This window comes from Pongo pygmaeus, chromosome 8 (assembly GCF_028885625.2).
Source record: "Pongo pygmaeus isolate AG05252 chromosome 8, NHGRI_mPonPyg2-v2.0_pri, whole genome shotgun sequence".
Lineage (NCBI taxonomy): Eukaryota > Metazoa > Chordata > Mammalia > Primates > Hominidae > Pongo > Pongo pygmaeus.
The window spans coordinates 19,897,227-20,909,941 of record NC_072381.2 but is presented as its reverse complement, the minus strand read 5'-3'; the positions used below and the strand labels follow the sequence as shown (position 1 = coordinate 20,909,941).

Here is a 1,012,715-nt window from a genome sequence, read left to right as displayed (position 1 = left end):
TTCTGCTTTGATATGGTTTGGCTGTGTTCCCACCCAAAATCTCGTCTTGAATTGTAATCCCTGTAATCTCCATAATCCACACGTGTCAAAGGAGAGACCAGGTGGAGGTAATTGAATCACGGCGTCTGTTTTCCCCATGCTGTGCTCGTGATAGTGAGTTCTCACGAGATCTCATGGTTTACTAAGTGTTTGGTAGTTCCTCCTCTGTTTATTCTCCTTTCTGCCACCTTGTGAAGAAAGCGCCTTGCTTTCCCTTCACCTTCCACCATGATTGTAAGTTTCCTGAGGCCTCCCCAGCCATTCTGAACCGTGAGTCAATTAAACCTCTTTCCTTTTTAATTACCCAATCTCAGGCAGTTCTTTATAGTAGTGTGAAAATGGGCTAATATATGCTTCTCCTACACAGAGGGATTGAATGTGAGTTTTGTTATGGCAGAAAACTGGATATGGTCCAGTTGTGAACTTTAGCTCCTTTCTGTCATTGTAAGCAAAATTCTCTTATATTTCTATTATATTTATTACATTTCTATTATATTTCTATTATATTTCTATTACATTTCTATGTAATAGATATCTATTACATTTCTATGTAATAGATATCTATTACATTTCTATGTAATAGAAATCTATTACATTTCTATGTAATAGAAATCTATTACATTTCTATGTAATAGAAATCTATTACATTTCTATTATATTTCTATTACATTTCTATTATATTTATATTTGGCAGCTGCAGAGTTCTAATGAAAAAAAAGCAGAATGAGAAAATGGATTCAAAAGGTGAAAAGTAAATATTAGAACCAAGAGTCTGGTTGCTGATTTTGTGTTTACGTTGTGGCATTTTAATCTTTGTAGCTTCCCCTGCCCCTCACCCCCCAGTTCCTTTTCTGTTTTGAGCAGCAAACATGAAAGGGAATAGTAAACTAAAATAGAGAAAGGGACAACATTTAAACTCCTGTTATTCTACCTGAGGAAAGAGGAAACTTTTCTGCATCCCAAATTGAGTCATCAGATCACTCTTGAAGGGAACTAGTTTCTGATTCTTAACACAAGACAGCCACACTTCTTGCCTTTTTTCCAGAGGGTTACTGTCCAAGGCTATGTGGCCCCAACTAACTTTTTCATTAATTTTTGTGGATAACCATGCTCTGTCCTACATGCTCTCACTTCCCTGGTCCCAACTGATTAGAATGAGGTGACTCTGCAGGGCTACACAAGGACTTTGCCTAACAGGGAGGGTGGTGGCTGAACCTTCTCAGATCACCCTGAAGAGGCCTGAGTTCAAGAGGGAAAGCAAGTTGGCTCTCAGGTTGTATGATTAAAAAACATAGAGAAAGAAGTCAGGAGGAAGCCTAAGCTGTGAGTAAGCAGAAAGTATAAGTAAAAGAACTCATGAAATGGGGGAAAAGATACTTAGCATAGACAGAGTAAAGTAGATGGCTGGCAGTGGAGGAGTCACAGGGCCACGGGAGAAACGGATTCTTGTTAATGGTGGCCCCTTACGAGGGAACACCAGCTCCTGTTGCCCAGGGAGTACCCACTCTCCATTCCAGGCATGCAAAGCTTGCCCACCCAGGAGGCCACCTCCTCTGCTGTCCTGTGTGCCCTTAGGGCCCCCAACAAGGCCAAATCCTACGTTCCTTTCCACACTTGTACATAAGGTTTCCTGGAGGTGCCTTTGAAAGGCTTTCTATGGCTTATAAGCAATCAGAGACTTAGACTAACAAAGCGGCCATATATATCTATTGGCACAAATTATAGGGTTATTATTTACTTATACATTTTTGGGACAGTGTCTTGCTCTGTTGCCCAAGCTGGAGTGCAGTGATGCAATTATGGCTGACTACAGCCTTGATCTCCCAGGCTCCCGAGTGGCTGGGACTACAAGCACACACCACTGTGCCTAGCTAATCTTTTTGTATTTTTTGTAGAGATGGGGTCTCACTGTGTTGCCAGAGCTGTTCTTGAACTCCTGGGCTCAAGCGATCTTCCTGCCATAGCCTCTCAAATTGTTGAGGTTACAGGCATGCTTCACCATTCCTGGCTTCATAGTTTTCATATCTGACAAAGTAAAAAAATAACATTTTGACAAGGAACAAATTTTATGGGTGAGCAGGAGAGTTGCACAATGTACCCCCCCCCAAACAAACCACTAAATAGCAAATGTGATTGAAATGCCGATTACATTATTATATTAAAATGTCACAGAGTTGTTTTAAATTTTACTGTTTTGCTTTATGATATGTTATTTATATATCCTATCTAAAATCACTTTAGTAGTTAGAAGTTGTTTCCCCGGGCCCTGGGAAGGGCATCAATAACTAATATCAAATGAATTTCACTTTTACTAGTACATATGTACAAAGGAAGGATTTGGGGGTTTAGACAATGTTCTCACTGATTTTTGAATGTTTGGCAAAGAAGAAGGGGATAGCAGAGACCACCTTAGAGAGTGTCATAGGCTCTGATGATAAAAGCGGAGTTGTTTTAGCAGAGCTTTATTAAGAAGTACTTAATTCTTCCAGGCTTACTCAGTGACGGCTTTTGATGAAAATAAAAGAAACAGTAATTGTAATTTATTCATTTGACATATAATTATTCAGTGTTTGCTTGATTCAAGGCACGGAACACAGGCACTTTCTTCATAAAGCTTTCATACTAGTAGGGAAAGACTGACATCAAACGACTAATTATATACTTATACAATTAATTACTTAATTACAGTTTAAGAGATGTCATGAAAGGGAAGCCTAGTGTGCCCCGAGTCCTTGTAGCTGGGACCCATGAGCTGTGGACTCAGGAGGGAGGGCCTGGAAGAGTTCTTTGAGGAACTGCTGTTTGAGCCCTGAGAGCCATCCAAGTTCAGGTAAGCATGAGACACATGGGAAAATTTAGTCACCGGCAGTTAGTGACAGAAATACTCCAGTCTTCTCCCAAATTTTAATTTCAGTAGCAATGCTAGGTTTTATATTTTTAATACCATTAAATTCCTTGTGGACAAAAGTGAGTGCATGCATATGGACAAATTGATGTGTCAGCACACTCTTTTATTATTCTAATTATGACATTTCACTTTAATAAGATTCAGCAGGTTGCAAAGAGTTAATTATATAAACAAAGCATTACAGATGTGGAATACTTCACTTCCTTTTTTTGGATGATTGGTTATTACATAGGCTTTCCTGTGTATCCTTACTTCCTCCCTGAATATTTTGGGACAGCGTGTGCTTACTGGAGTTTATTATGGTACAGTCTGATTAAAAATACTGTGCTCTCTCATTTTAGATTTAACATATTCAGGGATTGTCATTCCCATCTAATATGTGGTATGAGTTAAATATGCTACAATACCTGGGCAACATAGAGAAAAATAACTTGCAATGCAAGAAAGTTGTTTGTAATTATTGAAAATACATCCTTGCTGTGAGGTAAGTCACAGCTTTGTTTATAGAATTCTAGCAAGAATTTTGAACACCTGCCTCCTTTAAAAGTCTCACTGTATGCTTGCACACTTTACCTTGGGCCATTTAAATTAACAATTGGGAATATTTTGGACATATTTCATTCCCATAGTCAATGCCTAACAAAATGCTTGTTGTGGAAAAACTCATTGATATTTACAAATGTTTCCTGGTTGCATGTACTTCTTTCTTTCGAAAGAAATTTTTTGGCTTCCAACAGTGCTACATAAAATGATTTCTGGACCTCTACATCTTTTTGGTATGTTGATTTTTGTAAAAATTTTTAAAAAGGTAGCTCTTATGATCTAACTATAGTGTCACACCTGTATTGTAACTCAGGGTTTATTCACAAGTCGTATTTCCACTGTTTATGTTCATCTCAGTGGGACTGGGAGGAAAGGAGCCTGAAAATCTTGCAGGATAAACTTGTTTTGTGCATTTCACCTGCCAAGCCTCCTTCTAGGAGTGTCTGGGCCACAGCTCCAGCAGTTCAATGTGGCTCTTGCCTGTAACCATCCTCTAACTGGAAAAACAAGAAGTGGGCCTGGGGGGATTTTTCCATCTTCTGTGATTTATGTCCTAGAAAGACGTGGAGGTTGGGTAGGAATGGTCCCTGGGATGATTTATTTTCAAAACCGGCAAGCAAAGCATACTTATGGTATGAGAACTATAATTATATTGTTCAGCCTCTTAGGATCATTCAAAGGTTTCATGTTTGGAAAACACTAAAACATTTTCAGAGCTTTGAACAGGGCTTCTGGTCTTGATATAAGTTACTTGATTGTCACTGAGACGCTTCAATAGTAGTTTCATAATATACATAACCTTTAAGAATTTGACAGAGTCAATTTAATGATATTCATGCACAGATCAAAGAGCTGGATTATGATCCACTGGGGAGGATGGGGCTTAGCAGTAAGTAAGAAGTCTTAATGCCGAAGGTGACCCTGACAGGTAAGTGATTATCTGTGGGACGGGATCATCTTTGGTAGAGAAGAGAAGGAAGAAAACATCTGAAGCCAAGGTAGACCTGAAACTCCGAATGTCTCACTTCGGTGAAAAAGTCAAAGTTTTAGCTTCAAGCGGAAATGTATCTTTCAAAATTATTTTAGGATCAGGAAGTTATTCATTACTTATTAATAATAATTATCTCAGAATCAGGAGGTGGAATCTCCGCACATAGTCCTTATTTATTTTTTCATGCCTTTGCAGTTTAGTGATGTCTCCAAAATAATGCTGCACTCTGTTTTGTAGCTTAGCCTTTCTTGATTTAGAAAGCATTAGGAAAATGCTGAAAATTGACTTCATGCATTATGGAATGTATCAAGGGATACATTCCTTGAATTTAGGATTCTATGATTCCTCAGCCATTTGTCGATTTTTTTTTTTTAATGTCTCAGAAACTTATGGAAATCAGAGGGAAACTGAGCAGACCCTCTGTTTTCTGCTGAATACTACTGAGGCAGATGAGTTTCGGCCAGCAGTATCTCTCCACTTCCAGGCACATTACTCAGACTCACGGGTTTTCAGGCAGTCGGGGAGCTTTAGTCCACCCCCACCTTCAGAAGGACATCGCATAAGTGTGCCATTTTACAGATTAGAAGACGAGGACCTGAGCCAACTGGGAACTTAGTCAAATGGCACTTGATTTGAAGGGCAGATAAAACCCCAGCTCCCCTCTCTGTCTTTTGCCGTCGTGTCCCTTCCATCCCCAACTTTGCTTCCCATGCTATACTCCAAATCTACCTAATACAGGGAGGACAGGAATGAGCGCCCATCTGAAGCTGCCCTTCTTGTTCCTTTAATGTCCCAGTAGGGTCATCAGCGCAGCTATATGCCCTGAGGAGCGTGATTCCAAGCAGTGGCCTGACTTTGATCACCCAAACCACAGCAAGGATGCTTTGGAGTAGCAGAAGTCTTGTTGGAGTCTAGACTCTCCTATCTCAGGCCAGGAAGTCAGTGTCTCATTTTCTTTAAGACTCTGCAACTGCAAATTAAGATAAAAGAAGAACAAGGTCTTCACGGGATGGATAGGAAGTCAGAATATCTTCTCCTGTCCCATGTCCAGCATTTCCTTCTCCCAAGTAGAGTATAGTATGGCGGTCTAGGCTGCCTTCTGGTCCTCTTGTAGATTAGGCAGTTAGACTGCCTTGGGACTTCTGTTTTTTTTTTTTAGTGGTATTTTAACTTGGATTTCTTAAACATCTAATACATGTTTCTTCCACATGTGATGCTACACATGATGCCAGCAGGGCTCAGACTAGAGCCTGTAAGGCAGATTTGTGGCATGTTGCAATAGATCATCCCTTTCTCAAGTGTGTGTGCTTCATTTTTGTTCTTCCTTTTCTTTCCTTCCCATGCCATTTTTTTTTTTTTTTTTTGAGACAGGGTCTCACTCTATCACCCAGGCTGGAGTTCAGTAGCGTGCCCATGGTTCACTGCAGCCTCAAACTCCTGGGCTCAAGTGATCTTCCCATCTCAGCTCACTGAGTAGTGGGGACTACAGGTGTGTGCCACCATGCCTGCCTGATATTTTTAAAAAATTTTTGTAGAGATAGGATCTCATTATGTTCCCCAGGCTGGTCTAGACCTCCTGGACTCAAGCAATCCACCCACCTCGACCTCCCAAAGTGCTGGGATTACAGATGTGAGCCACGTGCCTGGCTTGTTTTTCCATTTTTAAAATGATGTATTGCTTTTCTACTTAAAGTAACCCCGCCTTACTGGAGAACATTCAGAAGAGTACAGAGAAGAAAAAAAAATTACGTGGGGAGATTCATGATCAGGAATTGTGGGTGTTGATGAATATTTTTCCAGAGTATTTTTAAATACATGCGTACGTTTTTAGCAATACTTATAGAAACTTTTTGTACTTTTTACTCATTTAACATTGTATAGGAAAAATTTATTTGATCATTAAATTATTTTTGGAAATGATTCCATCATATGGACAAATCGTCATTTATTTAACCCTCTCATTGGACATTTAGATGAAGTAGCTCAGGAATGGAAAACCAAACATTGTATTTTCTCACTCGTAAGTGGGAGCTAAGCTATGAGGATGCAAAGACATAAGAATGATACAATGGACTTTGGGGACTGGGGGGAAAGGGTGGGAGGGGTGTGATGGATAAAAGGCTACAAATTGGGCTCAGTGTATACTGTTTGGGCGATGGGTGCATCAAAATCTCACAAATCACCACTAGAGAACTTTTCATGTAATCAAACACCACCTGTTCCCCCAAAACCTATGGAAATAAAAATAATAGAAAAGATAATCTCCCTCTTAAAATATTGCAGTAAATATGTTCTTACTATTACTTTCATTATTATTTCATTGGGCTAAATTCCTTAAAACGAGGTTGCTGAGACAAAAGGAAAATGTAATTTTAAGATTTTAATAATGATCATTAATTTGTCTCTTGGCAAGATTAACCAGTTTAGCTACCCACCATTAATAGAGTGTTCCTCTTTCACACATTTTCATTTCTGTGATTTCTAGTGAAGTTGGCCATTGGAAGTTTAGTTCCTCCCCCCGTCTGACTTCCTCATCTTTCATTTTGTTTCCTGGGATATTCAGCATGTAGGTATGAATGCTTTTAAAACTTTTGATGTATGTGGCCAAATTAACCTCCAGAAAGTTTCCTCAAATATATACTCTCACCAACAGTTTATGTGAGTGTCTGTTTCACCAAACCCTTCCTGGCATTGGATGCCATTGTGTGTGTTCGTTTTCATGTGTACTCTTTTAGTTACAGACACTGCTTTGTGTATGTTGTATGTTAATGGCTTCATTTCCCCATATACAATTGCTGTGCGTTATAGAACAGAAAGAGAGAGAGAATGTTAGTTCATTTTTGGGTTGCTATGAAGGCATACCTGAGTCTGGGTAATCGATGACGTAAAATGGTTTATTTTAGCCCATGGTTCTTCAGGCTGTACAGGAGACATGGTGCAGGCATCTGCTTCTGTTGAGGCCTCAGGAAGCTTCCAACCATGTTGGAAGGTGAAGGAGGAGCCTGAATGTTACATGGCGAGAGAGAGAGCAAGAGAGAGAGAGAGGCAGGAAGTACCATGCTCCTTCAGACAACCAGATCTCGGGTGATCTCATAGAGTGAGAACTCACTTATTATTGTGAGGATGGCACCAAGACACTTGTCAGGGATCTGTCCACATGACCCAAACACCTCCCGCTAGGCCCCACATCCAACATGGGGGTTACATTTCGACATGAGATTTGGAAGGGGCAAATATCCAAACCCTATCAGAGGGAGAAAGATAATTGTGTTGAGGTATGGGGAGAGGGCGCAATGAGGACTTTGCCCATGAGTGTTTAAGGTTGCTAAGTGGGAGAAAATATAAATAGAAAGGAAAACCCAGAGGGGAACTGAGTACAAAAGAGGATGGAAATGTATTTTTTCACAGTGAGATTAGAAGTCCGAGAACCAGGTGGCAGCCGGATTGGTTATTTCAGAGGCCTCTCTCCTGGGCTAGCAGATGGCTGTCTTCTCCCTGTGTCTTCACAAAGCCTTCTCTCTGTACCTGTGTCCTAATTTCCTATAAGGACACCAGTCATATTAGACTAGGGCCCAACATTATGACCTTATGTTACCTTAATCATTTCTTTAAAGACCATATCTCCAAATATAGTCACACTCTGAAAGCTGGGGCCTAGGGCTTCAACATATGAATTTTAAGGGGATGCACAGTTTATCCCATAACAACATCAACCCAAGTAACTAACAGAGAGTCTCTTTAAAAGAAAAAGATGTTTATTTTGGAATAGAGTACTGTAATGAGAATCTGCATGCTATAGTAAACTTGTGCATATTTGGGGAGGGAGAGAAAGACAATGGATTTTAAAGGCAGAAATGAGGAAGATTACATAGTTGTTTTGAAATAATTATCCTTGGCTACTGAGAACAAAAACAAGGATGACGCCAGCCCCAGGTTGACAGGCAGTTGCTGGACACATGTTCTTGCAGAAGTATTTTTTGTGTTAGGCTGCAATGGCCTTTGTGCAAGGTTGTGGTTTTGTAGAGTCTTTTTAATTATCAGGCATACAAACCTGAGATCCCTCCCTTCATATCCTTTCGCAGCTCTATTTGTCAGGATTTCCATAACATCAGTGATTTCAGTTTCATTCTGACAACTTTCACAACAGGAATGAAAAAATCAGGCTGGGCACAGTGGCTCCCAGCACTTGGGGAGGCTGAGGTGGGCAGAGCACTTGAGGTCAGGAGTTTGAGACCAGCCTGGGCAACATGGAGAAACCCCATCTCTACTAAAAATACAAAAAAATTAGCTGAGCATAGTGGCACATGACTGTAATCCCAGCTACTCGGGAGGCTGAGGCACAAGAATGGCTAGGACCCAGGAGACGGAGGTTGCAGTGAGCCAAGATTGCTCTACTGCACTCTAGCCTGGGCAACAGAGCAAGACTGTCTAAAAATAATAATAATAAAAAAATCGGTCCTTGTGTGTGACCACACACAACCAAGCTACCTTGGAAGGAATTGAGTGAAGAGAGCATTAGGAATGGAGGGACTTTCTGAGCACCTAAGGAAGACATTTGAAAGATGAAGAAACAGAACAAGAAAGGTGAGGCAATTGGCTCAAGGTCACAGAACAAGTTAATTACAGAGCTAGAACCAGAGCCCAAGACTTAGACTTTTGACTCTCAAGGCTTTCCTGTTGCCCCACCCTGCCTCAGGAAGCTCAGCTCCAGAGCTAGACTGGGCCCCTGTGTCTCTCCTCTGACTCCAACCCTTGGCAATGATCTTGAGCTGGGCATCCACTATTGCATGCCCCACATCACTGTTGTTATGTTACAGTCTCCAGAAGGACCGTCTTCCACACATCCCATCTGCAGGCATCTCTCCCCTCTCTATGGAGTTAGAGTCAATGTTGCAGGATCCATTTCGCTTTGTGCCCACTCTAGAGGGAGCCTACCACCAGTGTGTGCATTAATACAACAAGAAACACAGACACCTCCTTACTCTACATCTCCCACCCTGCTCCGACCTTCAAGGCACCCTTAGAACCTCCCCTTTCCACTTTCACGATGTCTGGTTTTGGTCACAGGATGTCACATCTCAGCTTACATTTTATGCATTGCATCTTATTCCTCTGTCTTTGCAATAAGTGCTTCCAGGGACTCTACCTCCCAGGAGATGAGGGACTGAGGCTGTACAATTGGTTCATCTTCTTGTGTCACTACTGGATCCTCTCTCTACCCAGTTATTGGCTATAGCCACCAAACCAGTGTTGATTTGTGCAAAAGTACAGTTCCTACTTGCCCCAAACCAATATGACTTGTTTTCAGTTTTTTATATCTACTCTTCCATAATGCAGAGAACTGTGATACAGAGCTGGAACTGTAGAGTACTCAATAATGAAACACAACTTAGTAAAGAAACAGAACATCCATTAAGCTTATCTTCATTGTTTAAACTTACTCTCACTTTAATAAGATAGTTTCTGGTATGCTGAGCAGCTGGCTGGCTGCAAATTCGTGGATGGTGGCTTATTATCGTAGAGGGATGTGGAAGAATGGAACAAACAAGCCTTGGTTTGCCAAGTTACAATGCGAAGAATGAGACCATCATTATCCTTTGGCTTCTGGGAAGGCATTATCTAACTCTGGTAACTAGGTTTCTTCTGTTACATGAAGATAAGCTTTCTGTTTTATGCATGTTGTTGTATATTCTGTTTGTAAAGAACGTAGCACAGTACTTAGCTCATAATAGGTGGTTAATAAATGGCAACAGAGACCACAAGGGGCCCTTTGTGAGGGATGGCCTTGGCAATTATGAAAGAGAACTTGCTTCCATTTCATCTCCTGTGGGGTCGTTGAGTGGCCAGTAATGAAGAATTAGTACAAATCCATACACTCATTAAGAATGGATTAAACATTGATTAGGTATTAATTAAGTATAATGAGATGATACAAAATCATTTTAAGACATCTGGGTATTTGGATGAGGAGAGGACCTGGAGGACAGAGTAAATTATATTACCTCTTCAATATTTAGATGTTTATGCCACTAAGTTTCATTGGTAGAGAGAATTGGTATCTTTCCACATATCATCCTTTGTAAATGACCATTTAGGATATTATTATCAGAAGTGGAAGGGTAGCGGTATACGGTGACCTTTAAAAATACAAAGCTAATTGAATCACTGGTAGTTAAACATTAATAGATTTAATTATATGAAAGTGACACAAGAGGGCAGCTGCGTACTATTTCTGAATACCTTTTGCTACAATATATTAGGCTAAAACCAAATATGTGAACGATCAGAATGACCGGAAATTGTCTTTAATGAATTTCTTATTCTATAGAGGTAATATAATTATTTAATTAGAAACCAGTTAATTCTCCTTTATACCACTCAAATCCTTATTGACAATGGTTGACAAGCAGTGATACAATAAACATCCTGCTGATTAGCTATAGTGCCTGTGTTTACACAGAACTTCCTATTGATGTCTTGACAATCACTTGACTGAACTGCAAGTGTGATGGGGGAATGGATGGAAGTGTTTATCAATTGCTGGGTATTCTGGTCCCCATGGGAGCCGTATATGTTAGAATGAATGGCGTATCCGGTGCATTACAACTTCGCAATCTTGCGGAGTTGGACAAGAATGTCTCAGCTCCTGTTTTCACACATATTCTAGAAGCTGATTTACTTCTTGTCATCCTTTGAGATTCATGGCAGGTAAATAAATATCCTGTATGGTATCGGAGGTCTCCTGCCTGAGGTGCAGTGTGGGTTCTATGAGTGAATTATGTCCTGGGGGGCAGATAGGACCTGGGCACTAGGATAATATTCTCTGAGCCAAGGGATTCAGAAGATGCGAGAATGTTCCGGGTCTCAATTGCATTCAGTTTAAGGGTTTTGTGCAGTTGTGTGGAGGCAGCAGAAGAAAGAGTTCTGTCTCAGCACAGATCAGGAATGGAGCTGTTAAGGATCCCCCAGGCTTCAGCAAGAATGAAATTGGCTTTGGAAGTGTGTAAAACTTTATACAAATAGGCCCTTACAAAACTTACTGAGCCTCCTTCAAAGTGAATGTGGAGAGGCAATTGTTACTTAATTCATTTCAATAAACATTTATTAATTATCTACACATGGCAAGGTCCAGTTCATGATGGGTACAGAGAAGCCATACAGGGTCTTCTGGTAGGAACTAATTGATCAAGGAGGAGGTGGCATGGGGTGGGGTATGGTTTAAGCACCTGGGTCTTGGGACTCAGTATGTCCCCAGAGAGCAGATGCTGTGGCCCCAGAGTCAGTCTGTACTGCAGTGCATGCTGGTTCATAGTGACACCAGTGGAGCCTGGGGTGAACTCCTGAGACACAGTTACAGAGACAAGTACAGTGGAACTTATACTGGGAGTAAGGGCAGACTAGGATGGAAGGTGGAGCTGCAGAGACTCAAGAACTGGTGGTGGGACCATTCATCCAGAAACAACAGGGCAAGGCTGTGTGTCTTAAGGTCTTAACGTTATTCCAGTCCAACCATTAGGGACAAGATAGGTGTTCAGCAGTATGAACTGGAGATTCCAAATGGGCATGCTATTTAAAATAAGCACGGTGCAAGGGGATGTTCAACACGAGAAAACAAGCAGATAACAGTCTAAAATGGAGAAACCAGGAAGAGCATCCGGATTGCACACACATGCACACACCCATGCCACCATGTATCTAGACATCACTGCTGATCATACATCAGGAAGTGATTTGCCTTCTGTGCCACTTTGAAACAATTTCCCCTGTAAGGACAACACCACCCACAATTGTTGGTTCTCTCAAGAGTCTCAGATTCTAGCAAAGTAGAATAATCTATATAGTAAAGAAATTCTAGCCCAGGATGTCTGGAAAAGGAGAGCAAGACTTAATTCATGTCATGAGGTCATGTCTTTTGGTGCAGCCAAATTTCATCCCCGGGTGCTGAAGGAATTTAGATGTGTAATCAGAGTCACCACTGGTAATCTTAAAAAAATCATGTACAACAAGAGAGGAACCAGAAGATTGATGGCAAGTAAATGTCACAAGTTTTGAAAAAGGGTGGACTCCAGAAACTACAGACTAATAAATTGTTCAAAGTTTGGTCAAATTATAGAATGAATTTTTAGCAGATGTCTTATGAGTACTTTGAAAGGAATGTGTTGACTGCTAGAAGACACGGAGTCACTAAGGACAAATCATGACAAACTAACCTGACCTCCTTTTGTGAAAGCATTTTACTGAATTGATAGATCACTGGGAGTGACATAGATCTAGTGTTTCTTGGGTTTACAAAAACACTTGGCAATATCTGACATGCCAAAATATCACTATGAATGATATAGCGAAAATACACATAGTATAAAAGTACTCTTGGGTGGCTGGGACCTGTCTGAAAACTTTGTGCTTAGAATGGAAGGACAAAAAATTCAATTCACAATGACATTTGGTCAGTGCCCATGTTGCCTCTCACAAATTCTTACTAGAGTTCCTATGGAGACATAGGGAAGAAGAAAACCAAAAGTAGGACTGACCACCACATTAGTGCTAGTATCAGGGAGGAGTTTCTACTAAGTTCAAGGCTGACGAAAATGACAATCAGTACTCTAAAAATGATTGCTTACATGTACGTAGAGAGGCCCCTTGCTTCCTCCCCCACTGTTTAGCCCCTGTTTAAGACATACAGAATGTATTAAAACTAGGAAACTGGACATGTATCTCCTTTGCATGGAAAAAAAGACTACAGCTACAAGACCAATAAAACTTAGGAATAATTCTAGCAAGAAATAAATGGACCTATATGAAGAAAATTATAAAACTTTGCTGAGAGATACAAAAGAATAGGAATAAATGGAGAACCCTGTTCTTGAATGGAAAGATGAAATATTGTAAATACGTTAATCCTTCCATAATTAATTATACATTTAATGGATTATAAATAAAACCATAAAATTTTTTTTGAACTTGACAAAGAGATTCTGAATGCATTTAGCAAAATAAACAGTAAGAATGATTAAGAAAATTGTTCTTAGTGTATTTCAGAAGTTAGCATATGATAAAGAAAATATAATAAACCAGTGGAAAATGGATGAATCAACAAAAAATTAGTTTTGGAAACTATTTCCCATTTGAAAAAAATCAAGTTAGAGCCTTTAAAATTATCATGCACCAAAGTAAAAGTAAGAATAAAATGCAAAAATTTAAATAATCAAAAGGAAGAGAATATAGATGAATATTTGAAGACGCTGGAATGAGGAAGGATTGCTAAGCATATTGTAATGGATAAACCTGCAATCCAGAAAAATAGCCATTGATTTGAACATAAACTTTGATTTTAAAAGTTTTTGAATTAAACTTTTCATTTTGAAGTAACTTTATATTTACATTCATTTGTAAGAAATAATACAGAGAGATTGTATGTACCATTCAGTTTCCTCCAATGAGAACATCTTGCAAAACTATAATAAAATACAATACAGAACATTTTCATCACCATAAGAATCCCTCATGTGGACCCTCCATGGCCATCCCAGTTCTCTCCTGGCCTCCCTTCATCCTTAACCATTCATCTCATCTTCATTTCTCTAGTTTTGTAATTTCAAAGCTGATATATAAATGGAATTGTACAGTTAGTAAACATTGAGATTGGCCTTTTTCTCTAAGCATAATTTTCCGAAGGGTCATCCAAATTGTTGCATGTATCAATAGTTCATTTCTTTCTCTTTTTTTTTTAAAGGCTGTCTTGCTCTGTCACCCAGTCTGGAGTGCAGTGGTGTGATGGCTCATTGCAGCCTCAAACTCCCGGGCTCAAGCAATCCTCCTGCCTTGGACTCCCAAAGTGATGGGATTACAGGTGTGAACCGCTGGGCTCAGCCAGTTCATTTGTTTTTATTGCTGAATAGTATTCCATGACGTGGATCTACCACAGTTTATTCACCCATTGGAGGACATCTGGATTTTTTTCAAGTTTTAGCTGTTATATATAAGGCTGCTGTAATACTTAGGTATAGTTTTTTTGTGCAAACAAAGTTTTTCATTTCTCTTGGATACATTCCCAAGAGTATAATTGTTAGTCATATAATAGTTGCATATTTAATTTTTAAGACACTGCCAAATGATTTTCCAGATGTTTTTCATTTTACATTCCCACAAGCATTATGTATGAATGACTTAATTTCTTTGCATCATCATTAGTATTTGGTGGTGTCACTACTTTTTAAAATTTTAGCCATTTTGGTAGACATGTAGTGATATCTATGTTATCGTAGTTTAAATTTGCATTTGCCTGTGGAATAAGTTTCATGAGCTTATTTGCCATTGTTTATCTTCCTTTGTGAAATGTCTATGCATGTCATTTGCTCACTTTCTAATTAGATTTTTAATTATTTTGAGTGTTTAAATATATATTTTATATATATGTATATTAATTACTAGTCCTTTGTTGGAGATGTAGTTTGCAAATATTGTCTTCCAGTTTGTAGCTTACCTTTTAATCTTCTTAACAGATATTTCAGAGAACAAAAAGTTTAAAATTTTGATATCTAATTTGTCCATTTTTAATTTTGTGGATTGTGCTCTTCATATCAAGTCTAAGAATTCTGTCTAGCCTTAGATCTCAAAGATTTTCTCATATATTTTTTCTAAATGTTTTATATTTCCATCTTTTCTTTTTTACATTTAAGTTGGTGATTTGTTTTGAGTTGATTTTTATATAAGGTGTGAGACTTAGGTCAAGGTTCCTTGTCCCTTCGCTCCATTTGTTGAAAAGGCAATATTTCCTCTATTGCATTGCTTTTGCTCTTTTCTCAAATATCAGTTGGGCATATTCATGTGGGTCTATTTCTGGGTTCTTTATTCTGATCCATTTTTGTGTCCATCCTTTCACTAATACCAAATATAATCTTAATTACTGCAGCTATATAATAACCCTTGAAATTGAGTAAACTGATTTCTCTCTCACTTGACTGTTTTTTTTTTTCAAAATTGTTTTACCTCCTCTAGTTCCTCTGCTTTCCCATATATATTTTAGAATAATCTTGTCTATATATACAAAAAATCTTGCTGGGATCTTACTAGGAATTGCATGTAACTTATATATCAATTTTTGGGAGAATTGACATCTTTGCTATGTTGAGTCTTCCAATCCATGAACATAGGATGCTCATTATTAGTATGTAGAAATACAAATGATTTCTGTATGTTTATTTTGTATCCTGAGGACTTGCTGAGCTTATTAGTCATATGTGTTTTTGTAGATTCCTTGGGATTGTCTGTGTATACAATCATGTCATTTGCTAGTACAGATGATCTAAAATAATTCTTTTCAATCTGTTTGCATTTTGTTTCCATTTCTTGCTTTCTTGCTTTGGCTAGAACTTTCATCACTGTGTTGAATAAGAGTGGACACCCTTGCCTTGTTTTTTATTTTACAGTGAAGGCATTCAGTTTTTCTCCATTAAGTATATTAGCTTTAGGTTTTTTGTAGATGCTCCTTATCAAGTTGAACACATTTTCCTTTGCTCTCATTTTTCTAAGTGTTTTAAATTATGAATGGATGTTGAATTGTGTCCATTGTTTCTTCCACACCTATTGATTTGATTATATTTTTCTTCTTTAGCCTGTTAACATCATGGATTACATAGATTCTTACATGTTGAGCCATGCTTGGGTAAATCCCACTTGAACATGGAGTATAATTCTTAAATATTGCTGAATGCTATTTGCTCATATTTTAAAAAGACTTTTTGCCCTTATATTCATGAGAGAATCTATAATTTTCCTTTGAAAACTTTTTTTTCTGGTTTTGGTATCAATGTGATGTTAGCTTCATAAAATGATTTAGGAAGTGTTCTATCCTTTTTTTATTTTCCTGGAATAGATAGTAAAGAAGTTGCTCTTATTTCTTTGCTCACACATTTGGTAGAAAAAGTTACTTATTTGAACACAAACTATTGTTCAAATCAAGAGTGACCTAGGAGGTAGACTAAAATGATGGATCACCATGGTCTATCATTTTACATGGCATGTTTACCATATTTATAGAGAACTTAAAGCTGAAAGTTAGTTTCTACTCTTGAGGAATCAATATGTTACATTTATCTCGTCAGATTGAAGTGCTCTACCTCAGTATTGATTTCACTCTGTTCCAGCCACAGTGCTTTGGCTGTTCCCATCTCAAAGCCTTTTTCCTTGTTCCATTTACCTGAATGCTCTTATTCCATATGTTTACATGGTTTCCCTTTAATATAATTTAGTTACATTCAAATATCACCTCCTTAGCAAAGCCTTCCCTGGCTATCCTGCCTAAGTATGTCTTGTCCCACTCCATCAGTCTTCTGTCTTATTCTGCTTTACTTTTCTTCCTAGCACTTGACAAAGTCTCATGTTTTCTTTTTCTCCTTCTCTTTCTTCTTTTCTTTATCCCCTTTTCCCATCCACCCAGTCATCTATCAGTTTTTTTCCTTAAGAATGTAATCTCAGTGAATGCAGGGACATAGTCTGTCTTGTTCACAGTTTTATTTCTAGCACTTAGAGCACAGTAGATGCCCAATAAATATTTTGAACAGATGAATGGATACATGCAGTATTCCTCATTTCAGTCACAATTAATTAACTGTAAAAATCAGGGCCGAGCACAGTGGCTCACACCTGTAATCTCAGCACTTTGGGAGGCCAAGGCGGGTGGACCACAAGGTCAAGAGATAGAGACCATCCTGGCCAACATGGTGAAACCCTGTCTCTACTAAAAATATAATAATTAGCTGGGCGTGGTGACATGCACCTGTAGTCCCAGCTACTCCGGAGGCTGAGGCAGAAGAACCGCTTGAACCCAGGAGGTAGAGGTTGCAGTGAGCAGAGATTGTGCCACTTCACTCCAGAATGGGTGACAGAGCGAGACTCCATCTCAAACAAACAAAAAATGAACAAACAAACAAACAAAATTAGAAGGGTTATAAATTGAACTGTTTTCTTTTTCCTTCAACAAACATCTATTTGCCAGATGTTAGAGATGCCATTGTGAGGAAAATGGTACTTTCTTCAGGAAGCTTACAGATTAGCAGAAGAAATAGAAATAAATTATATTAAAATATATGTATAGTTATAAATTGTGTTCAGAATCCAGAAAAATAAGGTGCTTTGAAAGCAAATACTAGAAGGACTTGATATAGTCTGAGGTGTCAAAGAGGTCTTTCTTGAGTCAAAATCTGAAATGTGAAGGAGACAAAGATATCAGGAAAAGAGACTCAGGACAGAGGGAACAGCATCAGAGAGGCCCCAAGATAGAAGGAACCACGGAGTGTCTACAGAAATCCAGAGTAGTGTGGAGAAGGAGGAGAAGAATCATACGACAGGAAACCGATGAGGTGGGTAGGGCCTGACTTGCAAGCCCTGAAAGCTGCATTAATGGTGTTGATTGATCTTTATCTAGACAGCCATGTGCAGTTATTATGGGTTTTTAAGCAATGAAGTAAAATTGTTAGACTCGAGTTTTTAAAAGCCCACTCTTTGTGCTGTATGGAAGATGAACTGGAGTGGGACAAGAGGAGAATAGGGAATCTAATTGATAGGCAATGACAATAATTAGATGATGTAGTTTGTACCAGCCTAGTGGTAGTATAAAGAGAATCACGAGAGAAAGGTGACATACTTTAGTTCACCATATGAAAGCCAAGGATATAATACAACGAACAGAATGTATTTATAGAAGGGTACTTCTTACTCTTAGTATGGACAATAGAGGAAATAAAACAGTTATTGGTATAAAAAGATTTCAATTTAGGTAGTGGCTATAGCACATTCTAGCTGTATGACATACAGCAACTTACTGAAACATTTAGAACTAGGTTTCTCCATTTGTTTCATGAGTTTATTAATGCCTGCTTCATGGAGTCATAACTTGTGATTGACCCTGCTGATTGTCTCTAAATACCTTTTCTCCCCCTCCTCCAGAGTAAGATAAATTTTAGTTGAGCTGATGACCATAAAACAAAGGAATACATTTCCCTGGGCTCTTTGCAGTTAGGTGTGATACTGTGACAAATTTCTGAACATGAGAGAAGAGTTGTGTGACAGCGACTGAGAACCTTCCTTAAGAGACAGCTGGCAACTTCTCTTTCTTCCTCTCTTTTTTCTTGTCTTTCTCAAAATTGCCACCTGGAAGGAAAATGCTTCTTCAGATTATGAGGGCAAGGGCCATCTGATAAAGATGGCAGAATAGTGAGCTGAAAGGGGCTTGATCTCTAAGGAATCCAAGAAACAGCCTGGGCCTGAATACTGTTTTTCTGTTTTCTCATTGCTTGCCCTTTTTACAAGACAGATAAATCAACACGGAAAGACTTTCTCTGTTATGGACAGCCTAGCCTTGTCTTCTTACCTGTTATATAACAATTAAAAGATGTTATATGAAATGTCCAGCACATAGCTAAAAGTGTTTTCTTCCATGCCTCTTCCATTAAAAAAAGAAAGAAAAGAAACGCCATTAAAATTCTGCCGTCCAGTAATAGAGAATTAAATCGCATTCTCAAATTTTTGTTTTTCTTAGCAGAGACTCTGACACTCTGGAATATGCCCAGGAGAAAATGCTGAAGTTGGTGAGCAATCTTGGATCCACATTATACAAGGAACAGTTAGTTACAGGAGATGTGTTACATTTGCTATTTTAAAAATGTGTGCCTTTGACTTGGGCTTGGGAGTCTCACGCAAGTGGAATCTATCTTGTAATTCCATCTACTCTGATGGGATTGGAACTGAATTCTCAACAGCACTGCTGGGGCCCAGAGCTGATGCTTTGACCAAAGAAATCTGGGGAGTTGAAGAGGGAGTTGGGGTGTCTGGGCACTTGTCTTGCACATCCACAGATTCAGCTGGGAGTGAGGTGCCAAGAAGATTATTAAGTAGCTGGGCTCTGTCTATTTGTTAAAACTGCAAGGGCTCTCAAACCAGCACAGAGACGAGTGGTTTTTACTGTGTCCACCAGGAAGTGGTGGTGGGTCAGCAAAGCTGTCTCAAGAGTTTCCAAGGAGAGTCTTGAGTAGGTACAGCAGGATAGATATCTGCTGCTTCTGTGAGGTTCTAGACAATATAGCTTTTGAAAAAAGCCTAAGTGACTTAGAAAATCTTGAAAAACTAAATGTAGAAAGCCATTTTGAAGACTTTAAACTTGAAACAGAGACCAAGAGTAAAGCAACACTGATTCCAATTCAACCTGTTCAGTTGCAGGCTCTCAAATGTGCCAAATCTGTTAAAATTTCCTTCAGACTTCAACTGGCCAGCTTCAGAAAGGAGAGCTATGAACATACTTTAAGTAAAGATGCTAAAAGCTCAAATAGAAGAGTCCTTCTGAAGGAAGCACAGAAACTACATTCTTAAGTGCATTTATATGTCCACGTTAAAGGAAATGATATGGTAGGGAACAAGTCGTTTAATGTGTCTGTGCTGATGGTGGGAGTAATGCTTAGCAGAAAAATTGGGACAGTAGAAAGAAGACTCATAAAGAATAATTTTCAAATCAATGGCTTCTAGATTCATTCTTATCCACGTGGCAGGTACCCTTGGGAAACACTGACCTTACAACTTTGTAGGGGCTTTCATGTTTCATGGTTGGCCTAATGTAGGTGCAACATCAGCCTGTGCTGTTTCTAGGGAAGTTGTTTTCCTTCTGTTCCTCACACAACATTGACTTGCTCCTTGTGATCCAGGTATTCTAAGTGACCTGAAGTTATTAGAAGGAGAAGACATACTCTTCCATCTCTTCATGCTTTCCACTTGGAATACCATCCCTTCCTCACTTAGCATCCTGTGAACACACACATCACTCTAAGCCTGCTTGTGTCTTCTTGGTTGTTTTCCCTACTAGGTTATGACAGATTTCAACTGGTATGTTGTCACTCCTTTATCCCAGTAATAGCCTGGCACCCAGAAGGTGCTTAAAAATGTTTGTACATTCATTTGACAGATAACATTATGTTTTTATCTTGTACAACGTGATTTTTGAAATATATATATACACTGTTAACTCTAGTGAATTAACAAATGCATTACTTCTACAGTTATTTTTGTGGTGATAGCACATAACATTGACTATTACATAACATTAACTATAGTCATCTTGCTGTTCAACAGATCTCTTGAAATGTACTCCAGACTGTAATTATGTATCCTTTGACCAACATCTCCCCATCTCCACTTCCCCCTAACCACCCCATACCCACTATCATATCAAGTTGTTTAGATTCTGCATATGAGTGAGAACATGTAGTATTTGTCTTTCTATGTCTGACTTATTTTACTTAGTTATATTCTCCAGATTCATCCCTATTACTGCAAATGGCAGGATTTTATTCTTTTTTATGGGTGAATAGTGTTCCATTATGTATCTATATATTCATATATGTATATCACATTTTCTTTATCCATTCATCCACTGATGGACACTTAGGTTGATTCCATATCTTGACTATTGTGAATAGTGCTACAAAAACATATGGGAGTGCAAATGTCTCTTCAACATATTGGTTTCTTTTCCTTTGGATATATACCCAGTAGTGGGATTGCTTAGATCATATGGTAGTTCTTTTAAAATTTTTTTTTGGGAAACTCCATACTTTTTTCCATAGTGGTTGTACTAATTTACATTCCCAACAACAGTATAAAAGGATCTGCTTTTCCCCACGTTTTTGCCAACACATTGTCTTTTGTCTTTTTGATTATGGCCTTCTAACTGGGGTGAGATGATATTTTATTGTGGGTTTGATTTGCATTTCCCTGATGATTAGTGATGTTGAGTATTATTTTGTATACCTGTTGCCCATTTGTATGTCTTCTTTAGAGAAATGTCCATGCAGATCTTTTGCCCATTTCTTTTTTTTTTTTTTTTGAGTTATTTGAATTATTTACCGATTTTGGGTATTAACCCCTTGTTGGATGTGTAGTTTGCAAATATTTTCTCCCATTCTGTGGGTTGTTTCTTCACTCCGTTAATTGTTTCCTGTGATGTGCAGATGCTTTTTAGTTAGATGTAATTCTATTTCTCCATCACCACTTTTGTTGTCTGTGCTTTACAGGGCTTTCCATAAAATCCTTGCCTACACCAATGTCATGAAGCACTTTCCCTATGTTTTCTTCTAATTGTTTCACAGTTTTGGTCTTACATTTAAGTCTTTGTCAATTTTGAGTTGATTTTTGTATGTGGTTAGAGATAAGCGTCTAATTTCATTTTTATGTGCATGGTTATCCAGTTTTCCTGACACCATTTATTGAAGAAACTGTCCTTTTCTCAAGATGTGTTTTTGATACATATGTTGAAAATCAGTTGACTGTAAATGCATGGATTTATTTCTAGCCTCTGTATTCTGTTTCATTAGTCTATATGGCTGATTTATTCCAATACTATGCTGTTTTGGTTACTCCTTTGTGAAGTCAGTTGTGTAATGCCTCTAGCTTTGTTCAGTTCTTTTTGATCAAGATTGCTTTGACTATTCAGAGACTTTTATTGTTCTATACAAATTTCAGATGGTTTTTTCAACATAGAAAAATGTCTACTAACGTTTTTGAAATAAAAAATGTCTGTGAAGAATGCCATTGCTATTTTGATAAAGATTGGATTAAATCTGTAGATCTCTTTGGGAATTATAAACATTTTAAGAATATTAATTCTTTCAAACTGTGATTATGGGATATTTTTCCATTTATTTTGGTCTTCTTCAATTTTTTGTTAATGTTTTATGGTTTTCATTGTTGAGATATTTCACCTCCTTGGTTAAATTTACTCCTAGGCTGTTTTTTTTGGTGGCTACTGTAAATGGTATTTTTTCCTGATTTCTTTTTCAGATAGTTTGCTATTAATATATAGAAATGCTACTTTTTTTTTTTTTTTGAGACAAGATTTCACTTCTGTCACCCAGACTGGAGTGCAGTGGCACGATCTCAGCTCACTGCAACCTCTGCCTCCCTGGGCCCAGGTGATTCTCTTGCCTCATCCTCCCAAGTAGATGGGACTATGTTGTGTGCCACAACACCTGGCTAATTTTTGTATGTTTTGTAGAGATGGGGTTTCATCATGTTACCCAGGCTGTTCTCATACTCCTAGCCTCAACTGATCTGCCTGCCTCAGCCTCCTAAAGTGCTGGTATTACAGGTGTGATCCACCATGCCTTGCCAGATTTTTGTATGTTCATTTTATATCCTGTAACTTTTCTGAATTTATTAGTTCAAATGGTTTTTTTTGATGGAATCTTTAGAGTTTTCTATTAATGGGATCATATTGTCTGTGAACAGGGACAACTTAACCTCCTTCTTTCCAATTTGAATGCTTTTGATTTCTTTCTCTTGTTCTGGCTAGAACTTCCAGTATTATATTGAGTAGAAATGGTAAAAGTGGGCAGCTTCATCTTGTTCCAGACCTTAGGAGAAAAGCTTTCAACTTTTCCATGTTCAATATCATGTCAGCTGTGGGTTTGTCATACATTGCCTTTATTGTGTTGAAGTATGTTTCTTCTTTGAGAATATTTAGCATGAAGTGAAGTTGAATTTTCTCAAATTCTCTTCTTGCATCTATTGAAATAGTTATGTGATTTTTGTCTTTCATTCTGTTAATGTGGTGTATCATAGTTATTGAATTCCATTTAATCATGGTGAATGATTTTTTAAAAATATGCAATTGAATTTGCTTTGCTAGTATTTTGTTGAGGATTTTTGCATTTATGTTCATCAGAGATATTGGCCTATAGTTTTCTTTTTGGTTGTTGTGTCCTTGTCTGGTTTTGATATCAGGGTAATCCTCTCCTTGTTGAATTCGTTTGGAAGAATTCTTTTGTCTTTAATTTTTTGAGAATAGTCGATAAAAATTGGTATTAGTTTTTCTTTAAGTGTTTCCTAGAATTTTCAGTAGTGAAGTCATTAGGTCCTGGGCTTTTCTTTGATAGGATATCTTTAATTACTCATTCAATCTTTTTCTTTGGTCAGACTTTCTATTTCTTCATAATTCAGTCTTTGTAGTTGCATATGTCCAGGAATTTATCCATTTCTTCCAGGTTTTCCAATTTGTTGACATATAATTGTTCATAATTGTTTCTTATGATAGATCCTTTGTATTCCTATGGTACCAGTTGCAATGGTTCCCTTTTCATCTCTGATTTTGAGTCTTCTATCTCTTTTTTAAAAGTTTCTTGATTGATTGAGTTATTCCTCTAGCCCACCAGCCAGTTTCATAAGGCTTGAGTATTCTTTACCCTCAAAGACTTTTTCTCACTGTGAGTGACACTAGTCTTTATCCAGCAAAAGTCCCTGGAGCTATTCTGAATGCTCCAGATTGTCTCTAGTTAGTTAGGGTATGATTGCTTTGTCAGAACAGGAGGACTTGCAGATAGACAGCCAAGTTTAGAGAAAGTACCCAGGGAAGTGGGGCCAGATACTTGGGTCCTGGTTTTGGTTTTGTTCCCACTTACTGTATGACTTTGAATAAGCTACATAAACTTTCTGTGCTTTACTTTCCAGATTCTGGTCTACCCTATCCTTATAATAAATCTCATAGTAAGTCAATGAAGCCATGTTCAAGTATTTGTGTCAAGTATTATGGTAGGAAATATGATAGATAAGATAAACGTATTTTAAGTGTTAAGGGGGATGTCATTTTTCTCTGGCCCTATGTAGAGGAAGTTTCATTTGGAAGAACTCATTAGAGAACCACTTCTGGCCTCTCCTTGATGCCCCATGTACTCTTCAGGGCAGAGGAGGGATTGCTGTCACTGGGAGAAGGGACAGGACATGCTCAGCCCAGTCCCTTCTTTTCTGAGCAAGTCTTACTGCAGGGGCATGAATTCTGGTGTGCCCTTCTGTATCCTACTCCTGGCTCCACTCCCAAGAGGCTGTCTTGTGGAAGAGGCCTGTGGTAGTTAGTGCTGCCCATGAGTGGGTGGCTACATTGGCCTGATTGAAGGGCAAAGGGAAGCCTTTTTGGTTACTGCTGGATAACAACACTGTTCAATTGCCTGCATCAATAATAAAGCCAGTATTTGATCAGAATCTGCTTGACTTCTCTTATTTCTCAATAGGAAGGGAAGAGAGAAATGTTATGCATAGATACTCTAAAACTTCAACAAAAGGATGTGTCACAGTTATAAAGCAAGCTTAGTAAGGAAGTGTGCTGTGGTCAAAACCATGTCAGGTTGGAATGACTGAGACCTCATTCCCAGTCCAACCTCTGATGCTCACTGGCTTTGCTGTCTTAACCAAGTCCAGTGGTTTTCCTGGCCCTCAGTTTCTTCAACTTTAAAATGCAGATGTTGGACTAGTTGATCTCTCATGTTTTTTAGCTCTAAAAGCTTATGAATCATGCCTATAATCCACCCAAAGAAGGTTCCAAATGGACTTGGAATCTTTCATCTCTTGGCAACTCACTGAGACTCTTAGTCAACTATTTAAAATCCATCTACTCTTTCTTCCTGAGTAAGAAACTCAGCTTTTACTGCCTGGTAACAAAGATTTATTCTTGGTTCCTCCTGAAGCTGGAACTCTTTCTTCTCTGTCCCACATGAAATGTGAAAATACTGGTTGAAGCCCCAGCAGCCATCACGAACCTCAAAATCATAGTAACAATGGAAATCATATACAAAAGTTGGTAGAAAGATAAAAGTTACCTAGGTTGTTGATGTGATGGTAGAGCTGCCACCCAAGCCCTAAATTGCTTGCCTCCAGATTTTTTTTATGTAAAAAAATTTAAAAAGTCATCATTATTTCTTGGTTTTGTTGGCAGTAGTTGAATTACATTTTTAAATGATACAACTAACTTGGGTTTCTTATAAATGATAAATCCTTCAACAGGATGGAGAGTGTAAACCTGAAGAATGGTATAGCACACGTAACTCATCTTTAGAACAGAAAGGTTTAATTCATATCCAGAAATATCTTTTTTGAAAGGTGAAAGAAAATGAACTTCTCCTTCACTTTGCGGCACTAGTGACATTGTAGAAACTGAAGATTCTCAGTTTCTATTGACCCCAGACATCAGTTAAATATTTCAACAACCCCAATCTGAATTTTTTTTAGGCATCTGTAATGGTTAACAACTGTGGATCTGAACAAAACCTGTTGGCCAAAAAATTCTTTCAGGCTGACAAAATATGCTAGTTCCTGCCAAACATAAAATAACACTTAGTCATTTTCCATGAGCACTAGAAAGCTTTGCAGTCAGGACTTCATGTGTTTTACACCAATATGAAGCAATTAGTGATAGGAAAATAGATTCTGTATTCAGCTAGATCAAGCAAGTGACATTCCTTTTGAAGCGTCTCAAGACACTTTTACCAAGCTCCAGGATATAATAATGATAACACTTGCCCTGAAGAGTTCTGCAAATGTGTCTTCCACATTGCTCTCAGTGGGAACTATGGCATGGTGGAAAGGCATTTGGACTTGGAACTGGGAGTCCTGGACTGGAACTTCAGTTTTTCCAAGTAGCTCTATGACTCTGGGCAAGTGATTTAGCCTTCCTGAGCCTCTGTTTCCTTAACTTTACAACTGGGATATTAATATTTATCTCACAAAGCTAAAATAAGGTTTAAATATCTATATATGGGTAAAACACCTGGCATAGGGTCTAATGAAGAGGACATGCTATTTAATGAACATTATATTGAAACTGACATTTAAGACACCAGACTGGTTATCTGGTATTGGGAATTTCATCATAGAGCATTTGAAGTGTTGATTAGATACGTTAAAGTGCAGTCAGACTTCACTAAACATTCAATGTTCAAATAAATTAAACTCCCTTGCTGTTTGTAAGTAAAGGAAGTACCTGAGGGCGTTTGGGTGATGTGACCCAGTAAGGCTCTAGGGATAACTTGCTGACAGCTCCAATTTGGGTGTGTGTGGGCAATAGTGTGAAGGACAGAATTGGAATTAAATATAAAATATGACAAGCTTAATAAGGAGCAAGAAAGTATAATTCGTTTAGGGAAGAAAAGCCAGAGCCCCAGTCACCCAACATGGGAGGGCTGGCTCAGTGCAAACTAGTCGGGGAGAAGTCAGGAAGAAGTAGTTATTGATAGCAGTCACTCAGCGGGATGTGCATTAGTGCAGTCGGCCAGCGCAGCAGCAGGAAGTGCTCCGAAGCAGACCCCCTGCTTTGCAGCACAGGTAACAGCACTGCTTCTTGTTCCTACACATAAATTTTTATGGAGTGCATGAAGAAGAAGTTCCAGATGAAAACAAAAGCTCCACAGGAATATTAAGCCCTTACATCACAGACTGCTCCTACCTGGGCACTCTTGTTTGATCCTCACGACCAGCTGTCCCCAGCCTTTTTGGCACCAGAGACTGGTTTTGTGAAACACAATTTTTCCATGGACTGGGGCGTAGGGAAGGGAAATGGTTTTGGGATGAAAGTATTCCACCTCTGATAATTAGGGATTAGATTCTCATAAGGAGAGTGCAACCTATATCTGTTGCATGCACAGTTCACAATACAGTTTGTGCTCCTATGAGTATCTAATGCTGCTGCTGCTCTGACAGGAGGTGGAGCTCAGGCGGGAATACTCGCTAGCCTGTCACTTACCTCCTACTGTGCAGCCCGGTTCCCTAACAGGCCATGGACTGGTATGGGTCCCTGTCCTGGAGCATGGGGACCCCTGCTCAAGACAACTCTTGTATGCAGCTCGAGAAGGTAGTTACCACCTTTTTAAGGGTGGGTAAATTGAGATATGGAGAGGGTAAATGGTGGACCATTTGAAGCTGAGACTAGAACCCAGTGGGAACTTGAGTGTCTTATGGAATTAAGATGTAATGTATGCAAAGCACTTAGCATGGTGCTTCAGATGGGCGCACACTCTATAAATGGTCATTATTGATTTTACTAAGAAAGAAAGATAGTCCCGGAGTTCTTCAGTTTGGTAACGAGGACATTCATGTGACTTAGCCATGCTCTTTAAGTATATGTGCAAGAAGCCAGCCAGTTGCTTTCCATCTTTTCTTTTTTTTCTTTTATTATTATTATCATTATTATTATTATTATACTTTAGGTTTTATGGTACATGTGCGCAATGTGCAGGTATGTTACGTATGTATACATGTGCCATGCTGGTGCGCTGCACCCACCAACTCGTCATCTAGCATTAGGTATATCTCCCAGTGCTATCCTTCCCCCCTCCCCCCACCCCACAACAGTCCCCGAAGTGTGATGTTCCCCTTCCTGTGTCCATGTGTTCTCATTGTTCAATTCCCACCTATGAGTGAGAACATGCGGTGTTTGGTTTTTTGTTCTTGCGATAGTTTACTGAGAATGATGATTTCCAATTTCATCCATGTCCCTACAAAGGACATGAACTCATCATTTTTTATGGCTGCATAGTATTCCATGGTGTATATGTGCCACATTTTCTTAATCCAGTCTATCATTGTTGGACATTTGGGTTGGTTCCAAGTCTTTGCTATTGCGAATAATGCGGCAATAAACATACGTGTGCATGTGTCTTTATAGCAGCATGATTTATAGTCCTTTGGGTATATACCCAGTAATGGGATGGCTGGGTCGAATGGAATTTCTAGTTCTAGATCCCTGAGGAATCACCACACTGACTTCCACAAGGGTTGAACTAGTTTACAGTCCCACCAACAGTGTAAAAGTGTTCCTATTTCTCCACATCCTCTCCAGCACCTGTTGTTTCCTGACTTTTTAATGATTGCCATTCTAACTGGTGTGAGATGGTATCTCATTGTGGTTTTGATTTGCATTTCTCTGATGGCCAGTGATGGTGAGCATTTTTTCATGTGTTTTCTGGCTGCATAAATGTCTTCTTTTGAGAAGTGTCTGTTCATGTCCTTCGCTTTCCATCTTTTCTAAGCAAATGAGTTTCAGCCACATGTGAAATCTGTACATTCATTCTCAAGTGAGTTCTCTGCTTTAAAAAACATATTTATAGCCTCAGGATGCAAGCTCTGCAAAATCAGTCGATAAAATAATTAAATTAATGGCAGCAACAACACGTTCCAATAAAAGCCAACACAATATGTACTGTGGAAACAGCATGTTTCCATCACGCTCAGCTGAGATCAAGGACATTTTTAAAAGTGGGGCATTCTCATCTAACCCTTCACTTGCTCCTGCCCAGCTCCCCCAGCTCCTAGTGAATGTCATGGGACTTGCTGTCCTCCATATAAAGCGTCTGCCTTTTGGGCGAAGGAACGTGTCTCTTGGGAAACCATTAACAGGGATGCAGGTATTCCTCTTAAAGTGCTGGATTAGCAGTTAGGTCTCTGGGCCCTTTGTGGCCATAATTAACACCCGTGATCCCAAGGTGCAGACACTCAGCTGGAAGCATCAAACAGCAAGCCCAAGTCCCTGGGATTGTAATCCCATAAACTTGTCTGTTTGTATTGGTTCTGCTTATTCTCAGATTTCAAATCTCTGGACTCTGCAGCCCTCTGTGAACCTACAGGATTGATTCTTCTCTCCTACCTTACAGGTTTGCTCAGATTTTACCCCTTGCTTTCCTAGATCCGCAATGTCATGGAGATCAGCGCTTCACAAATGTTCATTCTCTGGGGAGATTGTTCAGAGTCTGATGCAGCGGACTGGTGGGGCCTGACACTCTGCATTTCCAACATGCCCCTAGGTGATGCTGATGCTGCTGGTTCATGGTCCACACTTTCAGTTGCAAGGATCTGAAGTCCCCTGCTTGGAAAGAGAGCCTGTATCTTTGCCCTGAATCCTTGTGACCAGTTCAGAGGGCATGACACCAATGCTCCTATAAGACAGGCATATAGGAACAAAGTGACCAGAGTTAGATCAATACAAACCTTTCTAAGGCTTATTTTGCACTGAAGGAAGGGAAAGAATTGCCTACTTTGGGAAAGTTTTAAAATTCCCTCTGTCTCTGCCAATTAGGGTAAGTGTTGATCTTGGCTGATCTTGAGATGAACGCAGGGAAAGGAATGTCTCCTAGAAGTTTCTTTGAGCCTTCACTCTGTGGAACCCAGGAAACAATGGTTGATAGGACTAAATCCCCAATGGACGAATCATTGTTTGGTCCTCCTCAATCTCTTTTGATTTTAAAGCCAAATGGCAAAAATTTTAAACCACAGTAACATTTTTGAACAGTTTTGCACTCTCAAAGTAAGACTCCAGCAGAGGATACCTTCCATTTATACATGGACATCATTGGTACAATGACTTTCCCGTTTTACGTGCAATCAATGGGGCAAGAGAGTCTTCAAAGACCTTTTTCCAAAACTGCATTTTCCCCCTGAAATATTCATTTAAGCAATTTAGCTACCTACCCCAGGCTCATGATGAATTTTTTAGATAATTGCTTTAATTCTCTGCTTCATTTTGCTAATGTAGAGCTGGCCTCTGCCTGTAGATTTATTGCCAGCTTCATGTTTTTCAGGGAACAAGAATTACTAAACAGTTGATTGTTTCATTGAGGTTACTGTGTGGAGGCACTGGAAACAGCTACATGTCTTCATGTCCTACGATGAGAATCTCTTTATCATGAGTCTGATGATTAGAGACAGTAGATACAACTTGCACGTGGGAATGTGTGGTGAGGGAGGGAAACCTACAAACTCACTGGATAAAAGAGCTTCACTGTGTGAAGCTCTAGATATTATTGTTCTTAAATATTGCATTTCCATCAGGCTGTCATGTTTAATTCTTCCAAAAAGCAATGAAATATATATGTCTGTTTTTCAATAATTTTCTAAACATGATATAAATGAATGTTTCCTTCAGTGTGACTTGATACCTAATAAATGTCCACTAAATACAGCCAAGCATCTTCACCGAAGTTGTTCTGACTCGGGACTGACTCTTCTTCATTCTATTTAGCTAGTATAATTTGATGTGACAGTAGCTGGAGGCACTGTGGATGGCAGCTGTGAAGAGGAGGAAAGCATGCAGAACCAGGACATGATTGATGCCTGAATGTGGCTTCGTGATAAGAGTTAATGATAAAAGGAATCTACATTGTAAAAATCTGGTCGCACCTTAGGTCCGTTAGTGAGATAAAGAAAGAAATATAAGTAAGCCTCAGGAACATCAAAAGCTGAAACACAAAGTAGGATTATGGGCAAAGGACAAGAGAGAAGCCATATATTTCAGAAATTGTTTTGGGGCTCTGCATATTGGCTGAACCACATATATCAAGCTTGATTTGATCTTATGCCAAAACATTCATGCAATGTAAGTGATGGGAAGTGAGCCAGCTTTACATTCATTCTCACTTTTCAAATGTACTTACCTCTTGAAATACATATCTGGAATTTCTGCAAAGGAAGAAGGAAGGGTTTCTAAGCCCCTAACCTTAAAACTGTTTAAATGGCCACATTAAAAAAAAATTAACAAAGTCTTTAAGAGACCCTAAATCTCACTGAAAGCAACACCCTGTAGAAATTGTAGTCACTACTGATACCAACACAATGTTCTATTTTAAAGTTCCCAGCGTCCTTCGTTGAACTATTACTAAACCTAATAATTGGTGCCTACAATTTTTCTTTGACCTTCAGTGACTTCCACCCTTTGGGTATTGCAACACTAGCTGGTGAAGCTGAACTTTTCCAGGCTCTTAGACTCTTTGGTGCTAAGAAGGCAAAGCAGACATTTGGCTTCTAAAATATTCGGCAATGCCTCAAATATTTTCTAGATGTCTGGGCCTGGGCTGGAGTCTCTTAGAAGGATCCAACCTGACCCCATTATCTGAAGTACTTAATTTGAATGCCACTCAATACAGTATTGTGGCAAGCATTTCTTTTCTTATTTAAGGTTATTGATGAGCTGTGGTTTTTTACATGGGGCTGAAAAAGATGATTTGTTTGTCTGAAATTCTTTCTGCTACTACAGCCACCAGCAGCTGTTCCTTTGGAAGCAGATAGTGATATTGGACTTTGTTTGCAACTTTGCCTCTTGGACACCTTGTCTACATTGCAGCTTTTTGCTTTTATTCACTCAGTTGCTTAATCCAGAAAACTGGACACCATTCTTGACTTCTTCTTCTCCTTTGCATTGCATCTAATGGTCCATGTAGACAAGTGAGCCATTTCTTTCTCTTATCCTGTCCTAGTGATGTCATTTCCACTTTAGAAACCTGTCACCATTAGGATTGTTAAATTAAGTTTAGCCTAAAGCTGCCTCCTTACTTATTTTACATTTGGCCTAATGTTTTATCCTATGTAGTGAACTGTAACCTAACTAGATGTGTAAACAGACTGGAACCCACTTTTATGCCAATCATTGAGTTTTGGCTGATCAAGGATAGCCAACTGTTCAAACTGGGTTTGAATAAGGCCAATGACGAGCTGTAACCACCCAGCTGTTTCTGTATCTCACTTCCATTTTTTTTGTATGCTACTTGTCACTTTCTTTTGTCTGCCCATAAATTTTCTCATGAGGCAGGCTGGAGTTTCTCTGGACCTACTCTGGCTCAGGAGGCTGCCTGATTTGTGAATTGATCTTTGCTCAGTTAAACTCTATTAAATTTAATTTGTCTGAAGTTTTTCTTTTGTTTTCCTTTTTTGGGACAGAGTCTCACTCTGTAGCCCATGCTGGAGTGCGGTGGCACGATCTCGGCTCACTGCAACCTCCGCCTCCCGGGTTCAAGCAATTCTCCTGCCTCAGCCTACTGAGTAGCTGGGATTATAGGTGCCTGCCACCACACCTGGCTAATTTTTTGTATTTTAGTAGAGATGGGGTTTCACCATGTTGCCCAGGGTGGTCTTGAACTCCTGAGCTCAAGCAATCTGCCTGCCTCAGCCTCCCAAAGTGTTGGGGTTACAGGCATGAGCCACTGCACCTGGCCTGAAGTTTTTCTTTTAATGGGATGAAGCCCAATCTTCTTAGCTCTGACTCTCCAGCTTCGTTTGTTCTCACTTTCCTCCCTCTGTGCATTCCTGCCCTGCTGAGCTAATCTCAGTGTCTCAAACATGCTATGCTCTTTCTTACTTTCAGGTCTTCATTTGTGTTGTTCCTTTTGCCCGCAACTTCTCCTTTTTCCTCCCTTGGCTAATTTGTCTACATCCTCTAGGTCTTGGTCTAGGTGATTCTTTTGCCTTGAGGCTTGTGTCCACACTTCCCTAACACACAAACATGCCTGTATCACACAGCTACAGTAAGAGACACAGATCAGCTATCCCCTGGGTTCATCTGAATCTAATGCCATTGTCTCATCCACTGTGTCATTCTGCAGATTCAAAGAAGTATAGCTTTGGTTTTTGTCCCCTAGGGAGCTTGCATGAGGAGGATGGAGAAACATTTGCTTGTCTAAATCCTGGCAAGGCCTGTCTTCTGTTTTATTGTCTTGTACGTCAATGGTCATGCTCTCATTCCTTCAAATATGATTTAACAAGTTCCTGCTATCTTTTCTTCTGCTTTGCTCTTTCTTGTGGTAACTGTGTTTGTCCATTCTCATGCTGCTAATGAAATATACCTGAGACTGGGTCATTTACAAAGAAAAAGAGTTTTCATGGACTCATAGCTCCACATGGCTGTGGATGCCTCACAATCATGGCAGAAAGTGAAGGAGGAGCAAAGGCACATCTTACATGGCAGCAGGCAAGAGAGAGAGTATGCAGGAGAACTACCCTTTATAAAACCATCAGATCTCATGAAACTTATATCACAAGATCAGCATGGGAAAACCCACCCCCATGATTCAATTACCTCCTACTTGGGTCCCTCCCATGACATGTGGGGATTATGGGAACTACAATTCAAGATGACATTTGGGTGAGAACACAGCCAAACTACAGGCAAACCATATCAGTAACTTCAGTTTCTAACATATTTGGAAAGGATGGCATTCACAGAACTTCCCTTTGCTCTATAGATCAAATGATAAGTAACCAGGCCCTCGAGGCTGTAATAGCTGAACCCTTCATAATTTAAGTTTGCTTTGTGAATATGGATATTATGACTCATATGTGTAGCTGATAACTCAGGTCTATTGCTGGGCCATGGCAACTGGATAGGTTAGTGTTTCCTAAACCAATATCCCAAGAAATAGATATCTCAAGCAATATTTAATTTTAAAAAACCTCTTTTGATCAAATATATTTGGCTGGAATAGTATAACTACCTTTATACCTTTCTAGGAGATATTTCTAGCATGGCAATTCTTCTAGAATAGAAATTGGCTTAACAAAAATCTTAAGTGTTTTCCCCACGATGAAACAGCTGGTCAGTGACAAAGCTGATAAAAGCACTCAGGTGTTCTGTGACTATCACTGCAGCTGTTTATAAAGATAAGGCCACTATAGCCCTGAATCTTCTTGGCTAAAGATTACAGAAGTTTGGAAGATGCAGTCACCCTTCCAGACCACAGGTGTCAAAGGCAGGAGAGACAGACCCTGTGACATCCTGAGCCAATCCCTTAAAACATAATAGTCCAGTGAACAGAGGAGGATCATCTGGGAGCCAGTCTCTGGGAAAATGACTCTCGATACCAAATCAAGTTTTTTGGCTAAGACTCCATTTCAAAATAGAATTACTTTGCGTTTTCTTCAGCTGTGTTCTCAAAGTAATCACATTTTAAAAGAAGACACAATCATCCCAGCACCCATCTCATAGGATAAAACATTGAGATTTGAAGATCCGTTTCCGTCCCCCATCACCCATTATGACCATTGCACACATGGCCGACAGATGCCATGTATTAATCAATGACATCTTGAAGGATGGTTTCTGTTACCAATCGTCTCCCTTCCTGAGTTCCAGGACAGCACAATACTTTGAAACACCGTGAACTCCAGCCAATTTGATGATCTAGTACATGAAGGTAATAAATCAAAGGGTAGGTGCTTCTAACGGTAATAAAATATGGACCTGGCTATTTATAGATATCACAATAAACATTGGGAGATATTAAAAATTATCAAAAATAGTTCAGCAAATGTTGCCACAATGATTAGCAATTTAGTTAAATATCTCTAGCCAAAAAAAGATTGAGAACCTCAAAGAGAAGGGATTTATAGAGTCTAGTAAGAGCAGTTATATATTTGCTGTCAAGGTTAGGATGCTCTACTCTGAGGCTGTGGGGTTTGTGGTGAAATGAAAGCTGTTGGCTTGATAGAACACAGGGATAGGGAATTATGCCCAAAGGTAGGACAGATATGCACATATACTGTACCTAAGGAGGTGAAAAATTTGCTTTCACTTAACATTTATTATATTTCCACTGTACCCTAGATTCCGGGAGAAACATACAAGATAAATGGGGTAGAGACTTTGCCCTCAAAGAATTTATTTCTGGTAGAGGCGAGACCACATGCACGTAATAAAGGCAGGCAGTAAGAGGTATTAGAGGGAAGTGTGGGCTGTGCAAGTTTAGAGATGGGAGCACTTACTTTCTTTTGGAAGGGAAGGTGTCTCTCATAAAAGAGAAGGCAGTTTGGAGAATGGGTGAGTTTTGATTTGTGGGGGTGGGAAGAAGGGCATTCCAGATGGGGTAAATGAAACCGCCTTTGCAAAATTATAATTAAGGAAATTATGACAGTGAAAGAAATCAGACCTAACTGACTCCATCTTGGTTCTAACCTTTACACTGTCCCTGTTCATTCCTGGGTATAGGCTGAACTAACTTTGGGAAGGAATTCTGTTCATGGTTTGATTCTGAAACAAAATTGATAACAGCCCCTTCCCCAAAAGACCCCTTCTTTCCTGAGAACCAGTCTGCCTTTGCATTAGAAATTACAGTTTAGGGGTCATGCAGCCTATGGCTGCAAGAGTCTGAACCTCCCCAAATTGCTCCTGGGGATACCATCACTATTGTAAAACCTAAGATCAGTGCTTGAGATATTTTGCAGACCTTGCACTGGATGGATCAGCTGACACCACCAAGATGGGTAATCTGGCTCATCCAGCTCTGCCATCCCACCCAGGAACAGAAGATGGCAAGAAAAACTCATTTTGACCCCCTATGAGTCCATCTCCAACCTGACCAATCAGCACTCCCCACTTCCTAAGCTCCTACCCGCCAAATTATCTTTAAAAACTCTGATCCCTGAATGCTCGGGGAGACTGATTTGAGTAATAAAACTCTGGTCTTCCACACAGCTGGCTCTGCGTGAATTACTCTTCCTCTATTGCAATTCTCCTGTCTTGATAAATTGGCTCTGTCTAGGCAGTGGGCAAGGTGAACCCATTGGGCAGTCACAAAAATCTGTGGACATGGAAATGTGCAAACATAAGCTGGCTGCAAATTCAACAAAATCTTAAAAATCATTTGCAGTGGCATAAAACTTAAAATGCTTAGGGATAAATTTAACAAAAGATGGGCAGAATTGCTTTATTGAAAACTATAAAATGTTGCTGTTCATGAATTGGGAATCTCAATATTGTTGACAGCATCAGTTTTCCCTAAATTGATCTATGGATGAAACACAAGTCCAATCAAAATATAGCATTTTGGGGTCAGACATTGACAAGCTGATTCTAAAATTTATATGGAACTGCAAAGGACCTAAAATTGTCCAAAAAATCTTGCAAAATAATAAAGTTGGAGGACTTGCACTATTTGATTTCAAGACTGAAAAACTATGGTAATGAAGACATTACAACGATGGCATAAAATAGATGATGAAATAGAATACGTCTAGAAAGAGCCTCAAATTTATGGTCCATTGATTTTGACAAAGGTGTCAATGCACTTCATGGAGAAAGGTGTAGGAACAAATGGATAAACTGAATAAATTGATGAGAAAATTGAAGAAGGTGGCAACAGAGGCTCAGAGAAGTTAAATGAATTACTCAAAATCACACAGCTGAGCCACAACTCCTAAATCGGAAGTTTGGATTGGTCTGTATGGCTCACAATGCTTCCCTTGACAGTATTTGGTACATTTGTCTTTATTTTGTATATAATGTAGCCTGAAGCTATGTGACTAGGTAAGTTTTACGTTGTGTTTCTGGGACCTATTTGACTACAAAGGAATATTGAGATTTAACAATGGGTATTCCCCTAGAATGGTACACATCTAGCTAGCCACATGAGCTATAGTCTAATTTAATCAAAAGCCCCAAAAATGGGACCTCTCCCAAGTGTTGTCTTTACCTAGCACAATCTTAATGCCATTAGTAAGTATCTTTTTTTTTGAGTCTTTTACTTCTATCATGAAGCTCCTTAAATTAGCAATTAAAAACATCTGTCAACAAACTGTCCACTTTTCCTACTTTGATAATTAATCAATTACAGCAGGGTAAAAGTAGAGTTGAACATTAAGGTAGATGGAAAAGGATTGACTGAGAGTTTCAGGCCAGAAAGCACTAGCGTCTGAGCATTGCAGAGTTTTATGTTTTCTGAGAGGCTGAGTCCATCGGAGATCTTTATTTTCTTAATCTGGCTTGAATACCTTTTGATAATACTTCTTAAAAAGTCTTAGGTAGAAACCCATGTAAATTTGGCAGAGCATGGGAGAAGAAAATATCGATAAAAGATGTTTGTGGAAGCAGAACTGGATGTGTTAGGCAGAGAGGTTTTAAAAAACAGCACGAAGTGTAGAGCCATAGGTTTGATAGGTTTGTGTCTTACATCTGCCTGGACATAGATTCTGACATGGCAGAAGAATACTGTGTGCAGCTCTCTTGTGTGGGTTGGGACATTTCCCAGTACTATGGGATTATAGTCATATATCGCTTAACAAAGAAAATGCTTTCTGAGAAATGCATCATTGGGCAATTGCATCATCATGCAAACATTATAGAGTGTACTTACACAAACCTAGATGGTGTAGCATACTACACACCTGGCCTATATAGTGTAGCCTATTGCTCCTAGGCTACAAACTTATACAGCAGGTTACTGTACCGAATGCTATAAGTAATTGTAACACAATAGTAAGTATTTGTGTATCTAAACACAGAAAAGTACGGTAAAAATATGGTATTATAATCTTATGAGACAATCAGCATATGCAGTCCATTGTTGATGAAAGATTTTTATGTGAGGCATGATTGTATATAATATTTGCAGTGCCAATTTTATAGAAAAATACTATACTAGATACAAGAAAGAATTTTGAGATCTCTATATCCAACCAAACACATCATATAGATGAAGCAACTAAGGCCTATATAAATTAATCAACTTGGTCAGGCTACTGCAGTCAGTAAATATTCCAGGGCTGGAGTCCAGATCTTATATGCTGAGGACAATACTGCAATCATTATATCATGTCACCGACAACTTCAATGTCTTCCCTTCAGCACACAGGCAGTTTTAATGATGTTGTAATGGAATGTTAAATGGGACTTTTCTGGTCTTGGATTTTTAGCTGAGAATAACACATTCTAAAGAGAAGTCCCATTGGTAGAGCTTGCTAATAGGTGGCTAAGAGGATGGTGACAGCCCTGCAGCTACCTCCAGCTATGTGGTGGAAGAGCTGCTGTGCAGCCTTTTCTACACAGAAAACAGCAACACCTGGATACCTCAGCACCACCCCACAAAGACCCTTCATCCTCTGTCCTTTGACTCCTCCGGCTCCAATGCTGGAAGAGCCCCAGTAGCTTCCTAGTGAGGGAAATCACAGAGGGAGGAGAAAAATAATTCCTACTTCATGTTTCTGAAGTTGAATAAACTCTGAGCTGTGGAGGAAATGACAAGCTAGAGATGGGATCACAAATTAAATTTTAATATCTAATGATAGAATATTCATTCATCTTTATTGATGAATGCCTAGAGAAAATTATGCGTTCTTTCCATATGAAGGTGGGGAAGGCTTAAAGAGAATGAAAGAGAAGTGCAAGTGCCTGTTGGTTCTAGTTAACTCAATGAAACAATAAAACTTTTAAATCTGACATCACTTAAAGGTTGACTGAAACTGGGGCAATCTCTGAAGTTTCTGATTCTCTGTTTTAAGTTTTTATTTGATTATTATTTTTAGTTTCTGAGGAAAGTGTATTTTTAGCCTTAAGAAAATGTAATGATTGCACAAATTCTTTTCAGCTCTGGTAATTTGTTTGGCAGCCTTTCTATATATGTGAATATAGATGGTGGGAACATAGCTTTCTGAATTGTTCTCTTTTCCATTCTATAACAGGATTTCAAATACATTATTGTTCTTTCTCCAAATAGAAGTGGGTCATCATTTCCCCCTAAATTGTTTCCTCAAAAAGTTGAAGTCTTTTCCATGAACTATGCAGATCGGGCTATCAGCCTCAGGCATAAAATCAAAGATCTTTGCTCCTTTTTTTTTATTTTTTCTTTTAAAATTCCACAAAGGCTCTACATGTTTAGAAAGCTAGGATTCAGGTCCAAGCTTTGCTACCTAAGGCTCTGGCCTGCTTCCTTGCTGTGCAGGACATTTATAAACTACATTTCTACCTTCCTGTCTGAATAATTTCAATTTGCCCATCCAGATTCATTTTCTACCTTCCTTTCTGTTCTAAGAGGCTGGATTGTTCAAGCCACATCAACTGGTTCCTTTAATCTCTGGCTTCTGGTTGAGTTTGGCCAATAGGGAGTTCCAGCAAGAGATTAAAGGGAGAGAGGGAAGAGTGAGATGGAGGGGTTTATTTTCATGCTTCTTTCCAAATGCAGTCACAAATAGTGGGCTGCCTCCCTTCACTGGGGGCACAGTTATGTCTGTGATGCTCTCTGCGTATTCAAGAACCACTCTTTCCTTTTCCCCATTCAGGCCTAGAGGTGTTGATGTATCATAGGACTATAATTAGTCCTGATGACTATACCGTCCTTAGTGGACTCCTATACCTGCCCATGCTTTCTAAATTGTCCCTACATTATATTTTCAAAATACCCAACTTGAGGTCATGTTTTTCCCCTCTTGAGACTCTCAACCCTGGGGAATACAGGTTTGTTTGTTTTACATTTCTTCATGAGAGACACAACAGCATCTATTTCAATCCTCCAATGACCTCTGTTGTCATTTACTTTGAAACTTTTTTTTTTTTTGAGACAGAGTTTTGTTTTGTCGCCCAGGCTGTGTGAGCACAGTGGCACGATCTCGGCTCACTCCAACTTCCACCTCCTGGGTTCAAGAAATTCTCGTGCCTCAGCCTCCAGAGTAGCTGGGATTACAGGTGCCTGTCACCACTCCATGCTGGCTTTTTTTTTTTTGAGGGGTGTGTGTGAGTGTGTGTGGTACAGACTGGGTTTCACCATGTTGCCCAGGCTTGTCCTGAACTCCTGAGCTCAGGCAATCCGCCCATCTTGGCCTCCCAAAGTGCTAGGATTACAGGCATGAGCCACTGCGTCTGGCCTAGTTTGAAACTTTCTTGGACTCTTCTGTGTCTCTACATGGCTTTCTATATTATTTTATTGTAGACCTTTGAGTGTGAACCATTACAGAGCAATGATTTATATTTCATTCTTTCTTCATTTTTAGAGATGGGGCCTCACTGTGTTGCCCAGGCTAGTCTTGAACTCCTGAGCTCAGTGATCCCCTTGCCTCAGCCTCTCAAGTAACTGGGATTATGGGTGGTAGCCACTGTGCTGGGCTTAATGATTTATATTCTCTTAGTACCTTCTAGACCATGAATCCTTCCAGTCCAGAAACATCTATGTGTCCCCATCACTTTGTAAAGAGCTTTTATCAGACCATTTCCAATATTCCAACATATACATTTATTGAAGTGTTTACTGGAACAGACCTGATAAAATGCACACAAAGATGAAATGAAAATGGGCATCATTAGTTGCTTACTATGTTCTGCTATAGCAGTTTTAGTTTTAATGGGAATCAGTATATCATATCAATCAATAATCTCATCTGATGAACCAATTAGGTCAATATTATGGAATTTAGTGATCCAGAAATAAGCCTTCTAGTGACATAGTGTGAAGAAAGAAAGGAAATTGTATCAAGGTCAATGTTTGTTCCAATATTGTGCCAGTATCATTTTACATTGCAGAGTGGAAATGAACTCTGTGGCCACAGAGGAGGCCCAGGTTCAGGTCTCAGTTTTTTTACTTATGATCTAATTGGCTTTGGGAAAATGATCTGTGTTCCACAGAGTTATTTTGAAAACATGAAAGTAGTGAGGTTTTTTTTATTCTTCTTCTTCTTCTCCAGAAACAGATTCGTTGCTCAACGAATGTTATTCACTTGGTGTATATTAGTTTATTTTCTCTTCTATTCTCTCAAACCAAATCATAAAAGCTAAGAAATGTTACCCAAAGCAACAAAAAGAATCAGTGCAACTAAAAATACCATGCGAGCCAGTAGTCATAGCAGTAAAATCAAAACTAGCTCCATGTTTTTCATTAATTCTGCAATGTAACTTCCTATGATTCGCCAAATACAAGCAGCTTCTTTGGAAGCCAAGTCTAAAAGCACGTTTGTTTAGCCCCAACATTTACTTACTTGGATCAATAATTAAAATCTTACGACTCAGGTTTCACAACAAGAAATTCATCTTGGCCAGGCATGGTGATTCATGCCTGTAATCCCAGCAGTTTGGGAGGCTGAGGTGGGAGGATCACAAGGCCGAGAGATCAAGACCATCCCATCCAACATGGTGAAACCCCGTCTCTACTAAAATTACAAAAATTAGCTGGGTATGGTGGTCTGTGCCTGTATTCCGAGCTACTCTGGAGGCTGAGGCAGGAGAATCACTTGAACCCTGGAGGCGGAGGTTGCAGTGAGCCCAGATAGTGCTACTGCACTCCAGCCTGGCAATAGAGCGAGACTCCGTCTCAAAAAAAAAAAAAAAATTCATCTTTAACTTGATATTTCTAATATTTGTTGGTATGAATCATAAGCAATGGCATATGTATTTAACCAGAGTGAAACTGTTAAGTATTTCAGAATCATAAAATCAGAACAAAAATAAGGAAGAGGAGGCCTTCTCTTAGGTCATAGAGCTAGTTCATGGCAATGACCTGACTTGAACCATGTCTCAGCCCCCTCAATTAGTTCTTTCCAGTACATTGTTATTTTTTTGCCTGGGGAGAAATGATAATTGAAAAAATCTTTTATGCTTCTGGGCTTACAGAGTTTCAAGAACTGTAATGCATTTCTTTTTGTTAGCCTGGCATGGCTGTATAAATTAACATGGAAACATTTTATCTCTGGCATGATAAGGATGAAGAGAATAGATTTATGTGATACCAAAATAACCAGGCAGTTCCGTTAATTCAGGGAAACAATGAGGAGACTGAGGGAAGCCATTAGCCCCAAAGATTTATTTAACTGAGTGAGCTGGTTTCTTCTAAAAAGCTGTACCATTTGTCCTGGGTGGATTACATCCAGTTAGAGACTGTGCCTAAGAATGTGTCCATTGGCTGTACCATTGCGTTTATTTCAGTGAACTTCCCTTTCACCTTCATTCCTATCGGAAGATTGACTGTGAAGATATCTGCAGAGAGGTAAACATAGCCAGAGAAAATGGAGCCATTCTGCTGCCATCTTCTTAGTAGGTGCTCAGTAAATTTATATTGAACTGAGCTGGAGAATTATGACTTCACTTTCTGAATATGTGCTTTTCTTACTAAGCAGGAAAACCAAAGTGACATCTATGTATTTTCAACTAAGCTGCACCTGTAAGGGCGAAGGTATGATTATTTTGAGCTTGGAATGAAATATACAAGAGAAAATATTCTAAAGAAAATAAAGTTAAATTTACTATAAAGTGTTGTACTTCATAGAAACTAAGGATATTGATTTATCTGCTTTTTGTTTTCAATTTTATGGTAATTAATAAAATAGTGGCACTGCTTTAAAAAAGGTTCTGAAGGGTCAATAAATGTTAGCTTCATGAATTAATTCACTTTAGGGGTTCCTGAAAGAATCTGTGATTTTGAATTTTTAATTGAAAGCATCCAGTTTGGTTTCTATGTTGATACATTGCCATATCTCCAATCTATTGAATTCATAACACACTCTGTCAGTGGATTTCCTGGGTACACCCTCTTCAGAAACATGCTATGAAGTTTGCTCTTCTGAGTTTCTTCCCCAGTGAAAATATCTTCACAATAATTTTGAGAATAATAACAGACTCCTGTGAATGGAAATCAATGAAGACAATGATTGCTTGGCTTCCTGTTCTGCTTACTATTGCTGTGTAAAAAATTACCTGAAATGTCAGAGATATGAGGCAAACATTTTATTATGCTTATATATACTGTAGGTTTTGCATTTGGAAAGTGGCTGTGAGAACAGCTTGTCTTTGCTCCACAGTATCTGCAACACCAGTGGGGAAGATTTGATGCCTGGGAAACTAAGCTTATCTAAAGGATCATTGATTCCCGTGACTGGTGGTTGATGTTGCTGTTAGGTGGAATCTCCACTGCAGTGATTGACCAGAGGGCCTAAACACTGATTCTTCATGTGGTGGTTTTGGCTTCCTCACAGCACATGGGTTCCAAGAAAGAAATGCCCCAAGAAAACCGTGAAGAAGCTATATCATCTTGTATAATCTGGCCTCAGAAGTCACATTGTGTCACTTTAGCCCATTGAGAGCTACCCTCCAGGGGATTTTTCTTGTTAGTTATTTTACTTTTCAACTCCAGAATTTCTATTTGGCTGTAGAAAATATTTCTATCCTTTTATTGCTATTCTCTACTTAGTTAAATATTGATCTCATGTTTCTCAGACATGGTTTTCTTTCTTTCTTTGAACATAAAAAAAATAGCTGATTTAGTCTTCGCCTAGTAAGTCCACTGTCTGGGCTTTCTCAGGGACAGCTTCTATTGAGTTTTTTTTTTTCTGCATATTAATCACTCTTTCTTTTTTTCTTTACATGCCATAATTTCTTAGTTGTAAATTGAACATTTAAAATAATATAAATTGGTGGAGTGTGGTGACACATGCTTGCAGTCCCAGCTACTTGGAGGACTGAGGTGGAAGGATTGCTTGAGCCTGGGAGGTCAAGGTTGCCGTGAACTCTGATTGTGTCACTGTACTCTAGCCTGGGTGACAGAGTGAGATTCTGTTTCAAAAAATAAAAATTAAAAAAAAAAAGGTGGTGACTTCCCTTCCCAGAGTTTGTTGTTGCTATTTGTTTGTTTAGTGACATTCCTGTACACATTCTTTAAGTCTGTATTCCTTTTCATGTGTGGCCACTGAAGTCTCTGCTCGGTTAGCTTGGTGATCAATGATTGGACAAAGATGTCCTTATATTCCTGAAACCAATAATTCTCCCATCTTTTGCTGATGTCTCTGTGTGAGTGTTGGGGTACTCCTTCGATGGTCAGGCAGGCAGTTTACAACTCCACCTTAGCCTTTGCTTCCTGCTCATGCAGAACCTCAAGGTCAGTCACAGGTAAGAGCTTAAGGGCTTCTGAGTTCTTTTCTGGGCATGTGCACAGCCCTTCAATGCATGTGGTCTTTAGATTTTCAGCAATATGTCAAAGGTTTTCAAAGCCCAAATATGGACATCTCATTGCTCAACTTTTAAAGTTTTTTGGTCAGTTTCTTGTTTTCCCAAACTGTTATCACTCCCTCAGGAAACTGTTTTGTTAAACAACTGTCTCTGTTTTTTTGTTGTTGTTTGTTTGTTTGTTTTTTATCAAATGCTTATGGTGAAAAGATTATTTTTACTGAGTGAGATGTCAGTCAGGCTAATACAAACGCCTTGTAATAGGATTTTCCAGAGGCTTCCAAACAACTCAAATAATGCCAATTTTTGGGAATGGGGATTTGGAGGACCTGCAAACCTGAACTGTGCTCTCCAGTGGCTTTTAGGCTACTGTTTTGCCATGACTGTAGGGCTGTTGTTTTTCAAGGCTACCTACAGATCTAGTAAGAGGGAGAAGGAGACAGGGCAAGCTAAAAAGCCATAAAACTTACTGTTATTACAGAGACTCTGCCATTTTCTTAAATGTCTACTTGCTAGATTGTTGCAAGCTTTTGCTTAATTTCCATAGTTCTAAAAAAGTTGATTTTGATAAATTTGATCTTACTGCTTTCATGGAGGACAGGATTGTTAGAGGTTCTTAGTCTACCATTCCTGCCAATATCACTCTCCATCTTTAAATGTTTAACCTGTTTCTGTTTTTATATTTAATGTTCTGTTTTCTTTTACAGGTAGCATAGAGTAGGGTCTTGGGTATTTACTCAATCTGACAACCTTTGCCTTTCAACTGGAGTCTTTAGAACATTTATATTTTATGTGATTATTGATATGGTTAGGTTTAAGTCTATCAACTTGCTAGTTGTTTTCTATTGTTTCACCTGTTTTTTTCTATCTCCCTCCTTTTCTACTTTTTCTTGATTATTTGAATGTTTTTCCATGATTCCATTTTATCTCCATTGTTGTCTTATTAGGCATATATGTTTCCTTGTTTTAGTGGTTGCATTTGTGTTTTCAGTGTGCATATTTAACTTTTGATAGACTTCCTTCCTTCTACTATTTCATTTACAGTGAAGAAACTTACAGCTGTATATTTCCATTTTTTACCTTCTGGTCTTTATGCTATTGGTATCATTTATCTTACATATACATATATTATAATTTCCCTGTAAATTCTTATTGTTTTTGGTTAATTGGTTGATTTTTTTTTAATGAGAATTAAATAAAAGAAAAAATTGTTTATTTTCACCTATGTAGTTACCACTTAAGGTGCTCTTCATTCTTCTGTGTAGGTCCAGTATTATTTTCCTTCTGCCTAAATCATTTCTCTTAACATTTATTTTAGTGCTGATTTCCTGTTAGTGAATTCTTGCAACTCTTGCATTTGACAGATATTTTTTGCTGGTTATAGACTTTCAGGTTGACAATGTTTTCTTTCTTTCAGGATGCTAAAAGTGTTACTCCACTGTCTTTTCACTTACATTGCTTCTGATGAAAAATGTGCTCTTATTCTTATCTTTAGTACCTCTGTATGTAGTGTGTGTGATTTAAAGATTATGTTTTTGTCACTAGTTTTGAGCCATTTGATTACAACGTGCTTTGGTATAGTTTTCTTTATTTTTCTTGTACTTGGGTTTTGTTGAGCATCTTGAATCAGTGAGTTTACAGATTCCATCAAATTTGGGAAAATTACAGTAATTATTTCTTCAATTTTTTTTCTGTGCCCTCCTTATGTCTTCTTCTTCAGGTCTTTAATAACACATATATTAGGCTGTTTGAAGTTGCGCCATGACTCACTAATGTTCTGTTGATACTTACATATTATTTTCTTCTCTGTGTTTAATTCTAAGTAATTTTATTTCTATGTCTTAAAACTTACTAATATTTTCTTCTTTAATATCTTATCTGCCATTTTTCCCATTCACTGTTTTCCTCTCAGGCATTATAACTGACATCTCTAGAAGTTTAATTTTTTATTTTCCCTATGTCCCTACTTAATATTTTCATATAAGGAATACTGTTATAGTAGCTATTTTAGTGTCTTTATCTGCAAATTTTAACAAGTGTCAGTTATGGATCAATTTCATTTAAATCATTTCTCCTTGTTATAAATGATATTTTCTTGCCTTTTGAATGTCTGATTGTCCTTTGGCTGCCAGAGATTGTGAATTTTACTTTGCACAATGTTTGATATTTTTAGGTTTCTGTAAATAATCTTGAGCTTTATCCTTGGACACAGTTTGGTCCTTTCAGGTCTTGCTTTTAAATTTTGTTAGACAGGTTTAGAGCAGTGTTTAGTCTAAAGCTAGTTAGTCCCCATGACTGAGACAAAAGGCTTCTAAGTACAATATTGGATTCCCTGTGAATTATGTCTTGTAGTCCGACTGGTAGGAACAAGCACAATTATAGCTTTGTGTGAGTATCAGATATTGTTCCCGCTATCCTTTTCAGAGTTTCTTTCTTGGCATCAGGTAGATTTTCTGCATGCTTTGTGCTGATTAGAACTCTGCCGAGTTCTATAGAGGAACCCTCTGCAGCTCTAAAATGTTCTCTCTCTGTGCAGCTCTCTCCACTGTGCTACTCTCTGTTCACATCCTAGGAACTCTGGCTGCCTTTGTCTCTCCAGACTCTCAGATCCAACTCCTCAATTTGTGGGGTTTACCAGGCTCTGATTGGGTTCCTTCTCCCTGATCCACTGTTTAGAATTACTCTCAAGGCTGTAAATTGGGGCAATCATAGGGCTCACCTTTTTTTGTTTCTCATCTCCATCTTGGGCAGATGTCTTGGTACTTAACTGAGTTGAAGGTTTTCCTGGGCTGATGGCAGCTGTGAAGAGGTAGGAGGAGGCATCTGCAAACACAGGAGGGAGATAAGCTGTAGAAATACGATGGAAGAATATTCAATCAGCCTGCTGCTTTCCTCTTATTCATGTCTGTTTATTTCTTGTAGTGACCTAGCAGATTTACTTACCTAAAGTATGTTTTTAAATTTACATACATTCTTTTAATAAATATTTATTGACACTACTTACTATATGCCAGGGACCATTTGAGGCACCACAAAAATAAGAACATCAATACAGAGAATATTCTTGCCCTCTTTTAAATTGAGGAGAAAATAAGAACAGAAAAAGATAAAACAATGTCACACTGTGATTGTGATTGACATGATAAAGGAAGAATAGACAGGGTGTAGTAGAAGGCAACATAATTGAGAGAGAGATAAAGGTATGGGGTGCTGCAAAGGACCTAAGATGTGAAAGAAATGGGCAGTTTCTGGAACTGATAGAATTTCTCCTAGGTGATGAAAGAGGCTGACAGTTTTCAGTGGTTTTCCAAGGTTAAATACCTTACAGTTAGCATCAGTAGGATTCCAAAACTTTTCTCTCTTCAAGTTAGTGAACTTTACACTTGATTTATTGATCTAATTAGTTATTCTAAAAATTTTTACAGAATTTAGTCTGTACAAAGCTGAAACACTATAGTTACTTATTCTAGAAAACTTTGCCATATGAGAATTTTACCTCTTAACATATAATTGCCTTGTCTGTGTTGGAACTTTAAAATTATGCCTCAATGGGGTCATTACTTAAACAATGATTGTCTTTAATTCTACACAATTGTAGGAATACAATGATGAAACAACGATGAAACTTGCTTTAACCCTCAACGAATTTACAGTGTGCCAGTAAAAACTCATGTATGAGATGACTGTGATCAGAACTATGAGAGGAATATTCAGTTCCATTTAGAAAATATTCGCTAAATGCTCATTATATAAACCAGGCACTGGACTAGGCCGTGGAGGCTCAAAAATGAATAATAAATAATCCTTGCCCTGGAGTAGCTTATTGGTGAGCAGTAACAACAAATTTATAGATATATCCTGTTGACCTAATGCAACTGATAATTGATATATTAAAAACAAAGGAAGACATATTAGGAGCACAGGGGAGGGACATTTATCCCAGATTAGGATTCATAGAGAAAAGGTCTTTATTTGAAAATGTTAATTAGCCCTCTTAATCATTCAGAGAGCTGGGGAAACAGAAAAAGGCTAAGCTTTCAAGAACAAGGTTCAAGAATTGGCCTATTGAGGAAACCACCAACCAGGGTGTAAATGCCATTGACTCCACTGCGACCACTACTGTTGCTAGTAACATGCACTTCTGCACTAGAAACTTCACCTTCCAACCACTCCTACTTGTATGAGATACATATCTCTGCTGCCATGTACAATTTATAGTGAAAACAGAAACTCCACACAGAGTCTGTTTCTGCACCCAGCTCAGGTCTTGTTCAGGTACAAAAAGAAAAGGGTAGTTCCATTTAGCGTGATCCCTTGGGCAATGGTTCTCAACCCTGAACTGGTTCATTCCAGAGCTTCTGATTTAACTGGTCTGGGCTACAAATTTGACATCCAGATTTTTAAAACCCTCAAGTGCTTCTAGTGTACAGCCTAGATTGTAAATCAAAGTGTGATGATTAATTTTATGTGTCAACTTGTCCAGGCCACAGAGTGCTTAGATATTTGATCAAACATTAGTCTGGGTGAGTCTGTGAGGGTGCTGTTGGATAAGATTAACATTTGAATCAGTGGAGTAAAGCAGATTGCTCTCCCTAATGTGGATGGGCCTCAATCAACTAGGTGAAGACCTGAATAGAACAGAAAGGCTGAATGTCTCTTGAGTAAGAGGGAACTCCTTCTGCTTAACTGCTTGAGCTGGGGCATTAGTCTTTTCCTGCCTTTGGACTGGAACTGAAACATTCATTTTTCTTGGGTCTCCAGCATACTGGCTTTTGGACTAGAACTTACACCATCAGCTCTCTTGAGTCTACAGCTTGCTGACTGCTGATCTTGGGACTTCTCGGCCAGCAAGCATGTGAGCAGATCCTTACACACACAAACACACACACACCCTGTTGTTTCTGTTTCTCTGGAAGACCCTAATATACCAGGATTTAGGATCTAGCTTTCTGCCAGCTCCAAAAGTGAAGCACTATTCGGTACAGATTTTAGGCCCTACAAAATAATGAGGTGTTATTCCCCTAGTCCTCTCAGTTCAATGCCTTGGTCCTGAATATAGGGAATGGTATGGAATGATGTGGAATGGTGACAGTGTGGCGAATACATGAGAGAGTCAGCTCAACCTCCACTGCTGTGGTGACAAATGACAGAAATGTTAGGATGGAGTTCTCCTTGGTGAAGGAGGTACTAGAGGACGTGAACCTACCTGATAATGAAGCACACCTCACATTAGCCTGGATGTGGCACATGTTTATAGGGGTTAGGATGCACAATAACTGGCTTGGAAAATGTTGAAAGATTGAGCAAGTTAATTCTTCAAAAGTTTACCCTTCAGCAGAGGTCCTGTGATATTTGAGAGGCTCTAGTGATAGACAGACATACGCTGAAAGATTATAAAGCATCTGCAAGATTAAAATGAAGGAATCTAAGCAAAGAATGAATGGGAAATCAGGCTGTGCATAAATAATGTGAAATCAAATCTGTCTCTGGCAATGCAGTGCTTTGCAATTAGTGAGGAGAACTAGCAACAAAATCCTCACAATCAGCACACGGCTGTTACTCAGTTACCGTTGGGAGAGGAATCAAGCACAGTGTGGAATTAGCTCCACTCCCCCTTCACTTATGCTGGAAGGGTTATTGACCTGTGTGCAGCATGTATTTTTATTCTCAAACAGGGGTTGATTTTGTAGTGTTTGTCAGAGACGCTGCTCATAAACCATTTGTCATCTTCTGATGAGAGGGTTTGCATTATTTAAACAGAAAATGTAAATGACTTCTTTTGATTTTTTTTCCAGATGATTGAACAGTTGCAACATTAGGAAGGTTTGGCTCATCCTGCCTCATGTAATGAAACCACACATCCCACACACACATGCACACACACATCCACATGCTCATACACACACATACACACATGCAGACACACATGTACACACATGTACATGCACACACACTCAAGAGCTCTTTCTATGATAATTAGCTGCTTATTTATGAGTATGGGAGAGGTAAGTGGGGGAGAAGGACATAATAAAAAACTGAGCATTTCATATTTTGGATGCCAAATTCGCTAAAAAACAAAATGTTGTCTCAGTGAGCTATGTGACAAGTTGACACTAGATGAACTCAGTTTTCCAGTCTGGAGGTCAGCATCCAAATAGTGTGAAGGAGTTCTCTGAGGTTCATATGTGGCCCAGATAATCTGGCTTTCTATTCTTAGTTTGTTTGCTTGCTTGCTTTTGAGATGGAGTCTCACTTTGCCATCCAGGCTGCAGGGCAGTGGCGCAATCTCCACTCATTGCAACCTCCACCTCCTGGATTCAAGTAATTCTCCTGCCTCAGCCTTCCAAGTAGTTGTGATTACAGGCACACACCACCATGCTCAGCTACTTTTTTTGAATTTTTGCATTTTTTTTATAGACAGGTTTTCACCATGTTGGCCAGGCTGGTCTCAAACCCCTGACCTCAGGTGATCCGCCCGCCTCAGCTTCCCAAAGTGCCCAGCTGGCTTTCTATTAGACCAGTTTATGGAAAATTCATTCTCCAGCTATCAATGAAAATATTTCACAAAATTAAAAAATTATACATAAATTATGTTTAAGCTGCTGCCTACAATCAACTTACTACCTAAGATTCTTTTATATTTTCTTATTGAATGTTTATTTTCTAGCAGGTACGTTTATATGTTAGATTAGAAATTCAAGGGTAAATGAGTTTATTTTGAAAAGTTCTATTGAATTATTTTTGAATTTATTTGAATCATTTCTATAGTGATTTTCATAATTAGAAACTCCTGAGTTTGGTATTCTTTTTGCTGTTAAAATACTCCTTTGGCATTTAAAATTTTTTAAGCATAGAATATTCACCAATCATGGGTTCTCCATCTGGGATACGCAGAGATTCATGATGAGCTACCTTGTGGACCAGAAAGTTAACTGACTGAGAAGACTTCCTTGCGCCTGAGCAGGACGGTTGTGGAAGGAACATGAGATCAAAATCACTGGTGCTCCATGGACTTGGGGCAGGGATTGTCCAAGGGAAATTACTTATACACATTTCCAAAGGAAATTTACCACTCCTCTTTTTCATATAGGTTTTGAGTTATTGGATAATATCTGCTAAGCTATGCATGCTAAAACATGCAAACGTGTCTAACTCGCCCAGGAGATGTAAATGGAATTTTCCACTGTCCGTGTCTTGGTCAGCTTGGGCTGCTTTAATGAAATACCATAGACTGGGTGGCTTGAACAGTAAACTTTTTTTTTTTTTTTTTTTTTTTTGAGACAGGGTCTCACTCTGTCACCTAGGCTGGAGTGCAATGGCACTATCACAGTTCACTGTACCCTCAAACTCCCAGGCTCGAACTATCCTCCTGCCTCAGTCTCCTGAGTAGCTGGTACTACAGGAACATGGAACCACACTAGGCTAATTTTTAGAACTTTTTATAGAGAGCGGATCTTGCCATGTTGTCCAGGCTAGTCTCAAACTCCTTGGCTCAAGCAGTCCTCCAACCTCAGACTCCCAAAGTGCTGGGATTACAGGCATGAGCCATCAGGCCCAGCCACAGCAAATATTTATTTCTCACAGTTCTGAAGCCTGGAAGTCTGAGACGAAGGTGTCAGTACATCTGGTGTCTGGCGAGGGCCGGGTTCCTGGTGTGCAGATAACTGTTCTGTTCTTGTAACCTTACGTGATGGAGAGAAGTGAGCAACAACCTTTCTCCTGTCTGTTTTCATAAGGGCACGAATCCGATCATGAGGACTCTATTTTCATGACTTAATTATCTCCCACCCAAAGGCTCCACTCCAAATAACACCACATTGGAGATTAGGGTTTCAACATATGAATTCTAGGGGGACACATTCAGTCCATACCAATCTCCTTTTATTGACTTCTCTCCAATTTTTAAATATTACCACCAACGCTGCAATGAATATACTTGTACAGGTCTCCTTGTGCAAATATAAAAGCATTTATTTAGAGTAGTATCTAAAAGTGGAATTGTTGGTTTCAAAGTATGGATATCTTCAATTCTAGTAAACATTATCTCGCTGATCAGACCACTTGTTTTAATTTGCATTTCCCCTATTAGTAGTAAGATGGACCATCCTTTATTTTATTTTTTTGCCATTCATATCCCTTCTGTAAATTGACTGTTTCTTTCCTTATAAGTTTTAAAAATTATTTCAATAAACATTGAGTAAATAAAAATCTTTCAAACCTGCATGTAAGAAACAATGTGTAGGAATTTGAAAAATATATTTTGTCATTAATATGTTATTAGATACATGCATGATGTTTTGACTTTTATGGAATCCTTTTTCTGAACCTATTGAGATACTGCTTAAAAATGTTTAATTTTTAAATGTGGTTTGTTAACATTGAATTATCTTGCATTCCTGGGATAAATCCATATTTGTTTTGCTACCTAATTAAAAGTATTGCTGTATTAATTTGCTAGCATTTTATTTACATTTTTTTGTGCTTATGTTTATAATTGAGTTTGATCTCAATATTTCCTTTTCTTGTATGATATTTGTCTGTACAGTCCTTCAAGTATATATCAGGCTCATCAAATCAGTATTGGCAACTGGGCAGGAAGGAGTTAAAGTAGCTGTACTGTCATTTTCCTCCCAGGGAAAGAAGATAGGTGACCTCATGTTCATAAATCTTCATAAACATACTAATAACTGGATATCCTGATAAACAGATTAATGATAGCTGCTGAGAGTTCTTAGTTTTTATAATGCTCTTAGCAAGATGTTTGTAATTGAAGATCATCTGTAGTCAGTAAACCTAGAATCTATGGATTTGTGAGGCAGAGAGATTGTATGTAAACTATAGGAATTATCTGGTGATGTTTCACAAGCTACATGCTCCCAGCTGTGGGAGGTAAGAATGTGTATACCTCATGAGACGCTTCCTTAGAACTCAGAGCCAGAGAAGTGGGTCTGGGGAGAAGGATCTGGACAGCAATGCGGGAGATCCAAGACCCTCCTCTGCTTGTTGCATGTTTCTTGATTACCTATGTTTTTGAAATTATAGTAAAGATTGATACTAATTAAGATTTTTACCAGGCACAGTGGCTCCAGCCTGCAATCCCAGCACTTTGAGAAGGCCAGGTGAGCAGATCGCTTGAGCTCAGGAGTTTGAGACCAGCCTGGGCAACATGACGAAACCCTGTATCCAAAAAAAAAAAAACCAACCAAACAAACAACAACAACAACAACAACAACAAAAGATTTTTATCTATTTTCTAGCATAGCATGTATAAGAGATTATCTGTTCCATGGGCATATAATGAAGTTTAACTGTAAGATGGCATGTTTTCTATTTTATTGGTGGTTTTTAACATCAAATTTCATTAATGATTTTGGATTTTTAAGATTTTTAAATTTCTTCTTGAGGATGGGAGGATATATGGAATTCCATGAGGTTATTATTTTTACTAAAGCTTTGGAATAAATTTGCATAAAGTTTTAAAATGTGTCCTCTTGACACAAAAAAATGGGAGAACATTCCATGCTCATGATAGGAAGAATCAATATTGTAAAAATGGCCATACTGCCCAAGGTAATTTATAGACTCAATGCCATCCCCATCAAGCTACCAATGACTTTCTTCACAGAATTGGAAAAAACTACTTTAAAGTTCATATGGAACCAAAAAAGAGCCCACATTGCCAAGACAATCCTAAGCCAAAAGAACAAAGCTGGAGGCATCACGCTACCTGACTTCAAACTATACTGCAAGGCTACAGTAACCAAAACTGCATGGTACTGGTACCAAAACAGAGATATAGACCAATGGAACACAACAGAGCCCTCAGAAATAATACCACACATCTACAACCATCTGATCTTTGACAAACCTGACAAAAAACAAGAAACGGGGAAAGGATTCCCTATTTAATAAGTGGTGCTGGGAAAACTGGCTAGCCATATGTAGAAAGCTGAAACTGGATCCCTTCCTTACACCTTATACAAAAATTAATCCAAGATGGATTAAAGACTTAAATGTTAGACCTAAAACCATAAAAACCCTAGAAGAAAACTTAGGCAATACCATTCAGGACATAGGCATGGGCAAGGACTTCATGTCTAAAACACCAAAAGCAATGGCAACAAAAGCCAAAATTGACAAATGGGATCTAATTAAACTAAAGAGCTTCTGCACAGCAAAAGAAACTACCATCAGAGTGAACAGGCAACCTACAGAATGGGAGAAAATTTTTGCAATCTACTCATCTGACAAAGGGCTAATATCCAGAATCTACAAAGAACTCAAACAAATTTACAAGAAAAAAACAACCCCATCAAAAAATGGGTGAAGGATATGAACAGACACTTCTCAAAAGAAGACATTTATGCAGCCAAAAGACACATGAAAAAATGCTCATCATCACTGGCCATCAGAGGAATGCAAATCAAAACCACAATGAGATACCATCTCACACCAGTTAGAATGGCGATCATTAAAAAGTCAGGAACAACAGATGCTGGAGAGGATGTGGAGAAATAGGAACACTTTTACACTGTTGGTGGGACTGTAAACTAGTTCAACCATTGTGGAAGACAGTGTGGCAATTCCTCAAGGATCTAGAACTAGAAATACCATTTGACCCAGCCATCCCATTACTGGGTATACACCCAAAGGACTATAAATCATGCTGCTATAAAGACACATGCACATGTATGTTTATTGCGGCACTATTCACAATAGCAAAGACTTGGAACCAACCCAAATGTCCATCAATGACAGACTGGATTAAGAAAATGTGGCACGTATACACCATGGAATACTATGCAGCCATAAAAAAGGATGAGTTCATGTTCTTTGTAGGGACATGGATGAAGCTGGAAACGATCATTCTCAGCAAACTATTGCAAGGACAAAAAACCAAACACCGCAAGTTCTCACTCATAGGTGGGAACTGAACAATGAGGACACTTGGACACAGGAAGGGGAACATCACACACCGGAGCCTGTCGTGGGATGGGGGGAAGGGGGAGGAATAGCATTAGGAGATATACCTAATGTAAATGACAAGTTAATGCGTACAGCACACCAACATGGCACATGTATACATATGTAACAAACCTGCACGTTGTGCACATGTACCCTAGAACTTAAAGTATAATAAAAAAAAAAGTGTCCTCTTGATTTTTAAGTCTCATTTTATCTTTGTCAATTCTATTTTTTCTCTGTCAGTATTGCAAGAAGTGTTTATTTGTAGATTTAGTATTTTTAAAGAATCGTATTTTGGTTATTCTGATGTGCTGTCTTTTTCATTTTATTAAAATATGTTCCTATTTTTAATATTTGTTTCTTTCTATTTTCTCTAGGTATACTTTTTTCTTATTTTAATTTTTTATATATTTTTATTTTATATATTATTTATATGCTATATATATTTTATATATTTATATTATTTATAATATAAATTATATATTACATATTTTTATTTTATTTTTCTAGCTTCTTGAAGTCAAGGCTTTCTTATTTTGTAATAGCTTTAATTAATGCTATACATTTATTTAGTAGTGTATCATTTTGGCTGAATTCCATAAATTTTTCTGTATAATATTTAATTTTCATTTACTCCTAAATATTTGGCAGGTTTAACTGTGAGTTCCTTTTTAAGAATGAGTCCTTTATAAATACATGTTTAAGTATCACTTTTTGTTTGGATTATAAATCTTTTATTTTGATTTCTAAATTAACTTCATTTTATCTGATAATATAATTTATAAGGTATAAATTATTTGAAATTTTTGAGACTTTATGAACTGGTACATGAAAATCTGGTGATATTCCATATGTTCTGGAAAGGAATGTATATTATCTATTTTGGATAGTGTAGGCTTTTAAATATATTAACTTTTTACTTGTCTGTTGAAATCTTCCATGTCCTATTTTGGTCTTTTTAATTTATCAGTTTCAGATATTGTTATGGACTGAATGCTTATGTCCCCTCAAAATTCAAATGTTGAAATCCTAACCCACAATTTGACAGTATTAAGAGGTGGGACCTTTGGGAGATAATGAGGTAATGAGTGTGAAACTCATGAATGGGATTAGTGCTCTTACAAGAGACACAAGATAAATGATCTCTGCTGTGAGATACATGTGAGGATACAACAAGATGGACACCTGAAAACCAGGAAGTAGGCACTGGATCTTTAGGTACCTTGATCTTGAACTTCCTAGACTCCGGAACTATAAAAATATGAATGTTTATGTTTAAGTCACCCAGTCTATGGTAATCCGTTACAGCAGCCAGAACTAAGACAGGTAGTTAATGTTAAAATATCCCACTGTGGCTATAGACTTGTTACTTTTTCTTTGCTGTCTTATCAAGTTTTGTTTTGTGTGTTTAGGGACTGCATTAGTAGGTGTATAGAAATTTATAATGAATGTATTCTTTTGGTAGGTTTTCTTTATTATGTAGTATCATTTTATTCTTAATATTTTTACCTTAAGTTCTACTTTGTCTAACATTAATATTGCTAGAATAGCTTTCTTTTCATATGTATTTGTGTGCTCTTTTCTATATATTTATTTTCAACCATTCTATGAGTTTTGAGTTTTGTCTTAGTTGTATTTTTTTCTTTTTTTTTTTTTTGAGATGAAGCCTCACTCTGTCACCCAAGCTGGAGTGCAGTGGAGCAATCACTGCTGCAACCTCTGCCTCCTGGGTTCAAGTGATTCTCCTGCGTCAGCCTCCCAACTAGCTGAGATTACAGGCATGTGCCACCACGTCTGGCTGTTTTTTTTTATTTTTAGTAGAGACGAGGTTTCACCATGTTGGTCAGGTTGGTCTCGAACCCCTGACCTCAAATGATCCGCCCACATTGGCCTGCCAAAGTGCTGGGATACAGGTGTGAGTCACTGCGCCTGGCTATATTTTAGTTGTATTTCTTTATAAGTAGCATATACTTAAAAAAAAAAAAAACCTATTTGATAGTTTTTAAATTAATAGTTTTACTCTGCAATATCTGGATTTTTTCTATTACTTATTGTGTATATATAATGTCCTTTTTATCTTCTTTGTTTTCTGCATGTTTTGACTGTTGTTGGATCTTTAATTTTTCTACATTCCTTTTTTGTTTCTATCAAATGATTTTGATAGAATATATTCCTGTTATTTTAGTGGTCATTTTAACATACATATTTAACCATAAATCTTCTTACCAAAGTCTAAATCTGTCTCTTCTTCTTCTTTACATGAAATAAAACTTAAAATGATTCAATTGCACATTGAACAATTTCACATTTATTGTTACTCAGAACAAAACTTACAACTACTGGACTGCAGATTGATTCTTCTCTAGCCTTGGATCATCTTGACACTTTCTGAGCTATTATGTAGAAGTCAGGAAGCTTTTTGGTTATAAGTAACAAAAACCTGGCTCAATCAGTGATAACTTCTATTATCACATAAAAAAAATCCACAGGCAAGGTGTTCCCAAGATTTGTTTAATAGGTCAGTCATCATCAAGGAACTTTATGTATCTCTTTGAGTGCTTTAAACATACTTAAAAGTCTTTTTTAACCTGTTCCATAAGATTGAGTTTCATCTGAACGTGAGGAAGTATAAAGTTAGAAATGTCTTCCTGCCATGCATCTTTTTAAAGGAAGCTAAAGATATGACTCAGTAAAACAAGAAAGTAAACAAAATAGAGAAAGACATTGATTTATGAAAATAGCATATCCAACCCAGGGAACCAGAAAGAAGAAGACCCAAAATAACAGGGTGCAGCAAGCTTAGGAAGGAACCAGTCCAATTTGAAGCAGGAGAATGGACAACTCCAGAAGAGAGGTTCCCTAGAGAAAAAGGAGACACTGGGAAAGAAGTGTGTTGTTTATGAGAGTGTCTGATGTAACAGATTATTTGGGAAAAATATATGAGCACTAATTAGACTTAGATTTTTTACAAAAGAAAAGCAATTGAAAACTCTGGGAGAAATAAAAAGCTATACAAGAAAGAAAATGTAATCACAGGTTTATACTTAACTTGGCAGAAAAATATTACATATACATTTTTATAAATCAGTAGCACAAATACCAGTTACTTAACTGAAAATAACAATATAATAAGTATAATGAAAGAATGGGTGGGGCATGATGGTGTGTCAGTAGTGTAAGAAAGAGAATTTTTTTATCACAATAGTAGTTGATAATGTCCAACATTTAAAATTAAGATGCAAAAATAAAGCATAATATTTAGAAAAACGGGGGTTACAAGAAGAAATAACATAGGGATTTAAAAAAATCAGAAATGAGAACTATGCCTATGGGTGACATAGACTGAAAAGAATTGAAGATTTCTCCTACTCTTTGGTTATTTTCCCTTTGGCTAAGAAGACTAAATCATGCAAATAAAATTTGAACTATCTTTGCTTATGTAAACTGAAAAAGAATGATAGTATATCTTTCAGACAAACTGCTGCTAAGAGACATTACCTGATTGGCTTTTTGAATGGCGTTTAAAATTAGGAACAAATGTAATCCAAAAGAAAGCAGGGAATACTTCAATAATTTAGGAGTAATTACTTTTACTTTCTACCGAAATATCAACCCTTTGGATGTAGTTGTAATCTGTTTGATGAACAAACTAGGCTTGTTTAGATACAAATCAGGAAACAGCCTATTTGTCACTGGTGTTTCACCTGTGCCTGTCCCTCTGCTGTCTGAAGTAAATGTTACATGAAAACAAGTCTCCTCTGAGTAAGTCCCTTCCTTTCCCTTCCCTTCCCTTCCCTTCCCTTCCCTTCCCTTCCCTTCCCTTCCCTTCTCTCTCTGCTTCTCTCCTCCTTCCTTCTTCTCTTTCTTCTCTCCTCCTCAGTCTCTTTCTCTTTCTCCTTCTTCTACTTCTACCTCTTATCTTCTTCCTTTCCTTCTTTTTAAAATGAGTCCTGTGCATATCTCCATTTCTTATTAATTCTTGAGGCCTCCTGAATTAGCTCATGAAAAATAGTTTTGTGACCAAACTGAACTCAGTAGAATTAGAGCTATAAAATATTTTCTTAATGATATTCCCAGGATGATATCTTCAATGATCTCACAGCTTTTTGAGTAACTTTCCATGCATTTATATCGAGTATTATTATTATTATTATTATTATTTGAAATGGAGTCTTGGACTGTCACCTGGGCTGGAGTGCAGTGTATAGAGTTTTATTTCTAAATTTAAAAAAGTTCTGCCAACTGTAATAGAAAAAAAAATCTTTTATTTATCTTAACATTTTTCCCCTTCTTGCTCTTCAAATCCTTGTCAGATGTAGGATTAGAAGCCTGCAGTAGGGAAGGCACTGTGGTTAGCATTTCAGCATTACTCCTGGGTCTTACCCTCCCTGTCCTTCATTCTGCTGGTTCTGGCTCCCCCAGGATTGGGTGAAAGGGAAGAAAGATGGGTGAGAGAAAGAGTGCTATAGTCTCAGATAGCTGGTGTTGTCTGCAGCTCTCCTTTGGTTTTCAAATGCCTTTGTTGATGGTAAACATCCTAGGGCTGGTTGTTCATCTCATCGCAAGCTTTGTTTCCCACCCCCTCCTTGCAAGAGGTTTCTATCTCCCTTGCTGGCTTTGAAACTAGTTTGCTATGTTGTGAGTTGCTTCTGGAGAGGGCCACGTGGCAAACAGAGCAGCCTCCAGCTAACAGCCAGTAAGACACCAAGAATTTCAGTACGATACTCACAAGGAAGTGAATGCTTCACAAAACAACATGAGATTGGAAATGTACCCTTCCTCACTTGAGCTCCAGATGAGACCACAATCCAAGCCTCAATTGCAGCTTTTCAGGGAAGACAGCTAAGCCATGCCTGGACTCTTGACCCATAGAAACTTTGAGCTTAAAAAATATGTGTTGTTTTAAAAGTTGGTGGTACTATTTTTGCATAGCAATGTATGACTAATAACTAATAAAGATTTCTACAGAGATTCTCCCACTGGAAACATCTGACTGAAGATCTCCTGATGTACTCTGATTAATGTCTTGTTACTTACTCTGCCGAGGTGTGCCTCTCAAGCCTCTTTACTTACCGTGCTATCAAGACAATTCTAGCAAGTTTCTTATCTTTATACTTTCTCCAAGAAAGTGTCAGGCCCAGTCTCTGAGTCACCTAAATGCAAGGGGACACATCTCCCAAAATAACTGTTTCCACACTCTTCTGGGCCCCTTAATATGGAGGGTCCCATATATTTGTTCAGGTTGGCAAGCATTGAACCAGGAGATGTTTCCCTCCTGAAAAGCATCCCCACATTCTATGAGTGGTTCTCTGGAATCCTTCCTTACCTGAAACTGAGGTGGGAGATGAGGGCTTAAGGTCTTCTGTCTGTTTGATTTTTATTTTTTATTTTTTATTTTTAAGATAAGGTCTTGCTCTGTTACCCAGGCTGGAATGCAGTGGCATGATCATAGCTCACTGCAGCTTCAACTTCCTGGGCTCAAGCAATCCTCCCATCTCGGCCTTGTGAGTAACTTTGACTACAGGCACACACTGTAACTCCCAGCTAATTAAAAAAGTTTTTTAGGTCAGGTGCGGTGGCTCACGCCTGTAATCCTAGCCCTTTGGGAGGCTGAGGCGAGTGGATTGCCTGAGCTCAGGAGTTTGAGACCAGCCTGGGCAACACAGTGAAACCCAGTCTCTACTAAAATACAAAAAATTAGCCAGGTGTGGCAGCGTGCGCCTGTAGTCCCAGCTACTTGGGAGGCTGAGAGGAGAACTGCTTGAACCCAGGAGGCAGAGGTTGCAGTGAGCTAGGATCACACCACTGCACTCCAGTGACAGAGCAAGACTCTATCTCCAAACAACAACAACAACAACAACAAAACACAATTTTTTTTTTTTTTGGTCGATGTAAGATTTGGCTAACATTGCTTAGGCTGGTCTTGAACTCCTGGCCTCAAGCACTCCTCCTGCCCTGGCCTCCCAAAGTGCTGGGATTACAGGCGTCAGTAACAATGACTGGCCCCTTCTTAGCTGTTTGTATTCTTAGCCCTGGGGCCTTTGCCAATACTCTGTTGATGATCACACAATGTCTTGTCATTTAACACCCTGCTAGTGTCTTTACCTTTTTATTTTATGGTTGCTCCTCTTTCCCTAGCACCATAGTTGTGGGGGTGGGTTGGGAAGGGTGAGGTGAGAAAGTGTTATTTAAGAAAAGGAAAAGAATGCCAATAAGTAACCTATTGTTTCTAAGAAGAGTCTCCCTTTTAACACTTTTCACAGAAATTATTAACTTCACTTTCAAAACAAAGAGAAATGAGAGACAGGCTCTCCAAATTGCTGAGCATAAGGTCTTGAGAGAGAATTAGACTGAAGAATTAGAAACTTCCAAAAGATTCACTGGGATCTAGAGGTCGGAAGAGACCAGAGGGATCCCTGTGAGTTAATATTAAGAATGAGCAAGAGAAGAAAAGGACAAATATTCTGCTCTCTGATGCTTGCATAGGCAGAGGCCGGGCACGTGCACACACAGGTCCTTAAACTGAAGGTTAATTATATGCGTTCTAACAGTATTTCAACAGTTCTTCCCAAATACCTCTTATTCCGTCATTCATTTTTTGAATGGAAAATGTCCCCTAATTGCTTTTGTAAAGTAGTGTTTTATAAGCCAAAAATAAAATTCTAAGCCCCCAGTTGACTGACAGACCCTGCTCTCAGCCAAGGGAATTCCAAAGTTAGCCTGAAAAACTAGTTCAGGCCATGATGGGGGGCGGGGGGAGGATCAGCTATGCTGCATTATTCCCTCCTCTCTTTTGGAATTCAGGCACAGATGACCAGCATTAGCATCTTAGAGACCTCAAGACTGATAGAACACACTCTAAGTCTGATAAGAAACACTTACAATCTGTTCTCTCTGAAGCCTGGTGCCTGGAGGTTTCCTATACATAATGGGAACCTTGGTCTCCACAACACCCTGTCTTAACCAAGACAGTCCCTTCTATTGATTCTACCTGCGTAATAGGAACCCTGGCCTCCACAGACCCTTATCTGTCACCCAGGCTGGAATGCACTGGCACGATCTTAGCTCACTGCATTCTCAGTCACCTGAGTAGCTGAGACTACAGGCACCTGCCACCAGGCCTGGCTAAATTTTTTTTTTTTAATTTTTAGTAGAGACAGGGTTTTGCCATATTGCCAAGACTGGTCTTGAACTCCTGGCCTCAAATGATCTGCTTGCCTTGGCTTCCCAAAGTGCTGGGATTACAGACGTGAGCCACCATGCCGGCCCACAACCCCTTATCTTAACCCAGGCATTCCCTTCTATTGATTCTAGGTCTTTAGACAGTAACTTAACTCTTTCAACCAATAACCAATCAGAAAATATTTGAATCGCCTATGACCTGGGAGCACCTCTCCCTACTTTCTGTTGTCCTACTTTCGGGACTGAACCAATGTACATCTTACATGTATTGACTGATGTCTGCCTCCCTAAAATATATAAAACAAAGCTGTGGCCTGACCCCACCTTGGGCACATGTTCTCAAGATTTCCTGAGGGCCATATCATGGGCCATTGGTCACTCATGTTTGGCTCAGAATAAATCTCTTCATATATTTTACAGAGTTTGACTCTTTTTGGTGACAGTTTCCATAGCCCAGTGACCCAGGTGGACACAAATGATTAGTAATCCAAAGAATTGTTTCCAAACAGGAACATAAAACATGGGCTGGTGACAAGAAAACTTATGCAGTGGTGCTCAAACACGAACCGTCCTTGAGTTCTGGTGGGTGAGACAACTGTTATTGATTTGGAGACTTACAAGCGTTCATTCTCTGTCTGGAACTGCAACATGGGACCAGAGGTGGGGTTATTGCTGATTGGGAGAATTAACAATATAATTCTCCAAATTTTCCACATGTCCGTATCCTGGCATTTGCTAAAGTATTCTCTGGCAGCCAATGTGTCCATAGCAAGGCGTGGTAGAAGTTATTCTAGAAACAGACATTCCAGGGGACATTCCTGGCTGTTTTGCACATGTAGCACAGAGCGGTCTCAGGTCTTTCTTGTCGTTCACTTGCTTTAGCGTTGCTGTTGAATATTGGTTTTACAGCAACACTCAAGCAAATAACTCTCCCAGGGTTGGTCCTTATCCTAAGCCTGCAGGAGTTTGAGGGGTGGGTGTTACATACCATTGTAAATATTGGTCTGCAGGTTTCAACGATACTGACTGTTAAGTTCAGTCTAAGTCTGTTTCTACAAATCTTAAGTTCTGTCTAAAGTTTTCTCTGTACATACTGCACTGTAACTTAACTGGATGTGTAAACAAATTGGAACCACTCTTGTCCCAGTCACTGAATTTCAGCCAATCACAGGGAGCCAACTGTTCAAACTATGCTTGTTTTTATTTATTTTTTTAAGTTTTTATTTAATTTATTTGTTGAGACAGAGTCTCACTCTGTCCCCCAGACTGGAGTGCAGTGGCGTGATCTCGGCTCACTGCAACCTCCACCTCTTGGGTTCAAGCAATTCTCCTGCCTCAGCCTCCTGAGTAGCTGAGATTACAGGCATGCACCACCCTGCTTAGCTAATTTTTTTTGTATTTTTAGTAGAGATGGGGTTTCGCCATGCTGGTCAAGCTGGTCTCAAACTTCTGACCTCAGGTGATCTGCTCCCCTTGGCCCACTCAAAGTGCTGGGATTACAGGCATGAACCACTGTGCCTGGTGCTTAAACTGTGCCTAAATAAAGCAAATGCTGATATGTAACAAATCTAGCTGTTTCTGCACCTCACTTCCATTTTCTGTGTGTCATTTTCCTTTTTCCATCCTTAAATCTTCTCTGATAAAGTTGCTCTGAACCTGTTCTAGTTCAGGGGGGTGACCAATTTGCAAGTTGTTCTTTGCTCCATTAAACTCTGTTAAATTTAATTTGTCCGGAGTTTTTCTTTTAACATGGCGTTCACCTCTTGTAGCATGGGAAATGCATACTGGAATGTTCTAAGAAAGTTTCACCAGTTTGCATCTCATTATAAGGCTTCTTACTAAACGTGCCAGAAAAATCTCTTTGATTTTATTTGTTTTTAAACGTATCATGTGGAAGTCAGGGTAAGGATTTAGTAAGTTTCTAGTGTATTTTCTCTACTTTTCTTCTTCACTGAATTTGCACCTTCCTTTTGATTGTTATTATTATTACAAAGAGATCAGAAATCAAAGAAAAGCAAAGTGATTTTTTCCTTGGCAGAAGCAGTCCTGCCAACGTTGCTTCTGGACTTCTCATTTCTGTGTTTCTCTTTGAGTCTCTCATTGTATGCAGTTGATTAATGTAGTTGACTGCTAATCAATATTAGCAGCCATGGTAGTGGAGATATTATTAAATTATAAATGATCTTTAAAGATACATTCCAAGAAGCAATTACTTTTAGGGCTGTATTTGTTATCACAACGTTGACAATGTTGATATCAGGATTTTAATATCCGGTGGGATAATGAAATTTCTACCCAACACAGATTTTCTCTGCCTTTGTCCTAATAACTGAATATTGCTTCAGGTTTGTAAATGGCAATGTTTTCTTGGCTTCATTTCATATGAAGATTCTTAAGAGGTTTTTTTTTTTCAAGTCATAGGATTTTATAGACATGAGGATAAAGTATCAAAGGCGAGATGCCTATCTGAGAAGAAAAAATTTTGTTCTCTTAGACTTCTAGTGAATCTTCTGCCCCAGGTAGATATTGCTGCAGGTTATATTTGGACAGTTGGTCTCTCGGCAGCAGTTGACAGGAACAATGACAAGAATCTAGGGGAAGAAGTTGCCTTTGTTGAGGTGAACACTGAAGAAAGGCTCAGCAGGAACCTTGCTGATAAGATTGTTCCATGGGCACAGAGAGTATCACAGGATCTCAAATATGTATGAATTACTGCAATTACTAGGGCCAAGAGTGGCACAATAGTCCTCACTCCATTCATCTTGCTCTTACCCTGTACAGGTACAGGTCTCTTATGGCTAGTTTTTTCACTTTCTTTATTTTGTTTTATTTGTGAATTAAAATAAAAATAAAATAAAAATAAGCCACTTTTTTTTTTTTTTTTTTTTTTTTAATGGAGTCTTGCTCTGTTGCCCAGGCTGGAGTGCAGTGGCGTGATCTTGGCCCACTGCACCCTCTGCCTCCCGGGTTCAAGCGATTCTCGTGTCTCAGCCTCCTGAGTAGCTGGAATTATAGGCCTGCACCACCATACCCAGCTACTTTTTATATTTTTAGTAGAGAAAGAGTTTCACCATGTTGGCCAGGCTGGTGCTGAACTCCTGACCTCAAGTGATTTGCCTGCCTTGGCCTCCCAAATTGCTGGGATTACAGGCGTGAGCCACCGTGCCCCGCCAAGAAGCCAATTTTTACGGACTCTATTGGTATTGGTGGCAAGGTAAATACATGTTTACATTCTGAAAATTATCATCTTGGAATGCCCGTCATAGAATTTCTGATGTTATTTGTTGTAAGTTATTAGTGGTATTAGTTAATGAGCACTGGCACAGAATCAGCTGTGTTCTTAGCCCCAAACTAGGCCCTCCTAATTTCTAGCTCACCCTGCTGACGATTATATTTCATCTTACGCTACTGACATACACTTCTGTGCTCCAGTCTAGTTTCCTGAATCCTCATAATCTACAGGAGTCAGAGACCAGGCTATATTTTCTCCGGATTTTTCGTAGCACTGCCCCCAATCACTATTGGTCAGCTTTATGGAAAAGAAAAGCGAAACAAAATCTCCATTCTGGAGAAACTTACTGTGGGTAACAAGGGTTATTTTTCATAGTTTAATCTTGAAATGTTTTTCATTCTTCCAAATGGTCCACTTCACAGTAAGTATCAGAAAAGCAATGGTTCTAGAAAGATGGGGCTGTAGGAGAACTCAAGGAAGTTACTCTAACCTCAAACGAAGGTACTTTAACCCCAAAAGTGTTCTAAAACACCAGGGTCCCTAAATACATGAATGAGAAGCCATTAAGGTGTTAGTAAGATCCTATTGATAAAGATAATAGCTAACATTTCCACGTGACAGGTCTGAGAACTTTATATGCGTAATGTCTTTTTTTTTTTTTTTTTGTCCGCACCACAGCCCTAGGCGGTATTTGAAGATTGAAGAGTTAATAATTTGCCTAAAGTCACACAGGTAGTAAGAGGTGAAGCCAGAATGCAAACCTATGAGAGTCTGCACTTTACTTTCTACATGTACTGCCTGTATAACCCTGAAATGAGTCAATCCTGGGAGACGCAGGGCCTCTGAGTGTGGCTGGTCTTTCCAGCAGCAGGTCCATGGCTGGACTGGGATTTGTCTTTTACTTCTGTTCCCATCCCCCTGGCACAGAATATCCTGGGGTGAAAAGTCACAATTTAGGGCTCATGATGTCATTTATAGAATGGCAATTCGTCATCTCGTGTCAAATTGTAGATTTGAGACACAAAATCAGAAAAGCCTGGTTAGGACTTTGAGAAACAAAAAAGAACAAGAGCCCATAAGGCGCTCCATAAACATGTTTTTATACATGGCAGCAAGTGAGGATGTTATGCTTAGTAGAAGTTCTTTTGGAAGTGGATTTAGAAACAGAGTCAGCTTGGTGCACTAGAAAGAAGAGTTAAAATTCATAAGCGCAGTAGAAACTTAAGAGTATTCTAAGAGGCGGCATAATCAAACATAGCAGACTTTCTCCCTCTACACAGCAAAGTGAAGAAAAGTGGGACGGCCTTTATTGCTTCAGTCTGAACTTCTGAAAATCCCATCAAAGCATCAGAGATTAGGGAGAGGTCAACCTGAAAAGATTCATTTGTTAGAGAGCAACGAGGGTAAAATGTAGACATGAACTGAAGCGCTGACTGTGAGATTTCAAGAAATTAAAAAGAATTTTTCTGAAAAGATACCAGAAAGTTTAGGCAATACAGAAAGGAAGCTGCAAATGACAAGTGCTGTAAAGGAATAATGACCGCAGGGAGATAGACTTCAGACATAATATGTTTCTCTGTTAGTAGAGATTTTAACAGCTCAGAAAGATGTTGAAGATATGAAAAGAAAATTCTGCTAAATGAACACGATGCTTTTCTACCAATTGGCAAGGACCACGGTCATAGATGGGGATATGTTTTATAAAATCATTAATATAATAAGCTGCTGTGACAGGAAGGAACCATTGTCTATGAGGCTGTGAAAGCTCTTGAACCGTTTTTAAAGACAAGTGGTTAACTCCATATCCCCAGGGGATAAATAGGCCACAGTTAATTACTAAGGCTCCTAAATTCCCTCCTAGAACACTGTCTCCTGTACCAACTCTGTGTCCTTCTTCTGTGTGATGGGAGCACTGGCTTCTATGTTACTGAGAAAGCAAAAGGAAACTGAGAATGTTCTAGATCCCATACATATTACTCATTATGCCACCTGATTTCCTTTATGCTATAATGGACATTTCATTGCTGACGGAAAACTGGACAAAGTGAGCAATTTGGGCTTCTATACAGAGCCATGTATAATTATCTATGGTTCTGAAGTAATTTAGTGTTTAATGCCCATGATGAAACATACAGAAGAATGTCTGTTTTTCGTGGTTCCTGTAATTGAATTAATTGGCATATCTTACTTTCTGGCCTTAAATTTTTGAATTGATTTAATGTAAAATGAATTTGGGGTTTTGTATTCGTCCGTTTTCATGCTGCTGATGCAGACATACCCGAGACTGGGTATTTATAAAGAAAAAGAGGTTTAATGGATTCACAGTTCCACGTGGCTCGGGGGGGAGGCCTCACAATCATGGTGGAAGGTGAAAGTCATGCCTTACATGGCAGCAGACAAGAGAGAATTGAGAGCCAAGAGAAAAGGGAAACACCTTGTAAAGGCATCAGATCTCGTGAGACTTATTCACTACCAGGAGAACTGTATGGGGGAAATTGCTCCCGTGATTCAATTATATCCCACTGGATCCCTCCCACAAAACGTGAGAATTATGGGAGCTCCAATTCAAGATGAGATTTGGGTGGGGACACAGCCAAAGCGTATCAGACTTGGAAAGCTTCTGACCATATAAATGTCTTCCATGACTTATCATGTTAGAGTGAGTAACTGGTTTGCCTCAGTAACTCATTTGTTTCCATCTGCTCCATTTTCACCCACGGGGAACCCTGATGGTCAGTGTGGTAGTATATGGTTCTCTGTAGATTATGAATTATTGGATTCCTCTTGGCAATTAGGGACCATGAACTTAAATACAATAGAATTGAGGTGAGGGAATAGAACAGAAGATAGAACAGAAGGTCGGCGTTCCAAGTCTGTATTCTCTTTAGCAAATCACCCTCCTGAAACCTTTCTTCACTGAGGAACATGTGGTAAAGTTTAAATGTACTCTCCCTATAAATTTCTCTTACCAAATGCTCTTTGTAAAACCCAGGTGAAGTGTGTTTTTGTTTTTTTTTTTTTTTGAGATGGAGTCTTGCTCTGTTGCCCAGGCTGGAGTGCAGTGGCACAATCTCGGCTCACTGCAGCCTCTGCCTCCTGGGTTCAAGAGATTCTTCTGCCTCAGCCTCCCGAGTAGCTGGGACTACAGGCGCACGCCACCACACCCTGCTAATTTTTGTATTTTTAGTAGAGACGGGGTTTCACCACAGTGGCCAGGCTGGTCTCGAACTCCTGACCTTGTGATCCGCCCACCTCAGCCTCCCAAGGTGCTGGTATTACAGGCATGAGCCACTGCGCCTGGCCTCAGGGTGAAGTTTTATCCTATTTATAGGAAGTTTTCTCTACCTGAAATGCTTACAGTTTCATAACCAGATACGAGGTCTAGGACTGTATCAGAAATCTCTAAATCCAACATGTTGAAGGTTGAGATTAGGAATCAAAACCCACATACATACCCATATTATTTTATTGGATGGCATCTTTGTCTTATATTTGTCCTGAATTTATAGGCTGGCCTAATTGGAAAATGCAAGCGTCCTGATCCCGAAAACTTTTACAGAGTCTCTCATTCTTAAATAGCCTTCCAAGGAAAGTAAAGCTATTTTTATAACTGCTGATTTCAAAGTGCTCTCCCTGCAATGGGTGTTATTTTATTTGTTCTTGCCCATTGTGTAATACAGAGTTCATTTTTTACTTTTTGGAGCAATAGAAGAAAGGAATATAAAATGGAACAAAATCTACACTGCTCTTCAACCAAAGCAATTGCTTTTTACCATTTTGAAATTTCTGTCTCAAACCCTGAAAGTGCTATTTTAACATAAGGACATTATATAAAAGTACAGAAAAAGTGCAAGTTATAAATTAAAAAAAATGCTTAATAGCTTAAAAACGTAGAGCTCAATAGCACAAACTAGCAGTTTGGGAGTTTGTGATCGTTGTAGAAAAATTATTGCCAAGGAATTGAAGGCATCCGAAGAAGTGCCCGAAAGTCATCCAGAGCCATTTCTTAGTCATGACTGGAATCACTGCTCCCATGGCTTACGTAGGAGGCCATCCAGTTACTTTTTAAATAGAAACTCACTTTCTCAAGAGATCGGATGCTTTATTACTGGAAAGAAATGGTTCTTTCACTGAACCACAATGTGTCTTTTGCAAATTCCATATTCTTCCTTTAGTTGTATTACCCTTAATAGCATAAGTTGTCTTTCTGTTTCCCATCTGGGCCTTCAAGTAAGTCGGACTCAGAGTAAAAAAATATATATTTTACATCACAACCTGTGACACACACACACAAAGTTTAAATAAATGTCTCACTCATGTCAGACACGTTTGAACCAGAGCAACTCCATCTTGAATAGGGGTTGGGTGAAATGAGGCTGAGACTTACTGGGCTGCATTCTCAGACAGTTAAGGCATTGTAAGTCACAGGATGAGATAGGAGCTCGCACAAAATACATGTCATAAAGACCCTGCTGATAAAACAGTTTGCAGTAAAGAAGCCAGCTAAAACCCACCAAAACCAAGATGGCAATAAGAGTGACCTCTGGTCATCCTCACTGCTACACTCCCATCAGCGCCATGACAGTGACAAATGCCATGGCAATGTCAGGAAGTTACCCTATATGGTCTAAAAAGGGGAAGCACGAATAATTCACCCTTTATTTAGCATATTATCAAGAATAACCACAAAAATGGGCAACCAATAGCCCTTGGGCCTGCTGTCTATGGAGTAGCCATTCTTTTATTCATCTACTTTCTTAATAAACTTGCTTTCACTTTACGGACCCGCCTTGAATTCTTTCTTGCATGAGATCCAAGGACCCTCTCTTGGGGTCTGGATCCGGACCTCATTTCTGTAACACTCACATTTAATACAGGCACATTTTTCTGGTATTTTCAATTCTCTTCTGTTTCAGTAAGAAAATTTCCTCATCAAGACCTATTGGATCCATTATAATCCACTAAGTGACTCACAGTACTGGGTTTGGGAGACACTGCTCTAGGTGTTCCTGGTTTTAGTCCAAAGACTGGAACACAACGGTAGCTAAAATCCAGAAATAGAGCTCTAAGACATTCTGACCTTGAAGGTGAAATCTGTAACATATTTTTAGTGTGCATTTGACCTTGCAGAAGGGAGATCAATTGACTTATATTTTACTGATGACTTCTAGGCATTTTGTCGGCATATAGCTGGCTGCAGTGGGGTAAGGCTGAGCAGATGTTGCCCAGAAGCTGAGTGAGAGCTCAAAGCAGCTGCCCATAGTTGTGCTCTGGGGTGGTATTTATAGTCCTAGAAACCCACAATTTAAGAACTGTTAAGTCTCCCTTCTACATAGGCATCATTCCCACATCTCCAATTCCTAGGGCATGAGCACTGCTCTTGGGTTAGGAGCCACACCAGGAGCCAGGGGCTGGGGTCAGGGTTTGGAACTAGCCACAAGGTCCGAGTTCAGCGGCCAGTCCTGAAGTGGATCCAGGGTTGGTAGATGTCATCTTTGAAGTCCAGAGTTCAGGAAATTGCTGATACTCCTGGTGGCTTCATTATAGTAAAAGGAGATATAATTGCTTGATGAGGCTCTCAGTTCTTAACTGCTGCCTTCAATCAGTGAACATTTAATGAAGTCTACACAAATTAATTAGTATAAGTTGTAAATGCTGAATAAGCTTGAAATAAAGTGAAAGAGGTAAAGAAGGAGACAACTGTGCTTTTTAAGAAATAGAAGAGTCACTTTCATTAGAAATGGCTTTGGGAATGACAAGTATTATGTAAAGAAAAGATGAATTTTTTTTCTTTTTTCACACATACAGTAATTATGTTTAGAATTCATAGTTAAAAATAAAACCTAGCTCACTTAGGAAGACTGCTGCATGGCACTTGAATTATGTAATATTTCAATAGATCATGTGTGATGAATTATTAACATGAAAAAGATGATAAGGAAAAATATTGGCTTTCAACCTGTTATAAAGAACAGAAATATTTCTGATTTTTAATGTGTTAGGCCAAAAAAAGGCAGGAAGGAGACCACACATGTGACAGATACAGGAGACATTACATATTATCCACTTCATCCCTTTTGGCAGTTGAGTAAGCACAAATCGTTTTCCAAAAGAGATAGGAAGAAAAATTCAACTTTGTCAAAGAAACACCATTCAGGGCTAATCTGGAACGGAAACAGCCTCTTTTCGTGTCTAGTAATGGTCCCACTTTCCCAAGTCACCTTGAAATCATCACTTCTTCCTCATATAGCCTTTAGGGTTTTTTTGTTTTGTTTTGTTTTTACTTGACCATTTCACTTTTCTTTAAATAGCTCATCTAGCGGTATCAACTGGGTGATCCTAATTTGCCTGGCATAATTCTGGATTACACCAGTTGTTCTGGAGTCCCATCCAGGTTAGCATCTGTCTAAATTATTTTAAACATAGTTATTTTTAAAATTGATGATTTTGTCGATATGATTTTTAAGTTTTATTATGAATCTTACTATTAATAGCTGTGTTTAAAATAAGGCTGCAGGTTTTGTAGACCTTCAGTTTATCCTTCTGGTTTCTGCTGTGGGCTCTTCCACATTATGTTAAAGGCTTAGGTATAGAGTTGTCACTTTAATAACCTTAATACATGGTTACATCTTTTTTGCTTTTTGTTTTTTTTTGAGATGGAGTTTCGCTCTTGTTGCCCAGTCTGGAGCTCAATGGTACAATTTTGGCTCACTGCAACCTCCACCTCCCGGGTTCAAGCAATTCTCCTGCCTCAGCCTCCTGAATAACTGGGATTACAGGCAAGCACCACCATGCCCAGCTAATTTTTATATTTTCAGTAGAGAGGGGGTTTCACCATGTTGGTCAGGCTGGTCTTGAACTCCTGACTTCAGGTGATCCACCCACTTTGGCCTCCCAAAGTGCTAGGATTACAAGTGTGAAGCACTGCTCCTGGCCAATACATAGTTACATTTTAATACATGGTTAAATTAAATATTATAAGTATATTATCTCTCTCTCTTTATGAGCCTTTCCAGACTGAAGATAACTAATATCTGCCTCCAGGGACAGTTTGCAGGGCATCCAATGATAAGACCAAGTGCTCTTGGACACAAAAAGTGAGGAGCGGTTAACTTCTTTCTATTTAAATATTTGACACTGCTTATCCACTCCTTCTTGGTGCATCAGCTAGTTGTGCTATAGCCTTATGACCTTCAAGGTGCATGGAAGCATCAGGCTGCCAGTCAGTTGGTAATGGGAAATGATAGGATATGTATATTAATATGTGCATATATATATATTTGTCTGGAAATTAGTGTTGAGCATTCCTACCACAGAGAATTTAGGGAGTGATGTGAATGTTCTTACTACTGTCATTTATTCTGCAATACCAATATAAACCTTAAAAAATTGTTTGGTAATTTAAAAAAATTGCAACAAACCATCCAGAACAATGAACTATGAAAAAAGGAAATATTTCATGAAAAATTAAATACTAAATTTTTATTTCCTCAGGTATGCTGATGGTGAATGTGTAACTTATATTTACGATGACCTTCTAATTAGATGATGGTGACCACATGAAAACCAAAATACACAAGTCTGCTAAAGAAGCATCATTATCTATTTAAAAATTAGTAGTCATTTTGAGACTGTGCCCATAGATGACAAGATATCACATGCACTGCAGAAGATGTGTTTACTTGTCACTCTGAGAAGCATATCTTTTCATTTAGATCAAATGGCTATTCTAAATTTTTTTTTGTGTGTACCTTTAGAGTAAGGATCACCCTCTAGAGTAGGGTCTATTCCTTAGGACTAAGGATAGGACTGAAGCAGACCTGCTTTAACATAGAATAAAATAAAACTTGACAGAATTGAAAAGGTCAGTGAGTAATTAACTGCCTACCAGAGTACAATTTGATATAATTTAAAGGAAGACAACATAACCCACTCTCTACAATGTATCACCCACAGGGTTCAGCATATGTTCACAAATTACTAGACAGTCAAAGGGCAGAAAAAAACGATTCATAATTAAGAAAAAAATTAATAAAGCAGACCCTGAGATGACTTTGTATTGTAATTAGCATAAAAACATTTTAAAACTGCCATTACAAACATGTTCAAGGACTTAAAGGAAAAGATGAACATAATATATGAACAGATGAGAAAATCTTTTTTGTTAATTTCTTTAAAAACTAAACAAAAATAATATTTTTTGTGGGATTATATATGAGAGTAAAATATATAGTGTTGTGCTGTCAAATGTTTAATAACTGGCTCTTTGAAAAAAAATAGTCAGTTGCCAAGTGACAGTTGTAAATATCACTATTGCCAATTTTGAGTTATGAGTGTTATGTCAATCAGCTTGAAAAATTTCTGAAAATTTAACAAATCACATCTCTGCTAACTCCAGTGCAAAACTGAAAATGTATGACAATGCTAGCAAAGAAAGAGGGGCAAATGGAATTACAATGTATTATTTTAAGATTCTTGTATTTTATATTAAGTAGGAAAATATTAACTTTAAGTAGACTGTGCTGTTATACATTTACATCATAATCCCAAGTGGAAGCACTCAAAATAACATGAAAATGTATAGCTAAATTATCAATAGTCAATTTTCAAATGGAATACTAAAAGATAATAGAATACAAAGGAAAAGAGGATGGGAGGAGAATACGGGACAAGTTGATAACAAGAGCAATCTAGTAGACTTAATCCTAACCATATCAATAATTACATTAAATGCAATTAAACACTACAATTATTAGATAGATATTGTCAGACTAAGTAAGATCTAAGTGAAAAGTGAGATCCAACTATACACTATCTATACAAAATTTACTTTAAATACAAAGACCCAGATCAGTTAAAAGTAGAAGGATGAAAATATGTATACCATAAAAGAGTAAGCTTAAGAACGTTGGTGTGACTAAATTAATGTCAGAAAGAATAGACTTCAAGACAATGTGTATTATCATATTCAGAGAGATGTTTCATAATGATAAAAAGTTCAGTTAATCAGGAAGACATTATAATCCACAATGTGTATGCCCTTATAATTAGTTGGAAGTCTTTAATCAAAGCCCTCCATGAATAAAGCATATAAAATTTTGAGTTTTGAAGATATTAGCTGATTCTGATTATTAAAATAAAGCCTGCAAAGAGAAAGTCATTAAAATTTATCCCTGTAGAAGCAAGGGAGGAACATAACAACTTAAAAGATAAGAGCTCAAGTTGTTACTCATTTTAAAGTTCTATAATTGTTCTGTGGAATATCTTGATTTATGGCAAGACTCTTGGAATGTAGCTTCTACTTTTAATTGGCTAAATTTATATTATTCATAAGAATGAAGTAAAACTGAAAGGCCTAAAATTATGCAGTATCTAAATGTAGCAAAATATTCAAAAGAATTAGTAAATAGAGGCAATTCATTTGACATGTTTTATCTTTAAAAAGTGAAAGAAAGGTGCTTAAAAAGAGGTTAACAGTACTTATGAGAATATTAGGGCTTAAATATTTACATATTTCTATCTGAAAAAATAGTAATGAGAATATTTTGTATTTAGTAGAATTTCCTCTGGGCTCCCAATGTACTTTAGCACTTTAGGGTCATGTAAGTATAGACAATTTCACATTTATTAACCATAAAATGAAACTTTGAACAAGTTTTGGGAAATCTTATAAACAAAAATAAAGAGATGATATAACATTCATTCATCAAAAAATTACTAGTAAAGAGTACTTGACACAGAAATGTTGACAAAACTGTTAAAAGTACACAAAAAAGTTATTTTTAAGTAGTCAGATAATCATATAGAAGACATTTAACATCTTTATAATATGCATGGTTGTTTTTGTTTATTAAAAAGTAATTTTATTTTTTTAAAAGGCACGCTATGTTTTAGGTTCATAAGTATAAATATTCATTGATTGATAAAAATGTATTTAAAAAATTATTGTATTGATTATTTTCACTCTCAAAGTTGTCCTGGTTTAGGTGATAAGTTCAGGGTCATCGGCCCAGGGAACAAATTCACTCTGTCAATCAACCAATTGACAACTACTTCCTGATTACCTATTGCATGCCTGTTAATACCTTTGAAAAAGTAAATACATCTTTTATACTCTCAGAGAGTTTTTATCTACTTAGGGAAGGTTTATTCACTGGTATAGGAGAAGCAACTAGAGAATAATACAATCACATAGCACTGCAGTTGGTCCTGCAGAATCTAAGCTATTTAAACTTGTTGGATTAGCAGCATGAATAAGAATGATGGTCCACAGTAGATGTTGACTATCAATGATGTTTTGGTTAACTCTTCTGATGCCAATAATACATATCATTCTTTTCTGCTGTTATTCAATGTGACAAGAACTGTCTGTGTTTTGAATCCCTTTGGCTTATTCACTAGCCCTGGAATAAGCAATATTTCCAGGCTTCCAGGCATGTGTGTATTCTGATGACCTAGAGTTTTAACAATGTGACTTATATTTTTCCATTTCTCTTAAAGTATTACATATTTTGAATACTTGGTGAGGATGGGATTAATTATACAAACTCATTTGCATGTGAATACCAATTTGATTGTAATAAGAATTAAAAAATAATTTTTATTATCTTTGGGAATTTTTTTTAGACTATTAGTAATAATAATTTAAATAATTTCCCCATATATCTCTTCTTAAGTCATTTAAAAATCAAATACGAAGATTTCTGAGAGGAGGGGAATTAAAGGGAACGACTTTTTTTACAGAGGGATGGAAAATAGACAATACTTTATCTGATTCACACTTTTCCCATGGTTAAACCTGCCTTAGCTTTTGGGGACTTTCACCTTAATTAACCCTACCTTTGAGCAGAAACCTCCCAACATGAGGACATTTTCCCATTTTCTATTTAACTATGCTAAATACTTTAAATATTAGTCCAAGGATCTTAGAAATCTAAAATAGATGGCAAATTTTAGTGAAATGTGTACTGACCCTGAGCTAAGTTGTTTGAGATAAAGACTAAGAGAACTAGGAAAATCTGAATGCTTCCCTAATCAACTCTCATTTGCACAAGATTTGCATAAACACACCTGTGAAATATTCTTATTTTTATTGTTTCGAGTTTACAGATGAAGATACTAAGGAATAGAGACATCAAATCACTTGTCTAATAATAAACTCCTGAGTCATTATTTGAACCAGGTATTCTGACTTGAAAGACTGTTGTTTTCACCACCGCCTAACAATTATATCCTTAAATATCTCTCAGTATCAAGCAAGCAAATTTAAAAATTCCTGAATGTTTCTAATCAGTAACCACTTAGTGGAAGATAAATATTTTGGGGAAATGCTCTATACTATGTCTTCTTCTCAACCAGTGTTTTCCATACAAACAATGACCCATGATTGTTTCATAGAACTCAGTTTGGGAAACAGTGCCCAATGAAGCAGGTCATTGTGGATTTTAAAAATAAAGGCCATAATCTTAATTTCTTATATTTATTATTAGTCTTGCCTTGTCTTTTCAGGGTTGATTTATTTTTCTCTGAAAAACTCATCTAAGAGTAAATTTTAAAAGTCAAGTATATAATCACCATTAATTTCCATGAAAAAGCATTTAAAGCGTTTTTCGGCCCTTAAATTAATACCCATTTATAGTAACATGGCATTGAATTTCATAATTGCCAATGATGGCATAGCAGGCAGGGGACCTTCTGTGATGAGTCTGCACTGTGGTGTCCTCCTGGCTTGCTGATCCAGCTTTGTGTAGATGACACATGCAGTAAGTAAAATGCAGCGTGCAGGATGCTAGGACGATGCACACAAAAACTGCATACATATTGCTATGGTCTGAATGTTTACATCTATCCAAAATTCATATGTTGAAGCCTAACCACCAAGCTGATTGGTATTAGGAGTGGCCTTTGGGAGGTGGAATGGGATTTATGCTCTTATAAAAGAGGTCCCAGGGTGCTACTTTTTCTCTTCCACCCTGTGAAGACACATTGAGAAGATGCCATCTAGGAACAAGGAAATGGGCCCCCCCAGATACTGAATCTGCTGGTACCTTGATCTTCGACTTTCTAGCCTCTATAAGTTTCAGTTGTTGATAAGTTACCCAAGCTATGGCATTTCTAAAATTAACATCCAAATAGATCGAGACAAAAATGATGCACAATGTCTTTATAATGAAACATCTAATTTCAAAAAGAACCAAACAGAACAGTCGAGACCGAAGAAATCAGTGAAAGCAAGACACCCATTCTATAAGATTTTCATGACTATAAAATGGGCAAAACATGAGTATTTTGAAAGAAGGATTATAGGTGACCTGTGGCAACCATATATTTGGGAGCATGATAAGAGGTGGCTCTTGTTTTACTGGGCAAGCTGCTGACGTGTAAAATCTGATTTTTTCCTCATTATTGAAAGGTAATGTGCTGAAATTAGAACTAGGATTCAAATGAACCTTTTCTCATAATTGAATTCTTACAATCCAAATGGATTTATTCTAGAGTGTGATTATGATGTCATTCAATTTATATCAAGATTCTATTCATTTTCTCATTTGATCTTTGCAGTAGCTCTCAGGTGGCTGTGTTAGGGCTCAACACCAAATTTTCTAACTCTAAGTCCAGTCTTATTCCGTTGGCCTTTTGGGCTTATTGTCCTAGTTCCTAGACTCTCTGTCACACCCCATACCCCAGGCTTTAAGATGTTAGCTTGAGATCCTAGACGATTCTCATTTACTTTGAGCATCTTTTAAGAAGGCAAGAACAGATTCATATTAAAGAGAGTAAGGGCTCTGGAGCCAGGTGCCTGGGTTTCTTTACCTGTAAAGTGGGATAAGAACAGGACTCAATTTCAGAGAACTATTGTATTGTGAGGACTAAAGAGTTAACCCATGAAAAGTATTTAGAATAGCACATAGCAAATAAACAGCAGAAATAGTAATAATTGCTATCAGACGTCACAGTACACTTCAACAGATCCTTATGGAGCAGTCCATGAGCCAGGCCATGCCTTTGGAGGTGCACACCAAAACTGACATGGCTCCTTCCATGCTAGAGTTTATGGTCAGTGGTGGAGACAGACACAGAAAAGATAACTGTTGTGTAATGAAGTACATGCAGGGATAGAATTAAGCATAGAAAATGTGTGATTTTTTTTAAAAAGCTTTTTTGAAGTACAGCTAACAGAATAAATTGCACATATTTAAAGTGTACAATTTGATGAGTTTTGGCATATGTCTATACTCAGGAACTTCTCACCATGACATAATGAACATTCCACAGTTCCGCAAAGTTTTCTCAAGCCTCTTTAGAATTCCTCCATTTAACCCTTCCCCCATATTCCCAGGTAACCATAGATATGCCATGCATTGTTTGGATTTTTTCCCAATTTTTAGAATTTTCCTCTGCATAATCATTTTGAGATTCATCTATGGTGTTATGCATATCACTAGTTCATTCCTTTTTATTGTTGCATAGTATTCCATTATACAGATGTGTCGCAATTTGTTTATTCATTCACCAGCTGATGGAAATTTGGGGGGGTTTATAATTTGGGGCTATTACAAGTAAAGTTGCTAAGAGCTCTTTAAAATATAACACTTAAAGTATAAAATTTAGAGTGTGGACAGATGGATAAACCCACAAAACCATTGCTACAATCAAGATACAGAACATTTTTATCATCCTAAAATGCTTCCTTGTGGCCTTTTGCAGTCTACCTCTCCTTCCATCCAGATCCCAGGCAGCCAAGGATCTGTTTTCTGTCACTAAAGATAAGTTAGCATTTTCAAGAATTTGATATAAATGGAGCAATGAAGTGTGAATGCCTTTGTGCTTTTTTTTTACTCAGCATAGTTTTTTTTTTTTTTTTTTTGAGACGGAGTTTTGCTCTTGTCACCCAAGCTGGAGTGCAGAGGTGCAATCTCGGCTCTCTGCAACCTCTGCTTCCCGGGTTTAAGTGATTTTCCTGCCTCAGCCTCCTAAGTAGCTGGGATTACAGGCACATACCACCATGCCCAGCTAATTTTTGTATTTTTAGTAGAGATGGGGTTTCACCATGTTGGCCACGGTGGTGTTGAACTCCTGACCTCAGCACAGATTTTTAAATTCACCGCTACTGTGGTGTTTATCAGCATTTCATTCCATTTTGTCGCTGAGTAGTATTCCACTAAATGTATATGCCTCAGTTTGCTTATTCATTTAATGGACATTTGTTTGTTTTCCAGTTTGGGGCTATGGTGAATAGCTGTGAATAACTCTGTGATAATTTAAAAGTTGTACTTCTACGAATTCTCTACAAACTAACCCTGCACAGATGCCAGTTGGTTACTCCTCAATGTAGTTTCTGAATCAGCAACTGTTCTCAACTTTCTGAACCCTGTGAATCTGTAACTAATTTTACTTTTCCCTTTGATTTGTTTCTCTGCACTGTTCAGAGGTAAATTTGAGGACCAGTTATAGCAGTCATGCAATTGTTATTGCATGTTTATTTTGTGTGCTGATATTATCCCTGACTTATTTTGCCTTCTATCATTTTATATACTCTCACCCCTAATTTTATCATCTATTAATTTTTTGTTACATTGTATATTTTTATAAGACACCTCAAATTCATTTTTTTAAAGGAGAAAGAGTGCAAATGAAAGAAGTGTTAAATGTGGCATAGTATGAATGGTGTCAGGAAGCTTCCCTCTGCCCCCAAATATCTTGCCTCTCTACTTATCAGGAATACTTGAAATTCTTCCATTAGGGAGTCATTCCTTTAGATTAAGAAGTATTTCCACCAAGGAGGAAATCCTCAGAGAGAGACAACACCTTAATCTTAGGTCACAGACGTGTGAATTTATTTTTTCTGAATGTTTCCAAGTGAACAGCTAGAGATTGAGGTCGATAGAAGTGAAGACAGTACAGGAGGAAGGAGAAATCACTACAGGGTAAAAAAATGGAAAGGTATGAGAAAAGAACTGGAAGGAAGAAACAGGAGGAGAAGACATCATTTTCTGATTTTGCTCATCTCATTATTGAGAAGTGAGAATTTTAGTTTTTATTTATGTTTTGCTTTTTTGGGGGGAGGCATCTTCCCAAGGTAGGAATTTAGTCAAATAACAATGACAACTAATACTTCTTTGCTGAACTACCTGGAAATCTGATTACTGAAGCATAGAAATAGAATTTAAAAGTGAATGTTAAGGGTCCCAATTTAAAGTCATCCAGTTACGGAGCAGAAATTGTTTACGTTTATTTTGTTCTCCTCAGTACTGAAGCAGGCATGTTGTGAAGCTGAAGTAAGGAACGGGCAAACTATAGACTGCAATAGAGAGAAAAATCTTATTTATGTATTACAAAGGTAGGTGTCAGACACATTTGGCAATTGTAAATACACACCCCCAAATCAATAAACTCGAAAAAGACTCACTGTAGTACTTGAAAGCAATTCTGAAAAGAAACAGAAGGAAAAGGGAAAGACAAAGTAATCTCCCCTCCCCTTCCTCCCTCCAACAAACCAACTGAACAAAGTCATGGGAATGTGAATGAAAAACTAGACGCCAGAAAAAGTATCGAGTGTGGGGAAGAATGATTCCGGCAGCAGAAAAAAAAAAAAAAAAAACCCGTCAGCAAGCAGCTGAATTGTAGATTTAGAATACTTAGCAGTTTGCACATGCCTTGCTGATGAAAATCTTGTTAATGGGAGCAAAATTCCTTATGATATCAAGTTCTTGCAAATATTTTACCCTTTATAGATGCAAGTCTAAGCCCAGTCCATGGTTTGGCAAATTTATGTTAAATGACTACGTAGACATGTCTTTGATTAAAAGTTCATTTTTGTAGCTACCAGGAGAAAAGTCATTTAGGTTATTCTCCATTATAGACAACAGGAATAGAAAGGGAAAAATGAATGGTTGTAGGTCCTTTGGGGCAGTAGTTGATGGATGAGCTTTCTGCATGAAGCCCAGTTTTCTTTCATTACTCAATCCTGAATCTTGATCGCAAATGGGAGGCAACATTTCCTTTTAGAGCTAAGCTATAAACATCGTAGTTAAGAAATCCAACTACAAAACATACAGGTTATAAACAGATGTACATTACAGCATTTTCTAGGGAAGGGGACTTGGGGGATAGTTTAATTGTACCACCCCCACAGTGTGGGAGCCTGAAAGAATGACAGTAAAGTGCCCCATGAATATTGATTAAAGTGGTAAATAAGAATGGCTGCATGGGTCTATATCTCAATACAACAACATCCTGGGAGAAGAAAAATAACGCTGGAAACTATAAAGTCCTTGTTGCCACCTGTGTCAGGGAATCACATTACTCACAAATGGCACAGCCAGGCTGAATTGTAGCTATTCTTTCCCAGATCACAGTTATATTTTATTACCCACTCCATTCTCATTTAGTTGCTACCACTTACTTTCATTGCCTGTGGGTCTCCCAGTTATTTTTCCAGAGACTTGCAGGTGGAGATACAGGGTTATATACAAGCTGAGCTTGGGAAAGCATGCCTGGGTCTCTGGTGCGTCGTAGCCTCAGTGTACTAACATTTGCCATCAGCAATCATTTCCTATATATTTTTGGATCCTACTTGAAGTTTTGTTTTTAAATTATCAGAGTCACAGTTTTAAACCTCTTTATCTTAGACTTCCCATTTTGCCTACTAGGCTATGAAGACATTGAAAATTAGAAAAATTATCCTGCAGATAAATCTTGAGGTTTAATCTTGAGGACTGATTTATTTTTATTTTCCCAGATCAAGGCTAAGATTAGCAAACTCGTCTACATCGAATTCGTAGGTTGACCCTTTTGGACTGGATTCTATTTTTTTTTTCTTGAGATGGACTCTCACTCTGTCACCCAGGCTAGAGTGTAGTGGTGCAATCTCAGTTCACTGCAACCTCCACCTCGTGGGTTTAAGTGATTCTCCTGCCTCAGCCTCCCAAGTAGCTGGGAATACAGGTGTGTGCCACCACGCCCAGCTAATTTTTGTATCTTTAGTAGCGATGGGGTTTTGCCGTATTGGCCACGGTGGTCTCAATCTCTTGACCTCGTGATCCGCCCAACTCGGCCTCCCAAAGTGTGGGGATTATAGGCGTGAGCCACTGCGCCCGGCCGGGAGTTACAGTTTTAAATCTCTTTATCTTAGATCTCCCATTTTGCCTTCTAAGCTATGAAGACATTGAAAATTAGCAAAATTCTCCTGCAGATAAATCTTCAGGACTGATTTATTCTTATTTTCCCAGATCAAGGCTAAGATTAGCAAACTCTAAATCTAATTCATAGGTGACCCTTTTGGACTGGATTCTTTTTCAATCCATTTTAAATTAATGTGTAAAGTCCCCAAATGGCAACATTTTTATTTTTCAAAGGGAAAGGATTAAAAAATGAAGGTGGGAATTCCTTACGTTTCAGGCTATGGCTCAGTTAGGAGTCTGGTTATTGCTACAATAACTAACTCATCTAGGCTTTGCTAAATGCTTGTTGAACTGAATTGGATATAACTAAGAAGGTATATATTTGGGTAATTAGAATTTCACATTGACACCTACTCTGTTTTCATGGGTTTTGAGATCATAGTGTTTTCCCAGCCACATCCCTGCCAAATGATGTGACAGTCAAAGTTCTGGGATCATGTTCCTGTTCCTGCATCTGTTTAGTACATTACCCCATTAGGTAATATAACCCACTCCATAGGCTCATTTCTGGTCTTCACCTGTTGCCACAAGTGTGACTTTTCTAGCACAGTCCCTCAGTTTACAAAAGCTCTTAGAATCCAGTTTTGTGCATCAAATAACTTTGCTCTGAAATCTTCAGGCTTTCATCTGAGTCCTTCAAAAGCCACAGCTGTAGCTTCTGTCCACAACATCTTGAGGAGATATGGTTGGTAAACACTGTTTACACTGTCTGCTGGATCTTACCATGTGTAACTGACTAGGGTACAAGTCAACCAGCACCACAGACAGTTCACGTTGCTTTGCATTGCAATGCTACGACTTCCTAACTTCAAGAGACAGAATTTGTGGCGATCCAGTTTTCCTGGCATCAAGGCCCTGTGTTTCAATCTTTGTGACCGTCTTCAGGATGTTCAGGGAAGGTTTAAAAACCATGCTTGTTGATTTCCATACATGCTGTCTTGTGAACAGAAATGTTCATGAGCCAACTAGCCCATCGTAAGATAGGAGATATCATGAGCCAACTAGCCCATCGTAAGATAGGAGATATCATGAGCCAACTAGCCCATCGTAAGATAGGAGATATACAGGTTCCAGTAGGTGATGGCATTTTCCCCTCTGCTTTTTTAGAGGCACACAGCTACATGACATACCACTGGAGACCAAAGCCAATACTTCATTTTCACAGACTATTGAAATTTCAATGTACCCATAGGATATTTTTTATTCACTTTTTTTCTTCCACATTCATACTGGCAATTGTTGCACTGCATCCTGGTTGATGCCAAATTATATACAATCTACTTATCTACTTTTACCAGACTTTAAGTGTGGACTGTAGTAAGGGAAAAAAATCCTATTTAAATCTTAGAAATGGAATTCAGCTGTAAGTTTTGGAAAGGCTGGCAAACAGGCATTTTCCTGCTTAGATTCGTGCATTCTTTTAGTTTGAGAAAGAGTCCGTAGTTGTTCTTGGGATAATTGAATGGGAGAAGAAGCTGAGTGCGAGGAAACATTGACAACATTCAGTTCTTGCAGGGGCCTTATGACGGTTTTTAGTGATGTGAATTCCTAGAAAACAGATTTGAATACTCATGTTCAAATATAAATACCCAAATTTGCCTCAAGCTAAATATAAATTTTAGAACATTATGCTTTTGCTGTGGTTAATAATGGCATTACCATTCTGTTTCAACACATTGGAATTTGGAAATTGAATGAATATCTCTGTTCAACTTTTCATCCTAATTCCGGTTGCCAGATTTAGCAAACAAAGATACATGTCACCCAGTCAAATCTCAATTTTAGATATGCAACAAAGAGATTTTAAGTACAAGTATGTTCCATGCAATAATTGGAGAAATATTGCATGTGGCATACTTTATACTAAGACATTCTTTGTGGGTCTGAAGTTCAAATGTAACTATGCTTTTCTGGCAACATTAATCTTAATGTAGCTAAGTAATCCCATCAAAACCATTCTTTATTTCATTTTTATTTTGCCACTCTCTGATTCGGGACATCTGAATGAAAAGAAAGGTCTTCTTTTAGCATCACGCTGAGAATTCCACAAATTCAGTATTATTCACACGTGCAAAGAGAGGTAAAGGCCTTTAATAAGAGAGGCATGAAAAGGAAATCTGACTTCTTAACTACAGAAATTCACATCTATAATCCTCTCCCAGTTCACCCAGCTCAAGTCATTAGCACATGATATTTTGCAGCTGGCTGAGCCAGCTGTTGTTACCGGGATTCAGGTGGGGATAAAAGGACATTTACAATTTTTATTTCAGAGCTCCCTTCCAAACCCAGGTAAATAAATATCTAGCTGTAGGTGATGCAAAGAACCAATGAAAAGAGTTGAAAACAGAGAGAATGTCATCATTTGGACAAATGCAAAATGCAAAATCTAGCCTAGGGTATAAAATCCTGGAATGTAGCGCCTGCCATTTGCTTTCCCCAGGTGGAATATTTTATATCTTCAGTGTGCAGATGTGTGAGGTTTATATTGCCTCACAGCGCCATTGAAAATGGGCCATCAGGGCCCCTCTGAGGTATAAATTTGTCCACCAAAAATCGTCCAATTACTAAATTATTCTCCTGATTCTCATGTTCAGCCCCATTTTCTGAGTCATAGCCATTATGTTTCTGAGGAACATAGCCATTACTTTTGAAGTTTCCACTGTTAAGTGTCCAGACCTGAGGCATTCAGTACTGTTCCTCCAACTAATATGCAGTGTCTAATTACTTCAGAAACACCACTGAGGTCCTGCTCTTCTTGTATCAGAGGCTTGGAATATTACCGTGTTTCACACTTGAAGGCTAATGACTATATCTCTTGGCAGGGCCACTCGGGACCAGTGGTACAATTAAACCACTATTGTTGTAACATTTCTGGAACTGGGTTCAATTTCTAACATCCGCTTAATGATGTATTCTTTTTGAAAAGTTGCTCATTTGAAGTCCTTTCCAAAAGCAATAAAACCGTTTTTCAATTTCAATCTCAACGCAAAGTCAAGCAAACTGTTTTCTTTTTCTTTTGAAATCAAGCTTAATCTTTCTGAAAAGCTTGAGCAGCTTCCTGCTCAAGAAGTATTCCTGCTGGGGCTTCAAATTGTTCACACAGCACACATGGGGCGGGGTGAATATCATGGAGCAAGTTTCCAAAGGCGTTCTTGGCCAGGGTGCTTTGATCCTCAGTGACACTTGAGAAGGATAAGTGAGTAATTACATTTTCATGGCCATTGCTACTTGGATTACCCCTGGGATGACCAGAGCCTCATAGAGAGGTGGAAGAGGTAAGGATTTGGTTCTCCGTATATGTTGCACCTGCTATGAAACCCTCAGTCACTCCCCTTAGCTACCAAACAATATTCCCACTCCTTAGCCTGACTTTGAAAGCCTCTAAGGAGGTTCAACTGGTCTCTAATGACATTTCAACTAGACAGCCCTTCATTGGGAGGGATTGGCCTGCACTTTGCAGAATGTTTAGGGTACATGGTTTTCTTGTCACTCTGCCAACCAGATATTTCCAAAGATCCCTAGGGGTGGGTAATGTTCCTGATCAGAGCCATCCTTTCAGAATACGGCCCCAATTTACTTTTTCCACTTATACTCCCATTATTCCACTGGGGGTGAGTACTATGCCCACACATACTATTTGCTCTTTGCTGCTGTGAGGATTAAATAGGCTATTAGTAAAGCAGCTCATATGGTGAATTTCTCCTTGCACTTGGGAGCAATGCACTGTATGAGCTGTTTTACTAATATCCCATTTAATCTTAGGAAAGGAGCAATTTTTATCCCATTCATATCCCAGGAGCAATCAATATTCCATTTAATCCTAGGAAGGGAGCAAGGCACTGTACCTGCACTTGCTTCCATCCTGTACATCACTTTGCTTTCACCCTTATTCCATCCATCTGGGGGGAATGCACTTTGCTGACCTCTGAATATGCAAATCCTACCTTCTTTTAGATACAATTTGACTGATATATAAAATCTCATAATCTCCTTATTCTCTGTGTTCATTCACTGCTCAGACAGGGATAGACATTCAAGGACTAAGTTGAGGAGACAAATGAAATTGTGTTTATAGTATGACAAGTACAATGACAAAGCCAAGCCCAGGCTGCAGAGGTGGCCCAGAAGAGAGTGATCATGGTAGGTTTTCTACAAGAGTGGTGCTTGGGATGTGTTTTGAAGGCAGATATTTGATTAGATAAGGCCTGACAGCACAGCTCACACCTGTAATCCTAGTGCTTTGGGGGCCAAAGGGGGAGGAGTATTGCTTGAGGCCAGGAGTTTGAGACCAGTCTGGGCAACATAGTGAGACCCTTAACATCTACAAAAAATATAAAAATTAGCTGTATATGGTGGCGTGTACCTATAGTCCTAGCTACTCAGGAGGCTGAGGTGGGAGGATTGCTTGAGCTCAGGAGATCGAGGCTGAAGTAAGCTATGATTGCGCCACTGCACTCCAGCTTGGACGATAGAGGAGATCCTATCTTTTTATAGTATAGTATAGTATTGTATTGTATTATTATTTTTTTTTGAGACAGAGTCTCGCTCTGTCTCCCAGGCTGGAGTGCAGTGGCATGATCTCGGCTCACTGCAACCTCCGCCTCCTGGGTTTAAGTGATTCTCCTGCCTCAGCCTCCTGAGTAGCTGGGATTACAGGCATGTGCCACCACGCCCTGCTAATTTTGGAATTTTTAGCAGAGACAGGGTTTCACCATGTTGGCCAGGCTGGTCTTGAACTCCTGACGTCAAGTGATCTGCCCACCTCGGCCTCCCAAAGTGCTGGGACTACAGGCGTGAGCCTGGCAAGATCCTATCTTTAAAGAAAAAAGAGAGTTGATTAGATGAAAGGGAAAAGTTAGGTTCAAAATCCTGCTGGTAGTAGTTCATTTTGGTTGATGCAAATGGAGCACATAGGGAAGGGTCAGGCAATAAGACCAGCAATGGAGCCAGGAGCCAAATCTTCAAGAGTTTTGTAGGTAGGCTGTGGGATCTGGACTTTATTCTGCAAGCTGTGAAAGTAGCTGAAAGATTTTGTTTCTCTTATCACCTTTTTTTTCTACCTTATGCTATAATTACTTATGGATACATGAATTTTTCCAGATGAGACTATCCTCTTCATGGGCAGCTATATTGTTTCATCTCTGTGTTTTCTACGGAGTTTACCAAAACCTTTTGCCAATCGCAGATTTGCTGGGACTATTTTGGATTAATAAAGGAAGTAATAAGCCTCTTGGAATCTTTTTCTCATCTAAAGAATCCATATTTGTGTGTTTCATCTTAATAAATTGACATGGGATTTGGATTTACCTTTAAATCTATTTAGCAGTTAGCATTTTTTTTTTTTTTTTTTTGTATAAGCAGTTGACTTCCAATTTCTTGGGTCACTGATGGCCAGTTGTGAGTGGAACCACTATTCTTTTAGTTCTACTATTCGTTTTCATATTTATAAAACACTGTGTTGAACAGCTGGTGGTTAGATGGGTAAAAATTAAAAAAAAAAGATAAATTAAAATCAGAGGCTGTAGCTACCCCCTCTTCCTTCTTTGGAAAAAAACCTGAACCCCAGGTCGTCGCATTTCTCTTTCCTGAAAGCGAGCAGGCTCCAGCCAAATGGAGCCTTCAACAGAGGAAGAGAAGCTCAGAAATATGGCTCGTTCATGGAAAAAGGCTTTTTCTTAAGTCTCCAAACTGTCAGCATTCACACCCTGCCTTATCTCAGTTGACAGAAAATTGGAGGAGAAATATTGAAAATCCTCCTGGACCCTAAGGGCTGGAAAGCAGACAGACTGCTCCATTCCGAAGGAACTGAAACTCCGAGTGATGGATTATCTTTGTAGAACATGAAACAGAGTGCATTTCTGTCATCTGTCTGCTTCTACCCATTCATGGTCTGAATGCTCATTCTCTGATTCTTTATTGAGAAGAGGGACATGACTAGAAGGTCACAGGGTTCCAGCTCAGGAGGAAGGTAGTTAACTGATTAAATTAGGCTTACATCAGCCCCAGGGATTATGGGAAATCCTATTGGGAAGAATTTTTATAGCTCTAATGGCCAAGATTAATTAAGCTGATTTCACGTTCATAATAAACCCATATAACGAGGTGACACTTTTACAGATGTGCCAAACTTTGGCCAGCCAGAGACTCATTTTACCAGCTTCTTCTTTTACAGTTTAAATGAATAGAGAATAAAAAATAAAACGCGCATGATTTCTGTTTGCTTTGTGCACGTTGATCGGCCTTGGTTGAGGATCTGCCCGCAGATCTGAGATGAAGGGGATTGTCTCTTGCTTGTCATACTTTCCCCCTTGTTCTGCAGCCTGTGATGTGGTTAGAGATGATGTGAGAGCGGCAGCAAAAAGAAAAAACACCTGATGAGGTAACGCGTGTGTTTTCCGTAGTGCCGTCTGGGCTATTTAAAATGTGTGTCATGGCTTTTTAATGTGCAAGCTTTGAAAAGATGGGTAAGAGTGTGCATATGCCCTGCCCCAATCTGATCTCATTATGACAAATCATTACACCAGACTGACTCACATATGATTCTGAAACATGGATGGTTTCCCGTTACTATTATGGCTACTATATGCCAACATTACTTTAAGGCAGAGTTTCTCAACCTTGGCACTGTGGACATTTTAGTCTGGATAATATGTTGTGAGGGGTCGTTCTGTGCATTTCGGGACCTACCACAGCATCCCTGGTTTCTACCACTAGATGAAATAGTCCATTCCTGATAATTAAACTTGTCTCCAGATATTGCCAAACGTCATGGAGTGAAAGGTGGGCAAAATCCACTGTTCTAAGGTATATTGCATTTAATGGGTATTCACTGATAAAATTACAGCCTTAAAGTCAAGAAGTCCACCTGCATAACTTGTATGTGCATGTATTAATAATTAGCCGGCACCCACTCTCTTTCCTACATAGCCAACGCTTAGCTAGATGCTAATTCTAAACAATGGAGATCACTTGGCAATCACTGTTTTGAAGTGCTAAGAGCTCCTAGTGGGGATACTAACCCATAGTTAAATGAATAAGCTGTTACACTGAAATTAGAATATAAATGAATGAGATTCCAACTTGCCAATCACAGATGGACATTTGTCATAAGCTAAATGGTGCATCCCAGCCAGTACTGGGGCAAGTCTTGCTGGCTAACCAAGGGCTGAATCCTGCCAATTTTGGTTTTGTGGAGTACTGTTTTCACCAAGCCTGTCATAATAAATTATGAAGGGGTTAACAGATACTTGGAAAGAATTCAAGTTCTCCAAAAGATAAGGAAAGCATTGTGTTTATTTATTTGTTTGTTTATATCTTGGCTACTTTCAAAGACGACTTAAGATTTTTATAATAAAGTCATAATTGATTAATTTTTCTTTTCTGACTTTCCCTGGGGAAGCTCACTCAAGTCCATGACTTCAACAATAACTTAGATTGATTTTTCATTTTTGATTGATCATTGATTTTTTTTGGTGTCCAAAATTCTTTTTTTAATTGAGATATAATTCATATATTATAAATTATATAAAACCTCAGAAACATATATTTTACACTTTAAAATAATTTAGTGGTTTTTAGCATGTTTACAAGGTTATGTAACCATCACCTCTGTGTAATTTCCAAGCATTTCTCGCCTGAGAAAGAAACCCTGTGCCCATCAGCAGTCACATGTAGTCTCCCTGCCCTTGTCTCCACCTCCAGTCCCTGGAATTACTAATCTACTTTCTGTCTCTGTAGATTTCCCTGTTCTGGGCAGTTCATTTCAATGCAATCATACAGTATGTGGCCTTTGGGGTCTGGCTTCTTTCACCTAGCATAATGTCTTCAAGGTTCATCCTGAGCTCGAAACCTATTTCTCCAACAGTAAGCTTAATCAGCCTGTGTATGCCTCAGCTGATCTCACCACACTCCTCCAAAACTATCCCCACTCTCAGTGGTGTCCAGTTTCGCAAACTATAAACCTGGAGACCATCATAGGCAACTCCTTCTTCCTCATTTACAACTGCCAGTTGGTTAGCAATTCTCCTCCATTTCTGGTGCCACTGCCTTCAGAACCCCTGTTAGATTGGTTTAATAGCCCTTAACAGGTGTATTAGTCCATTTCCATACTGCTATGAAGAAATATCCGAGACCGGGTAATTTATAAAGAAAAAGAGGCTTATTAGACTCACAGTGCCACACGGCTGGGGCGGCCTCACCATCATGGCGGAAGGTGAAGGAGGAGCATAGGCACATTTACATGGCGGCAGAAAAGAGAGCCCGTGCAGGGGAACTGCCCTTTATAAAACCATTGGATCTCATGAGACTTACTCACTATCACCAGAACAGTACAAGAAATACTGCCCGCATGATTCAATTACCTTCCACCAGTTCCCTCCCATGACACATGGGGATTATGGGAGCTACAATTCAAGATGAGATTTGGGTGGGGTCACAGGCAAACCATATCAGCAGGTCATTTTGTCTTCAGGCTCACCACACTCCATGCATTCTCCACAGTTGTTTTCTGTGGTGATCTTTTGACTATTTCCCTCTCCTGCTTAATTCCTCTGTGGCTGACCTTTGTCCTCTGGAGCAAGGCCAAAAGTCTCAGCAGGGCATATAAGGCCTCTTCTGATCTAGCCCTTTCTACTGACTTTCCTACTTCTCCAATCTGTTCTCTTACTTTTTCTCCCACCCTGTACTCACACTTCAGCTGTAACACACTTCTTGAGCTCTCTGAAAGACGCTGTGTGTTTTAACTCTGTATTTGGATTAAACATGACAAAGGGATGTGCTGTTCTTTTAGTCTGGGATGCCTGGTCTCTCCTTCTTCTCCAGGAAGCCTTCTCTGGTATCTCCCACCGTTAATCTGGGCAGTGGCTTTTTCTCTCATGTTTATATATGTCAGAGCAATTGCCACTCTGTAATTTTCTGTTTCCTACCTATCATTCCCTCTAAATAGTGAGGCCCTCAATATAGATATTGTGCTTTTGCATTAGTCTGCTGGGGCTGCCATCACAAAATACCACAGGTGGTTTAAAGCCAGGCATTTGTTTTCTCTCAGTTCTGGAGGCTGGGAGTCCACGATCAAGGTGTTGCAGGTTTGATTTCTTCTGAGGCCTCTCTTCTTGGCTTGCAGATGTCCTCACTTTTGCTGTGTCATGCCTCTTATCTGTACATGCCTGTGTCCCAATCGCTTCAGTCATACAGGATTAGGGCTCACCCTAATGACCCCATTTTATTTATTTACCTCTTTAAAGAAGATTCTATTTCCAAATACCATCACATTCTGGGGTTCTGGGAGTTAGAACTTCAATATATAAATTTGGAGAAGACACAGTTCAGCCCGTAACAGCCTTCCATTTTCACTTTCCCAACACCTAGTCCTTAAATAGGGTCTCAAAAACATGAGGATAAATAAAAGAATATGAGACTCAAGGTCATGGAGAGGAAGGTGATCAGAAAGGAGGGAGGAGGGAGAAAAGAAGGAAGATGCCAAAAAAACATACCAGAAACCCAAGGCTTAATTGCTAAGTCTTCACATCAAACTTAGTGCTGGGCTCAATTCTGACTTCCTCAGGCCAGGAATGGGGGAAAACTCTAAGAATTACATTATACTTTATAAAATATTATTTTCAGTATAGAGAGTTTATAACATTGAAACAGACATATTTTATAACTTTTTTTTTTTTTTTTTGACGGAGTCTTGCTCTGTCATCCAGGCTGGAGTGCAGTGGCACGATCTCAGCTCTCAGCAACCTCCACCTCCCAAGTTCAAGCGAGTCTCCTGCCTCAGCCTCCTGAGTAGCCGGATTACAGGCGTACACTACTGTGTCTGGCTAAGTTTTCCTTTTTTTTTTTTCAGTAGAGATGGGGTTTCACCCATGTTGGCCAGGCTGGTCTCAGACTCCCTACCTTAAGTGATCCATCCACCTTGGCCTCCCAAAGTGCTGGGATTATAGGTGTGAGCCACTGCACCTGACTGTATTTTATAACTTTAAATTTCCCTCTTTAAGAATATTCATTTCTGCCATTTCTTTTTGGGTTGTGTTTAAATTTAGAAAACTAGAAAAACTTTGTGATCTAGGATTTATAAATTTAATTATAAAATCTAATTTCATTCATTTACTTGGCCAGGTGGGAGAATAAAAATAAGTGGTATTTCAATTTAATTCGCTTCTAATAACGACTTTATTATGCCTAATATGAGCAGGATTGTCACCACATTTTCTGTTTCTGTCTTCAATATGATTAAGTCCTCCTACAGAGAATTTAGCACTGACATTTGAAGGAAATTGATAGAGAACTGGAAGCAGATAAGAAACAATTCTTTAGCCTGTGACTTATTTTCAGGAAAGATGGTCTATGTAAGGTTGTGTCTAATTTAAGAGTTCAGTGAAGGTCCTCAATTTTGGGTGCTATTGACATTACGAGAACCACAGGAGCTTCAATGTGGTCTCATGTGACCTTTGGCAAGACAGCCACTCCATCAGGTGCTCAGTTTTTTTCCTCCAACATAGGAAAAGGTTAGTTCAGGATCTCTAAGTACCAGTCTAGCACTATCGTTGTGAAATTTTATGAATCCTGGAAAACTGCAGAAATTAGTATTTCTGATAGTCTCCCGATAATTTTAATTTAGTAACTGACATCACTATCAACCATCATTTTTGCCAAAGTTTATTAAATAATTAGCAGGTGGCCAGGCTGTGCTGAGTGAATGCTTTGTATACATTATTTATTTAACACTCCTCACAAATGAGGAAAGCACTATTATACCTTTATTTTACAGATAAGATGACTGAAGTTTAGAAAAAATCTGAAACTTCTGCTAATAATTAGAGGTGCGGCCGGGTATAGTGGCTCCTGCCTGTAACCCTGGCACTTTGGGAGGCCAAGGTTGGTGGATGGATTACTTGAGGCCAGGAGTTTGAGACCAGCCTGGCCAACATGGCAAAACCTCATATCTACTAAAAATACAAAAATTAGGCAGGGGTGGTGTCGCACACCTGTAATCCCAACTACTTGGGAGGCTGAGATATGAGAATCGCTTGAGTATGGGAGGCGGAGGCTGCAGTGAGCTGAGATCATGCCAGTGCACTCCAGCCTGGGCAACAGAACCAGACTCTGTCACCAAAAAAAAAAAAAAAAAAAAAAAAAAGAATAGAGTTGCTTCCAACTGAATGCTAGTTATGTAATTTTGTGGTTTGGTTATAAGTTCTAACCATTGTGTTATATCACCCACGGGAAATAAGTATTTGGTTAATACTGAGCTTAGACTGGCCTTGTTAGAGCAGAGTTTAGCAAAACATGGTGCGCCTACTATGACAGTATGTGAGACCCTCTAAAACGACATTAGAACTTTTGGAGCCCAGCTGTCAAAGTCCACTGGGAACACATCTGAAGTCAGAGTTGAGATTCTTCATCTTGCTGTTGCATGGAAGAGTGCACAAAGCAACCGAGGAACACCCAGTAGAAGAAGGTGGGAGCCACCTACTCTAGATGTTGGGTTTATGCTGAATAATTCTGAGAAGGGTTGTCATGGGTTGAATTATAGCACCCCCTGCCACACACACGCACACCCCCCCCCCCGACACACACAAAGATGTGTTGAAACCCTTACCCCCAGCACCTCAGAATGTAACCTTATTTGCAGAATTTCACCTTATCGGGTCTTTACAGAGGTAATCAAATTAAAATTAGGTATTTAGGGTAGACGCTAATCCAATATGACTGGTGTCCGTATAAAAGGGGGAACTTCGGACACAGAGACACACATGCACAGAGGGAAGATGATGTGAGGACACACGAGGAGAAGATAGCCACATGACTGGAGTGAAGCATCTCCAAGGAATGTCAAGGATTGCCCACAAACATTGGGAGCCAGGGTGGTAAGGACATAGTTTTCCCCAGAGCCATCTGAGGGAGTAGGGCCCTGCTGACACCTGGATTTTAGGCTTCCAGCCTCCAGAACTATGAGACAGTACATTTCTGATAGTACATTTCTGTACCCGGTTTTGGTATTTGGTCACAGCAGCCCTTGGAAATGAACTCAGGAGTGCAGGGAGCTGAGCTCAGTTCTGGGTTGGTTGCCATCAGTTCAGCAAATAGGTGTCTCAGTGAGCTTTGTTCAGAGGATGGGAGGAAAAAGGGGGCTCTGGGAATATTAATTGTAAGAATGCATTGATAGTTTAAAAGAAAAAATTGTTGGTCAATTTGCAGCTGCCTCGTGGCTTTGTATGGGTTTTGTTAGAAATATTGTTGTTCTCTTGGGAACATCCCAATCTGACCATCAATAGGGTTGATTTGCACTCTCTCAGATTTTATCTTAAGAGTCACACATTAATTTTTTTTTTTTTTTTTTTGAGACAGGGCCTGGCTATGTCACCCAAGCAGGAGTACAGTGGCACAATTTCAGCTCACTGCAACCTCTGCCTCCCAGTCTTAAGCCATTCTGTCACCTCAGTCTCCTCAGTAGCTAGGACTACAGGTATACACCATCACACCTGGCTAATTTTTGTATTTTTTGTAGAGATGGTGTCTCAGTTTGTTGCCCAGGCTAGTCTCGAACTCCTGAGCTCAAACGATCTGCCTGCCTTGGCCTACCAAAGTACTGGGATTACAGGAGTGAGCCACTGTGCCTGCCCTAATTTTAATTAATTAGTTCTTATTTATTTTTTATTTTAAGTAGCAATATACGGTAATAGACAAGGCAGAAAACTTTACCTTTGGTTCAAGTTTATTTATTTAAAATAACCTATGTTAAACTAGATAAATTACATTTTCATTCTGACCCAGCAATACATTTGTTTTTAATTATGAATACCCCTGGAAGAATCAAAAGACTCTTTTTGTTGTTTATATTCTAATGAGAAGCAATTTCATTTAAGACATTTCTGTCCTACAACTCAGCTGGCAACATTGATGGGGAGGGCTGCAGACCTCCATATTACCATGTGTTAAGGATGGAGGTCTCTTGAAGGCAATGGTCACCTAGGACAATGGCTAGGTGAAGGGGATTGGGAAGAGAATTATGCAAAGGGTACAGGCCAAAGACTCAAGTCATCTGCTTCTAAAGCTTGCCTAGGACTGGCCTTGCCATGAGGAAAGGGTGAGTGAATCCTGATCCACTGGCTTCCTTCTGTGCACACCTCATGGCCGCTTGTTTACATTCTCACGCTAGAACCAAGGGTTCCATTATTGACAGGCACTGTGGATAGGCAGGTTTTGAAGGTCTGCCTATAAATCCATCTGACACTTGTAACCTTTTTTTACATTACCCGCCATGGTCTGAATAATGCGTTCTCCCAAAATTCAAATATTAAAACCTAACCCCAAAGCAAATAGTATTGAGAAATGAGGCTTTTTGGAGGTGATTAGAATGGGATGGGTGACCTTATAACAAAGAGGCCTGAGGGAGCTTGTTCACCTCTCTGCCACGTGAGCATGCAACAAGAAGTTTCCATCTTTGAAGCAGAGATTAAGCCCTCACCAGGCACCAAATCTGTCGGCATTTTGATCACAGCCTCCAGAACTGTGAGCGGTAGATTTCTATTGTTTATACATTACCTGGTCTAAAGTACTTTATTACAGCAGCCCCAATGGACTAAGACAATAACAAACCTTCCCATTTACAACTGTCCTTGGAGCACAGCCCATTCATAAGTGCAGCTCCACATGCAAGCCCTGTCTGAAGAAGACAAGCTGTAAGCAGCCTCTGATGGTGAGCAAACACTGAGAGAGGCAGAAATTTTATTTGCTCTATTTTTCTATATTTTTCCTAATTTTTCTTGTAACCTCTTGATCTCATTAGTGTTAAATAAGGTTTAACCTATAGCTGCCTCCTTACATATTTTAAATTTGCCCTAAAGCTTTCTGTGTTACATTGTAAGCTATAGCCTAAATGGAACTGTCAACTGACAGTAATCTACTCCTGTGCCAATCACTGAGTTTTGGCCAGTCAAATGTGGTCCACCTGTTCAAACCATGTTCAAATAAGCCAAACACCAAGCCAAAACCAATCTGGCTGTTCCTGTCCCTCACTTCCATTTTCTGTATGTCACTTTCCTTTTTTCTGTCTACAAATCCTCTTCTACCACGAGGCTGCCCTGGAGTCTCTGAGCCTACTCTGGCTCAGGAGGCTCCCCGATTCGCGAATCATTCTTTGCTCAGTTAAACGCTCTTACATATAACTTGGCTGGCATTTTTCTTTTAACATTAGTAACATCCTTGAGACCTGGATGCAGTCAACCACAGGTAAGTTAGATGAGGAACGAATCATATTTCTCTTCAGTTCTCATGTGTCCTAACCCTTATATTATATTTCTCATTATTTTTTCATTTCAAAAGGAGTCCAGTTATTTTTTCATTTTAAAGGTATTAGATGTATACTTTATAAAGGTATTATACATAAATAAACATATATTTTAAAGGTATTACACATATATACATGTATGTCACCATTTGACAAAAGCACCCCAGTGTATATTCAACACAATCAATAGAGAGCAGTTCTAGTAACCCCTCACGCTACCTTGTAGTCAACCACTTCCCTAGCTTCTGACAATCACTGAATTACTTCCGTTTCCTATAATTTTGCATTTTCCAGAATGTTGCATAAATTGAATCATGTAGCCTCCTGAGTCTGGCTTCTTTCACTTAGGCTAATGCATTTGAGGCTAATCCATGTTTTTGCGGGCTTCCGTAGTGTTAACAAGGTCATTGCTGAATAGTGTTTCATCGCATGAAGGCAGAGGTTTGTTCACCCACTCCCCAGGTGAAGGACACTTGAGATAGTCCTAGTTTTTGGTAATTATGAATAAAACCACTATAAATATGCCTGTGTAGGTTTTTGTGTGAACATGAGTTTTCATTTTATTTATTTGGGAAATATGCTTAGGTCAATTAAAAGCAGCAGAGAATCTCTAACTTATTGAAGACTCTATAACAACTTATTTAGGAAAATGAGAAATAGGTACCTAGTTGATAAACCCCTTGGGGGAAACAGGGAAACGGGAGAAGCTAATTAATTTAGGCCTGCATTTCTTAGTTGCCAACCGAACCTGCCAGCGTTTATTTTGGCAAAAATATTTTTGGAACTAGATTCTTGAATTAAAGCAATGAGAGGAGTAAGGCCAAGTGAAGGGAGCTCCTAGAACAGATGTCTTGTGTAAAGTAGGCAACCAAATGGTTTGGTAAAATATGTCTTTTTCACCTAATCCTCATCACTGCCTAATGCCGGTATGAGGTCAACTTACATAAATAAGAAGCAATACTTCCTATCTATTAGTATCTCTTGCCATGTAATTCATAAATGCTAGAAGTTGATTGGTTCTGATAAACGATAAGTGTGTATCCCAAGAAGACAAGTGTGAAATGGTCCTAAACAGTTGGTACAGGGGGAGCTGTTTAATGATGTTACATGTCATTGGCAACTAGGTTTCTATCCAGTGGGGCTCGTTGTAAAATCTAAAAGCCTTATACAGTGATTTGATTCCCAGAGTAAGAAAACTCAGTGAACAAGATCCCTTCCAGAGTAACATATAGAAAAGATTTTTTGAGACTGTTTTTTATTTTCTTCTCTCCATTTTCTTGGGTTTCCATGCACCCTTCCTCAGCTTTTCTACATAGATCAATTTCTACAAAGGCATTTGCGAGTCGTTGAAAGCAGAAAAAAGCATTACCCATGTTTCTTTGGAGATCAAAGACGGAGGAAACGTTCCTTCTAATTCATGTAGATTAAATCTTAGTCTTTTGTTTTTATATGAGCTATAATGCATAGATTTGAGAAACTGCCTCAAGTTCCAATGCTTTTTTAATTTGAAGCACCATTGTTGTGATTACAAATTTGCTGGGTTCCAACACCACAATTTTGCTTCCTTTATCAGTGAGTGTTTTGTTCCTAAGAAAATGTGTTTGCAATTAATGGAATCTTGTGCCTTTAAGTTGCTTTGGCCACAGGACTGTAATTTGCTTTCTTTGCTTTACCTCCAGGCTTTTGTTTGTCCTTTCTGTTTGCCTCTAAGGAAGCTGAAATGGATGCAAGTTGTCTTGCCTTCCCAGGATCTTTTTGAACATCTGTGTAGTCATCTGATCATCCATTTCCTCCTCCCACTCACAAAACCCCACAGAGACAGAACTTGCCCAGGTTTGCACATATGGTTGATGTTCACAGCTTGAAAGTGTCCAAGCTGTTTAAGTTTGATTTTCATTTTAATGAAAGCTCATAGTTTTGCCCAGAGATGAAAGCAAGGTGTTAGAAATCCCCAGATTTCCAGGTCATTAGATCACTTAACAGTTCACCCACGGCTGATTCGTTTTCAGTAGAGCAGTGTTTTAATGAGCACAATTCAAAAATATCCACCTTAAAATTTTAGAGGGTCCAAAATGTACTTTAGGTGTCTGGTTTCGAGAGTTCCTTTGAACTTTGAAAATTCCATTTTAGTGGATTATATGGTTACCAAATAGTTTCTAAAAAACAATCAGAAAAGCATTTTATGGAAACATCCAATTAGAGAAACAGTTTTTAATATTCAGTGCCCACAGCTGAAGGAAGAATTCTCAAGCTGGGATGCTGACCACTGAAATTGTGACTAATCTTTTGAGCTCTACCTGGCTTGTTATGGTAATATCTGGAGTGGCATTTGGGAATTGTAAAAAGATAAAAGGATTTTGAGAGTGATTGAACTCATACTTTTCATATCTTCAGGGCCTATCTAGCATACACCCTGGTCCATAAAAGGTTTCCAGTAAATTTATTTGAAACAGAATTAAACTTGGAAATGAGAATAATAGTTCATGATATAGTTAACTAGAACACGATTATGCATGAACCAGACATAATACATAATAATGTTCAAATATGAACTTGTAAACTTTTGATCTGTCCTCAATAAAAATTGATGATGTCCTCAACCCAGTGGGGCTGGGGAATTCTCCTATTTCATCTTATGTGATTCATGTTCTGATTCTCTTTGGAGAGTCCTGCTCCAGACTCCTCTTATGTTACTCTCTGTTGAAACTGACTGATACATATACGTAGAGATTAAAAATAACTATTTTTTTAAATTTTATTATTATTATACTTTAAGTTTTAGGGTACATGCGCACAACGTGCAGGTTTGTTACGTATGTATACATGTGCCATGTTTGGTGTGCTGTACCCATTAACTCGTCATTTAGCATTAGGTATATCTCTTAATGCTATCCCTCCCCCCGCCCCCACCCCACAACAGTCCCCAGTGTGTGATGTTCCCCTTCCTGTGTCCATGTGTTCTCATAAAAATAACTATTCTTTTAAACTGTTAAAAAAATTCGGAAGCCTTAGTTTGTACTTATGCCCCTCCCCCGCCCCCACCCCCCCGAAAAAACCCCTGGAAGTTCACCATAAATACAGAATTTTTATCAGTTGCTTTCCAAGTGGTTTATTCTGCATTCAGCATTCTGCAAAAACACCCACAGCTATGATTTATCACTCTGGCAATAGCATCCTTGATTTGATAGTATTGCAGTTCTTCTCTGTTTTTCTGGCTCTCTTGCTCAAAGGCATCATTGATTCACCCACTTAGCAGTGATGGGAGCAGTGGTTTTAATTTTTCTTTTCTTGGGAAGAGTAACTTGAACTTTGAGACCAAGTGGAAAACATTTTCTGTGGGGCAGGAAGCCATTTTATGACAATGCCCATGCATCACTACAACATCATCTCTGGGTGAGGACACTTAACATTTTTCCTAATTTCACACCTACCATTAAACAAGCAACATCATATCCCCAGACATGGCTACTGTATTCTTCTCTAAATACATGGGAGAGAATCTCAACAGAAGAGACTATGATAGCCTTGGAAAGGGTGGTATTTATAGTTACTTTTTTTTTTCATCTGCCTTTGTTTTAGTAGTATCAACCACAGAAACTGAAAAGTGACACAAAGCTTCTAGGATGATGAAGATAAGATAAAGTAAGAACTTTATTTTATTTCATTTTTTAAGTGTAAAGAACACTGAACAAAATGGTTAATTTGTCAACACATTCTTTCTCTGCATTTCTTCTCATGGACTGATGTTCTGGTAGGTTGGTGTAGAGGTCTTGAATCCCAACATAATCCCCAGAGTTTCGGCTCCTCTGTAGAGCAATGCTTCAAGCATGCCCATGTTTTCCTGTACAGTAACTTCCCCGTTCCACCCACATGACATATGCAGCTGGGAACATCTCGACATGCTTTAAGGGACATCCCCTGCTTCCTCCTTAATCCCGTGGGTCCTTACTGGGTTCCACGCCCTCTTACAGCTGTAAAAGGCGTCAGACACGGAGTTGCGTTTCCTCACAGGGGAGCTGTGTCCAAACTCAGTGAGCCCGAAGTGAGAAACACATACCCACTTTTCAATCAGAAGGTATTAAGCCAACAGTCCCACATTTAGCCCCATAAGTAGAGCTTCTGTGAAAGATGGTGACAGAATTTATAATAGGGAAAATATGGAAAACAGTCGGAGTCACTGGTGCTGGGGAAAGGAAATCCTTTCACTTAGGAGAGAGGGCTATTTCATGCCCTGTCATGCTTTTGGACTTTGAATTCAGGGGGCTTGAATTGGAATCAGAAACTTAGTGTTTTGGTGAGGGCAAGAGGCCAGACGGAATTCAAGAATTTCAGCATTTTTTCATAGTTCTTTTAATAACTTATTTGATCTTGAGCAACTTCCTCTGAGATTCAACTTTCCCAGAATCATAACTGGGGTACTTATTAGAAAAGCAAATTACCTTTTTAGAGAACTTGGAAACATGTCCTATGGCTTTTAGATATTTTCTGACTTGCTGATTTGGTTTGGGCTGGTTTTCCTCTGCATTTGGTCTATTCATCTCCGTGACATTGCACCATCTTTTCTCCCAGAGCCATCTCAATCTTTCCATCCACACCTCCTTTCTCCTATGCTGTCTTTTCTGCAGCAGTGTGAACTACGTTTTAAGGACTTTCAAGGCATACCATATATTCATATCTTTCTTTCCCTTGACAAGGTGAGAGTGTTACCAAATAGGTACTCATTCATGAAATTGATTTTGAAATAATAATGCTGTGAACTTACTCGTTAAAATGTCCCAGATCATCAGAGCTCTCACAAGTGCTCTTAATTTGATTTGAGTTTATTGTGATTGACACTATGCTCATCTATGTCTCATTATTAGTGCCAAATACAGTGAAGAAGAAACTGCATCCCTTTTTTTCTGAGGCCACACTTTTCTGGGGATAAAATGAGGACAACAAGAAGAATCACAACTAAGTGTTTTTCTCCGGCTCCTCCTTCACCTGCCCTGCTATTGCCCCTCTTTAAATTCCTCTAGACAAGTTAAGTTAGTTCCTAGATGATGGATCATACGGTACTCTGAGCACAATTCTTCTTGGTTGCCCTGTGGCATAATGATTATCTGTCGCTGCAGGATTTGCTTGTCATTCCTGGTGCTGTTGTTGACTGCGGATGCTGCAGAAGCAGCTCCCTGATGCCTTCAGTGAGGCTCATCGTGTCCATTGTCAGGAGTGCTGTGTCTGGTGAGGTCTTCCATTCCTCACTGCTTGTACCAATGCTCTTGAGTCTTGAGTTCTCAATGCCCCCCCAATGCTTTAAATAGTGTTCCTGTATTTTATACTTTCCCCCATGCATCTATGGGTGAAGGTCTAGCAGGTAGTTTGCAAAACAGAAGATCCACTGTGCTTGAATGGTCCTTCCTTTCCAATGGTAGGCCACTCTCCTGTCACCAAACATATGCACCCTAACTCTCTGTCAGTAGGACAATAGGATGATTCTTCGATTCTCCCACAAATCACAGGAAGCTCCTTGGTTCATCTTCTGAAGATCCTGCCCTACCATGTCTCTTGTCATTCCAGATGCAAAAGTGAACTTAACTTAGGTTAATCTGCAAATCCTACGGCAGAAACTTCATCCAAGTGATAGCATTCATTTCACCCGTCTTTTTAATATGGAAGTCTGGGGTCTATCTCTGCATCCATGGCCTTGCCAGGGTGATCTTCTGCTTGCATATGGTCTACTTGGTCATGTGGCAGAGTACTCTGGCCAGTGAGAAGCTGCTTAGTGATTCCTACCCACCACCTGCGGGTTTTTAACGTGCACCTAGAATGAAGACACCCTGGGCAAGGCATGGAGGTACTTCTGAGTTGGCTAAGGTTTTAGTGAGTAAGAAGAAAGTATAGTTTTGAAAGAAAGAGGTCTTGTAATGAAGAATATAGCAGTCCACAAAGAAGGTAAGTGTTGTGGGACATTTACAAGTTCCTTGCATTAGTCTTTTAGAGCTGCTGTGGCAAAGTGCCACACCCTCCCTCTGAAGGCCCTAGGGAAGCATCTGTCCCAGGCCTCTCTCCTAGCTCCTGGTAGGTCCTTGGCTGGTGGCTGCATAACTCTGATCTTGGCATGGTGTTCTCCCTGCCATGTGTGTCTGTTCCCATGGTGCTCTGTCGTAAGGACACCAGTCATATTGGACTGGGCCCACCCAATTTCAAGATGACTTCATCTTAACTGAAATAGTGTCATCTGAAATGACCCTATTTTCAAATAAAATCACATTCTGGGATACTGTGGGTTTGGACTTCAATGTGTGAATTTTGGGGTAGCACAATTCAATCTATAACCTGCCTCTTTCTCCTCTATTCCTGGATGTGGAGCCAGTTTAGACTTGAAGTCAAGCCAGGATAAAACTATTGTCTCTGTTTGCTTGACATAGGCATGACGCAGATGTGATGTTCAGACACAGGATTCAGACTCAGAATTTCTGACATTTTTCTCCCAGACAAATACGGTTCCTGAACAAAAGACAGGTCTCTAAAATACATTTGTCATGCAACAAATGCACTGCTTAAAAGCAATGACACCGCAGAGGTAACTAAAAATGAGAAATCAGCAATACAAACCAAAAAAACCCAATTTCTAAAAACAGCAGTTTTACCTGCATTACTAACATTTGTGAATCAAATTACATTGGGTCACATACTTCTAATCAAGAACTGCAAAATATGAGAAGGATTTTTGTGCTTGGATCAGGACCTATTTTGGCCATAATGATAATTTAGAACACAGGATGTTACAGAGCTCTGTGTTCTACTGCTTGAAAAGAACAAATCTCCCATGAGCAATTAGTTCCTTTAAGTCACTTCTAATGTAATGATCAGACTTTAAATGGAACAACCCTTTCTGGTATTGGCCACATTAAGGCAAGGACTCAGGAGATGAAGGAACCTACAGACTTAATTTTTCAACTTGCTACATTTACATTCAAGGGGAAAACCCTGTTTCGAAAAGTGATTTTGAAGGAACATTTAAAAAATATGCTCTATTTCTTTCTTTCTTTCTTTCTTTTTTTTTTTTTTTTTTTGAGTTGGTGTTTCACTTTTGTTCCTCAGGCCTCCCAGGTTCAAGCAATTCTCCTGCCTCAGCCTTCTGAGTAGCTGGGATTACAGGCACCCAACATAATGCCCGGCTAATTTTTTGTATTTTTAGTAGAGACAGGGTTTCACCATGTTGACCGGGCTGGTCTTAAACTCCTGACCTCAGGTGATCCACCTGCCTCGGCCTCCCAAAGTGCTGGGATTACAGGTGTGAGCCACCGCACCTGGCCAAAATATGCTCTTTTTCTACCAACATACCTGGCTATGTATTCAAAAGTGGGACTTTTCTTGTTTTCACTTTGCACCATGCCCTGCAGCTTGGAGACAGAGGAGGACATATTTGGGGACTGAATTTGGTGCGAAGAGACTGGGCCAGGACTTCTGCTCCTGTAATATGGCTTCTGTACTCAGGGCATCTGCTGTCTCATTGTCTCTTCACCTATTTGCGCAGCCACATATAATAAACATTGCCATCAGGGGATATAGTGACCAAACTTCTTTATAGGAGGGGTGTGTGTGGGGACTTCAACATCACACTGGTTCATATGAGTAATTCTTTCACATTAATTAAATCGCCAGTGGATAGAGGTTATAACTTTGACTGTGGTGTCTTTAGCAGTTTCAATGAAAGATAATGGTTTCCTGTTTGATGACAAAGGTTTGGTGTATTAGTCTGTTTTCACACTGCTATAAAGAACTACCTGAGACGACTGGGTAATATATGAAGAAAAGAGGTTTAATTGACTCACAGTTAATTGGTTTAACTGGCTTAACAGGAAGCATGACTGGGAGGCCTCAGGAAACTTACAATCATGGCAGAAAGAGAATGGGAAGCAAGCAAATTTCACCATGGCAGAACAGGAGAGGGAGCGTGAAGCGGGAGGTGCCACACACTTTTAAACGACCAGATCTTGTGACAACTCACTCACTGCCACGAGAACAGCAAGGGGGAAGTTCACTCCCATTATTAAATCACCTCCCACCAGGCCCCCTCCTCCGACATGTGGGGATTACAATTTGAGATGAGATTTGGGTGGGGACACAGAGCTAAACCATATCATTTGGTTATGCTAGTATTTACTGCTTTTCTTTCTCATACAACTAAAAGGGTCATTTGAGAATTGTATTTGAGATATTTCTACTTCTTACGTGTAGCATTGTCTAAAATCAGAATGCTTTTGTTTAGGATTTACTGCTGTTAAACTCCCCTTTAACCTGAGATAGGAAAATGACACCATGAATTAAAAAAAATCATTAATAGATTGTGGAATAGGGAAATAGAAGGGAGAGAGATAAGCAGACATTTTTGTTTTCTCATTTTCCCTCCTCCTGAACTCCAGTCCATCAACAAATCCTGTCTTTCTACATCTAAAATATGTCTGAAATCCACCCACTTCTCCATAACTACTTCTCTCCAGTGTAAGCCACCAACGGCTCTACCAGGGTGACTGCATTTCTACCTACAGCACTAGGGTTGGTATGTTGCATTCTTCAAACCTAGTCTCCATCTGGAAACCAGGGCACTCTTGCATGAATCTAACATCATCCTACTTACTCTTTGAAAATCCAAAGTCTCCTTAGCCTAGGAAGCGCTTTGTGAGCTGTGCCTTGTGAACCACACCAAGTTCATCTACCTCCATGCTCCTCCCATCCCTCAACCCCACAAACGCTGGGCAATTGCTTTCCTTCCAGTGTCTGCGAACATGCTGAGGAGGTCTCTGTCTCGAGGTCTTTCCGCATAACACTCCTTCTGCCTGGAGCACCAGGCTTCTGTCACCCGCTCCTTGCCAGTGCACACTCACACTCGTGCACACTCACAGATGCAACTCACACATACAGATGCGCGCTCACATACACGGGCACACACACATACACATTCATGTACACACACACACACAGCTGGCTCCTTCCTATCATTCAGGTCTTAGCTTCCATGTCTTGCTGCTGTGTCTGGGTATGTTTTCCCTTCTGTGATTCTCTACCACTGCATCTTGTTCCTTTATTTCACATCAGCTCTACAGTTTTGCTGCTGGGTATTTCTTGTTTATTGACCTCTCTCTGTCTATTTTGTCCATGAGATAGGCATCACATCAGTTTTTAAGAAAAATCCAGACATACGTTGTTCTTAGCACGTTTGACAAATCATAGGCATTACATATTCGTGGAATGGATAAATGAATGAGAAACAGAGAAAGAGGAGAAAAGAGAATGGGAAGAAAATGAGAATAAATGGGCCTCCCTCACCTCAAAATGAGAATGTTGGAAAAAGCTTTTGAATTTCAAAAGAAGGAATGAATGGACAATGGTATAGGTAAATGGTTATTATGCAGGACTATCTTTACTTGGTTCATTGTGTGCCATTTTTCTGGGAAATTTCCTGTTCAACATGTGTGTTTTGAGCAGAACTTCTACTACAGGTAGAATTATGCCACTATAAAAGTGCTTAGCCTTTAGTTGAGAAAAAATGAACTCAGAAATTATTCTATGGGAATCTCTGGTATATTTCATATCTCTGATAAGATATCACATCTGTATAGCTCTTCCTTACTTTCAAGATGTCTACTTTTTCCCGTACCACTGAATGAATCTTATTTCTCACCGTGGTCCCACTTCATTCACTTATTCAACATGCATTTTTGAGTACCTACTATGTTTTCAATACACCCCAGACTTGGCAATAATTTCCATCTCACTTGCTTTGTTTATTATTCCTAATTTAAGGATCCGACTTTACATTGAACAAGGCTTTCTGGCTTTTTAAGCCTGGAAAATCACTTCTTATTCTTTCTCCTACCTACCATTCAAAATCTAGCTCAATCCTCCTTTCTTCATAAAGTCACTTTGGCTTTAATTTGATTCCTCCATCTCTAAAAACTCCTGTTGCGTTTGTGGTGTTTTATGTTAACATCTATGGTTTTTCAATTTTTTTTTTTCACATGTAGTAGTTTGCCCTTCACCAACAGACGAAAGTATTTGGGGGCTGGGAGTACATACCTTTCCTGTGTACATCATTTTGCTTGAGTTTCAGGCACACGGTAGGTGCTCACTAATGATCCATTCATAGGTTATTTATTTAATTATTTTGATATGGAGTTTTGCTCTTATCACCCAGGCTGGAGTGCAGTGGTGCGATCTTGGCTCACTGCAACCTCTGCCTCCCATGTTCAAGCAATTCTCCTGCCTCAGCCTCCTGAGTAGCTGGGATTACAAGTGCCCACCACGCCCGGCTAATATATGTATTTTTAGTAGAGATGGGGTTTCACCATGTTGGCCAGGCCGGTCTCGAACACCTGACCTCAGGTGATCCGTCTGCCTCGGCCTCCCAAAGTGCTAGGATTACAGGAATGAGCCACTGTGCCCAGCCCCATTCATAGGTTTATTAGTTGACATAATTGCTGCTGTGAGTACATAGGAACCACAGCAAGTAAGCCCTGCGCACACGTAGGGCATACAATACACAACCATCTCAAGGACTTGGGAGTCAAATGCAGCAGGTGGGGTTGCTTGCTGTGGTTGTTAAGGAGCAGAGCCAAGATACTATCCATAAGTGCATAAGCCAAAGGAATTGGTCTATAATGAAAGTAGAGACAAAAGAAAGTATCCCTCAAGTCAATGCTCAGACATCCAAATACCATCCAGGGAGGAGGAAGCTTCGGTACAATAAATTGACATTATGGTTCCATCAGCAGAGATATTCCTGTGGCTGGTGAGAGGGCCTGAAGCACCTTGCACTGGGAGATTCATTTTCAGATCATCTCTACTCCTGTGTTCTGCTTCCACACACACCATGAGACCCTCTAATAACTTGGCTTCCCATATGCTTGCTTCTTATTATATCATCATAAGCAGGCATTTGGTCTCTGAAACTTGATTAAGGCAAGTGGTGCCTCTGAGGGGTGACAGAGCTACTTCCAGCGTACTCAGTAAAATCAAGTTTCTTAACTTTCCAGCTTGAGACCAGACCTTGGAGTGTAGTGAATTCATCAAGGTAGATGTAACCTTGTGGGAACCTTCTGTGCAGCCAGCCATACTATTTGAAACTTTGAAAAATCTCTCTGTATAGTAATTTTCACCTGCATCTTGTTACATTTTTTTTTCTGAATAGAGGAAGAAACTCTCACACCTTTGAACCATCTGCTTCTCTCTGCCCTGGCAGCAGTGAAGAAATCTTAGTCTAGACACCTTCATTTCTAGAGAAATGGCAGGTGGGGCCAGATTCTCCTCCTTGGGCTACTGTCTCCTGCCTTGTTATTTAAGGTCAGCCTTTCCTTATTTGCAAATTTTTCTCAACTAAGAAAGTGGGAGAAAACAAGCTCTCAATCTGTGATGCCTTTAGAATTCCGTGTAGAATTCCAAGATGTCAGCTTACATTTATATACAATTCTGTTGCCTGTTCTTAAAATTCATAATTCTAGAAATCACTTAGACTAATTTTCCTATGACACAGTTAATAGCACACATATTGGGAAAGTGAAATGGCTTTGACAGATGAATTGCAGTCAGCATTAGCAAAATAGATTGTGCTGCTTGTTGATTCTTGACTGATTATTTGCACTTCCACTAATGCTGCCACCCAAACTAATCTGGTGTAATGAGTAGCCTCAAGCAGCAGGGGCTCCAACAAAAATATATGTGAGAATGATTATGCTCTTTTGGAAGAAAACTAAAGTGACAATGACAGACATGTGCCTCTTTAATTTAATTTTATTTTTTTTGAGAAAAAATCTTGGCCTGGGCTGGAGCACAGTTGTACAATCATGGCTAACTGCAGCCTTGACCTCCTGGACTTGAGATATCTTCCCACCTCAGCCTCCTGAGCAGCTGGGACTATAGGCATTGCACCACTATGTAGCACAGACCTGCAGTCCCAGCTACTCAGGATTTAAAAACTTTCCTGTAGAGGTGAGGTTTCGCCATGTTGCCCAGTCTGGTCTTCAATTCCTGTCCTCAAGAGATTCTTCCACCTCAGCTTCCCATAGTGCTGAGATAACAGGCATGAGCCACCATGCCTGGCCCTCTTTAATTAGGTACAGAGTTTTTGGGAAAAGTATATGTTTTACCATTACAAGTGCTGTTTAACTTTCTTCTCTATTTAGATAACAAATTTTAAAAAGGTCGGTGATGTTCCCTTTCCTTATTGAAATAGAAATTAGTATTTACAGCAATGTAGTCTGTCTTATGTTTCTATAGAGGAATACCTGAGGCTGGGTAATTTATAAAGAAGAGAGGTTTATTTGGTTCATGGTTTTGCAGGCTGCACAAGAAGCATGGTGCCAGTATCTGCTTCTGATGAGGGCTTCAGGGAGCTTCCATTCATGGCAGAAGGTGAAGGGGGAGCAGGTATGTCACATGCCGAGAGAGAGTAAGAGAGAAGGGCAGGAGGTGCGAGTCAGGCTCTTTTTAAACAATCAGACCATGCCTGAACTATAGGCAGAGAACACACTTGTTAACATAGGGATAGCACCAAGCCATTCATGAGGGATCCACCCCCATGACCCAAACACCTCCTACTAGGCACCACTTCCAACATTGGGAATCCAATTTCAACATGAGATTTGGAGGAGACAAACATCTAAACTATAGAAACAGGTCTGCCTTCAAACACCAACAGAATTATTGCCTCCCTAAAAAAATAGTGAGAAGGTTTTGTGAAGAAAAAGGGTGTCCTAGATGCCTCCACGTCTGTGGGGCCTGAAATTTGGACAGACCAGCGATTCTGAAGCAATTCCTCTGTCAACATTTGGCTCTCTCACATCTGAGTCTCTGTGAGTTGGTAACATGGGTGAGAGACATTCATCATATCCTATTGTATAGTACTATTCCAAGGCCTTACCAATAATCTTCAAGACTATTAGAGGTACTAAATGATAGACTAAAATTAATCTAAAAATACTTGCATTTAAAAAAGATATATAGAATATAAGGGTGAAGAAGCATGTGAATAGGCTGGTCGTGGTGGCTCACGCCTGTAATCCCAGCACTTTGGGAGGATGAGGTGGCCAGATCACCTGAGGTCAGGAGTTCGAGACCAGCCTGCCCAACATGGTGAAACCTCATCTCTATTAAAAATACAAAAAAATTAGTTGGGTGTGGTGGCATGCGCCTGTAGTCTCAGCTACTCAGGAGGCTGAGGCATGAGAATTGCTTGAACCCGGGCGGTGGAGCTTGCAGTGAGCCGAGATTGTGTCACTGCACTCCAGGCTGGGTGACAGAGAGAGACTCTGTCTCAATAAAAAATTAAAAAAAAAAAAAAAAAAGAAGCATGTGAATAAGTGATACTTACAACAGAAGAATGTAAATTAGGTGACAGAGAGGATCCCACTTGCTTTGATTTGCAGTGTTGACCAAACATCTTATGCTATGTTCCTTTATATGTTTGTTTCATATTGGCATAAAAATAAACATCTATTCTTTAAAAGCAAACAATATACATTAAAGTGATAAGACTAAAAATATCTTTGAGGCCAGGTGTGATGGCTTGGCTCACACCTGTAATCCCAGCACTTTGGGAGGCTATGGTGGGTGGATCACCTGAGGTCAGGAATTCAAGACCAGCCTGGCCAACATGGTGAAATCCCCATCTCTACTAAAAATACAAAAATTATTCGGGCATCATAGTGGGTGCCAGCTACTTGGGAGGTTGAGGCAGGAGAATTGCTTGAACCTGGGAGGCAGAGGTTGCAGTGAGCCGAGACCACACCACTGCACTCCAGCCTGGGCAACAGAGCGAGATTCTGTCTCAAAAAAAAAAAAAAAAAGAAAAGAAAAAGAAAACTTTGAGTAGCTCCCATGACAAGGTCAAGGGAGCAATTACAAAGCTAAACGTTGGAAGGGCTTTTGATAGGTGTGGGGTTTTGCAGCAGAAGGGCTGCCCCCTATGGTGAGGCATGATGCTGGTTTTTCCAGAGGTCAGAGATTTGTATTTCTCCACCAAATTGTAGAAGCTTTAGGTAAACAGACTTGTTCTGAAAGAACACGATGAGCATGAAAAATGTTTCTATGAAGATATTAACATAGATTGAGAAAGAAATAGAAAAGGTCTAGTATTTCTTATATTCTCAAAAAGCAGGTAAAAGAAGGCCTAATGTTGACGCTTACCCCTGGGCAAACTCAGGCGTGAACAGGTTGCATGAGGCTCCTGCTCTGGAAAAAGAAAAAAAAAAAGAGGAGGTTGAGGTGAAGTGAAGAAAATTGAGCATGGGCCAACTTGTGGTTGAAAGTGGTGGGGTGGGGAAGGGTGTCCTGTAAAATAATCATGCCCAGACTTGATCTGTCCCAATGCTGGCCTCTAAGAAGATCTGATCCTGGCATGGGATATGACAGCTGGTGCTCCAGTCTTGGGAAGGGTATCCACTAGTGTTAGTTGAGGATGTGTGTGTGGCATGGGGAAGGGACAGATCCCATGCAATTTGGGAGGATTCCTGCTTGTAGCTGAGTCAAGAACCCAGTGGCTAAGCAGGGGTTTAGGGATGTAGTCAAGCTGACTGGAGTTTTGGATGGGTACCCCTAAGAATTTAGGCAGAACCCTTGTTAGATAGACTTGGACAGAAGAGCAAAACTCATCTGATGATCAAGGTGCGATGGGCAGATAGACAACCTGGGTTCGCCCTGGCCTTCCTGGATGCTGGATTTCCTAGCAGTGAGTAGTTTCAGTTGGCACCAGCTGGTAAATCAAAGCCTACTGATCTCTGGCTCACTTTGGTCAAGATTGATTTAGGAACTAGATGATTAGATGGGTTAAACCAGCACTGTGGTCAGAGGTAGAAAGAATAAATAATGATTCCAACAGATTTTTTCCTACTCTTAAGTAGAAACCAAATATGAAAGCCAAACATTGGACACCTATATTAGCACAAGTGAAGACAAAGTTGATTTGTTTATTTGAGCTCAAGACTGCTCTGCCGAACTGATCTTTACAAAGGCAGGCTGGCCATCAGGTTCTGAAGTATTCAGGAAGGTCTGTGCAAAGCAGAGACCTGGATTTGAGCTAAGTCCCTGTATTTGATGCTTTCATTGTAACAGAGCTCAACAGATAGTGTGCTTTCTGTGAAACATTTTCCTCCAAATAGAAATATGAAGCTTGATAATTGTCCTCCATCATTTGGCTTGGCTCTGAATAAAATTATGGGTGTGCAACTCACATACTATCAGCAAACACTCTAGCCTCTGAGATCCAAAGAAAATAGACTTGTCTTCACACCACAAGTCCTAAAACATCAGTGTCCTTGAAATATCTCTGAAGATTTTTTGTTCCTTCTTTCTCTCTTTCTCTTTTTCTTCTTCTTTATTTTTTTATTTTTTATTTTTTATTTTTTTTTGCAGAGGAACATTGGAAGAGGGAAGAGATTGTTTTCTGTGATCTTTGCTGCTCTGAGCTTTACTGAACTATTTCAATCTCTGAATGGTCTTGCCAAGTTTGTGTGCTCTTTTTCTTCTGCCTTGTGCGCATACAGCCCCATTCTATGTCTCCAAAATGCAACAAATACAAAATTGTAAATGCAGCACAATTTTAATGACATTTTATAGCAATGGGATAGTCGCTTATAATACTGTTTCTAGGTAGTTGAAAATAGAATATTAACCTTCCACTTAGAAGTCATCATGCATTTTGTCACTGAGAATTTCTCCCTGGCTAGTTTTTCTAGCATCTAACCTCTGATCACGTTCCTCAGTTTCCACTTGTCTTTTTTCTCATTTTCCCCATTCCTCCTTTCACCGCCAAATTCCTGTCATTTCTTTATTCACAGCAGATTAGATTTCTCTTTGTTTTGCTGATTTCTTCTAGACCATTGCTTTTCAAGTTGCAGGTAGTAAGCAATTAGCGGATTGAGAAGTTTGTTCCATGATGCCTTAGTCCCTTTGGGCTGCTATAAAAATTGTGCTAAACTGGGTGGCTTATTAACAACAGAAATTTGTTTCTCATTGTACAGGAGCCTGGAAAGTTCAAGATCCAAGGTGCTGGCAGATTCCATGTCTGGCAAGGGCCTGCTTCCTTCATAGACTGAGGTCTTCTTGCTGTGTGCTCACATGGTGGAAGGGGCTACGGAGCTTCCTTACCCCAGCCCCCTGTCCTCTCTCTCTCTCTCTCTCTCCCTCTCTCTCTCTCTCAGGTCCCTCTTTAAAGGGCAGTAGTCCCATCATAAGCATTCTACCTTCATAACCTAATTATCTCTCAAGGATTCTACCTCCAGACACCATCCCATTGGGGATTTAGGCTTCAACATAAGAATTTCAGGGCAACACAAATATTCAGTGTATTGCATGTGGGTAGAAACAAAGCATTGAAAAAAAAGAATCAAATAGAGAATATTCAAGTGTGTTGCTCATTGTAAGGTGAAATTTTGTTGTAGATTCCATTATGTTGTAAAACATGTTACTTTCTGTAGATAACAGTCAAAAGACTTTGAACTCCACTGTTGCAGGCCGTGGAACACAGACCATCTTTCCATCCATATGTGCCCTATATGGTACTTTCCAAAACAAAAGACAGTTCTCCACTACATAGGTACTCAAATATAAAATCTACTACCCATGGAAAATTGTGCTATCCCATTGCTGCTGTTGAAACAAGTGTGGCCCCAAAGGCTTTAAAAGCTGCCCTCAATGAGAAATGTCAGAAATCTTTACAAAGCAGAAGCAACGCCTCCTGCAGGGATACCTTTCTTGGTAACAACCTTTATTTAGATGTATGCTGAGCTTTGTTTAGGATAAAATTCAGACTGATGTGTTAATATTCAAACTACTCCTCTGTTACTAAATACTTTAAAGAGGGAATGAAGAGTGTGGCCAAGGAAACTGAGGGAAATGATCTCACTTTCCAAACTCAGGGACTCCTTATCTAGGGTATTGGTGTTAATATTGCCCAACCAGTGCCTGCCATACTATAGTGCTGGGAAAGAGTATGTGTGTGTGCTTGTGTTGGGAGGGAAAGTTGCTGATGGGTAATTAGGGTAAAGGACTCCAATTAAATAAGCCACAAAAGTTAATAAATAATAATTTTTTTAACAATTTCTTTTTCTTTTTTTTTGATCATAGACCAAGAATTTCTATTTAAAATGATGACATCTTGGGAACGGTATTTTTTTTTTCTGCCATCAATTCCTAGAAGATCAATATCCCTAGAACGCACCAAATTTATTTTCCAATAAAACTAAAACTTTCTTTGAACAAATTCACAAAAATAACTATGAGACTGATTCAGCTAGTACACACAAGTGTCATGGAAAGAAGTCTTCATCTATGACAACCGTTAAAAAAATTGTATTTTTCCTTGTTGAGGGATACTATATGATTGATTAGTCATGGACATGCCAGGGCAAGAAAGCATTTGCTCAGACTAACGATGCTTTAAAATGTTTTTATGTCCCAATCTAGTGTTCTGATACAGAGAAACCACCTCTTTTAGCTCCATCCAGCTTGGGGGAGGGAGTACTTTGCTGTCATAGTGGCAAATTACTCCAGATGATACTCCCTTGAAGGAGTATTTCTAAACCATAAAGTATTCAGAGCTATTTGTGAAACACACTGATAGACTGATAACCATTCTGCATTTACATTAAAATCCATGATGCCAATGCAAACTAAGGAAGGAGAACTTTGACCAAGATGGATTATAAAATTTTAGAGCCCATCCCATGCATTCTACATCTGTGGTTATTTTCAGTTCATTGACGAAAAATCTTCATGAAAGTTTGATTACAAACAGTTACTGCCTATAACCAACTCCATTTATAGTAAATGCTATTTTAATACATAACAATAGAGGTCTCTACTTTAGGCAGATGATGTAGCGTTTCCAGTGTCAGCAGCAGCAGTGTAGCCATTTTTCAATTACTAGAATGCAAGGCAGCATTTATTTCTCTTTATTTGTCTTGAAAAAGTACCATATGTCATTTTTCTCCCTTTGTGAAAATGGTTCTTGTTACTAAAGCACACTTGGTCATTTAGGAGGCTGCAAGGAGTAAATTATACATCATCTTCCCTACACTAAATTTTAACCCATTATTAAGAACAATTGGTTTCCACTTTGGGTTAAATTTGGTTTCCACTAGGAGTGTGTGCAAGACCTGTGTTCCTGATGAAACAAGAAATGTTTCTGTATACCAAAAAATTATACTTTTCTTTAAACTATGAATTAGCTGTGAATGCAAAGAAATCTAAAAGAACTAAATTCCCAAAAGATGAGTTTGTTATCCAGTGTAAGGACTATATGACCTAGTTGAATTTCTACCCTGCCTTAACTCTGCTTATCTTTAAGTAACACAATGCTTGTAGTCAGATGATCCTCCTCGTGATCAAATTGGCTGAAATCATGGAATCCAAGATGGCAGCTCATTTGACATCTGAAGAACCTCTGACATCATTATAATCTAATTTCTATGCTAAACAACACTTCCGCTATTGCCGTAACAGTTGAAAATCACAGTTACAAAGACTGGAAGAAACTACAAAAGGACAAAAAGGAAGGCAGCACTCCAGTTCCAAGAAGTCCTCTGTCTGTTCCCAGAGAAGTTATAAATGAATATTCCTCCCTTTGCTGTTAATGCCTAAACCCTTCATTGAAGATGCCATTTATTTGTGGGCTCCTGGCTCTCATGACCTGAGAAGTTGATTTATGAGCGTGATGCTTCTTCTGAATTCCATGGCCATCGAATAAAGCCTGCACTGCTTGACATTTTTGGTATTGTGTATTGCTTTCATGACACCAAAAGGGAAAGATCCTATTTTTTAGGGGACCAGCTTTGTCAGTAAGAAGACCTTCCTGGTAACCAAAGGACAGAGGATACTTTCATATATGGAACCAGTTGGGCAGAGAAAGCCAGCTGGAGAAGGATGATTTTTATTCAGCTTAGGAAAAAGCAACTGGTCTTTGACAGACCTGCATGATATTGTGTTAGATTTGGATATAGGGAGTTCCAAACTCTCTAAGGTGACTTTTGCCATTAAGCAATGGCTGAAAAGTGGAAAACATAAGATGGGTGGTTGCCAGGGGTTGGAGCTAGGGAAGGTAAAGAGGGTCACACTGTTCATTAGGCAGAGCACAGAAGATTTTTAGGGTAACGAAAATATTCTATATGATACTATAAAGGTGGAGACATGCCACTATACATTTGTTCAAACTCATGGAATGTACAACATTGAGAGTGAATCCTAATGTAAACTGCAAGCTTAGGGTGATAATAATGTGTCCATGTAGGTTCATCAATTGTAACAAATATACTACTCTGGTTGGGGATGCTGATAGTAGGGTAGGTTGTATGTGTATAGGGCAGGGAGTATATGGGAAATCTGTACCTTCTGGTCAATTTTGCTGTGAATCTAAAACTGCTCTAAGAAAGAAGGTCTATTTTAAAAAATGGAAGGCAATCTTATGATCTTACATTTTCACAGTCTCAAAATCCCCTACTCTTGAACACATAATTCTTCACCTTCGTGATCTGCATTCTCACAGCCTCAAGGCGTTAAGTGGTCTTGGAGTTTCATAGTCTTATATTCCTGCAGTTTCACAGCCTCAAGCTGTAGCAGGCTAAACAGCTCGCGTACTTGAAATCTGAAGTCCTGCAAAGTTTGGCCCCAGGATGCTACTAGAGGGAGAGGCCTAGACTCATCTTCAAAGTGTTTGTAGGTAAATGTGATCTGAGTCTAAAAAAAGCTGTAACCAAATCCCCACTCAATTCAACTCACGCTGAGATCAAAGGCACCTGTCTTGTGACAGTGCAGAAATACAAGGGGTAGTCTGAAAAACAAAGACAGTTCTTAGACTCCTGGACTTCATATTCAGAGGCTGTGCTAGTAGAAATAAAGCCATATCCTAGCCCCACATTTCAGCCTCTACTGGTCTTTCAGACATAAAGTCTGGCTGCAATTTAAAAAAGAGTTATATAAAAACACAGAAGTCATTCATAGTCAAGAGAAAAATTACTAAATAGTATAGTCACAGACTATTCAGACACTAGGTTAGCAGAACTTAATCATGATAAATATTTAAAGAATATATAGAAAAAGATGGATATAATGAATGAAGATACAGTCAACTTTCCTTCAGAAGTAAAGTTTAGAAACTAAAAAAGAAAAAAATGGAAACCCTAGAACTGAAATAAAAGATATTCAGGGAATTCAACTGATAGAGTTAACAGCAGATGGGACACAACAGAAGAAAACATAAATGAATTTGAAAACAGACTAATAGAAGTCAAAGTTCATGGAGAAAAAAAGATGGAAAAATATGAAAAGAATCTTAATGACCTGTAGGGAAATATGAAGCACTCAAGCCTATGTGTAATTAGAGTTCTAGGAAAAGTGGAGAAAGGAAATGGGTAGAAAAACATTTAAAGAAATATTGCCTGAAAATTCCCCAAATTTGATTAAAAATAAGAACTCAATGATAAGTGAAGGCTAAGTAGGATGATCATGATGAGCAATATACCTAGACACATCCAAACACCAAGACACAACTAGGAAGACATCCACACACCAGAGCCTAACTTCTGAAAACCACATTAAGCTCTGGGGCAGACGCACATCAGCTATGGCACTAGAAATCACATCAGTGGTCACCTGAATCTAGGGGATTGACTGGAAAGGGGCATAGAATTTTGGGGAGATGGGAATGTTTTGTATCTTGATGAGGGGCTATACATTTGTCAAAATGTATCAAAGTATACACTAAGTCTGTGCATTTGATTGCATAGAAATAATAATGTTGATAAAAAAGGAAATAATGAATCCAGAATAGTAGAGACATACCCAATCGTTTATTTACCTATTGATTATCTACTATATACCAGGTAATTTTCTTTCTACTGTGTTTCTTTCTTTTCCTTCTTCCCCCACTCCCTTTTTTACTTCCTTCCTTCCTTTCTTCCTTCCTTCATTCCTTTTTTCCTTTCCTCCCTCCCTCCTTCCTTCCTTCCTTCCTCCTACTTTCTTTCTTCCCCATCTCTTTCTGTCTGTCTCTCTTTTCTTTTCTTTTTTTCTTCTTTTTTTTTTTTTATAGACAGAGTCTCTCTCTGTTGCCCAGGCTAGAGTGCAGTGGCATGATCTCAGCTCACTGCAACCTCTGCCTCCTGGGTTCAAGCAATTCTCTGCCTCAGCCTCCCAAGTAGCTGGGATTACAGGCGTGTGCCACCATGCCTGTAAGGGAAAAAGTGGTAAGGGCAGCCAGAGAAAAAAGTTGGGAAACCCACAAAGGGAAGCCCATCAGACTAACAGTGGATCTCTCTGTAGAAACCCTACAAGCCAGAAGAGAGTAGGGGCCAATATTCAACATTTTAAAGAAAAGAATTTTCAACCCAGAATTTCATATCCAGCCAAACTAAACTTCATAAGCGAAGGAGAAATAAAATCCTTTACAGACAAGCAAATGCTGAGAGATTTTGTCACCACCAGGCCTGCCTTACAAGAGCTCCTGAAGGAAGCACTAAACATGGAAAGGAACAACGGTACCAGCCACTGCAAAAACATGCCAAATTGTAAAGACCATCGATAGTATGAAGAAACCGCATCAACTAACGGGCAAAATAAACAGCTCTTGGTCTCATTCTGTATCAAGGTGTGGGTAGAGTACTAGAGTAGAACAGTAACAACATAAAAGAAGTGCCCAATAAGTAAAAGCTATGAGCAGCTACAGAGATTTTCCCTTTTGCAGCAACCCAAGGTGAAAATATCTATTAAAATACATTAAGCTTGGTTTTTGGAAAATTTGATAGCGGATTTTGAAATATGATAGCTGTCCATGAGGAACAGTTTCTTCATATTCAGCATGTCATATTTTAGAGCTATTGACAAGAAAACTTTGCTATGATGAAGTGCAGGGCTTAACATTTTTTAGAAAGATCTAAAATAGACACCCTAACATCACAATTAAAAGTACTAGAGAAGCAAGAGCAGACACATTCAAAAGCTAGCAGAAGACAAGATGTAACTAAACTGAGAGCAGAAGTGAAGGAGATAGAGACATGAAAAACCCTTCAAAAAATCAATGAGTCCAGGAGCTGGGTTTTTGAAAAGATTAACAAAATAGATAGACCTCTAGCCAGACTAATAAAAAAGAAAAGAGAGAAGAATCAAATAGACACAATAAAAAATGGTAAAGGGGAGATCACTGCTGATCCCACAGAAATACGAACTAGCATCAGAGAATACTATAAACACCTTTACACAAATAAGTCAGAAATTCTAGAAATGGATAAATTCCTGGACACATACTGCGCACCCCCCCGCCCCCCGCAAAGATTAACCAGGAAGACGTCGAAGCCCCGAACAGATCAATAACAAGTTCTGAAATTGAGGCAGTAATTAATAGCCTACCAACCAAAAACATCCCAGGACCAGATGCATTTATAGCCGAATTCTACCAGAGGTACAAAGAGGAACTGGTATCATTCCTTCTGAAACTATTCCAAACAATAGAAAAAGAAGGACTCCTCCCTAACTCACTTTATGAGGCCAGCATCATCCTGATACCAAAACCTGGCAGAAACACAACAAAAAGAGAAAATTTCAGGCCAATATCCCTGATAAACACTGATGCAAAAATCATCAATAAAATACTGGCAAACCGAATCCAGCAGCACATCAAAAAGCTTCTCCACCATGATCAAGTCAGCTTCATCCCTGGGATGCAAGGCTGGTTCAACATATGTAAATCAGGAAACATAATCCACTGCATAAACAGAACCAATGACAAAAAACCACATGGTTATCTCAATAGATGCAGAAAAGGCCTTCGATAAAATTCGACACCCCTTCATGCTAAAAACTCTCAATAAACTAGGTATTGATGGAATGTATCTGAAAATAATAAGAGCTATTCATGACAAACTCACAGCCAATATCATACTAAATGGGCAAAAGCTGGAAGCATTCCCTTTGAAAATCGGCATAAGACAAGGACACCCTCTCTCACTACTCCTATTCAACATAGTATTGGAAGTTCTGGTCAGGGAAATCAGGAAAGAGAAAGAAATAAAGGGTACTCAAACAGGAAGAAAGGAAGTCAAATTGTCTCTGTTTGCAGATGACATGATTGTATACTTAGAAAACCCCATCGTCTCAGCTCCAAATCTCATTAAGCTGGTAAGCAACTTCAGCAAAGTCTCAGAATACAAAATCAATGTGCAAAAATCACAACCATTCTTATACACCAATAATAGACAAACAGAAGCCAAATCATGAGTGAACTCTCCCATTCACAATTGCTACAAAAAGAATAAAATACCTAGGAATACAATTTACAAAGGATGTGAAGGACCTCTTCAAGGAGAACTGCAAACCACTGCTCAATGAAATAAGAGAGGACACAAACAAATGGAAAAAACATTCCATGCTCATGGATAGGAAGAATCAATATAGTGAAAATGGCCATACTGCCCAAAGTTATTTACAGGTTCAATGCTATCCCCATCAGGCTACCGTTGACTTTCTTCACAGAATTAGGAATAACTACTTTAAATTTCATACGGAACCAAAAAAGAGCCTGTATAGCCAAGACAATCCTAAGCCAAAAGAACAAAGCTGGAGGCATCACGCTACATGACTTCAAACTATACCAAAAGGGCACAGTAACCAAAACAGCATGGTACTGGTACCAAAACAGATATAAAGACCAATGGAACAGAACAGAGGCCTCAGAAATAACACCACACATCTATAACCATCTAATCTTTGACAAACCTGATAAAAACAAGCAATGGGGAAAGGATTCCCTATTTAATAAATGGTGTTGGGAAAACTAGCTAGCCATATGCAGAAAACTGAAACTGGACCCCTCCCTAACACATTATACAAAAATGAACTCAAGATGGATTAAAGACTTAAACGTAAGACCTAAACCATAAAAACTCTAGAAGAAAACCTAGCCAATACCATTCAGGACACAGGCATGGGCAAAAAGTTCATGACTAAAACACCAAAAGCAATGGCAACAAAAGCCAAAATTGACAAATAGGATCTAATTAAACTAAAGAGCTCCTGCAGAGCAAAATAAACTATCATCAGAGTGAACAGGCAACCTACAGAATGGGAGAAAATTTTTGTGATCTATTCATCTGACAAAGGGGTAATATCCAGAACCTACAAGGAACTTAAACAAGTTTACAAGAGAAAAATAAACAACCCCATCAAAAAGTGGGTGAAGTATATGAACAGACACTTCTCAAAAGAAGACCTTTATGCAGCCAACAAACATATGAAAAAAAAGCTCATCATCACTGGTCATTAGAGAAATGCAAATCAAAACCACAGTGAGGTACCATCTCATGCCAGTTAGAATGGCGATCATTGAAAGTCAGGAAACAACAGATGCTGGAGAGGATGTGAAGAATAAGGAATGCTTTTATGCTGTTGGTGGGAGTGTAAATTAGTTCAACCATTTTGGAAGACGGTGTAGCAATTCCTCAAGTATCTAGAACCAGAAATACCATTTGACCTAGCACTCCCATTACTGGGTATATACTCAAAGGATTATAACCCATTCTACTATAAAGACACATCCACACGTCTGTTTATTGCAGCACTACTCACAATAGCAAAGACTTGTGACCAACCCAAATGTCCATTAATGATAGACTGGATAAAGAAAATGTGGCACATATACAATGTGGAATACTATGCAGCCATATAAAAGGATGAGTTCATGTCCTTTGCAGGGACGTGGATGAAGCTGGAAACCATAATTCTCAGCAAACTAACACAGTAACAGAAAACCAAACACTGCATGTTCTCACTCATAAGTGGGAGCTGAACAATGAGAAAACATGGCCACAGGGAGGGGAACATCATACACCAGGGCCTGTCAGCAGATGGGGGGATAGGGGAGAGATAGCATTAGGAGAAATACCTATTGTAGATGACCGGTTGATGGTGCAGCAAACCACCATGGCACGTGTATACCTATATAACAAACCTGCCTGTTCTGCACATGTATCCCAGAACTTTAATAAAAAAAAGAAAGTGCTCAATTAATGTTAGCTTATTTAAATAATCTTTAATTGTAACAACAGAAATTATTGGTACTAGTATCTCCAATGAGAGGATGATTCACACTTGGTGTCATTTGGCTGAATTCTGGTTTTACGACTTGGACGTAGTTGTAAAAGTCTCAACAGTGATTATCTTTTTGTAATTTGTCGTAAGGAAACAACCAAAAACTATGCTAAAATTTAGCCACAAAGTTGTTCATGGCAATATAGTTTATATGATTAAAAACTGAAAATAGTATAAATCTCCAACAATAGGTGTTAATCTGCTATATATTCAGGCAACACTAAAAATAAAACTATAGATTAACAGAAATGTTTATTACTAATATATAGGTATAAAAAACAGAGTCTAAACAAAAAAGACGTTGGAAGGACAGAAGTCTGGCAGCAGCAATGGTGAACGATGAAAACTATGACCTCACCTGCAGGCTGAGAGATCTATAGGTGTGGAGGAGAAAGCAGTCTACACTTAGGAGGGCTCTATGGAAGCATGGTTCAATGGCTGTCATTGGAAAGGAATGTTCTAAGCATAGCTGAAGAATTGGCTGATTTTGCTATACGTTACAGAGGGTCTGGCAGAATGGTTTCAGGAGTTAGGGAAGAGTGGTAACTCGTATGGGGTGGGGTGGTATGGGAGAAAGTGACCATAAGCATTAGTGATGTAAACCCATTGGGGCTCTTCCTAATGGTCTTCTAGTATGTAGTTGTAGTGAGGATTTAAGGATTTGAGGTAAGGAGGTACAGCAGTGTTGTCAGGATCACACGGCCTTCTGGCAGTCCTTGTGGATGTAAGAAAGGCACATGAAATCATATATCTCCAATGTCTCACCCACGTGACTGGGATCTAATAAATACTCGCTGGCTGAATGAATGAACCAAAACTAGGGCTAAAATTAAATAATTAATTCTGAAAAGGAGAAAAAAACAGAGTGATTCTTTAACCTTTCAGGATTCACTATTGTGAAAGAGCTCTATAAAAATCCATAGAGGAAATGCCAAAGAAATATAGGACATAAACTTTGCTCTGGAACAACTTGGAGTTCAGATTTAAACACAACTCATATTTGTCATAGAACATTGCATTGTTTTGGTGAGGTACAAAAACAAAATATAATATAAATGAATGTCCTTCTAGTTTTAGCATGAAAGACAAATACATTTGACTTCTTGAGTCAGGAACATAGACTTCTTTGCATACGGAGGCACAGGAGACAACTGGATTGTGAAAGACAATGGTCAAAAATGACCTTCATATTATTCTTGTCTAGGCCAGTTAATTGTCTGGGATCCTGAGAGATTCACTTTCTCCCTATGGCTCAGGTTGTTCTTTCTGAAAAACAGGGTTGAGAATTTCTGAGTTTTAAAGTGAGAAATGCTAAAAGATGACCAAATACAATTTTGACTGGCCTTTAGAATAAGTAGGAGTTTGCTATGGAAAGAGAAGGCATGAATGAAAGAGTAGTAGCCTGGTTCCTGCTGTGTCTGGGGAGTCTGTGGGCTCTGTGAAACCTGCCCAGAGAGGCAGGCTAGGTCTAGGTGTCCATTGAATGGTAAAGACCAGTTTCCCAGCCACTGGCAATTTGGGTTTGTTTAATCAATTTGTTTATATCACGAGGTTTGGGACATAAGGAAATCATTTATAATTGTGTTTCCAAGCTGCTAAACTATTAAAAAATAATTTTTAAAGGCTTGGAAGGGGAAGACAGCTAAGTGTCTTGAAGAATTCAAATTTGATTATCTGTCTGCTATTTCAAAACTATCTTTTTAAGCTATGTTTGGTATCATACACAAATTAACTTGGTCACTCACCTGTCTTTGAAGCTCATTACGATTACAAAGATTTTTCTTTGTATATATAAACTATACTTATCAATATGAAGATAACTTTTACAATGGCAGATGTTATTAAGAACTCTCAAAGTCTTAGCCATTGCCTGTATGACAGTGTTTCTCAAAGTATGTTGCAGGAAATACGGGGTTGGGGACCAAGGTCCTTTCAGGGAGTCCACAAGATCAAAACAATATTCATAATTATTCTAAAATATTTACTTTTCTTCTCCACTGTTTCTTTTATGAGTGACTAACAGTGTTGTCTAGAAAGTATAAGTTATATTAAAAATATTTTGTCTTATTTATATAATATTTACATACATTAACATGTAGTGAGTTTATTATTGTCATCTTAAAAATAAATTAGTAAGGCTGAGTGCGGTGGCTCATGCCTGTAATCCCAGCACTTTGGGAGGCTGAGGTGGGCAGATCACCTGAGGTCAGGAGTTCAAGACCAGCCTGACCAATATGGTGAAACCCCATCTCTACTAAAAATACAAAAATTAGCTGGGCAAGGTGGCGGGTGCCTGTAATCCCAGGTACTCAGGAGGCTGAGGCAGGAGAATCGCTTGAACCCAGGTGGCGGAGGTTGCAGTGAGCCGAGATGAGACTGCACCATTGCAATCCAACCTGGACAACAAGAGTGAAACTCCATCTGAAAAAAAAAAGTCTCCATTTTAATTTTGAACATTGTAGTTGTTGATAGGTGATCCTTGTAAACAAAACCACTTGGAGGTTTTCAATAATTTTTAAGCCCATAAAGGGGTCTTGAGGTCAAAATCATGGAGAACTGCTGCTCTGCAGTTACCTCGTGTCATTGACTTCTATGGAGCTCAGCCTTTCTCTACCTGCAAAAACACCCCAAAACTGTTACCTCCCTCAGAAAGCCAAATGACAAGATTTGTGACGGAAAGCTTTAGGATCTGAAGGTACAACCCTGTTTGCCTGCACTACTTTCCCTGGCCAGCATGGGCTTCAGGCTCTTGTTGATGTACCTGAACTCATGGTAGACCCCAGCCCTCCCTATCTGCCAATGAATTTGTCCTCCCTATCTGGAGTTCTGCAAACCTTGGGGTCTTTTCCTGTTGTCTGCTGAAAACTGTGGTCCTTGCCAGGTGATTTCAACTGGTAGAGACTTTTCCAATCATGGGTAAAGAGAGAACAACCTGGTTGTGGTACAGAGGTACCTGGGGAGGGAGTCATGAACTCCTGTGGTCCTAATTTGTTTGGACTTGTCTACTCTCTTTCTTCCTTAGACATCACTGGGTCTTCTGAGTACTTAATCTGTCTCCAGGGTGCAGGCTTTGGAGGTAGGTTAAGATATACATTTTTTTGAATGAATAATATTCATTCTTATCCACATTCCATCTATTTGCTGACCTGGAATATCTGCCAAATAATTCTTCTATTCAGACCCAAACTGATTGATCTAATGTCCCTACATAATGTTGAGGCAGGAGAACAGGAAATTAGGGAAACCCAGGGTTAAGGCATAAGGAAGAGAACAGCAGGTGCAGCCAGTTCACATAAGCAAGAGAACAGCAGGTGCAGCCAGTTCTAGGCAAGAATGGGCAGCATATAGGCCCCATCCTCACTCCTGTGACAAGAAGACAGAGGTTTCCACTTCAGCCTCTGATTGGCCATGGGTCAAGTCTCCACTTCAGCCTCTGATTGGTTCTGGGGCAATCCTTCATAGCAGATAACCAATTGGAGGCCTCTAAAGATAACCTAGGGGTGTTACCAAATTCTTTTAGCCTAATAAAAACACTACAGGAGCTTGTAATTGGGAAGGTCGTGAGCCACTCGCTTGAGTCTGCTCCTACTCTGTGACGTGTACTTTCACTTCAATGAATCTGTACTTTCATTACTTCATTGTTTTGTTTCTTTGTCTTTTATTGCCTTGTTCTTTTGTTGCTTTGTGTGTTTTGTTCAATTCTTTGTTCAACATGCCAAGAACCTGGACAACTCACAGTCAAGAACTTCCATCCGATAACAATGTGAGCTAATCACTTATGAACTCACTAGAAAATTGTTTGCTGTTTGGTTTGATTTGTGGCTAGTGAAATAAGCCTTTTTTGGTTGATAAAATTCAGAATGGTCATTCTTTCCTAACTGTGATTTTTCTCCCCTATCATTTAATTATGAAAATGTCCAAGTATAAAATTGGAAAAAAGTTTATAGTGAGCACATTTTTCCACAGCCTAGTTTCTACCATTATTCTATTTGATTTATTTTTAATTTATTCATCTGTCCCTCTATCCAGCCATTAAACGTAATTTTAATTGAAATTTTACCAACTAACTCAACCAAAAATGAAGACAATTTTTTTTAGCTAACAGTTTTCATGTGGGAAATAAAATCTAACGTAGTGATTTTTTTTTTTCTGAATCTCTTAAATCTTTCAAAGCAAAATATTGATGTGAAAACATGCTGTTTAGAAACTCAGTGTGAAGATGGTACAGTTTGGCGTCAGCAGTGTCTCTTTTTCTTGGTGTACAGTGAGGATCTTCACATTTACTGAATTTTTCTGAAAGCTTCCCAGATGCCTTAAGAAACCAACATTAAAAAGTTATTAGGAACAGCTGAATCAATTTTAGGCAAGAGCCGAGGCCATTGGATTTTCCTAAAGAAAAAAAATTAACTCTTTGAAACATTAAAAAAAATAGAGATCTGAACTTTGGTTTTACAGTAAGAGTTAAGTTTACAGGAAAAAATAGCCTTGCTTGGACCCTTCTTATTTATTTTTCACTGTACAACATTTTGAGAAAATTTTAAAAAATCAGAATAATTGAAGCCTCTTTAGTTCATTAAGGTTTATCTTCTGTTAATACTCCAATTCCCTTCAAGACTTCAGTTATAGTGGTTGCTTCTTGAAAGGTCTCGTAGTGTTTAAGTTTCGCTATCTTTTCCTGGCAAGTTACTGCATACATGAACTCCTGATTTTTCTTTAATTAAAACAAAGTAAGGGGGAGTGGTTTTATGACACCTGTTTCAAATTTATTTTGCTTTATTTTGCAATTAAGCTTAGAGCTTGCTTATCTATCGTTTGAAGAAGTAGTCACTGTGTTTGGCATCCTATAGGCTGGTTAAGGCTTTATATGGCAAAATTAAATTTCCTCTGAACTGTCTTTTATAGGTTGTAAATTTCCATTTTTATGGTTTCTCCTTATAGCTTTTCTTTGCTCTTGTATCAATAACCTTGTGTTTTTAAAAACTTTTAAAAATGAGGTAAAATCCAAAAGAGATAGTGGCCAGGATTGACCATCAACTCTTAACCTTGCCTGTTAGGAATATAATCTAGTGTACACCTTCATTCTCACTTTAGATCTTTTTCTCAGCTGGGTCTCGACATTTGAGGGGCTCAAATTATTTTCCTCATTTCATTGCTATAATTTCAGATGCCAGTCACCACTGGATCCTTAGATGTATTGTATTTTTATATTATTTGTATGAGACAAGCTGAACTTTATTTTTTTACTATTCCATTTCCTAGAAAAGTAGTTTAAATGGAAATAAGAAGTATTCATCCTTCAATAATTGTGGCTTAGAAGACATACCAGCAAGAATTTCCTGTCGAAAGTACTGACTTCAAGATTCTATTTGTGTTAAAGTGAGCTTACTAGATAAGAGTGGATTTCGATTTCTCTTCCCTGTTAGAAAATCTTATATCTCAAATAACTTAGATCTGGCAAATACTTAAACAGGAAAGTCACAAGATATTCATTTAGGTGGCCTTGTTATTAAATCTAACCTACAATGCAAAAGAAAATAAATTACCAAAAGACATGAAAATTACAGTGGCTATTTAACTATGTAATAAATATAAAGAACACATTCAGTTGATATTTCTTAAAAATAAAAAAAAGCACACAACCATTGTCTGTGTTTTTAAAAACCATTATGAATATGGCTTTCTGATTTCTTTCCTCAGAATCGATATTCAATCCCCATTAAGAGGAATGATTACTGTCAGACCACAGGATATGAGAAGTCTCCGACCACTCACATCTCCAAGTAAGCAACTTCTTGTTGATAACTTAATATTCTCTATCTGCTCCATTGTTGCCATTTGCAAAGCAGGATATTGTGTTATTTGATGGAAAATAAGTGCTATTAAAGGAGCAGTACAGAATAAAACTCACTGAACTTTGAACAAGGGGACCTGGGGAAAATCTTCATTCTGATGTGGCTTGACACAGAATGTAGTTGCAGCTTGACTCTTCATTGGGTGACTGTTGTCATAATAGATTCACAAATTTCAGCAGAAGTAGAGAGAGGAAGAGACTTGGCTTTTGGGCCTGTTGAGTTTATCTCTGAAAGTAGGGGTAAATGCTTCCTCTCTCATTTCTTTAGCTCTCCATTGCTTCTTCTGAAAAAAAGTGGATATAACTAGAAAATCCCTTCTAGTTCTAAAAGTCTTTCATTTTTGGCTTATTCAAAATGTTGCTTTATAAATACCACTCAATCTGGGCTTATGTATGATGCATTTTATAAAGAGATCATGTTATTTTTTGACTGTTAGTGTAGATAAAATGATCAACCATTGTCTCTTTGAAAACACAAAGCATCTCTCCATATTTCCTTTAGTTAGACCTGGTGACGTATTTCTAGATGTATTTCTGTAAGTATTTCTAGGTGATCTGTGTTTATGAACTGTGATTTAAATAACCGGTGTTTCCTACATGGTATTTCTAAAGTTAATTTGATTATGTGGTTGATGAAATATGATGAAGACGCCTCTTCCAGTTAAGCTACACAAATTGTACTAGATGTCTATGACTTTCAAGAATATGCCTTTCAAATCTTGGTAGACACAGCCATAGAAAGTATGGGGGCTGAGAAAAGGAAGATAAAACCCTCAGTAAGCTTTAAAGTCTAATTTTACATCTAGGTCAAACTTCCAGTTAAAAAAAAAAAAAGTCCTGAGGTAAATAGATACTCCTTTTCTGCTTTTATCTGAGTCTCCATATGACTAAATTACCTCTATCAATTCTAAGAGCTTAATTTCCAGTCTTTTTGAACCTGAGCTTGAATGTGTCTATTACAAATGATTTATGCATAAAATCAAAAGTGATAGCCCTTGGGGGAAAGGAATCTATGGTGTTGGGAAGATGTTTCATTCTGGGGTGGTATTTGGTCATGGCATTGACTCTTCATTGAATGATTCTTGTCAAACAGCCTCGTAAGTTATCAGTGTAAGTAAGTAGAGGCAAAGGCTGTTGACTGTTGAGTCTGTTGAGTTTATCCTAAAAAGTGGGCTTAGAGATTCCCCCTTGAATGGAGAGTTGGAGAAGCAGTGGAGTCTTGGGCTGCTATAGAGAACTAAAGATCACTGCAGTTTGGAGCCATATTATTTAATGGAGATTAAAAAATTTCCCACTTACACAACTGAATGTTTTGCATGCTATTTTCCAGAATTTCTAATATACAAACCTAAGTAATTTAAGCAATCATTCCCTATCTTTTCCGAAAATAACAGAACCAAGAAGAAAAAGTTATATCTGTCAGGCAAGATGGCACTTTTTCTATAGTCCTTGCTGAGCGTGTCAGCTTCTGGGTTATGTGAGATGCTTTTGTGCCTTCATGGGTCACCTTTTTTTATTGTGGTATTTGATGAAGGAGAGAACCTGGCACAAGATGCCTGGAAACGACATTAACTGTGGCTCTGTAACATGTGTCAACAAATGTGTCTCTCTTTTCGAACACTGTACTAAAACCACTTTCCTGAATTTGATAGTTTAAATCTTCCCAGATGACATGCTTTAGCTGAGCAAGCAGGGTGAATAAGTAGGCGTGCAGCCAAATGTACTGTTGAGCAAAAATAATAGCAAAAATTGTTCCACTGGGACAAGAGAGCGTACATTCCCTCCTGGAATTGCTTTTAGCGGTTTGGGTATGTGTGGTGGTTGAGGGGGCGAGGCAGAAGGGTGAGGACAGGTGAGGAAATGGTCAGGGAAGAAGAAAAGAGGATCACTGTGAATATAAATTTGGCTTTATTTCATGGAAAAAGCTCATACATGATGAATGTGATAGATGAACCATTTGGGTCAGCCAGTAGCATTTAAAAAATATATCATAGGAAGACTCAAGTGTATTCTCTATTTTAACAAAGTTCTCAGAGAAACTCAGTGGTGGGGCCAAGAGAGGCTATTTTTGAGGAAAACAAATGGGTAAGAAGGCAACATAATGAGCTCTTTAACAGGAGGCAGGGAAGGTGATTCATTAACTGAAAGAAAGGCAAGTTTAGTCAGGTGTTATGCCTCCTTGAAAAAGTTTCCAGTTTTGAGAAGGCTTACATTGGAAGGTGAACGAAAGGGCATCTGAATGCTGCTGGATTCAACACAGAGGTTTCTATAAGGACTAAGAACCTGTCATTTCAATCTTCATGGTGCTCTCTGTTCTTTTTCTATAATTACATTGTTCTTCAAAGAGGAAGCCAAGTATGCTGTGGAGATGTCTGAGGAAGAGAACCTGAACAATCTCCACAGGAATGAACCATTTAAAATGATAGGATCTTTGATCCTAATTTTCAGATCATTTCATTCCTATCAAAATATTCTCTGAAGAGGTGACATGAGGTATTTAAGTGCTTCTCATGAGGTGGTGTGGCTCCTTTCCAAGAGGAGAGTTGAGGTGGCAAAAGTAGTGGTGGCTGGGTTTTGCTAGCTGAGGCAGAGAGGGAAAGACAGCAGGGCTAGTCTCTAGTTTGAAGGTGGGGAGTAACCTCCCTGATAATGGTTTGGCTGTGTCCCCACCCAAATCTCATCTTGAATTTCCACATGTTGTGGGAGGGACCCAGTGGGAGGTAATTGAATCATGGGGGCAGTTCTTTCCTATGCTGTTCTTGTGATAGTGAATAAGTCTCACAAGATCTGATGGTTTTATAAGGGGGAGTTGCCCTGCACAAGCTCTCTTCTCTTGTCTGCCGCATGTGAAATATGCCTTTGATCTTCTGCCATGATTGTGAGGCCTCCCCAGCCATGTGGAACTGTAAGTCCATTAAACCTCTTTCTTTTGTAAATTGCCCAGTCTTCGGTATGTCTTTATCAGCAGCATGAAAACAGACTAATACACTCCCCAAAGGGGCTTCTCTAGGGGCTCAGATGAGGGGATTCTTGAGGATTAAGGCAAAGAACTTCCGAGGGCTGTTTCTAGACTCTGAGATGAATATGCATTCTTAGAAGCTGCCCTGGGGCTGGGGTAAGAAAGTGAGGATAGGAAAAGCAAGAGTGGAGTTGGACTCTGTAACCAGAGCATCTCTGCTTGATTGTGCTTTATATTGGACTTCCCTGTGCAGTTTCCTATGCTAAGGGTTGACAAGTATAGTGGATGCTGTGGTGTGCTGCCTAGACTCTTGCTTTTTGGGTTGGGGCACTCATTTCCCCAGCTGCTATGGATGGGCAATGCCTGATGATGGCTGAGATCCCATTTATAGGGGTAGCTCACATCCAGTGACAAAGATCTAGTCCCCAACCTCAATTCAGGAGATCACTGAAGGCTAACCCAGCTTCAGAGCTCCCTCAGGGACTGGCAGAGGCCTGTGTTAAAGCTGTCTCCCAACTTACCTTTGTCCTCTGCCCAGCCCCGCTTCCCTCATCTCCTTCCAGGTGTTACTCCTGAGTATCTCCCTGGTAAGCCACCTGCACACTGATTTCTAGCTGAAAGTGTTTCCCAGGACATCTGGGGGTGGTGGTAGAGGGGATGCAGCAGCTAAAACACATGAAAAAGACTGGACTAATAATGCTGCAATTTTTTTCACACTGAATATATTCTTTTATTCAAGAGAAAGAATTTTACTTGAATAAAATACTTAACAAGAACCGATTATGTGCTAAGAACTATGTGATCTGTTAACACTGACAGAAGACTCAGGGTGCACTGACTAAACTTGAATTTCTCCATGGTCTGTTTGGAATTACCACCCATATACAGCCTTAGAACACTGAGCATTGGTAACTGAAAGTCAAATCTGCCTACAAGTGTGTTTTTATGATCCATGCAGTGGCTTGAATAATTTGATTTGGTTACAAACTTTTAAAATGAGGAAATTTCACATAAAACCAAGATTCTGGATGCTTTCAGAAATAGAAAAGTCTTGTGTGGCCAGAAGACCACACAAGACCTGCACTTGTGGAAGAAACAATCACCTGGAGCTAATTCATGGCTGTCCTGAAAATCAATACCCATTCTAGTTTGCCACAGTCCCCACCATGCCCTATTACATGACAGCTGGCCTACTTTATTTCTAGGCCCCTGTAGGCATTCCAATTTGTGGCCTTTCTCAATCACTAGTTTCATAAGTGTTTCTCCCAAGCTCCAGACTATTCCTAATGACCTTGGTTGAAGATTTGGGGCTTCTTCTGCAGAGCTCACCTGTCCATGTGAGATGGTCTCAAAACTCTCTAACATTCTTTTGAAGTAGAGCACAGCATTAAAAAAATTATCTTCATTCCTTACTCATGCTTTTAAGGAAGTTATCCAGTGTGTATATCACATGAAGCACAGGTACCATTACAGAATTTTTATGTTGATTCTATATTTATGTTGATTCTATTCTCACAGCTCAGCGTTTACTTTCAATAGCAGGAAACAAGCTGAGGGAGAGGTGTGGTGTTCCCCTTGTGACAAAGGCAGGATCGAAGCCCATTTCCTTTGACCTCCATCAGTGCTGTGGCTTCCAGTTTGGCCTGACTCTGGAATTTTATCTTGGCACACATGTAGATGCAGCAGGAGCTGAGCTTGGAAATAATTCTTCTGCTGAGAGATATACACTTGTTCTGCTGAGAGATATACACTTGTTCTGGTAAAGTTAAGGCATTGGCCATTATCTGGAATATTCACAGAAATCTTTGGCACTGGGTCCAAGTCAAGATAGGTTAAGACACCAACAAGAGAAGGAACAATTTCTACGGTAAATCTAGCACCTGCTAGCTTTCCAGATCACTCCCTCTTGTATCCAGATTTCAGGGATTCCTCAACCCTAACAAGACCCACCATCCATTGATCATATCCTTTTTGGTGTCCTTCATCACCCTCCTCCTTCCTGTCTTAACCAGTTTACATTTCATGGCAAGTCATTAGAACCACCCTCTTGTGTGAACTCTCAATCCTTCACCCCTTTCTACTCTCATTGTCCTTGCCTGCCAAACGCCCATGGTCTGGTTAGTTTGAGCTCTTAGCCTTTTCTACCCCTACACAGATGCAGCTGAATGTGGCTGCAGGAAAACAACCACAGAGAACTCCTGAAGTTGAGAGTGAGCTGAGAGAGAGTGAGGAATTCAAGGATGACCCCTCTTCTACCCCATGTCACCAAAGGCAGGAGTGGAGGCGGGCTTCAAACTCTGCCCCTTCTGCCCAGACTCACCTCCTGCCCTCAGTATAAATAATACAAACTAACAGTAGTATACAGAATTTCCTAATAATACATATGAATGATATTAACCATCTACCTTGAGAACATCAAGGCTATTGTCATTATACCCTGTACCCATCCCCACAAGCAGCACAGAATTCCTTATCCCCAGACTCTAATAATAAGTTATTTCCTTGCACATCACGTGCTTCTGTCCCCAGCTCCTACCATCATTCTACTGCCCTCTGGATCTCCCAGCCAATCATCTTCAACCTCCTCTCTGACAGTGACTGTTACCTGCTTGCTCTATCTGAAACCTGGCCCAGCCCTGAGATCATGGCATCCTCCCTGGCAGCCTCCTCAGGTGGTGGCCGTTTTCTTTCCCACAGCCCTCTTCTCAGTGGGCCTGGATTTGGGAGTTTTACTCCTTTTGTCACTTCCAGATCATGCTTTCTTCCTTAAAACCTTTCAATGGAGTGTCAGCTGAAGAATGGCAGGGTTCAGAAATTTGGATAAAAGATCTTTATTTCTTGTAAGGAGTTGTAGCCTGCAGGGTGGCCATTCTGACAGGCTGGGGAGCAAAGCCTGCAGCCAGAAGCCAGAAACAGATACTTTAAGGGAGGTACAAGGGGAACTGGCATGTATGCTGAGCAGGGTGGCCAAATATACATGTTCATGAAGCAATAGGAGTCATGAATGTTTATGAAAGGAGAAATATGCACATGTGTAATGGAGCTTCATGGCCCTTCATGGGTCATTAGCGTGATCGAAGGGTGGAGTTTTCTACCCTCTTGTGTCAAAACACTAGTCAGAGGATGCCAAAACCCTCACTGTGCATCCTCTGTAGACTGCCAGAACCACTCTGGTCTGCTCTTTTATCAGGCCAAAAAGACGGGGCCATGTCAGGCAGCAGAGTCTTTTGAAAGAGCTGCTCTCTTTTTAGTCCTTAGGGAAGAAAGCTCAATTGTGGTAAGCCAGGGAGGGGGTATAATGAGCTGTGTCTGACACCCCCATCTAATTACAGCTAAGCTTTCAAGGTTATTCCGGGGTCCCCTTGGCCAGGAGAAGACCAGTTCACTTGGTTGGGGGCTTAGGATTTAATTTTCATTTTTCAGGATTTTGAGACCCCATGTCTGCTCCAGCCTATGGTGAGGGGCAGGCAGGGACCATTCCATGAAGTGTGTGCACCATGTTTTCAGACTGTCCAACCCACAACCCCCAGTCCACTTCCCTTGACTCTCAGAGATTTCAGCTCCTGACTCACTGTCATTCTTGAACTGTGTTCTTGTCAAAATGATGGTGATTTTGATATCCACGGAATCCAACCATGTCTCATCACCTCTGTTGCTGCTCCCCTATTGTGAGGTTCTGCCATCTCTGGGTGATTTCAATAGCCTCTGATTTTTTTCTTCATTTCCCCTCTTGTGCCTCTATGGTTGTATTTTCAACATCGTGTACAGGGTGAACTCCTAAACCACCTAAGTTAGACTATGACACCACTCTGCTGAGAACCCTCCGATGGCTTCTTGTCTCATTCGGGATGAAAGCCTGCACTCATTGTCACTTTGCAATTTTGTTCTTGTCAAAATTATGGGGATTTCAATATTTTGGCTATTTGAAATTTTTGTCTCCTCTTCCCCAATGATCCTATTCTCAGCCATGCTCACTTTAGAAGGTACCATTGTCAATAAAACATCTCTGTAATCTCAACTTGAGTATTCTCCAGCCATCACCTGCTAGCTTTCTAGTTCACTCCCTCTAGCATCCATATTTCAAAGATTCCTCAGCCCCAACAAGATCAACCATCCACGCTGATCCTCCCAGCTTTTTGCTATCCTTCATCACCCTCTTACTCGTTTTCTTAAACAGTTTAGATTTCATGGTTTATCATTATAATTACTCTCTTGAGTGGACTCCCAACTCCTTCATCCCTTTTAACCCTTATTGTCCTTGGACAGCAAAGCCCCACGGTCCAATTAATTTATGCTCTTAGCCTGTTCTGCTTCTGCAATGGTTCACCTGAACATGGCTGCAAACAAACACAACCATGCAGGCTGATCACACCTTAAACTCATAATAATGAATGTTTACAGGTCCTTCCTAAGTGTTACCTGAAAATTCTGTTCAATTTCTTGTCTATTCAATCCCATATTGTACTTGATAAAAGTTTTGTCTTTTCTTGGATCCCCAAGCCTCTACTACTACTCTGGTGACTTTGCTTCCTATTTTGTAAGAAGATAGAAGCATTCAGAAGATAATGTTGATAAGTTCCTACTAACACATCAATTTAGCCATTTTCCTGGAACATGGAAGACTTTCCCTGGCTCCTATCAAATACCACCCCTTCTGTTCTTCTATTTGTGCATAGATCCTAGTCCTCTCGCTTACTCAAGAGCATTGTTCTTGCAATTCTCCCCTCTCACTTCTGAATCATCAGTTTTACCTTCTCACTTTTATTGCTGTTAGCATAAAAACATACTATTGTTTCTCTTATCTTTTTTTTTTTTTTTTTTTTTAAGATGGAGTCTCAGTCGCCAAGGCTGGAGTGCAGTGGCACAATCTTGGCTCACTGCAACCTCTGTCTCCTGGGTTCAAGCAATTCTCCTGCCTCAGCCTTCTGAGTAGCTGGGTTTACAGGCACATGCCACCACACCCGGCTAATTTTTGTATTTTTAGTAGAGACAGGGTTTCGCCATGTTGGCCAGGCTGGTCTCAAACTCCTGACCTCAGGTGCTCCTCCTGCCTTGTCCTCTCAAAGTGCTGGGATTACAGGCATGAGCCACAGTGCTTGGCCTATTTCTATCATCTTAAAAGTAATTTCCCCTCCACCTGTTGTCCACCTATTGCCCAATTTATCTCTTTTCCACACACACATTCTGTCCTGGACTTCTCTAGGATGGTTAATTTTATGTGTCAACTTAGCCAGGCCATAGCATCCAGATATTTGGTCAAACATTAGATATTTCTGTGAGGGTACCTTAACATGAGATGAACATTTAAATCAGTGACTTTGAAACAGATTATTCTCCACAATGTAGGTGGGCCTTTTCCAATCAGTTGAGGGCCTTCAGAGAAAATGACTGACCTCTTCATAAGAAGAAGAAATTCTACCTGCAGAAGGCCTTGAGACCTAAGCTGCAGCAGCAACTCTTCCCTAATCTTCAGCCTGTTGGCCTCCACAGTTACATGAGCCAGTTCCTTAAAATAAACTTCTCTCTCTCTCTCTGTATACCTCCTATTGGCTCTGTTTATCTGGAGAATCCTGACTTATACATTGTCTGTATTATTTCTAGTTGTCTCCTCTTATTGCCACTTATTCCTACTCAAATTGCCTTTGGCCCTTATGACTGCACCAAAACTGCTCTCACCAAGGTCTCTGATGATCTTCACATGGCTAAACCCAAGGGTCAAGTGTGAGTATTTTCTCACTCTATCAGTAACTATGTTTACACATGCACTAACCACCTCCATCTTGAATACTTTCCTTATCTCACCTGGGACTCCTTACTCTTGCTTTTCCGTCGGCCACACTAGTTGCTTCTCCTTATACTTCTAAGTCCAAGTGACCAAGGACTTGGTCCATGGACCTTGTCTCTTCATGTCACCTCCTAGGTAATCTCACCCTACTTGCATCTGATATTGAAGACTCTCAAATGTATTTTTGCATGCTGGACCTCCCCCTGGCCTGCAGACTTGTCTATTTAACAGCCTAATGATGTCTTTTTGTGGAACTCTAACAAGGACCTTCAAAGGAACATGCTTAAGATCAAGCTCCTGGTAATCCCTTTACACCCACACTGTTCCTACCGATAGTTTGATTTTAGTTAAGGGAAAACCATCTTTTTAGTTACTCTGGACACAAGTTTAGATTTATCCTGATTGATTTTTTTTTCTTATGCCTTACAGCCAACTAATTAACAGATCACACTGTCTCCACTCTTACAATATATACAGAATGCAGCCATGTCTTACCACCTCTGTTGCCACTACCCTAGTGTAAGCTTCTACCACCTCTGGGTGATTCCAGTAACCTCTGAATTGTTCTTTCAGTTTTCCCCCTGGGCCTCTATAGTTATATTCTCAACATAGCGTACAGAGTGAGCTCGTAAACCACATAAGTTAGATTATGACACCACTCTGCTACTCACCACCCTCCAACGGCTTCCTACCTCACTCAGGATAAAAGCCCACACCCTTACCATGTCCTGGAAGGCCCTATATGACTCGACAACCTCTTGCCTGACTTCTTTCCCTACCTCCTTCCCACTCATTCTCTTCCTCACACACACCAGGCTGTCTCCCACCTTAGTCTCTTTGCATGTGCTGATCCTTCTACCTGAATGCCCTTCCCCCAGATATTGGCATGGCTTGCTTCCTTATCTCCTTCACATCTCTGCTAAAATATTCTCTCATTGAGGCCTTCACTTACCACACTTCATAAAAGAGCACGTGTATACCAACCTCCCTCCCTTTATGTCCATCTCTTACCACAACTTGATACATTATATATTTGCTCACTTTGTTGCAGATCCTTTGCAACTAGAATATAAGCTCCATGAGGACTTTTATTCACTGCTTTAACTCTAGAACCTAGAGCAGTGCCTGGCACACAGCAAGTATTCAATTAATATTTGTCAAATAACAAATGAGTGTAATTTCTATGGCATGTTAACCAAAGGTTGCTAATGATCTGAAAATGACCTGACTGTGGTTGTCATTCATCTACATTAGCAGTGCCGTGGAGTTACCTACAGAACACATCCCAGAAAGTATGCATACATCTTTATTTTATCTTCTTCAAATCCAACTCAGCTCTTTTGAGGGATTTAAACCTTCCAGCATATACCAATTACCTTGTCTCTCAGTCAACTACAGTCTGTTCTTTCTGGATCCTTGTAAATTTTTTCTTTTTGTTTTCTTTTGATGACCTTCTAACACTTCCAAGAGAGTACATTCATAATTTTGATCTATAGTCATGTTAGGTCTGAAAAAAGTAGTACTTTGGACAACAAACAGATGTTATGTTTTGAGACCTTTTATCTAGGTCATTTGATAAATCGTCAAGCTCTTTAAACAAATACCAGTGGGAACAAAAGATCTGCCTGTAACCAAGGAGTAGCCTTGAGAATATAATGAAATGAAGAAGCCAGGAGCCCTAAAAGAATGGGGTCCAGTCTTAGACAAATGCCACCAAGGCCAAAAGTAAACAGAAACCTCCCAGAGCAAGGACATCCTCCATGCTTAGGAGAGCCATTGGTTAAGGCATTCCAATAAGACAGGCTCAGTGTAAAAGAGGTGACCTAGTCCTGGCAGCTCTCTTCCAGAGGTCAGCAAATGCAGAATAAATCCCAGACACACTAAATTGGAGCACTGACAAACAGACACATTTCAACTGGAGGTAAGCCTGCAAATTGATGAGATGCAATGAAACTCACAATTAGAAAAAAGGATGAATAGGCAAAAATGCCTACTCCCTAGAGGAGAAAATTACATTGTCCCCCTTAGGAACATTTATTTGGACATGATTATCTCCCAGAAATGGGTTTTCTGGAGCTTGGGTAAAGGCTTTACTTGGCTTGATCTCTTAGAGTTAATCTTGAGCTATTTTCAGCCTCCTTACTGTCTCTGGGTGGAAACGTTTATTTTTAAAACATGGAAGAAGAGTCTCTTTGGTCAGGATACAAATAGCTACCCCAGGTTCCCCTGGTATGAGTGCTGACCTTTTCTAACAAAAGAGAATACAGATATATATTTAATTACAGAAACTCAAAAATTTAATCTGTTCTTAAAGAATTAAGTGATCTCACCTGCTTATTGACTAATTGAATCCTTATTCCTGTTCATTTCCTTTATTCCAGCCTTTTCCTTAAAAGATCTTAAAACAACTACAAACTCCTTAATCTGTAACCCCCTCTAGCAGCCATCGACTACTTATTCCCTCTTTTCATTGAAGCCTTTCAGAACTGCAGGCTACATCTCTTGTCTCTTCATAGCACTTTCCCTTTCCCTTGGTTGGCAATAAACAGCCATTTGGATCATGGTTTGATTAATGACTAGCTTCTTGTACTAGAATGTAAGCATCATAAGAGTCTGGGCCATGCTTGACTTTGTTCACTGTTTTTATCCCCTGTGTCTTTTGCTACATCTGCACAAGGATGGTACTCAGTAAATAGTTGTTGACTTAGTGAATAAATAACTGGGCTCAGCACTGTCTTGAAAAAACATGTTTTTTTTTCCAACAGAATTCTCTCTTTGCCTCATGCTAATTTCATCTATGGACACAAAAGTTGCTTTTGTGCATTAAGTGAACTATTTGTCTCTGACGATAGTGCTGGAGAAGAGTTTGAGAGAGGGTTATATTTTTTCTTAACATTCGCATGAAATAAATAGGCCTTAAAGCATCTTGGTTTTTCTCTAATAGCCTATTATATATTTCTACTGCATAAATTTGTCATCTTGACACATTTCCTTAATATACTTTTAGTCCATACTTCTTTGGAGTGTGTTTTTAAAATTGTATTATATCCATTCTTAGTTGATATTGACCCAGATTTTAAATATTTGGTGTTTGTCTCAATAAAGTGGGACTATTTTTCCTCAGTCCTTCCACCCCCAGGCTGTTTTGTCTCAATTTGCTATTTCATATAGAACTAATGTTTGAAAACTTACTTTGTCTTAGGCATTCTGCTAAGGATTTTGTTTTCCAGGTTCATATAATACATAAAACAATTCTGTGATAGGGCACTATCATTATTTCCATGCTACAAATGGGGAAACTGAGACTTAGAGTGTTATTACCTGGCTCAAGGTCAAATATTTAATAAGCGGTGGAGGAGATTCTGGATCCAGAAGACAACCTTTTTGTCAGCTGTGCAAATCTAAATGACTTTTAGAAAGTTTGTTTTTAACATGTGTGTTGCTAGTATAGCAAACACATTATGTGCTTTTATACTGTGATGATTTAATGTTCAAGACAAATAGTAAAGTATTTGCTTATACATTTTTTATCTCTTAAAATGTAAAAAAGTCATATTTTTTGTCAGGAGCTTTTTAAATGCGAGCATGCAACTCCCTCTCCCATAAGTTTATTCGTTCACAATGCCAGATACCTAAATGGTTATTCCATTGCTCTGTCGTTCAAATTCCCATTAGGGAGGTAATGAAATCAAGTAGAGGGCGGAGCTACGAAGACTTGTTCTCTGGTGCTTGAGTGACTCTGAATCCAGTTCCCTTTCTTTCTTTGTCCTGTTGGCGAATTTATCTTTTATTTCCTAGAAGAATTTGCAGCCAGATGTATTATTACTCTAACATGTATGCTTCTGTGGCAGGCTTCTTACAGTGGAGAAGGTTTGGGGAGGTGAAGGAAAAAAATGAATAACCAAAGAAACACTTCTACAAAGAGAGAATGATATTTTTTGCTTTGCTTGTAAAATCTACCTTTATTCATTAAAATAATGCATTTTGGCAATTTGTGGTTATGTATAACTGTTGGCTGGAGGAATATTCAACTTCTTCATTCACATGTTTATGGCTGGAGCAATTTTTGCTCTCTGGGAAGTAGAAACTCTCTTGGGTGGAAGCAGAGAGTAGCCGAGTGAGGCTGCCTTTCTTCTTGTCTCTGTGAGGGAGATCCAGTGGGCCCTGTCTATGGTGTTTGCCCACAAATCATGATTTCGGCCTGAAGTCACTGTGAGTAAGAAGAGTGAGGAGTTTTACTAGCCACACTGAAATGATGATGGGAAACATCAAGGTGCAAATGCTGATTTGATAGTCACAGGGATTTGTTCAGAAATCCGGCAATTAGGAATGTGAAGGTCGACATAAGCACAACAGAGGTCAAAAGGATGGAAGGGAGCTGTCTCAGATCATTTGGAACTTATTTTTTAAAAGTCTTTTCTGAGGTGACTTAAGTGAACTTCTTGAAGTAGAATGTAAAATTAGATAATGATGCATGAACATAAAGAGGACATTAGAATAGTATCATTATTGAAAAATCCAACATTATAACAGTAGAAAAATTAAGAGGATATTTGGGGGCCATTACTTACCTTTCAGGATTGACAATATCCACCTCCCTAGGCTCCCACCACTTACAGTCAACTCTTGAGTCTCCTTTTGGGTACCTAAAGTGATACTCTTATTTTAGAAAGATGACACCACTTCCTGCTGTCTTCGAGCTGTCCAGTGGGCAGCCATGCATCTGATGTTCTGGCCAGAAGTCAGCAAGGGGTCCTTCTAGCTATCTATTTTGAGGTGAAAAAGAAATAAACATTTCCAAATACTATCCCATGGGACATCTCCCTAACTCACAGGCCCATAAATATACTTAAAAGCATCCTGACAATAGAGACATAAATTTTGTTGAGACACATCTTGAATGGGAAACATTTTATATTTCTAAAGTGCCTCTTTGGACTTATCTATCCAAGAGGGAAAAAATCTCACAAAAACAGATTTTCACAGCTAGGTATATCTTTGAAGCTACATGTGACATTATTACATGGTCATAAGACATCTTCATACCTACCCACTCCACAACAAACTTGAGTATGTGTATGTACATATATGTATGTGTATGTGTGTATGCATTTTCTTTAATAAAGGTCTCAGACATTTTCTGTTCTGAAGAAGGCCAGGTTTTTAACCTCTTACTGGAATCAACTTGTAAATCAAGCTTTGAGATTTTCAGAACCAATTAGTGTGTACCAAGTAGTAGCTGATACACAGCAAAAGCTTAAATGCTCGTTGAAAGAATGAATGCATGAGCTCATGGGAATGTATTCTCCTTTGAGCACTGTAAGAACTGTGAGTCTAGACCTGGATATTTCCACCTATTATTTATAGCTCTAGGGATCAGGAGAAATTTTTTACTCACAGGCATTTTCAGGAGGTTTTCTCAAGTCAAAGTCTTGGAATTAGAGTCGCCATAAGTGAACACACTTCTAAATTCTTATGACTTCAGTGTGGCCTTTAACATATATTGCAGTCACCTGGGGCATCCTTAAGGATGCATTGTCATTGCGTAGTTAGATACTTTGCAGGATGACAGAGAATGTGTTGGATAATTGGTTGAAACTGTTAAATTATGAGGACAAGCATCCTGGGCCATACACACCATGTATAATGTGTTGAGTCATCCACAGATAATTGAAATCTGGACTATGTGTGCAGATTTTTATAGTGGCCATAATCTCTTGTTTTGACATTTGAGACAGGAAAACGCCTCCTGCATAATGACAATTACTAGTTACCGAAGTCTTATATGCAGGAAGGCAACATTTTGACTAAAAATGTACCTAAAAGTGTGAATAATTCAAAATCTGGCTTATTTTATTTTAGATAGCCTGTTATCCCAATTAATAGAATAAATATAAAATAAAGCCAACAAACATCTTTCCTGTGATGCTAAAGAATAAATTAATTGTACCAGGTATTTTAAAATACTTTGAGAGAGTTGTAGGGATAGATTAACACTTGGCTTATTAAGTTTGCATTGATTTATCATCACCTAAATATCCCTTTTCTTCCCCAAGATGCTGACAAAACCACAGCAATACAACTGGGAGTGTGAGAAGAGCGGCTAATAGCACATCAACTACTGTTTCCTGACAGTTGTGTGTATGCCTCAGATAATTGGTTCAAGTTTCTTGCCTCATTGTAAGACAACATCTCCTCAGAGATCTCAGGAAATGTGCTCATTTTCCCCAAATTGCATTAAATCACATAAAAATTTTTCCCTCTAAAGATTAGCTTCTAGGAGGAATGGTTAACTATCAGGAAGCTGTACATTAGCTAGTCCAGTTATTGCTGCTCAGAATAAAAGCAAAGAATGGAAATATGAAGCCAGCAGCCTTCACTGCAGATGAGCAGGGGCAGGGGATATGATTTAAAAGAAACCAGACTGGCTTCACTAACTTGAATAAGCCCAGCCCAAAGAAAGAAAGAAGCTGCTCCTCGACTGAGAGGCTGAGGGACAGGTATCTGGCTAGTTGTACTAAACCTTATTGATCTGACAAAAAGGTTAAATTCCTAGACATCGGAGTGCCCTTAAGTCAAAGGGCACTTTGTTCCTTCTATTTTCTTATGTGTCAATGAGGTCAAATTAGCTCTTATTAGAACTCGATGTGTAACATTCAAATCAAAAGGAAGCTTGTAATTATTTTCAGAATTTATTCGGCAAAAATTCAACTTCTATAGAATCAGTCAAGATATTTCAGGCAGTGGTGCAACTTCTGTAATTATTTGGCTGATTGATTCTCTTCTCCACTTCAATTGGTTTGTCTGATCATACATCCAGTAAATTTCCAATATCTACATTCATGCTACAATCTCCATGCAGCCTGCCTACGGAGTAAATAGAGTGAGAGGTAAGTAAATGACTACTTAATGGGTATCTTTGAGAACAGGAAATTAGGGATAGAGATATTTTAATGTATCTTCTACTTTTAAACAGTATTATTCCCTTCTTTTGCATAATAACAGGTTTGAATTCATATCCTTTTCTGTTCTTACAACAGTAACAACAGCTCATTGTTGTTTCAGTATGTTACTCATACTGAAAAATAACTTCACAGTGAAAAAGTTTTCAGGGTGGTCACAGTGACTCAAACCTGTAATCCTAATTCTTCAGGAGGCCAAGGTGGGAGGGTTGCTTCAGGCCAGGGGTTTGAGACCAGCCTGGGCAACACAGCAAGATCCCCATCTCTGCAAAAAATAAAAATTAGTAGTGATGTTGGCACATGCCTGTAGTTCTAGCTACACAGGAGGCTGAGATAGGAAGATTGCTTGACATCAGGAATTCAACATTACAGTGAGCTATGATCATGCCACTGTACTCCAGCCTGGGTTACAGAGCAAGACCCTGTCTCAAAAAAAAAAAAAAAAAAAAAAAAAAAGAGTTTTCAACACTCCCTTCACAAAAATTTGAAACATCCATCTAATTTTCTATTTTTGAAGTAGGTAATGCTAATATATCTAATAAGATATATTAGCAATATGATACTATAATGACATATTTACAACACAATATAATTACAAACCTAGAGAGAAAGTAGCATGCATACATCTTGCTTGAAAGAGAAGTCTACAACTTTCTGTGAATACTGCATACTAAGAAAAGCAAATTACTATTTCCAAGAAATTTGGTTTCAAATTTGTTTCATCACAGTCATACTAAGAATACAGAAAATATCACAGTGCAGACATTTCAAGAAGTATCCTACCTAGTTGGAATGGAGGCAGCCAGAGATGATTAGAAATACAGGAAGAGAATATTTGGATTAGAAAGGACTCATGCTAAATTGGATATAATTACAGAATATAAATTAATGTATAAAATATTATATGAACAAGAGTAAAATTCAGAGGTTAATGAAACCAATTCTAGATTTCCATGGAATCTTATGCCTTGGGGAGTGAGGGAGAAGATACCAGTGGTGGAAGGGAAACGCCAAGCCAGAGTCTCTTGGCCTCAGCCCCTTCTTTCTTCTTTTGTTAATAGTGGGTGCTACCTAATATTAGGTGAGATAATATCAGACCAAAGAGGAACTATTTCCTCTGAGAATATATGGGAAGTCAATAAAAGAAGTACGTCACATATTTAAGTTTGACAATGTTAGACCTATAAGCTGTAATCTCATTCTATTAGTGGGTTTTAACTTTCTTAAGAAATCTCACTTTTTTCTTACAAACACCTAATTTTGTCCAGGCCTTCTAATGCTCTGGAGAATGCTGACACAATACGGTTTATTCTGCCGGGATGTGTGTTATATCATGTTGCCCCCTACTGATAAAGAGACAGTGGGATACGTGAACCAATCACTAGGATACCCATTAGTGAAATAAGCAAGATGGCTTAGCCAGATATCCATTGCTAGCCTCTATACAAGAGGTCAAAATAGAAGTCTTTATGGCACTAACAATTTATTATTAAAGCAATGAACATCACAAATGTTTGGCAGGTGCTACAATGAGTTATTTCCCTATTCATTTTCTTGAAGGTCGAAATTAATTTAAGAAGACAATCTTGTAAGGTGAGAATAGTTTCAAATTATATTGAATTCCCCTTGGATCAATTGAACAATTTGTCCTTGGAGGTCAAATTCCTCAATTGTGATCAGTCTCTGTGGGTCAAATTCAAACTTAATGTTTTTGAATGTTTTTGATGGTTTTGAGAAAGTTTTCATTGCATTTCACCTCTGCCAATAAATAGGTGTTCATTTCAAGACACTTCAATCTATTGTATATGCTTCGTATCTACTCTGATTCATGGGTCTGCATATAATACTTGGCCTCTCCTTGCTTTTCAACATGCTGAGGTAAACCGTAATTATCGCCACTCCTGTTTCATATTACCTTTTGGCATGTATACCTAAAACATCAACTCCCATCGGAGCAAATGTAAAGCAAAGTGCAAGACCACGAGGGGAGTTTGTCAAAATATGTTGGACTCACATGTGGGTGAATTTATATGACACTATCAATTTGGAAATAATGCTTTCAATTCCCTTTTACTGCATATATCAGAACAATTTTTTATTAACTAATATGATATTTTGACTTTTGATTGCACTATGTTTTAGTAAAAAAAATCTAGGGGCAATGTGTTCACTTGAATATATCTGAGAGGCAAATTGTTCAGTTGATTCCTCCTCTTAATCTCTCTCTCTTCTCATATTAAGGACTGTTTCCAATGCTCAAAGAAGCTCCAGCTCCTAATCTAACCATCTCTTCCAGAACCTTGGACTCTTGCCTCCAATTTTCTGGGTCCTGGTTTTTCTCATCTGTGGAGTAAGGAGACAGGACTACAAAAGTGTAAATTTTTTTTTCTGACTCAGATATACCTAGAACTTTATCTTGTTGCATCTTTCATTTTTAAAGTAAGTTATGACAAAAGGTCAACAAATAGGTCACCTGGGAGAGCTTTGTTCATTCAAATAAAAGTGTATTATACTTGTGATTTGCCAGGAAGGTCTAGTTCTATAGTTGAGAAATCAGTTTCCACAGCATTTTTCCTCTCTGAATGGGAATTTTTAAAATCTTAAACAGATGTTCTATGTGGTCCAAAATTAAGGAAATAACCAACTGGCCAATGACAAAAAACCCCTGCTTATATTGGCCATTTAAAAGATTCTTTCATGTTGCCATGTATTCAGAAAATTGAGCATCTAAAAATGAATATATTTTTCTCTATGTAATGATGCAATCTGTGTGTGTGTACCTTTTGTTCTTGATGATACACTGGAAAATAATGGTTTGTGGAAAAAAACCTATCTTTTTCTGGGGCTTAAGCCTCAGTTCTGACACCTACCAGCTCTGAGACCTGATCATCATCTGTAAAATGGGAATATTAATGCCTATCACATGGGGTTGTAAGTAGGTAGCATTTGTTCTTACAATAACATGTAAACTAGCTCAGGCAAAGCCTCATATAAAATATACACTTCCAAATGTTATAGTCTGCCAATGAATTATCATATAAATGTGAAATACAGTATAGCAGAGTGAAAGGAGGGTTTTGGGGGGTGAATATTTAAAACTATAAGAAAACTTTCCTGAAATTGAAGAGAACTCGAACATATGTATGTAAATAGACATGCCACTTTTCAGGAAAAATGGACCCTGTAGACCCAACATGGGATATAGCCTAATAAAATGATTGAACTTTAAATGCAATGGGCTTAAAAAGAAGCCAGGCAAAAGGATCACATCTCTCAGAAGTAGAAGGAAACCAGATTGGCATCAGACTTCTTTATGGCATCAGTTAATGCTGAAATAGGATGCAACAGTAGTTAAACAATGCTGAAGCAAGGACAGCGAAAGCCAAGGATTTTATACTCAGGCAAGTTCAAAGTACAAAGACACTTGCTATATAATAATCTTGTACAGAGGCACTTGCTGTATAATAGTCTTGAATATATAAGAACCTATGAAATGTTTATTCCCATAAGTCCTTTTGGAATTAAATACTAGAAGACAAATTTGAGCCAATTAAGAGATGATATCTAGGAATAAACTTAATGAGAAGTGGGCATGACCTATATGACAAAAATTTAAAACACTCCTAAAAAATTAAAAAAATAGACTTCAAAATATAAAGACATACTATGTTCTTGGATGGGCTAATGCACATTATTCTTTTTAAATGTAATGTGATTTTAATAAAAAGTATCAGTCTTTTTAACTAAGCAAGCTGATACTAAAGTTCATCTCAAAAATAACCAAGTAAGGATAACCAGGAAAACTATTTAAAATAAAAGCAATAAGGATATGTATCCCTAGAAGATAATTAAATACACTATTGCTTCAATAATATAGTGTCACTGCATGAAAAGGTAACAGACCAAAAGAACAGAGGAAAAGTCCATAAATAGATACCAACACATTTTGGAACTTAGTATCTGATTAACGTGACAGCTCAAATAATTGAAGTAAAGATAGACTCACCATACCCTAAAAATAGGATTGGGAGAACCATGTAGCTATCTGGAAAAAGATAAGATTGTATTCATACCTCAATCTATTACATTAGAATTAAAGCAACACATTGAAACATGAGTTGATTCCTTTTTAACAAATCAATGAAGACTTTCCTACTAGTTATTTGAAATCCACTAGCCATTAAAAACAAATATATAAACAAAACCAAAAATAATCCTACATCAATAAAAACAAACCCAAACTTTGGAAAGAGGGAAAATAAAACAACCAAAAAACTTCTGCATGGCTATATGAATTTGAAAGACAAATGAGAAATTAGAAAAACATTTGCAACTCATTCATCTCTAAGAGAACTAATCTCCCTAATATATAAACATTATTAGAAATAGAGAAGAAAAAGACTAATGAGGCAATAAAGCAGTAAAAAAAACCTGAGCAGATAGTTTACAGAAAAATACAAATGGCTTACAGGTAATATGAGAGTGCAAATTAAAATGACACATAAAGGCTACTTTTTTCACACCTCAGATGATCAAAACCCCAAAGTTTTACAACTCACACTTTTGACAGAGCTGTGAAGAAACAGGCACTCAGATATCCTGCTAGTGTACAGGGCAGTGCAAACATTATGGAAGATACCTATATAAATTACAAATGCATTTACCACTTGACCTAGCAATTCTACTTCTGGGAATTTATCCTACAAATATGTCTATATTTACAGAACGGCAAATATAAAAGATTATTCATTGCAGCAACATTTGTAATAACACAAGACTGGAAATTACCCAATTTGTCCAACAATAGGAGTCTGGTTAACTATAGTGCATCCACATAATGAAATATTGTACATCTATAAGGAAGAATGGAGAAGCTCTTCAGGATGTATTAATAAATGAAAACAGCAAGGTGCAAATGGTGTATACAGTATGTTATTCAATAAAGTAGATAAAGAGTTTATATATTTGCAAAAACAGATTTGGAAAATGATATGGTTTAGCTCTGTGTCCTCACCCAAATCTCATCTTGAATTGTGCTCCCATGGTTCCCACATGTTGTGGGAGGGACCTGGTGGGAGACGATTGAATCATGGGGGTGTTTTCTCCCATGCGGTTCTCTTGGTAATGAGTGGGTCTCACAATATCTGATGGCTTTATAAAGGGATATCCATTTCTCTTAGCTCTCATTCTCTCTTGCCACCACCATGTAAGAAGTGCCTTTCACAGCCAATATCATACTGAATGGGCAAAAACTGGAAGCATTCCCTTTGAAAACGGGCACAAGACAGGGATGCCCTCTCTCACCACTCCTATTCAACATAGTGTTGGAAGTTCTGGCCAGGGCAATTAGGCAGAAGGAAATAAAGGGTATTCAATTAGGAAAAGAAGAAGCCAAATTGTCCCTGTTTGCAGATGACATGATTGTATATCTAGAAAACCCCATTGTCTGAGCCCAAAATCTCATCAAGCTGATAAGCAACTTCAGCAAAGTCTCAGGATACAAAATCAATGTGCAAAAATCACAAGCATTCTTATACACCAATAATAGACAAACAGAGAGCCAAATCATGAGTGAACTCGCATTCACAATTGCTTCAAAGAGAATAAAATACCTAGGAATCCAACTTACAAGGGATGTGAAGGACCTCTTCAAAGAGAACTACAAACCACTGCTCAATGAAATAAAAGAGGATACAAACAAATGGAAGAACATTCCATGCTCATGGATAGGAAGAAACAATATCATGAAAATGGCCATACTGCCCAAGGTAATTTATAGATTCAATGCCATCCCCATCAAGCTACCAATGACTTTCTTCACAGAATTGGAAAAAACTACTTTAAAGTTCATATGGAACCAAAAACAGAGCCCGCATCGCCAAGTCAATCCTAAGCCAAAAGAACAAAGCTGGAGGCATCACGCTTCTGACTTCAAACTATACTACAAGGCTACAGTAACCAAAACAGCATGGTACTGGTACCAAAACAGAGATATAGATCAGTGGAACAGAACAGAGCCCTCAGAAATAATGCCGCTTAACTACAACTATCTGATCTTTGACAAACCTGAGAAAAACAAGCAATGGGGAAAGCATTCCTTATTTAATAAATGGTGCTGGGAAAACTGGCTAGCCACACATAGAAAGCTGAAACTGGATCCCTTCCTTACACCTTATACAAAAATTAATTCAAGATGGATTAAAGACTTAAACGTTAGACCTAAAACCATAAAAACCCTAGAAGAAAACCTAGGCAATACCATTCAGGACATAGGCATGGACAAGGACTTCATGTCTAGAACACCAAAAGCAATGGCAACAAAAGCCAAAATTGACAAATGGGATCTAATTCAACTAAAGAGCTTCTGCACAGCAAAAGAAACTACCATCAGAGTGAACAGGCAACCTACAAAATGGGAGAAAATTTTTGCAACCTACTCATCTGACAAGGGGCTAATATCCAGAATCTACAAGGAACTCAAACAAATTTACAAGAAAAAAACAAACAACCCCATCAAAAAGTGGGCAAAGGACATGAACAGACGCTTCTCAAAAGAAGACATTTATGCAGCCAAAAAACACATGAAAAAATGCTCACCATCACTGGCCATCAGAGAAATGCAAATCAAAACCACAATGAGATACCATCTCACACCAGTTAGAATGGCAATCATTAAAAAGTCAGGAAACAACAGGTGTTGGAGAGGATGTGGAGAAATAGGAACAATTTTACACTGTTGGTGGGACTGTAAACTAGTTCAACCGTTGTGGAAGTCAGTGTGGCGATTCCCCAGGGATCTAGAACTAGAAATACCATTTGACCCAGCCATCCCTTTACTGGGTATATACCCAAAGGACTATAAATCATGCTGCTATAAAGACTCATGCACACGTATGTTTATTGTGGCACTATTAACAATAGCAAAGACTTGGAACCAACCCAAATGTCCAACAATGACAGACTGGATTAAGAAAATGTGGCACATATACACCATGGAATACTATGCAGCCATAAAAAATGATGAGTTCATGTCCTTTGTAAGGACATGGATGAAATTGGAAATCGTCATTCTCAGTAAACTATCACAAGGACAAAAAACCAAACACCGCATGTTCTCACTCATAGGTAGGAATTGAACAATGAGAACACATGGACACAGGAAGGGGAACATCACACTCTGGAGAGTGTTGTGGGGTGAGGGAAGGGGGGAGGGATAGCATTAGGAGATATACCTAATGCTAAATGACGAGTTAATGGGTGCAGCACACCAGCATGGCACATGTATACATATGTGACTAACCTGCACGTTGTGCACATGTACCCTAAAACTTAAAGTATAGTAATAATAAAAAAATAAAAAAAAAACTAGAAGGAAAAAAATGTGGAAAATAGTTGCTTTAAAATAAACATGGTAATACTTTAAAAAAATAAATAAATAAAGTGCCTTTCACCTTCCACCATGATTGTGAGGCCTCCCTAGCCACGTGGAACTGTAAGTCTATTAAACCTCTTTCTTTTGTAAGTTGCCGAATCTCCAGTGTGTCCTTATGAGCAGCTTGAAAATGGACTAACACAGAAAGGATATACAAACAACTTATAAAAGTGATTACCTCTAGTAGGTGGTAGTAGAGGATAGGATGCATGCAGATAGAGATGAATTGAATCTTCTCAATGCATGACATTCTGTGTGTATTTTATTTGTGAACTAGGTGAATCTATTACTTAAAAATAAAATCAAATAATAAAATTTACCAGTGCATGCTTTAGGAGTCTGCTTTCTATATTTCAAATGGTTCTTCGTGTATGTGTGTATGTGTGAACATGGGTGTGTATGTAGATGTGTGTGCACACGCAGAAAACTTTTACAGGGTCATCATTGCTGTTTTTTTCCTCAATTATTCAGTAAAATCTTCCACACCCCAAATGTCTTGGTGAGTGGATATTTTGTGAGAAGGAAGGGATAGGGAGAAAGAAGCTTGAGGAAAATTCCACAGTTATGTCGACATGGCTGGAAGTCTGGCCAGCAAACACAAGACAGTGACGCATCCAGAAACTGAACTGATTCAGAAGTAGTGGGATTGGGAACCATGAAAATGTCTCCTCCCCATGAATTTGCAGAGCTCTCCCGGATAGAATGGCATTGGCTTTCAAACAGATGTTATTTAGACTTTAAGAAGTAAGTGTTCCCAGGTAACATGAGGGTTACAAAGCTCTGTTCTTAATTTCTAATTCTTCCAGAGTTTGTAAACCAAAATGCCTAATTTTTAAAATGGATATGAAGCAGAAGGAAAATAATAAAGTTCTGAATATTAAATCCAGAGAAAAGAAGAAAGTAAAATTTAAATATATTAGTAGCAAATGTATTGTGATTTCTAAAACTCTGGAAGTTTTTTTAGTATATTAGTATTATTGGAAATATACTTAGGTTGTAATCAGATAGGTTAATTTCCCTCCCATATTTCACCCCTAAAACACTAACTCGTTCCCATTCAAATGACAGATCCAAAATTAAAAAGTAATTTGGTATCTAAGATAAAATATTTACTCTTGTAGCTCTAAATCTATAATTATAAAATATTAAATTATTAAAAATGAAATAACTAAAAATAACCTAGTAGTGATAGGAATATCAGTATAAATTTTCCTTCTATCTCTCTGTTTTTTTGAGAAATAAATGGAAAATCTCAGTAGCAAAGTTCCTGATCCATAAACCATTCTGCAACCTCTCTGACGCTTCTGCTCCAAAGATCTTAATTGTTTACACAGTTTCACTAGAAACTGCTTGAGGACACAGCATTGGAAAAGATACGAGTTGTAACTACTTAATAAATGTCCTTGCCCCAAACACTGAAAACGTGAGTCTGTTTTACAAATTTTTCTTTCTGAATATTCTTAATTTTAAATAATATCAAATTAAGATGATATACCAGCATATTACTGTTGAATATGTTGCTCAAGAATTTTTTTCCATGAAAAGTTTTGTGAATTTTTTCCTGATGAATACGACTTGAGAGAGGCCCAAACTGTAAAACAATCAAGTTGGTTGGAAACTTAGGATGGACTATCTTAAATTGCTATCAGCCTCTGCTGTTTCCAGGCTACTGTTCCCTTGAGATCATTAAGGAGTGATCCTGCTTCAAGAAGAGAAATGGATTAGAAAATCTCTTTAGGTTCATTCACCCTTACCTTTCATGATACTGAAAGCTCTGATTGTCTTTGGAATAGGGTTCAAGAGGACCAAGACAGGAACTACAGCAGGAAGTGCTTCTCTCTGACATTTTTAACTGAGAGGCAGGTGTTTACAAATGAAGACAGAGAAAGGAACAATCAGAAGCAAGCCTGGGACCTCTTAGACCCAGTTGTGTGGAGATCATTTTATTCGGGAACACACAATTTTAAAAGTCTTTTGAATCCTCAGGGCCAGCACAGGCCATTGCCTCCAGTAGTTACAAAAAAAAAAAAAGAATCGTTCAGAGCCCACATTTAAGAGTGAGGCCAGGAAAAGCACCATAGAACTAAAGAGGTCACCAGATACAGGCAAGGAATCGGAGAAAAAAAATTGCAAAGAATGATTGTGTAGTTTCTCTAGTTCAGACTTAAGATTTTTCTGGTTGGGGCCTCCCTTAAAATCAAACAGAAAACTTACAACTGCATTCCAAGAACTCACATGGCGAGCTAACAAGAACTAAACAAACAATGCTCTGTTTGCTCAAATATTTAGCAAATAGCTCAGGGCTTACTTGCATACACCACCGTGGAAATTCTAGCCAATTCTCAAAGATGTTTCTATGCTCTGCTAATAAAATAACTCATGTATGTACAATGGTGTACATTGTAATTATTTCTACATGGTTAGCACTTAGACAAAACCTGAGGGAAGAAGGTCAACATTTGATGAAACTTCATCACAAATCAATATTCACGACAGCACAGTCAAAACCCAAAATCCAACACAGGATAAAACCAGCAGATGCAATCAGCTGATATGTCAGTGAATACTTTTTTTTTGTCTCAGGATTTTTTCTCGTTATCACTATTTTTTTTTCTGGTTATGACCTGCTTATAGAAGGATGATAAAATGACAGGAAATAACACGTTGAAGTTTTGTAGATAAAATCTTACTAAGTGTTTAGGGGTGTTTTTTCTTCAACTGTAAACACATAGCAAATCCTCGACTGTGAGGAAACAATTTGTAGAGGGAGAAACCTCAAAGAGAAATCTTTCGGTAATGCATCTGGATGATGGGATCAAATCCAAATGATTATGATTTGTGACTCTAATCTCAAGCGAAGCCTTGTTCTGGGATTATTTGTTCTTGTTTCCGTAATTCACTTACATAGTAGAATTTCTATATAAGGTAATAGCTGAATAGAAGAGAATAAAAACCTTTCTGATTTTACAGAGTGCAGTTATGACATTCAGAAAGAAGTCACAGGTCTTCATAAAAAGACTTAGCAATCTTTATGCCTAAAACTTAAAGTATACGTGTTTACAGTTTATAACCAAGTAATGGTGTGGAATGTTTTGAGCTATCTCACGTTTTATTCTGGGGACTAAAGCTTAATCTATTGAATAGAACTTAGTATTTATTAAAACAAAAATAAGTGGATTGGGATACAATTTCATTTTTTACTTTATACAGCTCAAGGATTAAAGTTAGTATCTTCATATATCCTTCATTTATTCAGTAAGTATTTGTTGAGTGCCTATTAAGTCACAGGACTGTTCTAGACATCAGAAATAGAGCAGTGGGCAGAACACAGTCTCAGCTTCATGGGGATTCTAGTTTGGAGAAAATAATCAATAAACAAATGTGTAATATGATGTTATCATATATTATGCATATTTCAAAGAAAAGGCAGACTAGAAGGGAAATACTGAGAGCAGGTGAAGAAACTCTTTTATGTAGGGTTATCAGGAAAGACTTGGAGGTTCCAATAGTTAAGATGAGACTTCAATGAAGGAAAGTGAGACTTTCCATGAGAAAGTCTGGAATTCGGAGGAAGAGTCAGAAGGAAAAATGATTACAAAGATTCTCATGCAGGACTAAATTTGCCTTATTGAGGAACTTCTAGCAAGTCAGTGTTGCTGGAGTGAAGTGAGAAGTTGAGAGAGGAAAGAAATGTAGAGGGTAGGGCTGGGTACAATGACTCACATCTATAATCCCAGCCCTTTGGGAGGTCAAGGCAGGATGATCGCTTGAGTACAGGTCTTTGAGACCAGCCTGGGCAACATAGCAAGACCCTGTTCCTACAAAAAAAAAAAAAAAAAAAAAGAAATACAATCAAATTTGAAGTTGTTACTGCATAGGTAGAGTCCAAATCAAGAAGAACCCTATAAACTCAGGTAAGAATTTGGACTCATTCTAAGAAAAATGTTGAGAAGAGTGACATTATGTGATTCAGGATTTTACAAGTCTCTCTGGCTGTTTTGTGGAAGACAAATTGTATAGAAGACAAGGATGACATGGGGAGGCCAAGCAGAAGGTTATTGTGCTAGTACTGGCCTTAGATGATGGTGATTTGTATTAGAGCTTAGCAGTGGAGCGAGAAGTGGTTTACTTCTCGATATATTTGGATACACTTCCTAGCCAGGAATACTAAGATTTTTCTGCTGGATTGAATAGGTGTAAAGGAGAGTGAGGAATTGAGAACGATTCCAAAGTACTTAGTCTGAGCCACTGGGAAATGATTGAGCCAATTATTCATTCTTTTCTCAAGTATTTATTAAATACAATTTGTGCTGGAGGCAATAAGAGGTGCTTGGAAAATGTATTGAGCAAAATAGACAAAAATCTCTGGAAGAAAAGGACAATAAAAATGAACATAAATAAATCTTAAAATATATTCCAAGGTTATACATGTGGTGGAAAAGAGACACCAACAGAGAAGGCTAAGAGGAGTGGGCAACAGAACAAGCTCCTTTATTTATTAGGGTGATCAGGGTGGGCCCACAGAATCTGAGCCAGGGTAAGGGGGCCAGTGTGTCTGCAGCTCAGTGAGCTAGAGGTAGGATAGGGTGAGTGATGGAGGACGGGAAACCAGAAGGCGTGATTGTTTAGGGACTTGAAGGCCACTGGGGGGTTGTCATTCCTTCTAAATAAAATGTGGAGTCATTTTAGGGTTTGGAGCAGAGGAATTACATGGTCTGACTTATGCTCAAAAGTCTCACTCTGGCTGCTCCTCTAAGACCATATTGCAGGCAGCAGAGATCAAACAGGGAGATCTGCTCTGAGGCTATTGCAATAATCCAGTTGAGAGCTAATGGTGGCTTGGTGGAGAGTGACAGTGGTGAGATAACAAGTGACCAGATTCTAGATATATGTAAAGGTAGAACCCTCCTGATTTCCTGATAGATTAGGGAACCTTGATTTTTTGACCTGAAAAACTAGAAGGATGATGTTGCCCTTGACCGAGATGGTGAAAAATCCTATTTGAATGTGAGGTGAGGGAGATTCATTAGTTTAGTTTTGGACATTTTAGGTTTGAGATGTCTAGTAGAAGTGAAAGAATCATATTGGTGGTTGGATATTCAAGTCTGGAGCTCAGGAGAAAGTTTTGAGCTGGAGATATGCCTTCTTAGGTGGAGATACACACATAATATTGAGAACCACGGGCAGTGAAAGAGACCACTTAGGGAGCGAATGGAGACAGAAAGTCAAAGACTGCACCCTGGGGGTAATCCAACAGTAAGGAGCAGTGAAAAGAAGAATTAGCAAAGGAAGCCCTGAGGCCAGGGAAGAGCCAAGAGGATGTGTGCTCACCTAAGAGAATATATTAAGGAAGGTGTGGCCCACTGTTGTAAATATTCTTGAGAGGCAAGTGCAATGACTGAGAATTGATCACTGAATGTAGCAACATGAAGGTCATTAATGATTTTTGGGGAGCAGTTTTGGAGTTGCCATGGGGGAGAAAGTTTGGAAGAGAATAGTGATGGGGTGGAAACGAAAAGGCTATTCACTAAAGTGAGGAACAGTGGGGGAAAGCAGAGAGGGGCTGAGCATGAAGGGATCAACTAGAATTATTACATCTGTTGGGATTTATTTTCCTTATTGGCCACATAGAGCCAAGTTCTTAGGCAGATCTGAAGGAATGCTGCATCATTTATTTTCTCAGTGATTAGCATTTAATCACTTCATTTAAATATTTGTTGTTTTATTCAAGATCAATTTTGTACTTCCCTGTTTAAGCCTTCTGAAAATCCATCTTGCCAAAAGAAATATGAATCCTTTGTAGGGTTACTGTGACTCAGAGACAAAAGATTCCTTTCTTTTTATTGAATTATTTGTGTTGCCCAGTCTGGCAATGCTCTCAATCTCATATTGTAATCAGTTAATATTTTATTGTGCTGCAAACACAATAATGCAGTGTTTGGTGTTAACTATAAAAATAATAGGATTTTATATATACCTGCCCGTCCAAAGGCAAATGTGATTGTACAAAGACTTTGTAAATAACAGTACATTGCTCTGTGATGTTCCTTGAACAGTTGTTTTATATTTAGCTCTTATATTGTTGATCTTCTGTATTTCTATCTGGATTATAAATTCTTGGAAGGCAGAGTGTATGTCACGCATCTCTCTCATAGCAAAGAGACACATGTGTATTGAATCTTATGACTCTTCTGTTAAATGAATGTTCTCTTGTTTAAAAACTGGGAGTAGGCTAGGCGCGGTGGCTTACACTGTAATCCCAGCACATTGGGAGGCCAAGGCGGGTGGATCATGAGGTCAGGATATTGAGACCATCCTGGCTAGCATGGTGAAACCCCATCTCTACTAAAAATACAAAAAATTAGCCAGGCTTGGTGGCACGCGCCTGTAGTCCCAGCTACTGGGGAGGCTGCGGCAGCAGAATCACTTTGAACCCGGGAGGCAGAGGTTGCAGTGAGCTGAAATCGCGCCACCGCACTCCAGCCTGGGAGACAGAGTGAGACTCCATCTCAAAATAAATAAATAAATAAATAAACAAACAAAACAAAAACTGGGTGGTAACAAAGGCGGGATGTAACTAGAATGTCTTCTCATTTGTAGCTTAGTTTTTCATAGTGCCAGTCCTTAAACTAGATCAGTATTTTAGGGGTTCTTTCATCCTACCTGTCCTTCCTACTCTGTATTAAGCACCTACTCTGTATTAAGCATTTTGATCCCTGAAGTCAAATAGACCCTTTGGGAAGTGGTACATTGTACATCTCTTTCTTCCTAATTGGAATCTACATTTTAGTGCAAGTGGTTGTATTTAATCATTTCTTTTATAAATAAAGGCATTTAATAGCCTTTGTAAGTCTTGCAATTGGTAAGTGATGACTGGCATATAATTAGATCCTCAATTTGTTGATTTCATTGCAAATTTCTTTGAAATGACCATTTTTCAATAGATTTTCATCTTTCCAAAATATTTATTAACAAATTTCTCCAAATATATGCAATTTTAAACTGTGGTCTTTTAATTTCATATAGGCCTTATAACTTGAAAATTTGCCATTTGTTACTTTAAAGTTTAACTTCTTCTCATGTAAAAAATTTGCTGACTCTCTGATAATCTCCTCATATGAAGTATTTTAAAAAATAAATAGAGGAGACCAAGTAAATATTAAAACTACAGAGAATTAAACAGCTTAGTTACCCAACTAAATAGGTGCCTCTTGAAAGAAACATCTGAATGTGCAATTTCTATTTAGTGCTTCAGTTGCAGAATACTACAGAACATTCTCTCTGGAAAGTCTCCTTGCCCTAGCTAGTTTGCTTTCTCTTCCACCGTAGAAACTGCCACATACTTCTTGAATCTATGCAAAGCAGCTACGTTTCTGTTTGGTTCTTAAGAGCCTGGTAAAGACTTAGAACACATACAGATCGGTACAAGCAAAAACTTAAGTTTGCAAATTTTGATGGTGGAAACTTCACGACAAAAATTCCCGCCACAGAAATAAAGTAATAAAGGGCTCTCTGGCCTGATATTTTAGAGTCTATCATTTATGAAATACTCTTTCTTAAGTCCTGCCATATGTCTTTAGAGTACATGCTCTTTCTTACTTCATCTTGTCAAATAGGAGGACTAGCTTAAAAAGTTTTATGATCTACATTGTTAGGTGTTGTGATGTTAAGACATTGCAGCCAAGTCTCTTTGTCAGTTTATTCCTTTTAAAACTTTATTTATATTTATAGAATCTGAAACAGAATAAGGGTCTTAGGAAACATAATATGGCTGTTATTCTAGTGGAATGTGCACTCCTGCAATCATCAGATATCATCGGGTGTCTGCTACGTGCCAGACGCACTGCAATGTATTAGACATAGAGGCAGAAAAGACACAGTTCTTTCCTTAACAGAATTAGAGGCTAGTGGCATCAGTTTATTTTTAAAATGGGATCAGATGAAAATTGTGATTAGATGATTGCACTTGGTCTTTTCTCTCCCCTTGCACACTGTGGAGAATATATGCAAATATATATATGTCCAAATATATCTATGGGAGGGTTCAATGACGGATGAATCTTCAGCCTCTTGTGTAGAATCACAGACAAAGGGGAATGGAGACGACAAAGGGGAGCAAGGCCTGAGTGCTCTGGATGTTTCACAATGGATTGTGTGATTAGTGAACAATTTGAACATGAGAATTTTGTGTTTGATTGTGCAAAATTTCATCCACAAGAAACACTAGTTGAATGCAAAAAATTGCACCATCTGAACAAAGCCACTTACAAATACACAAAATGCACCTCAAACCTCTACCAGCAATGTGTGTCAGGAGTCACTCTCATGCACACAGGATGTTACAACGTTCTCTCCCATTTCTGAGAACCTTCCTTCCACCTTCACGATAGTTCACAAGTAGCCACACTTGCCACGCCTACTTCCTCAAGCAAACTGCAGGTCTTTTAAAGATAAGGCACCATATTTATCGTAGTACTTGAATATACTTCCTATCCACTTAACGTGTGTAAAACTGTGCTGCTGTTGTTATTAGCTTTTTACTTTCTTTTATGTGTCACTAAGTTTCTGAGTGGTGTTCCCCAACTCCAATTTTTCCTTAAGTTCTGTGGTGTTAATTGCACCATTTTGGATAGCATTGGTAAGTTTTAGAAACACATGTCCCATTCTATCAGAACTAACTGTATCTTTAATATTCCCACATATCCCATATTCCAGATTTTACAGAAGAGAGAATGTCTGGAAGTGTAAACAGTTGGGAATGAAAAGTATTAGCCCTACAATTGTAGTCTGTGTATTGCTTTAATAATAGAACTTTTGGAAGATACAATAAAGAACTAAAATGAATTTGAAAGCACTGCTCTGGGTAAAAAGAGAAAAGAAGTTAGAGAATGGGAGGCTCAAGCCAGAGTCACAATGTGGTTGTTGAACATGCAGTGTTGAATGATCCTGTTAGTACGATGGCCTAGACTTGCTCATGTCTGGCATGATCTAGGTAGGTCATAGACAGGTGTAATTTTACCAAGTTGTTTGTTTGCATTGCAGTAACTAGCAGCTAAATGTCAATTTTTCTCAGGTGCCTTCACAGTTCTCTGGGACCTCCTTTGAAACAATATTTGTGTACTTGACTACGGAATCCGCTCTACTGTCTCAATATGAGCAGAAGAGTAACAGTTTATTCATGCTGAGGCCAATGAGTAACTTCCTAATCTGATCAACAAACTCATTCTCTTGTCTTGCAAACAAGACCATGTACTAAAAAGTCCAATGATGTTGACTATGTGGTAGCTGTGAATAGCTTTTGAAGACAGGAGTCTGAATTAAACTCGATAATGCTCTAACTTTTCCAGTTAAAAAAGAATACATTTTAGTACATATAGGATAAAAATTACTGTCCCTGATGAGTTCTAAAGCAAATATTGAAATATCTCTATTGTTATCTACATATTATTCTCTAGATAATATTGCTATAGTTAAGGATGTTTTCAAATGTCGGAATAAAAGCTTGATCAAACTTACCTTTTTAAAATTTCTAATTGATATGTGTAGAACAGGGTAAATGGATATAACTAGCTTTCCCAGTAAAATTTTCCTTAGCTGTATTTTGTACCTCTCCCACTATTTAGGCTGGGAAGCTGAATTCCATTTTAGCTTAGTCTTTCTTGGCTTTTCAATCATAAACCAAGGTTGAAAAGTGTCACATTTGGAAGTTATTTGGCAATGTTCCTCTCTTGCCTTCAGCACAGCTGACCTCAAAAATATATATTCACTCTTTCCTAGTGTTCAGTCCCAAATCCATGGTTATTTGTTTTGTTGTGGTGGTTGCTCTTGTATGGGAGCCTCTTCACTTGAAATTTTACCCTTGGTAATGAGACATATTTGCTCCACCCTACAGACCTTTGTTAATCCTACATCTGTCCAGCTCATCTAGTTGCTATCAGGGAGAGCTAGAGGCAATCACAATCAAACCCTCATCAGTTAGTTCCAACTCCTTACATAATAATGAAAAGGTCTTGGTGAAAATTTGCAAGATTGTGAAGTGGCTACATTGTCTGTGGTAAATATCTGAGGTTCGTTGTCTCACACTAAGGAAATCAAGGACACAGACACAAAAGAAGTGGCTTTAAGAGCTGAGGTTTAATAGGCGAGAGAAAAGAGATGAGAAAAGCTCTCTTTCCTGCAGAGAGAGGGGGGGCTCCCAAGTGGGTCTTCTGATTTCCTAGTGAAATGCATGGGGTTTCATAGAGGAGCTTGAGGCGGTGTCTGATTTACATGGGGATCGAGAGATTAGTCAGACCAGGTGTGCTGTTTGCATAGGGCGTGAAGAAGCTGGACATCTCACCCTAATCTTTTATTATGCAGATGAGGTCTCTACCTGGCTGGCTGCATGCTTTTTTACCACCTATGTAGCAACAAAAGGGAAGAGGGAACCTCCATGTTGAACATACCTGGCCTTTAGGTAGTGTGTTTCTATTGGCACAGTTGCCACATTTACCTGTGAAAGCTTCTAGCTTGCTTATCTGTGTCTGCAGCTTGATTTTACTGGCTGCTCTTTGTTAGAAAAGAAATGATTTTGGGGCTGCTTTTGTTAAAAGGGAAGCCTTACCAAGAACTCTCTTACCCTCATTAACTGCCTAAATAATTTCCTTTTATCTCCTGTATCCATTGAATATAGGTATTAACCTCTACTTCTCTCTGAAGTTCCAGTAAATGACAGTTACAGGATTTTTTTAAAAAAGGGTTTAAGAAAGAAGAGATGAAAGAGGAGAAAAGAATAATCAAATTTCAGAATCTAGGAAGCAGGATAAATGACATTTTATCCCAGACATTTTATCTCAGACACAGGTCTGAGAAAGCTGATTCCTAAGGCAAACTCTAGTAGGGATCTGAAGGCTGCAGTAGACCACGCACATCTGGAAGTAAGGTTAAGAATGACCAGAAGTGAGGGAGTGGTGAGAATTCAGCTCAAGAAGCAGTTACATCCATCTGAATAACAGGAAAAAGAAGGGAGAAAAGAAATTACTAGAGAAAAAAATATTCAAGAAATTAGCCAGAATTGTAGAAAATGAGTTTGTACATTAAGAGGGCTGTGATACTGTGATATAATAAGAAATATATATTTTGGTCTTTGTATTAGTCTGTTCTCATGCTACTAATAAAGACATACTTGAGATTGGGTAATTTATAAAGGAAACAAGTTTAATGGATTCACAATTCCACATGGCTGGGGAGGCCTCACAATCGTGGTGGAAGATGAAGGAAGAGCAAAGTGACGTCTTACATGGTGGCAGGCAAGAGAGTTTGTGCAGAAGAGTTCCCATTTATAAAACCATCAGATCTCATGAGACTTATTTACTATCATGAGAACAGCATGGAAAAGACCTGCTCCCATGATTAAATTACCTCCCACCGGGTCTCTCCCATGACACGTGGGAATTATGGGAGCTATAATTCAAGATGAAATTTTGGTGGGGACATAGCCAAACCATATTAGTCTTCCACCAAATATTTGATTTTATGGCATGTAGCTCCTAAAACCCTTGGAACCTCTGACATGATAAGCATCTTTTAGTATGCTTATGAGATGACTGGTGGCTGGAGACTCCTGGACAGGCACTGGATGGGGCTGCTTGTCAGAGGAACTAAGCAAATGATTAGAGGGTTGGAACCTCCAGCCACACCCTTCAACCTCCTACCAGTGACGAAAGGGCTGGAGATGAACATCGCAAACAGCCAATGATTTAATCAATCCTGCCTGCTAAATGGAGCCTCCATAAAACCCCAAGAAGATGGTGTTTAGAGGGCTTCCAGATTTCTGAACATGTGTGGGGGTCCTGGAAGGGTGGCTCACCCATGGAGGGCATGGAGCCTGGGTGCCCCTTTCCTCATATCTTAACTTAGGCATCTCTTCATCTGGCTGTTACTGAGGTGGATGATTTTATAGTAAACTGATAACAGCAAAGTGCTTTTCTGCGTTCTATGAGCCGCTCTAGCAAATTATCAAACCCACAGAGTTGGGCGTGGGAAACTCTGGTTTGTAGCCAAGTAGGACAGAAGTTGTGGGTAACCTGGGAACCTACTGTTTGCAACTGGCCTCCAAAGTGTGGGGCAGTCTTGCAGGACTGAACCTTTAATCTTTGGGGCCTACATTGATTCTGTTAGTGTCAGAGTTGAATTGAACTGGGGGGCACCCAGTTGGTGTCTGCCAAGAAGTGGAGAATTGCTTGGTGTGGTAACACTCCTCCCCTGTCTCTTGTCAGATGCATTGAAAGTGACGTATCAGGAAGAAAACAGTGTTTTTTTTTGTTTGTTTTGTTTTCCCTATATAAGGACCTATTGAGTGCACAGCATAATCCATAAAAATAAAACCACATCAAGCACTTCATTGTGAATTTCAGCCATGGGGGCAAAGAGTAGTAACCAAAAGCTATCAGGTAGAGGAACCTCCTTCTCCCCAAAGCAGCAGGAGTTTCTTATGAAGGATCAGGAATCAGAATGGCTTTAGATGCCTCAAAAACAATACTGGAGGGAAGAAGTCAATGCAGTAAACTTTTGATATCCCAAGGAAAAATGATTTACATTAGAAAATAGAGACATGTTCACATCAAGTCTGTGTCAAATTAGTTTTCCACACATGGATGCTCTTGAGAATATGCTCCACCAAAACTATGAACTAAGTTAGCAATAAAGACACAGGATCCAGTAATAGGAAATCCAACCCCAAGTTGGTGGTTAAGAAAGAGCCAGCAGGGGACTGGGAAGAAACCTGTCCAGACTAGAACAGGTCAGATGTCACCAGAGATGAAATAAAGATGCAATCATTAAAATTAGCTCATGTGTGAAGCTTAGACACTGGAGGAAAAGTTTGCAAAGTTAGTGACAGACATTTGCACAACTAAGCAAACACAAGCGTGATGATTAACTTTAAGTAAAACCAAAATATTGCTCAAAAAAAGGAAAAGTTATTATAGATTAATATGTGACCCAGCATTGACCTAACTATAATAAGGTAAATATTGTATAGTAATCTAACTAAACTAATTAAGATGATACTTGGGGGTCAGTCGGGTTGAGGGAGAGTGAATGAGAGTGAATCTTTATTCTCCATAGAGAGAACCCATTAGATAGCCTCAAAATAGAAATATTAAAAGTAACAGCATGAGCTGTTTAGAGTTATGGAAGTAACTATGAGCAACGGCAACAAAAAATCTATCAGAATTTAAAACAGTTGCCTCTAGAAAGGGGAGAAAGCTCAGATATATTGGACAAGGTGTGAGGACCCTGTTTTAAGCACATTAGGAAGCCCATGGTCTTCCTACTATGCTTAAAAGAATTATGTGCGTCTACAATTTTGATGAAATTAAAAGCCAAATTGAAATATGCAGAATAAAAGAACCAAAAAAAATGACAAAAACGATACACGATATTCAGTCATAATTCTGCCCAAGTAATTGTTTTTTCAAAAAGTCTGACATTAATCTTTTAGCTCATCTCCCAAGATGGTGCATTTGATTTTAATTGATTTCTATGGAAAAAGAAGAGCATCTAAATGAACACATAACCTAGAATGTTACCTAGAATTCAAGTGAGTAAATTGTTTTCAAACAAAGATGATTTATGATTAAAGAATGATTTGCTGATTTGCTGTGTGAACGCGGTAAGAGTTCTTCTGAATGTTGAGTGTTTGATGAGCCTCATGATCACAGAGTATCTTCAGACAGTGAATTTTGACATGAAACAAAGTGGTCAGCACCTGCATCTTTTGCTAGTGCTCTGGAGCTTATGACACCTGCATACTTACCAAGTGACATGATTTTCTGTTCCTAAATGCAAATACATTAGCTTATGATTCACAAATAGAAATGTGCTCAGTTAATAGCCACCAAGACAGAAGAAAAGGCAAAAGCCTTAAACGTCATAAAACTCAGATGTCACTTTATATCAAGGTTGTTTATATGGCTAAGAAGAAACCCTCAATATATTTATTAGGTTATTGGCATATATCATGCTTAAGTTTATTAAGGCCTCTGCAAGGAAGTTACTGGCAAACATCTATCCTGGCTTTTCAGCTGTTTGGAGTGACGTGTACAAGCAACAATGAAACTGTCATTTGTCACATTTTGGGTTGAGATAATACTAAAGTTTAAATCTTATTACAGACAATTGGATGGACTCTTTGGGATTTTAAATTTTATAGTTTTACCCTGTAGAATTTCAAAACAATCCTTAACTGTGTAGAGCAAGAGTAGGATAGATGGTAGGTAGACGCAAGGAGAAAGTGGGAGTCACTGGGATTGTTTTTAAGCAGAGAGACAGGGAACAATGGAAAAGATGGAGGGGGAGGTAGAAGTTGTGCTCGTGACTTTCGTTTGTTTGTTTTTTTCGTTTTTATTTATTTATTCATTTAAGATGGAGTTTTGCTTTGTCACCCAGGCTGGAGTGCAGTGATGTGATGTTGGCTCACTGCAACCTCTCCCTCCCAGGTTCAAGCAATTCTCCTGCCTTAGCCTCCTGAGTAGCTGGGATTACAGGCATGCACCACCACACCCGGCTAATTTTTGTATTTTTAGTAGAGATGGGGTTTTGTCATGTTGGCCACGCTGATCTTGAACTCCTGATTTCAGGTAATCCACCCACCATGGCCTCCCAAAGTGCTGGAATTACAGGCATGAGCCATTGTGCCTGGCCATGAGTTCCTGTTTAGTTGCTTGTAAATCTGTGCCTAGTTTGTGTACTAATAGCATTACCTCTACCCCAGTATTTCACTGTTGGGTTCTACAGTGATACGGATTCAGAGAATCAGGGGTTAGGTTTAAGTCAGACATGGTTCACTTGGTTCACATCTTACTAATGGAGTAGTCTTGGGCAAGTCTCAGCTTCCTCCTATGTAAAATTAAGTTAAATTTTAGATATAGTATGCGGAATCATATTCATAATTATAATAGTGCCCTGCTGTGAGGATCAAATGGTATAATACATGAAAAGTACTCAGCACACGGACTGGCATGCAGCAGACACTCAATAAACACTACAAAAATGATGGGGATGGGAACAGAAAGGTAAATGGAAAGAAGAGAGGAAAACGAAGTAAGTCAGGGAAAAATTGACGATGAGAATTCAGGCTGTTTATGTTCTTCATTTCCTTTCTGGCTTGTCTTCTAAATTTTGTTTTCTCACATCTGACTGCAATAAAGAATATGTCCGAATTCAGTTATGTGCTTTGGTCATTAGCTTACAGCTATCTATAGATGTAATTCATGATACTCTCAGCTCTGGTGAAACCGGAGTGGATTATGTAGAGAGAGGTGGGTCGCTGTTAGTGAAATTCATCACTCATGCACTGCGAGCATTGTGTGAGTCGGTGATTGTGCTGGGACCTCTGGGAGGAAGATGGGCGAGGCTCATGTTCTGTCCTTAAGGTGTCAGGTTTACTGGAAATCACATTATTTCACTTCAGTTCAGTTCAGTTCCACTCAGTTCAGTTTATTTTAGTTCATTTCATGCTTCAGCCAGTTGTAGAATGAAACTGGATCTTAAAATAGCAGCACAAATTATCAGAGGGTTCTGATCTTAGGTAGCTGTAGTTTGAGAGGAAAACAAAAAATCTGCTAATCAGCTTGAGTCTTCTCTGTTCTTATCTGATTGTGAAATAAAGAGAAGTCATCTAGCGAGTAAAGGGGCTAAGATGTATCATTCATATCATCACAAAAGATATAATCCTAAAAGAACAATAAATGTTATTTTTATAAAGGTGATCAAGAATTCTCAGCAAGTGATACATTCTGCAAAAAAGATTTTTTCAAGAAAGGTTCATAAGTTCACCACATGAATTCTTTTTTTTTCTTTCTGTTTGTATCCACTCTTACATATATGTGTATTCACTTCTCTAACTTGTTTGTGATGAAGAGTTTATTGTAGCAAAATTGTAGCAAATATATCCATTATGGTAAGTTAGTTAAAGCAATTGACTAACTAGAAAGTTGTGTCTTAATCTGTGCTTTAAATTTACTTTCATCCCAAAAAATTATCTTTGAAATGAAGAAATAATTAAATGTATATTATATATATATGTGTGTGTGTGTGTGTGTGTGTGTGTGTACATTTTTTTTTTCTAGACCACCAGGAACACATAGTCTGACAAAGTCAGATTTATAACCACCAAATCCTGGGAGATAAATAATAAAGCTGACACAGAAGAGACAAAAAGATCATCAGACCCCTGGCCCAGTGAAAAACTCATACAATTGGTGACAGGGAAGTCTTGAGTAGGTTAGATTCATGGGGTCTCACACATACACATTATTATGGAGTTAGGGTCTCAGTTCATGGCAACAAAAGTCTTAGCCAACTCTCTGTAAAACCTCCAACTTGTGACAGGCTAATGAGTTAGTCACAAATCACTATCGACAAACCCAGAGTCTGACAAAATCAGATGTATTGAGTCAGTGCAGCAAGGGGTGGCCTTTGGGAAGAGCCAGGAGTGCTGCGTGATAGGAGGAGGTGTCTTTCACAAGGTCTGGGTTCTAACTGAAGAGCTCAGAGGAGGATCCAGCAGAAGCCAGTGGGGATCAGTTCTGGATTAGGACAAATGAAGATTAGGGATTATACCATGTCATGAGGCAAGGGCATTTAGCAATTCTGGATCCCCAGGAACAGATGAGTTACAGCAAAGCATGTCTGTGAGCATCATTAGTGACAAGGCAGAGGTCATTCAGGAAGAGAGTTGTTATGGCATTGAGCAGCTGCTGCATGACCTTGGGAGAAATAGTGTTTCCTGTTAATTACACAGCTGGCCTTATGTAGCTGTCCTCTCCACCGGATTAGCAGAAGGGCTCCTTGTTTCTTTTTCAATCTGAGTTGATTTTCACTCTTTCCGTTCTGGAAAGGTTTGCTCTCTCTCTTTTTCTCTCTTTCTCTCTCTATATAAAATTTATATTTTGTATCAATTATGCATATGTATACTATTTATATATTTTATATTTAGATTTTAATGTAAAATTATATATATGTAAAAAATATGTATCATTTGGGAGCAGAGACCCTATTTATTCAAATAGTCAAATTTGATGCTAATAGATGCCTATAGGTTTCAGGTAAGAGAAAATTCTATTTTTGAGCTGAAGAGAACCTGTGAGTTGGAGCTGAATCTGGAGCTTCTAATCTATGATTTTTTAAAAAACAAATATTAGCACATTTTTGTGGATGTTTTAGTGGAGAAAGGGTTGTGATAGACTGTCAAAAGTTTCAAGATTAAACTCTTCTAGGGAAGGCTCTCTGCAGCTTTTCCGAAGCCATAGACCTGCCACAAAGATTCCAAGCCTACTCAGGAGAGAAATTAGCTGCTGTTAGTGAAAAAAAAATCTGCCCACCCCACAGGTGTTGTCCACACACTGAGGGCTGAATTTATGTATCGTTTGACTTCCTGACACATCAAAAGATTGCATGACATGGGAGAGGTATGGTAATTATTTCCCTGTCATTACATGGACATCTTGGTGATGAATGGAGAACCTCAACTGGCAATGTATAAGTTGTGTGACCAATATGTTTCTCTGGGAATAGATAAATGTCTTCTTTTGTCAAAATCCTATTATTCTGATTTATTTGATTGACTCATGTTTTCAAAGAGTTTCTATGATAGATTGGGAGGAATTCAGTTTTATTTATTATTTATTTTCATGTTCAAGAATTGCTGGGCATGGTGGCTCACACCTGTAATTGCAGCACTTTGGGAGGCTGAGGTGGGTGGATCACTTGATGTCAGGAGTTTGAGACAGCCTGGCCAACATGATGAAACCCCATCTCTACTAAAAATACAAAATTAGCCAGGCATGTTGGTGCAGGCCTGTGACTCTAGTTACTCAGGAGGTTGAGGCAGGAGAATCGCTTGAACCTGGGAGGTGGAGGTTGCAGTGAGCTGAGATCGAGCCACAGCACTCCAGCCTGGGTGACAGAGCAAGATTCCATCTCAAAAACAACAACAACAACAACAACAACAACAACAAAACCCAGAATGTGTTGCCTAGAAGCCACCTGTAGGGAAACTGTTAGTACCTCTTCCTTTTGTTTGTACTTTCACAATGATTTGGAGTCTTCGAGAAAAATGGGTGCAGTGACTTTGAACTAATAATACCACATTATCTCAGTGAAACTGTTTTAAGATTATAGGATGAATTTTCTTTACCCTTTTCTGCAAAGCAATGGCAAAGTCATCATCATCGTCATCACTATTATCATAATCATCATCATAATGATGTCATCCTTATAATTGCGGTCAAGTTTTCATTACAGTGACATTTTTATCAAGTACTAAAGACTTCAGATTAAACTGACCTTGGTCTTGCCCTCTGGGGAACTAAATTGTGAAAAAGAAGAACATCATAATAAAATGGATAGAAGTCTATAATTAAATAAACATCAAGAGATTAAATGTGCATTCATTTAGTGTCAAAAGCTTATGAAATTAAGCAAGAAAAAAATTGCAGGCTTACAAAATTTGGCTTCTGATAATCTGTTTCACTTTTCAATATTTAAAATAGTCTCCGTATAATTCTTCCCTCTACCATTTCTGTGTTTGGATTGCTTATGTTTCAATTTTTAGATTTTATTTCTCTAAGCATAACCAGATCAGAAATTATTCTCAGTCTTCCTTTTAGAATAAAAGTAAAATCAGAGATAATGCATTCTAAGATTAATTTCTGCCTCAGTTAATAAACATGCAGCAATCATTATACTTAGAAACAAATGTATCACACTAATGCCTGCTACATATTATATTGTATCTTAGGAATTAATGCGAAATATGCATTATTGAGAATTGTAAACATGTGCATTCCTAAGTATCTCAGACTCATGAAGAGCAGGCTTTCCTTCTGGGTTAATTCAAACCAGGCATCGAATCTGCGTATCCTTGATCATTTGGTCCAGATTAATCCATGAGTGGATATAGGATAAAACTTTATGAACAGGGTTCTGGAGTTCACACCATTTAAATTCAATGGACCTTTATGATTTGTGTGAAGATTTATTTGTTTAAACATATATAACAGCATAGCTCACCTTATCTAAGTCAGAGTTCTGTGGAAATAATCACAAGACAATTTACCTGTAAGTAGAGAGCTGTAGGACATTAGGTACAATGGTGAGTATAAAATTACAGCAATATTGAAAAAAACAAATGATATTCTGCCACCTCCATAGTATTATTTACAATATAATCTCAATATTTGAATGATTTTACATTTCCAACCCATCTAAAATTTTTTCTCAATATAAAATAATACATGCTTATTAGAATAAATAATAAAAGTAAAATTTTATAATTCTATCATTTAGAGAATCTGTATTTCCTTTTGGCCTCTTAAAATCATTACTAGCTTGAAATACATATATTTCTTTGTAAAAATGTTGAAATCATGTTGTTTTTATACATTTTTTCATTTAACATTGTATTAGAAACATTTCCCAATATCATTAAATAATTTTCAAGGCCTGATGTTTAATGAGTACCCATTTTTCCATTGTATAGAAACACCATTTTTCCCATTTCCTTCCTATTTTGCCTATTGTATTGTACTTGTTCCTATTGTTCTTGTAGATAACAATTCCTTTTGAGGATTCCCCTTTAGTATAATGTAGTACATAACTGTGGTGATGTATACTTGTGCATGTGAGATGAGAGCACACCAAATAGACTAAGATAGGGCCTAAATGGAAAAAAATCCCTATGATTTTATGTAAGTATTTGAGCTGGCTTAAGAAATGCTTTTAAACAAGTTGTCTTTGATTCGTTTGTTAACTATGTTTTGTAAAATATCGAGGTTTAGAAATAATTAATGCATTGTGGTTAAATATAGGTGTGAAAGATTTTTCCATGTTGTGATTTAATTTACTTGACTAACTTTAAATTCCTCTATCGTCTTCTCCCTATGACCTCAGGAAATCTTGGTATCAATATTTAGGAAAGCAGTAGGGTAGGGAATATGTTGATCTAACGTATCCTGATGGCTCAACATGAATTCCGCATAGCTTAGCAATGCCTTTGGGGACTGTACATAATTCGATGTTTACAGTTTTGATAAAACGAAAGGTGATACAGTACTGTACATTGTACAAGCTAAAACTTATAGCAGAAAATCAGTTGTTAAATTGTGGAGAGAAACAGCACATAACTACTGACAGTGGAATTCCCAGAATGCTGGACTCACAGCTTCAGTTCAATGAACAGAAATCTATTGATGAGTTGAATTATCCCTGATAGCTTTGATGTCCAGAAAATCATAAGATGAAAGTTGGAAAGAAGTTGGAAAGTTGGAAAAATGGAAGAAGAAAACTTTTGTTAGTGTGAACATAAGATAACAAAGGACATATAAATTCTGAAAAGCATTTTGTTAGACCCCCCCTCTCTGTATATATATATATATATATATATATATATATATGTATAGTCACAAGCTCCATAACGTTTTAGTCGACAATGGACCGCATATATAGTGGTGGTGCCATAAGATTATGACGCCATGTTTTCCCCTTCCTCCCTTCCTCCCTTTTTTTCTTTCTTTCTTTCTTTTTTCCAAAGTCTCACTCTTATTGCCCAGGCTGGAGTGCAATGGCATGATCTCGGCTCACTGCAACCTCTGCCTCCTGGGTTCAAGTGATTCTCCTGCCTCAGCCTCCCAAGTAGCTGGGATTACAAGCAACTGCCACCACGCCCGGCTAATTTTTGTATTTTTAGTAGAGATGGGGTTTCACCATGGTGGCCAGGCTGGTCTCAAACTCCTGACCTCAGGTGACCCACCCACCTTGGCCTCCCAAAGTTCTGGGATTACAGGCATGAGCCACTGCTCCCAGCCTACTTTACCTTTTCTATGTTTAGATACACAAATACTTACCATTGTCTGACAATTGCCTACAGTGTTCAGTATAGTAACACACTGTACAGTTTGTGGCCTAGGAACAATAGGCTACACCATATAGCCTAGAAGTGTAGTATGCTATACCATCTAGGTTTGTGTAAATATGCTCTATGACATTTGCATGACAATGAAATTGCCTAATGATGCATTTCTCAGAATGTATCCTTGTTAAGTGAGGCATGAGTGCATACACACACATACACACACACACACACACAATATTTTACTGCCTCTTATAGTAAAATAAAGAGTGAAATACAGTAAAATAGTCTATCTACTATCATACAGTGAAGAGTAAAATAAAAGAGAATCAGCTTTTGAAATAAGAAGGAAACTTAGTATCCTACCACTAGATTTTACAGCTGAGGAACTGGGACTCTGGGAATGGAAGTGGCTGCATTCTGACCATCCAGTCCAGAGTGGTTTCCATGGCACTATAGACTTACAGGATGAGATGGATTTTGGTTGTTAAATTATGACAGCAATTTTTACTCTAAGGAGTCCCTATAACTTACAAAGATGTGCATCTTCCTAGTAACTACTGAATTTCTAGGTTGTAGTCATTTCTTCAAGAATGTTATTTTAAAAGTCTTTACATTCGTGTTGATACAGAAAAAGGCGGCGGGGGGCAGGGGGTGGGGAAAAGAAAAGGAAGTCTTCTGTCAGTAAGGTCAATTATCCAGGCTGATGGCTCTTCCTATCAAAACTCATTTCCTGGGTAACGACATAGTTTAAATACTACCAATATGCTGATGTCTCCAAGATGTAGTTATCTAATTCTGACCACTCCCTTAAACATCTAACTTGTGTATTTAGGTGACTGCTGGACACTCCATTTGGATGTCTAATAAGATAATCCAGTGTAACAAACAAGTTTCAAACTTAAGCCTGGATTCCCCAGTACCCAAACTTGTTCCTTGCCCACAATCCCCTTTTCAGTAAATGGCCACCCCATTTTTGTAATTGTTCTAGTCAATACATTTGTAGTCATCTTTGAGTCTTCTCTTTCCATACCTTGCATCCATTCCTGTTGGCTCTGCCCTCAAAGCATATCCCCAGTATGACCTTTTCTGACCAACTTCATGACTGTCAGTCCCAGCCACCAAGCACCTATTGTCTGTCTATTGCAAAAGCCTCTCACCTTGTTTTCTGATTTCCCTGTTTACTTCCCAATAGTCCACTTTCCACACAGCAGCAAAAACAGCCCGTTATACTCAACATCAGAGCAAGTCACTGCCTTCTGACCTTCCTCCAAGGCTTCCCATATCAATCAGAGTCAAATCACCACTCTACCATAGATCAAAAGACCTACCACAGGTTGAGAATCCCTTCTCTAAAATGCTTGGGACCAGAAATGTTTCAGATTTTGGAGTTTTTTTGGATTTTGGAGTATTTACATTATCCTTACTGGTTGAGTGTCCCAAATCTAAAAATCTGAAATCCAAATGCTGCCAAATCCAAAAATCTTGAGTGCCAACATGATGCTCAAAGGGAATGCTCATTGGAGCATTTCAAAGTTTGGATTTGGGATATTCAACCTCGATCACTTTCCCCCTTGCTCACTTTGGCCAAGCTTCCTCAGCCTTTCAGATGGTCTTAGAATACCCCACGCATACTCCTTCCTCAGCATCTTGGTCCTTGATGTTCCTTCTGCCTGGAATGCTCTTCCCTCCAATATGTATGTGGTTCATTCCCTTACGTCATTCAGGCTTCTTGTAAAGGTCTCCTCTAACAGGCCTTCCCTATCACCTTACCTAAAATAGCGCATTCCAGCACATTTATCTCTTTCTCTTTTTTATCTGCCTTCTTAGAGCTTGCCATTCCCTGAAATGTATATTTATGTGTTAAATTTTTTTTTCTTCCAGTTCCATTGGAATGTAAGGCCCCTGAGAACTGAGGTCTTACCACTTTTTTTTCCCTACTGCCTTCTCAGTACTTTCAATAGTCTTGGTACATCATAGGTGTCAGTATTTATTGATTTATTTTAGAGACAGGGTGTCCCCCTGTTGCTGAGGCTGGAGTGCAATGGTGCAATCATAGCTCACTACAGCCGCAAACTCCTGGACTCAAGTAATCCTCCTGCCTCAGTCTCTCAAGTAGCTGGAACTATAGGTGTGTGCCACCATGCTTGCTAATTTTTGTTCAGGCTGGTCTGGCACTGCTGGCCTCAAGCAATCCTCCCACCCAGGTCTCCTAATGCTCTGGGATATGAATGTAAGCCACCACACCCAGCATAATTTCTTTATTGAGTAAATAATGAAATGTTTGAGGGGCCAACATTGGACCAATGATTGAATTTCTAATGAAGGAAACAGAAAGTGTATCTGCTCTGGCTTTGAATAAGAGCCTGGCTCTTGTCCATTCTCTTTTCCCTCTTACAATGTTCTGTGGCTCTGTGTAATTGATCCAGTTTTTCTCTGCCTCTCAGTCACCACAGTGATCAAACAGTTGATCCAGTGGCTTGGTTGTGATGTCTCTCATTTAGTTGTACTATATCTTCAATTCTCATACTTCTATTAATAGTTTTTGGTCAAGATCTATTAAAGTCAGAAAAACAAGAATAATCATGAGAAAAATTCTAAATAATTGATTAGCTATTTCTCTGTGCCAACCCTGATGATGTGCTAATTTGCCAGTAATATTTGCCCACATACAGAAAAATGTTTAGTTTGGGGTTCATAAACAATAAATTAATGATAAGCAGTAATGTGACAGCTAAATGAAAAACAGATTTTGCAATAAAAAATGCTTTTGATTAAAGCCAAAGAAATTGTTAAAAATGATTTTTTCTGTTTTTGAGTTCTCTGGCTAACACATAATGTTTTCTTCTTAACTGTCTTTGTTTGCTTGTTTTATATAAAACATTTGCTGCTTCATGCGGGAAAACGTTTCATTTTATCTGAAAGTTCTCTTTGATCCTTTAATTTTTTTTCTAAACTTCATTGTAGATGTGGGAAATTAAAGTTCAGCAACAATTCCCATGAGGAGGAAGGGGCTGGAAAACTAATAAGAAAACAATTGGCTTTAAGAAGGTCCTGTTCATGCTTCTCTGTGTCTTGGGCAGACGTCTTTTCCCGTTTACGTTTTGGGAAGGTTAAGGGTGAGCTCCAAGCCTATTTTCCTACAGAAGGAAAAGCTGGCTAAAATGAAACTTTGCTACTCGCTTGCTTTTTCTTTCTCCCAAAAAATAATCATCTATATTTGAAATCCTACTTTTTGTTGGCTTAGAAAGTTACTAAACTTCTGCTACTGTCATCATTTCTTTCAAACACTGTTCTCTAAGTTCAAAAAATAATTCAAGTTTGTGATGCAAAACTCATTTCTGCTAATGAGAAATGAATCATTATTTCACTACAGGCTATTTATTGCAATAGAATAATTCAATCAAATTAAATAGTGAAAACATTTTTCACCAAGCACAACGAACAATCAGCCAAACACAAAGCACATTGTGCTGAGAAACAGATAATTCAGTGATGAAGCTTTTCTATAGAAAGCTAGAAGCTTCTGTCAAAAAATATACACTTAATAGGCTACATGGTAATAAATTATTTTTATTCACAAAAAAGAAATAGTAGTTAATGTTTTTGCTTTAACCTACTGGGAGCCAAGCTCTCAGTATTGTTGATCTAAATTATCAAAATAATTATTTTCTTCATTTTAAAGATGGAAAAACTTTGATGTTCTAAGAGTTCATAAGCTAGGCAAAGTCACACAGCTACTAAGTGGCTGGGGTTGGATTTGAATTCAGCTCTGTAAATATCTTTTTTCAGTGTGACTACACTCTGTCTCTCCTTCATGCTATTTTGCATCAATCTGAAAAGCTTGAGTTATGTTGATACTTCACAACCCAAATGTTTCAGCTCATTTCCTACCCCCATCAAAGTTTTCCTATAAGCATGATGTTCAAAATGCAAGACACAGAGTATCCCAAGCTTGAGTCATTTGGGAAACTCTTTGTGTGCTCTGAATTATGGATCTGCCTTTCTATTATATTTAGGCCTACATATCTTATAAAAACCTAACTCATGTCCTGAATACAACTGTGGCAAGTGATTGGAACTTATGCCTCCCTATAGAGAAGGAAACTTGAACTTGCTTTAGGAAGAGACCCACTCTTCTTCAAGAGAACTTAGTAAAAGGAAACCAGAATTTGACGTATAGCTTAACTTTGCCTTAATGATGGCATTGCCCCTTTTTCTGTCTTCTATTCAGTATTTCTGTGAATTTAGCATGATGAAAATTTTAATAAGTATTGTACCTCATCTTTCTTGCTGTTCTTCAAACTTGAGTATAAACACTAGTCATATTTAGTCCATTTTGTGTTTAAGAAAATTCTTGAGTATTCTGTGTAACAGAATACTTGAGACTGGGTAATTTATAAACAATGTAACTTTATTTGTCTTATGATTCTAGAGAATCCAGAATCTTGGAATCTTGGAATCTTGAATTCCAAGACCATGGTGACAACATCTGGTGAAGGCATTCCTGCTGTGTCATCCAAGGCAGAAGGTGGAAGGGCAAGACAGTATGAGAGTAAGAGAGAGCAAGAAGGGGCAAAACTTAAGCTTTTATAACAACCCACTCTTGTAATAACAAATCCACTCCCTCAATAATGACATTAATCCATTAAAAAGGGCAGAGTCCTCATGATCTAATCAATTACCTCTTATTAGGTCCTGCCTCCCAACACTGTTGCATGGGGAATTAAGCTTCCAACACGTGAACTTTGTGGGACATATTCCCACCATGGCAATCACCTATCACCTTCTCACTTGTTAGACATAATTTTTGAAATTCTATTTCAGTAAGATTGAAAGGGAAGCTGGCAATTTTTCCATCCATAGAGTGAGAATCTGATTACTAGTGGACCTGCTGGACAGTTGTTTTTCCGTAAGGGATACTAAAATACCTCCTGGGTAATGAAACATCACTGAAAATGTGATGAGAGGGATAACATTTGTAAGGAATACTTTGATAAACTACATCAAAAGGAAAATGGAGAAATGAACAGGTAAAGCGTGCTAGGTTTTTAGGACAGTGAAATTATTTTGTATGATACTATAATGATGAATGTATGACATTAAGCATTTTTCAAAACCTATAGAGTTGTGCAACAAAGAGTTGATTCTAATTTAAACTATGGACTTTAGTTAATTATGTATCAATATTGATTCATCATTTGTAACAAATGTACCAGACTAGTGCAAGATACTAATAAGAGAAACTATACTGGAGCAGGGGAGGAGGTGTATTACTCTCTACTTTCTGCTCAATATTTCTAGAAACCTAAACAGCTCTAAAAATGAAGACTATTCTTTATAGTCTACAGTTTAAAGTCTATGTAAAAGAGGAAATAAGAGGGGTATGCCTTGGTCACAGTACAGTCATGTTTTAGTAACAATAAATGGCCCTTATTCCTAAAGTACCTTCTCAGGAGGATGGGATTATAGTTGCAAAGCTTCAGTTTTGCTGGGTGAGGTTTTAAGTGTGTTACCAGAGCTAAATTGCTCTGGGCAATAGAAGAGAATGTTCTGTCTCTTACCATGTATTAAAGAACATTGATTTGAAGGGGCACCAAATGCTACACCCAAGTAGCCACATGTTTTGGTCTCGGTAGCTCCTATGCTCTGAGTCAGATTTGGAAGTGAATTCTGGCTTATTATCCTGGCTCTTGACTCAGCTCTCCAAGGCTCTCCCCGCGGCAAGAGCCTGGTGGGATCTCAGCCCTGTGAGTCATCTTGCTGCCCAGATGACAGCTGCTACCAGGCTAGGACACAGAGGCTGGGGGGCCTCCTGCCTACCCTACCCTTGCAGGATGCACTGGAGAGTCACCTTAGAATGAGTCCACCATGGACCTATATTTTGACATGGTTTTTAAGAATTAATGTCCCATAAAGGGTTTCTGTATATTTTGTCAGTGAAAGAGAGACATATAGTTTTGCATCATGACATGAATCCAAGATTATCTATGTTTAATATTTATTCCCTAATCAGGATGAAAAGTTTCATTCCATCTTGGAGCAAATTGAAGACATAGCTGGTTCTTTGTTTATTCATTTTTCACACATTTCCTGCGTAGCTCAAAGCACTTCACGAATATAAAATTACTCAGTAAATGGCATGAAAGCCACCTTATAAAGTAGGGATATGTTTGAGTAGAAGAATTATTTGCCTACATATCTGTATTTTTAAAAAAGCCTAAAACAAAATAGCAATGTTAAATTCAGGAGGGGCTATTTAGTTTTATAATATCATAGAAAATAGCCTGGACAGAAATTTCATGATTGTTTCCCATTTCAAAAGTTTTGAATTTTTTATTTTCATCTATATTTTAAATAATATTAGCTCATAATTTATAATGGACTTATTAATGGTAGTATGGTAGTTTTCCTCTTCTACTTGACTTAAAGGGAGACTCAGGGACACATACGCGCATGCGCGCGCGCACACACACACACACACGCGCACACACACACACACACACACACACACACACACACACACACACACACGGGGCGGGGAGAGAGAGAGAGAGAATGGAACTCAGAGAATGCAGGCATATTTAAACCTAAAAAATAGTTAAGAAACTAAAGTCAAATTTGGGAAAGCATTATTTAAGGAGGGATTATAGACTAGAAAATGTTCAAATGAATGGTAAAGATCATATAGCTTAACTTTTTAATTGTAAATGTTCATCGAAAATCACAAAGTTAAAGGCAGTGCAAGATTGTGAATTCTCCATATGTTAATTACTTTTCCTGCTACTCACAGGAAGTAACAAAAGGGATCTCCCTGCTTTTCCAGTCACCCTAGAAGTCCCTCCCATCAGACTTTTGTCCCTAGCATTGCTCTGAAGACCTCTTGTTAATGTCCCAAGGACTTTTCTGTTACCAGAATCAATATTGTTGTCATCTTGCCTACCTATTTCAGTACTTGTTCAGTTGATCACTCTTCTTTTTTTACACTTAATTTATTTAACTTTTAGCAAATCCCTATCACTGACCTGTTTTTCAGTCTCCTTAGCTCATTCATGCTCATGTTTAGGTGTCTAAAGGCTGGCATGCCTTGAGGCTCAAGCATTTTACCTCTCCTTCACCCCTGTCACCTTCTCACCTGAAAATTACCTGCTGACTATAATCCTCCTTCGGAGAAAACGCCCATTAAGGTGTTTGGAACTTAACATGTCAGAACTGAACTTTTAATTCCCTCTGCTCCTTAAACTTGTTCTCTTTCCATAAATGACAGCTCTTTTCTTCCAGTGACTTGAACTGAAATCTTGGTCCTCTGACTGAAATAAAAACCTCAAGGAGCTTGTAAAAGGCAAAACTGTGTTGTTGCTTAATGCGTCTCTCACTGTTAATTCTCTAGCATTGTCATGAAGGTTTCAACCCTGTTTCTTGTCTAGTTCTGGATTGAATGGTGTTTCCCATAGAACTGGAGCACAGGCCTGGAATGTGGATGGAATTTGGATGGTTGCTAAGTTACTTGGTACATTCTATCCCCTGCTTGCTCTTGACAGTGAAGACTCACAGAAATGTGAGGTCTTCAATAGGAAAACAAACCCTGTCGAGGCTTCCTTATGAAAAATCAGATCGTGAATCAAAAGTACAAATCAGAAAAAAAAACTTTAACGTCCATCCTTTTTGCTTCTGGAAAATAAATGTCTCAGTATAATGAATAGAATTGAAAGAGAAAAAAATGAAGGTTTTCAGACTCTTAGTATCAACACACACAGTTTTGGCTATAGACTGAGCCTCCACAAAAGTATCACGCTGAATGTAGGCCCTGAAGTATGGCAGATTTCATTTAGATAAAAATGCACGTAAAAGAAAGGAGCTGCTATTTTAATTCTATGATTTTTTGATACTGTCATTTACCATTCAAAAAAAAAAAAGAGAATAATGGTGTTACATTCAGAGTGTTTAGACAAGTGTTTTTTACTTTACAAGGAATAAAAGCAGGGTGCTTGGCTATTAGACTGCATTATTGTGAGATATTTCCCTGGTCAACTATGAATCAGTGAACTCTTCTTACAAATGATTGCTAAGGATGAGAGTTATTAAAAGCTCCTCATCAAATGTATTGTTTTCAAGGGCTTTATGGGACCAGGCTCCTCATTCCTAGATCCTGATATCATTAGAGTGAACTTTTAGGGTATGTATATGTTTTTTTCTTAATGTTGGATAACCTCAGATTTATCAGTCAAATGTATCTTTTCTTTAGACACTACCTCATAATGACATACAGAAATAGAAAAGGGAAGAATAGCTTTAACAGGTTAACCAGAAACATAAAAGTACATAAAAATGTTGTTTATAGAAATATCAACTGCCTTAAATGATGGAGCTAAAAGATACCACATAAGATCCAGTTATTTCAGCTTGCTATACAGTTTATGCCTATTGATAAAGCTAATAGATGTAACCAAAGTGACAGGAAAAAGTAATGTATTTCCATATAAGATGAATAAAACAGAGAGGAAGATAAATGTCATCTAAATAACTCGTCTTAAACTTTTTCTCAAACTTAGAGTCTAAGGATCAATAAATGGTGTATAAACCTAAGTAAATGACCTATAAATTCATATCAAGTAGTATATTCTCATTATCTCAAGGCTTTTTGAAATGGATTTTCACACATTTTCTACATGAGCACACTTAAAATTAAAAAGAAATATGAAAAATACTGTTTTATTGAATGTGTTTCATTCTCTATTACTTTTTTTAAAGACAGGGTCTCATTTTGTCACCCAGGCTAGAGTAAAGTGGCATGAACATGGTTCACTGCAGCCTCAACCTCCCAGGCAGAAGAGATCCTCCTGCTTTAGCCCCCAAAGCAGCTGGGACTATAGGCCTGCACCATCATGCCAAGCTTATTTATTTATTTATTTATTTATTTATTTATTTTTAAATAGTGATGGGGTTTTGCCATGTTGACCAGGCTGGTCTTGAACTCCTGAGCTCAAGGGATCTGCTTGCCTTGACCTCTCAAAGTGCTGGGTTTACAGATGTGAATCACTACTCCTGGGTGTTAGTGTCTTTTTTTTTCTTTATTATTTCTTTCTTTCTTTTTTTTTTTTTTTCGAGATGGAACCTCACTCTCTTGCCCAGGCTGGAGTGCAATGGTGTAGTCTAGGCTTACTGCAACTTTCACCTCCTGGGTTCAAATGATTCTTGCGTCTCAGCCTCCCAAGTAGCTGGGATTACAGGCATGTGCCACCATGCCTGGCTGATTTTTATGTTTTTAGTAGAGATGGGGTTTGCCATGTTGGCCAGGCTGGTCTCAAACCCTGACCTAAGGTGATCCACCCACATTGGCCTCCCAAAGTGCTGGGATTACAGGCATGAGCCACTGTGCCTGGCCTATCAGTGTCTTTTCTAGTAGTATTTAATAGCTGTGGAAAAGATCATAATTTTTATATGATCTCTGTGATTATTTCAAATAAAAAATAAGTATTGGTGTATATGTGAAGGTGGTATTTCAAGATGTTTAAGAGCAAAGAAATATAGGTCTTCAAGAGCTGTACCCAACTCTACTGCCTGCAGCTTAACAGTATTTCAGAAAGCTTTTCTCCTTGCAACAGGAGATCCAAAAGATATTTTAAAAAAAGGTCAGATGCACTGTACTCTATAAATATAAAAGCTTTTATATGGCAAAATTACCAAGCACACAAAATATATAACTATATATAGATACTATAAATATAAAAACATTCATATAGCAAAACTACTAAAAATATTTGCAAGGCAATAGACAAAAATATTATTAGTACTCTACAGATAGTGCTTACAAACTGATAAGGAAAAGACAATCAAAATTGTCAAAAGTTTTGAATAAATCACAGAAGATCAAGTGGTCAGGAAACACATGACTAAAATGATATTGATTTCTATCAGGTTAGTGGGATTTCAGGCAATTTTTACTGTTTAAAATTGCTTGATCTAGGGTGTGAGTTGTGTATAATGAATGTGTAGTCATTGAATCTTCAAAAAAGAGCTATTTTTATTGTGGATGAGAAAAAGATATTTCAAGGACTCTAAACTATGCAAGGGTGCATGAGGAGACACAAAGAACTACAACAAAGAACGTCAGTGAACATCACAGCATGCAAATCAGTTCTCCTGGTGGTCCTCGGACAATTGTCAGCAGTTGGTAAAGTCCAGCTCAATTTTCCTATTGCTCTTGTAATTTTCTATTCCTTTAGTAATTTATCCCTGATCACATATGCTGCTTCTACAAGTTTCTAAATGTTCCCTTGCAAGAAGTTCAAAGATACCTTGGAAAATTTTATTTATCATCTCCAGTTGATCTATTCTTAAAATATGCTCCCATAATTATTCTAGCACTTCTCAGTATATATCCTTCACATCAGACCACAGGCAGGGAGAGGCACCTCTCTAATGCCACAAGGCTGGCTCCATCCCTACATGCACGCCACGGTGTCTCCACAAGCCACACGCATAAGGAGACAGACACACAGACACACAGACACCTGGACAGGAAGCCACACAGATACAGGAGAGTGGATGGACAGAGGTCATGGAGTGGATGAGAATGTGCACATGCATCAGGCAGTAGGCAGGCTGCTCAGGTCTTGGGGGTAGAGGTTGAGAGGAGACCTTAATGCTCCAAGACTCCAGGCAACTCTAGAGAGGCCTGGCTCTCCCTCTCCCAGGACCCAGTGGCAGTATTGAGGCTGGGAAGGGAATGCCACCTTCAAAGGGCCTCCCCACAGGAATCTTGGAATGCTGGCAGAGTCACCCAGGCCCAACGTTGGCAAGGAGCAGTGGGGACGTGCAGGGTGGGTTAGATATCCTTGCAAGGAATTTCTGAATATATGCATAAGAATTTTCTCAATCATTCTGGAAGTAAAATCGCTACAGTGGTGCTGAGTGTGGGGAGTGGGGAGGAGAGAGGAGTGATAGGGGACATCTGGGGGACTTTTTTCCTAAGTTAAAATTATATTTTCCCTTCTATTTCCTGTTACTTATTAAATTTAGCTTGATCAATTCAGTTTAATTCAATAAGTATGTGTTAAGTGGTTATCATGTCATTAAGATTGTGTTGTATATAAATAGGGCTTTGTAAGTGCTATGGGACATTGCCCTAACACTCATGAAACTTGAACTTATTGGGAGAGAAGAACTGTACCCATAAGACATTAGACATCAATGCATAATAGTCCATAACAATTTATGTACCAAGAGCTGCAGATGATATCATTTTATGACTTAATTCTGCAAATCAGGCTCCCCAAAAAGGATTTATTTCCCTCTTGTTTCCTCTATTTGGGATATGCTGTTAGCAGGGGACATAGTATTACATGATATAAAGGAAAGGAATTTTGAAACTAATCTGGGAGTCTGTGCTGAAGCTCTTTGTCCTTTACCACTCTTCTCTAGTCCTTAGTCAGTGTGTGTGCCTTGCAGGGTCGGGGGGAAAAGAAAAATATTTTTCTCCATTAAATATTGTATGTGCAATAAAGACTTGTTTTATGAAATCATACTTGACCTTCAAATATAGAGCAAATTTGGAAAGTCAACAGCCCTAGGATATCATTAGACAACTGCCATGTTTAACTACTGTCAACTTCATTTCTTTTCTGTTTCCTTGATTTTGTCTTTTCTTATTAATCTTGACATAAAAGATACCAGGATTGTTTTGGTTCATTATTTTTGAGATATTAATAGAAACTTTTCTGTCAGTTTCCCTTGAACTCAGGTTCTGTTCTTCTATGATTCTTTCGGCAACTCTCCCTCTCTTTCAGATAGCATGAAGAAAAGCCTCATAGACAGTGGTTCTCACTAATAATATGCAATTAATAATATACATAATAACACAATACATAAGTAATAGTTAATGCTGTATTGATTATTTTTTCTTTTATTTTTAGTTGACAAATAATTGTACATATTGGCTGTGCACAGTGGCTCACGCCTGTAATCCTAGCACTTTGGGAGGCTAAGATGGAAGTATCGCTTGACCTCAGGAGTTCAAGACCAGTCTGGGCAACAGGGCAAAACCCCATCTGTACAAAAAATTACAAAAATTATCCCTGTGTGGTGGTGCATGCCTGTGGTCCCAGCTACTCTGCAGGTTGAGGTAGGAGGATTACCTTAGCCTGGGGAGGTCAAGGCTGCAGTGAGCCGTGATCACGCCACTGCACTCCAGCCTGTGCAACAGAGTGAGACCCTGTCTCAAAAAAATTTTACATATTTATGGGATAAAGAGTGATATTTGATATGTGTATACAATATTTAATGATCCAGTCATGATAATTAGCATATCCATCACCTCAAACATTTAACATTCCTTTGCGTCATGAACACTCAAAATTCTCTCTTTTAGGTTTTTGAAAATATATAATAAATTGTAGTTAACCATATTCATCCTACAGTGCTGCGGAATGCCAGAACTCACTCCTCCCATCTAGCTGTAATTTACTATTACCAGTCTCTCTTCATCCTCCCCTCCCCCTACCCTTCCCATCCTCTACTATCAATAATTCTACTCTCTACTTCTGTGAGATCTTTTTTTTTTTTTAAGCTCCCACATATGAGTGGCTGACTTATTTCACTTAACATAATGTCCTCCAGGCTTATCAATATTGCCCTGAATGACAGGATTTCCATTTTTCCTATGGCTGAATAGTATTCCATTGTATGTATATGTATCTATATATGTGTGTGTGTGTGTCTGTGTTTATGTGAGTGTGCCACATTTTCTTTATCCATTAATCTGTTGACGAACACTTGGTTGGTTCTATATCTTGGCTATTATGAGTAGTGCTGCAGTGAACAGGGGTGGGTACAGGTATTCCTTTGATATGCTGATTTCTTTTTCTTTGGGTAAATACTCAGTAGTGAGACTACTGGATTATATTGTAGTTCTATTCTTAGCTTTTTGAGAAACCTCCATACTGTTTTCCATAATGGCTACACGAATTTACATTTCCACCCACAATATACAGTACAGGAGTTTGCTTTTCTCTGCATCTTCACCAGCATCTGTTATTTTTGTTTTTTTGATAATAGCCATTCTAACAGGGGTGAGATGCTATCTTATTGTGGTTTTGATTTGCATTTCCCTTATGATTAGTGATGTTGACAATTTGTCATATATTTGTTGGCTATTTGTATGTCTTCCTTTTTCTTTTTTCTTTTTTTTTTTTTGAGACAGAGTCTCACTCTGCCTGCTGTCACCCAGGCTGGAATGCTGTGGTGCTCACTGCAACCTCCACCTGGATGATTCACGTGATTCTTCTGCCTCAGCCTCCTGAGTAACTGGCATTACAGGCGCGTGCCACCATGCCAGGCTAATTTTTGTATTTTTAGTAGAGATGGGGTTTCTCCATGTTGGCCAGGCTGGTCTCGAACTCCTGACCTCAAATGATTCACCTGCCTTGGCCTCCCAAAGTGATGGGATTACAGGTGTGAGCCACTGTGCCTAGCCTGAATGTCTTTTCAAATTTTTTATTTTTTATTTTATTTAAAATTATTTTCTTTAAATTTGCTACGGGAGTAGATCCTAAGTGTTCTCACCCTCCTCCACACACGCACAAGAGGTGTTTGTGTGGTGATTGAAGTTAATTTTATGTGGCAATCATTTCACAACATAAATGTGTATCAAATCATGTTGTATGTCTTGAATATGTAATTTTTTTGTCAATTATACTTTAACAAAGCTGAAAAAAATTCCAGCCACATTTTCTCCCAATGCCCTCCCACCCCTGCCCCTTGCAAAGAATGTATCTGTACTAGATAATCCAAAATCTCTAATTATTGTGTGCTCAATCACACAGGGCTTTCCTGCTTGCTTTACATCTGTGTCTGCTTTTTATGAAGGAAGTTTTCTTTAATTTCTAAATGTTTTTAGACCAGGAGTTGTTGGCTTGATTTACGTGCAATTCAAAGGTTAACCAACTTTCCAGCAAATGTCCCTTGGGAACCAACCTAGTAAGGGAATTCTTCATGCTTCAGAAAGAGGTAGTAAGATTTAAAATATAATGCATGTGAAATAAAAATTTAAAGAAAAGATTTGTATGGATCATATGAGATTAGAGATAGCCCATTGATGATTGGTAAGCTTTGAGTAGATGAGGAAGTCGGAGTGGAACATTTTGGAAATGTTTGGAAGCTGAAAGATTTTTCTTAGTCGTCACACATTGATTTCAGTGGATAATTGATCGCTTTTTTTCTTCAGTTTGTTGGTGCTGAGGTAGCTTCAGTGAATCGGCAGTTGTAATTTGTACCACTGAAAATAATTCAATGAGTTTCAAAGTCTTTTTACAAAATGAAGGTAGCATCATCATAGTCTTAGCCTCCTTTGTAAGTGAACCGAACACAGATAGTTATTATACAATAAAAATTTGTTTTTTATGTGTGCAAGACTTTATTTAAATGCACCAGCACCACTAGACTCAAATGCCAACAGGGGAAGAATATTTTAAATAAAAGACAGAATTCAGTTACACTCTAAGAGTGCCCAGTTACTGGCTTTGCTACTGGGGACTCGAGAGAATGGCTAGAATAGTATCTAGAGTCTGACCTTGGTTAGCAATTGGGAAATTTCAGAAAGAGAATTTTCTAAAAATATATTTGGCAGTAGTCAGTAACTTTTTCATAGGTGAGTAAGCACAATTTTTACATTAATGTGCTCAGAATGGCTCAAGCTAAAATTGTAAAGTAGAATAAACTGGTTGTTTCTAAGCCACTAAATGAATACGCAGCTAATAACATCATCAAGTCTTACTATGGCAAGTATATGGTGATTTAATATTCACTGAGTTATATTTGATGTGAAAATCTTTTGGTATTCATGTGGATGTGTATTTTAGATGTTAGGTTTAGCAAACGCAGCATCTCTTACCTTCTGCTAGAAACCCACTGTTGTATATGTTCATTGTCATTTTCTCAAAAGCCCGTGTAGAATGACAAATATATATTTAGATCTAATTCAAAACGGAGTAGTTTCTGGCATAGAAATTCCACCTACCTTAGAATCATTTGAACAATAACTTTTTTCTTAAACACTGATCTTAATCACTTATCCACAGTCTTTATAATTTGCTAATCTGAAGACTTACTCCTTTTGTGAAAATTTTTCCCACCTTCTCAGTGCACAGTATACTCACTTTGTTTCCTTTCATTGTTTTATGGCACTGTGAGATAAAAATTTGAAAGTATACTTTGCCTGAAAAAAATAAGATTTGGATGATTACAAGTCAGTTTGTGCTTGTATCTATTAGGGGAATAACTGCTGAGAAATATAGATAGGGAAAATGTCCCTCAATTTTAAGAAGGAGAAGTTCTGAAAGTTGAGAAGAATGAGACGCTAGTCAGTGGATTAGTGGACTCTTGTTTCCTGATGGAATTGATACTGCATGAGAAAAGCTAAGTTTATGTGTTCAGCTTAATGGGGACCAGTATGACAATCATAGAACTGGCGGGTCAAAGCTCCAAGAAAGGCTAGTAGTCAGGGACTAAAAATGGCTACCCAATGTAAACTGCTACTTACATGCCTTTGGAACCTATCTCTATGGGAGTGTTCTAGAAAAATCAGGGATCTCTTAGTAAAATTCCTTCTGTAGGCTTGAGTCTTCCCAATTCTCTTCTAATAATTTCTTGCCCTTTCTCGCTGGAAACACAAAGAATGAGCAAATTATGACTCTTGCATATCACTTATACCAATTTCTGGGTATAACTTCCATAGAATACAGTCATATGTATTACCACAGGTGAACCATTTAATATTTAGAAATTCTCAGCAGATAGTCCCTTTATCAAGAGTTTTTTATATTGCTCTTAGTGAATAAAGGGGTTCTGCCCTTTAAAATAATGAAATTATAATTAAATGTTACCCATAATTTGCTATCCCTGCAAATACGGGATAGCAAAAAATGATGCTATCCCGTAGCATCAAAAATAATGAACCATATTCATCATCTCTTTTTCAGGGAAGTAATAAAAGGTGCATCTTTTTCAGGGATCTTTCAATTATATCCCACCTTTTGGCTAAGGGACGCAAAAAATCTCAATGTGTTTGCTCCTCAAGATAGACACACTATGCCAGCTCAAAATTCTACTCCTGAGGCTTTTGGAATGAAAACATCTTTGTCAGTGGCCTGTGAAACAGGGTATGTAATACATGTGTGTTGTATAGCATTGCCTTGGTAAAGGCTAGAGGGAAGTGTAGGGGACCACTTTGACTCTGACTTGTACACTGAAATATCCATCCTAAAAACATAGATAAGGGAGCTATGCCTGATAGGCGCAACCTACTTTAAAAACATTTGATCAATAATTTTGTTCTTAAACACTGACCTTAACCACTTATCCACATTCTTGATAATTGGCTAATCCCAAGACTTGCTTCTTTCAGGAAACTTTATCCCACATTCTTAGTCCACAGTGTGATCACTTTGTTCCCGTTCATTGTTTGATGGCACTGTGAGGTAAAATTTGAAAGTGTACTCTGTCTTTTTAACTAAGATTTGGATTATTATAAATCAATTTGTGCTTGCATCTTTTAAGGGAATAACAGTTGAAAACCATAGATGGGGAAAATGGCCCTCTATTTTAAGGAGGGGAAGATCTGAAAGTTGAAAAGAGTGAGATAATAGTCATCCCTGATATGGGCAAGCAGCTAACAAGTTGCTAGGTAATAGTCAGGTAACAAGTCAGTTAATTAACCCCCTCCCCATCCCTGCTTTTTTATATCACAAGTTTAAAAGCGACACACTGATGAAAACAATATGTCTTTGCATTCTCCAGCACACCTTCCTGTTTGATTCTCAATCCAAGGAAGCTTGTCTACTTGGCCTTTGTTACCATTCAGACATGTGTGGAGATGCATGAAGCCCCAAGGGGCAAATCATAAATTCTTTTAGGATTTATCCTGAAGTCTCAACTTCTTTAACAAGTACTGTCATCACCAATTAATTTAATACTTTAAACATTGTTTTGCATTGCTCTTACTGTTTCAAATGTATTAGGGTGGTTTCTCCAGATTGTTTTCAAGATATATAATTATATAGCATTCTAGCAATATTTAAGAATTACAGTATATAATGGATGAGTGTTGTTCATTTAAAGTAGTCACCTTGGGAAGCCACACCTTTATTTTGGTTATATAACTTGTCAAAGTTTAAAACATCATAAAAAATACTCTAGAGGCAGGCAGAGCTGTACACTGGTCACCTATTGTAAAGTTTGTTCTTTGGAAATTTGATTTTATTTCATACAAAAAGTTTATTATGAAAATGTTTGATACTTGTTCAATCACAAAACTGAAAGATGGTTCCTAGAGAAAATTTGGAACATCTGAAGAATTAGAAAGGGAACCACAAGATCAAGTATGGATGCACTGTGCGGTAATCATCTCCCTGGATCTTCCTGACCCCAGTGTGACTCCAGAGAGTGGGTTTAGACACTCTCCACTTTACCCTCCCACCTGCACTGGCCAGCCTCAGCCAGCCCCAGCCAGCCCATGCTCAGCCTGGCTTCTTGCATTTCTATGCTAACTGCAGTTGCATGTGTGGTGAGGATACAGGAGGGAAAAACAGCTGTGTGTCAAATTTAAGCAAATAATTGGAAGGGACACGTTCAAGTGTGTTCACTCAACATTAACTGAGTACTTCTATTTTTGAGACACAGTGCTTGGCTTGGAGGTGCAAGGGAGAACAGGAGCATCAAATCTCTCAACAGTTTAATGGGTATTCACATAAGCAGGTTACTGTGAAGTAGATGTGAATCAATAGGAAAATATGTAAAGTGCTGCAAGAGTTAAAAGACGGATCATTTCATAGATGAAGTGGTATTTAGGATGGATCTTGAGATACCAAAGCAGTATATTTTTCTCAGGTCTTTCAGCCGTTCAGATCTCAACTTTAACAGAGAAAGATAATGAGATCCTCCCAAAAGGCAGAGCCAGAATTATTCACATATCTATAAAGAGCCAAACATAACCTTGGTGCGATGTTATGGCTTATAATGATAGCAATAAAAGTTGATGGCCATTTAATTTTTTAAAAAGTTAAAGAGCAGAAGCTCTAGGTCTTTTCAAAGACTCCAGAGCGGTGATGCTACTTCAATGGTGAAGTAGCCTATAATTTCTATAACAGATTCTGCTAAATGGTTCCCTGAATCAGTTTTCCTAATATACAAATGAAAAATGAGCCTATAAAAATTGTGAACACCTCCAACACAGGCACAACTTTGTAGATAAAACAACAAGACTTCTGAATTCTGGAATGAGTTATGAGGCTAGCAAGTTATTTGGGAACAAAATGCACTGTCCCTGTCACTTGCTGACCGGACCTGAAGGGAATGGACATTTCTATCACACATCTGACTCTCCGAGTATACTAAGAACTGGAGTCAATTATGAAGCTGACATATCCAGTTTGTCTGGAATTCTTTGAGAACATCAAGAATAATAAAGTCAGTGTTACCCTCACTTTACCCACTGGAATTCTCTAGCGTTCTCGATATTCTTCTAGGGGCTTATAGTGAAACTCAGAAGGTTGTTGCAAGATTATCTACTATTACTGATCATCCCCAGATTGAAGCAATTGCTCCTTCTTCTGAACGTTTATTACTATTACTTCTAAGTGATTCATTTAGTTAATGTAATCTTAAGTACATTTAATATCTTTTTCAAATTTCCCCACTTGAACTCTTCATTGGGTTGTATTACTTAAGCTTTCTTATGTCTATGCTTCATGTGGGTGACAAAATTATAGTTACCATGATGCCCAAGATCTCAGTCTTACACTTTCTAAAATGCCCTTTCCTTGTGGCCTTTCAATTTCAAACAACTTGGTGTTATTTTAATTGTCTCTGTTGGGAGACTTTTGTCTCAGAGGCTTTTTAAAACAATGATTGTAGAGATCTAAACCCCAAATTTTATTTGGGCTGCTAGTCTCTGTAGGGTTTAATGTGAGGGCACCCCAAGTAGGATGAGGGCAGTAAGCATCCTGGATGCTGGCACTGAAAATGGAGTTGAAGAGCATCAATGCACACTTGTTCCTCCTCACCTAGGACAGCTCTGCCCATTGTGTGGAGGATAGATAGGCTAATCCAGTGGTAAGGAGTTCTCTCCAGGATAACTGGCTGAGGATGAGGTGGACAGAATGCACAACCTCTCTAAGTGCCTCTTCTGTCACTCTGCTGTAGCATGGTCCCAGAGCTGAGCTGTAGTTGAGAGAGGCTCAGAGGGGAGGCAGAAAGAGCAGGCAGCATGCAGCTGAAAATATTCTGAGATAGGGTTGAAGAGGGAAGGCTTTTTGGTTTTCAGGGCACCAGGGGCTTAAAAAGCATATGTTCAACTTCTGATTTCAGCTCTGACAAGTCAAGAGGTTGGACGTCCTCACTCCCATCCTCAAACAAGATATAAGTGGAATAATCTGAAAATCAAGGACTTGTCTTGGATCTATTACGGATCTGAGATTGTAGGGCAAATCACCACCCAGATCTGCAACAACAGGAGAATGCAGAGAATCACAGTGAAATCAGCTTATCTGGAGTAGAAGCCACTGGAGCCATAAACCAGTAGGAACACTAAAATGATCATTTTGACAACTTGCTAAAGGCTGAGTATGAACTAGCATGAGAATAGAAAACTTCCAGGGACCACATTCTTGGAGGAGAAGCACACTTCTGTGACTTTTATCTCCAGGGACCCCAGTAGGTTCTTATGATGAATAGCCAAGGAAATCTCTCTCATGTTTCTGGGAGAGAGATGGGGAGAAATGACCACTTTGAAGTATACCCAGAGCATTTGCTACAACAAAGGCCCACTGCTTAAGGGAAAAGACTTTCAGAGGCTTATTTACACCTGGGAGGAAGGCAATTACCCAACTTCAGCACCCTCTAGACTTCGCTCTAGACTTCTTGTCTTAACTAATTGTAGATTACAGTTAAGACACACTTGTGAAGGTCACATCCTAGGGACATAGGCCTCCAAAAAGACTGGGATTTAATAATGAGATTAGAGAAGGCTTGCTTTCTTCCACACTTTACCACCAAATCAACAGGGTTCCAAAATCATAACAGTGGATTACAGCTGAAAGAGCTATAAGGCACAGACTTTATTTAAGAAGGAGTCCTTAGGGAAATTTAAAGACTACAGAAGAGACAAAAATAAGGACCCTAGAGAAAACTGGAGCCTCTGACACCTTCAGTTACAGCAAACATTAAACCAGTCCAACTTCTAGCCAGATTAACATAAAACATGACACTAAAGACGTATTCACCTCAGTACCCATTACTCAACACATTGTATCTGGCTTTTAACAACAAAATAATTACAAGGCGTGCTAAAAAGAAACAAAGACAAATTTTGAAGAGACAAAGCAAATGTCAGAATCAGATATGACAGAAATTTGAAATTATCAGACAGGGAATTTAAAATATAGTTCATGTGCTAGGGCTGTACCAGTAAAAGCAGACAACATGCAAGAACTAATGAATGTGACATAAGCAGAAAGATGAAAACTGAAAAGAATAAAAAGGAAATGTTAGAAATTAAAAAAACCGTAGCAGAAATGCAGAATACCTTTGATGGTCTCCTCAGGAGATTGGAAACATCTGAGGAAGTAGTTAATGAGCTTGAAGATAATGTCAATAAAATTTCACAAACTGAAATGGGGAGAAAAAAGAGTGGAACAAACAGAACAGAAAATCCAGGAACGTTGGGACAATTTCAAACGGTGTAACACTTATATAATTGGAGTACCAGAAGGAAAAGAAAGAGAAGAAGAAGTTTTGAAGTAATCATGGCTGAAAAGTTTCCAGAATTAATGGTATACACTAAACAACAGGTCCAGGAAGCCCAGCAAACACCAAGTAGGATAAATATCAAAAAATCTGTTCCTAGGCATTTAATTTTCAAGCTACAGAAAACCAAAGGCAAAAAGAAACTATTGAAAGAAATGAAGAAAAAAAAAACACACTTTACCTGTAGGAGATAAAGGATAATAATCACATTCAACTTCTTGTCAGAAACCATGCAAGAAAGAAGAGAGTGAAATAAAATATTTAAAAGGGTCAAAAGAAAAAGAACACTGATCAAGAATTCTGTATCCAGTGGGATTATCCTCTACAAGTAAAGGAGAATTAAAGATGTTCTTGGATAAACAAAAGCTGAGGAAATTCGTCAGTAGACCTGGACTGTCAAAAGTTTTCAGGAAGAAGGAAAGAATTTTGGTCGTAAATTTGGATGTGCGTAAAGAAAGAAAAAAATAATAGAAAGAATGAATAAGACCTAATATTTGATAGCACAATAGGGTGACTATAGTTAATAATAACTTAATTGTACATTTTAAAATAACTTAAAGGGTATAACAGGATCGTTTGTACCTCAAAGGGTAAATGTTTGGGGGGATGGATACCCCATTCCCATGATGTGATTATTATGCATTGCATGCCTGTACAACCTCATGTACCCCATAAATATATGCACCTATGTACCCACAAAAATGAAAATAAAAATCATTTTAAAAAAGAGCATCAGAGAAGGAATAAATGAAGGTAAAATAATTTTTGTCTTAGTTGATCTAGTATTCAGAGTGGTAATAGTAACAAGGTATTGGGTAATTATAGGATATGGATAAATAAAACAGGTAGCAGCAATGTTATAAGAAACAGGAAAGAGGAAGTAGGAATTCTTGTTATAAGTTGGTTGCATTACCTGTAAGGTGGTGTAGTGTTATTCAAAAGGGGACTTAAATTAATTGTAAGTATATACTGCAAGCTCTAGGGAAACCAGTGAAAAAGTAAAAATATATATATATATATATAACTGTATTTTAAGAGAAGAGAGAAAATGAAATCATGTAAAGTGCTCAGTTAAAAGCAGAGGAAGCAGGAGAGGGGGGGAAAAATGGTGACACAGGATATTTCCTTGACCCCTTTGTGGGACTCGCAACAGGGGTGCCTCATTTACTCAGCCTACCACTCTCAACTCCTTGATGGATGGAGCACAGGAGCAAATGAGTGCAGGAACTGGAGTGGGCAAGCACTGGAACTAGCTGGTTGTTTTGGCACTAGCAAGATCAAACTCCACTCACTTGGACCTGTTACGTTCCACCCGCCGTGGGAGGGAGTGCACAGGTGAGTGGGTGCAGGCATCAGAGTGGCCACTTTTGGGCTCTAGCAGGAGCAAACCCTGTGCAGGCCCCACAGCAGCATTCAGGTGGGGCTGTCTGCGACCCCCAAAGCCCCAGAGAATATGTTACCGTGCTCTTTTAGCTCTGCCGTCCATGGATTGCTTAAAAGTGTTAATGGCTCAGTGGCCCCTTTGCCTTTTTGCATGAGGCGGCTGCCCTCCACCAGCAAGGGCAGAAGGCCAGTGTGACAGCCTTTTGTATCCACACTTGTGGCTCCCAAGCTCTTGTCTGGCATCCAGGAAAAATGAGGTCACAGGAATGAATTGAAGGATAGCAAATGTGGGGAATTTTATTGCCAATGAAAGAGGCTCACAGTGGGAAGGGGAGCTGAAAAGGGGACTGGGCAGGTATGTAATCTTTCTCTGAAGTCTTGCCATCACCGGCCAAATTTTCTCTGGAGTTAGGCCATCAAGCTGTCCTTCTGAAGTCAAACCACTTCTCTTTGACATCCAGCTGTAGTCCCATCTACCGGGTGAGTCTGGGATTTTTATAAGCACAGGCTGGGGCAGAGCAGGGCCATGTGTGGTTTAGGAAAAGGCAACATTAAGCAGGAAAACAGGGATAGAAGTTATCACTCTGGGCCGTGGTTTCAAGCTTTTCAGCTTGAGGGTGGGGTTTCGCCAGGGACCCTCCCTTTTCTGCGTAGAATTTCTCTGTCCCCTGTCCCTGTCAAAAGGAAGCATAAGTTGGGGTTTTCTTTGTTCCTGGCTTGTGTGCCAATTTCTTGAACAATATTCTGACCTCTTTGTGCCCACAATGACCTGGTTGAAGTGCTTTAACTCTTTAAAAGCCATTAAAACATCAATCAAATTGTGTTTGTTGAAAGCAGGCATTTGCATTAGTCCATTCTCGCACTGCTATAAAAGAACTACCTGAGACTAGGTAATTTATAAAAAGAAAAAGAGGTTTAATTGACTCATGGTTCTGCAGGCTGTAAAGGAAGCATGGCTGGGGAGACCTCAGGAAACTTATATAATCATGGCGGAAGTGGAAGGGGAAGCAGGCACGTCTTACATGGCCAGAGCAGGAGAAAGAGAGTGAAGGGGGATGTGCTACACACTTTTAAACAGCCATAAATCATGAGAACTCACTCACTATCAAGAGAACAGCAAGGGGGAGGTCTGCAGTCACAATCCAGTCACCTCCCACCAGGCCACTCCTCTGACACTGAGGATTACAATTCAATATGAGATTTGGGTGGGAACACAAATCCTAACCCTATTAGCATTTAAATACATACCTTAAGATAGACTTTCAGTACAATTGACTTGTGAGCAAGACAGGTTTGAACTGCACGGGTCCACTTATATGTGGCTTTTCTTCTGCCTCTGCCACCCCTGAAACAGCAAGACCAAGACCAATCCCTCCTCTTCCTCCTCCTCCTCGGTCTACTCAACACGAAGACAGTAGAGTGAAGACCTTTGATGATCCACTTCCACTTAATTAATAGTAAACATACTTTTTTAAAATGATTTTCTTAACATTTTCTTTTTCTAGCTTGCTTTATTGTAAGAATGTAGTATATCATATATATATCATACAAGATATATGTTAATGAACTGTTTATGGTATGGTAAAGTTTCTGGTCAACAGTAGCTAAATAGTAGTTAAGTTTTGGGAAGTCAAAACATATACACAAGTTTTCAATTGTGTCGGGGATCTGCACCCCTAAGCCCTGTGTTGTTGAAGGGTTAACTGTACTTTAAAAAGTTACACCAGTGGGGGAGGAGCCAAGATGGCTGAATAGGAACAGCTCCAGTCTACAGCTCCCAGCGCGAGCGATGCAGAAGACGGGTGATTTCTGCATTTCCATCTGAGGTACCGTGTTCATCTCACTAGGGAGTGCCAGACAGTGGGCGCAGGTCAGTGGGTGAGTGCACCGTGCGCCAGCCGAAGCAGGGGCGAGGCATTGCCTCACTCGGGAAGCGCAAGGGGTCAGGGAGTTCCCTTTCCAGGGGTGACAGACAGCACCTGGAAAATTAGGCCACTCCCACCTGAATACTGTGCTTTTCCGACGGGCTTAGGAAACGGTGCCCCAGGAGAGTATAGCCCGCACCTGGCTCAGAGGGTCCTACGCCCATGGAGTCTCGCTGATTGCTAGCACAGCAGTCTGAGATCAAACAGCAAGTCGGCAGCGAGGCTGGGGTAGGGGCGCCCGCCATTGCCCAGGCTCGCTTAGGTAAACAAAGCAGCCAGGAAGCTTGAACTGGGTGGAGCCCACCACAGCTCAAGGAGGCCCGCCTGCCTCTGTAGGCTCCACCTCTGGGGGCAGGGCACAGACAAACAAAAAGACAGCAGTAACCTCTGCAGACTTAAATGTCCCTGTCTGACAGCTTTGAGGAGAGTAGTGGTTCTCCCAGCACGCAACTGGAGATCTGAGAACGGGCTGACTGCCTCCTCAAGTGGGTCCCTGACCCCTGACCCCCGAGCAGCCTAACTGGGAGGCACCCCCAGCAGGGGCAGACTGATACCTCACACGGCCGGCCAGGTACTCCAACAGACCTGCAGCTGAGGGTCCTGTCTGTTAGAAGGAAAACTAACAGAAAGGACATCCACACCAAAAACCCATCTGTACATCACGATCATCGAAGACTAAAAGTAGATAAAACCACAAGGATGGGGAAAAAACAGAGCAGAAAAACTGGAAACTCTAAAAAGCAGAGTACCTCTCCTCCTCCAAAGGAACGCAGTTCCTTACCAGCAACGGAACAAAGCTGGACGGAGAATGACTTTGACGAGCTGAGAGAAGAAGGCTTCAGACGATCAAATTACTCCGAGCTACGGGAGGATATTCAAACCAAAGGCAAGAAGTTGAAAACTTTGAAAAAAATTTAGAAGAATGTATAACTAGAATAACCAATACAGAGAAGTGCTTAAAGGAGCTGATGGAGCTGAAAACCAAGGCTCGAGAACTACGTGAAGAATGCAGAAGCCTCAGGAGCCGATGCAATCAAATGGAAGAAAGGGTATCAGCCCTGGAAGATGAAATGAATGAAATGAAGCGAGAAGGGAAGTTTAGAGAAAAAAGAATAAAAAGAAACGAGCAAAGCCTCCAAGAAATGTGGGACTATGTGAAAAGACCAAATCTACGTCTGATTGGTGTACCTGAAAGTGACGGGGAGAATGGAACCAAGTTGGAAAACACTCTGCAGGATATTATCCAGGAGAACTTCCCCAATCTAGCAAGGCAGGCCAACATTCAGATTCAGGAAATACAGAGAACGCCACAAAGATAGTCCTCGAGAAGAGCAACTCCAAGACACATAATTGTCAGATTCACCAAAGTTGAAATGAAGGAAAAAATGTTAAGGGCAGCCAGAGAGAAAGGTCGGGTTACCATCAAAGGGAAGCCCATCAGACTAACAGCGGATCTCTTGGCAGAAACCCTACAAGCCAGAAGAGAGTGGGGGCCAATATTCAACATTCTTAAAGAAAAGAATTTTCAACCCAGAATTTCATATCCTGCCAAACTAAGCTTCATAAGTGAAGGAGAAATAAAATACTTTACAGACAAGCAAATGCTGAGAGATTTTGTCACCACCAGGCCTGCCCTAAAAGAGCTCCTGAAGGAAGCGCTAAACATGGAAAGGCACAACCGGTACCAGCCACTGCAAAATAATACCGAAATGTAAAGACCATCGAGACTAGGAAGAGACTGCATCAACTAACGAGCAAAATAACCAGCTAACATCATAATGACAGGATCAGATTCACACATAACAATATTAACTTTAAATGTAAATGGACTAAATGCTCCAATTAAAAGACACAGACTGGCAAATTGGATAAAGACTCAAGACCCATCAGTGTGCTGTATTCAGGAAACCCATCTCACGTGCAGAGACACACATAGGCTCAAAATAAAAGGATGGAGGAAGATCTACCAAGCAAATGGAAAACAAAAAAAGGCAGGGGTTGCAATCCTAGTCTCTGATAAAACAGACTTTAAACCAACAAAGATCAAAAGAGACAAAGAAGGCCATTACATAATGGTAAAGGGATTAATTCAACAAGAAGAGCTAACTATCCTAAATATATATGCACCCAATACAGGAGCACCCAGATTCATAAAGCAAGTCCTGAGTGACCTACAAAGAGACTTAGACTCCCACACATTAATAATGGGAGACTTTAACACCCCACTGTCAACATTAGACAGATCAACGAAACAGAAAATCAACAAGGATACCCAGGAATTGAACTCAGCTCTGCACCAAGCAGACCTAATAGACATCTACAGAACTCTCCACCCCAAATCAACAGAATATACATTTTTTTCAGCACCACACCACACCTATTCCAAAATTGACCATATACTTGGAAGTAAAGCTCTCCTTAATAAATGTAAAAGAACAGAAATTATAACAAACTATCTCTCAGATCACAGTGCAATCAAGCTAGAACTCAGGATTAAGAATCTCACTCAAAACTGCTCAACTACATGGAAACTGAACAACCTGCTCCTGAATGACTACTGGGTACATAACGAAATGAAGGCAGAAATAAAGATGTTCTTTGAAACCAACGAGAACCAAGACACAACATACCAGAATCTCTGGGATGCATTCAAAGCAGTGTGTAGAGGGAAATTTATAGCACTAAATGCCCACAAGAGAAAGCAGGAAAGATCCAAAATTGACACCCTAACATCACAATTAAAAGAACTAGAAAAGCAAGAGCAAACACATTCAAAAGCTAGCAGAAGGCAAGAAATAACTAAAATCAGAGCAGAACTGAAGGAAATAGAGACACAAAAAACCCTTCAAAAAATAAATGAATCCAGGAGCTGGTTTTTTGAAAGGATCAACAAAATTGATAGACCACTAGCAAGATTAATAAAGAAAAAAAGAGAGAAGAATCAAATAGATGCAATAAAAAATGATAAAGGGGATATCACCACCGATCCCACAGAAATACAAACTACCATCAGAGAATATCACAAACACCTCTATGCAAATAAACTAGAAAATCTAGAAGAAATGGATAAATTCCTCAACACATACACCCTCCCAAGACTAAACCAGGAAGAAGTTGAAGCTCTGAATAGACCAATAACAGGAGCTGAAATTGTGGCAATAATCAATAGCTTACCAACCAAAAAAAGTCCAGGACCAGATGGGTTCACAGCCGAATTCTACCAGAGGTACAAGGAGGAGCTGGTACCATTTCTTCTGAAACTATTCCAATCAATAGAAAAAGAGGGAATCCTCCCTAACTCATTTTATGAGGCCAGCATCATCCTGATACCAAAGCCTGGCAGAGACACAACAAAAAAAGAGAATTTTAGACTAATATCCTTGATGAACATTGATGCAAAAATCCTCAATAAAATACTGGCAAACAGAATCCAGCAGCACATCAAAAAGCTTATCCACCATGATCAAGTGGGCTTCATCCCTGGGATGCAAGGCTGGTTCAATATACGCAAATCAATAAATGTAATCCAGCATATAAACAGAACAAAGTCAAAAACCACATGATTATCTCAATAGATGCAGAAAAGGCCTTTGACAAAATTCAACAACCCTTCATGCTAAAAACTCTCAATAAATTAGGTATTGATGGGTCGTATCTCAAAATAATAAGAGCTATTTATGACAAACCCACAGCCAATATCATACTGAATGGGCAAAAACTGGAAGCATTCCCTTTGAAAACTGGCACAAGACAGGGATGCCCTCTCTCACCACTTCTATTCAACATAGTGTTGGAAGTTCTGGCCAGGGCAATTAGGCAAGAGAAGGAAATCAAGGGTATTCAATGAGGAAAAGAGGAAGTCAAATTGTCCCTGTTTGCAGATGACATAATTGTATATCTAGAAAACCCCATTGTCTCAGCCCAAAATCTCCTTAAGCTGATAAGCAACTTCAGCAAAGTCTCAGGATACAAAATCAATGTACAAAAATCACAAGCATTCTTATACATCAATAACAGACAAACAGAGAGCCAAATCATGAGTGAACTCCCATTCACAATTGCTTCAAAGAGAATAAAATACCTAGGAATCCAACTTACAAGGGATGTGAAGGACCTCTTCAAGGAGAACTACAAACCACTGCTCAAGGAAATAAAAGAGGATACAAACAAATGGAAGAACATTCCATGCTCACGGGTAGGAAGAATCAATATCATGAAAATGGCCATCCTTCCCAAGGTAATTTACAGATTCAATGCCATCCCCATCAAGTTATCAATGACTTTCTTCACAGAATTGGAAAAAACTACTTTAAAGTTCATATGGAACCAAAAAAGAGCCCACATCGCCAAGTCAATCCTAAGCCAAAAGAACAAAGCTGGAGGCATCACGCTACCTGACTTCAAACTATACTACAAGGCTACAGTAACCAAAACAGCATGGTACTGGTACCAAAACAGAGATATAGATCAATGGAACAGAACAGAGCCATCAGAAATAATGCCACATATCTACAACTATCTGATCTTTGACAAACCTGACAAAAACAAGAAATGGGGAAAGGATTCCCTATTTAATAAATGGTGCTGGGAAAACTGGCTAGCCATATGTAGAAAGCTGAAACTGGATCCCTTCCTTACACCTTATACAAAAATTAATTCAAGATGGATTAAAGACTTACATGTTAGTCCTAAAACCATAAAAACCCTAGAAGAAAACCTAGGCATTACCATTCAGGACATAGGCATGGGCAAGGACTTCATGTCTAAAACACCAAAAGCAATGGCAACAAAAGCCAAAATTGACAAATTGGATGTAATTCAACTAAAGAGCTTCTGCACAGCAAAGGAAACTACCATCGGAGTGAACAGGCAGCCTACAAAATGGGAGAAAATTTTCGCAACCTACTCATCTGACAAAGGGCTAATATCCAGAATCTATAAGGAACTCAAACAAATTTACAAGAAAAAAACAAACAACCCCATCAAAAAGTGGGCGAAGGACATGAACAGACACTTCTCAAAAGAAGACATTTATGCAGCCAAAAAACACATGAAAAAATGCTCACCATCACTGGCCATCAGAGAAATGCAAACCAAAACCACAATGAGATACCATCTCACACCAGTTAGAATGGCAATCATTAAAACGTCAGGAAACAACAGGTGCTGGAGAGGATGTGGAGAAATAGGAACACTTTTACGCTGTTGGTGGGACTGTAAACTAGTTCAACCCTTGTGGAAGTCAGTGTGGCGATTCCTCAGGGATCTAGAACTAGAAATTCCATTTGACCCAGCCATCCCATTACTGGGTATATACCCAAAGGACTATAAATCATGCTGCTATAAAGACACATGCACACGTATGTTTATTGCAGCATTATTCACAATAGCAAAGACTTGGAACCAACCCAAATGTCCTACAATGATAGACTGGATTAAGAAAATGTGGCACATATACACCATGGAATACTATGCAGCCATAAAAAATGATGAGTTCACGTCCTTTGTAGGGACATGGATGAAATTGGAAATCATCATTCTCAGTAAACTATCGCAAGAACAAAAAACCAAACACCGCATATTCTCACTCATAGGTGGGAATTGAACAATGAGAACACATGGACCCAGAAAGGGGAACATCACACTTCGGGGACTGTTGTGGGGTGGGGGGAGGGGGGAGGGATAGCATTGGGAGATATACCTAATGCTAGATGACGAGTTGGTGGGTGCAGCGCACCAGCATGGCACATGTATACATATGTAACTTACCTGCACGTTGCGCACATGTATCATAGAGCCTAAAGTATAATAATAATAATAATAATTATAATAAAAAGAAAAAAAAATAAAAAATAAAGCGGGGATATTTATAATGAAAAAAAATATATTACTTGGATCTGAAAAAAAAAAAAAAAAAAAAAAAGTTACACCAGCCACTAATTTTCGGAGACTCACTTTCTCTTGGAAAGTCATGTTAAAGCTCTGAGTTCACTCCCCAGCAAAATGCATAAATATCCAGCCTTATAAAATGTGTTATGTGATTTAAAGAAGCGCACACATCTCCTGCATCCATCCCTGAATCCTCCAGGGAACCATGAACCCCATGTTATGAAAGCTTGCACTATATTTTGTGCTTTTAAATAAAAATTTACATATGTATTTTCTCATGAGACTGGAAATGGGGAAGAACATATAGAGGGTCTGTCTCTTGAGAGGTTTCTGCTCGGTAAGATTCAAGCCTTCTACCTTTGGTGGCACGAGTCAGTTGTCATCCACTCACAGAGATGCAGGCAGGCTTCTGCCAGATAGTCATCAGTCCAATGGAAAGTTATTTTTTGTTCAACTAGAAACGGTTCTGTTGCCAAAGCGTTCAATTTCAAGACAGGAAGAAATCATCCATTTCACTGGTCTCCAAACTTTTAAAAATCACACCCCATCAGTAAAACATTTTGATCAAATTTTGCCAATAAATATATATTTATCTACAATTTATACCCAGGCTGGGTGTGGTGGCTCATACCTGTAATCTCAGCACTTTGGGAGGCCAAGGCAGGAGGATGGCTTGAGGCCAGGAGTTCAAGACCAGCCTGGCCAACATGGCGAACTCCTGTCTCTACAAGAAATACAAAAACTAGCCGGGTGTGGTGGCATGTGCCTGTAGTCCCAGCTACTCAGGAGGCTGAGGTGGGAGGATCGCTTGAGTCCAGGAGGTCAAGACTGCAGTGAGCCATGATCACACTACTGCACTCCAGCTTGGGTGACAGAGCAAGACCATGTCTCAAAAAATAAATAAAACTGATATCCATGTGCTCCTGTCGTTTTGTGCAAAATTAGAAAAGCATGATTTCAGTCTTATTTTTAGGTTTAAAAATAGGTATCAATAGAAGTTTTAATATTTTCTCCACCCAGCTTAGTGGATTGTCTTGTGCACTCCCTAAGGTGCATGGATTCCTTTCTGGCAACCACTGCACTAGGTGAAAATGGGAGCTGGGTAGATGCAGGTGCATTAATAAGACAGAGCCCTTGTGCTATGAAGGTGCCCTACAAGGTACCTATCGTATCCAAGGGAGAAACTAAGTGAAAGTATCACAGCTCATTTTTCACTTAATTTCCAAAGAAAGCCAACTATTACTACAGATTTATTTCATTAAGTACATTGCTTAGCAAGTCCATTAGCACTTAGTGTGTACCAGGCACTGTTTTAATAGCTTTACAAATACTGGCTCATTGAACGCTTTTAATAACCTTATAAAGTAACTGCTATCATTTTCCTAATAACATAATAGCATACTAACAATTTTCAATGGTGTTCTCAAGTTTGTTGAGTCAATGCCATGCTTCTTGGGGCTTGAATATTTGCCTGGAGAAGTGGAGATGGAAGCAGAATGGCTGCTGGTTGGTGACAGTAGCTGGGTGCAGGGGTACCAGGAGGCTAACCCGCCTGAGGGCTGGTTTCCTACACCTTTGTAGCTCTCTGTCAGTTGCATCATGGGGTACAATCATATGCTAGCACCCAGGGACCAGGGGTAGTCCACGTCAGCAACCTTTGCAGTTGCTTTTTGTTGACTATGAAGGCAGCAACAGCTCCAATTTCCTGGAAGGAATCTGTGCTAAGGTTATTCTTCACCTTGAAGTGTTTAAGCACGACTTTTTTTTTTTTTTTTTGAAACGGAGTCTAGCTCTGTTGCCCAGGCTAGAGTGCAGTGGCACGATCTCGGCTCACAGCAAGCTCTGCCACCTGGGTTCACGCCATTCTCCTACCTCAGCCTTCAGAGTAGCTGGGACTACAGGCTCCTGCCACCATGCCCGGCTAATTTCTTTTTGTATTTTTAGTAGAGACGGGGTTTCACCGTGTTGGCCAGGATGGTCTTGATCTGCTGACCTCGGGATCCACCCGACTCGGTCTCCCAAAGGGCTGATATTACAGGCGTGAGCCACTGCTCCCAGCCTAAGTGTGATTTTAAAACAAAGGCCTGCACCAAAAGGCTTGATTTCATCTAAACTTTAGTGCAAGAGTCACTGGAAAAAGCTGTTTCTTTTATTTATTTTTTTGTTTAGAAGGCTCTTCTTGAATATAAAAACATGCTAAAGGAAGAGAAGAGTAATGAAACACAGCTGAACAATTCTCATTTTCAAAACCTCTCCTACTATCACCTCACACAGGTGCCTGAACAGAGGCCATGCCTTCTTATTCTTCCTTCATTCCCCAAATGCCTAGAAACATTCATTTATAACTCCAGTAGACAGAATCAGCGGCACTAGAAAACTAGATGTCAATGGATGGGGTCTGCATACTTTTGTATCCTGAAATTGCTTTTCTCTTTGCCATTTATTCATGTAGCAAAGTCAGCTCTGTTTGTACATCCTAAGTTTTTAGCATCCTTGTTTCAAATGGCATGCTGAGAGAATTAGTCAATGTGCTGAGATCCTTTGAGTTGTTTGAAGGGAATAAGTGACTGTCTCTCTTATTTTATTTTTCTTCATACCCCATATAACGATAATATCAGGAAACGTGTGTGTGTGTGTGTGTGTGTGTGTGTTTGTGTGTGTGTGTGTGTAGTCCGTCCATAAAAGCAAAGACTTTGTTTTGGTCACTGTTACATCTCCCAGATCCTAAAAAAGTTTCTGGCACAGAAATGTTCTCAATAAATATTTGTCACAAGAATGGGTGGATAAGTTAATTTAATAACCATGAAGCATGTTGATTGTGATCAACACTGTCTTCCCAGATGTGCTTTATGGAAAAGCAAATCCTTCCCCTCAAAGGATTTGACCGAAATTATGTGAATAAAGCACTGCTGCCTTCACTATGATGTATAAGAAAAAAATAGGAAATACAAGGCATGCTTATGGTGATGTGTTTTCCCATCCAAAATATAGAGACTCATTGGAAATCTATCAGAACTTGAATGGCATGCACAGCAGTTCTTTTGGCCTCTATTAAGTAGCAATATTTAGATGCCAAGAACCAAGAATTGAAAACTTTATAAAGTCAAAGGTAAATAAAGATTGAAGCAGACTAATTTATTCTTCAGAAATGAATTTTAAAGAAATATTTGACTGGTTTACATCATATTGCGTATTAATAGTGTATATATTTTTAGTCTCCTGTGAAAGGTTGTTGTTTTGATTTGTGTCAACAGGTTTGACATATAGAGAAATGTTTCCCTCTGGTACTTTTCAGATAGGTTTTCTTTGATTTCTTAAGTGCTTTTTTTGAGCTCTTAATTACATGGATAGGAGATAGGTTGCCTTGATATTTTTACTATATAAATCTCTTGTCCTGAAGGAGGAAAATTGATTTTTAGGAAATTTACAATGAGCTCTTGATGAAGAGTCACTATAAAATGAACTTCTTATTATGTATTTGATAGTTAAAGGGAAAGTAATACCAGCTGTGTAACCTCATGAAAAATTGGTCCTTGCAATTTTCATTATACAAATTAACGATATAATCCCCTCTTCCATCAAATATGATGCCATCTACCTATTTAATTTTCTTAAAGCTTTCTATATTCAAATTACCTTAACAATGTAGCTACTTTATGCAAAATAAATAACTTTTGAATGTTTAAAAGAGAATAGCAAACTTAGATTTTGAGTATTCATAGATTTACTTCCTTTTTTATCAAAGCCTATGATTTGGAGGATTTTTATATTCTAGAAGCCAATGTGAGTAGATTTCAGATCTTGGAATTTAATAGCTGCACAAATAATTTATTTTCTAAGTTTTCATAATCGCAAGCCCTATTGCTACCTGAGGCAGAACAGGCATGACAATAAATTACTGAAATACTTTCCCAACAGATGCTGGTAGCAAAAATAGGATGGAATGAAATCTAGTTTTTATAATATAGATCAGTTAATTTAGCCTAGTGGTGAAAAACAGAAGGTGTAATACGTGATCTAGGAATCATGTATTAAGTGTTACTGCATAACAAACTCCAGTGCTCACTGGCTTGAACAATTATTTATTAGAACTTACACATTTGTGGGTTGATTGGAGATCAGCTGGTCTAGTGGGGCTTGGTTTACCTCCACTGGGCATAGCTGATTGTGGCTGGGCTCCTTCCTGTGTCTGGGGATTGGCTAACAGTTCTGCTCTGGGGCAGGCTTGGTGGGCAGCTCAGCCCCATGTGTCTCTCATTCCTCCTGGGGCTGGTGGGCTCGCTTGTGCTTGTCTTTCTCATGATGCTAGAAGCAGAACTCAAGAACTGGCCCACCGTCACTTCTGCCTCTGTCTATTGCCCAAAGCAAGTCACAAGCCCAACTCACAATCCAGGGGTAAGGAAAATCGATTATGCCTCTTTTTTTTTTTTGTCTCTTGTAAAAGGCTTTTTTTGTCTACATAGCTTAGCAGAGAAGAAAATTGGGTTGCTGTATTCCCACCCACAGAGCTTTTTTGTTTTCCAATTATTTGTCCCTGGTGTTTAATGACATCTACCCTTTCCATTCTATCAGGTATTGAATTTAAGGTGCATAATCTATAATAACTATCACATATTTTCCTCTTTTCATAAAGATTTTACCATGTGACTTTTACCAAAAATAAATGTGTGACTTTTTTGGCAAAAAAAAAAAAAAAAAATGAGCAATATATGTTTAAAGGGTCAATTCCTTCACATCCATATCCCTTATTTATCTAACAAAAACATCTTGGTTCCTTTTACTTCCTTAGCCCTTCTCCTTTTTGTTCTCAGTGTAGAAAGGCTATATAACCACTTTTTTCCTTGGAGTGATTTTTCCTTTCACAAGATTTTCATGACAATGGTTGCTGTTCAGAACTTCTGAAGACTAAGTTAGAACAATTGAAAAATGGTGTGAACTGTGTTTCATTTCATTCCTTTTTCTTTAAAGTAAAAGGAAGAATATCTAGTCATTGTCCATATTCCTATTATTGTCTCCTGGACTTTTAGATTAGAAAGGACGTTTTCATGCTGGTAATTCTATAGTTTAAATAGAAAGCTTTATTCTTTAAGCCTCTCAGTATTTGTTGATATAATATCATGATATAGTTATTGTTTCTATTTATTTTATGAAAACAAATTATATCAAAAAGCAAAAGACTCTCTGGGAGTCAGTGTATGTATCAAAGAATTAGTGATGGACTAATATAAAATTTACAAACACTTGGTGAATTATTTATCAAGTCATTTGTTCAGTTCTATGAGAAGCAAATCATTTGCCTTCCATATAGAAGATTATTTCTAAGGGCGCTGCATAACTGAAGGGAGAAAACCATTTAAAAAAACCATTAGGTACATTATTATAATTATCAAAGACCACATTTTCAGCTATATGAATCATGCAGTTAAGAGTAATTTGTCTGGGTGCTGTGGCTTACACCTGTAATCTCAGCACTTTAAGAGGCCAAGGCGGATGGATCATTTGAGGTCAGGAGTTTGAGACCAGCCTGGCCAGCGTGAAGAAACCCCGTCTTTACTACAAATACAAAAATTAGCCAGGCGTGGTCATGGGCGCCTGTAATCCCACCTACTTGGAGACTAAGGCACGAGAATTGCTTGAACCCAGGAGGCAGAGGTTGCAGTGAACCAAGATCGTGCCACTGCACTCCAGCCTGGGCAACCCAATGGGACTCTGGTAAAATAATAATAATAATAATAATAATTTGACAATTATAATTTCTGAACCAGTTCGCAAAAAAGGAAACAGGGAAAAATTGTGTTAATTGATGTTAAAGACAATTCTTCTAAACTTGACCGTAAGGCTTTGTTGTTTTTCTAAGAAGAGTGTATAGTATTCCAAATTGTTCACATCATAAAGCAGTTAATTCTCCTAAGACACATGATTATTTTCTGAATGTGCATCAGCTTCCAATTTCTTTTTTTCCCCAGTTTTAGAATTAGATTGTTATGATTAGCCTATAATCAGTATTTTTAACTTTTAAAATACGTAATATTTCATTTTATGGAAACATGTTTCAATATTGCTCTTGTTCTACAATCTTTTTCTAGATCTAGCTGGAATGGCTAGCCTCAGGATTACCTGATGAGGTTGCCTATGTGGTTTGATTCAACCACATAAAATTTGTACCTAGGTCTTCCCTTCCCCCTTCGATCACAGTGCTTGTTATTTTACCTGCAGTAATTAATTCCTTTGGCATGAATTCCGTATTGGTCACCTTTAGTATGCTTTGAAGGTGTGACATATCAAATCAGTAACATGAGTGTCAGTTACGTTCAGATAACTTTACCGCAGTGGTAGAACTGCAGTAAAGAGAATTTGTGGGTAAGCAAGAAGGTTAGATTGGCAAAGAAGGTTTTTGAAAGGGGTAAAAATGTGGGGCAAGCTAGCTTTCTTTACAGTTTCACCTACAGCTAAAATAACTTATGAGGAGAATGAAGTGATCCCTGGTAACAAAACAGAAACCTTGCCACAAAGCATCAACTAAGGCCCTGGGGATCCTTGCTTGGCCCAAAGGTCACCTGTGATGAATCTTCTGCTCCACTTTCTGCCTGCAAAGTTGGTCCTAGATCTAAAGGCCTGATTAGCAATAACTGGGCACATCATTCAAGGGCATCGTCTTTATTTCTGAAATTGCACTTGGTGAAATGTATTGTTCTTTATTTATTCAGATAAATTGTGGAGCAAAAGGCTAAATGATTTGTTTTCATTTTAGAAGCCCATGTTGTTACATAGGCACTTACTCTTTGGAGGTGTGTTAAATGTCATTCACAAAATAGTTATTTCAGGCCAGGTGTGGCGGCTCATGCCTGTAATCCCAGCACTTTGGGAGGCCAAGGCAGGAAGATTGCTTGAGATCAGGAATTTGAGACCAACCTGGGCAAAATAGATCTTGTCTCTAATTTAAACATACAAATAAAATAAAGAAAATAGTTATTTCACATGGTTGTATCTATGTGTTTATGAGTTTGTTTTCCATGTGAGGCTGTAAACTTCCTGGGAGACAGGGACAATGTTTTTTGTCCTCTTCGTAACCCTGCCTGGCTCATAGCAGGAACTCAGAATGTGACTGCTGAAGATGGAAGAAAAGGTTTGAATGAGCAATGTTAGCAGGTTTGCTGGGCATCTCAAGATGCTACCATATATTATAAGTATTAATTTCAGATTGCTGTTGTAACAAATTACCACAAACTTACTGGGCTTGATTTTAGCTCTTTGAGACCAATTGAAAAGTGTCTTATTTAAAACTATCCTATAGTTTATATTTAAGCTATCTTATAATTTTCGATTGAGTCCCATTAAGCTAAAGTCCAGTTGTCAGTAGAATTGTGTTCCTTATGGAGGCTCTAGAAGAGAATCTTTCCTTCCCTTTCCCAGCTTTTAGAAGAAATCTGCATCCCTTGGCATATGGCCCTTTCCTGCAACTTCAGAGCCAGCCACGTGGCATCCTCAAATCTCCCTCTGATTCCAACTCATCCACTGTCCTCTTCTATTTACAAGTACCCTTGTGACTACATTGGACCAGAATAATCCCCTCAACTCAGTGTCAGCCAGTGAGCAACCTCAACCCTACTGCAACTTAAATTCTTCTTTGTCATGTCACCTATTTACAGATTTCAAGGATTAGGACACAATTTTGGGGGGCTATTATTCTGCCTACCACATTGTACCAATAGCACTTTTTAATAAAAGGGTTTTCTATATGTACTGGATGACTGCATCTTTTTTCCATTTTACTATAAACCATGTAGAAGTACACAAATAGCACATAATTATTTTGAGAATGAGAGCCTCAATATATAAATGAATCCCACTCAGCTTTCTTTCAGGCAAATTGTTTCCTTCTGCTTTATGTCTGTATAAATCATAAGGACCTGGCTGGGTGTGGTGGCTCATGCCTCTAATCCCAGCACTTTGGGAGATCAAGGCAGGTGGTTCACTTGAGGTCAGGAGTTTGAGACCAGGCTGACCAACATAGTGAAACCCTGTCTTTACTAAAAATACAAAAATTAGCCAAGCATGGTGGCTGGCATTTGTAATCGCAGCTATTTGGGAGGCTGAGGCGGAGAATCACTTGAACCCCGGAGGCAGAGGTTGCAGTGAGTCGAGATCATGGCACTGCACTCCAGACTAAGACGACTCCTCAAAAAAAAAAAAAAAAAAAAAAAAAAAAAAAGAACTGAAGGAAGAACTCAGAAATCTGATGCAAATGAGAAAGCCCCATTTGAAGCAAGTGTGAGCTTTGAAAATAAACCATGATTGTGTTTCAATAATAGCCCATTAACAAAGGTTAATTTTACTTAAATCTCAGAACATTTTGGTTTTCTGGAATGAACTTCAAACAATTAGAATCTGTGGGGTAAACTTTTCAAACAAAATCTGAACATATTGTTCTGAGTAATACTATAAAAATATTTTGTAATTTAACATCAATTTTTTAAAGTAAAAAATCAGTAAGAAACCTATTTAAACAAATAATAAGCAAACTGATAAAGTTTTGAATTTACCAGAGAAAACCAGAACACTCAATTTTAGCTTATAAACTAACGAATACTAAATTGAGACAATTTCTGAGCAAAATGAACTTTGTTTTTCTTCTGTGGGAAATGGAAAGTGTACTAATTAGGAATATGAAACATTATCGTATAATGAAGCTGCTGAATTGCTCCAATTTTGTCCTGAGTTTTCTTAGCTTCAGGGCTGTGTTGGTAATTTTATTCTCTATCTTTTGTCCAAGAATCAGCCACCATCTGCCTCAAAGTAAGTTTACCTAAACTGGCACTTTTGCTATCATTCTAATGGTTTATTTATTTAAGTAATGGATTCTGTCCTCATTAGAGGCTGTTATGTTAAAATTTTGTGATTCTGAGTCCAAAAAGAAATATATTGTATTCCAAAAATGTTAAGACTATCTTTTGGGTCTTTTCAGACTACTGTATTTCTACATTTATATAAACAAAATTAAATACCACAAGTTAAGAGAGAAAACCCTTAATGTAAACCTCTTCTATTTTGAATTTTAAAAAGATGAAAATTAGGGGAAAGAAAAGAAATTTAGCCTATGCTCTCCTGGCCCAGTCTGAGTTCTACAAATATGCTCATAAAATAATTCCTGATTGCAACCCACATTCCCCTACCCAACTATTGAATATCAAAGCTCTATCTCTTGGATTCTTCCCTAAGAGTCAAAGACAAGATATTAGCAGTACCTGCCCAATGGGGGTGTTCTCTACTTCTAAATGACTTGTGTCATGGGAGGCTCCTTCTAGAGTAAACTCTGTGCATGGGTTTGCATCTTCCTGAATTTTATCTTTAGAGTGTGCTTTTGACTTGGTTCTGAAATTATTTCCAATTTCCTCCTAAGACTGGGTCATTTTTGGATCTAGGCCTGGTGATTAGACCCTGACTTCCTATCTAAATCCTGAGAGCTTTCTTCCCCAAGGGACTTCAGCCTCTAACCTCCTCTCCTGTCATTGCATCCCTTCAGGGTAATTTCTCTTTTGGAAAATTAAAGAATGATCTGTCTGATGCTGAGCACCAAGATTTCCCAGGGATTCCTTCTTTTTGTCTTCCTCCCTGGATAAGGTGCAAGAGAATTCCTTCTCCTGGATGGTGGAAGAGGGGGGAGGCCACATGAGTAAAGAGAGGACAACCCTGGGCATAATTAAAGTTTACTTCAAATCACTTTCTTAACCAACAGACGTGCTGCCAACATTTGAAATTCACAGACTAAACATTTCTTCTGGCTTAGGAGTAGGAGGCAGTAGGGAAGGAGCTACACTAAATTCCAGCTCCATTCCCAGTATCTACATTCTCCATTGCCTGCCAGTCCCCAGTGAAAGCAAATGCTTTAAACACTTCCGGTTCATAAGGTGCAGGTTAAATCTTCTAAGCAGCAGAAGGAGTCTCAAATAACAAGCAATTATTCAGCATATCCACACTATTTAGAACAACAGAATGATATGAAAGTTGATTTTTAGCATTTTGCTTATACCGGGACTTGTTCTCCCTTTAAATGAAATGTCACTAATCCAGTTTAATTACTCCCAGGAGTGTGAGTTAGAGGAAAATGCAGCAAAAAGAATGTGACCCTGTGACCCATTTTCCCATTGTTTGTGTTTCATAAAGGCAAGAGATGTGATTTCTCATTTTGGTACCCTTTTAGCATGATTTCATTCATTATTTTATTTTCTTAGCTAAAGTAACTGAAGCACCAAATATAGAAGTGGCAAAAATATATATCTTAAACATCTTTTTTCACAGCATTGTTGAGGTTTAAGTGACATGAAATACAATTTCATAAATGTCGGTATGTGTATAAACCCATAAGACCATATCCACAGTCAAGATAATCAACATTTTTTACTCTAGGCTGTGTTCAGAATGCTCAGAGAACATTACTTAAAAAAAGTGGGGCCCAAAGCCTCCCAGTTCTGAAGTACGGCTTGGACTACAGCAGAAAGCCTTGGCCTGTGGGGACAGTGTGCGCTTTTGGCACTTTTTGGAGGAAGCAGCTGTGAACTGCTATTATTGGCAATTCCTGGTCTCAGGTATCCTGAGAAGTTTTCCACTTTGTAAAGGTAAAGATGAACTGAAATGGGAATACAGAAGTCTTTTCTTCCAATCTTCACTATTTAATGGGAGTCACTTCAACTCAGGCAACTAAAATGAAGAGTAAACTCAAGCCCATTGTGTATCCTGTGCTTTTGTTGATGTGTTCCTGGGATCCACAGATGTGGGGAGAGCACCTGCCTGGGCCCAGAACCAGGGAAGGCCATGGAGACATGGGTATGATGAAGCATAGATGGGGCTAGAAGCCTCAAGCGAGTTCTGGCTCTTCCCATTCTCTCACTAGATTTGGAATAAACATGACGTACAGTGAAATCTGACCCACTCGCCTCCCCAGGCTCGCCTCCCACCACCCTCTCTGGTATCCAGCTCACAGCCTCTTTCAGTTCGTAGAAAGTGCCAAGGGTTCTTGCTCCACAACTCCTTCCTGCCCACTGTCTCCTATAATGCACTCATCTCCCTTAACTTGGCTCACTCGTATTTAGCCTTCAGTTCTCCCTGAAACTTCATGTGTTCAAGAGGCCTTTCCTCATTCCCCATGTGAAATTTAGCTTCACTGCTATCTCTTCTCATAGCATCACTTACCTTTCTACACTGGGACTTGGAGTTTCTGCCTAGGTATGTGTATAATTCTTGATTTTCCACCATAGTGCCACTCTTCCTTTTTTCATCCACCCACCCAGCCACCCTCAACGCAAGCTTCATGAGGACCAGGCGAGTTTTGTTTACTGTACTAGTCTGTTCTCACATTGCTAGTAAAGACATACCAGAGGCTGGGTTAATTTATAAAGGAAAGAGGTTTAATGGACTCACAATTCCACATGGCTGAGGAGGCCTTACAATCATGGCAGAAGGTGAATGAGGAGCAAAGTCATGTCTTACATGGCAGCAGGCAAGAGAGTGTGTGCAGGGAACTCCACTTTATAAAATCATCAGATCTCGTGAGACTTATTCACTATCATGAGAACAGCATGGGAAAAACCTGCCCCCATGATTGATTTACCTCCCACCGTTCCCACACACAACATGGGATTATTACAATTCAAGGTAAGATTTGCGTAGGGACACATAGCCAAACCATATCATTCACCATTATGTCATCAACACTGGCTGATGTGTCTGACTCTTAATAAGTGCTCAACAATGTTCTTTTGCTCCTTCTGCTCTTGTCTGCATTCTCTGTCCCTTACAATCCATTCTCCATTCATTCACCTAATGCAGCAGAGTTAGGACTCTAAGATACACAGTGATCTCTCATTTGCCCACTCAAAAGCTTGGAATGACTTCTAATGGCCTAAAGGGTAAAATCTGAATTATAGTGTAGCAGGGTGTTCAAAACTCTTCACAACCTGAACTGGGGAGTTTTATTATTATTATTAAATATGTTTATTAAGCATACACTCTGCACCAGGCACTGTGTAGTCCCTAGGAATTCATCAGCAGACAAAACAAAGATTCCTGCTTTTGGTAGGTGGAGACAGAAGAAATAAACACTTTTTATGGAGTGGCAGAAGGAGATACATGCTGTGGCAATAAGGAAAAGGTGAGCAGGAAAAGTTGAGTAGGGTGTGGGTGAAGGGGAATGTTCAGGGGTTCATGGAAGATTGTAATTTTAAATAGGATGGTCAATGTAGGTCTAATTGAGGGGGTGTTTGAGCAAAACTTGAAAAAAGTGAGGGAGTTCTCTGATTTCTGTGGAATGGCTTCTAGGAAGGGAAAAGAGCCAGTGCAAATGCTCTAAGGTAGGAGCGTGCCTGGTGTGTTGGAAGAACACCAAGAAGGTCAATATGGCCTGAGCTGAGTGAATGAGTGGGTGAGGATTAGGGAATAAGGGCAGAAGGGCAGTAAGAATCAGGTAAGACTGACAGCCATTCTAACAACTTAGACCATCACTTTGAAGAGCATGGGGAACCATTGCAGAATATTGAGCAGATAAATGATATAGTCTGATCTAAGTTTTAAATGCATTCTTTTAACCACTCTGCTGAGTTCCTCTGCAGATAATTGGGGAACTAAGATGAAACAGGGAGGCAAGTCCATGGCCACTGCAGTAATCTAGGAGGCTTGGACCATGATGGGATGTGTGGAGATATGCCTGGGTGCTGTTCATTCGTCACCATGGTCAGCCTGCCGTTTACATGGGCAGAGCAGCTTTATATTTGGAGAAAAGCCATAGGCCAAAGAGTACAGACACTGGCAGATGGAAGGTGGACTAAAGGGGAAAGGCCCAAGGAACATGAGCAGGGCATTTAAACAACATCTACACTGAGGTGTCCTGAAATAAAGAAAGCATCCAGTAAAGAAAGCACGTTTTAGGAGAGTAGGACAGTGGATGGACTAGTGCAAGATGGAAAGATTGCTGAGCCAGTTAAGGTTCAGAGACATGAGAGTAAAGTCTGTTAGCGTGGCTATGAGCTTTGCTACAGCCAAGTTCAGCTGCATGGGTGTGGCACGGATTGGGCAGGCAACTGACAGAATGTGCCACAGTAGCGATTATAGCAATTGCCCATGAAACTTAACCCAAGTAAGATGAAGAGAGATGACATCAGAAAGATAAGAGAGAATGGGAGATGATAGGATCAACGGAAAGCTCTTAGGGGTCACAAGACTGGAGGAACTGAGGCACCAGGAGGGGTTAGCTGAGAAGGTAGCAAGTTTTGGTCAGAGTAGAGTAAGTGAAATGGAGATTAGGAATGGGTGGAGACTACTGAATAAATTCTAGAATATGACCATGAGAACGAGGAGTGGAGGGAATGTGGAGGACAGATCACTGGCAGAGAAGAGCTCAAGGAACAGAGAAGCCTGGATGTTAGGAGGATCATCTGTGAGAACATTGGAATTTCCAAGAATGAAGCTATTCTTGCGATATTATAGAGAGTGACAATGAGCCAGATGCTAAAATTGTCAAGAAAAGAGGGGAAATGTCCTAGGGTGAGTAGTAGAGTAGTGGGTGATATAATTTAAAGACTCTAGAGCCAGAGCTAGATTATTAGCTTAATTTCTTACCATTCTTCCCCATCCAAACTATAACCATGAATAAAAACAGGTATCTTTTTTTTTTTTTTCCTGAGATGGAGTCTTGCTGTGTCACCCAGGCTGCCATGCAATGGCGTGATCTCGGCGCACTGCAAGCTCCGCCTCCCAGGTTCACACCATTCTCCTGCCTTAGCCTCCCAAGTAGCAGGGACCAAGTAGCTGGGACCACGCCAGGCTAAGTTTTTTTTTTTTTTTGTATTTTTAGTAGAGACGGGGTTTCACCGTGTTAACCAGGATGGTCTCAATCTCTTGACCTCGTGATCCGCCCGCCTTGGCCTCCCAAACTACTGGGATTACAGGTGTGAGCCACCATGCCCAGCCAAAAACAGACATCTTTTGAGAGTTTACTGTGAGGTAGGCTCCCCTGTGCCACCAAGTACTTTACATGAATGGCCTCAATCCTCTTCACCTAAGAAGCAAGTATTATTATTATGATTTTGATCTTACACTTCACTTATACCAAATAAAGGAGTGGCTAGGTAACTTCCCAGTGTCACACAACTACAGTAATGATGAGAGCCAGGATTCAAAGCTAGGCATGGCTCCACTAATCACACTCTTAGGTGCTACACTTTAATGCCTTTCTCAACCAAGACTAAGACCTTGGTGAACAGAACCATTAGAACAAGTCATAGGCTGGATAATACATCAAAATTAAAGTTGATGTTCTCTAGGGCAGTGCTACCCAAGTGTAATCCACGGACCAACTGCATCAGCATCACCTAGGAACTATCCAGAAATGCAAATTCTCACCCCCCACATCAGAACCCAGGAAATAGAATCCCAGGAGCAGGACTCAGGAATCGCTGTTGTACAAATCCCACCAGGTGATTCTAATGCATTCTAAACGAGAAGCCCTGTAGGAACTTTTCACAAGTCTAACACCTTGAGTATGGATATGACATAACATTAAATTCAAAGCAGGCATGACCTCCTTGCTGTTATGTATCTATTTCATTATCTGATCCGACCCTGATTTTAAGAAATCAAACCAGTCATCCTTCTGTGTACAGTTAGACTTCTTTTTTTTATTTTTTTCATTATTATACTGTAAGTTTTAGGGTACATGTGCACAATGTGCAGGTTAGTTACATATGTATACATGTGCCATGTTGGTGTGCTGCACCCATTAACTCATCATTTAGCATTAGGTATATCTCCTAATGCTATCCCTCCCCCCCCCGCCATGTCACAACACTCCACAGAGTGTGATGTTCCCCTTCCTGTGTCCATGTGTTCTCATTGTTCAGTTCCGGCCTATGAGTGAGAATATGCGCTGTTTGGTTTTTTGTCCTTGTGATAGTTTGCTGAGAATGATGATTTCCAGTTTCATCCATGTCCCTACAAAGGACATGAACTCATCACTTTTTGTGGCTGCATAGTGTTCCATGCTGTATATGTGCCACATTTTCTTAATCCAGTCTATCCTTGCTGGACATTTGGGTTGGTTCCAAGTCTTTGCTGTTGTGAATAGTGCCGCAATAAACATACGTGTGCATGTGTCTTTATAGCAGCATGATTTATAATCCTTTGGGTATATACCCAGTAATGGGATGGCTGGGTCAAATGGTATTTCTAGTTCTAGATCCCTGAGGAATCGCCACACCGACTTCCACTATGGTTGAATTAGTTTACGGTCCCACCAACAGCGTAAAAGTGTTCCTATTTCTCCACATCCTCTCCAGCACCTGTTGTTTCCTGACTTTTTAATGATCACCATTCTAACTGGTGTGAGATGGTATCTCACTGTGGTTTTGATTTGCATTTCTCTGATGGCCAGTGATGATGAGCATTTTTTCATGTGTCTTTTGGCTGCATACATGTCTTCTTTTGAGAAGTGTCTGTTCATATTCTTTGCCCACTTTTTGATGGGGTTGTTTTTTTCTTGTAAATTTGTTTGAGTTCATTGTAGATTCTGGATATTAGCCCTTTGTCAGATGAGTAGGTTGTGAAAATTTTCTCCCATTCTGTAGGTTGCCTGTTCACTCTGATGGTAATTTCTTTTGCTGTGCAGAAGCTCTTTAGTTGAATTAGATCCCATTTGTCAATTTTGGCTTTTGTTGCCATTGCTTTTGGTGTTTTAGACATGAAGTCCTTGTCCATGCCTATGTCCTGAATGGTATTGCCTAGGTTTTCTTCTAGGGTTTTTATGGTTTTAGGACTAACATGTAAGTCTTTAATCCATCTTGAATTAATTTTTGTATAAGGTGTAAGGAAGGGATCCAGTTTCAGCTTTCAACATATGGCTAGCCAGTTTTCCCAGCACCATTTATTAAATAGGGAATCCTTTCCTCATTGCTTGTTTCTGTCAGGTTTGTTGAAGATCAGATGGTTGTAGATATGTGGCATTATTTCTGAAGGCTCTGTTCTGTTCCATTGATCCATATCTCTGTTTTGGTACCAGTACCATGCTGTTTTGGTTACTGTAGCCTTGTAGTATAGTTTGAAGTCAGGTAGCGTGATGCCTCCAGCTTTGTTCTTTTGGCTTAGGATTGACTTGGTGATGCTGGCTCTTTTTTGGTTCCATATGAACTTTAAAGTAGTTTTTTCCAATTCTGTGAAGAAAGTCATTTGTAGCTTGATGGGGATGGCATTGAATCTACAAATTACCTTGAGCAGTATGGCCATTTTCACAATATTGATTCTTCCTACCCATGAGCATGGAATGTTCTTCCATTTGTTTGTATCCTCTTTTATTTCATTGAGCAGTGGTTTTTAGTTCTCCTTGAAGAGGTCCTTCACATCCCTTGTAAGTTGGATTCCTAGGTATTTTATTCTCTTTGAAGCTATTGTGAATGGGAATTCACTCATGATTTGGCTGTTTGTCTCTTATTGGTGTATAAGAATGCTTGTGATTTTTGTACATTGATTTTGTATCCTGAGACTTTGCTGAAGTTGCTTATCAGCTTGAGGAGATTTTGGGCTCAGACAATGGGGTTTTCTAGATATTATACAATCATGTCATCTGCAAACAAGGACAATTTGACTTCCTCTTTTCCTCATTGAATACCCTTTATTTCCTTCTCCTGCCTAATTGCCCTGGCCAGAACCTCCAACACTATGTTGAATAGGAGTGGTGAGAGAGGGCATCCCTGTCTTTTGCCAGTTTTCAAAGGGAATGCTTCCAGTTTTTGCCCATTCAGTATGATATTGGCTGTGGGTTTGTCATAGATAGCTCTTATTATTTTGAGATACGTCCCATCAATACCTAATTTATTGAGAGTTTTTAGCATGAAGTGTTGTTGAATGTTTTCAAAGGCTTTTTCTGCATCTATTGAGATAATCATGTGGTTTTTGTCTTTGGTTCTCTTTATATGCTGGATTACACTTATTGATTTGCATATGTTGAACCAGCCTTGCATCCCAGGGATGAAGCCGACTTGATCATGGTGGATACGCTTTTTGATGTGTTGCTGGATTCATTTTGCCAGTATTTTATTAAGGATTTTTGCATCAATGTTCATCAAGGATATTGGTGCAAAATTCTCTTTTTTCGTTGTATCTCTGCCAGGCATTGGAATCAGGATGATGCTGGCCTCATAAAATGAGTTAGGGAAGATTCCCTGTTTTTCTTTTGATTGGAAGAGTTTCAGAAGGAATGGTACCAGTTCCTCCTTGAACCTCTGGTAGAATTCAGCTGTGAATCCATCTGGTCCTGGACTTTTTTTGGTTGGTAAGCTATTGATTATTGCCTCAATTTCAGAGCCTGTTATTTGTCTATTCAGAGATTCAACTTCTTCCTGGTTTAGTCTTGGGAGGGTGTATGTGTCCAGGAATTTATCCATTTCTTCTAGATTTTCTAGCTTATTTGCATAGAGGTTTTTGTAGTATTCTCTGATGGTAGTTTGTATTTCTATGGGATCAGTGGTGATATCCCCTTTATCATTTTTTTATTGTGTCTATTTGATTCTTCTCTCTTTTCTTCTTTATTAGTCTTGCTAGCAGTCTATTGATTTTGTTGATCTTTTCAAAAAACCAGCTCCTGGATTCATTAATTTTTGGAAGGGTTTTTTGTGTCTCTAATTCCTTCAGTTCTGCTCTGATCTTAGTTATTTCTTGCCTTCTGCTAGCTTTTGAACGTGTTTGCTCTTGCTTTTCTAGTTCTTTTAATTGTGATGTTAGGGTGTCAATTTTGGATCTGTCCTGCTTTCTCTTGTGGGCATTTAGTGCTATAAATTTCCCTCCACACACTGCTTTGAATGTGTCCCAGACATTCTGCTGTGTTGTGTCTTTATTCTTGTTGGTTTCAAAGAACATCTTTATTTCTGCCTTCATTTCGTTATGCACCCAGTAGTTATTCAGGAGCAGGTTGTTCAGTTTCCATGTAGTTGAGAGGTTTTGAGTGAGTTTCTTAATCCTGAGTTCTAGTTTGATTGCACTGTGGTCTGAGAGACAGTTTGTTATAATTTCTGTTCTTTTACATTTGCTGAGGAGTGCTTTACTTCCAACTATGTGGTCAATTTTGGAATAGGTGTGGTGTGGTGCTGAAAAAAAATGTATATTCTGTTGATCTGGGGTGGAGAGTTCTGTAGATATATATTAGATCCGCTTGGTGCAGAGCTGAGTTCAATTCCTGGGTATCCTTGGTAACTTTCTGTCTCATGTTGCCAGTGGTGTGTTAAAGTCTCCCATTATTATTGTGTGGGAGTCTAAGTCTCTTTGTAGGTCACTAAGGACTTGCTTTATGAATCTGGGTGCTCCTGTATTGGGTGCATATATATTTAGGATAGTTAGCTCTTCTTGCTGAATTGATCCCTTTACCATTATGTAATGGCCTTCTTTGTCTCTTTTGATCTTTGTTGGTTGAAAGTCTGTTTTATCAGAGACTAGGATTGCAACCCCTGCCTTTTTTTGTTTTCCATTTGCTTGGTAGATCTTCCTCCATCCCTTTATTTTGAGCCTGTGTGTATCTCTGCACATGAGATGGGTTTCCTGAATACAGCACACTGATGGGTCTTGACTCTATCCAATTTGCCAGTCTGTGTCTTTTAATTGGTGCGTTTAGTCCATTCACATCTAAAGTTAATATTGTTATGTGTGAATTTGGTCTTGTCATTATGATGTTAGCTGGTTATTTTGCTGGTTAGTTGATGCAGTTTCTTCCTAGTCTTGATGGTCTTTACATTTTGGCATGTTTTTGCAGTGGCTGGTACTAGTTGTTCCTTTCCATGTTTAGCGCTTCCTTCAGGAGCTCTTTCAGGGCAGGCCTGGTGGTGACAAAATCTCTCAGCATTTGCTTGTCTGTAAAGTATTTTATTTCTCCTTCAATTATGAAGCTTAGTTTGGCTGGATATGAAATTATGGGTTGAAAATTCTTTTCTTTAAGAATGTTGAATATTGGCCCCCACTCTCTTCTGGCTTGTAGAGTTTCTGCCGAGAGATCCGCTGTTAGTCTGATGGGCTTCCCTTTGTGGGTAACCTGACCTTTCTGTCTGGCTGCCCTTAACATTTTTTCCTTCATTTCAACTTTGGTGAATCTGACAATTATGTGTCTTCAAGTTACTCTTCCCCAGGAGTATCTTTGTGGCGTTCTCTGTATTTCCTGAATTTGAATATTGGCCCGCCTTGCAAGATTGGGGAAGTTCTCCTGGATAATATCCTGCAGAGTGTTTTCCAACTTGGTTCCATTCTCCCCGTCACTTTTAGGTACACCAATCAGACATAGATTTGGTCTTTTCACATAGTCCCATATTTCTTGGAGGCTTTGTTCATTTCTTTTTATTCTTTTTTCTCTAAACTTCCCTTCTTGCTTCATTTCATTCATTTTGTCTTCCATTACTGATGCCCTTTCTTCCAGTTGATTGCATCGGCTTCTGAGGCTTCTGCATTCTTCATGTAGTTCTTGAGCCTTGGCCTTCCGCTTCATCAGCTCCTTTACGGACTTCTCTGCATTGGGTATTCTAGTTATTCAGTTGTCTAATTTTTTTTCAGTTTTTGACTTCTTTGCCATTGGTTTGAATTTCCTCCTGTAGCTCGGAGTAATTTGATCGTCTGAAACCTTCTTCTCTCAATTCGTCAAAGTCATTCTCCGTCCAGCTTTGTTCCGTTGTTGGTGAGGAGCTGCGTTGCTTTGGAGGAGGAGAGGCACTCTGCTTTTTAGAGTTTCCAGTTTTTCTGCTCTGTTTTTTCCCCATCTTTGTGGTTTTATCTACTTTTGGTCTTTGATGATAGTGACGTACAGGAGGGTTTTTGGTGTGGATGTCCTTTCTGTTTGTTAGTTTTCCTTCTAACAGACAGGACCCTCAGCTGCAGGTCTGTTGGAGCTTGCTAGATGTCCTCTCCAGACGCTGTTTGCCTGGGTATCAGCAGCGGTGGCTGCAGAAGAGTGGTGTCTTTAGAACAGCGGATCTTGGTGAACTGCAAATGCTTCTGCCTGATCGTTCCTCTGAAAGTTTTGTCTCAGAGGAGTACCCGGCCGTGTGAGGTGTCAGTCTGCCCCTACTGGGGGTTGCCTCCCAGTTAGGCTACTTGGGGGTCAGGGACCCACTTGAGGAGGCAGTCTGCCCGTTCTCAGATCTCCAGCTGTGTGCTGGGGGAACCACTACTCTTTTCAAAGCTGTCAGACAGGGACATTTAAGTCTGCAGAGGTTACTGCTGTCTTTTTGTTTGTCTGTGCCCTGCCCCTAGGGGTGTAGCCTACAGAGGCAGGCAGGCCTCCTTGAGCTGTGGTGGGCTCCACCCAGTTCGAGTCTCCCGGCTGCTCTGTTTACCTAATCAAGTCTGGGCAATGGCAGGCGTCCCTCCCCCGGCCTCATTGCTGCCTTGCAGTTAGATCTCAGACTGCTGTGCTAGCAATCAGCGAGACTCTGTGGGCATAGGACCCTCTGAGCCAGGTGTGGGATATAATCTCCTGGTGTGCCATTTTTTAAGCCCGTTGGAAAAGGGCAGTATTAGGGTGGGAGTGACCCGATTTTCCAGGTGCCATCTGTCACCCCTTTCTTTGACTAGGAAAGGGAACTCCCTGACCCCTTGTGCTTCCCGAGTGAGGCAATGCCTCACCCTGCTTCAGCTTGTGCACGGTGTGCTGCACCCACTGTCCTGCACCCACTGTCTGGCACTCCCTAGTGAGATGAACCCAGTACCTCAGATGGAAATGCAGAAATCACCTGTCTTCTGCGTCGCTCACTCTGGGAGCTGTAGACCAGAGCTGTTCCTATTCAGCCATCTTGGCTTCACCCCGTGTCCCAGTTAGACTTCTTAATCCACATTATGCTATTAATGGAGACTGAATACAGGAAAGAAGAAAATGGTGTATGAGACAGATGAGGAGTTTGACCTCAGATGTGTTAAATGAGAGACATCTTTAAAATCCTGGGTAATTTTGTAGGAATCAGTTGGAAATAGAGGTCCCTGGTTTGGTAGTGAGGTCATGTCTTTGCAAATAGATTTAGGAATCATGAGCCCACCTAATTGAAGCTGTGATTTCAGATAAGATCATCTAGGGAGAAACCAGAGAGAAAGAACAGAAAAAAATGAGGCCAACAGAGCAGAGAACACTAACATTTGAGAGGTGGGCTGAGAGGGAGCAGACTGCAAACATCTGAGAAGAAATGACATCAGATATAGGAGAAGAACAAAGTGCTGTTTTAGAACTCAAAAGAAGAAATTTCAAGGAGGAAGGTATGGATAACAATGGTAAGACTCAGAGAGAGATCAGTGGACTGAAAACTGAAAACAGCGATTTGATGGTCTTTGGTGGTAACTATTATCAGAGAGTAGAAAGCATTGCAATATGTTGAGGAGTTAATAAAATATGAAAGCATGTCTTCAACAGTTTTTCAGGAACTACAGTGGCAAAGGGAAAGAAGGTGAGTAGAGTGCTGGTCTGAGAAGGAGAAGGATGAAGGGAGATATTTTTAAGTAAAGTAAGCTTGAAAATACTTATAGGTTGAAAGAAGGAGACAGAGGAAAGACATGGAGTAAGGATGTAGGAAACAAGATATATAATTTTTTGAGACTTGATCTTTTAAAATTCTAAGCATTTTTTGTTCACTAGACCCATAACAAATATTTAATAGATGAATGAAATAATGGTTGGGATACAGTACATTTCAGAAAGAAAAGGAATAGCTCTTCTGTTTAAGAAAGGTTCTAGTTCCCTTCAAGATGTACCCACTTCTCCAGCCATTGTGCACCTGTTCACCCCAAGAGCTCCATACCCTTCCCAAAATATGTTGTGCCTTCACTATCTCTTCACATTTGACTTTATGGTTTTACTGCTTTCTAAATTGTCCTTTCACCCACTCATCCTGCAAGAGTTATTGCCAGTGTCATTTCCATCATGAAGCCTGCTTTTCTGTAAGGCAGAATCCATCATGGCCTCCCAAAGGCCACTACAGCCTTGTGTTCTTATGCTTTCTGGAGCATTCAGCAAATTCATTACCATCACACTGTATGCTTGTCTGAATTCCCCTCAATGGAATGGAAGCAAACCTTGTATCTGCCTGTATCAAGCTCCTTGAACAGTGCTCAGGACATAGGAGGCAGTGAAAGACCATTTACTAAATGAATGAGTGAAAAAACTATTGAATATTGCTTTTCCAAAGCTAGATAAATTTTTACGAAGTTCAATTTTAAAAAATCAGCCTATAGGTTAGTCTCAGGAAATATATAGGCCCATTTGAAGATATTGAAATGTCAACCCTAGAGCAATGAGAATTATGGTCACTCAATTAAAGTTACAAAAGGATTTTAATTAGCTCTGCTCTAACATAAGCACAGTGACAAAGTGAGACAATAGTCCAACACCTCTCAGAAACAGAAGTGTGGGACTTGGATAATGTACAGATTGAACAATTGGAATTTTTCTAAATACATTCATTAACCAAAAAAAAAAAAAAAAAACCCTTCTGTTATTATTGCCTGATACCAAGGCAACATTGATTGAGGTACAAGATGTACCAGCTGCAATCAGAACCATGTTGACAGGTATTTATAAACACACTGACACTGAAGGCATCTCCTGATAGCTTTTCAAATTAAGACATTTTGTAGTTGCTGATGCATCAGATACAATTTTTTTTTGCCTCTCCAGCAGCCATTTCCAGTCTCCCTCCCTTAGTAGCTGACAAGCAGTTTTGTCCAAACCTTTGCCACCTTGTGCTTCATGGGAACTGACGTCTTCACAGCCCTAGAAAATGAATCTTAATTAACATTAGTTAGTCATGGAAAGTCTATTATTCTATCCAGTGGTTGGCTTAGGGAAAGGCAGACAACAGAATTCTGGCCAATGAGACAGAAGAAATTATCTTCTTCTCATTCTTATAAGGAATCTGAGAAAAGGGCCTACTTTCTTCCATTCTTTGGATACATGTGAAGATGTGATGCTTGGATCTGTGGTAGCCATATTGTGGCAGCCGTATTTTAACCAGGAGGTGGTAGCCATATTGTGACCAGGAAGTGACAAGTCTGAGTGCAAAAGCCAATGCAATGACAAAAGAGAAAGCTGGAAAGAACTGAGTCCCTGGTGGTGTATTTGAGCTTCTGAATCAACCAACGCTGTGAGGGCCTTACTGCTAGACTCTTAAAAAAAAAAAAAAAAAAAAAGATAATAAATAAAGTTCCTGTATGGGTTCAGCCAGTTGAATTTTGTCCTCCATAACCTTCAGCTGAATGCATCCTAAGTGAAGCTATTGATTTCAAGATTTAAGGAGAGTTTTTCCAGCATTACAGGCTACTTTAACGTTATACTTTTCTGTGACTTCTCAAGCTACTGTTAAAAGATGTTGTAAATTCTGTTACTGATTTTTAAAGATGAAAATGCCCAGGCTAATAAGCAATTATATCAAGTGCAGATTTCTTTATTCAGTATAGATTTATTTGTTAAAAATAAGCACTCTTGAGAATCTGACCTGGTTAACATTACCTCTCCAAACCACAGATAAGCTTTTTTTTTTTTTTTTTTTAGTAGCTTTCAGTTCCAGACCCGACCTACTATCATGATTGATGACAGAGGATTTTGCTAGCATACTTGCTTTGTGGGGCACACGAGCTGAAGCCACATCACCTTTCATTTTGAAATATGTTGCAGGAAGAATGTGGCAAGTGCTTTCAGCTATTCTTACTTGCATATATTTAACACCCATTTTAGAAAAGATATATTTAGTAATTCCAACTTATTTATGACTGAAGAATAATGATAGTGAGAATAATTATTCTGATTTTAGTAAATATTTGTGGATACTTGTAATGTACCGGGGATTCCAGGGAGGAAGTGTAACATAATGCCAAAAAATAAGGGCTTCAGTCTCAAACAGATGTGGATTGTGGCCTTGAAAGGTATTGTGCATTTCCCAAAAAGGAACACTGAAATGGGAGAATGTGTTCCCCACTTGATTCCAAGGGTGAATAGCCGGGATTTCCTTTCCTTTGAAGGAATTTCTCCTGGGAGAAGGTAAAGCTCCTTGCCCACCCCCTATTTCTCTCCAGGTAAGTGATTTTCCTGACATGGGAAGAAGAACTATGCCATGGTTGAGTAAGCCACTTCTACTCTCCTTTTGCTTGGAGAGGGCTCTAAAACTCAGTCCATGAGAAGTCCTGCTGGTCAATCACAGCCCCGGAGAGTTTGACCAGGGCTATGGTTGACCAGCAGGATTTCTCATGGAGTGAGTCTGTCCAATTCAGCCTAGATTTTATCAGTTATAAAGTTGACTTTTTAATCTTCATAAATCTAACTCCTGCATGCCTCTTTCAGTTGAATCTGAACTCCTGCGAGGGTGGAGCTGTTGTCCCTAGAAGCCCTATGAAACACTAGATTAGATGCCATGCTGCTTTTTTGCACATAGTACCAGGTGGCAGGCTTGCCATGGGAAGGGGGCAGGTATCTTTCTCATTTTGATTTTTTTCCCTAAAAATGTGTACAAAATCCCTTGTCTCAGTCTCTTGCAACCAATAGTTCTCTTACAAATTGACTCCTGGAAGCCTTACCTTCCTGTTCATTAGATAGGCTCTGAAATCTGCAACAATGGCAACAAAAGCAATTGCTGCTGTTTTCTGCAACCTCACTAAATGCTAGCTAGGGGTGTCTCACAATTGTATGTGAGATGAAGTGACATGTCAAAGCCAAGCAGAATTCTGCAAAGTTCTCACTGCATATGCAGCTCGTTCTGCTAGTGTTCTGAAAGCAGCACAGGCATAGGAACGTTGTTCCACGGAGCCCGGGCAGGAGTGAAAATGTCAAGCACTGCCCTTGGTAGCTGTGACTGCAAGGATGTTAACTAATGGGCAAAGAGGGGAAAAATATAAAAATGGAATATTGGTGAACACATATAAAACACCTCACTTACATCCAGCAATACTTGGAGGAGAAATTTTAGGAGGTGATTTTGGGTTATGCAATTTAAGAGCTAAGATCAGCACGATATTAATGTGACCCCAATATGACTCATGGGCTGGAAAGAATAAGGGAGGGTGGACTGCAGTAAAAATTGTCATGTTGATATGTTGGTGTCATAATGCTGGGTATGAATTCAGTTTTGGAACATTATCATGAGTTTTTGTGCTTAGGTTTGAACATAACTTTTATTTATTTCCTGTTCTTAAAATTTACCTTAAATTGTACCACTAGAGCATCAGGGATCTTGCCTCTTGCCTACAGGCAAGTCTTGTAAAAGAATCATTCGGATCATAGGCCTTGAGAATGGTTCTGATCCATTTCCTAAAGCCCAGCCTGCCATACTTTTTGGAGGGGATGTGGGGTAGGATTCCCAGCTAACCCCAGCACAAGTGCCATCATATCCACCATCACACCCCCATCATACTCGAATCACACCTGTATCATGCCCACATTGTACTCTCATCACACCCGTCATCATACCTTCATCATACTCCCATCACACCTGCCATTGTACTGCCATAATACTCCCATTACATTTACCATATACTCGCATCATAATCCCACCACACCTGCCATCATATACCCACAGTACCACCCATGACATCTGTCATCATACTTTATCACACTTGCATTATACGCCCATCATAATCCCATCATACCTGCCATCATACCTCCATGACACTCCCACCAAACCTGTATTATAACCGCATCATATTCCCATCACACCTGCCATTATACACACATCATAATCCCATCTCATCTGCCGTCACACACCTGTGATACTCCCATCATACTTGCCATCACACCTTCAGTATGATTTTAAGATTATCTCTTTATCAGGGTTTTTATCACCAACTTCTGGGATTTTTGAAGCTTAAAAAAACTTCTTTTCCACTTAAAGGTATTGTCATTTCTTAGGGCTGCCATAACAAAATCCCATAAACTGGATAGCTTAAAACAACAGAAATTTATTCTCTCACAGTTCTGGAGATAAGCAGTCTTACATAAGAGTGTGTTGTCAGGGTTGCTTCCTTCCTAAGGCTCTGAGGGAGAATCTGTTCTACTCCTCTCTCTCAGCTTCCCATGGCTGCTGGCAATTCTTGGCTTTTTTTTGGCTTGTAGATGTATCACTCCAATCTCTACCTTCATCTTCACATAGCCTCCTTCTCTCTTGCCTCTGTCTCCTTTTCTCTTCTTATAAGGATACCTATCATTGGATTCAGTGCTTACCCTCAACCCAGGATGTTCTCATCTCAAGATTCTTAACAATTATATATGCGAAGACCTAATTTCCAGGTAAGGTCAAATTCACAGTTACTAGGAGTAGGACTTGGACATATCTGTTTTGGGGGCACTATTCAACCTGCTAAAAATGAACAAGTATAATTGATATGTCTCATTTTTCTCTTCAGGTGGCTCAGAGTTGAGTCTACTCTTTATGTCTCCCATCCTGGTGATTATTTTCTTTTAAACTCTAGTCCAACAGAGCTGATTCACATAAGGTGCAAATTGGCATCTCTTAATACATTCTTCTTTGTGCCCAGCTTCTGATGTTCACCGACTGCTCATAAATATTAATCATGACACCTACTATCTCATGCTTCTTAATGTAACTTGTGGCTTGATTCTTTTGGGAGTTCCGAAGGATTGCTAATTAGTAGCAGACTTCCTAAGTTTCTAATGGCAGCTGGTGGGTCTGGGGAGCTTAGCTCTTTTGTGAGGCTCTCATTTTAGGAATTTACTCAGAGTTTATGCAAGTAAATTCTGTACAAGTTCACGAGGTATCTACCCTTAGCTCAGGGCCCAAGGTCATTGATAATTGTGTTGCCTCAGAATTCTATCAGTTCTCATATTTTCCTAGGGTTCTTCTTTTAGCCAGTAAGATCTCAACTCAGGAATAGAAGTGTGATAAACAGTAATGTCCTTTTAACAAATATTTCTGGCTCTCTTGATGGTATGTGATCATAGGATTGCATCTCCTAGCCTCCTTGTCCATAGGTGGAGCCATGTAACGTGTTCTGGTCTATAAATGGTCAGCAGCAGTGATGTTTGTCACTGCTACTTGGGAGTATTTGCCAGTTGTAAGACCTTCAGAGTATTCTGACCCTCTGCCACAGTGACCAGCAATGTTCAGACAATGGTTGCGCCATCACTGTAGTTTTGGAGTGAGATCATGGGTGCAAAAACTGGACCCCATCTGAGCTTCTAGCAGAGTCACTCAGATTTTGGGATTGCATGTAGTTTACAGGAGAGTTAATAACAACCCCAAACTCTCTGTCATATTGTCGCCATAGTAAGTGAAAATCTTTAGGCAAGTTGATCGTTGAGAATAGCTTTGGACATCTTAGGCAACTGGTGGTTAAAAGCAAAATAAGTTATGTTATTGGCTATAAGTCAAAATATTAGAGACATTATTATACTGTTATGAGATTGTATATGTAAAATCACTTAGACAGTTTTGGTTGGACAAGATTAATAGTGTTGTGGGTGCATTAAATAAACTGTTTATAGAAAGAATAAATATCTCCTGGGTAGACCATACCTTACTTACTCCAATTCAAAAGCACCTTTCTCTCTGAAAGTCATGCCACTACCAGCCCAATCTCCTCCTTAGGGCGATGCTAATACTTATTTTTTTTTTAAAATAGTATACAGCTACCATAATTCAGGATCTGGTGATGATAAAGGCCAAGATCCAAGAGACTTAGGATCTGGAGGAGGATGAACTTGTATATAAACCAGCATATCTGGTAAAGTGCTATAGGTTCTGTGATCAGTCTTTATGAGGTATAGTGAGAAGCTCAGGTAGGGTGCAGATGTGTCTCAGAAAAGGAAGTGAGCCTGTGGTTCAGGCATAATTAATAATAATGCCCTGTTCACCTTTGAAACTGTATGTATTTGGATGATAAATTGTGTGGCCATTCTGGTCTAAGAAAGGGTGATCTACTCTACCTGAAACTTCAGAAAACATCAGCAGCATCTTATGGGTGAAGTTAACATCATTAATGTAAAAGTGACTACTAATTTGTGAGTTGCCCGAGGTCTGAGTTTGTGACTTATGGTCTTCGGTGCTAAGCCTATGATGTGTGTGTGTGTGAGTGTGTGTGTGTGTGTTTATGCATGCATTTTTCACCCCATTCCTTCTTTAATTTCTTCAATCTGATCATTGGTCAGTCCTTGCATATTAGGAGGCAGAAATATGTCATGTTGTGCTAATTCTTCCATTTCCAAGCAGAGGCGCTGCACCTTGAGCTGCCCATTATAGACCTGGCCCACTTGCACCATAAGCTCCTCCTGCTTGGTGCTCCCCCATGCCTGCAGCAGGAACTGGCTCTTGTCGCCCCACTTCATGTGCAGCAGAACCATGGCAGTCCCGTGTGAGAGTGAAAATTAAATGAATATGCAAATTCAGTGAGTGTTATTCAAATTGGATAAATACTATCAACCAACTAAGTGACTAAAATAATTAAATTACTAAATAACTAAAGTGATTTTTAAAAGATCACCTTTCTGAAATTTCAGTAGGTTTTTCTGGAGGCTTCAAATGAAACCATTTAGGAGAAAATAAAGTGGTTTTACAAATAACCTTAAAAGTCAATTGGCCTTAGAAAAATCCCTTGAGTTCTCATTGTCTTCATCCACTGAGATAATAACATGAGGATTCATTTGATGGAAATCTCCAAGAAATTTGCTATAAATTTAGAGTTATTTTGCTTTGGTCCCAATGCAGTGGGAACTTGGGAAAGTGCAAGGCTTATTTGAGAATTGTAGATGGAACTGGAAGGTAGGGCTAAGAAGGAAAAAGGAGCAACCATGTTTCTAGCTTTCTATGAGTTAACAAGTAATCAATAATCCACACATTTTAGTTTCAGACTTTTTTTTTTCTTTGAACCTTCAGAGAAGTCTTCACAAATGAAGGGGATTGGTCACATTGATGCCATTACCTTTTCTTTCTCTTTCTTTCCTTTTTTTTTTGTTTTTTTTTTTTTGAGATAAGTTCTAGAGTCTCACTCTGTTGCCCAGGCTAGAGTGAAGTGGCATGATGATAGCTCACTGCAGCTTTGAAGTCCTGAGCTCAAGTGTTCCCCCTGCCTCAGCCTCCTGGCTAATATAAATATATATATTTGAGATGGGTTCTTGCTATATTGACCAGACTGGTCTTGAACTCTTGGCCTCAAGCAATCCTCCTGCTTTGGCCTCCCACAGTGCTGGGATTACAGGCCTGAGTCACTGTGCCTGGCACCATCACCCTTTCTGAAGCATGGAATCATCTACTACAAGACTTTCTCCTTCTTCCATAAGCCTAGACTGGGGTGTCCATATACAAGCTGATTGTGTATTTTGTGTGATTTTTAGCAGCCCCAGAGACCACCACTTAAAGAAGTTCTCCAGCCTCTTGCTGGTACTTGGAATTCCTTCATCAGAGACAATTTTCATTCTGTACAGGAACAGGTGATATGCCTAAAGTACAAATAGCTGCTAGAAGAGCTAATATTCTCATCCAAACAATTTCAGATGATTGTAAAATTGGCACATCCAGTCCTTTAAGGTGAATAGGTTAGATTAGTATAAGGCAGTGGAATGCAAAGATACTGAAAGATCTAAGAAAGAGATGGTTGAGGAAAGGACACGTGGGGTTTTTTGCTTTACAAGTTTGTTGTTCTTCCAAAGTATTGCCTCGAGACAGTCGGGAAAAGATAATAAGGGAAATGAAGACAATCACTCATATAATTGCATTTTACTGAACAAAAATATTACTAATTGAGGTTTTCATGGAATACTAGAATATTACATCTTGAACTGCAAAGGGGGAGAAGGGTGTGAGTGCTTTGCATAAGTTGGTACATGCAAGGTTTCTGTACTCGCTCTAAGAGGCCTCAATTCCACTCACTTTACACTGCTGCCAACTCCCAAGAAAGACACTATTCTCTACATTTTTCAAGTAGATGACTGTTTTGACAAAATGACACATGAATATAAATTCTGTATGAACAAGCAGCAAACATTTGGGGGACAATGGGACTATTTTAATGTTAAAATCTAATTTTCTTGTAAAGACTTCTAGCTTATCAAGATGCTTATTTCATTTTTAGAATGAAATATAACTAATAAAATAAAAATGGGTTCTTTCAATAAGGAAGCCATTAAATTTTTAAACAATTTCTTTCTGTAGTTCATTCCTTACTCAAAATTATTGTTACACGTTTTATGGTAGAGGCTTCGCATTTTGATCAAGCAGGATTTAGTTGATTTTTTTTTTCCCAGAGAAGAGCTATCACACTTCACTGCCCCAAAAACCTTCCCATGACATTCTCCCATACAAAATATTGTCAATGCAAAAGCTGCAATGGACTGAAGCCATCTGTAACTCCTTCAGAATTGAAAATGGGAAGACTAACATGTTTCTTATTCATGAAACTGGAGAAAAGGCAAAACCAGAAACTTTTGTGATCAGCATAGGTCCTTCTTATTACATCCCAGTTCCTGTTTCTATAAGTAGAGCATGAATAATTTGTCTCACAAAAGGTTCTTAAAACAATCCACTATAAATATAAGTAGTACATTTTTCTCAGCTTTTACTAGTATGCTTGTAAAAAAAAGAGTGGAGATGACTTCTATATCTTTGGATATTAACAGTCTTTGGAAGATAACATAAGGAATGTACTTGAGATGCACCTGTTTCAGTATTCTCCAGTAGCACTGACAAAAGTGACCCAGCTGGGCAGAGACTGGCTCGCCACTCACTGAAATTATTTCCTATTTTTTTTTTTTGGGAAAATAAGAACCTGCACTATCCAATATGGTAGTTATTAACCATATGTGGCTATTTAAATTAAATGACTAGTAATTTAATAAAATTAAACATTCAATTCCTCAGTTACACTAGACAGATTTCCAGTGCACCATAGCCACATATGATGAATATCTACCATTTTGCACAGAGCAGATATAGAATATTTGCATCACTGCCAAAACTACTGGACAATATTGAGCAAGACTTCATTTATCAGTTTCCTTTCCAGTTACTGAGCTGTAGTCAAAGAAATATAGGAAGTAAGGTGGTGTACCAGGCCATAAAACCTCCCAAATACAATTATTCAATCTCTTTTCCCTTCTGTCAAAAACTTGGAAGTGCTGTGTTGCAAACAGAAGAGCCACAAATTAGTGAGAGCCTTAGTGAGTAAAAGGCCAAGAAGAGAACACAGATGACTTGACTCAGTTTTCAGCAAACATCAGATGAACGAGGTGGCCTTTGCACCTATTTTTTGAGATGGCTTCTAAGTAGCTGTCATTAAGTTGATTGAGAAGCATGGGAGGTTGGGTACTAAGAAAAAAAATCAGGCTTCAGTATTGTGTCTAGGAAGAAATTTTGGAAGTCAAAAAATAGATTAAAAGTCTACTAGCTTTTCAGGAAACCATTGCCGATAAATGAGAATGGACTAAAAATTGAGATTGAAAATATTCCTAAAATCTCAAACTTGCACTAGGGGCTGCAGGTTCTTCATTGGGGCCCCTTTCCAAATCCCAATTTCAGCTGTGACTTCAGTGGACAAAAGATTAGATCCTCCCAGAGGGCAGAGCCAGAGGCACAGAGAATAGGTAAGTGAGTTCCTTTCAGAAAATAAGAAGCAGAGTCTAATCAAGAAGCTTCCCTCACTGCCAATGCAGGGTCATCGCACAATGCCTGGCCATCAGGATTCCATTATTGCTGTGGGCCAGGGACTGCTGTGCACCACCCCCACTCTTTCCTTTTGCAAATGAAAGTGTTTGCCATCGTCATGCTAGCCTTGATTTGCCACTGAATTTAATCCATGTGTAAGGGAGGAGGGACAAGTGGGGACAGATAAGTTGCCATTTTAATCAGAAGTCACCAGATAACATAGAGTCCCTTCCAGAGCTGACAGACAAGACTAAATATCACCTGAAAATCCCAGACTTTAAGCTGGATTCAGTAACTGAGGGGGATTTTGAGTTGTCACCCTTCAAAATCCTGACTCCATTTGGTCTAATGTCATTTTAGCAATGAGAAAACGTGGCACTTAGAAGATGAAAGTGATGGGTTTAGGATCACATGTCAGAGTGAGAAATAGAGCCCAGGTCCCTGGACATCCAGTCCAATATACTCTTCACAGTTCAGGGTGTCCGCTCATTCTAACCTTACTAACAGAGGATTTCAGATTTTTCCAGCTGTATGTAAACATGATATTGGCACTGAGGAAACAAACTTACAAATTGATGCAATATTTTCTAAAAAGCATTCATTTGAACCAGTAAATATTTCCACATTAAGATAAATTAATTACAGGCTGATATTCTAAGCATGTGTAGAATATTTGGTGTCATCACAAATTACAATTATTGCTCATTTCAAAGCTCCATGGAAATGTGGGGAATTTTAATATCTGCATTTATACTCTCATGATACATTTCTCAAATAGCCCCGTTCAAAGAAATATTTTCTATTACTTAACTAAATCATGTTAATATTTGTGTTTTGTGTTTTTTATTCTTCTCTGTCAACTTTCTACGCACACAATTGGCATTTATAACTGGAGGTACTATGGGCAAATTCATCACACTTTACTGCTGTGCTGTTCTGAGATAAAGAAAATAAGGAATTACTATGTCAATTAACATTTTACATGAAGATTCTTAGAGTTGGAAGACCTTCAGAAATCATTTAGCCCATCCCACTCACCATACAGATAAATAAACTGGATAATGGCCAATAATAACTATTACATAAAAGGAATCAATAAATATTTGCTGAAAAGAGTGCATAGAGCTTCTTCTCAATCTAAATCATTTAACCAGTTAATGAAAATGTTCCAGGCATCTGACTCTCAAATTGATACTCTTTCCACTATATCATGAAGATCCATTTGACATATTTGATCTATTAATGATAATAATTTATATTAAACATATTTTCACTTTGGAAAGTCAGGCGATTAACTGCTGCTAGTCATTTCTCATTTTGAACAATCTCACATTTTGTTCTGGCCCCCAAAATATATTAATATACTTGTAGTTTTGAATATTGTCTTTCTTCACTGGAGTCTCTTCTGTCTGTTTTGTTATATTTAGAGGCAAATCAAAGTGGGATGTTGTAAAATAGAAAATGAAAACTGGATGTAACTTTTTAAACCAAATTTTACATATTTCACCTTATTCTTTTATGCTTGGTAGTATTTTCACCTTTATCTTACTCACTATGGATGGCGTCTTTGAACTCAGGACAGAAAAGTCAGGCTTCATCAACCCTGAGAACTTTTCCTGAAAAGTCAGCTCTTGTTTGTTGACTGACGGTTGGATTTTTGGTGTACAGTTCTCATTTTATATTAGTATTTTTTTGTCATAATACTTTATGTCAACTTTAATAAATTATTCATTGAAACCCATTTTCCTACTTTATTATTATTACTTCTCAAGTTTTTTTATTATTATTACTTCTCAAGTTTTTTCTTCTGGAAGAAGATGAATCCTTGTATTTTATAATGTCTCGTGTATTTCTAACTAGTCCTTTATTTCTTATTTTCCTGCCTTATTAGAGTTTGTATTGTTCTCTATCACTTAAATTCATTTTATTTTTTTCTCTCTGTCCTGGGTCATTGGAGCCATATAATCTTATTACTCTGGAGCTAAGGGGAGCTTTAGAGGTCAGAATCTCAACTTCTCTACTATTTAGGATTCCTTTATTAATTCTCCTTCTCTTTTGGGTTCTGTGTTTTGAAAGACTTTTGTCTAAAAACAATGCATTTTCTTTAGTAATCTTTAAGTTGTCTTTCTATCTTTTGCTACCAATGACATATGCAATTGCTATTCAGAATTTCTCACCGGAGCAAGACTGGTTGTCACTGGTTGTGTTACTGCACCAAGGTGATGACATTCTTGCCAATGGAGAAAAACAAACAAACAAACAATAAAACTTAATGTTTCCATAAGCCCCCACAGTGTTATCTTGAGTGAATGCAGTTTTCCATTTGGAGATTTGAAATGCTGAAAATATTTTACAGAATACTTCTTTTTAGAAACCCTTAGAATCAGGAAAGCTTCAGTTGTGATTCACAGATTTAATCCCAGGTAGGCAAAACAAGATCTGCACTTTAAATAGGGGATGGGTCAGACCCCAGTTTTATTTTGAGTCCAAATTCATGTCCCTTCCATTATTCCACACTTCCTAACTTCAATAAGATACTGGAATAAAAAACCACCATATTCACATACGTGCCATAAGTCCCTGAAATGCAGTATCAATGTATGCAGATTCTGCAAACCCTAGGATACCCGATGCTAGAGTCACTGTGTGTTAAGAGGGTACTAAGTCAGGAAACAGAACTTTTGGTTAGGCAATCTCAAAACATAGATGACTTTGAGACTCTCTAGAAATGTTCTTAAAATATCTGATTAAGTCTGAAATGTGTGTAGGCTGGACTGGTTTAAAAATTTCCTGAATCTGACCCAATTCCACACAATACAGGGTAATTCTGAAGCTGAGGATGTCACAGTTTCCCCTAGGAAGTCTTTAATTTAAGCTTCTATCATCTGTTTTAATAACTGCATTAAAGCAGGGGCCCCAACCCCCTGGCCATGGACCAGTAGCAGTCTGTGGCCTATTAGGAACTGGCACAGACTTCTGTGCTTCTGCACAGAAGCAGGTGAGTGGCAGGCAAAGTGAACGAAGCTTCATCTGTATTTACAGCCATTCCGAACGAAGCTTCATCTGTATTTACAGCCATTCCCTATCACTCACATTACTGCATGACCTCTGCCTCCTGTCAGATCAGTGGCAGCATTAGATTCTCACAGAAACATGAATCCTATTGGAAACTGCATATGTGAGGGATCTAGGAGGCACGCTCCTATGAGAATCTAATGCCTGATGATCTGTGTCTCCCATCACCCCCAGGTGGGACCATCAAGCTCATGGCTCCCACTGATTCTCTGTAATGGTGAGTTGTATAAGTATTTTATTTACAATGCAACAATAAAAGAAATAAAGTGCACAATAAATGTAATGCGCTTGAGTCATCCCGAAACCATCCCTGGACCCCAGTCCATGGAAAAACTGTCTTTCACAAAATGGGTCCCTGGTGCCAAAAATGTTGGGGACTGCTGCTTTAAAGGCATCTGGTACTATTCTAAGTATTTCACAAACATTAACTCCTTTAATCTTCCTAACAACCCCAAGGGACAGGTATGATTATTATTGCTACATTACCAACAGAGAACCTGAAACTCAGAGCAGGTGAGTATCACTGGAGATCACACAGCAAGTTAATAATAAGGTGAGTTAGGACTCCAGGCAGTCTGGCCCAGAGTTTATATTTCTGCACCAATACATCATAGCATCTGGCATCTTGCAGACTAACTTAATACTCTGTGGTTAAGGGGTAGTGAAAAGATGGGAGACCCTGGAGCGAGCTTCATCTTTGAGTTTAAGGCTTCATCTTTGAGCTCAAGGTCATGGATTGGGCAGTTGTGTTTGTGTTTCCTGCTACTTATTTCTTGGGGTCAATACAATAAAATTGTTACCAGGAGGGCAATTATTTGGGGACACCTAGGAGGGCACATCAATACGTACATATTTTATGATTACCATGTTAAATATGGTTAAATATGGTTTTATGATTAATGTTAAATAACACTACCATGTTATTTAATTGTTATTTAATTAACTATAAAGGGATTTTGATGGATTTAGGAGGCTGGTCATATATTAGCCATGGACAATGGATGTCCCTCCCCTTCCTTTCTCCTTAGCAAGATGTAATTACTATTCATCCCTTTTAATTCTGGCATGCCAATCTGTATTCATGAGGAAGAAACGTTAGTGTTGAGTCATTATTTTTCTGGTTTAACATCATTACACATTGTAAGGAAAACAAGGCAATATTTTTCCTCCGTCAACAATAAATCACAGAAAAGCAACATTAGCATCCACATCACATCAGCACCATAGTAGGCAATCATCAAACTAGGAAAACACAGAATTCATCTTCTGTAAACTAGCAGGACTGCTGTGCTGTTGGTGAAATTATCCATGATTAAAAAGAGGAGAGTTTAAACTGGACTAAGCTGCTGGGGATGGAAATGTTGACCTCATTTTGGATTTTATTATTTAAAGGGAAACTTTTTTTTTTTGGCTTCCCTCAGGCAACATACATGTTAGAGGAAAGCAAAATAGATTATTGATGCTGGGGTCAAAAAAGAAATGTATTCCTCTAAGAGTGTTCCTTTAAGTTAGATTTTGTAACATTCGTCTGTAGCAATCCCCAGGGGCTGTAGATACGTTTACTTGGAGACTATTCCAGCTGCCCAATCTTTAATAAAACAACTGGTGGACAATTGTTTCATTTACCTCCCACTGTTCAATGACATTGATTCCTGGGGCTTACCGGCTCTAATGTACCAAATTGGAGGAGATCGTGGTAATGCATAATGTGGTCACAAGGAAGTATATTGTTTATTCTGTAAAGTGCATTGGGAACGACAGCTTCCTCTCGTGAGGATGTCTATTCAACTGCACAACTAGTCATGATAAAGGAGAGTATAGTTCCCTGCGGCCTATGTTTCAAGGAGGAAGAAAAAGTGATAATAGAAAAACACTGTGTGGAAATGTTCCTTTTTTCATTCTCTGCAGTGTATCTTTTGGTATTTGTCTGTTTGCAAATATCAATCACCTTCCAAACTAGTATATAAGTGATCTCTCACAAGTTGTAAGAGATCACTTATATACTAGTTTGGAAGGTGATTGATATTTGCAAACAAGACAGTGAACTTATTTAAATACCAAAATGCAATGCATTTTAAATTAAATAACTGTTGAGGAACCTAAAAGGAAAATACATTCTATTTCTATCTGTTTGGGATCATTACAATTCCATTCCAAGCTCAGTCAACTTAGAGAAAAAATTATGTTCCTGTAAATTTCATAAGTGCCCAAATGATCCCATTTGGTCATTATCATCTCACAGCATCTACCGAACAGCATACATATGTCTCTAGTGGGAAAACAGAATGCGCCAAGGGTATGAAATGAGCAACTATTAACTGCCTGAAAAAGACTTTTTACTTTGGCAGTTGGAAGGTTTTTGCAGAATAAATGAGTAACAATTATTATAATCAAGTTTCGTTTTTTCAAATAATAGGCTACCAACTTAATTAGTCAACATTTACTCCCGCCTGCAATCTGTAGAAAATGTGTATGAATTATGCAAGTCTCTGAGCATTTTCATCCATTTTATCATATACACAATTACTTAAAATTGCCTTCATCATCTTGGGAGATACTTAACTCCAGAAGCTGTTTCCCTAGATAGAAAATGCAAGGTCTTCTTATTAAAAGGCAAAATAATTGTATTTTTCCTTGGCAGTATAATTTTGTTTTGATGAACAAACACTTCAACCATCATCTGGGCCAAGTTTGGTGTAAGAAAAGCTACAACAGGAAATTATTCTTTCTGGAACCCTGTTCACCAGTGCTCACTGGCTGATTCTCTGCTCTTCCTCTAATAGCCATCGCTTTAGATTTTAATGGAAAATAGAAGATGAAAAGAAGAGAGGAAAGGTTCCCAGATTCAGTAATAATGATGAAAACAGCAGGATATGAACTTATTTTTAATTCTCAATGCCTAACTAGGGTAATGAATTTATAATCCACTTTGCCAAATTGTGGGCTGAAAATTAAAATTTTTTAAGGTGATTGTGGATGTCACTATGTGATCAAGAAATAGTGAGATGATAATTAGGATAATGGTTTCAAACTCTATGTGGATCAAAATCACCTGGGGAGCTATTGGAGTTGGGATATATTTGGTTATTTTTTTTTATAAAAAGACCCTGTTAATAGATAGCTGGAAAGACCCTCGCTTCCGAATGTCAGTTTTTAAAAAGCCAGAAAGACAATACCTTTGAACCTGTCTTGAATGTTCCTTTTCCTACCCACTGGAATAGTGGAAAGGCAACCAACCGTCCCAGAGTCTAGGGAGTGACGGGTGCCTGCAGGGAGAGACAAGAGCTGAAACACTTAAGCAGAGTTCACTTAAGCTATAAGGAACTCTGGCATTGAATGGACTCAACAACATGATAGGAGTTTAGCATCCAGAATGGTCTGACCTCTGTGCTTTTCTCTGATCTCTGTATAGCCATTCCATCTCTGTCTTCACATGACTTTCTCTACTTCTCAGTCTACTTCTCAGTCCAAATGGCAGAAAACCCAGCAAACATTTAATCATAGAGAAAGAGGAGTGGAGACACAGAGAGAAAAGAGAGAGAGAGATAATTTCTTTCTCCTAATCCCAGTTGTGACATTTCTGGAGAATGACCTATTGGCCATTTTAACTCAACTGCTCAACCCTAGACCAATTCTGGTCATGAGGGAGATGAAAACAGGTTGCAAAATGGTTGTTCCTATGCTAACTATGTGAGGGGAGGGGTGAGATGTGGACACAGTTCACAGAAAAGGGGTCAGGAGCTGGGCAGGCCCAATAGTAAGGACTAGTAGAGGAGCTTTAAGAGACATATCTGGCCAGGCACCGTGGCTCACGCCTGTAATCTCAGCACTTCATGGGGCCAACGTGGGCAGGTTGGTTGACCCCAGGAGTTCAAGACCAGCCTGGGCAACATAGTGTGTCCTCATCTGTACAAAAAATAAAAGTAAAATTAGCTGGGGATGGTGGCACACCTGTAGTCCCAGATACTTTACTTTGGAGGCTCAGGTGGGGGGATGTCTTGAGCCCGGGAGGTTGAGGCTGCAGCGAGATGTTATTGTACCACTGCACTCCATCCAGCCTGGGTGACAGGGTGAGACCCTGTCTCAAAACAAAACAAAACAAAATATGTAAACATTTCTAGTTTCCACTTAGATGTAGATAGCTGGAAAGACCCTCGCTCCCAAATGTCAGTTTTTAAAAAGACAGAAAGACAATACCTTTGAACCTGTCTTGAATGTTTCTTTTCCTACCCATTGGAATAGTGGAGAGGCAAAAAAACCATCCCAGAGTCTAGGGACAGATGGGTGCCTGCAGGGAGAGACAAGAGCTGCAAACACTGGCTTATCTGGGCAGATGCAGCAGACTCCATAAGCAGACTCCTGCTAGGGCTGGTGGGTAAATAGGTGGAGCCTGGTTGAGTGTGTACTTCCATGGGAGGGTGAATCCCCTGGGGGAAGAGGACTATAAATATAGGGGGATCCCCCACGCTTGCAGGCTTTTCCTTCATGAACTCCTCCAGGTGGTCATAGAAGACTGGGAAAATCCTAGGAAAATCTGCAGGATGGGGATGGAGGCATCAGAGGCAAGAAACTCAGAGTGAATTCTCCTCTTTCTCCGCTATGAAACAAAATCATTAATCTGTGGGGACAAAAGCAAGAAATCATCACCTGTAGAGTACTAATCATCACCTGTAGAGTACTAATCATCACCTGTAGAGTAGAGTACTAATCATCACCTGTAGAGTACTAATCATCACCTGTAGAGTACTAATCATCACCTGTAGAGTACTGGTGACATTTCTTTGCAGTTCAGGGGGAGAAATTTTTTAAAAAAATCTTGAGCATCAAGGGAGGGGTAAGAATATATTTTTGGGTTTAGAATGACACCAGGATTGTCCAGCATTGGGAAATAAACCTGCATCCTGAGGGTTTGTCAACCCGACCTGGGCTGCCTCATGGGAATAGCCAGGATGCTATCTAAGGATCTTGATACCCACAGGTCAGAGGCGGTGCCTCAGTCAGCTGAGACTTCTAAACAAAGTACCATAGACTGAGTTATGAACAACTGGCATTGATTTCTCATGGCTTTAAGGTCTGGGAGTCTGAGATCAGGATGCCACCCTGGTCATGTTCTGGTGAGGACCCTCTTTCTGGTGCTGACTGCCCAACTTCTTCTTGAGTCCCTTAATGGAGGAGAGAGAGCTCTCTGGGTTTCCTTTTATAATGGCATTGTATTAGTCTGTTTTCATGTTGCTGATAATGACATACTTGAGACTGGGGAAAGGGTTAATGAACTTAAACAGTTCCACGTGGCTGGGGAAGCCTCACAATTACGGGGGAAGGCAAAGAGGAGCAAGTCACATCTTACATGGATGGCAGCAGACAAAGACAGGCTGTGCAGGGGAATTTCTCTTCTAAAACCATCAGATCTTGTAAGACTTATTCACTATTACAGAAACAGCACAGGAAAGACTTGCCTCCTGGGAGAATTACCTCAATTAACTCCCACTGGGAGAATTCAAGATGAGATTTGGGTGGGGACACAGCCAAACCATATCAGGCACTAATCCTATTCATGGGGGCTCCACCCTCATGACCTAATCACTTTCTAAAGACTCTGCCTCCACTGGGAACAGTGCCTCATGCCAGTAATCTCAGCACGTTGGGAGGCTGAGGTGAGCAGATCACTTGAGGCCAGGAGTTCAAGACCAGCATGGCCAACATGGTGAAACCCCATCTCTATTAAAAATACAAAAATTAGCCAGGTGTCATGGTACATATCTGTAGTCCCAGCTACTTGGGAGGCTGAGACATGAGAATCACTTGAACCTGGAAGGTGTAGGTTGCAGTGAGCCAAGATTGTGCCACTGCACTCCAGCCTGGGTGACAGAGCAAGACTCTGTCTCAAAAATAAATAAATATAAAAATAAAGAGTCTGCCTCCTAACATTGTCCCAGTAGGGATTAGATGTTAACCTATCAATTTTGGGGAGTCACAAACATTCAGTTCATAACAAGGAGTGTGAATGGAAAAGCCCTGGCCACTAGTATTTGTGTGGCATCAGAAAGGAGTGAAGTTCTTCTCAACTATATTAATATTTCTTGACCTCCAACCTGGAATATTTTGTTTTGGTGGATCTGAAGCAGGCCTTAAGAATCTAGATTAAAATAAACCTCATGTTTCCTATAAAAATATCTATAGCTAATGGGTTAAAAATTAATAATAAACCTCATGTTTCCTATAAAAATATCTATAGCTAATGGGTTAAAAATTAATAATTCGATTTTGTAATTAATATTAGCTATTCAGTGTTCTAAGCAAGGATATCTCAGTACCAGCACTGTGTGACTGGCAATCATGAGAGTTTAAATAAAAAGCAAAATAAATGAGCAGCTTGAGAGCAGTGCCTGGGCCCATCTTGTACACCAACAGGGGTTGCCAGATTTAGCAAGAATACAGAACATGCCAGCTGGGCATGGTGGCACATACCTGTTGTCCCAGCTACTCAGGAGGCTGAGGTGGCAGGATCACTTGAGCACAGGTTGCAGTGAGCTATAATCAAGTCATTGCACTCCAGCCTGGGTGACAGAGGGAGACTCTTTCTCTAAAACAGGAAAGAAACAAAGAACACCCAGTTAAATTTGAATTCTAGATAAACAATAAATATGCCCAATGTACTATTTGAAGGTTTATCTGAAATTTAAACTTACTGTCTATTCTATATTTTTATTTGGCAACTCTAACACCAGTGCATCTTTAGCACCATGTCTGGATTATAGTAAGTGCTTAACAACTATGCTGAATGATTGAATTGAAGGATGTCTTTTAACTCTGAATATAAATTAAATTCATTCCTGGTGTGAAATGAAGGAATCAAGTTTTAGACACATTGGCAATTGAATGGTCCTAGAGTGTTTAACCTCCATATATGCTTATATGTACCATCCAGGAGCTCAAATTTGCCTGTACCCTCACTCTGTGGTATCTGTTGCAATCCTTGTGAATCCATGCTTTCAGGAACCATGGCCTCCTGAACCTATCTTCAACAAATCTAATGCTTTTAATAACTGCTGATGTTTAGAGAAGTGGATGACATATAAGAATTATGGAAGTGGGGCCAGGTGCAGTGCTCATGCCTGTAATCCCAGCACTTTGGGAGGCCTAGGTGGGAGGATCACTTGAGCCCAGGAGTTCAAGACCAGCTTAGGCAATATAAGGAGACCCCATCTCTACAAAAAAGTTTTAAAAACTAGCAAGGTTGGGTGGCATGTACCTGTGGCCTCAGCACTCAGGAGACAGAGATGGAAGGATCACTTGAGCTTGGGAAGTCAAGGCTACAGTTGAGCCAAATGATCGTGCCACTGCACTCCAGCCTAACTAACAGACTGAGGCCTGTCTCAAAAAAAAAAAAAAAAAGCAATAAAGAAAGGATTATGGAAGTAAAAAGAAGTCTCAATAATGAAATAATTTTCTTAGAAATAAGCCCTGCTTTTAAGGGGTCTTTAAAACTCATTTTTTAATTTTAATTTTTTGACCATCCTCTTCTTCCCGTTACCTTTCCTGAAATTGATGGGTAATGACTGTTTTATCTGTGACCTACAGACAACGAGAGGGGACAATGCAATGGCTATTGTCTATATTTCCCATTACACGGGATAGGCGCAATTCATTTGGCACATGGCATTCCAAGGTTGCAGGTATCTAATCTTTTTGACCTCCTCACAAAAAGTGACATGGGAATTTCATTCCCTCTTGAAGGAATAAACTGGTGGCAATAGTCTCTAGTCACTTGAATTCTAGCCCCTGGGTCTAATTTTCAAATTGCTTTATGGTAATACAAAAAGCAAGAGTAATGTAGAGACCAATAAGGAACTTAAACTCTTATTGTTACATAAAAATAGTGTCATGTATGGTGGTTGACAAATCAAACCAACTTTGGAAATGTTTTTTTATTCCAGAAAGTACTGCCTGAATGGCCACTTCTTGCTTGCAAATGAAAAATCAAAGATCCGTTAGTGTCTGTCTGGGGGAGAAGATGCAGCTGCACCCCTTGACTGAACCAAGCATGCGCTTTACTCCGAATGCAGAATTCCTACCCACTAGCATTTGGAGTTGTCGTTATGGCACTCAGCATATTTGCATAAGCATCATGGGGTCTCCTGGAGTTTGGAGTCATTATAGTGAATGACATATGACCCCATTTTATTGTCCTAGAATAAGATGGTCATCTGCAATCTAAAGACACAGGAGGTTTTTGGACACATGTTTTTCAGCCTGTGACTCTGCATGGGTAATAGACACATACTTCCCTGTGTTTCTTAACACTTACCTGCCATTGACTCACCAAAGCTAGTTGAATAAAGATTGAACAGACTTTCTTGGGAATGTGGAATAGGGACAGTGAAAGACCGATAATGAAGTGCAGTGTTGACAGAACACAAAGAATTGGGAGATATGGTGTATTAATCCATTTGTGTTGCTGTAAAGGAATGTCTGAGGCTGGGTAATTTAGAAAGAAAAGAGATTCTTTGGCTCATGATTCTGCAGGCTGTACAAGCATGGCACCAGCAACTGCTCCTTCCTGGTGAGGGCCTCAGGAAACTTACAGTCATGGCCAAAGACAAAGAGGAAGCCAGTGTATTGCATGGTGAGAGGGGGAGCAAGAGAGAGAGGAAAAGTTTCCAGCTTTTTTAAACAACCAACTCTTGGGTGAACTACCAGAGTAAGAACTCACTCATTACCATGGGGAGGGTACCAAAACATTCATAAAGGATCTGCCCCCGTGACCCAAACACCTCTCACCAGGATCACCGGAGGTCACATTTCAACATGAGATTTGGAGGTAACACACATGCAAACCCTATTACGTGGAATCTGACATTATTCAGAATGAAAGCAATAAGTTCAAAGAGGAAGTGGGAAGAGAGGAGGTATCTGATGACAGCTGTATTCCTCATTTCTTTGAGGTTACCCCCAACTTTATGATACTTATTCTACTTGAATTTGCCAAATGTGCGTTTCTGTTCTTTGCTATTTATGATACCCAAGGGTATCATTTTTTTCCTCTGTGACTCATTTCTGTTAATCTTTTCCTAATTATTTTCCTCTGTGGAGGGTAGGTCTTCTTAAGTTGCCCTTTACTTTTATGGAAGATTTAACTCATTCAACTCAACTCATAGTCATAAAAATTCATTAACATATCACCTACCTTCTTAGTTTACCAGGAAAACACTTGCTCTTTTAATGTAACAGTCTTTCTGTGAACAATGGCTACTAAGCCAAAAAGAAAGAATCAGCAAGATTTCTGATGTTTCTATCATACCATAATACTGGGAAATGTACAACTATTGTATTCATTGTAAATTGCTATTTTCAAAGACTTCTGCCAGTAATTAGGACTCATCAAAATTAGCTAGTATCCAGCTTGTAACTAAAACAATCTCTTTAGTTCTACGGCAAGTAGCTATGTGTTTGATTCAATTAGAAGCTAGAGTCCACAAAAGTGTGTATTATGTAGCTTTGCTGACTAACTCCTATGAATGAGTGTAGGAAGGTAAGCATTCCTCCACTTCAGTGCTTCCTCTGAAAAAAAAGGTACAGTTATACTATAACTTTATTCTTCTTATGTTAGAACTTTTCTTGTATTTTCTGAAGCCCTATGTTAGTCAATCTGGTCTGCCATGGATAAAAACCATAGACAGTGTCACTTAAGTAAGGGAAATTTATTTTCTCACCCTTCTGGAGGTCTCAAGTCTAAGATCAAGGTGCTAGCATGGTTGGGTTCTGGTGAGGGCTCACTTCCTGGTTTGCAGACAGCTACCTTCTTATTGTGCCCTCACATGGCAGAGAAAGAAAGTATGCATGAGACTTTCTGGAGTCACCGTATAAGGGCACTAATCTTGTCATGAGATCACACTGTCATGACCTCGTCTAAACATAATTATTTCCAAAGGCCCTATCTTTAAATACCATTATTACATTGGGAGACTGGCTTCAACAGAAATTTAGAGATGGGGAAGAGACACAACTTCACTCATAGAAGGCCCTAACAGAAAACTAATTATGTCTGGGAATTCTACATCACATCGAAAGAATTCAAGAAATGATTTATTGGCATAAGTAGCATGATCGAATCGTTTTCCTTTCGATTTGCAAATGTCCCTTCCTTCTCTCTAATCTGTTCCTAGCCCTCCCCTCTGCATAGCTTGCCAACATTTCACCTGGCTTGTGAATATTTCTGGATTTGCTTGGATCACTGGGTGAGTTTGTGATCATGGCTTTTAATACTTTTCACTCTGGTGAAGATAAATGTTTATATTCTTTCTTTCAAGGGGTAGCTGTTTTTTCTTTTTCTTTTTGATATGTTGAATAAGTCCTAACTAGGTTGTGTCCGCTTTGTCTAAGTGAAATTTCCAGGTACAAAAAAATACTCCCTTGAAGCTTCAAAAGTTATTTTCATAAAGGGTTTCTGATGAACATCCTAAATTACTCTAAATGACTGAATCCCTCTCTTCTTAAAGCCAACACTACGGAGAGTCAACCTTAGCTTGATGATTTTGGCTTCTAATTCTAAACCTCGCTTTTTGTGACAGAGGCCAGGTATTAATAATATCATATTTGGGTCAGACAGATTTAGATTTAAATTTTTGTTCGTCCTTTACTCTTCCCAGGCCTTAGTTTCCTCATCTGCAAACCTGTGACAATAATAACTACTTTGGAAGACTGCTGTGCCTTTAACTGTGTTTTTAAAAAAGTTGCATCTATTAGATCTTTAAGGCTTTCATGTAAGTCTTCAATTGCAGTTCAGAAGTCTTCTGCAGTTGAGAAACATATTCCTAGTATTTAATTTATTTTTGTTTGCAGTGGCTTGACCTTGCAGTATCACTGCCATTTTTTTATTGACCACAGTCTCCCACAATAACAACTTCAGAATTGCCTGCTTTTTCTTTTCTTTTTTTCTTTATTTTCCCAGAGAGTTACAACTTCCATTTCACAATCACTGGAATTTCTCTAACAGTCCCTTTCTTTTCTCGGATGTTTTTAGTGTTTAAATTTGAATAATTTGGTAGTTATGAAAATCATTAGGACACTCTGCTTCTCAAATTGTTTCAAAGATTTAAAACTTTGGACAGGAGGAGCCAAGATGGCCGAATAGGAACAGCTCCAGTCTACAACTCCCAGCGTGAGCGACGCAGAAGACGGGTGATTTCTGCATTTCCAGCTGAGGTACCGGGTTCATCTCACTGGGGAGTGCCAGACAGTAGGTGCAGGACATTGGGTGCAGCGCACCATGCGCGAGCTGAAGCAGGGTGAAGCATCGCCTCACCTGGGAAGTGCAAGGGGTCAGGGAATTCCCTTTCCTAGTCAAAGAAAGGGGTGACATACGGCACCTGGAAAATCGGGTCACTCCCACCCTAATACTGCGCTTTTCCAACGGCCTTCACAAACGGCACACCAGGAGATTTATCCTGCACCTGGCTCGGAGGGTCCTACACCCACGGAGTCTCACCCATTGCTAGCACAGCAGTCTGAGATCAAACTGCAAGGCGGCAGCCAGGCTGGGGGAGGGGCGCCCGCCATTGCCCAGGCTTGCTTAGGTAAACAAAGCGGCCAGGAAGCTCGAACTGGGTGAAGCCCACCACAGCTCAAGGAGGCCTGCCTGCCTCTGTAGGCTCCACCTCTGGGGGCAGGGCACAGACAAACAAAAAGACTGTAGTAACCTCGGCAGACTTAAATGTCCCTCTCTGACAGCTTTGAAGAGAGTAGTGGTTCTCCCAGCATGCAGCTTGAGATCTCAGAATGGGCAGACTGCCTCCTCAAGTGGGTCCCTGACCCCCGAGTAGCCTAACTAGGACCCCCTAGTAGGGGGTCCCTAGTAGGGGCGGACTGACATCTCACACGGCCGAGTACTCATCAAAGATCAAAGGTAGATAAAACCACAAAGATGGGAAAAAAAACACCGCAGAAAAACTGGAAACTCTAAAAATCAGAGCGCCTCTCCTCCTCCAAAGGAGCACAGCTCCTCACCAGCAATGCAACAAACCTGAACAGAAAATGACTTTGACGAGTTGAGAGAAGAAGGCTTCAGACGATCAAACTACTCTGAGCTACAGGAGGAAATTCGAACCAATGGCAAAGAAGTTAAAAGCTTTGAAAAAAATTAGACAAATGGATAACTGGAATAACCAATGCAGAGAAGTCCTTAAAGGACCTGATGGAGCTGAAAACCAAGGCTCAAGAGCTACGTGACGAATGCAGAAGCCTCAGTAGCCGATGCAATCAACTGCAAGAAAGGGTATCATCAGTGATGGAAGACGAGATGAATGAAATGAAGCGAGAAGAGAAGTTTAGAGAAAAAAGAATAAAAAGAAATGAACAAAGCCTCCAAGAAATATGGGACTATGTGAAGAGACCAAATATACGTCTGATTGGTGTACCTGAAAGTGACGGGGAGAATGGAACCAATTGGAAAACACTCTGCAGGATATTATCCTGGAGAACTTCCCCAATCTAGCAAGGCAGGCCAACATTCAGATTCAGGAAATACAGAGAACGCCACAAAAATACTCCTTGAGAAGAGCAACTCCAAAACACATAATTGTCAGATTCACCAAAGTTGAAATGAAGGAAAAAATGTTAAGGGCAGCCAGAGAGAAAGGTCAGGTTACCCACAAAGGGAAGCCCATCTGACTAACAGCTGATCTCCCTGCAGAAACTCTACAAGCCAGAAGAGAGTGGGGACCAATATTCAACATTCTTAAAGAAAAGAATTTTCAACCCAGAATCTCATATGGAGCCAAACTAAGTTTCATAAGTGAAGGAGAAATAATAAAATCCTTTACAGACAAGCAAATGCTGAGAGATTTTGTCACCACCAGGCCTGCCCTACAAGAGCTCCTGAAGGAAGCACTAAACATGGAAAGGAACAACCAGTACCAGCCACTGCAAAAACATGCCAAATTACAAAGACCATCAAGGCTAGGAAGAAACTGCATCAACTAACGAGCAAAATAACCAGCTAACATCATAATGGCAGGATCAAATTCACACTTAACAATATTAACCTTAAATGTAAATGGGCTAAATGCGCCAATTAAAAGACACAGACTGGCAAATTGGATAAAGAGTCAAGGCCCATCACTGTGCTGTATTCAGGAAACCCATCTCACGTGCAGAGACACACATAGGCTCAAAATAAAGGGATGGAGGAAGACCTGCAAAGCAAATGGAAAACAAAAAAAGGCAGGGGTTGCAATACTAGTCTCTGATAAAACAGACTTTCAACCAACAAAGATCAAAAGAGACAAAGAAGGCCATTACATAATGGTAAAGGGATCAATTCAACAAGAAGAGCTAACCATCCTAAATATATATGCACCCAATACAGGAACACCCAGATTCATAAAGCAAGTCCTTAGTGACCTACAAAGAGACTTAGACTCCCACACAATAGTAATGGGAGACTTTAACACCCCACTGTCAACATTAGCCAGATCAAGGAGACAGAAAGTTAGCAAGGATACCCAGGAACTGAACTCAGCTCTGCACCAAGTGGACCTAATAGACATCTACAGAACTCTCCACCCCAAATCAACAGAATATACATTCTGTTCAGCACCACACCACACCTATTCCAAAATTGACCATATACTTGAAAGTAAAGCTCTCCTCAATAAATGTAAAAGAACAGAAATTATAACAAACTCTCTCTCAGATCACAGTGCAATCAAGCTAGAACTCAGGATTAAGAATCTCACTCAAAACTGCTCAACTACATGGAAACTGAACAACCTGCTCCTGAATGACTACTGGGTAAATAACGAAATGAAGGCAGAAATAAAGATGTTCTTTGAAACCAACGAGAACAAAGACACAACATACCAGAATCTCTGGGATGCATTCAAAGCAGTGTGTAGAGGGAAATTTATAGCACTAAATGCCCACAAGAGAAAGCAGGAAAGATCCAAAATTGACACCCTAACATCACAATTCAAAGAACTAGAAAAGCAAGAGCAAACACATTCAAAAGCTAGCAGAAGGCAAGAAATAACTAAAATCAGAGCAGAACTGAAGGAAATGGAGACACAAAAAACCCTTCAAAAAAATCAATGAATCCAGGAGCTGGTTTTTTGAAAGGATCAACAAAATTGATAGACCGCTAGCAAGATTAATAAAGAAAAAAAGAGAGAAGAATCAAATAGATGCAATAAAAAATGATAAAGGGGATATCACCACCGTTCCCACAGAAATACAAACTACCATCAGAGAATATTACAAACACCTCTACGCAAATAAACTAGAAAATCTAGAAGAAATGGATAAATTCCTCAACACATACACCCTCCCAAGACTAAACCAGGAAGAAGTTGAATCTCTGAATAGACCAATAACAGGAGCTGAAATTGTGGCAATAATCAATAGCTTACCAACCAAAAAAAGTCCAGGACCAGATGGGTTCACAGCCGAATTCTACCAGAGGTACAAGGAGGAGCTGGTACCATTCCTTCTGAAACTATTCCAATCAATAGAAAAAGAGGGAATCCTCCCTAACTCATTTTATGAGGCCAGCATCATCCTGATACCAAAGCCTGGCAGAGACACAACAAAAAAAGAGAATTTTAGACCAATATCCTTGATGAACATTGATGCAAAAATCCTCAATAAAATACTGGCAAACAGAATCCAGCAGCACATCAAAAAGCTTATCCACCATGATCAAGTGGGCTTCATCCCTGGGATGCAAGGCTGGTTCAATATACGCAAATCAATAAATGTAATCCAGCATATAAACAGAACCAAAGACAAAAACCACATGATTATCTCAATAGATGCAGAAAAGGCCTTTGACAAAATTCAACAACGCTTCATGCTAAAAACTCTCAAGAAATTAGGTATTGATGGGATGTATCTCAAAATAATAAGAGCTATTTATGACAAACCCACAGCCAATATCATACTGAATGGGCAAAAACTGGAAGCATTCCCTTTGAAAACTGGCACAAGACAGGGATGCCCTCTCTCACCACTCCTATTCAACATAGTGTTGGAAGTTCTGGCCAGGGCAATTAGGCAAGAGAAGGAAATCAAGGGTATTCAATGAGGAAAAGAGGAAGTCAAATTGTCCCTGTTTGCAGATGACATGATAGTATATCTAGAAAACCCCATTGTCTCAGCCCAAAATCTCCTTAAGCTGATAAGCAACTTCAGCAAAGTCTCAGGATACAAAATCAATGTACAAAAATCACAAGCATTCTTATACATCAATAACAGACAAACAGAGAGCCAAATCATGAGTGAACTCCCATTCACAATTGCTTCAAAGAGAATAAAATACCTAGGAATCCAACTTACAAGGGATGTGAAGGACCTCTTCAAGGAGAACTACAAACCACTGCTCAAGGAAATAAAAGAGGATACAAACAAATGGAAGAACATTCCATGCTCATGGGTAGGAAGAATCAATATCATGAAAATGGCCATCCTTCCCAAGGTAATTTACAGATTCAATGCCATCCCCATCAAGTTACCAATGACTTTCTTCACAGAATTGGAAAAAACTACTTTAAAGTTCATATGGAACCAAAAAAGAGCCCGCATCGCCAAGTCAATCCTAAGCCAAAAGAACAAAGCTGGAGGCATCACACTACCTGACTTCAAACTATACTACAAGGCTACAGTAACCAAAACAGCATGGTACTGGTACCAAAACAGAGATATAGATCAATGGAACAGAACAGAGCCATCAGAAATAATGCCACATACCTACAACTATCTGATCTTTGACAAACCTCAGAAAAAGAAGAAATGGGGAAAGGATTACCTATTTAATAAATGGTGCTGGGAAAACTGGCTAGCCATATGTAGAAAGCTGAAAGTGGATCCCTTCCTTACACCTTATACAAAAATCAATTCAAGATGGATTAAAGACTTAAATGTTACACCTAAAACCATAAAAACCCTAGAAGAAAACCTAGGCATTACCATTCAGGACATAGGCATGGGCAAGGACTTCATGTCTAAAACACTAAAAGCAATGGCAACAAAAGCCAAAATTGACAAATGGGATCTAATTCAACTAAAGAGCTTCTGCACAGCAAAGGAAACTACCATCAGAGTGAACAGGCAACCTACAAAATGGGAGAAAATTTTTGCAACCTACTCATCTGACAAAGGGCTAATATCCAGAATCTACAATGAACTCCAACAAATTTACAAGAAAAAAACAAACAACCCCATCAAAAAGTGGGCGAAGGACATGAACAGACACTTCTCAAAAGAAGACATTTATGCAGCCAAAAAACACATGAAAAAATGCTCACCATCACTGGCCATCAGAGAAATGCAAATCAAAACCACAATGAGATACCATCTCACACCAGTTAGAGTGGCAATCATTAAAAAGTCAGGAAACAACAGGTGCTGGAGAGGATGTGGAGAAATAGGAACACTTTTACACTGTTGGTGGGACTGTAAACTAGTTCAACCCTTGTGGAAGTCAGTGTGGCGATTCCTCATGGATCTAGAACTAGAAATTCCATTTGACCCAGCCATCCCATTACTGGGTATATACCCAAAGGACTATAAATCATGCTGCTATAAAGACACATGCACATGTATGTTTATTGCGGCATTATTCACAATAGCAAAGACTTGGAACCAACCCAAATGTCCAACAATGATAGACTGGATTAAGAAAATGTGGCACATATACACCATGGAATACTATGCAGCCATAAAAAATGATGAGTTCACGTCCTTTGTAGGGACATGGATGAAATTGGAAATCATCATTCTCAGTAAACTATCGCAAGAACAAAAAAACCAAACACCGCATATTCTCACTCATAGGTGGGAATTGAACAATGAGAACACATGGACATAGGAAGGGGAACATCACACTTCAGGGACTGTTGTGGGGTGGGGGGAGGGGGGAGGGATAGCATTGGGAGATATACCTAATGCTAGATGACGAGTTGGTGGGTGCAGCGCACCAGCATGGCACATATATACATATGTAACTTACCTGCACGTTGCACACATGTACCATAGAGCCTAAAGTATAATAATAATAATAATAATAAAAGAAAAAAAAAAGAATTTTCAACTGAATAGAAGAGTTTCACACACATTATTAAGGATAATCTCCTTTACGTAAAGTCAATTGATTGTCAATATTAGCTACATTTACAAAATAGCTTAAGATTAGTGTTGATCAAATAACTTATATTAGAACCTAGCCAACTGGATACATAAACTAACCATCACAATGGTCATATTTGTATAGCTGATTTAAATTGTTTGTCTAGCAATTATAATGTCTAGGATTTTTTAGAAACAAATTCTAGTAGTATACTTTCCTATACCTTTGCATATAATTTTTATTTAAAAAATTGGACTTTGAAAAAAAAATAAAATTAAATTAAAAAAAACCACAATGAGATACCATCTCACACCAGTTAGAATGGCAGTCATTAAAAAGTCAGGAAACAACAGGTGCTGATGTGGAGAGCTAGGAACACTTTTACACTGTTGGTGGGACTGTAAACTAGTTCAACCATTGTGGAAGTCAGTGTGGCGATTCCTCAGGGATCTAGAACTAGAAATACCATTTGACGCAGCCATCCCATTACTGGGTATATACCCAAAGGATTATAAATCATGCTGCTATAAAGACACATGCACACATATGTTTATAGCAGCACTATTCACAATAGCAAAGACTTGGAACCAACCTAAATGTCCAACAGTGATAGAATGGATTAAGAAAATGTGGTACATATACACCATTGAATACTATGCAGCCATAAAAAGTGATGAGTTCATGTCCTTTGTAGGGACATGGATGAAACTGGAAACCATCATTCTCAGCAAACTATTGCAAGGACAAAAAACCAAACACCTCATGTTCTCACTCATAGGTGGGAATTGAACAATGAGAACACATGGACACAGGAAGGGGAACATTACACTCTGGGGACTGTTTTGGGGTGGGGGGAGGTGGGAGGGATAGCACTGGGAGATATACCTAAGGCTAGATGACGATTTAGTGGGTGCAGCGCACCAGCATGGCACGTGTATACATATGTAACTAACCTGCACATTGTGCACATGTACCCCAAAACCTAATATATAATAATAATAAAGAAAAAAAAGAGCATTCTGAATGGGGCAAACAGCACATGCAAAGTCCCCGAGGTTGGAACATGCTTAATATGTTTGAGGAATTGTATGGGAGCCAGAGCAGCTAAATCAGAGTGAATGAGGGGAACAGTGAGGAATAGGAAGGCCAACAGGATAAGCGGGTAAGGTAGGATTTTGGCTCCAGCCACATCGATCTCATTGCTGCTGCTTGAACCTTGTTCTCACCTCTGGTCCCCTGCCCTTGATCTTCACTGGAAAATGACTCTACCAGATTTTCAGATGATTTGTTCCCTCATTTCTTTCAAATGCCACCCTCAGGTGCCATCTCTTCAGTGATGCCTCTCCTCTGCTCACTTTCTTCCCTGCTTCATTATCGGTAGTATTATTATTGCTATTATTATTTAGCATTCATTTAAGGCCAATGGTCTGTCTTCTCCATAAAATATAAGCTCTATAAGGGCAGGAACTTTCACCATTTTGTTTTGTTCATAGCTTTTGGCTCAGTGCCTTGTACACATAATTATCCCCCCATGTTTGTTAAATAAACATGAATGAAGGCTATCATTGTATGAAAAATAATATAAAATTGATTAAATCTATAAATAGTCATAAGAAAGGGGATTAAGGGAAAATATTCAGAAGAAAATAGTTTGAATCCTGAAGTATGTAATAGATATGTCAACTATAAAGCAAAGAGAGGGTAATACAAATTAGAAAAGAAATAGAAACAAACTGTCAAAACCTTGAAAAATTATGTTTCATCAGAGTGAGTTATTTGGACTGGTTCCTGAGACGGACTGTGAAGGAATAATCAAATACGGGCTAGAAAGTTATTAGAAACTCAGTCATTGGAAGTCTTATATTCTACAATAAAAAATCTAGATTGATTAGGTTCTGCAGTAAACAGTCCTGGTTTCTGAGAGCAGAGTACTTAGAAGTACAAATGGTGTTTATAACAGAATGTTGTAGTGTCACAACCGAAGCAGGAAGTAAAAGGTGGATGCTATTTTTGGACACGCTTGCAATGGTACCAATGAGATCTAATTGCAGAAATTTAAAGCTAGGAAAGCCTCTTAAGCATTGCTTAGCCTGAAATTTTCATTTTACAGATGAAGAAAATGGGTTTCTTAAGCGATGCTTAGATATTTAGCTGGGTATGGTAACTTGAGAAATGGGAGGGACAGGAAAGTGTTAAGGGGGAATAAAAGAACAATGATTAGAGCCAGCTGAGAGCAACTCTGTGCACTAGCTAGCAAGAGCATCTGATATCTACAAAAAATACATCTCTCAGAGGAGTAATATATATTGGAAATACAATAATGCCAATTTGGAAGAAGAATTGTTCTTAAGGATCCTGTGTCAGGGTCACCCAGAAAATTTGCTTTCTGATAAGCAATGGAAGTGTATTATCTAATTTCACGAGGGTCAATTTCCTGATTCAGAGCTCTCTGCCAAATACAAGATACCATGACGTGCAGAGCGAACGCAATGTTTGCTGTTTGTGTTAGGCTAAGAAGCATACTCTTCTGACGGGAGATTAGTTCAGAAATTTCTCATTCATTAACAGTGGCAGTGTAATTACCATGTTTCTTTTTTAACATTGCTTCTTTGAACTATCCTATGAGCAAAAGAAAGAATGTAAGAGAGATACCCTGGGAGTTCAGCATTTTCTTTGGTAACAGGTGTAAGAAGAATGAATTTAAGTAATGTAAGTATTCTTCCTCGTTTTATGGTCACACATTGTCAAAGTAGTGATTCTAGGTGTCTGTAAATCACATACAGGGAAGCTCCTTTTTTAGTGTAACTTAAAGAGGTCCTAACATCATTTTTTATTGTTTTAATAAAAAATTTTTTGAGGTGGAGTTTCTCTCTTGTTGCCTAGGCTGGAGTGCAATGGCATTATCTTGGCTCAGTGCAACCTCCACCTCCCAGGTTCAAGTGATTCTCCCGCCTCAGCCTCCACAGTAGCTGGGATTACAGGTATATGCCACTATGACCGGCTAATTTTTGTATTTTTGGCAGAGACGGAGTTTCATTGTGTTGGTCAGGCTGGTGTCGAACTCCTGACCTCAGGTGATCTGCCCTCCTCGGCCTCCCAAAGTGCTGGGATTAGAGGCATGAGTCACCGCACCTGTTCCCATCATTTTTATTGTGTATGAAATTTGGTTATAGATTGGGTGACCCTATATCCAGGTTTATCTGGGACAGTTCCAGTTTATACCTATTGTCCTGCTATTATGATTAACAGCTCCTCAGCTTTTCACTCTCAAAAGTGTTGTAGTTTGGATAATGAATTATATGGTCGTTGGAGTCTACAGAAGATGTTCCCAACTGTTCTGTAGCTCACCAGCGGTCTTGTCCTAACTTTTAATTACAGGCCATTTATCTCTCCTAGTCCATGTCTCTCACATACAAAAATCTGATCTTTAATTATGCAAGTCTTTTTCCAATAAAAATAGTAGAAATGACTCTAATTAATTGAAGTTGGTAGAGCGCTGTGGTGGGAGGAGATGGGAATAATTAACAGGTACAAAAATAGAAAGAATGAATAAGGTATACTATTTGATAATATAACAGACTGACTATGTCAATAATAACTTAATTTTACATTTAAAAATAACTAAGGGAGTGTAATTGGATTGTTTGGAACACAAAGAATAAATGCTTGAGGGAATGGATACCCTATTCTCCATGACGGGATTATTTCTCATTGCATGCCTGTCTCAAAACATCTCATGTACCTCACAAATATATACACCTACTATGTACCCACAAAAATTAAAACATTTTTAAAAATTGAAGGCATATATTTTTTTCTGGCATACATTGTTTCCAACAGTGAATAGAAGGAAAGCAAATGATCTTTATCCTTAGCATACTGGGTATGAGAACTCACTAGATGAAACCAGGCTTGAGAGAGCAATCTCTAGACATGCACGTGGCCAACAGGCCTATGAAAAAAGCTCAACATCACTGATCATCAGAGAAATGCAAACAAAACTCAGTGAGATACCGTATTACATCAATCATAATGGCTGTTATTAAAAAGTCAAAAAATAACAGATGCTGGCAAGGTTATGGAGAAAAAGGAAGGCTTACACACTGTGGGTGGGAATGAAAATTTAGTCCAGCCACTGTGGAGAGCAGTTTGGAGGTTTTTCAAAGAACCTAAAACAAAGCTACCCTTTAACCCAGCAATCCCATGACTGGGTATATACCCAAAAGAAAATAAAACATTCTACCATAAAGATACCTGCGTTCATATTCTCATTGCTCCACTATTCATAATACCAAAGACATGGAATCAACTCAGGTACCCATCAATGGTGGGTTGGATAAAGAAAATGTGGTACATATGTATCGTGGAATACTATGCAGCCGTAAAAAAGAACAATATCATATCCATTGCAGCAACATGGATGCAGCTGGAGGCCATTATCCTAAATGAATTAATGCAGAAACAGAAAACCAAATACCACAGGTTCTCACTTATAAGAAAGAACTAAACATCGCATACACATGGACATAAAGATGGCAACAAATAGACAGTGGGGACTACTAGAGGGAGAAAGGAAGTGGGGCAAGGGCTGAAAAAGTAACTATTGAGTCCTATGCTCACTACCTGGGGACAGAATCATTCATATCCCAAACCTCAATGTCACACAAATACACCCACATAGTAAACCCGCACATGCATCCCCTGAACCTAAAATAAAAGTCGAAAGAAAAGAAAAGCAGTCTCTAAGTTGGTTTTAACACTTCAGGCTTTTCATAGTATGTGGGTACCCAGAACAACTTAGGTCAGTTGTTTCTTCTGCCTAGTAATTTAGGATGTACATCAAGAAACACCATAGCTGGGAGAAATAAAGATGCTATGATATATTATCAAAAAGCAGTGAGTGAATGATTTCTCTGAAGATTTTAAAGTAAAAGATGAATATAGCTGTTTTTCAGCAATCTTTTGAATGGTATGTGTGGGAGTGATAATAAAGGAAGAATCTTTGACGTTTTCTTACAACATATGTAATTACGTGTCACGCACTTTCAATATCAATGAATGTTGAAACCCTCTCTGATGAATGATTGTTTTGTCTAGAGACCTCCTAGACAAAAAATATAAAACTTTCCTAAGAATTTCTTGTGCTTTAGCACCTCTCTAGTTTTTCCTTTGGCTCATCAAGAATAATTTTCTCTTCTTGTTTTATTTATTAGTTTAATTTTACGTATATGTATTTATGGGGTACAAGTGCAATGTTGTTACATGCATAGATTGTATGGTGGTGAAATCAGTGCTTTTAGAGTATCCACCACCCAAATAATGCATATTGTATCCATTAAGCAATTTCTCATCATCCACCCCATTCCCACTCCCTCAACCTTTTGAGTCTGTGGTGTCTACCATGCTGTACTCTATGTCCATATGTACACACGATTTAGCTCTCACTTATATGTGAGAACATGTAGTATTTGTCTTTCTATGTCTGAGTTGTTTCCATCACAATAATGGCCTCTAGTTCCAGCTGTGTTACTGCAAAAGATATGATTTTATTCTCTCTTTATGGCTGAATAATATTCCATTATGTCTATATACAAATTTTCTTCATCCAATCATCAGAAAAATCTCTCACTGACTTTAGGTCAGTTTTATTGTTTTGACTTTACAATGGTATTTAAAAACCTTTCATTTCTTTTTTCATTGAAATCCTTTATATTTTGAAACCAATTCTGATTTATTCATTAGCCTTCTCTTTTTGAGGCTAACCTATAAAAATCCTTTATTTTCTCCTATCATTGGTAAGACAAGGAATCCCTTAGTAAGTCTACTGGATTCCATCTTCTCTCAAGGAATCACTGCCTAATCTGGATACAATATTATATTTACTAATTAAAGATGCTTCCCACCTGTTTAGTATATGGATGGTGTTCAATGCCTGTAACTAATTCTTGAATGAATGAATGCTGAGGCTCTTGTAAGTATCTGTCATAAGGTAAAACACTATATAATTATGTCTTGCACTTTACATCTTAATAAAATTTTTATATCCATTTCTAATGAGTCTCCAGTGCTGGCCTTGTAGTTAACACATGGCTAAATTAGGTCACACAAAGATTTCCTGTTAATTTTTAACCTTGTAACCAGCACCACTTCTTCCTTCTTGCATTTAAAGTTTGCCCGTTTAGAAAAGAGCATAATTTACTCTGATGGCATCACTCTGATTAATAAATTACGTTTCAGTATATATTGTAAGTTTCATAAACTCAGCTTTCATTTCATTCTATAGATGACTCAAAGGAAAAACAAATATTTGTCGGATTAATGAATGGATGAAATAAATATCTAACAATATTTAAAGTACCTCTGTGGAGAGAAATTAAAAATGGGATTCAGAACCAAATAAAAACATCTTGAGAGTCCACATCCTTTTGGAGGAAAAGCGAGCAGATTCTGTAGATTCTCACATCAGAAGGGTAGAAAGGAGGGGAAGGGAAAGGGAAAATGTATAATAGCTACAATTTTTTTTAGCACTTGTAGTTTACATATACCTTTTAATTCTCTTAATGCTTCCATTAACTACATATTACTATCCTTATTTTACAGGTAAGAAAACAGAAGCTCCAGAAATTAATTAGTCCTCCCCAGCTATAACTGCTGGTAAGCAGTACTTTGTATGAAGCCGATGTTCTCAAACTGTGTCTTGCTGCCATCCATCAATTGCAACAGCCCAGAGTTGTCATAATAGCAGCAGTACTTTACTTTACAATTTACAAAGTAAAGTACTTTACTTTACAATTTACAAAGTAAAGTACTTTACTTTACAATTTACAAAGTAAAGTACTTTACTTTACAATTTACAAAGTAAAGTACTTTACTTTACAAACTACAGACAAAAGTCACTAGGGCCTATAATGGACTGATACAACAAAAACTTCCATAAGGGATGCATTGGACATGGTTAGGGAAGAAAGGACATGAATCAAAACAGAAGTGGAGTTTTTTGTTTCAACACATAGACATTTCTCAATTTCCTCACACAAATGGAAGACACTTACAGGCTATAAAATTCAAAAAACATGTCACACATGCACGTGCATGCTTATGGCAGCACAACTCGCAATTGCGAAGATATGGAACCAACCTAAGTGCCCATCAACCAACGAGCTGATAAAGAAAATGTGGTATATACACACCATGGAATACTCCTCAGCCATAAAAAGGAACAAAATAATGCTTTTTGCAGGAACCTGGATGGAGCTGGAGGCTATGATTCTAAGTGAAGTATAATAACTCAGGAATGGAAAACCAAATATTGTATGTTCTCACTTATAAGTGGGAGCTAAGCTATGAGGATGCAAAGGCATAAGAATGATATAATGGACTTTGGGGAGAAGGTGGGGATGGGGATGAGGGATAAAAGTCTATACATTGGGTACAGTCTACACTGCTTGGGAGATAGGTAGATCAAAATCTCAGAAATTACCACCAAAGAACTTATCCATGTACCCCCAAAACCACCCATACCACAGAAACTACTGAAATAAAAATAAAAAATAATTATTAAAACCAAACCAAGCCAAACCAAAATATGACACTATGGTACATAAATAGTTTGGTTTAAACTGGATTCAGTTTAGGATTTTTGATATTATAATTAAATATAGTTTCCTTTCTGATATAATAAAGTGTCAATACCTCAAACAAGATGATGAAGGCAGCTTATGAATAAGTAACACAAAAATGCTCCCAAACAATTCCACCTATCAGGGTCTTTTTTCTAGATCCAGTGTGCATGGAGAATACCTCAACTTGACTGGTTAGAATAAGCCTTATGTCCAAATACACGTGTTTTCATCTATATTTGTTGATTGTGTCCTTCTTGAATTTGGGTGAAAGAAAAATGGTAGATGACTTCCTGCTCCATAGCCAAACATATGGAGAAGTAAAAATAAAAAAGAATTTATTGGATAAACAGATGAGGATCATTATGTCAACAGAAATTGGAAAAGAAGCTTTGATGTGGGCAATTTATTCATTCACCCAATTCATTGTATTCTGAGTTTAGAAAAATAGTACAAGATAAAAATTATTTGAATATATTGCCTCCAGAAACTTAAAATAACATTAAACAGTAGCTTAAAAGAGCCCATAAATATGTTCTAAAGAGAGAAAAGAATGAAAGTACTAGAGGAAGTTGGGTCCAAAAGAAGACATATGTGTGGGAAGATGGCATCACTCCAGACACTCAGCACTGAGGAAGGAGACTTGAGCTGCACCTTAATGATTTGCAAAGATCAGAGCTGCTTATTGGGGATTTAATCTAGCCTGCAGGTATGTTTTCTTTAGCTAATTCAATTTTTTTAAAACATTTTAAATTAGTTTTACATATTTAAAAATTAGGAAACTGCACACCAAATTCCAGTGTCCCAGCTTCTCTTAAAAAATTATAAGATCCGGTTACTCTGGGTCTGCATTTTGTCATGGCCTGGAGCTGTAGCATTGGAGTTTGTCACCTTGGTGTAGAAATAACATAAAAGCAGGTGCAGTGATAAGCAGGAAGGAAATTCGCCAGGGGCCTTCAGACTAATCTGACTAGGACACAGGGCTTTCAGAGAGAAAACTTTGAAAAGATCAGTTGGAACCAAACTAAAGGCATTTGGAAGTTCAAGGCAGGCAATTTGGATTTATCTGAAAGGTTCTTCCCACTATGTCCCCATAGATTATTCTTATTTTATGACTTGAGCTGAAGTTTCTGAGGTTAAAATCAAATAATGTCAGACTTTTTCAACTTGTTCAAAACATAATTAATAGGGACTTTTCTTCACCCCAATTTTTTTTGCAATTTTTCTATCCAAAATATTTTTCTTGAAATTTGGCACCCACTGCTTCTGCTCATCTGCTAGCAAATGTTAGTCCATGTCAATATATGAAGATAGCCAAGGATGATTTATTCCAAAATATAGACTTAGTTGATTGCATTTGGTCAAACAGCTTTTGCTTTCTTGAGATCTTTCCCTTAGAGTTTATATTTTGTAGTACATATCACACAGTCTGTTAAAAAATATTGCTTCTAATTTGAATAATTAACATTTCATAGTTTTCTGTGAACAGCATGCTATTTATCTAAAGGAGAGGGAAGGATATAAGATTTCTGAGCCCCTATCAAGTGCCAGGTGTTGTGCTAAATGCCCTATATGTAACATCTGATTTTATTCTCTCCACAAATGCTTCAGATTAGGGAACAAAGTCTCCAAGAGGACATGCACTCTACCCAAAGATGCATATATAGCTGCTAAGGGCAGGATCAGGATTTAACCCTAGGCATGTCTGAAGCTAAAGTACTTGCCTTTTTTTTTTTTTTTTTTTTTTTAATTTATGACATTCCTGGAGCAACGTGACTTAGTTATTCTTGAACTTGAATACGTTTGAGAATCATGACTGTAGGCAATTGGGAGCCACTGACTATCTTCATTCCTTATTGTGTGTGCATTTTTTTGTTGTTAAATAATCCAGTGTCCTGTATTTTGAAAGGGTGGATTTGGTATTGCAGTGTAGGAATGGTAACAGAGAACAACTGAGGCAGGTATACTGACACATTGAAGATAAATGGTGCCCCAAAGACAATGCAATGCATTTGAGCTCTCTCTCCCTATCTAGTGTTGATATTTGCCTAGACATGAATAAATACAGAAATAATATTAGGGACGCTTTTATATGTTTCATGGACAACAAACATAAAGTTAGTAACTCAGTACAAAATTGCACTAAAAACATTCTCCGGCATCTTTTGACAGCCTCAAAAATTGGTGCCCATAGTATGTGTACACTTCTCAATATCACTTTTGCTTCACCTCTGAGCCAGCAGACCAATTAGGAGGCAATTAGATTAGGTGTGTAAGGAAACAGAGCTGGCATAGGATGCTAGCACTTATTTTAAAAAAAGAAAAGAAAAAGGATGGGAGTGTAGTCTAAATAATGGCCCCTCCAAATATGTTCATACCCTACTCCCTGGCTCCTGTGAATATAACCTGATATGGCAAAAGGGGCTTTACAAATGTGATTAATTTAAGGATTTTGAGATGGAACAGTTTAGCTTGCATTATCCAACTGGGCTTGAGATAACTACAATGGTCCTTATGAGGGGGACACATGAGAAGCCAGAGGAGATGGTGATGGGATGTCAGAAGCAGAGATTGTAGTGATGTGCTTTGTCAATGGAGGAAGGGGCCAGGATCTAAAGAATGCAGATGGCCACTAGATTATGGAAAAGGCAAGGAATTGGATTCTTCAGAATGAGCCAGTCCTACCAACACCTTAACTTTATCCCAGTGACACTGATAATGGTTTTATTATTCTTTATTTTGTATGTATATATAAAGTATTTTTAAAAACCAATTCTGAGTGATGGAGAGAATGATGTCACCAACAATAGAAAAATGGAGCTTTCTCAGTGGGAAAATTGGTACACATCTACATTGCTTAAGGTACATGTTATTCATCACCTGTGTTGTACTTATTAAACTCATTTATAGTAGAGACTTAATTATCATTCCCAGGAAGTTTGTGTGGATGACAATTATATGTAAGAATTTGAAGTGCTTACTGTATGCCAGACACTGGGTTATGCGCCTGACCAGCATTTTCTCACAGCTTCCTGACCACCTAAGGAAGTGTTGTTGACAGAGAACCTAACACAGTCATCAGAAGTCAAGGCATCAGAGCTGCCTACCTGGGTTCAAATCTTTGCTCTGTCACATAGTACTCGGACCTCAGACAAATGACCTGATTTTTCTGAATCTCCGTTTCCTCATCTGAAAAAGATAGAATGGTGATAATAGTAGTATCTATCTGATATAGTTTGGCTGCATCCCCACCCAAATCTCATATTGAATTGTAGCTCCCACAATTCCCACGTGTTGTGGGAGGGACCCAGTGGGAGGTAATTGAATCGTGGGGGCAGGTCTTTCCTGTGCTGTTCTCGTGAAAGTGAATAAGTCTCATGGATCGGATGGTTTTATAAAGGGGGTTTCCCTGCACAAGTTCTCTTCTCTTGTCTACTACCATGTGAGATGTGCTTTCACCTTCCACCATGATTGTGAGGCTTCCCCAGCCACATGGAACTGCGAGTCCATTAAACCTCTTTCTTGTGTAAATTGCCCAGTCTCGGGTATGTCTTTATCAGCAGTGTGAAAATGGACTAATACACTATCTCATAGAGACGTTATAAATAATGAATGAATTAACTCATGCAAAACGCTTTTAATAGTACCCAACATGTTGTAAAAATAAATTAATGATAAATAAATGATAATGAGTTATTTCACTTAGAATTATGGCTCTCCTAAGTGGTGTTTCTCCCTTATAAAGGAATCTAAACATCTTCGAAGCTGAAAATCAAGAGCTATTATATCGGTCTTTTTCTTCTCCTGGGGCAGCTACTTCCTGAGGTTGTAAACAGCATCAGACCAGCTGAAAATTAGATGTACTAGGATGTGAGTTGAGGTTCCTGAATCAATATCATATTATGGTCCTAGAGGCAAGAAGGTAAGAACTTGTCTCATTCCAGTAGTAAATCCTTGGCTGTTCTTAAAGCTGCCAGTCATAAACTAAACTTCGTAAAAATCGTCTGGAGAGATTATAGCATCAGTTCCTTTTTCATTCTAAATTCTAAATTAGTAATAAATTTAATTCTAATTCTAAATTAGTAATAAATTTTAATATTATAAAATTAGTTGAAGAACCTGAGACTTAGAGAATTAACTTAATCAAAGCCATACAACTAGTAAACGATAGGTAGGACAGGAATGTCAACTCAGGCAGGCTGGGTGAATGCCAGCAGAAACAGCTAATTCAATTAATAATCAATAAATCCATGTGAACAAACTACACAAATCAGGATTTTTAAAAAATCCTTTGGACCAAATTACTTTCCTTGTTTGCTGATGTGAAAAATCTTTTTTTGCCCTACTATGTTGTGTTTGATCAGTTAGACACATTGTATTTTCTTGATTCATTTAGAAGAACAGAAAAACGGTGATCCATAACCTGCTGAAAAATATAAGTAAAAACTCACCATTATTGCTAAAAAACTTTCATTGTATTCCTCTACTATACAGAGAAAAATTGGAAGGATCCTCAAATATCTCTAATGGGCAGCAAATAATGAGTTCATGCTATTTTGACCTTTCCTATAGCAACTAATAATAGTTAAAATTAATGTTGGGAACTGTTTGTTATTTTTATTTAAAATAATATCTGCTCCTGAGTTCCTTCTGCTTTTTCCATGCAGCATGAGGAAGTGGCCAAGGTCAGAATTATCAAGCCACATAGTATGTGCAAAAAGAATCTTGATTATCTGGTAATTAACACTGATATTAAAGACTTAGTTAATTTGTGTGCTCTTTTGAGTTATTATGGGAATATTTCTCAAACTAGATATGTTTGAATAAAACTAGCTTTTCGTTTTGAATTAAAGCAGGATTAGATTCCAATCCACAGAGTTCTTATGATTATTTTTTAGTTTGTAAAAAATTTCACTTTTGTGAAGCAGATACATGTTGAAGAAATTCAGATACCATTTTAAACTCACTTCAAATAGCACAAGTCAAGTCACATTTTTCTTTAACAGATTAAAAGAGCTGTGTGTATTTATTTCCCCATCATCCCCAACATACACACAAATATCCATGTCAAATTAAATGGTTAACTAGCTGTTGGTGTTGCAGAGACTTGAAAAATAATATAAAGCCTGTAGGTGGAAATGAAAAACCATAGCTCTATGGATACTTATTCGAACATTGTCTTCAATCCACCATTATTTGACCTTCTTCTTGTTATAGTAGTTTTCAAGGCAATATAGTATCAGTTTCTTTTCATTCTGAAATCTCTCCAGATGATTTTTACACAGTTTAGTCCATGATTGACAGCTTTAAGAACACCCAAGGATTTACTACTGGAATGAGACAAGTTCTCGCCTTCTTGCCTCTAGGACCATTATGTGATATTGATTCAGGAACCTCAACTTATATCCTAGTACATCTAATTTCCACCTGGTCTGATGCTGTTTACAACCTCAGGAAGTAGCTACCCCAGGAGAAGAAAAAGACCAATACAATAGCTCTTGATTTTCAGCTTGGAAGATTTCGAGATTCCTTTATAAGGGAGAAACACTTAGGGAAGCCATTATTCTAAATGAAATATCTCAGAAATAGAAAATCAAATATTGCATATTCTCACTTACTTACAAGGGGGAGCTAAACAATGGGTACCCATGGACATACAGACTGGAATCATTAACACTGGAGACTCCAAAATGTGGGAGGGTGGGACGGAGGGCCAGGGCTGAACAATTACCTGTTGGTTACAATGTTCACTATTGGGGTGATAGTTGCAGTACAAGACCAGACTTCACCACCATGCAATATATGCATGTAAGAAAGAAACATGCATTGGTACCCCCTAAATTTAAAAAATGAAAAATTAAAAAACAGGGAGTCATCAGATATCCCCACGAACTAAAATTGTCCAGCCAGTGGGTAGAGGGTGGAGAGAGGGCAAATGTGCTTTTCCTTGGAGTTTCGTTTTGGTGCTGGTGTATGGAAGTTACGGAGAATGCTTATCTGTTCCTGCACATCCCATTGTCTCTCTTGGGGGAGAGTATTGTATGCACCCTTCATTAAGAGAAGCCTCGGTAAAGAGGTTTTTATTGCTAAGGGAATGCTTCTTAAACGATAAGCACAGAATTTTCAGCTGCTGATTAGTGAGAGCAACAATAAGTTGAAGACTTTAATGTTTCTTATTTACTACTGCAGTAATGAAACCAGAGCTGTGGAAAATATCTCTAATAACCTCTCTCTTTTCCTTGAACCCTCCCTGAAAAAAGGGGCTCCAAAAGAACTTTGCCAGCAAGTATAGAACACATGAATATTGCAGATGAAGGGAAACAAATTACTAATGTGACTTAGGAATGAAGCAGAATAGTTGCTAATGAAGTCAGTCAGGTGACAATCTAAAGAGATGTTTTATAATCAATCTTATTTCCATATCTCTTCCCTAATGCATTTGCCTATTCCTTTCACCTTTTTATACAGACATGTGTTGCTTAATAACAGGGACATGTAGTGAGAAGTGTGCCATTAGGCAATTTCATCGTTTTGCAAACATCATCGATTGTACTTACGCAAAGCCTTCTACACACCTACACTATAGCCTTCTACACACCTACACTATATGGTATAGCCTGTTGCTTCTAAGGCTACACATTTGCACAGCAGGTTACTGTACTGAATACTGTAGGGAGCTGTAACACAATGGTGAGTGTTCGCATATCTAAACATAGAAAAAGTACAGTACAAATACAGTATAAAATATTTTAAAAAGGTATCCCAATTAAGGCACCCCTATAAGTGTCCTATATGCAGGTACTTATGAATGGAGCTTGCAGGACTGAAAGTTGCTCTGAGTGAGTGAGTGAGTGAGTGAGTGAGTGAGTGGTGAGTGAATGGGAAGGCCTAGGACATTACACTACTGTAGACTTTATACACATATATTAGGCTACAATACAATTTATTTAAAAATATTCTTTCTTAATAAATTAACCTTAGCTTAGTATAACTTTTTAACTTTATAAAGTCTTCAATTTTTAAAACTTTTGATTCTTTTGTGATAGCACTTAGCTTAAAATGCAAACCTATTACACAGCTGTACAAGATATTTTCTTTATATTCTCATTCCATAAGCTTTTTGCCATTTTTAAAAATTTTATTTTTTAAACATTTTGTTAAAAATTAAGACACAAACACACAGTGTGGAGCTGCCATCTGTTGTAACAGTGCTTTCTTCTTCTGAAAGATCTCCTGAGAGACCCGCCTGAAGCTCTTTTTGCGAACAGTCACTCTTTCCAGAAATATGTCCATGGTGGTTTGCTTGATTGGCTTCTCTTTTTTTCTATCATACATTTGCCTGTAAGCAGATAATGCACCATGAATGTTCTCTATTAATGAAAACATTTTGATGTTCGGGTCCACGTTTTCAAACTTTTCAAGGAATTTGTTGAGGTCTGCAAAAGCTTTTGCTAAATTTGCCATTGTGAATTTGCTTGAGGTTCTTCTTTATCTTCTCATGTGCTTTTCTTTTCTTTGGCCTCTTTTCAGCTGGGTATGCCTGTTCCAGTTCCAACAACTCCTCATTAGTCAATTCATCAAGAACCACCTTTATTTGTGAGCTCCTCAATTTCATCCTCATTTACAGCTAGCTTAATAAAATTGTTTGCCATCTCAACCACACAGCCTTATTGATTTTTGCAACCTCCTCTTCCTTGGCAAAATACTTTGAAGTCATGAACAAACCCCTTGAATATCTTCTTCCAAATGCCATTTACACACTCCTTGGTGACATTATGCCAAGCTCATGCAAGTTCTTGAGGCAATTATATATGTCATAATCCCTCCAAAATTGCATCAGTGTCTTCTGATTGTCCAATGGAGAAACACCACTTCCATACTGGGATGAAGATCACCAATAAAGGAGGATGTGCGAGGATTATCAACAATAAGCAAAATCTTGAAAGTTCCCAATTGTGCTTCTCCATTTCCCTGGCATAGCAATTTGAAAGGGCATCTTAGGAGAGGACCTGGGTCATTCTTGACTTCTTATTGTTCCTGTAGTCCACTGCCAGTGGGTGCCTATTTAAATACTTGAAGACTTGGGGTTCTCACTGTGCCATCTCACAAAAGAATTCAATTTGTAGCCTGCTCCACTGCTCCCCATCAAGACTGTTATCCTGTCCTTAAGAGCCTTGAAACCCAATATTGACTTTCCCTCTTTACAGATGAAAATATTTTCAGGCAGCCTTTTCCAGAATAGAGAAATTTTATTCCTACTGAAGATTTGCTCTGGCAAGTAATTTTCCTCCACAATTAACTTATTTAGGGTTTCCAAAAATTCTTCAGCTGCCTTCACATTATCTCTTGCAAACTCACCACTCACTTTTACATTAAATAAAAATAATAATTCTTGAAATATTTAAATCACCCAGAGCTTGCAGCAAATTCAACATCATAATGGGGTTCAGCCTTTTCTTTCAGCATCCAAGGCAAGCTTTTTGCTTTGACCATGATTGTCACAATGCTGTGAGAAATACACCTGTGTGTCTGGTCTTCAGTCCAGTCGTTAGAAGTTTCTCCATGTCTGATATAGGCCCTTCTTGAAATTTTGTCAGTCTCTTTGCCTTCAATGAAGCAGATCCTCTAACAGCTTCCATCATTTTGTTCTTGTTCTTCCAGATTATAGTTACGGTGGAATGGGACATGTCTGACTGGCAAGCAGTAACCATCACTGATTTTCTACCTTTGTAGTCCTTACTTCACTTTTAATTTCACTTCAACATCAATCATTTGATGTTGTCTTTTGCTGGCAACATTAGCAGTGGATTTTGTATGCTTAGGGGCCATCTTGAACAAAGCAACATGAGTTTAAAATATGCAGAAGAGAAAATGATGCAATCAACAAGCATGATAAACACAAAATGTATGAGGCTGCTGCTGGTGTAAAACAGCATACTGTTTCACAGTAAACTTATTTTTTATAATTTGAAGGAGTACATTGTAAAATCACAATAAAAAGTATAGTATAATAAATACATAAACCAGTAACATAGTCACTTATTGTCATTATCAAGTATCATGTAGTTTCCATAATTGTATGTGCTATACTCTTTTATGACTGGCAGCATAGTAGGTTTGTTTGTACTAGCATTACTATAATCACATGAGTAATGTGTTGCTTTATGATGTTATGACAGCTACAGCATCACTAGATGTCTTTGTTTTGTGTTGCTATAACAACCTTTGAGGCTGAGTGATTTATAAAGAAAAGGTTTATTTGGCTCACAGTTCTGTAGGCTGGGAAGTTTAAGGGCATGGCTCTGGGTTCTGGTGAGGGCTTTCATGGTGCATCTAAACATGGCAGAGGTCAAAGGAGAAGTAGATATGAGCAAAGAGAGACAGCAAAGGCTTTATAAAAACTCACTCTTCAGGAACTAATACAGTCCCATGAGAACTAACCTAGTCTTGCCAAACTGATAGCTCAATCACTACCGCAAGAACAGTACTGAGCCATTCATTAGAGATGTGCTCCCCATGACCAAACACCTCCCACTAGGGCCCACCTTCCAACACCACCACACTGGGGATCAAATTTCAACATGAGTTTTGGTGGAGATAAACAAACCATAACCAAACCATAGCACTAAATGTTAGGAATTTTTCAGATCCATTATAATCTTATAGGAACACAGTGATATATGTGGTCCATAATTAACCAAAACATCATTATATGGTACATGACTGTGTCTATTTGTGTTGTAGGCAAATTCTTCATAGTGTTTACAAAACTTTTTTTCTGTTTACATAGCAGATGGCCTCAGAAGAAAGAGATCTGTCCTCTGGGTCAGAAGGCTTATTTGTCTCATGACTGGTATAATAAATACTATGCGTCTCTCTGGGGCAATGCTTGGGGAGGTTTTCTTGCAGACCACTTTATAAGATTCAAGCGTTCCTACACTTAGAATTCCTCAGCTGTGACGCAGACCCTCTTGTGTACAGAGCAGGTATGTGGACCTGCCTCTTTAATGCCCCTGTGGAACATGAGGGACAAGAGGAGCCAAATGTGGACCTCAAGCTCATGCTGTCTGCTGTGCTGAGAATGAAAACACCCTTCCTCTCTGACCTTGGAGTCTCATATCTCCTAACATCTATGAAACAGTGGAAGGCTAACTTTTTAGTTTGAAAAAAGAGTAGAATTTCAAAACCTTTTCCATTTTATTGTCTTTGTTCTTGTTATATATTATTCATCTTTCCCTGATTTTAGGATGGATGTTGGTATGTTAACTACCCTTTGCTAAAGAACTCAAGGCACTCTTAGGTCCCTTAAAATGAAGGGTGACACCTAGAAGGTAGTGATGGTGTAAGTGGAAAACTTCAAATATGATTGTGTTAGGAATAAGTATTAATAGAATAAGTAGAACCAGCTGGAAATTTCTCAACAAGGCAGAGCAGTAGTAAAACCCAACCTTCCTGTGACAAAATATATGATGATTATCTGTTATAAATGGGCCATTGCAATGCTGTAAAACACTAAGAAGAATGTACTTTAAACTTGAAAATCTGTTAATAGGAACAAAAAGAACTGTGAGTTCTTTTCATTTTGTTGTAACAATTTCATTTTATATTGATGTCCAAAAGAGTAAAATTCATCCAATATGAAAGCCTACTGCTTTTGGGGGGAACACATTTAATATTAAATGACCAGAGGATAGTAGAGTTATAGGAAGATATTTTTAATTTTTTAATCTTTTGTAGAGACAGGGTCTTACTCTGCCACCCAGGCTGTAGTGCAGTGGTGCAACCGTAGCTCACTGCAGCCTTAAACTCCTGGACTCAAGCAATCCTCCAACCTCAGCTTCCCAAGTAGTTGAGACTACAGGTGCATGCCACCACACACAATATTTTGATGTCTAATATATTAATGGTAGAGATGGGGTCTTGCTATGTTGCCTAGGCTTATCTGAAACTCCTGGCCTCAAGTAATTCTCCCACCTTGGCCTCCCAAAGTGCTGAGATGATAGGGCATACAATATTTAAAAATGATATTTACTCAACTCCCAAATGAGTTGGTAAGCAAGGGGGCCATTTATGTTACTTTCTTATAAGGGCTTAGTACATTTCCATCTGTTACATGTTTGTTCTTTTTGTAAAATTATCTTTACTAAAGATTGAATACGTAGAAATACGTATTTCTAAAATATGTGAAGTGTCTAAAGATTAAGAGTAATGTACATACCCTGCGAATTTCTCATTTAGCTTAACAGACAGGACAATAGGAATTGTCTAGGAGTCCCACATCTCCTTCTTCAGTTCTATCCTGTTCTCTCCACTACCTCTTGCAGAGATAACATTGACCTGAACTTTGTATCTACCATTTCTTTCTTTTCTTTATAGTTTTCTGATACATGCATCTATCAATCCATAGACAGTTTGAATTTTTAAAAACGGGAATGAACAACTGTTGTAAATTAACCATCATTTTAACTTCACTATCAAAAAGCAAAGCTGATGAATTTTACAAGCATGTTATAGATGCATCATGAAAAATATATTATTAATCTGCATCTAAAATGAAAACTGATTAAAGAAGCTAACATAAAACTATCAAGAATTAAAACTAAAAGAATATTACAATTAAAGGGAAAAGTTAAAGGATTTTGAAGGAAAAAGTCTTACACACATGTGTTTGCCTAACGTGGAATTTATAACAAAAATGTGACAAGCTGAATAATTTTTTTCTTCTTACACAGTACTTGAGTTATATGAAAACTTTTGAAAATAAAAGAGCCCAGCTATGAAACAATTATAAAGTTTTTTTTTGCATAAGTGTTCTTAGTTATTAAGGCAGCTAAATGAAGCACAAATAATGAAATAAAACATTGGCATTTAATTTTCTAAGGAAAGTGTGATCTGTTCTAAATGAAGAACAAGAAAACCATTAAAATTCTTTGAATAAGAAAGCATGTTTCTTAGAAATGAATTTAAAAAAGCAGTTCTCTTTGCAAATATTTTAAATTATTTGCCCAAAATTTAAGCCACTCTGTCTCTGGTCTGCAAAACTCTCTAAGTGAACAGAACTACTCTTTTTAACTTGAAATTTAATTCTCACAAAGAGAACTGGCCATTATTATGGAAATAAAGTGCTGCACATTTTTCTAAAAGTGAGTATATATATATATATCTCATATTCATTCCCCTTTGATGATGTCGCATTTTTTTTGATGACATGAAATTTTAAGCATTCAAATGTATTAATTTGAATGCAACTGGAAGTTTCATAATGCAGCTGATAAATGCTAGATGTCTATACCAAGAATGAGGAAGGGAGTAGTATAATCATTTTATGAAGCTCTGTCAATTATTTGTTCGTATAAACAACTGATCAGAAGGCATAGACATATATGTGAAATAGCTACACAAGGAAGTTCCTCAGGAATCAACTTGTTTTACAGTTTACGTCAACAGATATTAATTGTTTAACCTACTTCATATTGATACCCTCATCCAATGACTGACATAGATTAAAATAGACATGATTTCCATCACTGGTTTAGCATTTGCCCATTAGTTTTTATTTTATTTTTATTTATTTATTTTTGAGATGGAATCTCACTTACTTTGTCACCCAGGTTGGAGTGCAGTGGTGTGATCTCGACTCACTGCAACCCCCGTCTCCTGGGTTCAAGCAATTCTTCTGCCTCAGCCTCCCAAGCAGCTGGGATTATAGTTGAGCACCACCATTCCTGGCTAATTTTTGTATTTTTGGTAGAGAAGGTGTTTCACCATTTTGGCTGGGCTGAAACTCCTGACCTCAAGTGATCTGCCCTCCTCAGCTTCCCAAAGTGATAGGATTATAGGCATGGGCCGCTGTACCCGGCCATTAGTTTAAAACCAAAAAGCATGTTTAAAAGGTATTAGGTTATTTTCTAGACCTAGTTAGAATATGTTTGTGTGTCTAAGACTGAGAGGTACAAACAGTTGTGGAAAGAAATTCTCAGCTCCAATGATAACCTGTCCATGGGGCTTTGCTTACTTCTGTCAAGCAGAACCAGCCTTGAAGCCAGTGACCCTTGTCCAGGTCTCTCCCATGTCCCAGTGTTGTCTCCACTGACTCGCCAGGCCATCAAGTTTTTCTTCATTCTAATCCATCCTCTTAATTTCTATGGTCACAAAACCCCAAGGGAATCAAATAAGGCCACTTGTTTGCTTAAAGTGTTTTCCCAGCCTCATCTCCACCTGGCCACAGCACCACGAAACCTCACAGCTTACATGAACAGCTCACCTCCTCCAACTGTGTTGTGGCTCCACGCCTTGCATGTGACCTCTGTAGCGGGTTGAATTCTGACCCCCAAAATATATTTCCACTAGAAACCTCAGAATGTGGACTTATTTGGCATTAAGGTCTTTTGGATGTAATAAAGCTAAGGATCTTCACTGGCTGAGGCAGCTCATACCTGTAATCCCAGCACCTTGGGAGGCCGAGGTCAGTGGATGTATCACTTGAGGCCAGGAGTTCGAGACCAGCCTGACCAACATGGTGAAACCCCATCTCTACTAAAAATACAAAAATTAGCTGGGCACAGTGGCATATGCCTGTAGTCCCAGCTACTCTGGAAGCTGAGGCAGAAGAATTGCTTAAACCTGGGAGGTGGAGGTTGCATTGAGCTAATTGTACCACTGTACTCCAGCCTGGGCAACATAGTGAGACACCATCTCAAAAATTAAAAAAAAAAAAAAAAAAAAAAATCTAAGGATCTCAAGTTTCACCCTGGATTAGGTAGGTTCTAAATGCAAAGACAGGTATCCAATAAGACAGAAAACACAGATGCACAGAAGGAGAAGGCCACATGAAGACAGAGGCAGAGACTAGAGTAATGCACCTACAACCCAAAGAACACCAAGGATTCCCAAGAGCCGTCAGAAACCAGAAGAAAGGCATTGAACAGGATCTCTCTCAGCCTTCAGAAGGAACCACCCCTGCCAACACCTTGCTCTTGGACTTCTGGTCTCCAGATCCATGAAAGAATAAATTACCAAGGTATTATGGCAGCCCTAACTAATGAATACATCTCTCCTCTGCTTGGGATGCCTGCACCTTTTTTCCATCAGGCAAATGCCTTCCCCAAGACTCAACTCAAATACCTTATTTACCTAGCAGAGGAGGCAGAGGTAGAGGTTAAAAGCCTGGGCTACCTGAACTCAAATCCCATTTCTGCCCCTTAACCATTTTATGCCTAGTGTTCCATTATTGGAAAGCTAAGCTTGTGAGAGTTAATTATATCCTACTGCCCAAGGTCATCACCAAGGTCTGATTTTTCACAACAAAATTTTGCAGCCTCCAGCATAAATGGATTAATGGATTTTTAAAAACTTTGGTCAGGTGATTTGACCTCTCTGGACTTCAGCTTTCTGTGTGCAAAAATGGGGATAATTGTAGAAGTTTTAATAAACATGCTGGAAGATATAAAGCATGTGGAATGATTTCCAACATATAAAAAATCCTCAAAAGATGTTAACTATTATTTTTATGCGCAACTGTCCCTACTTTCTTCAGGAAAATATTTGTCACCCACTCTTTAATGGGCATAACAGTATAACCATAAGATACTTACTAAATGAGCTAATGCACATGAGAGGCTTCAAGGAGGGTCTGGTCGTGGAAAGTGGGAAGCAAATGTTCACTACTGTGATTATGTGCAACATTCTCTAAATTCTTCCAGATGAAATCATTCTTTCCTCCAGACTTCTTGTAACAGATCCGTGTATATATATATATGTCCCCATTGGAATATTGGGGTGAGTATTAGTCTGGTATCATGCTGCTCATAAAGACATACTGGAGGCTGGGTAATTTATAAAGGAAAGAGGTTTAATGGACTCACAGTTCCACATGCCTGGGGAGGCCTCACAATCATGGTGGAAGGTGAATGAGAAGCAAAGTCACGTCTTACATGACAGCAGGCAAGAGAGCGTGTGCAGGGGAACTCTCCTTTATAAAACTATCATATCTCACGAGACTTATTCACTATCACGAGAGCAGCACACGGAGACCTGCACCCATTAATCAATTACCTCCCACCATGTCCCTCCCATGACACATGGGAATTATGGGAGCTACAATTCAAGATGAGATTTGGGTGGGGACACAGCCAAACCATATCAGGGTGTATGAGATTCACACTGACAGGATCTTGCACACAGAATGAAGCTTATTAGGCAGGCAATTAGTGCCGAATTGATGAGTGCACTAATGGGCATGCACATGAATCGGCTGGCACTGCTGTCTCCTGGCAGTTTGAACCTGCTTCTATTAATACTCCAGTCGTTTACTTTGATGTTCAAAGAGTTGATTACTTGTCTGTCTCTCCTACAATCTGGGAAGCTCCTGGAAGATGTAGACTTGAATTTCCCAAAGATCCCAACATCCTGCTCTGCATGTTGCAATCCCTCAGTGAGCACTTCTTGCTGATGATGTCTGTGTGATAAGCAGAGACCTACTTGGCTTTGGTCACTTCTCACACTTGGATTCATTCCTTCTCTCACATCTTTGCTTCCTCCTACAGTGAGTGGCTCAGGTGTACACAGAGGTTTAGGGCTTAATTGGCAGTTTGTTTTACCATCAGTTTTATGGTTTATGATTTGAATAAATGAAGTGAGGAGGTTTTTTTTTTAAAAAAAAATAAAAGCAGTATTGCTGCCTATATCTGCCCAAATGCCAGTTGAGAGATGGCAGTTCCAAGCCACCTGCCATGTCCCAATTCTTGTGCCAGGGGAATAGTTTTTCTAGAGGCCAGGGCAGTGGGCTGTGTTTCTTTTCAGTTCGAATAGAATGTTTAACTAATATTTATTTAGCACCGAGTGCATGTATCTAGTCCTGTCTGACATATTTTCTAGCCTGCTGCAAGCTATCCCTGAGGTTAGCTAGAAGAGAGTACAAAAAGAATGTGATGGGGAACTCATACAAATTATGTGCCCTACTTATGTGTCAGAAATGCTGTGAGATGCTTTTCCAGGAGCCATGTTAAATGTGCTTTCACATTTGGGTCCTGTCAGTGGGGTTCTTTAACTATAAGCATCAGAAACTTAAACTCTTTAACTTAAACGCAAGAAAACCAAGAGTAAGAGAAAGGAAGTGTGCTGGAAAAACAAAAGGGAAAAGCTCAACAACAAATGGGATTTCAGAAAGGACAGGAACCAGGGCAATTCCAGGGATTTAGTAGCATTTATTTAATCATTCATTCAATAAATATGTTTTTATTATCTACTATGTGCTAGGCAAATGTCTTCTTCATTAACAAGTCAGAACAGGTACCTACCCTCTCCCACAGTAGTGAGAGAGGGAGAAAACAAGTAAACCAATAACGGCACACAGAAATTTCATATGGCAAAAACAGCAATAAAAAACAATAAAGAAGACTGGGCATGGTGGCTCATTCCTGTAATCCCAGCACTTTGGGAGGCCAAGGTGGGTGGATCACCTGAGGTCAGGAGTACAAGACCAGCTTGGCCAAAGTGGTGAAACCCCATCTCTACTAAAAATACAAAAATTAGCCAGGCTTGGTGGCAGGCATCTGTAATCCCAGCTACTCAGGAAGCTGGAAGCTGAGGCAGGAAAATGGCTTGAACCTGGAAGGTGGAGGTTGCAGTAAGCCAAGATTGCCCATTGCACTCCAGCCTAAGCGATATGAGTGAAACTCTCTCTTAAAAAAAAAAAAAAAAAAAAAAGGAGAAGTGGAAAGAAAGTGACAAGGCAGGGAGATGGAGCTATTTAACATGGTATTCTCTGGAAAGTTCTCTCTGAGAACATGACTTTTGAGCAAAGATGAAAATACAATGGTAGAGGAAACCAGGTAAGTGTCTGGAGAAGACCATTCTGGTTAGAGGGACTGACAATAGCAAAGGTATTGGAGGCAGAAATGAACTTAAGAAGTCCCAGAGGTCTTGTGTTGCTGGGCTGGGTGGAAATAGACAGTAGACCACTTGTTTTCAATTTTTCTGTAGCTTAGCTCAGATAAACATCCCTGGAAAGTGCAATGTTATTGACCTAGCTTGGGTTGTGTGTCCATACCTTGGCCAGGGGAGACAGAAAAATTAGGAGTGACAGTCCTACCCAGTTTGCAAGCTAGGGAAGCAGGAAAGTTTGTAGAGGAAAGTGTAGTCTCTAATTCTGTTACTAGAAGAAAGATGATTGTATGGAAAGGTCACTATACAAACCTCTTAGGGAGACTCAAATGCTTTTGGTGTCTCCTCTCCAGTTTAATACTATAAATGATTACTGAGTATGTACTATTCCCAAAACACTGGGTCTGTGTTGTGGGGCTGACAAAAGTGGAGATCCAGCTCCTGAATGATCAGGGAATAGTGAGGCATCCGGTAGAGATGGAACAGTTTTAACATTGATGCAGAGAAGATAGAGGGAGAGGAAATCTGTCAAAGAGGCTCTTGGAGAGGTTTACAAGCAGGAAGGTGTCGAATATTCCATGTATTGTGCCTTGCTTGTGAGTCCTTAATACTCACTCTAGTAAAACACTCATTCATTTTATTTTCTAAAAAAAATCATGCAGAGATTCTTGCAGTGCTGGGCTGCTCTGATACTCCCTAAGAACAAATTGGAAAAAGCACATGTAAAAACTCAGTAAAATTTCAGTATTTTGTCTTTTCCAGGGGACAAGGAGAAGTGAAATTACAGGAAGACCCAAACTAAAGAAAATTAACAAACGATCAAGAAGCATTTGTATTGCATTTAAATATCAATAGTAATAACACTATGTGTTGCAAATAATTAAATAATTCAGTCATTCAAGTTTTCTCTATTCCAGACAGCCTGCACACCATGCCTATCAAGAATACTGAACCCCTTTCCATGCATTTTATCTCGAGCTTTCAAGATATTTAAATTGCCTACAAATTTTTTTCTTTGAAATTCCTGGTAGGTGGAGCCAAGATGGCCCAATAGGAACAGCTCCGGTCTACAGCTCCCAGCATAAGCGACGCAGAAGACAGGTGATTTCTGCATTTCCATCTGAGCCACCACTGTTCTGCAGCCACTGCTGCTGATACCCACACAAACAGGGTCTGGAGTGGACGTCTAGCAAACTCCAACAGACCTGCAGCTGAGGGTCCTGTCTGTTAGAAGGAAAACTAACAAACAGAAAGGACATCCACAGCAAAAACCCATCTGTACGTCACCATCATCAAAGACCAAAAGTAGATAAAACCACAAAGATGGGGAAAAAACAAAGCAGAAAAACGGGAAACTCTAAAAAGCAGAGCACCTCTCCTCCTCCAAAGGAACGCAGCTCCTCACCAGCAACGGAACAAAGCTGGATGGAGAATGACTTTGACGAGTTGAGATAAGAAGGCTTCAGATGATCAAACTAGTCAGAGCTACAGGAGGAAATTCAAACCAATGGCAAAGAAGTTAAAAACTGTGAAAAAAACTTAGACAAATGGATACCTGGAATAATCAATGCAGAGAAGTTCTTAAAGGAGCTGATGGAGCTGAAAGCCAAGGCTCAAGAACTACGTGAAGAATGCAGAAGCCTCAGGAGCCAATGCAATCAACTGGAAGAAAGGGTATCAGTGATGGAAGATGAAATGAATGAAATGAAGTGAGAAGGGAAATTTAGAGAAAAAAGACTAAAAAGAAACAAACCAAGCCTCCAAGAAATATGGGATTATGTGAAAAGACTAAATCTACGTCTGATTGGTGTACCTGAAAGTGACGGGGAGAATGGAACCAAGTTGGAAAACACTCTGCAGGATATTATCCAGGAGAACTTCCCCAATCTAGCAAGGCAGGCCAACATTCAGATTCAGGAAATACAGAGAACGCCACAAAGATACTCCTGGGGAAGAGCACCTCGAAGACACATAATTGTCAGATTCACCAAAGTTGAAATGAAGGAGAAAATGTTAAGGGCAGCCGGAGAGAAAGGTCAGGTTACCCACAAAGGGAAGCCCATCAGACTAACAGGCGATCTCTCAGCAGAAACTCTGCAAGCCAGAAGAGGGTGGGGGCCAATATTCAACATTCTTAAAGAAAAGAATTTTCAACCCAGAATTTCATATCCAGCCAAACTAAGCTTCATAAGTGAAGGAGAAATAAAATACTTTACAGACAAGCAAATGCTGAGAGATTTTGTCACCACCAGGCCTGCCCTGAAAGAGCTCCTGAAGGAAGCACTAAACATGGAAAGGAACAACTAGTACCAGCCACTGCAAAAACATGCCAAAATGTAAAGACCATCAAGACGAGGAAGAAACTGCATCAACTAACCAGCAAAATAACCAGCTAACATCATAATGACAGGACCAAATTCACACATAACAATATTAACCTTAAATGTAAATGGGCTAAATGCTCCAATTAAAAGACACAGACTGGCAAAGTGGATAGAGTCAAGACCCATCACTGTGCTGTACTCAGGAAACCCATCTCACGTGCAGAGACACACATAGGCTCAAACTAAAGGGATGGAGGAAGATCTACCAAGCAAATGGAAAACAAAAAAAGGCAGGGGTTGCAATCCTAGTCTCTGATAAAACAGATTTTCAACCAACAAAGATCAAAGGAGACAAAGAAGGCTATTACATAATGATAAAGGGATCAATTCAACAAGAAGAGCTAACCATCCTAAATATATATGCACCCAATACAGGAGCACCCAGATTCATAAAGCAAGTCCTGAGTGACCTACAAAGAGACTTAGACTCTCACACAATAATAATGGGAGACTTTAACACCCCACTGTCAACATTAGACAGATCAAGGAGACAGAAAGTTAACAAGGATACCCAGGAATTGAACTCAGCTCTGTACCAAGCAGACCTAATAGCCATCTACAGAACTCTCCACCCCAAATCAACAGAATATACATTCTTTTCAGCACCACACCACACCTATTCCAAAATTGACCATATATTTGGAAGTAAAGCACTCCTCAGCAAATGTAAAAGAACAGAAATTATAACAAACTGTCTCTCAGACCACAGTGCAATCAAACTCGAACTCAGGATTAAGAAACTCACTCAAAACCGCTCAACTGCATGGAAACTGAACAACCTGCTCCTGAATGACTACTGGGTAAATAATGAAATGAAGGCAGAAATAAAGATGTTCTTTGAAATCAACAAGAACAAAGACACAACATACCAGAATCTCTGGGACACATTCAAAGCAGTGTGTAGAGGGAAATTTATAGCACTAAATGCCCACAAGAGAAAGCAGGAAAGATCCAAAATTGACACCCTAACATCACAATTAAAAGAACTAGAAAAGCAAGAGCAAACACATTCAAAAGCTAGCAGAAGGCAAGAAATAACTAAGATCAGAGCTGAACTGAAGGAAATAGAGACACAAAAAACCCTTCCAAAAATTAATGAATCCAGGAGCTGGTTTTCTGAAAAGATCAACAAAATTGATAGACCGCTAGCAAGACTAATAAAGAAGAAAAGAGAGAAGAATCAAATAGATGCAATAAAAAATGATAAATGGGATATCACCACCGATCCCACAGAAATACAAACTACCATCAGAGAATACTACAAACATGTCTACGCAAATAAATTAGAAAATCCAGAAGAAATGGATAAATTCCTTGACAATACACCCTCCCAAGACTAAACCAGGAAGAAGTTGAATCTCTGAATAGACCAATAACAGGATCTGAAATTGTGGCAATAATCAATAGCTTACCAACCAAAAAAAGTCCAGGACCAGATGGATTCACAGCCAAATTCTATCAGAAGTACAAGGAGGAGCTGGTACCATTCCTTCTGAAGCTATTCCAATCAATAGCACAAGAGGGAATCCTACGTAACTCATTTTATGAGGGCAGCATCATCCTGATACCAAAGCCTGGCAGAGACACAACCAAAAAAGAGAATTTTAGACTAATATCCTTGATAAACATCGATGCAAAAATCCTCAATAAAATATGGGCAAACCAAATCCAGCAGCACATCAAAAAGCTTATCCACCATGATCAAGTGGGCTTCATCCCTGGGATGCAAGGCTGGTTCAACATATGAAAATCAATAAATGTAATCCAGCATATAAACAGAACTAAAGACAAAAACCGCATGATTATCTCAATAGATGCAGAAAAGGCCTTTGACAAAATTCAACAACCTTCATGTTAAAAACTCTCAATAAACTAGGTATTGATGGGACGTATCTCAAAATAATAAGAGCTATCTATGACAAACCCACGGCCAATATCATACTGAATGGACAAAAACTGGAAGCATTCCCTTTGAAAACTGGCACAAGACAGGGATGCCCTCTCTCACCACTCCTATTCAACACAGTGTTGGAAGTTCTGGCCAGAGCAATTAGGCAGGTGAAGGAAATAAAGGGTATTCAATGAGGAAAAGAGGAAGTCAAATTGTCCCTGTTTGCAGATGACATGATTGTATATCTAGAAAACCCTGTCATCTCAGTCGAAAATCTCCTCAAGCTGATAAGCAACTGCAGCAAAATCTCAGGATACAAAATCAATGCACAAAAATCACAAGCATTCTTGTACACCAATAACAGACAAACAGCCAAATCATGAGTGAACTCCCACTCACAATTGCTTCAAAGAGAATAAAATACCTAGGAATCCAACTTACAAGGGATGTGAAGGACCCCTTCAAGGAGAACTACAAACCGCTGCTCAATGAAATATAAGAGGATACAAACAAATGGCACAACATTCCATGCTCATGGGTAGGAACAATCAATATCGTGAAAATGGCCATACTGCCCAAGGTAATTTATAGATTCAAGGCCATCCCCATCAAGCTACCAATGACTTTCTTCACAGAATTGGAAAAAACTACTTTAAAGTTCATATGTAACCAAAACAGAGCCCCGCTTTGCCAAGTCAAACCTAAGCCAAAAGAACAAAGCTGGAAGCATCATGCTATCTGACTTCAAACTACAGTACAAGGCTACAGTCATCAAAACAGCATGATACTGGTACCAAAACAGAGATATAGACCAATGGAACAGAACAGAGCCCTCAGAAATAATGCCGCGTATCTACAACCATCTGATCTTTGACAAACCTGACAAAAACAAGCAATGGGGAAAGGATTCCCTATTTAATAAATGGTGCTGGGAAAACTGGCTAGCCATAAGGAGAAAGCTGAAACTGGATCCCTTCCTTGCACCTTATACAAAAATTAATTCAAGATGGATTAAAGACTTAAATGTTAGACCTAAAACCATAAACACCCTAGAAGAAAACCTAGGCAATACCATTCAGGACATAGGTATGGTCAAGGACTTCATGTCTAAAACACCAAAAGCAGTGGCAACAAAAGCCAAAATTGACAAATGGGATCTAATTCAACTAAAGAGCTTCTGCACAGCAAAAGAAACTACCATCAGAGTGAACAGGCAACCTACAGAATGGGAGAAAATTTTCGCAACCTACTCATCTGACAAAGGGCTAATATCCAGAATCTACAATGAACTCAATCAAATTTACAAGAAAAAAACAAACAGCCCCATCAAAAAGTGGGCGAAGGATATGAACAGACACTTCTCAAAAGAAGACATTTATGCAGCCAAAAAACACATGAAAAAATGCTCATCATCACTGGCCATCAGAGAAATGCAAACCAAAACCACAATGAGATACCATCTCACACCAGTTAGAATGGCAATCATTAAAAAGTCAGGAAACAACAGGTGCTGGAGAGGATGTGGAGAAACAGGAACACTTTTACACTGTTGGTGGGACTGTAAACTAGTTCAACCATTGTGGAAGTCAGTGTGGCGATTCCTCAGAGATCTAGAACTAGAAATACCATTTGACCCAGCCATCCCATTACTGGGTATATACCCAAAGGATTATAAATCATGCTGCTATAAAGACTCATGCACACGTATGTTTATTGTGGCACTATTCACAACAGCAAAGACTTGGAACCAACCCAAATGTCCAACAGCGATAGACTGGATTAAGAAAATGTGGCACATATACACCATGGAATACTATGCAGCCATAAAAAATGATGAGTTCATGTCATTTGTAGGGACATGGATGAAACTGGAAACCATCATTCTCAGCAAACTATCATGAGGGCAAAAAACCAAACACTGCATGTTCTCACTCATAGGTGGGAGTTGAACAATGAGAACGCATGGACACAGGAAGGGGAACATCACACACCAGGGACTGTTGTGGGGTGGGGGGAGGGGGGAGGGATAGCATTTGGAGATATACCTAATGCTAAATGATGAGTTAATGGGTGCAGCACACCAACATGGCATATGTATACATATGTAAGAAACCTGCACATTGTGCACATGTACCCTAAAACTTAAAGTATAATAATAATGAAATAAAAAAAATGAAATTCCTATAAGGGAGTCGTGTAACTTCAACTCTGATTGTAATTATCTGTTTAGTTTTCCAAGTAACCATTGTCTTATCTGTAAGTTTCCCAAGACAATTTCTGTAAGTTTATAATTTCTTCAAATATAAATGCAGTAACATATATACTGGCAACATAAGACTGGTATAGAGAATGAAGAGAAAGATGGTGAAAGTAGTTTAGAAATAAATTCCAAACAGGTAAATGCAGGATTTAACTATGAGTTATTAAAGCCCAGGAATTGGATATCATAAAATTTTACTGGAAGTAGCTTTCTTGAGAGCACTAGTTAATTTAGGGTCAATAAATTAAAGTGGGAATGAGAAAGACAGGTGTTTTATCTTAAATAAATAAAAGGCAGGTGACACATTAATGAAAACCATTCCAACAAATGCATTCTCTAAAAATTGTTTCATCATCTAACATGTATCATTTCATCAGTTAGCAAACATTATGTGTTTGTCATTAAATGTTTGTCATAAATATTCCATTTTGACAGTGCTTACTCCATAAAACTTAAAAATATAGCTTTAATAAGTCTATTAAATTTAATTAGCAATCATGCCAAAATGTATCTCATGTTCAACAAATTGATATAATGTCAAACATCTTTTCTCAGGTATAATCCTCCACAAATCTCAATGTTGGATTTCAGCATTTATTGCTTTTATAGTAAGTGTAGTTTCTTTTAAAAATACTTCTTTTTCTTCAAGACCACTGACTTTCCTTGGCCGTGTTCAATCTATTAATGAGCCTCTCAAAAATATTTTTCATTTCTGTACAATGTTTTTGATTTCTTGCATTTCTTTTCAGTTCTTTCTTAGAGTTGCTATCTCTCTGCTTATGCTACTCATCTGTTCTTGGAATTTCTGTCTCTCTGCTTATATTACTCATCTGTTCTTGCATGTTGTCTACTTTTTCCATTAGAGCTTTTGGCATATTAGTCATAGTTTTTTTAAATTTCCAGTCTGATGATTTCAACCTCTCCTCCATATCTGAGTCTTGTCCTACTGCTTGCTGTCTTTCTTCAAACTGTTTGTCTTTTAGTATGCCTTGTAATTTTTTTTGTTGAAGGCTGAATGTGATGTACTGGGTAAAAGGAACTGAGGCAAATGGACCTTTAACATGAGATTTTATGTTATTAAGCTAAGGGTTAGGCTATCTGTACTGTTTGCTTTAGCTGTAAGGATTAGAGACTAAAATTTCTTCAGATGTCTTTTTTTTTTTTTTTTTTTTTTTTTGTCTCCTCTGTTGTCTTTGGGTTTCCCTAGAGAATTCTTCTTAAATAAGGTCTGCGCCATGCAGCTCTTTCAGTTGTTTTTCCCTTACTGCTGGTTGCAGTGGTGTTTTCTTCTCCTGGGCTTCTGTTTCAGGAAGTTGTGATTCTCTGTATTTGCCTGTCTGTCTCTTTAACTTTTGGTACAGTGGTTTTCCTTGTGACCTCAATTCTCTGTTAGATGTAAAAAGGCTTGTTGATTTTCACTTTGTTTAGCTTGTTTCTTGTTGTGAGGATGAAACATGATTTCCAAGCTCCTTACATGTTGAACTGAAAACCAGAAGTCTAGGAAGTCTCCCTTTTTACTTTGGAAGAGTTGAAAAAATATTTGTAAGTCATTATATAATTTCTACACTCTGTGCTCAATGTCATCCTCACCTCTCTGAGTTAGTCCTAAATCATAGATCTTGAGGTATGGAATCTTGACATACCTTAAAATGAAACAAACTATTAAGTATCTTATGAATTAATCTACTTTCATCTTATTTTTTTAATATAAATGTGTCAGAATTCAGGATGATATGATTTTCTGAAGTCATCTTATGCTAGAGTAACATCAGTTACTACTCGAAAGGGGGTTCCACATTGTGCCTTGCTGGAGAGGTAGAGCAGGTATTCCATTTTTAATAATGTCACCTCTTAATGTCAGAATGGTAAGAATTTTTAGAAAATGGTTATTCACAATTTACCAGCTTCATTTGTGCCTGGCCACTTGCTGGTATTCTTTACATGGAATATGTCATTTTTCTCCATAATTACCCTAGAAGATGGATGTTATAGATCCATCTTTATTTATAGATGAGAAACATGAGGGTCAGAGAGGTGAAGTGACTTTCCCAGGTTTCCATTGCTAGTGAGTGATATCTTACGTTCATTTTTTTTTTTTTTTGGTACTGTTTTTGAAAGCCTGTGTGTAGTTTGCACTTGCAGCTCATCTCAGTCCAGACTAGCCACATTGCAAGTGCCCATGAACTCATGTGGCTAGTGCCTACCACATTGGACAGCACAGGTCTAATAGGTGTGCAACACATGGGGCCAGCAAGTACATGATTCAGCAACAAAATGCCATGTTTGTGTTTCAGATATGGCTACCTTGTAACAAAAGCTAACATATACATAGAGTTGACTACACACCATGCACCGTTCTGAGCACTTTGTTTTAACTCCTGAGAAGTCCATGAGTAATTTACTTTTGCTACCCACATATTCATGATGAATAAACTGAGGAACTGAGAAGTTGTGTAAATTACCCACAGACACGCAGCCAGGGACTCAAAACTAGGATTCAAATACAGTTTGGCTACAGGGTCTATTTTTCCACCACCTTGCTGTTCTCCTCATGTGATAATAGTTGGGCTTCCACATTTTTACTGTGTCATTTTTAAGTTCCGAGCAGAATGTCTGTACACCTGGCTGGAGTGAAAGAGGGTAAATTAATTTTCATTTGAAATTGAAATTGCCAACTGTGTTTCTATCTGGATTTCTTTTAATCTCACATTGATCTATGCCTTTAAACCTGGGAATGGAATTTTGAATAAGCAGGGCACACTGATGAACATGGAGTGAGGTCTGGCAAATACTTTAGCCATGCCAACAAGAAGCCAAAATGCCCTGTGGGGGCAATTAGTGCCCTTACCTCTTTGTGTGTTCTCAATAAGTCTGGTTATCTCAGAGCTCAGACTACTTCTAGGAGATAATTAGGGGCTGCTGAAAGCTGCATTAACTCTGCCAGGCTACAAGGGCATTGTACATCACTGCTTCTCAAAGAGACTCATCCACTTTCAGCAAGTTGCAACATCTCAACCCTAATCCCCAGAAGGGTTGAACATGGATAGCTTGAATTATTACATTCTCATTTGGAGGTTTTGAATCTCTTTTTACAGAGGCTGATATCATTTCTGTGTTTTAAAGGTAACTTTGGCAACGTGAGGAGTTAATACCACACATCCAGAGAAGCCTGGTTAAAAGATGAGGACATTGTTTAAAAGCTGGGAAAGAGAATCATTGACATTTTTGATTCATGACTGTTTGTATTTATTTTACAGCCAGCTTCTCACTCCATCTATCTTTCTCATACAAATTGTCAAGTTTTGCTGGGGCTGAATAGTGGTTGTTTATAAAACTCTTTTTAAGTATCCCACATTTTTCACATATTAGTTCTAATCCTACAATAACTGTGTTACCATGATTATAGTAGCAAACATGTAGTAAAGAGTAAGAATGTACCAGGTATGATTCTGAGTACCTCATGTATGTTTACCCATTGAATACCACAACAATGTACAGGATAGGTACTGCCCATAATCTTTTTCTTATAGACTAGGCATAGCCAAGAATGAAGATAATGAATGATGTCCTAAACTGTCAAGCTGTGCATCCAACGTCAAACCCAGGAGTCTGCTCAGGAATTTGGTCTCTTTCTCCCTGCATGACATGGCTTTTATATGAATTAAAACTCTTCATATACTTTAGAGCAAAAAATTAAGGCACAGAGAGATGAAGTAACTTGCCCAAAGTCATGTAGTTTTTGAGGAAATTGAAGCAAGTCTGTCTAACTCCCAAGCCCACTCTTTCTTCTAAGCCGCAAGGGAAGAAATAATCCTTTCCACTAGGGGAGAAGCTTAGGAGTACACAAATCCCAGTAATATTTGGCTATGAAAGCACTGTTTTTTCCAACTTAAGGAAACTATGTATTGTATATAAGTCGTGCTATTGAAGATGGTGGCTTCCAGACTCTTGTGTTTCTCCTATGTATTGGATGAGTGGGGGAAAAATTAATATGAAGAAAGACCCTAAACACAGTTATCACACTTTCTGTAAATCATCAAACAGTACAAAAATAAATGTTTTATTTCATGACAGCCTTTCCTCATTTTCTACTTAATTAACAAGTATGCTATCATGGCAAAATTTCAGGATTACCATTAGAAATCTGTAAGACTCAAGTGGTTCTCAAGAAAGTTGATTTAGATATATGAATATCAACAATAGAATAAAAACAAAATGAAAAATCTCTGATAACCAGAATGCTCCTAAAGTTTTATTGGCCAGGACATTATTTTATAAATTTCTTTAAATCACTTGTGGTATGATGAAAATTTAAAAAATCTATATGCTTTATGCAGTCTCAATAATTTTTGGATTACTCATATCTTCTACCAATTAATATATTCTTTTTATAAGAATATCTTGATGTTGAAAAATTTTAAAAAGGAGCTCAAAGAAAAATTAATGAATGCTTACATAACTACCACCCAAAATGACAGTATTAACATTTTATATACATTTAAAGTCCTTTTAATATTACTTTTAATATTCCAGCTAAGCTCAAATTCCCATTTCTTTCCCATGCGCAGATACCTCTCTTTCTGCCTCCAGAGGCAATTCCACAAAATAGTGGAAAAACCACATCATATATTTACATGAATTTATATGTATGTTATATTCATATGTATTTTAAGTTCATATAAGTGATTTCATACTTTACAATGTATCATTCTTTAACTTTATTTCACTCAACATGGTTTTTGAGATCTATCCATATGAATGCATAAAGATCAAGCCTTTTCTGTTTAATATCCTTACGGGGTTTTATCATATCAGTATACCACATTTGATTTATTCATTCTCCTATTGATGGCTCTTGAGTTTGTTTCTAAGAGTTCACTCTAACTCATAGTATAATCCTTTGTATCTCTGTAAGTACCTGTATTGGTTTGATAATTACAAAATATTTTGCCATTACAAAATACCATGAACTGCATGGCTTGAATAACTGTTCTAGAGGCTGGAAGTCCAAGATCAAGGTGTCACTGGGTTGTATTTCTCCTGAGACCTCTCTCCTTGACTTGTAGAAGGCTATTTTCTCATTGTATCCTCACAAAACCCTTCCCCTGTGCAGAAGCATCCCTGATGTCTCTTCCTTTTCTTATAAATTACACCAGTCCTATTGCATTGCAGCCTACTGTTATGACCTCATTTAATCTTAATTTCTCTCTTTAAAGGTCCTATTTCCAAATATGAGCATATTGGGGGTTAGGACTTCAACATAGGAATCTTGAAGGACACAATTCAGTATGCAACAGGACCGTAGGAGGCAGTCTAAACTGAAGGTTAAGAATATGGGCTCTGGCATCAGGCTGCGAGTGTTTGGTCTTGACTCACCACATGCCAGCCATGGGGCTTTAGCAAGCAGCTCAACATTGCAGCAGTTCAGCAACAATAATACCTATTTATCTGTTGTAATTATTAAGGGAGCTACATATAAAGCACCCAAACTGTGCCTCACTCAAAATGCACTATTGTTATGTTAACAAGAATCTACGTAAACATGTACCTTGGCTGGTTTAGGTGGCTCACGCCTATAATTCCAGGAGTTTGGGAGGTTGAGTCCAGAAGATCGCTTGAGGCCAGGAGCTCAAAACTAACCTGGTAAACAAAGTGAGACCCTATCTCTACCACAAATTTTTAAAAAATTAGCTGGTCAAGGTGGTATGCATCTGTTCTCTTAGCTATTTGGGAGGCTGAGGAAGGAGGATCACATGAACCCAGGAGTTGGAGGCTGCAGTGTGGTATGATCTTGCCTCTGCACTTCAGCCTGGGTGACAGAGCAACACCCTATCTATAATAAATGAATGAATGAATGAATGAAATGTATCTAGTCATAGAATTTCCAAGGCATAGGGAACACATTAACAATTTTCTATCTACTGCCAAATTTCTGTCCCTGGTGGTTACACCAATGAACACTCTCACTAGTTAAGTATAAGAATTCATTTTTCCTCATTTCCTGGCCAAGAATTCGTTTTTCCATACTTTATCATTTCCATCCATCTGAGGTTTGGGAAAAAAAATGTATGTCATTAATACACTTTTTGGATATATATTTCTTTCAGAGGATCTACAAACTGTAAGGGAAAAAGTACACAGGTGCTCCTGTACATGTCTAATAACCACCTCATAGTATAGTCCAAAACAGAAAAAAACACACAATACAAACTAAAACTCCCTTTGGCTAGAGTTGGATGAAAGCAGAAAGCCAGTCTATAAGGCGAAGTACCCATTTAGCTGTGACGATTTTCTTTTGGCTGAAGCATTGGTTCCCGAATTTCATTTTGCCCAAGAATCATCTGAAGCACTTGTTAATAGTGCTAATTTCTGGACTGCTCAGTCGGAGATTCTAATTTAACCCTAATTTAACCCTGATGTGATGACAAGAATCTGAATTTGTAACTAGCACCCCTTGTGATCCATTTTAGATATGTAACCTACAGTTTGAGGGATACAGCTTTAAAAATAAAAAGTTCTATGGACATATATCTAAGTGGTAGGCTGTGATTTAAACACTTACTTGTATCTTAACCTAAATAGACATCCAGCGTGCAAGTAAACGCTGTCATAGGCTTTGGAAATTCATCTTCCCCAGCATGTTTCCTGTGTTTAATGTGAAAGCCATTGACTAGGGAATAATTTCTAAGGTCCTCTCCAGTTCCTATGTTTTATGTTCCGTTACATTTCTGTCATCACTCCCATTCACTGTGAATCCCGAGCAAGGACATGCTACTCACGTACTGCAGGTCATTGAGCAACAATAGTGAATTGATCTCAGAAACTTGCAACTGAGGGAAATCAGGCTGTTCACTTAAAGTTAAATTTATAATTTGATCTTATAATTTAATATAACAGATAAGATCATTACATTTGTCAGTGTCTCGTTAGAAGGTGGAAAATCTCCCAGATAAAAATCTGCACTCACAGGATCTAAATGTAATTGGTGTTTAACTAGTATGAAATAAAGCTATTGGGGTAAAAACATATCTGGAGGAAATAATGTGAGGATTGAGAAGGCATTAGAGAACTTGGAGTCAGAGTATCAAAGACAGCCTGAAGAACCGGCATGCCTCTAGGCCCTGTCCAAAGAGGTGATTGTCCAAATTTCAGCTCTTATTTATTCCCTTGATAAAGGTAATGCCTTAATCAAAACAACGATAGATGTCATTTTTAATGTTAATTTTATTTTGTTTACAGTACCATTTTTACCCAATTGACTGGACAAGTAAAGAGATTATGTCTGGTGCTTGAGGATTTATTCACCATCATACACTGCTAGCAAGATGGTAAATTGACACAAAATTTCTGAAAGCAATTGGCCCATATTATCAAAATCTTCAAAAATGTGTATTTTCATAGATTAATTTCACATTTAAGAATCTAAGGAAATAACTAACCCATGCAATTTTTTTTCTATGAAGATATTATTGCATTGTTTCTGTTACTATAAATATATAATAAAAGGAAATAAGTTATGTACATTTGTATATATCACAAAAATGAAGTCTTAATTCAGAAATAACTCTAAGAATTATAAATGTTATTTTCACATGGAAAGCTAGAAACAATATATTTTCAAGTAAAACAATCACTTTACAGTGCAATAACTTTTAGTTAGAAAACATATATCTATTCTCATAGAAAAAGAGTGAAGATAATATACCTCTATATCAAAAAATTCTTGACCAGGCACAGTGACTCACACCTGTAATCCCAACACTTTGGGAGGCTAAGGCGGGCGAATCACCTGAGGTGAGGAGTTCGAGACCAGCCTGGCCATCATAGTGAAACCCCATGTCTACTAAAAATACAAAAAATTAGCCGGGTTTGGTGGCGCACGCCTGTAGTCCCAGCTACTTGGAAGGCTGAGGCAGGGGAATCATCTGAACCCAGGAGACAGAGTTTGCAGTGAGCTGAGATCATGCCACTGCACTCCCGCCTGGGTGATAGAGTGAGACTCCATCTCAAATAAAAATAATAATAATTATTATTATTAGTGGTTACATCTGCATAGTGTGACTATTAGTGTGAGGGTCTTTTTCTCTTCATTTATTTCTGTTTCCTCATTTTCTATAATGAAGGTATTCTTTATTTGTAATATGATAGGTAAAAGTTATTACCCATTTTTAACAGAATTTTGGTTTATGTAATTGGTTTCTTTTGAGTGTCATTAAGGTCAGTCATTCATTTAGCAAACATTATTTAAGTATGTACCATGTGCCTTGGACTACTTGAGTGAAAAAATAGAGAATCCTACCCTTTTGAAGTTTACCTTCTAGCTTGCGTTCTAGCTGTTCCTCTGAGCAAGAGCCATGCTGTACATTGACCTTGCCTGGAGTTTGGACAGTGAGGGTGGTCCCATCTCACTCCCTGTGAACCTAAGGTCCCCTCCAAGGACCTGAGCCACCAAGAGGCCCTAAAGCCCAGCCTTGTCTGGGATACCTCAAAGGGTCACCATGGTGCTTCTGTTCTCCAAGATGAATAAACGTCTCCCAGCCCCTCCCTGTGTGGTCAGGTCCCAGCTGCCAGGCTCCCTCCCCAGTTCCTGGCTTGGGTGATGGAATCACAGCTGGAGTCTAAGCTAACCTAGGTTTGAGGACCATGGTTGTACACAGAAACATGTGTGCTTGCAGTTCTATGCTTGTGGGTGGGTACACAGTGTGCCCTCCACCCAAAATCCATTTGAATCCTACAAAATTAACAACTCTACCAAGATAATGTTACTGATGTGCCACTGGCCTCTCAGATGGTCTGACGATTCTCTCTGTCACTCTATTTTTTTGTCTGTTTCTTTCCCACCCGTCTTCTCTCTGGCCAGTAAGTCTAGTGAAATATCCTTGTGAAATGTTGTGATTATTTTTAATCCAGGGGTGTCCAATCTTTTGGCTTCCCTGGGCTACATTGGAAGAAGAATTGTCATGGGCCACACATAAAATACACTTTCACTAACAATAGCTGATGAGCTAAAAAAAAAAAAAAATAGGTCAGAGCATAAATCTCATGTTTTAAGAAAGTTTGCAAATTTGTTTTGGGCCGCATTCAAAGCCATCATGGGCCGCATGCAGCAATGGGCCGCGGGTTGGGCAAGCTTCATCTAATACAATAAAAACTTGTTTCTTTTTCTGGCTGCTTCTGCCTGATACAAAGACAAAGAAGAGACTGAAACATTCTGTTAAAATTTATCTTGATTCACTTCCATGCTTGATGATTGGTTGAGATCCTGTTTTTCATAAACAGTTGATATTTTATCAAATGGCAGTGGATCAGGCTTAAGAGTGATAGGCCTCTAATCTTTTAGTCATTATCCACACTGATCAGATTAAATAATCACTGTAATGGCTCTGCAAACAGATGGTGGTGAGTGATTTTGGTGGTGGTAGAAGGAATGAATAAACTGGAACAAGTCTTATATCTTAACAACAGATTAGATTCACCTAAAACCCCATTGTATATTGAAGTACTAAGTCATTTTTTTAGATTCTCTGTGCACAGTTGCATTGTCCAATATTTCCATGAAAAGATATATATATATATATACACTTTTAGAAGAAAAATAAAACAAATGCTAATAAGTTAAAGAGGATGTGCAATTTTCAACATTCCACATGCTTAAAACCTGGCAAGGTTCATTGAGTTCTAACCTCCACTAATAATTTTATTTATATTAAGGGTGGGAATGCTTTGCTGCTCCAAGTCAGAAAACAAAATAGATCATTGATCCCTGACACAGCATTTCATTTACTGATGAAATCCTCAAGTGTTTCTAATTTAGTCGGTCATTTTGCCCAGTGCTGAGCAGAGATTAGTAGGCTAAGCCAGTCAGTCTGGGTCTCCCATTCGACCACTGGGAAGGAAATATTTTCTCTTATAGCAGAAAAGTACCCTAAGCAAACCTTTAAGAGGTTTGGAAAGTGATATTCCTTTGCAGACTGTCAAGTTTTAAGTACTTCTTCCGCATTTATAAAGCCTCATTGCTTGAGAAGGGGTTCATTTCCCTGGCTTTCTTTAGTCTCCCCGCCACCATCCCACTTTGCTTCACAGTCCTGAAATTCAGCTAGTGGAATCTTTTTATTAGCAATTGAAACAATGTCCAGTTCAGGAGAAAAGGCTTCTATTTGCACTTACAGTCTAAAATGCCCTCATTAGGGATAAAAGTCCAGAGTTCCTCTTCTGTTTCTTAATCCTTATGGGAAAACTCCTCTGCCCTCACTGTCCCATCATTTTGTAGTTAAAAGTTTCAACTCAGTCTTATCTCCAGCTCTGTCACTGGTGTTTGACATATTTCAGCAGGTGGTCAAAAATGCTCAGACCTCAGGAATAATTAATCTACCAAAATTAAATTGGATTTTAAAATTTTTCATAGATACTGATCACTCACCCAAGACCCCCTTTGACTCCCCTCCTATACAGATCCCCACTTTTCCTAGATGGGGAGAGCACAAGGATCTCTTTACAGGAAGGACACTGAGTTTATATAAAAACAAACCCTGAATTTGAGCATCATTAGGAAGAAGGAAGTCTTTCGGCTGACTTCCTTTCAGCTCATGTTAATCCATCAGGCTTCCCTAATGATCTGCATTTTCTTTCCAAATAAAATCTCAGTTGTGAAATAACATAATATGTAGATTTAAAACTTCCACGAGTGGCACAAGTTCAGACATAACTGGGTCCATGCACATTTGTGTCCTTCCACAAGGTCAGACTTTTATTGATGCTATTTTAATTATAAAACCCGTGAGCTACATTGAGCTCCCAAGGAGGCACTTCTCCTTAGTATTAGCCATTGACTCGGTAGCCAGGGCTGTGGGTATACATGCTCAAGCCACTCCACAGATCAGTCAATATTACAAAATGTAGGTAATAGTATACTTAATCAATACATAAGTAAAATAGATCAAACATTCCACATCAAACAAACTAACATTTAACATCAAGAGAAAAGGGAATAGGAAAAAGGGGTTAATGAACCAGTCTAAGGAGTCACATAGACAAGGAGAGTGTCCTGGCTTGGTCCAGATGGATGTTAATATCTTGCAAGGAAAAGTCTTTGATTTGGTCAGAACCTTTGATGGCAGATGCTGGGTACTGATCACCAGTGGCAGCAAGACAGGGTCTGTCAAGATGGCCACGTGTAGCTGGTGAAGTCCTGCTCATTTTATGGCCCTTGAGCCCTCTGGCAAGGACTGGTAGTAAATGGTTACACCTCTATCTGGTTGGGTGTTGTCTCTATTGATTAGGTGAGCACCTGGACCCGTTGGCTTGATGCCTTTTAAAATGTAAGATGGAGTCTTTTTCTAAAATGGAGTCACTTATGTCAAGGGTATACAAAAACAATGGATTCAAGAAAATGGAAGGACTATCTAAGATTTCAAATGGCTTAGTTTTAACCCCAGAATGATGGAGTAATAAGAATGGGAGGTACAGTGAGGTATTAGGATGGTATTTTCCTAGAAAACTGCTGAACACACTATTGAGTCTCAGAGATGTTTGGCTCCCCCTGGGAAGGCGCTCAATTTTCCTCACTTACCCTACAGTGTGTCTCAGGTATGGTTGCAGACAGAATAGATTTCTTGTGCCTCATGCCAACTTGAGGAATCCCAAAGCCAGTCTCATTCCAAAGGGTAAAGAGGGTCACAAACACCTCTAATAAGAGGTAATCCTATTAGAACAATCTGAAATGCTAAGGGTAGGTGCATGCTAAGTGTGCACTCTAAACAATAGAATCATACATTTCAGTGTTGGAAATACATCAAACCTATTGTTTTCATTGTGTTTAATGTTCTAAGCATTTCACGTGTTTAACAACCCTTAAGTTTGATAACAGCTGATTCAGATTCTTGATTTTAAGCATGAGAATACTGAAGTGAAGACATTTTATAACTTGGCTAAAGTCACTCAGGGAGTTAAGGGCAGAGGTTGAACTGGAATCCAGGTTTCCCAGTTTCAGGAAACTGGTAGATACTTTTAATACACCATGCAATGAGCACATTTTGAGTTACCATCTCTAATTCAAAAGTCCACTGTAACAGGGAGATGTTTGCAATCAACCAAAACTAAGTGACATTATTTAGTTACTTGTTATACTTAGGTGCTTATAATGGATTATGGTACTTCCCAGAGGCAAGATGTACCCATCCCTAAGAAAAAGAGTGCAATGAACTAGGTTGACCACTCTGGGTTAATGCTTTTCAGTGTTTTTCTCCTATTATCTCCACATTTCTCAGCTTAGCCAAGCTAACTCCACTTTTATGTTTTCTAGGCTTATTAATCATGCCATTCAAAGCTTTTGGCAAACTATGTATTGCTTTCTTTCTTTCTTTTTAATCTCAGCTATATGGATCCTACAACATAGTTATTTTTATGTCTGTTCGCATTTATCTCATAAAACTTCTTGAAACTCTTCAGACTGTAAACTGTGCCTTGTAATAAATGTCTAAGAAAGTGGCACATACAAGCACATTTATTTTAGGTATGCTGTTGCTGTTCTGCATAAGGTATTGCTGTAAAAGAAGTAGCAAGCCATTTGGTTCTAGTAGCAAGAAAGAACTGTTAAGTATTAACTGCTTTGCATAATCATGATTTGGGGCTTATGTGATGATGTTTAATCTCACAACCTGACATCCAGCAATTATATAACTTTTTTATTTTCATGCAAAATAATAAGATGCCTTTTTACAGGAAAGGTCCAGACTCTACTTGTCAAATATACATTTTATAACAGCTTTGTGTGGTAGAGAGGCCTGACTCAGGCTTGCTTATAATTAAATGAGTAATGTGGGTTAAAATTGGATCTATAATTGCATGACTAGATGACTTCTTGAACTTTCATTTGGTATGTTTTGAAAACAAGGTTTGGGAAATGAGGTAGCCTCAACAATTAAAATTGTAATTTATAAATATGAAAATGATTTGAGATATAAGAAGTTGCTCTGATACTTTTGTCAAAACAACTACCCTCTAAGTTATTATAGAGCTAAAAAAAAGTAAATTAATGGGATACCAATAGAAAAACAAAAGGCAAAACCTAAGATTAGATAATGTAGTCATCACACATCTGTGAAACAGTAATGGATTATGAAACAAATAATACCCAGACACTTAGCTAAATGTTTAGATCTACACTTCAGAGTATGCATTAAAATGAACTTCTACATCATGAAAAAATAAAATAGATTAATAACAATCAGTATTTAAAAATTAAACACAAATGTTCATGAGTATTTTATGTCTAAATGGGGACCGGATGGGGACAAATTAAAGTTAATTGACAGAATACTATAAAACACTGATGAAAGAAATTGAAGATGACACAAATATATCCCATGTTCACAGATTGGAAGAATTAATATTTTTAGAATGTCCAAACTAACCCAAGCAATCTAAGACTCAATGCAGTCATAATTTCAAGTATCAAAATATCAATGCCATTTTTTCACAGAAATAGAAAACAATTCTAACATTCATACGGAACCACAAAAACCTCAAAAGCAATCTTGATTTAAAAAAAGATGGAAACATCACACTTCTGGATTCAAATTATATTACAAAGCTATAGTAACCAAAAAAGCATTGTACTAACATAAAAACTGACACATAGACAAATGGAACAGCAGAGAGAGCCCAGACATAAACCCACACACAGAAGATCAATTGATCTTCACCAAGGGTCCCAAGAATACAAAATGGTGAAAGTATAGTCTTTTCAAAGAATGTTGGGAAAATTTGATATCTGTATGCAAAAAAAAAATATCATATTGCACACACACACACACAAATCAACTGAAAAATGATTAAAGACTTAAACATAGGACCTAAAATCATAAAACTCCTAGAAAAAAATCGTAGGTAAAATGTTCCTTGACATTGGTCTTAGCAATGATTTTCTGAATATGACACCAAAAGCACAGGCAACAAAATTCAAAATAAACAAGTGGGATGACATCAAACTAAAAAGCTTCTGCATAGCAAAGGAAATAGCAAAATGAAAAGGCAGCATACAGCATGGAAGAAAATATTTACAACCATATACTTGATAAGAGGTTAATATTCAAAATATATAAGGAAATCCTACAACTCAATAGCAAGAAAACAAATAACTTAATTAAAAATGGACAGAGAACCTGAATAGACATTTTTTCCAAAAAAGACTAATGACAGTCCACAAGTATAGAAAAGATTCTCAACACTATTAATTATCAGGAAATGTAAATGGAAGTCATGGTGAGATGGTGAGACATCACCTCACACTTGTTAGAATGGCTATAAATAAGTTTTTAAAAGATAACAAGCATTGATAAGGGTGTGGAGAAAAGGGAACCCTGATACACTGCTGGTGGAATGTAAATTGATAATCTTTATGAAAAACAGCATAAAAGTTTCTCAAAAATAGAACTACTGGCCGGGCACGGTGGCTCACACCTGTAATCCCAGCACTTTGGGAGGCTGAGGCAGGTGGATCACTTGAGGTCAGGTGCTCGAGATCAGCCTGACCAACATGGCAAAACCCTATCTCTACCAAAAATACAAAAATTAGCCTGATGTAATGGCAGGTGCCTGTTAACCCATCTACTTGGGAGGCTGAGGCAGGAGAATTGCTTGAACCAGGAGGTGGAAGTTGCAGTGAGCCGATTGTTCCACTGCACTCCAGCCTGGGGTACAGAGTGAGACTCCATCTCAAAAATTAAAATAAAATAATAAAATAAAAATAAAATAAAATAAAATAAAATAAAATAAAAATAAAAACAGAACTACCATATAATTCAGCAATCCTTTTTGGTACTTACCCAAAATAATTAAAATCAAGATCTTGAAAAAATACCTGCACTTTTTTTGTTCATTGCAGCATTATTCACAGTAGCCAAGATATGAAACAGCCTAAATGTGTCCATCAACAGAGAATGGACAAAGAAAATGCGGCATATACATATAACGGACCATTCAGCCTGAAAAACAGAAGGAAACCCTGCCATTTATGATAACATCGATGAACCTGGAAGACATTATCCTAAGTGAAATAAGCCAGTGAAGAAATAACAAATAAAATACTGCATGATCTTACTTCTATGTGAAATCTAAAATAGTGAAACTCATAGGAGCAGAGATTAGAATGGTTGTTGTCTAGAGCTAGGGAAGGAGGAAAGGAAGAGATAATGGTCAAAGAGTACAAAGTTTGGGTGACATAAGTTCCGGAGATCTACTACAGCAGGGGTCCCCAATCCCCAGACCACAAACTGGTACCAGTCCGTGGCCTATTAGGAACCAGACCCACACAGCAGGAGGTGAGCATTACCGCCTGAGCTGCGCCTCCTGTAAGATCAGTGGTGGCATTAGATTCTCAGAGGAGTGGAAACCTTACCGGCAACTGCGCATGCCAGGAATCAGGTTGCAAACTCCTTAAGAGAATCTAATGCCTGATGATCTGAAGTGGAACAGTTTCATCTGGAAACCATTCCTCTCATCCCTGACCCCACTGTACCCTGGTCCGTGGAAAAATCATCTTCTGTAATACTGGTCCCTGGTGTCAAAAAGTTTGGGTACTGCTGTACTGCTGTAGTACGCAGCATAGTTTCCACAGATAACAATACTGTATTGTGTACTTAAAATTTGCTGAGAGGGTAGATCAGATCTCATGTTGAAGGTTTTCAGCACACATACGTGCTTGTGCACACACAGAATAATAATAAAGGGGGCAGGAGGGAGCTTTGGGAGATGGTGGATACGTCAAAGGCCCTGATGGGGTGATGGTTTCATCAATCTCCAATCTGATTGAATTATATATATTAAATATGTATAGCTTTTTACATGTCGATCATATCTCAATAAGTCATTTAAAAATAAAATCAACCAATAAAATCACAAAAAAGTGATAAAGATAATGATTGTACTATACAAAACACATACACTAGCCATTAAATTATTATTAGCTTTAATGAGCTAATAATTATTCAGTGGTAAATGTCAGGTAGTTTTTCTGAATGCACTATATAAATGCATAATTAACCCTTTTAAATCTCACAACAACCCTATGAGATAGTTTTACTATCTTCTTTTACAGATGAGCAGCTGAGACACAGGAAGTTAAATCACTTCCTCAAATAAATATGATTAGATCTCGATGAACAGACGATCTTAATTTTAATACATTCAAATTCATCATTTTTTCTATTATAGCTAATGCTTTTTGAGTCTTGCTTGCAAAACCATTATCCTCCCCAAAGTCAGCAAGATATTGCCAATTAAACTAAATGTTTCCAAAGGTTTTGTACTTATCTGTTAAGTCCTAATCCATCTGGAGTTGATTTTTGTTTTTTGAGAGAAATAGAATCCTATTTTATTAAAAAATATATATAATTATTTATCTAGTTTTATTTTGTGAAAATTCCTTTTCCCATGGATGTGCCCTTCACTGCCATCACTTCAACTCTTATATATTAATGGGCTTATTTCTGGGCAGCCTATTTAATTGATTAATGTGGCTATCTCTGCAATACTCCCACATTATTTCAATCCCTTGAGCTTCAAAATGAGTCCTGTGCTAGGACACCCCTTTCTTATCCTTCTTCTTATAAAATGTTTAGACTCATCTTCGCTCCTTACTCTTCCATCTACATTTTAGAAAAAGTTTCTTTAGTGCCAAGAAAAATCCAATTGAACTTCTATTGAATTGCTCTGAAACTATTGAGAGATCTTCAAAAAACAGATACCATTTTAATAAATATTCTTCTCACCCACCAAATTAGCAAATATTTTTAAAGTGAGAAGACTCAATGGAGATGGTGGAGAGTAAAATTGTCTATCCTTATACATTGCTTGTGAGAGTTTAAGTATAATTTTTCTGAAAAGTTATTTGACAAATGTGTATGAAGAATATTAAAGATAAAACATTTTCAACAATTTTAATTCAGTATTTTGAATTCTGCAAATCTATATACCTTAGGGAAAAAATTTGAGTATGTGTCATGGTTTTATGCCTAAAGATGTTTACTAAAGATTGTTAATAAGTGAGAAAATTATTACTAAACTGACTAACAACAGGATCAATTAATGAATTCTGATGCATCCATTTATGGGATAATAAGTAGTGTTTTTGAAATGTTTTTAATGGTATGAGTAAAAACATGATATACTGTAATGTTACATGCAAGAAAGCATGCATCAAAGTTTCAAAGGCATGCCTCAGAGATATTGCCAGTGCAGTTTCAGACCAGTGCAATGTAGCAAATAATGCAATAAAATGAGTTGCATGAATTTTCTGGTTTCCCAGTGCATATAAAAGTTATGTTACACTATAGTGTAGTCCATTATGTGTGCAATAGCATTATGTCTTAAAAATTTATATATCTTAATTTAAAAATCCTTCACTGCTAAAATATTCTAATGATCATCTGAGTCTTCAGCAAGCTATAATCTTTATGCTGGTGGAGGGTCTTGCCTTGATGTTGATGGCTGCTGACTGATCGGGATGGGTGGTTGTGGCAATTTCTTAAAATAAGATATTAATGAAATTTGGCACACTGGTTGACTCCTCCTTTAATGAAATATTTCTCTGTAACATGTGATGCTGTTTGATAGCATTTTTACTCTCTATAGTTTCAAAGCAATTCAATAGACATTTCAGTAAAACTTCTTTTCAAATTGGAATCGATCGTGTCAAACCCTGCTGCTGTTTAATCAAACTAAATGTATGAAATATCTTAAATTATTTGTTGTCATTTCAATAATATTCACAGCATCTTCACCAGCAGCAGATCCCGTCTCAAGAAACCACTTTCTTTGCTTATCCATAGGAAGCAACTCCTCATTCATTCAATGTATCTCATGAAATGTGGGATTCAGTCACATCTTCAGGCTGGATTTCTAATTCTAGTTCTCTTGCTATTTTCACCACATCTGCAGCTACTTCCTTTAGTGAAGTCTTGAAGCCCTCAAAGTCATCCATGAGCATTGGAATCAGCTTCTTCCAGACTCCTGTTAATGATATTGTTACCTTCTCCCATGAATCATAAAAGTGCTTAATGGCATCTAGAATGGTGAGCTTTATGAAGAAGTTTTCCAATTCACTTTTCTCAGATCCATCAGGGGAATCACCCTTTACAGCAGCTATATCCGTACACAATGTATGTCTTAAATAATATACTTGAAAGTCTAAATTTTCCTTGATTCATGAGCTACAGGATAAACATTGTGTTAGCAGTCATGGAAACAACATTATCTCCTTGTACACCTCCATCAGAGCTCTTGAGTGACCAGGTGCATTGACAATAACGTTAATATTTTGAAAAGAATCTTTTTTTCTGAGCATTATGCCTCAGCACTAGGCTTAAAATATTCAGTAAACTGTGCTGTAAACAGATGTGCTGTGATTCAGGCTTTGCTTTTCCATTTCTGGAATCACAGGCAGAGTAGACTTAGCATAATTCTTAAGGACCCTAGGATTTTTGGATGGGAAATGAGTATTGGCTTCAACTTAAAATTACTAGCTACATTAGCCCCTAACGAGAGTAAGGCTGTCCTTTGAAGCTTTGAAACCTAGGTTTCTCTAGGCATGTAAGTTTTAGATGACATCTTCTTCCAATAAAAGGCTGTTTGGTCTACATCGAAAATCCGTTGTTTAATGTGGTAACATCATCTTCATCAATCATTTTAGATCTTCTAGGTAACTTGCTGCACTTCTCCATCAGCACTTGCTGCTTTATCGTGCACTTTTATTTTATGGAGATGGCTTTTTTTTTGACAGAGTCTCGCTCTGTCATCCAGGTTGGAGTGCAATAGCAGCATCTTGGCTCTCTGCAAACTCGTCTCCTGGGTTCAAGTGATCCTCCCACCTCAGCCTCCAGAGTAGCTGGGATTGCAGGCACCCACCATCATGCCTGGCAAATTTTTGTATTTTTGTAGAGATGGGGTTTCACCATGTTGGCCAGGCTGGTCTTGAACTCCTGACCTCCAGTGATCCGCCTGCCTTGGCCTCCCAAAGTGCTGGGATTACAGGCGTGAGATGCTGCGGCTGGCAAAGATAGTGTTCTTTCCTTCAATCTCATGAACCAGCCTCTACTAGCTTCCAACTTTTCTGCTGCAGCTTCCTCACCCCTCTCAGCCTTCATAGAATTGAAGAGAGCTAGGGCCTTGCTCTGGATTAGACTTCGACTTAAGGGAATGTTGTGCCTGGTTTGATCTTCCATCCAGACCACTTAAACTTTCTCTAAATCCAAAATAAAGCTGTTCTACTTTCTCATCATTTATGTGTTCACTGGAGTTGCGTTTTACATTTCCTTCAATAACTTTTTCTTTGCATTCACAACTCCACTGTTTGATGCAAGATACCTTGCTTTGGGCTTATTGTATTAGTCAGGGTTCTCTAGAGGGACAGAACTAATAGGATGATATATATATCATATGTATGATATATGGTATATCATACATATGATATATGATATATCATACATATGATATATATGGTATATCATACATATGATATATGATATATCATATATATAATATATCATACGTATGATATATATGGTATATCATACGTATGATATATATGGTATATCATACGTATGATATATATGGTATATCATATATATATGGTATACCATATATATATGGGAGATTATTAAGTAGTATTAACATGCATGATCACAAGGTCCCACAATTGGCCATCTGCAAGCTGAGGAGCAAGGAAGCCAGTCCAAGTCCCAAAGCTGAAGAACTTGGAGTCTGATGTTCCAGGGCAGGAAGCATCCAGCACAGGATAAATATGTAGGCTGGGAGGCTAAGCCAGTCTTCATTTTCATATTTTTCTGTCTGCTTTACATTTGTTGGCAGCTGATTAGATGGAGCCCACCCAGGTTAAGGGTTGGTCTGCCTTCTCCAGCCCACTGGCTCAAATGTTAATCTCCTTTGACAACACCCTCACAGACACACCCAGGAGCAATACTTTGCATCTTTCAATTCAATCAAGTTGACACTCAGTATTAACCATCACACCTATCTTGCCTTTCAACAGGCTTTCATCACTAAACGTAATCATTTCTAGCTTTTGATTGAAGGTGAGAGATGTGGGACTCTTCCTTTTACTTGAAAAGTTTAGGGGCTATTACAGGATTATTAACTGGCCTAATTTCAATATTTGTGTCTCAGGGAACAAAGAGCCTGGAGGACAGGGAAAGAGACAGAGGAATTGCCAGTTAGTGGAGCAGTCAGAACACAAACAACATTTGTTGATTATGCTCACTGTATTATGTGGGCAAGCTTCATGGTGCCCAAAACAATTACAATGACATCAAGATCACAGATCACCATACACATAATAATCATTAAAAAGTTTGAAACATTGTGAGAATTACCAAAACGTGACAGAAAGACACAAACTGAGCACCTGATGTTGGAAAAATGGCACTGATAGACTTTGCTTGATGCAGGGTTGCTATAAACCCTCAATTTGTAAAAACATGGTATCTATCAAGTGCAATAAAGCGAAGTACAATAAAATGAGCTGTTTCTGTATCTGCTGTATGATTTTAATCTTTCAAAAAGATCATTGAAAAAGACTAAAAAGAATATACTTAAATGTCAGAGATTTTCCTTAGATAATAAAACTATGGGTAATTATTTTCCTATTTCTTATTCTTTCCTGTACTCGCCCAAGTTACTTTTTAAAAAGTATCACAGATGCTTTTTCACGAAGAAAGTAAATAGAAATCGGTTCATCAGCAGCCTTTCAAAATTGTGATAATATAAAAGTCTAAATGGAATGATGCGAACCTTGTGTTTCTAACAGTAAAGTGAACATCTGGTATCAACCGTTCTAAAAGAGTGACGTTTCAAAGTTGACTATGTCCAGGATAGGTCCCTGGTCTCTCCTTTTGAAGTACCACTGGAATATCTCAGAAGGAAACTCATTTCCCTGAAGGCAGCTTTGTATACTTCATCAATATTCCACTGCCCCATTTCTCCCAAGACAAAATTCCTCAGGGTCAAAATGTCCAAGCCTTTGAATGGCACTAGAGTGTCAGAAACTGTTTCATTTTGAAATCAGATGTGTGCATTCCAAGCTGCAGGAGCTTAGATACACAATGAATTTTTAAGCTATGTGGAGAACCCGCGAGAGTAGGTGGTGGGTGTATCTTTGAAGTTTCTGGGGCCAAATGTCATTCTGCAGATAATCAATAGTGAATGCTTGAGAAGCTCAGCTCCCAGAATCTTGCTGTGGCTATGCAGACATTCCTATTTGTTATCCAGTGAAGTGACTGCTACACACTGCCTTATAATAAAGCCACTAAGCTGAAATGAATTGATCAGATGGTGAAAACTAGTAAGATAAAAATCCTGAAGAAGTTGCATCCAAAACAGCTGAAGCAACACTGTGTACATGTGTCGGGCACATAAAATCATTCCAGATGCCTCAACATACGAGATGCAATGCTGCAATGCCCGTGTGAACAGGGCCTACTCTTGCAGGAGAACATGGTAAGTGTGAAGGAAAACCCCTCAGAGATTCAATGTACACATTGTGGGAAGGATGGTATGAGAGAAATGATTACACTGGTTATACTTCATTTCATAACTATTTAATAGTTTCTTATTTAATGACTGTATTAGTCAGCGTTCTCTTAGAGGGACAGAACTAATAGGATATATATCCTATATATATGATATATATGGGAATGTGTATATATATATATATATAGGAGCTTATTAAATATTAGCGTACATGATTACAAGGTCCCACAATAGGCTCTCTGCAAGCTGAGGAGCAAGGAAAGCCAGTCTGAGTCCCAGTCACAATGACTAAACCATCACAATGACTAAAGAGTAGAGTCACCTTTGTATAATTATTATTATTAATGATGCACTACATTGGCTTTAACACTGCTGATGACAATAATTCTGGAATGCTGTGCTGAACTAGAAGTGTTAGCAAGCAGCTATAAGTTACACATTTGTAACAGAGCTTCATCAGGCTTGGCACATACATAACTCATCACTCCTTATTTACATGCCAACCAGTTTGGGCATTTTAAAGGCATAAAGTAAAGCTAAAGGCTAAGGGACCTTGCAATATATAATAGGCTTCCTTCCTTTAACAGAATGTAATTTCTTTGAAAAAAAAATACTTCCTCAAAAACTATTTCAAGTTAATACTTTTATTGACCAAGGCTATGGAGCCGCCAGGTTGTCTTAATCTCAGGATTAAGACAGGAACCTTCCTTCAGCAGTTCTGGAGCCTCAGACTAGGACAGTTTTGCTCTTCTCCTTTGCACATCTGGGGTTTCTTTCTTTTTTTTTAAGTGTTATTTTCATATTCATTTTCAGTTCAAGGGTACAAGTGCAGGTTTTTTATATAGGCTAACTTCTGTCATGGTGGTTTGTTGTACAGATTATTCCATCACTCAGGTATTAAGCCTAGTACCAATTATTTTTCCTCATCCTCTCCCTCCTCCCACCCTTCACTCTCTGAAAGGTCCTGGTGTGTGTTGTTCCCTTCTACGTGTCCATGTGTTCTCATCCTTTAGCTTTCATTTATAAGTGAGAACATCCTGTACTTGATTTTCTGTTTCCTGTGTTAGTTTGCTAAGGATATTGGCCTCCAGCTCCATTCATGTCCGTGCAAAGGACATGATCTCGTTCTTTTTTGTGATTGCACAGTATTACATGTTGTATATGTACCACATTTTCTTTATCTAATCTATCACTCATTGGCATTTAGGTTGATTCCATGTCTTTGCTACTGTGAGTAGTGCTGTAATGAACATACACACGCATGTGTCTTCATAATGTAACAATTTATATTCCTTTGGGTATATACCCAGTAATGGGATTGGTAGGTTGAATATTTCTGTCTTTAGGTCTTTGAGGAATCGTCACACTGTCTTCCACAGTGGCTGATTTACACCATCACCAATGATTACAATCCAGGGTTTGTTTTCAAGTGTTTTGTTTCTGTGAAGTGACTTCTGAGCTGTCTTATCAAATTTGGCATGAATTTATCTACACAGGATGACCAAGCAGCTGTCCATAAATTTGAGCTTGCACTGGATATGTAACAAGAAGAATATGTACAGTGAGTGTTTCCTGTGATAAGCTATTATTCAACTTTCTTTTTACTCTCAGCAGATTCCCTCACCGAAGATGCTATGCATGTTTGGGAGAACAGTAAATATTAGGGCTAAGCAGCTTCCAAACCAGAACTTCATTTCATCTCAGAACTATGTCACAAATCACTCTTTCCAGGATGTAAATTTAAAAATCTAAGAGGAAAGTCAAAAGAAAAATAAGCACATTGAGAAAATGAGGACTGTACCCTCACAGTACTTTGGACACATAGCAGAGGATACCTTTACCACTTAGTTATGCTCTGCCTTACGACAGAAAGAATGTTTTGTTAAAAAAAAAAAAAAAAAAAAAAAAGACAGCTGACCATGCACATTTGGGCCTATTTCTGGATTCTCTATTCTGTTCCATTGATTTGTTTATCTTGACATCAACACCACACTGTCTTGATTATTGTAATTATATAATCAGTCTTGAAGTCAAATAGTCTCATCCTCAAATTTTGTTCTTTTTCAAAGTTTTTTTTTTTTTTTTTTTTTGGTATTTTAGGTTCTTTGAATTCCACCTGAGTTTTAGAACTATTTTAAATATTTCTACAAAATCATGGCTGGAATTTGGATTGAATCTATAGATCAGTTCAGGGAGGATAATATCTTAACAATATAGAGTTTCCTAATCAATAAACATACCGTATTGCTATTCTTTTAGACATTTAAAATGTTTTCTTAGCAATTTTTATAATTTTAAGTGTGCAAGTTTTGCACACCTTTGTGAGATTTATCACTCAATATTTAATATTCTTTATGTTATTTTAAAATTTCTGATTGTTCATTGTAGTATATAAAAATAAATTGATATTTTATATGGATTATATTCTGAAGCTTCCTAAATTTGTTTATTAGTTCTAGTAGTTTTTCTGAAAATTACACAGTGTTTTCCACATATATCATGAACTCTCAGTTCCTGGGTGTCATGATAGCATTTTCTTTTTTTTTTGGTTATACTTTAAGTTTTACGGTACATGTGCACAATGTATTTTCTAAATAGTCCCAAATTTGATAAGACAGCCCAGAAGTCACTGTGAAGTTAATATGTCCAACAATGTTCATGCAACTGATAGTTGCTTCTTCCTTTCTAATCTGAGTGCATTTGATTTCTTATTCTTGCCTTACTGAAGTGGCTAGAACTGCCAGGAAAATCTTGAATGGAAGTGGTAAGAGCAGAGAGAGACTTTTGTCTTCTTCCTGATCTTACGAAGAAAGCATTTCATATTTCACCATTAAATATAATGTTTGCTGTAGGTTCATACTGCCATTCATCAGGATGAGGAAGGTTCCCTCTGTTCCTAGTCGGCTGAGAGTTCTTATCAGGCAAGCATACTGGATTGTGTCAAATGTTATTTCTACATCTACTGAGATAACCTGGTAATTTTTCCTTTAGAGTTTATTATTATGGTGAGTTACATTGATTGATTTTCAAATGTTTAATCAGCCTTGTGTTCCTTGAGCCTGCGTAGGATGTGTGACCAGCAGATTATATACAGTGAGTGTTTCCTGTGCCGAGCTAGTATTCAACTTTCTTCTTATTCTCATTTAAATTATTTAAATATTAAATATTTAAACACCATTTGGTTCTGAGATAATATCACCTCCCTGCCCCCTCCTTTTGTTTGTTTTTTTTTTTTTTTTTTTTTGAGACACAGTCTTACTCTTTCATCCAGGCTGGACTGCAGTGTCACCATCAGGGCTCACCATAGCTTAAAATTTCTGGGCTCAGGGGCTCTTCCCACCTCAGCCACTGAGTAACTGGGACTACAGGCGTGCACCACCACACTCAGCTGATTTTGTATTTTTTGTAGAGGCAGAGTCTCACTGTGTTGCCCAGGCTGGTCTTGAACTCCTGAGCTAAAGCAATCTGCCCAACTCAGCCTCCCAAAGTGCTGGGATTACTGGTGTGAGCCACTACAACCGGATGAGATATTACCTTTTAATATATTAAATTTAATTTGCTAAAATGTTAAGAATTTTTAAATCAATGTTCAAAGAAAATATTGGTCTATGTTTTTTCTCTTTTTCTGAAGTCTTTATCTGATTTGGATATCAGGGTAATACTGGCTTCATAGAATAAATTGAAAGTTATTTTCTCTTCTTCAATTTTCTAGAAAAGTTTGTATAGAATTGATAACATTTATTTCTTAAACATGTGGTAGAATTCATTAGTGAAGCCAGCCGATTCTGGATAATTCTTTGTGGAAATTTAAAAAAAAATCTTTGCTGCCTGTTTGTTCTACTAGTTATTGAGAAAATAATATTGAAATCTCTGACTATAATTATCATTTGTCAATTTATCCCTGCAAATCTGACTTTTTAAAGATCTGGTAGTATTGTTTGCTCTAATTCTACTTTGTCTAATACCAAAATAGATTTTTCCCCTTCTAAGAACTTTCGGGGTTTACATGTTTAACCACAAAGTAACAACATTTAACACATGTCTGGGAGTCTATTTCATGCCACCATGTTGAAACACAAAAATAGTATTCCAACTATTTTAGAACAGTGTTAGCATGCATCGTTTATCTTTTTCCATCCTTTCACTTGTAACCTATTATTTCTTTATATTTAAAGTCCATTTCTTGAAGGCAGTGTATAGTTGGGTCTTATGTTTTAATCTAATATTTGCATTTTAATGGGGATATTTACATGATTTTAATCTTAAAGGGTTATTAACATAATTCATTTTAAATATACATTTTTGCTCTGCATTTTTTATTTTTCAGTCTATTCTTCATTCTGTTTTTCTTTCCTGTGTGCTTGTGGATTAATAGAGTTTTATATTGTTTTGTTTTTGAGACGGAGTCTCACTCTGTTGCCAGGCTAGTGTGCAGTGGCATGAACTCAGCTCACTGCAACCTCTGCCTCCTGGGTTCAAGCAATTCCCCTGCCTCAGCCTTCCAAGTAGCTGGGACTACAGGTGCACGTCACCACGCCCAGCTAATTTTTGTATTTTTAGTAGAGACAGGGTTTCACCATGTTGGCCAGGATGGTCTCTATCTCCTGACCCCATGTTCCACCCACTTCGGCCTCCCAAAGTGCAGGGATTACAGGCATGAGCCACCGTGCCTGGCCCGATTTAGTATTTTTTATGATTTCATTCTACTTTTTGACTTAGTAGCTAAATTTTTTTTGTTATGTTAGTTCTTGCCTTAGGATTAAAGTATATATTTTTAACTTATCATAGTTCTACCTTCAAGTGGTTTACCTGTATTTTTACAAGACTATATTTCCATTTCAATCTTTTCAGTGTTTGTGCTATTATCATATTTTCTAACTTCTACCTATCTTAAAATCCACACTTAATAAATACTTTCTTTTTAGTTTTGCTCTGATCAGACAATTTAAAAACTATGACTTCAACATTAAGAAAGAAACATCCTATATTCACCCACATCATTACTGTTTCTGGTCCTCTTTATTTAAATATGTAGGCCTATATTTCCATGGCATTATTTTCTTCTATTCTGAACTTCCTTTAACTTTTCTTACAGTATAAGTCTTCTAGTAATAAATTATTTTGGATTTTGTGTGTCTGATAAAGTTGTAATTTCACCTTTGTTTATGAAAGACATTTTACTTGGTATAGAATTCTAGGTTGACAGTTTTTTTTACATTTCAGTTCTTTAAAATGCTGCTTCACTCCCTTTGTACTTGCTTTGTTTCCAGGGACAAACCTGTTGTCAGCCTTTTTTTGGTTCTTCTGTATGTAATCCATTTTCTTTTATCTTCTGGCTGCTTTTAAGATTTTTTTCTTCATCACTAGTTTTGAGCAATTTGATTATGCTATATCTTAGAATTGTTTACTTCATATTTCTCCTCCTTAGGATTCAATGAGTTCCTTGGATCTGTGAGTTTCTAGTTGTTGTAAAACTTCTAATATTCACCCATTGTTTATTTAAATGCTTTTCATGTACATCCACTTTTTTGAGGATTACAAGTATTTTAGGGTGCTTTAAATTGTCACAAAGCTTACTGGTGCTCTGTTCATATTTTCCCCAGTTATTTTTTCTTTTTCTGTTTAGTTTACTATTTCTTTTGTAGTGTCAAATCTGCTATTAATCCTATCCATGTATTTTTTACTTCAGAAATTGTGTTTTTAAATTTAAATTTTTTTATTTGCATTTTTTGTATTGTCAACATCTCTAATTGACATGTTTAGTATTTCCTCTTATTTTTTCAATGTATGGAATACTTTTAAGTTTTAATGTCAAATGTTACTAATGCTATCATTTGTTTTAGTTCTAGGGCTAGAACCAAAAAAAATTTCATACACTAAAAAAAAATATATATATATATATATAAAAAACTCCTTTGTGAGTCATATTTTCCTGATTCTTTGACATCCTGGTAATTTTTTATTGAATGCCATTCATTGCCATTATTAACTTGATGGGTGCTAGATGTTTTTGTCTTCATAGAAGCTTTGTTGTGGAATACAGGTCAGTTCATTGGAAGCAGTTTGATCCTTTTCAGTTTTACTTTTAAGCAATGTCAGGGGGGACCACAGCAACATTTAGTGTGGAGCTAACTCAGGCCCTCTACTAAGCAAAAGCTTTCTGAGTATCCTCCTTATGTCCCATGAATTATCAATAGTATTTCCAGTCCTGTGTAAGTCCTTGAATTCTTGCCTGTGGTCTTTTTGAGTGTTTTTGTTTGTTTGTTTTTCTCTAGAGGCGAGTAGTTTCCTGTCATGTATGTTCTTGCTGAGCACTCCTTATGGGTGCAGCATTTATAATAGCTATGAAGTTTAATTCATTTAGTTTAAAATCCCACCTTCATTATTTTTTAGCTATTTGTTCTAGGGCAAGACCTTTATTTACATTTTTAAGCTTCAATATCTTTTTTCAGTATTATTGTGGTACTATTTTCAATAGCAATTCCATGAAAATTAAGTGAAATATTTAGCTTGATGACTGCTACATAAATTTCAGAAAATGTTGTTATAAAAATTAATGTGCTTTGAGAACTGTTATCTTTAAAAAAATAGATTTTTTCCCTTTTAAGAACTTCCAGGGTTTACATGTTTAACAACAAATTAACAACATTTAACACACGTCTGGGAGTCTATTTCATGTTAGCATGTTGAAACATATGAAAAGGCATGTGATATAGTCATTAAAAAAAAAGAGCCAGTACGGGCTATAACTTTAGAAAAACACCTCAGTCCCATGGCCGGGCATGGTGGCTCACGCCTGTAATCCCAGCACTTTGGGAGGCCGAGGCGGAAGGATCACAAGGTCAGGAGATCGAGACCATCCTGGCTAACAGAGTGAAACCCCATCTCTACTAAAAAAAAAAAAATACAAAAAAAATTAGCTGGGTGTGGTGGTGGGCACCTGTAGTCCTAGCTACTCAGGAGGCTGAGGCAGGAGAATGGCGTGAACCCAGGAGGCCAAGCTTGCAGTGAGCCAAGATCGTGCCACTGCACTCCAGCCTGGGTGACAGAGCGAAACTCCATCTCAAAAAAAAAAAAAAAAAAGAAAAGAAAAAAAAGACCTGAGTCCCAAATTGTTACCTAACTTCAAGAAGAGTGATGGAGGTATACTTTCTGTATTTCTGAAAACAATTAGCTCTTTGTAGTCCATTAGTGCTTTCAAATTCCTGTCTTCTGGGACGTTAGATTTCTAGACTGATAAAGCAGCTAATTGCCCTTTCATGGAGCTCTACAAATATCTTTACATCCAGTGATGTGGTAAGCATAGTAAAGTCTAAAAGGTTTTCAAATGAATGATGTTAAAATAAATAAATAAATAAATAAAACAAAGCAAAACAAACAAAAAAAAAACAGTATCAAGGCCCAGGCGCAGTGGCTCATGCCTGTAATCCCGGCACTTTGGGAGGACAAGGCGGATGGATCACCTGAGGTCAGGAGTTCGAGACCAGCCTGGCCAACATGGCAAAACCACGTCTCTACTAAAAATACAAAAATTAGCTAGGCATGGTGGCACGTGCCTGTAATCCCAGCTACTTGGGAGGGTGAGGCAGGAGAATTGCTTGAACTCAGGAGGCAGAGGTTGCAGTGACCTGACATCGTACCACTGCAATCCAGCCTGGGTGACACAGTGAGATTCTGTCTCAAAAGAGAAAAGAAACAAAATGAAAAGAAAAGAAAAGAGAAAAGAGCCTCAAGTGTTAAAGAAAAAACAGATAGGAAGTCATAGGTATTTTTTTAAAGTCTTTCTCTTTTTCTTAAATCAATGAAATTCTACACAGCAGGTGTGGTGTTTGCATTTACAAGTATCACTATTAAAATTTTATCATTCACTGAGAAATATCTTAGATAGGTAGTCAAACAAAGAGAATTATTTTTCTCCCAACATGGATAAAGGTATTTTCTTCAGACATCTTGTTTGTACTCTGACAGTTATATTCCACAGAATACATTTTCTATTGCAGGCAGTCCAGTGGCATTCTGGTGCAATGTCATTTGGGACACTGCATTCAAATGAGACATTTCTAACTGCAATCCCTTTGGGTCTTTCTTTTAGACTTTTCCTGCTGGCCCTCATGGGGGATCTTAGTGCCAGGGCTTTACATTAGATGCTGCACTGCATGACATGACAGGATAAAGAATTCCAAGTCACTGAATCACAGTGAGTCATTAGTAAAAAGAATCCATTGCCCTAGAATGAAAAAACAACCAACCTACCTTAGAAATTCAGGATCTACAGGGCATTCCAAAACTGAAAAAACTATATTTGTCTACCTAAGAAAAGATGATAGTAAACATCATAATGAAACTTTAGAAGACTAGTCCTGGGAGAATTGTTACATTTCGGTATGATTTATTTTAGTCTATTTTAGCGGACTTCCACAGCAATGGTGACTCCTACAAACTCCAAATTATTTCTTCTCCCCTCTGATCTCACATCTTTGTATCATTCTAGTAATAATTTATTTCAAAGAATTAAAGTATACTCACATGGAAAATTAGTGAAATGAATCCTTTACAGGATCTTGTCATCAAAACCTATGAGTTAATAATACTTAATGTTCAGTCAATCGCCCTGAGCAATTGTGTGCTGACACTGATCACAATTTGTGGACCATTCCTTTACTGGTCTGTATGATGTTTCGAAATTCCTAGGTGTTTAATTCTTCTTGGCTTTACATAAAGACTTAATATCCATTGGGATGACACTGCATCTCACCCAAGTACCTGTGATTGAATAAGGATGTAAATGTCTTAAAACATATTCCTGGCCAGGCGTGGTGGCTCACGCCTGTAATCCCAGCACTTTGGGAGGCCGAGGCGGGCGGGTCACGAGGTCAGGAGATCAAGACCATCCTGGCTAACACAGTGAAACCCGGTCTCTACTAAAAAATACAAAAAATTAGCCGAGCATGGTGGCAAGCGCCTGTAGTCCCAGCTACTAGGGAGGCTGAGGCAGGAGAATGGTGTGAACCCGAGAGGCGGAGCTTGCAGGGAGCCGAGATCACACCACTGCATTCTGGCCTGGGCGAAAGAGTGAGACTCCATCTCAAAAATAAATAAATAAATAAAGTGGGGTGTTTTGCTCAGATTTTCTATGAACTATACGACTATTCTTTTTTTAGGATAAGAGGAAGCAAATCAACAAGAATAAGCCATTTTGATAAAATATCAATTATTTTTCTGTCCCTTTTCTGTGGGCTTCCTAATCACTACTTTCAAAGTTACGGTGCAGGAGCCAAGATGGCCGAATAGGAATAGCTCCGGTCTACAGCTCCCAGCTTGAGCAACGCAGAAGACGGGTGATTTCTGTATTTCCAACTGAGGTACGGGGTTCATCTCACTGGGGAGTGCCACACAGTAGGTGCAGGACAGTGGGTGCAGTGCACCATGTGCAAGCCGAAGCAGGGAAAGGCATCGCCTCACCTGGGAAGTGCAAGGGGTCAGGGAATTACCTTTCCTAGTCAAAGAAAGTGGTGACAGATGGCACCTGGAAAATTTGGTCACTCACACCCTAATACTGTGCTTTTCCAATGGCCTTAAAAAACGGCACACCAGGAGATTATATCCCGCACCCCAGCTCGGAGGGTCCTATGCCCATGGAGTCTCGCTCATTGTTAGCATAGCAGTCCAAGATCAAACGGCAAGGTAGCAGCAAGGCTAGGGGAGGGGTGCCCGCCATTGCCGAGTTAGTTGTTTGATTAGGTAAACAAAGCGACTGGGAAGCTTGAACTGGGTGGAGCCCACCACAGCTCAAGGAGGCCTGCCTGCCTCTGTAGGCTCTGCCCCTGTAGGCTCCACCTCTGGGGGCAGGGCACAGACAAACAAAAACACAGCAGTAACCTCTGCAGACTTCAATGTCCCTGTCTGACAGCTTTGAAGAGAGTAGTGTTTCTCCAAGCACACACCTTGAGATCTGAGAACCAGCAGACCACTTTCTCAAGTGGGTCGCTGGCCTCCAAGTAGCCTAACTGGGAGGCACCCCCCAGTAGAGGTGGACTGACACCTCACACGGCCGGGTACTCCTCTGAGACAAAACATCTAGAGGAACGATCAGGCAGCAGCATTTGCGGTTCACCAATATCCGCTGTTCTGCAGCACCCGCTGCTGATACCCAGGCAAACAGGGTCTGGAGTGGACCTCTAGCAAATTCCAACAGACCTGCAGCTGAGGGTCCCGTCTGTTAGAAGGAAAACTAACAAACAGAAAGGACATCCACACCAAAAACCCATATGTACATTACCATCATCAAAGACCAAAGGGAGATAAAACCACAAGATGGGAAAAAAATAGAGCAGAAAAACTGGAAACTCTAAAAAGAACAGCACCTCTCCTCCTCCAAAGGAACACAGCTCCTCACCAGCAACGGAACAAAGCTGGACGGAGAATGACTTTGACGAGTTGAGAGAAGAAGGCTTCAGACGATCAAACTACTCCGAGCTACAGGAGGAAATTCGAAACAATGGCAAAGAAGTTAAAAGCTTTGAAAAGAAATCAGACAAATGGATAACTAGAATAACCAATGCAGAGAAGTCCTTAAAGGACCTGATGGAGCTGAAAACCAAGGCACGAGAGCTATGTGATGAATGCAGAAGCCTCAGTAGCCAATGCGATCAACTGGAAGAAAGCGTTTCAGTGATGGAAGAGGAAATGAATGAAATGAAGCGTGAAGAGAAGTTTAGAGAAAAAAGAATAAAAAGAAACGAACAAAGCCTCCAAGAAATTTGGGACTATGTGAAAAGACCAAATCTATGTCTGATTGGTGTACCTGAAAGTGATGGGGAGAATGGAACCAAGTTGGAAAACACTCTGCAGGATAATATCCAGGAGAATGCCCCCAATCTAGCAAGGCAGGCCAACATTCAGATTCAGGAAATACAGAAAATGCCACAAAGATACTCCTCAAGAGAGCAACTCCAAGACACATAATCCTCAGATTCACCAAAGTTGAAATGAAAGAAAAAATGTTAAGGGCAGCCAGACAGAAAGGTCGGGTTACCCACAAAGGGAAGCCCATCAGACTAACAGCGGATCTCTCGGCAGAAACTCTACAAGCCGAAAGAGAGTGGGGACCAATATTCAACATTCTTAAAGAAAAGAATTTTCAAACCAGAATTTCATATCCAGCCAAACTAAGCTTCATAAGTGAAGGAGAAATAAAATACTTTACAGACAAGCAAATGCTGAGAGATTTTGTCACCACCAGGCTTGCCCTAAAAGAGCTCCTGAAGGAAGCACTAAACATGGAAAGAACAACCGGTACCAGCCTCTGCAAAAACATGCCAAGTTGTAAAGACCATCAAGGCTAGGAAGAAACTGCATCCTAACGATGCAAAATAAACAGCTAACATCATAATGACGGGATCAAATTCACACATAACAATATTAATTTTAAATGTAAATGGGCTAAATGCTCCAATTAAAAGACACAGACTGGCAAATTGGATAGAGACAAGACCCATCAGTGTGCTGTATTCAGGAAACACATCTCACGTGCAGAGACACACATAGGCTCAAAATAATGGAGGAAGATCTACCAAGGAAATGGAAAACAAAAAAAGGCAAGGGTTGCAATCCTAGTCTCGGATAAAACAGAATTTCAGCCAACAAAGATCAAAAGAGACAAAGAAGGCCATTACATAATGGTAAAGGGATCAATTCAACAAGAAGAGCTAACTATCCTAAATATATGTGCACCCAATACAGGAGCACCCAGATTCATAAAGCAAGTCCTTAGTGACCTACAAAGAGATTTAGACTCCCACACAATAATAATGGGAGACTTTAACACCCCATTGTCAACATTAGACAGATCAAGGAGACAGAAAGTTAACAAGGATACCCAGGAATTGAACTCAGCTCTGCACCAAGCAGAACTAATAGACATCTACAGAACTCTCCACCCCAGATCAACAGAATATACATTCTTTTCAGCACCACACCACACCTACTCCAAAAGTGACCACATAGTTGGAAGTAAAGCACTCCTCAGCAAATGTAAAAGAACAGAAATTATAACAAACTGTCTCTCAGACCACAGTGCAATCAAACTCGAACTCAGGATTAAGAAACTCACTCAAAACCGCTCAACTACATGGAAACTGAACAACCTGCTCCTGAATGACTACTGGGTAAATAATGAAATGAAGGCAGAAATAAAGATGTTCTTTGAAACCATCGAGAACAAAGACACAACATACCAGAATCTCTGGGACACATTCAAAGCAGTGTGTAGAGGGAAATTTATAGCACTAAATGCCCACAAGAGAAAGCAGGAAAGATCTAAAATTGACACCCTAACATCACATTAAAAGAACTAGAAAAGCAAGAGCAAATACATTCAAAAGCTAGCAGAAGGCAAGAAACAACTAAGATCAGAGCAGAACGGAAGGAAATAGAGACACAAAAAACCCTTCAAAAAATTAATGAATTCAGGAGCTGATTTTTTGAAAAGATCAACAAAATCGATAGACTGCTAGCAAGACTAATAAAGAAGAGAGAAGAATCAAACAGACGCAATAAAAAATGATAAAGGGGATATCACCACCGATCCCACAGAAATACAGACTACCATCAGAGAATACTATAAACACCTCTATGCAAATAAACTAGAAAATCTAGAAGAAATGGATAAATTCCTTGACACATACATCCTCCCAAGACTAAACCAGGAAGAAGGTGAATCTCTGAATAGACCAATAATAGGCTCTGAAATTGAGGCAATAATCAATAGCTTACCAACCAAAAAAAGTCCAGGACCAGATGGATTCACAGCCGAATTCTACCAGAGGTACAAGGACGAACTGGTACCATTACTTCTGAAACTATTCCAATCAATAGAAAAAGAGGGAATCCTACCTAACTCATTTTATGAGGCCAGCATCATCCTGATACCAAAGCCTGGCAGAGATACAACCAAAAAAGGGAATTTTAGACCAATATCCTTGATGAACATCGATGCAAAAATCCTCAATAAAATACGGGCAAACCAAATCCAGCAACACATCAAAAAGCTTATCCACCATGATCAAGCGGGCTTCATCCCTGGGATGCAAGGCTGGTTCAACATATGAAAATCAATAAATGTAACCCAACATATAAACGAACCAAAGACAAAAACCACATGATTATCTCAATAGATGCAGAAAAGGCCTTTGACAAAATTCAACACCCTTCATGCTAACAACTCTCAATAAATTAGGTATTGATGGGACGTATCTCAAAATAATAAGAGCTATCTACAACAAACCCACAGCCAACATCATACTGAATGGGCAAAAACTGGAAGCATTCCCTTTGAAAACTGGCACAAGACAGGGATGCCCTCTCTCACCACTCCTATTCAACATAGTGTTGGAAGTTCTGGCCAGGGCAATCGGGCAGGAGAAAGAAATAAAGGGTATTCAATGAGGAAAAGAGGAAGTCAAATTGTCCCTGTTTGCAGATGACATGATTGTATATCTAGAAAACCCCATCGTCTCAGCCCAAAATCTCCTCAAACTGATAAGCAACGTCAGCAAAGTCTCGGGATACAAAATCAATGTACAAAAATAACAAGCATTCTTATACACCAATAATAGACAGAGAGCCAAATCATGAGTGAACTGCCATTCACAATTGCTTCAAAGAGAATAAAATACTTAGGAATCCAACTTACAAGGGATGTGAAGGACCTCTTCAAGGAGAACTAAAAACCACTGCTCAATGAAATAAAAGAGGGCACAAACAAACGGAAGAACATTCCATTCTCATGGGTAGGAAGAATCAATATCATGAAAATGGCCATACTGCCCAAGGTAATTTATAGATTCAATGCCATCCCCATCAAGCTACCAATGACTTTCTTCACAGAATTGGAAAAAACTACTTTAAAATTCATATGGAACCAAAAAAGAACCTGCATTGCCAAGACAATCCTAAGCCAAAAGAACAAAATTGGAGGCATCACGCTACCTGACTTCAAACTATACTACAAGGCTACAGTCACCAAAACAGCATGGTACTGGTACCAAAACAGAGATATAGACCAATGGAACAGAACAGAGCCCTCAGAAATAATGCTGCATATCTGCAACTATCTGATCTTTGACAAACCTGACAAAAAGAAGCAATGGGGAAAGGATTCCCTATTTAAAATGGTGCTGGGAAAACTGGCTAGCCATATGTAGAAAGCTGAAACTGGATCCCTTCCTTACACCTTATACAAAAATCAATTCAAGATGGATTAAAGTCTTAAATGTTAGACCGAAAACCATAAAAACCCTGGAAGAAAACCTAGGCAATACCACTCAGGACATAGGCATGGACAAGGACTTCATGTCTAAAACACAAAAAGCAATGGCAACAAAAGCCAAAATTGACAAATGGGATCTAATTAAACTAAAGAGCTTCTGCACAGCAAAAGAAACTACCATCAGAGTGAACAGGCAACCTATAGAATGGGAGAACATTTTTGCAACCTACTCATCTGACAAAGGGCTAATATCCAGAATCTACAATGAACTCAATCAAATTTACAAGAAAAAAACAAACAACCCCATCAAAAAGTGGGCAAAGGATATGAACAGACACTTCTCAAAAGAAGACATTTATGCAGCCAAAAAACACATGAAAAAATGCTCATCATCACTGGCCATCAGAGAAATGCAAATCAAAACCACAATGAGATACCATCTCACACCAGTTAGAATGGTGATCATTAAAAAGTCAGGAAACAACAGGTGCTGGAGAGGATGTGGAGAAATAGGAACACTTTTACACTGTTGGTGGGACTGTAAACTAGTTCAACTATTGTGGAAGTCAGTGTGGCGATTCCTCAGGGATCCAGAACTAGAAATACCATTTGACTCAGCCATCCCATTACTGGGTATATACCCAAAGGATTATAAATCATGCTGCTCTAAAGACGCATGCACACGTATGTTTTTAGTGGCACTATTCACAATAGCAAAGACTTGGAACCAACCTAAATGTCCAACAGTGATAGACTGGATTAAGAAAATGTGGCACATATACATCATGGAATACTATGCAGCCATAAAAAATGATGAGTTCATGTCCTTTGTAGGGACATGGATGAAACTGGAAACCATCATTCTCAGCAAACTATTGCAAGAACAAAAAACCAAACACTGCATGTTCTCACTCATAGGTGGGAACTGAACAATGAGAACACATGGACACAGGAAGGGGAACATCACACACCAGGGACTATTGTGGGGTGGGGGGAGGGGCGGGATAGCATTAGGGGATATACCTAATGCTAAATGACGAGTTAATGGGTGCAGCATACCAACATGGCACATGTATACATATGTAACAAACCTGCACGTTGTGCACATGTACCCTAAACCTTAAAGTATAATAATAATAAAATAAATAAAATATACTAATAAAAAAATAAAGTTACAGTAATATGTACATTCATCTGAATGGTCTGTCTTTTGCACAGTTATGATCTGAGTTCTAGATGTATTATTAATGGCTTCAAAAGTGTGAGGCTATGAAAGCACTGAGATCATAATTATTGAGGTATAGATGATAAAATACCCACTATAATATGGAATTAAGTAGAAAGCAGGCTACATTGGATCACAATTATATGATTTTCTAAATGAAAATGTCAAATAGTACTCAATATCACAATCTCTTGTAGTGTAGTGCTATGTCAAGGTAACCAAGCATACTGACAGCTGTATTTCAAGGCCCAGTTGTCCCACTTCTATCTGGGGTCTTTCAAAATGGTACCTTCCACTTTATGTCTGTACTTCTTTCATTTGGTGGTGACACATGAAGAATATTAATAACACAAATTTTAGCAGGCTTCCACAGCAGCGGTGACTCCTACAAATTCCAAATTATTTCTCTCCCCTTTGATCTCACATCTTTATATCACTCTAGTAATAATTTTCTATTTTGAAGAATTAAAATAAAGTCACATGAAAAATTACTGAAATGAATCTTTTACCGTATCTTGTCATCAAAATCTATAAGTTAATAATATTTAATGTTCAGTCGATGGCGCTGAGCAATTGTGTCCTGATGTTGATCACAGTTTAGGGACCATTCCTTTACTAGTCTGTATGATGTTTTGAAATTCCTAGATGTTTAATTCCTTCTTGGCTTCAAATAAATACTTAATATCCATTGGAATGACACTGCATCTCACCCAAGTAGATGTGATTGAATAAAGATGTAAATGTCTTAATACATATTCCTGGTGTCACGTAACAGCTATTTTCCAATCCAGGGAAAAGACAGGAAGTTTTAAAGGTTACTAGTCACAAAATAAAGATGCCATGATTTGTAAACCAAGATCACAAACATATCAGTCTTGGATAAGTGTCCATGTCTTTTAAATTTCTTATTCTTAGTTATTCAGGTATACCTTAACAGTCGTTGCTATTAAAGGAACTAGTAGCTTCTGGTCAGAGGAATTTTACTTTAAGCCCCAGCTTGCTCCTGTTTAAATTTGAGTTACTTTGAGCATCCACAGTAGTATACTGCCAGAGATAATGTATTTGGCACATTCTATTATTGTACTTTAATTCAACATGCTTTTAGAGCAATTGATTGTGCTCAACAAATATAGCTGCATTATAAAAAAAAAAAAGATGAAGAAGAAAGAAAAAAGAAAGCCTGTCTGTGTGGGGCCAGCACATTTTAAGCAAAATATCCCTTATATCCTCTTTTCACAATTTCTTTCTCTGCAAGTCTTAGTGTCACTAATGTGACCTTAGCAACAGGCAACATCAATGCTCCTGACAGTAACTTGACAATGAGCTTCCATAGGCATTTTGATCCTTTTGTGCAAGGGGTTTCTTTTTCTATTATTTAGTGAAATCATAGGAATGCAGGGAGAAACGTGGAGGCTTACTTCTCATTGGTGGGTTATAAATGAAGCTGATTGACCTCTAGTACTTGGTTCTGAGGATTTCACAGCAGGCATCTTGGAAGCACATATATTGACGGGGAGAGGGAGGGGCCCAGTGGGTAATATGTGGGAAATTTCAATCCAGAATTGCTGCTATTTTAAGTGGCCTCCAGAAATATGCACTTGCTTTGTAAGATTTTTTTTTCCCCCAGAATTGAGTGGGTATCGGGATGGGAATGTGGGAGGATGGGAGGGTAGACTGGAAAAAGGAAAAATGCCTCCAACCTGATCTTTTGTTTTCAACCTGGAAGTGACATACAGATTGAACCCATTTTACCAGATAACGCTGAAATGTCACAGCAGGGTTTATGCTTTCCATGTGGAGCATATGATTTTAAGAAAGAACACAGGCTGCTAGGAATCAGAGCAGAAGCTTATTTTTTTAAATCAACTTTTACTGATTTTGAGTCATTTTTAGCAGTTTGATGGGCCTTGAGTAGCAAAAGTTGGACTTTTATCTTAGTCTCTTGCAATGATTAATGTAGCATGTTTGATTGAGAATTGCCTTTTGTGTATAGCTCCATGCACCTTTGAATAGAAAAGTGGTGGATTTGTAAACCTTTGGGTACATTTATGTCCTTTGTCAACATGTGTTGTAATAAAACCTAAGAACAATACTATAAGACATGTCCATTATTGTGTTTATTATTAAGAATATAAATTTTGTCAGCAACGACATCCAAATCTACCAAGTGTTTTCAGACATAGTCTGATAAATTACAAAAATATCATAAAACCAATAAAAGCTACTATATCATAATTTTTAAATCACTATAAAGCTCTGAAGAGCATCATCTGGAAAAGAAGACTATTTCGGAAACTCAATGTGAGGCGTCTGTGCAGTCGGTGGAAGTTAGTGGTTTTAATAACAAATTGAGGATGGGTTAACTTGGCCTGCACATTAGCTCACTGCATAACCTTAGTTAGTTAATTTGCTTGCACTGTCTTTCATTTCTCACACTGCAGGTAAATTTCATCATGAGCTGTTTCTTCTCTGGTTTCACTAAGGTTTATGTGAGCAGTACTGGCTCTCTTCCTGTCAATCACTAGTCACTATGTCTCATATTTCAGTGTCACATGAGTTTTACATACTGTCCTTATACTGACTGGGTGAATGCTCAGGTGCCTCTTAAGCAAAAGGAAGGTATCTATAAAGGCACTCAGAACTTTGGGAAACTGAGGTGAGCAGATAACTTGAGGGCAGAAGTTCACAACCAGCCTGGGCAACATAGTGAGACCCCATCTCTAAAAAATTATATATATATTTTTTAAATTAGCCAGGCATGATAGGGTACACCTGTAGTCTCAGCTACTTGGAAGGTGGGAGGATCACCTGAGCCCAGGAGTTCAAGGTTATAGTGAGCTATGAGTGCACCACTGCACTTCAGCCTGAGTGACAAAGCAGAGAAAGACCCTGTCATTATTATTTTTTTAAAGGCACATGCCTTGAGCAAGATACAGTGCTGGGCTCATTTCTTCACCTTATTTCAGTTATTCCTCTTTATGATTCTTGAAGTGGATGTTGTTTTTCTCATTTTACTTATGAAGTTCAGAAAGCTTAGAAGGAACCAAGGGTCTTCTTTTCCCAAACTCCTGCAAGAGATCTCATGTCTGTGAGCAACTAGAAAAGAATATTTATGACTATTCTAAAAGTTAGGGCTGTTTAAGATTTACTGAAGTAATTAAATGTCTTCTGTGGAAAAACAGTAATTGAGAATTGAGGAAATGTGTTTGATTTGGATCAAAAATAATCAATAGACTTATTTGGCTATTCGTTGTATATATGCTGTCATATAAACTCAGTACATTTTCTTTACTTATAGGTAATTGTACATTTACAATTGTTAAATATATGTTATTACAGGGATAAGAAATCCTTTCATGAGCTTCATATGTTATTGGATCAAATAGGAAGACTAGATGTAAACTCTATGAGGTAAAGTTCTTGGCCCATATAGAAACTTAGTAAATATCATTTGACTGACTAATTGAGTGCATGAATAAAACTGTGTCTACTCAGACTTTATGGAATATAACATAGTACCGTTGGCATTATCTAAGTCATTTGTGGTATCTGCTAAGAGACCCCAAATCTGATTTTCTTTTATCTACCCAAAGGCAGATGTTGGATGTTGTATTACAATAATTTAGAGCTAACATCCTTTTCATTTCTTTAATAATTATCTAGTTACCTGGAAAACTGCCATCACTCTGTGATACTCTTAGTCACCATAGACAACCTTGAAATGATCTTGAGAGCTGCCTCGGTGGTCCAAGGACTTTGCCGTCTGACATCATTGTCAGTTACACACACAGTTTGTTGCTACAGGCATTGTGCTTGCAGCCAACCTCAAGGTTGATGGCATAAACCTTGTGTTGCCATAGGTGGTTTGAATGTATTTTTGCTTTGTAAGGCAGCTGGGGGTGAGAGTGGAAAAGTAGACAGGTTTTTTGTTTAATAAAGCAGGTAACCAGGGAATTCAGGAGAAGCACGCATTCCATTCCACACCCAGTTGATACAGGTCAAGAAACACAGAGCCCATTGGTTTCTTTTGTGTGAATTTCCTTTAGTATCTCGTTATGGGAATAATTGCCACTTTGGCCAACAACTTTGCTTGATTATATGTATGAATCTGTTTTTCATTTTCCTTAAAGGAAGACATTATTATTAGAAGCAGCCACATCCTCTAATCCTTGAGAGGCTTCTCTTTTTTTAATTATGTTTAAGGCAGAATCCAAACACCTCAGGTTTTTAAATATTTTAAAAATGTATACACCAAAGATTTTTATTTTTCAGAAATAAACATAAAATAGCTTACATTATGCCTGGTAACATTCCTAAGACAGCAATAACAACATCCTTCAATTTTAAAACAAGTATGAAACCCACACATAAAAGTTGTAACATTTTTTACATGAGTAATTTTTTTAAAGCTTAAGAAGTTCCTGAACTCAGTGTATTCTTACTCTTATCATTGCACCTTCTATAAATTCCTTTTTTGAATTTTGTTCAGTTTTTCACATTCTAAACATGTGCTCTACAGAGAAAATTGGATTGTTGGTGATGGTTGTACAACTCTATAAATTTACTTAAAAATCATTGAATTGTATACTTAAAATTTTATGATACATAAATTACACCTCAAGAAAGACAAAAATGTGGGAAGGTTACTGATGTGCAAATGTTCTTTGTATGCTCTTTGCACATTAGAAATCTTGCCATATTTTTTAACAGCTTCATTGGGGTATAATTTATACATCATAGAACTCATTTGCTTCTCAGATTAATAATTAATGCTATTTTGGATTTGAAATGATTAGTTCGATGTAAAGACTTCTAAGGCAGTCTTCTTGCCATTCTAGCGATTAAAGCAAAAGTTCAATTCCACTCTCCTCCCTTGCCCACGTTCCAGGGTTCTGTAATCATTCATTAGCAGAAGTTTTAATAAAGGGATTATGCCAGTGATAGTGGAGGGCTGTGATACATTTTGTTTCACTACCTTGACATTTGGCTTCTTAATGCTGTCTGTCCATCCGGTGCCTTGTGAGCATTGCATGCCCTAATGAGATAACCGTCAACCTTCTTCACTCAGTCCTAGCTTTGTAGGTTTTTTCCCTGCTAATGAGGACCGTTGCCTTTGGGTAGATAAAAGAAAATCAGATTTGGTGTCTCTTAGCAAGCTTTCAGAGAAAGTTAGAAGGAGTGAATAAGATTGAAAAGGTTTTATTATGTTTCTTATTTGTTTGTGAAGTCTACAAGGAATAAAAATCTCAAACATTTCGTGCAGTGTTTAAAAAAAAAAAACACCAAACTGCGTTGTATGGTATGTCAAAAATTTTCACTTATTTATGGTTGTTTAAGAAAGAAGGAAATGACTTGACTTGCTCTGAAGGAAAAATAAGTCTGGAGAGCAACCTTTCAAGGTGAACATTCCAACCTCATTCTCACTTCAATAAATTATTGCAAAGAAAACTCAGCAGTGAAATATTTTCTAGCTAAAGATTACCAATTCCTCTGTACTCATGTCCTGTTAAAAATTAAACATTTTATATGCAGATGTTGATGCACAAAGCTCTTTGATTAACATATGTAGGTCCAGACCTCTCTAATGATTGTGCTCTTGACATCCTACTGGTGTCCTTTGCACATTGGTAAACACATCTTATTTTTTAACAGCTTGATGGAGATCATATTTGCGTATCATAAAATGCATTCAACTTAAGTATACAATTTAATGATTTTTAGTAAATTGATAGACTTGTGCAACCATCTCCACAATCTAAGTTAAAACAAAAGAAATCTTGTACCAATTAGCAGTCACTGCCTATTCTTCCTCCCTTCCTCCCAGCCCTACTTCCAGGAAACCACTAATCTATTTTCTCTATATATACATTTGCGTAATGTGCCCATTTCATGTGAATGAATTCATTCAATTTGTGATCTTTTGGCCGGGCGTGGTGGCTCACACCTGTAATCCTAGCACTTTGAAAGGCCAAGGCAGGCAGATCATATGAGGTCAGGAGTTCGACACCAGCCTGACCAACATGGTGAAATCCTGTCTCTACTAAAAGTACAAAAATTAGCCGGGTGTGGTAATGGAGGCCTGTAATCCCAACTATCTGGGAGGCTGAGTTAGAAGCATCGCTTGAACCCAGGAGATGGAGGTTGCAGTGAGCCAAGATCATGCCATTGCACTCCAGCCTGGGCAACAAGAGTGAAACTCCATCTCAAAAAAAAAAAAAAAAAAAAAAAGAAAAGAAAAATATGGTCTTTTGTGACTAGCTTATTTCATTTATCATACTCTTTTCAAGGTTCATTGATGTGTCAGTACTTCATTTTTTTGTTGTTGATGAAAACTGTTCCATTGTAAAGATACACAATATTATATTTATTCATTTTCTTGTTGTTGATGAATAGTATTCCGTTGATACACAATATTAAATTTATCCATTCACCAGTTGGTCACAATTTAGATTTCTTTTACCCTTTTGGCTATCATGCGTAACGCTACTGTGAACATTTATGTACAAGTTTTTGTGTGGACATGTTTTTCCTTCTCTTGGGTATATACCCGGGAGTGGAATTACTAGGTCATATGGGAACTCTATGTTTCATATTTTACAACACTGCCAAACTATTTTTCAAAAACAGTTGCATATGAACAGTCCCACCTGCAAGGTTTAAAGGTTTCAATCTCTATACCCTTGCCAAATTACCTGTCTTTCAAATTGTATCCATTCTAGAATATCACTTTATTTTGGCTTTAATTTGTGTTTCCCTATTCATGACTTTAGCATGTTTTAAATGTTCTTGTATATATACGATGCCTCTAAAATAATCCAAAAACACTTTTAAAGTCAGAAGAACAGTGAGGTTCATAACTCTTCATGCCAGTTCCCCCTTCAGTTATATTCAGTTCATCAAAGCTATAATAACAAAAAAAAGGAGGCTTAATTAAGTAACAGTATTTTCCACACTGTCAGGGATGCCAATTCAGGAATAAAAGTTATATAAGCTGTCACCTACGTAAAGTCATTTTTAAAATATATTGAGATACATTTCAACTATTGAAATTTGGTGTAGCAAAAGCCATAAACAATTGCGGGGTAATAAACTTCAGAGTTTAAGAAAAATACTTCTTCTCTCCCACTGAGAAGTCAAATAAAAAGTTAGAAAATATTAATAGACTTTCTTCTTATTTTCTACAGGCAAAGCTGGTCCCTAATAAATAAATGAAGGATAGAAGCAATTGTGCTGTTTTTGCACTGATGCAAGGGTTTTTTTTTTACCACTCATGTATTTCCCTGAAGCTTCTTCCTAAAGGCATTACTTTTTCATTTAGGCAAACTTGGGCTATTGCCAATACTGTGTGGTATGAAGTCGGTGAATCCAGACATCAAGGACTATATAAGAACTGGAATTATGATTATGACTTTATTAATACAAGTATTGCATAATATCTAACCATGTGAATTTCTAGGTATTCCCTCCCTCAGAGAGCCTTGAATCTCTATATCATTTAACTATAGTTGACCCATGCCACTCTGAAGTTAATTAGAATTTCTCGTTCTTTTAAAATACAAGGACTTGGGAGTGAGCAGATCAGGGCAAATCATAACTATATTAAAATAAATAAAATTTATTCCCAGATTCAAGTGATCCTCCTGCCTCAGGCTCCCTAGTAGCTGGGACTACAGGTATGCACAACCACACCCAGCTAATTTTTGTATTTTTAGTAGAGACAGGGTCTTACCATGTTGGCCAGGCTGGTCTCGAACTTCTGACCTCAAGTGATCCTCGCACCTCAGCCTCCCAAAGTGCTGGGATTGCAGGCATGAGCCACAAAGCTGGCCAGATTTCTCAAATTTTAAATCCAAATATTTGAAAGAAACAGCGTGCATGAGTGAGTGTATGTGTCTTTGTATGTGTGTGTGATAAAATATTATAAAATTGTTTATGTACAATGTGATCAAATTATCTAAGTTCTCGCCAACTTAAAGTTGTGTGGGAAAACAAGTCATCAATATTACTAACTAATGAGCAAAACAATGATAAAATTAGCACTCACTCAAACATTCCTCTACGCCTAACCTCTTAAACATCCAATTATTCAGTGCACATAGATTGCAAAATGAAACTGAAAATCTTGTGGAAAAAAAATACAGGACTTAAGAATTTGATGGAAAGGAAGGTTGGTACACTGTTTCAATTACAAGCCAAATCATGGACACATGAGAAGTTGGCACCATTCACCAATTAAACTAAGGGGAAAAAATACACAATGATGACTACACAACAGCTACTTCGAAAGGGAATAATTAGATTATTCAAGGATTAGGCAAAACCCCTGGGAAAACTAATGCAACCTTCAAATATGACCCTCCCTATGCTGCAGAAATCAAACATGAAGTATATAATCAAGTAATTATATAAATTTGAGAAAGAAAAAGACCAAAATTGCCACTACTTTAATGTTCTCAATTCTCTACTCTCTAAAGACAAAGCTCTAACAACACAGTTACATCTGTAACAGAAATTTAGTAATAACAATACATAAAATGAAATAAACTTATTTTATAATTCCAGTTCTTCTTTTTAAGATTAAGACTCAACCCAATCTGGATTTTGTTTATTTATTTATTTTTGTTTGTTTTCTAGGACTTTTATCTTTGTTTTGTTTTTTTCTTTTTTTATTATTATTATACTTTAGGTTTTATGGTACATGTACTCAATGTGCAGGTTAGTTACATATGTATACATGTGCCATGCTGGTGCGCTGCACCCACTAACTCGTCATCTAGCATTAGGTATATCTCCCAATGCTATCCCTCCCCCCTCCCCAAACTGGATTTTGAGAAAACTGTTTATTATGAAATTTTGGTTCCCATCCAGTTACCAACTATTGGCATATAGTAAAAGCCTCCTATTATATATATATTTCTTATAGGAAAGTCATAACAAACAAACAACAGCAACAATAATAACAACAACAATAAATAGAAATAGAATGACCATCCAGAGAACTCACTATCAGCATTTGACCTATCAACCTTCAAACTTTTTCTTCCAGGCAACTATCCACATGTAATTAGAGAAGTGTTCTTCTATATCTGCGATTTGTAGGTTTTATTTCTTATCAACTATATTGTTTCTATTAGAGTTTCCTAAGTCTTTTTCCTGTGGAATACTTTCTTAGTTATTCACTTTTAAGAATAACTCTATTTTTGCTAATTTTCTGATCTGCTCCAGATTAAAGCAACAGCTTTTGGTGCTGTAAAATTTACTCATCCAAACACTAATGCCATAAAATGCCCCCATTTTATGAAATTCTGGAGTCAAATAGCCTGCTTGTCATCTTCTAGCGCAATATTACTCAATATGTTTTCATTATTGCCCCCCAAGGAGCCTTTTTAGACATATTTTTCCTAATTGGCCACCAATGACATTTTAATACTACAGTTATACTACGCTTGTATTCTATGACGTTTGGGAGGGTATATTAATTGTCCCGCTATTTCTGCTATAATAAATTCCTACAAACTTAGCAGCAACAACACACATGTGTCATCTTACAGTTGTACAGGGATATCTGTCTGAGACAGGTCTCATAGTGCTGGAGTGAGGGGATCACCAGGGTTGCATTTCTTTCTGGAAGTCTAGAGGCGAATGTGTGTCCAGCTTCTGGGGCCACCCATATAACTTTGCTTGTGATCGCCCTCCTCCACCCTCAAAGCAAATGTGGGATCTCTCTGCGCTTTTTAGTCCATCTTTGTCTTCCACTTTTAAGGACTTTTGTGGTTACACTGGGCACACCTGGTGAATTAGTCCGTTTTCATGCTGTTGATAAAGACATACCCGAGACTGGATAATTTATAAAGAAAAAGAGGTATAATGGACTCACAGTTCCAAGTGGCTGGAGAGGCCTCACAATCATGGTGAAAGGTGAAAGGCACATCTTACATGGCGGCAGACAAGAGAGAATGAAAGCCAAGCAAAAGAGAAACCCACCCTATAAAATCATCAGATCTCCTGAGACTTATTCACTACCACAGGAAGAGAATGGCAGAAACCGCTGCCATGATTCAATTATCTCCCACTGGGTCCCTCACACAACACATGGGAATTATGGGAGCTACAATTCAAGATGAGATTTGGGTGGAGACGCGGTGAAACTGTATCACCTGGTAATCCAGGCTAATCTCCCCTCTCCTTTCCAGGTCAGTTCATTAGCAACCTTAATTGCACCTACAACCTTAATTCCTTTTTGTCACCTACCATAATGAGGTCACAGGTTCTAGGGAGTAGAGAATGGACTTCTTTGGGAGGGTGAGGCCCTGGAAAAGCATTATTCTGCTTACTGAAAAGGGGAATAAACCATTGTAATACCTGAAGATTTTCTTGACCCCTAAGAATGAATTTTTACCCCCTTGGGAGCAGTGTCACCTCCAGCTGAGAATCCATGCTTACCAGCTGGTTCTACCATTATCTCCTCTTCACTTTTGGACTTTCAGGCCAGTGTACAATATCCCTCCAGACAAAAGTTCTTACTAGATTATAAAAATGTTTCTAAATACATATATGCATCTTAATGCACACTTTTAAAAATAAAATGAACAACATTCCCATTTTTTCAGTATAGAAAATCTTATTGTTGACCGAATACATTGTTGTGCTCTTTAAGAGCCTTTAAGCTACCAAGTTAGCCTAAGAGGCTCATAATAGTGTCGAACGGAAATTCTCCATGTAATCATTACAAATACTAGGTACTGAAATGTAGACTGGAAAAAATACATTGTACTTAAAAGTTTCATCTAGATTGTTCAATATTTCTATCTCTTAAATCCACTTGCTATAAATAATCTATCTCTGGCACTTCTGAAAAATGGAATATAGAAACTACAGCTAAAAATATGCAGTCTCCAGGGAAATGATCAACCCTATAGTTTCCTTTTGTTTTTTTAACTGGAGGTATAGCTGCAGAACCAGCAAGAAATCTGACATTTTGGGCCTGGAGGCTATTCTCACTAAAGTCTTTTTCCTTTTCTTTTTTTACTTTTCTTTCCTTTTCTTTTTTTTTTTTTTTTTTTTTTTTTTTTTTTTTTTTTAAGGCCTTGAGCCAAATCACTAGGTTTCTGTTCTCTCTGTTACATCAATTAATAGTACCTGAAAATCCAATTCAATTTAATTTTCTTGAAATGGAAACCTAGGGAAAACTCCTTCTCTTGTTCAAAGGAAACCTATCTGAAAAACTGTCCCCACTATCAAAGATAATTGTACTCTGGGCTTCAGGACATCAAAAGCATGCTCAGAATAATGGTGTCTGGAAAATGGGACAATTTTGAAACACATTTATATCTATTTAGGTAATTACTTGGGAAGGAAGGCCCTGATTCTATGCATTAAAAATAAAATCACTTCCAATGGTTGGAGGATTCTTTCAGGGATATAACTTTCCCATTTTGCCCTCAATCATTTTAAAGTCAAAGGATTTGGTGATATCTTCTCCCCAGCCTCCAAAAGTGGTATTATTTTTCAGCCATGAGTTTATCAAGTTTATCAACTAAGAAGTCCAATTATTAATTAAAATGTGCAAAGGATTAAGTCTGTTTTCAATAAGCCTGGCTTGACCACCCCCCTTAAGCGTGGCTTCATATCTATTTAACCTGGATCCCTCCCAAGGCTGTGCTGACACAGTGGGCTCTTCCTTCTTTCAGCCTAATTGTGTCCACAGATCACCTAAAACGTCAACCACCCTTTCCTCATCTACTGGAGAAAAATCTCTGTTTTCTGAATTAATAAGTAGCCAAAATGACCCACCAAACCCTCTTATTGGCTCTAATAGGAACAGTCACCACCACCACCACCAGCCCCAGCTCCTAGGCAGAGCTGCTGCTCCTCTGGGTTCTTGCTGAAGACTCTATGCTCCAACCAAAGAGTCTACAACTCCTGCCCTTCAGAGGAGTCCGTGCAGCCAGAGGGATCTGGTTGAAGTGGACTGTCACTCCCTTCAGTGGCTTTTCATCTCACTCAGAATAAACTGTAAAATTCTCACCTTGCCTACTGCTTCCTTCCTGATCTGCCGACCAGCCTTGTATCTGATGTCTTCTCCAACAACTCTTTGCTTTCGTCATGGTGCTCCAACCGTAGCCTCAATTTCCCTCGAATACATCAAACACATTCCCTCCCCTGGGCCTTGGCACTTGCTGTATCTTCTGCCTGGAATGCTCTTCCCCAGAGACCAGAATGGCTCATTTCTTCACTTCACTCAGGCCTCTGCTTAAATGCTACTACTGTAGAGAGCTTTCTCTGAACACCCTATTCACACACACAGTATAGCTCCTCTCTGTCCCTCTCTCACTTTGTCTGGTTTTGTACCTTCTACTGTATAATTATGTGTTCATAAACCTCATGTCTCCTCTTGCTGTCTGTAAATTCCACGAGATTAGGGTTTTTCCTTATTCACTACTGTATTACCTACAGCTGTGCCTGGCACATGTACCTTGGTATATATTGTCTATTTAGCAAACATTTAATAAGCATCTCCTATGTTGACAGCAGAAAGGTGACTCAGACATGAAGGAGCCACTATACAAATTGTGGTACCACAAGAGAATAAACTGATGGGGTATGGGAGAATGAGAGAATGCTGACTGCACCAGAAATCAGATAACCAGAGTCAAGTTCAGTTAAGCAACTAGTAGATTTGGAACTTTATATAATGGTTCTACTCTCTTAGCTCTGATAGGCTCATCTGTAAAAATGGAAATGCCACATGAAGTTATTATAAATATTAAATGAGATAATGTAGACAGAAGTGCTTAGCTTGGTGCCTGGAAAAATACAGGGAGAACAAAATATGCATGCTTATCACAAGAACAAATAAACTAACCAGCATGATGACACCAGTTGGAACAGTGTCTTTGCTACAGGCCACTTTTTAATGTCTCTTTATTGTAAGGTCATACTTAGAGTTTTCTTATGGGATGGGATATAGGATACATTTGAGGCTGAATTACATTTTCTTTCCCTTAATATTTGTTTCCACTCTAGGGAAGGGAAGATATCAATCATTTTATGGACTCTGGCTGAATTCTTCATTTGGAATTCCACTGTAGCATATTTAGAAATGGAAATAAAAGTTCTGTAAATGAGTAACTGAATCAGTCTTTATTGAAAGAAGAGAAATAATTCAAAGACATCAGAAATTCTCACAGCAAGCTCCAGTTATTCTCTGTAAAGCTTGAAAAATGCAAGGAAGATTTGGTTAGATTTCAGGGACTCTGGATTCTTCATACTTGCAAGATTGTACTTCTCCCTTCTGGGTATGAGGCATGCTGTTTGCCCAAAGGCAATGGGAACTAGAAGGCAAAGTCACTCTGTGTTTGGAAGAGTTGATGCTGATGGTACACAATGCTAACCAGGTAGAAATATTAGTTTCCCGCATGCTGGTAAAGATGAAATGACTGTGTGAGGAAAAATGACCACTGAATCTCACAAATAAAGGGGAAAATGTTAGAACTCAATGATTCTAAACTTCCAAAGAGTATTAAGATGTGGGACTTCAGATTGAATTTTCATAAAAGAAGATGAGCATTTACCAAACAACCAAACAAGGATATGAGTGTATAGAGAATTAATGATAGATTTGGGTAGGGATTGAGGCAAGGAAGAAGTAAAAGTGATGAGAGTGGAGGGGGATAGAAACAAAAGGATGTAAGCAGAATGTTTCTCACATTGAAGAAACAAATTTCTTACCTAAATCACAAGGATTTGAGAATTGAGTAATGGTTTAGGCTGCTATCACAGAATATCATAGACTGGGTGGATTAAACAACCAACATATGTTTCTCACAGTTCTGAAAGATGGAAGTCTGAGGTAAGGGGTGTCAGCATGATGGAGTTCTTGTGGAGGGGGCCCTCGTCTTGGTTTAAAGATGTCAACCTTCTCCCTGTGCCTTCACAAGGTATATATATATAGAGAGAGAGAGAGAGAGAGAGAGAGAGAGAGAGAGAGAGAATTTCTTTGTGTTTCTTCTAATAAGGGAACTAATCCTGTTCATAAGGGCTCCATTCTCATGACCTAATTACCTCCCAAAGACTCCACCTCCAAATACTATCATGTTGATGATTAGAACCTCAACATATTAATTCTGAGGGGCACAAACATTCACTCCATAGCAAGTAAGTACCAAGAAAAGGAATCCTTGCTCCCTTCTCAGACTCTGTGGACTTCCTGAGTTGATGTGGAGTGTGTGGAGTGTTGGGAGCATTTGACCATTCAAGACAGACATAGGCAACCACCCTGCCAGAAAAAAAACCTCAAGGTACTGAGAACTGGCATCATCTGGACTTGAACCCATTGTTTATGACTTTGAGTTCGGCACTATTTCAATCCCTAAAGATGCTTGGGAGAATCACAGAGCTGTTTGTTGAGAAATGGTTGAATCCAAAGAACATTTATACTCACAGTGGTGATTTCTGTTGTTGACACTGGGTGGTGGGTACAAATGGCTGGGTTTTAGATGCAGTTTTTGAAGAAAATTTTTTGGTTTTTTTTTTTCACTAATAGAACAGGTGTAGTCACTTACTAATAGGGTTAGGATTAGGGTATTTCATTCCTAGCCTTGCTTTAACTAATGTCCCACCATCACCACTACTTACTGTCACGTTTTATGTCACTCATGACTATTGGGTTAAATACAAGATGCATATATTAATATTTTCAAAATTTCAACTCTTGCATGTCTTCAGTGTTGTGTAGCACGAAGACTACTTTTGGAATCTCTCAATATCAACTTCCTATGATTTTTTTTTTTTTTTTTTTTTTTGAGACAGAGTCTTGCTCTGTCGCCCAGGCTAGAGTGTAGTGGCACGATCTCAGCTCAACGCAGCCTCCGCCACCCTGGTTCAAGCGATTCTTCTGCCTTAGCCTCCTGAGTTGCTGGGACTATATGTGTGTGCCACCATGCCCAGCTAATTTTCATATTTTTAGTAGACATGGGGTTTTACCATGTTGGCCAGGATGGTCTCGACCTTCTGACCTCATGATCTGCCCTCCTTGGCCTCCCAAAGTGCTGAGATTACAGGCGTGAGCCACCGCGCCGGGCCCCTATGAGATCTTTTGCAGTTCAAAACCTAGGGGTTTCAAAGTTCATGCCTTTGCCATGAATTTAACAATGAATACCTTGGAGTACTAACTGTGGCATATTCTCTTTTTAAGTAGTCATTTGTCCTTTTAGAAGATACAAGTTCCTGTAAGTGTCATTTCAAAAGGCCTAATTGTCTGATCAACACAGAACATGGAAAGTCCAGAGTTCAGAAAAACATTTCATTTTTTTAAAAATTGGGAATAATTTGAAAATAGCCTGAGAAAGTCCTTTATGTAAAGTGAAGGAGGTATCTTATTAGAAAAGATAACACGCACACTTATTTTGATCATCGTTCACACAGCAGATATGTAGTATTTTAGCAGTTGTGTGTGTAGTGGGGGTGAGGGGGCTGGGATAAAAATTCATACTAAGAATATATTTATTTATTTATTATTTCCTGATATCGATAATCAGAAAAGATTCAGAATTTTCACATCTATACACACATATATGTAAAAATTACTACAAATATATACATCTTTCGATGAAATTTTAATTTATGATGTTATTACACTCATATGGAAGAGTTTTATTGCACTTTTAAAGTTTTAAAGTTACTTCTTGAAATGTGCTCTGGCTTTTATGCTAGATTACAGTAACAACTGCTACAATGGCATTTAAAATGAACCAATTAAATTATTATGCTACAAATGGATTTTTTTTTAAGTAAAACAATGTAAAAAGCATGGCTTATAATTTTCACATGAGCTCTTAGAACTACCCAAACTTAATTTTAACAAATGGCTGTTTCCTTTTTTAAATAAACAAAACAGGAAAAATGGAGACTATCAATTACATTTAATGGTATCATAAAAGCATAAACTTGATCTTGAGTGTAATATTTACAAAAAAGGAGAACTAGTAACTCTCTTTCCCAAAGAACAAGCAGTTCTTATTTCTTATTTGTTACTTTAATCTTTTTTATTATATATGCATATAATAATGAATTGTTCCTTTCAACACCCATGAAAAGAGTAGTCATGTAAAATCATTCTAGAGAATTTCAAAATGCGGTCCTGTTTCCACAGTTTGGAAGAGCACATGACTCTAAGTTAATAAATTATATTCATTTTACATTTTGTCTTTGCTGTTATAAGAGACCATAAGGACTCCTAAACTTTTTTCAGAAAAGTTTAGTCATTTAAAAAAATTGTCAGACTTTTATCAAGCATGTCTATGAAACTCATACCAGTTGGTAATAAACTTGCACATTGGAGCACTATTCTAATCTCAGATGTCTGTGTCTGGCTTCCCATAGAGTTCTGGCTGAGAGAAATATCAAAAAAACCTAGACTCTATTTAATCAGGTAGTTCTGCCAGTCTCTGCAGTGCCTTTTCAGGTCAATATACATGTAACATGATATCCTCATTTCCTTTGAAATGTGTTCTGAATGGTTCTGTTTGAGGACACTTTCCCTTTGGGAAATATAAGTGCATTCTCAATGATAATGAAAAAAAAAATCTAGTGAAACACTGAAGGTTTTGAATGTGTGCCAAAACTGCATCAACTCATTTTTTATCATCTGATGCCCTTTACTGCCCTCAAGTTCATTTTAAAACTCTCCTCTTACCTTGGTAATGTCCTCTAGGCACTTAGAGAGGAATTCAGCTAATCTGCCATGATACAATTGAGAAAATTCCCATCTGATGCTCACCCCATCTCAGGCTCCCTTGCCATTTCAATATCTTCCATTAGATGCCACAATGGAAAATTCTGGAATTCAGATTAGTCTGGCTGAAGCTACAGTTTTATCAACCAAGAGTTGCCTTGAAACTCTAAAGAATAATATAATGGAAGGATTTTGTGTGTCAATTTGCTGCCACAATTCTAAGCAACCTTTTGGGTTCCAGGGCATCTTGATGTTGATTTTTGGACTCGTTGACCTGAACCTTTTGGTCTTACTGGTCCAACAGTGTTTGTGTTTGTGTTGTAATGGCTTGAGAGATGCTGTTAAGTGGAAGTTAAAACATGTTATTTAACTTTTTCAGTTATATTCCTTGTATATGATGTGAAAGCAACAAATAAGCAAACAGAAAGAAAAGACTAAAATGAAATGTAACAAAACAGTCACAATTTTTCACTAGGTGATGGTAATGTGGTCATGATCTTCTCTCTCTTCTCCTGTTCTTTTTTCCGAATTTTTTGTAAAAAGAAGCAATAGATTTTTATAATAAATATAGTAAAACAAAAACCCACACACAAAATTTTTAAAACACATTGTTTCAGTAAGGGGAGAAGTTTGCTCTTTAGAGATAAATGCTAAGATATTTCTGGTTAATCTCTGCAATTTCCTCTCAGGATTGTTTAGAAAACAAAGAATAAAAATTAAAAGCAGGGAGCCAAGATGGCCAAATAGGAACGGCTCCAGTCTACAGCTCCCAGCGTGAGCAACCCAGAAGACGGGTGATTTCTGCATTGCCAAGGTTCATCTCACTGAGGAGGTACCGGGTTCATCTCACTGGGGAGTGCCGGAAAGTTGGTGCAGGATAGTGGGTGCAGTGCATTGTGCATGAGACGAAGCAGGGCAAGGCGTCACCTCACCTGGGAAGTGCAAGGGGTCAGGGAATTCCCTTTCCTAGTCAAAGAAAGGGGTGACAAACGGCACCTGGAAAATCGGGTCACTCCCACCCTAATACTGCACTTCTCTAACGGCCTTAACAAATGGCACACCAGGAGATTATATCCCGCACCGGGCTCAGAGGGTCCTACGCGCACGGAGTCTCGCTCATTGCTAGCATAGCAGTCTGAGATCAAACTGCAAGGCAGCAGCGAGACTGGGTGAGTGGCGCCCACCACTGCCCAGTCTTGAGCAGGTAAGCAAAGCGGCCAGGAAGCTCAAGCTGGGTGGAGCCCAACACAGCTCAAGGAGGCCTGCCTGCCTTTCTAGGCTCCACCTCTGGGGGTAGGGCACAGACAAACAAAAGACAGCAATAACCTCTGCAGACTTAAATGTTCCTGTCTGATAGCTTTGAAGAGAGTAGTGGTTCTCCCAGAACGCAGCTTGAGATCTGAGAACAGACAGACTGACCCCCGAGTAGCCTAACTGGGAGGCACCCCCCAGTAGGGGCAGACTGACACCTCACACGGCCGGGTACTCCTCTGAGACAAAACTTCCAGGGGAACCATCAGGCAGCAGCATTTGCAGTTCACCAATATCCGCTGTGCTGCCGCCACCGCTGCTGATATCCAGGCAAACAAGGTCTGGAGTGGACCTCCAGTAAACTCCAACAGACCTGCGCTGAGGGTCCTAATGGTTAGAAGGAAAAATAACAAACAGGAAGGACAGCCACACCAAAAACCCATCTGTACGTTACCATCATCAAAGACCAAAGGTAGATAAAACCACAAAGATGGGGAAAAAACAGAGCAGAAAAACTGGAAACTCTAAAAATCAGAGCGCCTCTCCTCCTCCAAAGGAATGCAGCTCCTCACCAGCAACGGAACAAAGCTGGATGGGGAATGACTTTGATGAGTTCAGAGAAGAAGGCTTCAGAAGATCAAACTACTCTGAGCTAAAGGAGGAAGTTCGAACGAATGGCAAAGAAGTTAAAAACTTTGAAAAAAATCAGACAAATGGATAACTAGAATAACCAATGCAGAGAAGTCCTTAAAGGACCTGATGGAGCTGAAAACCACGGCACGAGAACTACGTGATGAATGCACAAGCCTCAGTAACTGATGCGATCAACTGGAAGAAAGGGTATCCGCGATAGAAGAGGAAATGAATGAAATGAAGCGTGAAGAGAAGTTTAGAGAAAAAAGAATAAAAAGAAATGAACAAAGCCTCCAAGAAATATGGGACTATGTGAAAACACCAAATCTACATCTGATTAGTGTACCTGAAAGTGACGGGGAGAATGGAACCAAGTTGGAAAACACTCTGCAGGATATTATCCAGGAGAACTTCCCCAATCTAATAAGGCAGGCCACCATTCAAATTCAGGAAATACAGAGAACGCCACAAAGATACTCCTCGAGAAGAGCAACTCCAAGACACATAATAGTCAGATTCGCCAAAGTCGAAATGAAAGAAAAAATGTTAAGCGCAGCCAGAGAGAAAGGTCGGATTACCCACCAAGGGAAGCCCATCAGACTAACAGCGGATCTCTTGGCAGAAACTCTACAAGCCAGAAGAGAGTGGGGACCAATATTCAACATTCTTAAAGAAAAGAATTTTCAACCCAGAATTTCATATCCAGCCAAACTAAGCTTCATAAGTGAAGGAGAAATAAAATACTTTACAGACAAGCAAATGCTGAGAGATTTTGTCACCACCAGGCCTGCCCTAAAAGAGCTCCTGAAGGAAGCACTAAACATGGAAAGGAGCAACCGGTACCAGCCACTGCAAAAACATGCCAAATTGTAAAGACCATCAAGGCTAGGAAGAAACTGTATCAACTAAAGAGCAAAATAACCAGCTAACATCATAATGACAGGATCAAATTCACACATAACAATATTAACCTTAAATGTAAATGGGCTAAATGCTCCAATTAAAAGACACAGACTGGCAAATTGGATAAAGAGTCAAGACCCATCAGTGTGCTGTATTAAGGAAACACATCTCACGTGCAGAGACACACATAGGCTCAAAATAAAGGGATGGAGGAAGATCTACCAAGCAAATGGAAAACAAAAAAAGGCAGGGGTTGCAATCCTAGTCTCTGATAAAACAGACTCTCAACCAACAAAGATCAAAAGAGACAAAGAAGGCTATTACATAATGGTAAAGGGATCAATTCAACAAGAAGAGCTAACTGCCCTAAATATATATGCACCCAATACAGGAACACCCAGATTCATAAAGCAAGTCCTTAGAGACCTACAAAGAGACTTAGACTCCCACACATTAATAATGGGAGACTTTAACACTGCACTGTCAACATTAGACAGATCAACAAGACAGAAAGTTAACAAGGATATCCAGGAATGGAACTTAGCTCTGCACCAAGTGGACCTAACAGGCATCTACAGAACTCTCCACCCCAAATCAACAGAACATGCATTCTTTTCAGCACCACACCACACCTATTCCAAAACTGACAACATACTTGGAAGTAAAGCACTCCTCAGCAAATATAAAAGAACAGAAATTATAACAAACTGTTTCTGAGACCACGGTGCAATCAAACTAGAACTCAGGATTAAGAAACTCAAAACCACTCAACTACATGGAAACTGAACAACCTGCTCCTGAATGACTACTGGGTACATAACAAAATGAAGGCAAAAATAAAGATGTTCTTTGAAACCAATGAAAACAAAGACACAACATACGAGAATCCCTGGGAAACATTCAAAGCAGTGTGTAGATGGAAATTTATAGCACTAAGTGCCCACAAGAGAAAGCAGGAAAGATTTAAAATTGACACCCTAACATCACAATTAAAAGAACTAGAAAAGCAAGAGCAAACACATTCAAAAGCTAGCAGAAGGCAAGAAATAACTAAGATCAGAGCAGAATTGAAGGAAATAGAGACACAAAAATCCCTTCAAAAAATCCATGAATCCAGGAGCTGTTTTTTTGAAAAGATCAACAATACAGACAGACAGCTAGCAAGACTAATAAAGAAGAAAAGAGAGAAGAATCAAATAGACGCAATAAAAAATGATACAGGGGATATCACCACTGATCCCACAGAAATATAAACTACCATCAGAGAATACTACAAACACCTCTACGCAAATAAATTAGAAAATCTAGAAGAAATGGATAAATTCCTCGACACATACACTCTCCCAAGACTAAACCAGGAAGAAGTTGAATCTCTCAATAGACCAATAACAGGATCTGAAATTGAGGCAATAATTAATAGCTTACCAACCAAAGAAGTCCAGGACCAGATGGATTCACAGCCAAATTCTACCAGAGGTACAAGACGGAGCTGGTACCATTCCTTCTGAAACTATTCCAATCAATCGAACAAGAGGGAATCCTCCCTAACTCATTTTATGAAGCCAGCATCATCCAGATACCAAAGCCTGGCAGAGACACAACCAAAAAAGAGAATTTTAGACTAATATCCTTGATGAACATTGATGCAAAAATCCTCAATAAAATACTGGCAAACCGAATCCAACAGCACATGAAAAAGCTTATCCACCATGATCAAGTGGGCTTCATCCCTGGGATGCAAGGCTGGTTCAACATATGAAAATCAATAAACGTAATCCAGCATATAAACAGAACCAAAGACAAAAACCACATGATTATCTCAATAGATGCAGAAAAGGCCTTTGACAAAATTCAACAACCCTTCATGCTAAAAAATCTCAATAAATTAGGTATTGATGGGACGTATCTCAAAATAATAAGAGCTATCTATGACAAACTCACAGCCAATAACATACTGAATGGGCAAAAACTGGAAGCATTCCCTTTGAAAACAGGCACAAGACAGGGATGCCCTCTCTCACCACTCTTATTCAACATAGTGTTGGAAGTTCTGGCCAGGGCAATCAGGCAGGAGAAGGAAATAAAGGGTATTCAATGAGGAAAAGAGGAAGTCAAATTGTCCCTGTTTGCAGATGACATGATTGTAAATCTAGAAAACCCCATTGTCTCAGCCCAAAATCTCCTCAAGCTGATAAGCAACTTCAGCAAAGTCTCAGGATACAAAATCAATGTACAAAAATCACAAGCATTCTTATACACCAATAACAGACAGAGAGCCAAATCATGAGTGAACTCCCATTCACAGTTGCTTCAAAGAGAATAAAATACCTAGGAATCCAACTTACAAGGGATGTGAAGGACCTCTTCAAGGAGAACTAAAAACCACTGCTCAATGAAATAAAAGAGGATACAAACAAATGGAAGAACATTCCACGCTCATGGGTAGGAAGAATCAATATCGTGAAAATGGCCATACTGCCCAAGGTAATTTATAGATTCAATGCCATCCCCATCAAGCTACCAATGACTTTCTCCCCAGAATTGGAAAAAACTACTTTAAAGTTCATATGGAACCTAAAAAGAGCCCGTATTGCCAAGTCAATCCTAAGCCAAAAGAACAAAGCTGGAGGCATCACGCTACCTGACTTCAAACTATACTACAAGGCTACAGTCACCAAAACAGCATGGTACTGGTACCAAAACAGAGATATAGACCAATGGAACAGAACAGAGCCCTCAGAAATAACGCCACATATCTACAACTATCTGATCTTTGACAAACCTGACAAAAACAAGCAATGGGGAAAGGATTCCCTATTTAAAATGGTGCTGGGAAAACTGGCTAGCCATATGTAGAAAGCTGAAACTGGATCCCTTCCTTACACCTTCTACAAAAATTAATTCAAGATGGATTAAAGACTTAAATGTTAGATCTAAACCATAAAAACCCTAGAAGAAAACCTAGGCAATACCATTCAGGACATAGGCATGGGCAAGGAATTCATGTCTAAAACACCAAAAGCAATGGCAACAAAAGCCAAAATTGACAAATGGGATCTAATTCAACTAAAGAGCTTCTGCACGGCCAAAGAAACTACCATCAGAGTGAACAGCAACCTATAGAATGGGAGAAAATTTTTGCAATCTACTCATCTGACAAACAGCTAATATCCAGAATCTACAATGAACACAAACAAATTTACAGAAAACAAACAAGCAACCCCATCAAAAAGCAGGCAAAGGATATGAACAGACACTTCTCAAAAGAAGACATTTATGCAGTCAAAACACACATGAAAAAATGCTCATCATCACTGGCCATCAGAGAAATGCAAATCAAAGCCACAATGAGATACCATCTCACACCAGTTAGAATGGCAATCATTAAAAAGTCAGGAAACAACAGGTGCTGGAGAGGATGTGGAGAAATAGGAACACTTTTACACTGTTGGTGGGACTGTAAACTAATTCAACCACTGTGGAAGTCGGTGTGGCGATTCCTCAGGGATCTAGAACTAGAAATACCATTTGACTCAGCCATCCCATTACTGGGTATATACCCGAAGGATTATAAATCATGCTGCTATAAAGACACATGCACATGTATGTTTATTGCGGCACTATTCACAATAGCAAAGACTTGGAACCAACCCAAATGTCCAACAATGATAGACTGGATTAAGAAAATGTGGCACATATACATCATGGAATAATATGCAGCTATAAAAAAGGATGAGTTTACGTCCTTTGTAGGGACATGGATGAAGCTGGAAACGATCATTCTCAGCGAACTATTACAAGGACAAAAAACCAAACACTGTATGTTCTCACTCATAGGTGGGAATTGAACAATGAGAACACATGGACACAGAAAGGGGAACATCACACACCAGGGACTGTTGTGGGGTGTGGGGAGAGGGAAGGGATAGCATTAGGAGATATACCTAATGCTAAATGATGAGTTAATGGGTGCAGCACACCAACATGGCACATGTATATGTATGTAACAAAACTGCATGTTGTGCACATGTACCCTAAAACAAAGTAAAATAATAATAATAAATAAATAAATCAAATCAAGTGATCTGAATTAAAAAAAAAATTAAAAGTGAACTTGTCTAGAATAAAGTAGGTGAGGTTATAGCAACTACATTCAATACATGATTCTTTACCCTACTGTTTATTTTTTTTAAAAGTTATAAAGGACATTATTGGAAAATAAGGAAAATTTGAATATAGGGTAAATATTAAATGATGGAATTGTATCAATGTTAATTTTATTGACTTGAATAACTGAATTATGTTTATGTAGGAAAATATTCTTGTTCTTTTGAAATAAAGGCTGAAGTATTCAGAAGTGAAGTTGTCAAGATATAAACTGACTCTTAAGTCACAAAAGAGAAAGGAGAAAAATGTGGTAAAATGTTAATAATTGATGAATATGGATAATTAGTATATAGACATTAATTGTCCTTACTCTTACAACTTTCCTATAAATTTAGAATTTCTCAAAACAGAAAATTGAGGGGGAAGCACCAACATAATAGGATATTATATAGGATATAATTTAAAATATCCTTGCTACCAAGAAGAAAAGTAAGAAGGCATTTTGCTTAAATTTCTAAGATAGCCTTTCTGTATTAATCAAGGTGGATTAATGTATTAATCTATATTAATCCACGTGGGAAGTAGTCTATTACCTTTACTTATTAGCTTTGTTACTTTCAATTGCATCCTAAGACAGAATAGTTAAATAGAGGTAAGTTAATTCAAGTCACTGAATTTGAATATTTATGAAGGGTTGCCTTTGAGCACTTTCAATTAAACAAAATAGTTTTTGGAGTGCAAAAAGTCTGTTTTTTGCTAATGGATAGATAATTTAAGGGGTTTAGATTCAAATTACATGCTCCCTACAACGTAGATTAAATGTGTATCTTCTGAAGTGATGTTTTGTTTTTTAATTGCCTAAAGGAAAATTGAGAAATAGGAAATAAAATTTGAGAAACATTTTTCTGAGACTGAATTTCAAGTAATGCACTTGTTTTTTTTTTTCTTTCAGCTCACATTTTAGATTTGGATGCAATATCCCCAAAATACCTGAGCTATATATTATAGCTCAAAGAACAGGTACAGCAATTCCAAAGCTCAGTAGGACCATCTTCCTGGTCATGAAGTAGACCAGTTGGGATTTTTCACATTATAAATCACATACAACATGAAATAAGTAGACCAAAAAATCGGTAAGCAGGTTTTAAAAAGTGCTGAAGGGAAAGTACGCTTCTCGAAACTATGAAAACTTTTGCAATACTCAGAGCAAGCGAAAGCAGGATGACCTGCTGCTAGTCTCCAGGCTGCTGTAGGGTGGGGATGAGGTCTCCAATGAAAGAAACACAATCGTTGTCTCCCTCTCCTCCCGCAGAGGGCATTCTCTAGGCTCCCAAATCACTCAACAACTTCCCTTCCCTTGGCAGAAAAATCTGGATGGTTCACCCAGAGTACTCCAGCTTCTGGTGCCAAATATCACCTAATCCTTGAGATAGGATGCAGCCTCGGTTGGTTTTCATTTTAGCCTCCACCTTGATGCTTACACCAGGGGCTGGGAGTGACTTGGACCTAGTGGTTACTGCCATATTAACATCACTCACGGGCTTGCTGTGTGGTCCTCATGACTTGGCCCCCATGCCATTTCTCCTTCATTGGTTGTTCATGTTGGTGGAGTTGGACCCTCCCAAGGGTTATAAAGTAATTATTGAATTTCTTAATATATTGAGGGTATTAGTCTATTTGCCTTGCTTTAAAGGAATATTCGAGGCCAAATAATTTATAAAGAAAGCAGGGTTAATTTGCTCAAAGTTCTACAGGTTGTACAAGCATGGCAACAACATCTGCTTGGCTTCTGGTGAGAGCCTCAGGAAGCTTACAATCGTGGAGGAAGGTGAAGGGGGAAGCCAGTGTACCACATGGCAAAAGAGGCAGCAAGAGGCAGGGAGGAGGTCCCAGACTTTTATAAACAACCAGCTGTCATGTGAACTCACAGAGTGAGAACTCACTCATTACCCTGAGAGGATGGCACCAAGCTGCTCATGAGGTATCCGCCCCCATGACGCAAACACCTCTCACCAGGCCCCACCTCCAGCACTGGGGATGACATTTCAACATGAGGCTTGCGGGGCACACACATCCGAACCGTATCAGTGGTCTTACTCCTCTTAGTTCTGTTTTTGTTGCTGTTGTTTTTAACACTGCAGTCGTTTGTGTTGTTTTACCATATCCTCAGGTTATGTTATGACTTTTATTTATTTCACTTTACTCCCTACTTTGAGAAAATCCATGCCAGCTCTTATATCAGGATCATGAGACATGTGAGTGGCAGGACTTCACATGATCTGTCAGAGCCCTTTTTCCCTGCTATTAATGAGCCATCAGCCTTGGAGGGACTCAAGTATTTAACTCTCTCCTTCAGATTGAGTCAGTTTTCCACCTCAGACTATCAAAAATTTATTTCTTGAGGCTCAGTAATTATTTCCTTTATACGCTTATTTCTGTGAGGAAGCTTATCGGGAATTCTTTGAACAAAAAACACCAGGAAGTCTAATAGTATCATTTATAAAATGAATAACCTTTTCAGCATGCTCATGAACAGCACAGAAAAATTACTGCCATAATTGTTCTTTTGAAAGGACAAAACTCTCAGTTATACTTAAAACAATGGACTTAACAAGGTGAATGTTTTTAAGAGATTAATAAGAAATCCTTTATCAAGGATGCTGTCTGCAATGAACTAGAAGCTAAACTTGGTTGCTTAGTTTCTTTCTTATGAGTTTAGAAAATAAGTAAATTTGTATACTTTAGAAAATAACTAAATTTGATTTTTTTCCCTTTTGTTCACCAATTTTTGGGTTGCTGCCATGCTGACAGCGAAGATTCTGTGATATAGAAGCACCATTTTTTCCTAAGAGGAATGAATTGGCTATCAGAGTCAAAAGTACCTTAGGTATTTAAAATTTTACCAACATCGATCACCATTAAAGTATAATAGAATTAAACATGAAACTTCAGTGAATAATGTAGCCAGTCTGTTTAATCTCTGAGTAACAAATAAAATCATGACTATGAATAATTAAGATTTGCATTCATTTTTATTCCTTCTAGAGAGGAAGAAAACTCTCCCTGCCATCTTCACAGTGTCTCAGTCTAACCACAGAAAAAGCACTTTAAATGTACTGTGACTGTAAACACAGAGTAAAAACGAAGACAAAATGTACTCATTTTTGTTTGTGTCTTTTTCTCACCGTTCTTTTGGATGGTTTGTCTTTTTCTCATTGACTCATTAGTGCTCATATACTCACTTGAAATGCAACTAGTCTAAATTGAGATGTTTTGTAAAAGTAGCACAAAAACTCAATTTTGAAGACAGTATGAAAAAGTATAAAGTTCTCATTATTAATTTTTATATTTATTTACTGTTGAAATTCTGACACATTGGCTTAAGTAACAATATATTATTAAAATTATTTTAAATAATTGTGTTAACCTTTTTAAATGTGATTATTAGAAAATTTAAAATTACATATGTGGTTTGCATTTTTCTATTGGACAGCACTGTTCTAAACTTATAACAATTTTTGGTAGGCGGCAAATCTTTTTAGCTTTTATTTTTTGCGTTTTGTCATTTGTCTTTGCTACTCTCTTTATGGTGTGTTTTGATGAGCAGAAGAGATTTATGTGCTTGCAAGGGTTAGGAAACTGTAGAGGGGCCAAAGAGAAAAGTGAATGAATCCTGAAAAATCTCTGGAAAAGCTGCTGATGGATTAGATGTGGCGAGCAATGAAGTGGAAAGAGTTCAGGATGACTTCCTGGGTTTCTAGCTGGACCGAGGTGGCATTTACTGAGCTCGGGAACTGAAAGAGGAATTAAGTTCAGAGGTGGAAACAAAGTGTTTGAAACATTCAGTTTGAAACAAAGTGTTTGAAACATTCAAGGACATATCACTTTTACTTAATGATGGAAGTAATGGCTGCAGGTCTTAATTCTCTGTAATCATGATTTTCTTGTTACTTAGAGATTAAAGAGGCTGACCATATTGTCCATTGAATTTTCATGTTACAAACTGGATAAATCAATCTGGAGTGCTTATATGCTAAATTCCCCAGGAGGAAGAGAATGAGGCTTGTCTTTGTTAGCTATTGTGGTGTAAACAACAACCATAAAAGCGTCTGTGGCATATACCATAAGTATTTATTTTCCGTGCTCTTGCGGGACAGTTGGAGATCAGCTGATCTAAGCTGAGCTAGGCTTCTTGGTGTGCATTTGTCTCTGATGTGTTCCAACCTATGTTTATTGTAGGGCTCAGGCCGAAGATGTGAAGTTACAGAGGAACACTTTTGAATAGCAATCATTAATATGCATGAAAGCACAAAGTGCACATGGAGAGCATGCACAAGGAGAAACAGGCATTGCACCATCAGCCTCAGTCGGAACTGTACACGGTTGCTTTTACCCTTATTCCATTGTTCAAAGCAAGACAATGGTCAAACCCAATGTTGATGGGATTGGACACTAAACTCTGTGCATTTTGGTAACTGGAATTAAAAGGGCAAGTGGTAAGGGGTGCAGACGTGTAAGGTGTAAAGAAGGGGAGGCAAAAATAATTGCAAACAATGATTCAATTTGCCACAAGGCTTAACTTTGTAAGATAAAAATAAGGGCTTTAAAATCCTATGTTTAATAAGGATTCTTGGGAGCAATTGCATATTCCTAATAGCTATTGTAATCTTACAGTGTATTAAGATTGATCTAAATTTGAAGAAAAGTTGTATTGAGAATATATTAATAATCAATAAATAATGCAGACTGATGAGCTCACAGAATGACTGATGCTCCCGGAGCCACACTTTTCTTGCCACTATATCATTAGCTTGACTAACAGGATAAGTGTAGTGAGCGTTTGAGGGTCTACATGACAAACTGCAGTAAACACTGGTTTGCAATCAGGGGACCTTGTTTGACTTTCTATTGTGTTACTTATTAGTTTTTCTAATCCTTTTTAAGTTCTTAAACTTTCCTGGGTCTTAATTTCCTCATTTATGTAGTGGAGTTGGAAATATCTGATTTACAGGGCTATTGTGTGTATTAAAATGAAACAATGTACATTAAGCACCCATATATTCACTAATATTGTTGTCTTTTGTTCATCCCCTGTACCCTATAAATACTCTGCTCCTGTAACACTTTATATTTATTGGTTTACATCTTTCTCCTCATCCTTCTCAAACTACAGTCCCCTTGAGGATAAATAGGTCACATTTTCCATTGTAATACCTGGTAAAATAAGTGGCACATAGTAGGCATTTACTATTTCTTTAAGACAAATTGCATGAATACTTCACTTTTCTGTTACAGAAACTAGAAAACAAAGGAGGGCTATATTTTGTAGCTGCAGAACTTCTTCTGAATGACTGTATTATGAATTATTTTTCCATGTAGTGAAACGCCTTATAAAGTCCCTGGCCCATATTATGAGCTTAGTAAGTCTTAGCTTTCTTTCTTTTTAATCCGAAGATTTTTAGAAGGAAGAACAAACCATAGTAAGCCACTGTACCACTGACATCACAATATTACAATATCTTTAATTAACAGATAAGTAATCTGACAGTTCCCTTTTGTAAAGATAATTCTGAATAGAAAAATCTAGTAAGTGCTTCAAGTTGTAACGGCCAGAGAAGTTTTATTGCTTTGGTGAATTCTCAGAAGAGTAACTAAAAAATGACTATACCAGATAGTTACCCAGGAGCTGTTCCAAAATTTTTTTCTGTAGTGAATTTATCCTGGAAAATGTTTCTTTAGTGTTAATCAAAATTGTCATTCTTAGCTAACTCATCTGTTTCTTTGTCATTGTGTGATACAGGCCTGATGTTCACTATGATGCTATTCATTAATCTTACTGATAAAGATAAATTCTTATAATAAAAATAAGTGTGGACTTCATAAAAATTAAACAATTTTGTGTTGCAAATAATACCATCAAGAATATGAAAAGACAACTCGGACTGGGAGAAAATATTTGCAACTACATATCTGATAAAGGACTTGGGTCTTGAATATATAGAAAGTCAGACAGCTCAATAACAAAAAAAAAGCACAATAAAAATGGGCAAAGAATCTGAATAGATATTTGCCTAAGAAGATATAGAAATAGCTAATAAACACATGGAATGATACTCAACATCATTACTCATTAGAAAAATGTAAATTAAAACCACAATATGATACCACTTTACACTGATTAGTATGGCTATAATAAAAAAGATAGACAATACCAAGTGTTGAAAAGAATATAGAGAAATTGAAAACTCTCATGCATTGCTAGTGGAATGTGAAATGTCGCAGGAACTTTAGAAAACTAGTTTGGCAGTTCTTTGAAATGTTAAACATAGAGTTGCTACATGGCCCAACTTGTAAATGCATATAGCAGTAATATCCATAAGAACTGAAAATTGGAAACAACACAAATGTCTGTAATAAACACAATATGGTATACATATGCAATAGAATATTATTCAGTACTAAAAAAGGAATAAAGCATTGATACATGTACTATGACATGAATGAACTTTGAAGACATTATGCTGATGGAAAGAAGCCAGTCACAAAAGATCACATATATGAATCCATTTGTAAGAAATGCCCAGAATAGGCAAGTCTATAGAGACAGAAAATAGACCAGTGTTTGCCTGGGAGGAGGAAGAAAAACATGAGAAGTGACTGTTAATGGGAATAGGGCATTTTGTGTTGTGTAATGACCTAGAAAACGTCTATGGTTTCAAGGCCACTTAGCTGGAAGGCAGGCTGGAAATATAGTCAGTCATTAGTTCAACATCCACTTCCCACCTAACTGTGTGCTCTGAAAGAGACCAAAGGAGTTTTATCCACAACTGGCCATCCCTGCCGAAGTTTTATACTAACTTTTAATCCCGTCAACAACCTCACCAACTCTTGATGCTGGCAGAATATAATTTATTGCCAATCCTATGGATAAAATGTGGCATCTCATTGGTATTTTCTTGGCACTTCCCTGATTCTTATTCAGACGAGAAAGAAATATACACTATATATTTTCTCAGAAACTGAGAAAAAGGAGGACAAGTAAAGATGATTTTGAATAATTTCAAGATGAGCAGATGAAGATGCTCACATAAGTGCCCATATAAATGACACTGACTACTGAGCAAAACTGTGACAGAGTATCTGTGTCCTGTAGGCTCAGCAACAGGATGACATTTTATCTTGTCTACTGCATGGTGGAATGAAAGCTTCTAAGCACAGAAAGAACAGGAAGTAAAATGGCTAGCATGACATACTTGAATTTGCTGCCTCTGCTGTGTTTTGAAACAGGAAGTATTGCTGGTCTCAAAGATGGCAAATTTCATACAAGTTTTAATTGAGGATCAATTTGTACTATCCACAGCTCGACTAAAAAAAAATCCATCTTAGACAGAAAAGACCCCATCATACTTAATGACCAAGTAGCAATCAGATCTTCAAACAAAGAGTCTTTGTTGCCACAAGGCTAATACTCCCCTAAATCATAGTTACTAATGTCCAAGGAACCCTCCAAAAACAAAACACTAACTATAGTACTCTTTGGCATGTAAGACGAAACCAATTTTCCTCTGCAGTGTTACACTCATTCATTAGGAGTGTATTTGGCTGCTTAAATACTATGCCATTTGTCAATATCCATAAATAACTATTCATCATTGAGTCTTCAGATCATTGTGTGCAACTCTACATCATTCTCTTTTTCATTTCCCAATTGGCCATGTAGCAAAAATGTAATATTTCTTCAAATACCATGAAGATGTCAGTAATCATTACAACATGGAATCATGAATCTGTTATTTTACTTCTGTAGCATACAACAATTAAAAAATAATGATGATGATTCCCTGAGAAACTTTAATTAGATTAAGTTGGCCAATATCCTAGACTTCTAATTACTATAATATCAATTAGAGTTGAATATGAATGTTGCATATTTCAAAAGAGACAAATGAATTTTTAGAATATATAGCACAATCATGTAATTCTGAGGTCCTGATGGGATTGGATAAGAAAGTAGCATGAAATTGAATGTCCCTGAACTTTCTATCTTGGGTTCACTGTGCCAGTTTTTCCATTTAAAAGTCCATGTCTTATTGACAGACATTTAAATTCTGTTGGCAATTTTACATCACTTTTAATTTCTTGTCCTGTAATTTCTTCTAAAGGGTAAGACTTTCCTTCTATATTTTTCTTTTTTATTTTGTGTATATTTTTATGTGATTTTTGTTTCAGGAATAGTTTTATACTGCCTCTTTTTTAAAAAAATGCATTTTATTTTTTAGAGCAGTTTTTAGTTTACAAAAAAATTGAATAAAACTACAGTGAATTCTCATTTATTCTCTCCCTCCCGCCAGGTTATCTTCCAAAGTGGCTGTGCCATTATGCATTCTTACCACCAGCGAATGCGGATTCCTGTTGCTTCGTATTTTCACTAGCATTTGATTACGTCAGTATTTTGAATTTTAGCCAGTCTAATGGGTGCATAGCGGTATCTCAATGTTGTTCTAATTCACAATGCTTCAATGACACATGATGTTGAACATCTTTTCATATGCTTATTTGTCATCTGTATATCTTCTTTGAAAAAATGTCTGTTCAGATATTTAGCTTATTTTAAAATTAGAATAGGGAGAGGAGCCAATATGACTGACAAGATGCATCTGGAAAGAGCTTCTCCCACTGAGAGACCAGATCATCAAGAAGACTAGCACACTCTCAGCAGATCTTTGGAAGGCAGACTTTGAGAATGAACGGTGAGAAGACTCAGACCCTGGGCTGAAACAAGGAAACTGAAGTCCCAGCACAGGGTTGTCAAGCACCAGGATTTGTTCCTGGCTCCAAGTGGCTTTTGGGGAAGGAGTGAGTTACATAGGTGTGAAATGGCCCACTCTCACCACAAACCTCCAGAATCCTAGCTGCAGGAGACCCAGTGGCCCTCATGGACATTTGAGCTGGAAGGGAGATCTGCTCGAAGAGGTGGCAGGGACAAGACTCTGGTATGCACAGAACCCAGAGGGTTTGACGCAGGAATGCTGGCAGTGGAACACTCTTCCAAGGCTTGCAATGCTCAGGTAGGTGGTTTTCGCATTTGTTGAGTGTCAGACCTGAATAGAAAAGGGCTATTTTGCAGTTGGGATGGGACCAGTCTAATCTGAGTGCCCTGCTATCTGCTGGCTTTTCCCAGGGTCCCTGCCTGGCTGCAACTGCTTGCAGCACAGCCTCAGATGCTCAACCAGGGCATGTGCCAGTGGCCACTGCCACAGCTCTTTTGCTGGTAGACTTTGCCTGCCCATCAGAGAGCTTTGGCAAATGAGCTCCTACCAATGCACACCTGCCTGCAGCCTCCTCCCAGTGCTTTGCCAGTGTTCACTTGCCCACAGCCTCCCCCAACTGCTTTGCCAGCATGTGTAAGCACATGGATGCCATTGCCACACCAATGTTGTCACACATGCATCATGCATGCAGACCCTGAGCCCTGCTGCCACTGCCATGCACTTGTGAGCACAGACCCCACTGCCATCACCCCAATAAAGTACTTGTGGTGCACTTCCCATTAGACTGTTGTTGGCACTGGACCAAAAACACCTTGGCACCTCCATCACAGCAGGTGCTTAACCTCAAGAGGCCATATAAGAGAGGCATGGACCTAGTCCCAGGACCAGAAGGTTAGGGCACACAGCCCGGGACTGCTGAGCTGAGCCTTGGTCCTCTGAAGTAATTCAGAAATGAAGCTAGTTGACTAAACCCACGTTATACCATAGTCAATCCCTCAAGGACATCATAGATTATAAAAGCAAAAAACCCCATCCAAAGGACAGCAGCTTCAAAGATTAAAAGAACATCAGTCCACACAGATGAGAAAGGACCAGCACAAGAACCTTGGCAACTCTGAAAGCCAGAGTGTCTTCTTACTTCCAAATGACTGCACTAGCTCCCCAGCAATGGTTCTTATCCAGACTAAAATGGCTGACACAGAATTCACAATCTAGATAATAATGAAGATCACAGAGATTCAGGAGAAAGTTAAAACCCAATCCAAGGAATCTAAGCAATCAAGTAAAATTATACAAGAACTGAAAGATGAAATAGCCATTTTAAGAAATAAGCAAACTGATCTGATAGAGATGAAAAACTCATTACAAGAACTTCATGATACAATCAGAAGTATTAACAGCAGAACAGAATAAGCTGAGGAAAGAATATCAGAGCTCAAAGACCAGTTATTTCAATCAACTTAGACAAAAATAAAGAAAAAAAGGGAAAAAAACCCTTGGAGAAATATGGGACTATATAAAGAGAATAAACCTACAACTCACTGGCATTCCTGAAAGAGATGGAGAGAGAGCAGGCAACTTGGAAAACATATTTGAGGATACTGTACATGAAAACTTCTCCAACCTTGTTAGAGAGGTCAATATTCAAATTCAGGAAATTCAGAGAACACTTGCAAAGTATTACACAAGATGACCATCCCCAAGACACATAGTCATCCGATTCTCCAAGGTCAATATGGAAAAAAAAAAAAAGCACCAAGAGAGAAGACAGAGGTCACCTACAAAAGGAACCTCATTAGGCTTACAGCAGATGTTTCAGCAGAAATCTTATCAGCAAGAAGAGATTGGAGCATACTTAAAGAAAATAAATTCCAATAAAGAATTCAAATTTAGCCAAACTGAGCTTCATAAGAAAAAGAGAAACAAAATCCTTTTCAGGCAAGTAAATGCTAAGGGAATTCATAACTGCCTGATATGCCTTAAGAGACATCCTTGTGGGAGTGCTAAACATGGAAATGAAAGACTGTTATAGGACACTACAAAAACATACTTGAGTACACAGACCATTGACACTATAAAACACTGACACAATTAAGTCTACATAACAACCAGCTAACAACATCACGGCAGGATCAAATTTGCACAAATCAATATTAACCTTGAATGTAAATGCGCTAAACACCCACTTAAAAGGCACAGAGTGGCAAGCTACATAAAGAACCAAGACCCAACTGCATGCTGTCTTCAAGAAACACATCTCATATACTATGACACCCATAGGCTCAAAGTGAAAGAATGGAGAAAGATATCTCAAGCAAATGGAAAACAAAAGAGAGCAGGGGTTGGTACTCTTATTTCAGACCAAACAGACTTTAAACCAACAAAGATCAAAAAGGACAAAGAACGGCATTACATAATGGTAAAGTGTTCAATTCAACTCAAAGGCTTAATTATCCTAAGTATATATGCACCTAACACTGAAGCACCCAGATTTATAAAACAAGTTCTTAGAGACATACAAAGAGACTTAGATAACCACACAATAATAGTGGAAGATTCAACACCCCACTGACTGTACTATACATATCATCAAGGCAGAAAACTAACAAAGATATCTGGGATCTAAAATTGACACTCGACCAAATGGACCTAACAGACATCCACAGAACAATCCACTCAACAACAACAGAATATCCATTCTTATAATATACACAAGGCACATACTCTAAAATCAGCCACACGTTTGGCCATAAAGCAATTCACAGCAAATTAAAAAAAAAATGAAATTATATCAACTACACTCTTGGTCAACAGCACAGTAAAAAGAGAAATTGCTACCAAGGAGAACTCTCAAAAACACCTAATTTCATGGAAATCAACCAGCAATCTGCTCCTGAATGACATTTGGGTATACAAAGAAATTAAGGCAGAAATCAAGACATTCTTAGAAATTAATGAAAACAAAGATACAACATACCAGAATCTCTGGGACACAGCTAAAGTAGTGTTAAGATGAAAGCTTACAGTGCTAAACATCCACATGAAAAAGATAGAAAGCTCTCAAATTAACAATCTAACATCACACCTACAGGACCTAGAAAAACAAGAGCAAACAAACCCCCAAGCTAGTAGAAGAAATAACCAAAATTGATTTGAACTGAATGAAATAGAGATGCAAAACAATACTAAAAAAATCAATTAAACTAAAAGTTGCTTATTTTAAAGAATTCATATGGAGGACGCAAGATGGCTGAATAGGAACAGCTCCGGCCTACAGCTCCCAGAGTGAGAGACACACAAGATGGGTGATTTCTGCATTTCCAACTGAGGTAGAGGGTTCATCTCATGGGGGAGTGCCAGACAGTAGGTGCAGGACAGTGGGTGCAGCGCACTGTGCGTGAGCCGAAGCACGGCGAGGCATCGCCGCACCCGGGAAGCACAAGGGGTCAGAGAATTCCCTTTCCTAGTCAAAGACGGCAACTGGAAAATCGGGTCACTCCTACCTTAATACTGCGCTTTTCCAACGGGCTTAAAAAATGGCACACCAGGAGATTATATCCCCCACCTGTCCCGGAGGGTCCTACGCCCACAGAGTCTCACTCATTGCTAGCACAGCAGTCCGAGATCAAACTTCAAGGCAGCAGTGAGACTGGGGGAGGGGTGCCAAACAACTGAGCCATTGCGCAGTTGTTTGATTAGATAAACAAAGCGGCCGGGAAGCTCGAACTGGGTGGAGCCCAACACAGCTCAAGGAGGCCTGCCTGCCTCTGTAGGCTCTGCCTCTGGGGGCAAGGCAAAGACAAACAGAAAGACAGCAGTAACCTCAGCAGACTTAAATGTCCCTCTCTGACAGCTTTGAAGAGTAGTGGTTCTCCCAGCATGCAGCTTGAGATCTGAGAACGGGCAGACTGCCTCCTCAAGTTGGTCCCTGGCCCCCGAGTAGCCTAACTGGGAGGCACCCCTGAGTAGGGGCGGACTGACACCTCACACGGATGGGTACTCCTCTGAGACAAAACTTCCAGAGGAACCATCAGGCAGCAGCATCTGTGGTTCACCAATATCCACTGTTCTGCAGCCGCCACTGCTAATACCCAGGCAAACAGGGTCTGGAGAGGACCTCTAACAAATTCCAACAGACCTGCAGCTGAGGGTCCTGTCTGTTAGAAGGAAAACTAACAAACAGAAAGGACATCCACACCAAAAACCCATCTGTACGTCACCATCATCAAAGACCAAAGGTAGATAAAACCACAAAGATGGGAGAAAAACAGAGCAGAAAAACTGGAAACTCTAAAACTCAGAGCACCTCTCCTCCTTCAAAGGAATGCAGCTCCTCACCAGCAATGAAACAAAGCTGGATGGGGAATGACTTTGATGAGTTGAGAGAAGAAGGCTTCAGACGATCAAACTATGTCGAGCTATAGGAGGAAATTTGAACCAATAGCAAAGAAGTTAAAAGCTTTGAAAAAAAATTAGATGAATGCATAACTAGAATAACCAATGCAGAGAAGTCCTTAAAGGACCTGATGGAGCTGAAAACCAAGGCACGAGAGCTATGTGATGAATGCAGAAGCCTCAGTAGCCAATGCGATCAACTGGAAGAAAGGGTATCAGTGATGGAAGAGGAAATGAATGAAATGAAGCGTGAAGAGAAGTTTAGAGAAAAAAGAATAAAAAGAAACGAACAAAGCCTCCAAGAAATATGGGACTATGTGAAAAGACCAAATCTACGTCTGATTGGTGTACCTCAAACTGATGGGGAGAATGGAACCAAGTTGGAAAACACTCTGCAGGATATTATCCAGGAGAATACCCCCAATCTAGCAAGGCTGGCCAACATTCAGATTCCAGAAATACAGAAAATGTTACAAGGATACTCCTCGAGAAGAGCAACTCCAAGACACATAATTGTCAGATTCACCGAAGTTGAAATGAAAGAAAAAATGTTAAGGGCAGCCAGAGAGAAAAGTTGGGTTACCCACAAACGGAAGCCCATCAGACTAACAGCTGATCTCTTGGCAGAAACTCTACAAGCCAGAAGAGAGTGGGGACCAATATTCAACATTCTTAAAGAAAAGAATTTTCAACCCAGAATCTCATATCTAGCCAAACTAAGTTTCATAAGTGAAGGAGAAATAAAATCCTTTACAGACAAGCAAATGCTGAGAGATTTTGTCACCACCAGGCCTGCCCTAAAAGAGCTCCTGAAGGAAGCACTAAACATGGAAAGAACAACCGGTACCAGCCACTGCAAAAACATGCCAAATTGTTAAGACCATCAAGGCTAGGAAGAAACTGCATCAACTAACGAGCAAAATAACCAGCTAACACCATAATAAAAGGATCAACTTCACACGTAACAATATTAACTTTAAATGTAAATAGGCTAAATGCTCCAATTAAAAGACACAGACTGGCAAAGTGGATAAAGAGTCACGACCCATCAGTGTGCTGTATTCAGGAAACCCATCTCATGTGCAGAGACACAAATAAGCTCAAAATAAAGGGAGGGAGGAAGACCTGCAAAGCAAATGTAAAACAAAAAAAGGCAGGGGTGGTAAACCTAGTCTCTGATAAAACAGATTTTCAAACAACAAAGATCAAAAGAGACAAAGAAGACCATTACATAATGATAAAGGGATCAATTCAACAAGAAGAGCTAACCATCCTAAATATATATGCACCCAATACAGGAGCACCCAGATTCATAAAGCAAGTCCTTAGTGACCTACAAAGAGACTTAGACTCCCACACAATAATAATGGGAGACTTTAACACCCCATTGTCAACATTAGACAGATCAACGAGACAGAACGTTAAAAAGGATACCCAGGAATTGAACTCAGCTCTGCACCAAGTGGACCTAATAGCCATCTACAGAACTCTCCACCCCAAATCAACAGAATATACATTCTTTTCAGCACCACACCACACCTATTCCAAAATTGACCACATAGTTGGAAGTAAAGCACTCCTCAGCAAATGTAAAAGAACAGAAATTATAACAAACTGTCTCTCAGACCACAGTGCAATCAAACTCGAACTCAGGATTAAGAAACTCACTCAAAACCACTCAACTACATGGAAACTGAACAACCTGCTCCTGAATGACTACTGGGTAAATAATGAAATGAAGGCAGAAATAAAGATGTTCTTTGAAACCAACGAGAACAAAGACACAACATACCAGAATCTCTGGGACACATTCAAAGCAGTGTGTAGAGGGAAATTTATAGCACTAAATGCCCACAAGAGAAAGCAGGAAACATCTAAAATTGACACCCTAACATCACAATTAAAAGAACTAGAAAAGCAAGAGCAAATACATTCAAAAGATAGCAGAAGGCAAGAAACAACTCAGATCAGAGCAGAACTGAAGGAAACAGAGACACAAAAAACCCTTCAAAAAATTAATGAATCCAGGAGCTGGTTTTTTGAAAAGATCAACAAAATTGACAGACTGCTAGCAAGACTAATAAAGAAGAAAAGAGAGAAGAACCAAATAGACACAATAAAAAATGATAAAGGGGATATCACCACCGATCACACAGAAATACAAATTACCATCAGAGAATACTATAAACACCTCTATGCAAATAAACTAGAAAATCTAGAAGAAATGTATAAATTCCTCCACACATACCTCCTCCCAAGACTAACCCAGGAAAAAGTTGAATCTCTGAATAGACCAATAATAGGCTCTGAAATTGAGGCAATAATCAATAGCTTACCAACCAAAAAAAGTCCAGGACCACATGGATTCACAGCCGAATTCTACCAGAGGTACAAAAAGGAGCTGGTACCATTCCTTCTGAAACTATTCCAATCAATAGAAAAAGAGGGAATCCTTGATAACTCATTTTATGAGGCCAGCATCATCCTGATACCAAAGCCGGGCAGAAACACAACCAAAAAAGAGAATTTTAGACCAATATCCTTGATGAACATCGATGCAAAAATCCTCAGTAAAATTCTGGCAAACCGAATCCAGCAGCACATCAAAAAGCTTATCCACCATGATCAAGTGGGCTTCATCCCTGGGATGCAAGGCTGGTTCAACATATGAAAATCAATAAATGTAATCCAGTATATAAACAGAACCAAAGACAAAAATCACATGATTATCTCAATAGATGCAGAAAAGGTCTTTGACAAAATTCAACAACCCTTCATGCTAGAAACTCTCAATAAATTAGGTATGGATGGGACGTATCTTAAAATAATAAGAGCTATCTATGACAAACCAACAGCCAATATCATACTGAATGGGCAAAAACTGGAAGCATTCCCTTTGAAAACAGGCACAAGACAGGGATGCCCTCTCTCACCACTCTTATTCAACATAGTGCTGGAAGCTCTGGCCAGGGCAATCAGGCAGGAGAAGGAAATAAAGGGTATTCAATTAGGAAAAGAGGAAGTCAAATTGTCCCTGTTTGCAGATGACATGATTGTATATCTAGAAAACCCTGTCATCTCATCCCAAAATCTCCTTAAGCTGATAAGCAACTTCAGTAAAGTCTCAGGATACAAAATCAATGCACAAAAATCACAAGCATTCTTATACACCAATAACAGACAAACAGAGAGCCAAATCATGAGTGAACTCCCATTCACAATTGCTTCAAAGAGAATAAAATACCTAGGAATCCAACTTACAAGGGATGTGAAGGAGCTCTTCAAGGAGAACTACAAACCACTGCTCATGAAATAAAAGAGGATACAAACAAATGGAACAACATTCCATGCTCATGGGTAGGAAGAATCAATATCGTGAAAATGGCCATACTGCCCAAGGTAATTTATAGATTCAATGCCATCCCCATCAAGCTACCAATGACTTTCTTCACAGAATTGGAAAAAACTATTTTAAAGTTCATATGGAACCAAAAAAGAGCCTGCATCACCAAGTCAATCCTAAGCCAAAAGAACAAAGCTAGAGGCATCACACTACCTGACTTCAAGCTGTACTACAAGTCTACAGTAACAAAACAGCATGGTACTGGTACCAAAACAGAGATATAGACCAATGGAACAGAACAGAGCCCTCAGAAATAATGCTGCATTTCTACATCTATCTGATCTTTGACAAACCTGACAAAAACAAGCAATGGGGAAAGGATTCCCTATTTAATAAATGGTGCTGGGAAAACTGGCTAGCCATATGTAGAAAGCTGAAACTGGATCTCTTCCTTACACCTTATATTAAAATTAATTCAAGATGGATTAAAGACTTAAATGTTAGACCTAAAACCATAAAAACCCTAGAAGAAAACCTAGGCAATACCATTCAGGATATAGGCATTGGCAAGGACTTCATGTCTAAAACACCAAAAGCAATGGCAACAAAAGCCAAAATTGACAGATGGGATCTAATTCAACTAAAGAGCTTCTGCACAGCAAAGGAAACTACCATCAGAGTGGACAGGCAACCTACAGACTGGGAGAAAATTTTTGCAATCTACTCATCTGACAAAGGGCTAATATCCAGAATCTACAATGAACTCAAACAAATTTACAAGAAAAAAACAAACAACCCCATCAAAAAGTGGGCAAAGCATATGAACAGACACTTTTCAAAAGAAGATATTTATGCAGCCAAAAGACACATGAAAAAATGCTCATCATCACTGGCCATCAGAGAAATGCAAATCAAAACCACAATGAGATACCATCTCACACCAGTTAGAATGGCAATCATTAAAAAGTCAGGAAACAACAGGTGCTGTAGAGGATGTGGAGAGACAGGAACATTTTTACACTGTTGGTGGGACTGTAAACTAGTTCAACCATTGTGGAAGTCAGTGTGGCGATTCCTCAGGAATCTAGAACTAGAAATACTATTTGACCCAGCTGTCCCATTACTGGGTATATACCCAAAGGATTATAAATCATTCTGCTATAAAGACACATGCACACGTATGTTTATAGCAGCACTATTCACAATAGCAAAGATTTGGAACCAACCTAAACGTCCAACAACAATAGACTAGATTAAGAAAATGTGGCACATATACACCATGGAATACTATGCAGCCATAAAAAATGATGAGTTCATGTCCTTTGTAGGGACATGGATGAAACTGGAAACCATCATTCTCAGCAAACTATCGCAAGGATAAAAAACCAAACACCGCATATTTTCACTCATAGGTAGGAATTGAACAATGAGAACACATGGACACAGGAAGGGGAACAACACACACCGGGAACGGTTGTGGGGTGTGGGGAGTGGGGAGGGATAGCATTAGGAGATATAACTAATGCCAAATGACAAGTTAATGTGTGCAGCACACCAGCATGGCACATGTATACATATGTAACAAACCTGCACGTTGTGCACATGTACCCTAAAACTTAAAGTATAATAATAATAAAATTAAAAAAAAAAGAATTCATACTATTGATGGATGACTAGCTAGACTAATAAACAAAAGCAGAGAGAAAATCCGAATAAACACAAGCAGAAACGACAAAGGGATATTAGCACTGGTCACACAGAAATACAAAAAACCCTAGAGACTACTTCAAACACCTATATGCACATAAACTCAAAAACCTAGAAGAAATGGATAAATTCCTGGAAACATACAAGCTCCCAAGATTGAACCAGGAAGAAATTGACACCCTGAACAGAATGGTAATGAGTTCTGAAACTGAAACTGTAATTAAAAACCTACCAACCACAAAAGCCATAGATCAGATGAATTTACAGCCATATTCTACAGACATATGAAGAAGAACTGGTTCCAATCCTACTGCAACTATTCCAAAAAATAGGAACGCCTCCCTAATTCATAAGGCCAGCATCATTCTGATACCAATCTGGCAGAGACACAACAACAACAAAAAAGAAAATTTCAGGGACATATCTCTGGTGAATGTAGATGCAAAAATCCTGAATAAAATGCTAGCAAAACTTAATCCAGCAGCACAGCAAAAATTAATCCACCACAATCAAGTAGGCTTTATCCGTGCAATGCAAGGTTAGTTCAACATACACAAATCAATAAATGTGGTTCATAAAGAACAGAAACAAAAGCAAAAATCATGTGATCATCTCAACTGACATAGAAAAGACATTGAAAAAATTCAACATGCCTTCATGTTAAAAACACTCAACAAACTAAACATCGAAGGAATATACCTCAAAATAATAACAGCCATCTATGACAAACCCACAACCAACATCATATTGACTAGGCAAAAGTTAGAAGCATTCCTCTTGAGAACCAGAAAAAGATAATGATGCCTACTTTCACCAGTCCTATTCAACATAATTCTGGAAGTTCTAGCCAGGATAGTAAGGCAAGAGAAAGAAATAAAAGGCCTCCAAATAGGAAGAGAGGGAGTCAAACAAGCTCACTTGCAGATGATATGATTCTATACATAGAAAACCCTAAAAACTCTATCCAAAGGTTTCTAGAATTGATAAACAACTTTAGCAAAGTTTCAGGTACAAAATCAAGGTATCAAAAAGCATTTCTGTACACCAGTAACATCAAAGCTGACAGCCAAACCAAGAATGCAATACCATTTACAATGGCCACAAAAAAATAAAATACCCAGGAATACAGCTAATCAGGAAGGTGAACAGTGTCTAAAATGAACACTACTGAAAGAAATTAGAGATGACACAAGCAAATGGAAAAACATTCCATGCTCACAGTTTCGAAAAATCAACATTGTTAAAATAGCCCTACTCCACAAAGCAACTTATATATTCTATGCTAGTCCTATCAATCTACCAACAACATTTTTCACAGAACTAAAAAAGAAAAAAAAAACTATTCTAAAATTCACATGGAACCAAAAAAGAGCCCAAATAGCTAAGCAATCTTAAGCAAAAAGAGCAAAGCCAGAAGTATCATACTATTCAATTTCAAATCATTCTATAAGGTTATAGTTACCAGAACACCATTGTATTTGTACAAAAACAGACACATGGTCCAATGAAACAGCATAGAGAACCCAAAAGTAATGCTGTGTACCTACAATCATCTGATATTCAACAAAGTCCACAATAAAAAGCAATTTGGAAATGACTTCCTATTCAATAAATGGTGCTGGGATAACTGGTAGCTATATACAGTAGATTGATATTAGACCTCTTCCTTTCACCATATACAAAAATCAACTCAAGATAATTTAAAACCTTAAGTGAGAACCTAAAACTATAAAAACTGTAGGAATAAAATCGCTAGGAAACACCATTCTGGACATAGGTCCTGGCAAAGATTTCATGACGAAGATTCCAAAAGCAACTGCAACAAAAACAAAAATTGACAAGTGGGACATAATTAAGTTAAAGAGCTTCTGCACAAAAAGAAACTATCAACAGAGTAAACAGACAACCTACAGAATGGGAGAAAATATTTGCAAACTATGCATCTGACAAAAGTCTAATATCCAGAATCTATGAGAAAATTAAACAAATCAACAAGCAAATAACAAAAAATCTCATTAAAAAATGGCCAAAGGATATGAACAGACACCTCTCAAAAGTTCTGGTGGGAGTATAAGTTAGTTTAGCCACTCTGGCTAAAGTAATTTGTTATTAATTTTGAGGTTTCTCTAAGAATTTAAAACAGAACTAACATTTGACTCGGCAATCCCATTACTGGGTATATACCCAAAGGAATATAAATCATTCTACCATAAAGACACATGCATCATGTATTTATTGCAGTACTATTCACAATAGAAGAGACATGGAATCAACCTAAGTGGCCCTCAACAGTGGACTGGATAAAGGAAATGTGGTATGTATGCATCATGGAATACTATGTAGCCATAAAAAGAATGAGATCATGTCCTTTGCAGCAACAAGGATGCAGCTGGAGGCCATTATCCTAAGGTAATTAACACAGGAAGAGAAAACCAAGTACTGCTTATTCTCATAACACAAAGAGGGGAAACAACAGACACCAGGTCCTACTTAAGGGTGGAGGGTGGGAGGAGGGTGAGGATCAAAAAACTACCTCTCAGTTACTATGCTTATTACCAGTGTGATGAAATAATTTGTACACCAAACCATAGCAACATGCAACTTAACCATATAATAAACCTGCATATGTATCCCCTGAACTTAAAATAAAAGTTGGAAGGAAAAATAATTAACTTAATTACTAGTTATCTTATTTTTTTTTTACATTAGGTGTATCTCCTAACGCTATCCCTCCTCACTCCCCTCACCCCACAACAGGCCCCCATATGTGACGTTCCCCTTCCTGTGTCCAAGTGTTCTAATTGTTTAATTCCTAACTATGAGTGAGAATATGCGGTGTTTGTTTTTTTTTCCTTGCAATAGTTGGCTGAGAATGATAGTTTCCAGCTTCATCTATGTCCCTACAAAGGACATGAACTGATCCTTTTTCACGGCTGCATAGTATTCCCTGGTGTATATGTGCCGCATTTTCTTAATCCAGTCTGTCACTGATGGACATTTGGGTTGGTTCCAAGTCTTTGCTATTGTGAATGGTGCCACAATAAATGTACATGTGCATGTGTCTTTATAGCAACATGATTTATAATCCTCTGGGTATATACCCAGTAATGGGATGGCTGGGTCAAATAGTATTTCTAGTTCTAGATCTTTGAGGAATCGCCACACTGTCTTCCACAATGGTTGAACTAGTTTACAGTCTCACTAACAGTGTAAAAGTGCTCCTATTTCTCCACATCCTCTCCAGCACCTGTTGTTTCCTGACTTTTTAATGATTGCCATTCTAACTGGTGTGAGATGGTATCTCATTGTGGTTTTGATTTGCATTTCTCTGATGGCCAGTGAAGATGAGCATTTTTTCATGTGTCTGTTGGCTGCATAAATGTCTTCGTTTGAGAAGTGTCTGTTCATATGCTTTGCCCACTTTTTGATGGGGTTGTTTTTTTCTTGTAAGTTTGTTTGAGTTCACTGTAGATACTGGATATTAGCCCTTTGTCAGATGAGTAGGTTGCAAAAATTTTCTCCCATTCTGTAGGTTGCCTGTTCACTCTGATGGTAGTTTCTTTTGCTGTGCAGAAGCTCTTTAGTTGAATTAGATCCCATCTGTCAATTTTGGCTTTTGTTGCCATTGCTTTTAAAGCCCCATTGTCTCAGCCCAAAATCTCCTTAAGCTGATAGGCAACTTCAGCAAAGTCTCAGGATACAAAATCAATGTACAAAAATCACAAGCATTCTTATACACCAATAACAGACAGACAGAGAGCCAAATCATGAGTGAACTCCCATTCACAATTACTTCAAAGAGAATAAAATACCTAGGAATCCAACTTACAAGGGATGTGAAGGACCTCTTCAAGGAGAACTACAAACCACTGCTCAATGAAATAAAAGAGGATACAAACAAATGGAAGAACATTCCATACTCATGGATAGGAAGAAGCAGTATCGAGAAAATGGCCATACTGCCCAAGGTAATATATAGATTCAATGCCATCCCCATCAAGCTACCAATGACTTTCTTCACAGAACTGGAAAAAACTACTTTAAAGTTCATATGGAACCAAAAAAGAGCCCACGTTGCCAAGACAATCCTAAGCCAAAAGAACAAAGCTAGAGGCATCACACTACCTGACTTCAAACTATACTACAAGGCTACAGTAAACAAAACAGCATAGTGCTGGTACCAAAACAGAGATATAGACCAATGGAACAGAACAGAACCCTCAGAAATAATATCACACATCTACAACCATCTGATCTTTGACAAACCTGAGAAAAACAAGCAATGGGGAAAGGATTTCCAATTTAATAAATGGTGCTGGGAAAACTGGTTAGCCATATTTAGAAAGCTGAAACTGGATCCCTTCCTTACATCTTATACTAAAATTAATTCAAGATGGATTAAAGACTTCAATGTTAAACCTAAAACCACAAAACCCTAGAAAAAAATCTGGGCAATACCATTCAGGACATAGGCATGGGCAAGGAATTCATGTCTATTGTTGAGTTTTAAGAGTTCTTTGTATATTGTGAATACAAGTCCTTTATGTGGTATGTGTTTTGCAAGTATTTTTTCCAAGTCTGCAATATGTCTTCATTCTCTTAACTGTGTCTTTCATAAAGCAGAAATGCTCAATTCTAATGAAGTCTTACATATCACTCTATTCTTTCATGGATATTGCTTATGGTGTTGTAGCTAAAAAATCATAACTAAAGCCAGGTAAGCTAGATTTTATGTTTTCTTTCAGTAGTTTTATAGTTTTAAACTTTACACTTAGACCTGTGATCTGTTTTGGTTGAATATTTTGGGAGGTAAAAGGTCATGACTATATTCATCTTTTTTTGCATGTTGGTGCCAAGTTGTGTCAGCACTACATCCTGTAGAGATGATCCTTTCTTCAATGAATTGCCTTTGCTCCTCTGTCAAAGCTTACTTGACTGTATTTGTCTGGGTCCATTTCTGGGCTTTCTATTCTATTCCACTGATCTATTTCTCTATTCTTTTGCTGATACTGCAGTATCTTGATTACTCTAGTTTTATACCAACTCTTGAAGTTGGGTAGTGTCAGCTCTCTGGCTTTGTTGTTCTTCTTAAATATCGTGTTGAAATATTATGTTGGCTATTTTAAATCTTTTGTCTTCCCTATCAACTTACAATCCATTTATTGATATCTACAAATTAACATGCCATGATTTTAATTGGTTAACTCTCTTTTTAAATATTTTATTCTCTGATCCTTGTGATTCAATTGTCTTTTTATTTATATAGGCATAGTAAGTTACAGACTTTTAGATTTTTTCTTTTGTTGCTCCACTGAAATAAAAAAATAAACATACCCACATACATCCTTTTCTAAAATATTTGCTACTCATTTTGAAGGGGCTTGAGCTTTTCATAGTTCTACTAATGAATTTTGAAAGCTCCTTCTTACCTTGATCAAGCTGATCATGAAAGCTTTGCAGGTGTGATTCATTTGTTTCAAAGAGCCTAGGAATGGGTAAACTTGACAAGAGTCAGAAATAGCTGCTTATCAAAGTGAGATTATACTAATGAATTTCCTCTATGATGTTATCTCGCTAAGCCATTTATGTTGAAAAATTGCTCAGTCCAAGATTTCAGTCTGCCTATATTATCGCTGTAACCCTCTATGGAGCATGACCATAGGTCTCTTATACATAGATAAATGTGGAAGTTTTAAGCCCCCACAGGCATTGTTGACACTGCAGGATGCCTTTTTCAAAGAGTGCCCTGCTTGCTTGCATAAAGAGATTCAGGCAGAGCTGTAGTCAGTAAAATATTCACCAAAAAAGTATTTTAAATTCAAACTACAAGACTTGTATTAAGCCTTATATCAGGGATGTGTTCACAGCATAGCATGAAGTGGCACTCACAAATCTTGCAGACTGTGTGATGGCAAACTAAAACATATCCTTTAAAAATGAAACTCTCATTGAGTCTGTATCTGCATATCCCCTCTCCGTGTGTGTGTGTGTGTGTGAGTGTGTGTGTGTGTGTGTGTATGCATGCTTGCATGAGCAGATGTAGGTACTCCTTTTTTTTTTTTTGAGACAGGGTCTCGCTCTGTTGCCTAGGCTGGAGTATAGTGCTGTGATCATAGCTCACTGCAGCCTGGACCTCCTGAGCTCAAGTGATCCTACTGTCTCAGCCTTCTGAGTAGCTGGGATTACAGGTGTGAGCCACTGTACCTAGCTAATATTTTAAAATTTTTGTTTTGTAGAAATGGGTCTCATCATGTTGCCCAGGCTAGTCTCCTGGGCTCAAGCGATCCTCCCACCTTGACTTCCCAAAGTGCTGGGATTACAGACATGAGCCACCACACCCAGCCACATGTGGACACTCTAAAAACTCCCAACTCCCAAGGGCAGAGAACTTGTAGTTCCTGTTCATCATATACAAATGAATGAATGAGTGGCTCATGTATGAATGAATGATTACCTGAATGAATCTATACACTTTTCTATTTTAATTCTAAAGCCAATATTGGAGAAATACTGGCTTTCTCTATTATTCTGTGAGTCTTTTCAAAGCAAGGACTGTGCTGTCCCACTCTCTATACCTCCAGCTCCCAGCACAGTGCCCAAAGCATAGCACCCAATAAACCTTTTTAACATTAATAAATAAATAATAATAATAAATAAATAAACAAATAAACTGAGGGATCTTGGTCAGTTTGCCATAGACTGTGGCTTATAAGCAACAGAAATTTCTTCTTCACAGTTCTGGAGGCTGGGAAGTCCAAGGTGAAGGGGTTGCTGGAAGATTTAGAGTCTGGTGAGGCCCACTTCCTGGTTCCTAGAGAGCTGTCTTTTCACCGTGTCCTCATGTGGCAGAAGGGGTGAGGGAACTCTGGAGTCTCATTTAAAAGGGCACTAATCCCATTTGTGAGATCTCCACTCTCATGATCTAATTGCCTCCTAAGAGCCCCATTTCCTAATACCATTATATTGGTGATTAAATTTCAACATATGAATGGGGGGGCGGAGCATAAACATTTAGTTTATCGCATGAGGCGGGGGTGGCCTCAAAGGGAAACTGATTTATCTCTCACTGCTGAAAAACTAATAAACAGGCTGGGCATGGTGGCTCATGCCTGTAATCCCACCACTTTGGGAGGCCTGGGTAGGGGATCATTTGAGGTCAGGAATTTAAGACCAACTCTGCCAACATGGTAAAAGCCTGTCTCTACTAAAAATATAAAAAATTAGCCAGGCTTGGTGGGAGGCACCTGTAATCCCAGCAACTCGGGAGGCTGAGACACAAGAATCGCTTGAACCCGAGAGGTGGAAGTTGCAGTTAGCCGAGATCCCGCCACTGCACTCCAGCCTGGACAACAGGGCAATACTCCATCTCAACAACAACAACAACAAAACAAAAAAACCCTATTAAGCAGCTAAAAAAGTGAAAACCTAAAGGAGCACAGGAAGAAAGATACATTCCTAAAACGTCTTATGCATGTATGCGGGTGCATGTATATTGCTTTCATTGGCCCTCAGTGTAAATGAAACATTAGAGAAGACCTCTTTTAAATGGTATAACTTGTGCTACTGAAATAAGAGAAGCAGAAGCAGAAAGATATTTGGGGTTCAGTGGATGTGAGATAGAAAAGAGAAATGAAGTTAATAAGAGGATACCTTTATTAAATTATGGTATGAATATTGAAATTGTACCACAGTCAAGCTAATTTTAGGATGTTTTCTTTTAAGCAGACCTGATCCTGGGGAAAGGGCCAAAGAAAAGGGAGCTGAGAGGAATTATAGGCCAGTGAACCGAAATAAACCAAATAAGGCTTTACAGTCTTACCATGGTCTGTGGACATAGTAATGGGAGTGGCAGGATCTGATAATACAACCTGGTGAAAAGATTTTAAACATTCCATAAGGTGATTATGTAATGGTCAGCTTTCTGCAAATATCCCTAACTTTTTGCTGAATTTCATCTCGGAGCTTTGAAGACCGCTTTTAACTTTAGTAAAACCTTATTAGTCAAATGACAAAGCATCTTCCTTCTAATAGCCATAGCTATGAGTTACTCTACATTTCCACCAACTGGAATCTTGGCATAACATCAGCCAGACTGATGCTGTTATACCAGGGCTAAAACAAACAAAAGTGAGTTCTGAGAACATTTGGAGAGATGTATTTGAAGGTATAAAGCACAATGTTGCCAATAAGCTGTTATCTAAGATGACTAACGGAATTTTTTTTTTTTTTTTTTTTTTTTAGATGGATCCTCACTCAGTCACCCATGCTGGAGTGCAGTGGCACGATCTTGGCTCACTGCAACCTCTCCCGGTTTCCAGTGATTCTCATGCCTCAGCCTCCCAAGTAGCTGGGATTACAGGTGAACACCACCATGCCCAGCTAATTTTTTTATTTTTTAGTAGAGATGGGGTTTCACCATATTGGCCAGGCGGGTCTTGAACCTCCTGACCTCAGGTGATCTGCCCACCTTGGCCTCCCATAGTGCTGGGATTACAGGCATGAGCCACCGCACCTGGCTGACTAAGGGAACTTTTTAAGGAATCATTTTGTTTAGGGCTTTTCCTTTGCACAGTCATTGTCAAATCTTATTAGAAATAAGTATATCCCGGGGATATGACTGAGCCTTGAGGCACCTAGTGTGTCTTTGTAACCAGTTAGTACTCTCTTTGGGATTATCTCCACTGCCTCTATTACCGTATTTAACCCTTCTTTTCTATTACTGTCCAAATGATAATTTTTCTCCTATCATTCCTCTTATACTACTGGCAGTATCATTATGTTGCAATGGTACTTTATCCACAGAGATCATTTAAGTTAACTTTAAAGTCCAGTTGTTAAGTAGAGAATGTTGATATATTTTCTTTTTTTTAGGTTTAGGGCTGGATATTCACATGTTTCTTTTTGTTTTATTTTAACTTTCAGGATACATGTGCAGGACGTGCAGGTTTATTACAAAGGTAAATGTGTACCATGGTGGTTTGCTGCATGTATCCACCCATCACCTAGGTATTAAGCCCAGGATGCATTAGCTATTTATCCTGATGCTGTGCCTCCTCCCGTGCATCCCCTACTCCACCAGTAGACCCCAGTGTGTGTTGTTCCCCTCCCTGTGTCCATATGTTCTCATTGTTCAGCTCCCACTTATAATTGAGAACAATGTGTTGTTTGATTTTCTGTACCTGCATTAATTTGCTGAAGATAATGGCTTCAGCTCCATCATGTCCCTGCAGAGGACATGATCTTTTTCCTTTTAATGGCTGCATAGTATTCCATGGTGTATATGGACCACATTTTCTTTATCCAGTCTTATCACTGATGGGCATCTGGGTTGATTCCATGTCTCTGCTATTGAATATATTACTGAACATACGTTTGCATGTGTCTTAATAATAGAATGATTTATATTCCTTTGGGTATATACCCAGTAATGGGATATCTTGGTCAAATGGTATTTCTGGTTCTAGGTCTTTGAGGAATTGCCACACTGTCTTCCACCATGATTAAACTAACTTACATCTCTCACCAGCAGTGTAAAAGCATTTCTATTTCTCTGCAGCCATTCTAGTATCTGTTGTTTCTTGTCTTTTTAATAATCACCCTTCTTATTGGTGTGAGATGGTATCTCACTCTGGTTTTGATTTGCGTTTCTCTAATGATGAGTGGTACTGAGCTTTTAAAAAATATGTTTATTGGCCACATAAATGTCTTCTTTTGAGAAGTGTCTGTTCATGTCCTTTGCCCACTTTTTAATGGGTTATTTTTTTTCTTGTACATTTGTTTAAGTTCTTTGTAGATTCTGGATATTAGACCTTTGTCAAATGGATAGATTGCAAAAATTCCCATTCTGTAGGTTGTCCATTCTCTCTGATGATAGTCTCTTTTGCTGTGCAGAAGCTCTTTAGTTTAATTAGATCCGATTTATTTTAAAATTTCTGTTTGACTGAAGATTATTTGTCACCATCGTTTGTTGAATCCATTTAACTGTATTGTTCAATATGAACAAATACATGTTATTTGCCTTTAATGCTTCCCAATTATTAAACCATAAAAAAGGAGATTACACTATGAAATCATACGAATTAATGTTTTCCTTAGAGAGATGCTTTATCTTAATTAAAATCAGATATTTTTATATCTGCAGATAATGCATTTACTTCCAATTTTGAGTAGATTCTGTGAAATCAGTATTAATGTGGGCTTAAATGCTTCACCTACTTTAGCTTTGTCTAGCTATCAATTTCCATCTTTCCAGAGTCTGTTTACTAAGCATAGATTTTTGGAATTCTAATACGAAAGAAATTGTATCCATAAAATTTGGGGATTTGGATATGAGAATGTATGAAGTTGCAGTATTTAATACAGTTGTTATCTTCCATGTTATGCGTGATAAGGTTTCTTTAATTCTCCCTTACCTATTTTCTATATATTTTCTATTTCCTATATGTTGCTCACTCAAAATTCTTTCTTTGCTTAGAATTCTAATGAATATCTATCTTTTTTGAGAAATTTATAATTTATTTTAGTATAGAAACTTGTTTATTTCATTAAATTATAGAAATTATTTATATTTAAATTTACCTTGTTAATATATTTTCTTATGTATTATATTCTATGTCATAATTTCTGCTTCTTAAGAGTTTGTTGTTCTTGCGATAGTTTACTGAGAATGATGTAAACTATCGCAAGAACAAAAAACCAAACACCGCATATTCTCACTCATAGGTGGGAACTGAACAATGAGAACACACGGACACAGGAAGGGGAACATCACACTCTGGGGACTGTTGTGGGGTGGGGGGAGGGGGGAGGGATAGCATTGGGAGATATACCTAATGCTAGATGACGAGTTGGTGGGTGCAGCGCACCAGCATGGCACATGTATACATATGTAACTTACCTGCACATTGCGCACATGTACCATATAGCCTAAAGTATAATAATAATAATAATAATAATAATAATAAAAAGAAAAAAAAAAACCCATAGACATGGGAAGGGCTTCTTTTCCTCAGTCATTATACTATTTGCTGTAGTTGCTCTCAGTTTGGCTATAAGCCCTTGCTAACTTTGCAGTCGGTTACAGAATAAATTTGCAAGGCTCCTGCTTTCCTCCATATACCACTGTTAATGGAGCTTTAAACTCAGCTGAGTTGTGATACATGGAAGCCTGTTTTTCCTTTTACTGCCCACCACTAAAGTCCGTTCAATCCCACGACATGAAAACTTTGTGTTGCAAAAATGTTTACGGGAGATTTGAGACTACCTGGAAGAAATAAGAATGATACAACAAATAAAAAATAAACTTAAAAAAAAAAAAAAAAAAAAAAGAGTTTGTTGGGCCGGGCATGGTGGCTTACACCTGTAATCTCAGCACTCTGGGAGGCTGAAGCAGGTGGATCAGCTGAGGTCAGGAGTTTGAGACCAGCCTGATCAACATGGAGAAACCCTGTCTCTACTAAAAATACAAAATTAGCTGGGTGTGGTAGCACATGCCTGTAATCCCAGCTACTTGGGAGGCTGAGGCAAGAGAATTGCTTGAACCCAGGAGGCGGAGGTTGCAGTGAACTGAGATCATGCCGTTGCACTCCAGCCTGGGTAACATGAGTGAAACTCCATCTCAAAAAAAAAAAAAAAAAAAAAGAGTTTGTTGAAACACTTCGGTAGACTGTAGCAACATTCCTAAACAGCCAACATTTCACATCCTTTTCCAGCTAGAAAATTACCTATGAAAGACTGCAACGCTTGAGATAAATCTCTGCACTAGTAGTTATTTCATTTCAAAGTTCAAGCAGCTCAACCTTCCGCAGAAAAGTGATGGAGCTCTTCAGCTATAGAAACCCAAGGTAAATCCCTTGACCTTTTCAAAGTATAGTAATTATCATTCCTTTTGGTAAGAAATTCTTTAAAGTAGAAAACAACTTTCAGTCTTTATGTGCAAAGTTTATTGAAACAAAAAGTAATTTTTCTTTCATTGAAGGTGTGTCTCTGAATTTGGGTGACCTTATCTGGCTGATACATGGTCCTTCAAACGTGTAGATTGATTTTATGAATTCAGTGTAGGGCCTGCATACTGAATGAGCCAGGCAAAGATAAAAGCAGTTTCTGAGTGGAAATGTGGCATTTTTTTTTTTTTTTTTTTTTTTTTTAGTGCATAAAAATGTAGACTTTCAATGTCACTCTCAGAGTATCTCCAGAAGACACTCAAGTGTTATGACTGATGGGTTAAATGATAGTTGCTTAACTGTACTACTCAAAGTGTGGTCTTCAGACCACCAGCCTCAGCATGTCCTGGGAGTTTGTTATAAATGCATAATTTCAAGCCCTCCACCAGACCTACTGAATCAGAATTTACTCATTACCAAGATCACTGGGTTATTTGTATGCACATGAAATTTTGGCTTAATCAACTTCTTGATTCAAAAGACAAAAATTCAGGCAAATCAAAGGGTAATTGTGTAGGGTTAAACAAGCAATTTAAAAAGATAACAAAAGCTACAATTTGTTAGCAAAACCAAATCTGTTTAAATGGTTAAACTCATGTGTAAGAGAAAATAGGAAATTGTGATTATGCATAGCCAGAATTCTCAGAAGCAAGTCTAATTTAAGAAGGCACTTATTGGTCCATCCAATGCCAGGACATTCAGATGAAAAAGGAAAGAACCTAGCAAGCCATGCAGAGGTCCCAATTTATTTGTAGCACTTCAAGAACATCTTGAAGATTTTATTTTAAAATAATACATTTTCATCACAATCTTCGGCCTCCAATGGATATAGTTTAAAGTAAGCCCATCACTCTTTTATAGAACCCTCCAAAGGGCACATAATTTACATATCAACTTCTATACGTACCAGGCACAGGGAAAGAAATGGGACTCTTTTCCCATGTTATTGTAGGTTTTCCATCACTTCAGTATTTGGCCTGTGAATAGGCAGTGTGCCCATCTGATCCAGGTTTTAAACTATCAAATGATAGATCTCATGGTGGTGCTTTCTGATATAACACTTCAACGGAAGCATATTTTTTGCCCATATGTTTTTTTTTTTTTTTTTTTACCAATGCATTCTTTCCAGACATATTTCAAAATTGCACCTAGAGAAGAGAGACGTGGATTTTACTTTATAATTTTCTTACCAGAGGGAAGAATGAATTTTGATCCTAGTTACATAATTGGAGGTACCTAGTGCATCTGTTCCTAAGAAGGTAAAGGGCAATCATTTCTGAAGCAAATTCAATCAATCATTATTTTATCCCTAAGTCACTGGAGTCTTCTGTGTATCCTTCTTGCTCCAGTGCAACACTGTAGAATGAAAGGTGACTTCCTGATAATAAACATTTATCTGCATTTTACTAATCTCATTTATTAACCTAATACAATCCTGGCTTGTAAAACAGGGGAATTGTTTTAGATGTGGTTTTTGAAATTTTCATGAAACCAGGTGAATCCTGATCCAAATTCTGTATAAACTTATCTTTTTCTTAATCTGTTTTTGTCAAAGGCAATGGGCACTACAAATTAGCCCAACTTTTACTGAGAATGCACTTCTTCAACTTGGATTTAATTTTAATTTTGAAAAACAGGAGAAAAAAAGAAATTAGAAATGGTGAGATCTACAGTCCAACTCATGTTGTAGAAAAGCCAAATTATGAAATAATTGTATAAATGTTATGATTATGAGTGATGCTTTAATCATAAATACAAATTAAAAGATTCATCAATGATTTCCTTTCCAGAAAAAAAATACTTCTTTTCTAGCATTTAAGAGTGTGATAATAACATGTACATACTTTGAGGATCTGTATGATTTCAGAATATTCTCCTCATTTTTTTTCTCTAAAATGGGTAGATTTTCTTAAGTGTTCTTTTGGAGTAAAGAAGAATGTTGTTTAGTAGCTTTCTGTAGAGCCATTTGAAATCTATGGCCGGGCGGGCTGCAAGGCTCTAGAGGAGAAAGCTTTCCAAGTATGTATTCTGCTTAATTTCTCTTTAACTTACAAATGACAACCTAGGTTGCAGTCAGGTCTCCCGTCTGGAGTTGGCCTTAAACATAAGAGCATAAGAATCAGAAGAGTAGGTCATACTTATTGTCCTTATTCAGTCTAGCATTCTAAAATTGACTATCAAGAGATGTAATTCTGGAAGATGTTTGACTCCATGAGCATCTCCTTTAAAGGTAAGGAAAATCCTAAATCTACTAATTGTCTTCTTCTCACATCATGAACGTGTCAGGTTGTGAGTTTATTTCAATTGCTTTTATTTTTCTCTTCATGTTTAAACTCTATAACAACTAGTCCGCCTTGCACTATGAAGTTCTATCCCAAATAATTATCTTAAAACTTTCCTCACTAATGACTGAAGAGATTTCCTCTTTGTTCTAGTATTCCAGAATGTGATGAGCTAGCCATACGTCTCCCTAGTTTCTGCTTTTACAATTCTAATAACATCGAAAATACCCTCACTCTGTCTTTACCTTCGCAACTAAATTTCAAAACTTTTACATTTGTCTTCACGGATACCCCCCTCCACACCTGTGATCATTTTACTTGTCCTTCACTGGACTTTTTCCTGGTCAATTATGCTTTATCCATTACAAACTGATCTATTAGATCTTTGTTAATTAACAGAAAAAGGAGGCAAACCTGGCAGGAGGATCATTTGAGCCCAGGAGTTCAAGACCAGCCTGGGCAACATAGTGAGACCTCCATCTCCACAGAATTTTTTTTTTTTGATTAGCCAGGCAAAGTGGCATATGCTTGTATTCGTAGCTACCAAGGAAGCTGAGGCAGGAGGATAGCTTGAGCCCAGAAATTCCAGGGTGCAGTGAGCCGTGGTCACACCACTGCATTCCAGAACCTGACCCTGTCTGAGAAAGAAGGAAGGAAGGAGGAAGGGAGGAAGGAAGGGAGGGAGAGAAGGAGGGAAGGAAGGAAGGAAAAGAGAGAGAGGGAAAGACTGTGACAGAGAAAGAAAGGAAGAAAGAAAGAAAAAGAGAAAGGAAGGAAGGAAAAGGAAAAGGAGGAGAAAAATGAGAGAGAGCTTGGAAGTAAATAGGCCCATGGTTAATTTGGATCAGTCAGTATTATATCTACTAAGCTTTACAAGTTTGGCATTGTTTGAGTATTCTGGTGTTTTAAATTCTCTTTTAGTTGAATGACATTTTCACATTATTTCACACTAGCATTTCCACAATTAGGTACCTCATGCTTTACCACCCGGTAATAACTTGTAAGTTGTTGATGTTGAGAATAACATTCGATAAAAGCTAAACGATTGCTTTTGGTGTTCCTCCAGTTAATTTGAATATGTTTTTCAGATTTGTCTTGTGAAATTTTTTAGACATACTTTAACCAAAAATTTTTCACAGTCATATAGTATTGTTCAGGTCTACATAAAATGTGAATGTAGAATTTTTCTTTAAAAAATTATTTCTCAATAAGTTGATATTTCTCAATATGTCAATGGACTCTGTGACCTTGTGAGACTGCAAGATTATATTCATTCTATAATCCCATAATTTCAAACATCTAACATCTAATTCAGTGTATGTTCTAAGTATGACTGTTCTAAAATGATGATTAGATTAGGAGATATTATTGTGGTTTGTTCCCAAATAGTCATCATATTATTATCTTACACCATCGTTTTTTGTTTGTTTGTTTAAATCATATGAGCCTACCATAATAATTGTGATGTGGGAAAAATGTATTTAGGTATTTATGCTTGGTCGTATTTTATGGAGCATAATAGCTATATTTAAACCCATTCTTTAGGATGGATTGTACTACTCATATTAGTTCACTAGCCTTTTCAATGCTCAATGAAATACTTTCATCATTTTTATTATTGTTGTTCATTCACAAAGCATGGTTTCATCTGTGGTTTCCTTCCTTGAAGGATTTATTGGCCTATATAAGCTTGGAGTTTTCCCCTAGATGCTCTCCACAGCATTACTTGAAATATATTTAGAATAGAAGTGGTCTTAGAGCCCAATCTCTAAGGTAACCCATTGTTTATATTTTTTTCTTGCAAAGATGTGACCCTTCATATCCTACACATTTTATTACTTGTGCTTCCTTTTTCCCTTGGGAGGTGGATTTGGGGGAGTGCAGGGAGTATGTATTATTTTGTATTTTCCATAGTTCCTAACTAAGCACATCATAAATATTCATTGAATGGAATGTCAATTTTCTATAATGGTAAAACAGTTTGCTCCTATTTCCAATCCTATGGTGATTTAATTAAAACATAATAGCCTTGGTGTAAAATTTCCTCCAAGACATTTTGGAAGCTTAAACCAGCCATATTCTCAGTGTCTGCTTTCCCATGTAAATATGTATCATCTCAAAGAAGTCTATTCAATTAGTCAGGCATGATTTATACTTAGGAAAACCACATAACCTTTTCTCAAATAGATTACATTAGTGAAAGCGTTCAGTGATTCTGCCCTTTATTTTATATACAGGCAATTTTTACCAACCAGTCTTTATTGATGCTGGGCACTGAGAGGCCTATCATGGGATGCCTCTCCTTAGAGCATTTACAATTGCAAGGCATTCAGAATGCATGTGCACCTGACTGCAAAGTACAACCAGGCACACGTTCTCTCCTTTGAAAGGCATACGAAAGTCAGTTGAGCACAGTAGCCAAAGGTTTCCACAAAAGATGGAAACAACCCAAATGTCCATCACCAGATGAATGGATAAACAAGTGGGGTATATACATGCAATGGAACATTATTCAGTCATAAAAAGGAATGAAATTCTGGCACATGCTACAACACAGAGGAACCGAGAACACATTATGCCAAGTGAGATAAGTCAGACATGAAATGACAAATATTGTATGAATCCACTTACATGAAGTACCCACAATAGGCAAATTCATGGAGCTAAATAGTACATGAAAGGATACCAGGGGCTTGTGGGAAGAGGGAATAGGGAGTTATTGCTTAATGGTTACAGAGTTTCTGTTTAAGGTGATCAAACTTTGAAAATAGTGGTGATGATTGCACAACACTGTGAATATAATTAAAGCCACTGAATTGTATATTTTCAAATAGTAAAAATGGAAAATAATGTTCCACAAGTCTTACCGCAAATTGAGTAATGATGTAATATACCAAAAACCATCACTGTGCATTTTAAATGTGCAAATTGCACAGTATATGAGTTGTATCTCCATAAAGCTGTTTCCAAACAAAGTCAGTTGGAGGTTGAAGAGTAGGAGCATAAGACACTTTAGTGCTCTTGCTATCCTTTCCTTAAAAGAATAGATGGGAATAATAATAATATTAAATGAAAATAAAAGTTCCTAACCTCACTATGAAAACCTACGGAGTCTGAGCACATTCTGGGAAATGTGTGGGAATCAATACCTGGATGGAATGACATAATGCCCAATCAACATTTATGCATTTAAACACTTGCAAAATAAGTTTTCTATTGGAGAGACTTGTTAAATATATTCTATTTCACCCTCTATCTTGGCAGAGCTGGGTATATTTCCAGAATGCCTGTAGGTGTCTGTGATGGATCATTCCTGCCCTGTCCCCACACCCCTCATCTAGGAACTTTGCAAACTTCAAGGATTGCTTTGTGATCTAAGGGCCCCCTGGTAGTCTGTGAGCTGTGTGGCTTTGCCAAGATTGCTATCCTGCCAACTCTTTGGCTTCCAAAAGACTAGCCAGGGCTTCCTCATCTGATGAAAGTACAGAAAAAGGCCATGTACTTGGCAGACTTGGCCAATTCCCTCTGCTTCATAGAGAAAATAAATCTCTAAAGAAGTTCAAGGGAGAGATACCATCTGGTCAGACTCCTGGCTTTCTCAATATGGTTCCCAACACCTACTGCCAAGTGTCAAGAGGGCTTCCTGTGCTTGACAGAGGCTGGCGTCGGTGTTCAGTGCCAATATGCCAAAGTCAGATGGGAGCCTGACGAGGTGGGGATCGTCAGACTGGTTTCAAACTGCAGTCTTGTCACTGCCACTGACACATTCACAGAATGGTCAACATTTCAGCAGTAAAAGTTGGAGCAATTTCATAGCTGGCCCTGTCATTGCAGACTATCTGTTAATTTCTTGAAGAATCTATGAGACATCCAACTAAAAACCTACCCATTAACTACAGGACTGTGCATCCTAGATGACTCAAAGGCAGTGCCATTGGAAAAAGCTGCAGAACTGTTTTTATAGTGCAGACACTTTATTTGCAGCTAATTTGGCCTGCTTCCTGCACACTCAGATCTTCAATTCTAAAAGCCAAGCCAGTTTTTCTTTTGTTCAGGGCTGTTCATGCTGCAAAAGTTCACATCTAGTAAGATACTTTTGAGAGAAAATGGTGATCTGAAACTTGTGCACTTATTGCATTATTAGATTAGCAGTGAAGATCTGGTTAAACATTAATCATGTTTACTCATTGATGTTTCATCTTTAATATCTGAAATTAGTAGTAATAACAAATGTCAAAATATTGACCTATACTAATATTTCATATTTTTATGAAGATTGGAAGTCACTGATAGGGTATGCAAAGTTTGAACCAAAAGGGTCTCACTTTTTGGGACTCCACGAGAGAATTTAATATTTTTTATTATTGTCCTTTAGGTTTATAAGCAAAGCCAGTACATGAATATTTTTTGTCTCTAACTAAAGACTCTCTTCTATAAGTTCCCCAGGGAAGCAAAATATCTGTATGCAGCTGTCCTTCAAACCAAATTCTTCAGCACCGCATACCACAAACAAAGCCTCAAGATCAAACCTATCCATGGGTGATTTCTTATAGCTAGGCTGTGCCGCTGTCCCTTCAAATTCAACATAGTCACCCTTCCTTGGCTCTCTCTCTCTCTGTCTTTTAACATATGCCTAGCATTCTTCATCCCCCTTCCAAAGCTGGGAGTCCCTAAGACACTCCTACTCCTTCCCCCTCTCCATCTAGTTGGGCATCAGGTCTGGTTGGTCTTGTCCTTGTTCCATCTTTCTCATGGTTACAGTCCTCCTTATACTATCACATGGATGACCACAAAATTCTATTCCTTCCCATCATATTTTTTACCTATACATATTGTCATCCTGAGTGTTCCCAAAAGTTGCTTTTACTATGTCGGCTATAAAATTTTAAAAGGAAAAGAAAGGAAAGGAAAGGAAAGAAGGGGAGGGGAGGGGAGGGGCTCGGGGAGGGGCGGGGAGGGGGGAGGAGAAGAGAGGAGAGGAGAGGAGAGAAAAGGAAAGGAAAGGAAAGGAAAGGAAAGGAGAAAAGGGAAGGAAGAGAGAAAGAGAGAATTCCCTATTGCCCTAGGTATCCTACAGAATAAAATGAAAATATACAGATGTGTTCTTCAAATCCATTATGCATGCACCTCTTTACTTTGCTACCCACAATCTCCCTTGCCAAAAAGACCAAGAGGGCACCCTTTCCACTAAGTTGCTCCATCTCTCTGATTATCACCTTTCTGAAACAAACAAATAAACAAACCTTTCTTGGCCATCCCAAACCACTGTCTTCATGCCTCTAAGACCTTGTAGATTTCACTGACAGTATAGCTTTTTGGAATTTATGATACATTTGATTATTCTTTATTTTATTCTGATACTGTTTGCGTTTGTATTTATATGTCCTGCATCCCCAGCTAGATGTTGAATTGCCTGAGATAGTGTCTAGATCCTGGCATCCTCAATGGCTAATACACTGCTCTGTTTATTCATGCCGATCAACATTTTCATTAGATCTGTGATGTACTTACTGGTTATTGTGCTAGGCCTGAGGATGATGCAAGTGAAGAAAACATTCTCTACTCTCCTTGAAGTTATAGCTTATTGAGGAAGAAAGGTATGGATTGTTAAAGCTGCAGGATATGTAAGTAATGAAGTTTGCAGTGCTACACATGTGTATGTTACCATGTGACTGTCTTAGTCTATCCCTGCTGCTCTAACGTAATAGCTGAGACTGGCTCATTTATAAACAACAGGAATTTATTGCTCACAGTTCTGGAAGCTGAGAAGTCCAAAATCAAGGTGCCTACACGTTCAGTGTCTAGCAACGGCCTGTTCCTCATAAATGGTGCTATCTAGGTATCCTCACCCAACAAGACACAAGAGCAAAAAGCTAACTCCTATACTAGCTCCCCTTGCCCTTGTATGAGGCACTGATCCATTGTGAAGGTGGAGAACTCATGACTTAATCGCTTCCCAAAGGCCCCATCTCTTAACATCAACATAATGGGGATTACGCTTCAACGTGAATTTTGGAGGGGACACACATTCAAACCACAGCAGTGACCAAACCTGGTCAGGGCAGCCTAGGAAAGCTTTATGAAGAAATGATATTTAAACCAAGACCTGAAAGGCAAACAGTAAGAAGTTAATAACTGGTAATATTTCTCTAATTAAAAAAATACAGAATGAATTGACTTTAAAGAGCTTGACAAAAGTTCAGCAGGGGATTTTAGAGGTTCAACCAATTTTTAGTTATGGCAGTTTCAATGCAAGTGAAGGACAATTAGTAAAAGAAATAGTATTTTATTTGATTTACAGCTTCTCTAAAATCTTCCTCAAGAAAAAAGATAACTTTGTGTTGGTCTTTCTATGGTGTAGGGTTTTTTTGTTTCGTTTTTAATTCTCTATACTGAAATAAGCAGCTCCAATTCAGCAGCTAGATTTGGAGACAGAATTGGAACCCTGACTGAAATAGACCAAAAAACAAAAACAAAAACAAGAATTAGTAATGGAAGCTGGAACTTAGAGCAGGAGGCTAAGCCAGGACCAGGGCTTAGAGAAATCAGAGTCAACAGACAAAGAGATAGGAGACTCCCATGGCTGAGCTCACAGTCAGGGCACATGAAACCAGGCTGGTCTGTGAAACAAATAACTGAATGACGGTTAAAAGACAAAATAAATGTTTCTTGGAGGCATCTGCTTTAAACACCAGCTCTTATCCAAGTCTAACCATTTCTGTTGCTGCCATCACCTTTATTTTCACCCAACGTGTTTGTGAAGATGACGTGAATTAATCAACATTAAAGTTCTTTCAGAAAGTAAGGTCTCCAGAGATAAAAGGAACTTTTATCTATCACCTTCCTTTGTTCACCACGATATAGGGTTCTATTTTCTTTTCAAAGTATATGAAAAAGCAATAATTAAGCATGGCCTCAACAGCAATGTGCACAAATAAATGATTTACTAAAATTATATGAAGATTCATAAAGATATAAATAAGGGGAAAGAAGATAGTCACAGAATCTTTCACTATGGCTGTGTGAGAAGCCCATGACCATTGGAAGTAAAGTGCTTCTTGGTGCTTAGCAAAAATGCATAAAGGAATGAGGAGAAAGCCTTGGGGCAGACACTAATACAAGACCAGATGATGCGGTCTCCCCAGTAACCAGTTTGCCTCTTATTAAATGTCTGCAAATGATTACATTGACTTGAGGGAAACTCAAAGTAAGTGACTGCAGACAGGCCACTGAGGACCTCCTCTCCCTGTATAGGTGATTTTAGATAGCGGGATACAGATATATCTGGAAAGGGAGGCTTCTAGGATACCCTGAAAAGCACACCACGGAATGTTATTTCCTCCTGTTTTCTGAGATGGTATATAAGGCAATGATTTATCAAAAGGAATTTAAGAATTGCAGAACACTGTTTTCTTTTCCTTTTTTTTTTTTTTTTTTTTTTGAGATGGAGTCTTGCTGTGTCACCCAGGCTGGAGTGCAGTGGTGTGATCTCGGCTCACTGCAACCTTTGCTTCCTGGGTTCAAGCAATTATCCTGCCTCAGCCTCCTGAGTAGCTGGGATTACAGGCACTCGCCACTACGCCCGGCTAATTTTTGTATTTTTGGTAGAGACAGGGTTTCCCCATGTTGGTCAGGCTGGTCTGGAACTCCTGAACTTGTGATCTGCCTGCCTCGGCCTCCCAAAGTGCTGGGATTACAGGTGTAAGCCACCGTGCCCAGCCAGAACTGTTTTCAAATGAGATATATGTGGAACTCACATAAAAGCAGGTAAGATGAGACATGCCCTGATTAGAGCTGGTGATTACAGACAACAATCTGCTCTTTCTTCAGCTGGACTCCATGATGGTGTCACTGCTCCCGGAGTCCTCTCCTAGCAAACATGGAACTTCCCGGGGGCTTAAACCCAGGTCAGTCTGTATCTTTCTGGAAGCCAGAGCACATTGCAAAGTCTGGAGATGCGTTCCCATGGTCTATAGTAGATAAACTTGGCATGAAAAAAAAAAAAAAAAGCAGTATCTCAGAGGGGCAATATTAGAATGGTAGTCCTGATAGGACTAGAACTGTGGATCAGAAGAGGCCAACAGGATTGAGCTTAGCAGAAAGAGAACACTGGAAGATGGGCCTGCTATAACTTCAATTACCAGAAAGTAGGTTTTTGAACCTGGAAAAAATTGAATTATAATATACTGAGATTTTATATGATAATTGAATTTCCATGCTTTCTTGTTAGGCATCTGAAATAGCTTTATTTTATATTTTGGGTTTTTTTGTACCTGTCATAATATCCCCAGATATAAGGATATGTATTCAGAGCTTAATATAAAGACATAAAATATATCAGAATTCAAAATTAGATATTATAGTAAGATTTAGCCAATAACTAGTAGGAATCTAACATAGAAAAAGAAGAGGTAAAACTTTCATGTGTTAGGAATTTATTCTTAATGAAGACCATTTTCTGTCTACTTGAATAAAGTGGTATAAATCAGTTGATCACAAATTATGAATGCTGATATTTGAAACATTCAAGTATAAACTTAGACCACTAAAGTAGGTGCTATCTTTTCATTATGTAAAATAAAATGTAATCACGGCTGAGTGTTTCAATATGGAAAAAAAAATGACTAAGGTTCATTTTAGTCTCTGTCATTTTAATTAGTTTAGAAATAGGACCCAAAGTGACAATGTTTTATTCACTGATTTTTTTCTATCTACTCTACATGGCAGACGCTCATGACTGTCTCCATGTAAAGTAGAATTTTAGGGCAAAAAAAGGAGTGTGTGCTCCTTTATTCTCATTGCTTTGTTATTTGTCACAAGATCAGGTCCAGCACTGGGTTTGGTGTATGGGATGTTGCATTCTCCTCTCTCCACCCCGTTTCTCTCTCCAACAGAAGGTGGGTGTAGTTTAGGCACTATTATAGGTCTTCTTTTTTTTTTTGACAGAGTCTTGCTCTGTTGCCCAGGCTGGAGTGCAGTGGTGCAATCTCGGGCTCAATGCAGCCTACGCCTCCCAGGCTCAAGTGATCCTCCCGCCTCAGCCTCCCGAGTAGCTGAGATTACAGGTGTGCACCACCACACCCGGCTAATTTCTGTAATTTTAGTAGAGATGGGGTTTCACCACGATGGCCAGGTTGGTCTCGAACTCCTGACCTCAAAGCCTGCCTCGGTTTCCCAAAGTTCTGAGATTACAGGCCTGAGCCACCATGCCCAGCCTGTTATAGGTACTTTTATTTTAATTGGTTTATGACCCCCAAAGCCCTGCTGTAAAAACCCCAAGCCTCTGGGGAATCCTTGGGGACCCAGTCTGACCACATTGGAAACATTGAAACCTGGCTTACCTTCTCTCTCGAGACCTTTTCAGTTTAGCGAATTAGCTTCCCCTTCAGCCTCCACTCCAAAATAAACATACATGGAAACATTGAAACCTGGCTTACCTGCTCTCTCTCGAGAGCTTTTCAGTTTAGCAAATTAGCTTCCCCTTCACCCTCCACTCCAAAATAAACATACATGGATAGACATGAGCCTAACTCATGAAAACTGACCTGGTACCACTTCCAGTTACACCATAGTCTGAAGCAGAGCAGACCCTACCCTAAATCAGCAGAACCATAGTCAACCTGCAGACTTTGCCTGGGAATCAAAGTGCAGGGCTATATACCACTTCCTTTGTGGGTCGTTGACCACCCAGCATTATTGTGGTAATAACTGATCAATGTAGTACTTTAACCCATCCTGCTCCATTTCTTCCTTCAAAGCAGGTCTGAACAAGGTAGTCTTCAATCAAAAAGTACTTTGGTTCAAACAAGCAGAAAGAATTGGTTGCAGTTACATCACCGAGAAGCACTTCCATCATCCTGATCATTGTACTGGTTGTACTTAAAGCTAAAAAGGAATTCATCACAGGCCCTTCAGGCGTTTTTCTCACAAAACATAGGCTCAAGATTTTCACAGAAAATCAATAGATGAAGTAACTGACTAAAGCCATACTTAGGATAAGATGCAAATCTAGCTCTTTACAGTGATCACAGTTTGGCTATTTTGTGTCCCTTCAGAGGGAGTGATCCATCCCATGTTCTGGCAGGATTTTCATCCTGACTATGTTCTGCCTGGGTCATTATTCTTTCTGTTCAATTCACAGAAAACATAGAGATTTCATTGCTACACAGAAGCATTTCACTTTTGCAGTGAGAAATTACAATGTATTATGGATTAAAAGGAAGCAAAAAAGAAAGGAAGAAATCCCAGGTTTGTCACCTATTGCCATCGTTTACTAGGTTTCTTGCTTTGGGCTGGACACTCAGTCTATTCTTCGTGCTCGCATGTATAGTACAAGGGTGGCATCTGCTCCACCTACATCTACAGTGCTGGTGTGAGAATGCCATGCGATAATGCTATCAAGCTGCAAAGAGCTATACATCTGTTAGTCTGGGAAACAGATGGGAGGAAGCAATGCATCATAACATTGAAGAGCCTGGCTTTGAAGTCACACAGACCTGGGTTCCAATTACAATTCTGTCATTTACTAGATTTGTGATCTTGAATAAGTATTTTTTTTTCCCACCCTGAGCTACAGATATTCCTAGAAAAGTTGGGTAATAGTGCCCATCTTAGAGTCGTGTGTACTACATGAGATCAGGAATGTAAGGCATTCAGCATAGTGTCTGGCACAGAGTAAGGGCTCCAGAACATGTTAGGTGGTTTTGTTCTTATGCATTGCTTTTTAACACTCGTCGATCAATGCAGTGGCGAAGGATACCCTCTGCCTTTACACTGTCCTTTGTACCAAGGAGAATGTCTAGAAATTGGCTGATATCTTTGGCCCTTGGTCACAGAGTTGCTGAACACTCATTATCTTCTTTTCCTCCCTTCTGCTGTTGATGTCCAATGCTGCTTTGTAATAGTAAAAACTCCACACAAGAGTTTTTGCCATTACCTTTCTTCTGTGTCTCCTCCACCGGCTACTATCTCCAGTGACTCATTCTGCATGATAATATCTGGATTACACTGAGTCCAAGAAGATCATCCTTGCCTCTTCACTAATAACTGTCCCAAATCTAACCCTACATCATTTATTATCTTTGCAGGTGGCAGCTAGGATGTGCTAGAATGTAGCTATCATTGGTTCATATGAGGGAAAACAAATCACTAGTGACGTGCTCTGTTTTCAAATGTAAGATTAAAAAGCATATTATTATTATTATTTTGTTTCTTTGTTTCTTTGAGACAGAATCTCACTCTGTCCCCCAGGCTGGAGTGCAGTGGCGCGATCTCAGCTCACTGAGATCCACCTCCTGGGTTCAAACGATTCTCCTGCCTCAGCTTCCCAGGTAGCAGGGATTACAGGTGTGTGTCACCATGCCTGGCTAATTTTTGTATTTTTAGTAGAGGCAGGGTTTCACCATGTTGACCAGGCTAGTCTCAAACTCCTGACATCAAGTGATCTGCCCAACTTGGCCTCCCACAGTGCTGGGATTACAGGTGTGAGCCACCACACCAGACCAAAAAACACATTATTGATTGGTATATGAAAATAAAGCTCATACTCCACAAACATGGGAAATCAGGGGCCATAATATTTTCTTTTCTCTAACAGTAGAAAACATGTCATGGATAGCTAGAGAATTAAAAAATTCACTTACAAATTCTAGCCACTTATGAGCTAATGTGCTCATTTTATACAGGAGCTGGCATCCCATTAGATGTTACATTAAGTAAAATTTAATTAAAACATTTAAAAATATTTAGTTTCACTTCAATTAAATATTATTCCATTCCTATGACAGAAAATTTAGAACAATAAAGAGATGCTGGAAGAACAATCTAAAGTCAAACATAGTCCTCCCACCTACAGATGATGATCATGTACATTGATGTATTTTCTTCAGTCATTTTTCTCTGTTATGTTTTAATTTATAAAAATTGTATATATTTATGGTGCATGACATATTGTAATATATATACAAACTGTGGAATGGCTAAATCAAATTAATTAACATAGGCATGACCTCACAGGTTTACAATTTTGGGGGGTGAGAACACTTAAAATCTACCATTTTTAGTACTTTTCAAATATACAGTATGTTCTTTTTAACTGTAGTCACCATGTTGTACAACAGATCTCTTGACATATTTCTCCTAATTGAAATTTTTGTATCCTTGTTTTTATTTATTTATTTATTTATTTTTGTCTCACTCTGTCTCCCAGGCTGGAGAGCAGTGGCGCCATCTCCGCTAACTGCAAGCTCCGCCTCCCGGGTTCACGCCATTCTCCTGCCTCAGCCTCCCGTGTAGCTGGGACTACAGTCGCCCGCCACCACGCCAGGCTAATTTTTTGTACTTTTAGTAGAGATGGGATTTCACCGTGTTAGCCAGGATGGTCTTGATCTCCTGACCTCGTGATCTGCCCGCCTCGGCCTCCCAAAGTGCTGGGATTACAGGCATGTGCCACCATGCCCAGCCGAAATTTTGGATCATTTTACCAACATTTCCCAGATCTCCCCACTCCTCTGACCCCAGTCCCTGGTAAACACCACTTTCTTCTCTGCTTTTATGAATTCAACTACTTTATATTCTACATATAAGTGAGATCACGTGGTATTTGTCATTCTGTGCCTAGCTTATTTCATTTAACATAATGTCCTCCACGTTAATTCATGTCGTTGCAAATGGCAGGACCTCCTCCTTTTTTATGGCTGAATAGTATTGCACTGTGTATCTCATTTTATTTTCTTTATTCATTCATTCATTGATGGACACTTAGGTGGGTTTCATGTCTTGGCTATGTTGAATAGAGTTGCAAAAAACACGAGAGTGCAAGCCAGGCACAGTGGCTCACATCTGTAATCCTAGTGACTTTGGAGGCTGAGGTAGGAGGATTGCTTGAGGTCAGGAATTCAAGATTCATCAGCCTGGGAAACACAGCAAGACTTCATCTCTAAAAACAAAACTAAACAAACAACAAGAACAACAAACTAGGCATGCTGGCTTGCATCAGTAGTCCCAGCTACTACAGAGGCTGAGCTGGGAGGATCGCTTGAGCTCAGGAGTTGGAGGCTTCAGTGAGCTATGATTGCACCACTGCACTTCAGCCTGGATGACAGAGTGAGATCTCAACTCTTAAAAAACATAATGGGAGTTTAGATATCTCTTTGACATACTGATTTCATCTCCTCTGGATGTATACCCAATAGTATGATTGCTAGATCATATGGCAGTTTTATTTTTGTTTTTCTTTTTGAGGAAGCTCCACACTGTTTTTCCATAATGGCTGTACTAATTTCCAGTTGTTTTTCTGTGCACAGTTTTGACTAGATCATTTCCAAGTGTGTTTTTGTCCTTTTCTGCTGAAGGCTGGCTTATAGTAAAGACATGCAAATGTCACAAAGCTAGACCTCTTCCAGAGTCTAACTGAGCACTTAGCATGTTTGGCTTTACGATTGTCCAAGCCTGTGAAAACTGGGCTCATTTTCCAAGGCATCTAGAAGGGTTGCTTAAAGCACAATGCCTACAAACACTCACTGTCTTAAAAACGTGCCTCTAAACCTCAACTATTTAGCTAAAAAGTTAAGAGATGAGTTTCAGCAAATTGACTTGTATAGTGTTATTCTCAGTTATGCTAAAAAGAGAATAATAAATTGCAATTGACAATAGTACAGACACCTTATTTAGATTTGTTTTTCTTAGCGTCTTCCATTGGGATTTACAAGATCCACATGAGCTCTGAAAATGCTACAATTTCCTGTCTATGAAGCCCCACATGGAAAAATAACAAATACAATGAAAAACAGCAACCTAGTTGACAGATTAATATATATTAATCCCATCGCCATGGTTAAGAGATGGAAAATTATTATTGAATAAGACTCTTTCATCAAACCAAATATTTCCTAATGCTCCAAAGTACATAGCTGGCATTGCTTCTGCCTTACACATCTGCTTCTCTCTTTGAACTCTGATATTAATCTGAAGGTTGTATGCAGCTGCACAGTTCTAAGATAATTAGTTCTTTCCATTATATATTATGACTGATAGGGCAGACCTCAGAAAACATTCAGAGCTTGCATTTGCATAAACTCCAGGCAGTTAGACAACTTTTCCAAGATTCAAATCAATCTCCTGGAAAAACTTCTACAATTTCCAGATCCTTCCTGGAATCTTTTATATTTCATGTGTCTTAGGATCTTTTCTCTCTTGCTCATCTGTCTGTATTTTTATATTTAATTGCTGTTAACCTCTTTGGGATATTTCAGAGAAAACCAACCGGAAGTAGGTGACCCGAGCCCTACTTCCGCAAAGCATTGAGCTAGTTTTTATACAGGGCTAAACATGTAGGATTTTGACATTTCCTCCAGAACTTCCAGATTTTGCAAACATCCATAGAAGAGTGGTTTTACAGTTATCTCCCCACAAGAGATGAAACCAATCATCCTCAAAGACATTGACAATGCTTCATGTCATGTATTAGTATTTCCTTCCACAGTAGGGCAGTCATCCATAGAGTGGGTTTCAGGGCCTCTCAAAGAAAAAAGACTCTTGATTTTTGTCCTTGCTTTAGGTCAAATGCTTTGTGTCCCTTGAAGGAGAGAGGAGACCAAGAAGGAAGTGAGATGGAATCCTGACATCAGCATGTCCAGGAGATGGACTTGAGGTGAATAAAACATTCTAGAATGGAAGAGTATTTTAAGCAAATTGCAGTGTTCCCTTCCAATAAATACAAGCCAACTTGAACTGATCCAGCAATACCACCCAGGCAGCCATCATTTCCAAAACTCAGTTTCATGAACATGGTTTCAAAAGCAAATTTCTACTTCTCTACAGCATTCTTATTTGATTTATACCTAGTGAAAAGATATATCATATCTTGGTTGTTAATCTTCCAGAAAGACAGTCTTTCTCCTTTGAAATAAAGAAATGAAATGGCAAAATGGCTCACCGTGGCGCGCAGGGACGATTCTCAGGTATGCTGATGGTTTGGAGTTCCTTTTTCTGTTTTCTGCATATCATCCTTATTAGAAATTCAGTAGATTCTGCTCAGACAATAACTATCATAGCTCTCAAGCTTTCTGGTTCTTTATATATATAATTTTTTATATGGAAAGTCACAGTATCTAAATATTTCTTTGCTTTTACAAAACCAAATTTCATAATCTGGCCAAAACCCTGCCAATAGCCTTAACCCAGCAGGAAAGTATGTTGTTTTTAATTGTCATTCTATGTGCTTCATTTCGTTAAGCTGGCAGGAGGCCTGAGGGGAAGTGCACACATGTTATGAGATGGCTGGGTTTTTCTTTTGTTTGTTTGTTTTGTTTTGTTTTGTTTTCTTGAGACAGAGTCTCCCTCTGTCACCCAGGCTGGAGTGCAGTGGTGCGATCTTGGCTCACTGCAATCTCTGCCTCCCGGGTTCAAACAATTCTCCTTCCTCAGCCTCCTCAGTAGATGGGATTACATCTACTGAGGTGGTTGGGATTACAAGCACCCAACCACCACACTCAGCTAATTTTTGTGTTTTTTTAGTAGAGATGGGGTTTTGCCATGTTGGCCAGGCTGGTCTTGAACTCCTGACCTCAAATGATCCTCCCAAAGTGCTGAGATTACAGGCGTGAGCTACTGCACCCAGCCAGACCACTGTTTCTTAACTCATTCTCTTCTTCGACTTCCATGACACCACGCTGGCCTGGTTTTCTTCCTGCCTTTCTGGACACTCTTTCTTTGCCTACACTGCTGTTTGCTCCCCTATCTGACACTCTGTGTCAAAATTTCTCAGGCATTAGTCTTGAGTCTTCTTTTCTTCTTACTCTAGACTTTTTTGGGGGTTAACAGTATTCATTTTCATAGCTCCCAGATTTATTCCTCAAGCCCAGATCTCTTTTTGGGGGGGATCTGGAATGACATCTAAATGCCTATTAAAAATTTTAACTTGTCTGTCTCTAATTCAATGTGCTGAATTGAGCTCTGATCTTCAAACCTGCTCCCACTTCTTACTTCCCCATCTGTGAGAAGTAATTTTTTTGACACTAGTTTCATTCCCTGCCCTTAAATCTGGACAAGCTTGTTCAGAGTGATGCTGCTCAGTTTCTGGGCCCAGCTTTTAAGAGGCTGGCACCTCCCACATGCTATCTCTTGGAGTGCTTGAAATATATCTAGAACCAGAATTTGTTACCTAGATGTAAGATGATGCCATAACCAAATACCAAAACATAGTGTCAGCTCTGGGACCAGGTGGCAGGTGGAAGCTGAAAGTGATTGTTGGTTAAGATTTGAAGTTGAAAGACAGCAAGGGAAATGCTGCAGAAAAAATGACCTGTATTAGGCAGTGGCGAAAAGTGTAGCAAAACTGTCACCTGTAGAATATAGTAGAGAAAATGTCTAATAAGCTCATGGATCTGGCTAAGGAGATTTCCAGGTAAAATGTCAAAAGGGCCATCTGGTTTCTTTTAGCTGCATGTGATAAAATATAAGAAGAGAGAGATAAATAAAAACCGGTTAAGCTTTCAACCTAAGTTTAGAGGAAATACAAAGAATACAGGACTTGCTGTGTTCAAAAATAAACTTTCTCACTGTCATTTTTACCCAGGAAAAAAATGTTCAAAGTGAAAAATGGCTCTAGGGCAAAGACCAAATCCAGGCCTCTATCAGTAAACCATGGTCTCAGAGCAAAGATTTGAAGAATATAGCTTTAAGATTTTTTGTTAAGGCTTCAGAAAAATTTAAGGTTGTACCTAGTAGGACTTCTGAGAATCAAAAGGCCTGTAATTAAGAATCATAGATACTTTAGTTTAAATAACAGGGCTTTTAGGTGTTAAGAGCAATATTCCACAGCAGTGTCACCAGCCACCCAAGGCACACAAGGTCTGTCTTGGAAAGAAATGTGGATGTGACTTCTATTTAATGAAATTGACTATAAATTGATAAATAAGAAACCCACAAATGTTTTAAAGAAATTGTGTCAGTTAGGAATGAAATGGAAAGATAGTACAAAGTAAAAAGAGATACTTAGAACTCCCAAATGTCCGTAGGAAGGAAGCAGGCTGAAAAAAGTACTTAGCTGTAAGACAGATGATTTCTTATGGCAGATGAAGTATGACTTGGCGGCTAGGACTACAAACGTAGAAGACAGAGCCAATAGCTCTGCAGGATAATTTCCATAGAGTAGGAATTGCCCTCATCAAGAAACTGCAATGTGCGCTGTTGTGAACTGTAAACTTGCAAAGGACCAGTGACTGCTGCATGGCTGTGTTCCGGCCCTTTTGAATGCGACTATTACAGTTAGGCTAAGCCTAGTCCACTATTGTATGTTGAGTTTGTGGGAAACACGCTGGTCTTCAGACTGACAGGAACTACACCTAAAGAGCCTCATCTACACCTGAACCTGATTTCAATGATAATGAGATCTTGGAATCTGAGTTGATGCCATAAAGGCATTAGATTTGGGGGAGCCTTGGGAAAGGATAAGAGTATTCTTCACAAGGAAGCAGAGTAAATCATTTGCAGCCAGACAAACAAATGACACATATGGATGTAGAAATGGATGGTTTTATCTGTTTATGATGATAAATGATATCCACAAACTCTTTTGACAATTCTCCCACTGCGTCTGAGTAGGCTTGATAATTAGAATATGGCAGAAATAATCTTGTAGCAATTTTTAGGTCCAGGTTTTAAGAGATTGGAAACTTCCACTTCCTGTTTCTCAGAATAGTAAGTTTTGCAACCTGTCGTTTTATAAGGAAGGTCAGGCCACATGGGAAGGCCCACAATGTGAAGAAACCGAGGTCACCGGCCAAGAAGCCTGGGTTCCATCTGACAGCCAGAACCACCTTGCCAGCCGTGTAAGGGAATCTTCTTGGAAAAAGATCGAGGTGACCCAATTTATGTCACATGGGGTTGAAATGAACCATCCCCTTTTAGCCTTCAAACCCAAATTGCAAATTTGTAGGCAAAATAAGTGATTGTTGTCTTAAGTCACTAAATGCGAAGATGCTTTGTTACGGAGTAATAGATTACCAAAACAACATCACAGTAATTGATACCATAATAAACCGTTACTCAAGACATTAGATGGAGTTCTTGACATCTTCCTTTTCCTTACTGCCTAAATTTATTTTGTTGCTTCAGTGCTTCATAGTTTTCCCTAGACTGCATCCACCAACTTTTAATGGTCTATTCTCTTAGTAAGAGGGACCCAGCTTATATTCAGCTAGCCAGTAACCCAAATAAATGTACTTATTCATATTCACTTATGTCTTATGAGAATTATTTGCAATATATACCAAGAGTAAAATAACTGGGTTGTCAGGTATATAGATATTTAAGCAAAGTAGTGATTAACAAATTGTCTTCCAGAATTGTTGCATTAGTTAAGGCTCCCAATGGCGATATAAAAGCATTCTTTTTCTCAGTATCTTTACCAATACGTGTTACTATTCATCATTCTAATTTTGCCAGCAATATGGACATAAAATGATATATGAATGTTTTAACTGTTTATTTTTCTTTTTATAAGGCATTCTTGTTAACTATTCAGATTTCCTCTCTGATTTATGCTGATTCATATATTTTCAAGAAGCATTTTCTTCTCTTAAAATTTCCATATTTTTCTTATTAATTGTTAGGAGTTCCATGTAAATTCTAGGTATTCATCTGGCTTTGGTCTTGGGAATGGAAAATAATGGTCAGTTGTTGTCTTCTAATTTTATATATCCATTCTTTTGGTAAATAGAAATCCTTAATACGATACATCAATATTTTGCCACCTGATGCTATGAAAACCTTTTGGCTTTTCACGTTTTTAAGAAGATCTTCTCCACTTTTAGGTTACAAGAACTTCTCTGTTTCCTCCTATTAGATGTATGGCTTCAATTCTCATGTTTAGAGGCTCAAACTCTCTGGAATCCATTAACTTTGTTATGGTGAAAAAAAGGACCCAGCTTTTTATTTTTCTTTCTTTTTTTTCTCTAAAAAGTGCCAGTTCTCCCAGCACTACATATTAAATAGTAGAATCTTTCCTCATTTTATTTTAAAGCAATCTATCCATATTTCAGAAGCATTTTAATTCTCTGTCCTGTTCTTCTGGTATATTAGAAGTTTCTTTTCCAGCTCCATTGAGTATTTGTTATGTCCTTGTATTATCTATTCATATTTGCTGGAGCAAGTACCTTTCCTTTGATATTCTTTTCCAAATTTGACTTAACTACCAGAGGGTCGAGTTTTGGGATTTTTTTTTGTTAATCTATTTTATTTGGTCCTCTATGAGCATTTAAATCTCTAATTCTAGGAATGTCTGAATGTTTTTCCTAAAAAGATTTTCCTTTTCTATTATTTGTCTTTATTATACAGACATTTCTATTTCTCTTTGCCACATCTCTTAACTTTCGTATTTTTCTCCTGTTTATGGCTTCCTGAAGACTTCTAAGAGTTTTTCTACCTAATATTTCTGCTCACTAATTCTCTCTTCTGCTCTAATTCTTTTGCCATTTATTCCCTCTGCTGGGTTTGTTATTTCAGCTATTGTATTTTCACGTCAATAATTTTCTTTGATTTTTAAAAAACAGATGTTTGATCCGGCATTATGTGATTAGAATCTGCCCTTATTTCTTGGAGGATATTTATTTATCATGCTTATTTTAAATGTTTCCATGCTGTATTGATGCTTCTCTATCTGGTATAAATTGTATGACTTTGTTATCTCTCTTTGATGTAAGTTGTAGGTCTCAGATACATTTTAGGGATAGATCTTAGGTGGGTGATCTTAGCTAGGTCATTGTTTTTCTCTCTGAGGTCATATTCCTTAGAGGTGCCCTAGCAGCTTCTCTGGGGAGAGGGACCATAATCCAGGTCTTAACATTTTCCCCTCCTGGAGCAGAAAGGAGGGTATTGTATGCCAGGGTGAAGAGCTCCCTCACCTGTAGGAAAACCCTCTCTATGAACCCTTGCCTTAATGGAAACACCCTCTCCCTCCACACTGTTTGAGTTGAGTAGAAGAAATTTCCATGGCTGTCCAGTTTGCTGCATCTGTTGATAAATGCTGCTCCATGCAGCAGGGTTTAACAGTTGTAGCTGCCACTGCTTTTTTTTATGCTTTGCTAGGATGACAGAGTAGGTAACAATGCATGTGGGCAGTTTTGAGCAAAAGAAGAGAATACAACTTGAAATCTCTTCCACAACCTATCCCTTGACCACGTTACCCTCTTCTCTCCCTGGAATTCCATTTCCTTTCCATGCCAGGTAACTGCATCCTGATGCCCTGATGATTTTGAATAATTTTAAAATTATTTTCCAGGTACACACACATGCCCCTCGCTTTCATGACACCTGTAGGGATGGGAGGAGATTGGGATCTTGTAGCCTTGTTGGTTTGCTCTCCTCTCAAGAATAAGCAGCTTATTTATTTACTATGGATTTCTAGAAATTATTCTTTTATCACAAACACTAATTCTTTTTAACATATGCAAATATCTTTCATTAGCCTGCGTCTTTTATGTTTGTCTTTTATTATACCAGCATTTTAAATTTTGATGTAGTCAAATGTGTCCATCAAATGATATAATCAAATGTGTCATTTACTTTTATGAATCAAATATTTTGAGCCTTGTCTAATAAATCCCTTTTAAGGTCTCTTTATTTTCTTATAATTTTCTGAAAGTTTTGTTTTCCATATTGAGATCTACCATCCACGTAGAATTTACATTTTTTTTTTTTTTTTGCATGGCAGGAGGAACAACTACTATGGTTTTTCATCTGGAAAATCAGTGGTATAAACACCTCTTGTTTGTGAGTCCACCCTTTCCCCACTGATTTCTAATACTACTTGAATCATATTCTCATACCTCTAACTAATTCTCACATACAGCTAGTGCTGTCTGGGAAGCTAATATGTTTTATTGATCTAACATCTATATATTCCTTTGCCAAAACCACATCTTAAAAATTACTACAGCTTTGTAAGTTTTGACTGTGGTAGAAAAAAAAAATCCATCATTATTGCTCTGTTGTTCCTGGCTCTTATTCTGTGACTTGAATTTTAAAATCAAGTTGCTACATTTATCCAAGTAGTATTTGAATTAGACTTGCATCGAATCCAAGATCAATCTATAGGAATCATGAACACTCCTTAGCACCATCACAACTCATCACAAAATATTGTAGGAAGATAACATTTATGAGGGAAACAAGACTAGATACCTAGAAATAACCCAGCAAAATGTGTACAAGACTTTGATGAAAAAATATATAAAATGTTATTAAAAATACAAAAATGGCCTGCACAAATGTTGAGATGTAGTACATTCATAAATGAGAAGACTCAATATACCAAAGAGTCCAGTTCTGCTGAAATTAATCAATGAATCCAGCTCAATCCTATTAAGTTTGAACAAATGAAAATATTCCTTAATTGTCTGGTTGTCCAAAATAGGAGGAAATTATTTTTACCTCCTCTCAGTGCAATGGCAGGAATTTAGCATGTTGTGCTCCTTTATCTTCTCTTCCTTCCTATTTCCTAACCTCATCAACATCTTCACACCTTTAAGAAATGTTTTTTTCTATGATTTATTACAAAACAACTCTCTCATTTTGATTCTCTGTTATTCTAAATATTCCCTCTCTGAACTTCTTGGTTTCTATTCCTTGCATGTTACGTTTTCTGTCTTTGTTTCTCTTCTACCTGTATTATGTATACTTCCATAGTTCCATGATCTTTTCTGTGAGGATGACTCCCAAATCTGCCTTCATGTCAGGTTGTTCCCTTGAATTACAGGCTCACGTGTCTACTTGCTGATAAGGCATGTTCATTTCTATATCCACCAGTGACTTAAAATATAGTACTTCCCAAATGAAATTCATTTCTTTGCTTGAGAATTGGTTTCACTTATGTCTTCAATAAATGCAACTGCTGCCTATAAATATTTTCAGACCAAAGAGGGGTGTCAGACACCAGCAACATAATATAGCTAAATAAAAAAGTTGCTTTGCCCACTAGGATTTTTCCCACTGTAAGTTTTATTTGCACTTTTTCACAACTTCTTGTCAAGTAATGCTCACATTATTCTTATGTCTTTGTGACTTTGAGCCCAGGAAAGGGGTGTTCTTAATAAGTACACGGGGCATACAGGTTCTCAGTAAGTTCATAGGTGTACATGTATGACGTTGTGTTGGAAATGAACTAACAAACATGTCATGATGTTATAGATTAGCTGAAGTCTGTTGGAAACAAAAAAATTTAGACTATGGAGTCAACAAATATTACAGTATAAAGCTATTGTCCAAGTATCAGAAAACTTATAGTTATGCATGTTTGAAAAACAAAATTAAGGAAATGCATCTATGTAAATGCCAAATGCTTCTCATCTGTTTTCAATTTTGGCAATTCACCTGGATTTTTTTTTTTTGTTACAATTGCATATAAGGTGGATAGCTGTCAGCAAATGACATTAGTGTCCTTGCATTCCTTTCTTCTGTTTATGTCCACTCTTCCCATTGCAGTCTCAAAGCTTATGATCACCTAACAGAAAGGTGGACTGTGGACACTTCACCTGGCATGCTTGCAAGTCTTTGCTTGAACCATATGCCTGCCTTGCAGACAGAACAATTAAGAAATAGATGAAACTGATATCCCTGCTTAGAAGCAAAATAAGTAGAGAAAGCTAACTGCAGAAACAACAACGAAGACTGACAATTAAGACAAACTTTCTTTTCTCCTTTTACAGCTTGCCTCAGAAATCTTTCCTTTGCAATTATTTCTATTCTTTCAATTCTCAACATGAAATATCATCCAGGCCCATGCTCAACCACCAGCCTTATTTTCTATTAGTTGCCAACTTGGTTGACTGTGTGATCTGTCCAACTATAGAGAGTAAACCAGAAAACTTTAAAGGTGTGTTTTATAATAGAATCAGATTCAACCATATAACAGGTGCATAACTTTGGGCAAATAACCTCCCTAAACTTCAGCTTCCTCGTTTATGAAATAAACAATATTGCATTTGCAGAGATGTGGTAACCACTAAATAAGCTCATGCACCTCAAATGCTGAACACACTGACTGGAGTATCCTTCCATCACCCAGTGCTCTTCTGTACCATGATGGGCTTAGTTCACGCTGTCCCTTTGTCTCCACCACACTATTGGTTTTCCTGGTTCACCATCAGTCTCTGATCTCCTGACTTCCCACTGCTTGGTTTACTCCTTGGTATTTGTTCTCTTTCCTGAGCTGCACTCACTGAAAATCCAAGCAAATGTATCCCAATCCTTCCAGGACCACCCCAACTCCCTGTACTTGATCCTGAAGTGTCTAGTGTTGGATCAAAATGAAGATGTATTAATTAATTACTTTGAAGGAATGCTTGGAGTAACATTAATAAAGCTGTGTGACTCTAAAACTGGAGGTGCCTGCTGCAGTTCCCAAAAAGATGGAAGACTTCTGTTTATGATAAGTACTTGGATACTTGGAATAAATAGCTCATCGGAATTTGAGGTATTTCAGTGATAACATTCTAACATAACATCTTCCAACAAATTTAATGCCAGATGAGTCCAGGAGATTAAAAAGTAATTTGATAAAGTAAAAGAGCTTGCTTCTTACCAAAATGAAGTCATCTGTATGTTATCCTATTAATACATCCTGCTGATAGACATAAATTCATCAAAATTATTTTTTGGGGAAATAAACAACCTTACTTGAGACTACAGGCTCATCCTCCAACCTCTCATTTCTCTGCTCCCCTTTACAGTGGAACCGCAGAAGAGCTATCTATACACACTCTATCCACTGTCTTATTTCTCACCCTGTCTCAAATGCCCTTCAATCAAGTTCACATTTTAACAATTTGATATAAACTGCTCTTGTCAAGCTCTCCAATGACCTCCCTGTTGCCAAATACAAGGGCTGATTGCTAATCTTCATCACATTTAATCTTTCACTCCCTCCTTTCTTGGAAACACCTGCTTCACTTGGCTTTGTCATGGCCATTCTCTCTTATCTCTCCTCTTACTTTGCTGGCCACAAGCCAGTCATCTCCTTTCCTAATTTTTCCTCCCTTCTATCACCCTAAGCATCAGAGTTTAGGTGTCTTTCCCTGATTTTCTCCTTTTCTCTATGTGTAACCCCTCTCCAGGGATCTCATCCACTCTCATGTCTTTAGTGACTTGCACCTGCTGATAACATTCAAACTTTAATCTCTCAACACAAAACTCTTCTACACTCCAGAGTCATTTATCCTACTGCTTACTTGATACCTCTACTTAGTTGTCTAATAGGCATCAAAAAACTTAAACATGCCCCAAATCAATCTCTCAGTCTTCTCTATATCCACCTTTCAAATATGGTTTCCCTAGTCTTCCCCATCTCTGCAAATGTCAGTTTCATTGTTCCAGTTGCTCAGGTCAACAATCTTGGAGGAATCCTTGATGGCCTTTTTTCTCTTATTCCACCTTCAATCCATCAACTAATCTTATAGGCTCTATCTTCAATATAAATATGGAATTTGAGCACCTCTTACCACCAGTACTGTCACTATGGTCTAAGCAATCAACCTTTCTTGCCTGGTTTAAAGCAGTAGTCTCTCGCCTGGTTTAAAGTAATAGCCTGCCATCTGCTCTATATTCTTCTGCCCTTGTCTTCCCTTTGTTTATTCTTATGATAGACAAAGTGATCCTTTTTAATGTGAAAGTCAAATTATTTCAATTCTCAGATAAGAAACCTCCACTGACTTCCCATATCCCTCTCAGTCAAAGCAAAGTCCTTATCATGGCCCCTTGCTTCCTCTGACTTCATTTATCTCTACTCTCCCCTTAACCCTCACCGTTCTGGTCACACTGACCTCTGCTGTTCCTCAAACAAGTCAAGCATATTTTTGCCTCTGATCTCAAAGAATTGCAAATTTAATAATGAAAACCTGGTTTGATGATAGCAATTGTCTTAGTCTGTTTTGTGCCGCTATAGCAGAATACTACAGGATGGGTAATTTTTAAAGAAGAGAAATTTATTTCTCACATTTCTGGAGGCTGGAGAGTCCCAGATCAAGGCACTGGCATCTGGTGAGGGCTGCTCCCTGCTTCCCAGATGGTGCAGATGACTTGTCTGGAGCAGAGGAATGTTGTGTCCTCACGTGGCAGAAGTCAGAAGGGCAGTAAGGGAAAAACTCACTCCATCAAGCTCTCTTCTAAGGTCGCCTAATCCCTTTCATGGCGGTGGAGCCCTCATGACTCAATCACCTCCCAAAGGCTACCATCTCACAATAATGTTGCCTTGGGGACTACATTTCAACAGGAATTTTGGAGGAAACAAAGATACTCAAACCATAGCATAGCATTCTACCCCTGAACCCCGCAAGGTCATGCCCTTCTTACATGCAAAATATATCTTTACCATCCCAATAGTCCCCAAAGTCCTAACTTCGTCCAACATCAACTCAAAAGCCTAAAACCCTGAAGTTTCATCTAAATCAGATACTGATGAGACTCAAGGCATGATTCAACCTGAAGCAAATTTCCCTTCAGCTGTGAGCCTGTACAATCAAACAAGTTATTTACTTCCAAGACACACTGGTAGGTCAGGCATAGGATAGATTTTTCCATTCCAAAAGGGAGACACAGGAAAAAAGATTAACAAGTCCCAAGTAAGTCTTAAACCCAACAGTAAAAGCAATATCCAATGTTAAGGCTAAATAATAATCTTCTTTGACTCCATGTCTCACCTCCTGGACACACTGGAGTGGAGGTTGCGGCCCCAAGGCCTCCGCCAGCCCCATTCCTATGGCTTTGCTGGGCACAGCCCATGCCTTACCTGTCATGCACTGAAGTCATATGTCTGTAGCTGTCACGGACTGGTGCTGCATGCTGGTGGCTCTACAGTTATCGGGTCTCAGGGGCAGCCCTGTCCCCATGGCTCCACGTGACATTGCCCTAGTAGGAACTCTCTGTGGTGTCCCCCACTCCACAGTTCTTCTGGGCATTGCCCTAGCGGGGGTTCTCTGCAAAAGCTCCACCCCCATGGCTGGTCACTCCTTGGTCCCCGAGGCTTTCTGAATAAAACACTCCTTGAAAACATTCTTTCTGAAAATATTATTTTTGAAATCTAAGAGATTTCACTTAGCATGCTAAGCCAAGCGCGCTTCCACAGCGCTTGCATTCTCCACACCTGCAGAATTAGGACCAACTGGATGCAGCCAAGGATCACTGCTTGTGCGCGCCTGACAGGTAGCATGAACTACACCTGGGCCTGCTTGAGTCACAGCTAGTCAGAGCTTCACCAGAATGCAGGAAGCAGAGACCTGAGGAGGTCCTTGGCAGCAAGCCCCATGACCACACGGGTGCTCTTTGTCCCCCCGGGGTCCTGGAATGGTTTTCTGGACTGTGATGGGATAGGCAGCCTTTGAAGACCTCTGAAATGCCTTTAGGGTAATTTTCCCATTGTCTTGATGACTTGCCCCTGGCTTCCTTGCATCCATGCTAATTTTATCAAATAGTCACTTGGCAACGTTCTTGGTTTTCTCTCCTGAACGTACTCTTTATTTGTTACAAGGCCAGGATAAGAATTTTCCAAACCTTTATGTTCTGCTTCCCTTTTCATTCTGAATTCTATCTTTAAATCATTCTCTTTCCTCATGCATTACTATAAACATTTAAGAGAAGCCTTGCAGCATTCTGAACACTCTCACGAAGTCCTAGGATATGGACATAATTCAGCAAAGTTCTTTGCCACTTTATAACAAGGCCCGCCTTTCCTCCAGTTTCCAATACCTTGTTTCTCATTTCTAAGACCTCATCAGAACGGCCCTTCCAGTCCATATTTCTGTGGACCTTCTGTTCATAACCACTCAAGTAATCTCCAAGAATGAAGCTCTTCCTACAGCTCTCCTCTTCTGAGCCTCACTAGCATTGTCCTTAATGCTCCATTCTTTGCAATATAGGCTTTTTCAAGCACTTAGTTCAAAACTGTTCCAGCTTCTACCCATTAACCAGTTCCAAAGCCACTTTTGCATTCTTAAGTATTTATTATAGCAACCAACCCACTCCCCAGTACCAATTTCTGTTTTAGTTTGGGTACTCCAGAGAGACAGAACCAATATGATATACACAGAGAGATATATATGAAAAGGGATTTATTAGGGGAAATTGGCTCACTTGATTATGGAGGCTGAGAAGTCCTTCAATAGGCCATCTACAAGCTGAAGAAACAGGAAAGCTAGTAGCATGATTCAGTCCAAGTCCAGAGGCCTTGGAGCCAAGACATTCGATGGAGTAACCCCTAGTCCAAGGCTGAAGGCCCAGGAGTCCTGGAAGCCACTGGTGGGACAAGTCTCAGAGACCAAAGACAGGAGAAACTTGAGTTCTAACATCAAGAGAAAAAGGCTGCCTTGGGTCCAGAAGAGAGAGATTTTTATCCTTCCTTTGAATAACTTGCTTAGTTAAGTATGACTGAGGCAAGGGGACAAGTTCAACACACCTTTATATCTGGCAATATCAAGGAATAAATTGGAAAAGAGAGCATTTCTTTAAATTTTATTGATTCTACTTCAGAACTTGAAATGTCAGTAGTAAGCAGGACTGGGAAACAGAATTCATGGTTAATTACCAACAGAAAATATTTTCAAGAATAAAGGATGGGACTGACAGCAGCAATAAGATATTATGTTGGTGCAAAGGTATTTGTGGTTTTAGCCATAAAAGTAATTACCTTTGCACCAACTTAATATAAGGCAGGGTGTGGGCAATTAATATTGCACTTCACAAGCAGTGAAAATTAATTCAGCCTTTATACTCCTGAGGGCTCAGAGAAGCACTCAGGAGCACAACAGCTCAAGCTGTATCCAGTGCTTCCCAGGAAAGCTGTTGTGCAGGCATATGGCTCTACACAGGTTATCTTCTGGGCCACCAACTGCACTCTAGTCAAAAGCCCTGTGATACAGTTTGGCTGTGTCCCCACCCAAATCTCAATTTGAATTATATCTCCCAGAATTCCCACGTGTTGTGGGAGGGACCCAAGGGGAGGTAATTGAATCATGGGGGCTGGTCTTTCCCATGCTAGTCTTGTGATTGTGAATAAGTCTCATGAGAGCTAATGGTTTTATCATGGGTTTCCACCTTTACTTCTTCCTTATTTTCTCTTGCTGCTGCTATGTAACAAGTGCCTTTTACCTCCCACCATGATGCTGAGGCCTCCCCAGCCATGTGGAACTGTAAGTCCAATTAAACCTCTTTTTGTTCCCAGTCTCAGGTATGTCTTTATCAGCAGCATGGAAAAAAGCTAATACAGTCTGTCATCTGCAACAAGACTCAGGAGCAAAATCCAAAGGCATTGTAAATGACAACCATCAGATGTTGCTGCATGAGGCCCCATTTCTCCACAAGCCCTTGGAAGTTTGCACTCCCAAGGGGCTAGTTGAGCAAGACAGTGATGCTGTAGCACTGCTATCACTGGAGCTTTTTAGGATGCACACGGTTTCAGTGGAGATTTGAGCTGTTGCCAAAGCATAAAAAATAAATTAGAAGAGATAATCCTGATAACTAAAATACTCCAGAGCGGCATTAATTCAATCAGCAGATTTTAAAGCAGCAAAGGAAATTGATAGAACATGGCCAGCAAAATAAACAAAGACAGTGTTCTTCAGTTGACAAATTAAGTAATTGTCCCTCTCTATGCTATTATGTTGACAAGAGTAAGTTCTTGATGAATAATTAGGTGAATATACCCAAAGGAAAAGGTGTGAAAACATATTATCTTCAGAAGAAGCAATGGGCTTGAGTGGTTTCTACCAAAATTATCTGCAACTACTTGCCTCAGCTACACACACACACACACACACACACAAACACACACACAGATGCACTCCAGGCCACCTGTATTACATAGCGGCCCTTGGGCTTCAAAGATCAGAGATACTTTAGGTTACTTCAGATGACGGGGATTTAATGAAGGCTACTTAGTTTAAAAATGGAAGACGATATCAAAAATTAAACTTACATTTTCTTTCTACAGAAAATGACTCCCTCAGGGACCAAAGTTAGAAGTCTTTGACCTCTGTTTATCCTCAACCACCATTTCTAAGGCTTGTTCCCATCAAATTTTCTCATATTGTCATGATTTCTTAACTAACCTTCCAAGCTTTAGTCTTGTAAGTTCTGATCCATGATGTGTGACTTCACTAGACGAATATTTCTAATGTATTACCTTGATTATTAATTCAAAAGGTTTCAAAGTGCTTCTTGATCTTGACATTGAAGATACAATAATGAACAAGACAAACTCTCTGAACTTAAGGAGCTCCCTGTGTAGTGGGTAAGAGAAATGTACCAGTAATAATTACAATGACATATACTATAAATAGAGGTAATAATAAATACTCTGAAATGTTTGAGTCTACGCTAAGGGTTAGCACTCTTATTTAAAATTTCCAAGAGATATATGATGTAAATATTATTACTAAATAATAAAGCATTATTTGCTTCATTATTTATTATTTATGATAGAATTCTGATGCTATCATGAACTCCATGATTAATGTATATTTTAAATAAAGCATTATTTGAATAGTAAATATATTATTATTCAGATAAGGAAACTAAATCTCAAAGGGCTTTGGTAACATAACAACTATGTTTCAAAACTGGAATGTGAACTTCAGTCTTTCCAATATTAAGTATAGTACTACAACCACAATGCTTTACTGCTTCTCACTCATAAAGTGCTCATATGTCTGCATGAAAGACTCCTGGTATTGTAACCGTTACTCATCTACACAGGACTCCAAGCACCTCTTGCAGATCCTAGGCACCTGGGATGTGGTATCTGTCTCTGATTTTGGAATTCTGAAGATATACTTAGGTCAGGTGGAGCAGGGACTATTTTCTTTCCTCCAAGTTCCTTCATTACGTCCATGCGTTTGTGAGGAGAGAAGACCTTTCAGGCTCGTGCATCAGACTTGAGTGCCTTTCTTTGTAAACCTAGAATCCAAGTCACTCATCCATTTACATTAATTATGGAGTTCATGATAGAATCAGAAAGAAAGGGGCTTGACTTTTATTTCTCTTTCCATGATGCACACCATAATTGTGAAAATATCAAAACTCTATAATTCATGTACATAAGGAGGAAGCTGTAAGACTGACTCTCAGAAGAAGAGAAGCTTATTATTCTGTCCATGTTGTGTGTGCATGTGTGTGTGTCTGTGTTTATGAAGTTAAAGAGGACAAAGATAATTTCCACTGGTTTCTGACGGTTGCCTGAGTTGATGCAGACCATGACCTCTAATAGGCATACCAAACTGCTAGATAAAATACAGTAACAGCAACATTTAAAACTTAAGCCAAACAGAAAGAAAGGGAAATCTCTAGGTGCTAGAAACAAAGAAGAAACTCAGAGGCAGAAGTGTGAAATGGAACTGATAGAAGACAGAGACCGACTGAGAATGTTGGTGGTGGGCATATCTATGTGAAATTAAATTGTTACAGATAGTGGGTGGTTGTAGGGGTGTATCAGCCTGGATATGGGGCCTAGAGCAAATGCTGGAGTTAATGACTATGAGAAAATGTCCAGGTAGCCATGGATCCGTATAGGGCAGTGAGTGGAAACAGAGACCCCTAAGTTAAGCCTAGACTGCCAAAAGGACCCCGGGTTAGTGAAAACAGACTAGAGAACTCTGCCTACCTGTAACCCTGTTTGTCTTCTGCCTGAGCTCTGGAGGGGCATGTGGGAGGGAGAAGCATAATTTCCCATGAGAAATCAGAACTCCAGGTCTTTGCCACATGCAGGTAAAGGTGAGGATTTACAAACTCACATTGTGCAGAGGCCCTAAGCCAAGAAATTAATATAAAAAAGAAAGAAAGTAACCCATAGTAACACCATGAAAAAAGAAGAGGCTGATTTGGGGAAAAAAAAAAAAGAAAAAACAAATAAAACTCACAGAAGTGAAAAAACAATCGTCACTGAAATTACCGCAACATAGTTTCAACTTCATTGAAGTGACAAAAATGTATATATTTAAGGTGATGATGTATAAATCACGTTATCCACCTCAAATATAACATTTTTTGTCAATTATAACTCAATGAGGTATTATATATATATAGAAAATATGTATAATAAAAATACATATTATATATTATATATGCATATATTATATATTGTATGCATATATATGCATATATTGTATGCATATATTATATATTGTATGCATATATTATATATTGTATGCATATATTATATATGGTATGCATATATTATATATTGTATGCATATATAATATATGCATATATTATATATTGTATGCATATATAATATATGCATACAATATACAATATAAATTTTGTATTAAATGATTACTACAATCAAATTAATTAACATATCCACCACCTCACATATTTATTTATCATGTTTTTGTGGTGAGAACACTTAAGATCTACTCGGTTCACATGGCCAGGTATGGTAGCTCACACTCGTAATCCCAACACTTTGGGAGGCCAAGGCAGGTGGATCACTAGAGGTCAGGAGTTCAAGACCAGCCTGGCCAACATGGCAAAACCCTGTCTCTACTAAAAATACAGAAATTAGCCGGGCATGATGGTGGGCACCTGTAATCCCAGCTACTTGGGAGGCTGAGGCAGGAGAATGGATTCAACCCAGGAGGTGGAGGTTGCAGTGAGCTGATATGGCGCCATTGCACTTCAGCCTGGGAGACAAGGCGAGACTCCGTCTCAAACAAACAAACAAATATATATATATACACACTCTTGTTACAAATTTCAAATACGCAATGCAATGTTACTAACTGGAGTTGTCATGATGTACATTACATCCCCAGAACTTACTAACTGTTTAACTAAAAGTTTGTACCTTTGACCAATCATACTGAATTGATTCTGATTACAGAGACCAACTCAAGCGGGTTTATCTAGGGCTTCCTAGTTGTGCTGAAAGTCCCGTTTTCTGAGAACCTCATCAGCCCTGGGCAAACTACAACACTTGTCCACACTACTGAGATGCACGAGATGCACATATTTCTTGGATGTTAACATCTCAAAGGTTGTAGTACTTCACACAATCTAGAGTGCTTCACAAAAGCTGCTGGCCAGATAGCGTCACCATATGCCATTTCCTGTACTTGGGTAAAGTTGGTCATAGATGCATATATGCTTGCCACTTAAAATGTCTTAAAAGATTACACTATGATTTCATATTGAAACAAAAAATTGTGTATCTATAAAACGTGGAAACAGTGGCAGGGTGAAAATATTTAATAAAGCAAACAGTACTCATTGAAGGAATGACTGTAATTCCTTTCTTTTTCTCTCAAATAAATAAGTGATTTACACATAGTGCCTTTGTGCAAAACAAACAAACAAACAAACAAAAACCACTAAAACTTGAATGGATGAAGAGTTGCTTCTTACAGATGAGCAAAGAAAGTGGTTTCTGGAGATGGAATCTACTCCTGGTGAAGATGTTGTAAACATTATTGAAATGACAACCAAGGATTTGGAATACTACATACATTTAGTTGATAGAGTAGCAGCAGGGTTCGAGAAAAATAACTCCAATTTTTTTTTTTTTTTTTTTTTTTGAGACGTGGTCTCGCTCTGTCACCCAGGCTGGTGTGCAGTGGCGCCATCTCCGCTCACTGCAAGTTCCGCCTCCCGGGTTCACGCCATTCTCCTGCCTCAGCCTCCCGAGTAGCTGGGACTACATGCGCCTGCCACCATACCCGGCTAATTTTCTGTGTTCTTAGTAGAGACAGGGTTTCACCGTGTTAGCCAGGATGGTCTCGATCTCCTGACCTCATGATCCACCCGCCTCGGCCTCCCAAAGTGCTGGGATTACAGGCATGAGCCACTGCGCCCAGCTGAATAACTCCAATTTTGAAAAGAAGTTCTGCTGTGGGTCAAATGCTACCAAACAGCGTCGCATGCTATAAAGAAATCTTTCATGAAAAGAATGAATCAGTGCTGCAAACTCCATTGTTGTCTTATTTTAAGAAATTGCCACAGCCTCCCCAACCTTCCGCAACCACCACCCTCACCAGTGTGCAGTCATTAACATCAAGGCAAGGCCCTCCACCAGAAAAAGATGAGTCTCGCCGAAGGCTCAGATGATAGTTCGCATTTTTTAGCGACGAAGCATTTTTAAATTAAAGTGTTTATTTTTTAAAAGACACAGTGCTATAGCACACTTAATAAAGTACAGTATAGTGTAAATATAACTTCTGTATTTGCTGGGAAACCCAAAAATTTGTGTGACTTGGTTTATGCTGATACTTGCTTTATTGTAGTGGTCTGGAATTAATGCTGCAATATCTCTTAGGTGCTTGTATTGAAAAAAGAAGGAAACACAAGTGTCTAATAAACATATTAGAAGACACATAATTTTATTAATCATCAGGCAAATGAAATTAATATAACAATAAGATATGACTACATACCAGCCAGGTTGCTAAAAATGAAAAGGCCCTAAAATACTAACTGATGGTAGTATGTTTAAGAGTGAAAGTCTCATACATTGCTGGTGGGAGTGTAATTTGTTATAACTACTTTGGAAACTATTTAGCATTATCTAATAAAGTTGAATATATATTGTGGTATATATTATATATGTATATGTATATAAAATGACATAAATATTGAAAAGATATTAGCATATAATGTCCAAGAGGACGTAGCATAAAAATATTTATTTCAACATTGTATAAAATAAAAGCCTTAAAATATCAAAAGTCAGCAATGGTAGGTTGCATAAATACACAGGAAACATATATAATAATAGACATAAAAATTAATATTCTACAACCACCTTGGATGAATTTCCAAAACACAATATTAAAGAAGAAAAGCAAGTCAGGAATGCAGTTTGACTATATTTTTACAAATAAGGAGGGGCAACAATAAAGGCAATATGTTGCTTAGGGACCTAAGCATTAAACAACAAAAGAAAGTGTCATCTAGTGATGTGTGCAGAAGAGCTGAGATTAGAGAGGAATACACATTGTAATGTCCTCCTTTAGACACTGGTTTATGGGCATATAGGTGTTTTTGTTAATTCTTTACACTGTTTAAATATATTACACATTTTCTTTTTATTGTGCCATACATATCATAATGTATGATGCATTATGATCTGTAGTATATCTTTATAATATATGATATGTTTTTGATATATTACTAAATATAAAACCTCAATCTATAAAATTCTGGAAGTGTAGGAGAAAAGCTTTGTGGTTTTGTATTAGGCGAAGACTTCTTAGCTATAACACCAAGAGCATAATCCATAAAATAAAAATATCAGTAAATTAGATATCAAAATTTAAAACATGGTTTTCTAAATACAATGTAAAGAAGACAGGATGAATCATACATTGGGAGAAAAGATTTACAAAGTATATATCTGATAAAAGACTTATATCTACAATACATGAAAACTCCCAAAGCTCAAGAGTAAGGAAAAAAACAACTAAAAAATAGACAAAACATTTGAACACACACACTTCACCAAAGAAGCTAGACAGATGGTTAAAAATATGCTCAACATTATTCATTATTCATTAGTGAAATGCAAACTTTATCCTTATGAGATATTATAAGACATCCATGAAAACAGTTACATTTAAAAAGTTTAAATAAAGTGTTGGCAAGAATGCAGAAGAACTGGAGTTCTCATATGCTGGTGGTCAAAATGTAAATTGGTAATAACCAAGCCACTTTGGAAAGCAATGGTACAATTGTAAATTGTAAATCTGACATGGTTTATCCATTTCACTCCTAGGTATTTACTCAAGAGAAATGACACTGTATGTCCATAGAAAAATTTGTACACAAATATTGACAACAGCACTATTAGTAATAGCCGAAAATTGTAAATAGTCCAAATGTTCATCAACAGGTTTATGATTTTTAAAAATGTTGTATATCTCTCTAATGGAATGTTACTCTGCAACAAAAAGAAATGAAGCACTGATCTACACAACAACATGAATGACTCTAAAAAATTATTCTGAGTGAACAAAGCCAGACAAAAATGGGAGATATACTGTACAGTTCCAGGTAATATAAACTTATGTATAGTATAAGTTTATGTATAAACTTATGTATAGTGACAGAAAGTAGATGATTGATTGCTGGAAACTGGGGACAGAAATGATCATTTCATAATATTTAAGTGTAATATTTACACATTAATATTGTAATTTATTGTATGTTAATTATACCTTAATAAAGCTGTTAAAAATTATGAAATGCAGTTTAAGTTAGCTAGAACTACACTTATATCCTCCAATGCATATGTTAGAGAATAAAATAATTTAAATTAATGAGCTAACTTTTACTCAAAAAAAAAAAAAATTACAGTGTGATATGGTTTGGCTGTTTCCCTAACCCAAATCTCATCTTCAATTCTCATATGTTGTGGCAGTGACCCAGTGGGAGGCAATCGAATCATAGGGGCAGGTCCTTCCTATGCTGTTCTCATGATAGTGAATAAGTCTCACAAGATCTGATGGTTTTATAAGGGGGAGTTTCCCTGCACAAGCTCTCTCTTTTTGCCTGCTGCCATCCATGTAAGATGTGACATGCTCCTCCCTGCCTTCCGACATGATTGTGAGGCCTCCCTAGCCACATGGAACCTTTTTCCTGTATAAATTACCCAGTGTCGCATATGTCTTTATCAGCAGTGTGAAAACAGACTACTACACAGAGTAAATCCAAAGAGAGTAAAAGCAAGAAAGTAATGAATAAGAGCAAATTTTAATGAGATATAAAACAAAGGAATATAGAAATAATCAACACAACCAATATCTTGGTTCTGAAAAATCTGATGTGATGAATAATCTATGGGCAGATTGATAAAAACAATCAAGATAATGAGCAATGGACAAGCAGTATAGCTAATAGAAAATATTTAAACACACGAGAGATTACCATGACTAATTTTATGCCAACAGATGTGAAAACTTGGATAAAATTATTAAGTTTCTAGGAAAATATTGAAATTTATAGAAGTTACCTAAGAAGAAATTGAAAACACAAATAAGTCTATATTCATTTATGAAACTTGAATCAGTAGCCAAAATACACCCACAAAATGTTACCAAACCCAAATAGTATTACAGAAGAGCTTACCAAAATTTGCTTACAAATAATCCATATATTAAAGAAATTATTTCATAAAATAGAAAAAGTAGGAATTTTCCACAACTTTTTATTAATGCTATGGTAACCTTTAATCCCAAAATTTGACAGAAGAGGGTATAAGAAAGAAAATTTACAGTTTAATATTACATAAATAGAGATATAAAAATCTTAAATACTGGCCAATTGCATCCAAATAGTCTAAATAAAATCTATCATAAAATACATAGATTTTATTTTAGAAATATAAGAATTTTTTGTCAATAGAAATATTTTAATTGCAATAAGCATATGAAAATGAATAAGTGAAAATCAGCAGAATATAAATGTATCCAACAAGTAGATACTAGTTCACACTAGTTTAATGGGCAATTATCAAAATGTCTCAGAAGATGAAGTATTAGAGAAGATATGGGAACATGGCAATTCTAATATACTGATTGGGGACTGGAGTGGGCAGGGGTTAGGGCGTTAGTGGGCGATGAAATAATTAATTGAAAGAACAATTTTGCATTAAATAGTAACTTCATAGATACTCCTACCTTTTGTCCAGGAATTTTATTTCTATGTCTACTTCCCAAAGACACCCCTCATGTTAACCAGTCTATATGACCTAGCTGAATTCTACCCCATCCTAACTTCTTTAAGAAACAGGGACCAGCACGGTGGCTTACACCTGTAACCCCAGCACTTTGGGAGGCCGAGGTGGGCAGATCACCTGAGGTTGGGAGTTCGGGACCAGCCTGACCAACATGGAGAAACCCTGTCTCTACTAAAAATACAAAAAATACAAAAAAAAGTTAGCCGGGCATGGTGGCATATGCCTGTAATCCCAACTACTCGGGAGACTGAGGCAGGAGAATCACTTGAACCCTGGAGGTGGAGGTTACGGTGAGCCAAGATTGCACCATTGCACTCCAGCCTGGGCAACAAGAGTGAAAGTTCGTCTCAAAAAGAAAAAAAAAAGAAAAGAAACAGGATGCCTGTGACAAAAAGTTCTACTTATAACCAGACCACCTGAGACTGGTTAGAATCATGGTAGCTAATCAAAGGACTTAACAACTTCAAAAAGAGCTCAGGTTTCATTATAATCTCATTTTCATGCTAAATGACACTCCCACTAGTGCCAAGACAGTTGACAATCACCATGACAGTTCACAATCACCATGACAGTTTACAATCACCATGACAATGACCCAGAAGAAGTCATTAAAGGACAAAAGGAAGGCAGCACTCAAGTTCACCACTCATTTCTGGAAAAGACATGAATATTCCTCGCCTCATTTTTAATGTCCAACCCCTTCATTAGAGAGAGCCTATACTTTTGCCCTCTCACTCCTCACTTGTCCAAAAGTTGATTTGTGAGCCAGGCTCCTGCCTTTCAATTCTGTAGCCATGGAATCAAGTCCTCACTAGTTGATGCTCCCTTTCAGCTTTGTATATAGGCTTCAGTGACACCAAACCCAGAAAAAGCCCATCTTTGAGGGGAACAGATTTGTCGATATGCATGTGTCAGACATATGACCAAGCAGTTCTCTATTTTTTTATACCTCTATATATTTCCTAGTACAAGTGTATTAAAGTAGCATACCACATTAACATTTTAAAGATAAAAATTTATGTGATTATACAGATTCCAAAAAAAAGCATTTGAAAATTAAATATCAATATATAATTAAAACAAAGCAAAATACAAAATCCATCTAGCTAACTGGGAATAAAAGGAAACTTTCTTAGGCTGCTAGAGGGTATTTGCCAAAAATCTGTAGTACACATAATATTTAATAGTAAAATACTGGAAGTTCTTTAAAGCTAAGCCAAAAATAAGACAAGGATACTTGTTGTCACCATTTCTATTCAATTTATTTTTCTAGGTTTTAGCTAGTACAGTAGATCTAAAAACAAAGAATGTAGAACAGAAGACAATTTTTATTTTACGAAAAATAGAATTGAGAACACACAGTTAATATGGAAATATTAAAAGCTCCAATATTGCTCTAATGAATACCATAGAAAAATACAAAAAAGCAACAAAAGTTCTCAGTATATAGGAATAAATGAACAAAAAACTACTCTAAGTAGATAATAGAAAGCAACAAAAGTTTTCAGTATACAGAAATAAATGAACAAAAAATGAAGTAGATAAAAGAGATGAAAATATTTATGATAAAATACTCAATGGTATAAAAATGCCTATTCCTGCTAACTTAAAATAAAAATCATGTCATTTCAATCACTGGCAAATTGATTTTTCTTTTAAATTTCTCCCAAGAATATAAACAACTTACAAAATTAATACAGAAGAATAAAGAATGGAAAATATCCAAGATATTTAATTAAAGAATAGGGTGGAAACATATGCCCTATGATAAGTTAAGACTTACTGTAATCCAAGATAATTAAAAGATATTGACATTAACGATAAATAAAAGATACAGAATTCATTGAAAAATAGACCCTCAAATCTATGGGAGATTGATATATAACAGATTTAGTATTACATATCAGCAAGATATGATGGGCTTTTTACAAAATAGTTCTAGCAGAACTGGTTATTCATATAAGAAAAAAACTAAAGGTGATCATCACGCCCAGATGGCCTGAAGTAACTGAAGAATCACAGAAGAAGTGAAAATGCCCTGCCCCACCTTAACTAATGACATTCCATCACGAAAGAAGTGTAAATGGCCGGTCCTTGCCTTAAGTGATGACACTACCTTGTGAAAGTCCTTTTTCTGGCTCATCCTGGCTCAAAAAGCTCCCCCACTGAGCACCTTGCAACCCCCATTCTGCCCGCCAGAGAGCAATCCCCCTTTGACTGTAATTTTCCTTTACCTACCCAAATCCTATAAAACGGCCCCACCCTTATCTCCCTTCGCTGACTGTTTTCAGACCCAGCCCACCTGCACCCAGGTGAAATAAACAGCCATGTTGCTCACACAAAGCCTGTTTGGTAGTCTCTTCACACGGACGCGCATGAAAGTGGGAAAGGGAGATCATTTGCCCCTGAACAAACACCTCCACTACGGACACAGAAGATCTAGTTTGCAGGAGAAGTTCCTGACCTTACCTGGAGCTGAGTCCATTTAGAGAGCCGAGTGAAATACAGGGGTAGAGGAAGTAGCAGCAAAGGCCCTAGAAGCTTGCTGGGTCTCTAAGCAGGCCATTCCTGCCTGGCCTCACAGGGATCCTTTGGGAAGGTGGCCAGAGGCGTGAGAAAAATGCCACGGAGAGAAGGAAGTCTCCAGCTGAACTTTATAACAATTTGAACAGGTGGAGAAGCCTCCTGGCCAGAACTCAAGGGAGGGCACAAATACAGCGTGTAGACTCCACAGGTGGGGGAAGAACGAAAGCCCTTTTCTTTCACAGCTGGGAGGTGGGTGGCCTGGGGCAAGTTCTCACCCCTGCTTACCCACTGCCTGGAAACAGACTCAGTGCTATTAGAGGGGGCATGGTGAAAGTGAGACTGGCCATTTGGATTGCATGGGAGCTGGGTGAGGCCTGTGACTGCCAGCTTTCCCTCACTTCCCTAACAACCTGCATGACTCAGCAGAGGCAGCCATTATCCTCCTAGGTACACAACTCCATTCACCTGGGAACCACACCCCCATCCCCCACAGCAGCCACAGCAAGACTCACCCAAGGAGAGTCTGAGCTCAGACACACCTAGCCCTGCCCCCACTTGATGGTCCTTCCCTACCCACTCTGGTAGCTGAAGACAGTGGCTTCTAGAGCCTCTGCCTTGGAAGTTCTAGAGCCCCTGTCTTGGAAGTTCTAGAGCCCCACCCACTGTCTGGTTTCTCTTCATATTACCGCAGCCGATGCTCTCCGAAAAGCGCCACCACCTGGCAGGGGGCCAACCAGCACAAGAACAGAGCATTAAACCACCAAAGCTAAGAAGCCTCACAGAGTTCATTTCAGCCCCCTGCCCCCTCCATTGGAAAAGATGCTGGTATCCACAGCTGAGAGATGCATAAATGGTTCACCTCACAGGACTCTGTGCAGACAACCCCCAGTACCAGCCCAGAGCCTGGTAGACTTGCTGGGTGGCTAGACCCAGAAGAAAGATAACAATCTCTACATCTTGGCTCTCAGAAAGTCACATCCATGGGAAAAGGGGAACAGTACTACATCAAGGGAACACCCTGTGGTACAAAAGAATCTGAACAACAGCCTTCAGCTCTAGACCTTCCTTCTGACAGAGCCTACCCAAATGAGAAGAAACCAGAAAACCAACTCTGGTAATATGACAAAACAAGGCTCTTTAACATCCCCCCCTAAAAATCACACTAGCTCACCACCAATGGATCCAAACCAAGAAGAAACCCCCAATTTACCTGAAAAAGAATTCAGGAGGCTAGTTATTAAGCTAATCAGGGAGGCACCAGAGAAAGGTGAAGCCCATTGCAAGGAAATCCAAAATATGATACAAGAAGTGAAGGGAGAAATATTCAAGAAAATAGATGGCATAAAGAAAAACAGTCAAAACTTTAGGAAACATTAGACACACTTGTAGAAATGCAAAATGCTCTGAAAAGTCTCAGCAATAGAATTGAACAAGTAGAAGAAAGAAATTCAGGTCTCTAAGGCAAGGTCTTTGAATTAACCCAATCCAACAAAGATAAGGAAAAAAGAATAAGAAAATATGAACAAAGCCTCCAAGAAGCTGAGATTATGTTAAATGACCAAACCTAAGAATAATTGGTGTTCCTGAAGAAGAAGAGAAATCTAAAAGTTTGGAAAACATATGTGGGGGAATAATCAGGGAAAACTTCCCCAACCTTGCTAGAGACCTAGACATCCAAATACAAGAAACACAAAGAACACCTGGGAAATTCATCAAAAAAAGATTATTGTGTGTCATCAGGTTATCTAAAGTTAATACAAAGGAAAGAATCTTAAGAGCTATGAGACAGAAGCACCAGGTAACTCATAAAGGAAAACCTATCGGATTAACAGCAGATTTCTTACCAGAAACCGTACAAGCTAGAAGGGATGGGGCCCTATCTTCAGCCTCCTCAAACAAAACAATTATCAGCCAAGAATTCTACGTCCAGTGAAACTAAGCATCCATCATATATGAAGGAAAGATACAGTCTCTTTCAGACAAACAAATGCTGAGAGAATTCGCCACTACCAAGCCACTGCTATAAGAACTGCTAAAAGGATCTCTAAATCTTGAAACAAATTCTGGAAACACATCAAAATAGAACCTTTTAAAAACATAAATCTCACAGGACCTATAAAACAAAAACACAACTTAAAAAGCAAAAACAAAAACAAAAAACAAGGTATACAGGCAACAAATAGCATGATGAATGGAATGGTACCTCACATCTCAATACTAACATTGAATGTAAATGACCTAAATGCTCCACCTAAAAGATAAGAACTGCAGAATGGATAAGAATTCGCCAACCAACTACCTGCTGCCTTCAAGAGACTCACCTAATACATAAGGACTCACATAAACTTAAAGGGGTGGAAAAAGGCATTTTATGCAAATGGGCACCAAAAGTGAGCAGAAGTAGCTATTCTTACATCAGACAAAACAAACTTTAAAGCAACAGCAGTTAAAAAGGACAAAGAGACATTACAAAATGGTTAAAGGCCTTGTCCAACAGGAAAATATCACAATCCTAAACATATATGTATCCAACACTGGAGCTCCCAAATTTATAAAACAATTACTAATAGACCTAAGAAATGAGATAGGGAGCAACACAGTAATAGTGGGCGACTTCAATACTCCACTGACAGCACTAAACAGGTCATCAAACAAAGTCAACAAAGAAACAATGGATTAAAACTATACCTTGGAACAAATGGACATAACATATATATATAAAACATTCCATCCAACAACCACAGAATACACGTTCTATTCAACAGCACATGAAACTTTCTCCAAGATAGACCATATGACCATAGGTTACAAAATGAGCTGCAATAAATTTCACAAAATTAAAATTTTATCAAGCACTCTCTCAGACCACAATGAAATAAAACTGTAAATCAACTCCAAAAGGAACCTTCAACACCATGCAAATACATGGAAATTAAATATCCTGCTCCTGAATGATCACTGGGTCAAAAATGAAATCAAGATGGAAATTTAAAAATTCTTTGAACTGAACGATAGTAGTGTCACAACCTATCAAAACCTCTGGGATACATCAAAGTCGGTGCTAAGAGGAAAGTTCATAGCCCTAAACACTTACATCAAAAAAACTGAAAGAGCACAAACTGACATTCTAAGGTCACACCTCAAGGAACTAGAGAAACAAGAACAAACCAAACCTAAACCCAGCAGAAGAAAGGAAATAACCAAGATCAGAGCAGAACTCAGTGAAATTGAAACAACAACAACAAAATACAAAAGGTAAATGAATAAAAAAGCTGGTTCTTTGAAAAGATAAATAAAATTGATAGATCATTAGCAAGATTAACCAAGAAAAGAAGAGAGAAAATCCAAATGACCTCAATAAGAAATGAAACGGGAGATATTACAACTGACACCACAGAAATAAAAAAGATCATTCAAGGCTACTATGAACACCTTTACACACATAAACTAAAAAATCTAGAAGAGATAGATAAATTCCTAGAAAAATATAACCCTCCTAGCTTAAATCAGGAAGAATTAGATACCCTAAACAGACCAATAACAAGCAGTGAGATTGAAATGGTAATTTAAAAATTACCAACCAAAAAAAAAATCCAGGATCAGATGGATTCACAGCAGAATTCTACCAGACATTCAAAGAAGAATTGTTACCAATCCTATGGACACTATTCCACAAGATAGAGAAAGAGGGAGCCCTCCCTAATTCATTCTATGAAGACAGCATCACCCTAATACCCAAACCAGGAAAGGACATAACCAAAAAAGAAAACTACAGATCGATATCCCTGATGAACATAGATACTAAAATCCTTAACAAAATACTAGCTAACTGAATCCAACAACATATCAAAAAGATAATCCACTGTGATCAGGTGGGTTTCATATCAAGGATGGAGGGATGGTTTAACATACGCAAGTCAATAAATGTGATACACCACATAAACAGAATTAAAAACAAAAATCACATAATCATCTTAATAGGTGCAGAAAAATCATTTGACAAAATCCCGCACCCCTTTACGATTAAAACTCTCAGCAAAATTGGCATACAAGGGATAGACCTCAATGTAATAAAAGCCATCTATAACAAACCCACTGCCAATATAATACTGAATGGGGAAAAGTTGAAAGCATTCCCTCTGAGAGCTGGAACAAGACAAGGACGCCCACTTTCACCACTCCTCTTCAACATAGTACTGGAAGTCCTAGCCAGAGCAATCAGACAAGAGAAAGAAATAAATGGCATCCAAATCAGTAAAGAGGAAGTCAAACTGTCACTCTTTGCTGATGATATGATCATTTACCTCGGAAACCCTAAAGACTCCTCCAGAAAGCTCCTAGAACTGATAAAAGAATTCAGCAAAGTTTCCAGATACAAGATTAATGTACACAAATCAGTAGCTCTCCTATACACCAATGGTGACCAAGCAGAGAATCAAATCAATTACTCAATCCCTTTTACAATAGCTGCAAAAAACAAAATCGAAAAAACTTAGTAATATGTCTAACCAATGAGGTGAAAGACCTCTACAAGGAAAACTACAAAACACTTCTGAAAGAAATCAAAGATGACACAAACAAATGGAAATATATTCCATTCTCATGGATAGGTAGAATCAATATTGTGAAAATGACCATACTGCGTAAAGCAATCTACAAATTTAACGCAATCCCTATCAAAATACTACCATCATTCTTCACAGAATTAGAAAAAAGAATTCTAAATTCACGTGGAACCAAAAAAGAGCTTGCATAGCCAAAGCAAGACTGAGCAAAAAGACCAAATTTGGAGGCATCACACTACCTGATTTCAAACTATACCATAAGGCCATAGTCACCAAAACACCATGGTACTGGCATAAATGTAGGCACATAGACCAGAAAAGAATAGAGAACCCAGAAATAAATCCAAATACTTACAACCAAGTGTTCTTCAATAAAGCAAACAAAAACATAAAGTGTGGAAAGGACACCCTTTTTAACAAACGGTTCTGGGATAATTCGTTAGCCACATAAAAGAGAATGCAACTGGATCCTCATCTCTCACACTATACAAACATCAACTCAAGATGGATTAAGGACTAAAATCTAAGAACTGAAACTATAAAAATTCTACAAGACAATATTGGAAAAACCCTTGTAGACGTTGGCTTGTGCAAGGATTTTATGACCAAGAACCCAAAAGCAAATGCAATAAAAACAAAGATAAATAGCCAACATTTAACTAAATGAAAGTGCTTTTGCACTGCAAAAGAAGCAGTCAGCAGAGTAAACAGACAACCCACAGAGTGGGGGAAAGTCTTCACAATCTATACATCTGACAAAGGACTAATATCTGGAATCTACAACACACTCAAAGAAATTAGCAAGAAAAAAACAAACAATCAAAAAGTGGGCTTTTTGGTTGTTTAGTTTGGTTTAGTGGGCTAAATCCTTAGCCCATCAAAAAGTGAACTAAGGACACGAATAGACAATTATCAAAAGAAGATGTACAAATAGCCAACAAAAATGTGAAAGAAATGCTTAACATCACTAATGATCAGGGAAATGCAAATCAAAACCACAGTGTGATACCACCTTACTCCTGCAAGAATGGCCATAATAAAAAAATCAAGAAACAGTAGATGTTGATGTGGATGCAGTGATCAGGGGACACTTCTACACTGCTGGTAGCAATGTAAAATAGTACAGCCACTATGGAAAACAGTGTGGAGATTCCTTAAAGAACTAAAAGTAGAACTACCATTTGATCCAGTAATCCCACTACTGAGTATCTACCCCGAGGAAAATAAGTCATTATATGAAAAAGATACTTGCATATGTTTACGGCAACACAATCCGTAATAGCAAAATCGTGGAACCAACCCAAATCCCCATCAATCAATGAGTGGGTAAAGAAAATGGAATACTACTCAGCCATGAAAATGAATGAAGTAATGGCATTTGCAGTGATCTGGATGAGATTGGAGACTATTATTCTAAGTGAAGTAACTCGGGAATGGAAAATCAAACATCATATGTTCTCACTGATATGTGGGAGCTAAGATATGAGGATGCAAAGGCAAAAGAATGATACAATGGACTTTGGGGACTTGGGGGGAAGGTTGGGAGGCAGGGGAGGGATAAAAGACTATCCAAATCGGGTGCAGTTTATACTGCTCGGGTGATGGGTACACCAAAAACTCACAAATCACCACTGAAGAATTTACTCATGTAACTAAATCCCACCTGTATCCCAATAACCTATGGAAAAATTAAAAAAAAAAAAACCACATTCCTACCTCACAGTAGAAAATTAAAGTACATACTAAATGAAGTACATACCTGCCTCCCAGCCTGACTTCCTTACTGAGATATTTGAGCTTTTTCTTTTTTAAAAAGCTTAACTCAGATTTTTTCTCCCTAAAGAGTTTAGAAATGAGCCCCCAACACAAATCAGAAAAGAGCTGAACTATCAGAACTAGATTGTTCCAGATTTTTATTAAATTTAAATAGATTTAAATGTTACTTTAACAAATACTTGGACAATTTTATTATCCAAAAAATGTGCAGACCTAATATTAATTTTACAAAGAAAAATAACCCAATAGCAAATCTGCATGAACTATGAGCTGACAAGCAGCAGAAGAGAAGATTTTAAAAGCCAATACATATTCCTGCACTCACTATAATTAGAAAATTGAGAATTTACACAAGAAGGTACACTTTTGTAACCATCAGATACAGAAAGATTAAAAATCTGTATTACTAAATGAGGATCAGATTGTAGGCAATTGGGAATTCTTACACAGTGCTGGAGAGACTGTCAACATGATTAAACCATTGTCAAGAGCAAATTATAAAGATTGAGTTAAACTGAAAATGCTCGTGACCCTGGGACCTAGTCATGCCACTTTGGGCACATACCACAGAAAAGCCCTCATACAAGGCACAATGGATGTTTGTGAAAGAGAACAATTAGAAACAAGCTGGACCACAAAGACAAGAGTATGGATGAATACATTGTTTTCTATCGCATAATGGAATACTGTAACATAATTATGCTAATACTGTAATTATTAACATAATTAATGGAATGAATTAAATTTATAAATAGCAATTAAGATATATATTAAAAGTTTAATATTTAGCCACAACAAAGCATGTTGGAAAATATCATTTATATTAAAACTATGTTTTATTAATGGTTACCAATGTATGTTATTAAAATTATAAAAGTATTTACTGAATAATAAATACAAATCTAGGGTAGGCATTACCTCTGGGGAGAGAGACTGAAAAATGAAATTATAGTGAGGAACACAGAGGGCTTCAAAACATCCAGTCACATTTTATGCCTTAAACTAATCAGAGATAAATGTGACAATTATCAAGGATTTATACAATAAGGTGATATGAGTAAGAGCCTTCACTACTTGTCAATCTGAAATATTTAAAAAATTTTTCAAAGTTACAAAAGTATTAACTGCAATCTTATTTTGTATCACAAAGGTCTGAAATACTGAGTTACACCAGTAAAGAAAATTTGGAAACAGTATGAAAATTAGTTAGTTTACTTGATTTCTTTTTTAAACTAAAGACAAACATTAGTGCAAATAATCCAGTTCTGATATTTCAGCTCTTCTCTGATTATAGTGTTGGATGGTCATTTTTCAAACCATTACAGGGGAAAAAATTCTGAATTAGGCACTTTAAAGACTTTAAACTGATTTGGATTATGGGATGATACAGTGGATAATGATGCCTTATTAGTCCTAACAGTGTCCTGCCCCATCAATCCTACTTAAGTTGAAGAAATGATTTTTCTTTGGATAATTTCTTTCTTATTATTTTTCTTTAGATAATTCAACAGCTTCTTGTGGTGACTATTTGTTTCATGTAGAGTAAGAGTACCATGACCCTTGTTAAAAGGTGTTTGAGCAGGAAAATGAAAAATGTTAATAGCCTCCCTATATAACTCCCACCTTCTAATGGAAATCCAGGACTTTAGATTCTTTTCTTCTTATTGAAATGAGACAGGCTGGTCAGCATTTTCTGTAAAACAGTAGCAATTTTTAAAATTCTACATAAATAATAGATAACAATCCTCCCCCAAAGCTTTGCTTCACCCTTCCAGTTACTCTTTTTGACCTTTTAATTATCTTGTGACTTGCACCAGTTGACAACAAATATTTTATGCTATCATGTTAGTCACACACTTCAGCCAGAATTTTTTCAAACATTATTTAACAATAAATTTGATGTGGGTGTGGGTGCGTTTCCTACATAAATATCTCCACTGTAAATATAAAATGCCTCCTGCAGTTTATATAATGCTCTTCCCCTTTTCTTGGTTGCTATCTGTTTTAGTCTGTTTGCACTGTTATAAAGGAATGCCTGAGGGTGGATAACTTATCAGGAAAAGAGGTTTATTTGGCTCACAGTTCTGCAGGCAAGTACAAGAAGCATGGTGCTGGGATTTTCTTCTGATGAGGACCTCAGGAAGCTTTTACACACGGCAGAAGGCAAAGGGAAGTGAGCATGGGCAGATCACATGGAGGGAGAAGCAGCAATAGAGAGTAGAGGAGGTGCCAGGCTCTTTCCAACAGCCAGTACTCTTGGAAACTAATAGTAAGAATTCACTCACTTCTGTGAGAAGGGCACCAAGCCATTCATGAGGAATCCACCCCTGTGACCCAAACAGCTCCCATTGGACCTCACCTCTAACATTAGGGATCACATTTCAACATGAGATTTCAAGGAACAAATAGCCAAGCTGTATCAACACCTAAATAAATTACTCTTAAATCTTTCTAGAATTACATGTTATTATTAGTACTATCAATTGTCTGAAGATTTCATTAGAGAACATCTAATATAGTCCCAATCACATGGAACTCTAACCTTCACTCTTTCTGATTTTCCATAAAAATAGTAAAACCGATAGTTATTGAGTATTCACAATGTTATAGGCACTATATTATCATATTATGTATGTCTTATAACAAATACTCTGTAAGGGAGTTATTCCAATCTGACAGATGAACAAACTGAGATTGGAAATGTTACACTTTAATTTCTGGCACACTACTGTTCAGTGTTAGAAAAAATGTTGTCTGATGCAGAGATTAAACTAGTGATCTTCCATGTTTGATAGACAGCAGTTATCTGGAGAGCTTTTAAATGGCACCAATTCCTGAAATGGAGATTTACCTGAAGGAGAATTTTTTAGGCAGTACACCTGAGAATAACCCTGTAAGGAGGTGGGGGAAGCATGACTGGACAGAGGGTGACTGAGAACTGTGGGGCCTTTGCAAACGGGGCCTCTACTATCCCAGCAGAAAATGAAATCTCGGAAGACTCTTCAAAATTATCTTCAGTGGAGGCAGAGAGCTGGGCCCGTGTATTCTTACATCGGCTGATCTTCAGAAGAAGACTGCTCCAGGGAAGGCTGTTTCTTTCTGATGTGGGCATTTGCTGGAAAGGAACTCAGGTATGAGCTCTCAGTAGCCACCACTCACAGCAGCTGGGGGAATGGGCACCTGGAGCCTGAAGGCTTGACCTGCGCGGCACTCCAAAACATTAGTATCTCTTTTTTTTGAGTTGGGATCTTGCTTTGTTTCCCAGGCTGAAGTACAGTGTCCTGATCATAGTTCACTGTAACCCCAAACTCCTTGTCTCAAGTGATCCTCCCATCTTGGCCTCCCAAAAAGCTGGGTTGGTGATATGGCTTGGCTGTGTCCCCACCTAAATCTCATCTTGAATTGTAGCTCCCATAGTTCCTATGTGTCTTGGAAGGGACCTGGTGGGAGGTAGTTAAATCATGAGGGGCAGGACTTTCCAATGTTGTTCTTATGATAGTGAATAAGTCTCATGACCTCTGATGGTTTTATAAATGGGAGTTCCCCTGCACAAGCCCTCCTGCCTGTGGTCATGTAAGACATGGCTTTGTTTCTCCTTTGCCTTCTACCATGATTGTGAGGCCTCCCCAGCCATGTGGAACTGTGAGTCCATTAAAACTCTTTCCTTTATAAATTACCCAGTCTTGGGTATATCTTTATTAGCAGCATGAGAACAGACTAACAGAGATGGTATTTCTTATTTAAGTCCTTGGATGAAAATAGTTGTATAGTTGGCATTATTATCAACCAAGCATCTGGAGAACCAAGCCTTACACATTAAGAGAACTGAACTACTAACCATAGAGCAGAATGACCTTAGCTTTTCACCTAGTGTGGCACAGTTTACAAAAACACATCCAGTTTCATTATTTCGTTTGAGACTCGAAACAACCACTGAGGTGCTTTAGTTTTACAGGACAGGGCATTGATACTCAAAGACTTACGTGTCCAAGTCACTCACACAGAAGTTCCTAGGACTTATTCCATGGCCAGTCCTCAGTTTAAATTGATCTTTGTGTGTTTTAGCCTTGTGTCCAAAATACCAGTGTGGTAATAAAACCTCAAATTCCCTTCATCTCTAACTTTTGACAACCTTTTAAGCTTCCACACAAAGTATAAGCCAAGCCCATTTAACAATTTTAAATGTTAAATACAGAAACTGCACATCACTGCATAAATGTCTGTTTTATAAGTCACCTTTAATAAGGAAGGCTATTAGATTATATATTTTTGCATAAAATAAAACTATTAGTTTTGACATCCACTACATCTTACTTACCCACATGTTGTATTGGAAATGGATGAAATGTCATAGAACCATATCTAAGGAAAGATTTTATGCTTAACATCTCAATATAAAGTATAATAGGACACTTTTAAACAGTACAGTATGTCAATGGGGAAGAATATAGGAAAAAAAACTTTGAAAACCATGGTCACTTTTGATTTTTTTTCCTACCAATCCACATTTTCCCTAAAATCTGAAGAATCTGCATTGAGTTCACCGTGGGAATGTTCAGGAAATGATGTGGTCATTATTGGGAGAACTGCAAACAAGCACAATGTTTAAGAAAGTTAAGAGATTTGTAAAAAGATTCAGTACACACGGAGTTTCATTCCACAGAGATGGAAAATAATGATATCTAAATTCTTTACAAAACTGTCATTATATATTTAACTTAACAGGAGGAATATTAGTCAAACAATAATTTTATAGGGGGAAAAACTGAAATACAGGTCTGCTCTCTGAGTTTGGCCACAGGGCATTGTTCATATATGGCAATAATTTAACTTGGCAAAAGCCGGGAAAGATAGTTTAAATCTAGCAGTTCTGTGTTTGCTTTGGACATTTTGGAGAATTCAGGAGTTAAATCTGCAGTCTCTTATGGGAAGAGGCCACTTGATTCTGCAGGTAAGACGATGATGGTGAGACAGCTGTTTCTGGGAGGAGGGGTCACAGAAGGATCTTTCTGGAACAGGACACAAATCCTGATGGTCTGGAGGAATTTCAGTTGCCAAAATCTCTAGCTCGGATTGCACCTGGAGGCTAAGGAGAGGGGATGACAGTCTTTAATAAGTCTGGGAGGAAGAGATGATATTGTGAACCAAAGCTCAGTAAAAAAGTGAAGAAGGATGAAGGCTCCTAGAAGCTTCTCATTTACCTTCTTGGAGGTCATCAGAAATTATACACCAGGAATCTCCACAGCAAGAGCTCAGAAGACTTTGAGCCTCTTTGGGCTGTGTCTTCTTTCCTATAAAAATTTGTTAAGAAAATCTTAAAACACAGAGGCAAGAAGAAGGATGTGAGAATGTGTGAATGTGTAGAGACTAGATTCTACTCCTCAGTAGGCTACAGAGTAGGGAAGGCAGGTATATTAATCCATTTTCATGCTGCTGATAAAGACAGGCCCGAGACCTGGAAGAAAAAGAGATTTAATTGGACTTACAGTTCCATACAGGTAGGGAGGCCTCAGAATCATGGTGGGAAATGAAGGCACTTCTTACATGGTGGCAACAAGAGAAAATGAGGAAGAAGTAAAAAAGGAAATCCCTGATAAAATCATCCGACCTTGTGAGACTCATTCACTACCACAAGAACAGTATGGGGAAAACCACCTCCATGATTCAAATTATCTCTCACCGAGTCCCTCCCACAACATGTGGGAATTATGGGAGTATAATTCAATATGGGATTTGGGTGGGGACACAGCCAAATCATATCAGCAGGTAAGAGAGGTGAAAGAAAAGCACTGTATGTGAAAGAACAGGAGAAATTGAGGCTGAGTCCTCGGGAGACTGCTCATAGAGGAAAGCAAAGCTAAGTATCAGTCTCGAGCTGAGAAAAATACCTGGCACTAAGCAGTAAAAACTCCCATGTGCTGATCAATAACTCCCAAATTGCTATCTCTAAACTTGTCTTCCTCCCCCTTCTTTTCGTCTCACCCCTAGGTTTGTGTCTCACATGTCTTCTAGACTTGTTCCCATTTACGACTCACTGGCATCTCCAATTCAGCCCATCTCCTGATTTGTGTAGTCCTGAAAGTGGCAACAGCATTTGCCTTTCTCTTCCAGCATTTACCAATCTCACTGCTGTCTCTTCATTTCTTTCTGCTTGGATTATTGAAATAGCTGGACTAGTACGTTTTCACTGCACCCTTCTGTACGATTTCCCTACTCATAAAGTTTTGAATGACTCTTCTTTGTCAACCTGACAATTTGTGCATGCTTGGATGGTAACCCCCAGTCCTCACCAGTTGGGTCTTTTCCTTCACATAGGACCCCAGTTAAGCTCGACGAGACTCCCTGCTTAAAGAACAGCCTTGTTTCAAATTGCTCATTTTGGCTGGGTGCGGTGGCTAACTCCTGTAATCCCAGCACTTTGGGAGGCCAAGGTGGGTAGATCATCTGAGGTCAGGATTTTGAGACCAGTCTGGCCAACATGGTGAAACCCACATCTCTACTAAAAATACAAAAATTAGCCAGGCGTGGTGGCAGGTGCCTGTCATCTCAGCTACTCGGGAGGCTAAGGCAGGAGAATCACTTGAACCCAGGAGGCGGAGGTTGCAGTGAGCCAAGATGGCACCACTGCACTCCAGCTTGGGTGACAGAGCAAGACTCCACCTCAAAAAAAAAAAAAAGCTTATCTTGCTCAGCACCTTTTCTTGTATGGTATCCTCTTTTCTGGAGAGCCATTCCATCTGTGCCTGTCCACATTCTCCAATGCATCTTCAGTATTTTATGCCATAGAGTACCTCTTTTGAAGCCCCTTCTTTTAACCCCATGGAACTTACAAATATCAAACTAATGGATTATTTATAATCAAAAGGCAACATCTCTTTACAGTTACAGAAATGTGTGGATCCATGGCTGAAGGCAATTGCTTTTCCAAGACCATGATACTGAAGAAGCTGAATTGGAAATCATGTTGTTGGTGCAGGCAGGTGTAAGGCACCAATGGCTATTTCTCCTGGGCTAGAGTGAGGCCTAATTAAATACTGCGCCTCACAACAAAGAAGTTCCCTTAGGACCAGGTGCCTTTTTTCTCCTTCTCAGGGTCTCTCTACTCTAGATAGAAGCACAGTCTAGTATCTTGATACTGGAAGAAGCAAAAAACACACCACAGCAGTTCTTCCATCTTTCTCCACTCATACAAACTTTTTCTTTCTCCTCCAGTTTCTGAACAAAAACACCTAAGCATACAAAGAGGTGGAAGCAGATAAAAGGTCCTAGTGTGGGGAGGTAGGGGGGCAGGGTAATCAGTGTGCACTAAAAATGCGTGGGCCCCAGATCAGCTATTCCAAACAATCAGGTAACACTGTTAAAATCCGTTCGTTTTTTTCATTTTTTACTTGTGTTTTGTTTGTCTTTTGAGACGGAGTCTTGCTCTGTTGCCCAGGCTGGAATGCAGTGGTGCCATCTTGGCTCATTGCAACCTCCATCTCCCAGTTCAAGCAATTCTTATGCCTCATCCTCCTGAGTAGCTAGGATTACAAGCACACGGCTTATTTTATTTTATTTATTTTATTTTATTTTTAGTAGATACTGGTTTTCATCATGTTGGCCAGGCTGGTCTCGAACTCCTGGCCTCAAGTGATCCGCCCACCTTGGCCTCCCAAAGTATGGTATTATAGGCATGAGCCACTGCACCCAGCCCGACACTGTTAAAATCTTACTGGAGTCAGTTACTTCCTTCTTTGCCCTTAAAAGTGGTTACACATATTACTTTAATACAAAGCATATAAAAATCTTAACAAAAGACTGGGCACAGTGGCTCATGGCTGTAATCTCAGCACTTTGGGAGGCCAAGAGGGGAGGACCACTTGAGGCCAGGAGTTTGAGACCAGCCTGGCAACATAGCGAGACCCAATCTCTATAAAAAATAAAATAAATCAGCCAGGCCTGGTGGTGCACACCTATGGTTCCAGCTACTCGGGAAGCTGAGGTGGGAGGATGACTTGATCCCAGGAGACAGAGGCTGCAATGAGCTATGACCATACCACTGCACTATATAGCCTGGGTGACAGAGCAACCCTGTCTGTGAGAAAAAAAAAATCTTAAGGAAGAGTTCCCAGACCTGCCCTTCACCTGCGGGAAGTGAAGCCCAGCAATGTTCAGTGAGTATGGATTCTGCTGGTTGGAATAAACCTTTCTGAAGGTATTTCCCTTCAGTGTTCTGTCATGTGACCTGGACTCTTGATGAGATAATTGGCTACGCCTGCTCTGAAAATGGAAACCACCCCTATGAGGTGTAATCAACCATGAATCTGCACAAAGAAACATGCTGAAAGCAAGACTTTCTAAGTGTAAGCTTTATTCTGGTATATGGAAGGTTTAGGCATTTCTTGGTAATTTATTAAGTATTCATGTGACTGAGTGGTCTCCTATGCCAGGCACATTTTTTTCCCCAGAGAATACCTGGCAATATTTTATAAAAGACTTACCACAGGAACCTTTAATCTTTAATGTCTATAATAGAATTGTAGTAATATTCCCAGAGCAGCACAGGGAGACATCTGTAGTAACCCTGTTGTTGTTGACCATATTCACCTGAACATTGAAGGAGCATTTTTTCAAATGCCACTGCATGCCAGAAAAAACAAAAAAAAAACCAAAAAAAACAAAAAAAAAAAACGGGCATTTGTTTTAAAATACTTACTGCTAGGCCACATTCCCAGAGAGCTTATGGTTAGCCCTTAATTAGCATTTTTAATAACCATCGCAGGTTATTCTGATGAAGGTGCTATTCAGTACTCTTCTCAGAGCAAATAAATTTAAAGAGCTATGTGAAGCACTGGTATCAACTGTAATTTTGTTTAATTTTTATTTCAAGTTCAGGGGTACAAGTGCAGGTTTGTTATATAGGTAAACTTACATCATGGGGGTTTGTTATACAGAGTAGTTCATCACCCAGGTATTAAGCCTAGTAGAGATTAGTTATTTATCCTGATTGTCTCCCTCCTCCTACCCTCCACCCTCCAGTAGGCCCAAGTGTGTGTTGTTCCCCTCTATGTGTCCATGTGTTCTCATTATTTAGCTCCCACTTATAAGTGAGAACATGTGGTATTTGATTTTTTGATCCTGTGTTAGTTTGCTAAGGATAATGGCCTCTAGCTCCATCTATGTCCCTGAAAAGAATATATTCTCATTCTTTTTTTATGGCTGCATAATATTCCATGGTGTATATATATCAAATTTTCTTTATTCAGTCTATCATTGCAATTTTTAAAAGAAAACAATCAGTTGCTCCATAAAGCAATGGAATATACCATAGTAGCATAACTACTACAAATTTTGCAGAAGATAATTTTATTTCTTTTTGTTTTCCAAGAGAAAGGGGAAAAGGACAAACACCTTTTGACTGCCTTTTGCAGGCTAGACAGCTTTCAAACAGTTTGCTAAATCCTCAGATAAACAGTGACATGATTGTTAATCAATACTTAATTTTTTATACCACACTTTATTTCAAATAATACTTAAATCAAGATAAAAGTAGTCATACTCTAACTTCAGAGATGGCAGAAAGTGAAATTCAGAAATATTTAGGTATTTTTTGAGTTTATAGAATATAAAATGGCAAAAATTGAACTCAAACTAAAGTCTGACTCTGCAATCCATTCTCCTTCCCAGATTTTTGCAGAATTAAAACTAATTTTGTAGAGGTAAAATATTTAGTGTCTGTGTGTGTCTCTGAGAGTAAAGGCAGATAAGACGACTAGGAAACAAATAGATGAGATCATGGGTAATTGTTAGCCCTAACCACATTTCTCTGCATTTTACTTTCACAAGTATTGATATTTAGATTTGAGGATGAAATTTTTCATGCTTTTTCTCAGCCTGAAGGTAATTTTTTTCTGGAACATATAATTGAGAGCAATGCATGAATGGAAAATACTTTTTTCCCCCATTTTAACTGCATTCTTTGGCTATTTTTATATTTGAATAACTTGAAAGGCCAAACTTTAGAGCTGAAATGTTCCATATGCCCAGTTTTACTTAGGAAGAGACTGTTGGCATATGTACAATGGAAAAGCTGAGTACCGTGGTTGATAAACAATTGAAAAAATAGCCTTTGAATATGAACAACATGAAATCTTGTGTTGTGATTCAGTGACTTGCATGTAGCTGTGGTTTGTCTCTAACATTTCTTTGTAAAATTAGATGCTTCCTTGGTTGATAAACAATTGAAAAAATAGCCTTTGAATATGAATGACATGAAATCTTGTGTTGTGATTCGGTGACTTGCATGTAGCTGTGGTTTGTCTCTAATATTTCTTTGTAAAATTAGATGCTTCCTTGTAGGATAATTAAATGTTCTTTATTTACCATTTCTTTGGATATGTCTACAAATTATTTCCAGTAGTTGATTTGTGATTTTAAACTTTCAACTAAGAAGAAAAGTTTTTATCTTGTCTTTTCTTCTCAATTGCCATGTTCATCTCTTTTCAAGCGCTCCATTTCATACTCAGTTTTTTAAAAACTGTAAAATGCCCTTTTTGAAAAGATTTGATTGAAGTGTTATCATATAGAAAAATTGAAACCAATTGGAAAGTTGAAAGTTGTCCAACTAAAGGAGAAAGGTTTAGTATTCAGCCAGTGAAACACTAGGGAAAATTGAAGAGCTGTATTAAGATTACTGTGTTATACAAAAAAAATTACAATGTACAATTAAGTGGAAAAGCGGGAAACAAAATTATTTCAATTTTTATTGTGAAGTATATCAAACATCCAGAAAATAACCTATAAAATATATTGAAAAATTCTATCAAATCTAAACTCAATGTTCCATTTTTGTAAGACACTTTAAACACAGAAACAAAGTTTCAAATATGGTTGAGGCCTTCATCACTGTCCTTTTTTTTCGTTTTCTTTTTTTTTTTTTTTTTGAGACCAAGTTTCGCTCTTGTTTCCCAGGCTAGGGTGCAGTGTGCAATCTCAGCTCACTGCAACCTCCGCCTTCCAGGATCAAGCAATTCTACTGCCTCAGCCTCCCAAGTAGCTGGGATCATAGGCATGCACCACCATGCCTGGCTAATTTTTTGTATTTAGTAGAGGTGGGGTTTCACCATGTTGGTCAGGCTGGTCTTGAACTCCTGACCTCAGGTGACCTACCTGCCTTGGTCTCCCAAAGTGCTGTGATTACAGACGTGATCCACCACATCTGGCCACACCATCCTTTTTGAATCCATGTTATTCATTATTCCTCAGTTAACCAGTATGAGGACCTCATGTTTATCATTCTTATCCATGGTTTTATATTGATAAACATATTTTTATATATGTAAGCAGTACATAGAAAGGAAAACTAACAAACAGAAAGGACATCCACACCAAAAACCCATCTGTACATCACCATCATCAAAGACCAAAAGTAGATAAAACCACAAACATGGGGAAAAAACAGAGCAGAAAAACTGGAAACTCTAAAAAGCAGAGCGCCTCTCCTCCTCCAAAGGAACGCAGTTCCTCACCAGCAACAGAACAAAGCTGGACCGAGAATGACTTTGACGAGTTGAGAGAAGAAGGCTTCAGACGATCAAACTACTCCGAGCTACAGGAGGAAATTCAAACCAAAGGCAAAGAAGTTGAAAACTTTGAAAAAAATTTAGACGAATGTATAATTAGAATAACCAATACAGAGAAGTGCTTAAAGGAGCTGATGGAGCTGAAAGCCAAGGCTCGAGAACTACGTGAAGAATGCAGAAGCCTCAGGAGCCAATGCGATCAACTGGAAGAAAGGGTATCAGTGATGGAAGACGAAATGAATGAAATGAAGCAAGAAGGGAAGTTTAGAGAAAAAAGAATAAAAAGAAACAAACAAAGCCTCCAAGAAATATGGGACTATGTGAAAAGACCAAATCTATGTCTGATTGGTGTACCTGAAAGAGACGGGGAGAATGGAACCAAGTTGGAAAACACTCTGCAGGATATTATCCAGGAGAACTTCCCCAATCTAGCAAGGCAGGCCAACATTCAGATTCAGGAAATACAGAGAATGCCACAAAGATACTCCTCAAGAAGAGCAACTCTAAGACACATAATTGTCAGACTCACCAAAGTTGAAATGAAGGAAAAAATGTTAAGGGCAGCCAGAGAGAAAGGTCAGGTTACCCACAAAGGGAAGCCCATCAGACTAACAGCGGATCTCTCGGCAGAAACTCTACAAGCCAGAAGAGAGTGGGGGCCAATATTCAACATTCTTAAAGAAAAGAATTTTCAACCCAGAATTTCATATCCAGCCAAACTACATTTCATAAGTGAAGGAGAAATAAAATACTTTACAGACAAGCAAATGCTGAGAGATTTTGTCACCACCAGGCCTGCCTTACGAGAGCTCCTGAAGGAAGCATTAAACGTGGAAAGGAATAACCAGTACCAGCCACTGCAAAATCATGCCAAAATGTAAAGACCATCGAGACTAGGAAGAAACTGCATCAACTAATGAGCAAAATAACCAGCTAACATCATAATGACAGGATCAAATTCACACATAACAATACTAACTTTAAATGTAAATGGACTAAATGCTCCAATTAAAAGACACAGACTGGCAAACTGGATAAAGAGTCAAGACCCATCAGTGTGCTGTATTTAGGAGACCCATCTTACGTGCACAGACACACATAGGCTCAAAATAAAAGGATGGAGGAAGAGCTACCAAGTAAATGGAAAACAAAAAAAGGCAGGGGTTGCAATACTAGTCTCTGATAAAACAGACTTTCAACCAACAAAGATCAAAAGAGACAAGGCCATTACATAATGGTAAAGGGATCAATTCAACAAGAAGAGCTAACTATCCTAAATATATATGCACCCAATACAGGAGCACCCAGATTCATAAAGCAAGTCCTGAGTGACCTACAAAGAGACTTAGACTCCCACACAATAATAATAGGAGACTTTAACACCCCACTGTCAGTCAACATTAGACAGATCAACGAGACAGAAAGTTAAAAAGGATACCCAGGAATTGAACTCAGCTCTGCACCAAGCAGACCTAATAGCCATCTACAGAACTCTCCACCCCAAATCAACAGAATATACATTCTTTTCAGCACCACACCACACCTACTCCAAAAGTGGCCACATAGTTGGAAGTAAAGCACTCCTCAGCAAATGTAAAAGAACAGAAATTATAACAAACTGTCTCTCAGACCACAGTGCAATCAAACTAGAACTCAGGATTAAGAAACTCACTCAAAACTGCTCAACTACATGGAAACTGAACAACCTGCTCCTGAATGACTACTGGGTACATAAGGAAATGAAGGCAGAAATAAAGATATTCTTTGAAACCAATGAGAACAAAGACACAACATACCAGAATCTCTGGGACACATTGAAAGCAGTGTGTAGAGGGAAATTTATAGCACTAAATGCCCACAAGAAAAAGCAGGGAAGATCTAAAATTGACACCCTAACATCACAATTAAAAGAACTAGAAAAGCAAGAGCAAACACATTCAAAAGCTAGCAGAAGGCAAGAAATAACTAAAATCAGAGCAGAACTGAAGGAAATAGAGACACGAAAAACCCTTCAAAAAATTAATGAATCCAGGAGCTGGTTTTTTGAAAGGATTAACAAAATTGATAAATCGCTAGCAAGACTAATAAAGAAAAAAGGGAAGAATCAAATAGATGCAATAAAAAATGATAAAGGGGATATCACCGCCAATCTCACAGAAATACAAACTACCATAAGAGAATACTACAAACACCTCTATGCAAATAAACTAGAAAATCTAGAAGAAATGGATAAATTCCTCAACACATACACTCTCCCAAGACTAAACCAGGAAGAAGTTGAATCTCTGAATAGACCAATAACAGGATCTGAAATTGTGGCAATAATCAACAGTTTACCAAACAAAAAGAGTCCAGGAAGAGATGGATTCACAGCCAAATTATACCAGAGGTACAAAGAGGAGCTGGTACCATTCCTTCTGAAACTATTCCAATCAATAGAAAAAGAGGGAATCCTCCCTAACTCATTTTATGAGGCCAGCATCATCCTGATACCAAAGCCGGGCGGAGACACAACCAAAAAAGAGAATTTTAGACCAATATCCTTGATGAACATTGATGCAAAAATCCTCAATAAAATACTGGGAAACTGAATCCAGCAGCACATCAAAAAGTTTATCCACCATGATCAAGTGGGCTTCACCCCTGGGATGCAAGGCTGGTTCAATATACGCAAATCAATAAATGTAATCCAGCATATAAACAGAACCAAAGACAAAAACCACATGATTGTCTCAATAGATGCAGGAAAGACCTTTGACAAAATTCAACAACCCTTCATGCTAAAAATTCTCAATAAATTAGGTATTGATGGGACGTATATCAAAATAATAAGAGCTATCTACAACAAACCCACAGCCAATATCATACTGAATGGGCAAAAACTGGAAGCATTCCCTTTGAAAACTGGCACAAGACAGGGATGCCCTCTCTCACCACTCCTATTCAACATAGTGTTGGAAGTTCTGTCCAGGGCAATCAGGCAGGAGAAGGAAATAAAGGGTATTCAATAAGGAAAAGAGGAAGTCAAATTGTCCCTGTTTGCAGATGACGTGATTGTATATCTAGAAAACCCCATTGTCTCAGCCCAAAATCTCCTTAAGCTGATAAGCAACTTCAGCAAAGTCTCAGGATACAAAATCAATGTACAAAAATCACAAGCATTCTTATACCCCAATAACAGACAAACAGAGAGCCAAATTATGAGTGAACTCCCATTCACAATTGCTTCAAAGAGAATAAAATACCTAGGAATCCAACTTACAAGGGACGTGAAGGACCTCTTCAAGGAGAACTAAAAACCACTGCTCAACGAAATAAAAGAGGATGCAAACAAATGGAAGAACATTCCATTATCATGGGTAGGAAGAATCAATATCGTGAAAATGGCCATACTGCCCAAGGTAATTTACAGATTCAATGCCATTCCCATCAAGCTACCAATGACTTTCTTCACAGAATTGGAAAAAACTACTTTGAAGTTCATATGGAACCAAAAAAGAGCCTGCATCGCCAAGTCAATCCTAAGCCAAAAGAACAAAGCTGGAGGCATCACACTACCTGACTTCAAACTACACTACAAGTCTACAGTAACCAAAACAGCATGGTACTGGTACCAAAACAGAGATATAGATCAATGGAACAGAACAGAGTCCTCAGAAATAACACCGCATGTATACAACTATCTGATCTTTGACAAACCTGACAAAAACAAGAAATGGGGAAAGGATTCCCTATTTAATAAATGGTGCTGGGAAAACTGGCTAGCCATATGTAGAAAGCTGAAACTGGATCCCTTCCTTATACCTTATACTAAAATTAATTCAAGATGGATTAAAGACTTAAATGTTAGACCTAAAACCATAAAAACCCTAGAAGAAAACCTAGGCATTACCATTCAGGACATAGGCATGGGCAAGGACTTCATGTCTAAAACACCAAAAGCAATGGCAACAAAAGCCAAAATTGACAAATGGGATCTAATTCAACTAAAGAGCTTCTGCACAGCAAAAGAAACTATCATCAGAGTGAACATGCAACCTACAAAATGGGAGAAAATTTTTGCAACCTACTCATCTGACAAAGGGCTAATATCCAGAATCTACAATGAACTCAAACAAATTTACAAGAAAAAAACAAACAACCCCATCAAAAAGTGGGCAAAGGATATGAACAGACACTTCTCAAAAGAAGACATTTATGCAGCCAAAAGACACATGAAAAAATGCTCATCATCACTGGCCATCAGAGAAATGCAAATCAAAACCACAATTAGATATCATCTCACACCAGTTAGACTGGCGATCATTAAAAAGTCAGGAAACAACAGGTGCTGGAGAGGATGTGGAGAAATAGGAACACTTTTACACTGTTGGTGGGACTGTAAACTAGTTCAACCCTTGTGGAAGACAGTGTGGCGATGCCTCAAGGATCTAGAACTAGAAATACCATTTGACCCAGCCATCCCATTACTGGGTATATACCCAAAGGATTATAAATCATGCTGCTATAAAGACACATGCACACGTATGTTTATTGCGGCACTATTCACAATAGCAAAGACTTGGAACCAACCCAAATGTCCAACAGCGATAGACTGGATTAAGAAAATGTGGCACATATACACCATGGAATACTATGCATCCCTAAAAAAGGATGAGTTCATGTCCTTTGTAGGGACATGGATGAAACTGGAAACCATCATTCTCAGTAAACTATCGCAAGGACAAAAAACCAAACACCGCATGTTCTCCCTCATAGATGGGAATTGAACAATGAGAACACATGGACACAGGAAGGGGAACATCACACTCTGGGGACTGTTGTGGGGTGGGGTGAGGGGGGAGGGATAGCATTAGAAGATATACCTAATGCTAAATGAGGAGTTAATGGGTGCAGCACACCAGCATGGCACATGTATACATATGTAACAAACCTGCACATTGTGCACATGTACCCTAAAACTTAAAGTATAATAATAATAATAATAATAATAATAATAATAACAATAAAATTAGGTGGAACATTTTAAATTTTATGTAAATTTCATAAATTTATATATTCTGCAACTTGCTTTTTGATCCTTTTCCCAACATTATATTTTTTATATTTACCCATGCCATACTTACAGATTCAATTTATTCATTTTTTCTGTTATGTAATGTTGCATTAGATAACTATGCCACAATTTATTTATCTGTTCTCTTGTGGACGGACATTTAGGTTGTTTCTATTTATTCACTAATATAAACAATGCAGATGAATCTCACTGAATGCCATTTTCTTCAGTATTTGCACCTGTAAGTGGGATTCCTGGATCATTGAGCAAGAGCATTTGCAACAATTAGATTGTTCAAGATGATTTCTGATATGATTTGGCTGTGCCCTTACCCAAATCTCATCTTGAATTGTAGTTCCCATGATTCCCACTTGTCATGTTAGGGACCTGGTGGGAGATAATTGAATCATGGGGTAGTTACCCCCATACTGTTCTCATGGTAGTGAATAAATCACACAAGATCTGATGGTTTTATAAGAGGAAACCCCTTTTGCTTGGTTCTCATTCCCTCTTTGCCTGACACCATGTAAGACGTGCCTTTCACCTTCTACCATGATTGTGAGGCCTCCCCAGCCACAGGGAACTGTGAGCCTATTAAACCTCTTTTTCTTTATTAATTACCTGGTCTCGAGTATGTCTTTATCAGCAACATGAAAATGGACTAACACAGTTTCCAAAGCATTTGTATACATTTATACATCTGCCACCAGGAATTGGTACTCCTGTTTTTCCAAATTCTCACTAACATAGTTTTGTCAGATATTTAAATTTTTCCCAAAAGATGAATTGGACATAATACTCTATTTTTTTAACTGGAGTTTTCCTGAGGTAATCTTTCACAACTGCTTTGGCTATGCTAGTTTCCTTTGCATCAATTGCATATTTTTTTCTCCTATTGGGATGTTTTATTCTGATTGGGTCATACAAATTCTTTAGGTAATCGGAAAACTAATTTTTTTTGGCTAAAATTCCCCAGTTTTGTTCATTCTTCAAAATTGTAGTAACTATTCTTGGTAAGTAAGTTTTCTGTATAAATTTTAGAAGCACATTTTAAGTTTGACAGAAACCTTGTTCAGATCTTGATTGGGACTGCATGAAACTTACAGTGTAATTTGAGGAAAATGAACCCTTTTCTCATATTTCCTCCAAACCATGAGCAAGTTATACATTTTCACTTATTTGGATTCTTTATATCTTTCACAAATATTTTATACATTCCTCAACAGAGATCTTGCATATTTCTTGTTAAGTCTATTTCTAGGTACCTTTTTTTATTTTTTATCGTGAATGTGATCTTTTTGTTAGCGCAATTTTTTTTTAAGTGTATTGCTTTATTTGGTGGGTTTGGGGAATACATCATGGTCAAAGAATAAATGAATTAAAGTACTACAGAGGCAGGGACCAATAACGTTAAAAGAGGCATACACAAAATGAGCAGCTGAAATCATTTTCATAAGAGGACTTGACTCATGGAAGAAAAATTTTAATTACAGTGGCAAAAAATTGTGTATAAAGTAGATATTGGTTTCAGTAACAGTAAAGAATGTGTGCTAGAAAGTAGAGGCAACTGGATGTAAAATTCTGGCAGCAATTTAACAGAACAGTCTCAGATGGTTACGCTGAGACCAACACCTAATTGGGACAAAATTGTGTGCGGGAAATTTTGGATGATACTTGGAGAAATATTATACTGCACATAAACTAAATTGAATTGTTTTCACAAGTGTTGCAAAGTTTTATATCATAAAAGGTGGTTTTTTCTACACATACTTCAATTTCACAGCAAGAGTGATAGAGAACATCTAAACACAGAAGAGAGCATTCATGCAAGATATCTAACTCCTTCATATAATAATGCATACAGTTCAGAATGATTGCACTATGATTATATCTAAGGCTTTCTGCAACAACAAGGTGATGGTTATAGAAAGCATGGTCCCTGGCATGAACATCTAGAAAGCAGCCACTCCCTTCTACATGAGTTCTCTTTTTGCATTTCTTCCTTCATTTTTCTTAATCAAGTCTCTGTTGTCATTGCTGCTTTGCAAAACCGGTAAAAACAAAATTGTAATCATTGAACATAGCACTCTGGTAATCAAGACATTTAAAACCTTCAGTCTTCTGGGGTGAAGAAAACATGGTGTGACATTTAGAGCTCTGATTAGCTAACAAGGTGGTCACAAATTTTCCTGGCTTGAAGACTTTCACAACTGTCCCGATCAGGTCATCATAGGAGGTATGACCTAAGTTTCTTTTAAAACTAACATAAGAAAATTCTGGTTCTGGAGTGGTATGAATAGTCCAATAAGTTCTATCTTATTTCATTCCATTCATCAGATCTCCCAAGGATTGAACAGTGTGGCATCAATGACAGGATCTGTTATCAAGTCATGAATTTCATTCTAGAGAGTGACATCATCTACAGTGACACCATCTTTCATACAGAACTGGTCCATAACTGCTGGGTCAAGCACGCTCATCAGAATTTCCAGGGTTTAATCTGTCTGACTGATTACCCCACTCCCTGGGAAACCCAGTACATATAAGTACCAACATCACAATTCATACATCTCATACAATATGCTGCTCCATTTGGGAAAATTGCATTAAGAATCTCTATTTCTTCCTGGAAATTCTGGCGTGAGTATCCTTGGTGAAGAAGCTTCATGAAATTCTTACACAAATAAAAGAAGCTTTAATTGAGTCAAACCCATTGTCATGTCCAGCAAGCTTCAATATGGGAAACAGTGCTTGTGGAAAGAGGGTCGTTCCACGTGTCTGCAAAATGAGACATCTCTTGGAGACAAACATGCTACTCTCACTGAGTACATAAGCTTCCTATGTGTCAGTTTTTGTCAGGCTTAGGATTGAACATTGCACATTTATCAAATGTATTCAGTTGGTGCAAAAGTAATTATAGTTTTCGCCATTACTTTTCATACTTTTAATACAACTTAACGTTACTTTTAATATGACTCACTCAGATCTTGGAGTAGTGCAAAGATCCCCAGATCCTTGGGACCAGCAAACCTCCAGCAGCTTCTCGTCCCATTTGAAAAAAATGTCTACTTTCATCACCCTGAGAAAAGTGAACAACCAACAACTACAGAAAACTGTTTAAATTAGACCTTTTCCCTCGCCACTGCCACCACTACTGCAGATTGTTCCAGCTGTGTTACTAAATTCAGGTTACTTTTCTTTTAATGCTATAATTTTATATTAACTGCTTTAAAAAAAAAACTGGCAGGTTATAGTGACTCATGACTGTAATCCAAACACTTTGGGAGGCAAAGTAGGGAGGATCACTTGAGGCCAGGAGTTTAAAACTAGCTTGGGCAACATAGCAAGACCCTGTCTCTAAAAAACATTTTTTTAAATAAAAATTAGTCGGACATGGTGGCACATGCCTGTAGTCCTAGCCTCTCAGGAGGCTGAGACAGGAGGATTGCTTGAGCCCAATAGCTGGAGGCTGCAATGAGTTCTGATCATGCTACCGTACCTCCAGCCTGGGCAACTGAGCAAGACCTCATCTCTAAATATATATATATGCACACAAATAAAATAAAGACTAACAAAATTTTCCCAGCTGTGTGTGTGTGTGAGCGAAAGTTGAATGTGAGTCTGTTGGAAATAGAAGCAGATATAGTTCAGCCTCTTATAGTCCATTCTATCCTCATTAGTGCTAGCTAATGTCACCAGCCATGCTGTGTAAGCCTGCAGTTTCTAATTGTACATTACAGTTGGATAGTGTGTGATTTACCTTCTATACAGATTTTGTATTCAGCAACCTTGCTAAACATTCTCATTTCTACTGGCTCATAGATTCTCTTGGATGTGTCCATCCAAGAGAATCTGTTTTGTTCCTCAAAATATGGTCCCTTGATTAGTGGCATCAGGATCATCCGAGAAACTGTTAGAAATGCAAATTACAGGCTCAACCTGGCCCATGGAAACAGAAACTACAGATGTGGTTACATTAAGAAACATGAGATGTGCGGATTATCCCGGCCTCTCTAGCTTCTCTCTTTTTTTTTTTTTTTTTTTGAGACGGAGTCTCACTCTGTCGCCCAGGCTGGAGTGCAGTGGAGCAATCTCGGCTCACTGCAACCTCCGCCTCCCAGGTTCAAGCGATTCTCCTGCCTCAGCCTCCCAAGTAGCTGGGACTACAGGTGCCTGCCACCATGCCCGGCTAATTTTTGCATTTTTGGTGGAGACAGGGTTTCACCATATTGGTCAGGCTGGTCTCAAACTCCTGACCTTTTGATCCACCCACCTCGGCCTCCCAAAGTGCTGGGATTACAGGCATGAGCCACCGCGGCCGGCCCTGGCTTATCTTTTTAGGCTCAATCTAATCACATAAGTTTTTTAAATCAGAGAAGCTTTCCAGACTCTGATTAAAGGATATGAATATAGAGAAATATAGGGAAAGATGCATGTGGTCATGGTTAGACAAGGAGCAGATTCTCCCCTAAAGCCTCTAGAAAGAATCACAATCCTACTAATACTCAGATTTTAGTCCAGGGACGTGGATGTCAGACTTCTATAAAACTGTAAAATAATAAATTTGTGTTGTTTTAAGCCACTTATTTGGCAGTAATTTGTCACAGCAGAAACAGAAAACCAATACAATTTATATTTAGTAAAATTCAGCCTTTTCGCCTGTTTTTACAGAGTTTGACAAATGCATGCAGCTACATAATCACTACCACATTCAAGATATAGAAGATTTCCATCACTCTAAACTATCCCTTTATGGCACTTTGCAGTTAAACTTGTCCCCACTAGCTCCTGGCAATCCTTGACTTACTTTCTGTTACTAGTTTTGCATTTTCCAGAATGTCATATAAATGAAATCAAAGAGCATGTAGCCCCTTGTGAATGGCTTTTTAAAAAAAATTAGATAGGGTCTTGCTCTGATGCCCAGGTGATCATAGCTCATTGCAGCCATGAACTCCTGGGGTCAAGCAATCCTCCTGCCTCAGCCTTTTAAGTAACTGGAACCACAGGTGTTACCCACCATGCCTGGCTAATGTGTGTGTGTGTGTGGGTGTGTGTGTTTGTGTGTGTGTGTGGTGGGGGAGGGGGCAGGGGAACAGGGTCTTACTGTGTTGCCTAGCCAGGTCTTGAACTCCTGGACTTAAACAATCCCCTTACCTCAGCCTCCCAGAGTGCCGGGATTATAGATGTGAGCCACCATGCCCAACCTTCAGCGGGTCTTTTTTCACCTGACATCATCGTTTTGTTGCGTGTTGTCAGTAGTTCGTGCCTTTTCATGGCTGGGCAGGATTCCATTGTAGCAATGCACCACAGTATCTTATCTATTCAACAACTGACAGACATTTGAGTGTTTCCAGCATTGAATACTGCCTTAAAAGGTACCAACAATATTGTGTTTTTCAGGTTTGGTGAAGCCAACAGATCAGGAGACAACTGCCATCGGGAAGGTACTTTGTTATTCACAGTTTCCAAGAGAAGGGGTCATGCCATGGTAGACAGGACCACACAGGGAAGCACCTGGGTCAGTCGGGAGGCAGAAGCGGAGAAGAGAAAGCAGAGGCACAGTATTAATTGTGGTTTTCACAGAAAGGAATGGGAAAGACAGGACAAGCAGCTGAGCAGGTTTAGGATTGAGTGAAGAATTTCAGCAGGCTCTAGGCTGCAGGGGTGTTCTCTCCTTGTCTTGGTATCTGGCTTTGGGTTGATTTAGGGCAGTGGAGTAGTATCCCAGGATGAATTGTTTGCCGTCTCTAGGGATTAGCTAACCCAGGAAGGGAAGGTCTCTCCCTGAGTCCATAAATTCCCAAGATAGCAAAGCATCATAGAATATAGAAAATTTTTAAAACATGATTATTGTAAATATTATTAATAAAGTTGCTGGCCAGGAGCGGTGGCTCATGCCTGTAATCCCAGCACTTTGGGAGGCCGAGGCGGGTGGATCACCAGGTCAGGAGATCGAGACCATCCTGGCTAAGATGGTGAAACCCCATCTCTACTAAACACATAAAAAAATTAGCCAGGCGTGATGGCAGCCTCCTGTAGTCCCAGCTACTTCGGAGGCTGAGGCAGGAAAATGGCATCAACCCAGGAGGCGGAGCTTGCAGTGAGCTGAGATCGCGCCACTGCACTCCAGCCTGGGCGACAGAGCCAGACTCCGTCTCAAAAATAAATAAATAAATAAATAAAATAAAAAATAAAGTTGCTATAAACATTGCATATAGCTTTTTTGTGGGTGCATGCTTTTATTTCTCTTGAGTAAATATCATGCAACTGATGAGTCGTATGGTAAGTGTGTGTTTAACTTATAAGGAGCTGCCACACAAAGTGGCTGTACCATACATGTGGACATAGAGAGTGAAAAAGTAGACATCGGAGACTCTGAAAGGTGGGAAGAGGGGGAAGGTTGAAAAATTACCTCTTGAGTACAATGTTCATTATTTGGGTGATGGTTACACTAAAAGCCCAGATTTCACCACTATGCAATATGTCCATGTCACAAAAACATACTTGTACTCCCTAAATCTATAAAAGAAAATAATTTTAAGAAAGGCCAGGCCTGGTGGCTCATGCCTGCATTCCCAGCGCTTTGGGAGGCTGAGGCGGGTGGATCACGAGGTCAGGAGATCGAGACCATCTTGGCCAACATGGTGAAATCTCGACTCTACTAAGAATACAAATAATACAAAAAAATTAGCTGGATGTGGTAGCGTACACCTGTAGTCTCAGCTACTTGGGAGGCTGAGGTGGGAGAATATTTGAACCAAGGAGGCGGAGGTTGCAGTGAGCCGAGATCATGTCACTGTGCTCCAGTCTGGCAACAGAGAGAGATTCTGTCTCAAAAATAAAATAAAATAAATAAAAATTTAAAATAAGACAAGGTAGCTATACCATTTTGTGTTACCACCAACCATAACAGTTTTTCCTCATTCAGGCTAACACTTGGTATTGCCTTTTTTTTCCTTTTGGTCATTCAAGAACTGTATTGACTGTGGTCCCAGCTGCTCAGGAGGGTGATGTGGGAGGATCTCTTGAGCCTGAGAGGAGGAGGTTGATGAGGCAAGATCATGCCACTGCACTCCAATCTAGGCAACAGAGAGAGACCCTGTCTCAAAAAAAAAAAAAAATTGATATATCATCGTAGTTTTAATTTTCAAACCTCTTTTCATGAGCTTATTTGCTATTTGCATATTTTTTCACTTAAACATCTGTTCAAATATTTTATGTATTTTTTATTTAGCTTGTCTGGTTATTTTCAAATTAGAAAGTCCTTGATATAGTCTGGATACAATATCTTTATGATATATACATTGCAAATATTTTTGTTTCTTACAATTATTAATAAATGCCAAGTTTTATTAATTGCCTTTTTAATCCTTTTAAATTATGTGTTTTTTCTTTAATCTGTTATTGTGGCTGATCGTATAAAAATTTTCTAAATTTTGAACTACCTTAAATTCCTGGAATAAATGTCAATTGATAGTGCTAGTTTAATACTTTGTTGCACGTATTCACTAATGTGTTCTCTCAAATTTTACAATATTCATAAATAACCTATAATTATCTTTTTTCTGCCAGTCTTTGTGCATTCTTGATATCAGTGTTATTCTAGTCAGATTATGCAAACTGGTTAATTTCTCCTTATCTTAATTTTCTGAAACAGATTGTATAAGAGTAGCTGCCTCTCGCATAATCAAACACATCAGGTCACAAGTCAGCTCCCTTTATTATTATTATTTTTTAGCCCCGCAGACTGATCTCTGGGAATGCTCATTGTTTTTCTCCAGTCTGGATTGGGATTGGGTGCACTCTTGGCCTTCTGCACAGCTTTTGTTCAACAGCATCTTGGGAATTCTTTTCACTTTTTTCTGCGTTGTGTACTCTGTAAGATCTACTCTCTCTCTCTCTCATTCTCTCTCTCTCTCATTCTTTTTCTCTCTCTTTCTTTTTACGGTCATTTTGGTGGAACATGTCTTCCCAAAACCTGAAAAAATGGTCCATAGGGAATACAGTGCTCCTGAGAACTTACATGTCTGAGAATGTCTATTCTATACTTACACTTTTTGTTATTTGACTGGAAATAGAATTCAAGATGATAAGCCATTTCCTATACATTTTGTAGGTAATTTTCTATTCTCTTCTTCTTTTAGGGTAGTTATGGAGTAAGTTGATGCCATTCTGATCCCTTTGGTATGTGGCCTAAACCTGTCCCTCTACCCCTCTTCTTATCCCTACAAATTCCTGAAATGTCAGAATGATAATTTTAATGTCTGTCAGTTTGTTAGGCAATGTGTGATATCTCATCACTCAATGAGACCTTAAGAATATTTGAACTGAAAAGCTAGGAGTCACCTCGAGGATTCCTTTCTACATATTGAGGCAAGAAAATCCACAAACACTAATGTGTTCACCAAGTGGAGAAATCCACCAGACACAGGACATGAGTTAAATTAGACCCATTTGTCAAATAGATGGAATTCTATTCACATTTACTCCATTTATCAAATGAGACAGCTCTTCCTTCTGTGTGATTTTCCTTCCCACTTTCATTTACTTCATGCTGAAGAGAAAAGTCAATGGTTTGGGATGAATGCCAGGAAAAGAGAGTGCTCACCATAGATTTCTGTTGTAATATACCCACATATAAAATTTCTTTAAGCCAAGTGATTAAATGAAAAGTTAAAATCTATTGCTGACATATTGATATGACCTAAAAGACATACGTATTAGTTTTAAGTTACTTCATAAATTAAAACAGATTCTGAAATCTTAGCATTATGTTAAAGTGAAACTCACGGCAGTGTCCATGATTTGTTTTACCAATTAATCTTAAATAGGATAAGGTTGGCAAAACATGAAAAAAATGATCCAACAAAAGAAATACCTTAATACACAGAGATAACTATAAAGCATAATGCCAAACAAGCTAGAAATACAAACTATAGAATTACCCCTCCAGAAATACCTATGCTCGTTTCCTCACCCACAAGTCATATCCCATCTCTCCTCTTCTCATCCTTTTCTCATCCTTCACTCCGTGTTCAGGGGTGCTGACCTACTTGAACTTCAGGTTACCTGTTTTTTTTTTTGAGATGAAGTTTCACTCTTCTTGCCCAGGCTGGAGTGCAACGGCGCAATCTCGGCTCACTGCAACCTCCGCCTCCTGGGTTCAAGCGATTCTCCTGCGTCAGCCTCCCAAGTAGCTGGGATTACAGGCATCCACCGCCACGCCTGGCTAATTTTTTGTATTTTTAGTAGAGACGGGGTTTCTCCATGTCGGTCAGGCTGGTCTCGAACTCCTGACCTCAGGTGATCCGCCTGCCTTGGCCTCCCAAAGTGCTGGGATTACAGGCCTGAGCCGCAGGCTTCCTTCTTCTCCAGGTTCTGATTGGTAATGAAGTAGTGTCATTTGTCTGGGGTAAATACTTGAGGTTCCTCATCTCACACCAAGGAAACTGAGGACGTGGACACACAAGAAGAGAGTTTAAGAGTGGAGGTTTAATAGGTGAGAGAAAAGAGAAAAAGTCTCTCTCTTGCAGAGAGAGAGGGGGTCCGGACTGGGTCTTCTGGTTCCATGGTGAAATCCACGGGGTTTTACAGATAAGGTTGAGGAGGCAATGTCTGATTTACATACGGCACTTGAGATTGTTAAGACCAGGTGTGCCATTTGCATTGCATACAAAGAAGCTGGCCATTCTACCTTAATCTTTTATTATGCAGATGGTGTCTCTACCTGGCCAGCACCATGTTGCCTGCTTTTTTACTGCACATGTGGCAAGAAAGAAAAGGGAAGAGGGAACCTCCATGTTGAATATACCTGGCTTGAATAGAGAGAGATTGTAAGCATTGAAGAGAATTAGGAGATTACTACAGTTGTTGAACACAGAAAATAAGATCTTGGTGACTATAAGTCAAAAGGGAGAAGAAAAAGACTATAAAAGGTTAATATGAATAATTTTGTAGTTTTGGGTGCCAGTGCCAGTACCAGAAGTTAGACTGTGCAGAGAGGCAAATGGCTTAGCAGGAAAAAGAAGTTAAAGGTATCTTTTGGATGCAGGTGGAGGGGTGGACGGCAGCTTTGGGGAAACCAGTGAGCTTGGATACAAATATGGGCATGCTTTTGCTTTGCAGGATTGAGGCCAATAGACTGGCTAAGATTTCAGAGGGAAATACTCTGGTGTGAGCTGTGTGAGAGCAAAGGATCTGGGCATGGAGCCCGTGAAGCAGAAGCAGTGAAGAAAAGAGAGACTAGAGGAGAGAGCGTCCCATCTCTCTATGCTACTGAGATTTGGAAGGAGGGATTTCCAGAAAGATAGGGTTAGGGACAAAAGTATGAGGTAAGGGGAAAGAAAAGTTCAGCAGGACTAAGAATGATGAACCTATTGGGTATTTTTGAGGCAGAAGTCAGACTGAGAGGGTGAAGAAGGAATAGGGAAGGAAATGGCAGAGAAAGGACATGTAAATTTAGAAATTTTGAGGGGATGATGATGTGAGGAGGAAGCAGCCTTTTGAAATGGGTAGGGAAGTTTACCTAAGATTTCTTTGAAATTTTTTCCCAAAGAATACAGGGAGTGACATTTTCATTTCATTTATTTTCTTTTTCTTTTCTTTTCTTTTTTTTTTTTTTGAGACAGGGTCTTGCTCCGTCTTCCAGGCTGGAGTGCAGTGGTACATCCACAGCTCACTGCAGCCTCAACCTCCTGGGATCAATTGATCCTCCCACCTCAGCCTCCCAAGTAGCTGGGACCACAGGCACGTGCCACCACACCAAGCAACCTATGTTGGCCAGGCTGGTCTCGAACTCCCAGGCTCAAGAAATTCTCCCACCTTGGTTTCCCCTAAGTGATAGGATTATAGGCATAAGCTACTGCACTTGCCTGGGAATGCCATTTTTAATCTCATTTATGCTTTTGCATTTGCAATTTACCTCTGCTGTCCTTTGGTTGAGAGGCGATCATTGGCAGCATTACACATTCCAGCATTCCAGGACACAGATTTGTGTATATCTTTTTATTTTCATAACCATGTACAGCACATTTAAACTTTGCTTTATAACATTACCTCAGCCATTCTGCAGATGATGCTCCCAAGACTTCAGTGTGTTCTCTTTTGATCTCTTTAACGGAGTGAACTGTTTACTCCATTCAGACATTCTTATTCCCCTTTCTTATGCCCCTTATGCCCCATTTCCAGTCTTCTGTACTTCCTTTTTTTTTTTTAATGAAACTCCTAAAGCAAGTCTTGGAATTTGATAGTCCATTCAAGTTTAAGGTTTTGAAATTTGGTTTTTCATATTAGAAAATAGAAAACATCCAAGGAATATCCATGATTAAAGGGAAAAGAAATAGTCCTAGTTCCCTGATTCAAAAAAGAGAAAGGAAAATGCTCATTTCTTCCTAAGAAAGCTTTTGATCAACTTAACAACACTGGATTTTTATTACACAGAAGCTCCCAAGATGACTTCATAGGACTGGATAATCAACTCTTAATTCCTTGTAGGAAAACCTTGAAAAGGTGAATGCAGATCCCACTGTGGTGCCTCATCAGAAAACAGAAAGTGAAGAGCAAGTTGATGAGATACAGATAAAATAAACCCTGTGAGTAGACACATGTGACAGACCCAGCTGCAAAAGTGGAAAGTGTGAAGTGTATTATTTCAGTTAGCCTAAGGAAATAAAATGTGATTCTAAAATGGAAAAAAAAAAAAAAAAAAAGAGGAAGCTTGGAGATAATAGCAGCTGCTGAAATTGAAGAGTTGGCACCTTGCTTGCAAAAGGTATATAGGAAGAATAGACCCAGAGGGAAAATGTGAGAAAAGATCTAGAGGTGTGTGGATTTTTCATCTTTTTCCCGTCATTGCATTTGAAGATCGATTATTCCTTGGAGGGCTCAGAATTCTTTGTATTCCTGCTGTGGTGATAACAATCTATATTGCACCTCGGCTTGTGCACTCCAAAGGACACAAGCACAGGAATTCTATTACGATAGTGCCTGATTTGGTGATAGAGATAAAATGAAGAGGACAACTTGTACTTTTAATAGAGTAGATTCCTAAATGTTAGTAGACATCCGATTACATTTTTGAGCCCAGAGATGCAATTTTTGAAGTTCAGTATTTTGATATTTGGATATAGGTAAATAAATGATGGTCACTGCTTTCTATCCTTCAAAAACATAGAAATGGTGGAAAAGCTTGAAGTCATGGCTTCTCTGTAGAATTTGGATCCTTGCTCTCAAGCAAAGTTGGAACTAATGGAGAATAAGAGAGTACATTGGAGTTCTGTATAAGAGTATTTTCTAACACTCTTTTATTTAACTTCTTCTTTACTTCTTAAAAAGTTTTTCCACCTGGCATTTTGTACTCTAATTTTCTGACTCTGAATATTTCAATTTTCCATGCATTCCCTCCTAAACAGTAACAGGAAATATTTTCCGGGGTATCTTATATTGTATTTGTATTTCTGTTTATTTTATTTATGTATTTATTTACTTATTTACTTTTTTTTTTTTTTTTTTGAGAGAAGTTCTCACTCTGTCACCCAAGCTAGAGTGCAGTGGTGTGATCCTGGCTCACTGCAGCCCCAGCTTCCCAGAATCAAGTGATCCTCCCACTTCTCAGCCTCCTGAGTAGCTGGGACTACAGGTGTGTGCCACCATGCCCAGCTATTTTTTTTTTTTTTTTTTCGTAGAGATGAGATTTCATCATGTTGCCCAGGCTGGCCTTGGATTCCTGAACTCGAGTGATCCACCAGCCTGGGCCTCCCAAAGTCCTGGGATTACAGGCATAAGACACTACCCTGGGCCTTTATATTATATTTCTTCTCAGAGCCTGGAACACTCAGATGTCTTCTGCCTTTGAACAGTAAAAGTCATGCTCATTGCAGCTAGGAATTTTATAACATAACTATTTAACCTTAAGAAAGATTCATTGAAATGATGATATAAGCACTCCAATTAAATATATTTACAAGAACACTCCATTTGATGGAAATCAATATTGCACCAGATCTGTCCTTCATAAAATCCAGGTGTAATGCCACTTTCTTTATAATACTTTACCCAAAAAACTTTGGCAGACACTTCTAAAGCAAACCTTTACAACTAAGGCAGCATTGTAGATAAAGAGTAGATTTCCTGGTGGTGGTGGCAGGAATGTGTAGAGGTGACCTGCAGAGTCAGCGTGTTCAGCTTCCAGTGTGAATTACAGAGTCTGAGAGGTTATGAAGAGGGAATCCGGTTTTGCCATGTACCTATTACGATGACATGTTGTAACCCCTCTGTTTATATCAGGAAAAGCAAATTTGCCCAGGTATTCTTGATACCAACCATGGTAGAGATTATTGTTTTGTTGCTAGTATCCACTTCTACCCTGACTTTTTCTTTGGAGAACCAGTCTATCACCAATCTCAGTCCATTCAATTTGAGAATTATAGGAGGAGCCAAGATGGCCAAATAGGAACAGCTCCGGTCTACAGCTCCCAGCATGAGCGAGGCAGAAGACGGGTGATTTCTGCATTTCCAACTGAGGTACCAGGTTCATCTCAATGGGGAGTGCCAGACAGTAGGTGCAGGACAGTGGGTGCAGTGCACCATGTGTGAGCTGAATCAGGGCGAGGCATCGCCTCACCCAGGAAGTGCTAGGGGTCAGGGAATTACCTTTCCTAGTCAAAGAAAGGGGTGACAGATGGCACCTGGAAAATCGGGTCACTCCCACCCTAATACTGCGCTTTTCCAACGGCCTTAACAAACGGCACACCAGGAGATTATATCCCGCACCTGGCTCAGAGGGTCCTATGCCCACAGAGTCTCACTCATTGCTAGCACAGCAGTCCGAGATCAAACTGCAAGGTGGCAGCTAGGCTGGTGGAGGGGCGCCCGCCATTGCCGAGTTAGTTGTTTGATTAGGTAAACAAAGTGGCAGGGAAGCTCGAACTGGGTGGAGCCCACCACAGCTCAAGGAGACCTGCCTGCCTCTGTAGGCTCCACCTCTGGGGGCAGGCACAGGCAAACAAAAAGACAGCAGTAACCTCTGCAGACTTAAATGTCCATCTCTGACAGCTTTGAAGAGAGTACTGGTTCTCCTAGCATGCAGCTTGAGATCTGAGAATGGGCTCAGATCTCAAATTCTCTTGAGATCCTGACCCCCGAGTAGCCTAACTGGGAGGCACCCCTGAGTAGGGGCGGACTGACATCTCACATGGCTGGGTACTCCTCTGAGACAAAACTTCCAGAGGAATGATCAGACAGTAGCATTTGCAGATCACCAATATCCACTGTTCTGCAGCCACTGCTGCTGATACCCAGGCAAACAGGGCCTGGAGTGGACCTCTAGCAAACTCCAACAGACCTGCACTGAGTGTCCTGTCTGTTAGAAGGAAAACTAACAAACAGAAAGGACATCCACACCAAAAACCCATCTGTACGTCACCATCATCAAAGACCAAAGTTAGATAAAACCACAAAGATGGGAAAGAAACAGAGCAGACAAACTGGAAACTCTAAAAATCAGTGTGCCTCTCCTCCTCCAAAGGAACGCAGCTCCTCACCAGCAATGGAACAAAGCTGGATGGGGAATGACTTAGACGAATTGAGAGAAGAAGGCTTCAGACAATCAAACTACTCCAAGCCACAGGAGGAAATTCGAACCAATGGCAAAGAAGTTAAAAAGCTTTGAAAAAAAATTATATGAATGCATAACTAGAATAACCAATGCAGAGAAGTCCTTAAAGGAGCTGATGGAGCTGAAAACGAAGGCATGAGAGCTACGTGACGAATGCAGAAGCCTCAGTAGCTGATGCGATCAACTGGAAGAAAGGGTATCAGTGATGGAAGACGAAATGAATGAAATGAAGCAAGAAGAGAAGTTTAGAGAAAAAAGAATAAAAAGAAGTGAACAAAGCCTCCAAGAAATATGGGACTATGTGGAAAGACCAAATCTACATCTGATTGGTGTACCTGAAAGTGACAGGGAGAATGGAACCAAGTTGGAAAACACTCTGCAGGATATTATCCAGGAGAACTTCCCCAATCTAGCAAGGCAGGCCAACACTCAAATTCAGGAAATACAGAGAACGCCACAAAGATACTTCTTGAGAAGAGCAACTGCAAGACACATAATTGTCAGATTCACCAAAGTTTAAATGAAGGAAAAAATGTTAAGGGCAGCCAGAGAGAAAGGTCGGGTTACGCACAAAGTGAAGCCCATCAGACTAACAGCAGACTAACAGCAGATCTCTCAGCAGAAACTCTACAAGCCAGAAGGGAGTGGGATCCAATATTCAACATTCTTAAAGAAAGAATTTTCAACCCAGAATCTCATATCCAGCCAAACTAAGCTTCATAAGTGAAGGAGAAATAAAATACTTTACAGACAGGCAAATGCTGAGAGATTTTGTCACCACCAGGCCTGCCCTAAAAGAGCTCCCGAAGGAAGCACTAAACATGGAAAGGAACAACCAGTACCAGCCTCTGCAAAAACATGCCAAATTGTAAAGACCATCAAGGCTAGGAAGAAACTGCATCAACTAACCAGCAAAATAACCAGCTAACATCATAATGACAGGATCAAATTTGCACATAACAATATTAACTTTAAGTGTAAATGGACTAAATGCTCCAATTAAAAGACCCAGACTGGCAAACTGGATAAAGAGTCAAGACCTATCAGTGTGCTGTATTCAGGAAACCCATCTCACGTGCAGAGACATACATAGGCTCAAAATAAAGGGATGGAGGAAGATCTACCAAGCAAATGGAAAACAAAAAAAGGCAAGGGTTGCAATCCTAGTCTCTGATAAAACAGACTTTCAACCAACAAAGATCAAAAGAGACAAAGAAGGCCATCACATAATGGTAAAGGGATCAATTCAACAAAGAAGAGCTAACTGTCCTAAATATATATGCACCCAACACAGGAGCACCCAGATTCATAAAGCAAGTCCTGAGTGACCTACAAAGAGAGTTAGACTCCCATACAATAATATTGAGAGACTTTAACACCTCACTGTCAACATTAGACAGATCAAGGAGACAGAAAGTTAACAAGGATACCCAGGAATTGAACTCAGCTCTGCACCAAGCGGACCTAATAACCATCTACAGAACTCTCCACCCCAAATCAACAGAATATACATTCTTTTCAGTACCACACCACACCTACTACAAAATTGACCACATAGTTGGAAGTAAAGCACTCCTCAGCAAATGTAAAACAACAGAAATTATAACAAACTATCTCTCAGACCACAGTGCAATCAAACTAAAACTCAGGAGTAAGAAACTCACTCAAAACCGCTCAACTACATAGAAACTGAACAACCTGCTCCTGAATGACTACTGGGTAAATAATGAAATGAAGGCAGAAATAAAGGTGTTCTTTGAAACCAACGAGAACAAAGACACAACATACCAGAATCTCTGGGACACATTCAAAGCAGTGTGTAGAGGGAAATTTATAGCACTAAATGCCTACAAGAGAAAGCAGGAAAGATCTAAAATTGACACCCTAACATCACAATTAAAAGAACTAGAAAAGCAAGAGCAAACACATTCAAAAGCTAGCAGAAGGCAAGAAATAACTAAGATCAGAGCAGAACTGAAGGAAATAAAGACACAAAAAACCCTTCAAAAAATTAATGAATCCAGGAGCTGGTTTGAAAGGATCAACAAAATTGATAGACCGCTAGCAAGACTAATAAAGAAGAAAAGAGAGAAGAATGAAATAGACGTGATAAAAAATGATAAAGGGGATATCACCGCCAATCCCACAAAAATACAAACTACCATCAGAGAATACTATAAACACCTCTACACAAATAAACTAGAAAATCTAGATGAAATGGATAAATTCCTGGACACTTACATCCTCCCAAGACTAAACCAGGAAGAAATTGAATCTCTGAATAGGCCAATAACAGGCTCTGAAATTGAGGCAATAATCAATAGCTTACCAACCAAAAAAAGTCCAGGACCAGATGGATTCACAGCCAAATTCTACCAGAGGTACAAAGAGGAGCTGGTACCATTCCTTCTGAAGCTATTCCAATCAATAGAAAAAGAGAGAATCCTCCCTAACTCATTTTATGAGGCCAGCATCATCCTGATACCAAAGCCTGGCAGAGACACCACAAAAAAAGAGAATTTTAGACCAATATCCTTGATGAACATTGATACAAAAATCCTCAATAAAATACTGGCAATCCGAATCCAGCAGCACATCAAAAAGCTTATCCACCATGATCAAGTGGGCTTCATCCCTGGGATGCAAGGCTGGTTCAACATACACAAATCAATAAATGTAATCCAGCATATAAACAGAACCAAATACAAAAACCACATGATTATCTCAACAGATGCAGAAAAGACCTTTGACAAAATTCAACAACCTTCATGCTAAAAATTCTCAATAAATTAGGTATTGATGGGACGTATCTCAAAATAATAAGAGCTATCTATGACAAATCCACAGCCAATATCATACTGAATGGGCAAAAACTGGAAGCATTCCCTTTGAAAACGGGCACAAGACAGGGATGCCCTCTCTCACCACTCCTATTCAACATAGTGTTGGAAGTTCTGTCCAGGGCAATCAGGCAGGAGAAGGAAATAAAGGGTATTCAATTAGGAAAAGAGGAAGTCAAATTGTCCCTGTTTGCAGATGACATGATTGTATATCTAGAAAACCCCATCGTCTCAGCCCAAAATCTCCTCAAGCTGATAAGCAACTTCAGCAAAGTCTCGGGATACAAATTCAATGTACAAAAATCACAAGCATTCTTACACACCAATAACAGACAGAGAGCCAATTCATGAGTGAACTCCCATTCACAATTGCTTCAAAGAGAATAAAATACCTAGGAATCCAACTTACAAGGGATGTGAAGGACCTCTTCAAGGAGAACTAAAAACCACTGCTCAATGAAATAAAAGAGGATACAAACAAATGGAAGGACATTCCATGCTCATGGGTAGGAAGAAACAATATTGTGAAAATGGCCATACTGCCCAAGATAATTTATAGATTCAATGCCATTCCCATCAAGCTACCAATGACTTTCTTCACAGAACTGGAAAAAACTACTTTAAAGTTCATATGGAACCAAAAAAGAGCCCACATCGCCAAGTCAATCCTAAGCCAAAAGAACAAAGCTGGAGGCATCACGCTACCTGACTTCAAACTACACTACAAGGCTACAGTAAGCAGAACAGCATGGTACTGGTACCAAAACAGAGATATTGACCAATGGAACAGAACAGAGCCCTCAGAAATAATGCCGCATATCTGCAACTATCTGATCTTTGACAAACCTGACAAAAAGAAGCAATGGGGAAAGGATTCCCTATTTAATAAATGGTGCTGGGAAAACTGGCTAGCCATATGTAGAAAGCTGAAACTGGATCCCTTCCTTACACCTTCTACAAAAATTAATTCAAGATGGATTAAAGTCTTAAATGTTAGACTGAAAACCATAAAAACCCTAGAAGAAAACCTAGGCAATACCATTCAGGACATAGGCATGGGCAAGGAATTCATGTCTAAAACACCAAAAGCAATGGCAACAAAAGCCAAAATTGACAAATGGGATCTAATTAAACTAAAGAGCTTCTGCACAGCAAAAGAAACTACCATCAGAGTGAACAGGCAACCTATAGAATGGGAGAACATTTTTGCAACCTACTCATCTGACAAAGGGCTAATATCCAGAATCTACAATGAACTCAAATTTACAAGAAAAAAACAAACAACCCCATCAAAAAGTGGGCAAAGGATATGAACAGACACTTCTCAAAAGAAGACATTTATGCAGCCAAAAAACACATGAAAAAATGCTTATCATCACTGGCCATCAGAGAAATGCAAATCAAAACCACAATGAGATACCATCTCACACCAGTTAGAATGGCAATCATTAAAAAGTCAGGAAACAACAGGTGCTGGAGAGGATGTGGAGAAATAGGAACACTTTTACACTGTTGGTGGGACTGTAAACTAGTTCAACCATCATGGAAGTCAGTGTGGTGATTCCTCAGGGATCTAGAACTAGAAATATCATTTGACGCAGCCATCTCATTACTGGGTATATACCCAAAGGATTATAAATCATGCTTGTACAAAGACACAGGCACATGTATGTTTATAGTGGCACTATTCACAATAGCAAAGACTTGGAACCAACCCAAATGTCCAACAACGATAGACTGGATTAAGAAAATATGGCACTTATACACCATGGAATACTATGCAGCCATAAAAAATGATGAGTTCATGTCCTTTGTAGGGACATGGATGAAACTGGAAACCATCATTCTCAGCAAACTATCTCAAGAACAAAAAACCAAACACCGCATGTTCTCATTCATAGGTGGAAATTGAACAATGAGAACACATGGACACAGGAAGGGGAACATCATACACCAGGGATTGTTGTGGGGATTGGGGAGGGATAGCATTAGAAGATATACCTAATGCTAAATGATGAGTTAATGGGTACAGCACACCAACATGGCACATGTGTACATATGTAACAAACCTGCATGTTGTGCACATGTACCCTAAAACTTAAAGTATAATAATAATAAAATTTTAAAAAAAAGGAAATAAGAAATTTAGGAAAATAAAATAAATAAATAAATAAATAAATAAATAAAAATTATGCTGATAAACAACAACAAAAAAGAGAGAATTATAGATATTAGCCTTGGCTGCAGGGACAGCACATGACTCAAGTCTGGCTTGTTGTTCTCCTAGTCAGAGTGATTGGCTCAGGGAGGTGTAAGAGTCCCAGTCAAAGCCAATGAGATGATATCTCTCGACAATTGCAGAAGCCGTTGAAAGAAAGTTGTGCTATCTTTCTCTATTGGACTTAACATTGTGGAGATGCAAGCCTAGAGCTGTTGGCAGCTACTCTGTCATTTCCATATGATGAAGCCATGCTGTCAGTCATGAGGGTGACTGACTGAGCATGCCCTTAACATATGGAAATCTAGTAGCGTAATAACTTCTCATGAAGGAAGGAAAGACTTTACAGAATAAAGTAATCATGCTAATATGCTAACATGGGGCTGCCAGTCTGGTTCTCAGCTTCTCATGGTCTCTGACCCTGCTGACATTTTTGGGAGCTTACTCTCCTTTCCTATGCCTTCTGCTTACTCATGGCTTTTAATTGCTGCTTTTTCTCTATTTGTGTCTTAGCTTCTGTGCTCCTCTGCTGTGTGGGTCCTGTTATATGTTTTTCATCTTTAATATGACCAAGTAAGCAGGTCTGAGTGGATTACTTAATATGACCAAGTAAGCAGGCCTAGTACACAGTGCTCCAGTTAAGAACATATATACTTTTAATGTGATATGATATGACATAATATAATATAAAAATAATATTTTATGTTATATATAAGACACATGCTTTTAAAATTGTTTACTGAGCATCTGCTATGTGCTGGTGCATTGTTTTGTACATGTTAATTGATATTAATACATTTAATTCTCACCAAAATAGTTACCACCAGGTAAGAACTATTATAGTCTTCATTTTATAGATAAGCCAATTATAAAATTTAAGTAATTTATAAAATTTGAGGTCACACAACTAAAAGCAAAAGAGTGGTATTCAAATATGGATCTAAAGTCTACGTTATTAATGCATTAATTATTATTTATGAATAATTATTAATGCATTAGCTTCCTCTCTAACTGCCTGGATAACTTGGCCACATCCTGTCATAGGCCATTAGCTCCATTCATGTTCCACCTGTATGCAAGGCTCCCTTTGTGTCAGGGGTCAACCCCCATGCAGATCACTACTGCACAGTGGCATGGTGACTAATATAAGAGACCTTCTGTCCTCTACATTCAAAGGGGCCTGTGGGTTAGGACTCTTTCCCAGCATTTGTTAGAAAAATATGCAACTTCCTGTCATTCTTTCTTCTTTCAACAGAAATACATGGTTAAACAACTTGTGTCTCATACTAGATTAGAGGGATGTTGCACACTGCTCTTATACCCATTTCTCTGCTCCCCTGCAGCCAGCCCAGTCATTCATATCCCTATTTTCATTTTGACCACATGCATTTTCTGCATAGCACTTATCACAATGCTTACTTTTAAATATTTACCAATGTGTTTATTTTTCCAATGTTTATCTCCTCTGTTTCTGCAAGGGCAGGAAATATAACCTGTTTACCACTGCTGGAACATCAGCAGGTTCTGGCTATGGTTGGTGATCCATAAACATCTGTCACATAAATAAATGAGCAAAGAAATAAATGATGAATGTCTTATCTGGATTCCTCTTTTAGGGAAAAGAAAGTCTAAAATAGAGACGAAAGTGGCAATGCCCCCAAACTAAAGCAAATGTATTAGTCAGGATTCTGCAGCGAAATAAAGCCAATAAGATATAAATAGATTGAAAGAGAATTATTATGAGGGGTTGGCTCACATGATTATAGAGGCTGAGAACTCCCATGATCTGCTGTATGCAAACTGTAGGCTCAGAAAAAATAGTGGTGTCATTTCAGTCTTAGTCTGAACACCTGAGAACAGGGGAGCCAATGGTAACAATCGCAATCCAAGTGCGAAAGCCTGAGAACCAGGAGTGCCAGCATTGGAAGGCAGGAGAATATGGATGTCCCAGCTAATGCTGTGAACACCTTCTCCCTTCCTCCACCTTTTTGCTCTATTCAGGCCTTCAGTGGATTGGATGATGCTCACCCTCATTGGTGAGGGCAATTTTCTTCACTCTGTCTCCTGATTCTAATGGACATCTCTTCTGAAAATACTCTCCCATACACACCCAGAAATAATGTTTTACCAGCTATCTGGGCACCCTTTAGCACGGTCAAGTTGACATATAAAATGAACCATCACAAGTCATTTGGGAAGACAAATAGGTTACTGATATTATGTAACTAATGTGTAGAATATATGTTAATTTATTTATTACCAGGTGTTTCTGTCAGCTGTATGTCCAATAGGAGGCACATTCGGTGACATTTCTTACTGAAGTTCAAGTCAAGATGATTTGAGGTCCTGATATCTTGTCTGTTACTACCCATGCTCATGACCATTGGTGGACAACAGTGCTTTTCCCAGGCTGGTGTGGAACTTGCTAAATTTAACAGTAGAAATATGTTGTGTATGTATAATCTGTGTGTGTGACATCTACATGCAAGCACATGTATAATGGTGGTGGAAGGGAATCAAAAATAGGAATAATACTGATAATATGGACAATATGGATCTGTTTCATATCAATAGAGGAGAAATTTAAAAAACTTGATTGTGTACTTAGACATGTACACATTATAGATTGTCTTTTTAAAAGTACATTTTTCCTTGTGCTTCCGAGAGCACTCTGTTTTTTTGTTTTTTTTTTTTTTTTTAATTGACCCATCTGCTGTATTTGCCACACAGAAGAGAAAATGTTCTCGATTGGGTTGAATTTTACTAGTTAAAATCATTGTGCTGAGTGGTTTTGAACAATAACAGATCTAAAAACAGCTACTGTGTTTCTTACAAAAAGGTCCCTTTGGTCTGATTCTTGAATGTGGTGGTGCATGGATGGTGCAAAAGTGAGGCAAGATGCATATCAAAGGGCTGGATCTTATTCTGTCTCTCCACATGCTGGTACATGTGCTGTCAGCATGGCCGGCCAAATAGAAACAAAGCAGACACTCACCACCAGTGTTTGAGAACTCTACAACATATTTCAGCATTAGGAGACAAACAGAGCAAACCCACCAGTGGTATTTGTTAAATGTCAGTAATAAGAAAGAACAACAAAGACAGATTTCAGTGGGATTTGCAAAGTTCTGGATATAGCAGTAAGATGCAGTAGAAAGAGCTCTTTACTAGCCAGGAGAACATTTAGGTTTGGGTCCTATCTCCTCTATTTATTACTTCTGTAAAAATGTCAAATCTAAGAGGGGAAAAGATGGTGAGTAGGATTATATATTCATGTTAATTACCTAATGTTTCAGAATTTTGTCTATTATTGGGGATGACAATAGCTACTGTATATTGTTATCCCTATGATGCAAGGGTCAACTGAAGAATGATGAGGTTCATCAGTTTGAAAATGAGACCTTTATTTCTCATACAAGGCCGCGGCCCGTAAGCTAGCCATCCTGAAGACTGAAAAGCGTGACCTCCAGCAAAAGTTGAGAGCAAGCACTTCGAGGGAGGAAAGAATAAGACAGGAATTTATGTTGAATTTGTTAGCTAGCTATATACATATTCAATATGCTGTAGGAGGAGTCATAAATATTTATGAAAGAAGAAACATGTACATGTGCAACTGAGTTTCATGCCTTTTTGTGGGTCCCATGTATGAAAAAAAATGGCAGTGCTGACATAATCCAAAGGTGGGCTTTTCAGCCCTCTGACCTCAAAAGGTGAAGCAGAGGATACAAAAACTCTTGCTGTGCATCCTCTATAGACTGGACAGACTCTTATGAGGAAGGGATGCATTGTGAAACTGGCAAGCTGTCATGTCAAAACTGTGAAGAGGGTGGGGGCTTCTGGTGATGGCATCAGTTGATTGGCTAAAGACAACAAAAGAATAAGTCATCTATTTCTTGTTTTCCAGAGCTGGTTTCTGCTTACTCCTTAGGAAAGAATTCTGGTTAAAGGTTAATAAGAAATGGGCATTTTAAGATGTGTCTGACCTCCCATCTCATCATGGCCAGGAACTCCATTTTTAAGGTTTCTTTGGGGTCCCCTTGACCAAGAGGGAGTCCATTCAATCAGTTTAGTGACCTAAGGTTTTATTTTTATTTCTTACAAGTTAAAACCCATGACAAACCATTTACAAAAGCAATTGATCCTAGGACAAAACTTTGGGCTTGGGATCTATGAGTGCCCCAGGTGGAAGAGGGTAGGGGTGGGAGAAGTAATTTGCATGTTGAAGATGACAGTCTCCTTGGTATGGGACTTGGAGCCTGCAAACCTGTGTTTGCATTTCTGGTTCCACTAATGTCTTAGTTCATTTTGGGCTGCTATAACAAAATACTACAGACTGCATAGTTTGTAATGAACAGAAATGTGTTGGCTCACAGTTCTGGAGGCTGAAAAGTCCAGGAATGGGGGACCAGCATCTGGTGAGGGACTTGTGTGCTGAGTCATCCCATAGCAGAAAGAAGGGCCTAACTCGTCTTCCCAGCAATCACCTTTTAAAGTCTCACCTCTCAATGCTGTTGCAACGGCAACTAAATTTAAACATGAATTTTGAAGGAGATAAAAATATTCAAATTATTCCAAAGGGCCTCTAGCTCTCTAAATCTCATGTCCTTCTCACATACAAAATAGATGAATTTCATCCCAACGGCCCCCAAAGCCTTAACTAGTTCCAGCATCAATTGAAAAGTCGAAAGTCTCACCTAAGCATCACGGCACAATCCATTCTGAGGCAAAGTGCTCTCCAGCCGCAAGCCTGTGAAATCAAACAAGCAATGTACTTCCAAAATACAACTGTGGGACAGGCATAGGACAGACATTCCCATTACCAAAAAAGGAGTAAAGAAAATTTAAAAACGAAGTAACTTGGCCCAAATAAGTGCAAAACCTGACAAGGCGAACAACATTAAATCTTAAGTCTCCAGAAAAATCTTCCTGGACTCAATGTCTCACCTTTGGGCATACTGGAGTAGGGCTGGGTCTCCCAAGGCCTCAGGCAGTCCCACCCCTATGGCTTTGTTTGGCTCAGCCCACACATATGATTTTGCAGATTAGAGTCACACGCCTGAAGCTTTCCCAGGCTGGCATTGCACACTGGCAGTGTTACAGTTCTGAGATCTCGGGGGTGGCTCCACTCCTGTGGCTCCACCAGGCACAGCCCTAGTGGGGACTCTCTGTGGCAGCTCTGACCCTGTAGCAGGTTTCTGCCTGGGCCTCTAGGCAAATACATCCTTTGAAATCTAGCTGAAGACCATCATGGCCCTGCAGCTTGTGCACTCTGTACTTCTGCAGAGTTAGCACCACATGGATGCCACCAAGATTCACTACTTGTGCCTTCTGAAGTGGTGACCTGAGCAGCACCTGGGCCCACTTGAGCAATGACTGGAGCAGCCAAGGAGCACTGCACCAGAATGCAAGAAACAGACACTTGAAGTGGTATGAGGCTCCTCTCTGGAAAGCTTGCCCTCAGGCTCTTCTCTGGGTCTATAATGAGAGAGGCAGCCTCAAAGATGTCTGAAATGCTGTTGGGGACATTCTTTCATTGTCTTAATGCACAGCAGCTGGCTTCCTTCTATCCATACTGATCTTATCAAAGGTGTACTTGGTTGTACCCTGGATATTCTCTCCTAAACAGACTTTTTTATTCTTTACATAGCCAGGCTGAGAATTTTGAAAAATATTTTTTATTCCTTACATGGCCAAATCTTTATGTTATGCATCCCTTTTAATTATAAATTTCATCTTTAAATTATTTCTGTCTGCTCACGTTTTAAGATATGTGGTTAAAAGAAGCCACACAGCATCCTGGATGCTTTGCTGCTTTGATATTTCTTCCACTCGATATCTTAGCTCATTGTTCTTACGTTCTGCCTTATATAAAGTCCTAGGACAAAATTCAGCCAATTTATTTGTCACTTTATAACAAGGTTGACCTTTATTACAGTTCCCAATACTTGTCTCTTCCTTCTATCCGAGACCTCATTAGAATTGCCTTTTCTATCCCTATTTCCACCAAATTTTAATCACGGCCACTTAAGTAATCTCTAGGAAGTTTCAGACTTTCCCTGCAGATATTATCTTGTGAACCTGCACCAGAATCATCTTAATGTTCCACTCATGGCAACTGATGCTTTTTCCAGCCTTCAGTTCAAAACTGTTTCAACCTCTACCTATTACCCAGTTCCAAAGCTGCCTCCACAGTTTTAGATATTTTTATAGCGATGCCCCACTTCTCTGGTCCCAATTTTTTGTTTTTGTTTGTTTTTTGCTGTTACAACAAAATGTCACAGACTAGGTAATTTATAATGCACAGAAATTTATTGGCTTATAGTTCTGGAGACTGTGAAGTTCAAGATCAAAAAATCAGCTTATGTCAAGGACCTTCTTGCTGTGTCATCCCATGGCAGAAAGCAGAAGGGCAAGAGAAAAAAGGGACCAAACTTGCTCTTTTTCTATGGTAGTAATCCCACTCATGGGGGCAGAGCCCTTGTGGTCCAGTCATCTCTTAAAGATCCCACCTCTGAACACTATTACAATGGTAACTAAATTTCAGCATGAATTTTGGAGGGGACATTCAAACCATAGCAACTAATTTCTAGCTAGGTGACCTTGGGCAAGAAACACAGACTCTTTAAACCTCAGGCTCTAAAAAATAGGGGTAAACCACAGTATTGACTTCTTGAAATTGTTGTTAGGATTCAGAAATGGCTTTTCAATAGGCTGGGTGAGTGTCTGATGTACAGACACACTCAGCACATGCTGAATGTGATTATTATAATTCCCCTCAGTGACACACTGATAAAAATCAATGGCATTACATGCACTTCATTAACTGGAAACTATTTTCTTTGATAGACTTTTGGAATTTTCTCTTTTAATTTCTGAGCCTTTTAGAATTGTGATTGAAATGTACACTGGAGATTCCTTTTAAACTTTTTTCAAAAAATCCTTTATTAAGAGTGAACTCAAGCTGGGCATTGTGGCTCATGCCTGTTAATCCCAGCCATTCAGGAGGCTACAATGGGAGAATGCTTGAGGCCAAGAATGTGAAACCAGCCTGGCCAACATAGTGAGACCCTGTCTCTAAAATAAAATAAAATAAAATAAAAAAATAAAGAAAAGTAATTTCAAGAAACTTTCTTCAGTGAATTTTCTAATGAGTGTTTTAAAGCATAGATATCCCAGTGAAAGTTATTGTCGGGGGCAAGGGAGGAAGAAAGGAGAGCAGTAGGTTAGGAAAACTCTACGTCAAACTTTTTTCTGAAGAATTTCTCAGAGACCTTATTTGTTTAACAAGTACTTATTTAGTCCTTATTATGTTCCAGGCACTGTATGTTAATATACTATTTCTATGAAATAGAAGATATTATTATCATCATCTTACTGGTAAGAAAATGGAGAGGTTAAATTCATAGCACAAGGACTTACAGCTAAGAAAGAAGAGCCCTGATAATCTGGCCTCTGGTCTCTACTTTTAACTTTCATATGCTAATAGACAGCTTAAAGCCTGACCTTTGACTCAGCAATTCCATCTATTTACCTGACCACAGAATCCATTTATTTTTGCAGAACGTCCATGGGACTTGTAAAATTAAGTTTAACCTAAAATAGTTTGCTTACATATTCTAAGTTTAGCCTAAAGATTTCCCCATACATAGTGAACTGTAACCTAACTGGATGTATAAACAAACTATAACCTACTCTTTTAACAAGTAGCTGAGTCTCAGCCAATCACAGGAGACCAACTATTCAAACTGTGTTCAAAGAAGGCAAACACTGAACTGTAACCAATCCAACTGTTTCTGTACCTCACTTTCATACTTCACTTTCATTTTCTGTACATCACTTTCCATTCTCTGTTCCTAAATATGATCTGACTATGTGGAAATCTCAGAATCACCGTGAACCTATTCTGGTTGAGGGGGCTGCCTGATTCATGAATTATTCTTTGCTCAGTTAAACTCTGTTAAACTTAATTTGTCTTTAATTTTTCTTTTAACAGATGGCTTCAGAAGTGGAATATGAAGTAGAGCTTCCAGTGACCCCTGATGCACCTCGTGGCCAAGTGAGATAACTGCCAGGCTCCTTGTGCCCATTGCTTTCTCATAGCAACTAAGTTCCTTCTTGGATTCCGAAGCTCCATGAATTTGTGTTTTGAGCTATCTGAATTTGTTTGAGAAAACTTTTGATTTGAACTGGGTTCAGAAGTTGTGACACAAACCAGCCTGGGCCCAGTATCAGATTGGATCTGATAATTAGCTAATACTGTATCCAGTTGCACACTGAGATACCTGACTGGGTCAGATGGAAACTGACAATAAATGGCAATATTGCAAAAGGTGCAAACTCTAGATTTCAAAAATTTGCAGAAATGTTTGTGTTATATCCCCTCTGTTTCTTTGTCTTGTGTGCTTAGGAAGGGAAAAATTATTGGCTAACTTCATCAAGGAGATCTGACAGCCAAAGACAAGATTTGATGTAAGAATGGGATCCTTAATTTGTGAATAACTGAGCACTGTACCTTTTGGCTACATCTACCTGTACTGGGCTTCAGAAACACCAAATGCTTACAGAACTGGTAAAATCCTTCTAAAGATAATTTAAAAGTGCAGCAAAACATTCCAAATGAACAACAGTGCACTTTAAAAAGTACTTTTATTGATAAGGGCTCCCAAATTACCTTAACTCAGACATATCTATTGATATGCAGAAGTTTCTAAAAAAAATTACAATATTTTTGTTGCCACTCTTAAAAAGCTTTCTATGAAAGGAAAATAAAAAGCTGAAACAACTAATTGATAAGAAAAATTAATTCTGTTAGTTTTTGTGTTAGTTACTATACCACTCTAGAGGCTAGAAGAATGCAAAATAAATGTTTATAAAATATAAGCCCTCAGGCAAGGTAGGCTTGCTTAATTTTGCAGAGCTATCCATGCTGAGTCCATGCATAGAGGATGCTTTCTTTGCCCTGTTTCTTAATGGGCTTTGCCCTAAACTCAGTAAGTTTTCCTAAGAAACAGGAGTTAAGAAGACTTCCTGTTGAACCCAATCAGTCTCCACAATACCACTTTCTGGCATTTGGTTGGCTATTTTGAAATCCTTTCATAAAATAAATTTACGCATAAAGAAAATCTCCTTTCATAAGGGTATTTGCCTTTGTGCATCCTGAAGAGAGGGAGAACTGAGTCACTAGAAACTCTTACTATTGGTTTAAATTTACATAACAAGTCTTATCTTTGTCTAACATGTGTTTTCTGACCATCTTTTCTTAACTGGGCTTTTACCTACACCCTCCTTTCTTAATTTGAGCAAAGAATGATACAATACTTAGGCCTGAAGTTTCAGCTCTGTGTCTTTGAGATATAAATTTTCTACCTTGTTTCACCTAAGACTTATTTGTTTAGAAGTGCAAATTTAGGGTTGCCCAGCTAACAATTGCTTAGAGCAATGAAACAGGAAATTCAAGAGTGGTAGTGTAAATGGGGAAAAGAAAAACTATTTGAAAGCTGACAACTGAAAAATTATCATGAAAGCTGTAAGATTTTCTTCTGTCTGTATGTCTGTATGTTTATATGTTATATGTATGTGGCATTTCTATGTGATCTAAGATGATATTTGGTAAATAAAACTAGCTTTAAAATTGTTGGTAAAATAAAATGGCATATGTCTTCAAAATTGTTAATAGTAAATATAATGCACACATTTTTTCCTGGATTTACTGATTGAACAGGTTTATATTGTCTCTGATAGATGTTTTAAGGGTATAAAACTGCTCCTTCTGTAGTATTTTTTATGCTTGCCCTGTTTATGAGCTTATGTTTTTGGTTTTGAGACTTTAGATTCTGAAGTCTAGGCAGATGGCTATGGTGAGGCCTAGGGACATGTGTGGCCAGAGCACCTGTGACATCAGCTGCAAGTCAGAGATAAGCCCAATATGGCCCTATCCTTCCTGGCCCAGCTTCCTTTTGGCCATTCAGGGAGAGTTTAGATCCTCCAGGCACTGTCTTCACAGTTCTATCTTCTATCCTGAGCTATATGTAAATTCAGGACCCAGATGACCTCTGCTTTTCATAGCCATCCTGGGCGCCACGTGGGAATTTGGTACCCACAACTGGGGAAGACATTAGGGAGGATACCTATATCAGAGTTTCAAATTTTTTTTAATAACTCAAAATATTAAGGTCATGCTATTTTAAATTAAGTAGTACATAATCATAAAATACCCTAAGTTAAAATATCAAAATATTAATTATTAAACATAAATGTAATTTTAAGTTTATGTACTTCAGCATATTATTTTTATATGGTATAGAAAAACTTTGCTAAATGCATTAATTATGTATTATTTATAATACATACTATTTATTGTAAATATATTTATATGTTAAATATTTATTAATAAATAAATATTTACTAAATCTATTAATTTAGAAATTGAGGAAATATTTCTTTCTTAAAAATTATGAAATGATTTTCATCTAAAAATATAAAAGATGTGGTTTTTGTTATACGAAAAGTTATTTGGTTTAGTTGAGAAGTTATTTAAAGATGTTTCAAAATGAAGAGAAGATGATATAAATAACACTAAATAGATAAAAAAAAGTTCAGAAACGGACAAATAGAAAAAAATGTAAGAGGTTATAAAAGGTTTATGGAAATCTTAACTTGTATGGTCAAAAGCTGGATGAGATTGGATGGATTTATTCATAAGGTTTTATTGGATTTAGTATAGACAATACACAGATACAAGAGTAAAATTTGTTTTTCTCTTTTGAAGAAGAATTTTACGTAGTATTAATAGAGACAGTAAAATATTCTTCTTCACCCTTTGTGTAGACTGCAGAGAGAGAGAGAAAATGAGTGGAGAGAAGGAGAGACAAGTTCTGTTTCATGCTGTCTTGATTGTTTGAAAAATTGAATGTCCTCTAGAAGAGTAAAGTTTTGTTTTTTTTTTTAAACCCTTTTAATTATCACTTTGGCTAAATAAATGCTTGTTATTTTTATAGTAATCTGTGTTCCTATTTTGATGGCTTTAAACCTTTGACATATTTGACAAGCTTCCAAAAATCATACTTCAAATTGTAAAATTATGTCTTTTTGACCTCAAACTAACTTTGAGATATTACAAAGGATCCCTGAAGTGTCCAAAAGGGAGACACTAAATAGGCTTATTTGATACATTAAATTATATGGGAAGCATTGTCAAATAAGAAATTATTTTTAACATTGAGTTATATCTTTTTGGATATGTTATTAATATGTATTCCAAAATTGTATGAGATTTCAAAAATTCTGATATATCTTGGTATATGTGATCAGTGATAATTATAGTTCTTACATTAAATTATTGTCGGCCACAAAAATCACCAAACTTTTCTTCAATTGAGTCTTTAAACCTGACGATTTTAAGTCTCATTCACAGTTAATTGCTTAAATCTGATGCATTTTCTAACTTCTGATGTATTTACTAGATTTTTATAAGCAAGTAAAATCCTAGAGTGTTATGTCTTCAAGGATTTTCATGGAAAGGATGGAAAGAAACCAGATAAGCACTCTTGAATACAGGTTTCAGATAACTTTAGAATCATTATTATTTAAGTAAATATTTCCAAATGGGTATTTCCATAACACTAATAAAGAGATTTACTGGTTTATAAAACTGCTAACCCAATCAAGACAATAATTAATTGAATATCAAGGAAATACTTTGCTAGATTTTCATGCTAAATCAGCCAGTACTGAAATTAAGATATGTAATTTGAATAAACTCCGTGGTCCAAGTCAAATTACCTAAGTTAACCCATTTAATACACAGTGCTATACACCTGAGTTGGAGGAACAAAATGAATATTTAAGAGGATAGAAATCCAGTGTTAACTATTATATATAATATATAAGTATATTATATATAATGACTGTTCTAAATTTCGAAAGTGGTTTATGACCAATGTTTGGTTTGTCAAATCCATAATCTTGGGAAGACAATCAAAATTTCAGATATATCTCTGCTACCTGATGGCCCATTTGAACATTTATAAAGGGATTTCATTCAATTGCCATTTTCAATGTATCTTTTCTAGTTGTGTAGAAGATTTCCCATCTATGCAAGAAAGTGAATGCTATAACAAGCCCCTAAAAGCCAAAAGGTTTTTAGAAAATGTGTTTTTCCCTCGTGTGGTGTTCCTGGAGAGACCTCCAGCAGTAGAAGCACTTGTTTCACTGGACAAGTTGTAAAGCATCTAAATAAGATGTTATAGATAGAATAGCATTTCATAAAGCTAACTGAATACAATCAGATCCACTTCCAGTGGAAAACATAAGTTGGTCCCTTATGAAATAGTCACTTGAAGGCATATGACACTAATAATAGAACCTCATGTATCTTCCACTCCTAAACTCTGATATGACTAAATGCTGCAATGCTTTAATGCATTATGTTGGAATGTATTTTCACCAAGTAAAACAAGCTTTCCATGATCCAGTGACTGAGGATAGTCTAACCTTTCATGTTCTAGAACCCATAAGCTGAGTCTTCTGGAAATGACATCAAAGAAAGATTGTCCTTGCCACGCACATTGCAAGGGTCCATAATCTTGCAACTCAAAAGGGGCCCTCCAGACTCTTAGAACTGTACAGCCATTTAAGACCTTAAGGTAAAGCTAGCCAGGGAAGTTTCTTTCCAGAAGCAGAAGTCATCCTAGACATGAACAGCTTTCCCAGGATCATGGATCAAGATTTCTCTGCCAACATAAGCCTTCTACTTCTCTTAATTTTTTCCCTGCCTATGCCTCTGTGAACAATGGAACTGGAAAAAGGTACTGTGTACACCTATGGAGTAGAATTTTATTTGTGGAGGACTTTGCAGCCAATATTGTGTACACCTATGGGGTATAATTTTATTTGTGGAGGACTTTGCAGCCAATCTTATATATGAGCAACTTTATGCTTTTATAGATAGAAGATGAAGATCCCATAGGGGGCTCGGAACTTTAATGGAATTTTTGTTGCTCCATAGACAAAAAGAGAAAGTTGGTCTAGTCTTAACCTGCATTATAGGTTAAAGATAACATCACCGGGGGCTTTCACAGTTCTGGATGATTATCATTTGCTAGGGCTCTTTTTCCATGATTTGGAGCAAATATCAATGAAGCAATGATTAGGAATCCCTCATAAAAGGCTCTATAAAATATTGTACTGCAAAAGCTATTATTGTACAACTTCTTTAAGTTCTTCAACTTCTTTAAAATATTCTACTGAAAAAGCTATTATTGTACAACTTCATTAAGTTATTTAGCTAAAGTTGTACTAGATAATAGAATTGCTCTTGATTACCTACTGGCTGAACAAGGAAGAACCTGTGGCTCCTAGAACATTTTGTTGCACATGAATGAATGCAGTGGATATTATAGACAATGAGTTGCAGGGGATTAACAAATAAGCTGTTTGATTAAAATGAGTAGACTCTTCATGTGACTTATCTTTTGATCTATTTGGTTTTATTTGGTTTGGTTCATAGGTACCCTGGCTAAGGAACATGCTCCAAACTCTTGGTATTATCCCCCTGATAATCATAATAGTCTCCCTAGTGCAGTGTTTTTTCTCAGAAGTTTTAAATGTTTCTATGTAGCCATTCATAGAATATCAAATGGCCTCTCTTTGACTGGAAAAACAAAAACTCAGAAATGAATGAACCATGAGAACACTGTAACTTATGTAGGATGTGCTAAGACTGAAAATGCAAAATGATGGTAACTGGAAGTAATGTTAAAGCACTATGTTTTGGCCGCATTCTAGTCCAGGTGAGAACCTGACCAAGAGGTGGGAATTGTTAGACAAAATTACGAGAATCCATTGTTCTGGACTGAGCTCCAGCACTCAGCCCCAACAGACCAGACCAAACCAAATGGAGTAATTCATGCTAAATGCTGCATAGTCAAACTGAGAGCATAAAGAGGTAGATTGATCTCAACACAGACCAGTAGTTTTCCCCTGAAAACAGAAGATTCCAGCACAACAAGAAAGTTCCCTCTGCTCTAACCCTTACAAAAAAGTAATCTTAAGTAACCAGTTTTTAAAAAAATTATTCCATTTCCTTTTTCTCACCTTACAAAACCCACTGTTCTGCTCTTTCCCAGGGGGACTTCAGACAAAACAAGTCCATTTATGATGGTGACAGGGCAGCAACAATACCTTAAGTTTTGGTTAACCTCTGAAGCTGAGAGGAATTGTTAATTTAACTTAAGTTCAGCTTAAAGCTGCCTCCTTTCATATTTTAAGTGCAGCCTAAAGATTTTTCCATACATAGTGAATTACAACCAGTTAGGTTCTGATTATATAACTGCATAGGATTTATAAGCAGACAGTAACCTTCTCTTGTACTAGTCACAAAGTTTCGGCCAATCACACATGGCCAACCAGTCAAAATGTGTTCCATTAAGGCAAATGCTGAGCTGTAACCAATCCAGCTATTTCTGTACCTCACTTCTGTTTTCTGTACGTCACTTTCCTTTTTCTGTCCATAAATATTATCTGACCATGTGACAACCCAAGAGTCACTCTGAACCTATTCTAGTTCAGGGAGCTGGCCAATTCTCAAATTGTTCTTTGCTCAGTTAAACTCTGAAAACTTTAATTTGTCTATAGTTTTTTTTGTTTGTTTGTTTAACTGGTTTTCTTTTAACTAGACTCATTTTGTCCATAATTCACTAATTTATTAACTTTGAAGGGGGAATAAAATTTACATTTGTTGAACAACTGCACCATGGAGGCATGGTGTTTTTCTAGGTTTTTCTTCCATCTGTGATACGTAGTAAGTATACAAGCAGAGCTTTAACCTGAAGATGACTATCTGTGGATTTGATTAATAAAGCCAACAATATGTTATAGCTATGCATCTAATTCCAACTGCTGGATTTTCCTATCTACAGGACACAATCACTTATGTTATCTGCCAAAATGAATTGGACTAAGTTTTGGGATCATAAACAACAATGTCAAATGAGATCACAATTCATTTTCTGAAAGAGTGAAGCCAACACTTGAGCTGAAGGTGTTTGCACTGATATACAGGTCTTCAGATTCTTTCTATGAAATCCATCTCTCCAGCTCAGACCCCACCGGATCACCACAGGTCTCCTTTCTACTCAGCCCTCCCACTATTTGACAAAGCAAGGCTGATTTTTCTTTTTTTTTTTTTTTTCTTTCTTTTATTATTATTATTATTATTATACTTTAGGTTTTATGGTACATGTGCGCAATGTGCAGGTAAGTTACATATGTATACATGTGCCATGCTGGTGCGCTGCACCTACCAACTCGTCATCTAGCATTAGGTGTATCTCCCAATGCTATCCCTCCCCCCTCACCCCACCCCACAACAGTCCCCAGAGTGTGATGTTCCCCTTCCTGTGTCCATGTGTTCTCATTGTTCAATTCCCACCTATGAGTGAGAATATGCGGTGTTTGGTTTTTTGTTCTTGCGATAGTTTACTGAGAATGATGATTTCCAATTTCATCCATGTCCCTACAAAGGATGTGAACTCATCATTTTTTATGGCTGCATAGTATTCCATGGTGTATATGTGCCACATTTTCTTAATCTGGTCTATCATTGTTGGACATTTGGGTTGGTTCCAAGTCTTTGCTATTGTGAATAATGCGGCAATAAACATACGTGTGCATGTGTCTTTATAGCAGCATGATTTATAGTCCTTTGGGTATATACCCAGTAATGGGATGGCTGGGTCGAATGGAATTTCTAGTTCTAGATCCCTGAGGAATCGCCACACTGACTTCCACAAGGGTTGAACTAGTTTACAGTCCCACCAACAGTGTAAAAGTGTTCCTATTTCTCCACATCCTCTCCAGCACCTGTTGTTTCCTGACTTTTTAATGATTGCCATTCTAACTGGTGTGAGATGGTATCTCATTGTGGTTTTGATTTGCATTTCTCTGATGGCCAGTGATGGTGAGCATTTTTTCATGTGTTTTTTGGCTGCATAAATGTCTTCTTTTGAGAAGTGTCTGTTCATGTCCTTCGCCCACTTTTTGATGGGGTTGTTTGTTTTTTTCTTGTAAATTTGTTGGAGTTCATTGTAGATTCTGGATATTAGCCCTTTGTCAGATGAGTAGGTTGCGAAAATTTTCTCCCATTTTGTAGGTTGCCTGTTCACTCTGATGGTAGTTTCTTTTGCTGTGCAGAAGCTCTTGAGTTTAATTAGATCCCATTTGTCAATTTTGGCTTTTGTTGGCAAGGCTGATTTTTCTAGAAGTCACTTTTATCTTTTTGGAGAGATCTTTGTGTCTGTTACTTGGGAATTTTAATCCAAAGCATGACAAAATAAAATCAAATCACAGAAACAAGCACATTATAGTTACCAAATTCTTCAGAAAATTAAAGAAAAAGGCAACTACAGTTTAAATTTTATAGTTGTCTTGGCAGCTATAAAATACAAAGGCATCTGAAGTACAGTGTTTCGTAGATTTAAGATAACCTAGGCTGAACACAGAGGCACAGAAATGGGAAAATGATCAATGCCTCTCATCTTAGTGAATCCCCAAACCTAAGTGGCTACAAAGCCATCATCCTTCTTGAAGCAAATAAATTATTTTTTTTAACTAATTTGTCTTTTGAGTCTTATTCTTCATTTAAATATGGTTACCAATGATAGTGAACAAATAAATCTCCTAAACATTCATAAAGACATAGGGTAAATACTGCACATACTTTGCTATGTATCCTTTATTTGTCTCTTTAAAATTAAAAATTCCAAGAGATTTTTGTTCTATGTTTATTTTTTTAAGTTAGGTGTATTTTAAAGTGGTTGGATTAAAGTAGGATTTTTATCAACAACATCTGGCACTACCATATCAGCTTTTAAGGAATCCCTAAGAGAATAGTAACAAACAAATGAACAAACCAACAACAGAAACAGCACACCCTGAAGATTTAAAACAATAAAACAAAACAAAAAGATTCAGTATTCTAGAGTGTTTGCTTTTTTCAAAACTTTTCTTTTAAGTACTACTTTCCAAAGCTAATATGTCAAAAATAAGAGGCAATTTTCTAGAAAGCTCTATAATTATAGGAAAATGTTTTTATAAGAAAATGGTTATATAGAACCACAAAGCTTCAATATTTGGCACTAAGCTTAGTGTTCAAACACTTAGTCAAAAGTGAGTTCATTCCTCCCTTTTCTTTGGAAACGCAAGCCATGCACCAAGTAATTTTTTTTTCTGGCTATAGCTTATTGGGAGACAGGTGAACATTTCACGGAGTTATGAATCTATCTTTCTTTTCTTCTCACTGTACTGCCTCTTTGCTTCCCTCCTTTCCTTCCCCTCAATTCATCAAAGAGTTTGCGCTATGCTCATCAGCTTATTTCATGCATGTGACAGAGAAGAAAACTGAAGTTTGGAAGTAAAATCCTTCCCTTTCCAACTTTTATCTTCCAGAAGCCTAAGCACTTAAGAGCATTTCGATGGTTTTCACAGTAAGATAAAAAAGGACAGAACTCCTGATTGTAGATAGCCAAAGAATCATGGCCGGAAACACTAGGAGAGTTTTCTCCAATCTATAAAGAGATTCCTTTGGCTGGGTGTTGGGTAGGAGAATGGAAGATTCAGAGCTTGCGAGAGTCAGGAAGATCAGAGTCAATGGCCATATGCTACACCCAGGAAAAAGCTGGCCTCCCCAAGCATGCCAGTCTGGGGACTACAGGCCACCTGGTAACACCTAACTAGACCCAAGTATGTCAAGGGAAAAGACCCTGGGAGGAAAATCATTGGGACCCAGGGTTATGAGGTAGCTGAGTCATAGTTTACAGGATGACCCCTTCCTCTGCTCTCAGCCATCACATGAGCAGCCTTGACTATGACCTCTCTCTGGAGAACATACTAAATATCCTTCCTGTCAAAGGTAGTGAAAATATTTAAGTGAAGCAGTGTCGTCGTCTGGGGTAAATACCTGAGGTTCATCATCTCACGCCGGGGAAATGAAGGATGTGGACCCACAAGAAGTGGGTTTAAGAGTGGAGGTTTAATAGGCAAAAGAAAGAGAAAAGTGAATAGCTCTCTCTCTTGAAGAGAGAGAGGGGCTGCCAAGTGGGGCTTCTGATTTTGTAATGAAATGCATGGGGTTTTATAGAGGAGGTTGAGGAGGCCGTACCTGATTTACATAGGGCCTGAGAAATTGGCCGGACCAGGTGTGACGTTTGCATAGCGTGCATAGAAGCTGGACATCCCACCCTAATCTTTTATTATGCAGATGAGTTCCCTACCTGGCCAGTGCCATGTTGTCTGTTCCTCACTGTACACGTGGTTGACAAAGAAAAGGAAAGATGGAGCCACCAGGTTGAACATGCCTGGCCCCCAGGTAGCCTTTTCCTATTGGCACAGCTGCAGCATTTACCTATGCAAGCTTCTAGTTTGCTTACCTATGCTTGCAGCTTGGTTTTTCAGGCTGCTTTTTGTTAGAAAAGAAATGATTTTCAGGATGCTTTTTATTAAAAGGAAACCTTATTGAGGACTTCCTTACCCTCACTATCTGCCTAAATATATATATTTTTAACTCCTGTATCATTAACAATGGACAGCACCTTGCCCAGTGAAAGCCAAGCAGTTTCTTCATTCATTCATTTTAATTAATTCAACAAATAATTACTGAATATCTACTACTGTCGGGCACTTTTGTAGGCACTGGGCATAGAACCTCTCCTAACGGCTCTTCTACTCTTTTGGGGAAACCACCAATAAACACATAAATAATACAAAGCATGCCAGGAAGCCATAAGTGCAATGAAGAAAAACAAGGATTGGAGATTGGAAAGGAAAAGGAGATGCTTCTAAATACAGGCTGCTCAGGGAAGGCGGCTGTGAGGAAATGACTTGTGATTTAATTGCAGGGAAGGATTGGCAGAGGAGAGGAGCCTGGAGGAGAGGAGAGTGGTCCTGATGGAGGGCAGCAAGTGCTCGGTAAAGACCTGAGGCCTGAACGTGGGTGGGCCTGTAGGAGGAACAGCAGGGAGGTCTGTGTGCCCGGGGAGAAGGGGTCCATGCACAGGGGTTACAATAAGGGTTTTCTACTTCATTCAACATGCTTTAGGAAGCCATTGGAGAGTGGAGAGGATAGAGATGACATTTAACAGATCACTGTGGACTGTGAGTCTCCAGGTCAAGATTGCTGTAGGCAGTGTTTACCATCTACTTAAGAGACCAGGAAAGAGGTGGAAGGACATCTTGGGTCCCACAGCGCTCAGACTGAGGATTGCTGAGCTGGGCCTGCTTGTTTTTGTTGTTGTTGTTGTTGTGTTTTGTTTAAAGACAGGGTTTTGCTCTATTGCCCAGGCTGGAGTGCAGTGGCACGATCTCGGCTCACTGCAGCCTCCACCTCCCAGGTTGAAGCGATTTTCCTGCCTCAGCTTCCTGAGTAGCTGTGATTACAGGCATGCAACCACCGTGCCCTGCTAATTTTTGTATTTTTTGTAGAGATGGGGTTTCGCCATGTTGGTCAGGCTGGTGTTGAACTCCTGAGGTCAACCGCTCCTCCCGGCTCGGCCTCTCAAAGTGCTGGGATTGCAGGTGTGAGCCACACCGCCTGGACTGGGCATGCTTCCTGAAGGCACCTTGGTGCATCCTCTGTACCTGTTTTTTACAAAGTGAGATGTTTTTCAACTATATGTTACAAATTATGGCGAAGACTGTGTGGTAAAGTGTTTAGAAAAATTCTATTACTGATATTTTTAAAGTCTCTAGATTGGAAAATCTCAAAATTTGGAAGTAAAGATTTCCAGTCTGATTTTTCACTCTGGAATAAGTCTTCCAGGCCTATAGAAGAGATTAAAGACATAATTACTTCATTCTTCATTTACTTCCCCTGTTGCTTAAATCAATGGTGAAGTCAATAATCTCGTTCTTTTTCAAGGCCATTGAACGTTGGTTAATTTCTGACACAGAAAATGATAGCAATGTGACTTAACTGACACTGGAGAAGCATTGATAGAATTACTGGAGCTCAGGGGCTAGTTTCCTTCCTTAACCCACAATAAAGAAGGCTCTCTGTATGAAAATGTACAGAAGAGTCTGTACCAAGAATAATGGAGAGTATAACATTAATTACTAGAAATTTTCACTTCTTTGATTACTTGAGAATTATGATACATAATAGCTCCAGGTAGTATATGTGGAAATGAAGCTATAACTAAATGGGGCAAATGTATAAAAACGGGAAAGTTACTGAAACATATTTTGGGGGGTTGGGAGAGTTTGGAACGACTTCATGACAGATTATCAGAAAATCCCTAAGAAGGGCGGTGGCTCAAGCCCGTAATCCCAGCATTTTGGGAGTCCAAGACTAGTGGATTTCTTACGTCCAGAAGTTTGAAACCAGCCTGGACAACCTGGCAAAATCCCGTCTCTACTAAAGAAACAAAAAATTAGACATGCGTGGTGGTGTGTGCCCGTAGTCCCAGCTACTTGGGAGACTGTGATGGGAGGATTGCTTGAACCTGGGAGGTGGAGGTGGGAGTGAGCCGTGACGGTGCCACTGCATTCCAGCCTGGGTGACAGAGTGAGACCCTGTCTTAAAAGAAAAAAAAAAAGAAGAAGAAAAGAAAAATCTCCATGACGTCCTGCAGGACAGTTTTTTGGATAGCTTTGGATCAGCCCAATTCTCCCCTCTTTTTACTTGTAATTCTCAAGAATACCTTTCCAATATGCTGAGAATGCAATATCCTGAGATAGGGAGAAGCTGGCTAGAAAAGTCCAGGCCCTCACCCAATCTCTTCTAGAAACAGGATGACCTTCAGTGCCTTAACCCAGCATATCATGTAACCCCTGAAGCATAAAAACCCAGGGCACGCTGATTTCTGGGGTCCCTGTACTGCAGTGCAAGTGGGACATGCACAGATGAGACTCCATCCACTGCAGGTAGCTTTCCTGAGCCTTACAGACCAGCTCGTCATGAAACCTCATCTTCTGTTGCCCCTTGCTGCCTATCTGTAAGGAATAAGTCTGGTTCATGTAACTTAGTATGGGTGTTCTATCTCACTGGACTCAGGCAAGCTGGTGATCTGTACACAGCGAACTCATTTTCATTCTCACTGTCATCCATTTGTGAGAAATATGAACGTAGTCTGACACTAAGTAATGATAACCAGAGTATTGGGAAAATCACCTTGAAGAGAACATACCAACTGAGTTTTAGAATTCTATCTTAAAAGGGAGAATTCTAAAGTATTTTATGGGCATCACTATCTTGGTGCCTCAGCTCAAGACTTGTTGGCTGAGGGCACTTTCAGCACCCGGAGGTACTTGGAGTGTAGAAGGGAAGTGTGATATTGTGAAATGTATATTTGGTCTTCATCCCAGTCTCCTGGTATGCATGTTCTAAAATACTTGGACTCTCTGTAGTGATAAGTGTCTTTTAGTATGCCAATGAGTTGATTGATGGCTAGCAGCCCCCTAGGTGGCTTCAATATGGGTCTGCTCACAGGAAAGACCAAGGCAGGATCAGAGGGTTGAGACATTCAGCCTCCGCAGCAACCTGCATGGAGGGGAGAGAAGCTGAAGGATCCATTGATTACCAATGGCCAATGATTTGATCAGTCATGCCTATGCACTGAAGCTTCCCTAAGATCCCAAAAGGATTGGGTTCAGGGAGTTTCCAGAGAGCTGAGCACGTGGAGGTTCCCGAAGGGTGGCCCACCATGGGACGGCATGGAAGCCCTGCACTCCTTCTCCCATACCTCATCCTCACACCCTTCATCTGTATTCTTGTAATATTCTTTATAATAAACTGAACGCCAGTGTGTTTCCCTGAGTGCTGTTACTTGCTCTAGCAAATTAATTGAACCTGAGGAGGTCATGGGGTTCTCTGATTTATATTGGGTTGATCAGAAGCACAGGTAAAACCACCTGGAGCTTGTGTGTATAGGTAGAGGCAGCCTTGTGGGATTGAGCCCTCAACTATGGGATCCACTGCCATCTCCAGGTAGGCAGAGTCAGAACTGAATTGGAGGATGCCCAGCTGGTGTCTGCCACAGAATTGATTGCTTGCTGTTGGTAGGAAGAAATCCCCACGCACTGAGTCACAGCAGTCTTTTGTGTTGATTGTTGTGGTTAGAGAGCAGAGGAAAAACAATTTGTGTTTTTCATCACAGAGGCAGGTTAGAAATGCAAAGAATGACCACCCACAAATGAGACTGGGAGTTGGTGGTAACTACCTCAGCTTCTTTGCCCAACACTGGGGCAGCTCCAAGACGAGTCCCACACAGTTTCTCAGTGGATCCTCAGTGGGGTTGAGCTCACAGCAGTAACTGCATTTTATCACATATTTTCTTGGCTTGCTTTCTTTCCCTGCCTTATCTCCCTACTTTCTCATGGTATTTCCTAGGAGTATCTCCCAAATAAACCTCTTGCTCTTAAACTTATGTCAAATTTGTCTTTCAGGGAACCCAAACTAGGACCATGGTATATCCCATGTCACAGCCAGAGATACCTCTTGATCAATAGACAACAAGGTAAAAAACTTTCCAGAGCTTTTTAACCATAGGACCTGAGGTGTTGATGGAGGAGATCAGTCCCCTATGGGCAATGAAGCTGGTGAGCCAGAAGAGAGAACAGATGCTTGGTTCTGTTTCTTCTGTTTTGACATGGGCTTCAGAATTTTACCCAGAGAAGCTGTTATTTGAATAAGTAACATGATACCTTGTTTGATAATGTGGGATTAAGGCAGAAACACCTTTCCTTTTTTTCTTACAGAGTTGTCAATGTATTTCTTGTGACAAACATCCCATTTTGACTGTTCTTTCAGTTTAGCTTGAAACAAGAAATGCAATTTCAGGGACAGTTTGCACGTGGCAAGACACTTATTCTTTCAATATATTCGTTTTTGTTCCTGGCACTGTGCTAAGTTCTGTAGAAGGCAGTGAACAAGACAGATTCACACCCGGCCCTGATGGAGCTCAGAATCTGGTGGAAGGCAGATGTGAATGAATAATTGAAATTACATAAGGTAATTGTTTTGAGGGAGGAAATGAAAAACAGTAGGAACAGCTGAAGGAGTATGTTTAATGTGTGCATCAGGGAAGTCTTCCCAGCTAAAGTTGAGATCAGAAGGTGACTAGGATTTATCCAATCCAAATAGGAAGTTAAAGCTGGGGGTGGGTGTTAATAGCAGATGTAAAAGATTTTAGGATTGGAAGGCTCCACACAGCCTGGAATCCATCATTAATCCATCCAGATTCCCCACCCCTAGCCTTGTTTCTCTCTGGACTTCAGCAAGGATGACCTTATTCTTGATCCTGAAATATGCAATACTTCAACCTGCCTCAGAGTCTTCCCACATTTGGGTTTTCTGTCTGGAAAGTTCTTCCCCACACTCATCTTTTGAATCTTACCTCAAATGTCATTTTGTTGTTGTTGAAACCTTTCTGACTTCCAGACTGGGATGGAGTCTTCTGTTAAATGCTGCCTTAGAAACTTGTACTTTTCCTCCATAGCTCTCATCACAGTTTTGTTCATATGTTTATGTATAGGGTGATTTGTTTAATCATGTGTTTAAAAGCTGCTCCTTATATTAGACTGTGGACTCCATTGGGGCAGAGGCTGGTTCAGGTTTGGTTGTCACTTTTTCCCCAGCACATAGTTTAGTAATAAGCACATCATATACATGCAGGAAAGTGACGGGATTCAGGTTTTACGATTGGATGTACACATGTGTTAGGGAGGTGACCAGCACTTAAAAGTAAAGGGAAAGGGCCGACAAGGAATCCCACGTTACCCTTGTGTGTATGGTGATGCTGCTGCTGACACAGGAGAACCTCCTTCAGCACTTCTGACATTGGTTATAGGGCAGATCATGGGACTAATTAGGGGTCTACCTCCATCTCCTTAAGAGTGCTGCCATTTTATCAGGCAGAATTTTCAACAAATTACCAATAGTGTTTTCAGGGGAAGTGAAATGGCACTGTGAGATAACGGCTAGAAAATGTTTAGTAGAGTTCAGCCGTGGAGAGAGTCCTGGTCAGTGTCTCCAGGAATCCTGACAACAAACACTCTAGAAATCATCTCCAATTAGTGGCACTGATGGCAACCAATATGGTTTGGCTCTGTGTCCCCACCCAAATCTCATCTAGAATTGTAATCCCTAGGTGTTGAAAGAGGGACCTAGTGGGAGGTGGGCACTTTCCCCCATGCTGTTCTCATGATAGTGAGTGAGTTCTCTTGAGAGCTGATGACTTTAAAGTGTGGCACTTTCATGTTCTCTCTCTCCTCTCTCTCTCTCCTTATGTCATATGTCACGCTTTGCTTCCCCTTCACCTTCTGCCATGAGTGTAAGTTTCCTGAGGCCTCTGAGCCATGCTTCCTGTTAAGCCTATGGAACTGTGAGTCAATTAAACCTTTTTCCTTTATAAATTACCCAGTCATAGGCATTTCTTCATAAAAGTGTAAAAATGAATTAATACAGAGAATTAATACCAAGGTAGTGGGGCACTGCTATAAAGATAACCTTAAAATGTAGAAGCAACTTTGGAACTGAGTAACAGGCAGAGGTTGGAACAGTTTGGAGGGCTCAGAAGAAGACAGGAAGATGTGATAAAATTTGGGACTTCCTAGAAACTTGTTGAATGGCCTTGACCAAAATGCAGATAGAGATGTGAACAATGAAGCCTAGGCTGAGTGGCACTGTGTCCCAGCCACTCCAGCTCTAGCTGTGGCTAAAACGGGCCAATGTACAGCTTGGGCCATTGCTTCAGAGGATGCAAGCCTCAAGTCTTGGTGGCTTCCACATGGTATTGGGGCTGCAGGTGTGCAGAAGACAAGAGTTGAGCTTTGGGAACCTCTGCCTAGATTTCAGAGGATGTATGGAAACGCCTGGATGTCCAGGCAGAAGTCTGCTATAGGGGCAGAGCCCTCACAGAGAACTTCTGCTAGGGAAGTGCAGAAAGGAAATGTGAGGTTGGACTCCCCCACCACATTGTCCCCACTAGGGCACTGCCTAGTGGAGTTGTGAGAAGAAGGCCACTGTCCTCCAGACCTCAGAAGAGATTCACTAACAGCTTGCACTGTGTGCCTGGAAAAGCCACAGGCACTCAATGCCAGACCATGAGATCAGCCATGGGGGCTGAACCCTGCAAAGCCACAGGGGCTGAGCTACCCAAGGCCTTGGGAACCCGCCCCTTGCATCAGCATGGCCTGGATGTGAGACATGGAATCAAAGGAGATTATTTTGGAGCTTTAAGATTTTATGACTGCCCCACTGGATTTTGTACTTGCATTGGGGCTGCAGCCACTTTGTTTTGGCCAATTTCTCTCATTTGGAATGGGAGCACTTATCCATTGCCTGTACCCTAATTGTATCTTGGAAATAAGTAACTTGTTTTTGATTTTATAGGCTTATAGAAAGAAGGGACTTGCCTTGTCTCAGATGAGACTTTGGACTTGGACTTTTGGATTAATGAGTTAAGATTTTGGGGGACTGTGGGGAAAGCATGATTGGTTTTAAAATGTGAAAAGGATGAGATTTGGGAGAGGCCGGGGTAGAATGGTTAGGCTCTGTGTCACCACCCAAATCTCATCTTGAATTATAATCGCCAGGTGTTGAGGGAGGGACCTGGTTGGTGGTGATTGGACCATGGAGAGTGATTTCCTCCATGCTGTTCTCATGATAGTAAATAAGTTCTCAAGAGAGCTGATGGCTTTAAAGTGTGGCACTTCCTTGTTCACTCTCTCCTCTCTCTCACCTGCCACCATGAAAGATGTGCTTTTCTTCCCCTTCAACTTCTGCCGTGAATATAAGTTTCCTGAGGCCTCCTAGCCATGCTTCCTGTTAAGCCTGCAGAACTGTGAGTCAATTAAACCTCTTCCCTTTATAAATTACCCAGTCTCAGGCATTTTGTAATAGCAGTGTGATAATGGGCTAATAGAGCAACTGTACAAAACTGGACCAATTCTAGGATTTGAACCTTTTAAAGCCAGATTTAGAAGTTTTACATCAAAGTGAATTTTCTCTATACTAATTCACAGTAAATAAATATCTAGGTTTCTAATGGTGCTTTGTAAATAAATAATTATGTGATGAATGAAAAATTATAACAAGATCTATGCCCACCAGCATAGTCAGTGCGCCCATTTTCTCACACCTGCACCCAAAATGAACATTAGTCTTTTATTATTTACCAAATTGATAGGCATGTCCCCTGCCAGGTTTAAGTTTGTTCATTTATAATTTTTTTAATGAAAGAGGGGATTAATTCTCTCATAAATACTGTTTCTTTCTTTTTTTAAAGACAGGGTCTCTCCATTTTGCACAGGCTGGCCTCAAATTCCTAGGCTCAAGTGATCCTCCCACCTGAGCCTTCCAAGTAGCTGGGACTACAGGCATGCACCATCACACCTAGCTCAACCCTGTTTCTTGATAGCAACACATAGCTAGTTCTACCACCCTCTATCCATGCTCGCTGCTATTGTCAATCTAAATAATAACAAAGAGAGGCTCTCTAAAAGAAAATGATGTTTATCTGGGAATAGAGCATTGCAATGGGAATACACATACCATAGCAATCTATGTGCATAAGCTGTGTGTTTTGAAATAATGATCCTTGGCTACTAAGATCAATAACAACAATGACACCAGTCCCAAGGTTGGACAGGCAATTGCTGGGCAGATGTCCTTGCAGAAGTGAGTTTTGTGTAAGGCTGTGATGGCCTTGGCACGAGATTGTGGTTTTTGCATTCTTTGGTGATTGTTTTTGTTATCAAGTATACAAGCCTGAGAACACTCTCTTTCTGGCCTTCCCTAGCTCTATTTGACAGAATTTTCTCAACATTGGTGACTCCATTTTGATTCTGATGACTTTCACACTGTCATCTACTGATTAGCTGTTAAGCTCCCAGTGCAAACCCACTGCCATCGCCAACACACTGAAGACTTTGGCACAAGATTCATTCATGTGCCTCTTTTCTCCTCAACACCACTGTTGTCTGGTGACTTCAGGGCATGGTGACCCTTTCAGTGTGTGAGTCTCTTTCTCTTGACCTTCCCACCTTTAGTAAACGTCCACCTATTTCAACTTCGTCACAACCCCACCCTGGGTATTGTTATAATCTGAGATGCCTTCACCTTGAAAAGTCAACTTCATACGTTCTTCTCCCTGGCTGTGACACACTCTTCTAGTTCCATCATTTAGTCACTGTCACTGCATTTGTTCTTGATCTTACAGACTATTCAGCTCCTTGATGTTCTTCTGCTTTCTTCTCATCAATACCCTGCTGTCTTTACTTTTTTTTCCATTTTAGCTCAGTTTGCCTGTCACTTCAATTATGCTTGGCCCATTTTGTTTTCTGTTCCATCTACCAGGGGGGGAGAAATCCCCACTCTGGGGCAGTCCAGTTCTCTGTCTTGTCAGTATCAATACTTTGGTTTGGTTTATTACTTCTGGGGGAAAAAATTCCTCAGTCATGCATATTGGGGCCCCTCCACATCCTGGGACCCAGTGTCGCCTGACCCTGCCGTGATATCTGACAGACATTGATGATTCCCTAAATTCTCTCCTGTTTCCACCACAGCTTCATCAACCTTGTCCTAGAAACCTCCCACTGAGCCACATTCCCTCTAAGGTTTAGAACGTGCTCTCACCCTCAGCTTCTCAGAGGAAGTAGGGTCCATCCAATGAGGACTCCACAAGCCTCCTGCCACTGCCACAAAACCAACAAACTTATTTCTATATTTGTTCATATTTTCCTTAACTCTATCACATTTCCTTCTGCCTTCACTGGCTTACTTATTTCTACTTTCCTGAAGTTTTAAACTTTTACTCTCTCCTCACTTCATATTAATTAGAATTTAAAAGCTTAAATGACCCCCATCCTAAACAAAAAATAACGAAAAGAAACACATAAACAAAAATCCCTTCCTGGACTGCACATCTTCCTCCAGATACAATGGTATCTTTCACCTCCTTGATATCAGCAAACTGTTTCCAGTCAGGTCTGCTCATTTCCTATGCATTCTTCAATTCGCAAAATGCTGACTTCCACCATGGGCAAACCCACTAAGGTTGCTGCTAAATCCAAAGATTACTCCTTAAATCCTCATTATTTTCATCGCATTGGCTGTTTACCTTCTCCATTTTTTTTTTTTTTTTTTTGTTCAACCTCACTCAGGGCCCATTGTGCTCTCTGTTCCTCTGCCCAATCTTAACAATTGATGTTATAAGAGTTTTGCCTTGAATCCTCTTTTCTTCTTTCTTATGATGAGAAGAGCTCTCTTAATGAGCTTATCCGCTTCAAGATTTTACTATCATTTATTTATAGCTGATGACTGCTGAATCAGTATCACCAATCTCAATCTTAATCCTGAGCTTCAGACCTTGTGGTAGATTGCTAAAATGGCTACAATCCTCTACTTTTCCCTGTCTCCTTGTTTTTTTGTAGCATGGCTTGGCTGCTCCTTCCATCAAATGGTAAAGTCTGTTTTTCCTCTCTTTGAATCTGCCTGGTTTTGTAACTTGCTTTGGCCCACAGGATGTGGCAGAAATGATGGTGTGTAATTTCCAAGCTAAATCTTAAACCTTCTTGGTCTTAAATTCTTCCTGTTAAAACTCTGCCCTGCCATGAAAACAAGACTTGGCCAGCCTGCTGGAAGTTGGAAGATTGTGTAGAACAGCTGAGTACACAGCTGACTTCAGGCATACAAACAAACCTAGCCTGGCTAGATCAGAAAAACTGCCCGGCTGAGCCCAGACTAAATTGCTGACCTGAAGAACCGTGAACAAATAAATGATTGCTTTAAGCCATCAAGTTTTGGAATGATTTGTTGTGTAACAATAGCTAACTGCTACAGATTTCTAAATACTTGTAATGATAGCTAACTTTTATTGAGTGCATTCTATATGGCTGACTCTGTTCTAAGCACTATGTCTATTTCAGATTTAATCCTCATACTGATATTATGAGGCATGCATTATTAACATCAGCTCTCATCTTCTAAATGAGGAAACTGAGGCACAAAGAAGTAAGCATCTTGCTGAAGTCATACAGCTTTAGTACTTGAATCCAAGCAATCTGTGCTCCTGAACACTGAACTAAATTTCCTGCGTTCTATGCTGCCTGCTGAACACTACTGTCATAGACATGCAACTAAAATGGAACTTTGATGATTTTTTCCATATAAAAGCTTTTAGTGCTTTCCTAGTTTCCAGGCATAAAAAGAGTTTAATAATCTTATTTTTTTAATTTTTTTATTTATTTTTTGAGACAGACTTACTCTGTCACCCAGACTGGAGTCCAGTGGCACGATCTTGGCTCACTGCAACCTCCGCCTCCCAGTTCAAGCAATTCTGCTGCCTCAGCCTCCCAAGCACCTGGGATTACAGGTGTGTGCCACCAAGCCTGGCTAATTTTTTCTATCTTTAGTAGAGATGGGATTTTACCATGTTGGCCAGGCTGGTCTCAAACTCCTGACCTTGTGATCCGCCCGCCTTAGCCTCCCAAAGTGCTGGGATTACAGGAGTGAGCCAGTGCACCCAGCCAAGTTTAATAATCTTTACCTTAACTGTTATGTTAGCCCTATGCATAGCTCCATTCCTGTCATGCTGAACTACTTGCTATATCCAGCCCACTCTAGGGCTGCCGCGATTCAATTTTTTGATCCTGCTGCTTTCTGCTTAGAATATTGTCTCTTTTACTTTGCTGATAACCATCAGGAAACAGTGATGCCGTTTTGTTAACTGTATTGCATGTATGTGTGATGTGTTTGTCTTCTCCTCCAGACAGTGAGCTTGTCTGCAACGGAAACTACGTATGACTTAGGTTACAATGCAATCTCCTCAAGTGTCCTCCAACCACATCCCAAAGAACTAGCAGAGTGTCTTCACATAGTATGTCATCATGAAATGCATGAATGAATACATTAGAATGCTGAGCACATTAATTTTCATTCCTTAAGAACTTGTTTGAAAAATATGTGTTACAGAATGAAGGGGGAGAATATTGTGTTGGAAAGGTAAGCACTGTTGATCTACAAAATACATTTTCCAAAAGTATTTTGCCTCAAAACAAACTAACTCCACTGCTGAAGAAATAAAAAAATACAGTTGGCCCTTGAACAACAAGGGCTTGAACTGTGTGGGTCTACTTGTACATGGATTTTTTTCAATAAATATATTGGAACATTTCTTTAGAGATTTGTTACATTTGAAAGAAGCTGGCAGACAAGACACACAGTCTAGAAGTATACAAAAATTTAGGAAAAAATTTAGGTATGTCATGAGTGGATTAAAATATATGTAGATACTAGTTTATGTGTTAATCAGCTGTTAATGTTATTGGCAAGGCTTCTGATCAACAGTAGGTTATTAGTAGTTAAGTTTTGGGAAATCAAAAGTTATTAGCAGATTATCAACTTTGAGGACGTCAGTGCCCTTGATCCCTAAGTTGTTCAGGCATCAACTTTATCTGGCAGTGCTAGGGGTTTCTATAGTGATCCTTAGTTTTATAGGTGAGTGGTTAGAATTATTAAATTAAGAGAAAATGAATTCTACAGGAAGAAATCAGTGCTTACTTCTACGTTTCGTTGTCATTCTTAGAATCCCTCTTTAGAAAAAAAAATCATGAACTCACAATTTGTATTATATTTCCATAGTAGGTCATGAACACTTCTTTAGGAACATAGGAGTTTTTAGGAGAGGCCATCAGATTTCTCTCTGTGTGTGTTGTGTGTTTCCTTCAGATCCCAAATGTGTTAATATCAAATACAGTATGATCAAAACAACCTTCTGAGCCTTTGCCTTCTCATCATACCTATAATATAGAATTAAAAATAACACATATAAATGATTAGCACAGTGCCTTTGCACACAGTACGTGTCTAATAAGTGGTAATTATTAGTTTTGTTGTAACTGTGAGAAAGAAAAAGCATTACCTTGTTTTCCTCAATTAATGTAGCATCATGAGGACTTTCACAGGTCATTAAATATACTTTTGAACCATGATTTTTCTGGGCTACACAATCGTCTTAGTATTAGGCTCATAATTTATTGAATAATTTTCCTTGTTCAAAATTGAATTTTTTTCTTAGTTGTTTGTTAGTATGAATAGCTTTGGAATGATTTTTTATGTAACAAATCACAGAACATCAGCGTGTATAAAACTTTGTCCAGTTTCTGCTTATTCCTTCAGGGTAGACTCCTAGAAGAGGAACCGCTGAATGTCAGTGTGCAGACTTTGTATGGAGATTCCTTTTATATAATGTTAACTTGCTTTCCAGAAAGTTCAACTCAGTTTTTTTCCTAATTGTGGTGTAAATTGGTACAACTGCTGCATGGCACCCTTGACAACATGAAGTGTCTGTTTTGTAAATGACTTCCTAATTTGGTGGTCAAGAGTATCTTATTGTCATTTTCAATATACCTATTTGGTTGTCAGTGAGTCTGAACATTTTTATATCCTTGAAACACTTTGCTCACTCAGATCCTAAACCCTCTACTCCACCACTTTTCCTTTCCTTCTACTATTTCTTCCTCTTGGCTCAACTTCTTCATGTTGGACTGCCCCAAAATGCAGTCAATATGCCAAATATTTTTCTTTATCTACCTTCACTTCTTGGATGATCTCATTGGGTCCCATGGCTTCAGATACTGTATTTATGTCAAACACTCCCAATTTTATATCTCCAGTCCAGACATCTCTTTTGAACTTCAGAGCCATAAATTTATTTTCTGCTCAACCACTTTACTTAAATATCTTGTATTCTTAAAAAAGACTTTTCAAACACCGAATGTTCTCAACTAAACTTCTAACTTTTCCTTACAAACTTGTTCATTTTGTGGTCTTGTTCATCTTCATTAGTGGCAACTGCCATCCAGACTCAGGCCTTCAACTTGGAGATCCTGTGGACCCCTCTTTCTCACACACCCCATATCTAACCCATCAGAAAACAGTGTTGGCTCTTCCTTCAAATAGAACCACCATTGGACTAATTCTCACCATCTTCATTACTTCATTGTAATACACGTAGTTTATTTATGTTTTTGTTTTACATCTTAACCAAGTTTTGAGGTCCTCGCTGGAGGCTGGTCTGTTCCCTTCTTGAGTAGCCAATTAAGTCTATGCTGAAACCACTTTCCTGCCTGGGCTCACACTAAAACCAGTATACATTCACCCTAATTGCCCCTGGACCACTTGCCTGACAACTAGGAGCAGCCTCTATGTTGCAGAGCCCTCCACCATATTCAAATTGGCCCATCCACAGGGAACCCAAAACCCTAGCTATTCTTACCTGACTTGGCACAGGTAAGCTATGCCCTCCATTGTCAGCTTGCTGTTGCTTTCTCTGGGGTGCAGCCCCATGTGGCCCTGCCTGGAAGCCTCCTCTGCTTGTGAGCTGTAAGTGGCAGAGAGTTCTGCCTTCTGTCATGTTGTCATTGTGTTGTGTCTCCTACCATCAAGAACCTTTACATCTTATAAGATGGCAGTCCCCAACCTTTTTGGCACCAGGGACCAGTCTTGTGGAAGATAATTTTTCCACGGACCAGGGTGGAGGGATGGTTTTAGGATTATTCAAGCTCATTATTATGTACTTTCTTTCTATTATTTTTGCATCATAATATATAATGATATAATTATACAACCCATCATGATGTAGAATTAGTGGGAGCCCTGAGTGTGTTTTCCTGCAACTAGATTGTCCCATCTGGGAGTGATGGGAGACAGTGGCAGATCATCAGGCATTAGATTCTCATAAAGAGCATGCAACCTAGATCCCTCACATGCCCATTTCATAACAGGGTTTCCTCTCCTATGAGAATCTAATGCCACTGCAGATCTGACAGGAGGTAGAGCTCAGATGGTAATGCGAGTGGTGGGGAGTGGCTGTAAATACTGATAAAGCTTTGTTTGCTCACCTGCCACTCACCTCTTGCTGTGTGGCCCAGTTCCTAAGCCATGGACTGGTATGGTAGGTCCCTGTTATAGGACATTGGATGACATTAGCAGGCTCCTCCTACTTAGTCTCCTGTTTCTTCCTTTGTCCTGCTCAGAAGCCAGAGTAATCCTTTTCAGTAGGAAGTCAGATCTTCTCCCTGGACTGCTCTGAACTCCCCAATGGTTTTCCATCTTTCTCAGGATCACACAGTCATGTTTTCTCTCTGACCTGTATAGAACTCTCCTTAATTCATTCCTCACTGGCCACAGTGACATCCTAGCTGCTTCCTGAGAGTGCTGGAAGGTTTCCTCTGCATGGTCTTTCTACTTGCTGCTCCTTTGTCTGAAATACTCTTAGGTCAGTGCTCAAATGTTCCCTTTCCTGATTACCCACTTAAAAAGAGAAATCCACTTCTCATTCCTGATCTTTTCTCTCTTTTGTTTTTCTACATAGCATTCATTTTCTAACTTACTATATTTATACATAGATATTACTTAGATAACTGTTTGTCTGTAGCTCCTCACTAGAATATAAACTCTTGGGGGCAGGGATTTGTGCTGGTTTTGTTGGTTTGTTTGTTTGTTTACTGTTTTTTTCCAAAGACAGTCCGGAGTAGTGGCCAAGAGCAAAGTCTCCAGACTTTTATTTGGTCTCTGCTTCTTCCTTGCTGTGTGGCCACGGATCAGTAGCTCAACCACTAAGTAAATGCTTTTCTCTTCTGTAACATGGTGACAACAAGAGCACCTGCCTCACAAGGATAATAAGAGAATTCAATAACTAATATCTGTAAAGTGCTTAGACCAGTGCCTGACACAAAACAACACTATTTGTGACATAAATACACCACTCTACTTCCAACATGTAAAATGGTACTTGGATCTTGGAAGGTGATCAACAAACATGCATTGAATAAATGAATTTGTTTTGTTTGCTCTTCCCAGGTGAGTTTACTATCACATTACAAAGAGACATCTACTTGGAGTTGCTTTGGGAATGATGGGAGTATCTGGGCAGATACCTTTTTTTTTTTGAGACAGTGTCTTGCTTGTCACCCAGGCTATAGTGCAGTGGTGCAATAATAGTTCACTTTAGTCTGTTAGTCTGGTACGTCTGGGCTCAAGCAATCCTCCTGCATCAGCCTCCTGAGTGGCAGGGGCTACAGGCGAGCGCCACCACAGTCAGCTAAATTCCTAATTTTCTGTAGAGATAGGGCCTCACTGTGTTGCACAGACTGGCCTCAAACTCCTGGCCTCAAGTAATCCTCCCACCTCAGTATCCCAAAGTGCTGGGGTTGCAGGTGTGAGCCATCACACCTGGTCCAGGTGCATTCCTATTGTAAGCAAGAGCACATGTCACAGAAGGAGAGGGAGATGGTAAAGATCCCTGACTCACAGGGTTGTGTGACACAGTAAGTAATAAATATTTGGTCTTTGTCCAGGTTCCTGACACAGAACTCCTAAATCCCTTGGAATTTCCCAAATGATAGGAACATCTTTTGTTCTAAAGAAGTGACTCTTGTTGGGCCCCTAGGTAACTTCAGGATGGGGGCTGATTAGAGGACTGCACTTTGAGCTCCACCTCACAACCTCCAGGAGGGAAGAGGGGCTAGCTAATGAGTCAATCACTAATGACCAATGATTAATCAATCATGCCTCTGTAATGAGAACTCCATAAGAACCCCTGCTTCCAGGTAGGGAACACATGGAGGTGCTGGGAGGGTGGAGCACCCAGAGAGGGCATGGAAGCCCTGTGCCTTCCCCCATATCTTGCCCTATGCCTCTCTTCCATTTGGCTCTTCCTGAGTTACATCCTTTGCAATAAACTGGTGACAGTGAGTCAATGGTTTCGCTGAGATCTGTGAGCTGTTCTAGCAAATTAATGAGCCTGAAAAGTGTGTCGTGGGGTTTTGCAAATTTTACCCGGTCAGCCAGAAATGTGGTTGGCCCAAGACTTGCTTTTGGCATCTGAAATGGGGGGTGGTCCTGTGAAACTGAATTCTTCACCCCTGGGGTCTGTGCTCACCCTGGGTAGTTAGTGGAGTTGAGTGGATGGTAGGAAACCCAGTCGTTTGGAAAATTGGAAAATTGGATAATTGGCTGGTGTGGGAAAAACCCACCACATATTTGGTGTCAGAAATAGTCTGTGGGTAAACAAGTTCAGAGGCTAGAATCTGTGACTTAGGCTATCCATATAAAGTTTGCATATGCTAAAAACATTTTATACTTATGAATTCTCTCTTAAACTACTTTGAGATGTCGGAAAAATTTTCCTCATATTGCTAACAGAGAAATTAGATACAGAAACATAAAAATAGTTTTCAAAATAACACTCAGCAGCCTTATTTGATTTTTCTGTAAAACCGTACATAAATTAACAAATGAATTAAGAACATGCGAGGCAGTTACCTCCTTAATTCCATAACCCACTATCTGTTCTTAATATAGACTTGGGTTTTGGTATTTAATTTTTAATTTTTTAATCACTGGATGTTTGAAATTCCCTTCTTTTTTGCTTTTTTATATTTTAGAATGGGGAATGAATAATAGTGACATAAATGCTAGAAAGAAATGAGACTTGAGGGAGAATGAGTAACAAGACTGTAGGGGAAATGGTCTTCCTCCTATGCAATTTCTAGTTTGAATTGCTTATTTTGCAATCTGTTCATCCAGTTAATTGTTCATCTCAGCTTTTTTGCCTTCAGCTTATCTCCTCAAGGAGTAAGACAGCATTCTTGCTGCTAAAATCAATGCATCTTTCATTGGCAACAATAATCGTTGCATAGCTAACTGTTCTTGAGTTTAATGGCAGAACACTAAGCTAAATATTTTAGACCATTTACTTGTCATAATGATTCTAGGAATCAGGTACTATTTTTGTCCTTACTTTATAGATGAAGTAGCCTGGGCTGTAAGAAGTAACATGCACGATCTCACAAAGCTTGTTTCTGTATTTTTTTTTTTTTTTTAAGACAGAGTCTCGTCCTGCTGCCCAGGCTGGAGTGCGGTGGTGTGATCTCAGCTCACTGCAACCTCCGTCTCCTGGGTTCAAGCAATTCTACTTCAGCCTCCTGAGTAGCTGGGATTACAGGTGTGTACCACCAAGCCTGGCTAATTTTTGTATTTTTAGTAGAGATGGGGTTTCATTATGTTGGCTAGGCTGGTCTCAAACCCTTGACCTCAAGTGATCCGCCTGCCTTGGCCTCCCAAAGTACTGGGATTATAGGTGTGAGCCAAGACGCGTGGACTTGTTTCCATAATTGTTACATGGGCAGGTATCACATGATCTGATGTATTATTGGCAGAGAGAGAATTTTTCTGAAGAAACTGATATATGTATCCATGAATGCAGATGCACTTTGGCTGGCTTCTTATAGTCCAGGGGTCTTGGTTTGATCCTTATGAGAGAGGCAGAAAGAAGTTTGCAGTGGACCTTTCTTCCAGTTTTAGAGGGAGCTAAGTGTTTTCCTGTCTCTGGATGGCAACTGCCAGGTTAGGTATTTGTTGTGGTTTTATGACAAGGAAATCAATCTGATTACAGCAGTCGATCTGAAGCAAATAAACTCTCATCTCAGTGCCTTAATAAAGCTTCACATCAGGTCATAAAGCAAAACAACAGAAAATCCGCATGGCACATATACATCATGGAATCCTATGCAGCCATAAAAAGACACGAGATCCTGTCCTTTGCAGGGACATGGATGGAGCTGGAAGCCATTATCCTCAGCAAACTAATGCAGGAACAGAAAACCAAACACCACGTTCTCACTTATAAGCGGGAGCTGAACAATGAGAACACATAGGTACAGAGAGGGGAACGACACACACTGGGGCCTGTTGAAGGAGGATGGGGGAAGGAGAGCATCGGGAAAAATAGCTAACGCATGCTGGGCTTAATACCAAGGTGATGGGTTGATAAGTTCAGCAAACCACCATGGCACTCGTTTACCTATGTAACAAACCTGCACACCCTGAACTTAAAATAAAATTAAAATTAAAATTAAAATCCACATGGATGCCTTCCCCCTTCCAGGAACACACCCCTTCTGCTGGAGTTTATTGCCTCATATGTGACTGAGAAGTCTCCTGTGGTCTCAACAACCTCATTTTAACTTTTCTCTCTAACAGGGGTGTTCCTTTCTTATTTACCCTATTGCTGTTTAACCTGCTGGGATCTGGCCTAGTTCAAATAACATACATTTCCTCAAGAAGATGACATTTAATTAAATTCCAAGTGACAACATTTTACAAAAAGGATGTTTCATTTATTTTTTTTTGCAAGTCACTATTTCTCTTTTGTGCAATGAGCTCTTGCTTGCTCAGTGTCTCACTTCCAGGCATCCTGACGCAGATTTTAAAAAGTCTAGAAAGAAATAACATGCGAGATTCTATGGCATTTAGAATAATTTATGCAGCCCATCCTCTAGGCTTACAGCCAAATTCCAGGAGGAGAATCTGCTTCACATTCTATCAAGTCTCACGCCACAATGAATCCATTTGGAAAGAAAGCTAAATTGCAATTGCACAAAGAAATTCTGCAAAGAAAGCTGAACATGATTCTGCAACCCCCAAATGTTTGTAAAGTTTACCATAAAAAAATGTCAGGGGAATATTTGGTAGACGATCAAAGGCTTTAAGTAAAGTTTGCTGCAGACATTAGAATAATACACGTTAAAAAGAGGTCAATTAACATTTATCAAGAGATGCTGGCATTTCTAAAGTGTATTTACTTTGGGAGACCAAGTACTTCTTCATGTCTTGAAAGTGATAGCAATTCACAGAAAATAACAGGTGCATTACCAGGTGGAGGCTAGGGTCTCTACCTGTCCTGAAGTTGCAAACTCTTATGGGATTCTCATTGGAGTTTCTCTCTTTGACACATTTTTAAAATTTCCAAAATCTACAATTGCCCTATCTTTAGACTTGGAGAAACAGATGTGTAGATGACAGTTATTAACATACCCACTGCTGGAGCAGGAAAATAGGCACCAGCCGAAGCAGTAGCTTCCTGTCCTCACCTCTAGCTTTTCTCAATTTCTGCATTCTCCTCCTCCTTCTTGTGTTTATGCTACACTCTATGGTATTGAAGTGCACATATGAAATCTGGTTCCCCATAAATGGGAGGCCTAACGTATAACAAACTGGTTGGTTCCTGTTCTTCCACCAGCTCCTTACATCTCCAAGGCACAAACCAAGCTCCCTTGCAGGGTGAATGGACTTGGACCCTGCAGGGCTATGATCTTTAAACACAGAGCCAGGGTCATGGGAGTCAATCAGTTTCCTTTATGACTGACATCTTCATAGTTTCCCTGATGACTAAATCAGGTGTTTATCTGCCTCCTCAGAGAGCTCTGAAACACTTCAATATACTCTCAAGTTATCCAAAGGCAGTTTGCATTCACCCTTTGAAATCTTCTGGCTGCAGACTGTGGACTGCCTAAAATCTTGGAGATCTTGTCTTTCATTCCCGTCAATCCTGACATTCAGATCCCCTCTAAAGTCTAGTTCTCCCTTTAACAGACATTTGAGTGTCTCCGTGGTGGAGGCTTCACCATGCATCCGGTTCTCAATTCAATGAGAAGCTATTTGATCTTTTCAACTCCTTTTTTGACTGCAGGTTTTCTGAGCTTTGTAATAACCCTAGACACTCCTGAACAAGCATTTTCTAAGTCATTAATGCTGAGGACTAATTAATGGCTTAAGTGCTAATACAAAAAAAAATGAAATAAATTTTTTAGGCTATTTCAGGAACCACACCTTAAATTCAAACCTCTGCATCCAAATTGCAAGTGATTTAATTAATAAGATGTCCAGAATGACCAGAAGGAAATTGATGAGATATGTCATTTTCCTGTTTTATCAACATCTGGAGGAAAGTTAATCTCCACCTGAGGCTGCGTTGGTTGTCTGGGTTGCCTTGGGTGTTTAAAAATGAAAAAGGGAGTTCTTGCATAAAGAGATAGGTAAACCTGGGCAGGTCTGGCTGATTTCACATGAAAATCTGTCCAATTGTGTTGTGCCATGACTTTGGGGAAAAGGGAATATATATTTTGCTGAAAGGGGTGACTGTGAGGGGAGAAACGCAGTGCACATGTGCTGATGGGCTTGGGTTTTTATTAATAGAGGACTGAAGACATGAAGAGGAAGATCAGAGAACTAAGAAGGGATAGTCCTCAGGAATCAGTAGCCAGATTTGAGCAGTTGTGTCCAGAACGGCCTCCCAGCTTTCTCCTATGCAATTAATCTATTCCTGTGCTTATGAGGTGATCTTTCTGAAGTAGTTGGGGTTCTTCAAAGCTATCAAGTGCATCTGTGCTTAGAAGGTAAACTCTAAAGTCATGGAGGTCATCAAGGGTCTAACGCTCTGGCCTCAGCGACTCTCCAGCCTTCTTCTCCTTGCCTGCCTTTTGGATCCCTCTGACACAGCCAGTCCATTAGCTCCTAGTCCACCTACTCCCTGGTAAGCATGGGCTGTTGCCTGGGGAAGGCTTACTCACCCTTCAAGACCAAGTTCAAATATCACTTGCTTCATGAAAACTCCTGGCCTTTTCCACACAGAATTAACTCTTCCCTCCTCTGCCATTTCATTGCATTACGTAAAATTTCTATCCTGGGACCTACAGTCCTTGGTTTGCCATATTTATTTAAATGTTTGTCTCCCAGAATGCACTGAAGGCTAATCAAAAGCTAAGACTCTGGCTGAGCATGGTGGTTCATACCTGTAATCCCAGTACTCTGGGAGGCTGGGACGGGAGGATCTCTTGAGCTCAGGAGTCTGATATAGCCTGAGCAACATGGTAGAACACTGTCTCTACAAAAAAAAATATTTCTTTTAGCTAGCCAGGTACATGCCTGTAGTTTCAGCTACCCAGGAGACTGAGGTGGGAGGAACACCTGAGCTTGGGAAGTTGAGGCTGCAGTGAGCCAGGATCATACCACTGCACCCTAGCCTGGGCAACAGCGCAAGACCCTGTCTCAAAAAAAAAAAAAAAAAAAAAAAGATATAAAATAAAAGGAAAGAAAGGAAGGAAGGAAGGAAGGAAAAGAAAAAGAAAAATCAACAAAAAACTTTGTTGTTTTTTGCTTTTTGTTTGGTTTTGTTTTTTTGTAACCCTGGTGTCAAGAACACGGACACTTGGGCACATAGCACAGAGTAGTTATTTAATAAATGTGTAATAAAATAAACTGATGGGGAAAAACTTCAAACTGCATATCAGAAGACTCTGATTCTAAAAATAGTGCTTTGGAAGAGAGAACCTGTGAGGAGAAGATCTGCTCTCTTTATTTATAAGAGATTGATCTACAGCTGATTTAAAAATTGTGTGATTGTCATTAGCATATTTTTCTTTAACATATATCTGAATAAATTTCTACTGAATTATTTAAAGAAATGGTACACACTAAGTCATTTTTAAAAGCATTGGCCTAATGTTTTTCTATTGTTAGGGAAGATTGCATGATTCACATTAACAATTTTTCTTTTTCTGGCATCATAAAGACAATTCACACCATTTAAAACTGCACTTCTGAATTTACTCCACAATATCAAAGTTTAATCAGTACAGTCCAAAAGATCTATACAGAGGTATGATTCTTAAAAAATTATAATTGAATTGTACAGAGCCAGTGCTCAGGGAATGCCACTGACTGGAATTCCCGACAGCTCCAGTCATTGTGTGTGCTTCTTGGGCGTGGGTTCAGGTCTGTGCGTACTCGGTGTTGTTATAAAGGTAGTCCACGAGTGGAGGATTGGGAAAAGGGGAAGGAATATTCACAATTGGAGACATCTCACTTTACACATTCCACATAAATTACCTGAGGCACACATCCAAAATATCCTGAGAATTAGATACAGTGATTTCCAGTTTGGAAGAAGGATAGAATAATAGAGAACCTTCTGGAACTTATTCAGAAAATCAAAGGAGTTCATAAAGCAAGATTAGTGACAGAGGCAAGAGCTGAACTGAAGTACCTTGACTTATTCCAGCACTAGGATTTAAAGCAGCAGCTAAAATCCCATCTGTCTGATCCGGGAGACTTGAACACTTGGGCACTGTGGCTGGGAATAGGGGAAAAAGTCTCCACCCTATTGCCCACACACTGTGCAATCCTGAAATCTTTGTTTTCTACAGCTTCCTCTAGCTAGTATCAGTTTCCACATCAGGGTGGGTTTAGAAGCAAAAGAATTTTCTATCTTGCCATCAGCCTTGCGCCTCTGAATTCTGTGCACAGAATTTCTTCCACAATGGGTAGAACCTTTTGAACACTAATGTAAGAAAGGAAACAAAAAGTATGTTGAAAGACAAGGTATTTAAGAAATTAAAACAAAATGCTCATTTATTGTTTTTAATATGTAGTCAAATATGACAGCAGTCTTACACAAATAGCTCCCTCCTCCCCCTTCTAAAATCTCAAATTTGTTGACTCCTACTGTAAGTGAAAAACATGGTTTCCTTCTGAAAATAGCAATCAACAGCAAAAACACAGGTAACATTTGGTCCCCACCAGCTTCCACACCTTTAAAGATAAATTGTGTCACTGAGGCGGTCAATACACTAAATTTCTTATCAAACTATTACTAGGGGAAAAAAATCAGATTTCCCACACACTGCAAGCAGAACCGAAAGAGCTGCAGAAAAACTTGGTTTAAGAAGCTGTGTGAAGAAAACATTAATGACTTATTGCAATCATAATAATCCCCAGGTAAAAGATGGATGTCAAATTAATGGACTGTAAGGAAATACATTCAAACTTAGGTCATTAATATTACAGTGAACATAATCAGGAAGCTTGCAGAAGTACGTAGCAACTCTGAATTATTGAATTTGAACAAAGGTTTCCAATAGAGTTCACACTCTTTTTGTTCTCAGACACCATTAGTGCAAATTCAGATACAATCATTTTTACATTTGCAGGCTCAGGTACGTTCAACAGAAGGTCATCGGGAAGTATGGGCTGGTTATTTTAGCATGACAGAATGCAGGCTTGGAATTTCTCCTTGATGTGGCAGAAGAAATAGGAATGATGCCCAGAGGACTGGAATAAATTCAAAATGCTTGGTTTTCCAAGTTCTATTTTAATAAGCTTTGGAAAATTAACCTTCCCCTGAAAGACACGTCCTTGGTTTGGCACACAAGGCTTTCCAAACAGTGAGAAATGAACTGGCCATGTGCTGCACTCACACACATAGTCATTCTTTTTGCTTGGGGTTGACTGGGTTCATAGGGCCAGATTTTCCTCAGTGTTCTCTTGTAGCAGCGCCGCAGTGAGCTTTGTGATTCTGACAAAGGGTGCAATTATATCCACTTTGAAATGCATTACAAATATTCTGCATGCTGGTGCAACTGGCATAAAATCTGGAAAGCCACCGCCCCCCCGCCCCCAGAAGTGCCCAATTTCTTCTCTTTTCACACTTCAACATTTCAAATGACTACAAACAGAATTACCAGAAACAGTAGTAAATTCCTGGCATTCAAAGTTCCCATGATCCCAGCTGGCATATAAAAAAGACTGTCTCCTTTTTTTCCCCTGAAAATAATGTACTCTCCAGGCACTGTTGAAATGCCTCAAATCAGGCAAATGAGAGATTTGTTTTGACCAATCAATGAAAAGACCTCCCCCTCTTCTCCGTGAGGGCCCCAAGACTGGGTTATGCCATACACAAGATGTCTGTTTCTAAAGAGACTTCACTGATTTCCCTAAAACGATTTTAACATTTCTTTGCAAGTGAAGCTCTGATGTTGCCTAATGTTATTTTCAGAGTAGCCTGCTGCAGGATGCTTAATTTGAGTTTTTATTTCCCTGCTATAAATGTGACAATCTGAGTACGTTTTCATTCAAACCACCTTGAACATGGTGGCTGAGGCTTCACCACAAATGTCCAGAAAATAGCACTTGAGTCTGTCTGAGTCCTGAGATGGTCAAACCTCAGAGAAATCCAGCTCTGGGCCCAGAAAGGAAAGCGCCATTTCTTAACCTTTCCTCAGGAAAAGTATTTTATTGATTTTTTTTTTTTTTTTGCCTTATTTTCATGCCTTTTAAGTCAAAGGAAGATAAATGGAAAGTCTCTTTTTGGTCGTTCACTAATTCTCTAGGGCAAGTCACGTAATTCTCGAGGCCAAAGGCCTCCATGATGTCAGGATGAATGCCATGGAAGAGGTATGGGGGGTGATGGCTGCATTTTAGACTAATCATAGGCATATCCTTTGCTTTCTCTATGTCAGGGGCCTCAGCATCGCTTGCAGAATATGTGCCCCAGTGTCTGGATGTCTGCATGACCTAAATTTGAGCTGGTCATCAATGAATATTTATTAGCACATTGCTCTTAAGAAGTTAATAATTCGGCCAGGCACTGTGGCTCAGGCCTGTAATTCCAGCATTTTGGGAGGCGGAGGTGGGCGGATCACCTGAGGTCGGGAGCTGGGGACCAGCCTGACCAGCATGGAGAAACCCCTTCTCTACTAGAAATACAAAATTAGCTGGGTGTGGTGGCATATGCCTGTAATCCCAGCTACTCGGGCGGCTGAGGCAGGAGAATCGCTTGAACCTGGGAGGCGGAGGTTGCGGTGAGACGAGATCACGCCATTGCACTCCAGCCTGGATAACAAGAGCAAAACTCCATCTCAAACAACAACAAAAAGAAGTTAATAACTCTACCTAATAGCACATTTAGATTTTTATTTTTTTTCCATGAATCATCTCCATTCACTCACTCTTAGGTTTATACTTCCCCCTAAAATTCCCCCATGAAACTTCTAAAATTAGTTTCATGCTATGTATTTGTTTGATAGGCACAGAAGGTTTACAGCTGCATGGTCAGTAAGCGATACTTTGGTCATGAATATATATACATATATATTTGCAATGCTTGGAAAAAGAGAGACTGCTGTTAAAAATCAAAATTCTCGTGGAATGAAGAGAAGCCACTGAGATTTTTTTCAACCAGAATGAAGATAAATAAAATATCACTATCTGCCATGTCAAAAGCTTTTATGTTATTCCATTATGAAAGACATTTATTGAGTAATTTGCAAACGTTAATAAGCCTTAGAAACTAGGAAAAGCTGAGTACCAGTTTATGACTTACATTTAATTTTTTTTCCAGCCTTTTATCCTGGATTTAAAGTAACACAGAATCTTTTAGTGTCAACAGTGAGCTGGAAATTAACCTATAATAACAAGTTTTGAGCATTTTGCTCCTCCAGGCATAATTTGGTCACTCATAATAAATATATTATGAAGAAGCCAATGATGATGTATTCCATAAACTTGTTATGAAAAACTGACTCCAGAAATTATGTGATTTTACTTGAATAATTACCATTTTACTTCTCTACAATAATCATTGTGAGAGCAGTGGGCATTGGATGGTTGAAAAGTTATTCCAGACAATAATTAGGCAGATGTATTACAATTTAAGTTGAGGCTAGAAGATCAACTTAATCAAAACCTTAAGAAGTAATACCATGTTATGATATGACAATGATAGAACAGGAAATTATAGACACATTTGAGGCTGAAGTTTTCTGATTTCCCTGATTGTCTTATGTCTGGGATGGTCTAATAAATGACGTAACCACCACACACACCTAAAGTGCAAATGCTTTTTTGATACACTGGTGTTTCTGAATACCTCAAAACAGTGATATTAATCATTCAAAACCCAATAGAAATATTGGGTCGAGAAATCAAACTTCAACTGTTGCATCTGGTCAGTAAGACTACAGTGAACTAGAAAGTATTCCTAGGTCAGGGAGAATTTTGAGTAACTTTTCTTCTCACAAATAAAATTAACAGGTCCTTCCTAATAGAGCAAACAACACAGACATGCAGTGATGTATTATGTTTCAGACACATTCTTCAGGCAAACACTTTCTAGTTCCCATTTTAAGTAGAATAGAAAATTGGAGTTGAAAACTGATAGAGTATTGTTGATCCTATCTACTTGTAAAGTCTGGTTTAGGGATTTTATTGTATTATAATGATCAGTTACATGCCTGGACTCTCACTACTGTATATCACAAGTTACTAGCACAGTCACTTGGTTCCAGTACGTGTTCAATAAATATTTCAGTGAACTGAACAGTTAAATAAATGAACAAATAGGGAGATGAATCAAAGTGCTCTGTAAAATGTAAAATGCTTCACAAACATAAGGTAATAGGAGTATATAAAAGGTAACACCACAGACCTCGCATTATCTGCCCAAAAAACCTTATAAGGACAAAAATGTTCTAATAGTTTGAAGAGCAAATAAAAATTGCAATTATATATGTGGTCAGAAAATCAGCTATATAGATCATTGATTTTCAAATACATTTGGGAAGAAATAAAACAAAAGCAGAAAAATTTTAAATGGCCAAAATAAATTGTATTGCTAACTTAGATGGCCACAGATGGGGGCAGGGGTGGAGAGAGGAGAAATTGAAAACACCACAAAGACCCCGCAATGGCTGGAACTTGAAATTGCTGGATGTTGTAACAGTAGCAGCCTCCTTAAGTCAGCAAAAAGATAGAGAAAGATTGATCCAATGTTCTATATTACAGAACAGAGCAGATCGTCAATATAGCAAATAAAGTTATCGTTGAGTAGACTGTGCTGTCTAAGCTGCTTGGTTGGCCTTAAGTGCCGACAATTAAGAGATGTAGGCAATGAGAACTGAAACAAACATTTAAGTTCAAGACCCGGTTTACTGACACTGGGACTATTACTATACCTCTTTGGGCCTCAGTTTACTTATCTGTAACATTAAGAGTTTGGATTACATGATGTCTCACGATTCTTTTTTTTATTTAGAGATGGGGTTTTGCTCTGTTGCCCAGGCTGGAGTGCAGTGGCATGATCATAGCTCACAGCAGCCTCTAACTCATGGGCTCAAGCAACCCTTACACTTCAGCCTCCAAAGTAGCTGGGACTACAGGCATGGGAAACCACACTTGGCTAATATATATATGTAAACACACACACACACACACACACATATATATATAATTGCTATCATCTCTATCAAATATACATATATATTTGATATATATGTATATTTGTGTGTGTGTGTGTGTGTGTGTATATATATATATATATATATATATGTATATTTGATAGAGATGGGTCTCACTATGTTGTCCAAGCTGGATCTGCCATGATTCTGGCATATGACGCTGATAACAAAAGTGGGGTTGGAGGTGGTGAAGTAAAAGCAGCGGTAAGTTGGAAAATACCTAAAGAAATACAAACCAAAAGAACATTTCACAGGAGGAAGAAATTAGAACCAGATAATCTAGTTTTCAATTAGTCTTATTTAAATATTAATTTCCTATCATGAATGAAAGCATCTTGAACCAATCCGTGGATCCTGGCAAAACCTTTTCTCAAGTGGGCAATAGACACTAGGGACGTGATCAAATTTATACTCCCTCATGAAGATGTAACATAAGAATCTGTTGCCAAAAACTGATAAATTATACTAACCTTAGAATATGTATCTGGATATTAGCATAATTTAAAATAATTTTATTCCCTTTATATAGTCTGCATGTGCAAAGGTTTACATTAAGTTCCAAATAGTTTTATATTTTAATGCCATAGCTCCTTACATTAGTGTTACAGTGATACAATAAATATGAAATTATTTATGCTTTAGATAGTGCCTTCTAAATGGAAGCCTCCTTTTGCTGTTAAGTGTAAAAGAGGAAATCATAAGAAACTAGAGAAGCTAAGTGGCTCTATGCAATAAAGAACTGAGCCAGTTGAAGGATGTTCATAGGCAATGTTGGCAAAGAGTGGATAAATACATGGGATGGATGTCATGTGGGGCATATACTAAAGGAAATATTCAGATGGGCAGAAAAGAAACTGAAGCAATTTTGCTTTGTGTTTTGAATGCATTCTCTTATTCTCAAGATACGTGATGAACTGATTACCATTGAACGCTTTTTGCACTGATGAACTATTCTTCCTTTGAATGCAAATTTGTACTGGTACTCGACAAAAAGTCGTACTTTATATGGGTTATATTAACATAAGGTTTTTAAGAGTCTGTACATCTGTACATTTAATCAGCTTGCATAATAATCTTGCAAGAAAGACAGGACAAAAAATGTTTTTCTTTTCCAAAATTGCAAATTGAGACTCATGGAGGTTGAAGTGATTTTCCCAAGATAACACAGTGGGGACTCAAAGCTGTGTCAGCTTGTATTTTTTTCATTACTCCATAGGGCCTCTCTAAGATAAAAAATGTTTGGATGTGCCCAAGAGCTACCAAATCTTGTTTCTTTCCTCCTCTTCCCTTTTCTTTAAGGACAAGGAATTCAAACGAAACTCCTCTATAGCACTGTCCACTAAAATTTTCTTCAACCACAGAAATGTTTTTTGTTATCCAATATGGTAGCCACAAGCCAGGTGTGGCTATTGAGCCTTTGAAATGTGGCTGGTGTGACTGAAGAATTACATTTTTAATTAATTTTAATTTCAAAAGCCACGTTGCCTAGTGGATATAATATTGGACAGCACAACTCTAGAAGCTACATATAAGAGACTGGCAAACGCCTTTGATACCTCAAACTAAAATAGTAATTGGGGGTCAATTGCACTTTTAGTTTTCTAGGTGTTAGTATATCTTGAAGTCCAAACCCTTCACACACAAGCCACCATTTATGGTCAGTGCCATCTGTTGGGCTTAAACCATTTATGCCTGAGGTTGCAATTTTTTGAATTTTTGCAACCAGACCTTGGTGATGACCTTCAGCAGTAGGATATAAATAACTCCCATAAGCTTAGCGTTCCAATAATGGAACACTAGACATAAATGGGTCAAGATATTTTTCTTGAGTTTCAGTATCTTTACCTAATCACTGATTATTATTTTTACAAATAATTAAGCTGAAATAACTAAATTCCTCTGTAGCACCATTTATCTGATTTATCCAGAAGTTTGTGTCTCTTTGTTATCTTTAATTTTTTGTTATTCTATTATGTTCATAGTATATTAAGTAATGTACAGTTGCACCTTCTCTAATACATAATATATGTAAAGTCCAAAGCATTGATGACCATTTTGAATTTTCAGAAACTGTGTGTATGTTTTCTCAAATGGGAACGAGAACAAACCAGAAATATAAAATAGAATGAGAGTTTCATGAAAGAAAAGGATTGAGCCAACATTTCCCCTTACCACCAAAGAATTCATACACCACAGACTTCTCACTACCTTTAACTCTTAGTTCTGTTAAGAATTTTTCCCACACTCCAGTTTCAAAAAGTTTTCTCTATTATTTGGTGCTTTGGTTCACTGAAGAATTCAGATGTTTATGTTTTATACAGAATTATCAATTGTTTTGAATCAAAATAGAAGATGAACGCTGAAGGGTATAAGAATAACATTACTACTTGAGAATTAAGTAGTACTTAAGGGACACAAACTAAGAGTACAGACGCAAGATTTATATAACTGTCAAACAGTTGTTATTGGAAGCCACGGCTACCACAAAAGCTAGTGAAAGAAGCGTCATTTTATCCTAAAAGGAAGTCGTCTATGTGCTCCTTATGCATTTGTAGAATACCAGTTGCACCAGTAATATTGGCATGTCATTTGGTTATTGCTGTCTCACGAAACCTACTCCACAAGAATAAGCAGGGATATTTCACATAAACCATACATAGCTGCTGCAAAGAGATTGTCATCACAATCCTTCAATCACCTTGCTTTTCAAAAATTTTTTTTTAATAGTTAACTAAGTTGGGAAAAAGTTACCACCTTCATCAAATACTTAAAATTGTAAAGCAAAATATATGGAATAGAAAATGGCATTCGTTCACATCAGACACTTGTGATGACAAAGTATGGTACTCTGTGAGTGGACTGATGTCCAAGGCAGATGTGTACAGATGCTAAACTGCTGGGAAAATGCTGCTTATGAGACATCTCTGCTTCTTGAGACCTGAATCTGCAAATGTTGAGCACTGTACCTTACAAAAGCCAACAATTTCTTGGCACAGAGTGTAAAAGTTTCATGGGTTGGAATGTCGGTGAAATTGTACACTCAGTACCTGAATTTAAACTTTAGGAGCTCAGTATGTATATTAACCACTTTCCTTCTCAAGGGATGCCATTCCTTTCTTCATTCATGGGGAATTTTCAAAATCAGGATTGTGATTCCAAGGCAATTGATACCTCCATTTAAGGAGCTTTCTGCATCCACTTTATTTAGCCAGAGAGGGAAGGGGTTGACATAAACGAAAAAGTGGATCAAATAGTCAAGAACATCATGGGCGCGGCAATGAACTGAACCACTTTTGCTAAGTGACAGAAAAATATTCTAATATTAAGGATTATTTTACAACTCTATGGAAGTAATGCAGCGATGCATCTTGCATCTGTTTTGTCTTGATGACAAAATGCACTCTTAGAGTCACAAGATCCTGCCTTGTGTTAGTTATAAACAAAAATATATTTATATATATATTTATGTAACTACTATGTGCTTTAAAGAAAATTACTGTATGATTCAGCAGGGTTTTTTCATTCTTTCTATCGCCATGCTGACATGAATGGCTTCTTAGACAGGAATCAGCAATGAAATGGGTCTTTAGTACTGAAACAGCATAAAATTAAAAATAACCATGTGTTTAAAATCCCTTAGCATTTTTGTTTCAAAAATGATTAAGGAACTCTTCATACTGTTTCCTTTTGTTTCCATCAGCCCAGAGCAACTGTGGTTTCATGGGACTTCACGGTTGGGGAATGGAGGTAAGGCTTCCATAAAGCATAAATCAGATGTTTTTATGCTGAGGCAGGAAAACAGAAAGCCCCGTTTGCCACTCCCTCTTCCCAAATCCTAAGCTAAAAGTTCAGAAATTTTGTCACAGCTCATAGAAAGGTCATTCATTACGAAGGAAGAGGCAGACATAGTTTGAACCTCCTGTACAGATAAAAAGATTCATTCTGTAAAGTGATGAACTTGTTGGTACAGATGGATCTAGACCAGAAAAACAACATCCTTTTGCCACACATCTGTTTTAAAGATGTAGAAAATCTCTTATTTTGTGTTTGTTTTCACTCCTGCATGAGCTGTTTTTCTTAGCAATCTTGAGACATTCATCATTGCTCTTTTGAGTGAAAGGGTTCAGGCTTTGGAAAACAGTTATCTTTGAGACATCAGAGAACATTTGAACCAAAGGTGTCGATCCCTCATGAACTAAAGCTTTATTATGATTTTTTTTTCTGATCCCTTTGCAACCCTGCACCTACGCCAAAAGCATTATAATCTTGTCATACTTCAGATAAGTCCACGGGAGATGTTCCGAGTGAACTATAGATGACATTCCACTAGGGAATTCTATGTTCAGTGTAAATGGTATCTTGTATAAGTTTTAGTTTTTTGTTTACCCTTTGTTTCCTGGGCTGAGCTTGTCCAGAAATCTTGTCTTCTTCAGGCTACAGCAGCTTAGAGCTTGTTTGTGTGTGTGTGTTTGTTTGTTTGTCTTAAAGGTATAGGCAAAATTTTAGTCTTAACACCTGTAAACCAGTACTGGTGTTGTTCTGTCCTAGAAATTTTAGCACTGCTCTGATACAATAAAGCCTTCTTTCTCTCCAACTGGTTCAACTTCAGCATAGGCAGGATGTCCAGAGCCTCTTCTAAACTTCATCGCAGGCCATCTGCTTGGGCGTCTCTGAAACAGAAAACACAAAAATAAAAAATGTGCGTCAGGGTAAGATTCTAGCACCAGAAAAATCTATTTGCTAGCTATTTTAGATTAAATGTTGAATTAATTAACACGTTAAATTATCTCTTATTATAGCTACAGTCAGAATTAAGAATTCCCCTTATCAACCCTCCAAGCCCTGTGCTTGCATTTCCAAGATGGCACTATCTACCCCTGTCAAAGGAAAGACCATTTGTCACACCTGCCCTCAAAGGATTCAGAGCTTCTCCCAAGCAAGGTTTAATGCTTTATACATATGTCTGAAATACTCAAATATAACTAGGCAAAAAGGAACTGTAATAAAAAATATTTTTTAATATATGGGCAGACACTCTCTCTTCTCTACAAGTCAATACTGATATCACTTCATTTTGTTCATTAATTCACTCAAAAACTAAGGTCATAAAATTCTGCTGTTCCTAGAAGGGTGTTTTCAATTAGGCACCAGACTTCCTAGCAAATAAGCTAAAAGAAATATCACTTAATATCTTAAGAAATTATTTATTTAGTTAAGCATACGCATCTATGATTTTTTTGTGCTTGAAAATTAAAGCTGTTATATCCTAAAAATGGAATCTATTATCAGAGGGTGTGACCAATCGTAAGCTTATGAAACAAATATTGTACAATAGACACTAGTCCTAAAATACAGGTTATTTGTATTGACAAAAAGAGAGCATTTCTTCTCAGCACTCCATCCATCAAACAAACCTGTGATTTACAAATAGATGTACTGAAATGAATTACTGAGTTATCGGAGCAAAATACACTAAAATGCATTTCACAGCCATAGTGACACTAGAAACTATTACTCCATTTATCAAAGTGCCTGCAATTTTGGGGTAAATAAGATGATAAATATTGAAGGAAGTTCATTTCTATCTAAATAATTCTAATGCAAAACAGGTTAAATATCAGTATACACATACTGGCATTTGGTATTTTTCTAGATTTTCCAATTACATGCTAATGTCGATGATTAATGGCTGTGAAAGTTTTTCACATCAGGTAGGGATGACTATTAGCTCTACATTCTGTAAAATAAAAAAAAAACAATCAAGGTAATTACATTCTGCCTACTAATAATATTAAGTGCTATCTCTATAACATTATGTGGTCAGAATGCCTTAAATTTATTTGCTGATTAAGTTCCATTAAGTGAAACTGAATTATCCCTATTTTCCAAAAGAAGAATTTAAAACTAAAGAGAGGGCCACACAACAAAACGTGTCTATGGTGGGGCTGAAATCATCAACAATGGAAACATACTAAGCACCTCTAGGGAGGTGGGTACCATAACTCATGGTTATGCCTGTTTGTAGGGTAAAGATGACATGTTGCAGTGCTCACTACTTATAGCCCCAACTCTGGTTTTAGTGACTTCACAGCTGAGCTTCTCCAAAGCTACAGCTTCCCTGGGCAAGCAGCACCGCTGAGATTTTGCTCTGAAATGCCACCTTTCCGAGGCCAGTTGGTAGCAAGAACAACCCTGCCACCGAGCACGAATTTACAGCCACATAAAGACATTGAGCTATACTGTTCACAGTAGCCAAGATTTGGAAGTAACTGAAGTGTCCATCAACAGATGAACGGATGAAAAAAAAGTGGTCCATATACACAACGGAGTACTCTTCAGCCTTAAAAATAATGAGATCCCGTCATTCGTAACAACATGGATGGACTGGAGATCATTATCTTTAGTGAAATAAGCTAGGCACAGAAAGGCGCAGAAAGGCACAAACATCACACGTTCTCACTCACTTGTGGGATCTAAGAATCAAAACAATTAAACTCATGGAGATAGAGTAGGATAGTTACCAGAGGCTAGGAAGGGTAGTGACGGGGTTGGGAGGAGGTGGGGATAGTTAATGGGTCTCCCCCCCCAAAAAAAAATGAATAAGACTTAGTATTTGATAGCAGAACAGGGTGACTACAGTCAATAATAATTTAATTATACACTTAAAAATAATTAGAAGAGTATAATTGGATTGTTTGTAACACAAAAGATAAATGCTTGAGGCTTGAGGAGATGGATACCCCATTCTCCATGATGTGATTAGGACACATTGCATGCCTGTATCCAAACATCTCACATACTCCATAAATATATATACCTACTATGTACCCACAAAAATTAAAACTTAAAGAGGAGAAAAACAATGGTGCTATATGTGGTCTTCACTAAAAAGGAGTGCAGATGATGGGCATCTTGATGATGATGCTCATGAAAGTTACATTTTATGAGGCTTTTATTTCATATCTCATGCTTTGTACTAGGTGATTTCCATACAGGGTCTCATTTAATATCCACAACTCCATCCTTTACGTTTTCCACAAACCTGCAAAGCTAGCAAATGGCAGGGCCAAGATGTAAAATAAAAATCTACCTACTTCCAAAGCTAATTTTTCCCATGATGGAAATTATTCCTTAAAATTCAATGGTTTGTGCATAACTCACCCAACATTTGGGAACCTGGCTGTAGTTTTATTTCAATCTTAACAATATACCAACAACTTCGGTATTCTGTTAATAAGTCAGAGCTACTAAGTTAACAACTCTTTCTTAGGTGAAAAGATTGCAGGATTATTGATACTGAGTATCATGTGCTTTGTGAGTATATCACAAAGGTCCCCAAAATAGAAAATACAAAATGTTGGAGGTGAAGCTTCCTGTGTTAACACAGTACAATCTTATTTTCCAAACTAATTACATATCCTTAAGGATTTTTTCGATTTGTAATTTTTTTCCACTCATTGTAGAAAAAATGAGTAAAAAATGAGTACAAAAAAACACAGACCTATCCCAACAAGATTTAAAATCACTAGCGATCCCACCAAAAACACACAACTGCTTAAAGCAGTGGTTCCAACCTTTTCAGCACCCAGGACCAGTTTTTGTGGAAGACAATTTTTTCATGGGCTGGTGTTGGGGGCATGGGGTAGGCGGATGGTTTTGGGATGAAACTGTTCCACCGCAGATCATCAGGCATTAGATTCTCATAAGGAGGTCACAACCTAGACCCTTCACATGTGCAGTTCACAATAGGGTTCATGCTCCTATGAGAATCTAATGTTGCTGCTGCTATGACAGTAGGCAGAGCTCAGATGGTAATGCTCGCTTGCCTGCCACTCACCTCCTGCTGTGTGGTCCGTTTCCTAACAGGCCACGGACAGGTACGGGTCCATAGCCCAGGGGTCGGGAACCACTGGGTTAAACTATCAGTGTATGTCACTCATGCAATTTCATGACTAAATATGCACAAAATAGGTATAATCCAGCTACAAAATTATTCAAGGCTGCTCTCTTATTCAGGAAAAACTGAAAATTCATAAACAATTTCGATTAGATTTTTAAAAAGCATTTTTCATAATAATATCTTAAAATTTACAATGAAATCTAACAAATGTCATGTAGCTAGGGTTTTAAACATTTGATGTTATTTTGTATTCTTTTATAATCCCTTCACATCTCAGTCTTAGCCGTAACAACACCGAGCAAAGAGTAACAACTTCACCAAAATTCTCCTTTCTTTTTAGAACACTTTCATAATGAAATAGGAGATGTCATCTCACATCGCAAAGCAATTACATGATTGTGAATAAATGACTTGATTTCTCTGGGCCTTTGTTTCTTCATCTGTGAAATAATAGCTAATTTGTCCTCTAAAACCCTAGGATCTTTATATTTGCTTGCCTAAGATAATTGCCTTTAAAGTAGAGAGAAGATCGTAATTTTAAAAGAGAACCTTCTGTGTTGAGGTTTTTCTGATCCTTATCCCTTCTGCCTCCTGTTAACTTTTAGAATTCCTATATTTAAGGGAAATCTATATAAATTGGCCCTAACTGAAATTGATTTTCCATGTCAATCTGCATGTGGTCAGATTATTCTTTATAAATGGAAAGAATGGGGCAAATTTTTTTTTTTTTTTGAGACGGAATCTCTGTCACCCAGGCTCAAGTGCAATGTCAAGATCTCAGCTCATTGCAACCTCCACCGCCTGGGTTCAAGCGATTCTCCTGCCTCAGCCTCCCGAGTAGCTGCGATTACAGCCACCCGCCACAGCACCCAGCTGATTTTTGTATTTTTAGTAGAAATGGGGTTTCAACATCTTTGCCAGGCTGGTCTCGAACCCCTGACCTCGTGATCCACCCACCTCGGCCTCCCAAAGTGCTGAAATTACATTCTTTAACAGAATAACTGAATATTTAGTTAGCATAGAAAAGTCCTTAACATCTATGCCATAATAGGAGCTATCTACCCAGAGTACGGGGAAAGGCTTGGATGGGAGTATCTGAAAACCTGAGCCTCATGTCCAGCGCTGCCACAAACTTGCAAGCAAGATTGAACACAGCCAGGGATTTTGGAGAAGGGATATGTTGTTCTTTCTCGAGGCCTAGACAGTTCCAAATCTGTGTTCTTTTTAGAATGCCTAATTCAGATTGTTACAGAAACTCATTGAGGCCACAGGGTCACTTGCTAAGAGGGCAGGATATATGCTGAAAATCGAAGAATTCAAACCAGATTGTAATGTTAATTCATTACAGAGTTTCAGGATGTAATGTCTTAAAACATTACTGGGTGCAATGCGTGGGTGATTTCTAATTTCATTTCTGATAATTATTTATGTGATAAATCATATTCAGAAGAAAATGCTTGCAGCAATAATGTTGGCACTGGGGTTGGCTGTGCAGTCAGGAATTCTCCCTAATTCTTGCTTCAGTACTACTAGTTGAACAGTCATCCAGGTCTGACTCAATGGTCTGTGGCAAGATAATTAGCTAAAATATCCACAAACAAACCTGGAGGGCACCCTCGGTTAGCAGTGTACACAAAACCGCAGCTGGAGACCTTCCTTCCAGTTCACAGAGCAACACACAGAGGGTTTTGTGTTGGGTTAGATGAGCCCTCGAAAGGGAGTTATAGGCATGAGTACGAAAGAAAAGGGACTGATTTTGAAATTAAAGGCCCAGATAGAAAACACCTGTGGTACATAATGGCACTTGTCAAGCAATTGATTAGAAATTTCTGCCATTTTTGGGCTGTCTTCCTCCGTGAACAGTGAGGGAATAGAAAGAGGCTGGGATCACTTCCCAGTGTAGGACTTGGGGAAAGTCACATCTTGTTACTCAGTTTCCAAATCTAAATGAACAAGAGTATTGTTTTTCAAAAAAACCTACCCTTCCTTCTGTTTTTTTGTTTGTTTACTTTATTATTATTTTTTGAGATGGAGTCTTACTCTGTTGCCCAGGCTGGAGAGCAGTGGCACGATCTCAGCTCACTGCAACCTCGCCTCCTGGATTAAAGCGATTCTCACGCCTCAGCCTCCGGAGTAGCTGGGATTACAGGGGCCTGCCACCACGCCCAGCTAATTTTTGTATTTTTAGTGGAGACAGGGTTTTGCCATGTTGGCCAGGCTGGTCTTGAACTTCTGACCTCAAGTGATCCACCCGCCTCAGCCTCCCAAAGTGCTGTGATTACAGGCGTGAGCCAAAGCGCCCGGCCCCTCCTTTCTTTTTAATTTTTAAGCCACGGACTCTTTTTGTTTTCTAATAAAAATCTTACCTTGAAGCCCAGAGTGAAGCACACAGGGTCGGTCTTCTTTAATTGTGGTGTACAGTTCTTTGCTTGCGTGCGCTCCCCGAGCCCTCGTGGAGTTTAGGAACCCTATACTTTCTAAAACATGTGTTTTGGAAACTATAGAACTAAATCTGCGTTTCTCAAACTTGCCTGGCCACACGAACAGCAAGGGATCTTGTTAAACTGCAGCTCCTGATTCAATAGATCTCAGAAAGGCCTGGGGGGTCTGTGTTTCTCACAGGCTCCCAGGTGATGCTGAGGCTGTGGATCCACACAACACACTTTGAAGAGCAAGGGTAATGATTTTCTAAGGTCTCTTCTAACAGAAACATCCTCCAGGAGCCAGTAGAAGAAAAAATATTGAACCTCAGCCTTCCTTGTGTCTCTGGCACAGCTTCATGGGAACTGAAGGTTTGTTTTTGCACCCAGGTCAACATTTCAATATTTAGCTTCGACTGTCCAAGGGAAGGAATTCTTTTCTCTCTATTTCATTCTTTGAAATACATTTTTTTCTCTATTTTCCTTATTTTGTGTTGAATATTTCTTTAGTCTTAACAAGTTAAAGGTTGGATTGCCAGATTTAGCAAATAAATGACATACCCATAAAATCTGGATTTCAAATAAACAAGTCATTAAACATATATATATTTAATTGGACATATACTAATTAATGGCTTTTTTTTTTAATTCTGATTCACATGAGTGTCATGTATTTGCCAATTGTATCTATGGGGAAACACAATGGTTTTGGGTCCTGGCCAGGGAAACCAGCAATCTAATTAAAACAAATGGCTCCTGTGTGTGGCTGTATCTCTTTGCTTCATGAAATGTAGGTCACTTTTTCCTTAAAAAGAGTAACTCAGATTGATCTGTTGGTCTTCTGGTGTGGTTGAGAATTCCAAGCAGGAGCATTCTAACTGCTCGTGTGGGAAGCAAAGCCTGGGTGATCTTTGCACATTTTCTGCTAGCCTTCTTTTGATTCTTCCCGGTGTGGAAGTTGCCTTATTTTCCTGCGCCAGCTCATCTCTAGTCTCCCGTTACTACCTGTCATTGATATGTTGCCTTCATTCTAGAACTGTCTTATGGATGACCTTGAAGGATTAGTTATAACCATAGTCGGTTCATGTGTAAGATGAAAATTGTTCCCAAGCATATACAGATCAGCTCTCTACTAGGGTTAACAAAAAAACATCCAATTTGTGTGATTTTCCAAAAGCTAACATCTTTAAAGTACAAAGTCAATGATTCTCCAATGGCTGAATAAATATCTTTCAATCACACATTGCAAACACTTAATGTGCATTATTTTCTTTCACTGTTTAGTCTGGCTGACTAAAAATAAAAATCACCTGGGGAGGTGCAAAGACTATCCATTTATCCATTTCACATATTTCCAAGAACACTTTCTTTCTCTCTCTGTTTTCTTTCCTTCCTTTCCTTCCTTCTTTCTTTCCTTCCTTTCCTCCCCTCCCCTCCCCTCCCCTTCCCTTCCTTTCCCTTCTTTCTTTCCAGACAGTATCTCACTCTGTAACCTGGGCTGGAGTACAGTGGCATGATCAACTCTCAATGCAGCCTCAACCTCCTGGGCTCAAGTGATCTTCCCACCTCAGCCTCTTAAGTAGCTGGGACCACAGGAGTGCACAACCACTCCTGGCTAATATTATTTATTTATTTATTTATTTATTTATTTATTTAGTAGAGACAGGTTTCACCACATTGCCCAGACTGGTCTCGAACTTCTAGCCTCAAGCGATCCTCCTGCCTTGGCCTCCCAAAGTGTGGGGATTACATGCGTGAGCCATTGAACGTGGCCAGGCAAACTTTCTGAATCCCCACCTACAGATTACAAGTCACTTCTATTTTTCCTGTGCTGTTCCAGATGTTTCTTGGTATTTTATCAATATCTCTTGTCACATTTTTGTTCACATATTGTGGTTGTACATGTGATTGAAGGGATGTAGTCAACATACATATATATATATGATATGTATATATGTGTGTCTATGTATGTATATCTATTTATATCATGCTCTATGTATATGTCCTAGAAGTCGAATGTCATATTCTGTGAACTCTGAAATATGCACAGCAGTGGGGTATTGAAGCTATCTGACACCAGGAGTGAATCTTTTTCATAACATCTGCTCCTCTTGAAGACACCATTATTTTCAGTAATAATCATGAAAGGAAATTAATAATAATGGCTATAAAGAAATACAGACAGAGAAAATTTTCTTGTTTTGAACTTTGTCCATACACAATGATGCCAGTAAAAATCATTAAAAATAAAAAATAAAATATTGCCATAAAAAAGGGGAAATAGAGTGAATAAATGCACCTTTTGGTAAAAAAAAAAAAAAAAGGAGGGGGTGGATATTGCCAAATGAAGAATTCCACGGGCTTCAGAGAATGATTTGTACTTGCAATAGCAGAATTGAAGTGCCTTAAGTTCTGTTTTTCTGTCGTTATAACCACAATGCTATCATTCTTTGTTTTGAATCTACTATTTTAACACAGATATATAAAGTACCATATAGCTTGAAGACACCGGTGTGCCCAAAACAAATGCAACGGATTCCAAACCCTGATTAACTTTTATTCTCTAAATGAATGCATGTAGCTGAGTTCACTGTCGGGAGCCAAGTGTGTTACTGGGAGTTCTCTGAATTAACTTCCATGTAGAAGGCAATGTTTACTAAAGGATAAGTAATAGCATTGGACTAACTTGAAGCTTATTTATTATGTCAGTAAAACTCAGCAGTAAACGAGCCCACTCTTTAATGCTTAGATCAGCAAAAGTTTCTTTCAGGGAGGAATATTTTATCACTAACAGAGTTTAGCATTTTTAGTACATGGTGATAATAAAAAGCCAATTTTATTTGAGTCAGTTTTATTATAATTTTACCATTCTCTCAAGACGATGCAACCCCTTTTTACCTGTACTTGGGAACAGATAGCTTTGATCCACCGTGGCTGGCAAAGTGTTATATACATGGAGATTCGCAATAAGTGTTTGTGTTCACTTGCACAGATCTTATTTACAGTTTATGCTGCCATGAGAGGCATGGCACTCAGACTCATGGGTGACAAGCTCTCTTTCTTGAGTATTTATTTTTCCTTTTTTGACTTCATTTTTTTAAAATAATTACTTTTTATTTAAAATAAATAAGCCCTCTTACTTACAGGGAAAATATGAACGTAAACTCTGTCCTCCTGGTCTAAGACAGAAACCACATTCAGAATATGTTCATTTAAAAAGGAAAGATTTGTTGATTATCAAACAAATCTAGGTACTTCAATACATATTGTTTCTTTGAAAAATAAAGACTGAAAGGAATAATTCATTTCAAAAAGTCACAGGTTAGAAAACCAATTTTCCTTCTGAGGCTCATTTTAGCAAATCCTCCAAGTGTTCCCAAATCTTTTAAAAAAGCTACATCCCCTGAGAAAGGGTCCTTCCCCTGTAGCCCTCTTGCTCTGACACCAGCAGCCCTGCACCCTTCCCACTATTGGCCACTTTGTTGTTCAAACCGAGCATGACTGTGTGATAATGCATTCAGTCATCCAACAAAATTAATATTTGCACACCTTTTTGTAAAACGGTACTAAAGATAAGGCATTTATCTTATTTATAGGGAAAATAATATATTTGTATATAAAAACTTGAACAGGAGCTAACCAATGAGATTGGAGAGTCAGCACAATATCCACTTCCATCCCTTCTATATTCCTCCTTCTACCTCACCTTGAAGCTGCTACCTCCAGAGCCTGGCTATTAAGTGGCACTGCGCTATGGTGGAAGATCACATCTAATTAGCCTCTGTAGTTCACCCAGGCTTCACTTAACTTCCTGCCAGCCTGCATTCCATAGAGGGCCTCTTCAGTCAACTTACTGTCTCTTCTCTCCTTTATCTGACCATCAATTCTGGGTAAGTTTCCCCAGTCCTCAGCACAGATCCTTATCTTCTACATTTTTCTATTCCAGATCCTAAACAGAACCAACTAGTGGAGAAAAAAGTCACATGCTCAGGTTCACCCAGTGTCAAAGAATCACACTCTAATTTCCATTGGAAAGTCAGTGATTCATTTACTCTTCTCTTCTTGAATTCTTTTGATACACCCAAACTCCATCTATTCACTCTAGCATCCAATCCCAGGGTGCCCTCTCTCAATTGTCTATTTCTCCATCTATTTTTACTGAGCCAGTGAAGGCCTTTAGAAGATGCTAATCCCTTGACCCCGTCAATGCTTTTATATCTACTCATGTTTCCTTCATATCTGCAAAAGTCTTCCTCAGTTGCATAGTTAATTGCTTTCCCTGCTTAATAATACTGTCTCTGCTATGAAGTTACTTCATTTCTCCCTCCTCTCCAAGACCCTTAAAACACCCCTTCCATTGTTTCTTTACCTTTTGCCTACACCAAACATCAGGAAAAAGCGTTTACTTGATGTTTCTTTGAACTCTCAGTACTAGATCTCTCTGAAATGTCTGGCCCCATCAATTGCCTTCATGGTACAAAACCATTTTTCACCCTCAGTGCCTGCTCACCACTTTAAAACTGCATTCTCTCAGGTTACCAGTGACTTAGTCGTCAACGTCTTCTGTGACTTCTCTAGAGCACTTTACACTGCTGCCTGTCTCTTCAATCTTGACCCTTTCCCTTTTGTGGCTTCCTAGGATGGTATATTTTCTTGCATCTTGCTCTGTTTTGTGTGTGTGTGTGTGTGTGTGTGTGTGTGTGTGTGTGTGTGTGTGTGTTTGTGTGTATGTGTGTGTGTCTGTTTTGTTTTTGTCTTAAACGGTCCCCTTTTCTGATTCATGAACATTAACTGTCAACACGTCCTCAGGTTTGGTGTTGACAAGACCCAACTCTTTATTCTCTTGGGTTTCAAATTCTACTATTAGTTCCATATTTTCTCACCTGATTGTTTACCCATATCCATTCCTTTTTTTTTCAGTTTTTTTTTTTTTTTTGAAGATACCCAATTTCTTGACCATCAGCTCAAACCAAACCCGCCTAAAATCCATTCTGTCACTTTCCTTGCTAAACTAAACCTTCTGATGTTTTTAATTCTGTCATTAGAAAATTCAGTTTCGGCCGGGCATGATGGCTCACACCTGTAATTCCAGCACTTTGGGAGGTTGAGGCAGGCAGATCACCCGAGGCCAATATGGTGAAACCCCATCTCTACTAAAAATACAAAGATTAGCAGGGTGTGGTGGCAGGCGCCTGTAATCCCAGCTAATTGGGAGGTTGAGGCAGGAGAATCACCTGAACCTGGCAGGCGGAGGTTGCAGTGAGCGATTCTGGACTTTGAAGTTATCTTTGATTCTTCTTCATCCTACATATTCAATGTAATGAATCAGGGCATCCTCCTCACCTTTACCACTCATTAGATATAGGAAATGTTCAGAAATTGCTTACTTTCTTGGAATCTCAGTCATCCTATCTGTAAAACAGGGATCTAACAATCTTATATTTACTGAGCTCATTGGGGAGTACAGGGAATCGAATATAACTGATTGAAAACCCTTTCACATATAAACCTTTACGCAAACAAAGATTGCTAAATTCTATCTTCTTCCTCTTCCTTCACATGGCTTCTGTATTAGCCTCATTCTTGTCCCTCTATAAATACCCCAATTCAGCTCTCAGCAACCACTTCACGTATAGACTACTGATAGTCTTCTAATTCCCTTGTGACCATCATTTCACTCTTCTTCTGGCTCACTCTACTCCTTCCTCACAACCATTTTAAACTCCCACTTCTTTTTTATTTTATGTATTTTTTTTTTTTTTGATGGAGCGTGTCTCTGTTGCCTAGGATGCAGTGCAGTGGTGTGATCTCAGCTCACTGCAACTTCCACCTCCTGGGTTCAAGAGATTCTCCTGCCTCAGCCTCCCAAGAAGCTGGGACTACAAGCACGCACAACTATGCCTGGCTAATTATTGTATTTTTAGTAGAGACAGGGTTTCACCCTGTTGGCCAGGCTGGTCTCGAACTCCTGACCTCAAGTGATCCACCCTCCTCTGCCTCCCAAAGTGTTGGGATCACAGGCGTGAGCCACCACGCCAGGCCCAAACGCCTACTTCTTTATTACATCACTGATTCTCACTGCTTATAGAATGATAGTTAGATTCTGTGGTTTGTCCTTCAAAGCCTACCGTATCTATTTTCCATCTATAGTAAAGCCATTTTCAATATTTGCCCATAGATATTAACACATAGTTAAATAAGTTGATTCATCTTGACCTTTCTTGATATGTTTTTAAAATCATAATATATCCCCATTCCATCTGAAAAGGTATCTCACCTTCCTCTTTGCTTAGCCAGAACATAGCACCCTTTCAAGACCGTGCACAAACACCATGTCTTTAATGAGATTCCTCCTGATTATCTCTCTCTCTTAAGTATTTTATAGCATTTGACGGAATCCTTTATTCAATATTGATCAAATCTTTGATGTTCCTTTCATTATTATTGAATTCTTATGAGGCTGTTTGGCATTTAAAGTTTTTGTGTCCTCTGTCTTTAGATGCATACTAAGCTGGAAAATATAATTACACATAGGATGACCATATGATTTCTCATCCAAATTAGGACACTTTTGAGAATAAATGGAGAAACTATTAATAATTATATCAGACAACAGACATAAACTAGAATGGCTCTGGGCAAAGTGGAATGTATGTTTACCTTAGTTATAGCCCTCTGTGAGTGTAAGAGACTCTAACAGAGTGTACTGCACAGAAAGATTCTTTGGTTTTGACTAATTTTCTGTGATACGAGCTGAGAATATTCTAGTCTTCTTCAGCATTAGCCTTAGTTCATAATATGTTAATAATGCTTTGAGCAGCACCTCTTTATTTTTTGAGCCACATTGCCACAAGTGGTTATTTTCTACCCAAATCATGAAATAATTTGCTATTAGACAGGCAATTTACTCTAAAGAAAAGTACTTTGCAGGAGGTGTGAAAACAAGCCAGTTCACCGCTGCCTAGTGACTGAGTTAAAAGACAAGATAATGCTGCACTGATCATAAATATTCTAATAAAAGTCAAATGTGAGTTAGTGCTGCCTCCCTACAACAGACTGGCTGTGTTCCTTAAGAAATTGTTCTTGTCAAGTTACTTGTGTCTGGAGTGCCAATGTGTTTCTAAGTGAAGCTAAAGAAATCTGGCAAGTTAAGGTCTAATCAGCAGTGACCCTAGGAATGGTTAACGGTGAGTTATTTTCTATCCTAAAGTAATTGTGTGCTTTACTCCATATTTAATCACACGATTAAGAAACAACCCAAAAGAATGATTTATGTCATCAAATCCAAGAGTGGACACTATTCATTTGAAGCTACAGAGCGATCTTATCAGTCAAACTAGGGCAAAACTACACTTACATATACGACCAGTTTCATCATATGTTTTTAATCTGTATATGTTGAAATAAAATTAAAAGTTTTAAAGAAACTTTAAAAGGCAGATAGCAAACTTTTTACCTATTTAAGGTCCTACATTGAAAAATGAGTATCCAAAATGGTGTATATTTTTAAATCTGAGGAACTTGATTTATTTGTTTTGCAATTTTGGGCACATACTGTCTCACGTCAAATCAATTCAGACATTGAAATAAAAATATAATTATGACCCTGAGAAAAGGAACAATAAAGTATTAGTACAGCAGGAAAATAAAAGTTAATATGTAATTTAGAGGATCAACTGTAGAGGCTTTACAGATGCATTTGTAATTATATTGTCATACAATGTTATAACTGACTAATAACAGTGTTTAATCATTCCTTACTTAGGGCTCCAGTGATACTCATTACTGTCCTTTACACAGATTCATGTAACCTCCACAAAAGCTTTCCTGAGAGTGCACTGCATTCATCCTGTGATGAAGTGCTGATAACCATGGTAATGATATTATGTGAGCCAGATGATAGCTCTGGAAGTCATCCTGTTTGCAACACTTTAGAAATAAAAAAAAAAAAAAAGATAAAAAAGCAAGATGACTGAGATATAACAATTAGAACCTATAAAAACAACTTCTTTTGTTTTTGTTTTGTTTTGTTTTGTAGTCAATGGTATAATACGCAGGAGTTTTATAACATGGTTTGTGAATTATTTAGATCATTTGTTCTTTTTCCCTTCCTCTTTTCATTCGGATAACTTAACAATAGCTCAAGAAAATTGGGTAGGAGTGGGAAATAAAGGAATCCCTCAAATAAATTATGTATTTACATAATTTTTGCCTGAAACCGACTACTGTTTAAAATAGCACTTTTAACAAAGTTGAAGGCTGCTTGGGAGAGTCAGCAAATTTGGTTTTAGCTACTGGTTGAGTTACACAGAATGGTTCAGGAGTGACCAGAATCACACAGTTAGGAAAAGCTGGAATTTTTGCAAAATCTGCTGCCTTCTTGGTGCTATCTTCTTCCTGCTGCATTTTACTGTTTCCTGATTCTGCTTCTGTTAAGCACTAAGGCCTTTGGCAAGTCAATTCTTATCTCACATTCTCCATGTTCTTATATATAAAATAAGAAAGAGGACAGATACTGATTCTCTGCTTAGTAAGAAGCTACGGCCTTCCGTCAGCCTTAACAACTAAACACTACATCACAATTATTTTTAAAAGGCGAATATTTATTTATCAATCACACCACTTTAGTTTTACGCATTTAAATCATACTGTGAATGATTCAACTAAAACATTTCTATAAGATTTGTATAAAAATGTCTGAGTGCATCAAATCAATGTTGTAATTTAAAGAGGTGTTTACCTTTTCAAGCATACAAATGCTCTTTTGGGAAAACAGAGTTTTATGTCTCTTTAGGTGAGACATATAATGCAAACAGTTATAAATGACTTCATTTGATGTTTCCTTAAATTCTCTGCTAACTCTTAACTTTCCGTCATTTCATGATGCTGTTTATTGAAGTTACAGTTGGATTATTTTAGACGACGCATTTATTCAGCAAATATTTACTAAGCATTGTGCTTGCCCTCGGGGATAAAAACGATGAAATGAGACACATAATGTTGTTCTCTGGAGTGCCTATATTGTTATTAGAATTCACGAAGAATAAAATGATATTCTCAACAAGGAAAGTCTCTCGATTTAGTTTTAAAGCCAGTTCTTGGAGGAGAACTGATCAGTCAATTCTGCCTACTCTAACAAACGAAAAAGAATTCTAAATCTCCTAATCTCCGGTTATTTACTTTTCTCACTGAAACATCATGAATTGTTTCATTTAATAAATAGACATATACTAAATTTTCAGTTATCCTAAATATATTCTGCTAAATAGCTTTTACTGATTGGGAGTAAAAATTTAAGTCCAAAAATATAATTATTTAGATTTTAAAAATGTATTTCATTTTGTTTTCCCTTTTTGGGTACCGCTGTAATTTTCAATAAACAACAATTGTTCTTGTATCACTTTCTGTCATTATGTTTTTTTCCCCCCAACAATTTCATTAGTTTACATTTGGATTAGTCACTATAAATATATTTATAATCTTAATCTGCCTTTGATTTTACTTTGCTCAAAATTTTCAATGGCTTTTAATCCACCTGGTTCTCTTTTTATAAACCACTCTTTCTAAACAAAGAAATATTCAAATGTAATTATGTTGTTTGCTAAAACACACCCAGTCCATTGATTTTCCCTGACTTCTCATTATTCTAATAAATGTCTTATGTGATCTTATATGCACTGGAGGGTGACTATTTTCTATGTGAATAATCCCTTTTAAAATTTTCTCAATGGTATAATAAAGTAGAAGTTTATCTCTTGCTCGTATCATAGTCCAAGACCAGTATTCCTTACAGGGAGGCAACTTCTTTCCATGTGTGGATCCCATTTCTTCCATCTTGACTTTTCCATTCTCCGGGGACCGTATATCCGGCTGGTGGGGCAGGAGAGAAGGTGTGGCAAAGGCACACGTAATTGTTAAAAGCCTTGGCTTACATGTGACTTTCTGGAGTGACAAGTAGTCACCTGTCCATCTTTGGGTGCAAGAGAGTTTGAAAAAGATAATCTTTAATTGTGCAACTACTTTCCAGTCACAACACTCTACTCTAGAATTGGGAACATGAATTATAGTAAGTAGTTAGCCTGCTCTTCTACAAATATCTATGTCTTTTTAATGACTTACATGAGGCTCAGAGATTATAACTATGAGGTATCTAGTACTTTATATGCCAATATATACAATACTAAATGATATGTAGTATTATTACCAGAAACATTATTATTACTTTAACATTCAATAAATGAGAGCTTAGAATGTGCATGTATACGTGTAAATTACCAATTGCTGTTTAATAAATATAGATGGAGTAACATATATTTAAAAAGCTGTAAGCATGTTCCAAACATTTCCAAAATGTTTGTTGCCGAATGAAGCAAGCTGAAATATGAGACGTGTGTTACAGCAGGAGCTACCTTCAAATGCACAAAGGATGTCATAAGGCAAAAATGTATGCATGCATTCTGAGTTCTGGCAGAAGGCTGCACTGATTCCACCAGGGCTTGTATGATGTCTTTCTGGTCATTTTGTTTATCTGAAGCTCATCTTGGAAAGAGTTTTCAGGAAGAACTCATGGAAAGAACATTGGCAGAGTTCCTGCACATGGATAATAATTTATTTATGCCCTTTCTACTCGATGGTCAGTTTTGCTGGATATAAATTCTTGGCTGACATTTTCCATCCTTTCACATGGTTACTCTATTTTCTTTCTAGCACAAAATGTTGCTGTTAAAAACTTCATGATTGTCTAATTCAGATATATTTATAATTCAAGTGTTTTCTTTATCTCAGTGCACAAAACTTTTTTTTTTTTTTTTAATATCATCCAGCGACTTTACTAGAATAAGTCTTAATGCTCATTGTTTTGGGTAAATAATCTCAGGTACATAGCATGCTCTTTCAATATTTACTTTTTTTAATTTCAAGAACTAAAAATTTTTTAGTTTGTGGTTTATTTTTCTTTTGCTTTGGTTTTTTTCTTTCCTACTATCCAGATGTTGAACCTTCTTTGACAAACTTAAATGTTTGTCATTACCTCTCAAATTTTTTTATCTGATTTAATTCTTTTCAATTAAAAAATCTACTTTTAAACCTTTTATTTCTTGTAATACATTAAGAATTGTGTTTATTTACTCTTCTCTTATTCTAGTTTTTTATTTTCAAAAGTATCTTTTCTGTATTTCTAATTCTCACATCTATTTCATTTTTTAGTTGTTCTAATGCTAATTTGGGTTGTTCTTTTCATCTTTTAAGTCACTTTCTTTATGCTTTTTAGCTAGTTTTAAAATAGTTCCTTAGAGTTTTTATTAGATTTTTTTTTTAATTTTTATTTTATGTTTGGGGGTACATGTGAAAGTTTGTTACATAGATAAACACATGTAATAAGGATTTGTTGTAGGCATTATTACATCCACCAGGCATTAAGCCCAGTACCTGATAGTTATCTTTTCTGCTCCTCTCCCTCCTTCCACCCTTCCCCCTCAAGCAGACCCCAGTGTTTATTGTTTCCTTCTGTGTGTTCCTAAGTTCTTATCATTTAGCTCCCACTTATAAGTGAGGACATGTAGTGTTTGGTTTTCTGTTTATGCATTAGTTTGCTAAGGATGATAGCCTCCAGCTTCATTCATGTTCCCACAAAAGACATGGTCTTGTTCTTTTTTATGGCTGCATAATATTCCATGGTGCACATGTACCACATTTTCTTTATCCAGTGTGTCAGTGATGGGCATTTAGATTGATTCCATGTCTTTGCTATTGTGAACAGTGCTGCAATGAACATTTGAGTGCATGTGTCTTTATGACAGAATGCTTTATATTCCTCTGGGCATATACCAAGTAATGGGATTGCTGGGTCATATGGTAGTTCTGCTTTTAGCTCTTTGAGTAATTTTCACAATGGTTGAACTAACTTATACTCCCACAAACAGTGCAAAAAGGGTTCCCTTTATTCCACTGGCTCACCAGCATCTGTTATTTTTTGACTTTTTAATCATAGCCATTCTGACAGGTGTAAGATGGTATCTCGTTTTTTTGATTTGCATTTCTTTAATGATCAGTGATATGCAGCTTTTTTTTTTTTTTCCTATGCTTTTTGGCTGCATGTATGTCTTCTTTTGAGAAGCGTCTGTTCATCTCCTTTGCCCACTTTTTAATGAGGTTGTTTGTTTTTCTCTTGTAAATTTGTTTAAGTTCCTTATAAATGCTGGATATTAGACCTTTGTCAGATGCATAGTTTGCAAATGTTTTCTTCCATTCTGCAGGTTGACTGTTTACTTTGTTGACAGTTCCTTTTGCTGTGCAGAAACTCTTAAATTAAATTAGATCCCATTTGCCAATTTTTGCTTTTGTTACAATTGCTTTCGGTGTCTTTGTTGTAAAACCTTTGCCCGTTTCTATGTCAGGATGGTATTTCCTAAGTTGTCTTCAGGTGTTTTTATAGTTTTTTGGTTTTTATTTAAGTCTTTACTCCATCTTGAGTTGATTTTTGTGTATGGTGTAAGGAAAGGGTCCAGCTTCAATCTGGTGGATATGGCTAGCCAGTTCTCCCAGCACCATTTATTGAACAGGGAGTCTTTTCCCCACTGTTTATTTTTATCAGCTTTGTCAAAGAAATGATGGTCATAGATGTGTGGCCTTATTTCTGGGCTCTTTATTCTGTTCCATTGGTCTGCGTGCCTATTTTTGTATCAGTACCATACTGTTTTGGTCACTGTAGCCTTGTAGTATAGTTTGAAGTTGGGTAATGTGATTACTCCAGCTTTGTTCTTTTTGCTCAGGATTGCTTGTTGGAGGTGTGGATAAGGTACTTAGGGTCTTTGCTCCTTCATTAGTCCAAGGGTGGCAAGGGCAGTTCACTGCAAAGGCAGTAGCAGAGAGCTTTCAGATGTCCCTGGAGGCTCTGTCCAGGGAGTTGCTGAGTTGGTAATGGCTCAATATATCTGGCAAGAGGTGGCTGGAGGCCCAGGCCTGGAGGACTTGCCTGGTGAGGTGATATGGGAATGGGCCCCACCTAACAGTCTGGCCACTTTTCTGTAAGGCTGCTGTGGTATGCTTGGGGCCCATGCCAGTCCCTAGTCACCTCAGATTTTTCAGAACCTGTAGGTGTCACCAGTGAAAACTATGAAATAGTACAGATGGCAGCAAAGAGGCCGTGGTTGGGAGGCCCCACCCGGGGGGGAGGCACGGGATTGGGTACCTGCTTAAAGTAGCAGTCTGGCCTTCGTTTTGGTAGAGCAGCTGTGCTTTCCTGGAGTATTCCTTCTATCCCAGGTTGGCTCAGACTCTCTGAAGCCTGAAGGCTGGAATGGCTAAGGTGCCAAAGATGGCAGCCTGGAGGCTGCCTGGAAGGAGGTATATACAGGAGTCTAACCTCCCACTTTGCCGAGGCTACAGCTACTTTTTCCAGAAAGTCAAAGTATCTAAGGCTCCAGGGTCTCCACACACGCCTGGGCAGCATAATTTTTTAATATCACACTGAAACTTCAGACAACAAAAGCAAAAATTAAAAAGTGAGATTATACAAAACTGAAAAGCTTCTGTACAGCAAATAAGCAACGAGACTCCTTATAGCTCTGGCTGTCAGAATGAAGACTGAAGGCCTTGGTGGAGTGGGTTCACAAGGAGATCTCATGACCTGTGGGTGCAAATATCTGTGGGAGAAGCATGCTTTCCCTGGGTTGGGGAGGATCCCCTGGCTCTGGTTGCTCCCAGGTGGGCTGTTGTCCTATCTTGCTTTTCTTCATTCTCTGTGGGTCAAGTTGTTTCCTTGATACCAATGAGCGGACCTGGATGTTTCAGTTGAAGGTGTTGTATTTGCTCATCCCTTCTGTTCCTCTCCATGAGAGCCATGCACACTGGCTGCTTCTAGTTGGCCATCTTGGCCACTCCTAGATTATTTGAAAGCATGTCTTCCGATAAAATTTCATTGTCTGTAGGGATATTATTCTGTGCTTTATTATTATTATTATTATTATTATTATTATTATTATTATTATTATCATTATTATTTGAGATGGAGTTTCGCTCTTGCTGCCCAGGCTGGAGTGCAATGGCATGATCTCGGCTCACTGCAACCTCTGCCTCCCGGGTTCAAGCGATTCTCCGGCCTCAGCCTCCCAAGTAGCTGGGATTACAGGCATGCGCCACCACACCCAGCTAATTTTGTATTTTTAGTAGAGACGGGGTTTCTCCATGTTGGTCAGGCCGGTCTCAAACTCCCGACCTCAGGTGATCTGCCCACCTTGGCCTCCCAAAGTGCTGGGATTACAGGCATGAGCCACCACCCCCGGCAGATTATCTTTTAAATTATAGTATTTTTGCATGAGATTCCATGTCCAAAATTTTCTTTTGCTAATTTTTGTGTGAATTTAATTTTTCTGAAAATTTGGAAGGAAGGTTGGTTTAAGTAACATTTGTATCTTTAGATTTTTCTCTTCTGCTGTTATTCTATTGTATTTTAAAAATATGATGAAACTGGACCTTTCTATTATACCACACACAACAATCAACTCAAAATGGATTAAAAGGCTACATACAAGATCTGAAGCTATCAAACTCCTAGAAGTAAACATAGGGAAAAAGTTCTTTGATATTGGCCATGAAATAATTTTTTGAATATCACACTGAAACTTCAGGCAACAAAAGCAAAAATTAAAAAGTGAGATTACATAAAACTGAAAAGCTTGTATACAGCAAACAAGCAACAACACGAAGAGGAAGCCTATGGATTTTGATAAAATATTTGCAAACCATTTATCTGACTAAGAGGGTAGTAGCTAAAATATATAAGGAACTCACACAACTCAATATTAAAAAAAAAACTCAATTTAAAAATGGAGAAAGGGCTTGAAAATTTCATTTCTCCAATGAATTCACAAAAATGGCAACAGGTGTATGAAAAGATGCTCAACATTACTCTGTCTCAGGACGTGGAAGTCAAAATTACAATGAGATATCACCTCACACCTGTTAGGATGAATATTATTGAAAAGACAAAAGATAACAAGTGTTAGGAAGGGTGTGGAGAAGAGGGAATCTTTGTACACTGTTGGGGGAAATGTAAACTGGTACAGCTATTATGGAAAACAGTATGAAATTTTCTCAAAAAATTAAAAATAGAACTACCATATGATCCATCAATCTCACTGCTGGATATATATTCATAGAAAATGAAATCAACATCACATAGAGATATTTTCATTCCCATATTCACAGTACCATTATTCATATTGGCCAAGACATGGAAACAACAGAAGTGTCCATTGACAGATGAATGGATACCACAACATGTGGCATATGTACACAATGAAATACTATTCAGCCTTAAAAAAGGAGACACTGCCTTTTGCAACAACATAGATGAACCTGGAGAACACTGTGCTAAGGGAAATTAGCCAGACATAGAAAGAAAGATACTGCATGATGTCTATCACATGGAATTTTTTAAAAGATCAATTACATAAAACCAGAGAGTGGTTACCAGGGGCAGAGCAGGGCAGGAAATGGGGAAATGGAAGAAAGTAGACCCAAAGGTACAAATTTGCAGTTATGTATGATGAATAAGTCTAGAGATTTAATGACAGCATGAGGACTACAGTTAACAACATTGCATTGCACAGTATACTGAAAATACGTTAAAGAGTATAGATTTTAGGTGCATGTATCACACAAAAATGATATCTATAGAAGGTGATTGATAGGATAAATTGCCTGACTATAGCAATCACTTCACTATGGATATATATGTATATCAAAAATGTCATTGTTGTATACCTTAAATATATACAGTTTATAAAAAAGAGTACCTGATATAGAGTATCTGCTAAATAAATGATGGCTATCATTAAGACAAATACGATGGTTTGCTTCTTAGTATTTCTTGATTCCCTTTCCTTCCCCAGCTTTTATAGGAATCTTCTTTTTTTTTTTTTTATTTATCTCTGTTGTCCCTATCCTACTCATTATTCATTTTACTCCCAGGATTTTCTCCTAGTGTGGGCCACTGTCATGGAAGATGGCCTTGGCAGGTCAGTTTTGAGAATTCCTTGTGCTATACTGCTCCAGCCCCTTCAGAAATTCTTACACAGGTCCCCTGTACTCACCTGCAACTGGAGTGGGCACTTGCCCCTCTCACTTTCTGCTGCTCTTCTCACATTGCCTGCTGTGTTTTCCAGGCGATGCCTATTGGCTTACTTTGTGGTTTTCCTGTTTCCAGTCCTGCTAGACACCTTGTGGATTCCCTTTGCTTTCTCTCACATAAAAACCAACAACATTCAGGTCTTGTGGCTATTGGTGGTTTGTTATTACATGGAGTATTTAGAGCTGATGCCTGTAGTTTGGCCATAAACTGTCAGCTAATTTTTTTGAAAATATTGTCCACAGATTTTCTAAAATCTGATGCCTAATGGTTCTATCTGTTTTTAATGTGGATATTTTGGAAAAGAAAAAAAAAATTATGCTGCTTTCATTGCTATCAACGTTCCAGAATCTTTCATCAGCATTCCTTTTGACATTTAATGGACTCTTTTTGAATTTACTGTTAAATCACTTTCCTCATTAGCATAAAATCTTTTAACAAATTGATCTGAATGAAATGTTTCTGAAAGTATTTAAATATTTTACTATTACACCCACCTTTCATTAAAAAGAAAAAAAATAGGCAATTGTTCTGCTATGTAATGAGATGAATTAATAAATATGTGTGTGTGTGTGTGTGTGTGTTTGTGTGTGTGTGAATATATATTTTTTAATTTGGAGATCAATAAGAGATAAAGAATCATGAGAAGCAACCTAAGTGGTTGTAGCTTCCTCTTAGCTCATCCTGATTAGGATTGAAGTTTTCCATCCTTTCTATGTTAGGAAAACAAATTTGCATGTCTTGGATGTGAATCAACTGCATCATTTACGAACACAAAGGGGATTCAAATTAAACGAAGTCTTTGTTTGCTATAGTGAAAAGAACAAGTGAGAAGAAAAAAACATTGTCCATCAGCAACAGTTTTACTGTAAAGATACAGATGATCACAGATTCTAATAAAATAGAAATGGAACAAATGCCAACTTAAATTTCAGGAAAAAATGTGAAGGTAAATACTTAAAAAGTCTATAAAGCTGTTTGGCCGAGTATAAGAGGGAAGGAAACAGAGTAAGTAGCAAAAGTGATTTTGTGTAACCAGAGCTTACATGCCATATCCAAAGCTCTCAGAGTAGTCAATCTTAGGCGAAAGGAAGGAAAAGATAGAAATAGAAAGAAAATCAGGCTGGCGTGTGGCTCACACCTGTAATTCCAGCACTTTGGGAGGCCGAGGCGGGCAGATCACAAGGTCAGGAGTTTGCATCCAGCCTGGCCAACATAGTGAAACCCCATCTATACTAAAAATATAAAAAATTAGCTGGGCATAGTGGCAGGGGCCTGTAATCCTAGCTACTTGGGAGGCGGAGGCAGGAGAGTTGCTTGAACTCGGGAGGTGGAGGTTGCAGTGAGCCGAGATAGCGCCACTGCATTCCAGCCTGAGTGGCAGTGCAAAACTCGTCTCAAAAAAAAAAAAAAAAAAAGAAAGAAAAGAGAAAGAAAATCACAAAAAGGCTTATTTGTAAGTAGAAATTGCTGAGTATGCCACTCCTACCTACTTGTAGAAAACTTGGGTATTTCATCATCAGTTTATTCTCTTAGTAAAATTTAAGAAATTTGCTAGTGATTATATATACCTACTATGTACCCATAAAAATTAAAAATTAAAAAAAAGAAATTTGTGTAAAGGACATGAGAGAAAGTAAGGAATAGCACCTTGCCTCTCCGGCTCTATGTCACTTTCTTCTGTTTCAAGTAACTTCTTATTGAAAAAGATTTGCTTAAGGCATTTGACATCATTGTTATTTTAATGAGTAGTTCTTTTGTTTTTATGCAGACTTTCCACTAAAGGCAAACCTGAGCCTTGCTTGCTCTGCAGTGACCTGAGCATGAAATCTGAGACATTACCCAGTACTACCAACTTTCATGAAAGGGCAAGTGTTGGTGGCCATTTCCCATAATTATTAACTCATTCTATTCTCTAAATAGGAGAACTATAGTCTTCTTTGTTGTTTGTGTTTGTGTCTTATTTTTGCCGTTGCGTTACCAACAACAACAACAAAAAGTTTCATCCATTAACTGTAAGTATGCACACACATGCCTTCTAGTTCACTTTGCAATTTTTGCATCTTCATGAAACATATACAACACTGTGGAATTAGAATACCCTAGATTTATAGGGACAGGTAAAACTAAAATTAATTCTAGTTGAACCCCATATACTATCTAAATATCCTCTAAGAAATCCTTCATAATGGGGCCTTCTTGTGTACTTAAGTACCCTGGTGATGAAGAGCTCATCACTCAGGAAGCCTGTTGCATCTCTGAGTACCTGTGAGTGTCAGAAAGTCTTTACAATGAGTTTGTGTTTGTACCTTCCCAGCTTCTCCCCAGAGATCCTTGTGTCCCTTCCTCAAATCCATCCAGCATAAGTCATCTACCTTGGCCTGAGTTTTGTCTTTACTGTTCTTAGTCAGTCTCCACTGAACAAAGTTGAGGCCATGTTCCTCTAAAAGTATGGGGTACTTACTCTTTCCTCTACAAGAATGGACCTTGCTTCTTTTGAAGAAGTGCTATCCTGCTTTTCATGAAAAATATGATAAATTTTTGAACTGACAATCACAATTACAAATAAACTAAACATTTTGAGATTACTTGTGACTAAATTCAACGTTCAGTATCTATTCTCATGCTATGTCAAATTTTCTCCATATTTTAAACTTATACATATTCAGGATTCATGTCCACTTATAAGCTACTGGACCACAGTGACATATTTCAAGGACAACACCAAGAGAAAGACTGAGAAAAAAAAAAAGGAAATAACATAAATTCGGACATTAAACAAGATAAAGTCTGATACACTTTTGAGAGGATTAAATCTTATTACAAATCTAGGTGCACAATAATTTTTAATAATTAAAACAAATTTATTTCATTTTTATAGAAGAAAGTATTTTCTCCTTTTTACAAAGCAAGTATCATTTCTCCTTCAAAGGCTGTCCCAAGAATAACATTTGGTACAGTCTCAGTGCTAAAAAAAATTTGGGGGGCCTGGTGTGGTGGCTCACTCCTATAATCTCAGCACTTTGAGAGGCAGAGGCAGGTGGATCATTTGAGGTCAGGAGTTTGAGACCAGACTGGCCAACATGGTAAAATCCCGTCTCTACTAAAAATACAAAAATTAGCCAGGTGTGGTGGTGGGTACCCGTAATCCCAGCTCCTTGGGTGGCTGAGGCAGGAGTATTGCTTGAATGCGGGAGGCGGAGATTGCAGTGAGCTGAATTGCGCCATTGCACTCCAGCCTCGGCAACAGAGCAAGACTCTGTCTCAAAAAAAAAAAAAAAAAAAAAAAAATTGAATAGAAAAATGGCTTTTCATCTATTTAAGATTTATCTCACCTATAGTAATTTTAAGTATTATGTTAATTAGAATACAAATGTAGTAATTAGCTGAAAGTAGAAAGTACAGAAATAGAATAATTCTGACCCTATATTTACTTACTATGTGATGTAAGACAGGATGTATGAATTTTGCATTAAAATTTACTTTGTTTCTATTAAGAAAGTTTTTATAAGGGGGTTACCACAAGATCATATAGTAAAATAATCTTAATCCATTTTCAAACTAAAAATACCATTGATTGATTGTTCACTTCTAATAAAATTACAAAAAGCAGGATTACTACCATCATTTATAATCCATTCTGTACATTCATACTTCTTAGATTGTTAAAGTTTTTGGTCTCTGAAAATTTTATGTTTTAATTTTCTTACAATCACAAATAACTCTAGTATTAGTTATAAACCAGAGCATGCCAAAATAATAAACTAATTCAGTTTAGTTGTTTTGCATGTTTGCTAGAAAAGAATACACTAAGTGGAATTGGTGGAAAAGATATTCTTGTAACTGAATAAATTATTTTTTCCTGTGAAGCACTAATTATTGCTAAAATTAAAGTTTCTATTATTTGTTTTCACAATAGAAAGGCTTAAGTATTTATTTTAAAGCAGAACAATTACCAATGTCATAAGGAAGAAATTACTTAACAGTTGGTAGTGTCAGTAGAGTAGTCTCTTCAAGAGGTAACAGAAGAAAAGAATCAGAATACTTAAGACATATATCATGTCCTTAAAATGTCATAATTCAGGCTTACAAATGCCCAAGTGAATTGTAGCTTTGCAGATTTTCATTTATTTATCCATCTGATTCTTTCATCTATTAAGAACCTTTCTGTGGTATCTATCTATCTATCCATCCATCCATCCATCCTTCCATCCATCCATCCATCCATCTATGGATTTTCATGGTCTTATGTAGCATTGAAATAATTAGGGAATTAATTAGTAAAAAGAAATTACAGCAGATTAGTATAAGATATTTTATTGAAAAATAATTCTCCCCAATGAAAGGAAGAAATTATTTCATTAAATTAGAAACATTATTATAGTTTCAGGAATTTAAATGAAAATGTGTTACTCAGAAGAGTAAATTAAAGATGATGTCTATAAAAGAAATCTTTTTTTGATGATTACATATACAAGGCAATCACCATGCACTTGAACTGATGTCTCAAAAACATTCAGTGATGTTCATGAATAAAACTTCTAGCATCTTAGAACAGAAATTGAGAAAAGAATACTACTGATATACATAGAGTATCTCTTTTTTTCAAGTGACCCAATTTCACCTATTTTTCTCTGCATTTCGCTATATTTCTGGAAAGCTGTCATCTACTAATATAGCTTCTTCAATGAGAGCTATGTCAAACCATGTCAGATGTGTTTTGCCTTATCTTTCTTTCCTTGCAATAGTTCATAAAAAATGAATACCATCTTTTTCTTCGTCTAAGAAATATAAATAAAAAGTATTTTATTTCAATGAATCATTTTTTCCCCTTGAGTTTTCTTTAAAACTGAAGTGAGACTAAGAAATACCTTAAGAGCAAAACTCAATTATTAAAAATACGTGACTTCAAGACAAAAAAACATATGTGGTTCTATGAAGCGATTTCTCTATGAACTACCTAGGTTTGTGCACAGATCGCATCTTCCTGACTCCCCAAGTGCGATCCATCCAGCAGCTGCAAAGCAAGATGCCAAACTCTTAGCAAATGCTTTTTTCTCCCCAGCAGCCTTTGAATTCTTGCCTGGCTCCTTCTTCTGGCTTGTTTCCTGGTGGTACTATTAGTTGCCAGGAAAAGTTGAGGGCCATAGCTGCCTGTGTTTCTTTAATCATATTCTCCACGGATTCTTGTGATCCAGAAATATTTCTTGGGATGGGGAATCCCCTTGAGTGGCAAAAAGCTTAAAAGACTCTTGCTACGATGCTGTGTAGCTGCTCAGGCTACAGGGCCGGGGTAAGGAATTCTAGTTTGATGTCTTGGCTCTGTAACCGGGTGCCATAGGATCCAAACAAATTGTTTCACCATCCTGAGTATTTCCACCTTGGACTTGACTCCAGCAAAGGGGTAGAAAGGATACTGCCCACTCAGGTTTCAGGAACAGAAGTCTTATCTCTGCTGGTTTAAACTTACCTGGATTTTATAACATCTACAGCCATATAGCTGGGGTTGTCTAGCTACAAGAGTGATATGAATCACCTTTTGAAATGTTAATATTGGTTGAAGATTGTATGGAGTCATTTTTTATATCAAACATGTGTCTGTATTAAAGAGAATAATGCCAAACTCATATAAATTTTTAAGATAAAACATGAGTCCTTAAGGACATTTACTTGTGGTAGATACTTGGAGAATTCATCTACTTATTTTGGAAAAGTGACAGAATCCCTAGGTTGCACACAGGCTGAAGTTTGTTTTTGCTTTGGTATCCTGATTTTGCTGATAGAAAATACAAAGTACTCCCAGTAAAGGCAGATATTTTGATGCCCTGGAAATAATAAGAATTTAAAAACCGTGGTATGAACAATGACTGGTATTTAGACATTTATGTCCAGATTTTATTATGGAAATAACTTATAACTTCTAATTCAGGCACACTTTAAGAATGGTGAGAGTGTTTCCCCATCAAGAAAACAAATTATTATTATTATTATTATTATTATTATTTTGAGACAGAGTCTCACTCTGTTGCTCAGGCTGGAGTGCAGTGGCGTGATCTTGGCTCACTGCAACCTCCTTCTCCCAGGTTCAAGTGATTCTCCTGCCTCAGTCTCCCGAGTAGCAGGGATTACAGGTGCACACTATCATGCCCCCCTAATTTTTGTATTTTTAGTAGAGGCGGGGTTTCACCACGTTGGCCAGGCTGGTCTCAAACTCCTGATTTCAAAGGACCTGCCCATCTCGGTCTCCCAAAGTTCTGGGATTACAGGCATGAGCCACTGCACCTGGACTAGGAAAATAAACTGTTTTGGAGAGCAGTCTTTTTTTACTTATTTACTTATTTTTATTTTTATTTTTTTTTTACAAATCTATATCTAGAGCTCCATAAAAAGTTCTATGATAAAATAAGGATAATGATGATAATAATAAGGATGCCACTTATTATCAAGTTGAACCCTCCATCTCCTGAGCTCAAGTGATCAAAAAAGGTAACACTGCTCAAGCAATTAAAAAAGGTAACATTTTATCAAATATTTTATGGTGACTGCCTCTTTTGTAAAACTAATCATTCAACGTGAAATCCACACCTAACTTAAAATGTGTTTATCATCTGTCTCCACCCACTGGAATGTAAGCTCCATGAAGGCAAGGCTGATCTTGTTCATTTTGTTTACCAATGTACCTTGGAGACTTGGTGCATAATAGAAGCTCAACAAATATTAAATACATGAATGAGTGACTGGTCAACTTATCAGTTGGCTTTGGCAGCCTTCTGCCTCCTCATAAGCTCCTCCTTTCCCTCTTGCTAAAAACCAGTTGATTTCCTACTTTTAAAAAATATGGAACCAAATTTGTTTCTAATTCTTTGTCTCTGTAAGGTTTTCTCTACAAACTGGCATCATCCAATAGAAATATAATGTGAGCCACATATATAATTTTAAAAGTGTCTAGTGTCCATTTAAGAAGTAAACATGAATAAAATTAATTGTAATAAAATTTATTTAATCCAGCATATCCAAGATACTATCATTTCAACATGTAATTATACAAAAATTATTGATGAGATATTGACATTATTTTTTGTACTCAGATTTCAAAATCCAGTGTGTGTTTTACATATACCTTGTTCTAGACTAGTCACATTTTAAGAGCTCAGTAGTCCATAGAGGCAGCAGTCACATATTGACAGCGCAGGTCTATACTCTGTATTTCTCCAATCCTCAAGGTAGGAATTATAACCACTATTTACAGGCAAACTCCATTGCCATTGCACGATATCAGTCCCCTCCCCAAATAAAAGGGCCATTGTTCCTATAATTTTTGCTTCTTCTGATTTCATTTTAAATTAATCATTTGAACTGACTCCTTTCTCTCTGAGGACATTTCAAAGCTTTGCAGCATAAATGGCAGGATTAGGTACTCTTAGTTTTTACTTTTTTTTTTTTTTTTTTTTTTTAAACCCTCCAATATTTTACTCATAGAATCTATTTTCCAAGGCTGTAATCATTTTTATCATTAGGTTCTTATCAATTTCTCTTTATTTTTATGTGAACAGAGAAATCAAAACTGTACATGAGTGTCCAAATACTAGCAATTATTTATGTATACTAAGAAAAATTAAGGACAATGTTCAACATTAACACTTTCAGCAAGATGGCTAGTCTAAACTATTTTGTTACAGTCCAAATAGAATCCTTTCATAGGAATGCTGATTTTGTATGATTATCACTTTGTAATATTATTTTCTTGACCTTCAGTTAGATTACATTTTACGTATTTTACTTAAAAATCTTGAATAGTGATATGTGTAGAATACCACTCAACAGTGTAAATATTTATCCCCGTGACCTATATTCATGAAACAATAAAATATATTACAAGTCACAAAATTTATGCTTAGGAATGTTCAACAATCATTAATTTTAATGTAGAACCTAGACATACTGACCCTTTCAAAAAGATACTAGTTTCATCAAGATCTTTTAAAAATTAAGGAATTCATGCTTACTTAAATATGTATTCTCTGCTATTTTGTTTCAAGATAATAAATTTCATTTTCAAAAAAAACTTAAAGCATATGTAGACATTCTTGTACATAATGTGACAGATTTTTGCCAAAATCAGACACCCTTTAGAAAATTACTTTGAAAAGCTACACACATAAACTTGAAATGCAAGCCAGTCAGTTGAAGAAACTGCCCAGTCTAAGATCTGAGAATGATGGAGCAATATAGAAGATAAGTTAATAAAAAATAGGCTATTCTGCTTGACTGAATAGAAATGGAATGTTTTAGGAAAATGGAACTCTTGTACCTAATCTTGTATAAGAAGATATGGGATGTATATGGTTAATTCACTTGTTTATGGAGTGATGATTTGCTTAATTATCTCATTTCCTTTTTACAATAAGAAATCTAAAAGCTAAAGGTCATGTAAGTATTTTAGATAAGGAAGAGTGTTGGTGTCCACAAAATGTATAACTGGTATATATTTTCTGCAAGAACAAAATACACAGATAACAGCCACTGACATTATCATCACTAAAAATAGACAACAATAGCAACAGCTACATAAATTGGTGTCATGCTTTTGGCAATATTTACCAAGTTCTTTTATACCATTCATTTCTTTCCTTTGATTCTACTTCTGGAAATCTGTTCCAAGGACATAATGTATGTCCTTGTATATATATCAGCCTACATTTCTACATACAGCATATGAAGAAAAACTCTTTACACATAGAGAGGCAGCACGGCCTGGTAGTTATGAACATAGTCTCTGGAGTTGGAGAGCCTGGGCTTAAATCCTGACTCCACTACTGACCAAATGCGTGATGTTGAGAACTCACTTAAGGCCTGTGCTTCAGCTTCCTCATCTATGAGATGAAGATAATCTTTGTATCACACACGGTCTTCATGAGGATTAAATGAGGTAATAAGTGTCAATCACTTTATTAGTGAATTTGATAAATGTTGGCTGTTACTATTAATATGTTTATAATGGGGATGATTAAAAAATAAGAAAAAGTAGGAAGAGCACCATTGCTCTGCAATAGGAGACTGCGTGCATGAGGTCTGATACATACACTCAAGGATAGAGTCATGAATTTTTTTTTTTTTTTGAAACAGAATCTCACTCGGTCGCCCAGGCTGCTGGAGTGCAGTGGTGCGATCTTGGCTCACTAAAACCTCCACCTCCCAGCTTCAAATAATTTTCCTGCCTCAGCCTCCCGAGTACCTGGGATTACAGGCACATACCACCATGCCTGGCTAATTTTTGTATTTTTAGTAGAGATGGGGTTTCACCATGTTGGTCAAACTGGTCTCGAACTCCGGACCTCAAGTGATCTGCCCGCCTTGGCCTCCCAAAGTGCTGGGATTACAGGCATGAGCCACCACTCCCGGCCTAGTGTCATTCAACTTCACCATATTATATACACTGTTTAGCACATGAACTAACTCATACAAGTGTTTAGTGAAGTCTGGATTTCTCTGTGAAATATTCAAGATATCCATTGGGTTACATTTTAATGTAACTGAAACTGGGACATATCTTATAGTCAAGGGTGTGTTTCAGTTTAATTGGAAGCGTGTGATGCATCTCACATTTGACGCACTCTGTGCTCAACAGAATAATGGCCTCCCAAAGATGTCCATGTCCTAATCTCCAAAAGGTGTCAATGTTACCTTACATGGTAAAAAGGAACTTTGCAGATGTGGTTCAGTTAAGGACCTCAAGATGCAGAGATTATCCTAGATTACCCAGGTGAGCCCAATGTAGTCACAACGTGGCCTTACAAAAAGGAGGCTGGAGGGTCAACGTTAGTGGTAGGAGATGTGATGGTGGGAACAGAAGTTGGAATGATATGAGAAGAAACCATGAGCCAAGGAACTCATGCAGCATGTGGAAGCTGAAAATGGCAAGGAAACGATTATCCCCTGAAACCTCCAGAAGGAACCAGCCCTGTCCATATCCTGATTTTAGCACTTCTGACCTCCAAAGCTGTAAGACAAGTGTGTGTTATTTTAAGTAACTAGGTTTGCGGCAATTTGTTACAACAGCAGTAGAAAACTAGCACGCAGTCTTCCTCTGAATGAAAAGAGGTCCTTTTTGACTTCTAGGCACATGTTAGGCTCTCAGTGCATTCTGAGTTACCACTTGACTGCCTAAGAGGCAGTCAGTATAAAGCTATTGAATGAATGTTGAATAGAATAGAATACAAACATTAAAATGATGTTTACAAAGCCATCATAATAAAACAAAAAAATGTTATTTACAAAAGAATACCTATTTGTATTACAGTGATATCACCACTGTGTTAAATGGGCAAACATCAAATTATGTACATAAAAATTCCAGAAGAAAATAAATTAAACTATTAATAGTCATCATTTCTGCATGCTGGAACTATAAATGGCTTTCTTTTTTTCTTCCTTTTACATTTCTGCACTGTCTCAATTTTCTACAAAGAATGGTATCACTTTCATAAAAGAAGAAAGCACATCAATTTCACTTCAGAAGTAGATAGGAATATAATATGGAACATAAAAGGCAATGAAAAGAATATTGTTATATTCAGTTCCCTCATTTATGCAACAACAATTCTCATGTAACTAATAATTCAAAAATCTTAAATTCATACGTCTGCATATCACAAACTTCATGGTCATCGTGGATCTGTTTTGATTTTGCAAACAGTGGTCAGTTTTAATAATAGTAAATTTGTGATTATCACCTCCAAAAATCAGCTGCTGACCAGCCACTGTGAGCCGCATGACCCCAGCAGCGTGTCAGATAGGTAGTGATTTAAGCAGACTCTAGCAATTGACTCCACGGGAAGCTGGGAGACCTGCTGAATGAATCTGCTTCACTTACATGTGAAAAGAAGAAAGAGTTATTCTTAGAACTATGGCTCTTTGACCTTGGCTAAGTCATTCCACTCTTCTGAGCCTCACTCAGTCTCTCCTTTTGTGTTAGGAGAGTATAGAACTAAATTATCTCTAAGATTCCATCTAGTTCTAATATTCTATAAATACATGTGTATGTATACACATGTAAACACTCCACACCTATGGACATACAGGCTCTGAGACATAAGACAATGAGACTAATACTCAAAACAATATTCCACTATTTTGCAGTCATATAGGGGTTGCTTTGAACCAGCTTTAACTAGATCTTTCAAACTATGCAATTTGCTGCTAATACCATCACCACCAGATATTTCACAGTGTCTTCTTTTTCACCATGTCAGAAAATAAACTGCATAGTTTGAAAAGCCTTAAATGTGTGAGGGGTTACGGCGGTAGCAGCAGCCTGAGGTCTGGCTAGTCCCTGAGGCTTTCTAGCTTGTCACTCAGCAGCTCTTTGAAGAATGCATTTGTAACTTTGAGAAGGTTGTCTACTTTCTTCCAAGAAAACCAAGCACATTAACAGAACTTAATAGCAGATTTCCAATTCAAGGCAATGCCTGATAATATCTCAATTACTGAAATCAAATGAAGATGCCATTTCTGAAATACGTTTTATATGAAATTTCACTGGAAGTCTGAAATGTCCTAGGATATTTATTATGAACATTTTTCCAGGAAATATTGGCAGAATCCCTATTTTTCAAAGGAAACATAAGTGATTTAATCCAAATCTTAAGGCACTTACAAGTCTTGCAGGGTGGAATAAATCATGCGCATACTGAACTCTAATGCAAAACAGAAAGATGAATGCCAGAGAAAGGTAGGGGTGTATCCCTGCAGATACAGTTTCAGAAGAGAAAGAGATTACACCCAGCTGCCGAGGCAGGAAGATGGTCTAGAGAAGCTTATGGGGTACACAGTATCAAAGGCCTTTTGGCTCCTAAATTCAAGAGCTAATATGGGAAGGGAGGATTTTTCTTTTTCCTAGACCAGGCCTCACTCTATCACCCAGGCTGGAATGCAGTGGCACAGTCACAGTTCCCTACAGCTCTGACGTCCTGGGCTCAAGCAGTCCTACCATTTCAGCCTCCCAAGTTGCTTGGACTACAGGCATGTGCCACCATGCCCCGTTCATTTTTTTCTTTTTCTTTTTTTTTTTTTTTTTTTTTGTAGAGATGAAGTTTCACCATGTTGCCCAGGCTGGTCCCAAACTCCTGGGCTCAAGCAATCTGTCTGCCTCAGCCTCCCAAAGTGCTGGGATTACAGTTGTGAGTCACCGTACCTTACCAGGAAGAATTTTTGATGGAGGAACTAGAATGAGCAACGTCTTTGTGACATGGAGAATTTGGGCTGTGTACAGAGACAAAGCATGAAATTTGACAGAAATGCCAACTCCAGATTAGGAAGCCAAGGGAATAAAGATTGAAATGACACATAAGATTGAGAGTGCCAAGGCCTTGAGCCCCCACAGAAGGAAAAGGAGACGGCACTTTCTTCTACAGACAGTTGTAAGCTATCAAGGACATTTAAGCAATTGTTTGATTTGCATTTATTCACCCCTCCCCATTATAAGGGGCATAGGTAATTTTAACTCCATAGTTTAAAAGGCATTATAATTTCTCGCTCAACAAGGGAACATAATTCCAAGCAATCTTTCCATGTATCACACAATGAATAATTCTAATTACGTGTTTGAAATTTTGCAAGAAAAGATTTTCTTTATTGCTTTAGTATTTTTAGTTCTATTTGGTGTTGGAAGAGGAGTGGTTCCATTCAGATGTTAGACTCAAAGGTGCACAGGTGGCCGGGAATGGTGGCTTACACCTGTAATCCCAGCACTTTGGGAGGCCAAGGCGAGAGGATCACTTGTGGTCAGGAGTTTGAGACCAGCCTGGCCAACATGGCAAAGCCCTGTCTCTACTAAAACTACAAAAATTAGCTGGGTGTGGTGGTGCTTGCCTGTAGTCCAAGCTGCTCAGGAGGCTGAGGCACAAAAATTGCTTGAACCCGGAAAGCAGAGGTTGCAGTGAGCCGAGATCGCACCACGGCATTCCAGCCTGGGTGACAGAATGAGACTCTGTCAAAAAAAAAAAAAAAAACAAAAAAAAACCTGCATATGCATGGGGCCCAGGAAACCCAGCCTTCTGGAGGACAGAGGTGACTTGGTCACACAGACACACAGACTGTATCCACTGGTCTCCAGGCTTGCTGGTTTCAGCCTTTTAGACCCCAGGGCTTAGCCATGGCTCCTCATGCACAGCCCCTTGTCTTCCCACCTGTTTACTCCTCGGCACTGGCACCAAACCTACATTCTGTACATGAAGACATAACACTTATTCAGCATGGTGCTCTCGTTGTGTGTCTGAGTGTGTGGATATGTGTGTCTCTGCATTTATATATAAATGTACAAATATACACACATTATGCAAAATGGCAACAGCACATACCATTTTTTGTTTTTTATCTGTCATTTTGTGGTGAAAACCATATTTTTTCCAAACGGTTTGTGAGCATTTTGAGAAGAGGCCCATCATATTGTATCATGCACACAGCCAATACTCAATTAGCATTTATTGAGCAATTAACTTAAGATAAGTCTTTAGCCTCCCAGATACATAGTATTTCCTCCTAGGACAAGGAGAACAGCTGGTCAACATACTTGGTATAAAAGGACCAAAAAGTATGGTTCCCATTTTCTTTTAGATCTCAGAAAGACAAGATAGTTTATGTCTTTAAAAGCTCCTGAGATAAGGTAACTGAATCCATCATCTGAAAGCAATCTATCAATAATGCACGTGAGCGCAAGGGTGACAACATCCATGTGTGTGAAACCAGAAAGCTCGAAACTGAAAAATGGAGAAAGCATGTGGTAAATATTAAATCCAGGTGGTGTTAGCAAATGGATACAGTTCATCAACTGGCGTGGTTTTCATGTGTTAAACTCAACACTTACCTCAATAAAGAAGATGCTGGCTGCTGATGTTGGGTGGTGATACATATAGACTGTCACAAGAATGGCTGTGGCTATAATGAGGACCAGGATGAGGATTCCAACGATGAGGCCAGCGTGGAGGGTTCCCCCTTTCTTCTCAGCTGCACTGTCATCTGTAGAAGCTGAAAGAACATCCCAGCTGTCAGGACCTTCATGAGTTTACCCTCAAGTTTGCATTTTCATCTGAGGAGATATTTGTGTTTTAATAAAGTACGACTGGATCTTTACTTCCTGGACAACTTTTCCCCAACACCAGTTTTAGAGGTGAGGTGCTCTTCATATGGGCAATGAAGAATCCATAGGATTCATGAGTAAAAATACATTTATCACTGTGTTTTATTTTTATTTTTTGAGATGGAGTTTTGTTCTTGTTGCCCAGGCTAGAGTGCAATGGCATGATCTTGGCTCACTGCAACCTCCGCCTCCTGGGTTCAAGCGATTCTCCTGCCTCAGCCTCCTGAGTAGCTGGGATTACAGGTGTAAGTCACCACACCCAGCTAATTTTGTATTTTAGTAGAGACGGGATTTCACCACGATGGTCAGGCTGGTCTCAAAATCCTGACTTCAGGCGATCCGCCTGCCTCAGCCTCCCAAATTGCTGGGATTACAGGTGTGAGCCACCGCGCCTGGCCTGTGTTTTAAAATTTCTAGTTTGATAAGCAAAATGAATAGCTTTTATTCTCAAAGTACTGTGGGAAACCTCAAACTCTAATTTACTACACACTAAATTTAACTTTGATTTTTCTCATTAAACCAACAAAGTTACCTATGGAAAAGCTGATTAATTTTGAAAGCTCCTCTCATTTTCTTTTGGAAATTTTAAATTAAACAGTATTGGACATCTTTTGGTAAGCTCTATAGGCATTTTCAGAAAGTCTGTGCATGAACTCCAAGCATAATTTGTGAAAAATCTGTTTTAAACAAAAATACTTTTTAAAAGTGTAACAGATGGATGCTCAATGACCCTCAAATAGTTTTGATCACTAAAGGGAACACCACAGCAAAGGAAAACTTTCCACTACACCCCAGAACAATATAATTTCCTCTTTTACTGAGATGCTTTCCACTGTAATACACATTTTCTGAATTAGCAAAGGGAGAAATTAAATTTATGAAGTAATAACTATCCTAACCAAAGCCAACCAGCTAAATACAACTAATCTCTAAAGTCTTCTCTTTTTCTAAAATTCTGTAATCACTGATGATTACTCAGGCATTTAGAGATCTTCCTGAATTATGTGCAGCATAATTGTAAGATACAATAAGTTGTATCTTAAGTGCACCGTATGACTGGTATTCTGAATCATGAGACAATTTTTTAAGATGTACAAAAGTTTCAGAACAGTGGCTCTCAATCCTTTCTTTCTTTTCTTTTCTTTCTTTTTGTTTTTTCTTGTGAGATGGGAATCTTGCTCTGTTGCCCAGGCCCAGGCTGGAGAGCAGTGGTGCGATCTCGGCTCACTGCAACCTCCACCTCCCAGGTTCAAGCAATTCTCCTGCCTCAGCCTCCCAAGTAGCTGGGATTACAGGCACTTGCCACTATGCCTGACTAATTTTTGTATTTTTAGTAGAGATGGGGTTAAACCATGTTGGCCAGTCTGGTCTTGAACACCTGACCTCAAATGATTCACCCACCTCGGCCTCCCAAAGTACTGGGATTACAGGCATGAGCCTTTGCACCCGGCCTCAATAGTTTCATGACCAATTTACCTCTCCATTATTTTTACCCTTTGCCTCTATGTTGTAAACATTTTTTTGTCTATTAAACTTCATTTAATAAGCACTGATTTCTTTCTTTTATTTTACCTTTTTTTTTAAAGAAAAACCAAACATGAATGTCTATCACAATGTGTGGTCCACATGAACTGATGGAATTCCAGATAAAGTGGAGAAACATGACCTCCTAATTCTTTCCACCTCCCCTCTACGTTTTTATTGCTGTTGTTTACTCTTTGCTTGAGAACCATTGTTGGTGTTCAGTTATCCTTCTCCAAATCTAGTAAGGCTGAAAATTCTAAAGATTTCCCTTATGTAACAGAAATTAATTAGTGAAAGAAGATCAAATTTAGAGTAATTCATTATATAATAGCTCATTTACACTGTGTCGGGGATAGTTGTATTGCTTTGCAAGTACCAAACCAACAACCCTAAGAGGTAGGCACTATTATTATTTCTGTTTTATAGGTAAGGAAATTGAGGCACAGGATAATTAAAAAATGAGCTAGGGTTGCAAAATTATTAAGGTAGAACTGAGCTCACACACCAGCAGTCTGGCCTCCAAGTCTGAATTCTGGACCTCTGATCAATACCTCCTCAATGAACACTGGGCTGTAGGTCCTCCTATTTCCTCTTATTTCATGTTGTGAGTTCTTCCAGCAAATAATTCTGAAAAGAATCTGGTAATTTCAAGCAAAGAAAAACTAATGTAAAAAACAGTTAAAGAATTAACATTGGAGCCGGGCGTGGTGGCTCATGCCCGTAATCCCAGCACTTTGGGAGGCCAAGGCAGGTGGATCACCTGAGGTCAGGAGTTTGAGACCAGCCTGGCCAACATGGCGGAAACCCTGTTTCTACTAAAAATACAAAAAATTAGCCAGGCCTGGTGGCAGGCGCCTGTAATCCCAGCTACTCAGGAGGCTGAGACAGGAGAATTGCTTGAACCTGAAGGCAGGGGTTACAGTGAGCCGAGATCCTGCCACTGCACTCCAGCCTGGGCGACAGAGCGAGACTCCACCTCATAAAAAAGAATTAACATTGCACCTCCAAGATGACAGAGGCTACGTCTTTGGGCTGGGTCTTAGGTCAGTATCCGCCATCATAAACATTTTCATCCATATTTGGTGAGAAGGGAGGAGGAAAAGAGAGGAAGGAAAAAGATAAAAATAAAGGCCTTTGGAAATAGATTACAGTATTAGAATGACCACATCGCCAATAAAAATCAAATGAGGCTATAATAAATGACCTCATCTGTATGGTCTTCAGTTAACCTTATCTCCAAAACGCAGTCAATAACAGTAATTACCCCATAGGGTTGATGTGAGAATTCCACATTTAATACATATAAAGTTCTTAGGAGAGTACCTGACTCATAATAAGAACTTAATGAATATTGAGATATTATGTTATTATGGTACTTTTTATATGAGGCAGGTTGAGACAAATTATACAGTCAGATTCATGACAATATATAAACTATGTTTTTGCCCTTAACGTGTGTTGCTTTTAAAAGTTTGGCCTCATTCTTATGTATGCTTATATTATTGCATCTTGTGGACTTGGCTATTTTCTTATTTTTATAAGAGTATGACACATTGCTCTCCTGGGAAAATAGGATTAATTGAAAATGTGGCTTTAGGGAAAATGTAGCAAAAATATCTACTTGAGTCAAAAACGAAGAACTGACTGTTTCTTCAAATCCTTCCCTCCCTCTTCCATTTGTCTTTCCATCCCTCCATCCCTCTCTTTCTTGTTGTTTTTTATCTTCCCTTTCTCCATCCATCCATCCATCCATCCATCCATCCATCCATCCATCTATCCACCCATCCAGTGTCTGATTCTATTTCTGGGGTTTGTCTTTGGGATGGGTTTTAGGTCAGTATCTGCCATCATAAACAGTCCTTTATACACAGCATGCCAAGTTTTATCCTCACAAATTTCAGCCTCACTTCTTCTTTTTATTTTTTATTTTTGAGACAGGGTCTTGCTGTCACTCAGGCTGGAGTGCTGTGGTGCGATCTTGACTCACTGCAGCTTCGAACTCCTGGACTCAAGTGATCCTCCTGCTTTGGCCTCCCAAGTAGCTGAGGCTACAGGCATGTGCCACCATGCCTGGATAATTTTTTTATAGAGACAGATTCTCACTATATTGCCCAGGCTCATCTTGAACTCCTGGGCTCAAGCATTCCTCCTGCCTCAGCCTCCCAAAGTGCTGGGATTACAGACATGTGCCATTGCACCTGGCTTAGCCTTACTTCTTTTGTTTATGTAGGAATGGAGAGGGAAGATTAAGGTATTTGTGAGTTGACCTCAGGTTGCTACTTCCCAAATGTGCTGGAGGACCAGAACCTGTTAAGGAGGCAGCCTTTCCCAGGAAGGAAAAAGAGGGCAAGGGTCATGTTTCACTTAATAAGAGTCCTTGTCAGAAATAAAATTATTTTTGTCTTGCAGGACATAAGTTGCCAATCTTTGGAATGTAACAATCAGAACCAGATTTGCACCTTGAGTGTGGTAAACCTCTCTACCTTTATTTAGACATAAATACTTACTCTCCCAATTATTATTTATTCATACTTCCAATAATAATTTAGTTATATTATCTCCTTTTAAAAATGTTCCTTTACATTTCTGTTTTAGATATCAAGACACCACGGTCATATCTAATAATGCAATTTGTACAGAGTTTAGTTTATTACTAGCCAAATAACCATTTAATAACATTTTTGGATGAGGATTATTTTAATAAAATAAACAGCTTTCATGGATTCTCAATACTAACCAGAATACAAAATAAATATTTAGAGATCTATGAGTATGACATGACTTGATGTGTTCTAACAGAGCAAGTCGTTTAAGGAAAAATGTAGCATACTCAATTCCAAAATATTACAAGACTTTCTTTGTGTCACATACCAATGACTATTTCATGCTTTAGAGTGACCATCTGAATGGAGGGACCAAAACTGCACACATAGTTTTGGAGAAAGCATTTTTCTACTCTCATATTATTTAACCTTTTTTTTTTTTTTTTTGGCTACTGCAATGATTCTACAATTTCCTACACAGTACAAGCATCTCTATTCCAGCTTCTTTCTATGGGCTTTAGATGAGCGTATATTAGCAAGTATTATGATGGCTTAATTAGAGATTGTTAAATCTGAAGGTGCAGAAAGCACTTCATTGATATGCTTTGATTTTAAATTCTTTCACTAGTTGGTTTCCAGTTTAATATCATGCTTGATCAAATGGTACGGATTTTGCATATTTATGGAGATCTGCAGACAGAATTTAGAGTATCCTGGGTATATACTCAAAAGGATATAAATTATTCTACCAAAAAGACACATTATGTCCATTGCAGCACTGTTTACAATAGCAAAGACATGGAATCAACCTAAATGCTTATCAACGGTAGACTGGATCAAGAAAACGTGGTCCATATACACCATGGAATTCTATGAAGCCATAGAAAAAGAATGAGATCCTATTCTTTGAAGGAAGCAACATGGAAAGAGGTGGAGGCTGTTGTCCTAAGCAAACTAACACAGGACCAGAAAACCAAATACCCTGTGTTCTCACTTGTAAGTGGGTGTTAAACATTGAGTACATATGGACACAAAGAAGGGAACAACAGATACCAGAGCCTACTTGAGGGTAGAGGGAGGCAGGAGGGTGAGGATTATAAAGCTACCTATTGGGTACTATGCTTATTACCTGAGTGATGAAATAATCTGTACAATAAACTCCCATGATAATTAACCTATAAAACAAACCTACACAGGTACCCCTGAACCTAAAATAAAAGTTAAAAAACATAGGCATCTCAAATGCAAAACTGAAATTTAGAAAGTGTAAGTGCTTACTAATTCCCATAACTGAAGTTTAGTTCATTCACCTCAAGGGAAGACTGCTTGAGTATGCTCATTTCCCTCCTGCAGAAAATACAATAAACTAAGATGTCCACCTGTGGCTCAACTGATTGTTCTTTTATATTGGCAGACAGAAGTATGTCGAAAAGAATTCTGAACTTGCTTCAGAGAAAAACTTCTCAGTAAGCTTGGTATGGTTTGGCTCTATGTCCCCACCCAAATCTCTTCTTGAATTGTAATCCCCACGTGTTGAGAGAGGGACCTGGTGGGAAGTGATTGGATCATGGGTGTGGTTTCTCCTATGCTGTTCTTGTGATAGTGAGTTCCCATGAGATCTGATGGTTTGAAAGTGGCACTTCCCCCTTCTTTCTCTTTCTGTCCTGCCGCCTTGTGAAGAAGGTGCTTGCTTTTCCTTTGCCTTCTGCCATAATTGTAGGTTTCCTGAGGCCTCCCCAGCCATGCAGAACTGTGAGTCAATTAAACCTCTTTTGTTTACAAATTGCCCAATCTCAGGGACTTCTTGAGAGCAGTGTGAAAATGGACTAATACAAAGCTCATCAGAGTCTAGTAGGCTTTAGGGGAATATTAAAGAAACGTGAGAAGGAATCTAGTCTTAAGACCTAAACTCTTCCTCTATTCATACAAACATCTTATGAGCTTTCATTCATGTCCAAAACAAACAAAAACTAAACAAGCATCTTTCTCACATACTTAGTAAAATGTAACACACAGAAGAATTCAAATCTTTAGTCTTTGTTAAGCCTTACCTTGTGCATTAAAATAAGAGGAATTAATAAAGGGTAACAAGAAGCCATAAAATAGAGTCTCCAAGCCAAAAATGGAAATACAAGAATATACTTTAAAAATCTCCAAAGTAAAGGCTTTTTTTTTGCACTGTGCTTAAGACATTTTTAATATATAAATGAAGCAGAGAAAATCAATAGTATCCAAGATAATATACTCTAATCTGACCCAGTGAGTGTCATTGCTTTTCAACACTTTATGAAATGCAGATCAATATTTAGACACAGAGAAGACTGTAAGAACTGTCAATTCTATCAAAGCAATCTGCTATTTTTGGGGAAGTTTTAGCTACCATAAGAGCAAAGATAACATATATATATATATATATATATATATATATATATATTTTTTTTTTTTTTTTTTTTTTTTTTTTTTTTTGAGATGGAGTCTTTCTCTGCTCTCACTATCGCCCAAGCTGGAGTGCAGTGGCACAATCTCGATTCACTGCAGCCTCTGCCTCCTGGATTCAGGCAATTTTCCTGCCTCAGCCTCCTGAGTAGCTGGGACTACAAGCATGGGCTGCTGCACCTGGCTAATTTTTGTGTTTTTAGTAGAGACGGGGTTTCACCCTATTGGCCAGGCTGGTCTTGAACTCCTGACCTCAAGTGATCCATGCGTTTCAGTCTCCTAAAGTGCTGGAATTACAGGTGTGAGCCACCGCGCCTGGCCAAGACAACATATTTTTAAAATACTTTAAGTACATACTAGAAAATATTCAAGACCTCACCTCAATGTGTTTAATTTGGAGAAGTCCATGAATCATGGAAAATAAAGGAGGAAGGATGAAAGAAATAAGGAGGTAGGAAAAAAGAAGATAGGAGGAAGGAAGAAAGAAAATGCTATATATATATATATATATGTATATATAAGTATATATATATATATATGTATATATAAGTATATACATATATATATTTATTCATTTTGTAAAAGTGTAGCATTTAATTTTAAAACTCTATGTCTCCGTGTTATTTCCATGACTGTTATTTTCACTTAGGATTACATGCATATGCCATTGATAGTCTGTATTTAGAAGTATAATTCTCCAATATGGTAAAATATTTTAATGCATTGCCAAAATGATCTGAACCTACTATTAAATCTTGCCAACAATTAAAGTCCAGAAATAAAGAAAAAATTAAAATAGAAATATTCTTTGTCTGAAATTTTATTCACTTTAGAACTAACTCTTCTCCTGGGCTTAAAATGAAACACTACAGCCCATAAATTCCATAATATATTAATATCCTTTGGGGAACTGAGAGGCTGATGGGTTGGACAAAGTCATGCACAAATTTGCTCAAAATTCATAAATCTTACACAGAAGATGCCAAAATGTGCTCTTTTAAAGCTTCAGAATAAAGTTAAACCATAAATGCCGAAAATGTTAGTGTTCCACTTTGGGATTAAAAATGCACACAGACATGACTTTCCCCACGGAATAGTACCTAACCCATTTACAAGCTAAAGCATGTAATGAAAGAAAATCAAATGAAAAAAGTTTAAAGTGAATTGTACTTCCCTTTGTAAGTTTCCCTTGCAACTGATCGATCTCATTTTGTAGCTCATTTGTTTTCTCTCTTACCTCTTTAACTTTCTATATACACAATCATGACCTTGACTTCATTCAGAGTTTCTTCGGGTGTTTTATGTCTTTTGTAATTTTTCATAATCCTCTTAGTTCTTTCATTTTCTTAATCATAGTGATACTATTTTTTTAAATGCTTACCGGCCTGTCAATATTATTCCGGTATTGGAGTGGATTGAAACTATTATACAAGGTGTACCTAATTCACATTAGCTATCATTGTGACAATACATTCATGATTCACGTTAAGACATTGTGTACAAGGGATTTGGGTAATCACCGTGAAAAGATATAAAAGCCGGTGCACAAAACACATCTAAGGGCATTATGTATAGTGAGACCAATATCTGGCAGGGGCAGCTTTCCTTTTACAGTCTGTCCTACTATCGGGCAGCTGTGAAATTCATTCAGGGAAATATATAAAATGTTCTGGGCTGGAAGATCTTAGAGGATGACTATCCTTTAAAAAAAAAAACACAAAAAACAACCTCATAATCCCTTACCTTTTATCTTAGAAAAATGAAGCTGAATAAAATTTCTATGAAACAATATTAAAAGGAATACTTAATTCTATCAAAATGAGGGATTTTGGATAACAGTCACCAAATCATAGGCTGATTCTAGTCTCATTCAATGATCGGTGCTTTTAGGCATATGTATGTGCAGATATCTTAAAGGGAAAGTTTTAAGAGATCAAGGCTGCAGTGAGCTTTGATCCTGCCACTGCACTCCAGCCTGGGTGACAGAGTGAGACCCTGTCTTTCAGAAAAAAATTGAAAAAAGAGAAGGTTTATGGTACTTATATATACTACAAATAAGACCAAAAATAAATATTTGGAATAACCCATTATCATTTTACACTTCTTATGTGTATATGTGCTCTTCTTCGTAATAATCTGCCTACACATATGTTTTCAGCAGTCAAGATCTTTATGACATCTAACTTTTAAACTTTTCCTAACATCAGCTTTCTATATCAAGTTATCATTTTTCTCTATTTAAAATATATCTTAAAATTATTGTTATTATTATTATTTTTGAGATGGAGTCTTGCTCTGTTGCCCAGGCTGGAGTGCGGTGGTGCAATCTTGGCTCGCTGCAACCTCCACCTCCTGGGTTCAAGCGATTCTCCTGCCTCAGCCTCCCAAGTAGCTGGGACTATAGGGACGCACCACCATGCCTGGCTAACCTTTTTTGTATTTTTAGTAGAGACGGACTTTCACTATGTTAGCCAGGCTGGTCTCAAACTTTTGACCTTAGGTGATCCACCTGCCTCGGCCTCCCAAAGTGCTGGAATTACAGGTGTGAGCCACTGAGCACAGCCAAAAATTATTTTTGAAAAATAAAAATAAAATGTGTCTCGGCTTCTACCAAAGAATCCACAGGGGAAAAGAAAATCCTAGTACCTAACATTTTCAGCTAAATATGAAACCAAAGGGGTTAATAAACTATTTTCTCTTTTAATTTCATTACAAGACTTTGCATAGTTAAGATATTAGGGTTTTTAGCTACAGAAAAGACTTAGTAGAGTTTTCCTAACAAGGATATTCATAGTGACTATGGAATACCAAAAATAGGCCAACAAAGCACTTTCAAGGTTTGGAGGTACAGAACAGAGTGACTCTCTGTGGCATTTATTCTATCAATTTCAGAATAGTCACTTATGTTCAAACAGATCATTTATATGCATAACCTGAGATTATAAGGATGAATGTTTACTACTTATCAAATCCATCAAGTTTTCTGAACATGGAAGAAAAATCCCCTTCACTCTGTTCTTATCAGTGGAGAAAGACAGATCTGTGTCAAAACCACCTGGCTAACATCAATATGGAACCTTTGGGGCTTCGAGGAATAACATCAGATCTCACATTGCTGGACCTAAAGGACTGGCATCTTTTCCATTCTGTCTTCTTTTCTGCAAAACAGACATAATAGTAAGAGCTATCTCCTGATGGTTGTGAAGATCTGAGAGGGTGCTTATAAAGTGGTTGGCATTGTGCTTAAAATATAATAAATCCTCAATGGAATGGTTGTACTAATGTTGTTAGTGCCACTCATATTACTTGTTATTCTATTGATTAGTATACTTTGTTATATTGATTCTTCAGTATTATTGTTAATACTATTATTAACTCATTAATATTCTGTTGATTACTACCCTCATTCTTCTCAATCATGGCTGCACAGGGCAATGAGAGGACTTCTTGAAATTATTCATGGAAAGAAGGAATCCATTCCCTCACGGAAGCTTAGGGGCATGCTGAGTGAAAGGAAGGACATTTCAGTGAATAGTTTTTCAAGCGGAAAGGCCAAGATCAGCCTCTCACGTACTTGCAACCACCTGAAGGTAACCATATTGTCCCAAACAGTAGCTTGGACATGGGATATAGAATCCATAGCCACTATTTGAAAAACAAAAGCCTAGCTTCTGAGGTCTAGTAGCCTATCTAAATAAGATCAACCCTTCAGCAGTTATCTGTAAGCAGCTTCTTTGGAAAACTGCAGAATACTAAATCAATCTCAAGTTCTTTGGTGCTTGAATTTATGCATAACGTTAATAAAAACCTTTGGATCTCCCAAGGAAGCAGAGATTCATTTAGTTGCTGGAGATATTCATTTAGCCCGTGTGTGAGTGCCTCAGTACTGGAACCTTAGACACTGATGTTCTCAACAACCATACAATCCTTTTGCTATTTGCTGTGGTTTGATGCGCATTATAGCTCTCCAGGAAAGTAAATGAGCAGAATTCTATGTGTGTGCTGTGTAGCTCAGGGACACAGAATCAGAAGCAGGGAAAAAAAAAAAAAAAAAAAAGAAACCCCGAAAACAAAATTAACAACAACAGCTCGGTAGAGCTTTGAATTTCATTTTAGTTTGTGTTACAACAACTAATAAATTGTGCCACATAGGACAGAAAGAAAACAAAATGAAAACACTGAGCAACAGTTGTACAGGGTATTTATATTTCACTGCTTTGCACCAATACTGGCAAAATATGGCTCAAACAATGCCTTTAACATGGACAGAATCACGCTGCTTAGGAAAATGGATAGTATAAAGCTGTATTTATCACACTGACTGCCCCTTAGCTACTGCAGCACCAAGTCTCCTGAAATGTAAAGGTCTACGTCTTGAATGTGGAACAGAACACGTTTAGTCGAGGGAGTGCGCACTGGTCCTGACCTAACCTGTTCCACCAAACCGCCTTTGCAAACAGACTCCACTGTGTGGGCATATGACACTTCCACGAGTTGTACAGTTGCAAGGGCTTTGGTCTCTAAGTGTTGGGGGATGGGATTCGAGAAGAAGTTAAGGTTCCCTTGGACTTCAAAACTGTGTGATTTGCTGGCCGGGCACGGTGGCTCACATCTGTAATCCCAGCACTTAGTGAAGCTGAGGCCAGAGGATCAGTTGAGGCCAGGAGTTTGAGACCAGCCTGGGCAACATAGTGAGATCCCATCTCTACAAAAATTAAAAAAAAAAAAAAAAAGTAGGTGGGTATGGGGGTGCACAACTGTAGTCCCAGCTACTCAGGAGGCTGAAGTGGGAGGGTTGCTTGAGCCCAGGAGTTCCAGGCTGCAGTGAGCCATGACTGCACCACTGCACTCTAGCCTGGGTGACAGAGTTAGACCATGCCTGCCTCTAAAAATAATAAATAAAAATAACTCTATGTTAGGCAAAGTTGGTGCTGCTATTTTTTTTGAGACACTGGATGGCTTTAATAGGAGAAAAGCAAACAAGTGACTATATACTCTACTGGACCATACTAGAAGCAACCCTCCTGGCAGGACAGCAGGGTGATAAAGAGCACAGAGCATGCCTGGAAATCAAAGCCCCTGGTGCTATAGACCAGCTACATTCCTTAGAAACCATGTGGCTATGAACAAATTACTTAAATCCCTGAGCTTCTGAGACTTCAAGTGTAAAATGGGATTACAAATAGTACTTTCTTCTTAGGGTGCTGTGAGGATTAAATGAGTTAAACATGCAAAGCCCTCAGAAGACTGCATGGTATATTGTTAATAGCCCAATAATTGCTAGATAATTTTATCATTATTATCAACTACATGGGAAGGTTCTGTGAATATTTTAAAGCAAAACATGAATCACATGATCAGAAATGTTAAATTTTATGCCTTCTAACTAGAGATGCTGGTTCACCAAGGATAAGCTTATCATTATTATTATTATTATTATTATTTGGCTTTACTTGAGAATTTTAAGAAGCCTGGAAGAATTTATTCATAGGAATTTAAAAAAACTATGCCTAGTTTATGAAAACATATCAAAACACCTCTTTTCTTTCTTCTTTTTTTACTTTTACAGATGCCAAATTTGCATATTTGAAATATAGGAATTTTAAATGTACAATTTACCAGTTTTTATAACTGTATATACCAAGTAACCAACACCCAAATCATATGAAACACTTCCATTCCCCCATAAAGTTCTCTTGTCTCCACCTACAGTCATCCTAACAGCCCCGACCAACACCGCATAGGCAGCCACTGTGCTGATTTCCATTATCCTAGATCAGCTTGATTTCACTTGAAATTCACATAAATTGAATCATACTACATGTACTCCACTGTGTCTGGCATCTTTTGCTTAACAATGTTTTAGGACACATCTGTTTTATTCCATGTATCAGTAGTTCATATTTTTTTTCTGCTGAATAGTAATCCCTTGTGTAACATGCACTCAATTTGTTTATTCTTCCATTGATGAACATCTGGACTATTTCTAGTTATTGACAATTATGAATTAAGTTGCTATGAATATTATCTTACAAGTTTGTGTGTGTGTGTGTGTGTGTGTGTGTGTGTGTGTGTGTGTGTGGACATGTTTTCTTTTAAAAATAAATACATAGAAGTGGAATTCCTGGCTTAAAAGCACAGAACTTTATAAGAAACTGCCAAAGAGTTTTCTGAAGTGACTGCACAACATCACACTCCAATCAGAAATGTATAGAGTTCAAGTGCACCATATCCTCATCAATATTAGTGTTGTGCAGTGTTTAGCTATCCTAATGGGCATGATATGGTATCCCATTCAGGTTTTGGTTGTTTATTGTTACTTTATAGGAGTTATTTATATTTTCTGGATACAAGTCCTTTGTAATATAAGCATACTGTAAATATATTCTCTTATCTGTAACCTGCCTTTTCATTTTCCTAACAGAGTTTTTGGTGAACATAGAATTTATTTTTTATTTTTTATTTTTTTTTGAGATAGGGTCCTGTTCTGTCACCCAGGCTGGAGGTGGAGTGAGGTGATCATGTCAGTCTCCCAGGCTCAAGTGATCCTCCTGACTTGGGCCTCCCACATAGCTGGGACTACAGGCATAGGCCATTATGTCTGGTTAATTTTTTAATTTTTTTGTAGAGACAGAGTCTCGCTATGTTAGCCAGTCTGGTCTCCAGCTCCTGGGATCAAGTGCTCCTCCTGTCTTGGTCTCCCAAAGCGCTGGGATTACAGGCATGAGCCCAGTTCCAGGCTTTGAATTTTGATGTTTATAATTTTTAAAAAATCCGTCTTCTTAGAGATATTAAATTTATTAAAATTTGCAAAAAAACAGCTTATGACTGTGTTAATATCTCTGTCTATTTTCTATTTTATTTTTCTACTCTTATTTCCTTCTTTTAAAATTAATATTTTTAATAAAATATTGTAATTTTAGACACAACTGAGATAATCTTAATTGGCTTATCTACTTAAATTGGACACATGAGTTATTAATTTTAAACATTTTTTCCTTTCTAATCCTAATATAAACATTTAAAACTATAAATTTCCTTCTAAATACTTTTGAGCAGCACTCTATAAACTTTGGTATTTTGTATCAGTTATCATTCCATCAAAATATTTTGTAATTTTCCTTATAGTATTTTTCTTCAATATGTATTTTACATATATCAAATATTTATATATATTTGCATTTATTTGTCAATATTTATATATATTTATATATATATTAGAAGTTTGATTTGCGTTTCACATATTTGAGGATTTTGTAGATATCATATTTTTCCTCCCAACTTCATTAAGCATAATTGACAAATAAAAATTGTATATATTTACAGCACACAACACACTTTTTTGTTATATATATACATTGCAGAATGATTAAACCAAGGTAATTAACATATCTATTCACCTCATATACTTATCATTTTTGTGTGTAGTGAGAACATTTAAGATCTACTTTCTTATCAATAGACATTATATTGTTACTGCTTCTCGTTTGATTCTTTTGTAGTCAGAGAGTATAGTCTATAAGACCACAATCTAGAAATTTAATATTTTTTATGGCTCAACATATGGTCTACCTTGGTGACCGTTTCATGTAAACTTCAAAAAAAAACCCTCCAGGAACACTGCTGGATTATGACAAAGTGGTTGTCAGTATTGTTCAAATATATATATATCCTTCTTAATTTTTTTTTTTTTTGGTCTAACTTAAAAAATTTATAATGGTTCCTAATGAAATGACACTGTATTCCCCTTTTTTTTTTTTTTTTTTTTTTTTTGAGACAAGTTCTCACTCTGTAGCCCAGGCCGGATTGAACTGATGTGACCATGACTCACTGCAGCCTGGACCTCCTGGGCTCAGGAGATCCTCCCACCTCAGCCTCCCATGTAGTTGGGACTACAAGTGCACGCCACCATGCTTGGCTAATTTTTTTATACTTTTAGTAGAGATGGGGTTTCACCATGGTGCCGAGGCTGGTCTCAAACTCCTGGGACCAAGCAATCTGTCCGCCTCGGCCCCTCAGAGTGCTGGAATTACAAGCATGAGCCACTATGCCTGGCACCTTTTCTTCCTTTTTATATTTTCCTCTCTTAATTCTCCTTGTCTTTAAATCTAACTTAAGCCTACTTAATTTGATATTTATATAGGCACTCCAGCTTTTCTGTGGTTATGTTTGCAGTGTATATATTTTTCTATAATTTTACCTTGAAGTATTTTGTATCTTTGTCTTTATTTTTCACATACATTTCTTATACACAGCATAGAGTTGGATCTGGCTTTCTTAAAAGTCAGTGTGATAGCCTATGCTTTTAATGAAAGTGTTTATTTTATTTACATTTGAAATAGTTACTGGTATGGTTGTATTTGGTCTGCCATTTAGCTATTTGTTTTCTTTGTGTTCATCTGTTATATGGTCCTTTGTTCCTTCTTTCTTGTCTTTTTCAGGTTAAACAAATATTTCTTAGAATTCCATTTAAATTCCTCCAATGAATTTTGAACTGTATGCTTTTGCATCTTTTTTTCTTTAGTGGCTGGTGAGTACGTTAACTGTGTTAAAAATCACTTATGGCCGACACTTTATCCAACAAGTTGTTAATTTATTACTGTAAGTAAAATAACATTCTGTCACAGTAGCTTACAAAACTGTTACAAATTAGTTTCAGATAATTAACTGCTGTCCTTACTATCCAAGTTACATTAAAAATCTTGCACAAATAATAATTTGAGCTCTGAAGAATAAAACTAAAGCAAAAATTAGTCTTAACGGGAGCAGCAAGCCATTGAAAACCTAGCTGTTTAGAAGAAGATTAACTAAATTTACCATCTAATGGATTAAACTACTCTCTTTAAAGCATTATATCATTTTGAGACTAGCATATCTTTTCTCCCCAACAACCATCAACATCAATTCCTTTTTTTTTTTTTTTTTTTTTTTGCTTAAAGTGGATCGGCATATTACGTGAGCAGTACGCATGGCTAATTCAAGCACACGTGAACAAAATTTAGTGTTGAAATCATACAACCTCAAGGAAGGCTACCAAGTTTAGCAGGCTGCAAACACACCCTGATGGGCCCTTTACACATCAGCAGTTGGCTTCTTTCCCATTCCTATTTCATGTTTTATGGGTCTTTCAACTCCTCAACACCACGACCTCTGCCCTCTTCCTGCTCACTCTCACCATATTACTTGTGTCTCACTATATGGAGAAAACAGCAATCTCAGATGAAAACCCCTCAACTTCTCCCTCCTGTCTCCCTCCCCTCATTCATGCTGATTGGCCCCACCCATGCTTGTGGATATATCACTTCACTCCCAGTCATCTTTTGACTCTTTTTCTTCTTATGGGGTCTTTCTCCTCAGCACCTGTGACAGGTAAACAACAGCATTAAGAATCTCTACTTCCCTTCTTCCCTTTTTCTTGAAAAAGCAGTCTGTCCTTGTGGACTCCAATTTCCTCACTGTCCACAGAATCCTCCAATTCTGCCTGGAGATTGTACAATGGTGGATTGTTACGTGATCCAGTCAAGATCAACAAATGTCTTTATGCCACCAAATCTCACGGTCACCTTTCTGTGTGTGTGTTTTTTAACTCGACTTGTCTGCAGCATTGACACTGTTCACTACTTCCTTCTTGAAATTTTCTTCTCTTTTGGTTTCTGTGATACCAAACTTTTTCTGTTTTCTTGCTGCCTCTATGACACTCTTGATTTTATTCACAGAACCTTAAATCCTGTATTCCCTCTCTAGTCTTTGGCCCTCTCTCCCTTCCTCCCTCCCTCTCTCCTTTCCTTCCTTCCTTCCTGCTTCCTTCTTTCCTTCCTTGTTTCCTCCCTCCCTTCCTCCCTTCCTTCCTTCTTTTCTCCTTCCTTCCTTCCTGCCTTTTTTCTTATTTTTTAATTTTTTTTTTTTGGAGACTCACTCTCACCCAGGCTGGTGTGCAGTGGTGCAATCATGGCTCACTGCAGCCTTGACTTCCCAGTTTCAATCCTCCCACCTCAGCCTCCCCAGTAGTTAGGACTAAAGGTGTGTGCCACCATGCCTTGTTAATTTTTGTATTTTTTTTTTTTGTAGAGACAGGGTTTCCCTGTGTTGCCCAGGCTGGTCTCAAGCTCCTGGGCTCAGGTGATCCACCCAGCTCGGCCTCCCAAAGTGCTGGGGTTACAGGCGTGAGCCACCGTGCCTGGTCACTCTTTTCTTCTTTATACTATCCTCCCATACCTAATTCATCTCCTTAACTTCAACTGTCATTTATATGCTGCTGATGCCTAAATTTGTATCTTATGCTTATATTTCTCAAGTGAATTTCAGGCTTATATAGAAAAATGCCTACTGACATTTTCATTTAGATATCAACATCAACATGCTCAAATTAAATTCACTGCTTACCCCCTTTCTCTTCCTGTATTTCCTATCCAATGGCACCACTGTCCACCCAGATAACTTACACCCATGTCCTGGGAAACACCTTCGTCACTTTCCTATGACGTAAGTCACACATCCAATCAGATATTAGCTCATGTAGCTTCTACTTCATTAGTAAATACTTCTCTTGTGCATTCTCTTTTTTTATTCCCATTGTCGACTACTACTTTTTTTTAGCCTCTGACCATTGCTTCTATTGATTACTAGTATAACCTCCTAACTAGATTTTCTGGCCTCTCAGTCTTACTTCTGTCCCTCCTGTTCCCTGCAATACTTCAAGGGTCAACTACTAAACATGTAAAATGTGTCTTGACACTCCCTTATCAAAATGACACAAACGGTTCCCAAGATCTAGGTTAAAGTTCAAACTCCATTGCCTGGCATAAAAGGCTATGAACGCTGACACTCCACTTATTCTGATACTTTATGGCTGCTGAGGTTGAGAAATAAGCCCACCTTCTCAGCCTCACCAGCCATAAAGTACTATGTATATATCTTTACCCCAGGAAAATCAAATCTGGCAGCTCTTTAGAGTCACCCAACCAGATCTTGACGTTTCATGCTTGTGAACCTCTTTCTATGTCAATCCCTTTCCTGAAATTCTTTTCTTCTCTCCCTTTTCTCAGAAATCCTGCCCATACTTCAAAACTTGGATCAAGTATCACCTATTCTTTCATTTTTGTTTAGATACCTCTTCTCTGTTCTTCTATAGTTTTTCTTGAGTCTATCTTTGCACTCTTCACACTATACTTAAATATCAATTTACTTCTCTATGTCATCCCCTTAGGCCACTTGCTTCTTTAGGACAGGCATCAGACCGTGTAGATCTTTGCATCTTCGTCACCTAACAATGGGCCTGGTACACAATAGTTGAATAAATGTTTCTCGAGCAAATCAAACCAAGTTGAATCAATTCAGCATCAAAGTTAATTAATGTTTTAGTGACATACATATTTTAGTGGTATAGGGCCATCTACCATAATCACTAGACATTTCATGTTTAAAAAAGAATAATCACTTTACATATGTAGAACACACTGAGAAGGGGCATTGGAAATATGGGTAACACAAAACCTGTTCCTGGGGCCCCTCATATATCTCAGATTCCAAAATCTAATGGTATATGGAAGTTTCTTTCCTCCAGTAGAAGGTTTCCTGGTTCAGGTTTCTGATAGGTGCAGGTTTCTGATAGGAACAGGGCAGGTAGAAAATGAGACAGGAGGCGGGCACTGAAAGGAAAGTAGGTATCCACCAGAGGGAGGTGGTCAAGTATTTTGCTGATGGCAAATGGAAAGTGCATTTAGAGCTACTTTGTGGAAGCCATCTGTGTGCATTTCCCAAGAGGCACTCTGCTATATCATCTCATTCTGTGTTCTATCAGCAGCATAAACTCTAACTACACATTCTATCTGCAAATTAACCTACAGGGGGAAAAGTATATCCTGATGTGATTTTTCTTTTTCTTTTATTTTCCTATGCTGGACAACAATTTGTAAAACTATTAGGCTAAACAATGAAATTGCAACCTTTCTAGGTCAAAAGTGTTTTGTAAAAATTGGCAATTTCATACAGTTCAACAAAATACAGAAAATGTAATTAACTATCTTTACTAAAACAAATACATTTTTCAACAGCTTAAATCAGGGGTGCCCAATCTTTTGGCCTCTCTGGGCCACACTGGAAAAAGAAGAATTGTGTTAAACCACACATAAAATACACTAATACCAACAATAGCTGCTGTGGGTTGGACAAGCTTGGCTTAAGTGGACTCATTTTCACTTACTATATTAACTTGAGTTAGGAGGTATAATGGATACAATGCTTTTGGATTCCTTTCCCCGGCAGAGTAAGATGCAGTTTCTACATGTAGATAGAAATAATTTCTTGTTGCCACCAATTAAAATACTGTTTCAGGAGAGCCAGGAAGTATAGGTGAGGACCAATGGACCAATGGGTAGTTTCAGAGTAAAATACGTTATTCTTCTTTTGGTCAAATATCCATTCAACTCTTGATACTCAAAGTGTAGTCTGTGGCTTGGTGGCAACTGCATTATCAAAGTGCTTATAAAAAATGTAATGCAAAGGTTTGGGCTTCACCCTAGAACTACAATATCAGCATATGCATTTTAATAAGAATCTCCACCCACAGTGATTCTGAGGGTTCTTAATATTTATACAACATTGAATCAGACCATTTATTATCAACTTAACATTGGAATAATCTGGGAATTAAAAAAAAATTGATGCTCTGGTTCCAGCCCTAGAGGCTAATATTTAATTGTTATGGAGAACAGTTTGAGTGTAGAAATTTTATAAGTTGGAAAAATAAAATAACAATCTCAGACTGGAACCAGGGGATTTAAATGTACAGAAAAAGTTAAGAACCACAACTCTAGATAAAAGTTTGGGAGATAAATCCTAAATTCCAGGGAAATCTCAACTTAACATTGTAAAGTAGAAGAACTTTTCAGTATGATGATACATATATACTTAGAATAGGGTTAGTGCTGTCATGAAAAGTAGTCAAACAAAGCAAAACATAAAACTAAATGTCAAGATGTTTTACAGGTTTAAAAAGAGAAAGTGATAGATATTCAGTAGCCTGTCAAAATGAAATAACAGTTTCCCTTTGCTCATAGGACTATGATCTACACAGAAGAAGTGTAGGAAAAAAATCAACGAAAGGTAGAAAAAAAGGGAAAGATATGTTGCTTTGATGATTTATGTATGAAGGTCAAAAAATAATTTGACTGAATGACAAATGACTAGACACTTGATCTATCACTACAGACTTGGTATTAAAAATATAACCTTAGAAGTATTCCAGGAAAAAGGCAGAATAATGTTCTAAAATTTTATCTTGGGATGAAAAGTCTTATGATATCTTCAGAAATAGAAAGCTGAACGCAACAGAAATAGAATTTAGACCAGCCATTCCACAGGACTTCATTCAAAGTATATCTGTTTTAGTTCTTAGAAATCAATCACTTTGCAGATTTGTACCTCTGAATTAACTTAAACATGATCTTCAAACTGCTTAATGTATCAACTTTGGTATCTCCTTGATGGGGACATCCTCCTCTGACTTAAGAACGCAGGCTTTCAGAGTTCAGGTTCATAAAATTCCCAGCAATAAGAAGAAATGATAAAAATGCTATCACCTGGAGTGCTGATACTTCAAATATTATCAACAATTAATAACTTATATTTAAATATTTTTTAAGCAAACCTTAACTCGATCAAAGAGAAGAAACTTTAAATGAACCAAGAGATAATGCAGTTTTTGGTACTTTGATAAATCTCAGTTAACCAATTTTGAATAACGAAATCAAACCAGAATTTCAGAGCTTGAAATAATTTTGACATCTGTAGTGTAGAAGAGTAGCACAATTCAATTTGCTAGACTGAGTTGAATCTCGTTGAAGACTTTAGTTTTCAATTAAAAATCCTGCCATTGATTCAACTTGAAAATGTCTTCTCAGCCCTGGGTATAAATTTATCCAGTTTGCATTTTGAAGACATTTACATTTCTAATTAGGAAGTGAATGCCACTTGGAAGCAACCTAATCAAATGTCAAAGAAGACATTTAATAGCTGTACCTGCTAAAATATATAGCTAGGTCATTTTTTTAAAAATGTAACTCTTCTAGTCAGCTACTGACTAGAAGATTTGAAAATCCAAAAGAAATGTTATAAATGCATATAAATGCATTTCCAAAAGAAAATGTTATTAATGCATATAACCATTACTCAAAGAAATACAGACATTTAAAAAATACAGCCGGGTGCAGTGGCTCACACCTGTAATCCCCGCACTTTGGGAGGCCGAAAGGGGTGGATCACCCGAGGTCAAGAGATTGAGATCAGCCTGGCCAACATGGCGAAACTCCATTTCTACTAAAAATACAAAAATTAGCCGGCCATGATGGCATGTGCCTGTAATCCCAGCTACTTGGGAGGCTGAGACAGGTGAATCGCTTGAACCCAAAGGTGGAGGTCGCAGTGAGCCAAGATTGCACCACTGCACTCCAGCCTGGGGGATAAAGCGAGACCCTATCTCAAAAAACAAAAAATACATTCTAGGATTCTAGGTACCCCTTACAGGTGAATTAAATCCACATTTCTAGAGAAACCAAGAAGGCTTAAAGAATCTTAAATCAGATTTTGAACATAAACTAGAGCATAGCCCTGTAATTTAGAAATCACATGCCAAGGATTCTGACAACACTGAAACACACAAGAGAATTAATGCATTGTAATTTTCACAGAAAGGATTAAATGGAAATGAATGCACAATTACATGAGAAAAGGAAATTTCACTTTCAAATACTTTAAGTATAATCAGCTGTTATAGAAAAGGTGAAATATAGTGGGTATAAGTAAAACAGCTTATTGTGGCATTTCCCATGGGAAGGTTGATTGTAAGAGATCTAGGCTGGGCACGGTGGCTTACACCTGTAATCCCAGCACTTTGGGAGGCCAAGGCAGGTGGATCACCTGAGGTCAGGAGTTTGAGACCAGCTTGACCAACATGGTGGAAACCCTGTCTCTACTAAAAATACAAAATTAGCCGGGTGTAGTGGCACACACCTGTAGTCCCAGCTACTCGGGAGGCTGAGGCAGGAGAATCGCTTGAACCCAGGAGGCAGAGGTTGCAGTGAGCCAAGATCGTGTCACTGCACTCCAGCCGGGGGGACAGTGCGAGACTCCATCTCAAAAAAAAAAAAAAAAAAAAAATCAATTCTGTGAAAGAAAAGGACTACATGATGTTGTTAAAGACTTGGAATTTGCATCAAGGCTAAATAAATTCACATCCCAGCTCTGCCATGTGCTAGCTACATAACTTAACATTTTTCTACCTCTGTTTCCTTGTCTATAAAGAATAAATAATAATAGACCAAATCAGGGATGTTGTGTGAAGTAAAAGAGTCAATTTAGGTATAGCATTTAGAATGGTATCTGGGACATAGCAACCATTCAATTCAATAAACATTCTTCCTCTCTCCTCTTCTTCTGCCACTTTTTCTTCCTTTCTCTTTCCTGTCCCTTCTCCTCTTCTTCCTCCTCTTCTGTTTTTCACATAAACAAGAGACAGATAAACTATTTGATTATAACTACATATTACTCTAAACTTAATATTACACATGTAACTAGAAATATTTCAGTTGGAGATAAAATGATGTCTTTACATAAGATCTTCTTTTTAATTTTTTTATTTAATTTTTTTTTGAAGTACAGGGTCTTGCTATGTTGCCCAGTTTGGCCTTGAGCTCCTGGGCTCATACGATCCTCCCGCCTCAGCCTCCTGAGTAGCTGGCACTACAGGCACATGCCACCACACCTGGCTCTACAATGGATCATCTGCGTTTTTAGAACCAGCCATTTCAATGGCCAATCAAAGCTCTATCTTACTAAAGAGACCTGAATTTATTAGGTATCTTTCTCTTTTGTTTCAATTTTTTCATGTTCCTTTTTCCAAATTATTTAGAGAGCTTAGAATTTCCATTCAACCCTGAAGACTAATAAAATTTCTCCAATCAAACAACTATCCTGAAACTTTAAGAGGCTCTAACTGGACCTAATATAAATTTATCAGGAAACTCACTGCACAGTTGTAGATTCATCAAGAATGACTTAGCAGATTGTAACTCAGTCTGGGTCCTCTCAATGAGAAACCCTATTGCATGACTTAGGTGTCCGGCTGCTCAGAAGTAATGCTTTCATATCAAAGATGAAAGAAAAACCCTCCTGGAAACTGAATGTATAATCATGTCAGCAGTGGATCCCACTAAGAAAATCAACTATTTTAACCCAATTAATGTTTATTAAATTGGAGTGAAAGGACAATTCTGAAATGTTTTCAATATACTTAATTAAATAATAAAGTTAGATTTAAATTGGTGATCCTTCCTGCATCTCCACATTCCATAAAATAAAAAACAACAGCATACTAACTTAGTCAGGATGCTATAAAAAGCAATGTGTGATTTCCCTTAAGTACCCTTTTGAAGAACCATTTATCTTAATAATAATCAGGCTGGTCTGTTCTAACTGCGCTTGAATGTTTTCAGGAAAAGTGCTTTGTTAACAACCATAGATATAAAAAGAGTTTGAAGTCTAATTGTGATATTTTGGAATTCTCATGAATGCCTGCTGCATATCAATTATGTAAATATCATCGGAGAATCCGACAGTTGACTCTCTAGTATACCAAAAATCCTATGCTTAAATCGTAGGATTTACTTAACAATTTCTTAGCATCACAAGGCACTGCTTTAAGAAAATCTTCGAAGTTTTATGATTCTTTGATGACTCAAACAAAACTAAGTATTTTCATTGGGATAATTGGTAATGTTCTAGAAAACTCTTTATCAAAGTATATTCCATAAAACATTAAGTGCATGACATACTACTCATAAAAAAAGTGTTGGCCGGGCGTGGTGGCTCACGCTTGTAATCCCAGCACTTTGGGAGGTCAAGATGGGCGGATCACCTGAGGTCAGGAGTTCAAGACCAGCCTGGCCAAAATGATGAAACCCCGTCTCTATTAAAAATACAAAAATTAGCCAGGCATGGTGGTGGGCACCTGTAATCCCAGCTACTTGGGAGGTTGAGACAGGAGAATCGCTTGAACCCAGGAGATGGAGGTTGCAGTGAGCCGAGATCGTGCCACTACACTCCAGCCTGGGCAACGATGAGTGAAACTCTGTCTCAAAAAAAAAAAAAAAAAGTGTTAAGAGCAAGCAGTGGAGACATGCCAGTATGAATTCTTTATAACCGTCTTGAAGATTACTCAGGATACATGTTCTCTCAAAGCAGAGATTTGTCTAAGCCTTGTTCACTTCTGTAGCCCCAAGCCAGCAACAATGCTTGGCAATTAGCAAGCATTGAGCAGAAATCAATGAATGAATGGATGATCAGTTTTCCAGCAGGGAAATTTCTTTAACTTTTTTTTCCAGAGTCTCTCACACTTATTCGATCACAAGAATCCTTTGTTTGTTTTTTCCTATTAGCAGGATAGAATATTTTAGATAAACAAAATAAAGAAAGAAGGAAAGGAAGGAAAGAAAGGAAGGAGAGAGAAAGCATAGAAAAAAATCTAACAAATATACATATAATGACCACCCATATTAAGATTTAAAGGTAACAAGTAAAAGAGAAGTCTCTTGGGGACCTTCCCCCATTTCATTAACTTTATACCCCGTCTCTTCCCTCAAAATGAGGTAACCCCAACATAGGGCTTATGTCCATATGCTACTAACATCCTCCTCTGGGAAATTCTGAATTGAAGGATTGCTGAAGTCCCTTTATGCCCTAAGATTTTAATATATTTCTAGCTAGTATATGTTTTGCAGATGATCATTTCTAAAGCTATCTACTTACTGCATTAATACAATGATGAATAAGAAATGAATGAAATAAAACACTACAAAATGATGCAAGACAATGGGAAATTGATATAATAATGGTATTTATGAACAGGCTAACTGTTCTCTCTTTCAGATGGATTGATATAAACTCTAAAGACATATATAGATATAAGTAATGTCCTAAAAAGGCATGGAAGTACTAGCTACTTAACCTAAACTGAGGGGTTTTGAAACTATTCTCTACCATTATAGAGAAAAACATGCTTAACATGTATATGTTGGATTCTGACTTACTCAAGAAATCATCTAGGGCTTTAAAGGCAAAACCATGCCTAGATCAAAGTCACAATGTGCTCACATTTACATAAAGATGCTGCCAAGAAGAGGACACCCTTTACCTGAGCTGAATAAACAATTACTAATGAAAATCTCTTTTATTAAGACCCAGCACACATAAGCCAACATAGTTTAAAAGGAAAAAGATCTATTTCTAAAAACATAGTCAATATTGTTCACTATATTGTTTCAGTAAAACTTTTTCCCTCAAATTTTCCAGTACCATTATAGATATTTCTAAATTGTCTTGGAAAACCTCTAAGTATGTTACCAACAAGATATTCTTTCAGATATCTAAGTTTTGTTCTTTGCTTCATAGAGCTGATAAAAAGACCTAAGACAATATATTTTCATACTTGCTGTATTTCTAATTTTATGCATAGAAGGTGCTGACCAAGCAGACAATTTAGTGAAACACAATTGAACCCAATACCTGTAGCTGTGTAGATAACTACACACCACTATAATACAACAAAGACTAGACTAACAAAGAATAGCAGATGTGTGGTTGAATTTTCCACTTTATCATTGGGAATTGGTGTCACATAGTTTTATAAACAAACACAAGGATGAGGATTTCATTTCACTTTCAAGCCAATCCACTGACTCCTTCCCATGTTAAATGTGAACAGAGAATAAAACACAACCTCACCTTTTATCTAGAAGCTCGTATGGCTTTTCTCATATTAAAATAAATGAAATGAATTCATATTTAAAAAATGTTTATGAAAGAAAAGTGTCAATTCCTACCTCCATTATCTTTTAGATGTAGTGCTATCTTGGTATCATCTGGAAGAGAAATTCAAAGTTACTATAACAGAAAAGGATTGATTTCAAAGGAGCATAAATCTCATGACTAGTAATTGTCTACTAACTGCCTTGGTTGGAACATGACTAGATTTTGATAATTTATTGTGGTAATTTCTAGTGCAATGAGAGCAAGTCCTTGCTTTACATGATGTAGTTCTAAAATTTCCTACAGAGATTGTAATGTCAAGATTTTGGTAACATCTTGAATGATCCTTAAGTTCTACAAGACAAGTAAGCAGTTATAATTAAAACTTAAAATACAACTATTTTTAATTCTCCAAAATCACTTATTGTAATTAGAACCTATAGTTATGACCTTATTTATTCATTTTTAAAAATCAAGATCAAGGAAAATCCAAATTAATTGTGATAGTTAAGATTTGTCAATATTTACAAATTTAAATCCAAAAGTTAAATGTTTATCCATTACTAGAAAAGATTACCAAAATTCTATATAAAGACATCTTATCCTGACTGAACAAAATGTAGGATATGCTTTTTTATTTTACTGGTTATATTTCACTCTAAAGGGTAGGGTTTAAATTATAGGAATATTTTCATGGGTTTTAATATAATAATCCAAAATAATATGGATTAAAAGATAATGTTGCTTTTAAAAGCAGTAAAATGCACTTAGCAGCTGCCCTCCACCCCACTTTATTCCAGTTCACCTTATAATATCAAATTAAACTCCAATTAAAAGAAAAAGTTCCATATTTAATTTAATTTTTTATTCAAGCCAAAGAAAGCGAGGCTTATAACAATAAACAAGTAAGACCTATTTATCCCCCTTAAACCTGATTTGTGGCCAGTCTTATGTTTCTGCCCACTCCCTCCTGGTGGTATCATTCAGAATAGAAAATTATCATATGTTGGGTAATACACTTTCTTCCTCCTGAGCTGTGCCCAAGCATTAACACTCTCTAGTATTTCTGCCTTCCCTAGAAGAGGAAATAGTTGTTTTCAAGGACAATTTCTATGACACATACAGTGTTTCTGTATAGGTTATAGACCAACATATTTTATTGACTGCATTCTGGAAAACATTAGAATTGTATATGAATAGAATTATCTATTGTTCAGAATCCAGAATCAATGGACATTTTATATGTATTTTGCCTTTCTAGCCTGTGATTGTGAAGCTGGATTTGCTTACTACAAAATTTAGCCACATAGGAAGAAATCTGTACTTCTTTTCTAGGAAGGAGAGGACAAGAAGGCAGAATCAATGGTAAAAGCTATGTCTTAAAAAAAGGCACAGTGCATTAAAAGAATCCCAGCATTTACTTTTAGTTCATAATAATTTTGTCTTTTTCCCCTTTGGAAATCCCTTAGAAATCCGGTTTGCCAAAGAATAACTTTAGAGAGATCTAGAGAGTAGGAGCTATTCCAGTACATGTCAACACAGTAATTTTTCCTTCCTTCGGGGGGGGAAAAAAAAAGCAAATTATCTCTTGGGTACCTTCTGTAGGGAGGCTGGTGGGAAACTGAGAAGTCACTGCTCTTCTGGTGGTAGTTAGGACCCTGAACTGGGTGGTTGTCGCTCCTATGGTTGTGGTGGTTCGAGAAGAAGTTTCCACTCGTTCTGTATTCTCACACATCTTCTCTTTTGACTAGTAAGAGAAATGAAAAGGAAAACAAATGAAGTGATCACAAATCTATTTTTAGAACTTACATCAAAGAAGCTGGGCTGTAAAGCACAAAAGCCTCTCACATCAAGACAAGGAATAAATTACTTTTGCACAAGACTATTTTAATGATTTTGCTAACTTATGAAGTTTAGAAAATAGGAAAGAGAAAAAGATGCACGGAACAAGGCATTTGCCTTTTTAGATATTTAGGTTTCATCATTTACTGCTGTTAAGCTTTCATATTACTGTTTATCTTGCCCTAAATTTTACATTGGTATATTTATAAAAGACACACTGTCAAAAGGGAAAATTTATACTAGAAGAAAAACGTGCATAAAGATAAGGTTTAAAACATACTCAGGTTTGTGGAGAAAAAGTGCATTCCTTTCGTATCAAACTGAAAATGCTAAATCCGAAATATTTGCTAACTTCCCCATACTACTTCATTGTTTCAAAAATCATCTGTCACAAGTTGAATGAATGTCTAAAGTTTTGTTTTCCTTTATGAAATATTCAAAACCACATAAGCAAAGGATTGAACAGAACTCATGTAATCACTCAGCCTATCTTCCTCCTAGCAGAGCTATATTGAAAACATCAGGAAATGGGACATACTGAATTTTTTATTTTTAATTTGTGAAAATAACTCCTACAAACTTCACTGGTAACAACCTCCAACATCCAAACTTTTATAGCTTAGAAGTTGGTGTTTCTATCCACCTTTTGTGCCTCAGTGGACTGCCTCTCTCGGGTGGGCCTTGAGTAGAAAATAACTATTCTGGACATGAGTGGTTCTCATCCCACATTTTAAAATTATTGTTAAATAAATATCATTCTTAAACTTCTCTCATCATTAGTGGAGCGCTAGGCACCTTTCCCCTTGTTAATGAAGACTTCCTGAGACAGCCTCCTTTTCATTAATAGGATATGAAACAGGTTTATTCTCCACTTCAAGTCTAAACATACTAGGGTCTCATTTAATTCCCCAAATTCCAGTTCCTGAGCCTCTGAGCCTCATTAATCTAATTATTTCCTTTCAGATACCACTTTAGTTGTCATCACACCCTGGACTATATCTATAGTGGAAAATGTTTTAGATCTGAAATCATAAGCTCAGTTATCCTTTTTCCATCTATCCCTGTACCCGTGAACTCCAATTCTTCTGATTCTTTGACTACTTAGAAAGCCTAGCAAAATGATTTTGTTGTTTAGTTTCTTTTTCCCGCATTACTTCAACCTCTCATTTGAATAGCTTCAAGCATCTTGCTCTATTTTTTTTTTCTACAACACCTTTAAAGAAAAGATCTGCCTTTTCCCTGCCTGCTCCAAAGCCAGGCACAGCTGGAGAATAATCACATAGACTCACCTTAGGGGCTCCACAAACATCTCCTGCATCCTTAGCAGGGCCGTGCATACCACTTGGCAGCATTGCTGTGTCTTGCTAATCACCTCTCCCATTATGCTCAGTATGAATTTCAAGCTTTCTCCACTTTACCTAAAACTGCAATCCCATCATGATTCTCCCAGTTTTACTCCTTGGGTTCACCTTCCATTTCCTTGATAAAGAGGCATGATCAGCAAGATTTCTTTAAATTTCTTAGTGAATCAGCATACTTAGTTGACTCTGGGCTGACCTATTCTTTCCTTCTGTGATAATGGATGGGGACCTTTCCTTATAGCCATTCTTTCAACCTATGTCCTAGCTCAACTCAGCCCACCTTCACAGGTATTGTGGATTTGCTTATGTGATCATAATACTTTCTCTACAATATTTGCCACCTCTAATTCTCTGCTGGCTTCTTACCAACAGCACTTAAAGGTACACAAGCATGGCTAATCTTATTTTGCAAACCCAGTCCTCCCTCTTCTCCCCAATGCATCCTGACATTATACTGCTTTCCCTCCATCCATACACAGTCATATTTCCAGAGAGATCAGTCTGCCTTGGTCTTCTCAGACTCCCAGCTTTCCCTTTTATGACAATCTTGCTCTTACCTAATCCAACTGAGTTGAAATTTCTCGTACCAATGTTTCTAAATATCTCCTTAGCTAAATATCCAACATCTTCCATGGTGTCCTACTGACACCTCATCAGCCTATGGTGCAGATGTCTACTCCCCTGTCTTGGTTTCTGTGACATACCCTCTCCTCAATGTTCTGACACCTCCCTCACAACTCCATCTCGATTTCCTTTTATTTATGTCAATTCCTTAAGTGTTGGGGTGGTTCTTATGGATCATTCTTGCTCTGTCACTTCATTCTATGCATTATCTTTTGCAATCTCTTCTATACCCATGACTGCAATGAACATCTTTATGTTGATTATTCATAAATCTATATTTCTAGTCCACATTCCTCTTTTGGATTTCAGGCCCAAAAAGTCATCTATTGACCAGGTGTATGCATGTGAATGTCACACACATCTCAAACTCAAGGAGTATAGAACGGAACTTGCCATATATTATTCTCTCTTTGTGTTTCTATTGTCAATGAACAGGACCTAGTATTCCATAAACAGGATCTAATGTTCAGTAAACACCCTACGTTTAAGGTAAAATCCTAGACTCAGATTGCCTTTGGCAGTAACGGCAGACTAAGAAACTAAATAGCCCTCCTGTTACAAAACAAATAGATTCTGAATAAAACTTGAATTTTAAAGCCTTAGGATTTGCAGGAGGTAAAGAATATCCCAATGGTGACTTTCCATTGTTTATTCCCCTCCCCACTCAAAAAATAAAACAAAGCAAAAGCTATGTGCTATAAAGACAGTAGGAGCTGTATACATTAAGGGAAGTTAAAAAAGCAGAATTTTTCCTGAGGAAAAAAATCCAAAATCAATATCGCTCTAAAGAGAACAAGCCTTGCAGCAGCAGCAGACAGGGGAGAAAAATCTGAACTTCTCCTCCTCACATTAGGGCAGAGACTTATGGTAGCCTGAAAATCCTGAGGATCCCATCATCAAATCCTCTTTGGTGGAAAACATCACCATTTAGGTCTTAGAATAGGATCAGACAAATATACACTAAAAAAGAAAAAAAAATAGCTGTCTGACAAAGACTCAGCAAAAACAATGACCACACTATTTAGATCACCAAAACTTTAGATAATGGGATCATCCAATATGGAATATACAAAAATTATACACGGAATATTTAAAATCATAAAAGATAAAATTGAGAAATGAACGGTTCACATGAAACTATAAAATACTTGGCAGATGTAATAAGTGTCAAATTTAAATTTTAGATATGAAAAATGTGTTGGAATTTCTACTTCAGTGAGTAGATTACATAGAATATTAAACAAGATGAAGGGAGAATTAATAAACCAGTAAATACATCTGAAGAAATTGCCCCAAATATAGCACAGAGTAATAAGGAAACAGATTACATATAACAGAGGTTTAAAAATATGAGGAAGAGATGAAAACGTGAAGCTTTCAAAGTCAGAAGGTGAAAATAAAGAGAGTGGAGAAGTATAGCTGAAGAGTACATTTATCAAGCTTGACACCCAACCAACAAGAAAACACACATTTTTCTTGAGCTCACATAGACCCTTTGTACAAAATGCCCATTTACTAGTTCATGAAAAATTTCCAATCAACTTTAAAGATCATAACATGTTCTCTGATGATGACTCAATTAGTCTAGAAGTCAACAGTAAAAAAGGTAAATTTTAAAAGCTTCTATAATTAGGAAATGTGATATAATTCATAATTTATTTCCAATAAAATGTTAATAAGATGTATTGATTGATGGATTACAGATCTCGACAAAGTGAGTCTAAAATTTATATGAAGGACAAAAGCCCTAAAATACCCAAACACTTGTGAGGAAGAAAAAGTAAGGAGATTTGTCCTGTATATAGTAAGATTTCTTATAAAACAATAGTAATTAATACAGTGGGACACTGATCTAAGTACTGACAGAGCTTTAGAAGAGCAGAGGCCAGAAAATACACATAAAAGAGGTGACTTTGCAAGACATTGCCAAAAGAAAGGATTAGTTAACAAATGGTGCTTGAAATTTGGCTATCCATCAAGAAAAAAAACCCCACGAAACTGAATCTCTATCTTATATAATACACAAAAACCAATTCCAAATGGAATAGATTTGATGTGTAAGACAAAGCTTTAAAACATTCAGAAAAAAATACACAAAAATAACATCTAGATGAAATTTGGTAGGAAAATTCTTCTAAAACAAGATGCACAGGCATATAAAACTCATCATAAAAATAAAAGATTGATACATTTGACAGATTAAATTGATAATTAATGTTAGTGAAATAAAATCATAGAGAAAATGAAAAGATAAACCAAATTTGGGAGAAAAAATATATATCTGAATTACATTCTCAATTTTTACACATATGGAGATATTCATTTTCAACATTTTATATTGAGATAACTGATTATATGAAAGAAATGATTGTCTCAAAACACAACTATAGCTTTGTTAATAGATACTGTTTTGAACTACGTTATTAGATAAGCAAGGTGAGATGAATGAGCACACACTGCTGTCATTCCCTAAATGAAATGTCAAAAGGTTGGTTAAAGCTACACTGGCAATACTGCATTTAAAGTTCAAAAATGTTTTTAAAAATGTATTGCTCAAGATCTTTATGAAACATACCCCCCAAAAATGAATTTTAAAAAAGCCTCTAAGTAACCATCGAACAAATAGTTTTTAAAACAGCATTTCGGCATGGTTTGCTTTGCTAAATAAAAAACTTTTGTAATTGTTAGCAGTTTTAATTCAAAATTCATACCCCAAAACTCAATGGAGGGAGAAGAAGTAAATGCTTTTCTTCATAAACTTTATAGGATATCTTTATATGATCTTGAAATGATAATATAAATGCAATTCACTGCAAAGCTTTTAAACGGGTTAAAATTGTTTCTGGTATCCAATTGCTTACATGACTTCACTGCATCCTTGTCTCTATCATGTTTCCCTCAGAGTTAACATTATACCATCTCTCTATGCCAACTAATGTTATACAATTTCTCATTTATTACAGCACATCAATTTGCTGCAGTCTTCCACCCTCCACAATACCACTGGTCTTGCTGTTTGAATTACAAAGAGGAACAATGGTTTCGTACATCCTAGAGAAATAGCAAGCATTTAAGAGAACTCCTCTTTGCTCATAGAGATTCCAATCCTGGCCCTACTATTCCCTAGCCACTTACCTGACACTCCAAGAACTCACACTTCACCCCTCCCCACAAGCTCCCCTCACTCCTCCCCTTTTCTCTCCTTGGTAATATGGGGGTAGTGACAGTGCAGGCACTGTTCTTCATAGAATGAATATGATAATGAAATGAGATAATATATATAAATAGTTAAGCCCAATGTCTGCATATATTAGTGGTTGTAGCAAGTTGCTACAATGTAATGAAAATGTTATCTAATTTAACAAAAATAGCCAGCTGTTATTGAACCCCTAATATGTGCAGACATTGTGCTTATAGAAGGATTCTTCTCCTTTCATTAAGTTTTAGGGCATGAATTTTGAACAAAAATTATTAACAGTTAAAACACATACATATGACAGCTTTTTCCCAGGATTCTGTCACAATAAAGCATGCGTACCTCTTCAGGGCATCCACTGTCCACCCAGTCCTGCCGATGACGATCAAATCCACTGGAACATCTTCAAAGAAGACCACATTGCAGTTCAGAAAAGGAAGGATAGGGTGTAGGGTGGTGGACAGAAATTAAAAGTAAAAGATTAGTAGGTAGTTCATTCTCACATTTTCAGTTTAGCATAACATTAACTCTCTATAGAACTCGCAACTGGAGAAGCAGTGAAATATTTAGAGGGTTGCTAAGTAATCACTCGCTCCTTAGGGCGTCACCGTTAGGATCGTACATGGCAACCAAATCACTGTTAAAGCAAACTGCACTGTACGGAATACCTAGATCCCTGCACAAAGATAAGACCAATTGCTATTCTATGAAGTGGATTTTCTTTTACCTTGTATTTTTTTTCTCATCATTAAAACAAATAAATACATACTTTTTTTGCAAATATTGTATTTCGTGATTTCAGGTTCATTCATTCATTCATTTCACTCATTCATTCAAGACACACCATCACACAAACTCTTTCTCTTTTGTGCAGTAAAATGTTAACTTGGCAGTTGTGGGGTTTTCAGACCCTGCATGTTCCAAAAAAAAGACTGGCCCTTGACTTGCTCTTGAGAAGTAACCTCTAAACTCCTGGACTATCCTGCTTATTAAGAGTGTCTACCTCGGGTCTTGAGCCATGCAGATAGTTTATGCTGACACTCTGATTTATTATTCATTTACTTGGGACCCTGGGCCATGCTGTAACAGTTTGACCCTTGGGAGAGCTGATGACTGGAAGATAAGATTAGTCACAAGGGCATTCAATCCTGATGAGTGGACTCTTAATAAAAACCCTGGAGACCAAGCTCGGGTGAGCTTCCTTGATTAGCAGTACTTGTTGTGTATTATTGCACATTGTTGCTGGGGAAATTAAGTACTATCTGTGCAATTCCACTGGGAGAAGACAACTGGCAACTTGTACTGGTCTCTCCTGGATTCCACCTTACGTGCATTTCACCTTTGCTGATTTTAACTCATCTCTTTTTCCTGTGGCAACCTTGAGTATAACAGCTTTTCTGAGTTCTACGAGTCTTTCTAGTGAATCATGGAACCCGAATACCTTCTTAGGGACACCCAGTTGCACTAGAGATAGGTCATGTCTAAAAGATCTAATTTAGCAAGCATCATGTTAATCAGACTTTGTTCACTCATACTGTCTTCCTTGACTGGAATAATTTTCTGTCTTCCCTACCTACTCTTACACAGCCCAATAATTTTCTAAGACCCAGAAATTACTATCCAGAGCACATTCTGATAAAGCATTGCTACCATAGTCATTCCTTTTAGGAGGTTTCAGTTATCCATGGTTAACTATGGTCTGAAAATAGGTGAGTACAGTACAATAAGATATTTTAAGAAAGAGAGGAAAAGATCACATTAATATAACTTTTATTATACTATATTCTTATAATTGTTGTATTTCATTACTAGTTGTTAATTTCCATGGTGTCTAATTTGTAAGTTAAACTTTATCATAGGTATGTATATACAGGAGAAAACATAGTATATATAGGGTTTGGTATTATCCTTGATTTCAGGCATCCACTAAAGGTCTTGGAGAAAGGGGGCTACTGTATTGCTGTGAATACATCTTACTTTAATTTTTTTCTCTTTTATGTAAAATCTCATGTACTTATGTGTTACGGGAAGTCAGGAACCCCGAACGGAGGGACTGGCTGAAGCCATGGCAGAAGAATGTGGATTGTGAAGATTTCATGGACATTTATTAGTTCCCCAAATTAATACTTTTATAATTTCTTATACCTGTCTTTACTGCAATCTCTGAACATAAATTGTGAAGATTTCATGGACACTTATCACTTCCCCAATCAATACCCTTGTGATTTCCTATGCCTGTCTTTAATCTCTTAATCCCGTCATCTTCGTAAGCTGAGGAGGATGTATGCCACCTCAGGACTCTGTGATGATTGCATTAACTGCACAAATTGTTTGTAGAGCATGTGTGTTTGAACAATATGACATCTGGGCACCTTCAAAAAAGAACAGAATAACAGCAATGTTCAGGGAACAAGAGAGATAACCTTAAACTCTGACTGCTGGTGAGCGGGGTGGAACAGAGCCATATTTCTCTTCTTTCAAAAGCAAATATCTTTCAAAATCAAAAAGAAATATCACTGAATTCTTTTTTTTATTATACTTTAAATTTTAGGGTACATGTGCACAACATGCAGGTTTGTTACATGTGCCATGTTGGTGTGCTGCACCCATTAACTCATCATTTAACATTAGGTATATCTCCTAATGCTATTCCTCCCCCCTCCCCTCACCTCACAACAGGCCCTGGTGTGTGATGTTCCCCTTCCTGTGTCCATGTGTTCTCATTGTTTTTCTCAGCAGGGAACATCCCTGAGAAAGAGAATATGTCCCTGAGGGTAGGCCTCTGAAATGGCCACTTCAGGGGTGGCCATCTTTTACGGTTGCAGCTGTAGGGATGAAATAAGCTCCAGTCTCCCGCAGCACTCCCAGGCTTATTAGGATGAGGAAATTCTCACCTAATAAATTTTGGTCAGACCAGTTGTCTGCTCTCAAACCCTGTTTCCTGATAAGATGTTATCAATGACAATGCGTGCCTGAAACTTCATTAGCAATTTTAATTTCACCCCGGTCCTGTGGTCCTGTGGTCCTGTGATCTCGCCCTGCCTCCATTTGCCTTGTGATATTCTATTACCTTGTGAAGCACGTGAGCTCTGTGGCCCACACCCTATTCGCCCACTCCCTCCGCTTTTGAAAATCACTAATAAAAACTTGCTGGTTTTACGGCTCGGGGGGCATCACAGAACCTGCCAACATGTGATATATCCCCCGGACACCCAGCTTTAAAATTTATCCTTTTGTACTCTGTCCCTTTATTTCTCAGACCGGCTGACACACTTAGGGAAAATAGAAAAGAACCTATGTGAAATATCGGGGTGAATTTCACCCGATATCTGGCTGAATTTCCCCCGATACTTATGTCTTAATTACCAAACTTAGTTGAGAATGTTTGAAAGCTAGGGTCTTATATTGATCATATTATCCACTATATCTGATACATAATATCTTTTTCAGATGAGAAATTCAAACTACTTTTGCCAGTCCATTGAATTAAAGATATACATTGCCCCTGAATGTTAACATATGAACATACACGATACAATTTGGCTGTGTCCCCGCACAAATCTCATCTTGAATTTTAGCTCCCATAATTTCCCTGTGTTGTGGGAGGGACCCAGTGGGAGATCATACAATCATGGGGGCAATTTCCCCCATACTGTTCTCATGGTAGTGAATAAGTCTCACAAGATCTGATGGTTTTATATGGGGTTTCCCCTTTGGCCTGGCTCTCATTCTCTCTTGTCTGCACCATGTAAGACATGCCTTTTGCCTTCCACCATGATTGTGAGGCCTCCCCAGCCATGGGAAACTGTGAGTCCATTAAATGTCTTTTTCTTTATAAATTACCCAGTCTAAGGTATGTCTTTATCGGAAGTGTGAAAAATGGACTAATACAATATATCTAAATATAATATATAAAAATCCATGTTAATATGTTACTCTAAATAGGTATCTATATATTTTTCAAAATAAATGGAAGCTGTTCAACTTTTGCCTTATATTTTCTTACAGTGCTCAAAGCATTACTTTGCAATCTTTCTTTTTTTAATTATTTTTAACTTGTTTTGCAATGAGTCCACATGATAGCTCTTTCTAAGAATCCTTGCCAGAGATTATGCACCATGGGATGAACAAGCATAATTTAATTCAAGTGGAATGTGAAAACAACCCTCCTGTCAACACAGAAGACCATCTCTCTCATTCTCTCAGGGCATGATCCATTGAAGTTAAGCTATTTATGCCTACCATCTGTGTTGAACAAGCTTAAGTGTGGAGTAAACATCAGTGTGGGATTTGGCATCCTAAATTTGAGAATCCCCAGTTGGTCAAGGCCGTCTCTGGTTACCCAATGAGATTTTGACGTGTGGAGTCTATTTAATTCCAGATGAGTTAGATGAGTGCTCCCTCCTATATTTTCCTTTCAAGTTTGTTTAAACATTGAAGAATGTACCAACATTCTGTTTTGGAAGATGGGGATGTATCAATTTTCTACAGAAAAAAAAAACATTTTCTTGGGAGCCACCTGACCATAACCATAAGTAATACAATGGAACAGATCATTCTTAAAGCACGGCTTGTTTTCACTTATTCTGTTTCAAATGTATCCAAAGCCAGTGGGATGTACAAACTTTTACCTTATATTCTAATAAGACGTTGCCAAATCTTAAATTTGCATATCAACTGAAATTTTACCTTGGAATAATTAGTCCTTTAAATTATTAAATTAATCCCAGGGAAAAGTGCAGAAATGCAGTTTACTTGATTTATTAATTAATCCCCCAATTATGTTGTGTGAAATTAAGTTCTACTGAAAATATAAATCAATTAAGTAATTCATCATTTATTTAAGACAATAATTTCTTATTAATTGAAATTTACCAAGGGCTAGAATGGAAAGGACTGAGAATGGCAAAACAAGTGAGATCTGGTTTGAAAAGCTCATACTTTTTTGTAGCATATAGTGACTTAAAAATGAATAAAACTGGATCCAACCATTTTAGCATTTTTTAGAGGCCAGTAATCTAAATAGCATCGAAAAGCAATTATAAGCACAAGAATGTGTGTGTGAGAGACAGTTGTATAAACCACTAGGAAAAGACACCTTTATATTATTTCTGAACAAACCAAAATCACTTTGGAGAACAGCTTCCTGTCCCTGCTGAGCTGCTCTGTGTGTGTGTGTGTGTGTGTATGTGTGAACGTGTGAGTGTGTGTTTTAAAGCACAATGACATTAACCATATCACTATCCAGCACATTGTTTTCCGACATTTTTAATGGTGATTCACACAGATGCTCTCCCACATTGGAATTACCTGGGATGCCTGTCCAAATGCAAATTCATAGGTCTAACTGAATAAGATTCTCTGGCAATTGGAATCCAGCAACTTTTATTGTAAATAAACACCTTCAGGGGATTCTTACCACACTGACCTCCTCTACAACATATTCAGGCCTCTTGCTCACTCCTGTAGCCCATGCTCTACAATCCATTCATACCCTCCTTTTGCTCTAAGCACAGCAAATTGTTTTCCCTTCCCCGAAGGTGCTATGTTCTTTTATGACTCTACCTTTGAACACACTATTACATATGGCTGGCCTACCCAACTGGCAAACCCAATCCAAATCAACCCCAACCTCCTCCAAGAAATAGCTCCTTCTCCTTCCACCCAGCAGATTCAGCAACCCTTGCTCAGAGACCCCCCCCAACACCAAGTGCAAATGTCCACTATTATACTACAATTGGTTGCTTTTGAGTTTATCTTACAAAGCTTTCAGGAGAACATGATTAAAAGTGAGGCTTTGGAATCCAATTGTTTGAGTTAGTATTCTGGCTTGGTCACAAAAATGGTGTGTGAACTTAGACAAGTTATTTTTCTTTTCCTTTTTTTTGAATGATTGTATTGCATGTTGACAAATTATAACTGTATATATTTATGAGGTACAGCGTGATATTATGATATATGTATGCAATGTGAAAAGATTACATAAAGCTAATTAATATAGCCATCATCTCAGATACTGATCTTTTTGTAATGAGAACATTTGAAATTTACCCTCTAGGCAATTTTGAAACATACACTACACTACATATACAATATAGTCATTATATACAATATATAATAGATAGGTACAGCAAAAATATACAAAAATACAAAAGATACAATACGCTATACTCACTGTGTTGTGCAATATATCTCAAGAAACTTATTCCTCCTAACTGAAACGTTGTACTCTTATTTTTCCTTTCTAAGCCTGTTTCCTCATCTGTAAGATGAGGTGGGGGAGGTTATATAAGGATTAAAAGTTCGTTATTTGTCTAGTAAAGATTAAGTAAGTGTTAGCTTGTTTAATACCTGATTATACCTTTATACCTAATAATACCTTTGGTACTTGGTATGCATGTACCAAATCTGACTATCATAGAAAAATGAGTAAATGAGGTTTTCACTTCATAGACAGGATTTAGAAAATGTTTAGGAGTTAATTATATGTACCATATTAATGTGAAATGTGTTTTATAACATAAAGTGCCTTATCATCATTTTTGGGAATTAATATCATAGAATATTATGAGAGAAAATCCAAGTTGCTCTCACATATGGGCCAAATCTTTATTCAAAATGAACAGAAATTACATGGTTTTGTAAATATTTCTCACATAATTGATTTCAACAAAATGTGAACTCCTAACTACAGTAGGGTTTTAATGTTTTTATGTCCTAATTATTCTCTTCTCACCATTATCTAATTTCAAAACAAATTAATAGAGAGCTATACAGTACTTCAAATTAATTATACTAATTTCCACTCAATTTCAATGGTGTGTTGATTTCAAAGCCCCCAGGGAACATACTAAGAGAATTCCATTAAATAAGGCAGCCTAGAAAACAAGCAATATTCTCCCAGCTTGTGGCATGTATCAATTCAAGAGATAAAAGTATAAATCTCATCAAATCTCTAACTTACGTCAGTTTTGTAGAAATAATTTCAGAAATAGGAATTATTTTGCAAGGGTAATATATTCCTATGTAGGAAATAGAGTAAATGTTAAAATAGATACATAAGCAACACATAAGGATCAAAAATGAAGTGCTTGTCTTACTGAGCAATTGAACATGTTTCATTCCACCAGCGAAATGAAACATCTATGAAGAATTTAGCAAAGAAACTACATAGAATCTTAAGACCCCATTAGAAATCAGTTTATAGATCAGGGGCCGGCAAACTTTTTTTATAAAGGACCAGATAGTAAATATTGTAGGATTTGCGGGCTACGTCGTTTCTGTCCCAACTACTCACCATTGTAGCTTGAAAACAGACACAGGTAAATGTGTAAACAGATTGGGTGTGACTGTGTGCCAATCAAACTTTATAAAACCAGAAACTGGGTCATATTTTTAATTCATTTACTGTAGTTTGCTTAACTATGTTCTATATGTAAAAATAAAGCTCTGTAAAATTATTAAGATTTTTAGACAAATATTACATCGAATTATCTTGTGATTTATATGATCCTTTTAGCCTTAGGGTATTTATCAGGATGTGTTATCTTAATGGAAACGTCAACTGTGCATTTAGTAAATTTTCTTGCCACAGTATGCAAAAGCATGAAAAATGATTCTCCGGCATCAAAGAAATGGAAAGATGCTTTAAAAAGAAGCATCAGTATTTTAAATGAGATGATAAACAGCAGTGATTATAGCCAATAACATGTTTTATTATGACATAAAATAGGTAACTGGTAGTATGGAGCTGTAAGATAAGGGAAAATAATTTTCTTTAGAAATGCTGAAAAAGTTTAACTGAAAAATGGTCAGAAAATTTAAAATGTTAATTATAATTATCCTTATTTCAAATCATAAATTAGTAAAAAATTGTATCTCATTTCCCATACAGGCATGCTTGCTCCTAGTTGGCCTCAGGCATGAAATGGACAAGTACATTTCTAAACACATTTCTCCTAAACTCAACAATCTTGAGCTAAAAATTTTCAGAATTTTCATGCCTGAACCATTTATTATATACTGCTATGGGAATGATAGATGAATCTATTCATAACCTATTACAGAGACAATATTGTAGGATCACTTATGAAGTTTTACATCGTTAGAATATGCAAGAAGTTGGAGTGTGTTTTCTTCTGATAAAAGATCTTGATGCTACTTGTAGCCGAAATCATAATCCAATGTTCATAAGAATAGTTATCTGCAGAATACAAGAACTTTGCTTTAGAGATGGGTTTCAGATGGAAAACTGGGATCACTTTATCTAATCTCCAGAACGTAGTCATCTGTACATGTGGCATCTTGCAGAGGTGCAGGTTTTCCAAAGTAAAGGCTCAATCTTTCCTCTAGTTTTCTAGAATCTAGAGTAGCCCTAATATGTATGTATTTACAAAGCATAACAACATAAGGGACTTTTATTCTTCCAATTCTGTCATCTCATTTTAAAAAAAAAATTCATATTGGGCTGGGCACGGTGGCTCATTCCTGTAATCCCAGCACTTTGGGAGGTCAAGGCAAGAGGATCTCTTGAGCCCAGGAGTTCAAGACCAGCCTGAGTAGCCTGGCAAAACCCTGTCTCTACAAAAAAAAAAAAAAAAAAAAAATTAGGCAGGCATGGTGGTACATGCCTGTAGTCCCAGCTACTTGGGAGGCTGAAGTGGAAAGATTTCTTGAGCGCAGGAGTTTGGGTGTAGGAGGCTGAGGCTGCAGTGAGCTGTTATCATACCACTGCACCCCAGCCTGGCCAAAAGAGTGAGACTGTCTCAAAAAAAAAAAAAAAAAATTCATATCTTATTTCTCTGTCCTCCAAATAATAGGCAAAAAAGGTATTTCCATTACTTTTTAGTTGTTATCCTATCTCTCACTGATAAAATTTCCAACAAGGAAAATAATTTTTGCAATTGGCTTTGCATGCTGGAGTCCTTCTTCCTGTGAATGTCACCTCTTTATAACTAGTCTGTTTTCAGTTTTGGAGTCTGTAGGATAGGAAGGAGTTGACACTCGGTGAAGCTACAATATTGAGCCTTATCTGGAAATAGGTGAATCTTCTCAGAAATCGTTCTGATTAAAAGCCACTGATGATGTTGGCAAAATGTCCTTATTTGTGCATTTTCAGGGCTTTACAGGGATGACAAATATATAAAAAGGTAGACAGAAATACAAGTTGATATTGTGATGCATTAAAACAAAGCCAGTTATACGATGGGACAATCCACTAAGCCCAGTTTAGGAAACAGCAACTCTAGCTAGATTATTAGATACTTTGGTATTTATTTTATGTCTAAATTTTAAAAATTTCTTAAAATACTACTTAGAATGGGAAAGAAAATGAAGTATTCATTCATTTGAAAATAGTTAAAAGTTACAGTGTTTGACTCTAAAGACTTGATTGATTTGCTTGCAATACTATTCTCACAGTAAAATCCAATTTCTATCTCTGCTATCTGTGTAACTTCTTAAGTGATGCTAGAACATATTGAAATATGCTGGTTAAGGGAGTTTTAAATGGTGCAAGTTTGGCTGTGTATTGACTTACACAATCCTTATTTACAGAGCATTGTAGCTTCAATAATTTCACAAGTTTAAGCCCCGCTGGGTTATTGCCCTTGTTACATTTTTAAAAACCAGCAGATGTGGAAATAGTGAAATCTGAATTCTTCACTGACTTTCAGTTTCACCCGCATCAGGTGGATGGAAATGCATTGGCAACATAAAGTATGAGATTTCTGAAATCTTCAATTAAAATTTCTCCAATATAGAGTCTTTGAACCTCTTTAGAATAAACCATAGTAGCAAGTATATTTAACATTGTGTTTGGGTATTTACATGTATATCTGTGTGTACATATTGAAGCTAAATATTTGTTGCAATGCTTCCTTTTTTTCTTGTTCCTTTTTCCTAAAGATTCACATAAAGCACAGATATATTTTCTATGTCATTATATTTCATTTAAAAAATGCTGGTTGTAACCCACTGGGTGAAAATGCTGAAATGCAGCACACAATTTGAAAAATATTGTCCAATAAATAATTTGAACTCTAAATAATATGTATATGTTAAATAGCATTGGCTGGTTTTAAAAATAATCATTTTGAAAGAAATTTACAAAAAATTCAAAAACAAATTAAACTAGGTATATCCCAATGCTAAGATGGTGTTAGTTTTACGTTCAACCTCATCTTTATTTAATGTATATTTACTTGTACCAATGAATTAATCAATTAACTGGAATCACAACATGTAATAGCTTGCTTTTCCAAGTTGATAGTCTAGGCATTTTCCCATGTCCATAAATATCCTTTGAGAGGAAACGTTTTAATTGATATATGACAATTTTACATATTTAATGGGGTATGTAGTTATGTTTTAATACATATAATGTATAGTGATCAGATTAGGTTAATTAGCATATCCATCGTCTCAAACATTTGTCATTTCTTTGTGTTAGGAACATTCAATATTCTCCTTCTAACGATTTGAAAATATATATTGTTGTTAACTATATTACAATATAGTTATTGTTAAATAGTTATATTATTATATATGTTATATTGTTATATAGTTTTACATTGTTATGATCTATTATATCGTATATAAAATAGAACATTAGAACTTACTCCCATCTAGCTATAATTTATGTTCTTTAACAAATCTCTCCCTTTCTCCCTCTTTCACCTACTCTTCCCAGCCTGGAATATCCACTGTTCTGCATTTTATTTCCATGAAATCACCTTTTATTTTTTAAAGCTTCTGCATATGAATGAGAATATGTGGCATTAAACTTCCTGTTCTGGACTTCAAATCAGTGAAACACTTAACGTAATGTCCTCCAGTTCCATCCATGTTACTTTAAATGACAGGATTTCCTTCTTTATAAGGCTGAACAGTATTCTATTGTGTATATATACACTACATTTTCTTTATCCATTGATCTGTTATTGGACGGCTAGGTTAATTCCATATCTTGGCTATTGTGAATAGTGCTGCAGTAAACATGGGAGTGGAGATGTCTCTTTAGTATACTGATTTCCCTTCCTTCGCATCAATGTCTGGTAGTGGGATTGCTAGATTATCTGGTAGTTCTACTGCTTTTTGAGGAACCTCCATACTGTTCTCCATAGGGGCTGTACCAGTTTACATGCCCACCAACAGTGTATAAAAGTTCCCTTTTCTCCATGTCCTTGTCAGCAGCATTTGTTACTTTTTATCTTTTTGATGATAGCTACTCTAACTGGGGTGAGATGATATCTCATTGTGGTTTTGATTTGCATTTCCTTGATGATTAATGATGTTGAGTATTTTTAAAATTATATTTGTTGGCCATTTGTATATCATCTTTTGAGAAATATCTGTTCAGGTCATTTACCTAGTTTTTAATTATGTTGTTGGTTATTTGCTATTCGGATGTTTGAGTTTCTTGTATCTGGATATTAATCTTCTGTCAGATGAATAGTTTATCAATATCTTCTATTTTGTAGGTTTTCTCAGTTTGCTGTTTCCCCTGCTGTGGAGAAGCTTTTTCGTTTGTTGCAATGCCATTTGTTTATGTTTGTTTTTGTTGTTAAGAGGTAATTTTTAATGACAGCATACACTCCATTACATGGTTTTATGGAGATTTATTCAACCCATATATGAGATTACTTATGTCATTTTAACCCTTATAAAATACACAACCTCACCTTTTTTGGATTTATATTAAAATGATATTTCATGTTTTAATTTACATTTCTTATATTACTCGTGAGGTTAAATGTTCATTGACTCTCTGTATTTTTACATTTTTAAATTGTACAATCATTTATTTTCCCTATTTCTTTTGATTGGGCTGTTCTCTTTGTTAAAGCAAACATTTCTATACACTAAGAGCATTAAATCTCTGTCAAATATACCATGTGTCTGTAATTTTCCCTTTAATTCTATTCTTTTTTTTGTTTTTGGTCATACAGCAGTTTGTATATTTACATAGTGAAGTTTTCCAACCTTTTCTTTTAAAATTTCTTTTATTTCTTTAGTGCTCAGAAAAGCCTCTCCTACCTTAGCATTGAAGAAATAACTGCCAGATTCTCTCCTAGCCACCCCATTATTTCATTTCTTAGTTTATTTCTCTAAACTCTTTTAAATTTATTTTGGAATAGGGTGAAAAGTAAGAACCAAATTTAAAAATACATATTTTTTTCCCAAATAGATGACTAACATTCTCAGAATCCTCTGTTGAATAATAACCTAGGAGTTTAAATCCTCCATCCTTGTTCTCATTTTTATTTTTTCCTTGAGTAGTCACACACATTTAATTCTTCTCTGCAATTTTTATAATCACATTCTAATGTTCCAAATAATAGTGCTATTGTGAATTTGATTGAATAGATGTGGAAATAGTTGACATCTTACTAAATGCAACTTTACATCCATTAAATGTTTATTCAGGTGTTAGTCAAGTGTCTCATTACACATTCATTCTTCTCCTTATATAATTTCCATATGTTACTAATTTTGTTAGTAACCATTTTTGCTAATGTTAAGAAGCTTAAATCATTGCATTTTTTAAATAGTCATTTCTGACGCAGAACGCTATTGACGGCTGTGTAGTAACTGATTCCTTTATCTACAAATAATAACTTTTGTTTCTCCTTTCCAATAGTCCTATCTCTTACTTATGTTTCTTTTTTCTGTAACTAGAATTACAGAATTATGCTACATAATAATGGTGATCACATCCTTGCCTTCTTTGTTACTTTAATGTTTCTTGGGCTTCAGTGTTTGGCATATTTTTATGTTGTAAAATAATATTTATTATTGTATGTAGTAAGTATCCTCTGTCTCAGTTTGCTAATGTTAACTTAAAAAAATGGTTAAATTTTATCAAATATTTTTTCCGTCTGTCAAGATGATCAAGTGATCTTCAGTACCAGTGCTACTAATTGCATTGATAGATTTCTTTAAATTAAACCATATTTGTATTCATAAAATAGATTTATTATTTGACTATGTTTTAGTTATTTTAACTATTGACTGGATTTTTAACTATTGAGGTTTTAAAATTCTATACAGAATAAATAATACAGGATATCCATGAATAATCTACAGCTAACCTCATACATTATGGTGAAAGACTGAATGTTTTCCCTTTGAGTTAGAAACATGACAAAATGGCCAGTCACCACTTCTAATCAACATTGTACTGTATCAGTGTGAAGAAGCAAGTTAAGAACCCAAGAAAGTGAAGTCTTGGGAGAATAAATCATTAATTGCTTTCTGCCTTGTGTCTTCTTTATACAAATGCAAAGTAAAATGATAAATCAACTTACAGCTGGATTATATGACAAAAACAAGGCAACCACATCAGGTTATACCAGAATTATTGAAATGTTGAGACTCATAATAACCCTAATCAGAGATATAATTTTTTTATGATGTTGGAAAGTTGAAAAGCTAATGATTTCATTAATACAAAGTCAGCTATAACCCAAAGGATATCTTAGGGTTAAATGACCAGAGTTGGGTAAATTTTTGTAGTAAGGTGGAAATTGTAGATAACTAAGAGTTAAAAGTTGCAGACATTTCTCTTTTTGAGATTAGTACCCCATATATATATACACCTACCATGTACCCACAAAAATTAAAAATTCAAAATAAATTTAAAATAAAACATTGAGATTAGTATACATGACATTTATATCTATAGTCATAGAAGAGTCAGTCAATATTGAGCTCAAGAAATGATGGGCTTTAGGATTTCCAGAGGAAGGTATTTGCTGGGTTTTTAGATGAGAGTGAAATGCAAAGAACAATTAATAAACACAACATTTTCACTGACACTTTGCATTGCCTTTCTACAAACTACTTTCCAAATCATTTCCCTCTGATTTCTAACATACTTTAGCTGCTTGTCTTCTGTTTTACTGTATTCCCTTTTACCCTCCCATCCTACTCACACTCTCAGAAATATTCAACCCAAGCTGCCTTCCCTAGGGAATGTTCTCTGATCAAGGAGTATTCTTCTCTTAACTGGAACTCTAATCAAGGTTACAGTACCCAGCTTTAGGACAGAAAATTTATTATCTAACAGAAGTTCAATAATTCCAAATATGAATACAAAACTTCCGTTTATCAAGAGCTATTAACATTTAAGATCAAGCTAGTTTTTCCAACATTATTAGGAAAATATTTCTTCATTGGTTGTTCTTAACTATGACTTGGGCCACTAACCAGAGTATGGCTGAATGCATGTTTTAACTATTTGGCTTTTTATTTATGAAAGATCTTCAACCTCTTTAGAAACACCGTAGAATCCCAGCTACTTGGGAGGCTGAGCGGGGACAATCTCTGGAACCCAGGAGGCGGAGGTTGCAGTAAGCCAAGATCACACCACTGCACTTCAGCCTGGGCGACGGAGCAAGACTCCATCTCAAGAAAAAAAATAAAAATGAAGGCCGGGTGCGGAGGCTTAAGCCTCTAATCCCAGCACTTTGGGAGGTCAAGGTGGGTGGATCACGAGGTCAAGAGATCAAGACCATCCTGGCCAAAAAGGTGAAACCCCATTTTTACTAAAAATACAAAAATTAGCTGGGCATGGTAGCATGTGCCTGTAGCCCCAGCTACTCAGGAGGCTGAGGCAGGAGAATCACTTGAACCCGGGAGGCAGAAGTTGTAGTGAGGGCCAAGATCACGCCACTGCACTCCAGCCTGCTGACAGAGCAAGACTCCGTCAAACAAACAAACAAACAAACAAAAAACAAACACCATAGATCTTCAAAGATAAATAATAATCTGAAGCTGAGGTATGGTTTTTGAAGGAAGACTATGATTGCCATTAGGTAAATGGTTTTGTTTCTTCTGATTATGTATACATGAATGAAATGTTGCATATTTTTTACTTTAGAAAAAGATGATTATATTTATTGTTATATAATTTCTAAGAGTAAAATTAGTTATTTTCATAGCTTTTGGCATCTATGATTAAAAGTGACTATTCCAATAAACAACACTGCTATATTTCCAGTTAACTAAAAGTACAACTTCTGAGTCTTGTTCTAGGCAGAAAATTAGCACATCCTGAAGAATTTGGGAGCACATTGCATCATATTAGAAAAAAACATCCAACTTTGCCACATCTGACTTTCTTTTCAAGTGCAGGCACTAAGAACAATGGAGCCTCTAGCCGTGAATTAACAATTAACAAGCCGATTAGTGATTTCCAACATTTTTACTTCCAGAAAAAAAAAAAGCCACATTTAATATGGCTATAATGGGAAGAAGACAGGGAAAAAGTGCAAGTTACTAACACTGTTTGAACATGAAATAGTTGACATGAACCGTGTTCAACAATTGTCTGTTATACAATTTTCACATCAACTTGAAACTATTTCTCAAAATTTTTTCCCATTTAACAACTGCAAAACATGAAGCTGTATTATTTAGTGGAAGGAACATGAACTTTAGAATTGCATGCATAAAGCTGGGGCTGGTATCTCTCTCTGCTGTCTATTGGAGATTACTGGGTGGTATCTACAGCAAGCTATTATTTGAGATTCTTTTTCAGTAAGATAGAGATTCTGAAATCTAACTTTGCTAGGTTTGGGTGTGTATTAAATGAGATAATGTAGACAAGGCACTCTTTTGGTGTTTTACATAGAAGGTGAGCTCAACAAATGTCAGTTATTTTATTCTATACCCTCCATGGCACCTAGCACAGGTTGAGAAGTGCTTATTGAAACTAAGATATTATCATTTGACATATAGAGAAAATCTACATGAAATCCTCCAAGTCAGGACTTCAGCCTCTTTAGCCACAGAAATCAGTTATAAAACAGGGAAGGAAAATCTTCTCTTTTTGGTAGATGAATTCTATCAAAATCTAAACGGTCCTTTCCAGCATCCAACTTTGCTATCTTGGTAGGACGGAAGTGAGAGTTGAGTTTTCCAGGAATGAAGGAGAAAAAGATCTCTCCTCATGGCTGTGAGCTGCAGAAGCAAACAGCCCATAACAAATAAAACTAGTGGAAGTGTCAGGATTCCGTTTTGGACACCCTTTCTTAAGAATTCTTGACTTCATACCAAACGTTATACTTGAATAGCACCTTTACATGCATAAAGGGGGAAAAGAAAGAGCTGTAACTTTTACTTTGTTGGTGCCTTGGAAAAAGGAATGTAACATCTTGGGGGTTGAGGTGTGCTGTGCCTCTGTAAAATGCTATCCTGCCACCAATAGATTTTTTTCAGTGCTGTTCAGTTTAATGGCTTCTGGTGTTTTAGGGTTGTCTATCTTCCTCGGGAACATCAACCATGAATGAATCAACTCATCTCTGTTCTGCCAAGATAGCAAAGTTGGACTGTGGAGCAGAACTAGAAATTGTTTTAGATGAGACAATTGCCTCATCAAAGAAACATCTTTTTCCTAATTTATTAGTTTACTACAGATAAGCTCCAGAATTTAATTTGGAGTGCTGAGAATTACAGAGAGATGGATAAAGACAGTATTTCTTGCTTCTCAGAGAACTTGCATAAACTTTACTCTGTTTTTGAACCATAAACATTTAGAAAAAAACAATAAATGAATAGAGAAGACCATTGTCATTGCCCCCATCTCTCAAAGAAGGGCAAACAATACACTGCCCCAGAGAAATAAACGGCTTTGATTTGCACCCACTCCACCCGCTCATTGCTTAAGAGACAAAAGTATTTCTAATCACGGTTGATTTGGGTCCTTGGAAATGATCTGCAGAAAGAATGGCTGGGTGGATTAGGAAGGTTAGCATTTTCTAACCGGGAAAGCATGCATGAATCACTGATCTTCAAGCTCTGTCCAGAGTTCAAGGATCAGTTTTGCCATCTCTCAGTGGCTGCTGTAGCCCTTTCAGTGGAGGAGAGACAGACTTGGCTGTGCAGCCCGGACCACAGACTGCACCCAAGGTGATCTCATCTTATCTGTTTTATATTTGGAGTTTTATTTTTCAAAAATGTTCCTCCTGCTTAAGGAAAATAACAGTTTGAGAACCATTTTATGAAATCATTTGTTCACTTCACCCCATTAATTCATCTAGGCTTGTTATGATTATCTTTTATAATGTAATACAATCTTTCAGATAAGCACTATGAGCCCACTTAAAATATGATAATGTAATATTGATAGGGGACTACAAGAAGAGGAGCACCTTTTTCCGTAGAAGGTGCAATGCAAGGGAGTATAATGCCACATAACAGTAATTGAGCAAAGCTCACAAAAATCAGCAGAACATTGTCTCTTAAAAGGTATTTCTTCCTGTGTCCAAGTGCGGCCTGTCGTGGGGTGGGGGGAGGGGGGAGGGATAGCATTAGGAGATATACCTAATGTAAATGACGAGTTAAATGGGTGCAGCACACCAACATGGCACATGTATACATATGTAACAAACCTGCACGTTGTGCACATGTACCCTAGAACTTAAAGTATAATAAATATATATATAAAAGAAATTTACCTCAAAAAAAAGATATTTCTTTAATGAAATTGACTTTTATATCTTTGAAAAGATATCATATTTGTGAGATACCTTTTCTAAGCACCAGATTAAATTAGAATATCTTTTAATAAATATGTGGTAATCTACATTAGTTTCTAGTAATTGTTCAAACTTGAAAATAGCCATTGTTCAATTTCATTAATTTACTTTGAGCAAAACACATTATGTTTTTCCCTTTATATTTAGAGTTCATGGTAAATTCAGCTTTGTCACCTGAACTCTTAAGGACGATTATTCCCAGTCGAAGTAAATTGATTTCAGTAGAAAAATTTTACCAAGGCTTATAGAGTTTGCTACAAAGTTACCAAGATGATACCCTTAATATTTTAAAAACTTCATGCTTGAGAATTTTAACTACACACACACACACACAGAGCTGAGTTCAATTCGCCTCTCAAAGTCTAAGTTAATAACAATGCTTAAAAATTACATATATATACATAGTTAGTAGTGACTTTAATATAAAGAAAGCTTTGTTTTCTTTTAAAATTCTTGTTATACCCTCTTTATTATAAATTTGTGAGCTTGCCTGGGTCAGTTTCTAAAATTGTACCAAGCTCAGGTCCTTGAGTAGATTGCCAACAAAGAATTAGTAAATTCATTCCACTTTAAAGCACGGTTCTGGTCATAAAACAGTGTTCTTCCCTATTTCCTTGCTTTTTCTACATCAGATTTGTCAGGCATACAAAATATCAAATTACTAAATGCTAATTCCATTAGACTGTTATGCAGCTCATGTGTACCAATGTTCTATGTCTTATTAAAGACAGCACAAAAAAACGAATTTTAAGAATTTGGGTGTGAAGCAATTTTCTGCTTCATAAAATACACAATGTCATGTTATGTTAACAGAAGCATTCTCAGACTTGCAGTTTTTTCTTAAAATTTGCTTTTCAAGAAACTGACTTAGAATTTCAGAGCACACCCCTTTTATCCAGACAGAAAAATATTTATAGCAAAAGCTATATAAGCATATGTAAAATGCATATACAGTATTGAATCTTCATGTTCTCTCTCCTTCCATTTATAACACCCATCAACTCAACACCTTCAAAATCATCTCCATTATTCATCTGCAAACACTATTGTATCAGTCTGACTTGGTCCCTCACTTGCTGTCTGCTGTTTCCTTTAATAATACTCATTAAAAGTGTTTATATAGCACACTATCACTGTTTACACCATTAAACTGCTTAAAACCAGATAGTCAATACTTTTTTCGAACTAGATGATTGTGATTACATGTTTGACTTTTTTTCCCATTAATCAATACATTTGTTATGTATCCTCCATTTATCTGGCAAACTTGTACTGCAGTAGGCCAGATACAGTGAATATTCTGGACTTACAGGCCATATGGTCTGTGTCACAAGAATTCCATTATGGGGAATAATTGCACTAACGTAGAATTTCTAGCTCTGTCTTAGGTTCTGAACGTACCAAATGAAGTAAAAACTTAGACAAGAGGAGGAATGACTGGAGGATGTCCAGGAATACCAGAATAGTGCTAGGGAGGGGGGCCATATAATTTATGGGGCAAACCATTATATGTTTATAAGAGAAGGAGGCACTCACTGACCAAATGGGACATCAGGACAACAAACCTAAGGCATGTGGTGTAGGGGGGACTAATCTGATTTTCATCATTCACAGACGACATTGGTCTCTTTATAGATTCTGTGTTCAATTTCAGACAGTCTTTTTTGTCAAGTTTTCTTGTATACTTCTCTCCTATTATAAATGCATTCTTGCCCACTTTGTTATTTTAGATAAATTAGGTTTACGTTTGCATACTAAAATCTTAAATATCTGAAGTACTTTCAGCCCATTTTTTCTAAAATGTTAACATCAAAGATTATTCTCTCTTTTCACAGGTCATGTGTCTGGCTCTATGTGGGTGCTGTAGAAATATAAATATATGCTTCACTTTCTTATCTATGAGTAGAAAATGTTGCAGAAAAAGTGATATAGAAATAATTTTCCCATGCAAAATAACAAATAGTTCAAACACCATTTTTGCTACATGCCATTTTAATTAATTATTCAGAAATCGTTTTGTCATAATTCTCTGTGTGCTATTTTTATTACTTTGTCCAGTCTGTGGTTTTAATTTTTTTATAAGGACCCTACCTTGTCAGTTATGCACTTTGCAATAACCTCAATTATGTTCAAAGGCAATTTTATATGTATCTTTTATAACACACCATTGGAATAATTTTTGCACAGAGGTTAGTATACATAAGCTAGTAAAACGTTTAGAGTTGTCCAGGAAGGGCTTCTTCCCTTTCCTGATGGACACAACTGCTTAGGATTGATTAGCCAGTCTGTGCACATACTTGGTAAGGCTACATGTAGCAAAAACTTCAACCTTAGCATTTGCTTTTTCATCTCTTCTACAATCCATGCAGCCTACAAAAAATTTATTTTAAGTCCTGCCTCCACCAATTCCTAGTTTCATAACCTCAGGTAAGCTTTACCACCTTCCTAATTCTCATTTACTTAATTTATAAAACAAGGATTCCAACTCTTAACTCTTCATGCAATTGTAAGGTTTGAATTAGATAAAATAATTAATAGACTTCAGTGACAGTAAAGCCTTTCATGGAATGTGTGGCACATAGCAAATACAAAATAAAAGGTAGCTATTATAAATATTTTAAGCATCTCTAGGTATAAGGCAGGCTTACCCTTAAAACAACCCTCCTGTCCTTTCTTACAAAGCCCCTGTGATTTTTTACTTATTTATTTATTTTTTATTATTACAAGTTTTAGGGCACATGTGCACAACGTGCAGGTTTGTTACATATGTATACATGTGCCATGTTGGTGTGCTGCACCCATTAACTCCTCATGTAGCATTAGGTGTATCCCCTAAGGCTATCCCTCCCCCCTCCCCCCACCCCACAACAATGAGAACACATGGACACAGGAAGGGGAACATCGCACACCCGGGCCCCTGGGATTTAAAATCAGCAAAAGCAGCAGGAAATCTGGGCGGTGACAAAAGAAACCTCTGTGTTAGTGGAGTGCAGGGAAAGGAGAGAATAATTCTGATGAGGGCATGGGTCAATGCAGAGGTCTTCTCGGTGGTCAGAAGACGTTATTTTAGAAATACAAAATCTGTGTATTTTTAAGAAAATCTATCATTAGAAATTGTTGCGGCTAAGGCCATGATTCATGCAGAGAATAAGAATAGTTCTTCCTTGACTGTGAAGTGTCATTGAAGAAAACATTCAAGAACTGAGGGTAAAAGTAAAAGTGGCTTTCTAAGAAAGAGAAAAAAATTAGTCTCATTAATCCAGAATCTGCCAATTGCTTTCTATAACATCCCAGAAAAAGAAAATTAAAATGTTGACCTTTGTTCAACTAATAAATCTTATTTTTATGCTAAATTATCTTTACCTTTGTTTTGCCTAATAATATATATTAACTTGATCACATTGGCTTAAAATAATATCGAATGATTCATCCGGATTTCTTGCACTTTTCCATGAATGACAGAATTCCTAACACATAATTTCCTTCAAAACTCTTTGCAGGTCTTCTTAATAGGTAAGATCGCGTCTCCGACTCAGAACTGGACAGAAAATAAACTGTTTGGGCTTTAGAAAACACAATCAAAATCTTAAGCAGGATGTTCCTATTAAGAAATATAAAATAGCCATATTTTCATTTTCTGGGGGATAGCTTTTAATGGAAGCGAAACATCAAAAACTATCCTGATTACATTTTTAATAATTTTCTTACATAAATAGTAAAAGAGCTGGCTTGAGTATGAAGGTGTATTTTAAATGCCTTTCTATATTTTAACATTGGATTCCCCACAAAACAAATAACTAAACCATAAATTACTTTTTAAAAATGTTCTCATTTACCATCATATCAGTTTTTACAATAGAAAACGGTTAATGTAATGTTCCTTTTATATTCAATACTCAATTTATATATATATATATTTTTTTATTATACTTTAAGTTCTAGGGTATATGTGCACAATGTGCAGGTTTGTTACATATGTATACATGTGCCATGTTGGTGTGCTACACCCATTAACTCATCATTTACATTAGGTATATCTCCTAATGCTATCCCTCCCCCTCCTGCCGTGAGCTTTGCCTTTTGTTTTTAAATTTTTATTTCCTTGTCCTCTAAGGATCATATTTTTTTCCATACCAATTTAGCACCTACTGTTCTTAAAGTGAACAAATCCAACTTCATTTTTGGACCATTAACTTTTAATTATTTCCAGGGGAACTCATTTTATTAGTGCAAGCAAGCTAAAGGAATGAAATATATAATTTTCACTAAAATGCTCCATTTAGATACTCCATATATGTTTGTTAGATTGAATTTGTTGAAGTCTAGCCTTTCTACATTATAACCATATAAAGTGCAGCCACCACAGTTGGTTAACATATAAACAAAACTTTAAAATTACTTGGATCATCTTGAAAAAGCAATTATAAACATATGTAATGCTAAATAATTCTGCAGACTTTATCTCCAGTTTGCCAAATGGTACTCAGATGGAAAGCAAACACTGTATTTGCTGACCTGAAAATCAAAGATAACTTAAAAGAATGTCTTGATATTTCAGGTGGGACTTAGTTATTAGGAGAACTTGGCTTAAGCACCTATTTCTTCAGAGTTTGGAAAAAAAGAAAACAGGTTTCTATTCGTTATCCACGTCCCTCATTAAAGACTGGTAGATGACTCAGTGGCCAAAAGAAGACAGAGACCAAAATGCAAAATAGATTATTAATAAGTAGATAGATAATATAGGTAGCTATAAATATACAGAGTTCAATACTATTCATATTTTGAAAAAAGACAAGAATTACATGCATTTTATATCCCACATCTAGTAAGTCAAGTACTATCTTTCCAGAGGAAAGTTATGTAGCATATAGATTCAGTACTGATAATTTTCTGCTTCTGAAAAGTTTTGAATTTTTCTGAGTGCCCAAATTGCCTTAACAAACTTTTATATATAGAGAGATATATATATATATAATATATAGCCTTCCTTTCTTTTAAAAAGTGTGTTCCTTTGTTTATCGATGGTTTTATTATAGACAATATGTGTGTGTGTGGTAAAAATTCAAATCTTTCAAAGATCTCATTGTGATGAAATGGTAATATGTATTTCTCTTTATGCCAGTTTCCAATTCATGACAGGTTCTCCAAAGGGAAGCCCTGTTATTAGTACCTTATGTATTTTTTTCAAAAGTATTATTTACATCAAAATATATTTCAAAATGCTTTTATGTTATGGATAAAATAACATCATACCTCACTGTATTGTTATAATTAATCCACACAAAAATAATTAGTACACTTTTGTTAAACTTAGGTTTGGAAGGCTTAAAAGGAGGTAAAAATAAACTTCTACTTTGCATTCTTAAAAGACAATCTTGTTTATGCTATATTTCAGGACAAGCAATTTAATAGAAAAGCGAAGATTCTTCATTAAAATTTGAAAAAAAAAGAATTATAAAAGGTCTTGTACTAAAATAAATTCAAAGTTCAATTTATCTCTTATAGCATTGTAAGCTAAAAGCAACCATCTTAGTTGTATGGCATTTTTAGAACCTCCTTAAATTTCTTTAAAACACTGATTACCACTTGGATAGCAATAATTTAAACTCAGAACTAAAGAAAGTTCCAATCTTTTTAACTAGTTCACAACATTCTAAAATCTTCTGATTTATGTATCATATATACTACACTTATTCAAAAGATTCTTACTTTCTTTTATCAGGCTCTATTTCATTAGCTCTTCATATGTTTTAATAATAAATATATCTACAGATTTTTTCTATAATATTTCTCAATTCCAAATTAAGAATGAATAAGTGCTTCCATACAACTTAGGCAAAATCACTGCAGCTTCCAGGCCCCTTAGCTCAGACATACAAGATCAGCATTTCTACTGCCCTAGTCCTAGACTACCTCAGCTTTCCCCAAGAAGGCTTATTAAAAAGCCGAATCCCTGGGATCCACTTTGGACCTACTGAATATGAATCCTTAGTGAGCTGTAGAGCAACCTGTATCTTGACAAAATTCTATGCCAATTCTTAACTGTATTAATGTTAATATTATGCTGTGAAATAAGCCAGGCATAGAAAGATGAGTACTGCATGTTCTCATGCACGTGGAAGCTAAAAATGTTGATCTCATAGAAGTAGAGAATAGAATAATGGCTACTAGAGGTAAGAAAGGCTGGGGAAAGGGGGAGATACTGAAAAGGTTGTTAATGAATACAAAATACAGCCAGATAGTAGGAATAAGTTCTAGTGTTCTATTTTTGGGCAACTAACTTTTAACTATTTTAATATATATTTAATAACATATATTTAGTATATATTTAATAACATTCATATTTATTTACACTTATATGAATTGGGGGGCAACTAGTCGAACATCCTTTTATTATCACTGGATGAACAGCATCTATTATGTACTTCTCTATGAAATATATATTTAATATATATTTAATTGAGTATTGAATATAAAAAGAACCTTAGATTAACAGTTTTCTATTGAAAAGGGTGATATGATGGTAAATGAGAACATTTTTCAAAAATAGTGTACAGTTTAGTTATTTGTTTTGTGGGGAATGTAATGTTAAAATACAGAAAAACATTTAAAATACATGTTTATACTCAACCCAGCTCTTTTAATATTTATGTAAGAAAATTATGAAAGTGTCATCGAGATCGATTCTGATTTTACACTTTTGTTAAAAGCTATCCCTTAGAAAAGTGAAAAGATGACTATTTTACATTTCTTAATAGGAACATCCTACTTAAGATTTTGATGATGTTTTCTAAATGCTAAAGCATTTATTTTCTATCCATTTCTGAGTCAGACATGCAGCCTTACCCATTAAGAAGACTTGCAAAGAGCTTTGAAGTAAATTGTGTGCTAGGAATTACAGTTATGTTAATAACTGAAATTAACAATTTATTGTATATTTTCAAATAGCTAGAAGAGCAGATTTTACAGGTTCCTAACACCAAGACATACTAAATGTTTAAGGTGATTGATATGTTAATTATATTGATTTGATCATTACACCTTGTATACCTGTATTAAAATATCACACTGTACCCCATAAATGTGTATAATTGTTATGTGTCAATTAAAGGTAATAAAAGCAAAAAGATCTACAAAAAAGAAACTTTGAGAACTACTGAAATTGGGTCCATTCAGCTCTAAGGAATATCAGAATCTGATATATCTAGATGCCAGCTGTATTTTTCATTCCAGGATACAGAGTAAGCAGGCTTTACTGCTTTGTTCAAGGTGAGATTGTTTATTGCTGGCTGTGCTACTAGGTATCCAACCAGACATTTCCACATAATTCACCTAAGGTCATAAAACATGGCCTCCTTTCCCGTAGTATTCTTGGGATTTTTTTTAAATCTTTTGAATAACTCAGGAATGCTTCCTCAATTTTTGAATGCTCCTGAACCTCGGGTACCTGGCAGCTGAGTACCTCCTGACACAGAAAGCCCAAATACACTTACTATAAAATACACCGTTTGATGCTGCAATCCCATTACTGGGTATACACCCAAAGGACTGTAAATCCTATTAGAATAAAGATACATGCACACATGTATTCATTGCAGCACTATTCACAATAGCAAACACGTGAAATCAACCTAAATGCCCATCAATGGTAGACTGGATAAAGAAAACCTGGTACATATACATGACGGAATACTATGCAGCCATAAAAAAAGAACAAGATCATGTCCTTTGCAGGAGCATGGATGAAGCTGGAGGCCATTATCCTTAGCAAACTAACCAAGGAACTGAAAACCAAATACTGCATGTTTTCATTTATAAATGGGAGCTAAATACAAGAAAACGTGAATACAAAGAGGGGAACAACACATACTGGGGGCCTACCAAAGGTCGGAGGGTGGGAGGATGGAGAGGATCAGAAAAAATAACCATTGGTTAGTAGGCTTAGTATCTGGATGACAAAATAATCCACATATCAAACTCCCACGATGTGAGTTTACCTATATAACAAGCCTGTATGTGTACTTCTTAACCTAAAATAAAAGTTAAAGAGAAAAAGAATACGCTATAGAGACAGAATCTCAAGTAGTGCAGACCTACACTAGTGTGGTCATCAATTTCAGACTTACGAGCAATTTAACTGCAAACAATTAAACTCTAATCTTTCTTTGATGCCTTCAATTAGAAACGACAGCAATTCTTCCTCTTTCTGTCTATGATGACTAGGTAGCATGACAATAAAGTATTCCAATTAATATTTTTCAATTAAATAATTTTGTTGAATCTGATATTTCAGCAAGGACTTTTTTTTAGCAAAGACAAAAATGGATTTTGTCCAAATTATAAGTAGATTCATATTTTTAATTTTAAACTTGGCATTCAACTTATATAGTGAAAATTACAACATTTTTAGCTATCAAAATATTACTAATCAGTAATTCTGATAAGCAAAAAGAAGGAGTGTCAACTTACAAGGAAGTCAGCGTATTGGAACCCGGATCAACAAAACTTTGTAAAACTCTTAATGCTTGGTGAGTTCTAAATGTCTATCTGAAATTAGGTGCTTTGGCAAGCAAAACTTTATCCTATCCCAATCCATTAAAATAAGCCTAAAGTTGTAATTAATTTTAGAACCGGGCTCTTGGATTTCCTACATGGCTTTCATTTTGATTATTAGGTATGAATTTCACAACTAATCACTAAAGCGAGTTAATTTCCTTATATGAAACAATCATGTAAATTTATAGTCTAAAAGTCGCTTCAAATATGAACTTAGACCATAATGGCAAAAGGGTTATAAGCAATGCTTTGTCTCTAGGATATAAAAGTCACCTTTGAACAGGAACAATTATACTGACTCTAACTACTGATTTATTTTAATTTACAAATTTGACTCTTGGTCATATATTCCAAGAATATCTAGCTCGTCATTCAACAATTGTGGTGTCCTGATTCTCTCCTTTCAATCTTAAAATTCTTATAGCTAAATTAGTCCAAGAGAATGCTTTATATGCCCCTGAAGGATGAGCATGGAAGCCGCCCCTTGTTGGAAGGCTAGGCTCTGTGGTGAACAAGTAGGCAAAACTCAGATAAAGTCAAAATATGCTAGGAATTCCCTTAGTATGACATTCTTCAGGAGCCTGACACATTGTCTCTTAATACACCCAGTTTTTCCTGCAATGTCAGAATGCACTGTGAGGCCTTGGGTTGACCCTACATAAAGTTGTTGGCTTACTTTGAAAACCTCACTGTATGGAAAATACCCATAGTTTTTTTTTTTTTTTTTCCTTTCAGTTCTGGGATGTATGTGCAGAATGTGCAGGTTTGTTGCAGAGGTATACATGTGCCACAGTGGTTTGCTGCACCTATCAACCTGCCATCTAGGTTTTAAGCCCCGCATGCATTAGGTATTTGTCCTAATGCTCTCCTTCCCCTTGCCTCCCACCCCCTGACAGGTCCCAGTGTGTGATGTTCCCCTCCCTGTGTCTGTGTGTTCTTATTGTTCAACTCCCACTTATGAGTGAGAACATGCGGTGTTTGGTTTTCTGTTCCTGTGTTAGTTTGCTGAGAATTATTGTTTCCATCTTCATCCATATCCCTGCAAAGGACTTACCCACAGTTTTTTTAAAGTCACACTTAATGCTGCAAATATACCCACTTAAAGGGGCACATAGAGACAAAACCAAAGGAAAAAGGCATATTCATGTTTCTCTGTTACTTTCATTCGGAAGAAAAAGATTAGTGATTCGGGAAAGGTTGGATCGGTTGAACTACCTAAATTTGTTTTCTGTCTCTCTCTGTCTGTTTCCAAACTTAGTTTAATTTCTGTAAGCTAAATGAGCATATGATGTGAGTGCATTTTATTTGCAAAAATTAGCTGCCCCTATGTAAGAAGGAATTATTTTACCCTTAATTAATTTTAATCAATAATACATTTTCATATTATTAACCAATTAGCCAACATTTCTGACTTGATAAATTTTCAAAATTTTTGAAATGTAATACAAATGATTTATTTAGATTTCACTATGTAAAACTATATATCGTTTGTATATAATTTTATATATAATATAATTTATATATTACATATAATTTTTATATATTATGTTTTATATATATATAAAACAAGTATAACACTGGCGCCTACTTTTAAATCAATTAATTTATGAAATATAGGTGAGTCTTTTTGTTTCTCTTTTCATTACTGCAAAGGAATTAAGTTCATTCAATGGAAAATAACAGCAGTTCCAGAGTACACTCAGGGAAATGCAGTAGAAATAACAAAGTTGAAAAATGTAGAAAAGTTGTTAGGAAACATCTTTTTTCCATCATCTCATATTTTTTTCCCAAATAATTATGTGATACTACTATTCTGTAAATATATATCTTTACCATTAATAAGGAGGGGCTTATTCTGTTCATTCTTTTAATGAATGGAATCATGGAATACTTTTATTTATATGTTTTTACCAGTAGCAAGCTTATAACTTTGATTGGATCAAAGAAAATATAAGGTGGAAAATTTTGTTTTAAAGTGAGGCACCAAAAGACTAACACCAAGAGGTTAAGTGTTCATCACGCCTCACTGCGAATATCTTATGCCATCCACCAATTTACTTCTCTCTATAGCAATTTGGTTAACACTGACAAAACCCAGTGGACAGTAACAGCCAAATGGGCAATTAGAATTCTCAGGAAAGTAGATATTCCTGGCCTCAATTATCTGCATAATTCAGTCCAACCATATGTGTAAAATATCTGTATTTGTCCAGACACTGTGTTGGGTATTGTAGAAGATGCTAAAATGAGTAAAAGTGCATTTCTACTCCTTAGAAGAGCTTACGTTTCCTTATTTCTCCTTTGCTGGTTCCTCCTTCTGTCTCCCAATTCAGGCGGCAAAAATTCAAATCATACAAAAAGTCCTTAATAAACAGTAACAGTCTCATGTCTCTCCCTCTTCACTTGTTTCCCGCGTGACAAATATTGTGGTTTCTCACATATCTTTTCAGAGGTTTTCTATGTCTATCCAAACATACCTGTATGTAAATGTATTTAAAACAATTCTACATAATGAAAAATTAGCATCATACCTTATGATGCCATGCCACAAGGTTAGTTTCTGAAACCTCTTAAGTTGCTTTCAATTTATACTGTCTCCATAGCTGATTTCATTCAGTCCCATGAATTTAAACACTATCTATGTGATAATGATTCTACAATCTGAACCTCTAGCCTTTCTTGGAATTCCTGGCTTACATATCCCCTATCTACTCAACATTTCCACTTGAAGTCTGATAGGCATCTCAGACTTATCTTGTTCCAAAGCAAACTCTTTATTTCTTTGCATCCTAGTCTTTATTTCTTGTGCTGTCTTACCCATCTCAAAAGAGTGCCAAAATCCACCAAGTCGCTGAAACAGAAATCTAAGAAATATCCTTGATTCTTCTTTTTCCCATCTACTTCACTTCATTAGTAAATAATCTGTTTCGGAAAACCAAACAGGTTTCCCTCTTATGTTCTCACTCATAAGAGGGAGTTGAACAACGAGAACACACAGACAAAGGGAGGGGAACATCACACACCACGGCCTGTCAGGGAGTAGGGGACAAGGGGAGGAATAGCAGTAGGACAAATATGTAATGCATGTGGGGCTTAAACCCTAGATGGCGGGTTGATAGGTGCAGCAAACCACCATGGCACATGTATACCTATGCAACAAACCTGCATGTTCTGCACATGTATCCCAGAACTTAAAGTAAAATTAAAAGAAAAAAGAAATGTAAAATAGCTAACCACTATAGAAAACCAACTTGATAGTACCTTTTAAAGTTACATATTTACCACCCAACCCAGAGAAATGAAAACATCTGTCTGTAAAAATAGTTGTACATGAATATTCATAGTGGGTTTATTGATCACTCATAAAAGCCTCTAAAAACAACCCAAGTCTTCATCTACAAGCAAATAGTAAATAAATTGTTGTGTATTTACTCACTCAACAATTAAAAGGACAAAATTTCTGATATTTGAACTAGTATAGTATGGATTAATTGAAAAAATGTTACGTTGAGTGAAAGAAAGCTAAAATCAGAATTGTAAATACTGTGTGATTCCCTTTATATATAGGTGTAGATTGGGCAGAATAAATATATGATGATAGGAAGAAGATCAGTGGTTGCTACATAAGGTGGTGGTACCAGGTGAGGAGGAATTCGCTGTAAAGGAGCATGAAGGAAATCTGTATTTTGATGTGGTGATGGTTACATGGGAATTTACACTTTTTAAAGCTGCCTCATACATTTAAAATGTGCGTATTTTATTATATGTAAATTATACTTCAATAAACTTGATTAACATACACACACACACAAATAATCAGTTTCCTTCCCAAACACCTTGCATTCATTCATCTCTCCTGATCCTCAGAATCATCATCCTTGTCCAAGTTATTATCATACCTCCTGTGCACTATTGCACAAGCTCACTACCAGCCTCCTCCTCTTCATTCTGAACCACTCCCCAAACAAACAAATAAACAAACAAACAAAAACTCTGTTCTCCATGAAGCAGCCAAAGTTCCATTTTTTTAATATGGTAAAATCACATCCCTTCTTTGCATAAGTTATAAAGTCTAAATTCTTTCCATTATTCTGAGGATAAAACTCCCTAGCTTACAGAGTCATCTGTGTCCCAGCACTTGGGTAGCTTTCTGAGCTTATCTGATGTCACTCTCACTCCAGACCAGCTCAGAATTCTCCCAATGCACTAGGCTTATTTCCTTTCCTCATCAGGTCAGACTTGGACCCACCACAGGGCCACTGCATGGGCCATTCAAATGGCATTTCAAGGTTCTTTGCTTTCACCTCGCTGTAGCTGCCTACCCATCATTCAGATCTTTGTTTATTTATTACCCCCTCCAAAAAGCCTTTCCTGGCCACCGAGTCAAGAACAACTACTGGCTCTTTCAAATCCAGCACACAACCCATCACTATCTGACTTTGTTTGCCTAATTATTACTTCATTAATTTTCTGGCTTACTAAGCTAAACTCCAAGCTCCATGAGAGCTATGGTTTTGATTAATGTTTGATTATTGCTCTAACTACCTTAGTGTTTAGATCAATGCCTAACATGTGTTATGCATTCTATACATTGTTAAGTAAATAAATGAGTGAATGAATACTTTAAGTGCAAAGAATATATTTTCATTTAAAAACTAATCAAACCATGCTGTCTTCAAAAGAGCAAGGTTACTTAAAGATGATATCAAAAAGTAAACTCCTGCTATTGTTACCAATTTTGCTATATTATCCCCTTACATTTTCCTGTTTATTTCTCTTACCATAACACTCATCACTATTAACTCTATTTTCTATATATCTATTTGCTTAAACTCTGTCTCCATATACCAAAATGAAAGCTCTCCTTGGGAAGTGATTTTGTCTGTCTTTTTTCACTACTGAACACACAGTCTTGGTGAGTGACTTGAACAGAGACACTCACAAATTTTTGTGGAATGAGTGAAGCTATAAGGTACAGTTGAAAGTGATTGATTAGGTATTCTCAGTCTGCCATGAGGAAACAAAAGCACTCTTAATTCAAAGAAATGGACCAAGTAATTTAAGTAAGCATTTGAGATCATGGATCTCCTTATGCTCCTATAACTCAAATTCTCTTAGAGCTTGGGAAAGCCATTGCAAACATTTTGCCTTAGTTTTTGCTCCTTGAAAAATGGAAATTAAATGAAATAAACAAACCAATTAAAATTATCTTATCTTTTCAGAGCAAGCCCTACTTGAAAGTTCAGTAATTACCACCAACCGATTATCATTCAGGGATAAGTAAGCACAAAGAAGAAAGTAAGAGCTATGGGAGAAAAAAATCAGAGGGCAATTTTTGTGCTGCTTAGGATAAGACTTCTCTTGTTTTGTTGAATTTCTTCATAAAAGCTCTAAAGTCTGGGGAAATGCTTCTGGGCAGCAAAGCAATGTTTCGAAGCTTACAGGTCTAAGGAGAAATTAATAAAAGGCAGTGGGGAAATTAAGTTGAACAAAAGTGCAATGAGGCATAGTTAAACCGATTAATTAAACAGGTTTTGATATGTATATAACTGAGTTGCTGAAGAATTAAAAATAAATCCAAGATTTTAAATAAGTGTTCGGTATTCAATAAAACACCAAAAGGTAACATTCAGAAAACACGCAGTTTTTTTTAGTAGTGTTCTTTGATGAATTTCTTTCTCATTCATATGCCTCACCAACTCTCTTTTCCCTAGTAATCTTAAAGAAACTATGCTTTCAATAATATGTAAAAGTCTTAGACTTTGCTCGATTTTCCTCTACATTCTTCTTACGCCAGTTTCAAAACAATGATACTTTCTTGTGGTATCAACTAGGAAAGATTTATTTTTCAGTAATATGTCTACAATTTTTCAGAAAACAATGAAAATTATCTTGCTTAATGCACCTACAATCTGGCAGGTGTGACACAGAACAGGTGTTGAAAACACAAGACCAAAAGCTGGGTGTCACAAAGACGGAGGTTTGATTCCAAACTTATCACTTATGAGCTATGAGACCCTGCACACATAGCTTAGCTCCTAAAAATTTCAGTTTCCTCCACTGTGAAAATGTTAAGTGTGATATTTGAAAATTCCTTGGCTTAATGTCTGGTAGAGACATTTCTCAATAAACTGAAAGTATTAACAGTAGAAGCAGATTCCAACTTGCAGATATGTTTCGATTGTCAAAATTGCTTGTTTGGAAGTTTAAACATATATTTCATCAAAAATTATATTAAAAAATGAAATGGTCAGTGGTAAGCAGGTTTCTAGATGAACCTTCAAAACCTTCATTTACCGTAACACGATTTAAGTCAAAAATTCTTCTAATTGTCTTCTGGTTAGGGTGGTCAAATGGTCCTTGTTTTTTTTCTGGACTTTCCTGGTTTTAGCATTGAAAGTCCCTCATCTTGGGAAACTCTTTGTGCTAGACAAATTTTAGCATGATTCCTTCGTTTGGAAGCTAATCATTATTCATTTGTTTATCCATTTTTTTTCTGCAGTCCCAGGTATGTTCTTAGGCTCTGGAGATATAAGGGCAAATCGGATATGGTCTCTGCCTTTAATAAACTTAGAGCCTAGCAAATAAGACAGACAAATGAACAAGCGTCAGCAAGTCCTACACAAAATGCTAATGATGGCGGCTTGCCCAGGATGCAAAGAAACATAGCTGATAGGCACCTCATGCAGACTTGGACGAGGTGATCACTGAAATGGATCTGAAGTAGGTATGCAGCTCAAACCAGTGCCTCCTATTTAATTCCTTTGGACATTTTCCATTTCTGAGCTCAGAATTCCTTAAATATACATATTAAAATGCAGTCTCTTTAGATTCCCTTATGTCGTTATCTAAACAGATTTTGAATAACTTCTGATATGCATATAATCTTTATGGAAAACTTAGTAAAATATCAATATAAATAACCAGAAACCCTTGCTTTTATAGCAGTTCCTCCTACTTTGGATATATAACTAACTTAAAAATCTCCTTTTAAAATTGCAAACTGCCTGCTTGCTTTTTTATTATTTGGAATTCATTTCACAAAGGAAATTACTAGAACGCCCTGTTAAATTGAAAGCAAAACAGACGTTATCATAAATAATATTGCTCTAGCCATAATACTGCAGTAGTTGCTCTAAGGTTAGTGAGTTAAAATGTTTCCCAAAGCTTGTGATCAAAATATCGGCATTTTATTTTTGCATTCTTCAATTAAGTTTTAAAGTATTCCTGGAGCATGTCTTTATCGTTACAGCAAATGCTATAGCAAGAAGATGATAAGACAGACTGCTCATGCAATCGAAAGCTTGGGTGTAACATACACGGATTAACAGCATGAATATTTGGTTTTCCTCCTGGGGAAAGAAACATTTTTCATAGACTCTGAAGGTGAGAAAGGCACTTATTTTCAGGCAGACTGTAAATTTCATGGGGGGCAGGGACCATGTCAATATTGTTTACTGCTGTGTTCCCAGTACCCAGAACATAACTGATGCACAAAATGGTTGAGTAAATAACAAAACAAATTTACAAGTCTTCATCCTGTATTTCCAACAAATGATTATTCAGTCTCTGAAAAGCTCTAGCAACTGAAAAACCATCTTTGCCACTTGTCAAAATCAGTAAACCTCTTTGACACCAGTAAATTATGCAGCTTAAGTTTCAGGGTTAGCTAATTTCAATATGACATCAAAACCACATATTCTATTTTTGTATTAGATTATGTCTCCAATCTTGACTAATAACCTTTGAGATGTTGCATAGAAATTTACTAAGAAGGTTCATATGATTATTATAAACCACCCTTGCTGTGAAAATATATCTCATAACATGCTTTCTGTAGAATATGAACCAAAATCTTTGGTTTATAGGCTCATCAACTGCTCTATAATCATCCTGTATTTTAAGTCCCACAGAGAATTATAAATATGTGTTAGACAATGGCCTTATTGACTATAAAGGCTCTTAGTAAGTTTGAGCTCTCAAAGGAAAATAGTAAAATACCCACTTATGAGTTTTGTTTTGCATTTTGATCATGATATCTACATATTTTATACATACAATATTGCTAATGCATACATATGTTACACAGTTGACATCCACTTCAAATTCAGTGGATTTTTTTTTTCTTATTTTTTGTAAAAATGGGGTCTGGCTATGTTGCCCAGGCTGGTCTTCAACTCCTGGGCTCAAGTGATCCTCCTGCTTTGGCCTCCCAAAGTGCTGAGACAACAGGCATGCACCCTCCATGCCCAGTTAATTTGTTAAAACTTTTTTGGTAGAAACAGGGTCTTGCTATGTTGTCCAGGCTGATCTTGAACTCCTGGGCTCAAGCAATCCTCCAACTTTGGTCTCTCAAAGTGCTGGGATTACAGGTGTGAGCCACTGCGCCTGTCCATAAGTTATTTTTTTTTAATTTCTAATCTTTTAAAATATCTTTTTAAATTTATTATTATTCTTATTATTATATTTTTACCTTTGAAGTTTACTACACCAACTGCAGTTGAAGCCAATCTGAGAAGATACACAGGGGCCACATCTGTTAAACTGGAGACATGCTAGGAAAGAGGAAAGAACAGATTCACCAAGACTAACAGGCAACTTGGGGGGAAAGAGATTACTCAATCAAAATAAAAATCACTGCCCCCTAATCCTCAGGATCAAAATGCCCATGCATGCCAAACACAATTATAATGGTAATTATTTAATACGATTATTATAACTACTGAACAGATCAGATCATCAAATTTGGAAATCATGTTTTCCACCTAGGTTTACATATTCACTTACTAGGTAATGGGGTCATCTCCACAGCCGAAATGTTGGTAATTTTTGACATTTGTAGCTCTACTCGGTGGTATTCATAAATTGTTCTTCTTCGAACATCTAGAAAAAAAAAAAGGAAAAAAAATCAACTTTTAACATTTCCCTGCTTACAAAACAACAGCATTTTAATAATGGATATAGAATTATATACATATAGCCCAATGTGGTTTTAAAATTAAGCCTCATCCTGTGAGAAGACTGATTAGAAAATATGTAAAAATCACATGCCAAGTAACCGGAAGTCTTTTTATCAGCAAAGTTGAAAATGTTGATTAGGGTCTCAGATATCTCACTTACCTATTAAGGCTTCAACTCATTGTCACTCAGACTATACTAAATATTTTTTTTGGATAGACTTACACATTTTCAAAGATTTTGACTCATGAAATCAAGAAGGTAAGATGATATCAAGAAGGTAAGATAATACCATTTCTTCCATACTAAAGCTAAAGTGTTTAGAAATGGGTAATTAGAAATGTTTCACAATCTAAATAAAGTTAATGGAGAATAACAATGTGATTGCTTTAAAAGTTTAGAATAAACTTCGATAAAAGTAAAACAGAAGTTAAATCATTCTTATATATCATGGTGATCATAGTTAATAATATTGCATTGTGCTTGAAATTCAATAAAAGAATAGATTTTTAAATGTTCTCACCATACACACACACATAATAACTATTTGAGATGATGAATGTGTTTATTAGCTTGATTGTGGGGAACATTTCAGCATGTATAAATATATCAAATCATCACCCTGTATATCTTAAATACATATGATTTTTATTTGTCAATTTTATCTCCATAAAGCTGGAGGGAAAAAAGGAACTTAAATCACTTTAAAAATAAGGATTGCTATGTATTAAATATACAGTATCATATCTAAGGAAGGTTAATTAACATTTATATTGCACGATGTAGTTTAAAAATCATTAGCAAATCCATCAATGTCCCTGAGGAAGAAGATAGATGGAGACTTTGACAAGAACTCTAATCATTTAAAATCCGATAAATATAAGCAAACCTGTTTTAACATCAAACCAGAACAAAACATTTAAATATACTTAAAATCCCCTTTTAAGCCTTATACTAATGTGCTCGCCTGGGTGTGGTCAATGTAAGTGGAAAAATAATGTTGTCAGCATTTTATTCCACTCTTGAAATGCCTGTAGTGATAAGAATGCATTTCTGGAATAACATCACACATATCAGTAATTAGTGAAGCTATAAACTATTTTTATTTTTGAGACAGGGTCTCCGTCTGTTGCCCAGTCAGTGGTGCAATCATGGCTCAATGCAGCCTGGACCTCCTGGGCTCAAGTGATCCTCCCACCTTAGTCTCCCAAGTAGCTGGGACTACAGGTATTTGCCACCATACCCACTTAATTTTGTCCTCATTTTTTGTAAAAATGGGGTCTGGTTATGTTGCCCAGGCTGGTCTTCAACTCCTGGACTCAAGTGATCCCCCTGCTTTGGCTTCCCAAAGTGATGGGATTACAGGCATGCACCCCCATGCCTGGTTAATTTGTTAAAATTTTTTGGTAGAAACAGGGTCTTGCTATGTTGCCCAGGCTGATCTTTAGCTCCTGGACTCAAGCAATCCTCCTACTTTGGTCTCCCAAAGTGTTGAGATTACAGGTGTGAGCCACTGAGCCAGTCCATAAGTTATTTTTAAAATACCACAGTATCCAACTCGGGGAAGTAATGTCATAGTGGTTAATAATACGTGCTCTGGAACATTCTGTCTGGGCTCAAATCACAGTTTTGCTATGAGGAATTTGTGTTACCTCAGGCTCCTTTGCTAGCTTTTCTGTGCCTCAGTTTCCTCATCTATAAAACAGGGATAATAGCACCTATATTACTGCATTGCTTTGAGGATTAAAATGAGATAATATAGGAATATTGCTAGACAGTCCCTTTCACATTGTAAATGCTCAATACATATTAGATACAATTTTTGCCTAACTTTAATATGACAACCTTAGATCATACAAGTTATATGCTGCATTTAATAATATAATCTCTATAGATCCAAACTCACTGAAATCACACTACAATCCTGGAATCAAACTTCTAGTAATTTTTCTCCATTCTTCACTTAGAGAAAGTTAAATTTATATTGAAATCATTAGAGCCAACGATGACCTCCTCTAAAATATAGAGCAGGGAGTGTGGTGGCCCAGATGATAGTGAGTTACCTTTTAGTAGAAGTGTTCAGAAAAGGAAGATACCTACTCATCCGAGAACTTGCAGAGGCTGTCAAATGTTTACTAATAACCTATAAGTATCTCTCCTTTCCTCTACTCATATCTTTTTTTTTTAATTATACTTTAAGTTCTAGGGTACATGTGCACAGCATGCTGGTTTGTTATATATGTATACATGTGCCATGTTGGTGTGCTGCACCCATTAACTCGTCATTTACATTAGGTATATCTCCTAATGCTATCCCTCCCCTCTCCCCCCACCCCACAACAGGCCCCAGTGTGTGATGTTGCCCTTCCTGTGTCTTTTTATCCACTTCTAATTATTCACCATGACATTGTACTGCCGAAGGGGTGGAGAAAGGGTTGAAGCAAACCCTTTTGGGGCTAGGAGTGGCTCTGGGTCACAGGCTGAAAATATCTCAGGAGTATCAGATTGGAAAACACTGTTTAAGAACTCTAATCCAGTGAAATTTTGGTATAACTGAAAGATGCATATACATTTTTCAAAAAGTAAACTTCATAAAAATCAGAGGAAATGCTGGTTTCATGGTACATAGTAAGGTTTCATGAAGTATATAAATCACATCTTTTTTTTTTTCAGTTTTTAAGACAAATAAAAAGATGGCTCATCTGTCTGTGTCTAAATAGGATTCATTCCTATGTATTGCTTTCCCATGTATTTTGCTAAACAATTAAGTTCTTATAAATAAATAAATAAATAATGTGGCCTTTCCATAAGATCACTAGGATGGGGGTTCTTGAGTCTTTGCACAGTACCTGTCATATTACTTGGTGCTTAAAATACTAGTATTCCTTTTATTTCATGTTACACTTTGAAATTCTCAACTACTAACAATGACTGAGAAGCTTCTGAGAGTTATTGATCGTGCATATGGAGTAAAGAGAAAGTGTGACCGTTTTTTGCTATGCTAGTTCTATTTCCTGCTCAGAAAACTCTAACTATTGAGAGGAGATGAATTTAACAAAACCCAAATTAATGAGAATTATTTTTGTTTGATGACCTGCCAATTAACAACAACTTGCAAACGGTCATTTATGTAGTATTTCAGAGATGCCTCTGTCAGAAACAAGTAATTAGAATTCTGGTTACCCCTGCCAATACTAGAAGCTTTCATTTGATTCCAAAAATATATTTCGCTCATGGGTCTTCTTCAAGAATAAGTCAAAATAAAGTTGAATTAAACGTTCAGTCTTAGCGATGGTGATTCAACTTCAATAGATCAATACTCACCCATTAGTGCTTTTTAAAAATTAAGAAAAATTAAATCTGAGCGGGTTAACACAGAGAGAGAAAACGTGATTGAAAGCTTAACGCGATGTGTTGCAAAGTGCAAATACTGCATGTTTTAGAAAGCCTGATCAGTATCAGCAGGAGGGACAATGTGATCACATGGAAACACCAAGAATCTTCTTTGATCAATATCCACTCTAGCTGAAGTGAACACAGACTAATGAGTACCTTGAGGCATGATTAGCCATGATCTAGTTTATTTTCCTGTCTTGAAAGCATAACATTCACACAGAGACTATATGAGAAATCTCCTAACTTGGCTTACTCATATTGTGTAAGTATTATATTTTGTCTGAATTGTCAAATGAATGATTTACTAACATTTCCCTATTTATGTGTTGCCAATGCTTAATGACTGGCTCCATATGGTTGTATCTTATTTCTTTTCTGGTTCAAATTGAGTCCAGCACAAGCACTGTTTACTGAGTACTCTTTAATGGAAATAGCCTGTATCGTATAACCACAAGATTCATTTCCAGCATGAAGACTCAGGAAAAGAGAGACTCTTGAGATACAATTGACACTATTATAGTGGCTACAAGCTTCCCACAGAAAAGTGCAATGCATTAGCAGAATTAGCTAGTTGGAGTTGTTAAATAAAGTAGCTACAAATAGAAAATGCATTTGCCAGAATCATTTTTAAAACTCCTCTCTGTAGTTCTAATTCTCTGAAATAATAATGTCATTAGGCATTCAATAAAACATAAACCTTAGTTGAGCATGAAATGCTAATTTAAGCCTTTGAGATTTTCCTGTCAACATTCCCTCACTGCTTGCAAAGTTTCAGGACACTGGTAAAACTTAAATGGCCAGAGTTCCTAAGTTACTTGAGTAAGCATAAAGGAAATAAAAAACAGGACCTAAAACAACCTCCAAATTTCTTTTTCTCTCACGTATACTTTACTAATGGCTTAAACCAGCTGCATTTCCTACCTTCGTTTGATAATTACTTTGCCCTGGACTTGAAATGTTCCCAAGACATTAACTGATAAACACTCAAGGTGATGGATACCCCAAATACCCTGACCCGATCATTACACAGTCTATGCAGGTAACAAATACTCACATGTCCGCATATGTAAAGTATTATGCATCAATAAAAGAAAAAAAAAATCAATGATAAAAGAGAGAACCAGAACCAGCAGTGGGACAGTAAATGGTCCGTGCAGCGTCATAGTGGGCCGGTGCGGCAGGTGGGCTGTGGGCCTGTGACAATATCATGGTTCCATTGCTGAGCGCTGCTTGTCCTGAACCTGGTGTTTTTGCAGGGAGACATGCCTCCCTGCTCCTGAGACTTATGGGAAGAAGGCATGATATATATTTGCCAAGTCATTACATCTCTGTCTCTCTCTTTTTTTTTTTTTCTCCTTTTCACAAAGGAGACTGTGATTTCATTAAATTGAATTGGGTGTGTTGGGGCTCAGAAAACAATATCCTAAAATGAAGGCCTCAGAGGCAGCCTCTGAAGCAAATGTTTTTCCTTTTCTTTCTTTTTTTAAATTCGTATAAATGTAAGGGGGTAGCAGTGCAATTTTGTTACATGGATATATTGTGTAGTAGTGAAGTCTGTGCTTTTGGCGTTTCTGTCACCCAAATAGTGTACCTTGTACCCAATAAGTAATTTCTCATCCCCAAACCCTCTCCCTGCTCCCACCCTTCCCAGTCTCCAATGTCTTTCTTCCAGGCTGGTCTGGAACTGGCAGGCTCAAGGGATCCTCCCACCTTGGCCTCCCAAAACGCTGGGATTACAGGCACGAGCCACTGCTCCCAGCTAGACACAGTTCTAAATTGTTAAAAATTTACTTTCTCTAAAAGTATTGTATAGGATTAAATGTTAATAAATCAACAAAATGAAATAAAATAAAGAATTTAACCACAAGCCATGAAGAAAGCCTTTCTTATTCATAACAATTTTAGAAAAATTCTCAAATATGTAAAAATTGATTAATCAGTGATTTCTATGTCCAGAAAATTTTAGATTTTTTTACTTGTCTTTAAAAATAAAGTCAGGGTCAGTCAACTAGCTTACATTAGAAATGTATGCATTAAACTAATAAAATATCATTTTGTACAATGCTCTCTTTCTTGTAAGTGTTTTATGAATAGTTACATTATGAGAAAACATCATGATTTCTATTTATTTCTGCTTTTGTTGAGTCTTTGGTGAGCTAGTGCATACTTGAGAATGTAAGCACCTAATGAAATTGTGCTGTTAAGAGAAGCAATTTTATCTTCTGAAAAATGAATACTTTTGAAGGGTTTTCCATCTTGAGGTGAGCAAAGGTAAGATGACACAGTTTACTGGAGATCTGTCGATTGATCTGTTTTTAAGTGAATGAGAAGACTACAACTTTGAAAATAACAAACGAGGCCTAGTTCCTCTGAAAGGGCTTGAACTGGGTTCTAGAAAATATTATAAAATAAAAAAAAGTTCAAGTTTTTCCAAGATTATTTGTATTTTTCATAAGTTTTGACCACATATTTTCATTATAGCTGCTACATAATTATAGTGAATGTGTCCTACCACTAAATCAAAATTGCAAATTGTTTTCTATGGGAAAAATTAGTTATAATGGTTATGTTTGAAAATTTGTTATTTAATAAATACACTTATATTGAAAATTTATTATTTAATCATATCTAATATTCTAGGGCCTTTTAAAAAGCAAAGAATAAAAATAATGTTTATGTAAATATTATACTTGGCATTTAATATTTTATTTAAATATGTGGATATGGTCTATTGTTACCCTATCCAACATGATAGCCACTAGGCAAATCTGGCTATTTAACATGAAGTTAATGAATTAAATTCAATTAAAAATTCAATTGCTCAGGCTCACTAGTCATATTGCAAGTTCATAGTAGCCACATGTGGCTACTGAAATCACACTATACAATTCAGATTCACAACATTCCCACCAGCACAGGAAGCTCTGAATAGCATACTGATCTATGCTATTATTATTATTTTAAATTTAAGCTTAAGATAGTGTGCATATTTCATGGGCAAAGCTGTGTTTTTGTTTGTTAAGGTTATCTTATTCACCGTCTAAAAGTAATTTTAAAAAATGGCTGCCTGTGCTGGGCATGGTGGCTCACACCAGTAATCCTGGCACTATGGGAGGCTGAAGCAGGAGGATCACTTGAGGTCAGGAGTTCGAGATCATCCTGGCTAACATAGTGAAACCCCGTCTCTACTAAAAATACAAAAATTAGCTGGGCGTGGTGGATGCACCTGTAATCCCAGCTACTTGGGAGACTGAGGCAGGAGAAGTGCTTAAACTCAGGAGGCGGAGGTTGCAGTGAGCCAAGATCGTCCCACTGCACTCCAGCCTGGGTGACAGAGTTAGACTCCATCTGAAAAAAGAAAAAAGGTGGTGCCTAGTCTGTAATCTTATAAAGAGACCACATACAGCAAAATATATACCTACAACTGTTCCTCAAAGAGTTCAATGACCCTCTTTGTAGTATTTCTAAAATATATTTGCTCTGCTAGTTGTCAGTTTTATTTCTGAAAATGCTTAATGTTTCTTATGGAGCTATGAATAATAACCAGCCAAGCAAAGGTGCATTGTAGCACAAACAATGTCAATAAATTTAAAACAGTAGATACTGATACAAAGAGGCCTGACATTAAGAAAGTACCAAATAATGTACTGTGAGTGAGAAAAATAAAGGAATATTCTAAGGGATTCAGATACAGTCACCGTCATAACTTGGAGTAGCACCATTTTAAGTGAGGTCAGCTGCTTTCCAGACTGGTTTCTAGTGCAAGGCCCTGCATGTGTGTGTTAACGTAACTTTCTCTTTACTTAAATGGCATGGCCTTATCCGTTCCAAATTAAAGAACCACATGGCATGAGTGGATTTTCTGAGTTTCTTGCTGGAAAGATTAGGCTCATTAAGTTTGAAAGGTAGAGAAACAGTGAGGCCCGATGGGATAAGTCAGCACCCCGGAGATTATGATTGAAATTCAAAATGTTACATTGGAGGAGAGAGAAACAAACTAGTGCAAGTGGCACTAGTGAGAATTGTACGTGTATCCAGGAAGACCTCTGCATGTTGTGTAAAGATTTGGAAGGACATAAGCTGAGGCTGAGAAAGAATTACTTAATAGAGCTATTTACCAAGAAATTATGGCAATTATAAACGACACATGAATATATGACAGTGTTAAAACTTTCTGGTAATCGAAAGACAATTAGAGCAACAATGAAATACCATTTTGTGCTTATCAAGTTTGCAGAGTTAAAAGTGAATATTAGAAAGCACTTTGGGAAATGGGATATTTCTAATATAATGATGGGTAGTAAACTGGTACAACCTTGATGGAAAGCAATTTGTCAAAATACATTCAAAACAATATTAACATTCAGCATCCACAAATTCACTTTTGAGAATCAGATATATGCAAAAATTTAGAAACAAGGATGTTTAGCACCATTTTACTGACAATATGCGATGCAAACTATGTAACCAACCTCTTTAGTGACAGGTTACATAAATTATGAAACAAAGAAATTTCTTATAGCTATTAATGACCACATTTTAGACAGATATTTAACAGTGTAAAAAATGTTTTATATATGAAGGTAAAAATAGGGGGCAGAATTATTTACAGTGTAATGCCAATTTTCTTAATGCGTGTATGTTCATATATGTGTATATTACAAATAAACAGTTGGATACAGATACGTGAAAACATTTATTGCTATTTCTCTGTAGTAGATTTCTAGGTAATTTAAATTTTCCTCCTTGGGTTTCCTGTTAATTTATAAGTTACTCAGATTTATAATGTGCTATGCTTCTAATCATAATAAGTATATTTTTACATTCATATTTCTGAAATGAACAACCAAAGTCAGTCCTGTACTTAGACCTATTTTTCATAGCTGTACCTGTGGATATTGGATTAGCTGATCTCTATGGTTCTTTCTGTTTCCAAAGTTTTACGAATACACTTCATGAAAAACAGTGATTTAGAGACATACAGATAGACAGACAGGCAGACATAAGTCTTATGAAGAGACATAAAACAACACACAACAACATAGTCAGAAAGCATTGAAGTTCCGGAGAGACACTGTCACTGGGTTTCTTAGTGAGAATCTCCTGTGGTTCCACTCTGAAGGGCACCAGTGCTTGGTAGTGACATCTAAGTTAGTATCGCTGTTTCTTAAAGTGATAATGATGATGGAAAAAACAGTAACTTTAAGTACAAGTATACTACTTACTCTCTGCTAGGTAATGCATACCGTGTACACGTTGCATTTCTAGGTACTAAGATGCTCATTTTATATAGAAACAAAGTTACAAAAATTAAATAAAAGTTTAACATTTCATGAACAATAATCAAATGATAATATTCCTTATACTTGCTTTACTTCTAATTTCCACCTTTCTTAACATAAGCCTTAGTTTTACCATAGACTTTTCCCTCTCTTTTTGCGGGGGCAAAGGTATTTCTCTCGTAAACTCAGAAGGATTTATCAATTTACCAACAATGACTGAATTCCCTTTGACTTTGAAACTATCAGATCACCTGATCTTTTATGAAAGAAAATAAAGCTACCTTAATCAATCATGCTTGAAATTTACACTGAAATCATTTACTATTTGGAGGTCTTTAAAAACTGAAAAACAAGTGTTTTTTTGTTGATGTGAGGAAGAATGAATGGGGAGAAATTTTAATAATAAATAAATTAAAATTGCTTTACAGCATTTTGAATGCTTTACCAAACCTTCACCAAATATGATAAGAATGGTATAGTAATGGTGATCTACTGGGAAATACTATTTTCCAGGCTTGAGCTCACATTTCCGTGTTCCCATGGCTACATGAAGCCAAAGGTTTAGGTAATATAACCTATGTAACCAAAATGATTAGTAGAATAGAAAAATGATCTTATGAGAACAGGGTTCTATGTAACACACCTTGGAATACAGAAGAAATGAAACTACTCACTACTTAGAATAATAATCAGTTGTTCCCTAAATCCACTTGGTGGGGGTAAAAAAGTTAACAGAGGCAAAGTATTTGAATTCCCTACAAAGACAATTCCTAATAGTGAGTGTTGCTAAATAAGGGAACTGAATTTTGAAAAGGACTTAATACCGGTCTAAATTCTGATCGTTGAATATGTAACAAAGGTCTGTAGGAATCAACTTATTTCTCACAAAAGAACTGTACTTGTATAACTTGCATCGTGCTAATCTTCGGTTATCCTAATCTCTGGCATAAAGATGCACTTTTTGTTAGCTGAGAATACAATGCAACCATTTATCTCTTGTTATACAGAAGCTCATGTAACAGACACAGTTATACTTTATAAATGTGGGAGAGACTTTTAAGGAGATAAAATTTTTTGTTCCCAAAACGATTTTTAAGTAGAACGTATTGATTCTAATTTTCTTGCATAAATACAGTCCCATCTAACAGCAACAATGGCAGAACTAGAGACCCAAATCTTTCATTCCTTCTTGGCTAATTTTCTCAGGATGGAACAGTAAGGTTAACAGAAAATGTGACTGCTTTTCCAGTATGCAAATTGTCTGAGGGACATTTTTCTCAGAACTCTAAGTTTGAATTAAGTTCTTTTAGATAACTGCTGAGTCCCAAACTTTAGACATAATCTGGTCTGAAAATTCATATAAATGTTGCCAATTTATTAAATGAGATTTGTATTTGAAAATATTTTTTCCCCTAACACATGATAGTTATCCTTTTACAGCATAACAAAGGATGCGAAATTACACTCTAGGGCCCTGATATCTAAGCACGATTTTATCATTGGGAATATACCAACATAATACTTGCATATTAAACTACATTTGTAAAAATTTTTTTTTGTATTTTGGTTGGTGTTTTTTTTCTTTAAGCAATAATATATCAGAACAACAATATGGACTAAAAGCTCTGCTGAGTAAGCTGCAAATAATTTTTTTCAGCAATAAAAAAAACTAATAAATTAAAACTAGTGTTTCTTTTTACTTGTACAATAATTGACTCAAACCATGCTTGATTTAACAACTCCAAAAGAAAGAATGTGAGAATGGCCATCCTCAAACACAAGCCAACTTTAGCTGTCCCAAGGCTCAGCCTCTCATTTAGGAGCTCTGTCAGGATGCCTTTATGTTGCCTACACATACTCATATATCCTTGCTTTGTTCACAGTACAATTTAGTTCCTGGAAAACCTGCTTTGATTTAACAATTCCCTTGAATATTGCCTCCCACAAATTCTCAGCTAACAAGGAGAAACCCCATGTTCTTCATCAAGCAGAACCACCATGTATCAATGCCATTCAGTTGTAAGATAACCATTCAGTTCTAAGATATCTTATGGTTGTGAGATAACCCTTATAATATTTCTGCTAATCCATTGCTTTAAAAAGTACAGCTTCCACTCCAGTTGCTGTCTACAGTTGAGAGTTGACATAATTAAGTACAATCACCTCAAGTCACGACCAAAGAACTTGAGCGTGTGATAAATTATCTAACACTGTAATCAAATAAAAGAATAAAAAGAACTTTGAACAAAAGAGAAAAAATGATCTCATCTTGAGATATATTTTATTATCTCCCCTTTCTTTAAATAAGAACACAGAGGACACAAACACCCCCACCCCAACTTCACATACTATGACACCAAAGCATCTCTCAGGACTGTTCTCGGAGTGAAGGAGATTCAAAAACCTTTTCAACTGATGCCTATTTATAGGGTCAGAATGGCTAATGCAGTTAGCATTTTGGTTTCTAATATAACAAACAGTTGTCCAAAGTAACACGTCCCTTTTTATTCTATAAAATGTAAACTAGACTAGATGGGCAAACGTAATTTAAAGAAAATACTTATCTTCTCTGGTGGTAGGTAGAGCTCCCCTCAGATTTTTATTTACCTAAATTTGTACTTTTTCTTTCATCTTCCTTTAGACTCCCAAACAGTTTTACACAAATACATTAAATATAAGATAGCACAAAGCTGTGGTTTTGCTCAGAAACTTAAGCCAAACATATATGAAAAGTCATATGCCTATCAATCAAATAATCTGTCACTGTTTTATGTCATTCTTATTAATAAAAGAACTGTATCTGCCAACTATCCCAAATAATCTGGCTGGGCATGGTGGCTCACGCCTGTAATCCCAGCACTTTGGGAGGATGAGGCAGGAAGACCACTTGAGCTCAGGAGTTCAAGACCAGCCTGGGCAACAGAGCAAGACCTCATTTCTTCAAATAATAAAAAAAATTAGCCGAGCATGGTAACGCATGCCTGTGGTCCCAGCTACTCAGGATACTGAGGTAGGAGGATCATTTGAGCCTGGGAGGTCAAGGTTGTAGTGAGCTGTGAGGGCACCACTGCATTCCAGCCTAGGTGACAGAGTAAGACCCCAAATCAAAAGAAAGAAAAAATAAACAAGAGAAAGAGTCCAAAATTACACATTCTTGGCTTTGCTATTTAATTATCTTTAGCTGAGTTAGCTCAAGGGTGACAGAGATAGCCCAATAGGAGTTATAAACCAAACAACAGAATTAACAAGCATCAATCAGCTAATCGATTAGCTATTTTTTTTTAATTCAGGTACAGCTGCCATAGACCAATCTCCTTTAAATTTACCCCCACAGAGGCTCACTCATTGCGACTGCCCTTCTTCTACGTACTGGGAATTTGTTGGATCCTGTGGACAACGACAAATGCATCGGACAGTCCGACTTTCACTGGATGATTGGTTGAACTTATCTGTGTGACCAAGACAGGAATCTGGAAAAGAACAAAGCAGGTTACTACATGTTAGATCTGAATTTCATACAGGGAGGAAAGGTAGTAGGATCCTCTTGTTTCATGGACAAAACCATGGGAAGGAGATAAAAGACTAGAAAGGGAGCCAAAAGTATTAGAAAAGAGAGACATACGAAACCAAAAAATAACATCGGTTTAGTGCTATTGAATGAATAGAAGAGACAGAGAGTTCCTAGTTCTAAAGAAGGCTACTTGATGTTGAAAGTAATAGATTCTCAGATAATATAATTGATGTTAGATGCTGCAAACTTATCACACATATAGGCACACCATGAATTCATTTAGTGCTGGCTATAATTTTGGAAACAGAGATTCTCCTCTTACTATTTGTTTTCTGAAAAAAACTTTACTGTATATTTGTTTTTATACAGTTTTAGAAAATCTTTGTTTATAAGCAGTCTTATAGATACAAAACCTAGGGAAAAACAAATAAATGCACTGTTAAATATACATGTGACAATATCATTGTTGATTAATATCTAATTAAATTTGGCAATCATTTCACCATTCTGGTTGAAACTACTATGAAAGACTTCTAAGTTCTTACGGGTCATCTCGATGTCACAGTTCTTGTATTTGAATCTCAATGAAACCAAGATCTGAATACAACAGACAATTCTAATATTTACAGTTAAAAAAATATGATACATTGAGAATATATGAAAAATGATATTAGAGTTATAAATGACATGAACTGTTGGAGTCCATTTTTCCAGATTCAGAAAAGATCCATTGGAGATAAGATTACTCTCTTTATTATCAGTTTTACAGAAACAAAAATGGGAATGAAACCATCTTCAATAAACAAAGAAACAGGAAAGTAAAAGAAAAGAATAAATGCACCAAAAACATCTTTAGGCAGAATAAGCAGATTTTGGGCAATCTGTGGGCAATTCATTAAATAATATGTTAGATCGGATATTGCTGTATAAGCCATAATAAACAGCATAACAATAAGAAGGGGAATAAGTTGGAGAGAATATATAATATAATGTAATATAATATAATATAACATAATATAATATAATATAATATATAATAAAAACTCTCTGACTTATTTTTGACCAAGACATCATGAAACTGTGAAAGGGCTATTTTGTTGAAATGGACAAATTAAGAAAGAAGTTCATTGCTTTTGGAATTTGTGGAATTACCTTGAAACAAGTAAATAGAACATGACATTTTCCCTTAATGTACTATTTCAGGTCTCTCTTAAACAACGTTAAAGTGTTTGCAAATTTTGTGTCAGTATGCTCAATTCTTAACCAATATAAATTAGTCTTCTGGTATTTGGATAACAGAAACACACAAAACAAGCAAAACAAAATCAAGATTTATATCCCAGTCTGATATACTTTATTTTTTATTTTTTATTTTTGGGACAGTCTCACTCCATCTCCCAGGCTGGAGTGCAACCTCTGCCTCCCGGGTTCAAGCTATTCTCATGCCTCAGCCTCCCAAATAGCTGGGATTACAGGCGTGTGTCACCACACCCAGCTAGTTTTTTTTTTTTTTTTTTTTTGTACTTTTAGTAGAGATGGGGTTTCACCATGTTGGCCAGGCTGGTCTGGAACTCCTGGCCTCAAGTGATCCACCCACCTCAGCCTACCAAAGTGCTGGGATTGCAGGCGTGAGCCACAGCTCCCGGCTAATATACTTTATTTACTGATTTACTAACCTAAATTCAGTATCAATATGTGAAATCCTCTTTGTTATTGAGCATTATACTGTTTCCCAGTCTTACACCCCATGTTGAGTACTCTAATATGAAAGTAATTTGTATTTAAGACAGACTTACAGTTAAAACATACAAGATGGAAAAGCATAGGGAAAATTCCAATTCACTTATATTTTTGTATCCTAATAAGACATGACCATCTCATTTTTAAGCAGCATCTATTAATAGAAGCAAGCATCTATTAATGCCATCATATAAATGCCACTGTTCCTGTCATTTGTCACTTGACCCCCTTCTCCAACATCTATGAGTTCAGTTTTCCTCTGCAAGTTGAAAAAGGCTTTACCAGATAATTTTATTGCTTGTCTTCTTTTCCCATACCCACAGCAGTACTTGAGCTTATACTGCTATCAACTGGAAAATCCTATTATGTCATTATGTATAGTACATGTTTATGTCAGAGCTTGTTTTTTAAGTCACATGTCTTGGTTCCTACAGCCCTCCCAGAAGCATTCTCCTCTCTCCAGATTATGCATTCCACCTTTTCTTTCTCTCTTTCTTTCATTTCTTTCTTCAAGCTTGCTGCTTTTCTTCTTTCTAGCATTCTCCTCTCTCCAGATTACGCATTCCACCTTTTCTTTCTTTCTTTCTTTCTCTCTTTCTTTCTTTCTCTCTCTCTCTCTTTCTCTCACTACCCCCTCCCTCCCTCCCTCTCTTTCTTTCTTTTTTTTTCTGACAGAGTTTCACTCTTGCTGTCCAGGCTGGAGTGCAATGGCGCAATCTTGACTCACCACCTCCCGGGTTCAAGCGATTCTCCTGCCTCAGCCTCCTGAGTAGCTGGGATTACAGGTATGTGACAGACACCATGCCCAGCTAACTTCGTATTTTTAGTAGACATGAGGTTTCTTCCTGTTGGTCAGGATGATCTTGAACTCCTGACCTCAGGTAATCCACCCACCTCGGCCTCCCAAACGGCTGGGATTATAGGTGTGAGCCACTGCACCTGGCCTCATTTCACCTTTTCTGTCTCTCTTCCCTATCTCTTCTTCCCTTACCCAGCCATCTTTCATTTTTATTTTTTTCTCAATCTCTTTCCTTTCTTTCACCCCCCTCCTTTATGTTTTGTGTCTATGTCAAGCCCTCTCCTCCAGTGCTTTTTATTGGTGGTGGGTCGATTGCAGTAATGGCCTCAATGAATGGCTTCCTTGTGCCCAGACCCTCTGTTGTCCTCTCCCATTCAGACTCCAGGGTCAATAATACAGCAAAAGAGGACAGCAGCAAGCTTGAAGCAAAAAAAAAAAAAAAGAAAGAAAGAAAAAAAGAGAGAGACTTGAAAAACTGCTTACTACTTCCTTTCTTGGACCCTTGCTATAGCCAAGAAAATGTACACTGCTGGTCTTCTGCAGGTGTATACGAGACACACGAAGGATTTATTTTTTTTTAATTTTTATTTTTTTTGCACCAGAACTCATCCTTGCCTAGCCAGCTCCCAGCCAGTCCACCAGATAACAGCTTACACATTCAGAAGCTCAGCTGAGATCAGCAGGGTCCAGCCCATATCAGTAGAACCAGCAAGGTGAATTATAGGCATCTTGTGAGAAATAAGAAATGGAGTTGTTTTAAGCCCCTACATTTTGGGGTGGTTTATAAACACAGCAATATGAATCAATACATTCTCTGTTAAAGACCAAGTAGCCAATAGAATAGAATATGGGTGTTTCTCCATAAAATGAAGTAGTATTGCTCATCCTAATTTTCTGGGAATCAGATAAATATCTATTTTTAAGACATTGGGTCTCACTGTGTTGCCCAGGCTGGAGTGCAGTGGCATTATCATAGCTCACTGCAGCCTCAAACACCTGGGCTTAAGCAATACTGCTGCTTCAGCCTCCCTAGTAGCTGGGACTACAGGTGCACACCATCATGCCCAGATTTCAGATAAATATCTAATTCTAGGTACAATTGAACTTGAAAGATTGGAATGTTCCAGTAGAAAAGTTTCATTTTCTGCAGCATTTTTTTTCATTCTTTTATGTCTCTTTAGTTTATTCTTTTGTCTGTGCATTTCAAAAACTAAGCCCAATATACGTAAATTACCTAGATTTAGATTCATTTAACATGAGGAAAATTTAGCTGAAACCAAAATGGGTAGCCTCACAGTGTACAGAGTTTTCTATCACTGAAAATTATCTGATATATAACTGACCAACCCTCTAGGAAGATCACTATAAATGATCTCTGATTCTTTCAGTTATCAAATTAAGTTTTTTCAAATGATTTTGACTTTTCCAAGCTTCAACAAGTAAATTGTTAACAACGACACAAACTAAAATGATAAGGGTGAAATACTCTACCTTTATGTAAGGAGAGTAGAAGTTAGGTAGAAATCATCATTTGCAGTCAAGAGTTATGCTTCAACTTGTTGCCAGTTTTTTAAATGTACATAGTCATGGGTTATTGATTTCTGATTAATGCATCTGTCAAACCACTACTACCATATAACTCTACTATGAGTCTTAATATAATTGGGGATTAGACAGTAGAAAATAGATTCCTAAGAATGATGTCTACTACATATAAATTATTTTCCCCAAAAGGCATGCACATTGTCCATTTGATAAGACAGAATCCATTCATTCATTCATCAGATATTAATTGAATATATTTTCTGTATTATTGTAGTCACTAGAATTACAGCAGATAGGAAAACAAAGACCTTTCTCTCATAGAGCCTACATTCTAGAGAACAGGGACAGGCATTAAAACAAGTGAACATAAAACCTATAGCATACTAGAAGGTGGTTAGTACCAAGGAGAAAACTAAAACAGAGTAAAAAGATAGAGAGGAATGGGGGTGTCTAGGAGAGAAGACAGTCACAGAAGCTCTCTCTGAGAAGGTGATTTTTCAGCAGAAACTCGAAGGAAGTAAGAAAATCTGCCGTGTGGATATTTGGGAAACAACTGTGGGTAGATGCACTGGCACATGCAAAGGGCTTGACTGAATTTTAGGAGTTAAAAGGTTGTCTCTACAGCTGGAGCAGAAGTAGTAAACAAGCGTGTCAAAGGTGATGGGAGGTAGTAGGGGCAGATCATAGGGAGCATTTATTCCTTGCAAGCTGTGACAGTGACACTGGATTTTAGTCCAAAAGATACAGAAAGATTTGGGAGGTTTTGAAGAGGAAAGGACATTCCTTTATTTTGGGAAAATATCATGCTGGCTGCTGGGAAATCAAGACTGTAGAAGGACAAAGGGAGCCAGATAAACTAGTTAGGAGGGTATCACAGTTTTCCAGGTAAGAGAAGGTGCCATACTCCACCCCAAAGTAGTAACAGTGGTGGAAGTGACAGAGGCCAGATTCTGGAAGAATTATGTATGCACTGCTATTGAGACTCCCCACAGATTTAATAAAGACAGTGAGGGACAAAAGGAGAGTAAAGGATACCACAAAGGCTTTTGGTTTCAGTAGCAAGAGCAATGAAATGGTGTTTTCATCAGGAATGTTATAGGTTGTACAACTTCGGAGGACTCATTCACTTCACGATCTATGAGAAGTGTCCTTTCGATATGCAGGGAACAACATATGCAGCTCTCAAGAGCAGTCCTGAAACATTCAGAGACCAGGTGAGGAAGTGCTGGAGAGGGATGACCACTTTACGGCAAAACCACTGGCTTCAAATGTTCTCCATTAAAATTTTGTAGAGCTCGTGCATAAGAGCCCAGGATTTCTAAAACTGTACTCTTTTGTCCTGATTAAATATTAAAATGAAAATGTACAAGAAACTCAACTCCTTATATTTTCCTAGAAGCCACCCAAGGCTTTTATGAAACCATTACATGCCAGATTTTGAAAAAACTGATTTTGCCAAGTGAACTAAATGCCTAATGTCATCAAAGATTAATAAGGAAAAGGTGAACAATTCCAGGCTTTCTCTAAAATTTCCTATGGAACATGTCTGCCTCTCCACACCTGATATTTTCCTATCGTGAGACCAGTCTACAGGGTCCTCTGTCAGCATAAAATTAGAGACTATATTATTAAAAGGTACATTTAAAATGAACTACTTTTAAAAATATTTACTTATTTATTTATTTATTTATTTATTTATTTGAGACAGAGTCTCATTCTGTTGCCCAGGCTGGAGTGCAGTGGTGTAACCACAGTTCACTGCAGTCTCAACCTCCGGGGCTCAAGTGATCCTCCTGCCTTAGCCTCCCAAGTAGCTGGCTAGTTTTTTTTAGTTTTTTTTTTTTTTTTTTTTTTTTTTTTTTGCAGAGACAGGGTCTCATTATGTTACCCAGGCTGTAAAATGAACTTCTTTTTGACTAATAACAAAAAGATTATGTGTGTGCATATGTGTATGTATAAACAAGCTATTTAGAAGTATAGCCAGTATTGGGCAAATTAGCACAAGAATGAACATGTTATTGTCATGATCACATATTTTATAGAAGACTCTGTATTTAGAAGGATATGAAGTGCCAAAGTCAACGAACATATGGACCAAAAACACGTTAAAGCACCAAAACTTTAAAAACTTTGATTACGGGAAGCGATTTTCTTATCCTTTCTACAAATTTATATTCATCCTCAAAATGTCTTGTGAGTCATCATGAGATCCTGGGGATGTCAGGAAGCCAAACTGAAATAATAAAAACTCTAAGCTACAGAAGCTTTTTTTTTTAAACAATGTAGCTTTACTATTTTCAAGTGTCTGTGATAGTTGCCTTCTTAAGATTAAAGCAAAGCTAAATTTTAACTGGGCCTCTGTATGGTCTGTATTGAATCCCACATTTCTGAGGAATAGGTTTTACAATTACATTCTCTCCACAGGATAGAAATAAAAGGAGCTTTCACGCTGGTTAAAATATGCTTCCATTTTGACCCCTAAAAGCATTCATGAATACTTCTTTTAAATAACGGTATAATTTTTGCTCTATATAACGAGATGGACATAGGTTTATTACTTGGTATACATTTTTCTATAACAGATATTAAAGCAAAGCAAAGTAAGCATAGAAGCAGAAAGTGGTTGCAATCACCACACAAAATCAAGACAGGAAAAGATGTCAGGGGTAAGCAATAGTAGAGCAGAGCACACTGGCCTTTGGAAGGCGAGTCAAAGACAGAAGCTCCTCTCTTCTCCACTCTGCGGTATCTTTCTCCAGCACACAGGAACCCCACACAATTCCTTAAACATGAGCTTTTTACATCTGTCTCTAAACCAGGGAGATAACAGCATGCCGCTTAAGTAATAGTTAATGGAATTTTATTTTCCTCTTTGTTCTGCCCTGAAAACATCACCAAAACATTCATTTGTTTCCATTACAGGCCCAGCTATCTATCCAGTAGGCAGCACAGTATCTCAGCAAGGGTTTGATTGTATAGTATGTGTTCCAAGGTGTGAATCATATGCCTATCAAACCTTAACTGGAAAAGAATTACTCCAAACTCATTTTTGTTTCCTTGCTAATATATAGTGTTCAGTAGCTTAATATTAAAAACAACAGCAACAACAAAATCCCACAATAAACTCAAAGCTTTCTGTTTTACCCATTCTTATCTGCCTGTAACCCTTAACTTTCTCCTTCGTTTTACTTAAGTATCTGATCTGGCTTCAGTGTTATCAGCAGTGAATCTAATTTTTAAAAGTCATGATCTCTTTAATTATTATCAAAATAACAACCTGTAGCCCCAGCTACCCGGGAGGCTGAGGCAGGAGAATCTCTTGAGCCCAGGAGTTGGAGGCTGCAGTGAGCTATGATAGTGCCATTGCACTCCAGCCTGGATGACAGAGCAAGACTCTGTCTCTAAAAAACAAACAAACACATAAAGTCCAAAATATTAATGCTGAGTTGTCTATAAACTACACTTGAATAGGAGGGCTTTCAGTTAAATTTGACAATGTAAAACTCCATTTGCTTTCCGGAGTATCAGTAACAATTTGCACAATTATTTCAATCTTTTTTTAGTGTACAGCTCCTGAACTCTCATCTGCTAGGTATTGAGCAATGCATCTAACAGCATGAAAGTCAAGGTGAGCTATCATCAAATGATCAATTCCTAACATGCCTCCTGCCCCCATCTCCACAATCATAATCTGTAGAAAATCTGGAAGCAGTCAACTAACAGCATGAAGATGATAAGTAAAATTCACCTCTACTTTAAAACAGAGGTTTCAAACTTCCTTTCTACATAAGCTACTGTGTGCTTTGGGTAAGAAAGAAGAAATTCATGAGGGAGAAATTGGAGGGTGCACACTTTGTGTGAATTTTCCAGGCAATATTTGCAAGCCAAGGGCTTCCAGGGCTTTCCGAGTTCTCAAGGAAAAAATGGGCATCTATATTTTTCCTTGAAATATTATAATATTTAGATGTTGGCAACATATCTGTTTTACAAACATATGTGTACACATAAAACATAAGAACACACACAGAGTAAAACGTGTGCCCTCTGAGTTAAGACTGCTCACATTGAATTGGCACGCGAAGAGTCTGAGCTTCATATAAAAGACAGTGACGCAGGGTGCCCACTTGAAGAAGCTTGTGCCATTGGACTCAAGATAGTCAAGACTCTGGTGTGGATTTTACCTGGGACAATAGCTAGATAAGGAAACTTACCTAAACATGGCTTGGGACTTAAACATCATGGGAAAAGAAAGGAGATCAAGGAAAGTCTACACCCTGAGTTTGGGGGAGACACAAAAAATTAGCTAGGCATGGTGGCATGCACCGGTAATCCCAGCTCCTTGGGAGGCTGAGGCAGGATAGTCATTTGAACTCGGGAGGCAGAGGTTGCAGCAAGCTGAGATCGCGCCACTGCACTCCAGCTGAGGCAACAGAATGAGACTCTGTCTTAAAAAGTAATAATAATAAATAAAATAAAATAAAATAAAATAATTTCCTCTGGGACATTGATCTTTCTACCTGGCTACTTTATTTATTTATTTTTACACACAGCATTTGCCATCAGAACATTATCAAGGGAGAATAATTCAACTTATTTTCTTACACTAGGAAAAAGTAAACAAAAGATTAAAATGTCAGGCACTTCTATATGTGAGATAGCTAAAAAATAAAATATCTCTATGAATGCAAATGAATTAGATCCCAAATAATACTGTGTAGATAAAATTTTAATATTTTAGTTGTTTAAAATACAGGGAAGTCCTATGATATAAAATATCTGTCTCTACATTTTCCTTAGAATTATTTCTTGAGAGTTTTTAATCAGCATTTTATTCAATCTGGTTTTCTCATTCTTGTATTAGATATGTATGTACATATATATTATTCTTTTCTGCTCACACATTTATCAAATGTCTTGGATGTATATACTACATTCACACATCAAGTATTCTCACAGATGTAGCAATAGTTATAGAAGGAAATTACCTTATATCTAAACGGTGGTGGTCTCACTGTTGCGTTCTTTTTGGCCTTCTCTGACTTTCTTGAATTACTTTTTTTCTATAAATTCTACAAGTTCAGCCAATGTTCATCTTTTAATACTTTCAGGCTGCTAACCATGAGTGAAGGGTCATTACAGTTTAAATAAGAGAAATAATCTTCAAAGAAATTCAAAAAAAAATGCATTAAGAGCCCCATTGAAACTTACAACTAACTGGCAATGGTGATTTATTAACTACGCATTCTTCCATGGAAGCAGCAAATGTGACAACAAGGAAGATTAGATTTAAATACTTAAATGGTAGAATAGATTAAAAAGTGATTTTACTTAATAAACAGTAAAGTTCCTCTATATTGACCTCCTCTAAAATTTGCTGCTGAAGGAAATGGTAAAGTATTCAACCAAGAAAATGGATAGAACAGGCTGACTCCTGGGCTAAGCCTGCCTTGCCTCTTCTGTGATTTTTCTCCTGTTGCCATCTAGTAGGAATATATGACATTCTTATTTAAATTACAGTTTCCTAACCTAGTGACTATCCTTATCCCTCACATAAGCTAGTGAAAAAAAAGAACCCGAGTTTGCAGTTGACACTAAAAGAGTCACATCCATCCACAGTTTGTGTCCAGAGTGATTACAAATGCCAAGTATATCAAGAGGATAAAGATAAGACAAGTCAGAGAAACTGCAGCTTCTACAAAGTAAGAGTATTCTAGGATAGACAGCATCAAGGCCTGTAAAGACCCTTATTTCAAATCTCCCAGCATTTTTGAAATACATTTTGTTTTTTGAGACAGAGTCTCGTTCTGTCACCCAGGCTGGAGGGCAGTGGCACGATCTCTGCTCAATGCAACTTCTGCCCCCCGGGTTTAAGCATTTCTCCTGCCTCAGCCTCCTCAGTAGCTAGGATTACAGGCATGCACCACCACGACCAGCTATTTTTTGTATTTTTAGTAGAGACAGGGTTTCACCACGTTGGCCAGGCTGGCCTCCAACTCCTGATCTCAAGTGATCCATCCACCTCAGCCTCCCAAAGTGCTGGGATCACAGGCGTGAGCCACTGCGCCCGGCCACTGGAATAAAATATTTTTTTGAGAATTATTATTTTCCTTGTTACGTTATCAATAGACCAGAAATTTTAGAGCCATATCTACTGTAATCAAGCAAAAAACATCACTATTTAATGACAACTTAATATGAAGAAGCTGAGATTTAGGGTTCTACCTAATTACTAACAGAATAGGAAAATGAGAGTTTGATTTCCAAATTCCATGTATTTAAGAAAGGGTCCAGTTTTTTTGGCCTATGTACAGGTTCTTTCATTTAAAAAAATTATAGATTAATAAGATAAATGCTGTGGATAGGCAAACCTTACCTTTGCTCCCAAATGGCCTTGATATGCCATGATATGATATGTTAGGCTATGGTATGATAATGACTGGCCAAGGAAGACTGTCAAGGATATAAAAATGAACGAATTGATTCAGTCACTTATTGAAAAGGAAGTTTGTAAGAGGGCATTCTGGTACAGTAGCTAGGCCTTAGGGCTTTAGAGTCGTATTTCTTTGGATAAATCTTTGTTCCATATCTTTGGAAAAGTTACTTAAGGTCTCTGGGTGTTTCAGGTTCCTTTTCTGTAAATGACAAAAGTAGCTGCTCATGGTTTTTGTGAGAATTATACATAATTTATTTTAAATGCTTAGGTAGGTGCTTGATATATATGAAGAGCTCAAGAAATGCTAGATTTTATCAACTTTGGAGGTTATTGTTAAATGTGAATGTGACTTTCACTTCTGGTTATGGCACACAAGATTGAGATCATTTCTACCACTTAAATCAAGCAGGAAATGTGAATAAAATATGGAAAGCTTCCGTTGAAAACTTCAGGTAGTATCAAAGAGCAAGGTCTTGAAAAGCCAAAATCCCAAAGAAAGGAAAACGCAGACGTAAACCCAACAACACTTTTCCCATCAAAGCATTTGCCAATGTGTAAGTTAAGTGTTAGAGAGTGAGAAGGTCTCACTGACTTAGCCCAGAGAGTTTAAGTAACTACCCTATACACTTTCTTTTCAATACATGACTGAATGGTTCAATGGTTCATTTTGATATCCTTGACTGTCTTTCCTGGCTAGTCATTTTCATTCCATAGCTTAGCACCTCATATTATATCAATCATATCATAGCCACTTGTGAGCACAGGTAAGAATGATTTGCCTTTCCACAGCCTTTGGGCTGTCTCATGGAGCTGAAGAAAAATACATGCATTCAGGGGCACTAAGGAAAAGGTCCATAGTAAAAATTCAGATCTTTAGTGGAGATCCCTGAAGGACTAGAAGAGTAAGGGCTTACCAGAAATATTCTGGTCTCATAAGAACTGATGCTCAACTTTGAAGGGGCTTAGCTGTACAGTATTAAAGTAATCTGTTCTGTACTAACTGCCAAAAAAATAAAGTAAACTGGCTTGTAGGAGGAAAACATTATCTACATCCTCAAAGTACTTTGGTACTTTGTAAACCATGTCCAATATTTTATTTTAAAAATCACCTAGCATGCAAAGAAACATGACCAATGAATGAAAATCAAGAGGAAATAAAAAGAAAACAGGTGATAGAGACAGACCTATAAGACATTTAGATATTGGAGTTATTAGTCATAAGGTTTAAAATAACTGTTATTAATATAGTCAAGGAAATAGATGATACAGTTAATTTCATCAGGTAATTAAATCTATCTAAAAAACAACTGGATACTATAAAATTGAAAAATGCATTATAATGAACAGTTGGTAATTTGAGAAAAAGAACTTTAAAACAATATTATTCTTATTGTATTTTGGCTGAATTCTAAGCAAACTCTATCTTTGAAGTTAATTAAAATATGCAGCTCTGTAACAATAAGGGCCCATAATTTAAAACAGAATTTCAAATCTTTGGTTGAACAACACAGAGCTATAACCTCAGGAAAAATAACTCAATTATTTAAGGGAATCCATCCCTCCACAAGTCTTCTCTCCAATATGGTTCTAGAAAACAACAGGGTATTAGTGAAGAAACATTGAATATTATGAGCAAATCTGTATTCATTCTTATTTTAAGCAACAGTCGTACTTCCCTATTTCAATCCCACTATAACTGTAAATGTATTTTCTTATTTATTGATCATTCATCATTTAGTTTGCACTGCAAAAAAATTATGCTATTGATGAAATGACAATATTTGCGGCATGAAAGTGTTGGACGTCATGTACGTGCTTAGCATGGTTGGCACATTTAAATACTGAGATAAATTGAATGAGGGCATTGAAAATGAAATTTACTTAACTAAATTTATTCAATTCATTACTAATTTTAATGTAAAATTTAATTGTAATTAAAATTTACAATTTTAAAACAAGTCCCAAATTGGTGGTGGGTTTTGTGTAAATCAGAATTTTTCTTCTCATTCACATAAAACATAATGAAACAAAACAAAGCTGGTGTTAGCCTATTAAAAGAAACTTATTACAGAAAGAATTACACATACTTCCCTATTTATAATTCGGCAAGTTTAGCTTGGACAGGAACAGAAAATTTTACTCCTTGTGATTATATGTTCTTAGAATTTGGTTACCTCTACAAATGAAGTAGGAATACCTCTCTTATCTACACTTGTAATTGTGTGATATGACAAAGTCTAATAAGCAAGATTCTTAAACAGTCAACATTAAGAAATGCTTATTGGAAAAACAAATGAGACATAGATTTGTGAATTGTTTTACATAATCTCTTTAGGCAGAGAAAACGGTTGAGATGTCTTGGGATCATCAAATTAAATTCTAGATTTATCCTTAACTAGCTCTGTGACCTCAAGTATGTCATTTAATCTCTCTGACTTAGCTTGCTCAGCTATCAAATGAAGATAATCATGTATGATCTATTTCCATAATTAAGTCATAAACATTTATTGAACAGCTTCTATGTACCACTGCTACTGTAAAATGCTTAGGATATTAAAGCTATAGGAAACTGTTGAGGAATTAAATGCTATAATGCATGTGAAAGTACTTTGTAAATGATAATACATTACACAAACTACTCTTTTATGCTATCATGTGATTAGGAATATTTTTCTAGCAGTGCCAGGAGCTTCTGGCTCTCACCCCAAATGCAAGGGGACTCTCTTATGACAAATTTTACAAATAACAATTTGCCTTAGCAAAATAAAATACATAACAATTATTGGGAAGAAAAAAGTGGTAGACTAGAAAAGTAGAAACTGCTTTGTATCGAGAACAAAGAAAGAACAGAAAAGCAAATAATAAAGTAAAGTAAATAATAAAGTAAAAATGACTTCTTTGAATTCCAAGTGCAGAGGGAAGACATTCTTCAGGACAAGAGCCTGGGAATATCAAGAAAGCATTAAATTAGCCTGTCATCTTGAAATTCCCCATAACAAAACAGGAAAATCATAGTGGAACTTTTTTCTTTGATTAAAATGAAGAAAAGAAAAGGGCTTTAAAAATACCAACCTAGAACAGAGAATAGGAAGAATCAACTGTTACTCTGCAATGTAAGATACCCTTTGAGAACAGTGTAAAGAAAGATGACAATTTCAACAATAAAGACTAGCAAGCGAAGCCACAATAAGAACACAAATTTCTGTTTTGACAAAGCCTGCAGCTGGTGAGACCTAAGTCTCCAAACTTACTGACCTTGTGTCTTTACAGAGACTTGATCAGTGTTGGTTGAAACCGTTGAAAATGAACATTGCAAAACGTCACTGTGCAGTTCCAGCAATATACTAGATTGCAATGAAAACTAGAGATGAATAAGTCCTTTTGAGAACTATTCTCTCAGCTTCCAGGGAGTGTGACATAAAAATATGGTGGGCTCTGATATAAAAACATAGCCCTGATTTTAGCTCTTTGAGGAATTGCCACACTGCTTTCCCCAGTGGCTGAACTAATTTACACTCCCACCAGCAGTGTATAAGCATTCCCTTTTCTCCACAACCTCACCAGTAAAACTACATTCAGGCCAGCAATCCCATTACTGGGTATATAACCAAAGGAATATAAATCCATGTAACCAAACACCACCTGTTTCTCCAAAACCTATTGAAACAAAAAATTGGGTAGAGCAAAGAGAATTTTTAGGGCAGGGAAGATTCTGTAGGACACCATAATGTTGGATGCATCACATTATACATCCTTAAAACCCTTAGAAAGTACAGCATCAAGAGGGAACTCTAATGTAATCCAAGAACTTTGAGTGACATTGATGTGTCAATATCAATGTAGGTTCATCTATTGCAACAAGTGTACCATTCTGGTGGGGCATGTTGATGATGGCAGAAGATGTTCAGCAGGGGAAGAAGAGTATGTTCAAACTCTGTGTATTTTCTACATCATTTTCTGTGAATCTAAAACTACTCTAAAAAGGTAAAGTCTATTAATTAAAAAAATAAGTAAATCATTCTGCCACAAAGACACATGCATATGTATGCTAATTGCAGCACTATTTATAATAGCCAGGACATGGAATCAACCTAAATGCCCACCAATGATAGACTGGATAAAGAAAATCAGGTACACATACACCATGGAACACTATGAGGCCATAAAACAAATGAGATCATGTCTTCTGTAGGGACCTGGATGGAGCTGGCAGCCATTATCCTTAGCAAACTAATGCAGGAATGGAAAACCAAATACCACATGTTCTCACTCATAAGTGGGAGCTAAATGATGAGAATGTATGGGCCAAAGAATGGAACAACAGACACTGGGGCCTACTTGAGAGTGGAAGGTGGGAGGAGGGAGAAGATCAGAAAAAATAACTATCGGCTGGGCGCAGTGGCTCACGCCTGTAATCCCAGCACTTTGGGAGGCTGAAGCGGGAGGATCACCTGAGGTAGGGAGTTCAAGACCAGCCTGATCAACATGGAGAAACCCCGTCTCTACTAAAAATACAAAAATTAGCTGGGCATGGTGGTGCATGCCTGTAATCCCAGCTACTTGGGAGGCTGAGGCAGGAGAATCGCTTGTACCCAGGAGGCAGAGGTTGTGGTGAGGCAAGATCTAGCCATTGAACTCCAGCCTGGGCAACAAGAGTGAAACTCCAACTCAAAAAAAAAGAAAGAAAAATAACTATTGAGTCCCAGGCTTAGTACCTGGGTGAGAAAATAATCTGGACAACAAAACCTCCAGGACATGTGTTTCCCTATATAAGAAACCTACACATGTACTCCTGAACGTGAAATAAAAATTAAAAAAAAAACCCATACACTTGGACAAAGAAACATAGAGTAGGACATAGTCTACAATTATATCCTATTTACATAATTGCCTCCAAGCAAATGAAAAATTTCATAAAAAAGTTTTTAAAGGAGTAGAAATATCTGACATGGTTATAGAATTTTTAAAAGTTGGCCTATTTAATTGTAATTAAATTATGCTGCACTTTATGGAATAGATGGATTTCAGAAGATTTGACCAAAGTGCATTCTTTATCCTCAACATCCCTTTTATAATCTGGGATTCAATTCTCAAGGTAAAAGTAATCCCTCAGTTGAACATAAGATATCGAGTCTGTATTATTATAAATACCCATTAACCTATGGGTTAATAATGCTTATTAGTAATTCTCACTGTCCAGCTTTCTCTCATAATTAGAGACTATCTAAAACATTACATTTGTAGTTCTTGGAACTTTATTTTTATATTCTTAGTCCAACAGGCCTTACTTACTTTGTCAAAAGAGTTGGAAATCAAACACACAGTTATTCTAGTCTAAATATTCTGCAAATTTAAGGCTACAATTTAGTAAATTTTCATTCTGTACTTTGTCAATTTGTTAAAATGAAACAAACCATAAGTTTAAATTTCTTTGTTCTTTCTGTCCTTCAGGTCTCTAATTAATCTTTCCTATCCAGTTTCAACAAACATTAGCCAAAGCTCAGCTGTCCTAGAACTCTCTCAGTACTGGGTCCTTGAGCCACGTAAGTTTTCGTGTCTATAAATGCTTTTGAAATTAGAACCAAAATATAACACAGAAATCAACAAGGTGGAAAAAAAAACTAACTAAAGAAAATACGTAAATATAAACATTTAGATTTAGATGAGAAATCCCCCCAAATTGAATATTTTTTTTCTTAGAGACATTTCACTCTAATTACTCAATGATTACTCAATATAATTACTCAATAATTTTATGAAATTGGTAAGTCCTGATGCCAACAATATCAGAATACAAAACAAAAGAGCTAACAATCAATGCACCCAGAAAATTAAAACTAACCAAACCATTCTTTATTAAGCAAAAGAAACCAAGAGGCAAGAAAATGATTCGAGGATCATGGCTGTAAAATGTCCTTTTCTTGACACTTGGAAGAAAGACAGCAGTCAAGAACAAGGGGAAGGGAAAGAAATTATCAATGCATCACTTACTTCTTTGTATCCGAAGATGATTCGTCCATCCATGAGCAGAGTTGCCTGGAATGTGAAGCTTCCAAGGTTATAATTATCCTGGAGATGTACATGGTCCCACTGGACCACAAGTGCTGTGCCTATACACCCATTGAAAGAAGAAGAAATGCAATGAGAAAAACATACCAATCAATTCTGGTGGGAGTTTTCACAAAAATGTTTTTGCATCTGGCCTTCAAATCTGGCAGTTGTGCTATTTCGATTTTATGTGGTTAATCAAATTCTGTTATTGAAATAGCATTTGGGATTTTTTTTAAAAGATTGAGTATTCTCTAAATATTTAGTAAAATACAACCTCATACTAAGGTCAATAATTGAGCTAATGCAGTGTGGGGGAATTTTGCCTTAGGAATTTTATTAATGTTAATAGATACTGTCTACTTAAATTTCCATAAGCCACTTTCAAAATGCAGCCCAAGTGGATTGAATGAACTTCAAATACATTTGACAAATGCTGAGAGAGAAACACATTTAAAAAGTTAGGACCACATACAAAAGACCTGAAACTGTCTTTTCCATACTTAGAATTATACTTTTCCACATTGAAGGAGTTCCTTTAACACTAATGGGAATTTTCTCCTTGAGTTCACAATGCTTGTATTTCTGTCTTTGTTGTGTTTCTTCCAGGAAACTGCAAGAAGCTCAAAGGGCCCTGGGCTAAGATTTTTGAAGCCCCCTTGAAGCACACTGGAATGAAACTTCAGTGCTGTATATTATATTCTGACTCACTCTGTCAGTGTTTACCATAAACAACTGGACATGAAATAAAAACTGAAACATAGTTTAATAGTCACCAGTGAGAATTCAAATTTTTGTTTTAACTGACATTGTGTACTCTCTTTTTTTAAAAAAAAGAAAAGAAATGAGCTGCTAAGACTTTTTCTTCACTCTAAATATTAGATTTTTCTGTTTGGTTAAAAAAACTGTTGCCTAAAAAAGTTGTGTTGAAAATGAAAATCATAGAACTAAAAGAGCAAATCTTATCTCCCAGTGATATCTGATATATTTAAAAATTACAATTGCATGGAAGAATTAATTTTCAGTAACTATTTGGTGCTATTAGTAATATCTCTTGAGCTCGTTGACAATTTTAAATAGACACATTATTTCAAATATTTTGAATACCAAATTGTAAGTCCTGAAAGGATGTTGAAGTATAGAAATGTATTTCTTTTGAGGCAAAACTTTAAAAGTAAAAAGGAAAAAAAAAGTTTTTTAACTTGACCTTGGTGCTTTTAGCCATTATCACTGCTATGAGTGAAGACCACCCAGGTCTCTTCCTTCCACGGGCATCTCTGTGTCTATATTGTCCTGGAGGGAGGGAGGGAAGGAAGGAAGGAAGGAAGGGAGGGAGGGAGGGAGGGAGGGAGGAGGAAGGAAAGAAAGAAAGAAAAGAAAAGAAAAGGAAAGGAAAGGAAAGGAAAGGTAAGAAAAGAAAAGGAAGGAAGGAAGGAAGAAAGAAAGAAAGAGAAAGAAAGGAAGGAAGGAAGAAAGGAAGAAAGAAAGGAGGGAGGGAGGAAGGAAGGAAGGAGAAAAGAAAAGAAAGGAGGAAGGAAGAGAAAAGAAAAGAAGAGAAAAGAAAAGAGCAAAAAAAGACAATAGCCAGGAAACTTCCCATGATTTTATAAGTATAGGAATTTTCTGATTGTGAAATGCCTCCTAACTTCTTTTTCCTTCACACATGTCTACAACCCTCAAGCTCTAGTCTATTCCTTATTTTCTAGTTTCTATCGCACTCTGGTGATGCAGTGAAAACAATGAACCAGAGGGCAGAAGACTGAGACTTGCACCTTGTCTCTATAAAACTTTCCATGTGAACTTGGACACAATTAATCTGCATGAATCCGTTTCCTTTCCTATAACATGGGGAGTATAGTTTTTGCCTTCAAGCAATTCCTGCATTAAATGCAAGAAAATATAGTTACCCTTGATTATTTATGAAAATAAGAGGGCTATATAAATTAAAGTTTTTAATGCAAATTCTGAGGAAGCGATTCCCAATATTTTGTTAGCAGCAGGTTGTTAAAAAGCACACTGTTGGCCGGGCGCGGTGGCTCACGCCTGTAATCCCAGCACTTTGGGAGGCTGAGGCAGGCAGACCACGAGGTCAGGAGATCCAGACCATCCTGGCTAACACGGTGAAACCCCGTCTCTACTAAAAAAAATATTAAAAAATTAGCCGGGCGTGGTGGCAGGCGCCTGTAGTCCCAGCTATTCGGGAGGTTGAGGCAGGAGAATGGCATGAACCCGGGAGGTGGAGCTTGTAGTGAGCAGAGATCATGCCACTGCACTCCAGCCTGGGCGACAGAGTGAGACACCGTCTCAAAAAAAAAAGAAGTGTACTGTTTGCACATGCTAAGTTTTATATTATGTAATAGCATAGCTCTGTCAACATTTGCTGATTTAAATTTTCTAACCTGCTGCTGTCTTCTCCAGAGAAGTTTGCTTTCCTAAATTGTTGAGTTTCCAATCTTTAAGTATCCTGTCAATGATTCTAACCAAACTTGAAAATATTTCAGCAAGTTGTTGTGGTATTAAAAGGGCTTCGTGAAGAGCCTTACGGTGTTTAAAAGTGTTTCCTTCATTTAATAAAACACAAGTTTTCATTATCATATTGTTTGAACTCAATATTCCTCAATATTCGATTCCTATGGAATAAGTCATTACACAGAAGATATTTCAGTGGGTAAAAAATACATGCATTCTTGAGTAATAATACTTTTACAATTCTCAGAAATAAAACTCACTTTACATATGTAATTATTTTTATTCATTCATTGAATAATTATTTAGGACGTACGGCCTATTTAATAAAGTGTCTATGCAGGGTACTGGAGATAAAATGACTTCTTATAAATAGCCACAGTCCTTGTTTTTAAAGAACTTAGAGTTCAGCTGGAGTAGGATACATCAATTTTTAAAAATCATTCAAATACAAGTAAAATTCAAATATTAAGAGCTACCTAGGAACAAGGTATATGAGAATATATGAAGAGAGACTTACTTAATATGCTTTATGATTTTGATAGCAACAGCATAAAAACTTGGTCATTAGAATCATGTGCCCATGAGTAAATGACCCTAATATCACCTAGTGAATGTTGGAGCTTGGAAAATAGTCAATGTTCACTAAATCATTTATTATTTCCATAGGATAGATTACCAAGGCAATTTTGTATGGGAATCATAGAATAAGTTTCAGATAAGTTTCTGGCTGCAGTTTTGCCTCAAGAATACCGTACTTACAGTCCACTTGCACATCCTTGGGTGTTAGCACCTCATGAGGTTTTAAAAAATGGAATAGAATATAATAGTCCTTAAAATAATAGAGATGAATCACTATTGCGGCTAACATTTAGAGTTACTTAATATTGGATCATACCTTGGTGTTACTCAAGTTGTTCAAAGTGTATTTCCTTTTATTTATTTATTTATTTATTTATTTATTATTATTATACTTTAGGTTTTAGGGTACATGTGCGCAATGTGCAGGTTAGTTACATATGTATACATGTGCCATGCTGGTGCGCTGCACCCACTAACTCGTCATCTAGCATTAGGTATATCTCCCAATGCTATCCCTCCCCCCTCCCCCCACCCCACAACAGTCCTCAGAGTGTGATGTTCCCCTTCCTGTGTCCATGTGTTCTCATTGTTCAATTCCCACCTATGAGTGAGAATATGTAGTGTTTCGTTTTTTGTTCTTGTGATAGTTTACTGAGAATGATGATTTCCAATTTCATCCATGTCCCTACAAAGGACATGAACTCATCCTTTTTTAGGGATGCATAGTATTCCATGGTGTATATGTGCCACATTTTCTTAATCCAGTCTATCACTGTTGGACATTTGGGTTGGTTCCAAGTCTTTGCTATTGTGAATAGTGCCTCAATAAACATACGTGTGCATGTCTCTTTATAGCAGCATGATTTATAGTCCTTTGGGTATATACCCAGTAATGGGATGGCTGGGTCAAATGGTATTTCTAGTTCTAGATCCCTGAGGAATCGCCACACTGACTTCCACAATGGTTGAACTAGTTTACAGTCCCACCAACAGTGTAAAAGTGTTCCTATTTCTCCACATCCTCTCCAGCACCTGTTGTTTCCTGACTTTTTAATGATTGCCATTCTAACTGGTGTGAGATGGTATCTCATTGTGGTTTTGATTTGCATTTCTCTGATGGCCAGTGATGGTGAGCATTTTCTCATGTTTTTTGGCTGCATAAATGTCTTCTTTTGAGAAGTGTCTGTTCATGTCCTTCATCCACTTTTTGATGGGGTTGTTTTTTTTTTCTTGTAAATTTGTTTGAGTTCATTGTAGATTCTGGATATTAGCCCTTTGTCAGATGAGTAGGTTGTGAAAATTTTCTCCCATTTTGTAGGTTGCCTGTTCACTCTGATGGTAGTTTCTTTTTCTGTGCAGAAGCTCTTGAGTTTAATTAGATGCCATTTGTCAATTTTAGATTTTGTTGCCATTGCTTTTGGTGTTTTAGACATGAAGTCCTTGCCCATGCCTATGTCCTTAATGGTAATGCCTAGGTTTTCTTCTAGGGTTTTTATGGTTTTAGGTCTAACGTTTAAGTCTTTAACCATCTTGAATTGATTTTTGTATAAGGTGTAAGGAAGGGATCCAGTTTCAGCTTTCTACATATGGCTAGGCAGTTTTCCCAGCACCATTTATTAAATAGGGAATCCTTTCCCCATTGATTGTTTTTCTCAGGTTTGTCAAAGATCAGATAGTTGTAGATATGCGGCGTTATTTCTGAGGGCTCTGTTGTGTTCCATTGATCTATATCTCTGTTTTCGTACCAGTACCATGCTGTTTTGGTGACTGTAGCCTTGCAGTGTAGTTTGAAGTCAGATAGTGTGATGCCTCCAGCTTTGTTCTTTTGGCTTAGGATTGACTTGGCAATGCAGGCTCTTTTTTGGTTCCATATGAACTTTAAAGTAGTTTTTTCCAATTCAGTGAAGAAAGTCATTAGTAGCTTGATGTGGATGGCACTGAATCTGTAAATTACTTTGGGCAGTATGGCCATTTTCACGATATTCATTCTTCCTACCCATGAGCATGGAATGTTCTTCCATTTGTTTGTATCCTCTTTTATTTCATTGAGCAGTGGTCTGTAGTTCTCCTTGAAGAGGTCCTTCACGTCCCTTGTAAGTTGGATTCCTAGGTATTTTATTCTCTTTGAAGCAATTGTGAATGGGAGTTCACTCATGATTTGGCTCTCTGTTTGTCTGTTATGGGTGTATAAGAATGCTTGTGATTTTTGTACATTGATTTTGTATCCTGAGACTTTCCTGAAGTTGCTTATCAGCTTAAGGAGATTTTGGGATGAGACAATGGGGTTTTCTAGATATACAATCATGTCGTCTGCAAACAGGGACAATTTGACTTCCTCTTTTCCTCATTGAATACCCATTATTTCCTTCTCCTGCCTCACTGCCCTGGCCAGAACTTCCAACACTATGTTGAATAGGAGTGGTGAGAAAGGGCATCCCTGTCTTGTGCCAGTTTTCAAAGGGAATGCTTCCAGTTTTTGCCCATTCAGTATGATATTGGCTGTGGGTTTGTCATAGATAGCTCTCATTATTTTGAGATATGTCCCATCAATACCTAATTTATTGAGAGTTTTTAGCATGAAGGTTGTTGAACTTTGTCAAAGGCCTTTTCTGCATCTATGGAGATAATCATGTGGTTTTTGTCTTTGGTCCTGTTTATATGCTGGATTACATTTACCGATTTGCGTATATTGAACAAGCCTTGCACCCCAGGGATGAAGCCCACTTGATCATGGTGGATAAGCTTTTTGATGTGCTGCTGGATTCAGTTTCCCAGTATTTTATTGAGGATTTTTGCATCAATGCTCATCAAGGATATTGGTCTAAAATTCTCTTTTTCGGTTGTGTCTCTGCCCGGCTTTGGTATCAGGATGATGCTGGCCTTATAAAATGAGTTAGGGAGGATTCTCTCTTTTTCTGTTGATTGGAATAGTTTCAGAAGGAATGGTACCAGTTCCTCCTTGTACCTCTGGTACAATTCGGCTGTGAATCCGTCTGGTCCTGGACTCTTTTTGGTTGGTAAGCTATTGATTATTGCCACAATTTCAGAGCCTGTTATTGGTCTATTCAGAGATTCAACTTCTTCCTGGTTTAGTCTTGGGAGAGTGTATGTGTTGAGGGATTTATCCATTTCTTCTAGATTTTCTAGTTTATTTGCGTAGAGGTGTTTGTAGTATTCTCTGATGGTAGTTTGTATTTCTGTGGGATCGGTGGTGATATCCCCTTTATCATTTTTTATTGCATCTATTTGATTCTTCTCTTTTTTTCTTTATTAGTCTTGCTAGCGATCTATCAATTTTGTTGATCCTTTCAAAAAACCAGCTCCTGGATTCATTAATTTTTTGAAGGGTTTTTTGTGTCTCTATTTCCTTCAGTTCTGCTCTGATTTTAGTTATTTCTTGCCTTCTGCTAGCTTTTGAATGTGTTTGCTCTTGCTTTTCTAGTTCTTTTAATTGTGATGTTAGAGTGTCAATTTTGGATCTTTCCTGCTTTCTCTTGTGGGCATTTAGTGCTATAAATTTCCCTCTACACACTGCTTTGAATGTGTCCCAGAGATTCTGGTATGTTGTGTCTTTGTTCTTGATGGTTTCAAAGAACATCTTTATTTCTGCCTTCATTTCGTTATGTACCCAGTAGTCATTCAGGAGCAGGTTGTTCAGTTTCCATGTAGTTGAGTGGTTTTGAGCGAGTTTCTTAATCCTGAGTTCTAGTTTGATTGCACTGTGGTCTGAGAGACAGTTTGTTATAATTTCTGTTCTTTTACATTTGCTGAGGAGTGCTTTACTTCCAACTATGTGGTCAATATCAGAATAGGTGTGGTGTGGTGCTGAAAAAAATGTATATTCTGTTGATTTGGAGTGGAGAGTTCTGTAGATGTCTATTAGGTCCACTTGGTGCAGAGCTGAGTTCAATTCCTGGGTATCCTTGTTAGCTTTCTGTCTCATTGATCTGTCTAATGTTGACAGTGGGGTGTTAAAGTCTCCCATTATTATTGTGTGGGAGTCTAAGTCTCTTTGTAGGTCACTCAGGACTTGCTTTATGAATCTGGGTGCTCCTGTATTGGGTGCATATATATTTAGGATAGTTAGCTCTTCTTGTTGAATTGATCCCTTTACCATTATGTAATGGCCTTCTTTGTCTCTTTTGATCTTTGTTGGTTGAAAGTCTGTTTTATCAGAGACTAGGATTGCAACCCCTGCCTTTTTTTGTTTTCCATTTGCTTGGTAGATCTTCCTCCATCCTTTTATTTTGAGCCTATGTGTGTCTCTGTACGTGAGATGGGTTTCCTGAATACAGCACACTGATGGGTCTTGACTCTTTATCCAATTTGCCAGTCTGTGTCTTTTAATTGGCACATTTAGTCCATTCACATTTAAAGTTAATATTGTTATGTGTGAATTTGATCCTGTCATTATGATGTTAGCTGGTTATTTTGCTCGTTAGTTGATGCAGTCTCTTCCTAGTCTCGATGGTCTTTACATTTTGGCATGATTTTGCAGCGGCTGGTACCAGTTGTTCCTTTCCATGTTTAGTGCTTCCTTCAGGAGCTCTTTTAGGACAGGCCTGGTGGTGACAAAATCTCTCAGCATTTGCTTGTCTGTAAAGTGTTTTATTTCTCCTTCACTTATGAAATGTAGTTTGGCTGGATATGAAATTCTGGGTTGAAAATTCTTTTCTTTAAGAATGTTGAATATTGGCCCCCACTCTCTTCTGGCTTGTAGAGTTTCTGCCAAGAGATCCGCTGTTAGTCTGATGGGCTTCCCTTTGAGGGTAACCCGACCTTTCTCTCTGGCTGTCTTAACATTTTTTCCTTCATTTCAACTTTGGTGAATCTGCCAATTATGTGTCTTGGAGTTGCTCTTCTCCAGGAATATCTTTGTGGTGTTCTCTGTACTTCTTGAATCTGAATGTTGGCCTGCCTTGCTAGATTGGGGAAGTTCTCCTGGATAATATCCTGTAGAGTGTTTTCCAACTTGGTTCCATTCTCCCTGTCACTTTCAGGTACACCAGTCAGACGCAGATTTGGTTTTTTCACATAGTCCCACATTTCTTGGAGGCTTTGCTCATTTCTTTTTATTCTTTTTTCTCTAAACTTCCCTTCTCGCTTCATTTCATTCATTTCATCTTCCATGGCTGATACCCTTTCTTCCAGTTGATCGCATCGGCTACTGAGGCTTCTGCATTCTTCACGTAGTTCTCGTGCCTTGGTTTTCAGCTCCATCAGCTCCTTTAAGCACTTCTCTGTATTGGTTATGCTAGTTATACATTCTTCTAAATTTTTTTCAAAGTTTTCAACTTCTTTGCCTTTGGTTTGAATATCCTCTCGTAGCTCGGAGTAATTTGATCATCTGAAGCCTTCTTCTCTCAGCTCGTCAAAGTCATTCTCCATCCAGCTTTGTTCCATTGCTGGTGAGGAACTGTGTTCCTTAGGAGGAGGAGAGGTGTTCTGCTTTTTAGAGTTTCCAGTTTTTCTGCTCTGTTTTTTCCCCATCTTTGTGGTTTTGTCTACTTTTGGTCTTTGATGATGGTGATGTACAGATTGGTTTTTGGTGTGGATGTCCTTTCTGTTTGTTAGTTTTCCTTCTAACAGACAGGACCCTCAGCTGCAGGTCTGTTGGAGTACACGGCCGTGTGAGGTGTCAGTATGCCCCTGCTGGGGGGTGCCTCCCAGTTAGGCTGCTCGGGGGTCAGGGGTCAGGGACCCACTTGAAGAGGCAGTCTGCCTGTTCTCAGATCTCCAGCTGCGTGAGAGAACCACTGCTCCCTTCAAAGCTGTCAGACAGGGACATTTAAGTCTGCTGTCTTTTTGTTTGTCTGTGCCCTGCCCCCAGAGGTGGAGCCTACAGAGGCAGGCAGGCCTCTTTGATCTGTGGTGGGCTCCACCCAGTTCGAGCTTCTGGGCTGCTTTGTGTACCTAAGCAAGCCTGAGCAATGGCGGGCGCCCCTCCACCAGCCTCACTGCTGCCTTGCAGTTTGATCTCGGACTGCTCTGCTAGCAATCAGCGAGACTCCGTGGGCGTAGGACCCTCTGAGCCAGGTACAGGATATAATCTCCTGGTGCGCCATTTTTTAAGCCCGTTGGAAAAGTGCAGTATTCGGTTGGGAGTGACCCGATTTTCCAGGTGCCGTCTGTCACCCCTTTCTTTGACTAGGAAAGGGAACTCCCTAACCCCTTGTGCTTCCCGAGTGAGGCAATGCCTTGCCCTTCTTCGGCTCGCGCATGGTGCGCACACCTACTGACCTGTGCCCACTGTCTGGCACTCCCTAGTGAGATGAACCTGGTACCTCAGATGGAAATGCAGAAATCACCAGTCTTCTGCATCGCTCACGCTGGGAGCTGTAGACCGGAGCTGTTCCTATTCGGCCATCTTGGCCCCTCCCCAAAGTGTATTTCCTAAGGCGAATATCTAACTATGTTTAATTTCCTCGTTGTGCTATTTTGACCTGTAAAATGGCTTTCATCACACTGGTCAGGAGATGGCTCTTAGCAAAGTGATCATATTTCCCCAAGGCTACAGCTACCATCAAGTCTATTCCAACCATGAGCAAATTTCTTCCTTGATCATCAGAAATAAGACAAGAGTAGAAATAACTGTGTTCATCCCAAATGCTTGTATTATTTGCAGGCATAAAATTGTCTTTTGAACAAATAAATATCATTTTTGAATGATAAATACACAGAAAATTCTATATTTAATTAATTGTTCCAATATAAACTCTTTGTTACCTATAATTTATTTTCTCTACCAAAGTTACAGCTTTCAATAAGATGTTGAGATGAAAATTCATTTATGTCTCCACGATCTTGAATTTCTCGCTTGGATTTTGGCACCACTTAATGATATATTCTAGTTTTTTAATTTTATATGTCCCAAAAAGTAATAGCAGGGATATATTGCTCTTGGTAAATTTGATAAATCTTAACGGGCTCTCACTCATTTTTTAAAGTGAAGAAAACTTTATTTTCTTAAGTTGAACTACCCACAACTAACTACTTTATACTTTTTTAAATATGTGTTCATCTTATTGATGCATACAAGTCATAAGTTCTGGAAATTTAATGTCAATATATTATGCCACTTGCTTCTACTGGAAGATCAGAACTAACAAAATTATTCTTATTTCCATTTTTTTTCTTATGGGAAAATTGGAAAACTGACTTATTGAAATAGCATCAAATAAATGCATTTGCTTTGTCTGAGGTCTTGTCTACAGCAACTCATTTTTATTGTGTATAGTAGATGTTAATAAACGTGTTGAATGAATGAATGCCATTTGTGTACTTTATAAATCTTAGCAGTATAACATTTGTCATCTCAGACCATTTGCATCAAGCAGTTTACACACCAAAAAATAAACAGTTTACAAAAACATTAACATGAATCTGATGCTTGAGGTTTGAAAATATACATGCAGCAAAAAATAGGCTACTCAACACATACCGTTATCAAAATATCTGACAGTTGAATTTCTGGATACACTGGGATCGAAATTTGCCATTAAAGGTGCTATGTACTGTGTGGCTGTTAGCATTCGATGTACAACTTCTCCAGTGTATATGAAACCTAGAATTAGAAAAATAGGAAACATATTCAGAAAAAGAAGCCCATATAAAATTATGATTAAAATACTTCCAACTCAATTACAGTCATATTATGAAAATAAAATGTCACGGTAGCTGGAAAAAAAGGAACATATCTAATATCTTAGTATCTAATTAACAATACTTCGTCTGGATTAAGTAACAAATTCTTGTATAATTTGGTAGAACCTTGGAAATCCGAAATCTTTAACATGTACAATTTTGATTGGGGGGAAAGTGACTATTATCTGGATGAGATTATTAGGCTAAAAATGCTAATACAGTATTATAAGTAATTCAAATATTCAATTTGCTATTATTAATCCCTCGTTATTTTAACACTAGCTTACCACACAAGTCCTTTTAATTAGTGAATTCATTTTCATGATATTTATGTAAGCTACCATCTCAGCATAGGAATTTTAGAAATGACATCTGGTAAAATGCAGAAAATGTTTTGATCCTTTTTTTTTTTTCTTGAAAGTTGAAAGGGGGTTAAACACCCATGGTGAAGTTTTCAAATTGTTGGTTTGTTCAAGCCTCTATATTATCAGCACGCTATCAAGAAGATAAAGTCTATATGTTTGCAGATAAGGTGGTAAAACATTGACAATGCACAAATGCCTCTTTATTTAGAGATTTAATCAATGCCAGTCTATTCCAGCAGTTGGATAATGAGAGGGAATTTATTATGGAGAACTTTGGCTTTGAATTAACTTTCAATAGCTCCTATGTTACAAGTCTAACCCACTTTCAATTATTCACACTAGGTTTATTTACTTTGTGGATTATCCATGACAAATTGTTAATCCTGTGCTGGCTTCTTGCCTTCAAGGTCTTTAGCTGCCTGAAAGGGGAGTCAGCTCAGGGATTGCTAACTAATTTTAATATTAATCTAAGAAATACACAATTGAGATTACATATGCAAATGCACACACACAAATAAAATGCAAGGCAAATTATTTGTGACAATGCAGTTGTAATGTTTGGGCAGTCAAGAGTTAATTAGATACCCGACACTAACATAAATCATTTCTCTAATTTCACAAGAATTAATAAGATAATAATATTTAAAGCTCAAAAAATGTTAAACTTCGATCACTCATTTTATGGTCTGAATAAATATTTCATTGGCAGATTGCGATCTTCATTGTTTCAGATTCCAAATTGTAATGTCTAGGTAAGTTATTGCAGAATTAAACCTGTAGTTATTTACTTAGAAATTAATTTCTCTCTTTTTGGCAATATCTTCTTTCCTTTGACTACCTTTTAACTTTTCATCAAAAGCATAATTGAACTCTAGCTATTCATCTTAAAAAATTTTTAACTGGAAAAATCTTCAATGTGTACTTTTATCATCCTGACTTTTTGTTTCTTATATGACTCCTTGTTTCTTATTTGCCAAGCACTATCTGTCAAAATAAATACCTGATGCTTTAAGCAGAATTTCGTACATTTGTAATTTCACATAGCTCAAGTGTATTAAACATATTATGGTGATATGGTCATTGCTTTTATTATATTTCCTTCTAGATTTTCAGAGTCATACTCCTAATATTCAAAGTGCAATATCACATCCTTAACATTAAAAACATGAAGAGTAACTGTTTTCCAGGGTCTCTATTTTTTCTCCTATCCTCACCAGCATGCATTTATAATTTATCATTAAAATGAATACAAAAATGCTATAGATACCATCTCTTAAGAGAAATGTTTGAATTAGACTCTGAAAAGTGTTATTTCAGAGAAAATAGCTCCAAGTAGGTTATTTTTCTTCTTTATATTCTCCAAGTACAAATAGAAGAAACTGCTTAACTTGGAGGATGGAGGGCAGTTATTCAAGGAAGGAAGATAATTTTAAATAAATACAAAATCCATTCTCCAAGACAACTTTGTAAGAAGAACAGCAGCAATCCCTAGAAATACACTGTTGCAAAATATAAGAGCACTGATGATTTCAGACACTTCAAACTTACTGTTAGTATTTAAATAAATAAGATATATATACTTTCCCCTCAATGTTTCTACATAGATTTGCCAAGAAACTGCTCCCACTCTCAATAACCCAGTTTTCAAATCACAGAAACCATTAACTGTTATTTCTTTTGATCAGGAAAATGTTTCCCAAATCTACAATTTATGAAATGTCAAACGTGAAATTTCAAATGGTTTCCAAAGAACTAAATAGAAATATAGAAGAATTTGTTAACATGTAAAAGCCATAGATACGGTTTTTAATTATTTTATTACTAGAATATTAAAATAAGTTATGTTACTAGGAGTATTATGGTTGCTACAGCCACAGTGAACAAGAAACTGCTACCACAATTACTAGCATGTCTGGCACTACTATTACTACCAACACTATTAGTACCACCACCACAAAGAATTAATATGAAAAAAAAATAAAAACCCCAAGAAGGAAAAAAAACCCTACTACTCTGCAAAATGAGTTTAATTTTACTAATTCAGGGAATATTGTTTGTTTTTCTTGGCAATACTTAAAGTTAATTATATCAATATCTCACGTCAGTTTCTAATGACCAAGAAATAAAATTCTTAACTTCTTGGTGAAGCCCATCTAATGATAGGCTTTACCTAGTTCTCCTTAATTTTCCAGATTTTAAAAATATCACTTCAGAAGTGGTTAATAATCGAGTGGAGAGAAACCTTACAAGCTTTCAGGGCAATGTAATTAGGTGTTAAATAAGAAAGAGTTATGCAAATTAATGCAACAAAACTCCAAAGCTTTAAAGGTACTCATAGATACCAACACCCCATTAGACATTTACTTCTTTTCTTTGGCTGTTCTGGGCCTTCCCAGCTAAAGATTAGATAGATAGATAGATAGATAGATAGATAGATAGATAGATAGATAGATAGATAGATAGATAGATATTTTACATATATATATATGTTATATATATATACATGTTATTTTTCTGGTCCTTCATGTTTTGGGGTAATTTAAGCAATATGTTTGTTTGTTTGTTCATTTATTTATTTATATTTTTATTTTTTTGAGACAGAGTCTCGCTCTGTCACCCAGGCTGGAGTGCAGTGGCGCGATCTCTGCTCATTGCAAGCTCCGCCTCCCGGGTTCAGCCATTCTCCTGCTTCAGCCTCCCGAGTAGCTGAGACTACAGGCGCCCTCCACCACGCCTGGCTAATTTTTGGTATTTTTAGTAGAGAGGGGGTTTCACCGTGTTAGCCAGGATGGTCTTGATCTCCTGACCTCATGATCTGCCTGCCTTGGCCTCCCAAAGTGCTGGGATTACAGGTGTGAGCCACCGCACCTGGCCATTTTTATTATTATACTTCAAGTTCTGGGATACTTGTGCAGAACATGCAGGTTTGTTACATAGGTATACACGTGCCATGGTGGTTTGCTGCACCCATCAATGCGTCATCTACATTAGGTACTTCTCCTAATGCTATCCCTCCCCAAGCCCCCAACCCCCTGACTGGCCCCCGTGTGTGATGTTCCCCTCCCTGTGTCCATGTGTTCTCATTATTCAACTCCCACTTATGAATGAGAACATGCAGTGTTTGGTTTTCTGTTCCTGTGTTAGTTTGCTGAGAATGATGGTTTCCAGCTTCATCCACGTCCCTGCAAAGGACGTTAACTCATCCTTTTTTATGGCTGCATAGTATTCCATGGGGTTTATGTGCCACATTTTCTTTAGCCAGCCTATCATTGATGGGCATTTGGGTTGGTTCCAAGTCTTTGCTATTGTAAACAGTGCTGCAATAAACATATGTGTGCACGTGTCTTTATAGTAGAACGATTTATAATCCTTCAGGTATATGTTTTAACTATTTTATTTACACATCTTTGTAGCCATTTGAAGAGCTAATCATACAATGTCTCCTTTGCTTTCTATGTGATTCTACTATAAATAGCACTCATCTGCTCATCTGCCTTTGCAGAAAAGTGGTCATTTATGCAGATAATTTGGGACTGAGAAAGATACCCTCATTTAAAAGAATCAAGTAAGAGAAGCAAACATATTTTGTTCTTTGAAGCTCAAATAATAGCGAATACATGGCCACTCCCTTTTGCCTTAACAACTAGTAAAACCAGAGTCAAATTCTGACATCAGTTGTAATCAACAGCTTTGTTCTTGTACCTTGAAAACTTTCCTTGGGCTGCTTTCCGTAGGTGGTCTTTAGTCATGTGAATAATCTGTTTTTACATCTGTAAGCCTCATCGAGTCATTTGGGATTTTCTATCATTGTAGATCTTGTCATGCATAAATCCCATTCAATCATTATAGATTTATTAACCATAACTATGTATTTACTAATCTGAAATATTATTCTGATAATGGTGAAATTAACCAGTATCTATATAGGCCCTCGCTTATTATATTATTTTCTTTTTTCTTTTTTTTTTTTCTTCTGAGACAGAGTCTTGCTCTGTCACCCACACTGGAGTGCAGTGGCACAATCTTGGCTCACTGCAAACTCCGCCTCCCAGGCTCAAGTGATCCTCCTGTCTCAGCCTCCCGAGTGGCTGGGATTACAGGTGTGCACCACCATGCCTAGCTAATTTTAGTATTTTTAGTAGAGATATAGTTTCACCACATTGGCCAGGCTGTTCTTGAACTCTGGTCTCAAGTGATCCACCCACCTTGGCTTCCCAAAGTGCTAGGATTACAGGTGTGAGCCACTGCACACAACCTTCATGTATTTTCTTTATTGTATTCTTGCACTAACTTTAAAAAGAATAATGGTACAATTAGTATTATTTCAATTTATTAAATGAAGTATTTAATAAGGCTGGGTAATTTGCCTAAAGCCACATGGCTAGTATAGGTCTTGTGATTCCAAATGTTACGGACTCTTTACAATATATTTTTGCAGTCATTATGTGTCCAGCCTCACAACAGGTATATCAGAAGACAGAAAGTTAGGCAGTATTATTTTTACTTCTCTTGAGGTCATTTCTAAGGCAATCACTCTGTAGGAATGCTGACAATCCCCATAAACAAGTTAAAATTGCCACCGGATGACAGTTTCCACAATTATCCAGTAAGTCCTCACTTAACATCTCCAGGTTCTTGGAAACTGCGACTTAAAGGTAAAATATGTAATGCAACCAATTTCAGCACCGGCTAATTGATAACAGTAAGAATTAAGCTCCTGTGGTATATTTCTGGATACAAAACCTCACCAAACTTCTAAATAAAGTGTTCCAAAAACACTTCTGATATTAAATATTTAAATAAAATTGAGCTCTACATACATTTAAGAAAGGTTAATAAAAACAGATAAGATAATTATTTATCCAGTTATTTTGATTCTGGGTCACAGGTGGACTGAGCCTTTCCTGGCAGCTAAGGGAGTGAGGTAAGTACCAACCCTGGACCAGATGCCATCCCATCCTAGGGCACATTCCCACATACACCCACACTCAATCACAGAGGCCATGTCGACATGCAGTAAATCTGATGTGCACATCTTTGGAATGTGGGAGGAAACTGAAGTACCCAGAAAAAGCCTACACAGACATGGGGAGAACGTGCGAACTCCACACAGACAGTGGCCCTGGCCAGGAATCAGTTTTTTTGCGTTTCTTTTCTCATCAACATTGAAGAATGATGTTGAACAGAACAACTTTATTCAAGGATCTGCTATATACTCTCCCTCATTGGATTTTATACTTAAACAAGGAGGTTAAGGAAGAAAAGACCTGTTCTGTCTGTGCGAAAATTCCAGCACCTATGCCTTAGAGCAGGGTGGTGGCCACCTCAAATCATGCTACTTTTATTGTAATACCAAAGCCTCTGTTATTTTAATTGGAAGATTTCTTAAATAGATTTATATTATATTCCTCTATTGCATTTCTTCAAATGAGACATAAATTGACATAGGAATCACACACGATGAGATAATTCATTTCCTAGTAGAATAAAATGATTTCCTAGTGATGTGACTAAGTTACTTAAACTCTGTGTACCTCAGTTACCTAATCTGCTAAATGGGAGTGTAACAGAGTCAATATCATTGGGTTGTTGTGATGGCTGAAAGAGTCAATACTATAAGACAAATGCTTACAAGTTTGCAGAAAACCAATGAATCACTTATATTTGCTCAAATTTTTACCCCTTGAGGCCTTTTCTATGAAGTATTTACAAGTTAATCTTGGACTTATGCTAGGAGATTTATATAACTTTAAAAATTGTGCTTCAGGTCTAAATGTACGACATGTGTCTATCTGCCTTATTCTTGTTTGAGTTAAGGTACATTATTGATCCTAACTACAGGATAATAGATAACAAAAACCTGAGTGTCCAAAGTTCTTGGCTTGATATATTTCTCCTTACATTCTGATGGAACAAGCACTTTGTAGTTAAATGCTGTCTTCAGAGTGCAAATGATAATGGTATATGTCATCTCTGTTATGACATATGTACTGTTATCTCTACACATTAATCAAATAGATCTGAAATTTATGATCTTTTATCCATAAGGATTTGAAGACCCACTTCCTCATCGTGATCTCTCACTAACCTTATATATATTCCACTTCTTCTATTCATGAAGAATTGAATTACTTAACTGCGGGTTTGCAGTTATTGTCAATAGCTCAGAGTTGGTGGTGGACAAGTTGCTTGAACAACTTGATGAGGTCTCAGAACAATTCAAATTATGTTTTGCACAAGTTCTATTTTGTAAGGCATGATACATTTCATATACTATAAACTACCTTCTTTAATACAAATACTTGTCAGATTTTTAAACAAAACCATGTGTGGCAGCAATTGATAATTTGAAAATTAAAAGTTGTGGTAAGTTATTTGGTAACGTAACTGTCTGCCAGCTGCTATAGTACAATGACAGGTTTTATGTAACAGACTTCCTCTGAATAAAATTGGTGCTAGTAGACCACATAGTTCACTATGAGGATATTGGCTTGTATTTGCAAACTAGATGGTTAAAAAAAAATGAAGGGAAGAGATAGAAGCATTCAGAAATTCATGTGACTTTACTAATCACTGGTTCCTAGGCAGAAAACTATAATATTGTCAATCACCAAATACTTTCCCTTTACAATTCCAATCCAGCTATCAAGTTAAAATATATCAAGAGATTTTATATTAAAATATATTCATCAGTTCTTAGGAAGCAAACTATAATATTGTCAATCACCAAATAGTTACCATATTTATACTTGTAACCAGCTGTCAAGGTAAAATACATCAAATAGATTTTGTATACAAATTTAAAATATATTTACATGTGTTAACATATATCACATGTCATAGACTCCTTAATTTTATTAGCACCATTGGGGATTGTAAACCACAATGAAACCATTCCTTGGGGGGAAAAAAGTAACAAGTGACAACTCTGTTATCAGCTGCAAATTATGTTCATAAAACTACCAATATAAAAATTTGTGTTGACCATATAAAGAGGCTCTCCCCAACTCCAGAAGGAACAGGAGCTGAAATGTGTACATGAAGAGGGGAAGATAGACAAAAAACAAACAGACAAACAAAAGCCAAAAATCAAAAACCAAAAAGCCCGAAACTTCTTCCTAAATTTTCATTTTGAACTAACAACAAAATTGTTGATTTCAGTGCTTGTTTCCTCCATCTTGTTCCTCAAAGAAATTCATGTAATATCTTCTTCGTTAATGTTAATTCTTCCTAGTGGTCACTGTCAACAGCTCCCCTCCCCACCTCCCTAAATGCTTCTGATTATCTAGGATTTCTAGATATGGGTTCATTCAGAACCATATCTAGACTGCAGACTACGCATGCCAACTCTTGCAGTTGTATAATACACAAAGTACCTGGCTTTTCATGGAGACACTGAACTGGCCACCAAGTTTATTTCTTCTATCAAAATAGAACCAAGTAATATTTCAAAAGCCTTAATCCTGCAGGTAGAGTAATGGCAGCAATATGGCAGAATAGGAGTTTCCAGTACTTCTCCACTCTCAGAAAATCAATTTATACAACCATCCATGGACAAAAATACCTTCACAAGAACTAAGAAATCCAGGTAAGAGATTATAGCACCTAAGTGGAGCCCAGAAATAAGAAAAGATACATTGAAGAAGATAGGTAAGAAAATTTCACATTACCCACATCAAGTCTTCTCCAAGCCTATGCAACCCAGTGCAGAGAAATATACCCTCCAGGTGAGTAAAGTGAGCAGCACCAAGTTTTGATGTAGATCCCAACACTGGCCCATCCCAGCAAACCCCTTCAGGCAGGCCCATAGAGACCTGAGCTCCAGGTTGGCCCATGTGACTCCAGACTCCAGGCCTACCCCAAAACCAGGCCAGCACTTGCAATCGTAGGCTCCAGGCTGGCCCCCATGGCTCCAGGCTCCAGGATGAATGATGTGGCACCCAGTACCAAGTAGTTTGGCCTTCACAGACCTAGGCTTCATGTAAGCGCCTGTGAACGATTGTGCCAGGTTGATTCCCATAGACCCAAGATGTAGGCCCAAACTCATTGACCCAGGATCCATGCCTGTCATACAGACCCAGACACTAGGATTGCCCAGTTTATCGAGGCTCCAGGCCTGCATCTGCAGACCCAGGCACCAGGTTAGCTCCTGTGGACCAGGCAGTAGGCCCACCCAAATGCTGATCTAGCCAGCCTGCCCAAAGTCTCCAGAAGTAAGCCTCAACATAGACTTTGTCAGCCACCAGCACAGAATTTCTGGATGGACTGAGTGGTGAAGGACATTCTTTGTCAACATCAGTATATAAAGACTGAAAGAAGTGCCTACTTCTTCAAATGCAGATTACATTACCAATGCAAGGTAACAAGGCTCACAGATAATGAAGGAAACATGATAGCATCAAGATAACCAAATAAAGCACCCATAACAGACCTCAAAGAATCGGAGATCTATGAATTGCCTGACAAAGAATTGAAAACAATCATCTTGAAGCTCAGTGAGCTACCGGAGAACACAAGTACAAAACTAACTGATATCAGGAAAGCAAAAGATGAATAAAACAAGAAGTTTAACAAAGAGATAGAAACTATGAAAAAAAGAACCAAACAGAAATTCTGGAACTGAAGAAAACATTAACTGAACTGAAAAATTGCATAGAGAGGTTCAACAGCAGACTTGTTAAAGCAGGAGAAAGAATCAGCAAGCTTGAAGACAGAGCATTTAAAACTACCTGGTAAGAGGAGCAACAACAAAAGAATTTTTAAAAGAGTAAAGAAAGCCTCCAGGAATTATGAGACACCATTAAGTGAACCAATATATTCATTATGGGAGTTCCAGAAGAAGCAGAGAAAGAGAAAAGGCAAAAGCTTATTATGCATAAACAATAACAGAAAACTTCCCAAATCTGGAGAGAGAAGTGAACGTCCAGATCCATGAAGCCCAAAGAATCCCAAGTAGTTTAGACATAAAGAGATGATCACAAAAACATGTTATTAACAAATTCTCTGAAGTCAAAGACACAGCGAGAATTTTGAGAGCAGCAAGACAAAAATCTACTCATGACATAAAAGGGAAGGTCTGTAAGGCTATCAGGGTGTTTCTCAGCAGGAACCTTGTAGGGCAAAAGAGAGAAGAATAATAAATTCAAAGTGTTGAAAGCAAACCAGCAATGACCAAGAATACTATAACTAGCCAAGTTGACTTTTACAATGAAAAAGAGAGACAGAATTTCCCAGACAAACAAAAGACGAGGGAGTTGATCACCATTAGGACTACCTCACAAGAAATGGTAAAGAAAATCTTTAAGTTGAAATGAAATGATAGAAACTAACAACATGAAAATATATGAAAGAATTAAACTCACTGTAAAGGTCAGAATGCAATCACACTCAGCTACTCTTATACTCCAATAGTGCTCCACAACTCACTTTTAACTCTAGTATAAAAGTTAAAAGACAAAGGTTTTGGAAATATAGCTATAATAATTTATTAATGAATACATAATAAAAAAGATAAAATTGTGAAATCATCTACAAAAAATATGAGAAGACAAGTTAAAGTGTAGTTTTTGTATGTGGAGGAAGTTACATTATTATCAGTTTAAAACATATGCTATGACTTGAAGATGTCTTATATACGCTTAGTGGTAACCACAAAGGAAAAATTGGTGGTAGACATAAAGATAAAGAAATTAAAGCAAATCGCAACAAAAAATTATCAAATCAAAAAGAAAGCAACAAGAGAGGAAGAAAAGAAGAAAAGGGCTATAAAATAGAAAACAACAAAATGGCAATATTAAGTCTTTACCTATAAATAATTACTTTAAATGTATGGATTACATTCTTCAATCAAAAGACATATAGTGGTTGAATGGATTTTTTTTTTAAAGATCCAACTATATGTTCTTTACAAAGACTTAACTTTAGCTTTAATGGCACTCACATGTTGAAAGTGAAAGGATGGAAAAAGATAGTCCCTGCAAATTGCACCAAAAGAGAGCAGGAGTAGCCATAACTATATCAGACAAAAGAGATGTTAAATCAAAAACTGCCACAAGAGACAATGATAAAGATATCAATTCATCAAAAGGACATAAAATTGTAAATAGTTACGCCCTCAATATTAAGACCATAAATATATAAAGCAAATATTAAGAGAGCTAAAAGGAGAAATAGTTCACCAATACAATAAGAGCAGAGGACTTCAATATTGCCACTTTCAGCAATGGATAGGTCATCCAGACAAAAAAAAATCAATAAGTATACAGAAGACATGAACAAGACTGAAGACCAAATGAATTTAACAGAGATATACAGAATGTTTTATCCAACAGCAGCAGAATATACATTCTTTACAAATGCACATGGAATATTTGTTAGGATAGATCCACATGTTAGGTCAAATAAAAGTCTTCACAGGTTTAAGAAGATTTAAGTCATATCAAGTATCTTTTTAGACCACGATGAAATGAAATTAGAAATCAGTAAGAGGAGGAAAATTGGAAACATTTGCAAATATGTGAAAATTAAATAACATAGTTCTGAACAACCAATGAGTCAAAGAAGAAATCAATAGTGATCTTAAAACATATCTTGAGACAAACAAAAATGCAAATATAATTTTCCAAATTTTATGGGATGCAGCAACAGCAGTCCTAAGGGGTATGTTTATAGCAATAAATGCCTACATGAAGAAAAAAGAAAGATTTCATAAAAGCAACCTAATATGACACCTCAAGGAACAAGGAAAAAAGAACAAACTAAGCTTAAGAAAGGATATAATAAAGAGTTAGCAGAAGGAAGGAAATAAAAAAAGATCAGAATATATATGAATGATATAGGGATAGAAAAAACAATACTAAAGATTAATGAAACTAGGAGCTGGGTTTTTTTTTTTTTGAAAAATAAACAAAACAGTAACTTTTAGTTAAACTAAGAAAAAATAGAATAATAAAATTATAAGTGGCCGGGTGCAGTGGCTCAAGCCTGTAATCCCAGCACTTTGGGAGGCTGAGGTCAGGAGTTCAAGACCAGCCTGACCAATATGATAAAACCCTGTCTCTATTAAAAATACAAAAATTAACTGGGCGTGGTGGCATGTGCCCATAATTCCAGCTACTCGGGAGGCTGAGACAGGAGAAATGCTTGAACCCAGGAGGTGGAGGTTGCAGTGCGCTGAGATTGCACCATTGCACTCCAGCCTGAGCAACAAGAGTGAAACCCTGTCTCAAAAAAGAAAAAAAAATTATAAGTGAAAGAAGAGATTACAATTGATACCATATAAATAAAATATCAGAAGACACTACTATAAAAATTATATGCCAACAAATTCGATAACCTAGAAGCAGTGTATAAATTTCTGGAAACATACATATTACCACGTCTGAAAAGAACAGTATAGAAACACTAAATAGAATACAAAATATGGATAAAATAAACCAGAACAAGAAACAGAATAGAAAATCTGAAAAAACAAATAACAAGTAAAGAGACTTAATCATTAATCAAAAACCTCCAAACAAAGAGATGCTCAGGACCTCATGGCTTTACTGGGGTAAATTCTACCAAACATTTAAAGGATATTTAACACCAATGCTACTCAAAATCTTCCAAAAAAATGGAAGAGAAAGAAACACTTGCAAACTCTTTTTCTCATGGCCAGCATTACCTGGATACCAAAGTCAGATGAAAACATTACAATAAAAGAAAACTACAGGTCAATATCCCTGATGAATGTAGATGCAGAAATCCTTACCAAAATAATAGAAAATCTAACTCAACAGCACATTAAAAGGATCACTCCCCATGATCACATAGGTTTTATCCTTGTTTTAACATACACAAATCAATAAATGTGATATACCACATTAATAGAATGAAGATTAAAAATTATATGATCATCTCAATATAGGCAAAAAAGCATTTGACAAAATTTAACATCCTTTCATTATAAAAACTCTCAACAAATTAGGTATAGATGGAATATAACTTAAGATAATAAAGAATATGTATGACAAGTCCACATATAGTATCACACTCAATGATAAAAAGCTAAAAGCTTCTCGGAATTAGTAACAAGATAAGGATTCTCATTCTTGCCACTTCTATTCAATATAATATTACAAGTTCTAGCGAGGGCAATTAATCAAGAAAAAAGAAATAAAAGACAAACCAGAAAGGAAGAAATAAAATTTTCTTTGCAGATGACATAATGCTCTATATACAAAACCCTTAAAACTCCTCCAAAAACCTGTTAGCATTAATAAACAAATTCAGTGAAAGTACAAGACACACAATAAACATGCAAAAATCAGTTGTGTTTCTATACACTAACAATGAACTATCCAAAATAGAAATTAACACTCTCACATATGACAGCATCAAAATTTAAAATATTTAGAAATAATTTTATCCAAAGAGATAAAAGATCTGTAAACTGAAGCACTGGTGAAAGAAAATTAAAGAAATCACAAATAAAAGGAATGATATCCTGTGATCATAGATTAGAAGAATTAAAAATTAAAAATATTAAACTTTCCATGTGATCCAAAGCAATCTACATATTAAATGCAATTCTTATAAAAATCCCAACGGCATTTTCAAAGAAATAGAAAAAAAAATCATGAAATTCATATGGAACCACAAAAGGCCTGTAACTGCCAAAGCTATCTTGAGCAAGAAGAACAAAGCTGGAGGCATCACACTACCTGATTTCAAAATCTACTACAAAGCTACAGAAATCAAAACAAAATGGTTCTGGAATGAAAACAGTCAACAGACCAAAGGAACAGAATAGACAGCCCAGCCCTAAACCTAAGCGTTTATGGTCATTGATTTTCAACAACTGTGACAAGAACACAATGGCTGAAAAGGTAGTCTCTTTAATAAACAATGTTAGAAAACTAGATATCTTCAAGTAGAAAAATAAAACTGGAGCATTATTTCACACCATATGCAAAAATCAACTCAAAGTAGATTAAAGACTTAAATGTGAGACCAGAAACTGCAAAACTATTAGAAGAAAACACAGGGAAAATGTTTCCTGACAGTGATCTGGGCTACATATATATATATATACACACACGTATATATCTGTATATATACATATATACACATATATACATATATACATATGTATATATGTGTATATATACATACATATATACATATATACATATACATATTAAATTTTAAATTAAAAATTAATTTTAATTAAAAATTAAAAATATTAAACTTTCCATGTGATCCAAAGCAATCTACATATTAAATGCAATTCTTATCAAAATCCCAATGGCATTTTCAAAGAAATAGAAAAAAAAATCATGAAATTCATATGGAACCACAAAAGGCCTGTAACTGCCAAAGCTATCTTGAGCAAGAAGAACAAAGCTGGAGGCATCCATATACATATATATATATGTGTGTATATATATATATATATATATGTATATATATATATATATACGTGTATATATACACACACATATATACACATATATATACACACATATATATGTGTATGTGTGTGTATATATATATACACATATATACACACATATATGTATATATACACATATATACATATATACACATATGTGTATATATGTATATGTACATATATGTGTACATATACATATATGTATATATGTACATATGGGATGACCCCTAAAACAAAACACAAATGGACAAATGAGATTTCATGAAACTGAAAAGCCTTTAAAGAAAACAATCAACAGAGTCAAGACAACCTACAGAATGGGAGAAGACATTTGCAAATTACGTATCTGCTAAGGGGTCATTATTCAAAATATATAAAGAACTCAGCTCAATAGCAAGAAAAAAACCCAATTAAACAATGGACAAATGACTTGAACAGACATTTCTCAAATGAAAACACAGAAATACCCAATAGGTACATAAAAAATGCTCAGCACCACTAATCATTAAGGAAACGCAAATAAAAACCAGAATAAAATATCATACATTTTGGGATGACTATTATGAGCAACATGAAAGATAACAAGTGTTGACAAGGAGGTGGAGAAAGGAGATCTCTTATACATTGTTGGTGGAAATGTAAATTAGTATAGTCATTATGGAAATAACACAGAGGATTTCCACAAAATTAAAAGTGGAACTACTATATGATCCAGCAATTCCACTTCTGAGTATATATCCGGAGGAAGTGAAATCAATATGTGGAAGGGATATCAGAACTTCTATGTTCATTGCAGCATTGTTCACAATGGCCAAGACATAGGATCAACCTAAGTGTTCATCAGTGGATGAATAAATTAAGAAAATGTGGTATAGGTACAAAATGGAATACTATTCAGCCTTTAAAGAGAAGGAAGTCATTTGTGTCAACATGGATGAACTTGGAAGAAATTATGTTATGTGCAATAAGCCGGTCCCAGAAAGTCAAGTACTATATGTAGAGTCAAAAAAGTTAGACTCATAGAATCAGAGAGTAGAATGGTGGCTGCTAGAAGCGGGGGGATAGGGTAAACAGGGAGACATTGGCTAAAGGGTATAAGCTTTCAGTTTTTCAGAATAATAAAGTTCTGGAGATCTCACATATAGCATAGACAACTATTGTTAATAATATTGCATTGCATACTTGAAATTTGCTAAAAGAATAGATCTTATGTGTTCTGACCAAAAAAAGTAACTATGTGAGGTGATGGATAAATTAATTAAGCTTATAGTGGTAATCCTTTCACAATGTATATGTATATCAAAACACTATATTGTGCATCTTAAATATAAACAAATTGCATTTGCCAATTATATCTCAGTGAAGCTGAAAAAAAGTCAATACCTCAAGAAAATAAAAAGTCTTACTCCTACATGGGGGACAAAGAGAGGGTTGCTTTGAATTATTTACACTCCTAGACTAAAGATATGGAGATCCTGTTGTCAAATGCTAGAGTCACATGCTGCAGCCAAATTATAGGTGAGAGATTGTCCCCAGGACATGAGGTCTGCTTGGTCTTTGGGTAGACTGCCCTGTGTTTGCAAAGCGTCTGTCTTGAGTCCACCTAATACCTTTGACCATGCTCCCTGCAGGCAGCCTTTCTAGAATACAGTTATTCCGCTTCCATGTTTGTGAGTGTTGGTTCCCCCTGGAATTTCTGTCTAGGTTGACCAGAGCTTATTATATAACCCATTTGGGATAGATACTATCTAGAACAGCTCTACATTACCAGCAGGGCTTCCATCCTGGTTCTGTTCTGCTCTAGAGAGGGAAGCTCATGCATTGTTCTGCCTTTCACTTCAACCATAATGCCCCCCAAACTAATAAAGATAACAGTCTTTTTCCTTTTTCCCTTCCTTTTCTTTAAGAGATGGGGTCTTGCTAAGTTGCCTAGGCTGGAGTTGAACTCCTGGGTGCAAGCCATTCTCCTGCCTCAGCCTTCCTAGTAGCTGGGACTACAGACATGTTCGACTACACCCCATTTTGTCTGTTTCTTTTCTAAGGACTTAAAAACTATCATTTGAAATCCATTTTTAAAATGTCCAGAAACAGCCCTGGAAGGAAGATGCCCATATATAAAGAGGGGGCTGCCTTTGGATAGGAGTCCTTCTTTCTACATCATCATACCTTATTGTACATGTTGAATATTCTATAGTAAATCAAGACTTATTTTAAAAATCAGTTCTATTTAAAGTAAAAATATTACATAGCAGGAGAATATCCCTTTCAGATCCTTGCCCAAAATCCAGCCTGTGGTTTACAAAACAAATTTTATTGTACAATTTTGAAATAATTACACTTTCCCAACTCTCATTCTTCTGGAAATGTTTTTGTTTTCCATGATTGTTTACACATTTCTAGGAAAGACAGAGATCTCATCTCTGAATTTTACCAGAATCCATCCAAATCAGACCATGAAATATCCTGAATGTGCTGACAATCTCTTCATTGTCTTTCCCTTTTCATGGCAAGATAAATCCCATTCATTTAGACAGGAAAAAAGCTCAAAAGGAGTAGAAGAGCTTTGCTTTCTCAAAGACAGCCATCTGCATTGTACCAACAGTCCCAAATCAAGAGTCTATTCCTTCCCTCTCTATTTTTTCCACCCAAATACCTAATGAATCCCAATAATTTCTTTAGATGGTTTGGGTTTTAATTGCCTTAGCACTTATCTTATAGATTCAAGCTAATGTCATATCCTTATATATCCAACCTAGTGTTTTATATATATGTATATATAACATATGTATATGTATGTTCTATACATATATACATATATAACATACGTATACATATGTTCTATACATATATATGTATATAACATGTTATATATGTATAACATATGTATGTTATATATGTATATATAACATATGTATATGTGTGTTATATATGTATATATAACATGTATATGTGTGTTAAATATGTATATATAACATGTATATGTTATATATGTATATATAACATATATAATGTTATATATACAATATATGTATTATATATCATATATGATATATATGTTATATATACCATATAATATATATTATATATAAAACATATATATTTATGTTTTTTATATAGTCTCTGTGTATACTATTAAATATATGTGTATATATGTATACACAAATGTACAAATGTATGTGTGTATATATGTAGTGTTTGTATAATAGGTTGTGTGTATGTATAGTGCATATAAAATATATATTATAAATATTTTATTTTTATATATATATATATTTATATATATATATATGTTCATTTCTCCCTGCAAGGAGTAAAAATGTAGTGGAGAGGCTCACATTTGAGTTCTCCTTTCTGTCTTACAAGCTGTATGACCTCATGTCATCACTTACTCTCACTGAGTTGCAATTTCCTCTACAAAATGAGGCTAAAACTAATCCCTTTAAATAACACTGCTGTGTACATTAATCAGTTTAAAAAAAAGACAACATAAATGCAGCTGCAATTGCTCGAATCAACACAAATGTAAGGAGCATTGCACTGAACTCTGACATCCTTTTAAAATTAGAGCTCTATAGAGGCTCTCTCTATAGCTGCATTGATTCCTCTCTTTGCTCTTGATCTTTGCATTCCTACGGTCAGGCTCAAACCTCTGTGATATTTCCACCCTTATTGAGACATGTGCCCTTTTGCAATCTCAGTGTTGTGATCGTGCCTACATTTTCTCAGATGCTTTAGTAGTCTGGTCCCCCAAGGTGATGGTATACCATCTCTCTATCCAGCCCTTCATCCTAGACTACAAACAGGTTGGATTTTGCTCAAGCTTTCAATCACTTCTACATCACTTCAAATACACCATCCAGTTGTGTTTGCTCGGCAAGGACCAGGCTCATAGGATTCATTTCAATTTTCCTTAGGTGCTTCATTTGACTTTTCGGATATGGAGTTGTTAGTAAGTTAAGTCAAGATCTCTACAACATTTTCTTAGAGTCCCACTGCAAGGTGGTAGTACCACTTCCCTAATACTCTTCCTCTCAAGTGCCAGTGGATATTAGGAAATAGGTGTATGGGTAGGGGGTTGATTGTCACAATGTCTGGGGGACATTACTGGGATCAAGCTGGGGGATGTAGCTGTTAAATGTTTTGTATTTCTGCTCAATGAAGAGTTGTCCTATCCAAATGCCAATTGCAATAGTTATAAACCATTAAGAAACTGCAAGTTGTTGTTGGTTTCCATGGTAGTCTGCTACTATATTACCCTCTCATAGCTTTCTAAACCAAAGGTCATTAATGTCAGGCCTCTGAGCCCAAGCTAAGCCATCATATCCCCTGTGACCTGCACGTACACATCCAGATTGCTGGTTCCTGCCTTAACTGATGACATTCCACCACAAAAGAAGTGAAAATGGCCTGTTCCTGCCTTAACTGATGACATTGTCTTGTGAAATTCCTTCTCCTGGCTCATCCTGGCTCAAAAGCTCCCCCACTGAGTACCTTGTGATCCCCACTCGTGCCCACCAGAGAACAACCCCCTTTTTCCTTTACCTACCCAAATCCTATAAAATGGCCCCACCCCTATCTCCCTTTGCTGACTCTCTTTTTGGACTCAGCCCACCTGCACCCAGGTGAAATAAACAGCCATGTTGCTCACACAAAGCCTGTTTGGTGGTCTCTTCACACGGATGCGCATGAAATTTGGTGCCATGACTCGGATCAGGGGACCTCCCTTGGGAGATCAATCCCCTGTCCTCCTGTTCTTTGCTCCATGAGAAAGATCTACCTACGACCTCAGGTCCTCAGACCAACCAGCCCAAGGAACATCTCACCAATTTTAAATCGGGTAAGCAACCTCTTCTTACTCTCTTCTCCAACCTCTCTCACTGTCCCTCAACCACTTTCTCCTTTCCACTCTTCAATCTCTCTCTTCTCTTAATTTCAATTCCTTTCATTTTCTGGTAGAGACAAAGGAGACACGTTTTAACCATGGACCCAAAACTCCAGTGCTGGTCACGGACTAGGGAAGGCAGCCTTCCCTTGGTGTTTAATCATTGCAGGGACACCTCTCTGATTAGTCACCCACGTTTCAGAGGTGTCAGACCACGCTTGGACGCCTGCCTTGGTCCTTCACCCTTAGCGGCAAGTCCCGCTTTTCTGTGGGAGGGGCAAGTACCCCAACCCCTTCTCTCCATGTCTCTACACCTTTTCCGCCTTTCTGGGGTGCAAGAAACCCCCAACCCCTTCTCATTCACCCTTAGTGGCAAGTCCCACTTTTCTAGGGGAGGGGAGAGTATGCTAATCCCTTTTATCTCTGCGCACCGATCCCTTATTTCCACGCCCCAACCTCTTATATCTCTGCGCCCCGATCCCTTATTTCTGTGCCCCAACCTCTTATATCTCTGTGCCCCAATCCCTTATTTCCATGCCCCAACCTCTCATATATCTGTGCCCCAATCCCTTATTTCCATGACCTGACCTCGTATCTCTGTGCCCCGACCCCTTTCCTGCTTTTCTGGAGAGTAAGAACCCCCAAACCCCTTCCCTCCGTGTCTCTACTCTCTCCTTTCTCTGGGCTTGCCTCCTTCACTATAGGCAACCTTCCACCCTCCATTCCTCCTTCTTCTCCCTTAGCCTGTGTTCTTAAGAACTTAAAACCTCTTCAACTCTCATCCGACCTAAAATCTAAGCATCTTATTTTCTTCTGCAATGCCGCTTGACCCCAATACAAACTCGACAGTAGTTCCAAATAGCCAGAAAACGGCACTTTCAGTTTTTCCATCCTACAAGATCTAAATAATTCTTGTCGTAAAATGGGCAAATGGTCTGAGATGCCTGACGTCCAGGCATTCTTTTACACATCGGTCCCTCTCTAGTCTCTGTTCCCAATGCAACTCATCCCAAATCTTCCTTCTTTCCCTCCCACCTGTCCTCTCAGTCCCAACCCCAAGTGTCACTGAGTCTTTCTAATCTTCCTTTTCTACAGACCCATCTGACCACTCCCCTCCTCCCCAGGCTGCTCCTCCCCAGGCCAAGCTAGGTCCCAATTCTTCCTCAGCCTCCACTCCTCCACCCTATAATCCTTTTATCACCTCCCCTCCTCACACCCGGTCCGGCTTACAGTTTCTTTCCGTGACTAGCCCTCCCCCACCTGCCCAGCAATTTACTCTTAAAAAGGTGGCTGGAGCTAAAGGCATAGTCAAGGTTAATGCTCCCTTTTCTTTATCCCAAATCAGATAGCATTTAGGCTCTTTCTCATCAAATATAAAAACCCAGCCCAGTTCATGACTCATTTGGCAGCAACCCTGAGACATTTTACAGCCTTAGACCCTAAAAAGTCAAAGGCCGTCTTATTCTCAAAATACATTTTGTTACCCAGTCTGCTCCCGACATTAAATAAAACTCCAAAAATTAAATTCCAGCCCTCAAACCCCATAACAGGATTTAATTAACCTCACCTTCAAGGTGTACAACAATACAAAAAAGTTGCAATTCCTTGCCTCCACTGTGAGACAAACCCCAGCCACATCTCCAGCACACAAGAACTTCCAAACACCTGAACCGCAGCGGCCAGGCATTCCTCCAGAACCTCCTCCCCCAGGAGCTCGCTACAAGTGCCAGAAATCTGGCCACCAGGCCAAGGAATGCCTGCAGCCCAGGATTCCTCCTAAGCCGTGTCCCATCTGTGTGGGACCCCACTGGAAATCGGACTGTCCAACTCACCTGGCAGCCACTCCCAGAGCCCCTGGAACTCTGGCCCAAGGCTCTCTGACTCCTTCCCAGATCTTCTTGGCTTAGCAGCTGAAGACTGATGCTGCCCAATTGCCTGGGAAGCCCCCTAGACCATCACGGATGCCGAGCTTCGGGTAACTCTCACAGTGGAGGGTAAGTCCGTCCCCTTCTTAATCAATATGGAGGCTACTCACTCCACATTACCTTATTTTCAAGGGCCTGTTTCCCTTGCTTCCGTAACTGTTCTGCGTATTGACGGCCAGGCTTCTAAACCTCTTAAAACTCCCCAACTCTGGTGCTAACTTAGACAATACTCTTTTAAGCACTCCTTTTAGTTATCCCCACCTGCCCAGTTCCCTTATTAGGCTGAGACAGTTTAACTAAATTATCTGCTTCCCTGACTATTCCTGGATTACAGCTACATCTCACTGCTGCCCTTCTTCCCAATCCAAAGCCTCCTTTGCGTCCTCCTCTTGTATTCCCCCACCTTAACCCACAAGTATAAGATACCTCTACTCCCTCCTTGGCGACCGATCATGCACCCGTTACCATCTCATTAAAACCTAATCACCCTTACCCCGATCAACGCCAATATCCCATCCCACAGCATGCTTTGAAAGGATTAAAGCCTGTTATCACTCGCCTACTACAGCAAGGCCTTTTAAAGCCTATAAACTCTCTTTACAATTCCCCCATTTTACCTGTCCTAAAACCAGACAAGCCTTTCAAGTTAGTTCAGGATCTATGCCTTATCAACCAAATTGCTTTGTCTATCCACCCCATGGTGCCAAACTCATACACTCTCCTATCCTCAATACCTCCCTCCACAATCCATTATTCTGTTCTGGATCTCAAACCTGCTTTCTTTACTATTCCTTTGCACCCGTCATCCCCGCCTCTCTTCGCTTTCACTTGGACTGACCCTGACACCCATTAGGCTCAGCAAATTACCTGGGCTGTAGTGCCTCAAGGCTTCACAGACAGCCCCCATTACTTCAGTCAAGCCCAAATTTCATCCTCATCTGTTACCTATCTCGGCATAATTCTCTTAAAAACACACGTGCTTTCCCTGCTGATCGTGTCTGATTAATCTCCCAAACCTCAATCCCTTACAAAAGAACAACTCCTTTCCTTCCTAGGCATGGTTAGTGTGGTCAGAATTCTTACACAAGAGCCAGGACCGCACCCTGTAGCCTTTCTGTGCAAACAACTTGACCTTAACTGTTTTAGTCTAGCCCTCATGTCTGCGTGCAGTGGCTGCCGCTATTTTAATACTTTTAGAGGCCCTCAAAATCACAAACTATGCTCAACTCACTCTCTACATTTCTCATAACTTCCAAAACCTATTTTCTTCCTCATACCTGACGCATATACTTTCTGCTCCCCAGCTCCTTCAGCTGTACTCACTCTTTGTTAAGTTCCACAATTACCATTGTTCCTGGCCCAGACTTCAATCTGGCCTCCCACATTATTCCTGATACCACACCTGACCCCCATGACTGTATCTCTCTGATCCATCTGACATTCACCCCATTTCCCCATATTTCCTTCTTTCCTGTTCCTCACCCTGATCACGCTTGATTTATTGATGGCAGTTCCATCAGGCCTAATCGCCACACATCAGCAAAGGCAGGCTATGCTATAGTACAAGCCACTAGCCCGTCTCTTAGAACCTCTCATTTCCTTTCCATTGTGGAAATCTAATCTCAAGGAAATAACTTCTCAGTGTTCCATCTGCTATTCTACTACTCCTCAGAGATTATTCAGGCCCCCTCCCTTCCCTACACATCAAGCTCGACGATTTGCCCCCACCCAGGACTGGCAAATTAGCTTTACTCAACATGCCCCGAGTCAGATAACTAAAATACCTCTTAGTCTAGGTAGACACTTTCACTGGATAGGTGGAGTCCTTTCCTACAGGGTCTGAGAAGGCCACCGCAGTCATTTCTTCCCTTCTGTCAGACATAATTCCTCAGTTTAGCCTTCCCACCTCTATACAGTCTGATAACAGACCAGCCTTTATTAGTGAAATCAGCCAAGCAGTTTTTCAGGCTCCTAGTATTCAGTGAAACCTTTATATCCCTTACGGTCCTCTGTCTTCAGGAAAAGTAGAACGGACTAAAGGTGTTTTAAAAACACACCCCACCAAGCTCAGCCACCAACTTAAAAAGGACTGGACTTTTATGACTTTCCCTTCTCAGAAGTCAGACCTGTCCTCAGAATACTACAAGGTACAGCCCATTTGAGCTCCTGTATAGACGCTCCTTTTTATTAGGCCCCAGTCTCATTCCGGACACCAGACCAACTTAGACTGTGCCCCTAAAAAACTTGTCATCCCTACTATCTTCTGTCTAGTCATACTCCTATTCACCATTCTCAACTACTCGTACATGCCCTGCTCTTGTTTACACTGCCGGTTTACACTGTTTCTCCAAGCCATCATAGCTGATATCTCCTGGTGCTATCCCCAAACTGTCACTCTTAACTCTTGAAGTAAATAAATAATCTTTGCTGGCAGGACTATGCTGAATCTCCTTAGGCACTCTCTAATCAGATGTCCTGAGTCGTCCCAATTCTTAGACCTTTTATACCTGTTTTTCTCCTTCTCTTATTCCATTTAGTTTTTCAATTCATACAAAACTGTATCCAGGCCATCACCAATAATTCTAAATTACAAATGTTCCTTCTAACAACCCCACAATATCACCCCTTACCACAAACTCTTCCTTCAGCTTAATCTATCCCACTCTAGGTTCCCACGCCGCCCCTAATCCCACTCGAAGCAGCCCTGAGAAACATCGCCCATTATCTCTCCATACCATCCCCCAAAATTTTCGCTGTCCCAACACTTTACCACTATTTCATTTTATTTTTCTTATTAATATAAGAAGAAAGGAATATCAGGCCTCTGAGCCCAAACTAAGCCATCATATCCCCTGTGACCTGCATGTACACATCCAGATAGCGGGTTCCTGCCTTAACTGATGGCATTCCACCACAAAAGAAGTGAAAATGGCCTGTTCCTGCCTTAACTGATGACATTGTCTTGTGAAATTCCTTTTCCTGGCTCATCCTGGCTCAAAAGCTCCCCCACTGCGTACCTTGTGACCCCCACTCCTGCCCGCCAGAGAACAACCCCCTTTTTCCTTTACCTACCCAAATCCTATAAAACGGCCCCACCCCATCTCTCTTCGCTGACTCTCTTTTCGGACTCAGCCTGCCTGCACCCAGGTGAAATAAACAGCCATGTTGCTCACACAAAGCCTGTTTGGTGGTCTCTTCACAGGGACGCGCATGAAAATTACTACTTCAGAATGCGTCACCCTTTCCCTTCAACTCAGCACATGTCTCTTACATGTTCATTACTTGATTGTTTTCTCTATTCTCATATACTCTCCTGCATGCCTCTACCCTCAGGTTCATGGTTTTCTCACGAGCATATTTATTATTGACACATTCTCCTAAATCACCTCTCCCAGGAGATTAATTTATCTTCCAGCAATATTTAATTCCCAAAGAGTTTCTATTGGAAAAGATACACAGGGTCAGAATTTGCTTTTGGAATTAAAAAAAAAAAAAAAGGCTTCAATGTAAATTCTGGCCCTGCCATTTAATAATTGCATTGTTACAAATAAATTATTTAAATGCTCTGATATTCGGTTCCCTGGCTTCAAAATGGAAATACTAATAGCCTCTGTGAGAATTATATGAGATAAATAACGAAAGAAACCTAGTATAATCCTGTCCCTGGAATATGGTAGTTTATCATTAAATGTTTAGTTTCTCTTCTTTGCCTTTCTTCCCTGTCTAAAGTTTCTGTAATTTCCTTAAAATTACCCAACATTCTACATAAGAGCTGATCATGACCCCATTTCTTGAAGAAAGTTTCCTGGGACTGGCTTTGGATTAAAGAAGATCTACACTATGGATTTAGAAAAACAATTCACTTTTGTCCACTTCCGCTCCTATCAGTACTCCTGAAATGTCCTATTGGTCCCTTGGTTCTGGCCAGAATGTGGCATTTAAGAATTAGGTCTATGCCTTGACATGAAAACTTTGGGTACTTTACTAGTTCATAATCTGTCCTCGATTGCAGTTGTGTTTGCTATATACTCCTCCTTCTCTCCCCCAGCCCAGGAGCCATGAGATACTATAGTCTGTGAGAGGCCCAAAATAACCATAACAAAAGAGCATTGACCTGGTTGCATATTCATATTGCAATTCACTCTTTGTGCTTTCAATATGCCCTATGATTTGAACACATAAGACACTGCAAACTGAAAGAAAAACTCACCCTATTTGAGAAAAGAAGGAATTTATACCACATTTGGCTTTGTTTTTATAAAGGGGTGTGTGTCTGTGTGTGTGTGTGTGTGTGTGTGTGTGTGTGTGTGTGTGTGTGTAGGCATATATGGATGCATGTATATACAGACATATGATTATTATATAGACACATATGTATATATGTAGCTACATATATAGAGACAGAGACAGAGAGAAAAAGATGGCATGCTAAAGTACATTGATTTTATACATCAATACAAAACATATATCGAGTATCTTTAAATCTGAACCGCAATAAAATCCAGGAAGCATCCAGCTTACTTAGTCTAAAAGCATTTCAGCCGTGGTCTTTTTCACTTTGTTGACCCAGATGCAAATACCTTTCACTATCTTGGTTAATTTCATCTTGACTGAGATTTTCAAAAATGCATTTATTTTCACAGATATAATGTATTCCTCATAAAATTCATCAACTCTATTTTAGGAAGCACTGCAATTACTGAGAACAGGGAGAGACTGGAAGAAGCCCTAAGTCCTTCTAGCCATATCCACGCCTTATATTTCTCTCCCTACTCCATCCTCTACTCTAAATAAAAAATAAACAAAAATCAACTTTACTCAGAGTCATCTCCTCCTGGTGAAGACTCCAGGGAAGGTTTATTAGAATGTACATTCTTCCAGCATGGTTACTTGTATTTATTTGAAATATGTTCATAGAGACCAAAAAGAGTAGAATTTGATGAATGTATTAAATTATCATATGCACCCTGAAAATACATATATCTGTTATGTATCAATTTTTAAAAAATAAAAATAAGAGTAGAATTTGGTTAGCATTACTATTTTTCTCCCTAATTATATCTACTTTCAAATGTTAGAGACTCTATTTCCTATAATTTCACCACGACAAAAAAAAAATCAACTGACAATACTGATTTTGATCAAAATACTGATAAGGCATTTTCCCTTGACCTTGGGAGCCACGGCAAGGACAACTGATATTTTAAAATTCTTAACTACATATTCATACACATCAAAATATCTTGTGATGCTCATCTAATTTCTATTTATTTACATGTATGACTGTTTTAATAATTTTTAGAAATAAATCTTGAAAAGATAAAAGTCACAATATATGCATAGAATTTGTGTTTATGCACGTATGACTAAGCAGGCAATGGGCACCTGTATGTCAGTTTACCTACCATCCAGACTAAAAGGCTTATCTAACAAAAAACAATAAGATCTTTATGATGCAGTGTTTCCCTCCTACTGAGAGCTAATGACTCTTACTCACTTTTGTTTACCATTTCTTTTCTTTTCTTTATAGTTTTACTTTATACATTCGTGTCCCTATAGTGTAGCCTATGTTTAGATTGTAAAATGATTGATGGACACTGTAAGCATTCTTCTTAAATTTTTTTATTTTTGTTCAATCTGCACTGCTAAGAGAATCATCCCTGTTGTGCATGTAGCTGTGTTCTATTCATTTTTCACTGCTGTATCATATTCCTTTATATAAACATGCCATAATTTATTTATTCATTAGACTCTTGATTACATTTTTATTGTCTTGGGTTTTTTTCTTTTTTTTCCTTTCTCTTTCTTTTTTTCTTTTTTTTTTTTTTTTTTGCTATTTCACAGTACTTCCATAATTTTTTTTGCACATGCCCTGTTGCACATGTACAAGACTTTCCTAAAATATAAACCTAGAAGTTATATGTTTAGGTCACAGGTCATGTGCATATTAAACTTCACCAGATAACGCCGAATTGTTTTCATAAATATACCAATTGAGTCATCTATCACCACTAAGTACATATTCTTGTGGTACTGGGCATTTTCTGTATTCGCACATTCTCATATTGCTATAAAGAAATGCCTGAGCCTATAATACCAGCATTTTGGGAGGCTGAGGCAGGTGGATCACTTGAGGCCAGAAGTTTGAGACCAGCTTGGCCAACATGGTGAGACGTCGTCTCTATTAAAAATGCAAAAATTAGCAGGGCATGGTAGTGCACGCTTGTAATCCCAGCTAGTCAGGAGGCTGAGGCATGAGAATTGCTTGATCATGGTGGTGGAGGTTGCAGTGAACCAAGATTTCAGCACCACACTCTAGCCTGGGTGATAAAGCAAGGCTCTGTCTCAAAAAAAAAAAAAAAAAAAAAAAAAAGCCTGAGAATGGGTAATTTATAAAGAAAAGAAGTTTGATTGGTTCACAGTTCTGCTGCCTGTACAGAAAGCATAGCAACTTCTGCTTCTGGGGAGGCCTCAGGAAACTTACAATCACGGCAGAAGGCAAAGGGGGGGCAAGATATCTCACTTGGCCAGAGCAGGATGAAGAAAGATGGAGTGAGGAGGTGTGACACACTTTTAAACAACCAGATCCCAAGATAACTCACTCACGAGAAGATGGTGCTAAAAAATTCATGAGGGATCCACACCCATGATCCAATCACCTCCCACCAAACCCCACCTCCAACACTGGGGATTATAATTCAACATAAGATTTGGGTGGAGACACAGATCCAAACCATATCACTGGTAGTTGTGAAATTATATCTCATGTGTTATTTATTTACATTTCCTTGAGGTTGAATTAACATAAAATTGAATATTTTCCAGAAGCTAATTTGCCATTGACATTTCATTTTCTCTGAAGTAACTAAAACACCTTAACCTTTTCTTATTGATTTCTAGGTATGGCTTTTAGCTTTAAAATATAGATAGATAGATAGATAGATAGATAGATAGATAGATAGATAGATAATATCCCAGATAATTTCTCAGGTACATGGAAAACACTTACCTGGTTTGTGCTTTTCATGCATTCTTAAAATCTTCCCTACCCTAAAGTCAGAAAAATATTTTTTGCTACTCTGATGCAATAAATATATTTTTTTCTAAATTATTCTCTAAATGATTTGTAAATTTTCCTATCACATTTAAGTTTTTCTTTCACCTGAAATTATTTTTATATGTTATTAGATACAGATCAATTTGATGCTTTTTTTTTCAGTAGAGATAGCAAATATCACAGACGCATTTTTTTGAAAATTCCATCCTATTCTTACTGCTGGGCAATACATAGTTGAATTTTCATAAATATATGGGATTTTTTCAGGAGTCAACTCTGATTCATCGGTCAACTTGTTTATCCCTGTGTGGATGGCTCAATGTTTCCTTGTTATGTCCTCAGACCTGGCGAATCAAGAGTCCATCAACTGTCTGCCTTGAATGTGTGAAAATCACTGTTCCTTTGTTCTCTCATATAAACTTTGTCAGTATACATGTGCACGCACATACACGCATGCACACACTAACACATAAAATAATCTTATTGTATTTTGACTGAAATTGCATTGGAGTTATAAGTCGGTTTGAGAGGAATTCATTTCTTTTAATTTTGAATCTCCCAATCCATGAACATGGTATTTATCATTATTTATTTATGTATTCTTGGAAATCTTTTAATCTTTTATGACATTTTTCACAACGTCTTTCACATAAGCTTTATATGTCCTCTGATTTATTTAGCTCTTTTGAAGCTACTGTTATTGAAAACTTTATGTTCAATTGTATTTTCTGACTGTGTATTCAGAAACACAACTGACTTTATATATTGATTTTATATTCTACAATCTCGCTCAACTGCTGAACTATTTTTTTTTCATTTTTAAGGGCTTTAGTATGTGATAATTATATTGTCTGAAAATGAGAATATATTTTTTCTTCCAGTCTTTATATATTTTATTTCTTTTTTTCATTTTTATTCATTCTGCATTATTTTAACACAGAAACAATAAACTCTTCTTTTAAAATAGATACCTAAATGATAAATAACAATCTGTAGAATTTACTTGCAATTAGGTAATAAGAAAAATACAAGTCAGAGACCTAAAACAACTATCAAAAAAATTTTTGTAAGACTGAATAAAATATTCTGTAAAACATTTAGAAGGGATGTCATTGCTTACAAATAACAATTCTGACTTCAAATTTCTCCTTTCTATGTCTTCTTACTTCTAGTGATGTCATACACACTTTGGAGAGAAACAGGTACATTTCTTTCAAGCCACCAATCTGTAGGTATCCAAATACCTTACTTCTAATGCTACTTCATTAAATAACTTATTTTTCCATTCCCTTCACAACCTTTTTACTTCTATTAAACCTTAACATCTGATTATCCAACCAAAGTAAAGCATTAAGAAGTGATCTTCAAAAAAAATGGCTTATTAACTTCTTGATTTACTGTGACTTTGCCCAGAGCAGATTACTGATAACAGGCAGAAATGGGTATATAGAAAAAAAAGGCAGGCAATAGAACCACAACTATGGGACAACCCGAGAGCAGATAAGTAATAACAACACTATATCTCCTCTTAGTTTAACTGGTGCAACCAAGAGAAAAAGACCTTCCAAGTGCAGCTTCAATATTTTACTGTTTTCCGGAGGGGGAGAAAATCTTAGGGTTATTTTTCCCATAGCACCTTTATATTTACATCTACAAAAAGGCTTGGGGGCAAAGCTATGATCTCCTTAGGTTGAAAAGAGGCACTTCTGAAAGGGGACTGCAGGAAGGCATGCAAGGTCTTTTGTGATTGATAACCTGGTTCCCTAACATGCAGCTTTTGTAGAGGAGCAGCGTGAATCCACATCTCAAACACACTTTTGTGTAACTGGTTCAGACCAATCAGAACTGAAGGATGACTTTTTAAAAATTCCACTTTCTATCTGCTAAAGAAGAGAATAAAAAGGGTCATTGTGCTGGGAGGAATTCTTCCCATGGACATTTATCTGCAGCTCCCGTTTAATGTGTGAGTGCACCAGTCAAGATGGCTGCAGGTAGGATTTCTCCTGGATAACCTGACCTGGCCATGGCAGTGCACATTGTCTAAGTACCCAAAGCTTCATGAAACTGGGGCAAGCCTATATAAGAGAAGACACTCAATCATACTAAAATAATACTTTTTTAAATTATTTAAATAAAATGTAATGGTATTTTAACCTTTTCACAAATTTTAGATATGGGAAGTATGGGGGAGGCGTAGACAAAATGTTCTAGAGTTCATTGTCTAATCTTCAACACTGTGCATTTCTTACATTGCCATTGTCAAAAACTCTACCTGGGTAAAGTATGACCATTAATTCTCTCCTTCCTATTTAAATCCTCTCTCAGGAAAGATATAATGCGTTATTGTGTACTAACGTGTGAAGGGTATATATTTATTACATAATCACTCTTAGGAATATTACACATTATTGAGAAAGATGACCCTCATTAAGCTAAAGAAGTGATTCTCTACTGTTGTTACTAAAAAGGGGCTGAAACTGCTCCAGTGTGTAGCTTCTTATTTCTGGCCTTGGATAAGGGGTCAGCTTAGGTGCCCCACACTCAGCCCAGACCATCTCGCAAAAGGAAGAGGACAAGCTGACATGAGTCAAGGTCGCTGATGCCTCTGAAGTGGCCTTTGCTATCCTTTATAAGCTTTGCAATGCTGAAGGTTTCTAAAGACTTGACATGAACACTCCTCCTGGATGTGCCAGTGACAGGTGAAAGAGTAACGTGCTGGCCTTCTGGTTTATGGCAACATGACTACTATCCAATGACTATAAAAATGACAAATCCCCAATGTCATCAGAATCTAGCCATTCAGGAAACAACTGTATTTGAAGAGAAAGTGGTAAATAAAAATTGCGTTGGGGATTTATTTATCTCCTCATTGGTTGGATGAGCTAGCTTTTAAGGATAGATGGGTCAGTTTACTCATCTTTGTATTCAGTGCTTTACTTGGCACAATACATAAGTTATACATTGGGTTTCAAGTGTGAATTTCTGAATTTTCAAACACAGCAGCTTGCCATAGAAAGCCCTCCCTGGTCTGGTCAGTGCCTGGCTCTTCAACTTTACCTCTCACCACCCCTCCACATGTATCCTGTGCTCCAGATACTCACAGTCCTCTCCAGGTACCATGGGTTTATGCATTTTCACAGGCTGCTGTTTCTGCCTGAAATATACTTTCCTGCTTCTGTGCCCTGAAAAATCCTATTCATCTTTTAAGCTTCTGTTTGTCTGTGAAGACTTCTTTCACCCTCCACAAACCCAGAAGGCCTGATTACACCCTTTGTGGTCCATGCCTGTGCTCATCCAGACGTCTGTTACAGGTCTTCTCACACTGAGTTAAAATGGTTTGTTTTCACATCCATTCCTAGGTCTATTCCCCTCTTTCACCACCTCTTACAGACCCCAGAGGACAGGGACCATAACATTTTCATGTTTGTATTTCAACACAGCGTCTGACATTGATCCGTGTACTCATTGGACTTACAAGTAATCATTGACTGCTTAGTATGTTTGAAGTATTGTGCTGGGCATTAGGGCTAAAGTAGAGAGAAAAGCCTTCTCTGGACTTCACAGAGAATGGTGCATGATGTGACCAGAGAGCAACAGGCTGAGGTCAGATGGTGGAAGGCTATGCCAGCCCACAGCAAAAGTTTGGGGATGTTTTTCAAAGGCAATGGCCAAACACTGAAGAGTTCAACAAAGACTTGACCAAATTTGCCTAATTGTTTTCTGTTTTGTTTTATTTTGTTTTGAGATGGGGTCTCACTCTGTCACCCAGGCTGTAGTGCAGTGGTGCAATCTCAGCTCACTGCAACCTCTGCCTCCCAGGTTCTAGCAATCCCCCTGCCTCAGCCTCCCGAGTAGCTGAGATTACAGGCACCTGCCATCATGCCTAATTAATTTTTGTATTTTTAGTAGACAGGGTTTCACCATGTTGGTCAGGCTGATCTCTAACTCCTGACCTTCAGTGATCCACCCACCTCTGCCTCCCAAAGTGCTGGGATTACATGCATGAGACACCATGCCCAGCCAGATTTGCTTAATTGGAAGAGCACTCTGATAAGCACCACATTAAGGAGAATGTTTTCTTCCAAAGAAGAATGGAGGAAAAAATTGAGAAGGGTACATGACAAAATCAACTGTGTCTATGGTTTTTATTTTTCCCCTTCAAACTAGGGAATGGGTACACTAGGAAAACACTATAATAGTTTTCCACATTATCTATTGTTTGTGCAGCTGAAGTGGTTCAAATTTTTTTTTTAAATAATAAGTTCATTCAGCAAGAATGTGTAGAAAATTAGGAGGGGTTCACTGTTGAAACAGAGAGAATAGTTCACTGTCTATCTCAGGAACCCATGGAAGAACGGAATTGGCTTTAATTAGGAGTGGAGTGGGCAGAAGTAGACACATCAGAGAGTTTTTCAAAAGTGGAACCAATGTCCTGATGGCTCATTGGATATAGGGTGAAAGGGCTGAGGAAGGTGTTAAATGGAAGATGATGATACCAGTTACTATGACGAGGAAATTGGAAGAAAAAAAGCTAAATTTGGGTTTGAAGGCTGGTTTAGAGTAAAAGTTAACCCAATCTTGGCAAGCAAGCTAGCTGGCAAGCTAAGAAAGCTAACCCAATTTCTGTAACCCATATAGTGTTAGGTATTACAATAAAAAAGAGTCATTTGGTGGTTTTCCATCACTGAACATCTACCTGTTGAGGCAGTTGTCTTTGCATTAAGCAGTTGAACTTTGAAGTGAAAAGTCTGGAGATCTGGGAAAAGAATCCGATTCCTCTGATTGGTATTCTCCATTGCAAAGCCTACAGATGGGAGGGATTACCTGCTAAACTAACCATGAAACTGAGTTTGCATCTCTGCACCTGATAAGATGAAGATGCATGAACACACATTGGTAAACTACTCTTCCATGAAATAAAAAGATATCACTTCAAGGGTCATTTTATTTCATTTTGACTTATTTTTCCATAGTCTAAAGAAAACCTTAAGCAATCAGCTTAGTTTATTTGATAAAAGCATTAATTTTCCTGTTGGCAATGTGTTTGTCTATAATATTAGTACTTCACAAGTACTGTATAAAGAGCTACAGCACATATGTTCCATGGTAAAAATTTTCTTTCCAACTTTCATGTGGTCTTATCTTTCAAATAAACTAAGGTAGCCTAAGTATTAACATAACGTTAAATTAAGGCAAAGTGAGAAATTTTCTATACTTAAAAATCTATAAAGCAGAACTCTCCAAGTGTTATAAATCCACCGTGATAGAAGTGTGTTCTGAGGGTTCCCAACTTAATACAGATGAACAAATATGACAGCTTAACAAATTAAAAAGGTCACTAAAGATGCCCATGGGATACTGTCTCACCGAAGCAGGGGATGATGGAGAGGAGGACATGGAGTCAGAGCTCAAGGGAGAAATCTTTTTTTCAGGAAAACAGTGATCAAGTCTGTACATTCAGGAAGAGGAGAAATTTGAAACCCAAAATGAGGCTAATGTCAGAGTGAATACTAACTGGAAAGTAGAACCTTTTTTTTTTTCATTTTCCTATGTGAACAATTTAAGTTCAGTAACTGAAAAACTTTGTGAGTGACTTTCAAATATAATTCAATTGCTATCTTGGTCTTTTCAGACTGCCATAACTAAATATCATAGACTGGATGGCTTAAACAACAGAAATTTATTCTCTGGAGGCTGGAAGTCAGAGATCAGGGAGCCAGCATGGTCAGGTTCTGGTGAGGGCTCTCTTCCTGACTTGCAGATGGCCACCTTCTTGCTGTGTCCTCACATGGTATGTGCAGATGGACAGACAATGACTCTTCATAAGAGAGCATTAATGCCACCATGAGTCTCCCCCTCAATAAATTCATATAACCCTAATTACCTCTCCAAAGTCTCATCTTCAAATATTGTCACATTGGGAAAGGGGTATCAGCAGATGAATTTGGGAAGAATGCAGACATTTAGTTAAAAAAGTGTTAATTAAAATATTGCCACAGAGGGTTAGAAATTATTTGAAGTATACGTTGGGATCTGTGAACTTTCTGGATGTTAGAAGCATCTCAAAATACTTGTCCTCTGAGAGAATGAACTTTCTTATGAGAAGGAGTAACTGTGAGATTGGCATCTTGGGATTTCATGCAAAGTTTACAAAATATATTTGGTCATCCTTAACTAGTTTTAAAATGAAGTAAACATGTCTTTCCTGCAATGATTACAGTGTGATTCTTTTTACACTGTTTATTGAGAAAACAAACATTTCAGTTTGACATTTTTGTTTTATCTTTTGAACTAACTAAACCAAATGTTAGTTTATATATGTGTATATTTTACTTAGAGAACACCTATGGTCCAAGGAAAATGTATTTTTTTCTGAATCACAAGATAATTATTTTCAGAAATCCAAATTTAAAATAAATTTTAAAAAGTGTCCTTATCTGTAAAATGATAAAATATTGTAATATTAGTTGCTGGCATGTGTAAAATAAATACTTCTGTTTGTAAAGTAAATAGAGTCATTGAATCATTAAAAAATGGCATGAGGGATATACCATCAAGGTTAAAATGAATAAGCTGATGTGAAAGTACTAGAAAATGATACGAGACATGTTAAGGCACTTTAGAATGTATTCCATTGTGAGTACAATGGTTTGCAAGTCTATCGCCCACACAAAACTGAATCTTCCTCTAGAGCAGGGGACGTATTTGTCATCGTAACTCCATCTGCCCAGCGTTCTATGTAGCCCACCATGGTTCTCCATAAATGCTGGCTGATTTCTGTTGTATAACTAGGCAGGAGAGAAAGTAAAGACACTATTTTAGTTTGGCAGAATTATATGGGTACCCTGGTCAGGGGGTGAGCATAGACAAGGGAGCCCGATAGGTGTCAGAGGTGACTGGAGTAGTACAAGTGTGAGGTGACATGGAACTTGGCTGTTGGCAGAGAGAATGAAAAGGGAGGGGTGGCTCAAACAGAGTCTGTGTGGGGAATAAAAGAGCAAGGCAAATCAAAAACAAAACAAAACAAAGATAATGGTAACATGCAGAGATCCTGCAAAACTGGGAGAAAAATAGAAAGATTGATGAACTAGAGAGCAAGGGTTAGGAGAGGAGATGCTGATTCCCCAATCCTGAAGTCCTCCAAGGTCAGCTGCCGGGAGGAACAGTGTGGGGGCCCAAGGAGGGGCTGAGTGTGCCAGTGACCAGCGTTCAGAGCCGAGCCAGGGGGCAGGCTGCTGAGACCAGTCTTGGTGATGCCTGAGAGTGGGAGGGAGCCAGAGGAGGCGGGAATATGCCAGGAAAGATGGCATTCCAGAAATTAATGAAGGTGATTTCCAAAAAAAGGGGATTCCACAGTATAAATACTACCATTGAGGCAAATAAATAAGGAGACAATTTCCGATCAAGCCATTCCCTGTTATTACTTGTGAGAAAGACTGCGGGAGAGATACCAAATTTATGGTGAAAGGGGAGGATAAGTGTTAAGTGGTACTGTCTGTCATTCACTGCCCTCCTTGACCCAGCACTAATTAACCCATCCTGTCTTCTCTCCAGGATAGGCAAGGGCAGGCCTTCTATTCTTCATTCTTTTCCTCCAGTTCCTTCCTGCGTGCTCTCATCTCTGCTTCCCTTTTCTGGAGAGCACCCCTCCTTGCATAACAACACCTGCCAAAAATCTCACCTTCTCTCCAGCTTTGTCTTCTTCCTGAGCAGTCTCCATCCCTGCCAGGCAGATGTCTTGTGTTCCCTTGAACTTTCCTGTCATTTTTCATCTTTTTTTCTGGCACGTGGAATATTTTGGATGCCTACGTATATATTTTTTGTGTGTTGCCTTGTTTCCTTTGCTAGACATATGCCTTCTGAGAGAAAAATCATCAGATTCAGCTTTTATTACCTCTCCGTGAATGCTTGGGAATGAGAATTGTGCTTCACACATTTCATTTATTCCTCCGTTTAGCAAGCTGAGGGCTGACTTGATGCCAGATGTTGTTTTGGGAGTTGGATTCAGGAGTAAAATGATAGGGAGGATCTTGCCCTCTGGAAGGTTACTTTCCATGTTTGAAAGTTAATTGACTAGTTAAGTCATTCGAGTTCTAAAGATTTATTGCTATGGGGATCATTTTCTAATTACAGTAGTTAAAAAAACATTTAAACCTTCTTCATTGAGATGGCCTTATAATTATCTTCCATGTGAGAGAAGATATCTGAAAGATGGCTTTCAAATAGAAAATTAATGCTTACAATCATTAAAAAATAGAAGCCAGATATAAGAAGATATTTTCTCATAGCAAATAATCAAACTGATCTAATTCTTTGGAGCTAAGCTTACAAACACTGGAGCAGAATGTCCTAGATGAAGAAAGACTCTGGTATAATGAGTTCTTAATGTTTTCAGTGTATCACTGGAAATATAATGTAATGTATCAATTTAAGAGAGAAGCTGCTTTATCTCTCAGGGAGTAACAAAAATATCTAATATGCTCAAGTTACCAATTTGTATGGAAACATTTAAAGCCAATGCATGGCCACAATTCCCACGGCAGGCAGCAAGATGCTACTTTATAAAAATAATGTCTTATAACAAAAGGACGACACAGTGTGTCATTGAGACAATGTGCAACACTCAACAGCTATTGCTAAATGCATCCTGGCAACAAGAGGATGAAAACTCATCTTGATATTAAGATTAACTGGTATAAGCAAAATTTTGGGAAAATATAATATTCTATTTCACAAAGACAAATAAAGAAATATTGTAACCACCTCCCTGAGCGCCAGGTTAGCATTTCAAATAACAATGAATGGGATTCCTCTCACTTATTTTACTAAGCAATTTATTGTCCCAGTATTAGGAAAGATCCAAAGTTTTTCTTTTTCTTCTTGGAGAAATGTTCAAGACATTTGTTGATTTCAGTTCTTATTTGATCTTTACAGCCTTTATTTTATACATAAACAAATGTCCATATAACTTTCCCTTGATTGTATCACAAAACATTTAAAGACACTTAGCAAAACCCTACACTCTTATTCACCTGCAATCTTACTTTGTATCTATCTATTACAAACGTGATATTCATTGAATATTTCTTTTAAAAAATCAAGATAAGGCAGATATGTGGAAGGTTTTAAAGTCAAAGAGATTAGAAGATTGGGGATGAATGGTAATTTGGAAAACTGTCAAGTGACATAACCTCGATTTAAAAAAGAGGATGATGAGATTTGTCCCAAATTTAATACTGATAATAACCTATATCCACCCCTTTTCAAGTACTGGCGAAGTGGTATGAGTCCTTTTCTGCCATTATATGATTTTACCTTATCCACCATGCACTGATTTTCTTAATTGCCACTAACAATTTTCTCCTCTCCTCCACATAATACGTATCCACTGTCTACTGTACAGATGATATTGGGAAAAGGGTAGAGAAACAAATAAACAAAAAATGCTATTATTTCTGTTTTCTGTGCCTTGACTTTTCCCTTTAATGCTGCAATACTTCACCTTAGTACATTTCCTAAGAACTGTAAGATGCCTTAGAGTTTTTAATCTAATGTAAATTTCCAAGAAGGAAAATTGGTATGTGGTAATCCCCAGGCTTATTTGAGAAGGGATCCAATCTTTTTTTAAATTGCTGACAATCTCTAAGCCTTACAGAACACAACTTGGGAAACATCACATTAGAGAGAAAGGAGTTGAGACAAAGGATCAAGAAACAGTCACTGCTAATGTTGCCTTGCTGTGCCGATGGATTTTTCATTCAATGCTTATTGGAAGATGAAGTTTTTCTTCTGTGAATTTTTAGGACTGTATTGAAGATTTACTTAAAATATTTCGAAGTTGGAGGATGATATCTATGTAAAGGAGTCCAAAAAGTCCAATAAAAAGAATTGCACAATATTTAATTTGTATCTGAATCATTTACAAAATCTGGTGCAAAGATTAATCTAAAATAATTATTAAAAATAATTTCCTTAGGCATAATCTTCTAGGTTTATTTGTTAATTTTTCCTTCTTTTGCTCGTATTTATTGGTAAAATGTTTTGTTTCAGATAAATATATACACCCTTATGCCTAGGAGTTAAATGTCTTGAAATAATTATCATTCTGAGGAAAAAGAAACAGCAAAAGCGAAAATACTATAAACTGAATAAACTCTAATACTCAAAAACCTCTAAATTGAATACCTCTTTTCTACATTGACATTCATATGTCAGGAAGACTGGTGAAAGTCACCTTTGCATAATAACTCTCCCAAAACAATTTTAGGACATAGATTCTGACAGTCTATGAAGGCCAGTAAAAACCACTACTCTTAGGACAATGTCTCATAAAGACAGATTTAATCTTACAATTGATTACAATTAAAAACAAAAAAAGAACTTTAGGTGTTGCCTGATAGGTGCTTTTTTTCTGCCTTTAATTTTTAATCCAAGCTATTTCAATTCCCCAATTTTCCATCAATGCATATGCCTTCTTTCAGAAATATCAAAGTTAGTTTCTTCTAGAAGATTATCATCCTTTATTCAGCCTTTGAGGAATATTTGTGGAAGGACTAGATGGATAACGGGAAACAACACAGACATGGTTTCTAACCTTGTGAAGCCTTTTACTGGAGATGAAAGATATTTAATCAAATAATCAGACACATTGACATACACCAAGGAATAGTAATAGATGCTATCCTATGGAGAAGATATACAGTATGCAGGAAACAGTATAAAGAGTATAGTATGCAGTACATAATGTAGAATACATAGTATATAGTATACAGCATAGTATATATACCATAGTATATATAGTGTACACATATACTATATATATAGTATATAGTGTATATATATATATATACTACATGTCCCCTACATAAAATATAAAGGATAAAGGAGTTTAGAGTTTTTTGAGTGTTAGCATTTAATCATTTTAGCTTTTACTATTACTTTATCCTTTATACTACATGTAATATACATCCAGTATATAGCAAATAGTATATTGTATATTATGGTATATGGTATATAGTAAAAAGCATATAACATACGTGGTATATAGTATATAGCATACAGCAAATAAGCTACAGTATATAGGATATAGCATAGGACAGCTAGGTGAGTGTTCTGAAAGGCCGAGAGTTGAAGGATGCTTAAGAGTTAGTTGGGAAAAAAATAGAGAGGTGAAGGAGAGTTCTGGCCAAAGAAAACAGACTATGAACAGCTCTGAGATGATAAAGAATATGGCTCCTTTGAGAGACTGAAAGATCCTATGACAGCTCCCCCCTCCTGTTCTTCCCACACGCGCAATCCCCATATGCACATTGCCAATGAGAGGCTTGGTGAAGGGGGTTAGAGGGGAGCAAGCTATCTCTAAGGACCATCTTGATCAAGAGATATCACAGGCCAGATTCCAGCACTGGCCAATGTGTCAGTCAGAGTTATCTTTCAAAAATCAATCCAAAAATGAGGGATTCCACTGCTTAGGAAACTTCCAGCCTCCCATGGTTCTTATGACAAAGACAAAGACCCTAACACAGCCCAGACCAACCTCATGGTAAAATCAAGGAGCTTCAGGGCAGCAGTGGCTCTGCCTACTTGGAGACCTGGTATTTTCTTATAATTCAACCCATGAGTCATATGATCTACGTGGCCTGATTTTAAACTTATGTCTAAGTGGAGATTCTTCAACCTACAAATGAATTTTGCAAAACATAAAACAAAAGGAAGTTCCTCCTGCCATGGAAATGAATGTGGTTAACAAAGCCATTATCATCCAATTCCTTACATAGCTGTGTGACTACTTAGAGGCAGGAATTCTGCTTTATCTTTGAATCCCTGATATTTAGTTTAATGTCTGATACAAAATAACCACTGGAATTATAAATGTGGAATTAATGGAAATTTTAAACTATTCAAGGCCAACACTAATTTAAATAATCATATTTTTCAAGCCTTTATTGATGGTCTAATTTAATCTCCAATTTTGAAATGAGCAAATCAATCTGTGGAGATTAAATAATGCTCTCGTCCACATCACTAGAGAGCAGCTCGAGGATTTGCACTGAATGTGGCTCTGAATGTGATGATCTCACAAGGCACCAGGCCCGTCACTAGAAGGTTCTTAATGATGATGTTGAGAGCCTGACAACCAAGGTGATACCCATTTCAGCTTCCTTTGAGAAACTTGCTCCAGGTTGCTGCAGAGAGAAAGGTGGAGTGGGGGTAGGGGGCAGGAGGAGAGACTACAGCCTTGGTTTTACTCTTGACAATCCACTTTGTGAATTATCAGCAGACTGGCTTTTCCTCATCACTCATTCCCCACTCCCAGCTGCTTGGAGAACACAAGAACTGAATTGCACAATGCTTGCTGGAGCCAAATAAGAACAAATATTTGCTTTTTAATGCATATGTCATTGCTTTTTGCCATTAATATGGATGATCATATTTATCAAAATAGTCATTCGAGGTTGGCAGTGTTACCACTAGTTGTAAATCATTTTACCTGAGAGTCAGAAGATATTTTCCATGGAAATGACATTGTACATTGTGGTTATATATTCAAGCCAGTCCAAAAACAGGATGTTGTTTTATGTGGCACAAATATTTGTGGTACATGTAAAACGTTTCTGGAACAGAATGAAGCAGCAGTAATACGAAAATGAATACTATTTCACCATATGCCAATAAAAGGCGGGTGGAGAGTCTCAAGGAAACATAAGCATCACCTCGTTCCTTAAGGCCAAGCACTCAGAGAGCTGGTGGTGCTCCCCAGAGTCCAGGACCAAGAAGATCTGGAAGCTCTTTTTTGGTTTTTTTTGGATGGAGTCTAGCTCTGTCACCAGGCTGGAGTGCTGTGGTGCGATCTCGGCTCACTGCAACCTCTGACTCCGTGGTTCAAGTGATTCTCCTGCCTCAGCCTCCTGAGTAGCTGGGATTACAGGCATGTGCCACCATCCCCAGCTAATTTTTGTATTTTTAGTAGAGACAGAGTTTCACCATATTGGCCAGGATGGTCTCGATCTCCTGACTTCATGATCCACTCGCCTCAGCTTCCCGTAGTGCTGGAATTACAGGTGTGAGCCACCACGCCTGGCCTGATCTGGAAGCTCTTATGTTAGAGTTGGCAACATTGCAAGAAGTAAGAGAGATTACTGCTGAAAATGTGTTTTTCCCCCCATTTAACAATGTTAATAGTGAAATAGTGAGACAAAACCCACGTGCCAACAATATTTATATATAGGACATTTATGTAAACTAATACATTAACAGCGATGGATACCTACATGGAACCTAGCTGCTGCAGTAAAGAGTTGCTACTTTCATTAGAAAAACAACATATTCATACAGTGAGTAGTTGAAATAACCTATAAAAAATACGTATTACAGAATGCTGTCACACACTGAAGACTAAGTCTTCAGGGAATTCTTACAAGGGGCTGGAGTTGGTCTACAGAAAATTCCTAAAGAACGTAGAAACCACTGCAAGATATTAAAGATAGGAGGCTTAAAAATTTCAATAGCTTTTGAAGTGAGAAAACTTCATTGTAGAACATTTGACAACAAAAACCATAAAAATAAAAATAATATTTGATCCTATTGCCCAGAAATAACTACTGCTGCTAACATTTTCAATTTTCTTACATTCTCTGTCAGCAATCTCATTGCATTGCCCTAGACAATCCATTCTTTCAAGATAAATGTGACTAATTCATATTGTGTCCTCTCTCCTCAAATCTACCACCTATGTTCAGACTTCCTCACTCTCAGCTAATGACTTTACTTCTTATCTCACTGTGAAAGCAGAAATAATCAAGAAAAACCTGCTCCAATCTTAGGCCAACTCCTTTCTTCAGGTACTGGACCCCATGTCCTTCTGCTCTGAAAGTCTCTGCTCCTTCAATTATATCTTATAAAAGATATGTCAGCTGGGCACGGTGGCTCACGCTTGCAATTCTAGCACTTTGGGCGGCCAAGGCAGGCGGATCACCTGAGGTCAGAAGCTCGAGACCAGCCTGGCCAACATGGCGAAACCCCGTCTCTACTAAACATACAAAAACTGTCTGGGCGTGGTGGCGAATGCCTGTAAACCCAGGCTACTCAGGAAGCTGAGGCAGGAGAATTGCTTGAACCCAGGAGGCGGAGGTTACAGTGAGCCGAGATTGTGCCACTGCACTTCAGCATGGGAGACAACGAGACTCCGTCTCAAAAAAATAAATAAATAAATAAATAAATAATTAAATAAATAAATAAATAAATAAAAGATGTGTCTTCCCAGTTTTCTCTCTCTCTCTCTCACACACACACACACACCTCCTTTAACCCCACATCTCTTCCAGCTATGATGCCATTCCTCTGCACCCCTTTACAACATTCTTTTAATGGTTTGTTAAAACTGCCATCTCCGGATCCACAATCAATCTCCTCTCCACCTCTTCCTTGAACCCACAAGTCTCAGGTGTCTGTGCCCAGGACTTTTCAAAGCTGTTCTTATCAATATGAGCAGTGACATCTACATGGTCTATCTAATGCTCATCAGAGCACTTGAAGTCCTTTGTGGGCCTGATCTTCCATAAAACTGTATTAAAAATTATATGACTGCATTGTTATCAACACAAATACAACCCAGGCAGGTTTCATTTTTATATATGCATTGTCATTGTATTTATACATTTCTATTGATTTGAAAATAAATAAAAATTAAAATATTTTGTGGGCCCCTAAAAGTATTGTGGGTCCTTAGCACTGTGGTCCCTGATGGCTGCATTAACCCTGATGGCGAGATTTCTGTCCTCACCTTCTTAGACTCTCAGAGGTACTCCACATAGTTATCGCCTTCTTGAAACCTGTTAGCAAATGTCTTCAAAGACACTGCACTCTTGGTTTTCTTCCTACCTCATTGGCTGCTGTTTCTCAGTCTCTTTTGGAAGCATGTTCTGCCTCTTCCTGCTTTGTAAACACGGATGTACTCCAAGGCTGGGCCTAGGATACCTTCTCTAGCTGCCTACACTCAATAATTTGGTGTTCTTGTCCTATCCCATGGCTTTAAAAACTGATAAACTCCTAAAATTATACCTCCAGCCCCCATTTTTCCTCTAGACATTATACTCAAAGATCTTAACTGCTTATCTGACATGTTCATTGGAATATTTTATGGGAATCTTAAATTTACCATGCCTAAAACAGGATTCCCCCATCTTGTCCTTCTGCAGTGTTCTGTACCACAATAAAAGGCCCTGCCATTTGCTCAGTTGCTCTAGCCAAAATCCTTAAAACCACCCTTGACTTTTCTATTTTTCTTGTACCCCTTACATAATTTATAGCAAATATTATTACCAATCCCTTCAAAATATATCCAGAATCCTTCTGCTGCTGGTGATGGAATAGGACAGACATACAGTCTATTTAATAGAAATAAAAGAGTGATTAGATTTATGGACTAAGGGATAGTAGGAATAAAAACAATGACTATATCTTGGGATTAAGGCTGTGGTGCAACGAGAAACATGAAAGAGTATTCTTTTTACCCTCAGACAGATAACAATAATTATGCAAATGTACTGCAATTTAGGAAACACCGAGTTACCTAAATCAAAATAATTTAATCAATATATGTAAGATGTTGTGTAGGCGGAATAACAACATGGAATGTAGATTGTGGATTTGGTATTACAGCAGACAGAAGACTTCTGAAATATAGAAATAAGCAATGAGAAGGTTAGACCACAATGGTAGCAGTCATTGAGCTGAAATAGACAAGGATCTCTTAGAAAGGTTAGTAAAAAACTGACCAGGCACAGTGGCTCATGCCTGTAATCCCAGCACTTTGATAGGTGAGGCGGGCGGATCACTTGAGGTCAGGAGTTTGTGACCAGCTTGGCCAACATGGTGAAACCCCGTCTCTATTAGAAATACAAAAATTAGCCGGGCGTGGTGGAGGTGGCGGGGGGCTGTAATCCCAGCTACTCGGGAAGCTGAGGCGGGAGAATTGCTTGAACCTGGGAGGTGGAGGTTGCAGTGAGCCGAGATCGTGCCACTGCACTCCAGCCTGGGCAACAGAGTGAGATTCTATCTCAAAAATAATTAAAAAAAAAAAAGTGTTGGTAAAAAACAAGATATTGTCACTTAATAGACTCTAGAAGAAAAGAATGTTTCCTGAGGAGGAGATGATCAGTAGAATCTAATCCCACAAAGAGGTCAAGAATGCAGGTCAGTCAGTGGCCTTTAGATTTGTTAAGGTGTGGGTGCACTACTGACTTGAGCAGCTGAAGTTTTTTTTTTTTTTTTTTTTATTATTATTATTATTATTATTATACTTTAGGCTCTATGGTACATGTGCACAACGTGCAGGTAAGTTACATATGTATACATGTGCCATGCTGGTGCGCTGCACCCACCAACTCGTCATCTAGCATTAGGTATATCTCCCAATGCTATCCCTCCCCCCTCCCCCCACCCCACAACAGTCCCCGAAGTGTGATGTTCCCCTTCCTGTGTCCATGTGTTCTCATTGTTCAATTCCCACCTATGAGTGAGAATATGCGGTGTTTGGTTTTTTGTTCTTGCGATAGTTTACTGAGAATGATGATTTCCAATTTCATCCATGTCCCTACAAAGGACGTGAACTCATCATTTTTTATGGCTGCATAGTATTCCATGGTGTATATGTGCCACATTTTCTTAATCCAGTCTATCATTGTTGGACATTTGGGTTGCTTCCAAGTCTTTGCTATTGTGAATAATGCCGCAATAAACATACGTGTGCATGTGTCTTTATAGCAGCATGATTTATAGTCCTTTGGGTATATACCCAGTAATGGGATGGCTGGGTCAAATGGAATTTCTAGTTCTAGATCCCTGAGGAATCGCCACACTGACTTCCACAAGGGTTGAACTAGTTTACAGTCCCACCAACAGTGTAAAAGTGTTCCTATTTCTCCACATCCTCTCCAGCACCTGTTGTTTCCTGACTTTTTAATGATTGCCATTCTAACCGGTGTGAGATGGTATCTCATTGTGGTTTTGATTTGCATTTCTCTGATGGCCAGTGATGGTGAGCATTTTTTCATGTGTTTTTTGGCTGCATAAATGTCTTCTTTTGAGAAGTGTCTGTTCATGTCCTTTGCCCACTTTTTGATGGGGTTGTTTGTTTTTTTCTTGTAAATTTGTTGGAGTTCATTGTAGATTCTGGATACTAGCCCTTTGTCAGATGAGTAGGTTGCGAAAATTTTCTCCCATTTTGTAGGTTGCCTGTTCACTCTGATGGTAGTTTCCTTTGCTGTGCAGAAGCTCTTTAGTTTAATTAGATCCCATTTGTCAATTTTGGCTTTTGTTGCCATTGCTTTTGGAGTTTTAGACATGAAGTCCTTGCCCATGCCTATGTCCTGAATGGTATTGCCTAGGTTTTCTTCTAGGGTTTTTATGGTTTTAGGTCTAACGTTTAAGTCTTTAATCCATCTTGAATTAATTTTTGTATAAGGTGTAAGGAAGGGATCCAGTTTCAGCTTTCTACATATGGCTAGCCAGTTTTCCCAGCACCATTTATTAAATAGGGAATCCTTTCCCCATTGCTTGTTTTTCTCAGGTTTGTCAAAGATCAGATAGTTGTAGATATGTGGCGTTATTTCTGAGGGCTCTGTTCTGTTCCATTGATCTATATCTCTGTTTTGGTACCAGTACCATGCTGTTTTGGTTACTGTAGCCTTGTAGTATAGTTTGAAGTCAGGTAGCGTGATGCCTCCAGCTTTGTTCTTTTGGCTTAGGATTGACTTGGCGATGCGGGCTCTTTTTTGGTTCCATATGAACTTTAAAGTAGTTTTTTCCAATTCTGTGAAGAAAGTCATTGGTAACTTGATGGGGATGGCATTGAATCTGTAAATTACCTTGGGAAGGATGGCCATTTTCATGATATTGATTCTTCCTACCCATGAGCATGGAATGTTCTTCCATTTGTTTGTATCCTCTTTTATTTCCTTGAGCAGTGGTTTGTAGTTCTCCTTGAAGAGGTCCTTCACATCCCTTGTAAGTTGGATTCCTAGGTATTTTATTCTCTTTGAAGCAATTGTGAATGGGAGTTCACTCATGATTTGGCTCTCTGTTTGTCTGTTATTGATGTATAAGAATGCTTGTGATTTTTGTACATTGATTTTGTATCCTGAGACTTTGCTGAAGTTGCTTATCAGCTTAAGGAGATTTTGGGCTGAGACAATGGGGTTTTCTAGATATACTATCATGTCATCTGCAAACAGGGACAATTTGACTTCCTCTTTTCCTAATTGAATACCCTTGATTTCCTTCTCTTGCCTAATTGCCCTGGCCAGAACTTCCAACACTATGTTGAATAGAAGTGGTGAGAGAGGGCATCCCTGTCTTGTGCCAGTTTTCAAAGGGAATGCTTCCAGTTTTTGCCCATTCAGTATGATATTGGCTGTGGGTTTGTCATAAATAGCTCTTATTATTTTGAGATACGTCCCATCAATACCTAATTTATTGAGAGTTTTTAGCATGAAGGGTTGTTGAATTTTGTCAAAGGCCTTTTCTGCATCTATTGAGATAATCATGTGGTTTTTGACTTTGGTTCTGTTTATATGCTGGATTACATTTATTGATTTGCGTATATTGAACCAGCCTTGCATCCCAGGGATGAAGCCCACTTGATCATGGTGGATAAGCTTTTTGATGTGCTGCTGGATTCTGTTTGCCAGTATTTTATTGAGGATTTTTGCATCAATGTTCATCAAGGATATTGGTCTAAAATTCTCTTTTTTTGTTGTGTCTCTGCCAGGCTTTGGTATCAGGATGATGCTGGCCTCATAAAATGAGTTAGGGAGGATTCCCTCTTTTTCTATTGATTGGAATAGTTTCAGAAGGAATGGTACCAGCTCCTCCTTGTACCTCTGGTAGAATTCGGCTGTGAACCCATCTGGTCCTGGACTTTTTTTGGTTGGTAAGCTATTGATTATTGCCACAATTTCAGATCCTGTTATTGGTCTATTCAGAGATTCAACTTCTTCCTGGTTTAGTCTTGGGAGGGTGTATGTGTTGAGGAATTTATCCATTTCTTCTAGATTTTCTAGTTTATTTGCGTAGAGGTGTTTGTAATATTCTCTGATGGTAGTTTGTATTTCTGTGGGATCAGTGGTGATATCCCCTTTATCATTTTTTATTGCATCTATTTGATTCTTCTCTCTTTTTTTCTTTATTAATCTTGCTAGTGGTCTATCAATTTTGTTGATCCTCTCAAAAAACCAGCTCCTGGATTCATTTATTTTTTGAAGGGTTTTTTGTGTCTCTATTTCCTTCAGTTCTGCTCTGATTTTAGTTCTTTCTTGCCTTCTGCTAGCTTTTGAATGTGTTTGCTCTTGCTTTTCTAGTTCTTTTAATTGTGATGTTAGGGTGTCAATTTTGGATCTTTCCTGCTTTCTCTTGTGGGCATTTAGTGCTATAAATTTCCCTCTACACACTGCTTTGAATGCATCCCAGAGATTCTGGTATGTTGTGTCTTGGTTCTCGTTGGTTTCAAAGAACATCTTTATTTCTGCCTTCATTTCGTTATGTACCCAGTAGTCATTCAGGAGCAGGTTGTTCAGTTTCCATGTAGTTGAGCGGTTTTGAGTGAGATTCTTAATCCTGAGTTCTAGCTTGATTGCACTGTGATCTGAGAGATAGTTTGTTATAATTTCTGTTCTTTTACATTTATTGAGGAGAGCTTTACTTCCAAGTATATGGTCAATTTTGGAATAGGTGTGGTGTGGTGCTGAAAAAAATGTATATTCTGTTGATTTGGGGTGGAGAGTTCTGTAGATGTCTATTAGGTCTGCTTGGTGCAGAGCTGAGTTCAATTCCTGGGTATCCTTGTTGATTTTCTGTCTCGTTGATCTGTCTAATGTTGACAGTGGGGTGTTAAAGTCTCCCATTATTAATGTTTGGGAGTCTAAGTCTCTTTGTAGGTCACTCAGGACTTGCTTTATGAATCTGGGTGCTCCTGTATTGGGTGCATATATATTTAGGATAGTTAGCTCTTCTTGTTGAATTAATCCCTTTACCATTATGTAATGGCCTTCTTTGTCTCTTTTGATCTTTGTTGGTTTAAAGTCTGTTTTATCAGAGACTAGGATTGCAACCCCTGCCTTTTTTTGTTTTCCATTTGCTTGGTAGATCTTCCTCCATCCTTTTATTTTGAGCCTATGTGTGTCTCTGCACGTGAGATGGGTTTCCTGAATACAGCACACTGATGGGTCTTGAGTCTTTATCCAATTTGCCAGTCTGTGTCTTTTAATTGGAGCATTTAGTCCATTTACATTTAAAGTTAATATTGTTATGTGTGAATCTGATCCTGTCATTATGACGTTAGCTGGTTATTTTGCTCGTTAGTTGATGCAGTCCCTTCCTAGTCTCGATGGTCTTTACAATTCGGTATGATTTTGCAGTGGCTGGTACCGGTTGTGCCTTTCCATGTTTAGCGCTTCCTTCAGGAGCTCTTTTAGGGCAGGCCTGGTGGTGACAAAATCTCTTAGCATTTGCTTGTCTGTAAAGTATTTTATTTCTCCTTCACTTATGAAGCTTAGTTTGGCAGGATATGAAATTCTGGGTTGAAAATTCTTTTCTTTAAGAATGTTGAATATTGGCCCCCACTCTCTTCTGGCTTGTAGGGTTTCTGCCGAGAGATCCGCTGTTAGTCTGATGGGCTTCCCTTTGATGGTAACCCGACCTTTCTCTCTGGCTGCCCTTAACATTTTTTCCTTCATTTCAACTTTGGTGAATCTGACAATTATGTGTCTTGGAGTTGCTCTTCTCGAGGAGTATCTCTGTGGCGTTCTCTGTATTTCCTGAATCTGAATGTTGGCCTGCCTTGCTAGATTGGGGAAGTTCTCCTGGATAATATCCTGCAGAATGTTTTCCAACTTGTTTCCATTCTCCCCGTCACTTTCAGGTACACCAATCAGACGTAGATTTGGTCTTTTCACATAGTCCCACATTTCTTGGAGGCTTTGCTCATTTCTTTTTATTCTTTTTTCTTTAAACTTCCCTTCTCGCTTCATTTCATTCATTTCATCTTCCAGGGCTGATACCCTTTCTTCCATTTGATCGCATCGGCTCCTGAGGCTTCTGCATTCTTCACGTAGTTCTCGTGCCTTGGTTTTCAGCTCCATCAGCTCCTTTAAGCACTTCTCTGTATTGGTTATTCTAGTTATACATTCTTCTAAATTTTTTTCAAAGTTTTCAACTTCTTTGCCTTTGGTTTGAATATCCTCCCGTAGCTCGGAGTAATTTGATCGTCTGAAGCCTTCTTCTCTCAGCTCGTCAAAGTCATTCTCCGTCCAGCTTTGTTCCGTTGCTGGTGAGGAACTGCGTTCCTTTGGAGGAGGAGAGGTGCTCTGCATTTTAGAGTTTCCAGTTTTTCTGCTCTGTTTTTTCCCCATCTTTGTGGTTTTATCTACTTTTGGTCTTTGATGATGGTGATGTACAGATGGGTTTTTGGTGTGGATGTCCTTTCTGCTAGTTTTCCTTCTAACAGACAGGACCCTCAGCTGCAGGTCTGTTGGAGTACCTGGCCGGCAACTGAAGTTTTTTGATGATCAACCCAGGAAGCAAAGTAAGAACATTAAGGATTTTTCAATGATAAGTATTAATCAAAGACATTTTTTAGTAGAAGAAGTAGCACAATGACTGAAGACGGAAATTAGGTGAAATCAGCTTTCAAGATTTGAAATACAAAGATTTGAGATATGAAGTGCACAATAGCTGAAGAGAGAAAACAGGAAACTTCAAGAAGCAGAAAGGATTGATCTAGAGAGTAGATTCCTTAGGAGTCTCAGTCTAAAGAATAAAATGATTGATGACGGTTGACAGGATTTTGCTTTATTTGGGTGCATAATTCAATTTCTCCTTTCTTGACTCAGAATTAACATAAACTTTCTGATACTGGCTGAGCTGAACTGAAATGAGAGCCATCCGCCTACTTTGGAAGGATGTGGATGAGTAGATCAACACTACCTCCATCCTCTCAAATCTTTATCCTCACACATCATTTTTAGAAGCCACTGTACCCCTAAACCAGATGCCATCAATAGTTATCTCTATCACAATTTTTCCTTTTGACATATTTTCATCATTTGGCAGAAAAAATTTTAAAAAGAAAAGAAGAATCATAACTGTCGGCCAATAAATGGCTTGAAATCTTAGTAACAAGTTCAAATTAAATTACCAAACTAGTAAGTGAGAACGACATACAATATAATATGGTAATTGTCATTTAATTGCCAACACAATTCACAACTTGCTGTTAATTTTTTTTTTTAATTTTAGCATGGGTAGATATAATTAGGGCTGTTAATACATAGTATGCAATTTTCATCTCAAATGAGGTGAGTACTCAGCAAACACTGTGTTCTGGTAATGGACATTTTCAAGATCACCTGATTGAAAAGAGAATCAAAAGGTACAGTGCACCAAATTTTTGGCAAAAAATATTGAAGTAACCAAAAGACTCTCTTCCCCTTCCTTTCTGTCACCTGCGTTGCTAAGCTGTTATCAATTACTCTGCAGGCCAAGGCAATTACACCTGAAATTACATATTAGGGAGAGAGGAGAAGGGCAACAGGAATGACATGTCCAGAGCAACCGTGTTATAGTCAACTATCAATTAAATTAAGTGTCTTCTGAATTACACAAAATGCTTGCGCTTGGCTGATGACAACACAATGTTTACTGTACTTCCACCCTTTCCCTTGGAGGAAAAAAAAATCACTGACATCACATCACTTCCATGTTATGGATTTTCTGTTATGTTACCATGGAAACTTACCATTTCCTTTCATTATCTCTCTTTCCCACACAAACACACAAAACAAAAATGGAATTACACATTTATAAACACTTCATTACAAACTCCTCTGGTAACTAGGTCCAGTGAGAAAGAACAGGACTCAATTCTTGCTATGTCAGTCACTGGTTTAACCAGAAATCATTCCTCACTTTTCCCTAGTGCAACGTACTGTTTTCGATGATCGGGATTATTTCCGTGGATATAATCAGCATTTGCTAGACTAAGATTCTTTTAAAGTTTGTGCTCGTATTGTGTAGTGACAAGAAGGGCATTTTTTGCTTTCTTTAAGGTACTGGTCTAAATTCCTCCTATACATTTTGTGACAGGGAATAAGTTGTTAGACTCATACCTTCAATTAATTCAACATTTGAATAGGTAACATATGAAAGAATATCTTATTTTTCTTTTGCAACAATAATACATACTGGTTTGTGTTTTTAGGCCCCATAAATCGTAACCATGCAGTATTACTTTTGCACAAAAGGTATTTTGATTTTTTTAAATGTCTACTTTAAAATGAATTACTAAAAACAAAAATACAGTAAAACAGATGATATGATACCAATTAAACACAATTAAAAGAATCTCCCTAGCAACATAATCACCCCCTCAGCCAACTCCAACTAGGCATTAGGCATTATCCTCCCAGAACCTTTCTAGCAGATCTTTTCAAGTGAGAAAAGTTCTGTGAAAACATTTTCTGATGACTCAGAAGCCCTCACTCACACAATTTAGCACTTGTTTTTCTTATTTTGCTCTTCAAGGACTATTATTTTATATTTTCTTGCTGAGCAAAGAAACCCCACACAATCAATATAAAGAAAAACTAACTTTGAAACAACATTCTTTTGAGGATCTGTGAGAAGTGGATGGGAAATGAAAGTACGTGAAATATTCAAATTTTCATTTCTAAATAAATGGTAGGTGGAAGATTTTTAAAACTATGATTTATCAAAATGATGGGCCATCAGGCAGATATTAGTTTTGCAAATTAATATTTATATGGTCATAACATAATCAGACCTTAAAAGAGAAATTTCTAAAATAGAATGAATGAGAAGATCTCTTTTGTATGGCTGGAAGAATATACTACAAAATGTTGACAGTGATAATTTCTGGTTGTTGGTATTAATGGTGATACTGTTTTTCTTCACGCTCTTCAGTATTTTCCAAATATTTTAGAATGTGCTTATTAGTAATGCTTTTGGCCGCAGTAATAGAGAACTCAGCAGTGCCTTAAACAAACATGGGTTTATGTTACTGTATTATTTATTATTATTTTCTATATTTTTTCATATCAAAAAGTCTGAAAATGACAGTTGTTAGTATTGTTTAAGCTGCTTAATAATGATCTTCTTATTTCAATTTTCCCATTCTTAGCTGTGTCACTTTTTTGCTTAGCAGCTTTTGGCTTCATGATTTAAAAAATAGTTGCCTTGGTAACAAGGATGATGTCTAATTTCAAGGTGGAGAATAGGGCCCACGATAATGTTAGCCATTCCTATTGCATTCAGTGCTTCTACCAATGCTCCCTTCAGAGGACTAACTCCCAATCTGATTCTTTTCTTGTGTCTCATTTGTCAGAATTGCATTAAAGGGCCATCCAGGGCTGCACGGAGTGTAGAGATAGACTCCCATAATTGGTTTAGATTTATCATAAGCCACTGCCTACAGATGGTGGGAGCAATGCCATCTTGAACAATATCAGGATGCTATTAGCAGGAAAGAAAGTGAGAATGTGCACTGAATAGGATGTTAGGCTGAAAAATGCCCTAACCATGCTCTCCCATCATAAACATCTTCATGTCTTAATCTCTGGAACCACGAATGTTACTTTATATGGGAAAATGTGTTTTTGAAGATGTGATTAGGTTTAGGATTTTGATATGGGGAGGGCATCCTGGATTCTCCAGGTGGCCCCTAAATGCAATCCATATATCCTTATAAGAGGGAGGTACTGGGAGATGGGAGATTACATACATGCACACACACACACATACACACACACACACGGAAATGATGTGAAGACAGAGCAGAGAGAAGATACAGGTCTTGAGGACTGGAGTGATGTGGTCATAAGTGAAGGTCTTCTAGCTAGAAGAGGCAAGGAACACATTTTCCTGTAGAGCCTACAGAGGGAAGGCAGCACTGCCAATTCTGATTTCAGCTAAAGGACACTTGTTTTGGACTTCTGGCCTCCAGAACTGTGAGAGAATAAATTTCTGTTGTTTTAGGCCACCCAGTTTGTAACTTGTTACAGCAGCTGTACAGCCCCCCACAAAAAAAAACAATAAAACTGAGAGGAGACTAATATTTTATATCTGCCATATAGTTAGTCTCTCTCCACCTCACACAACACACAACTTTATAAGTAATATAAATAATGCTATATAAATATATAATACTGTATAAATATATAATACTATAAATAATATAATGCTATATAAATATATATAACTTAATACTATATAAATGTAACTTGAAAGCAATAATCACTTTTGGATGACTAATATTTTTAAAATTAAATAATTTGTAAAGCAAAGCAATAACTCTTCCTATATTTCCATTTCAAGAGAATAATACATTTTCAGCAAGATGTTGCCTCAAATTTGAACATATCTTCCCATGGTCCACAGGCACCTATAACAAATTTCCACTGACTTTCGCAGAAACTACCTGAGTGTTTTCAAAAGTAGATTTGGCTGTACAGTATAAGTTGTTGATATCTTGCTGATTTTTGGTTCATCAGCGTTTTTCTATTCAATTACAATTTTAAAATTAGAAAAAAAGTTACAAGTAAAATCAAAACAATTCATGCAAAGTACAAAAGGTATAATAGGAGGAAAATTTTAAGGATTACATTCAGGAAATGGGAAAAAGATCCTCCTCTCAATTTTCCTACAGAAACAAGTTAAAATAGCATCTCTAACCAGCCATGGAAAATAAATGAGGGCTGACAGAATATTGGTTTTCACTTCAAAGTCAGTTATTAAATTTTTTTCACTTTTCCCTGAAGAACACAACACGACATGGGATATTTTCAGACTATGAGGTCTCTTTCATCAAAGTCAGCACTGGCTGTGAAGACCACCTGCTTCCAGTAATTACCGTAAGCACACTCAGTGTCTCCGGATTCAAATGACCCATTTCTTGGTGAAATAAGACATCTCTTAACTTCGACTGCATTACATATACTCTCAACTCTAAATTACTTATTCACAGGAGACAAATGCCCCTAGATCAATTCAAAGCACTGATCTCGCTCAGTGGGCCCATCAGAACTCGAATCCCAAGGCACAACAAGAAAACAATCTGCCGAGTATCCGACAGAAATGACTAGATAGATCTGAAAACCAGCCACGTGGAAAACTGCAAAACTGTTTTTCTGAAATTTTTATTCAGAGTAACCTAAGAAGGGAAATAATTTCGCTTTTTTTTAATGTATGAAAGAAACAGACCCTACATTTAGAAAAGTAGGTTGTTTGCTCAATACTTCCAATAATTTCATAGCACCAGTTAACACTTACTTGCCTAGCTTCTGTCCTAAACACATGCACCTATAAATCTGCTTGGATTTTCAAGTTTCAAGATTAAAACAAAATATATCTCAGTAATCAGACATACAAAACAATTACTTAGCTTTGCAAATTAATGATTCATATAGAATATAAGCTTGAGGTCCTTAGGGCTAAATTATTTCTCCTACTTGATTCATTTCTGCATGTGGCATGGTTGACCTCTCTCTTTGTTTTGAGACTATTTCCTGCCTTAAAATCTGAGTACTTGTCCTCTTTCTTCTCTTTCACTTGCCCCTTGCCTCTTCATTTGCTTCATTTTCTCTTCTGCTGCTGCTGGCTGTTTAAATACTCATAATTTTCTTCCCTTTCTTTTTATCACCATCCTACACTCCTCTCCCTTCTCTCATCTTTCCTTCCCTTCTCTTCTCTGTTCATCCCATTTTTAGGCTTCTATTTTTATCCCAATTTTCTCCTACAAACTTATTTTCTTTCAGGGTGATTTTATTATCTATAAGGTAATAATTCCACAATTAGTTTCTCTAGCCCTGATTTAACAAGCGGGGGACGAGGAGGCATGCCCAAATAATTTAATCAAAACTGAAACATGCACGGAGAGATTCGTTATGCACAAGATACTAATTAGGACAAGAAACAGAGTGGAAAGACCTTTGAAAGGTCACACCGTGCCCTCCTTTTATTCCAGCTAAGGCTTTTCCTAAATCAGCATTCCGGAAGTATTCCAGGGAACACTCGTTCTGCAAAATGGCTCTTGAAAAGAAGAAGAAGAAGAAAGAAGGAGTTCTATGGCCAAATTAATTTGGGAAAAACTGCATACCATGTCTCCCTCATGAATTTCAATGAACATTAACATTGTAAAAACTGAAACATCTTAGAAGAGATATATTTATTTGCAGTTAACCCAACATTACACAAACTCATTTGACTCTGCAAGATTTTTAATAAGTCATCTCATCTTTAGAAACATTCCTTTGGCCATTGCAGTAACCTTTTAACTATCTTCTTCTTTAAGCATCACCCTTCTCCAATCCACTCCAAACTACCACCAGGATCATCCATCTAAAACATTAATCACACCTCACAACTCATCTGCCTAAAATAATCCAGTGGCACCAGGCTATACACAAGATAACATCTGTACTCCTCAGTAGAGCACAGAATTTTTAGTAATTCTATCTTCAGCTTCCTTGCCTTCACATTTTTTTGCCACGAACTACTCCTTAATCCACTCTTCCTCAGGGTACCTAATACTGTAGTATCACCAAATTACTTAAAATCTTAAAAATGCCCACTTATACCTGATCCTTTCCCTTCTCTCCCCTGATAAGCTGTTGCATATTTTTTCTATAGTTCTTATGTATGCTCCTTTTAAACACATTTTCTTGATCACTTTCCTTTATGTCCAAGTGAGTTAGTTGTTCTTTGCCTTGTGTTTCCTCACCACTTTGTAAATATCTCTAGAAACATGAATCCCTCTGAATTTATTGCACCTAGGAAATTGCAAGCCTGTAGACCTGTACTGTCTAATACTGTAGGATTAGCTACCATGTGACTTTTGAGCACATGAAATGTAACTAGTTTGAACCGACAGGCTTTTAGCATAAAATACACACTGATTTCAACAGAAAAAAACAATAAACTTATACCGTTAATAATTTAAAATATTGATTTTATGTCAAAATGATATTTTGGAAATATTTTGTTAAACAAAATATATTCTTAAATTAATTGTGCCTGTTTCTTTTTACATTTTATGCAACTATCGGACATTTTTAAAATTACATGTGCGGTCACATTTGTGGACCACATTACATTTCTATTAGACTTTTCTAATTGTGCAGTTTTAGAAGGCTTGCGCCTTCTTTTATAATTACAGGATCCTGCTATCACTTGAAATCAATACTCAGTAAATGTTTCTTGAATCAATGAAGAAATAAATTAGCAGCAGTGTTTTTACATTGTCTTATAAAATAAAATTCTTGCAGTTCGTTAGCATGACATGAGTCCCAGAGGAAAAATGTCTTCCACATGAATGATCTCAATATTTGATGTCTCTAAATGATGTCAGCAGCGACAGCAACAATACTCCTTTCTTAGAAAAGAGAAGGAAAGAAAAAGAAAGAAAAGGTCCAAGATCATATTGACCTTTTAAATAAACCTTATACCATGAACTATTCTAGGTTAGGATGCACATAAAATGACATCACAGCCTCTATAACTTTCTATGAAATGCATGCTACCAGACTTTGATGAGAGCAGAAAAAAAATAATGAAAAACAAACTCAGTTGTAAGGCAGCTCAAGTCCTCTATCACTTCCAGTCATAAATTGTCTTTTATGAATCACTTTGAGAGCACAATTCCAGAGAGAAATGCTATAGAAACTCTTGTCTAAGCCTGGACAGAAAATCAAACCCATGAGGTTCTGTATTCGTGAAAACTCTCTGTGTGACCTTAGGTGAGTTGCCTACTGTCTGTCTCTCAGGATATGCCAGAGTTAAAGCAATAATTCTGAAAACTATAAAGCAATTGAAACAATCTAATGCTGATGATGACGTTCTCAGATATTTTAAGCCATACCCAAATTACTTTCAACCAATGTACATGGTAGGATGTTCCTTTACTTCAGCTAAAAATCCAAGTGGTGTCTTCATCTACAGATGAAGGCTTTATCTACAAAAGATTTAATACATGGCAAAATATTTTGTAAATTATTTCCTCTGTTCCTAAGTTTTCTCCATGTATTTTAAATTTTTGTTAAGGCCATTTGTACTGTTTCCAATTAATGTGGGAGGTAAGGAGAGTAAGCTGCTATTTACAAATAATTTCACTTGAATTTAAAAGATAGCTGGCCGGGCACGGTGGCTCATGCGTGTAATCCTAACACTGGGAAGCCAAGTCCGGCAGATCGCTTGAATTCAGTAGTTCGAGACCAGCCTGAGCAACAGGGTGAAACTCCATCTCTATCAAAAATATAAAACATTAGCCAGGCATGGTGGTGCATACCTTTGGTCCCAGCTACTTGGGAGGCTATGGTGGGAAGATCCCTTGAGCCCAGGAGGCAGAGGTTGCAGTGAGCTGAGACCACACCACTACACTACAGCCCGGGCAATGAAGTGAGACCCTGTCTCAAGTAAATAAATAAATATAAGATAAGTTGTTTTTTATTTTTAGCTGTTTTCTCTCGTGTGGTTTTTGTGGTAACTTATGTATAAACTAATTTTTTCTGAAAAAAAAATGTTCTTTATTTCCTTAACTGAACAATAAACTTTCCTGAACTTGGTAGAGCATAAGTGAGTGGCCACCAAAGACTGCTACTATCATGACTACAAGCATCATGGCTATGGAAACCAAAGTTCATATGGAGCTCAGCAAGGGTAAAATTCAAATTTGCCAATGGCTGGTCCATTAGAAACAAGAGATATATAGTCAAAATATTAATATACATATTGATAATCCTAACATCCTATGTTAGGATTAATATTCTCCTAATATTTCTCAAACGTTCTCCTAAATTATTATGGTCTAATATGAAGAATGGGGAGAGAGAAAGAAAACTAAAATAAATATTATGGTGATTTATTTTATACACGAAGTCGTTCCATAAAGGGATGATGGAATCCAAAAATCTACTCATTTTTTCCCTAGACTTGTATCAATAATATAGTTATAAACTCAGGTTCATCGATTATAAGGACAGAAGAAATGATAACATGGACATTATATTAGTTTCCTGTGGCTGCTGTAACAAATTTCTACAAACATGGTGACTTAAAACAACATGCATTTATTCTTTCACAGTTCTGGAGACCAGAAGTCCAAGATCTGTATCTCTGGGTTGAAATCAAGGTGCCAACAAAGATGGACTCTCTCTGGAGGTTCTAGGAGAGAATGTGTTCTTTATCTCTTCTGCCTTCTGGTGGGGGCTGGCATCCCTTGACTTGTGGCCACATCACTCTGATCTCTTTCTCCGAGGTTGCATTGCTTCCTCTTGTTCTGCTTGTAAAATCTCCCTCTCCCTTCCTCTTATAAAGTACCTGTGACTGCATTTATGGCTGACCTTGATAATCCAGCACAATCTCCCCTCAAGATATGTAATTTGATCCTGTCTCTAATGACTTTTTTCTTTATGAGGTAACACTTACAGGTTCTAAGGAATTGGGACCCAATATCTTTATGTGGCCATTATTCAACCTTCTACAGATCATAAATAGTTTAATTCACTTCCCAACTTCCTTGTCAACAATCAACTTCTGTGAGATTTTGTCCAAAATATATTTCCAAACTGTAAACGCCTTGCAAGCATTTTTAACATCTTTTTAAATTTCAAAAACCTTTCTAGTCATGGCCATTCAACCAATATTAACTGAGCATTTACTATAGGTCAAGTGGTGCTAACAGTATAGAGTTTATAAAAATATTTATTCAAGCAAAGTGGAATCTTAGTTTGAAAAGTGAATAGCATACATTTCCTAACATTAACTGTCCTGTCAGTGCTACAGACTTTGAAAAATGGATCACTGGATAAGGCTGAAAGTAAACATATTTAAAGTTTTAAAAATCATGTGATCAGTTTAAGCTTTAATTTAAAGCTAAAAGCCCTGCCCCTCAATTACTTATGTTGTATTTCATAAATACATTACAGAACCACAATCTGAAAGGATTGTGATCCTTTCCTTCTTTTCTCCATAGAAAGCATTTGTTAAATTGTCCATGTGTTCAATTCCCTAGGATATAATAGGTAGTAAAATGAAGTTTTGCTTAGTAAATATTTGTCTAAGGTTGGGGTTAGATGTATAAAATTCACTCATGTATTTATCCAGTAAATATGTATTAATTGTCTTTACTATGATAGGCATTTGCCTAGGTGCTTGGCTGACAATGAAGCCGTCAAAGGGTGTGGAGGTAAATGAAGGGAATTGCAGCACAGATGAAGAGATGTTTTACAACAGGTGTGAGGACCAGGTACTAGAGAGAGTAGTCTGGTGACACAGAACTCAGTCTGGGGGGCGGGGGGTGGTTTTTGTGCAGAAGTGCATCAAGCTGAGGCCCTAGGACCTGCAGGGATTATCCAGGTAAGGAATCTGAGGAGGAGCCCTTGCAGACTTAAAGATTTTACAACTTCAAGCATTTAAAAAGGACTGAGCTAAGAAGAAGAGGGTTATTGGAACCTGGAAGTACTTAAAAATGGCTGGAACTCAATGCAGGAGGAGGAGAAATGAACAGCCTTCATTTCGTGGAATTCCTGCTGAACAGAAAGGTCATGCCTCATCTTAAAAAGGTTCTTACACTCTTATGTGAAGAAAAGTTTGGAAAGGCAAGATTAGGAGGATAACAATGAGTCAGAAAACTATATGAGCTATGTAGTGGAGAGGGGAAGGTGAAGACCGAAAGTATGTAGAAAACATTTTGCATTAGAGGAAGATTTAGACGTATAACTGTTCAAGACTTGGTCATTGTTGGATATGATGAGAGCCAGTGAGAAGAAGAGTCAAGAATGACAGCAAGATTTAAGGTTTAGACAAAGGAGTGCATAAAAATACAGTCCACAGGGGGAAGGGTATGCTGGTGGTGAGAAGTGGGGAGTGTGATGTTAAATTCAATGTGGCCTTCAAGGCCCCTTGAACCTACTGCCCATGTAGGGCCTCAGCACAGAGATGCCCAAACATGCTGGTGGACAGATACAACTGAATTCCTATAGAGTTCTAGGCTGAACATATCACATATTGATGTTTTAAAATTGGGGTGTGGGGGGGCTGGCAGTAATTAAATTCACAAAGCTACATTCATCCTGTGTGAAACATAGGTAGCAAAATGATTTGTTACATATTACGTCAGAGTACTGTGTCTGAAATTGTATTCATTAGACACTTGATTGCATTTTCTAAGGAAAATACCTTAATATAAGAATTGTGCCAATGGAATAGCACATTCATGATACTAATGATAGTGTTTAAAAGTATGCTTTTTAAATTAATATTAATATCTGGTAAATCTTTACCTTTTAAGATATATTTTGTGGGGTAATTATTTTCTGGAGCTTTTAATAAGCTAACTAAGTAATGTCAGTTTCTGTCAAAAATATTGTGCAAGTCGTGTACAACGTTAATGGAATATTCACAAGTATTATGCACAGAGAAAATATTCAACTTCAGAATTTCAGGAGTTTTCTGTAATTTTTTTCTACCTTGCTAATGAATCACTCTATTGGAGGCATTAAATGTACCTTAAATATTATATTTATGTGGCACAATATGAAGGAATGTGAGCTAGTGAGAAGAATGCATATAGTTGCAAAAATAAGTTAAAATACATGGACAATATTGTTTCCAGGGCATGGGGGTAGAAGAACTCCACAACTCATCTCCCTGCGTATCTTCCCCTCCATCTCATTCATTGACTGTTCTCACCACCAGGGTCACCTCTTGCTTGGATTTTGTGGCTTCCTAATCCTCTATTACCATTTCAGATGTTGCTGGTGAACATAAGAGTGTTGCTTTATATTCTGTGAGAAAGAGTTGCTGTTACTTGATTTTGGTGGGAATTGTACTTGAACTTGAAAAAATAACCTGGTGTCTGAGAATACACATGGGCATTTTTCTGTTTTATATTTCATTCTCCTGTCATCTTCCATGGCATAAGATAGACATGAACCACCGCTGAACCACCATGAACATCTGTGGGCTCTGTGCACCCAGCACTTAGGACAGCTGGTTTACCAGCTGGGAAGATTCAGCTTCATTTGTGGTGAGCCAGCTTCCTTGACACTTAGTGGTGCCACTGGCAATGCTAACTAACCAAGGCCATGGTTTACCAGGGTGCCCAAGTCAAGGCAATGATGAGCTTTCCCTCTAATCTGCAAAAAAGGACTTGAACCTAACGTCCATGTCATCCTTACAAAGTCAAGATGGAGTCTGTGTTAAAATAAAAAAGATGGGACCATCACAAAATGTATGAATTTTATGTGTTCCGTGTTTCTTATATCAGTTAATTATTATTCTTTCTTGGGCTCTCTTCTACTTGCAGTGAACTAGCATATAGTAAAAGTTTTGTCAATGCACTATTCTCTCTCAAATTCTTCCTTTCTGGTCTTTCACCTTGGCCCAATTTAAGCACCATTGTTTTTTAACCAAACTAGGAAAATTATGGCCAGGACCCTGTTTTCCATCTATCTTCCATGATACAGACAAAAGAAAACCATAGTAATTTTCTCCATAAAACTTTCAACGACCCCAGCTTACTGGTTAGTAAATAAAGTTAGTTCAACCTTCTCCTAATATCAAGGACTTGTACATAATGTTCCTCATCTGTCTTGCTGGCCTTCTCTCTTAGTAACTCTCACCATGAATCTTAGGGACAAGTCACTGAACTACTCAACATTCTCCAAACACATGTGTGCAGTTTACCTGTACTTCTACTTCCGCTGCCTGCAATTCCCTTCCCCAGCTTCTCAGCCTACCACAAGCCCACTCTTGCTTCAAGATTCAAGCCAAATGTTACTTCTTCCATAAATACATTCATGTCTCATACATTGGAAATTGATTTTATGTTTGGGCTTACAAAGCCTTTGCTAACATCTTTACATTGTATTTAAACGCACACACACACACACATACACAGACATACACACACGTATATACAGTTATTTTTTTAATTTAATAGCAGACCTTTAAATTTTACTAATGTTAACGTTCCTTATTTTGACTCTAAGTAGTTCTGAAGATCCATGACATGTATTAGTTATAGTTCTGACAAAGCACAGATTCAATCATCCACTGTTGAAAGAAGACAGGTGCTGGAATGAGTTTCACAATGAGTTGTGAGCCCAGCTTGTGCCTGAGTATTCCAAAAGTGATGTGCTCCAGACAAGGTCAATATAAAATTTGGAGGAAAAATGATATGCAGTATTAATACTCCTAAATCATAGAGTATTCCTTAGCAAATATAAAAGTAGCAAATTTTCATTGAGTGTTTAGCATTTGCTAAGGACTGCTCTAGGCACTTTAAGTATAATATTAATCCTCATAATAATTTTTAAGATAGGTGTGATTCATATACCCAATTTTCAGATAAGACAGTTAAGGAAAAGAAGACACAAAGCTGTAAATAGCAGAGACAAGATGCGAACCAACACCATGTTATTTCATAGATTGCCCCTTTAACCAACATACTCTGTTGCCTACCTACAAGGTGGAAATTATGAATAGTTTCCTATGGGTGGTGTTTACAATCTATCTCTACCTTTCTTGGGGACAAAGATCATGCCTTTTGGTTTCCTCAACAGTACCCAGCAGTGTCCCATGTAAATAGCAGACTCTAGTACTAACAATAGGCTTTACAACTATTATGAAATCATAGTTATCCCAGAGTAACAGCTGTTCACTAAAATGTTGAACTCCAGTAATTCTTCTCAACCAAGAAAAATACCTTATTCACTCGTAATTCTGCTTTCCTCTTAAATGCAAGGCTACAAATTCTCATTTGCCTTGGGGATCGTCACTAAAATATTTAATACATACTGGAAACATTTAGCTCCTTCATTGTAGCTATTTAAAATAAGCATTGGCACAGAAATTGCAGCATTAGGCGATATCTTTACTCTACACATTAGGGACCACTTGTCAGAAGCAGAGTTAAAGTAGATTTGAAACATCTCCAGGCTGCTTAGGTCTCTAGTGCTCTGAAGTATTTGAATGTTCACTCTTTGACCCATGGCTGTTTAGATCATTTTGATTTTAGGAAAAAAAAAGAATAATGATTATACAGCCTGTTCCAGAGGAACTTATCCCTTCTGTTTCTTTCATTCTACATGGGCTAAAATGCACTTCATTAGCGTTCAAGTTAAGGCATGAAGATGGTAGTGTGACCAAATGTCATAACCAATGTGTCCTTTGTGCCCTTGATTAAAACACTGGGAAGGTTCACGAATATGTTGGAAGTGGTAGGGAAATTATTAATAAAAAAATTCGGATGAAATACAAATGGGCCATGAAAACCACAGTCCCGTAACAGAAATGCTACTACTAAATGTAGCCTATTTATTTTTCTTTTAAAACGAACTGCAATATATCACCCTTGGTTTTAAATTATCTACTTCATTAGGTTAAGAAATTGCTTTTTCATTGCTAGCAAGTGGCTCTTCATCAGAGATAGTATATCCAACTGCCAACAAGTCAAGGCTTAGCTATTTAAACTGCATCTATTGGAGGAAGAAAAATTCCATATGGTTAGAAGCTCCTATTGGATCTGTAACCACTCAGGGTTTTACATATGTAGCTCAAGAAATATCTCCCTGGACAACATCAGTATTTATTGGCTGGAAGTTATTCTCCGTGGAAGGCAATTGGAATAAGAATGATGAATTGTGCTTTACTACGTGGAAATGGACAACTTAGCAAATTTTTTTAATTACTCAGCAAGCCAACCATTTTTAGTAGTAATAAATTATCTTAAATATTCTGTGAGTTACAGGTAGATCCTCAATATCTTTGAGCTAAACAGCTCACATGAACACCTCCTCTGCAAGCCAGAGTATGGAGGTGAGGGTGGTATCTGCAAATTTAATATGTGGTTCTCAGATACAATTCTGGGGCCTGTGTAGACCTGCCTAGTCTTGCTACAAAGCAAAACAGGTTTGACTCCTGTAGGAAAGACAGGTCATGCATTTGAACTAACAACGTGAAATAGATTTGTATGTCATAAAATTCAAAACCTTTGAAATGATCTTTTTGACATTGTTTTTTCTTTTTGTTGCGTCTTCAGAATTAGGGGCTCACAGGAAGTCCTTACTAATTATGAAGGTATTCTTTATCCTTTAAAATTTGGGAGAAATATCTTCAATGTTCTTTTGCCTTAGATTTAGGATCCAACAGGCTCTATATGGTAGGCTTTAATCTTTGGAGAGACATTGCTTTTAACACAAGCCATGTATAAGTGGCAAAACAGTTACTCAGATTGGCACTTATATCGCTTTTTTGAAGTTAACTGCTTAGGCGTGCTACAGGCTTGATTTTTCAAGGAGCTGCTACAAATGTTCACTTCAAGAATGGGTGATTTTAATGAGGTGATTGTGACAGATGCTATCTCTTTGAATCCTGTTCTCGAAGGGGAGGAAAAAGAAAACCTTCTCTTCTATGTACGATTTTGAGATCTTATCCAAATGGCAACAATAATGTGAATTTGAAGAGGCCGCCCCATTTTCTGCATTTGGAAGAAGCTGAGAGGCGCCTGTAAACCTATGCTTGCATTTAGGAAAATGTCAAAAAGAACACGCAAAATGCCCTTATTTCCTAAAAATACAGCATAACTAGGCTGGGCATAATGGTTCATGCCTGTAATCCCAGCACTTTGGGAGGCTGAGGTGGGAGGATTGCTTGAAGCAAGGAGTTTGAGACCAACCTGGACAGCATAGGGAGACCCAGTGTCTACAAAAAAAATTGAAAAATAAATAAAATAAAATAAAATAAAGTAGTCAGGTGTGCTGGCTGGTGCCTAAAGTCCCAGCTATTTGGGTGGCTGAGATGGGAGGATTCCTTGAGTCCAGGAGGTCGAGGCTGCAGTGAGCTGTGACCACCCCACTGCACTCCAGCCTGGGAGACAGGGTGAAACCCTGTCTCGTCAACAAGTACTAGCTATCTTTAAATACCATCAGACCACAAACCAGTGAAAATAACAAGCATGTGTCCCCAGTGAAAAACTCAGGATGATGGAAATAAAACAGAGGTGACATTGAGCCTTGTAAGAACAATATCCTGCTTTGCAGTCTAAATCTGAATTTGTCAAGCAAATCATTACAAGAAAGTAATTAGATTCTATTAAGGGATGAGTAGTGGCTTAGTTTTTCCTTTTACCATTTATAGGCAGCTGTAGGAATTTATGCCTAAAACCTCTAATTGCTTTCTTGATGGTGCAAATAGAATGATTTTTACAACCACATTTTTTACTACATAGTTCTCACTGACCAGATGTTACATTAAGGCAGTCTGTTTCTTAAAGTGCATTTTGTTTCTGTAGGCGTGCACATTAAACAAGATAATCATCTTAAGGGAGGTGTTGAAAATATGACATGCCTGGGTCCAAGTGTCAGAAGGTCTTAACTGTGTAGGAGTGGTGGTACCTAGAGGTACTTAGATGGGCTTTGGGTTCCCATATCCATATCACTTTCCCATGTCTCCCCAAATCAAATCATATTAATTAATTCTAACTACCAATCTTGTATACAGTTTGAAACTTGAAACATTAGGAAATGTTGCTATTTTTACTAAAATGAAACAGAATTTTAGCAACAAAAATGTGGATGCTATGCAAATTCAGCTTAAAGATCATTTAGCAGATTATCCTTCCCTTTCCCTCACCTTCTAACCAGGTTACTGACCCTCAGCACCTCCTACATGGAAATTCCAGAGCAGGCCCTGTAAGCAGGAAACAGCCAAGGACATTTTAAAGAAACACTCCAGGCAATTCTGAGGCAGCGTCTGCAATGCATTCTAACATTTTATCAGTTCTGTGCTAGCCACCTGCTGCGCACAAACTGTTGAGAAACACAGTTGCAGTTTAGTCTATGAAAGTAAGATTGTTTTTTAACAAAAAACCTAAATCGCATAGCGCCCCCCACCCCCACCCCCCCCCCCGCTTTTTTTTAGCACACAGATGAGAGCTTGGTACTGACGGTGCCAAGCTGCTTGGAGAAATGCTGTAGAAGGTACCATTCGACAAAACAACCCAGCAACTCTAGAGGAATAAAGAAATGCATGCTTTTGTCCCTGACCCGAGGGTTGTGTCATTTACATATGAAAAAGGCAAGATATTTATTGCATAAGAAAGACAATGAAAGAAACATACCACTGGGACCATATTAAAAAGGTACAGCTTTCACGATAGGGATACTTTTCCAGAACCAGAACTCATGTGATTTTTTTTTTTTTTCCCCCTGCCACGGCCTTCATGAGCACCTTCAGCATCTGGTCCCGAAAGCTTTCATTGTATACATTGTTGATCAAATACAAGATAGAGGAAATTTGTGACTGTCCTATCAGGCCAGCCTTTCCTTCTGTCCAACGGTGTATCTACTAAGGGCAGCCAGCAGCTTTGTGTTGTTATACACAGCTGTCTTTTTAGAGGAATCTCATGGTCTGGAAGTTAAGGTATAAGGCCAGAGGCTATTTTATTCCTTCTTGCCTAAACTAGCCTCTGGCACTATGCCTTAACTGGGCAGCTGCCTTCTACCTGCCTTCCACAAGGAATCTCAGATATTCAGAATGATTTTCCACTGTAGCTTCATGAAGGTATTACTGAGTCTTCTTATCCCACTACCCTGTTACAAGGCCTGCTATAAGGTCAGCCCAGAATGACTCCCCACTGTGGCTTCATGGAGGTGCTACTGTGTGTTCTAACACCACCTTCCTGCTATAAGGCTTGCTCCTGCTTTTTGGAGCCTTACTCAAAGTCAGGGTGCCTCCAATCACGACATCGTGACTTAAGTGAATTTAAGTATCGCTTTGGTCCAAAAGAGCTCTATTTCCAAAATTTGACTCCTGCTCAGTTTAAAGCCCAAAGTCACTAAGCCCTTTGGACATCCTAATTTAAAAATGTCTGGCCACACTGCAAGAGGAGCTCCACCAGTCTTGGCCTTATCCATTTCTAAGCCACCTCCTTTTCTGCATTGGTCTACTCTTGAGGTCCCAGTGCTTCTTGCTGCCAAATCTGTAAGACTTATGATAACACGTACAAACCACTTAGATTTTCCTGTTTCTCCTTAGTCTGGGGAATCTGTTTTTAGTTTGTAATTGTAATATTGTTAATTAAATAGTTGCCAATAACATAAAAATACATATTGGTTAATTAAATTGTGATACTTACTATTCCTAGTGGGACTGTTACATTTCAACCAAGAATCATGAAAATCTTTTTTCTGCCCTTCTTTCACTGCAACATTCAGCAATTTGATGTTAATTCAGTTTTATCCAGAGGAATCTTGAAAGTAATAAACTAGTGTTGTGGGTCCCTTGTTTTACAATGGTACTCATAAGCCCTTTAATAAATGATTTAAATAATTTTTCTTAACAAAACAGGCAATTTCATTAGCTATTTATACTGCCTCAAGCTCTAAAAAATTTGGAAATAAAATAATTATGAAGAAAGCTTTACACTGCATACTCTTTTAAATATTGTTAATTTTGTGTGACAAATACGTATTACAAGATGATATTAAATAAAAACAAATACATACACTGCAGAAATTATTCCCATTCATTCTTACCAATAAGAATTTTAAATATTAATGCTGTTTGAAAAGTGATACATGCACATAGTAATAATTTGAAAAGCACAGATGATTGTGAAAATTACATCTCTTTCCTACTCCAAATCTCCAGCCATCTGCCAAGTCTCTTAGTGGGTTACCACTATTAATAGTTTCTTGTATATCTCTCTAGAGATTTTTCTGCTCACTTGGAAGCATATCTATGTTTCTTCCAAATTATTTTAGAGATAGTTTATACATGTATAAATACATCTGTCTGTACACACACATACATACGTACATATATATGTACGTATGTATGTAAGTAACATTTATCTGCATCCTGTGGTGTTTTATTTTTATTAATAAGCATACGTTAAGTATCTCATTCTGTTTAAAGGCCACATAGTATTCTACTCTATGGGTTCCTAGTAGTTTATTTAACCTGTCCACAACCTGAACATCCTTAATGATGGGCGTCAGGTGGTTTTCAGTCTTTAGCAGTGGATATCCTTATACACATTGTTCACACACAAATACACCTATAAGATACATTTTTAGGAGTAGAAATCACAGTGTTAGTTATACATTTTATATTTTAGCGGATAATAATACATTGTCATCAGCAAAGCTTGAGAGTTTCTTTTTCTCCATACCTTATGGAAAATATCGAGCTACAAAACTTGTTTTTTAAAAAACCGTTTAAAATCACTCAAGTAAAAGCAGCCTCTCTATAGTTTTAACTTGCATTTCACTTATTAGGAGTGAGATTATGTATTATTTAATATGTGTAACAGCCACTTGTATTTCCTTTTTTAAAAATAAACTTTTAATTTTAGGATAGGTTTACAGGTACAGAAAGTTGCAAAGATAATATAGGTCTCCCATATACTCCAAACCTGATTTCCCATACTACCAACATCACACATACCTTGACAAAGGTATGATACCTTTGTCAAAATTTTTGAAACAGTATTGATATATAATTGTTAGCTGAATTATTGATACTGAATATTGATATATAATTATTAGCTGAATTATTAACTAAATGTATTCAGATTTGTCTACATTTACATAATGTCCTTTTTCTCTTCCTGAATTCTATCCACAATACGACATTATATTTAGCTGTTATGTTTCCTTATGTTCCTCTTAGCTGTGATAGTTTCTCAGACTTCTCCTGTTTTTTGTTTTTTTTGTTTTCAGATGGAATTTCACTCTTGTCACTAAGGCTGGAGTGCAATGGCACAATCTCGGCTCACTGCAACCTCTGCCTCCTGGGTTCAGGCAATCCTCCTGCCTCAGCCTCCCAAGTAGCTGGGACTACAGGCATGCGCCACCATGCCCAGCTAATTTTTTTAATTTTTTTTTTTTAGTAGAGATGGGGTTTCACCATGTTGGCCAGGATGGTCTCAATCTCTTGACCTTGTGATCCACCCACCTCAATCTCCCAAAGTGCTGGGATTACAGGCATGAGCCACCATGCCTGGCCAGACTTCTCCTGTTTTTATTTAATGACCTGGACAGCTGAGGAATACTGGTTGAGTATTTTGCAGTGAGGTGTAGTTTTATCTGGTTTATTTAAAGTTTGTTTTCTTGTTTGTTGGCAAATAATATGCCTACGTGTGGTTTTTTGGTGATTTTCCGGTTGTTTTTCTCCGAGCTTCCTAGTTTGACATCTGTCAATTTTGGAAAGCACTCAGCTATTATTATTTCAAATACTTCTTTCTGTTTTTATTCTCTTCTGATATTCCAATTAAGTACATGGAAGTTACAACTTTTATTATTATCCTACTGGTCTCTGATGTTCTGTTCTGCTTTTGTTTTATTTTTTTCATTCTTTTTTTCTTTGCATTTCAATTTTAGAAGTTTCTTAGTCTTTAGTATTTAGTAGGTCTGTATCTTTAGGCTGTGACTCTCTTAAGGGTGTCTCTAGTGGAATAGATTTTTCCCCCTCCCTGCCTCCTGCTCCCCTCCCTGGATATAGCATTCCAGATGTATTTCCCTAAAGTCTTGATTCTTGTTGACTATGAATTTTTATTTCTCCCTCATGTGAGCCTAGAAGACTCAAGGGGCTTGCTCCAGTGGGAGAAATGACTTTCCCCCAGCTAGGATAAGGCCTTAGGAAGGTCTTTGTTCTGGAGAAGGCTCTAGGTGTATTTCACAATGATTACTCTTCCCTTGCTCCAGCAGAGCCATCCGGGAGTTTCACAGATCTTCACTGAGAGAACCTTCTGGGGTTCCTGGGGCTCAAGCCCACAGAAGTTTAAAGGTCCCCCTAATACTAGAATTCTCAGCAGTTTCTGACCTTTAGGCTAACCCACACTGAAATTCTAGCTGTGTGGAAGTTACCTTTTAAGTGTTATTAGCAATCTGTGGTTGCAGTGGCTCCTGCCCCAGATGAGTAGATCTCCTGTGTGTGTCTTTGGATGTGCCTGTGTCTCTACATTTTGGGGACAGTGGTTTGCCTTGTGTGATGGGGTCAACTTGATTGGATTGAAGGATGCAAAGTATTGTTCCTGGGTGTGTCTGTGAGGATGTTGCCAACGAAGATTAACATTTGAGTCAGTGGACTGGGAGTGGCAGACCCACCCTCATTGGGGGTGGGCACCATCGAATCAGCTGCCAGAGAGGCTAGAATAAAGCAAGCAGGAGAAGGTGGGAGACGCTGACTTGCTGACTCTTCTGGCCTTCATCTTTCTCCTATGCTGGATGTTGCCTGCCCTCGAACATCAGACTCTAAGTTCTTCAGCTTTTGGATTCTTGGACTTATACCAGTGGTTTGCCAAGGGCTCTTAGACCTTCAGGGACAGAATGAAGACTACACTGTTGGCTTCCCTACTTTTGAGGTTTGGGGGCTCATACTGGCTTCCTTGCTCCTCAGTTTACTGATGGCTTATTGGGGGACTTCACCTTTTGATCATGTGAGTCAATACTCCTTAATAAACTCCCCTTCATATATCCATCTATCCTATTAGTTCTTTCCCTGTATAGAACCCTAATACACCCTGCAATCTCAGCTCTCTCATGGGTCTAATAGAAATTGTTGATTTTCAGCTTGTTTAGCTTTTTCTCGATAGAATGAGAGTGACAACCTCCAAATGCTTTATAATAAATACCTGAAAACAGAAGTTCCTGCAATTTCTTTTTAATAAACTGTCTTTGTCATTTGCTCATTGTTTAGTTGCTACATTTCTCTTTTTCTTACATGAGCTCTTTATATATTAAGGAGAACAGTCCTTTCACTGTCATATGTGTTTTAAATATTTCCTTTCCCAATTTTTTGTTTCTTGTTTTTTTTTTTTTTTTTTTTACTTTAAGTTCCGGGATACATGCGCAAAATGTGCAGGTTTGTTACATAGGTATACATGTGCCATGGTGGTTTGCTGCACCTATCAACCCATCATCTAGGTTTTTTTTTTTTTTTTCTTTTATTATTATTATTATTATTATTATTATACTTTAGGTTTTATGGTACATGTGCGCAATGTGCAGGTAAGTTACATATGTATACATGTGCCATGCTGGTGCACTGCACCCACCAACTCGTCATCTAGCATTAGGTATATCTCCCAATGCTATCCCTCCCCCCTCTCCCCACCCCACAAAGTTTTAAGCCCTGTATGCATTAGGTATTTGTCCTAATGTTCTCCCTCCCCTTGTCCCCCACCCCCTGACGGGCCCCACTGTGTGATGTTCCCCTCCCTGTGTCCATGTGTTCTTATTGTTCAACTCCCACTTAGCAGTGACAACATGTGGTGTTTGGTGTTCTGTTCCTGTGTTAGTTTGCTGAGAATGATGGCTTCCAGCTTCATGCATGTCCCTGCAAAGTACATGAACTCATTCTTTTTTATGGCTGCATAGTATTCCATGGTGTATATGTGCCACATTTTCTTAATCCAGTCAATCATTGATGGGCATTTGGGTTGGTTCCAAGTCTTTGCTATTGTAAATAGTGCAGCAAGAAACATTCAGGTTTATGTAGAATGATTTATAATCCTTTGGAATCGCCACACTGTCTTCCACAATGGTTGAACTAATTTACATTCCCACCAACAGTGTAGAAGCGTTCCTATTTCTCCACAGCCTTGCCAGCATTTGTTGTTTTCTCACTTTTTAATAATCACCATTCTAACCAGCATGAGCTGGTATCTCATTGCAGTTTTGATTTGCATTTCTCTAATGACCAGTGATGATGAGCTTTTTTTCATATGTTTGTTTGCCACGTAAATGTCTTCTTTTGAGAAATATCTGTTCATATCCTTTGCCCAATTTTGATGGGGTTGTTTGTTTTATTCTTGTAAATTTGTTTAAGTTCCTTGTAATATTTCCCAGATTTTATTTCTCTTTTCCTAAGTGAGGGTGTTTAAATGCCATGAATTTTTAATATATGAAAATTTTATTATATGTGTTTTTTTCAATATTTTCATTTATGGTTTCTGGTCTTTGTATCAGTCTTAGAAAAATGCTCCCAATCTCAGGATTATAAAATAGTTCTTCTCTAGTTTTCTTCTAATGCATTGTTATATTTTATTTTCATGATAAAATAAATCAGGTTAATTTAAATAATATATTTCAAACCTTGTGGAAAATAAGAGAATTCAGAATATAAGCAGCATTAAATACCAGTGGGAGAAATAAACTCTGATAAATAGTGTTAAAACAAATGGGTACCCATCTCTGTTAAAATAAATGGGTAGAAACCAGATTTCTAGTCACTCCTTATAATTATTATTACAAGAGGACTGAAATATAAACAACATTTTTCAACCGAATACTTGGAAACTAGGGAATAGAAACATAAACACAATGTCATCATTTCAAAGCAATCAGTATTAGCTCTTCCTTCCATTGCTGTATATTTCTAAAAAATTACCATCACAGTACACTTACAATATTATATCTTGATTATTACGATATAACATTCTTTCCCTGCTAACACATAATCTTATAACACTCATTTTTACATATCTAATGTTCCATGACTCTTATTTTTCAAACTGTATAGAAATTGGGAGCACTCAATTATCTCCAAATTATATTATCAGTTATTATATTTTCTTTTATATTTTTAGAGACAAGATCTCGCTCTGTCACTCTGACTGGAGTGCAGTGGCATAATCGTAGCTAACTACAGCCTTGAACTTCTGGCCTCAAGCAATCCTCCTGCCTCAGCCTCCTGAGAAGCTGGGACTACAGAAGCACACCACCGTGCCCTGCTAATTTTTAATTTTTTTTTTTCTGAAGAGATAAAGTCTCACAGTGTTATCCAGGCTGGTCTCAAGTTTTATTAGATTCTATCTAATATAAAATAAATAGCTTTAAAAATTTCTGCAAGATAATCTTTAATTATTAAGAGGTAGAAAGGTTAAAAAGAGATTGTGAGAACAATAAACCTGGCTTATAAAAATACGCTGGAGTAAAGATTTGAAAAATAGTTGTGTTTTCAAGGCATTTTGGAATAAATTAGTAAGTTATCTGAAGAGATTACCATGCTTCAAAGAAGAAAAAAAGAAGGGGAGAAGGAGGAGGAGAAGAAGAACAAGGGGGAAAAAATGTTTTTTCAGAGCTTAATGACTAAAACTTCATAAACAGTAAATTCATAAATGGCAAATTTTATACTTTGCAAATTTTGTCACAATTAAAATATTGTTAATGTTTTCACTCTATAATTTACACTTTTTTTTACAAAATCTAATTGCTCTAAATTATCTTAATTTTATATTTTTCTGGAGTCATCTAAAAGTGCTTTGGATTTTCTGTATAAGCTATTAATGAAATTGTGCTTATTTTTAAAATTAGCTGTGGAAATTGAGAATAAGCCAATTAAAAGACATTTTCTTCCATTTTCTTTGCCTTCAGGAGAAGCTTCTCATTTGAACAATAATTCCAGCAGATTAAATGAAAATCTCTCTGTAGTCCTCAGGCTAGTCACATCAACAAAGTAATCTAACCCCATCATAACCCCATTAGAATTAGCCAACAAAATATTTAGATCTATTACTTTTTTATGACTATGTCTCAGTTCCAGAGCTATATAGCTCTAAATGAGAGCATATTTTTTAGCTACTTTCACATTATACCAAGTGGTTTTCTGTAACGTATTAAAAAATAGAAAAAGATCTTGAAAATAAAGGTAGTAATGAAATAATGACTACATATAAAGAAATCTGTTTCCCAGTTCAAAGGCAAAATGTCACATAGAAATTGGACTAACATTTAACTTTGCATTTGGGGTTGGATCTTTAATACATTTTTTAATTGGGTTGTTAGCAATTAAATAAACCTCAAGGCTACAAGGCTACCTGGCTGCTATCAAGGGGGATGTCCATTCTCATCCCAATCATCTTACCCTTGACTATCTTTATGCTTTGATGACTTGTCCCTACAATTCTTGCTATGCAAAGGATAGAATGAATACGTGGGTATAATAATATATATGTCTTACTGATTAGAATGCTTGTTACCCAGTTGTAAACCATGCTGTCACAATTAGAGAAATATTTCGAGATTCTACCACGTGTTACAAAATTGCTAAATTTTGTAAAGTTTCCAGACAGTGTCCCAGAGTCCCAAAATGTCATCATAGGACAGTCTTTAGAGAGATTCTGAACAGCAACAAAAAAATGGTAGATATAGCCATGCTGATCAAGTGGACATCCCAAGTTATTTACATGCTTTTCTGCTTCCCAGACATCAGTGGTTGAGCCAGCCTTTAATAGGAGCAGTTAGAGATGGCAATGGGTTAGGTTCCTAAACATTCCTTGGGACCCATTCTGTGCTTTATGGAGAGAAATCTAACCAATGAGGTCATCAAAGAAAACAACAGACAAACTAAAAAGGCAGCACAGGACTTAAAGAGAAAGCACTTTGAAAAGAAATAAAAGAGAAAATGTAAGTGGGGAAAAAATGCAGTAATAGCATATGCTATCTATGTAGCATTTTCTATGAAACAGGTATCATTAACATATGTTAATTAATTTAATCATCACAAAAATTTATGTACAGGTAATTTTATTGTGCTATTTTATAGGCAAGGAAACAGATCGGAGAGATTAAGTCATTTGCTGAAGATCATAGAGTTACTATTAGCTTGGCTTATGAACTGAAGTATTCAGATTCAAAAGTTTATTTATCCTAACCTAGAAGCCTGACTCCTTCTCTAAGAAAATGCAACTCAATTTTTGGCTTAAGTAGGAATTGAGGGAGCTCTTTTGAACTCATTTATGAAATGGCCAGGGTCTAATGTCAGTCCTGCACTATTTACTATTTCTTTCCTTCATTTTCCAGGATTGGACAATGTTAGAGCATCTGGTATATATTGTTACTTTATTAATTGCACAGAGTCACTTAGACACCCTTTATTTTCAATTGGGTGATGTATTTAAGGATCTGTGTGAAATTGCTATTTATCTGAATTACTGCTGCAGTGACTAGGAAAGGCTACAATCAAAAATATTATTGCCAGTGTTTCCAATAAAGCCTGGATGTGCTGGAAGAAGATGAATGATGCTTTCCTGGTATAAACATCCCTAAGGGAGTATTCCCGCACTAGCAATCAGCGGACGCTTCAGTGGCTGTTATGGCAATGGAAGGGGATGAGCCTAGAGACCATGTTTTTTACCCACATACTTGTCTCAGCTGATCCACCTCCCGCCATTCCTGTCCTAAAATCATGACTTATCCATCATGTGCCAATGCTGTGCTCAGTTTTGTTTACATCTAATTGTTCTCCTTCATTCTACCCAAATTTCTGTCTCTTGTATTTTTCTTGCTGATTCCTATTGAGTCAACTCTTGCTCCTGAGTATTTCCTCTCTGGGTCTCCTACTGGCTTAATTTCCAATAATGCTTCCCACCCCTGCCACAAGGAGCCAGTGCTAATGAAATAAAGCGTGTATGGACAGACATGCAGGAGAAACAAAAGTGGTTGTGAATATGCAATTCGTGAAGGACAAAACAACATAGCCTGGTGCAGTGTCTTACACCTGTAATCCCAGCACTTCTGAAGGCTGAGATGGGAGGATTGCTAGAGACTAGGAGTTTGAGATCAGCCTGGACAACATAATGAGACTCCATCTCTACAAAAAATCTAAAAATTGGCCAGGCATGGTGGTACATGCCTGTAGTCCCAGCTACTTGGGTAGCTGAAGTGGGAGGATCACTTGAGCCTAGGAGGTAAAGGCTGCAGTGAGCTGTGATTGTGCCACTGCACTCCAGCTTGGGTGACAGAGTAAGATCCTGTCTACAAAATAAATAAATAAATATATAATAATGGTCAAGCTACTGAATCTACTGCTGACACTAGACAGTTTGAGGGAGGAGTAAATTATCAAAGAAGACAGCTCCGATGAACTATCACGTTTTTGGAGGTCTATCTCAGAGAATTATTTAGATGCAGCAGATCAGACATCACGCAATTTATCTTTCTGTCTAGGAATCCTTGAGACTTGAGTTTGTAACTTTAAATTATTGAAGCAAGTTGGAATGGATTTACTTTCATCCAGCATCTACCTCTTTAGTATCTTCCATAACACATAGCTCTCCAGATAATCGTAACCTGTGATCTCTGTTAATAATAATAATAATACAAAACAACTCCATTCACCTTCTCCCTAGATGCAGAAAGTTAATGGATACACCATGCTTTGTTTTATGGGGTTATACACTTGAAAGAAGATGTTGTTGGTATTTACAAATCAATCATCATGAGTAATAACTAACTCTCTTCCTCTCCTAAAAAGCCTTTTATTCCTGTTATTAATCAAGTCCCTATAAAGAGTATGAAATATTATTTGGGACTACAATTAAAATATTACCATTTGAAAGCCAGAACAAAAAAGGATCTGGGAGATTTGGTAATATACTTCCTGAAAACCTAATGAAGATAACATGCATTATTATTTTTTAAAAATCTCTCTTAGTGGGAATTTAAATACAAAAAAAGCTAATGATTATTGGCCAGATATAGGAAACTACTCTTAAGTTTGAATTTTAATATACTATACCTCAAAAAGTAAGGTATTTTTTTTTTTGGGAGGGAAACTGGTGAACTAAGAGACAAAGGAAGAAGGGAGATTTACATTTTACTTTTGCCTGTTTGACTTGTTAAATGTCCACGTTATTAGTTTTTCAGATATGTACACGTCTTACTTAATAAACATTTTAATATTTTACGTAGCAAATGAAATAAAATAGAGCTAAAATTCAAACAGCTTTCTTATGAAATCTGTAAGTAGAAACCTGTGTAGAAAGAGAAGGCAAATTCTTCCTATGATCAAGGTAAGTAATACACACACATTCATTATTAGCTTTTAAATTCATATCACCTTTGCTTTTCAATCTCATACACAACTTCCCACAATTCCACATATTATCATATTATCTTAATTAAGAACCACCATCTGTCTACATACTTACATTCTGGGGCCAAAATTATCTGTATAATGTTACCTCTTCTCTTCCCCTTTACATAAAGTTGTAATTAACCCATCTCACATGCTCCCATCTCATCACCATAATGGTACCCATGATGGACTCAGGTAAAAATATCATTCCTAGCGATAGCTATTTGATTACAAATCAAATCCTCAAACTTAAATCTACATTTTTGAACATTTAAAAGATCACACTAGCAGGCTAATAATAAAAAAGAACCAATTAAAATATTGAAATAGAAAGAAAATAATGTGTGATATGCAAAAAACACATCTTGGTGGTATCACTAATGAAACTGTTTTGATGAAATTCACAGAGAACTAGTTTTCTAATGCCTGAAATATTTGTATTCTGAAGTATTTTTGACATAGAAAGATAAATGAATGCTTTCAGATTCCACTATCAGTGAACCAGAAAATAAAGATGATATTTCCAATTAATTTTGTACATAAGGATGATTGAAGCTTTTGAATATTAAAATGCTTAATAGGCAAATATTTTATTTTTATAGTTTATAAATAAATGACCAGATGTTTAGTTGTAATTCACATTTTAAACTAGAAACTTAAGCTCATTTATAGTAAAATACATATAACATACAAAGAGGGCCCGTGGTAAACGATGTATATGTCTATATTGTTAAACAACTTTCCATTTTTAAATTGTGCTGATCTTAGCAATAACATGAGACATTATCTTGACTTAATTTCAATGTTAAATTTGTGTCTGTGTGGAGAGAGATAGACAGATTTCAAGGAAATAAGGGAAATGGCAAAACAATGAAGTAAGATGAAAAGGATTGTGGTTTAAAGCATTTCCTTTATTTATTTGCACAGCATGGATTTACCATGAAAACATATCACTTTAATTTTGCCCACACTCAATGTGGGCAAAACATTCTTGAAACAGGTTCAAGAAGAATTTGTAAACACAAAAAGAACTGACAGTCAACAAAAGAGGCATCTTTGTGTTTCTACTTAAAACTCCCAGCCCAGGTCTATTTAGAATGGCCTGTAGTCAACTTTATTTAACCTGATGTGGTTTCCATTTTCCTTTCAAGCCTTCCATGGTTAAGAACATTTTTAAGATATGTAAGGCTGGCAAGCATCTGTCAAATAGGTCTATCTGATTATAATATCTGTCTAGTCAATCATGGAAGAGATCCATCAAAAGTCTATGGTTCAGAAGTCCTTGAAGCTGTTCTTAGCTTGATTCACTGCATCCTAGTGGATCCTTTTGTCTGGAAGTCTTTCCAACCACAGTGATTTAACAACTCAAATGATGTGTCTTGCACTGGCTCCATGTGTCTTTTTCCACTGCACCCATCCTAGTTCAGGCACTGTATCCCACAAGCAAGTATTCAAACAACTGGTAACTATTTTTTCTGCCTTCATCCCCCTTTACCCTAACCTGCCTTCCACCGACAGATCAGGTCAGATCTACTTCTCTAAGAAACCCAATGCTTGCTGGATGTCATCTAGATTTCTTCCTTTCTTTCCTTCCTTCTCTTTCTTTCTTTCTTTCTTCCTTCCTTCCTTCCTTCTTTCTTTCTTTTCTTTCTTTTTCTTTCTTTCTCTCTCTCTCTTTCTTTCGTCTTTCTTTCCTCTTTCTCTCTTTATTTTTTTTTGATAGAGTTTCACTCTTGTTGCCCAGGCTGAAGTGCAATGGCGTTATCTCGGCTGCCCACAACCTCCTCCTCCAGGGTTCAAGCGATTCTCCTGTCTCCGCCTCCTGAGTAGCTGGGATTACAGGCATGTGCCACCATGCCCGGCTAATTTTGTGTTTTCAGTAGAGATGGGGTTTCTCCACTTTAGGCAGTCTAGTCTCGAACTCTGGACCCCAGGTGATCCGCCCGCCTTGGCCTCCTAAAGTGCTGCCATTACAGGCATAAGCCACCACGCTCGGCCAGATTTCTAATGTTCAAAGTACTCCACATCACTCTTCCCAACTCCCCTTCACTAGACTCATTCCAACCCTCTCTTCAGGATAAACTAATTTACTTGACAGCCCTCCAAATATACCCAATATGGTCTCAGCACTGTCATTTGACTCAGCATCCCCTTGTCTGGAATGCCTCTTCCTTCTCCACTTCTTCTCAACTGCCTCTTTGCCTACTAAAATCCTACCTTCCTCGAAGGCCAATGCCAAAGATTATCACTTTCCCAGACTCTTCTTAATTGACTGGCCCAACTAGCATGATCTCCTTTTTCAGCAAGCTTCTGCTCTTTCAGCACTTGCAGTGAGCCTTCTCTATTGCTTGTTCACAGCATGCCTGTATTAGTCTTTTCTCATGGCATCCCCAAGACTGGGTAATTTATAAAGGAAACAGGTTTAATGGACTCACAGTTGTACATGGCTGGGGAGGCCTCACAATCATGGCAAAAGGCAAAGGAGGAGTAAAGGCATGTCTTACATGGTGGCAAGCAAGAGAGGGTGTGTGCAGGGGAACTCCCCTTTATAAAATCATCAGATCTCCTGAGACTTATTCACTAATCATGAGAACAGCACAGGAAAGACCTACCCCCATGATTCAATTACCTCCCACGTGGTCCCTGCCACAACATATGGGAATTATGGGAGCTACAGTTTAAGATGAGATTTGACTGGGGACACAGCGAAACCATATCAACACCCCTTCCTCTTTTTCGACTCTAAGCTCCTGAACTTAGCTTATCCTTCTCCGTATATAATGATGCATCTTGTGCTTTGTGTTTCGTAGGGGCTCAAGAAATACTGATTGAATGAAATGAACAAGGAAAGAGCAAGCAAGCTATGTATTTCGCTGGAACCTTTTACATGAGACTCAGGTTTCATTTTGAAGAAACCCAGGTCAATGTGTAGATTATCTTGGCTCTGCCTCTTTAAATAGAGCACAGATTGTTATATGCAAGTTGCATGCTAGTATGTTTTAAGTAGAGAAACAAAAGGAGTGTCTTTACGTTAGTGTTTTCTTCAAAGAAGATACAGATCATTCAGGACGCTAGAATTTTTTTCACTTTTTTTGAGGATCTTTACAAAGGAAAACGGCACTTTGAAATCACAATGATGATGTAGCCATCTGGTTGGGTTTGATCCTGCCAGCTCCACTACAGGAAATCTTACTTCATATTGGCTGAATTACTGACATGAGTTTTAAAGATAAAACATTTTTATGTGTTTTTCTCCTTCTTCCCTACCCCTGCATCATAAAGCCTATAGGGATATTCCCTGGCATTTTGCTTATTGCTTCTAGTAGCACTTGAAGATTAAAATATTTCTGACTTCTGAGATATACAATAAAGAATGATAATTACTTTCCTAGGATATCACTAATCTCTAAACTAACCGCCAAGCTTATGAAGAAAAATAAAATTTTAAAAATTTGAGCTGGATTTCAGCTTTTATTTGAAGACTCTCAAATGAATTGTCAATCAAAATAGGTAACACTCAAGGAAAAAAATGATCAAAGCTTATGTGCATATGGTTGTGTGGTTTTGTGTATATATGTGTGTAAGTGCATACATATGTAAATATATATTTTATATATATATATATATATATATATAGCAACTATATACATTAAAAGAAAATTTAAGATCACCAGCAGCTTCATTAAGCAGCCTTTCTTTCTAACTCTATTCCAATTTCTGCCATTTGGACAGTCTTACCATATTAAAATTTAGAAGAAAAGCAGAGGTGATCTAGGTTGAAAATTATTATACATACTTTTTTTGTCTGCTGAGAAGTTTTTCCAATAACAATACCCTTTCTTTGGTTTTATCTATACCTATGACTTTGTGATAAAACACAATGGTTTTCTCAATAAATATCCATCTTGAAATATAGAGTAAATTAAAAATAATAACTGCAGTCAAACTATAGATTACTTAAGATGAATGGGTAGAAAACCACTTACCCCCTGTTGCCACAGTGATTTCACGTAGGAAGTGGCCATAAAATGGAAAATCGAAGGACAGATTCACTCTCTGCAAAGAACAACACCAGAGAAAAAAATCAATAATGTGTAGCATAGTAAATGTGAAATGAAGAGCCTTTCTCTTAAAACAAAAATGATGCTTCTACTTTACCCCAAAATTATTGTAGTTCTCTTTTAAAACCTGAGTCCTCGGTGGTACTAAAGAATTTTTTTTTCCGGTAATTAAAGTTTTGAAGTATGTGAAAAGAATAAAGTTAACATCACCGCTGCATTTTAGTTGTCCACTGAATAATCAGTTCAGTCTTGATGATGAGAAACCTATTCTGAGGTTTTTTTTTAGTTTGACTAGTTCCCCCAAAATAGTAGAGCATGTTATGTCAAGATTCATTGGATTAAAAATCAAAATAGATTTTGTGTTACATTATTACATATTTAATTTGTTTTCCATACATCCCATAACGAAAAGCACTTTCACGGAAGAAGATATCTTGCACTGGTGGATCTATATCTGCAGAATTTTTTTTTTTTTTTGAGTCGGAGTTTCACTCTTTTGCCAAGGCTGGAGTGAAGTGATGCAATCTCGGCTCACTGAAACCTCTGCCCACCTGGGTTCAAACAATTCTCCTGCCTCAACCTCCCAAGCAGCTGGGATTACAGGCACCAGCCACCATGCCAGACTAATTTATTGTATTTTTAGTAGACATGGGGTTTCGCCATGTTGGCCAGGCTGGTCTCAAACTCCTGACCTTAGGTGATCCACCTGCCTCAGCCTCCCAAAGTGCTAGGATTACAGGCATGAGCCACCATGCCCGGCTGACCTCCAGACATTTTTATCTTCCAAATACAATCAGCTCTCCAAATTTAGCATATTGTGTCCACTCTTAGAAACACAAGAGTTGTAGGATAAATAATATTGGTTACCAGAGAGCTACTTTTACTTGGTTTGGAGTAAATTACAGAGACTTAGGGAGAAAGTTCCTAGATTGCACCCTTTGTTTTCCTAAAATGGGCCCATGAACTTTAGCTCTTAATATTTAACTTTATAGGTATATAGTGTCTATTTTTTAAAATAATATATATTAAAATGTTAAAACACAAAACATATTAAAAATCTTAATCTTTGTTATATGTTTGAAATGATATTAAGTAGATATATTATTATTAGGCAAGAAACAAGAGAAACACTAAAAGTAATGGCAAAAACCGCAATTACTTTTGCACCAACCTAATATAATACAGATGATCAACTGAAATAAAAGTATCCAGAGGGAAAGTAATTAGCTGGTTGAGAGCCCAACAGCACACATGTACAAATGACCTATAATAACAGGCTATTACATTAAAATTCCACAATTGCTATATTGTATCTCTCCCAATATACAAATTTTAAAAGTAGAAAAGTATATCTAGATTGAATTTAGCTTTTTCCAATTTTGCAAATAATTGCTTTTTTATAGCCATCACGATTTCTAATGTCTTATTTGGCATGAAATTAATCACTCAAAATTTAAAGCGACTTTCAATTAGGTTTTCTTTTTAATGCAAGCCTCATCTTTAAAAAAGGTTTATGATCACTTTTATTTTGTGCTGACTAACAGAAACAGCAAAACTCATTTTCATGGAGCTAACTGAAATAAGAGGTCACTAAGAACCCTAAAATGAAGTAAGGGTTCAATGGCAGGATCATTTATCTCAAAGATGTCAGGAATAATTTTATAAAAGCACTTGCTTATTATATTGTTTTCCATCATTCTAATTTATTTCCATGCTCATCAGTAAATTGGTAAAATTTACCTTATGCATTCTCACTTTCAGAGTCAGAGTTTGATTTAAACATATATCTCTAATGAACCCTATCAATTACCACCAAATATCAACCAAAAGGCTATGACATGAATTTCTCAGCCACTGCAAGTATTTAAATATGTTTTGAATTAGATTAAGATACATGGATACAGATATAAGTTAAAGACCTTTTCTTGAGGACAAATAGATCTTCAAAGGAAATTTGCAAATACATCAAGAATTCTGAAGAGCAACACCAGTGACTGAAATGCTCCCCTATTGAAATGACCAGTTTTCCTTAGTTACCATTATTGTCTGCTTCAGTCTGGTATGGAATCACGATGGCAATCCAGGAAGATACTGTCTGCTAGACAGTTGTGTAATCCATTCATTTCTTGCCAGTCACTACTGGTGCTCTTCTCCAAACATCAGTCACTATCATTGCAATAACTTCCTCAGAAGTGTCATGGCTCTACTTCTCTTTAAATTCATTCTCTATGCCAGGGCCTCAACTCCCAGGCCACAGGCCGTGGCCTGTTAGGAACTGGGCTACACAGCAGGAGGTGAGCAGCAGGCAACCCAGGGAAGCTTCGTCTGTATTTACAGCTGCTCCCCACAGCTTGCGTTACCACCTGAGCTCTGCCTCCTGTCAGATCAGCAGCGGCAGCATTAGATTTTCATAGGAGCGTGAGCCCTATTGTGAACTGCACGTGTGAGGGATCTAGGTTGTATGCTCCTTATGAGATCTAATGCCTGATGATCCATCACTGTCATCCATTACCCTCAGATGGGACCTTCTAGTTACAGGAAAACAAGCTCAGGACTCCCACTGTTTTTATATTATGGTGAGTTGTATAATCATTTCATTATATATCATAATGTAATAATAATAGAAATAAAGTGCACAATAAATGTAATGTGCTTGAATCATCCCAAAACCATCTCGTCCTACCCTCTGTGGAAAAACTGTCTTTCATGAAACTGGTTCCTGGTGCTAAAATGGTTGGGACTTGCTGCTCTATATTACCTAGCATATCACTCCCCCACTTGAAATCATTCAATCTAGAATTCCATTCTCACTGAGAGTCACACCAACATGGTGAACATGAGTTCTAGGGCACACCATGAACTAGTCCCTGCTACTTGACAACTTTTGCCCTCATACTGTCTGCTCCAGCCAGCCATAGGCAACATCTTTTAGTTCCTTGCACTTGCTACCCTTAGCTCTTGTCTGTGGTACATACACATGACATCCCTTCTGACAACAATATTCTCTCAACCTTGGTCAGTCATGGCTTCCATATTCTTTAAGTCTTGGCTTAGTTTGGATTACCCCTAAAGCCAATCTTGATATAAGGACTTAGGGGCAGACAGTTTATTTGGAACATGATCCCAGACGGCACTTGCTCAAGGAATTAGGAAAAGTGAGACAAGGAAAAGAGAAAAAAAAATAGCGGGTACAGTATTGGACATGTTATCATAATAGCTGGTTGGGCCTCAGTCCCCATGGACTGAGCAACAGTAGAGAAAAAAACAAAACAAACAAACAAAACAAAAACAAAAACAAAACAAAACAAAAAAATGCCTCAGAATCATTTCACTGGAGGTCAGGAGGCTGGGACATTCATCTTTCCAATCCTACAGGAAAGACTTTGTGATTAATTGGACTTAAAAGTTTGGAGTGAGTGAGAGACATCTGGAGGCAAGCACAGGTTTCTAAGATTTCTAGCTGGTTGACTGGTGAACCACAGTGTCACCAATTGACATTGTGAATTCAGGAAGAAGAGCTATTTTGGTTAGCTGTGAGTGAGAAACCTTGCTGTGTCACTAATTAGTTATGCATCCTTTAATTAAATAATCAATGACCCCAAACAGTATATAAAACAAAGGACTCTTCTGCAACCAAAGAGGCTAACAGAACCCTGGGCATTATCATAAAAAGCAATGTCAAAGAAAAAATCCCAGCACTTTTGGAGCCCAAGGTGGGCGGATCACGAGGTCAGGAGATTGAGACCATCCTGGGTAACACGGTGAAACCCTGTCTCTACAAAAAAAAAAAACAAAAAGTTAGCTGGGCGTGGTGGTAGGCGCCTGTAGTCCCAGCTACTCGGGAGGCTGAGGCCGGAGAATGGCATGAACCCGGGAGGTAGAGCTTGCAGTGAGCCAAGATCACGCCACTGCACTCCAGCCTGGGTGACAGAGCAAGACTCTGTCTCAAGCAAAAAAAAAAAAAAAAAGAAAAGAAATGTAATACTGAAACAATGGTGTAATTACTGCAGCTGAAACATTATGTGCTCTTGGATTTCATCCTCTAAGAAATATTTAACATGAAAGGAAAAAAAAAGATTCAAGAAAATGGTGGTGGGAAGATCCAATAAATGGATTAAGAATCTTGACAAAATAGAAAACAAAAGCTCAGAAGTAAAATATTAAAGAACATAAAAGGCATAAATAAAATTAACTGAATTTGCTAACTACTTTCTTAAAATCTATGGAAAACAGTTAACTATTCAAAAGAAGGGGGAATGGTAACTTTGAGACAAACAAAAGAAGTATTACAAATTTATGAAACATTTTTTGAAGACTTGGTCGAAGTGCACAGAGTCCAGGTGGTTTGCAGTAAATTTATGGCACCTACATCCATATATGACTGTGCCTTAAGGCCACATCTTGCTTTCCCAAAACATATCCCATTACAATTTCTGGAGGCAACAGACTATCAGACTCATTTGGGTCATACTCCTAGATTTCTGAGTGTGCCGACACCTTTTCTTGCCTTCTTTACATATTTTTCCTATGTTAATTGCTATCCATTTTCATACTAATTATTACAATCTCTGCTAATTCCTTTTTAATAACACAGGAATTATAATCCTAAATATACCCAACTCCCATTTGACTTGTTTGCCTATTTCTCAGTGGTATTGCAAGGATGAATTAATTAGTCAATGCCTCAAAACCTTCAATACAGAACCCTTCTAAAAAAGAGCTAAGAATCTGGAGTGGGCACATTTATAATCCTCGAAGCAATGTTTTCAAATGTCACTAATAAAAACTTCTTTTTGTTTTAGGACAGTTTCTTATATACCGTCATAAAGCCATACTTTTCTGACTCCCCAAGTCTTTTTATTTCAGCCTTATAAGAAATAATCCTGCTGAAAGCGGCTTGTAGGAAGAATATTAGTAGTCACTGTGGTTTTAATAATTGCTGAGCTCATGAGTTTACCAAAGCAAAGGATCAAAAGAATACAGTGAGCATCCACTTATTCAAGAATGAATTGATAAATTAACCATTAGTTTTTACACACATTATTTTAATATTCTATTTTTAATCATTCAAATAATTATGTTTGAGGGGCATATATTTGTCTCCTGAAACTCTCAAATAGGTGAGATGTTATTCTTATTGGTAAAGTGGTATTTATGATTTTTTTTCAAAAAACAATTTCAAATATAAGATCAAATAAATATTGAGTCACATTATTTTCAGTTTATTTATGTCAAGTATTAACTTTGGGAAGAGTTGTAAAATATAAGAAAAATTATATTTGTTTTATTTACTTAAATATTTCTAGTATATTGGTTTATTTCCAGTAAGATTTACTACATACATACTACATACATCTCTAATACATAAAAATGATTCAATAAACACCATATATCTATGATAAATTTAACTGGGATGTGATATTTTCTTCCCAGATACATGTAAAAATTTATTAACTTTATTGAAACTGTATAAGGTCCACATAAAATTTATTCACCTATAAATGCTTAGAATAGATTATTGTTGTCTTGCTCCTTTACCCATCATAAAACACACATTTTATAATCTTCTTTTAATGGAAGTATATGGAACTGTATTTTTAAATATTTAATCACCCTTTCCAAATTATTGAATGCTTTAGCATGGTTTTGGAGTTGCAGAGACCTGAAATTACATTTCAGCTTTGGTACTTAGTAACAGCACAATTTCATACATTATTTAACCTTTTTAATGTTTTTAATTTATTTTTTATTATTTATTTATTTATTGAGATGGAGTCTCGCTCTGCCACCAGGCTGGAATGCAATGGGGCGATCTCGGCTCACTGAAACCTCTGCCTCCCAAGTTCGAGTGTTTCTTCTGCCTCAGCCTCCCTAGTAGCTGGGACTATAGGCATGTGCCACCACACTCAGCTAATTTTTGTGTTTTTAGTAGAGACGGGCTTTCACCATGCTGGCCAGGATGGCCTTGTTCTCTTGACCTCGTGATCCGCCCACCTCGGCCTCCCAAAGTGCTGGGATTACAGGCATGAGCCACCGCGCCCAGCCTATTTAAACTTTTAAAGCCACAATTTGCTCATCCGTAAAGTCAAGACACATCTTCAAAAGGTTATCATAAGGATCAAATGAACAAATAATACCTGGACCATCATAAGCACTGAATCAATGAAGTATAACAATATACTGTGTACATGAAGGTGTCTAGCAACAGTTCTTTAAAACTAGTTTCCTAAACAAGCATAGCTCCTTATTTGATTCCTAATAAATAGCTGAACATTATTTATGTTCTTTCAAATACACCAGTGCATGATCACAGCTCTTAAAGAATTAAACCAATTCTGGTAAATTGTTTTTCTAATAAAATCGGTATCGCAATTAGACATGTTTCTAGGCAATGCTATATTAAAATAATCATAAGTATTGTATATGCAGGTATTAAAAGAATGAAATTAACATTTAATATATCAGACATTATGCTAAGTATCTTGCCTGAAGTTAGCAAGAGTGAATGCTAAAATCAGTAGATAGAAGGATAATGAGAAGCAGGACATTTGTATAGTCTCAAAGCACCTTTCAACAAGATTTTTTTTAATTACAAAAGGAAAAAATGGTAGCTTTAGAGTGAAAAGACAAAACCTGGTAGGTATCACCTTAACCAGGTAATCAAAATTAACCTCACCACTAATGAGACATACTGTCATCATGTACCTCATGATATGATGCACAAGGAAGGACAAAATATCATCCCCATCATAGTATTGCCAAAAACAGAGACCTACATTTAATCATAAAGCAAGAGTAGACACTCAAAATCTGGGACATTGTACAGAATAACTGGCCAATACTCTTTAAGAGTGTCAAGTTCATGAAAGACAAAGACTGAGGAATTCTTACAGATTGAAGGAGGCTAGAATATTTGACAAATAAATGCTCTATGAGGCTAGAATATTTGACAAATAAATGCTCTATGGGTCCTAGGTTGGATCTTGAATAAGAAAAAATAATTTGCCGACAATTAGCAAAATTGGAATAAATCCCATGGATTAGTTAAGAGTATAGTACCAATGCGAATTTGTTGATGTTGTCAATGGTACCACGAGTATATAAGGTGTTAAAATTTATGGCACTAGGTGAAATCTACATGGAAAGTCTTTAAAAATTTTTTGCAAGTTTTTTATAAGTCTGAAATTATTTCAAAACAAAATTTTACAAAAATAAAGGATGAGTGATAAATTCAAATCACCAGTAGGCGTTAGAGCTAAGACTTCAATCCAAACGTGCTGGGCTCCAAAACCCTGCATCTTGACAACTGTATAATTTCTATATTTCTTCTTTTATACTACGTGATTCATCTCCTACCTGTTATAAGCTTTCAGTGACTCTGTTTTCTACCTGGAATCTTTAATATTGTCAGTCTTTTGCTCTTGGTAGACACAGCAACATAATTTTCTCTAAAATTTAGTAATAGTAAAACATCATTTGAAAGCACCTAGACACATGAGGCCAGAGACACAAAAGAGAGAAAATTTGAGAAAGGCACAGAGCAGTCTAATCAAATCAAATGCACCAAATAACAGGGACTAGGCTAACAGAACACCAAACTGGGCTGAGCCCTTGCACCATCGGCAACACCTGGGCCTAGGTACAACAGCGGGCCCCTGCTCGCCCAGTGACCAGCCCAGCCTCAATGACTTCTGTGTGTGTGTGTGTGTGTGTGTGTGTTTTTTGACATTCCAGGATCAGATGTTTTCATTTCTTACCCTCTAAGTACAGTTCCAGGAGCCTGTCTTCTAAATATATAAAACATTTACTTTCTTTTTTAAAATTCTCAATGGTAATAGTCATTTCGTGCTTTATTCCCCTATTAAACTGAAATAACTTTGCTTATAAAAGTAATATAGGCCAGGTACGGTGGCTCACACTTGTAATCCCAATGCTTTGGGAGGCAGGAGGATCACTTGAGGCTAGGAGTTTGACACCAGCCTGGGCAAAATAGCAAGACCCTGTCTCTACAAAAACAAAAAAGAATTAGCCAGGCATGTTGGCCTGCAATCCCAGCTACTGGGGAGGCTGAGGCAGGAGGATTGTTTGAGCCTAGGAGATCCAGGCTGCAATGAGCTGTGATCACACCACTGCAATCCAGCCTGGGTGACAGAGCAAGACCATGTCTCTAAAAATATAAAAAATAAAAGTAATACAAACTAAAAAGTGGTTGACAGAAAAAAGTTAAAATTGATAGGTTTTCACAACAAGCAAATATCAAAGATGGAAAATAAAATATGGAGAGGCATATATTTGAATAAGAGCATTGCAAACTTCCTTGTCATACTCTAAAGTAAGATCCTGCTTCCAGACCATAAGTGAGCCTAGTGTATCCCAAGACAAAATAACATAGTGGGCCAGATAACTAATAATGCTTTTACCATGTAGAATTTTTTTAAATGGGATTTTAACCATTCTCATACTCTGGGAGGAGTTGACAGACATAGGTCATTAATCCAGTCCCTGAAAACTCTGGCAACCTAAGTAAAAGATCAAAATGTTCATGGAAAGGGGCTGATCAATACACAAATATACAAACAGAGAACTGGCCACTTCTTTCAGAATAAAGTCCATCAATTGAATTGATTTTCTGAGTTAGAAATTCTAACCTCTTCAGCACTTTTTTCATAGCAGAACTTAGAACTTAATTAATCCTGGCTATTGAATGGCACTCTTCAAGGGAATATTCATAAACTGGAAAACAAAATGCAAACATTTTCAATTAGCTGACGCTGGTGCACACGAACTTGAGAATAAGTGAGCAATCATCATATCTTTCGACCTCTCTCACTGCATGGTTCCCAGCAAACACGTGGCTATAGTAGCTTGCCTGTACTTGCAAACGCTGAGAATTATTCATATTAGTTATGGGATATTTACAACTCAGGCAGATTTCAGAGAGTCCAGCTGTTCAGGGATACAGAGAGAGTGTGACAGGATTTTATAAAGAACACTTCAAGGAAACATGGGGTTTGGGTGAGAGCCAGAAGAAATTGCTTCTAGATTTTTCATGCTACCCTAGAAGCAAGTCAAGAGAGTTCTCCAAGCTTCTCAAACCTCGAGGTGCAAATGAGTCACCTAGGGTTCTTGTTACACTTCAGATCCAGATTCAGGGGGCTGAAATCCTGCATTTCTAGTAAGCTGCTGGTGCTTCTGATACTGCCCCCTGAAACCCACTTTGACTAACAAAGCTCTGTTATATAAGTCGCCTTTGAAACTCCAAAACCATTGCTGTAAGGAAACCTTGGCAAGAGTGAAATAGGTTAAAAGGATGAAGAGACTTGTTTCTGGAAAACATAATCTCACTTTACCTGGTAGCACTTGTACGCCCAAAATTTTCCATTGACAGAACTGAAATCTAGAGGTTCCTGCTAGCCAAGTGTCTTTAAAACTACGATTTGCAAAACCTGAAGGTTGTGATGTTTTTGTGACATCCTTGACCAATGATCCTCAAACAGGGCAAGACAAAAAAATATTTAGTTGTGTTCATCGTTCAGATAATGGAAAGATCCTTCCTTTTCTCAGTTGCTAACAATCTGCCTTTCAGAGAACAAACTCCCTAATTTCCAGTCAGTGGAAAATGACTGTTTTAAAGGTAAGTGTTTGCATAATAATTATTATTATAGACGTAACAGATATCTTGGACACTATGCCAGGTATTGCTTTAAGCATTGTATAAATGCTAAATTATTTAGTCCTAATGACAACCTTAGGAGGTAAGTGCTGTTATTACTTCCATTTAATAGATGGGGAAGTAATTAAGAATTTAATGCTCAATGTTAAACCTCACAGTTGGCAAAGTGAGGACTCAAATCCAGGCAGTCTGGTTCCAAGTCCATGTGTGTTGACACTGCTTCAAGCTGCCACTCCACTAACATGTTAGGATGAAATGTTCCTAACACACAGAAATGATGAATCCTCTAGGTGATGGGTACCCTAAATGCTCCAACTTGATCATTACACATTCTATGCATGTAACAAAATATCACCTGTACCCCATAAATATGTAAAATATTATGTACCAGTTAGAAAATATTTGGAATTCAGTGGGTAAAGTTCATGAGCGAAGTGACTAAATAATTCAAAATTCAATTGCTGATTGAAATTGAAATTTAGACCAAGTTCAATTTTAATTCTTCATTCTCCTTTGTTTTCTCTTTTTTTAAAAGAAAAAAATTATTTGGAAATAATCTCAAATGAAAGAATAGTTACAAAAAATAATACAAAGAGCCCCCCACATCTTTTTTTTTAATGCAGATTCATGTTTTCCATTTTGCCACATTTATCAACTTTCTGATGTTTTTCAAAAACTAAGTATATTGATGCTTCTCAACACAGCGTCCGAGAGTTGCTCCCTTATGACTTCCTTTTTGCATCCTACAGTTTAGCCCACATGGAATCAAGACTAGTGTGCTTCACCTTGGCCCAGTTATTAAACTTGAACCTTACTTGGCATTTCTTTTCAGACAGATGCTGCAGGGTAGGAAATTTCTGGCAATTTATCATTAAAAGAGAGTGGCTAATAGGGTTTCACTTCTAGTCCCGTTGGCATTTTAACAGAGCACCTCTAGCAAAATGAGAAAAAAAGATGCCTATTCTCTGGGGCTGGGAATTCCAGGCACACTAGACATTCTGATGGGAATGCAGTTTATAAACCTGGCCATTTTGCGTAGGGTATTATCCATCCATCACCTAAGTACCTAAGTGATATGCTATAATTAGGTAGAAAAGAACAGACAAAAATAAAGATATTGGGACCAGGTATAAAAAATATTTTTAAAATATACTGAAATACTAACCTACCCAGGAAAACTCAATCCTCAAACACAATCTTTTATAATTTAAGGTTTTTCACAAGAATTAAGATTATTTACTTTCAGATGTGTTTACTCTAAAAAAAATTATATTCCATTTACAGTTTGCTAAGTTTTCTGTTATGAAACCTTTTCTTTCAAAGGAGTCATGTAAAATCTTTATCATTTAATAACTTTAGGATGAGAATATGTTTTACACTCATGTTATCTAAAATTAAACCATCATAAGTCTTCATAGGCTCCTGAAGAGATGGCAGAAAATATGATAAGAAATAAGTTAGAAAAGAGAAGCTCAGGTGAAAGGCAGAGTAAATACCTGCCTTGTTTATTGCACCTGAGACATGGTTGAGGGGTCTCCCTTTTAGCAGCCTTTATGATTATAAAAGTTTAATATGAAACCTTCTAACAAGGTTTATCAGAAACCTAAAATGTTTGCCTCACTCGTGACTTTAAAAGGTGAATAGATATTTATCTATCTAGAATTATTTTATAGACTTCACTGGTAATAGAGAATGTATTCTATTACCTTTCACGGCTAATTTTATGTAAAAGAATGGTGCTCATCCTCCACTAAAGACCCAAGATGAAGAAATAAGATTAAATTGTAATGAAATAGGAACTCAAATATGATCTGTCAAATAAGAAGGCAACTTCTTGCTTTGGGAAGCTAAGATTTGTTATATGCAAAAGAAATGGATCAGTCTGAATTTCTTAAGGCAGCTGTCCTCAAGGCTCTCCAAAGTCCTTTCCATGTCTAAAATTTGGTTCCTAGATTCAGGAAGAATAGCAAGGGTAGATGAAATTATTAGTAATATGCATGTATTTATGTAATTACGTCAGTAAAAGGAGTTGGTTAACTTCAGCATATTAGGTGGTCTTAAGGAATTTTTAATCTGTCGTAAGTGCCATCAGCAGGACAGGGTTAGATTGTTCCATGTACGTATTGGCTTCCAGGCTGGTGGACCAGCTCATTTCCCAGGCGTGCAGAGAAATACAACTCAGCCACTCTAATCATGTTAGTTTTGTGCAATGAAAAAGAGTCAGGCCCTGGAATAGTACTTGGGACAAAGGGGATTAACCTCAAGTTTGGTAAGTGACCTAAGTATAATTCAAGTAAAATGAATTAACGGTAGAATTTGTTAAACTACATAAGTAACTATAAAGTGCCATAAAATCTCATTTGAATATATTGTATGTGGTAGGCAGGACAGACATTACTATCACAACTACTTAGTACAGGATGAAATTGACAGGGAATTTAGGGATTTGCCCAAAGTCTCATAGTTGTAATATAGTTGAATTTGGATCTGATGATGCCAAATTCTGTGCTTTTGAATCCCTATTATTTTTTAAACAAATTAATCTATGATTACTTTGGTATGTACATCTGTTTCTTAGGAAGTTGAAGACTAGGACACATCTTTTAAATATCCAAGGAGAATTCCTTTAATATTTTATAACTATATGAATGTTCTGAGTATTTAGAATTTGATTAGAGCAAAAATATGAATAGTATTGAATAAAATATTACATTATGTCCAGTATATTTCTTCCTTTATGTATGTAAAAGACTTTATTAAACTGAAATTAAGCTAAGGAGACATGTGCAGATACAACTTATCCCAGTCTGTTATCAAACTTGAGGAAAATCCTACAAGCAAAGACAAGTAAGACCAGGTTGATAAACTTGTGTCTCACTTGAATTGAAGCAACTCAAAAGACAGAATGCAGCAAGTTTATTCAACCAGTCAAACGTAAGAGTAAATAAAAAGCAACCTATTGTTTGACATTATGAACAGAACTCAGGCAAAAATGTGCAGTCTAGATAATAGCCTAATAGAGAAAGTAAATTAAACTGCCTTTCAATTTAATCATTTTGAAAAATGAGCACTTATCAACAGATTTTTTGATGCAAAGAAAAAAATAAATATGTCCAATATGAAAAACCAACTTAGTAAAGTCGCCATAAACAGCAAAATTTAGTTATCCCAACATAAACATTATGCAAATATGAGACCCACGGTAATGCCAGCTGAAGCAATGAGTTATTTTCCTGAAGGGAACAAAAGAACCCTCCAGAAAACTTAATTTTTTAAATGAAATTTTCTATGTATATTCAAGTAGTCAGAAATGTCATCAAGGACAGTTCAATATAAAAATTTTAAACAATCAACACATAAAAAGTCACACAAGTTTCATCAAAAACCTTACCTGCATTATGACAGATATAGAGTGAGATAGACAGAGAACAGCACTTCAACCATTTCATTTTGCTGGTGTTTTATATTTAAAGAATCAATCTTCCTACCAACATATAGAAAGATAAAAAAATATTTAAGCCAGAGTATGTTTATGTCTGGCAAACAGTATATTGGCAATTGTTTGGCAAAAATATATACATAGAAAGATATAAATAGAAATATATAGATCTATCAGTCATCTTTACCTATCTATCCATCCATCTATCTTTTTTTTAATTATACTTTAAGTTTTAGGGTACATGTGCACAACGTGAAGTTTAGTTACATGTGTATACATGTGCCATGTTGGTGTGCTGCACCCATCAACTCGTCATTTAACATTAGGTATATCTCCTAATGCTATCCCTCTTCCCTCCCCCAACCCCACAACAGGCCCCGGTGTGTGATGTTCCCCTTCCTGTGTCCATGTGTTCTCATTGTTCACTTCCCACCTATGAGTGAGAACATGCGGTGTTTGGTTTTTTGTCCTTGCAATAGTTTGCTGAGAATGGTTTCCAGCTTCATCCATGTCCCTACAAAGGACATGAACTCACATCCATCTATTAATATATCTGTCTACCTAGCTATCTTTCCATCTACCCATCCATCTATCCTATACCTATATCTCTATCCGTTCTTCCATCCATCATCCATCCATCCATCTGTCCATCCATCCATCCATCCATCCATCCATCCATCCATCCATATTTACGCATCTACAAATTTATCTATCTGAGAGAGACTCTTAGAGAGACTCAGGTATTAACTTACCCGGGAATGACAAGATGCTAAGTCAGTTTAGCAAGACTCCCCACCCTTGATATCTGACCATTCTCAATACCGATCAAACCCTCATCCCCCACCCTTGCTATCTAATCACCCTGACCCTCCCTCAGTAAAAATCCTAACAACTCAGTTTAGGCACAATCACCACTTACTTCTCACATCTGACGCCCTCCACTGACGCCCACTCTGCTCTTGGCCAAATTTTCCATCTTGCTCATGCTACATTCAGAACTGAGCCCAGTTCTACATCAAGGTTCTTTCCCTCATTGCAATAGCCCTAAATACAATCTGGGTTTAATGCTTTAACTACTTTCTTTGACAGGGGTTATTATTTTTTTGTTGTAAAGAATTAGAACTCTCAAACAATAATACTCAGGAACTGTATGGTTTTGTTGAAGTTTTCAGTGTTCTTTTATAACTATTTCATTTTTATTCTCCACACCACACTATGAGGCAGTAAAGGCAGGCATTTTTACCCCCTTTCTTCCAGGTTACAAAATTGAGGTGCAAAGAGGCCAGAATCCACAAAAATAAGTGTTGGAGCTAAGGTCTCCTAACTTCAAACACTGGACTGCTTCCACCAGGACAGAGATATATCTGTAGGAGTTGTGAATCAGAATGTCATCAACTGTCATTTCAGAAGACAAAATAATTCTAATATGTCTGGCAGTTGAATCAAACTCTGTGTCCAGAAATAAATTAAATAATATGGATGTAGAAATATAGAGGAAAATCACAAAAATGTGGAATTTGAAATGTCTACCAAGAGGGAAAATAACAAGTCCAAGCTGGTTTCTAGGTTTATAGTCAGAAGCTTTTAGATTTGCAACCTGAAAACTGTGTGGCTCTGAATGAAGGAAAAAATACCCAGATAACTGAGAATTTTAATATAAAGTGCCTGCCTCATTGATTACCATATGGTAGGAACTCATACCACTTCTTCACTTTGCTTTATCTAGAAAGACATGGTCTTTGCCTTAATTTGTCAACTGCAAAACTTAGGTTTTAGCATCTGCTTATTTTGCAATGATTTAAGAAATGTTATTTAAACAAAAATGACAATGGAGAGATTTGAAAGCACATGTAATCAAATTCCAGTATACACATATGTCATATAAATACTAATGATTATGGTTGAGATGATAAAAGGAAAGAGATACCAATGTATTTGGGCATGTCAAATATGTGAATTAAATGATTTCTAAGTTTTATTCTGCTCTGAAATTAGAAGATATTATTGTGGATGGGAGAAAAGGAAAAACTTACTTTATTTCCACCCTCCTCCTCTTTCAAGAATATTATCTAAGATTCCAAAATAGTGTTTGGACCACATTTATATGCAGTGATGGTAAAGGGGGAAATATTTCTTTTAAAAAATAATGTTCCTAGGTAAAACATCTCTTGTACCCTCCTTTCTTCCATTTCAAGAAGGAAGGAAGTGTGTGGGAAGTTGCTTCTTCTGGGAGGGTCAACATTCTTGCCTTCTCACTCTACCTCTTGGTTACTCAGGGCTAAATCGTTAGCCCTCTGGCCCTGGGACTATCCCTAGCTAAATCTTTCTTTTCTTTTTTTCTTTCTTTCTTTCTTTTTTTTTTTTTTTTTTGCATAATTTGTTGACAGAATATATATTCTTGGGCATGCAAATTACATGAACTAGTGATAAGATTCGAGAAACTCCCTTCTTCCCCTTGGAGCTTAAATTTAAATCCTGTTTCCAGCCAAATTACCAGAGAGCTTTTTATGTCAAGGAGAACGGGAGCAAAGCTAATTAATAAGGTGGATTCGTGTTTGCCATTTTCCATTTTCCCTTGTGCTTAACCACCTCAGTAACATGAAGTATGTGTTTGTGTGTTGCATGTGGACGTGTATGTGGGCATTACTCAGCCCCCTGGTCATAATATTACATTAATATTAAAATTTTGTAATCTTTTGTAACTGCTTGATTTTATTCTCAGAAAGGCACAATGGAAATGAAAGAGAGAACCAGACAGGATTGGAAAGGTAGAAAGGCCAGTTGAGGAAATACTAAAATATGGATTACTCTATACAATTTGGAAAGCTCAGGCTAATATTTAGTAATCGCATTTATGAAAAAAGAATGTAGGGAATTTAAAAAATATTCTAGCGAATAAATTTATAAGATCTAGGCTGTAAAGCTTATTTAAATGAAGGAGTTCACGTAGCATTTTTTTTTCAAATGGAAACTAGTTAATATTACCAATCTTGTTGTTATAAATGGAAGTGTGTGTCAGTGTGTTTTAATTGTATGTGTGATCATGTGTGCGGTGTGTGTGTGTGTGTTCTGTTGAGAGTGATAACAAAGTAGATACAGGACCCCAATGTCTTCTTTATTTCCATAAATAAAGTTTTACTGGAACACAACCATGTCTGTTCATTTACATATTGTCTATGGCTATTGAGCTATAACAGTAGAGTTGAGTAGTTGTGACAGAGACCATAAGGCCTGTAACAACTAAAATATTATCTGGCCCTCTTGAGAAACAGGTTGCTAAACCCTGCTATAGAGTCCAAGCATGGTCCCTGGATTAGTGGCATGAGCATGACCTTGGAATTTGTCAGAAATGCAAATTTTCTGGCCCATCCTAGACCTACCAAATAAGAGATTTGTTTTTTATACTAATAAATAAAAGCACAAGAGAGCAAAAGACTGTGGCTAGCAAAGCTCTGTGCTGAGTCAGCCTTGCATGAAACATATGAAGTAAAAACTATAATGATGGAATCAGATCTGACAAGACAGAGGCCAAACATATTCAAAATTAAGAGAAAGAGTATTAAAAATAGGGTTTATACCTCCACTGTCATTAACAATGAATCCAACCCCAAGTGTATATTGCGTCTTGAGATACAATATAACCATAATAGCACATATATATATATATATATAACCTTTATTTTAGGGTCAGCAGTACGTGTGAAAGTTTGTTACACAGGTGAACTCATGTTATAGGAATTTGTTGTATGGATTCTTTCATCACCCAAATATTAAGTCTAGCAACCAATAGTTACCTTTTCTGCTCCTCTCCCTCCTCCCACCTCCACCCTTAAGTAGACTCCAGTGTCTGTTTTTCCCTACTTTGTGTTCATAACTTCTCATAATTTAGCTCCACTTATAAGTGAGAACGTGGTGTATTTGGTTCCTGTTCCTGTGTTAGTTTGCTAAGGATAATGGCCTCCAGTTCCATCCATGTTCCCACAAAAGATATGATCTTGTTCTTTTTATATGGCTGCATAGTATTCCATAGTGTATATGTACCACATTTTCTTTATCCAATCTGTCATTGATGGGCATTTAGGTTGATTCCATGTCTTTGCTTTTGTGAATAGTGCTGCAATAAACATTCACGTGTGTGTCTTTATGGTAGAATGATTTATATTCTTCTGGCTATATACCCAGTAATAGGATTGCTGAGTTGAATGGTATTTCTGTCTTTAGGTCTTTGAGGAACCGCCATACTTCTTTCCACAATGGTTGAACTAATTTACACCATCATCAACAGTGTATAAGTGTTCCCTTTAATCTGCAACCTCACCGGCATCTGTTTTCTTTTTTTTACTTTTTAATAACAGCCATTCTAATAGGTGTGAAATGATATCTCACTGGGGTTTTGTTTTGCATTTCTGTAACCATCAGTGATATTGAGCTTTTTTTCATATGCTTATTGGCTGCATGTATGTCTTCTTTTGAAAATTGTCTTTTCATGTCTTTGCCCACTCTTTAATGGGTTTTTTTTCTTGTAAATTTGTTTAAGTTCCATATAGAGGCTGGATATTATTAGACCTTTGTCAGATGCATAGCTTGCAAATATTTTCTCCCATTCTGTAGGTTGTCTCTTTACTCTGTTGATAGTTTCTTTTGCTGTGCAGAAGCTCTTTAGTTTAATTAGATCCCACTTGTTGATTTCTGCTTTCATTGTGATTGCATTTGGTGTCTTTGTCGTAAAATCTTTGCCTGATACTATGTCCAGAATGGTATTGCCTAGGTTGTCTTCCAGGGTTTGTATAGTTTTGGGTTTTACATCTAAGTCTTTAATCCATCTCGAATTGATTTTTTGTATATGGTGTAAGGAAGGGATCCAGCTTCAATCTGCTGTATATGGCTAGCCAGTTTTCCTAGCACCATTTATGGAATAAGGAGTCTTTTCTCCATTGCTTGTTTTTGTCAGGTTTGTTGAAGGTCAGATGGTCATAGGTATGTGGCTTTATTTCTGGGCTCTCTATTCTGTTCCATTGGTCTGTGTGACTGTTTTTGTACCAGTAACATGCTGTTTTGGTTACTTCAATCCTGCAGTATTATTTGAAGTTGGGCAGTGTGATGCTTCCAGCTTTGTTCCTTTTGTTTAGAATTGCCTTGGCTATTTGGGCTCTTTTTTGGTTCCATATGAATTTTAAATAAATTTTTCTACTTCTACAAAGAATGTCATTGGTAGTTTGATAGGAATAGCATTGAATCTGTAAATTGCTTTGGGCAGTATGGCCATTTTAATGATATTCATTCTTCCTATCCATGAGCATGAGATGTTTTTTTCCATTTGTGTCTTCTCTGATTTCTTTGAGCAGTGTTGTGTAATTCTCATTGTAGAGATTTTTCACTTCCCTGGTTAGCTGTATTACTAGGTATTTTACTGTTTTTGTGGCAATTGTGAATGAGATTGCCTTCCCGATTTGACTCTTGGTGTGGCTGTTGGTGGTGTATAGGAATGCCTGTGATTTCTGAACATTGATTTTGTATCCTGAAACTTGCTGAAGTTGTTTATCAGCTAAAGGAGTTTTTGGGCCTAGACTATGGGGTTCTCTAGATATAGAATCATGTCATCTGAAAACAGGGATAGTTTTACTTCCTCTCTACCTATTTGGATGCTCTTTATTTCTTTGTCTTGCTTGATTGCTCTGGCTAGGACTTCCCATACTATGTTGAATAAGAATGATGAGAGAGGGCATCCTTGTGTTGTGCCAGTTTTCAAGGGGAATGTTTCAGCTTTTGCCCATTCAGTATAATGTTAGCTGTGGGTTTGTCATAGATGGCTCTTATTACTTTGAGGTATGTTCCTTCCACGCCTAGTTTCTTGAGTGGTTTTAACATGAAGGGTGTTTAATTTTGTTGATAGCTTTTTCTACCAATTTCTAACTCTGAAGAAATGTTTGTTAATGGCTTAAATACTCATGGATAACCAAGAACCCAAGCTATGACAATGGCAGAGTATCTAAAATAAAAGCCTCTAACGATTGTATATATTTAACAATCAACATAAAGAGCACCAGGTAAGTTACAACCAGAAGTTCAAGTCCTTCCATTTATGTTTGAGGCGACCTCAAGTGTTAAAAGCAACAAACAATGTCACTGCCACACTAACAATAAGAAAAAAAATGGACTGTCTACAGTGTTATCATTTTTCATGAGATAATCAGGGAGCTGTCACAGGCAACCAAATACAACCTATTGCAAAGAGAACAGGCTTCTTTAAGGAGAGGCAGGACACAAACTGTCTTACCTTGGGGGACAGTACAGAGGAGACAGATGGTAGCCATATTTGTATAAAAGAAGAAATCAGCTAATACTTTAACTGAGGAACTCCTTTCTCTGCCTACAGATGTCACCCATAGTGGCTGACACTAGGACTAGGCCACGTCACAGAATCTCCATGTGCATACACCAACATTCAAAATTCCACAAAGTATATTTTATGCTATTAAACACTACAAATGCCATAGTAGGAAGGTTGTCAAATGCAATAGATCCCAGAAAGACATTGTTAAAATCTAATCTTTATCATTTTCTCTTCTTTTGAAAATCTGTTGGAAATTCCACCATGAATTATTTCTAAATCTGTCATCTTGCCTACCTGGGGTTGCCTGAATATAGAAAAAACTGGGGTGGGGGTGGATGATGGAATTTAGCAAGGAAAGGCAGCTACTTCATTTGCTTCTCAGACTCAGAACACATGTGCTCTACACTGACAATTCAATGAATCATCATGGTATACTATTCTTAATTTCCCTTTAGCTTTTAGCAATTGATCTCCTGATAACAGGAACATCTACATATAAACAAGGAAGACCACTGCCAAAATTTTTGATATTTAACATTTATCAAATCAATGCCTCTCTAAATAACTTCAGCCATTGACTCTATTAGTCCTGTCTTTATTTTATTTATTTATTTATTTATTTTATTATTATTATACTTTAGGTTTTAGGGTACATGTGCACAATGTGCAGGTTAGTTACATATGTATACATGTGCCATGCTGGTGCGCTGCACCCACTAATTCATCATCTAGCATTAGGTATATCTCCCAGTGCTATCCCTCCCACCTTCCCCCACCCCACAATAGTTCCCAGAGTGTGATGTTCCCCTTCCTGTGTCCATGTGTTCTCATTGTTCAATTCCCACCTGTGAGTGAGAACATGTGGTGTTTGGTTTTTTGTCCTTGCGAGAGTTTACTGAGAATGATGATTTCCAATTTCATCTATGTCCCTACAAAGGACATGAACTCATCCTTTTTTATGGCTGCATAGTATTCCATGGTGTATATGTGCCACATTTTCTTAATCCAGTCTATCATTTTTGGACATTTGGGTTGGTTCCAAGTCTTTGCTATTGTGAATAATGCTGCAATAAACATAACGTGTGCATGTGTCTTTATAGCAGCATGATTTATAGTCCTTTGGGTATATACCCAGTAACGGGATGGCTGGGTCAAATGGTATTTCTAGTTCTAGATCCCTGAGGAATCACCACACTGACTTCCACAAGGGTTGAACTAGTTTACAGTCCCACCAACAGTGTAAAAGTGTTCCTATTTCTCCACATCCTTAGTCCTGTCTTTATATCAATAATGACAAAAGCACTTGAAACGTTAAAGTTGTTTTCTTTTCACTTCAGGTCATACTAAACTGAACATCTCATTGCTTCATCGATGACGCTATCACCACTGTTACCCAGGCCAGCAAAACCAAATACCCTTTAAAATGTGAAATCTGGCATTTATCATAAAATGACGATCAAAGAACATTCTGAGAACCAAGTGCGATAAATTTTACACACACAATTTGAGCATCAGCTTTGCTAGCTAGGTTAACACCCCAGTTTACCACTTTCTAGTGGAGACCTTGGGCAGGTTATCTGAATTTTCCAAGACTCCTCCGTTCTCTTATCTGCAATGTGTGATGTAATAATATTTAAATCACAAGACTGTTGTGAAGATTGAAAAAGCTAATGCATTTGAGCATTCAGGCTGGCCCTTGAATAGGCTATTCATGACCATGTAAGGAAAGGGAGGCTGGTATTAATATTCCTTCTCATCTCCAGTTTACACATGCAGAAAGCACCTCAGAATAGTTAAATTATTTATTTCAGGAGACACACTTAGGAAATAATGAGCCCAGGCCTAAAATATCAGTCTGATGCTTTTTATATTTTATTATTTTTCTTTATATTAAACGTCTTCATTTAAGACCATAATTTGGTCTATATGTGTTATCTAAGTCATAAATGACTTCGGTTAAATCTTTGGTTAAATCCAAGACCAACAGCAATAAACCCATGTAAATGGGAAGATACCAAATTCAAGTAATTTTTAAAAATGTTCTATACACTCATGGATTATAAGAAAACTAAAAATAATCCAAGATAAAGCTCAATTTTGAATCCAATATACGTTCATCAGATATACTAAGAAAATTGGCTCAATTAATGGCAGTTTATCAAAACAATTCTACTTCATTTTCTTTAATATCTTATATGCAATAATTAATCTAAATTACAATTACAGAACTGAATACACTTGAAAAGTGATTACCACAGATAAGGCTATTCTAATATTTAATTATCAAACTTATAAAAGAAATGGCTATAGGCCAATTAAAGCAACTATTTTTTTCACAGTAGGAAAAATGAATCCTGAATGTCAAAACACTTACTGCAGCTTGCCGATGAGTATTGGACAATATTCCATGAATCTTCACTTTATCTTTTTCCATTTGATCTATGTTCACCCACAAGTCCCGGCTGGCAGAATCAGATGGACCATATATTCGAGATATATAATAATTGTGGTCTGTATCCTCCTGCAATAATACATAATAATGTATATCAAGAACAATTCTTTTAAAAAAATCCTATTGAACTCAAGAGTATTAATAGTCTTTAAAAGTGCCAACTGATTTAACTAAACTCTAAGTGAATTTGGATTAAATAAATAAATGTGCACACACACATGAACCGTAAGAAAAAATGTTAAACAAATACCTCTATGGTTTGAATAATAAAATTTAGAATGTGAATTTTGTCTAGTTCATTTATTATCTAAGTGCTAATCAGATAAAATAAAATGATTCCTGAAATCCAGTTAAACCATGAATCCCATGTATTTTTTCACAAATCATCAATCGAGATATATATGTAATTGATTACAAAAAGGAAAAGAATATTCTATGTAGTATTGTAAATAGATTTTGCCTTGTGACTAAAAGACTATGATCCAAATGTAAATGTGGAGAATAGTGATTAAATGTTTTTCATATTTAACAATTTCAATATATATTTCCTTCTAAGTTTTGTATTTTACGTGTGTGTGTGTGTAAAATTAGTAGTCTTCTTTAGAGGAAACTGTTAAATATACAAGACTTAGAAGGAAATACATACTGGGTACAAAGATCTAATCTGTCACCAGAACAAAAAGGTCCTTTTGAACAAAAATGTCTCTTTTGAACTTTTTACTAAAAACCTAAGGTATAAGTATGATTAGTAGTAACAAATTCAAACTTCTCTTCTTTAAAAATAAGGTTATATCAGGGCCTGCTTTCAGCTAATGGTCCTAGAAATGGAGGCAATATATTTTTTCCTTTAATTTGAGTTACTACATTCTACTTTTATTTGAATTCTCATTGTTGGTGTTACCATAGCGCCTGTCACAAAGCCTTTATTCTTCATGTTCCTCACTCAGTGAGGAGATGTAAATGTTTTAAGAGGCAATTTTGATGAGAAATATCCAGAAAAATTATATAATTATTGGCTAATTCTGATTGCAATGTTTTATAACCATGAAATCAATTTGAGGAGTTAGTAGACAAAAAATATTTTAAAACATTCAGGTAAATGTAAGAAAAAATGTTGAATAAATAGGTCTATGATTTGAATAATAAGGTTTGGGATGTGAATTTTGTGTAATTCATTTATCATCTAAGTGATAATTAAATATAATAAAATTATTCTTGAAATCCAGTCAAAAGATGAATCCCATGTATTTTTTTAACAAATCATCAATCGAGATATATATGTAACTGATTACAAAAAGGAAAAGAATTTTCTATGTAGTATTCTAAATAGATTTTGCCTCATGACTAAAAGAGAGACTATGATCCAAGTGTAAATGTTGAGAATAGTGATTAAATGTTAACAGTAAGTTTTTTTATGTAATAAAGACCCTGGCACAGTGGCTCATGCCTGTAATCCCAGCACTTTGGGAAGCCAAGGTGGGTGGATCACCTGAGGTTAGGAATTTGAGATCAGCCTGGCTAACATGGCAAAACACCCTCTCTACTAAAAATACAAAAATTAGCTGGGTGTAGTGGTGGGTGCTTGTAATCCCAGCTACTTGAGAGGCTGAGGTAGGAGAATTGCTTAACTCTAGAGGCAGAGGTTGCAGTGAGCCAAGATCGTACTACTGCACTCTAGCCTGGGAGACAGAAAAACAAAACAAAACAAAACAAACAAAAAACCCTAGGTATATCTGCCATTAAACTCTGGGTATGGAACACAAATTATATGTATACCTTGGTGAAAGAAAAGAAAGGTCTGCAGAGAAAGAAGAACAAAGTAGATGTAAAGAAAGAAGAAGGAAGATCATGCAGCCCCCAAAAGCTCTGAAACTTCAGTGGGTTTCCAACCCTCCCTCTGTTTCAGAACCTCATAATGACACTGACAGTTTGGGTTGTCTGAGGGTAAAACACACTGTGAATGTGTCTGCGGTATGTATTCTACTCATCTGTGTATATTGGGCTTCACCACCAGAAGACTGGGAGGTGGGAACCTTCCTTGACATGGGGCACAAGCCATTTTGCTCATGTTATTACCCTGGTCACAGGTTGGTGGCATGCGTGAGCAGATAAACTAAGAAGGAGCAATTAGTGAGACATTCAGGAATTTAGGTAGAGAACAGATCATTTCCTTTGTTCTGATTGCTGAGATGTGTGGGTGTGAGACCTGGAACCACTGGCTCCATTTTGCTACCATGAGGAAATTCTGTCTGAAGATAAGGCAAACACATAGCTAAAGAAAGAATTGCAGGCTGAACGCGGTGGCTCAAGCCTGTAATCACAACAATTTGGGAGGCCGAGGCAGGTGGATTACCTGAGGTCAGGTGTTCGAGAACAGCCTAGCCAAAATGGTGAAACCCCATCTCTGCTATAAATACAAAAAATAGCCAGGCATGGTGGCAGATGCCTGTAATCCCAGCTACTCAGAGGCTGAGGCAGGAGAACCACTTGAACTTGGGAGGCGGAGTTTGCAGTGAGCCGAGATTGTGCTGTTATACTCCAGCCTGGACAACAGAGCAAGACTGTATGAAAGAAAGAACAGAAAAGAAAGAAAAGAAAAGAAAAGAAAAGAAAGAAAGAAAGAAAGAAAGAAAGAAAGAAAGAAAGAAAGAAAGAAAGAAGGAAAGAAAGAAAGAAAGAAAGAAAGAAAGAAAGGAAGGAAGGAAGAGAAAGAAAGAAAGAAAGAAGGAAAGAAGGAAAGAAGGAAGGAAGGAAGGAAGGAAGGAAGGAAGGAAGGGGGAGGGAGGGAGGGAGGAAGGAAGGAAGGAAGGAAGGAAGGGAAAAAGCCAGATCCCTGAGCAAGTCTATCTAGATGTGACCTACTACTGGACTTGTTCACTTCCATGAAACCTTGAGTCTTTTTCTATTGTTAAATCACCTTGAATTAGGTTATGGTCAACCAAAAGAATCCTAACTGAAAAAACAGGTCTTTTTACTTGCAACCAAACTTAAGCGACTTTGAACATGGCCACCTAGAATTCATTTCATTGAATATTTTCTTCAAAGCCACCCCTTTATATTATTCACTGAAAATTTTTAAAAATTAAAAATTAAATTATGTAAAATAATAATCCATTTAATTTTTCAGTGAATGGTATAAAAGGTGGTTTGGAAGAAAATGTTCAATGTGTTTAAACCAAAATTTAAATTTTTTCCCTATTGACAGTATTATTACAAAGATTTCAGTAACGTTGAGGTTAAAGATGTAATCTTTAGGTGAATTACATAACAGATTGTATGATGCTGCAAAATTTCCCTATAAATAGGGAATATTACAAAATAGATATTTTCTTTAAAATGTCAAAATTTCAGAATTGAGTTCAGTATAATTTTTGAAATCAGCATTTATAAAATAACCTTGGCATTTTCCTTAATCTCTGGATTTCTGTGATTAGTTAAGAAAGAGTCTTGAAGTTATCATAAAGAACATCATTGCTCTTAAATAATGAATTACCTGCAAAAATATACACGATTTAGTCTAATTACGAAGTGTACCACTGACATACTATGTGAAAAATACACCTTCAGTTTTTCTTAAATCAGACCTGCCCAAAACAATATCACATCCTTGAAATACTAGAGCTTGGTATTTGACTTCTATAGCCCACGCTTGCCAAGTTGTTATGGCAACTTGTATTCAAAAAGGAAGACAATTTATTTTTTACTTAGGAATTCAGAGACACACGTTATTAAATTCCAGAGAGGTGTTTGGTTCAGATATTTAGAAAAACCATAAAATAGATTTCTCAAAAATGTGACATTTTAGCACTAGTAAATTATTCAAAACACGTCTTATCCTTTTTTAGGAGTAATGGCACTTAAAGAGTTGTCAAAAGCCACTTTCAGTACAAAGATTTTCATTTTCTGTTCAAAAGCAAACTATTTCTAACACCATAGAAAATAAAACAAAACACTACTGTGATATGCCTAGTTGGCAATTCATTTAGGAAACCAACTGTTAGAGAAAGTAGGTGGCACAGTGTGTGGTATTAAATCGCATAAATCCATGTTTCTCGAAAACACATGAAATGTGCAGCTGTAGACAAACAGAAGACCCACACCAAAAAATACGGAGGAAAAGTTATCATAACTACAGCTTAGCCATTCTGCAGCAATCAATCTACATCATTCCTAACCCAAATGCTGCCTTCTTTTCTAGCATAGGTGTTGACTTTATGATGGGTAATGTTTATGAATGCCTCACATTGCCTCATGCAGTAATGATATTTGAACTCCAGTTTCATTTCATTTAGAACTTAAAACAAACAAACAAAAAAGATCAAATACATATTGTATGACTATCAGTGTAGTAGTCATTTGATGTACATGGATACTTAAAACATAATCAAAATTCTTAGTAAGATTATTTAATATTGAATCAATTGGCCACCTCTTGAAGATCATTCCTTAATTAATAAAGAATGATTATTATTTGAATGGTTCTTGCCAAGTCTTAACAAATATATTGCATCCTTATAAGAGTGATTTCACAAGGGCTACACAGTTCATTAAAAGGTAAATCTATTTTAAAATACTACTTGTGAATATTATACTCCTCAGAAATAGAGTTAATAAAAGACTTCCCTGTGCTCTAAGAAAAAAACATGCTGATATAAGAAATGAAAAGGACATGATGAAATAACAAGAGGAGAGAAAGAGTGAACCGGCAGTAGTCAGGTAAAGAATTACAGAGATGAACCCACTACTAGCCAGAATAAGCATGACTAAATTACCAGTCAGGACACAGGAAATAGCCCTAAGGTACACACAACATGAAATGGAAAAGAACAATGAAATAAATGTCTAGGACCAATGTTATGGATTGAATGTTGGTGTTGCTAAAATTCCTAAGTGGAAGCCCCAATGCCCAGTTTGCCTGTATTTGGAGATAGAGTCTTTAGGAAGGTAATTAACATTAAATAATGTCAGAAGAGTGGGTCCTTATTCTATAGGATTAGTGTCCTTGTAGGAAGAGATTTGAGATTCATTTTCTCTCCTTCCCTCTCTTTTTAATTCTCTTTTTCTCTCATGTGGGGATACAGAAGGAGGCTGTCTATAAGCCAGAAAGGGAGCCCTCACTAAGGACTCAAACAGCTGGCACCTTGATTTGAGACCTTTGGCTGCTAGAACTGTGAGAAAAAATATTTCTGTTCTTTAAGCCACCTAGCCTATCATATTTTCTTATGGCATCTTGAGCTGACAAGAGTCATCACATAAGTTGCAGGGGAAAAAAAAGGAGATCAGGTGCATATGTAGTTGTTGTAGAAAAAAATTAAAGATATATTAGAAAAATATTTTCTGAGGTTAATACTTGAATTTGCAAATCATGTCTCAAGAAAATCTGCCATAGAATTTTGAGGACTGCAAAATTTCCTAACGACGTTTTCAATAGATTAAACAAGGAAGTCTTATAGGCATCTAGAAAGATAAATTGAGTTACCTATATGGAGGAAAAAAATTCAATAAGCTGGTACCTGGGACCTCTCCATAATATCTGATAAAAACAATGGTTATACAATCTCAGAGAATAAAGTTGTGACTCAAGAATTTTTTTGTTCAGTCAAGTTGTAATTTAACTATATAGGCAACAAACATATTTCTAACACATACAAATATACAGAGAATATGCCACCAACAAGAACTTCTTAAAAATGTAATGCCTAACTATACACTGAATCAACCAACGGGTGAATCAATGTACCTCTAATAAAAATTCCGTAACTATTAGCTGTATTCAGCATGTGGTTATCTATGGGAAGAGAGAAACTATAGCAAATCTTCTGACGGTGAGCACTGTCTCCATGAAAATTATGTAAAGGGAAAAAGGACAATTTCATTATTACAGTTGTAAATCAGAATGCTATTACTATCAACCATGAAAATATAAAAATAACTATCTAATGTTTCATAGCAGGCAATTGACAGATAAATCTGAAAGTATAAAAATATAGTTTTAAAAATAGTAAACTCAAAATTGTAATGTTTTAGGTAACCTTTTAAGGTAAAAGTCTGAAACTAGTGGCCTTCAGGTTGTATACCTGGCACTGAAAGCCCATTATTTTTCTCAAACATAGTAGTGTCAACAGAAGAATCATGAGGTTCATAAATTTGGAAAGAAAGCTTTATTTCTCCTTTCTAAATTCTAATAAACTTGGGAAAGATGAGGGAGGGGATAGGATCTTTATCTCACATTGCATTTCATGTAGTCTACTCACAAACCAGCTGAGAGCTACCAATCATTCTGCAAGACAGCTCCTGCAAGCCACAGTCTGGCCACCCTGCAATGGGAAGGGTATCCTCCAGCAAAAGTTGAGAGCGAGACGGGGATTTATGTTAATTAGGATAGCTGAGTATACATATTCAATAAGCTACAGGAGGAGTCATGAGTATTTATGAAAGGAAAAACATGTACAAGTGCAATTAAGCTTTGTGCCTCTTCAAGGGTCACATGTACAAAAAATGGTGTTAGCATGATCCAAGGGCGGAGTTTTGGGCCCTCCAACATCAAAAGGTAAAGCCAAGGACACCAAAACTCTCACTGGGCATCCTCCTTGAGTCAGCGAAAACCTGTCCAGACATGGCAGTCTAGTTTCAGGAAGGGGTGCATTGGGAAACTGGCCAGTGGTAATGTGGAAACAGCAAAGTGGGAGGGGGAATCCAGTTGCTGCCTCAGATGATTGGCTAAGGGTGACGAAGGAATGAATCATCTGTTTCTTGTTTTCCAGAGCTGATTTCTGCTTACTCCTTAGAAAGAATTCTGGTTAAAGGTTAATGAGGAAGGGGCGCACTGAGGCATGACTGACCTCCCATCCCACCACGGCCGGGAACTCAGCTGTTAAGGTTTCTCTGAGGTCCTCTTGGCCAAGAAAGGTCGATTCAGCTGGTTGGAAGCTTAGAATTTTATTTTTATTTCTCAGCACTTACGCTACAATCTCAGTTTTACAAAGTTACATCTGTTCAAATATGAATGTGTATATTTCTACTCACCTATTTCTCTCTCCTCTGATAATTTGTCTAAAGATATGGGTGGAAGGTATTTACCTTATATTGACTGGTTAATTCTAGATGACAGAATTTAGGATTCTCCTCCCTCTCATCTGTATTATTTGAATTTTTTATAATAAATACATTATATGCAAACCACTTTTTTCTTTTTCTCTATATAAAGCTTTACAAAATATGTGAAGATGCTCAAGGGTATTAATTGTTGATTTTTGGAATCAAACTGCCAACATTTATCAAGCGACACAAGGCCATATGCTATACACAGTAAATAGTTCTATAGAATTTCTATCATAAGTACTTTGAAAAGTTCTCAAAAAAGGATCCTTTAACGTACTATAGATCAGATATTCAATATGGAGATTCAAGGTCAATAACCTAAAATTGCTCTGCGAAACAGCTGATATATAAATTTCCATTACCTTTTCTTTCGAATACCAGCTTCCATAACTTAACTGCTGTAGAGTGCAATGTTTTTTACTAATTGCCATAAATAAAATCAGCATTAAGAGAAATGCAGTAAAATATACATTTCCACTAAATTTTGAATTAGAGATTGGAGTTCAAATCTTTATAAAGTGATTTTTTGTTGTAAGCGTTTTATAGAAACATCACCAAATCATCTCCTTTTTTCTCTCATTTATATGGACAGTAAACTGGGCACACAGCTACATTCTCACATAGGAGGGAACCGAGGGGAGGAGGAAGATATCGTGTGGTTGAAGACATTAAACTTGCAGACAGGCGAACTGATCTCTAGTTCTCACTGGCTTGGTCCCTAACAAGCTGTTACTTTAGTGAGGTCAATTATCCAGTCAGTTCATTTCAGTGTGGCCTTTCCTGCACATAGATTCCCTCTTTTGCCAGAAGTAAAATCATACAGAAAAAGGTAGGGGTCTTGGACTTAAAGAGCTGACCAGTGGAAGGAGTAACGACTCCTGGCTGGGTTGGAAAGAGACTTCATTGAAAGCAATGTGAGATAAAGGTCCCACCCCTGAATCTCCACCTTTTTCAATTACCTTAGAAGGTGACCTATAGGGAGTAAGGTGTGGACAGATAATTAAGTCACATTAATTTTTTTAATCAACAAAAAGTGAATGATAGTATTTAGCTTTCTTTCACCGGGTTGCTAAAGAATTATATTAAACGAACATTATTTAAACACATTCGAAAAGCCTAAGAACAGAATATAAAGTATTCAGCATCCTTAAATCAAGCCCAGACAATTTCAGCATGATAAGAACAATCACGTATTAGCTTTGAATAGACTTCAGTACCCATCATCAAATACTACATTAATACCTTCTTCAGATACTAAGAACAATTACATGGTATACAATTCAATTTACTGTTAGAGTGTCAGAAGAATTAAAATCAATCCATCTGTCTCCTGCTGGCTATATCAGATTATTGCACCAGCTCTCATTATGCACATCTTTTCCATGTTGTTGTAGTAATTTACCCACAGCTTCATCATTTCCCCAAGAATTTTCACCTACTTAATCTATTTGCAGCATGGTCTATCCCTCCAGCGATATCTTATCTATGACTTTTCTAGATATGATTTTATTCTTTTTATTTATTTATTTATTTATTTTTTTGAGACAGAGTCTTGCTCTGTCGCCCAGGCTGGAATGCAGTGGCGTGATCTCGGCTCACTGCAACCTCCACCTCCTGGGTTCAAGTGATTCTTCTGCCTCAGCCTCCCAAGTAGCTGGGACTACAGGCATGTGTCACCACTTCTGGCTAATTTTTTTTGTATTTTTAGTAGAGATGGGGTTTCACCATGTTAGCCTCAATCTCCTGACCTCATGATCCGCCCGCCTCAGCCAACATGCTGGGATTACAGGCGTGTCCTTCAGAAGAGTTTAGTTAAGTGACCCTCCTAAAAACGTTAGATTAGTAGAGTGGGGTGTGTGTATGTGCGTGAATTTACTGTAAGGTCAGAATACTGTACAACACATTAAAGACAGGATTCCCAGTTTCCATTTTCCCAGTAACAATCTCTCTCATAGATGAGATTGTCCTCTCTGCTATGCCAAGTTGGGTGAGCTATATGGCCATGAAAGCACAATACCCTTGTGATCTTTCAAATTCATAACAAAATTAACACAGCTCAGTTAAGTGCTTGCCTAGATCTACAGGCATTTTGAGGTATATTAGTATGTGTTTATGTTGGTTCATTTATTAAATGAAATAGAATGTATTTTTTACTTGGGTATGCTACACCTTTATTTATCTACTCCCTGGTACAAACCTTGAACCTTTTCAAGAATGAGCCCCAAAGACTATTCCCAGGCATGGAGTGATGAGATAGAGCATTAGGAGATATACCTAATGTAAATCACGAGTTAATGAGTGCAGCACACCAACATGGCACATGTATATATATGTAACAAACCTGCACGTTGTGCACATGTACCCTAGAACTTAAAGTACAATAAAAAATAAAAATAAAAAAAATAGAAGAAGATGCCAGAAAGAGAATCTGAGGCAGAGTTAGGTGCACTGCCAACTTACAAGGGATTTCTGAGGGCTTCACAAACTCAACAAAAAATGTGATAAAAGAAATGTTTAGAATATGTATGAGATTTCTACTAAAATACATAAAATTAACACTAAAATAATGTAGCCCAGAGAAGATTTGAGTTGAAGTACAGGTTCTGACTCTAAATAGCCACTGTAAGTTCCGGGCTTTAGTTTGTATAAGACAGAGTTGAACTAGATCTCTCATGGAATGCCTTTTAACTAAGCTTCTAAGATCTTTTGGCCAAAAGGCAAACACAAAGTGATCTCCAGGTATAGCTCAGAAGACCATATGCCTGATTTAAGCAGTCCTCACTATGAGAGATAAAAGCATGTATTTGAATACCTAGTGCAGGTAGCTAGTTACAATTAGCACTGGTATCAATTGCATTGTTACATAATCATCCTTGTTGATAAATTGTAGATTGGCCCCAAAGCTGGAGGCAAAATTCACGAATGAGTTGCAGGGAATATAAGAATCTTGGAGACCCTATGCATTATTTACATAAACGGAATAAATTATGGATCTTGCATATATGTGCACAACTATCTTTCAAATGCACAATATAATTGTGGTGGGTAAAATGCACGTTCATTTTTCAGAGCCACTGATTATTTCTGTAATTCTTGATACTGCGATTTTCCAATCCACTGGAAATAAACAACTATGGTATGGAGGGCCTTAAAATGTTCTAATAATTAAAACAAAATCACCATTTGTAAAAGATGGAAATTTCTGTTCTAGATTTAACAGGGCTGGAAATTGGGTACTGTTTACATACTGCCTTAGTTCAGGCTACCATAACAATGTACGATAGACTGGATGACTTAAACAACAGAAATATATGTCTCACAGTTCTGGAGGCTGGAAGTCCAAGATCAAGATTCCAGCTGATTCTGTTTTCATTGAGGGCTCTCCTCCTGGCTTGTAAAGGGCTGCTTTCTCCCTGTGCCCTCAGGAGATGGAGAGAGAGTTCCCTGGAGTCTTCTCCTCAACTTATAGGAACACAAATCTCATGGGATTAGGGCCCCACCCTTATGGCCTCATTTAACCTTAATTACTTCCTAAAGGCCTTGATTCCAATACAGTCACAATGGAGCCTAGGGCTTCAACCTGTGCATTTGGAGTGCGTGGGAGGCACAATGTTAGTCCACAGCATGCACATACAGTTCCTTTATTAAGTTTGGATTTGTAAAAAAGCCCCAGATGCCAGATATATTACTTTCAAAAACTCATGTCATTTTCTAGTACTAATCAGAATTGCCATTCAAGCTTTCTAATATAAGGAGGCTTTTGGAAAAATCCACAGTTATCGGTCTTGATCTATTTCTTACCAAAAAAATTGATAACTGACTTCTATTTATAATTTTAAAAGAATTATGCAAAAATTTACTCAGAATCAACTTATAAAAATTATAACTCAGTTAAGAATTTCACATAATCAACTTCAGTGGAAAAGCTGGGTGGTTTCTGTCTACCAACTTGTGACTACTTGGCCAATAATCTAATTTCTAAAGTAACGGTTACTGTTTAGTCTGGTATTTCCAGTGAAAGGTAATCATATACTTTTTTTTTTTTTTTTTTTAGACAGTGTCTCACTCTGTCACCAAGGCTGGAGTGCTGTGGTGCAATCTCGGCACCTCCGCCTCCCGGATTCAAATGATTCTCCTGCTTTAGCCTCAGGAGTAGCTGGGATTACAGGCATGCACCACCATGCCTAGCTAATTTTTGTGTTTTAGTAGAGACAGGGTTTCACCATGTTAGCCAGGCTGGTCTCGAACTCCCGACCTCAAGTGATCCACCTGCCTCGACCTCCCAAAATGCTGCGATTACAGGCATGAGCCACCACATCTTGCCTAATATACTTTTAATGAGTCAGATTTTTTAAAATACTATTACTCATTTAATGTCAGAGAATGAAACTTTTCTGTAGTCCTTTTTCTTTGTTTCTAACTTCTCCATGTCTTTAAAATCTTAGCCTCCCAGATTCAGGAAGTGATTAACAAGCGATTAATCAGCTGTAAATGGAATTTTTCTAGGAGGTTTGATGTCGTTTGCCATAAAGTTAGAATCTAATACAACATTACCCCTCTGCACGTCATCTTGCAAATAAAGAGAACTTTCCAAGCCTCTATCTTCAAGATTACAAAACGGAAGTTAGAATAAAACTAGTGTCATCACACTGGAGTTATGTCTACTTGAGATAAACATGCGAATATATGTTGGAAACTATAAAATGCTATTAGACACCACTTTTGTTAACACAAACAGTCATGGGTTGCTTAATGACCAGTTTCTGAGAAATGTGTCATTAGGCAATTTCATCATTGTACAAACATTATGGAGTGTACCTACACAAACCTAGATGGTATAATCTACTTCACACCTAGGCTATGTGGTATGGTCTACTGTTCTAGGCTACACACCCATAAAGCAGGTTATTGTACTGAAATCTGTAAGCAGCTGTAACACAATGGTAAGGATTTGTTTATCTTAACAGAAAAGTTACAGTAAAAATACGGAATCACTGTCATATATGTAATCTGTCCTTGACAGAAATGTTGTATGTATCACACGATTATAAACCATGGCAACAAAAACAAATCAGGCATTCTACATTCTTATGCTATTAACATTAATAGAAGCATGAATCCTCCTCAAACATTAGAGATCTCAAACCAGACTTTACAAAGTGAGCAATGTTCTGTAGCCTCTAATATTGGAAAACAATTTTACAAAATAAATGATATTCTGAAAACTCCCTTTTTACTGAATTTTATATGTGCCTCCAAGCATATCACTTTAATTACGAAAATATGTCTCAAACAGAACAAGCATAGAAAGAGTAGCAATCAAATAAATTAATTTGACCATTAATAGCATATATTATGCTACCATAGAGAATTATTACCCTAAAGAGAATAAAGAGAAATATTTAATTAACCTAATTTTATGAAAATACTGTTACTTTTAATAGTAAACCTAGTATCCAAATATGTTTCTGTCTAATGGGATTAACAGCTACCTCTAAAATGAAATCATATATATGTAATTGAAATTCTGGGATTGCATTTTAAAAACTTAACAGGAAGGACAGGTAAAGAGGAGGTGACATGTTGGGTATTTGTTTTCAAACTTATAGTATTTCAAAATGGTAAAACAATGTATAGCTAAATCTTGAAGGAGTCTCTCTTTACGTATTAATTTTTGGATAAAAAATTCTCATAATCAACTTTTTCACATCTTGCACAATAAAACCTTTTTTAAAAAACAGGATGCATGGTACTAAGAGTCAAAAACAAAATTACAATCGATTTCATGTTATCTTAGTTTGTCTCACCTTCAAAGTTTATGGCATTGTTTTGAGGAATGATGAACATGTGAAGAGAAAAAGAACAGTAATAAAGAGAAAACATAGCTTTAAAGCAAATTAATTTTTTAAAACAACTTACAAATATATGCATGATATGGTTTGGCTGTGTCTCTACCCAAATCTCCAATTGTAGCTCCCATAATTCCCACGTGTCATGGGAGGGAACTCCAGGGAGGTAATTGAATCATGGGGGTGAATATTTCCCACGCTGTTCTTGTGATAGTGAGTAAGTCTCATGAGATCTGATGGTTTTATAAAGGGGAGTTACCCCACACACGCTCTCTCTCTTGCCTGCCACCATGTAAGACGTTCCTTTGCTCTTCCTTCGCCTTCTGCCATGATCGTGAGGCTTCCTCAGCCATGTGGAACTGCGAGTCCACTAAATCTCTTTCCTTTATGAATTACCCAGTTTTGGGTATGTCTTTATTTAGTAGCATGAGAGCAGACTAATACAATGCATAATTGATAAACTGGGGCCATATTAGTTGGTAAACTAGAAATGAATAAATATGCTATAATAATTGGAATGCCAAAATGAAGAAGAAATGGGTCACTTTCTTTCCGTGTTTCAGCATCCCCTTATGTAAAAATATTTCCAGCAAGCTTCAAGAAGTATCAAGGATATTGAATTAGGGTTATACATTCTCTCCATCTTTAATCCACTGCCTCAATCCCTGCCATCTATCATACTGGGATTTTGGTGCTTGTTTCTTCTTTTGGATCCTTTATTTTATTTTATTTTATTTTTTTATTTTTTTTTATATATTTTTTATTATACTTTAAGTTCTAGGGTACATGTGCACAACGTGCAGGTTTGTTGCATATGTATACATGTGCCATGTTGGTGTGCTGCACCCATTAACTCATCATTTACATTAGGTATATCTCCTAATGCTATCCCTTCCCCCTCCCCCCACCCCACAACAGGCCCCAGTGTGTGATGTTCCCCTTCCTGTGTCCAAGTGTTCTCGTTGTTTAACTCTCACCAAGAGTGAGAACATGCGGTGTGGATCCTTTATTTTAAAACTAAGAAAATGATTAATCACATATTGACAAAAACTGGGTAACAAATGTAACTAACATTTATGTACCTATGATATTCTGAAGTCCTCTGCTTGGCACATAATATGTATTACATATTCAATCCTTCCAACAAACCAGTGAATTAGATGCCACTTTAAAAATAAAGAAACTGAAGCTGAGACATATGGAGTAGCTTCCCTAGCACTACATAAATCCCAGGGATATAAAACCAGTTCTATATAACACATACAAACTCCAGAGTCAATGTTCTCTCTGCTTCCACAATACCTTGTAGTTATTAAAATTTTTAGGATCTCAAAAAAAAATCACACTTGCTCAGATTGTTTCTATTAGGCTACTTATCAGACTTTCTGTAAGAGCTCTCTCACTGGTCTCCCTGTTTCTCCTATAAGTTCCCCTCACTCTATTCTCTGCACAGTAGAGTAATCCTTTTGAAAAGTAAACCTATTAAATCAGAAATGTAATCATACCATGCCCCTGTTCAAATGAGGCTTCCCATCACACTTAGAATAAAATCCAGTATCCTTACCACACACTGTGCTTGACACAACCATCTCTCCAACTTCATTTTCCTCATCTCACATGCCACACCAACCACAATGGTTTTCTTGTTGTCCCATGAATATGTCCATATTCTCCAACATCATACATTGCACCTGCTGTTTCATGCCTCTGAAATAATCCTCCCTTAGTCTGTTTTAATGGTTTTAAGTTCCTTTAAAACATTGTTTATCATCGGATCTTTTTTCTTCTTTCACCTCCACTGAACTTCTTTAAAATCTGTCTCTGGGCCAGGCATGGTGGCTTAAACCTGTAATCCCAGCACTTTGGAAGGCCAAGACGGGCAGATTACTTGAGGTCAGGAGTTCAAGACCAGCCTGGCCAACATGGTGAAACCTTGTCTCTACAAAAAATACAGAAAATTAGCTGGACGTGGTAGCACACACCTGTAATCCCAGCTACTCGGGAGGCTGAGGCAGGAGAATCTCTTGAACCTGGGAGGTTGTAGTGGACCGAGATTATGCCACTGCACTCCAGCATGGGTGACAGAGTGAGACTCCATCTCAAAATAATAAATGAATAAATAATAAAAACAACTTCCTGTAATGTGTCCAATTCTGTTTTATAGCGATTAGAACTTTGCCTAATACCTAATAGATATTCAACACACAGTTGTTGTGTTAGCGCTTCTTTATATTTTACAAGGCTAATTTATTTGGCTTTGTCACCTCCTAGAAAAAAGGTCACGATGGGCTGGGCATGGAGCCCAGTGCACCTCACCAATCCAAAGAATCCTGAATGAAGAGATAGTTGTTTTAAGCCATCAAGTTTTGGAGTTGTTTGTTACTTAGCAGTAGACTACCAACAGAGGTGGCTTGGGACTTTTTGTAATAGAGCATGGACATTTCAAGAATCAAAAACTCAATAGTGAATCAAATTTATAAATAAATTGGACTGGTTTGTAATGTGCTGCTACTTCTCCCTTGCTGTTATGAAGAATCCAGCACTGTGACTTTTTTTTTTAATAGGATCTTGCTCTGTCACCCAGGCTGGAGAGCAGTGACACAATCGTGGCTCACTGCAGCCTGGACCTCATGGGCTCAGGAGGCTCGCCTACTTTAGCCTCCTGAGTAGCTGGGACTACAGGCACATGACACCATGCTCAGCTATCTTTTTAAAGTTTTTTGTAGGAACAGGGCCTCACTATGTTGCCCAGGCTTGTCTTGAACTCCTGGCCTCAAGCAGTCCTTCTGCCTCAGCCCCCCAAAGTGCTGGGATTACAGGCATAAACCACTAAGCCCAATTCTTTCTGTTCCACACAGTGTCAGCTGAGTTCACTGCTGGCCTGCAATCAGGTGGTATGTCAGCTGGGCCTGGTTGGTCCCAGTCAGCCTTGGTCACAGGTTTAGGGTCTCTATCTCCATTTGCTGTCTCATTTCTAAGTGGGCTAGATTGGGTTTATTCACAATGAACAAATATGAATCTGAAAGAGCCAGTTCTTCAAGGCAGATCTCAAGCTGGTAACTGGGCCTAAATTTAAAATAGAGCCAAGTGGCCATTGGCTGATAAGGGGTCAAACATATACACTGAGTTCCCCAGAAACCCACACCTTCTTATTTTTGGGACTTTCAGAGCTCACCTGAATCAACTAATCAGTGCTCACCTCTCTCAGCCAGTCAGAGCTCAGCTGTATAAACCAATCAGAGCTAAGCAAGTTTTGATCCTTTATTACATAAACAGACCTGATTGGGAACTGTGGCAGGAATCTTTGCTACAAAACCTGAGCCTTCCCTTTGCTCTCTGGAATGTACCTTTGTTTTTCAGAGGCTGCTGCATCTCCTTGGTTTGCAAATTGTTCACTGGAATAAAGTATCTTTCCTCCAAATTCCTTTTCAGAGGATTTTGTTCACATCATAAAGTGACAGAATTTAAGAGGGGTAAGAGCGGAAGCTGTACAGCCTCTTGAGGCATTGCCTACAAGGTACACAATGTCACTTCACACTGTTTTCATCAGAACAAGTCACAAGGCACGGCCTGGATTGAAGAGGTGAGAAGAAAGATCTTATCTCCTTATAAAAGGAACTGCAAGAATTCATGGCCATTTGTATAATACAATGCCATCCAGTTTTTTTTTTGTTGTTGTTGTTTGTTTGTTTGTTTTGTTCCTGAGCCGTTGAGCTGTCTGGCTATGTGTAACTGTATGGCCACTCTGCCCCAAAGAGATGCTGTACCCATTTTCACTTTGTTGAGACATCATTTCATAATACTTTTAAGTAGCATCCATTTTTTTTTTCAAATAATCTCTAAGAGTGCCTTCATTTGGCATAGAGGAACTTTTAGCAGTGTAAATCTTCCTACTGCTTTCTAAATAAGAATTTAAAAGCCAAATTCAAACGATAAATTCTTCTAGGATCACATCTTAGAAGAGGGAAAACCTTGTTGCCAACTCACTTAATGTCAGGTAGTTGATGTGGAGGGTAAATAAGGGCAGAACAAAAGAAGAAAGCTTGCAATCCTTTCGTGAGTTATCAAAAATAAAGAAGCAAGAAGAAAAAGCACAATCTGTTGAGCAGTTTTGTTTTAAAATTACCAATGATACTTTCAGACAAATATTGTCATAATATGGTTTTGCTGATTTTGCAGAAATATTCTTTTTCCAATCTATAAAACTGGCATTTATACTTTGTAATAAAATTACAAGATAGCTAAAAGAGATTTTATTTCAGTGCAGCCCAAGAAGTATTTGTTCTTTTTTTATTTATTTATTTTTTATTTTTTTGGTTCTGTCTTGCAAAATCCCAGGGGTGAGGAGGGGAATCAATATTATTAGCTTTTCACTTTCCTAAGAACTAGCTGGAAAGACCCCAAGAAAAAGAAATATACGGGAAAACATTCAAGAGACTACAGTCCAATATAAGAAGACGCCGTCAAATGGCCTGTGTTTTTTTATAAGCATTTCTTTCACATGTCATGCATTTAAGTTAACAAGTATTCATGATGCATGGATTACGTATATGGGAGGTATGAAGGGCAGGTAGGTATTTATGATCTACTCTTTGCTCTCTAGAAGTCTGCAGCCTAGTAAGATGATACAGATATTCAAATATCTCCTTTCCAAATCAGTAGAAGATAACTGCCGAACTAAAGACAGGACTCAGTCTATAAGACTTCTAAGAAAGGAAATTTCATTCAGTTTTAAAGGTAAGAAAAATAAGGTTCATAGAAGTAAGAGCATTAAACCTGGCCCTGGGAAAATGATTTAGAATTTGAGAAGGTCACTCTAGTCAGAGGCACTGGTCTGATCATAAGAAAAAGGGCAGAAACCAACTAGAGGTAATACAGAAACTCTCCAGAACAAAAGCTCATACACAGGAGTAATGTGAATTGAGGACAGTTTGATATGCCAAAATTAGAATGCACAAAGCCTTGAATGTCTGTCCCGAAAGTCTGAACTTGATTCTGTAAAAGATGAGAGCCTTGGAAGCAATGGATTAAATGTGGACTTAGAAGGAACAATCTAGAAAATAGGGTGGAACAGAGAAGGTACAAATTATAATCAGACATTGGTTTGGAAGCTATTTCAATAGGCCAAGAATAAAAATCATAATAGCTCAAACTGGGTTACCAACAAGAGCAAAAGAGAAAGAGGCTGTTATGAGAAAGGCTGTAAAAAATCTAAAAGACTTGCCAGTATTTGAGAGGGAGAGGAGCACTCAGAAACGACCCTGAAGTACTTAGTATAACTGAGACAGTCCAGAAGGTTTAGAGTAACTTATGCCAGTTAACATTTTAAAACAGAGCCTGGTATATCTATATATCATTTTAAATACTAAAAAACAAATATGGGAAAATAACACCATTGATTCCCAAATATAGTACATTTGCAACTCACAGAAGCGAGGTCTTAGGAGTAATCAGTTGTAATTGAGAGGCCTCCCTCTCATATTCGAATAACACCTGAATTTCTATTTTTCTTTCACTGAGTATTTGATACATGCTTAAAGTGGGACATGCCACGACCTAACAAATCCCTTTGAACTAGAGCAGTGATTCTCAAATTTGTCTGTGTATTAGAATCACCTGGAAACCTTGAAAAATTCCAAACCTCAGGCCAAGCTCTAGACCAATTAAATCAGATTTTGAGATGGAATGCAGAGTGTGATCCTAACGTGCAGACCAGTCTGGGAACCGCTAAATTAAAAGCAAGTAACACCAATTAGCTGAAATTTCCAAATTGCAACACACTGTACTCTACACGACCATGCCCAAGCCAAGACTTTAGAAATCTATAAAGTCTTTCAACTTATCCTTAAAGAGTGATCAAAATGTAAGAATTTCACTTCTGTCAATGTAGAGCTTACCACTTTGCACATCATGTACAGCAAGGTTTATGTTCCAGAAAAGTGTAAGAAAACAAATAGTCCTAAGTCTGTTTTTGAAATGGTGACTCTTAAAGTTCTACCCGTGTTGAAATCAATCTCAGAAAAGTAGGCTGTGTCCAGATTTCTCTTCCTTAATGGATATCAGATCTAGACAATTTCTGAGATCTTTTAAATGTTTCACAGGTTGCACCTATGCGCGTTCCAAATATAAATATGGAATCTTCATATCATGGTTTCTGCTGCATTGATTTGATGTAGAATTGCATATATATATATTTTTTCAGGTTATCCCAGCTTCAAAACAAGTGTCGAGAGAAAATATCTTCAAAAGAGCAATGGACAAGCTGCATCATGTTGCGATATCTACACAATTTTAAAGATAATTAATTAGACTGCAAGCACAATGCCTTCATCCATTTGTGCTGCTACAACAGACTTGGTAATTTATAAAAAGAAGAAATTCATTTTCTCACAGTTCTAGAGGCTACAAAGTCCAAGATCAAGGCACTGGCACCTGTGTGGGTCTTCCCGTTGCATCCACATAGTAGAAGGCAGGAGGGCAAGAGAGAACAAACGCTGTATCCTCACAATGAGAAGGAGAGAAGGGAATGAATCCAATGATGCAAGCACTTTTCATAACAACATTAATATATTTATGACAGCAGAGCCCTCATAAACTAAACACTTCCAATTAGGCCCCAGCTCTCAACACTGTTGCACTGGGGATTAAGCTTCAAACATATGAATTCTGGGGGACACATTCAGACCACCGCACGTAGGAACTAAGCTTTACATAACTATGTCATGCAAAGCATTAAACTGGGTGTGTCTACATATATTAGAATATATTATATATTAGAATATATTATAAAAGTATATTATATTCTATATATTAGAATATATTATAAAAGTATATTATATTCAATAGATTAGAATATAATGCTAATTATACATAGGACTTAGTAGAAAGAGGTTATAATTTAGTTTGGGGAAGATTAAATTTGTGCATCCATCAGTTTAGAAATTTTGGCTAATTTGTGGTATCTGCTCTTGTTTGGTGGTTCCCAGACTTGTCTGCATGTTGGAATCACATCCCGCACTCCAGCCCAGATTCAGATTTAATTGGTCTAGAATATGGCATGGGCTTTGGAATCGTTAGAAGATTTTCAGATAATTTTATCCATCATACTTTATCCTTAAAAAGCTAAAAGTTGAACCACTTTCTTGAAATGATACCACTTCACTTATTTTTTCTTTCCTTCAAGGAGATAAATCACGTGACTAAATTGACCAGTTTGGACTTCGTATTGGTATTTGATACCCAAGTGATAACCTTGGGTGGAGACTCACAGAAGGAGAATACTCTCTTTCCAAGTCTTTGCAGTTGAAATACCAACCAGCTGCCATTTTAGATAAAATGTCATTCACTATTAGGATATTAAAAACATTTACTCAGGAGAATTTCATTTTAAGAAATATATAGCCAGCAATATAAAAAAACCCATAGTCTCTGCTTTATGCTGCTTATAGTTTAGTGGAGAACATAGGTATTAAGTGATCACCTTAATAACATAACCTAGAACCACTTGATTTACCTATGCATCTCAGATGAAAAGTCCAAAAGAAATCAGAAAAGGAACTCAATTGAATAATCGAATACTCTGCATTAGAACTCCATATACTTGTAAAGTTCAATGCTCGTAAAAGTAGACAAGTTTCATTTGCTCATAGATTTCCTCTGCCTGAGTTTATCTACGTAGTTCTTTTCACTAATCTGTAATGTGAATACAAATTGCTTAGAATTGTCAGCAATATAATAAATTTAGTTAATTTATATATAAAATTAAAATTATTACTCAATGGTGAAAATATTAATAATAATCTGGAGGGGAAAACAAGTGAAAAAAATCTTATGTCAAAGTTATCCTTGGGTCTCATATCCAAAATTTATAAGGAACTTACTGTTGAATAAGTAAAAAACAAACAACTACATTAAAAATGGGAAAAAGACATTAATAGAAACTTCTAAAATGAAGACATACCAGCAGCCAACAAACATATAAAAAAAAGATTATCACCACTAATCATCAGAGAAACGCAAATCAGAACCACAATGTGATACCATCTCATGCCAGTCAGAATGGCTAGAATTAAAAAGTCGAGACTGGGCTCTGTGACTCACGCCTGTAATCCCAGCACTTTGGGAGGTCAGGGCAGCAGATCACCTGAGGTCGGGAGGACGAGACCAGCCTGACCAACAAGGAGAAACCCTGTCTCTACTAAAGATACAAAATTAGCCAGGCATGGTGGTGCATGCCTGTAATCCCAGCTACTCGGGAGGCTGAGGCAGGAGAATCATTGAACCTGGGAGGTGGAGGTTGTGGTGAGTTGAGATCGCGCCACTGCACTCTAGCCTGGGCAACAATAGCAAAACTCTGTCAAAAAAAAAAAAAAAAGTCAAAAAAACAATAGATGCTGGCTAAGTTGCAAAGAAAACAGAGCGCTTATACTCTGCTGGTGGTAATGTAAATTAGTTTAGCTACTGTGGAAAACAATTTGGCAATTTCTCAAAGAAATTAAAACAGAGCTACCATTCAACTTACAACAGAACTACCAACTAGCAGTGGAATTGCAATATTCAAAAGAAATATATATATATATTCAAAAGAAAATATATCATTCTACCAAAAAGATACCTGCACTTGTATGTTCATTGCAGCACTAGTCACAATAGCAAAGACACAGAATCAACTTAGGTGCCCATCAATAGTGGATTGGATAAAGAAAATGTGCTGCATATACACCATGGAATGTTATGAAACCATGAAAAAGAATGAAATCGTGTCCTTTAAGCAACATGGATGCAGCTAGAGGCCGTTATCCTATAAGAATTAGTGCAGGAACAGAAAACCAAATACTGCATGTTCTCACTTATAAGTAGAACTTAAACAATGGGTATTCATGGACTTAAAAATAGATACTGGGGACCACTAGATGGGGGAGGGTGGGGATCAAGGGTTGAAAAACTAACTCTTGGGTACTGTGCTCAGGACCTGAGTATCAGACACAATATATCCAGGTAACAAATCTGCACACATACCCCTTGTATCTAAAATAAAATTAGAAATTATTTTTTAAAAAAGAAAAACAAAAACAAGAACAAAAATTATCCTTGGATTTTCCTCTGGAAAAAAAGTTTATTACTCCAGAGAGAGAGAATGGAGACAATGGGGAAAGAGAATAATGAGAAGAATTCATATGTTCAGTTGGAGACCAAAGATTGTTAATAAATATTCCTTGGAATCAGATGAGTAAGAACAGGCATGAACAAATAGCACATCAGTGTTCTGTTACAACTAGCATAAAATCCAAAGTTTAATATAGGTCTATGCACTAGATTATTTTGACTTGATGATTTCTTACTACTTAGTCCAATATGAAGGACATCATTTATCAAATTCAACACATATTTGGTTCCCTTATGTAGCTGAAATTTTACAAAACTTGTGATGGCTTAGAGTTTTTTATTACAAGAAAAACGCCAACAATAGTGTTTAAAACATATAGAGGAATAAAAGGAATGTTTTTGAAAGTCAACGAGGCAAAATAAGCAGATCGCCTTGGAAACTGTAGGTGGAAATTTCTCCCAGAATATCATATATGTTCCTATTCTGCAGACTAATACATTGACCAATACATCTTATATATAAGATCAATCAATATATTGGCCTGCAGAATAGGAACAAGGAAAAGCAATGTCCTGGCAGTTGAAATAAGAATTCTTAATCGTTGCTATTTCTAGGGTAATGAAGTCTGGCTCCAGAGATCCAGAATGAATAAATAAATCCTCTTTTCTACCCTGTCTCTGTCATCATATGCCATCTTAAATGCAGCAGATACAAAGCGAGAAACATATTAAGTAATCAAATAATTTGCAGGTATTTTTTAATAAAATATTTTTTTGAAAGTGGCTGCCTCTAAATAACTTTTGTGGATTGCAGACTTTCTTAGTCAGTTTTGTGCTGCTATAACAGAATACCACAGACTGGGTAATTTATAATGAACAGAAATGTATTGGCTCACGATTCTAGATGCTGGGAAGTCCAGGATGGAAGGGGCAGCATTTGATTGGGGCACTCTTGCTGTGTTAATCCATGGAAGAAGGGCAAAGAGAGAGCAAGAGAAGGGAGCTGAACTCATCCTTTTATCAGAAACCCCTCCATCAATAACAGCATTAATCCATTCATGAGGCAGAACCTTCATGGCCTAATTACCTCTTATTAGGCCCCACCTCCCAACATGGTTGCCTTAGGGGTCGAGTTTCCAACACATGCTTTTTGGAGGACACATTCAAACCATAGCACATATTTATAAGGTATTTATGACATCGAGAAATGTTTTAGATCTACAATAAAGAATTTGTAAAGCGGTAGTTCCCAAAGAGTAAAATGTGAATAAATGAGGATAATTTGGTAAGACACATGTAGTTATTTATCGATCATTTATTCTATCATGTTTTATTTCTTTTTAATGCTTTCTTTTTCTGAAACAATACGGATTGTAGATAATATATATAAACATTGTATTGTAGATAATATATGTAAACATATATATTTAACATATTATATATATACATATATATTTAAATGTCATTACTTTTCCAAAAAAAATTAAGAGTCTTTTTTTGGGGGGGAGGGTTATAATAATATCCAAGCTCCAGAGGCCACTGCCACAATGTTTGTCTCCCGCTTTGGAGGTAGAGCAGAACATATTTAAATAATCCAAGGTATTGGTCATTAAATTGCAGAGCTAAGGTCCAGAGTATTTCTCATACTCTGCCAAGTATTAACATATTTTATTCACAAAATCTCTAGGAAAGTTGCAAGATTTTCATCTTCAAATTCACAACTCCCTCATCCCAATAACAATAATAATGAATGTAGTAAATGATTATTTGCATGTGCATCACATTTCTTCGCCTTGGTACAGGGCCTTCAAGAATGCCTAAGCTCATTCTAGTTACCTATAGGAGGTGGGGAGGCTATGGTGCAAGCAAAAGGACCCACAGTGAATGTGTCAAAGCCTGTAGAGGAAGGAGTTTGTTCACACGTTTCTAATCTTCTAATCCTTATTCTAGAAAGCAGCCTGCGAGGTGCTCTGAGGATCAAGCTACCGATGATACAAAAAATGGCCACAGAATACATCAGCTTCCAAAGAAATGCAAATTCCCTCATGTGGCTTTCAAGGACCTCTGGACTCTGACCTCAGCCTTTCTAACAAGTCTTCCCAAACATCCTATCTTAGAAGGCCTTTCTCACCCTCAACTAATAACCCATGTCTCTACACTCATTTTCTTTCTTCATATTTATAATCACAGATTTATTTACTTTATTTCTATACAACCCCACTAGACTGTAAGTTCCAAGAAGACTCCATTTGTATCTGCTTCATTTACTAAAAAAATCCTGGCAACTAGCACTCATGAAAGAGTTGTTGAATGAATAAATAGATGAACACAATCTGAGAATCTTATTGCTCTAACGTGTAAAAAAGTGCTCTCCGAATTTCCAGATGACAGTTGATAAATAGATGTATAGAGGAGAATCCGAGAGTAAATGAGGCATCATTGCTAGTCTGCTGCTAAATACAGTTCCGTGATGCATTCTTGCTGAGTACAATTGTAAGTTCAACATTTTAAGCAGATGTGTACAAAATAAAATGTGACTGGAGGAGAAAGATCGGAATGAGTGAGGTTTGTGTCATTTGAGAAATGAATGAGGAGGAGACCGCAGAAAGACAAGAGGGGGTGGCCTTACTGTGTACAGAGGTCAGGATGAGGATTAATATGTGAATAATCTGTGGATGAAAAATTTGGGTAAGAATTGTAAAACAATTTAATCAATTAAGATGTCTAAAATAGAATTTTCTCACTTAAAACAGGATAAAATTACACCAGGGTCTGCAAAGAGGAGGGAAAGCATTAGGACAAATACCTAATGCACGTGGGGCTGAAAACCTAGATGACGGATTGATAGGTGCAGCAAACCACCGTGGCATGTATATACCTAAATAACAAACCTGCACATTCTGCACATGTATTCCAGAACTTAAAATAAAATTAAAAAATAAAAATAAAAATAAAATGGAGGTAACTATACGCTAAAACAAAACAAAACCAAAAACAAACAAACAAAAAAACAGGATATCCATCAACATTCTCAGTAAACTATCGCGAGGACAAAAAACCAAACACCTCATGTTCTCACTCATAGGTGGGAATTGAACAATGAGAACACATGGACACAGGAAGGGGAACATCACACTCTGGGGACTGTTGTGGGGTGGGGCGAGGGGGGAGGGATTGCATTAGGTGACATACCTAATGCTAAATGAGGAGTTAATGGGTGCAGCACACCAGCATGGCACATGTATACATATGTAGCTAACCTGCACATTGTGCACATGTACCCTAAAACTTAAAGTATAATAATAATAAAAAAACAGGATAAAATTACCATAAGAAGATTGTGAGCAAAGGCTTTTGAGAATGTGCAAATTTTTTATGTGTGGATAAAAAAATGTATTTTATGATATCTGACATCATTGTAACTATGCTTAACTGTATACTATATTTTGTTTAATGATGTTTAAAAATAGTTCTGAAAGTAAAGTGTGACCAATAGTTTGCTATTCAGACAGGAAATAACAGGAGATTAGTCTGAATTTTCCAAAAAGCTCCAGATTACTTTTTGTCTTCTCCTCTACCTTTCCTTTCCAGGTTTTATTTCTGGCTTGTCCTCTGTTATTTGGGTCAGAGCTCTTAGGACACTATTTATCTTACGCAATGTCTCATTCTAAATAGGATTATCTTGGGTATAAGGAAAAAAAGGACTGCTAATTGATGTTCAATTTTCTCATCAGGCATTAATGTTTATTGAATAATATATGCAACTGTGAGTTGTTCTGTTGACATATGCAAAATGTGCTAGAGATATAAAGGATTTAGCTACCCAAATCAGTTTCAAAAATAGCCTAAAACTTTAAGAACATTAAGGAATAGTGTTTACAAATAATAGATCATGAACAGAGATATACATATATATGAATACACTTATATATGTATATATATATATATATCTCATGAACAGAGATACATATATACAGGTGGTTATGAAATCTCTCCAGCACCATAACCAGAGGGAGTCCATATGAATGAAGAAAAAGAAACCATATAGTCTGGAAAATTAAAGTGGCTTCTTTTCTCTAGGAGATAAATGATCATGAGTTCACTGGGAAATGGACCATGAGGAACTGGGAGTGAAGATGTACTAGGAGTCTGGTATTGTCGGCTATCCATGCAGCCAGTCACAGGATTCAAGAGGAGTTGTATTCTCTTTTAATAAAAAAGTGCTTTGGGTGGCTGAGGCAGGGGGATTGTTTGAGGCTGGGAGTTCAAGACCAGCTTGGGTAACATAACAAGACGTCCTCTCAAAAAAAAAAAAAAAAAAATAGCTGGGTGTGGTGGCATGTGCTTATAGTCCCACCTTTTCAGGAGGCTAAGGCAGGAGGATCACCTGAGCCCAGGAATTCAAGGCTCTAGTGAGCTCTGACTGCACCGGGCAGACAGAGCAAGCCCTGCCTCAAAAGAAAAAAGAAAAAAAAAAAAGAAAGAAAGAAAGAAAGAAAAATATTTTTGTTTTCTTTTTTAAAAAGTACCCTACACTCACAGCTAAGATCAGATTGGCAAGTTAGCTGTTCAACGGATGGAAGTTTCATGAGGATCCCTTTTGGAAAAATGTTGTGTAATAGAACATTTTTCCACATACAGAGTCTTAATATGCCTGTGCTGCCATGGCAGCTTAGTGGCCATAGCAAAATACCATCGACTAGATGACTTAACCAACATAAATTCATTGTCTCACAATTTTTAGAGGCTGGAAGTTCAGTGTCAAGGTGCCAACATAATCAGGTTCTTGTGAGGACTCTCTTACTGGTCTTCAGACGGCCGCTTTCCCACTGCGTCCTCACATGGCCTTTCCTCGATGTGTGTGAATGGAGAGGGATGTCTTCTTCTCTCTCTGTTTTTATAAGCCCACCATTCCTATCAGATTAGGACTCCGTCCTTACCACCTCATTAAACTTAATTGCCTCCTAAAAACCCTATCTCTGTATACAGTCACAGTGGGGGCTAGGGCTTCAACATATGAATTTAAGTGGATAAAATTCAGTTCATAGCACCAGGCCTCAATTACCAGGAACCAGCAGAAAAGGTTGCAGTGTGGGGGTGCAGGGGAAAGGGTCTGCTAAAATCAGTAGCTACAAATAGAAGTTGTGGGTCCTGACCCTGGCCTTGCCTGTAATTTCTCAGTCTACACTGGACCCTGTTACTCCATCACATCTCTAAAACCAGTGTCTTGTGTAAGACACCAGCTAGCTATCTGTAGAAATTGTTATAAGCATGAAAAGAAATTCTACCGTTTATTGGAGTCAAAGTTTGCCCCTAAAACAGTCAGCTCTTTGGTTTTCATTCTTTTTTATTTGGTTGAGCTGCATTATTTAAAAAATTTTTCTTAACTTGATAGGCTGTCTCTCTGTTACCCTGGCTGGTCTTGAACTCCTGGGCTAAAGGGATCCTCTCACCTTGGCCTCCCAAAGTGCTGGGATCACAGGCATGAGCCCCCATGTCCAGCCAAGTTCCATTCCTTTTTATTTAGCTGAGCATCATTCTTTTTTTTTTCCCTTCAAATCTACAGACAATTTAGAAATAGTTATAGCTATCTTATATATACTCGATCCACATATGTGGTGTTCATATGATCCTGCAATTTAACCCCATTTGTTTATTTTTAGTAAACTAGTAATCACCATAGAACAGCTCCTGTCTTATTAAAAATTGAATCTTTTGCCAATGTTTCAAATCACGTTGACTTTCTAAAGTCTTGCTGGCAAGTCTAAAATGTTTCAGTATTAAAAAAAAAGAAGAAAAAAATGATTACATGAAGAAATGTCATTGTTTAAATGACAATATTTACAAGCAATTAATAGTAGATGTGAGCTTTTTTCTCCGTATGTTTAAATACTTTTGAAAACTTGGAGTAGTAAACTGCTTGTAAGCAGGCAGTATATTTCCTGTGACTGCAATTTCAAAAACTAATATTTCAGAGAAACATGAACATGATCTTGGAAACTCTCTTCAAAATTACTAGTGGAGATGAGAGCTCTAAAACTATCTTCCATTTCTTGTTTTTAATGATTTGTTTTTAATAGAAGCAAAAAGAAGTACTTCATCTGGATAGTGCTTACATAAAATAAGTATAGGAGAATAGTAGAGAAGAAGTCTGGAATATATACCCAAGAATCATATATCTTACTGATTTCAACTCAACATAGTATGGGGAAAACAGGTAGACAGCAGTGAAGTGTCTCCTGGAATCTGGAATAAAAGGTTTTCTGGAGAGACGGCCTAGTAATATTACATCAGAAAGGTGATGAGTCAATTGCATGGTGTACACTAGCAATAGCAACTGGGTTCCCATTGGAGAGATGGCCCTGTAGAAATATTTCGTTTTGCCATCACTGTGTTGGGCTACATATGACTAAGAAATAATGAATGAATAGCCAATATGTAAGGGTTTGGATGTCTCTGGAGAAACTAGGAGATCTGGCATCCTAGGTTCCTACATGCCTCTAATCCTCTGCAGCTGGTTAACGGTTGTCCTGTTAGGCTGGGCGTTCTCCTTGTGGTCCCCAAGGTCCCCATGCCCCACTGTTTTCCTGCATCCAGAAAGAAAATCTCTTAAGATAACTCATGCTACGTGGTCTTCTGTCTTTCTCCTTCTTTTAACACCAGAACTATTTACCCGCATGACTCCACGGCCACTTGAATTTGCTCATCAAATGTAAGTGCAGTAATCATCTTTAAATATGAGAATGAAAAAGAAATATGGAACTGAAGAGTCTGAAATCCTTAGAACTCTGGTCAAGTTAATTTCATGAACTCAGGAAAACAAATTTGGTATGTGCTAGTCATTGAGGAAGTGGAAACCTCCTCTACTATTGGTTTGGATGAATTCTGTTCGGAGGAAGTCTGTGTGAGGGCAAAGGGAGTAATCAATCCGAAATAGTGGTTAATAGAGCCCTTTTTAAAACTGGAATTCGATTTCTTCATGTGAGAAGTAGGCAGATACATAATACTTCAGGAAGATGGAAAGAGAAATTTCAGATTGATCGCATCGCAGGGGAACTTGGAAACAGGTATTTCTTGATACCCCGAGAAGGTTGAGAGATGGATTACTGCATGAAAGGAACCTGAGGGGGGCATGAATGAGTCTACAAGGAGCAAATGGGCGCACAACCCTGGAAGGGCCCCATGTTTTGATCAGCCTTGTTCCCTTTCTTCTACCTAGCTGCCCAATGGCCCCTGCCCCTCTAGAAGCACTGTGATGCCTGCTCCCTACTGACAAAGCCCAATCAACACTCAGGGAGGGCAGTTTAAGATTCACAGCAGTGGCTTCAGGTTGTCTGTCATCACTGACACCAACAGGAATCAGTAAGGTGCTTCTCTGTTCTCTCTCTCTATTTATCTCTCTCTGCCTCTCTCTTTCTCCAGGCATGTGTGTTTTGCAGCATTTCAATTTGTGATTGCCTAGGAAAGAAAGCAGAGAGGAAATCAGCAAAGTAGGTAAAAACAGCCACCTCGGAAGCAAAATGACCAATGTGGAACAGAAGCTGCAGCGTGCTAAAGCCAGGAAGATGCTTTCCCTGTAAGTCCCCTCATTGTCTTTGGAAAGTGCTGGTGGTTTCACTTTGCTCTGTTCCAGAATTCTGCAAGGAATGAGGCTGCTAATATAACCGCTGCTTCATCTGACTCTTATTTTGTATTTGGACAGCCTCAAGTCTGTAACTCATCCAAGACACAGGAGAAGGAGGAAGAAGAAAATATGTGCAGGTAGCTTGAGCTTTGATCAGCATAGGTTAATGAGGACTACAGAGACAAGGCTGGTTTCCAGAAGGTACTAAGCACTGTCCTGTGCCTGAGAGTAGACAGATTTTGACACCATGGCCACCAGGTAAACACTTTCTCAGTTCCTCTGTAACTAACTTACTTTCCTCTGTTTTTCATCAGTGTATTCTTTTGCAGAAGAAAATGGTACTCAGATAATTTGAGTGTGAAAACAAATCTACTGCTAGACAAAGAATCCCAGTGGCGAAGCTATAATCACACATTCTACTTCACTATTCATTTTAGTGTGGAAATGGTCAAGTAAAAATGTCAGGCTTTTGTTAGCAACCTAGTTCTACTTCTTGTCACATGGACTCCATTTTACTTCCAGTCCAAACCACAAATGAGTCTTGGTTTTCTTGGTCAGAAAGGAAGTAGTCTCCCTATCCTTTTTGGTTTTATGTCTAACCCTCAGTTAAACACTGCTTTCCCTACATCCATACAAGTTGCTTCAAATCAATGGATGCTTTATGAACATGAGCAAAGTACCCAGCATTGTTTCTTTTCTCAAGGAGATTCCAATCTGAGTTAGATTTTCCCCAGACTTGGTCTTTTGAAACAGTCCAGTCATTTCATGGCTTCTTGGTTTGGAGTGATATCCAGAGAGTTTCATTTGCCAAACCTTGATTTAAATAGAGAGGCCCTTTCACTTATTCCAGAAGAGAATGTACTTTATACTCACGACCGCTTTGCCGTAATGGTGACATGGGGAACGGTTTCAGACTACAGAAGTCGTTACTAGTATATGAGTTCTTAGTAAAAAGAAATACTTGGTTGAGAGAGCAAATATGCCAATAAGAAAGCAGAGTGAACACGATGGTTGGAACAAACCAAAGTGGACAAGTCTCATGGGGATTTATGTGCTTGTATTGGAAGGAGGCCAATGAGGATCAGAGAAATGGAGATTGCCATTCATGGTGCCCAGAAGGTTGGGTTCACCATCATATCCTCTCTCTACCTTTTCATAATTTCTGATCTCTGTTTTTTTTTAATCGATTATACTTGGTCTCTTTTCATTGTCTCTCTTCCTTGTCTTCCAGAGCCACAAACTAGAGAGCATATAAAGTTTAAGGAATTCAGTGGAGCAAATGGAGTCTTGGCCAGTCTTCCATGTACCTGTTTAGTTTATATTGATTGTAATGCTCAGGGAAATAACATCTAATTGAAGAGGACAATAAGTATCATGTACAAGGGCTATCCAAGCCACCATTAATTTCTCCCACAAAAGTCATTTTTAATTAAAATCCCTTGAAATAATGCACACACGTTGAGTATGCACATACATACACATACAAACATACACAAATTCACACACAAACACACAGACACATGGACACACATACAAATTACCAAATTTCTCTTTAGAGACTTTGGAAAAAAAAACACTTTAGTATATTCCAACCTTGCCTAGACATAAGGATTTTTAAAAGCACTGCTGACAACGCCAAGTTCTTGAGTTCCTAATTTTGCAACTGCAGCCCAAAGGAAGACAATGATACATTGATAAGGTGGCCATTGAGCAGAGAGAGGATGACTGGGGGAAAGCTCTGTTGGAATAAAATGGAGTAAAGAGAGAAAATTAATATTTGTCCCAGATTCTGATTCCCTGCTGTCAAGTCACTCCTGACTTTATCTCACGGACTGCTTCAAAGTTGGAAATCATTTTCTCTTCCTCGATTCTTTCTGACCGACATTTAAAAAGTCAATAGAAAATCAGGAGGAACAGTGCCACAGCCATTTACCATTTACTGTAATTTGCATTCACCAGTGATCACTAACTGAAAAAAAAAAAAAAGTTCTCTTTGAAATGTTTCAACATTGTCCTTAATGAAAAGATAAAAATAGAGGTTTTTTTCTTTTGTCCTTTTATGCAAACAACTTTGATTGTGTGCAGAATATATCACATTCTGTCTTTAGTAACAAGGTAAGAGATATACGTGGACAAAGCAAAATTTTTTAAAATCCTTGAAATAGCTGTTATAATTATTGTTCAGCAACAAAACTATCTGAACAAAGCCTATTAAATGCATTCTAAACCTGCTCAAACCATAGCAAACTTATTCAAGGGAGCAAAATAACATTTTGACTCTCATGGCAAAAGTAATTTTAATTTCCATTTTAGTTACTTATGGACCAATAAGTAACTGAGCTATAGCTGCTTCAAGAAGGTCTCCTGAAATAAACAGATTTACCTTGGATGGGTTGATGACAGAAAGAGAGAAAGAGAGAAAGAAAGAGAGAGAGAGGAAGGAAGGAAGGAAGGAAGGAAGGAAGGGAAGGAGAGAGGGAGGGAGTAGGGGAGAAGGAAGGAAGGAAAGTGGGGGGAAGGAAGGAAGGAAGGAAAAAAGGAAGGAAGGACAGAGAGAGGGAGAGAGGAAGGAAGGAGGGAAGGAAGGAAGAAAGGAAGAAAGGAAGGAAAGAAACAAGGGAGGGAGGGAGGGAAGGAAGGAAGACTTCTGAATGTACTAAATCATTTTATTTCCTTATTCACATGATAGAAAACATTACTTTCCATAGAGTTTTGAGGAATAGTGAATGTAAAAGATTTCTCTAAAAAGTGTGTTTGCCTTTAGGAGACAATTTTACTATCATCTGGTACAATTGGTAACATGAGAAAAATTTCTAATGAATACTTATAATTTTGTTCTAGCACATTTCTATATTTATTCATAGTTGTTTCCTTACAAAGCCTTATTTAACTACATTTCTCCCATTTGAATGTGACACTCTTCTATTCTGATGAAGATTAACCTCATTTACTTGTAAAAGAAAGAAAGCAGTATCTGATTACTCAGTGGACAGAGGAAGATAAGTCATTTTTTACTAAAATATGTTAAAGAAAAAGAAGATGATCATTTATACCTGGTTTTTAAGATAACAGATAATTCTATAATCCTATTTACAATGGACAAATGAATTGTTTTCAGTTCTTTGGGAAGGTTTGGTGAGACGTTTTCAGAGCACAGAATTTTAAATTAGCTTTTACTCTATACTAGTTTTAAATGACAGAACAAGTAAAGATTTCCATTCAAATAATAAACACTGTGCAAAGCACTATAATCTTAGAAAAAGGAAGAATATTATAACCTAAATGTTCTTAGGAAAAAATCTGAGAATCAAAATCAATGCATTAATCTTCGAAAATTATAAAAAGTTTCATTAAACCACAAAAGATCAGGCAGCATTATTTTTAGGTAAAAAAATCCTGTCATGAAATAAAACATCTTCAGTTTTGGAAGTACCTAAAAGAGTTCCTTAATAAGAGGTGATATAACATGTGAATTTTAAAAATGTAAACAATATTAATTAAAGTTTGCTTTGTAAGTTTTTCTTTCAAATTGTTTTGGGCACATATGGGAACCGCACTGTGAATTCAAAATAAAAGAGATAGATGCTAGGTAGGCAGGTAAGTAGATAGGTAGGTATGTAGGTAGATAGATAAACAGATTGATAGGGACAGATCTCTAGATATTATCTAAAAGGTGAATATTAGTGATTTATATAGCTTTGCTCTTTAAGCTAGAGACTGCATAAATACATAAAGTTTACAAAAGAGTTAGAAATTACTTATAAAAGCCAAATAGTTCCAGCCGTAATAGTTTATTGCATTCATTCAATTCAGTGCAATGGATTCCAAACTATTACTTCAATTTAATAGCTAAAGTTTGAAATAACATATAGAAAATAACTCAAAACAACTGTTCCCAAGGGCTGCCAAGTTCAGTACTTTTGTTTCTAGACAGATTCAGACATCTATGCATTGCTCGGGCATGAACAGAAGTGTTTTCTTTCAGGGAAACACAAAAAGAAAACTAAGGCAGTCTCTTTTCATTCTAAATGTTACAATCTTTTCTTGAACATTTGAGTATTTGATGCCTTCTTTAATAGATCATAGAGTGACATGTTAGCAGATATTTCTATCACAAACACAAAAGCAATGCATGGATAAGACATGCAAATATTTTTATAAAGAGACCCTTATCAAGCCAGATGCGGTGGTTGATGCTTATAATCCCAGCCCTTTGGGAGGCCGAGGTGGATGGATCACCTGAAGTCAGGAGTGTGAGACCAGCCTGGCTAACATGGCAAAACCCCATCTCTATTGAAAATACAAAAAAATAAATAAATAAATAAAAATGCTGGGCATGGTGGTGGCACTGTAATCCCAGCTCCTCAGGAGGCTGAGGCAGGAGAATCGCTTGAACCTGGGAGGTGGACATTGCAGTAAGCCGAGATCATGCTACTGCACTCCAGCCTGGGCAACACAGCAAGACTCCATCTAAAAAAAAAAAAAAAAAAAAAAGAGAGAGAGACCCTTATCCCCTTACCTATCTTAGATCTGCTTCAGAAATACAAGGTGAAGTATAACTCCCTGAATATTTAGCAGAGTGTATTATGCATCATTGCTTAAAAATAGAAACACAACTTTTCATACAGATGTTTAGATAATCAGAGAAAAAATTAAATGCCTCCTCTATTTGTAATGGCCTATCGATGTGTCGACCTAATAGTGTTTCCATCTAAGTCACAATATTTGACAAAGACACATGAGACATTTTTGGGGAAGGTTCATAGAAAATTCTGGTTGCCACACAAAATTACAGAACGTCACTGTTTATCAGACACCATCATCCTTTATGTTTTCAGTGAATTGGTGCTAAATTGTTGTGTGCACATTAATTTGTATGATAAAATAAATGGCAAAGACTCACTGTGATCCGTGTACCCAACTGGCATTAGTCCTTGTAAAGATTACGTAAGTTCACGGACAGAGTAGATTCATCATACTACAGATCTTCATGGAAATAAGTAGTGGCTCAGATGTTCCCCCAGACGCAGTAATAAAAATAATGCTATCAGCATGTCTGTGCCAACTCAGATTTATTTAGCCTTTGAGCTACAATCAATTCATTATTCCATTTGTGATTCTGAAAATCACAGGAAGAAAACCTAGTCTTTAAGGTCTAATCCATTAATATGGAATGGGATTGCCCAGTGAATGATCCCAGAAGCTCTCTCCTTATTGCCAGGAAAACAGATAGCTGAGAAGATGAGTTATGGTCCCCACAGGGACATGAGCTGAGCTGAATTCAATATTCCTTGAGACTTGGTAACCCCAATCTAGGCGCTGGTGGATGACATTGTTCACACTTTGCTAAACTGCTGGCAGTTAAGCCTGGACCATATGGTGTGGGATCCTCAAATGTGAATTTCCCTGTACAATTCCCCTCCCATGCTTGGGAGAGCAAAGAAATCCCTCCCAGGAGTACCGTCCCTCTGTGGGTGCATCCAGCTGCACTCTGGCCCCAGCACACCTCTCCATGAGCCACCAGGAGAACAGAGGCCTCCTGCATCTTCTGACGTCCCTGCTCCTGAGTTCCAGCCCATACTCAATGGCCACTTGCTCCTTCATCCTGAGCCCTTCGTTCAACATATAAAGAATGGACATATTCTGAACTACCGAAACAATTAATTTTAACTTGATTTTTAAAAATCAACTAGATAAATATTTACACCTATGACATTGAGGCTGAACTATAATTTTCATATTGAAAATAATAATTTTCATCTGAGTATATCTGATATGTCCTCTTGGAAATTAGTATAGGCAAAGAAGAGAAATATGTTTGCAAAATGATAAAATAGAAAGTCAGCTGATTAACTGTTACCTGGCATTCTCTATATTCGAATTCACCTGTCACTGTCACTATTTAATGCAGAGTAAGGATATATTAAAGTCCTCATGAATGGCTATGGAATTAAAGTAGAAAGAACTTGATGTGATGATCATATAATTAATCTTAGGATCCCTTGGGAATGGGGAGATTAAATATGAGATTTCTTTTTGAACATGGAGAATGCAAGAATGTTATTCACCCTGAAACATAATTCTTGTTCTGAAAATAAATTATATGACTAATGCAGTTAATAATTTTACAACCTGCATGTATCATTCTAAAGACTATTTTCATGCCATGACTATAAGTAAACTCAATTAGCTAACAGCAAAGCATCAAAGACAAAATTCAGTTATTCTTCATGGAACTCTTTGAAGGACAGTTATGGATCTTTTTCCATTTTTGTTTCAATAAAGAGCTGATATGTCAAGCTAAGAATAATCTATAATTGAGCAAGATATATGACACTCTATTTTAATCCTCATTATCTTTTTTGAAGGTGAGCAATAATTGCAGATATCACTTCTGTCTGATTTACTATTTTCGGTACACTTTCCTCTTTGCAAAGTAAAGTCCTCATCAATATGCTAAAAGAAAATGAATGGGAGAAAATCAGAAGTTTAAAATCCATGTGTTTCTGCCAATTACCCAAACAGAAAAGACTGAAATAGATTTTGCTGTCAGTTAACACAACCTTTGGCAACACAGAGTGGAAGAAACAAGGCCGGTTCTCAACCCACATTAGATAGGGGCTGTCAAGGTAGCATCAGGCCACTCTGCCAGGAAAGGCAATGGCAGAGACCTGCAATTAACCTTCAGAATCAAGCAAGGAACAGAAGGTCGGGCAAAATTTCAGCAATATTGATTAATTTAAATGAATGAGTAGAAATCTAAATATTTCTGAAATTCATGTGCTCATCCATAGCCTTTCCCCTAACCACGATCTCATGTCACACCACAACAATTCTAATCTAAATTTAACTCATCTTTTCACTCCTAGATTTGGGATTTCTGATTCAGTTCCCACAGCAATCAGGTAGGAGCATCAATGCAAACTTGCCTTTCTGTATTTAATATTGTATAGCAGTTTCCAAGTACCTTCCCGATAAATTCCAAACACCTTAGTGTCATACACAATGAAGTTTAAAATCTTGCTCCTGGTTATGTGTGTAAAACACGCTATCTAGTATGATCTTGACACCTGGCTATCTTCTGACACTTTCTTCGTGACTTGGTTCAGATGACACCTCATCGCTGCATTAATCCTGCCTCTCTACAGAACAAAGGTCTCCTTCTGCCTGTTCATGAACCTATGTAATATTTCTCCTTTTCGATTGCATGCTTTCATATGCTTTCATTCTCATCTTCTGTGGAAGCCAGCCTGACACCTACAAGCATTTGGAAGATTTCAGTTCACTTTGAGGTCCAAGATGTGCACTTCTTCAGGATTAATCTTTGCCTTCCCTTTGCACAGTTTTCTGATTTTGCCGCCACATGTTAAACATCTACCAGTTTAAGATCCCCCCAAAAGGAAATATTTCACACACAAAAACTCCATCAGATTTTCACATTCGTAATAAATATAGTGAAAGGACTGTTCAACATCAAAGGTACTTTCTTTTGAAAAATGTCAAAAATCTACACTATCACATTCTTCTCGTACATAATTGTTTTATTCTAAGAATTCACTGAGCACAATAGTAGTGTAAGGACAGAACCAGCATAGCAACATTCTGCAAAATTTTATCACTCTATTTCTGTGAAATGGGATGATGTCTTACTACTCCTTTATAGTTATATTCATTATTGTAACTGTCAGACCTCTGAAATCGAGTGAGCTTCCTCAGGCTTAAAATATAGACGAGGAGTAAGATTTTCCACATCTATGGATAATCCAATGTACTCTCTTGTATTAGTCCATTCTCAAGCTGCTGATAAAGACCTACCCAAGGCTGGGTAATTTATAAAGAAAAAGAGGTTCAATAGACTCACAGTTCCACATGGCTGGAGAGGACTGACAATCATGGCAGAAGGCAAAGGAGGAGCAAAGTCATGTCTTGCATGGCGACAGGCAGGGAAACTCTGCTTTATGAAACCATCCAATCTCAAGAGACTTGTTCACCATCATGAGAACAGTACGGGAAGAGCCTGCCCCTATGATTCGGTGATTTCCCACTGGGTCTTTCCCACAACACATGGGAATTATGGGAGCCATACAACTCAAGAAGAGATTTGGGTGGGGACACAGCCAAACCACATCATCTCTATACTGCAAACATAACATGGAGATTCTGTCCACATCAACATTACAAAATTTGCTTTTTCTTCATAAAATCATCATCAACACAATCACTTTTTTTATTTTTATTTTTTTGAGACGGAGTTTCACTTTCATCGCCCAGGCTGGAATGTCGTGACACGATCTCGGCTCACTGCAACCTACGCCTCCCAAGTTCAAGCAATTCTCCTGCCTCAGCCTCTCGAGTATCTGGGACTACAACACGCATCACCATGCCTGGCTAATTTTGTATTTTTAGTAGAGACAGGGTTTCACTATGTTGGCCAGGCTGGTCTCGAACTTCTGATCTCAAGTGATCCACCTGCCTCGGCCTCCCAAAGTGCTGGGATTACAGGCATAACCCACCATGCCTGGCCTACATTCTTTTTTTAGATTAAGTATTTGCTGGTGACTTATTTCCTCTCAAATAGATTTTCTAGTTAAAGGCTGCAATCAGCTATTAGAGCCCACACAATGACCTTGTGTACAGCAATTAGCAACTGGTAAAATTTTTAAAGAAACATATTGCACAATTTGTAAAAATAAGATGCCAACACAACTGGCAGTGTATGTGTGATAGCCGAAGATCAGAGAGTTTTTAGATATGCGTTTAAGAGAAAAACTGTTCATCTCTACTTTTTAGCTAAATCTATCACACATATTTGTTGATCATTCTTGACTGTACTTTCCTCAGATATGAACTTTAATGCACATGAATAATACAACAGTTGCTGGATACAACTGAAATTTTTAATTAGGTACCAGAATGAGAATTCCATGCAACATACTGTTGGCAGGCACCTAAATTTAATCTAAGATTTCTGCTCTCAAAACTAATAGCTAAATCCTTGCAACCCAAAGTGTGGCCTATGGCCTACCCACAACTATATCACCTGAGACCTTATTAGCAACAGAATATCAGACCAGCTCCAGCCTAGAACTAAGACATCAGAATGTGCATTTTAACCATATTCCCAGGTGATTTGTAAGCTTGTTAAAGTTTCAGAGGCATTGGCCTAGCTCCCAATCTCTGAGTCACTTTTGATCATGAAACTATACTAATATGATCCATAATCCCTATTTTTAAAACCTCCCTTCTTCAGTCATCCAGTGGCTTTTGAATCAAGGTGAAAATCACACAGTGCAGTCCTTTTAATAAACACTTTCAATGTCCCAAGAGTGGGAATATGACACTTCCAAATACTGCATGTGAATAAGCTTTCAAAACCACATATTTGGTCTAGCATGTCACAAAGGACTTTGAGACGGATTTCTATAAAGTGAAGAACTGTAAGTGACCAACACTATTCTACAGCAATAGGCTGGTGAAGCTGAGCTTTATGAAGCATCAGTAACGTCAGCCAACACTGCTGAAGCACTCTCCATCCTATGAGGTGCTATCATTGCTACGAGAGCTTCATGCCAGATAATGGGAAGGTGGCCAGCTTCCAGGGGAAGATGGTTGCCCTGCTCATTTACACATGTGTCCCTGAGGTTATGGAATTCAGTGAAGGCTGCTCCAACAAGGCCAAATCATGAATGGCATCCAATCCTGCCTGAAAGCCCTGTAAGCCTTTATATTCCCAAAATAATTATACAAAGTAGCGCATGCAGTGACTGTTTCCTGACACCTCATTTTTAATACCTACACATCAGCAGAAGGTAGTTTACTTCTCACCTGGCTAAGTGGTTATATGTCCATATGAATGAACAGAGGAAATACAAGAAGAAAGGTCTCACAGAAATCAACATTCGGATCAACGGTGGCATTTGCCATCTGTTGGGTCCCTGCTTATTCAACAGGATATACAGTTGGCTTCTAGAGATTTTATACACTCATGGGAAGAATATTAGACAATGAAAACAATAACAACAACAAAACCTTAACTGGAAGAATTCTTTAACTGGGGTACCAAGTTTTACAATCCTTCCATTATCTGTTCTTGTGAAGAGCCAGAAAAAATACTGTCACCAAGTACCAAGTGAAGAGAATAACAGCCTTTGTGTCAAAACAGTAAACATGCTATTGTCTTGTTTTGGTTTGGGATTTTTATTGTTGTTGTTGTTTTACTTAAGTGAAAGTAGAACATAAAGTCGAGACAATGAAAAAAAATGAGGAGAACATCTGAGGAATACCATTCTGGGTGGTTTTTGTCTCACTGTGATACACATAATTTTAACAGACACTACTGCAGCCAGGGCTACGAGACAAAATAATTCTGATCCCTGAAACTGAGTTTGAAAGCATCTAAAGGAAAAAAGCACACAGAGTCTTTCTAGCTCATTGTTTATACTTAGCAATATAAACCAAAAAGATAAGCAAGATCTTGTAACAATGCCAGGCACAGAGTATTCACTTTATAACCATTTGGTTTCTTTCTTATTTCTGTTTAACAATGGGGCAAAACTATTTTCCCCAAAAGAGAGGCAACCGTGTTCACAAATGTTCACAAATGCCTTTTTTACCTTTTTTTTTTTTTTTCTTAGACTGAGTCTCGCTCTGTTGCCCAGGTTGGAGTGCAGTGGTGGAATCTCAGCTCGCTGCAACCTCCACCTCCCGGGCTCACGCAATTCTCATCCTCAGCCTCCTGAGTAGCTGGGATTACAGGCGCTCGCCAGCACGCCTGGCTAATTTTTGTATTTTTAGTAGAGACGACGTTTCACCATGTTGGCCAGGCTGATCTCAAACTCCTGACTTTAGGTGATCCGACCACCTCGGCCTACCAAAGTGCTGGGATTACAGGTGTGAGCCACTGCGCCTAGCCCACAAATACCATTTCAAGAGCCAGGATAAGTAAAACTTTCTGATGTGGTTTGTATATTTGTCCCTTCCAAATCTCATTTGGAAATGTAATCCCAGTGTTGGAGGTGGGACCTGATGGGAGGTGTCTGAATCATGGGGGCAGATCCCTCATGAATGGCTTAGTGCCATCCCCTTGGTGATGAGTGAGTTGAGGAGAGATCTGGTTGTTTGAAAATGTGCAGCACCATGCCCCTCACTCTCTCTTGTTCCTGCTCTCATCATGTGACATGCCTGCTCCCGCCTCACCTCCTGCCATGGTTGAAACCTTCCTGAGGCCACACCAGAAGCCAAGCAGATGCTGGAGCCATGCTTCCTGTACAGCCTACAGAACCATGAGCTAAATCAACCTCTTCTCTTTATGAATTACCCAGTCTCGGTATTTCTTTATGGGAAGGCAAAAATGGCCTAGTACACTTTCCAAACTTTCAGAGGTAGATTTTTGTTTCCGCAACTAGTGGCAGTGCCAAGGAGCTACTTGAGGAGCTTTAGATCCCAATAATCTCCATCAATACCCCAGAACCCCATCAAAATAAATGAATCTTGAAATAAAGGCAGTGTTCTTAGCATGCAACTCTGGCTTCAAGACAAGTCTTTTATGAGCCAGACTGAAACCCCACAATTACCCTCATATGGATACTCAGGGGCTGCCGCTGTTCAAAATCACTACATAATTCAAGTGTCATTTGTCTTTCCTTTTGCTAGAAAGAGCAACGTCAAGCCTAAAGGATCAACCTTGTGAGCCTGGCAAATCTTGCATTTGAATACCAGCTGGGTTTGAATGCTCATTAATGGGAGACCTTAGGAAAATACTAAAATCTAAATCTGAAATTGCCCTCATGTAAAAAAAATCATTGAAATTGCCCAGAAAACACGGGGACACAAATCTTTCGAGGCTGCTGTGGACCAAACAAGACAGCATCCACACAGTACCTGGCAGATCTTAGCCCTGGGTGAGTACCGACCAAACAGTCCCCTGGGCCATCCTTCTGCCCTCTTTTTACTGACTCAAAACTACTGACACTTTGTGGTCTCCCTCCGTTAAGGTAGAAAGTAGAAAAATTGGCGGAGTCACAAAATTACAGCTACAGTAACCACTGGGATTGTATTTTCAGGAGTGTTAATATACCCCCAATCAAAGAGATTTCTTATTTTATAAATGATTAAGAAAATTCAGCACTCCACGAGAGAGATTACGGAATTCTCAGCATCCGTGTTAAGAAAATTCAGCACCCCACAGGACAGGTCACAGAGTTCTTGGAATCTGTGTCCTCCTCTTTCCTTTTTTAAAGAAATTTAAAAATCTTTACATACTTAGGGGGTACGAGTGCAGATTTTCTGCATTTCGTCGTGGTAAAGTCTGGGCTTTTAGCCGAATAGGGATGTGTTGTTCCCTTTCAATATCCATCGAGTCCTAGTTCTGGGCAGAGAGTAAACGCCTTTGCTTCTATTCAGTTCCCCTTTCTTGATGCTGCACCCCAGCTAAAGAGTGGTTGGGGAAGAATTATGTTGCCTACCCCAAGTTGCTATAACATCATCATTGCCAAAATAGCAGGCCACTCTGCAGGAGTCAGAATAGCCTCTTATAGATATCATAAGACTTCTGCTCCTGACACATCGACCGTGGCCTGGTAAGGGACCTGGCTGGGGCAGCCTGTGAACACCATGGCCGCATAATAGCTAATGCCATGGAGCCAGGTTTGAGAAATTGCTGTATTTTTCAAATATACTGAATTCCCACAGCCTATACTTCAGATCTTCTGACGATTTCTCTCACTGTGAGGGAACAAAATGATGCCTTGATACTATTTGCAGGACTAGGTAGTATCTGCTTCAGGAAGCTGAGTTCTTTTTCTTAAATAATGAGTATTTCAGGGATTGTGGTGCAGTAAAAAGAATGCTGCCTGGTTCTTAAAAATCATAAGCCTGTCAGCTCAGAGAAAGTAGGAACTGAAACTTCAGGTTGAGAGAGAATGTACCAGCACGCAATGAGCAAACCGTACATGATGATAGAACTCTGATGCAACCTCTCCAGCAGCCAGTTCAGGAAGTCACACCACAGCCTTGGCAGTAGTCAGCTCGGAAAGGTTAGGACTTCCTTAGTAACTGAGAGCTTCTCTACTTCCTTGTCTTTACATCACTCTCAGGACCAACCATCAAAATCGAAAGATGTTCCTCAAACTAATAATATAAGATGCTGTTTCTTGCCGGGTGGGGTGGCTCATGCCTTTAATCCAAGCACTTTAGGAGGCCAAGGCAGGTGGATCACTTGAGGTCAGGAGTTCAAGACCAACCTGGCCAACATGGTGAAACCCCGTCTCTACTAAAAATACAAAAATTAGCCAGGTGTGGTGGTGCAACCTGTAATCCCAGCTACTCAGGAGGCTGAGGCAGGAGAATGGCTTGAATCCAGGAGGCAGAGATTGCAGTGAGCCGAGATCACACCACTGCACTCCAGCCTGGGTGATAGAGCGAAACTCAGTCTCAAAACAAACAAACAAACAAACATGCTGTTTCTAATTAGCCCACTTCCTGGTTTGCCATGCCAACAACCTCTGATCAGAGTGCATCTGAACCTTCTATTTTTCACCAAAAACCTTCCCACTCCCCAACCTGCCTTTATATCTCTGCTGAAAACAAGTGATGGCAGACAAAGCTGTGCCCCAGCAAACTAGATAAATCACCTCTGTTTGTTCTCATTTGGGCGGTCTTTGCTTTTTTGCCCAAGTTTACTTGCTTGTTTCTGTTGTACCTAGTTTACGAACAAGATTGTATTTTGTGATTTGCAGCGATAAGGACTACAGAAACTTAAGAAATAACACCACATTTGAGGCCTTTGAGCAACCCTGAAATCTGCCTAAAATGCACCCTCTGCAAATGTCTGTACTTAGCAAACTGTTCTCTGACCATTCTCCTCCCTCTGCTTCGTAGCTCCAACCATAATAAAGAATAACTCACAGTCAGAGAGACCAATCATCCCAGTTTGTCTAGAACTGTTCCATATTTAACACTGGAAGCCATCCTACGTTCCAGAAAAGCTCTCGGCCCCAAGCCACTGGAACCAGTGGTCACCCTATGAGACAGTCCTGGAGATGTCATTCTACACCTCAGCCACTGCAGAGGAAATTTACTCTGCCTAGCGTGCCCCTCCCTCATCCCATCAACAGGTCATCAATTAGGTGAACTCCTCTCAATCTGTCAAGCCCTCACCTAAATGCCCAGTTCTAGGCTAAGCCTCTTTGACAACACCCCAACTCTCAATCCCAAGCAGTTTCATGACACTCTCCTTCATGCCACACTACAGCCTGCATACTTTTATTGTACAGATCACATGGCTCTGGGATGATTGGCTTATGGCACTTAGATGCTCTTACACAGGGCCAGGTGAGGTGGCTCATGCCTGTAATCCCAGCACTTTGGGAGGCCTTTGTGGGTGGATCACTTAAGGTCAGGAGTTCCAGACCAGCCTGGCCAACATGGTGAAATGCCATCTCTACTAAAAATACAAAAAATAGCCAAGTATGGTGGCATGTGCCTGTAGTCCCAGCTACTCAGGAGGCTGAGGCAGAATAATTGCTTGAACCCAGGAAGCAGAGGTTGCAGGCAGCTGAGATTGTGCCACTGCACTCCAGCCTGTGTGACAAAAGTGAGATTCCATCTCAGAAAAAAAAAAAAAAAAAAAATGCTCTTACACAATGAATTCCTTGAGAGCAGGCACAGTATTGTCACCTCACTGCTCACTGTCATCACCAGACCAAGCCCGTGTTTGTCTGTAAATGAATTAATGGATGGTAAAGTGGCTTAGTTATTATATTTATTAATGAATTAAATTGTTCTTTAAAAGAAATTCAAAAGTTCTAGATTGAGATGAAGAGACAACTTATGTATATATAAAAGTTGGGCACCTACATGAGATATATTCATTAATCCATTTCAATTACCCAGACTATTTATCTACCTCGATCTGAGTGTTATTGTCTTGTCCATCATCCAGCAGCAGGTCTGTGAAGCTTCTGGGCTCAGGAGAGTCTTGGCCGACGCTTGCTCGGTTCGTGTCTACCGCCTTGAGAAAGTCCAAGTTTCTTTTCCACCTGTGGCTGTACACGTGTGAATCAACTTCCACCTCCTCCTCTGTGTGAGGGAAGGCCTGAGCAACTCCATACTGCCAATCTGTTTGAAAAAGAAAGAAAATATGTTACCACTCATTATGTGTACCATACATGCATGTGCTATCGGCTAGAGAAGAAAAAAGAATTCTGTGAGGCACGAGAATAGGAAACTAACTTATAACAGTTAAATCTGTTTACTTGTAATATCTTGAGCTGGTATGAACATCTCTGATTGGAATGCAATTGCAGGAAACACCAGGAGTTGTGACAACGGTTAATGGGCAGATCTTGCAGAGTTTTTAAAAACAGATGTGCAGCCCTGAAGCAATGCATTTTTATCCCCTTCCCTCGCCCCCTCCACACGCACACTTCATACACATTCTCTAGCTGTTCTGAGAAAGCAAGCTGGAATCCAAAGAAAAGGATGAAACCAAGTGATTGTCAGATTATTTTGAAAATAAAAGTCAGACCTCATTAACTTGTAAGCTTATATTTGTTTCACTTGAGTCATGCTGGACAGCAAAGAGACACCAGTGTATATGAACGGGTTAAATAATACATGAAATTGTCTTCGTGTAAATGGGCGAAACTACCTTGTAGCTTACAAGCCAGTCTTGGTTCATTGCCTGACCCATTTAATAAGTAAGACCCTCAGGAGTCATCAATGCACTTTTGTTCATCTGTGCCATTCTCACCTTGAAATCTCATCACGGTCTAAAGGATGACAGTGATGGGCACTTATAGAAATGGATGGGAAGGCAGGGAGATCAAATCACAAAGGCATTTTAAAGTCATCTGCAGGGACTGGCCTTGCTGACCCAGCTCATCCTGCTACTCCAGGAGAAAAAAATGAGATTTAATCATTACTCCTCATCTTTCGTTTTGGTAGGTCAGCAGGGGAAGGCATGCCACAAGTATTGGAAATTCAGTTTCTGAGCAAGAACAGCCTTCTTCTACCCAACTATTACTAAAAGATATGAATGGACGGGTTTTAGAACTGGCAAGATATGGGTTGGCAGAAGAAAGCAGTGATTTAATTATAGCCATTATGTTCCCCTTGGTACAAGAACATTCTAAGAAACCAAAATATATTTAATGCAGCTTATAATACAATGATTCAGCTACTTAGAACTCTAATAACTAACTTAAGGTTACCACTACCAATCACTGGCATAATTACCTAAACTACCTCCTTTTCAACTCAGAAAGGTGCTAGTAATTCTTCTAGACAGAGAGGATATTATTTGGTTTCACAGTAAACTTAAAAGATCTCTTATTGTCTGATGTTTTGATGCACAGAGTAAGGATATATGCTTGTCTCATACCAGAGAGAAACACTACCATGATGTCTGCCATCTAGACCTTTCCTTGAGCTCATAGAATGTTAGAGCTCAAAAGGACCACAGAGACCAAAGTAGCCAAAACTTCACAGGGAGAAACCCAAGAGCAAGAGAAATGTAGCATTGTGTTCATTTTACTGAATTGTTAGAGGCTAAAAAAACAAACAAACAAACTCATGTACATAAAGGTCTGAGTGTGGACACCCTCCTGCCATCCATACAGTAAGTGTTTAATAAGCACATCTAAGCAGTATTGTCATCATCACTGTAGAAAATATCTCTTTTTATAACACTGTTGTCCCTACTGGCCATTGGATAGTACTCAAAATGTGTTTGTTGACTGACTGAATGAGTGGACGAATGAATTGTTGATAGTCTTTCTAGAGCAAGCATCATCGGACCAGGCAAAATTAAGTAATGAAAAAACTACTGTGCAAGGAAGAATCCAGGACTCTTGGGCTGGAATTCTTTCCCGTAGGTTTGCTGGTTGTATGATCCGGCATAATTCTAAAAAGTCTCCGTGCTTTTGTTATTCTATATTTTAAATGGGAATGAAAATATCCTGCCTGCAAAAGCAAACAGCTTTTCCTGAGAATGTGTCAGGCTCTAAGACCTATGGTTTTAGGCAAAGCTACATGAAGCAATTTTACTTGCTTTATTTATATATCCTGCTTCATTACCAAAAATATACGAGGCAGCTTATAACCCAGGTAAGCAATAAAACTTTACAACCAGATAAGACCTCCTAGCACAACACTTAGGTCAATGTCAGATCCCTGCATTTTCCTTGCATTTGCTATAGTAGCTCTTAGCAAGTTACACTCCTGACATAGCTATGCAAACACAGTCTTGTAGGAACCACTAAAAGCCCATGCACGATCCTTGTTAGAATGTCAACCTAGATAAGAAATGGTAGCAAACATCGTGCAGAGAATAGATTAAATGATTCCAGATAAAAAAATGGTATTTAAAAAACATACACACTAAGGGAATCGTGTCAACCAGAGGCCTGTCTTTCGAAATGTAAATCAGAAAAAAAAAAAAAAAAAAAAAACCTACAACTTCAAAGGATTTGTCTTCATTAAAATCTTCAAAACAGAATTTCAAAGCAGCTCTTGGTTTCTTTTAAATAAGTGTTACTTCTTCCTCCTTGATATTAATTTTTACCATTTTTTAGATATTTATAACATAGGACAAAACAGAACTTTCTGGAATACCCATTAGCACCTTCCCTCCCCTTTTAAATTAGCTTCTGGGATCCTGGCACAGAACAGAAAGTAAACAGAAGCGTAATACTGGAGGAGCCTTCTGCATGGGATTCTACTTCTAAACTTTCTCAAATTCGCTTTCCTATTTTTCTTCCTGCCTTCCTTCCCTAGAGAACAAATGAAAACGAGCTCCAAAACTTAGAAGCGATAAAGTCTGTACTTCCCACTTAAGCTGAAATTTGAGAAGTCTGATGAATGTGTCAAACTCTTGTTTTTGTATTGAACATTCAAGCTCATCCTTTAGTAAGATTATTAGGAAACAGTAAATTTAGCAGACAGGTATGAGACAAGCATATATCCTTACTCTAGCACTTACAAGGTTTGGTCTCTAGACAGCTGAGGTTTGATTTTTCATTACCCCACTGTTTAGCAGCATTTTATGATTTTGTATCTCTCGCTTGCTGTCACCATTGACAGCTGTTATAGTCAAATGTTGACAAACCTCCATCTCTGTGCCTCCTAGAATTTGCTACCTCAAACTTGGAAAACAGATCTCTTTGCTTGCTCTAATTGTGTTTGCAAAGAGTAAACAGGATCTCAGGAAAAACCTGAGGGGTTTTCTAATGAGAACATTTGTGAGCTTCAGGGCCTGGCATCCATGAATATCCTTTTGGTTGCTTCTTTTGGTTGGCATTTTAACCTAATTCTTTCTCTCCGATTATGTCATGAATAAACAAGGCTACCTGGTCCTGCATAGAGGAAATCCTATTATATGTTCATAATTTGGTAGTACATGGCTCATCAAGACTGAAAAGTATGAAACTGAGTTAGATTTTGATCCCACTTCTAAATGATTTTTAGAGAAGATAAAACAAGTCAAAATGTATGTTTTGCAGAATAAAGACAGGATAATCAGAAAAATCACAGCTTCGTTATCTACATTGTAAATTACTCCTAGGCATTTCACAGACTTTCAAAGTCATACAAATATTTTAAATTACTCTTTAAATCACCACCAAAACAAATTACTCAGAAGCAAGACGGAGGAATATATGTGATATAATTTTTCCCTTTCCAGCTGTAGTAAAAACAAAAACAACAGGAGGGATCTTTGAATAGTCTGGCTGAACAGATTGTTTGCTTTCTGTCTACTGTATGTTAATTAAACCACTGATGGAAAAACCTTCAAAGATCATTTTCCCCAACATATTTGGCTATAGTCATTAATCACATAGCTCATGGAAACACTAAATGCATCTCTTGATTCCCATCGGCATAGAAAAAGACGAAGCTTTGAAAACACATTTTTGTAAATACAATATATCCATTGATCTTAACACATTCTTGTGATATTTTTTGATCGTAATAGCAGATAAACTATTGTTGTAGAAAGTTCTTCATTGTTTTTCCAATAAACATTAGTAGGAAACCCCACAACGTTCAGTTAATCTGAGAGTAGAACAGGAAATTCATGTGTATCCTCATATATATCCTCATATTATTCTTTGCAAACCTTGCAGTTCTCTTTTTTGTCATCCTATACTACAATATAACATAAATGCAAAAGAGAAGAAAGCTTTGCTTGGAAGGATACGTTTATGTATTATTCTAATGATTTTATTAAAATATCTTGCATTTAATTAATAGTTGCTGAAAACATTTGAATATTTTCTGAGTTTTACATACAAAGCACACACACAAGACATGTGAAACCACCAAAAAGTAACTGCATAAATTGACATGCATCTTATGTAATTAGGATCCATCTCTACTGCACCTTATGACAAACACTTTGACCTGCACTTTTCAAGTGAACCGAATCACTACTGTAAATCCTCTGAAACATTCAGATTGTTCACTGAAAGCAGATTGGCTGGATAGATACATTTGAGACTAGATGAAAATATTTGGCTAAGATAGAATGCCATATGTCTTTGCGTCTCAATTCATTGCAGAACCAAAGATAAAATTCTATAGAAAATAGTTATATCCTTAGGTACGTCGACAAACTAGACTACCCCAGCTTTGAGGTTTTAACTGGCAGCATTACAGACTAAGGTAGCTACAGAAGATAAAACTTACAGAATGTTTGGTCCAGAGATACTAAGGAGTTGAATGCGACCTAGACACTCTATTTTTTTAAAGATCTGAGGAAGACTTTTGTGTCTCCTAGGCTGAAGTTTGCCTCATATTCTATTCCCACCATAGGTGCTGATACGGTTTGGCTGTGTCCCTACCCGAATCTCATCTTGAATTCCCATGTCTTGTGGGAGGGACCCAGTGGGAGATAATTGAATCATGGAGGCAGGTCTTTCCCGTGCTGTTCTAGTGATAGTGAATAAGTCTCATGAGATATGATGGTTCTATAAGGGGAAGTTTCCCTGTACAGCCTCTCTCTCTTTGCCTGCTGCCCTGCATGTAAAATATGACTTGCTCCTCCTTGCCTTCCCCCATGATTGTGAGGCCTCCCCAGCCACATGGAACTGTAAGTCCATTAAACCCCCTTTTCCTGTATAAATTACCCAGTTTCAGGTATGTCTTTATTAGCATGGTGAAAATGGACTAATACAGGTGCCTCAGGTCACATTTCCACCATCTTTTGTCTCCTGGCTTTCTAGCCTGTTTGTTTATTTGTTTGTTTTAGAGACAGGGTCTTGCTCTGTCACCTGGGCTTTAAGTGCAGTGGCACGATCATACCTCACTACAGTCTCAAATCCCTGGGGTCAAGTGATCCTCCCACCTCAGCCTCCTGAGTAGCTAGAATTACAGGTGCACACCACCATGCCCAGCTAATATTTAACTTTATTTTTTGTAGAGACGGGGTCTCACTTTGTAGCCCAGCCTGACCTCAAACCCCTGGCCTCGAGTGATCCTTCAGCCTCAGCCTTCCAAAAATGTGATTACAGGCATGGGCCTCCATGCCTGGCTAATTTTTAATTTTATTTTTTGTAAAGATGGAGGTCTCATTTTGTTGCCCAGGCTGGTCTTAAACTCCCAGCCCCAAGCAATCCTCCCACCTTGGCCTCCCAAAGTGCTGGGATTATAGAAGTGAGCCACGGTGCCCAGCTCTATATAGTCTTATGTTGTCAAATGCTTCCTTTTACAATCTTTTCTCCACTTGCTACCAGAGACACCTTTCAAATTTTTCACTTCACTTTCCTTACAAGCCTCGAATGACTCCTTATATCCACTCAACTTTAAGACACTCCATCCTCTTGTTCCAGCTACTTTCCTATCTCTTCTTTGTCCCCATGATGCCTATGCTCCCATCACACAGAATTTAATAGTCTCTTTACCTACAATGAATATAGTTACTATTGCATGGATGCAATACCTTTACCCTACCCCAAGACTTTGGGAAATCTGATAACTCCTTCAAGATTCAGCTCAATATTGTCTGTTTAAATGAACTTCTCTTGACTCCCTCAGGTAGAGCTAATTGAGTTTTCTTCTATAATCCAGTAACTCCTTTGCCTGACTCCTTCAACATTCTTATGTCTACCACCACTGGAATGTGAGACTGTGCAGAGGAGAGTTAACGCAGCAGGCATGAGACTGCTATCCTTAGAAAGTGCTATTTGCAAGGCTGGCCCATGGCTGGCATCTGGAAATTTAGATTTAGGGAGGGTTCCCATCATTCCCTAACTGATAAAAGTGGCTCACAGTGCCTAAACCGGGCAAACAATAGGATTTATCCTGAACACCTTCCTTCCTTCTGGGAGTCTGGAATTTTGGTACATGCTAGAAAAAAGGTAGTTTACATGACTAGCCCACAGTAGGACCTTGGGGACTGAGTTTTTAATGAACTTCTGGGATAGACAATATTTCACATTGTGAACGTGTTATAACAATTCATTGCTGAAAACATAAAATGCATACCGTGTGTGTGGAAAGGACTCTTGGAATTTTGGCCCTGGTTTCCCTGGACATTGTCCCATGTGCTTTTCCCCTGTACCAATTTTGCTTTGTCTCCTTTTGCTGTAATAAATCATAACCACAAGCATGACTATATGATGAGTCTTGTGAATCCCACCAGCAAGATCACCAAAGCTGGGGTAGTCTTGGGGACCACTGATACAGAGATGTCTCAAAATAGAGACTCTAGCTTATTTATATTTTTTCTCCCATCAATACAAGCATGGACACTGGCATATAATACGTATCTAAAGTTTTTTAATAAAAATTCAATGAGGCCTGGCGCTGTGGCTCATGCCTTTAGTCCCAGAACTTTGGGAGCCGAGGTAGGTGGATCTCCTGAGGTCAGGAATTCGAGACCAGGCTGGCCAACATGGTGAAACCCTGTCTCTACTAAAAATACAAAAAATTAGCCAGGCATGGTGGTGCACACCTGTAATCCCAGCTACTTGGGAGGCTGAGGCAGGAGAATTACTTGAACATGGGAAGCGGAGGTTGCAGTGAGCCGAGATTGCACCACTGGACTCCAGCCTGGGTAACAGAGCGAGACTCTGTCTCAAAAAAAAAAAAATCAATAAATGAATGATTAACCAGGTTAACTGCTCTTCTGAGACAGTGTCTTAAAAGTTTATGTATGAAACCTCTTGTCTAACTTATTTTAGACTGAGTGCAGTGGCTCATGCCTTTAATCCCAGCACTTTGGGAGGTTGAGGCAAGCAGATTGCTTGAGACCAGGAGTTGGAGACCTGCCTGGGTAACACAGCAAAATCTCATCTCTACTGTAACTGCAAAATTTAGTAAATTTTGGTGAGAAACATTTGGGTATGGTGGTGTGTGCCTGCAGTCCCAGCTATGTGGGAGGCTGAGGTTGAGGGATTGCTTGAGCCCAGGAGGACAAGGCTGCAGTGAGCCATGATGACACTAATGCATTCTAGCCTTCCAGCCTGGGTGACAGCAAGAAGCTGTCTCAATGTCTCAAAAAAAAAAAAGATTTTAATCATGTTTCCGAGTAGTCAGAGAAAATGGTAAAAAAAAAAAATTAAAAAAATAAAAAAATAAAAGAGAATAAAATGGGAACCTATAAAAGCTTCTCTTTATCCAAGATGATCTTAACCCCAAAATAGCTTACTGGCCAGTTGGGTAATGTTTAGCTACACTTATGATTGCAGTTCATCATCTCTGTTCTTTGTGGTTAATGAAATCAGTAAGAAATACAACACATGTCTTTTTGGAGAACGTGGGCATGGCCCAGTGAGATTGAAAGGCTATGAACTAGATGAAAAAAATAACAATTTTAAGTTAAAACTAGAAGATGAGCAGAGAATGACTCTGGAAGTTCGAGGCATAAGGGTTCAATCTCTGAGTCAGCAGAGAATTAAAACTGTGCAGGCCTATGGCCGAGATGCAAGTGCCCTGCACATTCCCTACTCTCTGTCCTTACCCTTCTCTGCCTTTGAAGTCATTGCAGGAATTTGGGTCATTGTAGGGTAATGTTTTGGTGAAAAACATTTGACAATTAAAAATATATATATAAAACGAAACAGAATGGGAAAATCCAATTAAGCAGGCACTCAATCCAAAATACACACTTGGCCAGGCACTGTTGCTCACGCCTGTAATTCCAGCACTTTGGAAGGCCAAGGTGTGTGGATTACCTGAGGTGAGGAGTTTGAGACCTGCCTGGCCAACATTGTGAAAGTCAGTCTGTACTAAAAATACGAAACTTAGCCAGGTGAGGTGGCACGTGCCTGTAATCCCAGCTACTCAGGAGGCTGAGGCAGGAGAATTGCTTGAACCTGGGAGGCAGAGGTTGCAGTGAGCCGAGATCACACCACTGCACTCCAGCCATGGATACAGAGTGAGATTCCATTCCAAAAATAAATGAATAAAGAAATAAATAAAACAAAAATACACACTTAACTAAGTTACACTTTTAAAATGTAATGGTTTATAATTTTACTATTAAATAAAAGAGTAAAGAGACATTATAACTTTATGTGTAATGATGATATATTATCCTATGGAAAATATAAAGCATGCCAAGCCTAATGAGCCATAATTAATAAAATTAAGACAACTTTAAGGTATTGCTACATCTTTACTAAAGTATTAAAAATAAATAGAATAAAACTGTATTAATGGTTATAAAACAAAGTTGTTTTACACATTGCTTCTAATGAAAGGTTAATAATAATAACAATAACCCTCATTTAGGGTTAGTAATGGGCTTGGGCTTGGCATGAATTATTATCCTATTTTACATATGAGGGAATTGACATATGTGAGAAGTCCAGCGATGGTTCAGGGAAGAAGCCAGAGCCGAGTCGTGAGGCTGGGTCTTAATTCCTGTCTAATCTGCCTCTGATTAATCGTTCAGAGGATCAGTTTAGCAATCTGTCACAAAGCCTGGTGATATAAGACAAGAAAACAATCAAAGGAGAAAAAATAATCTAGGCAAAGTGTGCTATTTAAAACAGCAAAAATCTGTAAACAATTCAGCAAGGAAAAGCAAATAATAGGATATCCCATCATGTTGACTCTGTTAATAGAAGGAAATGAAATGCTGTTAAGGTAAAAACAGAGCAGAAAGTAGTACTACAGTAATATTGGTTATTGTTTTCTATTATATCTTGAAATATTTGGGAAGTACTTTAAAACAATTAATCTTTGCATTAATTCAGGGTTTTCTATTAACTGTCTAGTAGGAATTTAAAAGAAAAATGAAATTCAAGACAATTTTAGCACTTGTTATACTGTGAAAATGATAACCTCTTATCTTATAATAAAAGGAAAATGATCAAAGAACTCAGAGCATACACTGAATTTTCATATAAAATCTGTGTGATTTATTTAAGGAATAGGCTTCTTTCCAGAGGAGCCATAATCCACAGATAACCTATGAATAGAAAAAGAGCATTTAATGAAATCTGAAAATCTATCTTTTAATAAGATTCTTGCGATTTTTCACAAACAACATTGCATCGTAAACCCAGAAGCCACATAAAATGTTTAGGTATGTAACCTCCCACCATTGGTAAAATGAGAGGGTGCAGCTTTATAGCCATATGGTTCTTCCCACCTATAAAAGTCTACTATTCTCCAGTTTAGCTAAGTATCTAGTTTTTGTACTTTAGGCTATTTGGGGTCATATATTAAATATTCTACATTGATTTTCAAGTTTTCTATTTTATTTGTGAAAATTCATGTATTATGATAGTTTTGTGGTTCCAGAGCACAACAATCAACTAAAACCACTTGGTAAAACACTTTCACACTGCCATTCATCTTTAGTCATCTCAAACTGCTCTTGTTTCCTATATTGGGCTAATTTTATAATGAGGGCTCTGAACTAACAGCTAAGTCCCACTGCATGAAAAGTTTGAGTCCACCAACCAGGGGAGATGGAAACTTCTGTAAACAAGGACCAATCATGGCCAATAGCCTCACTATGGAAAATATGAAATGGCTGAGGCAGAAGAGGCCAGATGTAATCAACTGTTTTAATGGTACCCAGTGTGAGAGATGATCTGCATATGTCTCAGGCCCAAATCACTGAGGGTCTTCTATTAAATCCAGGCTGCCAGATGTCTGATAGACTCTGATAGACTCAATCTCATTCCATATTGTCATAACACTATATTCAGTTTGGGGGGTCAGAATCCATAATGGTGCAACATTGAGCCCAGGCTGACTTACCCAAGCACCACAGATGACAGCCAATAGATGTACTTCTATCTGGTTATGTTTTATAAATTGTATATGATTTAAATCAGATAAATCATAATACCATTATCATCAACTTACCCAGTTCCCATTCTGATTAATTCAAGGTAGTATTAGGGGTGAAATATTTTGATATGAAAAACATGTTTCTCTAGGTAAACATAGGATTTTGAGTTAAAAAAATCACTTTTCATTTAGCTTCTTTCCTCAAAATGGTAGAACATTAAGCCAAAAAAAAAAAAAGGGGGGGAAAATGATGGGAAATAGAAATTTCAACATCACTATAAATTTAACGAAGAAATATTGGGTATTCACAGACCGAAACATACTTTTTTTTTTTTTTTTTTTTTTGAGACAGAGTTTCAGTCTTGTTGCCCAGGCTAGTGTGCAATGGCACGATCTCGGCTCACCGCAACCTCTGCCTCCCAGGTTCAAACAATTCTCCTACCTGAGCCTCCCAAGTAGTTGGGATTACAGGCATGTGCTACCACGCCCCACTAATTTTGTATTTTTAGTGGAGATGGGGTTTCTCCATGTTGGTCAGGCTGGTCTCGAACTCCTGACCTCAGGTGATCCACCCGCCTCGGCCTCCCAAAGTGCTGGGATTACAGGCATGAGCCACCATGCCCGGCCTGAATCATATTTTCAATACTATTTCACTCCACTGAATTTAGTAAGTTTTTTTCACTTTTTTGGTAATAAAACATTTAAATTTGGATATGAACTACTGTTCATCCAAGTAGCAGTTTTAAAATAAAGTTCCCAAGAATTTCTAAAATGCTATGAATGTCTGAATTCTGACATTAGTTTCCTAAATGACTTTCCCTAATTAAATTGCATGATTGCATATATTTACGCTGATTACATAATTTAACTAACATTGTAAATAATCCACAATCAACAAAATTACATTAAAAAAAGAGATCTAGACAGTAAAAACTATACTAAAATTAGATTTCCATTTTTGTGATATATTCCTTAAACATACAAACAACCAGTTAAGAAGTCAGCACTAAAATGAGATAGAAACTCACATTTCAGAAGTAATCTATCAACACCTGTAGATTAGCTAAGCTCTGACACTTTTAGAATCCAATGGCTTCTCTTTTTCTTTATTTTTGAATTACATTTTTATAAAAGGTTTTCATAACTAACAAAAGCAAATTCTAGATAAACTAGAAGACTCTCTGCTTTAAGTAGTTGCTAAAATATATATTTAGAATAAATTCCTTCTAAGAGTGTGGCCTACTTTAGTGTAAGACTAAGAAAAATACCTGAATTTCATAAAATAATTGAAAAACAATGTCTTTCATATAGGACAAAAAATTCTTGCCAGGATTTTGCGAAAAATTATGTTTGATATATAGTCACTAATGCTCAGGACAAAATACTAAGAGAGAAATCATGTTCTTTATTTTATATATAAGCAATACCTGAAGAATATGGGCTTAACATGGTCCAGTTCAAAAAGTCATTAAGTGATAAATTTCACTGTATAAATAAAAAAAATCCTTGCAGTAAAGTAAGCATGACCTCATTCTAATTAAAAACCCTGGCCCAGTGCAGTGGCTCACACCTGTATGTAATCCCAGCACTTTGAGAGACTGAGTCGGGCGGATCACGAGGTCAGGAGTTTGAGACCAGCCTGTCCAACATGGCAAAACCTCGTCACTACTGAAAATAACAAAAAGTAGCTGGGCATGGTGGCGAATGCCTGTAATCACAGCTACTCGGGAGGCTGAGGCAGGAGAATTGCTTAAACCCGGGGAATGGAGGTTGCAGTGAGTCAAGATCACACCACTGCACTCCAACCTGGGTGAAAGAGCAAGACTCCATCTCAAAAAAAAAAATTCACGTAAGTAAAAAAATTGAAGGACTTTATAAAATTATTAAATTAAAATACTTTTTTAATAAATCATTAAAAAGGAAATAAGAAAACAATTAAAATATTATCCTATCCTGGGTGCAGGGCTCAGAGTTATCACCTTAATGAATATCCTTCCAGAATATTTCTCTGAAAGCCTGCACATGTCTTCAAATATACAGGTATGCATGTGTGTACATATATGTGTGTCCATATATGTGTATGACTTGATTTCAGCAATACATAATAAATATCTTTCCATGTTATTGACTATATATTATATTTAATGGACAATATGTGTCTACCATAAACTGTTCCTGAATTGTTAAAATTTTACTTTGATACTAGAGGCTATATTTTTGTGAACAACTGCAATCATTTGCTCAGAAAAAATTTCTGAGTAGAATCTGTACACTAATGCACTCAGCCTGTATCAGTTTACACACTCACCAGCAGGACATGATAGCATACCACGTTTTATAAGGTAAGCTCCAAAACATACTTTACAAACTTTTGCTTGTAAAAAACCATTTACATTTTGTTAAGCATCTCCCAGATATTTTCTTCTTACTCAGGCTAAACCATAGAAAACTGGATTTGTATCGTTAGTCACCTAAATGTGGTATTAGGCCAGGCGTGGTGGCTCATGCCTGTAATCCCAGCATTTTGGGAGGCCGAGCCTGGTGGATCACCTGAGGTCAGGAGTTTGAGACCAGCCACGCTGGGCAACATGGTGAAATTCCGTCTCTACTAAAAGTACAAAATTTAGCCAGGTGTGGTGGCAGACACCTGTAATCCCAGCTACTTGGGAGGCTGAGGCAAGAGAATCTCCTGAACCGGGGAGGCGGAGGTTGCAGTGAGCAGAGATGGAGCCATTGCACTCCAGCCTCAGCAACCGAGTGAGACTCCGTCTCAAAAAAAAAAAAAAAGTGGCATTATTAACTTAACCCTAATTTGAAATTTTGCCGATATAAACATTTTAGACCTTATCAAATGATGGAAAAATCTTGACCAGAAAACAACAATACTGAAAGCACTACAACATTTGATTTTATCACTGTACAGTGAGAATATTAATATGTTTTATCTTTGCTAAATCATACAATTTTGGAGATAACATCATATACTAAATACTTCATTTTTAATATGTCTGTGGTATGGGTTGAAGTATGCTAGTCCTTGAATCCACTATTAAGTAAATATTTACTTTTGAAACTTGAGACCTAATCTTAAATATTATCTATTTTCAGTCACTTCTCACAAATTATAGATAGTGATATTAAGAGGATTACTTAATTTTGAGAGTGAAGGTAAGATATACTTTCTCTAACCTACACATGGTTAAGGAAAAAAAAAAGTATGAACTATAGCACAAAAAAATAGTAGGAAGTTGTCAGTTAACCCAAGAGAGGTTCTCAATTTTGAAATATTATTAGAATATCTTAATCTTTCCTGGAAGCTACACATATCAGGTATTTTCCAATTCTGTATTTCCTTAGTTATCAGTTAGGCTTGCAAAGGCTTTCAAAATCATTGAGCTTCTAAAATTCTAACAAAAGGATAGTAAGCTCATGTGACATTACCCCAACAATGGTGATTATGTAAATGATGAACCTCCAGCCAAACCAAGGACAAAAGCATTACATTTATTCATGACTAACAAAGGCTGGGAGAAGAAAAAGTGTAATTATTTGGTGGTAAGAGTCTAAATTTTGAACTAGATGGGTAGGGGAAAGGGAATAGGGTATGAAATGTAAGTTATATATAAAATGTAAGTTAGATTATTAACTTTTCCTCCTCTTTTCTGTTAACAAAAATGTAAAATAAAAACAAATAACATCGGCCGGGCGCGGTGGCTCACGCCTGTAATCTCAGCACTTTGGGAGGCCGAGGCGGGCGGATCACGTGGTCAGGAGATCGAGACCATCCTTGCCAACACGGTGAAACCCCGTCTCTACTAAAAATACAAAAAAATTAGCCGGGCGTGGTGACGGGCGCCTGTAGTCCCAGCTACTCGGGAGGCTGAGGCAGGAGAATGGCGTGAACCCGGGAGGCGGAGCTTGCAGCGAGCAGAGATCGCGCCACTGCACTCCAGCCTGGGTGACAGAGCGAGATTCCGCCTCAAAAAAAAAAAAAAAAAAAAAAAGAAAAAAAAAATAACATCAACATTCAAAGATTCAACCTAGAGTAAAAAAAGGATGGCAAGTGTACCTTAATATTTAAATTTCAATCTATTTACATCCAGATTTGCATGCATGACACTCTGGACTAAAGAAAGGATATTAAATCGGTACAAAATTATGTTCTGGGACGGCGGGATGCACGTGACCATGAAAATCTAGACAAACTTTTAACAAACTAGGAAAAGGAAAAAAGAAAGCAACATTGTTTAGGTATGTAGAATGGTGGCAAAGTCACATAATAATAATTTTGGGAGTTGGTTAAAGCACAGGGAACCTCTTTGGAAATAGGCTGATCGAACATGTGGTTATTCTATGAAGGCATCAACTGCTCCACACCTGGGTCAGGGGTCATCTCTCTAGGCTCTCCAGCCAAATGGGATTAACCTCACTTGTCTTTTCACTAAACACTGAAACGTGGGTAATGGCTTTGCTCCATTTACGTTTCAATTAATATAAACAATGGTAGTACTTGAGAAAATTGAGAAAGGGAGATATCAGTGAAATACATATCTTCCTTTCCCAATTAAATATATATCCCACAACCACTTCCCACTTCAAACACCTGTGATAACTAGCCTTGAGCACTTCCAGTGTTCACGCACAGAAATCACTATTTGCCTTGAACTGCAGCCCCACTCAAAAGTAATAATCCTGCATCCCTTCTAGAACAAATTAATGCACATTAACATGTTCCCATTCTACACGATAATTTTCTTTTGCATTTCCCCAGAGGAAAAGCAAAATGCTCTGAGACAAACTTTCAAGTATACTGCTAATAAGGAATGGCATGTGGATAAAGAGAGGAAAAGACATCACCGTGTTCTCACTTTAACTTTACATAATGTCTCACAACTCCCAACACACTGCTCTGGAGTGAAGTGTTTTAACCTGCCTTTTGTTATGAATTACTTGGCTGGGTAACACATAGGCAGCCTGGGATCACTTGTTTTTCTTTTTCTTTCTTTCTTTTTTTTTTTTTTTAAGCCATCAACATCTTTCAGTGCTATTTGGAATGCTGAGAGAATGCTTTGTTCCATTCCCATTTATCAATCGAATACTTCATGAAGTTTAATTAAAATTAAGTCAAAAATATTCTCTGTATTTGTATAAACCTTAAATTTGTTAACCTGTTATTGGATTTTCAAAAATACCTGTTTAGAAAACTGATTTAATTTTCTATTTATATGTAAATTCCAGTTTCTAAGCTTGGATTCAGGTCTGTTCTGAGAATGCTAATCCTAACTCGACCGTATTTAAACTCACTGTAAATACACTTAGAAAGACCTCTCACTAGTTCATAATACGTTTATCAATCACTGACATTTAAAACATTTCAGAGTGCTCTGCAAAATGCCTAAGTTCCTGTTTGTTAAAAACAAAGAAGTGCTTTCTCCTCAATTCGATGTAAATTCATCCATTCATTCATTCATTCATTTCTTCTTAATCAAATCATGCCAGCTTCAAACTTTCCAAAGGCTTCCCGGTGGTTTGCAGAAGTCCCAGCCAAAACATGGTGCCAGCAAGAATTAGCCTTCTACTGGAGGACTGGAAGGAGGACCAGTGTGTCTGGAGTGGAGGAAGCATAGGCAAAGTGGTCTGAGACAAGGAGGGAAGGTGAGAAGGAACTGTATCCCCCAGGGCCTTGCAGAATGCAAGGAAGTTGGATTTTACTCTAAGGAGGTGGAAAGTCATTGGAAGAGTTTTAGGAAGAAAAGGCTTGATCCAACACATGACTTAACATGATCACCTCCGCTATTATTGACTTCAAAATAGATTGCTTGAGTATATGTTTTCACCACCTTAGGCTCACTTGATAAAAGCAAACAATGCTTTTATTCTGAAGATATCCGGCTATCACACATAAAGTCAGTAAAGGATAGACTAATTTGATGAGTTATTTGTTAGCATAAAGAGTGGACTCAGAGAAGAAAAGTAAGTATTTAATTAGGCTGACAGGTGAGTAACAATTTTAATGTCTAGGATTGTTAATTCTCCATTTCATGTATTTAATAAGACATATGAAATACCTGACTGAGTTTTCCACATCATCAGCAACTTCTCTAAGTGGAAAAAGAAAACAACTGAACACTACTAAAATCCACTACAATAATCTCTACTATAGAAAAAGTGGATTTAAACTTCATGCATCAAGGTGTGACATGGAAGAGCAAAAATAACCTGATTTGTTCTATCCCCATTTTTCTCTGTTTAATATTCCAACAGGTAGAAAGGACAGCAAATTAATTTTAACAAATAAAATCAAAGACGGGAGAAGGGGAGGAGTCACCCTAAAATTTATGGTGGCTTACTGGCCATAAACAGAGACTGTGTCTGAGGTCCGCATCTTACCAGAAATCTGACCAAAGCATCTCAGTTTGCAATGCATGTATCGCCCTGATAATGTAGGAATGCAAAGAGTAATGAAATTGGTTTCCTAAACAGAAAATAAACCTTCGCAGCTGTAGAAGATGCTCAAGAAATCTTTGCTGAATGAATGAACAAATAATATTTCAGAAGAAAGGAAACAGAAATGCAATTTCCTTTTACAAGAGTAAGAATTAAAGAAAAAATAAGGGATAGCTGTTATACAACCAAAATTCCTACACGTTGAACATCAATAAAATCTCTTCGTTCTTCCTATCATTGATAATAAAAGTACACATAAACTAGTTTCTCAAACTTTAGAATGCACAAAAATCACATGGTGTGTCTGAAGATTCCTCAAACCCACACGCTTCACAAAGACCCCTGGGGATACTGAGACAGATAGATCAGAGAACTACACTTGAAGAAACATTGTTGTCAGTAAAACACTGAATAATTCTATTTCTCCCGTGTCTCTGAAGTTCAAGGTCACAAATTTATACTTCGAAGGCATCAACCAAAATTACATGTGGAATATGATTGCATATATATGCAATATATATCTTATATTATCTTATATAAGATAACACCAGATATATAAGATATATAAGATAACACCAGATATATAAGATAATCTTTAGATATTGGTTTTGATTTTACTTTAAAAATGAAAAGACTTGTTCAAGTATTTGCAACTTTGTATTAACTCCTTAGCGGCATACACCTCTTTGAAAAGTGCTTTCTTACTATCGACTTTGTTTTTCACAATACCCTTGAATTATGTAAGGCAGTGACACTGCTCCAATTTTATAGAAGAAATTCAACTGCAGGTGGGTAAAGTGCCCTGTCTGAGGTCCCACCATCAGTCATGCACAGAAATCACTATTTGCCTTGGACTCTAATCCCAGTCAAAAGGAATAATCCTGCATCCCTTCTAGAATAAATTAATGCACAATTAACACGTTTCTACCCTACACATATAATTTTCTCTTACATTTCCCCAGAGGAAAAGCAAAATGCTCTGAGTCAAATTTTCAAGTGTACTGTTTATATAGAATGGCACGTGAATAAAGAAAGGAAAAGACATCACCATGTCCTCACTTTGACTTTACACAATGTCTCCAACTCCGGCTAACACCTGAGCCTGGGTCTTTAGACCTCAGGTTCAGTTTCAGCTCCCACACAAAATCCACCTGGGATGTTCAGTGTCACTATCCCGCCTCTTCCTCCCCTGCTTTCACTAGGACACACCTGCCCCAACACCAGACCTTTTACTGGAGTGGCCATCCAGAAATGGAGAACTCTGAGATAGGGGTATACAATGGAAGTGAGGGTATACAGGGGACCTGAATTCTTTCTGAAACTTGAATTATACCCATATAGGAAATACATATGTGAAACTCAAAGTGGTAGCTTCTGCTTTTTCTTGCCTGACATTTCAACAACCGATGGGAATATGTCATCATATGGAAAACTGCTAGACCAAGTCTTGGTAACACATTTAAACTGATGTATCACCCTATAGTTTGGGCCTGCCTTTTATATTGTAAATATCAGGATTAATTATTGGAGTGATGAGCTGGGCAGACCAGGTACTAAGGAAAATCTAGGAAAAGCTCCCACATGCCCAGGATTCACCTGAGGGAAGGTGAGGGACTATTAAGAGTTAAAATGCAGATCTGACTCAGGAGGTCCAAGGTGAGCCTGGAGTCCTGCATTTCGGACAAGCCCTCTGGTGTTGCTGCTGCCACCCCTGGTCCATGGACCATACTTTGAGCAGCAAGGTTATAGGAGGGACCTATTAAACCTGGGATTCCAGAAAATAACAGGAACAAAAGAAGAACCCGGATAGAGGAGGGAGGCAGAAGGAAATAAAGCTACATACATATTCTTATCTCACTGGGGCGTTAGTTTCCTTGGAATTACCTAAAATTACTAACTAAGAGCAGCTATTACACCAGAAGACTTAATGTCTTCACCTCCTCAGCAGTACATTGTTCTAGTCCAGCAGATAATTCCTCCTCCTGACTTTGACTTCCAAAAAAGTTAAGTAGGCATTTATCCTCTAAGAACAAAACAAACAATACAAAACCTTAGGAAGCCACACATATCAATGTAAGAATGCTTAGAGAAGTAAAGAAAAAATGTTTCTTTCCTTTCTTTTTCTTTTTCACAAGATAAACAGTATGTCCTCTTTCCCAATTTGGCTGGGTTAATTCAGAAAAAGGAATTAATTATAAAATAGAATTCAGCAATTACTCACTGCAGACCTCATTGCTATCAAATCTACTACCGATAATTAGAAGTATCAAGTGATTCGTTCAGTAATTACTAAAGATTTAGAATTTTCTCTTTAGTGATTAAGTGGAGGTTACCTACAGAGATATGCTGCTTAGAAGAGGATTTATATCATCAAATGTGATATAAGTAATTTTAGATTAAAAACAGTCTAAAGAACATATAAATGGTGTAAAAAGTATGTTAACATTGAAAATAGATGATTCTTTGGAGACTATGACAAAGTACTAAAATGAAATTTTAAAAATAATATATCTAAATTTTAGCAGATGTACTCTTTATAGAAATAAATGGACTTTCAGATCTACTCTTCTTTGTTCAATAAAGAGGCAATTGCATAACGATTCAACATCTCTTCAGTAATATGAATGACCACCTGTGAAGAATTAAGGTTATTTAGTTTATTTCCTTATAATCCTATATTGTGTATCCACCAAAACTAATAAATAAGCTGATTTTTACAGATTATTTATTTTTAAAGATATAAACGCATGTTTACTAGATGCTGGGTAGACATCTCAAAAAAGAGCAACAAAAAAGCTTACTGTCGTTGCTGCTGTCCATCAAAAATTTAGCTAGTGAGCATGTTTTCTATTTTTAAATGATGTAACAATCATATCACCTACCAATCCTGTATAAAAACATATATGTTAATTAATTTTACTGTCCTAACATTGAATTGAAGAAACCAAATAAGATTGTTAATATTATTGCTGGTTTTTCTGGATTAGGCTGCAAAGAGCAGCCTGTTCCACAATTGAAATAAACCTGGGAGTCTATGATATCCTAGAAGAAAGATTGTGAAGGTGTTTGAAGGAGTATACTGCAATAGTAGACTTGCAAATAGACAAAGACTCACAGAATGGAGGGATGGTTCTGAATGTGTCTACCACCAATCAGTCACACGGGACCATTCAGGGACTCTAGGATTAAAATTAGTCTAGTCATGTGACATGTTGTCGTTTCTTCCTCAAGGAAAAAGATTCTGAAATATTATTTCAAATGACTCCTTCATTGTCATAAGATTTTACAAAAATTCAGTTTTAGAAAAATTAATGCATTTACTCTTTGGGGAAAGTTTCTTGTCATTTGTACCAAAATGCGGAATTCCAGCAATCTGCCGAGGCAGGCATCATGAATACCATATATTCTGGGCTAATGATAACAGCACTGGAGATTCCGGTTTTACTCTGTCAGAGGGCTGTGGGTGTTTTCACATGCATTGCCTCACTGGACTGACCAGCTCAAAGAAAAGGGAGGTCAGGAGTTTCTGGATTGTTAGGGATCACAAGAAAGCTTTACAATGAATCGGGACTTGCACTTCATCTTCAGAAAGGCCTGAAGGGCAATTTTGCTCAAACTCCGCAGTGGGTCCTTACATCAGTGCCGTACTAATTTGAAATAATCCATTATCGTATGAAGTACATAATTTCAACTTTTTGTGTTTATATTGATTGATACCATTTACAAAGAGTTGGCCTGCAACCTAACAAAAAGGCGCATGCTGAATTAGCCACTACTGAAAAATTAGATTGTCACCCACCAGCCTGACTTTCAATCATTCCGTGAAACTCCATCTTGACCTGTCATTTTTTGCAGAGATGCTTCCAGGTTCTGAGTAAGCTTACTAAGAAAAGACAGGTCAGATGGCTGGGTGAGTCCCAGAGATCTCCTTCTGCTAAGATCCTGCTAGATCAGGTATAGAATAAATTCGCCTATCATCTCCAACGGAATGAGGTTCAAGTCTCAATTGCACCTCAAACTACATAAATTGACAAAAGACAAAAGCATGTACTACAAACCCATGTATCAAGACTTTAGTATCACTTCCCTCTGGGCCTCAGTTTCTTCATCTGTAAAAGTCTATGCCAACTACATCATTTTTAAGGTCTAGGATGTGAAACAGAGATTGAGAGAGGCAAACACTAAATTGCTCAAATTGCTTTGTCTCTTCAATAAACTCAAAAAATTTCAAAGTAAATTTAAAAACAGAAACAGAGAGCAACTATTGAAATTCTTGAAGATTCAACTGTCGAAGATTCAACTATTGAAGATTCAACGGTTGTCAGTAATTGTCAGTAACTACTCTCAATAATGGTTCAGCAATTGTCAAACAGCTGAGAAACAAAAATAACACAAGATTTTTTTAAAATCTTATACTTGTCACAAAAATCATTAGGCACCAATTATCCCTATTGAAATAAAGAGGTAAAACTGATTTGGCATTTTTCTTGACAACTTTAAATGCAAACCTTAATGAATTAATCAAGACCAACTCAAAGTGAAAAATACAACAAAAGTTATAAAACCAGATGTTATGGACTGAATGTTTGTGTCTCCCTAAGATTTGTATTTTGAAGCACTGACACCCAGTTTGGCTATATTTGGGGATGGGGCATCTATGGAATTAAGTAAAGTTAAATAAGGTTAGAAATTTGACACCCTGATCTCTGATCCTATAAGGTTAGTGCCTTTATGAGAAGAAATACCAGATCGCATGTGTTCTCTCTCCCTGCTTATAATCTTGACTATCATTATTTACAAGTATTTTCTTATACGTATGTGTGTATACACATAGATGACTTGACTATGTTCTTGCTCTATCATTTCCATAGATGTCTGGCCCAAACCAAGGAAATGCCATGCGAGAACATAGCAAACAGAAGGCCAGCTACAAATCAGGAAGAGGTCCCTCACCAGAATCCAGATCTGCTGCCACCTTGATAATGGACTTGTTGCCTTCAGAACTGTACTGAAATACATGTCTATTGTTTACGCCACCCAGTCTATGGTATTTTGTTATAGCAGCCCCAACAGGCTGACACAAGACATCACAAATATAACTGATCCTTGACTATGTGTTTAGCAGTTAATTAGTTTCTGAGAGGGATGCTCAAGAGTATAAGGTTCCTTCCTAAGTACAACTTGCAAAAATCTGTCAGTACACTGAACCCTTCAACTAGATATACCCACTACAAAGATCCATTCATTTAAGCATAAAAGAGATGTCAAACAAACAAGATCATCTTGCTATTAAAAAATGCAGTCACGCCATCAAATTGACATTCACTCTCATCTTTTATATGTCTTGTATGTCAACAGTTTAGTAAAATATAATTGAAACATGAAGTCAGAGGCTCTATGAAAATCATAGAGAATTTGAGTATCTCTTAAGATGCTTTTATATTACTTCAAATGGTACCCAGGATATATTACACTAACTAAGAAAAGGAAATTGTTTTTTAAGGAGACATTTTCATGATACACATTCAATTAGAAAAATGAACAGAATGCCAGGCTCCCAGATCAGTCTGAATTATCTAGGCTTAGTCATTTCTCCATTGTGGAAATGCCGAGGGGCAAGTTTATTTTAGGAGGTGGTAAGATGAAGCTCACATTGCCACGTTTAGTCATGTAACTAACCCCTCATAGTAAGGCAAACGGGTCAAGTGGTACCTTTAGAGATTCTAAAGCAGGAAGGAAAACAAAACCCCAAACAACTCAGGTGATAATTTGAAAAAGTTGCTTTAAAAAGGTGTGGGAGCTCACGCCTGTAATCCCAGCACTTTGAGAGGCTGAGGCAGGTGGATCCCTTGAGTTCAGGAGTTCAAGACCAGCCTGGCCAAAATGGCAAAACCCCATCTTGACTAAAAATACAAAATTAGCTAGGCATGGTGGTGGGTGCCTGCATTCACTCAAGAGGGTGAGGCAGGAGAATCACTTGAACCTGGGAGGTGGAGCTTGCAGTGAGCAGAAAGTGCACCACTGCACTCCAGCCTGGGCCACAAAGCAAGACTCAGTCTAAAAAAAAAAAAAAAAAAATCTATCTATCTATCTATTGATAGATAGATGAAAGGAAGAAGTAGAGCTTATCTAAATTGGCTCAGATTATTTTGAAACTATTTATTGAATATTGTGCCAAGTACTGAACTAGGCTCAGGAGGCACAAAGTTAGTATCATGCAGAGGTATCACAAAATTGGCTTTAATCTCCCCCTTCCTTTTTCCTATGGGAGCATTTAAAGTCTTATGCAGAAGTGGGAGAGAAAGGTCCCATAGCAAATAAAGTTTATGAATCTTTGGTTAAAACAAGTTAAATATATTTTAAGGCTAAAGAACTACTGTGTCAACATGGACTGAGAATCTTCAACCTGGAGATCTTTTATCAAGAAACATTTATTTTGTTTCCTGTTCCACAACATACACACTTTATATATACATGCATACATATAAGACAATACTTGTAGGTAATAATAGTCAAGATTACTTTGTTCTTGTTCCATCATTTCCACAGACGTAAGAAATAATAATTATGAGAACTTACTCTTATCTTGTAATCAATACTTTGCAGAGTAATCAATAAACTATCACTGTAATAATGAGTTATTTGCCTCTCATGGCTCCAATTTACTAATCATCAAATAGCAGGTCCAATTGTAATCAAAACTAAAGTGCTGAGTTTTATGTGGAATTATGAATGATTGTTAGCACACTATTTAAAATTCAATTCAAATGCCAACTAATTACTGAGGGGTGAATCTAGAAATAAAACACACCTGCTATTGCTATATTTCTGAAACTCTAACACCCATTAGTAACACTGAATTCTGCTGGCAATAACTTACTTTGACATCAGAACTGGGTTGAAATTAAATTTGAACATGAAAACGTTCTTCTATACACCTGACGATCTTCTTTTTCAAAAAAATTATATAGAATATTTCTATACAACTAAATCCTTTTTACCACAACACTCTTTACTGCACATATGAATCAAGTATGAATGAAAGAGCTCAGGGTTTTATAAACAGTGGAATAAAAACAAACTATAAAGAAAAAAGTAAGAAAAAAATCCAAGTAACAAGATATATTTAGTCTATAGAGATAATAGAGAAATTGATATGTACAATTTGAGAGTCAGAAGAATCTTGAAGATTAATTAATCTACTTCAGGTTAAAGACTGTAAGCTGAATCTATGAATTTGTTTCTGCTATTACTATAAAACTCACTAAAATCCAGTATAGGGACCTTTAAAAACCATAAACCCATAAAACAAATAAAATAGAAAAGAACTGAAGAGATACAAAGTTTAGCCTCCAGAAAAATAGAATGCTGATTTGCTCACAGGTTGGATACATCAGAAACAAAGGGAAGGTAGGGTAGGAAATTTAGGAGGATTAAGAAGCAGCTAGACTACCAGATGATCTGCTCAATTTAGCAGAAAACTGGAGGCATATTATCTGGAAAGGGTAAAACAGAGAGACACCAGGTGCTATTAACTAAATGTTTACATTTTCCAAGATTTATATATTGAAGCCTAATCCCCAACTGGGTGATATTCAGAGGTGTGGCCTTTGGGAGGTGATTAGGCTTAGATTAGGTCATAAGTGTGGGTCTCACATGAAGGAATTAGTGCCTTTATAAAAAAAAGAAAGACACATGAGATTTCCCCACCCCACCCCCTCTGCCATGTGAGGATACAGCAAGAAGGCAGCCATCTGCAAACTCCGGAAAGAGTCCTCACCAGATATCAAATCTGCTGGCACCTGGATCTTGAATTTCCCAGCCTACAGAACTATGAGAAATAAATGTATATCGTTTAAGCCACCGATCATATGATACATCATCACAGCTTCCTGGACTAACATACTGTGCAATGGCGAAAGCAGCCACACTGCCCTTATAATCAGGAGATTAGCTGAAACACTATCATCAGAATGTGGAAACATTTGCCCTCTGCCCCCTCCCCCAGTGGCCTCCTAGAATGCTAATATCCAGGCTTAGGCCCTCCAAGTAGATGGATAGAAGATTGTTCTCCAGGGCAATGCTCCTATCCTGGGGATCTTGTGAAAGATTTTATCAGTAGGTTTGAGGTTAGGCCAGAGATTCTGCATCTAACAATCTTCTGGGTGATGTGGATACTGTTGGTCAGAGTCCATACATTTAATGGGAGGTCCCAGAATCTCCCCAGCACAAAAGACCGATAAAAAGACCTGGTTGCATCCATCTAGAGTGAATGCCAATCAGCTTTCTAGCATCCCATTTCACAATACGAGCAAACAGCCAAGGACTTCACAATGTCTGAGGAATGCCTCTAAACAAGTGAGACTCAACAGACACAGGCAATTTGAAGGGAACAGATATTATACCATGAGATGGACACTATCATTAATATCCTCAGAAAGATCAGAGAATACATTTCATTTATGAAATAAGAACAGGATTTTATTTAAATAAAAAACAGGAGGAAATAACTCCTAGAAATGGAAATTTCAATATTAGGAATAAAGGAAGAATTAAAAGAGGATACTGAAAGAAAAAAATAAGGGGAAGAAATGGAAAAAATAAGGACAAGAAAGTGAAAAAATAAAATAAAAGAGAGTCAGAAAATATTATTCCAGAAGGCCTCAGAACTCAATAATAGACCACCCCCACACACACAAAAGGGAGAAAACAAGTAAAATATACAGGGGGAGAAAATTAAAGAAATAATCCAAGTAAGTTTCCCAGCAATGATGAGTTTCCAGACTGATAGAACACATTGGGTGCTCTGCAATGGAAGAATTATACCCACATCTGGGCACATCATCATGAAATTTTTGTACACTGATGGCAGCTAAAAATAGTTAAGAGACTGAGAAAGAGAGAAAGAAGAGCTCTCACACCAAAGATTAAAATGACTTAGGGCCAGGCACAGTGGCTCACGCCTGTAATCCCAGCACTTTGGGACGCCAAGGAGGGTGGATCACGAGGTCAGGAGTTCAAGACCACCCTGGCCAATAGAGTGAAACCCTGTCTCTACTAAAACTACAAAAAATTAGCCGGGTGTGGTGGTGGGCACCTGTAATTCCAGCTACTCGGGAGGCTGAGGCATGAGAATCACTTGAACCTGGGAGGCAGAGGTTGCAGTGAGCCAAGATCGCACCACTGTACTCCAGCCTGGGCGACAGAGTGAGACTCTGTCTCAAAAAAACAAAACAAAACAAAACAAAAATCAAACAACAACAAAAAAAATTACTTAGGATTTCTCAACAATAACATAGGAAAACTAGAAGATAAAAGAGAAATGCCTTCAAAATTGTGCGGAGAAAGGAATTTCAACTTAAAATTCAATGTACAGCCAACTTTGCATGGGGATAGGCCACTTAGGGGTACATATTCTTTTTTATTTTTATTTTTAGAAGGAGTCTTGCTCTGTCGCCAGGCTGGAGTGCAATGGCACGATCTCAGCTCATTGCAATCTCCCCCTCCCAGGTTCAAGCCATTCTCCTGCCTCAGCCTCAGCCTCCCAAGTAGCTGGGATTACAGGTGCATGCCACCATGCCCAGCTAATTTTTGTATTTTTAGTGGAGATGGGTTTTACCATGTTGGCCAGGCTGGTCTCAAACTCCTGACCTCAAGTAATCCACCCATCTCAGTCCAAAGTATTCTTTTCCAGGAAACTATTAGAGGACATATTATACCAAAATCAGACAGTAAATCAAGGAAAAGTAAAGACAAGAAATTTATGAAACAAGGAATCCAACTCAAAAGAGAGATGAAGGAATTCATAATATCTGAAACTTCTCAGCTCTAAACAGTGCTTTTATTAGTAAGATAGCTAACAATGTTAATATCGGATGGTGTGTGACGGGGGCTGGATTAAATTTAAAGAACTAAAATCTCATCTTCAGTTATGTTTTATTTATTTATTTTTAATTATTTGAGATGGAGTCTCGCTCTGTCTCCCAGGCTGGAGTGCAGTGGCACGATCTCTGCTCACTGCAAGCTCTGCCTCCTGGGTTCACGTCATTCTCCTGCCTCGGCCTCCCGAGTAGCTGGGACTACAGGTGCCTGCCACCATGCCCGGCTAATTTTTTTGTATTTTTTTTTAGTAGAGACGGGGTTTCACCGTGTTAGCCAGGATGGTCTCGATCTCCTGACCTCGTGATCCGCCTGCCTCAGCCTCCCAAAGTGCAGGGATTACAGGCGTGAGCCACTGCGCCAGGCCTTCTGTTGTATTTTAAGAGATAATTATTAAAGTTGAACAACCAGAGCTAGCATTATTACCAAATTATTTAGATATAAGTAGAAAAATACCATGAGAAAATAGCTAAAAACAAGTGAAAACAGTTGCCTCTGGGAAGTGGGATATGACAGAGCTGATGATGGTTTACAACTCTTTAAACTATGTGTTCATATGATTTTTATGAAAATGGAATAATGATAACTTGTCTAACACACTCATTTTCATTATGAAGGTCAGAAGATGACCTTTTCCTAGGTCCTTCAACAAGTTGCCTTTGAGAATCAAGACCAGAGCATTTCATTTTTTCATTATTTAAAATGGAATGATTCTGTTACCAAACATAGTTACAGTCCAAGTTTAGATATTTGTTCACTTATTTATTTAATAGAAATCTATTGAATGCCAACTAGGTTCTCCATGGGTATAGTAGTAAGCAAACCAGACCCGGTCCCTGCCCTTACAGAGTTTATAAGTGGCTAAGAGATAGTATAGGGCATTTACAGCTAACTGTGAGAAGACCACAAGATTTGGAAATTAAGTCCCCTAATTGTATACTCATCTGTTTCTTTCCTTCATTCCCCATGAAAGTTTTTCTCCCCACATACAAGATAATTCTTGACTTCACTTCCAGACACAGTAAACACCAGAGCAATTTATTTTTCCCTTCTTCCTCTGAGCTAAGAGTCCAGCCATCAGCCAGTGAAGTATGGCCTTTGAACGACTTCATATTTCCATGTTAATGTTGCTTTGTCACCAACATTTCAGCCCATAGACTGGCTGACAGCCCTCCCTGGGCCACAGAAACCACTAGCTGCTTGTGGAACTAACAATTTACATCTCGTGGTCCAATGAGGATCCAGCAATAAGTTGATTTTGTTGAAGATTGTGGAACTACATGAGAAATTGGCCACTTATCTACTTCCTGATGCAAACATGACATAAGTAATCCGACTTAAAGGAACAGCCACATAATCTAGATAATTTGAGTCTTTCTCTAACTTTTCAAAAAGAGCTTCAAAAGGCAAACTATTGATGCTCTCTATCAAACTTGCTTTCCACCCTTTTAGGCTCTCAAAAGTTGAGTATTGAAAATGTTTGGCATTTCAAACATGGTATACATAAAGTACCCCAAGTCTTACTTTTTAGCGTAATCGAAGTAACTATCATGATTCTAGTTTCACCTGTAAAACTCTCTTGAAAAAACGAGATGTTCTCATTTTAGCTCCTTATTCTTTACTCCAAATGAAGACTTTTTCAGTCTGTTTCAGGAAGACTTTATACACTTCCATTCATTCTCTTACTGACAATTCTGAATGTCAAATGGAGGCAGAATGGCGCTCTCCCAGGGAGCTCAGTCCCCATAATGATGGGTGTTCAACCAAAGAGTGCTTATTAATGGTTGTTCTTGGGGCTTTCAGGCTGGTGGGCCACCATTCCCCAACCACTTCCTCTCAGACTGGCAATTCATCATCACAGGGAAAATTCCAGTATTATAACTTTTTCCTGTAATGGCAAAACTGCTGTTTCTCTAAAGGTAAACCTAAAACATGTGTCTTTTGATTCTGTAGGGTCTACCAAAGCAATATTTTTTTGTGTTTCTACTTACAGATTTTAACTTCTAAATAGAAAAGAGAAATTCTAATTAGAAGTGGAAAGCCTAAAGTATCTTTGAACAAATATCCTTCTTTTCCTACCAAATTCCTTGACAATAATGAAGACAATAAAGTAATTAGTGCATTGCAATAAGCACAATAGCAATGAGTATATATATTCACATATATATGTATACATATATGTGTGTGTATATATATGTGTATATATATATACATGTATATGTGTGTATATACATACATGCACTCAGATCTTGAAGAAAGTTAATCAAAACACCTCCATCAATTGAAAATGACAAAATTTTCACAAAGATATAGAAATTAACCACAGGCACAGCTTATTAAGAGAAAATATAATTAAAATTCAAACTTAAAAACTTTTTAAATCTCATTAAGGACTCTAAGTTAAAAATCTAAATTTTAATCTGTGGATTGAAAGAATTAGTGCATTGCTTCCACCATAGAAAAGTTATTAAAATCTTAATAGGCTTTTCCTTTAGCAAAAATACAAGTTAACATACAATTTTAGATATTTTTCTTAATTCTGATTATTCACTACACGTATATAGGAAGTAGTGAGGTTTTAATTTAAATACATTTGTTTCATCAGTGCAGTGAAAAGCACCCTAAGAACACTAATTAGCTCAAGTTCCTCCAACTGGTCAATTAAGTACCACTTCCTTCTTATTTCAACATTACATAAAAGTTTAGGCTTTTAAAAATAACTCTTCCCTATTTTAACAGCTCAACCGTGCCCCTGTATCCACTCTCTCCTTAATCAAGTCTCCCTTGGTCACGATTGCCAGATACATCATTTTTTTTCTTCCAACATTTATTGTGGGAGATGTGTGTGCAGGTTTGTTTTTTTTCTTCCAACTTTTATCGTGGGAGATGTGTGTGCATGTTTGTTACATGGGCAAACTGCATGTTGCTTGGATTTGGTGTACAAATTATTTCTTCACCCAGGTAGGGAGCACAGTACTCGATACGTAGGTTTTCAGCTTTCATCATCCTCCCACCCTTCACCCTTAAGTAGATTCTGGTGTCGATTGTTTCTCTCTCAATGTCCACAAGTCCTCAGTGTTTAGCTCCCACTTTTGAGTGATAACGTGGGGTATTTGGTTTTCTGTTTCTGCGTTAATTTGCTTAGGATAACAGTCTCCAGATGCATCCATGTTTCTACAAAGGACATGATTTCATTCTTTTTATGGCTACATGGAATTCCGCAGTATAGATGTACCACATTTCCTTTATCCAGTCCAACACCGATGAGCAGCCAGATATGTCTTGATAGTATCAGAAGTCCTGCTCAAAAACGTATACTGGCTCTAAATTGTCCACAGGATAAAGGCTGGGCATCTTAGTCTGATCTTCAAGTCCATTTCAAATGATGTCTCAACTCACCCTTCAAAGCTTGTAGCTATAATGCACTGCTCTCCCACTCCCCAAGTAATTACTAGAACTTCCTCCCTCTATGCAGAACGCATGTCACTCCCTGTTCCTGGGATCTCTCCCTCCATCTGCCCTGTGCTTTACCAGCCCCTGCCCAATCAGATCCCCAGCTTGATTACACATTCACAAGAACTTTCTTCCTCTCAGCATGGCAATGAACATATGCTGACTTATATCACATGCAAACACATCTTCCATTCCTTCTTGGATGGGCTGAGCCGACTTGTTATAATCCCAGCTTGTTATGATCATAACAAGTTATGATCAGACACATTGCTTCATAAAAAAGGAGTTTAATAAATGTTTGTCGAGAGATGAATAAATGGAAAAAACACATGATAAGCAGAAAAGTCTAGAACACCACAGTTTCCTAATAAATCTTAGAATGTAAAAAAGCCGAAAAGTATTACTTTTGCCCAGAAGCTGCTCATTTTTCTTTATCCAAGAATTTCAAACCCCAACCTTTACATCCAGCCCCTATCCAGCCTTCTTACTCACAAGGGTACACAATATACATCTCAGCCCTCTCATTTCAGCCCTCTTATTTAATTCTTACCTCTGATTTCCAGTATAACAACTTTGATCGTTAAGGGAGAAATAATAACTAGCCTATAGTACTTTTCTGCTTACCCATGTTAAAAAGGAACTGAGCTATGTGATAAACCCAAATATACAGTGAATTGGGAAATTTAGTTTTGGCCAATGATTTTCACCTCTTGTAATAACTCACTCATCATGTTATGATTAGCATATAAAAAACACAGGCACGTTCACTCCTCTCATTCTCAAAAGCTTCTTGAAAAACAGAAATAACTGAAAGGTAAGCAACAAAATGTGAAGAGGAACAATGAGTCAGTAAGTCAGCTTCTTTAAAATCTAAACAATAATCACCAATGGGCTGTATTATCAATTAACCATATATTATATTAAATCATATCTAAAATCAAAAGTCTTATTAAGACAAAGAGAATCAGGAGCAGTGCAGAACTTGAAGTTTATAGGAACAGCTGCATGGTTTCATCTTTACCTACCCATGGGATTTTGTGCTTTTTAGGTCCAAGCCAACTTCAGCAAATCCTTCTGTGAGATTGGAACGAAGCTCAGAGAGAGACTCCCATGGAAGAACATGTTTAGTCTAGATTTCTTGGGACTGTTTTAGGGCTACTCGGGGCATCAGTGCAACACCAGGCTTGTTCTCTATTGCTTTTTCACTGCCCTAGTTCTTGAACCAATGGAGGTGCTGTCCGGATGTTGCATCCCACCCCCCAGAAATCCCTTCCTGAACCATGGCAGTATACCTGGGAGCTATAAAGCCACAACTGAGGATTTGAGAATTTCATAGTCAAAAGCATCTAAAATATGTCTTTATGTTTACACAATGACATCAATAGGAAAATGCCATATCTGTCTTCCGAATGAAAAAAATCGGAAGCCAAGATAATGTCTCCATTGGCTGTAGAGGAGGCTACTACTTGTGCTTTGCAGTTAGCAACAGCTATGAAATCTGAAGGGTGATGTGTGTAATCCAACAGGGCTTTCATTATATATAGAAGGCTTAAGTTCACACCACAGTTATACACAGGAAGGCATTCACTGTCTATTGCTTGATTCCATTTTCCTCATATGAACTCTTGAAAATGTCATTGTAATCTGTCAAGGGGCTTACTGTTTTTAAACTTTAAAAACATTCAGGCTCCTGATTATGATGATGAGGAAGCAGTTGATGCATACAAAGTATGAAGGCCATGATGACCAGAAACTTTTTCTCAAACAATAAATCAGCCATTCATGACTGGAATAAACTAATAAAATACAACAAGAGACAATAATGCAAAATGCTTTCTTCATTTTAGAGAAGAGAATAATGCCTAGTAGAAAACAATGCAGCATATGAAGATAAAATTTCTCCTGGTATAGAGAAGAGGCTGGGGGACAGAGGCAAGTTCAAGAACATAGGCATGAGATTAAACTTCTTCCAATGCCCTCTATTGCTTTCTCATTTAGACTAAAAATGTAGCCACTTTATGTGGCCGACTTCCGCCTTAGAGTTCTCTATGTAACTATGGAGAAAATGGAAAACGTGAAGGTGAGTGAACTTCTGGATTGTATGCAGTATATTTTATTTGACTTCACATAGCGTTTATTTTCCAAAAGCAGGGTATTTTAAATCATTCTGCTGTTTTCTGTTATATTTCTTTTCTGTTTTATGACCTGTCTCAATTGTTATAGATGCAGAAACTTACTGTTTCCATAAAGCAAATGCTTTTCTGACAAATTACTGAGTATAGTCAGAATAAAAATTATCTTACCATATTAACTGAAATACTGGCCAATAGCATTCATGAATACAGAGATCTTCCCACGGTATGCCCAAAGGACCCTAAGCTATTCGTTTTTCCCCAAACGGAGTAGCCTGGCTTTTCTACTAAATTCTCACTTTCCATCGTACTTTCCAATGAAGCTTTGAAGTAGAAGACCCAAAGCTTTGAAAATATCGATTTTGGACAATGTGAGCAATTTATGTCTTTATCCATTGTCTTATATGTCAATTTCCCTATGAATAAACTTTAATTTACTTCCATCTCCATTGGGGAGGGGGAGGTTGGTGGAATATCATGTCAGAAAGGTTGGTAACATACTTTAAAAATGAGTATTTTCAGTTCAAATCACAGTTTGGTTTTCGTGGGATTTAATTTCCACTGAACAGAAACCGAGTACATATGTATTTGATTTCCCCTTAAGGGTCGGTTATGGATGGATGGAGGAACAAGAGAAAATGCAACAGAGAAACCTTCTAGCAGTATAGACAGACAAGTCCATCTTGCCTTCCATCACATGTTTCTGATCTTTTGGTGTCACCGAAATAAAATGTCTGGCTAGCATATTGTAACTTAGGCTAAGAAAGTAGAAGAGAATCAAATAATTGTCAAAGGTGATCAACTGCATGTATGTTGTATATTAAAATTCTAATTAAATAAAGCTGTGAGGTTCTTCAGCTATTAAAATTGTCATCAGCAGTGAAGCTAATTTGTGTCTGACCAGGGCTTTTACAGTAACTGATTACTTACAGATGCCAGGTCCCCCAGGGAACTTTTGCCACCTGTTTTCAATTTGTGGATTGGCGGCCTTACCCTGATGAAACTTACTGGTCTGACACTGGGTTATGCCATCTGTTGCAGTGATGTTGGTACTTAATCAATAGTTTTACAGGATACCATCTACATCACTGAAAGACATTTTATTTGAGTATTTCCCCTATATCCTGCTACTGTTTATAATATATGAAAATAAAATGGCTTGAATGAATAGCACTGCTCAAATATTACAATCCTGCATAGTTGCTGAATAAGTTCAAAACGACACTCCGCCCCAAAACCAAACAGAATTTTAGAAATGGGCCGGGTGCGGTGGCTCATGCCTATATTCCCAGCACTTTGGGTGGCCAAGGCAGGTGGATCGCTTGAGTCCAGGAGTTCGAGAACAGCTGGCCAACATGGTGAGACCCCATCTCTACTAAAAACATAAAAATTAGCCAGACATAGTGGTGTGTGCCTGTAGTCCCAGCGACTCAGGAGGCTGAGGCTGGAGAATCAGTTGAACCTGGGAGGCGGAAGTTGCAGGGAGCGGAGATCGTGCCATTGCACTCCAGCCTGGGAGACAGAGTGAGACCCTGTCTCAACAACAACAAAAAAGAAATGAAAGAGATCAGTGAGGTCATCGTATTTAATCACTCTTCTAATACAAGAATTCCTTCCACCATAAACCTGAACAATTGACTTCACTTTCCATTTGAACAGGGTTCACTGTCTCAGAGCAGTTCATTTCCACTTTAATTAAACAGCTGGCAATTGTACAAAACCCATCTTAAGCTGAGTGGAGACCTGTTTACTTGTAACTTCAACTTACTGATTGTTCTATTGTCCAATGCAATGACATAAATGAAGCCTAAATCTGACAGCCTTTCAAATATTTGAACTAACTTATCTTTCTCCTCAAGTCTTTTCTAGGTTAAAATATTCCAAGTTCTTTCAGCTAATGCACATAATATTTGTTCTCTTTTCTTCATAATTTTAGTTGATAGAAATCAGATCTGTTTCATCAACATTAATATAAGACATGCTCTCTGAAAACACAATACCAAATAATAGTCTTAATTAGGATGCATCTTTGATTTTTCTGGAAACCAAACTTCTGTCAATATAGTCTAATGCTACATTCACTTTTGACGCAGGATGATCTGATTTTTTACTGTTTTCTCTGCTTTAAAATGAGAAAGAAAGCAAGTCGTGCTGCTAAGGTGGACATGACATAGTGTCTGCAATGTTTTTTCAGTATGCTGTAACATCGCTCATTTGTACCTGGAATCTTGAGCTGATTTTAAGTGGTAAGGTCTGATTTTAACATATTTTCACATATTTAATCTCCTCTTATGTTTATTATTATACTTATTATTACAATTGTTTTCTCTTAGTATGTTTATTCTATTTTTTCTAGTTCGAAGATTGGGTTTCATTACAGTAAGAAATGAAATAGCGTTTTTTCTGGGTTTAAGCCCAAATAACTAAATAATATTGTGTTTTGAGGCCATTTTGTTACTTTCTTTTGCTTTGTCTTTTTAAATTCCCATTTCATCCAGATACAATGCAGTTCCTATCCTTCCTTTTTACTTGTCTTTGATACTGTTACCATCTTTTCGTGTTCTAGGCATATCTTTTAAAAATCTAGCCCAATATGAGAATGCTAATGAACTCACATTGGTTCCCTAAATTACTATTTTTTGCTAAACAAGTCCATCGGTGATTTTCTACATCCAAAAATTTAGATTGACGCAGCTAACACACTGTACCAAAGCATGTATGTTACACATTTTTGCTTTCTAGATAGAGGTGGGGAATGTGATGGTGTCATTATAGTCACATTTTATACGAGGTTGGCTGCTCCAACTGAGTATAAAATCTGTGCCATAAAACAAGTCTCACCATGAGGTTGCCATCTGTTAGCACTGACAGAGAGGGGCTGGGATTTATGTCTGGGCAGACCTTTCACAGCTCCGGAATGTGGCTGCGGAAACAGCGACCCAACACCAGCTGTGATGATCACACTGCTAGGTCCTGGGAGCCCTCTCCCCAGTGTTTCCCCCTGGCCTCTGCATTTCAGGCCGGGATATGTGAGGGAAGCATGTTGGGGAAAAAAAATGGTAACGCGAACTGTTCTCTTCCCAGGAGGCCTGTTCTCAAATTATGGGTCTCTCAGCACAGTGGGAACGTCTCAGGCCTAGTGTGGTGGGACTACAGTCTTGCTTAATGTTCAGTGGTATTAAGAAAGGTGGAGGGAAGGAAAAGGAAGAGAAAGACAAGTTCAATCATAAAATGCAAAACTGTGTGTTAAATTCATGAGATAAAATAATTTAATAAAATAAGCTCCTTTAATGACATTTCACTTTCTGGTTTACACCATTTAAAAATGTGACCCAAATTATGATATGCATCTAATTCTATATCTATATCATACAGCTACATTGGTCTACTCATTTATCTATATATGTGTATATATACACACATATATTTTATACATATGTGCACATATATTATATATGTGTATACATACATTTATTATATATGTGTATATATACATATATATGTGTACATACACATAACACTACATATACATATATAATTATAAGTGTGTATATACATATATGTAGTGTATATATATGTGTATGAGTACATATATACTATATATACACGTATATGTGTGTGTGTTTATATATATACTATATATATAAAGAGAAAGAAAGAAATATGACTTTACTCTGTGTTTTTTAGTACCTGCAGTTCTACAGTTATGTATTTCTCTAATTTGTAATACTGGTGATTACAATGTGATTATAATAGCACTTCCTAGTCTTCCCTAATTCAGGAAAATTGCTGAAGGTCTACTTGTCCCACTTTACTGATACCTAAAAGAAGCATCTTCCAGAATTGAGACTGAGATCTTGTCAATAAGAAGGGCACTGTCAATCCATTGAGGACTACTGAGATATAATTAAATTAGGAATTTCATTCTAAAACCAGGGCATACAAGCCCAGTGTTAATAATGGCTGTTTGAGGCCATGCCAAAGTCTGGTTAATCATCCTGATTTCTGAGATTCATACATTAAGACACTTTCATTGAATTATGTAACCAAAAAAAAAAAAAAAAAAACTGTTTTCCAGAGAAACCTGCTGTGCTCCTGCAGACCGGGATGGTTCAAGTACATGCAACAATAAGCTTCCTGACACAAAAGCCGAGGTGTGTGCTGGCACCACAAACACAGCTTTATTATTCCAGAAGCAGATGTCTGATTGTACTGGCAATGTGACACACAGAACAAGTGGGAATTGTTGGTACCCAGGAATCCCAGATGACATACTAAGGAATTCAGGTGATGTGAAAGTAAGTTCTATTAAAAGGTGATTTCTTTTGCAAAAGCATAGCATTTGCCTTGGGACCAAAGGCACATGTCCACCTGTTCAATGGCAGTACCTACCGCCACCAAAAAAATGGCCAATAGTCCATGGCAATTATTCAAAATTATCAAGACTTTACGACTGTGGTAGAACTCCTTCTCAAAGCGTTTGCCATCTGCCTTGAAACTGTCAATCACATTAATCACAGTTAAGTCAGCTGATTTCAGTGCCCAGTGATAGAAACATTTTTAGGAAGTCAAAGATTCTAATGGATCATCTAGTTTAATAGCACCCTCAAGCAAAGGGCCACTGGTTTCATGTGATACTCAATTTTGAATAATGCAAATTATTTCATGCTGTGAAATACATTACTGTAGAAAAGTGGCCAAACGCATTTCCACATTTCTCTATGCAATATTCAAAATGTCATAAATTAAATATCGTCTCTGAAATGGGGACTTGCAAGCAGGATATCTGTTATGGAGCACTCTCAGGAACAATTCCTACCTACAAAGGCATGAGGGAAGTTGGATTAAGAAAAGGGAAAATTTCATTGCAAAGTGGTTGCAACAGAAGCCTGGGTTGCTCCCAGAGGGAGATCTGGAGCTGGAAAGGCTCTTAGAGTTGCCCCTATGGAGGCACGGAATGCAGGAAAACAGCCTGTTATTAACCAGCCACTCTGCTAAGGTTTGGAGATAGTGACGAAAAAAAAACAAAAACAAATGGTGCCTGCCCTCAAGGAGCTCAGGGTCTGTCTACTGGGGGCAGAGAGACACGCAAACAAATAACAACACAGCAAGGGGACAAGTGCTGTGAAAATAGTGTGTAATCCTGTGCCAGAGAAACTGCATAAGCAACCCACGCCCAAGGCTCAGAGGCATTACTACATGAATATAGCTAGGATGATGTGTGCTTATTATCTTTCCTATAGGGATCAGTTTTTAACTCCTTTCAGTGTATTGCTCTTTTGAGTTTCTGAGTTATTTCTGCAGTGATGAAAAATGGAAAGCTATTTAGTATATTATGCAGGAATGGGAAGCTGGAGATTGGAAAAGGGCCAATCCTGAAACTCCATTTCGCTCTCATAAAGGACGGAGGAACATCAGCCCAGTCTCCCTTCCTTCTTATTGTTGTGCTCACCCAGCTGAAAACAAACCAACCGACAAAAGGTAAAGTTGTAAGCCTCTAGGGGTGAGTTGGAGCCGGCTCCCCGAAATCAATGGTCTGCATCTCTCATCAGATCCATTTCAGTGTGGTCTGGCCAGTAACTTGACTTTAGTCTTCAGCTATGGTGGGAAGAGCCAAAGAAATTGGCAGAGGCTACAAATCAGGGGCTTTTTCTTTCCTTACAGAGTCTGTTGTTAAACGTTCACTGGCAGACCATTGCTTATAACCAATGATGCTGTTTTGGCAAAGTGTTCCTAGTTGTCATATTCTTTATATTTTACCCAATAATGAATTGGCCATTATTGCACTTACACATTTTAGAATCACTGCATGTAGAAGGTGAAAAACTATTGCTACCTTCCCCAAGAAGCAGAGTGCAAGCTCAATTTCTGACTTCAGGCAGGACCTAAAGCCTAAAGAAACAGAAGCTTGGTTTTTTGTTGTTGTTGTTGTTGTTTAATTATACTTTAAGTTCTAGGGTACATGTGTACAATGTGCAGGTTTGTTACATATGTATACATGTGCCATGTTGGTGTGCTGCACCCATTAACTCATCATTTAAATTAGGTATATCTCCCAGTGCTATCCCTCTCCCCTCCCCCCAACCCCATGACAGGCCCCAGTGTGTGATGTTCCCCTTCCTGTGTCCATGTGTTCTCATTGTTCAGTTCCCACCTATGAGTGAGAACATGCGGTGTTTGGTTTTTTGGCCTTGCGAGAGTTTGCTGAGAATGATGGTTTCCAGCTTCATCCATGTCCCTACAAAGGACATGAACTCATCATTTTTTATGGCTGCATAGTATCCCATGGTATATATGTGACATGCACACGTATGTTTATGGCGGCACTATTCACAATAGCAAAGACTTGGAACCAACCCAAATGTCCAACAATGATAGACTGGATTAAGAAAAGAAACAAAAGCTTGGTTCTAATCAGTGCTCTCAATGGACATTTTCTCTCTCTTTGGACATTTTCCATCATGCCCTCCCCAAAATCTGTATTCTTGGGTCAAATACATCAGATGTCAGATGAAAATAAAAGTAATGAAAAGTGTTCATACTCTAGTAGGGTTCAATGGAGTGTGTTACTTCTGATTTCAGGGGAAATGAATGTGCGAGGAATTCCCCTTCCTTTAATGTCTGCTTCTGAAATATTGTAAACCTGATGTATAAAGTGAGCTACCAACAGAAAGAATCCAGACAAAGGAGTCTCTCCATAGATAGGGAAGGGAGGGCTCTGAGCCACAGCCTATTACACAATCAGGAAAGAGAAAAAAATAAACTTTTTTTTTTTTTTTTGAGATGGAGCCTCACTCTGTTGCCCAGGCTGGAGTACAGTTTCATGGTCTTGGCTCACTGCAAGCTCTGCCTCCCAGGTTCATGCCATTCTCCTGCCTCAGCCTCCCAAGTAGCTGGGACTACAGGTGTCCGCCACCACACCCGGCTAATTTTGTTTTTGTATTTTTAGTAGAGACGGGGTTTCACCGTGTTGGCCAGGATGGTCTCGATCTCCTGACCTCATGATCTGCCCCGCCTCCGCCTCCCAAAGTGCTAGGATTACACACGTGAGCAACCGCGATTTATAAGTAAAGATGGCTGCATGGCTGGGTGCATGAGACTCCATCTCAAGAAAAAAAAAGAACCTCCTTTTCATCACATTTTATCATATTACCGTTGTAAGATAGAATCCTAGTTTCAAACAGAGGATCTGGGATGTATTTTCACCGTAAGCTCTCCTGGGAAAAATGACAAGACATAGAATCATCTAAGTGCTCTAAACTCAGTAAGATTTAACTTGCAACATTCATCTCTTTGTTTCCTGAAACAAGTATCTCATATATAAGACTTTTTCCTAATTTTTCACTTTATGGCAAGAAAAATCCCTGATTTATTTCTTTCCACATTTGAAACACAAATAAATATCTAGTCACTAAGAACACCTCATTTCCACATGATAAAAAGCAATACATTCAGTATCATTTTCTTTCAAAAAAGGCATAGGAGATGTTATAATTGGAGCAAGCTCTCTGCTCACTTGGTATACACCAATTGCCACAACAGAAAATGGATCTTTCAGATTTATAAGCAAGTGCATGACACAGTAGAAAATGTGTCATCATTCTGAGGGCCCTCCTAGCATGGCAAAAACATCACCCATGCAAAGCAATCAAGCTTCGATTCAGAAGTCGAGGCAAACCCTGATGAGGCTGAGCAAATTGACTCCTCTCATAGGTCACTGCGATGTTTCCCCAGAGCAAACATTTTTCCAAGACCTTTGTGCAATGTACCACCCAATCATCAATGGCTGATGTGGGTATCAGTGCCATTTGACCCATTTAGGTGAACTACACACATTAACAGGATCAGCTTTGTCTTCCATAACTTCCTGGAAAGTTAACCTGGCTCACTGCATGAATTCTAGAACCGATCATGTCATAAGACAACAATTCCTGCTGAACCCTCCTTATGCAATTTTTGTCACTTCTACTGTGTGAGATTTTGCTAACAATTTTTCTTTTCTTACGAGCTTCATTTAATGGGACACTTGTGTCAGAAACTTAGCAGAATGCTAGGAACAAAAGGTTTTCAAGTTACACATACTCAGATGTGCTTAGAGCTCCACAACGATCCAATTGTGGCCTTGCATTGATCATCAAAGTACCACTATCTCATTTGGCTGGATTGTCATGATGTGTGTTGATATATGCAGGGAGAATCAACAACTTCTATTTAGATCTTGAAAATAATGAGTTTGCACAGTGTACATCTCTGCCACGGGGTTACATCCATCTCCATGAGAACAATGCAATAATTATTTCATTTGGGGTATTTTACCAGTAAGAAATCACAGAAGTACTACCCGAAAACACTGCAGAATTTTGTTATAAAAACACACAGGAAGCATCCTGCTAACAACAGCTAAGTAAATTCAAACAGCCCATGCTGTATGGTCTAACTAGTAGCTTTCAGAACTACCTAGCAACACAAAAATACAACTCAAGGAAAGTAACTTACTGCTGCTCAGCTTCCTGAGGCACTAAATAAACTGCTACACTTAAGCCTCCATTGATTTTATATTCTTAGTTTCCAGGGACAGCAAGCTATGCACACTGATGATTTATATCCCAATTGATTATGCAAATAGCAACTGATTATGCAAATAGCAACATTGTTCAAGGTCTGTGTCGCTTTCATGTTTTAATATGAAATTTTTATTGTAATATGCGAGGAAAAAAATACGTAATCTGGCACCACAATTCCTTGGTCAAGGGATAAACAGGAACTGCCTTTGCTTGGAAAGATATTTTAATACGTGTTTGAGTAGATGGTATGAGTGCAAGGTCATAGGACATTTGAAAAATTCAACTTTAGAGTATCTGGAGAGAAGTGTTCTACTTTCACGGAAGATAGAAGAATAAAAGAGGGTAGAGGAGAGAATAGGAAGGGAAAAGACAGGCGCTAGCAAAATCAAGAGGCCGCATCCTCACAAATGTAACAGGTTGGACTGCCCAAAAGACATTGCAAAGACATAACCGCTGTTTCATTGTGCCAGTTTTTGTTTCTGTCATTTATTTTATTTTATTTTATTCTTCTTATTCATTTATTTATCTTAGAGACAGGGTCTCACTCAGTCACCCAAGCTGGAGTGCAGTGGTGAAATCATAGAATACTGTGACCGGGAACTCCTGGACTCAAGCAATACTCTCATCTCAGCCTCCCCAGTAGCTGAGACTACATGTGCCCACTGACACCCTGGCTAATTTTTTTTTTTTTTTTCTAGAGACGAGCTCTAAATATGTTGCCAGTCTGGTATCAAACTTTCAGTCTCAAGCAATCCTTCTACCTCAGCCTCCCAAAGCACTGGGATGACAGGCATGAGCCGTCTTGCCTGGCCTTGTTACTGCAATTTAAACCCCTTCTCCAGATTTCCCTTTCCATAACAAGTATTTATGAAATCATTACATCTTGTGTGAGTGATTGGGGAGGGACTCAAAGATGCTGTGGATTTTCACATCTGTGCCACATAGCACAGCACAGAAAAAATAGGTAGGTGACAGAACTCTGAAATAATAGAGACACAGAAAATGTCCTTAGTATTTTCAGAAATCCTGGCTGTGGCTCTGTATTTCTATAGGTCATAGAATTGGGGGTGAAAGTGTTGAACAATCTCTTCATAGAAGATCTTCAAAATCTGTGGGTGCCTAGGGTTCCATTTGGGTTACTGGATGTTTTACATTCTAAATACATCTGGCACTCCCAGGAGAGGAGTTTATAAGTGATACATAGACCCCAGGTTTTAAATTGCTGATTTAAATGAAGACCTATGCTATTTACTCTACACTGTGATATATCTCAGATACGAATATCTCTAAATTTAATTTAAATAAGTATCAAGGAGACAAGCCATTTCAGGATTCTTAAATTAAGATATGAACTCTTAACACACAGTCAGCATAAATTTAATAAAAACTTGGACAATGTCCTTGCTAAGAAAGGCACCAAATAAACTCACTGCTATAAAGATATCATTTTAATACTTGCTGTTTTCTTTTCAGTGATGAATTATTTTTTAGTAGCTTTTTATCAAAAGGTAAAGTTGGATGAGGCTTTGACCCCATTATTTCTAGTAATAAGCTCTTTGATTTCATCTTCCTTTTTGGTTAGAAATGTGTTTCTCAGAAACACCAAGATGATCCTTCCAGGTATCTTTATTATCCTTTCCTTAAAAATCATTCAACAGTTTTGTAAGATTTTTAAAAAAGGTCTTATCAGATGGACAGTGGGATTTTTACAGAAGGGATGATAATCCTGGGTAAACTGCTCAACATCTCAGGATTAATGTCTTCATTTGTAAAATGAACATTTAAGGAAATGACAGTCGAAATTTAGCTTGATTTCTCCCTTCTATTCAGATATCACAAAGAAGAGTAACAACTATGTTGCTTTCTGTTTCAACTTCTAATCAGAAGGCTGTCTGCCATAGGCCACAAAACCTGGTTTAATGATCTGTTAGTGGCTGCTGATCACTCAAGATTTCCTGTTAGCTACAAAATAATGTGCCTAGACAGCATTGGCAAACTGCTCGTCCTACTTCTCTGGAAACAAGGTCTAGCTGAGTTTCAGAACTTAATTTGAAAAACAAAACAAAACAAAACAAAAACTTACATACACTTATCTGATATATTTATTCATATAGATTTAAACACAATTATTTATGATGATCTGACCTTCCTTATACCTAATTTAAAATAAAATTTAAACAAAATCCCTTCCCCAGACAAATTCTGAACTGAGGGGGAAAAAAGGCAGATAGCTTTGGAAGTAACTTCAAGTATTGAACTACGTTACAACCTTTGAGGTATTAATTCTAAATGCCCTGGTCAATCATACTTTACATGCAGTTCCAATTAAATTTAGAAGAAGAGAAGATCTGGTTACAGAGATACTTGGCTTTATCAGACATTTCATTCATGGCCAAAGGGGATATGTCAGTTTTCCAGTTCAGATTTACAGTTTAGATGTCAAAGAACAGTAGAGCGAATAGCTTATAATTTATTTTAGGTCTGTAGGTTTTATTACATATTTACTCAAGCATATAGTGAGTGCTCAAGAAATTTCTCTCAGTTCAGAAAGGAATCTAAACATTCACTTTCCACAATAGCATGAGACGGGTGTGAATAAAGCCATGGAATTAGTTATTTGTGTCTCTCTTAGAGAGTATACTGTATAACAGGTACCTCACTGCTATACAATCAAGCTTGATTTCGCCCTGAGGTGATAAAGAAGTGAAGTGGATTATTATCCTCATCTGCTCTTCTCTACAAGAAACACCAGCAATATACATACAAGCAACAATTTTCATTTAAGAAGAACATGTGTTAATCCAAGAAGATATTAGATACAATGAAAAACAAGTTAAACGTCTAGCTGAAAGCTGAACTTACAAGAATATGCAGATCTAAGTCAGACAATCTCAAAAGAATAATTTAAGTATTTCGCCTTGAGGAGATCACAATCAGAACAGTATTTATATTTGTTAATCTTTCTGGTAGCACCTAATATATAGACGGCATAAAACTCAAACTCTAAAGAATAAATGTTACTGTCCCAATAACTTTCATTGCAAAAACTAGATTTGTATTGCTAAGGAATGTGGAAACAGAATGTAAATTGGTACAACTTCTTTGAAGACAGTTTGGCAACATGTATTAATAACTGCATAACCTTTACCCAGCAAGAACATATGGTCGAATTTTTACTAAAGGGCCCATCAAATCAGTGAACAAAAATGAATGCATGAGTCACTTCATCGCAGTGTTACTTGTATCAAAAACTGGAAAAGATTGACATGCCCATCATGAGGAGCCAGGTTACATATATTATGATGCATTAATTTAATGCAACATTATCCTGGCGTAAACATGATAATTTCATGTGTTGATATGAGAAGAAGATATTTCCAGCATATTATTAAGTTAAAAAGCTTACAAAATTGACCTAATTTTTGTAAAATTGTATACATGTAATCCAAATGTGTGCATGACTAAAATGCTGTCTGGAACTTTGTGTGTGAAAATACTTTAAGGGCTACTTTCGGGTATCAGAAACTCAGATCTTTTTATTTATATTAAACTCTCTGCATTTCACATATTCTTACAAGGAACATTTACAGTAAATCATTTACAGAGTCAACAAAAAACTACAAAGAGCAATATCCTTCTTAAAATGTGACACACATCAATAGTATACTCTCTGCTCAAAAACTAATTTCCACACAGTACCAGTTCAAAGACTAGAATGAGAGATGGAAGTAAGTTGGTACTAGTTTGCTTGTGAACTCTAAAAGCCCCAGTTTTCAAATAAAGCATATAAATCGTTTTTATGATTTATAAAATTTCCAAATTGTTGAATTTCATAAATTGAGTTGCCCTATATGAAGACAGGAACATTTGTGCTGATATTTCACAAATTATGCCAGTGCCCACAGAGTAGATATCTAAAACTGCCCTTTTATAATTAAACAGAATTGTTCCCAGTAGCACTTCTTAATTGCTAAGTTGTCTTAAGTTTTTACTATCTGCTCTATAAAATAGAAATTGTCATGTAACCTATGGGTGTAAAGCAAGCCATTAGTCATAGACATTCCAGTATTGAGGTAGTTCAATACACTTGGACTAAGCCAATCAAAACTTTTAGACAATGCTAGTATGTAAGACATGCATATAAGCACTTAACAGACAGAGAATGTTCTAGATGCTAGGGACACATAAATATGTGAGACAGATACAGTCTGTGCCTTCAATGATCTTTTATTCCATCTCTCCTTTTGTCCTTCCATGTGTACATTTGCTCATTTATTCATTTACCTATTAATCTACATAATAAATCAGCTAGTGCCTATTATCAATCAGGGATTTGTAAATTCACAAGTCCACAGGTTTCTCTGAGAGCTGATGTTTTTGCTGAGGAATGTTAATACTGAGATTCCAGAGCTGTACAATAGAAACGGAATGGGAGACACATTTTCTGAAAGGTAATCGTACATTTTCTGAAAGGTAAATTTAAAGGTATATTACTAAATGTAATTACATTTAGTAATATATTCCAGTAATCGTACATTTTCTGAAAGGTAAATTTAAAGGTATATTACTAAATGTAATTACATTTAGTAATATATTCCAGTAAACCTGGCAGATAATATGCAATCAATATAAAAAATGATTACTGAGATACATTACATTGTTTTAAAAAATGTATTCAAGTGCTGAGACACCCCCCCTACCTGAGAGTAGTTGCCATTCTTTCACTAATATTTCCAGTCAATTAAGACTTCTTTTCATGTAAGAGGGATTGTTTCAGTGCTGTGGAGATTATAGAAACAAATAAAGTATTTATAGTTTCAAGAATTTACAGCCTAATAGAGATGATATGTCCAATATCTACTCTAATAGAAAATTATGAGAATTTTTTTTTTAAATGGAGTTTCACTATTGTCACCCAGGCTGGAGTGCAATGCTGCAGTCTTGGCTCACTGCAACCTCAGCCACTCGGATTCAACTGATTCTCCTCTCTCAGTCTCCCCAGTAGCTGGGATTACAGGTGTCCACCACCACGCCTGGCTAATTTTTGTATTTTTTGTAGAGATGGGGTTTCAACACGTTGACCAGGCTGGTCTCGAACTCCTGACTCAGGTGATCCACCCACCTCAGCCTCCCAAAGTGCTGAGATTACAGGCATGAGCCACCACACCCAGCCAAGAATATTTCAAAATTTTAAATGAAGTGCCATGACAGCTCAAAGGAGGAGAGCTTATTTCCAGTGTGGGAACAGAAAACAGTTATGAACAACTTTTTTTTTTTAAGCTGGGAATTTATTTTATTACAGAGCACTCAATGTATTCCAGGTATTGTGTATGTGTTTTACATATTTTATCTTATTTGGTCCCCAAAACCATTGTATTTTAAAAGTGCTGTATTACATTTACAGATGAGGAAACTCTGGCTAATAAAGCCACTTAACCTGAATGAAGGCAGCCCTTGGACCTGGGACCATGATCTTTCTCTCCCTACCTTGGATAGCACTGGTTAGAGAAGATGAGTGCAATGTAGAAAGATGATGAAAAGGGGAATCAAGACGAGGGTGCATTTCCCGGAAATGGGTTGGGGGATGTCATTTCTAGGAACATAGTTCACTTTGGTACAAAATCCAGGAAAGAGGCTGAGTGCAGTGGCTCACATCTGTCATCTCAGCAGTTTGGGAGGCTATGCAGGAGGATCCCTTGAGGCCAGGAGTTTGAGGCCAGCTTGGGAAACATAGCAAGACCTTGTTTCTAAAAAAAAAAAAAAAAAAAAAAAATTGAAGAATGAGCTGGGCATCTTCAAAAATTGAAGAATGAGAGTGCATACTGATAGTCCCAGCTACTCAGAAGACTGAGCAAGCACTCCAGCCTGGGAAACAGAACAAGACCCTGTCTCAGGAAAAAAAAGAAAAAAAAAAATCAGGGAAAGGCAGGAGAAACAACTACAGGCAACAAGGAAGGCCCAACTAGAGCCCAATCTGGACTTGATTTAGTTGATAACAGAGAGTTAGGAATTTGTGAGCAAGAAGGTAATACAATCACCCATTTGCTTTAGCAGAAGGGTCCTGAAAGAAGTGTACAGATAGATACGACAGGGATGGGGGGGCAAGAGTGCCAGTTAAGGAATCACTTATGTGACCTCTCCTGTAAGTAGACCAAAAGGTGTTCTGATTATTTGCTGACTGCTTAAATTGTGACAGAAATATGTTTCTCCAACTTACATCCAATTCCATCTAACCAGTTTGAAACAATTTCATCATGCCTATTTGTTCTCTATGTCAGCAATCTGTATTAAACATCAGTCTAAATTAAAAAAATCAATAAATGGAATAGAACCCCAATATAATAGTTTTTTAGTCATTCCAAAATAATTCATTTAAATTAAATTTAAAATAAGATACATGTAAATGAAGTAGTATTGTGAAAACAAAATTAACATTCATCCCATGTTTTTGTTCTAAGTCCTAGATAGACAATATAGACTATAAATGGATCATAAAAAATCAGAAATGATGTGCAAATAATAAATTACTCCATTTTACAAAATGCAGATCATCTGAAACATCTGAATAAGCTATAAGATGTTAGATGCTTACTCCTGGGTTTCTTCTCAAATAGCATTTACCAATTACGTTAGCTGTCAATTACACAAAATTGGCTTAGAGAGTAATTTTATTCAAAATGTCCATAAGGATAATAAAAGATTAATATACACCAAATTTTGTTTTCAGGAGATAATGTTAAATGGGCTGATAGAGAAAATCAGTCAATATACCAGGGGGGGAGCCAAGATGGCCGAATAGGAACAGCTCCGGTCTATAGCTCCCAGCGTGAGCGACGCAGAAGACGGGTGATTTCTGCATTTCCATCTGAGGTACCGGGTTCATCTCACTAGGGAGTGCCAGACAGTGAGTGCAGGACAGTGGGTGCAGTGCACCGTGCGCAAGCCAAAGCAGGGCGAGGCATTGCCTCACTCAGGAAGCACAAGGGGTCAGGGAGTTCCCTTTCCTAGTCAAAGAAAGGGGTGACAGACGGCACCTGGAAAATCGGGTCACTCCCACCCTAATACTGCGCTTTTCCGACCGGCTTAAAAAACAGCGCACCAGGAGATTATATCCCGCACCTGGCTTGGAGAGTCCTACACCCACGGAGTCTCGCTGATTGCTAGCACAGCAGTCTGAGATCAAACTGCAAGGTGGCAGTGAGGCTGGGGGAGGGGTGCCCGCTATTGCCCAGGCTTGCTTAGGTAAACAAAGCAGCCAGGAAGCTCAAACTGGGTGGAGCCCACCACAGCTCAAGAAGGCCTGCCTGACTCTGTACGCTCCACCTCTGGGGGCAGGGCACAGACAAACAAAAAGACAGCAGTAACCTCCACAGACTAAAATGTCCCTGTCTGACAGCTTTGAAGAGAGCAGTGGTTCTCCCAGCATGCAGCTGGAGATCTGAGAACGGGCAGACTGCCCCCTCAAGTGGGTCCCTGACCCCTGACCCCCGAGCAGCCTAACTGGGAGGCACCCCCCAGTAGGGGCAGACAGACACCTCACATGGCCAGGTACTCCTCTGAGACAAAACTTCCAGAGGAACGATCAGACAGCAGCATTCGTGGTTCATGAAAATCCGCTGTTATGCAGCCACCGCTGCTGATACCGAGGCAAACAGGGTCTGGAGTGGACCTCTAGCAAACTCCAACAGACCTGCAGCTGAGGGTCCTGTCTCTTAGAAGGAAAACTAACAAACAGAAAGGACATCCACACCAAAAACCCATCTGTACATCACCATCATAAAAGACCAAAAGTAGACAAAACCACAAAGATGGGGAAAAAACAGACCAGAAAAACTGGAAACTCTAAAAAGCAGAACACTTCTCCTCCTCCTAAGGAACAGAGTTCCTCACCAGCAATGGAACAAAGCTGGACGGAGAATGACTTTGATGAGCTGAGAGAACAAGGCTTCAGATGATCAAATTCCTCCGAGCTACAGGAGGAAATTCAAACCAAAGGCAAAGAACTTAAAACTTTGAAAAAAACTTTAGACGAATGTATAACTAGAATAACCAATACAGAGAAGTGCTTAAAGGAGCTGATGGAGCTGAAAGCCAAGGCTCGAGAACTACATGAAGAATGCAGAAGCCTCAGAAGCCGATGTGATCAAATGGAGGAAAGGGTATCAGTGATGGAAGATGAAATGAATGAAATGAAGTGAGAAGGGAAGTTTAGAGAAAAAAGAATAAAAAGAAATGAACAAAGCCTCCAAGAAATATGGGACTATGTGAAAAGACCAAATCTATGTCTGATTGGTGTACCTGAAAGTGATGGGGAGAATGGAACCAAGTTGGAAAACACTCTGCAGGATATTATCCAAGAGAAGTTCCCCAATCTAGCAAGGCAAGCCAACATTCAGATTCAGGAATACAGAGAACGCCACAAAGATACTCCTCGAGAAGAGCAACTCCAAGACACATAATTGTCAGATTCACCAAAGTTGAAATGAAGGAAAAAATGTTAAGGGCAACCAGAGAGAAAGGTCGGGTTACCCACAAAGGGAAGCCCATCAGACTAACAGCTGATCTCTTGGCAGAAACTCTACAAGCCAGAAGAGAGTGGGGGCCAATATTCAACATTCTTAAAGAAAAGAATTTTCAACCCAGAATTTCATATCCAGCCAAACTAAGCTTCATAAGTGAAGGAGAAATAAAATACTTTACAGACAAGCAAATGCTGAGAGAGTTTGTCACCACCAGGCCTGTCCTAAAAGAGCTCCTGAAGGAAGCACTAAACATGGAAAGGAACAACCAGTACCAGCCGCTGCAAGATCATGCCAAAATGTAAAGAATATCGAGACTAGGGAGAAACTGCATCAACTAACGAGCAAAATAACCAGCTAACATCATAATGACAGGATCAAATTCACACATAACAACATTAACTTTAAATGTAAATGGACTAAATGCTCCAATTAAAAGACCCAGACTGGCAAATTGGATAAAGACTCAAGACTCATCAGTGTGCTGTATTCAGTAAACACATCTCATGTGCAGAGACACACATAGGCTCAAAATAAAAGGATGGAAGAAGATCTACCAAGCAAATGGAAAACAAAAAAAGGCAGGAGTTGCAACCCTAGTCTCTGATAAAACAGACTTTCAACCAACAAAGATCAAAAGAGACAAAGAAGGCCATTACATAATGGTAAAGGGATCAATTCAACAAGAAGAGCTAACTATCCTAAATATATATGCACCCAATACAGGAGCACCCAGATTCATAAAGCAAGTCCTGAGAGACTTACAAAGAGACTTAGACTCCTACACAATAATAATGGGAGACTTTAACACCCCACTGTCAACATTAGACAGATCAGCGAGACAGAATGCTAACAAGGATACCCAGGAATTGAACTCAGCTCTGCACCAAGCGGACCTAATAGACATCTACAGAACTCTCCACTCCAAATCAACAGAATATACATTTTTTTCAGCACCATATCACACCTATTCCAAAAGTGACCACATAGTTGGAAGTAAAGCTCTCCTCAGCAAATGTAAAAGAACAGAAATTATAACAAACTGTCTCTCAGACCACAGTGCAATCAAACTAGAACTCAGGATTAAGAAACTCACTCAAAACCGCTCAACTACATGGAAACTGAACAACCTGCTCCTGAATGACTACTGGGTACATAACGAAATGAAGGCAGAAATAAAGATGTTCTTTGAAACCAACGAGAACAAAGACACAACATACCAGAATCTCTGGGACACATTCAAAGCAGTGTGTAGAGGGAAATTTATAGCACTAAATGCCCACAAGAGAAAGCAGGAAAGATCCAAAATTGACACCCTAACATCACAATTAAAAGAACTAGAAAAGCAAGAGCAAACACATTCAAAAGCTAGCAGAAGGCAAGAAACAACTAAAATCAGAGCAGAACTGAAGGAAATAGAGACACAAAAAACCCTTCAAAAAATTAATGAATCCAGGAGCTGGTTTTTTGAAAAGATCAACAAAATTGATAGACCGCTAGCAGGACTAATAAAGAAAAAAAGAGAGAAGAATCAAATAGACGCAATAAAAAATGATGAAGGGGATATCACCACTGATCCTGCAGGAATACAAACTACCATCAGAGAATACTACAAACAACTCTATGCAAATAAACTAGAAAATCTAGAAGAAATGGATGAATTCCTCGACACATACACCCTCCCAAGACTAAACCAGGAAGAAGTTGAATCTCTGAATAGACCAGTAACAGGCTCTGAAATTGTGGCAATAATCAATAGCTTACCAACCAAAAAAAGTCCAGGACCAGACGGGTTCACAGCCGAATTCTACCAGAGGTACAAGGACGAACTGGTACCATTCCTTCTGAAACTATTCCAATCAATAGAAAAAGAGGGAATCCTCCCACTCATTTTATGAGGCCAGCATCACCCTGATACCAAAGCCGGGCAGAGACACAACAAAAAGAGAGAATTTTAGACCAATATCCTTGATGAACATCGATGCAAAAATCCTCAATAAAATACTGGGAAACTGAATCCAGCAGCACGTCAAAAAGCTTATCCACCATGATCAAGTGGGCTTCATCCCTGGGATGCAAGGCTGGTTCAATATACACAAATCAATAAATGTAATCCAGCATATAAACAGAACCAAAGACAAAAACCACATGATTATCTCAATAGACACAGAAAAGGCCTTTGACAAAATTCAACAACCCTTCATGCTAAAAACTCTCAATAAATTAGGTATTGATGGGACATATCCCAAAATAATAAGAGCTATCTATGGCAAACCCACAGCCAATATCATACTGAATGGGCAAAAACTGGAAGCATTCCCTTTGAAAACTGGCACAAGACAGGGATGCCCTCCCTCACCACTCCTATTCAACATAGTGTTGGACGTTCTGGCCAGGGCAATTAGGCAGGAGAAGGAAATAAAGTGTATTCAATGAGGAAAAGAGGAAGTCAAATTGTCCCTATTTGCAGATGACATGATTGTATATCTAGAAAACCCCATTGTCTCAGCCCAAAATCTCCTTAAGCTGATAAGCAACTTCAGCAAAGTCTCAGGATACAAAATCAATGTACAAAAATCACAAGCATTCTTATACACCCATAACAGACAAACAGAGAGCCAAATCATGAGTGAACTCCCATTCCCAACTGCTTCAAAGAGAATAAAATACCTAGGAATCCAACTTACAAGGGACGTGAAGGACCTCTTCAAGGAGAACTACAAACCACTGCTCAAGGAAATAAAAGAGGATACAAACAAATGGAAGAACATTCCATGCTCATGGGTAGGAAGAATCAATATCGTGAAAATGGCCATACTGCCCAAGGTAATTTATAGATTCAATGCCATCCCCATCAAGCTACCAATGACTTTCTTCACAGAACTGGAAAAAACTAAAGTTCATATGGAACCAAAAAAGAGCCTGCATCACCAAGTCAATCCTAAGCCAAAAGAACAAAGCTAGAGGAGAGGCATCACGCTACCCGACTTCAAACTATACTACAAGGCTACAGTCACCAAAACAGCATGGTACTGGTACCAAAACAGAGATATAGATTAATGGAACAGAACAGAGCCCTTCAGAAATAACACCGCATATCTACAACTATCTGATCTTTGACAAACCTGAGAAAAGCAAGCAATGGGGAAAGGATTCCCTATTTAATAAATGGTGCTGGGAAAACTGGCTAGAAATACGTAGAAAGCTGAAACTGGATCCCTTCCTTACACTTTATACAAAAATTAATTCAAGATGATTTAAAGACTTAAACATTAGTCCTAAAACCATAAAAACCCTAGAAGAAAACCTAGGCATTACCATTCAGGACACAGGCATGGGCAAGGACTTCATGTCTAAAACACCAAAAGCAATGGCAACAAAAGCCAAAATTGACAAATGGGATCTAATTAAACTCAAGAGCTTCTGCACAGAAAAAGAAACTACCATCAGAGAGAACAGGCAACCTACAAAATGGGAGAAAATTTTCACAACCTACTCATCTGACAAAGGGCTAATATCCAGAATCTACAATGAACTCAATCAAATTTACAAGAAAAAAACAAACAATCCCATCAAAAAGTGGGCAAAGGATATGAACAGACACTTCTCAAAAGAAGACATTTATGCAGCCAATAAACACATGAAAAAATGCTCATCATCACTGGCCATCAGAGAAATGCAAATCAAAACCACGAGATACTATCTCACACCAGTTAGAATGGCAATCATTAAAAAGTCAGGAAACAACAGGTGCTGGAGAGGATGTGGAGAAATAGGAACACTTTTACACTGTTGGTGGGACTGTAAACTAGTTCAACCATTGTGGAAGTCAGTGTGGCGATTCCTCAGGAATCTAGAACTAGAAATACCATTTGACCCAGCTATCCCATTACTGGGTATATACCCAAAGGACTATAAACCATGCTGCTATAAAGACACATGCACACGTATGTTTATTGCGGCACTAGTCACAATAGCAAAGACTTGGAACCAAGCCAAATGTCCAACAACGATAGACTGGATTAAGAAAATATGGCACATATACACCAAGGAATACTATGCAGCCATAGAAAAGGATGAGTTCATGTCCTTTGTAGGGACATGGATGAAATTGGAAATCATCATTCTCAGTAAACTATCGCAAGGACAAAAAACCAAACACCGCATGTTCTCACTCATAGGTGGGAACTGAACAATGAGAACACGTGGACACAGGAAGGGGAACATCACACCCTGGGGACTGTTGTCGGGTGAGGGGAGGGGGGAGGGATAGCATTAGGAGATATACCTAATGCTAAATGACGAGTTAATGGGTGCAGCACACCGGCATGGCACATGTATACATATGTAACTTACCTGCACATTGTGCACAGGTACCCTAAAACTTAGAGTATAATAATAATAAAATAAAATAAAATAAAATAAATAAATTTAAAAAAAGAAAATCAGTCAATATACCAAAGGCTTATTATACTTTTCATCAACTATCTACAAAGAAATTGCTTTAAAAGATAAGCCCACACATTTTGCTTAACTGAATCAATTGTTCTTTGATTATCATTCTCATAATCTCTGCCTATTCCACTGTCTACCTCCTGAGTCCTCCTTTCATCAGATTCAGCTGGATTTATATCACTGCCGTAAATTACCAAGCTTCCAAAGACTCAAGCCAAGTTTTTAACATGATTTAAATGCACGATTTTATCACCCCGCCCACACTTCCAAAAGTTATCAGCTGTCACTTTCATTTCCAGACTCTTTGAAATTAAAACAATCACCAAGGCTTGGAAGAACATCATTTCATCAAAACAGTACATTTGTGTCATATTTAAAAGAAAAAATAACAGGCTTGTTTCTTTTCATTTTACATTAAGGAAACTTTGCAATAAAAATTTTAAAATCACTCTTAGAGATCACTTTGAGCATGATGATCATAAACTCCTTTCAGAAAAATAATTTTAGAGTTCAAGAAAAATAGAAGATTGACAGCTCTGAAATTGAAAGTTGAAATGTCTTTTGCCTTCTGATCGTTCCAGTCTTAGACAAATCCAGAAGAATGGATTTTAATGCTAATACTACTTCTAGACCTACTGGAAATTTGAACTTTTGATCAAACTGAAAACAGGATTGGTATTTTTGCTAGATCTGTTTCTGTTTTATTGTTCAAAACAAAAAGGTGTTACCCCGGATTTCTCCTACTGCTTCATCTCCCATTTCTGGGCACACTTTTTACCCTTGACAAACAAGCACTTGTGAACTTACACACTCACAGGTATATACATCCAGTGTTTCTGCAAGTTCTAATGGCTCTACCCCAAATACTTAAATCAAATGTCACTACCTTCCCTTCCCCTCCATTCCATATCTCTATTCCGAATCACAACCACTCTATCTCAATGGTCACTCTGTTCTCACTGCTATCTCCCCACAATTCATTTGCTACACAGCAGTCTATACTAACTAGTTGTATAAATAAGGTCTGAAAACGATGGCTATAATATCAGAAATTTGTTTCTAAAAAATGTACAGAAACTATAGAATTCCAAGTTACACACCTAGGTGGGTGGATCACCTGAGGTCAGGAGTTCGAGACCAGCCTGGCCAACATGGTCAAACCCTGTCTCTACTAATAAATACAAAAATTAGCTGGGCATGGTGGCACATGCCTGTAATCCCAGCTACTTAGGAGGCAGAGGCAGGAGAGTCGCTTGAACCTGGGATGTGGAAGTTGCAGTGAGCCGAGATCACGCCACTGCACTCCAGCCGGGGAGAGCGAGACTCTGTCTCAAAAAAAAAAAAAAAAAAAAATTAAAATTAAAATTACATTTCCTTAGGTTGACTCCCTTCTGGCCAGACAAAAGCAGGTTAACCTGTTTAAAATGTGCCCCTCATGACTTAGTCTTATTTTCCTTCTGGAAAATCCGAAGCAAGTAACAACTAGCCGATTCTTCTACAGATCTCACTTACAGCTCAATGTATTTCCAAGATAAATGCTTTTTAAATAGGTACACATCCAAGCAGGTCCTCTTCACCCAAGTAATCATTTTAGAAATTCAGATACTCAACATTTCTCTGTATATTGTCTGAACAAAAGATGGAGGCAATGCTCTGAATAAGTCTGGTATGCTCTGGGGTTTTTGACTGCTAAATGGAATTTCGTGCATTTCAACTCCCATTAGTTTTATACAGCCAAAGATTGTTTAATTTCAGCTGAACAATTTTTGGTTTGCTTTTGAGATCCTGTGGAAGAATCCATACAGTATTTATTCAATTAAGGTTGAATGAATTTAAACGGTTGATTTTCATTACTTATTTGAGGACCTTAAGAAATCAATGTCATTTTTCAGAAAGTCAGCAGCCAGTCAGCTGGCAAAAAGGCTGACTTAATGAATAACTCACTTTATGGTTCAAACAACAGCTGCTGTTAAGTAGCCAAGCGGACGGAGAGAGATCTCCTGGATATTCAAGGGAGACAGGAAGAAAGGGAGAAGGGGAAGAAAATACCACTTTGTTTTTCTTTTTACATTTAAAAAAAATGTATTTTTTAAAATAATTCCAACTTTTATTTTAGATTCAGGGAGTACATGTGCAGGATTGCTACATGGGTATATGGCATGATGCCACCATTTGGGGTATGACTGATTTTGTCACCCAAGTACTGAGCATAGTACCCAATAGTTTGTCAACTCTGGCTCCCCTTCCTTCCCCCCTCACCGTGTAGTCTCCTGTGTCTACTGTTGCCATCTTTATGTCCATGAGTACCCAATGTTTAGCTTCCACTTATAAGTGAAAACATGTGGTATTTGGTTATCTGTTCCTGTATTCACTTGCTTAGGATTAGGGTCTCTAGCTGCATCCACGTTGCCGCAAAGAACATAATTTTGTTCTTTTTTATGGCTATGTAGTAGTCCGCGGTGTTTATGTCTCACAATTTCTTTATCTAATCCCCTATTGATGGGCACCTGAATTGATTCCACATCTTTGCTATGAATAGTGCTGCAATGAACATACAAGTACAACTGTCTCTTTGGTAGAACAATTTGTTTTCTTTTGGATATATACCCAGTAATAGGATTGCTGGGTAGAATGATAGTTCTGTTTTAAGTTCAAGAAATCTCTAAACTGCTTCCCACAATAGCTGAACTAACTTATATTCCCACCAACAGCATATAAGCATTCCCTTTTCTCTACAGCCTTGCCACGACCTGCTGTTTTTTGACTTTTAAATAACGTTCATTGTGAAGATTGGTGTGAGATAGTATCTTATTGCATTTCTCTAATGATTAGTGATAATGAGCATTTTTTTTCATATGTTTGTTGGCCACCTATGTGTGTGTATGTGTTTGTTTCTTTGTTTTGAGAAGTGTCTGCTTATGTCTTTTGCCTACTTTTTAATGGGGTTGCTTTGCTTGTTGAATTGTTTAAGTTTCTTATAGATTTTTGGATATTAGACATTTGTCAGATCATAGTTTATGAGTATTTTCTCCCGTTTTGTAGGTTGTCTTGGTATTCTGTTGATAGTTTTTCTTTGCCATGCAGAAGCTCTTTAATTAAGCCTGACTTATTGATTTTTTTGTCGCAATTGCTTCTGAGGACTTAGTCATAAATTCTTTCCCAAGGCTGATGTCCAGAATGGTGTTTCCTAGGTTTTCTTCTAGGATTCTTATAGTTTGAGGACTCACATTTAAATCTTTAATCCATCTTGAGTTAATTTTTATATATGGCAGAAAGTAGAGGTCCAGTTTCATTCTTCTGCATATGCCTAGCCAGTTAGCCCAGCACCATTTATTGAACAGACAGTCCTTCTCCCCTTGCTTATTTCTGTCAACTCTGTCAACAATTAGATGGTTGTAGGTATGTGGCTTTATTTCTGAGTTCTCTACTCTTTTGCATAGGTCTATGTGTCTGTTTTTGTACCAGTACCATGCTGTTTTGGTTACTGTAGCTGTATACTATGTTTGAAGTCGAGTAATGTGATGTTTCCAACTTTGTTCTTTTTGCTGAGGGTTGCTTTGGCTATTTGGGCTACTTTTTGGTTCCATATGAATTTTTGCATAGTTTTGTTCTAATTCTGTCAAAAATGTCATTGGTAGTTTGATAGGAATAGAGTTGAATCTGTAGATTGCTTGGGCAGTATTTCAAAATACTAATTATTCAAATCTATGAGCATGTAATGTTTCTCCCTTTGTCTGTGTTATCTGTGATTTATTTCAGCAATATTTTGTAGTTCTCCTTGTAGAGATCTTTCACCTCCTTGGTTAGATGTATTCCTAGGTATACTGTATGTGTGGCTATTGTAGGTGAGATTGTGTTCTTGATTTGGCTCTCAGCTTGAACACACTGGTGTATAGAAATGCTAATTATTTTTGTACCTTGATTTTGTACCCTGAAACTTTACTGAAGTCATTTATCAGTTCTGGAAACTTTTGGTAGAGTCTTTAGGGTTTTCTAGGAATAGAATCATATTGTCAGTGAAGAAAAATAGTTTGACTTCTTTTTCTACTTGGATGCCTTTTATTTCTTTCTCTTGCCTGATTTCTCAGGCTAGGACATTTAGTACTATCTTGAACATGAGTGGAGAGAGTGGGCATCCTTGTCTTGTTCCAGTTCTCAAGCGGAACGCTTCCAACTTTTTCCCATTCAGTATGATATTAGGTGTGGATTTGTCATAAGCGGCTTTTATTATTTTAAAGTATGTTCCTTTGCTGTCTACTTTATTAAGGGAAAGTATCACTTTGAAAGACAGTGTTCCCATCAATAATTCACTTTAGTCTCCAAAAGTTGGGCTATAATAATGTATCTGCCTATCATATATTGAGCATGGATAAAATGATCAGTACATCTTCTGTGACTCAGTTAACGTTCTTTAAACAATAATATTGTGTTATGGCCAACAGGACACACACATTATTAACTACACCTTCACTTAAAAAGTATCATATAACTGGAGCAAGAAAATTCCTCTATTATCACATTGCTATTTTCTAGTCCCAGTCTACATGTAGACCCACTTACAGAAGTCTCTAATATCAAGATGAATTATCATTTTGTATTACATATTCACACAGCAAATCAGTATATAATAAGGAATGAATATTTCTTATACATTCTAACATAAGCTGCATTTACCAAGCACCATTCTTGTTATTTCATAATAGTATTCTAAAATGTTAATCTTGTTTATCACATTTCATTTGAGGTTAAAGGTACATCTCTAATCTATCCCCTCATATTCCTATTAGTAGTTTTAGTTTTTCACTGCATCCAGCCTCATGTATTCTCAGAAGATATTCAGAACCCTCTGCTCTGACAAGCCTTGAAAAATGATCATGTCAGAACAGCTGTTAATAAATTTCTGCATATCAGTATTTTTTTCCCACTAGACTACTAATGGTCAAGTATTCAACTAGCCTTAGCCTTCAAACACCCAAGAATGAGTATTTTGATGTGTAGAATGCTTTGTCACAAATTTAGACCCTAGACTCTTCCAGAATGAATATCAGAGCACATGTTTTATACATTAACACAGCTTTAAAATATAAATATATAATGTATGCCTATTCTTTTTTTTTTTGACAAAGTCTCGCTCTGTTGCCAGGCTGGAGTGCAGTGGTGCAATCTTGGTTCACTGTAACCTCTGCCTCCAGGGTTCAAGCAATTCTGCCTCAGTCTCTCAAGTAGCTGGGACAACAGGTGACCGCTACCATGCCCAGATAATTTTTTTATTTTTAGTAGAGATAGGGTTTCACCATGTTGGCTGGGATGATCTCAATCCCTTGACATCGTGATTTGCCCAAAGCGCTGGGATTACAGACGTAAGCCACCGTGCCCAGCCAATGTATGTCTATTCTAATGCACTTATTAAATAATAATGCAATGCTTTATTATTTAATAAAACTTAATATGGGCAGCAGAGCATCTGAAATAATAGTAACTACCATTTTTAAAGGTAAGTTCTTTTATTATCAACACCTTTCCACAAAGAAAAGAGAGGGTTGGAGAGGTTAACTATGGCTCAAAGGCATAGGAGCGCTAAATGACAAAACTGGAATCCACATTAAGGTCTCTCTTTCTTCAGAGCTCAGAGCATTAAATGCCACACAGTCACACATTTTTCTGATCCCAGACATAGTTTTCCATTGAAACAATCAAGCATCATTTATAGAAAAAACTATCCGCCATCAATAGAGATGTGGAACTAGCAAACTGTTGGTCATTCTGCTCTGCGTAAGAGTAGAATGGAAGATCAAAATCATTCTTAACTGAGAGCACTGCACTCTGTCCATTATACCAAAAAAAAAAAAAATCATTCTGCAAAACCATTCTCTACTTGCTTGTTGTTAATAGTCTTGTTTGTTTTCTCCATTTCCCTTCATTGAAATTTGAGAAATGGCATCCGTAGAGAACTAGGCAATAGGAATGGGAACACCTCTCTATTCATTTTTACCTTCTTCTGAGGCCCTAATAATAATATGCTGAATGTCTGGAGCCTTTACTACATAACACATGCCAAGGATACTTTTGGGTATTAATTTAATGAAGTATTGTAGTACAAATGACAGTTGTGAACTTAAAAATCCATTTCACAGGAAGTCCTTAAATAAGATTATTTAACCATTTCATCCTTTAACATTTCTAAAGTGCTTACTGCACTGTACATGATGCCATTTAGTTATTAAAGTGAGTAACACAGTCTCAAACATAAAATATCTTATTGGACGCTTAATTTCACAAGACTCGTGTCAATAGTTAAGTTCAATTTCAGAAGCATTGAGGGACATCTGCAATAAGCAAGGGACTTTTCTAGACCCTGGAGGGAAGGAGGGACTCAAATATGAACAAAACCTATCCATCTCTTCAAGGAGTTATTAATATTAGTGATGACAGTAAAGCAAATATAACAATTAACTATAGTAAAAGTTATAACTTGTAAAATAGCAAAACACTAGAATTGTGCAAAAAAAAAAAAAAGAAAGAAAGAAAAGAAAAAGGAGAGAGAGAGAGAGACATAAATTACCCTGAGGTGTATTACAGAAAGTTTTTAGGGAAGATGTAATATTACTGCCAAATTCAATGAGACAGGTCAATTTTTTCCAAAAAGAACTGTGGATCTAATAATATTAGCAAACGTGGGAGCAGTAAAGCACAAGACGTTTTTGGAGAAAGGAAATATTTTGTTATCTGAGCATCAGTGAGCAGGAAAAGGAATCCAAGTCCTAGAAAATGTCAAGTAACTTGCCAGGGACACAGAGCTAGCGTCGGGGTCAGGATTCAAACCTGATAGCCTGGGCTCTGGGTTTGTTTTTACAACTACTGCACTCAACAATGGTGGGTTTCCCATTGCTGCTATAACAAGTTACCACTAATGCAGAGGCTGAAACAACTCTAATTTCTTACCATACAGTTTTGGAGGTCAGAGGTTCAAAATTGGTCTCACTGAACTAAAATCAAAGTTTCCATAGGGCTGCATTTTTCTATAGGCTCTAGGGAACAATTCAATTTTTTTTTTTTTTTTTTTTTTTTTTTTGCTTTTCTTAGCTTCTATAGGTCATTTGCATTTATTGGCTTCCCATATCTTCATCCACAAAGCCAGCTGTCTAGAATCTTCAAATCTCTCTTTATTCTCTCTCTCGGTTCTGCTTTTTACTTATAAGGACCCTTGAGATCAGGGGCCCCGAACCCCAGGGCCATGGACCCAACAAGTACAGGTCCGTGGTTTGTTAGGGACGAGGCTGCACAGCAGGAGGTGAGTGGCAGGTGAGCTCCATCTGTATCTGCAGCTACTCCCCATCACTCATATTACCACCTGAGCTCCACCTCCTGTTGGATCAGCGATGGCATTGGATTCTCATAGGAGCACAAAGCCTACTGTAAACTGCACATGGAGGGATCTAGGCTGCATGCTCCTTAGGAGAATCTAATGCCTGATGATCTGCCTCTGTCTCCCATCACCCACAGATGGGATTGTCTAGTTGAGATAAAGTGCACAATAAATGCAATGTGTTTGAATCATCCCCAAACCATCCCTCCCTCGCCCCGTCCATGGAAAACTTGTCTTTCACAAAACCGGTCTCTGGTGCCAAAAAGGTTAGGGACCACTGCTGGAGATTACAGGAGTCCCACCAGATTAATCTAGGATAAACTCTCCATCTTAAAGGAATTGATAAGAAAATTTAATTCCTTCTGCAAACTTCCTTCCCCTTACCCGTGTAATGTAACAGAGTCACAGGTTCTGGGAAATAGGATGTGGACATCTTCGGTCAGGGGAGGGAAAGGCATCATTCTTCCTACCACAAACAACATATTTAATTTGGTTGGGGTGAAGAGATAGAGTGGAAGCTGAAGCCAAAAAGAAAAGTTATAGAGAGTATCAAATATTAATAAGTTTATTTTTTTTTAATTTAAACAATGAGAGGCTTCCCTATCCCCTATTATTAAAGCTACATTTTCGAAGATTAGTCACTCAGTCAGTGACATCTAGAATTAGGTAGAGGAGGAGATGATTGGAGGCAGGGGATTCCATGAGGAATCAGCAGATTCAACTGAGTTGCCTTGAGAAAATTCTCTATTATGCCACAACCAATTCGTAATGATGTTAACAGTGATTTCAATATTGGAAGCATTCTGCCTGATCCATTGTTATCCTTAATCAATGGGCAAAGGGAATTTGAGCAGGATGCAGTACTGGGTCCAATTTGAATCCATGTTGTCTTGCATGATGTTGTCCAAAATTACAACGGGATTTGGAAGCGGGTGTGAAAATACATTTCCAGTCCTCTGGAAACCTTTTTCAACTTAACAGGGAACAGCATAATATAAATCCTTCATATCTGATTGGAGTGAACTGGGGGCTTTGTCACATTGAATGAAAGTAGTTTGTTGGAGTTAGATATGGGCTCTTCTCACTCCACAAGACTCAGTTAATTCACTGCTATCAAGAGGCAATTGAACTGACTCTAAGCATATGAGTGTACTTGGGAAGGACAGACAAGATAACACGGAAACACTGTGGAGTCCTCTGTGGATCTAATGAACCCACAGACAATTCAGGTCACATAACAAACCACTCTCAGCCAAGGATTTCACTAGAACCACAAGGCTAAAAGCCATCCTCCATTCCATCTGGGCTGCACAAGGAAGAATAAAAAACCAAGGCCAAGAGAACTGAATCCAGGCCAGCCTGGCCTTGGCAAAGCAGATCCTCAGTGAGTGTTGCCAGGATGGTATCCAATTCCAAACAAATTGAAGGTTTGCAGGATGGGAAGAATACCTAATCACCAGCAGGACTGCATGACTTTGGTCTGCTACAAGCACGTCAAGATTTTTTAAATTGTCTCAAGAGACTCCCTTGTTAAACCACCTGGGACAATGACAAAAAGACAGACTCCTCAATGAGGAGCCACAGTACAGTTACTAGGTCAGCAAAAGAAGCCTTTAAAGGGCCAAGAAGTCCACAAGTGCTCATGTATTTATCTGGGCAGAAATATGAACATGTTAAATTAAGTTTGGCATAAAGCTGCCTCTTTACATATTTTAAAGGTTTCTTCTTCATACATAATGAACTGTAACCTAACTGGATGCTTAAACAGACTGAAAGCTACTCTTGGGCCAGTCACTGAGTTTTGGCCAATCAAAGGTGGCCAACTGTTCAAACCAGGTTCAAATAAGGCAAACGGCAAGCAGTAACCAATGCTTCTGTTTCTCTTTTTGTTTTGTTTTGTTTTGTTTGAGATGCAGTTCCGCTCTTGTTGCCCAGGCTGGAGTGCAGTGGCGCAATCTTGGCTCACTGCAACCTCCACCTTCCAGGTTCAAACACTTCTCTTGCCTCAGCCTCCCGAGTGGCTGGGATTACAGGTGCCCGCCACCACACCTGGCTATTTTTTTGTATTTTTAGTAGAAATGGGGTTTCATCATGTTGGCCAGGCTGGTCTCGAACTCCTGACCTCAGGTGATCTGCCCTCCTTGGCCTCCCAAAGTGCTGGGATTACAGGCGTGAGCGACCACGCCCGGCCACCAATGCTTCTATTTCTGTACCTCACTTCCATTTTCTGTACGTCACTTTCCTTTCTCTGCCCATGAATCTTCTTCAGTCACATGGTAGCCCTGGAGCTTCTGAAACCTATTTGTGTTCAGGGACTGCCCAGTTCACCAATGGTTCTTTGTTCAATTAAATTCTGTTAAATTTAATTTGCCTGAGGTTTTTCTTTTAGCAAACATAAACTTCACTAAACCCTGCAACAATATGAATGCAGACATCTTTTTTTTTTGAAAAGCTACCAACCACACGAGTTAACAGATAAGGAAACATACATTCCAAGTATATAATATCTGCATATCCATGTGAATTCATATATACTCTGAAGATTTTCATGTCAGAAGTTGGAGGGAAAAAAAAGCAGATTCTTAATCTGCACCTTATTTGCGTTTTTTAAATACAGAAGCTGATGGGATGGCTTCTCAGTGGGATTATACCTTTCATTTCTCGATTCTTCGGGAGAATATTTACTACCATCAGACCGCAAGAAAACTCGAGAAATTCTGCACCTACTGGAAAGCATACCAAAGTGATTTCAGGTTCATGAGAACATTACAGTTATAATCTAAAATTCTTCAAATCGTTATGAAATTTGTGGCCACTTCTGCATCATTGCTATGGGAAAGTAAAAATTAGCCCATGAGTTTTTAGAGGAAAGTAGTAAGAATTAATACCAAGCCATTTTAATGGTGCAAACGCGACATTCTATCAAATATGGCAAGTGATGTTCCCAACAAACAATGCATAGCAAAAGTCCATTTCCTCCAAAATGAAACACAAATCACCTTTATTATTACCTGCTCATTCAAGTAAACAAGTCACTGAAATAGCCCATTTTCTTAGGATGGGTCAGTTTGATTTAATAAATCTAAAAGGACAAGATGAGACTGTTCCTACTTGAAGTATTTCTTTAGAAGGCTGGTAGGGTACAAGGGAAAAGGGAAAAATATTCAGAAAAGTGTGTGAAGAAAGCCAGTGGCCCAGGGAGCTTCGTGTGGTCTAATGTTTTACAACGCACAGCAATTTTGTGCTTCAAGAGGTCTTGACCAATAAATTAAAGCCATGCCATTAGTATATGGTTATGCTTATGTGCTAAAGCACTATATGGGATGAATTTTACATAATGGCTTCTCAATTAAAGAATTTTCACTCTGCAAAGGTGTGGTCTTGTTTCTGAGAGAAATATAGTGAAGACATAAAACTCCTTACATTAGAAGTGTAGAATATCCACCCAAGACCTAAAGTAGATTACACAGAACATTACAGAAATGCTTAAATTTAGCATCTATTACTGTAAAGATACGTGGGTATACTGAAAAATATCCTAATGTTACAGAACGCTTATAATAAAAAAAGCTCTATTAAATCAGCAAACAGCAAAAGTTGGCTAAATCTGGATTATTCAATAATTGTGGGTTAACTCCATACTTCAACTGCAGAGTCCTCCTCTGTGAAAGTGTTCAGCCTACATCTGATCTTTAGCCACTCTAATGGCAAGTGTATAAGGATGGAGAGGAAGCCGAACAAAATTATTATAACTTCTCTAAGTAAGTGCATGACAAAGAGACTTTTTAAAGTGGTGAGGTTACAATTAGTGGCTAAAATGCTGCTTTTGAAGTAACTGGAGGCATAATTATTCATAATATACATCTCCTTGTTATTACAAATAACTGCTTGATTTTCCCCTACAAATATTTAAATGAACATTTAGTCAACTAAGGATAAAACGATACAATATATACCAGAAAGTAGATTTGACTTTTCTTTGTAGTATTTTTTGAAGAAAGCAATTAGTTGTTTTGGTTTTTTGGTTTGGTTTTGTTTTGAGACAGGGTCTTGCTCTATCACTCAGGGTGGAGTACAGTGGTGCCATCTCCGTTCACCGCAACAAACTCTGCCTCCCAGGTTCAAGCGATTCTCCTGCTTCAGCCACCCGAATAGCTAGAATTACAGGCACCCGCCACCATGCCTGGTTAATTATTTTGTATTTTTGGTCGAGACGGGTTTCACCATGTTGGCCAAGCTGGTCTCGAACTCCTGACCTCAAGTGATCCACTTGCCTCGACCTCCCAAAGTGCTAGGATTATAGGCATGAGCCACCGCGCCTGGCCCAATTAGATTTAATGAGAAATGTTTTGAGTCATGTCAGACAGTACATAGTAACTACAGAATTTATCTATCATAAGAGAAATGTATGAAATTATTAAATGCAACCTCCATAAGATAGTGTACTTAAAATTATTAGGGGAAACAATAACCACAGAATACCAGACAGGTAAATATCCTGTCTTTTTAGTATAGTAGAAGGTATTATGTTGCACTATTTAGCACACTATATGGTAGTCAACAGCTTTTACCATCTGTACAATCTTTTCTTTTCAACTGCATCTCTAATATTTTAGTTTAAGTCCATTTAATCTTACTCTGGTCTTTGGAAAAGATAGAGAATGACTGCAAAATTACCACTATCTTTAGAAAATAGTCACTGCAGATAGTTAATAAATCTTCCCCTTAGTTCAAGGTAAACAATACTTGGGCTTTCTGCTTCTGTGTCCAACTCTTCAATCCTGTTAAACAGCTCCACTCCAAAACCAAAGTTCTTTTTTTTTCTCTAAATGTCAAAGGCTGGAAACACAATACAAAACGGGCTTGATTAGGAAATAGGTGTACCTCATCTTATGAAAAAAATAAAAAAATACTGAATAGCTCGCTGAAATAAAATGAGAAGAGCTATGTGAAACAATCCACAGTACATAATGGGAACTCAACACGTTAGTAGAGTCAAAAGGTATGAAGTGAAGGGGGAAAAAACAGAAAGAAGGAAAAGAAAACCCATGGCCATGTTCATTTCCATGAGTGAAGGGTAAAGTTCTTTGTACTTTCAGTAGTCACAAAAGGCATTCTTCTCCCTTCTGTAAAGATCTTCAAAAGGATAAACATGGATTAGGCATTACTTAAAGTGACAGACTCCCATTTGAACTGGCTTAAGAGAGAAAGAGAACAAAATGATGAATTTCTAAAAAAGGTTCAGTGGTGTGCTATATAGTCAATACTGCCGGTTCCTGCAAATGACTGGACCCAGACCTTGGAAGCCAGCAATGTGCCAACAAAATGCTCTGCCCATCATGTCTTGCTGTGAAACGACCAGCTGCATCTCCTGCAAGAGCTACAGGATGCCATCAAGGACACCTGCATTCACTGTGAAAGGACAGTCATATGACACTAACGTTCTGTCACAATTCCCAGGTCCAAGAGAGAGGGCTCTGATTGGCCCGCCTTGGTTCAGGGATCCATGTGTGGGAGGGTAGCGTCATGATAACAACACATTATCTCTACAAAGTGAAAATACACAGTAGACTCACATGGTACTGCCTTTTGCACATCCAGTTACTTGAAAACATGTATTCTCTGGGAAATGTCTTTGGAAGTTTCCACGACTAAGAATCAGAAGCATTTATGCTTGAGATAAAATGAAACAGAGGCATAGGAAATTCCACTAGGGATTAAGAATTCTCTCACTGCATAGCTGTGTAAATTTAATCAAATCCTATTTGAATTCTGCTTTTATTAGTTTATTTACCTATAAAATTAAAGAACTAATCTCTTATCGCCCTGAAATTCTTTAGCTCTACAAGTAAAAGATTTTAGCAGTCTACTTCCTGTGTGATGGCAGCTTCCGAAACCAACAAGATAATTGTTTAAATATTAAACACACCCCACATCTCAGAGATAGCTCAAATTAGGAATATCCAAAATTTACAGGTACAATTAGAAGAATTATTAATAACTATTCTGGCAGAATTCCTTCTCATGAAATATTTAATTCTACTGCTTCTCTGTCTCATAAATTCTTGTCAAATATCAAAAGTACCAAAATGTCTCAAATTCTTCTATTAAGAATTTGAGAGTAATAGGTGGTTGGCATGTATTCTTTTATTTCTTATTATTCAAGGAGACAATGATGATTTATTTTCAGAAAGTTGTTTTAGAAATGGTTGAACATCCAAGAAAAATTGTGTTTTTTTTGCACAATCAAATAAGCTTTAATAAGTAATGAGATGTGCTCATACCTACCCAAGTAAAACATACAATGAAGGAATGACCTGTCTTACGAAATTCAAATAATTAAAACAAATACTTATTCCATTACTCTTCAATTAATTGTAGCCAAATTCAGATTTATTTTAAAGGTATAAATCATGCAAATGGTTTCTTTGATTCTATATATCATTCTGAATGCTAATCTGCATTTAAAACTTCCTAGCAGATTTAAAAAAAATTTTTTTATTAGAGTATATATTTCCATGTTCTAGGCATCTTCGTACAAATCACATCACTATGTCCAAGGTTCTTCACTATATTTTAAATAAAGTAAATTCTCCCAGAACGTAGAATTAGTATGACATTAAATCATGTTATTTCTCTACCTTCCATTTCCAGCATATGAATTTGCCCTATGATAAGACCCTCTAGTCTTGAGATTCTTTCGCATCACTATATTAAATCACCTAAACTCTTTGAAATTACTAAAATTTGAATTTTTTCAAGCAACCAGCTTAAACATCCATGTAAATAGACATATTATATAAAAAGCCAACCATACCAATGGAATTCCTTCCCTTCTTTGACATCTCAAGTCCAAATATAAACAACTTACAGATTTTATTAGCTATATAGGTGGAAAATTAGAATTCCCTTCTGCTCATAATTCAAAAACATCCCTATTTTCTGTTATTTATGCCACATTTGTCACATGTCATCCGACAAAAGTCTGCAGTAGAACCCTACAAATAATGAGTCTTTTTCAGCTACTGTGTTCCATTTTCCTTTCCACACATCATTATATGAAGGAAGTTCTTTCCTTTAATGTATGCTTTCTTTGGATAGGTACAAACACATCATCACATGACATTTTTCCAAAGGGAGAAAAAGGAAGAGGGGAAAATTTTCAGCCCTTTTAAATCCTACTTTCTGTGAGTTTTCAGTTACAAAATCTTGCATATAAGTTGGAAATGGAAGTTTAAATGTGTAGCTAGATAAATCCTAGAGCTGCTATACATTTTTTATTTTTTTTTTGGCATCTTGGAGAAATCATGTCCCCAAACCCTAATTTAATGTAATTTAACTATAATTGAGAAAACTCTGACCAGGGTTGTCCCCTATTGGCAGATATAACTCTCTGAGATTCTTCCTTTTAAAGCAATATTTTCTTTAGATTTTTCTCCATTTCCAGAGGGGGTGTAATCTATTCCCCCAACTCAATCTGTAGCCAAGATCACTGCTAATGTTGCTTTACATTGTTAAAGTCCTATTGCATCTTAGCCTAGAAATGGCTGTTTCATTAATTTATGAAGCACAGCACAGATATCCCAGAGGGGACACTCAGATGTGTTAATTGATTACTTTGTATTATTCAACAAATTTGCACCTGTTTATCCCTTATTTATCTTTATTTCATTTGAGCCTTCTCAGCCACTGGTGCATAAAACCTTGAAATATTTTTGGATTCCACTCTTTGATTACAGGATATTTCTCCCTCATCGTTATATACAACTGGCTCTGAAGTTCAGAAAATTATATCTCCGTTTTTTTTCATGCCCACTCTATCCTTGTCACCCATTCATTCTTACTGCCAGTTCTTCAGTTAGGAACATCACTACATTTTTTTCTGGACTATTGCAACAGACTACTTACAGATTGTTTGGTTTCTGTTTCTTCCTGCTCCAATTAATTCTGCACACAACTGCCAGTTTAATCTTCCTCTGACCCAACTCTAATTACAACACTGTTGATAATCAGCCTTCATGTACTGTTGATTGCTTACCCAGTAAAGCCCATCTCTGAAGTTACATTTCAAGACTATCCACAACTTGATCTCACGATCTGATATGGTTTGGATCTGTGCCTCTGCCCAAATCTCATGTCAAATTGTAATCCCCACATTGGAGGTAGGACCTGGTGGGAGGTGATTGGATCACAGGGACTGATTTCCCTGTTGGTGCTGTTCTCGTGATAGTGAGTGAGTTCTTGTGAGATCTGGCTGTTAAAATTGTATAGCCCTGCGCCAAACTCTCTCTCGGTCCTGCTCCTGCCGTGTAAGATGTCTGCTCCCACTTTGCCTTCCACCATCAGTAAAAGCTCCCTGAGGCCTCCCCAGAAACAAATACTGCCATGCTTCCTGTACAGCCTGGAGAACCATGAGCCAATGAAAACTCTTTTCTTTATAAATTAGCCAGTCCCAGGTATTTCTTTATAACAATATGAGAGTGGCCTAATACACTACCTTTCCAATTTTATCTTCCTATGGTACCAGGTCACTGAAACTCTTGCTTGTGAGAGATCAGACTCCTGCCATGGGAACCACTGAACGTTTATGCCTGAGTTAGAGCCTCAAGCCTCCCCACTGTGCTAGGGAATTATGCCAAGGTAAGATAACCAACATTTCCTGTATGTAATGTATACAATCTTGTGCCTATGGACATGGGGCTTGCAAATCAAGAGGGCTAGCGATGCCACCAAGCAAATAGAGGTTATGAGTTTTTATAACCACTGAGAAGTCAAATGTAGAGGCATCCAGGGCTGAAGGAAAATGTGTTAGCTATTGTTACCCTGTGCCTAAAGCCATGATTACCACTGATATCAGACAAAGTCAACACCACGCCACCTAAGTGGGGTATGAGTTCTCCTCAAGGTGTTCTGAAGACAGGATAGTGACCAAGGGCTGAACGTTGCCTCCTTCTCTGCCTCTTTCTCATATGTCCATCTGACCAGGAACCCTTCCTCATCTAGAAAGAAATTCTGTTTAGATGAACCTGCCCAGAGATGACCGGCCCTGCCACAGGGTGGTGGCAAGAAGCCTCCATTATCCCTGTCTTTGTGTTTCCTTGTTTTTCTGAGTTACATTCCAGCCATCTATTTGCATGCCAGAAAAGTTATGTTGGGACAATATTCTGATGAAAAATACAGCCTCTGTCCTCATAGAAGTTGCAAATATATATATATATATATATATATATATATATATACTATAATGTAATATGTATTCCAATAACATTAAGTTCCTATAACCATGGGAACACAGATGAGGGAACAATTCATTCTGCTGTGGATGAGGTTGCCAGCAGGGGTTAGGAAAGGAGGAAGTGAAGAATGAAGAGGTATCTTGTAAACCAGCCCTTAAAATTGAGTACAGGTGACCCGGGAAGATGCTGTGCAGAGACCAAAGCCCTGGCATATTCCGATTGAGGGCAGACCAAGCAAAGGTCTGGAAATGATCACAAATATGTGGGACTAAGACCATCCATGACATGTTAAAGATGACTACATTTAATTTCTGGGCATCAGGAGCCATTAATTTGTTCCACATGCGGATTAATGTAAGACTTTGAAAAACGTAATCCTGGAGATCATTGTGGAGGATGAACTGAAGGAATGGAGGATCAAAGGAAATCAGGACAGTTTTAGATAAGAAATGTTGAGGGTTGGGTCTAAGTCTCAATGTCATTGGAGAGCAAGGAACACATGCAAGAGACATTTACAAAGTCAATAAGAACATCAAACATCCAAATTGGAAAGATAAAAAGTGCTGAGATGAGCTCTCAATATATGCCAATATCTGGAATATTTTAGAAGACCATCATTGTATCAGAATAGGATATTATGTAACAGCCATCTTGCTAAGCAGTTCATATATAAGGTATCTCTGGATGTTTCCATATCCCCAATGCAGATGAAGAAACAGAGGCTTGGAGATATCAAGTGAATTGCCATTGGGATCCAACCCTGTCACATTCTAAGGCAAATGGTCGTGGAGGGAGGCACATAATTTGTGACATTTGCCAATTTCCTTGGCGTAAATACTCCACCATGGACTATTTCAAGTTACCAACAATACATCACTGCATGCATAGTTGGGATGATATGTGCACAATGAGATCAGTTCTTATAACCTGATGTGAGCCCGCCCCAGTGCACCAGTAGATAAAGCTCACAAACATATTGTCAGGCATTATATAAAGCAGAGGCTGGCAAATTATGATCCATGAGCCAAATCCAGCCATCACCTGTTTTTGTAAATAAAGCTTTATTGGAACACAGCCATGCCCATTTATTTTGCTATGGTCTAGTGCTACTTTTGCAGTGCAGTGTCAGATTTGACTAGTAGCAACAGAGTCTCTATAGCCTCTAAAGCCTAAAATATTTACCATCTGTCTCTTTACAGAAAACATCTGCCAACCCCTGAAATAAAGTATAAAGCAGACAAAACCAATCTATCCTATTGGAATTCATGGTAATAGAGACCCTGAGAGAGGTAAGATGAGTGGGGAGTTTCCAGAGCAGAGTACACAGGACTTCTGGAGTCCCAGTAAAATCCTGCTTCTTAAATCTGGGTTCTGGTTACCCACTGAAAATATATCAAGCTTACAACTGGAATTTGTAATTTTTCTATATGCAAATTAGACTTCAATAAAAATTTCGTTAAAAAGAAATCAAGACACCCCATGAGCAAATTTATACATTTTGTTTCTCAATGATTTCAACTTTTTGTTTTAATATCAAAATAGCACTAAGAACTAAGACATGTTTGTCTGTTTGATTTACAACAGATGCTCATGAATTCTTTAGATATCTACTAGGAATAGCAGTAACAGGATCCTGCTATTGGATGGATGAGATTCTGGCCCACACTTTTCTTCTGATGGTTGTACTAGAATGTTCACTTCTTTAGTCTGCCGGCAAAGTTGTCATGGTTATAACTTCACTGTCCTAAAATGTGCTTTTGAATACTAATTCCTTTGAGTGGCATTTATGACTCTGTTTATGGGTTTGCTGCAGTTCCTTGGGGAGGTGACACTTCACTGTCATTATTGTGAACAGGGCTTTAAAACATGGGAGGCAGGTCAATGCATCAGTGTTAACATTCTCTTGGGTGACTGAGTTCTCTTGGATGCTGAGCCAAGCATCTCTTTGCCTCCTGCTAACCACTGATGGCAATAGCCAGATGTGTGCATTGGAGCCAAAGAGGAAGCGGTGGCATGTCCAGCCTGAGCTCCCAGGTGTGCTTCCTGGACATATGCACCTCCTCTGGCCAACTCTCACAGCCCATATTTCTCTCTAAGATGAAAGGTGAGGAGCTGGAGCTCATGCATCCTTGGGTTCTTCCATGGGCCAGGTTGCAGTACGGCAAATTTCCAGATTGCAGATTATTTCCCTCACTCCAGGCCCACACCACCTGTCAGCTGTCAGGGCAATGCCTGGCTGTGCCTCTCTCGCAGCTGGCCAGCCTGTTACTTAAAGCCAGGCGCAGAAGCACGTGGCTGATGATGGAGCATCTGAGGAGACTACTGGTCTTATCAAAGAGCATTAGGTCCCCACGGTCAGCCTCCACCACCCGTGAACTCCAAGGAAGGGCCAGACCAGGTTTTGTGTGCAGTAGTTGCAAAGAGGCTAAAAGCCCCCGCAGATGAATGATCAATGATTTGATAAGCAGAACAATGAATTTCTGACTCTTCTACTAAATTTTCAAGGGGAGCATATGTCCTTTTTCTGGAAAAGGGGCAGCCCTGGGGCATTATCAAGGCTGGCATTGATGCTAAAATACTGTGGACCCTACAAGTCAACACATCTCCTGAGATACAGGAGAGATATTTCTTTGAATATTTTTTACTAAAAGCCAGTGAAAGGGCCTGTTTCACCTTAGTGAAAGAAACACAAAAGGAACAGGTCTCGATGAAGACCCTATCATTATAGATGATTAGATGGCTCTTATACAAACTCAGGGAACCCCTGAAGAAATAGTCTAGAAAGCAAACTAGTTAGGCACTGCATTGGATAGGAAGCACTGCTAAACTAGAACACCATGTTTATTTTAATCAACTATACCACAATATGGAAAAAGAAGCAGAAGCTATGCCCATAATCTTTCTTTCGCCACCAAAACACCTCAGCAAATTATACGCAAATTTGATTAGGAGATTGAATGGAGTCAGGCCAAGACTATTAACAAGACTTACCTTTGCTTCCCATCGAGGTGACCAATGCAATGATCGCAATAGGAAACCTCACACTGGTGCACTTACGTTGGGTCCGAAACTGTCAACCTTATGCAGAAGGTGGCATCTCTCTTGTTGTTCTATTGTTCAAAGGTATGAATGTCGTCATTACATGGAAGTACCAAGATCTTGTTTTATATTAGCATTTTCCTTTCCTTTGGTCTAAAAAAGGACCTGAGAAATCCTCAAAGTAACTTTAACGTTTCAACTCTTTACTTATCATTTCTTTCTCATGAATGGTCGTGAGCATTATGGAAGATTGCAATTTGCTAAATTAATAAAGGTATTAGAAATACAGATTCTAAATAACTTTAGGACCCATTGTGTAATGCAAGTAAATCAATGGAATATCTACCACGACAGAATATAGTGACTGTATATGGTAATGAAGTGGTATCCCAATGATCACGCATTTTATCTAGCTCTTCTTTTCAGACTTAAAATTGGAAGGAAAAGTAAGGAATGAGAGAGATTAATAGGACCTTGCAATTATTATTTAATATTCTACAAAACAAGAAGAATTGACAAAAAGGAAAAAATGACTGTTCAAAGTAATTTCATTTGATATCTTCCTTCCTTCTGTCCTTCCTTCCTTTCTTTCTCTCTTTCCTTTCTTTCTCTTTCCTTCCTTTTTTCCCTCCCTCCCACCCTCCCTTTCCTTCCTTCCTTCCTTCCCTCCTTCTTTTTTCCCTCCCTCCTGCCCTCCCTCTCCTGGCTTCCTTCCTTCCATACTTTATCTTCCTTTTCAGTGGAAAATGAAAGAACTTATCTTTTCCTTTCAAGCATAATCCTCACCTGTGTGTGTGTGTGTGTGTGTGTGTGTTTTGTTTGTTTGTTGTTTTTGTTTTTGTTTTTTGAGACTGAGTCTCACTCTATCACCCAGGCTGGAGGTCAGTGGCTCAGTCTCCGCTCACTGCAACTTCTACCTCCAGGGTTCAAGCAATTCTCTGCCTCAGCCTGCTGAGTAGCTGGGATTATAGGTGCCCACCACCATGCCCAGCTAATTTTTGTATTTTTAGGAGAGATGGGGTTTCACCATCTTGGCCAGGCTGGTCTCGAACTCCTGACCTCGTGATCCACCCACCTCAGCCTCCCAACGTGCTGGAATTACAGGCATGAGCCACCACTTGTATGTGTGTTTTAACTGCTCTAATTGGTGATTTGGGTAGACCTAAAATAAAAAGCTGTAGTTGAAATTAACTTTCCTATTTCCACAGTAAATAATCTAGGCCAAAATTTAATATTACAAAAGATACTGTAAAATGTCTTTAAGAAAAAGAGGAAACAGAAAAGAATAACGAATAATTTTGCTGATGTAGAACCTTTGCTTGACAGGAGTTAAGTAGTTTGCCAAAGATCTCCACGTACCAAGCGAGTTACCCAGGAGTCTAATCCAGGCCTGACTAACAACACTTGCATGCTTGGTACAAGGCTTGTTTGTTTGACACTGATTTTCTTCTGTTGTCAAAATATTATCTAACCTCTTTTTAGCAAAGGGAAATTTTATGTGTGGCAGCAAGAGTGTCCTAGATAAAAGGACTAATACAAAAGGTAACTGAACATGCCAAATCCCGTCCCCTGTTCTCCAAATCCCTTTCTACTTGACCCAAAGTCATGAACTTCATTCTGTATATCTCAAAGGCGACATATTACCTAAATGGAGCACAACAAATTCAGAAGAACATTTGGTTTGGAAAGTGTCGTGTTCAAACATGCTCAGAAAGAATGTGATTTTTTTAATTCCCGTAACATTCTGACTTTAGGTTCTGCAACTAAAACCTCCAGTATGAGATATGAGGATAATCAATCCAAAGATTATGATTTACTTAAAAGTCATTTTGCATGGAGAGCTATATTTTGCTCTCCTTCCATTGCCAGTACATATGGTTGGTGTCTTGTTTTGCAGAAGAAAACATAATCCCAAAGTGAGAAAATAAAAAATAAAGAGAAATCATAAAATGCTGTATAGTGTGTGAAACAAACACAAATGAAGGATGCTGAAGGCAGGTCTATGAAAGTGCATGTTTATTTTAATACGTGCTGAAAGATATTTTGAGCCTTGTCACCCTGATAACTCCAGTTGGCTGACTGAATGGTCCTGGTATATAGAAAGGAAAGGCTGGAAGGGAAGATAAGTTCAAGATCAGAAAAGCCACGTGTGTGCCAAGAGAAGAAAGTGGAGGGATTGTGGAAAGGGATGAGAAAAAAATAAATAGAGGAGTGAAAAATAGACCCTTTGGAAGAATTGAGAAATAAATTAGGAGTAGGAATAACACCAGCAATTGAGCTGGTTTCTGGTACTTTGTCAACACTGTGACAAAAATAGTGAACACTATGTCATCATGACTGCAACAAAGCAGGAAGGGATGTTGACCTAGGACCTACTGGGACTGACAGGTTATTTGAACAGCATGTGATACACAGTATCGAAAAGCTGTTTATACAGTCATGCAAGTTCTTCAGGCAGGAAGTTTTTATAAGATTTCATTATTTGGCTTAAACACACACACACACACACACACCCAAACTTCCCAAATTAGAAGATATTTCCTGTTTTGAAATTAAACTTCATTAAGTATATTTCCTGAATTTTTCATCCTTGAAGCTCCAGTAATATTTTTTATGTGACCATGTGATTCTTCATTCACAGAAAGAGGGAATGTGGAGACAAGCCTGAAACTGCTCTGTATGGCAGGGAGGGTGAGTCAGATAGAGGCACAGATGATCTGCCTTTTCCTCCTGCCAAACTAACTGATGCTCCCATGGGGCAGGAAGGCAGCGACAACATTGATAAACAAGCTGGTGAAGTTCAATCTGGAACGCTGCAGAGCGTAACGGCCTGAAAATATATCTCACCCCACTTTAAATCTATCAAATATACACAAGGCCAAACCTAAGGGGCAGTGATCGTTACTGGCATTAGAAGGAGAGTCTTCCCTTTCAAAAAAGATTTGCTGTAGGATTCCTTTAAATAGCGAGCCCACCGGAGCATTTAAAATACCTTTTCAAATGATTTACATGCACCTTTTAAATCATACACTCACAGTGAGTTAGTTGCTGAATCATGTGCACCTGTAAAACAGCTGTTGGGCTGAAGCTTAAGGACGGTCATTAAAAACAGCTTGGCTCACAGCCTGGGTCTTAGGCAGATCAGCGCCTCCACACAGCATTCAGAGGTGAGAGTGGAAAGGAGGAGTGCACGCTGGAGGCTGAAAAGGAGAAAACTTGCCAAGCTGGCCCGTCCTCAAGACTTCTGAAGAGTCCAGGTTCAGCTCGCAAGGGAAAACGGATCATGCTCTTGAAAACCTTTTTCCTGCCATGCATTTGTACTCTTCATCTAACCAAAGTCATCTAACTAACCAGACAAGCTCTCCTTCCCATGGGTGTTTGCCGGTTCCAGAAGACAACACTGGCTGCTCTGAATCCCATCATTCAGCAAACACAAGCACACCATCTTTTCTTTCTTTCCATCTTTCTTTCTTTCCACTTTCTTTCTCTCTCTCTCTCTTTCTTTCTTTTTAGCGGAGTCGCTCTCTGTCGCCCAGGCTGGAGTGCAGTGGTGTGATCTTGGCTTACTTCAACCTCTGCCTCCTGGGTTCAAGAGATTCTCATGTCTCCAGCCTCCCGAGTAGCTGGGATTGCAAGCGCCTGCCACCAGGCCTGGCTAATTTTTGTAGTTTTAGTAGACACGGGGTTTCACCATGTTGGTCAGGCTGGTCTTGAACTCCCAACCTCAGGTGACCCACCCACCTCGGCCTCCCAAAGTGCTGGGATTTACAGGTGTGAGCCACCGTGCCAGCCTTTTTTTTTATTTTTTATTTATTTATTTTTTTTAAACAGGCTCTGTTTTAGGTGGTTTAGCAATCTTCCAAATTGATCTGACATATTTTCCAAAATCAGTATACCCTTCTGTTTATCATAGAGCAAGTATTATTGTTCTGGTCTTTCTATGTATGTAGAACAGGCCCAGTATGCCTGAAATAAAAATTCTGAGTACAAATATCAGCTTCATTGCATTTCATTGATAAGAGTCAACATATCCTTTAAGTCAGCAAATATTCCTCTTGACAACCATGAATTATGCTAAGATCACAAAGCTAAAGACCTTATTAGCGGTTTGCAGAGCGCTCAAGTGGAATAAACCATCCCGGCTGTTTCTGAAAAAAAGGAAGTTTCTATCCTGTAAATCAATAAATGTTTGCTACTGAAGTTCTACTGTTTCCAACTGAGACATATCATTCTCATTTTCAAATTGATTTCAGTCAGTTTCTTAATGAAATAATCTCCTAAAATGGAATTTTAGAATTTGGGCCTAAGAAGAGTATAATGCCTCCTGTATAAATGGCATTAAGGGAATCTGGGCAACTTAAAATTTATCTGAAAACAGAAAAAAAGAAAAAAATGTGGGCTGGAGCAATGAAATCCTAGGGAGGAAAAAAATGAATAAATGAGCGTCTATGCTCTTCTGAGAGTACTAAAAGATGTTCATATGACACATCCTCCAGGACAGAGGAGAAATTTTCCTTCTGGATCGTGCAAGCAGGCCAAGGAAACTTAGCACCATAGCGCTTTCAGAATCAACAGTCACTAACACAGTTCCACCTATAAAGTGATTTTCTGGAACTGAATATGGACAGTGTGAAATGAATGTGGGGAGCATTAACATAAAATTACAACAGAAACTAATCTCTTGTCCTTTACCTTGGGACATGCAACCAACAGGCAGTTTTTTCGTATCAGTGGTTATATTTCAGAGTGCCTGGATGGAAACGCAGATTTGTTTTATTTTTTTCTTCCTGACTCATAGCTTTGTGCTAGTCATTGCTTAGACTCTGATCCTGTACAAGAGAGAAAAAATTGATCTCAATCCTGTGTGTGTTGGCACGTGTACAAATACCTTCCAAGTCAGAAGGAAAGAGATCCAAGGGCACTTTAGAACATGATTTTTAAAAGATTTACTGTTAAAACATTTATTTGTCAGTCAGTTGTTAAAAGGTGTGGACAAATTTCCACAAAGAAATGGAGATTCTCTTGACAATCTATTTAACCTTTCACGTTGCTGAAACAGAACCTAATTACTCCACGTGCAGAAAGGCAATTTTGAAACCACTGGGGGCTTAGGCTAACTCTCCAAGATAGAAATCTGAGGGTTGGGTATGAATCAAGGGCTCTCTCTGGTCCCATTTGAGTTCCCCAGTAAAAAACTGCTACCCTCTAGAGAGTGGGTTCTTTTTTTTTTTTCTTTTAGTAGAGCAGTGTTTCACCACATTGGCCAGGCTGGTCTTGAACTCCTGACCTCAAGCAATCCGCCCACCTCAGCCTCCCAAAGTGCTAGGATTAGAGGCGTGAGCCAACCACCATGCCCAGCCAAGAATGGGTTCTTTTTAGAATGATAAAAAGCCCTATCGGCTGGGCATGGTGGCTCACATCTGTAATCTCAGCACTTTGGGAGGCCAAGGTGGGCGAATTAGCTGAGGTCGGGAGTTCGAGACAAGCCTGGTCAACATGGTGAAACTCCATCTCTACTAAAAACACAAAAATTAGCTGGACATGGTAGCACGCGCCTGTAATCCAAGCTATTTGGGAGGCTGAGGCAATAGAATCACTTGAACCCAGGAGGCGGAGGTTACAGTGAGCCAAGATTGGGCCACTGTACTCCAGCCTGGATGACAGAGCAAGTCGCTGTTTCAAAAAAAAAAGTCCTATCTTCCCTTCCATCACCAAAGACTCTCAATCTAGGACAGACGAGATCTCTACGATAAAACTAGTGAAACTCCAGTCTACTCTCCTTTCTCTCAAATGCAGCAAGGTCCTGAGAATTAAGCCCCGCCAAGGGGTGGCCTGGATCTCTGGCACACTTCATTATAGGATGGTCTCCCAAGTGCCCCCATATTATTAAAAGGATATAGGTCTCTTAATTTCTTCTGCTTACTTACCCGTTTTTCCAAATTTTGCAATAAACACAGATTATTTGCACTACAAAAAGGTATATTTGTAAAAGCCTTAATTAAATGAAGGCACTCAATTTACCCTGGTATCTAAAGCTAAAAACTCATAAAATGGTATATTGTGTCCATCATTAGTTTGTCCCAACTTTCTCCCCGAGACCTAAAGTCTTTCACAACCTATTACAAACTTAAGATTTGGTGGCATTGGAAAAGAAGTCACTATATCATAAAGACACCTGTACATGTATGTTTATTGCAGCACAATTCACAATTGCAAAGATACGGAATCAACCTAAGTGCCCATCAACCAATGATGGACAAAGAAAATGTCATATATGTACACCATGGAATACTATTCAGCCACAAAAAGGATAGAAATAATGTCTTTTGCAGCAAGTTGGATGGAACTAACTTAGAAATTGAAAACCCAATATTGCATCTTCTCATAAATGGGAGCTAAGCTATGGGTGCACAAAAGCATACAGAGTGATATCATGGACCTGGAGTCTCAGAATGGAGGAAGGTAGGGGAGGTGAGGGATGAAAAGCTACCTATTGGGTACAATTTACATTACTCGGCTTGACAGGTGCACTTTACCACTGTACGATTAATCTATGAAACCAAAAACCACTTGCACCCCTAAAGCTATTGAAATAAAAAATATATAAAAAAGAAGTTAGTGACACTGAACTTCTCATTTTTCAAGGAGGATATTATACCCACCCATGACTCCTTGCTTTTTTTTTTTCTTTTTTTTGCTTTTTTTTTTTTTGAGATGGAGTCTCACTCTGTCACCCAGGCTGGCGTGCAGTGGGCGATCTCGGCTCACTGCACCCGCCACCTCCCAGGTTCAAGCGATTCTCCTGCCTCAGCCTCCTGAGTAGCTGGGACTATAGGCATGCACCACCATGCCCAGCTAATTTTTGTATTTTTTTAGTAGAGATGGGGTTTCACCATGTTGGCCAGGATGGTCTCCATCTCTTGACTTCGTGATCTGCCTGCCTCGGCCTCCAAAAGTGCTGGGATTACAGGCATAAGCCACCACACCCAGCCAATTCCTTGCTTTTATATATTTGTCTCTCTACCTGGATTGCCTTCATTCCTAATTCATAAGAAAAAACAATCTTATCCTTCAGAGTCCAAGCGAAATGTTAGCTTCCTCCGGGATCTCTTAGGTGGTGTCACTCCCTCTCCTGCACTCCCAATGCCCATGACTCATAACCTAGCCTGTTTTATTGCAGTTCAGTGTCTTGTGTGTTACTTTCACAAGGTGGGATTGATTTTTTTGCCCAATCTTTTTATTCCCAGAATTCTAACAGAGCACCTTGAATGTTTTAGGCACTCCAAACAAACTGAATGACTACTGAATAAATAAATGACTGAGTGAATAAGTCAATTTTGTCAGCAACAATGACACCATAGTAAATCAGAGGGCAGATGGATAAGGTCAGCGAGAAGGGAGGCTGATGACTCTGGGGCTCAAACATTAGAAATGAAGATGAGGAAAGAGACAGAAAGACTTAGGACAACAATCATAATTCACATTGAGGAAAACTCCTAGTTTAGGAGCTACCTGTGAACTTCTAAAGTCTATCTTAATAAAAGATGCAATGATCAAAATGTCAAGGGCTCTCATTGGTCTTTATACATATTCAAATGATCATCCCATCTCATTGCTACACCGCATGGGGTGTCTTATTTCAGTAACTGAAACTACGTGCTTTCTCATTTCACTGTGAAGTCTTCTATACATTTCTCCACGGCACTGTTGAAACTGGGGAAAATGCATGCTTTCAACAAAAGTGACATTGAGTCCACTCTCACAACCAATGTCTCCCCACAATATGAGAACAATGGGAAAAAATGGAAAGGAATTCTGCATTTGGCCTTTTTTTTTTTCCATCTGAGATACTTGAGAAAGTGATTCAATCAGCCCTTTCCAGTAAATGGCTATTACATTTCTCAGGCAAGATGAACACAGTGCAGCAAGCCCGTGGATTTCCGCCTGCTGACGCCTCTATTAAGCAGAGAGCCCTTTCTCCTCTACTCCTTTAGGTGATTTTCTGACAATATAATACCGCAATACTGCAGACAATAAACGCCTGCCACCCACCCTGTGCAGAACTGTAATTTCCATAAAACTAAGCTGCAATAGAGGCCCTGTCCATTCCAATGGGGATGTAATCTCACCTGGATCATTGGCCAAGCACGAATCAAAGTCATTATTTCTTGCCTTTATTTTATACCATGGGATGATAGAAAGTCACAGATTCATAACAGGCGGAGATTGCTGTGTAGAGTAACTGGCAATTCTGCTTCTCTAAATTCATTTCTGGTTAAACCAGACGAGGAAGAACTGTATTTTGTGCCACCTCTTTTACTCTCCAAATTTTCTATGTTTATTCCTATTTGTCCTATGTTTAAAAAATAAAGAAAAGTATCAACTTTAGCTCCCCGAGGTTGCTGCCTAATGCCTCCATGTGGATACATTGAGCCTTCATATGTGGGAGCTCTCTAATGCCAGCGGATCAATATAATGAGCATAGAGTTTAGACGATCAACGCCGGTACAAAACAGCAACTGAGAAAAACTCATCAGACTGCACGCATTCTCAGTTTACTGTGTGGAAAACAGCAGGCAACCTCAACTTGGTGAATGTTATTCCTCACCTAAGTACTGTCCTACAGAGGCTGATAAAAGCCCGCTTTGGCATGGGCGGATTCTAAACAGAAAAGTCAACTCATCACTCTGTGACTTCAACTCCTCTCTGTCACCAGATAGCGGTCGCTTACTCAAAGTCTGTGCAAAGCCCATGTTTGAGTCCACTCCCACAACCAATGTCTCCCCACAATATGAGAACAATGGGAAAAAAAATGGAAAGGAATGCTGCATTTGCCCATTTTTTTTCCATCTGAGATTCTTGAGAAAGCGATTCAATCAGCATAAAACTTAATGATTAAATACATACTCAGATAGTGGCCTTATTTTCAAAGATATGAATGCAAATGTTAATTGCTAAAAACATAAATGTTTAAAAAGCAGATCAAAAGCCTCTCCATGCCCTTCTGTCATTAACTATTCTGAAATGAGGGATTGCTCAGCACCCTCCTGACTATTCTCAGGTCTGTTATATGTCTTTCAAAACTGTCCACACGAGGCCCACTTACAGCAGAATTGCTTGGCTGCTACAGTGCATGCCAGGTGATAAATTCACTGGTGTGCAGAGGCCATGCAGGCTCTCCGTGCCTTCTGCTGTCTCCTGGTTCCAGCCGAGCTGCAATAAGCTTGACAGACTTTCTTTCCTGCAGGACCTAGGTGACCTTCTCTGGCACTTTGATGTTAAATACAGTTAACTGGTGTCACGGCTGGAACTTAAGTGAGTTAACTGCGCTGTCTCAAGCAGGTTCACAAATTTATATTCTATACAGTCACAGTTTGCAGACCTTTAACTTCACCCCAATTTTGAATCCATTTACTGTCAACCTCCCAAAAAGCATGGCGAGGTAACAGGTAAGAAACACAACTTCATTGAGATGTGGGACAGGCCATTATGATCTCTATAGATGGTAATAAAATGGGCACCAGGAAATTCCATTTTCCATCTGGGGAGTGGAGTACATTTTTCTAGCACTAACCTGTCACCTTTATTACAAGTGAACAAACAGACACCAATATCTATTTTATAAATGTGGAAACTGCACCATCAAGAAGTTGAATGTCTTTACCAAAACCTGTTACTTGATAGAAATGAAGAAACATGGACACAAGGTATCTGTCATCGTTTCAGGTCTCCTCCAAATGATTTACACAGACTGCCTGAGAGTTAAATACAGGTCTGGGGATTTTGTATCTATTTTTTAACTCTATCTGGAACCACACTACTCACGTTGTGACTGGGAAAGATTGTTTTCCATTTATGTTTCAATGTTTTCATCTGTGAATACATAAGGACATTTATTGGCCACCATTATATAACCTTGCCAAGGAGTCACAGGCCTTTGCTCATCAGAAATATCAATGTAATTGCTAGCCTGTACATAAAATTCAAAGGAAATCGGTAAATTATATACATAATATATAACACATGGGGTATATATAAAGGAGAGTGGGCTGTGAAGATGCAAAGAAGGGTGGTAGAGGGGCTGGGAATGGGAGGCTGCCAGAGACAACCTCTCCGCCAAGAAGCCCAGACCCTGGTCCCAGGTTTCGGCACCAAATGTTAGGAAAACGTAAAGGAAGAGAGTGAGAGATGGAAGGCAACTCAATGGCCAAACAGGTTTATTCACAGGAATAAGCCTGTGAGGGGTCCCAGTCAGGAGTCTGGCTGAGACCCTGATTGCTTACAAGCTGAGGCTTTTATAAGAAAGTGTTTTATTTGGGAGGAGAGGTTGGGTAAGTGCTGGCCGGTTGGGACTTTTGGGAACTGTACACACACAGAGTTTCATTCTGTTGCCCAAGCTGGAGTGTACATCATGGTTCGCTGCAACCTCCACCACCCAGCTCAAGCAATCCTTCCCCCTTCAGCCTCCCGAGCAGTTGGGACTACAGGCATGCACTCCAAATCAAGCTAATTTTTGTATTTTTTTGTAGCCGCAGGGTCTCGCTATGATGCCCAAGCTGGTCTTGAACTCCTGGGCTCAAGCAATCCACCAGCCTTGGCCTCCCAAAGTGCTGGGATTACAGGCATGAGCCACTGACTGGCCAAATTATATACTGATAAATAGTAATGGAGGGAATCAGTTATGGATTATTAACTTTATTTTATACAAAATTTGGGCAGGATTTATATCTCTGTTTTTGCTAGAAAAAAATATCCAAATCAATCTTTTCACATGAAATCAAAGATAAGGCTTGTTAGGTCCTTTTTCTCCCCCATTTTCTATTGACTGTCATGAATTTTTTAAATTATCCTTAATTGCCTCAGTGTAGCAATTGGATAAAGCAATCTTTTCTGCCCATATCAAATGAAAAGTATTCAGTTTAATAAATATGTATAATAATGCCAAGCCCTCAGAATGATATTTTATTAGCATGAAGAAAAATTATATAAATCCTTTGATGTTTACTCTTACATAACTCTTTGATAAACCCTGTGTTAATTCTAAATGTGTTTATATTTCATCAAAATAATTTGGATGGTCATTGTTCTAACTAGGCAATACTTTATGTCTTTTTGTTTTTCTTCAGGCAAGACTTTTCTAACAGTATATCTAAGAGAAATGATATTTTGGGGTGGATTGTCAATAAAGCAAATCTCAACTATACATAAAACCTCATTCTTTTTAAATAAAACTAGCACTCAACAACACACCTTCTGCTTAATGCTGGCAATTTACAACTTCCTGGTCTAAAGAAATAAAGCCCTGAACAGCTTATAAAATGACTTAAGAGATTTTTTTTTAAACATAAGCCAATCTTGGCCAAATAGCATTTGGATGAGTTAAGAATAAACAACATATAAAGAGAGATAGATCAGATTTCCTTTGAAATCACAAAAGTCTCAAAATTAAGAGTTTTAAAAAGCTTTGCATTTGAGAGGCTCAAAGGTTTTGGACAACAGTTCAGTTATTTTTTCAACCCTCAAAAATGCTTGGTACTATGTCTGTTAATAAGGAAATAGTTCAATGAGTCAGTGTCTGAGCTTTCATTGCCTTGAAGCCAGTCCAAAATGGGAATTTCTGGCACTGGAGACTAACTTTATGAGCTTTCAAAACATAGTTTAGTTTTTGAACCACTGAGCTGAATTTTGCCACTGAAATCACTAAGCTGAGTCTCATATATACTCTCCAAGGTGACAAGCGTTTATCCCTTCTTCTTGAGTCCCATACAACTAAGCCGTAAAGTAAATGTGGTAGCATCTATTCAAAACTATACTGAGTGAAAACACACACAGTACTGGTCACAAATGAAGCCTCCAACAAGCCCAACCCCAGGGACACTCCAAAAGGCTAAAGTCAAGTGGAATCATGACTCATAGAAGGAAGCCTCACCTCCAACACCGTCTCCTTCCTCCTGATCCCAGAACCTGTGTTTTAAAAAAATAGCAAGTAAACAAAGCTATCACTGATGTGTGTCTCACTGCCTCTCTACACCAACACACACACATAACCCTACCCTCCAGGGACAGCCCCATAAAGTACAAGTTATGATAAGCTTTTAACCACACTGGAACACTATCTCTCAATTCACAATGGGTAGGCAGAGGCATATGTCTAGCTCCAGAGCCTCTGCCAGCCTGTAGAGCACTTCTGTGGACATCAGAATTGGGTGTCCTCTGGGTGAAACATTTAGACACAGTTGTCCCAGCTGAGAACGGTGGCTCACGCCTGTAATCCCAGCACTTTGGGAGGCTATGGCAGGCAGATCACCTGAGGTCAGGAGTTCGAGACCAGCCTTGCCAACAAGGTGAAACCTCATCTCTATTAAAAATACAAAAATTAGTCGGGCATGGTAGTGCATGGACTGTTAGTCTCAGCTACTTGGGAGGCTGAGTCAGGAGAATCACTTGAACTCGGGAGATGGAGGTTACAATGAGCCAAGATCGTGCCACTGCACTCCAGACTGAGACAGAGTGAGACACTGTCTCAAAAAAATAAAAAAATAAAAAAAAAATTAAACAAAAAAAAATAGACACAGTTGTCCCAACTGACCCTAATACACTTGGCTTGGCACATGGAATGCAGGCTCTATTTCAGCCTCTTGCCTCCCTAGGCCAGGGCCTATGTGCAGAGCACAGACCACACAACACAATTGTCCTGCAGCACTGTGTAGCCCCACTGGCTCCATGAAAGCTAGAGCTGCAACCTTAAGGAAGAGGGAAATTGTAATCATAACAGAGTTTTCGATGGGGAAAAATGCAGCTAAGAGTAAAATTAACTTAGCATGTTTTGTTTTTGTCTGGTTATGTAATGATGCATGGTCTAAGTCAATTAATCATCTGAGAGTCTATGCTCTGTGAAAGCAAGAATCATGTCTTCTTAGAATACTTGCCAAATCCCTAAGTGAATGTCACAGCTTTCCAGAAGAAGGGAGGTTCTCATTATTAGTTACAAGGAAGATGGCCAACAGGGATGAAACTGTCCCTCTGAAACATCTACAAAATCATATATCCTCTATGCTTTTGATTAATTGTCTCTTATTGATGTCCTGTGAACATACTTTCTCAAATTTAACACATAAAAATCAAGATGATTTTGTAGGTCACATTCTAAGTGATACTTTTAAAATTATGAAACCAAAGTTCTGCTTTTAAAATTCACATGCCCAGTGTTTTGGGAGGCCAAAGTGGGAGGATCACTTGATGCCAGAAGTTTGAGGCTACCCTGGGCAACATAGCAAGACCCCATCTGTGCCAAAAAAAAAAAAAAAAAAAGAAAAAAAGAAAAAGAAAGCCAGACATGGTGGTGTACACCTGTAGTCCTAGCTGCTTGGAGGATGAGGTGGGAAGACTGTTTGAGCCCAGGAGTTCAAGACTTCAGCGAGCTATGATCATGCCACTGCACTCCAGCCTGGGAAACAGAGCTAGACCCTCTCTCTATAAAAAATAAAATAAAATAAAGTAATAAAAATAATAAAAATCATACAAACTGAAGTTAATTTAAATGTTCACTTAAACAGAATAAAGGCTGGGAATGGTAGCTCATGCCTATAATCTCAGCACTTAGGGAGGATTAGGCTGGCAGGTTGCTTGAGGCCAGGAGTTCAAGAAGAGCCTGGGCAACAAGGTGAGACCCTGTCTCTACAAAAAATACAGATTATACAGGTGTGGTGGTGCATTCCTGTGGTCCCAGCTACTTTGGAGGCTGAGGTGGGAGGATTGTTTGAGTGGGGGTAGCTCTGAGCAGACGGGGGCAGCCAAAAGGGGGATGGAGTGGGAGGGTTTTCACCTGGAGTACGGCCACTCAGTGGCCTGGCCTCTCCTCTGACTGCCCCAGCCAAACTGCCCGTCCTTCCACCAGTTGATGGCCTGGTGGCATGCTGCATACGCCTGTGCATTCCTCTTGACATCCAGCCGCCATCCACCCTCAGTAGAGGTACACATGCTCCTCTGGACGTCCAGCTGTCTTTGTGTCTGCCTGCTATGGTCTCTGGGGTGTTTATAGGCACAGGATGGGGGTGTGGAGGGCCAGGGTGGTCTTGGGAAATGCAACATTTAGTGAGGAAATGCCTGTCCTCACCTAGGTCCGTCCGTCGGGGTGGAGCCCTAGCCAAGGACCACACCCTCCTCTACTCAGCACTTCCTTTCCCCCCACCCCACCACCCGTTGTGTATCATTTAAAGGGACCACACTCTTCCCTTCCCAGCACTGCCGTATCGCATGCAGCCATGAGAGCCACAGGAGCTTGGCCTCAGAGTTGGCGATTAGCAGGGATAGAGGCAACAAGAGACACTGTCCCATCTAAAAGTGGTAAAGTGGTAGCAAATACCACCTCCAGCCTACTGACTGCTGTGTGAGAATGTCGTTGTTATAAAATTACTTGAGTGTGTGTTTGGGGGTGGGTAAAGTTGTCATTTGTTTTCTTTTTTACTCCATTGCTCCTAAATCAACAACTCTGCAGTATCATAAATCTCTGACTTTTCAAACAGCCTTTCACACACTAGAAGGTAGTTCACACCTAGTGTTTGCCTAGCATTTTCTTCTGCAGACTAAACATAGTAACTTTTTACAATCACCATGTTGTGTAGTGTCTAGAATGGAATCGTCTAGATAGAGTTTGAACACACCATGATCAAAGGGCAAGGTTTAATAATAAAAGGCACAAGAGAAAGGCAAAATAAACCAAAGGTCTGATGGGCCAAGAATCACCACTATCAGCTGCAGGTATGTATCAAAAAGAAAATGTATTATATAATATCAAACATGTCCATAAGAAATAACTGTGAGGACAATACATATTGCTGTCTTTCTCTGAATTCCGTTTTGCTTCTTGTTTTTTAATTGGGTAGACTATCAGCTCAATTTGTTAATTTCTTTCCTTAAAACAATTAACTATTCATTATAGTCACTGTTATTAGCCATCTTCAATTCTTCCAAGCTGCAGATATTTTTACAGCAGGCTCCCAACAAGATTGGCAGTTTAGAATATTCTCTGGCAGCAAGCTGCATTCCTGTTAGCAAGTGCCTACATGCAAGATAATGTCCTTTTTTAATAAGGTTTTTGTGCAAACCAAAATAAGCACAACACTGTAAAAGCACACCCAATATTGATTAAAACCAAAGTGTTTAAGATGGATTTTTTTTTCACCCTTTTGGATAAGAATCTGACATATTGTATTAATTGAAAAGCAGTTTTCAAAGAGCACACTATTAGGAATATTCAGATGCTATTTACAGAGTTAGACCCTGTATTTACATTTCTCCCTAGTTTATAGCCACAATGCAATACAGGAAATACCCTATATTTACAAATGTACAAAATCTAAGCTTACGTAATCAACACTGTGCTTCTCACAATCTGCCCTGACACATCCCATGTGTCATTAACTATCCAGATTGTTTCCTGGGAGACAGACCTTACAGGACCCTCAGATGCAGGAATGCACATTTACACTTAATACAATAATGCTTATATGCCCTGCAACTCAACTTGCACTCCATACATGATGAAATAACTTCTTAACAATTGAGAAATGCTTAGCAATCTATTACCTGATACCGAAAGGGAAGCCATTCTCATCCATCTCCTTTTAAGAAAGTTTATTTGTTGTTTGAGGTAAGAAAATCTTCCATAATCAACCTACTTATGTTCGTCAAGAGTCTCGAAATTAAAGTATGGAAAAGTACTGCCTGTGTTAATATTTTACTTTTCGCTAATATGTTCTCTCACACAATTTCCAAGCCTCCCAAATACAAAGTTAGAGGCCAGGCCAAGCTTCTATTTTTGTTGTTTTAAAATACATCATAGTTGAACACTTTATTTCATTACAAATTAGTTGCATCGATTTGCTCAGCTTGTGTTTAATGTACTTGATGTTAGAAGAGATCTGTCAGCTCACGATCCTCCATGCCCATATGTGGTTTTCAATGTTTCCAAGGCCTTCCTTTCACAGCTTCCCTTAACGTAGAGAACGGACTGACCTTGAACTCTATCTGCCCTGTGTTTCTCATCACTTAGGCTTATAGGAAGCTCCACCTGCTTTGCAAAGCATTTTCTCAACTACTGCAACCCAGGTTAATTACATTCTTTTGAAGAGAACGGGTGGAATTTCCTGACTCTTTCATGAACCAGCTACACAACTTAAACCACAGATCTCTTGGTCTCTCTCAAACACTGGAGGACTAGATGAAATTGTCATGCCTGGGGTAACTCATCTAAACTAGGATATCTGACCTGCTCAACTCTTCTGGCAAGAAGATAGTATCTGTAGGGCTACCATATGCAAATTATCCAGTGGCTGAAATGGAGTGTGGGAACTTAGATCTCAGTCCAAAACTGCTGAATGCAGTGATGGGACACCGGCAGAGAAAGGGTAAAAATATTCTACTAGTTCATTCAAACCCAAGGAGAAATACAGTGGGTTCTCTTGGCATAACTCACCAGGAGAGTGTGTGCTGTGAACTTTGCAAGTAGGTTCACTGCTTTAACATGAGGAAAAAACTGATCATGATTGTGTGTTTTCTTTGTTGTCCAGTCCCCCAGTTTATGAGTTATTCACAGGCAGCTGAAGCAGAATACAGGCATTTAATTAATTTTATCGTAATGCATTCAGATGAGTAGGTTTTAAATACCCACTAAAAAGTTTACTCAGCTGTTGACACATATCATGGACTTTTGGAGAACTAAAGGTCTCTAAGAGACCCATATTGTCTGAATCCCTTTCTTACTAATGTGAGAAAATACAAACGGCCTAAACTTAAAAGGACAGTTATTGAAATTCAGACTGAACATATGTGCTTAACATCCAGAAACTGCATTCCCTTTCATTGCTAAAAAGGATTGAGGCTGAACTGAATCAGATATTTTCAGGAATTTCAAAACCATTTATGAGAATTTATGTCCAAAATTCAAAGGAAAGTCATAGAATTTGATGAGTATGAACGATGCTTTAAGTTTTTGTGATGCTTTTGATGCTCAATTTCAGGACAGATTTGAATTTTCATGGAAAATATATTTTTGTTTATAAGGTAGCCTGGCTGAGCTTAAAGCAAACTGTAGCCCACCAAGAACATAAAATATCCTTAATGTTGTTATAGCAGTACCAAAAAATTGAACACAGTTTCATCCTGCCTCTGTGCCCAGCCTTGGAGCAACGCTCAAGTCACCATGAAAATGTTCTTTGTCACACCACACTGCTAGACTTAATGCTTATGCCACTCTTAGCAACATAAAGCAAGAGTCAGACCCAAGAAAAGCCCTGACTAAATAAACTTCACAATTTTCTAGAAGAGTTGAGATATTGTCAATAGTGACTTTCCAACTTAGATGATGAAAATCAGTCAAAAGCCACACCTACTAGTGAGCCTTTTATAAAGAATAGTCTTCAAACTCTTTTCATAATACTGTTATTATTTTCAATCATCTCTCTTTTTGAATGACTGGAAAGCTATATTTAACCACTGTTGCTACAAAAAACTCTGCTCTGCATACACATGGAATTTTGCTCTAGAGACTCAGTGTTGGGAAATCATGAGTATACCTGGATGACATGATTATTTAAATTACAGAAAATTATAATTATGACTATTACTCCAGTTTTCAAGCACTGAACAGGTGCCAGGTATTGTACATATTTATTTCTAATCCACTGATCTTTGGGGGAAAGTTTGAGTTCTCTGCAGCTCTACCACTGTGTAGCTCAGTGAGATTTGTCTCTGGACTTATATTTCTTGGTATGTTAAATGGTGATAATAATAATAATAATAAATAATCATTTCCTAGAGTGTGACAATTGTTTTATATAGTACATAGCTTAGCATAGTGCTTATAAATAATTGTTGGCTACTGTTACCATTGTAATCTTTATTTGAGTATTTTTGAGACTTTGATTGCTTATCTATCCATATGTATTTTGAAAAAAGAAAAAGAAGTCTCCTTCCAGGCCAGGCACGATGGCTCACACCTGTAATTCCAGCACTTTTGGAGGCTAAGGTGGGCGGATTACCTGAGGTCAGGAGTTCGAGACCAGTTTGGCCAGCATGGCGAAACCCCATTTCTACTAAAAAAAATAGAAAATTAAGCCAGGCATGGTGAGGTGCCCCTGTAATCCCAGTTACTCAGGCGGCTGAGGCAGGAGAATTGCTTGAACCCAGGGGCAGAGGTTGCAGTGAGCCATGATCCTGTCACTGTACTCCAGCCTGGGCGACAGAGTGAGACTCCATTAAAAAAAAAAAAAAAAAAAAAAAAAAAAAAAAAAAAAAAAAAACTCCCTCCACATAATTTCCCCGTGAATATTTTATCTACATTGATACGGCTCACATTCTTACCCACAGAGCGTTTCCAAGTCAGATGTACCTTGTACTTTCTAGGATGCAAGAGAAGTACACATGAAAGCACCACCTGGCTGTTAGGCTCGAGCTGAGACAGAGGGAAGGGAAAAATAAGCTCTCTATTCCTAAACGAGCTCTCAGCAAGTTGCAGAGGCTACAGCAGCTGGTTTTTTTTTTTTTTTTTTTTTTTTTTTTTTGGTTTAACATGAATAAATTTAAAAAAGCATAGGGAGGACTTCCAGTTCCAGAAGGATGGGGCAAGCATATTTTGCCTTAGTCCACCCTCTTATCATAACTAAAACCTTGGATAAATCAAATGAACAAAGCAGCAGAAGATTCCAAAAGGTAGAGACGGAGAAGACAGTTTCTAGGGACCTCAGGATGGAAGAAACAACTTAGTGACCTGATTAAAAGAACTGTTAGAGGAAGTTCTTCAAAGAGAGAAAATGACAACAAAAGGAACTTGGAACATTACTGCAAAGGGAGAACAATAGAGCAGGAAAATCTATGGGTAAATAAAATACGCTACTCATTTTCTCATGATTTTTTAAAATTAAGTCTGATGTTTGAAAGCAAAATTACTTATTGTAATGTAGTTCTCAATGTATGTAAAGAAGACATTTAGGACAATGTGAGATGGCTAAAATGTCTTAAATGATAGTAAGAGTCATACATTTCATTTGAAGTGCCAAAATATTGATATTAGTAGACTTTGATAAGTTTCAGAGGTATTGCATCATCTCTAGAGTAACCACTAAAAATATACAAAAAGATATTCTCAGAAACACTATAGGTAGAGCAAAATGGAACGCTAAAAATGTTCAAATCACTCACAGGAAAGCAGAATGGGGAAGCAGATAAACAACAATAAAGGAAAACAAACAGAAAACAAATACTAAAATGGCACAGTTAAGCCTTAACAAATTACCAACAATTTTATTCAGTGTAAATGTTCTAAATATACCAATTAAAGGACAGAGATTGGTAGAGTAAATTTAAAAAAATATGACTCATCAATACAGTGTCTATGAGAAACTAACTTTAATTTTATTGATAGAGGTAGTATAAAAGTAAAGATGTGTCATACAAACACCAATCAAAAGAAATCTAGAGAGGCTACATTAGCAGCTAGAGTGGCTACATTAATATCACATAAAGTAGACTTCAGACCAATGAAAATTACCAGAGACAGAAAGGGATCGTCTTGATAAAACTGTCAATCCATCAAGAAGACATACAATTTTAATTCATGGTTTCAGGTCACAAAGGTGTGGGACTAGACTTTGACGATTGTACCTGTGTGACCCTGGGCCTCAGTTTTCTAAAAGTTTCTCTCAGATTCTGTCTTCCCATCCTAAAATTATGGGACTGATGGAGCCTATGCTATAGAATTGTTCAAAGGTATAAATTAGGTCATTACATGAAAGTACCAAGATCTTGTTTTATGTTCGCTTTTCTCTTTACTATGCTATAAATGCTTTGGCCTGAAAAAGAACCTAAGAAATCCTTGAAGTAACTTTAACGTTTCAACTCTTTACTTATCATTTATTTCTCATGAATGGTCATGAGCATTATGGAAGATTGCAATTTGGTGAATTAATAAAGATATTAGAAATGCAGATTCTAAGTAACTTTAAAATCCATTGTGTAATGCAAGTAAATCAATGGAATATCTACTCAGACAGAATATAGTGATTGTATATGGTAATGAAGTGAAATCCCAATGATTACATATTTTACCTAGCTTTTCTTTTCAGAATTAAAATTGAAAGGAAAAGTAAGGAATGACAGAGATTAATAAGACCATGAAATTATTATTTAATATTCTACAAAACAAGAAGAAATGAAAAAAAGAAAAAATGATTCTCAGAGTAATTTCACTTGATGTATTCCTGCTTTCCTTCTTTCCTTCTTTCCTTCCTTCCTTCCTACCTCACTACCTCCCTCCCTCCCTTCTTCCCTCCTTCCCTCCTTTCCTTCTCTCCCTCCCTCCTGCTCTCCCTCTGCCCGCTTCCTTCCTTCCCTACTTTATTGTCATTTTCAGTAGAAAATGGAGGATCTTATCTTTTCCTTTCAAGCATAATCCTTACCATTGTATGTGCTTGTGTCTGTGTGTGTGTGTGTCTGTGTTTTAACTACTCTAATTGATGATTTGGGTAGAACTAAAATAAAAAGCTGTAGTTGAAATTAACTTTTCTATTTCCACAGTAAATGGTCTAGGTCAAAATGTAATATTACAAAAGATACAATAAACACTTTCTAAGAAAAAGAAACAGAAAATAATAATGAAAGTACTTTCCCACTCCCAGCATACTCTTCTATCACCTGCTATTGATAGTTGACAACACAGCCTCCTAAAACTAGCAGGCACTATTATTTTCATCCATCATAATTGATCAAAACACTGCAGTGAAGCGAGAGATTTACACATTTACCCTACATTTCGACTTAATTTTAAGAAATGACTTAAGTTACCAAACAAGTTACTAAATGAATAATTGTAAATAAAAGAGTTGAAATTTGAAACATCTAAGTTTGAAATCAGCAATGCACTAATAGGAATAAAACTGAGGGTATTAGTCCGGTATTACACTGCTATAAAAAAATACCTAATACTGGGTAATTTATAAAGAAAAGAGGTTTAATTGGGTCATGGTTCCACAGGCTGTACAGGAAGCATAGCTGGGGGGGGGTCTCAGGAAACTTACAATCATGGTGGAAGGCAAAGGGAAAATAAGCACATCTTACACAGCCAGAGCAGGAGGAAAAGAGAGAAAGAGGAGGTGCTACACACCTTTAAACAAGTAGATCTCTTGAGACCTCTATCACAAGAACAGCCGCAAAGGGAGAAATCCACCCCCATAATCCAATCACCTCCCACCAGGCCCCACTTCCAGCATTGAGGATTACAAATCGACTTGAGATTTGGGCAGGGACACAAATCCAAACCATGTCACTGATGTTCCTAGATTTCTTTTGGGGATTCAATTCATTGTGTATAGCCGCATTCAAAAACATTCAGATACTTTGACAACTTGTGAGATCTAGGACACCAGAACCTACTAAAGTCATGCTCTCAAGTCAAAACTTAAGAAAACACAGTCTTTCAGCTGTATTTTTCATAATTAAACTACCTTAGGAAAGAGGTGCAGATTAACACAGCTCCAGTAGCTCCTGGTTTTCTGCGCTATCCAGTTAGGATAGCTAGTAATTTAAAAAATATAATGAGATCATTGGATGATAATCAGAAGAAAAATCCACTGTCTAGCTAGAGAAAGAGCTAGTGAGGTCATAAATTTATTTTATCATATTTAATTGTTGTCATTTATCAATTTTTATGTTCATAGACTTTATATACTACTAACTTCTAAAAGGATTTGTGGCAGTTTTCAAAGTTATTCCTAATGTTAATTATTACTGTTTTTAAAGTAAGTAAAATAAGGATCTTTAAGGAGGAGTAAAGAAAATAGATGGCACCAATATCTCTTATCAACAGATGTTACCAATATCATTACTCCTGTTGTCCAGGACCAATAAATTTGATTCTGAAAAAAGTGATATCAAAGTCATATGTATCATAAGGTAATTAAGGCAGGATTTGCTAGCCTACATAAGAGATGTTTGATAACTAACTTGTATATTCACCTCCCAAAGTCCCATTCTCTTCATGTTATAGCTAAGTTCTAGCCCATTTTGTTAAATAATTTACCAGAATGTTCAAAGGGAGAAAGTTCAGATTGATTCCTCTTCATTTGATGAATTTTATTTCAAGATAAGCTTATAAAAGCCTGCATTCATAGACAAAGAATAAAACAAGTTTGTGTATTTCTTTTAAAAATATCAGCTGGCTTATAGAAAAACAGGCAAAAAAAAAAAAAAAAAAAAACAAACTAAGATAAAGCATTCAGCAGCTCAGCTCTAATAGCTCTGTACACTCAGACTAAATTCCCTTTAGAATACCAAAGAAGCAAAATGCTTCAGGGCTGTTCGACCAAAGTCTTGAGATGCTGTGATTGAAAGTAACATGTGGAATCAGTTTGAGAAAAATAAACTAAGTTGAAAGAAAATGGCACAAGTAATAAGCCAAGATAGAGTGGAGCCTATTTAGAGAAAAGAAATAGCTTCAGGGAAATATTTTGAGACACAGCAGACAGACATTTCAGAGAAAGAGAAACAATTTGCTTACATAGAACATACACTCTTAAATATGTATCTATCTATTCACTATCCATATTTGTACAGAATTAAATACTGATCTGTAACACAGAAAAATTGTAATATATTTCATTGATAAAATAATTTTCTTTTTAATGAACTAAAAATAGAAAAGACTGTATGTGTCTTGGCATGGTAGAAAAAGCTCTCAACTAGAGATAAGAGAACTAGGTTCTACCTGGCTCACTCACCAAAGGCTCTGGCTTCAATGGGGAGGTTATTTCATTTCTCTGGGTCTTCAGTTTTCACAACTATAAGGTGAAACGAGATGACTTCAAAGATCCCTTAAGTTCTGTCTGTAAATCCATAAGCCTAGCACCTCTCATGGCTTGGATGTTTGACAAAGGCTCTACTGAAGCTGATACCTACTTTTTTACCATCACAAGCAAATATAACGTAAGGTATATGGGAAATTTTATATGGCAAAACAGTAACCTTAGAGAATTTGAATGAGACGACTAAGGAGATTTTATTTAAAATTATGCTAGAGCAAATTGGAACATGTTTGGAGGCATTCAGTATTTAAAGTTATGTGTAGGTGAAATATACCTAGAAGGGTAAACTTTAGATTTTTATCCCCTTCCACAGATATATTTCAGTTTTTAGCACTATCTCAAAATGATCAACGTGCTCAATGATTCCTTTCATGTTTCTGGCCTAGTTTTTGAGCATGCACACTAGATAATCTGTACTCACACTTTCAAATATTATATGGTCTTGGATCAAGGAAGGTTAACATCAGGTAATACCTGCAGCCCATTTCCTGGTGAGCAAGTCAAACCCCCGAGATGGTCCAAACTTTTGAGAGCGAGATGAGGCATAAACTAAGCTATTCTTTTTTTTTTTTTTTTCCTGAGACTCCGTCTCACACTGTCCCCCCAGCTGGAGTGCAGTGGCATGATCTTGGCTCACTGCAACCTTTGCCTCCCAGGTTCAAGCAATTCTCTGCCTCAGCCTCCCAAGTAGCTGGGATTACAGGTGCCTGCCACCACACCAGGCTAATTTTTTGTATTTTTAGTGAAGACGGGATTTCACTACGTCCACTAGGCTGGTCCCGGATGCCTGACCTCCTGATTCACCTGCCTCGGCCTCCCAGAGTGCTGGGATTACAGGTGTGAGCCACCGCGCCCGGCCTGAACTAGGCTATTCTTAGATAGTGGCAGCTGGTGATGATAGGCATGGAATGTTCTATCTTCCACCTTTGAAGCAGCTCTTCAACATTCCTGTGCCTCTTCTAACAAGAACTCCTTAAAAAAAGCAACCACTTAAAAAGTGATGGTTCTCCAAGTCTCAGGTGACCAAAAGGGAAAGGGTAGTTATCCGAGCTCTAGTGGAAGGACCCAGTCCTTTATTATTTCGCAGAAGGCACCAGATCCATAATCCCACAGTCTCTCAGTGACTCGTTTTCCTCACCCGGATAGTGGTTATAATAATAGTATCAACTTTATTGAGTTGTGAAGATTAAATGAGATAATCCATTTAAACACCTTAGAAAAATGCGGGAAACACATACTACATGTCATAAAAATGTTGTTGTTCTTCTGATTATCATTATTATTGTACAGCAGCAGCATCCTGACTCCCTGGACAATGAACATTTAATTTCCAAAGATGAAAGAGGTTTACACGTACAAATCAACTGAACTTGCAGGCATATATATATATATAAAAGTGTACAATTTACTAGTCGCTGTTACATCCTTGTCCCTGGGGTTCGTGGATGTCAATGATATTGCTGTTACACAATGGTGACTTCAAAAATTATAACATCACCCTGGACCGCTCAGGCTTTGTAAAATGTATGTGAAAGATTAACACAGACCCAACACTGATTTTTGGTTTTATGTTCTGTACTAAATATTTCCCAAAATACGTGAAAGTAGAATTTTGGGGTCCCAAGTATGAACGGCACTAAAGATGACATCCTAATGAGTCCTCTGGAAATACATTGAACATACACTCATTTTATAGCACCTACAGCATGCGATATCTAGGGGCTCTTAGAACAGTGCCTGGCTTATGGTAAGTGTTACGAAAGCATCTGTTGCTGTTGTCATGATCATCATCATCATTTGTGTAATGACCTATGTACCTGTGTCTATTCTGTCTAGCCATTAGACAACAAGCTTCTCCAAAGTAGGGATCATGGTTTATTCTTCTTGATATCCCTACTACACTGAATACTGCTTGACCTCAAAAGCATTCACTAATAAATGAATCATTCAATACATAAATGAATGCAAGAATGAATAGTGAAATAATTGAGAGAGTAAATAACAGCAAATAGATTTGTTGGTCCTTTTCTCTTCTGCTGTGGTCATCTGATCATTTCCTTAATCTCTTGCCAAGCTGTTGTCAAGTTTGATTTGTGACTTTGGTGAAATATATGCTGGCTTTTAAAATCCTTATTAATCTCTATCTTCTTGCTAACTTGCATTTGGATAATGCAATGCTGAGGTGGTATGTCTCTAGGATAAATTCTGGTTTTTCTACAAAATGAAAATAAAGTCTGGTTTGGGCTAGATAAATATGAATCTAAACAAAGAAATGAGATTAGCTTCATGATCTCAACTGTGTGTGAGTGTGTTGTGTAAAATTGTCACACAATATTTACCAACATCCCTGAGGTTTTGATTCAGGGATTCTCAGCTTTTATGAGACTAGTCACCTTCTTTACAGGTCCACAGCTGCAGTTCTTACCCATAGAAACTTGGTTTCTGAGTAGTAACTCACACTACCTAAATTCATGTGAGATTGATATACACACCAGAATGCTGACATTTTCATGTACACACATCATAGGAAACAGTCACAAGGACCACTTTGCTAGTATATAAATTCCTTGAAGGGAACTTTATTTTGGTGGTCAAATTATAATCAAAGTTGTGTGGTGATCAAAAACTCAAAACTAAGGATAATTAGGTGGTCTTAATATAGCAATGCTCAGCAAAGAAAAGCAAGGTCGTCTTGTCATTGTAGGGACAGACCTTTCTGGGGCCTCTCTTTAGAAACTCCCTTCCCTGGAAATATACAAAGACCCATGGACAGTATCATGATGTAGTCTCAAGAACTGCTGTGTGGTGTAGTCTCAACAACTGCTGTGTGGAATAAACGAGGTAATATATATATAGGTTATATTGTCAGGTAAGTCATAGTACCACTGAGAAACACAAACACAATCTTGATCCTGAACTTACATTCGCTATGTCTTCTAACTGATCCCTGAGAATACCTCTGACTCATCAGAATCTTAATATGTGCATTTTTTAGGAGTGTTAACATCTCCTGGGCTCCAAGCAAAGGACATTTCAACTCCTATGTTAGAAGAATGTTCTTAATCAGTGCCCCTAACTCCCACCCCATCCCTCTCTTTTAGATATAAATTTTCAGCAGTACATTATCTTTTATGTTTAATAACTGCTTATCAGAAAACAGAAAATACTTGTGATATTTTGATCAATTGGGTACTTCTAGCAATTGTAATCCCAACTCACTCAATATGGAGAAATAAATCAAAGTATTGCAGATTACCGCTAGAGAAAACTTCTTAAAATGTCCTATTTCAATTTATAAACATGTTTTTATTTCAAAGAATGATAATAAATTGATTAGTAAAAGATTTTTAAGCTTAAAATAAATTATGTTGACAGAAATTTTGTGGTATAATAACAATGAAAACATAATTTTAAGGATAAGAACATCCATCTAAAATTCTTTTAAGATCTTTTTTACATATATATTTAGTAAATAGTTGTGAATTATAAACTGCTATTTTTTAATTGATTCATTTTAAAGAGTGACATCACACTTGTATAGTCAGAAATTAGTCTTTTGTAACACAGTGATTAAATCTTATAATGAAAGATTTTGAAGCGTGAGATTCGGTAGCTGGTGCCCATGTGGTACCAGTGAGGGTCTGAAAACTGGTCAGATTCTGGGTCTGTTTTGCTGATAGACTTTCTGAAGATGAGAGGTGTGTGCGTGAGGTTCATGGCAATAAAGTTGCAGTCAAGGAGGGAAAAGTCTGCTATTAGCCAGTCCAATATCCCTTTTATGTCAACTGTAAAATAACCGAGGAAATAGATAGGTTTCCACATTCTTTTAAGTGACATACAAGAAAAGTATTTAAAGAACACTGGAGTAAGTTGATTTCCTGTTTTCTGTTGAAGTATTTTCTACTAAAAATGTCGATGTTGTTGATTTAGGCAGAGATTTAGGAAAGCTAATATAATAAGTTGTGCTATCTGTGTTGCGGTTGCTTTAATGTTCCATGACTTCCTTAATCATATTTAATGTTACTGCTTAGGTATGGTTGTTTTGCTGTTCTGTTTTGTTTTGCAGATCATGGACTGAGTCCGTCTTCAGTTTGCCTTTTCATAATGTTGATCCCAGAACACCATCCTTCTCTGTGTCCCTGTGCTAACTTGTTGATTTTCCTATGTACTGTGAAGGTGGGGAGAGGGTGAGGACATCATAAACAAGGATGGAAACATCTTGGGACAAACAACAAATAGTCAACGTTACTTCTGGGTAATAAGACACAAGTGGTTAAACCTTAAGCTTTTTAAAAAGTGTTTATTGGAACTAGAAACAGCAAGATCCTTAAAGGAAATGATCATGGAGAGTCACCACTATCATCTAAGGCCAGAATTTCAGGCTCTTAGCACTCTTAGCGCTCAAGAAAATAAAATTCTACTTCCTGAAAATCAAAGGGAAATTTAATGAACACATTTCCATGGAAAAAAAATGATTACCATGCCACAATAAATCTTTCTAGGAGTTACACTGCCATCTCTTTGAAGCTGACCAACTTTAATTATTGATCAGTTGCATGCATGCTTCCTTGCTTGGGAAAAAAAAAGAAAAGAAAATATCAGAACCCTCTAACAGGTGACTGGCAGGCTATCACACATGACTGTGCAGTCTGTTCATGGTCAAACATGGGGTGGAGAATGAGAGGCATAGACATCTGGGCTCCAGGCAGACAGAAGAGTAATGCTTAGCATTTTAGGGGAACAATAATGCCCAAATGTCATTTTATATGTGAAATCTTCTCTGACCACCTAGTTTAAAACAGCAGCAACACACACATGTATACAGCATTAAGTATGTCTTTATTATCTGTATTTTTGGTGCTGGGGCCTTGCTGACTCAGGAGAAACTGCCCCTTCCTGGATTAGTCCCTTCCTAGAGATAGTAAAAACCGCTGGCCTGTGAGCACACCTGTGATATGCAAACCAACCAATCCATGGCCCACACCCCCAACCATCTCCCCTAAGGGGCTCTCACACAATCACTGTCCACCTGCCTTAATCTCCCCAGAGTCATGTAACAGGCAACTAAGGACAGTCCCTTTGCCACAGAATCCACCAAAAGTATTCACACTAGCCAATCCAGAATCTGTTTCCCCGCCTCCCCTGTTTATTTTTGCATAAACCATAATACAAGCTCTTGTCCACATTTTCCTTTTGCTCATCTTCCTCCTGATTGACCCTGGTGCTTCCCCATGTGGCCTTGTGTGCTGTGGCATGATGTGTCTCCTTCTCCTGGGATCTGTGAGTAACAAACTATCACTGAGTGCCAATTGTTCCTTAATCCACTGGCCACCCTATGCCTGAATAATAATAACACACATCTTACAACACACACGCATGTGCACATACACATGCACACACACACGTGAACACACATACACACGCACTCACACTTTAGCCCCTCTCTCTTCTTTATTTTGCACCATACCACTCATCACTGTCTAACATGCCCTATCATTCACTTTAGTTTGTGTCTGTTTCACATCACTAGAATGCAAGGTCCATCAAGGCAGAGATTTGAGGGGTTTTTTTTTTCCACTATTGTGTCTCTTCAACCTAGAACAGGGCCCAGATATATAATAGATTCACAGTAAATCTTTCTTGTAAAAATGAGTGAACTAGAAATAGCCTCAATAAATGGTTATTCCAACTTACCAACTATTGTCAGAAAGACTGTCTTAAAATCTTCTACTCAAAAACTAAAATCATGGTATCTGGCAGATATGCCCTAAATTAATTTGGCTTATATCCAATGACACCAGGAAAAAAGTCTAATATTTTGTAACTTCAGGGTACCTTTTGCAATTAAAGAATTCATTCTGGGATATTCAAAAGGAGCTAATTATTCTAAATCATAATGTAATTCAGAGTGCAATTGAGAGTTTTCTATGGCTGACTGGTTGAATTAGATAAGCAAACTCAAAAAGCGCTCATTATAGGGACCCTCAATGTTTGCAAAATATCACCAGTCCTGCCACCTTTCCCCACACTCTGTTGATTTTTAAGTGTGTGAGTCTTCCCGAGATCACTTACTCAGAATGCCTCCTTTGGGTGTCTTACAAGAGAACTCCAAAACAACCTTTAATTGCTTATTTCCCAGAGTCTATCAAAAACCCAGTTAGGAGAAACAATATTTACAAAGAATGGCTTAAAAATATCAGTTTTGCCAAAAGTTTTACATCTCAATAAACCCAAATCATCAGAGAGCTGGATGCTTGGACCACATGTTTCTTTTGGCCTCTAGTTAAATTATTTCCACCGACTATCCTTTTGGATTCATGGCTATGGCTATGCCAAAATCATCCAAGAACCCATTCATACACCAATTAAAATAAACAAAGGGAAAAGTAAACTGTGCTCATCTATCAACAAGGAAAAAATTACAGTGAACCAATCAGACCACATGAGGTTCCGTTTCCCATTAAGATTTAGGGTGTTACCTATGCCTACATCTTAAAATTAACCTGAAAGTGGCGAGCAGCACAGAGTATTTCTGTGCATATGAGGTAGGTCAAAGAGCACTCTGCAGGAATGATGTCTGATGACATAAAAGGCTAGCACACATTGTGGAGGGAGGGTGTTCCTATTCTACATGACACTAGGTGAAGTGGAGATTAAAGAGGGTCTCACTTCCCAAGAAGTAGTAGTTTATAGCTTTCAGGGATGTCACCTCAAATCTAGGATTCTTACTTATTAAAACCTTTTTCCTAATAACATACCTCCTTGGCTTATGCTAAGAAACACTAACACAGGAAGATGGAGGATAGAAGGCAGGACGAGCTTGCAGCTCCTGCTTGGGACAGACAGAGCAGCATGTCAAAACTCATATCGTGAACTTTTGCTCTAAGAACTACCACAGGAACATACCAAGAAATCCGAGAGAATCCTCAGACCCTTTGAAGGAACTGGATCACTGCTACAGCCTTCACGAGACACTGAACAACTGTGAGTCTGCTTGCTTTCTCAGCAGGGAAGCTTGTGGTCTGGGGAAGTTCTCAGCCCTGGTCACCAGCTGCCTGGAAACTGCCTGGAAACAGACTCGATGCTGTTGCTGGGGGTGGGCAGGTGTTGGGGCATGGTAGGAGTGAGACCAGCTTTTGGGACTGTGGGCTGTGTGGGAATGGGCTGAGGCCTGTGACTGCCGGGGTTCCCTCACTTCCCTGGTGACCTGTATGACTCAGCAGAGGCAACCATAATCTAGTAGTAATTACCACTAGACCTAAGAAATGAGATAGACAGCAACACAATAATAGTGGGGGGCATAATGCTCCACTGACTGCAGTAGACAGGTCATCAAGACAGAAAGTCAACAAAGAAACAAGGGACTTACACTATACACTACAACAAATGGACTTAACAGATGCTTACAGAACATTCTATCCGACAAATGCAGAATATGCATTATATTCATCAGCACATGGAACATTCTCCAAGACAGACCATATGATAGGACACAAAACAAGCCTCAGTAAATTTAAGGAAATCAAAATTATATCAGGTACTCTCCCAGATCATAGTGGAATAAAATTGGAAATCAACTCCAAAAGGAACCCTCAAAACCACACAAATACATGGAAATTAAATAAACTGATCCTGAATGATCATTGGGTCAACAACGAAATTAAGATAAAAATTTAAAAAATATTTGAACTGAACAATAATAGTGACACATCCTATCAAAACCTCAGAGATACAGAAAAAACAGTGCTAAAAGGAAAGTTCATAGCATCCATGCCTACATCAAAAAGTCTGAAAAAGCACAAATAGACAATCTAAGCTCAAACCTCATGGAGCTGGAGAAACAAGAACAATCCAAACCTAAACCAACCAGAAGAAAATAAATAATGAAGTTGAGAGCAGAACTAAATGAAACTGAAACAAACAAACAAAAATATAAAAGACAAATGAAACAAAAAAAAACTGGTTCATTGAAAAGATGAATACAATTGATAGACCATTAGCAAGATTAACCAGGAAAAGAAAAAAAAATCCAAATAAGCTCAATTAGAAACGAAATGGGGGATATTACAACTGATACCATAGAAATACAAAAGATTATTCAAGGGTACTGTGAGCACCTTTATGCACATAAACTAGAAAAACCTAGAGGAGATGGATAAATTCCTGGAAATATACAACCCTCCCAGATTAAACCAGGAAGATGTAGAAACTCTAAACAGACCAGTAACAAGTGAGACTGAAATGGTAATTTTAAAAAAAAAAGCCAACAAAAAAAGTCCAGGACCACACAGATTCACAGCTGAATTCTATGACACATTCAAAGAAGAATTGGTACCAATGCTATTGACACTATTCCACAGGATAAAGAAAGAAGGAATCCTCCCTAAATCATTCTATGAAGCCAGTATCACCCTAATACCAAAACCAGAAAAGGACATAACAAAAAAAAAAGAACCTACAGACGAATATCCCTGATGAACATAGAAGCAAAAATCCTCAACAAAATATTAGTTAACTCAATCCCACAGCATATCAAAAAGATAATCTGATATGATCAAGTGGATTTCCTACCAGGGATGCAGGGATGCAGGGATTTAACATACGTAAGTCATCCTACCAGGGATGCAGGATTTGACATACATAAGTCAATAAATGTGATACAGCACATAAACAGAATTAAAAATGACGTGATCATTTCAATAGGTGTAGAAAAAAGCATTTGACAAAATCCAGCATTCTTTTATGATTAAAACCCTCAGCAAAATCAGCACAGAAGGGGCATACCTTAAGGTAATAAAAAATATCTATGACAAACCCACAGCAAACATTGTACTGAACAGGGAAAAGTTGAAAGCATTCTCCCTGAGAACTAGAACAGACAAGGATGCCAACTTTCACCACTTCTTTTCAACACAGTACTAGAAGTCCTAGCCAGACAATCAGACAAGAGAAAGAAATCAAGGGCATCCCAATTGGTAAAGAGGAAGTGAAACTGTTGCTGTTTGCTGATGATATGATCGTATACCTAGAAAACCCTAAAAGCTCTTCCAAAAAGCTCCTAGAACTGGCAAATGAATTCAAGCAAAGTTTCAGGATACAAAATTAATGTATACAAATCAGTAGCTCTGCTATAAACCAACAGCAACCAAGCTGAGACTCAAATCAAGAACTCAATCCCTTTTACAAGAGCTGCAAAAAATAAAATAAAATAAAATACTTAGGAATGTACCTTACCAAGGAGGTCAAAGACCTCTACAAGGAAAACTACAAAACACTGCAGAAAGAAATCATAGATGACACAAACAAATGCAAACACATCCCATGCTCATGGATGGTTAGAATCAATATTGTGAAAATGACCATACCGCCAAAAGCAATCTACAAATTTAATGCAATTCCCATCAAAATACCGCCATAATTTTTCACAGAACTAGAAAAAAAAATCCTAAAATTCATATAGAAACAGAAAAGAGCCTGCATAGCCAAAGCAAGACTGAGCAAAAAGAACAAATCTGGAGGCATCACATTACCCAACTTCAAACTATACTATAAGGCCATAGTCTCCCAAAAAGCGTGGTACTGATATAAAAATAGGATAGGCCAATAGAACAGAATAGAGAACTCAGAAATAAAGCCAAATACTTATAGCCAACTGATCTTCAACAAAGCAAACAAAAACATGAAGTGGGGAAAGGACAACCTATTCAACAAATGGTGCTGGGATAATTGGAAAGCCCACATGTAGAAGAATGAAACTGGATCCTCATCTCTCACCTTATACAAAAATCATCTCAACATGGATCAAAGACTTAAATCTAAGATGTGAAACTATAAAAATTCCAGATGATAACATCGAAAAAACCCTTCTAGACATTGGCTTAGGCAAAGACTTCATGACAAAGAACTCAAAAGCAAATGCAACAAAAACAAAATAAATAGGTGGGACTTCAATAAACTAAAAAGCTTCTGTATAGTAAAAGAAATAACCAGCAGAGTTAACCAACAACCCACAAAGTGGGAGAAAATCTTCACAATCTATACATCCGACAAAGGATTAATATCCAGAATCTACAAAGAACTCAAACTAATCAGCAAGAAAAAAACAAACAATCCCATCAAAAAGTAGGCTAAGGACATGAATAGACAATTCTCAAAAGAAGATATACAAATGGCCAACAAGCATATGGAAAAATGCTCAACATCACCAATTATCAGGGAAATGCAAATCAAAACCACAAGGCAGTACCACCTCACTCCTGCAAGAATGGCCATAATCAAAAAACCAAAAAATAAAAGATGTTGGCATGGAGGTGGTAAAAAGGGAACACTTTTACACTGCTGGTGGGAATGTAAACTAGTATAACCACTATAGAAAACAGTGTAGAGATTCCTTGAAGAAATAAAAGTAGATCTACCATTTGATCCAGCAATCCCATTACTAGGTGTCTACCCAGAGGAAAAGAAGTCTTTATATGAAAAAGATACTTGCACACACATGTTTATAGCAGCACGATTTGCAATTGCAAAAATATAGAACAAGCCCAAATGTCCATCAATTAATGAGTATATAAATAAAATGTTTTATATATATATATGTGTATATATATATATATGTATGCATACACACACCACACATATATACCATGGAATACTACTCGGCCGTAAAAAGGAATGAAATAATGGCATTTGCAGCAACCTGGATGTGATTGGAGAATATTATTCTAAGTGAAGTAACTCAGGAATGGAAAACCAAACACCGTATGCTCCCACTGGGAGCTAAGCTATGAGGAAACAAAGGCATAAAAAGGATACAATGGACTTTGGGGACTCTGGGCAAAGGGTAGTCGGGGGTGAGGGATAAAAAACTACAATTGGGTACAATGTACACTGCTTGGGTGATGGGTACACCAAAATCTCAGAAATCACCACTAAAGAACTTATGCATGTAACCAAACACCACCTACTCCCCCAAAACCTATTGAATAAGAAAGAAATAAATAAAAAAGAAACCTGAACACAGAAAACCATGAGGCACCCATTATTTCCAAAACTACGTGGATGTTGATAAAAACTTTGACCACTACACTTCAACCTGAAGAAATACTGCACAGTGTTTTCTTTTTTTCTCACCTAAATTTGAGGAAAAATTTTGTTCCTTTTAAAGAAATGGCATACATTTTCATAATGGACATTGAGAATCCTGTAACTGTTGGTTTCTCTTTTGCTTTAGTCTTCAAGAAGTTCAGAACCAAAATCTCAATTTGACTAACTGATTGTTTAAAAGAGGTGGCTGATAAGTTGTCATTCCAAATGCCACTTCCCACAATTCACCTCCCAGGCCCTCCTTGATCTTCTGTTCTCTATATTTTCTCTAATTCTCATATTGCATCTATTTGTACTTCAATCTTATTGTGTGCTTTTCAAAATCCTTTGTGGAGGGATGAAAATAATCAGATAATTAAGTAGGCACATGAAATCTCACTGGCTATGTGCCTTTGGAAATAATCATTAAAGTTCCTTTAAGTGGGACATAGAAAAATAAGGTGGCCAAATTGAAATTCCAAGAAGTGTGATAAATTTCCTATTTTTACATCTATATCTTTTCTTATTGTGATGTATCTTGAAGACTTTAAGCATAATAATTCTCTAACCATCTAGGAAAATATGGCAAAAAGTTAAATAACCAGATGGTCTTGTCCCAAGAAATATCAAGATTTGAAGTTAACATAAAATTAGAACAGGTGAGCCAGATTAATAAAAAATACTCAAATTAACCAATTTCATATCATGAACACATAAAGGTGTTAAAGAAATCTAAAATACTTAACTAGTATTTATTGTATTAATATATACTGCTAATTTAGTATCCTATCATCTTTTCACATTTGGCTACTATATGAAGTTGAATGATTTACAGATTTTTACAACTTCACTTTTTCCCCATAAGAATTTAGTGATACTTTCAGACCAAATATATACTTAAAATTTACAATTACTAGCAAACTATTGCTCCTTTTAATACTTTGTGGTGACTCAAGCTTCAAAGGTTCTTTCTGAGGCTTGATAAGATTCACGAGTATTTATTCTCATATAATACGTGCAATCAAAAAATCCTGCATTAATTTTGTAGAAATGATGTCTTAATTAGGCAACAGTTGGTAATTTAAATGCCAAAATGTTTAATTATCAGAACATCACCAGCTCTAGTAGCAGATAAAGGGCAAGCAGGTTGTTTGATCTTCATAAACTACCTGGTTGGAAAAGAAATTGGACCTTATGATAACTTATTCTTATTCCTTAAGTGACTAGCATATCAATGAAGTGTGCACATTTTACATAAGTGTAATGCAAAATGATGAGAAGCAGCTTGAAGGGCAAAAGTCAGATAAACAACTGGTTTGAGAGGCCTCAATGGGACTGGAGGTGATTCTCTCGGATGAAAACGAAAAACACATGAGCCAGGGTGTAAGAGAGGAGGAGCAGGAGACAGGCAAGGAAAAGGTTACCTTCCCCTTCGCAAATCCTGAGTGAATTCTACATGTGGTTAATAGGTCATCTTTTGAGTTTCTGGGTTGTTTTTATTTTATAATGTATTCATTTCTATTTCTCTCTTTGTATTCTAGCATAGACAAAGTCTCAAGAAGTTGTAAAACTCCCAAGGGCAAGAACTCTGTATACGAAATCCAGCCCAGTGGCTATAAAGTAGCTTCCAAGTAAATATTTGTTTAATTCACCCTTCAAGCTTTATTTTAATATGTATTTCATGAATATCTGTTGCGTGTAAGAAATTGTTCTACGTCAAACATGTCTATGGGCAAGGAGTAAGTAAGTAGTCTGGAGTTTGACAATTCCAATTATTTGACGGTGGGATAGGTCTCAACTTCCACTGATCGAGAAACTTCCTCGTTTTCTGCTTCCCCAACAAATAGATATATAAGCCATAGGCATTAATCTCTAAATTAATGTCAGTTTTTTCATTGTTGTTAAAGTTTGCTGTTGCTGTTAATTTTCTACCAGCTAGGCTCGCCAGACTAGATGAAAATTAGTTTTCGTTGTAAAGTTAATTTTTGTTGTCACTGTTCATTGTCCACCAGTAGTGCTTGCAAGACTTATGTGTACATTAAGATCTGTTTTAATGTTTCCAGACACTATATAGATGTAAAATTCGTAAGTGCAGCACAAGAAAGAGAATTTACCTACATATAATCAAAACAAACCTAATGATTATTATATCTAAATTCCTTGATGTCAAGTTTAAACTGTCTTGCCTGGGATCATTTGCACTCTAAACCTTAACATCACACAATATACTCCAGTAACAAGCCTGCGCATGTGCCACCTGAATCTAAAATAAAAATTGAAACAAAACAAACCAAAAAATACAAATAAAAAATAAACTAGCTTCCCTCTTCTTTGTATTTATTGAGCGGATGATTCAAGGTTAAGCTTCAAATTGTCTGTCTACTTGGAAATAATATTATTTATTTTTCTTTTCAAAATATCAATAATAAATATAACTTTCAAGTATGTGGTACTCAAGATGAAATAATTTCTTAATGAGTTTGATGTTACAGGGAAACAGGTATTTTTTTCAGTTTCATTGATTACAGAAGAAGATAAACATGATAGAACTTTCATTTTCGCAAAAACAAATCTTGCAGCTAGTCCTTCTACTTAAAAATGTTTTAATTATATTACTAATAATGAATGTTATTACATCTGAAAATTATCATATGTAAGCCCACATATTCTCAAATTAGGGAGATCCAACATCTATTGCTAGCCCTGTAACTAACTGGCTCCAAGGTCTTGGACAAATCATTTAATTTCTCACGGTGTCAGCTTTTCACATGTAAAAGTGTTTATTTCACATGTAAAAGTGTTCATTTAAAAAAAACCATGTTTTATATATAGTCTTAAAAAAGCTTAAAAGTTTAAATACAATACAGAAGCATATACTTATGTTTTCTGTTCCCTAAACTGCTTTCCTAAGTCCCTCTTGACTAAAGAAGGGAATTGGCCTGGCGTGGTGGCTCACGCCTGTAATCCCAGCACTTTGGGAGGCCGAGGCAGGCAGATCACCTGAGGTCGGGAGTTTGAGACCAGCCTGACTAACATGGAGAAACCCCCTTTCTACTAAAAAAAACAATACAAAACTAGCCGGGCATGGTGGCATATGCCTGTAATCCCAGCTACTGGGGAGGCTGAGGCAGGAGAATTGCTTGAACCCGGGAGGCGGAGGTTGCGGTGAGCCGAGATTGTGCCATTACACTCCAGCCTGGGCGACAAGAGCAAAACTCCGTCTCAAGAAAAAAAAAAAAAAAAAAAAGAAGAAGGGAATCATGGAAGAGACATGGAGACATGGAGAAAAGAAACAGTAGACTCACATCATTCTGAAATATAGAGGCTCTTTAAACAAGACGAGTCGTGTACTCACAGACAAAAAGAGCTTTGCTGATAAGAAAAGAGTAAAACTCCTGAGGGCAGAAACTTATGTGCAAGAAACTGTTCTAGGTGACAGGGGATTGCAGTAAAGAAATAGGTAAAATTTCCCATTTTTAGGGAAGTTACGTTTTAATACGGAGTAAGACAATAATCAAGTAAATATAAAGAACCTCAGGTGGTACTAAGAGCTATGCAAAAAATTAAACAGATAGATGGATACATTTTGGGATTTGTGAGGCAGATAGGCTACCGTGTAACAAAATGCTCAGGAAAGACTTCACTGATAAATTGAAATTTGACCAAAGACCCAAAGAAATTGAGAGTCTGAGCCATGCAGACACCTCAAGTAAGAGTGCTCCTGATGCCATTTTATTTTACTTTAATGGCACTTGTAAACTTCTGCCCCAAATTACCTCTCTTCCTCAATTATAAGTGTTATTTACCAAAAGCCCACTATTGTGCATAACTGCTATCCATGAAGCTCAAATCTAAAAAATTCAAAGGTAGAAATCTGCCTAGCAAAGTGAGTGACAGGAGTTTCCATGTCACTTGTTATGAAGATATTAATAACCAGCATTTATTTAGGGCTTATTAATAACAAGCATTTATTGAGGACTTATTTATGTCTGGCACTTTATACTCATTCCTTCATTCAATCCCCAAAATAACCACTGTATCCAGAAAACCTAGTTAACGAACTGGTGTAAGGTTATACAGCAAGCAAAGCATCCAGCCAAAATGCAACCTAGCTCTGTGTCAGTATTCAAGCTCTGAACTGCAATTCTTGAAATTCTCTGCCTCTCTCTGGTGCCAGATTGAGCATCTGGTTTGCCAGAATGTGCCTTCCCTTCCCTGTGTGCGCAAAGCTAAGGTTGTGTGTGCAAAGCCAAGGCTGTGTTTGCAAGGTTAGGTTATACAGTCAGCTCATGGGCTGCTTTCTTGGACTTAGCCTGATTGGTTGCTGAGTCAGCTCTCAATGGCTGTGGAAGAACTAAGCCAAGATCATGGCAGATCAAGAGAAGAGGAGTCGGATACATTTTGAACTGAAAGCTTGGAGTGAAGGAAAGTGAAAGACTGCAGGGTCAGCTAGGGCCCCCCGACCTTGACCTGCTCCAGGAGCTTCCTGGAGTGGTACCATGATTCCGAAGTGGGCTTCCTTCTCAGACCTATTTTTCCTTTTTAAAATTTTTTTAGAGACAGAGTCTTGCTCTGTCACCCAGGCTGAAGTGCAATGGTATGATCATAGCTCACTGCAGCCTCAAACTCCTGGCCTCAATGAATCCACCAGCCTCAGCCTCCTACAGTACTGGGATTACAGGCACAAGCCACCATGCCCAACCCGTAGCATGATTTTTCAAGGGCAGAAGATGATCTCACATGGTGGCTGGAAAGCTTCCTTCAGGGGCCTGACCAAAGGGAATTTCAGAGCTGAGCTGTCCAAGGCAGTGGCCACTAGCCATGTGTGACTACTGAGTGGGTAAAATGGGGCAAGTCCAAAATGAGATGTGCTCTAAGTGCAAAATACACACTGGATTTCAGTGATTTCAAACGAAGAATCATGGAAAATGAATACTACACAAGTAATTTTTATATTTGTTACCCAATGAAATGATAACATTTTTGACAGGTATAATGCCATATATTAAAATAAAATATATTTAAATTAATTCCATCCATTGCTTGGCTTTAAAAAAATATACGGCTACTGGGAAATTTAGAATTGCACAGGAAGCTCACTTTTGTGGTTTTCATCAAATTTCTATTGAACCATTTTGCTACAGAATGTGGAAACATTTTGATGCTGTTCACTTCTGTCCCCTTTACCTGTCTTGAAGGTGCCCAGTTCTACCACGCTGGGCTGGTTTGTCCCCTGGCCCCTGTGACACCTCCAGGCCCATCATCATCCTCTTAGATACAATTATGACTTCCCTGTTTCAAAGCTTCCCCTAGTTGTTAAGAAAAGTAGTTCAGTTTCATCCATGTCCCTTCAAAGGACATGAACTCATCCTTTTTTATGGCTGCATAGTATTCCATGTTGTATATGTGCCACATTTTCTTTATCCAGTCTATCATTGATGGGCATTTGGGTTGGTTCCAAGACTTTACTAATGTGAACAGTGCCTCAATAAACATACGTGTGCATGTGTCTTTATAGTAGAACGATTTATAATCCTTTGGGCATATACCCAGTAATGGGATGGCTGGGTCAAATGGTATTTCTAGTTCTAGATCTTTGAAGAATCGCCACACTATCTTCCACAATGGTTGAACTAATTTACACTCCCACCAACAGTGTAAAAGCGTTCCTATTTCTCCATAACCTCTCCATCATCTGTTGTTTCCTGACTTGTTAATGATCATCATTCTAACTGGTGTGAGATAGTATCTCATTGTGGTTTTCATTTGCATTTCTCAAATTACCAGTGATAATGAGCATTTGTACCCCAGAACTTTAAGCATAATAATAAAAAAACTGACAGTTCTGATGTAAGATTGTAGGTAAAAATAAAAATACTTATGCCAGTTAAATTAGAAAATATTTGGGTATCAACTGTTTATAATTTAAATTTTCAAAATAAATATATAAAAATTCAAGTAAAATGAAAAGTAGTTCAAATAAAAGGATCTACAAATAGATATGGCCAAATAAATGTCCTCCAACCCATTTTTGTCCCCTCAGGAATATATAATTTCCAATTGAAATTGAAAGTGGTTAAAATTCAAATGAATCTCTGATTCATGGCACGAGGGCATATAGGAGAATTTTACAGTATGTTATAGAAAAGTTTGGGAAACAAATTAACTTCCTAGGACTGTGCTAATAAAAAAAAAGGAAAATATCAGTTTTTTGTTTTTGTTTTTGTTTGTTTTGTTTTGTTTTATGTTTCCAAGGGATTTCTGGGATCTTGGAGACTTCAGGGACGCTGCAGAAATTTCTTTTCTCATTAAGGTGTACCTTTCCTTTTCCTTGGATGATTCAGAACGTTTCTCACAGTTCTGCACTACAGCCTGTGGTGCTGCATCCAGGCTAATTTCTCTGTCTAAAAATTGGGCATTGACTTCCTCCTCTGGGTGCTTCTCTGAATTTATTCCATTCGTGAGAAGAGAATCACACCAAATCCAACTCTAGGGCAGTGAAGAGGGTTCAAGGGATTTGAGCGGTTAGCATGGTTGACCTCCTAACTGGTAAAGTCGTTTACTAAACTCTACTCATGAATATACAGATTCCTTCTTCAAAGTTCACTTGTGAGGTTTCCTTTCTGGAAATCGTGCTGGGAAGGGCTGTGTAACTAGTTGAGGAGACATGAGTTGTCATTTCTGACATGGCATGCTGATGAGAAAGTTAAAAGGCTGTAAAGAACTGTTTCACTTATGACAGAATTTCACTTACAATAACTTCTGTCTCCAAAATTATTTTCAATTATTTATTACATACACATCTAATGCATTCCCCTTAATTTCCGAAGTATTGCTTCTTGCAAAAGTAGCTATTATTATATTGGTCACAAATACATCTTTTTGCACAGAGCTTCCACCTGATTTAAAACAAGCCCCAAAGTTATCAGGTGGAGTTTATGACCAGCCTTATGCTAGGAAAACTTCTCTCAATGTATTTATGTTACATGACTCTCTAAAGACGTTTGCAACTGAGAATGACCATTATAAAAATGCACACACAGGAATTCACTACAAAAAGTTTAAGCAATCCACAGACTACTTTATTATAAGTCGTCAGCTATTTCAACCAACGAAATAACTGGATACGGTGCTTTTTTCTTCCAAATATTATTTAATGCTTCCTACAACAAACATCAAGAATATTAGACACTTCGAATGTGTATTCAGCCTTGGAAGTAAGTATACAGTGGGGCTTACAATTCAGCATTATGTTTTTATCCATACTGGACTCCTAGCTAAATGTGTGCTTGTCACAGCTACATCTGAATGAAAGCAATCCTCACACCTAGGAGTCCCCCAACCATAGCGTGCATGAGCTGATATGATTACCTATGCCAACACCCTTGAAACAGGATTATTATCCTTCTTTGGTGAAGGTCAGAGCCATGCCCTAAGGCTGTAATATAAAATAAACCTAGATCTCTAAATATCTGTGGAATTGAACTGCCTTGAGTGAATCTGATTGTGATGACAATGGCAAATTCTAACAGTGGCAAAAAAAAGACCATTTCAACTGGGCCAACAGTAAGAAAAGCAGGCTCCTCCTGCTTTCTGACTGGGTCTCAGCTAGTACTGTATACTAAGGGTTTTATTTATAGGTAAACAAAATCCTTATTGAGACTTATTGTTGTGCTGGCCCACCAGAGAACATCAAAACATATTGCTGCAGAAAGTGACCATCAAATACGGTAATGGTTTGCAGGACAAAGCAGAAGAAATCCCAAACTATAAGAAGTCTACCTTTATTTATAAAAGCTATCTTTCCTTTACATACAATTCTACTATAGGATTGGGCTTTTATAGCCAAAGATGAAGTCACAGGAACTATCTGAGTTAAGAATTTACAGCAATCAGTATGCTTAGACATGACTATGTACATAGCATTAAGCAATTTCGATTGGAGTCCTAGTTGTAACTTTACATCTGAAGTCTTCCTGCATAGAATTATTTCAATAAGTATTTTTGGCATGTGATCCACAAGCAAGTTATTTATTTATCAGCACTGGGCTGGTAGTGTGGCACAGTGGTTAAGAGCGGATCTTGGAAGGCAGGCTGCTTGGGTTTGAATCCCAACTCAACTTCTTACTAGCTGAATGACTTTGGACAAATTAGGTCACCACGCCACAGACATTCACCTCTAACACAGAAGTAATAATAGCACAGACCTCCTTAAGTGGTTGTGAGAATTCACTAAGAGCCCTTAGACAGTGGCTGGCACATAGTCAAAGAAATATTTAAGTATTTATTAAGTATTATTGTTATATGTAAACATTTATTAAGTAGCTACTGAGTACCAGGTATATATGATTTTTACAGTAAATATTAATGTAACTTGAATATTTCTCCATACTGTTAATATTAATATTCTGTCATTCTAAAGTCCCTTGTTTTACTTTAATGAAAAGCAGTGTCTCTTTGCATCATAAGTTCTTTTTTCTATAAAGCAAATTAAGACAGAATGATCTAATATGAGAATAAAGCTAGGCTATTCTTTGTTTCAGTAAGGATCCCTTAACTTATTCTGTAAAAACAAAAATCCAATTTTTTCAATCAAAGAAGCAATTTCACATGTAATATTTGGCTTTGGCTTTGTTGAGAATTTGAAGGTGAAACCAATTCTTTGGTTTATTAGACTTGGGTTTTACTTCAAAAGCTAAGTTATAACAGCTAAATGAAATTAATCTACAAGCGAAAGAAAAGTTTCCTCAATCATGCCTAGCTTTATAATTGCTCCAGAGGTTACCGACCTCCCAAGGGCAGCTGGTCTAAAATTAGGCCTAATCTCTTTGTAGGGAAGACACAGGAAGCTTTTAAGGAGGAGGCAGAGGTGGAGACCCGTGGCTTTCTTTTTCCAGTGCCTGCAGTAGGTGCTTGAGGAGTTAAGGAGCACAGCTCAGAAAATAATATTTCCCATGTTAGACTCTGGGATAACGTCATTCAAAACTCTATAGCACAATCTAATAGATGTGAACGGTAATTATGGAAGATTGTGGAAGAAAAAAGGGAGAAAAGAGAAAGAGGCAAAGGAAAGTGCAGGCGAAAGAAGGTAAAAAACCAGCTGGGTGTGGTACTTTAAATTGGGACACAGAAAAATGGAAAGCCAAGAAATCGTGTGCTTTTACCCACATGGAGTGACACACAAACCACTATAATATTGCATTTTGGTATTACTATCCAGAGAATAGAAATACTAAGTACCCAATACTTTTTTGTTGTTTTTAAGGAGAATGCAGCATATTTTGCTTTATTCTAACTCCTCAACTGGGTACTTATATTTTTGGGGGGTGGGAGCGCTGGACAGAGAAAGACATAAAAGAGAAGCAATCACAGATATCTTGATATCTAGGCAATTGCATAGGAAGAAGAGTGCATGGCAGATCAGTGAGAAAGAAATGAGGTCAGAAGTTAGACCCTACATGGGAAAGTCAGAAATGATGGAATCTCAAGGAAAGCAGGAAGGAGGGGGACAGGAATTTCCTGGAGCTGAATATTTTCAAGTGGCTTATATGTATTCTAGACTTCTACAAGCAGGGAGCATATATACGCTGGGAATTATCAGTATCACTGAGAGAAATACATTAGTTATATACAGATGCATGCACATCTAACTATATTGCATGAGTACAAGAAGTCTAAATGGTATTAAATAATTATTCTATGTTATACATAGTTCAGTTTAAAATGTGGGGTTTAGCTGTTCTTGATTAAAAAAAAAAATAAAAAGCGGCCGGGCGCGGTGGCTCACGCCTGTAGTCCCAGCACTTTGGGAGGCCAAGGCGGGCGGATCACGAGGTCAGGAAATCGAGACTATCCTGGCTAACATGGTGAAACCGCGTCTCTACTAAAAAATACAAAAAAATTAGCCGGGCGTGGTGGCGGGCGCCTGTAGTCCCAGCTACTCGGGAGACTGAGGCAGGAGAATGGCGTGAACCCGGGAGGCGGAGCTTGCGGTGAGCGGAGATCGCGCCATTGCACTCCAGCCTGGGCGACAGAGCAAGACTCCGTCTCAAAAAACAAAACAAAACAAAACAAAAAGCAGTTCTCAGAAAACCAAATACCGCATATTCTCACTTATAAATAGGAGCTAAACATCAGGAACTCATGGACATACAGATGGCGACACTAGACACTGAGGACGGGAGGGGAGGGAAGAAGAGGGGCAAGGGCTGCAAAATTAATTAGTGGGTACAATGCTTAGTATGATGGGATCATTCATACCCGAAACCTCAGCATCACACACAATACACCCAGGTAACAGACCTGCACATATACCCACTGAATCTAAAATAGAAATTTAAAACAAAATTTAAAATTTTAAAAAATTAATTAACAAAATGAAAAAAAGCAGTTCTCTATCATGACTATGGAGTTTAAAGGAATTAGAGGAAGCCCAGGGCTATCCCCCACAGTTGACACAATAGACTCCCTGTCCTTTACTCACAGCAGGCGATCAAATTTGTCACAGAGTGGGCATTAACAATTGAAACTGGAATAAATGCATGAACGAATGAATGAATGAGAAAGGGCCCTGAAACGCGAGACTGCCTCTGTTAGGGTCCCAGTTCTGCTACTTATTCTACCTGTCAGTACTCTAAGCCTCAGTGACTTCCTCTGTAACATCCAGGCTAATCTAAAAACCAACAACCCCATAGTATTTTTGTGAGCATTCAGGGAGAAAGTGCAGAGAAAAACTTAACCCAGTGCCTACACGGTTAGCCTTCATTTTAATTATATGGGTTACCTGCTGGCACTATTTGGAGTTCATCTCAGAGCACAAAATGTCAAGGCCTCTCTTGATCTATGATTTTCCTGCCTGTGGATGTCTAAAATTAAGGCCAAGAAACATACTATCTCTTAAAGTTGCAATATTCCAAGGTTTTTGTACTATTTATACATATTTATAGCTGGTGCCTCAGTAAGACATGTTGGGAAGGCCACAGATAGGGAAAGGAAAAGAAAGCAAATAAGAAAATAACACTCCACTTTATAACCCTAGTATAGTTGTGGTCACTTAATAAATTTTCTCTTTAAGAGTGCCTGAGTCATTAAACAGGGATACATTTTGAGGGCACTAGGACACTATTTAATTGAATGACTCCAGCAAGTTATTAAATGAGACCCTAGTGGTTTGAAAACAATTAATGAGTCATTTAATGATTTGCATTCCAGTGTAGTTGGAGGGGCCCAAGTGGCTTGAATGAGTTAATTCATGGTCCCAAGAGCATGATTAATAGCAGGAGTGACATGGCCATTAAGAGAAATAAAAATAACTGGCAATGAAAATAATAGAGCTTGTCATCATATGAATTTGAAGAAAAATAAAAAAAATATATATGTATAAAATGGGATGTACTGTCCCACAATGATCAAGCACTTTAAGTCATAAACAAGGAGGAAATGAATACTAGTCCTGGATGATCTTTCCAACAAAGCAATGGGTCAAAATTTGGGCTCTATTATATTATCATAAAAAATGTTTCCCAGAGATAATGGTATTTTTTTTTTCTACTACCCTCTGCAAGATTAAGCCATGGGCTAAACTTGAAAAAAGATGTATATCAAATTACTCCAAAGTATTTAATTAATGTTCATAAGAGTTGAAATTCCTTTGCAGGTAGTCACCAAAGAATACTGGTTGGCATTGTCAAAACTGTGACATTTCTGTTCTATATACTCAGATAATACATCTTGCCTGATTTCCAGCTCATCTCCCTTTTTAATGACATTTTTTAGTAACTGTGCTTTCCTTGATTTTACTAGCCTCACCCTACCCACTCTGCACATCTCATAGGGATGGACAATCCCACCTCAAACCTCATCATTTGACGAACTTCTCGGGTGTATGTCACTTGGTCACCTAGATCTGTGCAAGTACCATCTCTTCCAATGTTGTCCTTGTCTCTGTTCCATCTGCCTAACTTAAAACGTATCCCTCGCTTGCAAGTGAGCTTCCCTGATAATGACTGCTTGTCTGTGCCCTACAGCCACATTCTGGTTACAGTGTTGTCCACTGACCTGCTTTTCTTCGCAACTCCTCAGGCCACCCCTCTCTCAACCTCTCTTAGATAGTGATCTCATTGTAGGTCTAACTCTCTCTAGGCCACTGCACCCTGCTCTTGGTAATCCATTCCTGTTCATATGTTTGCCAAAGAGTCTGCTGGAGATCAATAGCCAGAAGAAAAAGTACTTGGTCTGAAAAATAAAATCTGGAACTTATGCCAAATCCTAGATACATTTGAATCATTTCCCAGTTGTCCTGTACACTCCCAGAATCAGGCAGTGAAATTCATATCACCTTTGACCCACCCAGTTCAATAAATATTTGTTAAATGATACTTTCTTATCATTCTTTTGGCAAAGCAATAGCCCAGTCTGCTAGTTTGTTTTTTAAAATTAAAGGTATGAAAGGAAAGCTCTTCAAAAAGGGAGTGCTTTAATTATAGCAAATTCATTAATTATTTCTCACAGTTGAACACCAAAGCATCTTGCATGTCAGAAGTGGAGTGATAGGTGTGTTCCTTCACAAGACCACACAGCAAACTGCAATTAAAAAATTATACATGACAGAATGTGAGCTGTGCAGAAGTAATTCAAAGTTGTGTTTTCTTCCTTCTTTTGGTTGGCTCCGCATTAATGTCATTTGTAAGTGACTTACATCCTGCTACAGTTGTCTATGTAATTATAAAAAGCTCTCTATTACTATTTCAAGAAATAATCTATTTTACTCTTACTTACGTGTCAAGTGACCTGAATAAGTTTTAGCACTTTTACACCCAAGACAGAAGAAAATACCGTCCATGCCACCGTCAATATTTTGAGTGATTTCTATTATTTCATTCTCTGTTGATTAATAGGAAATGCATTTAGATTTTACATGTGTGACATACACTTGTGAACATGCACGCATTCACACTTTTTATTTATCCCAGGTACTCTTGAGGCAACATTTCACTCATATAAATTATTTTCCAACTCTTCGGGGTTTTTTTGTTTTTTTGTTTGTTTGTTTTGTTTTTGTTTTTGAGATAAAGTCTCACTCTGTCGCCCAGGCTGGAGTGCAGTGGCGCGATCTCGGCTCACTGCAGCCTCTGCCTCTTGGGTTCAAGCGATTCTCCTGCCTCAGCTTCCCAAGTAACTGAGACTACAGGCACCTGCCACCATACCCGGCTAATTTTTGTATTTTTAGTAGAGACGGGGTTTTGCCATATTGGCCAGGATGGTCTCGAACTCCTGACCTCAAGTGATCCACCTGCGTCAGCCTCCCAAAACGCTGAGATTACAGGCATGAGCCACCGTGCCTGGCCTATTTTCCAAGTTTCAGTCACTAGCTTCTCTACTATTACGTTTTAATGAATCTGATCCATACTCTAATACACAGAAAATGTTATTGGTAACTACAAAAGACATAATTAGAAGATTTAAAAACACATACTAATATCCTAACTAGTGGTTTTCAAAGTAGGGTGCTCTGGGAACCTGTAGGTGTCCCTGAGATCCTTTCAGGGGAGCTATGAAGTCAAAAACTCTTTTCATAATAATGCTGAGACACTATGTTTTTCATTCTCATTCTATCGCAAATATACAGTGAAATTGTCCAGAGGTTATATGACAGGATAGCATGAGAGACTGAATACAGAGGCAGATATGCAAATCTAGTCATCTTCCATTGAGTTGAATGCTAACATAAATACATATTGTGACTCTTCTAAATTCTTTTCTTTTCAGAATTACAGCATTTTTTCTCATAAAAATCTCATTTATGTAAAGACGTAGAGGTTTATATTTTTAAAGAAGTTGTTGGTCAATTTTTTAAACTCTCATCTTTAATTTCTGACATAGTAAATATCGAGAGATATAACTCACAATAAACAAATTATTATTAATAAGTCCTCAATACTTTTGAAAAGTTTAGGCCGGGCACAGTGGTTCACACCTGTAATTCCAGCACTTTGGGAGGCTGAGTTGGGTGGATCGCTTGAGCTCAGGAGTTTGAGACCAGCCTAGGCAACATGGCAAAACCCCATCTCTACAAAAAAAAAGAAAATACAAAAATTAGCCAGGTGTGGTGATGCACACCTGTAGCCCTGGCTACATGGAGGCTGAGAGGATCACCTGAGCCCAGGAAGTTGAGGCTGCAGTGAGCCGAGATCAATCACGCCACCACACTCCAGCCAGGGCAGGAGTGAGATCCTGTCTGCTAAAAAAAAAAAAAAAAAAAAAGAATAAAAAAAGTTTAAAGGGATCTGGAGACAGTAATATTTGCACATCGCTGATCTAAACAGAGATGTCCTTCCATAGCACTAACAAGTACGGAGGTGGGGGAACACTGGATGATTGACAGGCACATAGAATTTAACACAAAATGCTTAAACTGAATTTTTCTTTTTATTACCCATTCTTCTCTCTGAATTTTTTTTTCAAGTCTGAAGAAAGCAGAAAGAGAGAGCATGAAAAGAGCAGCCCAAAGATTGATCCTAGGAGACACTATTCAAACTATTTCAATATTCTAGAAAAGAAAAGGGGACGTAAGTTCTCAGGATTTTTTGGTGTGTGTTCCTTGTGACCAACCACTCATTTGAGGTCAACCATTATAAACTCATGTAGGAAGTAGACTAACCTATACAGACATAAAATAGAGAGAGAATGATGATTTTCAGTTTTGAATTTCATGCTATGAATATTAAATCTGGACAAAATAATCTGCATAGTGAAAAGAAGAGGGTGGAGTTTTGATGGCAACTATCATGGCAACCAAGGCTACCTTATAGCTAACTAAACACCTTTCATGCTTTTCACTATTCTGTATAAGATATGCATTTTTAACTTGCAATTTTTTTTCTTAAGAAATTTTAGTGGCCGGGCGGGGTGGCTCACGCCTGTAATCCCAGCACTTTGGGAGACCCAGACGGGCGGATCATGAGGTCAGGAGATGGAGACCATCCTGGCTAACACAGTGAAACCCCGTCTCTACTAAAAATACAAAGGATTAGCCAGGTGTGCTGGTGGGCGCCTGTAGTCCCAGCTACTCGGGAGGCTGAGGCAGGAGAATGGCGTGAACCCAGGAAGTGGAGCTTGCAGTGAGCCGAGATCGCGCCACTGCACTCCATCCTGGGTGACAGAGTGAGACTCTGTCTCAAAAAAAAAAAAACGAAATTTTAATTGCCAAATTTTCCTTGGTAGTGTAGGACAAACAAAAGCACAAACAAACAAAACCAAGACTCAAGTGCAAGCAACCACTATATAATGGTGGTTTCATTTTATTTGTTCTTGATACTGTTCTGCTTTTAACACTGTTCAAGGCATAATCTTGGCTGGCCTTGTCAGAATGTTGGCCAATATTGAACTTACATTTAACAAATCTTTCTGACATATGCTACTGTTTATCCACATCTCATCCATTCGTTCAGAGTTGTTTCTTTGAATCCAAGTTCAGAACTTAATATTTGTCCTTCGAAACCTTTCATGCTATTATATTTGATTCATCGATTTAGCTCTACCACATAGCTTCGTGTCATCTATTTATGGAAGCAGGGCAATGAGGTTGAAAAAGAAGTACCTGACTTTGGAGTCAGACAGAACTGGATTTAAGTCCTGGGTCTACTAGTTGTTGGCCCGATTTTTTTCAAACTTCACTAACCTCTTCCTTTGCTTTTCCATTATTAACCTAAACATTTCTTCGGCTTCCTGATGATGTTGACCCTCTTCTGGGCTTCTTGTTTTCCTTAATTAGAGAATGGAAATTCCCTGACCCCTTTGTCTTTATTGGCATACTCAGGTTAACGTTGCTGCTCTAGAATAATGGATAATAATGCATTGATGTTTATTGTGTGGAGTAGTGGCAGAAATAAACATAAGTGAAATGTTTAAGATCTTAGGAGGAAAAACAAGCAGCTCTAACTTTGCATGAACCTGAATCTTATTTTAAACAGTCAAATTATTTCAGTATCAGCTGGAGTTCCATCATTTAGGAATCCATCACGAGAAAAGTCTACTAGTCACTTAACTAGGCACTTAGTAAGCACTCACTGTCAACATTACCAGAAACATGTCAAGTATTGACACCTGAACTTGAGCTGGAACCAGCAGTCAAAACCTTTCCAAAATGTCTAACAACGTAAGATGATTGCATGAAGAAGTAACTAGAACATTCAGTTAAGCTAGGCATTCTTTCAGTTAAATGAGGAGGGCATTGAGAATTAGTACACTGTCAATATGGGCCTTGCATAGTAATAAGATATATAAAATATATAAACTGTCATGACCCAATCACTTAAAATTGCTAATAAATTACCATGCCTTCTACAACAGGAAACTGGAGAAGTTATCAGAATTTTTGGCAGTTCCAATAATTAGGAAATACATAAGCAAATTTTATTTAGTACTGTAATTACTGAAATTATTTGACCCTTTTCATTTTCTCAATAATGTAACAAATCTTTAACATTTTTGTTGTCACATCTTGTCAAAAAGTAGGAATGTTCTGTTAAAAATTCTGTTATCTGGCATCATATAGATGATGTCCATCAGTAAATCTAGTAGATATTCCACTGAATTAGAAAGTGCTCACAGTTACTAACTAAGTCTTTGTAACTAGTCTTAGCATTAAGCATTGAAAGATTCTCAGTGTAAAGGACTCAATGGGGGAGATAGTGAAAGGCTCCATTCTTAAAAGAAATTTGCGGCCAGGCGCAGTGGCTCATGCCTGTAATCTCAGCACTTTGGGAGGCCAAGGCAGGTGGATCACTTGAGTTCAGGAGTTCAAGACCAGCCAGACCAACATGGTGAAACCCTGTCTCTACCAAAAATACACAAATTAGCCAGGTATGGTGGCACATGTCTGTAATCCCAGCCACTCAGTAGGCTGAGGCAGGGGAATCTATTGAACCCGGGAGGCAGAGGTTGCAGTAGGTTGGGATCATGCCACTGCACACCAGCCTGGGTGACAGAGCAAGATTCCGTCTCAAAAAAAAAAAAAAATCGCATCTTACACATAAATTTCAGAAACTGGAGAAATGGGAGGTAACTGGGATATTGTAAAAAACCCTCAACTCATTCAAAGAAGTAGGCAGGCTCAGGGCTCATTTGAGCACAACCTAATTTTAAATTACTCTTGTGTAATAATTGGAAAATAACATTCTGGATCTCAAAAGATTGTTAAGAAAATTAAAATGAGATAATTGATAAGAAAGTGTTTTTGCAAACTCCTAAGAATTAAAAACATGCAAAGTTATTTTTATGAATCATCTTTGCTGATTTCTATAGTATGTTAAATTGTTCTTGAAGATGCAGAAATTGAAATTAAACATTCTGGGGGTAATAACAGCATGACATAAGGTAGAGGCATTAAAAGAATAAGAAAATAGAAAAAGAATAATGAAAGTGGAGACAGATGATGTTGGGAGAAGGTAACTCATGGAAAGTCCTGAATACTTTATTTCATAGAAAATTCCAAAATATCACTTCAGCAACATTTCTAATTTTAATACAGTAGTCCCCTTTATCTCAGGTTTTGTTTTCCCAAGTTTCAGTTACCCACATTCAACCGCTATCTGAAAATAGATGAGGTCAGCACAATAAAATATCTGGAGAGAGAGAGATTGCACATTTATATAACTTTTATTACAGTATCCTGTTATAATTGTTCTATTTTATTATTAGTTATTGTTGTTAATCTCTTACAGTGCATAATTTATTTAAACTTTATCATAGGCATGTATGTATAGAAAAATTATAGTACATATAGGATTTGGTTCTATCTGAGCTTTCAGGGATCCCCTGGGAGTCTTGGAACATATGCCCCATGGATTAGAGAGGACTACTGCTAGTATGTTTTTAAGAAAAGTGTAATAGAGACGGTTTTTGTCTCAGTGATTCTAAATAGAAAATGATTTTTAAGTATCACTATTCAACTTTGCCATGTAATAGATACCATCATATACCAAAAAAATTATTCATAAATACACGTCAAAGAGTAGTCACCCAAGCTTTAAAGGACTGATTATCATACACTGTGTTTTCAATGTTTTGAAATCCTCAAGTTATGGTCTAAAATGTTATCTCATGTTGCAGTTTCTTACATGGAATGGTTTTGCTACTTCAAAATAACGTCAGCCCACATGAGTCAAAACAACTAAAAGTTTGTTTCAAAACTCACCATAATATTTTTTCTCCTCCAATAACATAACAGAAGGAAAGAAAAGTCCCTAGATTAGGGGTTTCCAAACATTCAGAATGGCCAAGAGAACCCAATCAACTCACTGACCACAAAAATCAGAGATTGATCAGCCACAATTTTACACTATCTACTTGTCTCCTGAATTACCCACTGAGTTCCAAACTGGGGTCCCGTCTTTACTTCCTTCACACTTTAATTTGTCCTATAAGACACACTTAAATTAATCCTTCTAAAACGGACTTGTACTGCATTTTCTTGATCATGTGTGTGCATTGAATTCCCACTACCTGCCAAAGTCAATACAACCTTCTCAGTCTGCAATACAAGGCCTTCTATTATGTACCTATGTCTAATATATAAATCACTAAACAAGGGTAATTGTTGAAATGCAAGCACTTGGCAAAGTGTCTAGTACATAACGAGCATTTAAAATTGAATAAATAATGGCACAATTTGATTTGCGCCGTCATATATAGAGACATAAAGCTCACTGACTGCCAGAATTTACATAAAACAGCATCCACATCATTCTAGATGAATAATATTTACCAAGAAACCAGCACACCTTAGCTGAGTACATTCTATGTGCCCGGCACTCTGATACTCTCATAGTATTTTATAAATCATCAAATCTAACCAGAGCCTAAATATTTCAAATGTAATCAGGCTTACACTTTGCATTTTATTCTTTAGGGTATTTTGGAAGTTGTCATTTTCAGGGTCTTAATTACCTATCCTATCATTGCTTTAGTCCCCTAAATGAAGGGATGTTATTTTTCCTCTGAATGCATGCTTAAGAAATTTTAATCCCTAGATTCTGCAGTGATTCACTGGCTAACGATATAGGCAGAGACAAGACCACTTAGTTAAAGACCAGTCAACCTGTGTAAGGCAGTGGCATCAACACAAACTAAGGAAGTCTGGGATTAGACTAAGCTAAAAAGGAAATATTCTATATATTTGTGGAGGAGAAGCCCTCTGCTTGTTCTTAATTCCCCATGGTATGACTCAAGTATACTGTTGAAAATCAAAATGCCTAATGAAAGCCATTTCACAATACTATGACACCCAGAAAAAGCCAGAGTTCATTTTATGTATCTTCTCTAATATGTGGGAGATGACAGGGCAATTTGAAGCTGAAAAGTGTTAGTGGAAAAATGACACAAAATGATTTATTTTGGCAATAAAAACAAATTAAGTTGTGAAAACTATGTAATGCAACTAATAAAACAGAAATACCTTAAACCATTTTAGCTTCAAGTAACTATCGGGGGTAAGGATAGCTTATTGATGGATTAAATAATCCAAATGCCAATGAGCACATTATAAGTTAAAGGAGTTTGCCTAGAATTGACTACTATAGTTATCCAAAGATTTTGTTTGGGAATTCTATGATTCGCAGAAAAAAATTATTTTACTTCAGCTAGACTCAAGATTGTATTTACTAATGGAATTTTCAACCTTAATGTTTCTTTAAATTTTTATGCTCTTTTCCAAGAAAATACATTTTTTAAATCCAAGAGATGGCAATAAGCTTTTATTTTATTTTACTTTTGTATACTGGTGCATGGCTGTAGTTCAGATATTTAGGAGGCTGAGACGGGAGGATCACTTGGGCCCAGGAGTTTGAGGCTGCAATGAGCTATAACGGCATAATCTCATGCCAGCCTGGGTGACAGAGTGAGACTCTACCTCTTTTAAAAAAAAATCAAGAGTCTGATTAAAAAAAATATGTGATGCCCATGTGATATTTCCCAATATTTATATCCACATATTTTATAGCCAATAATTTGTAAAAAGTACATTTATAGCTTATAGAACAGTCGTTCTTACTTATTTTCAATGACTTGACAAATTCTTTCTTGCTCAAGCCCAGTCTAAATGTCTTTACTATGCATATTCTCAAAATTCATCAGGGTTCATCCTTATGGGACATATTGTGGCAATGCTGCTGGAAGCTGCTTCAAGCCCCACCAAGGCACGTACTTTCTGGCATTTTGTTAAGTAGGACACATTACTCCATTGATGCAAAACCCATGTTGAGGACCAAATAAGAGGGAAGGAAAACAAATTAAAGCTTTAAAGAATATACTTCAAGCACTGAAATAATTAAGGGATAGACTAAGCTATTATAACAAAGCCGCGAATAGTGGCTCAATGAAGTTACAAGTTTATTTTTCTCTCCAGAGGCAGGCAGACGGCCAGGCTGAGAGAGTAGTTTTGCTCCATTAGGTCATTCGGGAACCCTGGTGCCATCCACTTCATCGATCCACTAGGGCATGGCCCTTGAATACGTACTTGAAGCTGGGTTATCACGTCCACATTCCAGCCCACATGGAAAGGAAGCAATCTTTTACTTTTTAAAGTAAAAGCAAGAGAGATTTTGCACACATCATTTCTACTCATAATGGGCAAAAACTTAGTCACATAGTCATATCTAGATGCATGGGTATATGAGAAAATACTTCATAAGCTAATAGCCATGTGCCCAACTAAGAATTGTATTACCCTGGAAGAAAGGGAGACTGAATTATAGGGGCGAAGAACAATCTATGGAGTTGGATTTTAATACAAACTAATAGAAATAATGGTGACCTAGAAAAACTTTGTCAAGTCCCAGTTTGCTACAGTTATATCATCTAATTCTCTCTCTCCCTCTCTCCCCTCCCTCTCTCTCTTTCTCATTCTCTCTCCCTTCAGCTCCCCTCCCTCTCTCTCCTTCTCATTCTATCTCACTTCACCTTCCCTCCCTTATTTTACTGATCTAAAAAATAAATAGCTTTTATAAGAATATCGCTAGTGTTATTTTATCACCACAGAATTCAGTGATCAATTTATATTCAGTGAAATGCAAACAACTTATTGAGGTCATCTTCAAATCTTTAATTGAATTTTCATTTTAGATAGAATCACATATTTTCTAAGCTTCTTTCAATGTGGGCAATCTATGGCTAATATTAATTACCAGAAGATCAGATACGTTTTTGTATGAGTTTTTTAAAGTACCTGCAATGTAATTTGTAATAACATCTATGAAACACCTGAGTTTAACAACTTTAAGCTAGCCAAAAGATAATATTTAACCTGACAACAGTTACAGTTGTTAGAAACAGAAATGCTTTAATCTGCTATGCAACCTTGTCGTAACTCAAAAACTCAAAAATCTATGAAACACTGTGAAATTAAATTGAAAAACACTGAAATACAGAGTTCCTATCACTAGACACATACAGGAGTGATTCTGTCATAACTACTCAGATGTAGTGATACTTTGTTTCTCTCTCTCTCTTTTTTTTCTATTTTTTTTTTTTTTTTTTTGAGATGGAATCTCACTCTGTTGTCCAGGCTGGAATGCAGTGGCACAATCTCAGCTCACTGCAACCTCTGCCTCCAGGGTTCAAGTAGTTCTCCTGCCTCAGCCTCCTGAGTAGCTGGGACTACAGGCACACACCACCACGCCTGGCTGATTGCTTTGTTTCCTCTCTGAAAATTGGCCTTTAAAATCTTTTCCTTTCTTAGAGGAAGATATACATGCAGCATAGTGTGGGTTGAGAAACCAAAATCACATCTTTGTATACATTTCACCACAATCAACCTGAGAAAAAATCCAGTTTCTGAAAAGGTTTTCAAATGTTGAAGCATAATTTTCTCTTACTGGTTTCAAATCAGTTTCACAGACAGCAAAACTCATTTTACTACCATAGAAAAGATCTCTTACTCTGCAATCCCAAATCCTTCCTCCTGACCTATTTTTTTTTTCCTTCTGGTTCCTTTATTACTCTCCCAGAACCATAGTGTAAACAGGACTTGAAAATAAGAAATGGGGAAGGATAAACTAGGAACCAGTGTTTGAACTCATAATCCCCACCACTGATTGTCCTCAAATTTTGTGGAGTCCGTCTAAAGAAAATGCTCCAGAAAAATGCTGCTAAGGTTATTTTTTTCAAGAAAAATGTTACAAAAATTTCAGAAATAAATTTGCATAGAGTGCTTTTGCACACATCAAAAAAACAATCAACATGTCAAGCTATTCTCTCTTAATCAAAATGTCTCATATTTTACATGACATTGAACTAGACAGAGATGACAAAAATCTCTCATCTCTCTGATTCTCAAATGCTAATATTTTATTTTATTTTGAAAGGAAAATAGACAGTTGAAGGAAACAAATTTTGCTGTTGATGTCTTAGAAAATTTGAATTAATCACATTTTGGATTTCCATTTCTGCTATAAAACAGAAATTCACAGTAAGAACTCTAAATCCTATTTATGCTCAGCTGAGCATTCTGGGAAGAGATTGAACATTGACTAGTGCACACATGTGCACACACACACCATATAGCACCTTTATTTCCATCTTACTTATCTTTTATTTTCTAGCTAAATTTTGGACCTTTTATTACCTCTATGACTGTTAATTATCAAGGTCGTTAGCTGGCATAATCCTAACTTAGTTATTCAAAAATTCTACTTAAAAATATTTCTAAAAATGAACTTTATTCCATTTTATCTTTTTAACTTCTTGGATTGTTCTTCTTGAATAAAAACCATAGCATTCTATTACATCCATGATGCTCATTACAACCTTCAGTTACCTACTTTTTGAGACACAGTCAATGAGTAAAACTGAGAAAGAGCCACTAACTCCATCCAGCATTTATTTCCTGTTTATTTTCTATTGCTGCCATATTATAGAACATTAACTGTAAAACTAAATGGCATACAATTCTGCCTTCTGCACCACTTCCTACATTGGATCCTAAGTAAGCATTATAAGGCTAACCACATACTATGGAGCACCTATGAACTGCTTTGCATGTATGATTTAATTTTTGCACCTTCATTCTGAGAAAGATATGATTGGCTTAAGGAGTGATGCTGTTAGAGGGTGCCAGAGAAGTCATTTTGATGAATCATCAGCCCCATGACGAGGTTTCCTCTACAACAATTCTGACAGTTGCTTCTCCCAGGTCATAAGTAGGTTATATTCCTTAGCCTTGCACAAGAACCTCGAAGAACAGGTGCCAATGAACCTTCCCATCCTCGTCTCAGAAAAATCCCCCAACTTCCCTGACAGTCGGGCCAGATATCCCCCGGGGTCCCCTAGACAAGCACTCAGCTTTTCTGGCCTTCTGATCCCTTTAACTGAAATACTTTCTGCCTCTAAATCTACCTACTAACATCACATATACCCTTTAAAGTTCAATTCAAATGTTATTTCTTGCAAGAAGCCTTGTCTAATAATACCCCAGCTCCTAGAAAGAAAATTCGCTTGTCTGCCTCCAACACATTCAGTCCTTCAGCAATATGATCCTGTTCTCAAGCATATGACACCTTATATTCTAAGCGCTTTTGTGTTTTACTTATTCCTCTCTTAGACCTACAGTCCTCTGAGGGCAGGGATCCTACTTTTGCAATTCCTACACATTACAATGTCTTTTACAACGAACAAGATTGAGAGTCAATGACCAGCCGAGGTTGAGCAAGGTAGGAAAGAGCCGCTGATGTGCCCTGTGGAACTTAGGAAGACTCTATTTCTAGAAAGTGAGTTGCTCCCCTCAGTACTAACCAGTAAGAGGGGATCCATGGTTTAAAAGAAAATTGTTCCATGTCTGCCTAATAGAAATTGTTTCCAAACAGAAAAAAGGCTTTATCTCAAATGCTCTGCAGGTCTACTGCATGTCATTTTCCTGAAGTTAGAACTGCACTCTAAATTAAATCATAAATGCAAGCTCATTAATAGTCCTACACTTGCTACTGATTTCATTGGCAGGAGTAACAGAGACAATCCACTGTGATCATAAGTGTTGCTGAACTTTGCTAGAAAACTATGTATTGGGTTAAGCCTAATTTAGTGAGAAGAGTTTCATACATCTATTGACAACCTTGCTGAACTGGCTCTGCCCCTCTCTGCCTTCTTTGGCCACCCAGATCCATGCCTGAAGTTTTAAGAGTATGGAAATCTGGCTTCAACATAAAGAAATAACCTCACAAATCATTTATGGTAAGTCCTCATAAGAACTAAAAAAATTGGTTCCCAGAAGTTACTCTCAAACCTCATTTTGATGCCAGACCATTTTGGGGAGTACCAAATACTGCATGCCACCAAACACCCCTAATCTTACTTTGCAGTGGAAATAGATCTTTGTGATACCAAATAAATGAAATGGAATTTCTTATCACGTACATTTTTTAGTAAAAAGCAAACTTTGTATAATGTTTTATAAGATATTTTACAAATGTTTTGGTCAAGTCCTGATTTGCTAAAACTACACTTGTGGTTCAATGTGCAAAGGCTCATACTTTGAGAAACACTGGATTAAAGAAATGGTAATTCTAGCTGGGAACTGTGGTGCACACCTGTAGTCCCAGCTACTCCAAAGGTTGAGGAGAGAAAATGGAGAGAATGGCTTGAACCCAGGAGTTTGAGGCTGCATTGAGCCATGATTGTGCCACTGCACTACAGCCTGGGTAAGAGAGCGAGGTCTCATTTCAAAAAAAAAAAGAAGAAGAAGAAGAAGAAGAAGAATGTTAATCCCAATATTCCAGTAGTGGGAAGCTGGATTAGATACACACTCCCTTTAAATCTAAAACCATAATCCACAAAACAAAACAAACAGACCCACAAACTACTCTGTTGAGTGTGCCACCCAATAAGCATGGAATCAGCCAGCATCCCATAGAAGAGTTTTGTTTTGTTTTGTTTTGTTTCTTTATCATTTCTAAGGCATCTCTAGGCTCCCTCCACCCGAAATCTCTGCCACAAAGCACTCTGGGAACTCCATGGATAAACATCAGTCGCGAACTTCAGTGCACTTTGGAGCACATGATAAAAACACAGCATGAACACCCTTGTTTTGAACCTGTACCGACCCTTTTGCTGTATTAGGAGATTTCCTGTCAAAACAATTCTTTGGTGCCAATAGTCAAACTGTTCTGTTAGGAGTTTTGTAATCATTTGAATCAGCATAAAGATTAGACATGTGGAAAACGGGAGTGAACCAAACAGTCCAGACTCTTTCCCGCACACTGGTGACCTTCAAGGAGACCCAGAGAAAATTTAAAAGCGTGTCCCAGGATGCAACAAATGGTGTGTTTTTTTTTTTACATTTGGGTTGACTTGTCCCAGGGAACAAGTATGTCCCATGATCATAGACCCTCTTTGCCAGACAACAGCCTGGAGGGAACTCATGAATGCCGACCCAAGCCCAATCACCCCCATCCTGTCTCTAACTCTGCCCAGCTCCCCTGAGCCCCACCCGGTTTCTTAACTCCACAGCTAACACCCCTCTCCCTCTGGAACATCCCAAACTCCAAACCACATTTGTCTAGGTGTGGCTGAAATGCTTTTCCCCTTAGTTAAGCTAAGCCAATGTCAAAATGATTCAGGTAACTTTACTAAGCACATGAGGGTAAAACTACAAAAACATTTCAAGTACATAGTGACCTTAGGACAAAATAATTAATGACTGACACCAGCTCTGCTGGGCTGATTCTCCTTATGAGGCCACTGATTTCCGGTCCCGATTTTCATTCTTGCTACATTTGCCAATTTTGACCCATCATGCCTTCTAATAGAGCTGTCACCACTGTCAAGGTGAGTGAGATTTCCTTGACTTTCCAATCCTGCTTTGAGGTGCTCGCCATTATGGGGCTGAACGTCACCTCAGGGGTGAAATGGCCTGGGCTGTCTTCTACAATTTCTCTCCTACTTGACCTGCATTGCCTTTGCAGATGTATTCGTTCATGTCCTGGACTATTTCATGGCTAATGGTCCCTGAAATTTCTTCTTTAACCTGTTGGATTTTCTGAAGAAAAGTAACTCACCCATTGCTCCAAACCAGCATTGCAGCCTACTCACCCTGAAAAGGTGCCTTTCATTTATTCATTAATGACTTATTAAGTGCCTAACATGCCAGGTACCCATCCAGGCTCTGGAAATATAAAAGTAAATAAAAAAGACAGAAATGCCTGCCTTTATAGAGTTTACACTTAAGGAAATGGATATATGGTAAACAATGTAAATTTTTTTGTTTTTTTTTTTTGACAGAGTTTCACTCTTGTTGCCAAGGCTGGAGTGCAGTGGCGTGATCTCGGCTCACTGCAACCTCCACCTCCTGGGTTCAAGCAATTCTCCTGCCTCAGACTCCAGAGTAGCTGGGATTACAGGCACCCACCACCACACCAGGCTGATTTTTTGAATTTTTAGTAGAGATAGGGTTTCACCAGTAGAGACTGGCCAGGCTAGTCTCGTACTCCTGACCTCACGTGATCCACTTGCCTCAGCCTCCCAAAGTGCTGGGATTATGCGTCTGGCCCAATATAAGTCATTTCTATGATACACTAGAGGAAAAGACTCATGGGAGCCAAATAGACAAGAAATGGATATTGGACAACCGATCTGCACAATTAAATGGGAAATATCAGGATGGTCCTCACTGATAAGATTATATTTGAAAAGGACTTTTAGCTCAAAGAATTTTAAAAAGGAAACCTTATAATAAAATTTCTCACTGTGATACAATTTGGCACTAACATGATGCTATGGTCTGTCTTCTATGTTTTGACAGTTTTTTTATTTATCTTGTAATTATTAAAAGGTTCTTGATGGTATGTCCCCAAGTCAACACAATGTGGTTAAAAGAATGACAAGGTCCTCATCAATTCCTTTGCCGTATATGTGAACAGTTGTCTTCATGAGGTCCTAATTCTTTCAGAAGAAAAAATGGTGCTGTATCATTACCTCTTGCTTTGCTGTTCTTCTCTTCTTGGGACACTAAATACTATAATGTTCCAGCTTCCAAGAGGATCTCCACCTGCCTTCTGTCCCTGACAATCCCTTGTGACGAGAAAGCATTAAATCAGTTCCTAATGGTTCCTAGCAACCAAACTGCCCAGAGGTCAAATCCCAGCTCTGGTATTGGGCAATTCACTCAATCTAAATCTCAGCTTATTCATCTGTATAAAGGAGATAATCACAGAACCTACCTGATGGAACCTGCTTTGCTGTATGTATTACATGAGATCATTAATGTAAAGCACATAACACAGAATCCAGCGCACAGCAAGCAGTAATTAAGTTATATATGACAGACCTTCTCTCCTCATCTGAGCCTAACACCAAACAGGTGTTACATAGAAACAAATTTAATATAATAGTAATAGTTGAAATACAAATAGTAGTAGTAGGCTGGGTGTGGTGGCTCACACCTGTAATCCCAGAACTTTGGGGGTCTGAGGCAGGCAGATCACTTCAGGTCAGGAGTTCGAGACCAGCCTGGCCAACATGGTGAAACCCCATCTCTACAAAAAATACAAAAATTAGCCAGGCGTGGTGGCAGGCACCTGTAATCCTAGCTACTTGGGAGGCTGAGGCAGGAAAATCCCTTGAACCCGGGATGCAGAGACTGCAGTGAGCTGAGATTGTGCCACTGAACTCCAACCTGGGTGACAGAGCAAGACTGTCTCAAAAAAAAAAAAAAAAAAAAGTAATAGTAATTATAGCTAAGCTTCATTTAGTACTTACTAATGCCAGGAAATGATATAAGCATTTGCATTTTTCATACATTATTACAGTTAATTCATCACCTTTAACTATATTCAGAGGTGAAGAACAGATGTCACATTTCCTACTTTGAATTTTGCTGAACTACTCTAGTAGATTTGACCTTTTCCCTTTGATGTGCATTTCTCCTCCTCCCTGTCTACCTTTACTTAATTTGGGTTTTACGCTGCAGTATCTCATTCATTTCAATCATTTTATAATAGTCGCTTGAATAAGACCCCAAGTTTGTTCACTTTGTCGCATTTGTGCAAAACATTGCCAAGAAATCCTTACTCTCTCTTAGGAATCATCCTGCTTTCCTCTCCAAGACTATGTGAGTCTCACCAGAAATTACCTCTATCTCGTTCCTTCAAGAGAATGTCCAAACCCCCATAGAGTGCTTTTATAAAACAACACCAAAGGATAAGCTCACAATGACTTATTAAAGGCTTTAATGACCATTGCATTATTGCATATTCCTCCACAATGAATCCTAAATTATATTTGCACTTGTTTTCTAACCAATAACGTAAGGCGAGCTGGCAGTGGCAGGGGAGTGGGTGGGGGGGAGTTAAATAAAAGTTAAAAAGATAATAATAACTAACAAAGCTATAGCTATGGTTCTAGCATTGTTATTACATTAAATAAGATAAAAATAAAACATTTCAGATAATTAAATACAAATAAATACTATCAATATAATATTAAATATTAATTAAATGTTTAAATTTAACATTAAAAGTAATATAATAACTAACCACATTGTGCTTATTCTTTAATTTAATCCTCACAAGATTCCTATGATATAGTTATTAATATGTTGTACAAATGAGAAAAAATATTGGCTTAGAGAAATTTAATGTACTGGTTTTCCTCTCTCTCTCTCTCTCTCTTTCTTTCTTTCTTGTCTTGCTCTATTGCCAAGGCTGGAATGCAGTTGCAGCATTTCAGCTCATTGCAACCTCTGCCTCCCAGCCTCCAGCCATCCTCCCACCTCAGCCTCCCAAGTAGCTGGGACCACAGGCGCACGCCACCACACCTGGTTAATTTTCGTACTTTTTGTTGAGACGACGTTTCTCCATGTGGCCCAAGCCAGTCTCAAACTCCTGAGCTCAAGTGATCCACCCACCTCGGCCTCCCAAAGTGCTGGGATTACAGTCATGAGCCACTGCACAAGGCCCCTTTTCACAGTTATTAAAGGTCGAAAGGTATAGAGCCAAATCTTGAACCCTGAGTTCTCTGACTCGAAAGCCTATGACAAGTCATTCTAATATGCCCATAATAATCTGTGGGATAGGGCAGAAGGTGCTAGCATATTTTTAACTAAAAAATTATCACCGAGGGTATAATCAAATGTCAACATTAAAAAACATACAAGAAATAAAAATATCTTACATATTTTAACTTAAGGTTTGCAGTTTCTCATTAAATGTTTTGAATTAACCACAAATATGCTTCATATTGGTAACTTCTATATACTTGGTATGTTTTGAAATAATATTTAAAGAAGAAAAAAGTGTCAAGGTCAAAAAGTATACGCTGATAGAGTAAATACACTAAAACAGTTTTCAAGGAAAACAAATGTATTTTATTAAATAGAGGGTAATTTTTTTTTAAATAAATCAACAGAATATACACTAGCAGTGGTCTCCACCTACTGACTGGGTAATTATGTAACTAAATATGAATTTAAAAATAAGGGTCATATTTTTTGTTTCAATGGTATAGAGTTAACATTTTCTTTTCAAGCTAATTTTATAGAGACAGAAAATGAATAAACTACATTACATTTTGATCATGTGCAGACATCGCAAGACATTGGTTGCTATTTCCAAGAATGTGCCAATAGTTTGCTAAATGTTGGCAGAACTCCTGGGTACATGGACTCCCTTATTTTAATGCACATGAAGATGACTAGACTAAGACTTCCAAATCTCATCTAAAACTACCTATTAAGCTAAATATTGAGAACAAATGGTCACAAAGAAGGGAACGACAGACACTGGAGACTATTGAGGGTGGAGGGTGGAGGGTGGGAGGAGGGAGAGGATCAAAAAAACTACCTATCAGGTATTATGCCTATTACCTGGGTGACGAAATAATCTCTACACAAATTCCCCATGAAACACAATCTATCTATGTAACAAACCTCCACATGTACCCCCGAACCCACAATAAAGGTTAAAAAAGAGCATTTTCAATTCAATTCAAAAAATATAAAATAAATAAAAATATTACAAAGCCACCTATCACACTGAAACAAGTTCTACAGCCCAAGATAACAGTTTTAATTTCTAAATTGGCATTGGCAAATGACTTGTTTAAACCTAGTTGAAACTTTCTAATATTTTTAATGCTGATATTTTACAGATATTTTATTACAATCTATTTACTAATGTTGACACAAATAACCAAATTTCAGAGAGGCTCTCTTTCTGATTTTTCAAGGGTACATTTATACATACACACTATATTTTTTTCAGCAGTTTCCAAGGATGAAACTTTACCTCCACCCAGGTCTTTCTTCTCACATTGAGAATACCCTGAGACTGATGAGTGAGAGAGGGATTTGAAGATGTGATGCTGTTGGTCTGAATATGGAAGAAGGAAGGCCATGAGCCCCAGTTTGTGAGTGGCCTCTAGAAGCCTGCCACACGCCTCCCCACAAGCATGGAAATAAATGAAAAATTGTGAGTCCCTTCAAGAGAAATTACAGGTACCTAGTTAGCCTTGAGGAGTCATTGAGCAACCTGAGAAGTAAGAAGGTAATAATAGCTTAAAAAATAGCCCCCAAGTAAGTTAAAGTCACCAGATGTTTGGCTCCTTAGAGAAACTGAACATACCTCCTTGACCTATGTCCCTGAGATGTTTTACAGAAATTCAGATCTCCACCAGATGGAAAATGCTGAACCCTGTCACATAGGCCTCAGACAAGAGGGAACGGAGGCCAGGAGGGGTGGCTTATGCCTATAATCCCAGCACTTTGAGAGGCTGAGGCTGGTGGATCACCTGAGGTCAAGAGTTTGAGACCAGGCTGACCAACACAGCAAAATCCCATCTCTACAAAAAATACAAAATTAGCTGGGCGTGGTGGTGGGTACCTATAATCCCAGATACTCAAGAGGCTGAGGCAGGAGAATTGCTTGTACTCAGGAGGTGGAGAATTGCTTGTACTCAGGAGGTGGAGAATTGCTTGTACTCAGGAGGTGGAGATTGCAGTGAGCCAAGATCGCACCATTGCACTCCAGCCTGGGTAACAAGATTGAAACTCTGTCAAAAAAAAAAAAAGAAAAAAAAAAAAGAGAGAAAGGAGGACTGAATTCCAATTGTCATTCTCTGTTCTAAATTTCTTCCTGAGGGACCTGGATAGAGTCACACCCACAGGCCAAACTATAATATTCTTTTCTGCTGACCCCAACTTTTTAGACAAAGCCTTGCTTCCTTAACCAATTGCAAATCAAAGAATTTCTAAATTTACCAATGACCTGTAAGCCCCAGCTTGAAGATATCCCACCCTGCTGGGCCAAACCAACGCATAACCTCCACGTATTGATTTACAATTTTGCCTGTAAGTTCTTCTTTCCTAAAATGTACCCCTGCCTTTCAATTCTTTGCCTCTTGGCCATCTGGAAGTTCAGGTCTTAAGCAGTAGCAGCCTATTCTCCTTGCTTGGGACCATGCAATAATTAGTTCACTTTCTCTTGCTGCAAATCCTGGTGTCAGTATTGTCTTGTTCTGTGCACTGGGTGAATGAACGCCAAATCAGTTTGGGAACAGAATGGGAAATTCTAGGTGGAAATTGCAGATAGAATTAAAGTTACTCATCAATTGACTTTAAGATAGGGAGACTATCCTCAATTACCCATGTGGGCCTAGGGTAATCACAAGGTTCCTTTTAAGTGTGAGAAAGAGGCAGAACAGGAGATTTAGCGAGAGGTGTCCCATGGAAGAAAGATCAGAGAAATGCAACTTTGCCGGCTTAGAATAAGGAAGATGGGGCCACAGGCCAAGGGATGAAGATGAGCTCTAGAAGCTGCAAAAGGGAAGGAAACAAATTCTTTCCTAGAGCTTCCAGAAGGAATACAGCATTTCAACAACTTGATTTGAGGACTTGCGACCTCCAGAAATGCAGGAGAATAAATTTGTATTGTTTAAGCCACTAAACAAATAAAGAATACCCTAAGACTACATAAATCAATTATATTGCTATTCAGTTCCATCCCGAAAAAAATACGTCTAATTTCCTTTGTTTTCAATCATTCTAAAGAGCCAAACTTAGAAAGAACACACCATTAATGCAGTAGTAAGCATAAAGTTGGTTTTCACAGTTGTGTAACAGATTTCTTTAAGCTCTCTTTCTGGAAATACACAGTCTTAACTTCCAGCTGCCTGACACATGATGAACACCTACAATATGATGCCCTTAAATCCTCCCTCGATTTCCTAACAAGCACACAGCTACCATTGCCACCTTCCTGGTTATTATTTCAGCCATCTCAAAGATTCTTATATGCTTCAGCTGGCTTCACAAATTCACACCTTCCCCCCTCATTTTCCATTTTTAAAGTCTCAGTTCTTTATGAAGCTTCCAAAGATGATCAAGGGCTGAAACAGAAAGTAACAACCTTCAATTAGAACTTTCACAGGAATATTCAGGTGCTTGGAGGTACTTTCGACTTTTTTTACTACCCATTATACTCTGGGATGCTAAATGGCAGAGAAGTAGCAAAGTAGATGATAATGACATAGGAAAGACCTAAAAACACAAAGCCAAAGAACTATCTTTCAGTCCATTCATTCCAGTAATGAGAGGGCAGAACCTCCAGAGTACAGTAAAGCTTTTTCACTATTTGCAAAATGAAGCACAGCCCAAATCTACCATTGTCATGTAGAAAAATACATTTCTGAAAAATAAAAAAAGAGTCAAGTTTTTTCCATCAGTGTTCTGAACTCTTATGCTCAAAATGAAAGCAAAAGATTTTAACCCAAAGTGAAACAGCAGATCACCCAGGAGAGAAGCCATTTGTGCAGGTTTAACTTTGGCTACAGGTGAAGAGCCACTGAGATGTCCCAGCTTTCAGAAAATCCGTGGTCTTACACAAATCTACTTTCCTCCTTCACTGCTTTCATCAATGGGTCTATGCAGAGACAACCTAACAACTACAACTTTGCTGGTAAAACAACTAAAGAGGAACAATTTCCACTTGTCTTTTCTCTCTCCTGTAACCTCCTCCAGCCACACTGAACTGTGGTCCTTTTCCTAAGACATCATCCTCTCTGTCTTCTGTGAACACTGATGAAGTTGACCCTCAAAGGCAGGAATGCCTCTCTTCCTGGCTTTCTCTGGCTTTTCCAGCTCTCACTTACCCTCCCAAAGTCAGGGGAGGAAGCCCCATTTGACTCACCCTTTAAACTTACAGTAGGTGTCTCTCAATTTCAACTACAGCCCGATGTGAATTCCTTCCTGAGTTGTTTTCCTACTCCCCTGAGAAAGTCTCTTTACTTGTTTGCCCAGTCCACTTATCTGTGCTCTCTTTGAAGGATCTGCCTCTTATTCATCATTGCATCTTCATTGCCTAGCACAACACTTATCATAGCTGCTTCATGAATAATAGTAGCACATATAATAAAATGAATTAGCTAATTCTCATCTAGGATCCATCTTCTCCCATTTTTCCAAATATCAGCACCTCATCAGCACTTCCCCTGAAGATTTACTATTAGCAGAAAGATAATATTTTTGATAAAAAATTACTTAAATTGTTCCATTTTTGATTTTCAAATTGTTTAGACTTTATATATTTTCACAAAGAATTTGAGACAAAAATCAAAATCAGGAGACAAAATAGGCTTTCCAAGTTATAGTTTCAGAATTCATCTAAGATATGTGCCAGATAGATGCCTATTTTAGCCTAACATAAATATGATTAATCAGCATGAAATCATTCTTTCTTATATTCAAATTTCAAAATCTTGGCAGGGCAAAGTGACTCATTCATAATCCCAGCTCTTTGGGAGGCCAAGGCTGGAGGATTACTGGAGGCCAAGAGTTCCGGATCAGCCTGGATGACATAGTGAGAACCCTATCTCTACAAAAAAATTTAAAAAGTTAATTAACTACATGTGGTGCACCTGCCTGTAGTCCCAGCTACGCAGGAGGCGGAGGTGGGAGAATCATTTGAGGTTACAGCAAGCCATGATCACATCACTGCACTCCAGCCTGAGCAACAGGGTGAGACCCTGTCTCAAAAAAACTTTTTTTAATCTTCCCAGGTTTAATAAACATGGCATTTAGCTTCAATTTATGCATTTTACTCCCTCACCTAAGAAAATAGTATGTTGTATTATACATAGATAATTAGCTTTAATTAGTCAGAGACCAACATATATTTCATTAATTATTGTATCTAAATCACACATTTATCAAGTCTCATACTCTTTCCCTCTGATATTAAAAATTTTTTTGAATAGTATCTTTGGTCTACAACTTCCAAAAAAAAAAAAACGGTTTTTACTCTCTTTCATCCAACATATAGCTTATTTCTTTGAACTGACATAAAAAATGCTTGTTAATTTTTAATATACAAGCTACAAAATATATTAAAATGATATGAAATTAAGCCATGGCATGCATGTCTTGTTTCTTTCAGGTACTAAGTCATTAACTTATCAAGCAAAAATTCCATCCTTGGAGTTATCTGTACAACAAAGCTTACACACAAGGAAGTCCTGCGTGTCACACTTGCCTTTCTGCAGGGCTGTTTGAAGTGGGCAGTGATGCTCCCTGTATTCTAGGATGTTCTGTCTAATATACAACATCTCACAACATCAAACATAATTTCTTTGCAGCCCAGCTATCAGTTTATAAGAGTCAAATGCAAAACGCACCACGCAACGTACCAGCCCTGCAAGCACTTCTAGAACGTAATGTCAGCCGGCAGCTGTTTCTGAACAATTCCCAGAACTAAATATTGTTTTGAACTGGGATCTGCACAGATGTCTTTGTCAATACAACTTTTGCACAAACATCTACCCAAGATCCAAGATTCATCTAAACAAAACCCAGAGGGAAAAGGGCCCCAAAACATAATAGCACAACATTCACATCCTTAGTGTCTCCGATGCCATTAAAAATTGAAATACGACATGAAGATTAAAAGATGAGTGAGGTGGTTCATTTCACACAGTAAAGATTAAAATCACCTCCTCTTACCCTCTAAAAATAATAGCGCAAAAGGAAGGTTCCCATTTGTTCTTGTCATTTAAAAAGAAAACCAGAACAGGGTTGATAAAAGACAGACACATGCTACTTCCATGGATTATAGGAAGCTCTTCACAACCTGCTTCTGCTATTCCTCAGAGCAGATTTACATAGAGCTGCAGCCCCGTAGAAGTCACCTCCACACTTCTATATTCTGAAAGAATAAGAGATCAGGGCTCTGGGGACTCACGGCAATGAAAAGAAACATATGCAAACCTACAATAAGTTTAAGAATTCTGGGTATATCTTGGCAGGGTGTAAATAGATCCTACACCATTTACTTCCATTTTTCCCTGATTGGGAAGTTGCATGTTGAAAAGAAAAGAAAAATGAGTAGCTGTTGGATACTTGTTGTGTAGTATAGGTATTATAAAGGCCTTTACTAGCTATACATAAACCCAGTAAACTTTCTCATTTATGATTCATGAGCTGATTCAAATTCTTAAACTTGAAGAAAACACAAATTAAGAGAAGAGAACCTTCACCCTCTTTGTTCTTCCTTTCCACGATTCTGTTATCTTATTGTAACACTTGGCTATCAGTACTGAAAATCTTTAGATAACTACTGAAATTCCAGTGCATGAAAGAGTGCCTTGAAAATACTGAGCATTTAATAAATTTTTTAATGAATAAACAAGTATCGGCTACATAAAATTGTTGCTCCTTGGTTCAATGGGACTAATTCCATCACATTTTACATAAAAACACCGTATCTGAGAACTGGACACATGAGTGATTGATATAAACCTAGTCACAAGAACCATAAGCTTTTTAGAGAATACAACTGATTCAAGATGCTAGTTGGATTGTAACACTTTAGTTTAAATAATTTTGTCGAGTTATGCATCAATTATGGCTATACATATAATTTATAATTTTTAATTATTATATTATTTTGATATATAACTTGCCACTAGAAGTCCTACCAAAAAAGTAGATGTTTAGAACATCTTTCCTCATCTCCTATGTGAAGAACTGTTTATCTTTAAATACCACCATTTAACATATCTCCTATATTTAGAGTTGAAGCAAATGAGCTGGCTTTTCCCTAGGTGGTTGAAATCAATCCTACTTGTTAATCAACGTGAGTAGCCCACAAATAACACCTTCTCTGAGTGAAAGACCAGGATCTTCATGTAGCTGCAGGTTACTAAGGAAGAGTTCCAGCCATCAAGTTCAGAGTCCAATGGAAATATTACCATGAAGCCAATTATCTTAGCAATCAGAGGGTTATAAAAGATGTGCTCCAATTGTAACTGAGGTGGAGCTGGAGGTCAGAGGAGCTGCAGAAAAGGTCAAAAAGATTGGACATTTGAATTGAGGTTTGAAAGATGAGAAAGAAATTGCAAGGCAAAGAATCAGGGGCAGAAGAGAACCATGAATGACAAGAATAGGAATATATATGAGAGAGGATAGTGCCTTAGGTGAACTCAAGTCATTTAGGGGAAGCTGAGAATGGAGAGGCATAAATTGAGGCTGAAAAGGTTACTGGAATGTTGTGCTAATTAAAGGGTTCAGACAATCTCATCATGGCTAGGGAGACATTAAACTTTTAAGCAAGGAGGGTGGCAAAGTGAGGTTTTACTTTTGGAAAGACCAATCAGGCAAGAAGAGGAAGGAAGGAGACACTGACTGGAAGTGTCTGGCTGAGAGGTTACTGCAAAAGAAAAGTATCCAGCAGGCTGTGCTCAGTGGGTCATGCCTGTAATCCCAGCACTTTGGGAGGCAGAGGTGGGCGGGTCACCTGAGGTAGGGAGTTCTAGACCAGCCTGGCCAACATGGAGAAACCCCATCTCTACAAAAAATACAAAAATTAGCCAGGTGTGGTGGTGGGTGTCTGTAACCTCAGCTGCTTGGGAGGCTGAGGCAGGAGAATCACTTGAACCCGGGAGGCAGAGGTTGCAGTGAGCCGAGATCTTTCTGCTGTACTCCAGCCTGGGAGACAGAGCAAGACTCCATCTCAAACAAAGAAAAGAAAGGAACTAAAAAGAAAAAAAAAATCACCCAGAAAAGCAATACAAGAGTCCTGCAGTAATTAAGTGTCTTGAGGCTAGGAAGAATGGGACAAATTTAAGAGATGTTGAGAAAGTAAAATTACCAGACTTTGACAAGCCTTTAGTTGCACAGAATAGGAGTAAAGAAGATTAGATAAACCTGGCTCCCAGATTTTCTCTGGTACTGAAGACTATGTACTTACCTTTAACCAAATGCTTGCAACACAGAAGAGAATGAGCTTAGTTCCACCTGCTGAGTTGAGAGTTGTACAGATGGAAAGATCCATAAACAGTACATTCAACACATATTTAGTGAGCATCTGGTCCATTCAGGTGGTGCTGGGCCCTCGGTATAGTAGATATTTATTGATGATGAACAAAACAGGCATGCCTTATATTCTCATGGAAGTTTAGATTTCTCACAGTGCAAAGGCAGATCTCAAGTAGAGAAAAGGGTGCCTTCAGAGAATGAATTCATTCTCCATTGGTTCATTTCCCTCAAAACTATTTTCAAAAAGAGCCAGAACATTGCACACTTAGATACTCTTGTGATGTCTAGTTCAGTGTTCTTTCATTCATTTCTTTCACTCATTTGTCAACAGGTATTTATGAAGTGCACTAGGCACTATATTGGACCCTATGCCAGGCATTCTTGCTGCTGGAAAATCTTAGTACCATGGCAAGCATACTGGACTGGGGACCAGACTTAGTTTGCTCTTAACTCATTTTGCCAAGCTTGTAAAAGTCACTGGATTTACTTCAGCAGTGAACAAGCATAATTGTTCAGATCAATGATTGCAAACTGCACCCTGCATGACAAAGCCAAGGTCTAATTATAGGCCAGACCCCCTTGGGGAAAAGACAGAGAAGAGGGAAAGAGGGTCCTCTTAGTAGTGTGATTATACTCATCCTCAGATCAGCTTTGTTTTTATCTGTATGACACATTTCACCTAAAGTAAGATTTTCTTTGCATATAAATAGGTTTCTGGCAGGGCACAATGGCTCATGTCTGTAATCCCAGCACTTTGGGAAGCTGAGGTGGGTGGATCACTTGAGATCAGGAGTTCGAGTAGCCTGGACAACATGGTGAAACCTCGTTTCCACTAAAAATACAAAAATTAGCTGGGCATGGTGGAGCGCACCTGTAATCCCAGCTACTTGGGAGGCTGAGGCAGAGAATTGCTTGAACCCAGGAGAGAAAGTTTGCAGTAAGCTGAGATGGCACAACTGCACTATAGCTTGGGTGATTCAGAGAGACTCCATCTCAAATAAAATAAAATAGAATAAGTAAAAATAAAAATAGGTCTCTGAATCTTAAAAAGTTAAAAATCCATTGAGTTGGATGATTTCTAAGATTCCTTAAAATTCTAAAATGCTATCCTGTGCATTTTCCACATGGAAAGACTTTAACAAATGGGGATAGGTCCCCAGGTCAACCCACTACAGCTTACTTGACCTAGAATATGTCTGAAATGTAACACTGAAAGGTACAGTCTGAAAAATGAGTGTTGGAAACAAGAAAAATTGTAGCAAGGAAAGGATGTAAAGCATTTAATGCCATCTCTGGGGCATTAGAGAGTTTGTGGTTATACAGCACTGCTTTGGCATCTGCTATTGTGTGAATATGGTTTGTTTTTTGTTTTTTGTTTGTTTGTTTGTTTGTTTGTTTTGCCCTGTGGAATCTCATGATGAAATCTGGTCCCCAATGTTGGAGGTGGGGCCTGGTGGGAGGTGTTTGGATCCTGAGGGCAGATCCCTCATGAATGGCTTAGTGCTATTCTCATGGGAGTAAGTGAATTGTCACCCTTGTTCCCGGAGAACTTTTTGTTGAAGAAAGCCTGGCACCTCTTCCTCCTCCCCGCTCTCTCTCTCTCTCTCTCTCTCTCTCTCTCTCGCTGCTTTTCTCATCATGGGTTCCCTGCTTCCCTTCACCTTCCACCATGAGTGGAAGCTTCCTGAGGCCTTCATCAGATGTAGATGTTGGCGCCATGCTTTTTTGATAGCCTGCAGAATCATGAACCAAATAAGCCTCTTTTCTGTATAAATTACCCAGCCTTAAGTATTTCTTTATAGCAACAGAAACAGACTAAGACAGCATTTTCAGCCTTCTCTTTACCAGTCTCTCTTACCTTCCTAATGACTTCTAGTGCCATTATGAAGCCTTTTACCTCCCGTCTTCCTGCCCACTGGACCACTCTACAATGCAAAGTACTCACTATCCCCAACACTGCTTACTTTCCTTCTCCCAAATTCTCCCCTGCACCTTGCACCCTCAATAAAACTTAGGTTTCTTCAGTGCAGCTAATTTCAGTTAGATGTTAAGAAGACAGAAACCTAAACTAATTCATTTCTATTAACCTGAGAGTCTCTGACTCTACTGAAGATACTTATATTTTTACAAAGTAATATTAGCTAATTCAATGAATGTCTAATTTGGTGTAAGTTCACTGCAATCTTAAAGTAAAAGGGAGAATGATTTCAAGAATTCTTCCTCTCATTTATTCAACAAGTATTCGTTGAACACTACTTTGTTCTTGAAACTGCATCAAACACTGTGGATTTCGGTTTGAAAAAGGAGTAGATGGTACACCTCAGGAGCCCACAGGGGCTCCCACAGGGGAGACAGCAGGTTAGCTGCATGGTGCAGGTTCCTGGCAAATAAATGAGCATAGGAAGAATGAGTGATGAAGGAGGGTAATTTGGGGGACTAGAGCCACCCTAGGGAGATTTTTGCTTGAAAATTTGTCCCTAGAAATCAGCAACTCTAAACTGTTCTTGCTATTCATATCTTCTGTCCTTTTTCCACTGCTGGTTCTGTTCCTCCAAGAGGCCAGATGAGCGTTTGGCCAACCTAGCTGCATGTTGCTCCCAAACAACAGTAATAAAAGCAAACAGATGAACGGGAAGTCATTTATAATTTCAGGAACATATTTATGTAAGTCAAACAACAGGCAAGTCCAATTTCTAAAAGTCTCCCAACAAATATATTTAAAATGCCAAAACCACCAATTCTTAGAGAAAATAAATAGTATTTTAAATATTTTGATAATGAATCAATTGCCCATGGATTTGTTGATTCATTATAAATTGGGTAAATAAGATTTCTTTACATCTATTCCTATGGATATTATTCTACTCCCATAAACAATGCTTCAGAACCCAAGCGTGTCCAGCCACTGAAGGGAATGGGGAACAGGCATATATTTTAGCACATCTCTAATGTCTTTGTTAGTTTCCTATTTGAACTCTGAGGCATGATGCAATTTGCTTCTCCAAACTGTGCAGCCCATACCAATACATGGATACAAACTTTACAAATTGGAAAAAGAAAGGTCTGACAATGAATGCTTCAGACAATTTCCACTAACTAGAAAAATTGTTCATCTATATATACCTTTTCTAGATATCTTCTAAGTTGATGACAAGAATATTTAAGTATATGAATAATTCTTGGTCAAAAAAGTACACAAATATAAATGATTCATTTCTATCTGAAGTTCTAATTAGGAGCACAAATGATCTTATCCCTCAGTTGATTGGGTTCAGTTTGCAATCTTAATATTAATACAGCTTTAAGAAGTGTATCGGTTACAGATGTAGAGGACAGCGAGAGAGGATTTAGTTCTAGGCCATTTTGGTTTTCTCCTGTCATTGAAATCTAAAAAGTGAAGAGTGTTAATTATATCGTGGGAAGCTGAAATAAATAATAAAATGACTTCCTATTCTAGTGAGGGTCTTAACTAGCTCTGTAACTTGCTAGTTGTAGAACTTTAGGCAAATAACCTAATTTTGTACATCTTAGCTCCCTCAGTTGTAAACTAGGTAATTTGTTGCTTATTGTGAAAGTTTAATAAAATAGTCTACTTAAAGGGCATGGCTGAACATCTGGCATACAAGTGTTTAATAAATTATGACTATTATTATTTGTCACTTTAAAAATAAAAGAGCCACAGCAGAAACTCAGTTTGCATGATCCTAATTATTTTGTACATATCTATCTTCCCTGATGATTTCCAATAAGGAAATGATTTCAGCAATGATTGTTTTCTTTATCCCTGTAACCATGGTATGACGTATCTTCAAGGATGCAATTAAAAAAGATATTTAAGAATGCTTGTGAAATAAGAAGTAATGGAAAATAAATAAAAAGTCTTCAGAACTCTCAAATTTTTAGTACAAGTTGTTTTGATTTCCCCTTTTTATCATGTCTGGAAACAGTTTATTTTCGGTATGGAGAAAGCAGATGAAATGTGTGAAATGCCAGCGTTGAGCTGTCAGGGCCAAGAAAGACAGGGATGTAAAAAGATGAAGTGAGCATCGAAACTCTGAACAAAGCTTGAATTCTTCGTGCACTTACAGTGATTGACTAATGCTTCTCAAACTCAATGTGAACTTTTTGGAGAAAGTTCTCAATGCCCATCTCTGGGTCCAAGTTCATCACAGACCATCAAACTGGCAGATGATGATGTCTGACAAACCAAGTTTATTATAAAGAGAGCTGACATTGTGTGAGTGTGTGTGTGTGTGTGTCTGTGTGTGTGTCTGTCTGTGTGTGCGTGTGTCTGTGTGTGTATAAGCTTCCACTGTTAGTTATCTTTAATGAAAATCACTTTTATTAGTATAATGTTATCATGCCAAAGACTAAAAGCAAAAAAATAGAAAAAGACAAAGATCAAGAAAAGCATATAATATATATGTAAACAATAAATAGTTCACAAAACATTCTACACTATTAGTAAATATATTAATTGACAAAATGTGTCTGATTTATAAAATCTGACATACCCAGTTTTTAAATAGCACCCAATTTATTTATTTTTTATTTTTTTACTTTTGGAGACAGAGTCTTACTCTATGGCCCAGGCTGGAGTGCAGTGGTGCGATATTGGCTCACTGCAACCTCCACCTCCCAGGTTCAAGCAATTCTCCTGCCTCAGTCTCCCAAGTAGCTGGGACAACAGGCGCCTGCCACCACGCCTGGCTAATTTTTTGTATATTTTTTTTTTAGTACAGATGGGATTTCACCATGTTTGCCAGGATGGTCTTGATCTCCTGACTTCGTGATCTGCCTGCCTTGGCTTTCCAAAGTGCTGGGATTATAGGTGTGAGCCACCGCACCCAGCCTAATAGCACCCAATTTTTGAATACTTGCTTTGTTGTAGGCACTAAACTATGCCCATTATATTGGTCTATTTAATATAGATTGAGCATTCCAAATTTGAAAATCCCAAATCCAAAATACTCCAAAATCCAAAACTTTTTGAGGGCTGATATGAATGCTCAAAGGAAATGTCCATCGGAAAATTTTAGATTTCAGATATTTAGGTTAGGGATGCTATACCTCTAAGTATAATGCAAATATTCCAAAATCTGAAAAATCTGAAATTGGAAACACTTCTACTCCCAAGAATTTCAGATAAGGAACATTCAATCTGTACTAAAAGTTTTACAGAAGAAGAAACGAAGGTTTAGAAAGTTCAAATAAATTGCCTGAAGGTACACAGAAATAAGAGGTAGAGCTAGGACTCGAATCCAGTTCTGTTTGATTCCATAAATATAAACATCTAAGGGGGAAAAAGTGAAAAAAATCTCCATTTCAAGGACTTCAAAAGCCAACCATTGATGATAATTTGAAATGACACCAGACTTTGATGGGCCTGGGACCTCTGATATATTAACACAGAAGAACAAAAAAAAATCATATTTCAGTTTTAATTACTTGTCTATTTATACAGTTCTCTCATAAAAACTGTGATTTCTACTACTAAGTCTCCAAAATTATATTCAACAAACATTTGTTGTATGAACCAGGCACAATTCTAGGCTTGTTCGATACACTTACAAATAAAACAAAGATCCCTGCCCTGAAGTAACTTACATTTTAGTCTCATCACAGTTGAATCTATTCATAGTAATAACAAAAGTGATTTTAAGAACTGTGGGAGATTTCTTCAAATTGAGATATATAAAAATATTTTAAATGAATGATGAATTGATTCTAATAACTGTACATATGTTTCTAATATAACACATTTTTCTCGCAGTGGAAAACTGTTATAAAAATGGTGGCCAGGCTCACAGATGTGTGTCTACTCCATAAACTATCAGGACTGGGGTGACTTAGAGATTCTAGACTGAATTCTTGGTCTTGAACACCAGGATTATAAAGATGTAGAACAGAGGAGTTGGGAGTAAAGATCGAAGCCTAACCTCTCATCGCTGTGCAGTTGGCTAAGGATAAATTTTTAAATATGTGAAATTTGCCCCTGGCACTCTCCAACACCTCCCCTGGAGTTCCTGGGACTCCTCTTTCCCAGGGGCACCAATTACCCAAAGACATTTTGTTTGTGGAAGGCCAGGCTAGGCTGGAATTGCAACTAAGGGACAGGAACTAAGGTTTTTTTTTTTTAACTTCACTTGCCAAATAAAATATTAAATTAACCTTATAATGTAAAAAAAATCTAGGTCTTGCGTCTACATGAACATTTATCAACCAAGATATTTTGGGTTGGATAATTGTTGTAGAGCACTGTCCTGTGTATAGCAGCTGGTTTAGTAGAATCTCCGGCCTCTACTCACTAGACACCAGTAGCACCCCTCAAGTTGTGACCACCTCAAATGTCTCCAGCCATTGCCATATGGCCCCTGGGAGGCAAAATTGCCTTGGGTTGATAGCCACTGATTTATATTAAAAACAACATATCTAGGACTTTCATCTGCTACAGTTTAGGCTAGTCTGGTTGTTGTGGAAAGACAAATGGGTGTTTTCTTTTAAGATGCTATCATTTCAGGCAATTATGTAGAGACTGTCCTAAACACAGTTTATATGATGTCCCGATCTGCTCAGGCCACTTGCCTCCCAGGCCTCATCCACTCACCCTGCTGCAGGGGAGAGCAGCCCCCAGAAATTCCAGCCAGCCTGATAGCACATGTAAGACACCCAGTTGTGGCTATGATAGCCTTGTCTCCTGTCACCATGGTAGACGCAGCCTCCCCGGGGGTCAAGGGCCAGCCTTCTGTGCTGATTCCATGGCACCCACCACAGTGGGAGTCCCAACACCTCTGGTGCCCAGGTCTGACCCAACCAGAATCAGGGAAACACTGGTTTCTGCAGAGCCTGTGCAGAGGGCCAGAGTAAATAAAGGGGAGTCAAAGTCTTTGGGGGTAAATTTGGACCAAAGAGACACAAAAGATGGGAGAAGCCAAAAAAGAAATTGATCCACATAAAGATCTATTCCAAGACTGGTTCATTTCCAACAACCTGGCAGGAGATACAACCTGTGGAATCAAGCACCCAGCTATATTTCCTTATGAAACCGTGGCCTTTCATTTACTGTGTCCCTTCATCCCTCATTTTCACTTTGTCTTCACTCTAGTTTTCAAGAAATTGCAAACCCCCCCAAAAGCAGTATTGGAAAGTTAACTGAAATTCAGTGTTCTAGAGACCCTGAATGAGACAGAAACTCGAAGGGAAAAGAGAAGAGGAATAAGGAGAGGCTGGGGGTGGTGCCCCACACTTGTAATCCCAACACTTTGAGAGGGCAAGGCAGGCAGATCCCTTGAGACCAGGAGTTCAAGATCAGCCTTGGCAACATAGGGAGACCTCATCTATACAAAAATAAATAAATAAATAAAAATTAAAACTAAAAAATAAAAATAAAGGAGGAGAAACAGAAGGAAGAAACTTGTTATAGCAAAGTGGTAAAATCTAATTACACATGCACTCTTCAGCAAAGAGAAAATAATGTTCACATTCTTTGCAGTTCTTATTCAATAAGCAATATATGAATAATTAGTATTGCTTCTAATGAACCGTGATGCTAAATCTAAGAACAAAACCAAGGCATTATTCACTTTAAGTCCTACAGTTTCAGATAATAAATGGTTCCACATTTGATACCTTGTCTATTCCTTCAGCCTTTTAAAACTGTACTCTATTTTCTGTATTATCTTTATCTGTAACCTTTATTGAGCAACTGAAAGAATGAATCCCAAAGTAGTTAAATAAATGGCTTTCCTGAATTGTGTCCAAGATTCAAATTACCTTGATTAGCTTGTGTCTGCAAAATTAGTAAAAAGTATTTTCACTCAGCCTGGTGATGATTATATTGCTTATTTTATTCTGCCAGACTAAGAACATGATTGAGTTAGAACTATCACTACAATTTGAAGAGATCAAAAAATATTTTTACACAATCAGATTCCTTTACTTAATAATTGACTCGTGGTAATGTTCTCACCTCAGAAGGGTCTTGCAATGGGCACTATTCTGTAGACTAGACAAAATATTAAACTCCATCATAAAAACATAGATTTTTTATTAACTAAATGGCACAAAGTCCATAATATCATCCATTTGCCTGAATATGTGTTTTGATGTGATTATCCATCATTTGCATATTATATTATCTACAGTCAACAAACTTTGTGGAATATGAGATGGAACAGTATCACCATGGCTGAAAAACTTTGCTTTCTAGAATCCATTTATATTTCTCATTTTTCAATGATTTTAAATCTTTTCCACTGAACTTGGAACAATCCTCAAGGTTTAATATGCAAAGGAGCCTATTGAAAACTTTTTTTCTTTATTTTTTTTTATTTTATTTTTTTTCAGACAGGGTCTTGCTCTGTCACCCAGACTGGAGTGCAGTGATGCAATGTGGGCTCACTGCAGCCTCAACCTCCTGGGCTCAAGGGATCCTCCTACCTGGGACCACAACCTCCTAGGCTCAAGGGATCCTCCTAGCTGGGACCACAGGCATGAGCCACCATGCCTGGCTAATTTTTTAATTTATTGTAGAGACGGCGTCTCACCGTGTTGCCCAGGCTGGTCTCGAAATCCTGAGCTCAAGTATCCTCTTGCCTCAGGCTCCCAAAATGCTGGAATTACATGTGTGAGCCACCATGCCCGGCCTTGAGAAACTGTTTACAATGCAGATCCTCATTCAGTAGGTCTGCAGAGATTCTGCCTTTCTCAATAACTCCCAAGTGAAACCGATGTTGCTATGGACCACACTTTGAACAAGATTCTAGATTACCTTTTTGTGGCCTGATCCAGTATTTTCTCTTATCCCTGAATGTCAATGTCAGGCTCTTTCTTGATTAAAATCACTGCTCCTTATTATCACCATGTGCTGGTTTCCCTCAGGTCTGACTACCTTGGCTTCTTCAAAGAATAAGAGAAAAGATGCCAGGTGCAGTGGCTAATGCCTGTAATCCCAGCACTTTGGGAGGCCAAGGAGGGTGGATTGCTTCAGGCCAGGAGTTCGTGACCAGCCTGGCCAACATGGTCAAACCATGTTTTTACCAAAAATACAAAAAATTAGCTGGGCATGGTGGTGCATGCCTGTAATTCCAGCTACTGGGGAGGCTGAGACATGAGAATCACTTGAACCCAGGAGGTGGAGGTTGCAGTGAGCCAAGATTGTGCCACTGCACTCCAGCCTGGGTAACAGAGCGAGACTCTGTCTCAAAAACATAAAAATAAAAATAAATGAGAGAAAAGAGCTGAAGGAAATCGTGGGTTACCCCAGCTCTCTTGATTGGTCATATGCTCCGTCAAAGACAGTTTCTCAGAGTCATGAATGGTTACTGACAAGAGAGGTACTAAAACATGTGAAGAGGGGTAAGTTGCAGGCAGGAAATGTTTGTCAAATCTACGAATCGTTAAGTGTAACTACGGCTTAAAAAACAACAACAACAACAACCCTAAATATTTTAAGAACTAGAAATGCTACAATTCAGGTCAAATGAACAAATATGTCTTGAGAGGTTATTATAGGAAAGGCCCTAATCTATGTTACTTTATTCCTTTGGATGATGACAGTGGAGCAAGAGAAAAGCAATCTTCCTGAGATCTGACCTTCCTTGGAAAGAATAATTGTTCCCCATCTATGTCCAAAAACATAGCACTGTGAAGACATCACTATTTATTACCCTTATCAATGTCATAAAATACTTTGTTTATATATCTAGTTTTGCCCATTTATCATAAAATCCTTTAATTTTGAACACTTCAAAAGCAAGAAGTAGGTCTTGTGATTCCTTAAATCTTCTGAGGTTACATATGTAAATGCTTGGCATGTTGTAAGCATTCAACAAAATGTTTGTGAAAGCAAATTGAATGACACGCAGAGTCTGCTATTTTTGAAGCAGAGAGCCCTCTGAGTTCCAACAGCACAGGACTCTGGGCTTTACGGCTGAATCCATTTTTTCCTTAGCTCCAGGTCTGGGTTTGCCATTTGAGAACACTGAGTAAGACCTGATTTGCTTTCTTATCTGCTACTTGGAAATGCATTAAAATTCATGTCTTTCCTAAAGTGCAACGTACAGGATATTTTATTTAAAATGCATATTCTGGTGGTGCTTATAAAGAATTTAACAGATAGTAATTTCAATGCAGGTTGTTTGCTCTAGAGTCTCTTAGTATGAGTGTGTAAGTAGTGGTCACGGAGGAACTGATTAGATGATTAGTTGGGTCTTTCGTGCTGAAACATTCATGAGCTATTAATCTTTTTAGCAAATTTGCTTTGCATTTTGCCTTTTAATTATAATGCCTGATAAAAGGAGTACAGTTTCAAAAGTTTTAAGAACATCATCTATAAACAACTCAGCTAACTTCTCGCTGAATATTATGAAGTAGGGAGACTTTTATTAAAGGAAGAATTAGTATTAGGTACTGAAAATTACTGCTGGGGAAAACACATATTTAATTTTTCCTTATTCAAAATGTGTGTATATCTAAAAAAAAAAAAAATCTATCAACTAGGCAGGTGCAGTTTTCTCCTAGGTTAGATAAGGGATATTTCTAATTTAACTACACAGGACAAGGAAATTGACATGTAAAGCAATTATTGTCAGTGAAGCCAGGCAGTGAGGTTAGCATTAAATAGCATCACCCACCCTCCCACTGCTGTCTTTAGAGGGTGCAAAGTATATTGAAGAATGTTGCTAAGGTGAGTGACAGTTACAGACTACCACCTTAGGTCAATCAAATTACCTTAATATAATTTAGGGAGTAAGGAAATCTAACACAGAGAACTACATTTAATGCTGCTACAGACGGCTGTACTTGGACAATCCTCAAAGCCCACACTACAGGTGAAGCAGACCTCCCTTTAGGAAGAACTTTGGAAAATCTCTACTGCAATTTATTTTCTCCTACACTTTCTCCTACCACTAAGCGCCTATGTCTTTTTATAGTCCTTTAACTTCAAACTAACCCATCCCATCCATTGAAATAGGATACCAGATATAATATGTTCTGTATTAGTCTGTTCTCACACTGCTATAAGAACATAATGGAGACCAAGTAATTTATCAAAGAAAGAGGTTTAATTGACTCACGGTTGTGCAGGGCTGGGGAGGCCTCAGGAAACTTACAGTCATGGTGGAAGCGGAAACAAACATGTCCTTCTTCATATGGCAGCAGCAAGGAGAAGTGCCAAGCAAAAGGGGGAAAGGACCCTTATAAAACTATCAGATCACTATCATGAGATAGTGAATGAGTTCACATGAAGAACTGCCCCCATAATCTAATATCCTCTGACAAGGTCCCTCCCAAGACACGTGGAGATTATGGGAACTATGATTCAAGATGAGACTCGGGTGGGGCCACAGCCAAACTATATCATGTATCATATTATATTAGATTTCATTTTGTAGAATTAAATTTTCATTAAAAAATGTGGCAACTTGTGTGTATATGTGTGAGAGGGAGTGAGAGAGAATACTTGTCTACATATACATATCCTAGTTTATAATATACATCAATAAATTCACCACATGGAAAAGCAACATGCATTTGAGTTACGTTATTGTTATTTATTTGTTATTTCCATTATCTACAATAAACTTGTTTCTTTTGTAACAAAAATACTATTCTTCATTTTTAAAACTATGCACATGTGTGGGTTGCAAAACTACTTGTATAAATTCCACAAATCCCTATGATTAAATAAAAAACAAGGGCATTGAAGGGTCATAAAGGAATTTAAAATTTCCTAAATATATGTGACACAAAATATTAATAGGATATTAATAGGACATTAATAGGGATTCCTTTTTCACATAATCAAATCTTCTCACTTAAAGTGAAAAACTTTTTTGTATCATTGCTCAATGTTATAGCAATGAAGTAAAATCGTCTTTTCTGAAAGCTTCTTTTCATGGGATGAAGAGTGAGTTCATTAAAAAAACCTGCCATCCTCCCCGTCCAAAACCCTTAGAGGCAAACAGCATCACTTCATGAAATTCAAGTGCAGCCAAAAAGAACAGCCTGTGGGTACAACACAGCCACAGGAAGGAGGATTGAAATCCTAGTGGGTACTTCGTGGAAATATTTGAAATTCTCTACTAACCTACACAGAAGATGTTTGGAAATTCAAGTTAACAACAATGACAACAGTTATTTCTTCTTTCGGTACTTTTAGTAAATATTTTGAATTTATTTTAGCCATTTCCCTCCAATGCTTCAGGTGGTTCCCTCCCTCACCTAACCTAGATTTGTATTCACATGGAAGAGATTTTACAAATATCTTTAAGATTCAAGAACCCTCACTGGATGCCTCCTGTGTCAAGAACCGTGCTGGGGAACTGGGAGAAGTCACCAACAGATAGAGTCCCTCTCTTTTAAGAATTTGCAATTCATCTGCAGGGAGTAGAGGTAAGACACACACACAGTGAAAACCACCAAACTGCAGAAACAGATGACAACAAAAACTGAGGCAAAGTGTGTAAAGAAAGGATCCATTCCATAAGGAAAAGCAGAGAATGCTTCCAGAAATAGGTACGTCTTGTGTCTCATTTTCATAGCGGCCACCTTCCAGGTGAAATGGCTTGCACTGAAAAAGCCAGGGAACACAATTGTTTCCTTTTTTTATTTAAAAAAAAATTTTTTATAGAGATGGGGTCTCAAAGTCCTGGGCTCAAGTGATCCTCCTGCCTCAGCCTCCTAAAATACTGGGATTACAGGCATGAGCCACTGCACCTGACTTCAATTTCTAATGTATGAAAATGGGATTCCATTGGGTAGGGGACTATTTTATTCTAACACTGGCATCTAACTGCCTAGCAATCAGTAGGTACATACAATGAATAGTTCTATGGTTAGTCACACAGATTTAGCAGTTAAACACTGTAGATCCCAGTCCTCACTATTTACTAAATGTGTAATCCCAGTACAGTATATCACTGTAACCATCAGTTACTCATCTTTAAAATGAAGCCAAAATATAGACTCTATGTGATAGTGTGTTCCAAGAACATAATCATGCATGTAAATTGCCTAGCATAGTCCATAACACCATTTAGAACAGAATGTATGTTAGCTATGACAAGTACTGGGCTGAAATACATTGAGGTTGGGATTACTAGAAAATGAGAGCGGGGGCAGTAAAGTGATCTTCAAACTTAAATGTGTATGGAATTTCCCAGAGGCTTGTTAAGGTACAGTTTGCTGGGCTCCACCCCCAGAGTTTGTGACTTAGCAAATCTGAGTTGAAGCCCAGAGTTCTTCTTATAAATTCCGAGGTAATGCTGAATCTCCACACCTGGGCAACCACTGAGTTAACAGCTACATGCCAGGCAGCCTTTTCCACCAGAGATAATGACTTATGCCAGTAATTCTTAAAACCTGCTCTGCAGACCTGCACAAACCAAAGTGACTCCTTCTGAGTTCCCAGAAGCAGTTCTCAGATTATTCATTTTGCCACACATGAAAATTCACTGTTTGGAATCATCCGGACTTTTCTCTACCCTCTAAACAAATATAGAAAGCATGCACATTCAAACACTTTATACAAAAGCCTATGAAATGCTGTATTATTTTCAGGAAGAACTTCAAGTAAAATAGAATACAATGACCAATAAATTCTTTTTTGGGGGAAGTGTTGTGGTTTGGCTCTGTGTCCCCTCCCAAATCTCAGCTTGAATTGTAATAATCCCCAGTGGTGTGGGAGGGACCGGAGGGGAGGTAAGTGAAGCATGGGGGCAAGTTTTTCCCATGCTGTTCTCTGACAGTGAATAAGTCTCACAAGATCTGATGGTTTTATTAAGGGAACTCCCCCTGCACACACTCTCTCTTGCCTGCTGCTGTGTAAGACGTGCCTTTTCCGTTCTGCCATGATTGTGAGACCTCCTCAGCCATATGGAACTGTGAGTCCATTAAACCTCTTTTTCTTTATAAATTACCCAGTCTCTGGTATATCTCTATTAGCAGTGTGAAAACAGATGAATACAGGAAGCTTGTCACACTTCTGAGATGGCCACTTGATGCCAGATCAACTATGTGACTTGGGGTCTTGGCCCATGAGACCGTCCTTCCACATTTCCTTGTTCCCACACTGCATATCTTGACATTGGCTCCCAAAGGAGTTACTGATATCAGACTCCCCAAAAAAGTTTGGTGAGGTAAAGGAAGTCTTCCATGCAGGGTTTATTATGGACAAATCCAAAAACCAATTTTATTGTAATGGACCAAAAAAGTTTATAGTAGGATTTATTCTTTATAATGAAAGAGAGGTATGATATATGAAAAAAGATAAATGAAAGGTATCACATCAATAACGCAGTCCCTTTGAAAACCAAAGGGTCATTCATTCATACCCCATCAGTAAGACTTGACTTTCTTTTTGCCTCCTTGAGATTTAATCACTTCATAAAGCCCCCATTTTCTCTTTCCAATCTTATCTTCTGTGGTAAAAATATCAAATCACAGGGGATTAATGGAGAAAAATAATGCTGTTTTCCTTTTATTTTATTTTATCCTCCTTCTCCTCCCCTAAAAACAGCTTTCCTGCCACTACCAGATCCAAATTACTCACCTTTGGCACAGGCATCAGGTTTATATTTATTCTTTAGGGTGGTTGCCATGACTACACTTGAGGTACCAAGGAAGAAGTGAAAGGTTGGACTCAAGCAATCTTTGAGTGCAACTTTGTAAATTTTTGACTTGGGCAGGCTATTTTGGAAATAAAGAGAATCGACCTGAAGGAATTAAATAAATAGCCTCCATAGATAGAGCCCTACTGAGGTAGGAGGTGGGATTCAACTCCAGGGCCAGGGCTCAGACACTGGACCAGATTGAAGACTGACTAAAACGGGACCATGGAGGAAACAGCTTTCAATCAGGACCACCGGTATGGCATGCCAATTTACCATTACCATGGTAACACCTGGGAGTTACCGTCCCTTTTCCATGGCAATGACCCAATGACCCAAAAGCTACTACCCCTTCTTAAGAAATTTCTGCATGAACTGCCTCCTGATTTGCATGCAATTAAAAGTGGGTATAAATAGAACTGCAAAACTGCCCTGAGCTGCTTCTCTCTGCTGAGGGGTTGGCCCTACTCTGCAGGAGCAGTCAAGGAGCTGTAACATCATTAGGGCTATAACACTGCCTCTTTCATAAAGCTGTTTTCTTCTACCTCTGGCTTGCCCTTGAATTATTTTCTGGGGAAAGCTAAGAACTCTCATGGGGTAAGCTCCACTTTGGGGGTCACCTGCCCTGCATCACTACTAATTTGGTCACCCTTGACATGGCATGACTTACTGGGGAGAAGGGTTTCCTGCTAGGGCCTTGCTCTATCATTAACTCTCAGAAGAAGAGTTTTCAAACATCCCAAGGAACACCTCGTGGCACAGGCTTAACGTGACACTTCACCTCCTGCTTGCGATAAATTACCCTTACTTTCTACAGTTCAGTTTAACATTTCATCTGGCAAGAAGTCACCATAATTGTCTCTCCAAAGCTGCAGCAAAAAACAAATCCCACAAGTTTATTACAATTTATGAGGACACTGGAGGAACCTTTGTGTTACGGCACACCTGGTGAGAATTTCAGACCTGGTGCAAGGGCCTTCTTCTATAGACAGGGAACGTGGAGAACAGAGAAGAGAAGTGACCTGCCCCACAGGTTGGGGGTGGGCAACTCCCTATGAAAACTCCCTGCTTCCTATATCTGGAAGCAGACAGCTTGCTAAGGAAGAACCTGTGTCATGTCCCAGCGGGTTCCTACTACACGTAAGAAGTGAATAACCAAAGCAAGATATTTTCTTGTACAATTAGATCCTGAACCAAAACTGAGGCTACATTCCTGGTTCCGATGTCCAGTACCCTGTGAATTTTGGCCATCATAAGTGACATTTTTGGACAGGTGTATTGGCTCTTGCCTGTAATCCCAGCACTTTGGGAGGCCAAGGCCGGAGCTCAGGAGTTCAAGACCAGCCTGGGTAACATAGGAAGACCTCCTCTCTACAAAAAGTTAAAAAATGAAAATATTAGCCAGGTGTAGTGATGTGCGCCTGTAGTCCCAGCTACTCAGGAGGCTGAGGTGGGAGGATCACTTGAGCCCAGGAGGCAGAGGTTGTGGTGAGACATGGTCACACCACTGCACTCCAGCCTGGACGACAGAGCCCTACCACAAAAAGAAAAAAGAAAAAACAAAGTAAAAAAATAAAAATAAAAAAATAAAGGAGGAAAGAGAAGAAAAGAAAAAAGAAAAGACAAGACAGTGACCTTTTATAGGACCTCAACATCGCATTAGAAAATCCCTCATTCCTGTAGCCTTTGAAAAGCAAGACTCTCCTCTATTTGTGAGTGTCCAGTGGTTTGTAATTCATCACTTTTGACTAAGTCACTACATTTCTACCCATTCATGCACAGACTTCAGTGAACATCCAGGAAAATGTCCAGTTTCATTCAGCTTTTTGGTTACTTAGTCATTTTGACTGAAACTCTGTACCCACTGGGATAGGAACCATTCGTTCAAAAACAAATTTACAAAATAAACTATGATCCTAATCCAGTTTCTCCACTAAAAATCAGACTAATTTTTCAACAAATCATACTTTTGCTCTTCACAGTCATATCAGAAAACGTTCTGCAAGAGAGAAATCGAGGTAATTGATGTTGAGAACACTGCCCGCTACAGATACAATTTTCCTGTGTGTCTGTCTTCTCTGTTCTTTAAATTTTTTCCATTTTTATTTATTTAGATACATAATACTTTACATATTTTCAGAATACATGCCATATTTTGTCACTTGTGTAGAATATGTAATAATCAGTCAGGGCATTTGGGCACCCATCACCTTCAGTGTTTATCTTTTTTATGTATTGGGAACACTTCAAGTCCTCTCTTCTAGCTATTTGAAATACACAATACAGTTTTGCTAACTACAGTCATCCTCCTTGGCTACAGAATCTTCTATCAAACTGTATGTTTATACCCACTAACCAACCTCTCTTTGTCCCCCTTTACCACCCACACACACTTCCCAGGCTCTGATATCAGTCATTCTATTCTTTAGCTCCAGGAGGTCAGATTTTTTTAGCTTCCACTTATGAATGAGAAACATGTGGGATCTTTCTTTTTGTTCCTGCCTTATTTCACCTAATATAATGACCTCCTGTTCTATTCATGATGTTGCAAATGGCAGGATTTCATTCTTTCAGATAACTATTTTGTATATATATACCACATTTAGTTATTTACTCATTTTTCCTCTACATTTCTCACTTCTCTTATTTCCTAATGTTTATTTTTCTCTCTCTGATTTTCTTCTTCACTAGAAAATATCTTAATGCAGCCAGAAGTTCTCAGTGGTACCCGTGGATGGAGTCCTTATGGAGGAATACTACGATAACAGGGGTAGACTCTTTGGAAACCCAGAAAAACTTTACAAATAAAGAACACGAGAATAAATCGATATTGGATAAATTGATATTGAATAATTACCAAATTAATACCTTAGCTTTAAATTGTGAAACAAAAACATAAGTATTCCATTGCATTTATTATCTCTTAAAATGCAGCAATGAAAAGCATGTTTACCACATGAACACTTTGTTTTCCAACAGTATTCATAAATAGGTCAATTGTGCTAAATATGATTTAAAACTACTTTGGTGGGAAACCAAAATGCTCTAGATACAGCGGCAGATCGTTGCATAGACATTAGAGGTCTGATAATTTTATAGAAAAAAAATGTGACATAAGTTAAAAGCATTACTAAGAAGGAGGATATGTAATAAAGAATAAAAATATATTTTTAAATTGAAGCTATGTGGGGAAAATATCTCAGCTAATAAACACTGAATACACTTAGCTCTGCACTGCTTTTTTTCAGTTACTTCTATCAGATTTGTTTACATCATATCAGATAATATAAACATGATGTCAAAAGCTAAAAAGGCTTTATAGAGCAAAAAAGAAAGCTCCATTTATGGCCTATATTAACAAGAATTCACAAGAGAGAGAAGGATATTCATTAACCCATATACGAGGAAAAGTCTATCCACAAGTTAAGACCTACATCCTTCTTCTAAATTTGCAATGTGTTTAGCTGCCTTCAAATTCACCTTGTCCGAGCAAGATAAAAGCTTCTTACTGGCTTAGGTTTTGCAGGTAATCTTTAGGCCTATGAGTTGAAGTCAGCATGAGTGTTACTTGTAAAGATGTTCATTATGCTGTGACTCAAACAGGTGGGAAAATAAGGTGGTTAAATGATCAAGGTTTCAGTGGGTAGTACATGGGAGAAATCAACAGAGAGCAAGGACATTGGGAGCTGCAATTCTCAGGACACTTCTTATGAAAGGACAGAGGTGGGAAATGTATACATTTAGCTGAACCCTAAAAAGTAATCCCAGCATTGAAGCCCATTACTGTACACCCGTGAGTATTTTATATGCCTCAACACATGCTAAGATGTCCTTGAATTGTATCTCCATTCAGTGAAGAGACATAGATAACACTAGAGTACCAGGTTATCAAAATGACTCCAGTATCCTACTCCAAATCTGAAACCTCAATGTAAATATAGGGATCTGAAGCTACCTGTAAATATTATTATTTATTCTCCTTGTCAATTCTCAGCCTCCAGAGTAGCTGAGATCATAGGCATGCACCACCATGCCTGGCTAATTATTTAAATTTTTCGTAGAGATAGGGATTTGGGGATGTTGCTCTACCTGGTCTTGAACTCCTGGCCTCAAATGATCCTTCCACCTTGGCCTCCCTAAACGCTGGGATTATAGGCACCGGCCACTGTGCCTGGCCCCAAGTGGTTTTTAATGTGGGCCATGACAGACTATCCAATGGGGTGTTTATTTCTTTTCATTTCTATTTTGTTGTATGTTATAATGTACATAATACTATGTACATTATAAACATACTTCTATGTACATATATACTACTATGTACGCTATAAAATACAAACAGAAATGAAAAGATGTACAGGCACATAAGATATAAATGAGCAATGCTGAATAAAAATCATCAGCACTTACTGAAAGTTTCCTACGTCTGGCATTCTGTTAGTCACTTTACCTGAATTAACTAATTTAATACTCAAAGTCATGAATAAGGTAGAGGTTCTTATTATTCTAATTTTACAAATGAAGAAAGAAAGGCACAGAAGTCTATCTGTCTAAGGTCACAGCTAGTGACAAAAATAGATGGGGAAAAGATGATAGATGCAGCGATAGGTAGGTAGATAGATAGATAGATAGATAGACAGATAGATAGGCAACACTTAAAAACCCTGAAACATACCATATTCTAATAATGGTCATTTCTGATCACTAGATGATAAACAAGATTTTTCTTCTATATACTGTTTTGTATCTTCTACAATATCTATAATGAACAGAATTGCCTTCATAACTTGAAAGAAATATGAAATAAGGAAAAGCATTAAATTTTAAAATGGAAACACTGAAATTTAGTGAAAAAGGTAGAAAACCAAAAGACACACTGAAGAACAAGGTAGAAACTTACATTACTTGAGAAATAAAGAATGGGCATAGGCTGATTTTTTAATCACAATGTGCACATTTCAAAGTGTGATCATGGTCAAATGAATAAAAACAAATCTAAGAAACAAGCCTCCATCTGTGAAAATAAGCTTGAAAAAGAAATGAAATCACTTTGAAAACGATGTAAGATTTAAAGAGAAGGATTCGAATGCTGATGTTCCATGGTTCCGTTAATCAAAAATGCTTAAATATTTTTAGATTGTGATGGGTAAAGGGCACAGATCAATGCCTATTCTAGACAGCTGAGGAAAATTACTTGCTTCATAAGGATTCTAAGCAGGTTTCTGGAATTAAATTGGTGGTGGTAATCATGTTGTTATTAGTGTAATTGCTTTCTGACATCTGTTTCACTGTCATAATCAGTTCTCCATTAATCGCAAATGACATGAATAGTATATATCTAATCAGTAATATTCAATGCTTCACCAAAATAAAATTGAAATTATATACCAATTATATACACTCCTTACCAAATTCTCTTCAATCATGTAATATCACACATATGATATTTACTGCAATAATGAGGATAGGCCAGTCCATACTGTCCTTTCCTAGTAATTTGTTTTCAACAATTTTTATGAGGTCATATAAATTAGAAGTTCCTTGATGAAATAAGAATGTATACATTGTGGCTCAAGGCATAAAGATGTGTAATTTTTAAACAAAATGTATTTTTATTACATTTTTATTACCAAAGCTTACTATTCAATGTACTCTGTCTTGGAACTGTGAACTTACTTAGTTTTTAATGATACATTTAATATTAATAAGAGTAAGATTGAAAGAGCATTTTAAGGTTGAGCCTGCCACCACAACTATGCTTATGACCTTCAAAAATAATATAAATTTCCTGGGTTATATTTGCAAAATGAAGAGATTGGACCAGATAGCCCCTAAATCCTCCATCTAGGAAAGTTTTGTAATCTTATTTGAAAGCTGCATACGTATCTAAAGCTTAAACACTTGAGTTTTTAGTTAACGTTAATCTTCTCCCTTCTCTGTAGTCAAATGAATAAAACTTTTATTTTAGTTTTAATCCCAAGAGATTCCTTTCCTGAAAAAAAAATTAGCATTTCACAATTATATATAGATATTAACCGTCAATCCAAAACACATTGCTGACTACTGGCATTTCCAAGATAGATTTTAGTGAAGAAAAAGAATCTACAGGACATCAGTGCATCAGAAGATGAAAGGAGAGTGGTGAACAAACCCTTTGGGTTCCAGTAACATTGCACAGGAAATTAGTTAACATTTAGTTTTTGTCTTCAATTATTCCTCCTCATCAAGAAGTGATTTAAAAAATTCTACTGCCAACCTATTCAAACGATGAAATTTTAGATTGTTTGAAGATCTAAATGGCTATTTAGAATGAAAGCAAGTGAATTTTCATTCAACCTTTGTTATCATAAGATGTAGTACATATGTAACCTTAACAGGCAGCAAGAAAGTAAATGGATGCATGCCCAAAATCTGCATTCTAAAGAGTCTGCCATTACACATTAATCTCTGTCGAGTATCTCTAGTATCTGTTTAACAAACAAGTAACAGCTACCATTGGTGAACGTCCCAGACCAGGTACTAAGAGTTTTCTGTTTCATATTTTAATCATCACAAAAAAAACATGTGAAGTGGTCATTGTCATTTGATTTTACAGAAGACAAAACCAAAGAAATAGGGGTGAAGCAATTTCCCAAGAACACAGAATTAATAATTCATGAAACTTGGAATCAAACCCAGGCCAGTTCTTTAAGGCACCTGTGAGCTGAGTCTAGACCAGTGGTGTCCAATCTTTTGGCTTCCCTGGGCCACATTGGAAGAATTGTCCTGGGACACACATAAAACACAATAACACTAAAGATAGCTGATAAGCTTAAAAAGAAATTGCAAAATAACTCATAATATCTTAAGAACATTTACGAATTTGTGTTGGGCTGCATTCAAAGCCGTCCTGGGCCACATGCCCAGGGCACGTGGGCCATGGGTTGGACAAGCTTTCTAGAGCTTTCTCTGTTGTTTCTAAGCCGAAGGTAGCAGAGCAGTAACTTTTTTTTTTTTTTTTGAGACAAGTTTCACTCTTGTCTCTCAGGCTGGAGTGCAATGGTGGGATCTCTGCTCACTGCAGCCCCTGCTTCCTGAGTTCAAGGGATTCTCCTGCCTCAGTGTCCTGAGTAGCTGGGATTACGAGCACCCACCACCGTGCCTGGAAAATTTTTGTATTTTTAGTAGAGACGTGGTTTCACCATGTTGGCCAGGCTGGTCTCGAACTCCTGGCCTCAGGTGATCCACTGGCCTCGGCCTCGCAAAGCGCTGGGAATTACAGGCATGAGCGACCACACCTGGCCCCAGAGCAGTAATCTTAAGCAATGCATATAAGGAGCTGAAGCTTAAACTTGTAACACCCAGAGTCATCAGAATTCACTGGTGAGCGCTACAATCCAGTGTGCATGTGTCACCACTTTTCTAATCAACCAGCACATTGTTAAAATCAGCATTATATCACACTTATTTATCCTTATTCCCAATTATGAAATAACCATGAAAATAAATTCAATTAAGCATAATTCAGATGGAACTGTTTGAACAGGCTGTGGTTGTATACACTGTCACACTCAATTTCCAAAACAGGATTTTATAGCAAATATTTCTATCTTTGTTCTATAAGACTGAATAACTGACTTAAGTTCCTCTGAGCTCACACTTTTCAAAAGCATTTCAACACCTCCATAAATTTAAGGAGACTATAGCAAAGTGACTTGCCTGTTTTACTTGGACTTAAATTCCTCTGATTACAGATTTCCAATGTTGTATTTATTATCATGGGCTAGGAAACCACAGAGCAAAGTTAACAAATAGTATAGAAAATACGAAAAGCTTGAGTTGTTTCCAGTCTTTTATATGTAAATGAATAATTCCATAATCTATTCTAGCAATACAAGTGAATATTTAGAAACTGGAAGTTTAAATTTTTTAAAGTTATATATTAGCCGGGCATGGTGGTTCACACCTGTAATCCCGGCACTTTGGGAGGCCTAAGTGAGAGGACTGCTAGAGCCCAAAAGTTTGAGACCAGCCTGGGCAACATAGCAAGACCCTGTCTTTACAAAACAAAATTTAAAAATATTGAGAGTCTGGGGTGGAAAGATGGCTTGAGCCCCAGGAGTTGGAGTCTGCAGTGAGTCATGATCGTACCACTGCACTCCAGCCTGGGCAATAGAATGAGACCCTGTCTCAAAAATAAATAAATCAATAAATATATAAATTTATTGAATTGTAACTACTTTTTCCTTCTTGTTTCACCAAAATGCAAGTAATGGACAGAGGAAATGGTTTTATGTTAGTCACTTTTTGCTAATATCTTGTCAGGTTAAGAGTCTTACATGAACAAGAAATAAACTAAACCAAAACAAAAAAGACAGGCCTCTGCTGCTGATTTATGTGGAAGCATGTGACAAAGCAATTTACATAGACAAACAATGATAAATGACCTAACAAGTTCAGTTACAAACTGAACGATCACTGCAGACTGATGCACATTTATATTCTATGTTAGCATTTCTGCATGTCTTATAAAACAAATCGCAAAATCCATTAATTTTGCATTTTGGTGTTTTCGTGTTTGCAACTCATTACAAAGTTAAACTAGGTCGGATCATTTAAGCAAGCACAAACTATGTAACCACCTTAGCGTTCATCCATAAATATTGTAAAATTATCAGAACCTGACCTAAGCCACCCATTTATCATCTTTTACTTTCTTTCCAACTCATTTATTTGTCCCTGCCTGCCCACCAACACACACATACACACACACACACACACACTCTCTCTCTCTCTCTCACTTACTCAATGAGAAAACAGAGCAATGTTGCAATTACTAAGAGAAACAACCGTATAATCTATCCTTAAAGATAACCTACTGATAAGAAGGGCTTACGTGTTTTAACTTTTGTTCTTGTTTGTGATTTCAAACTTGCATAAGCTTGATATTTCACTTCTTCATTTTTTTTTTTACTTCAACCTGGTGAGGAATGTCTTGCTGGGTAGCATGTTACAGGTGATGACAATCAGCCCTTTTAGTCCTCAAACAATCTTATAAAACAACTGTTGATAAAAAACCTTCAATTCACCTCGCAGGCAATACTTGGAGAAAATAAATAATGTCTCTTTTATAAGACTTTACAGTTTCTTAGTGAGAAGAGAGTTCCAAAAATTTCTTGAAAGGCAATTTTGAGCTTATTCCCTGATTCCTTAAACACAAATAAAGGCTAGAAAATCCCTGTTTCACAAATGCTTACTGAGTACCTAATATGTGCAAGGGACTATTTTAATTACCACAAAAATTCATCTTCTCAAGAGCCATAAAATTAATTACAGCGAGGAAAAACAACATTCTTTCTTGTATTTATTATTGTAATTCCCGATCTCCTTATTGGCAAAAGAACAATGGAGTCAGGATTGCCTTTCTTTCAGGTTGTAAAATTGACTTTAAAAAGTGGCTGAAACTAAACAAATTATTTTACATACCCTGTTCTCGAATGCAGCTATTATTTCTTTATGCTGTTAGAACCATTTCATAGCCCCAGATTTCACTGATAAAATAAAATGGAACTTACTCATTTTTCCTGCTGCCACTTCTTAAGATGAGATTCTCTTTCCAACAGACTTGATTCTATTTGAGTGATTTCATGGACTTAAGGACTTCAGGTTACATAAAATGTGATATCATCTAAGTCTTAATTAAATTTTTATTAGATGTCACAGCAATATTCTTGCAAGTGATAAAAGAAAGCCTTCTTAAAGTCAAGTTGCATTTTTGGAGGACTGTGATCATTTTTGTTGAGACAGTGATCCTAACATGGTTTCCTGCATTGTTAGTACAGATTCTCAACTCACTTATGCACCTACCGATTGTCTTCCCCCATGCCTATAAATGAGCTCAAATCTCCTTTGCCAGCAAAAAACCCTCTCTTCCCTTATGTTCCTCTCTGGCCACTCCCTCTCTGTCATTTACTTCCCAACCATACTTTTTTTTTTAATTTTCTTTTGAGACAGGGTCTCACTCCGTTGCCCAGGCTGGAGTGCGGTGGACAAATCTTGGCTCACTGCTGCCTCAACCTCCTGGGCACAAGCAATCCTTCCACCTCAGCTTCCTGTGTAGCTGGGACCACAGATGTGCACCACCACATCCTGCTAATTTTTTTAGTTTTATTTTTGTAGAGATGGGGTCTCACTTTGTTGCCCAGGCTGGTCTCAAACTGCTGGGCTCAAGCGATCCTCCCATGTCAGTCCCCGAAAGTGCTGAAATTACGGCCGTGAGCCACCACACCCAGATCCCAGCCATGCTTTTTAAAAGGCTGGCATGTCATCCATATTACTGCATCCTTCTCTAATCTTCCTCACTATCCTACCATAATCTGCCACCAGCTAGCCACCATTCCTCCACCAAAACCACTCTTCTTGAATTCCCTGATCTGTCCTAGTGATGCTTTTCCTAATCTGCCTCTCACTCTAGGTTGCTCCTCCTATATCTCCCACCTGGGGGCCCATTCCTCAGTTTCCCCTTCCCAGACCAGCTCTCTAGGACTCTGACCTTGACCCTCTGCTCTTCTCTGATTATTCCTGCTCACTGGCTGGTTCCCACCACCACCAGGTACACCTCGATGATTTGACATCCTGAACTCGTCTGAGCCCTCCCTGCTGAGCCCCAGTCCTGGGAGAGTTGCTGTCTTCACTGGTATGTCCCATGAGCACCTCAGTACTCACCAAGTCTAAGGTTGAGCTCATTTTTCTATTCCCTAAAGCACCTGGAAAACATGAGAATTATCTTAGCTGTCCTCCTCTTATCTGAAGCCTGCATCACACTCCGTCTTTATTGATCCAGTAGTGCTGAATTTGGTCTGTCTCTAGACCTGTGCTTCCTAGCTGCTCTCCACACCACTGCTAGAGAGACCCTTTTAAGAGCCCATCTGAGTTTGTCACTCAGCTGATAAAAAACCTGTCTGGGTGCAGTGGCTCACGTCTGAAATTTCAGCACTTTGGGCCAGTTGTCAACTTCATGGGAGAATTCAACACCCGGCTAGGTGTGCAAGGCCCTTCCTAATCTTGTGCCTGCTCTTGCCCAACAGGCAAGGGCAGTTCCCTGAAGATGTCACAGTTCTCTGCCTCAGGATTGTTCTCTCTGTTCAGGATGTCTTTCCATCGTCTCTGCCCTCCTGCCACTCACACTTCAAATGCAGACCCAGACACACCTCCCTAGGAAGCCTTCCCTGACTCTCTAGGCTAAGACCTATGCTCCCGTTTCTCAACGCCATAGTGAATGCACGCACTCTCTCTCTCTCACATATATATACACACATCACATTTTCTTACAATTGTCCTTTTTACTTCATGGTAACCTCTACCTGGCAAAGGCTGTATTTTGTATCCCTTCACATCACAATGCTAGGCGCATAGGATACATCTAGCAAATGTTTGTAGAGTGAATAAATAATTCTTCTCAGAGCTAAACCTCAACTATCAACCCCAACCTAACAGCATATTAATGTCACTTTAATTCAGTCATCTCAGTCCTTTCGAAACAATTATATCTTGAGCCAATTTTGTTTAGTTTATAGGCTAATCCAATTAGATAATTTGGGAAGCTTGAAAAATTCTACTAACGTCTGATAATATTAACAGTCTATTGCCAGATGTGTATTGAAATGGTGGCATAGGTGGTATACAGATAGTGTAGCAAATGGGATATTGATTCAGTCCTCAGAGATCCCTAACCTCTTTCTTGAGCAGTTTTCTCTCAGCCCCTTTTTGGTATATCTGTCCCTCTGCCTTTGTTAACCCCTGCCTCTTCACAGACACACACAGACACACACACACACACACACACACACTCTCTCTCTCTTTCTGCCTCTCTCTTTCTCTCAGTGATTTTGTGCTGTTCTTGATCTAACCAGGGGCCTTGCCAAAGGCTTCCTTTCCCAGTCCATTGAAACCTGTACACTATACCTGTCTTTTTAGCACACCTGTTCTAGGTTTCAAATGCAGAAGATATGGATGACCATTCCTCCTGCTTGCAATATTTCACATTTTCCAAGATATATTAACTAAACCCAAATAAATGACTCTGTAAGTTAATGACAACCTGCAAGTTCATGCAGGAACAAGGACTGGTTCCACTGCTTTCAAATAACACCATGAAGATGTCCACTTCTATTGCCCATATGTTTAGGGCTAGCCTCAGCTAAAACACTAAAGGCCTCCATACAGTTCTGGAGAAAAAAAAAAAAAAAAGCGAAATATGAAACGCCCAGGAAACTCTGAACTCTGGATGCTGTTTAAAGATTCGTATGCATTTTTTATTTTGACATTTCTTATCTTCTATTCATTGATGCGATCTTAGAACAGCTGTCTTGTTCTTACACATAGATTGCTTACCTTTTCGATTAATTCACTAACACACAGGTAGCATTTTGGATCCCTTTATACACAGAGCATCATTATCCAAAAAAAGTTAACTTGTCATCCAAGTTATTGGATGACAAGTTAATTTATTGTCATCCAATAAGTTAACTTATTTATCCCTAGAAGCAAGTACATTAATAAGGTCAAAGTATTTTCTTGCTGCAAAGTAGATGACACAGTAGAATTTCGCTTAGCGTCCTCAGCCCATGCCAAGAAAAGAAAACTGTTTCTGAGATCCTTATCTCATTTTACACAGCAATTTTTGTTGTGTAAAAACTTTAACAAGTTTGTTAAAAAATAAACTCCTTGAGTGTTCTTTTAACGCACCTTTTATTGGAATAATGTTTTCCACATCCAGATCTGGCCCTAGGCTATCAATGAGTGAGTGGGAGCGTTGTGAATAAGAGAAACGCTTTGCATTCCAGCAGGCACCCATGCAAGTCTGAGCCTGCTGGAGGTGCAGTCAGCACTTGTAGTTAGATATTGCTGCTGCAATTTACTGTTCCCATGGCCATTAAAGGCTCTCATTGGCCTGAATTTTTCCCAGACCTACAACAGTAGCACCCCACATAACTATTACTAGACCGAAGGTGATATGGTTTTATGTCTGGCACTTTGAAATATGGATTAATTAATAACTAATATTTAATGAGATTAAGTAAAGTTTTCAGAGAAAACTCCATGCCTTGCCCTGCCCTTTTTTGTCTCTGCCTCTGACATCCTTAACTTCCCGCTTCCAACTTCCTTATTTTTTCTACTGAAATCCACCAAACATTCAGAGAACAGACATTTTTGACAACAGCTGTTATGACTAGAGAGACTATTAATTTTACTGCTGTGTTACAGATGAAGAAATGGAGGTTCAGGGGTTAATATTTTTGCCCAAGGTCAAAATGGCAGCGAGGAAATTTCAGAGCCAAGATTTGGACTCAAGCCCATCTGGCATCAAAAGCATCCTTTTAGCAACCACAAGACAATTGAATGTTGTCTTCCCTGGAGAACTTTCCCACCACGCACATCCCCGCGGGACTCTTCCCCGGCTCTCTTGTGCAACCACAAGTATTGGTTTGTCCCTTGCACTGTATCCACCTTATATATGTGCACATAGTCTCTTGTAAATCACACCCCTTATATATAGAAACCACGTCTTTTTCTATCTCACACAGTGAATTACAAAATTCAATTGACAGTAGAAACATCTTCCAACTGAAGTTACCCTGGTGGAGGAAAAAGTTAACTAATATAAAAATTAGGCAAATTGAACTTTACGAAGATATTTCAAATTATATCATGAAATGTCATATATTTTAAGCACACATCACACATACATGTGTAACATACAGCAGTCTCCAACTTATGTATAAAGAATATGAGAAAGAATGGCTAGGTTTTCAATTAACCTACAACAGTCTATTTTATTTCTAGTAAGTGCATTCATGCATTCCTCCGTGTTTCTTTTTAATTACTGATTAGTTATTGAATTGAATAAATGAATGGAAAGATAAATGAGTCAATGCATTTATTAGACACAAGATAGACCTTTGTGGGCTATTCAATAAGTCACTCAACAATTTTTAAATTAAGAGCCTACTATGTGCTAGGTGCTATGTCTGAAGTGTAGTTATACTATTTTTGTTTTGTTTTTAAATTTTTTAAACTCTGGAGAACCCCAATAAACAAAAGTATTAAATAAACAAAATGAATAAGCATTAGCTATGGAGCACTTATGAATAAATGAAAAATAATAAACGAATAAACGAAAAACCCATTTGTTTGATGGGTTTTTGCCTATTATTTCTGGGTACAGATTATTGGACTAACAAAAACTATGATACATCATCCATGAAAGAGTTAAAGCTCCGGGTGTATACCCAGTAAAGGGATTGCTGGGTCAAAAATATGAACCATTCTACCATAAAGACACATGCATGCAAACGTGCATTGCAATACTATTTACAATAGCAAAGATGTGGAATCAACCTAAATGTACATCAATGATGGACTGAATGAAGAAAATATGGTACCTATACACCATGGAATATTATGCAGCCACAAAAAAGAAAGAGATCATATCCTTTGCAGGAAAATGGATGGAGGACATTATCCTTAGCAAAGTAATGCACGAATAGAAAACCAAATATCACATGTTCTTACTTGTAAGTGGGAGCTAAATGATGAGAACACATGGGCACAAAGAGGGGAACAACAGACACTGGGGTCTACTTGAGGATGGAGAGTGGGAGGAGGAAGAGGAGCAGAAAAAAATAACTATTGGGTACTAAGCTTACTACCTGGATGACAAAATAATCTGTACAGCAAACCCCTGTGGCACAAGTTTACCTAAATAACAAACCTTCACATGTACCCCTGAGCCTAAAATAAAAGTTAAAAAAAAAAAAAAGAGTTAAAGCCTTCCCTTTCATGATTTCCCACTGCCTAGAAAGTTTATCTATACCCACAGGAAAAATAAAATGAGGACAGGAACTGCTAGCCAAATAAAGGAAGACAGTAAGTGAAACAGCGAGAAAGATGAGAAAAATAAGACCCAGGTACAAGAACTCTATATGTAATATCAGAATGGGATTAAAAAATCACCCAAGAAAACTAACAGAGAAGAAAGTATCTATCACAGTCACAACTTACGACTTATCTGATGAATGTCACCCGACATCTGAGATTTGAATCATTTTAATGGTCATTGATAACATGCCCTACCAAATGAAATGATGCAGAAAAATTCATTAAGCATTTATTAATTGCCTTCTATATACCAAGCACTATGAAAGGTGCCAAGAAAACAAACAAGCAAAAAAAAAAAAAAAAAAGGAAACAAACCTGGTTCCTACCCTCATAGAGCTTACAATTTAGTGGGAAGAATAGTCCTCAATTGAATACTTATACAAATAGCAATATAATTAAACACTGTGATGGATTTCTCAAGACTCTTTCAGCAGCAAGTAACAAATCCCAGCTCAAAATCAGAATTTCCTGCTTTATCACATTGGGCAGTCCAAAATTGCCTATGGATGGCTCTAGACTTTTATCTTCCCAATGCAGCAACTCCCAGGAAAAAAAAAAAAAGACATTCTCTTTTCCGGAGCATAGTTAGAGAAAGACCAGTTAGCCTGAGGTCCAAGGGTGAAGGTACACTCTGCGTGGCCACTTTTGAGACACAAGCTGATCATGGGAAATATGCCACTATTAAAAGAAACCCAGGAGAACAACATAGGGTGGGGAGAGGACATTCATAAATAATGGGAGGGTGCTGTTACCAAAGGATGGGGGAAAGAGATACTGAGGAGACAGAAATATCAGATGTTCACACCGTACCATTAGTATGGAAGAGAGGAAGAACTCTGGAGAATGTTTCAAGAAAAACAATAAAAGCCAAGGTAAGAAAAGAATGTGCTCTGAGTATAAGAGAAAGAAACTGTTGATTACATGGAAGATGCTGACCTCAACGGATTAAAACGTGAGCAAGTAGATCACATTAAGACTGTGAAAAGAGTTAACTCAAGTCACTGAGTGTGGTACTAAGAGACTGTATTGATTCTTTTGTTGAAAAATATTTAAAAGGCTACCTAGTGATCTGTATCTGAAAAATCTTTTAAATATCTGTTTCCCAGGGGGTGTTTCCCAGTTGGACTCTTTCACCTTGAGATAGGTGGAAAGCTAATTATGCAAATTTCATGGCTCTATCTCTAATTTCTGTTTCACTAATTGTTTATCCATATATCATTTTTAACTATGGAATTCTCTCCAGAGAAGCAAATTAACAGATTTTAATATTTTATCACACAATTCATGTTGTGGGTTATAAATTATTAGAGAGGATTAAAATCTTGTCCTTTCACAGCCTTTGAAATGTTATTCAGATTTACAAGCTCAGAAATTTAAAACTACTCTTGATAACACCGGTTAAAGTATCCCTTTCTCTGTTCTTGCTAGCTTAGTATATGACTGGATCACTGGTAAATCATCCTTTGTAAATGAGTTCTCAGTTCTTCACAAATATATATGACAAATTCTCTTACTTTGCAGTCACTCCATCTCTACCTTCTCTGTACATTTGGTCTTTTTTTTAATATATTTTTTACTTTTGAGATGGAGTCTCACTCTGTTGCCTAGGCTGGAGTGCAGTGGCATGATCTCGGCTCACTGCAACCTCCACCTTTTGGGTTCCAGTGATTCTCGTGCCTTAGCCTCCGAGCAGCTGGGACTACAGGTGCCCGCCACCACGTCTGGATAATTTTTTGTATTTTTAGTAGAAGCCTCCCAAAGCGCTGAGATTATAGGCATGAGCCCCCGTGCCTGACCTGTCATTGATATTTTAACCCAGTACATCACATTACAGAAATTGTGACTTAGAAATTTTGCCCAAAGAAACGTGTGGTAAGAAAGTATCAACAAAACTCTTTGCATGAGTGATAAGCCTGAAGAAACACAGCACCATTTATAAAAGTGGAACACTAACAAGCATCCTACAGCAAATTTTCAGAGAGCTTCATATGCTTGGAGCTAGGGAGGCATTGGGGAATCAGTCACAGAAGGCAGTTTATAGTCAAATGCAGGCACAAGTAATTACTATTGATGATCAGTGAAACGATGAAAACATCAAGGCTAAGTGGAGACCTGAAGGACAAAAAGCCAAAAAACAAAAAAAAAAAAGGAGGAAAGTGTGTACCAAAAAGAGGTAAAAGCACGTGCAGAATTTCAGAACAGAGGCAATGTATGGGGATCCTGGGGAAGGACAGAAAGTGCTGAACTTGAACCTGAAGAGGTCAAACAGGACCAGATACCTTCAGCATGAGAGCAACAGAAAGGCACAGAAGTGGTTCCAACAGAGGAGGGACACAGCCAGGTTTGCATTTTAGAAAGATCTTTCTGGCTGTGGAATGAAGAATGGGTTCCAGCAGGGCAATTTTGGAGGCAAGGTGGGAAGCCTTTGCAGTAAGCCAGGCTAGAAAGGCCAGGCCTGTTGAAGACAGGACAATAGAACTGGGGGCTGGAGAAAAGCCATCTGAAGTCAAACAAAAGTGCTTGGCTTAAAAAAAAATCAGCTTCATATTGGCCATGCCTATTTTCAAACATCTCTTCTAAAAACAGCTTGACAAAACTGAGATTGCACCAATCTGGCTTCCTGCATGGAGCTGTTTTGCAACGTCCAGACAATGAGACTGTCATGTGCAGAATGACTTTAAATCTTGCTTGTTTTTAAAAATCTCTGAAATGAACAACAGATGTTAAAAAGATAAAGAAGGCTAAACAACCAAGAAATAAAACAAGCTGCCTGGCTTTTCCATGTACTCCTGATTAAAAAATACTCAGATCACCAAGCCTGACTTGAGAGCTGTAGCCAGTCATGGACTGTGTTGAGCTGGAGGTGGAGTTCACATTTTCAAATCAAACAAGAAAATTGTACCCCTCTCATTTGCAAATGCCTGTAGTCTAAATAAAATAATAAATTCTATTGCCTATAGAGGGGTAGCAACTTGCAAACTGTACTCTCTTTCAAAGTAAATCTCCAATGGGATCAAAATGAATCAGCTAGTGAGCCAATGTTAAGGAGGATCCTAAAGCTTGGAGATTTTACCGTTCTTTCCAAAGCTGTTTCTTAGGATGCAGCAAACTTAAGACAAAGTCTTGGTTGGAGCGTTGCTGGTCCAGAGATAAGATGCTAAGAGGCACACTGCGAAAATATCGTCATGTCCATGTGTTATTTGCGTTGAGCTCACTCCTCCATCGTGACAGTTCCTAAGAAGCCAGGTATTAACATTTCCTTCCCTTAACTGAGTTGTTCATTTTAATTAAACTATCTTTCCCCATTTGTTTCCTAGGAAACAATTAGATGTATGGTTAGTTTGATGATGTGATAAGAAAACCTCCCCAGCTCTCCATCTGGAAATTTCATTTCAACTAAAAAAGGTCACTGTCAAATAGTCACTATTAGCAATTTGTTATGATGGCTGGGCGCGGTGGCTCATGTCTGTAATCCCAGCACTTTGGGAGACCAAAATGGGTGGATCACTTGAGGTCAGGAGTTGGAGACCAGCTTGGCCAACATGGTGAAACCCCATCTCTACTAAAAATACACAAATTAGCCGGGTGTGGTGGCGCGCCTGTAGTTGCAGCTATTTGGGAGACTGAGGCAGGAAAATCACTGGAACCCGGGAGATGGAGGTTGCAGTGAGCCAAGATCGTGCCACTGCACTCCAGCCTGGGCAACAAAGTGAGAATCTGTCTAAAAAAAAAAAAAAGAAAAGAAAATTGTTATGAAGCCCTGTGGTACTTGTTCTGGCCATTAGATGTTGTAGAAAAGAAAATACATAGTCTCCCAGTTGTTTAGAAATTGAATTATTTACAAAATGACCAAGAGATTTAATAAGATTGCAATCAAAAGCCCAAGAGTTTGTAGCAACATCTGAAATGTTTATTCTAAAATGGCTCTGGAAAAGGAAAGAACCTCCTGAAATAGCCAGCTTCTGAAGAGCAAGAACAAGGAGGACGAGTTTGTCCCATCAGATAGAAAGACTTATTATAAAGCTATAGTAATTAAGACTGTGTATCAGTACAGGGATAATTATGGGTTCCTCCACCCCCTTTATCTTCAAAGTAGATTATCTCAGCAGGGCTTATTTCAGGATTTATCTTTTTGGAGTAGACTTTTCACAAACCCAATAACCCAGAAATTCTAGCTCTAAATATAAGCCAAGCAACTCCTGCATGTAAACAGGAAAAGACGATTGCAAGGATGCTCCTATCCCCATGTTCACAAGAGCACTAATTAGCCATGGGTGGAAAATTGAATAAATCAGTTGTGGACCAGCAGATTACAATTAAGACCAATCCAAGTAGATGCAGTTGCTAAAAACAAAACAGCAAGTGATGTGATTTATTACACAACTCAGTCTCCACCAAAATTGTTTCACAACATACCCATCAGTATTTTGCAAGTCTTTCCATATTAACAAATGCAACCACAAGATTCTGATACAGGAGCTATATTTACTCACACTTCACGTAAAACAAAAGGTTTTCATAAAATCCATTCAGTTTGAACAAAAAAAATAAACATTTTTTAAAGCTACATAAAAATTTTAAAGCCAAGTTATGAATCAAAACAGGTACAACTGTACATTATACAAGATATATAATATCCTATGCTAGTTTAACAAAACCAGCACATGAAAACAAAGCACTGAGCAATATCTTTGTAACATAGCAAGAGTGCTCTCAAACTAAAATGTGAAATAAAATGTGTTTTAACCTCACAAGTCACCTTGACTTTCACAGGGCATCCACAGTTTTCAAAGTATTAAAATATTCTTCAAATTTTTGTTGTATGACAAAAAAGCTAAAATGACCCTCCTGTTTCTGCTCCAAACAAGCACCAAGGAAAAAAAGTGCAAAGACACAATGGTATGTCTCTTAGTTCAATTTTTGCTCCTTGGAATTAGCAAATTAAAGGGCTAAATGACAACAACAACAAAAAATTCAAAGCTGTATACTCCCAGGACCTATATAAATAGTAAATAGAATTAAAATGGCTAATATCAGAAGCAATAATTCTTGAAAGAATTATGGACAGGCAGTACATTTTGGGCAACCTTAAACATAAAACTATGGACTGGCAAAATAATCAGGAGGTTGAATGTTTTTAAATTAAAAGTTCAGGACAGTATTCCTTGAAATCACACGAACTCATATCCACTAAGAACATGACTCAGTTTGCCTAAAATTATTTCATATATACTTTTCATTGGGATATTTTGCAATGCAGATTGCATTTATGTAATTTGTATATAGACATTTTTCAATGAATTGAAGGGAAAAGATAGCAAAAGGAGAAGGAGAAGGGAAAGCCAAAAGGAGAAGTCAGCTGAAATACCAGACTTGCTCCCGCCAGCTATGCCCACAGGAAGGTGAGTGGGCCCTTTCGACCAGACAAATGAACAAAAAGACAGCATATAAATAACAAGGTTCATTAGGTCAGCGGTAGCTACAGTCTAAGTTTGTATGTCGGAAAGAATTCAGCAAATAGATACAATAGATTCAGCATAAGCAGTACCTGAAATGTACCTTAAATACTTTCCCATCTTAAAACTCATCATTATTGGTACATTTCGTGCTCTAAATGACAAATTCTGCCTGTCCTACTTCCCTTTTAGGCTTTAGGGAAATAAATATTTTATTGGATGTTCATATAACGGTTTCAGAGAGAAAAGGGTAGGAGTTACTACTGTAAGCAGTTACTACTGTAAGCAGATATCTGTAACTACCACCCAAAAAACATTATCAAATGTTCAATGTTCCATATTCCAGCTGGACCCAAGAATACAGTATCCTAATCGAAATGAACCAGAGTGTACTTACCAAGCATCATACTCAAAAGAGAATATATCAGTTTTATTTAGACTTTTTGTATCACTGAACACTCCAAGGAATATATAGAAAATTGACTTTTAAATATTCGGATTCCTATGCAGTTTTTCCACAGGGCAAACTCTTAATATTCTCTCCATATTCTCAAAGCCTCAATGAGCTACACACCTTACCTACAGGACGAGACCTCGAGCAACATGGATTCTAAGGAAAATGTCCAATTATTGAGTAAAAAATAATTGAGGAACTGAGTAATAAGATTCCAGACAAGTAAAACGGAAGTCAGTCTGCATCTTGGCCTGTGACCCTCTCTTGACAAAACTCACAGACCACTATCTATGATAAGGCCTCAAGCAGAAAGAGTGAGGACAGCCTATTTTAATTTGAAGGGTAGGGTAAAGGTACTAGCGCTTAGATCTGGTTTGATGGCCTCTGGCGGAAGAGATTAAAAGTCTGGATATCCAGTAAGGTCACTTAGTGTCTGACCCCATGTTCAGATCTGTAATCCTTAACAGGCTAATTCCAAACAGGCCCCTGACAAGACCTCTAATTCTATTTAAATATACAAATCTATACCATCATTCCACAGCTTACCACCTTTTTAATTAAAAAGAGGAAAATAAAACCAAACAATAAATATGAAATGAGTTCACTGTCTGGTTATAAACACATGTGGAATATTTTATATTCTCATCTTTTTTCAGCTATTATCCTGTTAATTTGTAACACAATAAATAGTGGAATAAAAGCATCACTACTTAGCCTGTCATTCTCTAGTAACTTCCTCAGCTTAACAGAATCATTGTGTGGGACGCAGTGAGGGAAGACATCCTGTGTGAACTCAGTGAAGAAAGACCTCCAGAATGGAGTACTCTGCAGAGATAATTAAAGCTTTGGGAAAATGTGCTCAGAATAAAGCCAAAGGGCTGGAATTCATCAGATTAAGAGAAAGCGGAAAGCAACTTAGTGATACACAACCTTATGTATTATGGTGATACAATTTTATTTGCTTTTTTCCCATCTCCAAAACAAATACCAAATAAGATTTTAAGTGAGAAAAGGTAGAAAAGGTAAGATGAAGACAGAGGTAAGCTAGCACACAAAATGTAGGCCAGAAGGTTTATATACTTGTTGGAGGTGGGCCACAAATTGTGCACTGAGATTTCAAGAAACCAAAACTTAAATGGTAAAACTCCTAGGCACTATTTATAATGTCCAGAAGATATAAACAAGCTCAAAAGAACTATGTCTGTTATTGAAACATAAGGTCTCTCACCCTGTCTCTGTCTCTTTCTCTCTCTCATTTTCTCATGGCATAATATCTCGGGGAGCAGACACTGTGCAATGTATTGCAGAATATCCTCATCTACTTCCCCATAACGGTTCCCACAGCAAGTTTTTTTATTATTTTATTTTTTGAGACAGGGTCATTCTCTGTTGGCCAGGCTGGAATGCAGTGGTGTAATCACAGCTCATTGCAGCCCTGACCTCCTGGGTTCAAGTGATCCTCCCACCTCAGCCTACCAAGTAGCTGGGACTACAGGTGTGCACCACCATGACCAGCTAATTAAAAACAAAACAAAACAAAACAACTGTAGAGATGAGATCCCTTCCCTATGTTGTCCAGGCTGGTATCCAAATCGTGGACTCAAGCAATCCCCCTGTCTCGGCCTCCCAAAGTGTTGGGATTACAGGTGTGAGTCACAGAACCTCACCTCAAAACAAGTTTTATGAGAATTTTTTTTTTTTTTTTGAGATGGAGTCTCGCTCTGTTGCCCAGCTGGAGTGCAGTGGCGCTATCTCAACCTCCACCTCCCGGGTTAAGCGATTCTCCTGCCTCAGCCTCCTGAGTAGCTGGAACTACAGGTGCATGCCACCATGCCTGGCTAATTTTTTTATTTTTAGTGCAGATGGAGTTTCACCATGTTGGCCAGGATGGTCTTGATCTCCTGACCTCTTGATCTACCCACCTCCGCCTCCCAAAAAAGTGCTGGGATCACAGGCGTGAGCCACCACGCCCAGCCCAGACAATATTTTTAAAGCCTTCTTCATTATAGTTTAGTGACATGAGGCCTAAAACTGTTTAATTCAAAAGCAATCCCACAAAGAACCAAAATTATTTAATAGTCTTCATCTTCAGTGAAATAAACCACCACCATCACCATATATGTATGCATATGTACATACATATGTATACCATATTTTAAGATATTAAATTTAAAACATAAGTAAACATCCAAGCACTTTGGGAGGCTGAGGTGGGTGGATCACAAGGTCAGGAAATCAAGACCATCCTGGCTAACACAGTGAAACCCTGTCTCTACTAAAAAATACAAAAACTTAGCCGGGCATGGTGGCGCATGCCTGTAGTCCCAGCTACTTGGGAGGCTGAGGCAGGACAATGGCGTGAACCCGGGAGGCGGAGCTTGCAGTGAGCCGAGATCGCGCCACTGCACTCCGGACTGGGAGAGAGAGCGAGACACCGTCTCAAAAAAAAAAGTAAGTAAACATGCAGGAAGAAACTAGCAGTATAGGAAAATCGTGGAATAAACTTTTTGAAAGTCCTATCTATCAACAGAAGGCTTAACATAAATAACTGATTTTAAAATAGCCAAAGTGCCTAAAAATAGACATTTCTCCAAAGAAGACAAAAAAAAATGGCCAATAGGTATATGACACGGTCCTCAACATCACTAATCATTAGGGAAATACAAATCAAAACCACAATAAGGTATCATCTCACACCTACTAATATTAAGATGGCTATTGTCAAAAAGACAATAGATAGTAAGTGTGGGGGAGGATGTGGAGAAAAGGGAACCCTTATACACTGCTGGTGGGAATGTAAATTGGTAGAGCCATAAAAAGAACAATATGAAGTTGCTTCAAAAAATTAAAAATAAAACCACCGTATAAGCTAGCAATCTCTCTTCTGTATATATACCTGAAGAAAATAAAACCAGCCCCTTTAAGAGGTATCTTCACTCTCATGTTAATTGAAGCATTATTCACAATAGCCAAGATATGACAACCTGAGGGTCCACTGATGAATAACTGGATATATATTCCATATACATTGCATATGTAGTGCATATGTATTCCATATATAGCGGATATATATTATATATAGCATATATAGAGCAGATATTATATATATTGCATATATAGTGCAGATATTATATATATTGCATATATGGGGCATATATATTATATATTGCATATATAGGGCATATATATTATATATTGCATATATAGTGCATATATACTATATATTGCATATATAGTGTATATACATTATATACTGCATATATAGTGCATATATATATGCACAATGGAATATTATTTAGCTTTAAAAAAGAAGATCTTGCTATTTGTGATAGCATGGATGAAGCTGGGGGACATTGTGCTAAGTGAAATAATTCAGACACAGAAATACAAATGCAATTTGGTTTCTCTTATACATAGAATTAGAAAATAAACAAGCATCATGTTGCACAGCTTAAATACATATTATTAAAAATTAAAAATTAAAACAAAGAATTTTTTAAAAGAAATGTATAAAAGAAAAAAGATATGAGATTAAGAACATGAGTGAACATTCATTCAGAAACCAGCAGGATAGAAGAATGGTCGAAAGAATTTTTTGAAAGTCCCACCTAATAGTAGAAGCATAGTTTAGCAGACTTCTGGATCTTATGCTTTGGTTTCAACAGTTGCTCTCTGAAGTTAGTTTTAAATTTATTTCTATCCTATGGATGGACAAAGTCTTAGCATGGGAATTATTCAAAAAGTCTCCCAAGGTGGCATTCAAATTAATAATTCAGTTGAACTATAGTTCAATTCAGTTCAGTTCAGTCCAACAACCATTTATTGCAACTATTTATTGGTAGTTGCCATAGCAGATTGAGAAATAAATGACAACAGACCCTGACCTCAGGAACGTATGGTCTGGTCTAATAGAATACATGAGAGAGAGGCAGAAATGGAAAAAAAGGAAACCCTACCATATCAAGCAAGTGCCTTTGAAGAAGGCATAAAGTGCACTGAGAATTCTAAGACAACACGTCCTTTTGTGGAGAGTGTCACTTGAGATAAATCTGCAGGAAAAATTGGAAAATGGATGGATGGAGACGCACTTAGAGAAGGAAGAGCAGGTGGAATGGCAGAAGTGGTAATGCATGGTACACACTCAGGGAACTTCCAGCAGCTCTTCTGGTGAGAGCTTTCAAGAACAGGCAGGGGAGAGACGGTGGGAAAGTGCTTGAGGCCACACGGCAATGGCCTTGAAGACCATGGAGAAGAGACTGTATTAATGTGATGAGAAAGTAGCTGAAGATTTTATTTATTTGTTTGTTTACTTATTTTTATTTTTTTTTTTTGAGGCAGGGTCTCCCTTTGTCGCCCGTCCAGGCTGGAGTGCAATGGTGCAATCTCGGCTCGCTGCTACCTCTGCCTCCCGGGTTCAAGTGATTCTCCTGCCTCAGCCTCCCAAGTATAGCCAGGATTACAGGTGTCCACCACCACACCCGGCTAATTTTTGTATTTTTAGTAGAGACGGGGTTTCACCATGTTCGCCAGGCTGGTCTCGAACTCCTGACCTCAGGTGATCTGCCCACCTCGGCCTCCCAAAGTGCTGGGGTTACAGGCACAAGCTACCGCGCCCAGCCTGCAGCTGAAGACTTTAGATCCCATGATCAAGGCTGTTGATCAACTCATTCCTCTTTAAAAACATAATGTTTCTGCAATAGGAGATAGCTTTTACGAAAAAATGACAAAACTAATTGATAAGGACACATATTTTCTACATACTCTGAGAGTATCTGATTCTTGCAGTGAAGAAACCTGTCTGGAGCAAAATTAGTATCTTTCATTATTAAGTTTTATTCAAATACATTCTCCCTGACAAGAGTTTATTTCTGAAGATCACACTGAAAGGTGCAAATTCTCCTGATTATAATAACTCCAAACCTCTAGGCAGACATCCATGAACATCAACAACAAAAATTATCTTTGATATAAATGTTCTACACTACGATTATGTCTCAGTTGAAACTTACCCAACCTCAAGCTTCAAAACTTGTATCTATTCTCTAAAGGAAAAAGAAACTCATATTTCATATTTTTAAAATTTTGCATGTAGCCTCAAGTCATTGATTGATAAAATAATTAACCTGTCTTTTGTCCAACAATATGACAGATGTCCATTTTATAATAAATATTCACTTGAATTAAGCCCTCTATTATATCATTGTGCTCTAAGTTTATATGCAAACAGAAACTTTAATGATTATGTCTCAACAGCAACACTCTCATAACAAACTCTACAAATGAGTAATATTTCAAAGTAAATTGTTTAACCCCAACAAAAGCAGGAAATATAAAATACTTAAAATGTATTCAACCATGCAGAAAAATATTCAACCAGAGAAGAACAACTAAAATAAATGTAAATTATATGATAAACATAAACTACTTCCCTCTAAAACAGAAAGAGGAAATTAGCAGTTTATCTGCCCTCTGGTGGCAATAAAATCAACTGCAGCATTTACAAAAGTAATGCATAATAAAATGTCCCTGTTATGAAATCAGATATTGTTCCTGTGCCAAAATGTCTGTAATAAAAATCCTGATTGTTGCATGACAAATTTCAAGACTGTTGGACTTTTCCCCCCATATTGAACTTTTAGATAGACTATTTTACAAATAAAATTGTATACTTTTTTCTGTTTCACCTTGCTATTTTTATATATTCAGTAAGCTAACCATTTAATTACAATATTTTTTTCATAAAACTACATGTAAATGATGTCCAGGAAAGAAGCTACTTCTGTTTATAAAAGTCTCCAAAAATTTGCCAAGGAATTTAAAACCATTCTTTTTAAAATCAATCCTATCAATATATGGGTTTCTAGAGTATATTTCCCATCAGAAATATTCAACGAGCTTAAAATACCAGTACACTGATGTTGAACATTTTAAGTATTTTATATTTCCCACAGCAAGGGCTTTTAATTATATGGACAATCTTACTTTGGGATGAATTTCATCCTCAATTTCTGAACTTCTTGGCACACCAAATGTGTGTTATTTTGTGTGTGTGTGTGTGTGTGTGTGTATACATATATTCTTTTCTCAGTAACATTACTGGAACAGGTTTATAAAAAGATAAACATTTGCTGGCATTTATTTTTTTTCTTTACTGCAAATGCATTATTTATTCCTAGTGCCAAAGAAGTTTTTAAATAAACAACTTGGAATACATATTGGCACACACATCCTTTTAACTTCGTTTGTGGTGGAGTAAATTGTTTTCATTAAGCATCTATTCATACCATGAATAAGTACATGAAAATTACTGTTGCAATTTTTAAATGACTGTTTCCTTTCCTGGAAGGCTAAAAGTGTTATTTTTTTCCGACCAATGAAACGTATCAGAGAAATAAACAAAAGGTATAGTCTACTATCATAAATCATACACAGTCAAGAACAACCTATGTCCATTAATGCAGAACAATTAAATGTGACAAAGACAAGTCAACACCCAAGAAATCTGCATTTTATTCTCAGCTTTAAGAGTGTTGTCATCCTATTGCCTCCCTGCACATACACCCCAACACACACACCCCTCCAACCATAAAAGCGCAGAGTCAGTATCTGTGCTTTATCTAGAACAGTTTACACCAGGGACAGGCGAAGTGTTGTGACTGTCTTCTAAGTCGCGGCTTGGTAAATTTCACTCAAGGGTTTCCTTCAAGATCTTCAAGATTCACCTTGCCTGGAATCCCCAGGTGACCCCCAGCCTTCCATCTGTGACTCTCTAGTTGACTGTTGAGGACGCATGCATACTTTCCGGGCAATCATTTAAATTATACACACACACACACACACATACGCACACACACACACCAGAAAAGAACAAATTGATTATCCTAAGCAGAAAGTTTTCGTTTTCTTTTCTTTTCCCACCAAGTTTTTTCTTTTTCTCTCGTTTCACCTCCTCTCGAAGTCCACCCGAGTTCACCAATTTCTGCCAAGATCTCTTTCTGCCTGTGTCTTCACTTTCTTCACTGAAAGGCAGAAATGGGGAGTAGGCACCCAGTGGGCAGGGTCCCAGGAGGCAGCCTCCCGCTCGGCGATCGCCCCCGGGGCGCAGCTCCCCGCAGGACGCGCACCTGCCAGGACAGCCACTAAGAGGATGTGGAGGTTGGGGCCCTCTCGGGGACAAAATCAGGGCACTCCGAGGAACCCTCTGAGCGTTCAGGCCTGTCTGTGAAGCTGGCAGGCGGAGGACAATGGGAGCAGGGGTAGGTCTCCAGAGGCGCGCCCGCCCCCACCTTTCCCACCTGCTCCCCACCTCTGCGTCTGCCGCACCTACCCCGCCCCACTTCCAGCGCCCGCTTGGCCCAGTTCACTAGACAGAGCTAGTGGGGATCGCCAGGGGAAGGAAGGTGCTGCCACAGGGAATTTTCTCGTGCAGAGGGGAGACCTGCAATCCCTGGCTTTCACCACGTCCCCCACCCACCCCACACCATACACTCGCTTAGTTTAACCAGCAGCGAGGAAGGAGGAGGAGCAGGAGAGCACACAGCCTGGAGATGCCAGGTCCTAGGAGACGTATCCACGGAAGAAGCTTTGCTCTCACACTGGAGCCCTCCCTGGGCTACTTGGGGGAGACAGTACCACCCCCTGCCGCCCAGGTGATGTAAGCCCGAAAGCCTCAAGAAAACCCCTAGTCCCCGGCGTCCTTCTCTTGTTAACCCTCTTTTCCCCATTTGGGAAGCCTAAGTTTAGCCGAAAAGCAACTGCAATAAGTTTCCCAAGGGCAGATAGGTGATGTTGGGGGGAGAGGATAGGGAGGACGAGAGTGTCAGAGAGGTCTACAGCTGCGCACAAAATCAACAAGCCAAAGTGCATCTTACTTACCAAGGATTTGGTCTCCGAGTTTCCCATCGGCGAACTGAAACTGGTCGGTGAAGAAGTGGCAAAGTAACACAACTCCTGCAGCGGCCAGGTCGGCCCTCGGGAACCTCGCCATGCCGCCGCCGCCACCTCCCTACCCCGCCCGCCAGTCCTTCGCCGGTGCTCGGGGGCTCCGGATGCAATAGGCGCGACCGGGCCAAACGCTGCGGATCGGTCTCGGTAGGACCCGGAGGCCTTTGTAAATGTCGCTGCGATTTCACAGTAGGGAACCGAGAAGAGGAAGAAGCGAACGCGAGTAGGAGCGCAGCGCTCTTCGGACCTCTGGGGCTCTCTTTGCAACTTGCCACACTCGCAGCCCTCACCCGACACTGAACAACAATTGCGGGGAGGAAAGGCCACTTGCAGCCTGGGCTCGCAAACTGTCGGTTCCACTTGGGCAGCGCCACCCCGGTGTCCGCAGACGGTGACTTCCGAGCCCCAGCGATGCGCTCCACTGGGTTCAAAACTGATCTAATTCCACAGCCAGCGCCGCTGCCTGCTCCAGATCCACTAGGGCTGGTCGGCTCCGCAGGAACTTTCCTCTGCCTCGGGATGGCCCCGGCAGGAGGTTTAGGTTTGCGGGAAGGAGGTTGATAGCGAAACCCTCCCGACAAGTTTTCCTTCTTTTCTTCGCCCGACGCAGGGCGCGCGTCTTTTCTCGCAGCCGGAGGAATGGGCAGCTCCAAAGAGCTGAACCCTGGGAAGGTTCGGGCTGCAGCAGTCTGAGGTCCGAAGCCAGGAAAAAAATGTGTTTAAAAAAAAAAAAACGAGGAAGAAGAAAGGAAAAGGGTGGGGTGGGAGGGAGTCAGGCTGGAACCTATCGGGTGAGGGTTCCCCAGGCTCAGGAGGAGGTGGCCCCAAGCCCCCGCGGAGCCCCAGGAGTTTGGTGGCGGAGGAGGCGCTGCCGTCGCCACGCTCCCCCGCGCTCCTGCTCCACACTTTGAGGAGGGAAGGCAGCTCGCAATTTGCCAGATCTGCCGCCGCACCCTCCTCCCTCCTCCTTCCGCCCTCCCCTTCGCTCCTCCAGGCTTCTCCCACCTTCCTCCCTGAAACCGGCAGCCCGCACCGACCTGTCCAATGGCTGCACTTTCCTCGGGGCTGGCTGAGGAGTCGCGGCCAACAGATTAAGCCGGGGGAGCCTAGCGAAGGGGAGGGAGAGGGCCACTCCAGCCCCGCGCGCCCTAGGCAGCCGGCTGCCCCCGAGCGCGGGGAGAGGGGACGAGTCCGGGGAGCTAGCGGAGGAGCGCGGGGCGGTACCTCCGCGCCGCCGGGGCGCCATCGTCGCAACCTGCTCGCACTCCCTGGGCAGCTCCGCCAACTGCGCCCCACACCCACCTGGCTCCCGGGCCGTCTTCGCGCCCGACTGCGGGGGGCGATCGCGCCCCGCCCGGACCCTGGCGGGGTCTCCCTGGGCACGAAAGGGTTAACCACAGCTCGCCCCTTCGCGGAGGCTGGGTCTGGCAGTGGCTGGGGAGTGGAGAAAGCAAACCAGAGCCAGTTCGGTTACCGACTCCGCGAAGCCCCCGCAGACCCTAGCCCAGCGCGGGAGGGTGGCGGAAGGCGGCGCAACGCAGCGTGGTCCCCGCCGCTGCCCGCGGCTTTGTAAAGTGTCAGCGGGGGCGAAAGCGAGAGTTTAAAGGAGCAGGAGGCCCACTGAATTTCCTACAGGAGCTTTCAGGGGCTCTGGCTCTCCAGTTTGGTTTTGTTTTTTCAGCTCGGGGATCTGTTTCCTCCTTAACCCTGGCCGCACCTCTCATTAGTTGATATCTTATTTTGCATACAGTTAATCATTTTTGAAAGGGATAAATACAAGGAAAAGAAGCAAAGCGCTATTGGTTGAAAGTACAGGATCTAGAGCCCGGATAGCCTGGGCTGCAATTTCACCTCCCCCGCAATGAGCAATTTATCTCCTAGCCTCAGTTATCCATCCATCAAATGGACAGAATTAGAGTAACGCCCTTATAAGGTGGTTGCAATGGATTGGATGAGTTAACTGTGTATTTAATAAATATAGAACATTGCCTACCGCAAAGTACATGGCTTTGTTTAAGTATTTCCTGAAGCAAAAGTGAGAGAAGACGACTTCGATCACATAATAAATTTGCATGTGTTCTAAGTTCAAGGTCCTTTCCACTCCAAGCTCTGAAGAGTCTACGGATGCTGTCAACATCCATGTCTTGGCTTGCCACAAAACCCACTGGAAGTGGATCCGGATAATCAATCTACCTTTGCAAATGTGATGCTCAAAGGATGGCTTTCTCATGGGAAACAAGAAATATGTTTCCCTTAATCCAATACTCAATATGCTCTTTATTTCCAAACAACAGATATACACGTATAAACATAAACATATATCATGCCTATACTCTTTATTATGCCAGGACCCTGGCTCTTCCCTGAGCTTTCCTCCCATAGGTTGATTTCTACTTAGGTAATTGGGTTTTTCTATTTCTGCTTAACTAGGAGTGTTTAAGTTCTATGTAATATCACATCAGAATTTGAGTACCTGGACACATACCTGCTTAAAATCAAGTTTGAAAATTGAGTCTTCTCATCAAAACCTGATTGTGCGGTTGACCCTTGAACAACAGGGGTTTGAACTGGGAGGATCCGCTTTTGCATGGATTTTCTTCCTCCTCTGCCACCCCTAACACAGCAAGACTAACCCCTCCTCTTCCTCCTCCTCTTCAGCCCACTCAATGTGAAGACGATGAGGATGAAAGCCTTTCTGATAATCCACTTCCACTTAATAAACAGTAAGTATATTTATCTTCCTTATGATTTTCTTAACATCTTATTTTCTCTAGCTTACTTTATTGTAAGAATACAGTATGCAATATGTAGAACATACAAAATATGTGTTAATCAACTGTTTTTATATTATCAGTAAGGCTTCTAATCAACAGTAGGGTATTAGTAGTTAAGTTTATGAGGAGTCGAAATTATACATAAATTTTCTACTGTGTGGGGGTCTGTCCCCCTGATCCCCATACTGTTCAAGGGTCAACTATAGTTTAATTGACGCCGATTCTTTTTGAGAATCATAAATCCACGTGGAAAGCGTCCCAAAATATTCTGCACAACTCCAGCTCCCATCATATCTAAAATAATGGGGAATCCAGCAGAAACCATTTCAAGAAAGCACCTCTTTTTTCAGACCGAGTTATTTCTCCTTCTTTCACAGTAGAAAAATAGGTGTTTCCTCCTCTGAGAACAAGCAAATCTCCACCTCTCCTTGCTATCATTTTCTTTCTTTTTTCCTTTATTATTTTATGTGCGTATTCACAGGGTTCATTTTTCTTGTTACTTGCGGTCGTCAATGCTTTGACCTCCTGATTGAAACTATATACTTTTTGTAAGTAGAAATTTGATGCCAAAATTTGAAAGGCGGTAAATGGTTATTCAGGGTCAGTCGGGAAAGACTTTTATATGTTTGGTTATGTCACTGATGCTGCTGAATTGTATTGGTTTACTCCTATCTTAATTTTATTCTGAAGAGCTATACACATAGTAAATGCGGAAGTAAGGGAGAAGATACAGGTAAGCAAAACTCAATCATGCTTGATGAGATTTGCTGTTCAGAAATAAAGATGAAAGAAATAAAGATGAAACTCAAGCTCTGATCATTTGCCTTAAATGTTGATGAATAATTATTTTTTAAAGTATATTCTGCCTTTACACTGTAGCAAGGAACGAATACATAAAATGTATGTAGGACAGTATGTTCAGAGTGAAATGGAAAAAGTAGATTACTCATATAATTCTGGCTAAACTAGGGTATTTTGTGGCCTAAATTTTTGGGTTTGCCATGTACGTTTCACCACAGTAGAATTGTCTCTTTCCATTTTGTAGTAAAAAAGTAAGTCTTTGTGGAAGATGTTACATCTTCCATCTGACATGAGGGAGAGATGTAGTAATGGCTGGAGGTCTGTTTGTATTTACTATAGACACAGGAAAGGAATTGGTGGTTCTTTCACCCACTCTTAATTTTAGCTAATCTCTCAAGGAACAAATGAATCAGGAACCACAAATGAATAGCACTTAGATTCTTTGTCCATGACAAAGATCTGGAATTCATAGGACACTCTCTCCTTTAAACTAATATATCAGAATCATCCTCAACAACATAGAACTTTGGGCAAAGATTAGCATGTGATCTATCGCTGTGTGGATTTCAAACCTGTTTACAACCCTTATCTCTACCAATCTTCAGAGAGATTTTTACACATTCCAAGTGCAATACTACCTATAGAAATGTACTTACAATTAATCACCTCGTTTCATCTCTGTCTTTAACAATGTTGTGTTTCCTAGGACTTGTCCAAAATTGGAACTTGGCTAACAGGATGCTGAAGAAAACAGCATGCTCACTTGGAAATGAGATTCTATACATGCTGTAGAATACTTGGCATTTATTATAATTATAATCTTTTCTTAACTATTCAGGAAATAGTTTTTGTCCATTTTAACAGGATTTGTTATAACTTTCTACAATTGCTGTCAGATAAAGGGAAATTGCTATTAGTGAATTGCTTTTATTCAGTCCAAATATTATGGCCTTTCCTCTAGGTCTCAGCATTTCCTCTCCCTCCTCATTTGGTAGGGCTAATTTTTTGACCTCTGGTATGCAATTACAAGACTCATTTGTTCGTCTTGGCTGATCTGCTCTCAGAATAAACTGTAATTCTATTGTACTGTTGATGGGTATTCCAGCTTTTTGTTCTTTATAGTTTTAAGGAGAAAATTTTATCAATTATGTGTTTGAATTGAATAAACATCTTTTTAAAACTCACTTAACAGCTAACATAACTCTTTTTAACTGGAGCGTTTAACATACAAGAACACTTTATGCCTTTTAGCCTCATATCAATACTACATGTACTATTTAGATGAAATTAACAATATAGGCACATTCATAATGAAACAATATCCTGCATTAAAATGGCATACATGTTTATAGTCTCCTTTCTGAATCTTAATGAGCTAAAGTGGTTTTGACTAGTAAATAGCAAAGCATAAAAATGTGTAACTCAAAATGTAGAAAACATATTAATAAGATGGAACACTATATTATCAAAAGGGGGTAGGAGCATTATGCTACATTTATTTTTAAACAGCAACATTGTATCATAGAAACTTAGACCTTATTCCTAAATTGTACTCAAAGATAGGTTAAATTCCTGCATTTTGCAAATAAAGGAAAATGGGCAAGTGCTCAGCAAGCACTTAGTGAATTGAAAAATGAAATAAATGTGTTAAAGAGTATGCTGTACAATGCAGAGTGATGGGGCACATGGAAAAGTTCTCAAGCGATTATTGCTTTGGACACAGTTGTCAGCCTTATAGCCTATCCAGATTTTGCTAAACTGGTGGAAATATATAAATTGCAGGAAATTTGACTCTCAAATATCAGCCCCAGGAGAAATTGTGTTTCTGCAGAGCCCCTAGTGGAGGCTGTTACTCCTGGCACAGATCACTGGGCTTCTTGTGTTGGAGGCAGGACTGCTCTGATTCACATAGGCACCACCACTGTCCGCCAAAATGACTTGTACTGAATTTCCTTTCCTCATCTTGCATTCATCCTGTTTTCGTTTGCCCTAAATTTCCAGTCTTTTTATTTCCATCTCTACGAAATTTTTATTGAGATATAATTTATGTAGCTTAAGATTCACCTTTTTAAAGTGTACATAATTCAGTGGTTTATAATATGCCCACAAGATGGTAAAATCAAGACTACCATCTAATTCCAGAACATGTCATCACTCCAAAAAGAAACCCCATACCCATTAACAATCACCGCCCATTCCCCTTTCTCCTCAGCCCCCGGCAAACACTAATCTACTTTCTGTCTCTGGGAATTTGTTCCTTCTGGAGAGCTCACATAAATGGAATCATACAGTATATGACCTTTTGGGGCTGATTTCTTTTGCTTAGCATAATGTTTTCAAACTCACCCATGCTATTGACTATATCTGTACTTCATTCCTTTTTATTTCCAATATTCCATTGAATTACATTATGGGTAAAAGATTAAGTCCATCAGTTATTGGACATTTGGGTTGTTCCCACTTTTTGGCTATTATGAATAACGTGACTTTAAAAATCCATGCACAATTTGTGTGAACATATGAGCAGTATGGTAACACTATAATTAACTTTGTGAGAAAAATGACAAACTGTTTTCCACAGTGGTTGCACCTTTTTACTTTCCCAACAATGCATGAGGGTTCCAATTTCTCCTCATCCTTGCAAATACTTGTTGTTTTTCATTTTAAAAAAATTACAGCGATCCCAGTTGGTGTGAAGTGGTATGACATTCTGGTTTTCATTGGCATTTCCCTATTGATGATAGGCATCTTTTCTTGGGCTTATTGAGCATTCGCATATCTTCTCTGGAAAAGATCCTCTCTAAATCCTTTCTCATTTTTGATTGGATTGTCTTTTTATTGCTGAGTTGTACAAGTTCTCAACATAGTCTCAATGTTGGGCTCTTAAAATATGTAGGATTTGCAAACATTTTCTGAAAGAAATGAAATAATATGGGTTGTCTTTTCATTTTCTTGATAGTGTTCTTTGATGCACATTGTTTTTTATTTTGATAAAGCACAATGTATAGATTTTTCTTTGGTTACTTCTACTATAGGTGTCATGTATAAGAAACCCATGCCTAATCCAAGGTTGATTTATGTCTATATTTTCTCCTAAGAATTTTACGGTTTCGCTTTCATATTTAGTTCTTCGATCCATCTTATATAAATTTTTGTATAAAATGTGAGGAAGGGGACAAAAATTATTCTTTTGCATATGGACATACAATTGTCTCAGCCACTTGTTGAAAAGATTGTTACTGCATTGAATGATCTTGACATCACTGTTTGAAAATCAGTTGGCCATAAACATATAGGTTTATTTCTGGACTCTCAATTCTATCCCATTAATATATATGTCTCTCCTTATACCACACTGTTTTGGTTACTGTAGCTTTTTGGTAAGAGTTGAAATAAGGAAGTGTGAGTCCTCTTGCTATGTTCTGTTTGTCAAGATTGATTTAGCTAGTCTGAATCCTTTGCATTTTCATATAAATTTTAGAATTCACTTGTCCATTTCTCCAAAAGAGTCTGTTGGAATTTTGATTGGGATTTAATTGAACCTCTAGATTAATTTTGGGACTGTTGCCATCTTGACAATATGAAGTCTTCCAATCCATGAATGTGAGATATGTTTCTATTAATTTTGCTGTTCTTTAATTTATTTCAATATTGTTATGTAGTTTTGTAGCTTCAATGTACTAGCATTGCACTTGTTTTGTTATATTTATTTCTAAGTATTTTATTCTTTTTGATGTTGTTATAAATGAAATCGTTTTCTTAATTCCATTTATAGATTTTGAACGGCTCTCATATGAGTTTGCTAGGGCTGCCACAACAAAACACCACTGACTGAGTGGTGTAAACACAGATTTCTGGAGGCTAACGGTCCAAGATCAGGGTGCCAGCAGTTTTGGTTTCTTGAGAGGCCTTACTTCTTGGCTTGTAAATGCTCATGTTCTCACATGATCATTTCTCTGTGTACAAATCTTCCCTTTTGTCCAAATTTTCTTTTATCATAAGGTCAGCAGTGAGATTGGATTAGGAACCACCATAATGGTCTCATTTTAACTTGAACACCTCTTTAAATGCTCAATTCCCAATTACAGGCACATTTTCGGGTTCTGAGAGTTAGGTCTTTAACATATGAATTTGGAGGGGGACAAAATCCAGCATATACCAGCTAACAGATAGGAATACAATTTATTTTTTGTTTACTAATCTTGCAACCTTGCCAAATGCATTCATTATATCTAATAATTTTTTACAGGTGTAAGAATTTCTTAGGGTTTTTTTTAGGTGTAAGATCTTCAAATATCTTTTTTTTTTTTTTGTCTTCCTTTCCCATATAGATACATGCCTTTTGTTATATTTTCTTACCAAATTACCCTGGTTAGAACCTCTGGTACAATGTTAAATGGAAGTGTTGACAGTAGTTGTCTTGTTCTTGATCCTACAGGGAAAGCTTTAACTCTTTCACCATTAAACATGATATTAGCTATGGAGTTTTCACTGATGCCCTTTATCAGGTTGAGCAAGATTCCTTCCATTCCTAGTTTATGAGTATATTTATCATGAGTGGGTGTTGGATTTTGTCAATTGTTTTTTTCTGCATCAACTAATAAGATTGTGCATTTGTTTCTTTTATTCTATTGGTATGGCGTATTACTTGGATAGATTTTGATGTGTTGAACCAACCTTATATACTCAAGAGAAATTCTACTTGGTCATGGGATATGGTCCTTTTTCTCAGATACTAAATTCAGCTTTCTAGCATTTTTAAAAAAATCTGCATCCATACATATAAGGGGCATTAGTTTTTATTTGTCTTTTCTTGTGAGGTCTTTGCCAGGTTTTGGTATCAGGGTAATACTACCCTCATAGAATGAGTTAGGAAGTGTTCCTTCTTCTTTACCTTTTGGAAACATCTGGAAAATATGTGTTAATTTATCTTTAATCTTTTAGTAGAATTCACCAGTGAAGCCATCTGGGTATGATTTTTTGTGTGTGTGGAAACTTTTTTCATTATTAATTTGCTGTTTCTCTTATTTAACAGTCTAGTCAGATTTTCTATTACTGATTGAGCCTGTTTCGATGTTTTCTTTGTCAGGAATTTTCCATTTGTTATCTAATTTATTAGTATACATTTGTTTATAATATTCTCATATAATAATTTTTATTTCTGTATGGTTGGTAGTAATGTCCACCTTTTCGTTTCTGATAACTTGGGTGTTCTGTCTTTTTTCTTGGTAAATTGAAGTAAAGCTTTGTCAATTTTGTTGGTCAAAAACTAACAGTTTTGTTGACATTCTTGATTGTTTTTCTATTCTCATTCTCTATTTCTTTTACTTCCACATTGGTCTTTCTTGTTTACCGTCTATTTGCTTTAGGTTAGCTTACATTTTTTTCTAGTTTCTTAAGGTGGAAAGTTAGGTCATTGATTTTAGATCTATTCTTTTTAAATGTAGGCATTTGTAGCTATAATTTTCTCTCTGAACACTGTTTTTGCTGCATCCCAAGTTTTGGTATATTGTGTTTTTATTTCATTAATCTCAAAATATTTTCTAATTTCCCTTGTGATTTCTTCTTTTATCCATCAGTCATTTAGGAATGTGTTGTTTAATATCTATGCATCAGTGAATATCCCAAATTTTCTCTATTATTGATTTCTAACTTTATTTCATTTTGGTCTGAGAACATGTTTTCTATGATGTCAAACCTTTTACATTTATTGACACTTGTATTGACTAATACATAGTCTATTTTGGAGAACATTCAGTGAGCACTTGAGAAGAATATATTCTGTTGTTTCACAGATGTTCTACAGAAGTCCACAGACATAGAGAATGTTCTGCAGATGTCTCTGGTCTAGATGGTTTATAGGTTTGTGCAATTCTTCAGCAGTATGTTTAATTTTGTGTTTACTTGTTCTAACCACTATTTAATGTCTTCAACTATTATTTTTAACTGTTTTTATCTTTTCAATTCTTTCAGTTTTTCTTTATGTCTTTTATGCTCCATTGTTAACTGCATATATGTTTATAATTGTTATATCTTCTCAGAAGATTGACTCATAATTATAAAAAGTTCTTTTGATCTCTGGTAACAATTTTTGTTTTAAAATCTTTTATTGTCAAATATTAGTATGGACTCTCCAGCTCTCTTGGTTACTCTTTAGATGGTATATGTTTTCCTATTCTTTTTTTTGTGTGTGTCATTGAATCTAAATTTTGTCTCTTAGAGTTAGCATATAAACTTTGTTTTAAAAAATATATTATGCAATATCTTCCTTTTGAAAGTTTAATCCATTTAAACGTAATATAATTACTGATAAGGTAAGTTTCATATTTGCAATTTTGTTATTGTTTTCTTTTTTTGTTGTTGTCTTTTGATGGATCCTCTCACTCTATCACCCAGACTGGAGTGCAGTGGCACCATCTTGGCTCACTGCAACCTCCATCTTCCAGGTTCAAGCGATTCTCCTGCCTCTGCCTCCCAAGTAGCTGTGATTACAGATGTATGCCACCACACCCAGACAATTTTTGTATTTTTAGTAGAGACAGGGTTTCACCATGTTGGCCAGGCTGGTCTTGAACTCCTGAACTCAGGTGATCCACCCGCCTCAGCCTCCCAAAGTGCTGGGATTACAGGTGTGAGCCATCATGCCCGACCAGTTTTCTGTATGTATTTTTCCACATTATTTCTGACTTATTTTGTGTTTAATAGATACATCTTCCAGCGTACCATTTTAGTTCTTGTGTTGTTTTTCTTTTATATTTTATTTTCCTAGCAGTTGTCCTGTGGATTATAATTAATATCTTAATTTATAATGGTCTAATTTTAATTAATACAAAATTAATTTCAATAGCATACAAAAATGTTGCTCCTATGTAGCTTTGTTATCCCCCCCATGCTGTTTTTAGCATAAATTACATGTTTATACATTGTGCACCCATCAACATAGATTTATAATATTGCTTTATGCAGTTGTCTTTTAAAGTCAGAAGAAAAAATTACAAAAAAATAAACTTATACTGTCTTTTAAGTTTATGTATGTAGTTGTTTTTACTGGTGCTTTTTAGAAAAAATAAGAAAATTCATGTGAATTAGCATTACTATTTAGTATTCTTTCATTTTAGCCTGAGAACTCCTTTTAGTATTTCTTGTCAGGCAGGTTTCCTAGTGATGAACTCCTTTGGTTTTTGTTTCTCTGGGAATGTTTTATCTTCACCTTTACTTTTGAAAAGTAGTTTTGCCTGCTATAGAATTCTTGGTTGACAAAGTTTTGTTTTGCTTCATTTTCTAGCACTTTGAATATATCATTTCAATGCCTTCTGGTCTCCAAGATTTCTGATGAGAAATTAAATATAAGTCTTATTGAGAATTCTGTTCATGCGATGAATCATTTCTCTCTTGGTACTTTCAAGATTCTTTCTTTTCCTTCAACAGCTTATTATGATATATCTAGATGTGGATTTCTTTGATTTTTTTTCCTAGTTGGAGTTTGTTAAGTTTCTTGGATATGTAACTTAATCATTTTCATCAAATATAATAAATTTTTCCAACTACTTCCTCAGTTTTTTTTCTGCCTCTTCTCTTTGTCCTCTCATTCTGGAATTCTATTTTGCATCCATCGGTGCACTCAATGTTGTCCTACCATTCTCTGATATCTCTTCATTTTTCCTTAATTTTTTCTTCTTTTTATCTCTCAGACAAAATAATCTCAGTTGACTGTACTGAAGTTGACTGATTCTTTCTTCTGACTGTTCAGATATTCTGGTGAACCCCTCTAGTAAATTTTTCATTTCAGTTATTATATTTTTCAACCCAGAATTTCTTTTTGGTTCATTTTTATAATTCCATTTATGAGCATGAATTCTCATGCTTTTAAAAAACTTATTTATGCATGGTTTATTGCAGGTTTTTGAAAATATTTGAAATAGTTTGTTTAAAATTTTGTCTAGTGAAGCCAACATGAGCTTCTTCAGAGATAGTCCCTATTGATTGAATTTTTCCCTGTGCACGGGCCAAATATTCTTACTTTTTTTTGCATGTCTCATAATTTTTTGTTGGAAATTGGACATTTTAAACAATACAGTGTGACAACTTTATAAATCAGATTCTCTCCCCTCACCAGGGTTCATTGTTATTGCTGCTTGATAGAGCCATTGTTGTTTATCTAGTAAATTTCCTGAACCAATTTCATAAAGTCTGTATTCTTTGCTACATGTGGCCTCCTGAGTGTCTATTTGGTTAGCCAAGGGGTCAGCTAATGGTTAGACAGAAGTTTCCACACAAAAAAAATGGATTGAAAAATTATTTCAGTCTATGCCAAGGGGCTCTGTGTGCCTGTTGGGGTTAGCCTTTAACACTCAGCCTGGCAGTCCACAAATCTGCTTTAACCCTTCACTTTCTGTTGACGGTCAGCCAAAAGTGAGTCCTTACAGCCTTATAAGGTCTTTCTGTAGCCTTATGCATGCATGTGGCCTTCTACAGTCCAGAAATACATTGTAGCGTCTCAAAACTCATCTAGGTATCTCATTCTTCAGTTTCTCCTTTTAAGCTTTTTGGTTAGTTTATTATTTGCCCCATCAATTATGTCTCCATAGGCAGCCACAAAGGTAAAACTCTTGCTTACAATTGTTTCTGACAAATGCCCCCAGACTCACCTGCCATATGGCTTTTAGTACTGGGAACGTGCCAAGTTACCTTGTAAGTGGGTTTTTCTGGAATCCTTAAGGCAGGTCATATAAGGACAGACATTCAGGAATGACTCTTTGAAATGGCTCCAGCTCTGTTTGCTAATTCCAATAGCTACCAAGGTGCACCAGGAATGCAGACTGTTATTTTTTATGGTTGCCACTGAGCTGAAGAGCAAGACATAGAACTAGGGCATGATAAAATTCCACAAAACTCCCTGGTTTTTGTTGAGTATCTATTTTGTCTTGAATAAACATTTTCTGGGTTCCTTCAAGCATTTGGTTAATTTCTAGAATCCTGAAAAAGATGATTCCGTTACCTTTGCTGGTTGCTTTTCTAGAGGAGAAAATTTTTGAGATCCTTATTCTAACATTTTTACTGATGTCACTCCTGCACCTTTTTGAATAGTCTGAAAACTTCAGAGATTAAGGACATTTATAAAAAAATAAATTTGAAATAATTAAAGTATAACAAGAAGAAGATATAGTACATGAAGTTATGATAACTGGTTTAACTTTAACATTAACGTAAGTTAAGTCTTTCAAATTATGTGGGGATAGAATAGCATGACATTTGTATATTCTTTTGATTTAAGAATATTTGTTAAGAGATTTAAAAAATACACTAGTTCCCCCCTACCTTTTTATGCATTTTGGTTTGAAAATGTGAACATATGTCATAATAGAAAATATTTATATCTTTAAACTCATTAACCTATACTGCCGGCTCCTACACAATGCAGCACTGCAAACTACTGCTCAGCATCCCTTTGCATAATTTTTAACTAAATAAGTATTAACTTTTAATCTGTAAGATAAAAATGAGTTACATCAGGCCAGGCACAGTGACTCATGCCTGTGATCTCATCACTTTGGGAGGCAGGTGGGAGGATCACTGAGTCCAAGAGGTCTAGACCAGCCTGAGAAACATGGCAAGACCCTGCCTCTACAAAATTAAAAAAAATAGCCAGGCTAATTCTCTGTGTGGTGGCACATACTTTAAGTCCAGCTTGAGCCTGGGAGGCTGAGGCCGCAGTGAGCCATGATTGTGCCACTGCATTCCAGCCTGAGTGGCAGAGTGAGATCCTGTCTCAAAAAAAAGAAAAGAAAAGAAAAGAAAAGAGTTGCATAAATGAAACTTGACTTCTGAGTTATTAGAAATCTTAGCAAATAGTTCAAATAAATATATTGATTTATTGTCTTACTTGACTTCTTATCAATGTATTCTTGTAAAAAATTAAAATCTTTTATTAATCAGTCCAGTCTCAACAAGTAAACAGATGTAGAGCATGTTATCATATTTTGAACATTTCTTAAAAGAGGTGGATTCACCTTAAACACATTTCTTTATACACAGATGTTCACTAAAATGACTCATTAAAGTGATTTATTGTAATAGCTCTTTTATCACTAATGGATGTTGACCTCAGCCTATTATTTTGTGCTTCTCCATACTCTTTCTGGTTGGATTTTAGCTGTTTCCAAAGTGATCCTAAGATCTTAAATGGGCTAAAGATGTTTCAAGTTCTCTAACATCCTTTTATTGTGATAAAATATGCATAATATAAAATTTAGCATCCTAACCATTTTTAAGTGTAGAATTTTAGTGGCAATAAGAACTTTTGCATTGGGCCAGGTATGGTGGCTCACACTGTAATCCCAGCAATTTGGGAGGCCAAGATGGGCAGATCACTTGAGGTCAGGAGTTCAAGACCAGCCTGGCCAACATGGTAAGACCCTGTCCCTACTAAAAATACAAAAATTAGTTAGTTGTGCTGGTGTGCACCTGTAGTCGCAGCTACTCAAGAGGCTGAGGCAAGAGAATAGCTTGAGCCCAGAAGGTGGAGGTTGCAGTGAGCCAAGATCATGCCACTGCATTGCAGCCTAAGTGAAAGAGCAAGACTCCATCTCAGAAAAAAAGGACTTTCTCATCGTTGTGCAACCAACATCATTCTCTGTCTTCAAAACTTTTTCATTATCCCAAAGTAAAATTCTGTGTTCACTACACAATAATTCCCCATTCCACATTACCCCATCCCTTAATAACCACTATTTTACTTTTCATCTTTATGAATTTGACTAGTCTAGGTACCTCATATAAATGGAATCATATAATATTTGTTCTTTGGGGTCTGGCTTATTTCACTTAGTATAATGTCCTCAACTTTCACCCATGTTGTGCCATGTATCAAATTTCATTCCTTTTTAAGACTAAATAATATTCCATTGTATGTACATAACACATTTTGTTTATCCATTCATCTATTGACAGACATTTGTCTAATCTCCTTTCTTGATATGATTTTAACAAAAACAATGGCATATAATTAGTCCATATGTTCAATCCAAAAATAAGTTGGAAAAGAAAATTCTGCTAGCAAGTGAAGAAGAAAACACACTCCGTATAAATCCCTTAGGCCACCTTCATATTTCAAGATATCATATCTACTTGACTAGAATGCAGATACATTTGAGTTTTTTATCTGTTTACCTGCATATGAACTATTCAGTACTGACTGCTGGCTGAAAATTAACTTTTACTTGCTCTTTTATTTCATGTTAATAAACTTGGTGTAAAAATCTCTATTCTCAATATTAAGATTTGTAAAACATATACTTAATATGTAAAACATTATATGCAAAACATACTTAATATTAAAACATACTCAATATGTAAAACATACTCAAGATTTGTAAAACATATACTTAATATGTAAAACATATTAAGACAAAAGTCTTAAATACTACTTAATAATATATTCTTTATAGCAAAGGTTTTGCAATATACCAATTTTGATTTTTTAAAAGACTAATTAGTCCTGTTTGTTTGCTTTTTAGTCTCGTTACTCTGGTTTCATTCTTGCTCTAACCTACTCTTCTATTGGCACTTGCTTCAGAATTTTCCTGGCAATCTGGCTTATCCCCTAAAGCTCTCCTTTGCATCCTCAAATACTACTACTTTGTTTCTTAAGATATTGCACTTCCATTTCTATTTTATTTTTCTTTTATCCTCAACTAAGACAATACCATAGAATTAATTTGCTATAAACATATTACTGCAAGGAAAGAAATTTAATATCAACGTGATTGCAGATGTGAACCATTTAAATGTGGGAAATGTTACTGGATTATCACAACATATCCACTTTTATTAAGGAATGAAGGCTAAATCTCACATGGGATGTGGATAATTAAAATCAACATATGCAAGAGTCAAGATTGCTCATGTAATGTGATGTGAAAGCTTCAGAAGGCAAGAAAAGGGTGTGGTGAAAACTCTTTCTGCTGTGTATGCGGTCACTTGAAACTTGATGGCTTCAGCAAGTTCCTGCACAGTCTCATCAACAGGCTAATATCAACCCAGTCATCTCAGGGATTCTTCACTGTGCCTCTTTTTTGGCCGGGATGAAAAGATAAACCTAATTTTTTTTTTTTTTTTTTTTTTTGAGGCAGGGTCTCACTCTTGTCGCCCAGCCTGGAAAGCAGTGGCATGATCTTGGTTCACTGCAGCCTTGACCTTCTGGGCTCAAGCAATCCTCCCACCTCAGCCCCCTAAGTAGCTGGGACCACGGGCACACACCACTACACCCAGCTAATTTTTGTATCTTTTGTAGAGACAGGGTTTCACTATGTTGCCCAGGCTGGTAAACCCAGAATTTAATAGGAAATCATATTTACTTCACATGTGATGCTTAGCAGATCTGAATGTATATTTCTAAATTTAAAAACAATATAATATTCCCTCTTGTTCTGATAAATAAATAATTAATTTAATGTATTAAATAATTAGACAAACAGTGTTATACTAGGAGAGAATTCATAGACAAATATTTGGGAGATCAGTTTAGAATAAGCTAATAAACAACCCCTCATTTTAATGGAACAAGTTGAAAATACCTTTCAGATTGAGTTGATGCAGATGGCACAGGCAAGGCAGGCAGAAGACGTCTTTTCACAGTGTATTAAACCAGACAGAACTAACTAGCATCTTTCAAAGGAGAAATATACAAAATCTTGGCTCAGAAGGCATTATGCTCCAAAGGTCCACGTCTGTCATTTTTAATTTTTAACCTGCAACCTATATTCCCATTAGCAAATATGTTGTGATAAATGTTATGAAGTATGTCAACACAAAAGTAAGTTGCCAGGACAGTCTAAAATACGTTTTTGGTTCACAATAGTACTGAAATTATACTTACAGCAGAAAAAAATTGACAAAAGTAAAACATATAACCATTAGTTATACACACGGTTATATACATATAACCATATAACATATAACATACGTACATAATAATATCCTACAAGTTAACTACAAACAAAAAAGGATGGGAGATATTTCAGAGAAATACATGTGACAATATTACATTGATCTAATAATAATATGAAAAGCCATGAGAGCAAAAAAGTAATATGTAACTTTCAAGTAATATGTTATTGTACACTTTGAACTTTCCTATAGCTTCGTATTGAGTTTGTCAGGGCCAAGTACTTTAGAAGTCATAGAATTTGGCCACCAATGCATTTTTCCAGTAGAACATAAGTATTAATTAATCATGACTAATTCACTGAAATATGTACGCACTATTTATTAAAATCCTGCAAAAGATGAAGGAACAGTGAAACTCAGGTATTCTCTGATCTACTTAAAATGACAGACAAATCACAGTGTAATTTGTGTATTAAAAAGCAAATGAAAGCTTTAGAATCTCTTAAGAGCATCCAAAAAATTTTAATGAATGCTAATGTGCTATTGTTAATGAATGCCTTTTGCACATCACTGGAAAAGTCTATTAGTTTCTTTTAATACTTGGAGGATTCCATTTATTATTAAAGAATTCAATACTCCCATTTTGTTCTAGCTGTACAGAATGTGGTCTGACATATTTTACTACCTGTGTGTGTTCTCTCCTTCTGGTTTAATTTTAGTTGTCCTGATTAAATCATCCATCATTTTTAGGATGATTTTTCTCCTTATTGGTTTTTGGGACTGCCTCACTAGCTTTAGCTATTTGCAAGTTTCTTTTTCTGATATGTCACTTTGAAAATAGTTCAGTGACTTTCTTACTTAAAATTTTTCTAATAGCATTTTAGTTTCAGTTCATTTTTCTATTTATTATTCTTTATGCTTTCCCTGTCTTTTCATTAGTCAACACGACTTCGGTTTTGAAATTTTGAATTTCTATCTCTATTTGGGGTCTTCAATAAAATAAACTGATCACCCAAATAAAAAACATCATCTCTATGTTTTCATTATACAACTTGTAAATATTCCATAACCTCTAAATCCTGTGGTAATGAGAGGGAAGAGCTTTTTAATGTATTGGATTAAGATAATCTTGTTAGTTACTTACTTTATTTTAGGGACTGGTGAGGTGATATGGTTTGGCTCTGTGTCCCCACTCAAATCTCATCTCTAACTGTAACCTCCACATGTCAGAGGAGGGCCCTGGTGGGAGGTGATTGGCTCACGGGATCAGATTTCCTCCTTGCTGTTCTTGTGATAGTGAGTGAGTTCTCATGACATCTCATGAGATCTTTAAAAGTGTGGTACTTCCCCCTTCACTCTCTCTTTCCTGATGCCATGTAAAACATGCTTCCTCTTTGTCTTCTGCCATGATTGTAAGTTTCCTAAAATCTTTCCAGCCATGCAGAACTGTGAATCAATTAAAACCCTTTTCTTCCTAAATCAACCAGTCTCAGGTTGTTCTTTAACAGCAGTGTGAAAATGGACCACTACAAGAGTGTTTTGTATTAATCCCCAAAGACCATTCAAACTTTCTATTTTGTGTAGAAGGGAAAGCAAACAGATATATTGCTTAGGGACCTGATAATTCACTTTTAAACTTACTTGATGAAGGCCAACCAAGATCAAAGTCTAGACAAAAAATGCTTGCATTACAGTACAGAGTGCATACACTATCCTTGGTAGTATCTGAACATGAAGATAGAGGATGTGTAAGAGGAGTAGGAGCAAAGAACTCCATGCTTGAGTGGGAGGAAGTTCACTGAAAAACAAAAATCAAGAGGTAACATTTAAAAGACTCTGAAGATCTGTGAGAAGCTATAACAACTGAGCATACTCTGGATAGATATATATATTAGCAAAAGATGGATCAGAGATAACTGACATGTAGTTCTGGAGACAGCACCAAAGAATGATTCCAGATACAGGACAGGGAGAGATACAGATATAATATGATCAGAGGATAGACATAGAGTTACAACCACATAATGATCCCTCTCTTGGTTTCAAGTGATACCCAAGAGTCCTCACATCAGTAACTAACCTCAAGACTTGTGTGGCCAATTTTATAAACTCTAAAATTAGATCCAAGATTAATAATGGCCACTTGACTCGGTATCTGCATTTTTATTTGATGCACATTGGTATCTGAATTTTATTTATTTATTTTTGAGATAGGGTCTCACTCTGTCACCCCGGCTGGATTACAATGGCACTATCATGGCTCACTGCAATCTTGGCCTCCCAGGCTCAAGCCATCTTCCCACCTTAGCCTCCCAAGTCGTTGGGACCACAAGCGTGGGCCACCATGCCTGGCTAATTTTTATTTATCTTTATTTTTTGTAGAGACAAGATTTCACTATGTTGCCCAGGCTGGTCTTGAACTCCTGGACTCAAGTGATCCTCCTTCCCTGGCCTCCCAAAGTGCTAGGATTACAGGCGTGAGCCACCATGCCCTGCCAAAAAAGAGAGTTATTCTTAATGGGGCTGTGGTGTAGCTGCCATACCCTGGAAGTGGGGTGTATGAGAAAGGAATTAGATTTTTATGCTTATTAAAAGAGAACATTAAATAGCACACAAAATATCAATCATGTATAATGGCTAATCAGTGCTGTTACACAACTGCTTGCAGGAGTCGCATTTAAGTAGCTTTGAATGGCTTAGTATCAAATTGGGGATGGGACTAATTTAGTGACTCCATAAGGACTGCCACTGTGGGCAGTTCCATTCATTTGTCGATCATTATTTTAAAAAGAAGCCTCACGGACCAGGCGCAGTGGCTCACCCCTGTAATCCAGCACTTTGGGAGGCCGAGGCGGGTGGATCGCCTGAGGTCAGGAGTTCAAGACCAGCTTGGCCAACATAGTGAAACCCTGTCTCTACTAAAAATACAAAAAAATTAGCTGGGCGTGGCGGGGGGCCCCTGTAATCCCAGCTACTGGGAGGCTGAGGCAGTAGAATCGCTTGAACCTGGGAGGCGGAGGTTGCAGTGAGCTGAGATTGTGCCATCGCACTCCAGCCTGGGCAATAAGAGCGAAACTCCATCAAAACAAAACAAAACAAAACAAAACAAAAAAACCTTACAAAATACACAATGGAGATCCTCTGGTATTACATTGAAATGTACTATAAGGGAGCTTTATAGAGCAAACCTTAGATAAACCTGACATTAGCCCCTAAAGCAACGCTGCTTGGAGGTCCCTCCTTCCACTGCCTCTACCAGTATCACCAGATAGTCTTGTTTCAGATGTGGACTTCTGAACCACACCCGGCCTGGTGATTCTGATTCAGTGAGTCTGACTCTGGGCGGAACGTGGGAAAGTACTTTTTTAACAAGCTTTTTAGGTGATTAAATGATGCAAGTCATCCTAACACCACACATCCAAAACAATCCTAGGTTAAAGACATCACAATAAATTTCCATTATACACGTGTGTATGAATGAATTTTTTATACTCTCTTGAATGTTAATGATGAATGAGGATAACCTTAAAAGAAAATATACCTCTATAAAATAATAATGAACAATATTTATTATTTTTATTTTTTGTAGAGATGGGATTGCCCAGGCTGGTCTTGAAGTCCTGGCCTCAAGTTTTCTTTCTACCTCAACCTCTCCAGTAGCTAGGATTATAGGAGCAAACTACTGTGCCTAGCTAATGAATGATTTTTTTTTTACACTTCTCTAGTGTCTACATTTTTTGTTTTGTTTTGTTTTGTTTTGAGATGGGGTCTCGCTCTGTTGCCCAGGCTGGAGTGCAGTGGTGTGATCTCGGCTTACTGCAACCTCCACTTCCTGGGTTCAAGCCATTTTCCTGCCTCAGTCTCCCGAGTAGCTGGGACTACAGGCGTGCACCACCACACTCAGCTAATTTTTTGTATTTTTAGTAGTGACAGGGTTTCACCATGTTGGCCAAGCTTGTCTTGAACTCCTGACCTCAGGTGATCTGCTGGCTTCGGTCTCCCAAAGTGCTGGGATTACAGACATGAGCCACTGTGCCCGGTATCAGTGTCTATATTTCTGAAGTGTGTTTTATTTGGATTAGAAAGTAAGAAGCATACATTAAAAATTAAATGTGAAGCACATTCCTCTAAGATGAAATCTGTTTATATAATGAGTTATTACTCAGAATTTAGGAAGGACAGTAACAGGTAAGTTGAAGACCAGCTCATCTTATTAAATGGCTCCTCCTTGATTATGTTTATATGTTACCAGTCAAAGCTTAAACCCTTTTGATTCTAAAACAATAGTTTTTCCTACAGGGTTTTTTAGAGGTATTTAGGGAAACTTGCTTCTTCCTTGCTTCATTTATCAGAATAAGTAAAACATACCTATAGAAGGCGGTGCATTATTCATATTGTCATTATTTTAAACAGGGATATAATTGGTGTCTTGTAAAACTAGCCCTTTAATTATACATAAAATCTCTCATTGCTTATACATACATATAATGACATCTATTATTTGATTATTTATTTTAGCTTTAAACAACTTTTTAAATTATTGAAAGCAATGAAAAAACACATCACTCATGGCTTTATCTGAGAAAATAGTACAGAATGTAAGAAATAAGTACTTTATGTTTTAAGGGTTCACTGTTACCCAAATACTAATTTTTAGCTTTGTGATGTATGCTTTTGGTTATGTAAAATACTTTATAGGAATTAATTCATATGTATCATTTAAATAGTAAATTTATATCTTGTTTTTATATAAATTATACTATCTAAAACTTGTGTTAGAATATTTACTTATTTATTATTATTATTATTATTATTATTATTATTATTATTTGAGATAGAGTCTTGCTCTGTTGCCCAGGCTGGAGTGCAGTGGTGCAATCTCAGCTCACTGCAACCTCCACCTCCCGGGTTCAAGCAATTCTGCCTCAGCCTCCTGAGTAGCTGGGATTACAGCTGCGTGCCACCATGCCTGGCTAATATATATTTTTTTTTTTTAGTAGAGACGGGGTTTCACCATGCTGGCTAGGCTGGTCTCGAACTCCTGACCTCATGATCCACCTGCCTCGGCCTCCCAAAGTGCTGGGATTACAGGAGTGAGCAACCACGCCCAGCCTATTTAATTGTTTTTTTAAGGCAGGGTCTCATTCTGTCACCCAGGCTGGAGTGCAGTGCCATGATCTTGGCTCACTGCAACTTCCACCTCTTGGGCTCCAGTGATCCCCCCACCTCAGCCTCCCTAGTAACTTGGACTACAGGTGCACACCACACACCTGGCTAATTTTTGTATTTTTTTTTTTTTTAAGTAGAGACAGGGTTTCACCATGTTGCCAAGGCTGGAGAATATTTAGATTGACGAGGGTCCAATACTTGTTCTTCCAAATGAATCAAAATAGTTGTTCAATAGAAACTGATACTGTCATATATACAGTTTGGAATGTAAAACTTATTAAAAAGTTACAGACCTTGAGAATATCTTATATTTGAGATATTTTTTAATTTGGGAATTCCGTTAGGTCAACCTCTAGTTTGGTGATATTCTACAGTTGGAATGAATCCTGATCCTCATAACAGAGCTGTGTTCTGCGTAAGTAGAGAGTTCATCCAAATTATGATCAAGCTTGACAGAACCTCTTCTCAAATCAGATTGTGAAGCGGCCACGATGACACTTGAATAAAACAGTGGAGTTACAGTAAAGGGAACAATATCCTTTTTATTGCCTTTTCTTCACAGCTCAGAACAGAGACCAGTCTGGCTAGTCTGGGAACGGTGACAAAATTAGTAATGGTTTGTAAATGCATAATTAGATGATTTTTAAAATTTTAACTTTTCATACTTTAAATGTGAGGTAAAAATCACCGGTGAAAATGAAATGCCTATCTAGAAAAAATAGCTCCAATTAGCTCATTATTCAATTCTGCCCTTCTCTTTCTCATTCTTCCTTCTTTTAATGCCTGCATTTGCCTTTTCTTGTCTATGAAGATATTTTGGAGTCTAAAAGGGTTATTGTCATAAAGAAGCTATAATGTATTACCTTGGCTAGTTTCTTCAAGGGTGTTTTTAAGAATAAAATAAAACCTTGGTGCTTGCTTCATTAATATATATACTAAAACCGGAGCAGCACAGAGATCAACATGGTCCATGTGCAAGGGTGGTTCACACATTTGTGAATCATTCCACAGTTTTCAATCTTTGTGTTGGAAGAGATGAGAGTATGGAGGGAGGATGGAAAAGGGGATTAAAGGGTATTTCATCTCTATCACTAATATTTTACTTCTTGTATTAATAAAAGTTCATCTTCACGTATGAATCTAAGTGTTAGTTGTATCTTTCTCTCTACTGATTTTTGTGTTTAAATATTTTTTAAAATATTACAGCCATCATTTCATTTCCAGGTTCTTATTTCTTCCAATTTTATTTATTTATTTATCTATTTAGAGATAGGGACTCAGTCTGTTGCCCAGGCTGGAGTGCAGTGGCCCAATTACAACTCACCACAGCCTTAGCCTCCCAGGCTCAAGTGATCATCCCACCTCAGCCTCCTGAGAAGCTGGACCACAGATGTGTGCCACCACACACAGCTAATTTTTGTATTTTTGGTAGAGACGGGGTTTCACCATGTTGCCTAGGCTGGTCTCAAACTCCTAGGCTCAAGCAAGTCTGCCTGCCTCATCCTCCCAAAGTGCTGGGATTACAGGTGTGAGCCACTGCTCCAAGCCATTTCCAGTTTTTTAATCTAAAGAAAATAAACCAGAAGTGTATGCTAAGATTTATGCATAAGGATATTCACTTCAGTACTAATTATAGTAGAAAAAAAATGGAAACAAGCTAAAAGTCGAACATTGCAGAAATGGTTAAGATAATTATAGCAAAGTTATGTGATTATTATGCATTTATTTGGAAATCTTACTTTCCGTATGTTTCCTATTGCTGCTGTAATACATTACCACAGGTCTGACACGGTGGCTCACACCTGTATTCCCAGTTCTTTGGGAGGCCGAGGCAGAAGGATTGCTTGAAGCTGGGGAATTGGAGTCCAGCCTGAGTAACATAGCAAAAGCCTATCTCTATAATAATAATCATAATAATACAAATAAAAAGCTAGCTGGGCATGGTGGCATAAGCCTGTAGTCCTAGCTACTTGAAAGCCTAAGGTAGGAAGATCGCTTGAGCCCAGGAGTTCGAGACTGCAGTGAGCTATGAGTGTGCTTCCGCACTCCAACCTGCAGGACAGAGCAAGACCATGTCTCTAAAATAAATAAATAAATAAACACAAACTTTGTGACTTAAAACAACATGAATTTATTACCTTACTAGTCTGGTGGGAGGTCAGAAGTCCAAAATGGGTCTCCAGGGAAAAAGGAAGATATCGGCAGGGCTGTGTTTCTTCTCTGGGAGAACGCATTTCCTTACTTTTCTCAGCTTCTGGAGGCTTCCTGCATCCATTGGCTCGTGGCCTGAACCTTGCGTAGCTCTAGCCCTTTGCTCTCATCGTTACACTTTCTTCTACTGACTCTGATTCTCCTCCCTCTCTCTTGTGATTATATCATGCCCATCCAAATAATCCAGAATTATCCATCTCAAGGTGCTTAAATTAATGTCTGCAAAGTCCCTTCTACCATGTAAAGTAAGATATTCATAGGTTCTGGGAATAAACATGTGGTCAACAAACCAGTGGGAAATTAGGATATCTCTTCAACTTTTATAACATTTATATACACATATATAAACTATTACGTAAATATTTGGATGGAATGGACTACAAAGCAAATTAGCCCTTCTCAAAAGTTGTTTTCTTATTAACTATTATTTTTAAGTTGTGTAAAGTATAAGCCTCTGTTTGAAGTGCATCCTTCAGTGTGTAACATGAACTCTTGACCCAGTTATCAGGTGACTTCAGTCTCACATGTACATATCATGCAGGCTGGGAGTTTTCCATTCATTTTGTTGGACAACACCCAGATACCTATTTTTAGAAATTAAGCAAGCACGGAAATGAATCATTTGTAAGTAAAGGTCTTTATCTGCCTGATTGGCACTTTCTTCTCTTTTCTATGTATCAAGGACACTTAAGTGTTACAAGGAACAATCTGATGCTGTATCATTCCAGATACCTTTTAAGTCAGAGTGTATCTAGTACACACCAAATGACTGACATGCAACTTTCTGGTCTCACCCATGGGATTAACAAAGACTGGATGAGATGAGCAGAGACTGAAGAATTTATCATTTACTCTTCCATTTCACTTGATTTTCTTTTTTTCTTCAGTTATGCTACATGTTTTATTCTTTTTCTACTACAGAAAATATTCTATGGAA

General features: G+C 38.0%; 1 protein-coding gene and 1 pseudogene across 1 annotated transcript; both read right to left on the bottom strand.

Annotated features, from left to right (window-relative positions):
* Positions 1–441,773: 441,773 nt before the first annotated feature.
* LOC129044974 (S-adenosylmethionine decarboxylase proenzyme 1-like) lies at positions 441,774–442,835 on the bottom strand (annotated as a pseudogene).
* Positions 442,836–509,519: 66,684 nt separating this feature from the next.
* On the bottom strand, positions 509,520–989,403 carry PLXDC2 (plexin domain containing 2). Its single transcript, XM_054503208.2, has 14 exons — positions 987,867–989,403; positions 799,895–800,106; positions 755,233–755,379; positions 733,338–733,407; positions 652,552–652,674; positions 642,006–642,124; positions 625,357–625,456; positions 613,138–613,233; positions 612,824–612,905; positions 578,597–578,657; positions 572,828–572,978; positions 571,306–571,344; positions 545,655–545,815; positions 509,520–510,011 (listed from the first exon to the last, which is right to left on the bottom strand). The coding sequence occupies exons 1-14, from the start codon at positions 987,976–987,978 to the stop codon at positions 509,895–509,897; spliced, it is 1,590 nt and encodes a 529-aa protein (XP_054359183.1). The 5' UTR covers positions 987,979–989,403; the 3' UTR covers positions 509,520–509,894.
* Between the last annotated feature and the right edge of the window lie 23,312 nt (positions 989,404–1,012,715).

Excerpts from the sequence above, each read along its gene's own strand:
- PLXDC2 (XM_054503208.2), bottom strand. The coding sequence starts at position 987,978 with ATGGCGAGGTTCCCGAGGGCCGACCTGGCCGCTGCAGGAGTTGTGTTA. Across the intron at positions 652,675-733,337 it reads AATCACTGTGGCAACAGGGG|GTTTCATATACACTGGAGAA; the intron begins GTAAGTGGTTTT and ends TTCTAATTCTAG. Across the intron at positions 572,979-578,596 it reads ACAGTGGATGCCCTGAAGAG|TCAAAAGAGAAGATGTGTGA; the intron begins GTACGCATGCTT and ends TTCTCTTACTAG.